Here is a 1,153,433-nt window from a genome sequence, read left to right on the forward strand (position 1 = left end):
GGCCTTCCATCGACGTCCAGGCCCCTGGGAGATAGCACAGACACTGCAGACACACATGCAACGAGGGAGGGAAGCCTGGGCCTCCCTTTCCAGGCTGCTCTGTGAAACTGCGGACCAGGAGGAAGCTGGTTGTACTGCTCCCCCGCCCACCTGCCGCTCCTTCACCACGGGCAAGGCCAGGTTCTGACTGCACTGAGTTCAGCCCAGCTCTGGGCCCCAGTGTGGAGACTGGGGCAGCCTGAGGGTAAAGGAAGGGGCTGCGGGTATAGAAGTCAGATGGGGCTGGATGCAGTGGCTCATGCCTGTAATCCCAGCACTCTGAGAGGTCGTGGCAGGTGGATCACCTGAGGTCAGGAGTTTGAGACCAGCTTGGCCAACATAGCGAAACTCCATCTCTACTAAAAATACAAAAAAAAAAAAACAAAAAAAACTAGCCAGGCATGGTGGTGCACACCTGTGATCTCAGCTACTCGGGAGGCTGAGGCAGGAGAATAGCTTGAACCTGGGAGGCAGAGGCTGCAGTGAGCTGAGATCGTACCACTGTGCTCCAGCCTGGGTGACAGATTGAGACTCTGTCTCAAAAAAAAGAGAAGCCAGATAGCCAAGGTCTGGATCTTGTGGGGTCTGGATCTTGCGGGGTCTGGATCTTGGCTCTCTCATTTCCTGACTCTGTGATTTTGGGCAAATCACTTCACCTCCCTGAGGCTCAGTTTCCTTATTTGTAAAATGCAGACAATGGTACTGCCTAATATATAATCCGTTTATGCGGATCAGATGAGAGATTTGCTACGCACTCACTTGAGTAGTTGGGAGGGGCACGTGTATGTGAGGAGTGTCAGCATCTCACCAAAGCTAGTAAACCTTCTCCAGGCACTTGGCGGCTTGAGGGGAACTCTAATGACCATTCAGCCTGGTGTGCGCCATCAAGAATGAGGGCTTGGATAACCACAGCTGAAACCTGTTCAGACAGTGAGGAGACAGAAAGCTCGTCAAATGGGAGACCTGAGCTCTCAAGCCTGGCTTGGCCATTCCCAAATACCTGGAAGTCGATTTCAGAAGGGTTAAATTATTCTGTGCAGGTCTGGGTCATAACCAGGCGCCAAAAGCATTAAGTGAGGTGGCAGATTTCAGCCCAGTCTTTGGATGTTTGTGAACCAAGGAAATGGCGTCTTAGGAAGTGATGCATCCCCTGTCACTGGAGGGCTTCGAGCCCTGGCTAGCAGCCTCCTCATCCGGGAGCCTGGGAGTCAGGCACGATGACGGCTGAGTCCCCTTTCCTCCCCTGGGGTTGTGGGGGTCCTGGCAGCCTGTCCCAGCCCTGGTCCCTTGCTCAACAGCTGCCCACCCTGTGCCTCTGAACGCGCCACTCACAAGCCACCCTTCCATAGTGCCCGCACACACCAGAGAGGCCTCATATGCTGTGGGGTTGCTTCATCTCCCCCAGAGCACCCGAGCCCCTCAGCCCTCTTGCTCTGTCTCTTTGAGCAGAAATCATCACTGACTTCTCAAGCGCTGTGCTCATATAACCCTCAAGCCCTTTGAGGGCAGCTCCAGAATCCGGATCTGCCTGCTTGGTCTTTGAATTCCTCGAGCCTGCTCTCGGGAAGACAGAGCCGACTTCCCGCTGGAAGGATACTAGGGGCTCCTCCAGCACATTCTCTTGCAGGGGGCAGCGCTCAGAGCCCAAAATGGGAAGGGAAGGAGGGGCTGGCTTGAGTGGCAGGACCCTGTGGCTGCTGCTGTGCATAGGCTAAGAGTCTCCTCGCTGTTAGGTAACTGAGGTCTTCTTCCCTCCCTATTTTAGATCCTGGTGCCATCTGCCCTGATTTTCTGCATCACCAGCTCTGGGCTGGAGGTTAGATCTGGCTTGACACCCAGCTCTACCCCTCACTTGGTGACAGACTTGGGGAAGCCTGTTTCTGCAAAATAAGATAACCCCACCCTGCCTACCTGCCTGGGTTGCTGTGAGAATCAGGTGAGAGGCAGCAGTGGTGGCTGGGTAGCAGGACCTGCGCTGGGCACCTGTGCCTGGTTGCTGTCTGGCCAACCCAACCTGGGGCTGCCTGAGACAGGGGAGCCTCTGCTTGCTCATGTCAGCTCCTATATCAATGCACTTCACACAGGTTTGCAGAGCCAGGCCCTGTTCGAAATACAGGCAGCGAACAGACCTCACAAATGGGGAGTCTTTGTCAGACCCCCTGCCATGGGTGGCAAGGGTGCAGACCTAGCAGCTTGTGACAGGCGGGGCCAGGCTGGCAGTCACCTGCTCACACAGCCTCTTGGCCCCAGGTGGAATGCTAAGCGCAGCAGGTGCTCTGTAACAAGGCACTGTCAGGAGCATCTTGCAAAAAGCCCTTGCCCAGCCTCCAACCATCAAGGGAGGGGTTTGTGCTGGCTGGAGTCACCAGACCATAGGTCCACACAGGCAAAGGCGTCCTCCCTGCTCACTCTGACAAGAAGGAGCGGCTGTCTGCCAGCAGACAAGCAGTGAGGGTCTAGGTGCCTGGTGACCCCAACTGGCTTCGCTTCCAGGGCTGCTGCGAGCCACAGTGTAATGTGATAGTGAAGAGTGCCACTCAGGAGACTTTTGTTCTGGCCCTGGTTCTGCCCTGGATTTACCGTGACACTGAGTCACTTTCCCTCTTTGGGCCTGTTATGTCATCTCTAAAAGGGGAATATACACCTCTGTTTTGTCCTCTCACCCTTTTTTTTTTTTTGAGACAGAGCCTCACTCTGTTGCCCAGGCTGGAGTGCAGTGGCATGATCTTGGCTCACTACAACCTCTGCCTCTGGGTTCAGTCGATTCTCCCTGCCTCAGCCTCCCGAGTAGCTGGGATTACAGGTGCCCGCCACCACACCTGGATAATTTTTGTACTTTTAGTAGAGACAGGGTTTCACCATGTTGGCCAGGCTGGTCTTGAACTCCTGACCTCAGGCGATCCGCCCGCCTGGGCCTCCCAAAGTGCTGGGATTACAGGTGTGAGCCACCGTGCCCGGCCACACACTCTGGTAAAGATGAAAACTACGTCCTGCGCCCCAGTAGGTTCTAAGCTGCCAGAAAGCGAATGGTAAACATGAGGTTTGAGTTAGCACTGGAGTTATTTGGAGGGAAGGTAGCCTGGGCTTTTCAATCACTGGAAGTGATTAAAAGCCAGAACAGCCTATATAGGCTGGCCCAGCAGTTCTGGCTTACTCGGAAGTTTCCAACAGACGCATATGCAGCTTCTCCGACGTTCGGGTCTGTTGATCTGGACCCAGAGTATGTGGCCCCGCTTCCTCTAGTTGCCAGGCAGGGACGCACACAGGCAACTCCAAGGCTCCATCTATTTTCCTTTAATAAACTTCAGCACGAAAACAAATTCGCCCAACATGTAAAAATGCAATTCAGAAAGGATTCTGCTAGAACACGGTCCACGGTACAAAAGCATCCTGTGGTTATGTAAATGCAGTGGCCACCAAGCGTCCCCCTCTGGGCTCTGGAGGGTTTCAGCCCTGCCTCCCCTCCCTCCTCCTAGGGGAGCTGGGACAGGGGATCCCTGTTTGAAGACCGCGGGACAAAGGCCCAAGAGGCAAGCTGAATTTGCCCATTGTGAGGCCCTTTTTCCTTGGCACTGCCTGAACCCCATAGCCCACTCCAGCTGCCCGGGTTCTTCTGCCTTCTCCTGGCACCAGACTCCAGGTTCGGGCCAGCTGCTAGAAGAGCGAGAACACTGTTTCTAAAGGGTGTTGCTTGCTTCCTTGTTCCCAGTTTCCGAGGTGAGAATCCCGAACGCCGTGAGAAACCTCAGGCTCGGGTGGCAGCTCGGGGGTCTGGGGCATTGGAGGCCGGAGCCGGCTGCGGAGGCGGCGGGCGCCCTCTAGCGGCAGGCCCAGCCCGCCCAGGGAGAGGCGGAAATGTCAGTCTGATTTGTAAGGCTGGCACTTGGGACCCTGCCCCAGGCCGAAAGCCACCTGGAGGACAGTGGTGTTTGGTTTTGGTCCAAACATACAGGCGCTGGGCAGTTGCAGGGATGGCAGCTTTCAAACTCAAACCCAAGAAGTGATCATGCAGACCCTGCCTAAAGTGGCATCACTTCTTAATTAAAAATAAGGCCGAGGCGGGAATGAAGGCCACGCTGAAGCCTGCAGAACAGGTGTGTGTGTTGTGTGTGTGTGTGTGTGTTGTGTGTGTGTGTGTGGTGTGTGTGTGGTGTATGTGTGTGCGGTGTGTGTGTGTGTGGTGTGTGTGTGTGTGGTGTGTGCAGGTGTGTGTGTGTGTTGTGTGTGTGTGGTGTATGTGTGTGGTGTGTGTGTGTGTGTGTGTGGCTTTGCATATGTGTAAGCACCATGTGAGGCAAGCAGGGACCCCAAATCCACTGCTAGGGGAGAAGATGCCACAGTGCCCTGCCATGGCACCTCTGCTCGTGCCAAGCCTGCCCCATCGACACTGGTCTCACCCAAGGCAAAACCAAGCAGACCCAAACCAGTAACAACCTATCCTCTTAGCCAGAGAGCACCTCCACACAAGTCTATCCTGAGTCCTAAAAGAGGATGGAAAAATCTCAAGTAAAAATCTCACGCCTGTAATCCCAGCACTTTGGGAGGCCGAGGCGGGCAGAGCACTTGAAGTCAGGAGTTTGAGACCAGCCTGGCCAACATGGTGAAACCCCATCTCTACTAAAAATACAAAAATTAGCCCGGTATGGTGGCGGGTGCCTGTAATCCCAGCTACTTGGGAGGCTGAGGCAGGAGAACCGCTTGAACCAGGGAGGCGGAGGTTGCAGTGAGCCGAGATGGTGCCATTGCACTCCAGCCTAGGGGACTGGGCAAGACTGTGTCTGGAAAAAAAAAAACTATCCAGAAACATTCCCACCCCCTTCATACAGCCAGCTCTGAGTCACTGGCTGCTGGCTGGCCAGTCACACAGCACCATGGACATGCAGAGGTACCAGTGGGCACTTGGTATGTGTGGCTCAGATGAGGACACAGAGTTAGTCAGAAGATTCTCGGGCAAATGGATCCAAAACAGTCCTGGAATGCAAAATGTGAAGTATTTCCACAGCAGTGGCAGGAACACATGACTGGCACTATTTATAAGCGATAAAAGGGTTATTTCATGCATCCTCTTTAAGCTGCAAATGCTTCATGTACAAAAGAAAAAAACCTGTCCTTTTCATTCATGAGACTGGCTTAAGGATCAAATGAGATAATTTTTAAAAACTGATGATTTGACTTGAAGACATAAAGGGGTTTTGATTCTATTCTATGATAAATCTGTTTTTAATATAAAGATGTTTTCTTAAAATCTCTGTATGAAATTATCTCCAGAGAGACAGATTCACCATGTTTGCCCTGAGATTTAGAGGCCCCTGCCTGCCACTCCACACCCTGTTTGCGAGGGCCCATGTCACTCACTATGTAAAGAAGTCACTCCCTCTGGTTAATGGTAAAACCAGTTATGGGTCTTCCTGGGATGGTGGATGATCCACACGTGGATAATCAAGAGTTGACGATATGGGTTCCTCCCTCCCCTCCCCTTCCACCAGGGATCCCCGACAGAGGCCACAGCGAGACTCTTCAGCGGATGTAGATCATGTCGGACACGGCTCCAGGCAAGTGGGTCACGATCTGCATTCGCAGCCACCAGTAGTAGTCCATGGGGTGGTAGCGGGTGTAGGGGGTGGTGGCGGTCAGGGCGTGTGTGACGGCATCGATGACAGGGGACGTGTCCGTGGAGCCACTGCTGCAGTAGGTCTCCATCTTGGCGATCTTTTCATCAAAGTATTTCTTGCCGTAGTCCTTGCGCACAACCTCAGGCAGCTCGTCCCACATCTTCTTGGCGATGGCCCGAATGCTCTCAGGGCTGTAAAGGCTGGTGGCAGCGATGAAGTTGCCGGGCTCCACCACACTGACCTTCACGCCCAGGGGGTACATTTCATAGCGCAGGCAGTCCGAGAAGGCCTCCACCCCGAACTTGGTGATGCAGTACGGGGAGCGGGCCGGGTTGGCCATGCGGCCCAGCATGCTGCTGATATTGACCACGCGGCCTACAGAGGGAGACAGAGATACCTGCTGAGGCGGCACTGCCCTAGGACACAGAGGGCAGAGTCTGGCATGTCTCCAGAGGCTTGGCTGGAACCACTTCTGAGCCACCCAGGAGCCGTCTCATTCAATAGGCAAGGCCAGCTCAGGCCCACGCATCAGCATCGGCACCCCCTGGTCTTCCCTGGGAACCTGGCTGTGCCAGGCAGGACGGGAGGACAAGTGAGTGAGAAGCAGGAAGGCACAGTGTAATGGGCAACACACAACTGACTCAAAAAACAGATCAAGCCTGATGCAGTGACAATTTGGGGTGAAAACACAAGGGGAGAAGTGGGAGGCGAGACAGCTGTCTGTGTGGATCTGAGCTTTCACTATAGGCAAGGGCTGGTGCTGGTTAGGGAGAAACACAGCCTAAAAGCTTCCCCTTCCCCTTATGGAGCTTAAAATCCAGCTCCAGTAGTACGATGTGCAGATAAATAACACACTAAGGTCAAGTGTCTATCCACTGACCGCAGCACTGACGATGGGGGTGGAGCCTGGGTGGAGCCCAGGAAGCCTGGCAACAGGGCAGCAGGCAGGGGCAGGGGCAGAGGCAGGGTTTCTGAACCTGACTTCAGGGCTAGGACATGAGGAGAGAGTCCTGGGCACTGGGAGAGTGTGGTGACCCCCCTCCTCCTCCCCCCGTCCAAAGGCCACAGGCCCAGCCTGGGGGCATCAGGGGCCTCCCACAGCTCCTCCTGGCCCTGGGAACAGAGGGGTTGGAAGTGGATTGCATTTGGCCCGGCCGGGGAAGCCCAGGCGGATCTGGGACCAGTTTTCCCTAGGTGCATCCCCGGGAGGGAACTCAGCCCATCCAGGTGTGCCCCCGGGAGGGAACTCAGCCCATCCAGGTGTGCCCCCGGGAGGGAACTCAGCCCATCCAGGTGTGTCCCCAGGAGGGAACTCAGCCCATCCTGGGGGAGGCACCTTTCAGGAAGCTCTAAGTTTGAAGTCACTGAAGGGTTGGGGTTTTCATCTAAAATCCTACAGCTGCAGTCCGTGTTCATGCCTGTTGTTGCTAGGACTTCACCATAGATGTATGGATCTTACCCTTTTTGTCACAATTGCTTGCTATGCCAGGGAAAAAATCCAAGTCAATGACTTCTAAAGTGGTTTGCTCACATTTGGCCACCCACATGGTTTGGGTGTTTTGTTGGTTTTCCAAATTTCTAATCTTGATTTTTACTATTGTTTCCTAATACCACAATGATCTCATTTTTTAAACTACAGTATAAATAACCCATAGAATGAATATGCCAGATTTTACTTAACCATACCTGATTGATACAAAGATATGTACACACAGTTTTGTGCAAAGGGTGATTCTCCCTATAGATTAGGTTCAGGGTGGATGGCTGCTCAAATCTTTAAGCTTTTGCTGCACAGACCACTGACCTCTTACCTGCTCTGCTTCCTCCTCCCCTACCCGGCCACAGCCCCTCTGCCCACCATCACCCCAGGCCCAGCATAGCCCCTGGGATTCACGAGCTCACCCCTGCTGAGTTGTGGACGTTGGAGCTGCTGGGACAGGTATTTCCATTCTGAGCAAAGATGAACATGTGGGGAAGGTTCAGGGGCAGGAGGGAGCTCCCTTTCCCACTCACCTTTGGCCCTTCGGATGAGGGGGAGAAAGGATTTCGTCATCCGCACTGTGCCCCAAAGGTTCACTTCTGCCACCTCCTTGTAGGTCTCCATGCTGGTGAACTCCACCTCCCCGAATGTTGAGATGCCGGCATTGTTAACGAGGCCCCACATCCCTGGACAGGAGAGGGATAGATGTGCAGTTACCACATCTATCATTGCCCATCAGCCTGCAGGCCAGTCTCCTCTCCACTTCTCTCCTGTGACTTCCCAACCTCTCGCCCAGTGCTCTCAAGAAACTTTCTAGGCCGGGTGCGGTGGCTCAAGCCTGTAATCCCAGCACTTTGGGAGGCCGAGGCGGGCGGATCACGAGGTCAGGAGATCGAGACCATCCTGGTTAACATGGTGAAACCCCGTCTCTACTAAAAATACAAAAAATTAGCCGGGCGAGGTGGCACACGCCTGTAGTCCCAGCTACTCGGAGAGGCTGAGGCAGGAGAATGGCGTGAACCTGGGAGGCGGAGCTTGCAGTGAGCCGAGATCGCGCCACTGCACTCCAGCCTGGGTGACAGAGCAAGACTCCGTCTCAAAAAAAAAAAAAAAAAAAAAAAAAAAGAAACTTTCTAGAGTCACTCAGGAACGACAGGAGGTAAGAGGCCTAAAGTGCTGACTGCAGCCCTCCCTTGCGTCTAGAATGTCCAGTCCTCACGTCACATCTGCCTGGCACGATTCTCTGGGCCCATCATGACCCCGCCTGCTGTGTCCCCCAGCCTTGAGTCTCACCTCACCTCAAATTCCCACTTGCACTCCACTCCACCCCATCCCATCCCCACCCTGAGTTTGAGTTTCACACCGAGTTCCTGTTTACTCATCTCTGCCCTTGAGCTTTCGCTCACATCTTCTCTTCTCTTGCCAGAAGCCAGGGAAAGCACAGGGGAGGCGGGCACGAGGAGGCAGCTATGTTTTGCAGGGACCTCTCTGAGTTCAGTTTGTTGGGGTGCAAAGGCTGGATGGGTCAGAGCCTCAGGACAGAGCTCGGCCCTGCCTCTTTGTTGTGGAAACCCTCAGGGTTCAGTCTCCCGTGGCGAAAGCCCCGTGCTCCTTCCCAAGGCGCAGCCTCAGAGCACAGCTCCTGTCCTGGGGCCCTCCCCTGCCTGTGGGAACTCGGTGCTGCTTCATTTTCCAAGTTAATCATGGAAATGAGTTTGTGTAAATGACAGAGTAATTGGTCTCTAGCTGCTTTCCTTCCGTGTTACCCAAATTAAAGCTTCGTTCACTGCCCTCTGGTGCCTTCTCCTTCAATTATGGAGAATTTAGGGCATTTATTAGGGAAAGGAATTGCTGGTTAACAGTGTCCATGAAGAGCTCACTCCCACTCTCCACCAAAGCCTTGCGGGTGTCTCCCTGCCCTAGGTCTCACCTGTGACCTCGCTCAGATGCTAATGACAGGATCAGCATCATCCACAACGACCCCACAGCTCCCACTGTCTCCCTGCAGATGTGCCCTGAGTCTTCACCTTCTTCTCTTCCCAGGAGGAGCAGCAGGCCACTCCCCACCTGTCATGGCTGACACTTCCACGTCATCTTCGAGACCATAGCCACTGACCCTTCTCTCTCTTTTACGCAACTTCAGCTTTTCCATTGCCCATGACTCCATCCCTTCAGTTCTATACACATTAGGTGCTCCACAAATGTGTGTTAGATGAATGAGTGTCCACAAATACCGCATTTCCATATCCCAAAGATCCTTCTGTAACTATGCTACCTGCTCTCCCTCCCTCCACGCCAGGCTTCCAAGAACACACTCTATCCTGTGATACAAAGATTAGCCGGGTGTGGTGGCGGGCACCTGTAGTCCCAGCTATTCGGGAGGCTGAGGCAGGAAGATCTCTTGAACCCAGGAGGCAGAGGTTGCAATGAGCCGGATCATGCCACGGCACTCCAGCCTGGGAGACAGAGCACACACACACACACACACACACACACACACACACGCTGTATCCTCTCCATCTCCCTTCCATACCACACTGGGTCCCAGCCCTCAGCTGTCCTGACCATGCACTCTCCAGGGTCTCCAGGGTGGTACGCCAAGGACCTCACCCCCAGTCTTCACTCTCCTCAGGCTCGCTACAATATGGGTACTGCCAGTACTCCTTGAGGCTCCCTTCTCCCTCAGCATTAGTGATATCCAGGCATCTCCTGCATCTGCCCTGACACCTTTCTTCCATCTGCCCCCAGACACAAGTGGCCCCCAATGTCCTGGCCTAATCCTGCTCCTCTCAAAGTACACTCAACTCTTAAGTGTCCTCATCTTCTTCATGTTTGTGAATTTTCCAGCTGTTTCGTGTTTGATTCATAACGGACAATATCCCATGACTTAAAATGCGTACAGCCCTTTTTCTACCTAAAAGTAAAACAATGACATTTGACACTACCATCCAAAAAAGTTTAATGAAACATGACCTGTCAAAATGCACAGCCCCTGGATTATAGCTTTAATGAGTGTTGAGAGTGGTGGACCTAGTTGCCATCTGGAATCCTCAGCCAATGTTCTGAATAAACTCACAGAGGCATGCCCGCTGGTTGGGCGATGGCAATTTTCCTGTAACATCCCCAAGATCGCCTCCACACCAGTGGCCCCCCAGTTCTCCTTGGGAGTCACGGCTCTCTCTCTTCATCCCATCTCCTGATTGTCCCACAGGTCCGACGCACCCTAACCACAACCAGCACATCAAGTTTCCAAGCTGCCCAAGCCTGCTCCTCCTCTTTGTTAATGATTATACTTTCGTCTGTGACTCCTCCAGCTCCTCCACCCCTCCTCCACCTAATGAGTCACCAAGTACTGCTAACATTACAGATCAAGATCAACATGACAGCTGGCAGGCCCCTAATTAAGCCCTTTACATTCATTAACTTCCCTGATCCTCACAACCACCCTGTAAAATAGATCCTAAATTGTCTCATATCCGGTTGAGGCAACTGAAGCTCAGAGAGGTTAAGCGCCTTGGTCAATGTCACCCAGCTAACAGGCAGGGAGGGTGGGATTTGGACCCAGATCTGTCTGAGAACAAAGCCCCCACGCCCCAGGCTGTTGCTGGTTTCCTCTGCTGGGCCGGTTCTTCCTTCCTGTTTCCACTAGCATTCCCTTGGGTCCTTGCTGCCTCTCTCCTGGGCTGCTGGAGAAGCCTCTTCCTGGGTCTCTTTGTCTCACTCACTCCTCCACCTCCATCTTCACCCCACCCCTCAGGCAGACCCATCAGTCACTTCCTGCTCTGTGGTCTCCATGGCAGGCCAGGCCTTTCCCAGGCTTCTCCCTTACTCCCCGACATGTGTTCTGCTGGCCGTCAGCCTGACAGCAGCTTGTGTTGAAATTCTTCCCATGCTCTTGTAGTGGTCTGATCCAGGTGTGAGCGCTGGACGGCTCTGAGCACTCTCCCACTTCACAGATGGGTAAGCTGAGGCCCACACAGGGGGCAGGTGCAAGCCCAACGTCACATTTCTAATAAGAAGTGAAGCCCAGGTCAGGCATGGTGGCTCACGCCTGTAATCCCAGGACTTTGGGAGTCCAAGGCAGGTGGATCACCTGAGGTCAGGAGTTTGAGACCAGCCTGGCCAACCTTGTGAAACCCATTCTCTACTAAAAAAAAAAAAAAAAAAAAAAAATTAGCTGGGCATGGTGGCAGGCGCCTGTAATCCCAGCTCCCCGGGAGGCTGAGACAGGAGAATCACTTGAACCCGGGATGTGGAGGTTGCAGTGAGCCGAGATCGCACCATTGCACTCCAGCGTGGGCGGCAGAGCAAGACTTCGTCTCAAAAAAATTAATTAATTAATTAATTAAATGTTGACTGACTGGTAAGTGACGTGCCAAGATCAGGCCATGCCCACAGCCTGCCCTCGGGCCCACTGGCTCGGTGTCCCCTGGGGTGGGGACAGGGAGGGCTGGTCCCAGGCTCCAGACGTCGCGTCCCTCAGCGTCCTGCGGGGGTCAGGGCCGGTGGCAGGTGGCTCCGCGGCTCTCATCAGACAATCTCCTTCATCTCGTCCCCGTGGCTGGCTCCCCGGGCTTTGGCAGCAACTTCCACAGAGCCAGGCTGCAGGGCGTCAAACTCGCCATCCAAATGTGCCGCCACGGTAGAGAAGGGGAAGAGGACCCTTCTGACATGTCCTGCGTGGGGTGTGGGTCGGTGGCGGCCACTGCGGGTCGGAACGCTCTGGGAGGGCGCCCCCTGGAGTTCACAGCCGGCATTGCCTGAGAGGGAATCGCCGAGGCAAGGCCAGGAAACTGCAGAGTGCAGAGGGGAAGCGGGGAGAGGGAGGAGAGGGGGGAGAGGGAGGAGAGGGGGGAGAGGGAGGAGAGGGGGGAGAGGGAGGAGAGGGGGGAGAGGGAGGAGAGGGGGGAGAGGGGGGAGAGGGAGGAGAGGGGGAGAGGGGGGAGAGGGGGGAGAGGGGGGAGAGGGAGGAGAGGGGGAGAGGGGGGAGAGGGGGGAGAGGGAGGAGAGGGAGACGGGAAGAAAGAGAGAGCAGGAGGTGGGGGACACACCACTGCATATCTGACAGATGTACTGTTTTTTCAGACTCAAAAGTCTTCAAATCTTTTTCCAAAAAAAAAAATGCAGTATTGGTTAAGTAAGTTGACGGTGAGTGGTTTATCCAGCCCTCCGGAATGCTCCGCGTGGAAAAAGCAGCAGGGGAAGGTTTGCGCATCAGGCTGGTGCTGGGGTTGGAGCCCAGATCCCCGGGCAGGGGGCCAGTGCCTCCCCTCTGTGTGGGCCAGGGCCCACCCTGCCTTGTAGATTAGGCTACCTGGCCAGTCCAGTACAGAGAATGGAAGTGGTTCTGCCCCAGAGGCAGGGGGCAGGGGACGAGGACCGCCGGCCTGAGCAAGCCGGCCTGGTGCGTTCTCCGCTCGGGTGTCCGGTGATGATGCCTTTCCATGGGCATTTTAGGTCACCACAAAACCCACACTATACTCAAGGGGCTTTATGGTGCTGATGCGGCTGTTTTCCTGCCCAGTAGTTTATGAAGGAAAATAGAGCAGCTGCCCAGGGAAGGTGGGAGGGAGGAGAATTTACCGCCAGGGAGGGGCGAAGCAGGCTGCAGGTTCTGAGCCGGGAATCATCCCAGTGGGACCCATCCTGCCTTTTCTTAATGGGCTGGCTCTGCCTGTTAATTATTAAACAGATGTTCAGAGAGAACAGAGAACAGAGAACAGAGGGGCCTGTGAATGGCCTGTTGGGAGGATGGGAGCGACAGTGGGCTGATGAGGCGGCACATCAGTGACAGGCAGAGCAGTGGCGTCCCCGATAGCCACACACGCAGCCTCTGAGGCAGCTGCTCTGACAGACAGCACATCCATCTGGCTGACACAGGCTCAGCAGAGCTCCCAGCAGGGGATCTGGTCACTCCTGCCTTTTCCTCCTCCTTCCCCAGCCACTTAAGTCGCTGCTCCTGAGAGCTGCCCCACCCCATTCTGAGGGAAAGCAGAGGCCTGAATGAGGCACACCCTTTCTGCCTGGGCTGTCAGGGAGCTCAAAGGTAAACTTCATAGATTCGCTTCTCCAGATGCTGCTGAGCGGCCCGCTCCAGGGAGCTCCATCCCCCACTGGTGTATTCCACATGCTTCTCCCACAAGGCCCTCCACTGGCTGAACTCCAAGGATAGTTTAGTCCTTATGCTACTGGAACTTTCTGTAGCTTTTGACCCTGTTGGCTGCTGGTACTGCCCCCTCCCCCAAACTTCCTGTTGTTTAGCTTCTGGGGCACTGTATCCAACCTCTCTGACAGCTGCCTCTCCCCCTCGTCTGATCCCCAAACACACATTCCCAGGGGTCCCTCTGTGCATCTCCCCGACTCCCAGTGTCACCTCCTGCCGTGGGCACCTGCTCTTCTAGCCTGGACATTCCCTTAGGGTGGGCGCTTCAGTATCTCCCTGTCTCCCCACCTGCTCCTGCAGTGCGGGGCACCAGGTGTCCGGGACAGAGACTTGGCGCCTCACCTCATCCCCACATCCAAGTCACCAAGTCCAGCCAGCTCCGCCTTCTCAACACGCCTCACACCTGACCCTTCCTGTTTCCCAACACCTACCACCCTAGTTCCGGACTCTAGAACCCATGTTTAACTCCCCCTTTGAATCCACCTCCACATTGCCACTGCCATCCTCACAAGTCTCACTCGCCTGGGATCCAAGACTTCCCTCCCCAACCTCCTTTGCTGCCACCCCCTCTGCATGACCTGACCCATGACTCATATTGAGGTGCCGGCTAAGTGACCTGACCCATGACTCATATTGAGGTGCCGGCCAATCCCACCACTTGACCGACAGCCCCCGCTACCCTCCCCGTGCTGCTCCCAGCTGTGGTTCCTCCTCTTGGAACAACCACATCTGCTCTCCGCCACAATCTGCCTTAACTGGCCTGTTTCCACTGCACCCCTGTGGCTGGACTGACCCCTCCCTGCGCTGCTCTGCCTCTCTCAATGCACGGCTCCCTGATTTTGAACTCGGTCCCCCGGCTGAACTACGAGGTCCTGGGGACAGGCTGTGTACCTTGACCATCTTTGTGTCCCCGGCACCCAACCCAGCTCCTGGGCCAGAGGGGGCATCAGTGGGCGTTGGCTGAACTGACCTGAATCAGTGCGTAGCAACCCAGCACTCCATGAACTCTGAGATCACCTCCTGACTGTATTTTTCCATTGCCCTATCGCACGAGTGTGTTTAGTGTAATCCTCTCCCTCCTACTACGCGGGAGGAAGAGCCTCAACAATAAGGAAAGGAGTGCGGCGGCAGGATGCCAGCCAACGGAAGGTGGTGTTTAGCAAGTGCCCCTTGGAATGGCCCCATACACAACCCCCGCCGCCCGAAGGGACGTCCTACCTTTCTCAGGGTCCTTCAGGCTGGAGCGGATGATCTCCACCACTTTCTCCACCTCTTCGCTGCTGCAGACATTGAGCTGGACGGTTCTCAGTCGGTCACTGTTCAGGCTGTCCAGCTCCTTGACCCCATCATGGCGTTTGTCCTAGGGAGGAGAGAAGAGCTGCTTCTATCTCCTTCCTTGCCACCCTGAGGCAGACCCTGAAGACCCCTGCCAAGGCAGGAGCTGGCCTCAAGTCCCAGCCAAAGCCTCAGGCATACTGGCAACTGCCCATGGGATTCCCTGGAGGCCTGACCAGGCCTGGCCCACCAGCATGCGGTTCTTTTTAATCCTGAGCACTGATGACCTATTGGGCACCAAGCTCTGTGCCACAGACACAACCACGAATAGGATGGAGAGCCGGTCCCCAAGGCCTCACTACAGGATTCTTTCTCCAAGCAGGGGCTGCCAACTTCTGTGGGGCAGGTGGGGGCCCTGGGGAGTAGAGGACATGTCAGGAATTGCCATGTGGGGCTGGAAGCCCAGGGCTGCCAGATGCTTACGTTTTTAGCTAGTAATTGGGAAATCTCTTAATTCTTTTAAGTGTTGGCAACTTACGCACATTTAAAAACAAAAAACAAAAAACACCGCGTGGGCCAAAGCACGTCCGCAGGCCACACAGGACCAGCAGGCTGCCAGTTTGCCACCTCTGTTCTAAACCAAGGGCCCATCAACTCCAAATTGGTAAGAAGCCAGAGCCAGCCTCTAATCCCAGCTCAGTCACTGAGCAGGCTTTGTGCACTCAGGGGTGCCCCTGAATAGGTGTCCATTTTTTCTGGCTGTAAAACAGGAACATCACCACCTGTCCTGACCTGCTCAGATTAATGGAGTAAGGAAATGGATTCGTAAGAAGCCTGTTAGAGTCTAAAGCACCACACAAATTCAGGTACTGCTAAACACGAGAAAGGCGTCACTCGCTTGGCAAACATTTCTTGGGCCCCTATCGTGTTCTGGCACTGTGCTAGGAACTGGAGGTCAAGATCAATCATTCAGCCCCTGTTCCCAGAGTCATGTTCTAGGGAAGGAGACAGGTGAGTACATAACCAACACAGTGACTGTGTGCTATATGGAAACTGGCGGGAGGTGGGAGGGACACAGGAGGGACGAGCAGGGGAGACCTTCCAAAGGCAGTGACAGCAGCTAAGGACCTTCATAAGAGGGGGCCGATGGGGACAGGGCACTGCAGGAAGAGGTAAGAGGACGCCACCAAAAGCCATCAGTTGCAGGCAGTGCAGACACATAAGGAAGTGGTGGGTGCAGGGCTGGAGAGGTGGGCAGGGGTCTGCTTGTGGGCACTGCTGAGCTGCTGGGGGTCTTTCATCTAAGTAGACGGCATTTCCTGAGTGTCCACTGTCCTGAGCACTGTGCTAAGTGCTGATGTGCTTTGTCACATGAACCCTCGTGTCACCAGGCAGGTTGTATTGTATTTCATCCTATTCTATGAAACATGGTTTCTTTCACAATAGGGATGAGCTACACTCGATGTGAAAATTAAACATAACTGGTCACAAATGACTTAATTGGCAGCAATTTTCCTGAGTGGTGCATGGCATAGTGACACCTCTTGTAAGAGGACTGGACTAGCTGCCAAGAATAAAGGGGTAGAGAAATGCCCACTCTCCAGCCAAGGGCTTGCCCATGGCACACACAGCTGCTACCGAAGCAAACATCCCAGGAGTGGGCAAGGGTGGAAAGCCCAGGACGGTCAGCACTTGTCAGGGATGGAAGGTCCTCTACTGGTTAGGCTGAGCCTTCTGAATGCTTTCAACCAGAAGAACCCTAACTCCGGGAATGGAGACATCACATCATGCAATTTCAGAGGGCACAGGAGGAAATGGTGAAGGGACTGCCCAAGGGGGCTGGAGGTGCTGGACATAGTCACCCGGAGAGAAGACTTGAGTGGAACATGACTGAGGGAGCCAACTTGTTCCATGTAGCCACAGAGAACAGAGCCAGGACCAAGAAGTCCAGTTCAGCTCAAAATGAAGTGTGATCTTCACAGTCTGGAGATGGCATGAGCTGCCTGGAGGTGTTTAGGAAATGAGTCGGGGTGGGGGGTTGTTTGGAGGTAGGAGGGATGTTTGGGGGTTGGGCGGATGCTTGAGGATGGGATGTGGGAAATATGGTACAGAGACAATCCAGGCATTGGCCCGGAGGTCGGGCTGATCTCCCCTAACACCCCTTCCATTCCTAGACTGTCATCTTCACAGCCTGGTTTTCCATCGAAAAGAAGCCTCCCCAGTGGCCCTTTGAAAAGGCAATGTGACATGACCCACTGAGTCTCTGCAGAGGCCCCAGGGATGCCTTCGGACACAGCAGCCAGGCTGGAGGCTCGGTGAGTCTAAAGTTTGGCTCTGAAATCCCCTAGATGTGCCGACCTTCCCAAACAAGACACAGGCATGAGATGCACGGGACAGATGGGCCTGGGGCTCATGCTGTCCTTCCCACAGAGGGCTCCACCAAGAAAGAACTAATGCCATCTTCAGGTCTAGGGTGCGATGATGTGGCGCCTGCAGACCCCTGCCTACCACAGACGGCACACAGGTACCAGGAAAACACGTGTCTTGCTTTAATACCGTCTTCTACCTGGTGGCTCTTCAAATGCCCCTTGGCGTGGAGCTCACATGGTCTGAACCTCAGAAAGGTGGATTCTAGCTGAAATGCACAAGAGGTATCTAAATGTCCTTCCTCTTGGGACTTGGTTAACACTGTTGCTATCATTCAGCTCTTCTCAGACCCCCATACAAGACCTCTCTGGTGCCCCTAGACATCATCACGACCAGGTCCCTGCAGTCCTCAGGGGAAGCCCCCACTCCAAGTCAGGGTGCCCATGTAAACTCTTAATTTGGCAGTTTGACAGTGAAGAGTCTTCTTTCAGAGGAAACTAGGGGATTAATCTCACTGCCCACGGCTTCAGGCTTAGAGTTCAGGCTCCCGAGGACAGCAACGCTACCTCCTATCTTCACTGACCCACCCCAGGAACCCTCATCTGCCTTTGGGCAGCCTCCACACCCTGCTCCTGACAACCAAGCCAGTAGGGACAGAAACTACCAGTTTGCCCCGAGTTATTCAGGGAAACCTTCCCAACCACCCTCAGCCCGCTGCCTGCAGACTCTGGTGGCCCGTCCCCTTCAGGGTCTACCTGTCCTCAGGCCAAGACACCCCCACAGGCCACACCACCTCCCTGGACCCAGGATTTCTGTGCTCCCTCTGCAGGTCTCTGTGCTCCCTCTGCAGGTCTCTGTGCTCCCTCTGCAGTTCTCCGTGCTCCCTCTGCAGGTCTCTGTGCTCCCTCTGCAGGTCTGTGCTCCCTCTGCAGGTCTGTGCTCCCTCTGCAGTTCTCTGTGCTCCCTCTGCAGTTCTCTGTGCTCCCTCTGCAGGTCTCTGTGCTCCCTCTGCAGGTCTGTGCTCCCTCTGCAGTTCTCTGTGCTCCCTCTGCAGGTCTCTGTGCTCCCTCTGCAGGTCTCTGGAGTCTCTGTCCACCTCTGTGCGGCTGCTCAGGGACAAGCTTTTGGTCCCGCTGTGTTGGTGCGTGTGCAACAGGCTTACTGATAAACCCACTTCTTTATCTTACCGTCCCTGTCAACCTCACCTTTAAGCTATTTTTTCCAGCCCTGGATGAAACTTCAGGCAAGTCTTATAGTTTTTCGGCTCATTCTCAGACAGTGGACAGACAGCTTCTTTGTTTTGGCATGAAGAGTCCTGTTCAGTCTCTTAAGCAAATAATTCCAGCCCAGCCCGGTTTGAAAACCCAAACTCCCAAACTTGTATCCGAGGTAAAGCTTTCCCATGCCCAGCCCTGAGGGCTGTGGGAAGTAGGTGCTGGTGGAGATTGTCTTTCTCACTGTTTTCTAGCTCCTCCCCCCTCCTATTCTTAACTTCTGACACTTCCAAGGTTGGATCCAGGGGCAGCAAATTAGGGGCAAGCCTGTAGTCGTCTGAGGCTGGCTGATGTCTGCTCTTGCTGCCCCTGAGACGGCAGGTGCACAAAAGCCAGCTCTTCCTTCCTGGGGTGCTTCTGCGGAGTCCGCAAAGATTCTGCCACGGAGACCTCCGACCGCCACTCCACAGGCAGGGCAGCGTGCCTCTCCCAGCCGGGCATCTGCTCCCTCAGCCCCTGGCCTCGGTGATGTGCCCCCTTCTGGCTGGGGCCACGTGGATCCTCCTAGCCGGCTCACTGGATGGTTACCTTTAAGGTGACTCAAAGCAGCTCTCTTCATTGTTCACACAGGGCCAGGCACCTGTTTCCTGCCCAGGTAGAAAGACAGCCCTCTCCCGACCAGCTCTCCGTGCTCCGCTCCCAGACGAGCCACTCCTGTCTCAATGACGGGCCTTTAGACTTCTTCTGGTAGACACTAGCATCACCTTCTGTGGCCGCCAGACTCCAGGGCACACACGGTAAGCCAAGAAGCTCTCTGGGGAGTTCAAGAACTTGGAGAAGTCCAGAAGCTCTCCAAGGCGTTCACATGAAGCCCACCTCGTTTTAGTTGCCATCAGAGGGAAGATATCAGCACACTAACAACTCTTTCCAGCTCCTCAACATCTTCTACCTCCATTTCTTATGATACTGAGGCAGCCGATAAGCTGATTCTGGCAGAAAGGTTTTAGTCTCTAGCATACACGTTCAGGTGGTTATCACCTCAGGGAAGAAGATGAGGACACTCGACACATGTTATACGTCAGCATCTTATCACACGTGTTAGAAACACTTCAGAGAGGAGCAAGCCTGGGCACTGTGATGTTCACAGGATAGGCAAGAGGAGGAGCCAGCAAGCGAGATGGGGAAGAACCCTGAGAGCATGGAGTCAAGAAACGAAGCGTTATGAGCAAGGGTGGTTTATTTGGTCAAAAGCTGCTGCTGGGTTGAGCATGATGTGGTCTGAGAAGCGGCCAGTGGATTTGGGAAAATGGGGGCTGTTGACATCCTTGATAAAAGCTGGGTCCGAGGCACTCAGGGACCTTCCTGGCCTGGTCCTGCCTTCTTTTCCCAGCTCACCAGGGCACTGGGCTTTGGCGACCTCAAACTACTGGCAGTGCCTCATACGCCACCTGCCCCCATTTCACAGGGAGCTCCCGTTCATCCTTCCCGATGGGGGTGAGACGCCACCTCTCATTAAGCCTTCCCTGTGCTGATACAAGATCTGCTCCTGTGCCCCTCACTTCACACTACTCCCCCCTCATTCTGCTTCAGCCAGAGGCTTCGTGCTGTTTCTCAGGCGCACCCTGCACACTCCCTCCTGGAGCTTTGTACTGGGCTGTATCCTCTTCCCCTGGATTTCTGTGACACTCCCTCCCGCACCTCCTTGGTTTCTGTGACACTCCCTCCCGCACCTCCTTGGTTTCTGTGACACTCCCTCCCGCACCTCCTTTGGATGAGGGAGCTCCAATTTACCTTCTTGGTGTGATCTTTCCTCCCTCTTGAAAATTTGACACCCCATCCACCACATTCATGCTTTATCTTCTTTTCCTGCTTTATTTTTATCTGCTTTTACCACCCTGCAGAGAAGCAATTTACTTCTCTTATTCCTTGCCTACTGTCCCCCCTTGGAATATAAGCTCCGCAAGGGCAAGAACTTTTCACTGAGGTGCTATATGCTGTATCTCCGGCAGGGAACACTGTCAGCTTATCTTAGGTGCTCAGTAAATATCTGCTGAATAAATAAACAAGTACATAAACAGCGTGATGGGGCAAAGCCTGATCCAGGTGGGTTGCATCCCCTCTGGGGGTGCTTTTCTGCAACAGGAGCAGAGCCGCGGGGAGGTAATGCACACAGGGTGTGGTGGTGTGGGTCTGTGTGTATGAGTGAGTGAGTGAGTGAGTGAGTGTGTGTGTGTGTGTGTGTGCATGTGCTGAAATGACCCAGGAGAGAGCGTGGAGCCAGTGACGTAGGGGGCGGCAGACATCTGCTGGAGCTAAGTTCCTGAGCTGGCCGAAGGCAGTGAGATATGAGAGATAAGAGCAACACTAATTCTGAACAAGAGCAGAGAGAGTGTTCAGGTACAGATATAGCCAGAATCCATCGTGGGGCTAATGCTACAGAATCGGGCTAGAAACAAATTCCCCCTTTCAGGCCCCATGGTGCCTTATCCAAAGTCTCTGGTGGCACTAACTATTTCTGACTTGCCTGACTGATCTCAGATAGCAGATGGAATGGGTCAAGAGGTAGACACCAACAGACATAACCTGCCCATGAGCTTGTCTGGTACTTTCTTCAAAATACCAGTCAACCAATTCTAGAATCACTGTTGCAGGAGTGGAAGGGCCTAAGATCACCAGTCCAATCCTATTAGTGTAAGTAAGAGCATACCGAGGCCCAGGGAGGGGACGTGTTTACCCCCTTCCGTGGTTAGTAGTCAATCTGGGACCAGAACCCAAGGCCTTTTGAAGAGTCTTCTGCAGCATCGAGCAGCCTCTGCCCTGTGCTGTGGAGTCTGAGTGTGGCTCCCTGTGTCACTGGACAAGCCAGCACAATGGCACAGAAGCCTAACATAGGATAAGGGACTTTGCGACATTTTTATGGCATCATGGTTCTTGCTGGGACCTGCTGAGGTAGGTCCACATTCTGCAGAAGAACTCAGCACCAGGGATGCCACACCCACTCCCCAGAACCCTCCCCGGCCGGGTTCTCTTGAGCACTGTCAGGAGTGCGACAGCCTTTCAGGGGAGCAGTCTGGGGATTTGAACAAAACCTAAAACCTGCACACCTTTGCAACTTGCACTTCCACATCTACAAAATGTTCCTAAGAATCGCCAATGGAAGGAGGCAAAGACGTACGTGCAAGATGGCTCACCAAGGCTTTGTTAATACAGGCTGAGCATCCCTAATCCAATAATACCAAATCTGAAATGTTCCAAAATCCGAATTTTGAGTGCTGACATGATGCTCCAGGGAAATACTCATTGGAGCACTTTAGATTTTGGATTTTCAGATCAGAGATGCTGAGCAAGTGTAATGCAAATATTCCAAAATCTGGAAAAATCCAAAATCCAAAACACATCTGGTCCCAAGCATTTCAGATAAGAGACACTCGACCTGTAATAGCAAAAGTCACAAATAATGTATACACCTGCATTTAAGCTGCCTTGGAGCAAGAGATTGGGAAGACTTCACTTTTTTACATAATATACTTCTGTATTATTTGAATCTATTATGAACATGTAGTATTACTTTCACAATTCAAAGAAGTAAAGATTAAAAGGACAAACAAAACCTTCTCTGATCCAGATGGAATGATGTTTAGAGCATGGCAATATAAATTATTTCTTGTACTTGTTTATATTATTGAAATTTTACATTGGGTATCAAATATTACAAAGATATCAACATAGTATGGGAAATTCCTCCCCTGGGTTCCTACTGCCTTGAAAATAAAGAAAAATATCTCACCCACTGAGCAGAGAAAGCAAGTTGTCCTGAATGCCCACTCTTCCCTTCATCCTTCTTCTATAGCAGTAGAACGCCTGACATTTTAGGCCGGGTACATATTGTCTGACAATATTCACTACATTTCCCAGCCTTCCTTGCAGCCAGGTAAGGCCACGTGACTAAGTTCTGGCCAAGAGAATGAGAGCACAGGTGATATCTGGGAAGCTTCTGGGTCATGTCCTTAAAGAACAGAGTATGCATTCAGAAGAGAAATACAATAAAAACAACACTGAGGTACATTTCCCACCTATCAGACTGGCAAAAACCAAAAGCTTGATGCATACTCTGTTGGTGAAATTGTGTGGAAATAGGCACTCATACACTCCTGGAGGGAATGTAAAATTACATGACCCCTAGGATGGAAAATTTGGGAATATCTTTAAAATGACAATATATTTTATTTACACTCTGATCTAAAAGCAATCTCACTCCCAAGGAATTTACTCTAAAGATAACCAGCCTGACCAACATGGTGAAGCCCCCTCTCTACTAAAAATACAAAAATTAGCCAGATGTGGTGGTAGGCACCTGTAATCCCAGCTACTTGGGAGGCTGAGGCAGGAGAATTGCTTGAACCTTGGAGGTGGAGGTTGCAGTGAGCTGACACTGGGCCACTGCACTCCAGCCTGGGCAACGAGAGCAAAACTCCATCTCAAAAAAAAGAAAAAAAAAGATAACCCCCCAATAATAAAAATACAAAGTTATTCATTGTGGCATTATTTGTAATTGCAAAATATTGAAAACACCTAAATGCTCATTTACAGGAGATTTTGGTGAAGTAAATTATGATCCGCCCACTCAGTGGGGTGCTTCAAAGCTGTTAACGAAATGAAAGAGATCTCTGTGAGGTCATACAAACTAATTTCCAAGATATATTGTTAATGTTTTAAAAAACCAAAGAGTATATGCAATATGCAAACAGTTGTGTAACATGGAGGAAAATGAAAGAATGGAGTGGAACAGATAGGGGGTGAGGGAATAACACTACTTTGATTTTACCTATTTGTATAATTTTTGACTTTACAGCCTTGTTAATGGTTTACATATTCAGAAATTAAATTACATCAACAAGAACCAACAACAAGGAAAACAGATCACAAATAAATGGCATTATATTTCAAATAAATAATACAGTGATAAAGAAAAAACAAAAATTAATACAAGTAGCTTTTAAAAATAGTGCTTTAGGCAAGACATGGTGGCTCACACCTGTAATCCCAGCACTTTGGGAGGCCAAGGCGAGTGGATCACCTGAGGACAGGAATTTGAGACCAGTCTGGCCAACATGGTGAAACCCCATCTCTAATAAAAATACAAAACTTAGGTGGGCATGGTGGCTCATGCCTGTAGTCCCAGCTACTCGGGAGGCTGAGGCAGGGGAATCACTTGAACCCGGGAGGCAGAGGTTGCAGTGAGCCGAGATTGCCCCCACTGCACTCCAGCCTGGGAGACAAAGTGAGACCTTGTCTCAAAAACATAAATTAAATTAAAAAAAAATATATATATATATATATAGCATAGGCACACAACAGAATACCATTCAGCAATACAAAGGAACGAGCTACTGATGCATTCTGCAACATGGATGACTCTCAAAAACATTACACTAAGTGTTCAAGAAGCGTGACACAAAACGCCATGTATTGTATGATTCCATGTAGATGAAAAGTCCAGAAAATGCAAACCTAAATAAATAGAAATCAGTGGCTGCTCAGGGCTAGAGGTGTATGTGGAGATGAACTGCCAATCGTCAAGAGAGAGAATTCTGAGTGATGGACGTATTCTAAAGTGGATTGTGGTGGTGGGCGCACAACTCTCTAACTGGGGCACTGCCCGCTGTTTGCTTTTGCAGTCTCAGGTCTCAGTGCTTCCCTTCACGCACCTTAAATTCTACTTCATGTGTCCCAAAGGAGCCTCATGCTTTCAAGCCTCTGCTCAGGCTATCCCTCCTGTCCGGCAGGTAACTCCTCCCAGTCTCCACCTATGGCAGCGTCATTTACTCGCCACGGCCCAGAACAAACGTCACTTCCTCTGGCATGCCATCATCAATCCCTTCCTTCTATACAGTCTGGCCAAACATTCTCACACACCCCTGAGAATCTTCTTCACTCTAATTCTTCAGCTGTGTCTATGCATGGCTGTCTCCTCACCACTCGACGGGAGCAACTTCAGGGCAGGGACAAGGTCTCATTCTTCTACTGCACCTAGCAAAGTGTCAGGTACATCACAGCATTTGACAAATGATGGATAGATGAGAGGATGGATGGATGGATGGATGGATGGATGGATGGATGGATGGCTGGATGGATGGATGGATGGATGGCTGGATGGATGGCTGGATGGATGGATGGCTGGATGGATGGATGGATGGATGGATGGATGGATGGATGGATGGCTGGATGGATGGATGGATGGATGGATGGATGGATGGATGGATGCATGGATGACGGATGGACAAAGCTATGAAGAACAAGTGGGACTAAAGCCAGTGGGAAATGGACAGGCTGGTTTAAGCAAAGCTGAGCCAGTTGTTGGCAAAGCAATCTTTAAGAGACTATAAAACAATGACTATGTGTAAAAGATGATGATGAAGAAGATGACTCGTCTCTTACCTTCATCAAGCAGCCAGCAAACACAAGGAAGCCTTTTGAATGCAAATGCTTGGCCAACGAGAACCCAAATCCAGAGTCACAGCCTGTGACCAGGACAGCTTTGCTTCCAACCTGTTTCACAAGGTCAGATTCCATGTTAGGAACCGGGGGTACAGGGGCAAAGTGACCAGGCCTCTCCACCCTCTGTGCAGTGAGAGTTAGTGCTTCCTGAGTGGCCCAAGCCTGGCCCTCCCCACCTTGTTCTTGCTGTCTGGAGAAGCACCATGGTATAGTGGAAAGGCCAGGTTCTAACCTAGACTCTGCTACCAACCAACCAGCAATGTTGCTTGAGAAAATTACTTCTGCCTTCAGGATCTCATCTACAATCCCCCATGCTACATGTGAGAAACAGAGGTCTTTTTAAAACGCTCAATGTAGCTAGTGATAGAGCTGGAACTGAAACCAGGGCTGAGACATTCCAGAGTCTAAACTCTTCTTTTATTTTTTTTTGAGACGGAGTTTGGCTCTTGTTGCCCAGGCTGGAGGGCAATGGCTGGTCTTGGCTCACCACAAAACCTTCACCTTCCGGGTTCAAGCAATTCTCCTCCTCAGCCTCCCAAGTAGCTGGGATTACAGGCATGCACCACCATGCCTGGCTAATTTTGTATTTTTAGTAGAGATGGGGTTTCTCCATGTTGGCCAGGCTGGTCTTGAACTCCCTACCTTATGTGAACCACCCACCTCGGCCTCCCAAAGTGCTGGGATTATAGCCGTGAGCCACCTCGCTGGGCCTCTGGAGTCTAAACTCTTAACCCCTAACTTGCTGGGTGGGGCTGGAAGTTCTGGCTTCCCACTAGGCCTCCAGTGATACCTTCCTGGCTGGGAGGGGCTGGAGTGCCTCATTACTTCTTCCTCCCCACATGGATGGGGGTGTGTGAGCTCATTACTGATGAGGGGCTTTGGGGGAGGGTTAAGTGAGAAAGTGGCTCCGAGTGTCCTGGAAACACTAAGGCCCCACTCTGAGGGTAGCTCAGGGCCTAGGGGCCCAGAAGAAAGGGTTCTGACCATCCAACTGGCTCCCAGGTAGCTGGGCTTCCACTCACCGGCTCCACCGCACTGGCATAAGTCCGACGGCCAATCGGGATAAAGGAAGTAGAACCAGGCAATAGTGGGCGTCTGCAAAAGAAAAGGAAGCCGTGAGTACAAGGACAGACTAGACAGACCCTCAGCCACACTGGCCTAAAGCAGCGCTGGGTGTCTCTCCAGCCCCGGCTCCTGCAGACAGCTTGCTAGTACAACTGAGTAAGAGACCCTCTTTCCACCAGGGTTGCTGGCTGATAGAAAGTGAGCCAGCATTTGCTACGGCGACGTTTGCCACTGTCCAGGAAGAGCCTTCCTGAGAGTAAACCCAATTTTGAAGCTACTTTTGTTGGGCAGGCTCTGCTAAACCCTGGCCATGCAGTGTCCCACTCCAATAAAGTTCCATTTTCTGCTTTCCAAGATGACATAGATAGGTAATGTTTCAAGCTAATTTAAGTGTGAACTATCCTTGCAGTAGTATAGCTTTGTTAAAGCCTGCTGCAATTTTGATGTCTTAATCCCTAGTAGGCTAAGCTTCCTGATAGTTATTTCAATCATACTTTTTATTTTGAAATAATTGTAGATTCACATGCAATTAAGAAATAATACAGAGAGATGCCAGGTCTTACCTAATTTCCCCTAAGGGTAGCATCTTGCAAAACTGTATTACCATATCACAACCAGGATATTGACACCGATACAATAAAAATACAGAAATTTCCATCACCACAAGGATCCTTCATGTTACCCTTTTATAGCCACGCCGACTTTCTTCCCACCCCACTCCATCTTTAACCACAAATCTGTTCCCCATCTCTATAATTTTAGCATTTCAAGAATGTTATGTAAATGGAATCATACAGTATGTATCCTTCAGGGGCTGGCTTTTTTCATTCAACATAATTCTCTGGAGATTCACCCAGATTGTTATGTATCAATAATTTGCTCCTTTTTATTCCTAGGTAGTGCTCCATGACACAAGGGTATGACAATTTGCTTAACTATTTACTTACTGAAGGACAGCTCAGTTGTTTGCCGTTTGGGCATATTATGAATAAAGCTGCTTGAACATTCCTACACAGGTTTTTGCGCAAACGTTGAGTTTTCATTTCTCTTGGGTAGATGCCCAGGGGTGTAACTGCTGGGTCATATGGTAGTTGCAGGTTTAGTTTTTTTAAGAAATTGACAAACTGTTTGTGAAAGTGGCTAAAGCATGCTACATCCCCAGTGGCAGTGTCTGAACGACCCAGTTTCCCCACATCCTTGCCGGCATTTGGTGGTGTCACCATTTTCTAGTTTAGCCATGCTGAAAACTGTATCATGATATTTCGCTGTGGTTTTAATCTGTATTTCCCTAATGGCTAATGATGTTGAACATCTTTTCATGTTTATTTGTCACCTGTCTTTGTCTGTTTGGGCTGCTATAACAAAATACCATAGACTGGGTGGCTTATAAACAACAGAATTGTATTCCTTACAGTTGCGGAAGCTGGGGAGTTGAAGTGCGAAGTGCCAGCAGAACTGTGTTTGGTGAGGGCCCACTTTCTTCACAGACAGATGTCTTCTCACTGTAACCTCACATGGCAAAGGTCTCTCTTATAAAGATACTAATCCCACCCACGAGGGCTCCACCTTCATGACCTAATCACGTCCCAGGGCCCCTGCCTCCCAGTACCAATACCTTGGGGGTTAGGATTTCAACACAGGAATTTGAGGAGAACACAAACATTCAGACCACAGCACCGTATGTTTGGTAAAATGCCTCTTCAAGTCTTTTGCCCATATTCTATTGAACTGTTTGTTCTTCTACCCCGTTGAATGCTGAAAATTCTTCAGATGTCCTAGCTGCTAGTCCTTGGTTACATATGTGGTAGGCAACATTTTTCTCCTAGTCTATAACGTGCCTTTTTATCCTTGTAGCAGGGTCTAGTGCAGGGGCAAAAGTGTTTCACTTGCACTCGGAATCAGGAAACCAGGGGTTGTAACCCAGACTCTGCCACCAACCGACAACGTTGCTTGGAGAAATTACTTCTGCCTTCAGGATCTCAGTGTCCTCGTCTACAATCACCCATGCACCACGTGGGACAACAGAGGAATTTTCAATGCCCAGCGTAGTTAGTGATAGAGCTAACCAGTGAAACCAGGGCTGAGACAGTCCAGAGTCTAAACTCTTAACCCCTAAATAAAGTCTAATATTTCCCTTTTATGGGGCATGCTTTTGGTGTCAAGTCTCAGAGCTCTTTGCCCCCAGAACCCAAAGATTTTCTTCTATGTTCTTTTCTAAAAGTTTTATAGCTTTGGCTGGGCACGGTGGCTCATGCCTGTAATCCCAGCGCTTTGGGAGGCTGAGGTGGGCGGATTGCTTTAGCTCAGGAGTTCGAGATCAGCCTGGGCAACATGGCGAAACCCCATCTCTACAAAAAATACGAAAATTAGTCAGGCGTGGTGGCTCATGCCTGTAAGTCCCAGCTACATGGAAGGCTGAGGCAGGAGGATCAACTGAGCCCAGGAGGCGGAGGTTGCAATGAGCTGAGATCGCGCCACTGCACTCCAGCCTGGGGGACAGAGGGAGACCCTGTCTCAAAAAAAAAAGAGTTTTATAGTTTTATGTTTTACATCTTAAGTCTATGATCCATTAATTTTTGTATAAGACGTCAGACTTAGGTCTAAGTTTTGTGTCCATTTGCTCCAGCGCCATTTTTTGAAAACATTATCTTTCCTCCGTTGAATTGCTTTTGCACTTTTGTCAAAAATTGGTTGGGCATATTTGGGTGGGCCTATTTCTGGATTTTCTATTCTGATTCATTGATATATGTGCTGCTACTTTATTTTTCTTCTTCAAAATTCTTTTAGCTATTCTATTTCCTTTGCCTTTCCATATAAATTTTAGAGTCATCTTGTCTTTATCTATAAAAAATATGACTGGGGTTTTTATAGAAAGTGTGCTAAACCTGTATATCAATTTGGGGAAAGTTGGCATCTTTACTTTGTTGAGTCTTCCAATTCCTGAGTACAGTATGGGGTTTCCATTTACATAGATCTTTGATTTCTTTCATCAGTGTTGTGTCGTTTTCAGCATTTAAATCCTATACATGCAGCCGGGCATGCTGGGTCATGCCTGTAATCCCAGCACTTTGGGAGGCCGAGGTGGGTGGATCAACTGAGGTCAGGAGTTCGAGATCAGCCTGGCCAACATGGTGAAACCCTGACTCTACTAAAAATACAAAAAACCAGCTGGGCGTGGTGCCGGGGTGCCTGTAATCCCAGCTCGTTGGGAGGCTGAGGCAGGAGAATCGCTTGAACCCAGGAGGCGGAGGTCAAAGTGAGCCGAGATCGTGCCATTGCACTGCAGCCTGGACAACAAGAGTGAAACTCCATCTCAAAACAACCCAACAAAACAAATCCTACACATGCTTTGTTATGTGTAACATGTTTGTTACATCTGTTTCTCTCTTTTTTTGAGCAACTACAAATGGTATTGTTTTATTTTATTTTATTTCATTTTTTGAGACAGGGTCTCACTCTGTTGCCTAGGCTGGAGTGCGGTAGCGTGATCTCGGCTCACTGCAACCTCCACCTGCCACACTCAAGCAATCTTCCCACCTCAGCCTCCCCAGTAGCTGGGACTAGAGGCATGCACAATCAGGCTCAGCTGATTTTTGTATTTTTTGAAGAGACAGGGTCTAACCATGTTGCCCAGGCTGATCTTCAACTCCTGGACTCAAGTGATCCTCCCACCTCATCCTCCCAAAGTGCTGGGATTACAGGCACGAACTACCACATCCGGTCGAAATGGTATTGTTTTAAAATTTGATATCCATATGTTTATGGCTAGTATACGGAAATGCAATTGACTTTTGTGTGTTATCTTGTATCTTGTAACCCTGCTAAACTTACTTATTAGTTCTGGGAGTTTTTTGTGGATGCCTTGGGATCTTCTATAAAGACAATCAGGTAATCTGCAAATAGAGAGTCTTATTCCTTCTTTTCCAATCTATATGCCTTTTATTTCCATTTCTTACCTTATTGCACTGGCTAGAAATTATAAACCTACGTTGGATAAGTGGTGAAAACTAATATCCTTGGTTTGCTCCCCATCCTAGGGTCAAAGCATTCAGTCTCACCCTTAAGTATGTTAGCTGAAGGCTTATGGTATATACCTTTCATCAAGTTCAGGAAATTCCCCCTCTATGTCTATTTTTCCTGAGATTTTTAAAATCATAAATATGTGCCAAATTTTGCATCTTCTGCATTGGTAGAGAGCATCACATAAGTTTTCTTCTTTTAGTTCATTAATTTGGTGGATGAGACTAATTTTCAAATAATGAACCACCCTTATATCCCTGGAACAAACCCACTTGTTCTGTCTTACTGGGCTGGTCATTTGGCTAGAGAGAGCAAATTTTTGTTGGGGCTTTTTGCGTCTGAGCCTACTGGTATTTCTGGGTTGCCGGCTTCTTCAACTCCAAGTCTGGGACATAAGAAACAAAAAGAAAACCTACAGAACTCATCACTGTGTCATATATTGGGTCCTGAGGTCCTCAGCTGGTCTGCCTTCTTCTCTCCGCCTTTTAAGAGGCTTTTTATGTATTACATATTTACTAAATTATTTATAATTGATGTAATATCCAGGGTTTTTAGTTGTACTTGACAGAAAGAATAGAGAAAAGTACACCTACTCCATCTTCCCAGAAGCAGAGGTCCTGTTAATTTTTAAATGAATATTAACCCAGTAATGACAAGTGGAGGAGGTAGGGGTGAATGAGCAGGTGGTAACGGGGGAAAGGAGATGGGAGACAGACTTACCTTTTCTGTATACCATTTGATGCCATTCAAATTTTGTTTTTTGTTTTGTTTTGTTTTGTTTTGTTTTTGAGACAGAGTTTCACTCTTGTTGCCCAGGCTGGAGTGAGTGGCACGATCTCAGCTCACTGCAACCTCCACCTCCTGGGTTCAAGCGATTCTCCTGCCTCAGCCTCCTGAGTAGCTGGGACTACAGGCTTGTGCCACCACACCTGGCCAATTTTTGTATTTTTAGTAGAGATGGGGTTTCACCATGTTGGCCACACTGGTCTCGAACTCCTGACCTCAGGTGATCCTGCCTTGGCCTCCCAAAGTGCTGGGATTACAGGCATGAGCCACGATGCCTGGCCTGCCATTCAAATTTTGTACCATGTAAATAGATTACCTATTCAACATATTAAGCTTTTAAAAAATTATTAAAATATGTTCTTAAAGAATGTTAAATTCACTAGACAGAAATGAGGGTTCACTAGGAAAACCTGCCAAGGTAACCCCCTGTCCTTTTGCACTGCCACAGAGGAGTCTGGATTTTAAGTCCTTGTGCATGGATGGTCTCAAGTAAGCAGGATAGTGTGGTCGGTACACCCAAAGCTCTCCAATGACTCCATCCAAAGAGCATCACTCTGTTTTCCCATGACCCCCAGTGTTGCTCTGCAGAAAGAATGAGAAGGTGGCATTGAAACCACCATTGCAAAACACTGAGACAGTGAAAGAGAGCTGACCTAACCAACTCCATCTTGCTTCTAACCTCCAAGCCATCCTTGTTCATTCCTGACTGTGGGCTGAGCTAGCTTTGGGAGGAACTTAGTTTATAGTTTATAGTTTTGTTTTATTTTTTTGAGATGGAGTTTCACTCTTGTCACCCAGGCTAGAGTGCAGTGGTACGATCTTGGCTCGCTGCAACCTCCGTCTCCTGGGTTCAAGCAATTCTCCTGCTTCAGCTTCCCAAGTGGTTGGGATTACAGGCACCTGCCACCATGCCCGGCTAATTTTTGTATTTTCAGTAGAGACGGGGTTTCGCCATGTTGGCCAGGCTGGTCTCGAACTCCTGACCTCAGGTGATCTGCCCACCTAGCCTCCCAAAGTGCTGGGATTACAGGTGTGAGCCACCGCGCCCAGCCTATAGTTTATAGTTTAAAACAAAGATGGCAGCCCTTTCCCAAAACAAACCTCCTTCTTGCCTGGGGATTAGATTGTCTTTGTAGGACTAACAAATTAGGCACCAGATTACAAATTATAAACCATAATTTACAGTCATGCAGCTGGAAGCTACAAGATTCTGACCCTCCCTGAACCGCTCCTAAGATCAGTGCTTGAGATATTTTGCAGTCCCTGCACTTGATGGATCAGCTGGCACCACTTAGATGGATAAACTGGCTCATCTGATCTTGTGGCCCCGACCCAGGAACTGACTCAGTGCAAGAGGACAGCTTCAATTTCCCATGATTTCCTCTCCGGCCCAACCAATGAACACTCTCTCACTGGCCTTCCCCCACCCACCAAATTATCCTTAAAAACTCTTGATTCCTGAATGTTTGGAGAGACTGATTTGAGTAATAATAAAACTCTGGTCTCTTGCACAGCCAGCTCTGCGTGAATTACTCTTTGTCTACTGCAATTCCTCTGTCTTGATAAACCGGTTCTGTCTAGGCAGCGAGCAAGGTGAATCCATTGGGCAGTTACATCCCTAGTGGAACTAGATGATTTGTTCCTGTCTCCTCAAGGGCCACGCCCTTAGCACTTTTTTTTTTTTAGACAGCGTCTCTTTCACCCATACTGGAGTGCTGTGGCACAACCTCGGTTCACTGCAACCTCCGCCTCCCAGGTTCAAGCAATTCTCGTGCCTCTGGCTCCCAAGTAGCTGGAATTATAGGCATGTTCCACCACGCCCTGCTAATTTTTGTGTTTTTAGTAGAGATGGGGTTTCACCATGTTGGCCAGGCTGGTCTCGAACTCCTGGCCTCAAGTGATCCACCTGCCTCTGCCTCCCAAAGTGCTGGGATTACAGGTGTGAGCCACCGTGCCCAGCCTACCTGACATTTTTAAAAGTAACAAAAAGGTTGTGGCCGGGAGTGGTGGCTCACACCTGTAATCCCAGCACTTTGGGAGGCCGAGGCGGGCAGACACTTGAGGCCAGGAGTTCGAGACCAGCCTGGCCAACATGGTGAAACCCCATCTCTACTAAAAATACAAAAATTAGCAGGGTGTGGTGGCACACGCCTATAATCCCAGCTACTCAGGAGGCTGAGGCAGGAGAATCATTTGAGCCCAGGAAGCAGAGCTTGCAGTGAGCCAAGATTGTGCCACTTTACTCCAGCCTGGGCGAGAGCGAGACCTGTCTTAAAACAAAAAGAAAACAAGTAACAAAAAGGTCTAGGCAAGAGAGCTTATTTCAGATTGACTTGCTGCCCGTCTTTCTCTAAATTGTCTCTCCACTGTCAAATATATTCAGACCTGAACTTGACTGACTCTGGGTGTATTATACCAGGCTACCCAACAGTCAGTGGTGCATTTCTACTCTTCCAGAGAGGAGAAGGTTCTATCTCGACTCACCTGCCCCCCCAGGGCAATACCCTGACAAGGTGGGTATGGTGGGGCTATGAATATTCCTGGGCGGTCAGCTCCAGCTAGCATGAGATTGCCTCCTGAGCACTGCTGGACTTCTCGGCCTTTCCTTCTTGGCCACTGCTGGGATTGCCTCATCCTACTCTAATTCCTCTTCCCTCACTTTGCAGCTCTTACAGTCGCTGTGGGATCCCCATCTTAGGACTGCTTCTTAATTTGAAGGGGCCTTGGGTCCAGGAAGACCTTACTGCCTCAGCTCTCAAAAGTTAGTTAACAAGCACTTGGGGAGCTTGTTAAAATGCAAACTCCCAGGCCCCTCTCGTTGACATTCTGATTCAGTAGGAAGGGGTGGCCCCAGAAATCCGCCTGTGTCATTCACCTCAGGGGATTCCAGTCCAACAGGTCCTGGGGGAAGAACTGGTTCATCTAGGGCCACAGCAGTTGTTCTCTGGGCCCGTTTATTAGAATCACTTGGAAATGTGATCATGGTTGTATGGTTATATTATTAAAACGAGTTCTTATCATTTAGAGATAAATATTAAAATATTTGCAAATGAAATACCACGTCCAGGAATTGCTTCGAAAAATAATCTAGTATGGGGGTGGGAGGAAAATGGAGACGTAGCTGAAACAAGATTGGCCATGTGCTGATAATTATGGAAACCCAGGTGACAGGTACACCAGGGATCAATACTCAGCTTTCTACTTTTGCATATGTTTGAGATTCTCCATAGAATGATTTTTTTTTCTTTTTAATCACAGGGAAGTTCTTTAAAGTATTCCTTTGCCTAGCCTCACTCCTGACCCAGGGATGAGGCACAGATACTGTTTCCCTCACTGTTCTCTAGGTGATTCTAACCCACAACCAAAGTTCAATATCACTGCCCTACAGGAAAAGAAAAACAAAGACCTATCCCCAGGGGGTTCCCCTGCGAGCCTCTTGAATACCAAAGCCCCAGTATCCCTGTGAACAGCTGGAGGCCACAGCCCAGCTGAGCTGTGACAGGCACTGCTCTTTGCCTGCCAGCATCCGTTCTTCTCATCTGCCTCACTAACAAGAATCTGGATTTTGTTCGGGGTGGGGGGACAGCAGTGCGCCCAACGCTTTCCAGATTACCACCCACCTAGTGGTCACGTGACCTGCCTCTGGCCAGTAGGCTGCAAGCGGAGGTCGACCACGATTGCCGTTTTGCTTTCCCGATGCAGGGGCGTTGCTTCTTCCCGCCTGGACTGAGGCTGGAGGTGGAGGACTATCACAGTATCCTGGGATCCTGAGCTGCCTTCAGAATGACACCGCAGAAAAAAACAAGGAGCCTGGGCTCCCCAAAGCCACAATGGCCGTGGACTTCTAGGGGTTCCTGCTACTCTTAGTGTGAGGCAATCCCAGTTCATACACTGGTCTCCTAGGGCTAAGAATGCCCATGAGGCGTTAGGCCCAAAACCAGCACATAAAATAGTGTGTATTTCCCTGGAGGGTCTCCTCTGCCCAGGAGGGTCCTGCAGTAACAGCAAGCTGCTGGCCAACGAAGCCGCTAACACCAACAGCTGTGCCGGTCTCAGTCTCTCGGGAGGCACAAGTTAAGCTCAAGATGGTTAATACGCTTTCTTTCTTTTTTTTTTTTTTTGAGACAGAGTTTTCCTCTTGTCGCCCAGGCTGGAGTGCAATGGCACGATCTCGGCTCACTGCAACCTCTTCCTCCCGGGTTCAAGCGATTCTCCCGCCTCAGCCTCCCAAGTAGCTGGGATTACAGGCATGCGCCACCACGCCCGGCTAATTTTGTATTTTTATTAGAGACGAGGTTTCTCCATGTTGGACAGGTTGGTCTCAAACTCCCGACGTCAGGTGCTCCGCCCGCCTCAGCCTCCCAAAGTGCTGGGATTACAGGCGTGAGCCACCGCGCCCCACCGGTCAACACACTTTCGGAAGGGAGAACCCAAAGGGGTGGCTGTGAGATTCAGAAGACGAGAGCTTCCTGATTTTTGCCCTAACCCAGGAACAGAATAAGAGAGGGAGGAAGAGGTGCAGTCTGGCACCTCCCCAAGGCCCTGTGGAAGAGCCTGCTGTCCTCAGAGCCCTGGCCGTCCCGGCCGCATTTGAGATCACTCCCTATGATGGCCAGGGCGTTCATTCTGGCTTCTTCTCTATCTTACCAGTCTGTGTGTCTGTGCCTTTTATTGTCCCCATCAGGAATCAGCAACAATAACCAGTAACCCAGCTTTCTGCTGAGAGGAGCCATAAGTCCATTTGAATCTAACAAGACGGGGCTTAGGAGGAACATACATCAGTGGCACAGGTGCAGTTCGGGAGAAATATGGCCTCACGGCAGCATTTGTAAAAAAAATTTAGCCTGTTTGACCACGAATCACATATGTGATGTGGCGGCCAAAAGAAGCTATGTGAGCCTAGGCTGGACAGGAAAGAAACTAGGATAGGGGAGGCAAGAGCCCTTCTCCACTCTGCCCGGGTCAGGCCACCCCAGGAGCATTATGTGCTGCACCTGGCCTGGCAGAGTTGAGCACTGGTGACCACAGCCCAGGAGGCGGGGTCCCAGATGTGAGGAAGGCACCTGCCCCAGGGATGCCAGAGTCTTCTGGCAAAGCCAGAAATGTGAGAAATCTGAAATCGGAGGGCCATGGGGAGCCAGTAAGCACAGCAGGTTGTCAGGTGTTGGGGTTGGGGGCCTTGTCCAGCCACTCCTGGGAAGGTTTTCATCTGGATGGAGCCACGTGTACTGGGTGATGCCTGCTCTGGGCATGTCAACAGTGGTGGGTGTTTTGTTCAGGCATCACATCTTAAGAAGGAACACAGGCAAAGTGCAGATCATTCAGGGGGGAGACCTGGATGATAGTGGGGAAACCAGGAGACATAAACAAGGAAAAACCATGTGGGTGGAATAGGAGTAGGCAAGTGGGTGGGTATTGAGGTGGCACAGTGCCCCTGGGGAGAAGGGAATAACTCATTCAGTGTGAATGCAGGGGCAGACCCAAGAACAAGGAGTGGCATTAACAGGAGAAAAGATTTCTCCTCAATAAGGAGATGTCCAAACACAGGAGGCCTGCTATGAGAGGTACTAACCTGTCCATCACTGGACATATTCAAACAGAGGTGATAAAGTCACTTGGTAAGGATGCTATCAGCAAGATTCACTCATGGGTGGAGACTGGAGTATGAGGCCCTTTCCAACCGAGACTCAAGCAAAATGACCAGGCCAAAGTTTTCCCTTTGAGGGACTGTGGGATCCTAGGCCTGGCGATTACCCACCATGCCAGCCTCCTTCTGTACCTGGGTCCCCCTCCACGCTGCCCACGCCTTCACCCTATGACACTGACTCTACTCTGACAGCTCTGCGGCTGCCCACCCACCGCCCAGGTCCCTCAACCTAACCAAGTTACTTCTCAGTCCATCCAGAAGATTCCGAATTCCCTTTGACAACCTTTCTTTCCCCTCAAGTGAGCCAAGAGCTTGACTAATGCCTCACTTTCCTTACATTTGAGAATAAAACTTCTGCAAAAGTATTTTAACTTCCTGTGGGATTATCTTCTCCTCTCTAAAAAAACTCCAGAAATCTCTAAAAGCCATATTGGAGACAGATCTTGCCAATTTTATGAATCACTCACTGAAAAAACAATTGCAGCAAGTCACCTTCTTTCAAAAGCCCTTCAACAAAGCCGAGCTCCGTCCCCGCTCTGATGGCAGGAGTCTCCTCCGTCCCCGCTGTGATGGCAGGAGTCTCGTACGTCCCTGCTCTGATGGCAGGGGTCTCCTCTGTCCCCACTCTGATGGCAGGGGCCTCCTGCCGCGTGTGCCAATGGGGCATTCTAAACTCTTCTCACGTGGGGTCCTCAGGTAGGTGGAACCCCAGCTCCAAGCCACGCCTCTGTATCTCTTAGAAATAAATTCAAGCAAATGCTGCTAAAAGCCGGGCCAGGCGCGGTGAATCCCAGCACTTTGGGAGGCCAAGGCAGGCGGATCACTTGAAGTCAGGAGATCAAGACCAGCCTGGCCAACATGGCAAAACCCCATCTCTACTAAAAATACAAAAAATTAGCCGGGTGTGGTGGCACGTGCCTGTAGTCCCAGCTACTTGGGAGGCTGAGGCAGGAGAATTGCTTGAACCCGGGAGGCAGAGGTTGCTCTGAGCCAAGAGGTTGCCACATTGCCTGGGCAACAGAGTCTCAGTCTAAATGCATGTTCTTCTAAACATATTATTGTTATAGAAATATCAGTGTTCTAGCTCCTGGGACTTGGAATTTAACCTAATCTTCAATTTCACTCCCCTCAAATATAACAGAAAGAAAAAGGCATTTCTTGTTTTTTCCTTGCTCAGACTGCAAAAGAGTAAAAGGTGGCAGCAGAGCCCACTGAATCCCCTGGGAAAAGGCAATTCCAGAAGCTCTTGAAGAATAGCTGCTTGTCTAATTTGTACTTATATAATCCTTCCTCGAAATCACACAAACGATTCACTGAAGTCTTGGGACATTTCAGTTAACTGATTTCATGCATAAAGTTTTAAAAGAGCAGTTATCCAGGTGGCTAAAGTAATGAGCCACATTAAATAATGTACCTCCTGGCATGATAGGCTGAGAAAAGCACCGCTTCACTGCCGCGGGCATCTTGCCACACAAACCCAAACTGAGAGACATTGTACAACATAACCAGGCAGAGTGTCAAGGTCGTGAGCGAAAAAGACTGAAGACCTGTCCCCAGTAGGAAGAAACTAAAAACACGTGACACCTCCATGCCACGTGGGATTCGGGATTCGATCCGGGACCAGAAAAAAGTCCATCAGCAGCCGCTTGGCGACACTGGAATAAGGTCTGTAGACTAGTTAATAGTACTCTATCAATGGTAATTTCCTGATTCCGATCATTGCAGTATGGTTTTGCAAGATGTTAACATTTAGGGAAGTTAGCTGAAGGGGATCCAGAAACCCTTTCCAACGATTTTTGCAACTTTTGTATAAGTCTAAAGTTATTTCAAAATAAAAAGGGTTTTTTAAATTTTTTTTTTTTTTTGAGACGGAGTCTTGCTCTGTCGCCCAGGCTGGAGTGCAGTGGCGCAATCTCAGCTCACTGCAACCTCCGCCTCCCGGGTTCACGCCATTCTCCTGCCTCAGCCTCTCCGAGTAGCTGGGACTACAGGCGCCCGCCACCAGGCCCGCCTAATTTTTTGTATTTTTTAGTAGAGACAGGGTTTCACCATGGTCTCGATCTCCTGACCTCGTGATCCGCCCGCCTCGGCCTCCCAAAGTGCTGGGATTACAAGCGTGAGCCACAAAAAAGGGTTTTAAGAAGTGGTTATGGCCGAGCACAGTGGCTCATGCCTGTAATCCTAGCACTTTGGGAGGCCGAGGTGGGTAGATCACCTGAGGTCAGGAGTTCAAGACCAGCCTGGCCAACCTGGTGAAACCCCGTCTCTACTAAAAATATAAAAATTAGCTGGGCGTGGTGGCAGGTGCCTGTAATCCCAGCTACTCAGGAGGCTGAGGTGGGAGAATCGCTTGAACGCAGGAGGCGGAGGTGGCAGTGAGCCGAGATCACACCACTGCACTCCAGCCTGGCAACAGAGAGAGACTCCGTCAAAAAGAAAAAAAAAAAGCGGTTATGAAAGATATTCCTTTTTGCCCTGTGTGCCCTGGGAAATGTCTTCCCAGGACACCTCTGAGTTTCCTCTGCTGGGAGACATAGGTACTGAGAGGCATCTCTGAGAATCAGGCCTCATCACCGCCTACACCATCCATGTGTGAAAAGCTCTGCCTGCTCAGAAAGTGTCCCCTCAAGGCCACCTCCACCTCTAGTTGCTTACCTTGCTCCATTTTCTCTATCACAGGCACTTAGGGTTTTTCCTGGGAGCCGTGACAGGGGTCTGGAGAGGCGGGTGGCCAGCATGGTAGCAACAGGTGTTAGAATGGCCCAGTTCCTCCCGGTGGTTCTGAAACACAAACGCACCCTCAGCATTACTTTGTTGCCTTCCGGGCTTTAATCAGGAGCAGTCATGTTTCTTTCAGTCATGTCAAACTAGGCTGCATCTGTTCCACCCAGCTCCAGTCCTGGTACCACCAGGCAGTCCACTCTGGTTCCTCTCTCAAGCTGCACCCTCACGATGGAAAGAGCCAGGGTGCCTGGAAGCCTGGGTTCTGGCTCTAGCTGTGCCACCAAACGCACTGGGCAACCCTGGGCAAGTCATCACCCATTCATAACGTGAGCAGGTTGGCCCAGATCAGTGATCCTCAAACCCGCCAACCGCTGGGAGACTTGGGGACCTGACCCCTCAGGGATTCTGACTCAGTATGTCCTATTCCTCTAACCTGCTGAAACACCCACCTGTGTTGCCCCAGGGCATCAGCCTTCATTCCTGAGGTGCCCACCTACCCCTGCAGGCAGCTTGTCCTCATGCCACATAGCATCTGAGTCAGCTGTCCACCTCTTTCTCCCATCCCAACAAACAAGGGGGCTCTGGCTCTGAGGCTGAATTAATCAGTAATTCATTATAGCATAGAGTTTGGAGCTGCCAAATAAGAGACTCTTGTAATTAACTAACACACACACACACACACACACACACACACACACACACACACCCTCCCCACTCCCTCCCCATCTGAGGTTAAAGCAACCTTATTGCAACAAGAATCTCTTGGTAACACCTTAAGGCTACTAGGCACCATGACTCTTCAGTATTATTGACCACTGATCAGCACGGGTGTGCGTTGCCCTCCTGTTCTGTTAATAGTGATTCCTCCAGGCCTAAGGGAAGGAAGGCGGGCTGGTAAATGGGTTCCAGCCTCTCCTTTGCCTACCTGGCTGTAGTCTGTCATACTGTTCCCGGTAATAAGGTACTGCCTGGGAGGCTCCTCCCTTGCCTGTTTGCTGCCACCCCAAACCTTACTGATAACCAGCCACCTGGGCCCAGAGCTCAACAGTGTTAACTGAGCAACCACTGCCATGCACTCTGCTGGAAGCAGGTGGAGACATTTAATCTGTTTAATCCTCAGGAAAGGAAAGCAGGCAGAAATCCCTCTGGTGTTACCTTTCCAGAACTACAGGACACTCTCGCTTGTACTCCTGCCCCTATTTGCCACACCGCACTCTCAGCACAGCAGCCCAAGAAACCTTTTTAACAGCGGTCAACCTATGCGACTTCCGTGTTTAAAGCCAACTTTCCATGCCCGCGGGGGCTGGCCTCTCCCTCCCTGGAGGCCCCTAGCTCACTGGGCCACCCTCCTCTTTGCTCACTGCGCCGTAGCCAGCACTGACTCCGAGAACTCCGTGCCTCTGTGAGGGTGATCCTGCCTCAGAGTACTGGCTCCTGCTCTGCTCTCATCCCGGAGGCTGAGCCCTCTGACTCCCTCACTAAAGTGGCTCCCATTCAATACACAGGTTGCTCTGTAAGATCACTCTCATAGCAGCTACCTTAATTCAAAACTACCACGTTTATTTACCTTATCTTCTTCTACTAGATCCTAAGCTCAGTGACACAGGAACCCTGTCCACCTGGTTCACCACCAAATCCTCAGTGCCTAGAACGAGCCTGACGCAAAGGAGGCGCTCTGAGTCCCTGGGGAGTGGACGGGAGCTGAGTGGGCTCCCGCAGGGCAGTCTGGGGGTGGAAAGTCGGCCTGTGGCCACAAAAGAAGTTTCCATGGAAAGCTCCTTGCAGAGAGCAGCAGAATGGAGCCCAGACTGGCTTTTTATGGTTTTATGGAAGGCACAGGCCCATGTTGGCTCAGACTTTTAAATGAGGCACCCCCTCCTGCCATCTAAGTACTGACCAGCTGGCTAAGCACATACATCTCTACCTCCTCCCTCCAAGACCCGGGACCAGAGTCTGAGGTCACCATCACTGGGAGACTTCCCACCCAGTCATCTATAATTAAAGTCCTTTCCACCCCTTAGCTCAATGCCTGTGGCAGAGAATGCTTTAATCTGACCTCCAAATAGACAGCTGCTTTCCATTTTGTTTTCCTTGAAGTCAGCAATATCTAAAAGTACTAAAGTCAAAATAGTTAAAAGCGCATAAAAACTCAGTCCCTTGGCCGGGCGTGGTGGCTCACGCCTGTAATCCCAGCACTTTGGGAGGCCGAGGCGGGTGGATCACCTGAGGTCATGAGTTTGAGACCAGCCTGGCCAACATGGTGAAACCCTGTCTCTACTAAAAATACAAAAAATAGCCAGGTGTGGTGGCGGGCGCCCATAGTCCCAGCTACTCGGGAGGCTGGGGCAGGAGAATCGCTTTAACCCAGGAGGCGGAGGTTGCAGTGAGCTGAGATCACGCCACTGCACTCCAGCCTGGGTGACAGAGCAAGGCTCCATCTCAAAAAACAAACAAACAAACAAAAACTCAGTCCCTTGAACAATGCACTGTTCTCAATGTAGTCTGTTGCACGCGTGTTTCTGAAACATGCAGCTATTTCCACTGCAGGGCTCCCAAAGATTCTTCGGGGTTGCTGTCTGCCATCTTCATGTTTTGTGCCAGGCCTTATTCTCTGTAAATATTAAGTTCTCAAACTTCACACACCACTTTCTTGCCTTTTAGTTTGGGAACAGAAATGGCTGTGGGAGGCGGGTGCTCAGTCTCCTCACCCTTGAAAGTCAAGTAATTAGTTGCCCTGAGGTGACTGAGCACAGGGGGCTTGACTCCCAGGGACCAAACTCATAAGATACTGTCACAAAATCAAGATGCTTACATATCAACCTGGAATCTTGGAGACATTTTTTAATGCTAGAAACACTTGGGCCTTCTCTCAAGGGCCCTCTCCACTGTCAAGGTATAACACATGGAAAGCACTCCTACTCCAGAAGAAAAGAAAACGGTGTGCGCATCCTTCCTCACTGCTGGGCTCGCTGTGTTCCATTCTGACATGACCATCTTGCAGAGGTCATAGCTGTGGGCTTTCCTGTGAGGCAGCAGCAAGGGCTCCCCTCAAAGGGGCAGGCATTCCCAGCACTAACATTCTCAGCAGAGGCAGGGCATCCGCAGCAAAGCAGGTCACAGGAGGCAGGAAAGAGAACTCAGGTGTTTCTGGACATGAAGCCTACATGGGCCCTTGGCACTCCCAAGTCGGAGGCAAAGGTCCTGCCCCCGAGGAGGGCAAGCTGGGTTCAGGCAGGGAAACATCCAGGGCAGAGACCCCACACTGAAGAGCTTCAGACCAGCAAGTTTGTGTCAGCTTCCCAAATCCTACAACTGGCAGCCTACCTAACCATGTTCTACTCGGCTGATTTGTTTGGCCAGCCTGCTGTTTTAAAAAGCAGTGTAACTAGGCAGCTAAGCTATGCTTGAACTCAATACAAACAGTGTGTACTTACTATGTTAAAACTATCCATATCATCTTTGTTAATTGCCTGGACACTATGGGCATTTGAGTTTTGAGATTCCTGACTATATATATATATATATATATATATATATATATAAGCACCGTAATCACAGAACTATTTTATATATACATATATGGCCATTCCTCTTCCGAACATTTCGTAGAGTCTTGCTTGAAAGTTCCAGCCCAGCTCAGCTATACGTGGGAGCTTCCTTGAGGTCACACAAACGGGAAACCTGACAAGTTTTCAAGCCCTTATTCAAAAAGACACCTAACATTCCTTAGAGAAGTAACCATTCTCAAACAAAAGTCAGAAATAATTACATAGGAACATCAAGTGATACAGTAGACAGTGTTCTCACCACCACTGTATCATACATGCAGAGATGACACTCACATAGCTTGTTTCACAGGGACCTTCAATAAAAGCCAAGGGTCTAACATTAGGCACACCCAGTGCAGACACCTTGATTGTCCTGAGAGACACTCCAGTCACCAGATTAGGCTTGGGTGGTGACCAGTTCTCCTCCGATAACACACCACAAACGCTCTGCAGTGACTACCTTTCGGGGGTCTGTCCTGCTCACCTGATGCCCCCTCCTCTCAGACCTGCCCGTCTCCCATAGGATTTGGCCTCTGCAGCTGCAGAGACTATGCTTTGGTGAAGGAGGACTAAGCCAGGAGGAGACGCCAGACCCAAGGTGAACCCACTGTTCTGTCCCCTGGCACCGTGAGAGAATGGGAACCATGCTCTGTGGCGCAGGGCCACGCAATGGGGCTGCTGGAGGACGGCAGCTATACTCCACTGGGCCCTGAAGCCACAGAGAGAGGGAGAAAGCCAATCTGCAGGAGGTGGGGGGGATAAGATGCTCATGCAGAAAGCAGCAGGGGTGGAGGTGGAGGGAGGGAGAAAAGCAACAGCAGCAGCAGCTGCCGCCCTCCTGCCCCCCAGCTCCGGAAGCCATGCTGTGCCTTTGCAGTCTCTGTGTAATTTAAGCAAGCTGAAAGTTTCTGCCACTTGCCGCCAAATCAATAGTAGCTAAAACATACCAAAGGCAGAACATTATTATTTTTAACTTTTTATTTTTGTGGGTACATCGTAGTTGTATATATTTATGGGGTACTATTTTGATATAGGCATACAATGTGTAATAATCACCTCAGTGAAAATGGAGTATCCACCCCCTCAAGCATGTCTCCTTTGTGTTACAAACAATCCAATTATACTCTTAGTTATTTTTATATGTGCAATTAAATTATCATTGACTATAGTCACTCTGTTATGCTAGCAAATAGTAGTTCTTATTCATTCTTTTTAACTTTTTTGTACCCATTGACCATCCCATCTTCTCCCCATTGCGCAGACCCTCACTACCTGTCCCAGCCTCTGCTAACCATCATTCTACTACATCTCCATGAGTTCAATTGTTTTAATTTTTAGCTCCTATAAATAGGTGAGAACATGTGAGGTTTATCTTTCTGTGCCTGGCTTATTTCACTTAACATAGTGACCTCCAGTTCCATCCATGTTGTTGCAAATGACAGGTCTCATTCTTTTTTCTGGCTGCATAGTACTCCATTGTGTAGATGTACCACATTTTCTTTATCCATTTATCTGTTGATGGACAGTTAGGTTGCTTCCAAATCTTAGCTATTGTAAAAAGTGCTGGAACCAACATGGGAGTGCAGATATCTCTTCAATATACTGATTTCCTTCCTTTTGGGTATATACCCAGCAGTGGTACCACGGGATCGTATAGTAGCTCTATTTTTTGTTTTTGGAGGAACCTCCAAACTATTCTCTGTAGTGGTTGTACTAATTCACCTTCCCACCAACAGTGTATGAGGTGTATTAATTCTCAGTTTTGACCCCTATTCTGAGAATGCCTCCTTTATAATGACCTTATAACAACACTGGAACATGTGCTTCCCCCATTCCACTCCTCTTCTGTCCTTCCCCAAGACAAAGTGTTACCCGAGCTGTCAAAACTGCCATAATTACAACGGCCAGATCAAGCGGGCATTCTTTAGCTAGGAGAACAGGGCTTGCCTACCAAATTAAAGGCAGGCCACTAAACAACGGAGTCTCGGGACTCTGTTCTTGGTCTGTTCTCAGCACCATGACGAGCACTCACAACTTTAAATATGGTTCACATGCCGCCAACTCCCGAAGGTTGATCTCCAACCCAACCTTCTCCCCTGAACTCAGACAACTGCGCATCCAACGTCTCCACTTGAATGTTTACTAGGTATCTCAAATGTAACCTGTCCAAAACTGAGCCTGTGCTATTGTCCTGCAGACCTGTTCCTCTAAATCTTCCTCATTCTTGACTCCTCTTTCCTGCACACTCCACAGCCCAGTGCTCGGCAAGTCCTATCAATGCACCTTCACGTATATCTAGGATCCTCCGCTACCAGCCTAGTCCAAGCCTTCATCCCTTCTTGCCTGGATTATTGCAATAGCCTCCCAACTAGACTCTCCGCTTCCACTGTAGTTCCTCCAGATTCTGGTCAACACAGCCTGCAGGATCTTGCGTAACTTAAATCAGATCATGTCACGCCTCACCAACCTCCTGTCAGAGTAAAAGCCAAATCTAGAGTTTGCCTACAAGGCCCTCCATGTTCTGGGTCTCCACCGTCTCTCTGACCTCATTCCTACCTGGTTCACTGTACTTTGGTCACAGTGGCTTTCTTGCTGTCTTTGGAACATGGCAAGCCACCTCCTGCTTTAGGGCCTTTGTCCTTACTGTTGCCCCTACCTAGAACACTCTTCCCCCAATAGCCACAGTCCTTTACTAAAACGTTTACTAAGACATTATCTGGCCACCCCATCTATCCCACCCCAACCCTGACTATCCCCCTTCTCTGCTTCCATTTTTCCCTCCTCCTTGGCACTTTATTACATTATAGCATTCTACATGTTGTACATATTTATCTTGTTTGTTGTTTTTCAGTCTCATTAGAATATAAGCTCTTTGAGAACAGGAATTTTTGTGTGTTTTGTTCACTGTTGTATCTCCAACATTTACAACAGTGCCCTGTACACAACAGACACACAGTATTGATTGATTGATTCATTGAGATGGAATCTCGTTCTGTCACCCAGGCTGGAGTGCAGGGTTGCAATCTTGGCTCACTGCAACCTCTACCTCCCAGGTTCAAGCAATCCTCCTGCCTCAGCCTCCCAAGTAGCTGGGGTTACAAGCATGCACCACCATGCCTGGCTAATTTTTGTATTTTTAGTAGAGACGGAGTTTCACCATGTTGGCCAGGCTGGTCTCAAACTCCTAACCTCAAATGATCTGCCCACCTCGGCCTCCCAAAGTGCTGAGATTACAGGTGTGTGCCACCACGCCTGGCTGGCACATAATTAAATGAATTAAAAGAGTTTTGGGTGGGTGTGGTGGCTCATACCTGTAATCCCAGCACTTTGGGAGGTCAAGGTGGGCAGATTACGAGGTCAAGAGATCGAGACCATCCTGGCCAACATGGTGAAACCCCGTCTCTACTAAAAATACAAAAATTAGCTGGGTGTGGTGGCGCTTGCCTGTAGTCCCAGCTACTCAGGAGGCTGAGGCAGAAGAAATGCTTGAACTCAGGAGGTGGAGGTTGCAGTGAGCCGAGATCACACCATTGCACTCCAGCCTGGCAACAGAGCAAGACTCTCAAAAAAAAAAAAAAAGTTTTAAGAAGAGGAGTGCCATTATCAGACTTACATTTTTAAAAAGATAACTCTCATTGGGTTAATAATAAGTTGAGGACGGACTACAGCAGAAGCAGGTGGACCAGTTAGGATCTGTGGCAGTAATCCAGGGCCACCATGTGCAGTCACGAGGGTTGTATATTGCAGCACTCCAGTGAGATGTGAAAACGTGTTCCTTAGAAATGTACGCCAGCCTTGGTGAAAACCATGGAAGTGATTAGAATTGGCAAGTCTGGCTTAATATTGAAGGTAGAGTCCACTACCATTTACCAACAGATTGAGTGTAGGATATGAAAGAAGGAAGAATCAAACCATTTCCAAGACATTTGGTCTAGGTGTAAAAAATGACAGTAGTGCAAATGATTAAGGAGCCTTTGTATTCACAAGTGCTTACTGCATTTCAAACCCGAGTACACAAGCTGAGCCCCCGAGTCCTCACCTGGCTCCTCCAAACCGTATCTCCAACTATACTTTTCTCCTGTACTGATTAAACCATTTGCTACACCATCCCTCAGCAAGCCCTGTACTTTCCAATTTCCGAGCCTTGCTCATCCTATACCAAACTGACTGCATCTGACCAAGTCCTAGCTGGTTCAAATAACTCTCCCAACCTGCCTTTTCTAATCCCCTAATTCAAAAATCTTTCGCCCAATCTCCTTCCTTCTGTGCCTCTGTAACAGCACCTACCTAACCAGGGTCGTATTCGAGGGATTTCTGTTTACAAACATTCACAAGCCCCCATCCTACCACCAATCCCCACCCGGACTGTGAGCGCCCTACAGGCAAGACCCAAATGTTGAATCACTCTCTTCTTGCTCCTCCGAATATTTACTGTGTGGTGCCTGACAGGAAGCAGAGGATCTGTAAATGCGTACTGAGTGAATATGAAAGCTTCACAAATTTCAAGGGTCAGCTTCCTTGCCGGCCAGGGATATATATGCCCTATGCAGAGCCCGGCTCCAACGCCTCTTGTAGAAAGAAGGACATTGACCAGGACATTTGCAGCGTCACAAAAGATCCTGTCAGCGCGAGGCCTGCAGGCGGCCCTCCATAATGAAATATGTGCTTCTGCAACCCCTCAAAGTAGGAACTGCAGGGTGACTCTGCATCAGCTGACTATAGGCACATTTCCAGGCTGACTGGCTGGAAAAGAAAAAAAAAAACGCGGAGTTCGACGCCGCGCGCAGCACCAAACCCTTCCCCAGAAGGGCGCAGCCTGGAAGCGGCCGCGCGCAGGACGCACACCCAAGGCGCCTGGGCCGCTCAGGACCGATTCGAGCGCTCAAACCCACAGGGTAGCTATCAGGCGCGCGCCAGCACGTAAGCAGAGCGCGAGAACGCCCGAGACGGCGGCGCAGCCAATCCCAGAGCCGCGCTCCCCAACGGCCGGCCGGAGGGCGGGGAGACAGGGGGCTCGGCCAGGACCGCGCTTCCCATTGGTTGAGACGGCACCGCCCAGCCAGAGCCCCTTTGTCCTCGCGCGGGTGCGCCTCCTGAGCTCCCAACCTGGCCAGTCACCACGCTGGCATCCCCAGCCTGTCCCCGCGGCTCCTCCTCCTTCCCCGGCCCTGTGGCCTGCCTGCTGTCCAGCATTCTTCCCCAGGGCGCTGTGGCGCGGAGGGAGCACTCCCCAAACCCCCGGAACAGAGCCTTGCGGAGGACCCGGGAGGAGGAGGAGGGACGCGGACAGGACCGGGACATTCGGTCGGGAAGGGGACACGGCCTAGAGCCCGGGGCTAGAAGGCAGGACACCTGGCTTCGGTCTGGGCTCGGCCTTTAACTACGACGTGACCTTGAGGACGGTTCCTTCCCTTCGTGGGGCCTGGGTCCCCTTCAGTAAGATGCGCCGGCAGGAAACGATGAGTCGTTTCACCTGGGAGCTGCAGGGCCGCGTGTTTAACCCAAGGCCGCTCCTGCCTGGCACATTATTCCCAATAATAAATGCCAGATCATGCTGCTGGAGACGCCGACAGAGAAGCCGAGAGGGAGGCGAGTGAGGACCCCCTGGGGTCTGGGCGCGATCGGCCCATCCTACCCTTACCCCGCTGCGGCCGCAGGGCTCGGCCTGTAGGGCGCTAGCCCCCCTTCCCCACCCGTATCCCGGCTTCCGAGCTAAAGGAACACGTGAGGCCGAACCAAACCGAGTAGAGGGCGCCGGGGCATCCCGCCCGAGCTGCAGAGACGCGGACCCCTCCTCTTACCCACAACCAAATGGGCAGGGGGCTCCGCTGCAGAGGGCTCGCCGAGGCGCTCGCCTTCACCCGGCGCCGCGCAGGTGCCGCGCTCCTGCGGGGAGAGCCGAGTGAGATTGGGGGCGCTGCCGCAGGGTCTTTCTGGAAGCCCCTCCACCAGCACTGCTGCGGCCTGCCGCCTCCGCCACGCGGACGCGCCTACACTCGGGCGCGCTGGGGCTACGCTGGGCGGGGCTCACGGCGACGTGGCTGTGGGGGGGGCCGCCGAGCCGCCTCCTCCGCCCTGGGCGCCCGGCTGGCCCTTCTCCCGCCCAGGGTGCCCTGATCGTTAGGCTCCCAGTGCGGCCGGCTCGCCCCTAAGCCGGGCGCCAGATCCCCCCGCCGCCTTCTCGCTCCCCGACCGCTGGGCGGGGGCGAGGGCCAGGGAGGTGGAGCCAGGTGCGGAAACGGTTTCAGCCTCGGGGGCTGAGGCGGCGGGGGGGTGGGGGTGTGGGTGAAGGGGCCGCTCCCCGAAGTGAGGAAAACTCCGGTGAGGAAGATGCTCTTTCCAGGTCCTGTGCGTGTGGCTGTCTTTAGAGCCCATTAGGGTTGGTTGGTTTTTAAATTTATTTTGATCAGATGAAATTTATTTAAAGGCCAGGGGCGGTGGCTCACGCCTGTAATTCCAACACTTTGGGAGGCTGAGGCAGGTGGATCACTTGAGGTCAGGAGTTCGAGACCAGCCTGGCCAACATGGTGAAAACCCGCCTCTACTAAAAATACAAAAGTTAGCCGGGCGTGGTGACGCACACCTGTAATCCCAGCTACTCGGGAGGCTGAGGCAGGAGAATCGCTTGAACCCAGGAGGCGGAGGTTCCAGTGAGCCGAGATTGCACCATTACACTCTAGCCTGGGCGACAGAGAGCTCCGTCTCACAAAAACAAAACCAAAAAAATTAAAGATTTGCTCCTCAGGGTCTTTAAAAATAAATTAAGAATAGCAGTTTCCCAGAGTTTTAATAATAGAACAACGGACGGCCATCGGCCACAGATAAGAGTTTCCTCCCAACCCCGCCCCACCGCGCCATCGCCCTGCGCCAGCACACCTCAGTTTCCAGGATGAGAAACAGGCTGAGGAGAGAAGATACCAGGACACATTAGTAGCGGAGCTATGTGAAAGGAAAATAAATCTTGGGGCCCCCAAATCACTAAGCTAAAGGAGAAAGTCAAGCTGGGAACTGCTTAGGGCCAGCCTGCCCCCATTCTATTCAAAATCACCCTCTGCTCACTGAGATAAATGCTTATCTGATTTCCCCCTTTGGAGAGGCTTATCAGAAACTCAGAAGAATGCGACCATTTGTCTCTTATCTACCTATAACCTGGGGGCACCCTCCTCAATTTTAATTGTCCCACCTTTCCAGACTGAACCAATGTTCATCTTACTTATGTTGATTGATGTCTCATGTCTCCCTAAAATGTATAAAACCAAGCTGTGTCCCAACCACCTTAAGCACATGCCAGGACCTCCTGAGGCCGTCTCATTTGCGTGCATTCTTAACTTTGGGAAAATAAACTTCCTAAATTGATCTGGCTCAGATTTTGGGGGTTCACAACTATGTTTAGGTAAAGTAAAGAGAAGGAATGAATAGAATGAAGAGAATGAATGAAACTCACAAATACAGGAAGATGAAAACAGGAGGAGGGAAGTACTGGCCTGATGAAGATTTAAAGAAAACTGTAGACCGGGTGCCGTGGCTCATGCCTGTATTCCCAGCACTGTAGGAGGCTGAGGCGGGTGGATCACTTTAGGCCAGGAGTTCGAGACCAGCCTGGCCAATGTGGTGACACCCTGCCCCTTGTAGTGGCACATGCCTGTAATCCCAGCTACCTGGGAGGCTGAGGCAGAATAATTGCTTGAGCCTGGGAGGCAGAGGTTGCAGTGAGCTGAGATGGTGCCACTGCATTCCAGCCTGGGCAACAGTGGGAGACTCTGTCTCAAAAAACAAACAAATAAATAAAACTGTTGGCTCTGTCCGTCCATTCTGTGAGCTTCTGGAGAGCTAAGGCTATCTTCTTTATCCCCAGCTCCTGGCACATACAGCCTTGAAGACTGGGAGAATCATGAAGGGAGGATGCACTTGGTTTTCTGTGCCCATTTCACAGATAGACTCAAGCCTGGATTTGCTCCAGTGACGGTATTTCAGAACATTAGGCATATAGTACCACAGGGTTAAAAATAAATCACTATACTGAAATTACACCTTGAGGATTATGCTTTGCTAGAAAAGCAGTTAAAGGAAGAATTCCTCTTTACCCCAAGGGAAAAAACGTAGATCCTGACTCTGAGAATTAAACTGAATTGTAGTCCTATTTGCATAAGACTGAAAAGGACATTTGACCTTTCTGAGGTTGTATTACACGCCTGGCCTTACATCTTCCCAGCCCAGCTTTGCTGTGACAACCAGCTGTGAACAGGTGTAACCTGAGGGCACCTTGCCCCAGCTGCACCTGGTATTCTGCATCTCTGGCACTGCAACCTGGGACCCTCGCAGGAATCCGCGGCCCACTCTGACACATGAGTAAACCTGGAAGTGCAAAGGAACACCTCAAGGGACAAACTTTGACCAAAGAGCAGGCAGGAACTCCTGGAAAAATACTCTGCTCTTCCAGTCTTCCAGCGGGCAATTCTGAGATATGTTCTATACAGCTCCTAAAATGATAGCATTCTGTTTGCCCATAGTAGTGACCAACTTGATCAACTCACGAATACACCCTTGGATGCCATTCTCTTTCCCTCCTTCCCTATTTGACTCTTTCCAGCACTCCCCTCCAATTCCTTGGGATTTTGTTATGTAGCTTTAAATGATTCCAAACCCTTTCACTTTGCTGTGAGAGTGACATTGTTTTACTGTGATTAGAACATGCAGTGAACTCTCCCTAGCCAAGGGAATGTCATGTCACACCTTATCAGACCCCGCATGGGAGCTACTGATCTCAACCACTGGACTCCAAAACACATAGAAACCCAAGATTTTGACAGACACTTGGAGAGCTTAGGATGTGGCCGGGCCACCCTCTGGAAGCCTTGAAGCTATTTTTGAAGCCTCATCTCACAAAACTGGCACCACTCTCTAGCAGCAAGAGACCTCACGTGTCTTCATGGATTTCCATTGTATTAGTCAAGCTGTCCCTCCCTAGAACCTCTCCTAGAAAGTTGTGTCTCAAACTCTGATTGGACTTTGCATCCACAGAAGTCTGCTTTCCATCCTAAGTGGGCAATTGAACTTTTTTTTTTTTTTTTGAGATGGAATCTCACTCTTGTCGCCCAGGCTGGAGTGCAATGGCATGATCTCGGCTCACTGCAACCTCCGCCTCCCAGGTTCAAGCGATTCTCCTGCCTCAGCCTCCCAAGTAGCTGGGACAGGTGCCCGCCACCACGCCCAGCTAATTTTTGTGTTTTTAGTAGAGACGGGGTTTCACCATGTTGGCCAGGCTGGTCTTGAACTCCTGACCTCAGATGATCCACCCGCCTCGGCCTCCCAAAGTGCTGGGATTACAGGCATGAGCCACCACGCTCAGCCTCAATTGAACTTTAATAATTGGACTTTAAATGAAATTGGAACTCATTCATTATGTGATTAATGTAACTTGTCTGTTGAGTGTATCCCCTGTGAGATTTGTTCTCATTAGTCTCCCCCTTTTTAACAATTGTGAAAAAGAAAGACCTCTTTGTATGGCAATAAACTGTGTGATTCATGAAATCATACCTTGATCTTCTCCTTATTTTAACCATACAAAACAGATTCATTCCCCAAATAAACTACCTATACACAAGTCCTTGCTCAGGCTCTGCTATTTGGGGGAACCCAGATTAAGCCAATGGTTAACCCAAAAGAGACATCTCAGCTTATCTTTCCCAACCCTGCTAAGGAAGAATTTATTTGTTTGGTTTGCGCTTTTTCTCCTTTATTTCCCAAAGGCTCTGCCCCTTAGGGCATCACGAGTGAACTCTGACACAGATAGTAGCAAGAGACTCCCAGGAGAAAGGGCCAGCTGAGGAGTTGGGACTGGGTTAAGGGGTCAGACAAAGCCATTCTCAGCCCCACCTTCAACCTTTCCCCTCCTTCTACCGTTCTGGTTGTTGACTTTGGAACTGGAGAAACATTCGGCTGTGAGGTTGAACATAGACAGTCTGTGGAAATCAGATCACTCCCAACACTGCATGAACCAAGATTCTGTCTCCCTCCCCCTACTATAAATCCACCTCCTCTCTGTTCAGATACAAGGCCTCAGGCCAGGGTATTCCGCACTTAGCACACTCTCCTCAACCCGGGGAGGTACTGTTGCAAATTAGCAAGCTAGTTTTGGGAGGGAAACAGTCCTTACTCCTTGCCTTCAAGGAGGTGTGAAAAGTAAAGTAGAGGTTAGTCTCCAAAGACTTTCCTCCCCTCTAATTAGGAATAAATAGTAACTTCTCTTAGAAGCAAAATTTATTCAAAGACCTGTGCTAACATTCTTAAATATCTGCTAGCCGTAATAAAGAAATCATATGTTCTTAGCTCCCACAATTTAGCCTAAATATTTGCCCTGGCATGCTTATACTGGTCCAAGCAAGCATTAGGTCATAGCCTGTTCCTCTTCCTTATTTGAAGGTATTTTTACCTTTCTCAGCATTCCACAAGTTACTTTCTCCTTCCTTTGTTCTCCTCTGCCTTTACGTCTTTTAAAAAGTTCTAAGTTACTAGCCAGTCGGGACAAATACAGAATGTGAGGTCCTGTTCCAGCCAATGGAAACCGGACACAGCAGTAGGGCAGATGCGTCAGGTTATAAATGACCCTGTCTCCTTTGTTCTGTGTACGCTCATGGCAAAACTGCTGGTGAGTGTACCCTTTCGGCAGAAAGTATAAAAATGGCCTTGCTGAGGAAATTAAATTTATGTTCAAGTGCTATTTCTTTACAGCACTGAGGAACAAGCATTTCAAATAGAGGTGTGAAAGGAAAATATCTTGGGGCCCCCACATCACTAAGCTAAAGGGGAAAGTCAAGCTGGGAACGGCTTAGGGCAACCCAGCCTCCCATTCTATTCAGTCATTCCCCTGCTCACTGAGATAAACGCTTATCTGATTGCCTTCTTTGGAAAGGCTAATCAGAAACTCAAAAGAATGCAACCATTTGTCTCTCACCTACTTGTGACCTGGAACCCACCTCCCTGTCCCGCTTTTGCTTCAAGTTGTCCACCTTTCTGGGCCAAATCAATCAATGTTCATTTTACATATGTTGATTCATGTCTCACGTCTCCCTAAAATGTATGAAATCAAGCTGTGCTCTGACCACCTTGGGCACATGTTGTCAGGACATCCTGAGGCTGTGTCACGGGTGTGCATCTTCAACCTTGGGAAAATAAACTTTCTAAATTAACTGAGACCTGTCTCAGATTTGGGGGGGTTCACATTTTGGTAACCATGGAGGGATTCTGAGTGGAGATGCCCCTGACTTTTGATAGATCTATTGGTGCTTGGTAGCAGCATGAGCTAACCTTACGGCTCTAATCAACAGGACAATTTGCTGAGGTCTGGGAGCACCCCCTCCAGAGAACCCTTGATCTCCCCAGATTTGGTCAAGATCTAGAGTTTATTATTCTGTACAACTCCCCCCACCCACCTTTTTTTTTTGGAGTTTAATTTGCTTCCAACAAGGAAGGCAGTATTTCCTCTTTCCATGACGATAGAAGGCCGACAACTCCTTTAGGGAGCTTGAGCTCCCTCCCAGCAGGGAAGATGAATTTGAGGTTTTTCCTGCTTCTAGGATGGCAAAAAGCAGTCTTCAGCCCGAGACCCATCCCCAGGTAAGTAGCTGAGTTGGGTTTTGTCTTGGCTGAAGTTTAACAACCAGCTGGTCTGAATTTCTCCTTCACCATTAGAGTGAGCAGCGATCATATTGTTGGGGTTTTGTTGTTGTTTGTTCCGGTTGCTCTCCCAGCAGTTTGACCAACTCTACCAGACTTGGTCCAATCCGAGTGAGAATTCCAAATTATGGGTAACAAAGCCTCTCTAATCTGGCCAAAATTTCTCACAGCTAAACAAAACAAAACAAAACAAAACAACAACAAAAACATGCACTTGGTTTCTGTGTTTGCTTCCTGTCTTAAAAAAAAATCTTTCTTTCGTTTACTTTTCTTCCACCCTATACCTCCTTCTCCCTTTGCCATTTGCAGTACCAAAAAAATCTAGAGAAGGCTTCTAATGACTTGAACCCCTTTAAAGAATTCAGAACAAAGGGGCCACTCACCCCTTTTGGAGTGTTCTGTTTTCTTTGTGAAGTTTCAAGAGTCATGGGTGGATTCTTCTTATATCTAAAGCTCTGTTTTTCTGTATTGCATGACCTGACCTCTTTGGCTCTGGGGGAACCAGAGATGACCTTGCACTGTGAGAGGATTTCACCTTGGAGCATATAATGGCAGACAAGAACTTCAAAGTTACAAGTGGCTGAGCACATTTTACAGGAAGTGGTCTTGGCTGGTTTCTTTTCTCTCCTAGGAAGTTGTTGTTTAAGGATCCTAATTCTAGTTCAGAGATGCATTCTAAAGTGTCTCCTCTATTGCTTTTCCTCCCCCAAATTAATCTCAATTCGTTTTGCTGTGTGCATTTGTGTGAGGAACTGAACTGTTGTTTTCATAGGCAAATGAGAAACTGAGTTTTCTCAGCTCCAAAAAGAAAGGACATTTGCTCTTCCCAGCGAAAGGCGCCCCTGGGTGACCAGGGACCTCGTGGGAGTGTCTGGGGAGTTGACCCCCTGCAACATGCAGTGGCCCCACAGGGAAATCCCCAACAAAAATTAATTTTAAAAATGGGTCATCGAGGAAATGCATATAAGGGCTGATCACCTGGCATTTTGAGCCCTCTCAGAGGTCATAGACCTCTGGAGAGAGAAACTGAGATGCATAAGAGGTTGGAAACAACTCAGTGATGATGCACTGTGGAGTCCTGCCCACAAGCAGCTCACATCGATCCACCACACACAAACCCTAGGCCACATCTCCATTCTTCCTTTTAAGAAAAAAAAAAGAAGGGGGAAACAAATAATCTGAGAATGAGGAGAAAACAAGGAGAATGACCCCCTTTAGAGCACCTTATTGGTTTTATGGCATCTCTATTTGCCAGAGCAAAATGGAAGTAATACAGTCTTTGTGCAAATTTACATTAAGGAAAAAGAGCCCTAAGGACAACCTGCAAATTCTAGAGTTCCTAGTCCCTTTTTCTCTATTTTCCTTTCTGCCATGCTTTAAGTATGCTGTTATTTTTCCACTGAGATAAAACCACTGTTTGGATCTAACAGTTTTTTGGGTTTTTCTTGCAAGCTGGCAAATTTGTATTTATCTCATGGCTAAAGTACTGGAGTAAAAGTTATAGAATCTGTGTGTGTGTGTGTGTGTGTGTGTGTGTGTATGTGTGTAGGTACATGTAGATGTGTATATATTTGAAGGCCTTTATGATAGATGTCTATAATTTTATGTTCAATTGTTAATTAAATTCATTTTAATTTCCCTCCAGCTCACCAAACTTTCACTTTGTACCTTATGATGTAAATTTTGCTGTCTGACTTTTACCTGAGTTGTTTCCCTTAACATGCAAATTTAAGACTATTAGCTGACAAGAAGAAAAAGAAGACCCTTTAGAATGCATCTCCGAACTAGAATTAGGATCCTTAAACAACAATTTCCTAGGAGAGAAAAGAAGAATGAACAAGGAGAGCTTGGAGGTTAAAAGCAAGATGGAGTCAGTTAGGCAAATCTTTTTCATGTCTCTGTTATAATTTTGCAATGATGGTTCCTTAACTTTAAATGATGACTATCACAGTTTTCATAAATAATCTAAAACAATTAAAATAATTAGGTGCATGTAATACTTGTAGACAAACTCATAATTTAGAATCTAAAGTTATATTAAGTAATAGATGTTTCATTATATGGGTATTTTCCAATAAAAATATATTTGTAGGAAAACATTCTTTTAAAAAAGTGTGTCATTTTTAAAAAGATGAGTAGTTTTTGTCTAATTCAAAGCTTATTTAAAGGTCATGTTTAAAACAATATAAAATGAAATAAAAGAGATGTAAAGAAAGTTATGGCTGGGAGCAGTGGCTCACACTTGTAATCCCAGCACTTTGGGAGGCTGAGGCAGGCAGATCACTTGAGGTCAGGAGTTTGAGACCAGCCTGGTCAACATGGTAAAATCCCATCTCTACTAAAAATACAAAAATTAGCCAGGCATGGTGGTAGGCAACTGTAATCACAGCTACTTGGAAAGCAGAGGCAGGAGAATTGCTTGAACCCTGGAAGCGGAGGTTGCAGTGAGCTGAGATCTTGCCACTGCACTCTAGCCTGGGTGACAGCAAGACTTCATCTAAAAAAAAAAAAAGACAGTTATAAAAATAAAGAGGTTTTTTCTGGTAAGAAAGCTTAAAGATAAATAATTTCATATAAGAAAGAATCTTGTATGGTAAATTTAGTCCTAGAGCAAAATGACTGGTTGTTTAAGAAAGAGGGATGTTAAGGACAAACCAGAAAGTCCAAGCATGTCATGAACAGTCTGTGTAAGTCACAATAAGAGGATTTATTTTAGAAAACCTATATGATCAAGTTGTCATATTATTATTAAGTTTTGGTTTGCTTAGGGAAAAAACTGAGATTAAAATTTTTTTTTTAAGTTAAGGTTATTACACCCATATATCTCTCTGTATGAGCTTTTAAAGTACTTGTGACATTTAGTTACAGGGCTTTGACTCCTGGGTGTAAAAAAGATACCAAGTCCTGCTAAAGTTTAAACACTGACAGCAATTAAAGTCCGATCTTTAGTCTCGGTAGCAGGTGCCAATCAAAATAAACTGCATTCCTGAAACACAGGGCCAAAAATTCAAGTTATTCAACTTCTCTAGGCCCAGGGAGTATCTCAGGAAAGGGGCATGTGAGATTGTAAGAGCCAATGTTGAGAGATAAAATAAGTTCAGTTTCTCTATAAATTAATCATTAATGTCAAAGGCACACTGATGCAAGACCAGCATATGAGCCCATGTCAAATTAACAAGGTTTTTAGGAAATATTAACCAACTCCTAAGTAAAGGTTATAAAGATTATGAAAGGCTTATGGAAGTTATAGCTTATGGTCAAGATTAAAATTTTATAGATTGTTTATAAAATTTTAGAGAACAAATTTAATTGGCTTCCTGCTGTGTTTTGTTTTTTGTTTTGTTTTGTTTTTGAGACAGAGTTTTGCTCTTGTTGCCCAGGCTAGGGTGCAATGGCGCAATCTCTGCTCACCGCAACCTCCGACTCCCGGGTTCAAGCGATTCTCCTGCCTCAGCCTCCCTAGTAGCTGGGATTACGGGCATGTGCCACCGTGCCTGGCTAATTTTGTATTTTTAGTATACAAAGGGTTTCTCCATGTTGGTCAGGCTGGTCTCGAACTCCCAACCTCAGGTGACCCACCTGCCTTGGCCTCCCAAAGTGCTGGGATTATAGCCATAAGCCACCGCACCCAGCCAGCTTCCTGCTGTTTTTACTAGGGCTTATTGTTTGGAAAATTAACTCTCTTTTCTCAAAGAGAAGGTTTTTGCCTTTTTTTAAAATCCTTGAGTTATCACTTTGGTCAAATGAATGACTTATTTTACAATAACCTGTGATATCAAGTGTTTTAAACCTTTGATATTTGATAACCTTTCCCAAATCAAACTATAAATTGTGTCTTTTTCTACTTGAATTAATCCTTTAAGATATTAGGTTTCCTGAAGTCCAAAATGACATAATTTGGCTTATTTGGTATAAAAATCATACAGGAAACTTTGTCAAATATGAAATGGTGTTTGGCTTTCTTTGGGCTGTATTTATATAAATATGTTATTGGTATGTGTTCCAAAATCACAGGAAACTCCTATAATTTTGAATGACTTAATGTACATTATCAGTAATAATTATAATTGTTATGTTAAATTGTTGCTGCCACAGAGATAAGTTTCTTTGTCAGTTGTGTCTTTGACTGTGGCTTCCTTAAAACCTTTTGTCATCCACAAACAATTGTCTTGTTTTGGTCCTCCTTAGAAAGTGATTTTATAATCAACTATAGAACTCTAACAGGTGTTCCTAGATGCAAGTTTCTGATAACTTTGGAGATTGGAACATTAGAATAGAGAAAAAAACTTTCAGGACTCTTATGGAGAACTGAAATGTTCATGAATATCAGAACAAAAGCTAACTGTGTGAGCTGAACTAATGAAAGACTAAAGTAATCTTTTAAACTTTTTGCTTAAAATGTTCCTGATCCTTTGTTTTGTTTTTCAGAAACAAGAAAATGTCTTTTAAGCTATTTACAGCTTTTAACAATTGAGTAAAGTATACTCCTATGAACAAAATTTAGAGCATATTTGTTTCTACCTGATTTCTCCAAAATTTGGGAACTATGTGTGAGTATTCTTAACTTATGACAATACAGTTATTTGCATAAGTGCGATAAGAATCTGTTTTCATTAGTAACAGGACACAATTGGAGAAACTGAGTATTTTACTAAAATTTTGACTGGAATGGTGTGCTTTCCTTTAAGGATTCAAACTTGACTTATGGAGGCAATAAAAGCCCATTGGATAAACTGCTGTGATACCTTTGTCTACACGGCCACTGTACAGGGTTCCTGATATGTGGTAAGTAAAGAATGTCACTTTCTGACAGGCCCAGGAACCCCAAGTTTATCTTGGAACATCAAGAGGAAAGGATCACTCAACTCATAGGTACTTGATGGCACAAATCTATAGCTGGGCTCAGCTTTAAAAAAATGTCTTATCTGAGATTCCTTCTACGGAACAAAGTTCCATCAAAGCCAATTTAAAAGCCCATGTAAAGAATAATTACTCTTGCTGCGTGGCACACAAATAATCAGGCCAAGTATAATGAAGGAAATCAGTCCTACCATGATTTTTCTTTAGTACAATGGTAAACTGGAGAGAGAAACATTATGATTCAAAACTATAGTACAGCAGTTGTTAGATTCTAGTCTTGCCTAATGTTTCTTGATTTTTATTATTTTTTAAAGTTTGAACCGAATTCTAACTTTTCTTGGCTCCAACTCTTCAAAGTAATTTTTGTTACTTTGTTTTCAATTTTTTTCTTCTTCTTTTCCCATTTTTCCTAATTTGGAGTCACTGAAAAATGAGCTGTGCTTTCATAAAGCCCCACAAACTGAAGCTAGACAACCTTTGGAAGAAAATAACAGCAACCTTATTTACATACATTAGCCACTTTCATACCTGCCTACTGATGTATAAACCTCAGAGTAATGTGGCCTATATCGATTTTCTAGGATTGTTCTTTTGTTTGTTGTTGTTTTTCTACCTTCCTCCCCCTATTTTCTCTTCAAAGGACATGAGACTTCACAACCTTCTAAATATGAGCTTTCCTAATAACTTGGGACCTACCCATCTAGGAATAAACCATCCTAGCCATGAGACACCAGATGAAACCGGGGATGAGAGACTCATTTTCTCCTAAAATGCTTTCTCCAAAAGATTTTAAAAAGAAAAGGAGGGAAATGTGAAAGGAGCATAAATCTTGGGGTCCCAAAGTCACTAGGCTAAGGGAAGAGTCAAGCTGGGAGCTGCTTAGGGCCAACCTGTCTCCCGTTCTGTTCAAAGTCATCCCTCTGCTCACTGAGAAAAATGCATATCTAACTGCCTCCTTTTGAAAGGCTCATCAGAAACTCAAAAGAGTGCAATTGTTTGTCTGTCATCTAACTGTGACCTGGAAGCCCCCTTCCTGTCCTGCTTTTGCCTCCAGTTGTCCTACCTTTCTGGGCCAAACCAATGTTCATTTTACATATGTTGATTGATATCTCATGTCGCTCTAAACTGTGTAAAACCAAGCTGTGCTCTGACCACCTTGGGCACATGTCATCAGGACCTCTTGAGGCAGTGTTACAGGTGCACATCCTCAACCTTTGCAAAATAAACTTTCTAAATGAACTGAGAGACCTGTCTGAGATTTTGGGGTTCATGGAGGGAAATGAGGCATGTATGTAAGCTAAATGAATCATTAGAAGTCCTGTAAGTCTTCTAAAAAGGGACAAATAAGTGTCATCAGAGTTCTAATAAGGGTTCAGGATAGACTTTGTAGAAGAGGTAGTATCCTGAAAGATTCTCAGTCAGAATGAAGTACCCTAAAAGAGGCCCCTGACCTGAGAGGTGATGGTGTTCTCTCCTGTCTCTTTGCCTCCTAGGTCACGCTCTCCTCCAATACCAGCTGAATTTAATCATTCCCAGCCCCTCCCTTGCTGGATCTGGCCCTGCCCAGGGTCTGAATGCCCCGGTCTTCTCTGCCCTCAGTATTAAGTGCTCAGTGTTAATTTAGGACAGTGCCGGTTAAATCCTGCCCTTAGGCAGCCACCTCCAAGTCCTCACAGAGCCAGTGTGCAGCCTGCTTTGCTGAGTTCTGCTGGGGGATAGAGAATAAAAACACTGTCTACTGCCCCAAACCCCACAGTCTTCTGTTTGTTTTGTTGCAATTGAATTTTATTAAAGTTTTGTGAGTTTTTTTTTTTTTTTTTGCTAGAAATCATACCCTTAATCTGTAGAATTTTACAAGTATTGAGTAGCTTTTACTGGAATTGACAGCAAAGGAAAGAAGCCCAGTATATTATTCTGTGCTGCTTCTAAAACAAAGCTGTGGTGCTCAGAATCTAGTGTGTTGAAAAGAGCCTTTGACAGCTGATCTTAACGTGACTGTAATACTGAATTCTGTGGATGAATGAGAACTGGAGGATCTGCCTTTTCCTTGCAGTGAATGAGCAAGTAAAACAAGTGCTTGACCTCAAGGGAAAAAGATGGAGAGTATCAGGCATCCCCACCCACTTTCTATCACTTAACTCTTACGTATTCATTAATTGAGTGTTTGTTTAAGCAGAAGCATTTTGTGCATGGGTATGGGTTGTCTGCAAATGTAAGCAATGTTCTTTTGAGGTAACTGGGATCTTGGAAGAGGGAACAATATGAGGATATTTGATTTAAAAAAAAAAACCACCTCTGCCCATCCTGCCCTAAGCTACAGCAACCCATACAATTTATTCATTCATTCGGTTTGCACTGATTGAGTCCTTATGATATCTCAGTGATTGTGCTATATTCTTAGAGTGGAATCATAAATCAATGCAGGCTCTCTGTTTGCAATAATACTACAATTTAGCAATAAATCGTTGATTTCTATGTACCAGCCACTGTGCCAAGTGCCCTCTATGCATTATTTCACTTACTTTTGCAACAATTCTAAAAGTAGCTTAAGATTATTCCCATTTGCAACTGAAAACATTGACAGTTAGCAGGTTCAAATAACTTGCCCACAACAATACAACCAGGAGTGGCAAAGACAGATCCCACCCAAGTCTGTCCTACTCCAAATGCTTTGGTTTAAGCACACCACCAATTGTTCTGAGGTTCTTTCTTTGAAGAAAGGGATTTTTAAAATTCCAGTTTCTGTGGCTATTTGGAGTACAGATTTTTTTTTCCTTTTTCTAGAGTTACAGAAACTCAGCATGGAGTACAGAATTTTTTATAATCAGCTGGGCATCATTCATATGGATAATCCAACAGAAGCTGAAATTGCTTTGTTACACAGAAATTTCATTCAATTAGTACAATACAGATGGCAATTTCTGATGTCTTCAATGAGGAAAAGTTATAGGTTCTAGTTGATTATATTGATGTGTTTTGGCTGTGTCCCTACCCAAATCTCATCTTGAATTGTAGCTCCCGTAATTCCCTTGTGTTGTGGGAGGGAAAATTGTTGTGGGGAAAATTGAATCATGAGGGTAGTTTCCCCCATACTTTTCTCGTGGTAGTGAATAAGTCTCACGAGATCTGATGGTTTTACAAGTGGAAACCCCTTTTGCTTGGCTTTCATCCTCTTTCTTGTCTGCCACCATGTAAGATGTGCCTTTTGCCTTCTGCCGTGATTGTGAGGCCTCCCCAGCCATGTGGAACTGTGAGTCCGTTAAACCTCTTTTTCTTTATAAATTACTCAGTCTTGGGTATGTCTATCAGCAGCAAGAAAACGGACTAATACAGTAAATTGGTACTGGTAGAGTGGGGCACTGCTGTCAGGGTACCTGAAAATGTGGAAGCAACTTTGGAACTGGGTAACAGGCAGAGGTTAGAACAGTTTGGAGGGCTCAGAAGAAGATAGGAAAATGTGAAAATTTTGGAACTTCCTAGAGACTTGTTAAATGGCTTTGGCCAAAATTCTGATAATGATATGGACAATGAAATCCAGGCTAAGGTGGTCTCAGATGGAGATGAGGAACTCAGGAACTGGAGCAAAGGTGGCTCTTACTATATTTTAGCAAAGTGACTAGCAGCATTTTGCCCCTGCCCTAGAGATCTGTGGAACTTTGAACTTGAGTGAGATGGTTTAGGATATCTGGCAGAAGAAATTTCTAAGTAGCAAAGCATTCAAGGTGTGACTTGGGTGCTGTTAAAAGCATTCAGTTTTAAAAGGGAAACAGAACATAAAAGTTTGGAAAATTTGCAGCCCGATGCAATACAAAAGAAAAACGCATTTTCTGAGGAGAAATTCAAGCTGGCTGCAGAAATTTGCATAAGTAACGAGGAGCCAAATTGCCAAGATGATAGAGAAAATGTCTCCAGGGCATGTCAAAGACCTTTGTGGCAGCTCCCTCCCATTACCGTCCCGTAGACCTAGAAGGAGAAAATGGTTGCGTGGGCTGGGCCCAGGGGCCCCCTGCTGTGTGCATCTCAGGGACTTGGCACCTTATGTCCCAGCTGCTCTAGCCATGGCTGAAAGGGGCCAAGGTACAGCTCAGGCTGTGGCTTCAGGGGGTGCAAACTCTAAGACTTGGCAGCTTCCATGTTGTGTTGAGCCTGCGGGTGCACAGAAGTCAAGAATTGAGGATTGGGAACCTCCACCTAGATTTCAGAGGAGGTATGGAAATACCTGGATGTCCAGGCAGAAGTTTATTGCAGGTGTGGGACCCTCACAGAGAACCTCTACTAGGACAGTGAAGAAGGGAAATGTGGGGTTGAAGCCTCCACACAAAGTCCCCACTAGGGTACTGCCTAGTGCAGCTGTAAGAGGAGGGCCACCGTCTTCCAGCCCCCAGAATGGTAGGTCGACTGACAGCTTGCACCATGTGCCTGGAAAAGTCACAGACACTCAATGCCAGCCCATGATAGCAGTCAGGAGGGAGGGTGTACCCTTCAAAGCCACAGGGGCAGAGCTGCCCAAGACCATGGGAACCCACCTCTTGCATCAGCATGACCTGGATGTGAGACATGGAGTCAAAGGAGCTTTAAGATTTGGCTGCACTGCTGGATTTTGGACTTTCATGGAACCTTTAGCCCCTTCGTTTGGGCCCATTTCTCCCATTTGGAATGGGTATATTTACCCAATGCCTGTACCCTCATTGTATCTAGGAAGTGACTAACTTGCTTTTTGTTTTGTAGGCTCATAGGCGGAAGAGACTTGCCTTGTCTCGGGTAAGACTTTGGACTGTGGACTTTTGAGTTAATGCTGAAATGAGTTAAGACTTTGGGGAACTGTTGGGAAGGCATGATTGGTTTTGAAATGTGAAGACATGAGATTTGGAAGGGGCCAGGAGTGGAATGATATGGTTTGACTGTGTCCCCACCCAAATATCATCTTGAATTGTAGCTCCCATAATTCCTATGTGTTGTGGGAGGGACCCTGTGGGAGATAATTGAATTGTGGGGGTGGTTCCCCCCACGGTTTTCACATGCTAGTGAATAAGTCTCATGAGATCTAATGGTTTTATAAGGGGAAACCCCTTTCACTTGGCTTTCATTCTCTCTCTTGCCTGCCACCATGTACGATGTGCCTTTTGCCTTCCACCATAACTGTGAGTCCATTAAACCTCTTTTTCTTTATAAATTACTCATTCTTGGATATGTCTTTATCAGCAATAAGGAAATGGATGAATACACATATAAACTTTGAAAGATGGCCAAGCATAGTAGTTCATGCCTGTAATCTCAACACTTTGGGAGAACGAGATGGGAGGATCACTTGAGCCTAGGAGTTCAAGACCAGCCTAGGCAAACAGCAAGACCTTGTTTCTACAAAAATTTAAAAATTAGCCAGGCAAGGTTGTGGCAGGCCAGGTCTCCATAATGGCTGAACAGGTAGGCCTCCATAACAACTGTTTCAGCACTGACTGGGTGGTTAAGTTACATATTAAAAGCTGATAGCATCAGTGCCTTATACAAAGGCTTGAATGTAACAAAAGCCCACCAAGAGTTCGGCCTAGGCCTTTCCCTTTAGCTTAGTGATTTTGGGGCCCCAAGATTTATTTTCCTTTCACACACCTAAGGACTTTGTATCCTCTTCTGGGAAAAGGATTATTGCAGTAGGATGCAGTTGTAGGGAGGATAGTTGTGTCATGTTAGACAGAACTACGATCTTGTTATTGTCTTTATTTGAAGGTTAAGTATGATTTAAGGAGATAAGTGTGAGTCCCAAATTGACAAGGAGCAGACTCGTGATGATTAATTTTATGTGTCAACTTGGCAGGAGTGAAATTGTAAATTTTTTTCTGTAAAGGTTTTATTATGCAGAGGAGGGGCTCAGTCCTTGGCAGCTGCTTTCCTCATGGCAGCCCAGTACCCAGAAATTTGGTCAAACTGATGGCTACGGGATGCAGCCAAATGCATAGACAGGTAGGGGTGGGTCCCTGGTGAAACCCCACCTTCAAGCCAAAAACAGAGCTGAAAGACTGGACTGCTGGTCCCAGATAAAACCCACGACTTAGACTTAGAACTTCTGTTCCTGTTTGCCCACCCTTTCCTGATTGATTCTTTCTGAATAATGCCTTTTAACCAGTTGAATGTTGCCTTTTCCAATACTACCTATGGCCTGCCCCTCCCCTATTCTGAGCCCATAAAAAGCCCCAGACCCAGCCACTTGGGGAGGTGAGAACCACCCGACTGTGGGGCTGGGGGACCACCCCCATGTCTCCTCTCTGCTGATAGCTGTTCCGTCACTCAATAAAATTCTTCTCCACCCCCCTCACCCTTCCATGTCCAGTGTATCCTCATTCTTCTTGGGTGTGGTACAAGAGCTCGGGAACCATTGAATGCAGGTACAAGCTATAACACAGGCAAGCTGGGGCATGCCAGCCTGGCTGAGTGAGGCCTGGACAGGACATCGCCAGCTGGGGGTTCCCAGCTTGCAAAGTGACCAAGAAGAAAAATCCTACATCAAAAAATTATTCTGGATGTTTTTGTGAAGGTGTTTTTTGAATGAGATTTGACTGATGGAATTTGAGTAAAGCAGTTACCTCTATAATCTGGGTGGATTTCCTCCAATCAGCTAAAGGCCTTAATGGAAAAAGACTGACTTCCCCAGGAAAGGAAGAAATTCTGCAAGCAGACTGCCTTCAGATTCAAACTGTAACTCCTCCTTGAGTCTCCAGGCTCTTAGCCTACTCTACAGATTTTGGACTTACCATGCTGTTACAGGAAAGGGGTCCCAATCCAGACCCCAGGAGCAGGTTCTTGGATATCACGCAAGGAAGAATTCAAGGTAAGTCCATAGTGTAAAGTGAAAGCTAGTTCATTAGGAAAGGAAATGATTTTTAAAAATGGCTACTCCATAGACAGAACAGCCCTGAGGGCTGCTGGTTGCCCATTTTTTTTTTTTGGCTATTTCTTGATGATATACTAAACTAGGCGTGGACTATTCATGCCTCCCCTTTTTAGACAATTTAGGGTAACTTCCTGATGTTGCCATGACATTTGTAAACTGTCATGGCGGTGGTGGGAGTGTAGCAGTGGGGACCACCAGAGGTCACTCTCATGGCCATTTTGGTTTTGGTGGGATTTAGCCGGCTTCTTTACTGCAACCTGTTTTATCAGCAAGGTCTTTATGTCTGTCGTGTATCTTGTGACCTCCTATCTCATCCTGTGACTTAGAATGCCTAACCATCTGGGAATGCAGCCCAGTAAGTCTTGGCCTTATTTTACCGAGCCCCTATTCAAGATGGAGTTGCTCTGGTTCAAATGCCTCTGACAAAGCCTCTACAGTCACATGAGACAATTTCTAAACTCTTTCTGTCTCTCTCTCTACACACACACACACACACACCACTGTATATAGATTGGTTCTGTTTCTCTGAGGAACTCTGGCTGATATACTCACTCAGCGTGGTCTGCTTCCTACACTGGAGTCTGATACAACATTGAAATAGATTCCTCTGCTATGGAATTGGTCTATCTGCGACCTGGAGCATAGGTCAGACGTAGCGGCCTGGTCTCAGGCCAAGCAGGACATGTGAAACTTGCTTTTCACCCCCTCCACCCCCTGGGGTCTCTATAGTCCCTGCCATCCAGCTGCTCACAGCCCAAGGAAGGGAACAGACACATCCGCACTTCCTCCCTTCCAGGACAGCTTGGGCCCGCTGAGGCAAGTTAGGCATAGCCATGGAGCTCTGGGACAGGGAAGGAACTACTCCTGCAGCGTGGGGAGGGTGATGTAAATTAGGCGTAGGCATGGAGCTATTGACAGGGAGGGAGCTACTCCTTCAGGTTGGGGCAGGGAGGAGTGTAAGCAGCAGGAGATAAGGATGGCCAGGGAAGCTTAGTCCACGCTCACTGGCCTTTGTTCAGAGGGCACTGGAGGTGCATTAACTTTACATAAAGGCATCTCAAAGACCAAAAAGTCTTCAAGACCTAAAGAAGTGAGTCTCAAATGGTGGTGTTCCAGGTTCCTGAAAGAGATATTTTGAACAATGGGGCCTTCCCAAGCATCCCCCAGACCAAAACGTATTATTAATTGGCAAAAAAGAGAAAAAGAAGATCTCAATTAAATAAAAAGGAGCATGACTACTTTCAGTGTCATCCTTCCTTCTCTCACCATTGTCTTCCAGCTCTGTCCTTACCCATTTTCCTCAAAGATGTTTGCTTCAGCCTCTCCCATCCTTTCCCCTCCCTTCTCCCCTTTCAGTCACCCAGATGCTCTCCTGTTCACCACTTACACGCAGCTCCCTGGTGCATCCCTCTGCACCCAGCATTACAGGGAGGTCGGGGGAGGAGCTAGCAAGGACCGAGTCACCAGGGGGTTGCTGTCAGGACTACCCTCTCCAGCAGCTCCAGATGGTAGCCTTGGGACCTGCCCAAAGGCAAACACTTGGAGAAGGCCCTGTCTCAGGAGGATGATGCAGGCTGTGAACAGGGCATCAGCTGTGGCCTGAGCCAGTGGCCAAACTGGAAGGAGGAGAGATGAAGAAGCTGAAGAGAAGAGACCAGGGAATGGCTGTGGGGGAGGCTGGGGAGCTTATCTCCTCCAGGTAACGTGTCTTCAGGGGCGTCCCTCTGACTCACAGCAGATTCACTGGGTGATGGGTGTGCTCTTAAGGCAACGTAACCACCCAGCAACATGTCTTTTTTAAGAAGCCCTAGCTAGCCAGGGTATCTCTAGGTTGTCCTGGTTTAGCATTGCCTCCTAGCCAGAGACTTCTTGAGGCAGACTAAAGGTTGCTGGAACCTTTCTTGCTTCTTTGCCCCTCCTACTTCCCCAGGTTCTGCAGCCAGCCTCCAGTGCAGGAGAAATGCAGCTTCCCTCTCTCAACATCCTGCTTCGTCTCTCCAATCATTAGGTCAGGTCTGGGGAGATGAAGGATGTAGGACACAAGTTGGGGTCAATTAGGGAAAGTCAAGGAGAGTATGGGGCATGAGGAATGCACAATGGGGATACTGGGGACAGCTGGCAACAAAAAACCACCAGATTGAGTAGCCTAGTCTCCCAGTGCTGACTGAGCTAGAAGGCAAGGCTCAACTGGCAGTGGGAAAAGAAGTGAGCTATGATGAGGCCCTCATGTCTGCTGACTTTCAGGCATGCCAGGCTATCCTTAGAGGTTATCCCTTGAATGGCTGCGTATCATCCTCATGATGTGAGGCTGTGGCTGCCACAGCAGGGAGCATGCAGGCCGTGCTTGCAGGAAGAGTGTGCTCTGACAAGCAGAGGCTGGCTCAGGAGATAAGCCCCCACCCCCGTACAAAACTAATAGAGCTCCATCCAGAGTGGAGGGGACTGCAGCCGGAAGGCAGAGTTCAGAGTCATATCCCAAAGGGTGCCAAAGGGAGACATCCCATCAATACACTGCAATGGCAAGGACAAAAGGCAGGAAAAAGAAATGAAGTATAAATAAAAGAAGTCAAACCACCATTACTGCAGGTACTAACTAGTATTATTAACCCAGAATATTTAGGAAAGTTAGTGCTAAAATTATTAGAATAATAATGGAATTCAGGAAATTGGTTGAATACAAAACAAACGCAGGGAAAAATTAAAAGCTTTTCCATTCAGAATATGTAGTAGAAGGAATCATAAAAGTCACAATGGCAATAAAACCTAAAGACAACAAGAAAACGTAGAGTCATAAAGAATGTGTGTCATTGCTGAGAGACATGAAAATGGATTGAAAAATAAGGAGATGGTCCAGGCGCGGTGGCTCATGCCTGTCATCCCAGCACTTTGGGAGGCTGAGGTGGGTGGATCACCTGAGGTCAGGAGTTCGAGACCAGCCTGGCCAACATGGTGAAACCCTGTCTTTACTGAAAATGCAAAAATTAGCCAGGTGTGGCAGCTCACACTTATAATCCCGGCTACTTGGGAGGCTGAGGCAGGAGAATTGCTTGAACCCGGGAGGCGGAGGTTGCAGTGAGTCGAGATCGCACCACTGCACTCCAGCCTGGGAGACAGAGTGAGACTCCATCTCAAAGAAAAAAAAAAAAATTAACATTTCAGTAGATCTACACACTTCTTAAGTCAAAAAGTGGTGTCCAGTTTCTGTCACTATCTAGCTGTGTGGCCTTACACCTCTCCCACTGGCCCTCCAGCTCTGTGTTCACAGAATGGCAAGCCAGGCTTCGGTAAGACTGAAGATTGCTCAGAGTTCTCATTCCCACTTTTTTTTTTTTTTTTTTTTTTTGGAGATGGAGTCTCAATCTGTCACCCAGGCTGGGGTGCAGTGGCGCGATCTCAGCTCACTGCAACCTCCACCTCCCAGGTTCAAGGGATTCTCTTGCACTGGCCTACCGGGTGGCTGGGATTACAGGTGTGCACCACCACACTTGGCTAATTTTTGTATTTTTAGTAGAGACAGGGTTTCACCATGTTGGCTAGGCTGGTCTCGAACTCCTGACCTCAAGTGATCTGCCCACCTTAGCCTCCCAAAATGCTGTGATTACAGGTGTGAGCCGCCGCGCCCGGCCATGATTCCCATCATTTTTTGCCAGCCTGATGCCTGTTCAAGTCCCAAGAGCTGCACGTCTGAAGACAAGACAGAAAGCCCGAAAGGAGCTGAGCATCCATTCCCAATAGGAACCAGCGCTTGGGAGAAACTGTAGTGAACCAAACCAGTGAGAGGGTGGAGCTCTCCATTTAACTGATAATTAAGCTGCATGTTGAGTTAATTGTCTAATTAAATATAATTATCTAACAATTCATCACCGAACATTTTAGGTAAATAAGACTCCTTCAAATATCAATAGCTTCTGCTGGTGAGGAGTGACTTGCCATATTTGCAGTCGTAATTGCTTTGCCACTCCGCTAGGAGAAATTAATCTGACTGTGACAACTTAGTTTTGGCCAGGAACAGTAACACATTCCATGTAATGGACTTAAATTAACTAGAATCAGGCTTTGCAAGATGCCTCTAAAATCTATGGCTTAACAAATATGGGTGCCACACAGTGGTGGATACTTATTCTCTTAATAAAATTACTGTATAAAAATGCAGCATTTTGCTTCCGAATGCTCAATGGAATTTAAAGCAGTAGCAACCTCAGTCCTTACAGGGCATTTATAACCTTGCTTCTTGACCACTACTCTATCTCTCAAGTCCTTTGGATACTCCAAGCTGTATTTTTGTTTTCTTTTCTTTTTTTTTTTTTTTTTTTTTTTTTTTGAGACGGAGTCTCGCTCTGTCGCCCAGCCTGGAGTGCAGTGGCGCAATCTCGGCTCACTGCAAGCTCCGCCTCCTGGGTTCACGCCATTCTCCTGCCTCAGCCTCTCCTTGTAGCTGGGACTACAGGCGCCCGCCACCACGCCCGGCTAATTTTTTGTATTTTTTAGTAGAGACGGGGTTTCACCGTGGTCTCGATCTCCTCACCTCGTGATCCGCCCACCTCGGCCTCCCAAAGTGCTGGGATTACAAGCGTGAGCCACCGCGCCCGGCCCTCTTTTTTTTTTTTTTTTTTCTGAGACGGAGTCTCGCTGTGTCACCAGGCTGGAATGCAGCAGTGCAATCTCGGCTCACTGCAACCTCCACTTCCTAAGTTCAAGCAATTCTCTGCCTCAGCCTCTCCAGTAGCTGGGATTAAAGGTACCCGCCACCATGCCTGGCTAATTTTTTGTATTTTTAGTAGAGGTGGGGTTTCACCATGTTGGCCAGGCTAGTCTTGAACTCCTGACCTCATGATCCACCTGCCTCGGCCTCCCAAAGTGCTGGGATTACAGGCATGAGCCATTGCGCCAGGCCTAAGCTAGGTAAGTTTTAAAGGTCTTTGAGACCCAGGCCAAAGGACTGCTCTGGAAAGGCAGTGACTCTCTCCAAGATCCAGGTATATGGTGGCAGGGCCAGCTGGCAGGAGAGTCAGGGCTTGGCAGCTTCTTCTGCAAGATGCATCTGTGCTTCCTGCCACTACCAAGCCACCTGGCTCCTGAACGATGTAGCCTGTACCATTTACCAACGAGCTTTGAATACTCCTGCACTTCTCATGGCATTTGTCCAGAGTCATGCATCTTGACCTGTCTCCAAGTCCATTCTAATCTGTCCTAAACTTCCCAGCTCGTGTCTTATTTTACTGTCTTTGGACTAATCTAACCTACTGTTGTGTATGTTGTTTTATTATTTTGGGGGGGGGGATGGAGTCTCACTGTGTCACTCAGGCTGGAGTGCAGTGGCACGATCTTGGCTCACTATAACGTCCTCTCCCCGGCTCAAGCAATTCTCATACCTCAGCCTCCCTAGTAGCTGGGATTACCGGCATGCGCCACCACGCCCGGCTAATTTTTGTATTTTTAGTGGAAACAGGGTTTTACCATGTTGGCCAGGCTGATCTCGAACTCCTGACCTCAGGTGATCCACCCGCCTCAGCCTCCCAAAGTTCTGGAATTACAGGCATGAGCCACCATGGCCAGCCTAACCTTTCTCTTTAAACCTAATGCTTTTCACCCTTTCTCACATTTTTGGATTCATTCTACTCAATTCCTTCCACGTGTTCCCAGGCCTTGCAAGTGTTCCGAGCGGTATTGGGGAAGAAGGGCTTCTTATCATGGGAGAGATCTCTGAAGCAGAGGGACATCAGGGGCCCTGCTCTGAAAGGGAGCAACCGTCCACAGTGAGGTGACTTAGAGACGATGCAACAGCAACAGACCCTCAAATCTGCCCCCGTTTCTGGGCATCTGCCCCTTACAGAATATCCACATTCCATTGGCCCCAGCACCTCCAGACCAAACACCAACCTTGAAATGTTGTCAGCGAGACTTAAGTTTATCAGGTCCTTGGTAAACACAGAACCACCTGCCTTTTCTATTCCTCCTATCTCTGTCCTCCTCCTAAAGTCATACTGTCCCTTTTGGGGGTCTACAAATACAAATTCTTTTATTTCACTCCCTTACACCAAAAGGAGAGCTTCATTCATTCAACACAAATTTACTGAGCACTTACTATTTGCCAAGTATTAGTCTAAGCACTGGGGATAGCTGGAAAAAAAACACACAAATCTGTGCATTTGTGGAGCTTAAATTCTAATGAGGGAGACAGAAAATAAACCAGATAAATAAATGAAGATTAACACTGCAAATGGTAATAATAAATTCTAAGGATGAAAACAAGGAAAGGAAGATAGGAAGTTACTAGAGATGAAGGGTTGGTGGTGCAGTTTTAAACAGTCTCAGTCCAAAGGCAATATTTGAACAAAGACTTGAAGGAGATGGAGTAGTGAGCCACGCAGATATCTGGGGGACAGGAATAGATCCAAGATTTGTGGGACCCTATGTTGATACAATTTTGAGAGCCTCTTTAAGAAACAGAATATGAAATTATCAATACAGAGGTAGGTACAAGGCCTTGAGAGGACCCATGTCGGTAAAGGGCGGGAAGTTTTTTTTTTTTTTTTTTTTTTTGAGACGGAGTCTCGCTCTGTCGCCCAGGCTGGAGTACAGTGGCGCAATCTCGGCTCACTGCAAGCTCCGCCTCCCGGGTTCACGCCATTCTCCTGCCTCAGCCTCTCCGAGTAGCTGGGACTACAGGCGCCCGCCACTACGCCCGGCTAATTTTTTTGTATTCTTAGTACAGACGAGGTTTCACTGTAGTCTCGATCTCCTGACCTCGTGATCCGCCCGCCTCGGCCTCCCAAAGTGCTGGGATTACAAGCGTGAGCCACCGCGCCCGGCCAAGGGCGGGAAGTTTATGCTCCATTAGTTTATTGGTAATTCTGCTTCTGCTGGAGGAAGAGCGTCCCATGTAGAGAGAACAGCAAGGGCAGGAGCTTGTGCAAGGAGCATGCACCATGAGTTAGAACAGCACCAGGAGGCCAGGGTAGCTGCAGCGCATGAATGAGAGGCTGTGGAGGAGGAGGCATGATCAGAGAGGTAGTGGAGGCCATATGACATAGGATGTCACCCAGGTTGAATGCAGTGGCACCATCTCGGCTCATTGCAGCCTTGACCTCCCGGATCAAGTAATCCTCCCACCTCAACCTCCTGAGTAACTGGGACTACAGGCAAACACCACTACACCCAGCTAACTTGTTATTTTTTGTAGAGATGGGGTCTCACTATGTACCTAGGCTGGTCTCAGACTCCTAGGCTCAAGCAATCCTCCTGCCTGGGCCTCCCAGAATGCTGGGATTACAGGTGTGAGCCACTGCTCCCAGCCACTGGCAGTTTTTGGGCAGAGGAGTAATATGAGCTGACTTCGATTTTAAAAGAATCCCTCTGGCTGCTATTTGGAGAATATGCTGAAGCATGTCAAGGATGGAAGCAGGAGACCAGTTAGGAGCTAATTGGAATAACTTAGGAGACAGCAGATGGTGGCTCAAGCCAGGGTGGAGGCAGCAGAGGAGTGAGAAGTAGCTCATCTAAGCATGCTCAGAAGAATAAAGTCCACAGGATTTGCTACTAGATCCTTTCTGGGTAAAGAAGAAAGAGAGATATCAAGGATGACTCTGAAGATTTTGTCCTGAGTAACTGGAAGGATGTATTTCCATTAACTGAGAAGAGGGAAATTTGTTTTTGTTTTTGTCTTTGTTTTTTGAAACGGAGTCATACTCTGTTGCCCAGGCTAGAGTGCAGTGGTGCGATCTCAGCTCACTGCAACCTCTGCCTCCCGGGTTCAAGCGATTCTCTTGCCTCAGCCTCCTGAGTAGCTACGATTACAGGCTCCCACCACATCCAGCTAATTTTTTTATTTTTTATTTTTTTTAAGTAGAGACGGGGTTTCACCCTATTGGCCAGGCTGATCTCAAACTTGTGACCTCAGGTGATCCACTCTCCTCGGCCTCCCAAAGTGCTGGGATTACAGGCATAAGCCACCGTGCCCAGCCCAGAAGAGGGAAATTTGGAATCTGAGAGCGGATTTTAAGTGGAAAATTCAAGTTCAGTTTTGAACATGTTAAGTTTGAGATGTTTATACATCCAAAGGGGGGGATGGAGTCTGGAATTCCGTCTGGAAGAGATCTGGGCAAGAAATGATAAATTCTTGAACCTGGACTGGATCACCAAGGGAGTGTCTGTAGTAGAGAAAAGAAGTGGCTCTAGAGTGGATCCCTGAAGCCCTCTGATATTTAAACGTCTGAGAGACAAGAGAGTACTGACAAAGGAGACAAAAAAGGAACAGGCTGAGAGGTAAGAGAAGAACCAAGAAAGCGCTCTGAAGCCACATGAATGACATATGTCAAAGAAGCAGAAGTGATCGGGTGCTTCAGATGCTGCTGATATGACAAAACATGAGGACTGAAAACTGACCTCTGAGTTTAACAGCATGCAGAAATCACTGATGATCTTGACAAGAGCAGGAAGACATATCAGTTAGGACCCAGACTTCAGGAGAGTGACATACAAACTCCAATTAAACCTTCAGCCTGGTCTGGCTGGCTGTGCTTCCTTCAGCACCAGTAAGCAGTTCACACCTTTTTTTTTTTTTTTTTTTTTTTTTTGAGACTGAGCTTTGCTCTTGTTGCCCAGGCTGGAGTGCAATGGTGTGATCTCGGCTCACTGCAACCTCCGCCTTCCAGGTTCAAGCTATTCTTCTGCCTCAGCCTCCTGAGTAGTTGGAATTACAGGCATGCACCACCAAGCCTGGCTAATTTTGTGTTTTTACTAGAGATGAGGTTTCAACATGTTGGTCAGGCTGGTCTCAAACTGCTGACCTCAGGTAATCTGCCCGCCTTGGCCTCCCAAAGTGTGGGGATTACAGGTGTGAGCCACTGCGCCTGGCCCTAGTTCATACCTTTTGGCCTGGTCTCTGGGACCTTCCACCTTCACAACTTGTGGGCTGTTCCTCCAGGTTCTTTTCAGCCCTGCAAGCAGAACTCAGGCAACTCAGCAAGGATTTCACCTACTGGAAGCCACTAACCTGGAGAGTTAGGATTCTATCTTTTCCTCACACAGGTAATAGAGACAGGAAAAAAAAAAAGAGAGAGAGAAGTAAGGAGAGAAAAATAAGTTGAAACAAAATGAGTTACTCATTTTTACTTTTTGCTGTCAGTAAGTAAGCACTGCCTTTACCTTATGAGTTAGCTATTACAGGACTGTATCCATGGCTGCAAAGACAGACTGTGGTGGGGGAAGACAGCTGAAATGGCATTATGTTGATCTGTTTACAAAATAACTTCCTTTTTTTTTTTTTTTGAGATGGAGTCTCGCTCTGTCACCCAGGCTGGAGTGCAGTGGTGCGATCTCAGCTCACTGCAAGCTCCACTTCCCGGGTTCACGCCATTCTCCTGCCTCAGCCTCCCGAGTAGCTGGGACTACAGGCGCCCGCCACCACGCCCGGCTAATTTTTTTGTATTTTTAGTAGAGACGGGGTTTCACCGTGTTAGCCAGGATGGTCTCGATCTCCTGACCTCGTGATCCGCCCGTCTTGGCCTCCCAAAGTGCTGGGATTACAGGCGTGAGCTACCACGCCCGGCCTCTTTTTTTTTTTTTTTTTTATGAGTAGGAATAGGTAATTATTAAACTAGATGTGTCCAGTTTACTAGAAAGGAAATTGAAAGGATTTATGGCATCTATCTTTAACTTACCAGTCTATCTTCAAGTGATATTTTAGTGTACACTAGAATATAAGAACCCAACACAGTGAAACCCCCTCCCTACTAAAATACAAAAAATTAGCCGGGCGTGTTGGCGGGCGCCTGTAGTCCCAGCTACTCGGAGAGGCTGAGGCAGGAGAACGGCGGGAACCCGGGAGGCGGAGCTTGCAGCGAGCCCAGATCGCACCACTGCACTCCAGCCTGGGCGACAGAGCGAGACTCCGTCTCAAAAAAAAAAAAAAAAAGAAACATACAATAATCTAATTCCTCCCCTCTTGACCTTTCTACTGCCGTTTTTACATTTACTTATGCTACAAAGCCTAGGCAACATTGTTCTTAGTTTCATTTAAACATTTATCTTTTAAAGAGATTTAGATAATAAGGAAAAGAACTTCTCTATTTACCCACGTAGTTGCTCCTCATTCCTTTGTATATACTCGTATTTTCATCTGGTATCATTTCCTTCTGCCTAAAGGACTTCCTTTAATCTTTCTTGTTGTGTGGGCACTTGGGATAAATTCTTTCAGCTTTTGTATGTCTGGAAAAAAAGACTTCATTCCACCTCCATTTATAAAGGATATTTAAGCTGGTTATGGAATTCTAGTTAATAGGATTTTTTTTTCTTGCTGTACTTTAAGGATTTTGCTTAAGGATTTTCTTTTCTTTTGCCTTTTCTTGTCTTTTCTTTTCAACATACGGGGTCTCATGTATTACCCAGGCTGGCCACAACTCCCGGGCTCAAGTGATCTTCCCGCCTCAGCCCCCCGAGTCGCTGGGACCACAGGTGTGTGCCAATGCACCAGGTTTTCCACTGTTTTCTTGCTCACGTGTTTTTCCAATGGGAAATCTGGTGTCATCTTAATCTTTGTTCATCTATACATTTTTCCTAACTGTTCCTTTGATTCTTTTTAAGGTTTTCTATTGATCACTGATTTTAAGCAATTTGATTATGATGTCCCTTGGTGTCATTATCTTCACCTTTCTTATGCTTGGGGTTCATTGGGCTTCTTGTATTTGTGGGTCTGTAGTTTTAATCACATTTGGATTTCTTTTGCCATTATTTCTTTAAACGTATTTTTCTGTTCTGTCTTCTTTTTACTCTCCCTGAAACTGATTTTTGACTGGTCCATATGTAATGATATGTCTAAAATGTGCTGGAAAAAAGTATGGATTTTTCTTTAAAAAATGATCTCCCAGTGAGTTAGTTTAGCTTTTTTTTTTTTTGGCAGTCACATTGGCTAAAGTTAGGTTTTAAAAAAATATATAAGTAGAATGTAAATAACTGCTATTTTTTAAAAAGAAGAGGCTGAGGCAAGAGGATTGCTTGAGGCCAGGAAGGTTGAGAGATCAGCCTGGGCAACACAATGAGACCCTGTCTCTCCAAAAAAATTAAAAGTGAGCTGGGCAGGCATGGGGGCTCCTGCCTGCAATCCCAGCACTTTGGGAGGCCGAGGCAGGAGGATCACTTGAGCCCAGGAGTTCAAGACTACCCTGGGCAACATAGCAAGATCTCATCTCTACAAATACAAAAATTAGCCAGGCGTGGTGGTGTGTGCCTGTGGTCCCTGTTATATGGGAGGCTGAGGTGGGAGGATCACTTGAGCCTGGGAGACTGCAGTGAGCTATGAGCATGTCACTACACTCCAGCCTGGGGGAGAGAGCTATACCTGTCTCCCAAATAAATAAATAAAAATTTAAAAAGGAGAAGAAGGAAGAAGAGAAAAGAAGAAAAATGATGAATAAATTTGAAAGCAGAAAATATTTAAACATTTATATGGAAAAAATAAATTTTAACATGTATTATATTTATACTTATCTTTTTACAGGTTATAAATATATACTATATATTTACGTATGTAAATATTTGTATTTTATATATTTGTATATTTTAGACATATCCTAAAGGAAATCAAGAGATAAATGACAAAAAGTGGGGAGGGGAATATTTGCAACACATATGACAAAGAGCTAATTAACTTAATACACAAAGACCGCTTAATATACAAAGATAAAAAAAAATGTTGGGCTGAGCGTGGTGGCTCACGCCTGTAATCGCAGCACTTTGGGAGGCCGAGGCAGGTGGATCACGAGGTCAGGAGTTCAAGATCAGCCTGGTCAACATAGTGAAACCCCGTCTCTACTAAAAATACAAAAAAAATCAGTTGGGTGTGGTGGCAGGCACCTGTAATCCCAGCTACTTGGGAGGCTGAGGCAGGAGAATCACGTCAACCCAGGAGGCAGAGGTTGCAATGAGCCAAGATCGCGCCACTGCACTCCACCCTGGGCGACAGTGCAAGACTCCATCTCAAAAAATAAATAAATAAATATAAATAAATGTTAAAAAGAAAGAAATGAGCAAATGATATAAACAGGTAGTGCACACGAAAAAATGCAAATGGCTAAGAAACATACATAAAGGTGCTCAATCGTATTAATTTTTTAAAATACACAAAGTTACATATACCATTTTTCACCAGCAGGTTGACAGAGACTGGAAACTTAGAAGTGACCCACCCCTAACATTTGCAGGGTTAAAGCAACAGTACAAATGTGTACCCCTGTATCATACAATTACATATAGAAAAACTGTAAATCAGGCAAACAGGCCAGGTGCAGTGCATGCCTGTAATCCCCATACTTTGGGAGGCTGAGATGGGAGGACTGCTTGAGCCTGGGAGTTTGAGACCAGCCTGGCTAACAGAGAGACCGTGCCTCTACGAAAAATAAAAGAGCTGGGCGTGGGAGTGCGTGCCTGTAGTTCCAGCTACTCAAGAGGTTGGGGCGGGAGGGTCTCTTGAGTCCAGGAGTGACAGGCCTGTGTAAAAGATCTTTAATAGATATTTTTGAGAAAAGCTAATCAAGAATCCGATGTATACTACGACCAACGGTATGTGTGTACATCTACATATCTGTATCTATCTATAGCTGTATATATATATATAACATATATATGTTTATGCTTACATTTGCTAAGAAATTTTCTAGAAGGAATTACAAGAGAGTTACTACCTCTGGTTACTAAGAGAAGGGATAGATGGAGCAGTTTTTACCTCACACTTCTGTCTGTCCAAATTTGTCAGAGCATTTTGCACTTCATAATAAAAACAATAACCAAAAAGACACTGGGTAAAGCTTCTCAGACACATCTGGTACCAGCCTCTAGCCTCCATCCACACCAGCAACTAGAAGCGCCTCACTGTGCAGGCGTTGCACCAGGCACTGGGCTACCCAATCACAAGTCAGAGTTGCCTTTCCCGGCCCATGGAATTTTGTTCAGCCAGTGGCTGCCAGTTAGTTCTCCGTCTTTGTTTCCAAGGTAGCAGGAACCCTACAGAAACCAGGAGAAAATATGTCACACCCCTAAATGTGTTTTCTTCACAGATTTCCCTATAAGGCTGCCATCCTGGGCAGTGGGTGAGAAGCTGCTCTGCTGGTTTACACATGGCAGGCCCAGTGCCCTGCAGGCTCAGGAAGAAGCTCTGCCCTGACCCGGCCGAATCTCACCCATGCAGGTGGCGGATCAGAGGACTTTCTGTGACTGGGAAGACAACTCAATGGTCAGCCCTTCCCAGCAGTGCGCAAACACCCACATCCCCAGCTCTGAGAGAGGCCCGCAGAGGTGGCCTCTTCCCCGGTGAGAAGTCCTCCATGGCTAGTGACGGATTGTTGGTCTGGGGGCTTCTGGACTTCAAAGACCAGTTGGATTAATCTCTGTATCCCGGTGCTTGGCACAGTGCCTGGCACATGCGTGATGTTTGCTGAATTGCCATCAGGGCCTGTCTCTCCTCCTGCTGCTTTCCACACCTCTAAAAAGAGGTAGTTGTTCTCGGGCTCATTCCATTGGGTTTGAACCTCACCTCTCTGAGGAGGGCATCTTTTGCAGGATCCGCCCTGTACATCCAGGAAAATGCGCCAGATGAGGAGTTCCTGATGACCGGTTCATACTAATATTGAAAACCCATCCCAGAAAATTTAGAAGATGAAAATGTCTAATAAAATACAATAAAAATTCCATTCCCCCTCCCCTTGCTGCTCTAACAGAACTGTGATGCTCCCCTGCGGCCATCTCAGGTGGGGAATGTTTTTTGTTTGTTTGTTAGTTTTTGAGACAAAGTCTCACTCTGTAGCCCAGGCTGGAGTGCAATGGCACAGTCTCAGCCCACTGCAACCTCCCCCTCCTGGGTCCAAGGGATTCTCCTGCCTCAGCCTCCCGAGTAGCTGGGATTACAGGCGCGTGCCACCACGCCCAGCTAATTTTTGTATTTTTTAGTAGAGATGGAGTTTCACTATATTGGCCGGGCTAGTCTCTAACTCCCAACATTGTGATCCTCCCGCCTCAGCCTCCCAAAGTGCTGGGATTACAGGCGTGAGCACCTCGTGACTGCCTCTTCCAGGCCATTCTGCCACTCGTGTGTCAGACTTTAGGCAGGATTTCACTGATGGACTGACCTCCATAGCCCCTCAGTCTAGCAAGGAGACAACAATGATACTTTGGGTCTCCAGGTATCAGTTTCAACTCAGACACTACATCGAGTAGCCCTCCAGACATCTGGGGATTCCTTTTTCTTCCGTGTACGGTCACCCAAGTACACGGCCGTGGTCCCCCGGGGAAAGACTGGGGGAATCACTGCACTCTTTCCTTGCCACAGTGCTGCCGAGTCATTCTTAGAGACCCAGCCACCTCTTCAGTCCACGTATTCCAGATCAGAAAATTGGCTTAGGTCAAAACAACTGAGCAAGGGACTGTACGTTTGTATTAGGGCTCTGAGCCTCCTGCGTCTCCACTTGTGCCTCTTGCTGGCTGGGGACGTTAAGCAGCACCTGTGTAGGTTGCCCATTTATTCTGCCCCGGGAGATTCTGTGCCCTGTGGACCACAGCCCCCCGTGGGCCGGGCCTGGTTGGCTGCATGACTAACTCTGCAGGTCATTACGGTAATTATGACCTCCTGGCATCTGGAAGCCAAAGGCCACCGCCTGGCCTCTATGCCTGGGGATAGGAGGGGCTTCATTGCCGTGGGCAGCAATGAGCCCAGCTCTGTGACCAGCTCTCCTGTTTAGTGAGGTTGGTGCCTCTCACCTGAGCATTCCTGATGGTCGTGGTGAATCATGTGTTCTCTGGGCCCACCCCTCATACCTGCCCCCACCCCTGGTGGCTTTTCTGGTCTCAGATGACATAGCCATCCCAGTGTGCCCACTTCCCTCAGGCTTTTTATGTTTTCACTGCCATCTTCCAGGGCTACTTAGTCATGTCCGTTGCAGCCATTGACACTGGCTGCCACTTTCTCCAGGCTTCTAAGAGTCACCTTTGAGTTTGCCTCATCACCTGGGGTCCTTGCCAGGGTGTTAAACTCGGCATCCTGAGAAAGCACCCCAAGGGAACTCTTGCTAGGCCCAGGCTCGTTGATCAAGCTCCCAGGGAGTGAGCAACCAGCGGCTGCCGAGGAAGCCACAGCCTGCTCACTAACCTCCCACCTCGGGCGTGCTCTGCCTCCTCACTTCCTTCGTCTTACTTTCCTGGAACTCAGCCCCGCTGCCCAGAAGCACAAAGCTTTGCCTCAGGCTCTGTTTTCTAGGGAAATTGGGCCAAGGCAGGGGTCTTCATGATTTCACATGTTGTAAGAAGAGGGGAGGCCCTCATGCTGGCCCTGGAAGTGGGGGTGCTCATAGTAAGTCCACCTAGCTAGGGATGAAAACAGAAAACCCAACGTCTATGGAAAAATACAAGGATTTGGAAGCGGAACATAAAGACTAAATCAATACAAGTGCAAAATATAATCCCTCCCTGAAATAACACAGCATGTTTTCACTGGAAGCAGCTGGGGGCTGGTGCTGGGCTGCCGTATCTCCAGGCAGCAGAGGGCAGGGAAGGAGAAGGACAAGAGCTTGTACCTCGGGTGTCCTCGGCTCACCACCTGTGCTCCATTTCTGCATCTCTCGTGGTCCATAATACTCCAGATCCTGCCATGAGTAGGGGCGAGGGGAAGAGGAACTGGGCTCAGAATTGTTAGAAAGACTTGATTTAGAAGAGCTGTGTCTCAGCACAGAGGTGGGATTGCTCATTAGGCAGAAGTTGGTGACCACCACACCAGGTGCCTTAAGGTTTCAAAATCACAGGCCAGGCATGGTGGCTCACACCTGTGATCCCAGCACTTTGAGAGGCCAAGGTGGGTGGATCACCTGAGATCAGGAGTTTGAGACCAACCTGGCCAACATGGTGAAACCCTGTCTCTACTAAAAATACAAAAACTAGCCAGGAGTGGTGGCAGGCACCTGTAATCCCAGCTACTTGGGGGAGGCTGAGACAGGAGAATCGCTTGAACCCAGGAGGTAGAGGTTGCAGTGAGCCGAGATGGTGCCACTGCACTCCAGCCTGGGTGGCAGAGCGAGACTCTGTCTCAAATAAAAACAAAAACAAAAAAATCACAGGTGTATGGAGGACGCACCTGACAGCAATAATGTAACTTCAGCATACCCTGAGAATGACCCTATGGCCTCAAAAGAATGTGTTTGGAGTTCTGAGCTAAGGAATCGGGAAGTGGGGCCAACCTGGAGACTCATTCCTTATCTACGAGGGGCATCTGAACCCCCGGCCCATCCCGTGGAATGCGGGCCATAGAGGGGATCCAGGCCCTTTGTTTTGGATTAAAGGAAGGTTGCCAGATGGAGGTTGCTAGGGAGAGGGCGCTAGGTGAAAATGCTGTATAAACTGCATGCTTTTTATAAACGGTTGCCATTCTCCGGTCCAGCCTGCTGCTACTGGACTGCCCTGTATGTAAGTCCCCTCAGTAAGCCCCAGGTCTCATTCACTGGCTCCCAGCCCCTTCTTTGGCCTCTCAAACACAGTACCAACACTACTGCAGTCCATAGGGGTCTGGCACAACAGGAGGCTTGCTTTTTTTTTTTTTTTTTGAGATGGAGTTTTGCTCTTTTCACCCAGGCTGGAGTGCAGTGGCATGATCTTGGCTCACTGGAACCTCCACCTCCCAGGTTCAAGCGATTCTCCTGCCTCAGGCTTCCAAGTAGCTGGGACTACAGGCACACACCACCATGCCCAGCTAATTTTTTTTTGTTGTTTATATTTTTAGTAGAGATGGGGTTTCATCATGTTGGCCAGGCTGGTCTCGAACTCCTGACCTCAGGTGATCCACCCACTGGCCTCCCAAAGTCCTGGGATTACAGGCGTGAGCTACCACGCCTGGCTCCAGGCTTGCTTTTACACACAAGTTCAACTCCAGACACCTTCCAAGAATGGCTTTGTAGTCAGCAAGAGAGGAGGCACCCTATAGCACTCAGCTAGAGACAAGATCACACCATATCCAGCAGGAGAGAGAAAGGTCGATCTTATGCCATAGGCTGACAAACTTTAAAACAGCTGTGTAGAAGGGCCCTGGTGACATAGGTTTGAAAGGGGTCACTGCATTTGTCCAGTACAATATTTAAAGTCTGTTCTATCGCTGAGACTGATTTTCTTTCCTTACTGTCGTGGAGCATTGTCTTATTCAGAGGCCCATTTATTCATCATGCGGAAAGAGATGACCAGGGAATTCAAAGCTAAATGATAGGTCTGTCTCTAGATCTCAGTATTGAATAATAAAACCAATGCTTTCTTCAGGGATTCCAAATCAGTGTTTGATAAAGATACAGGACCCAAGGTGAAAGAAGGGATCCAGAGCGAAAGAAGTTCAGATTAAATTTTCACTGAGCAGGCCAGGCGCGGTGGCTCATGCTTGTAATCCCAGCACTTTGGAAGGCCGAGGCGGGCGGATCACGAGGTCAGGAGATCGAGACCACAGTGAAACCCCGTCTCTACTAAAAATACAAAAAAATTAGCCGGGCGTGGTGGCGGGCGCCTGTAGTCCCAGCTACTCGGAGAGGCTGAGGCAGGAGAATGGCGTGAACCCGGGAGGCGGAGCTTGCAGTGAGCCGAGATTGCGCCACTGCACTCCAGCCTGGGCGACAGAGCGAGACTCCGTCTCAAAAAAATAAATAAATAAAAATAAATTTTCAATGAGCATAAGATGCCCCTGACTCTATGTCATGGTCCTCAAAAGTCAAAAGAGTAAAGAAAACACAAACTAGGACAAGTGAGAAGGGGCCTATCCCCTAACGCCCGGTGACCCAGAGAGAAGGCAGGAAAACAACAGTTGCTGGAGAAAGTGGTTGCTGGAATGATGGTTCTCAGCCCTGGCTGCATGTTAGAACCACCAGGGAGCTTTTAAAAATGCGAATCCAGACCAGGCGCGGTGGCTCACACCTGTAATCCCAGCGCTTTGGGAGGTCGAGGAGGGCGGATCATGAGGTCAGGAGATCGAGACCATCCTGGCTAACTCGGTGAAACCCCATCTCTACTAAAACTACAAAAAATTAGCCAGGCATGGTGGCGGGCGCCTGTAGTCCCAGCTACTCGGGAGGCTGAGGCAGGAGAATGGCATGAACCCGGGAGGCGGAGCTTGCAGTGAGCTGAGATTGCGCCACTGCACTCCAGCCTGGCAACAGAGCAAGACTCCATCTCAAGACAAAAAAAAAAATGCTAATGCTTGGGTGCCACTCCCAGGGATTCTGATTAAATGGGTCCAGGGTTTGGCCTGGTTGTCAGAAATGTTACACCTCCCCAGGTGATTCTAAAGTGCAGCTCAAGCACCGTTTTGGAGGGAGACTACTTCTTTTCCTGACGCTCTCTCGTCTCCATCCGTCACTCTCTCTCCTATTCTCCCTCCCTGAGGGCCGCCACGGCTTGCTCCAGAGCTCAGATGCATGACTGACCCATTTGGGGAGTGAAGTGAGCTCTTCCCGTTGTGCCCTCCTGTCTGCCAGTGCAGGAACTCCTTCCGCTTCCTCCCTGTGATGTGAGTAGAATGCATTCCAACTCTCCTGGCAGCAAGTTGCATACAAAATAAAGCTTGAGGGAGAGCACTTTGAGTAGTCCCGAAAGCTCCCTCGCAGAAAAAAAGACAGCAGCGGAAGAGGGCAATGCGAGGGCACACAGCCAGATTTCCATTCATTTCCTTTAGAGTTTATATCTAGCCAAAGAAAAGCCCTCATAGGGGAGGATCAAGGGTTCTTTTCCCCACTGACAACTCTGTGCCCACAACACTGGTTTGTTGCAATGGTGAGCAAGTAAAACTGGTAAAAATTTTTCAAAATTCTTTGACAAGTGAATCAATATTCTATCGGGCTCAGACAAACTATTTCTGCTGAGACCCATCTGGAAATGTGAAAAGCCCTTTGTAGAAGGAAATCGCAGTTGATCTGAGTATTTTCTACAGAATTCTACATTCTGGACTTCCTAGAGACCTAATTGTCCTTAAAAAAAAGAAATGGGATTTTTTTAGTTTATTTTAATTGGAAATCAGCGACAGACATCAGAGGCAGAAGAGATAGCTGTTTTTTCTTGAAAACAAAACTAAACTGGGCCATCAGATCGCAATGGTCAAGTGCCTTTGAACCTGCCACATATGAAGTGCTTAGTAAAGGCAGTTTTTGTTTTCCAGAAGTGGTATTGGCTAGGCAAACCATTACACAAAAGTCATGCTACTTCACTTCTTAAGGAAGTCCAGGTGCAAATGGCCACAGGTAAAAAAGCAGTGGTAACAGGAGTTTAGAAAGGGCAGCCTGGCAGGGGCAGGGGCAGGGGCAGGGGCAGCGGCTGGCGTGAGGGGATGGGCAGCAACAGGGAGAAGTGTCAGGAGTTTGCTTCTCTTCTCTCTTTGAAGCCAAGCAGGACCCTAAGAACAGCCTGGAACAGGGGTTCTCAAACCTCCATGTGCAACAGAATCACTCCCAGTTTCTGATTCAGTGGGTCTGCAGTGGGACCTGAGAATTTGCATATCTAAAAAGTTTCTGGCGGCTGCTGATGCCGCTGGTCTGGGAACCACACTTTGAGACCCACTGGCCAGGAGAGAAGAAGCAGAAAAGAAGGTCGTGCGATAATGCTGGAAAATCCACTGCTGGAGTGAGGCCCACAGGCTGCGTGAAACCAGACTGGGAACAGTCTCTTCTTTTCTTTCTTTCCTTTTTTTGCCTTTTCTTAACTTGTGAATATATACATACCTTATTCTTTCCAACCAAGAAAACACCACAAGGTTTTATTTTGCTAAAATATGTTAATAACATTTATTTTATTTATTCATTTATGTATTTATTTTTTGAGAAGGAGTTTTGCTCTTGTTGCCCAGGCTGGAGAGCAGTGGCACGATCTCCGCTCACTGCAACTTCTGCCTCCTGGGTTCAAGCGATTCTCCTGCCTCAGCCTCCCAGGTAGCTGGGATTACAGGCGTGCACCACCACACCCAGCTAATTTTTTGTATTTTTAGTAGAGACGGGGTTTCACCATGTTGGCCAGGTTGGTCTCGAACTCCTGACCTCAGGTGATCCCCCTGCCTTGGCCTCCTGAAGTGCTGGGATTACAGGCGTGAGGCACCATGCCTGGCGTTAATAACTTTTTTTTTTAATGACGATGACTAGAAACAATTTCTAGCCTCTGCATCTGGGCCACCATGCCCACTATGGTTCAAAACTCAGGCCTCTGGATTTTTTTTCTGTATCCTCTTCCCACCCCACACCGGTGGCCTAACAGAATTTCAATAGTGTCTTGGTGAACAGCGATTTGAAGTTGTATTAGCATTTGGAATGAAACAGGAGTCTTAAGGCCAGTCAGTTTTGCCACTGATTAACCATGTCACTCCTCCCTCTCTGAACCTTGGCTTTCTTGTCACTAAAAGAGGTTTGGACAAGATGGTATGCATGAAAATGATAATGTTTTGATGTTTATAGTTTATTTGGCCTTTGAGCCCGTAAGATCTCAGTTAATCCCGTGAAATAATTTTTATTCCCTCCCCGCTTTTCACAGAGAAAGAGAATTGGAAAAGCACAGTCATTTTTGAGCATCGAGATAAAGAAGAAGGCCACATAAAAACTTCTGCAAAACCCCACGGAGGACCTAGTCCCTTATGTTACTAAATGTTCCTTATATAACAGTTTACGTGAAAAAATCCTCCTAAAAGTTAGTGCCTGATAAATATGTCCCTCCAGAAGACGTAATCTGCGTCATTTTATAAGGCAGAATCAACTTTCTAACACTTCACGTTTTTCTTTTGTTTAACCACCAGGAATCCTGGAGCTAATTATGCCAAGATTATAATAACCACTTAAATCTCAAAGTCCTGGCATTATCTCTCATATCTTCTAAATCCTAATGCCTAAATTTTCTTATGGAGACTATCTGTGAATAGGGGGATTGTGTAATTTATCATTGAAATGGGAGTCTTTTCAGAGGGAGAAAACTATTCATAAATATGCCAGGTGATAGATATAAGCCAGGACTGTCCCAGGCAAACCGAGATGGGTGGGCACCCTACCTGTAATTGGAAACAGGTTTGCCAAACATTATATAGAAATAGCGGTCGATTTGACCTGGTTGGTGCAGCAGTTCGGGGTCTCATCAAACTCAGCAGAATAACACAGAGTAGAGATAGATGATAAGCCACAGGAAACAACAACAACAAAGGTTCTGAATGTATTTGTGGGTCTGGGAAGGGAACAGGTGAGCCCTCTCCTGTCATGCAGCCCCATCCCACTTTATTTCCCAAAGCCTGTGCCTCTTCAGTACTGTGGACATCGTGTCTTGTGGCCAGTCGCAGCTCAGAGCCTCACTCTCTCTCCCAGGCTGGAGTGCAATAGCACAATCTCAGCTCACTGCAGCCTCCGCCTCCCAGGTTCAAGCGATTCTCATGCCTCAGTCTCCTGAGCAGCTGGGACTACAGGTGCGAGCTATCACACCCAGCTAATTTTTGTATATTTAGTAGAGACAGGATTTCACCATGTTGGCCAGGCTGGTCTTGAACGCCTGACCTCATGATCCACCCACCTTGGCCTCCCAAAGTGCTGGGATTACAGGCCTGAGCCACCGCGCCCGGCCAGCTCTACAACTCTTTATAGGAGGGGCTTAGGCTGGGCAAATCTGTTTAGAAGGGAAGGGCAGGGGGACTTTAACCCAGAATTGCAAGGCACTTTACTGAAGACTGGAACAAATGTGATTGTCCATCTCAAAAAATGGGGTGGTGTTGATAAAGATGATGAGACCCTGAAGAGTCACAGTCACCACGCAGTCGGCTCCCTCACAGAGCATGCCATCCAGCGTTTGCCTGCTCACATCCTGCTGAGCTTTTCCCTATGCAGAGGACAGTACCGACCTCCCCACCTTTCCCCTGGCACAGCCAGTTTAGCTACGGGACCCTCTCACTCCTCTGCAGACAGGTCCCAGCAGGGCTCGGAGGCAGGAAGAAGCCGCTATGCCGCTTCTAAGAACCAACACTAGAGGTCGCCCTTCTCCAGCATCGGACAAGATTCCACCAGAGAGAGCTCCAGCTTCCGCTTAAAATGCCCTGATCACAGATGACAACTTCCGGCGGACCTCGCCCCAGGTGGGAAGGCGCTGCTCTAAGGCAGAGGAGGAGGCTGAGCCCACCCAGCCCCAACGGAGGCCCAAGGTTGCTGAGGGGAAGCAGAGCTGGGCTGGAGGCGGGGACGGGCCCATCTTCAGGGTCCTTTCTCCTGCCCAGCCGTCCCCGTGGAGGTAGCGCTGTGCTCCAGGGGAAGCCAAGCGCCTTGGGGTCTGAGGAGCTGCCTGGAGGCTGGGCTGGGAAAGACCTAATCGTTTCCACGAGCGATGAACATCTGGGAGCAACAGAAGCCTGTGCAGCCTGCAGAGTGACTAACGTGTGTGTAAACTGTGAGGGGTTGTGCATGCAGAAGCCAGCACATTCATTCGTAATTGGCGCCTCATTCTCTGCAAATAGAGCCCCCGTCTAAGGAAGGCTCGGGTGCCCCTTAAGAGCCATCGTAGCCGGGGCTGCCTGGCTTGTCTGTGGTTCTCGCTCCCTTAGGTTCCTGGGCAAGCTTTTCTCACCAAGCCCTGGTTGTCTGTGTAAAAAGGAAGGGTGGGCGCTTCCAGAAGGCAATTCTACACTTTTTTTTTTTTTTTTGAGACGGAGTCTCGCTCTGTCGTCCAGGCTGGAGTGCAGTGGCGCGATCTCGGCTCACTGCAAACTCCGCCTCCGGGTTCAAGTGATTCCCCTGCCTCAGCCTCCCGAGTAGCTGGGACTACAGGCACCCATCACCACGCCCAGCTAATTTTTGTATTTGTAGTAGAGACGGGGTTTCATCATGTTGCCCAGGATGGTCATGAACTCCTGACCTCAGGTGTTCCGCCCTCCTCAGCCTTCCAAAGTGCTGGGATTACAGGCGTGAGCCATCACGCCTAGCTGATAAGTCCATTTTTTTTTCTTTGTGAGACGGAGTCTCGCTCTGTCGCCCAGGCTGGAGTGCAGTGGCACGATCTGGGCTCACTGCAAGCTCCGCCTCCCAGGTTCACGTCATTCTCCTGCCTCAGCCTCCCGAGTAGCTGGGATCACAGGCACCCGCCACCAGGCCCGGCTAATTTTTTGTACTTTTAGTAGAGAGGGGGTTTCACCGTGTTAGCCAGGATTGTCTCGATCTCCTGACCTCAGGTGATCTGCCCACCTTGGCCTCCCAAAGTGCTGGGACTACAGGCATCAGCCACTGCACCTGACCTTTTTTTTTCTTTTTCTCTTCTGCTTTGCTGCTGAAAAAAAAGATATTTTTGACAAGTGGGGGAAATATGAACACTGATAGGTATTAAATGATAGTAAGTAGTTTCTAAATTAATTAATTATTTGTTTTTTTTAGAGACAGAGTCTTGCTCTGTTGCCCAGGCTGGAGTGCAGTGGTGCAATCTTGGCTAACTGCAACCTCCACCTCCTTGGTTCAAGTGATTCTCCTGCCTCAGCCTCCCGAGTAGCTGGGATTACAGGCACCCGCCACCATGCCTAGCTAATTTTTGTATTTTTGGTAGAGACAGGGGTTTCACCATGTTGGCCAGGCTGGTCTTGAACTCCTGGCCTCAGGTGATCTGCCTGCCTCAGTCTCCCAAAGTGTTGGGATTACAGGTGTGCAGCCATATTTGTTTTGGCTCTGATAAGGTATTGTGGTTATATTTTTCAAATATGGGGGATAAGAGCTTGAGCAAAATGTTGATAATTTTGAAGCTGGCCAGCTGGTACCTTGGGTTCATCATCCTATTCTCTCTACTTTTGCGTGTGTTTGAATTTTTCCATAATAAATAGTTTTGGTCTTTTTTTTTGGTTTTTTTTTTGTTTTTTTTTTTTTTTTTGAGATGGAGTCTCCCTCTGTCCACCAGGCTGGAGTGCAGTGGCGTGACCTCGGCTCACTGCAACCTCCGCCTCGGGTTCAAACAATTCTCCTGCCTCAGCCTCCTGAGTAGCTGGGATTACAGATGCACACCACCACGCCCGACTAATTTTTGTATTTTTAGTAGAGACGGGGTTTTGCCATGTTGGTCAGAGCTAGTCTCAAACTCCTGACCTCGTGATCTGGCTGCCTTGGCCTCCCAAAGTGCTGGGATTATAGGCGTGAGCCACCGCGCCTGGCCATAAATAGTTTTTAAAAATAAATTAGATCCATTCTGAGAGGTCTTCCTACATCCTCCCAGCTGAGATTTCTTATTCTTACGTTAGAAGCTACTGATTTCAACTTCTCTCATTGCATCATTGCATTCCTCCCTGTCTGCATCACCGTTACAGCTTTCTTTCTGTAAGGGGGGGTCTGTCTTCCCTATCTGCTTCTTGAAGGCAGGAAATGCGTCTGTATTTCTGATAATAATAATGCCAAATAATTTTTATTTAATTGAATAAAAAAGATCTGAATGGAACTTAGGCTCATACTTGAACCTCCACAGTGTCCATGAGCCAGGAGAGAATTCTAGTTATTAACAGTCCTGACTGGCACCATCAAAAAATGATAGCACAGCCAGGTGTTGTGGGCCAATACCTGTAATCCCAGCACTCTGGGAGGCTGAGGTGGGAGGATTGCTAGAGCTCAGGAGTTTGAGACCAGCCTGGCCAACATGGTGAAACCCCGTCTCTACAGAAAAAAACACAAACATTAGCCAGGCGTGGTGATGTGCACCTGTAATCCCAACTACTCAGGAGGCTGAGGCAGGAGAATTGGTTGAACCCGGGAGGTGGAGGTTGTAGTGAGCCGAGATTGCACCACTGGACTCCAGCCTGGGCACAAAAGTGAGACTCTGTCTCAAAAAAAAAAAAAAAAAAAAAAAAAATTAAAAAAAATTAAAAGAAAAAATAAGGCCAGACATGGTGGCTCACTCCTGTAATCCCAGCACTTTGGGAGGCCGAGGTGGGTGGATCACGAGGTCAGGAGTTTGAGACCAGCCTGGCCAACATGAAGAAACCCTGTCTCTACTAAAAATACAAAAATTAGCCAGGCATGGTGGCAGGCACCTGTAATTTCAGCTACTCAGAGGCTGAGGCAGGAGAATCACTTGAACCCGGGAGGCGGAGGTTGCAGTGAGCCGAGATTGTGCCACTGCACTCCAGCCTGGGCAAAACTCCGTCTCACAAAAAAGAAATAAACAAAGAAAAAAGAAAAACAATGATAGCACATTAAGGGAAAAGAAGTTCATTCCCACAGTGACCAAGCACCAGTTCGCTCACTCACTGGCTCATTCATTCATTTTATTCTACTGAGTGACTCTCTAGCTGACTGCCATGGTGGATTACTTTTATTCTATTGAGTGACTCTCTAGCTGGCTGCCATGGTGGACCATTTTTATTCTATTGAATGACTCTCTAGCTGGCTGCCATGGTGGATCATTTTTATTCTATTGAATGACTCTCTAGCTGGCTGCCATGGTGGATCATTTTTATTCTATTGAATGACTCTCTAGCTGGCTGCCATGGTGGATCATTTTTATTCTATTCCATGACTCTCTAACTGGCTGCCATGGTGGATCATTTTTATTCTATTGAGTGACTCTTTAGCTGGCTGCCATGGTGGATCATTTTTATTCTATTGAGTGACTCTTTAGCCGACTCCCATGGTGGATCATTTTTATTCTATTGAGTGACTCTTTAGCTGGCTGCCATGGTGGATCATTTTTATTCTATTGAGTGACTCTCTAGCTGGCTGCCATGGTGGATCATTTTTATTCCATTGAGTGATTCTCTAGCTGGCTGGCTGCCATGGTGGATCATTTTTATTCTATTGAGTGACTCTCTAGCTGGCTGGCTGCCATGGTGGATCATTTTTATTCTATTGAGTGACTCTCTAGCTGGCTGGCTGCCATGGTGGATCATTTTTATTCTATTGAGTGACTCTCTAGCTGGCTGCCATGGTGGATCATTTTTATTCTATTCAGTGACTCTCTAGCTGGCTGGCTGCCATGGTGGATCATGCAGTGACATTCCACTGCCCCACTCCATCCCCCAGAAAAACATCCTGCAGGTCCTGAGTCTAGAGCAGAACGTCATCATACTGTGTGGTAAACACTGTGCCACAGGCAGGAGGAGAGAGCCACGGTGTTAGGGCAAGGACAGTAAGTCCATCAGCAGATGGCTTCCTGGTGAGGGAATACCTCCAGGGACTCCTTTAGGATCATCCCACTGTCTTCAGACCCAGAGGCTAACAGAAGTGCCAAGCTGGGACACCTGAAACAGCCCATACAGGGCTGTGTGAAGAACCCAAGGCTAATAGTTGGTGCCCCTCCAGAGTAACACTCTTTAAATGTGTTTAAGAATTTTGTAGACCAGAAGGTGAGGACTGTTGGGGCAGGTGAGGGAGGGGTATACACTGGGCAGCCTCTTGCAGTCTTCCACAGCCCCAGTGAGGCTGCTTCAGCCCCAAGCCTGCAAACCCCACTCAGCAAAACTGAAGTCCTGCCCTTACCCAAAAGTCCTTCTTACAAAGAAATTGAACAAAAGTGTCTGTTGTTACTTAGCATGCCCCTCATGGCTCCCACCCCCACAAGAAGTACAGTCTTCCCCCCGCCCCACCCCCCAGATGGAGTCTCCCTCTGTCACCCAGGCTGGAGTGCAGTCGCGCCATCTCGGCTCACTGCAACCTCTGCCTCCCGGGTTCAAGTGATTCTCCTGCCTCAGCCTCCCAAGTAGCTGGGATTACAGGCACCCACCACCACGCCTGGCTAATTTTTGTATTTTTAGTAGCGATGGTATTTCACCATGTTAGCCAGGCTGGTCTTGAACTCCTGACCTCAAGTGATCCATCCATCTCAGCTTCTCAAAGTGCTGAGATTACAGGCGTGAGCCACTGCGCCCGACCAAGAAGTACAGCCTTGTGCCACATCATGATGTTTAGACCGATGATGGACCATATATATGACGGTGGCCCCGTAAGATTATAATAGGGCAGATGCAGAAACTCAATATATGGCACTTGATATTGGCCTTGAGGATCAAGCAGGGGAAATGACTGATACTGAGTAATGGGACATTTGCTGGGACATGTGGCTTTCCATTTGGAAAACAAACATATAAATAAATATATATACCATCTAGGTTTATGTAAACTCTGGATTTCATTGTGTGAACTCTATGATATTCATACAAAAATGAAATCGTCTGATGATGCATTTCTCAGAATGTATCTCCATCATTAAGCAACAGCTGACTGTGTTCCCACCAATGACATCTAGTTTTCTCCCAAGAGAAGTTGTAGGGCCGGGCAGTGGCTCATGCCTGTAATCCCAGCACTTTGGGAGGTGGAGGTGGGCAGATCACCTGAAGTCAGAAGTTCGAGACTAGCCTGGCTAACATGGCGAAACCCTGCCTCTATTTAAAATGCCAAAAATTGGCCAGGCATGGTGGGGCACGCCTATAATCCCAGCTACTCGGGAGGCTAAGGCAGGAGAATCGCTTGAACCCAGAAGGTGGAGGTTGCAGTGAGCCGAGATCATACCACTGCACTCCAGCCTGGCAGGGGACAGAGCAGACTCTGTCTGAAAAAAAAAAAAAAAAGAGAGAAGTTCTAGTAAATGTAACTGTATTCACCCTGTTGTATTTCCAGGGATGTTTTAATAAACCCAATAGACTGGTGCCTGGAAATTGCCCAATGAGTCTGCCTATTAATCTGGATCTGGGTTTATCATGCCTACCTTCCTCCTGTCCCGTCCATCCCAGCCACCCACAGTGCCCACGCTGCCTCTATCCGAGGGAGCTTCCTCTGGATACTCCATAACTCCCCAACCAAAACAGACCCTCCCAAGCTAATCACCCAAAGACATCTCATCCAGATATAAAACTGGATACACAAAGAAGCCACATCAGGCATATAGTTGGTACTTAATAAGTGTCTGAATACATAAATTATTTGATTAATGAGTTAATGAATGCTAGGTCACAGGAGGTGGGTCATGCCAGAGACAAAACAGATTGATTGAATGAATGAGAGAGCAGAGATTGGGGTCTCTTTGGCCTGTAGCACAGATGCCAGCCTAGCTCCTCACCTGTCTTCACCCCAGGGCTCAGCCACAGCAGGAGGAGGACCAGCCACATGACAGCAGGCATCAAGCAGAGATAGAAGTGCTGTAGTGTTCAAGGCCTGGTCTTTAAATATCCACCTATCCCAGCCAGCCCACCTGGTTCCTCCCTGCTCCTGGGGAGGAACCAGCGGACACCTGGGCAGTCACTGGCAGACAGCAGGAGTGACACAGGTATCCCAGCTGCTTGGAATAGCTCACCCAAGCAGAGGTTATTTTCACATCCTGGAAACTCCAGTCTCCAGGGGAAGAATCTGAAAAACCAGAGTGACAAAATGACAGAGCTCGCAGGAACTTTGCAGATTATCTAATCTTTTTATTTATATTTTATTTTATTTTTTGAGACAGAGTCTCACTCTATCACCCAGGCTGGAGTGCAGTGGTATGATCTCAGCTCACTGCAACCTCTGCCTCCTGGGTTCAAGAGATTCTCCTGCCTCAGCCTCACCAGTAGCTGGGATTACAGGCACCTACTACTACACCCAGCTAATTGCTGTATTTTTAGTAGAGATGGGTTTTCACCGTGTTGACCAGGCTGGTCTCAGACTCCTGACCTCAAGTGATCCACAGCCTCAGCCTCTCAAAGTGCTGGGATTACAGGCATGAGCCACCACACCTGGCCAATTAACTTTTATTAGCATTCATATACAGGTTTTGTGGGAATATATGTTTTCATTTCCTTGGGATAAATGTGCAAAAATGAAATTACTGCATCATATAGTAGTTGCATCTTCAGTCATTAAAAAAAACTGCCAAACTGTTTCCCAGAGTGGCTGCACCACTGTAAATTCTCACAGCAGTGACTGAATGGTACAGTTCCTTTGCATCCTTGCCAACAGTATTGTTACTATTTTTTATTTTGGTGATTCTTTTTTTGAGACATAATCTTGCTCTGTCGCCCAGGCTGGAGTGCAGTGGCATGATCTCAGCTCACTGCAACCTCTGTCTCCTGGGTTTAAGCAATTCTCCTGCCTCAGCCTCTCAAGGTGCTAGGACTACAGGCGTGTGCCACCACGCCTGGCTAATTTTTGTGTTTTCAGCAGAGACAGGGTTTTGCCATGTTGGCCAGGCTGGTCTTGAACTCCTGATCTCATGTGCTCTGCCTGCCCCAGCCTCCCAAAGTGTTGGGATTACAGGCGTGAGCCACCGTGCCCGGCCTTATTTTGTTGATTCTAACACATGGTGGGATCTCCTGGTTTAAAGGGGCATTTCCCTAATGGTATCAAACATCTTTTCATGTGCTTATTTGCAATCTGTGTATCTTTTCCAGTGAAACGTTGCTTTCTATCTTTTGCTCATGTTCTAATTGGATTCTGTTTTGTTACTGTTTAAGACTTTTAAATGTATTCTAGATACTAGTCCTTTGCTGGATGTGTGGTTTGCAAATAGTCATGCGTTGCATAAGGACATTTGTGTCAATGACAAACTGCATATAGGATGGGGTCCCATAAGATTATAATAATGGGCCTGAAAAATTCCTGTTGCCGAGTGCAATGCTACTCATGTGTCTAGTGATGCTCGCGTAAAGCTACTGTGCTGCCACTTGCATAAAAGCACAGCACACACCATTCTGTACAGTACACAATACTTGATAATGATAATCAATGTGTTACTGGAAAGCACAGCACACACCATTCTGTACAGCACATAATACTTGATAATAATAAATGTGTTACTGGTTTATTTATTTACTATACTGTACTATTGATCAGTGTTTTAGAGTGTACTCCTTCTATCTATAAAAGAATTAAGTGAACTAGCAGGCCCTTTGGGAAGTACCGTAGAAGGCACTGTTACCACAGGCGATGAAAGCTCCATGTGTGTTACTGCTCCTGAAGACCTTCCAGACAAAATGTGGAGGTGGAAGACAGTGATACTGATGACCCTGACCCTGTGTGGATCTAGGCTAACATGTGCTTTTGTGTCTTAGTTTTCAACAAAAAAGTTTAAAAAGTTAAAATACTAAGTTTATAAAGTTAAAAAGTTACAGTAAGCTAAGGTTGACTTATTGAAAAAATGTGCTTATACATGTAATATAGCTAAGTCTGCTTTTGCAAACAGAGTCCTGTGGATGTTATGCTGACTTCGGCTTGGGGTTTTTCAGCGAGAAGCACAGCAGGGGGGATTCCATCAGGTTGGTGCAAAGGTAATTGCTGTTTCTGCAATTAAAATAATTGGAAAAACTGCGATTACCTTTGCACCCACCTAATAACTTATCTAGGGGACTCTTTCTCCACCCAAAGCCCAGGACACCACCACCCCAGGGTTCTTTCCTACAGTTTTCTTGTTCTTCCTTCAATTATGTGTGATATTCCCAACTCCAAGATTCTTCAAGTCCTTCTCTCCCCCTCTATCTAAACCAGGCTGTCATGGGTTTCTGTCAGCTGCAATCAAGAGTCATGACTCTTACAGTAGGTAGGATTACTCCCTTTTTTGTTGTCGTTAAGGAAATCTGTAAGAGGAAAAACAAACGCACTTCATGTGGACAGACAGGGAAAGTTGTTCTATTCAGTCTGGAATCTAGTCCCTCAGCTGGCGGGCCACCTTCGGATTCACTGGTCTTGGGAGTAAGAGTGCCTCGTAGTCAAAGAAGTGAGGAATTTTAGTAGCTCCTGAGGGTGGAACTGAGGAGAGGAGACGTGAGAGACGATGCTGGAAAGGAGGATGCAGCCAGAATGTGTAGGGCCTTTGTGGCCATGCCAAGGAGCCTCAGGGAATATCTGAGCATCTTAAATAGGTCAGATGGCAATTCTGAAAACAAATTCCTTCTACCTGCTGTGTAGACAATGAGTTGTCATTGGTAAGATAGGGGATAAAATGAACCCAATTAGATTATTGCCATCATTCGAGTGATAGAAGATGTTGATCTGTAATAGGGTAACGGCCATACACTTTAGAGGGGAAAAATGTTCAAATTTAGGGGATAATTAGAAATCTGCACGTACAGCCCTTGGTGACACTTTTCCTATGAGCCAAACAGAGAGGGGGAGAGAGAGAGAAGGTGGACAGTCACCGACGTATGAGGCAGTGGAAGAGGAACAGGATGGACAGGAAGAGAATTATGTGGGACACATTGGGTTCGACACGCCTGTGTGAGACAGTCTCATGAATGTCTAGTAATATATTGAGCAAGCAAGTCTGTCAGGAGCCTCCGGAAATGAGGTACAGAATTTGATAGTCATCACTGTGGAGATGGTACCCCGAGCCATGAGAGAAGCTAACATCCCCGGGCAGAGGATGTACAACGAGGAGAAAATGGGCCAGGACAAACACAAGGAATGCCGACATAAAGGGCTGAACAGAGGAGGGGGTGCTCAGAGGGAGGGGCAAAACCAGAACGTAAGCATCCCCACACCAAGGAAAAGAATGTTGCCAGAAGAGGAGAGTCAGGCTGTTTCAAACTCTGCTAAGAAGTGAAGGACGTTGCATATCGAGTAGAGTCCACTGGGGTTACCAGTCAGGATGTCTCAGGGATCCTCTTTGGCAGAAGTAGTTCCAATGAAGTGGGAGGAGGAAGGTAGGAGCAGAGGCCAAGTGAGCAGAGGCCAAGTAATCAGCAAGGTTTCCCTGAATTGCAATTTGTAGAGAAAAGGCAGGATAATCGCTGATCTTCCTTCAAGTGTCCATTCCCAGTGTTAGGAGTTAGTGCCCTAGGTACCTCCAAGAGTGACCAATTACGTGTGTTTGGCTGGTTTTGGCTTTGAAACCATCACTATGAATTCATGGTTTTCATATATTAGAGACCACTTTCTAGGTGCTTGATGTGTCTACTGCTACTGGGGCAGAGCTAGGAAATGTGTCTACGTGAAAAGAACAACAAATGAGTTCACGCTTATATTTCTATTTCAAATTTAGTATACGGCCTTACACCTTTTTCTCAGAAAAATCTTTTTTTATTTTTTGAGGTAGAGTTTTGTTCCTGTTGCCCAGGCTGGAGTGCCGTGGCACAGTCTCGGCTCACTGCAATCTCAGCCTCCTGGTTCAAGCGATTCTCCTGCCTCAGCCTCCCAAACAGCTGGGATTACAGGCACCTACCACCATGCCCAGCTAATTTTGGAATTTTAGTAGAGATAGGGTTTCACCATGTTGGCCAGGCTGGTCTCGAACTCCTGGCCTCAGGTGACCTGCCCGCCTCGGCCTCCCAAAGTGCTGGGATTACAGGCATGAGCCACCGCACCTGGCCAGAAAAATCTTAGTTTTAGCATTAACATAATTAGTTATTAGCTTTAACTCCCACCTCACATAATTTCAAAGGATTAATTCCAATAAGACAAGTAACAAGGAGATGATTGATTGAAATTTAGGATTTAGTGGCTCTATTTGTCTTTAGACTATGGCTCACTAACTCTGCACACTTGAAGTGCTGTGTTCTAGCGATGCTCTGATGACACATGAAGTAATAGGTGGCGTGACTGTCACCAGCCTGATGTGCAGCTGGGCTGCAGAACCCCATGCTGCTGCCTAGCCCAGCCAGCCCCAGGTCACTCCTCAGACTCGAACTCGATTCTGACACCACCAGCACCCAGGACGCTGCCTAGGGGCTTTCTCTGGTGGCAGGAGCACGTCCTGGAGCAGGCCGGGGGTGCCCGGAATTGACCGTCCTGAGCCTGTGGAGCGTGGGCTGGTGAAGGAACACACCAGCTCCCACAGTGAGCACAGGCCCAGCTGCCCACATGGGACCCGGCTCACCCCGTGCTGCCGCCTCTTTCCTGTGTCACCTCCCGCTTCCCTTCAGCTGCTGCTCAGGGCCACCTTCCAAATTTTGGTCTCAGGGTTGGCACCTGTAGAATGCAATCCAAGGAATATAGATTCATTCATTTCAGATACTATTCTTTCAATTTTAGGGACTATCTTAAAAACTTAGTTTGGTAATATGTAAAACACAATTTCAAAGTCCAGATATTACTTCAGTCTATTTCGGTCTCACTTCCACCACTGACCCCTGTCCTCCACAGCAACCACTTTAGTTTTTTATCTTTGTACTGTTTTAAGAAAAAGCAAATATATATTTGCATTATATTATATGCACTCTGCCCTTATCAATAGGCATTCCTCATTCCTCTTTCTGGTACTGAGTTCTCCACTGTACGAATTAATGTTCCTAATCCCCTACTGATGGACGTTTTGATTGTTTCCAGTTTTACAAATGCCACAGTTAAGAACTTTGTTGCAAACACACTCAGCTGTGAAAAGAACTCTGTGCATAAAGTCCTTTCATTTCTTTGCCAGAGTTTTTTTGAGGAAGATTCTAGAATTACTGAGTCAAAGGGCAAATGCCATGTAGTTTTCTTAGATGCTGCCAAATCCTCTTCCATGAGGCTGCAACGTTCTGCATTCCACAGTGACGTATGAGAGTCCTTGTACCACACAGCTTCATAAACAAAGCATGACAGCAAACCTACACGTTTACCCATCATACAGTTGAGAAATTTTATCCTGGTTTCACCTTGTTTTTTGGTTAGCATTTTAATTACCAGCTTTTTTGTGGTGGAATGCACAGAAGGTAATGAACACATTCTACCTGCAAGCTTCTTCCTGTGCCTTTGGAATCTGCTCTTGCCAGTCTGCAAGGAACCATGGATCTGCTTTCTGTCACGCAGGAGGCATTCTCGACACCCTCTATACACAGCATGCGCTTTTTTATTTGGCTTCTCTTATGCAGCGTAGTGACTGTTTCAGATTTATTCAAGCTGCTGCGTGTGCCAATAGTCCACTCCTTCTAGTGCTGAGGCCCCCATCACATGAGCACAACTGTTTCCTGTGTGTGATGTGTTGTTCTCTGGCTGTGCACTGCCAAAAAAGACATCATTTAAAAAAAAAATCTAAATATAATGTAAAACCTGCCTTGTCTTAGGAAAAGTTTTTCTGGCAGTGGCTCACACCTATAATCCCAATACTCTGGGAGGCTGAGGCAGGAGGACTGCTTGAGCCCAGGAATTGAGACCAGCCTGGGCAAGATGGTGAAACCCTGTCTCTAAAAATTAGCCAGGCATGATGGCTCACGCCTGTAGTCTCAGCTCCTAGGGAGGTTGAGGTGGCAGATTGCTGGAGCCTGGGAGGTGGAGGCTGCAGTGAGCCGAGATCACACCACTGCACTCCAGCCTGGGCAGCATGGCAAGACTCTGTATCTACCAAGAAAAAAAAAAACAAAAAATTAATAGAAGGAAAAACAAAAGGTCTTTCTTACCAACAATACACTTTAAGGAACAAATTTATCATATTAAGTTGGTGCAAAAGTAATTGTGGCTTTTACCATTGAAAGCAATGGCAAAAACCACAATTATTTTGCACCAACCTAATATTTTTTTTTTTTTTTTTTTTTTGAGGCGGAGTCTCGCTCTCTCGCCCAGGCTGGAGTGCAGTGGCCCAATCTCGGCTCACTGCAAGCTCCGCCTCCCGGGTTCACGCCATTCTCCTGCCTCAGCCTCTCCGAGTAGCTGGGACTACAGGCGCCCGCCACCACGCTCGGCTAATTTTTTGTATTTTTAGTAGAGACGGGGTTTCACCATGGTCTCGATTTCCTGACCTCGTGATCCACCCGCATCGGCCTCCCAAAGTGCTGGGATTACAAGCGTGAGCCACCGCGCCCAGCCACACCAACCTAATATTATTTTCTAATGACAAACTTGGAAATAACTGTCATTGTTCTCTAAAAACAACAGCCTAAAAATAAAGCAGCAGCCCATTTACTTCTATGCCAGTTCTTTTAGCATTTGGTTATTTAAACTGGCGGTCCCTAACCTTTTTGGTACCAGGGACTGGTTTCATGGAAGACACTTTTTCCACTGACAAGTGTGGGGATGGTTTGGAGATGAAACGGTTCCACCTCAGATCATCAGCATTGGATTCTCATAAGCGGGGCATAACCTAGACCCTTGGCATGCACAGTTCACAATAGGGTTCCACTCCTATGAGAATCTAATGCCACCACTGATCTGACAGGAGGTGGAGCTCACACAGTAATGATCTGACAGGGGCGGGGCTCACACAGTAATGATCTGACGGGTGGAGCTCACACAGTAATGCTGACAGGAGGCGGAGCTCACACAGTAATGATCTGACAGGGGCGGGGCTCACACAGTAATGATCTGACGGGTGGAGCTCACACAGTAATGCTCTGACAGGAGGCGGAGCTCACACAGTAATGATCTGACAGGGGCGGGGCTCAGACAGTAATGATGACAGGGGCGGAGCTCACACAGTAATGATCTGACAGGGGGCGGAGCTCAGACAGTAATGATCTGACAGGAGGCGGAGCTCACACAGTAATGATCTGACAGGGGCGGAGCTCAGACAGTAATGCTGACAGGAGGCGGAGCTCAGACAATAATCTGGCTGGGGGCGGAGCTCACAGTAATGCTCTGACAGGGGGCGGAGCTCACACAGTAATGCTCACTGGCGGGCTGCTCACCTCCTACTGTGTGGCCTGGTTCCTAACAAGCCATGGACTGGTAATGATCTGTGGCCTGGGGATTGGGGACCACTGATTTAAATAATCAAGGACACACTCACCTAGTAAACCATCTGCCAACAAAAAGGAGGAAAAGCACCAACATTAATTTGAACTTAGAAATAAACTACAACAAGGCCAAACATGGTAGTTCACACCTGTAATTCCAGCACTTTGGGAGGCCAAGGAGGGACGATCACTTGAGCCCAGCAGTTTGAGACCAGCCTAGGCAACACAGTGAGACCCTGTCCCTACAATTACAAAATAAATGAGCTGGGTGTGGTGGTGCACACCTGTAGCCCCAACTACTCAGAAGGCTGAGTCGGGAAGATCACCCGAGCTGCCCAGGAGTTTGAGGCTGCGGTGAGCTGAGACTGCACCACTGCACCGATCCTGTCTCAAAAAAAAAAAAGAAACTATAACAAAATATCTGGATTTTGATGTGACAGAATACAAAGATAATTACATTTGATATTTAGGTCAACAAATATGACTAAAGTCACAACAGTAAAATATTTTAAATGGATTTGGAAATAAAAGAAAGTTTGTTCATTTATATTTTATTTAAGAGCTGTGCCCAGTTTTATCGTGTCACAAGAATGAAGCAAGGGACAAAGGTAAGTGCCATGCTCCCTAGCCACTGGGTTCCTGGCAAGCTCCCGGCCACTGGGTGCCAATCTCCCTTCAGTGTACTCCTTCTTCCCCGGAGTGCAGAAGCGTATAAAGACAGTTATGACATGGACACATGCATGAACTATTATACATAATTACAAAAGCTGATTCTGTCAACACCGCATCTTGTCTCATCAGTAGGAGCGAATGGCTGGGGGGACGGTGGCACAGTCAGCCTCGTTCAAAGTTTTGTCAATTACGGGTCTATATTCCAGAGTGACCTTGAAGAGTCAGTGGTAAGCACAAAAATGTACAAAAAGCCATCTCTTGTGTTCCTTTTGAAAAATTTTAACTATAAAAGTAGATTTATGGCATGTGAACTTTAAGGTATTTGCTGCAGTATTTTCCAGTAACAAATTCAAAAATGACCTACATGTGCAACAGGGGAGTGTCAATGACGGCAGATCCACAGATGGAACAGAGCAACGAAAATGACACTGTACCAGATTCTCAGGGCTTTACAAAAATGCTCCCATCATGTAGAGTGGGAGAACCCTCGTCTATACCAAGACACTTGATGTTTAAACTATCTACTTCCAGTTCTTCCACTTCAAAGTAAATATTTATATAGGTTGAACATCCCTAATCCAAACATCTGAAATTCTCCCAAATCTGAAACTTTCTGAGCACCAACATCACATTCAACAGAAATGTGCTATGGAGTCAGATCTTCCCATTAGGGATGCTCAGACAGTAAGTATAATGCAAATATTCCAAAGTCTGAACAAGCCCGAAATCCAGAACACTTCCGGTCCCAAGGATTTCAGAGAAGGAATACTCAAGCCATGTATTAAATATGCACACACAGGAAAAGGTAGGCACAGATACAAAGAAATTTAAACCATAATGGGTCATCTCAAGTTAGTGAGCTCTTTGTACTTTCTAAAATGAGTATGTATTTCTTGAAAAATCACTGAAACTGGCTGGGCGTGTTTGTTCATGCCTGTTGGGGAGGCCAAGACAGGTAGATCACCTGAGCTCAGGAGCTCAAGACTAGCCTGGGCAACGTGGCAAAACCCCGTCTCTACAAAACATACAAAAATTAGCCAGGCATGGTGGCATGTGCCTGGGAGGCTGAGGTGGGAGGATCACCTGAGCCGGCGGGAGGTTGAGGCTGCAGTGAGACGAGATCGAGCCACCACATTTCAGCCTGGGCAACAGAGATGAGACCCTATCTCAGACAAACAAAAACAAAACAAAAAACCCAAACCTGGAAACATTAAAAATAGACTTGTGCTAAGCGAGTGAAGTGTGATTTCTATCAGTATCAAGAAATGGCCTTCATGATAAATCCTGAAAATGACCTACTGCCTGAATCACAGACACACTAGATGATAGTGAGAGTCCAAAGGTAACCTCCACAGACATGGCTAAATGATTATACGACTATCTCTTACAAGCTATGAAAAGCTTAAGGGTAAAAGCTTTCTGTCTTCATTATTTCTGAATCTCAATGCCCAGCGGAAATGCCACACGGGTGAACTGCGCTTGTGTGGAACAAGGCTGCAACCCCCCTACCACACCCTCGGCTGGCTGTTCCCAGGATGCTGCTTACGCCAACCCCTCCTCAATTCCTTTTTTTTTTTTTTTTTAAGAGACAGAGTCTCGCTCAATCGCCCAGGCTGGAGTGCAGTGGCGCCATCTCGGCTCACTGCAAGCTCTGCCTCCCGGGTTCATGCCATTCTCCTGCCTCAGCCTCCTGAGTAGCTGGGACTACAGGCGCCCACCACTATGCCCGGCTATTTTTTTTGTATTTTTAGTAGAGACGGGGTTCCCCTCCTCAATTTCGGCCCTTCTCTGCTTGCTCAGTGCCCAGGGGATGCTAAGGGCTGCACCACATCCCCTCAGCTCCCCTGCAGGCGCTTCCAGTTGGCCCAGCCCATGGGAGGAGAGGGGAGGGGTCTCTTCTGGGCTCTCTTGGCATGGGACTGGTTTCTGGTAGTGGCTGTGTCCCCACCCTACAGATGCTGACTTTCTTGCTAGGTCCACAATCATCTCCTCCCCTGCCACCAGGCCTTGGACACTTGCTCCTGCCCAGGGACTTCCATCTGGCCCACACCACGGAGCAACCCCTCCTTAAGGCTCCTCTGAACCACCTGCAGGCACTGGATTTTGTCTCCAGCCCGAAGCCTGACTGCGTCAGAGTGCCTTTTTCAGTGGTGCCTTAAATCTGTCAGGAGTTGATTTAAATCTGGCCTGCTCCTCCTCGTTCACCATCAGCAAGGCCAGCCTGCAGACCTGGGTGGGGCCGTGTGGGTGCTGGGCTGTGGTGAGAACAAGCTCCACACTGACCTTCCCAGTGCTGACGTCCACATAGGACAGGATGTGCTTCCTCCAGTGCTTCTCAAAGGGCTTCTTCTGTTTCCCCTGGATGGGCTTGGAGTGATCGCACTCATTAATCCACACCTGACGCCAGAAACACCATCACATTTCTCATTACTCTAACAGAGCAACACAGAAAAAACACAGCAAACATTAAAATGATCTAAGAGACAGATGTCCTAGAACTCATTCCATTTCCACTTCAGCCCAGGAGGTTGGCACCATCAACAGGTTCAGAACCCACAGAGGACACATGGGTAGCCAGGGGTGTGTAGCCAGGGGTGTGCAGCCAGCAGCGAGTCCAGAGTAATCCATGTCCGCATGTTCCCTTAGACATCCTTTATGTACCTAAGAGTTTATCAAATACTTTGTCTTTTTGCTCCATGCACTAGGAAACTACCTCAATCCTTTCTTTCAGCCTGTTTTTATTAAAGACATTTTTTCTTTTGAGACAGGGTCTTGCTATGTCACCTGGGCTGGAGTGAAGTGGTGTGAGTACAGCTCGCCAGAGCCTTGACTTCCCAGGCTCAATCATCTTGCCTCAGCCTCGTGAGCAGCTGGTACTTCAGGCACGTACCACCACACCTGGCTAATTTTTTAATTTTTGTAGAGACAGGTTTCGCCATGTTGCCCAGGCTGGTCTAGAACTCTGGGGCTCAAGTGATCTGCCTGCCTCAGCCTCCCAAATGCTGGGATTACAGGTGGAAGCCACTGCACCTGGCTTCTATTCTAATTAAAACTCATTGTCACCAACTAAATTTATGCTCCTGGTCAGGCACAGTGGCTCATGCCTGTAATCCTAGCACTTTGGGAGGCCAAGGTGGGTGGTTCACTTGAGGTCAGGAGTTCGAGACCAGCCTGGCCAACATGGTGAAACCCCGTCTCTACTGAAAATACAAAATTAGCCAGGCATGGTGGCATGCGTCTGTAATCCCAGCTACTTGGGAGGCTGAGGCAGGAGAATCACTTGAACCCGGGAGGCAGAGGTTGCAGTGAGCTGAGATCGCGCCGCTGCACTCCAGCCTGGGGGACAGTGAGACTCCATCTCAAAAAAATAAAAATAAAAACAATAAATTTATTATTATTCTGTATTCTGGCAAAGACGATTCATATACTTTGCAGGAAAGACTCTTAATATGTATGAGGAGATGAGCAAGTTCTGAGCAGTGATCACAGCCATCAGCATATTCTAGTGGAGGGTAAATCAGTAAAATTTCATGGTGAATAAAAATGATTTTCCCATTCACCGTGTTCAGCTGACTGGAAAGGCTGCCACCAGCTGCCCACACACAGTCCTGAACCAGCCTGTGTGCCTGCCTTGTGGAGCCTTTGTCCTTTTGCTGATGTGGTTTATCCGGAACTTGCATTTGCACCCCAAGCTTCCCTTTCTGTGGTTTTTTGCTATCATATGTGAAAAACTCTTAGCAGGCAGAATCCAACATGTGTGCTCTGCACAAAAATCAGTTCATCTGAAGAACAAGTGACCACAGGGCAGGCTCTATAATACCTTTTCCAAACCACAGGGCAGGTCTGAAACGGTGGCTTACTCGTTATTTAATAAACTGGCATTTCCTCCACAGGGCAGGTTTGAAATGGTGACTTATTATTTAATAAACTGGGATTTATTTCCTGGTCATGACACTCTGGCTGCACTTTTTTTTTTTTTTTTTTTGAGACGGAGTCTCACTCGCACTCCAGCCCGGGCTGGAGTGCAGTGGCGCGATCTCGGCTCACTGCAAGCTCCGCCTCCCGGGTTCACGCCATTCTCCTGCCTCAGCCTCTCCGAGTAGCTGGGACTACAGGCGCCCACCACCACGCCCGGCTAATTTTTTTGCGTTTTTAGTAGAGACGGGGTTTCACTGTGGTCTTGATCTCCTGACCTCATGATCCGCCCGCCTCGGCCTCCCAAAGTGGTGGGATTACAAGCGTGAGCCACTGCGCCGGGCCCCTGGCTGCACTTCTAACCTTGGCCTTCTAACAGCAAATCACATTGGCTTGGAGATGCCACTGCTGGCATCAGTGGACGCTGACCCAAAGCAAGGAAAGGTTGCAGTGATCCAGAAGATGGCGAGAACCCAGGGATCAAAGTTACCAGGGGGAAAAAAGCATTTTTTGGATTTACTTTTGGGGAAACGAAATAAAATGCAGAGAAAATGCAGGGGTGGGGCTGAGTCCCACCAGGTGGGAGGAAAAGGCAGGTGCAGGTGGGTGTGGTGAGAAGGCGCACCTTGTAGTCTTCCCTGGCGTGCCCGCCCCATGACTCCTTCCACGCCTCTGCTCCACTGATGGTCTGCGGCGCACACAGCATCAGGTTCTGCAACTCCAGGGTCTCCACCAGGTCCGTGTTCCAGACCATTCCTAGGGACACAAAAAGTTCCATCAGGGGCAGGCAGGACCCAGTCACATGGGCCCTCCGAGCTGTCAGCCTGGGCCTGCTAGTCTGTGGAGTCACTGGTAGTGGCTTTATAGCTGAGGGCCAGGACCCATCCAGACAGCAAGCATGGAACTAAGTCAGCACTGACGGGACAGACACCAGCCCACCCTGCAGAAGGCAGGGCCCAACAGTGTGCACGGAGCCCGCTGTCTGCTCACCCCGGTCGAACGTCTTCAGGTGCTTCAGGTCTCTGTGGAGCTTGCTGATTTTCCCACAACCTTCTTGCAACACGCTTCCCACACGGAACACGGCAGCATGATTTTGCACTGACTGTGGTACAAAATATTATTCATAAACTTTTAATCCATAGAAGCAGCCATACCAAGAACTGCTTAACTTGTAGACCTGTTGTTTTGCATTTCATTTTATTTATGTAAATTAAACAGAAAAATTAGGAAATTTAGACTTTGAGTTTATTACTCCGAACTTAAAAATGAAGTTTTGACTAAAGCTTCTGAATAAATAAATGTTTCTATTACATACATATCTTAGACCCACACACATCCTTTCCAGCGGGATACAGCCGGGGTCCAGGACTCCAAGCAGACTGCCTGTGAGGCACCATGTTCCATACGGCTCCGCGGCCAACCAGGCAGGGCTGCCTCCCCACACCCCTGGTGGGACTCCTGACGTGGGGTCTGGTGGTCAACGTGACACGAGCCAGCAGCCCTGTGGTGATACACACTAGGAGGAGCTGAGCAGAGCCCTGCTGATGGCGGGGTTGGAGCGGAAGGTCTTCAAGGAGAGGGAGGGGCGTGGGTGGCTGGGGCCCTTGGCCCATCTGGCTACTGTCTTTTGCCTATTTTGTAGAAGCTCCTTGTACACTGAGTTCCTTCATAGTTTTACTGTGGTGAGAAACGTGCTATGCAGTGGACGTGAAGTTTACTGTAGGTATGCTGGGAACTGGGCGTCAGCTTTTGCTTCCTGTGGGACAGACAGGTACCACCTCCGTGATCCCTCCTCCTCCTTGCTTCTCCCTCTCACTGTGCTTTGCTCCACTGACCCTGTCTCTTCCTCTACCAATGCACCTTCATGGTTTAATTTGGACATTTCATCTGATTTTCCTGAGACTCATACATAATTGTGACACTGTAATGCACATCAACCTAATGGTTTTTCAGGAAGAACAAATGAAAAAAACTGCATCTCAGAATCTAGTGTTACATTCTTTCATGTCCTTTAGCAGCCACGTTTTCATATCCTTTTTTCATATTTCTGGTTACAGTATTTCAAGGCATTTTAAATTTTTTGTTTGAAATGTGAATGAGATATTTACTGATGTCTGAGCAGATTACTGCTGGCACATTGCAAAGCTACTGATTTTTAGATACAAATCTCTTATCCAGACACCTTACTACATTCTTTTTTTGTTTCTGTTAGTTTTTCAGTTTATTCTCTGGAAACTTTTTGGAAATTATATCTGTAAATAATGGCAACTGTATCTATTCCTTTTCAATATTTACTGCCGAAACCAGCTGGGTCGTGGAAACCCTAACCCAGCAGCAGTAGAGGAATTAAAGACACACACACAGAAATATAGAGTGTGGAGTGGGAAATCGGGGTCTCACAGCCTTCAGAGCTGAGAGCCTTGAACAGAGATTTACCCACGTATTTATTGACAGCAAGACAGTGATAAGACTTACTAAAAGTATTCCTTATGGGAAATAAAGGGAAGCAGGAGCATGTCCTTAAGGCACAGATCGCTCATGCTATTGTTTGTGGTTTAAGATTGCCTTAAGAGGTTTTCCGCTCTGGGTGGGCCAGGTGTTCCTTGCCCTCATTACGGTAAACCCACAACCTTCTGGCGTGGGCGTCATGGCCATCATGAGCATGTCACATGCTGCAGAGATTTTGTTTATGGCCAGTTTGGGGGCCAGTTTATGGCCACATTTGGGGGCCTGTTTCCAAAAATGTACCTCATTTCTTTTTTTGATTGTTACTATTAATAGCCAGAGTCAGCAGAAAAATCCCTTCCCCAACGAAACGCATTTCCACAAGCATAGGAAGCTCTGTTTGTTCAGTGCCGACTCCAGCACCTCACGGAGCCTGGGATATAGCAGGCACCAAGACACACCTTGTTTGGTGGGAACACTTCTAGTATTCTCACTTCAAACTATCTCAGATTTGCCATTTCTATATCCTAAGGCGTGTTCCCATTCTCCAATGCAATGGTTCCTTCTTTCCCAGCTGGCCTCCAACCCTACAAAAGCACTGCAGGGCATCACTCAGCCTTCTGTGCCTTAGTCACGCTGTTCTTCTCACCTTTCCACAAAGCCTCCCTCAAGCCCAGCCTCACTTGAAGACTGAAGGGCACAGGCCTCTGAAAATGTCAGCAGCGAACCTGTTCTCTTGTGTCTAACACCAAATGCCTTTCAGAATACGACTAAAGCAATGGACTTCTTTTCAGAAAATACGCAGAAATTCTTGCAAATAGTAGACAAGAGATCTCATTCTTGGACAAGAATCCTTGTCATTAGAGGAATTCAGTTTCTTAGACTGACTATATATCAGGTTCTCCACAGCCCCCTGTGGCTAATGGCTGCCATACTGGACGGCAGACACTCAACATTTCCATCATCACAGACGGTCCTACTGGACCGACTCCCAGCAGCACAGGCCGCACAGATCACTTTCCACCCGCCGCCCACTCTCCCTCTCTTCTGAGTATATTTAGGGGCAGCAACAGGTCCAGCTTAAAGACATTTCCGAGCTGCTGGAAGCCAGGCGTGATGACATGATCAATAGCTGGGCCTGAGATGTAAGCACCAGTGTTGTGTTGAACTCCAGGAAACCTCTAAGAAAAAGCTGCCCTGCTGGGGACTGAGCTTCTACGGCGGTCCTGTGGCTCCCTCTCCTCCACGCTGTGACTCATCCATGACAGCCAGCGACGGTCAGGGCACGGAGGTCACGCCCAAGCACACACGAGTGAACCACAGAAGGCTGTCCTGGATGCTAAGCAGTCACTAATTCTGCCCTAGCCTGCTGACCTTCTATGTGGAAAAGAAGTGCACTTCTGGTCTCTTCCATATTCTTGGTACAGTGAGGAGCACATCCTGCTGCTGTTTCCTCCACATACTGGTGCAGCCTCCTATGTTTATCGCAGCACTAGTCATAATAGCAAAGTCATGGAATCAACCTAATTGTCCAACAATGGATGACCGGATGAAGAAAATGTGGTACATATATACCATGAAATACTACTCAGCCACGAAAAAAGAACGCAATCATGTCTTCTGCAGCCACACGGATGGAACGGGAGGTCACTATCCTAAGTGAAGTGACTCAGAAGGTCAAGTGTCACACATTCTCACTTGAAGTGGGCGCTGAACGGTGAGTACACCTGGACACACGGAGTGGACTAACAGACTGTGGGCTCCAAAAAGCGGGAGGGGTGGGGATGAGCAATTACCTGCTGGGTACAACACACGCGACTTGGGTGATGGGTACATGAAAAGCCCAGACTCCACCACATCACAGTAAAAACATCCACACAAAACTGCACCTGCATCCCCCTAAATCTATTTTTAAAAAACAAAACCAGTGCAGGGCCAGGTATGCAGCCTGCCTGCTCACCCCAGAGCGAGTCCAGGCTCTTACCTTCTGCATACTGAGTCGCAGTTCCGATGTTCTTATGCTTCCATCAGCAAATCTCAATTTGTCAAGATTCATGACAGAGTCTTCCCCAGCATTTGGTTTAATTGGAGGGACTTTATCTCCTAAAACATCAACAAAAAAGCTGGAATTTAACTTTTGAAAACCATTTCAAAAAACCAAGTGGATTTAGAATGACACACAAATATGTAGCACAGCCGCTCAAGGAGCCTGGAAACTGTGTAAGTCTCCTGAGCTAACACACTGCCAGCCCACCCTACATCTGAGGCCATCTGTTGAGTTGGGCCAATTTTAAAGAACAGACATGAAACGCAAAACTGTTGGCACACAGTAGATATCCATTAAGTAATCTTAGAGTGAATAAACTAGAAATCATCATTAAAATTAAAAAATTAAATGTAGGCCGGGGGCGGTGGCTCACGCCTGTGATCCCAGCACCGTAGGAGGCCGAGGTAGGTGGATCACTTGAGGTCAGGAGTTCAAGAGCAGCCTGGCCAACGTGGCAAAACCGCATTTCTACTAAACACACAAAAATTATCTGGCATGAGAACTGCTTGAACCCGAAAGGTGGAGGTTACAGTGAGCCGAGATTGCGCCACTGCACTCCTGCCTGGGCAACAGAGCGAGACCCTGTCTTACAAAAAAAAAAAAAAAATGTATACAAATTTATATATATTAAGTGTATATAAATGTCACTCCACTAAGGGGAAGAAAAGACACCTTCCAGATGGTGGTCCCAAGGGGCCGGCCACCCCACTGTCCTTCACACTGGGGGAGGAAGGTGGCTGCTGTGTGCCTGAAAGTCACCTGCTGACTTGGACTGTTGTGTGCTCTCACCTATACTTCAAGATTTGCAATTCTTTTTTTTTTTTTTGAGATGGAATTTTGCGCTGTAGCCCAGGCTGGAGTGCAGTGGCACCATCTTGGCTCACTGCAACCTCCACCACCTGGTTCAAGCAATCCTCCTGCCTCAGACTCCGGAGTAGCTGGGACTACAGGAGTACGCCACCATACCTGGCTAATTTTTGTATTTTCAGTAGAGATGGGGTTTCACCATGTTGGCCAGGCTGGTCTCGAACTCCTGACCTCTGGTGAGCCACCTGCCTCGGCCTCCCAAAGTGCTGGGATCACATGTGTGAGCCACCGCGCACGGCCAAGGTTTGCAACTCTTGTGTTTCCAAGATGTCTTGAAAAAAGTTGTAAAGTTTTTTTTTTATAACATTATATATATATCTTCTTCAATAGGTAACACATGCAGGAGGTAGGAGGTATGAAATGCAGGAATCAAACAGGCCCTGCCCCGCCCACTGCCTCTCCCCAGGCCCAGGCCGTGGGTCTCTTGAGGGTCTGCACCGCCTCTCCCCGGGCCCAGGCCGTGGGTCTCTTGAGGGTCTGCACCGCCTCTCCCCGGGCCCAGGCCGTGGGTCTCCTGAGGGTCTGCACCGCCTCTCCCCGGGCCCAGGCCGTGGGTCTCCTGAGGGTCTGCATCGTGTCTCCCCGGGCCCAGGCCGTGGGTCTCCTGAGGGTCTGCATCGCCTCTCCCCGGGCCTAGGCCGTGGGTGTCTTGAGGGTCTGCACCGCCTGTCCCCGGGCCCAGGCCGTGGGTCTCTTGAGGGTCTGCACCACCTGTCCCCGGGCCCAGGCCGTGAGTCTCGAGGGTCTGCACCGCCTCTCCCCGGGCCCAGGCCGTGGGACTCCTGAGGGTCTGCACCGCCTCTCCCCAGGCCCAGGCCGTGGGTCTCCTGAGGGTCTGCACCGCCTCTCCCCGGGCCCAGGCCGTGAGTCTCGAGGGTCTGCACCGCCTCTCCCTGGGCCCAGGCTGTGGGTCTCTTGAGGGTCTGCTCAAATGTTTCTAGGCTCGCTGGTGTTTCTTTTCCTTTTGTTTATAATGCTTTAAAAATTGATCATTCATTAAAATTGACTTTTTTCTTTCGGTGGACAGTTCTACAATTTATTTTTTCTTTTCTTTTTTTTTGAGACAATGTCTCTTCCCTCTGTTGCCCAGGCTGGAGTGCAGTGGTGTGATCTCGGCTCACTGCAACCTCCGCCTTCCAGGCTCCAGCAATCCTTCCACCTCAGCCTCCCAAGTACCTGGGACTACCCAAGTGTGAGCCACCATACCCAGCTAATTTTTGTATTTTTGGTAGAGACGGGGTTTCACCACCTTGCCCAAGCTGGTCTTGAACTCCTAAGCTCAAGCAATCTGCCTGCCTCGGCCTCCCAAACTGGTGGGATTATAGGCGCAAGCCACTGCACCCAGCCTCAGTTCTACCAATTTCAACGCATGTATAGATGCACGTAACCACTTTGGGAGGCTGAGACAGGAGGATCACTTGAGGTCAGGAGTTCAAGACCATCCTGGGCAACACAGGGAGACCCTGTCCCTAGAAAACATTTTTAAAAATTAGCCAGATGTGGTGGCATGCACCTGATCGTACCACTGCGCTCCAGCCTGGGCGACAGAGGGAGACTATGTCTAAAGATAGATATAGATATATATATATATATATATATATATATATATATATATATATATATGTATTTTTTTTTGGGGGGGCGTGGGGGAGAAGTAGGGATGCTACAAGCATTTTTTCTTTCCTTTTCATTTTTAAAAATTAAAGCTTAAAGATACAGTAAAATAAACTCATCATTTTTAATGTAGGGTTTTTCAAATTTTGACACACACAGAGCTGTGTCTGTAAGTCTCAGCACAATCAGGAAACAGCTTCTGGCAACCACCAATCCCTTTTCTTCCCTAGATGTGCCTTTTCCAGAATGTCGTATCAACAGAACCACAGGTGTGCAGCCTTTTGAGTCTGACTCCACAGCATCCTGCGTGAGATGCTGCATGTGTGAGCGGTTTCTCAGATGTAAAGTATAGGGTATTCTTACAAAATGACTCCACAGCATCCTGCGTGAGATGCTGCATGTGTGAGCGGTTTCTCAGAAGTAAAGTATAGGGTATTCTTACAAAATGTTCTTTTCTGCATTTTCAAAGAAAGAGAAGCTCAAAATTTCTACATTGCTCTGAGAGAAGTGGTATCAGTCCTCACTGCTACAAAGTGCAGGGCTATGGAATGAGACAAGCACAACCTGTGGCGTCAAGAACGACGGACCTGAACTCCGCCTTCACCGATGATCAGCAATGGCTTGGGATAAGACGCCAGCTCTGCCTGTGCTGGCCTCCTGGACTGTGGTCAGATCCACAGACACAGAGTGTCTGAAGTAAGCTACCCTTTTAATACTATCTGTACCTTTCTAACTACAGATATAAAAGGGCGCATGTTTATAAGTTATGGCAGTGCTAGTTTTTATTCCACTTTTATTTGCTCTTTTCAACAGAGCAAAAAGCACCTGTTCTATAAAAACAGCAGAAATCATGCTAAACAGTTAACACCAGAGAAACGTAACGGGAAGAACGTGGGCCTGGGGGTCCCACCATCCTTGCCACACAAACATCCACCAGTGCCTCATCCACCTCACACTGTTCTGAGCACACGAGGCTGGATAACCACCGTGAACATCTCTGGAGGTGGGAGTGATGCTAACTGTCCTGTTCTTAGTGCACGTAAGACTCACACTCCCACACATGGTATTTCTTTTCCTGCACGTTATTTGACACTATCATGAAAAGAAAACCAGCAAGTGAAATCCAATCTGTCTGTAGAGGGTGGGAATCCTGTTCACTCTAAGTCAGCCCTTCTCCTCTAATAGAGATTAGTTGTACTTTGTTTTTAGAATGGCCTAAATTATTTTTCTAAGTAACAAGAAGTTACATATTCATTCATGCCAACTATTTTAAATATTTCATTGCAAATAAGTGATTTTTATCAGGCAAGTAATATGTAATGAAATTCCCCTACAAATAACAACTTCCTAATAGTGCTTTTTCTAAGCAGAAAATAATGACTGCAAAATAATTAAAAAAAAAAAAATGTAACCCCAAAAATGTCACCTTAACTGTTAAGATCCCCAACCAGCCTCTATCTAGTCTCAACATTACCACCATATAATCTCCGGATTTCTCAGTTTAATCACTTCTGGGGAAAAAACCCAGACTACCTCTATATGATCACTAAGCAAATTTCCAGTAACAAATCAAGGCTTTGCAACCTGGCTGGGTGCAGTGGGTCATGCCTTTAATCCCAATAGTTTGGGAAATTGAGGCAGAAGGACTGTTTGAGTCTAGGAGTTCAAGACCAGCCTGGGCAATATTGTGAGACCCTGTCTCTACAAAAAAATTTTTTTTAAATTAGCCAGGTGTGGTGGTGCATATCTGCAGTCCCAGCTACTTGGGGCTCTGAAGGTTGAGGTGCTGAGGACTGCTTGAGCTCGGGAGGTTGAGGCTGCTATGACTGTGCCACTGCACTCCAGCCTGGGCTGACCCTGTCTCAAAAAAAAGAAAGAAGACTAACCTCCTGCCCTTCTCAAATAGTCTGGCTCCTGAAGAAAACACTTACCAGGCCTGCATGACTCTTCAATGCTCAGGGCACATGCCTGACCAGACAACCAGGTCCAACAGCGAGTTTGCCCCGAGGCAGTTGGCACCACGTACAGAGGCACAGGCGGCCTCCCCACAGGTGTACAGGCCGGGTACAATCTGATCCTGGCCATTCACATGCCTCAGGACCTGTGGAAAGGAAGATTTCAGGTGAAATGTCAAGGTGCCCATTCCTCCACAAGCCCACCTCCCTCAACAGGGTGTCTGTGCTACGGGTCAGAGAAAGAGAGGGAAGTAGGCCAGGCACGGTGGCTCACGTCTGTAATCCCAGCACTTTGGGAGGCTGAGGCGGGTGGATCACCTGAGTTCAAGGGTTCAAGACCTGTCTGGCTAACAAAGTGAAACCCCGTTTCAACTGAAAGTACAAAAATTAGCCAGGCATGATGGCGGGTGCCTGTAATCCCAGCTACTTGGGAGGCTGAGGCAGAAGAATCGCTTGAACCTGGGAGGCGGAGGTTGCAGTGAGCCGAGATTGCGCCATTGCACTCCAGCCTAAGCGACAGAGCGAGTCTCCATCTCCAATAAACAAAGAGAGGGAAGTAAAGACCGTATCTGAGAAGGAAATAAGGACCATAGCTACTCTTCTTCAGAGGGAAACTTCCGAATGTCTCCCCCAGTTTCCCCTCTGCCCCTGAGCACCTGCTGTTACAAGCAGGTCAGAGGACCTCCAATGTCAGCATCTGCGACTGTCCCTCGTGTCCCATGTTCCCGAGGCCCTCACCACCTGTGCTCTGGCTCGGACCCAGGAGCATGGCAGGTAGAGGAACATCAGCAGGGGAGACTGATGTTCCAGACTCTTCTACCCCGTTCACCTCTTCATCTATGCAGGGAAAGTAACAGCTTCCACTCACCTTGCCCAACAAGGAGGCTAAGTGATTGACAAGCTCTGTGTGAACCGCAAACCACTCAAAGGTATGAATTATAAAGATCCCTCAATGTACAAGATCATTAGAAATAGGAATTATAAAGATCCCTCGATGTATAAGATCATTAGAAATAACACAAGATCATATAGGAAAGTAATTATAAAATGGAAAAAGCTGCAAATGATGTATCTATGACAGTTTACTAAGGAGGAATAAATTACTAAGCCCCCCTCCATCCTTCAGTAATAGAAATTTAAAGTGCGATCTAGAAAACAATACAGTACTTTCTTGAAGAAAACAACTGTCTTTTCCTCTAAGATCTAAAGAGACAACTGCAAGGTGGGCCCCGTCGTCCCAGCCTTTTTTCCAGCTGTGGGAGAAGAGCCAGCACCGTCACCTGCCCCTTGTAGCTGGTGGGAATGCCATCCATGTTATAATGCACGGTGGGGAGGACAGGGATTGGCTCCTTCGTGACGTCCACGCCAGCGAAGATCACGGCTGTCTCTGAAATGCCGGGCAGGCGCGTGGCCAGCTGCTCTGGAGGTAGATGGTGCAGCTGCAGGTAGACGTGATCTTCCTCAGGGCCACAGCCCCTGGTAAGACAGAACACCATCACATAAGGCAGAGAACGGCAACGGCAGAAGACCTGAGAATATGTCATCTTGGAAGCGTGTGAGTTTCAACATGTTTTGATACTGAGGAAAATTTCCCCTCATGTATGGTCACCCTCTCATCAAATCTTTTCTAAGCATCTACCATGTGCCAGGGACAATCCCAGGTGCTGGGACACAGCTGAGAACCAGAACAAAACTGTGCCCTCACTGAACTCACACTCGTCTCAGCCATCACAGCCTGCTGTGGCTGTCCTTGGTAAGTGCACTAGAAAGGCCTCTATGCCAAATACAGTCGTCCCTGTGTATCCATGGCAGGTTGGGTCCAGGACCCCCACGGATACCAAAATCCGTGGATGCTCAAGTCCCTAATATAAAATAGGAGAGTATTTGCATATAACCTATGCACATCCTCCTCCATATTTTAAATCATCCTCATCTAAAGTTTTACATTTAAGTTTTACAGCAACTCCAGGATTACTCATAGTACCTAATACAATGTAAATGCTAGTAAATAGTTGTTACACTGTGTTGTTTAGGGAACCATGACAAGGAAAAAAAGTCTGCATATTTGTAAGGATGCAATTTTATTTTCAATACATAGTTGGTTGAAACCACACATGTGGAACCGATGGATACAAAGGGCCACCATATTCCAAAAAACCATCTGACTTCTCTTTTTTTAATATAAAAATGTAAAACCTCGAAACGCCATACCGGCAGATATTTTGCAAGCGTCATTACATTAAAGAACAGGGTCAGGCCCTATCTGATCTTTGACAAACCTGACAAAAAGAAGCAATGGGGAAAGGATTCCCTATTTAATAAATGCTGTTGGGAAAACTGGCTAGCCATATGTAGAAAGGTGAAACTGGATCCCTTCCTTACACCTTATATAAAAATTAATTCAAGATGGATTAAAGACTTATTATGTTAGACCTAAAACCATAAAAACCCTAAAAGACAACCTAGGCATTACCATTCAGGACACAGGCATGGACAAGGACTTCATGTCTACAACACCAAAAGCAATGGCAACAAAAGCCAAAATTGACAAATGGGATCTAATTAAACTAAAGAGCTTCTGCACAGCAAAAGAAACTACCATCAGAGTGAACAGGTAACCTACAAAATGGGAGAAAATTTTCACAACATACTCATCTGACAAAGGGCTAATATCCAGAATCTACAATGAACTCAAACAAATTTACAAGAAAAAAACAAACAACCCCATCAAAAAGTGGGCGAACGACATGAACAGACACTTCTCAAAAGAAGACATTTATGCAGCCAAAAAACACATGAAAAAGTGCTCATCATCACTGGCCATCATAGAAATGCAAATCAAAACCACAATGAGATACCATCTCACACCAGTTAGAATGGCGATCATTAAAAAGTCAGGAAACAACAGGTGCTGGAGAGGATGTGGAGAAATAGGAACACTTTTACACTGTTGGTGAGACTGTAAACTAGTTCAACCATTGTGGAAGTCAGTGTGGCGATTCCTCAGGGATCTAGAACTAGAAATACCATTTGACCCAGCCATCCCATTACTGGGTGTATACCCAAAGGACTATAAATCATGCTGCTATAAAGACACATGCACATGTATGTTTATTGCGGCAGTATTCACAATAGCAAAGAGTTGGAACCAACCCAAATGTCCAACAACGATAGACTGGATTAAGAAAATGTGGCACATATACACCATGGAATACTATGCAGCCATAAAAAATGATGAGTTCATGTCCTTTGTAGGGACATGGATGAAACTGGAAGCCATCATTCTCAGTAAACTATCGCAAGGACAAAAAACCAAACACCGCATGTTCTCACTCATAGGTGGGAATTGAACGATGAGAACACATGGACAGAGGAAGGGGAACATCACACTCCAGGGACTGTTGTGGGGTGGGGGGAGGGGGGAGGGATAGCATTACGAAATATACCTAATATTAAATGATGAGTTAATGGGTGCAGCACACCAACATGGCACATGTATACATATGTAACAAACCTGCACATTGTGCACATGTACCCTAAAACTTAAAGTACAATAATAATAAAATAAAATTAAAAAAAAAAAAAGAGCTGCAAATTGTCTCACTGAAAGCCAAATAACCCCCACACTTTGAAAGCTGCCGAAAAACATCTGTGGGTATCAGACACGACACCCAAGGCTCACATACTGACTTCAGGTTGGGTGTGTCTCTCTCCCATACTCCGTCACATACACACACTAAGAGGAACTCTGTTCCACAGATTTGAGAAACTAGCTAAAATTTTCAAAATGTAGGTCTTTAGGAAAATATCACAGACTAACAGACGCCTCCCGGCAGCTCAGAGAGGTGGCTGTGCACACGTCCCTGCACACGAAGGTGAGGGCGAGCGGTGCTGAAACTCACAGAAGCAACCCCGGCCCGTGTGCCCGCTCAGACAATGCTGGTGGTAAATCACACGTACCTTCCTTCGCGGATCTCCAGAGTCATCCACCGACACACCACATCTCTAGACGCCAGGTCCTTCACGACAGGGGCGTATCACTCCATAAACCTTTCGCCTTGACTGTTAATGAGAATGCCTCCCTCTCCACGACATCCTTCCGTAATGAGACAACCAGCACCATGTGTGCCTGCAAAAAACCACACATTTATAACCTAACAATTGCTAGGTCTCTATTTCAAACGCATTATTTCTTTTTCAAGATACTTTTTGGGGGAGAGATGAAAAAGATACGCAGAAGGCATTATATGCAAAACTGAATAGAAAGAACAGTTAAGATACAGTGGAAAGTCTGGATAACAAAAAGCACTGACAAGGCTGACAGCTGCAGCAGAGGCTGGGGCAGAGCGGCGTCCCCAGAGAGGAGAAAGGCCGGCCCACAGACCTCTGGCCAACACTCTGATTACAGCCGCATGTACATTGGATGTCTCAAATCTTGTTTTAATTTTTGAACATTCTTTTGCACTATGATACTGTGGTGACTAGTTAAGAATACTAGCTTGGAGAATTCATATCTAAGTTACCCAAACAGTGGCAAGGACAGTAATAATGATTATTTTAGTTAACATTTACACTGCACTTGCTATGGGCAGTTCTAGCTGCTTTCCACATATTAACTCGTTTAAGTCTTACAACAACTCTGGGTGTACGACCCCCTTCCTCAGTGACAAGCAAATTAACGCTTGGTAACATCCAGTCGTGCAGCTGAGGACAGAGCTCAAACCCAAACCTGGGCAGTCCAGCGGTCTGTGCTCCAAACAGCGGCTCTGTGACTCCTCGGTGCGATGAGAAACAGGGCGTGCCAAGCTCTCGAATTTTAACAAAGGAGATCAAAAACCCTAAACTAAATGTATTTCAAAAGCTACAATTTTTATTTCTATACAAAAAGGGCAATCTTGCTTTCAAAACAAGAATGTGATTCTTGCATCTCACCTGCCTTTTGATTTTCTAAGTTTCAATGCTCTTTTTTCTGTGGTTACTTCTCACATATTGAAGACAAAGCATGAGAAGTGGAGCTCTAAGCAAATCACAGAGGGAATTCAGGGGCTCAGTGACATCTTACTGATTAAAAACAGTAATAAAAAATACAACAGGCCGGGTGCAGTGGCTCATGGCTATAATCCCAGCACCCTGAGGGGCCGAGGCAGGAGGATCGCCTAAGCCCTGGAGTTTGAGACCAGCCTGGGCTTAAAATGGTGACACCCCGTCTCTACCAAAAACAAAAAACCCCTCGAAAATTAGCTGGACACGGTAACACATGCCTGTAGTCCCAGCTGTTTCGGAGGCTGAGGTGGAAGGATCGTTTGAGCCTGGGAGACAAAGGCTGCAGTGAGTCTAGATTGCTCCACTGCACTCCAGCCTGGGCAACAGAGCAAGACCCCATCTCTAAACAAATTAAAAAAAAAACCTACAACAAATTCATTTCTTATTTTCATCCCTTCCAGGGATCAGAAAGCTGACACTGACAGAGAAAGAGAAGACACAGGTCTGGTCCTTCAGCACCACTTCAGGGGTCTCCATCGTCCACAGGTCAGAAAAGCTACCCAGAAAAGTCCAGGAGTGTCACATATCCCAAGTTAAAACCTGGTATAGAAGATTATCAACTCAACTTTCCAAAACAGATGCAAGAAGTCACACATTGCCTTAGGGGCAGCTCCTCAAGGCACATGTCTGATCCTGTCACATCAACAGTCGCTGCATGTGTCCCACACCGCTGTTCTCTGTTGCTTTTTACGTAATCTCTGGCTGACTCACTGGGCACGCTAACCCATTCCCCGCTGTCACCATAAGCCCCAGCACTACGTGTCCTGTCTCAGGTGGACCGGGGGCAGCCTTACCCTCCTGTATAAGGTGTGCAATATTGAGTGGCCGGTCCGATCAGCCACAAAGCAGCACCGACGAGCCTGCCCACCCTTTCCAAACTTGAGGCTCTGTCCACCAAATGCATGCTGATAAATCTTCCCATCTTCAGTTCTGCTAAATGGCAAGCCATAATTTTCTAGCTGTGGAAGATAAACAAAAACCTTATTACCTTAAACGAGTCAAGATATTCACAACTAATCTACACTAAACAACTTTAACACAAATCTGCAAACCCAAAGTAAACTATTTTATGAACATGTCAACACTTCATCAAAGAGAAGCTTTTCTCGTTACATGTAATGCATAGTTCATGACGGACAAAGACTTCTCTTGTGAGCTTTGCTAATCACCATTCTTTCGGCTGCCACATCTGCCTCAATTGCTTACATTTTTTCCCAGACTCTTGTACTAGAAACAGACCACGAGAGCACCCAGAGCCTCCCGCCCATCACCTCGACCACGGCAGCGGGGGCCTGCTCCACCATGTAGTGGATGGCATCCTGGTCCCCCAGCCAGTCGGAGCCCTTCACGGTGTCGTAGAAATGCCACCTTCAGTTGTCCTCTTCCATGTTCCCCAGAGCAGCATTGATTCCTCCCTGGAAACACCAACCACTCCTTACGAGCCACAAACAGGAGCCCCAGCTTTCTCTTCCAGGCCCAAATCCACCCACTGGGGGATTCAGAGAAAGCCAACTACCCACACGGTGACTCCCAGTGAGGGCTGACCTCAGCAGAGGAGCAGCGAGGCCTGACAGATTCCAGATCACAACCCCTCCCTGACTCGCCCAGTCGTTCCATCCCTTAGCCTCAGTCTCCTCATCTGTGTGGTGGAGACACAGGGAACTCCAGGAAGGGCTGACTGCAGCAGTGAGTGAAAGGCTACCTGTAATATGCTTATTACCTAACATTATCTGGCACAGAAAAGGTACTCAGCAAATCTTTCCAGATAGTTTTATTAACAAATCTTCCCAATGGCATTTACGGGCATGTGTTAAAGATTAGAAGTGCTTCCTGCCAAGTAATAAACTCCACACTCAGAGTCACACTCCCCTGTACCCCTACTTCCTTTGGCTATATGTGCCCACCACCGTCTTACCCCTCAGAGAGTCCCGGAAGACAGCAGCACAGGGACAAATGAAACGCTTGCCCTTTTCTTCCCCAGCCTAAACTCTGATTCCTCCTCTTTAGATGATCTCCTTTTCTTAAGGTGTTGGGGTGGCGGGGGTGGGTGGGGAGGGTAGCAGGCGAGATGGTCACAGAAAACCCAAGTGTGACTGGAGTCCCAATTAAGAGTGACAACAAGGCTCCCGCCCTTCAAAGTCCCCAGGGAAGAGGCTCCAGGGAGAGGCCGCTGAGAGGGTGAGCTGAGTGAGTAAGGCACAGCAAGAGGCCATGTGGCTGGAGCACGGGGAGGAGGCAGGAGCCTCCCCAGGTAGAAAATGCAAAGCTGTGCAGGACCTGCACGGAGTGGGAGCACGGGGGGGCACCTTTCTCTCACCTGAGCCACAACAGTGTGTGACCTGGTAGGAAACAGCTTTGTAACACACGCTGTATTAAACCCTGCCTCAGAAAGGCCAAATGCAGCTCCCGAGCCTGCCCCTCCAGCGCCTACCACCACTGCGTCGAATTCATGGTCCACTACTGGATACTGAGCAGAAATCTGGAAAAGAAAAATTCACCTGTCAATCACATGTTCCACTATGCCAAACATGAAGACTCTTGTGACAGTGAAAGAGCCTGACAAACATAAAAGGAGCAACTGCTGGGCACACAGGGCCTCCATCCTGTCCTGGGGCTGAGCCCTGAACAGTGCGGGGAGAGGTGGGCACATTCGCACCTGGAGAAGGGACTGACAATCAGATTCTATGAATGGTAGAGGGTCTATCCCATGGGATCAGACTGAGGACCACAACTCTACTTCAGGGCCGTGCCTATGCTTATGCCTGAGAAGGTGCCAAGGAGTATTCAGTCGCTATTATGAGCTTATGAGAAAAGAACTTCTCAGCAAGTTTCAGTTTTCCAGCAGAGAGAGAACAGGCACACTCAACACCAAGGAACCCACACCAGAAGGGCCCCACGGTCCTATTTTCAGTAGGATTTTATCATCTATCACAGCAGATACTGTTCATTTTATTCCTTTACTTGACCTAAATTTAAATCTAGTTTATGGATACATAAGAGATACAAGTAAAAATGTTAACATCTATGTTTACGTTTGTACTTACAATTAAGTATTATTACACTGAAAATAATTTCAGCATGCACTGGATACCTATGAGAAATTTTTCTCTTATGTCTATGACTCATATGAAAACAAACTGGTATAGGTCCTTACCCCCTAAGCCAAAAAAATCATTTATAATGGAACAGAAAGCATGAACTTACGGAATCTGAAACTTTAGCAGATGCCCTCTTGTTCCTTCAACAGTGAAGTGAAAACCTCGGGTTCCTGTTTGCAACACTGTTGGCCACTGGAGACACAGAAGACACAGAGCCAGAGGGTTAGTGTCCTGAAGGAACAAATGCTGTGGGGGATAGGAATTCAGATTTCCCCCTGCAAACTGTTCACCTTCTTATGTATCCAGGTGCCCCTGTGCATCCAGAAAGCTCAGCTGGGACCCTCTACTTAACCCTGAAGGGCAGCCCAAGGGGCAACGAAGGACTGAGCCCCCAGGTCCTCCTTTCCACCCTTACTTGGCACTCTAGAAAACCAGGATGAAGCTTGTTTCCAAACAGGATACTCACTGACTCAGATACGAAATGAAAAAGGCACACTTCCTCTGTAAAGTCTTAATTTATGCTACTTAGTGGAGAAGGGGAAAGACATCTATATCGTATTACTGTATGTGGTATTTTGCAAATAATGAAGCATTTTAACTGTCTCCATCAGAGCCCTTTCCACACTACAGTTCCAATCGTCCATGAGGGCTTGCGGTCAGTTCAAAAGGCACTGGACACTGAATCAGGAGATCTGTATCCTGGAACAGTAAAAGCTGACAGCCCAGAGGGAAGAGCTGTCATACCTTCATGACACAGGAGGATGTCGGATGCACACTCTCCCCTGCCTGGCTGCTCCCGGCTTTTTCCTGGCCAACGTCTACAACTTGACATATCTCACTGCTTAAATTTTCCATCTTAGAAATCTTTACTCAAGAAAACTCGTTTTAGTGTTTAGTTTTTAGTGGCTCTATGTAAGAGAGGTGACACTGTCCCCTATGCTAAGGTTGGCCAGCCATTCGGGGGATACCTTTTCCATTCTGCTAGTGGCATTTTAGAAGACCACTGAATAGTCTCAGAAATATCATAGGCCGGGCGTGGTGGCTCACGCTTGTAATCCCAGCACTTTGGGAGGCCGAGGCGGGCGGATCACGAGGTCAGGAGATCGAGGCCATCCTAGCTAACATGGTGAAACCCCATCTCTATTAAAAAATACAACAACAAAAAATTAGCTGGGCGTGGTGGCGGGCGCCTGTAGTCCCAGCTACTCAGGCGGCTGAGGCAGGAGAATGGTGTGAACCCGTGAGGCGGAGCTTGCAGTGAGCGGAGATTGCGCCACTGCACTCCAGCCTGGGTGACAGAGCGAGACTCCGTCTCAAAAAAAAAAAAAAAAAAAGAAATATATCATAAAGAATAGTTTTAGGGGCTGGGCGCGGTGGCTCACGCCTGTAATCCCAGCATTTTGGGAGGCCAAGGTGGGCGGATCACCTGAAGTCAGGAGTTCGAGTCCAGTCTGGCCAACATGACGAAACCCCCCCTCTACTAAAAATTAGCTGGGCGTGGTGGCGGGCACCTGTAATCCCAGCTACTTGGGAAGCTGAGGCAGGAGAATCGCTTGAACCCAGGAGGCAGAGGTTGCAGTGAGCCTACACTGTGCCACTGTACTCCAGCCTGGGCGACAGAGAGAGACAATGTCTCCAAAAAACAAAAGAAAAGAAAAAAAAAGCTTTAGGAAATAATACACTCAGCAATCAGAAGAGGGGATGTGAGGGATGTCTTCAAGTATTTAGAAATACTTGCAATTCAGAAATTACTTATTATGTGGGATAAAAAATTATTCTTTATTTCTCCAATTTCTAGTCTCTGTTTTTACTGACATAAGCTAATTTCCTTTTTTCTTTTTTCAGAAAAAAAAAAGAGAAAGAACGAATATTCTTCTACCTTAATATAATTTTTTACATGGTAAAATCATATTTTAAGAAAGAAGTCTTTGAAATAATTTTAATACAAACGTTCTTGAAAATTTTGTAAAGTGCCCTATTAACATAGGTAATAGCACCAATAAAAACAGTACATTATACCAAATATAAGTAGAAACAGGGAAATCACTCAATGTTTATTTGTTCTTTCTAGGATGTCGAGGTGGAATACCCACTGCCCACCCCCCACCACACACACACAAGAGCTGGCTTAAAAGGGGCAGCTACTATAACACAATCTTGAACAAATTATCATGCCATCCCCCTGGGGAAAAGGACACTAACCCTCTGCTTCTAAATCTAATCAGGGGCAGATTTTTGAATCTGGAAAGCCCAGCTTCAAGCCAATGTCAGTCTTTAGACAAAACTCAAAACTAGTTTTGACACAAAACTAGTCTTTTGTGCCAATTATTAATTTTTTTAGGAGAAATTATCAAACATTTCCTCTAACAAAAAAAAACAGGGAACATATAACTAAAAGGAATACTTAGGCCTTGCTTCACAATACAGAATTTCAGATGACTGAATCAGGAGGTGGAGGGGGGAAAGTAAGAAGTGCAGAGACATTAATATCCGAAATCTAGCAAAGTAAGGCGTCCTCATCGAATAAAATGCACCTATAAATCATGAGCAAGAAGCTAGTCTGCATGTACAACCTACACAATTACAAAAGCAGCCAACGAAGAACCTAAAAACGCCCGACATTCTGTAGGAAAAGCTACCTTCATCAAGATACAACGACTTTTACAAAACCCAAGACTAAATTTTGGTTCCATTTTGCTATCTTGCCATCTTGTCTGAGGTGCCTGGGGTCTTAGTCTGCAGAAGGAACACTGGGCACCATCTGGGTTGAGGACAAAGGCACTAGCTCTAGCTTTTCTCCAATCACAAGCTACCACTTCCCCTAAAAAGCCCCACTGACCATGGGCTTTACTTCCTGCTTGTGGACGCCCTCCTAGCAGCTCTTAAGAGCCCAAGATGCGGCGGGGGTCTCTGCTCAGTCAGCGCCAACCACAGCAACACACTAGAACGGTTTACATGCTTTCTGATGTTGACAGGATGGCTGTATGACTAATCCTCACATTTAATTCAAAGAGATTTTTAATAGCTATTTCAAAAAGGAGAAAACTGCACAATTAAAGGCACAGTTCAAATCAATATTGCTGAATGCCTTGGTTCCTACTGAGATTTTTACTCTGCAATTTAAAATTACTTTGTAATTAAGGAGGTGGGTGGGTAAGTCCATTTAAAAGAACCGAAAAACTAAACCTATCCAATTTAGCTTGATTAAATAAAACCCCAGAAGGCCGATTCTGATGATGCAATCGTAGAGGGCACATTCAGACAAACTCAGAGAGCAAGGCCTCAGGAAGTGGAACCCTGACCATCATCCTGGACTAAACCGAGCCCGGCCCTCGAGGCACTCGGCGCACAGGCAAGCACAGGTCCCGGCGTCCTCGCTCGGTCAATGCCCTAAGCTCTCCGTCTGATTTTTAAACACTGGCACAGCTGCTTTTAAACACGGGCACATTTTTGGTGGCACAAGGGCCACCAAACAGGACCCAAAGTAGAGGCCCTTAACTTACAAGGTCTCCAAGTGGACATGCACAGATTTGCGCTTTCTGGAAAGGGGAACTGCAAGACCAAGCTCGGGCGCGCCGCGCTTCCCACCGGACGCACACCCGGCCCAGCCCGGCCACGCCTCGCACCCACCCGGGCGGTTTCACCCGCCCCGCCAGCCCCACCCACGGGCTGCGGGCGGCCCCTCAGGACAACCCGCACAGAGGGCGGCAAAGGCCCAGCCCAGCCAGGGCTCCACCCCGGTGACCTTGGGCAGACACGACTCCTCCCTGAGTCCACCCGCCAGGCACTGAGGCGAGGAGCTACCTCAGCCCGCGAGGTCGCCGGACCCCAAGCCCGGACCAGGGCGGCGGAGGGGACGGTGTCGTGACCTTCACCGGGACGCGGACTACCTGCTAAGGACCGAGCTCCCCAGGCCCCCGAGTACGCCCCGCGGCTCCCCCTCGCACCGGCCCAGGGCTCTCCCAGCCCCTTCCCGATCGCCGGGCAGGGGGCGCGGGGACCCGGCGCCCGCTCCGCTCGGACCCACTGGGGACCGTCCCGCTCCTACCGCCGCCTCGCCCCCCGCCTGCCCCGCCCCGGTCCGCGGCAGGGACTCACCGCCTTGACCCGCACCAGGCGCCGAGCGCTCAGCATCCGCCACAGGCCCCGGACCCCCGACACGTCTGTAGTCGCCGCCGCGCAGTCCCGCCAGACCCCGCGCAGACTGCGCCTGCGCACCACACCGGGTAGAGCCGGCGGGAAACCCGGCCCGCGCACCGCGCCCGGGTCAAAGGTGGGGCGGTGGTGGGGGACATCGCGCCTGCGCAGCACGCCGCGCCCGGGCGGGGGCTAAAGGGGATGCCGCGCCTGCGCAAAGCGGACCCGCGGTCAGTGGCGCTGGGTGGACACGGAGGCCCCGCGCTCCCCGACCGAGATAGGGCGGGCCCTATTTCGGGGAGGTGTTGAGCACCAACATTTTTTAAAGCCCCGTGGGTGGTTCTCCGGGATCTCCCAGACCGAGAGGGTCTGAACGTTCAGACCGCAGGGAATGGGGTGGGAGGGGCGGCGCTCGTCCGCGAAGGTGGGCGGGAGCGGTCCGGGGCCTCCGGCCTCTAGTGACCAGGAGTGACCCTCGGTCTCCCGCCTCCGAGGGGCGGGAGCGATCCTCACCCTGTCCCCAGCCTCTGGTTTCCGGCTAATTTTTAAATTTTTTGTAGAGGCGGGATCTTGCTCTGTTGCCCAGGTTGGTCTCGAACTCGTGGCCTCAAGCGATCCTCCCTCCTCGGCCTCCCCAAGTGCGGGGATTACGGACAGAGCCACTGCGCACGGCTGTGGTCAGCTTTGAAAGCTGGGCAGATCCCTTTGGCTTATATGCCTTTCTGATTTTGCTTCTGGTTCAGATAGTATTTTAATATTTCTAGTGTGTCTTTTTGTAAGATATCTGAAATCTTTTTGTGGAATGAAGTGGCATGAAAAATAAACCAATAATCATTAGTAATTATGTTTCCTGTCTTTTCACTTTATTAAAATCTTCATCTTGTGCATAATGCTTAACAGTTTTGAGTTATTTTAGTAAATTTGCAAGGGTTCAGTCCCATTTTGTTGATATTTGGGTTGTTTCCCATTTTTGCTCTTAATAAATAACACCGTACAGAACATATCTGTGACCATCACTTTATCTTTAGGATTATTTTCTTAGATGTATGCCCCAGACGTGGCCTTTATTGGCTTGCAGGGAGTGAACATAGTACCTCCTAGACTTTTTAAGTTACGCAGTTTTAGTCCTGGGTTAGTTATCTAATTGTTTGGTTTGAGACAGAATTTCGCTTGTTGCCCAGGCTGGAGTGCAATGGCGCGATCTCTGCTCACTGCAACTTCTGCCTCCAGGGTTCAAGAGATTCTCCCGCGGAGCTTACAGTGAGCGGAGATCGCGCCACTGCACTCCAGCCTGGGCAACAGAGCAAGACTATATTGCTTTAATTTATTCTGCCGGCTATCTGGAGAAATGCAACCTCATCAGCAGAAATTATTTCCACCCTGCCGCTTTTTAAATGTTATTTCCTATAGCCAGGTACTGAGCCCTTCAATTGAGGTCTAAACCCTCCACCCTCTCCCTCCGGGATTGCCAAGCCTGTGGTTTCAGTTCCATGCTCCCAGGTAGATTATGTCAACTCAGTCAATCCGCTTATGAAATACTTTTTGTGGTTTTTTCTTGAGTTTTTTTAATATGTTTTTCTTTCATGGAGGTGACACCCTCTTTGAGTTGTGGGAGCCTTCCTCCTTCAGTCTGCATGTACTGAATGAAGCGTTTGCTGTACAGCCTCTCAGCCGCAGCAGCCCACAGTGAGGTGCAGGTGCTCACGCCATCGCCCCAGAGAGCTCCTCCATTCGCCCCTCCACCCACAGCCCCTCGAAACCACCGTCCTGCTCCCCGACACGGTAGCACTGTCTTCAAGATGTCATGTAGCCGCATCCTTCGGCCTGTGCCCACCAAAACTAGCTTCCTTCACCGGGCATGCCTGGGAGACCTGAGGCATTTGGGTGCATCTTTCCACTGCTGGTCGGTGCCCCTTACGTGGAAGCATCCGCGTTGGTTCACGCCTTCTCCTGCCGATGGACATTTTGTGTTCTTCCAGTTATTGGCAATGAGGAATGAGGCCTAAACACTTGTGTGCAGGTTTGTGTGTGCACGTTTTTTTCTCTTGGGGGACATTTCAGGACGGGGTTGCTGGATGACGTGGTAAGGATGTGCTTAACTTCATAAGAAACTCCCGGACCACTTTCCAGCATGGCGGGACCCCTCCCATTCCCACTGCAGCTTCTGCATCATCACTAGAACCTGGGTTGACCCATGGTTTTTGTGTTTTTAGCCATTTTAATAGATTTGCAGAGGTACTGTTGACTGGAATTTCTCCAGCATCTCTATGTTGAGCCTCTTTCTCGGGCAATACGCCCTCCTTATACCTTCTTTGATGAGGCCTCCATTCAAATATTTGCTCTCTCTTTAATACTGGGGTTTTTACTTTCCTATAGTTAAGTTTTCATGGTTCTTCATATATTCTGCGTGCCAGTACGTTCTGAGATGTGATTCACAAATATTTTTTTCTAGACCATAGTTTGTGTTTCATTCTCTTTAGATTTTTATATTGCTTTATAGAATTGCAATTTTAAATTTATGACTAAATTTAATTTGTCAATCTTTTATGAATCATGCTTTTGGTGTCATGTCTAAGAACTTTTCATCTAACCCCAGGCCATACAAATTTTCCCGTGTTTTTACCTAAGGGTTTGATAGCATTATGTTCTCCATTTAGGCCTTTAATAAATGTTGAGTAACATTTTGTGCCAGCCATAGCCATACCTTTCTCCATCTCTCACAGTATCGTGGGCATTTGCAGCTCCCAGTGCCCCGTGCTGTTCCCGTCTTCTTGGTCCACTCTTCCTGTGAGTTTCAGGGCACGTCTTAGTGCTGGCGCTGTCCTGATCCATCAAGGGGTCCCATGAGCTTGTCCGTGTGGGAAGGTTGGGACTGTGATGTTGATGGGATGCCCTGTGACTCAGGAAGAGGTGCTGATGGGGGATTCTATGTAGGAGAGAGAGGTGTTTGGTGTTCTGGATGGGGCAGACTTGAGAGGGGACAAACTTGAGAAATGCCACCAATGAGAAGCCCAGGCAGAGCAGGTCTCGGGGCCGCCCAGCCGTGCGGGAGCCAAACGTGGATGTGTCAGTGGCCATGCCAGGAGGTAAACCCTCAACCAAGGGCCTCTGGGTGTCCAAGGCCAAGTCTTGTTCAAGAGGTGCATTCAGCTGAGCCAACCATGGCAGAAATGCATAAGGGAGATCCCATGGTTCCTCTGTTTAAAACCCCTGCTAATCCCACCCAACTCAGAGAAGGAGCCAAGTCCTCACAGCAGCCTGCAACCCCCGCCTGACTCGGCCTCCTCTTGGCTCTGATTCTCTGTACCCTTCTATCCCTCTCTGTCTCTTCTCCCATCAGAGAGGAGATCTGGCACGTTTATCCTGGTGGATTCAAACCCATCTTTGCCACACAGATAGTCAACGGAATGAATAGGTATAATCTACAAAGAGTCCTTTTGAAAAAGAAAAAGGCAGGCTGGGCATGGTGGCTCATGCCTGTAATCCCAGCACTTTGGGAGGCTGAGGTGGGAGAATCACCTGAGGTCAGGAGTTTCAGACCAGCCTGGACAACATGGTGAAACCCCATCTCTAGTAAAAATATAAAAATTAGCTGGGCATGGTGGCGCGTGCCTGTAATCGCAGCCACTTGGGAGGCTGAGGCAGGAGAATCATTTGAACCCAGAAGGTGGAGGTTGCAGTGAGCTGAGATCGCGCCACCGCACTCCAGCCTGGGTGACAGAGTGAGACTCTGTCTCAAAAACATAATAATAGGAATAATAAAGGAAAAGTGCAAAAACTCAAACAACTTCACAGAAACTGGGCAAAAGAGCTGAACCGGCCCTCCACAGAAGAGGAAATGTGGAGGAATGGCTAATGAAAACAGGAAGAGGGGCTCAGCCTAACGGGGAGATATCACGTGACACCCATCAGACGGGCAAAAATCCCACCACCCAATCCATGCCGGTGTTGGGGAGAATGGAGAGAAGCAGGAACACCAGGCACTGCTAAGAACGGTTGTGAAGTATATTTCTGTTATGCTTGTATATGAAAGAGTGTGTGTTGTGGGTTATGAGGAAAATTACATTTCTTACCTGGGATGAAATTTTAAAACTTGAAAGCTACTGACCAGAAGAAACTTGCACTTGTGTACAAAAGAAACGCCCAAGAACGTTCCCAACAAAACACAGTCCTAAGGGCCCCAACCTGGCCAAACACTCATCCACAGGAAGATGAAGACATTTCCCATGTTCCCCTCAGACGACGGGAGATCACGCAGCAACGAAATGAACCATGTCAGTGTGGGTGGGTCTCAGGGAGAGAATGGAGGAAAAAACAGACACAGAGCAGATGCTCAGAGCCACGCAGTGTAGGGGCAGCCATGCAGGAGAATTTCCTCACATCAAAGTTCAAAACTACAGCCGAGGCAACAGAGCAACACCCTGCCTCAAAAAGAAAACAAAGTTCAAAAACTAAATGGCACATTTTTTAGGGATGTACACACACGGTGAAAGAAACGTACTATGAAGGAAAGTGTGGGAATAATAAAGGCTAAAGCAGGAAGTGATTCCCTCTGTAGGAGAAGGGAAGGGACCGGGACTCAGGCAGGGCCTCCAGGGAGCATCCAAAGTGATGTCTCTTCAGATTCTACTCCCTAAACTTGGTGGCGGTCCTCTGTGTCCAACGTGTCAATATTCTGTATACCTTAGCCATACTGTACAAATGCTTTATTTCTACTCAATATTTAGAAGACAGTTATAAACAAGATGCATTAAATAGCAAGGTAGCAGATGAACATCAGGAAGGAACATCCAGGAGGTTCCATCCACGGAACCTCACCATGGATACGCTTGTGATCAAGGGCCTGGTCTCCCCTCAAGACACGGTCACAGATCAGAGGCCACACCATCATAGCAGTGGAGCAGGCCAGCCGGGACAGGGTCCTTCTGTGGCACCTGCTGCATCACCAGGCTGTGTGAACAGACTCAATTGCCAGAACTCACAGAACAGCAGTATGAGCACCAAAACCTCACAGGAAAAATGGTAAGTTCTAAGTTTCTCCATTAACAGTAACTCTCAGATTAATCTCTGTCATCCATCGCTCCTCCAAGAGATAACTTTTTAGGTTGACGTGCCAGGCGCCATGTTGGAGGGTTGGTGGTAGCGGCTTGGGGAGGTGCTCGCTCTGTCGGTCTCACTCTCTCACACGCTTCCCCTGGCTCCCTTCATTCCCCCCCACCCCACTTGCCCTGCATGCTGGAGTGTGTGCGAGGGAGTGGGAGGACGTCGGGGGTGGGGGGAGGCATTCCGGTCCCCAAGAGACCCGCGGAGGGAGGCGGAGGCCGTGAGGGACTCCGGGAAGCCATGGACGTCGAGGGGCTCCAGGAGGCGCTGGAAGATTTTGAGAAGAGGGGGAAAAGGAAAGCCTGTCCTGTCCTGGATCAGTTTCTTTGTCATGTAGCCAAGACTGGAGAAACAGATTCAGTGGTCCCAATTTAAAGACTATTTTATTTTCAAACAGGAGAAAGTGATGGATGATTTCAGAACTTCAGCTCCTGAGGCAAGAGGTCCTCCCAACCCTAATGTCGAATATATTCCCTTTGATGAAATGAAGGAAAGAATATCGAAAATTGTCACTGGATTTAAGGTATCCCTTTTACTATTCAGTGACTAGGTGAATTGTTAACAGATCCAAGGAGAAACTATACAGGAACAGACAAACTTCTCAGAGGAGTCGAAAAGAATGTGATGGTTGTTAGCTGTGATTATCCTTCTTCAGAGAAAAACAATTCCAATAGTTTAAATTGAATGAATGGTGTTATGTTTCCTGGAAATGCACCAAGCTATACTGAGAGGTCTAATATAAATGGGCCTGGGACACCCAGGCCACTTAATCAATGAAAGGTTTGTCAGCCCCCAGCAGCTGGAGACCTGGCGGGGAGCTGATGTTCCAGTTTGAGGGCCATGCAGCTGGATAGCCGGTGGGAAGCTGAAGTTCCAGTTTCAGGGCCGTGAAGCTGGAGACCCGGTGGGGAGCTCATGTTCAATTCTGAGGGCCTCGTAACTGGAGACTTGAGGGTAGACAATGTTGCAGTTTGAGGGCCGCGCAGCTGGAGACCCGGGTGGGAACAGATGTTCCAGTTTGGGAGCGATGCAGCTGGAGGCACTGCGGGGAGCAGATGTTCCAGTTAGATGTTCCTCTCTGGGTCTCCAGGTGCATGGCCATCAAACTGGAATATCAGCTCTCCGGCCCTCAAACTGCAACTGGAATATCAGCTCAACATCAACTCCTCTCCAGGTCTACGGCTGCAAGACCCTCAAACCGGAAGATCGGTTCCTCCCCAGGTCTGCGGCTGTAAGACCCTCAAATAGGAAAATCAGTTCCTCGCCGGGACTGTGGCTGCAAGACCGTCAAACCAGAACATCAGTTCCTCCCCGGGTCCACGGCTGCAAGACCCTCAAACCAGAACATCAGCTCTTCCCCGGGTCTGCGGCTGCAAGAGCCTCAAACCGGAATATCAGCTCCTCCCCGAGTCCGCGGCTGCAAGAGCCTTGAACCGGAACATCAGCGCCTCCCTGAGTCCACGGCTGCGAGACCCTCAAACTGGAACATCAGCTCCTCCCCGGGTCCGTGGCTGTGAGAACCTCAAACCGGAACATCAGCTCCTCCCCGGGTCCGCGGCTGCGAGACCCTCAAACTGGAACATCAGCTCCTCCCCGGGTCCGTGGCGGCAAGACACCCAAACCGGAACATCAGCTCCTCCCCGGGTCTGCGGCTGCAAGACCCCCAAAGTGAAACATCAGCTGCTCCCCGGGTCTGCGGCTGCAAGACCCCCAAAGCGAAACATCAGCTGCTCCCCGGGTCTGCGGCTGCAAGAGCCCCCCAAACCGGAACATCAGCTACTCTGTGGGTCTGCTGCTGCACAACCCTCAAACTGAAAAATCACCTCCTTCCTGGGTCTATGCCAGCAAGACTCTCGAACTGGCACATCATCCCCTCCCCAGGTCAGTGGCGGCATGACCCTCAACTGAAACATCAGCTCCTTCCCGGGACTGCGGCTGCACGACCCCAAAACCGGAACATCAGCTCCTCCCCGGGTCTGCGGCCGCAAGACCCCCAAACAGGAGCATCAGCTCCTCCCCGGGTCTGCGGCTGCAATACTCCAAAACAGGAACATCAGCTCCTCCCCAGGTATGCGGCTGCAAGACGCCCAAACCGGAACATCAGCTCCCCGCCAGGTCTCCAGCGGAACGGCCCTCAAACTGGAACATCAGCTCCCCACCAGATCTCCAGCTGCACAGCTCTCAAACAGGAACATCAGCTCCCCACCGGGTCTCCAGCAGCACGGCCCTACAACTGCAACATCAGCTTCCCCCCCGGGTCTCCAGCTGCACAGCCCTACAACTGGAACATCAGCTCCCTCCCAGGTCTCCAGCTGCACGGCCCTCAAACTGGAACATCAGCTCCCCGGCCCTCAAACTGCAACTGGAATATGAGCTCAACATCAGGTCCTCTCCAGGTCTGCAGCTGCAAGACCCTCAAACCAGAACATCAGCTCCTCGCCAGGTCTCCGGCTGCACGATCCTCAAAGCAGAACATCGGCTACACTCCGGGCCTGCGGCTGCAACACCCTCAAACCAGAACATCAGCTCCTCGCCGGGTCTGCGGCTGCACGACCATCAAACCGGAACATCAGCTCCTCCCCGGGGTCTGCGGCTGCACGACCCTCAAAGCAGAACATCAGCTACTCGCCGGGTCTGCGGCTGCACCACCCTCAAACCAGAACATCAGCTCCTCCCCTGGTCCGCTGCTGCAAGACCCCCAAACCAGAACATCAGCTCCTCCCGGGGTATGCGGCTGCAGGACCCTCAAACCGGAACATCAGCCCCTCCCCGTGTCATGGGCTGCACGACACTCAAACCGAACATCAGCTCCTTCCTGGGTCTGCAGCTGCACGACTCTCAAACTGTAACATCAGCTCTTCCCCGGGTCTGTGGCTGCACGACCCTCAAATTGGAACATCAGTGCCTCCCGGGGTCTGCAGCTGCAAGACCCTCAAACCGGAACATCAACTCCTCGCCGGGTCCGCAGCTGCAAACCCTCAAACCGCTCCTCACTTCCCAGGCGGGGCGGCCCGGCAGAGGCGCTCCTCACTTCCCAGACGGGGCGGCCGGGCAGAGGAGCTCCTCATTTCCCAGACGATGGGTGGCCGGGCAAAGGCGGTCCTCACTTCTTCCCAGACGGGGCGGATGGGCAGAGGCGCTCAATTCCCAGATGGGGCGGCCGGGCAGAGGCGCTCCTCACTTCCCAGATGGGGCGGCCGAGCAGAGGCGCTCCTCACTTCCTAGACGATGGGTGGCGAGGCAGAGGCGCTCCTTAATTCCCAGACGGGGCGGCCGGGCAGAGGCGCTCCTCAATTCCCAGATGGGGTGGCCGGGCAGAGGCGCTCCTCACTTCCCAGACGATGGGGCGGCCGGGCAGAGGCGCTCCTCAATTCCCAGACGGGGCGGCCGGGCAGAGGCGCTCAATTCCCAGACGGGCTGGCCGGGCAGAGGTGCTCCTCACTTCCCAGACGATGGGTGGCTGGGCAGAGGCGCTCCTCACTTCCCAAACGGGGCAGCCGGGCAGAGGCGCTCCTCACTTCCCAGACGATGGGTGGCCGGGCAGAGGTGCTCCTCACTTCCCAGACGATGGGTGGCCGGGCAGAGGCGCTCCTCACTTCCCAGACGATGGGAGGCCGGGCAGAGGCGCTCCTCACTTCCCAGATGGGGTGGCCGGGCAGAGGCGCTCCTCTCTTCCCAGACAGGGCAGCCGAGCAGAGGCGCTCCTCACTTCCCAGACGATGGGTGGCCGGGCAGAGGGGCTCCTCAATTCCGAGACGATGGGTGGTCAGGCAGAGGCGCTCCTCACTTCCCAGACGGGGCGGCCGGGCAGAGGCGCTCCTCACTTCCCAGAGGGGGCGGCCGGGCATAGGCACTCCTCACTTCCCAGATGGGGCGGCCGGGCAGAGGCGCTCCTCACTTCCCAGACGGGGTGGCCGGGCAGAGGCGCTCTTCACTTCCCAGACGATGGGTGGCCAGGCAGAGGTGCTCCTCACATCCCAGACGGGGCGGCCGGGCAGAGGCGCTCCTCACTTCCCAGATGACGGGTGGCCAGAGAGAGGTGCTCCTCACTTCCCAGATGGGGCGGCCGGGCATAGGTGCTCCTCACTTCCCAGACGATGGGTGGCCGGGCATAGGCGCTCCTCACTTCCCAGAGGGGGCGGCCGGGCATAGGCGCTCCTCACTTCCCAGACGATGGGTGGCTGGGCAGAGGCGCTCTTCACTTCCCAGACGATGGGTGGCCGGACAGAGACGCTCCTCATATCCCAGACAGGGCGGCCGGGCAGAGGCGCTCCTCACTTCCCAGATGGGGCGGCCGGGCAGAGGCGCTCCTCACTTCCCAGACGATGGGTGGCCGGGCAGAGGCGCTCCTCACTTCCCAGATGGGGCGGCCGGGCAGAGGTGCCCCTCACTTCCCAGACGATGGGTGGCCGGGAAGAGGCGCCCCTCACTTCCCAGACGGGGCAGCCGGGCAGAGGCACTCCTCACTTCCCAGACGATGGGTGGCCGGGCAGAGGGGCTCCTCACTTCTTCCCAGACGGGGCGGCCGGGCAGAGGCACTCCTCACTTCCCAGACGGGGCGGACGGGCAGAGGCGCTCCTCACTTCCCAGAAGATGGGTGGCGAGGCAGAGGCGCTCCTCACTTCCCAGATGATGGGTGGCCGGGCAGAGACGCTCTTCACTTCCCAGACGGGGTGCCTGGGCAGAGGCGCTCCTCACTTCCCAGATGGGGCGGACGGGCAGAGGCGCTCCTCACCCATCGTCTGGGAAGTGAAGAGCGCCTCTGCCCGGCCACCCATCGTCTGGGAAGTGAGGAGCGCCTCTGCCCGGCCGCCACCCCGTCTGGGAAGAAGTGAGGGGCGCCTCGGCCCGGCCGCCCCGTCTGGGAAGTGAGGGGCGCCTCGGCCGGGCCGCCCCGTCTGGGAAGTGAGGGGCGCCTCTGCCCGGCCGCCCCGTCTGGGAAGTGAGGGGCGCCTCTGCCCGGCCGCCCCGTCTGGGAAGTGAGGGGCGCCTCTGCCGGGCGGCCCCGTCTGGGAAGTGAGGGGCGCCTCGGCCCGGCCGCCCCGTCTGGGAAGTGAGGGGCGCCTCGGCCCGGCCGCCCCGTCTGGGAAGTGAGGGGCGCCTCGGCCCGGCCGCCCCGTCTGGGAAGTGAGGGGCGCCTCGGCCCGGCCGCCCCGTCTGGGAAGTGAGGGGCGCCTCGGCCCGGCCGCCCCGTCTGGGAAGTGAGGGGCGCCTCGGCCCGGCCGCCCCGTCTGGGAAGTGAGGGGCGCCTCGGCCCGGCCGCCCCGTCTGGGAAGTGAGGGGCACCTCTGCCCGGCCAGCCATCGTCTGGGAAGTGAGGGGCGCCTCTGCCCGGCCAGCCACCGTCTGGGAAGTGAGGGGCGCCTCTGCCCGGCCGCCCACCGTCTGGGAAGTGAGGAGCGCCTCTGCCCGGCCACCCATCGTCTGGGAAGTGAGGAGCGCCTCTGCCCGGCCGCCCTGTCTGGGAAGTGAGGAGCGCCTCTGCCCGGCCGCCCTGTCTGGGAAGTGAGGAGCGCCCCTGCCCCGACACCCATCGTCTGGGAAGTGAGGAGAGCCTCTGCCCGGCCACCCATCGTCTGGGAAGTGAGGAGCGCCTCTGCCCGGCCGCCCTGTCTGGGAAGTGAGGAGCGCCCCTGCCCCGACACCCATCGTCTGGGAAGTGAGGAGAGCCTCTGCCCGGCCACCCATCGTCTGGGAAGTGAGGAGCGCCTCTGCCCGGCCGCCACCCCGTCTAGGAACTGAGGAGCGTCTCTGCCCGGCCGCCCCGTCTGGGAAGTGAGGAGCGCCTCTGCCCGGCCGCCCCGTCTGGGAAGTGAGGAGCGCCTTTGCCCGGCTGCCCCGTCTGGGATGTGGGGAGCGCCTCTGCCCGACCGCCCCATCTGGGAGGTCTACCACGGAGGCCAGAAGCAATGTGGGGGCTGGACGTGGTGGCTTACGCCTGTAGTCCCAGCGCTCTGGGATGCCGAGGCGGGTTGATCACTTCAGGCTAGGAGTTCGAGACCACCCTGGCCAACAAGGCAAAACATATGAAAAATACAACAGACAAACCCACCAACCAACCCAGCGACAACAAAACAGAGTTAAAAGAGCTCTACTTGCCAGCTCCTGCATTATACATAAGTAGAAAGGAAGAAAGATGAGCTAAAGATCCTGGAAAGCAGAAAATCCAATTGTTGTTCTGGATTCTAAACATTACCTGTGTGGCCTTGGATAAACTTGAATTTTTTCTTATGTAAAACAAAGGAAGTTGAATTAAATTATTTCTAACCAAAAAAAAAAAAAAAAACCCTGAAACCGCAACATCAGCTCCTCCACGGGCCTGTGGCTGTGAGACCCTCAAACCGGAACATCAGCTCCTCCCTGGTCTCGGGCTGCGAGACACTCAAAGCAGAACATCAGCTCCTCGCCGAGTCTGTGGCTACACGACCCTCAAACTGGAACATCAGCTCCTCCGCTGGTCTGCGGCCGGAAGACCCTCAAACCGGAACATCAGCTCCTCTACAGGTCTGCGGCTGCACGACCCTCAAATTGGAACATCAGCGCCTCCCTGGGTCTGCGCTGCATGACCCTCAAACTGGAACATCAGCTCCTCCCCTGGTCTGCAGCGGAACGACCCTCAAATCGGAACATTAGCTCTTCCCCGGGTCTGCAGCTGCACGACCCTCAAACTGGAACATCAGCTCCTCCGCTGGTCGGCGGATGCAAGACCCTCAAACCGGAACATCAGCTCCTCCCCAGGTCTCCGGCTGCACGACCCTCAAATTGGAAAATCAGCGCCTCCCTGGGTCTGCGGCTGCACGACCCTCAAACTGGAACATCAGCTCCTCCCCTGGTCTGCGACTGCACGACCATCAAACTGGAACATCAGCTCTTCCCCGGATCTGCGGGTACACGACCCTCAAACTGGAACATCAGCTCCTCCCCTGGAATGCGGCTGCACGACCCTCAAACTGGCATATCTGCTCTTCCCCGGGTCTGCAGCTGCACTACCCTCAAACTGGAACATCGGCTTCTCCCCGGGTTTTCGGCTGCATGAACCTCAAACTGAAACACCGGCGCCTCTCAGGGTCTGCGGCTGCAAGATCCTCAAACTACAACATCGGTTCCTCTCCAGGTCTGCGGCTGCACGACCCTCAATGTAGAACATTGGCACCTCCCCGGGTCTGCGGCTGCATAACCCTCAAACAGCAACATCCACGCCTCCACGGGTCTGAGGCTGCAAGACCCTGAAACCGGAACATCAGCTCCTCCCTGGTCCGCGGCTGCAAGACCCTGAAACCGGAACATCAGCTCCTCCCCAGGTCCGCCGCGGCTGCAAGACCCTCAAACTGGAACATCAGCTCCTACCCAGGTCCGCGGCTGCAAGACCCTCAAACCGGAATATCGGCTCCTCCCCGGGTCCGTGGCTGCAAGACCCCCAAACCAGAACATCAGCTCCTCCCCGGGACTTCGGATGCAAGACCCTCAAACAGGAACATCAGCTCCTCCGCGGGTCTGCGGCTGCAAGACCCTCAAACCAGAACATCAGCTCCTCCCCAGGTCTGCGGCTGCAACACCCTGAAACCGGAACATCAGCTCCTCCAAGGGTCTGTGGCTGCAAGACCCTCAAACCGGAACATCGGCTCCTCCCCAAGTCCATGGCTGCAGGACCGTCCAACTGGAACATCAGCTCCTTCACATGTCTGTAAGACCCTCAAACCCGAATATCAGCTCCTCCCTGGTCTGCAGCTGCGAGACCCTCAAAGCAGAACATCAGCTCCTCCCCAGGTCCGCGGCTGCAAGACCTTCAAACCGGAACATCAGCTCCTCCCCAGGTCCGCGGCTGCAAGACCCTCAAACCGGAACATCAGCTCCTCCCCGGGTCCGCGGCTGCACGACCCTCAAAGCAGATCAGCTCCTCGCCGGGCCTGCGGCTGCACGACCGTCAAACTGGAACTTTAGCTCCTCCGCTGGTCTGCGGATGCAAGACCCTCAAACCGGAACATCAGCTCCTCCCCAGGTCTGCGGCTGCACGACCCTCAAATTGGAACATCAGCTCCTCCCCAGGTCTGCGGCTGCACGACCCTCAAACTGGAACATCAGCTCTTCCCTGGATCTGCGGGTACACGACCCTCAAACTGGAACATCAGCTCCTCCCCTGGAATGCGGCTGCACGACCCTCAAACTGGAATATCTGCTCTTCCCCGGGTCTGCGGCTGCACTACCCTCAAACTGGAACATTGGCTCCACCCCGAATTTTCGGCTGCACGAACCTCAAACTGAAACACCGGCGCCTCTCAGGGTCTGCGGCTGCAAGATCCTCAAACTACAACATCGGCTCCCCTCCAGGTCTGCGGCTGCATGACCCTCAATGTAGAACATTGGCACTTCTCTGGGTCTGCAGCTGCAAAACCCTCCAACAGGAACATCCACGCCTCCACAGGTCTGCGGCTGCAAGACCCTGAAACCGGAACATCAGCTCCTCCCTGGTCCGCAGCTGGAAGACCCTCAAACCGGAACATCAGCTCCTCCCCGGGTTTGCGGCTGCAAGACCGACAAACCGGAACATCAGCTCCTCCCCGGGTTTGCGGCTGCAAGACCGACAAACCGGAACATCAGCTCCTCCCCGGATCCGCAGCTGCAAGACCCTCAAACTGGAACATCAGCTCCTGCCCGGGTCCGTGGCTGCAAGACCCTCAAACCGGAACATCAGCACCTACTCGGGGCTGCAGCTGCAAGACCCTCAAACCGGAACATCAGCACCCCCTCGGGGCCGCGGCTGCAAGACCCTCAAACCGGAACATCAGCTCCTCCCCGGGTCTGCGGCTGCACGACCCTCAAAGCAGATCAGCTCCTCGCCGGGCCTGCAGCTGCACGACCCTCAAACTGGAACATCAGCTCCTCCGCTGGTCTGCGGATGCAAGACCCTCAAACCGGAACATCAGCTCCTCCCCGGGTCTGCGGCTGCACGACCCTCAAATTCGAACATCAGAGCCTCCCTGGGTCTGCGGCTGCACGACCCTCAAACTGGAACATCAGCTCCTCCCCTGGTCTGCGGCTGCACGACCCTCAAACTGGAACATCAGCTCTTCCCTGGATCTGTGGGTACACGACCCTCAAACTGGAACATCAGCTCCTCCCCTGGAATGCGGCTGCACGACCCTCAAACTGGGATATCTGCTCTTCCCCGGGTCTGCGGCTGCACTACCCTCAAACTGGAACATTGGCTCCTCCCCGGGTTTTCGGCTGCACGAACCTCAAACTGAAACACCGGCACCTCTCAGGGTCTGCGGCTGCAAGATCCTCAAACTACAACATCGGCTCCCCTCCAGGTCTGCGGCTGCATGACTCTCAATGTAGAACATTGGCACCTCCCCGGGTCTGCGGCTGCAAAACCCTCAAACAGGAACATCCGCGCCTCCAAGGGTCTGCGGCTGCAAGACCCTGAAACCGGAACATCAGCTCATCCCTGGTCCGCGGCTGCAAGATCCTCAAACCGGACCATCAGCTCCTCCCGGGGTTTGCAGCTGCAAGACCGTCAAACCGGAACATCAGCTCCTCCCCGGGTCCGCAGCTGCAAGACCCTCAAACCGGAACATCAGCTCCTCCCCAGGTCTGCGGCTGCAAGACCCTCAAACTGGAACATCAGCTCCTCCCCAGGTCCGCGGCTGCAAGACCCTAAAACCGGAACATCAGCCCCTCCTCGGGTCCGCGGCTGCAAGACCCTCAAACCGGAACATAAGCTCCTCCCCAGGTCCGCGGCTGCACCATCCTCAAACCGGAACATGAGCTCCTCCCTGGATCCGCGGCTGCAAGACCCAGAAACCGGAACATCAGCTCCTCCTGGGGTCCATGGCTGCACCACCCTCAAACCGGAACATCAGCTCTTACCCGGGTCTGCGGCTGCAAGACCCCCAAAGCGGAACATCACCTGCTCCCCAGGTCTGCGGCTGCAAGACCCCCAAACCGGAACATCAGCTCCTCCCCGGGTCTGCGGCTGCAATACTCCCAAACGGGAACATCAGCTCCTTCCCAGGTCTGCAGCTTCAAGACCCCCAAACGGGAACATTAGCTCCTCCCCGGATCTGCGGCTGCACGACCCTCAAACCGGAACATCAGTGCCTCCCAGGGTCTGCCACTGCACGACCCTCAAACCGGAACATCAGCTCCTCCCTGGGTCTGCGGCTGCACGACCCTCAAACTGGAACATCAGCTCTTCCCCGTGTCTGCGGTTGCACGACCCTCAAACTGGATCATCAGCTCCTCTCCGGGAATGTGGATGCACGACCCTCAAACTGGAACATCAGCTCTTCCCCGGGTCTGCGGCTGCAAGACCCTAAAACTGGAACATCAGCTCCTCCCCGGGTGTGCGCCTGGAAGACCCTGAAACTGGAACATCGGCTCCTCGCCGGGTCCGTGGCTGCAAGACCCCCAAACCAGAACATCAGCTCCTCCCCCGGACTGCAGATGCAAGACCCCCAAACCAGAACATCAGCTCCTCCCCGGGTCTGCGTCTGCAAGACCCTCAAACCAGAACATCAGCTCCTCCCCAGGTCTGCGGCTGCAATACCCTGAAACCGGAACATCAGCTCCTCCAAGGGTCTGTGGCTGCAAGACCCTCAAACCGGAACATCAGCTCCTCCGCGGGTCCGCGGCTTCAAGACCCTCAAACCAGAACATCAGCTCCTCCCCAGGTCCGTAGCTGCAATACCCTGAAACCGGAACATCAGCTCCTCCAAGGGTCTGTGGCGGCAAGACCTTCAAACCGGAACATCAGCTCCTCCCCAGGTCCGCAGCTGCAAGACCCTGAAACCGGAACATCAGCTCCTCCCCAGGTCCATGGCTGCAGGACCGTGCAACTGGAACATCAGCTCCTTCACGGGTCTGTAAGACCTTCAAACCCGAATATCAGCTCCTCCCTGGTCTGCAGCTGTGAGACCCTCAAAGCAGAACATCAGCTCCTCCCCAGGTCTGTGGCTGCAATACTCCAAAACGGGAACATAAGCTCCTCCCCAGGTCTGCGGCTGCAAGACCCCCAATCCAGAACATCAGCTCCTCCCTGGGTCTGCGGCTGCGAGACCCTCAAACCGGAACTTCAGCTCTTCCCTGGCTCCGCAGATGCAAGACCCTCAAACCGGAATATCAGCTCCTCCACCGGTGCGCGGCTGCACCATCCTCAAACCGGAACATGAGCTCCTCCCTGGATCCGCGGCTGCAAGACCCAGAAACCGGAACATCAGCTCCTCCTCGGGTCCATGGCTGCACCACCCTCAAACCGGAACATCAGCTCTTACCCGGGTCTGCGGCTGCAAGACCCCCAAACCGGAACATCAGCTCCTCCCCGGGTCTGCGGCTGCAAGACCCCCAAAGCGGAACATCACCTGCTCCCCAGGTCTGTGGCTGCAAGACCCCCAAACCGGAACATCAGCTCCTCCCCGGGTCTGCGGCTGCAATACTCCCAAACGGGAACATCAGCTCCTTCCCAGGTCTGCGGCTTCAAGACCCACAAACGGGAACATTAGCTCCTCCCCGGGTCTGCGACTGCACGACCCTCAAACCGGAACATCAGTGCCTCCCCGGGTCTGCCACTGCACGACCCTCAAACCGGAACATCGGCTCCTCCCTGAGTCTGCGGCTGCATGACCCTCAAACTGGAACATCAGCTCTTCCCCGTGTCTGCGGTTGCACGACCCTCAAACTGGATCATCAGCTCCTCTCCGGGAATGTGGCTGCACGACCCTCAAACTGGAACATCAGCTCCTCCCTAGGTCTGTGGCTGCATGAACCTCAAACTGGAACATCGGCTCCTCCCCGGGTTTTGGGCTGCACGAACCTCAAACTGGAACACCAGCTCCTCTTAGGGTCTGTGGCTGCAAGATCCTCAAACTACAACATCGGCTCCTCTCCGGGTCTGCGTCTGCATGACCCTCAGTCTAGAACATCGGCTCCTCCCCGGGTCTGCGGCTGCAAAACCCTCAAACAGGAACATCCGCGCCTCCACAGGTCTGCGGCTGCAAGACCCTCAAACAGGAACATCCGCGCCTCCACAGGTCTGCGCCTGCAAGACCCTTAAACCGGAACATCAGCTCCTCCCCGGGTCTGTGGCTGCAAGACCCTTAAACTGGAATATCAGCTCCTCCCTGGGTCTGCGGCTGCAAGACGCCCAAACCAGAACATCAGCTCCTTCCCAGGTTGCAGCTGCAAGACCCTCAAACTGGAACATCAGCTCCTACACGGCTCCGCGGCTGCAATACTCTGAAACCAGAACATCAGCTTCTCCCCGGGTCCGCGGTTGCGGGACCCTCAAACCGGAACAACAGCTCCTCCCCCGTTCTGCGGCTGCAAAGACCCTCAAACCGGAACATCAGCTCCTCCCCGGGTCTGCGGCTGCAAGATCCTCAAACCGGAACATCGGCTCCTCTCCACATCTGCAGCTGCAAGATCCTCAAACTGGAACATCAGCTCCTCACCGGGTCTCCAGCTACACGGCCCTCAATCTACAACATCAATGCCTCTCCGGGTCTGCAGCTGCAGGGACCTCACGGTAGAACAGCAGCTACTCCCCGAGCTAGAACACCTCTCCCACCTGGATCTCCAGCTCCACGACCCTCACACAACAGCCACACCGGCTCCTTCATTTGTCTTCAGCTCCTCAACCTAAGACATCAGCGGCAGCACCGGCTCCTCCCTGGACGTCCAGCTCAATGACTCTCAGATTTAAAAGGCAGCACCTGTTGCTCCCCAAGGCTCCATCTCCACCACCCTCAGATTTGAACAGCGGTAGCACCAGCTCCTCTCCAGGTCTTCAGCCCCACGACCCTCCCTGAACAATCCCTTCTCATGAAATTCAGCCGTCAAGAAAACTGCAGCCAAAGTAAATGAATACATGTTTTGTTTTCAAATCGTTATCTCTTTTATGTTCGTGAGTTAACTTTTCTACTTTCCATTAGCCTTGCAATCTACTTATGTCCAATGTGAAACAGAAACGCACCATTTGAAATCACGTTTAAAAACTTCGTAGTATTTTTAAATAAAATCATCACACAGCTGTAGACGCGATCTTATTTCTCTCTCCCTGTGCAGAAGTCTTATGAAAATTCGAACTATGAATTTACTTTGTTGAGATTCCCAGAATACACATTAATCCCAACTGCTATTCCCCTCCTTAAAATCTTTTAACATATTCCCATCACCTGAGCATAAATGCCAGCTCCCATCCACAGCCCAAAGTGCCCAGCACGGCCCTGCCCTCTGCCCTGGTCTATGGTCTCCCCTCTGAAATGCCAGCACCATCCATAGCCCACAGTGCCCAGCACAGCCCTGCCCTCTGCTCTGGCCTCAGGTCTCTCCCCTGTGCCGTTCCCTTCCTGCCAGACAGGCCTCTGTCCGTTCCTCAAACCACACAGGCTCGGGCCCGACTCCAGGCCTTTGTCCTGCTGTGCCCTCTGCCTAGGGTGCCTTTCCCGGGCTCTGCATCCTCCTCTCAACCCGCTGAGCTCCAGCCTGCTGGTCGCCCCTCAGGTGGATGAACACACAGTGTCCTCTCGCCCCGCCGGCTTTTGCACAGGCTCTTCTCTGTGCCAGACACACACCCTCTCTATCGGGGTTTCATCTCTAAATACCATTCATCCTTGGAGTCTCCACTGAAATATCGCTCCCTGCCCACCCTCCTCACTTGGACTTAACCTTGGTTAGGTTGCCAACCCCCGTGTCCTGACGCCGGGAAGCTAGATGCTCTCCTAGCACTCGGAACTTCCCAACTGCCACATTTTGCACACCCGTGGTTACTGTGTTAGGTTGGGGCACAAGTCATCGCGGTTTTTGCCATTACTATTAATGAACTGCAGCAGCGGCTCCTCCCCGTTTCTTCTTTTCTTTTTTTGCCATTCCTTTTAATGACTGCTGCACCAACCTATTAGAATCATTTATATTTATCCATCCATCATCTGCCTGCCCCTCTAGAAAGGAAGCCCCATGAGAATAGAGGCCAAATCTACTCAAATCACTCCACCTTCCCAGCACATTGTTTGGCAATAATCATTTACCAACTGACTGATAGGGAAATGCCTTCACTGTTGCTGGGATGAGGCACATGACACGCCCCTTTGAAAGTCAATTCCATGGACAGTTAGCATTTGCTCTTCACTCCTGCACCCGTGGCGTGGCTGGGCTTAGGCTGATCTAGTCTGGGCTTGACTGCAGGCTAAGGATGGGAACCATGCCTGCTCCACACGCCTCTCATCCCGCAGCCAGAGCCGCCATTCCCTGGGGCACGCGCGTCTCGTGGGGAAAATCAAGAGCCTCAGAGGGCAGGCCTGGCAGTGCCCACACATTCCAGGCTTCTGCTTGTGCCGTGTCTGTGACAATCTCACTGGCAGAAGCAAGTCACCCAGCCACGAGCAACACCTATGGGATGGATAAGTCCATCCACCCTCCCTCGGGCTTTGGCAAGGCTGTGGCTATGTCATACTCTTACGGGGGGAGTGAAAAATTGAGGCCCAACATTAAATCACCCATGGCAAGAAATGTCAGCCTCTGTCAGCACACTGGAATCATTCTTCATCAGCGGGTTTGCCTGACTTCTCTTTGCAATGCTGTCTGCAGGTTTAGGCCAATGCTATTCCTCATGGAGGACAGAGAAGCCTCAATGGGCCTCCGTCTGTTGGGAAGAACAAGATATTAGCTTGGTGTAAAACCACCGCAAGCCCCAGGTGGACCTTGCCCCGTGAGACAGGAGAGGGGCAGAGAACTGTGGGAACTCAGGAGAGCTTGCATCCCCAGCCCCTCCCCTGCGTTCCCAGCCCCTCCCCTGTGACCCCAGCACCAGCCCTCTCCTCTGCTTCCCCATCTCTGCTTTGTTTTTTCATTTTCTTTCTTTCCTTTTGTTTTTTTTTGAGACAGGGTCTGGCTCTGTCACCCAGGCTGGAGTGCAATGGCACGATCTTGGCTTACTGCAACCTTCACCTCCAGGGCTGAAGCAATTCTCCCTCCTCAGCCTCCCCAGTGGCTGGGACTACAGGTGCATGCCACCATATCCAGCTAATTTTTTTTTTTTTGTAGAGACAGGATTTGTCATGTTGCCCAGGCTGGTCTCAAATTCCTGAGCTCAAGTAATCCTCCCACCTCAGCCTCCCAAAGTGCTGGGATTACAGGTGTGAGCCACCGAGTCCAACCTACTTTATTTTTCTCTACACTACTTGGAAACTTCTAATGTACTAAGGACACGTGTATTTTCTTTCTTTTTTGTCTTCCCTAGAACAGGAGCTTCATGTGGGCAGGTATTTTTGTTGATCTCATTTATCACCCTAGCCCCAGTGCCTGGAACAGGGTCTGGCACATGAATGGTGTATTCTAATATTTTTGATAAATAAATGAAATATCCTACAAGAGAAAGCTAGTATCTGGAACTCACCCATCAACAGAACCTAAAAGCCAAAGACCTTTAGCCTGTTTCCGCCACTGAACACACCCAACCCTGGAGAAGCCAGCAGAGGAAAAAGAGGAACAAAGGTGGGGAAGGGAGCAGGTGGTGCCCACCAAGTAAGGAACCCTGAGGCTTAGGCCGAACCTGAGCTGGAGAAGGGACTAATCTAGGAACTGGGTGTGAGATTAAAGTTTAGATTTGTCTGGCCTGGATTTTGTAACACCTAAACAAAAGTTATTCTATTCTATTTATTTTTTTTTTGAGATGGAACCTCACTGTCCCCCAGGCAGGAGTGCAGTGGCACTATCTCAGCTCACTGCAACCTCTGCCTCCCGTGATCAAGTGATTCTCAAGCCTCGGCCTCCCGAGTAGCTGGGATTACAGGCGCACACCCCCATTCCCGGCTAATTTTGTATTTTTAGTAGAGATAGGGTTTCACCATGTTGGCCCCTTGGCTCACACCTGTAATCCCAGCACTTTGGGAGGCTGACACGGGCAGATCACGAGGTCAGGAGATCGAGACCATCCTGGCTAACACGGTGAAACCCCGTCTCCACTAAAAATACAAAAAATTAGCTGTGCATGGTGGCAGGTGCCTGTAGTCCCAGCTACTCAGGAGGCTGAGGCAGGAGAATTGCTTGAACTCCAGATGCAGGGGTTGCAGTGAGCCAAGATCAATGCCATTGCACTCCAGCCTCGGTGACAGAGAGAGCCTCCATCTCAAAAACAAACAAACAAAAAACCTTCAAACGAATGTAAGAATTATTTTTTAAAGTACAGCTTTAAAAATGCCCCTTACAAATACATCAGTGTTATATTAAGGCAAACCCACTTCAGAAGCACAAAGTTAATTTCTTATAATTCCAAGAAACATGTGAATGTTAAAAAAAAAAACCCAAACACCCGAAAAGGGATGAAACTCAAGATAGTTTGTAACATTTTATTGCAAAAAGAAGGGCAGAGAACAGCCTTCTTCTTCATACCTGTTCACCGCAGTAATTTTTAGCAGCTCTCCTGTGCAAAGAAGTCTAATCAATGAATCAGCGAACGGGCCACAAATACCTTCTCAGTGTGGTTTCACCTAGAATACAAGCACTCAGAAGCACAAATTTAACTGAAGTGAGAAACCCGGCCATTTTGTAGCTTCAGTTTTTCTACCAGTAATACATTAATTTCTTGAAATAGCCTAATAATTTAGTTCTACTATCAAAACAGAAGCCCAATCTGGGAGAACAATTATTATACAAGTCAAACTAATTTCAATCATATTAGTATAGGAATTCAAATAGTACAGGCCAATAATTCATATTAGTAGAGGCGGGAGGATCGCTTGGGCCTAGGAGTTTGAGACCAGCCTGGGCAAGACAGTGAGGCTCCATCTCTTTTTTTTTTTAAATAAAGAAATTCAGAGAGGAGAAGGAAGCGGATTGATATGTGTCTATCCAAGGACAAAGTTTGTGTGTCTGTACATACAACACAATTATGAACCTTCCTCCACACAGCTCACAATCTAGTAGCCAGAGGGAACTACGAAAATATGAGCCCCCACGGTGAGGAAAAAGGCGCACATCAGAGAAAAGAAAAATGCTGCGATGATCCAATGGCAGGAGCAGCGCACATCCACTTTCTTTGTTTTTTTGAGATGAGGTTTCGCTCTGTCTCCCAGGCTAGAGTGCAGTGGCTTGATATCAGCTCAATGCAGCCTCAACCTCCCAGGCTCAAGTGATCTTCCCATCTCAGCCTCCCAAGTAGCTGGGACTGCAGGCGTGCACCACTACGCTTGTTTAGTTTTTGTAGAAACAGGCTCTCACAATGTTGCCAAGGCTGGCATCCTGAAGGGCAGGTGGGGCTTCATCCTACAGAGATGAAAGGCAGAAGAAGCTCAGAGCCCAAAGCAAAGGGGTGGAGGACAAGGGCGTCTTCAGAACAGAGTGGCTCGGCTGAGACATCCAGTAGGATGCCACCAGGCAGAGGTGCGGTGGAGAAACAGAGCCACGGGGTGAATGCTCACACGTGAAGAGCAAACCACCACAGAACACGACAGAAACACGGTGTACTAAATCAGGCTTCAAATCGCAGCCCTGCAACTTGAGAGCTACCACAGGTAACCCAGAAAGGGAGCAGATGGCACCGCCCACTGCCTGAGGCTACGAGATGGACCAGAAACCTGTGCTTACTAACAACCTGCCTTATTCCAGAAGGAATTCAGGAAACACAAAGACACTCACAGTACAGCAAAATAAAGTAACTGTGAATCATGTTGGCTGAGGAGAAAGTGAAGAGTCTAAGACTATGTCATAAAGTTTACCTCTAAACTGTCATTACTGGCGAGCCACCAACCTGACTTTAAATTTTCTAGCAGCTAAATTGAAGAGGAAAATGTAATCAGGTAAACGGTTTATAAGATGCAAACCAAACAGAACAGCCACCACAGTTGCCGAGAAGACGCGCAGCTCCAGCTCCAGGAGAAACAGGGTGGCCATCTCCTGGGGCTGCCCGCAGCAGGCATGTGAGCCCCAAAGCCAGCGTCTCTCAGGGTGAACCGTGACTACGGGCTTCATGGGGCCACATGCCTCCAGCACAAGCTGAGGAAATCTCCCAGGGCAATTCAAGGAACAGGGTCTCACAATGTTGCCCAGGCTGGTCTCAAACTCCTGGGCTCAAGCGATACCCCTGCCTCGGCCTCCCAAAGTGTTGGGAGGTCAGACGTGAGCCACTGCACCTGGCCCCGCACGCACTTTATAGAGGGGGGCTTTGCATCCTGAAGGGCGGGTGGGGCTTCATCCTGCAGAGATGAAAGGCAGAGGAAGCTCAGAGCCCAAGGAAAAGGGGGGCGCCTAAGAAAAGTGACTCCATGGGGACCACGGTGAGAGGGTCCCGATACACAGCTTGGGTTAAGCCAGACACTGATTTCAAAGTATCTCAGGAATGGTGGACTCGGCACCTGTCAGGCAATTCTCTCTCTCAAGCAGGATCCTGGTAGATATTTAGTACCAGCTGAAATCAAGATTATGTTCTCACTGACACTTGCTGATGGTTAAAGAGCTACATACGCTTTGAGGACCAGCTGAACTGGGGCAGGACTAACACCCTCTGGTGAAAATACGGGAACCCAAACATACACGTCAGAGCAGGAGGTGTCTCCCCCGAACCCCAAACAATAATCCTGACCTTGGATTTGGGTTAAGCGCCTAGCCCAGCGGTGTGAGTGTTCAGTACATGGAAACCATCATCACCATCATCAGGTAATGGAAACCATCAAAGCTTTGAGCTGGCCTCTTAGCCAAGAATAGTGGTAGTGTATTAGCTACTACTAATACTCGCAGCTGACAATTACTGAGCACTTGCTCTGTGCCAGGAATCACCGGAAGCACCTCGCATGCATTTCCTCAATACTCCCTCCCAGTAACGGCGAGGACACAAACCTGGTAGAGCCAGGACTGGAATCCAGGCAGGCACCAAGCACTCCAGTGGAGCCTGCCAAGGTGGGCAGGCTATCATGCTAATGAGGTTCAGTATTTGACCACCACTCCTAGTTGAGCAAGTATGACAGAAAACCTAAAATCTAAAAATTTGAGCAAATGCATAAAAAGCAGGCTGTTAAAATAGATCATAAATCTTGCATCACTCACTGGAAAACCACTCAAAATAAATGTCTCTGAGACATGGCCTCTGAGGAGGGCACTCCGTGTGGCTCGTATCACCCTGGTGACAAACCACTTGAACCTGGGTGGTCATCTGACCATATTTAACAGATGATGCACAGAGCCATTTGCATCCACTGTGGTCAACATTTAGGAAGTTTTAAGCTAAGATTTGCCAAATTGTAGCCTACTGGATTCCAGGTTCTCTTGACATCTCTTTCTAGTAGCCACATCTTGCACTTCCCGAGTATAAATGAACTGAGATGCAAATAAAAAAAGGAGGATTTAAGAATAATGAGAAGAGAAAAATCAAGAAAGCACAATCACTAGCGTAGAGATAACAGAATTTCTGAATTCCCTGAAAACAATCTATATAAATGCACGTGAAATAATACACCAGCATCTGTGGCCCACACGTCACATATTAGGAACTGATGTCATAAGGTAAACATGTGACTCTGAAAACACAAATCCTCACAAATCATTAGGCAGTAAGGCTGAATCCAGCACCCCTCACCCACAGCGCAGTGACGCAGTGTCTAGCAGCCGTAGTGGTCCCCGTGCCCCAGTCCAGTCTCTGGCAACATCAGATACTTCCCACTAATAACGAGGAGCCTTTCAACATTTTCACATCATCCCAAAACTGACCCCATTTCTAGCTTAAATGGCACTGATCTGGAAAGGCAAACTATACACAGAATCAGAAAAGATGACTGCCCCTGAGGGATTACAGAAAAAGCAGCAGTCAGGCATTCAATGAAGTAAAGTGCATCCAATCATAGCTCAGGGGAGGGGGATCAATTGAGCTGAAACTGGCAAGAACGTAACTCCAGGGAGCTCACGACACGCAAGGACCCAGATTTCCCGCTGCCTGAACGCCCAGTATTCGCACACCGATAAGAACACCTCCCCATAACTCCCCTGCCAGCACCTCCAACACCTCCAGTCCTTTCCCCAGGAATCCAGTCCCAGTTTCTGCAGTTCCTGTAACAGCCACGTTCCCATACAAATGCTGCCCGAGCTCCCCAAGCCCTCCAACAATCACCCCCCAGTGCCCTCGAAGGTCTATTCAGAGAAGTCACCAAGATGCAGTCACCGAGGAAATTCAAGGACCTCCAACTTACCAAAAGGCTTTCGGCTGTACAGAGCTAACCTTCCTATTCCCCTCCCAAGCCTACAGCCTAGTTTTCGTTTCTCAAGAAGCCTTTTCCCGCGCTCACGCACGCAGTTGTTAGCTGGCTGGGTGAGGCACTCCAAGCAGTAACAGCGGTGGCCACAAAATAAACCAGAAGCATCTCCACCATGAAGCAGTAATAATAATTTGTCCTAATGATTCCTTTGTCCTTGGAAAATCAACTTCAGAAAGAAAGTTACCCACTGTGAGCAGGGCAGGCTCACGGCTTCTCGGTCTGGAGGCCCAGGTCCCACTGGCCCACTCACGGTTGGAGACAGCTTGCTAAGGTCGGTGTCCATATCACTCCACTGCTGTCTTTATCAACCCTACAACATCAAGACCAAATTAGCTGGCGATCGAAAGTTCAGGAAAAGCAAAACAAACGTCTCCTGTCAACCCTGCACCGACTCTGGAAGGCTCCCTCCTGGAACCTCCGCCTCTCCCACCCCGCTGAGGAGTGCAGGGGAATCAAGGAAGTGCCCCAGGAGCCCACGTCCAAGTGTGGTCTTCCCCTAAGAGGTCAATCATCCTTCTCTCTTTTCCCACCTCAATCCTTCCCTTCCTTCCCCTCCTGGCCTGTCTGAATTCGCATTTGTACCAGTTTCCCTTTTTCACAAACAAGGAAAGATTCCCTCAGATAATAAGCCATTCCCTGGCCATGAGTTACTACAGTTTCGGTCATTCATTCGGTGGAAAAGCGACCAGGGACAGAAGGCGCCGCCATAAAGGTCACCTGGCCCGACCAGACGCCAGGTCGCTGCTTCTTCCTTGGCTGCTGACATTTTAACAGCGGCCCAGGCAGTCTGTTTCCGCTTTCCCCAAACAAGCACCCTGGAGACCCTCCCCCTGACGGCTCCTGAGGCGAGAAAAAGGGCCTAGCCCAGGAGCCGGTGGCCGCGACCTCGGGTCTGCAGTGGCTGCACTCTGCACCTTAGCAAGGGCCCGACCCACAGGACAGGGACCGGGCAGGAGGCAGGGGCGGCCACAGGAGACCGGGCAGGGGACGGGGGAGACTGCGAGGGACCCGGCAGGGGATGGGGGCGGCCGCGGGGGTCGGGGCAGGGGACGGGGGAGGCCGCGGGGTTCGGGGCAGGGGACGGGGGAGGCCGCGGGGTTCGGGGCAGGGGACGGGGGAGGCCGCGGGGAAACCGTCAGGGAACGGGGGCGGCCGCGGGGGTCGGGGCAGGGGTCGGGGTCGGCCGCGGGGTCGGGGCAGCGGTCAGGGGTGGGGGTCGGCTGCGGCAGAGGCGGGAGGGGCCGGGGCGGTGCCAGCCCGCACCTCTGGAAGACGTTCCACAGGAAGCTCTGGTCGGGCAGCGCCCCGCCCGGGGCCAGGGCGGTAGGAGTAGGCGGCCAAGGGCCGAGGCGCGTGGCTGGGCTGAGGCGCCTGCGGCAACGGGAGACCTCTCAGGGCGGCTCCGCTTCCACCTCTGTCGGGGGCGGGGCCTGGCGTTACCGCCACTTCCGGGGGCCGCAGGAAATGCGCGTTGTCCGGGATCCTCCCGCGCAGACCAGCTGCTGGCGGGGCCGGGAAGGCGCTTGGAGAAAATGTGTCGCGCAGCGACCCGGGACAGGCAGTGATGGAGCAGGGATTTAGTTTGCCTTTTAGTTCTTGTATAAAAAGAAGTTTTGACGTGAATATGATTCCCGCTAACAGTCGGAAACTCTGGGCGGGGCGCGGTAGCTCACACCTGCGGTCCCTGCGCTTTGGGAGGCGGAGGCGGGCGGAGCTCTTGAGCCCAGCAGTTGGGACCAGCCTGGGCAGCGTGGCTAGACCCCATCCCTACAAAAATTACAAAAAGTAGTCGGGCGTGGTGGCGGGCTCCTGTGGTCCCATCTACTCCGTGGGCTGAGGCGGGAGGATCGCCTGAGCCTGGGAGCTGGAGGCTGCAGGGAGCCGAGATCACGGCAACTCCAGCCCGGTGGACAGCGAGACTCTGCAAAAAAAAAAAAAAAAAAAAAAAAAAGCAGGCCGGGTGCGGTGGCTCACGCCTGTAATCCCAGCACTTTGGGAGGCCGAGGCCGGTGGATCACCTGAAGTCGGGAGTTCGAGACCAACCTGGCCAATATGGAAAAACTTCGTATCTACTAAAAATACAAAAGTGGCGCACCCCTGTAATCCCAACTACTTGGGAGGCTGAGGCAGGAGAATTGCTTGAACTTGGGAGGCGGAGGTTGCAGTGAGCCGAGATCAGGCTGTTGCACTCCAGGCCTGGGCAACAAGAGCAAAACTCCGTCTCAAAAAAAAAAAAAAAAAGGCAAAACACAATTTGGGTGGGAAGGGCAGTGTGCAGCGTTCTCCGTTGTCTGTTCTGCCCCGAAAAGCTTTCCTCCTTTAGGTTTAACCGGCGCCCCCACGCTCTGCATCAGCGCCGCCCCCACCCCATGCAGTTGGAAACACTGTGCGCCTCCCTGCGGGGCCCCTTCCCGCCCCAGTAGTGGTGCAGCCCTGTCTCCGCCAAGACAGCACTGCCTTCGTGCTGGACACAGTTCTACCGTGGAGCCTGGAGTGCCTGTAGCACAAATCCCCAGAATTGGGAAGTGCCCAGCTTTGGGCCACTGCGATCCCTGGGTCTTTCCCGCGCGCGTAGTCTCGTGCCGCCTTCCACCCCAGTCCTGTGTCCTGTACTCCGGTTCAGGATACTACAATTATTCTCATTATTTCATGGGGTTATTCCAGCTTTTCAGGTTCTTCAGTGCCTCATTCCATGAATGCTAACTTTTTCCATCCTCATAGTTCTGGGGTCGTCTCTGAATTTTCACCCAGTTGCCTACCAAGATGTTGTCTGTGTCTACTGCAGGGGGCGGTGCAGGGCTGAATATCTTACTCACAGCTCACCTTTTTGGTGCCTTTGAACCGTGTTAGGAATTACCCACATCTCTCTGAGCAATATTCTACTTTTTATATTGACCCAATTATTTTACTTCTTTGGTGTGTCCTTTCTCCTAACACATACGGGTTCACATTGAAACCTTGAAACTCACATTTACAAAACATTTTCAATATGAAACATCGTTCCACGACTCATTAGTGGAGTTCCATCAACATTTACATTTCCAGACCACCCACTGCCCAGTGGTTTTCTTGGTCTCAGTACTCGTGAAAACGGTCTGAAGGTTTATTTTGGGTTCCTAAGTAGTAGACACACACACAACACTGCCTGTCAGTTATTTCTCAGAAACTAAATCAGCCCTTCTGTTGCCATCCTATCATGCTTCAGGGGTGCCTGTGCTAGTTTTTAATTCTTTGTCCTAACACTTAAATGTTTGCTCAAACGCCCATATTAATACTTCCTCTTAGTTTACAAAACGATTTACTTTCTTACTGGTTGGGATGAAGCTGCCTGAGGTTGCCACCTGTTATTTTTCCTTCATTTATTGGACCATGTCATCCCATTACATGTCTGCCATGGAGGTTTTCAAGCTGTGGTCCCTGGACATGTTAGAAATGCAAATTCTCAGGCCGAACCAGGACTGAATAGGAAGATCTGGGGTGGGGTCCCCCCAGGACTGAATCGGAAGATCTGGGGTGGGGTCCCCCAGGACTGAATCAGAAGATCATGGGTAGGGTCCCTCCAGGACTGAATCGGAAGATCTGGGGTAGGGTCCCCCCAGGACTGAATCAGAAGATCTGGCGTGGGGTCCCTCCAGGTGATCCTGTTACACAGGTTAGAGAACCACAGCATTAGGGGTGGCGATTTGACAATTCTTTTTTCTTTTTTTTGAGACAGAGTCTCACTCTTGTTGCCCAGGCTGGAGTGCAGTGGCACACTCTCGGCTCACTGCAACCTCCGCCTCCCGGGTTCAAGCGACTCTCCTGCCTCAGCCTCCCGAGTAACTGGGATTACAGGCACCCACCATCATGCCTGGCTAATTTTTTGTGTTTTTAGAGATGGGGTTTCGCTATGTTGGCCAGGCTGGGACAATTCTTAAACTGTCATTCTTTACTCACTTAATTTGCAGGAATTCTTCTGTAAAGAACTTTTCCTAATCAACAAGGTTTCCCTGAATTGCAATTTGTAGAGAAAAGGCAGGATAATCGCTGATCTTCCTTCAAGTGTCCATTCCCAGTGTTAGGAGTTAGTGCCCTAGGTACCTCCAAGAGTGACCAATTACGTATGTTTGGCTGGTTTTGGCTTTGAAACCATCACTATGAATTCATGGTTTTCATATATTAGAGACCACTTTCTAGGTGCTTGATGTGTATACTGCTACTGGGGCAGAGCTAGGAAATGTGTCTACATGAAAAGAACAACAAATGAGTTCACGCTTATATTTCTATTTCAAATTTAGTATACAGCTTTATGCCTTTTTCTCAGAAAAATCTTGTTTTATTTTTTGAGGTAGAGTTTTGTTCCTGTTGCCCAGGCTGGAGTGCCGTGGCACAGTCTCGGCCCACTGCAATCTCCGCCTCCTGGTTCAAGCAATTCTCCTGCCTCAGCCTCCTAAACAGCCGGGATTACAGGCACCTGCCACCATGCCCAGCTAATTTTGGAATTTTAGTAGAGATAGGGTTTCACCATGTTGGCCAGGCTGGTCTCGAACTCCTGGCCTCAGGTGATCTGCCCGCCTCGGCCTCCCAAAGTGCTGGGATTACAGGCATGAGCCACCACACCTGGCCAGAAAAATCTTAGTTTTAACATTAACATAATTAGTTATTAGCTTTAACTCCCACCCCACATAATTTCAAAGGATTAATTCCAGTAAGACAAGTAACAAGGAGATGATTGATTGAAATTTAGGATTTAGTGGCTCTATTTGTCTTTAGACCGTGGCTCACTAAATCTGCACACTTGAAGTGCTGTGTTCTAGCGATGCTCTGATGACACATGAAGTAATAGGCGGCGTGCCTCTCACCAGCCTGATGTGCAGCTGGGCTGCAGAACCCCATGATGCTGCCTAGCCCAGCCAGCCCCAGGTCACTCCTCAGACTCACACTCGATTCTGACACCACCAGCACCCGGGTCTCCAGTATTTTATTATACTTAAAATATAATAAAAAATTAAAAACATGCAGAGTCAATAACAGTTAATACAATCTTGAGGAAGAGCAAAGTCGGAGGACTCTCACTATTGAGTATTGTGCCTTCATTTAAAGTTACAGTAAATAACACAAAGTGGGACTCTTGAAACAAACATGGACCAATGGAACAAATAGAGGCTCCAGAAACTTACACAGATAAATTTGATTTATGCCAAAATTAGGAACTTTTGTTCTGCACTAGCATGGCTAAGATGAGAAAGGCAGAACTACCAAATCATAGCCTAACTGTGGAGCAGTGGGAGCTGGGGTGCATGTGAGGGCGTCCTGCAGCTGGACACAGGGGACTCAGGGAGGCAGTGACCCAGCGATGCAGCCCCTAGCACATGCCCAACAGAAATGTGTATGTAAATTCACCCAAGACGAGCATCTGAATGTTCACAGCAGGTGTATTCATCGCCCCAAACTGAAGACGGTCCAGACGCCGATTGACAACAGAATGGATGAATAAACCGTGGTGTGTTCACGGGACAGAATCCAACAAGGCAGCAACAGTAAACAAGCTTCAGGTGCAGCCACAACAGGGTGAGGCTGGCATGATGCTGGCGTGATGCTGGCGGGAGGCTGGCGTGATGTGGATGTGATGCTGGCGTGATGCTAGGAGGAAGGAGGGCACCGGTGCCTCCTGCCGGGGCCACGTGCATGGAATTCAGAGCTGGGCAGTGCCAACTGGCACCCGGGTCAGGACAGTGGTCCCCGCAGGGGTCAGGTAACTGCTCCACAGAGGGAGTTGCCAGGGTCCTCTCTTTGATCTCAGTCCTGGTTACATAGCCAGAACCAGAAAGCGTCTGAGACAAGGCTTCATTAGTTTAGAAATTTATTTTGCCAAAGGTAAGGACATTTCCAGAAAAGAGGAACACAAAACCACAGGAACAATCTGTGGTCCCTGCCTCTATTCAAAGACAATTTTGAGGGCTCTGAACTGTAAAGAGGAAAAGTGGGTTGGAGGGGAAAGAGGGAGGGTGTGGCCCCGTTATGGAATCCAGTCCCTGCCTTTATCCAAAGACGATTTTGAGGGCTCTGAATTGTAAAGGGGAAAAGTGGGCTGGAGGGCAAAGAGGGAGGGTGTGGCCCCGTTATGGAATCGTGTTGCAAGAGAAAGAGAGCAGGTGGGGGTTGGCCCATGACGTGTCCCTTTTGAGCTCATTACCTTGGCACTTTATGGTGGTGAAAGCAGCTACCGGTGGAGATGCTTTTATCCATAGCCCTCTGCTTAGGAACAAAAGGAAAGGCCACTTCTTGCATGATTCAGCTTCCAGTTTAAGTTTTTCCTTTAGGCAGAGTGCACTGGGGTCCCAAGATTTTATCATCCTTTCACATAGCTTTGTTCACAAAACTTACTGAGTTACATACTATTTGTCACAAGCCATGAAACTTTTCTTAAAACGCAACGATGTTATAAAAACAGTCCCGGCTGGGCGCAGTGGCTCACACCTGTATCCCAGAACTTTGGAGGCCGAGGCAGGAGGATCACTTGAGGTCCAGAGTTTGAGACCAGCCTGGACCACATGGCAAAACTCTGTCCAAAATACAGAAATTAGCAGAATGTGGTGGTGCATGCCTGTAATCCCAGCTACGTGGGAGGTTGAGGCACAAGAATCGCTTGAACCTGGGAGGTGGAGGTTTTAGTGAGCCAAGATCACATCCCTGCACTCCAGCCTGGGTGACAGTGCGAGACTCTGTCTTAAAAAACAAAAAACAAAAAAACAAAAACAAACTCCCACTGAAATGCACTCATGACACCTAAATAAGCAGTTTAAAACCAACCATTATTTTAAAATCACTCTGCTTTGAAAGACATCTCAGTGGAAGTAAACCTGTTTCAATTGATGGCATTATTTGCTAAACTCTGGATGAATGTTTTCTCTCTGCTTGGACAAGCTCCCGGGTGTCGAAGGGCAGATGGGTTGATGAGATTGCATTTGGCACACATCGTCTCACACACGCACAGCCCGACGGTGTTTGCTTACACGGAGGCCCTCCATTCCCTTGTGGGGCAGGGAAGATGCTCAGAGTGGGACCAACTCCCTGGGAGAATGGCCTGCATTGCCCCATCCATAGCAACCTTTCTGGATTTTTTGTCAACTTCATCCTCATGCTCTACAGAACACAAAAATATCCAGAGTTCCACAGAAAACAGCTGGGGACGGGCTTCCTCCTCTCTGTCCCCCACCAGACTCTCTTGCAGGCTCACCGTGAGATGGCTTTGCCATGGTGCAGGTGGAGGATGGAGGAGTCCTGTGCCCAGGTCGCCATGGTCCTGAACCAGAACTGTGTAACGGGTGGGAAGAATACACCAGAAGAATGTTCCCCCGAATTTGTGTTTTTCTGTTATGATTAGACATGCAAGGCAGGGAGCTCTTGACACAACCATGTATGTGTGCACGTGGGTCCTGTCCTGACAAACGCGTGGCCCTGTCGCCAGCTGCTGGTGCTGGGTGGAGGGCTGTGAGCCTCCTCTTTTATCCTGGCTGGAGAGAAAGCAGTTTCACCTGCACATGCATGTGGGGCCACTGCCTTATCATGAAGCAGAGTGACCCCTTGTTCCCATTACTCCAAAGGAGCAAAAATGCGTCTCTGGAACCCTCAGAAGGTTGTCTCTGGAGTCATCCACGCTCATGGGATGCATTTGATGAAGCCTCGTGAGTGACGCCTGAGTGACCTGAAAGGGGGCAAGAAGGTGAGACCCAGTGCAACCCTCCGACCCCGACGACTGCGGGGTTTCAGAAGCTTGATCGTACCACCTCGTTCTGGGGATCTGCCTCTACGCCTGTGTTTCCCTGGCGTGAGTGATTTGTGCACTGTCTGGGTCAGGTCTTAGTACTTGTTTTTGACTCACAGGTTTGCTTTACCCCACCCCCAGCACTTCATCCATGAGGTGGTTTGTGGGCATGATGGTTTTGGTAACCGTTGAAGTAAATATGTAGCTGTAAAAACACAATGCATATGCGTGTGCTGCCTAAAGCTTCTTGGGAAGCCAGGGCCAGGTCACCCCAGTTTGGGACAAATCCTCACCTGCTCTACAAGCCCAACGATTCTGGTCCTCTGCAGGCACCGGGGGAATTCTGGTCCTCTGCGGGCACCAGGGGAATTCTGGTCCTCCGCAGGCACTGGGGGAAACGGCCTCTGGGTGAGAACCCGTGAGTGGAGCGTGGAGGGCTCTGGGGTCGGCAGTATAAGGGCCCCCAACGAAGGCATCCACGCCGGAGCCCAGAACCTGCCTCAGAAGCACATGCAGGGTCTCCTGCAGGTTTACTCTGATGGATGCTGCTGTGTCTTCCCAATAACCGGGAGACATCGGGTAAAACCAGACTCTTAAAAGAGTTTTTCTCCAAGACTATGGCAGTGCGGGTGATCAGCATGCTCTGGCCAAGTGGCCAGGGTGCACATGGCTGCAGCTGCTGTGTGGGTGACCTGCCACCATCTGTCCAAATGCCAAGTGCACTTGCCTGGGATCTCGCACTCCAAAGCCTACTCACACACAGAGACTGCCGCAAGAGTGCAGAAACGGGCAGCCTTCAAGTTCAAGGCCGTCTGTTAGCACCGTGGCCCTGGCCCCTATATCTTCAACATCAGACTGGCTAAGTCCACCGTGGCTCCCTAGGAGCCAGAGCATCCGCTGCTGTCCGGAGCCAGGGGTGGCTCCAGTGTATGGCTGAGGAGGCAGCTCCCAGGTGCACCAGGTGTGAGCCAGGACCCGGCCGGTGCCCTGTGTGTGGGCTCTCGCGCCCTGTGTGTGGGTGCCCATGCCCTGTGCGTGGGCTCTAGTGCCCTGTGTGGGTGCCTGTGTACTGTGTTTGTGGGTGCCCGTGTACTGTGTTTGTGGGTGCCCGTGTACTGTGTTTGTGGGTGCCTGTGTCCTGTGTGTGGGTATCCTTGTGTCCTGTGTGTGGGTGCCCATGCCCTGTGTGTAGGTGCTTGTGCCCTGTGTGTGGGCTCTCGTGCCCTGTGTGTGGGTGCCCATGTCCTTTGTGTAGGCTCTAGTGCCCTGTGTGGGTGCCCATGTCCTCTGTGTGAGTGCCCATGTCCTGTGTGTGGGCTCTAGTGCCTTGTGTGGGTGCCTGTGTCCTCTGTGTGGGCTCTCATGCCCTGTGTGTGTGGGTGCCCATGTCCTGTGTGTGGTGTGCCCGTGCCCTGTGTGTGTGGGTGCCCGTGTCCTGTGTGTGGTGTGCCCGTGTCCTGTGTGTGTGGGTGCCCATGTCCTGTGTGTGGTGTGCCCGTGTCCTGTGTGTGTGGGTGCCCATGTCCTGTGTGTGGTGTGCCCGTGTCCTGTGTGTGGTGTGCCCGTGTCCTGTGTGTGGTGTGCCCGTGTCCTGTGTGTGTGGGTTCCCGTGTCCTGTGTGTGGTGTGCCCGTGTCCTGTGTGTGGTGTGCCCGTGTCCTGTGTGTATGGGTGCCCGTGTCCTGTGTGTGTGGGTGCCCATGTCCTGTGTGTGGTGTGCCCATGTCCTGTGTGTGTGGGTGCACATGTCCTGTGTGTGGTGTGCCCGTGTCCTGTGTGTGTGGGTTCCCGTGTCCTGTGTGTGGTGTGCCCGTGTCCTGTGTGCGTGGGTGCCCATGTCCTGTGTGTGGGTGCCCATACCCTGTGTGTGTGTGTGGGCTCCTGTGCCCTGTGTGCGCGGGTGCCCGTGTCCTGTGTGTGGTGTGCCCGTGTCCTGTGTGTGGTGTGCCTATGTCCTGTGTGTGTGGGTGCCCATGTCCTGTGTGTGTGGGTGCCCGTGTCCTGTGTGTGGTGTGCCCGTGTCCTGTGTGTGGTGTGCCCGTGTCCTGTGTGTGTGGGTGCCCGTGTCCTGTGTGTGGGTGCCCGTGTGTGTGTGGGGGCTCCCGTGCCCTGTGTGCGTGGGTGCCCGTGTCCTGTGTGTGGTGCGCCTATGTCCTGTGTGTGGTGTGCCTGTGTCCTGTGTGTGTGAGTGCCCGTGCCCTACGTGTGAAAACTTGTGTGCTTGCTTTGCTCCCAGCAGAGGGAGGCTCCGTCTGTGCCATCTGCTCTGCCCATGCGTTTCTCTGGTGCTGCTTTCCACGAACACGGCCGGGGACTGACACTGGCTCGTCCACTCCCGGGGCCTGGGGGTCTGCTGAGTCATGGATAAAGTCATTGATTGGAAAACTCACCATCAACTGCTGGGGCTTCCAGGGAAGCTAGGGAAGCCCATAATACTCTCGTGCACCTGCAAACGCAACACCATTCCCACGCTGCCACGACTCAGAGGTTGACAGTGTGTGGCGGACGCCAGTTGTGGCGAGGCGCGGGCAGGAGCCGCTGAAGAGACTGGGGGCTTCCCATGCAGGAGAATCCACCCTTTCCCGGCAGTGAGATTTGCCCCTGGGGAACCCACTACGTGCACTTAGGCAGGGCCCGAGCTCCTGGCCTCCTGGTTCTGCCTGCCATGAGATCGTCCCACCCAGCGCCTGCCCCTCCTGGCCTGCAGGGGCCTCTCTCTCAGCCCTTTTCCTCCTCACAGGCAGGGGAAGAGTCGCAGGCGGTGAGGACATAGTGGCCGGGCCCGCTAGATATGCAGGGGTGTCCACACGAAAATGTTGGCGCGTGGTCTGGTGAGTTTTAACCTCTGACCTTCTGTTTCCTGAGTGAGTTCCATCTAAGGAGGTCATGTGTGCTGAGGCCAGGCAGCCGCTGGAGGCTATGGAATGCCAGTCTCTTGGGTGCTCCAGTGAGCCTGTTCCAGGGCCTCTGCGTCCCCTCCCTCGCTGCTCTGAGCTTATTGTCCCTGGGAGCAGGGCAGGCAGCACTCAGGCAGGTGACGGCCAGAGACGCACTTGGACACTGTTTAAGGGGGCATTTCCCTCAACACGGGCAAATCCGCCAGGGACACGCCCTTTGATCCTCCTTCCATTTCAGCCTCACCGACCAGACATGGCAAGAGGGATGGGATCAGCCCTGATTTGGGCAACTGGCACAGCCTGGTCACTGACTCAGCACACGCCAGCATGTCCTAAGTGCTGGGCTAGTGCGGGGACAGCTGGGGTTGGCTGTTGTGAGCTGCTGCCCTGGAGGACACAGCTGCCCCGTGGCTGCCACAGCAGACAGCTCTGCAACCTTGACCATCAGCTTGCAGGTCCCAGGGCTGGGAGGGTCTGGCGCTCTGCACCCTGACATCCCCTCACTACCCCACCGCCTCTCCCTGCCCTGTGGTCACCACAGCAGCCACCTCTGCAACCTTGACCATCAGCATGCAGGTCCTAGGGCTTGGGGGTCTCCCAATCCGTGCACCCCAACATCCCCTCACTACCCCACCGCCTCTACCTGGCTCTGCCTCTGCGTGGCTCCTCTCCTACTGCTGCCAGAAGGTTTTTGTAAAGCCGGACTCAGGGCGTGCATGGCCTCTCCCGCTCCCGCGAGGTGCCCGCGTTTGGCACGTGGGCTCCCCGTCCCCTCCAGCTCAGCAAACACAGCGCATCCAGGAGCCACGTGGGAACACCATGTCCCATGGCCGGTCCCCCAGGTCCTTGGATGTCTCACTCTGGTGAGCCCCTTGCTCCGGCTCCCTCAAGGAAGCCCCCGTCTCCCCATACAGAAGGGATCTCTTCCCTCCTGAGCCATCGGTGCCCGACCCTCCCTCTCCTCTGTTGCCCCATTTGTGGGCAGGTCAGCCGCACCCGTGAGCCCCGGAGCTCTGTGAAGGCCATCACGGCTTCTTATGACGGCGCCCAAACAGTGCAGGCAGCCGGGAGCTGTTCCCTGACGAAAGAAAGGAAGAGGAAAGGAGGAGGAAGGGAAGAAGGCCTTTTCTTGTCCCAAGAGACTTTTGTAGGAATTTCTGGGTGATACTGAGCATGGTAGACCCAGGTCATCTTTCCATGAGAGGAGCAAGTACAGCGGGCTCAGCCGCAGTCAGGGGCTTAGGGCGCCGGGGAAGCATTTGCGTGGGCTGCCCCCATGAGCCGCCTTTGCCACCAAGACCGGCTCTTCCAGCCAGGCCTTGGGCCAGCCCTGCTTTCCCTTCGGACAAGGTCTTCAGTCCACGGAGAGGATGGCCCACCTCCTGCCCCTAGGTCAGTGCGCAGCCCCAGGGAGGAGCTGTGTGAACCTGGGAGGTGCTGGGGAGCAAGCGTGCTCCATCAAGGAAGGCAGGAGGCCGGAGACCTGCCCAGCCCAGGAGCAGCCTGGCCAGGAGTCCCACCAAAGCCACTGGACCCGGGGAGCCTCCAGTGACCCAGCCTTGGAGGGTCAGCACTGTCCCTAGGATGGATTCTGCTTCGCACACAGGTCTCGCTGTCTGTGGAGGCTGCAGGCCCCGATGCCTGGGCAGCACGGACTGAAGGCAACCCTTGGGGTGGGAGGCCCCAGATGAGACTTCCTGGCCCTCCCGGGGTGGGGTGGGGGGTGGGAGAGGACGGAGCATCTGTGCGCATGCGTGAGAGCCACAAGATGGCATGTCTGTGAAGATGGCTTCTCCCAGCTGCGGTGCCTTCCGTGTGTGGGCAGTGGTGGTGGAGCCATGACTGCATGGGACAGCCTTTGCCATGTGGTGTTCCCACCTCTGATCCCTTCCTGGGCTGAGGAGCCTGGCTCTGGGGCTCAAGGTGTGGGGTTCTCCAGCACCGGCTCCTGCCATAGACATCCTGGTGGCCCTGGCACGGGCACATCCTCCAGCATGGTTGCTAGACCCCCCACGCGGGACCCCTAGGCCCCTGAGGGTCAGCAGGAGTGAGGCAGGCCGTCACCAACTGCCCTTGGGTGAGCCTGGTGGCCAGGGGTGGACCCAGCAGGTGCAGGCCAGGCCCCCCCAGCAGCCACCGGAGCCCATGTCTTTCCCACCACACAGCACAGCCAGGACATGGGGGTCAGGCCATTACTTGTGCTTCTAGTCCCTACATCACCCACAACTCACCCCTAACCTGTGCCTGGCTGTGGCACCTGCAGCCTGGGCTCCACATAAACACAGGCCAGGAAGTCCCATCTGGAGCCTCCCACCCCGAAGGTTTCTGGCAGTCCATGTTCCCCAGGCACCAGCCCTGCAGCCCGCACAGACAGGGAGACCTGTGTGTGAAGTGGAATCCGTTTGAGGGACAGTGCTTACCCTCCAGGGCTGGGTCACTGGAGGCTCCAGTGGCTTTGGTGGGACTCCTGGCCAGGCTCCTCCTGGACTGGGCCTGGGCTGGGCCCGGGCTGGGCCCGGGCTGGGCCTGGGATGGTCTCCGGCCTCCTGCCTCGCTTGGTGCAGGACCCTTGCTCCCCAGCTTCCCTGGGAAATCCGACGCCATCTGATCCCCGCACACATCCAGTACCCCTGATGCCAGCAGAGTTGCCTTTCTGCGTGTATAACTCCTAACAGGGCAGCACAGCCGTTCTGAAACCTCGCACGTCCTCACTGGGGTGGCTGAGGCTGGGCCACCAGGTGCTCACCTCCTGACCCTGGAACTGTGCACAGAACCTTTCTTCAAATAGGAGAGAGGTCTTTGTGGCTGTGATTAAGTTAAAGATCTTGAGATAAGGAGGTCATTCTGGATTAACCCATTGGCCCTAAATGCATGGCAAGTGTCCTTACACAGAGGCAGAGGGAGGTTAGACGCAGACAGAGGAGGAGGCTGCCTGGAGACCGAGGCAGAGTTGCAGCAATGTGGCTGCAGCCCAGGGACGCCTGGAGCCACAGAAGCTGGCGGAGGTGGGAGGGTCCTCCCCTGGAGCCTCTGGAGGGAGCACGGCCCGTGGACTCCTTGATTTCAGACCCCTCCCTGCTGAGCGGGGAGAGAATGAGCCCCTGTTGTTTCGAGCTGCCCAGGCTGTGGGGATCTGCCATGGCAGTTCCAGGACCCTCGGACCTTCGGCTCAGAACCCCTCCAGCACTGAGCAAGACGACCACTTAGGGCCACCCCTCCCCCCCCAGCTGGTCCTCGCTGCTCACCCGACCACGCTGCCCTCAGTTACAGATGCCTGCCCGGGATACATGGGACAGGGGCTGCGGCTTCCCTGGGGACGGGGTGCGTGGCTGCCTGCAGCCGTGCTCCTGTTTAGGTGCTGAGTGAAGCTGGACCTGGGTGGGATGGGGCATTCTGTCCAAGGGTCTCTTGGGGGTCCACGAGGACCCTGTTCTGATGATACTGCCCTCCTTCCCGAGGCTGCCCGTGGGGCTCCATGGAGGCCATGGGGTGGTGAGGACGGAAGAACACTTAGGCTGGGCTCCTGGGACCCCAGCAGCAGCTGAAGGCACTTGGAGCACCACAATTCCCACCCACGGGCCAGGCAAGGCCAGAACCGTCTCCAAAGAAGGGAGCAAGGAGACAGGGCCTTTTAGTGATAATATCATAACCAAAAAGTTCTTTAACATTTTTTCCTTTTTTTTCTGTCACTCAACATTTTTTTAATTATATGTCCATTTTTTTATTACTTGCACCCATCTAATCATTGCCATCTACACCAAACAAAAAAATCTATGCACCGGTGTTCACAAAGCATTTAAGATGCCTATGAAATGTAATAAGAACTAACTGCAGCTGCACAATATTCCCTCATATGTACATTATCACCATGCTGACGCTGGGCACTCAGAGTATTTACAGGTTTTCTTTATTATAATGAATTCCGCAATGAACATCTTTCTATATAAATTTTTGTGAGTACTTTGCATTATTTCCTAAAATAAATTAGAAGAAGGAATGATGAATCGGAGAACGTAAACATTTGGGGCTTTTGAAACACACAGTTTTTATAAATTAGAGTCTGTAGTTTTAATTCAGGGAGATTGTTGTGTCTCGGAAGATTTTTCACGGTGAAGTCTCACCTGACGGCACCTCCTCGTCCTCCGCAGAGCCGTGTGTGTAGGGCCCAGGGTGCTGACCGGGCAGTTCTTCAACACAGTGAGCGGTAGCAGGAGTCCCGAAGGTTCTCAGGCCTTGTCTCCATGCAGGGCATTTTGTGGCCTCTCCCAGGGCAGCCAGCAGGATCCAGGTGAGAACGGATGCATCTGTAGCAGGAGGGCATTGATGCCTCTGAGGTTGTAGCGAGGTTGGTATTTACCTTTTCCTCCTGGTCCATTCTGAAGCTCCAAAGAACGGTCAGTTTAATACAGAGACACAATTACAGCAAGCATCTAGTGTGAGGCCAGTCACGCCTTTTGGCTAGAATTACTCAGGGCATTGGAAAATTACAAAGCTTCTCAAGTAAACTTGCAAATTGCTAGCATTCTCTCTGCAAGACAAGAAATGCTGTCTGTCCCCTGACCCCTGACTCCACACCCCAGCCTGTTCTGCCCCTTTCTGATTGTTCTAAGTAACTGACATACTTAGAGCAGTTTAGAGCCACGTCGTGGCCTTTTGAGGCCGGTGTGCTGTGACATTTTCCTATAGAGCATGGTCACTTCCAGAGGTGAGAGAGGCACAGAATTCTATTCTGAGACTCCCTAGGACTCACACCACGGTGGCTGTGAGTACGAAGGCAGATGCTGCGGAACAGCCTGGAAAGGATGTGGGGCCTGCGGCCCCTGGCAGTGCCCGGAGCTGAGTAGCCACCTTCCTGGAGGTGAAGGCCTGGGCCAGATGCCTGAGAATGACACACGCAGGCCCAGCTGTTCTTCAGAGATACAGAGCGACCCACCGTCTGCTTTGCTGGGACCGTCCAGTGTTAGCAGGGAAAGTCCTGCATCCAGCACGCTGGGGCGGTGGCTGCACCAGTTGAGAACCAGTCTCTGATTTCAGGGGTGAGAAAAGTAGAGGTGGGTGCTCTACCTGAATGCTCACCAGCTCGGGGGTGCGGCTGAGCAGTGGACATCAGTCACACATCTCTGTGAAGTGTTAGCGGGGAAAGTATCGTGGAACCATCAGCAGCCACTTGAGGTTAGGCCCAAACCAGAGGGGACCATCGCGTCCAAACACCTGCTGTCATCAGGGTGGCCCACCTTTCTTCTGAGTGGGGATTCTCTTCCTGCCTGGGGGGAGCAGTTTGGCTACAAAGCTGCCTTTTAGAGCGAGACCGCGTCTCCCCTCCCTGCGTTCCCAGGACTTTGTGAAGAAGAGGAAATGAGTGGCCCTTCCTTTCTCCTGGATCCCGGCTGTGGGGCTGCCCGCCGCCCTCCTCCTCCCGCCCTAGGCTACCTGACCCACGGAGGCCGGCCTGAGCCAGACGCATCCCCAAACACCAAGTGCCCCGTCTTCTAGGCCATTCCAGGGACTGATGAGTCAACATGGGCTTCTTATCCTAATGTTTTAATTTGGAACTCTGCTATCGATCTGATATTTACAAAGGAATCCATGCGTGACATTAAACTGTCAAAAGAGAAGTGTGCATCCTGCGAGAATTCCTGCCTGAGATACTGTCTTTTTGTGAGTGTAAGTGCAGAGAGAGCCCACGCAAACCACAGGACAGCAGAGCCGCTGCCCTGCCCCTCCAGGCTGCGCACTCAGGCTCACCCTCTCTGGAGGAGCCATCATTCTGGCCTCAGATTCTCATCCCAAAACATTGCAAATAGAATGTCAGGCAAAGAAAGAAAGAGCCAGGCACACATGGAGAGATGGCAATGTGAGTAGAAGGGGTGAGAAACCCAGCGAATGAAAACGTCTACATGAGAATGCAGACACAGCGCCCTCAGACGCCGGCTGCAGAAAGCTCTGGAGACATTGTCCATGAGAAGAAAAAGACAAGGTCAAGAACTTCAGTGGAGAAATAAAAATTACACAAAAAGGAAAGATTTGTATTTTTTTTTCTGATTGTATTCTTCCTATTCTCCCTCCACTTTCTTTCTAGAACTCCAACTTTTCTCATCGCATTCTCTATTTTCTCATTGCAGTCTCTATCTCTATGCCTATTTGTAAATGCAATACAAAAATGATCGCCTGGAAAAAATACAACGTTTCAGAACTCAATAAGCGGGTTTAAAAATAGTTTAGATATCACTGAAAAATAATGAAAGTAGGTCAGAAGAAAATTCTCAGAATGAAGGATAGAAGCGTAAGGAGGGAAATAGAGAAGAGCAAGTGTGAGGGACTGAACCGCGTCCTCCCAGAATGCACGTGTGGAAGCCTGGCTTAGTTCTGGCTGCCATAACAAAATGCCATAGACTGGGGGCTTAGAAACGACAATGCATTTCTCACAGCTTTGAAGGCTGGGGAGTCTCAGATCAAGGTACCGGCAGATTCCGTGTGTGGTGAGGACCGGCTTCCCTGGTGTGTCACTGTGTCCTCACATGGTGGCTGGGGGACGGGCGCTCTGGGGCCTCTTTTATGAGGACACCGATCCCATGATCGGCAGTCCACCTTCAGGACCCCATCCCCTACCACAGGCCCCATCTCCTAACACCACTGCCTTGGGGATGAGGATTTCAACAGATTAATTTTGGGGAACACGGACATTCAAACCCTCACAAAGCCCCACCCACCGAGGTGACTCGTCTGGAGAGAAGACATTAGGGAGGTAATTAAGATGAAGTGCAGCCAGCAGGGTGGGGCCCTGATCTGACAGGACTGGAGGCCTTATGAGAAGAGGAAGAGACACCAGATTGTGTGCGTGTGTGCGTGTGTGTGCACGTGTGTGCGTGCGTGTGTGCGCGTGTGCATGTGTCTGTGTGTGCACGCGTGTATGGTGTACGTGCGTGTGTGCTTGTGTGTGTGTGCACACGCGTGTGCACAGAGAAAAGGCCTTGTGCACACAGGGAGCAGGCGGCCCTCCACAAGCCAGGAAGAGAGGCCTCACTAGACCAACACTGTCCCTATGTGGATCTTGAACTTGCAGCCACCAGGGCTGTGAAGCCCCTGGTCTGTGGTGCTGGGCTATGGCAGCCCTACTGCCCCAGTGAGATGGGAAGAGACAGCAGACACAATGAGAAGACACCACACATGAGTAACTGGAGTTCTGGGAAGGAGAGAAAGAATAGGCAAAATCAGTATTTAAACTGGTAATGGCTGAAAATGTTCCCAAACTGACGCGAGACATCCCGGCCCCGGTGGGCTGCTTCTGACCCTGTGACCTGGGCTGTCACCACAGGAGCCTCCCTGGCCGCCTGGCGATTTGCTGTCACCGCAGCAGGCCTGCTGGGGCTGCCTCCCCTCTGCAGATGCCACCGGGTGCCCTGGGGAGCAGCAGGCACTTCCTTTCCCGCACTCAAGATGCCCACATTTTGAAAACCCGAGGGGCGCATTGGATTCTCCACCCGTGCATTTTCAAAAACCAAATCCGGTCAGTTCCACCAGGACTCCTCTGGCTTGTGCCGGAGTCACACCCTCCCCGAGAAGACACGGGAAAGAGGAGGCGCTTGGGCAGGCGCTCAGTGGAGCTGCTCGGCCTTCAGGGGCCGCCCGGCGGGAGGTCAGAGGAGCAGAGGCTTCTATGACGTTCTGGAGTTCTCAGAACATGATCATCTCACCGTGTTTCTCCAGAGGCCCTTTGGGTAGCATTTAGCAGACCCTGTCGCCACCAAAGACCCGTGGTGAAAGCCCCCGCTCTGGTACGGAGCTGTCTACACAGCAGGCTGCGGGCGGGGCGTGTCTGCAGGGGACTCTTCTCCCACTCCCCGGCTCTCCTCACTTCTGCCTCCTGCCCCCTCGGGGAAAAAGAGAGGCTTCCATGGCAGAAGTGCCCCTCCCAGCTCTGACTCTCTGCCCCTGGGGGGGATCAATGTCTGATCATAAATCTCTTTACACACTCACACTCGCACCCCCGAATAGACCCCACAGGCTGCCCTGCCTCCCAGAGAACTTCCCCCGAGACAGCCTCTACCTGTCAGGGAAGCAAAGTGACGTCCTGCTCAACAATGTCCCCAGAAGGCTCCGGGCGCTTGAGACAAAGTTCAAGGGCAAGGACATTCGTCATTTCCCGTGGTGTACTGAGGGCATTGATGATGTCTTTTGAAAACACCCCACTTGTGTTTCTCCTCTGCTCTTACACCTCACAACAGCAACAGCACAGACAGACGACTTCTGTGAGCAAATGTGCGGCTTTTCCCTGACAAAGAAGCAATAGATTCTGCAGTGGACACCAGCTGGCTTTTCCCTGTCCCACGAATCCCTGGCCAGCCCTCAGTTCTTGCATAGACATGCCATTTCAATGTAAATTTACTTGAGAGACAGGCCATTGTTAGTAATTTTCCCAAATAAAGAAATGCAGTGTTAATCCGATATTTGAAATTCCTTAGAATTGCGATCTGCATCCCAAGAAGAGCAACCTCCTCTCTTTCCTTCTTGCTTTTTCTCTTCCCTCCTGCATTTTCATCTGTCTCCCTGTGTTTCTTGGTGCCTCTGCCCCTCTGCCCTCATTGGCAGGCATCTAGCCTGGGCCTGATGTGTGGCTGCGACAATAGTAACTGGCCATGTCACCATCCAGCGATGGTGGATGAAGCCCGCCTGGGACTTGCTGTGCAAAAGGGATGGGGGTCAGGAGCCGGCTCCCAGGCTGACCGTGGCCTTGCAGGTGATGTGGGAAAAGTCGCCGAATCCAGCCATCCAAACATCACACATCCATTAACTCTGGCAGATGCAAATGGTTGATGTTGGTGATGCCGGTGGCCAGCTTCACGCTGGCCTAATACCTGGGAGAGGGACTGGCTGGGACACTGTGGAACTGAATCTTCCTCGGATGTGCTCATTGCAGAACGAAGGTTGGAAGAAAGCCATTCTGGTGACTTGGCCAGCCGCACCAGCCTGTCCCCTCCTCGAGCGCACACCTGCCCTCAGTCTGCACTGTCTCTGGGACGGGATCACATTTGGAGCTGGCCAGGTCTCTACCTGGTCTCTCATGGCCTGACCTCCGGGAGGACACTTCCATCTGCCTGCCACACTTGTCCTTCCTCCTCGCCCCACACACGAGCCCTCGGGGCCGCCTCTTGGCCCTTGTGCCTGTGTGGAGCCTGATGCCTATTTGAATAAATTATTAGAAAAATTATTAGGTGAGGCCGGGCACGGTGGCTCATGCCTGTAATCCCAGCACTTTGAGAGGCTGACACAGGCAGATCACGAGGTCAGCAGATCAAGACTCATCCTGGCTAACACAGTGAAACCCCGTCTCTACTAAAAATACAAAAAAATTAGCCGGGTGTGGTGGCAGGTGCCTGTAATCCCAGCTACTCGGGAGGCTGAGGCAGGAGAATGGCGTGAACCTGGGAGGCGGAGCTTGCAGTGAGCCGAGATTGTGCCACTGCACTCCAGCCTGGGCGACAGAGCGAGACTCCGTCTCAAAAAATAATAATAATAAAAATTATTATTATTAGGTGAAAGGAGCCAGACACGAAAGCAACCATGTGTCCTGTGATGGCCTTCATATGAAATGCTTGGAATAAGCTTCTCTATGGAGGCAGAAAGCAGATAGGGGGCAGCCGGAGGCTGAGGGGAGAGGGAGCCGGGAGTGAATCCAGGGCTCCTTTTCAGGGTGATAGAAATGTTTTGCAATTAGATCCTAGCAATGCCGATATACTAACAACTACACCTCTTTCAGATGCTGCAGGTGGACAGGTGGCAGGTGGGGACACGGTCCCTGTCCCTGGCACTCCTGTTGAGAGGTCACAACCCTCTGTGCTTAGGGTGGGGGCATCATGGCTGCAGACGCTCCCGCCCCTGCAGAGCCGTTTCTTCCCAGACTCCCATGTGGCCCTGAGTCACTGGGGATCAGAATGAGCATGAGAACGTGGATTCGCAGGGCCCAGGTGGGGTTTTTTCACAAGCCTCCGGGGGTGAGGCTGAAGCTGGTAGCTCAGAAACTGGAGCTGGCTGTCAGCATCAAAACACTGCTCAGTGACAGGGGCTGTATGGCCTGGGGCAGTCCAAGAAAATCATCCAAGAGTGGAGGAAAAACTGTTCTGAAGCCTTCGGCCTCCAGTGAAATTCCTTGGATGGGACACCCCGGGGAGGGAGGGTCCCCATTCCCCATCCCAAAGGGGCCCCTTTGGGCCACTCACCCCGACAAGGGACAGCTTCCCTGGGGACGTCCTCGGACCCGCCCTGGGTACTCAGATATTTAGAGGATGTTCTGATATTCAGTGATTTTCAGAGTAGTGGTGTTAAAGTTACACATATATATATGCAAAAATAAGAAAATAAACGAATTCCTAGTCCTCCACCTAGAGAACACCACCCATTTTACCTTTTTTTTGGTGTTTCTAAACAAAATCTTCAAACGAGATCATGCTGTTTCTGCTATTTAGTTACTTTTAATTCTCTCAGCGATGTCTCAGAGCACCTTCCTGTTTAAACGAGCGAGCGCCTGACCCCGAGTTCACGGGCAGTTTTACAATGAGATGCCGCAAAGGCATTTCAAGGCATAAAACCGAGCTTCCCCGCACCCGGCAGGCAGGTGGATCTGATTTTCCTCTGCTGCAGCGTTTGCTGGGGGCGAAGGGTGAGAACCGCGGGAACGAACTCACGCGCTGCAGCGTCGGGAAACCCGGCCCACAGCGCCACCGTATGGCCTCCGCGTCCCCAGTCCGGAGCCGCAGCCTACGCGCTGCTGACCCTGAGCCTGTGCCCTCCCTGCAGTCCCCAGGAGCTGACGCTGTTTGGGTTTGTTTTCAAACACTCCAGCTGCGCGAGCATCTTCTCAGGACGGCCTGCGTGCTGCCCACACTCTCTTGTGCACGGTCCCCCGGCTCCGGCCGAATCCTGGGAGGGCTTCCCCGAAGCCTCCCTCCGTCCTGGGCAGTGGCGGGGCTTGCAGAGGCCTCAGAGCTGTGTCGGGGCCGGACGGACCGCTGTCCTGGCCAGCGCAGGGACAGGAGGGAGGACGCCTGGGAGGGAGGTGGAGACCAGAGTCGTGAGCGGCCCTGAGAAAAGCCGGCCGAGGGGCAGACCTCCATCCCGCCAGCAGGAAGCCGCGCCCCGCACGGTGAGGCTCGGCCTCGGTGATCCGGGCGGGAAAGACCGAGACAGACTCTTCTCACGCCCACCAGGCCGCCGGGTCCAGCCAGCTCCGGGGCAAGCGGACCCGGGGCCGTCTCCACCCGGGCTTTCCTTCCCAGCTTCCCCGCTCTCACATTCAGCTGAAAGTGGGTTTGTAAGAAATCCCGTTTACAAGCAAAAGCCACCCCCCGACCTTCTGTCACAGGAGTTTCAGTCGTGGGAGGTTAGTCTGCGGCCGCAGCAGCCTCGCGCTCTCCCAGGTAACGGCGCCCCCGCCCTGCTTGGCGCCCGCCAGCATCTCCCTGTCACTCGGAAGACAGCGTCCAAACCCCTGCCTGTTACCCGGGGCCCTGTGGGGGTCTGTCCCGGCAGCTCCTAGCTGTGACCTCCTCAGACAGGCTCCGTTCCCCCAAATCCCAGCCTCAGCCCCTCGGACGCTTCCAGGCGGGGAGGCTCCGGCGGGCTCCAGGAGGCGCAGGTAGAACTTGGGTGATCAGCCACCGGGCGTGGGGGCTCTCGCCTGTAATCTCAGCACTGTGGGAATCCGAGGCGAGCAGATCACTTGTGATCAGGAGTTTGAGACCAGCCTGGCCGACATGGCGAACCCCGTCTCTACCAAAAACACACACACACACAAAAAAAAAAAAAAAAAAAAAAATAGCTGGGCGTGGTGGTCTGCACCAGTAATCCCAGCTACTTGGGAGGCTGAGGTGTGAGAGTCACTTGAACCCAGGAGGCAGAGGTTGCAGTGAACTGAGATTGCACCACTGCACTCCAGCCTGGGTGACAGACTGAGACTGTCTCAAAAATAAAAGGTGATCAGGAAGTTCTTGTTTTTGCTTTTTGTTTTTCCCCCTGTGGAACTCTTTGCTCTGCAAAAGAGAAGCGTTTCTGTGGTGGGGCGCTCAGCTCCCCCCAGCCCCTCAGAACTGCTGATCCCACCCTCCTGTGTGCATTCTTGAGGCGGCCTGAGACATGGCTTTGAAAAACACTGCTTGGGCCGGATGCAGTGGCTCATGCCTGTAATCCCAGCACTTTGGGAGGCCACGGTGGGATGATCACCTGAGGTCAGGAGTTCAAGACCAGCCTGGTCAACGTGGTGGAACCCCGTCTCTACTAAAAAATACAAAAATTAGCCAGGCATTGTGGTGTATGCCTATAATCCCAGCTACTTGGGAGGCTGAGGCAGGAGAATCGCTTGAACCCATGCGGCAATGGTTGCCGTGAGCCAGGATTGCACCACTGCACTCCAGCCTGGGCAACAGAGTGAGACTCCCAAAGAGAGAGAGAGAGAGAAGGAAAGAAGGAAGGAAAGAAAGAGACAGAAAAAGAAAAGCACTGCTTGAAACAAGAAAGGAACACAAAGATTAAAGTCTTAGACTTTTCCATATACCTGTTGGCCACTTGTATGTCTTCTGTTGAGAAATGATCTTTTGTCCACTTTCTATGGGATTATTTATCTATTTTTTTCTGTTGTTTGATTTCTTTGTCTATTCTGGATATTGGCCCCAAAAAGCAAGAGAAAAAATGCTCAACATCATGAATCATTGGGGAAATGCAGATCGAAACCACAATGAGATAGCATCTACCCCAGTTCAGATGGCTTTAATTATAAAAAACAACCATGACAAATGCTGGCGAGGATGTGGAGAAAAGGGGCCCACGCACACTGTAGGTGGGAATGTAAATGAGCACAGCCACTATGGACAACAGGATTGAGTTCTTAAAAAATTAAAAATAGAGCTACCCTATGATGCAGCAATCCCCGCTGATGGATATTTATCCAAAGGAAAGGGAATCCTGTGTGAAAGGGAATCTGCGCCCCCTTTACTGCAGCACAGTTCACAATGGCAAAGATATGGAGTGAACCTGGGTGCTTATCAGTGGATGAACGGATATAGAACACGTGGTATCTGTACGCGATGGAATACTCCGCAGCCATAAACAAGAATGAAATCATGTCGTTTGCAAAAACATGGATGGAATTGAAGTCTGTCATGTTAAGGGAAGTAAGCCAGGGGTAGAAAGACAAACGTACCATGTTCTCACTCATTTGTGGGCACTGAAAGAGTGGCTCTCACAGAGGCAGAGAGTTGGCTGGTGGTTCCCAGGGCTGGGCAGGGTGTGTGGGTGAGAGGCAGACATAAAGTGAGGCTGGTTACGGGGCACAAACATGCAGTCAGGTGAAGGAGTAAGTTCCAGTGTTCCATAGCACAGTTCACAGACCAAAGGCAACAATCAGTTACTGTATATTTCTTTTTTCTTTTTTGTTTTTTAGACAGAGTCTCACTCTTGTCCCCCCACAGGCTGGAGTGCAGTGACGTGATCCCGGCTCACTGCAACCTCCGCCTCCTGGGTTCAAGCGATTCTCCTGTCAGTCTCCTGAGAAGCTGGGACTACAGGCACACACCACGCCTGGCTAATTTTTGTGTTTTCGGTAGAGACGGGGTTTTGCCATGTTGGCCAGGCTGGTCTCCAACTCCTGACCTCAGGTGATCCACCCACTTTGGCTTCCTAAAGCGCTGGCATTACAGGCGTGAGCCACCGCACCTGGTCCAGTGTATATTTCAAAATAGCTAGAAGAACTGGAATCTTCCCAACACAAAGAAATAGTAGATGTTCAAAGTGGATATACTATATACCCTGATTTGATCACTATGTGCTGTGTGCACAATCAAAATATCACAACTGCCCCATAAATATGTACAATTATTATGTATCAATAAACACTTTTCAAAAACATTTAGATTTGATTACAAAGACATTAAAACCTGTGACACTTCAAAAAACACCATAACGAAACAAGCAAAATCCAACAAAAATCAGAAGCACGCTGTGACAATTTTGACATCCGATGTCCTCAGTATCTAGAGGTCTTACAAGAAGAAGGAAGGCGCAATTGAATGAAGTTAGATGTGGAAATAGAATCACAACAACCCAGGAAGACGCAATTTGAGTTTTAATGATGAATTTAGCAACCTGCTTAAAAATAGTAATAGTCAATGTTGGCTAATATTCAGCGGAATACACATTTTCAGATACTACTAGCAAAAGTATCAGTTAGTATAATTTTGTTCTGGAGAGGGATTTGGTAATATGCACCAGAAGCCTTACAATTTGGCTGACCTAGTTATGCTACCTTTAGGACGATAAACTGGCAAGTGGTCAAAATCCGCTCTGTGGCCCGTTGCTGCATGGCCAAGAGCTCAGAATGGTCCGTGGTTACGTTGAAAGGGCTGTGAAAACAATTAGCGAATAAGGAAGAGTGTGTGGTGGAGACCATCTTCCCTGTCCCCGCCCCCAGCACAATATTGACTCTCTAGCTCTCTGCAGAGCACGTCTGCAGACCCCTGATCTATGTGGAGGAGTAAAGAGGGAAACAACAAAACGGTCCAGGTGTTCATTTTGCAGCATTTAGAAAATGTTGGTAAAAATAAAACAAGTAAAGGGCCTAAATGTCCATCTTTCCAACCTCGTGGAAGTAGTTCAATCGATTCTGGCAAATGCAAATCCTGTCATGTTCGACAGCCACTACAGGTAGACAGTGCTGCTGAAGAACTTCCGGTAACATGAGAAAACACTCATGAGAGGGTCGTGCTAAGTGAGAGCATTAAGTTATACAGACAACTTTATTCCAGTTTTAATTTGAAGGTGTATAAATAGAAATAGAAAGAAAATACTTGAACATCTTAATTACTGGGTGTTCATCCCGGGCGTGGGGAAGCAGGAGCTGCGGGTGAGGGTGGTGGGGGGTGTGAGGGGTTTGGGGGGGTGCTGGGAGGGGATCCCTAAAGTGACAGAGTCCTGGGAGCCCAGGGCTTGGAAGCTCACCACCTGGCAGTGCAGCCATGGGATCCAGCCGGACTCGCTGGACACTGAGGTGCCGTGAGGGCTGGGGTGGGTCCTGGGGAGGGCAGGGCCAGAAAAGGGTGGGGCCAGGGGAGGGCGGGGCTGGGGAGGGATGAGGCCTGGGGAGGGGTGAGGCCTGGGGAGAGTGGGGGATGGGGAGAGATGAGGCCTGGGGAGGGGTGAGGCCTGGGGAAGGTGGGACTGGGGAGGGTTGGGGCCAGAGAGGGCGGAGGTGGGGTAGGACAAGGCTGGGGAGGGAGGACGCCTTGGGAGGGGTGGCCTGGAAAGGCCAGGGCTGGGGAGGGATGAGGTCTGGGGAGGGGTGAGGCTGGGGGAGGGCGGGCCTGTGGGGCAGATCCTATTGGGGGTGTGGGGCCTGGGTCCTCGGGGCCTGGGACAGTGTCACTCTTCCCTTCCTTGGCTCATCCTGTGATTCGTAGAACCTCTGCCAGGCCCTGGGCTCCTGCTGAGCTCCTGCTGAGAACAAGGCAGCCTGGTTTTTCTTTGACCTCCTGCCCCCAAGGTTGATGAGGGGATGGAGGGTCTGCAGCAACGGCCCAGACAGGGTGGAAGTTCCCTGGGGAAGAAGAGGGTGCCTGGAGTGGGTGGGTGGTCAGGGACCTTTCGAGAGGAGGGGTCTCAGGGTGAGGGGTCTCAGGGTGAGGGCTTCTCAGGCCCCCGAGTGTGGGGCAGGGTGGGTGCAGAAGCAGAGGCCGTGGGGGAGGTGCTGGGCCAGGGGAGGGCAGGGCCCATTCTTAGGAGGAGCCTGAGGGTGGAACAAGAACAGATAAATTCTCGGGGGGAATGGGGTCCCTCACATGGGGGGTCCTAGAACAACCCATGGCGGCCTGTTCCTCTCCCTGCTCCCGCCCGTCCCTCTCCCTGCTCCCACAGGCGGGGCGAGGGCCGGGTGCAGGGAGGATGCTGTGGGTCCCCCAGGTGCCCTGTGCAGGACAGTAGCCAAGTGCTCCCAGGGGCCACCCTATGTCACACCCAGTGTGGGGGGCCCTGAGGGCAAAGGGTCCAGGCGAGGACATCAGGAGTGCCCTCCCTGTTGGAGGCTGGCCTGGCCCTCCTTCCCCACAACTGGGTTTTCTGTTGGGGCAGGAGGGAGGGACTTAGGAATGAACACGATCAGAGTAGCCTCTGCTCCTGCTTCCCTTGGGCCCCCACCAGCCTGGTGACTTGCTGGGGGGACACGAGGAAGATGGGGCACGGCTGAGGCTTGGGCGGTGGGGAAGAGCCAGCTTGGGCCGGGTGTCTGTCCGTGAGGGGAGGGACCCTGGCAGGCCACGCCGAGGCCTCACAAGGAACTTGTGGTTGATGCTTTCCAAAACAGGCCCTTGGCATTTGGGCGACAGCCAGGCAGAGCTAGCCCGGTGGTGGAAGACACTGACAGCGCCGGTTTCCCGATGAAAACTTGACGTTCGTGTTTTGAGACGTAGCTGGGGAGACTGGGAGCTGGGTCCTCTCCGAGTGCCAGGTCAGCCGATGGCGTGTGACCTCAAGTGTGGGGTGGGGTCCCCTGTCCAGGGGTCTGAGCTTCTCACGCTTCTGGGCCCTCCGTGCTCCAGCGTTCTCAGGTTCTTTTTTGGGGGGGACCTTGTGGGGGCCACACATCGCGCGTGACTCCCCAGAGGGCTGGACCTGGCTGCTGCCTCCCCCTCCCCGGGAAGCGGCTGGCCAGTGCATCAGGGAACACAGGTCTCTTTCCCCTGTCTTCTTCCATCAGTCTCCGGAAAAGTTTCCCCAGAGAAGACGCCCGACAGCAGGGGCTGCCTCCCGTGGCTTTTGTGACCCAGCCTCTTTCTCCATCCAAGCTGCATCCTCTGGGTGGGGGTGTCTGCACCTGGGGTGTGTGAGAGTGAGTGAGTGAGGGAGCGTGCCTGTGCCTGTGTGCGTGCATCTGTGTGCCGGCGGGCTGTGCCTCTATGTGCACGTGTGCAGCCATGCATGCGTGTTCACACGTGTGGAGTGTGTGCGTGTGTCCGTGCCTGGATGTTGCGGGTGGTGAGGCTGGCAGAGCGTTCTGACCCCTCGGGCCCCAGGCCTTGTCCCTCTTCTCTGCGTCCCAATCTTCCTTCAACCGCCCGCCCCGCCCCTGCCTTTGGTGGCCTGGAGTCCCCACCAGCCCTGGGTACTAGGGCGCCGGGCAGGGCGGGAACTAACGGGCAGAGTCTGTTGGGTCAGGATGACTGAAAACAGGCCCTGTCTTCAGTTTAGGCTCAGGCGGAAACCCCCCGGGGACCTCTGGGGACTGCGGTCGGTGCCAGGGGTCCCGGGCAGCTGCCTGAACGCGCACAGCGGCTCCTGCCCCGCAGCCTCCGCCCCGCGCCCGCGTCCACCGGCCGGCAGCGCCCCCTGGTGCCGCCTCGGGTCTGTGCAGGGCCGGGCGGGCTGCGCAGAGCACCTGCAGGCGCCTCCATGGGTGACAGAAGACAGAGGGGTTGACCAGGTCTTCTACAGGTCAATGGGCGATCAACAGCTGGACGCGTAGCAGGGGGCGTCCGGGTGGCCTAAGAGAATTCAGCAAGGCCGACTGCAGGCCGAGAGTCACCGGGAACTCACTTGGAAGGAGTGGATGTGGCCGCCCCAGGACCACTCTGTTCCAGGTGCCCGGCCCTGGCCATGGAGCCCTTGGACGTATCTGTTTCTTTAGCTGCAGCGAGCGGGGTCCCAGTGCTGAGCAGAAGACCCTGTGCTGCCGTCCCTGTGCTTCCTGGCAGCTGTGGGAGGAACTCTGACCTTTGGGGCCCCTGGGCACCTACCCTGTTGGTTCCTGCTCTGGGCTGCCTAGGGCTGGGTGCTGTGCTGTGTAAAAGGCCATATGGACAGGGCTTCTGTGTCCCCTGAGTCTGGCACTGCACCCTTATGCTCCCCTCAGGGGCCACACCACCTGCAGTGGTCCCTGGAGAGCACAGGAAAGGTCCCCCTGGGACAGATGGGGGCAACTGGTGGCCATCCTGCCCACCGACTGGTTGGGGGGCCTGGCTCTGCAGGAACTTGGGGGTGCCAGGTCCTTTCCCTCCAGGATTGGTAACAGATCAAAGAACATCTACCCCAAACCAGACCGGACTCAGCACACACCTTACCCAGGGCTCCAAAGACACCAGAATGGGGAATAGAGAGAGAAAGAGACCAACAGAGACAGAGAGGGAGAGATTCAGATCAAGGCGGGGCGGGGCGCAGGGGAGAGACCCCAGCCCTTCTCACCTCACAGACCTCTCGGGCCAGCTTGGCACCACCCCCACCATCCACCCTCCAACCCCACCCCCACCCACCCCCAGGGCTGAGCAGAGACCTCTGGGACATGGTCACCCACACACAGAGCCTGTCCCAGAAGGCAGGACCCTGTCCCTGCCCCAGCTTCTGGCTGGCAGGGCTGTGTCAATGACTTCTGGCCAAGCGACCCCAGGAAATGGCATTCTGTGGGGTCAGGTGGCTCCTCAGTGCCTCTTCCTGGCTTTTCATGTAAAATCATGGCAGGCGGCATCGGGCAGTGTCCCACACCCCTACAAGCTCAGTGGGAGGCCACCTTTACCCACAGGGCCAAAATGTAGGCGCAGGCTCCCCTCTGGAGTGGACGCGCTGAGGGCACACCCAGGCCCTGACCCCCTCAGCCGAATCAGAGCAGCACACAGGGCCGGGTAAGGGTGGCCTCCACCCCTCTACCACACCAGGCACAGCTCGGAGCCAGGCCGGAGGGAGGGCGTCAGCTCTGCAATGCATCCAGTAGTTTCCACCCTTGGCTGTGAAGAGCGGCGTTTCCTGACAGAAGTTTCTAGCACTCGTGCTGGCGAGGATGTGGTCATCTACTTGCTGGGCACACACTGTGCCAGGCTGAGTGGAGACCCCCAAGGATGTGCACCCCTCAAACCTGTGAGTGCCGCCTCAGACAGCAACATGATGACAGGTCTGGAGCGGGGGGAGTCTCCCGGGTCACCCACCTGCACCCTGTGCTGGGCCAGGTAGTGCCCCCACACACCCAAGATTCACATCCCTTCTCCGGGGAAGACGTGCGCGATGTGACAGCCCATGAGTCGGTCCATTCCGGGGACAGTATGGGGGTCACTGCGGGGGGTGGGTAAACAGAGGTGCTTCAGCCCACACAAACAAGCTAACTGAGTTTTTCTGTTTGGTTTTGAGCGAAAACGTGAACATTTTATCCAGCTGCATTTTAGATTCAGGAGCAGGAGCAGCCAGCGCTGCTAAGGCAATCACATGCAGACAGCTTCACGGAGCAAGTACCCAGCCAGGGCCTTGCTGACTGTGGTTGCTACTCAAACAGCAGCAATTCATTTTCATAAAATTGCTAATAGTTTTCTTAAAATGCTATTGCACTTAAACATACACAGCGACATCCCCATCGTCTCTGCCCTCTAGCGGGAGGATATGAAGCTGGAGACTGGAGACTGGCCAGGGACAGAGGCAACTACTCCCTGAAATGATGTGACCCTGTGCAAGCCCCTTCCCCAGGCCAGACCAGGCCTCAACACCCCCCAGCACCTCCCCCAGGCCGGGCCGGGCCTCAACACCCCCCAGCACCTCCCCCAGGCCAGACCAGGCCTCAACACCCCCCAGCACCTTCCCCAGGCCAGACCAGGCCTCAACACCTCCCAGCACCTTCCCCAGGCCAGACCAGGCCTCAACACCCCCAAGCCCCTTCCCCAGGCCAGACCAGGCCTTAACACCCACCAGCACCTCCCCCAGGCCAGGCCTCAACACCCCCAAGCACCTTCTCCAGGCCAGGCCAGGCCTCAACACCCACCAGCACCTTCCCCAGGCCAGGCCAGGCCTCAACACCCCCCAGCACCTCCCCCAGGCCAGGCCAGGCCTCAACACCCCCCAGCACCTTCCCCAGGCCAGGCCAGGCCTCAACACCCCCAAGCCCCTTCCCCAGGCCAGACCAGGCCTTAACACCCACCAGCACCTCCCCCAGGCCAGGCCTCAACACCCCCAAGCACCTTCTCCAGGCCAGGCCAGGCCTCAACACCCACCAGCACCTTCCCCAGGCCAGGCCAGGCCTCAACACCCCCCAGCACCTCCCCCAGGCCAGGCCAGGCCTCAACACCCCCCAGCACCTTCCCCAGGCCAGGCCAGGCCTCAACACCCCCAAGCACCTTCCCCAGGCCAGGCCTCAACACTCCCCAGCACCTCCCCCAGGCCAGGCCAGGCCTCAACACCCCCCAGCACCTTCCCCAGGCCAGGCCTCAACACCCCCCAGCACCTTCCCCAGGCCAGGCCTCAACACCCCCCAGCACCTTCCCCAGGCCAGGCCACACACCCAGGGTCCAGGAGGCTGGGGTGACAGTCTCATCACCATACTGGAACAAGCAAGTGCCAGCCCATCTTTTCACTCACTGTCTTATTTCCTCAAGGTCCAAATTCTAGGGAATGAATTCAGACAATCCAGCTTCATCCATATGCCCAACCCTTGGGGATAGGTTTTAAAAAAACAATTGTTGGCCAGACACAGTGGCTCACGCCTGTAATCCCAGCACTTCGGGAGGCTGAGGCGGGTGGATCACCTGAGGTCAGGCGTTCGAGACCATCCTGGCCAACATGGTGAAATCCCGTCTCTACTAAAAATACAAAAATTAGCCGGGTGTGATGGCGTGCACCTGTGGTCCCAGCTACTCAGGAAGGTGAGGCAGGAGAATCGCTTGAACCCGGGAGGCGGAGGCTGCAGTGAACCAAGATTGCTCCACTGCACTCCAGCCTGGGTGACAGAGCGAGACTGCATTTCAAAAAAAAAAAAAAAAAAAGTTTCTGATAAAGTGTTTCTGGGGAAAAATGCTATCTAAGCAGTAAAGAGAGGGCTTACTCTGTTCTCTGAGACTCGTGAGCTGACTGAGCACACTGTGGAAAGAATACAGGCTAGGGAAATATTTCTGTTTGGCTGGCCACCTCTGCCTTTTCAGTTGTAAGACTCGTACTTGGGTTTGAAGAAGGGTGGCCAGGGCCAGTACATGCTACTGAAGGAGTGACTCTGCTTACAGGTGCTTATGGCAGGACCTCCAGGCCAGTCCATTAGTGATGTTTGTAGTGTTTGGAATAGTTACAGTCCGGGAACCTTCTGCAAGTGTTCAGGTGGCCATTGCCTGAACCTTCCACTCTAAAACCTGACTTCAAGAAGGCTTTTCCTGAGTCCTATGAGCCCTCTGCCTCCTACTGTCACTCCTGCCCCAGCCTTCCCAGAGACCCTGATGAGTATGAGCCTACCTTGAAAGCCACAGTTCCTCCAGGACTAAGGTAATGCTGAGAACCCTACGTTATAGAAATCCTTAGGTGCCTTCTCCCTGTGTGCGGTCAGGGCAGTGGGGCTGACAGAGGCCCCCATTTGCAGCAGAACTGGGGTGAGGCTGAGGGGATCAGAAAGGGAGGAGCAAGGGGTATTTTCTGGGTCAACACGAGCCAGCTTATCTTGTGCAGAAGGATGTCTCGGGGTATTTTAAAGCAGTCTTTGTCTTGACTACCCTTCAATACAGATATACTTTTGTACATTCCCTCTGTATTTCAAGGAAAAGAATTTTTTTCTCAAAACACCTCTAAAATTAACTCTTTAATTTATGGAAAATGACTCATTTATAGCTAATTTAGTAAGCAGATAAGAGGAAACAATACTCCACAATCCCACCATTCTAACAGAACCACACTTATTTTTATGTATTTTTCCTTATGTATTTTTTCTAACCGTATTTTTGCATAACTGTAATTATGATGTACATATGCTTTTTATATATGTAAACTTCTTAATCTGGAATAATTTTAGACCTGCAGTAAAGTTGCAAAGATAGTACAAATTTGTCACATAGCCCTCACTCGATTTCAGTTCTCCCTAATGTTGCCGTCTTATATTACTGTAGTACTGGACGTTTCCCAAAACTAAGGAACCAACACTGGTACGTTACTTTTAACTAAACTCCAAACTGTATTCAGATTTTGCCAGTTTTTTCACTAATGTCTTTTCTCCATTTCAGGATCCCACCCAGGATCCCACATGGCATTCAGTCATCGTTATCTGCTTAGTCTCCTCTCGTCTGTGACGGCATCTCTCTTTCCTTGTTTTCATGACTTTGGCAATTTTGAGTATGGTCAAGTCTTTTGTAGAAAGTTCCTCGAATTTTGCTCCTGTGTTTATGTTGTCTGTGGTTTTTCTCATGATTAGACTGAGGTTATGGGTTTCTGAAAGAATGTCAGGGAAGACGTACCCCTTTCATTGTATCAGTAGGTACACGACATCCAATGACATCTTTGGAGATGTTAACCTTGATTACTTGGTTAAGGTCATGTTAGCTCTCTCTACTGTAAAGTTGCTATTTTCCTCTTTCTATATCCTTTTATTAAAAAAAGTGAATCACTAATTCCAGTCCACCCTCAGTGGAAGAAGGAATTAAACTCCACCTCCTGGGAGAATTTACGTATTTTGTTTAGAATTCTGTGAGAATTTATTAATTCGGTCATTTATTTATGTAAGTATGGACTAATAAATATATATTTGACATACACTTTTTCTAACTTTTTCTCACATAACATTGTGTTACAAGACTTTTTCCCCATGTTACTATCATAATTTATTTTTTTGTTTGAGACAGTCTTGCTCTGTCACCCAGGGTGGAGTGCAGTGGCGTGATCTCGGCTCACTGAAACCTCCGCCTCCCGGGTTCAAGCAATTCTCCTGTCTCAACCTCCCGAGTAGCTGGGATTACAGGCGCCCACTGCACCCAGCTAATTTTTGTATTTTTAGTAGAGACAAGGTTTCATCATGTTGGCCAGGATGGTCTCAATTTCTTGACCTCGTGATCCGCCCGCCTCGGCCTCCCAAAGTGCTAGGATTACAGGCATGAGCCACCATGCACAGCTTACTATCATAATTTTTATAACTGTAATTTTGATGGTTGCATCAATTTTTTTATTTTCCATTAACTTTTTACTCATAAATTATGCTGCAGTAAACATCTTTAAACAATAGTCTGTGATTCTTTGTACTCTCAGCTCTGGCATGGTGTCTGGAACACAGAAGCATCTATAGATGTTTGGGATTGACGGATGACTGAATGAATAAAAAAATGCTGGGCTGCCATTGTGAATCAATGGTCCTTGTTTTCCTCTTCAACAGTCTTTCCAATTCTGGAATATGATCATCTAAAATCTAAGTTAAATGTTGAGAACAGAAGTTTGGGAACTTGCTGGAAATCAAGCTTTGGCTTCCTGTGAACTACACCAGTTTGTAACAATGAACAAAGGGCCTTAGAACAAAGTGAAGGTTTTGTACTGTAAGCTATTTTCCTATCTCTAGTTGAAAAACATTTGAACATTTTATCAACTTCAGCAGTCTTCTACATGGCTTTTTCATTCTCCTCTCAGTTTAAATTGTAAATATGAAGATTTTTAAATATGCAGGCTGTGTTTACAGCATATAAATATCATCTTATCTCCTGGTTTAGTCCCTGGCAAGGAAAGAGCTGGCAGTTTAATAATAAAGTGACTGAAGAACATTTGGGATGTGTGTCCTGTGATGATGACTGCTGGACAAACACAACAGGAGCAGCTGCAGACAGAGTAGCTGGGGGAGAAGACAGGAGATGATATGCTCACCACTGCAGAGACTTGGTGAGCACTAAGAGGGGAGGTAGAGGTGGTCACAGTCCCGCCCCCATGCTACAGTGCGCTGGTGCTTTTTTTTTTTTTTTTTTTGAGACAGGGTCTTAGTCTTCATCCAGGCTGGAGTGCAATGGAGCAACCTCGGCTCACTGCAGCCCTCGCCTTCCAGGTTCAAGCGATTCTCATGATTCAGCCTCCCGAGTAGCTGGGATTACAGGCACATGCCACTATGCTTGGCTAATTTTTATATTTTTGTAGAGATGAGGTTTTGTCGTGTTAGCCAGGCTGGTCTTGAATTCCTGATCTCAGGTGATCCCCCCGCCTCGGTCTCTCAAAGTACCGGATGACTTTGAGAGCCACTACGCCTGGTCCCTCAAAATGTTGGATGACAGTCGTGAGCCACCGCGCCCGGCCCCTCATCCCACAAGGTGCTTCTGGTCATTGTTCCACTGAGGAGCAGGGAGGAAAATAATGTATGATCAAGAACAGCTGAATTTGTGTGCTACTGGCAGAAAAGTAATGAGAGATTTATTTTAGAAGAAAACATCAACAGAACTTGACAGGGAGTAGGAAGGAGACAATGCATGATGAGCTGAGTGTGCCACTTACCAAGGAAGTTGAAGACAATTAATTTTCAAACCTGGGTGACTAATGGTTAGGTTTTGGGAAATACGGTATTTCTGCTGGTTTTAGACACACTGGTTGGAGATGACATGGAATGACACATATTTATGCTGGTTTTAGACACACTGGTTGGAGATGAGATGGGAAACATGGTATTTATGCTGGTTTTAGCCACACTGGTTGGAGATGAGATGGGAAAATGATATTTATGCTGGTTTTAGCCACACTGGTTGGAGATGAGATGGGAAATATGGTATTTATGCTGGTTTTAGACACACTGGTTGGAGATGAGATGGGAAATATGGTATTTATGTTGGTTTTAGACACACTGGTTGGAGATGAGATGGGAAATATGGTATTTATGTTGGTTTTAGACACACTGGTTGGAGATGAGATGGGAAATATGGTATTTATGTTGGTTTTAGACACACTGGTTGGAGATGAGATGGGAAATATGGTATTTATGTTGGTTTTAGACACACTGGTTGGAGATGAGATGGGAAATATGGTATTTATGCTGGTTTTAGACACACTGGTTGGAGATGAGATGGGAAATATGGTATTTATGTTGGTTTTAGACACACTGGTTGGAGATGACATGGGAAAATGATATTTATGCTGGTTTTAGACACACTGGTTGGAGATGAGATGGGAAAATGATATTTATGCTGGTTTTAGACACACTGGTTGGAGATGACATGGGAAAATGATATTTATGCTGGTTTTAGACACACTGGTTGGAGATGACATGGGAAAATGATATTTATGCTGGTTTTAGACACACTGGTTGGCGATGAGATGGGAAATATGGTATTTATGTTGGTTTTAGACACACTGGTTGGAGATGACACGGGAAAGATGGTATTAATGCTGGTTTTAGACACACTGGTTGGAGATGACAAGGGGACATTAAGGGGAAATGTTCAGAGAGTTGCAGGGTAGAGCTGGAGCCCCAGTGGACCAGGAGCAGAAGAGAAAGATGCTAGATGCTCACAGAAGTGGGAACTGAAGCATCTAAGGCAAGTCAGATGTTGCGGAGAGGAAGACACCTCATTTTAAGTGACAGTTACACCAAGGGTATGGGCAGGGGGCACACGTCCCATGCACCAGAAATCCAGAGAAGCGAAGTGGTTCGCTCGAGGTCTCATGGCAAGTTAGTGACACAGCCACTCCACCTCACTTTCGTTGATGTGTGTGGTCCAGTTTGCTTTACATTATAACACAGAAACCTTCTCAATGTTCAGATACACCTGCTTTACAGTGGACACAATGCCATTTCTTGACAGTCAAGGCAGGCTGACAAAAGACAGAATTTCATTTCCTTAGTTTATTAAAGATGACAATGAACTGCCAGGCTGTGCAAGAACCACGGCAGGTGGAAACCAGTTCAGAGCACGGGCTGTACACACAGAACATCTCTACTGAGACTCGCGCTCCTTTTATGTTAATTCAATGAGAGCTCTAAATCCTTGGCAGAGAACGTCAAAAACAGCCTCATTTAAGTGGAAAATATTCATCTTCCACTCTTCTGCTATGTCTTGAATCTTGTCTCCACCTGGTAAGCAAACTATGTTTTTTTCGTTCCCTTTACTTACAGAAAGAACACTACCACCCGCCTTCATGTACAAGGAATTCTCTTCAGTGCATTCAAAGCTTCTCCCTGCAACAGCAGGGGATTTTCAGATAGTGGTAAGTTGCAAAGTGCTTCCAAAACATCCCATCCTCTACCCGCTTCCCCGCTCTTGAATAAATAAATAACTGGGTATTTGGACGCTGATGACAGCATCGTGTCAGAGTCACTAAAACAGACGCACAATCTAAAGGGATGGGGTGCGGTTGAGGGAGATGGAGAAAAGTAAGTGACAAGTGAGGACCCTATGAGACTGTTGGGTTCGGCTTCAGAAGCTGTCAGCATTGTCATCCTTTGATCCCATGCTGATGTGAAACGGGCAGGACAACACAGCACATCTCTCCTCCAGCGCAACGACCTGGAGAAAGAGCTGGATGTGTCACCTTTTTGTTTTTTGTTTTGAGACGGAGTCTCGCTCTGTCGCCCAGGCTGGAGCGCAGTGGTGCAATCTCGGCTCACTGCAACCTCTGCCTCCCAGGTTCAAGCGATTTTCCTGCCTCAGCCTCCCAAGTAGCTGGGATTACAGGCGTGTACCACCATGCCCGGCTAATTTTTGTATTTTTGGAAGAGACGGGGTTTCACCACATTGGCCAGGCTGGTCTCGATCTCCTGACCTCATGATCTGCCTGCCTCGGCCTCTGAAAGTGCTGGGATTACAGGCATGAGCCACCGTGCCTGGCCTGGATGTGTAATTTAAACCAAAACTGGAAGTAGAGCTCACCATTTTTATAAGCCCCTGGGTCTGAATCTGGGACCTAACCCCTAGTGAAACTTGAGTTCTGTGGGGTCATTCTTAAAGCTCCCTGAAGGACCTGGGCACTTCTAGTCACAGCCCTGCAGAACTTCGGGGACTTGGCTTTTTGCGTCTCACTATGAACAGAAGGGAGAACAGCCTCAGGGTCTTCTAGCCCTACGTGGCTTTCAGATCCCAACTTTGAGGCAGAGGAATCAAGGGCAGGGGCCAGTTCCCACATGTTCCCTCTCGTGTTGGTGGAGCCTCAGCCCTGGCCATCACCTTAATGCCTCTCCCACTTCCTGGGAGATTCCTTCTTACCACCAGCTCAAGCTCTCATCAGCTGCCACCAACCACAGGCAACTTTCTGTTCAGCTTCCAGGCGCAGCGCCTACGCCCATTTCTTTCCTACCAGCAAGCAACTATGGGAAGACAGGCCCATGGGCAGAATTCAATCCCAGAACAAAAATGATGCAGGCTTTAGTTCACAGAGCTGCCAGCTCTTGGAGAAGCCACTCTGACCAGTGCTTTCACAGAGGTTAGAAGCTGCATCAACTTAAGGAACATCACACACACACACGGCCCCACCCAAGGACTTCACCGTCAACACACACATTAACAGGGGGAGGCAGCACACCAAAATCAGCATTATCAGAAGGACTTCACCATCAACACACACATTAATGGGGGGAGGCAGCACACCAAAATCAGCATTATCAAAAGGACTTCACCATCAACACACACATTAACAGGGGGAGGCAGCACACCAAAATCAGCATTATCAAAAGGACTTCACTGTCAACAAATACATTAACAGGGGGAGGCAGCACACCAAAATCAGCATTATCAAAAGGACTTCACTGTCAACAAATACATCAATAGGGGGAGACAGCACACCAAAATCAGCATTATCAAAAGGGCTTCACTGTCAACAAATACATTAATAGGGGGAGGCAGCACACCAAAATCAGCATTATCAGAAGGACTTCACCACCAACACACACATTAATGGGCGGGAGGAGGGCAGCACACTAAAATCAGCATTATCAAATGAACAGATAAACATTACCAGGCTACACAGAGTTAAGTGCATAATTAGCATAAAGACTCTTGTTATCCCAAGAACACAGGAACATTCACACTCACATCCACAAACTGTCGAGTTCTGTAACAGCACTAATAGCAGCAAGCTTTTCTCCAACTTTGACCAAAGAAGCTAAGGCAAGAGAGACTCAGCCACCAGGGAAGGACCCAGCTCTGCTGCAGGAAGGGGAGAGAGAACGGAGTTGGGTTGCACTTTTACTCAGAACCACAGTGACCATCTAACAGAGGACAGAGTCATCAGGGACACGCTAAGAAGATGGTGGGTGAGGTTCCTGTCCTCACCTTAGGATGGCATCAGGGACCTGCCTGAGCTTCAAAGATCACACCTGCACCAAAAAGCCAGGTTAACTAAAAGAGACCTTAACACCTAAGAGGGGGCCGACAGCTCCTCTGAGTAAGCGCTCCTTCAGTGACAGAGCTGTCGCCTCACGTATGCTTGCGGCGTAAGGCTACAGATGAGCCTGGCCTAAGCATCAGTTCTGTTCTTTGCTTCAAGCTCACCAGGGTAGACGAAGAAAGTCAGCTTGTGGCATCATCTATGCTTCAAATATTTCAAACAGGAAATCCCAGCAACACAGGGACCTTCACGGCTGCCTCTGAGGTCTCTGAGGAGTCTAGGATAGTCATGATTGTTCTGTGGCCCCCAAAATACCCAAAGAAGTGGACAAAATGCCCATGACGTAGTCCCATTCTCTGCTGCTTCTCCTCGGGGCATAGTCTGACCCCAGTCCAGGACAGGGGAGGGAAAACGCCATCCCCGTTTCAGCAGCAGGAGGAGAGGTGGCTGAGAAAGGCCTGGCTCAGAAGCTCCAGAACTGAAACAAAGGAAAATTGGAAATGATACCTGACGTGCAGGTGAAACCTAGAGGAGAAGGCCACAGACGCTGGAAGAACTTGGTCTTGCTGTCTCTGCCACTGACAGAGGCACTAGAAGCTTCACTGAAGGACCCGCACGTCGGTTCTGATGAAAACACCTGGTGCTTACAAATTATCTGTCATCACAGACTGGACCCATCAACCTACCGACGGCTGACTGCACATGGACGTCAGACAAGTCACTAAAGAAAAAAAAAAGATGATGATAATTTAAAAAAAAAAAAAAAGAAGCCCCAGGTGGGGCAAGTCCTTCAGAGTGGCTCAGTTCTGCAACAGGTGTGACCCCGGCCCAGAGGGAGGCTTCACGTGCTTTCTTCAGGTGGCCTCCAGGACGGCAGCCTCCAGGGCCAGCGCTTCCGCGGGCTCCTCCTCGTAGTCCGACAGGTAAGACTCCAGGCTCTGCCTGGCCAGTGCCTCCCGCCGGGCCTGCAGCCGCTCGCAGCGCGGACAGCTTCCAGACTTGAAGCAGGCTTTATGGTAACACGCTTTACACTCTACTCAGGTTGGGAAGGTGGGAGAGAGAAGAAAACAATTAGTATTATCTCCAGCTAGAGGTCAGTTGCTGCCACAGCCCCTTCTCGCCACCAAGGCGTGGTGTCCCGTGGGGAGGCCCTGCGAGGTGCTGAGTGGCACCGAACCCTTGCTAACAGGGCTGGCTCCGGGGAATAAAGGAGCCCTGTGTTCAGGCTCACTTGCCTGATGCCTGCACCTGCCCTCACCTTCACAGGTCCGGCACTTCTGGAGCTCAAAGGGAAAGATGATGTCATCCTCATTCTGACAGAACTCACAGATGAAGCCCTTGGCTTGGCAGAGCTGGGGAGGAAAAACACAGATGACAAAATGAGGAGTGGCACATCAGCAACTGGCAAGGGAGGGTGAACACTGAGGAGGGGAGTGGTCTACAGGGTTCTGTTGCCCACAGGGAGGAGGCCTGGGCTGGACTCAGAAGCATGAAAGCTAAACTAGGGCCAGGGCTGGGCAGTGTTAGACAAAGCTTTAGGCAGGAGATGAGACAGGCACCAGCCGGAGAAGCTCCGACCCCCAGCGTGGCTCTCCATGAAGAGAGGAGGCGGAAATGGCACCACAAAGGGCTTCCTAAGCCGACAGTCCCATCTGGGTCGTGATTTTATTTCAGAATAGGAACCACAACCAATTAAGATAAAACGTGGAGACAAGGCTGTTCCTCAAATACAGCTCCCAGCCTGGAGTCAGGTTGTAGTGAAGGATTTCCAGTTCCTCCCAGGCACACAGGATTTCCTGACTATGCCCAGCTCTAATTCTGGGACTGTCACAGGAACATAACTGGGCATAGGCTAAGACAGGAAGTTCTAAAAGTGTAATTTCTGCATTTTCAACATGTCGAGTAGATCACGACAATAACGATGTGCGTTTGAGGAATACATAAAGTATACAAAACGCTGTCATACAAATTACCTCATCAACCCTCAAAAATACTGAGAAGAAAGTAAATTATTCTCTTCATCTTAGAGCCAAGAAAATTGAGGCCTCAGAGGGGACAAGTATTTATTTTGGTCATAATGACTGAGAACAAACAACGACGGCCGAGGGTGGACTCCCTCTCCAGATTCCAGTCCAGAGTTCTCCTCTCACATCATGACAACTGCCTTTTTTTTTTTTCCACTCTTGTCGCTCAGGCTGGAGTGCAGTGGCGTGATCTCAGCTCACTGCAACCTCCGCCTCCCGGGTTCAAGCAATTCTCCTGCCTCAGCCTCCTGAGTAGCTGGGATTATAGGCACCCGCCACCGCACCCAGCTACTTTCTCTATTTTAGTAGAGATGGGGTTTCATCATGTTGGTCAGGCTGGTCTTGATCTCCTGACCTCAGGTGACCCGCCCACCTCGGCCTCCCGAAGTGCTGGGATGAGAGGCCTGAGCCACCACGTCCGGCCAACAATTCTTGAGTGAAAGTCTACCCAGTCTTGCCCAGAGCCACCCAGGGCCACAGGAGCACCAGCTCCTCCCCTCACTCGAGGTTTTTAGATCGGGATGATTTGGCTGCTCTCCAGGCTAAGGAAGAGCAGCCCTTTCCAGTTCCTCTCCCAGTGCTGACTGGCCATTTCAACTTCCTCCAGCTAAGTGGCAAGAACCCCAGGTCCACCTCGCTCCCTGTATCCCTAAAAGCAAGGGCTCAGCTGCATGCTACAGTGAGACTTTCTCACCATGCATCTCTCCACATGGGCAGCCCCTGCCCTGGTGAGCTCAGCAAGCCGGGGCCCCAGCTCCCCCTTCCTGGTAGCAGTCAGGTCATTCAGTGAGTACAGGTGGAGGTCCTCTGTCAGGTGGCCGGGGACTGTGTCAAAGGAATCCAGAAGCCTACAGGGAGTGACAGGAGGCAGGGGAGGGAATGAACAGTCCGTGTGCCACATCGTAGTAGAAGGATCCCTATCCAGAAACTGCAGAAAGTAATGAGGGTGGGCGACCATCAGCCAGCCCAGGGTTCCAGGCCGCCCCAGCCGTTCCACACTAGTAGGTGTCTGGATGGCAGAAGTGACTTATTTATAGACTCCTGCAGAGTGGTCCACGTGAGACCCAGCCTGCGAAGAGCGGTGGCCTGCCCTGGGTGGAATGACCACAGATCCCCTTCCAGAGAGAAGGACACAGATACAGTTACTGCCGTGGCCTCTTGTTTACCGCTTCACATTTCTGCAAAATCTCTCTACTCTCCTTCGTTACATAACAAGAGCCAAGCGCTGGGATGCGTCCCTTTCGGAGACAGCAACGTGGCCAGAGGGCTCTGGCTCCACACAGGACTTACTCCTTGGCCAGTCGGCAAGTCTTGAACATGTTCTTCATGTGACACAGCTGGACCCGCAGCAGCTGAAAAGAAAGAGGTGGGGGCAGGAGTGGGAGAAAGATGTGAGAAGAGGAATCCAGTGTGGGAAGCCCAGGGCCTTTAAACCCTGGGGGTCTAGAAGCCTCGCATGCTGCAGCCAGAGCAGACTGTCCTACGCTCTAACTGACAACCGGCTTCAGGCTGTCCTACACTCTAACTGACAACCGGCTTCAGGCTGTCCTACGCTCTAACTCGCTCTGACAACTGGCTTCAGAGTACCCTCTAGTCAGGGAAGGCCCCTCCACCAGGTCTGTCTGCCCGAGTCACATAAGCAGTCTGGGCAGAGGAGTGCTCCGAAATTCCAATTTCTCATTTGATATCCGATTCCTCATTCATTCACTAACTTATTCAGTTCCAATTTCTCACTCGATACCCGATTCCTCATTCATTAATGTTTTCAGTGAAGGAAGAAATTCTGCTTTTGCCCTCAAGTGCTATCTACAGCTTCCTAGCTGTCATTGCCACGTTTGAGGCTCCAACTAGACAGATAACCTGGGAAATGGGAAGAGATTAAGGAAGTACATAGTGAGGGCATGAATGGAGAGACGGTTACAGCTTTGACACTGTGATAACAAGAAGTGTGGTAATTGTGGGAAGCCCTATACAACCAAGGGAGGGGAAAAGGGGAGGAGATGAGGGGAGGGGAGGGGATGGGGGGAGGGGACAAGAGGAGGGGACGGCGGGGGAGGAGACGGGGGAGGGACGAGGGGAGGGGATGGGGGAGGGGACAAGAGGAGGGTGGCGGGGGAGGAGACGGGGGCGGGACGAGTATAGGGACCAGCCCCACAGGGTCGGTGCATCTCTCCCTGTGTGCGGCGATGAGAGAGTGTAGAAATAAAGACACAAGACAAAGAGATAAAAGAAAACGCAGCTGGGCCCGGGGGGACCACTACCACCAAGACGCAGAGACCGTTAGTGGCCCCGAATGTCTGGCTTCGCTGTTATTTATTGGATACAAAGCAAAAGGGGCAGGGTAAAGAATGTGAGTCTTCTCCAATGATAGGTAAGGTCACGTGGGTCACGTGTCCACTGGACAGGGGGCCCTTCCCTGCCTGTCAGCTGAGGCAGAGAGAGAGAGAAGACAAAGAGAAAGACAGCTTATGCCATTATTTCTACATATCAGAGACTATCAGTACTTTCACTAATTTACTACTGCTGTCTAGAGGGCAGAGCCAGGTGTACAGGATGGAACATGAAGGTGGACTAAGAGCGTGACCACTGAAGCACAGCATCACAGGGAGACGGTTAGGCCTCCGGATAACTGCGGGAAAGCCTGACTGGTGTCAGGCCGTCCACAAGAGGTGGAGGAGCAGAGTCTTCTCTAAACTCCCCCGGGGAAAAGGAGACTCCCTTTCCCGGTCTGCTAAGTAACGGGTGTTTTTCCTTGACACCTTTTGCTACCACTAGACCATGGTCCACCTGGTAACGGGCATCTTCCCAGATGCTGGCGTCACCGCTAGACCAAGGAGCCCTCTGGTGGCCCTGTCCAGGCATAACAGAAGGCTTGCACTCCTGTCTTCTGGTCACTCCTCACTATGTCCCCTTAGCTCCTATCTCTGTATGGCCTGGTTTTTCCTAGGTTATGATTATAGAGCGGGGATTATTATTAGGATAAAGAGTAATTACTACCAACTAATAATTCATATATAATCATATCTAAGATCTGTATCTGGTATGACTATTCCTGTTTTATATTTTATTATACTGGAACAGCTCGTGTCCTCAGTCTCTTGCCTCGGCGCCTGGGTGGCTTGCTGCCCACAGACGAGGGGAGGGGACGGGGGAGGGACGAGGGGAGGGGACGGGGGAGGGACGAGGGGAGGGGACGGGGGAGGAGACGAGGGGAGGAGAAGGGCAAGACTCTAACGTGGCCTTTTCCGAGGTCTTACCCGGACTTGATTGAGCAGCTTGACCTTCCTATAGAGGGCACTGTTGATGTCCTGCACGTTGAAGAGAGGATCATTCCATATCTTAATGAGCAGGTCCTTGGAGAAATTGCTGACGTAGTACTTGCTGAAGTCCCACTTGCGCAGAACCCGGCTGGGGATGGCCATCTGGGCATTCTCGTGGCAGCACTGGCAGAAGTACTTGCCCAGGTACTCACAGTACCGCAGTCGCTTGATATAATCTGGAAAAACCGGAAAGCCAGAAAGCCAGATGTAAGTTTCCCATCTACAAGCTGGGAAGGCGGCTCTGCTGTTCCCTTAGAAAGGGCAGAGAGGGACAGCCAATGGCCTCCAGCAATCTCTGTCTGAGTTCCCCAAAGCTTGCAGAAATCCACACAGTGGAGCCTGGAGTCACGTCCTACCTTGGAGGCCCTGAGTAAATAAAAGCAGCCGGAGACAGTAAGATCCAGCCTTACCAGCTAGCTGGAACTACCCAACTTTCCACAGTACACAATCCTGGCCATGTGCTCCCAGAAATCATTTCCCTCTGATTGCCAGCACTCTTGCCTACTACGAACCTGTCTTTCCCCTTCCCTACTTCTGCCACGCCACCTCCTGTTACCGCCTTTGACACGCCACCTCTCCCTATGTGTGGGGGAGGGTACAGAACCTCTGGAGGCAGCATGGTGGGAAGGGAAGGCACTCACCAGGGTCAGTCCGGATGCCACATCCTGCACAGCGGTAATTCTGCTTGGCCACAGCAATTTTCCTCCTGAGGAAGGGTAAGGACAGGGCATTGGCATAGAGCAGCTGCGTGAGGCCTTGGAATTGTGAAGGACTGAGCACACACACAGCTCCAGTTAAGTATTGGAAGAGAGGGGAATTCACCTGTGTTTTATTTTTTTATTTTTTTTATTTTTATTTTTATTTTTTTTTTTTGAGACGGAGTCTTGCTCTGTTGCCCAGGCTGGAGTGCAGTGGCACGATCTCGGCTCACTGCAAGCTCCACCTCCCGGGTTCACGCCATTCTCCTGCCTCAGCCTCCCGCGTAGCTGGGACTACAGGCGCCCGCCATCACTCCCGGCTAATTTTTTGTATTTTTAGTAGAGACGGGGTTTCAACATGTTAGCCAGGATGGTCTCGATCTCCTGACCTTGTGATCCGCCCGCCTCGGCCTCCCAAAGTGCTGGGATTACAGGCTTGAGCCACCGCGCCCGGCTCACCTGTGTTTTAGTTGGACAAAAATGAACCTATTGGGAGAGCTAACTCCATATAGGATTTAGGTCTAGGCAGTGACTCTGCCCAGTAATGAACCACACATTCTGTACAAATGTGAGGAATGAGATGTGGTAAAGGAGAGAGAATGACAGGAGAGAAAAGCATCCATCCATCTTAGAAAGAGAAGAAAAACCAGCAAGCCCACAAAACTACTGGGAGGAAGGCAACAGGTGGGGAATGCCAGCAAAACAAAACCCGCCTCGTTTCCAATCAGCTCCAGGAATTACGAGTAAGAAACGAAGGACCAAATGGACAGTGCTCCTCCTCTGCCTTTATGTGAAGAGAACCGTGCAGGAAGGACGGCTGGAGGCAGGGACAAGTGAGTGAGACGAAAACCCTGACAACCCAAAGAGGACGGATCTATGCTCCAAAGGGCACAGACACTGGCCACTCACGTTGGGGCTGGATGAACATTAAAAATTATCTGAGGCCGGGGGGGGGCCCACTCCAAGTTGCCACGAACACGAATCCGCAGCTTGTAGATGTCAGCGTGCTGCCCGTCATCCGGTGAGATGGGCAGTGAGTCAGGGATGGGCAGGAGCTGCAGGAGAAAGGCACAGTTGGGGTAAGCTCATGTCAGCGGGCTGCCCGTCATCTGTTGAGATGGGCAGTGAGTCAGGGATGGGCAGGAGAAAAACACAGTTGGAGTAAACTCACACGATGGGCTTGGGAAACACAAATGCAGGACCCTTTTGGCCATGACAGAGCATAATGAGTGAAAGACATTTCAGGAACACCACAGGATAAGGGCTTCAGGGAACCTTGATCCTCAGAAACAACCAGGAGGTGCCAAGGTACTGGAAGTGAGGGCCGTAGGTCCCAAGAAGCAAACAGAAACAGCCTACCAGGGCAGTGGCCCACGGCTCATGCTGTCGCTGCACCCATGCCAGGACCCTTGCCGTGCCAGCGTGTTTCGTGCCTTAAAGACGACTGCAGAGCAAAGAATCCACGCGATTCACTTTTGTGTAGTGTCTCCGAGGTGGCCACACAGCAAATGTGACTGAGTCAGACGAGCGGCCATGTGAATAAGGACTGCGAGGCGCCGTCATCTCTGCTCTGACAAGGCGAGCATCTGCTCGTTCATTTATCACCCGACACATTGTAATGAATGGCTTCCATGAGTAAGGGGGGGAACACACAGGCTCATTCCAGACTAGGGACGTGTGACGAAGGAAAACAAGGTCACAGAGGCTCATGACGGCCCCTGCGTAGGAAGAAGAGCTAAGGACCCACCTTCTGAGGGGCGTCATGCTCCGGGACAAGCCACTCCAGCTCTGAGGCGGCTGGAAGCTGCATCCCCTCAAACTGCTTCAGGAGCCCCATGGCCACCGCCTCAGCAGATGTGGAGTGCAGGAAGCAGTGGGAGCTGGAAAGGGGAGAATCAAGGACGGCTGAACACAGGGAAAGGATGGGCAGATGGGAGGCTTCCCTTCATGATCTCATCCCCCACGCAGCAACTTCTGGGCTGGAAGAACACCCGCAGCACCCCGGCCTGCTCATCACCCTCACACATGGGACAGTGAAAGTCCACCAGTCTCACGGTCCTAAGACTTCGGTTCAAGCCCCACTTCCTGCCACCAGACGGCACTGCTAATGAAGGACTCTGTCACTTCCTTTCTCTGAACTTCAGCTCCTCTAACAGCAAAATGGAGATTATAATGCCTGCTTACAAAACAAACTGAGTAAAATTGCTTTGTGGACTAAAAAGTGATTTTTCCTCCCAAATGAGCTACTGTTTCCCCTGGTTGGGTCTATGATGTGGAATCTGTTCAATTTGATTTCATAACCAAAAACCATCATCACTGCTCTCTTTTGAGACCTTCTGGGGCCTCTGGTTATGATGAGAGTCAGCAGAGAAGGAATAACTCACTTCCAGCTTTGCCTCCACGAGAGCCCATCCCACTGGGACCAAAGAGCTTCTGCTTTCTTCCCGTGGGCTCAGCACCATCGCAAGCCCCTCCCTTTAACCTCGCCTCCTCTTACATCTGGATGGCTTTGCCCAGCCATACGCCAAGAACTGGGTTTGTTTCTCTACATATCCTAAGGTTTTCTTTCCTTTTTTTAAAAAAAAAAAAAAAAAAGTACTCACAAGGACTGGGAGGAAACAAAGGATTTGCTGCTTGAGGCTGTGTTCCTTCTGATGTCAGCATCTACATGGAAACCAGAGATAAGGGGAGCACAATGGAAAGGGGGTGGGTAAGGGAACCTGGAATCTATTACAAGGTGCTCCCAGCTAAGCTCTCAGGGTTACAGCCAGGTGCCACACTCTATGCAGGAGAAAGGAGCAGGTGAAGCTCTAAACAAGTTATAATTTGCCTTTATCCAAGTCAAAACCAGGCTGAATTAGTAACATTATGCGTAGCACTGAAAAGGTCAAAGTGTTACAAACTCAGGCAGAAAGACAAACTCAGCTTTGGTGCAAAACAGTGAATGAGAAGACAAGCATCCTAAGGCACACAGGGACACAACCCCTCATATGCACAAACACAAAACAAAGGACTCAAATCTCTCCCTCGTTCTCCACATCTTAACCTTTCTCAAATGGTAAGCTCCCTTAGGCAGTAACTCTGTCTGGCTTTTATATATATATATATGTATATGTGTATATATATATATATATGTATATATATATGTATGTGTATATATATATATATGTATATATATATGTATGTATATATATATATATATATATATATGTATATATATATGTATATAAAACATTTAGTGCCTAACACATAACTGGGATCATAGAGGTTCTCATGAAATATATGTGAAATTGGAACTTTGCTTCTAATATTTCACCACTGTTGCCATTACCCTGAATGTTAGAAGTGTTTGCAATTTTGCCTCTAACATGTCATCACTGTTGCCATTTTGCCCCTGAATGTTAGAAGTCTTCTATATCCTTAGAAAAGCTTCATGGAGGAAAAGGAACTTCTCTATAGCTTTGCAGCTCTCTGGAGATGCCTGGTTACCAACACGTTTTGACAAGGATGGTCAACATGATCTCTGAGGCTAATCATACAGGAAACTGTGGCAGACTTTCCATAACCTATTTCTGACAAAGGATTTAGAAGAAGATTTCTAATAACGATATGCCTGAACCTCCAGAGACCTCAGAGACCTCATCTACCCAAATACTTTTGATGGAGGGGAATGTGAAATACAGCAGTTATGTTCAAGCCAGGCAGACACAGCCTATCCAGGTCATGAAAACAAGACTGTTCTGATAAATACTCTCTCTCACGTCCTTCGGTGCCCAGTGAAAAAGACCTTTCTTTCCTAATTAAGCCTACACAATGACCAATCTACCATGAGCACTCAGGAGGACACGAATCCTGTATGGCATCTCTGTGCACTGGGCTGTGAGCAGCTCTACTGTTCCTCATGTTTCCTCTGTATGCAGATTTTTGTCTGGACAACTAGATTATAAAATCACCCTAATAGGAAATAAGATTGTGTCTTATTCTTCCCTTGGCTCTAAAATACTTAACACAGGGCTCATATACAAGCATATACTCAAATAACATTGTTGACAAACTTACATCTTCAAAGCTACATATATGAGTAAGATAACAGAAGTAAAATCTGTTGGTTTTCATATGTTCTCTAAGCACAGGACGAGAAATCAACACATTTTTGCTGGTAATTAACACAGCCTATTTAACAACAAAGATGTTCAAGTATACCATGTTTTCTGGCGGAATCTGTGCCACCAAAATCCAGATCCCAGTGCCCTGCTAGTTGTCTTATTTCTAGCTAGTTAGTGCTGGTAGAGAAAAGAAAAACAGTAGAGGCAACAGTAGGCCAGACCTTCATAGACTGTTTGGTTTGCGACATTTATTTGGGTAACACTTACACTGCCTTGGGTTGTACCTAAGTCTTGCCTTGCGCTAGGAGCCCTCAGAGTGCTTTGTACATAAAGGTTTTCAGAAAACATTTTCTAAATAAATGAGTAATTGGCTAAAAGCAATTAACAGCTATTTCAAATTCCATCCTGTTTGGGAGTAACACAAAAGAAAAAAAAATCTTAGCTATCCCTGAATAAGGAGCTAACCAATTTTCTTATTTTAGTGCCAGGCTATTAAAGAAAACACTACATGCCAGAAAGAACAGGCAGGTGGTAATTCACGGTTTCTAAGGAAACCATTGCCTTCATAAAACTATTTAGCAGTTCTTTATCCTCACAGAGAAGAAACCTTTTTTTTCTTTGAGAGAAAAAATCATTCTCTCTTTAGAAAATACAACTGAGTCACACTGTAACATGTTTCTTCCTTTTACTAGAGGTAAAGTGAGGTCGGAGGTACATGCAGGGGCTTCCTAGGCAATCACGAATACGTCCAAGAGTGGGGAGGGGCCACCCAGCTTTGGAGGCAAGGCTCTGATCCCGGCGTGCAGGGGGAGAAGCACACTCATCAAAGGGGCCGTGACACCTGACCCCAGCCAAGGACCACGCAGCGCTGTGGGTCCTGGGCCTGTGCTGCAGCCTCATCACTCTCTGGTCAGTTCAAGCAGACCACTAAGTTGATGCGGGTGAAGCCCTACTGAAGATCTGGATAAAAGCAGACCAAGGTCTAAGCCAGAGAACTGAGGAATGAAGAGAGGGGGAGCTGCCCATCTGGATGGATTCAATGTGTCCCAAGTGAGAGCACTTAAGGAAGAGGTCCGAGACACTCAGCATCAAGTGGAATTTAACATAATTCTGAAACTTTTTATGGATTTTTTTGTACAAAAACAAGTATTGTTTTGCAAGAGAACTGATTTCAGGTGCTTCTGATGCATCAGATATTAGGTTGAGTCATCGCAGTTTTTGCCATTACTTTTGCACCAACTTCACAGAATAAGGCCATTATTACTGACTGAAAAAAATTTAAAAATATAAAAACAACAACAAAAACAATGACAAATTATAAGGAGAAGAATTTGCTGCGTGTCCAGACGCTGATATTGAACGATCAGAGAAGAGCTGGTTAAAACCTTGGTACCTTAGCAAATTTTTAAACAAAGTAAGTGAGTCACAAGAAGAGTCAACTTCAGAATGTACTGGCCAGTTTGACGCTGGTTTCCTTCCTGCTTTCTTTCTAGAAGATAAGGTGATACCCAGCGTATCCGGGAATCCAACTTCAACAAATTTTCTGTAATTGCTGACTCAAAGGAAACACTTCAAAATGGAGAACCCAAAGTATTCTTGTTTTATAAAGAGAAAAAAAGTAATTAAAAAAGGGATGGGGGAGAAGGAACTGATTACCTTGACCTTGAATTGGATATAATTTTGAAACTTGTCAGAAAGTATAGCTCATGAACGTTCCTTTTTATCTACTATGCCAGCTATCAATTTATTGTCTTTCAACTCCAAATCTGCCCTTGTTTTTGCCTGCTCTGCAATAATGGAGCTGGACACAGAAACATTTCTCCTTTGCCAGCTGGCATGACGTGAAGTTTTGCAGTACAGGGCACTGGAGGGGTGCTGGAGGCCGAAGGGGTTTCTCTGGCTGGTTCTGGTTGCTCCTCTAGGCTGACTCCGGGGGACGCACACCTTGGGCAGCTTTGCAGCAGAGTGCCACGAGTGATGCCCTCATAAACGGCTCCCTTGGCACCTGCCAGGAGAGCTTCCCTGGAGAGCTTTACAGTGAGTGCCACTGGCCTACCACCTTCCCACAGAGGGCTTTCACCAGTACCCTTGGGTTCTGAGATAGCACCTCCCATGGGCATCCTCCCTCAGCACCCCAGAGAACAGTTTCCCGGTGACAGCTATTGGCATGCCACCTCCCCGTGGAGAGCGTCCCCTGGCACCATCTCAGGGCAGCTCTGTGTTTCAGGGAACCCCACCATCCAGCAAGCCAGGATGTCTGGATATCAGCCTTGGGGATGTATCACTCCTTTACATTTATTCCTACCCCAGATGCTCCATCTCGGCCCCAAGGATAGTGACTGCTCCTCTATCTGCTCCTCCTGTGCACTTTTTTTTTTTTTGAGACGAAGTTTCACTCTTGCCACCCAGGCTGGAGTGCAGTGGCATGATCTCGGCTCATTGCAACCTCTACCTCCCAGGTTCAAGCAATTCTCCTGCCTCAGCCTCCAGAGTGGCTGGGATTACAGGTGCACGCCACCACACCCGACTAATTTTTGTATTTTTAGCAGAGACAGGGTTTCACCATGTTGGCCAGGCTGTTCTCAAACTCCTGACCTCAGGTGATCCGCCCACCTCAGCCTCCCAAAGTTCCGGGATGACAGGCGTGAGCCACGGCTGTTCTCAAACTCCTGACCTCAGGTGATCCGCCCGCCTTGGCCTCCCAAAGTTCTGGGATGACAGGCGTGAGCCACGGCTGTTCTCAAACTCCTGACCTCAGGTGATCCGCCCGCCTTGGCCTCCCAAAGTTCCGGGATGACAGGCGTGAGCCACGGCTGGTCTCAAACTCCTGACCTCAGGTGATCCGCCCACCTCAGCCTCCCAAAGTTCCGGGATGACAGGCGTGAGCCACGGCTGGTCTCAAACTCCTGACCTCAGGTGATCCGCCCACCTCAGCCTCCCAAAGTTCCGGGATGACAGGCGTGAGCCACGGCTGGTCTCAAACTCCTGACCTCAGGTGATCCACCCACCTCGGCCTCCCAAAATTCCGGGATGACAGGCGTGAGCCACCACGTGTGGCTTCTCCTGTGCACTCTTGAGAGTCTTCTTTACTCCTCATGAGCCAGTTTCCCATTCTGTGATTCCCACATTATAGTAGAAATAATTCTTTATATTAAACTTTCCCTATTCAAATTACTGTGTAGTTTCTGTCTCCTGATCGGACCCTGACTAGATACATCTATGCAGAAGATGAAAATTCAGGAAGAATCCACAAAGGAAGATAAAGAAAAATTGATGCAGCTATAATAGAAGAAGATGGAGATGGGGAAAAAAAATAACAACAAAACTATAAATCCAAAGAAGTTGAAAAGACTGTCTGAGATTGGGAGCTTATGAAAGACATCAAACCAACTTGGCAGACACCATCAGCAGAAGTAGATGACGTGAAAGACACAAAAGATGACGCATCACATATTGGATAATTCCATTTATACGAAGTGTCCAGAAAAGGCAAATCTACAGAGACAGAAAGACGAGCAGCTGAGTGGGGCTGGGGGTGGAGACAGGAATTCACCGTAAACTGACACAAGGGATACTACTGGGGCGGTGACAATGTTTTCAGGCTGGATTACGGTGATGGCTGCACAACTTGGTACCAAAAACCGTTGAGCCGTACACCTGAAGTGGGTGAATTCTTTTTTTTTTTTTTTTTGAGACAGGGTCTTGCTGTCACCCAGGATGAAGTGCAGTGGCATGATCATGGCTCACTGTAGCCTCAACCTCCCCAGATCAAGCAATCCTCCCACCTCAGCCTCCAGAGTGCTGGGATTACAGGCACGCACCACCACACACAGCTAATTCTAAAATATGTTTTTGCAGAGATGGGGTCTCACTATGTTTCCCAGGCTGGTCTCCAACTCTTGGCCTCAAGAAATCCTCCTACCTCAAGCCTCCCAGCATGCTGGGATTACCGACATAAACAGTCACTATGCCCAGCCTAAAAAGCAGCTTTCTAATCGAAAAACATTTCACATTCTTAGTGTAAAACCTGTCATGTGTATAAAAATTTTAAAGCCCCCAAAATGGGGAAAGGAAGCATGCTAGAAAGACCAAATCAAGGCCTACCTGGTGGTGGGAGCAGATTGCATGTGCTCTCAGGGAGAAGCGGCTGACACTCAACACATAAAGGGCTGGGACTAAACACACCGGAAACCAGTTAGAAAGGGAGTCGGGACAACTCCTCCTCAGGCAGGGAAGACTCATGTTAGAATCAATGACGGACGTTCAGGAGTAGGAAAAAAAAGAATCTAATTACTTTTATTTCTCTCATCTTAAAAAAATTAAGTTGATACCATAATATTTGTACATATTGACAGGGCACATGTGATATTTTGATACATGCATACAATGTGTAATGGTCAAATCAGAGTATTTAGAATATCCATTGATCGAACACTTATCATTTCTCTGTGTTGGGAATACTTCGAATCTCTTCTAGCAATTTTGAAATACACAATATGTCAACTACAGCCACGCTACTGTGCTACTGAACACTAGAACTCATCCCTTCTAACTGTATGGTTGAACCCACTAACCAACCTCTCTTTACGCCCCAACCCACCTCCTCCCCAGCCTCTGTAACTATCACTCTCTTCTCTACCTCCATGAGATCAACTTTTTTAGCTCCCACGTATGAGTGAGAACACGGGAGCTCCCGTAATATTTGTCTTTATTTCTCTAAATCTTGATCTAATCTTACATAATTATTTCAAATTCTAATGCCCAACAATATTAACAGTTTTAATAAAAAGTTCTGGGCCTGGCGTGGTGGTTCACTCCTGTAATTCCAGCACATTGGGAGGCCGAGGCGGCAGATGACGAGGTCACGAGTTTGAGACCAGCCTGGCCAACATGGTGAAACCCTGTCTTTACTAAAAATACAAAAATTAGCTGGGTGTGGTGGCAGCTGCCTGTAGTCCCAGCTACTTGGGAGGCTGAGGCAGGAGAATTGCTTGAAACCGGAAGGCAGAGGTTGCGGTGAGCCGAGATTGCGCCACTGCACTCCAGCCTGGGCAAAAAGAGTGAAACTCCGTCTCAAAAAAAATACAAAAGTCCTGAGTTTTGTTGTTGTTTTTGTGTTTTAAAGCCATTCTGAGTAGAAAACTGCTACTTTCTTTCAACTAACCTCACCTACAGGAAACCTACTTGTTTGGATCACAAAGCAACAACAAACATCTACAGCAGTAAATCCTACTTGTACACAAAGTACCCAGAAGAGATGGTACACAAAGTACCCAGAAGAGATGGCTTTCTAAAAGTTGACTCTGCAAATTCAAAGTTCTAAAGAGACAGTAAGCTTCATACCATTCTACCTACTTTTGCTGTCTAAATGTGTGGCAGGAGCTTAGGTACAGGTTTGAACTAAAATTCTTCATCTAACTATTCCTTTCTAAACTGTCTACTAGCTCCATCAGTCACAATGGCCACTAAATCTAAATTTATCACCGTAGGGAAGGATCACCAAGGACAAACTTGATGAGGAAGATTGCTGGGGTCACATGAGGAAGAATCGGTGAATATCTGAATTGTTCCTGGCTTGTGGTTCTGGCTTAGCTCCAGTTTCTTCCAACTAGTTCTCCAGCCCCTACAGTCCTCGTAACCTTGACAGTTACCACATGATTAAGTATATACGAAAGCTGGTGCAACATTCTCACACATGCATCTACAAGCACATCCACGCTTGCAAGGTAGGCTACCTGAGAACATCGAGGCCAGTGACACTGACAGTCCGTTCTTTGATATGTGAGTCAGGTTAGATCCTTCGCTACCATCTGTGTAATAATGATAATAAAAGGGGGCCCTTAGTATTCCAGCAGGAAATAAACTAGTATTCTATACCGTATGTTCCTGGAATCAAAACTTGCCATTTGCTCCCAAACATGAAATGGCGTTTAGGAACTTGCATCCTTGGGTAGATGCTCACTCTAGCTTGGAGGAGAGTCACTGCTACTTCCTACACCAAGCCCAGCCTCAAGGATCTCCTACGGCAGTGGTTCTCAGCCACGGGTGATTATGGCAATGACAGAGGCATTTCTGATTGTCTCGATACTGGGGAGGGGTTACCACTGGCATCTAGTAGGTAGAGGCTAGGAATGATGCTAAACATCTTACAGTCCACAGCCCAATCCCTCACAGCAAAGAATGATCTGGCCCAAGGGTTGGAAAAACCCGGCCTAAGGTCTTTTCCTTTAAGGATTTCTGTTCTGAATCGACTAGAGAATTAGCTGATTGAACATCTCCTAAGGGTCCACAACCACAGCAACTGTTTCTAACAGGAGTGCGCTTTGGGCCTCTCTCTCGGCAGGCTCCTTACAGACTGCACAGTTTCCTGGATCCCTGCTTTGCTGCAGGAAACAGATGTGGTAGTCAAGTGGACGGATCTGAATTTACCTCATTATTCTCCTCCTGAAATTCTGACTGCTGATGCTGGGAGCGAGGTCAGACTCTCTTTCTTTTTTTTAATTAGGAGATGAAGTCAATCACAGACTATGGTATAACAGAAAATAGATATTTTGTCTTTGTCTCCAGTTCCTGGTGAGAATTCCTAAAATTCTTGGAATTTCTTGAATCATTCAAGAAATTATTCAAAAGATGCCCCTTTCAGTCATACCTGAGTTTATGCTAATGAGGAGACTCCTGGCAAGCCCCCAGATAGACAGCTTCACAACTGGGGGCTATCAAAAGAACCAACCACGTCATTAGAGGGTTGGAGCTTTTACTCCCCCATCACCTCCAGGGAGGGGAGAGGGACTGAAGACTGAGCCCAGTCACCAGTGGCCGATGACTTGATCGATGGTGCCTATATAGTGAAACTTCAATAAAAACTTGAACAAAGACGTCCAGGCTTCCTGGTTGGCGAACACACCGATGCACCTGGAAGGGTGGTGCCCCCAGACACCAAGGGGGCAGGAGGAGCTCCTGTGCTCATGATCTCTTCCTTAGTCCCCGTGTACTTCTTCATGCGGCTGCTCATTTGGACCCTTTACAACAGGCTACAATCGTAAGCTTTCCCAAGTCCTGGGCATCATTCAAGCAAATTATCCCACCTGGGGGCAGGGGGTCATGGGAATCTCTGAATTTGTAGTCAGCCTACAAGCAGAAGGGCAGGTAGCTTGGTGACCTGTGTGTGGCATCTGAAGCGGAAGTAATTCTCACAGGACCGTAGCTGCAGGATCCGTGCTAACTCCAGGTAGTTAGTGTCAGAGCTAAATTGTAAGTCACCCAGTTGATGGAGAATTGGAGAGGAGTTGGAGAATCACATACAAACAACCAAACAAACAAACAACAGGAGTTTTAAATGACTGTCTATTGTTGTCATACACAGAAATCAGAGACATTAAGGAGAACATAGAAGGAAGACTTCCTGAATACTGGAAAATGTGTGAAAAAACGGAGTTTCTGAATGGGAAGAAACGTGTGGTTCCTCCATCTGGAGGCCTGTGCAGGTGAATGGGTTCTCCAGATTGTGTAAACAGGAAATCAAAGCCTCTCGTAACACAAGATCTGTCTGTCATCACATTGTTATAATGGAGAATTATAGATACAGTTCACCTCTGTCTACATACATAATGTTGTAACAGAGAATTATAGATACCATTCACTTCAGTAAGGAAACTACTCTTGGTTTCACCCATGAAGGAAGAGCGTTTGTCCCTGAACTGTTTTTTTGTTTGTGTGTTTGTTTTGCTGATGGCAACTTGAAGAAATCTGTGATTTGCAGGAATGGGACATTAACCTGATTTAACACAACTCCTCCCCAGACTGGACCCCACTGTTCCTCTATGCTGATAGTTCCACCACCACCACCACCACCACCACCACCACCACCACCACCACCACCACCACCACCACCAACAACAGTCTGTGACTGTGCTGAGCAGTGAGCACCGACCGCAAGGGCAGAAATTCAAGCTCTACTTTGTAAACCTGACTTTTTTCCTTTTTTGTCCCCCTGCCCCCAGTGATTCTTTTTGTCCTTTTCTCTTTTGAACACTCTGAAACAATTTCAGTTGTGTTATGGAACCCAAGAGAATAGGATTCTAATTTCAAGTGGTATGGACCAGCCCTACAAGCTGAAAGGAGGGGTCAGAGTGGGAACCCAAAAGAAAGACACCACTGAGGAGGACGCGTCAGGGTGACATCAACGAGCAGCCACTCCACCTGGAACAGCTGCTTCCAGTGTTCTTCCCTACTGACACTGTGAAGGGGTTTTGTTTTTAGCAGAAGGCTGTCCCTTACAATAGCTAACAACAATCCATAACGAAGATCTTCTACTTCGGAAACACTTTGCAGCTTATCATTCTAAATGGAAAGAAACGGAATAAAAGTTCCCTTGTAACAAAGTGTCACTTCTTACCTTGGATTTCAAATTCATCAACCTCATCAGCAGAGCCAGAGTCAGAGAGCTGTGCCGAATCACGTGAGCTGAACTGGGAGCTGCTGGAGGTGACCCGAAAGCCTGTTATGTTTAAAAACAAAAATGAATAAACAGGGCAGAAAGAGATCTTGTCCTTCCAGTGTCACAATAAAAGGGACCTGATATGACCTCAACAGAGAGAAATGGAAACTTTCCCTTTAGAAAGTTTCAAGTAAATAGAAAGTACTACTATCTGGGAAGCAAATCTGGGAGGAGTGTTCTTAGGTCTCCTCATATCAGAAAGCTATTTTGGAAGGGAGCTATTCCTTTATTTATACATATACATATATATATTTAGAGCTGGGGTTTCACCATGTTGGCCAGGCAGGTCTCGAACTCCTGGCCTCAAGTGATCCACCCGCCTCGGCCTCCCACAGTGCTGGGATTCCAGGCGTGAGCCACTCTGCCTGGCCTGGAAGGCAGGTATTTCTGATGTGGGAAACGGAGAGACTCTAGGATGAGTATTCCGAGTATGGTAGAAAAAAAGTAAGACTACATAGAAATATCTTTCTGACAGCAGAGGAACCACTGGTTTGGGCACCAGGCCTTATGCTGAAGCTGGGAAAATGTGGGAACAGAAGTGTCCACAGGCTCCACTGACTTCCGTGCTCAGCCTCCTGGTACATGGGGAGCAGGTTCTTGGTGCGGATTTGCTGGCGCCGAAGGCGGATCTTCTGCTTCAGCTCCTGGATCTCTCTGTCACTGTCTTCCTCTTCCACGCCCTCCTCCTCTAGGCACTGGCTCATCATGTTGCACTTCATTAGCTCGATGGCAGCAATTAAGGACTCTGAGATGCTGAAGTGGGCATTCTCCTGGGGGAAGGAGAGCACCACACAGGCAAAGGGTTAGAAGTATTGAATGACATACTCATTATAATGTGGAAAGGGGAGTTTCCAAGATAGGAACTGTTCCCGCCAAGAATACCCTGGAGAAATGGACATTTCTACTACGAGGAAAGCCGATGGCTGGAAAACCTATTCTAGGTTTTCTTCACTCTCTTACTTTGCCAAGCCTGTCCTTTCCTGTCTCATTTCTACATAAAAATATGATAGAGAAGAGGCCCAGGATTTCAATCAGGTTCTTTCCCAAAATCATACATCTGTACACAAAATATTAAAGTAAATGCTATGTCTCAAGATAAAAGTGCTTTGTAGTCTATAAAATGCTACACAGATGTCATTTATTGCTTATCTGAGCCTTAGAACAAAAGATAGAATTTGATTCTGGAAACAGTATTTACCTAAGGTGCCAGAGTCAAGGGAACTGCAATCATGCAGCAAAAACAATGCTGCCAGATGCAGCGGCTCACACCTGTGAATCCCAGCACTCTGGGAGGCCAAGCCCAGGAGTTCAGGACCAGCTTGGGCAACACAGGGAGACCCCCCCATCTCTACAAAAAAAATTAAAAAATAGCCAGGTGTGGTGGCGCGTGTTTGTAGTCCCAGCTACTCGGGAGGCTGAGGCGGGAGGATTGCTCGAGCCCAGGAATTTGAGGCTGTAGTGAGCCATGACCGTGACACTGCACTCCAGCTTAGGTGACAGAGCAAGACTCTTGTCTCAAAAAAACAAAAACACACACACAAACTCGATGCTTCTCTGCCCAGGTTGGCTTCTAAGATAAAATCGCTAATATTTGGGACTCAGTGAGGGGCACATGCTCCCTGCAGAGTTCCTCAGAAACAGAACTTGCTGAGCTTCCCTTTACTGTGAACTCATCTTTACTGTAATCCACCCCCATGTCACTGCTAGATCCCAAAAACCTCATCAGAACAAATGGCACCACAGACCTTCGGACCCAATCTCCCAACTCACGAGCTCTTCAGGAGCCCCCGATTCCCACCTTTTCCAGGTCGGCACAGCTGCCGAAGTCTTGCTCAGAGAGGTAGCTGATGAGGGACTGCCCTTCTGACGGTCTTCGGAACGTGCCTTCCCCTGAGCACAGGTACCGACCACCTTCTGTGGGAAATGGAATGTGGATGAAACAGCCAAGCTTCTTCAGGAAGTCTTAAGCTTTTATCATTAAAGATGCTCCCAAGTCTTCCCAAGTAACTAGGAATTGGAGGTTGGAAGAAGATGTCTACCTTCTAAAAGAATTTCTTGCACTTTAGGAGGCCAAGGTGGGCGGATCACAAGGTCAGGAGTTTGAGACCCGCCTGGCCAACATGGTGAAACCCCATCTCTACTAAAAATACAAAAATCAGCCGGGCACGGTGGCACATGCCTGTAATCAGCTACTCAGGAGGCTGAGGCAGGAGAATCGTCTGAACCTGGGAGGCGGAGGTTGCAGTGAGCCAAGATCGCGCCACTGCACTCCAGCCTGGGCAACAAGAGCAAAACTCTGTCTCAAAAAAAAAAAAGAATTTCTTGGACTCTTAGAATCCCAGAGCACTAAGCCTCTTGGTTGGAAAACGGTGGAATAAACAGACAGAATCCTTCTGCCATCTAAAATTAAAGAGAACATGCTCTCCCTCGTACCATAAAATAAAGAAAAAACAAAATAAAAATGTAGAACTCTGGGCTGGGAAGCAGAAAAGGACACAAATGGCTTCCTCCTCTGCATGATTTCCACGTAGTCTGTCTGCTGGTTACTAAGCCCAGATACTCCAAGGCCTCTTTTCAAGGTCCATCCCATCCACTCAGAGAGCCATTCCATCTGGACCAGCCGACGTACCCGGTGCCAACACCCAGCGTGTGAGAGAGGGTGGGACCCGCACTCCGAGAGCCATTCCATCTGGACCAGCCGACGTGCCCGGTGCCAACACCCAGCACGTAAGAGAGGGTGGGACCTGCACTCCGAGAGCCATTCCATCTGGACCAGCCGACGTGCCCGGTGCCAACACCCAGCGTGTGAGAGAGGGTGGGACCCGCACTCCGAGAGGAGCAAGAGAAATGGCAGAGCATTGTGATTTCTGGCACAGGGGTTAAAAATGACAAAAGAGCGACTGACACTGTAACAGTGTGTACCCTCCGGAGAGCTGAGATGAACCCCCAAACTCAGAGCTTAGCAGGCACAAGAGGTGAGCAGAGACAAGATACAATTTTAGCCCTGGCCTTCCTAGTACTCACCATATTCCATGTACAGAGAGCTGGGTGTGCTGACCTCACTGCTTTGACCAGAGTAGGGCAAGGGGCCTCTCAACTTTGCCTTATCGTTGCAGGATTCTAACGACGATGACCACCAGCGAGTAAAAACACATACGAAATGAGCAACAGATGCATTCCCAACTTTGGAGTTTCAACATTTAACTGCACCCCTTCCCAAAGCCCTCCCAAGCAGGAGAGAGGTGGCACACCAACGGAACAGCCCAAGGGTACAGAAACACAGGGAGGGAAGGAGATGGCAGGTCAGTACATTCTAAGTGGAAAAGAAGAAACGTGATCCGGAATGGGGCAACATAAAGGAAAGAATCAAATCAAAATGGATTCATGGAATTTGCTTCTCTTTCCTTACGTCTTTTAACCAAACATTACAGGAATATCAGCTGATTTCTATCCTCTTGACAAACCAATTTAGAAAAGTCTTTAGATGGTAAAACAAAGACAAGTGCATTGAAACTTTTTTGACATCTTGACAGGTTTTAAAGTAACATCAGAAGATTTACATTCACTAAGGAAATGAAATGCAGCAGCATCCTAAAAAGAAGCATCAATGCAGTGCTGGAGAAGCCCAGGGAGAGGGCCCTGTAAGCAAAGGGCTCCATTACGGGGCTCGGCCCGTCCTTACTGAAGAAGGGAGGGAGGGAAGGCTGGCAAGACAGACAATGCCTGGGACAGGAAGAGCAAGAGCTGGGAGGGAGAACAGTAGCAGGCAGGGTTTGCAGGAATGAGAAACTGATATTCTTCACAAGCAAACACAACATTTCCAGGACCACAGAAGGAAAAACAGGTGGAAAAGCAGGTGGGTGCTTGAAAACGAGCAGGATGCTGTGGGAGAGTGAATGACCGAGCTGCATCTAACCCATTTCCCCGACAGATGGTACCAACTTGCTCCTCTCACAAAAAATGCTACTCTGTGCAAAAGACAATTTTGTGTTCTTCTTGGGCCTCAAAGACTTCTGGTAGCCCTGGCCGTGGGCTCTGTTCCTTCCTACTGAACTGAGGACAAACTAGTAGTCGCCATGATGCCTTGGTAAAAAACCATGACATGACTTGGAAGGGACCTTCGAGATTCCCAAACAGCACACAACACAAACTCCACCACGATCTTAACCTCTTTACAGCATGTGGCCATTCAGCCTTTACTTACTGAGTTCACTACCTCCTAATGCCACCATTTGACTAATTCTCAGAATTCCCTTAACACTCACTTGTTGTCTGCCTTCTTACAATTTCTTATCTCCTTAAGAAGAACGCTATTCTAAATGATGGTCCTACAGACTTTATTCCTCTTTAACCATCTGTTTTCCAAGCTAACATACCCAATGGCCTCACCCACTTCCAGGAGGCCACGGCTTTCAGCCGTCTCTCACTACTCTGCCTTGCAGACACATTCCAGTGTTCCTCTCCATGAATCATGGTACCCAGGATGGAACACAAATCTCAGTTTGAACACCACCATGAACACCAAGGAAACAGACTGAAACCACTAGAAAAATCCTAAACAATAGCTGGAATGGGGTGCAGGGATTTATAGGGAAATGAAAACAGGTGAAAGAAAAAGGAAATGGAACTGCAGGAGAGGGAAAAAAACAAAAAAACCAAACATGCAAGTATATCTAAGACCACAGAAAGGGGATAAAATACATTCTGGTGTTAATTCAAGGAAAAAAAAGTAATCCATAGGAAATATTCAGTTGTAAGAAAAATTCTGGGCCGGGTGTGGTGGATCACGCCTGTAATCCCAGCACTCAGGAGGCCAAGACAGGAGGATCACTTGAAGCCAGGAGTTCAAGACCAACCTAGGCAACGCGGTGAAACCCTGTCTCTACAAAAAAAAAAAAAAAGGAAAAAAATTTTAAAAAGGAAAAAGAAGTCTGCCACTGATTCATCATGATGCCTCAGACAAATAGCAGGCCTCAGTTTCACCTTTGGGCAAAACTGAATTGATAAGTCTTGACTCTGCCTCCCAGAAGCTGTTGAGAGACTGAACGAGGCATTTGGAACTGTGTATAGAAAACACATCACATGAAATACTGGTACCATTTTATAGACAGTTCCAAGCATCACAACAAGACCAGGCTAGCCAGACTTGATTTGACACCAGACTGAAGGAGGTTCTGAACTAAGAAAGGTGGTCACAGAGCAGAACAAAGAGGAGGTGGAGGACCGATTCCCAAACCTGCAATGGGATCTTCAACTATAATGGTGATATTCCTGGGGCCTCCTGCAGGTAGACAGACAGGTGCAGAGGAGAGTCCAGATAGAGCAATGAGAATACAGAGAGAGAAAAAAAGTGTCCTAAATTTTACCCAGCAGAAGTGGGGATGGAACTCCCAAGAGGAAACCCCAGTTGTGAAGGACGGATGGCTTGTCCAAGAAGAAGCTGCGCGTGACCCATGTTTCCTCAGATCCTCTGCACACATTTTCGTTGGCTCCCTTTTTCCAGTGCAGGATTCCACTGGAATCCATATGGATTCAAGAATGGGGCGGGAAAGTGTTACATGCTCAAAGGCCAGTGGCTTGGAGTACGGCAGACATCAGGCCTGCAGCAGGAGATGTGAAGTGAGGGTCCAGCCCACTCATCTTCACATCTAAGAAAGCTCATGGGAAGACAGGCTTTGATTTGGAGATTCTTCTCCTCAAGATTTCCAACAAGTTAAATCACATTCTTGAGGGAAAACAGAGACAAAAGTTTGTAATTCTGAAGGTTTCAGATGAGGGCCTTAGCTCTCACCTTTCCAGAAATTACAAAGAGAAAGCAATGCTATCTCCAGTTGCTAAAGAAAACGCCCCCTTTTTTTTTAGGTCCTTGAATGTTTCACATTTTATTTTTATATTTTATTTCTGGGGCTTTCCTGACCCAGAATGGCTTTGAGCACAAAGCTCCATGCTGTACTTCCTCTTATGCAGATCCTACTACAAACAAAACCCAACCAAAGCCTGCCGGATACCACAAGCCAGGAAGGATGATGGCAGGGAGATGGCAAAAGCAAGGAGCCCCACCTTCCCCACGAGTAGGCTGCCCCTGCTATCAGCTGGTGTTTGGTGAGGGAGGTCCCAGCCACCAGGGCCTCCTTATCTGACTGCCTCTCAGCCTGAATCAGTGATGCGGCCGTCAGCCCCACCTACTCAGTTGCTGGATCACATCACCCTATACTCACTATAGCCTTCGTTTTAATTAGAAACCCCAGTATCTCTCTGCCTCTCTCACACTGGTATTATTACACCCTAGCCAAACTTCTAAGACGTCACAGGAAATGACAGAACTTAATGGGATTATTTTTAAAGCTCAGTAATACTTTCCTCAATCCAAGAGATACTTTGAAAACTCACACTGCGATGAGTCACGCTATCCTCTGATGTTACCAAACTAGTAAAGAATCCAGGAAAACATTTAATATTAGCAATGTATAAAGAAACAAACATAAATAGACTTAGAGATTTTGAGTCTTGGTATTTCGTTATAAACCTCTTTCATTACAAAGCAAGATGTCATATCGTCAGAAACAGAACATCTCTTTCTGGCATCTGAAAAGTCCCCATAACAAGCCCTCTCTCACTCTCAATTCAGGGTCATCTTGCTAACTAGCAGCTGGGGATCCTCGTTACCTGGAGCTCCTCTGGAGGCGATGCTGGTATCCGAATGGGAGCGAATATGGCTTTTCTTTGCCCCACTGGTGATGGTGAGTGTCTGCCCCTCTGAGAAGCTGGACCTGCGGAGGACACTGGACAGCTGGCTCTCCCCACCTCCCTCCTGGTCCCCTAAGGAAGAGGCAGCAGAATCTGGCTTCTGGGAGCTGCTGGAGGAGAACAAATTGGAACTGCTGCTCTCGGCATTGCTGCTGTGACTCTGACAGCTGGCAGTCCGGCCTCGGGGGTCCAAGTTGCCAATGGCCAGGTACTCAGGCCCTTCACTGGCATCACCGGGGGAATCATTCTGGCTGCTGACCCAGGATGCCTCTATGGGGCTGGTCAGAGTACTGGAGCTCATTTCATTTGGGGTCAAAGGGGAATCCCTGGCTAGTGCAGAGGCTGAAACTGGGGGGGCTTGGATGGTTTGATCCTCTGCTGGTGAGACGTGCCCTCTGCTTTCTTGAGGTTTCCGGGGAGGGCCAGAGAGTGAAAAGGAAGTAGATCTTCTCTCTAGAATATAAAAGGAAATGGTAAGGGGAGCAAGGGTGAGGTGGAATCCTGCAGTATGTATGAAGGACTGGGTGACCAGGACATACGATGTCACCTCAGAAACGGCAAGTCAAATAAAGTATAAAATTATTTAGAAGCAGCTCAGTCAAGAGTATGGGCTCCTGAGACAGTGCTTTATTGCTTATTAGTATGCATTCCTCATCTGAAAAATGAGCAGTAAGAGGACTGTTTGAAGGCTCGAATGGGATAACACATACACACTGAATACCACAGAGCCTAGTACATGGTTGGCAATCATTCAATGTTAGCTAGTATTGAAATGCCTTCTTGGCAATGTGGATTAGAAACCCAGGGGAATCTACAAACATCTCTCTCTTCTGTTACTTCATGATTCTACTGAATTATTTCAAGCTAGTCACTATATAACTTATAAAGATGTCCTTTATTAAGAAAAACTGTACCAACCCAAGGCTCAATTTTCCAAGCCTGTGAGCAACCACAAAGTCTTCTTACTTTCCAGGGCTGGGGATAAATGTAATGACCACTTTTTCCTGTCCCCATACCTGAGCCATTGTTGGGCACGGATTGATGGAGGCTAGAGAAGGACCCAAAGTAGGAATGCTGAGCATAGCTGGTTGGAGGGGTGTATGTGGAACTGGGCAGGGCTGTCAGGCTCTGGCTCTTTGTCACCAGGAGTGGGCTCTCGTGCTTTCTGGCAAACTAAAAGGCAAAACAAAACCAAAAAAATGTGTCAGAGTTAAGGACAAAGGGCCTCAGAGTGGGGGCAACGCAGTGCTGCCGAAATGCCGTAGAAGCTACCTTTGCAGTAGGCCTGGACTTTAGCCAGAGCCTGTAGATACAGCAAGGCTACCTTCTACTATAGTATGTAATTTACCACTGTGAAACCACAGCTTCTGCACTGGACTCCTTCCAGGTGTTAAACCAGGAGTACTTTATTACAGAGGCAGCACAACAAAGTGCTTATGTATGTGGAATCAGAAGTCAGACAGACTAGGGTTCAAATCCAGGCCCTGACACTTATCAGCTATTTGATCCAAATTTTGGACCACGTATCTACTCCGTGCCTCGCAGCCTCCTTTATAAAATGAGATCAACGCCCACTTCACAGGGTTATGAAGATTCAGTAAGATGATACATTTACTATACATAGCACCGTGCTGGCACGTAGAAAGTATTGAATGGATAGTAACCAACAATCAAAATTAAACGAATCAGGCCGGGTGCAGTGCCTCACGCCTGTAATCCCAGCACTTCGGGAGGCCAAGGCGGGTGGATCACTTGAGGTTAGAAGATCGAGACCAACCTGGCCAACATGGTGAAACCCCGTCTCTACTAAAAATACAAAAATTAGCCAGGCGTGGTGGCGTGCACCTGTAATCCCGGCTACTCGGGAGGCTGAGACAGGAGAAACACTTGAACCTGGGAGGCGGAGGCTGCAGTGAGCTGAGATCATGACACTGCACTCCAGCCTGGGCAACAAAGTAAAGACTCTGTCTCTAATAATAATAATAATAATAATAATTAATTAATTAAAAGAATCTGGAGAGATAGGGGATCTGCTTCTCTAAGAAGTGGGGACTCTGATTCCATTCTAGCTAAGGCACTGACTGGAGTATTAGTGATTAATTTTAGGCAACAAATTTTCTTTGTACTATAAAATTTTCTTTACATCAAAGAAAAAAACATGAAAAAACTGACCCAGTGTAACTTAAGCTATGCCAGGTCTGACACTAAACCCTACCCAATTCAGAACCATCCCTCTTTTCCCCAGATCTTTGTCAAAGCTTGGTATCCTTTGTCAAAAGATACCACAGGTTTAGCCGGGCACGGTGGCCCACGCTTGTAATCCCAGCACTTTCGGAGGCCGAGGCGGGCGGATCACGAGGTCAGGAGATCGAGACCACGATGAAACCCCGTCTCTACTAAAAATACAAAAAATTAGCCAGGCGTGGTGGCGGGCGCCTGTAGTCCCAGCTACTCGGGAGGCTGAGGCAGGAGAATGGCATGAACCCGGGAGGCAGAGCTTACAGTGAGCCGAGATTGCGCCACTGCACTCCAGCCTGGGCACCAGAGCGAGACTCCGTCTCAAAAAAAAAAAAAAAAAAAAAAAGATACCACAGGTTTAACAAAATCTACCTCCCCACTCCCCAGCTTAGGTCTACTAAGCACAAGACCTAGGCCTAGACTTTCTACTTCAATAAGTACTTAATGGTACCTCCCCTTCTCCAAGCATTTTAAATGAAAGCCGGCCGGGCGCGGTGGCTCAGGCCTGTAATCCCAGCACTTTGGGAGGCCGAGGCGGGAGGATCACGAGGTCAGGAGATCGAGACCATCCTGGCCAACATGGTGAAACTCTGTCTCTGCTAAAAATACAAAAAAATAGCTGGGTATGGTGGTGGGCGCCTGTAATCCCAGCTACTTGGGAGGCTGAGGCACAAGAATCGCCTGAACCCAGGAGATAGAGGTTGCAGTGAGCTGAGATTGTGCCACTGCAGTCCAGCCTGGGCAACAGAGTGAGACTCTGTCTCAAAAAAAAAAAAAAAAAAAAAAAAAAAAAAAAATGCAAGCCTTTCAGCTCAAAAAAATGGCTAAGTGAAAAAACAGTTTGCTGTAGAGGGTTACATCCTGCTGAGCTCCAGGGACCCAGCATAGATGTGGATAATTCCTTGTCCCCTTTACCATGGACGCGTCGATCTGAGCCAGGAGACGGGGGTTGTTCTGTTCCACTGCTTCCAGGCACTGCAGCATGGCCGTGACGTGAGCGTCACTTAGCAGGAAGGCAGCATCTGGGGAGAGAAAAGCTGCCACAGTGATAGAGCCCAACAGGGAGCCTTGAGAGAAGCTTGAGGAAGGAGAAAGGGAGGGGTAAGGATGAATGAGGAGGAGGGTGAAGGGAGATCAGAAACAAAGTAGAGGAGAGGCTGAAGAAAGCGAGGTGCAGCAAAGTGGCCGGGACAAGAGGCTTCAACGTCAGAAAAATCCAGATTTGAATCCTGGCTCTGAGTGACTTTGGCCAAGTCACCTAACCACCTGGAGCCCTGTGGATTGGAAACAGTAGCACCAATGCCCAACTCTCAGGGCTGCTGTGAAGATACTGGACAGCAGTGACGGGCACGCAGGAAACTCCTGGTAAATGGTGGCTATTCTTACGGCTTGTGTGTGTGGCCGTAGGGGACGACCTTAACATAAAGTTGGATTGTGTCTTACTTGGGAGGTGAGAGGTAAGTCTAGATATATGTTTCTGAGTAGAATCCCTATGGCATCAAGTGAAAAACAGGAGGCCCTGCCGGGCACAGTGGTCACATCTGTAATCCCAGCACTTTGGGAGGCCGAAGCGGGCAGATCACCTGAGGTTGGGAGTTCGAGACCTGCCTGACCAACATGAAGAAACCCCATCTCTACTAAAAATACAAAATTAGCTGGACGTGGTGGCGCATGCCGGTAATCCCAGCTACTGGGGAGGCTGAGGCAGGAGAATCGCTTGAACCCAGGGGGTGGAGGTTGCAGTGAGCCGAGATCATGCCATTGCACTCCAGCCTGGGTGACAAGAGCGAAAGTCCATCTCAAAAAAAAAAAAAAAAAAAGAAAAATAGGAGGCCCTGGTAGTAGAGGGACAGGATAGTGAGGTGGGTGACAACGAGCAAGCACAGACGACAACCCTAAGTGGCCTCCACCTACCTGTGTAGAATTTTCTGATATACTGTCTATCCCCGAGCAGGGGCCGGAGCTGGGCTGAGAGGCAGTGGCACTGCAGGCTGTGCTGCAGCCACAGCTCGGCAACAGCAGGTTCACTCACACCATCAGCACTGCTCTGGCCGTTCTCGTGCAAGCTGATGAACTGGGAAGCAAAGGGGTATGAGTCAAAATACACGTCCTGGTAGATACAGCAAGATTGAGGCCTAATGACCTGAGAACTAAATTGAGACAGGTAAGGGAAATGCTTTGAAAGGCTTCATCCTGGGTCCCATGTATGCAGGCGTTTTTGAAAGTAACAAAACTTTTTTCCCTTCCCCAGAGGAGAAAAAGTGGCCTGGACCAATGGGTTTGCATGTTTTTTTTTTTAAGCAAATAAAGTCGGTCCCTACAGGGATAATTAATTTCCTTTCCTCAGCTGATAGGCAACTTGACATATTCCCTCCTCGGAGCCTAGAAGATTCTTCTGACAGAGCTTCAAACAGTGAAGAGCCACAGCTCTGCCAGTACAGCCGCTCTGCTCTCACTCTTACCTTCTCCACGTGAAGGGCTGCATGAGGACTGAGCCACCGGATGTCTTTCACGAACTGCCAGTAATCAGTCTGGCGGCGGCACGCCTGCGAAGGGAGCACACACGATGAGCAAGTCACGACCATTCTGGACCAGATCTAGTTCTAGGGTTGGCATTCAGAGACAGGAAAAGGACCACAACCTTCCCTTGCCTCATCAAAGGTTCTTAGCAGCAATCAAAGGAATACACACAGAGGCCAGGGGTGGTGGCTCACACCTGTAAACCCAGCACTTCAGGAGGACTGCTTGAGTCCAGGTAGACTGGCCCATCTCTACAAACAATTTAAAGCTTACCCCGAGTGGTGGGACATGCCTTAGTCCCAGCTACTCAGGAGGCTGAGGTGGGAGAATCACTTGAGCCTGGGAGGTCAAAGCTGCAGTGAGCCATGATTGTGCCACTGCACTCCTGCCCAGGCAACAGAGTGAGACCCTAACTCAGAAAAAAAAAAAAAAAAATAGGAATACTACACTTGACATGTTTACCCTTTTAAAGAATAATTGTTAAAGATGATTTTAATCATTCTTTTGAACAGGTAATATATGCATATGATATACAAGGTTTACAGTAAAAATAATGTTTTCTTTTTCTTTTTTTTTTTTTTGAGACAGAGTCACTCTGTCGCCCAGGCTGGAGTGCAGTGGCATGATCTCAGCTCACTGCAACCTCCACCTCCCAGGTTGCAGCGATTCTCATGCCTCGGCCTCTGGAACAGCTAGAACTACAGGCACACGACACCACGCCTGGCTAATCTCTGTATTTTTAGTAGAGATGGGGTTTTACCATGTTGGCCAGGCTGGTCTCAAACTCTGAGCCTCAAGTGATCTGCCCGCCTTGGGTCATTTGTGTTGGGATTACAGGCATGAGCCACCGTACCCGGCTAAAAATAATGTTTTCTACTCCTTTCTCTCTACCGTTCTGTTTTCTAAAAAATAATTCTTAAAACTGGTCAAGAGCTATTTGTTAAAAGCCAGAGCTGGATGTCTTTAGCCCCTACTGCAAAAGCAAAATCAAATACGGAAACATCTACTTTTCCACGCCACCCAGGTCAGGAAAGAGCTGTGGAGGCAAAGAAATGCCCAGACCAGATGAAATGGTCTCGCACTGGGACAGGCCTCAACATGCAAAATGTCTGTACCATAACAACCCAATTGTTGTTTTTCGATAACCTTTTCTGAGACTACTGGGTAGGGATTAAAACTAAAATCTAAATAATTAAAAATATATAGAGCTAGCACAAGTATCAAGAGACAGACAAGGCCAGGCACGATGGTTCACGCCTGTAATCTCAGCACTTTGGGAGGCCGAGGCGGGCGGATCACTTGAGCCCAGAGTTTGAGACCAGCCTGGGCAACATAGCGAAACCTCATCTCTACTAAAAATCCAAAACGTTGGCCAGGTGTGGTGGCACTTGTCTGCAGTCCCAGCTACTTGGGAGGCTGAGGTGGGAGGATCCACCAGAGCCCAGGAGGCAGAGGTTGCAGTGAGCCGAGATCGTGCTACTACACCCCAGCCTGGATGACAGACAGAGATCCTGTCTTAAAAAACAAACAAAAAAAGAGACAAAGACCAATCAATGGAACAAAATAAACAGCCTGAAGAAGAACTTAAGATATATCAGAACTTAATACATGATCAAAAACCACCTCAACAGTCAGAGGTGCTTCTTTCTAGAAAGTCTTTCTTCTCGCCTCTACACTGGGAGGGTAGAAGTGAGAACCGGAAATGTCACATGTGCAGGCTCTTTGGACAATAAACATCATGAAGACCTTTAGTATTCTGGTGGTAGTGTGGCAGGGATTCTGGTATCTGGTTGAGTGGATTTTAAGTGGCCAGCCAGGGCTGGGCAGCCGTGGGATATCAACTCCAGCATGTCTCTTGATTATGTCATTTTTAAGAGAAAAGCATGTAAAATTGTGGCCCGGTGCGGTGGCTCAGGCCTGTAATCCCAGCACTTTGGGAGGCCGAGGCGGGCGGATCATGAGGTCAGGAGATCGAGACCACGGTGAAACCCCGTCTCTACTAAAAATACAAAAAAATTAGCTGGGTGTGGTGGCGGGTGCCTGTAGTCCCAGCTACTTGGGAGGCTGAGGCAGGAGAATGGCGTGAACCCGGGAGGCGGAGCTTGCAATGAACTGAGATCGCGCCACTGCACTCCAGCCTGGGTGACAGAGCAACACTCCGGTCTCAAAAAAAAAAAAAAAAAGAAAAGAAAAGCATGTAAAATTGGTTTCTTTTCTTCAGACATAATTTTAAACTAACTTAAACCCTTAAACTACTTTTTCATTGGGGAAAAAAATGGAAAAATTGATTATTCAAGAAATATTGTTGAGAAAATTGGCTGGCTAGAAGTAGACCAATTTAGGCATTCTCCTCAAATCATATAAAGTAAATATGATTTATTTTATAAATTCCAGAATAAATTCCAGCTGTATTGAAGAGTTAAAAAGGAAAAAGGAAACTACAAATCCACTAAGAAAAGTAAGGGTATTGGATTTCTATGCAGATAAAACTTTCAATGTTTAAAAGCAGAAGTGCAAATCAAGCCGGGCACAGGGGCTTACACCTGTAATCCCAACACTTTGGGAGGCTGAGGTAGGAGGATCACCTGAGTCAGGAGAAGTTCGAGACCAGCCTGGTCAACATGGTGAAACCCTGTCTCTATTAAAGATACAAAAATGAGCCAGGCGTGGGGTACATGCCTGTAGTCCCAGCTACTCGGGAGGCTGAGGCAGGAGAATCACTTGAGCCTAGGAGGTGAAGGTTGCAGTGAGCTGAGATCAAGCCACTGTGCTTCAGCTTAGGCAACAGTGCAATACTATGTCTCATAAAAAAAAAAAATAATAATGCAAGTAATGATTCAGCAGGTCTTTCCTTGCTACAAAAGTGCAAATCATAAAGGAACAGAGAGAGGGATAAATTTTATTAATAAATTTCTTTACATAAAAAAAGAATGTTTAGCATTTTTTATAATAGCAAATAAAGAAAAATATGTAAACAACTTTTTTTTTTTTCCAAGACGGAGTCTTGCTCTGTCACCCAGGCTGGAGTGCAATGGTGCGATCTCGGCTCACTGAAACCTCTGCCTCCTGGGTTCAAGCGATTCTCCTGCCTCAGCCTCCCGAGTAGCGGGGATTACAGGTGCCCGCCACCATGCCTGGCTACTTTTTGTATTTTTAGTAGAGATGGGGTTTCACCATGTTGGCCAGGCTGGTCTCGAACTCCTGAACTCAGGTGATCCACCTACCTCAGCCTCCCAAGGTGCTGGGATTACAGGCGTGAGCCACCGCACCCGGCCTATATGTAAACAACTTGAACATTTATCAGTAGAGTACTGATTAAATTAGGGTACACATGTAATATATACACATTAAAAACAATGCTACAAAGAAAAAAAAAGACTACAGTGGTAGACTCAAAAAAAAAAAAAAAAAGAGCAATGCTATATTCTTTGCTGAAAGAATGACTTTCCAATTCTCCCGACCTTGACAAAGAAGCACTCAAGTTGGGTATAGATAATTCTCTAGAATAAACATGCACTTTTCTCCCACCGATTGAGTTGTGGCTTACCAAGAATCAGTTATTTTTGTTCCCAAACCTATTCCTGTCAGTTGTACTTGTTATAATTTCACATTTGAAGTAATGATTATGCACACTGAAGAAATGACTGTATTTATAAACACTACTATGCTCTGAAAAGCCTTTTCAATAAAGGTAAGTCACTATAAAAAGTTGATACCGAATTAGGTGGAGGCAAGACGATTTTCAGAAGTTAGGGGAAAAACAAAAAATGAAAATTTTATATTCATACTACAGGATTTTTTAAATTGCTGGCTCAGTATAAAAGAAATTGAAACTGGAAATTCTATCTGATGTGAGGGGCATAGTTTATATAAGAAAGATGATACAGACTCCATCAGTGGGCCCATACTCACAGAATAGGCTTTGACCCAGTATCCTAAGATTGTTGAATAGATATAAATTTGTTTTAAATTAAAATAAGATGTTTGAGTTACATATATTATCATTACTTGATTTCCCTCACTTCATCAATCAGTTAGTGATCTAGATCATGTTGCATCAGAAGTTTTTTCCTGTTCTTATCGAAAAATGGTGTGGAGTTCACAGGGTAAATAAATAAATGAACAAATGTTTGAATGTTGAGGAAAAAACCACCACCATCACCACCACCACCAACAGATGCTGTGAGAATGAGGAACTACCCGCTACCATAATGAGAAGCTACTACGGGTTTTTTTTTTTCTTTGAGACGGAGTTTCTCTGTTGCCCAGGCTGGAGTGCAATGGCGCGATCTCAGCTCACCGCAACCTCCACCTACCAGATTCAAGCAATTCTCCTGCCTCAGCTTCCCGAGTAGCTGGGATTACAGGCATGCACCACCATGCCCGGCTAGTTTTGTATTTTTAGTAGAGACGGGGTTTCTCCATGTTGGTCAGGCTGGTCTCAAACTCCCCACCTCAGGTGATCCGCCTGCCTCTGCCTCCCAAAGTGCTGAGATTACAGGTGTGAGCCACCGTGCCCGGCCTGAAAAGCTACTATATTAAAACTGAGTGGTGATGGCAAATAAACAGAGAACACACCAGAATAGAAATGGAGAAGTTGATACAAATGCATAGGAAATTAAATACATTCCAAATAAATTACAGATAGAACAATTTGAATGTAAAAAACTAAGCCATAAAAGTAATAGACAAAACCATGGGAAAACATTCTTAATAACAGCAGAGTAGGCTGGGTGTGGTGGCGCACGCCCATAATCCCAGCACTTTGGGAGGCCGAGGCAGGCGGATCACTTGAAGTCAGGAGTTCGAGACCAGCCTGGCCAATATGTGAAACCCTGTCTCTACTAAAAATACAAAAATTAGCTGGGCGTGGTGGTGTGCACCTGTAATCCCAGCTCCTCGAGAAGCTGAGACAAGAGAATTGCTTGAACCCAGGAGGCGGAGGTTGCAGTGAGCTGAGATCGCGCCACTGCACTCCAGCCTGGGCAAGAGTGAGACTCTGTCTCAAAAAAAAAAAAAAAAAAAAAAAAAAATCACACAGTAGAAAAGCCCTTTCTAAGCACCACACAAAGCCCTAAGAGAAGTCATAAAAGAACTGATTAATTTGACTTACTAAAAGTCAGATATTTTGGCACAGTAAAAGCCACCATAAGAAATGTCAAAAGACGGCTGGGCGTGGTGGCCCACGCCTGTAATCCCAGCACTTTGGGAGGCTGAGGTGGGTGGATCACCTGAGGTCAGGAGTTCAAGACCAGCCTGACCAGCATAGTGAAACCCCATCTCTACTGAAAATACAAAATTAGCTGGGCATGGTGGCACATGCCTGTAATCCCAGCTACTTGGGAGGCTGAGGCAGGAGAATCGCTTGAACCCCAGAGTCAGAGGCTGTGGTGAGCTGGGATTGTGCCATTGCACTCCAGCCTAGGTAACAAGTGAAACTCCATCTCAAAAAAAAAAAAAAAAAGAAATGTCAAAAGACAAACTAGGAAAAAATATTTGCAACTCCCATTACAAAGGACTAATTTCCTCAATAAATAAAGAACATCTATAAATCAGTAGGAAAAGACTAAATCTATTGAAAATAGTAATAAAATAGGAAAAAGTTCACAGGGAAAAAAATTCAATGACACTTATAATATCTTTTCAAGCTAAGAGAAGTGTAATCTTCTACTTTTTTTTTTTTCTGAGATGGAGTCTTGCTCTGTCACCCAGGCTGGAGTGCAGTGGCGTGATCTTGGCTCACTGCAAGCTCCGCCTCCCGGGTTCAAGCAATTCTCCTGCCTCAGCCTCCCAAGCAGCTGGGACTACAGGCACATGCCACTAAGCCCAGCTAATTTTTGTATTGTTAGTAGAGACAGGGTTTCACCATATTGGCCAGGCTGGTCTCGAACTCTGGCCCCGTGATCCACCTGCCTTGGCCTCCCAAAGTGCTGGGATTACAAGCGTGAGCCACCGCGCCCAGCCTCCGGTGAGGATATTTATATACATAACTTCCTGGAGAGTAATTTAGCAATAGCTATCAAAATTTCAAATGCACATGCCCTTTAATCTAAGAATTCTAGGAATTTATCCTACAGTAAAGGGCAAAATTATTTATATACAAGCACTGTTACTAACAGCACATGATTGGAAACAATCTATCCATTCACCAGAGGACTGGCTAAATAAGTGATGGTACATATGTACAATGGAATATTATAAGATGACAGCTGTAAGAAAGAATGAAGAAGCTCTTTATGTAATGATTTCGGATGAATTACAAAACATATTAAGTGAAAAAGGCAAGATACAGAATAGTTACTACAGTATGCTATTATTTATATTTAAAAACTTGCAGGTATAGCAAAGAAAATCATTGGTAATTGCTTTTTTTTTTTTTTTTTTTTTTTTTTAGTGCAGACCTCATCAATCTTTATTAATTTTTTTTGTATACAAAAACAATAAACATTTTCTAAAAATACATACAAACAAAGAGATGCGTATCAAACATACTAGGAAGGTTGCACATGGGAAGTCGGGGAATAGAAATGGGGGTGGGAGTTAAAATAAATGAGAGAGGGACTTTATATGGATCAGTGATAATAACTCAATCCTCTATTTGACAAAGAAGAGGGAGAAGGAAGAGGAAGAAAAAGAAAGTGGGATAAAGGATCAGAAAGGGAGGAAAATAGAAAAAATTAGAGTATGACTCCAGGGTAGACCTGTTTTGTTGTCATTGAGTTGGTTGGTTGGTTTGTCTGTTGTATTCTTCATGTTTCGCCAAGTTGGCCAGACTGGTCTCGAACTCCTAGCCTGAAGTGATCAACCCGCCTCGCCCCCCAGAGTGCCGGGACCACAGGCGTGAGCCACCACGTCCAGCCCCCACATTGCTTCTGGCCTCCGTGGTAGACCTCCCAGACGGAGCGGCCAGGCAGAGGAGCTCCTCACTTCTACCCAGACACGGGGCGGCCGGGCAGAGGGGCTCCTCACTTCCCAGACGGGGCGGCCAGGCAGAGACGCTCCTCACTTCTTCCCAGACGATAGGTGGCCGGGCAGAGGCGCTCCTCACTTCCCAGACGATGGGTGGTCGGGCAGAGGCGCTCCCCACTTCCCAGACGATGGGTGGCCGGGCAGAGGCGCTCCTCACTTCCCAGACGATGGGCGGCCGGGCAGAGGCGCTCCTCACTTCCCAGATGGGGCAGCCGGGCAGAGGCGCTCCTCACTTTCCAGACGATGGGTGGCCGGGCAGAGGTGCTCCTCACCTCCCAGACGATGGGTGGCCAGGCAGAGGCGCTCCTCACCTCCCAGACGATGGGTGGCCGGGCAGAGGCGCTCCTCACCTCCCAGATGGGGCGGCCGGGCAGAGGCGCTCCTCACTTCTTCCCGGACGGGGCGCCCGGGCAGAGGCGCTCCTCACTTCCCAGACGGGGCGGCCGGGCAGAGGCGCTCCTCACTTCTTCCCGGACGGGGCGGCCGGGCAGAGGCGCTCCTCACTTCTTCCCGGACGGGGCGGCCGGGCAGAGGTGCTCCTCACCTCCCAGACGATGGGAGGCCAGGCAGAGGCGCTCCTCACTTCCCAGACGATGGGTGGCCGGGCAGAGGCGCTCCTCACCTCCCAGACGATGGGTGGCCTGGCAGAGGCGCTCCTCACTTCCCAGACGGGGCGGCCGGGCAGAGGCGCTCCTCACTTCCCAGACGGTGGGTGGCCGGGCAGAGGCGCTCCTCACTTCCCAGACGGGGCGGCCGGGCAGAGGCGCTCCTCACTTCCCAGACAGTGGGTGGCCGGGCAGAGGCGCTCCTCACTTCCCAGACGGTGGGTGGCCGGGCAGAGGCGCTCCTCACTTCCCAGATGGTGGGTGGCCGGGCAGAGGCGCTCCTCACTTCCCAGACGGGGCGGCCGGGCAGAGGCGCTCCTCACTTCCCAGACGGTGGGTGGCCGGGCAGAGGCGCTCCTCACTTCCCAGACGGGGCGGCCGGGCAGAGGCGCTCCTCACTTCCCCGACGATGGGTGGCCGGGAAGAGGCGCTGCTCACTTCTTCCCGGATGGAGCGGCCGGGCAGAGGCGCTCCGCATTTCTTCCCGGACGGGGCGGCCGGGCAGAGGCGCTCCTCACTTCCTCCCGGACGGGGCGGCCGGGCAGAGGCGCTCCTCACCTCCCAGACGATGGGAGGCCGGGCAGAGGCGCTCCTCACTTCCCAGACGATGGGTGGCCGGGCAGAGGTGCTCCTCACTTCCCAGACGGGGTGGCCGGGCAGAGGCGCTCCTCACTTCCCAGACAGGGTGGCCGGGCAGAGGCGCTCCTCACTTCCCAGACGATGGGTGGCCGGGCAGAAGCGCTCCTCACTTCCCAGACGATGGGTGGCCGGGCAGAGGCGCTCCTCACTTCCCAGACGGTGGGTGGCCGGGCAGAGGCGCTCCTCACTTCCCAGACGGGGCGGCCGGGCAGAGGCGCTCCTCACTTCCCAGACAGTGGGTGGCCGGGCAGAGGCGCTCCTCACTTCCCAGACAGTGGGTGGCCGGGCAGAGGCGCTCCTCACTTCCCAGACAGTGGGTGGCCGGGCAGAGGCGCTCCTCACTTCCCAGACGGTGGGTGGCCGGGCAGAGGCGCTCCTCACTTCCCAGACGGTGGGTGGCCGGGCAGAGGCGCTCCTCACTTCCCAGACGGGGCGGCCGGGCAGAGGCGCTCCTCACTTCCCAGACGGTGGGTGGCCGGGAAGAGGCGCTGCTCACTTCTTCCCGGATGGAGCGGCCGGGCAGAGGCGCTCCGCATTTCTTCCCGGACGGGGTGGCCGGGCAGAGGCGCTCCTCACTTCCTCCCGGACGGGGCGGCCGGGCAGAGGCGCTCCTCACCTCCCAGACGATGGGAGGCCGGGCAGAGGCGCTCCTCACTTCCCAGACGATGGGTGGCCGGGCAGAGGTGCTCCTCACTTCCCAGACGGGGTGGCCGGGCAGAGGCGCTCCTCACTTCCCAGACAGGGTGGCCGGGCAGAGGCGCTCCTCACTTCCCAGACGACGGGTGGCCGGGCAGAAGCGCTCCTCACTTCCCAGACGATGGGTGGCCGGGCAGAGGCGCTCCTCACTTCCCAGACGGTGGGTGGCCGGGCAGAGGCGCTCCTCACTTCCCAGACGGGGCGGCCGGGCAGAGGCGCTCCTCACTTCCCAGACGGTGGGTGGCCGGGCAGAGGCGCTCCTCACTTCCCAGACGGTGGGTGGCCGGGCAGAGGCGCTCCTCACTTCCCAGACGGGGCGGCCAGGCAGAGGTGCTCCTCACCTCCCAGACGGGGCGGCCGGGCAGAGGCGCTCCCCACCTTCCAGATGGGGCGGTGGCCGGGCAGGGGCTGCAATCCCAGCACCCTGGCAGGCCAAGGCAGGCGGCCGGGGGGTAGAGGCTGCCGCGAGGCCAGACCACACCACCGCACTCCAGCCCGGGCAACACCGAGCACTGGGTGAGCGAGACTCCGTCTGTAGTCCCAGTACCTCGGGAGGCTGAGGCGGGCAGAGCACTCGGCGTCAGGAGCTGGCGACCAGCGTGGCCAAGATGGCGAATGCGTGCCTGCATGCAAAGGAGAAAAGGCAGGCAGCAGTGGCGCGCGCCGGCAGTCCCAGGCAGTCCGTGGCGCGGGCAGCAGCAAGCCGAGTAGATTGTAGCCTGGGCCAGAGAGGGAAAGAAAAGAAAAGAAAGAAAGAAAAGAAAGAAAGAAAAGAAAGAAAGAAAGAAAGAAAGAAAGAAAGAAAGAAAGAAAGAAAGAAAGAAAGAAAGAAAGAAAAGAAAGGAAAGAAAGGAAAGAAAAGAAAGAAAAGAAAGAAAAGAAAGAAAAGAAAGAAAAGAAAGAAAAGAAAGAAAAGAAAGAAAAGAAAGAAAAGAAAGAAAAGAAAGAAAGAAAGAAAGGAAGGAAGGAAGGAAGGAAGGAAGGAAGGCGGTAATTGCTTTTATAAGCATAAAAATTCTCTGGAAGGGCTGGGCACAGTGTCTCATGCCTGTAATCCCAGCACCTTGGGAGCCAGGGTGGGAGGCTGCCTGAGGCCAGGAGCTTGAGACCAGCCTGGGCAACATAGTGAGACCCTGTCTCTAAAAAAAAATTTTTAATTAAAAAAAAAAATTCTCTGTAAGGAAACTAGTAAATGGTAGTTTCGTATGTGATCAGAAGGGAGCAAGACTTTTCACTGTATACAGTTTTATACTTTTTGATTATCTAGCTACGTAAAATACAGTGTTCAAAAATTAAATATTTTTCAAGTTATAGAGTGATATATATAGTACAACCTTAATATTTTTTTTAAAACACATAAATACATAGAAAAAAGCAGAAAATATACCTCAATGTTAGAGTGGTGACTATTGCTTAGTGTTGGGATTATGAGTGATATTTACTTTCTTCTAAAGTCTTTTTGGTATTTTCTGAATTTTCAACAAAGAAAATATACTACCTACATTACATATTCAGAAAAAAACCACAGAGGTCTTTTTTTTATTATTGATTTTTTTTTTTTAGTTGGACCATCTATGCTGCCAAGAACTAGTTTCTTCTTGATGGTGGCAAAAGGAGGAATCCTTTCACTTCTCCTATTCAGCTGAGCAATCTCAGGGGCTAAATGTCTCCACATTTCTAAGCAACAGAAAAGAGGCTATCAAATATGCCTTGCCTTCTGGAAGGACTAAAAAGGTAGCCCAGATGCAGCTGTCAAGAAAAATGAGATCCCTCTAAGAATACAATCATGATGTTACAGCTTTCCTAAGGCCCTGAGTGAATTTTTAAAAATACAATTCACATTCCATAATGCATCCTCCTGAAAGCCCACAGGGGACATGAGCAGCATGAATCACTGTATCAGCCCCTCCTCCCGACAAGGGCACAACACCCAGAATAGCTCGGTGATGACGCAGCAGCCTGAAACCTTTGAAAGCCCTCATCTTTCAGAGCGAGGAAATGAAAGGGAAAACAAGTTCTTGACAGACTTTAATTCTCAGATCTTTACAAGGCAGAACAGAGCAGCAAGGAAACTGGCACGGATCTTTGATTCTTCCCACTAGAGCCTGCAGTTGCTAAATGTGTGTGTGTCCATATGACAAATCTGCCTGATTTGATCTGCTTCTGATTACTAACACTACTGGGGTTCTCAGGATAGGAGGCATGTAAAAAAGGAGAGAGAAAAGATAAAATAAAAACAAATGAAAAAAATTAAAAATACTACTGCTATTTTGCAGATGATCACATGCTTTGATATTTTTCATTCTGATGACCGGATACTTTCACAGATATTATCACTTTTTTTTTTTTCTCTGAGACTGAGTTTCGCTTTTGTCACCGAGGCTGGAGTGCAGTGGTGCAATCTCAGCTCACTGCAACCTCCACCTCCCAGGTTCAAGCGATTCTCCTGTCTCAGCCTCCCGAGTAGCTGGGATTACAGGCATGCACCATCACGCCCGGCTAATTTTGTATTTTCAGTAGAGATGGGGTTTCACCATGTTGGTCAGGCTGGTCTGAAACTTCTGACCTCAGGTGATCCACCCACCTCAGTCTCCCAAAGCGCTGGGATTACAGGCATGAGCCACCGTGCCTGGCCAGATATTCCACTTTTAATAACTATAACAAGATATGTGAATAGTGTTTTGCATTTATCAAGCAGCTTTCATTTGAGATTCTCATTGATTTGACTTGCATTTCTCTTTCACGCACAGACAGTGAAACTGTCTTGTAATATGGTTAAGTGATTACTCTAGATGACAGTTTAATATTAGTAACAGGGCCAAGAGAAGAACCCATTTGCTCTTAGGACACAAGTACCTGACCCATTGAGTGGCAGTGCCACTAATCTGGTAGCTATTTTGGTCAGCAACCTGGGAAACTTGCACTGAGTTTCTGTAAAACACGCTGGCAGGATTCTCAAGTTTCTGACTTGGGAGACTGAGTAGGTAAATGACACAAATAGGAAGAAGGGCAATCTCATGAGAGAACATAAGTTTAGTTTTGGTCATGTTGTGCTCGGGCCTGAAAGACAGCCAGACAGTAAGGTACAGGAGACAGCTAGTCTTCTGGATTTAGAGTTCAGCAGAGAGGTGAACCTGCTGAACCCTGAGGTGGGGGTCATCAATGGGTGAGTGATCGTGCAATGCGAGTGGATGAGACTGCTTCAGGAAAATACACAGAGTAAGAAGAGAGAAGGGCATACGGCAGAACTGCATTAAAAAAAATTCCAGGCCAGGCGCGGTGGCTCATGCCTGTAATCCCAGCACTTTGGGAGGCTGAGGTGGGCAGATCATGAGGTCAGGAGTTCGAGACCATCCTGGCTAACAGGGTGAAACCCCGTCTCTACTAAAAATACAAAAAAAATTAGCCGGGCGTGGTGGCGGGCGCCTGTAGTCCCAGCTACTTGGGAGGCTGAGGCAGGAGAATGGTGTGAACCCGGGAGGTGGAGCTTGCAGTGAGCTGAGATCACGCCACTGCACTCCAGCCTGGGAGACAGAGCGAGACTCCATCTCAAAAAAAAAAAAAAAGAGAAAACAGAGTTATATAATTTGCCCAGCACCCCTCAGTTAATGGCGAAGCTGAGATTAAAATGTGAGCAGTCTGATTCAAAAGTCCGTAATTTTAACTGCTATGTCGCTTTATTTCCCATGGACGTGAGCAATGAGTCTAGATTCTGATCTAGGTTCTAACCGATTCCTAAGACTTTTGTCAGTCTATGATACAACGTTGCCTCCACAGTCCTAGGATGGTGCTTTTTGCTGTTTTGGGTTTGCTTTTTTTTTTTTGAGACGGGGTCTCACTCTAGGCTGCAGTGGCACAATCACAGCTCACTGGAGCCTCAACCTCCCAGGCTTAAGCAATCTTCCCACCTCAGCCTCTGGAGTAGCTGAGTCTACAGGCATGCACCACCATGGCTGGCTAATTTTTAAAATTTTTTACAGAGATAGGGATCTTGCTGTGTTGCCCAGGCTGGTCTTGTATTCCTGGCCTCAAATTTCTAGTGATCTTCCTGCCTCAACTTCCCAAAGTGCTAGAATTATAGGCATGAGCCACCACGCCCAACCAAGTATACATACTTTAATACCAATTAGTTGATTAGCTCTTTTCCAACGTGATTGCTGGCTGAGAATAAATTCTGATAAAAAAGAAAGATGAGCTTAGAGTTCCAGGTAGTTATACTAGGCCCTGACAGGGGAGGACGTGAGTTAGAACACACAATTATGCCTGTATTTGTGAGGTCTGATTTTTTTTTTAAATAGGAGGATACTAAACCCCAATGACTCACTTGACAACTTTCTCCAGAACCAAAATTTATTTAAAACACTGCAAATGGAGTAACTGCCAAAGAGAAAGCAGAAACCTTTAAGTATTATTGGATTCTACTCATTTCAAAACTCAAAGCTGATGACAGAGTTTTTGAGGATATAAAGAAAAAGAAACTCGGCCAGGCGCAATGGCTCACGCCTGTCATCCCAGCACTTTGGGAGGCCAAGGCGGGCAGATCACCTGAAGTCAGAAGTTCGAGACCAGCCTGGCCAACACGGAGAAACCCCGTCTCTACTAAAAACACAAAAACTGGCTGGGCGTGGTAGTGCATGACTGTAATCCCAGCTACTCGGGAGGCTGAGGCAGGAGAATTGCTTGAACCCAGGAGGCAGAGGCTGTGGTGAGCCGAGATTGTGCCATTGCACCACAGCCCGGGCAACAAGAGTGAAACTCTATCTCGAAAAAAAAAAAGAAAAAGAAACTCAACATCAATAAAGTTTATATTCTAAAAATTTAAGCTACAATCAAACTACCACTCAGAAGCATCAACAAGGTATCTATAAAGTAAAACTCAAAGGGTATTCTAAATATGACAGTATTCTATAAATAGTTCTCGGATTGTCCTAGGATGCCAGGAGGAAAATTTAATGAGTCATTGTACCCTCCTCCTCTTCCTCCTCATCATAGCACATACTGGGAGAGCTCTTCCTATTCTCTTAATGCTTTACATACACACCAACCCTAGAGGTAGACAGATGCTACCTCATTTCACTGGGGAGGAAACTAAGGCACGAAGAGGTTAAGTATTTTGCCCACGGTTACACAGCTAACACATGAAGGAGCTGAAAACTGAATCCAGGCAGTCTGGCTCTACCCTGAGCCACACTACCTATTAACTACTCGTGTCATAGTTAACATGAGTTAACTACTAACTCTTCTTTTCCCTAGTCAATTTTATGCCTGCTAGTTTTCACAGATATTTTGAGGATAAAGTCTCACTATTCCTACAAAGAAAGCACATTAATTCTTTCTTCCCATTATTAATTTGAAGTAAAGATAGTAATAACAGAAGTCTAAATTTAGGGAACAAGATGAAAATTCTAACTCAAAAAGAATCACAGGAAGAGCTGATTATTTTGTTTCAGGAAAGAGACGTTCATTCTAATTACACCAATCTTATCAAGCCTAAGCAATTAATTATCACTAGAACACACTGGCTTCTAGACAAAAAGATTTCCCATAGTAAAGTACTTTTAATGTAACTGAGCACATGGAGTTTCACCTTTTCATTCTTTTGTTGTTGTTGAGACAGAGTCTCACCTTGTCGCTCAGGCGGTCTTGGCTCACTGCAGCCTCCGCCTCCCGGGTTCAAGCGATTCTCCTGCCTCAGCCACCTGAGTAGCTGGGATTACAGGTGCACGCCACCACGCCCAGCTAATTTTTGTAATTTTAGTAGACACAGAGTTTCACCATGTTGGCCAGGCTGGTCTTAAACTGATCTCAAGTGATCTGCCCCACTCAGTCTCCCAAAGTGCTGGGATTACAGGTGTGAGCCACCGTGCCTGGCCACCTTCTCATTCTGTAGAAACATTTCATGCATGAAAGTCAGAAATAAGTGAACATATTTTTGCCTTGGCTGTTTTTCTTCCTTTATCCTACCTACTTCTGAAAAAACAGCATGGTTTTAAAACCAAAACTAAGATTCAGAAGAAAAAGCTTCCTGGCTGTGGTTGGCTAAGACTGGTCCTCCAAGATGTCTACATCCTAATTCCTAGAACCTGGGAATGTTACCTTTTATGACAAAAGTGACTTTGCAGGTGTGATTAAATTAAGGATTTTGAGATGCGGCGATTATACTGGATTATCCACGTGGGCCTAGTGTAATTTTAAGAGTCCTTAAGAGCGAGGTAGGAATGGTCATAAGGAGAGGGGGGAGGCAGGAATGGTCCATAAGGAGAGAAAGGGATGTGAAAGCAGAGAGGGCTGGGCATGGTGGCTCATGTCTATAATCTCAGCACTTTGGGAGGTTAAGGCAGGAGGGTCACTTGAGACCAGGAATTCAATACCAGCCTGGGCAATACGGTGAAATCCTGTCTCTACAAAAAATACAAAAATTAGCCGGGTGTGGTGGCGTGCGCCTGCAGCCCTAGCTACTTGGGAGGCTGAGGTGGGAGGATTGCTTGAACCCGGGAAGTCGAGGCTGCAGCGAGCCATGATTTTGTCACTGCACTCCAGCCTGGGTGACAGAGTGAGACCCCGTCTCAAAACACAAACAAACAAAGGGGGCAGAGAGCTGGCACGGTGGCTCATGCCTGTAATCCCAGCACTTTGGGAGGCCAAGGTTGGCAGAGCACAAGGTCAGGAGATTGAGACCATCCTGGCTAACACGGTGAAACCCCATCTCTACTAAAAATACAAAAAATTAGCCGGGCGTGGTGGCGGGCGCCTGTAGTCCCAGCTACTGGGGAGGCTGAGGCAGGAGAATGGCGTGAACCCGGGAGGCGGAGCTTGCAGTGAGCCGAGATCACACCACTGCACTCCAGTCTGGGCGACAGAGCGAGACTCCGTCTCAAAAAAAAAAAAAAAGGGCGGGGGGCAGAGAGAGATTTGAAGGTGCTATGCTGTTGGCTCTCAATATGGAGGAAGTGGTCAAGAGCCAAAGAATGCAGGAAACCTAGAGAAGCTGGAAAAGGCAAAGAAGTGGATTCTCTGTGGAGCGTCCAGAGGGCGTGAGGCCCTGCAGACACCTTGGTTTCAGCCCCATGAAACTCATTTTGGACTTCAATCTTAAGAACTGTAAGATGATAAATCTGTGTTGTTTTAAGCCGTTAAGTTTATAGTTACTTGTTACAGCAACAATAGGAAAGTTTTAAGTGGACCTAATCTTTTGTTGCTGATTTGCTGTCCTACCCAGTGATTTATTCATTCTATTAACATCTGTGGTCCATCAGACACGATGTGAAATGTTCTGTGTATTAAAAAAATGTATTAAGTCACAGCTGCTCTCAGGAGTTCACAGACCAGTGGCCTTCATCTCCTCCCTGCCAATGTGACTGTTTCTTTTCAACAACTGAGTCAGCCAATCTGGCAAAAAAAGGAGTTCTGCATACCTGGTCATGGATAAGCCCATGATAGAGGATGCTCTGCATGTCCCTGCAAAGCCGCTCCAAGCCACCATACTTAGACCAGACGTTGGGGCTGTTGGTTGATACCAAACCCTCCACCGTCGTCTTCAAATTACCCAGCAACTGCCAGTGCTCCCTCCTGCAAGGGCATCAGTTACACCAATGGTTAGTTACCTTTGCTGTACTTGATCTTGATGCTATCAAAGAAAGTCTAAACCGAGGAGCCTCCTGCCCCACATCCTAACATTCTGTCCCCTCTTAATTTTCACTTGGGGGCAAAACTCAACTCTGAGAGAATTAAAGTTATGAACGATACTAATATAAAGACAAAAAACAAAAAGCAAAAACTTTCACATTCAAATGGTACATTATGCTTTGTAAAGGGATTTTCATCTACTATCTCACTCGATCCGCACGTAAGTAGCTTATAACCCTAACTTTATAGGGGTATAACCCATTCAGATCCATTTTTATTTTTTGAGACACTTACTCTGTCGCCCCGGCTGAAGTGCGGTGGAACGATCACAGCTCACTGCAGCCTCAACCTCCCAGGTTGAGGTGATCCTCCCACCTCAACCTCCCGAGTAGCTGGGAACTACAGATGTGCACCAACACACCCAGATAATTTTTAAATTTTTTGTAGAGATGGGGTCTCACTATGCTGCCCAGGGTAGTCTCCAACTCCTGGCCTCAAGTGATCCTCCCACCTCAGCCTCCCAAAGAGCTGGGGTTACAGATGTAATCCACTGCACTCAGCCTAAGATCCATTTCTTAACAACAATAGTACCTGCACAATATACAAAAAGATGAAGGCATCCACGCAGAACCAGACATCTTTTGCCAAACAAAAAAGGCAAAAACAACTTCCTATTTCCTGTATTTCCAAGCACTAACTACAGCATCGTGAAGGACAGAAACTGTAGGACTAAGGCGGTCACTAAAATGTCATTTATGCTTATACTGTAAGAAGCGGCCATCGCAGAGGCCAATGGACCACCAACTTTTGCCCAGTGACTCTGCATCTCCTATGCCTCTTCCTCAGAGCTAACTAGCCTCTGATTTCTTAGGACACAGTTTTCACATGTGCCAACAGGTTACAATCCGGTCTCACAGGCCTGAGAATCAGTCTGACTCATGACGTGACTCTGCATACCTGTGTTCTGATTCATTCTGTACTGATTTACAAGGTTAACTGTTAAAGAACATCATGAGGCTGGGCACAGTGGCTCACACCTGTAATCCCAGCAATTTGGGAGGCTGAGGCGGGTGGATCACCTGAGGTCAGGGGTTGGAAACCAGCCTGCCAACATGGCGAAAACCCATCTCTACCAAAAAATACAAAAATTAGCCAGGCATGGTGGCACATGCCTGTAATCCCAGCTACTCGGGACACTGAGACAGGAGAATTGCTTGAACCTGGGAAGCAGAGGTTGCAGTGAGCTGAGATCACTCCATTGCACTCCAGCCTGGGCAACAAGTGTGAAACTGTCTCAAAAAAAAAAAAAAAAGGAATATCATGATAAATCCCAAAAGCAAACATTAAGTACTCTATCATTCTAGGGCTTTGATTCCAAAATTAGCACTGACATCTTAGAAACTTTGAGCGCTCAGATCTACCTATAATTTCCTCTGGACAAAGCTGAAGAATTTCCCTTCCTCACAAGGAAGTGTCCCTGAGGTGCCAAAGCTACAAAAGAATGTGGCTTTTATTCTAAGATACAGCAAACAATCTATATTTGGTATCTGCTCATGTAGAAGAAAACTTCTGTAAAAATTTGATTTACATAGCTACCATATTTAGTGTCACCTTTTAAAAAAATTTTGATTGATACATAATTGTACATATTGATAGTATACAATGGGTACATTGTGCATTGATCGCAACAAAGTAATTAGCATATCCATCACCTTAAATATTTATCATTCCCCTGTGATGAGAACATTCAAAAACCTCTCTTCCAGCTATTCCGAACTACACCATACACTGCCGTTAACCCTCGTCATCGTACTGTGCAACAGAACGTACCCCTCCTAACTGTCGGTCCCCTTGGACCTGTTGACCAATCTCTCTCCATGCCCTTCTCCCGCCTTACTGTGCAACAGAGCCCCAGAACGTACTCCTCCTATCTAACTGTCCCCTTGGACCTGTTGACTGATCTCTCTCCATCCCCTTCTCCCACCTTACTGTGCAACAGAGCACCAGAACGTACTCCTTCTAACTATAACCATGGACCTGTTGACCAATCTCTCTCCATCCCCTTCTCCCACCTTACTATGCAACAGAGCACCAGAACGTACTCCTTCTGTCTATCACTATGTACCTGTTGACCGATCTCTCTCCATCCCCTTCTCCCACCTTACTGTGCAACAGAGCACCAGAACGTACTCCTTCTAACTATAACCATAGACCTGTTGACCGATCTCTCTCCATCCCCTTCTCCCACCTTACTGTGCAACAGAGCACCAGAACGTACTCTTCCTGTCTAACTATAGCCATGGACCTGTTGACCGATCTCTCTCCATACCCTTCTCCCACCTTACTGTGCAACAGAGCACCAGAACGTACTCCTTCTGTCTAACTATCACTATGTACCTGTTGACCAATCTCTCTCCATCCCCTTCTCCCACCTTACTGTGCAACAGAGCACCAGAACGTACTCCTTCTAACTATAACCATGGACCTGTTGACCGATCTCTCTCCATCCCCTTCTCCCACCTTACTGTGCAACAGAGCACCAGAACGTACTCCTTCTAACTATAACCATGGACCTGTTGACTGATCTCTCTCCATCCCCTTCTCCCACCTTACTGTGCAAAAGAGCACCAGAACGTACTCCTTCTGTCTAACTATAACCATGGACCTGTTGACCGATCTCTCTCCATCCCCTTCTCCCACCTTACTGTGCAACAGAGCACCAGAACGTACTCTTCCTGTCTAACTATAACCATGGACCTGTTGACCGATCTCTCTCCATACCCTTCTCCCACCTTACTGTGCAACAGAGCACCAGAACGTACTCCTCCTGTCTAACTATAACCATGGACCTGTTGACCGATCTCTGTCCATCCCCTTCTCCCTCCAACCCTCCTCATACTCTGGCAACCACTATTCCACTCTCTACCTCCATGAGAACAACTTTTTAGATTACCGAGTAATAGCATGTGACAGCTGTCTTTCTGTGCCTGGCTTATTGCCCTTAATGTAACATCCTCCAGGTTCACCCATGTTGCCAAAACTGAAAGAATTAAGGTTGAATTGTATTCCATAGTGTATACATATCCCATTATCTTTAGCCATTAATCTGATGATGGACATTTTTTTTAAGACAGAGTCTTGCTCTGTCACCCAGGCTGGAGTGCAGTGGCATGATCTTGGCTCACTGCAACCTCTGCCTCCCAGGTTCCAGCGATTCTCCTGCCTCAGCCTCCTGTGTAGCTGGGACTACAGGTGCAGGCTACCATGTCTGGCTAATTTTTGTATTTTTAGTTAGACGGGGTTTCGCCATGATGGCCAGACTGGTCTCAAACTCCTGGCCTCACATGATCTGTGCACCTCGGCCTCCCAAAGTACTGGGATTACAGGCATGAGCCACCGCACCTGGCTGTTGACGGACATTTAAGTTGATGTCATATCTTGGCTATCATGAATAGCACTGCAATAAATAGAGGAGTGCAGATATCGCTTTGATACACTGATTGCATTTCCCCTGGATATATACTCAGTATTGGGATTGCTTGATCACACAGTAGTTCTATTTTTAACTTTTTGAGGAACCTCCAGACTGTGTCACATAATGGCTGTACTCACACTCCCACCATCAGCGTGTAAAGGTTCCCTTTTCTCCCCATCCTCACCAACAATGGCTATCTTCTGATTTTTTTTTTTTTTTAATGTGCAGTGATTAGAATTGGTTTGCTAGTATTTTGTGAAGGATTTCTGCAGCTATACTCATCAGGGGTACTAGCCTGTAGTTTTTCCTCCTGTGTCCCTCTCTAGCTTTGGTATCAGGATAATGTTGGCCTTGTAGAATGAGTTTGGAGGAATTCTCTCTCCTTTGATTTTGTGGAATAATTTGAGAAGAACTGGTATTAGTTCTTCCTTAAAGGTCTGGTAGAATTCGGCAGTGACGACATCAGGCTCTGGGCTTCTCTTTGATGGGAGAGTCATTACCGATTCCATCTCATTACTCACTATTGGTCTGTCCAGGTTTTCTATTTCGTCAAATGATTCAGTATTGGTAAGCTGTATGTGTCCACAAATTTCTTCACTTCTTCTAGGTTTTCCAATTTGTTAGCACAGAGTTGCCCATAACAGCCTCTAGTGATTCTTTGTATTTCTGTGCTGTCAGTTGCAATGTCTCCTTTTTGTCTCTGATCTTATTTATTTGAGTCTTTTTTCCCCCTTGGTCTAGCTAAAGGTTTCTTAATTTTATCTTTTGAAAAAAACAACTCTTTTGTTAATCTTTTATATATATGTATATTTTTTTCATTCTCTATTTCATTTATTTCTGCTCTGCTCTTTATTATTTCTTTCCTTCTACTAATTCTGGGTTTGGTTTGTCCTCGTTTTCTAGTTTCTTGAGGTACAACATTAGGTTGAGATCTTTCTACTTTTTTGATGTAGATGTTAATTGCTATTTTCTTCCCTCTTAGTACTACTTTTGCAGTATCCCACTGTTTTTGGTATGTTGTGTTTCCACTGTCATTTGTCTCAATAAACTTTCTAATTCCTTCTTAATTCTTCATTGACCAACTGGTTGTTCAGGGGCATGTTGTTTAATTTCCACATATTTGTATAGTTTCCTAAGTTGTTCTTGTTATTGATTTCTAGTTGTATTGCATTGTAGTCACAAAAGATACTTGAATGGCCAGGCGTGGTGGCTCATGCCTGTAATCCCAGCACTTTGGGAGGCCGAGGTGGGCAGATCACTTGAGGTCAGGAGTTCAAGACCAGCCTGGTCAACATGGCGAAACCCCATCTCTACTAAAAATACAAAAAAAATTAGCCAGGTGTGGTGGTGCGTGCATGTAATCCCAGCTACGCAGGAGGCTAAGGCAGGAGAATTGCTTGAACCCAGGAGGCAAAGGTGGAGCTGGGATTGCACCACTGTACTCCAGCCTGGATGACAGAGTGAGACCCATTTCAAAAAAAGAAAGAAAGAAAAAAGAAAAAAGAAAAAATACTTGATATGATTTCAATTTTTAAAAGTTTGTTGAGACCTGTTTTGTGGCCTACCATATGATACCATATATCCTGGAGATGGTTCCATGTGCTGCTGAGAAGAATGTGTATCCTGCAGCTATTGAGCAGAATGTTCTATAGATGTCTGTTAGGACAATTTAGTCTAGGATATAGTTTAACACTGCTGTTTCTTTGTTGATTTTCTGTCTGCATGATCTGTCCGTTGCTGAAAGTGGGGTATCAGAGTCCTTGACTGTTACTGTATCAGACTTTCTCTCCCCATCTAGGTCTACTAATATTCACTTTATATATTTAAGGTGCTCCCATGTTGGATGCATGCATGCATATATACAGGCATCCTACATGGGAACACCTTAATATATAAACACACACACACACACACACACACACAACTGTTATACCCTTTTGCTGAATTGACTCTTTATCATTACATAATGCCACTGACTCTTTTCACAGCTTTGGATTTGAAGTCTATTTTCTCTGATATAAGTATAGCTACTCCTGCTGTCTTTTGGTTTCCATTTGCATAGAGTATCTTTTTCCATCCCTTTAAGTCTATGTATGTCCTCACATGTGAAGTGAGATTCTTGGAAGCAGCATATGGTTGGGGCTTATTTGAATGGTTTTTAAAAATTCATTGAGTCACTGTCTTTTATTTGGAGAATTTAACTCATTCATATTTAAGGTAATTATCGAAAAGTAAGGTTTGTTACTTGTTTTCTAGTTTTTTTACAGTTCCTTTCTTTCCGTTACTGTCTTCCGTTGTGGCCGTTGATTTTCTCTAGTAGTGTGCTTTGATTCCTTGCTTTTCAATTTTGGTGTGTCACAGGTTTTTGCTTTGTAGTCAGCATGAGGCTTACAAAACACATTTTGTAGTTATAAAAAGTTATTTTATTTATTTTTAATTTTCTTTTTTTTCTTGAGACATAGTCTCACTCACCCAGGCTGGATTGCAGTAGCATGATCTCAGCTCACTGCAACCACCATCTCCTGGGTTCACCCGATTCTCGTGCCTCAGCCTCCTGAGTAGCTGGAATTAGAGTTACAGGACCTGCCACCGCACCCAGCTAATATTTGTATTTTTAGTAGAGACGGGGTTTCACTATGTTGGCCAAGCCAGTCTCAAACTCTTGACCTCAAGTGACCTGCCCACCTCAGCCTCCCAAAGTGCTGGGATTACAGGTGTGAGCCACCATGCCAGGCCCATAAAAAGTTATTTTAAACTGACAGCAACTTAAGTTTGATCATAAAGATAGGAAAAGGAAGAAACAAACAAAACCTATATTTTAACTGCATTCCTCCCCAAATCTGGAATTTTTGAAGTCCTATTTTACATATTTTTATATTGCCTATCTCTTTAGTGTCTTCATCTTTTTAGGATCATTTATCCTAATGATATAATTATCAGTATCAGAGAGTTGAAATACTAAATTCAACTGAAGCTCATACACACTGGTTTGATTAAACCATTATGCCTGAATCTTAGATGCAAGCAAACAGATCACAATGGAGAAATAAAATATCCTTTCCCGGCCAGGCGCAGTGGCTCACGCCTGTAATCCCAGCACTTTGAGGGGCTGAGGTGGGCAGATCACCTGAGGTCAGGAGTTCGAGACCAACCTGACCAACATGGAAAAACCCCATTCTCTACTAAAAAAATACAAAAATTAGCCAGGCGTGGTGGCACATGCCTGTAATCCCAGCTACTCGGGAGGCTGAGGCAGGAGAACTGCTTGAACCTGGGGGGCGGAGGTTTCAGTGAGCCGAGATCGCGCCACTGCACTCCAGCCTGGGCAACAAGAGCGAAACTTCGTCTCAAAAAGAAAAAAAAAAAACTATATCTATACGTATACATATATATGTGTATATATACGTATATATATACACACACATATAAATACATATATATACACATACACATATATATACACATACACATATACACATATACATATATATACACATACACATAAATATACACATACACATATACATATATATACACATACACATATATATACACATACACACACACACATATATATATATATGTGTATATATATATATCCTGTCCCTATTCTTTAACCACGTTTTCAGCAGATAAGGTCAGTTTTTCCTATTACCTGTTAGGTAATAGTTATTTGAATGGTATCACCCTGTATTCACATGTAATCTTTATATGAGCACAATCAAGACCTTGGAAGTGAACTGGTTCAAAGCAGCTCTTGGTAGAGCCACTTCTGCCATTATACAGAATGTTCTCCTTTAATCACCATAAACTAAATGCACATCTTTCTAACTGTCTCAACCTACGCCTGGATGGAACCAGGCCTAAGTGGCAGGGAGAGTATAACCCATCTCTACATAAATCATTTTCATCAACTCACAATCAAGCCAATCTCAGAATAAAATCCCAACTACCTTCTTCTGGGAGGATCTTGACCACATCCCTCCTTTAAAGAGGAACAGAAATTGCTTCAGTAACTGAAATAAGTATATCTGGGGAAAAACAGTTTTCCTAGATGCCAACTCAGTCTTAAGCTTACCATGTTATAATAAGTAACACTCAAGATTAAAGTAAAAAGCTACAAAACTCTGTAAAGTATTACACTATATAACTAATACATAACTAAAACATAATCACTAAAAATATGTGACATGTATCTTATATGTGATATATATTAAATACATGATAAATAGTAAATAAGTGAAAGTACTATGCAACTGCAAAGTGAGATTCAAGTTAAGAAATACATATTGGTCTATTTTCAATCCCCAAATACTCTTTTTAGTGGTAAAGGAAACAGCTTCAGCTTACTGGCATGTCCCTTCCACAATAAGCTCTTTATCTGGGACAGGCCCATGGATCACAGCTGAAAGTCAGGTTGTCCCAAGTCAGGTAATGTTTTGATCCCCAAAGTGGAGGAAGAAAGGTGTGACATCCACATGATGGAATACCACGAAGAATGAAAACTTTTGACCAAAAAGTTTCTAATGCTAATTATAGCATATTAAAGTATAAAAAGCAGAATGTAAAATTAGATTTATGATCTCCACATAAAAATATGAAAAGAAATAATATGTTACTAGTGGTTACCTTTAGTAATATGGGGGAACTGTAGAGAAGAGTGGAATTGTTTAGGCCTTTCCTGATACTAGCAATTAATAAAGGATCAGCAGACTGGGTGTGGTGGCTCACACACCTGTAATCCCAGCACTTTGGGAGGCTAAGGCAGGCGCATTGCTTGAGCTCGGGAGTTCAAGACCAGCCTGGGCAACATGCAAAATCCTGTCTCTACAAAAAAACTAAAAAAATCCCTCCCCACAAAAAAAGGATCAATAATCTGAACAAACCAGAAGCTGGAAAGCACCATAAAGGATTTTTAAAATACTCAAGTATCAAGGGCTTCTACGTTGAAAGACTGTGGTCAGGCAAGTGCCCCTGGGACTTTCAATGCCAGAAAGTACTTCCTGGAAAGAAGTAATGGGTTCTTCCTTCAGGTAGAAAAAAATAGAATTAGGTGAAATAATTATTGGTAACACTGAGGTAGCGAGAGACTATCACATGTGTGTTTAATTTTTCTTCTTATCTGGCTATATATTTTCTGTTTTTAATTATCTAGTATTTAACTTGCAGGCTGTGTAGTTGAATGTGCTCCTTTTTACATAAATAATATGCTTTAAATAAATAACATGCTTATAGGAAAAACATACTTGACTCTCTTATATAGTCTCTCAGCTCTGGGGCACCTGGGAGAATGTAACCATTGGCCACTCTACCAAAAAAAAGGAGAATCTTTTTTTTTTTTTTTTTTTTTTTTTGTAGAGACTGGAGTCTTACTATGTTGCTGAGGCTGGTCTCAAACTCTTGGGCTCAAGCAACCATCTGCCTCGGCCTCCTAAAGTGCTAGGATTACAGATGTGAGCCACTGCATGCAGCCAAAGGAGAATCTTAATGTCCAGGAGGGAATAAGCAGTACCTGTAGGTGTGCTTTGTAATTCGACACCTATTTAACGCCTGAGTAACATCAAATGTATTGAATTTCAACAATCAGTGGATTCAACATACGGATGAAAAATCCCTTATATCAGAAACCTAACCACCAACAAACTCCTTAGCATGGAGGTGAAAAATTCTCCATCAATGGCCCCAATCTAAATACCAACTTTGCTGCCCAGTACTCCTCAGGTTAGGTACAGGGACCTTATCACACACTATTACAAACGTGCCAAGCTCACTCTACTGCCATGACTTTATTCATGCAGCTCTCCACCTGGAATGCCTGTTCTCACCCCATTCAGGGATTCAGGTCCAGCTCTAACTCAACTTTCTCTCAAAAGGTTCTAAATAGGCCGGGCGCGGTGGCTCACGCTTGTAATCCCAGCACTTTGGGAGGCCGAGGTGGGCGGATCACGAGGTCAGGAGATCGAGACCACAGTGAAACCCCGTCTCTACTAAAAATACAAAAAATTAGCCGGGCGTGGTGGCGGGCGCCTGTAGTCCCAGCTGCTCGGAGAGGCTGAGGCAGGAGAATGGCGTGAACCCCAGAGGCGGAGCTTGCAGTGAGCCGAGATTGCGCCACTGCACTCCAGCCTGGGCGACAGAGCGAGACTCCGTCTCAAAAAAAAAAAAAAAGGTTCTAAATAATCCGACCCACTATAGCTCCTTTATTAGAACTCCAAAAGCATATGATGTCGCTATACCATTCCTTCTAAAAATACTTTAAGACTGTTATTTAATATTATATAGCTTGTTTCCTGAAGGAAACGGACTATGTATCTTCTATTTCTTTTGTATTTTATTATTTTTTATTTTTTGAGATGGAGTCTCGCTCTGTTGCCCAGGCTGGTGTGCAGTGGTGTGATCTCGGTTCACTGCAAGCTCCACCTCCCGGGTTCACACCATTCTCCTGCCTCAGCCTCCCGGGTAGCTGGGACTACAGGCACCCGCCACCACGCCTGGCTAATTTTTTGTATTTTTAGTAGAGACGGGGTTTCACCATATTAGCCAGGATGGTCTTGATCTCCTGACCTCGTGATCCAACCGCCTCGGCCTCCCAAAGTGCTGGGATTACAGGCGTGAGCCACCGCGCCCGGCCTATTTTATTTGTGAGACAGAGTCTCGCTCTGTCACCTAGGCTGGAGGGCAGTGGTGCGATCTCAGCTCACTGCAACCTCTGCCTCCTGGGTTCAAGCGATTCTCCTGCCTCAGCCTCCTGAGTAGCTGGGAATTACAGACACCCGCCACCACGTCCAGCTAATTTTTGTATTTTTTAGTAGAGATGGGGTTTCACCACGTTGGTCAGGCTGGTATCAAACTCCTGACCTCATGATCCGCCCGCCTCAGCCTCCCAAAGTGCTGGGATTACAGATCTTTTGTATTTTAATAAGCAGGAAGAAAATGTCACCCAGTAGAAAGAAAATAGACATCATAGTCATTCAAACTGAATTTGAATTTGAATCTTAGCTGCTCACAAACTAGATGCACATTCTATTTTTTTTTTTTTTTTTTTTTTGAGACTGAGTTTTGCTCTGTCGCCCAGGCTGGAGCGCAGTGGTGCGATCTCAGCTCACTGCAACCTCCGCCTCCCAGGTTCAAACGATTCTCCTGCCTCAGCCTCCCAAGTAGCTGAGATTACAGGTGCCTGACACCATGCCCAGCTAATTTTTGTATTTTTAGTAGAAATGGGGTTTCACCACGTTGGCCAGGCTGGTCTCGAACTCTTGACTTCAAGTGATCTGCCTGCCTCAGCCTCCCAAAGTGCTGGGATTACAGGCGTGAGCCACCTCACCTGGCCTAGATCCACATTCTTGACCAAGCCATTTAAACTCCTGAAGCTTCAATTCCCTCACTGTAAAATGGAGACAACAATTGCTTCACAGAGGAGGGTGTAACCGACAATCTAGGGGAAGCATTAACATAGAGCAGAGAATAATATTCTCTTTTCTCTGTCATTTTCCCCCTGTGAACTTCCATTGCATAAATCTAATAAATCCAACAAAATCAGGACGGGTACCTAGAATAAAGCCTTCTTACCCATTCTGCTTAAAAAGAAAATTCTGCCAAAAATTGTAAAGGATTGGACAGTCTGCAGTATAATGAAGTTTGGTTACAGTGTTCCACATCCAAAGAGTATCTCCACTGCGTTTAAACCAAGGTCAAGTCTGTGGGTAAGGACGGATTGCAAGGCCCTGTTGATGCTGTTGGTCCGCTCACTGAAGTAGGAAAGCTAGGAAGGACTTCCTCAAATATGGGATATGACTTTTACATGGTAAAGACTTAAATCTGCTTGACGGAATGGAAGAAACTGTCAAGGTGTTACTGCAGCACAATAAGGCTGATTTCATGAGACATATAAGAAAGACAATCTTATTACTTCACCAGGTTCATCTTATACTGTCTAGGTAACAGAATGCTTTACAAACAAGGTAAAGCAGGCACACAACACCACTTTAATGGCAATGGCACGGGAGGAAAGACAAAGTGTTTCAGTCTTTTCAGTTTCAGGTAGATGATTTAAATGTAAAAGGCATGCTGGGCACAGTGGCACATGCCTGTAGTACCAGCTCCTTTGGAGGCTGAAGCAGAAGGACTGCCCGACTGGGCACAGTGGCACATGCCTGTAGTACCAGCTCCTTGGGAGGCTGAAGCAGGAGGATTGCCTGACCTCAAAAGTTCAAGTCTAGCCTGGGCAACAATGTGAGAACCCTTTAAAAAACAGAAACAGCTGTGGGGAGAGGAATACTGAGAAAAGCTTCAGGCTTAGAGTCCTTGCAGTTCCCTCCTGGGTTCTGACAACAGCAGCTTCCCCAAGAGCTTCAAGAATATGTTTCTGTAATTTTTGTACTAAAAATCGAACTAGCAATTGCTAGTTTGCTTTAAAATCATGTGATCACCCTGCTTTGCTACCAGTTCTATGTAAACTGTTAACCCCTAGCATAATCAAAGAGGGACGGGAAAGAAAGAAAACAGGAAATTTAAAAATGTGAAAAAGTGAAAATAGGATAAATGGGAAGAAAGTGGCACTTCCAATGACAACAGTTCCACTAGCATCTGCCCAACTGTAAGAGGAATGACCACAACGTTAATGTCTTCATTCCTCAAACAAATATTCAGCCAACACCACTACATGTCAGGCACTGGGCTAGGCACTGGTGCTTAAAGAGGCGTTATAGCGGTTAAAGAGGAAGAGTCCCACCTGTCAGAGAATTCAGAACGTAATGGGGGAAATGGGTACTTACATAACCATGCTATGAAGGCAGATGTCAGATGTGCTCTAATAAAGAGGGATGCCTTCTAAAGGAGCGTCATTTAAGGGACGACTAAGAGCTCTCCAGGCAAAGAGGGAGGTACTGCAGTGAGTGTAGAAAAGCAAGAATGAGAATGGCGAGAAAGATGTGAGAGTGGGTGAGTGTGCCATGGTTTTGTAATTGGAAACTTCATTAAGTACTAACATAAAGATTCAGGCCGGGCGCGGTGGCTCACGCCTGTAATCCCAGCACTTTGGGAGGCCGAGGCGGGTGGATCACGAGGTCAGGAGAATGGCGTGAACCCGGGAGGCGGAGCTTGCAGTGAGCCGAGATTGTGCTACTGCTGTCCGGCCTGGGCGACAGGGCGAGACTCCGTCTCAAAAAAAAAAAAAGATTCAATACCAGAGTGAGGAGTTTTGACATAGAAAATATTCTATTTTCAATGGGAAAACCACTGAACATTGCTTTTGTTTTTTTTGTTTTGTTTTGTTTGCTGTTTTTGAGACGGAGTCTAGCTCTGTCGCCCAGCCTGTAGTGCAGCAGCGCAATCTCGGATCACTGCAAGCTCTGCCTCCCGGGCTCACGCCATTCGCCCTGGATGTGCCCCAAGTTAGTTGTGCCCCAAGTTAGTTGAGCACATAACTTAGGCCTGACGAAGCAAAATAGCCCATACCCTGACCACAAGAACAGAAACATAACTCAAGTCAGTCCAAAAAGAGTCAGCCCCGGGATTTTTGCTTTTGCTGGAGCTGCTGGGACTGCATCTTTCTTGTTGCTAGTATTGCGAAGCTTGGAGTTGCTACGGTAACCTGTAGAAGAGTCTACTTGAGAATGAAAACAACACATCAGGAAGCAGAGCCCAGAGACAGATACAAATTCTTAATTTGAACACCCATATTTGAGCATTTCTGAAGCAATAATACATCCTAGATTTTTTAGTACTATAAGCCATTATATTTGGAAATGGAGAGAAAAAGAAGGCTTCAAAAGAAAAATTAGGAACAGAATTTTAGATCCTGGTGACTACTTAGATATGGGGAACGGAGAAGAGAGAAATGTCCAGTGTCACTCTGATGCTCTGGCTGGTTGAGGGAGTGGAAAACGCTATTAACAGAGATCAGAGGAGGGGCAGGTTTTGGTCAGTGGAATAAGCTTAGTTTGGAGATGCTAAAACGGGCCTTACTCCTTGAATTCTGACTGTATCTGGATCCCGGTGCCAGGAACACTGAGCAGTGCGTGTACCTGAGTTGCAAGCTCAGCAGCATGGCCAAGGCGGTCTAGGGAGACAGATCAATGCCAGACAGACCATTCCTCTGGCACTTTACCAGTCTAGCAGTTTGGGTTTTTTTGAGACGGAGTCTCGCTCTGTCGCCCAGGCTGGAGTGCAGTGGCGCGATCTCGGCTCACTGCAAGCTCCGCCTCCCGGGTTCACGCCATTCTCCTGCCTCAGCCTCCCCAGTAGCTGGGACTACAGGCACCCGCCACCACGCCCGGCTAATTTTTTGTATTTTTAGTAGAGACGGGGTTTCACCGTGTTAGCCAGGATGGTCTCGATCTCCTGACCTCGTGATCCACCCGCCTCAGCCTCCCAAAGTGTTGGGGTTACAGGCGTGAGCCACTGCGCCCAGCGTAGTGTAGTAGTTTTACCAGGAAACCTCAAAATAACTGGCATTTAGGAAACGGAGGGAAAGTGAAGTATCACCCCTAAGCTCCACAGCATCTTGCTGGAGTGATAGCTAGACGGAAAACAATAGGCAAGTCCATCACATAAGCACACTACCGGGGGAAGTGGAAAGCTAAGCCAACACTCTAGGTCCCAATGTGTTCAACTCGGATGAAGGAGCCACTGAAAGACGAAGACCAAGTGATACCCTTGCAAACAGTCACTTGTGGGGGAGACACTCGCTTTATTTCAAAAAAACTAGCAAGGGGTGGATTCGACATTTTTTCTACCTCCTACCTATCAGGCTCTCAGGAGCTTTATGCACGTTGTTTTATTGAATCCTCAAAACTTCTCAGGCAGGAAAGCCTTATTCTTCCTACTCAGGCAGGTTAAGTAAAGTAACTTGATCAAGTTAAGCCAAATTAATCCGTGAACTAGGATTCAAATGCAGATCTGACTTTAAAGCTTATTCACATTTCATTGTATCAACTACTTAAGGAAAATATACTGATCCTTCATTTTTAAAACGACACTATTGGCTGGGCACAGTGGCTCATGCTTGTAATCCCAGTGCTCTGGGAGGCCAAGGCGGCAAGATCCCTTGAGGCCAGGAGTTTGAGACTAGCCTAGGCAACATGGTGAGACTCTGTCACTACAAAAAATTTGAAAAAATTAAAAATTAGCTGGGGGTGGTGGCACACACCTGTAGTCCTAGCTACTGAGGAGGCTGAGGCGGGAAGATCACTTGAGCCCAGGAGTTTGAGGCTGCAGTGAGCTATGACTGCACTATTGTACTCCAGCCTGAGTGACACAGTGAGACCCTATCTTTAAAATATATAAATAAATAAAAATGATGCTATCTCATCAAGAAGACTGTTTCTGAACTGGGTATTTCATTGGCCATAGAAAGGTTATGTTTGCAGTAACCCAGTCACAACGCCTCAATTAACAAGCACAAGGAATGTATTTACCAGTTGTGTATCTGGAGCTAGGGAGGCCATCGGTACCATGAAGCCTCATTAAACACGCATTCTGAATTAACCAGCCACCAACACAGTATGCCTATAACAATGACGTGAGTGACTTTGTGAGGATGACCCCACTACTAAAATTAAGTTTTGATTAAAGTTTTTTGGTTAAGAGGCAATCATAAAAAGAATAAAAGACGGGAAAAGATTCTGCAAAGGAGCTATCCCACTGGCCTGAATGACAGGCACAGAATGCTATGAAATTTATTCACTATCTTATACTTCCTTTGTCACTATTAGCATAGTGAGAGGCAGCATAGGGTAAGTACTAAAAGTACAGACTCAGGCCGGGTGCAGTGGCTCACGCTTGCAATCCCAGCACTTTGGGAGGCCGAGGCTAGTAGGTCATCTGAGGTCAGGAGTTCGAGACCAGCCTGGCCAACATGGCAAAACCCCGTCTCTACTAAAAATACAAAAAATTAGCTGGGCGTGGTGGTGGTCACCTGTAATCCCAGCTACTTGGGAGGCTGAGGCAGGAGAACTGCTTGAACCCGGGAGGCGGAGGTTGTAGTGAACCAAGACGGTGCCACTGCACTCCAGCCTTGGTGACAAAGCAAGACTCTATCTCAAAAAAAAAAAAGTACAGTCTCTTGGGCCAGCATGGTTGCTCATACCTGTAACCTCAGCACTTTGAGAGGCCAAGGCTGGAGAATATCTTGAGCCCAGGAGTTTGAGACCAGCCTAGGCAACATAGTGAGACCCTGTCTCTAAAAAAAGAAAAAAAAAAAAGCGCAGGCTCTGGTGCCGAACTGCCTGGGTTTGAATCCAGTTCTGCCAGGGATTCGCTGTACAACCTTGGCAAGTTACTTACCCTGTCCATTTCTCAGCTTTCTCATCTGTGACATAGTGATAACAGTAGTACCGACCACATACCATAGTTATAGGGATTAAAGAAGTTAACGCAGTATTCATATCTTAATACCTTAAAACAATACCTGGCATGTGGTAAATAGTGTTTGTTACATACATTAAAAAAAAAACCCAGCCTCCCTCACGTGAAGTGGTAGAGGGAAATCAAAATAATCCTAAAACGTGATTAGAATTTACATGGGACCTTTCACACGAAGCATGTCACAGACATCTGCAGGAAGAATAGACAAATAGGCAAAGCAGAAACTGAAACATGGAAAAGGGAAGTAAGATGTTCAGTTTCACTTAGCACAAATCATTCTCAGATCTCAGGCAGAAGCCCCAAAGTCCTGTCAGTACAGGTTTTGTTCAACAGGCCACTTTGCACATAAAAGTAGAGTCACCCTTAAAAATAGAAAATCTTCACTCAGGAACATCTCATAAATCTTCCCTTGTTGATATTTTCTCAGAGGTAAATATTCTGCTTCTAGTTTTTGGATCCCAGCTGCTCCTGAGACCATCCTTATATCTGAAACTGTTTCTAAATGTCAAGCGAGGTCAGGCCTGGTGGCTCACACCTGTAATTCCAGCACTTTGGGAGGCCGACGTGTGGGGGGAGAATCGCTTGAGCCCAAGAGTTAGAGACCAGCCTGGGCAATATGGTGAGACCCTGTCTCTACAAAAAAGTTTTTTAAATTAGCCAGACGTGGTAGCTGGCACCTATAACCCCAGCTACTTGGGGAGCTGAGATAGTATAATTGCTTGAGCCCAAGAGTTGGAGGCTGCAGTGAGCCGTGTTCACGGCACTGCGCTCCAGCTTGGGGGACAGGGTGAAACCCTGTCTCAAAAAATAAAATAAAAATAAAATAATAAATGTCAAGTATGACTCCGTTAAGCCACATTCCTGCTCTCGCCTGTCAGCATTCCAGCCTCTTTAAAAGATTAAGACCAGTTATTAATGAAGCAAACCCTAAATATGGACGGCATCTCTACAGACTCCGATTCATCATTTAGTCAAAGTAGTTCGAGGTTTTTTCGACTTTTTGTTTTTTGAAGACAGGGTCTTCCTCTGTCGCCCAGGCTGGAGTGTAGTGGTGCGATCTTGGCTCAATGCAGCCTCGACTTATTGCACTCAAGTGATCCTCTCGCCTCAGCCTCCCGAGTAGCTGGCCCCACAGGTGAGCACCACCACGCCGAGCTAATTTTTCTATTTTTGTAGAGACGGGGATCTCCCTAGGTTACCCAGGCTGGTCTCAAACTCCTGGACTCAAGCGACCCGCCTCGGCCTCCCCCAAGGTGCTGGAATTACAGGTGTGAGGCACCACACCCGGTCCAAAGTAGTTTTTATATTTTAAATCCCCCAATTTCTAGAAGATATGAACTTTCTGACAATGGTTCCACATAAATAAATGTGAACTTGCTTAGTTTGCATTGTGAGGAAGAAGTGACAGGTTTGAAGACGAAAAGGAAATGACACAGAGGTCCTGCCACTCTCTGACAGGGATTCGGCAATGACAAAAGTGCAGAGTTTCTGGTCTCATTAGCAGCCCCCGCCCCCACCGCACTGCCATGACACTCGCTCACTTTCTCCCCCGGCTCTCCTCGCCTTCATCCATCCCCATGCTCATCTCTACCTAAGCTTCTCCCGAGGCCACTCATTACGCTTCACCTCTGCTCTCAGGAATTCTTACATCCTCCTCGCGTTGGCCCCACTTGCTGTCACGGCAAGTTTCAGTCAGGGTGGTGCCCTGCCCCTATCTATAGACTCTGGCCTGTAAAACCTTACTGCACCCCTCTGGCCTCTTCGCCCAGTCTCTCAGCAGCCACCTCCTCTCCAGCAGTCTTGGATCTGAGCTTCACCCTCCTCTGCTGCCCTTGCCCTCCGCAAATCCCACCCACCCTCCTCACCCTAAGCCCGTTCCTTCGTCCCATCCCCGCCCCGCCCGTCCCTCCTCTGCGAAATGCTTCCCAAACAAGTCCTCCGCAGCCGTCGTCCTCAAGCCTCGTCGCGCCCGGCCCTTCTCTCCGTGACCCCGCGCCCTCCCAAGCCCCCCGGGGCTCCGGCGCCCGTCGCTGTCCCGACTCCGCGGCCGCTCCCAGCCCACCTGCTCTCCTCAGGCAGGCGCTCCTCGCCGCCTCCGAGCTCCATTCCCGCGCCCTCCGGCCGCATCCGGGGCGGCGAGGCCGCCTCTTCGCCCAAGAGAGGCGTCCCTGCCGCTTCGCCCTTCAGGGCTCCCGGCGCCCCCTGGAGCGGGAGGAGGCACCTGTGGCCGGTGGGCTCCGGGTGATGCGCTACACCCGGGCGGCGGCAGCGGCAGCGGCAGCGACTGCCGCCTGGGCTGCGGCTTCTATCCCGGCCACCCCCACTTCCGGCTCCGGGGACTACAGCTCCCGGCAAGCCGTCCGAGGCTAGGCCGCTCCCGCAGGCCGCGTCCTCCAATCCCAGGCCGCGCTCGCAGACCGCGCCCCTCCAATCCCAGGCCGCTCCCGCAGGCCGCGCCCTCCAACCCCAGGCCGCTCCCGCAGGCCGCGCCCTCCAATCCCAGGCCGCTCCCTCCAATCCCAGGCCGCTCCCGCAGGCGGCGCCCTCCAATCCCAGGCCGCTCCCGCAGGCGGCGCCCTCCAATCCCAGGCCGCTCCCTCCAATCCCAGGCCTCTCCCGCCGGCCGCTCCCTCCAATCCCAGGCCGCTCCCGCCGGCCGCTCCCTCCAATCCCAGGCCGCTCCCGCAGACGGCGCCCTCCAATCCCAGGCCGCTCCCGCAGGCCTCGCCCTCCAATCCCAGGCCGCGCTCGTGGATTACTACGCACTCGGTGGCTGGCTGGGCCGGCTCGCAAGCGGCGGGGGACATTGATCTCAGGGATCCGTGCCGGGACGGACCCTTATTCACCCCCCATGACATTACACGCTGGGGACCGAACTCAGTCCGAGATGTAGACTAGGCAATAACGCTAATCTAATCCCGGTAGGATTAACCCCACTCAGCCCGCCCTGGCTTAATGTCCGCTGGTGGTGTTTGGAGACCTCGAGCATTTAAATGAAGCCCTCACAAACAAGAGCACAGGTTGCTTTAGGATCATAAAAGAGCAAGAGAGAGGCTTCTGGGGGCTCTCGGAAGATGGATGTCAACGCAGAGTTTTGAAGGCTGAGTATGGGTTAGCCAGGAGAAAGAAGAGAAGGTGGAGAGAGCAACACGGCAGATACAAGGGAGGAAGTGCTGGCTTGGGAACTGCAGGTGCTGGGTAGCCAGAGCTGGGAGGGAGTGGGCAGCAGCATGCTCTGGGCATTCTGGTGTGGGGAAACCAGATCATGAAATGCCATTTTAAGGAGTTTGGATTTTATCCTGAAAACAATAAGCAAATCAAGCATATGCAAATCAAGAAGTGATTTGATCGAATCTGATGAGAAAGCCACTTTTGACAATGTGGACAGGAGATAGGGCAGATATAATACTATACTGAGGTAAGGGTGGAAGGCTAGATAGAGGAGACTGGTCATCCTTATGGGGGACAACCAAGTAATGCTAAGAAGTGAAGCGAACCAGTTGGAAGAAACATGTGGGCCTAGGGTTGCCAGTCTGGTTTCTCTTTTTTCTTTTTCCAAGACGGGGTCTCTCTCTGTCGCCCAGGCTGGGGTGCAGTGGCGCAATCATAGCTCCCTGCAGCCTGGAACTCCTGGGCTCAAGCAGTCCTCCTTCCTCAGCCTCCTGAATAGCTGGGACTACAGGTGCGAGCCACCACACCTAGCTATGATATTTTGATTTTTTAAAAGAAGCTAGGATCTGCATTTTTAAGCACAACTTCCAAATTTTTAAACGTTGGCAACGAATTTTTTAAACTTTTAACTTTGCACAGGCCAAACACAGCTTGTCTGTAGGCTACAGGTGGCCCTTGAGTTGCTAGTTTGCAAACCCAGGCTTAAACTACAGCAGCGGTTGAAGAGAACGAGGAGGCTCAGATTAGAGCAATGTGAAGGCAATAGAATCAGCACTACTCTATAAAGGACTGACTGTGGCAAGTGAGGGAGAAAGAGGGATCAAGAATACCTCCGTGAAAAACTAATGACTCTGTTAAAATAATATATGGCTTTTAGGTATTTTCAAACTTAAGAAAAGTGTTTTGGCAATTAAAAATAATGAAAGAGCCTCTTAAAGCAATTTATGATTTCATTTAGGTTAAAAAATACTCTCTTTCAAACTTTCTCATTTTCCTACTACAGGATTATACTTCTTTAAGAAAGGGGCAATATTACTCATTGGCATTTCTCTACCTTCTGTGACTTTCTTCTCTTTTGGAGAAGCAGTCTTGCTCTGTCACCCAGGCTGGGGTGCAGTGGTGCTACCACAGCTCACTGCAGCCTCACCCCCCTCAAGCGGATCCTCTCACCTCAGCTTCCCAAGTAGCTGGGACCACAGGCAGTGCCACTATGCCCAGCTAATTTTTTTTTTTTTATTTTTGGTAGAGACAGGGTCTCACTATGTTGCCTAAGCTGGTCTCAAATTCCTGGGCTCAAGCAATCCTCCTGCCTCAGTCACCCAAAAAGTACTGGGATTACAGGCATGAGGCACCATACCTGGCCTCACATCTAGTTCTATAAATGTATGAACTTTATTTTTTGGCGTACAGTATAATCCCAAATTAACACTATATTTATTATTTATTTATTTATTTATTTATTTATTTATTTATTTTTTAGACAGAGTTTCGCTCTTGTTGCCTAGACTGGAGTGCAATGGCGCGATCTTGGCTCATCGCAACCTCGGCCTCCCAAAGAAAATGTGCAATTTTTAATGTTAAAATGAAAATTAAATCTTATTTCTAAGCTGAGCGCAGTGGCTTATGCCTGTAATCCCAGCTCTTTAGGAGGCCGAGGGGGGCGAATCACTTGAGGTCAGAAGTTCGAGGCCAGCCTGGCCAGCATGGTGAAACCCCATCTCTACTAAAAATACAAAAATCAGCTGGGCATGGTGGCGGACGCCTGTAATCCCAGCCACTCGGGAGGCCGAGGCAGGAGAATCACCTGAACCTGGGAAGCAGAGGTTTCAGTGAGCCGAGATCCTGCCACTGCACTCTAGCCTGGGTGACAAAGTGAGACTGCCTCAAAAAAAAAAAAAAAAAAAATCTTATTTCTAGACTGAGCAAATCCTTAACATAGTTGATGAATGTTCATTTTGTCCCTGCCCAAGTTCCTGCAACTCTAGCTGAATAAAGCTACACAGAAGGGACCCTCCACTGCATGAAGAGGGTCAGAGCTTGAGTGGCTGCTATGTGCAAGATGCTGTGCTTCAGTGAGTCTCCCCCAGCCTGGGCTCCTCATCCCAGAGCAGGGAACCTGAGGGGCAAAGAGAGGAAGCCTGGGAGAAGGAGGAATGCCTGAAGACCCATGACCCAAGAATCCTGGCTCCCTGAGCCTTCCTGGACTACAAATCTATCCAGTACAAATTGAGGATATCTTTGAAAAACAAACAGTTTTATGTAAATGGGGGGAATTTTGCACTTTATGTAAATTTGTTTAGCTTTGGAAAATGTCACAGTTGGTCATTCAGTGAGTCAATCTAGAATCCCTGGTGGTCAAGACTCCTGCCTTCCCCAGGGAGGGCAAGGCCTAATAAGCTGAGAGTTCCCACCCCTGAGTCCAGGAAGAATTCCCCTTCAAGTTCCCTTGTCCACCCAGAGCAGGTTCCCTAGTCACACAGAATTGATGCTCAGGGACTTAGCGGCCAGTAGTGCTCCTTTAAACTTGCTAGCTGAGGCGGGCAGGCTCCTCCAGAGCTCTTGAGTTTCTTAAGGGCAGCAGCTATGCCTGCAACCCTGTCTGTCATGTTCTCTGCAGTATCCCCAGCCTCTAGCACAGCGTCTTGAGTTTCTTAAGGGCAGCAGCTATGCCTGCAATCCTATCATGTTCTCTGCAGTATCCCCAGCATCTAGCACAGTGTCTTGCACATAGTAGGACCCCGAACTCTGTTGAATGAACGAATAAATGAACAAACAAATTTTGAGATTAAAAGGCAGAAGACTAGAACAGGAAAAGTTTACAACAAAGGAAAAGGGCAACACAGAAGAGGGACAGAAAGCTACAGCAAAGTGGCAAAGAAAAGCTACTGCAGCAGAAGACAGTAGCAGACAGGTAGAATGGAAAAAATTGAACAGAAAAGAGAAGAAAAACTGTAGTGTATATATAAGAAGTTTAAGGGAGGTACAAATTAGCTACTGTGTATTAATAACTAATATTGGCCGGGCGTGGTGGCTCACGCCTGTAATCCCAAAACTTTGGGAGGCCGAGGCGGGTGGATCACGAGGTCAGGAGTTCAAGACCAGCCTGACCAACATGGTGAAACCCCGTCTGTACTAAAAATACAAAAATTAGCCAGGCATGGTGGCGGCACCTGTAATCCCTGCTACTTGGGAACCTGAGGCAAAGAATTGCTTGAACCCGGGAGGCGGAGGTTGCAGTGAGTCAAGATCACGCCACTGGACTCCAGCCTGGGTGACAGAGCGAGACTCCATCTAAAAAAAAAATAAATAGCCGGGCGCGGTGGCTCAAGCCTGTAATCCCAGCACTTTGGGAGGCCGAGGCGGGCGGATCACGAGGTCAGGAGATCGAGACCATCCTGGCTAACACGGTGAAACCCCGTCTCTACTAAAAATACAAAAAATTAGCCGGGTGTGTTGGCGGGCGCCTGTAGTCCCAGCTACTCGGGAGGCTGAGGCAGGAGAATGGCGTGAACCCGGGAGCCGGAGCTTGCAGTGAGCCGAGATCGCGCCACTGCACTCCAGCCTGGGCAACAGAGCGAGACTCCGTCTCAAAAAAAAAAAAATAAATAAATAAATAAATAAAAAATAACTAATATTAGCTAATAATTAGTTATTATACCAAATACATATTATCTATATATCATATAATATAGATTATACCATACTCCTTTAATATACCAGTATAATACATATTACATCAATATGATTTCTAGATATCCTCTTTTGAAAAGCAAAAGAGTTAACATAAGAAAGAGACAAATAAATTACAAGAAAAGGAAATTACATACCAGTGTCACTCATGAAAAGACAAAATTCTTGGCAAAATATCAGCAAGTCAAATCCAACAACATGTAAAAAGGATAATACACCATGACCAAGTAGGTTTATCCCAAAAATGCAATATTTGGGACATCAACATTCAAAAACAAAGAAAATCAACATTCAAAATTTGATAGCCAATGTAATTAGCCATATTAATAAATTTTGCAAGAAAAACCTTTTGATAATTTCTAGATACAGAAAAAGCATCAGATAAAAGTCGGAATTTATTCATGATTAACTCTCAGCAAATCAGGAGTAGAAGGGAACTTCCTCAACCTAATAAAGGGCATTTTTAAAAATTAGCATCATACTTAATGTTGAAAGACTGAACACTTTCCCTGTGGGGTTGGGAACCAGGCAAAGATGTTCACTTTCACTACTCGATTAAACATGATACTAGGGTCCCTAGTCAGTGCAATAAGGCAAGAAAAAGAAAAGGCATACAAATGAAAAACAATTATGCTATGTGACATAATCCAGTTAAAAAGTATATACTGTATGATTCCATTTATTAAAAATACTAGAAAATGCAAATTAATCTACAGCAACACAAAACAGATCAGTAGTTGCCTAGATAGTAGGTGGGGTGTAAGGATTACAAAGGTGAGCAAGAAAACTTTAGAAAATAATGAATATATAATAATATTTATTCAGATTATCGTAGTGTTTTCACAGGTATATATCCTGTACACCTGTATAAACTGCATACTTTCAGTGTGTGTCTTTTATTATCAATATTCTCAAAGCTAAGAAAAGGGGGATTTAGGCTGGGCACGGTGGCTTCACACCTGTAATTCCAGAACTTTGGGAGGCCTAGGTGGGCAGATCACGAGGTCAAGAGATCGAGACCATCCTGGCCAACATGGTGAAACCCCATCTCTATTAAAAATATAAAATTCAGCCGGGCGTGGTGGCACACACCTGTAGTCCCAGCTACTCGGGAGGCTGAGGCAGGAGAACTGCTTGAACCCGGGAGGCAGAGGTTGCAGTGAGCCGAGATCACGCCATTGCACTCCAGCCTGGGCAACAGAGAGAGACGCCGTCTAAAAAAAAAAAAAGAAAAGGGGGATTTAAAAGGCAAATCAAGCCAGGTGCAGTGGCTCACACCTGTAATCCCAGCACTTTGGGAGGCTGAGGCGGGCGGATCACCTGAGGTCAGGCGGGCGGATCACCTGAGGTCAGGAGTTCGAGACCAGCCTGACCAACATAGTGAAACACTGTCTCTACTAAAAATACAAAATTAGCTCAGCATGGTGGCGCATGCCTGAATCCAAGCTACTTGGGAGGCTAAGGCAGGAGAATTTCTTGAATCCGGGAGGCAGAGGTTGCGGTGAGGTGAGATCATGCCACTGCACTCCAGCCTGGGCAACGAAAGCAAAACTCCATCTCAAAAAAAAAAGGCAAATCAAACCGATAAAAAGTTAAGGGGTGAAGTGTGTAAGAGTTTACTACCTTTGAAGAAACGTAGATTTCTGTGCACATTATGAAAAAGGAGCCAGAAAGTGTTAACAGAAAACTATGAGGTTGAGCTGGGCGCGGTGGCTCATGCCTGTAATCCCAGCACTTTGGGAGGCTGAGGTGGGCGGATCACCTGAGGTCAGGAGTTTGAGACCAGCCTGGCCAACATAGTGAAACGCTGTCTCTACTAAAAATACAAAAATTAGTTGGGCATGGTGCCATGCACCTGTAATCTCAGCTACAGGGGAGGTTGAGGAAAAGAATTGCTTAAACCCGGGAGGCGGAGGTTGCAGTGAGATCATGCCACTGCACTCCAGCCTTGGCAATAGAGTGAGACTCTGTCTCCAAAAAGGAAAGAAAGAAAGAAAAGTAAGAGGTTGAGAAGGTTGCCAGATTTAGCAAATAAAAGACTCCCAGTTAATCCTGAATTTCAGTTAAACAAATGTCAACCTTCAATAATGAGGTTCAGAAAACATGACCAAGTATAAAGTTTACTGCAGCACAAAGCTTGAGGATAGCCATCCAGAAACATGATTCCAAAGGAATGGGGTCAGTGCTCCAAAGTGAGGAGGCCAAGATTTCACTTATATAGGCAGAAACAGTTATAATGATTTGATTAGTATAACTTGCTACATTCCAAGGAAGATTCCTTTAATATTCTGTGAGGAGGTGTAATGTTCTGAGGGGTCTTATCTCTGGCACACCTCAATCATTCCAGATCACTTATAGGAAAAAGCAGAAGTTACAACTGCATGCTGCTTGACTCATGCCACATAGCCACGTCCCTCTAAAAGCTCAGAATAATTTAAAGTTTCAACAGCTTTAAGTTTGAATTATTTTATTTCACACAATGAAATGATTCTCTGTTGTAAATGTATCCTAAATATTACATGAAACTTACTGTAGTAAAAAAAAAAATATCACCGTTTATCTGAAACCTGGGACATAATTGTACCAAACAATTGTCCAAGCCGGGCGCGGTGGCTCACGCTTGTAATCCCAGCACTTTGGGAGGCCGAGGCGGGCGGATCACGAGGTCAGGAGATCGAGACCACGGTGAAACCCCGTCTCTACTAAAAAAATATAAAAAAAATTAGCCGGGCGTGGTGGCGGGCGCCTGTAGTCCCAGCTACTCGGAGAGGCTGAGGCAGGAGAATGGCGTGAACCCAGGAGGCGGAGCTTGCAGTGAGCCGAGATCGCGCCACTGCACTCCAGCCTGGGCGACAGAGTGAGACTCCGTCTCAAAAAAAAAAAAAAAATAAAAAATAAAAATAAACAATTGTCCGTTGTTTATCTGAAATTCAAATTTAGCTGGCCCTGCATTTTACCTGGCAATCCTGGAGGTTGTTTTATCTACATTGTGTGAAATGAAGTCTTTTAAAAGCGCAGCTGCTTGGATTCCATGTTTATTTTGACTTAGGCAAAGCTGCAGAACTGCTGTTCACCAGACAAAGGCTGAATGCCCACGCCCAGCACAGGGCCTTATTTGCAGTAGGTGCCCAGATATTCTTTGCTCTTCAAGCTGTGTGAAGATAGGGTGTGCATCCGTCTTGCTCACTTTTTTTTTTTTAATCCCCAGGGCCTATTACAGTGCCTGACACTCAGTGAATATATGATTAAATGAATAGCTACCTCTCCTGCCCCAGAAAATTGTAGGGTTGACCTTTTAACCCTGGCCCTTACGGTTGGCTGGACTTCTTGGACAGGACCCAGTTCCGATTTCTTGGCTTGTCTTCCTCTTTATTTTTACTGTGTGTGTCTCGGGTTGCTATTTTGTTCCGTTTTGTGTATGAAAAGACCTACCATTACCCACAATGCTTTGCTCTTGCTTTCTTGCCTTTCCCTCTGGAATCTGGGGATGGCTCCTAGGCCCCAAGACTCTCAGCCCTTGGGGAAACCTGAAAGTCTGAAACACAACAGCTAGGACTGTTTAATGAAATACTGCAGCATGGCCTTTTGCACTATGGAGACTGGGGATAAGGCTTTGGTTTGGGGGAGAAGATCAGGATAAAAGAGAATCTTTTTTTTTAAGACAGGGTCTCACTATGTCGCCCAGGCTGGTCTCGTACTCCTGGGCTCAAGTGATCCACCTACCTCGGCCTCCCAAAGTGCTGGGATTACAAGCGTGAGCCACCGCACCTGGCCGAGAATCTTCATTATATTAGTGGTAGGGAGGATTTTATACATTGGGGATTTTTATCTGTCCTATAAATACCTGAAGTACAAAATGCCTCCAAACTCTAATTGCATTAATTTTCTTCCATAAAATTAAGAACTTACCCTAAGGATCCTCTCTGTAGTTACTCCCACAAATGAGCAGAGGTGGTAGAAGTTATTTCCAGTGAGAGAAGGTGAATGTGGAGAAAATGACTTGTGCTTAGAGGATTTTAAATATACTTTTCATACTCACTATTATTACTCCTTTTTCTGGTTTTGAAGATGGGTGTGAGGTCCAGAGACTCTCCCAAAATCATACAGTGAATAACTACAGTCAGTGAAAAAGTTATCACTCAGTAAAACTCAGGTCTGGGCCCACAACCCAGTTTCTCTAGTGTTTTTTTGTTTTTGTTTTTTTGAGATGGAGTCTTGCTCTGTCATCCAGGCTGGAGTGCAATGGCACGATCTCGGCTCACTGCAACCTCTGCCTCCTGAGTTCAAGCGATTCTCCTGCCTCAGCCTCCCGAGTAGCTGGGATTACAGGTGCCCGCCATCATGCCCGGCTAATTTTGTATTTTTTAGTAGAGATGGGGGTTTCACCATGTGGGTCAGGCTGGTCTTGAACTCCTGACCTCAGGTGATCTGCCTGCCTTGGCCTCCCAAAGTGCTGGGATGACAGGTGTGAGCCAGTTTCTCTAGTTTTTAGCAGTCCAGACTGGTGAAGGGGCTTCAGGGTGTGAGAGTAGTAAAATCAAGCACATTATGCTGAGGACATACATGATACTCTCCTTGACATGCCAAATATTGTTCTTGAGTTTCCGAGTCCAAACTTTCCTCCACTATTAAAGTTTCTTGTGCCCCTTGATAGGTGTGTGGTTCACTCTTCTTATATTGTTATGTCTTTGTCATGAGAAAAAAAAGAAACATCTTGACCTTTGAGAATAAGAAGTTATTTAGAATATTCCCAAAAGCCTAACAAAAATCATACATTTCCCCAAGATAAGACTACTAGGCTTACAAAAAAGTCATGGTTCTTTGATTTCAGCTGGAAACATAATCTGTGTGAAGACTCCGGGTTTTATCCATGCTGCATATACAGGAAACGTTCACATTTACTTTTATTGTTAAGGTGACCGCAAAATTGTCACTGCAAGCTTTGCTTTAAATTCAGGCATGGAAAGGGGAGCTGGAACAGCTGGCTTTAATTTTTAAATGTGACATGCATAAGAAATATTTTAAAACATGGGATCCCCAAGCAAAGAATAGTAAATGTGTCATTGGTGTTGAAGTTGGAAGCCACATGACATTGTGAGATGACTAAATTAAGCAGAGGCTACTGTGGTTTTGAGATGGCTCGTTTCCATGCTAAAGGAATTTTTGCATTTTATGAATTGGAGAGGAGAAAGGCGACAGAGATTTCTAGGTGGACAGAATGCATCTGGTATTGTCCTTAGATGTAAACATCCGAGATAGTTTTAAGCTGTATGAGGGTGATATAACCTAAATGCTTCCACATAAACGCAGTTACTTCAGGGAAGGAGAATGAGGTAAGAAGAGAGGGAAATACCGTATGTTGTAAACGGAAAAAAGTTATCATGCAGGAATTCATCAAATATTAAATTGTTTTCCCGTAGGGATGATTAAAAAGTAAACGAAACCTTCTATCCATTCCCAATGCAAATGAATTAGAAGAAAACGCAGCTACATCAACAGAGGTACTTACCCCTCCCGAGGGAAGCCGAGGTCTTATTAGGGTGCTAAACACCGTGCCAAATGTTTTGAGAGTGCCAATTGAGAGATGGTACAGACATGGGAAACGTTAGCATTTCCTCTGGATGTTAAGGTGACGCAGGAACCGTCACTGCAGCGTTTGCTTTGCGTTCAGATGCGGCAGCTCAGCGCAGCTGTAGGTGGAGGAGCGTGCCAGGGAGAGGGGAGCTGGGATGCAGCTGCAATCTACACTCGCAGGGGTCTGTCCTGCCTCCCGAGGCTGCATTGCAGTGGGCGCGAAAGGCTCGTGTGTACCGAAGTATAGGGGACTTGTCTGCAGCAGGAGGGCCTCGAAGGACACGGAGGATTATGGTATCACTGAAGGCATAAGATTCAGAGGTGCCCGCGGTCTATCATCCCCCAGTTTGGGCGGAAAGTCGAACTGCTCACAACGGCGGTCCTCGCGAGCGCCCAGCGCAGCGGCTGCAATGCCTCGTCCCATCCTGCGAGGGCCGCTAGGAGCGAGTCACGGCGCGGGGCCGCTCTGGTCGCCCGCGAGTGTCGGTGGCCCCGCCCCGCCCGCAGCCGCGGGTGGGGACCGAGGAAGGCGCCGGCGCGTGCGCGCTCCCTCGGTGCGGCGGGCTGCGTGCGCGAGTGGGAGGTGGCAGGCCTGCGCCTCCGGCCTTGCCCGCGCCCGCTCCCAGCGCGACGTCTGCAGCCATGAACCGGTTTGGTACCCGGTTGGTGGGAGCCACGGCGACCTCTTCGCCGCCGCCGAAGGCCCGCAGCAATGAAAACCTCGACAAAATAGATATGTCTTTGGGTGAGGGGCCGAGTTGGACCGAGTTGGAGTGCGGGGGAGGGCGCGGGTGGAACCCGGCGGCGCGGTTTGTGGGGGCAGGGGCGGTCGGCCGCAGTTGCCGGCGGAGTTTCCTCCCTGGTGGGCGGACCCGAGCGGAGGCCCCAAGGACAGCCGGGAGCGCAGGCTCGACGCCAGGTGCCCGGCTGGACCGCGAGGGACCCGGGCGTCCCCTCGACCGCGGCTGTCGGAGGAGGGGCTGTGGAGGCGGGGGCCCGGGCGCTGCGGGCCCGAAGGTTCGCGGGGTCGCGGGGGGCGTCTCTTCTCCCCGGAGGGGCTGCGGCTCGCCGGCTCTTTGTGAGGAAAGGTCCGCGGGTTTCCCTGGAGTGCGTTCGCGGTGGGCGTTATCGGGAAGCGAGGGGAATGGTCCGACCGAGCCGTTCTCTCTCAAGAAAGGTCTTGGAGAGCCCGGCCGGGGCTGCGGTCGGTCCAGCCAGCGCTTCCGGAGCTTTCCCTGGTCGCCGGGCGTTCCAGGCCGGCGCTGGCCATGGCTGCCGGGCGCGACTCTCGGGGCCACCTCCGGCCGCGGCCCCGGAGCGTCTGTCAGAAAGGAAGCGGCGCTCGGCCGCCTGTGGGATGTTGTTGTGTATTGAGCGCTGCCTAGAAAAGCACAGCCTCCCTCTCCAGGCCTCAGAGCTAGCTAATGGGGGAAAAAGCAAACATCTTTGAAGGAGAGATGATTGCTGTGGCTCGCTGAGAAGCCAGGTAAAGCGTGGGGTTCTTGAGCGCATCTAAGAGGGTGGCGTGCTTTCTTGCCGATTATATAAAAAGCAGGAGGTTGGTGATTCCGTTAAAATCCAGCCCTGACACTACCGAGGCACCAGCCGCTGTGGTTAGCTTAGGTGGGCTAAAAGTACGAACATTTTTGTCGGGATTCAGGTGATGGCGTTGGGTGTAAGTCAGCTCTGCCAGCTGTTTGGCCGGCAGTTTTTTCGGATATTTGAAAAGTACCTGACTAGTGGATTCCGAGGCGTACCCTTTCCCAGGACGGTCTTTAGGGTAATAACCGTCTTGGAAACCTTCTTTCAGTTTTCATTTCTTCCCATTTGTCGTGTGTGTCTTTTGTTGTGGTTTATCTGGAACATTTTTGGTTCCAGGTGAGATGGGAACTATTGATTTCTAGGATTGCCACAGTCGGAATCCAATATGTGAACTAAGCAAATGATCAGAAATAATAGGTTTGGCCTCAAGTCTTGCCTTGCTGCTGGTTAGTAGTGAGCTTGTAAGAAATGAGAAAGCCGGGGCTGGGCGCGGTGGCTCACGCCTGCAATCCCAGCCCTTTGAAGGAGGAGGCGGAGGCGGGCAGATGGCTTGAGCCCAGGAGTTCGAGACTAGCCCCGGCAACAAGGTGAAATCCCGTGTCTACTAAAAATACTAAAATTAGCCGGGCGTGGTGGCCGCGCGCCTGTAATCCCAGCTAAGGCATGAGAATAGCTGGAACCCGCGGGCGGATGTTGCAGTGAGCCGATTGCGCCACTGCACTCCAGCCTGGGCGGCAGAGCGAGACCCTGTCTCCCCCTGCCCCCCCCCCAAAAAAAAAGAGAGAAACCTTTTGAGGTAAGGCCAAGAAATAATGTAATAATGAATATTTATTGAGTGCTTACTACCTACCAGGTCCTGTACTAAGCATTTTATATGTTAACTCAGTTTATCCTCATAATAACTCTGAGGATTCTAGCGATTGAGAGCACGGAACCCAGAACCACATTGTCTCAGTTCAGGTCCTGGACTAAGCATTAAATTAAATTAATTAATTAATTAATTATTTGAGACGGAGTCTGGCTCTGTCGCCCAGGTTGGAGTGCAGTGGTGCGATCTCGGCTCACTGCAACCTCCGCCTCCCAGGTTCCAGCAGTTCTCCTGCCTCAGCCTCCCGAGTAGCTGTGATTACAGGTACACGCCAGCACTAGTGGCTGACTAATTTTCATATTTTTAGTAGAGACAGGGTTTCACCATGTTGGCCAGGCTGGTCTCGAACTCCTGACCTCAGGTGATCTGCCTGCCTCGGCCTCCCCTACAGGCGTCAGCCGCCGCACCCGGCCAGCATTTTATATATTAACTCAGTTTATCCTCATGATAAGTCTGTGAGGGTTGTACTCCTGGTGATTGACAGCATGGAATCCAGATCGACACTGTCTCCTTTCAGGTCCTGCCTCTGCCACTTTGTAACTATGTAACCGTGGGCAGATGATTTCCCAGTGCCTCATCTGTAGAAAGGTTATAGTAAGTAGTATTTACCACATAGGGTTGCTGAAAACATTAAACGAGTCAGAAGGCATATGTGAACTGCTTAGAACAGGACCTGGTACACAGCACTGTATTTTTCTACATACACTATATATATGTGTGTATGTCTGTATGTATGCCTTTGTTTTTATACATACACTATATATATATATGTCTGTATATATGGCTTTATTTTTCTACATACACGACATATGTGTGTGTATGTCTATATATGGCTTGGTTATTTTTATACATACACTATATATGTGTGTGTATGTCTATGGCTTGGTTATTTTTATACATACATTATATTTATGTGTGTATGTTTGTATGTATGGCTTGGTTATTTTTATACATACACTACATGCATGTGTGTATATCTGTATATATGGCTTTGTTATTTTTATACATACACTACATATATGTGTGTATGTTTATATATGGCTTGGTTATTTTTATACATACACTATGTATATGTGTGTATGTCTGTATATATGCTTTTGTTATTTGTTATTTCCATTTTACAGAAATCAGAGGCATAGAGAAATTAAGTAACTTGCTCGAAGTCATACAAGGTAGTTAAGTGGTGGTGCCAGGATTTCAGTCTGATTCTAGAGCCTCAAGCTGTTTTACACCTAGATTTCTTAAGTTTCTAGGTTTTCTGTTTGCTTTTTTGTACGTGTTTTGTTTGATGATTAGTACGTTCAAGTGAAGAAAACCGAGGGATAGTTCTCTTGGAGTTAGCAATGAAGTGCTGTGGAGAGCTGAAACAGCTTGATCTCTTTCTTTCCCCCAGGAACATACAGCAGTCCCTCTATTGCCTTTCTTTTGGTGAGAATTTTACAGAAATGGGATGAAGAGATCATCCCATTTCTATCCTAGACATCATCTATCTTAGACAGTTATGCTTTGTGAATGTTTGATCTTACCAGGTTTGCAGAGGTTTTAGAACCTGATTTTTTTGTTTTAAATCATGGCTTTGCCAGGTGTATATGAATTTCACATAGAGTACCAAGTTTACCAATAGCTAGCCTCATGGTTCTATTCCTTAATTTGAAAATGGGTGTTACGATGATACTTATTTCATAGGATTGTTGTGAATTAAGTGAATACATGTCAGAACCGTTGGTACTAACATTGCTGATGCCTGTACTGTAGTACTTACCACCACCACTACTGCTACTACTGCTATTACTATTACCATGTATATTCCCCTAGTGCTATGGAAGAAACTTAAAATAGCTCATTGTAAGGAATTTTTTTTTTTTAATTCTGATACCTGTGTATCTATTCCTTGGGCAGGAGAAAGCCATTTTCTTTTTTTAGATTGAAAGAATCCTCTCGGCCATGGTAGCTCATTTGACTTATTTGAAGATATAGGTAGTAAAATGTTGAAATGTGAAGTGTAATTTTATATTTAATATGCTCTGCTACTTCTGATTTTTAGTTATATTTAGACTTTATATGCTGTATTTTATTTTATTTATTTATTTTGAGACAGAGTTTTGCTCTGTTGCCCAGGCATTTGTTTATTTATTTTGAGACAGAGTTTTGCTCTGTCGCCCAGGCTGGAGTGCAGTGGCATGATCTCAGCTTCCCAGGTTCACAACATTCTCCTGCCTCAGCCTCCCAAGTAGCTGGGACTACAGGCGCCCACACCCGGCTAATTTATTGTATGTTTTAGTAGACACGGGGTTTCACCATATTAGCCAGGATGGTCTCGATCTCCTGACCTCGTGATCCGCCCACCTCGGCATCCCAAAGTGCTGGGATTACAGGCATGAGCCACTGCACCCGGCCTATATGCTATATTTTAAGATTAACTTTGTTAGTCAGAATTGTACTTTGCCTCTTTTTTTTAATGCTCCCCAGACCAAATTCATTTTTTTGGTTTACTCTCAAGGCTTGAGATTTTAGACTTTTGATGAAGAGTAAGTAGCACTTTGTTAAAGGAAAGTAGGTCTCGTAAATAGTGTCTTCCTAAGTATTCCCTTTATGCTTGTTGAGATTCCTGTTTATATATCTGATGTTGACCTTTTAATTTTTTGTTTGTTTTTTTATCTCATTTTTTTTCTTTTTTTAATTATCTTTTGCACACAAAACAATACACATTTTCTAAAAATACATACAAACAAAAAGATGCATATCAAACATATTAGGAAGGTTGCACATGGGAAGATGGGGAATAGAAATGGGGGGTGGGAATTAAAGAAAATAAATGAGAGAGGGACTTTGTGTGGATCAATGATAATAACTCAATCCTCTATTTGACAAAGAAGGAGAAGGAAGAGGAAGAAAAAGAAAGTGGGATAAAGGATCAGAAAGGGAGGAAAATAGAAAAAATTAGAGTATGACTCCAGGGTAGACCTGTTTTGTTGTGGCTGGGTTGGTTGGTTGGTTTGTCTGTTGTATTTTTCATACGTTTCGCCATGTTGGCCAGGCTGGTCTCGAACTCCAAGCCTCAAGCAATCAACCCGCCTCGGCTTCCCAGAGTGCTGGGACTACAGGCGTGAGCCACCACGTCCAGCCCCCACATTGCGTCTGGCCTCCGTGGTAGACCTCCCAGACGGGGCGGCCGGGCAGAGGCGCTCCCCACATCCCAGAAGGGGCGGCCGGGCAGAGGCGCTCCTCACTTCCCAGACGAGGCGGCCGGGCAGAGGCGCTCCTCACTTCCCAGACGAGGCGGCCGGGCAGAGGCGCTCCTCACTTCCCAGATGGGGCGGCCGGGCAGAGGCGCTCCTCACTTCCCAGATGGGGCGGCCGGGCAGAGGCGCCCCTCACTTCCCAGATGGGGCGGCCGGGCAGAGGCGCTCCTCACTTCCCAGATGGGGCGGCTGGGCAGAGGCGCTCCTCACATCCCAGACTATGGGCGGCCAGGCAGAGATGTTCCTCACTTCCTAGACGGGGTGGCGGCTGGGCAGAGGTGCTCTCCACATCCCAGACGGGGCGGCCAGGCAGAGGGGCTCCTCATATCCCAGATGGGGCGGCCAGGCAGAGACGCTCCTCACTTCCTAGTCGGGGTGGCAGCCGGGCAGAGGTGCTCCTCACTTCCTAGATGGGGTGGCGGCCGGGCAGAGGTGCTCCTCACTTCCTAGTCGGGGTGGCGGCCGGGCAGAGGTGCTCCTCACTTGCCAGACGGGGCGGCCGGGCAGAGACGCTCCTCACTTCCCAGACGGGGCGGCCGGGCAGAGACGCTCCTCACGTCCCAGACGGGGCGGCGGCCGGGCAGAGGCTGCAATCCCAGCACCCTGGGAGGCCAAGGCAGGCGGCTGGGAGGCGGAGGCTGCAGCAAGCCAAGACCACTTCACTGCACACCAGCCCGGGCAACACCGAGCACCAAGTGAGCGAGACTCCGTCTGCAGTCCCAGCACCTCGGGAGGCCGAGGCGGGCAGACCACTCGAGGTCAGGAGCTGGAGACCAGCCTGGCCAACATGGCGAAACCCCGCCTCCAGGCAAAGGACAAAAACCAGGCAGGGGTGGTGGCGCGCGCCGGCAATCCCAGGCAGCCCGCAGGCCAGGGCAGGAGAATCACGGGAGCCGGAAGCAGGGAGTCTGCATGGAGCCAACTACACTCCAGCATGGGCAACAGGGGGAAGAAAGGGAAGGAAGGAAGGAGGGAGGGAAGGAAGGAAGGGGCAACAGGATATTTAAAAAGATAAGTTTTTGCTAAAATGAGATTAGTACTCCAGGATGTCATGTGTGGGCTCCTGGGATCCGTCTGCAGAGACTTTAGGCGCTGTCTTTACAATGTTGCTCAGATCAACCCCTTGCCATTCAAACTGCTCCACGGCCTCTTTCACCGCCTCCTCTGGCCCCATCGCAGACTCCTCGATGTTCTCGCGCACAGCTGCATCAAAGGTCTCCTGGGCAATGCGCCTGGAGACCATCTTTGCCTGTGTTGATGTTGGCGTGCAGCCGCTAGACGCTCCTGAGCCGGTCTTCGCGGCCACGTGGGGAAAGGTGGGGCGCGCGGTTGTCACCCAGGGAGCCGCCTCTAGCCCCTTCCGGCGGCCGTACGCGCGCAGCGCTGAGGCGCCCCTGGTCTTGGCCTCCGAGAGCCCCGCGGACGGATCACAATAACCAAGGACGACCGCGAACGAAGGTAAAGCCAACGAGGCCACCTCGTGCGCAACGGAGGCGTCTTTGCTGCCCCTTCCGGGACGCTCACGGTGGTCACCGCTGACCATTTAATTTTTTACAAAAGTTTTTGAGTGCCCTTAACTTTGATGAACTCTTTCGTCGTTGGACATTAATTTCAAGAAGACAACTAAATATTTTGGGGAGATTTGAGATATTTAGTGTGAATATTTGAATGTAATTAAGAGTCTTAGAGATTAGAGATTGGTTAGGTAGAACAGTAATATATTACAAAGGACTTTCAAGTTATATTTCCTTCTCTGACTTCTGGAAAGACTATAGTGATAGAAAAATTGAGTTTAATTAGTGTCATAGAGTTTTATTAAGAAGTTGTTGACTGTATGCAATTTCTTTATTTGCTTTCTCAATTATCAAATAATGCTGGAATTAGGACTGTGGAGGAAATGTTTGTGGTTTTTTTTTTTTTTTTTTGAGAGACAGTCTTGCTCTGTTGCCTAGGCCGGAGTGCAGTGGCGTGATCGTGGCTCACTGCAGCCTTGACCACTTGAGCTCAAGGAATTCTCCCACCTCAGCCTCCTAAGTAGCTGGGACCACGGGCACGCACCACCATGCCTGGCTAATTTTTTAAAATTATTTGTGGAGATGAAGTTTTGCTGTGTTGCCCAGGTTGGTCTCGAACTCTTGGGCTGAAGCAGTCTCCCATCTCACCTCTAAAAGTGCTGAGGTTACAGGCATGTGCCACTGTGCCCAGCTGGATATTTCTTAAATGAGTATTTTTGGCTTCTAGTAACCTCCTTTAACAGATATAAATGGGAATCTGGAGTATGTTTAGTTTTCTGGTCTTCACCTTGTTCTGTTGTGGTATTTTTGTTTGTGAATTACCTTGGGGCAGTTTGGAAGTATGTTTGGAAGTAATGAGGCTTAGATCAGTGTAGAAAGAAAAATAAGGTAACCTTGAAGTACTTTGCTAGAGGTGAGCCATTAGTATTTTTTGTACTATACCTTTATTATGGCACTTGTTTAGTTTTCTATTTGCTATTTGCATGTCTGTTTCCGTCAGTACTTTTAAACTTATTTAGAAAAGGGACCGTATTTTACTTTTGTTTCAGTTACAGCACAACCTGACACATATATTCGTTGCATGTAGTATATGCTCAATAAATATTTGCTGAATTTCAACATTTAGTATTTTAGTTGAATGGTTTAATTTTTGATTACCTATATATTGGAAGGTGGTCATCTTTTCTTACTATTTTTTTTTTTTTTTTTTTTTTGTGGAGTCTCGCTCTGTCACCCAGGCTGGAGTGCAGTGGCGCGATCTTGGCTCACTGCAACCTCCGCCTCCCAAATTCAACCAATTCTCCTGCCTCAGCCTCCCGAGTAGCTGGGATTACAGGCATGCACTGCCATACCCGGCTAATTTATTTTTTTTATTTTTTATTTTTATTTTTGTATTTTTAGTAGAGACGGGGTTTCACCATGTTGGTCAGGCCTGTCCCGAACTCCTGACCTCAAATGATCCGTCCACCTCAGCCTCCCAAAGTGCTGGGATTGTAGGCATGAGCCACCGTGCCTGGCCGGAAGGGGGTCATCTTTAAAACATGGAGGCTTCTGTGACTATGGGAAGTAAGTAGGAAAATGGAGGCTTCTGTGATTATGGGAAGTAAGTAGGAAAATGGAGGCTTCTGTGATTATGGGAAGTAAGTAGGAAAATGGAAGCTTCTGTGATTATGGGAAGTAAGTAGGAAATTGGAGGCTTCTGTGATTATGGGAAGTAAGTAGGAAATTGGAGGCTTCTGTGATTATGGGAAGTAAGTAGGAAATTGAGGCTTCTGTGATTATGGGAAGTAAGTAGGAAAATGGAAGCTTCTGTGATTATGGGAAGTAAGGAAAATGGAAGCTTCTGTGATTATGGGAAGTAAGTAGGAAATTGGAGGCTTCTGTGATTATGGGAAGTAAGTAGGAAATTGGAGGCGTCTGTGATTATGGGAAGTAAGTAGGAAAATGGAGGCTTCTGTGATTATGGGAAGTAAGTAGGAATAACTTTTGTAAACAGGCTTCTGCTTGATTCATCAGGTAAAGAAATACTATGGCCAATAGTACTCTTCATTAATTGGTAGATCTGCCTTGGGCTATTGTAAAATGGCTGATTCTTGTTATTATTCTCTTGTGGAAGTGCTTTCAAAGTAGAAGTTGGGAATGTAGGACATCTATCAGCTAGAAAATGAAACTGAGTAATTGAGTTAAAATGAAAATAATTGGCATTTCCTCTATCATAGATGATATCATCAAATTGAATCGAAAGGAAGGGAAGAAGCAGAATTTTCCAAGACTAAATAGAAGACTCCTCCAGCAAAGTGGTGCCCAGCAATTCAGGATGAGAGTGCGATGGGGAATCCAACAGAATTCTGGTAAGTTTTGAAAGTAAGCTTTAGTGGAAAGCTGTTATTTGTGTGTTCATAGTGTACTGTCTTTAGCATATGCTTAACGTGGAGGAAATGCATCAGTACTGTTTGTGTTTTGTGTTTCCTCTATGCCTAGGTTTTTGTTTAGATCTAAAACCTGGTAAAAATTTCAGTAGCCTTCAATAGGCGTAACACTGTTTCTTAAACATTTTAAGTCATTTAAAAGTAACTTCAGTTTATACATCGTCTAAATTATATTCAGAGTTTAGAATTGCAAAGGATCTTATATATCATGAGCTCCTATCTCCATCCAAGTGAGATGTTCCTTTAATAGTCTGTCTAATAGATGACTAACTCCAGCTTAAATATATTCAGTGAAAGAGCATACTACCTCATAAGCATGAGCCACTGTGCCTGGCCTCTTAATTTGAATTCAAGCATGCCTATCACTTCGGTAAAGTTATAGAAAGCAAATTCTCTCTTATATGTGAGAACTCTTTAAGTATGTGGAGACTACTACTACATTCTACATAGAAAATGACCTCCAGACTCCTTATCTTATCATCCAAGAATGTTAGGATTTGTTAAATCTTCCAAAGGTGACACTCAGAAATGAATGCTTTAGATATAATGTGGAACTCTATACATTTAGTTATTTTTGATAATCTGGAAGCTTATTTATAATCATCTTGGTTGAAGGCAGTAATTGAACACTAATATATATGGCTTGTTAACTTCTTTATCAGCAATATCAGAATTTTAGAATAAATATTTGTTCAAATAAAAGAACTAAATCTTTTTCAGATATGTAAAAATATGTTTGACAGACTAACTTCCAAATTGATTTTTATTCTATATGTTGAAAAACATAAAAATAATCTCCAGTAGGTTGAACATAATTAGTTCTGTGTTTACAGCCAATATCCCAATATATCCTCAAAATATGTATAACTGAAGCCGAGCACAGTGGCTCATGCCTGTAATCCCAGAACTTTGGGAGGATCAGTTGAATCCAGGAATCTGAGACCAGCTTGGGTAACACAGGGAGACCCTGTCTCTACAAAAAATTTAAAAATTAGCCAGGCGTGGTGGTACCTCTTTCTGGTCCCAGCCACTCAGGAGGTTGAGGTGGGAAGATGGCTTGAGCCTGGGAGATCAAGACCACAGTGAGCCATGATGGCACCACAGCACTCCAGCATAAGACTCTGTCTCAAGAAAAGTACATATAACTGAGATTGGGCCCTTAAAAAAAATTATTCATCTCTAATAATTTTTTGAATAGTTGAACCTAAGGGAGTAAATTTCATGACAGGTATTTAACTGTGGCAAATGAAGTTTAGTTCCAGTGATTTATATTTAAATTTTTTTTTTTGAGACGGAGTTTTGCTCTTGTTGCCCAGGCTGGAGTGCAGTCCACGATCTTGGCTCACTGCAGCATCTGCCTCCTGGGTTCAAGCGATTCTCCTGCCTCAGCCTCCCAAGTAGCTGGGATTACAGGCATGCGCCACCATGCTCAGCTAATTTTGTATTTTTAGGAGAGACAGGGTTTCTCCATGTTGGTCAGGCTGGTCTCAAACTCCCAGCCTCAGGTGATCCACCTGCCTCGGCCTCCTGCCTCAGCCCCCCAAAGTGCTGGGATTACAGGAGTGAGCCACTGCGCCCGGCCTAAATATTTCTTATAAATGTTATTGAACATACTATATATTTTTTGTATTAGTTGTTTTTAAAATAACTGTTGAGAGTTCATCGAACCAGAAATATATTTATTAATTAATGTTTATCAAATATTTAACATTAATATATTTCAGTGTTAAATACTTGATAGATACCCTAAACTGATTGAGTCCTGGGGGGTATATAAAGATGTGGTCTTCTGCTTCAAGGAGTTAATTTACAGTGTTAGAGATAAGATGGAAAAGGTAGTGTGGGAGAAATGTCGTAAGAGAAATTCAAATAGTATTATAGGACTTTAGAGATTTTGTACTAAGAAGATCAGGAATGATTTAATGGATAAGGTGAAATATGATCTGGTCCATGAAGTGTCAGGAAAGCTTTCCTTTTATGGATGTTATGATCTGAGCCTTGAAATAAATGATATCTAGGGGCAGCTTAGGATCTCGTAAGATTGAGCTTGCCCTTGTACGTTTATTGCTTACATGTGACAGGGGCTAAAATAGAACAGCTGCCACTGTTACTGAATGTACAGAGATAGACGATTGTCTTAAACTCTGATTGGCCAGGAAAAAGTTCAGATTTCCACGTTGTAGTGTCAATGAGGATGTTAGCTTGAGGTAAGAGAAATAAGTAGGACAGAGGAGCTCTTTGCAGATCCACAGTATGATTTCTGATGGCTGAACAAGTCAATGAATGAAATCTTTAACTTAATGTGTGAAAAATAATTTAGGCACTCAGTAAATACTTGGAGAAACAACCCAAATGTTCTTCAGTGGTAGAATGCATAGAGTTGTTCTTCAGTGGTAGAACGTATAGAGTTGTTCTTCAGTGGTAGAACGTATAGAGTTGTTCTTCAGGGGTAGAATGTATAGAGTTGTTCTTCAGGGGTAGAATGTATCGAGTGTTCCTCAGTGGTAAAATGTATAGAGTGTTCCTCAGTGGTAGACTGTGTAGAGTTGTTCTTCAGTGGTAGAATGCATAGAGTTGTTCTTCAGGGGTAGAACGTATAGAGTTGTTCTTCAGTGGTAGAATATATAGAGTTGTTCCTCAGTGGTAGAATGTATAGAGTTGTTCTTCAGGGGTAGAATGTATAGAGTTGTTCTTCAGGGGTAGAATGTATCGAGTGTTCTTCAGTGGTAAAATGTATAGAGTTGTTCTTCAGGGGTAGAATGTATAGAGTGTTCTTCAGGGGTAGAATGTATAGAGTTGTTCTTCAGGGGTAGAATGCATAGAGTTGTTCTTCAGTGGTAGAATGTATAGAGTTGTTCCTCAGTGGTAGAATGTATCGAGTGTTCCTCAGTGGTAGAATGTATAGAGTTGTTCTTCAGGGGTAGAATGTATAGAGTTGTTCTTCAGTGGTAGAATGTATAGAGTTGTTCTTCAGGGGTAGAACGTATAGAGTTGTTCTTCAGTGGTAGAATGTATAGAGTGTTCCTCAGTGGTAGAATGTATCGAGTGTTCCTCAGTGGTGGAATGTATAGAGTTGTTCCTCAGTGGTAGAATGTATCGAGTGTTCCTCAGTGGTAGAATGTATAGAGTTGTTCCTCAGTGGTAGAATGTATCGAGTGTTCCTCAGTGGTAGAATGTATAGAGTTGTTCTTCAGTGGTGGAATGTATAGAGTGTTCTTCAGGGGTAGAATGTATCGAGTGTTCCTAAGTGGTAGAATGTATAGAGTTGTTCTTCAGTGGTGGAATGGTATAGAGTTCTCAAAATGTCATCAGGGACCCTCTGGGATCCCTACGATATGGGGGATCCACAAGATGAAAACGAATTTCATGTTAATACTAAGGCATTAATTGTATTTTGACTCTTACTCTCTCAGGAACGTACAGTAGCCTTTTCCAGAGTCTACATGATGACTGATAATTAAAGTAGATTGAATGCAAAAGCTGGATCTTAGTTCAGTGGGCTGTAACAAAGTACCGTAGACTAGGTAGCTTATAAACAACAGACGTTTATTTTGCACAGTTTTGGAGATTAGCAGTTCAAGGTCAGGATGTGAGTAAGGTCAGGTTCTGGTGAGTGTTCTCTTCCAGGTTGCAGACTTTGGACTTCTTTTGATATCCTTGTGTGGCAGAAAGAAGGCTAGAGAGCTCTCCAGTGTCACTTTTGTAAGGACAGTAATCCTATTCATGATGGCTCCATCCTCATGACTTTACCTTCCAAAGCCCTCACCTGTTAATACCGTCACATTAAGTGTTAGTATTTCAACATGTGAATTTTGGAGAGATAGAAACATTCAGCCCTTAACAAGCAGTTGTGAGAATCTAGTTGTCTTCTATTAAGGCAAACACCAAAGAGATCCAAAAACAATACCACTCTTCTTACTAAATATTTTTATTTGTTTTGGAAAATAAAAATAACTAGGCCAGATGCGGTGGCTCACGCCTGTAATCCCAGCACTTTGGGAGGCCAAGATAGGCAGATCACAAGGTCAGGAGTTCAAGAGCAGCCTGGCCAATATGGTGAAACCTTGTCTCCACTAAAAATATTAAAATTAGCCGGGCATGGTGGTGGGCACCTGTAGTCCCAGTTACTTGGGAGGCTGAGGCAGGAGAATCGCTTGAACCTGGGAGGTGGAGATTGTAGTGAGCCAAGATCGCGCCACTGCACTCCACTCTGGGTGACAGAGCGAGACTCTGTCTCAAAAATAAAAAAGGCCAGGCGTGGTGGCTCATGCCTGTAATCCCAGCACTTTGGTAGGCCGAGGCAGGCAGATCACGAGATAGGGAGATCGAGACCGTCCTGGCTAACACAGTGAAACCCTGTCTCTACTAAAAATACAAAAAATTAGCTGGGCGTGGTGGCAGGCGCCTGTAGTCCCAGCTACTCGGGAGGCTGAGGCAGGAGAAAGGCGTGAACCTGGCAGGCGGAGCTTGCAGTGAGCCAAGATTGCAGCCACTGCACTCCAGCCTGGGTGACAGAGTGAGACTCCATCTCCAAAAAAAAAAACAAACAAACAAACAAAAAAAAACAAAAAGCTAATGGATACTAGGCTTGATACCTCAGCGATGGAATAATCTGTACAGCAAACCCTTGTGATACATGTTTACCTGTGTAACAAACCTGCACATCCTGCACGTGTATCCCGACCTTAAAATAAAAGTTAAAATTTCTTTTTCATTTAAAAAGAGATGTTTACCCTATGTGTAATGAGTTTATTATTATTTTTTAAGTGAAATGGTTTTTAACTATCTTATTAATAGTTTTTATTTTGGCCGGGCGTGGTGGCTCACCCCTGTAATCCCAGCTCTTTGGGAGCCCGAGGTGGGTGGATCACCTGAAGTCAGGAGTTTGAGACCAGCCTGGCCAACATGGCAAAACCCTATCTCCACTAAAAATACAACAGTTAGCCGGGTGTGGTGGCACATACCTGTAATCCCAGCTCCTCGGGAGCCTGAGGCAGGAGAATCGGTTGAACTGGGGAGGCGGAGGTTGCAGTGAGCTGAGATTGTGCCATTGCACTCCAGCCTGGGCGACAGAGTGAGACTCTTGTCTCAAAAAAAAAAAAAAAAAGTTTTTATTTTAATTGCAGTAAATATAACCCACAGAAACAAAAACTTTGGAGTCCTCAATTGTTAAGCATATGAAGAGGTTCGTGCTTGTAATCCCAGCACTTTGGGAGGTGAGAGCAAGAGGATTGCTTAAGCCAAGGACTTCAGGACCAGCGTGGGCAACATAGGGAGACCCCATCTCTACAAAAAAAAAGAAAGAGTGTAAAGAGGTACTGAGACTAAAAAGTTTGAGAATGCTGTTCTTACTAGAGGTATAAGAGTTGGGAATATTTGTATGTTGCTTTGGAAAGGAGCCAATAATATGATTACATGTACTCTAGGATGTGACATTTCCCAGAAAATCCCTCAAATCTTTATTTAGATGATAAGGCTCCTGAAATTATTGAGGCATATGATGTATGTGGAAAGAAATTCATGAATAGATTAGTCTTGGGATTCAAAAAAAAGATGAAAATTTCTTTCTCTAGTTTTAGCTGTTATCAACCTTAGTTGCACCTGCGGAGCTTTATGAAATAGTTGCTCTGGCTGTACTTTATTTCTACTGAACCAGGACCTGTAGAGGTAGGGCTTAGGGGGTTTTCTTTAAGCTCCATGGGTGATTCTGATACCTAACTGGTATTAAACTACTGCTCTGGTGGAGCTGAAAATGTAAAAGGGTCTTCATAAAGGGTGATAGTTGAAGTACATGGAGAATGTGGGTACTCTGGAACTCTGCAGAGAGGCTCTATGAATGAAAACTAAGAAAAGACTGTTGCATTGGATGATGTCTTTAGTACCCCTTCATAGTGCTTTTTAGAATATAAGACAGTTACAGAGCATAAGAGGGAAAGGGAGATAATTGGGTATGTATAGATACCCAATTATAGTACATAGTATATAGAGTATGTATAGATATACCATATATATGTAGCATATAGAGTATGTATAGATCTTTATGTAGTGTGACAATGAAAGGGTAAAGAATATAATCATTGCTAAAACAGATACAGCTAATGAAGTTTGTTCAAAGGTAGAAAGGTGGGAGAACAAATCACATAGGCCTGATTAGAAAGCAGAGGAGGAGGCCGGGCCAAGTGGCTCACGCCAGTAATCCCAGCACTTTGGGAGGCCAAGGTGGGCAGATTACGAGGTCAGGAGTTCAAGACCAGCCTGGCCAACATGGTGAAACCCCGTCTCTACTAAAAATGCAAAAAATTAGCTGGGCGTGGTGGCGGGCGCCTGTAGTCCCAGCTACTCGGGAGGCTGAGGCAGGAGAATGGCGTGAACCTGGGAGGCAGAGCTTGCAGTGAGCCGAGATCGTGCGGCTGCACTCCAGCCCGGGTGACAGAGCGAGGGTCCGTCCCCCCCCCCCAAAAAAAAACAGGCGAGGCAACACCTTGGATAAGAGAAAAAAAACAGCAGAAAGATTGATAAGTATGGGAACAATGTACTGTACTATCAATAGAAAGCGCCAAGGGATAGAGTTCTATTCCATACTTTTTTTTTTTTTGAGATGGAGTCTTGCCCTGTCACCCAGGCTGGAGTGTGGTAGTGCGATCTTGGCTTGTTGCAACCTCCGCCTCCCAGGTCAAGCGATTCTCGTGTCTCAGCCTCCCCAGTAGCTGGGATTACAGGTGTGCACCACCATGCCTGGTGGCTAATTTTCATATTTTTAGTAGAGACGAGGTTTCACCATGTTGGTCAGGCTGGTCTCGAACTCCTGACCTCAAATGATCCACCCGCCTCAGCCTCACTAATGTTGGAATTACAGGTGTGAGTCACGGTGCCCAACCTTATTTCATACTTAAGATCTTGTTTTAATCCATTTGATTCCTATTTATGAGAGTTTCTTGTCAGTCTTTCTCATCTAGTCCTGAAATTTTGGTATAATAATGGGTTCCTCCTCCTTTTAATCTTTTCTTTTTGCCCTACAAGCTCACTTATTCTTTTGGAATATTTTCCAGTTTCTTCCTTTCTCAAGGAAGATGGTTAGCATCAGTCTTATCAGATTATCATACAAATTATAGTACTCAGCACAGTGCCTAGCACAGTGAAGGGTAGCGGTCACATTATTTAACACAAATAGCAAGTCATTGTTTATTGGAATTAATTTTGATGTACAGTTTTTCCCAATATGGTTTAATCTTCACCTAGTTGCAATTTTAGAAGGAAACCACACATAGGGCAGCAATAATTTGATTTAAAAACTAAAAACTTTAAGCCAGCCGTGGTGGCTCACACCTGTAACCCCAGCACTTTGGGAAGTTGAGGTAGGCAGATCACCTGAGGTCAGGAGTTTGAGACCAGCCTGGCCAACATGGTGAAACCCTGTCTGTACTAAAAATACAAAAATAGGCCGGGCGTGGTGGCTCACACCTGTAATCCCAGCACTCTGGGGGGCTGAGGCGGGCGGATCACAAGGTCAGGAGATCAAGACTATCCTGGCTAACATGGTGAAACCCTGTCTCTACTAAAAATATAAAAAATTAGCCAGGCGTGGCGGTGGGCCCCTGTAGTACCAGCTACTCGGGTGACTGAGGCAGGAGAATGGCATGAACCCGGGAGGCGGAGGTTGCAGTGAGCCGAGATCACGCCGCTGCACTCCAGCCTGGGCAACAAAGCGAGACTCCATCTCAAAAAATATATATATATATATAACTGGGTGTGGTGGCAGGCACCTGTAATCCCCGCTACTCGGGAAGCTGAGGCAGGAGAATTCTTTGAACCCAGGAGGTGGAGGTTGCAGTGAGCTGAGATCACACCATTGCACTCCAGCCTGGGCGACAGAGTGAGACTGTGTCTCAAAAAAAAAAAAAAAAGAAAAGGAGTTTGCTTTACTGTTTAACCTAGCATTTCACCTTCTAGAAACTTACATCTTCAGAAAATAATCATGGATGTGTTTAAAAATATATCCGTGGTTCTATTGTGATATTATTTATTATTAGAACTAACTGAAATGATTAAAGTTGGTTGGATCAAGTATGGCATATTAAAAAGTAATGCAGTAAAAGGATGTAAAAAACATGGGATAATATTTTCACAATATAGGTGTGTGTGTTTGAGACGTGTGTGTGTGTGTGTTTGAGACAGGGTCTTGCTCTGTCACCCCAGCATGGAGTACAGTGTGATCTTGGCTCACTGTAACCTCTGCTTCCCAGGCTCAAGTGATCCTCCTGCCTCAGCCTCCCTATTACCTGGGACTACAGGTGCGTGCCACTGCACCCAGCTAATTTTTGTATTTTTTCTAGAGATGGGGTGTCGCCATGTTGCCTAGGCTGGTCTCGAACTCCTGGGCTCGAGCAATCCATCCTTCTCGGTCTCCCAAAGTGCTGGGATTATAGGCATGAGCCACCATGCCCAGCCTGCAGTACAGGATTAATGTAGGGCTACAAAATAGTATGTAGAGTTGTATAGTTGCCAAAAGATTGACTCAGTTCACCTTCTACTATAAAATTGAGGCACTACTATAAAATTGAGAATTACTACGGGTGATAGTCATGAGTTGCTTAAAAATAGTTAAAACCAAAAATGTTAACTTTTAAAATATATGTATACAAGTAAAAGAAAGACTAGAAAGACAGAATGTTAGTGGTCATCTCTAGGTGGTAGGCTGATGGTTGATGTTTATTTTCTTATTTGTACTTTATGTGTTTCTAGGAATTCTGCAGTGAGCATGTTTATTTTTTAATTTACCTTTTTTTTTTTTTTTTTTTACGGGCAGCCCCTGAACCAGAATAGGTTCAGAGACACTCCCAATTTATTTTTTTTTTTTATTTTTATTTTTTGAGATGAGTCTCGCTCTTCGCCCAGGCTGGAGTGCAGTGGCACGATCTCGGCTCACTGCTAGTTCCACCTCCCAGTTCACGCCATTCTCCTGCCTCAGCCTCCTGAGTAGCTGGGACTATAGGCACCCGCCACCATGCCCGCTAATTTTTTGTATTTTTAGTAGAGACGGGGTTTCACCGTGTTAGCCAGGATGGTCTCGATCTCCTGACCTTGTGATCCACCTGCCTCGGCCTCCCAGAGTGCTGGGATTGCAGGTGTGAGCCACTCCACCCGGCCCCTATTTTTTTTTTTAACTAGAAAAAAGTATTTACTTATTTATTTATATATTTATTTATTTTTTAATCTATTTATTTTTTGGAGGCAGGGTCTCACTCTGTTGCAGCCTAGAACTCCTGGGCTCAAGCAATCCTCTCACCCCAGCCTCCTGAGTAGCTGGGACTACAGGCATGTGCTACTACGCCCAACTAATTTTTAGAGGCGAGGCCTCACTATGTTGCCCAGGCTGGTCTTAAACTCCTGAGCTCAAGGGATCCTCTTCCTCAGCCTCCCAAGTGCTGGGATTACAGGTGTGAGCCACTGTGCCCAGCCTAAAAAAAGTATTTAAATAGGTGAGATATATAATGGAAGACCAAAGTTGGTAATGTCACATGCCACAGATTAAAATGTGTCTATTGGCACTCACTGGCAACTTTAGCAAAAGCAATTTGAATGGAGTAGGGCTGAAAATGAAGCCAGATTGCAGTGTGCTGTCATAAGTAAATAGGAGATGAGATAGTGATTCCACTCCAGATCGGCACTGTTCAATAAAGATTGAGCACATATGAATATATTTTACTTAGCCCAATATCTAAAATATTTCACTATATAATTTATATAAAATCATCAGTGAAATATTTTACTTTGAAATACCTCGATTCAGACTAGTACTTAACTTCAAGTACTCAGTAGCGACATATGGTTAGTATCTACCATCATGCACAGGTAAAGACTAGACAGACTGTCCTGCTTGTTGAGAAACTAATGACAAAATAGTATGGCTAGAGGCAGCATGTGAGAATCCTCTAATTATTTACAGCCCGGTGTAGCCACAGAACCCTTCCCAGTGCAGCAGGTTGCCTTTTCAAAATGAAGTATTTTATGTAATTTAAAAAACATAAATAATAACATAATAAATGTTCCTAAGTTCCCCCTTCCTTGGGAAATAGAATATCCTGTGACCCTCCCAATTGAATTGTTAAATTGACATTTTCTTCTCTTTTTGCCCCCCTACAGGTTTTGGTAAGACTAGTCTGAATCGTAGAGGAAGAGTAATGCCTGGAAAGAGACGTCCTAATGGGGTTATCACTGGCCTTGCAGCTAGGAAAACAACTGGAATTCGAAAAGGAATTAGTCCTATGAATCGTCCACCTCTAAGTGACAAGGTAGGATGATGGCTTAATCCTGGATTAGATATCCTTTTCCTTTATTTGTACTGACATTTCTGTGAATAAGCTTAAGAGAGAATTTTATTTGTTTTTATGTAGTACTTTGGGACTGATATAAAAAATTTAATATCTAAGTAAAAATCATTGCCATTCATAAAGAATACCTAAATTTCCACATTCTCAAATATAAGTAAGTTTTTTGTTTGTTTTTGTTTTTTATGTATAGATAGAGTCTTGCTCTGTTACCTAAGCTGGAGTGCAGTGATGCGATGTTGGCTCACTGCAGTGTCCACCTCCCAGGTTCAAGCAGTTCTTCTGCCTCAGCCTCCCGAGTAGCTGGGATTACAGGTGTGTGCCACCACTCCCAGCTAATTTTCATGTTGGCCAGGCTGGTCTCGAACTCCTGACCTCAAGTGATCTGCCCACCTTGGCCTCCCAAAGTGCTGGTATTACAGGTGTGAGCCACCGTGCCTGGCTGAAAATTAAGAGTTTTTTGTTTGTTTGTTTGTTTGTTTTTGTTTTTTCGAGACAAAGTCTCGCTCTGTCGCCCAGGCTGGAGTGCAGTGGTGCAATCTTGGCTCACTGCAACCTCCGCCTCCTGGTTTCAAGCACTTCTCTGCCTCAGCCTCCCTAGTAGCTGGGACTACAGGTGTGTGCCACCATGCCTGGCTAATTTTTGTATTTTTAGTAGAGACGGGGTTTCACCATGCTGGCCAGGCTGGTCTCGAACTCCTGACCTCGTGATCCATCCGCCTCAGCCTCCCAAAGTGTGGGGATTAAAGGCGTAAGCCACGGTGCCTGGCCAAATTAAGACTTTTTAATGTGATTTAGTCAATGGATATTTATGAAGTACTTCTCATATACTTAATAGAAGAATCCAGATAAAGTATAAGATAAGGTGCATATTTGTCAAGAACTTTAGAGTAGTCTTTATGGACAATATGGATATCTGAATTAGGCTTTAATGATGGATTTAATTTATACATGTGGAGGAAGAAAAAGAGGATGTTTCATGTGCTTTTGTTTTTTATGATACTTTTCGCCTCTAACCATGTCTACTCCAGCGTCTTTGCTGTCATAAGTTCCCCACTTTTTCTTTTTTTTTGGCATGCATTTGTTTTGGAACTTGGCTTTTTAAAATCTATTAGTATCAAAAATCATGTTTATATAAATTATTCCCTGATTTATATCTCTGGCTCTCTGATTCTTCTCTTGAGTTCCAGAGCTGCAATTCCCCATCACCTGTGGGTCCCCTGAGCACCTCACATATTTTAAATATCTCTGGCTCTCTGATTCTTCTCTTGAGTTCCAGAGCCACGATTCTCCATCACCTGTGGGTCCCCCGAGTACCTCACGTATTTTAAATATAATGTGGGGTTTTCATCTTTTCAGTCATGTAGACTGTACAGTTTCAAGTTGTTTCTCTGTCTCCCTTATCTACACATTCAAGCAGTTGTCAATCCTTGTTGATTCTGCTTCAGAAATGTTTATTGTATAGAGTATATAGAAAAATGCAATTTGATTAACATAGTTTCTTGCCTTCTGATAGAATATAGAACAATATTTTCCAGTGTTAAAAAGGAAGGCAAATCTTCTGAGACAAAATGAAGGGCAGAGGAAACCAGTAGCAGTTCTCAAGAGACCTAACCAGCTAAGCAGAAAGTAAGTGCTCAAATATAATGATGTGTTATTTTGCATTAAAAACACTTCCTGCATTAAGTGGTGTGAAGAATGGATTTGCAGTGATTTTTTTAGTTATCTGGTCATTTTCAAGACAGATATTTGGGATGTCTATCTGAACATCCACATGGATGTATCCAGTAATAGCTTGTTTATTAGATGAATTCTTACTGATGAATTTAACCGATATAAGCTTTTTAAAAAACATCACTCTGCTTCTTTACCTCTTTATGGAATAAAATTGCAAAAGCTGATCACTTTAGTAGAACTCTCTTTTTTTTTCCCCCTGTTTTTTTTTTTTTTTTTTTTTTTTTTTTTTTTTTTTTTTTTTTTTTGAGACAGAGTCTTGCTGTCACCCAGGCTGGAGTGCAGTGGCGCGATCTCGGCTCACTGCAAGCTCCGCCTCCCGGGTTCACGCCATTCTCCTGCCTCAGCCTCTCCGAGTAGCTGGGACTACAGGCGCCCGCCACCACGCCCGGCTAATTTTTTTTTTGTATTTTTTTTTAGTAGAGACGGGGTTTCACCGTGGTCTCGATCTCCTGACCTCGTGATCCGCCCGCCTCGGCCTCCCAAAGTGCTGGGATTACAAGCGTGAGCCACCGCGCCCGGCCAAAACTTTTTTTTTTTTTTTTTTTGAGACGGAGTCTCGCTCTGTCGCCCCGGCTGGAGTGCAGTGGCGCAATCTCGGCTCACTGCAAGCTCTGCCTGCCGGGTTCACGCCATTCTCCTGCCTCAGCCTCTCCGAGTAGCTGGGACTACAGGTGCCAGCCACCAGGCCCGGCTAATTTTTTGTATTTTTAGTAGAGACGGGGTTTCACCGTGGTCTCGATCTCCTGACCTCGTGATCCGCCCGCCTCGGCCTCCCAAAGTGCTGGGATTACAAGCGTGAGCCACCGCGCCCGGCCTACCCCCTGTTGAGACAAGGCTTCTCGATCTATTGCTGAGGCTGGAGTGCAGTGGCGCCATCACTGCTCACTGGAGCCTCGGCCCGCCCTGGGCTCAAGCGATCCTCCCACATCAGCCTCCTGAGTAGCTGGGACCACAGATACATGCCACCATGCCCTGCTAATTTTTTTTTTTTTTTTAATAGAGACAGGGTCTCACCATGTTGTCTAGGCTGGTCTCAATTCCTGGCCTCAAGTGATCCTCCCACCTCAGCTTCCTAAAGTGCTGGGATTACGGGCATGCACCCCTGTGCCCAGCCCTGGTAGAACTCTTAACATCTCAGTGGGAATTATTCAAAATTGGGAATTCTGAAAGCTCAATTTATTACTCAGTCTGGATGGCTCTTACTAGAACACTGAATCACAATGTATGTTATTTGTGGAAAAATCAAACTAGAAAGGAAGAATTCTTCATGAACACTTGTTAAACTGAAATTATTTTTATACTAAATTGAATAATAAAAACCAAAAATTATGGCCTGTGAGCTGGGTGCAGTGGCATGTGCCTGTGGTCCCAGCTACTTACGAGGCTGAGGCAGGAGGATCACATGAGCCCAGGATTCAGGGCCAACCTGGGCAACATAGTGAGACCCCCGTCTCTGAAAAAGAAAGAAAAGAAAAATTATGATCTGTTGTTATGGCATTCTGTTCTCTGTAAGGACAAAGTAGATGAAGTTGATGAGGTGTGAAGTTTCCTTACTCAGTTTCTAGTATTATTTATTTATCTTTCGTGGAAGATAATTCAGCAAACAAAACCTGGAATGAGGTTTTTAAAAAATGCAGTGGCTGGGCACAGTGGCTCATGCCTGTATTCCCAGCACTTTGGGGGGCTAAAGCAGGCGGATCACCTGAGGTCAGGAGTTACATGGCAAAACCCCATCTCTACTGAAAATGCAAAAATTAGCCCGATGTGGTGGTGCATGCCAGCAATCCCAGCACTTTGGGAGGCCGCTGCGTGTGGATCACCTGAGGCCAGGAGTTCGAGACCAGCCTGGCCAACATGATGAAACCCCATCTCTACTAAAAGTACAAAAATTAAGTGGACGTGGTGGTGCATGCCCGTAGTTCCAGCTATTTGGGAGGCTGAGGCAGGAGAATTGCTTAAACCTGGGAGGCGGAGGTTGCAGTGAGTCAAGATAGTGCCACTGCACTCCAGCCTGGGTGACAGTGAGACTCTGTCTCAAAAAAATAAAAAACAAAAAATGGAATGGCTGGAATTGCAGTTTTAACCATCATCTTTTGGGAATCACGTGATAATACCTTTTGTGAAAGGAGACCTTCTCAAATAAGAACCCATGATTTACATTAGACTTACATGTTAATTGGGTTAGCCAGGGCAATTTTGAACTTGAATCTCTGAAAGATTGGAGGTAAGACTAGGGAATCTGTTAAACACTTGTTTATATATTGTTTCATATTTATCAGTACATCAGTTGAAGACATGGAATGTTAGAGGATTGAATATTTCATAGATAAATATGAAATTTTAATTTTTCATACTTCACTAACTTCCTATAGAAAACAAAAGAAATTAGGTGCCGCAAACCACCATGGCACATGTATAGCTACGTAAGAAACTTCCACGTTCAGCACGTGTCTCAGAACTTTAAGTAAAATTAAAAAAAAGAATTGGTGAAAGTCAAACATAATTAAGAGCATTGTCCTGTGCATGAAAGAACAAGAAATAGAAGAGTGTAAGTTTTTCTGTGGTTTATTTTTTGAGATGAAGTCTGTGTCGCTGGGCTGGAGTGCAGTGGCGTGATCTCGGCCCACAGCAACCTCTGCTTCCCTGATTCAAGCAATTCTCATGCTTCAGCCTCCTGAGTAGCTGGGACTACAGGCGCGTGCCACCAAGGCTGGCTAATTTTTGTGTTTTTAGTAGAGACGGGGTTTCATCATGTTGCCCAGGCTGGTCTCAAACTCCTGACCTCTAGTGATCCACTCACCTCAACCTCCCAAAGTGCTGGGATTACAGGTGTGAGCCATAACGCCTGGCCTCTATGGTTTATGTTAATACATAACGGTTTTTGAGTGAGGAAGGAAGAGAAAGCTGGAGGAGGAGATGTTATTTTTCAAACCTTTCTCTTTATTTTTGGTCTTCAGTTTATTTTAGGTCTTGAGTTTGGCCTATGTGTAGTTTTTCTTTGTACTAATCCTGTAAATTGTAAAGTTATGTTTTCACCAAATATAGGAAATAGCACTAAAAATGTGATTATTAATGTCTTCAGAAGATATATGGAATATTAGAGGATTGAATATTTGGAAGATAAAGTGGTTTGAAATTAACAGGTGGTTATGTCCACTGCTTCGGAGGGAGGTATTTGTTAATCAAATCTCAGTAGCTTCATGTTAATAAGGAAATAATTCAGAGTTGTTTGTTTCTTGCACCTCATGTTTGCAGCCTATGAATGTAACTATTTTTGCTTATTTTTCCTCAAGATGTTTGAAAGTAGTTAAATGGCTTAGCATGGCCTATGTGTTTTTGTTGCAGAAATAACATTCCAGCTAATTTTACCAGGAGTGGAAATAAATTAAATCATCAGAAAGATACTCGTCAGGCAACTTTTCTTTTCAGAAGAGGCCTGAAGGTATTTAAAAACTTTGGCAGTTTTTTTGTTGGTTTGTTTGTTTTTTCCCAAAGAGGATCCTGAGCAGCCACCGTTAGTAAGCGTCAGGCACAGGCAGTATTGTCCCGAGCAGCCACCTTTAGTAAGCATCAGGCACAGGCAGTATTGTCCCGAGCAGCCACCTTTAGTAAGCGTCAGGCACAGGCAGTATTGTCCCGAGCAGCCACCTTTAGTAAGCGTCAGGCACAGGCAGTATTGTCCTGAGCAGCCACCTTTAGTAAGCGTCAGGCACAGGCAGTATTGTCCCGAGCAGCCACCTTTAGTAAGCCTCAGGCACAGGCAGTATTGTCCTGAGCAGCCACCTTTAGTAAGCGTCAGTCATAGGCAGCATTGGGTTCAGGATGTGAGGCACATGGTAGTAGATTAGTTCTTTCTGTTGTATGTTTTTTATTTCCCGTCTTTTCTTACCCTCAATGGCAATGTCTTATAAGAATTTAACTTGTTATTTGGGAATAAACCTGTATTTGCCACTTGTTCTCATATAGGAATTCCAACAGGGAAGTGTTGCCGGAATAGCACAGGACCCTCTTCTGCATTCATGCACACGCCCCACTGGGTTATAAAGTTCTAGAGCAGGATTGCTCTTTGGATTCAAATCCTCTGCTTTCTGTGGGACCTACTGCTTTTTTTTTCCCTTCAGGTTCAGGCCCAGTTGAATACAGAACAACTGCTAGACGATGTAGTAGCAAAGAGAACTCGTCAGTAAGTTTCCATTTGTTTTTCAAAATGTTATTTCAAAACTCCCAGAATACTAACTACCCAAATTATCATGTACCTCAGTCCAGAAGAAATTAATTGAAACCCAAAATAAAATTCAATCTGAAAGCTGGGCATAGTGGTGCTACACACCTGTAATCCCAGCTAGTTGGGAGACTGAAGCCAGAGAATTGATTGAGCCCTAGAGTTCAAGGCTGTGAAGTGCCATGATCTCACCTGTGTATCGCCACTGCACACCAGCCTGAGCAGCATAGCTTGATGCCAGTGCACACCAGCCTGAGCAGCACAGCTTGATGCCAGTGCACACCAGCCTGAGCAGCACAGCTTGATGCCAGTGCACACCAGCCTGAGCAGCACAGCTTGATGCCAGTGCACACCAGCCTGAGCAGCACAGCTTGATGCCATTGCACACCAGCCTGAGCAGCACAGCTTGATGCCATTGCACACCAGCCTGAGCAGCACAGCTTGATGCCAGTGCACACCAGCCTGAGCAACACAGCTTGATGCCAGTGCACAAAAGCCTGAGCAGCATAGCTCGGGCTATGAAGACTGTCTCCAAAAAATTTTTAAAAATTGAGCCTAAAATAAATCCTGTTTTGTCCTTTGTTAATTTTCCCCAAAAACCTTTTGAGTTTTCATGTGTCAATATTGTAACAGTTTCAGTGCCAAGTAGATTACTTCTTTTTTATTATTTTTATTTTTTATTGGTTATTCCATTTTAATGAAACAGCTTTTTTTTTTCTTTTTCTTTTTTTTGCTATAACTGCTTTCATACAAATGAACCTATTTAGGGAATGAATAGAGTAAAATTCAGTAGAGCTTTTGGAAAATTTGTCCAACTTTAAAAACAATAGTTTTCCTTTTCATAGTCTTTTTTTTTTAGCCCTATAAAAAATCTTTTGAAAATCTATTTTATCCTGTTATAATCATACCTCCTAAGTGTGAGTTGTAACATACTAATTCCATCAGTGTGATTAGGTTTTGAGATTAAACTATTTAAAATTATGACTACTTTTTGGAAAACAAAATATATACAGTTGGCCGTCTGTGTCTCAGGGGAATTGGTTCCAGGCCCATTGAAGAGATTAAAATCCTCAGATACTCAAGTCCCTTACAATTGGCCCTCCATGTCCGTGGATTGTTTTCATTCTGCAGTTGCAATTGATTGAATACATGGATGTAGAACCTGTGGATACAGAGAGCTGGCTGCAAAACATGGTCAGGGTCCAGATATGGTGCCAACTATGGGGCATGATTTTTAGCAATTGGAGTGTTAGGAAACTGTGAAACTGATACAGGTAGTATTCTTTAGCACAGGGGTCATGACATTAGAAGCCTTGGGGAAAGAAATAATAATTGTAGCCTTTTTGCTTCTGCAGTGAACAATATTTACATAATCGTGATCATATAAATGTTATTTGTTTTGAACTTTGAGAATCAACCTGTTAGACAAAGCACAAAATAGTTAATTTGAGAACAGAATATAATGTAAATGTCCGATTTTGACTAATGTGAATGTAAAGGAAGAGCTGACAGAAAGTGAGAGGTACAAACAAAGGGTCAGAGGTGGAGGGAAGGAATAGAGGCACTATTATCCTTTCACACAAAGCTGGGGGTGGGGTCAAGAGATTCTACTGAAAGAAACAGAGATTTAAGTATTTTAAGTTACAAAGTCCCGGAAATAGTGATACAGCCATCCAAATGTTTCAAGGTAGGTAAGGAAACTGGAGGATAGTTTGACGAACTAAATCTTTATTCATCATAGGAAGTTTTTTTTTTTTTGAGATGGAGTCTCGCTCTGTCGCCCAGACTGGAGCGCAGTGGCACAATCTCAGTTCACTGCAACCTCCCCCTCCCGGGTTCAAGCAGTTCTCTGCCTCAGCCTCCTGAGTAGCTGGGATTACAGATACCCACCACCACACCCCACGCTCGGCTTAATTTTGTATTTTGTATTTTTTTTTTTTTTTAGTAGAGATGGGGTTTCACTATCTTGGCCAGGCTGGTCTTGAACTCCTGACCTCATGATCCACCTGCCTCTGCTTGCCAAAGTGCTGGGATTACAGGTGGGAGCCACAGTGCCTGGCTGCAGCAAGGTTTTTTTTTTACTATGTAAGCATCTTGTTTAGTGAATTGGAAGTAACCAGCAAGCAGTAAAAACAGAAAGGTTAAAAGTGCTGCCTCTGGAGAGTAGGAATGGAAAGCAGGAGAATAGTGGGGTGAGGCACTGTTGCTATTTATTAGAAGTTCTTTTGTACTATTTGATTTTTTAAAATTTATATATTTATTACACTGAAAAATATTTAATAAATTAATTCAGATGCCCAGTTCTGCACCCAAGATGTTGATTCATTATATCATGGTGGGGTTCAGGTACTTATTTCTTACAAGCTAAGAAAAAGTAATGGCTACTTTTAATGTTTATTTTTATTTTGAATATACATAGGGTTTATCAACTTTAATGAATTTTTTTGATTTTTTTTGAAACCAGATGGCGGACTTCCACTACAAATGGAGGAATTTTGACTGTATCTATTGACAATCCTGGAGCAGTGCAATGCCCAGTGTAAGTTGTTTCTTTCTTTTTGCAAAAATTACAACCTCTCATTACATGAGATCATAGGAAAGTATTGGACTTCTGCTCAGGGAATGATGTCCAAGTTAGGATAAACCAGGAAGAAAGTAATACCTGTGATACAGTATGGAAACAGTATATGGTGTAAAGTAAGAGCTTTCTTGATTCTTGATTCTGCAGCCCTAAATCACCACGTTTGAACAGTGTTTTTTATGTTTTAAAAATTATGTGCATGTATACTCTATGTACCCTTTTTTTGGAGGCAAGTTCTGGCTCTGTTACCCAGGCTGGAGTGCAGTGCCATGATCATGGCTTATTGCAGCCTTGACCTCCCAAGCTCAAGCGATCCTCCTGCCTCAGCCTCCTGAGTCCTGAGGAGCTGGAACGACAGTTGCCCACCACCATGCCTGGCTTTTTTGTTTGTTTGTTTGTGCCCAGACTGGTCTTGAACTCCTAGACTCAAGCAGTCCTCTTGCCTTGGCCTCCCAAAATGCTGAGGTTACAGGCGTGAGCCACTGCACCTGACCCAATATGTATATTTTTGTGTACAATAATAAACGAGATGATGGTATACATGCTACTTCTCCCAATCCCTGTAATATTTTCGATGTCTTTATTTTTCAGACCATACAGACCTACCTTCTCTTTAAATTTATTGCTTTATAAACTTTGTCAATTTATGGAGCTTATGTTCTATTCAACCATCTCTTGATTTTTTTCAGAGATAAGGTCTCACTCTGATGCCCAGGCTGGAGTGCAGTGGTGCCACCATAGCTCACTGCTACCTCGATCTCCTGGGCTCCAATAATTCTCCTGCCTCAGCCTCCTGAGCACCTAGGAACATAGACATGCACCACCACACTCAGCTAATTTTTTTTTTGTACAAATGGGGTCTTGCTGTGTTCCTTAGGCTGGTCTCTAACCCCTGGCCTCAAGCGATCCTCCTGCCTTGGCCTCGCAAAGTACCGGGATTATAGGCCCGAGCCACAGTGCCTAGCCATCCAGCCATCTTAAGATTGAAATGAAAAGAATGTAGGATGGGTACCTAGGACTTCAGAGGTTGCTTTATTTTAATGGAAGATCAAGAGTTAGGAATCACCAAACATTCCAACTTGTTGAAAAGTTTATAGTTCTATTTAAAGAGATATTCTCTGAACAAATACATATTTTAGTCTAGAGTAGCCAGTGACACTTTTTTTTTGAGAACACAAATAAAATGGCCCTAATACATTTGAACATGTGTACAAGATGTCTTAAGTACCAAATGAATTTATTTTTCTTTTCATTGTTAAGCTGCTCTGATATTTTAATATTTTTCTAATAGAACTCAGAAACCACGATTAACTCGTACTGCTGTACCTTCATTTTTAACAAAGCGGGAGCAAAGTGACATCAAGAAAGTTCCTAAAGGTGTTCCCCTACAGTTTGACATAAACAGTGTCGGAAAACAGGTAAAAAAACGTTTTCTATATTTTCTTGGGTCATTTGCTGAGAATATTTTAATTAACAAAGTATTTATTATAATAGTGAATTATAAACAAGGTACCCTAACTGCCCCCTGAAACCTAGGGAACCACTAATCCGCTTTTGTCTGCCAGTTTTTGTCATTTCATATAAATCAGCTCGTGCAGTGTGTGTTTGTGACTGAATTCTTTCACTTAGCATAATGTTTTCAAGGTTCATCTATATTGTATGCGTATTTAATTTTGTTTTCCTGCTGAACAGTGTTCATCATATGTATATACCACATCTTATTTATTCCTTCATTACTGGATGGGTATTTGGGGTGTTTTCACTCCTCGGCTATTAGGAATAATACTGCTCTGAGCATTCGTGCAGAAGTTTTTGTGTGAGCGTCTGTTTTCATTTCTCCCTGGTAAATACCTAGGAGTAGAATTGCTAGGTTTATAGTAACTCTGTATCTAACCTTTTGAGGAACTACTGGACTGTTTTTTTCCTAGAGGAGTCTGTGCTACAACTTTATATTCCCACCAGCATCTGTGAGGGTTCTGAATTTCTCTACATCCTCACCAACACTATTATCTGCTGTTCGACTATAGCCATCTAGCAAGATTACAGGATACAAGGTTAATAAAATTGTCAAAACCAACCAGGCGCGGTGGCTCATGCCTGTAATCCCAGCACTTCGGGAGGCCGAGGTGGGCAGATCACCTGAAGTCAGGAGTTCGAGACCAGCCTGGCCAACGTGGTGAAATCCTGTCTCTACTAAAAATACAAAAATTAGCCTGGTGTGGTGGCTCATGCCTGTAATCCCAGCTACTAGGGAGGCTGAGGCAGGAGAATTGCTTGAACCCAGGAGGCAGAGATGGCAGGGAGCTGAGATTGTGTCACTCACTCCAGTCTGGGCAACAGAGCAATACTCCATCTCAAAAAAAAAAAAAAAAAAGGTCAAAACCACACTGACAATTTTGTATTAACCGTATTAAGCTTGTATCCTGTAATCTTGCTAAATTCACTTACTTTTGTATTGACTTTGTAGATTCCTTAGGACTTTTTTTTTTTTTTTTTTTTAAATGAAACGGTCTCACTCTGTCACCAGGACTGGAATGCACCGGCATAATCATAGCTCACTGTAGCCTTGACCTCCCAGGCTCAAACGATCCTTCCTCCCACCTCAGCCTCCTGGGTGGCTGGGGATACAGGCACACACACCACCACACCTGGGGATACAGGCACACACCACCACACCTGGGGATACAGGCACACACCACTACACCTACCACACCTGGGGATGCAGGCACACACACACCACACCTGGGGATGCAGGCACACACACCACACCTGGGGATACAGGCACACACCACCACACCTGGGGATACAGGCACACACCACCACACCTGGGGATACAGGCACACACCACCACACCTGGGGATACAGGCACACACCACCACACCTACCACACTTGGGGATGCAGGCACACACCACACCTGGGGATGCAGGCACACACACCACACCTGGGGATGCAGGCACACACACCACACCTGGGGATGCAGGCACACACCACCACACCTGGGGATACAGGCACACACACCACCACACCTGGGGATACAGGCACACACACCACCACACCTGGGGATACAGGCGTACACACCACACCTGGGGATATAAGCACACACACCATACTTGGCTAATTTTTATATTTTTAGTGGAGATGGTTTCAGATAGGGTTTCGCTACATTGCCCAGGCTGGTCTTGAACTCCTAAGCTCAAGCCACCACCTGCCTTCTGTGGCTGGCCAGCTTAGGATTTTCTGCGTAAACAATCATTTCATTCTCCTAATTCCTTTCCAATCTTTAAACCTTTTCTTTTTCTTGCTTTGTTACAATGGCTAAGACCTCCAGTCCAATGTTGAGTAGAAGTGGTAAGATGTATACTTGTATGCATGCCTTGTTCCAAAGCCTGAAGAGAAAGCATTAAATATGTCACCATTTAGTATGATATTAGGCATAGATTTTTTTTTTTTGAGATGGAGTCTTGCTCTGTAGCCCAGGCTGGAGTGCAGTGGCGCGATCCTGGCTGACTGCAACCTCTGCCTCCCGGGTTCAAGCAATTCTCCTGCCTCAGCCTCCTGAGTAGCTGGGATTACAGGCATGTGCCACCACACCCGGCTAATTTTTCTGTATTTTTAGTAGAGACAGGGTTTCACCATATTGGCCAGGCTAGTCTCGAACTCCTGAACTTTTGATCCGCCTGCCTTGGCCTCCCAAAGTGCTGGGATTACAGGCGTGAGCCACCATGCCTGGCCCAGTTTCTTTTTTTTTTCTGTTTTCTTTTTATAGATTCTCTTTGTCAGATTGAGGAAGCTCCCTTCTATTCCTGATATGCTGAGAATTTTTATCAAGAATGGGTATTCAATTTTGTCAGATGCTTTTTTGGTATTCCTTGAAATAATGTGAAATTGAAGATACAAAGGATGGACAGAAATTTGACCAAATTGGCCTGGTGCGGTGGCTCACGCCTGTAATCCCAACACTTTGGGAGGCCGACACAGGTGGATCACTGGGGGTCAGGAGTTTGAAACCAGCCTGGTCAACATGGAAAAATCCCGTCTCTACTAAAAATAAAAAAAATAGCCGGGTGTGGTGGCACGTGCCTGTAATCCCAGCTACCCGGGAGGCTGAGGTGGGAGAATTGCTTGAACCCAGGAGGCGGAAGTTGCAATGAGCTGAGATTGCACCACTGCACTCCAGCCTGGATGACAGCCAGACTGTCTCAATTAAAAAAAAAAAAAGAAAAAAATTTTGACCAAATTTGTTTTGCTTATTTTTATTTTGTTGCTATTATTTTTTTTTCCAGAAATGGTATAGTTTGTAGATGCTGTTGTTAATTTAAAAAAGATTTTCATTTGAATTTGATTTGAATTTCTGTGTTGAACTCACCGTAATTCAAGAAAATTTGCTATAAAATATTTACAGGTCTGAAGAGTTCTTACTTTTATCAGTGACATCATGAGTTGGTGTCAGTGTTTACAGAGCCTGAAAATAATTCAGATAGGGGCTTTGGGTGTACGACTTCTAGGCATTATAGCATATGTGTGTTTTATATAGTATATAATGTAGGCTTTATATGAGGTCATACATGTAAATATTTAGGAAATGTTAGCTGTCGTTACTTTTAATTAATCATAAGATCACATTATTGTTCCAAAGCAAATATGGCTTTCAGTAAAGTTGTTAATTGTTGCTTTGTTGTTGTTTTTCTTTTTTTCTTTTCTCTAGACAGGGATGACGTTGAATGAGCGGTTTGGGATCCTGAAGGAACAAAGAGCCACTCTCACATACAACAAAGGGGGAAGCCGCTTTGTCACCGTGGGATAGGTCCCATGTCAAAGGAACTTTTGAATGATGACTCTGAAAAGTTGAATTGCTTGAAGAGTTCATCACAGAAATTCAAGAAACTTTACTTCAAAATATTCACAAGGCTAATAACTCTTATTTTTATTTTTGAAGGTTTTTTTTTTAAATGTATAAAATAATGCCCTGAAAGAATAATAGGGATTATACCTATCTGTTCTTAAAGATTTCATGGTTGGCTCAGACAGAACAATCATCTGTTTGACTTCTTTGGTTCCTCATGCAGCAGAAGGAAGACAGAAAGATAGACATTGATTATTTTTATGATAGTGGTATTCAGGATCTCATCACCTTTGCCCGTATTTTAGACTTTGTCACGGTAAATCTTGGTCTTCAGAAACATGAGTAGATCCCTTTGTTGCTGTCACTCACCCTTTAATAGTGTTGATGTAGTCAGTACAGTTGCCTTTTCTTCATTAGAGATACAAAAAATTTATTAGAATTCCAGTTTTGGGTTTTGAGATTTATGGGAATATCTAGAACATGGTTCCTTTTTCAGATGGTGTAATCCCCTGGAATTATACAGCTTTAGTGCTGAACTTTTAACAAGAAATGTGGCTCTAGGTACTACTCTCAGTTTAAAATGTTGGTGTTTAAAGCCTATAAATGCATATTTACAAGGTTATCTGATCGGGCCTTGGAGGAAAAGGTCCAGTTTTAAAAAATGACAGTTTGTGTTTAATAAATGAAGGCATGAGAGGAAGTAGGTAGCAAGTTGAAGGACAGGTAGTTGAGATGAAAAACTTCAAAACCCTGGTTATAGGTGTACTGTTTGGATTTAGCATAGTCTTGAGTCTAGTGTCCACAAAGAATTACTTAAATGATATTTAGAAGAATTATAACTATTACATAGAATGGAGTCCCTTGGATATTTTGATAGTAAAATTAATAGCCATAAAGTCCTAGACTTCTTATTTGAAGTTAAAATTCCTTATTTGAAAAGTTGAAATTTATGAACTTTGAAGATTGCTAAATTAAATAATTTATAGCTCCAAAAACAAAAATATACTTGTATATGTCACAGACAGAAAAAATGCAAAATTTATAATAGAGTTACATTAACCTTGTTTACCTTTCACTGATTTCTTATATGGTATAAATTAAAGTTCAGGCATTTATGGGGAGAAAAGGCCCTCCCTACCGCCCCGCCACCTGCCACCTCTGACGGAGTGGGAGAAGTTTGTGCCAAGATAGTACTGAGTCCTCAGATGTCGTATACTGTAAATTACGGTATAATGCCAAATGCAGCAAAATCTTCCAGCTATACATTACAAGTTTGGTCATTTTGAAGCTTGACATTTTAGTTTGCCATTATGTTAAAAACATCTAAATAGGTGTTAGTTTCTCAGGAGTAGATAGTTAGTGTTGACTTTTCCTGTAAAGCAGACATCGTTCTTGGCCTGCCCTGCGTTGTATACTAGACATCATTGTTGTCTCTCATGCTTCTTGAGTTGCTTCATGGTTTATGCTCACCATGGAAAGCTATCAGTAACAGTTTCATGCTTATACCAAAGAATTAAATCTGATCTTTAATATCTGATATTTTCCTGGTACTTGTACTGATAAGGGATTATTGGAAGTCAGTCACAGAATTTGAAAATAAATTCTAGTCTCTCCTTAGCTATTTGATGCTTTTCATATAGGCCAAGAACTCATTGCAAAACATTTTTGCAAGTATGAATGCCTGTATTTGGTCTAGGAACAGTACATTTTAGTCTGATTTAGAATTACTGGTAGCTTATTTTAAAGCAAGGAAAAGCAGCTGAGCTCAAGTTTGCTGTCTTTAGAACGGTTTGTGAAAATATGGTATAAAGGTGTTTTCATTTTCCTGTTCTTACCTATTATTGTATAGAGCTATTCATGCCATTTTTTGGGAAAACCTTAAAAATTGCCCCAAATACTGACATTGAGTGCATTAAATAACAAATTATCTTTGGTATATTAAACTTTTATTCTTCATGCATCTGTAATTTAATTTTAAGTATAATGTTTTGCCTTTGGTACAACTAAATTAAAACTCTTGGTGGTCACATATTGTATATAAACAAAACAATATGCTTTGTTGAGGAAAATTTTCTTTATTGGAATGTGGTTGTAATCCTTGTTCAGTTCTTAAGTTTCGGTTTTTTTAAAAAACAGGATGCAACTTAAACTTTTCTTTGCATCAAGGTATATGCAAAACATTGGTGCCGTGCATCACCAAATGAAAGTTTGTATTTAACGAGGAGGTGCTTTACACTGTACTTTTTGGTGTTTTTTGGAAAAGTTACATTTAGATCTATTCTGAAGCTGTTCATTTTTAACAAATAAAATGTTACAGGTTTCACATGATTTATTCTCAGCTCTAAAGATTGAGTTGTGGTTTTTAGATTGTTCTATGTTACAAAGAACTTTGTAGTGGTTATTTATATTTGTAGTTTTTAGGGTGTGAAACCTTACCTACTAGCAAAATTGGCAAATCACTGTAGACTTGTCTATTAGCATCCCTCTCTCTTTTGATGATTTCATTTTAGCTCCAACAAATGAATCTAAAAAGAAGAATCCAGGCTGGGCATGGTGGCTCACGCCTGTAATCCCAGAACTTTGGGAGGCCAAGGCGGGTGGATCACGAGGTCAGGAGCAAGACCAGCCTGGCTAACATGGGGAAACTCTATCTTTACTAAAAATACAGACATTTGCTGTTGTGGTGACATGCGCCTGTTGTCCCAGCTACTTGGGAGGCTGAGGCGGGAGAATTGCTTGAACCCAGGAAGCAGAGATTGCAGTGAGCCGAGACCACACCATTGCACTCCAGCCTGTGTGACAGAGTGAGACTCTGTCTTAAAGAAAAAAAAAAAAAAGAATCCAGTATACTTTGCAATGCAGAATATTGGGTTAGATGAGCCTTTAGAGACTAATCCAGTCTAACCCCTGCTTTTACATCTTAGTAAAGTGAGTCCCAGTGTTTTCAAGACTTGCGTGTGGCAGAGTTATTTTTTGAGCTCAGATCTTCTAATTCTTAATTGATAATAAACTGCTTCGGTGAATTAACACCCACAGAAAATAGTGGAATGGTGTGTGGTTTTCAAATACCTAAGAATTGGTCATAGCCATGCTTTAGCATTTTTAGCATGGTAAGTAAATCTATTCTACCAGTGATGATTATACTTTATTACTTTGCTATTCAGATTAGGTAGACCTGTTAGAAAAGTCCAGTATTCCTAATCAGATATGCATTTTTTAAAAACAGGCATAAACTTCACCACAATTTTAATTACAGTCGTCCCTCGGTATACACAGAGGATTGGTTCCAGGACCCTTGTATATACCCAACCCTGCACAATACTGAAGTCCCACACCTGTGTATACGAAAAGTTGGCCCACTGTGTACATGGATTTTGCATTCCGAGATGTTTTTTTGGTTCAAAACAATTGCTTATAAGTAGACCCAAGTAATTCAAAGCTATGTTGTTGAAGGGTCAACTGTTTAAGCCAATCACAAAATACTATGTCTGAGGAAACAGGCTTCATTGCTCAGTGGCGAGTTTTTATTAGAATAGGTGTGCATATCATTATTAATATTTTACTGTTAATAGCTTTGTAATTCACACAAAATATACGGGCCCAGAGTAATTTTTGTTGATTTATTTTTACTATTAAGGAGATAAGAGAAAAAATAGCTCACTTGGCAGCACAGAAAATAAATACCATATTGGCAATATTAAAGCAGAAAATAATTCATTTCTGATCAGTAGTGCTTTCAATTTTCATCAGAATTATTATTATTTTGCCACTGTGAAAAAGCAGTTAAGCATGTAAAGCTTCCCTTTAGAGAGGGTTCTTTTTGGATAGATCAATTTGGAACTAGCTTCTTTTTTTTTTTTTTTAATGATACTTCAATAAACACAGCATTTACAACAAGAATTGTGGACTATGGTGGACCATTAATAGGGATTTAAAGATTTACTTAGAAATTGTAGACTTCTAATATCTTTTATTTCCCTTCTCACTTCAGTTTATTTTCCTTTTTTCTTTTTCTTTTTTTTTTTTTTTTTTCTTTTTTTGAGATGGAGTTTCACTCTTGTTGCCCAGGCTGGAGTGCAATGGTGCGATCTCGGCCCACCCCAACCTCCGCCTCCTGGGTTCAAGCGATTCTCCTGCCTCAGCCTCCCGAGTGGCTGGGATTACAGGTGCCCACCACCACGCCCGGTTAATTTTGCATTTTTATTAGAGACGGGGTTTCTCCATGTTGGTCAGGCTGGTCTCAAACTCCCGACTTCAGGTGATCTGCCTGCTTCGGCCTCCCAAAGTGCTGGGATTACAGGTGTGAGCCACTGCACCCGGCCTACAGCTTATTTTCTACCTACGTTTAACAGGAAGCTTGATAACACAAGCAAATGTGATGCCATTCTGGGACTGAAATGTCGTCTGAGTGTATTCAGATGAGGTATACCAGTGTTTAAAGATTAGTTGGAAGCTCTTCTCCTAGTGTGCGTATTTAATTTCTACTTACTCCATTTCCCTTTAATGAGAAAAGAATCATATTGTCTGAATTTTCCTGTATAAAGTTTAAAAAAGTTAATAGGACTTTTTAAAGGAGTAAGCAATGGAAGGATCAAACATCTATTAAATATATTCAGCAAATATATAAATGTATTCAGCAAGGATGGGATTCACCTAAATCCTATTTATACTGCTTTGAGTTTATAAAAGTGGAGTTTTTTTATTTTTTGAGACAGAATCTTACTCTGTCACCCAGGCTGCAGTGCAGTGGCACGATCTCGGCTCACTGCAACCTCTGCCTCCCAGGATCCTTCCCGGGTTCAAGCAATTCTTGTCCCTCAGCCTCCTGAGTAGGTGGGATTACAGGCTTGAGCCACCACGCCCAACTAATTTTTGTGTTTTTAGTAGAAATGAGTTTTCACCGTGTTGGCCAGGCTGGTCTCGAACTCCTACCCTCAGGAGATCTGCCTGCCTCAGCTTCCCAAAGTGCTGGGTTTATAGATGTGAGCCACCACGCCCACCCTAAAAGTGGAGTCTTTTTTTTTTTTTTTTTTGAGACAGTCTTTCTCTGTTGCCCAGGCTGGAGTGCAGTAGTGATCTCGGCTCACTGCAGCCTCTGCCTCCCGGGTTCAAGCGATTCTCCTGTCTCAGCCTCCCAAGTAGCTGGGATTACAGGCACGTGCCACCACACCCAGCTAATTTTTGTACTAAGATGAGGTTTCACCATATTGGCCAGTCTAGTCTCAAACTCCTGACCTCAGGTGATCTGCCCGCCTCTGACTCCCAAAGTGCTGGGATTACAGGCATGAGCCACGGAGCCCAGCCTAGAAGTGGAGTCTTAGAAGGAGTGACCATGATATATTTCTAGTGAGTAGAAGGGGGAAGGGAGGACATAACGTTTGCATGATATAGTGAAATGCAGAGCTGCAAAGAACAATTAGGATTTGAGTGAAACTTGCCTCCGGTGTTGAATGAGTTAACTTTCAGTCTGTAAAATAAACAGGAAGAAGCTGGGAAGTACACTGTATCAATTGCTAACACTGAATAATCTGCACTGCCTGTTTTTTCAGCTTCTGCTCCCAGACCACAGACCAGTGGTGGAAGAAGTTACAGATCCCTATGAGCCACTTTGCTCCTGGCCTTTTGTACAACTGTCTTTCATCATTTCTTTTATTCATCATTAGACTCTTTGGTGAACTCCCCACAAAGACTCCATTTCCTATATCTCTTTCTCGTAAGACGCTGTCACCTACTTTATGGAGATGACTGAGAGAGTAGGATAAGAATTCCCTCATAGTCTACCTTTACTTTGTAGCTGAAGCCTCAACTCCTTAGAAGTCGCAGTGTTAACTGCTGAATCTATCCTTCCTCCCATCCTTCCTTTACCTAGGACTTGTTCTCATATAATAGTATATATAGCATCTTCAGTTTCCCCCATATACCTAGGACTTGTTCTCATATAATAGTATATATAGCATCTTCAGTTTCCCCCATATGCACAGGTCTTTCTTTTGGCTTTTAAATATGTACATTTCTTTTTATTTTTTGAGACAGTCTTGCTCTGTCGCCCAGGCTGGAGTGCAGTGGTGCGATCTCCGCTCACTGCAGCCTCCGCCTCCCGGGTTGAAGCAATTGTTGTGCCTCAGACTCCCGAGTAGCTGGGATTACAGGTGCCTGCCACCACGCCTGGCTAACTTTTATATTTTTAATAAAGGCAGGGATCTACTGACTTACGAACCCTGTTTTCCTTAAAAATTGTAATTCTCTCTTTTTTCTTTTCCTAGATAGAGTTTCCCTCTTGTTGCCCAGGCTGGAGTGCAGTGGCACAATCCTGGCTCACTGCAACCTCCGCCTCCTGGGTTCAAGTGATTCTCCTGCCTCAGCCTCCTGAGTAGCTGGGATTACAGGCATGCGCCACCACGCCGGGCTAATTTTGTATTTTTAGTAGAGAGGGGGTTTCTCGCCGGGCACGGTGGCTCACGCCTGTAATCCCAGCACTTTGGGAGGCCGAGGTGGGCGGATCACGAGGTCAGGAGATCGAGACCATCCTGGCTAACACGGTGAAACCCCGTCTCTACTAAAAATACAAAAAATTAACCGGGCGAGGTAGCGGGCGCCTGTAGTCCCAGCTACGCGGGAGGCTGAGGCAGGAGAATGGCGTGAACCCCGGGGGGGCGGAGTCTGCAGTGAGCCGAGATCGCGCCACTGCACTCCAGCCTGGGTGAAAGAGCGAGACTCCTTCTCAAAAAAAAAAAAAAAAAAATAGAGGGGGTTTTTCCATGTTGGTCAGGCTGGTCTCAAACTCCCGACCTCAGGTGATCCACCCACCTCGGCCTCCCAAAGTGCTAGGATTACAGGCATGAACCACCACACCCGGCCCAAAAATTGTAATTCTTTTTTCTTTCCTCACAACCTCTCCTGTGTGTGTACATAATCTATTTTGGTTTCTACTGCTTTCCACTCATTTTTACTATTTTTTAAAATTATTTTTCATTTTTAGAGATGGGATGTCATTCTCTCCTAGGCTAGAGTGCAGTGGCACAATCATAGCTTGCTGCGCCTCGACTCCTGGCCTCAAGCGAACCTACCTCACCGTCCCAAGTAGCTGGGACTACAGTCAGGCACCACCACGCCCAGCTAATTCTTTTAAAAAATTTTAGAGACCAGGGAGTGGGAGGTGGGGTGCCCTCACTATGTTGCTCAGGCTGGTCTCGAACTCCTGGCCTCAAGCAATCCTCCCACCTTACCCTCCCAAGTAGCTGGGATTACAGGCACCAGCGAGGGTTGACTAATTTTTTAACTCCTAAAAATATACTCAGTCCTAGGATAGCATAGAGTTTAATATATTAAGGACCTTAAAATCTTGTTGAATATTGAAGCATCTGTAAGCTTGGTCAGTTCAGGGCTAGCATAGTATGTTGCTATTACGATGGGATGTATTCATACATGTAGATAGGAATGAGGCCTATTACAGAGAACTTGACAGAATTTAGTGTAGATGTGGAAGGTAATAAGCAATCAGATGACAATGGTGCATTTGAAAAGGTACATCTGGCAACTAATTCTACAGCATTGTAGCATTAGTATGGAATATATGAATAGATAATCAGTCATCGTAGTTGAAATCTCCCTAAAAAAAAAAACAAAACTGACCTTAAATAGCTTAATATCTTTCGAAGAATAACAATTGTAGGAAGCCCAGGATAACAAAAACCTATATATGCATTGGATAAATGTTATTTGCTGGGGATGACAAATACGTCACCTGCCATTGTGACCCATGCTCATCACATATTGGTTATGTATCATGGAACTTGTTGCTGAAGTAACTAGGATGTATTGAGAGTTTATAGAACAGCTCTCTGGGCAGCTGTTACTAATCAACTTTGGCACTGGGATTAAACATTTTTATACCTTCTAGCATTTAGCAATTCATTCCAATTGAGGTGTCATTGAAGAGTTGGGGCTTGAATGAGAGGATCTCTCCGTCCTTATTTTTCTTTTGCTCTCTGACACGAACTTTCTGATCTGTGGCCTTCGTATCCTCCACATGTTACCACTTTAAGTCGTATCTGGATGTGTTCATGCTGATCCATCTTCCAGTCTCACCTTCCAGTTTGTCCTACTTTATAATCCTTCAAGTTTAATTCAAAGCGTAATTTATCCATGATATAGCTTTCTTTTCTCTGAACTCATAAGTAAGCCCCATCACTCTCAGCCCTGGGTTCCATAATTAGATTGTAATCCTCTAGGAAAGGGTTGTACCTGACATTTCCCGTAGTAAATACTAGTTGATTAATTGTTGGTAAAATTTACATCATATAGCAGAAATGGCTTCTTCAGTAAAACAGACTGAAGAATATGCTGGAGACTGGCTGCAATATAAGTGAGGTCTAATTGGTTTTTTTGTTTGTTTTTTGTTTTTTTTTTTGAGACAGAATCTCGCTCTTTTGCCCAGGCCGGAGTGCAGTGGCGCTATCTCGGCTCACTGCAAGCTCCGCCTCCCAGGTTCACGCCATTTTCCTGACTCAGCCTCCCGAGTAGCTGGGACTACAGGCGCCCGCCACCACGCCCGTCTAATTTTTTGTATTTTTAGTAGAGACGGGGTTTCACCGTGTTAGCCAGGATAGTCTCGATCTCCTGACCTCGTGATCCGCCCACCTCGGCCTCCCAAAGTGCTGGGATTACAGGCGTGAGCCACCGCGCCCGGCGTCTAATTAGTTTTAAATGAAGTATTTTCCACTCTTTCATTACTTGAGTGGTTTCAATTTAGAGCATCTCTTCGGTTCTACCTTTAATTCCCACATTTAGATTACGGTCAGATCATTTTCTGTTCCTCGATTTTGGTTCCAGACCAACATTTTAGATTTTAATACTATTCTAATCTTGCTTTATCCAACAACAATAAAATCTTGCCAAAAGGACAAGTACTATTGAAGATATTTGTTATATTTTCATTAAGAAGAGCTATTTTATAAAAGGGATGGATGATATAAAATATTACGTTTTTAATGAGAATTCTGAGCCTGATTAGCACATGTTTGTTTGTTTTCTCTCCAGCAACCATAGTAAGTGCACCAAACCTCGACTTAGATCATCTGGTAATACAATGAAGTTGGGAGACGGTTTAGGTCGTATCTCAGAGGGTCCTCTCCTCTCACCGTCCAAGTTTCTGCAGCAACAGTGTTAAGAAAGAATCCTTGCCGGGTGTGGTGGCTCACGCCTGTAATCCCAGCACTTTGGGAGGCCGAGGCGGGCGGATCACTTGAGGTCAGGAGATCGAGACCAACCTGGCCAACATGGTGAAACCCCGTCTCTACTAAAAACACAAAAATTAACCGGGTGTGGTGGTGCGTGCCTGTAATCCCAGCTACTCGGGAGGCTGAGGCAGGAGAATAGCTTGAACCCAGGAAGCAGAGTTGCAGTGAGCCGAGATCGCGCCACTGCACTCCAGCCTGGGCGAGAGAGCGAGACTCCGTCTCAAAAAAAAAAAAAATTCTTAATTTAATGCTTAGTCGAATCCTCCACTACTGAGGGAGCAAGGCGGAGAAGTTTTGATGCGGAGCGTTGCCCGAAAGATGTTTTTGTATAGGCATCTTAAGGGGGCTGCTCCGGATTTGTGAGGTCCGTTTTAATTTCCCTTGAAAAGCTCATCATGTGGGCGGGGGCAAGCGCCTGGCTGCGCCGGGGGGCACCACGGTGCTGCCCATCACGGGAACCGTCCGGGGTCGGTCCGTGAGCCCCTTTCTCCGCCCACCCAGCGGTCCGGCCGCGCATGCGCCGAGCTGGCGGGCCCGAGTGTTGTCGGCTGGGAAATGGCGGCCGCGGGCTTGGTCGCTGTGGCAGCGGCTGCCGAGTACTCTGGCACGGTAGCGTCGGGAGGTAACCTCCCTGGTGCTCACTGCGGCCCAAGCTCCGGGGCAGGCCCTGGTTTCGGCCCGGGGTCGTGGAGCCGCTCTCTCGATCGAGCCCTGGAGGAGGCGGCGGTCACTGGGGTGCTGAGCCTGAGCGGCCGGAAACTGAGGGAGTTTCCCCGGGGAGCGGCCAACCACGACCTGACGGACACCACCCGGGCGGGTGAGCGGAGCGGGGGGGCGTCTCTGCCCGCCGGAGACCGGGCGCCGGGAACCGCCCCGGCCGGGGGAGGCGGATGCGGGGGAGTTAAAGCAGCTCGTCCCGTAGGCGCCGGGTCCGGACCCGCGTAACGGGGAGAAGCCGACGGCCCCAGCCCTCCGGGCCTGCGCCGGACCCAGAGCCCGGGGAGAGGCGGCGGGCGGCGGCATCTCTCGGGGAAGGGAGCCGGAGTGATTGATGGATCATTTTTTAGGCTTTCTGAGGAAAATCAGCTTCTGCCGCGGCGGAGGTAGACCCTTGCCCCCCCCCCCCCCGGTTTCTGCAGTCCCTTTCGGATTTGGGGTGCCGAATGGACATGCTAAGACGGGAACGTTAGCGCGAGCTCTTCACACATCAGAGTAGCGGGGGTGTCTGGACGAGCTGCATTGTCAGGAAGGGTCGGTCTCAGTCCTGGAGTTTTTTCGAAAGAAGTGTTGGGGTGTGTGTGTGTTTAAAGTGGACCCGAAAGAAGTGTTGGGGTGTGTGTGTTTAAAGTGAACCCCAAAGAAGTGTTGGGGTGTGTGTGAAGTGAACCCGAACGCTGGAACTTCTTTCTTCGCCTCCATCTAGTTGACTTACAAAATAAATATGCTTGTAAAAATAACTAGGGCCCGCCTGCCGAGTCCCATTAGTTTCCTCTCCCGCTCCTCATGTCCTCCAAAAAAAAGTTGAAGAAAACTACTTAGAAAAGATAGTCTAACATACCTGTACTTGCTATTCCTTTTTAAAGCATTACTTCGTGCTATGTATGTTTTCGAACACAGGAAAGAGAATAAGAAAGTAGGTATTATTTGGCTTTCTTAGTTGTAGCGAACAGTGTCTGGTGCCCGAGTTGTTCATCATCATGTTTGCAGTGCCGTTATCACTGCTCACTGCAGCCTCGACCTCCTGGGCTCAGGTGATCCTCCCACCTCAGCCTCCCGAGTAGCTGGGACTACAGGCGGCCGCCACCACGCCCAGCTAATTTTTTATATATATAAATATATATATATATTTTTGAGACGGTATCTCGCTCTTGTCTCCCAGGCTGGAGTGGAATGACGCAATCTCGGCTCATTGCAACCTCTGCCTCCCAGGCTCAGGTGATCCTCCCACCTCGGCCTCTCGAGTAGCTGGGACTACAGGCGCCCGCCACCACACCTGGCTAATTTTTGGATTTTTAGTAGAGACAGGATTTCACCATGTTGGCCAGGCAGGTCTCGAACTCCTGACCTCAGGTGATTGGCCCACCTCGGCCTCCCAAAGTGCTGGGATTACAGGCGTGAGCCACCGCGTCCGGCCAATTTTTTTGTATTTTTTTTGTAGAGACGGGGTTTTGCTATGTTGCCCAGGCTGGTCTCCAACTCCTGGGCTCAAGCTATCCGCCGGCCTCAGCCTTACAAAAGGCTGGGATTACAGGCGTGAGCCACTGCGGCCGGCAGTACTTGGTATCTTATTTTATTTTAAAATCTTAGATTGAGCACGTTTTCTATGCTTTGCAGTCATTAAAAGTTGATAAGTGTTACATATGATTCACTCATTTTGGAAAAATAAGCAGAACTGTTAAACTAAAGCTATTCTTTCCAAAGAAAATTTTGCTATAGTTTAAAATAGACATTAAATGCCTGCTTATTTAATCTCTTTTTGGAAACAGTTGAACTGAATATTTTTTAGTGAATTAAAGTTTCTTACTAAGGTAAATATGAGCAGCCACTTTCCTTTTGTGTGTGTTCTGGTAGACAGCATCTAAAATTATCATTCACACCCCAAATTTCCTGCTTCTGTTTAGGAAATGGTTATATGGTATAGTGATTTCATATTGGTGTGAGTCATTTCATTGTTACTCCATCAAGCCTGAAGCTAAAGAACAAGTTGATTACAGTAGTCTGTCTAGCTCATTATCTCACCTGCTTTTCAGTAGTTCTAAGAGCAACGTGTTGAGTCCTTAAATATTTTATTGACTAAGAAAATCCAAGTGCATTTATGAAGAATAATAAGTAATACCAAAGAGGTTTTTCCTTACTGTGCTCTGAGTTTTTAAGTATGGTGTTGCCTATACTTTAATAGTTTTCTGTAGAAACCACATTTTTTGTTGGTTGATTTTTTTATCTGGTCAAAACGTGTAAAGTGCAGTGGCATGATCTCGGCTCACTGCAACTTCTGCCTCCTGGGTTCAAGCGATTCTCCTGCCTCAGCCTCCCAAGTAGCTGGGATTACAGGTGCCCGCCATCACGCCCGGCTAATTTTTATATATTTAGTAGAGATGGGGTTTCACCATATTGGCCAGGCTGGTCTCGATCTCCTGACCTTGTGATCCTCCCGCCTCGACCTCTCAAAGTGCTGGGATTACAGGTGTGACCCACCTCACCTGGCCAGAATTGTTTGATGATAAAAAGGTCCTGACTAATACAGTGAAATTGTACATGATGATATTGTGGTGAGACCAATTTGGTCAAAATAAATTATTGGATTAGAGAACGTAAGAGCTGCCTTTCATATACGAGGAAGCTACATAGCCAATAGGTTTAGAGGTCAGTATTCATTCAACAGACATTTATTGACAGAAGGACTTTGGCAGTTATCGGTGTATGAAGAGGACCAAGACACTCCCTGCCCTGAAAGAACTCAAGGGATCTAATGGGGAGATAGACGGGTGGAAGGATTGTTTGAATTGTGTAATAATAGCACAACTTCTATGTTTTAGGCATTATGCTGGGTAATATAGAGGAAACAAAAATGAGGCCTTATGAATATTTTTAAATCTAGTAATCTGGTTGGGTAGCTGCATAACAGAAAGCTGTGAGGGAATGAAATCCTGGTACACTGAGATCATACTGGAAAATGAAAATGGACAAATGCTGATTGAATTTATTTAAAAAAGGATAGAAGGAGTCCAAGATAACTGTTAAACCTGTAAGATTAGAAAGATGGTAATGCTGTTGCTTATAATAGTAGCTAACATTTATTGAGGTCTTAACATATTCCACGTATTGTGCTAAGCTGTGTGTGTGTGTGTGTGTGTACATATATAACATGAACAAAAACAACCATAGTGAGTTGTAAGTACTATTTTTGACCCCACTTTACATGTGAGAAAATTGAGGCTCAGGAGATTAAATAATTTGATCAAGGTCTCACAGCTAATAAGTGACAGAACTAGGATTCAATTTCTGATACATTTGACCCTAAAATTTGTGTTATTGATCAATAATTATACTGACAAGTTGGGTTCCTATAAGTTCTTTTGTTTGCCCAATATCTTTGAAGGGTTAGTAGCACATCTAGTGAATCATGTGGGACAAATAGAAACAAACAAACTAGAGCTTTAGAATGTAGAGTGACACTTTAGGAGGCTGAGGTGGGTGGATCACGAGATCAAGAGTTCAAGACCAGCCTGGCCAACATGGTGAAACCCTGTCTACTAAAAATACAAAAAGTTAGCTGGGCATGGTAGCACACGCCTGTAATACCAGCACCTTGGGGGGGCCGAGGCGGGCGGATCACTCAATGTCAGGAGTTCAAGACCAGCCTAGCCAACATGGTGAAACCCCGTCTCTATTAAAAATACAAAAAATTAGCTGGGCGTGGTGGTGCATGGCTGTGATCCCAGCTACTTGGGAGGCTGAGGCAGGAGAATTTCTTGAATCCTGGAAGTGGAGGCTGCAGTGAGCTGAGATCACGCCATTGCACTCCAGACTGGGCAACAAGAGCAAAACTCCGTCTCAAAAAAAAAAAAAAAAAAAAGAATGTAGAGTGAAGTTAAGGCTATGGAATAAATTCAAGAGAGTCATAGTGAGAGTTTATAAGATTCTTGGAGGACGGACGTAGAGAATGGAAAAGGTAGGCACTGTCAACTCAGGGAGATACCAGCATTTTAAAAGATGGAAAGAGGAATCAGTCTGGAAAAAACAAAAACAGAAAAAAGAAAAAAGATCCAGTAACTAGGCCTGTACTAGAATTCATAGAATCCTAAAACTAGGCTGGGCGCAGTGGCTCACGCCTGTAATCCCAGCACTTTGGGAGGCCGAGGCACGTGGATCACCTGAGGTCAGGAGTTCGAGACCAGTCTGCCCAACATGGTGAAACCCCGGCTCTACTAAAAATACAAAAATTAGCTGGTTGCCATTGGCAGACGCCTATAATCCCAGCTACTCAGGAGACAGACAGGGGAATCGCTTGTGCCTGGGAGGTGGAGGTTGCAGTGAGCTGAGATGGCGCCTCTGCACTCCAGCATGGGTAACAGAGCGAGACTCCATCTCAAAAAAAAACAAAACAAAAAACAGAAAAATCCTAAAACCAGAAGGAACCATAGTGACCTTCTAAGTTATTTCACAAATGAGAAGCAATCTGAAGCTGGGTGCAGTGGCTCACGCCTGTAACCCTAGCACTGTAACACTTTGGGAGGCTGAGGCCGGTGGATCACTTGAGCCCAGGAGATGGAGAGCAGCCTGGGCAACATCGCAAACCTCGTCTCTTAAAAAAATACGAAAATTAGACAGTTGTGGTGGAATGCGTCTGTAGTCGCAGCTACTTGGGAAGCTGAGGTAGGAGAATCGCTTGAGTCTGGGAGATTGAGGCTGCAGTGAGCGGAGATCGCGCCACTGCTCTCCAGTGTGGGCAACAGAGTGAGACCCTGTCTCAAAATAAATAAATAAATGAGAGAGAAGCAATCTCAGATTAAACGATATTCTTAAGATTATATAGTGAGGTGATACTGTTTTGCAGAAGGCAAATAAGAGTCATAGCTGAAGCTTGAAGAAAACTCTTGAATGAAATGCAGAAAACAAGAAAGCAAAGACTCAACATTGGGGTAAAGCCTACGGGTGAGAGCAGGATGCTGTGGGGAGGTGGACTACGATTACACACAGAAAAAGGAAACAAATTGACATGTGGCGGGTGAGCCAAAGTAATGCAGTGTTATTGGAGCTATGAAAATGAAAATTTTCAAGAAATGAATACTTTCTAGGTAAGAAGAATGAGGACTGCTAAAATGCTATTTAATTTTCCAAGGAGGCAGTCTGTAACTCACAAAATTATGGTTTCATTAGTCTTGGAAATACGGACTAGAGTACCAGGTCTTAATTTGAGATTGTGTTTTTCTTGGATCCTTGTTTATGTCTGTTTTGTAACAGTCACAGTATATGCACTATGAATTTTTCTAGAACTGTGCTGTCTAGTATGGTAGTAACTAGCCGTAAGTGGTGGTTAAAATAGAAATTTAAAACCTGGTTCTTCATTTGCACTAGCCACATTTCAAGTGCTCAGTAGTCACATACGTCATTTTGGATGGCACCTTGGACCAACCTCCTCTCTGTCATACCGGACCACACAGGTAATAGAACTCTCATCACTGCAGGAGGTTAGGTTGGACAGTATGTTAGACTCCCCTGGGACTGTTTTTAAAAGGGAAGGGGAGGGAGTAGGATGGTTTCTTTAGGGGAGGCGAGAAGATGAACCATAGATGACCACTGAACCAGTGTTGACAGTAGGGGAATGGCAGCAGTGTTGGGGCCAAGGATTTCCCAGGTTCCAGTTCCTTTTACAGTGGCTGTATTTGGGAGCTGGATGGTTAACGTTACTTCGTATGATAACATCAAGTATGACTTTAAGTGGTATGGTTATATACATGTTTCTTGTTCTTTCCCGTTCATCTGTAAAATATCCCAGGTGCGCTTGGGAAAAATGTATGGTCAGTGTGGTAATTCACACAAAGGAATATTATTTTGAATTCCTGAAGCAGCCGGCAATATCAAATGCAGTGTGACTAATTTTAGAATCAAACGAGTAGTAAAAATGTAAAGCATTTCCTTATTCATTTTTAACTTTCTTCTTTGCTCTTCACAATTTCTAAATTTTTATTGTTTGAAGGAAATCTTAAACCTTGGATTTAAACTGGTTTAACTGATTTCTTATTTAAAAACTGGGTAATAGATTTTCCCATTAAAAACAGGTTTTTGGCTAGGTGCAGTGGCTCATGCCTGTAATCCCAGCACTTTGTGAGGTCGAGGTGGGTGGATCACCTGAGATCAGGAGTTTGAGACCAACCTGACTAACATGGTGAAACCTCGTCTCTACTAAAAATACAAAAATTAGCTGGCTGTGGTGGCACGCACCTGTAATCCCAGACTCAGCTACTCGGGAGGCTGAGGCAGGAGAATTGCTTAACTCGGGAGGCAGACGTTGCAGTGAGCCGAGATCACGTCACTGCACTCCAGCCTGGGTGACAGAGTGAGACTCCCTCTCAAAACAAAAACAACAACAAAAACAAAACAGAACAAACAGGCCGGGTGCGGTGGCTCATGCCTGTAATCTCAGCACTTTGGGAGGCCGAGGCAGGTGGATCATGAGGTCAGGAGTTCAAGACAAGCCTGGCCATGATGGTGAAACACCGTCTCTACTAAAACTACAAAAAAAAAAAAAAAAAAAAAAAATCATTAGCCAGGCATGCTGGCAGGTGTTTGTAATCCCAGCTACTCAGGAGGCTGAGGCAGGAGAATCGCTTGAACCCCGGTGGTGGAGGTTGCAGTGAGCCGAGATCACGCTGATTGCACCACTATACTCCACTCCAGCCTGGGCGACAGAGTGAGACTCTGTATCAAAAAAACACCCCACAGTTTTTTAAAAATGATTTTCATATCATAGTGGGAAGGTAAGCCACAGTCTTCTTAAGATTTCCAATAAATGCAACAGATTAGATCCAGAATATTTAAGAATTTCTACAAACAAGAAAAAGACAACCCAGTAGAAAACTGAGAAAACACTTGAACTAGTACTTGACTAAAGAGGAATTCCAAGTGGCCAATACATATTTGAAAAGGTGCTGAACCTCATCAGTAATCAAGAGAATGGACAATGAAACCACAGTGGGTACTACTTTACAGGTTGATTCCAAGTATTGGAAAGAGCGTGGAGCAGTGGAGACACTCACAGGATGCTGTGGGAGCTTGGGGGAGTGTGAATTGGTGCCTCAGCTTTGAAAATGCTCTGGAATGATCCACGAAGGCTTAAAATACACATATTCTGTGACTCAGAAACTCCACTCTGAGATATGTCCCTCAGAGAAAGTTGTGTGTATGTATACCAGGATATATAGTATGTATAAGACTGTCCATAGCATTACTGATATTTGACAAAATAGAAACAAGTGATGATCACCAGTAGAATGGATAAATCAATTGTGTGAAAATGAGCTGGCCAGGTGCAGAGGCTCACACCTGTAATCCCAGCACTTTGGGAGTGCAAGGTGGGTGGATCACAAGGTCAGGAGTTTGAGACCAGCCTGACCAACATGGTGAAACTCCGTCTCTACTAAAAATACAAAAAGTTAGCTGGGCGTGGTGGCGGGCACCTGTAATTTTAGCTACTTAGGAGGCTGAGGCAGGAGAATCGCTTGAACCTGGGAGGCAGAGGTTGCAGTGAGCTGAGATCACACCACAGCACTCCAGCCTGGGCTACAGAGTGAGACTCCATCTCAAAAAAAAAAAAAAAAATTAATAAATGAGCTATAACTATATGCAGTTGCAGGAATGAACCTTAGAAACATAATGTCGAGAAAGTGAAGTGTGAAGCATAATATATACAGTGCAAATGTATTTAGTAAACTTCAAAAACAAAAAAGTGTAAGTGTTAAAAGTACAAAGAAAAGGAAATAATTGCCATAAAAATCAGGATAATGGTTACCTCTAGGGGAGAAGGAAAAAGCTGTGATTAGGAAAGGGGGCTTTGGGTTGGGAGTCAGGGATATATTTCTGAAGTATTGGAAATACTCTGTTTCATGACCTTGGTGGTGATTATATGGTTGTTCATGCTATACTTTTAAAAAATTGAATTGTACGTTTATGATTTATTCACTTCGTTTATGTTCTACTTTTGTTGAGGCTAACTTCTTCATTGTTAACTCATGTATTTCTCATGGCACCTCTTCTTTTTGGCCGTCTCTTTTTAGATTCTCTTCCTTTCTCTCTACCATCCCTCCTCCCCAGTCAGGCACTTATTGTTTTCTTAATGCCCTCTGCACATTTTTCTGTTGTCACAGTAAACAATATCATCTTCTACTAGATTGGCAGCTTCTTGAAGGAGGTATATTAGTTTTCTGTTGCTAAATAGCAAATTATTACAAATTTAGCAGCTTAAAACAGCACCCATTTACTATAGTTCCATAGGTTAGGAGTCTGGACTCAGCTGAACTCAAGGTTTCACAAGACTGAAATTAATGTGTTGGCAGGATGGGCTCTTACCTGGAGGCTTTGGGGAACAGTTTGCTTCCAAGCTGATTGAAGTTTTGGCAGAATTCAGTCTTTGTGGTTATAAAACTGAGGTTCTTATTTCCTTTCTGGTTGTCAGCCTCAGGCCACTCTCAGGTCCTGGATGCCACCTGCATTCTTACAGCGTGGCCCCCTCCATCCTCAAACCAGCACTGGTGTGTCATCAAACACTTCTCGTGCTTCCAGTTTTTCAGACTTCCTCTGCTGCTGCTATGCAGAGGGTTCATGTGATGAGACTCGGTTTACCAAGATTGTGCCTCTTTTGATTAATTCTAAAGTCAACTGATTAGTAATCTTCATTACATCTGCAAAATCCCCTCTTCCACATAAGGAAGATATTCAGGGTATGAGATCCTGTATTCACAGTTCCAGGGATTAGAGTGGTGTCTTAGTCCATTTTGTGTTGCTATAACAGCATACCACAGACGGAGTAATTTATGAGTAGAAATTTGTTGGCTCAGAATTTTGGAGGTTGGAAAGACCAAGATCTAGGTGCTGCCATCTAGTGAGGGCCTTCTTGCTGTGTTATATTTTGTTGAAGATTTTTCCATGTATGTTCATCAGTGATAGTGGCTTGTAATTTTATTTTTTGTGTCTGGCTTTGGTATCAGGGTAATGCCGGCCTCGTAAAATGCGTTTGGAAGTATTCCCTTCTCTTTAGTTTTTTTAAGAGTTTGAGAAAGATTGTTATTAGTTCTTCTTCATGTGTCTGGTAGAATTCAGCAGTGAAACCATGGCTTTTCTTTGGTGAGAGACTGTTACTGATTCAATCCTTACTCATTAATCTGTTCAGATTTTCTGTTTCTTCATGATTCAATCTTGGGAGATTGTATGTTCCTAGGAATTTATGCGTTTCTTCTGAGTTATCCAGTTTGTTGGCGTATAACTTTTGAGTATTTGTTGAATGAATGGATGGGTGAATGATAAAGCGAAAAGAAGTGATTGAGAGCCTGTTCACTTTCATAGCTTTGGAACAGTGATGCCTGCCTGCTGTATAAAGTAACTGGTTTCAGTGGGGACCCTGGGAGTTTCAATCAGAACATTCTCAAGGATAATACTAGTGAGTATGCTTCTCTTTGGTGTGAAAAAGTCAAGCATTCAGAACTTTTTAAATTGGTGTCATAGAGGATAAGAGAAATGATGTTACATGTGCTAAGAGTTGTTCTCTCAAAATAAATGTCAACTTCTAGGTATTTAGCAATGGATTCATTGATTATAATAAAAGGAATAAAAATTTTAAACCTTATATGTAGTGAAGGAGGCTTTCTCTGTTTATCCAGTGTTTTCAACTTTGGTAGTTATATGTCTCACTTGTGTAAGGAAAATCTTAGATAATGTGGTCATGCTTCTTTTAGCCTAGAAAATTTGTGGCTTCTGGCCATCTGTTATCAAGTGACAAGCTGTAGCATATTGATTCTCAGGCTTTAGTGTTGTGCATAAAATCACCTGGGGCTCTTTTTAAAAAATACGCATCCCTGGGTCTGATTACTAGAGAGATTCAGGAGATCTGGGGTGGAGTCCATTAAACTACATTTTTAACAAGCATCCTGATGGTACTAGGTGCAGGTGGTGGTTAAGAACCACTTAAAAAACACTTCCTTAGAATTTGCTACTTTAAGCCAGGTGTGGTGATTTACGCCTGTAATCCCAGCTACTTGGGAGGCTGAGGCATGAGAATCACTTGAACCTGGGAGGTGGAGGTTGCAGTGAGCTGAGATTGCACCACTGCACTCTAGCTTAGGCCACAGAGTGAGACTGTTTAAAAAAAAAAAAAAAAAAAGAGTTTGCTCCTTTACTCTAAAAGTTATTTTGGAGGATAGTGGTTTTTCACATCTGGTTCTATGGCATGCCATAGAAGGTTCGCGGGACCTTGTGAGAAATGCAGAATTGTAGGCCTCATCTCGGAATAAGAATCTGCATTTGCATTTCAGCTTAAGAAGCACTGCTCTAACGTTAACCAGGTAATTCTTTTTCCGAAGGGTCTCAGTAAGTAAATAATTGGCCTGAGTTAATTTAACCCCATATGATATGGGGCGACCAAATTGAATACTTTCAACATCAGTCTATTAAAAAAATGAAAAGGGGCCGGGCGTGGTGGCTCATGCCTGTAATCCCAGCACTTTGGGAGGCTGAGGCAGGTGGATCACTTGAGGTCAGGAGTTCGAGACCAGCCTGACCAACATGGTGAAACCCCATCTCTACCAAAAAATACAAAAATTAGCCAGGTATGGTGGCGTGCACCTCTAGTTAGTTCTAGCTACTAGGGAGGCTGAGGTGGGAGAATTGCTCAAACCCCAGAGGTGGAGGTTGCAATGAGCCAAGATTGTGCCACTGCACTGGGCGACAGAGTAAGACCCTGTCTCAAAAAAAAAAAAAAAAAAAAAAAAGACCCACTTTGTGGGTGGCAATAAGCAAAGAAGAAAGTTATGACACCAGTTGCCTGGTTCCTAGGATATGATGTGCTGGACATATCATGGATATGTACATGGCTAGAGTTTGATGTTAGCAAGTCCTTTTAGACTGTGCCTTGCCTCAGCTGCACCCCTCAAGTTATACTGGAAAATAAAAGAACCTTCGTATGTCATCCTAGTAGGTATGGTAAGGATCCAGAGTGCAGAAATCCCATCGTGTATCAAGAGCTCAATTATCTTGTCCTCACTCCTATCCTGAGGACTCAGGCTTTCTACCCAAAATTGTTATACCAGAATCAGGGCTCTACTTCTGATTGGTGTATTTGTTTCTAGTACCTACTTTTAAAAGACTGTTACTTGCTCAGTTGCTTATCTTGCTTGTGAAGACAATGTTTAGTAACACGAGGAACTACAAACATTCTTGTGGTCAAATCAACAGTGACCATCGATAGCTTTGTTAATTTTGCTGTTTTATCATAATACTTGCAGTTAGTAAACACTTCCTTATTTTCTAACATAAGAATGACAAATAGATTCTATTGGAAATGTCTTTAAGTTCTATCTGTACCTTGATTATCCACTCCTTTTTTTTTTCTTTTTTATTTTTTTTGAGACAGGGTCTCGCTCTGTCGCCCAGGCTGGAGTGCAGTGGTGTGATCTTGGCTCAGTGCAACCTCTACCTCCCGGGTTCAAGTGATTTTCCTGCCTCAGCCTCCCAAGTAGCTGGGACTACAGGTGTGCACCACCACACCCGGCTAATTTTATTTATTTATTTATTTATTTTGAGATGGAGTCTTGCCCTGTCACCCAGGCTGGAGTGCAATGGCGTGATCTCGGCTCACTGCATCCTCTGCCTCCGGGGTTCAAATGATTGTCCTGCCTCAGCTTCCCAAGTAGCTGGGATTACAGGCACCTCCAACCACGCCCGGCTAATTTTTGTATTTTCAGTAGTGACGGGGTTTCACCATGTTGGCCAGGCTGGTCTCGAACTCCTGACCTAGTGATCCACCCACCTCAGCCTCCCAAAGTGTTGGGATTACAGGCATGAGCCACCATGCCCGGCTGCTAATTTTTGTATTCTTAGTAGAGACGGGGTTTCACAATGTTGACCAGGATGGTCTCGGTATCTTGACCTCGTGATCCACCCGCCTTGGCCTCCCAAAATGCTGGGATTACAGGCGTGAGCCACCGCGCCCGGCTTCCACTCCTTTTTTCACACAAGAAGGGGGATTTTTCATAATATGTATTGATGTTTTCATAATACCCTGCATATTACCTTTTTAGGATCTTTATGAATCTGAGAGATTCAGAATGTTGACAACTGACTGTACCTGCTGCATTCCATACTCACATATCATTGCTTAAACCATGTGTGGCAAAACTTCTTTCCCATTCCAACATTGATTACTACTGATAACCTGGAAATTATATTCCAAAAACAAAACGATTTTCTAGGTTCATCTTGTTTTCCCCTCTCCTAACAAAGCAGTTATCCTTAAGGAGCCTTGGTTCCTTTTAGTGAGCAATAGGATACAGGACTACAGCCTGTGTCCTGGAGCTCATTGTATAACATTCCACACACAAACTGATACCAGATAACAATAAAGACAGTTTAGCTTATTTCATCGTAAGGAGCAGGAGCCTTTCAAAATCATGACTGTGGTCAATTCTAACCCTTATTTGACCAAATTCTTTTCTTATCCTAATATAGAAGCTTTTCAATTGATACTCATTTATGATCTGTGTTACCAGCTTTTCCCATTTTCATTCCCAGCATAGACACATTTTATGTGCTGTGTTAGTATATATTATACCAAAATATATTTTGAATTAAAATACCATCAAAAGGTTTAGAAATATCAGCATTTAAATGTCACCTTGTGATTGGTCATTTTTAATGTCTCCTTTTCGTGATGCCACTGAGCCCATACATTTGAAGGCTCCTAAATCTTACTCACCTGTGTTTATTCGCTATAGTCAGTCTGATTCCCTGTCCATATTCAGCAGATAATTCAAGGCTCGTTTCATCAAGGATGTATTTTCTTTCTTTAAACAAAGGATTACTTATGAAATATATGCATAATGACTTTCTAGCATAAACTTGAGTTACATAAACTAACATACTAGGTAATCTAACAGCCGTTACTTAATTTCAAGGTAAAATAATTTTACTACTTAGAATACATAGTACTTAATTAGTTCACAAAACCTGTGCTTCTGTGAGCAGTTGTGGTCTTTGCAGAATGCAGTCAATTTCTTGCTCTTACATTATGCTGCCGTGTCCAAAAGGCAGTTCTTTACATTTCCTGAGGTCTTGGTGTATGACCCGTAACTTACCATTTTTCTTGTTATTTTATTAGAGTGTGTATCAAAGGTTTGAATTATTTTTATTCTCATATTTTTCTGGAGGAAGAAACCTTCCTGCAACTATATCACAGTTGCAACTTCTTAGTAATATGTTCAAGTTTCTTGGTACGATTTCCAAATGTGGGTCACAGAGACACACAGGGATCATTACAAACCCAATCATTTAGTTTCTTTCAGGAGGAAACAACTATTGCTCTTAGTTGTAAATATTCAAATCATTTTCTTGGACTAGAAATCTTGATCTATTCTACCAGTATACAGTTCTCTTGGGCACACGGTAGCCACCACAGAGCACTGTTCTGGAAGTGGTTCCCAGGCCAGCAGCAACATCATCACCTAGGAAGTTGTTAGAGGTTTACATTATTGGATGTTACCTCAGACACGTGGTATCAGAAATTCCAGGGTAGGGCTGAGCAGTCTGATTCAACAAGCCCTCCAGGTCAGCCTGACGCCTGCTGAAGCTGGACAACCACTGCTTGTGGAATGTAGAAAATCTCATGGAAATTATATAATTTATTCATAAAAATTTCCAACGAATTTAGTAATTACTTTTGACAGTTCACAGAGAAATTTATCTAAATTTTAGACTTCCAGTTTTGGAGGATTAGTATTTTAAGTCTTCATGGTTACAGCTTTGCATCTGGAAGTTCTAGTGCGTTGCTTTTTTGCTCTGTGGAAACTGTGATGCTTGGTTATATCATTCCCCCCAACCCATATTTTTTTGTTAAAAACAAACTGAAAAGCTTCCTGTTACTTTTTAGGAATCATTTTGGGGTGGGGGAGGGATAAAGTGCTGATCATAATATGAAAACATTTTATTAAAAGCTTTATTGCCGGGTGTGGTGGCTCACGCCTGTAATCCCAGCACTTTGGGAGGCCGAGGCAGGCGGATCACCTGAGGTCAGAAGATTGAAACCAGCCTGGCCAACGTGGCGAAACCCTGTCTCTACTAAAATACAAAAATTAGCCAGGCATGGTGGGGGCCCTGTAATCCCAGCTACTCGGGAGGCTGAGGCAGGAGAATGACTTGAACCAGGGAGAGAGAGGTTGCAGTGAGATTGTGCCGTTGCACTCCAGCCTGGGCCACAGAGCGAGACTTTGTCTCAAAAAAAAAAAAAAAGTTATTAAATACTTTAAAAAAAGTATAATGATCTCCCTACTGCTACCTCTACCCCTAGGAGAATACAAGAATAAAAATTCCAGGGGATATTGAAAGGTGGTGGGGCAGGGAGCCTGAGTAAGATTTAGAAAATAGCCCCCATTTCTTCCCATTGTAATTTTTTTTTGTTTGTTTTTGTTTTTGTTTTTGTTTTTCCTTGAGACGGAGTCTCGCTGTCGCCCAGGCTGGAGTGCAGTGGTGCAATCTCGGCTCACTGCAAGCTCCGCCTCCCGGGTTCACGCCATTCTCCTGCCTCAGCCTCTCCGAGTAGCTGGGACTACAGGCGCCCGCCAACACGCCCGGCTAATTTTTTGTATTTTTAGTAGAGACGGGGTTTCACCGTGGTCTCGATCTCCTGACCTTGTGATCCGCCCGCCTCGGCCTCCCAAAGTGCTGGGATTACAAGTGTGAGCCACGGCGCCCGGCCTTTTTTTTTTTTTTTTTTTTTTTTTTGAAACGGGGTCTTGCTCTGTCACTCAGGCAGGAGTGCAGTGGCACGATCTCAGCTCACTGCAAACTCTGCCTCCTGGGTTCAAGTGATTCTCCTACTTCAGCCTCCTGAGTAGCTAGGATTACAGGCGCCTGCCACCACGCCTAGCTAATTTTTGTATTTTTAGTAGAGACGGGATTTCACCATGCTGGCCAGGCTGGTGTCGAACTTCTGACCTCATGATCCTCCTGCCTTGGCCTCCCAAAGTGCTGGGGGATTACAGGCGTGAGCCCTCGTGCCCAGCCCCCATTATAATTTTTTTAGCTTTTCTCTCAAGATCTGAAGGAAAATCCAGTGCAGTGGCATGGTGGGGTGCAAGCATACCATAGTTAACTAACCTATAATCTCAATGCATCCTAAAGGTAATATTAAGTAAGAATCTCTGTGTCTGAAGAGGTATTTTAATGATGGTATCTGATATTTGCACTAAATGATATCTCTTTCAAAATCCCTGATTTTTACTAGGATAATGCAGCTGCCTATTAGTCACATACCTGTTTTTCAGCATTTTAAAATATTATAGTATAGTGCTTTGTACAAAAGACATAGTATACTTATGCATGGGCTTTGAATTCGGAGAAATCTAGGTTTGCATATCAATTCAGTCTCTTACTAGCTTTGTGTGACTCATAGGAAAGTTTTCTAACCTTTGTAAATGGCAGTTTCCTCATCTGTGCAATGTCTACCTCATAAGGAGGTTTTGTAAATTAAATGAGATTATAGCCCTATGGAGCAATAAACAAAGGTTCCAGTGCATATATATGCTTAGCAAATGTTATTTAAAAGTTTTAGCCTTTCTTTTCCTTCTTCTGCTTGCTTCAATGCTGTATTTTTTTAGTTAGTAAAAATATATTCACTGCCTGTGTTTCAGTCACTGTTCTAGGCACGGATATACCTTTTGAATTATGCTTTTTGAATGTTAAATAAACCAAGTCCAGTTTGTTATAAAATGTTTTAGGCCAGGCATAGTGGCTCACGCCTGTAATTCCAGCACTTTGGGAGGCCAAGGTGGGAGGATTGCTTGAGGTCAAGAGTTTGAACCAGCCTGGGCAACATAGTGAGACACTGGTTTCTACAAAAAGTAAACAAAATTAGCTGGGCATGGTGGCATGCATCTGTAGTCCCAGCTACTTGGGAAGATGAGGCAGGAGGATGGCTTGAGCCCAGGAGTTTGAGCCTGCAGTGAGCTGTGATTGCATCACTGTACTCCACCCTGGGTGACAGAGTGAGAGCTTATCTCAAAAAGTAGGGGGGTGGGGAGGGTGGAGAGGAAATAATATTAAAAAAAAATAAAAGTTTTTAGTTTTGTTATTCTTATTTTACATTTCATTATGGTGTTGTAAAATATATATAACAGGATTAAATTGCTATATTGTAACTGCCATGATCCTAAACTGACATCTTCCTTCTAATATGAACAGTGAAGATAGTTGACTGGTTACTACTAGTAATTAGTATCATGTTTTCCTGGAGCTTTTTGCTGAAGTCATTTTTTGTATCATTTAGTTCCCTTCTGAATTGTACTTGAAGGATTTTGTTTTACCTTGAAATTTTTGGTTATCATTTTAAAGGTTTTCTTTTAAAACTTCTAGAGAAAGTCTTTATTGTAGTGATCTATAGCTTTTTTAAAATTTGAAGTGAGAAGTTACCAAATAATAGTTTTATGTTTGGCAGCAAAGTTTTCATCATAATAATGCCTCATGAAACACCTTTTCATAGAACAGCTTTCATTTGTTTTTTTTTTTGTTTTTGTTTTTTTTTTTTGAGACGGAGTCTCGCTCTGTCGCCCAGGCTGGAGTGCAGTGGCGCAATCTCGGCTCACTGCTAGCTCCGCCTCCCGGGTTCACGCCATTCTCCTGCCTCAGCCTCTCCGAATAGCTGGGACTACAGGCGCCCGCCACCACGCCCGGCTAATTTTTTTGTATTTTTAGTAGAGATGGGGTTTCACCGTGGTCTCGATCTCCTGACTTCGTGATCCGCCCGCCTCGGCCTCCCAAAGTGCTGGGATTACAAGCGTGAGCCACTGCGCCCGGCCTCATTTGTTTTTGTTACACAATTTTTACATTTCACAATTAAGTGACGTTGACCTTTTCCCAGTCCAACATATGTCACCAATTAAGCAAGACTAGAACCAGGTTTATAGACTACAAGGAGAGTCTCTTAGCTAAATTAAATCTGAGTTTGATTTCATTTTTTATTTCTCTGGTTAAACTTCCTTATAAGTTTTCTCATAGCCGAGCTTTGGAAATATGTACCAAAATTTTATCAGCCTACTTACATTTTTCAGCATCCCACTCTCCTAGGGTACGTGGAAAACATAACTGGGGAAGAAAGCCTTTTTTTTTTTTTTTTTTTTTGTGAGACAGAGTTTCGCTCTTGTTGCCCAGGCTGGAGTGCAATGGTGCTATCTCAGCTCACCGCAACCTCCACCTTCCAGGTTCAAGCGATTCTCCTGCCTCAGCCTTCCAAGTAGCTGGGATTACAGGTGCGTGCCACCACGCCTGGCTAATTTTGTATTTTTGGTAGAGCCGGGGTTTCACCATGTTGGTTAGGCTGGTCTCAAACTCCCGACCTCAGTGATCCACCCGCCTTGGCCTCCCAAAGTGCTGGGATTACAGGTGTGAGCCACCGTGCCTGGCCAAGAAAGCCATTTTTTCAAGTCATTCACAATATGTGATTGCTTTTCCTGAGGGGCAAACGATAAAACATGTCATGTGGCCTATCCTTGATAACTTTTCCAATAAGACACTTTTTTCTTAAGGGTCTTACCTCTATCATATTTTTAAAGGAGAAGAACGTGCAACAGAAAAATCAAGGAGGCTTTTTCTTCAGAGGGTTGGGACTAAAACTGGGTCTGGATTTGGGTATAGGCTTGCTAAAGAGGGAGACACGTCTCCAAATTGAAAACCTAATGACAACCGACATACAGAATGGTAAGATCTCTAGGTATCTCCCCTGCTTGGCTGATATACTCCTCTGATTATTGGAGTTTTTGTCTTTGGAGAAAATCTAGTGGAAAAGAGAAAAGATTTTAAGGTATTGGTACTTACAGAACCCAAATGAAACAGCCAGGTCCCTACACTGTACCTTATAGGGAAGTGTACATACAGAGCTTCCACCCAGAATTTCAATGTTACGGGTTTTTTGTTTGTTTGTTTAAGACAGAGTTTTGCTCTTGTTGCCCAGGCTGGAGTGTAATGGTGCGATCTCGGCTCACTGCGATGTCTGCCTCCCGGGTTCAAGCGATTCTCCTGTCTCAGCCTCCCGAGTAGCTGGGATTACAGGCATGCACCATCACACCCGGCTAATTTTGTATTTTTAGTAGAGATGGGGTTTCTCCATATTGGTCAGGCTGGTCATGAACTCCTGACCTCAGGTGATCCACCTGCCTCGGCCTCCCAAAGTGCTGGCATTACAGGTGTGAGTCACTGTGCCTGGCCTATGTTTTTAAATATGAAAAGAACACTAAATACTACTAGATAGTTGAAGAACATTTCTTTTTTTTTTTTTATTTTTTATTTTTTTTTAATTTTAGTAGAGACAGGGGTCTTACTGTGTTGCCCAGGCTGGTCTCAAACTCCTGAGCTCAAATGATCCTCTCACCTCAGCCTCCCAAAGTGCTAGGATTACAGGCGTGAGTGCCTGGCCTTGAAGAACATTTCTGACATCAAAGAAAAGAACATAACAGAAGGAACCCAGAGAAAACAGACAGTGCCGACAAAAGAAAAACTTCCGAAAATCTGGAATCAATATCCTAAAAGTCAGAAAAGAAGGTACTGCAGACATGAAATATAGTAAGGGTCTCTAAGAAAAGGGCATAGGAATGCTGGACACGGTGGCTCACTCCTGTAATCCCAGCACTTTGGGAGACTGAGGCAGGTGGATCACCTGAGGTGAGGAGTTCAAGACCAGCCTGGCTAACATGGTGAAACCCTGTCTCTACTAAAAATACAAAATTAGTTTGGTGTGGAGTTTCACCATGTTGTCCAGACTGCCCTTGAACTCCTGACCTCAAGTGATCCACCTGCCTCAGCCTCCCAAACTGCTGGGATTACAGGTGTGAGCCACTGCGCCCGGCCCCTGAGACCTCATTTTTACAAAAGATTTAAAAGAAAAATTAGCCCGACATGGTTCCATATTCCTGTGGTCCCAGCTACTCAGGAGGCTCGGGTCAGAGAATCACTTGAGCCCAGGAGTTCCAGGTTTCAGTGAGCTGTGATTGCACCACTGCACTCTAGCCTGGGCGACAGGGCAAGACCCTGTGTCAAAAAAACAAACAAACATGCACACACACACACACACACACACACACACACACACGAGTTAAAAGTGATTGCTTTAGGGAAGCAAGTATTGGGAGGAGTTAATGAGGAATTAGACCTCTCCTGTTTGGGTGCGGATTTTTACTTTCAGCCTATATCCTTCTACTTGAAGTGAGTTTCTTGTAGATAACATAGAGTTGCGTCTTTTTTTTTTTTTTTTTTTTTGAGACGGAGTCTCGCTCTGTCGCCCAGGCTGGAGTGCAGTGGCGCGATCTCGGCTCACTGCCAGCTCCGCTTCCCGGGTTCACGCCATTCTCCTGCCTCAGCCTCTCCGAGTAGCTGGGACTACAGGCTCCCGCCACCACGCCTAGCTCATTTTTTTGTATTTCTTTTTAGTAGAGACGGGGTTTCACCGTGTTAGCCAGGATGGTCTCGATCTCCCGACCCCCTGATCCGCCCGCCTTGGCCTCCCAAAGTGCTGGGATTACAGGTGTGAGCCACCGTGCCCGGCCGCATCATGTTTTTAAATCCACTTTGCTCATCTCTGTATTTTGGTCATTTGATCTGTCTTGTAGATAATCTGTATTTCATATTGTTGATGTGTTAGGGCCTAAGTCTGCCATTTTGTTTGTTGTTTCCTTTGTTTTCCTTTCTGTGTTCTTTTTCTTGCCTTCCCATGGGTTTCGTGAACATTTTTTAGAATTCCATTTTCATTTCTCTGCAGTGTTTTCGAGTGTATCTCTTTGTGTAGCTCTCTTCGTTGCTGCCCTGGGTATTACATGAGAGAAGTCTAACTCGTCAGTCTATTGGTGTCCTTATTTTACGAGTCTGAGTGAAGTATAGAAACCTTACCCCCTTCATGTCCCTTTACCTTCCCTGTTATAGTTGTCTTAAATATTTTCTCTATAAATATTTAGAATCACATCAAATAATCTTATAATTTTTGCTTCCAATATAATTTGGAAAACTCAAGAGAAGGAAAGTCTTTTATATTTACCCGTAGTTTTGCTTAGTGTTATGTACTGAATTTTGTCCCTCACCCATAGATTCATACATTGAAGTCCTAACTCTCAGTACCTGCGATTGTGTTTGGAGGTAGTACTTTTTTAAAGAGGTAATTAAGTTAAGATGGCATCATTTGGGTGGGCCGTAATTCAATACAAGTGATGTCCCTGTAAGAGGAGATTAGGACAAAGACAAAGAGGAAAGATGATATGAAGACCCAGAGAGAAGACAGCATCTGCAAGCCAGTGAGAGAGACCTCAGAAGAAACCAGCCCTGCTAACACCTTCATCTCTGACTTCTAGCCTCCAGAATTTGAGAAAATAACATTTGTTTCAGCTGCCTACTGTGTGGTATTTTGTTGTGGCAGCTCTAGCAAACTCATACGCTGTGTCCCTTCTTGGTGTTTTAAGATTCCTTTCTGTCGCCCAGGCTGGAGTGCAGCCGCAATCTCGGCTCACTGCAAGCTCCGCCTCCCAGGTTCACACCATTCTCCTGCCTCAGCCTCTCTGAGTAGCTGGGACTACAGGCGCCCGCCACCACGCCGGGCTAATTTTTTTGTATTTTTTTTAGTGGAGACGGGGTTTCACCGTGGTCTGGATCTCCTGACCTCGTGATCCGCCCGCCTCGGCCTCCCAAAGTGCTGGGATTACAAGCGTGAGCCACGGCGCCCGGCCTACTCATTCTTTTAGATTACATCTGCTGCTACAGACTCTCAGTTTTCATTCATCTGAGAATGTGTTGATCTCCTCTTGATTCCTGAAGGACATTTTGCTGGATATATATACAATTCTGGGTGAACAGTCTTTCTTTTAGTGATTGAAAGATGTTTGGCCAGGCGCAGTGGCTCATGCCTGTAATTGAAACACTTTGGGAGGCCGAGATAGGCAGATCACTTGAGCCCAGGAGTTCAAGACCAGCCTGGGCAATGTGGCGAAACCCCATCTCTCCAAAAATTAGCTGGGCATGGTGGCACATGCCTGTAGTCTCAGCTACCTGGAAGGCTGAGGTGGGAGGATCACTTGAGCCCAGGAGATCAGAGCTGCAGTGAGCCGTGATCGTGCTACTGCACTCCAACCTGGGTGACAGAGTGAGACTGTCTCAGAAAAAAAAAAGGAAGTTCTGCCACTTCTTTCTGGCTTCCGCGGTTTCTGATATGAAATCTACTGTCATTTCAATTGTCTCTCTCTTACTGCTTTCAAGATTTTTTTTTTTTGGCCAGGCACGGTGGCTCATGCCTGTTATCCCAGCACTTTGGGAGGCCATGGCAGGAGGATCACTTGAGGCCAGGAGTTCAGGACCAGCCTGGACAACATAGTGAGACATCTTCTCTACAAAAAATATAAAAATTAGCCAGGAGTGGTAGTGTGTGCCTGTAGTCCCAGCTACTCAGGAGGCTGAGGTGGGAGGATCTCTCGGGCCCAAGAGGTAGAGGTTGCAGTGAGCCATGATGGTGCCACTGCACTCCAGCTGGGGTAACAGAGTGAGACCCTGTCTTAAAAAAAAAAAAAAAGGACTTTTTTTCTCTGTCTTCAGTTTTCAGAAGTTTGGCTATAATGTGTCTTGTGGATGTCTTTGGGTTTATCCTCTTTGGGGTTTGCTCAGCTTCTTGAATCTATAGGTTCTTGACTCTTGCCAAACTTAGGAAGCTTTCACTTCAGTTTATTTTTCAGCCCTGACCTCCTTCTCTTTTTCCAGGATTCTGATGACATGAGGGTTAGATTATTGTTACAGTCCCATAAGTCCTTGCTCTGTTCAGTTTTTCCCCCCAGTCTGTTTTCTCTCTGTAGTTCAGACTGGCTAATTTCTGTTCTGTCTTGCAGCTCACTGATTCTTTCCTCTCTGCCCTCCACTCTGCTGTTGAACCCATCCATTGAGCTTTTTCTGTTTGTTTCCCCTTCATATCTTCTTTCTTGAGAACTTCTTTTTGTTGTTGTTGTTGAGGCTTTCTGGTTTTCATTTGTTACAACAGAGTCTGTAATTGCTCTCTGAAGCATTCTTAGGATGGTCTAGCATCTCTGTCATCTTAGTGTTGGCATTTATTGTTTTTTATTCGGTTTGAGATCTTCCTGATCCTTAGTATTGTAAATGTTTTCAGTTGTGCATTTTGGGGATTATAAGAGTCATTACAGTCTGGCAAGGATGGAAATTTAGGCTCCCCACGTAACTTTTGAGTAGGGGTGAGGCTACTCAAAGGTTGCATGGGAAGCCTGTTTTTTTCCAGTTTTTTTCTGAGATATTTGGGTGGAATAGAGCAGTTATTATCTAAAAGTTTTCTGTCTTGCTAAGCTACCCTTTCCTGGTGCTTTATTATTATTTTGTTATTTTTATTTTTTGAGATGGAGTTTCACTCCCAGGTTGGAGTTCAGCGGCATGATCTCGGCTCACTGCAGCCTCCGCCTCCTGGGTTCAAGGGATTCTCCTGCCTCAGCCTCCTGAGTAGCTGAGATTACAGGTGCCCACCACCACGCCCAGCTTATTTTTGTATTTTAGAAACGGGGTTTCACCATGTTGGCCAGGCTGGTCTCGAACTCCTGACCTCAGGTGATTCACCAGCCTCTGTCTCTCAAAGTGCTGGGATTACAGGCATGAGCTACCTACCGTTCCTGGCTATTTTATTTTTAAACTTGGAGAGGTCAGCTCCAAGTCTGGGATGCATGAGGCAAAAAGAAAACCCAGGGAATTCGTTGCTATTGTTCCTTGAGTCCTGAGGTTCCTAGCCATCTTCTCTCAACCTTATATCTGTTTTATATATATTATCTCGGGTTTTAGTTATAAATTAAAATTTTACATAATTTTAGAGATTTTTAAGATACATATCACTAACAAGAGGCAGATTACATTTCTACTTTGAGTATACACATTTAATTTTTTAAATTATTGTGGAGAAGAAAACAGAAAAAGGAAAAAGTACATTTGTTTCATCTTCCCAGAAGCAGAAGTCACTAACTGGCATTTAAAGTTGTGTAAATATACTGTTTTGATAAAAATAAAAGTTAACAGTTTTTAAAAGATAACCTAAAGTCAGGTAAAAAAAAAAAATACGACTTTTGAATGAAAAGCATTAGAAAACCTATGTTTTGCGATCTCCTTGGGTTACATAATTAATATTAATAGCTAAAATGATTTTTATTGCATTATCTCAGTAAAATTTTCATGGGAATGGTAAGGTGGTTGAAAACGAAATACCTTTTAAATACCTTTTAAAAACTGTTTTTAAATGTGACAGATGTAAACAGAAAGTCTGAAAAGTGTAACCCACTCTCATGACTCATCACGGGGTCTTCAGTGACTGCGCTGCTGTCTGTGTTCTTGGTGTTTAAACTTTAGTCTGTGGGATGCACCATGAACAGCATCATTGTGATTTGTTAAATAGCTATCAAATAATATTTTAAATTATTACTTTTATATAATTATTTAGGGACTTTTTGAAAATTACTTTTTAGTTTATTTCATATTGATTGTGTATTTCAGAAATTTTCATAGTTTGCATTTACCATTTCTTTATATGTTAAAGGATATTAGTCCTATAATATTTTTCACAGTTTTACATTGCTCAGTGTTGAAAATCTCTTATACAGATTATTTGTCATCATCCCTGGCCATTTTCGCATTCATAGTAGTGTCTGTTCTCACAGAAAATGATGGTACTGTACATGTGGGTTTTGCATAATGGGCTGATTGGGTAAGGATGATGTCACTGCGTGGGACCGCCTGGAGGAGTTATTAGAAGAACACAAGACTTTTGACTGCTAGCATTTCTTAATAAATGCCATACTGTTGAAAACATTAATTTGTGTTTGGACTGGAATGAACCTTGGTTTTCCTGGCTTAGTTACTGAGATTTAAAGAAATAAGTCCTAATGTCATAATTACATAGCCAAATAGAGTGAAATATTAAGCATTTTTCTCCCTGGCAGAGAGAAATGGGGTTAAGAAGGAAAGAAGTTACTAACTGCTAGTCTCCGTTACACAGTTGTGAGACTAATTTTTGAGATTTGAAGTTCAGGAATACTTTGGAATTTTGTTTCTGTAATTTGTGTATTATTCATTTTATTACTGAGACATAAGATATGGTTATTAGAAAAGTCCATAATTTTAGAGATTTTTAAGGTACATGTCACTAAGAAGAGGCAGATTACATTTCTTTTCTACTTGGAGTACTACACAGTTGATTTTTTAAATTGTTGTGGTAAAATATGCCATTTTGCCCATTTTTAAGCATCTGTTCAGTGGTATTAAGTACCTTCATACTGTTGTGCAGCTATCACCAACTAAATCCACTTCCAGAACTTCTTTCATTATCCCAGACTGCACCTCTGTATGCGTTAAACACTAACTCCTCATTACTTCCTGGGAATCATTCTGCTTTATGTCTTTTATGAATTTGGCTGTTCTAGGGACTTCATATAAATGAAATCATATTTATCGTTTGATGTCTGGCATATTTCACTCCATAATGTTTGCAAACTTCATGTTGTAGCATGTCAAAGAATTTTATTCCTTTTTGAATGTAGAATAATATTCCATTGTAAGCGTATAACACATTTATGGAAATATCTGTTCACCCATTGGTAAACATTTGGTTTGTTTCCATCTTTTGACTGTTGTGAATAATGCTGATGTAAATATTGGCCTACAAATATCTGTTCAAGTCCCTGCTTTCAGTTTTTTTTTTTTTTTTTTTTGAGGTGGAGTCTCGCTCTGTCGCCCAAGCTGGAGTGTAGTGGCGCCATCTTGGCTCACTGCAACCAAGCTGGATCATATGGTGGCTCTGTTTTTAGTTTTTTGAAACAGCCTCCTGGGTTCAAACAGCCTCCTGGGTTCAAGTGATTCCCCTGTCTCAGCCTCTCAAGTAGCTGAGATTACAGGCACATGCCACCATGCCTGGCTAATTTTTGTATTTTTTGTAGACACAGGGTTTCGCCATGTTGGCCAGGCTGGTCTCGAACTCCTGACCTCAAGTGATCCACCCACCTTGGCCTGTCAAAGTGCTGGGATTACAGGCGCAAGCCACCACACCCAACCAGTTCTTTTCATTCTATTCCCAGAAGTGGAATTGTTGGATTGTATGGATCATAAATATACTTCCGTGTTTGATTTTTTGAGGAACTGCCATATTCTTCTCCACAGTGGCTGCACCATTTTACTTTCCACCCAGCAAAGCGCGAAGGTTCCAATTTCTCCACATTCTTACCAACACCTGTTTTTTCCTTTTTTAATAATAGTTATCTGAATGGGTATGAAGTGGTATCTTATAGTTTTTTAAATTTCTTTGAGTACGTAGTGGCTGCATATATTTATGGGGTCCGTAAGATACTCTGATAGAGCCATACAATGTGTAATAATCACATCAGGGTAAATGGGGTATCCATCACCCCAAGCAGTGATGCTTTGTGTTACAAACAATCCAACTACACTCTTTTAGTTATTTCAAAATGTACAATAAATGATCGTTGACTGTAGTCATTCCCAACAGTGACTTTATGATTAAGAAAAATAGAGAAAACAGTGGTAAGCAAATGAATCTCACAGTAATTAATTAAATCAAAAATGGGTAATGATAGAGGGATGGTTTGTCATCGTATTCCTTTGTCTTCTGCATTTTCTGAAAGTTTGCGGCTGATCCAGATGCTTAATCAGACTCAGGTTCTGTTCCTTTGGCAAGACCATAGGTAATGTTCTGTTCTTCTAATGGGAGGCATATAATTTCTTTCTTTTTTTTTTTTTTTTTGAGACGGAATCTCGCTCTGTTGCCCAGGCTGGAGTATAGTGGCTCCATCTCAGCTCACTGCAACCTCTGCCTCCCAGGTTCAAGCGATTCTTCTGCCTCAGCCTCCCGAGTAGCTGGGATTACAGGTGTGTGCCAACATGCCCGGCTAACTTTTGTATTTTTAGTAGAGATGGGGTTTCACCATGTTGGGCAGGCTGGTCTCAAACTCCTGACCTCAAGTGATCCACCCGCCTCGGCCTCCCAAAGTGCTGGGATTACAGGCGTGAGCCACCGCGCCTGGCCTGAGGCATATAATTTCTGATTATCTTTTGTAAAGATAACAGTCATTGATGTTCAATTCTAGATCCATTAATTCATAGGGGTTTCAAAATTGTGATATTCTATCATTCTTTTTTATTCATAGCTAGAATACTTTTATAGAGAGATGCCCCCATTCATCTATCGTTTACTCAGTGATACCTTCATATAGGGAAGGCAGGATAAATGTTTGATTTTTTTCTCTTAATTTCCTCAGATGTTTGATTTTTCCTTCAGTTGTATTAGTTCGTTTTCATGCTGTTGATAAAGACAGACCTGAAACTAGGAACAAAAGGAGGTTTAATGGAACTTAAAGTTCCACATGGCTGGGAAGCGTCAGAATCATGGCGGGAGGCAAAGGGCACTTACTTACACGGCAGCTGCAAGAGGAAGTGAGGAGGGAGCAAAAGTCGAAACCCCTGATAAACCCATAAGATCTCGTGAGACTTACTCACTATCACGAGAATAACACGGAAAAACCGGCCTCCATGATTGAATTACCTCTCCACTGGGTCCCTCCCACAGCATGTGGGAATTCTGGGGAATACAATTCAAGTTGAGACTTGGGTGGGGACACAGGCAAACCGTATCACCAGTTTACAAGATAGTGTATTAGTTCTCTGTCATCTTTTTTGGGTGTGTGTCATAAACTCATGTAGTTCAATATATGTGATGAATTTCAGTCTACTGCAGTCATCTTTATCAAAAAAGCTCAGATTGCCTCATCTTTGGCCATTGGGAACAAAGATGGTTCCTGAGTCTTTGTGACCTGACCTTGATCATCTTTGGTGAATAAAGGGACAGTGTTTTTTTGTTTTGCTTTTCAAAAACCTCAGCATATTTTATGTGCCTTTAGGAAGGTGGATTTTAGGGATCTATTTGTTTTAGGATATTTGGAACTGATTGATAGGATCTTTGATATAATTTGTAAGCAGATATGCCTTAGAAGTTGTGTTACTTTTAAAGAATAATAGTTTTATTTTTTCGTTTATGTGGGAAATCAAAAGATTTCAATAAAATAAGTTCCAAGGACTGATTTTAAACCTAATTTAATTTTTCTTTTAGACCTGTCGCGAAATCGCCTTTCAGAAATTCCTATAGAAGCATGTCACTTTGTTTCTCTGGAAAATCTCAACTTGTACCAAAATTGTATTCGGTATATTCCAGAGGCAATTTTAAACCTACAAGCTCTAACATTCTTAAATATTAGGTAAGAATATTGTTTTCTTATTTTAAATTTTTGGTTTTATGTGATCTTTTCAATTTTCCCCTCTGTTTCCCTAAAATATTTACATATATATATGCTATCTATTCATATCAGCAGTTTCTGTATGTGCTCTTGGATATATTAACAGTATTTCTTATATCCCTCCAGTTTCTGTCTTTATCTTTGGCTTTGCAGTACAGATGCTCCCTGACTTACTGCAGTGGGGTTACATCCCACTAAACCCATCTAAGTTGAAAATGCATTTCCCACATAATCCACCAAACATTATAGCCTAGCCTAGCCTACTTTAAATGTGCTCAAAACACTTATCTTAGGCTACAGTTGGGCAAAATCTTCTAACACAAGGCTTATTTTATAATAAAGTATTGAATAGCTCATACAATTTACTAGATAGTGTAGTAAAGTGTGGTTTCTACTGAATGTGTATTGCTTTCCCACCGTCATAAAGCCAAAAAATTTCACGTCAGCTGTTGTTAGTTGGGGATGCCTGTAATTAACAAACCTTACTGAGCCATTTGCCTGAGGAGCTTGCAGCAGTCTTGTAGCAGGTGCTTCTCCAATTACATTTTCTAATTAGCTTCATTAAATAAGAATAATAGATCTGAAATTACTTTGTTTCTTGTGACCATGTATTTTTGCATATTAAGTTCCGAATGTATGAATGCATTTATTCAACTAGTCTACTCCACTTTCACATCTTAAAATAACTCTTGTTGTTTTATTTCACTATAAAAGTTACAAATGTTCATTGAAGATAATGTGCAAATGTGGAAAAATATAAAGGAAATTCATCAAAATGTATCTTAATTTTATAAGTGATCTTTTCCTTCTGTTTTTCCAGGCTTTTAGTCAAATTTTTAAATGAGTTTTCCCCTTATGAAACATTCTTTAAAACTATTTTTGTATGTAATTATTTTGTGGTACAGTTTATATACTGTTGAAAATAAATTTTCCTCTGGGATCTTAGTTTCTTCCAGTTTTTCACCATGATAAAAATAATATTAGTAGAGAATTTTGTATGTAAATGTTTACTTTTCTCTTTCCTTCAGATAGATGTTTGGGAGTGGAATTGTTACTGGATTAAAAAGTGTGGCTTATGATCTCAGTAAAAGATCTTACAAATGGGGAGGGAATTGGTCCTAAGGAATAAGAGGTTAAATTTACATACGTAAAAATCTAATTTATTTTTATCTTGATAGATGTGGGTTTTTTTTTTTTTTTCTTTTTCTTTTAAGACAGGGTTTTACTCTTGTTGCCCAGGCTGGAGTGCAATGGTGCGATCTTGGCTCACCACAACCTCCATCTCCTGGGTTTAAGCCATTCTCCTGCTTCAGCCTCCCGAGTAGCTGGGATTACAGGCACATGCCTCCACGCCCGGCTAATTTTGTATTTTTAGTAGAGACGGGGTTTTGCCATGTTGGCCAGGCTGGTCTCGAACCCCCCGACCTCCGGCGATCCACCTGCCTTGGCCTCCCAAAGTGCTGGGATTACAGGCATGAGCCACTGCGCCCGGCCGATAGATGTGTTTTATTATTTTACCTTTAGTTCTGGTTTGCATGTCTTTGTATAAATAAAAATTCTTTACCTGTAACTTAGTTTGTGTGATCTATGAAATCACAACTTACTGCTTTTTTTCCATAGAGCTACATTTTCACCATTTATGTGCATTTGATTATAATATTGTAATGATGAGGGAAGTAGATTACAAGTGTGGCAGAAAATTTTTCTTCAGTGGTGAACTCTGATTCTTCTCTCTTTCTACTTACCCATTTAGTCGGAACCAACTGTCAACATTGCCGGTACACTTATGTAATTTGCCATTGAAAGTCTTAATTGCTAGTAATAACAAATTGGTGTCACTTCCAGAAGAAATTGGACACCTCAGACATTTGATGGAACTTGTGAGTTAATATTTTTGATTGTCCAACGTGTGTGTGTATGTATTGTGTGTGTGTGTGTGTGTATATATACATATATATATGAAACCTTGGAGAGAGATATGTATACAAAGTCATGCCATAGTCTTTTATATGGCAAAGATTTATTATTGATACATGTTTTTGACTTATTTTCCAGTATTGGTAATGAATCATGTACTGAATTTTCCGTACTCAAGTGGTGGGCACACAGAATTAAGAATGGAAAGTACAAGTCTAATCGGCCCACACAGATGGGAAAAGGTCATTAGAATTAGGTTCTAACCAATATTAAATGATTTCTGTGTCATTAAATTTTTGAGATATGTTAATATAATTGAATTTTTCAAAATAAATTTGTTTGTATCATCAGTATTCTGATTTTTGATTAGCTCTTGTAGGGGAGTGGCACTACAAAGGTCAGGTTTATTTTTTGCCTTACATTATATCTTTAGAACCTATCTCCCACTCTATAAAATATACTTCATTGCCATGTTTGTTTGTTTGTTTGTTTTTTGAGACAGAGTGTTGCTCTGTTGCCCAGGCTGGAGTGCAGTGGTGCAGTCTCGGCTCACTGCAAGCTCTGCCTCCCAGGTTCATGCCATTCTCCTGCCTCAGCCTTCTGAGTAGCTGGGACCACAGGCGCCCGCCGCCATGCCTAGTTAATTTTTTTGTATTTTTAGTAGAGACAGGGTTTCACCGTGTTAGCCAGGATAGTCTTGATCTCCTGACCTTGTGATCTGCCCACCTCGGCCTCCCAAAGTGCTGAGATTACAGGCATGAGCCACCTCGCCTGGCCCTGTTGCCCTGTATTTTCTAAGACACTTAATTGAACTCCTTCACCTAATCACTTCTTGAGTATTTACCTTCTGAGCATGGGAATAACAATTTTCTCATTTAATCACCATAATAATATTATGCATTGATTACTAAAATTATTTTCATTTTATACCTGAGGAAGCTAGCACTCAAATAGGTTAAATAACTTGCCTAAGGTTATGTAACAGAAATAGTATTTGAAACCAGACTACCTTAACTCGTTCTGAAGTGCTCAAATACAATTATGTCCATTAGGATTTAGGGGTATGGTTTCATGTAGGTTTATTAACAAAGATGGAAGATGGTTATCATAAATTAATACATATATGTAATACAGTTGGATCACTTTTTCCAGGTAGATTATGAATATAAGAGGTTACAGGTGAAAATCCACAAATATATTAAAATTAGAGTCTACATTCTAGACCACTATTTTTGGAGCCAGTTAGACCTGGGACATAAAGATCAGAATGTATGTTTATCGGCATCTCTTCAGAACTTGGGTTAAAAACATGAACTAGAAGTAAACTATACTCTAATTCAAATTCTTATTTTCAAATCATTTAAACATTTTGTTTCTACTTATTCAATCCTAAATACTTAAAAGGTAGAGATGTGTTATAGAAGCTGCTTTTTGTTTTCTACAAAAGAGGTTAATTGATATCTTCAGTCATATAAGGAACTTGTGGCAGAATAAGGATTAGTGTCCTGGCCAGGCACAGTGGCTCACAGTTGTAATCCCAGCACTTTGGGAGGCCGAGGGGGGCAGATCACCTGAGGTCAGGAGTTCGAGACCAACCTGACCAACATGGTGAAACCCCATCTCTACTAAAAATACAAAAATTAGCCAGGCGTGGTGGCATGCACCTGTCATTCCAGCAACTTGGGAGGCTGAGGCGGGAGAATCACTTGAACACAGGAGGCAGAGGTTGCAGTGAGCCGAGATCACACCACTGCACTCCAGCCTGGGTGACAGAGTGAGACTCTGTCTGAAAAAAAAAAAAAAAATGAATGAGTGTCCCTAAAGCTCTCCATTCCCGTCTGATGATCTTTCAGCAACATCCTTGTTGGCTCGCTCTTTTTTTCCTCTTCATTAAGTGAAAGCAGACTGCTGTTTTCAACATACGTATTTTCTGAGAGATTATACATTGCTATTACCTTTTGGCTCAGACTCGATTTTTTCCTCTTCATTAAGTGAAAGCAGACTGCTGCTTCCAGCTTGCGTATTTTCTGAGAGATTATACATTGCTGTTACCTTTTGGCTCAGACTCGATTTTTTTATGCTTTCAACTTTGTTTTTTTCTAGCTCGGATTTGAACCTATATCCTTTCAACTTCTTTTAGAAACATTTTAATGCCTAGAGGAGCACTGGACTCAGAAGTCTAGCTTCTGGCCGGGCACGGTGGCTCATGCCTGTAATTGCAGCACTTTGGGAGGCTGAGGCAGGTGGATCACCTGAGGTCAGGAGTTCGAGACCAGCCTGGTCAACATGATGAAACCCCATCTCTACTAAAAATACAAAAATTAGCTGGGTGTGGTGGCGGGTGCCTGTAATCGCAGCTACTTGGGAGGCTGAGGCAGGAGAATTGCTGGAACCCGGGAGGCGGAGGTTACAGTGAGCTGAGATCGTGCCATTGCACTCCAGCTCAGGTGACAACAGCGAGACTCCATCTCAAAAAAAAGAAAAAAAAAAAGTCTAGCTTCTGATTCTACTTCAATTATTAATTGGTAGGAAAAGTAAAAATAGTATTTTCTCTAAGCATACTTTAAGAAAATTAACATTTGAAGCTTATTGAAAAATTTGGCAAGCGGTCTCTTTTTATTCTTTTTTCTTTTTTAAAAAAAGAAAATAGAGACGAGGCCTTACCATGTTGCCCAGGCTGGTCTGAAACTCCTGGGCTCACGCGATCCACCCACCTCGGCTTCCCAGAGTGCTGGGATTACAGGCATGAGCCACCATACTCGGCAGCAAGCGGCCTTTTCTAAATAGTAAATGTATTATTTTCTTTTAGTCATATTGGAAGAATTTTAAGTGTTAATGTGGCAGCTTCCCTCTGTTCATATAATGATGGGTTTACAAATTATTTTGGCTGATCTCAGAATTATATTCTGAATTTACTAATCTTCGAACCTGTAGGTAGTCTCTTTTCAGAACCATTGAATTAAGCTATTAAGTGAGATACCAGAAGGTCTCCCAAACATACCTAATTTTATAGACAGTTTAAAGCAGACAAGTTTGTAATGTTAGGACAATCTTTATTTTGTATCTTTTCAAAATAGGATGTGAGCTGCAATGAAATTCAAACTATACCTTCCCAAATTGGTAACCTGGAGGCCTTGAGAGACCTTAATATAAGAAGAAATCACCTAGTACATTTGCCTGAAGGTAAGAAACTATGAAATAATTGTTTTATTATTTTAAAGCTCTCTCAGACCAATCAAGACAAAAATGTGTAAGGGTTACATCCAGGCTGGGCGCTGTGGCTCATGCCTGTAATGGGAGGGCAAGGAGGGAGGATTGCTTGAACCCAGGAATTGGAGACCAGCCTGGGCAATATAGGGAGTCTGTCTCCACAAAAAATTAACAAATTAGCCCAGGGGGCTGGCGCACTCTTGTAGTCCTAGCTACTCAGGAAGCTGAGGTGGGAGGAGTCCCTGAGCCCAGGAGGTCAAGGCTGCAGTGAGCTGTGGTGGCGTCACTGCACTCTAGCCTGAGCACCAGAAAGAGACCCTGTTTAAAAAAGGGGGGGGACACAGAGAGAGAGAGAGAGAGTGTGTGTGTCTGTGTATGTTTGTGTGTGTGTGAGAGAGTGTGTGTGTTACCACCAGTGTTTGAAATCTAATGGTTTATTTAATAGTGTTATCTGTTCTATTGTGGATTTTAAAAGCCTCTTCAATGAAAAGGTTTGATAACTCTTGACCTTTGATTTTATTTTTAGATCTTGTCAACCAATGTAATTAATAACTCAGGGTAGGGTCACTGGAAATTTCAGTAAGCATGACTGTTTGGGGGAAATGTAACATGTTTGGATAAGGGGATAGTGTAGTATAATGAAAAAGATTTCCGCAGTTAGCACTCACTTAAAAATGGACTGTGACCTGAACTTAACCGGTCACTGGAGATGTTCAGACAGAGGCTAGTGAACCATGTGGAGGTGATGTGTAGAGTGAATGATATATGGGGTGAGAGACTGCGCTAAGAGACGGGTTATTTACTTAGGCTGACTACAAGCTTTGATATATGTATTTGATTGATAAAAATGATTAAACATTAATGAAGTCTAATTTATCAGTCTTTCACAAATTAATGAAACAATGCTAGAAAGGAAGATGAAAATGAGAGCTATTATTTTATGAGATCCAGAATATATATTTCTTCCTATATGTTTCTGCTTATCACCCAGCAGTAAGAGTCATCAGCTCATGGCAAGTCTTGTCTCAACTGTGCTCTCATTTACTTTCCCCTGCACTATTTTCTAGATTAATTTGAATCAAATACAGAAATTTATTGGTAAACATTCCAGAAAAACAAGGAATCTTCTCAAGGTGTTTTCACGACAGTGCTTTTCTGGGTTCTTTGACAAAATATGACTTACAGTGTACAATCAATATTTTGTTTGTTTTGAGACAGGGTCTCACTCCCATTACTCAGGCTAGAGTGCAGTGGCACGAACATGGCTCACTGCAGCCTCGACCTCAGGTTTAGGTGATCCTCTCACCTCAGCCTCCCAGGTAGCTTAGACTACAGGCACTTGCCACCATGCCACCTAATTTTTGTACTTTTAGTAGAGACAGGGTTTTGCCATGTTGCCCAGGCTGGTCTCAAACTCCTGGGGTCAAGAGATCCACTTGCCTCAGCCTCTCGGAGTGCTGGGATTATAGGCGTGAGCCACTGCGCCTGGCCACAATACATGTTGAATTAACTAATGATGTTTTCACTTTCCCTGTGGAATTCAAATATTTATACCAATTTGATCCAGCATAATATTTAGTTCTAACATACTAGTGGAGCTTTGACATTTTGGATTCCAAGTAAATGTGTAAGAACGTGACCTTTTCAGTCCACTTTTATATACTTACTGCAACCAAAATCTCGCGTGTCTTTCCTCTCACTTGGCTTGTCCAGGAACCTTCACACTTTTTATCCTCAAGGCCTTCCTTATTTTCTGCTGCTTCTGTTTGCTGCCAACGCAGGAATGTAAATGAAGGTTAGCAAAACCACAATCATGACCTCCAGGACCTTATAACCCCACATTTCTCTCTAGGGTTACCTCTGTACTCAGGACTCACCTACTGTGGTTGGTCTTCAAAGACTTACTCCTATAATAATACTTAGTGTGAAATCAATTAATGAGAATATTAGGGTTTTAATCAAAATGAAAATTGAGCATTTTGGATGACAATGGAAGCTTAATAGTTTCATCAGCTAATTTATTTGTGTATCTTATTTTGATTGTAGACTGCCGACAAAATGGTTTATCACACAAATAGTTTCAATTTTTTTTAACAGTTTATTTTATAATCTCAGCACATATAGTTGAACTGAGTTGGCAAGTGAAGCTTTATTCCAACAGCTACATTCGTTCGTGTTGAAGTTTGTGTTACTTAATTGGTAATTTCTAACATTGCAATTTGGTAGATGTCATATATCGTTTGTTATATTGCCATTTTGATTTAAAATTAATTTTTACCAAATAATATGTTACATAATTCAAAAAATATTAAAATTATTAAGAATCTTCTTCTTTTTTTTTTTTTCCTTGAGACGGAGTCTCACTCTGTCACCCAGGCTGGAGTACAGTGGTGCGATCTCGGCTCACTGCAAGCTCCGCCTCCTGGGTTCATGCCATTCTCCTGCCTCAGCCTCCCAAGTAGCTGGCATTACAGGCACCTGCCACCACACCCAGCTAATTTTTGTGTTTTTGCTTCTTTTTTTTTTTGAGACAGAGTCTCGCACTGTCGCCCTGGCTGGAGTACAGTGGCGCGATCTTGGCTCACTGCAACCTCCGCCTCCCAGGTTCAAGGGATTCTCCTGCCTCAGCCTCCCAAGTAGCTGGGATTACAGGTGCCCACCACCATGCCCAGTTAATTTTTTCTTTTTTTGTATTTTTAGTAGAGACGAGGTTTCATTATGTTGGCCAGGCTGGTCTCAAACTCCTGACCTCATGATCCACCCGCCTCAGCCTCCCAAAGTGCTAGGATTACAGGCGTGAGCCACCGCGCCTGGCCTTTTTTGTATTTTTAGTAGAGACGGGGTTTCACCATGTTGCCCAGGATGGTCTTGATCTCCTGACCTCGTGATCCACCTGCCTCAGCCTCCCAAAGTGCTGAGATTACAGGCGTGAGCCACTGCGCCCGGCCAAGAATCTTAAATAATATCGTTCCCCTGCCTCAAACTTCCCTACACACCAATTTCAATGGCCAAAAGTATGTACCTTCATTAAACTCCTTTGACTCTTTTTTTTTTTTTTTTTTTTTTTGAGATAGGGTCTCACTCTGTTGCCCAGGCTGGAGTGCGTGGCACAATCAGAGCTCACTGTAGCCTCGAACTCCATGGGCTGAAGCCATCCTCCCATCTGAGCCTTCCAAGTAGCTGGGACTGCAGACACGCACCATCACACCCAGAAATTTTTGTATTGTTTTGTAGAGACAAGGGTCTCACCATGTTTCCCTGGCTGGTCTCCTGGACTCAAGCAATCCGCCCACCTCAGCCTCCCAAAGTGCTGAGATTACAGGCATGAGCCACAGTGCCCAGACTGCTGACATATTTCTAATTGATATGTTTGTATAGCTATTGCTGGTTTGGGCAACTTTGACACTTATGTCAGCTTCCTATTGTGATGAGAGATGGGGATTTGGTTTCCTTACACTGTCACCATACCATGCCTTTACTGCTTTCCTCCCATCTTCCCAGTGTAGTTTTAGCACAACTTCTGATTAAATTGTTACTCAGTGCTCACATTACTACAATTATGTAGACACTGTTCCCTGCCAATTCAAGTGATGTACTCTGATTTTATTCCTTTCTTGTACATGTTTTTTTCTTTTTTTTTTTTTTTTTTTTGAGACAGAGTCTTGCTCTGTCGCCCAGGCTGGAGTGCAGTGGCATGATCTCGACTCACTGCAGCCTCCACCTCTTGGGTTCAAGCAATTCTCCTGCTTCAGCCTCCTGAGTAGCTGGGATTACAGGCGCCCGCCACCATGCCCAGCTAATTTTTGTATTTTTAGTAGAGATGGGGTTTCACCATGTTGGTCAGGCTGGTCTCGAACCCCTGACCTCGTGATCTACCCGCCTCGGCCTCCCAAAGTGCTGGGATTACAGGCATGAGCCACCACGCCTGGCTTTTTTTTTTTTTTCCCTAGAGGTAATAGTTTCTTATCTTTTTATATGCTTATTTTTATGTGTGTCTGTGGCTAATTCCACCCTGTTTTTCCAGCAGGCTTCCTAGTCAGACCAGATTCTCTATCCCTTTTTTCCCTGTACTTCTGCCTCACTGAGCCCTTTTTTTCTCTTCTGATATGGACTGGCTGTTCTCTAGTGTTGCTGCCCAGCTTTTTTTTTTTTTTTGATACAGTCTCACTCTGTCACCCAGGCTGGAGTACACTGGCGTGATCTGGGCTCACGGTAACCTCTGCCTCCCGGGTTCAAGCGATTCTCTGCCTCAGCCTCTGAAGTAGCTGGGATTATAGGAGCCCGCCACCACGCCTGGCTAACTTTTGTATTTTTAGTAGAGATGGGGTGTCACCATCTTGGCCAGGCTGGTCTTGAACTTCTGACCTCGTGATTCACCCGCCTCGGCCTCCCAAAGTGCTGAGATTACAGGCGTGAGCCACCATGCCTGGCCTGCTACCCAGCTTTCTTTGTTCTGTGTTAAATACTGTGAGTCCTAGACTCTGGATCTTCCTCAGTTACTCCCTGTTTTGCTGGAGGACATCTCCTAGTAGCTTCCCAAGAACACGTCATGGGAGAACATATTTTTGAGACTTCACTGGAAAATAAATATCTTTATTCTATGTTCCCCCTTGATTGTTTGATTATAAATCCAGGTTGAAAACTATTTTCTTTCAAGACTTTTAAGTCTTTTTTCACTTTCTGCTTTCAGTGTTTAAAATTGATGGTTGAAAATCTGATGCCATTCATTCTTAATCCCAGTCTTTTGTGACCAGCTGTTGCTCTCTGGAAGATTTTAAGATGGTCCCTGTTTATCTGCTGCTCTGAAATTTTATGTTAATGTGCCACAGTATGAGTTGTTTTAATTTAATGTACTGGATACTTGGCCCCTTTCCAAACCAGAAATCCATATCTTCGGTTTTGGGAAATTGTTTTGTATCTTTTTTTTATATATAATTTTCTTTATTCTGGTTTCTCTGTCCTCTTTTTGAATTATTTTGAATTGGATGTTATTAGACCTCTTTGTTGATCTTCTTTGATGATTTTTCTTTTTCTTTTTTTTTTTTTTTTGAGACAGAGTCATGCTCTGTCTCCCAGGCTGGAGTGCAGTGGCGTGATCTCGGCTCACTGCAAGCTCCACCTTCCGGGTTCACGCCATTCTCCTGCCTCAGCCTCCCGAGTAGCTGGGACTACAGGTGCCCACCACCACGCCCAGCTAATTTTTTGTATTTTTAGTAGAGACGGGGTTTCACCGTGTTAGCCGGAATGGTCTCGATCTCCTGACCTCGTGATCCGCCCGCCTCAGCCTCCCAAAGTGCTGGGATTACAGGCTTGAGCCACCACGCCTGGCTGATTTTTCTTATATTTTTTATTATTCATTTAGGTGCCATTTTGTGTTATCTTATGGTAAAATAGTTCCAACCATTCTTATGAATTTTTAATTGCTACCATTATATTTTTTCATTTCTACAAACTCATTCTGTGATTTTTAAAAAATAATTCCTTTCATGTTTCAGTGATTAAGGACCTTCTCTTCTGAAACTAAAGATAGTCTAGCTTTTCAAAATTTTCTTCTGCTTTCTATAAAATACCTGTTTCTTCTGAGTTCCTTTTTTTGGTTAGTTGGTTTTGATGTTGGAGATGTCTAAATGTCTGTGGATCATATACTAACTTTATATGGCTGATTAGAAGTTCTCAGTATACTGGGCAGAAATTGTATAATGGTAATTAAACAACAAGCTGTGTATTTTATTAGAAGAAATTCTGTATCATTATATAAAGGCCTTTTATATGGGGCTGTGACATTTATTCAGAGAAAGAAGCTCCATTTCTTCTTCGTTATTGTGTATATTCTTAACTATGGCCATTCCTGGGATGAAGTAGGATAGGGTGGGGTGGGAAGGTGCTGAGGTCTTAATGTTAAGTGTGTAGACTTTGACTTAACTCCCCCATTTCAGCTGGCAACTCCTCCTGACTTTTGTCATCCCATTATGCCTGGGATCCCTGAGTTCAGAGCTTTTTTTTTTTTTTTTTTTTTTTTGAGACAGAATCTCGCTCTGTCGCCCAGGCTGGAGTGCAGTGGCACAATCTCGGCTCACTGCAAGCCCCGCCTCCTGGGTTCACGCCATTCTCCTGCCTCAGCCTCCCAAGTAGCTGGGACTACAGGCGCCCGCCACCAGGCCCAGCTAATTTTTTGTATTTTTTAGTAGAGACAGGGTTTCACTGTGTTAGTCAGACTGGCCTCAATCTCCTGACCTCATGATCTGCCTGCCTCGGCCTCCCAAAGTGCTGGGATTACAGGCATGACCCACCACGCCTGGCCTAGTTCAGAGCATTTTTTGATTCAATTTCACTAGAAAATAACTTGCTGACTCCTGGGAACATTGGAGAAGGATAGTGCCCCAGCTGTGTTAATGGGGGCTGTGGACCCAGGCATTTAACTGTTCTTTATGTAGAGTGTTATCTAATCCTTTTGTTATCCCCACCTTCTTGTGGTATCAGGGCCTCCAGCTTCTGAGACTTTCTGTAGTTCTGAGCAGGTCAAAGCTGCTTCTTATTAGTAATCCTATCTATAGGCAACTGGATCTCATTTTTACCACTTTGCTACCACTTTTCTCATTTTTACCACTTTGCTACCAGTTAATCACTAAAAGAGAATGGGAATAAATATCTGTGTTAAAATCACATTTAACTAGAAGCTTTTGTAAAAATTCTCTAGTTGTAAAACATCATTAATTGTTAATTTCCATTTTACCTTCTTGCAGAGCTGGCGGAGTTGCCTTTGATACGGTTAGATTTCTCATGCAATAAAATTACCACAATCCCTGTTTGTTATCGGAACCTCAGGCACCTACAGACGATCACCCTAGATAACAATCCACTACAATCACCTCCTGCACAGGTAAACCATAGTGGAAGCATCAGGTAAACCACGGTGGAAGCATCAGGTAAACCATAGTGGAAGCATCAGGTAAACCACGGTGGAAGCATCAGGTAAACCATAGTGGAAGCATCAGGTAAACCACGGTGGAAGCATCAGGTAAATCACGGTGGAAGCATCAGGTAAATCATAGTGGAAGCATCAGGTAAATCATAGTGGAAGCATCAGGTAGATCACGGTGGAAGCATCAGGTAAACCATAGTGGAAGCATCAGGTAAACCATGGTGGAAGCATCAGGTAAATCATAGTGGAAGCATCAGGTAAACCATAGTGGAAGCATCAGGGAAATCATAGTGGAAGCATCAGGTAAACCATAGTGGAAGCATCAGGTAAATCATGGTGGAAGCATCAGGTAAACCATAGTGGAAGCATCAGGTAAACCATGGTGGAAGCATCCGGTAAATCATGGTGGAAGCATCAGGTAAATCATGGTGGAAGCATCAGGTAAACCATAGTGGAAGCATCAGGTAAATCATGGTGGAAGCATCAGGTAAACCATAGTGGAAGCATCAGGTAAACCATGGTGGAAGCATCAGGTAAACCATAGTGGAAGCAAGGCATGGACTTTTTTTGGACAAAGGATGAAATTTAAAGTTTTCTGTACATTTATCATTCTGTTAGAATATAATTTCTTTTAAAATAAATTCACATACATATGTATTTTTGAGAAGCCTTGAATTAATGGATTAGGAGATAATGTTTCCAGAAGTGTTTTTCCTTTCTCTAAATTGGTATTTCTTTTTAAATTGAAGAATTCTTCCCTAAATTTTTTTCTAATAAAATTTTAATTTCTTAATTTTTTCTTGTAAAATTTTAGTTAATTTCTTTATTTTTTCTAGTAAAATTTGAGTGTAGACACCATAAATGCTAGAGACACACCAGATGCGGTAGCTCATGTCTGTAATCCCAGCACTTTGGGAGGCCGAGGTGGGCGGATCATGAGGTCAGGAGATTGAGATCATCCTGGCCAACATGGTGAAACCTCGTCTCTACTAAAAATACAAAAATTAGCGGGGTGTGGTGGTGGGCGCCTGTAGTCCCAGCTACTCAGGAGGCGGAGGCAGTAGAATCACTTGAACCCAGGAGGTGGAGGCTGCAGTGAGCCGAGATGGCGCCACTGCACTCCAGCCTGGGCGACAGAGCAAGACTCTGTCTCAAAAAAAAAAAAAAAAAAATGCTAGAGACAGATAAAAATACTCAGCTTTCAGAGCTAAAAACTATCAGTACATTTCTTTTTCTGATCGTTGTTATTATAACCTTCCTAATTTTAAAGTCACAAATTCCTTCTTTACACTGTTCGGTCATTTGTTTATCAGTGACTGAAATGAAGCTATACAGTAATAATTATAAGGTAGCTTTACATGTAGATGCTGGACATCCTACAACCTAGAAATTTTTTCCAACTCATTATTTTCCCTCAGCTATTTTATTTTATTTTATTTTATTTTATTTTATTTTATTTTATTTTTTTGTGAGACAGAGTCTTGCTCTGTTGCCCAGGCTGGAGCGCAGTGGCGCGATCTCAGCTCTCTGCAAGCTCTGCCTCCTGGGTTCACACCATTCTCCTGCCTCGGCCTCCCAAGTAGCTGGGACTACAGGCGCCTGCCACCATGCCTGGCTAATTTTTTGTATTTTTAGTAGAGATGGGGTTTCACCGTGTTAGCCAGAATGGTCTCGATCTCCTGACCTCGTGATCCACCTGCCTTGGCCTCCTAAAGTGCTGGGATTACAGGTGTGAGCCACCGCACCTGGCCCCCTTAGCTCTTTTTAATTCTGCAGTTTATTGACGATTTTGTACAAGCATATGTTACTCTTTTCTTTTTTTTGAGATGAAGTTTTGCTTTTGTTGCCCAGGCTGGAGTGCAATGGCGTGATCTTGGCTTACTGCAGCCTCCGCCTCCTGGGTTCAAGCGACTCTCCTGCCTCAGCCTCCCGAGTAGCTGGGATTACAAGCACCCGCCACCATGCCTGGCTAATTTTTTGTATTTTTAGTACAGACGGGATTTCACCATGTTGGCCAGGCTGGTCTTGAACTCCTGACCTCAGGTGATCCACCCGCCTCAGACTCCCAAAGTGCTGCAATTACAGGCGTGAGCCACTGCGCCCGCCGGCATATGCCACTCTTTATGGCAACTATAAAACTTTATGAGTAAACTTCCTAACAATAGAAGGGTCTTATAAGCCTCAAGAATTTGTGTTTTGACTTCTGGGACAAGTAGCAGCAGAAATATATGTAATATTTCATGATTTCCTGCTCTTCTCTCTCAAAGCAGAATCAAAAACATAGTTGTATATGATTGTTGGATTCCTAAAAGTTGCTTCATGTAATCTAATGGGGAGAAATGCTTTAAATCTGACTATGCAAACTAATCAGTGTGATAAGTTTACTTGGTATTTGAACAGTATAATCAAAATTTATTTATATATTACTGAAGTTTATTAGTGACTAGAAAATGAAAACTTCTATTTACCAGTTGAACACCTAAAATAACACTTAACCAAATAATATAATTTATTAGTTTTTAAATATTACTGTATGTACTTGATAGAAATGCCTCCCTTTCCCAATTTGTGTTACATAAAATGTTGATATGATAAAAAGGAGCATACTTCAGATGAGTAATAATTTGGCTACATTTGTGTGACTTTATTTAGATATGTATAAAAGGCAAAATCCACATATTTAAATACCTGAACATACAAGCTTGTAAGATTGCTCCAGATCTGCCGGATTATGATAGGAGACCATTGGGTTTTGGCTCCTGGTAAGTATATTCTGTCCCTTATCTATCATATTTTTGGTACAGGGAATCAAATAAAATGGATACTTAAATTTGCCTGAATGTTTGACTAAAGGGAAATAACCTGTTTTAACACTGTTATTCTCAGAATGCTTGTATTGTAAAGTTGATTACCTAGATATAGCAAAGTCTAGTTCTAAGGGTTTCTCAACCTTGGCACTGTTGACATTTTAGATCAGATAATTCTTTGTTGTGATGGGCTGTCCTGTACATTGTAAGACATTTAGCAGCATCCTTGGTGTCTGCCCATTAGATGCCAGTAGTACCCTCGCAAAGTGACAAACAAAAATGTCTCCAGATGTCACCTTGGAGCCCTCCAGTTGAAAACTACTGGTCTGAGTGACTTGAACGCTAACTTTAGCTCTGCCGCTGAAGTAACTAGCTGAAGGCAAGTCATTCCTACTTTTTGAGTTTCATTTTTTCTACAAGGAGTGAAGAGTTGGATTTGTTGACCATTAACATCACTTCAGGATTTTTTAAGTCTATGAGTCCCTCAGCTACACAGCCTATGACTTATAAGGTCATCTACTTGGCAGTCCCAACCATCTGGAACAATCTCTTTTTTTTGAAACAAGGTCTTACTATGTTGCGCAGCCTGGTCTCAAACTCCTGAGCCTCAAGCATTCCTCCCACCTCAGCCTCCTGAGTATGGAGCAATCTTAAGTAGCAAGAATTAAATTCTTAGGCCTTTAAACAAGCAGGATAGATGTTTCAGTGAAAGTGAAATAATGTTTATGGACTTTACTCAAAAGAGAACCTCTCAGGCCTTCTCTTGAACCTCTCAAATTTTGCTTAAAAGCACAGTCCTAGTAAACTCGCCTCATTGGATGAACAAGAATTGCAGAGGTGTGATTGTTTTGAAGCTGGATAATAATGAGTACATGAGGTCCCATACTATTCTGTTTGCTTTGTTTCTATTTGGAATTTTTCATATTAAAAAATTAAAACCCATTTAGTTCTAATAGTTAAATGCCACGTTTCTTGTTTTTTAGAAAATTGATCTGTTTAATTTCAAATGTTAATTGTGAAAATAACAAACTTTGCAGTAACAGAGTCTCTTTTCGGCAGCCATGAAGAACTGTACTCAAGTCGCCCTTACGGAGCCCTTGATTCAGGCTTCAATAGTGTGGACAGTGGTGATAAGAGATGGTCAGGGAATGAAGTAAGTGTTTTTTACATTCCGTGTGGTGTAACACCTGATTAAGAGAAAACAGAATGATGAAAATGAAAAGCATCTTAACTGGATTCAGTTTCTCACTGCATAAAATACAGAAAAGTCAAGGTGGAGGCAAGCTTCCCACCCTCTCCAGCAGAACTGGCGTTCTGCATCCTTACCGGCTTTCTGTCACGTGGATTTCCGCCTGTTTCCTCATTGCCTCATGGAAATAGTTCATATCATAGAAAGGCAAACAGGAGCTGAGCCAGTTGAAACTGAAGCCTAAAATGTGAGGGGCCAGGTAATCTCGAGCAGAGGTGCTAGATGGTGAGAAAACAAGTGGGACTTCCGGCTGATGGGTAGAGACGAGGACCTTAGTAAAGGGTATTCATGTGCTCAAGAGGAATAACTTCCTGGCTAATTCTGTCGTTTTACTGGTTTTTAAATTATTGATACTATGTTTTCTGCTCTTAAAAATTACTGTGTCCACAGAGAAGGTCTACAGAAGAAAAAAAGTTAAATAAAAATTACTAATGAGTAATATTTTAGCTATGCATTAAGTTATTAAGTAAACTTTTGTTAGCAAGACTGATAACCTACTGTTTGTAACATTGTTTTATTGTGAATTGAAACCAAATTAATTTTAGACCACATCCCGTTTGTAATTTGGAATTACTTGTGTTTGTATGTCTTGGTGGGTGGGTTCATAAATGTGGCTGTATCAATACAGATATATATGTAGATATTTTAAATCTATATATATGATTTATGGAGTCATGAATCTTTTTTATTTTTTGAGACAGAATCTTGCTCTTTCACCCAGGCTGGAGTGCAGTGGTGCCACCATGGCTCAAGCAGTCCTCCCACCTAAACCTCCTGAGTAGCTGGGACTACAGGCTTATGCCACCACGCCTGGCTAATTAAAAAAAATTTAGGGACGGGCTCTCCCTATATTGCCCAGGCTAGTCTCAAACTCCTGGGCTTGTCATTCCCACCTTGGTCTCCCAAAGTGTTGGGATTATAGGCATCAGCCACCACTCCAGGCCAGATTTTTATTTTGTTGAGATATGATCTAGCTTTGTCGCACAGGCTGGAGTGCAGTGGTGGAACCCTATCTCATTGCAGACTCGAACTCCTGGGCTGAAGCGATTGTCTCGCCTCAACATTCCAAGTATTAGGATTACAGCATGTGTGAGCACACCTAGCTAATTTACTCCTGGCCTCAAGTGATCCTCCTGCTTTGGTCTCCCAAAGCACATGGATTACAGGCATGATCCGCCAGGCTCTAAAATGATTGTTTTTAATGTTTCTGCTTCTTTTTTAAGCCTACAGATGAATTTTCAGATCTGCCTCTTCGAGTAGCAGAGATTACTAAAGAACAAAGACTACGAAGAGAAAGCCAGTACCAAGAGAACCGCAGCAGTCTAGTAGTGACAAACGGCGGAGGTAAACATAACTCTGGTGAAGCTAAAGTATCCGCAATCATTTAACTTTCTAAAGTTGTCTTTTTCATACCCACTCCTTTTGTTGGTGTATCTATAGCTTCTTCACTCTTCTTTTAAAGACTTCTTTTCATATATGATTGAAAAATACTATTTTCCATTGGGATGAAACTATGATTTCTGGTTTCAGTCAGAGTTGAAATACAGTATTTCTCCCTTGTTTTTATTTTGGGAGGAAACTTTATATTAGAGACACTACACCTGGAGTAGATCTTTGTTAATCTGGATTTAACCGCGACCTTTTGAAGTACCATTCTCCCTTTTTAAGATTCTTGCTGTGGTCATTATTTGATCTCTTTTAGGAATTTAGTGCTTTTTTTTTTTTCAGTGTTTACCTTTTCTTCACCTGGAATTGTCAGATGTTCTTCAAGGGCATCTGAATCACAGTTTTCCTTATTCTGACATTAAAAAATTTGTAGTTCATTAGCAAGCAGCACTCTCTCTACTTGCTTATACTTCCGAAGCAGACTCTTGATTTTCGCATTCAATTCTGTATTGCTTGAATTGGTTTGAATTTAATGTTTAATGGCTAATTTCATATTTAAATTTTGAGGGCCAGTTATAAGGGAAAATGACTTTGATTTTCCAGAAACCTATTGCTTATCTGAGGAGAGCTTTCATTTCTCAGCCATGATTTCAATTAAATGATTTACTCTCCTTTTCCTTAGTATCTTAGATTCTTTACTGCTGTCGTTACCATTTCATTTACATTTCACTAGTTTTAAGTGTTTCTCTCATATGAGGTACCTTTCTCCATCAGTTTATTTAAGACTTAAGATAATGTTGAGATCTGTGCGGGTATGGTAGCCACTAGCCACGTGTGGTAATTATTGAGTATTTGAAATGTGTTTTTTTAGGCTGGGCGCGGTGGCTTACGCCTGTAATCCCAGCACTTTGGGAGGTTGAGATGGGTGGATCACTTGAGGTCAAGAGTTTGAGACCAGCTTGGTCAACATGGTGAAACCCCATCTCTACTAAAAACCAAAAAAAAAAAAAAAAAAGCAGGGCATAGTGGCACATGCCTGTAATCCCAGCTACTCGGGAGGCTGAGGCAGGAGAATCACTTGAACTTGGGAGGCGGAGGTTGCAGTGAGCCAAGATCACGCCACTGCACTCCAGCCTGGGTGACAGGATGAGACTGTCTCAAAAAAAAAAAAAAAATGTGGTTTTCCCAAATTGGTATGTACTGTAAGTATAAAATACACATCAGATTTTGAAGACTTCATTTGAAAAAAAGCGTGTAAAGTAGTAACATTTTGCATTGATTATATGTTGAAGTGATATTTAGACATATTGGACAATGTAAAATATTAAAATTAATGCTGCCTCTTTTACTTTAAAAAATATGGCTACTAGAAAATTTCAGATGATGTATGTGGTTCACCTTCATGGCTTGTGTTTTTTTTCTCTTTGGCTACACTGGTCTAGATTGTATGAAGAAGTAAAGTTGACCACACTGGTCTAGATTGGATGAAGAAGTAAAGTTGGCCACACTGGTCTAGATTGGATGAAGAAGTAAAGTTACTTTCTTCAGAAATCGTCTTAATATAAACCATTTATTTAGTCAGAAAAGTTTTAGCACATTTAAAAAATGCATTTATGTATCTGGTTTCTAATGTGGATATAAACTTAGAACCTTTTCATCTTTTTTAGCTATTAATAAAACTCTAATAACTCAAAATTCATTTTTATATTAATTGCATTCACAGAATTATTTATCAATAATTGAGTCAGAAGACTAAATTGAGAAATAGGCTTCCCCAAGTTCACTGTTCCAGCAACTGCGATTTTTAGGCAGCCTGTAGAACGTCATGAAGTAACGGGTTGTGGTTTAATGCATCTCCGGAAAAACTATCTTAGTAGGAAGTTTTTTTTCTAGTGTGCCATTTTAAGTAGTTGTTTCATTACTTTTAAACTTAAAAATAATGGGGGTTTCCCAAACTTAACAGATGAACAAGATGTGGCTAAAAATAATTTATATACGTCTCCTCACCCTAAAGCATTTTGAGAAGAAGGAACTCCTCAAATGAATCCCTTCCCATCCGTAAACTATTATAAAAGATCTACATTGCCGACCTCTAGCAGGTAGTTTTCCAAATAGGACAATCTTTGTTCTGATCTTTTTTGTTTCTGTTTAATTGACAACAATTACAGGAAGGGAGATAGTAGTCAGAAACTCTTTCTTTCTCAAGTCCAGTTTACTCCTACCTTTTCTCTTTTTTGTGTGTGGCCTTTGACTTTCTTTTGAGTTGACTGTGTTCGGTTTTCCACCTGCCATCTCCTCACAGAGATATTAAGCCCCAGACCAAAAACACGAAAAACACAAAGATGCACCTCTCAGTCTTTAAAAATTAGTCTTCGCTCTTTGTCTCACAAACTGAAACGACTGTGTTTAAAAACAGTAAGGAGCGGTCCAAAGAAAAATGGTAGAGGTCTCTATTTCAATAATTATCATCAATTACTACATTCTTTAGTGAACTAGGACTAAGGTTTTCTGGAGCCTATTTTTGTGAGTGGCCATGAACTAAATAATAAACACTTATGTGCCAGGCTCATTGGCTGATGCCTGTAATCCCAGCACTTTGGGTGGCCAAAGTGGGCGGATCGCTTGAGCACAGGAGTTCAAGACCAGTGTGGCCAACATGGTGAAACCCCATATCTACTAAAAATACAAAAATTAGCCGGGTGTGGTGGTGCACACCTGGAATCCCAGCTACTCGGGAGGCTGAGGCAGGAGAATCGCTTGAACGTGAGAAGCAGAGGTTGCAGTGAGCCAAGATTACACCACTGCACTGCAGCCTGGGTGACAAAACAAAACAAAATAAAATATAAGTAAAATTAATTTAATATTTTTTTGTTTTTGAGAGGGAGTGTCACTCTGTCACCCAAGGTGGAGTACAGTGGTACGGTCTTGGTTCACCGTAACCTCTGTCTTCCAGGTTCAAGCAATTCTCTTGTCTCAGCCTCCCGAATAGCTGGGACTACAGGCGTGCGCCACTAAGCCCAGCTAATTTTTGTATTTTTAGTAGAGACAGGATTTTAGCATATTGGTCAGGCTTGCCTCAAACTCCTGACTTCAGGTGATCCACCCACCTCCACCTCCCAAAGTGCTGGGATTACAGGCGTGAGCCACCAACCTTGGACATAAAATGGGTAAAAAAAAAAAAAAAGACTTAAGTAATTTAAAGTTTTTATCATCCCTCCCACTTTCAAAATAGAAAATCATGGGGAAAAGGAAATAAGTAAATGTCTTCTTGGCTATCTAATTTGAATGTTTTTTTCTGGGGTGTGTGTGTGTGTGTGTGTGTGTGTGTGTGTGTGTGGTGTATACAGTGGAACATGATCTAGATCAGATTGACTACATAGACAGCTGCACCGCAGAGGAAGAAGAGACCGAGGTGAGACAGCCCAAGGGACCGGACTCAGACAGCCTCAGTTCACAGTTTATGGCGTATATTGAACAGCGGCGAATCTCTCATGAGGTAGTACATAGATTGAAGCCTAAATATGTTGCTGTCCCTTCATAAAAATCATTCGTAATGGTATAAAATTTTGTTACATCAGTGATTTGTTGACTTAAGCCTAATTGTTTTCATTATGTTCACTTCTAATTTCAGTACTGAATTTTTCAGATTTATTCAGAAAAATCAGACAGTAGTCTCAAGTAGGCTCTAGGTTTATTTTTGAAACAAGAAGAAAGATTTCAGAATTTTGCAGAAGGAATAAAAGAAGTCTAGGTACTGTTAAGGCCTTCGAAGAAAGTACAAAGAAAAATACAGTGATGCTTTTCCTTGTTGTTTTTATTGCTTTTTTATTGTTACTAACTGATAAATCATAGTTCGGTCAGTAGTTAACAGTTAAACCAAAAAGTTGACTTTTGTGGCAACATGCAGACTTAACCATAGAATTTTTATAATATGCTGAATTATATTGGAGCTTTTGTGCTAAGTCACACAGAACGTAAATTGTTTGCTATTAAACTTCTTGAGTATCTCTTAAGTGGAGCATTGAATTGCCTTAGAAAACAACTGTGCATTCAGCCCACTACAGAATCTCTGCCAATTCCCCAAGGGTCTCAGATAGAATAGCATTCTTCAGTCTATCTTGTCAGCATAATAAAATGGCTTCACTTTAGTGGATGTGATGTTGATGTCTGGAGTTGGTTTCAGGCTCTGAGCAGTGATTATTTGAGAAACACTTGGGTCCTTTCTAGAGAATGATGTATTATCCTTTTAGAAATAGAGAAGAATCTCTTTGGTCTGAGACAGCTAAAAGCAAAGAAAAAAAAGAATTAGACTATAATCATTTCAAGTGGGACATGTTGTAGAGTGATACTATCATTCTTATTTATTTATTTATTTATTTATTTATTTATTTTATTTTTTTTTTTTTTGAGACGGAGTCTCGCTCTGTCGCCCAGGCTGGAGTGCAGTGGCGCGATCTCGGCTCACTGCAAGCTCCGCCTCCCGGGTTCACGCCATTCTCCTGCCTCAGCCTCTCCGAGTAGCTGGGACTACAGGCGCCCGCCACCACGCCCGGCTAATTTTTTGTATTTTTAGTAGAGACGGGGTTTCACCGTGGTCTCGATCTCCTGACCTCGTGATCCGCCCGCCTCGGCCTCCCAAAGTGCTGGGATTACAAGCGTGAGCCACCGCGCCCGGCCCTATCATTCTTTATTTAATGATACAGAGTCTTACTCTGTCGCCCAGGCTGGTGTGCCTTGGCACGATCTCGGCTTACTGCAGCCTCCGCCTCCTGGGTTCAAGTGATTGTCCTGCCTCAGCCTCCCGAGTAGCTGGGATTACAGGCACCCGCCACCACGCCTGGCTAATTTTTATATTTTTAGTAGAGACAGGGTTTCACCATGTTGGCCAGGCTGGTCTCAAACTCCTGACCTCGGGTGATCTGCCCACCTCAGCCTCCCAAAGTGCTGGGATTACAGGTGTGAGCCACCGCACCCAGCCAGTATTATCATTCTTTTTTTTAAAAAAAGGGCTTTGGTTTTTCCTATCTGAACACTTGAACACTGTATTTTTTGTTGGTAAAGAGATACTCTTGTATTTAAAGTTGGATAAAATTATATAAGTCAAAGTCCTACAGCCCAGAGAGAGCAGTGTACCAGGTGATTAATGAAACTACTTGTTGAGGCTGCTGGAGCAAGGGGCAACTAACTATTTTGCAATAAAATTAAAATTAACAATGACACATTATAATTCTTAAAGGAATTCATTTTCTTTTCTCCTGGTCTTTCTCTTTGGTCATGTTATGGTTACTTAGGCTGTATAAATGGAGTATCTCTACTAAAAGTGAAAATGCCTATTATACTACTATGAAAAAAACAGTATTTCTTTAATTCATTATGTTGTTTTGTAATAATATTTTTAAAATTCTGGCTGCCTGTTATGTATGGTAGTCTTTATGACTTCTGTGTCATAAAGCTTTCGTAAAATTTAGCATCTGTGAAAATAGGATGAGACAGCATTATTTTAGATGGTTTCACAACCAGTGAAGAAGTATCTTTTTATTTTCCTGAACACTATCTAAAAATGGAATGTTAAAAACTAACCTATGTGCGGTTTAAACACTCTACTATTATTTAATTTTATTATAATATTTGTCACATACATAGACCATTCCTGTCTGAACATGGTATGATTTTTTTTTTTAATTAAACCAATGTCACATTCATTTTGTCATGAAAATTTTGTGTGCCTCTTAGAATAATTTTAGATTATTGCAGTATCATAAAACTAGGATGGGGCTGGACGTGGTGGCTCACGCCTGTAATCCCAGCACTGTGGGAGGCCAAGGCAGGTGGATCACTTGAGGTCAGGAGTTTGAGACCAGACTGGCCAACATGATGAAACGCCATCTCTACTAAAAATATATATATATAAAAAAAAAACCTAGCTGGGTGTCATGGCAGGTGCCTGTAGTCCCCGCTACTCAGGAGGCTGAGGCACGAGAGTCACTTGAACCTGGGCAGCGGACATTGCAGTGAGCCAAGATTGTGCCACTGCACTCCAGCCTAGGTGACAGAGCAAGATTCTGTATCCAAAAAAAAAAAAACTAGGATGGTAAGTCACTGATATAATATCCTAGGAGATTTGTGTTTATTTTTTAAAGTGGTATAGCTTGGCCTGGTGGCTCATTCCTGTAATCTCAGCAACTTGGGAGGCTGAAGTAGGAAGATTGCTTGAGCCCAGGAGTTTGAGACCAGCCTGAGCAACATAGAGACACTCTGTCTCTAAATAAACAAAAATTTTTAAATGGTGTATTCACTAAAATTAGAAAAATTATTTTCGCATCAGAGTTTTAGAATTGTAGTTTATTATTTGGGATCTCATGTCCAGACTTTAAGACAGTCAGTTGTTAGCCCTTTGAAGTAACTCACCAAAAGTTTCTAGTGACGTGTGATATACCTATTTCTTGGAGGTAGATGCTATTTCTTGGAAGTAAATGGTAAGTAGTTTTATGTTTGTTTGTAGATATCCTTTTTGGGAAAGTTGTTTTCTTATTTTTCCCTTGATGAATAATCATTTTGATGATTATTTTTGGTGTTGAAACAAGATTGTATTGCTTCTATAGGTCTTCCTTTGATAACCTTTAATCCTCTACCTTTGATTTATAATTTTATTTTTCAGCGTGTGGTCTGTATTTTAAACCAGTTTAATTTTCCTCAGTAATACTTTTTGAAAATGACCTTTTACTCTTTAGTTTGTAAATAAGTAAAATTGTCAATAATATTTTCCTTTTAAATATGGTATTTTACCATAAATAGAAATTACTTTTTGTTTTATCTTGATATTCACCAACACACTCAAGACTGTTTGTACGAGTATGATAAGAGACAGTTTGTTGTGATGGATAAAGCAATGTAATCTGCCCAGTGAACTCACTATTACCAGAAATGTTCAAGAGAAAGTGAGCAAATGTTAGGGTAGGGTAGGTGGGGATTTCTGTCCTAAATGGAAGTCTGTTAGTGACCTCTTCAGTTCCTTTCCAATTCTAACATCTTCTTATTCAGTAAATATTACTGTGCTTGGTCACTGTAATGTAAATAATACAGTGAGAAGGAAATCTACTTTCTTATAAAATAAAATAAATGTGGATTGTGAATGTTTTTGTTTATTAAAGCAGCAGTATAGCATATGATGCTTTTAAACTTAAAGTTTACATTTGAAGAGTCTATTAAAATATTTTTTAGTATAGTATACAAATTAAATGACAAATTGGATGTGAACTGTGTAATCGCAGTGTTCTGGATTAATATACTAAATTTATTTATTTCTGTCCTCTGGCCTAGGGTTCACCAGTAAAGCCAGTAGCCATTAGGGAGTTTCAAAAAACAGAAGATATGAGAAGATATTTACATCAAAACAGGTTTGAAAAACCGATTCTACTTAATTTGTTTCTGTCTTAATCATGAGAGCATAAAGTAATTTTGGTTTTATGCAGATCTGTGTATAATAAAGATATTTAGATGGCATGTACTTAGAACTGAGTGATGGTGTGCTTTTTTGTACTCATGCCATAGCAAAGGTAAAAACTGATTTGATTCTAAATTGAGACCATCTAAATCATTACCTACACAGTTAATCGATCTGAAGATACTTAGTAGCAATGAGATTTTGTGGTGAAGCTATATGGATTCGTGCACAAAAAGGGCTAAAAGAATTTCAGGACTGGGTATAGTGGCTAACACTTGTAATCCCAACACTTTGGGAGGCCAAGGCAGGAGGCTTGCTTGAGCCCAGGAGTTTGAGACCAGTCTGAGCATCATTCTACCCCTCTACAAAAAGAAAAAAAAATAGCCTGGCATGGTGGTGCATGCCTGTGGTCCCAGCAACTCAGAGGCTGAGGTGGGAGGATCGCTTGAACCTGGAGGTTGAGGCTGCAGTGAACCCAGTGTGTGCCATTGCAGTCCAACCTGGGCAGCAGAGTGAGACCCTGTCTCAAAAAAAAAAAAAAAAAAAAACCAAAAATACAAAAAACAAAAACAAAAAATGAATTTCGAGAGTTCTAATTTTTTTTAACTTACATTTTTGACTGGATAACAGAGAGAAATAGGCAGAGACAGTGATACGTATCACCAGTCCTGTCTCCGTTATTACACTCTTTCCACTGTACTTGGTGCCTGTGAGAATATTTTGAAAATTAGGCCCTGTGCGGTGGCTCATATCTGTAATGCCAGCACTTTGGGAGGCCGAGGCAGGTGGATCATTTGAGGTCAGGAGTTCAAGACCAGCCTGGCCAACGTGGTGAAACGCCGTCTCTACTAAAAATATAAAAAATAGCTGGGTGTGGTGGCACACGCCTGTAATTCCAGCTACCTGGGAGGCTGAGGCAGGAGAATCGCTTGAACCCAGGAGGCGGAGGTTGCAGTGAGCTGAGATTGCACCACTACACTCCAGCATGGGTGACAGAGTGAGACTCTGTCTCAAAAAGAAACAAAAAAAGAATATTTTGAAAATTAGCTTGATCATTTAGAGCACTGCTTCTCATTCTTGAATTCCAGAATGTTTCTTGCCATGAACTATTTCACAGTAGTTGGAAATTTCAGCCTTTAGTTCTTTGCCTTCTGGTTTTATGAAGTCTTGATATGCCTGTTCTTAAGTGACGGTAAATTTACATAGTTCTTATACTTGACAAGGTATTAAAGTTAACTTGGGGGACTGAGCTATAGATGGAATAAATATGTAGGGAGAAAAAAGACAGACATCTCATAACTTTGACATTTAAACTCTTTATCACTTAACTCATGGAGATTTAATTAAATTTTGTATGCTTGAAATTTATTTCAGAATGTCTTTTCAGTTGCCATGTGTCCTTTTATTGAGAGTCTAGTCTTTTGAGATTCCAGTTTTATGCAGGAGTTTCCAGTTACATTCCCCACCTTGAGTGGGCCTGCATTTTATACCTCCTGTCCCTCTCACGTCTTGCATCCATCATAGGTGAAGCTCAAGAGCTCCAGGATTTAGTGGAAACGCTCAAGGAAAAAGCTGGCTTTTTCACTCAGTTACCTTATGTGTTAGTTTTCTGTTGCTTGTGTTACAAAGTTAGCAGTTTAGAACAACACCTCTTTATTATATTATACTTCTGGAGGATAGAACCTGGGCAGGCCCCGGCTGGGTTCTCTACTTAGAGGCCAAAGTCAGGGTATCGGCTGGCCTGGATTCTCATGTGGAGACTGTGGAGGAGAATTCATTTTCACGCTCCTATATCTTGGCAGAATTCAGTTTGATGCAGTTACCGTTCCCCATTACTGAGGTCCCCATTATTTTCCTGGCTGCCAGCTGGTGGCCATTCTTGGTGTTTAGAGGCCACCCACATTCCTTCTTCATGGCTCCCTCCATCTTCAAACCAGGAATGACAGGTCAAATCCTCCTTGTGTTTGGAATCTTTCTCACTTCCCTTTCTGCCACACTCGCAAATTCTTTTCTTTTGCTTTTAAGGGCTTGTGATTATGTTAGGTCAACCTGGATAATCTCATTTTAAGGCCAGCTGATTAGTAACCTTAATTTCATCTGCAAAGCCTTTGTTTAATGTAATACAACAGCATTCACTAGAGTAAGGCCAGGGACCAAGATCATGGAAGCCAAAAGTCTGCCTACTGCATCTTAGGCCAGAGTTTCTGTTTTTACTTCTTTTTGAAAGTCTGTGGATTCTTTATTTTCATGGCACCTTAGCAATACATTTTAAAAGCTTGTTTTATTTTATTCAGCATTTTGGTTATTTCCGTTGGAAGAGTCATTCAGGGCGTTTAGTCTGCCACAGTGCTGGAAACTAAAGCTGGGATTACATGTTTTGTTTTGTGACAGGGTCTTGCTCTATTGCCTAGGCTGGAGTGCAGTGTTGTGATCATGGTCACTGCAGCCTCTACCTCCCAGGCTCAAGCAATCCTCCCACCTCAGCCTCTGGAGTAGCTGCAACTTCAGGCATGTGCTACATACTCAGCAAATTTTTGGTCATTTTTAGTAGAGACAGAAATCTCACTATGTTGCCCAGGCCGGTCTCAGACTCCCAGATTGAAGTACTAACCCTCCTGCTTCGGCCTCCCAAAGCCCTGGGATTACAGGTGTGAGCCACTGCACGCAGCCATGATTACTGTTTAACTTGGGGTTCCATAGCACAGTCCTTGGATAAGAACTCCATACTTGATCCTAGAAACCAGTTACGCTCTAGGATCAATATATACTTCATGTTTTTAATTAGCAGGTATTTGTGAAATATCTACTATGTGCCAAGTTCCTTTCCAGATGTTGGGATATAGCTATGAACTTGGTCAAAATTCCTGCCCTCCTGGAGCTTACATTCAAGTGGAATGTTGAATTCGAACCTAAAAAGACATAGTCGCCTCAGAATGACTGACAGCTCTCAGGCTAGCCAGACTTGTCTCTAATCTGAATAACATGTTAACAAAAAGACTCTACCTCAGCAGTCTGTCAGTTACAGCAACTCAAAAACATTGAGTGAGCCTGCGGAATCCTCTGCTAGTGAGCTGAAAAGGAAAGCTTGCTCACCCCTTTCTTTCTTCCAGTTCTTTCCCCTACCCTCATCCACCACGTACATTTCTTCCCACCTACCACTCCCCTACCCCTACCCACATAGAGTCTGCCCTACTGGGAGGTTATAAACATAGGGAGATATAATAAATAAAAGGTGTGAATGTTTCGTAGTATTTCCAAGATGGATTATGTAAATTTGAAATGGAAACTAGCAAAAATTATGTTTTAAAAAAATTGTTAAAATAATTTTTTATGGGCTGGGTACAGTGGCTCATGTCTGTAATCCCAGCACTTTGGGAGTCCGAGGCCAGCAGATCACCTGAGCTCAGGAGTTCCAGACCAGCCTGGCCAACATGGTGAAACCTGATCACTACTAAAAATACAAAAATTAGCTGGGTGTGGTAGCTTGCACCTGTAGTCCTAGCTACTTGGGAGGCTGAGGCAGGAGAATCGCTTGAACCCTGGAGGTGGAGGTTGCAGTGAGCCGAGATTGCACCACTGCATTCCAGCCTGGGTGACAGAGCAAGACTCTGTCTTAAAAAAAAAAAAAAAAAAAAATTATAGGGCCTACTTATAATTTGAATAGCATTTTAGTTCAGGAGAGATGATAATATCAGATTAGGTTCTGTAAAGTGTGTTATAGCTTCTATAAGAAGCAATATAGAATTAACATTTAGATAAAACCTGAAAGTTTTTTTGTTTCATGTTATATAGACAAAGCCAGAAAAGCTACTCACATTAATTATGTGATTTTGTAAATAAAGAAAAACAGAGAAAGCAGTTTAGTCTGCCTTATACTGGCCGGGTATAATACACCTGTAATCCCAGCACTTTGGGAGGCCAAGGCAGGTGGATCCCCTGAGGTCAGTAATTCAAGACCATCCTGGCCAACGTGGCAAAACCCTGTCTCTACTAAAAATACAAAAAATTAGTCGGGCGTGGTGGCGTGCACCTGTAATCCCAGCTACTTGGGAGGTTGAGGCAGGAGAATTGCTTGAACCCGGAAGGCAGAGGCTGCAGTGAGCTGAGATTGTGCCCCTGCCCTCCAGCCTGGGCAACAGATACGCCATCTCAAAAGAAAAAAAAAAAGTCTGCCTTATAGAGATAAAAGTCTGGTTTACTTAGCTCAAGTAAGTTCAAGATTTTTGAGATACATACATGTTACCTGCATTTTTGTTTTTTATGTCTCAATATTCCACACTTTTTCGGGAGAGGGTGCTACTGTCATTCATTCGAGCAATATTTCTTAAGCGCTATAGTGGTTCTGTCTCTGTTCCACATCCCTGATATTTTAGAGTTACTTTTTAGTGGATGTAGGCAAATATATGTAACAAGTATGTTTCAGGTACTGCTAGGTGCTATGAAGACAAATAAAGCAGGATGAAAGAGATGGTGAGGGAAGGGTGACAGTGATGTTAGGTGCAGTGATAATACTTCAGTAGAAACCTGAAAAAGAGCAAACATTATGGCGGTCTAGGGGTGGAACTTTCTAGGTGGAGGTTCTGAGGCAGGAACATGCTTTTGGTGTATTCAAGAAACACCCAGGAGTCTGAGTAAAGCAGGACAAATCTGGGATGTGAGATGAGAGTTCTGCTGTGGTTATGTTCTATTTCAGGTACCTACAAGACATCCAAGTGGAATTATCAAGTAAGCAGTTAGATTTATGAGTTTGGAGTAAGGTGGCAAGAATTAGGGCTTGAACAACCAGAAAAACAAACTGAGCAGGGGTGGTCATGGGGATAGGAGAAAGAGGGTAGTGTCCTAGAGGCTAAATGAAAACAGTTGTTGTTTTTGTTTTTTTTTGAGACACAGTCTCTGTCACCCAGGCTGGAGTGCAGTGGTGTCATCATAGCTCATAAGCAGCCTTGATCTCCTGGACTCAAGATCCTCCCGCCTTGGCCTCCCAAAATGCTGGGATTAAAACATGAGCCACTGTGCCTAGCCTTGAAAACGGTGTTTGAAGAAGTATAGAGAAGAATGAACAACATCACTTACTGCTCATAGGGTTTTTGTTTTTTTTTTTTTTCCAGACGGAGCCTCGCTCTGTTGCCAGGCTGGAGTGCAGTGGCGCGATCTTGACTCACTGCAACCTCCACCTCCCAGGTTCAAGCAATTCCCCTGCCTCAGCCTTCTGAGTAGCTGGGACTACAGGTGCGCGCCACCACACCCGGCCAGTTTTCTGTATTTTTTTAGTAGAGACGGGGTTTCACCATGTTGGCCAGGATGGTCTCGATCTCCTGACTTCATGATCCACCCGCCTCGGCCTTCCAAAGTGCTGGGATTACGGGCATGAGCCACTGCACCCAGCCCTGCTGATAGGTTTAATAAGGGGAGGACTAAGAAATAACTATTGGATTTGGGGATGTCAAGATCATTGACAAACTTGTGAGGTGAAAGAACAGTTTTAGTGAAACTGTAAGGACAGGATGCAGATTGGATTGGGTACAAAATATAGTAATGAGATAAAGTGGAAACAATGGGTTTGACTGGCTTTTTTTTTTTTTTTTTTTTTAATTATACTTTAGGTTTTAGGGTACATGTGCACAATGTGCAGGTTTGTTACATATGTATCCATGTGCCACGTTGATTTCCTGCACCCATTAACTCATCATTTAGCATTAGGTATATCTCCTAATGCTGTCCCTCCCCCCTCCCCCAACCCCACAACAGTCCCCGGAGTGTGATGTTCCCCTTCCTGTGTCCATGAGTTCTCATTGTTCAATTCCCACCTATGAGTGAGAACATGTGGTGTTTGGTTTTTTGTCCTTGCGATAGTTTACTGAGAATAATGTTTTCCAGTTTCATCCATGTCCCTACAAAGGATATGAACGCATCATTTTTTATGGCTGCTTGACTGGCTTTTTAAAGAAGTATTGTAAAAAGAGGGTAAATGAATATATGTACTTGTAATCCCAGCACTTTGAGAGGCCAAGGTGGGTGGTTTGCTTGAGCCCAGGAGTTCGAGACCAGCCTGGGCAACATGGCGAAACCCCATCTCTACCAAAAATAGACAAAAATTAGCCGGGCATGGTGTTGCACACCTGTAGTTCCAGCTACTTGGGAAGCTGAGGTAGGATTGCTTAACTCCGGGAGGTGGAGGTCTCAGCTGAGATTGCACCACTGCATTCAAGCCTGGACAACAGAGTGAGACGAGACTCTGTCAAAAAAAAAAAAAGAAAGAAACATACATAGGTAGAAAGAAGATTTAAAGAAGATACATACATGTTACCTGAATTTTTGTTTTTTATGTCTCAATATTCCATGCTTTTTCGGGGGAGGGTGCTACTGTCATTCATTCAAGCAATATTTCTTAAGCACTAGAAAGTGCTTAAGAAACTAGAAAGAAGGTATGTATTAAAAAATTGAAAAGCGGCTGGGCACGGTGGCTCACACCTGTAATCCCAGCACTTTGGGAGGCTGAGGTGAGTGGATCACCTGAGGTCAGGAGTTCAAGACCAGCCTGGCCAACATGGTGAAACCCCGTCTCTACTAAAAATACAAAAATTAGCCAAGTGTGGTGGCGCATGCCTGTAATCCCAGCTACTCAGGAGGCTGACGCAGAAGAATCTCTTGAACCTGGGAGGTGGAGGTTGTGGTGAGCGAGATCTCGCCACTGCACTCCAGCCTGAGTGACAGGGCAAGACTCTGTCTCAAAACAAAACAAAACAAAAATTGAAAAGCATTGTTAAAGTACAGTGTTCAGGTTAGGGCACATAAACACACTTGAATTGGTTTATTTGGTCCTTTCTGTGTTTTGTTTCAGTTCATCTACAGATGGCCACTAAAAGCTATGGGAAATTTTAACAGTGAAATTAGTAATCTAGGGAGAAAGTTGCAGTTAATTCCTGTTACTCTAAATGTGTAATCAGGGCGTGGCGCGGTGGCCCACACCCGTAATCCCAGCACTCCGAGGCCTAGGTGGGTGGATCACTTGAAAGCTCAGGAGTTTGAGAGCAACCTGGGTTAACAGCAAAACCCCGTCTCTACAAAAACTACAGAAATAAGCCTGGGTTGGTTGACACACACCTGTAGGCCAGCTACTCGAAAGGCTGAGGCGATATTATCACTTGAGGCCAGGAGGTCGAATCTGCAGTGAGCCATGATCACGGCATTGCACTCCACCTTGGGCCACAGAGTGACACCCTGTCTCAAAAAAAAAAAAAAAAAAGACTGGGCGCAGTGGCTCACACGCCTGTAATCCAGGTACTTTAGGAGGCTGAGGTGGGAGGATGGCTTGAGGGGCAGGAGTTTGAGACCAGCCTGGGCAACATAATAAGACCCTCATTGCCACAAAAAAAAAAAAAAAAAAAAAAAAACAAAAAACGAAAAAAACAGCTGGGCGTGATGGCTGGAGCCCAGGAGATCAAGACTGCAGTGAGCCATGATGGCGGGGTTTTTTTGTTCCCCTAATAGCACACTGATTTCAGTGCCTGTAGATCAGCCTGATAGGCTAATCAGTATAGTTTTGGAGGCCAGGTCCTAAACATCAGACAGTAACTACACTTGCCAGTTGTAGTTTCAGACACAAAGATGAGAGACTTGAGCAATGAAATCTGTTTCAGGAAAAGGATAAATAGTAAACTATAAGAATTAACACTGATAACAGTGAGAAGGAAGTACTCCTTTTTTTGTTGTTTTTTTAAGCATTAAAAAGGGCTTCATATTTTTCTTAAAAATAAAAAAACAGAATCTTTATTTGTGTTAAAATTGCTTCATCGATTGAAAATAAGAGCAGGTGTGCTTTATAAGTACAGTTACCAGGTTCTGTAGTTGATAAAATGTGTGTAAAAGGATCTCAGTTTACATGTATCTTGTTTTAATCATGGTGGTAACGAAGATAATAGTTATTTGTGTTAAAAGAAATGATAGTGTTTGAAAAGTGATCTCAATTAACTGTATTGGTGGTATTGGCTGACGCAGACAGTGATACCACATGAAACGGGTTGGAGGCATCAGATTTTCCTCTGGTTTCACTTAATGACTTGGACTTAGGTTTACAAAATGCAGCTACTCCTTCAATGCTAACTAGGCAGTTTGCTACTGATTAATAGAAAGCTACATTTACAACAAAAATTTCATTTGTTTTTTATGTATCTGTTTGTCTTTTTATCAAAGAGTTTTTTTCTTTCTTCTTTTTTGGGTCAGGGTTCCAGTTGAGCCATCTTCCCTCTTGTCACTATCAGCAAGTCACAATCAGGTAACGTTTAGTAGTTGTGTTTATTTTTGCTTTTTAAACTAAGATGATTTTTTTTCTTTTATAATACTTAAATTGCCATTAATTGCCAGGTATATTTAAGCATTACTAGCTGTCTCAATCAATTAATATAACATATGTACGTGATACTTGCTAACAGTGTTTTTAGACACTAGATAGAAAATCTTTACCTTCATGATGGCTTTATAGTATTAGTTTGGTGCAAAAGTAATTGCAGTTTCTCCCATCACTTTCAATGGCAGAAACTGCAATTACTTTTGCACCAACCTAATATATATATAAGAACAGTGCAAGATGGGAAAAGATTAGCAATAAACACATTTCAAGCAATGCTAGGTGACTTCAAAGCAAAAGTTGCATGGGTCAACAGTAGTTTCCTAAACTGATAGGGAATATTGGTAATGTGATCCTCACTTTTACTTTCATATGCACAATAACGCTTTGGTTCCAGCTGTCACACACAGACCTGGAACTTCATCGGAGAAGGGAGCAGTTAGTAGAACGCACTCGGAGAGAGGCTCAGCTTGCTGCCCTGCAGTATGAGGAGGAGAAAATAAGGACCAAGCAGATCCAGAGAGATGCTGTCCTGGACTTTGTCAAAGTGAGTCCTTTGAATGATAACAGTTCAAGCTGCTGACTGGCTAACTGCTTATTTGTTTGGTCAGGCCTGTCGGTTTTTATTGTCCATTAAAATGTCAACCATTTTTCTCTCGGTAAGGAATCTTGACTAAATAGAGTGTCTCTTTTACTTGCGTCTATCTGCATGAGGACAACAGAAGTGATTATCTTATTCACGGTAAATCTGTCATTGGACATGTCACTTTACCATCCAGCTGCCATTTCCTCAGTTTCTAGTGTCGTAGTAAAGATGAGTAAGATGACAGTGAAAGTGCTATGCGAACCATAAAAGGCCCGTGCAGATGTAAACTGTTACTCAGACCTCTCTCCAGCTTCCTTGCTTTCGTAAATAACAAAAGTTTGCTAGCCTCACAGGCTTAACCCTTCGCAGGAACTTTGATTTGTTCCTTTCTGCTGTCCACACACATTCAGTTAACAACCCCGTTAATATTTCTTAACATTTTGCAGCCTCTATAGTAGTGCCTGAAACATTGTCATTTTATTTTACCTGTATTACTTATCTTTTTGTTCTGAAATAATTTTTTCTTCATAATTAATTATTTGTAATTTTGTTTACTTAATATCTGTCTCTCATTTATCTGTAAATTCCATGAAGGTAAGAACCATGTCTGTTTTACTTACTGCTGTATCCCTAGACCTTAGCAGGTCTTAGCTCATAGTAATGGTCAATAAGTATTTGTTGAATGATTAAATGAATTTTTCTTGTCTACTAAAGACTTTCCTGTATTTCATACTTTAACTAGAGACCATCTTCTTTAAGTACCATGCATATGTCTGTTTTACTGTTTTACCTGATAAACTCTTTTTTTCTGAATGTACCAGACCCTTGGTGATGATGTTTAACTCTTTCTCACCTGATTCCTCTTCATCCAACAAGTTCCCTTGTCTATTGTTTTCTATAAAAATGTAGGCAAATCTGGCCGGTTGTGGTGGCTCCCGCCTGTAGTCCCGGCACTTTGGGAGGCCAGGGTGGGCGGATCACCTTAGGTCAGGAGTTTGAGACCAGCCTGGCCAACATGGCAAAACCCTGTCTCAAGTAAAAATAAAAAAAATCAGCTGGGCGTGGTGGTGCATGCCTGTAATCCCAGCTAACCAGGAGGCTGAAGTGGAAGAATTGTCTGAGCCCGGGAGGCGGAGGTTGCAGTGAGCTGAGATCGCACCACTGCACTTCATGCAGCCTGGTCGACAGAGTGAGACTCCATCTCAAAAAAAAAAAAAAAAAGTAGGCAAATATTTTGACCAATAGCAGAAATACTAAAATTAATATTCCTACAAGCAGAAGTTCACAGAGGTACCTCCCTCCCTCGAAACCTTGTCTGCCCTGAGATGTTTCTTCTTTTCGTACCTTTTCAACCCTCATAAGAATTGTTAATGCACCAATGGCCATGTTCTCCTCACCTCCTTTGTCTCTGTGATTGTATTTGCACACAAGTCATCTAACACTATACACACTATATCTCCTCATTTGTCCAACCATTTCTCTTTCCCTTAGGTCCCTACTTGATTTGTTACTACATACAAACTTTTTAATATAGTTCTCTTGAAACTAATGGAAATGCTTTATTGGTTTATTCTTCATAGGTCATTTGTGTTCAGGTTTCACAGATGAGGAAGCTGCAGGTCTAGGAAGATTAAGCAATGTGGTCATTTACAGTATATTCGTTTTCTGAATCAGGCAAACCTAGACTTCTGAAAGCCTCACTTTGTTCGTCCATTTGACTTGATAGACCTTCATGGAATGCTGGTTGTACAAGGAATATAAAGATGCGTAAAATACAAGCCCTGCCCACCAGGCACAGCTTAGACCTTGTCAGGGAAATAAACGCAAATAAAACAGAAAATAAGGCAGCTTATAATGAAAGTGCTAGTTTTATATTCAAGACAATAGAAGACTTAGAGAACAAGTATCATCAGAATTGACCTCAAAAAGAAATGATAGGGACCCTGAAGAATGCATAGGTAGGATATAGCTGGGAAGAAAAGACTGGATGATGGTGTAAAGGGGGGCTCGTTCTAGGCTGAGGAAATCTAAACAGGATGGGAGCTGGGAATGGCCTTGTATGATTTGTAGATTTAAAATAATGGCACTTGCAGGAAATACCAGGCCTAGAGAGTTTGTATTGAGGACTTATGGGAAAAATGAATTATTGAGATGATGATAATAATGCTTAAAACTTAATGAATGCTTATTATGTACTAGGCACTATTTTAAGTACATTATATATATTTACTCATTTAATTCTCCCAACAATCTCTTTAGGTACCACTTTTTCTTTTTATGAACAAGGAAACATGCTCAGAGAGAGTAACAGTTTACTAAGATTAAATACTCAGGAAGTGGCAGGATTAAAATCCTGTGATTAGAACAAGGCAGGTTGGCTCTGAAGCCTATTCTGTGAGCACAGTCTGTGCTGCCTCTCGATAATAATGGTTAACACTGAATCTTAAGTGCTGTTCTATGTGTTTTGCATAAATTAACTCACTCAGTTTGCCTTCTGTAGAAGTCACACAGCCAGTAAGAGATAGTCAACTTGTAGAGAGTCTTGATTAAATGTCAAATTAGTGTTGGATCTTGATCTATTAAATAAAAGAGAACGCTGAGTTTCAAAGCAGGAAAAAACATAGAAGAGAGAGACTTCTGAAAAACTAATTGACTTGCATTAGAATTGGTTAGGAAGAAAGAGACTAGAAAGAGGAAAATGAAGAAGAAAGAAATTGCAATAGTTAGACTAGGGTGCAAAATAAGGCATAAAAACCAGATGGTTTCTCAGGGTCCTAAGGGTCGGCAGCATTGCACAGTGACAAGAGCCTAAATTCAGAAATATCTGAATTTGAATCCAGCTTTGCCACTCGCTGTGTGCTTGACTTTCAGAAAGTTACTGAGCCATTTTATGCCGTTAGGTTCCTATTGTGTGTGATATTTAACTATTAAATATTAACTATCTCAGAATTATTATGGATATACCTAATGCTTAATACTAGTATGGTAGATGCTATATCCCCTATTACTATAATAAAATGGATTTGCTGAATTACCTATAAGAGAGATGGTGAATAAATCACAGATGGTGAATAAATCACTGAAGAGGGTGAAAAAAAAGAAGCTCCCAAAGCAAGGTTTGGAGGCTGAAAGAATGGTTTCAAACGAGGGTCTAGCATTGTGGAAAGAACGCAGGCTCTGCAGTCGGAAGGCAGGCCCAAACCAGTGATGCTGCTTACGAACTTGGAGACGTTGCAGGTGCCGCAGAGCCTCTCCTCGATTTTCTCATCTCTCAATGAATGTGATGATGATATTTTATCTCACACAGTAGAAGAATCACTGAAATACTGTGTGCACAGTGACATACAGTAGAGCGGGTTGTAAAGCAGGGACCACACCAGTGCTATACTGTTATTATTAGACATCACACGTTGGAGAAAATAGCCAGTTAGTATGGGACATTGTGAGTTTGTTTTTGAATGTGTCAAATAGGAGGTGGAGTGGGGTTTCCAAGTAGAGAGTTTGCATAGACAGTTGAAAACACAAACCTGAGATTTGCTTCTAGCTAAAGTTATTAGCATTCGAGTGACACTAAAGCCATTAGAGGGAGAGAATAAGTTCATCAAGTAAGAGGTCAATATTCTGATTGTAAATGTGTTTGTGTACATATATGTGTAGTTTTTAAAATTTCTAAGTAAACATTTTCTAACTAGTAAATCTAGAAAAATGCTATATGCAAGAGGTAAAATTGAGTGATTATTTTAGTAAATAGAATTTGTTATTTGCAGTGTTCCAGGCTCTAACCAACTTCCTTTTTTGGGGGGTTTTGGGGTTATATAGCAAAAAGCATCACAAAGTCCACAAAAACAGCACCCGCTCCTAGATGGCGTAGATGGCGAGGTAAGTTGATGTAACCTCCTTTTCTTTGGAGTTGATTATTTTTGCAATGGAAATGAAATGTTTACATGTAATTATCATGTTTTCAGTGCTCAGAATATTGCCATTTTCTTTTTCCCCCTCACAAAATTCTCCTTATGAGGGAGATGATACAAGCCAAGGAGTTTGCTAGAATCTGTAGATCAAGGCTTTTTTCAGCTATACACATCCATCTAGAGATGATACTTCCCTCCTTGACCCCCACCAGAGGCACCGCCCCCGCCTCCTCCACTTTTGAAGCATTGTGTGTAGAGTCCTGGGAGCTTTACCTGGTAGAGGTAAATGGAGTGGCTACTAAACAAATAAAGACTCTTACACAGGATTTCAGATTCAGCGCCATCAATGATAACACTTACTTTATAATATCAAATAGTACATTTTTCTTACAGATTAACAGAAAATAAATCACTTAACCTTTTAAAAATCTACACACCTATTCTGTTAAAATGAAGCTTACTAAATGTTTTTATTGTAGTCGATTTTCTCATTAACCATTTTCCCTTTAAAAACCTTCTAGTTTTTTCTTTTTTTTTGAGACAGAGTGTCACTGTCACCCAGGCTGGAGTGCAGTGGCACGATATTGGCTCACTGCAACCTCTGACTCCTGAGTTCAAGTGATTCTCCTGCCTCAGCCTCCCGAGTAGCTGGGACTACAGGTGTGCACCACCACGCCCGGCTAATTTTTGTATTTTCAGTAGAGACGGGGGTTCACTGTGTTGGTCAGGCTGGTCTGGAACTCCTGACCTCATAATCCGCCTGCCTCGGCCTCCCAAAGTGCTGGAATTACAGGCGTGAGCCACTGCACCTGGCCCAGTTTTTTTCAACTTAAGATCATTACCTCCTTGAAAAATGCATAAAAGCGTCGTTTCATGTGAATTTTGACTTTGCTTTTTCATAAAATAAGTTATTTGAAAACCTAACACATGGGGCTTTACAAGCAACAATTTTCAGTGTTTTTAAAGCACAGGAGTTTCTGGTATGGAAAAGTGTATTGTTTGAAATGTTTTCAATTGTCCATTATAAAGGGTTTAAAAACTTTTATCAGGCCGGGCGCGGTGGCTCACGCTTGTAATCCCAGCACTTTGGGAGGCCGAGGCGGGCGAATCACGAGGTCAGGAGATCGAGACCACGGTGAAACTCCGTCTCTACTAAAAAAAAATACAAAAAATTAGCCGGGCGTGGTGGCGGGCGCCTGTAATCCCAGCTACTCGGAGAGGCTGAGGCAGGAGAATGGCGTGAACCCGGGAGGCGGAGCTTACAGTGAGCCAAGATCGCGCCACTGCACTCCAGCCTGGGTGACAGAGCGAGACTCCGTCTCAAAAAAAAAAAAAAAAAAAAAAAAAAACTTTTATCAGACATAGAACTACTTCTGTTGTGTGATGTTAGAACATTATATATTTGTATAATACCTCAAAGATTGGCTCCAGCATATGTTCACTTGCCTTTTCTTCACCTGGTAATAATTCTAACACATTTTCGACAACCAAAGTTTGATAAATTTAATGTGTGTTTTCTTTTTTACCCCAATATTTCCTTCTTGATGATTATTTTCAAGTAATTCATTCTCAAGAAAACTAAAGCTCCACAGGACAATAACAAACAGTTCTAAAAATTGTAATTGTACTTTTCATTTTGCTTAAGAAAGAAAATGAAGAGATACTTGGACTAGAAATTATGACTCTGGGCTTCTTGTTTGTCACTGGCTCGCTAAATGACTACAGGTTCTTTGTGTTATTGTTACATCTCTCTCCAGCTTTCTCTTCCCTCCTTGCTTTGTAAGGTTTTAGGCAATAAGATCGTATTTGAAGTTTTTTAAACTCTGGGAGAAGATCAGTACTCAGAACCAACTTACTGACTATTATAATGCATGAATTCCACATGATTGTGAATGTGGTCCTCTATGTCAGCATCTTCAAAAGTATGTCTTAATATGTCTCTTTCCTTGTGTGTGTATTCGTGAAATGCGTCACATGTGTGCGTAGTTTGTTTTTGACATTGCTTCATTTTTCTCCACCTCTCCAGTGCCCCTTCCCATCCAGAAGGTCTCAGCACACTGATGATAGTGCCTTGTTAGTGGTAAGAGTTTTGCACAAAACGGAGTTTTACATTTCTGTGTTTAGAGATTAAAGGATAGCTATTGTACTTTTTATTCAGAAACCATCTAAATACCATAAAACATGATGAGCATCATTACTAAATGCTTTATGAAGAACTAAACCATTTTCCCACATGACCATTTGTGATTGACCCAGTGTTTCAAAGTTCTGCAGCTCGTATCTTTGTCAGTGCCACCAAAAGGAAGACATCTGCATTGAGAACCACATTGGCTGTGTGTGCTGGGAACAGAGGCATAACATGATGCTCATGTTTTAAATGTGTCTAATTCCAGGAGCACTTACTTATGAATCATTAATTTGGCTCATGGGTCATGTATGTTAAGGTGACTCATGACACTGATTGCACAGCTGTATATTTGGCATCCAATTTTATGATGTATTTTCAGCTACTGAAAATCCTTCATTTTGGTTTAAATACTTACAGCTCAAGATCATTCCTTCATGTTCACTTTTTAAACCCAAGGAAATATTAACTGCTGATCGTGTTTAACACTGGTTTACTTTTATTGCCTGTTTCATCAGTGCAAAATTAGTATAAGATGGAAGGTTTATTTAAAGTCTTATTAGCCTTGCGAAAGAATTCTAACCATTTCTAGAATTTCTTTCCCCATCATGTTTTATGTGATTGTTTTCATAGTAGTACGTTCAGAAGTCTAGTATCTACAGTGCTAGTAACTGCTGCCAGGGTGCATCCTGCTGCGTGAGCTGCATGCTTCAGCATGACATTCCTGTTACATCAACTTCCATGGTCTGTTCACATTGCTGTGTATTCTGCAATCCTCATTTCCCTTGAGATGGATAAAGCACCTTTTAACTGGGCAGTCTTCTAGGTGAATACAATCATCACACTCTAGAGTTTTAGTTTAAGTGAATTGGCCTAAGAAGCAAATAGTAAGTTAAAAATGTAGACAAATACTGAGAGCCTCCGATGATCCAAACACTTAAAAAAATTATCTCATTTACTCCTCACAGCAACCTTAAGAGTGAAGGTTAAACTTACCACCTTTTTACAAATGATTACTGAGGCCCAGAATGTAACTTGTCCAAGGTCACATAGATAGTAAGTGCAAGGCTGGTAATCCACATCTGTCTGGCTGATGGGAGAACCTGCATTAAACACCATACTGAAACTGAAAACCGTTTAGGAAACTGAAGGTTCAATAACACATGTAATAAGTGGTATAAGTCTGAATGCCAAGACTTTTTTGTCAACAAAACAGTGGAATTATAAAAACGACAACGGCAAAATCCCCTTAGTGTGTAACTTGAAATTCCCTTCGGCCGTTTGTCAAAACACATTCACTGAAGTTTTAGTTGTCAGTATTCCTGTCTGATCCTCCAAATTAGATGGCCTTTAAAAGCAAGGAATTTCTTCTAAGTTCGATGACCTTTAAAAGCACATCTCATATTTGTCTGCCAAATAGTATCCAACCAACACTGTGCAAAAAGAGTCGTATTTTAAATAAAACTTCATATTATCAAAACTGTGCTTCAGAAGGCTCCTGTTGCTTAGAGTGAAGTCTGAACGTGGCCTCGAAGCTCCTTCGTGTTCTACTGCCTCCCTCTCCAGTCTCCTCTCTGGGCTTGTGCTGTACCAGCATTGTTTCCAACTCTTCAAATATCATAAGCCCTTTCCTATCTCAGACCTTTGCAAATGCTGTTTCTTTTACATAGAATGCCTTTCCCTCCCTGCATATACCCCTTGATTAATTCCTACTCATCTATCAGGTATTTGTTTAAATGTCCCATCTTTAACATGACTTTTCTGCAGCCCGCTACCCTTAAATCAGCCCACAGTTTGACAGTTAAATAAACTGACAGGAGCTCCAGTACATTTGATGAGAAGGAGGCCCAGGAAGTATACATAGTGTATTACTATTGTCACAGTAATTTTTTTATCATGGTAGTTTTATTTGGGTGTTTATTATTTTTATTTTTTAATTTAATTTTACTTTATTTTTTATTTTTATTTATTTATTTAATTATTTTGAGACAGAGTCTCCCTCTGTTGCCGAGGCTGGAGTGCGGTGGCATGAGCATGGTTCCTTGAAGCATCAGCCTCTTGAGTAGCTGGGACTACAGGTGCATGTGCCACATGTGGCTAATTTTTTAATTTTTTTGTAGAGTCAGGATCTCACTGTGTTGCCCAGGCTGGTCTCTAACTCCAGGGCTCAAGCAGTCCTCCTGCCCTAGCCTCCCAAAGTGCTGAGATTACAGGCATGAGCCACCGTGCCCAGCTTGTTTATTCTTTTATTATCTCTTTTCTGTTGGACTACTAGACTATAAGCTTCATGAACACAAGGATATTCTATTTTGTCTTAATATACCTTAATACACTCCATCCCTACCACAGTTCCTGGGATATATTAGGTGCTCAGTAAATATTTCCTGAATGAACATATAATCTTTTTTTTTTTTTTTTTTTGAGACGGAGTCTCGCTGTGTCACCCAGGCTGGAGTGCAGTGGCACAATCTTGGCTCACTGCAAGCTCCGCCTCCCGGGTTCAAGCCATTCTCCTGCCTAAGCCTCCCAAGTAGCTGGGACTACAGGCGCCCGCCACCATGCCCGGCTAATTTTTTGTATTTTTAGTAGAGACAGGGTTTCACTGTGTTAGCCAGGATGGTCTCGATCTCCTGACCTCGTGATCCGCCCGCCTCGGCCTCCCAAAGTGCTGGGATTACAGGCGTGAGCCACCGCGCCTGGCCTGAATGAACATATAAATTCTGTGCGTCTACTGATTATTAAATTGTTTCGTGGTGAAAAGGTCTGATGAACGATATCATAAGGTAAATGCTGAATTTGATTTAAAGACCTTGAAACTTAGGATTTGAAATAAAGATTTATAACAGCTAATATCAGTTTACACTGACATTGTCTTCGGGCTACCCCTCAAGCTCCTGCTAGTATCAGTTACACTGACATTCTCTTCGGGCTACCCCTCAAGCTCCTGTTGCTTTCGTCTATATCAGGTCTCATTTTAAAAGAATATGAGGCTCATTTTACCTCTTCTTCTCCACTCCTAGTTTTCCTTTTTATATTTGACATTGGCAGTAGTTCCAGTACCTTTGATTAAAAAGCAGGCCCAGGAAATCTAAACCCCAGAAGCATACACAGTGTATTACCATTGCCACAGTTTTGCTCTTTGGTATATTTTTATCTTCATTATTTGCTGCCTTAAGATAGATTTTGTGATACATGTAATACATTGTGTGTTACATGCTTCTTTTGTCAAACAAAAATATGTTAATTCTCATTAAAAATACAGTTGTATTTATTTTATTGACCGTATACATACCTTTTCCTAAACACCCATTTGTTTTCTTGTTCATTTATCTCATAGTTTAGAAATTTATGGTCCTAGTTTAAATTTTTAAAAATTACTTACAAAGACTTCACTATTTTTAAGCTCTTGGCATTTTGTTGTTTTAATAGGTAAAACCTTATCCAGGGCTCTTTGTGAAAGTATTGTCTTCTCTGATTTCCACTCTCCATGTGGCAAATAAGAAAAATTGTCATGTTTTGAGCACCTCTTACCTGTAATCAAAATTCTATATAATAAATACTTTACATTTTTTTCTTTTTAACTGACAATAATTATATATATGTACAATCTAACTATATCTCTAATACATCTAACCAGTTGTTATGTTGGTTGGTGAAAGATAAAGGATTCGAAGAAAAGGGAAATTCTACCTTCCCCTCTTATAGTCATTAGGAATTTCACAGAGGCAGAGATGAAATGCTGGTTCCTCCTTCCGGTTGATGCAGAATCCTCACGTCCTAATTATAACATATCTAATTTGGATTAATGTTGAAAAAATATTGTTTTTATTCATGCCAGTTCTGCTTGGTTAAAATCCCCCATCATAGGAACAGGACTCATTAGTTTCAAGGCTACTATGCTAAAAATGTTGATATTCTGTTTTATTTCTGCATAAAATCATTTTTCATAAATCATGCCTTTCATTTCTTGATTAATGCGGCATGAGGTATTGAGACTATCCTGAATTATACAAGTGGAAAAACTGTGTCCATGGGTTTTTGTCCCCCAAATATTCTCCTCTTGCCCTGTCAGTAGCTTAGGAAACCATTTGAAATATTGTCAGTGACCTTTCTTTTTCTCATTTCACTAGTCAGATCTGCCTGCCTGACGTTTGCTAACATAAATGCTGCCTTCTGTTTCTTCTCTTTCTCATTTGAAATGTAGTCGCTGTCAGGGTTGAATCAAGTGGGCTGTGCTGCTACCCTGCCTCATTCTTCTGCCTTCACGCCTCTTAAGGTATCTCTTGTTATTGTAATTCACCAGGAAGTTTGGGGAGGAGGTGGATATAAGGTCTTGAATTTTTCGGCGAATTGATCTAACAATCTGAAATACAGGATCGCATAAATACACCTGTTTATGAAACTATTTGTTTAACATTGATTTCCCTTGAAATTTTTTGAAAGTTTTATGATGCTAGAGATAGTCATAGAGCTCACATTAATTCTTTGTATTCAGATTGTTTGATGTGGCATTCTGATTTTTTTTATCAAAGGTGTTTTTCTTGTGAGTTATTATTTCACTTTGGTTAGTATATAATATTGAATTAACTCTGTTTTCTAATGTGCATGCAAAATAATTTGAGTCCAAAAAAACTATCACTACCAAAACCTTCTACAGTAGGGGTCAACCAACTATGGCCCCTAGGCCACTTGTTTTTATAAATAAAGCTTTATTTTTATATAGCCAGTCCCTTTTGTTTATGCATTGCCTATGGCTGCTTGCACAGTAAACAGCTGAGGTGGAATAATTGTGACCAAGATTATATACCTACAAGCCTAAAATATGTACAGTCTGGCCCTATAAGAAAAAAAATCGCAAACCCCTGCTTTTTATCAGCAACAAGGTCAAAAGAGATGATACATTCCACCTTCTGGAAAAATTTAATCTAAACTAAAAATTAAGAACCTGTACTATTTTATTTTTTGAAGGCCTCTAGGAGTGGTAATTCCATATTTGTTGTCACTGGATGTGTACAAAATGATCAACAATTCTCACTGTCAAGAAGACCTTTGTCTAACTTAGAACTGTCCTGCTATGGTTTATACTTCTTTTCTTTCCAGAGTGGAGATTTTCTAGTTATTTAGCATTTTTTAATGTAAGAATCCTTTTTTTTTTTTTTTACACAAAATACAATTTTTTTAATGTAAGAATTTAAAAACAATTACGATGCCACCCTTAGCTTCTTCCTAAATAAACTCAGATCCTTTTACATGCCTTTCCCAGACTGTTAATCTTTAATGAATTTTCACAAGTTCTGTGCCCTCAATCTGGCTTCATGGTCCACAACTAGAAATATATCCCTCATTAGAGCTTGCTCATTTAGGGTGATTTTTAAATTTTTGGTCTTCATTTTGCTCAGTATCCACTGCAATTCTCAAATGTTTTAGTTATACCTCTTTTATGTGTTGAGACAAGGTCTTGCTCTGTCTCCCAGGTTGGATCCTCCCACCCTAGCCTCCTGAGTAGCTGGGAATACAGATGCGCACCACCATGCCTGGCTCATTTTTTAAGTTTTTGTAGAGACAAGGTCTCACTATATTGCCCAGGCTGATCTCAAACTCCTGGGCTCAAGAGATCATCCTGCCTCAGCCTCCCAAAGTGCTAGGTGTCAGCCACTGCGCCCAACCTCCTTCAACTTCTAAATGACAGTTATTTTCCATGTGTTGTATTCTTTATTTTTTCCTGAATATTTAATTTTGCTGTTTGAAAATTTTTACTTGTCTCATGTACCAGAATACTTTCAAATTGTTGCACTGAGCCAGGCACACTGGCTCACACCGGTCATCCCAGTGTTGGTAGCCCAAGGGCGAATACAGTTGAGGCCAGGAACTCAAGGCTGCAGTAGGCTGTGATCACACCACTGTACCCCAGCCTGGGACAGTGCAAGACTGTGTCTCTAAAAACATTAAAACCAAATTCTTGTATCATGCCCTTTTTTTTTTTTTTTTAGTTTTTAATTTTTGTGGGTACATGGTGTGTATATGGGGTTCATGAGGTGTTTTGATATAGGTATACAGTGCATAATAATTATATCAGGTAAATGGGCTATCCATCACCTCAAGCATTTATCCTTTGTGTTACAAACAATCCAATTGTACTCCTTTAGTTATTTTTAAATGTACAATTAAATTATTGACTATGATGACCATTTTGTACTATCAAATGCTGGATCTTATTCTTTTTATTTTTTTTGGACCCATTAACTATCTCCATTTCCTTCCACCACCCTCCCACTACCCTTCCCAGCCTCTGGTAACCCTCAGTTTAGTCTGTCTGCATTGTGTTTTTTTAAATGCTGACCCCAGCTTTTTTTTTTTTTTTTTTTTTTTGAGACGGAGTTTTGCTCTTGTTGCCCAGGTTAGAGTGCAACGGCGTGATCTCGGCTCACTGCAACCTCTGACTCCTGGGTTTAAAGCGATTCTCCTGCCTCAGCCTCCCGAGTAGCTGGGATTACAGGTGCCCGCCACCAAGCCCGGCTAATAACCTCAACTTTATAACAACTGTAAATCTGAGGAGCCTCCTCTGGTTATTGCTGAACATGCCCTACATACCTGGATGCCTCCTGAAAAAACTTTATAATTCTCTTCCATGTTAATCCTTTGCTAGCTTTTCTCAACTGGGATCCTTATTGGAACAACACAAAATTATTTCAGCAACTTTCTTTCAAAATGATCTCAAGGAAGGTCCATAACTGGCACCATATTCTAGATTTACGGGAGAGAAGCTAATTTGTTGCACTCCGTGAACACCTTCGGGCATTGTGGCTTATTCAGAGTCATAACTGAGAGTTGTTCTGACTGTGCCAAAAGTTGTGTGGTCCAGACAGACCACAGCGTCTTGTTCTACAGTGACTGTCATGTGAGATTAAATACAAAACTTCACTAGATTTAAGATAGATAAGTCTTTTTTTTCTATCTGACCTGCTGTACTGTCAAATGATTATTTTAAAAGATTTATTCTTTGTTTTTTAGTCTTTCTATTACTTTCACAGCAATTATACATTATACTTATGAGTTTATTTCTTTTATTGCTTAGCCAGGCTTAAAAGTTGAGTTTATATCAGTTTCTGGGTTTTTTTTCTTTCCATTGCCTAAATTCTCTAGTGAGAGATTATTTCTTAACCTTTTTTTTGCTCTCCAGTTTTCCAAGAGTTCCCAAATGTAGTTAATGGCCTCACAGTGATTTAAGCTAATGATTTTAGTATCCTAGAATGCAAGTCACTTAGATTTATAGCTTTAATAAAAATACATTTCAGAAACCATTTTTACAAGTCTCCTCTCTTCTGGCTTTGTTTTCATCATACCCAGTTGTGTATTATCTGTCACTCAGGCTGGAGTGCAGTGGTGAGATCTCGGCTCACTACAAACCTCCGCCTCCCAGTTTCAAGTGATTCTCCTGCCTCAGCCTCCCGAGTAGCTGCGATTACAGGCGCCCGCCACCACGCCCAGCTAATTTTTGTATTTTTAGTAGAGATGGGATTTTACCGTGTTGGCCAGGCTGGTTTCAAACTCCTGACCTCAGGCAGTCCGCCCACCTCTGCCTCCCAAAGTGTTGGGATTATAGGTATGAGCCACTGCGCCCGGCCTGTTGCTGTTTCAAACCAAAGGAGAGAACGTTCGCTGCCCTTCAGTGTTGTTTCAGCTCTTCTTTCTCATCTCATAAAGTTGCCTGTTAACTTTCTCCTTTTATTCCTTAATACTTTTACATTTCTAGTCTACGTCCTGTTAATAAGTGTTTTTTAAATTTTTGAAAATATTTTTCCCCCATGTCTAGAATAATCTCTACCTTGAATGTTTCTCTTTTTGTATTATTGGTCCTTGAACATGTCTTTGTTTAACCAACTTTCTACTTATTCACAGCCCTTGAAAATAAACATAGTCTTTTATTTCCTTGTAAAGATACCTGGCTTTTGCCTCATGTACTTGTTCATTCCTTTTACCAGTTTCTGTTACTCTTGTTTGAATTAAATTTCTTATTTAAATTTCCATTTTTTCTCAACACCCAGAACTTAGTTTACTTGCATCTATGAACCCAATGAACATGTCTTTTCCACTTAAGATGTGAACACACTGCCTTACTCACGAGCTCAGCTCACTGTTTAAATCTTAGTTCTCAACCTGTGATATCAAACTCGGGAATTGTTACCAGAAAATTGTCTCCTGGTGAGTCTGGAGAATTTTCTCAACATATGGCCTTGGTTTATTTATTTATTTATTTTTAGCAGTTAAAATTATTTGTCGTCATTTATCTGACCCAACTCTAAGTAGTGATGTGAGAGTTCTGAAAATATTGAAACCAATGGTGGGGAAAGTATGGGAGCAGATCTGTATGTTTGTGTTAGTTTTAGAGTCATGTCCAGAAATGTGTTAGTTGTATCATAAAGTTATAATATATTTAGATTATATTTCAAGGCAATTAGATGTCAAGGCCTAAAAAACTATTAATGTTATTCTAGCTTTTCTTTTATTTATTTATTTATTTTGAGACGGAGTCTCGCTCCGTCACCCAGGCTGGAATGCAGTGGCGCCATCTCGGCTCACTACAACCTCCGCCTCCATGTTCAAGTGATTCTCCTGCCTCAGCCTCCCAAGTAGCTGGGACTACAGGCGCCCGCCACCATGCCCAGCTAATTTTTTTATTTTTAATAGAGACGGGGTTTCACCATGTTGGCCAGGCTGGTCTCAATCTCTTGACCATGTGATCCACCCACCTCAGCCTCCCAAAGTGTTGGGATTACAGATGTGACCCATCGCACCTGGCCTATTCTAGCTTTTCTTAATTGTACTCCCCTGCCAAGTCTTCAACATCTTAACCTAGTCAACCAACATTTCTTTGTAAATTAGCTTAACTACCTTTCCCTTTCTTTAGGTAAGCTTTGTAACTGTTTAGCTAGTTCTTCCTCCTTTTTACAGTTCTTTTGGTCAATGAATTGAAAATGTCTTGGACTCAAATACTAGTGTAGACAATATATCTATCATCTCTTAAACATCTTCTTTCCTAACCGAAATTAGGAAACCTATATTACTTTTTAAAAATATTAAATTTTATTCTCCAGAGAAAAAAGTACTTTAGAAACTATTATGGAGAAATACTATTAGAAAATAAAATGTTGCTTTTTCTTTCTCATATATTTCCCAGTAACATTTTCTGTCTTAGGATGATCATTTTTCATAGTCTTAGGAAGAGCTTGTTAAATAATGGACTGTCTTTATATAAACACAACTAGGCCGGGCACGGTGGCTCATGCCTATAATCCCAGCACTTTGGGAGGTCGAGGCAGGTGGATCACCTGACGGTCGAGAGTTTGAGACCAGCCTGACCAACATGGAGAAACCCTGTCTCTACTAAAAGTACAAAATTAGCCCAGTGTGGTGGCACATGCTTGTAATCCCAGCTACTCGGGAGGCTGAGGCAGGAGAATCACTTGAACCCGAAAGGCAGAGGTTGTAGTGAGCCGAGATTGCTCCACTGCACTCTAGCCTGGGCAACAAGAGCAAGACTCCATTTCAAAAAAAAAAAAAAGAAAAACCAGGCGTGGTGGCTCATGCCTGTAATCCCAGCACTTTGGGAGGCCGACGCAGGCGAATAACCTGAGATTGAGAGTTCGAGAACAGCCTGACTAACATGGAGAAACCCCATCTCTACTAAAAATACAAAAAAATTAGCTGAGTATGGTGGTGCATGCCTGTAATCCCAGCTACTTGGGAGGCTGAGGCAGGAGAATTGCTTGAACCCAGGAGGCGGAGGTTGTGGTGAGCTGAGATCGTGCCATTGCACTCCAGCCTAGGCAATAAGAGCTAAACTCCGTCTCAAAAAAGAAAACTTGGGTTTTAAAAATAAAGAATTAATTCATTTCATCAAATCCTCATTTCTTTTTCTTCTTCTTTTTTTTTTTTTTAAAGAGGGCGTCAGGCCAGGCACGGTAGCTCATGCCTATAATCCAGCACTTTGGGAGGCTAAGGCGGGTGCATCGCTTGAGCTCGGGAGGTTGAGACTAACCTGGCTAACATGGCAAGACCCTGTCTTTACAAAAAATGCAAAAATTAACTGGGCATGGTGATGTGCGCCTATAGTCTCAACTACTTGGGAGGCTGAGGTAGAAGGATCACCTGAGCCTGGGAGATCATGCCATTGCAATCTAGCCTGGGCGACAAGAGTGAGACCCTGTCTCAAAAAAAGAGAGAGAGAGGGAGAGAGACAGTCTCCCTCTGTCACCCAGGCTGGAGTGCGGTGGCACAATCATAGCTCACTGCAGTCTTTAATTCCTAGGCTCAAGCAACCCTCCCTCCTCAGCCTCTACAGGAGCACACCACCATGCCTGAGCGATTTTGTAAATGTTTTGTAGAGACAGGGTCTCGCTATATTGCCTAGGCTGGTCTCAACTCCTGCTCTCAGGTGATCCTCCCACCTCAGCCTCCCAGAGTACTGGGATTACAGGCATGAGCCGCCGCACCTGGCCCAAATTCTCATCTCTAGACTTAATCATGAAAGAGAGTTACCTGCTTTTTTGTCTTTTATAATTTCAAAATTACCATAAAAGTAGAAAGTATTTCTTCTTGAATAACAATTATTGATACATGTCTGTTTCTCCACAGAGTGATGACAGACCTAATGCTCTATTAAGTTCACCTACAACAGAAACAGGTAATAGACACAAAGGTGCAATTAACCACATCAAGATTATAATTCTTTATTTTTTTATTTAAAAAATAATAATAAATAGAGACAAGGCCTTTCTGTGTTGACCAGGGTGGTCCCAAACTCCTGGGCTCAAGGGATCCTCCTGCCTTGTTCTCCCAAAGTGCTGGGATTACAGATGTAAGCCACAGCACCAGGCTAAGATTATAATTTTTTACCAAGATTTTCCTAAATTACTTGTTAGAGAGCTGTGGCTGCTTTTTCTGAGATAGCAGTCAGATACAGAATTGGAAAGCACTGGGTTTTTTTTTTTTCCCATTTTTAAATTAAATTGGTTGCTCAGCTAGTCAGCCATTTGACATGAATAAGTGAACAACAGCCGTAGGTCTGCAGGAGACTGTTCAATATGTTAACATTCATTCCGCCTTTATTGATACACCAAAAATAACATGCCAGTGTAAAATACATACAAGCAGTCCTCCTGCTTTCATGATTATTTTCTGTACCAGACTTTTCATTATTAAATAGAATTATCATTTTATATCATTGCCATGTTTAATTTTATTTTTTACTTGCTACTTTTGTAACTTGTATGTCTGCTATTATATTTTCTTTTCATCTCCTTTAATCTCATTTTATTTTTCATGCTAATTTAGTTCATCATTCCCCTGCATATTCTTTCCCTGCTGCTATCCAGAGAAATCAGCCTCAGCGCCCTGAAAGCTTCCTTTTCCGAGCAGGTGTCAGGGCAGACACCAACAAAGGTAGGTGGTGGTGATTTTAAAAGCCAGGGGCGAGGGGAGGTTTACACAATGATGCTAGCTGTTAGATGGATGCTTTTAAACTTCTACATATAGTATAAAACAAAGCTATCAGCTTGGCAAAAGCATGTGTCTGTGATCTCACTGATATTAAAGCAGGAAAATCTTATCTGAATTTGTTTGGATTAGAAAGTTTCTTAGTACCACCTAAAAGCAGGTTATAGAGTGTTTGAACAAATAAAATGCTCTTTCAAGGCTTTAGAGAATGTTCTTTGTCTTGGTAATGAACTCTTTTTCTCATTTTTCTATCGATAAAAGCTATTTTCTTAAAACAATAATTTTTTAAAAATCTACTTAAAGTCTCATGTTCTTTTAGTTAATAATGACAAATTTCTCCCTGGTCCCCAAAGAAGTTACCTGGGAGTGGAAACAAACATTTCAAGTCTAAAATAACAACTTTTGTCATGGTGGCGTGTGCCTGTGGTCCAGCTACTTGGGAAGCTGGCAGGGAGGATTGCTTGAGCCCAGGAGTTCAGGGTTACAATGAGTTACAATTAAAAGCACCACTGTTCTCCAGCTTGGCCAACAGAGCAAGACTCTGTCTCTTAAAACAAACAAACAAACAAAAATAAGGTCAGGCATGGTGGCTCACGCCTGTGATCCCAGCGCTTGGGGGGCCGAGGCAGGCAGATCACTTGAGGTCAGGAGTTCGAGATCAGCCTGGCTAAGGTGGTGAAACCCTGTCTCTACTAAAAATACAAAAAATGGCTAGGCATGGTGGCTCACACTTGTAATCCCAGCACTTTGGGAGGCCAAGGCGGGCAGATCACGTCGGTTCAGGAGTTCATGACCAGCCTGGCCAACATGGTGAAACCCCGTCTCTACTGAAAAAATACAAAAATTAGCCGGATGTGGCAGCAGGCGCCTGTAATTCCTGCTACCCAGGAGGCTGAGGCAGGAGAATTGCTTGAACTTGGGAGGCAGAAGTTGCAGTGAGCCAAGATGGTGCCACTGTACTCCAGTCTGGGCGGTAGAGTAAGACCATGCGTGTCTCAAAAAAACTGGCCAGGCATGGTGGCAGGCGCCTGTAATCCCAGCTACTTGGGAGGCTGAGGCAGAGTCGCTTGAACCCAGGAGGTGGAGGCTGTAGCTGAGATTGCGCCACTGCACTCCAGCATGGATGACAGTGTGAAACTTATGTCTCAAAAAAAATTAAAAAATAGGCCAGGCATGGTGGCCCATGCCTGTAATCCTGGCACTTTGGGAGGCCAAGGTAGGTGGGATCACTTGAGCTCTGGAGTTCGAGACCATCCTGTGCAATATGGCAAAAATCCCATCTCTTAAAAAAATACAAAAAATTGGCTGGGTGCGGTGGCTCACGCCTGTAATCCCAGCACTTTGGGAGGCTGAGGCAGGCAGATCACGGGTCAGGAGATCGAGACCAGCCTGGCTAACACAGTGAAACCCCATCTCTACTAAAAATACAAAAAAAAACTAGCCAGGCGTGGTGGCAGGTGCCTGTAGTCCCAGCCACTCGGGAGGCTGAGGCAGGAGAATGGCGTGAACCTGGGAGGCGGAGCTTGCAGTGAGCTGAGATCGCACCACTGTACTCCAGCCTGGGCAACAGAGCGAGACTCCGTCTAAAAAAAAAAAAAAAAAGAAAAATTAGGCATGGTGGTGCAGGCCTGTAGTCACAGCTACTTGGGGGGCTGAGGCAGGAGGATGGATTGAGCCCAGGAGGTTGAGGCTGAAGTGAGTCAAGATTGCACGATTGCACTCCAGCTGGGGTGACAAAGTGAAACCCTGTCTCAAAAAACAAAAAAAACACAACTTACCTTTAATGTTACCAACAGGTGCATTCACAGTAAGATTTAAAAGTCAAACTACAGATACACTGCTGGCAAGAGTGTAAGAAAGCATGGAAGACTGTTATCAGTCAGCCTCTGTACCCACAGATTCTGTATTTATGTATTCAACAGTCATGGACAGAAAAGTCTTGAGAAACAGGACAACAATAGTAAACAATGCCACAATAAAGAAATAATACTAATTTTGAAATACAGTATAGTAACAATTTATATAGCATTTACATTGTATTAAGTATTGTAAGTGATATAGAGATGATTTAAAGTATAGTATAAAGGAGGATATGCATAGTTTGTATGCAAATAATACTACATTTTATATGAGTGACTTGAGCATCCACAAAGTTTGGTATGAGAGGGGTGGTTTCTGGAAACAGTTTCCCCTGGATACTGAGGGATGACTGTGTACCCTATGACCAGCAGTTTTACGTTTGAGAAATATGTACACATGTACCAAAAACGTGTACAAAAATATTCATAGCAGCATTATTCATGATAGCCTGAAACTGAATGTCCATCAGTAGAATGGATAAGTGAATTGTGGTATATTTGTACAATGGAATACCATATAAGCAATGAAAATGAACCAATTCCTATATACAGCAACATGGATAAATCTCATAAACATACCATTGATCAAAGGAAGCCAGAAGCAAAAGAATACATACAATACAGCATAATTTATACAAAGTTCAAAAATGAACCAGACCAGCCTACGGTGTTAAAAGTCAGGGTGCGGTTTTGAGCACTTTGGGTACTTATGGGCAAGGAGCATGGAAGGGGCTCCTGGGATTGGTAAGATTGCATTAAAAACCTGATTGTGTTCACTTGGTGCGGAGAATTTATTGAGCACTGTGCTTAGGATTTGTGTATTTTTCTGTATGTGTATTTTCAATAAAAACATTTTTAAGTGGATGTAATCAAACAAAAGTAGTTGAGTCAACTGGGTAATGAACATTATGTAGTTTTCTATACTATTCTCTGTTGTGTATATTTGAAAATCTCTATAATAAAAACCCTTTTAAAAAGTCAATCCAGGAAGTAGAAGCGACACACCACACTTGCAGGGAAACTGTGATGAGGCAGATCCGGATGTTTTCCTAGCACTGCCAGTTGCCTTTCCGTCTTACATATTAATATTTTTATAGGTCATGCTTCACCCCTTCCTCCATCTGCTGCACCTACCACTGATTCTACAGATTCCATAACAAGACAGAATTCAAGACAGAAAGAAGAAGAGCTGGAATTAATAGATCAACTGCGTAAAGTATGTACATTACCTTTGACTTACACTTTTTCAGTGTTACTGCTATAGATCATAATCCTGTGATCACTTCTTCATTTGACACATCATTTTTATTTATTTATTTTTTTAGACGGAGTCTGGCTCTGTCACCCAGGCTGGAGTTCAGTGGCGTGATCCTGGCTCACTGCAGCCTATGCCTCGTGGGTTCAAGCAATTCTTCTGCCTCAGCCTCCTGAGTAGCTGGGATTGCAGATGCCCGTCACTGCACCCAGCTAATTTTTGTATTTTTAGTAGAGAAGGAGTTTCGCCATGTTGGCCAGGCTGGTCTCGAACTCCTGACCTCAGGTGATCCACTGGCCTCCACCTCCCAAAGTGCTGGGATTACAGGCGTGAGCTTCCATGCCCAGCTGTAATTTTTAACAGATTCAACAGGTGCCCATTGTGTGCCATGTTTTGTGATGAATGTAAACATTTTGCTATTAAGGAAATTCTTTTCAGCTATTTACTTAGAAAATGAGATAGATGGCTTATTCTATAAAGCTTAATTCCTAGCTCTACTCATTTAAATTTTTTCCTTTTTTTCTACTTCCTGTTATAAAGAAATATTGTCAGAGTAATAATTTATATGTGTGTGCACACATATATAAATATCACACTTACACATATATAGTGAGTGATTGCCTCTTTATTTTGGAATTGAAGGAGAATCTAGGTTTTTTTTTTTTTTAATCAGGAAGTTGTAAATGAATTTTTGTTGTACTTTGTACCACTATGCCCTGGCTGCCATCCATATATATTAGATCTCCTTAAGTTAAACTTAGGATAGAGGGATAAAATGGATATTGTGGTACTTATTTCCTTTTTATCTTGATTTCTAATTAGATTTCATTATAACTCCCTTATGTCCTATATGTCAGTCTTTCTTCAATTAATCTATTAAATGTTGTTTGTTCTTTCAGCACATTGAGTACCGGTTGAAAGTGTCTCTGCCTTGTGATCTCGGAGCAGCTCTAACTGATGGTGTTGTTCTTTGCCATTTGGCCAATCATGTGCGACCTCGATCTGTCCCAAGCATTCATGTTCCCTCACCAGCTGTAGTAAGTTGATAATGCTAAAAAGCCTTGGCTATTCATCAGACATTTGTTAAGCACAGTGGACAGACGTTTCTTAAGCATTGTGCTAGATATTAAGGATACAGATATAAAGAGTCCAGTCTCTACTTTCCTGGTCTCACTTCTACTCGAGAAGAAATAGACATGTATACAGTCACTTACAGCAGGGCGATAAATGTAAGAAAGGCATGTACAGTGTGTTATAGGGATACAAAATGGGGCCACTTAACTCCACCTGGAGAGTTCAGGGAAGCCTTCCCAGAACGGGCAAAATTTGAACTAATGCTTGAAGTTTAAGAAGGAATTTTCCAGCAGCACAGAGAGGGAAGGGGGCCTTCTAGGCATGGGATTTCTAGATTCAGAAGCTAAGGAAAGTTTGGCTTTTACTTAAGGAATTGGTAAATTGTTCAGAATGGATCGTGCACAGGGTTGTAGATACAAATGGGAAGGGGTAAGGCTAGAGAGGTGAGCTGGGGCCGTGGTACAAAGGCCTTATGAACTGTGTCAAGGAAGTTTACCCTAGTACAGACAATGAGGACACACTGATTTAAAGAGGGAATACCATGATTATAATTGCAGTTTAGAATGATGAATCTAGGCTGGGCGCGGTGGCTCATGCTTATAATCTTAGCACTTTGGGAGGCCGAGGCAGACGGATTGCTTGAGCCTAGGAGTTTGAGACCAGCCGGGACAATATGGCAAAACCCCGTCTCTACCAAAAATACAAAAATCAGCTAGGCCGGGCGTGGTGGCTCACGCTTGTAATCCCAGCACTTTGGGAGGCCGAGGCGGGCAAATCGCGAGGTCAGGAGATCGAGACCACGGTGAAACCCCGTCTCTACTAAAAATACAAAAAATTAGCCGGGCGTGGTGGCGGGCGCCTGTAGTCCCAGCTACTCGGAGAGCCTGAGGCAGGAGAATGGCGTGAACCCGGGAGGCGGAGCTTGCAGTGAGCTGAGATTGCGCCACTGCACTCCAGCCTGGGTGACAGGGCCAGACTCCGTCTCAAAAAAAAAAAAAATCAGCTGGGTATGGTGGCATGCGCCTATAGTCCCAGCTACTCAGGAGGCTGATGTGGGAGGATCACTTGAGCCCAGGAGTTCGAGGCTGCAGAGAGCCGTGATTGTGCCAGTGCACTCCAGCCTAGGTGAGAGAGCAAGACCCTGTCTCAGAAAAAAAAAAAAAAAAAAAAAAAGGAATGATGAATCTAGGTGCTAAGTGAGAAATGGAAAGATTAAAGGTAGGTCACTAGAAAGATGCCCAAGCCAGGCTCAGCGGCTTGTGCCTGTAGTCTCAGCTACTTGGGAGTCTGAGGCATGAGGATCCTATGAGCCCAGGAGTTTGAGACCAGCTTGGTTGATCTTGTTTTTTAAAAGGAAAAGAGGCTGGGTGCACTGGCTCATGCCTATAATCCCAGCGTTTTGGGAGCCCGAGGCTGGTGGATCACCTGAGGTCAGGAGTTCGAGACCAGCCTGGCCAACATGGTGAAACCCCATCTCTACTAAAAATGCAAAATTAGCCAGGAGTGGTTCATACACCTGTAATCCCAGCTACCTGGAGGGCTGAGCCAGGAAAATCACTTGAACCCAGGAGGCAGAGCTTGCAGTGAGCTGAGATCGCGCCACTGCACTGCACTCCAGCCTGGGCAAGACAGAGCGAGACTCTGTCTCAAAAAAGAGAAAAGAAAAGAAAAGATGCCCAATTAAAAGGCTGTTAAAAGACATGATCTGTGACCGACCTCAGGTGGGAGATGAGGGAGAAAACGCATTCAAGGTAACTGGCAGGTTCTCTTTGCACTGCTGGTGAGGTCTGGACATCAGTTTCAGGATGGCAGTCCACAAAACAACAGGCTTTGGGTTGACACACCCCTCCTCTGTTTTCCTCACATTTTTATCATGAAAAATTTCAACCTTCAGAAAAGTGGAAAGAATCATACAACCAACTAGTCTGCACCTAGATGTGACATTTCTTGCATTTTGCCACACTTGCTTTATGTATCTATATTTGTATGTGTATTTTAACTACACCATCCAAAACTTACAGATGTAATATACTTTTCCCCCAGTGTATTTCAGGGACCTATCCTAGGCCACCTTGCTCTTCCCCCAAGCCTATAGCCAGTGACTGACAAGCATGGGGCTGAGCCCTCCTACCTCAAGGAGGGAGTGTCGTGTGCTTCACACTTGTGAGCTCCCTGTGGGATCAAGCTGAAGCTGAGAAGGAGGCAGGCAGGAGGATCACCTGTGGCTGGGAGTTTAAGATCAGCCTGGGCAATATAGTGAGATCCCATCTCTACAAAAATACTTAAAAAAATTAGGCGTGCACCTACTACTCAGGAGGCTGAGGCACAAGAATCGCTTGAACCCGGGAGGCAGAGGTTGTGGTGAGCCAAGATCGCACCATTGCACTCCTGCCTGGGCAACAAGAACAAAGCTCCGTTTCAAAAAAAAAAAAAAAAACTGTTGGAACCACTCAATTCTGCTGGGAGCTTGAAAGCAACTATAGACAATATGCAAACAAGAAAGTGTGGCTGGGTTCCAATGAAACTTTATTTACAACAATAAGTGCTGGCCTGTGAGCAGTAGTTTGTCACCCCACACTTGAGACATTGGCTTTGGTTTTGTAAGGCAAGTACTAAATAGAAAAACTTTGAACGAATAGTTACAAACATTTTTTTCCATTTTAAAACAGTGTGACACTAAGGCAGCAGTCCTCAACCTTTTTGGCACCAGGGACTGGTTTCATGGAAGACAATTTTTCCATGGACAGGGCTGGAGTTGGGGGGATGGTTTCAGGATGATTCAAGTACATTACATTTATTGTGTATTTTATTTATATTATTACATCGTAATATATAATGAAATAATCACACATAATGAAATCTACCATAATGCAGAGTCAGTGGGAGCCCTGAGCTTGTTTTCCTGCAACTAGACAGTCCCATCTGGGGATGACGGGAGACAGCGACAGATCAACAGCAGTATTAGATTCTCAGAGGAGCACAAACGCTGGCGTGAACTGCGCATGCGAGGAAGGGATCTAGGCCACGTGCTCCTTATGAGACTCTAATGCCTGTTGATCTGTCGCTGTCTCCCGTCATCCCCAGATGGGACTGTCTAGTTGCAGGAAAACAAGCTCAGGGCTCCCACTGACTCTGCATTATGGTAGATTTCATTATGTGTGATTATTTCATTATATATTACGATGTAATAATATAAATAAAATACACAATAAATGTAATGTACTTGAATCATCCTGAAACCATCCCCCCAACTCCAGCCCTGTCCATGGAAAAATTGTCTTCCATGAAACCAGTCCCTGGTGCCAAAAAGGTTGAGGACTGCTGCCTTAGTGTCACACTGTTTTAAAATGGAAAAAAATGTTTGTAACTATTCGTTCAAAGTTTTTCTATTTAGTACTTGCCTTACAAAACCAAAGCCAATGTCTCAAGTGTGGGGTGACAAACTACTGCTCACAGGCCAGCACTTATTGTTGTAAATAAAGTTTCATTGGAACCCAGCCACACTTTCTTGTTTGCATATTGTCTATAGTTGCTTTCAAGCTCCTAGCAGAATTGAGTGGTTCCAACAGTTTTTTTTTTTTTTTGAAACAGAGCTTTGTTCTTGTTGCCCAGGCAGGAGTGCAATGGTGCGATCTCGGCTCACCACAACCTCTGCCTCCCGGGTTCAAGCGATTCTTGTGCCTCAGCCTCCCAAGTAGCTGGCATTACAGGCATGTACCACCACACCCGGCTAATTTTTGTATTATTAGTAGAGATGGGGTTTCTTCATGTTCGTCAGGCTGGTCTCGAACTCCCAACCTCAGGTGATCCACCCACCTCAGCCTCCCAAAGTACTGGGATTACAGGCGTGAGCCACTGCACTTGGCGTTGCAACAGTTCTTATGGCCCTCAAAACTAACATTTATTATCTGATCCTTTTAAAAAAAGTTTGCTGGCCCCCTAGTCTACAGCATTGAGAGTTATGAAGTGATTGCCAAGAGTATTTCTAAAGTTAGCAAATATTTTTTAATGTTGCTAGTAGGCTGGGCATTTAGCTCATGCCTCTGATCCCAGCACTTTGGGAGGCTGAGGCAAGCAGATTGCTTGAACTCAGGAATTCAAGACCAGCCTGGGCAATGTGGTGAAACCCTGTCGCTACAAGAATTGCCCAGGTGTGATGGCATGCAACTATAGTCCCAGCTACCTGGGAGGCTGAGGTGGGAGGATCATCTGAGCCTGGGAGGTCAAGGATACAGCGAGCCAGGCGTGCGCCACTGCACTCCAGCCTGGGTGACAGTGAGACCGTGTCCCAGAAACAAAACTTCTCTAGTAACATTTTCTTTTCCTCATTTCAGCCTAAATTAACAATGGCGAAATGCAGGCGAAATGTGGAGAATTTCCTAGAAGCTTGCAGAAAAATTGGTGTACCTCAGGTAATAAATTTATCATTTTTTATGTTGCTTAAATAGACTTGGTTGTCCTAAAATTTTGGAAATGCAAATCTCTAAAATCTTACAGGACTAGCTCTGAGCTAAGTCGATCATAATTCACATGACTTTGTGTTACAAGAGTCAGTATACTTCTGAATGGTTTTCCTTGATTATTTCCAAGGACCACACAAAGAAATTATAAATATATAAATTGAAATAATTATAAGTAATTTGAAATAATTATTCTGTTTTCCTAAACTTTCCCACTTGCTATTTGACAACTAAGTATATCCTTCAAAAACTAAGTAAATCTCAGATTGAGAATGCTGCAGTTGGTTTCGGTGTTCTAACACTTGCTTTGATACTTTTTAAAATGTTTTAGACTTCCAGAAATGTTGAAAAAATAGCCTAGAGTTCCTTTGTGTACTTCACTCAATTTCTTCTAATGTTAACTAACATCTAATACAAACATAGGACAGTGATTCAAACTAAGTAACACGAGAGCTATACGATTAACTGAATTACAGGCTTTATTTGGATTTCATCAGTTTTTCCACGAAGCTCTGGTTCTTTGGAGTCTGGCGTGCAGCAGGCCATTTCTAAGCTGTTGTCCTGCTATGAGGATTTATTGCCTCCAGCTCAGTTTTAACTTTATTGCCCTTTAATATTACAAATAGTTAAATTTATTTATAGATGCGATTAAGGGAAATGAACTTGATACACTCTTATCCAATAACCCCTTTAAAAAGCAATTATATTAAACCAGCTAAGTATTATACTATTAAGGAATATTATATGGTATAAAGACAAATTTAAAGAAACAACTTGGTGCCATGTGATACTTTTTCATTAACCACGACCATTACAAGTCTTGTTAACATATTTTGTCTATAGCCTGCAAGGAGGAAAACATGATTCTTCTCTATGACCTTCTAATTAGGTATCAGTAACTCAGGGGTGGCCCCGGGGCTCATCAGCAGCTCCCCCATTTCTCTCAGAGTTTAGTTCCTGTTCCTGTAGCTTTCATGACAGTGATTCTCTTTACCCAATTCACCGTACCTCTTTCTAACTAGCCAGGAGTTAAATAGGCCACAGCATCACTTGTGCAAAGAGCGACCTTATCTTTGAGCTCTTTCACATGTTACAAAGTGAAAGAGAGAGCGCCCAGCTCCACAGAGCGTCTGCATCAGCCAGCAGGATTCCCAGGATTGTTTTTCTCTTATGAAGGTAGATCATCATTCTACTATTTATTTTTTACTTTTTCTTTTGCTGTTTTTTTTTTTTAACTGAATTATACAAGAATGGAAATTTACATAAAGTGGTAGTTAGCAAACACCTTTTTTGATTCCTATGGACAAATTGAAAGCAAAATTTTCATTTTTATGTTATGTTGTTTTATAAAGCCCCATCTTTTAGAACAGACCTTTTTAAATATTTTGAGAGCACTGAATATGATTTCTGAAGAAATAACATACATTCTTTTAAACAAGTTTATTCTAATAGTGCACATTAGCCTCCAGTTCTTCCCTTCTGCTTCCTGAAGAGGTTCTTGCTACACAAACATCCAGTGTCTGCTCTAGTTCCCTGCCACAGTGTCTTTAAACAAAGAGAGTATGGCATGGGTTGGTGCAGAGAATGGGAACCGCAAAATAGATAGGAGAGTGCTGAAAATGGCCCCACTCAACCAAGTCATGTGGACTTCACCGATGTCAAAACCTGTTGAAAGTACCGTTGACCGCAGTTACGGTCATTGTGCCTGTCCACGGGGCTTTCGGAACCGTCCTCTGAGGGTCTCTGAGATTTAAAGCCCGTATCTTGGAGTTATTTCAGGATGTTCCCGCCATCAGCCAAGAAAATACAAAATAGTGTGCCTCAAAGTACACCTTGAAGTCGGTATTTGCGTGCAGTGGTTGACCATGTTTGTTATGGGCCAGCCTGCCCCCGTTCCTACCAGAGCTGTGCCGTTGGAAGGCAAGTACGGAGAAAAAAAAAATACAGTTTTAAAAGACTGGGTCTTTTTCCAGAGTGGTTAGGCTGAGGTTTTGACGCATCCTCCCTCCTTCTCCGTCACCACAAAGAGGAATGGACATTCCCCATAGGCTGCCCCTTCCTTCTCCCCTTCTGCCTCCCACCCACGTCCCCACCACAACCACTGCCAGTTTTAGACAGGTTCCTAGCATGCTGCTACTTCTGCTGAAAAACTAATCATCTGTCTAGAACAAAGTGAAAGAAAATGAATAAACACACAAACTCGTAGGTTCAAACTAGCCTTCTGAGGTCCCTCTGCCAAAGGAAGAGAAGAAACTTCTACCTCCCCGTCTTCCTTTTTCTCCTGTACTTCTGGTCATTCTGGCCTTTACTTAAACATCCTCACTTTGCTCTGTGTGACTTGAACATTGGGAATGTAATAATGACCACTTTTGAAAATGTAAAACAGAAAACAATATTACAAATATTTTTGTCAGATTCTATACCCAGATAAGATAGATAAAGACATATAATTTTGCTTCTCTGTGTAACTTTTAAAGTGTCATACAAGTTAAAGTGTGAGTGAAGTACTAAAGAACAAGGCAGTTATTAAAAACCTCTGATGACATTGGGCATGTGGGTATTTGCTTTATTTTTATGCTTTTATTCAATATGCTACATTCAGAAAAACTGTAATGGGTGATTAAAAACTTGTATCTGAGTCCAGTATCTTTTGTCCCAGAGTCGTTATGTTATGTGTTAAACGATGTCTCCCTGTTGTCAAGTCCACTCTTGTTTGTGTTTATTTAATGAATTTTGCAATCCGTAAAATGGAGGGTTTGGACGATCTCTGAGGCCCTTAACAGCTCTGCGTTCATTTTGAACACATTCTTGAGCTGGACTTGGTTAAAATAGACACCCCCTGGCCGGGCGCGGTGGCTCACGCCTGTAATCCCAGCACTTTGGGAGGCCGAGGCGGGCGGATCACCAGGTCAGGAGATCGAGACCATCCTGGCTAACACGGTGAAACCCCAGCTCTACTAAAAATACAAAAAATTAGCTGGGCGTGGTGGAGGGCGCCTGTAGTCCCAGCTACTTGGGAGGCTGAGGCAGGAGAATGGCGTGAACCCCGGGGGCGAAGCCTGCAGTGAGCCGAGATTGCGCCACTGCACTCCAGCCTGGGCGACAGCAAGACTCCGTCTCAAAAAAAAATAAAAAATAAAAAAAAAAATAAATAAAATAGACACCCCCTGATTTTTAAAGGAATGCCAAGTCATTGAATGTATTTGGCTTCTAGGTAGTAAATTGTCCCCTGATCATGAGGCTTTCCTCAGTCTTTGAACCTTTTTGATGTACGTGGCCTTCTCCGAAAACGTCCGTCTCCTCAGCCTCTGCAGTTTTCGTCTTTGCTTTCTGACCTACTTTTTTTTTTTTTTTAAATAGAGAAGAATGAGTCAGGAAAGAGGTTGCTTCACACACACCTCACTTCTTTCAGGCCTCACACGACCCTAAACCAACATCCACTTCTGTGTATTGTATTTTTTTTTTTGAGACGGAGTCTCGCTTTGTCGCTCAGGCTGGAGTGCAGTGGCACAATCTCAGCTCACTGCAAGCTCTGCCTCCCGGGTTCACGCCATTCTCCTGCCTCAGCCTCCCAAGTAGCTGGGACTACAGGCGCCCGCCACCACGCCTGGCTTTTTGTATTTTTAGTAGAGCCAGGGTTTCACCGTGTTAGCCAGGATGGTCTCGATCTCCTGACCTTGTGATCCACCCGCCTTGACCTCCCAAAGTGCTGGGACAGGTGTGAGCCACCGCGCCCGGCCTATGTATTGTATTCTTAATGTTCAGACTAGTCAGCAACACACAAATTTTATTCTGCTATTTAGTAGTAAGATCAGGCTCAGCATGGAGAAGATTCTTTGTGGTTTTCAGCATTTTATTTTTGTTCCTCAATGTAAAAATGTTACAGGATGTGTATATGTGAATGTGACTGAGATGATCATATGAATTCTATACGCAAATCTGCATTTCTGATCCACTGACTTTGTTTTTCTGTTTTCCTTTCCTGCTCACACTTTGGACAGGACAATCTTTGTTCCCCTTCCGACATCCTTCAGCTAAACCTCCGCGTTAAAAGAACTGTTGAAACGCTCCTTTCTCTTGGGGCACACTCAGAAGAATCCAGTTTTGTCTGTCTCTCTCTGCAGCTTCTGGGTTTTGTGGCATTTTACTGTGCTGTGATGTTAACTCTCTGTGTGCTTTATCACTGGCTCTTCCCCGCTCGCTGAAAGATTGCACTCCGGTGACTTTCTGCCTCATTCCTGTGCTTGGTAAAGGAGGTTTGTTTCTCATTCAGAATTACTTACATAAGTGCTTTTTCTCCCTACTGGCCCTCAAAGAGCTAACCAATAAAGGAGGTAGAACCTTTCCTTATATTTGCAGATGAGCACCCCCTCACAATAGTAAACATTTATGATTGCTAACCAACAGGAAATGACCAGCATTTTTTTCTCCTGGTCATCTGCCCATTCTCCTGGCCTGTGGCCTCGTTTCTCTTACCATAAATGCTGAAGCATTTTTACTAATACAATTCTGAACTTGTACTTCGAATATGACATGTATGTAGAGCTTTATTTCCAAGTCACACAGTACAACTCCCATCTGGCCGTTTTTCCGTGCCTCAGCACAAGTGTGGAAATTGTGGAGTGACTGAACCTTTTCAGCAGCTGCTCATGAGGAGAACCGTCGTGCCTTTTCTGGTTTTGGTCGCACCCGGTCACTTAGATTTCTGCTTTGAACTGTGTCCTGAAATCCTGAATCCCCCCTTTGTCGGTAGGCACAGGTCCGTCTAGGCATTTGCGGTCTGGACGTTTGAAAGGTATTGGCTGTGATTTTAGTAATTTTAGTTTGGTCAGAATGTTCAGTTTAAAGATCATGTGGATTCCCTAGGCTGCTATTCTGAGCCCAGTCTATACGTTGAACGTGGTGCACACGAGCAGATGGGTTGGAGCTGGCCTCTCAGGTGAGCCCCTTCCAGATTGACTGTGTTTGTTATGCATGACTGAGGTTCACTCCCAGCATTCTGTTTAAAATTGGAATTTATGTGATTTCTAACATACTCAAACCTTCTTAATAGTGAAACAGTAGCAGGAGAAGTATTAGGGCAGCAGTCCCTGTTCTGTGCTCAAGGCAGTGAATATTGCCTTGCTTTTTCAGAACGCCTAGCATTTAGCTGCTAGACATTAATGCTGGAAACTACTTTATAATTGCGGTTAGATTCTAGTTTCATAAATGGTGTTTCTGAATATTCAGGAACCTTCTGAACTCTGTTAACAAAATTGGGATAAAGGATGAACTCAAGTGTGAAGAGAGATTGTGAGGAGCGTAATATCCGGGTGTAGGGTTCAGCCTGAGGGGCTCACTGGTTTGGTTTTCTTCCATATGAAATGGGACTGCTATTTTCACAGGTGAAAAGACTGTTCAGTGTTAATGCTGAAACACTCAACACTGTGATGATGAAAACTTCAGTTTTCTGTGTTAGTAGGTGCCTTTCAGACTTCGGGGAGTTGGGTTGGTTTTATTTTTAAGATGTCTCAGAGTTGAAACGCCTGTTAAAAAACACACACAGGCTCTCATGTGGTTTAGGGGTTGTAATTGTACATTCTCTTGAGAACACACAGCACTCCCTCTAGTCCAGCTGGGAGGTGAGGGTGCTCCAGAAAGCACAGGCTTCTGAGTGTAAACACTGGCTGCGCAGGTCCTAGGGCGCTGCTGAGAGGAAGAGATCAGGGAATCAGCCTTGGAGAAAGCACGTCTCTTCTGACAGCAAAACACTGGGCAGGTTCATTTTAAATATCATTTATCTAGACTTGCAGTTGCACTCAAAGTATTTCTACAAAGTTGCTAGTTTTATTAGATCAAAAGATTACAGTTACCTCATTTTATCAAAATAAGTATTAAATAAAAAGTAAGCACAAGTACCAATAACTGCCTCAAAAATAAATATGTGTTATATATTTTATTGTAACTGGTTTTATAAAATTTCCTAGTAATATCGTCTCAATGAAAAGCAAAAAAAAAAAACACACACACACACACACACAAAACAACTAGTTGTTTTCTTCAACAAACATGTATAATCTTTTTTTAGTGGAACCAGAATTCTATATTCTGTTCTTTGTAAGAGCAATCTCTTTTCTTTCGGAATATTTAATCTTAACAGAAAGCCAGTGATAAATGCTGTTCTTAAGATTTGCCTTTTTCTCTCACAAGAAAGGATTAACCTAACAAATTAATGATGCACACATTAAGGAGGTGTTTAACTTCCTTAAGCAAACATTGTAAACGCTTCTCACATGTTGGCAATCTACATGTTCCTGCCTAAGCTTACACGGTAGTTCCCTGGAGTAATTCAGGCTGTTAAATAAATACCAGGATATTAAATCCTTTACATTTTCAGATACTATTCCTTTTTAATTCTGTAATTCAGATTTTTAATTCAGATAGGCCCTTCCATGAATTATTCAAATTAGGGGGAAGTTTCTCAGGAGCTCAGGATACACTGAGTTTCTTGCCCTGTCTGGCCTGGGAACCCTGGTTTTCACAGTCAGGATTATCATGCAGATGGCGTAGAACTCATGCAGGCTGAGTTATGTTTTCAAACTGTCTTTCATTCCTGTGGTAGGAACTTAACCCTCAAGTGTAATCTCTCTCACTCTTGAGCCATCTGGTAGTGTGGAATTGTTTTTCTATTTTTCACCTGCCTATTTTATAGACCTGTATTGACCTTTTATTCATCAGAGATAAAGGATGTTGCTTTCACCCTGTGGTATTGTTTTCCCTCTGTTGTATGTATAAATATATGCTACTTGTCAATTTTCCAATTTTGAAAATGATCTGTACTTTCAGTTGTATTAATAAAGTGACAGTGAATGTCAGACACCATCTCTCTAACTCGTATTTACACTGAGGCCAGTTTCCCAGGTACTAATTTTCATATCTAAGTTGATGATTATGAAGGGGAGAAGTGCTGACTTTTTCCTTTCAGTTCTATGATATTCATTCGATTTTCTTTTTTGTTTGTTTTCATGTTACGTTGTCCCATTTCAGGAGCAATTATGTTTGCCTCTCCACATTTTAGAAGAGAAAGGTTTGAGCCAGGTTGCAGTGACGGTCCAGGCTCTCCTGGAACTTGCCCCACCCAAGCAACAGCAGCACCAGTTATCTGCTGTTTGAGGATCCCCAGGACCGTGGGCACTGGCCTGGCCAAAACAAGGAACAGGACACCGTGATTGCTGCTGCCAGCTGTCTGCTTAAACAAAGCTCTTATGTGTTCTCAGAAGGGACCGTTCCCATGATTCCTAACAGGAATATTTTGCTTCATTTCTCCATTTTAGGGGAGGTTATTTCCATTTCCATTGAATTTTTTTATGAAGACACCATTGGTTTTCTCAGATGAAACTTCTCTTACCGAAAACCCAGCACCTAACCTGGCTGTGTTTTCCTGGAGAACAGGCGTATTTCACGTGCCAGAAAGCACATCTTCTGCGTTAGGCACAAGCATGCTGTGCCGTTGTTTTTACCTGGTCTCAAGACAACTGGTCTGCTGGTTTCTAAACTTGGTTGTTCATTAGAATCTCCTGGAGTATTTGTTAAAATACAGATTCACATTCAGTAGACCTGGGGTAAGGCCTAGGAATCTGCATTTTCAACAACCATTGCACGTGTTTTTGTTTTTGTTGGAGAAGGAGTTCCGCTCTGTCGCCCAGGCTGGAGCGCAGCGGCACAATCTCAGCTCACTGCAACCTCCGCCTCCCGGGCTCAAGCGATTCTCCTGCCTCAGCCTCCCGAGTAGCTGGGACAACAGGCACCCGCCACCATGCCTGGCTAATTTTTTTGTATTTTTACTAGAGATGGGGTTTTGCCATGTTGTCCAGGCTGGTCTCAAACTCCTAAATTCAAGTGATCCACCTGCCTCGGCCTCCCAGAGTGCTGGGATTACAGGCGTGAGCCACTGTGCCTGGCCTCCAAGAGTGATGACAGGTGTGAGCCACTGTGCCCGGCACCCGGCCCATTGCATGTGTTTTTCATGTAGTGGAAACCACTGTTCAAAGCTAGCTATTTTTATGTTTGAGGGGGAGGGTAATGGGCCCACTGCATTTTTCACCCACATTTAAAATCAAAAGCTATATTAAGAGGAGTTGGACTGTTCTGTCAAAGGCAAAACAAAAATAATACAGAAGGCCTAGGCTTCTTTTTTTTAAGAGTTGGGGTCTTGCCGTATTGCCCAGGCTGGTCTGAAACTCCTGGGCTCAACTGATCCTCCCGCCTCAGCCTCCCAAAGTGCGGGGATTACTGGAGTGAGCCACCGCGCCCGGCCCACATTCTGCATAGTAAAACAGTGAGACAGATACAGTTGTATTTAAGGTCAGTGCTGTCGGCCTCCCTTCAACTGCAGTCATACCATCACAGGATGGTTCTATGTCATCCTGTTATCTGGACATTATAAACAACAAACCCTCTATACACAGGTTCCAAATCCTGAAGCTGACAGTGCACTTGGTCTCACTGAGCCTCCCTCCCCACCCTCCTGCGGCTCCTCAGACATCTGGGCCTGCAGACACATTGCAGTCACAGCACATACACTTCTAGCTCGGAAAAGCCTAGTTTCTTTTATTTCTTTCAGGTAACTGCCAGTTTCTGTGGCTGAATTAAAGCACTTAGGCATCTTCCTAGCTGGGTGTGGTGGCTCACGCCTGTAATCCTGGCACTTTGGGAGGCTGAGGTGGGCAGATCACTTGAAGTTGGGAGTTTGAGACCAGCCTGACCAACATGGAGAAACACCATCTCTACTAAAAATACAAAATTAGCTGGGTGTGGTGGTGCATGCCTGTAATCCCAGCTACTCAGGAGGCTGAGGCAGGAGAATCGCTTGAACCCAGGAGGCGGAGGTTGTGGTGAGCCAAGATTGTGCCATTGCACCCCAGCCTGGGCAACAAAAGCGAAATTCCACCTCAAAAAAAAAAAAAAAAAAACGCGCCCCATCTGGCTCCACCACTAGCGCCTTTATGTACTCGATGGGTGGAGGAGAAGTGCCTAAGGACTCACACCACACAGGAGCCTTTCCTCAAATTTCAGCTAGTTTTCCTTCCCCTGCATTTTGAACTCCTTTTAGTTGTTGGTGATATCCTTTGGTGTTCACTGCCTTTGTAAAACAAGTAAATAAAGTAAGCGGAAGATATCTCTTTTGTTTCTGTAGTTGTTAACTGTTCTGGATTTTCTTTACAATGCATCCATTTGGGCATACTGTTATCCCTCTTTTTATCAGGTAAATGTAGCATCTAAAAGTAGCTTTGGATCAAATCATGTTGAGTACCTGGTCAAAGTAATGTTTTCTTCCTTGTTCTTGCAGAGAAACAAATTCACCAGAACATTACCGCTTGACCAGGTTTAAAATTGTATAACAGGCTGGGCATGGTGGCTCACGCCTATAGTCCCAGTACTTTGGGAGGCTGAGGCAAGAGGATCACTTGAGCCCAAGAGTTTGAGAGCAGCCTGGGCAACATAGCAAGACCCTGTCTCCCAAAAATTAAAAAAAAAAAAAGCATGGTGGCACCTGCCTGTACTCCCAGCTACTCAGGAGGCTGGGGTGGGAGGATCACTTGAGCCTGGGAGGTTGAGGCTACAGTGAGCCATGGCTGCACCACTGCACTCCAGCCTGGGCAACAGAGTGAGACCCCATCTCTAAAAATAAAATAAATTGTATAACATACAACATCTAAGTTCAATGCCCAATCTTATAGAACAAAAGTAAAATGTCTTTATGTAAGACCCCATTATATTTACAGTTCCCAACAGACCCATCAACCCTTATATACCCTTATATAACTTGTTTAGAATTTAGCCGTGTGCATTTTTAAACTGTATTTGTCAACATTAAGCCTCAGTACAGTCTCCAAATTATATGCCACCAGAGATGAAACTCAGCAAAGGACAGGATTGTTTTTAACATATGCAAGCCAGCCTGGCCAACGTGGTGAAACCTTGTCTCTACTAAAAATACAAAAATTAGCCGGGCGTGGTGGTGGGCACCTGTAATCCCAGTTACTTGGGTGGCTGAGGCATAAGAATCGCTTCAACCTGGAAGGCGAAGGTTGCAGTGGGCTGAGATTGTGCCACTGCACTCCAGCCTGGGCAACAGAGCGAGACTCTGTCTCAAAAAAAAACAAAAAAACAAAAAAAAACCAAAAAACCACCAAACCAAAAACATACCATGCAAGGAATAATTCTAGAAGACATTACATAATGTAATACTTGGAACATTTGCAACTAATTTTCCCATAGGGATAAATGGAAATTTCAACTTATTTCAAATTTTGCACATATTATGAAACCTTAATGTATTTTTATCAAACTAAATCAGATTTGTATTTGAATTGTTAGGAAAAACCGCGTGCAGTTTTGGCTGATAATTGAAGGAAAAATATCAAATACTTTGAATTTTTTTTCTCTTTTTTCAAACCCTCGGCAGAGGTATGAAGGTATGAATTTCTTTTTTGTGTCAAGATGCAAAAACAAATCATGATGCTTTTGTTGGGAGAATTTTTGTATTCAGTATTTTGTACGTACCTTTTCTTTTTTAAATTGGAAAGCACAATTCGGTTTAACATTTAGCTTTGTTTGACTCCAGTGTAAGATGAAGATGACCTTGTCACAGCTCCCCTGACCTGAAGCAGAGCCCTTCCCATCACTGACAGTGTTGGCAGCTGAGAGCCCTCCAGCAGAGCCCTTCCCATCACTGATGGTGTCGGCGGCTGAGAGCCCCCAGCAGAGCCCTTCCCATCACTGACAGTGTTGGGGGCTGACAGCCCCCCAGCAGAGCCCTTCCCATCACTGATGGTGTTGGCAGCTGAGAGCCCCCCAGCAGAGCCCTTCCCATCACTGACACTGTCAGCAGCTGAGAGCCCCCCAACAGAGCCCTTCCCATCACTGACAGTGTCGGGGGCTGAGGGCCTCCCCAGCAGAGCCCTTCCCATCACTGACAGTGTCGGCGGCTGAGGGCCCCCCCAGCAGAGCCCTTCCCATCACTGACAGTGTCGGCGGCTGAAAGCCCCCCCAGCAGAGCCCTTCCCATCACTGACAGTGTCGGGGGCTGAAAGCCCCCCCAGCAGAGCCCTTCCCATCACTGACAGTGTCGGGGGCTGAGGGCCTCCCCAGCAGAGCCCTTCCCATCACTGACAGTGTCGGCAGCTGAAAGCCCCCCCAGCAGAGCCCTTCCCATCACTGACAGTGTCGGTGGCTGAAAGCCCCCCCAGCAGAGCCCTTCCCATCACTGACAGTGTCGGGGGCTGAGGGCCTCCCCAGCAGAGCCCTTCCCATCACTGACAGTGTCGGCAGCTGAAAGCCCCCCCAGCAGAGCCCTTCCCATCACTGACAGTGTCGGTGGCTGAAAGCCCCCCAGCAGAGCCCTTCCCATCACTGACAGTGTCGGGGGCTGAGAGCCCCCCCAGCAGAGCCCTTCCCATCACGGACAGTGTCGGCGGCTGAGAGCCCCCCCAGCAGAGCCCTTCCCATCACTGACAGTGTCGGGGACTGAAAGCCCCCCGAGCAGAGCCCTTGCCACCTACAGAGATTTTCTGTCAGCAATTTCCCAGTATTTCAGACTCGTAATCTGTGTTTAGCACTCCAGTGTTCTCTTCTAATAGCCAGGTCTGGAAATGACCCATAGAAAGAGGGGCCTTTGTATTCTGCTAGAACACAGAGCATAGTAGTAGATCACTTTTCTGAAGAGCTTTTTAAAATACAGCTAATCAAGGAGTTTGTGATTTCTCTTACTTTCTACAGCTCAGCAGTGACTAATGATGTGTGACTATGCTAATGAGTTTGATGAATTCGTAAAAACTAAGCGCTTAAATGATTATAGAAATGAAAACATGGATATTTAGAAGCCTTTCTGTATACACAGTGCAGTGAGATGGTTTACAGCAAATTTCATTTTATTTCTGAAAATGTAAACGTAATTAGTGAAAGATTTTGTAAAACATTGTCCTATATTTGTATGCCTGTAAATATATTGCATAAGTTCTAAGTATAAATATGTCAATATCATGTATGTTATTTTAAATTGCCTGTATGCCACTTTATACGTTGACATTCAAATAAAAGCCAACACTTCAGTGGCATGTAATAAAAGCTGACTGGAGAGTGTTCAAACCTGAGGTGTGGTTCCCTTGGCAAAGGTGAATCAAGGAAAGGGCATCTCATTTCCAGAGGGAATGTCAGTGGAAATGGGGGCTTCGGGACAGCCTGTTGAGATCAAATTCATTTTCTTAAGGAAGTACAGATATCAAGACTGAGCTTTATTAGGAGTTAGATAGAAGGCTTAATTCACGAAATGTATGTGACACATTAGGACAACTTTGCTCTTGGAAACCTTTAGCATCCCAAGGCATTGTTTTGACTCATCAAGGCAAGCATGATCTGGTGGGCGCATTTTTTTTCTAGGAGAAGAGGGAGAGTGACAGCTTTCCTATTTGCCAGGCACAAGTTAGATATTTTCACACACCTGATTTCTTTTCATCTTAACACTCCATAAAGTGGGGATTGGTGGCCCTAGTGTTTCACTTGTCAAAAATATCTCCAAACTAGCCTTCCAGAGAACCTGTGTCCCCATCTTTACAGTTTGTAAAGTTGTATATCCTAACATCCTATTTCTAGCTTGTATTTATAATTTGTATTCCTGTTTCCTAGAAAAGTTGCTGAAGCAGCTTATAACTGGATGTGTATTCCATGCCATTTTCACCTGAATAAAAACACCAAAGTGACGATAAATCTAAAAGGCAGGCAGGAACCAACATTTACTAAAACTTTGCTGTGTATATATTATGCTGGACAGCTAATAACATCGTATTGTAATTCCTACTGAATACTTTTGCTCATAAGAGTTTTTTCACTACAGACCAATTGGGTAAAATCAGAATCAGACATTACAGGAAATACTGAAGTTTTAATGCATCACTGTAGCTAAGCCATTGAACTCCTTTGTTCTGCTGAGAAAGAGCAAGAAGAATGGATCTTCACAGGACTACCAGAAACTTCTTCCCAGCAAGGTATGAGGAAGCCCTAAGTCAATGGTATAATCCTAAATCAGGGTTTGAAAACCCACCTAACAGGCACAGTGAAATTAACAGGCACAGTGAAATTAACAGGCAGAGTGAAATTTACAGCGAGTGAAATCAGGCTTCCCTGGGAAAGTCTCAATAGGAAACAACCTGTAGATGAGTCATCTTTGATGGTACCAGCTGTTTCTTAACTCTCTCCAAGTCCTTCCCACCTCCAGAATACCAGCGGAAAACACAGAAGAGAACTAACTTGGTCACTTCTTCTTCTTCTTTTTTTTTTTTTATAATTTTTATAACTTTTTATTTATTTTTATTATTATACTTTAGGTTTTAGGGTACATGTGCACAATGTGCAGGTTTGTTACATATGTATCCATGTGCCATGTTGTTTTGCTGCACCCATTAACTCGTCATTTAGCATTACGTATATCTCCTAATGCTGTCCCTCCCCCCTCCCCCCACCCCACAACAGTCCCCGGAGTGTGATGTTCCCCTTCCTGTGTCCGTGAGTTCTCATTGTTCAATTCCCACCTATGAGTGAGAACATGCGGTGTTTGGTTTTTTGTCCTTGTGATAGTTTACTGAGAATGATGTTTTCCAGTTTCATCCATGTCCCTACAAAGGACATGAACTCATCATTTTTTATGGCTGAATAGTATTCCATGGTGTATATGTGCCACATTTTCTTAATCCAGTCTATCGTTGTTGGACATTTGGGTTGGTTCCAAGTCTTTGCTATTGTGAATACTGCCGCAATAAACATACGTGTGCATGTGTCTTTATAGCAGCATGATTTATAGTCCTTTGGGTATATACCCAGTAATGGGATGGCTGGGTCAAATGGTATTTCTAGTTCTAGATCCCTGAGGAATTGCCACACTGACTTCCACAATGGTTGAACTAGTTTACAGTCCCACCAACAGTGTAAAAGTGTTCCTATTTCTCCACATCCTCTCCAGCACCTGTTGTTTCCAGGAAAGGATTCCTTATTTAATAAATGGTGCTGGGAAAACTGGCTAGCCATATGTAGAAAGCTGAAACTGGATCCCTTCCTTACACCTTATACAAAAATTAATTCAAGATGGATTAAAGACTTAAATGTTAGACCTAAAACCATTAAAATCCTACAAGAAAACCTAGGCAATACCATTCAGGACATAGGCGTGGGCAAGGACTTCATGTCTAAAACACCAAAAGCAATGGCAACAAAAGCCAAAATTGACAAATGGGATCTAATTAAACTAAAGAGCTTCTGCACAGCAAAAGAAACTACCATCAGAGTGAACAGGCAACCTACAGAATGGGAGAAAATTTTTGCAACCTACTCATCTGACAAAGGGCTAATATCCAGAATCTACAATGAACTCAAACAAATTTACAAGAAAAAAACAAACAACCCCATCAAAAAGTGGGCAAAGGACATAAACAGACACTTCTCAAAAGAAGACATTTATGCAGCCAAAAAACATGAAAAAATGCTCATCATCACTGGCCATCAGAGAAATGCAAATCAAAACCACAGTGAGATACCATCTCACACCAGTTAGAATGGCCATCATTAAAAAGTCAGGAAACAACAGGTCACTTCTTGCCTCTCCTCTTATCCTTGCCTTTACCTTTGCCTTTTGAATCCTTGCTATCAACTTTGTCTTTAGGCATCTTGAAACCACCAATTTCTCTCCGTATCATAGTGCCTCGCCACCAGGCCTGGAGCTGGAAGAGAAAAGGGGAGTGAGTACGACGTATACTATGCCTGACAAGCTGCATTCTTTCCACATAAAGGGACTGTTGAATAAAGTAACTTCTGTCTGACAAACAGTCTCTCCAGGACATGGAAGTAGCCAGGCACATAATCACTACAGCGATGCTGTCCTGTCGTGCAGGACCTGGAGCTTAAGCCATGGACTCAAGAGTGAGGTTCTCAAGTAAAAATAAAGAAAAGGAATCTCATTTGGCCTATTTTTTCTTCACCCTTAGAAATCTGACTTCCTTATACTGCTTTCCTTGAAGAAAGTCCAGGTTCCCCGTACTTAACAGCTATTTGAACCAAAAAGAATGTTAGTTACCTGGGCCAAGGGCAAAAGCACTCGGCCAAAAATGCACAGATAATGCCAGGTGCGGTGGTTCATGCCTGTAGCCCCAGCACTTTGGGAGGCTGAGGTGGGCAGATCACTTTGCGCTCAAGGGTTGGAGACCAGCCTGGGCAACATGGCAAGACCTTGTCTCTACAAAAATACAAAAAAGAAAAAAAATTAGCCAGGCCTGGTGGCTTGTGCCTATAGTCCCAGCTGTTTGGGAGGCTGAGGCGGGAGGATCTCTTGAGCCCGGGAAGCAGAGGTTGCAGTGAGCAGAGATTGTACCACTGCACTCCAGCCTGAGTGACAAAGTGAGATGCTGTCACCAAAAAAAAAAAAAAAAAAAAAGCACAGATAAGTCTAGATGAGTTTTATAGGCTTGCTTGTGCATTTCATATCTTCAGTGATTGCTTAAAAGATCAGTTGTCCTGGTACTTTTAAAAAAGATTTAGTTAGCTTTCTTGAATATCTTAGTTTTTAGATAACAGTTGTTCTCAATACAGTCTCCACTGCTTTAAAGTCAGACTAAACCCTAAAGACTGAAAGCAAATCCACTAGTGAAAAGAAAGCAAACGTGCTCTTCAGCTCGTTCTTAACACGTTTGTTGTAAATTCAGGAATACTGACAAGTTTTATGGGGAAACACCATTGAAACTTGATGAATACTTGCTACTTACACATCTGACTCCTTATGGGAAGCTCAACTTTGGGTCTGGATACCTGGTCCAGAATGTGATATAAAACTTAACTATTTTAGTTCACCCCTAATATACAACCCAAACTACAGTGTACCCACTAGGGTCTCGACCTTCAGAGAGAAGGTTAGCCTCCAGACAGGTTCCGTTCAGCTTGAAGTTTTTGCTTGCAAGTATTTCATGTGATCTGTGACCTGCCAGTTTCATCATCACTGAGACACGCAAGTTCACATAAAACTAAAATATCTCTATTTTTGTCTAACTTGCTGCTTATCCTTTCCACCTAAGCAGCTTGTATCAGAACCCAGCAGATAGTCTGCACTGATGTATAAGCAGGATTTTAAGAAGTAAGAGGATATTAAAAAGAATCATTCTGTCAGGAGCTGGTTTTGGTTAGACATAGTAATCTTATATTTCATCTCTGGGCCTAGGTTTTGCTTCCGCTGCTAACCACCTCTTTTTCCCCAGATGAAGAGCTGGGGGCACGTCCTTTTCTACGTTAACCATCTCCCTGCACCATGGACTGTGTTGGCAAAGTATAATAACAAAAGTCCATGCTTCTCAGATCTGCAGTCCTTGGTATACTGAGATGCGTCTGATAATGAATGAGAAATGCTTTTGTGTTCCTCAGTGTTAGGCCAGCTGTGGTGAGATACTGATTATGGTTCTTTACCTTTATAACGCTCTTTAATTCCAAGAGATCCTGTTCTACCTTCTTCTTGCTCCTCTCCTTTTCTATACGATCTTCAATGATGACCTGTTCATACTCTCTTATCTGCAAAGATAGACATTCATCATTTATTACAGTACTCTCTTGGCTAAGCTGTAGCCCAGCCAGCCCTGCACTTTTAATATAAAATTTCAAAATAAAACATGCTCAATCTAAAGATAAACCAAAGAAAAAAATGTAATAGACTCCTAGATTGTAAATATTCACATATTAACTTTATAATTGTTCCCAAAACTTTTTCAGTTTTAATAATTCAAATTTAAGTTCTATCTTTTATAAAAAATGAAATATGAATTAATGTGTGATCAATGACCTCAAAATAATATGGATTGTTTTTTAAACTTTGGGAGAATGTACATACACAAATAATCAGCTGTCTTTTTTGTTTGTTTGTTTGTTTGTTTGTTTTGAGACAGAGTCTCACTCTGTCTGTCACCCAGGCTGGAGTGCAGTGGCGCAGTCTTGACTCACTGCAACCTCCACCTCCTGGGTTCAAGTGATTCTTGTGCCTCAGCCTCCTGAATAGCTGGAATTACAGCTGTGTGCCACCATGCATGGCTAATTTTTGTATTTTTAGTAGAGAGAGGGTTTTGCCATGTTACCCAGGCTGGTCTCAAACTCCTGATCTCTAGTGATCTGCTCGCCTTGGCCTCCCAAAGTGCTGGGGATTACAGGCGTCAGCCACCATGCCCAGCATGGTGAAAGAAATGTAGGAAGTTCTGCACTTATTCCATAATGAAACCATAATCACAAGCTTGTTAGAAATCATCACTGACTGTCTCCAGAGGTCATAAACTAAGAATAATCACAGTATCTGTCTCAAGGGGCTGCGCGGGTAGCACCTTGGACAGAGTAGGCACTACATAAGTTAGCTATTGCAGCTGTCCCCATCAGCAGCAGCAGCGTCTAAAAAGAATCCTGGTGGTTTATAAGCGCACCTCTACTTTTGACCCCAAGTAGCAATACCCAGCCACTGTGGCTTATTTGCCACTCCCTCCTCAGTGAGCATCCTGATTCCTTCCACTCCGTCCTCAGTGAGTTCCCTAATTCCTTCCTTACCGTCTTTGCCAGGTCTTGAAGGTGTGCTAAGTCACTGGCCTTTGCGGCTTTGAGAGCATTTAGTTCATTCTGTTTCATTTCTGTGTCCTTATCATATTTCTCCATCCAGAACTCTAGCCTCTCCTCAAGTTTCTATTTGGAAAGAACATGAAAACATGGCATTCATCAGACACAAAACACTGTATACTGTATGATTCCACTTATACAAGTTTCAAGAATAAGCAAAACTTTCTATAGTGAGAGAAGTCAGAAACAGTAGTTACTTACCTGGGTGGAGAGTTGGATTTCTGATTGGGAATGGGGGTGAGGGAGACTTTGGGATGCTGTAAATGTTCTCTGTATCTTTATCCAGGTGATGGTTACACGAATGTGTATACATAACTGTTCATCAAAGTATACGCTAAGTACTTACACATTTTACTTGTATGTTAGTGAATTTAAAAATAGGGGGCCAGGTGCGGTGGCTCACGCCTGTAATCCCAGCACTTTGGGAGGCTGAGGTGGGCGGATCACCTGCGGTCAGGAGTTCGAGACCAGTCTGACCAATGTGGAGAAGCCCCGTCTCAACTAAAAATACAAAATTAGCCGGGCATGGTGGCGCATGCCTGTAATCCCAGCTACTCGAGAGGCTGAGGCAGGAGAATCACTTGAACCCAGGAGGTGGAGGTTGCAGTAAGCCCAGATCGCGCCATTGCACTCCAGCCTGGGTAATAAGAATGAAACTCCATCTCAAAAAAAAAAAAAAAAAAAAAAAAAAAATAGGGGGAGGAGGGTAATCTAAATGTCTGGATAAGGGAAGTTGCAATGAAGAGGAAACAAAAGGTATGTAGAAAAGTCTGAGGGATAAGGAATAGCATCGGATATCTCTTTGATTGACAGCACTAAATCCTAGTCAAGAAGGATACAATGTCTTCAAAATTCTAAAAGAAAATGAATGTAGGGCCGGGCGCAGTGGTTCACATCTGGAATCCCAGCACTTTGGGAGGCCGAGGTGGGCAGATCACAGGGTCAGGAGATCGAGACCATCCTGGCTAACACGGTGAAACCCTGCCTCTACTAAAAATACAAAAAAAAAAAAAAAAAAACAGGCATGGTAGTGGGCACCTGTAATCCCAGCTACTTGGGAGGCTGAGGCAGGAGAATCGCTTGAACCCGGGAGACAGAGGTTGCAGTGAGCCAAGATCATGCCACAGCACTCCAGCCTGGGTGACAGAGCGAGACTCTGTCTCAAAAAAAAAGAAAGAAAAGAAAATGAATATGAATCAAAGATTCTACACATAGCTAACCCAGCATTCAAATGTAAAGGAAAGAAAGACTATACTCAATCTTTCTGAGAGAGTTATTCAAGGATGTACTACTGTAACAAAATAAAATGAAAGAGATATATTAAGAAATGGAAGAGAACCAGTAAAACGTATTTAAGCTATGTGATACTTTTTAATCATAAATCATAATTCAGAATTAAAATCCCAAAGTAGGCAGGATAGTCTAGTTGAAAGAGCACAACTCTGGCGCTGAAAGAAAGTTTACTTAAATTCTCTAAGCTTCTGGTTCCCTCATATATAAAATTCTATACCTAGCCAATAATACAGTATTACTATTACAGTCATAGTACAAACCTCAGAGGGTTGTTGTGATGCTGAAATAAGATAATCCTTGTAAAGTACACCCACAATGTGCATATATACATAATGTCTGCATATATATTATCAGTATATATATTTACATATAAAATGAATGATTTCAACATGGCATGGAGAGAGAAGAGGTAAGTGAAGTCTCTTTGGCTTAATAAAGGCAAAAGAAGGTATAAACATTGACTCTCTACAGAGAAATTTTAAAAGTATAAAAATATATGTTAAAATTTTAAGAGTTGTGCTTACTTCAGTAACATATATACCAAAATTGGAACAATACAGAGATGATTAGCATAGCTCCTGTGCAAGAGTGACACACATTTGTGAAGCATTCCATATTTGTGTACTTTCTAGAAACAAAAAATTTAAAGGTTACTCCTAAAAGAACAGAAATGTGTAACTTTCAGACTCAGGGATGATGCACCTCAAGAGTGAAACATTGAGAGGTTCCTTAGGTGGCACATAGCATAGAATTTTTTAAAAACATGGCTAGAGTCAAGCATTGTGATTACACTGAGCAGGATGGCTTGTGCCTGTAATCCCAGCGGTTTGGAAGGCAGAGGAGGGAGGGCTGCTTGAGGCCAGGAGTTTGAGGCCACCCTCAGCAACATCGTGAGACCCCATCTCTAGAAAAATGTTCTTAATTAGCCAGGTGTGGTGGTGCCTGTGGTCCCAGCTACTCAGGGCCGAGGCAGGGTGATTACTTCAGCCCAGGATTTGAGGGTGCAGTGAGCTATGATTACACCACTGCACTCCAGCCTGGGCAGTGGAATGAGACCCAGTCTCTTAAAAAAAAAAAATCTGATTATGTTAGAACAACATGTCAGTTTGGTGCTATCACATCTCTTACATCTTCTCTTTCTTACTCTTGTTAACACTTAAAACAAAAACAAAAACAAAAAAAACAAAGAGGGAGCAGGCTCCAGACAGGCAAAAAGTTCTGGCTATGAGGTAATAACATCATTTGGTATTTTTTGCAATTCTATTTACATTATTTTATTTATTTATTTACTTTGAGATAAGGTCTGGATCTGTCACCCAGGCTGGAGGACAATGGCACAAACTTAGTTCACTGCAACCTCCACCTCCAGGGCTCAAGCCATCCTCCCATCTCAGCCTTCTCAGCAGCTGGGACTACAGGTGTGCAACACCATGTCCAGCTACTTTCTTGTATTTTTTGGTAGTGATGGGGTCTCATTATGTTGCCTGGGCTGATTTCAAACTCCCAAGCGATCCACCCACTTCAGCCTCCCAAATTGCTGGGATTACAAGCGTGAGGCACCATACCCAGCCTATTTACACTAATTTCTATTTATGGAAGGTGATACTGGTTTTTCCTTTTATAGTACTGATATAAAAATCTTAATTTAAATTGAATTATCTGTTTAGGTGAGTAATTAGGTAGAAAATATTGACCGGGTGCCATGGCTCACACTATAATCCCAGCCAGCACTTTGGGAGGCCGAGCAGGTGGATTACTTGAGTCCGGGAGTTTGAGATCAGCCTTGGCAACATGGCAAAACCCCATTGCTACAAAAAATAGGAAAATTAGCCAGGCACGGTAGCATGCATTTGTAGTTCCAGCTACTTGGGAGGCTGAGGCAAGAGGATCACTTGAGCCCAGGATGCGGAGGTTGCAGTGAACTGAGATTGTGCCATTGCACTCCAGCCTGGGCAACAGAACAAGACCCTGTCTCAAAAAAAAGAAGATATTAAGTAATTACTGCAACTGGGATGCATTGTGGGAAAAAAAATGAAAAGTTAAAAAAAAAAAAAGGCTGAGTGCAGTGGCTCACACCTGTAATGCCAGCATTTTGGTAGGCAAAGGTGGGCAGATCACCTGAGATTGGGAGTTTGAGACCAGCCTGACCAACATGGAGAAACCCCGTCTCTACTGAAAATACAAAAAATTAGCCGGGCGCAGCAGCACATGCCTGTAATCCCAGCTACTTTGGAGGCTGAGGCAGGAGAAATGCTTGAACCCAGGAGGCGGAGGTTGTGGTGAGCCAAGATCGCACCATTGCACTCCAGCCTGGGCAACAAGAACGAAACTCCATCAAAAAAAAAAATTAATAAGTAACAGGTGGTATACAGATATTACAAAACTATGAGAATGGCATGCAAATAACTAGAGTTTGGCAAAAAATTGAACAATAAAAATTCTATCAATCCAAGAAAAGAAGGAAACAAAATAAAGTAGAAAAATTAATTACAAATGAAAAATCACAATAAAAGTAAGCTGGGGTAAATCCTTTTGTCTTAGTCCATTCCAGCTGCTATAACAGAATGCCAGAGACTGGGCGGCTCATAAACAAATTGATTTGTCACAGTTCTGGAGGCTGGGAAGTCCCAAACGAAGGCCCTGGCAAATCCCGTGTCTGGTGCGGGCCTGCTCCCTAGACTGCCATCTCTGTGCTGTAACTTCACTTGGCGGAATGGGCAAGGGATTTCTCTGGGGTCTCTTTTTTAAGGGCACTAATCTTATTCATTAGAGTTTCACCTTCTATCACCCTGGGAATTTGGATTTCAACATATGGATTTGGGGGACATAAAAATTGAGCCCACTGTACTACCCTATAAAAGAAAAACTTCTTTCCCCTTCAAAAAAAATCCAGCTATGAACTACTTAGAGAACTACATGCCCTTGACATGTGGGGATTATTACAATTCAAGGTGAGATTTGGGTGGGGACACAGAACCAAACCGTATCAGATGGTGTTTTTGTAAAGATCAATAAAATGGGCAAACCTTTAACAAGTTTCAGTAAGAAAAAAGGAAACAAGACACATCTTTTTAAAAAGTTAATGAAAAAGATTTCATTACTACAGAAATAAAGGACTTTTTAAAATTGTAAAAAAAAAAACAACGATACAGCATAGCTTTATGCTAATAAATTTGAAATCAGTGTTTCGATGAAATGGATTATTTTCTAGGAAGACATAAGTTACAAAAAAGACTCAAAAAGAGATAAAACAACCAGAGTAAAAGAAAAGCAGGTTTGACAATTAATATCTGGCAAAATATAAATCAATCGAGCCAAATATAATTAAGTGAGACAAGGGATATTTTATACCAATAAAAGACAAATTCTAGATATTACAATTATGAACCGCTATATTCTTTTTTGGTTCTGTTTATTTATATTTGCCTCAGGCCCAAGATAGCTGCTGATGGAACTTTTATATTGTAACAACATATTTTAGAATATAAAGCAAACATTAGTAGAAATAATTTCTGTACAAGACATTAACAGATCCACAATCATCTTAGGAAACTATCACACGTCTCTGAAATTAATAGGTCAGATAAGCCAAAATAAGTAACAAAGTGAAAAAATCTGACAGCTAGACTAATAGACATTTATAAAATGTTGTCTGTAACAGAGATTGCACACTATTTCAAGTACCCATGGAATATTTATATAGTCTGACCATAACCATAAATCCGAATAAGAGCTTGACAAATTCCAGCAAGCATAAATCTTTTTTTTTTGAGACAGAATCTCGCTCTGTCACCCAGGCTGGAGTGCAGTGGCCCAATCTCCGCTCACTGCAAGCTCCACCTCCTGCGTTCATGCCATTCTCCTGCCTCAGCCTCCCGAGTAGCTGGGACTACAGGCACCTGCCACCACACCCAGCTAATTTTTTTTTTTTTGTATTTTTAGTAGAGACGAGGTTTCACCATATTAGCCAGGATGGTCTCGATCTCCTGACCTCGTGATCCACCTGCCTCGGCCTCCCAAAATGCTGGGATTACAGGCGTGAGCCACCGTGCCCGGCCAAGCATAAAACTTACACTTCACATTCTGAGACCACAATGCAAGACAGTAAGAATAGAACCTCCAGTGACAGGGCTGTTGTGAGGAATAGGAAGCCTACACTCTTCCCTCACCTCCTCCAAGCACCCAGACATTTAAGAAACACCCTTTTAAATAATTCTTGAGTTACAAAGGAAATAACAAATTATAAACTAAAAATCATTTGGAAAGGAATGACAATGTAAGCATTATATATAAGATCCTGTAAATTACAGCCAAATAGTACTCAGAAAATATATTGGTTTACATGCATTTACTAGAAAATAAAAAAGTAGAAAATAAATGAATTGAACATTTAGGAAACTAGACAGATTAGCAACATAAACTCTAAGAAAGTGCAAGAAAACCCTTACTCAAAACAAAAACCAGTGTGGTAGAGAAAAAGTAGATTTGCTCAAGAAAAGCAAAAGATGGTGTATTAGTCTGTTCTCATACTGCTGATAAAGGCATACCGGAGACTGGGTAATTTATAAAGGAAAGAGCTTTAACTGACTCACAGTTCAGCATGGCTGGAGAGGCCTCAGGAAACTTGTAATCATGGCAGGAGAGAGAACGAGTGCCGAGCGAAGGAGGAAGCCCCTTATAAAACCATCAGATCTTGTGAGAACTCACTCACTATCACGAGAACAGCATGGGGGGAAAACACCCCATGATTCAATCATCTCCACCTGGTCTCGCCCTTGGCCTGTGGGGATTATTACAATTCAAGGTGAGATTTGGGTGGGGACACAGAACCAAACCGTATCAGATGGTGTTTTTGAAAAGATCAATAAAATGGGCAAACCTTTAACAAGTTTCAGTAAGAAAAAAGGAAAGAAGACACATCTTTTTAAAAAGTTAATGAAAAAGATTTCATTACTACAGAAATAAAGGACTTTTTAAAATTGTAAAAAAAACTATAGAGCATAGCTTTATGCTAATAAATTTGAAATCAGTGTTTAGATGAAACAGATTATTTTCTAGGGAGACATAAGTTACAAAAAAGACTCATAAAGAGATAAAAGATCAATAATCTTTTTTTTACAGTTGAAAAGGTAGCCAAATAGCTCCAATTAAATATAACCAGACAAAATTGTTTATGATTGAATTTTATCAAGCTTCAAGGAATAGATAATGTTTTCACTGAAGAAGGCATTAGCTAAAAAATAAAATCATAATAATAATCTGGTTTGTTTTATTTGTGTTTTTATGTTTCAGAGCATAAAAAGATGGAAAGCTTCTAATTCATGCTGCCAAGCATAACTCTGACAGCAATACAACAAAGCAGCACCAAAAAATACACCTACAGGTTAATCTCACTTGTGGAATATATAAACACAAAAATCTAGGCTGGCTGTGGGCAGGTACCTAGAATCCCAGCTCCTTGGAGGCTGAGGTGGGAGGATTGCTTGAGCCCAGGAGTTCAAGACCAGCCTGGGCAACACAGTGAGACCCCCTGTCTCAAAGAAAAATTTTAAAAATTTAAAAATCCATGGTATTGATCTTGTGTTTACCCAAGAATGCCACAAGACAACACAAAATAAGGGAGAGATAAGATATCAAAAGGAAAAACAGAAAAATGAAAATCATTAGAAAGAAAATGCAGCAGAGGCTGTGCGGAGTGAGGTGGCTGAATAGATGCAGCAGAGGCCGTGCGGAGTGAGGTGGCTGAACAGATGCAGCAGAGGCCGTGCAGAGTGAGGTGGCTGAACAGATGCAGCAGAGGCCGTGCGGAGTGAGACGGCGAAATAGAAGCCTCCACTGATAGTTCCCCCCGCCACCCAGAAACACTAAATTTGACAACTATCTGTACAAAAAAGCACCTTCATAAGAACCAAAAATCAGGTAAGCAATCACAGTTCCTGGTTTTAATTTCATATTGCTGAAAGAGGCACTGAAGAGGTTAGGAAAGACGGCTTTGAATTGCTGACGACACTCTCCATCCCCTGGCAGCAGCCACACGGCACAGGGTAGGAATCTGAGCAGCTGTGGGAGGGAGGGCACGGCACCTGTGACTGTGCATTGAACCTGGTGCTGCCGTCACAGTGGAAAGCAAAACCAGGTTGAACTCGGGTGATGCCCACCCATGGGGGGAGAATTGAGACCAGCCCCAGCCAGAGGAGAACCGCCCAGCCCAGCGGTGGGACCCAAGTCCAGGCAAGCCTCGCCATCTCGGGCTGTGCCGCTCTGGGGTCCTAAATACACCTGAAAGGCGGTCTAGGCCAGGAGGACTACAACCCTCTACAACTCTTACGCAAGCCCTGGTCCTGGTGCCTGTGGACTTGGGGGACTTGGACCTAGTGAGACACCAGCCAGGGTGGTTAAGGGAGTGCTTGTGTCACCCATCCCCCAACCTCAGGCAGTGCAGCCTCTAAGAGAGACTTCCCCTTCTTCTGTTTGAGGAGAGGGAAGAGTACAAGAGGACTTTGTCTTGCATCTTGGATACCAGCTCAGCCACAGCAGAATAGAGCACTCGGCAGAGGACACCAGCTCAGCCACAGCAGAATAGGGCACTGGACAGAGTACACCAGCTCAGCCACAGCAGAATAGGGCACTGGGCAGAGGACACCAGCTCAGCCACAGCAGAATAGGGCTCTGGGCAGAGGACACCAGCTCAGCCACAGCAGAATAGGACACCAGCTCAGCCACAGCAGAACAGGGCACTGGACAGAGGATACCAGTTCAGCCACAGCACAATAGGGCTCTGGGCAGAGTCATGAGGCCCCCACTCCAGGCCTTAGCTCCTGGGTGGCCTTTCTAGACACACGTTGGGCCAGAAGGGAACCCGCTGCCTTGTAGGGCAGGACCCAGTCCTAGCAGGATTCATCATCTACTGACGAAAGAGCCCCCGGGCCCTGAATAACCAGCAGGGGTCCGCAGGGATACACCATGGGCCTTGGGTGAGACTGATATGTGCTGGCTTTGAAGACGTGGTAGCGGCTATGGTGAGACTCCTGCTTGAGAAAAGCAGAGGAAAAAGTAAAAGGGGACTCTTACACCTTAGGTACCACCTCAACTACAGTGGGGTAGAGTACCAAGAGGCTCTTGGAGTCCCCAGTTCAGGCCTTGACTCTTTTTTTTTGAGATGGAGTCTCACTCTGTTACCCAGGCTGGAGTGCAGTGGCACGATCTTGGCTCACTGCAACCTCCACCTCTGGGGTTCAAGTGATTCTCCTGCCTCAGCCTCCAAGTAGCTGGCATTACAGGCACCTGCCACCATGCCCGGCTAATGTCTGTATTTTTAGTAGAGACTGGGTTTCACCATGTTAGCCAGGTTGGTCTCAAACTCGCAACCTCAGGTGATCCACCGCCCCCCCAGCCTCCCAAAGTGCTGGGATTATAGGCGTGAGCCACCGTCCCCGGCCCAAGGCCTTGACTCTTGGATGGCATTTCTGGTCCTGTTCTGGGCAAGAGAGTAGCCCACTCCCCTGAAGAGGAAGTCCCAGGCCTGGCAGCGTTCACCACAGACTGACTGAGGAGTCCTTGGGCCTTAGGTGAACATCAGCAGTAGCCTGGCAGCACTCTCCATGGGCCTGTGGTACTAGTGGTCATGAGCAGTGGCTCCTCCACATGTGGAAAGCAGATGGAAGGGTAGGAAGGACTTTGTCTTGTGGCTTGAAGGCCAGCTTAGCTGCAGGAGTTTAGAGCACAGGGTAGACTTCCAAGGTTTTTGACTCCAGCCCTTGGCTCCCAGACAGCATCTCTGGACCCGCCCAGGGCCTGGGGGGACTCGCCACTCTGAAGGGAAGGATACAAACCTGGCTGATTTCGCCACCTGCTGATTGTAGAGTCCTAGGGCCTTGAGCGAACATAGGCGGCAGCCAGGTAGTGGTTACAGCAGGCCTTGGGTGAGACCAGGTGCTGTGCTGGCTTCAGGTCTGACCTAGCACAGTCCCAGTGGTGGTGGTCACCAGGGGGCTTGTGTCACCCCATTCTCAGCTCAGGTAGCTCAGCAAAGAGTTACAGACTCTGGGAGAAAGTAATGAAAAAGAACAAGAGTCTCTCCCTGGCAATCCAGAAAATTCTTCTGGATCTTATCTAAGACCACCAAGGTGATACCTCTATATGTCTGCATGAACCACAGAATTATGGGCTTGGAGTGTTCCCTAATGAGGTACGGCTTAGATCACAACACTCAAGTCCCTTCATATGCCTAGAAAGCCTTTGCAAGAAGGATGAGTACAAATAAACCCAGACTGCAAGGACTAAAATAAATACGTAACTCTTCAATGCCCATATACCGATAACCATCCAGAAGCGTCAAGATCATCCAGGAAAACATGACCTCACCAAACAAATGAAATAAAGCACCAGGGACTAATCGTGGAGAAACAAAGATATGTAACGTTTCAGACAGAGAATTCAAAATAGCCATTTTGAGGAAACTCAAAGAAATTCAAGATAACACAGAGAAAGAATTCAGAAATCTATCAGATAAATTTAACAGAGATTGAAATAATTAAAAAGAAGCAGCAACTCTTGAGTTGAAAAATGCAATTGACATACTGAAGAAGGCATCAGAGTCTCAAGAGCAGAAGTGATCAAGCAGAAGAAGGAATTCGTGAGCTTGAAGACAGGCTATTTGAAAATACACAAGAAAGACAAAAGAAAAAAGCATAAAAGAAATGGAAAGCTATTCCATGTTCATGGATTGGAAGAATCAATATTGTTAAAATGTACATTACTACCCAAAGCAATCCACAGATTTAATGCACTCCCTATCAAAATACCAATGACATTCTTCACAGCAATAGAAAAACAATCCTAAAATTTATATGGAACCACAAAAGACCCAGAATAGCCAAAGCTATCCTGAGTAAAAATAAACTGGAAGAATCACATTACCTGATTTCAAATTATACTATAGAGCTATAGTAACCAAAACAGCATGGCACTGGAATAAAAACAGACACATAGACCAATGGAACAGAATAGAGAACCCAGAAGCAAATCAATAAGTCTACACTGAATTCATTTTTGACAAAGGTACCAAGAACAAACATTGGGGAAAGGATAGTCCTTTCAATGAATGGTGCTGGGAAAACTGGATATCCATATGTAGAAGAATGAAACTAGACAGCTATCTCTCACCATTTACAAAAAATCAAAATTGGTTAAAGAGTTAAACTTAAGACCTCAAACTATGAAACTACTAAAAGAAAACACTGGGGAAACTCTCCAGGACATGGGACTGGGCAAAGATTTCTTAAGTAATACCCCACAAGCACGGGCAACCAAAGCAGAAATGAACAAATGGATCATATCAAGTTAAAAAGCTTCTGCACAGGCCAGGTGTGGTGGCTCATGCCTGTAATCCCAGCACTATGGGAGGCTGAGGCAGGTGGATCACCTGAGGCCAGGACTTCAAAGCCAGAGGTGAAACCCCACCTCTACTAAAAATACAAAAATTAGCCGGGCATGGCAGTGCACTCCTGTAGTCCCAGCTACTTGGGAGGCTGAGGCACGAGAATCCCTTGAACCCAGGAGGCGGAGGCCGCAGTGAGCAGAGATTGTGCCACTACACTCCAGCTTCGGTGACAGAGCAAAACTCTGTCTCAATAAATAAATAAATAAAATACAAAAGGCTTCTGCATAGCAAACAAAACAATTAACAAAATGAAAAGACAACCCACAGAACTGGAGAAAATATTTGCAAACCACCTATATGACAAGGGTTTAATAAACAGAATATATAAAGAGCTCAAACAAGTCTATAGGAAAAAATCTAATAATGTGAAAAATGGGCCAAAAGGGCCGAGTGTAGTCGCTCACACCTATAATCCCAGCACTTTGGGAGGCCTAGGCTGGAGGAGTGCTTGAGCTCGGAGTTCAAGGCCAGCCTGGGCAACACAGTGAGATCTCGTCTCTCTCTCTCTCTCTCTCTCTCTCTCTCTCTGTGTGTGTATATATATATATATATTTTAAAAGGGCCAAAGATCTGAATAGGCATTTCTGAAAAGAAGACACACAAACACCAAACAGACATATAGAAAGGTGCTCAGCATCACAGATCATCAGAGAAATGCAAATCAAAACTACGAGACATCATCTTACCCCAGTTAAAATGGTGTATATCTAAAAGACAGGCAATAACGAATGCTAGCAAGGATGTGGAGAAAAAGGAATCCTTGTACGGTGTTGGTTGGTGGAAATGTAAATTAGCACAACCACTATGGAGAACAGTTTGGAGGATCTTCAAAAAACTAAAAATAGAGCTACCATATGATCCAGCAATTCCACTGCTAGGTATATACCCAAAAGAAAAGAAATTAGATGTTGAAGAGATGTCTGCACTCCTATGTTTATTGCAGCACTGTTCACAATAGCCAAGATTTGGAAGCAATGTAAGTGTCTACCAACAGATGAATGGATAAAGAAAAGGTGGGGCCAGGCGTGGTGGCTCATGCCTATAATCCCAGCACTTTGGGAGGCTGAGGCGGATCACCTGAGGTCAGAAGTTTGAGACCAGCCTGGCCAATATGGAGAAACCCCATCTTTACTAAAATACAAAAATCAGCTGGGCATGGTGGCGCACACCTGTAGTCCCAGCTACTCGGGAGGCTGAGGCAGGAGAATTGCTTGAACCTGGGAGGCAGAGATTGCAGTGAGCCGAGATCGTGGGCAACAGAGCAAGACTCCCTCTCAAAAAGCAATAAATAAATAAATTTAAAAAGGTGGGACATATAAACAATGGCATACTATTCAGCCCAGAATGAGATTGTGTCATTTGCAACAATATAGATGGAACTGAGGTCATTATGTTAAGTGAAATAAACCAGGCACGGAAAGACAAACTTCACATGTTCTTCTTTGTGAGAGATAAAAATTAAAACAACTGAACTCATGGAGATCGAGAGTAGAAGGGTGGTTACCAGAAGCTGGGAAGGTAGTAGGGGATGGGGAGGGTGTGGGGATGGTTAATGCGTACAAAAGAGTAGAAAGAATGAATAAAACCCAGCATTTGGTAGCAAAACAGGGCGACCATAGTCAATAATTTAATTGTAAATTTAAAGAGAACAAAACAAGTGTAATGAGATCATTTGTAGCACAAAGGATAAAGGCTCAAGGTGATGGATACCCCATTTCCCCTGTTGTGACTCCCATGCATAGCATGCCTGTATCAAAGTACATCATGCACTCCATAAGTATATACACCTACTATGTGCCCACAAAAATTAAAAATTAAAAAAAGAAAAGAGTTTAAAATAGAAACAATTTTAAGTCTATAAATCAGTTTTTTAGCAGTCTATTAAAGGAATAACAGGCTGGGTGAGGCTGAGGTGGGTGGGTCACCTGAGGTCAGGAGTTTGAGACCAGCCTGACCAACATAAGAAACCCTGTCTCCACTAAAAAAATACAAAATTACCCAGGCGTGGTGGCAGGCGCCTATAATCCCAGCTACTCGGGAAGCTGAGGCAGGAGAATCGCTTGAACTCGGGAGGTGGAGGTTGCGGTGAGCTGAGATCCTGTCACTGCACTCCAGCCTGGGCAACAAGAACAACTCCATCTCAGAAAAAAAAAAAAAAAAAAGGAATAACACATTATGATCGGGTAAGGTTTATCCCAAGAATTTGAAGATGACTCAACATCAGCAAGTCTATTAATGTATTTCCCTTTATTAACATATTAAAGAAGAGAAAACAATATCATCTCAATTAATGAAAAAAATCCATCTCAAAACTGAGTACTCATCCTGATGAGAAGAAAAACTTTTAACAAGAACAAAAAGATACTTCCTGAAGTTGATAAAGCTTGTCTACCAGAAGCCTACAGAGTAAACCTCACAGTTGATGATTAAAAAAAAAAAACTCATTTGTGCCAGTTACCAATTTATTGCCTGTCAGCTCCAAATTCCCCTCTCTTTGCTTTGTGAAAGTGGATGCTTGCTGTGAACGTTTTTCTTGCCAGCCGATAAAACGCTAAGCTGTGTCAGTAGAGGGCGCTGGAGGCACACGACAGGAGGGCGTCTGATTCCCGTCACCAGAGTGCCGCTGCCAGCGGTATGTGGATGGGACACCCGGCGGCACTTGTACACCTACACATTTTACTGAGACCACACAGGAGGATTCCTGCTGGCCAAACACGTTATGACCTAGTAGGGTTTATCCCAGGAATTTAAAGATGACTCAAATCAGCAACTCTCTCAATGTATTCTACTTTATTAACACATTAAAGGAGAAAAAATATCTCAATGGACAAAAAAACTTTTTTTCTTTCTTTCTTTTTTTTCCCCCCCAATTGAGTACGCATCCAGATTAGGAAAACAAAACGAAACAACAACAAAAAAAACTTTTAGTAAGGTCCATAGTTTCCTGCTTGCCAGCCTTATCCTGCCAGCTGTGAGCCACCTCTGACCCAAGGCAACCCAGCAAACATCGCCGCCATCCAGTGGGCCACAGCCACACCCTCTCCAGTGAGGCCTGAATCTTACCCACTGCCATCCAGTGGGCCACAGCCATACCCTCTCCAGTGAGGCCTGAATCTTACCCTGGGGAAGGATCCTTCCCCTCCCGCCCCCAAGTATGTCTAGTCCAATAACAGCTTCAGTAACTGAGGAAACGACGACAGAGATGGTCCACGGAACAGGTGGGCTCACAGTCAGACTAGTTAAGGCTCCATCTGTCACCTAACCACCAAAATCTCCCATTTTGACTAGTGGCCACGGTGTCACTTTGGGTCCCCGTGCATGAACATCAATTCAGATCCAATGCTTCAGTCATCTCAGAAGGCCTGGGTAGTTTGCTTTCCCTGGTGCATAGTCACTCTGTAAATAGCACAGGTCTTCTGAGTAGGGCCTAGAGGGAGACTTACAGGAGGTACCTGCAGCAGGGCTGCAGAGTTCATCCTTGGGGGGACATCCCCCCACACGCTCACACCCCAGTTCATAAAGGGGCCCTGGGGTTGTGAACTGACTCAATCCTAAGAGCTAGGGGAGCGGCCGTGACTCTCTGCTGTGGTGATTCAAATCAGGTTTCTGGCTACCAGATCCAGAATTTTTTCTGTTATACTTGAGTAGGCAGCCCATCAATTTTGTTCCTAGAGATACCATCATTCACTAGCCATTGCTAAGAATTCCTGTGGCCAAAGGCATTCTAATTACCACTACATCTCTGCCGCCCTTTGTGGTGAATGTGCCCACCTTATCTTTGACAATTAAGTGCTCCCAATTATCCGGAGGCACTTCAGGATCCCATCACCCCACTGATACCAGGAAGCTCATCTCAATGACAACATCCTTAGGGTCACACCTGCCTACATAGGAAAGCAAGCACAGAGCTTTTAGAGAGGCAGATGCTCCCCTCACTATTCTATTTCTCAATGTCTTAGTATAGAAGTGTCTTCTGGGCCTTCTCACGGTTATGGATGGGTGCTTGGTGGTAGATGTGTAAGTCACACATGATAAATCCACTGTGACATTCCTGTCTCCCTACATCTTTGGATTCTCTCCCTCAAATCATAGCAAGGAAGCTCTAGCATCTCCACCTCATCAAATGTAGGCAACTGTTGAGTCACCTCCTGCTGCGCAAGCTAACCCATGAAATCTAGACTCTCTGGTAAGTGCATCTATATCAATGAATTAACCAAATGGAGTGTTATAGCCTACCCTGTTGGATCTAACACTCTTAGAATCAATTTGACATGTTTCCCAGGTTTCTTCCAATATTTATTAGCAAAATCTTACCATTCTTTTTGGTGTGTAAGTGATTTCCTTCTGAGTTAGTTATCTGAGTTATATGTCCCCCTGTAACAAGCTAATTTGACCCTAGTTATGGATCCAGTGACAACAGGGGTGACTGTCTCAGGTCTGAAGAAAGAGCATCCCTTTCCAAGGCACCCCGCCAGATGAAGTTATCACAGGATTTTCAGGCAAAGGAAGTGTGGTGTCCTCAGACACAGGAGGGCCGGCTACTTCCACTGCCAAGGGAGCTTTAAAGTGATTTGTCAGTTTCATCCGAATTCGAGCAGGTGTTCCCATTCCAAGTTTCAGGGTCCTGTTCTTTCCCTGTGAATGCTCTAACTTGCATATCAGAAACTTGGCGTGACTATGACAAATTCATGTGTAATCCTGACTAAAACACCAGAACAGTGGTGTTGTATTAACAACCAATAATAGAAAAAGGATGCCCCATTATCACTACTACAACCAACAAGTACACTGGACTTTCTAGCTATACAACAAGCCATGAAATGAAAACAGACATATAAATAATAAAAAGGAAAATATAAAATTGTTATTATTTGCATGCAATAAGATTTTCCACCTAGGAAATCCAAATGAATCAACTGAAAAACCATTAGATGGTTTAAGGAATCCACAGCAATACACAAAATAAATAGCCTTTCCATATACCATACGCTTAGAGACAGAACCAAGAAGGTTTCGCAATGTTATCACAGAAAAACCTGGAAACAACCTAAATCTACTGACAGAATGGTTCACTAAATTTCAGTATATTCTGACTATGAGATATATTCTATCAGCTGTATTGCTACAGAAAACATTAAAAACAAAGTAAATGTAAAAAGAAAACAACAGGCTCTGGAACACTGTATATAGTATGATCCAATTTACATAAAAAACAAACACTAGGCCGGGCGCGGTGGCTCACAGCTGTCATCCCAGCACTTTGGGAGGCTGAGGAGGGCAGATCACTTGAGGTCAGGAGTTCAAGACCAGCCTGACCAACATGGTGAAACCCCGTCTCTACCAAAAATACAAAAATTAGCCAGGCGTGGTGGCAGGCGCATGTAATCCCAGCTACTCAGGAGGCTGAGGCAGGAGAATCACTTGAACCCAGGAGGCAGAGGTTGCAGTGAGCCAAGATCACGCCACTGCCCTCCAGCCTGGGCAGTAAAGCACTGCATCTCAACAAAAAACAAAAAACAAAAAAAGAAAGACTCCAGGTAGACTTAGACATAATTCTAACCTTAGATATATTATAGACCAAGCTTGGTTATTAGTATTGAAAATGCTCTTAAAACCACTGCATCATATATATTTCACACAAGAAGAAATAAATTGAGTAAACGTGGAAAAATGTTATGTTCACCTCAATAAGCAAAAATAAAAAATAAAACCACTCATTAAATTAGCAGACTTTGAAAACTATTGAAAATGGCTACTAATATTGAAGAGACCTTGAAATTATTGCCTGCAACACTGCTAGCGGCAGCACAGATTCGAGAGTATGAGCAATGTTTATTAAAAGTCACAAAATACCAGTCTCTGAAACAATAATCTCATGACTGAGACTGACTTTTAGTAAATAGTTGCCATGAAGAAAAACAGTTCTTTGGGCAAAGCTTTAATGAGTGCATTATTTATAATAACAAACTTTGGAAACAACCTAAATATAAAAAAAAGTGTAACAAACTATGGCACAACCATTCAATGGAACGTTAAACAACGATTTTCAATTATTTTATAAAGAAACTGTAATAACATAAAAAATGAAAATGAGTAATTTTAAAAATCTTCACTCAACTGGGAATGTTATTTTTATAATGTAAAAAATTAGTAATCTTTTTTTGAGGCAGAGTCTCACTCTGTCGCCCATGATGGAGTGATCTTGGCTCACTGCAACCTCTGCCTCCCGGGTTCAAGCGATTCTACTGCCTCAGCCTCTCAAGTAGCTGGGATTACAGGCACCCACTACCATGCCTGGCTAATTTTTGTATTTTTAGTAGAGACGGGGTTTCTCCATGTTGGCCAGGCTGGTCTCGAACTCCTGACCTCAGGTGATCCGCTGGCCTCGGCCTCCCAAAGTGCTGGGATTACGGGCGTGAGCCACCACGTCTGGCCTTTATATATTTTTCTTTTTTATTTGTTGGCCACTATACTATTGGGAAAAAGTTTTAAATATAGTCATAATTTTAAAATAATTAATTTAAAAATTATGGGTTTTTTTTCTTTTTTTGAGATGGGGTCTCGCTCTGTTGCCTAGGCTGGAGTGCAGTGGTGCGATCTCAGCTCACTGCAGCCTCTTCCTCCCAGGTTCAAGCAATTCTCCCCCCTCAGCCTCCTGAGTAGCTGGGATTACAGGCGCACCACCATGCCTGGCTAATTTTTGTATTTTTAATAGAGACGGGGTTTCACCATGTTGGCCAGGCTGGTCCCGAACTCCCGACCTCAGGTGATCCACCCTCCCTGGCCTCCCAAAGTGCTGGGATTACAGGTGTTAGCCACTGTGCGTGGCCCATAAATTTTTAAGTCATAATTTGACTTAATAAATTTTAAGTCATAAAGTCATAATTTAAAAATTATGAGTATACAGCAATATAGAAATCAAAAAATTTCTTATATAAGCTCAATGATAAAAGCAGAAAACAAAATTTTACCTGTACTCTCTCAAATTACAGCTATATAAGATATCTATCTATTCAGATGCATAACCCTGAAAGAAAACATGAGCTGAAGTTCATTAGGCTGAAAGAATGATGGTTGGTTTTTCCTCAAAATATTTTTTTGTTTCCTCAGTATAAACAGAGTACAAAAAAAAAAAGGTCAAAGCATAGAAAAGCTGTGGTGACCCACCTGCTGCTCCTTTCTCAGGAACATTTCAATCTCTGTGTGAATCCGGGCCTCTTCTTCAGTTTTCATCCTTAGTTTCTGTAAGAACAACAATCAGATACCAGTACGTCTTCCCTGCAGGGCTGGGAATCAGAAGTCCTCAAGATTAGAGGAGCAGCTCGGTCGGCCGCTCAGGTTCCCTTTACCAGCTGGGATCCCGGGCATTCAGTTTCCTGCAATTCCTGTTCACAAACACCGCAGAGCCACGTGGCGCGGCACTGTCTAGACTGTGTGTGTCCCTAACGCGAGGAGCACAATCCCGTCACCTGAATAGAGGTGCCCACTGAAGGAGAGAAACGGTGCTCCAAACGGTGCCTAAAAACGGGAAATTCCGGAGTGCCAGGAAGAGTGTTGTCGTGGCCTTAAGCCACGTCAGTCTCAGAGCGAGCAGTCCTCCCACACACAAATTCCACGGTCTAAGCACGTTTGTTCCTTCCTCCCTCTTCCCATCTGCCTGCTGCTCTTTCTTTTTCTTTTCTTTTTTTTTTTTTTGTGAAAAGGGAGTCTCTCTAGTTGATGTTTGAAGTTGCCCAGGCTGGCTTCAAACTCAAGGGTCCTCCTGCCTCACTGCCTCATCTCCGATTAGCTGGGACTAGGGCCTGGCTTTGCGCGTGTGCGTGCGTGCGTGTGCGTGCGTGCGTGTGCGTGTGTGCGTGCGTGCGTGCGCGTGTGTATGCCATTTAGCATTCCCCTCAAAGAAGATCTACCACTTCTTTCTTCCTTCTGATATTTTTCACCGTGACTTCTCATCTCCATAAATTCAGGTTTGAATGAAGTTCAGCTCTCTAGATGTTGTTTTTCTTACTGGAGGAGTGAAAGGTACTGGTTAGATGAAATAAACAGCGGCAAAATTCTGCCATAACTAAGCACCTTGTTGTGCCCTCTCCCTATAATTAGAAAAATGGTGATTGGTTTGCTAAAATAAGAAGTGACCAAGGAAAGAAAGTGCAGCCAATTTTCAGTCATTATGAGGCGGGAGATGGAGGCTACAGCCCACTGGAATCTCTGCTTGCAAACACGCATATCCTCATTTAGGCTTTTATTTTCTCTTTTTTTTTGAGACGGAGTCTCGCTCTGTCTCCCAGGCTGGAGTGCAGTGGCGCGATCTCGGCTCACTGCAAGCTCCGCCTCCCGGGTTCACGCCATTCTCCTGCCTCAGCCTCTCCGAGTAGCTGGGACTACAGGCGCCCACCACCACGTCCGGCTAATTTTTTGTATTTTTTTTTTAGTAGAGACGGGGTTTCACCGTGGTCTCCATCTCCTGACCTCGTGATCCGCCCGCCTCGGCCTCCCAAAGTGCTGGGATTACAAGCGTGAGCCACCGCGCCCGGCCTAGGCTTTTATTTTCAACCTCAAGTGGAGGGGCTGTTACCGATAGAGATGGAGGGAAATCTTCGTCTCCCTCCTTTGTTAGCTGAGACGGGATCAGGAGTGACAGCTCAGTTGCCATCCCCTGGGTTCTTGGCTAATGTCCCAGGGATTACCTCAATCTCTTCCAGCAAGAGTTCCTCTGTTCTGTTACACTTTTTCTGGGTCTGGGCAATCTGCAGCTCGGTATTGGTTTTCATGTAGCGATTCTCCAAGTTGGATTTTGCCTTCATCTCTTGAAGTTGGTCCTTGAGGTTAGCAATATACTCCTTCTGACTCTGTAGTGGAAAGACCAGGTTTCTAAATTGAAAATACATTCTGCCTCCATTCAGTTCAATCAGCGGCTTATGGTTCCCTTTTATGCGTATAAATCAATAAGGAACTGGAACTATTTTTCCACTATCACAAAATGGGAAATTTAGCCAACAATCATGAAGATTATAGATGAAAGTGAGTAACACAGCATTTCTAAGAATCAGGGTGAATCAGGGCTGTGAGATTAGTTCCCAGGCACATTATTGCTGTACTCTGTATTTCCCACACAGGTTTCTCATTTTGGTAGGAAGAACATTGGTCAAAATGATCAAAAGAACTGACTTCCCACCCAGGCCTCCAGCTGTGTGAACTTGGCCAAGTCAAATCTCCAACTTTTTTACTTTCTATAAAACAAACAAACAAACAAACACACAAACATACAAACACTCAACCTGCCTGAAGTATCTCAGAGAGTGATTATTAGGTTTCAATGAGAACACATGTGAAAACGCTTTCTTTTTGCAGGTCACCAAGTGCTTGGCAATGGTGAGGACTCAATAGTCATTAAGAAAAATATTTATTCAGCACCAGGCACTGAGCTAGGCTCTAGGAAAATCGTGGAGATCTAAACAGACATATTCCCTGCCCTCATAGAGCTTACAGTCTAATAGAAGAGAGGTGGTTAAAAAGAGACAAACACATGTGTAAACTTTCAAAAATTGTGCAAAATGATAGAAAAGGAAAGCTGGACAGGCTATGGGAGGAAATAACAAGGGAGGAGTACATTAGACTCTGGAAGGTCTGAGAGGGACTCTCTCGGGAAAGCGATGGTTCATTCGATGTACATTAGACTCTGGAAGGTCTGAGAGGGACTCTCGGGAAAGTGATGGTTCATTCGATGTACATTAGACTCTGGAAGGTCTGAGAGGGACTCTCGAGAAAGTGATGGTTCCTTCGATGTACATTAGACTCTGGAAGGTCTGAGAGGGACTCTCTCGGGAAAGCAATGGTTCATTCGATGTACATTAGACTCTGGAAGGTCTGAGAGGGACTCGCTCGGGAAAGCGATGGCTCATTCGATACCTGAAGGATAGGTAAGCCCACCACATGAAAAGTAGGCTTGGCCAGGCACGGGGGCTCATGCCTGTAATCCCAGCACTTTGGGAGGCCGAGGCGTGGGGACCACCTGAGGTCAGCAGTTTGAGAGCAGCCTGGCCAACATGGTGAAACCCCGTCTCTACTAAAAATACGAAAAATAGCTGGGTGTGGTGGCGGGCACCTCTAATCCTAGCTACTTGGGAGGCTGAGGCAGAAGAATTGCTTGAACCTGGGAGGTAGAGGTTGAAGTGAGCTGAGATCGTGCCACTGCAGTCCAGCCTGGGTGATGGAGCGAGACTCTGTCTCAAAAAAAAAAAAAAAAAAAAAAAGAAGGAAAGAAAAAGAAAAAGAAAAGAAAAATAGGGTTAAGGGAACTCTAAAAAAAATAAGAAAAAGTATATAACCAAATCCTGAAGCAATCAAGACCTGGATACATTCCAGGAACTGAAAGAAAGCTCCGGAGGCTCTAGCCTAGTGAGGGTTGAGGGGAGCACAGGATGAGGTTGGAGGTCGGTGAGGGCACACACAGGACCCTGGAGGCCCGACTGAGAAATTCAGATTTTATTCCAACTGTCATGGGAATCCTTGGAAAGCTTTTAGTCAGGGAGGTAACATTTGTTTGGGAAGAATCAGTGTGTGAGTAAGTCCACAGGGAGGTGACCTGACAGCACAGCAAACAAGCACACGACTAGCAACAAAAGTGCTTCAACCTGAGACCCGCTCCTCTAGATACCAACCGCCCTTCTTCTCTTTTTTAATTTTTTTTGAGACGGAGTCTCACTCTTATTGCCCAGGCTGGAGTGTAGTGGTGTGATCTTGGCTCACTGCAAGCTCCACCTCCCCGGTTCAAGCGATTCTCCTGCCTCAGCCTCCTGAGTAGCTGAGATTACAGGCATGCACCAACTCACCCAGCTAATTTTGTATTTTTAGTAGAGATGGGGTTTCTCCATATTGGTCAGGCTGGTCATGAACTCCCAACCTCAGGTGATCCACCTGCCTCGGCCTCCCAAAGTGCTGGGATTACAGCATGAGCCACCATGCCGGGCCTCCAACCACCTTTCACCTTAACCATGTAAGTAGGGTAGAATTAGTTCTTTTGTATTAAAAAAAAATTTTTTTTAGAGACAGGATCTCCCTCTGTCACTCAGGCTGGAGTGTAGTGGCTCGATCACAGCTCACTATAACCTTCAATTCCTGGGCTCAAGCAATCTTCCCAAGTAGCTAGTACTACAGGTGCATGTCACCATGCCTGGCTAACTTTTTAATATTTTTAGAGATGGGGTCTCACTCTGTTGCCCAGGCTGGCCTCAAACTCTTGGCTTCAAGGGATCCTCCTGCCTCGGTCTCCCAAAGTGCTGGGATCACAGACATGAGCCACTGCGCCCGGCTTTTTTGTTGTTGTTGGTTTTTTTTTGAGACAGTCTTTTTCTGTCACTCAGGCTGAAGTGCAGTGGCATGATCACGGCTCACTGTAACTTTGACCACCCAGGCTCAAGAAATCCTCCTGCCTCAGCCTACAGAGTAGTTGGGACTACAGGTGCACGACATCACACTCAGCTTGTTATTATTATTATTGTAGACACAGAGTCTCACTATGTTGCCCAGGCTGGCCTCGAAACCCTGGGCTCAAATGATCCTCCCACTTCAGCCTCCCAACGTGCTAGGATTACAGGCAGGAGCTTCTTTTCTTTCTTGAGATAGGGTCCACTGTGTCCCCAGGCTGTAGTGCAGTGTCACCAGCAGAGCTCACTGTAGTCTTGAACTCCTAGACTCAAGGAATCCCCTCTCTTCAGCCTCCCAAGTACCTAGGGAATTAATTCTAAGTAACTATTGGAAGAAAAAACAAAGTGGTAAGTGGACAAATCCTCTGTTAAGGAAAGCAAGCATAGGCAGGGGTGTCCAATCTTTTGGCTTCCCTGGGCTGCAATGGAAGAAGAAGAATAGTGTTGGGCCACACACAAAATACACCAATGATGAGCTAAAAAAAAAAAAAAAAAAAAATCACACAAAAAAATCTCTCATAATGTTTTAAGAAAGTTTACGAATTTGTGTTGGGCCCCAGTCAAAGCCATCCTGGGCTGCATGCAGGTTGAACAAGTTTGACTTAAAGTATCATTAGGCCCCAACCCAGTGGAGTGGCTCACGCCTATAATTCCAATGCTTTGGGAAACCAAGGCAGGAGGCTCGCTTGAACCCAGGAGTTCAAGATCAGCCTGGGCAACACAGCGAAAACCTGTCTCTACAAAAAAATTAAAAAATTAGCTGGGCCTGGTGGCATGCGCCTGTAGTCCTAGCTACTAGGGAGGCTGAAGTGGTAGACTCCCTTGAGCCCCGGAGGCCGAGGCTGCAGTGAGCTGCGCTCACGCCATTGCACTTTAGCCTGGGCAACAGAGCGAGACCCTGTCTCAAAAAGGTCCCTAAGATGAATCAGAATGGAATTCTTCAAGTTATTTTGTCTACTAGCTTCTTGATATAACTCTACAGAATCATTCTAATTGTATGACAGTTATTCCAACTAGATCAGAATCATTCCGAAGAGACTGAGCATCTCTGGCACAGAATATGCTATAGGCCCTTTGAAAATATGTCTTAGTATTTCATATTCTCTTACAAGTTGTAGGATTGCAGGGAAATTACTGAACCTCACTAAGCCTATTTTCTCATCTGTAAAATCCTGCCCAGGCTGGAGTGCCTGGCACAACTTATATGCTCAATAAATGTTGATGAAATGGGCCGGGCACGGTGGCTCAAGCCTGTAATCCCAGCACTTTGGGAGGCCGAGGCGGGCGGATCACGAGGTCAGGAGATCGAGACCATCCTGGCTAACACGGTGAAACCCCGTCTCTACTAAAAATACAAAAAATTAGCCGGGCGTGTTGGCGGGCGCCTGTAGTCCCAGCTACTTGGGAGGCTGAGGCAGGAGAATGGCGTGAATCCGGGAGGCGGAGCTTGCAGTGAGCCGAGATCGCGCCACTGCACTCCAGCCTGGGTGACAGAGCGAGACTCTGTCTCAAAAAAAAAAAAAAAAAAAAAAAAAAAAAAATGTTGATGAAATGAATTTTAAGAGATGTCTGCTTTTGGCTCACTGTTTTTCTTCCATTCTTTCTATACGCACTTCCCTTCTCCCCTGTCTTCCCCATTTCTCCTCTTTTTTTCTTTTTCTTTTTTTTTTTTTTTTTTTTTGAGACAGAGTCTCGCTGTGTTGCCCAGGCTGGAGTGCAATGGTGAGATCTTGGCTCACTGCAACCTCTGCCTCCCGGGTTCAAGCGATTCTGCCTCAGCCTCCCAAGTAGCTGGGATTATGGGAATGTGCCAACATGCCTGGCTAATTTTTTATTTCTTTTTAGTAGAGATGGGGTTTCACCATGTTGGCCAGGCTGGTCTCCAACTCCTGACCTCAGGTGATCTGCCCACCTCGGCCTCCCAAAGTGCTGGGATTACAGGTGTGAGCCACCACACCCAGCCCATTTCTCCTCCTTCTTCCTTTTCCCTCCCTTCTATTTCCAAATTGTATGGCAGTCAGTGAATCTTTTTTTTTTTTTTTTTTTTTGAGACAGGGTCTGTTGCCCAGGCTGGAGTGCAATGGCGTGATCTCGGCTCACTGCAATCTCCGCCTCCCACCTAAACCTCCCGAGTAGCTGGGCCCACAGGTACATGTTACCACGCCACCACACCCGGCTTTTTGTATTTTTTTTTTTTTTGGTAGAGATGGGGTTTTGCCATGTTGCCCAAGCTGGTCTCAAACTCCTGGCCTCAAACAATCCACCTGCCTTGGCCTCCCAATGTGCTGGGATTACAGGCATGAGCCACTGTGCCCGGTCTAGGTTTGAATCTTTAGGAAGACTAGAGTTAAAGCTAAAATGTGATGGTTTTACTTCTTCATCAACTGGAATCCTTTTACCTATATAATCCCTTAGATTTCCTTCAAGGTCCACCTTATATATCACTCAAGTAAATAAAGCCTTTTGCAGAAAACCTCAGCCCACATTGGTAACTAGTTTTGTTTCTCACAGAATCTAAATAGTGTTAGACAGGGATTTATTGAATAGTGTCTGTACATACAAAAATATACTGTTGAAAACTCAAGAGCACGTTCTGGTAATTTTTCTTTCTCAAATGGAATATTAAGACTTCAGAGTAACAGTATGAAGATCAGAAATGCAGAGTTAAAAGTCTTTAGCTTCTGCCCATGGTAAACAGAAGGTATTGCATCATGTAAGTGTTTTTTGTTGTTGTTGTTGTCTTTTTTTTTTTAGACGGATTTTTGCTCTTGTCGTCCAGGCTGGAGTGCAGTGGCGCGATCTTGGCTCATTGCAACTTCGGCCTCCCAGGTTCAAGCGATTCTCCTGCCTCATCCTCCCGAGTTGCTGGGATTACAGGCGCCCACCACTACACTGGGCTAGTTTTGTATTTTCAGTAGAGACGGGGTTTCTCCATGTTAGTCAGGCTGGTCTCAAACTCCCGACCTCAGGTGATCCACTTGCCTCGGCCTCCCAAAGTGCTGGGATTATAGACGTGAGCCACTGCACCCAGCCAATGTAAGTGTTGATAAGGACATACAACATTGGCTGTGCCAAGCCAAAGGCATCTGGTTTTAATGCCATTGCCATGGGCCTCTGAGTACTCTGCGTTCCTTCCTGGATTGGTATTTTGCACAAACATTTTAATGGCCCTCCACAGTGACAGTGTGGAAACACAGAGGAAGATATAAAATCCTGACAGGCTCTGATGTAAAACCATGATTGAGGCATGCTAACAAGCGGGCAGAAGTGCTGTTCCGTTTCCTCTGCTCCCCAGTGTGCGAGAAGAGCCAGCCTAGGAGCAGTGGGGTTCAGGCTCCTTTTCAGAGTTTCACGAAGAAAAGATTTGCCTTCACCACAACCTCGAATCTGAGTTGTCCATGGTGTCGGGAACCTTCCTCATGGTCAGGTCCATGGACTGATGCATCACAGTTTTGGGTTTTCATGGCAGACCAAACATTACTTCCAAATCCCAAAACTGCCTTCAGATCTGGACCTCTGGATTGTTATTTGAATTCGGAGAAGCAAGATTTACTAATAAAGAGAGGCAGTCTACCAACTCGAGTTAATAAGGCTCTGATGGCTGCCATAATAACGTGAGCCAAGGGCTTTAATGGTAGTGTCTGCTTTCATAACTGTACACAAAGTACAGAACGGAGTACTGGTTCCTGGAAGTTTGGAAGCTACTATCTGGGAAGTTGGCACTTGTCTTAGACCTCAGGTTGCCCCTCTGCTTGGGTAGCAAAAGGAAAATGGGGATGTTGTCTATTAAAGAGACAAAAGCCACAGGAAAAAAATAGTTCTCTATTAAATTAACATTTACGGCCAGGCACGGTGGCTCACGCCTGTGATCCCAGCACTTTGGGAGGCTGAGGTGGGTGGATCACTTGAGGTCAGGAGTTCGAGACCAGCTTGGCTAAATGGTGAAAGCCCATCTCTACTAAAAAAAAAAAAAAAAAACAAAAATTAGCCAGGTATAGTGGTGTGCACCTGTAATCCCAGCTACTTGGGAAGGTGAGGCAGGAGAATCACTTGAACCCAGGAGGCAGAGGTTGTAGTGAGCTGAGATTGCGGCACTGCACTCCAGCCTAGGAGACAGAGTGAAATCACATCTCAAAAATAAAATAAAATAAAATAAATTAACATTTCTATTTGTCTGTCTATGGCTTAGAATACCGGCTGATACTATATGAGTCCATAGACTCAGAATAAACTCTGAGCTCCAATAATCCTAGTTACTTGGGAAGCTGAGGTAGGAGGACTAGTTACTTGGGAAGCTTGAGGCCAGGAGTTGAAGACCAGCCTGGGCAACAAAGAGAGACCACCCCCATCTCAATTAAAAAAAAAAAAAAAGGCCAGTTGCGATGGCTCACGCCTGTAATCCCAGCAGTTTGGGAGACTGAGGCAGGTGGATCATCTGAGGCCAGGAGTTTGTGACCAGCCTGGGCAACATGGCAAAACCCCGTCTCTACTAAAACACAAACATTAGCTGGGCCTGGTGGCATGTGTTTTACTATTGTTCTTGTTGCTGCTGTTAGATTCAATGCTAGGTATTGATAGTTTTGATGTTATTGTAAATAATATATATAAATTTTCAATTTTCAATTCTAAGTCTGTTGCTGATGTATAAAAGATAGATTTTTATATATGAATCTTGGTTCTTTTTTTCCCAGTAGTTTCATGAAAATGCTGATCCATTGTTATCTTGCTTTGGATGTTGATGTTCAGAAGTCTGAAACTTTTTTTCCTTTGTGACTCTTTCTTTTTGCCGAGTATCTAAGGCAATTAATCGTACACATCTAAGCTACCACCAACACTTTCATATACAAAAACCTGCCATTCTTGTTGGCATCATTTTCTGACCCACAGTTCCCTAATGTGCATATACTTCCTATCTTCTTGTTTTCCAACCTTCACCTGACTACTGGTTTTCAGTAACTCTGGGGATTTAACTTATTTCATCTTGGTTGACCTGACTACTGGTTTTCAGTAACTCTGGGGATGTAACCTGATTTCATCTGGGTTGACCCGACTACTGGTTTTCAGTAACTCTGGGGATTTAACTTGATTTCATCTTGGTTGACCCGACTACTGGTTTTCAGTAACTCTGGGGATTTAACTTGATTTCATCTTGGTTGACCCGACTACTGGTTTTCAGTAACTCTGGGGATTTAACTTGATTTCATCTTGGTTGACCCGACTACTGGTTTTCAGTAACTCTGGGGATTTAACTTGATTTCATCTTGGTTGACCTGACTACTGGTTTTCAGTAACTCTGGGGATTTAACTTGATTTCATCTTGGTTGACCCGACTACTGGTTTTCAGTAACTCTGGGGATTTAACTTATTTCATCTTGGTTGACCTGACTACTGGTTTTCAGTAACTCTGGGGATGTAACCTGATTTCATCCTGGTTGACCCGACTACTGGTTTTCAGTAACTCTGGGGATTTAACTTATTTCATCTTGGTTGACCTGACTCCTGGTTTTCAGTAACTCTGGGGATTTAACTTGATTTCATCTCGGTTGATCTCGGTTGACCTGACTATTGGTTTTCAGTAACTCTGAGGATTGCACCTGATTTCTTTTTTTTTTTTTTTTTTTGAGACGGAGTCTTTCTCTGTCCCCTAGGCTGGAGTGCAGTGGCGCGATCTCGGCTCACTGCAAGCTCCGCCTCCCGGGTTCACGCCATTCTCCTGCCTCAGCCTCCCAAGTAGCTGGGACTACAGGCACCCGCCAACACGCCCGGCTAATTTTTTGTATTTTTAGTAGAGACGAGGTTTCACTGTGTTAGCCAGGATGGTCTCGATCTCCTGACCTCGTGATCCGCCCGCCTCGGCCTCCCAAAGTGCTGGGATTACAGGCTTGAGCCACCGCACCCGGCCAACTGCACCTGATTTCATCTTGGTTGACCTGATTATTGGTTTTCAGTAACTCTGGGGATTTAACTTGATTTCATCTCAGTTGACCTGACTATTGGTTTTCAGTAACTCTGGGGATTGCACCTGATTTCATCTTGGTTGACCCGACTCCTGGTTTTCAGTAACTCTGGGGATTTAACTTGATTTCATCTTGGTTGACCCGACTCCTGGTTTTCAGTAACTCTGGGGATTGCACCTGATTTCATCTTGGTTGACCCGACTCCTGGTTTTCAGTAACTCTGGGGATTGCACCTGATTTCATCTGGTTGACTTGACTCCTGGTTTTCAGTAACTCTGGGGATTGCACCTGATTTCATCTTGGTTGACCCGACTACTGGTTTTCAGTAACTCTGGGGATTGCACCTGATTTCATCTTGGTAGTTCTTTTTTGTTCCAAGGCTTGCCTTGGATCTTCTAGTCTTGGTTTCTTTCTTTTTTTTTTTTTAGACCCACTACGAAGCAGAATCTTGGTTTCTTAACCTGTTTTTTGCTGATGATCACAATATCTGAGTGATATTCTGCTTTAGTTTTACTTTGTCTGAATGTAATGGCTGAGAATATAATTAAGAGGATAAGTCTCAGGAGCAAGTGTTGTTGCTGTTAGGAAAATTCTACCATCTACAGGTGTGGTCCTTATGGTAGAATGGGAGTCAACTGGCAAAGCGCTAAATCTGAGGTTTCTTTTGACATTGCTTTGTAGGGCTTAAAAGGAGACTAATATAAATATCTTCTGGCCGGGTGTGGTGGCTCACACCTGTAATATCAGCACTTTGGGAGGCCAAGGAGGGTGGATCACCTGAGGTCAGAAGTTCAAGACCAGCCTGGCCAATATGGTGAAACCCCATCTTTACTAAAAACACATAAATTAGCCGGGTGTGGTGGCCCACACCTGTAATCCCAGCTACTTGGGAGGCTGAAGCAGGAGAATCGCTTGAACTCGAGAGTCGGAGGTCGCAGTGAGCCGAGATCGAGCTGCTGCACTCCAGCCTGGGCAACAGAGCGAGACTCTGTCTCAAAAATAAAAATAAATAAATAAATAGATAAATAAATAAATATCTTCTATTTTAAAACATACTTAAAAGATATTTATCTTCTATAAGGTAAGAATCTTTTGGCCGTGTCAAAAGATTCATGACTTTTAAAATAGAAGATATTTATATTAGTCTTTTTAAATTATGAGAGTTTTTCAGGGAAAAGAGTTAGGAAACCTCCGAAAAAGTCTATTCATTACAGAGAAAACTTAAACACAAACTAGTTTTCATGAAGTTTCCCAGAGAAGAAAAGTAGTTTTTTAAAAATATAAGCTACATGCAGAGGGTTAAGAGGGATAATGACATCAAGACCTAGAGCTACCTAAGGTGCTTTGTAATTGGCAAATACAAAATAAGAGAAGGCGTTAGGCAATTTGCTTGGAAGACTTAAAGATAATATCTTAAAAGAAAGTCTAGTGACTTTGTTTTTGAGACGGTCTCACTCTGTCGCCCAGGCTGCAGTGCAGTGGGGAGACCATAGCTCACTGCAGCCTCAACCTCCTAGGCTCACGCAGTCCTCCTACCTTAGCCTCCCATGCAGTTAGGACTACAGATGTGTACTACCACATCCAGGTAATTTTTTTTTTACTTTTCCAGTTATTTTTATAATTTATTTATTTATAGAGACAGAGTCTTGCTATGTTGCCCAAGCTGGTCTCAAACTCCAGGCCTCAAGTGATCCTTCCACCTCCTAGTGACCTTTTAAAAACATTTCTTTCATATAAACTTACAATATTCTCAGGCCCAGTGCAGTGGTTCACACCTATCATCCTAGCACTATGGCGGGGCCAGGGCAGACAGATCATTTGAGCTCAGGAGTTCGAGATCAGCCTGACAACATAGTGAAACCCTGTCTCTACCAAAATTTTAAGAAATTATCTGGGTGTGGTGGCAGGTGCCTGTAGTCCCAGCTACCTGGGGGCTGAGGCAGAAGAATCATTTGAGCCTGAGAGGCAGAGGTTGCAGTGAGCTGAGATCACTCCACTGCACTCCAGCCTAGGTGACAAAATGAGACCGTGTCTCAAAAACAAAACAAAACAAAAAAACAGTAAAAAAAATAAAAAATAAAAATATTCTCTCAGCTGGGCATGGCAGCTCATGCCTGTAATCCAGGTGCTTTGAGAGGCCAAGGAGGGAGAAACACTTGAGGCCAGGAGATGGAGACCAGCCTAGGCAACAAAGCAAGACCTCACCTCTACGAACAATTAAACCGCAGTCTGGTGTAGTGGCATGTGCCTGTAGTCCCAGCTACTCAGGAGGCTGAGGTGGGAGAATCACTTGAGCCTAGGATTGCAATGAACTATAATTGTGCCATTGCACTCCAGCCTGAGTGACGGAGTGAGATCTGGTGTCTAAAATAAATAGGCTGAGCACGGTGGCTCACACCTGTAATCTCAACATTTTGGGAGGACGAGGTGGGCAGATCACCTGAGGTCAGGAGTTTGAGACCAGCCTGGTCAACATGGTGAAACCCTGTCTCTACTAAAAATATTTTAAAAATTAGCTGGGCATGGTGGTGCACGCCTGTAGTCCCAGCTACTCAGGAGGCTGAGGTGGGAGAATCGCTTAAACCCAGGAGGCAGAGGTTGCAGTGAGCCGAAATCGTGCCACTGCACTCCAGCCTGGGTGATGGAGTGGACAGGGTAAGACTCCATCTCACTCCACCAAAAAATAAAAATAAAAATAAAATATATAAATAAAATAGTTTTCCAACGTCTATCTAGGGAATAACAAAAATTCCCTTCTGTGAAGCATAAACTTGTCCAAACAGCTGATCAGTGAAAAGCTGATAACAGGCCATCCTCTGTAACATTCTCTTTTTTTTTTTTTGAGATGGAGTCTCGCTTTGTCACCAGGCTGGAGTGCAGTGGCACCGTCCTGGCTCACTGCAACCTCTGCCTCCCGGGTTCAAGCGATTCTCCTGCCTCAGCCTCCTGAATAGCTGGGACTACAGGCGCGCGCCACCACACTCGGCTAATTTTTGTATTTTTAGTAGAGACAGGGTTTCACCATGTTGGCCGGGATGGTCTCGATCTCTTGACCTCGTGATCCGCCCGTCTTGGCTTTCCAAAGTGCTGGGATTACAGGCGTGAGCCACCGCGCCCGGCCATCCTCTGTAACTTTCTAAATGGCTCCCAGAAAAGTTGTCAGTCATCCTAATACAGCTGGTTTCTAACTGCTTAGGTTGCAGCCCCAACTTTGCTTTGCAAGTCAATTCCTTAAAACTTGGGATGCATTTTCTTATAGAAGTAAACTAGATATGAGGTTAGGTCCTAATGACCACAAAAGCTCGCAAATCCACTTTGTCCTCAAAATACAATACAAATAACATGATGAAGCCCAACCACTATGTATGAGAAGGTTCATAATGTGCTGAATGTCTTCTTTAGGAATATAGTTTTCCATCTGGGATGTGAGAATACAAGAGACTGCCTGAGACAAGGCTCCCTGTGGGGGAGGGTGGGGGTGTATGTGGGGTGGGATATGAGGATGGGACAAGGTCATCTGTGGAGGAGGGTGGGGGTATGTGTGGGGTGGGATATGAGGATGGGACGAGGTCATCTGTGGGGGAGGGTGGGGGTGTATGTGGGGTGGGATATGACGGGACGAGGTCATCTGTGGGGTGGGGGGGTGTTTGTGGGGTGGGATATGACGACGGGACGAGGTCATCTGTGGGGTGGGGGGTTGTTTGTGGGGTGGGATATGAGGATGGGACGAGGTCATCTGTGGGGGAGGGTGGGGGTGTTTGTGGGGTGGGATATGAGGATGGGATGAGGTCCCCTATGGGTGAGAGGTGGGGGTGTATGTGGGGTGGGATACCAGGATGGGACGAGGTCATCTGTGGAGGAGGGTGGGGGTATGTGTGGGGTGGGATACGAGGATGGGACGAGGTCATCTGTGGAGGAGGGTGGGGGTATGTGTGGGGTGGGATATGAGGATGGGACGAGGTCATCTGTGGGGGAGGGTGGGGGTATGTGTGGGGTGGGATACGAGGATGGGACGAGGTCATCTGTGGGGAGGTGGGGGGTGTATGTGGTGGGATATGAGGATGGGAACTAAGAACTCCAGGGGGTTGGGGTCTCGCAGGGCTCTATATTCCAGACACACCTGTACAACCCAGGCCAGCTCTCTAGTTGCTATCTTTATATTTTCTGGTTTTTTTTTTTTTTTTCTGAGATGGAATCTCGCTCTGTCACCCAGGCTGGAGTTCAATGGTGCAATCTCAGCTCACTGAAACGTTCCAGGGTTCAAGCGATTCTCCTGCCTCAGCCTCCCAAGTAGCTGGGATTACAGGCACCTGCCACCACACCCAGCTAATTTTTGTATTTTTAGTAGAGATGGGGTTTCACCATGTTGGCCAGGCTGGTCTCAAATTCCTGACCTCAGGAGATCTGCCCGCCTCAGCCTCCTAAAGTGCTGGGACTACAGGCGTGAGCCACCGCGCCCGGCTATGTTTTCAATAGTAAAGGAATGCCTGAGGAAACAACAATCATTTACGCGTAACTCTTCTCTGCTTGAGAAAGATGGCTTCCGTATATTTAATAGCTGTGTTAGCTCAGTCACTTTTGGTGTTAAGCAAATAATTCTTACCTGGACTTCAAATTGCCATTCCTTTTTGACATTAATTAGCTGTTTTTGAAGTGATATTATCTGTTTTCTTCCTTTTTCCTCCCTAGAAGATATAAGAATGATTTCTGTTTAGAGCAGTGCTTCTCAAACCTTAGCGTGCACAAGGACCACCCTGCACATAAGAAAACCAGATTCCTGGCCTCTTCCCCCAGAGAATCTGACTCAGCAGGTCTGGGAAGGGCCTGAAGTGTGCATCTGTGTCGAGTTCCCAAGCGATGCTAACAGGGCTGGTCCACGTCATATTTTCAATAACATGTTTTAAAGGACAGATTTGTTTTAACAGATTGGAGGAAGATTTTCTGGCTTGTCAGTGTTGAATCTAAAAATAGCAGCTGCTGAGAAAAAGTGAAGAAGAGAAGGACAGCAAGAGGAGAAAGAAGAATCCTTTCTACTTTGGGCATTTTGATTACATATTCTTACCCTCACAACAACCTGATTTCTATTTTACCGATGAGAAGATGCGGTGTAGACAGCTAAGGTAAGTTGATGTGCTGGATGTGAGAATGTGCCTCACCGATCTCCAACTACAGGGGGCGTAAATCAGCAAGGGTCCCGGCTCTGAAATCCTTCGCTGTGTGTGTTCCGGGGCCTCTCCAACTACAGGGAGTGTAAGTCAGCAAGGATCCCAGCTTCTAGGCTCTGAAATCCTCTTCTGTGTGTTCTGAGGCCACACTGCCCACAGACTGCTCCCATCCCATTTCGTGTGGCAGGAATCGCATAGGATGGGCCTTTCCTGGGGAGCCAGGGAGTCTCTGATGGTTGACTTTGGCTCAAGGACTCCAGATGACCTTGCCGAACATAGCCGTGTCTTCCAGCCTCTCCTTCACTGGGGGGTCGGCCTTGCACTGGTTCTGAAGGTTCCCTCCCCATTTTCTCTCACGCAGATCTTTCCCCTGATAAAATCTTTGCATGAATAATTCCATCTCAGCATCCGTTTCTCAGAAGACCTGGACTAATACACTTGCCATGGACACACAAACAGTAAATGGCAGAAAGGGGTTCAAACGCAGGACTGTCTGACACCAGAGCCTGTGAACTTAACTACTTTATATGACTGTTTCTCAATCTGCTCTGAGAAACAGTCTTCTGCTTCTCTCCAGTAATCCCATTATTTAGGTTTAAAACAAACAAAAAATAGCAAAACCATACCAGAATAAACAAAACAAAACAACAAAAAAAGACTTCGCACTAAACTGCAGCTAGGTAAAGATTTTTACTCAAGAATTTTTATTTTTATGTATTTATTTTTCTTTTTTTGAGACAGAGTCTCACTCTGTTCTTCAGGCTGGAGTGCAGTGGCAAGATCTCGACTCATTGCAACCTCTGCCTCCCGGGTTCAAGCAATTCTTCTGCCTCGGCCTCCTGAGTAGCTGGGATTACAGGCAAGTGCCACCACACTGGCTAATTTTTGTATTTTTAGTAGAGATGGGTTTTTACCATGTTGGCCAGGCTGGTCTCGAATTCCTGACGTCAGGTGATCCACCCGCCTTGGCCTCCCAAAATGCTGGGATTACAGGTGTGAGCCACTGCACCCGGCCAGGAATTTTTAGAAAGCACATAGTTAACTAGAATCTTGAGATTGTCATTGCCAAAACAAACTATAGATTATGTACTTCCCACTCATAGATCACAAAAAATAGATAAGAAAGCTACAGAATGAGTACTTTCCCTCTACTGTTAATTCAATATCCCAAGGAAAGGTTTATTGAAACAAACAAATTATCGTTTACATGAGATTATAAAAATGCCCATTTTACACATATACACCATGGAATACTATGCAGCCATAAAAAAGGACGAGTTCATGTCCTTTGCAGGGACATGGATGAATCTGGAAACCATCATTCTCAGCAAATGGTCACAAGGACAGAAAACCAAACACCGCATGTTCTCATTCATAGGTGGGAATTGAACAATGAGAACATATGGACACAGGGAGGGGAACATCACACACTGGGGCCTGTTGTGGGGTGGGGGGCTGGGGGAGGGAGAGCATTAGGAGAAATACCTAATGTTGATGACAGGCTGATGGGTGCAGAAAACCACCATGGCAGGTGTATCCCTATGTATCAAACCTGCATGTTTTGCACGTGTGTCCTAGAACTTAAAGTATTAAATGCAAAGAAAGTATGAAGAGAAATAAAAATCACCCATAATCCCACTATCTGGAGTTAACTATCGTTGAAATTTTATTATATTTCCTTCCAGTCAATACACACTATAATTTTTTTCTTACAAAACTAAGTTATATTATGGGTATAATTTTTATCCTAATGTTTTCACTTGACATAACTATGGGCTCTTTCTCATTTTATTTAGCAGGTGAACACATGCATTTATTTCTGTTCCCTCTTTTTTTTTGTTGTTTTTTTTTGAGGCAGAGTCTTGTTGTGTCACCCAGCCTAGAGTGCAGTGGCGCAATCTCGGCTCACTGCAACCTCCACCTCTCGGGTTCAAGCAATTCTCCTGCCTCAGCTTCCTGAGTAGCTGGGGACTACAGGTGCGCACCACCATGCCTGGCTAATTTTTGCATTTTTAGCAGAGGCGGGGTGTCACCATGTTGGCCAGGCTGGTCTCGAACTCCTGACCTCAAATGATCCACCCACCTCGTCTTCCCAGAGTGCTGGGATTACAGGTGTGAGCCACCATGCTCAGTCCTCTGTTCACTCTTGAAACAATACTAAAATAACAGGCAAGAAATAATGAAAGGTGTAAACTATAAACACAAAGAGATTGGGAGAAGAAACGATGCAGCTGACAGACATCAGCAAAATTAAAGAAGATATAAAGCAGACAAGAGAAAAATGAGATCTAAATGTGTACAGAATGAGAAGCCAAGAAGAAGAAAACAGAATAAAGCTACAGGCCCCCCAGAAAAGCTCAGCACATGAAGGCACTACACATCTTCAAAGGCACAACTGTGCCACAGGGCTAAATCCAGGTGGAGCGATCAAGAAGTCTGGCAAAGGAGCACGATGACCTGATTCCCTTCCCCAGCCCTGTGGCCAGGCAGCTGCCTTTTCCTCCTCTCGGGAGATCATGGGTGTTTGGTTAGTTTTGGCCAGGTTTCCTGGAATCGTTGAACCAAAGATTTGGACTTGGAGACAGACACCAGACACAGCTGGAGGTGGAGATGAAGGGCCACGCTAAAAACAGGGAACCGAAAACATTCTGCTTAGTGGATGGTGAGTTTCCCCAGCCTTTCCCTGGCTAGCTCTCAACACATGGGTAGTCAGAGAGTAACCACAGACAATAACCATTACTTCTTCACTGCCCCTCACCCCTCCCAGCAAAGATTGGTAGATTCTTCGAGAATGCTGACTACACCAAGGTAAAAGATGTGCTTTTCTTTTCTGCCCAGCCATGCTACAGTGCAGTGTTGTCCACATGCATAGAGCACAGCATCCATCAGCTTCTTGGTGCTTCACTCTTAAATACAAACGGACGGCCAAGGATGACCAAACACAATTCCCCTAACATTAAAAACAGAGACTAGGGCCAGGTGCGGTGGCTCACGCCTATAAGCCCAACACTTTGGGAGGCCAAGGTGGAAGGATCACTTGAGGCCAGGAGTTGGAGACTAGCCTGGGCAACATAGTGAGACCTCGTCCCTAGAAAAACAAATAAACAAACAAAAAATTAGCTGGGCATAGTGGCAAATGTCTTCCAGCTCCTCAGGAGGCTGAGGCAGAAGGATAGCGTGAGCTCAGGAGTTCGAGGCTGCAGTGGGCTATGATGGTGCCACTGCACTCCAGCCTGGGTGACAGAGTAACATTTGCCTCTAAAAAATTTAGATGTAAATTAAAAAACAAAACAAAACAAAAAAACAGAAGGCTGGGCGTGGTGGCTCATGCCTGTAACCCCAGCACTTTGGGAGGCCGAGGCAGGCTAGGCAGGCAGATGAACTCTAGCACGGGCAACAAGAGTGAAACTGTGTCTCAAAAACAAAACAAAAAACAAAACAAAACAGAAACTAAAACAAATGGGAGAAAAAGTAACTCGGAGAGAAGAAAGATAATACAAGAAACAGAAGACAACTTAAACAAAAAAAGACAACTATAATTAACGTTCTTAGAAATATAGGAGAAGGCCAGGCATGGTTCAAACCTGTAATCCTAACACTTTGGGAGGCCAAGACGGGCAGATCACTTGACCTCAGGAATTCAAGACCAGCCTGGGCAACATGGCAAAACCCCACCTCTACAAAAAAATACATAAAATTAGCTGGGCATGCTGGGTCCCCAGCGACTTGAGGGGGCTGAGGCAGGAGGATTGCTTGAGCCCAGGAAGTCGAGGCTGCCGTGAGCCAAGATCATGCCACTGCACTCCAGCCTGAGTGACAAAAAAGGATACTATAAAAAATGAAAAACTCAGGGAAGAGCTCTTAGAAATCAATGTTAGCATAACATTTTGAAAAATTAAACACAAGAGTTGGAAGATAAGACCAGTTGTGGTTGGGGTTACAGGCGTGATCCCAGCACTTTGGGAGGCCGAGGCGGGTGGGTTGTTTGAGCCCACGATTTTGAGACCAGCCTGGTTAACATGGTGAGACTCTGACTTTACAAAAATAAAACAATTAGCCAGGCATGGTTGCACACACCTGTGGTCCCAGCTACTCGGGAGGCTACTCACTTGAGCCTGGGACCCAGGATGAGGCTGCAGTGAGCTGTGGATCGTGCCACTGCACTTCGGCCTGGGAGGCAGAGCAAGACTCAGTCAAAGAAAGGAAAGGAAAGGGAAGGGAAGGGAGGGGAGGGGAGGGGAGGGGAGGGGAGGGGAAGGGGAAGGGAAGGGAAGGGAAGGGAAAGGAAAGGAGCCTGTGTTCCCAGCACTTTGGGAGGCCGAGGTGGGCAGATCATGAGGTCAAGAGATCAAGACCATCCTGGCCAACATGGTGAAACACTGTCTCTACTAAAAATACAAAAATTAGCCAGGTGCAGTGGTGGGTGCCTGTAATCCCAGCTACTAGGGAGGCTGAGGCAGGAGAATCACTTGAACCCGGGAGGCAGAGGTTGCAGTGAGCCAAGATTGTGCCACTGCACTCCAGTCAGGTGACAGAGCGAGACTCTATCTCAAAAAAAAAAAAAAAAGAAAAAGAAAAGAAAGAAAGAGTTGGAAGACAAAGTTAAGGAAATCTCTCTAAGAATAGTATAAAAACAATGCAGATGGTAAATGAGCAAAAAAGGACAAGAAAAATGCAGGGTCAATCATTACAGGATCAACATCCAAAGAGAGTTCCAGGCCGGGCACAGTGGCTCACGCCTGTAATCCCAGCACTTTGGGAAGCCGAGGCAGGTGGATCACTTGAGGTCAGGAGTTTGAGACCAGCCTGGCCAACATGGCGAAACCCCAACTCTACTAAAAAATACAAACATTAGCCAGGTGTGGTGGCGTGTGCCTATAATCCCAGCTACTTGGGAGGCTGAGGCAGGAGAATCGTTGGAACCTGGGAAGCAGAGGTTGAAGTGAACTGAGATCATGCCACTATACTGCAACCTGGGCGACAGAGCAAGACTCCGTCTCAAAAAAACAAAACAAAACAAAACAAAAAAAGAGTTCTAGACAGAATTCATAAATTGAAAGGTTCTGGAAATGAGAAACTTTCCTTGGCATTCATTTGTTATTGTTCAGTGATTTTCAATGAATTCAATCTTTTTTTTTTTTTTTTTTGAGACGGAGTCTCGCTCTGTCACCCAGGTACAGTGGCATGATCTCGGCTCACTGCAAGCTCTGCCTCCCAGGTTCACGCCATCTTCCTGTCTCAGCCTCCCGGGTAGCTGGGACTACAGGTGCCCACCACCATGCCCGGCTAATTTTTTGTATTTTTTAGTAGAGATGGGGTTTCACCGTGTTAGCCAGGATGGTCTTGATCTCCTGACCTTGTGATCTGCCCGCCTCGGCCTCCCAGAGTGCTGGGATTACAGGCGTGAGCCACTGCGCCCGGCCGAATTCAATCTTAAGAAAGATTACTAGAGAAGGAAGAATGGTCTTGATATGTTGTAAATACAGATAACGAAGGCCTAGAAATCTGACTTATTGTCCCAGCAGAACTAGGAAGAAAACCCAAATTCTGACTTCTAGTTATCTTCCCTGGAAAGCACATGGTTGGTTTGCTTTAAAATTCAAGGATTTCCAGTAAGAGTGTTTTAGCACTTTAAAATACAGCAAAGCAAGTAAACCTAACATTACTCTGACCTGGCGATGACATCATAGAAGTGCATTTGGTTTTCCCTCTCTTTGCTCAAAGCTTGCAGGAGACTGTGGTAAGTGGCCGAATCTTGCAACTCCTTAATGGTATCTGCAATCACATCGCTGAAAAACTGCCTGTAAGGAGAAACAGACCAACAAAAAAATGAGTTAATAAATTCTATTTTCGGCCAGGCGCAGTGGCTCACGCCTGTAATCCCAGCACTTTGGGAAGCTGAGGCAGGTGGATCACGAGGTCAGGAGATCAAGACCATCCTGGCCAACATGGTAAAACCCCACCTCTACTAAAAATACAAAAAAATTAGCCGGGCGTGGTGGCATGCGTCTGTAATCCCAGCTACTCGGAAGGCTGAGGCAGAAGAATCCCTGGAACCTGGGAGTTGGAGGTTGCAGTGAGCCGAGATCACCACTGCACTCCAGCCTGGCAACAGAGTGAGACTCCGTCTCAGTAAATTAATAAATAAATAATATTTTCAGGCCAGGTGCAGTGGCATGTGCCCTAATTCCAGCTACTTGGGAGGCTGAGGTGGAAGAATTGCTTGAGCCCAGGAGTTTGAGATCAGCTGGGACTACATAGCAAGACCTGGTCTCAAAAATATATATATGTATAATATACATGTATTATATATATGTATAATATACATGTATTATATATATGTATTATATATGTATACTATGTATGTATTATATATGTATATGTATTATATATGTATTATATATGTATATGTATAATATATGTATTATATATGTATAATATATACGTATTATATATGTATAATATATACGTATTATATATGTATAATATATACGTATTATATATGTATAATATATACGTATTATATATGTATAATATATACGTATTATATATGTATAATATATGTATATGTATTTTATATATATATATATATATATATATATATATATATATATATGCATTTCCCTACATTCACAAAGGGCTACAGAAGTCACACAAGTTAGGACCCAGGCCAGGTGCAGTGGCTCATGCCTGTAATCCCAGCACTTTGGGAGGCCGAGGCGGGCAGATCACTTGAGGTCAGGCGTTCAAGACCAGCCTGGCCAACATGGTGAAACCTCATCTCTACTAAAAATACAAAAATTAGCCAGATGTGGTGGTGCGCACCTGTAATCCCAGCTACTGGAGGCTGAGGCAGAAGAATTGCTTGAATCCAGAAGGCAGAGGTTACAGTGAGCTGAGATTACACTACTGCACTCCAGCCTGGGCAACAGAGCCAGACTCTGTCTCAAAAAAAAAAAAAAAAAAAAAAAAACCACAAAAGTTTGATTAGGTCTTTAAAAAAATTTTTTAATGATTTAACTTTTTCAAAATTATGAAATATTCCAAAAATTTAGAAAGTATAAATAAAATAATATTTATGTACATAACACCAAATTTAAATATTTTACCATGGTAGAGACTTGGTTTTTTTTAGAGATTACATGTGTCAGATATATCTGAAGTCTCTAGTCCCAGTCCCCTCAATCTTCCCCAGAGATAAACACTCTTCTGAATTTGGTGATTATTATTCTCTAGCATGTTGTGATACTTTTGTCATGTGTTTGTGTGTTTTATTTAAATAATACATGTAGTTTTACATGTTTTTATTTTTATTTATTTATTTTTTGAGATGGAGACTCGCTCTGTTACCCGGGCTGGAGTGCGGTGGTGTGATCGCGGCTCACTGGAACCTCTGCCTCCTGGGTTCAAGTGACTCTCCCGCCGTAGCCTCCTGAGTGGCTGGGATTACAGGCATGGGCCACCTCACCCGGCTAACAAAAAAAAAAAAAAAGAAATTTTCTTTAATTTCTAGTTTGCTAAGAGGTTTTTAGTGTTGGTTTTTGTATGTTGAATTTGGCCAAATGCCTTTTCTGCATCTATTGATCTTTCTTTTTATTTATTTATTTATTTACATTTTCTAATGCTAAACTATTTTTGCATTCCTGGGATAATTCCAATTTCATTATGATGTTCCTTCTGGGTCTTTTTTTTTTTTTTTTGAGACGGAGTGTCGTTCTTGTCGCCCAGGCTGGAGTGCACGATCTCGGCTCACTGCAACCTCCACCTCCCAGGTTCAAGCGATTCTCCTGTCTCAGCCTCCCGAGTAGCGGGGACTACAGGCACGTGCCACCATACCCAGCTAATTTTTGTATTTTTAGTAGAGACAGGGTTTCACCATGTTGGCCAGGCTGGTCTGAAACTCCTGACCTCAAGTGATCTGCCCACCTCAGCCTCCCAAAGTGCTGAGATTACAGGCATGAGCCACGGCACCCGGCCAAACGTTCACATTTTCAAGATGGGTAAACCAGTTTCAGGAAACATTCACATTTTTGAGATGAGTAAACCAGGTTCAGGAAAGTTAAGTGACTTGCCCGTGGTCACATAACTAGTTTGAGAAAGAGCTGGAGATACATAACCCAGGTTTCCTAATGCCTAGTCCGCTGTTCTTCATGATCCTCTCCTCAGTGGAGCTGTTTAGGCCAGGCACAGGGGCTCACACCTGTAATCCCAGCGTTTTGAGGGGCCGAGGCAGGAGGATCATTTGAGTCCAGGAGTTCAAGACCAGTCTGGGCAACATAGTGAGACCCCCCATCTCACAAAAACTAAAAAAAAAAAAAAAAAAAAAAAAAGGCTGGTCATGGTGGCACGTGCCTGTAGTTCCCCGCCACTCGGGAGGCTGAGGTGGGAGGGTCGTTTGAGGCTGCAGTGAGTCATGTTTGCGCCACTGCACTCCTGCCTGGGTAACAGAGTGAGACCCTGTTTCAAAATAATGATAATAATAATAAAATAAAAACTAAAAACTGCTATTTAATGTTTTGACATAGTTGGCAAGAATTATAGTTACTATTTTACATAGCAAAGAACTCAAGGGAGAGGGAGACAGAGAATAGCCAGTTTTAGCTGGTATGGTAAGGAAGTCCCCTCTGCTTTAATCTTTCCAAGAAAAGTAATTTTGTGGCCGGGCGCAGTGGCTCACGCCTGTAATCCCAGCACTTTGGGAGACTGAGGCGGGTGGATCACCTAAGGTCGGGAGTTCGAGATCAGCCTGGCCAACATGGTGAAACCCCGTCTCTACTAAAAATACAAAATTAACCAGGCGTGGTGGCGCATGCCTGTAATCCCAGCTACTAGGGAGGCTGAGGCAGGAGAATCGCGTGAACCCAGGAGGCGCAGGTTGCAGTAAGCTGGGATTGTGCCACTGCACTCCAGTCTGGGTGACAGAACGAGACTCTGTCTCCAAAAAAAAAGAAAAGTAAATTTGTGATTTTTTAAATTGTTAATTAATTAATTAATTAATTAGAGACAGGGTCTCGCCCTGTCACTCAGTCTGGAATGCAGTGGCATGATCATAACTCACTGTAACCTCAACCTCCCCGGCTTGAGTGGTCCTCCCCCGCCTCAGCCTCCTAAGTAGCTAGGACTAAAGCACGCCACCATGCCCAGCCAATTTTTTTTATTTTTGTGGAGATGAGATCTCGCTATGTTGCCCAGGCTGGTCTTGAACTCCTAGCTTCAAGCGCTCCTCCCACTTCAGCCTCCCAAAGTGCTGGGATCACAGGTGTGAGCCACCGCCTGCAGCCAGGAAAGTAACTTCGACAAGACCATTCACATTATAGTCTCTGTTTCTGCTTTCTTCAGCCCTTTCTGCCTGTAAAGCCAACCGCCTCTGCCCAGATCATCAGAACAGTACTTCTGCTTCATAGAATGAGGTGTTGCCTGATTTAGAATTGCAAATAAAAGCCAATTAAGATATTTAGATTTGTGGCTGGGCGCGGTGGCTCACGCCTGTAATCCCAGCACTTTGGGAGGCTGAGACGGGCCGATCACCTGAGGTCAGGAGTTCATGACCAGCCTGGCCAACATGGGGAAACCCTGTCTCTATTAAAAATACAAAAAAAATTAGCTGGGCGTGGTGGTGGGCACCTGTAATCCCAGCTACTCGGGAGGCTGAGGCAGGAGAATCACTTGAACCCGGGAGGCGGAGGTTGCAGTGAGCCAGGATTGTATCATTGCACTCTAGCCTGGGCGACAGAGTAAGACTCTGTCTCAAAAAAAAAAAAGAAGATATTTAGATTTGTTGTAATTTTGTCTTTTGACAGTAGTATGTTATGATAAAATAATTAATTATTAATTCAATGCAATAAGATGATAATGCATAAAGATGAGTACAGCAAGGAAAGCATACACAAACTTCCTACAAATTCCCATTTTAAACTCATAAAGAGTTGTAGTTTTTTTGTTGTTGCTGTTTTGCTTTTTACGCTTTTTTTGAGATGGGGCCTCACTGTCACACACGCTGGAGTGCAGTGGCACAATCACACCTCACTGCAGCCTCAATTTCCCAGGCTCGGGTGATCCTCCCACCTCAGCCTCCAGAGTAGCTGGAACCACAGGTGCGCACCACCCTGCCCAGCTAATTTTCTTGATTTTTAGTAGAGATGAGATTTCACTATGTTACCCGGGCTGGTTTCAAACTCTTGGGCTCAAGCAATCCTCCCACCTTGGCCTCCCAAAGCGTTAGGATCACAGGTGTGAGCTGCCACGCCTGGCCTGTTGTAGTTTTTATGTCTTTGATATTTTGATTTCCACTTTGATTCTGGATAACTGGTGGAGATGTACATTTTGTGAACATACCCTGGGTTTCAGATGGAATATAAATCTAAAACTAATCCCCTACAAATACTTGCGACTGGTATTTTGGGTCTTTCAGGAAAAGATACGAGCCACACACTGAGAATGAAAAGGACACGAGCGGGCAATTTATAAGCAGGTTGCCTTTCTGTCCGATGCAGATCTGGGCCAGACTGACTTTAGCAAGATCTTACCCTTGGTTAGGGCGGAATACCGAGGTCAGCAAACTTTTTCTGTAAAGAGGCAAATAGTAAATATTCGGCTTTGCAGGGCGTAAGTTCTCTTTGGCAACGACTCAACTCTGCATTATGGCATGAGAGCAGTCACAGACAATGTATAAACAAATGGGCAATGCCGTATTCCAATAAAACTTTTCAAAAACAGACTTCAGACTGGATTTAGCTAGTGGCCCTGGGTAATTGCAGTAAACTCTTTTACCAAAAGTTCTTAACATAATGTTACACCCTCTTAACGGGCTTATTTGTCATCGAGCCAGCTGACAACAAAAAATTATGGGACAATGGGAATTTAGACTGCCTTTAAGAAACCCTCAGGATTAAAACACAGTTTGGAATTTGGCTATATAGAATAATAAGAAGTAGCTATATAGTAGCTATTAATGGATAAAGCATCACAATAGCTACCAAGTTGTGCCAGGTACTAGGCTAAAGCCTTATTTCTAACCCTTACACTAAGGTTGCAAGGTTGCTATCACGGTCATTTTTTTTTTTTTTCAAGACAGAGCTTGCTCTCTCCCCTAGGCTGGAGTGCAGTAGTGCCATCTCAGCTCACTGTAAACTCCGCCTCCCGGGTTCAAGCAATTCTCCTACCTCAGCCTCCTGAGTAGCTGGTACTGAGGCGCCTGAGCTTACAGGTGCCCACCACCACGCCCGGCTAATTTTTGTATTTTTAGTAGAGACGGGGTTTAACCTTGTTGGCCAGGCTGGTCTTGAACTCCTGACCTTGTGATCCACCAGCCTCTACCTCCCAAAGTGCTAGGATTACAGGGTGAGCCCCCGCGCCCGGCCCATTCTCATTTTTAATAATTGAAAACAGCCAGCGCGCCTGTAGTCCCAGCTATGCGAGAGGCTCACTGGACACCAGAAGCTTGAGGGCGGCAGTGCTCTATGATATCTCCTGTCAATAGCACTGGCTTCCAGCCTGGGCTACAGAGTGACCTCGTCTCTAAAAAATAAACAATCTGCAGGTATACATCTAAAGGAAAAAAAAAAGAAAAAAATTTAAAAAATAAATAAAATAAAAATTGGAAACAAAGAAACGGCTGGGCGCGGTGGCTCATGCCTGTAACCCCGGCACTTTGGGAGGCTGAGGCGGGTGGATCACCTGAGGTCAGGAGTTCAAGACGAGCCTGGCCAACATGGTGAAACCCGTTGTCTACTAAAAAATACAAAAATTAGCCGGGCGTGGTGGCGTGCACCTGTAATCCCAGCTCTTCAGGAGGCTGAGGCAGGAGAATTGCTTGAACCTGGGAGGCGGAGGTTGCACTGCACCGAGATCAGGCCATTGTACTCCAGCCTTGGTGACGAGCGAAACTCTATCTCAAAAAAAAAGACTTAATAACTTATGCAATATCATATAGCTGCCTTGCTTTCCATTCATATCACCCTGCCTCCAGGCAGTCTTTAGCTAATTCTATTCTCAGCAGTCATTTTGCATACACAGTAATGACTCACCTGTGGAGGAGAGCAGTCAGCCACCTGGTCGCCCCTTCTCTGTGTATAAATACATTATTCCACTGCCAAATGTCTTCCTTCCTTACCTTTCAATCTGAAATTTCTTCAGAGTCTCCGTAGTCACGATGGTCTGCCTTGTAGGTTTTTTGAAGATAAGATCCTGCATTTTGTTAAACTCCACAGCGAACCGGCCTCTGTGTCTGATTTCCGGCAAGTTGGGTCCTTCCTCAGTTATTAACAGACTGGGTATTTTCGTGATAGTTGAGGCCATTGGAAGTTTGTCTAGATTTGTTCCTTCTAGATTCATTTCTCTGCTTTTCTTTTAAAACAATAAACAATTAGAAAGAATTTTTTTAAAGAGACAATACCACAAGAAAGAGGCCTTTGTGTACATTTTTCAACGTTATCTTCTCTGACTTCTACTCTATACTCCAAGAAAATGTGCCCCTTTCTTCAGCCACACCAAACCACGCATGCCCTGCTGCTAACTTCACACAACATTCCTCTTCTCTGTCATTCCCCAACTTACCACCTGTACACTCCGTCTCAAAAAAAAAAAAAAAAACCCAGGCTGTATATATAACAGTAATAATTTTTTTTTTTTTTTTGAGACGGAGTCTCGCTCTGTCGCCCAGGCTGGAGTGCAGTGGCGCGATCTCGGCTCACTGCAAGCTCCGCCTCCTGGGTTCACGCCATTCTCCTGCCTCAGCCTCTCCGAGTAGCTGGGACTACAGGCGCCCGCCACCACGCCTGGCTGATTTTTTGTATTTTTAGTAGAGATGGGGTTTCACCGTGGTCTCGATCTCCTGACCTCGTGATCCGCCCGCCTCGGCCTCCCAGAGTGCTGGGATTACAAGTGTGAGCCACCGCACCCGGCCATATAACAGTAATAATTTTAAAAAATTGAAATTTTAATGGAAAATTAAAGAGAAATTTAATCTTCTTCTCTTGATAAATATGGACTTCTTTACTGTTAGAAATGAAAAGCAAAAACAAAACAAAACAAACAAAACGAAAAAAAGAAAAGCAATTTACCCTCTTATTTACATAGCAATTTTCATTGGTCATAGAATCAGACATAAGAATATCTTCTGGGCTGGGCACGGTGGCTCACGCCTGTAATCCCAGCACTTTGGGAGGCCGAGGTGGGTAGATCACCTGAGGTTGGGAGTTCAAGACCAGCCTGACCAACATGAAGAAACTCCATCTCTACTAAAAATACAAAATTAGCTGGGCGTGGTGGCGCATGCCTGTAATCCCAGCTACTTGGGAGACTGAGGCAGGAGAATTGCTTGAACCGGGGAGGTGGAGGTTGCGGTGAGCCTAGACACTCCAGCCTGGGCAACAAGAGTGAAACTCCATCTCAAAAAAAAGAGTATCTTCTGCACAAGTTATATAATGTTATTTAAAACTTGATAAATGTGTATTTCTATTTATAAATTGTTTCCATTTTATACCTACAACCTAAGTTACTGAAATGCACAAGAGCTTAAAAATGTATAAAGACTTTGCTCACTACTAAGTTAATTTTCTGATAACTCAGTGCTGCTTCACAGAGGAGTCCAAAACATTATTGAAAATGTAACGGCTGACACAGCAATGGGGCTGGATATTCAGGAAGGCAAGTTGTAACCTATTCATCAGTGACAACAAAGTCATTTTAGATTAAAGCAACGTTAAGAGTGGAGTTGAATTTCCTCCCCCTAGTGTTGAGTTAGGTTTCAGCAGCTGAGAAATACAAGTTGGGTGGGACAACTCAGTAATTTCATCTCTTCAGTATATAGGTTGTATTTATACTGATTTCAGTAGAGGCCTTTTTGGATAAAACCAATATACTGGAAAAGGATATTCTGTCTGGTAATGTACCTTGAGTTATGGCAGTTTCACTCCCTCAATTCAGAGTGCATATCTCAGATAGTTATTGTAGCCCCTTTATCTGAAATAAAGGTGCTATTTCCCATGTGATATTTAATGGCACCAGCCTGGACAACATAGTGAGATCCCATCTCTATAGAATTTTTATAAAAAATTAGCCAGGTGTGGTAGTGCAGGCCTGTAGTCCCAGCTACCCAGGAGGCTGAGGTGGGAGCATCACTTGAGCCTGGGAGGTGGAGGCCGCAGTCAGCCGTGATGGCACCACTACACTCAGCTTAGGCCACAGAGCGAGACCCTGTCAAAAAAAAAAAAAAAAAAAAGAAAGAAAGAAGGAAAGAGAGAGAGAAAGAAAGCTAAATAAATACATTTAATGGGATAAGTACTATAAATGAGGGAGAAATAAAAAATAAAGCAAAATTAACTCATGGTGAGCAGGTCAATACCATGCGGATGCTCTGTCTCCCTTCGTACTGAATGGGCATGATGTAGTTTAGAATAGAGAGCTGGTCTGTGGTGTCCTCCAGAACTGCCGAGATCCTCAGCACATCTGGAAGGGACAGTGGCTCTAGGGTTTCCAGGATTTCTGGGATGATTTCTATGTCTGTTTCTTTAGGTATTCCTTCTTCTCCTACGGTACTAGGTGGTTCGCCTGTCACTGACAGCGTCATCTCAGAATGCCAAACTTTTGGAGGAAGGTTTGAGTCTTCCAGGCTGTCTCTAAGGAAAGAATAAAGAAAAAATAAGTCAGCGACCAATATTTAAACATTACTTTAACTCAAAAGCACAGGCAGCAATGTGCTGGGCTCCTGTGATATTCATGTTGTCATATAATATAACCTAGATTAAAAAAAAAGTAGGATTTGGCGTGTGATTCTGCTAAATATCTTCCATTTTGACCAACCTAAGGCAAACAAATTACTCTTTTTTTTTTTCTTTTTTTGAGATGGAGTTTGGCTCTTGTTGCCCAGGCTGGAGTGCAATGGTGCTATCTCAGCTCACCGTAACCTCTACCTCCCAGCTTCAAGCAATTCTCTTGCCTCAGCCTCCCGAGTAGCTGGGATTACAGGCACCTGCCACCACACCCGGCTAAGTTTGTGTTTTTAGTAGAGATTGGGTTTCTCCATGTTGGTCAGGCTGGTCTTGAACTCCTGACCTCAGGTGATCTGCCCAACTCAGCCTCCCAAAGTGCTGGGATTACAGGTGTGAGCCACCGTGCCTGGCCTACTGTTTAATAAAGGTATGTAGCTCATGCAATTTGGCTATTCTGATCAATTTGAATTTGAGCCAAAATTAACTTTTTTTTTCCCCTAGGAGTATCTTTAGATGCTAACCAAAAGTGTCTCATGATGAGTGAAAAAGAAAATGTGGTATCCAGCCTCCAGGGTGGCCCAAATGATTCTCATTTTCTAGTGTTAATGCCTCTGTGTAGTCTATGCCACACTGAGTAGGACTAACGTATGTAACCAGAAGGTTATGGTGGGAATGACGGAGTGTGACTTCCAAGGCTAGGTGATAAAAGACATTGCAGCTTCTGCCTTACTCTCTCAACTCTCTCACTGTGAGGGAAGACAGCTGCCTTGGCATGAGGACACTTCAGCAGCACTGTGGACACATCCATGAGGGTAAGGAACTAAGGCCTCTTGCCGGCAGCCTGCACCAACTTGCCAGCTCTGTCAATGAACCACCTTGGAAGTGGATACTCCAGCCCCCATCAAGTCTTCAGATCATTGCCACCCCTGGCCAACTTCAAGTTCAGGAGAGACCTCAAGCCAGCACCATCCAGCTAACCTGCTCCTAACCTTGGGACCCACAGAAACTGTGGGAAAGAATAAATGTTTATATTTCAAGTCACTAAGTTCTGGGGTAATCTGTTATGCAGCAATAGATAAGGTATACACAGAAATTTAACAGAAGGCATAATTTAAATACATGTATACAAAAAACATTGGAATTTTAAACATACTCTTCCATTCTTCTGTAGTTTCGTTACCCTCCGTGGTATATTTATAATCTCACAAAAGTGCAGTTACCTAAAATGGGAAAGAAACACTGAGATTAGTTTATGGGCGTCTTGAATGATGTTTCAGTTATTTCTATACCATTTCATTAAGAGAAAATTAAATGATTACGGAGCTGTGACTATCACCTCTTTGTGCAGAGCGGAGCAGTCCCAGAGGCAAAAGAGCCACCGACATCATGGAGTGTAGGTCTACGAAGAAGTCGACCAAATTATTATTGCTCTACCAAACTCAAGACACATGCACTCTGTGAGCCTCTTCTTAAGGTAAATTAATGTCCAACATGGTTTTAGTATGTTCTATTATATCACCGATTTTTAATTAGTCATCTCTATATACTTGGTTTTTTCTATCATTCTGATTACTATAATATTTAATTAGATCACTCAATTCATCTTGTCTGCCAGATAACAGAATTTGCTCCACATAGACTTAGAGGAATAAGTGAGATGACATTTAGAAAAATTGTATTAATTGGGGCTGGGCGCGGTGGCTCATGCCTGTAATCCTAGCACTTTGGGAGGCTGAGGCGGGTGGGTCACGAGGTCAGGAGATCGAGACCATGCTGGCTAACATGGTGAAACCTCGTCTCTACTAAAAATACAAAAATTAGTCGGGCGTGGTGGCGGGCACCTGTAGTCCCAGCTACTTGGGAGGCTGAGGCAGGAGAATGGCATGAACCTGGGAGGCAGAGATTGTGGTGAGCAGAGATCACGCCACTGCACTCCAGCCTGGGCGACAGAGCGAGACTCCGTCTCAAAAAAAAGAAAAAAAAAAAAAAGGAAAACTGTATTAATCCTGGAAATCAGTTTAACACTGCTATCAAGATGTTACCCTCCTCAGTAAACCAAAATCCTTTCTGCTTAAATGAGCTTTACAGTGAGAACCCCTATGGAGAAGTTTGCGTCGTACTAAATGGACAGTGAGTGGTGAGTTTCCAAGGTAAATTTGTCCACAATAAAGTAACTCTGAGAGAGGTGTTGCAAATATGACTCTTGCAAAAAAATCTTATATGCAAAAATTCAAACATATAAAACAGAATCTTCATGTAAATTTGAAAAAGTACTTCAGACTACCCAAATGTCCTGATGCAGGGGCAGTTTTAGGAGGAAGTAGCATGGTATTAAGCAGAATATCTTTTTTTTTTTTTTTTTTGAGATGGAGTTTTGCTCTTCTTGCCTAGGCTGGAGTACAATGGCGCGATCTCGGCTCACTGCAACCTCTGCCTCCCAGGTTCAAGTGATTTCCCTGCCTCAGCCTCCTGAGTAACTGGGATTACAGGCTCACGCCACCATTTTGTGTTTTTAGTAGAGACGGGGTTTCACCATGTTGGCCAAGCGGGTCTCGAACTCTTGACCTCAGGTGATCCACCTGCCTCAGTCTCCCAAAGTGTTGGGATTACAGGAGTGAGCCAAGGCGCCCAGGCAGATTTTACCTTCTATTTCCATATCTCCTAAGCTGGACCTAGTTGTTGCTGTGTTTGTTTGTTTGTTTCCTTGTTTTCTTTTGTGCTTGAACTACTCCAACAACCTCTAAATTGGAAGTGATCTTTTAATTTTTAAATTTTTTTTTCTGTTATCCTGACAGAAGGTTCAGGAAGTGATCTTTTTAAAATGAAAGGGTGATCTTTTAAAATGGAAAATCTGATCATGTCCTTCCCTAGAACCCTTCAATGGTTTCCCGTTGCCTTAGGACAAAGAACAAAATTCTTGACTTGGTCCACAAGGTCTGTATGATCTGGGCCCCTCTGTTCCTCTCTAGACCCAACTACAACTGCCCTTTCCTTGCTCTCTGGGCTCCAGCCACAATGGGCTTCTTTCAGTTCTTCTATGGACTCATGCTTCCTTGCAACTCAGGGTCTTTGCACCTGCTATTCCTTCCAGTGGAACCACTCTTCCCTCACCTCTTCACCTTGTAAAGTCCCACTGACCCATCACCAGCTTAAGACAGTGTCATTTTTCTAGGTGAAATCTCTAACATTTTCTGTGCTCTGGGAGATGGACCCATATGGAGTATATCCAGGGGAGATTCCAGAAAGAGATTCAGTGTAGAGAAGTGAGATCAGGCATTTATTCCCCCTGCTCCTTCTCTGCCAGAATATCATTGGTTGGTTATGTTCCTCTATCAAAGGTCATGGCTCCTGTCAGGCAATTCTCTCCAAACGTCTCTCTCTGGGCTTAGGTAACTATTTCTTTCCTAGGTCCCGGGAGACTCCATCATCCCTTGTAGTTTCACTCCTGCTTTACCTTTTTTTTTTTTTTTTTTGAGACAGTCTCACTCTGTCACCCAGGCTGGAGTGCAGTGGCAGGATCTCAGCTCACTGAAACCTCCACCTCCTGGATTTAAGCAATTCTTGTACCTCAGCCTCCCAAATAGCTGGGATTACAGGCACACACCACCACCCCTGGCTGATTTTTGTATTTTTAGTAGAGACAGGGTTTCACTATGTTGGCCAGGCTGGTCTCAAACTCCTGACCTCAAATGATCCACCCACCTCAGCCTCCCAAAGTGCTGGGATTACAGGCGTGAGCCACCACGCCCGGCCCATACTTTGTTTTAAAAAGTATTCTTATTATGCTCTACTAATGGGTCATCACCTGCAGTTTGAAAAATGCCTTAAATGACACTTGTCCAAGTGATCCTTTCCGTCACTCGTCAGGCCAGATCAGGCTTCTGGGCATTCATGCCACTACTTTCCCGCAGAGCTCTGTTCACAATTTGTTATGTTTATGTCAGTTTCCCCCCACTAGACAACTGTTCCATGAAAGCGGCAACATGACAACGATGCTCACAGTTGTTGTATCAGGTGCTAAGTTTCAGTGCTCAATAAGTATTTGTGGAATGAATAATACATGAGCAAACGAATGAAACTCACACTTAATGTGTTATTCCTCCCAGGAGGACTTACATATAGAACTTCGACAAATTAATATCTAATAGTGAAATTTCTAGCACATTTCTTTCTGGGACAGAGAACACTGGGTGGGGTAGTAGGCTACAAAGTACAAGTTCTATCCTGTTGTATTTAAGAGAGGATCTGATTTTAAAAGTGACTTATATACATCTATTTCATACAGCTTTGGAGTCATACTTTACTCTCATTCTGCATCCACCAGCGAATCTTGCCAGAATTTAAATATATTCAGAATTCCAGTACTCAATATCCTGTTTACACACCATCACCTCTCATCATAGTCACTACAGGAACCTACAATTACCTTCCTGCTGATGCCCTTGCCTCCCTTCAGTTTCAACACAGTGACTTTGTCAATACAGAAGTCAGATAGAGTCACCCTTCTGTTCAGAACCCTTAAATACTTCCCATCTCAAAGCAGGGGAAGCCTCTCTTACATACTTCCCATCTCAAAGTGGGGAAAGCCTCTTCTACAGTGGCCTCTCTGCTTAATTTTCTCCACAGAAATTATCTTCTAACGTGTCATCTATTTTACTTGCTCATTGTCTTGCTCCCCCTCGTAAGATGTAAGCTCCACGAGGGCATAGATTTGTTTGTTTACTGCCGTGTCATCCTACACAAACCTTGGTACAGGGTAGCCATTCATTAAACTATGTGTTAAATAAATGAATAAATCCATAGGGTAACCCAAATAAATATGCAATAATTCGGAAATGTGAATCTCCAGCGTCCACTAATCCACCTCTACAAGTATCTACGGAGGACCTACTAGGTGCGGACACGAGACAGCTAAACGAGTTCTCTTGAAAGGGAGATAAAGCCTCCTGCAGGCAGTCCTCCTCATACCTCGGATCCAAAAAGAAGAATGGAGGTAAGAACTTAAGTCATTTCATTCATTTTTTTTTTTTCTTTTGTAGAGGTAGGGGGAGGTGGTCTCACTATGTTGCCCAGGCTGGTCTCGAACTCCTGGCCTCAAGCGATCCTCCCGCCTCGGCTTCCCAAAGAGCTGGGTTTACAGGCGTGAGCCACTGTGCCCAGTCTCATTTCTTGAAAGACATAAATAAGTAGAGGGGAGAAAAGAAGTATAGAAAAAGAAAAAAGAGAAGGAAGAGGTCCTGCTGCCTTCGTGCTCCCGGCCTTTCTCTTCCATGCTAGGTTAGGATCCAAGAATTTCCGTTCTGTCTATTGCTATGTGGATCGAGGGAAAAGCACCCCCCTGTTGGCAAATCAATCTTACAGTCAATCATTCTTTAAGCAGTGGGAAGTCCTCCACTCAGGGTGCGCCTTTCCACCTACGGCGTCCGGGGACGCAGGAAGTAAACTAAGTTGTTTCCATGGCAACGCACAGCTTTGGCGGATTTAGCTGGCTACCATTTTGCCTTCCCCTGTTCCCAAGTAATACATTTTGCAGCCTACCAAGATGAAAGGACTTAGGAAAATAATTTTAAGAGTGCTATTGAATGTGGCTTATTTCAGTGAGAAGGCGATTTCCGCGGATTGCTTTTCTGGCGTTTGGAGAAGATGCCTAAATTGAGGGCGGAGTCGAAAGATGTTTAATCCCACAAGGCCATGCGGCGGGGCCTCGTCCTTCTCTTCCCGCCATCTTGGCTCCTGTGGAGGTGAGTGAAGCGCTTGCTGCTGAAATTTGGGGGGCAAATAACCGGAGTAGGTTTGTTCCTGTACCTTGGCGAGTCGCCGGTGCGTATCGTAGCCTCTGCCAGCCATTGATTTTTATGGGTTTCAAGAAGAGGGAGAACAGGATGGAGGAGATGTTGGGCTGATGGTGTTTGGTCCCCTGACGCCCGGAGAACGGCTGCCCGGGTTATCCAAGTTAAACTTCTGGGCCTGAGCGGAGTGAAACGATGTTTTTGTTCGTCTGCAGTTGTCCATGAGGCAGTGCTTCCTTTAGACTAGGGTTTTTCCGTTTCCTCCCAGTCCAAACCTCCCTTTGCTTGTCTGACCAGTCTCTTTCCTCAGCTTTTCTCCCCCAGCCATTGCATGGAAGTCTTACGTGTGTGTTTCTCCTTAAGTCTTCATTTCTTTTCCTGAGTGTTGCCTACTGATAACGGCATGCATTTTCTCAGGCTTTTCTAAGAGTCATTTTTGTGACTCCTGTCCGTTAGTTTTGTCTTCATTCTGAAGTTTACTTAGATACCAGCTGTTCTCTGAGGTTTGAATGTCTTGCCGGACCCAGCGTTTCATATGGATGTTCTGGCATAGTTGTCCCTGAACTCTTACATGAAACTCCGATCCAAAAGGAATTTGCCTTAGGGGCTTAAACGAGAGGGGACGAGGTGGGAAACTTGTGTGGCTTGGTTTTAAAGTAATCTTTTTGTTTGTTTTAAGGCCTGCTGGGGACAGGACTTCTAAAAGGAACTATGTCTGGAAGGTACGCGTTTTAAATATAGTTGTTCTTTGTTTTTGTGTGTTAGACGTGAACGTAAACGCGAGCTTAAAATTGGCAACAAAAAACTTAGATGTTTGCTCTGACTTTTGGGTGGGGGTTATTACAACTCAGATTGGTTTTTTGAAGCTTATGTTTCTTGTTGTGTATCTTTGTGTCGTAGGCTGTGGTCCAAGGCCATTTTTGCTGGCTATAAGCGGGGTCTCCGGAACCAAAGGGAGCACACAGCTCTTCTTAAGATTGAAGGTGTTTACGCCCGAGATGAAACAGAATTCTATTTGGGCAAGAGATGTGCTTATGTATACAAAGCAAAGAAGTAAGTTTATGACATTGGTAGGTTTTGGGTTTTTGAGATCTGCCTCATTTCTTTTTTATATAACGGAGTCTTGCTTTGTTGCCTGGGCTGGAGTGCAGTGACTTGGTCTCCCTCAGTGAAACCTCCGCCTCCCGGGTTCAAGCAAGTCTCCTGTCTCAGCCTCCCGAGTAGCTGGGATTACAGGCGCCGGCCACCACGCCCGGCTAGTTTTTGTATTATTAGTAGAGACAGGGTGTTGCCATGTTGGCCAGGCTGGTCTCAAACTCCTGACCTCAAGTGATCCGTCCACCTCGGCCTCCCAAAGTGCTGAGCTTACAGGCTTGAGCCACCGCGTCTGGCCTCATTATCCTGTTGAAATGATAAAAGATGTGGCTGCAGTACTTGGTATTGGCTTTTTTGTTTTTTGTGACAAGAGTCTCGCTCTGTTGCCCAGGTTGGAGCGCAGTGGCGCGATCTTGGCCCACTGCAACCTCTGTCTCCTGGCTCAAGCGATTTTCCTGCCTCAGTCTCCTGAGTAGCTGGGCTTACAGGGGTGTGCCACCATGCCCGGCTAATTTTTATATTTTTACTAGAGAATGGATTTCCCCGTGTAGGCCAGGCTGGATTGGTATTGCTATGGCTTCTATTTTGCGTCATTAAGGAACTTAATGGGGAGTTTTAGAAGGATGTTACTTCTGAGGGTGGTGTTGGATTTAGGTACCTTTTGCACTTGTAAACAATAAAGGAGCTAATTCCTTATATTGTGATCCTTTTAAGGTTTCTAATGTTTTTTCTCGGCTCCTTTTGCCAGAATTTAAGGATTTTTAGAACACGTGTGCTTAATGCATTTTGTTAATGCCTTAAAGTTACAGTTCCTTTTTTTTTTTTTTTTTTGAGACGTAGTCTTGTCACCCAGGCTGGAGTGCAGTGACACGATATGGGCTCACCGCAACCTCCACCTCCTGGGTTCAAGCGATTCTCCTGCCTCAGCCTCACGAGTAGCTGGGATTACAGGCGCCCGCCACCATGCCCGGCTAATTTTTGTATATTTAGTAGAGATGGGGTTTCACCATTTTGGCCAGGCTGGTCTTGAACTCCTGACGTTGTGATCTACCTGCCTCTGCCTCCCAAAGTGCTGGGATTACAGGCTTGAGCCACCGCACCCTGCCCCCTTTTTTTTCTTTTCTTTCTATTTTGAGACAGTTTTGCTCTTGTTGTCCAGGCTAAAGTGCAATGGCATGATCTCAGCTCACTGCAATCTCTGCTTCCCGGGTTCAAGCGATTCTCCTGCCTCAGCCTCCCGAGTTAGCTGGGATTACAGGCATGTGCCACCACACCCAGCTAATTTTATGTTTTTAGTAGACACGGGCTTTCACAGTGTTGGTCACGCTGGTCTTGAACTCCTGACCTCAAGTGATCCACCTGTCTCGGCCTCCCAAAGTGCTGGGATTATAGCACAAGTCACTGCACCAGGCCAAAATTACAGTTTTTATGCATGCCTGAAGATGTTTATGCTGTAGCCATTTTTTTTTTTTTTTTGAGACAAAGTCTTGCTCTGTTGCCCAGGCTGGAGTGCAGTGGCGTGATCTCAGCTCACTGCAACGTCAGCCTCCCCAGTAGCTGAGATTACAGGCACGCACCACCACACCCTGCTAACTTTTGTGTTTTTTTTTTTGAGACGGAGTCTCGCTCTGTCGTCCAGGCTGGAGTGCAGTGGCACAATCTCGGCTCACTGCAAGCTCCGCCTCCCGGGTTCATGCCATTCTCCTGCCTCAGCCTCTCCGAGTAGCTGGGACTACAGGCGCCGGCCACCACGCCCGGCTAATTTTTTGTATTTTTACTAGAGACGGGGTTTCACCATGTTGGCCAGGCTGGTCTCGAACTCCTGACCTCCTGATCCACCTGCCCCAGCCTCCCAAGGTGCTGGGATTACAGGCGTGAGCCATTGTGCCTTTGCACTTTAGCCTGGACAACAAAAGCAAATCCTATTTTCTTCACCCACTCCAAGCCAATTAAAATCTCTGGGAGTGTTTTAATCATTGCCCCACCTTTTCTTCTATAGCCAATGTGTTCCTTTAAAATTTTAGTCAGGTGCAGTGGCTCACACCTGTAGACCCAGCATTTGAGAGGCCTAGGTGGGAGGATTGCTTGATGCCAGGAGATAGAGGCTGCAGTGAGCTATGATTGGGCCACTGTACTGCAGCCTGGGTGACAAGACAACCCTGTGGTCTTTTAAAGGAAATATATATAAAGTCACATCCTTTGTACATTGCTCGAACCTGGGTGGTTTCTCTCATTCAGTAAAAGCCCATCATTAAAGGCTCCATAATTCTCTTATCTCAGCTGGGATTAACCCCTTGGTGTCTTCAGTCTTTCCTTCAGCCAGGACACATCGTCCTTGGCCCCAGTGCCTGCGATAGTCATCCCCGGATCACTTCATGGCATTTCCCCTCCCTTTCCAGTCTTTGTTCCATTGTCACCTCAGTGAGACTTTCCTTGGCTATTTAAAATGGCAGGTAATTCCTCCTTTCTGTACACACAAACATCCTCACACCTGTCCTTTTTTGCTATTTTTTTCAATATTGCCTCTGTTATCATTTGACCTACATATTTTCCTTACACTTGGTTATTGTGTGAAAGAGATTTTTGTTTTATAGCTGCTGTATTTTACAGAAGGGCCTGACATACAATAGGTACTTGATAAGTATCTGTTGAATGAATGGTGTTCCAGGCATTTAAAGTTTCTCAGGTGATGAAGTGGGTAACCAGGGTTGAGAGCCACTCGTCTAGAGGTCACCTTGAATTTATATCCAACTATATTGGCCTGTATTCCTCCTTTCCCTTTTTAAAATCAGCAACACAGTGACTCCTGGCGGCAAACCGAACAAAACCAGAGTCATCTGGGGAAAGGTAACTCGGGCCCATGGAAACAGTGGCATGGTTCGTGCCAAATTCCGAAGCAATCTTCCTGCAAAGGCCATTGGACACAGAATCCGAGTGGTGAGTATGGTTTTTAGCAAAACGGAGGTCTGATGAATCAGACTAAGTTCAAGGTGTTGCGCTTTGACTTCTGAGGCCCTCTATGGTTGTGAAATTGACACGAATAAATTATGCTGCAAAATTTGTGTATTGCAGAACACTGGAGAGAAATAGTAATTGAAAGAATAGGTGTTTTGTGGTTTTTTTTTTTGGGAGACAGGGTCTCACTTTGTCACCCAGGCTGGAGTGCACTGGCATAATCACAGCTCACTGCAGCCTCAACCTCCTGGGCTCAAGCAATCCTCCCACCTCAGCCCCCCAAGTAGCTGGGACCATAGGCACGTGCCACCACACCCAGCTAATTTTGGGGGTTTTTGTTTTGTTTGTTTTTGAGACAAGGTCTCACTTTGTCACGCAGGCTGGAGTGCAGTGGCATGATCTCAGCTTGCTGCTATCTTTGCCTCCAAAGTTCAAGTGATTCTCGTGCCTCAGCCTTCCAAGTAGCTGGAATTACAGGTGTATGCCACCATGCCCAGATAATTTTTTGTATTTTTTTGGCAATGATACGGTTTCTCCATGTTGCCTGGGCTGGTCTTGAACTCCTGAGCCCAGGTGATCTGCCCACCTTGGCCTCCCAGAGTGCTGGGATTACATGCTTGAGCCACCACAGCCAGCCTTGAATAGTTTTCTGGTGAAGATATTTATTGGGCACTGAAATAATTGCTAGAAAGCAACAATTCAACAGTTACTCCTGGCATAATTGTTAATGTTTTGCCATTTCCATCATGTCAGTCTTGTTAGAACAGGTGTTAGTAGCTTTATTTTGTACATGAAGAAAACAGACCCTCATGTTCCTAGATCTCAGGTCTTTGGTGCCAGCCTTGGACTCTTAAGTTTTTCTCAATTTTCTCCTGTAATTGTTCTCAAATAGTTCCTGCTTTTTCTTCAGGGTCCATTTTGGAATGCAGACTGTATATTCTTGGGGCCAAGAATATATGCATACCATGTATTCTTGGGGCCAGGGGGTACTGTTGAACCCTGCTAAATGGTTCATTAGGGTTTATCAACACAGGAGGCTTTTACTCTGCCTTTAGAAGAAGCAAAATTAAATATACCTTTAGTACATGTTTTTCTTTTTTTCTTTTTTTTTTTTGAGACCGGAGTCTCACTCTGTTGCCAGGCAGGAGTGGAGTGGCGGGATCTTGCCTCACTGCAAGCTCCCAGGTTCAAGCGATTCTCCTGCCTCAGCCTCCCAAGTAGCTGGGACTACAGGCACCCACCACCATGCCCAGCTGATTTTTGCATTTTTTAGTAGAGACAGGGTTTTACCATGTTGGCCAGGATGGTCTCGATCTCTTGACCTTGGGATCCGCCTGCCTGGGCCTCCCAAAGTGATGGGATTACAGGCGTGAGCCACAGCACCTGGCCAGTACCTGTTTTTTAAGAGTGCTGTTTCTTATGGTATGTTCACGTAGAGACTGAAGGCTATAAAAACTTTCCTTACCACTAGAACGTGTAATTGGTAGCCTTTCAGAGATTTATCCATATTACGGTTCTTGACTTGTAGACGTATATATAACATTCACCTAATGTTTTATGTGTTCTTTTTTCCCCACAGATGCTGTACCCCTCAAGGATTTAAACTAATGAAAAATCAATAAATAAACGTGGATTTGTGCTCTTGTATTTTTGTTAAGTGGATTAAAAAACTTAATACCTTAAAATGATTTGCTGCATGCTTAAAATGATGGAGGTTGCCCAGCATTTTTGGAGTACAAGGAAGTCAGAGAGACGTGATGAAAATTACAGGGCAAGTACAGAGATTTAGAAGGGAACAGGTTTTAATGCGAGTATCTTTGACAGAGTCTTGCTCTGTTGCCCATGCTGGAGTGTAGTGCTCACTGCAGCCTCACATTCAAAGGCTCAAGCAGTCCTCCCTTGGCCTTTGAAGTAGCTGGGACCGCAGGCTCATGCCACCATGCCTGGCTCATTTTTAAATTTTTTGTAGAGAGGGTCTGACTCTTGCCCATGCTGGCTTCAAACTCCTGGGCTCAACCGATCCTCCCTCCTTGGCCTCCTGAAGTGCTGGAATACTGGTGTGAGCCACCACACCTGCCAAGTGCTTTGCGATACTATGCATTTGTTCAATACAGATTGGGAAACTTAAAATTTGAATGGAGATTATGTTGATGGGCTTTGGCAGTTCATTTGGATAGACTGGGATGAGGAGCTCTTGAGACTTGTGACTGGACAAAGCATTCCAGTATATTAAAATAGAATTAAGCCATATTACTCCACTCATAAGAAGCAATCCTATGGTAGGTACATGGAGGTTGGGAATAGTGCACAGAAGGCGGCAGCTTTCTTTGGCTTCATGTTTTAATCTGGTAAAGTGCAAGATTGCACTTTAAAGAAGTAAGCAGGCCTCCCAAATATTTTAGATTTCTTGGGGATATGCTAAAATAAAACAAGGCATCAGTTTTGCAGTATGGTTGTAGTTTTGTTTTTTTTTTTTGTTTTTTTTTTTTGAGACAAGGTCTTGTTTTGTTGCTTGGGCTGGAGTGCAGTGGTGTGATTACAGCTTACTGCAACCTCAACCTCCTGGGCTCGGGCAAACCTGCTTCAGCCTCCTGAATAGCTGGGACCACAGTCATGCGCAGCCACACCCAGTTAACTTTTTAGTTATTTGTGGAGATGGGGCTTGCTGTGTTGCCCAGGTTGTAGTAGATTTCTAATTGATGGAGTAACAGTCTTCCCCCCGCCCCCCCGAGGGTTATTGATGTCTACAGCACAGTAGTTTTTTAAATTAACATCTTTAAATTGCACCGAAAATGTCAACAAGAAACTGAGTTTGCCACCTAAGCCCTTTTGCAATTTTGAAACGTGTATGGGTTCTATGCTGCAAAAGAGTTAACATGCTGGAAATATATTAGGGAAAGAGGGTGAAAGAAAGGATTGGGTAGGAAGAGCACACTGGCTGTTGTGTTATTTGGTCTTCCATCTCCTGGAGGCAGGACTGAGAAGGGAAGTTTTTGTAGTAAGAGAAAAGAGTGGGAATACTGTCCCAGCTATCCCACTTCCTCTTCCTCCAGTAACATCCTGTTAAAAATCTGCTAACCTACAAAGAGGGTAGTGAGATCTACTGACCCAAGAGAAAGCAAGAAGCCCTCCTCCCCCAGAGGTCCCTGTGTCACACTGGCAGTTCTAAGAAAGGTTTGGTCCGTCCAGTGGTGGTACGCAGGCCGAAGTTGCCATCGTTGGAGTCCCATGCTTCACGGACATGGGCTTGTATTAGTACTCTGCCAGGCTCATTTATTAGGATTGTGGTTTTAAGGCAAACAAAGTGCACTGATGCTGAATTCACCAGAAGTGAGCAGTACTTCAAGGCCAGAAGTTGGAAGTTGTATATTAGAATGCTAATGAAATTGAACTTGGGAATTACATGGTCAGCGGGAGGAAGTGCTGATCTTGGACACCCACTCCAAAAGGCCAACGTAAGCTAAAAGTACCTATTGTGTTCCTTGTGCCAGTTAAGTAGATGTGATCAGTACTCAGGGTATTCAGGGGTAGAAGCATGCAGGGGTATACTGGCTACATAACAAAACTGAAGTGTAGAGGAAGAAATACAGAGGCATCTCAAAGAGGAAATGGCAGGAAGATTTTAGGAACACAAGTGGCTGACTGGAAAGTCCAGAAAACTAAAATGCCACATGAGGTCTCTTGTACTGTACTGAGAATCTTAGGCTTAAGATTGTTCTTGTGTGTAATACAATGTCACTGAAGAACTTGATTCACAGGAAATTTTAAAATTTACTCCTCATTTGAGACAGTTTCTGTTGCCCAGCCTGCAGTGCAGTGGTGTGATCATAGCTCACTGCACCCTTGAACTTCTAGGCTCAGGCAATCCTCTGTCCACAACCTCCAGAGAATCTAGGACTACATGTGCATGTCACCCACGTCCAGCTAATTAAATTTTTTTTTTCGGGGTCCCAGGCTGGTCTCTTTAATTCCTGGCCTCAAGTGATCCCCCTGCCTTGTTCTCCTAAAGTACTGGGGTTACAGATGAGAGCCACAATGTCCAGCTCAGATTAATATTTTATATCCCAGTGGCAGCCCAGCATAAACAAGGGAAAATCGGTGGGCTTTTCAGTCTCCAGTGGAGAATTCTAACATGTTTCTGGCTATGGGGGCTGGATGGGTAATGGTGCATTTGCCAAGTTGGGGAACCAGGAGATGGTTTTGTGGGAGGAGCAAAAGTTGAATTTGAGGAAGCTGTAAGATGTTAACCTGTGGACAGATCCACGAGGACAGATGGGTATTTCAGGTCTGGGTTAGGCATATGGAGAAGTGGATGGTATTCTGAGTGGAACAGACGAGAGCAATGGAGGTGCTTACACAGTAAGTGGTAGGCATCTGAGCAAAGCAGGGGAAACAAAAGGTTGAGACTTCAGGGTAACGAGTAACTTACACGTGCAATGGCAAATGAGACTCAAGCAAATACATGCTCTTACTTACTGAGATGATGCAGCATTTGTAAAAAATATGTTTTTATGTTTTTCTGCTCCCATACGGAAATTAAGTCAAAAGTACTCAAGTCACCGTTGCCAAAGGAGGAGTCCCGTGGTTTACAGGAAAGGGCTTGCGTGGCTGGTAGCTTGTTCACTAGGCCATTGAAACAGCTTTGCCTCCTGGCTGGGCGCGGTGGCTCATGCCTATAATCCCAACACTTTGGGAGGCGGAGGCGGGCGGATCACTTGAGGTCATGAGGTTGAGACCAGCCTGGCCAACGTGGTGAAACTACATCTCTACTAAAAACACAAAAATTGGCCGGGCGTGGTGGTGGGCGCCTGTAATCCCGGCTACTCGGGAGGCTGAGGCAGGGGAATCGCTTGATCCCGGAGGCAGAGGTTGCAGTGAGCCGAGATTGCGCCACTGCACTCCAGCCTGGGCGACGAGTGAAACTCTGTCTCAAAAAAAAAGAAACAGCCTTTCCTTAGCATAATACTATTGTTACAGCCAGGAGCTTAAGATGACTGGTTCCATTCTTTTTTTTTTTTCTGAGACGGATTCTCGCTCTGTCGCCCAGGCTGGAGTGCAGTGGCGCGATGTCTGCTCACTGCAAGCTCCGCCTCCCGGGTTCACGCCATTCTCCTGCCTCAGCCTCTCCGAGTAGCTGGGACTACAGGCGCCCGCCACCACGCCCGGCTAGTTTTTTGTATTTTTTTTTAGTAGAGACGGGGTTTCACCGTGGTCTCGATCTCCTGACCTCGTGATCCGCCCGCCTCGGCCTCCCAAAGTGCTGGGATTACAAGCGTGAGCCACCGCACCCGGCCTGGTTCCATTCTTTATTCACAACAGCAATTTATTTGTGGTATTGTAGTGGAAAGGGCACGTTTCCTAAGTTACAAATGTGGTTTGGAATCCCACCTTCCACTAGCTGTGGGATGATACACACATTTAGTATTTACTTGTAAAATGGTAATACTTAAAACACCATCCTCGTATCTGAGTCCGTAATCTCCACCCATAGTTTGTAACTTGAGGTTTTCCTTCTTTCCTACCCCTTCATTTCCCAGTATAGTAGCTTACCTATTCAATTCCCGTTGAATGACTTCCAGCTCAGTGTTTGAGTTCGTAATTTTACTTCTTAGTGTCATGAGCCACTGGGATTTGCCCCAATTTCCCATTTTGTATAGTTCCTCACGGCTCAGTTTCGAAGGCAAGGTTTCCTTAATGGCCAGGATCCCCCTTATCTCAGTTGCAGTGGCAATTCTTGGTTGCAAACTAAAAGATGGAGTTGAGTAAAAGGGTAAAGGGTGTATCATTGATTTTTATAGGAAATGGCCTTAGCTAAGTAATGCGCCTAAAGTTGGTGACTCAGGATAAGTAAATGAAAGTATTCCACTCACCTTTTCATACAGAGGACTACACTGAAAGATTTTACAGAGGGTTGTATGTCCCTCTGAACACCTGGCACCTAGTAGGTGCATATCACTTTGGTAAATGAAAGAACTGAAAAACTGCCTCAGACACCCACATACGGCCGACGCCCGCCAGCCCTTCTTCCTCCCACAGCCCCACTCACGTGAGCCTCCAAACAGCATTTATTGGTCGGCTTCGCGCCACGAGACGCGATGGACGTGATCGCCGCCCTCATCTTCTGCGGCGAACTTCCAGCGGGTGACGCTGTCCAATCGGAAAGCGCCTTTCTGCCTGCTGGGCCCTCCGTCTGCCCCGAGCGGCGAGGGGCGGGGCCGGCGCGGGCGCAGAGGCGTCACGCACTCCATGGTAACGACGCTCGGCCCGAAGATGGCGGCCGAGTGGGGCGGAGGAGCGGGTTGCTCGGGCTCAGGCCCAGGCCGGAGCCGGTGGCGCTGGAGCGGGTCTGTGTGGGTCCGAAGCGTTTTACTCCTGTTGGGGGGGCTCCGGGCCAGCGCCACATCTACTCCCGTCTCCTTGGGCAGTTCCCCTCCCTGCCGGCACCACGTCCCCTCTGACACTGAGGTAGGGCGACAGGGGCGGGAGCGGGCCCTCTCAGGGTAAAGTCATCCGGAAGGAGCAGGCGTAGGAGATAGTGACTGGGAGAAGGTGTCCCGGATGAGAAAGCGAAATTGGGGCAGAGCCTAAACTCTTACAGGCCTGGGACCCGCTCTCAGCTCCCTACACCCTGCAAGTTGGCTGTTAGGTGCTCAGAACAGTATCACTTCTCTGCGGAGGGTTGTGCTTAGCGGTAACCCTCGATGAGTGGTTTTCAAACTTGAGCGTGCATCACAGTCACCCGACGCACATGGTACAACACAGATTGCCGCCCTCAGTCCCCACTTAATGACTCAGTAGGTCTGGGGTGAGTCCCCAGAGTTGACAGTTTACGTTCCCAGCTGGTTGGTGAGGTATGCTTGTCCGGGGACCACTTTAGGAACCGCTGACCTGAAGTTTCGGGAAGACATTGAACGGAGAGCCAGACAGAGGCGTTGGAGGGATATTAGGGGCTCGCTGAGACAAAATGCAGGTTTCTTTTCACGTTATGTCGTCACTTGGTTTGCTTTACCCGGTTCCTCTGCTCTGGAAGTGCCTGCCCGCCTCCCATCCCATTTTTCTCCGTGCTTAAATTCTTTGTCTCATTTCAAATTCCCTAAGTTCAAGGCAGCCTGCTGAAAGCACCACAGCGCAATATTCTTTTCATTAAAAAGTACATCCTATCTGTACTCCCTCCTGGCATTTAACCGAGTACTGCTATGGGGTAATGGCTTATTTTTTAGGCGTATCTTGCCTTTGCAGTTAGATTATAAGGTTCCGTGGGATAAGGTTTGTGTTTTGTACTTTGATTCCTTCACAGTATTTAGGTCAGAGGTGGGTCCACGATAATCCATATTCTTTGAGAAAAAGAGGGAGAGTACCTGGGGCAGGGCTGCATGCTGATACACCTACACATGTTCAGTTCAGCCCAGAAATCTAAAGACATTCATTTTTAGGGTAATTTCCCAAAATGTTACATGCATGCTCTTCATAACCAAGTGAGCCAAAATATTAACTTCGGAGTTTATAGCTTTTTTGCAGCTTTTATTATGACACTGCATTTTGGCTGAGTTCTTTAAAAAAAATTTCCCACAAAACCCTGCACTTCTCTCTTTTAATTTCGAGTAAAATAAGAGAAAGAGTCCTGGTCCCTAATACGTTTCCCTAGTTCCTCATAGAGTATATAAATACCCTGTCGTCCTCACTATTCTCCTTGCTTTAACCTGGGCACAGAGTATAGGCAGAAACTACAGTGTTCACTGTAGTTAATGCTAATGACTATACCTCTGTTCAATGCTACAGGAAATTATATAACTTTTTTGGTTTTGGTGGTGTTGGGGAGCTACAAAACAGGTTTACTTTTTAACTGGTTCTCAACTAAAACCTGTAAGTTTTGTTTTTACCTTTTATTATGCCGGTACAAACAACATTAGAATAATTTAATGAACCCCCATGGACCCATCACCTAGCTTCAAGGTTCTGCCATTCTTGTTTCATATACTTTCAGCCATTCCCCAACCCCCTACTTGAGTTACTGTTCTTTTGAAAAGTTTTTTGGTAAAATTTACATATATTGAAATGCCACAGATGTATCCATGCACATCCACATAAAGCATACAACCCATCACAACATAGAACATTCCCACATCTCCAGAACGTTCCCTCCTGTCCTGTGCCAGTCTCCTGCCCACCCCAGGCAACTAGTTTTCTAATTGTTTTTTTTAAATACTAGATTAGTTTGGCCAATTCTAGAGCTTCGTGTATTGAATGGAATTATATGGTGTGTACTCCTCTGTATTTGGCATCTGCTCAGCACTATGTCGGTGAGGTTCGTGTTGTGTGTGATAATAAGTTATTCCTTTGCATTGCTGAGTATTCCATCGAATACCTATATCACAATTTGTTTTTCCATTGTCTTGTTCAAAGATGGGTATTATGGTTGCTTCCAGATTTTAGCTATTATAAATAAAGCTGCTGTCAATATTCTTGTACAGTAATTTTTGTGGATATATGTTTTCATTGTTCTTGGATAAAAACCTAGGAGTGAAATTACTGGGTCAAGTGTAGGTGAATGTTTATAAAAAATACTAACCCTTTCTCCAAAATACTGTACCATTTTACACCCCCATCAACAAAATATTAGTTATGGTTGCTGCATATCCTCACCAACAGATGTCCTTTCTAAGAAATCTTTAAATACCCACTAGGTCATAAAAATATTCTGCTGTGTTCTAGAAGCCTTCACTTTTACGATTATGATTCATCTGAAATTAATTTTTATATATGATGCGAGATAGGGGATCAATATCCTTTTTTTTTTTTTTTTTTTTTGCCCCATATGGGTATTCGGTTGCCTTGATTATGTACCTCTGTAATAAATGTTGAAATCAGACAGTATTGCCGGGCGCGGTGGCTCACGCTTGTAATCCCAGCACTTTGGGAGGCTGAGGCGGGCGGATCACGAGGTCAGGAGATCGAGACCACGGTGAAACCCCGTCTCTACTAAAAAATACAAAAAATTAGCCGGGCGTGGTGGCGGGTGCTTGCAGTCCCAGCTACTCGGAGAGGCTGAGGCAGGAGAATGGCGTGAACCCGGGAGGCGGAGCTTGTAGTGAGCCGAGATTGCGCCACTGCACTCCAGCCTGGGCGACAGAGCGAGACTCCGTCTCAAAAAAAAAAAAAAAAAAAAAAAAAAAAAGAAATCAGACAGTATTGTTATTGTAAGCCTTCCTGCTTTGTTCTTCCTTTTCAAAATGATTTTGGCTATTTTAAAGCTTTTCTATTTCCATATAAATTTATTTATTTTTTGGCAGGGGGAAGCTCAAAGACAGATCCATATGAATTTTAGAGTCAGCTTCTCAGTTTCTTCAAAAAAGCCTGATGGGTTTATGATTGGGATTGCATTTACTCTATAGATGATTTGGAGATACTTGACATCTAACAGTATCAAGTCTTTCAATCTATGAACATAATGTATGTTTCTCCATTTATTGAGGTGATGCATATTTTTTCTCAGCAAAAATATATAGATCTTGCATTTTTTTCTTCTGTTTTCTTTTCTCTCTCTCTTTATTTTTTTCTTTTTGAGACAGTCTTGCTCTGTCACTCAGGCTGGAGTGCAGTGGCAGAATCATAGCTCACAGCAGGCTTGAACTCCTGGGCTCAAATGATCCTTCTGCATTAATCTCCCAAGTAGCTGGGACTACAGGTATGCGCCACTACACCTGGCTAATTTTTTATTTTTTGTAGAGACAGAGTCCAGGCGGGTCTCGAACTCCTGGCCTCAGGCGATCCTCCTGACTCGACCTCCCAAAGTGCCAGGATTACAGGCATGAGCCGCCGTGCCCAGCCAGATCTTGCATGTTTTTTGTGAAATGTTTTCCTGAGCTTTTTTTTGATGCCATTGTCAGTGGAATTATGGTTAAAGTTTTCCAATTGTTTGCTGCTATTATGTAAAAATACACTGCTAGTAGGTAAAAATAATTTTTGTATATTAACCTTGTCCTCCGAGACCTAGCTAAACTTATTTATTCTACTAGGGTTTCCTCCCTTACAATTTTTGATGTTAGCAATGTATTAACTATAAATAGGAACAATTTTTGTTGTTGTAGTTTTGTATCATTTATGTATTTTTTCCCCCTTATTGCTCTGGTGAGGACATCCAGTTCCAGGCTGAGCAAAAGTGAGATAGCATGCCTCCTTGCCGTTTGTTCCTGATCTTAGGACCAGTCTCTGACCATTAAGTATGATGTTAACTTTACATTTTTTTGTAGTTCCGTTTATCAGATTGAGAAAGCTCCCTTTGGTTTCTGGTTTCCCGAGGGTTTTTATTCTGAGTGAGGACAAACTTTGTCAAATGCTTTTTGTTTTTTCTGGTAATTATTGAGATAATCATATAGTTTCTCACTTTATGAACTGTTGTGTGGTAGATTACATTGCATTTTCCAATAGTAAATCAACGTTGCTTTTTTGGGATAAACCTTACTTGGTCATGTTGGCTTTGGTAATTTTCTTAAATGTTTGTTTCTATTTCATTGTTTTCTGTTCTTTGTTATTTCCTTTTTCTACTTATTGTGGATTTAGTTTGCTCGTATTGTTAGGTGGAAACTTAGATGACTGTTTTTTAACCTTTTTTTCCTTCTAATATAAACATTCAAAGATATAAATTTCTAAGTACAACTTTAGCCGCTCTTCACAAATTTTGACGCTTTGTATTTTAATTATCATTTAGGTTAAAATTTTTGTTTTTTTTGTTTTTTGTTTTTTTTGAGACAGAGTCTTGCTCTGTTGCCCAGGCTGGAGTGCAGTGGCGCAATCTCAGCAGAGCAACCTCTGCTTCCCGGGTTCAAGCGATTCCCCTGCCTCAGCCTCCTGAGTAGTTGGGACTACAGGTGCATGCCACCACACTCAGCTAATTTTTGTATTTTTAGTGGAGATGGGGTTTCACCATGTTGGCCAGGATGGTCTTGATCTCTTGACCTCGTAATCTGCCTGCCCCGGCCTCCCAAAGTGCTGGGATTACAAGCATGAGCCACCAAGCCCGGCCTAAAAAAGTTTTTTAAGAGACAAGGTCTTGGTCGGGTGCAGTGGCTCATGCCTGTAATCCCAGCACTTTGGGAGGCCGAGGCGGGTGGATCACCTGAGGTCAGGAGTTTGAGACCAGCCTGGCCAAAATGCTGAGACCTGTCTCTACTAAAAATACAAAAATTAACCAGACATGGTGGCGGGCGCTTTTAATCCCAGCTGCTCTGGAGGCTGAGGCAGGAGAATTGCTTGAATTCAGGAGGTGGAGTTTGTAGTGAGCCGAAATTGTGCCATTGCACTCCAGCCTGGGCGACAAGAGTGAAACTCTGTCTCAAAAAAAAAAAAAAAAAAAAAGAAAGAAAGAAAAGAGACAAGGTGTCCCTCTGTCACCCAGGCTGGAGTGCAGTGATATGATCATAGCTCACTGCCACCTCGAAGTCCTGTATTCCAGCAATCTCCCCGCCCCAACCTTATGAGTAGCTAGGACTTCAGGCACATGCCACCACACCTGGCTAATTTTTTATTTTTATTTTTGTAGAGACAGAGTCTTGCTATGTTGCCCAGGTTGGTCTTGAACTCCCAGTTTCAAGCAATCCTCCTGCTTCAGCCTCCCAAAGTGCTGGGATTACAAGCGTGAGCCACTGGACCTGGCTGAGATTATTTTATTTATGGTTTAGAATATGATCTATCCTGTTTAATTTTTCACGTGTACTTGTAAAGAATATGTATTCTATAGTTATTTTTTTTTATTTTATTGTTTTAGAGATGGGATCTCAGTATGTTGCCCGGGCTGGTCTTGAGCTCCTGGACTCAAGCAATCCTCCTGCCTTGGCCTCCCAAAGTGCCGGGATTATAGACATGAGCCACTGTACCTGGCCTATTCTGTAGTTATTGAATATAGATTTCTATACATGTTAATAAGGTGAGGTGATTGATACTTTACTTCAGATTTTCTCTATTAAAAATTATTGGCCAGGTATAGTCAGTCATGCCTATAAGTCCAGCATTTCTGGGGGCTGTGGTGGCAAATCGCTTGAGCTCAGGAGTTCAAGACCAGCCTAGGCAACTTAGTGAAACCCCGTATCTACAAAAAATACAAAAATTAGCTGGGTGTGATGTTGTGCACCTGTAGTCCCACCTACTTGGGGGGACTGAGGCGGGAGGATCACTTGAGCCCAGGAGGTGAAGGCTGCAGTGAGCCAGGTTTGCACCACTGTGCTCCAGCCTAATAAAGACTATATTAATACAAGAGAAAATAGGTGTATTTAGCTTGCTTGTGGTTCAAGCTTACATGTGTATCTTTTCAGTTTCCTGCATTTACCTGTGTGTGTGCATGTGTGCTTGTGCATTTTAGGCATTACAATATATATCTTTTCTTTATTGCATGTTTTTATTTTTGAGACAGAGTCTCTCTGCGTCACCCAGGCTGGAGTGCAGTGACACAATCTTGGCTCACTGCAACCTCTTCCTCCCGGGTTCAAGCGATTCTCCTGCCTCAGCCTCCAGAGTAGCTGGGATTACAGGTGCCCGCCATCATGCCTGGCTAATTTTTGTATTTTTAGTAGAGACAAGTTTCGCCATGTTAGCCAGGCTGGTCTCAAACTCCTGACCTCAAGTGATCCACCCGCCTCAGCCTCCCAAAGTGTTGGGATTACAGGCATGAGCCACCGCACCCGGCCTATTACATCTTTAATGTTAATATTATCACACTGTCTGGGGCATGATGTTGAATAAGAGTGGTGAGAGTAGACATCCTTGTCTTGTTTCTGATCTTAGAGGGAAAACATTGTTTTCCGCTATTAAAAATATTAATTGTGGAGTTTTTGGATAGGTATGCTTTATAAAATTAAGAAAATTCCCTTCTATACCTAGTTTGCTGAGAGTTTTTTTTTTTTTTAAATCATGGATGGATGTTGAATTTTGTTAACTGTCTTTCCTGCACCAGTTGATACAATCATGTGGCTTTTCTTCTTTACTCTGTTGATATTATGAGTACATTGATTGATTTTTTTGAATGTCAAATCAGCCTTGCATTCTTGAGATGAATCTCACTTGGTGATGATTTATTACCCTTTTTACATTTTGCTGGGTTTGAATTGCTAATATTTTGTTGATGATTTTACATCTATATATTTTTATTTTTTTAGAGACAGGGTGTTACTCTGTCATCCAGGCTGGAGTATAGTGGCACAATCATAGCTCACTATACAGCCTTAAACGACTTGGCTTAAGCAATCCTCCTGCCTCAGCCTCCCAGTTAGCTAGGATTACAGGTGAGAGCCACCATACCTGGTTCATTTATTTTTATGTTTAGTGGATATGGGGTCTTGCTGTGTTTCCCAGTCTGGTCTGGAACCACTGGGCTCTAGGAGTCTTCCTGCCTTGGCCTCCCAAAACTCTGGGATTATAAGTGTGAGCCATTGCACATTTACATCTATATTAATAAGGGATGTTGGTCTGTAGTTTTCTTTTCCTCTCTAATAATAACTTCAGGTTTATCGGGGGAACCTGCCCCCAATATTTCAACGTAGGTTCTTTCTATTTTCCCTAAGTGTCAGCCGGCTGAGAAATAAAGAGAAAGAGTACAAAGAGAGGAATTTTACAGCTGGGCCTCCAGGGGTGACATCACATGATGTCCACCTGAGCCACAAAACCAGCAGGTTTTTATTAAGGACTTTAAAAAGGGAGGGGGTGTACGAACAGGGAGTAGTTCACAAAGATCACATACTTCAAGGGGCAAAAAGGAGAACAAAGATCACATGCTTCTGAGGCCAGTAAAGATCACAAGGCCAAGGGCAAAATCAAAAACTCCTGATAAGGGTCTATGTTCAGCTGTGCACGTATTGTCTTGATAAACATCTTAAACAACAGAAAACAGGGTTCGAGAGCAGAGAACCGGTCTGACCTCAAATTCACCAGGGTGGGGTTTTTCCCCACCCTAATAACCCTGAGGCTACTGCAGGAGACCAGGGCGTATTTCAGTCCTTATCTCAACCGCATAAGACAGACACTTCCAGAGTGGCCATTTATAGACCTCCCCCCAGGAATGCATTCCTTTCCCAGGGTCTTAAATATTCATTGCTGGGAAAAGAATTTAGCGATACCTTCCTACTTGCACATCCGTTTATAGACTCTCTGCAAGAAGAAAAATATGGCTCTATTCTGCCCAACTTCTTAGGCAGTCAGACCTTATGGTTGTCTTCCCTTGTTCCCTAAAATCGCTGTTACTCTGTTCTTTTTCAAGGTGCACTGATTTCATATTGTTCAAACACACATGTTTTACAATCAATTTATACAGTTAGATACAATTATCACAGTGGTCCTGAGGTGATGTACATCCTCAGCTTGCAAAGATAACAGGATTAAGAGATTAAAGTAAGACAGGCGTAAGAAGTTATAAGAGTAGGCTGGGTGTGGTGGCTCATGCCCTATAATCCCAGCAATTTGGGAGGCCGAGGCGGGCGGATCACGAGGTCGGGAGATCGAAACCATCCTAACACGGTGAAACCCCGTCTCTACTAAAAATAGAAAAAAAAATTAGCTGGGTGTGGTGGCAGGCACTTGTAGTCCCAGCTACTTAGGAGGCTGAGGCAGGAGAATGGCGTGAGCTTGCAGTGAGCTGAGATTGCACCACTGCACTCCAGCCTGGGTGACAGAGCAAGACTCTGTCGCAAAAAAAAAAAAAGAAATTATAAGAGTATTATTTGGGAACTGATGAATGTCTGTGAAATCTTCACAATTTATATTCAGAGATTGCAGTAAAGACAGGCATAAGAAATTATAAAAGTATTAATTTTGGGAACTATATGTGTCCATATTAAAATGAAATCTTCACAATTTATGTTTCTCTGCCACGGCTCCAGCCAATCCCTCTGTTCGGGGTCCCTGACTTACCACAACACAGGTTTGGTATCAGGATAATGCTGGTTTCATAGCATGAGTTGGGACATGTCCCGTTTTCTTCTATTTTCAGGAAGAGTCTCTGTAGAATCAATGTTGTTTCTTCCTTAAATGTTTAGTAGAATTCACTAATTAAGCCATCTGAGTCTGGAATTTTCATTTTTGAAAGTCATAAACTATGAACTCATATACTTTGATATTGGACTATTCAGATTATGTATTTCTTCTTAACAGTATTTTATTAAGTTATGTCTCTCAAAGAATTTCACTTCATTTAAGTTGTCAAATTTATGGACATGAAATTTTTCATAACATTCTTTTATGATCGTCTCTAAATGGCTGGAAAGTCTGTAGTGATATCTTCTGTGTAGTTTCTGACATTCGTAGTTTATATTCTGTCTTTTGTTTTTGAGATAGGGTCTCACTCTGTTGCCTAGGTTGAAGTGCAGTGGCACGATCACTGCTCACGGCAGCCTTGAACTCCTGAGTGCAAGCAACCCTCCCACCTTAGCCTCCCAAAGTGCTGGGATTATAGGCATGAGCCACCGTGCCAGCCTTAGTGCTTTCTTTGAGTTTAATTTTTTTTTTTTTTTTTTTTTAGTATCTTAAGGTGGAACCTTAGATCATGAATTTGAGATCTTTTTTCTAAAATAAACATTTAAAGCTATCAGTTTCCTCTAAATACTCCTTTAGCTGTATCCCACAAATATTAACTTATTGTAATTTTATTTTCATTTAGTTCTAACTATTTTCTAATTTCCCTTGTAATTTTCTCTACTAACTAAGGATTATTTAGAAGTTTGTTGTTTGATTTTTTTCAGAAGTATTTGAGGATTTCCCAGATATTGTTCTGAAATTGCATTCTAGTCGAATTTTGTTATTGATAGAGAACATCCTTTTTACCAGTTCTTTTATGTCTTAAAGTTTGTTTTATGGCCCAAAATATGATCTAGCTAGGTGAATGTCCCACACGCACTGGAGCAGAATGTACAACACAGAATATTGAGTGTTTGCTCCAGCGACTACAATATATATAGTGTTCTTATGATATCTACTTAAAATAGTCATGTTAAATATAGGACGTTTTCAACAGCATAATTTCATTCATTTTGCTGTTGTTGTAATATAATATTGTGAATATATTAATATATGACTTTTTAATATATTATAAACCTCACAATTAGGCCAGCACGGTGGCTCATGCCTGTAATCCCAGCACTTGGGGAGGCTGAGGCTGGTGGATCACCTGAGGTCAGGAATTCAAGACTAGCTTGGCCAATGTGGTGAAACCCTGTCTCTACTAAAATTACAAAAGTACAAAAATTAGCTGGGCATGGTGGCAGGTGCCTGTAATCCCAGCTACTCGGGAGGCTGAGGCAGGAGAATTGCTTGAACCCAGGAGGCGGAGTTGCAGTGAGCCGAGATTGTACCACTGCACTCCAGCCTGGGCAACAGAGAGAGACTGTCTCAAAAAAACCCAAAATAAATAAATAAATTAAAAAAATAAAAAAACTTCACAGTTAAAAATTTTACAATTTTTGCTTTAAATATTTGTTTGTCTCCAAAGAAATTAACAGAAGAAAAGAAGTGCATATAATTGTGTTGAGGGTTCCCAAGACCACTCCAGGTTTGGTGATTGCTAGGTGGCCTCGCTAGACTCAGCTTGTCATCATACTCACAACTGAGATTTATTACAGTGAAAGCATACAAAGTAAAATCAGCAAAGGGAAAAGGATCATGGGACAAAGACTAGAGGAAATTAGGCAAAAACTTCCAAGAGTCCTCTCCTAGTAGAGTCACTTATGACCTGCTTAATTCCTTCAGCAGTGAGTTGTGACAGCGTGCACAAAGTATGGTCTACCAGGGAAGATTACCTGATTCTTAGAGTCCAGGGTTTTTATTGGAGGCTGGTCATGTAGACAAAATTTCAGCCACTGAAATTTCAGACTCTAGAAGAAGCAAGCAAATGTTCAACATAAACCATATTGTTTCTGCAAATAGTTTAGACACAATGAGCCATCCTTACAACTAGTGAAGTTTTAAATTACACTTCCAGATGCCAGCAAAAGGTCAACCTTGCAAGCAGGCCTTCCTACAGAGAGCAGCAATCTCTGACCTGCTATGTTCACTCTTCCGCACAATAGTCTTTCATATCTATTCACATATTTACCATTTCCAGTAGTTTTTATTCCTTCCTACAGAAGCAGGTTACCTTTTTGTGTTATTTCCATTCCCACGAAGAACTTCGTTTAACATTTCCTGTAGTGCAGGTCTGCTGGTGATGAATTTTCTCAGATGTATGTGAAATGTCTTTATTTCCTCTTCATTTTTGAAGGGTACTTTCACTGGATATAGACTTCTCTGTTGAATTTCTTTATTTTAGCCCTTTCCTGTTTATTCCATTGTCTTCTTTATTGTTCTTCATAGAAAGTCAATGCCATTCGTACTTTCCTTCCTATGTATAATGTTATATTAGTTCTCACACTGCTATAAAGATACTATCTGAGACTGGGTAATTTATAAAGGAAAGAGGTTTACAGTTCCACATGGCTGGGGAGGCCTCAGGAAACTTACAATCATGGTGGAAGACGAAGGAGAAGCAAGGACCTTCTTTACATGGTGGCAGGAGAGAGAAGTACAAGCAGGGGAACTGCCAGAGGCTTGCTTATAAAACCATCAGATCTTGTGAGAACTCACTCACTATCATGAGAACAGCATGGGGAAACACCCCCACGATCCAGTCACCTCCTTCCCTTGACACATGGGATTACAATTCAAGATGAAATTTGGCTGGGGATGCAGAGCCAAACCATATCAAATGTGTTGTTTTTCTCTCGTTGCTTTCCATATTTTATCTGTATTTTTAGATGTCACAAGTTTGCCTATGATGTACCTGGGTGTTGTTTGTTTTTGGGGACAGAGTCTCACTCTGTTGCCCAGGCTGGAGTGCAGTGGCACGATCTTGGCTCATTGAAACCTCCGCCTCCCGGGTTCACGTGATTCTCATGCCTCAGCTTCCCAAGTAGCTGGGATTACAGGCGTGAACCACTGCACCCAGCCTTGTTTGTTTTTTATCCTGCTTGAGGTTTGGTGAACTTCTTGGATCTGTAAGTTGATGCCTTTCACCAAATTTGAAATTTTTTAGCTGTTATTTCTTTCAAATATATATTGTCTCATATTTTCTCCTGTCCTTGTAGGACTCTAATTACATATCTGCTAGACTGCTTGGTATCCATTCTCTGAGGCTCTGTTCTTTTTTTTTTTTTTTAGTCTTTTTCATTTCTCTTCTTTGGATTGGATAATGTCTAGATCTATCTTCAAGTTCACTGATGCTTCTGCCATCTCCAATCTTCTTTTAATTCTTTCTAGTGAATTTTTTTTTTTTTTTGAGACAGTCTCGCTCTGTCACCCAGGCTGTAGGGTGATGGCACAGTCTTGGCTCACCACAACCACCATCTCCCGAGTTCAAGCAGTTCTCATGCCTTAGCCCCTGGAGTGCTGGGATTACAGGTGTGGACCACCACGCCTGGCTAATTTTTGTATTTTTAGTGGAGACAGGGTCTCACCATGTTGACTAGGCTGGTCTGGAACTCCTGACCTCAAGCGATCCACCCACCTCAGCCTCCCAAAATGCTGGGATTACAGGCATGAGCCACCGTGTCTGGCCCCAATGAATTTTTCATTGTAGTTGTTATACTTTTAAGCTCTAGAATTTCCATTTGGCTCTTTTTTCTTTGGTTCTTTTCATAGTGTCTCTTCTGAGGTTCACTATCTGCTTACTCATTATGTGTATGTTTTCTTTTAAGTTCCTGAACACATTTCAGCTGCATTAAAGTAATTGTTTAAATTCAGGTCATCTTAGGGTCTGTTTCTATTCCCTGCTTTTTCCCCCATTGTGGATCTCATTTTCCTATTTTGTTCTTCTCATTGCCGCTGATTTTTTATTAAATAACGGACACCATAGATAATACATTGTAAAGTCTCTGGATTCTGTTGTATTTCTCTGAAGAATTTTTTTTTTTTTTTGTAGCAGGCATTTAACTTAACTGTGTTCAAAATTCCAAACCCTTATCTCCTGTTGTTGGCAACATTTATTCTTTGCTGGGTTTTATCGCATACATATGTAATTTCGTTGTCAGCCAAGGAATTTAGTGGTCAGTCAAATATTTGACTGGGTTTCATATGCAGATTTTTGGGGTACCTTCTGTGGCTTCTTCTCTTCCAAGATTTCCTCTCTAACTTCTAATTTTCTGGTGATACAAGTTCTGAACATTTTGCTGTAGCTCCTCAAGCCAGTGAGGCTCTGACCTCCTGCCACTCCAAGACACACAGATTAGGTAGTGCTCTCAAGCAAAAGTTAGACTTGCAAATCTCAGAGATATAATTCCTGTATTTCAGGAGTAGATTCTTCCAGATTCTGTCTTTGTCCCTCCCCCAAATACTGTCAGACAGTATATTTTGTCCGGACTTTGTAATGTGTTATCTTCAGGGAGGTTAGTCATGTAATGGTTTCCTAAAATGTACCATATCCATTTGCTGTGCTCAGACATTTGTGATTTTTTTTTTTTTTTTGAGACGGAGTCTTGCTCTGTTGCCCAGGTTGGAGTGCAGTGGTGCAATCTTGGCTCACTGCAAGCTCCACCTCCTGGGTTCTAGCAATTCTCCTGCCTCAGCCTCCCAAGTAGCTGGAACTACAGGCACCTGCCACCATGCCCGGCTAGTTTTTTTGTATTTTTAGTAGAGACGGGGTTTCACCGTGTTAGCCAGGATGGTCTCAGTCTCCTGACCTTGTGATCTGCCTGCCTCGGCCTCCCAAAGTCCCAAAGTGCTGGGATTACAGGCGTGAGCCACCGCGCCTGGCCTCTGATAGTTTTTTAAGGGCCATAAAATAATCTGTTACCTGGAGATAGGTTGGAATGGAATGAGTAAAATACTGGAGGTAGGGTGTCAGGCCATTGTAGCAGAGCAGGCAATACGTGTTGTGAAAATCTATGACTGTTACTATATTATATTAATAGATCAAACATATAGTTTTCTACAAAATATAGAATTCTATTTTCTTGTATAAATCTGCAGAAATAGTATAAAAATAAAAATGTGGTTGTCCATTGCTGGAATTACATGAATGAGATAGTATACAGCTTACTTTTAGTTAGGCTAACACAATTTTTTTTTTTGTACATCAAGAGTTTCCTAAAGTGTTGATACTGCTGAGACCTTTCTTGACTTCTTCTATTCATCCCTGAAAAAATCATGTAAATAGTAAATGAAGACTGGAGAAAAAATTCAAAATGAAAAACTCTTTCATAAATACATTTTTGTCCTCTTTTTTTTTTTTTTTTTTTTTTTTTTTTTTTATTTTTTTTTTATTATACTTTAGGGTTTTAGGGTACATGTGCACAATGTGCAGGTTTGTTACATATGTATCCATGTGCCATGTTGATTTCTTGCACCCATTAATTCGTCATTTAGCATTAGGTGTATCTCCTAATGCTGTCCCTCCCCCCTCCCCCCACCCCACAACAGTCCCCGGAGTGTGATGTTCCCCTTCCTGTGTCCATGAGTTCTCATTGTTCAATTCCCACCTATGAGTGAGAACATGCGGTGTTTGGTTTTTTGTCCTTGCGATAGTTTACTGAGAATGATGTTTTCCAGTTTCATCCATGTCCCTACAAAGGACACGAACTCATCATTTTTTATGGCTGCATAGTATTCCATGGTGTATATGTGCCACATTTTCTTAATCCAGTCTATCGTTGTTGGACATTTGGGTTGGTTCCAACTCTTTGCTATTGTGAATAGTGCCCCAATAAACATACGTGTGCATGTGTCTTTATAGCAGCATGATTTATAGTCCTTTGGGTATATACCCAGTAATGGGATGGCTGGGTCAAATGGTATATCTAGTTCGAGATCCCTGAGGAATCGCCACACTGACTTCCACAATGGTTGAACTAGTTTACAGTCCCACCAACAGTGTAAAAGTGTTCCTATTTCTCCACATCCTCTCCAGCACCTGTTGTTTCCTGATTTTTTAATGATGGCCATTCTAACTGGTGTGAGATGGTATCTCACTGTGGTTTTGATTTGCATTTCTCTGATGGCCAGTGATGAGGAGCATTTCTTCATGTGTTTTTTGGCTGCATAAATGTCTTCTTTTGAGAAGTGTCTGTTCATGTCCTCTGCCCACTTTTTGATGGGGTTGTTTGTTTTTTTTTTGTAAATTTGTTTGAGTTCATTGTAGATTCTGGATATTAGCCCTTTGTCAGATGAGTAGGTTGCAAAAATTTTCTCCCATTGTGTAGGTTGCCTGTTCACTCTGATGATAGTTTCTTTTGCTGTGCAGAAGCTCTTTAGTTTAATGAGATCCCATTTGTCGATTTTGGCTTTTGTTGCCATTGCTTTTGGTGTTTTAGACATGAAGTCCTTGCCCACGCCTATGTCCTGAATGGTATTGCCTAGGTTTTCTTGTAGGATTTTAATGGTTTTAGGTCTAACATATAAGTCTTTAATCCATCTTGAATTAATTTTTGTATAAGGTGTAAGGAAGGGATCCAGTTGCAGCTTTCTACATATGGCTAGCCAGTTTTCCCAGCACCATTTATTAAATAGGGAATCTTTTCCCCATTTCTTGTTTTTGTCAGGTTTGTCAAAGATCAGATAGTTGTAGCTATGCGGCATCATTTCTGAGGGCTCTGTTCTGTTCCATTGATCTATGTCTCTGTTGTGGTACCAGTACCATGCTGTTTTGGTTACTGTAGCCTTGTAGTATAGTTTAAAGTCAGGTAGCGTGATGCCTCCAGCTTTGTTCTTTTGGCTTAGGATTGACTTGGCGATGCGGGCTCTTTTTTGGTTCCATATGAACTTTCAAGTAGTTTTTTCCAATTCTGTGAAGAAAGTCATTGGTAGCTTGATGGGGATGGCATTGAATCTATAAATTAGCTTGGGCAGTATGGCCATTTTCACGATATTGATTCTTCCAACCCATGAGCATGGAATGTTCTTCCATTTGTTTGTATCCTCTTTTATTTCATTGAGCAGTGGTTTGTAGTTCTCCTTGAAGAGGTCCTTCACATTCCTGGTAAGTTGGATTCCTAGGTATTTTATTCTCTTTGAAGCAATTGTGAATGGGAGTTCACTCATGATTTGGCTCTCTGTTTGTCTGTTATTGGTGTACAAGAATGCTTGTGATTTTTGTACATTAATTTTGTATCCTGAGACTTTGCTGAAGTTGCTAATCAGCTTAAGGAGATTTTGGGCTGAGACAATGGGGTTTTCTAGATACACAATCATGTCATCTGCAAACAGGGACAATTTGACTTCCTCTTTTCCTAATTGAATACCCTTTATTTCCTTCTCCTGCCTGATTGCTCTGGCCAGAACTTCCATCACTATGTTGAATAGTAGCGGTGAGAGAGGGCATCCCTGTCTTGTGCCAGTTTTCAGAGGGAATGCTTCCAGTTTTTGCCCATTAAGTATGATATTGGCTGTGGGTTTGTCGTAGATAGCTCTTATTATTTTGAGATACGTCCCATCAATACCTAATTTATTGAGAGTTTTTAGCATGAAGGGTTGTTGAATTTTGTCAAAGGCCTTTTCTGCATCTATTGAGATAATCATGTGGTTTTTGTCTTTGGTTCTGTTTATATGCTGGATTACATTTATTGATTTGCGTATGTTGAACCAGCCTTGCATCCCAGGGATGAAGCCCACTTGATCATGGTGGATAAGCTTTTTGATGTGCTGCTGGATTCGGTTTGCCAGTATTTTATTGAGGATTTTTGCATCAATGTTCATCAAGGATATTGGTCTGAAATTCTCTTTTTTGGTTATGTCTCTGCCAGGTTTTGGTATCAGGACGATGCTGGCTTCGTAAAATGTGTTAGGGAGGATTCCCTCTTTTTCTATCGATTGGAATAGTTTCAGAAGGAATGGTACCAGTTCCTCCTTGTACCTCTGGTAGAATTCAGCTGTGAATCCATCAGGTCCTGGACTCTTTTTGGTTGGTAAGCTATTGATTATTGCCACAATTTCAGAACCTGTTATTGGTCTATTCAGAGATTCAACTTCTTCCTGGTTTAGTCTTGGGAGGGTGTATTTGTCGAGGAATTTATCCATTTCTTCCAGATTTTCTAGTTTATTTGCATAGAGGTGTTTGTAGTATTCTCTGATGGTAGATTGTATTTCTGTGGGATCGGTGGTGATATCCCCTTTTTCGTTTTTTATTGCATCTATTTGATTCTTCTCTCTTTTCTTCTTTATTAGTCTTGCTAGCGGTCCATCAATTTTGTTGATCTTTTCAAAAAACCAGCTCCTAGATTCATTAATTTTTTGAAGGGTTTTTTGTGTCTCTATTTCCTTCAGTTCTGCTCTGATTTTAGTTATTTCTAGCCTTCTGCTAGCTTTTGAATGTGTTTGCTCTTGCTTTTCTAGTTCTTTTAATTGTGATGTTAGGGTGTCAATTTTGGATCTTTCCTGCTTTCTCTTGTGGGCATTTAGTGCTATAAATTTCCCTCTACACACTGCTTTGAACGTGTCCCAGAGATTCTGGTATGTTGTGTCTTCGTTCTCGTTGGTTTCAAAGAACATCTTTATTTCTGCCTTCATTTCATTATGTACCCAATAGTCATTCAGGAGCAGGTTGTTCAGTTTCCATGTAGTTGAGCGGTTTTGAGTGAGTTTCTTAATCCTGAGTTCTAGTTTGATTGCACTGTGGTCTGAGAGACAGTTTGTTATAATCTCTGTTCTTTTACATTTGCTGAGAAGAGCTTTACTTCCAACTATGTGGTCAATTTTGGAATAGGTGTGGTGTGGTGCTGAAAAAAATGTATATTCTGTTGATTTGGGGTGGAGAGTTCTGTAGATGTCTATTAGGTCCACTTTATGTAGAGCTGAGTTCAATTCCTGGATATCCTTGTTAACTTTCTGTCTCGTTGATCTGTCTAATGCTGACAGTGGGGTGTTAAAATCTCCCATTATTATTGTGTGGGAGTTTAAGTCCCTTTGTAGGTCACTGAGGACTTGCTTTATGAATCTGGGTGCTCCTGTGTTGGGTGCATATATATTTAGGATAGTTAGCTCTTCTTGTTGAATTGATCCCTTTACCATTATGTAATGGCCTTCTTTGTCTCTTTTGATCTTTGTTGGTTTAACGTCTATTTTATCAGAGACTAGGATTGCAACCCCTGCCTTTTTTTGTTTTCCAGTTGCTTGATAGATCTTCCTCCATCCCTTTATTTTGAGTCTATGTGTGTCTCTGCACGTGAGATGGGTTTCCTGAATACAGCACACTGATGGGTCCTGACTCCTTATCCAGTTTGCCAGTCTGTGTCTTTTGATTGGAGCATTTAGCCCATTTACATTTAACGTGAATATTGTTATGTGTGAATCTGATCCTGTCATTATGATGTTAGTTGGTTATTTTGCTCGTTAGTTGCTATAGTTTCTTCCTAGCCTCGATGGTCTTTACAATTTGGCATGTTTTTGCAGGGGCTGGTACCGGTTGTTCCTTTCCATGTTTAGTGCTTCCTTCAGGAGCTCTTTTAGGGCAGGCCTGGTGGTGACAAAATCCCTCAGCGTTTGCTTGTCTGTAAAGTATTTTATTTCTCCTTCACTTATGAAGCTTAGTTTGGCTGGATAGGAAATTCTGGGTTGAAAATTCTTTTCTTTAAGAATGTTGAATATCGGCCCCCACTCTCTTCTGGCTTGTAGAGTTTCTGCTGAGAGATCAGCTGTTAGTCTGATGGGCTTCCCTTTGTGGGTAACCCGACCTTTCTCTCTGGCTGCCCTTAACATTTTTTCCTTCATTTCCACTTTGGTGAATCTGACAATTATGTGTCTTGGAGTTGCCCTTCTCGAGGAGTATCTTTGTGGCGTTCTCTGTATTTCCTGAATCTGAATGCTGGCCTGCCTTGCTAGATTGGGGAAGTTCTCCTGGATAATATCTTGCAGAGTGTTTTCCAACTTGGTTCCATTCTCCCCATCATTTTCAGGTACACCAATCAGACGTAGGTTTGGTCTTTTCACATAGTCCCAAATTTCTTGGAGGCTTTGTTCATTTCTTTTTATTCTTTTTTCTCTAAACTTCCCTTCTCTCTTCATTTCATTCATTTCATCTTCTATCAGCGATACCCTTTCTTCCAGTTGATCGCATCTGCTACTGAGGCTTCTGCATTCTTCGCGTAGTTCTCGAAACTTGGCTTTCAGCTCCATCATCTCCTTTAAGCCCTTCTCTCCATTGGTTATTCTAGTTATCCATTCTTCTAATTTTTTTTCAAAGTTTTTAACTTCTTTGCTATTGTTTTGAATTTCCTCTCGTAGCTCAGAGTAGTTTGATCGTCTGAAGCCTTCTTCTCTCAACTCATCAAAGTCATCCTCCATCCAGCTTTGTTCCGTTGCTGGTGAGGAACTGCGTTCCTTTGGAGGAGGAGAGGTGCTCTGTTTTTTAGAGTTTCCAGTTTTTTTGGTCTGTTTTTTCCCCATCTTTGTGGTTTTGTCTACTTTTTGTCTTCGATGATGGTGATGTACAGATGGGTTTTTGGTGTGGATGTCCTTTCTGTTTGTTAATTTTCCTTCTACCAGACAAGACCCTCAGCTGCAGGTCTGTTGGAGTTTACTAGAGGTCCACTCCAGACCCTGTTTGGCTGGGTGTCAGCAGCGGTGGCTGCAGAACAGCGGATTTTCGTGAGACCACAAATTCAGCTGTCTGATAGTTCCTCTGAAAGTTTTGTCTCAGAGGAGTACCCGGTTGAATGAGGTGTCAGTCTGTCCCACTGGGGGGGTGCCTCCCAGTTAGGCTGCTCAGGGGTGAGGGACCCACTTTAGGAGGCAGTCTGTCCGTTCTCAGATCTCCAGCTGCATGCTGGGAGAACCACTACTCTCTTCAAAGCTGTCAGTCAGACAGGGACATTTAAGGCTGTGGAGGTTCTCGCTGAGTTTTTGGTTGTCTGTGCCCTGCCCCCAGAGGTGGAGCCTACAGAGGCGGGCGGGCCTCCTTGAGCTGTGGTGGGCTCCACCCAGTTCGAGCTTCCTGGCTGCTTTGTTTACCTAAGCAAGCCTGGGCAATGGCGGGCGCCCCTCCCCCAGCCTCGTTGCCGCCTTGCAGCGTGATCTCAGACTGCTGTGCTAGCAATCAGCAAGACTCTGTGGGCATAGGACCCTCCGAGCCAGGTGCGGGACACAATCTCCTAGTGTGCCGTTTTCCAGGCCCATTGGAAAAGCGCAGTATTAGGACGGGACTGACCCGATATTCCAGGTGCCGTCTGTTTTCCCTTTCTTTGACTAGGAAAGGGAACTCCCTGACCCCTTGCGCTTCCCGAGTGAGGCAATGCCTCGCCCTGCTTCGGCTCGCGCACAGTGCGCTTCACCGACTGTCCTGAACCCACTGTTAGGCACTCCCTAGTGAGATGAAACCGGTACCTCAAGCAGAAATGCAGAAATCACCCGTCTTCTGTGTCGCTGGGGCTGGGAGCTGGAGACCGGAGCTGTTCCTATTCGGCCATCTTGGCTCCCCATTTTTGTCCTCTTTTAAAGTAATTGAAGATACTGTTGGTCTCTTCCTGTCATTTTCTCAAGACTCAAAATTTGCAAAACTAGAATTTATATAAGAGACTACAAATAAGTGACAGAGAACCCTGAAAGCTTTTTGGCAGCTACTGTATCCATAATGATTTAGTCATGTGACTTGAATTTATGGTTCTTGCCTTGCAAATGGCAGCCCTTGCTTGGGAGAGCTTTGAGGTTCAAGAATGCTGAAACGGTGGAATATGGGCCAAGGAACTTTTTCTGTGGGTATTACACTTGACATTTAGTTCATTAATTTTAAGTTTGGATCGCAATGGGTTAATCTATATGTCTTAAAAAATTTTCAAATCTGTTTCCTTTTTTCAGGTCATAAATAAAGTTCATCTTAAGGCAAATCATGTAGTCAAGAGAGATGTTGATGAGCATTTAAGAATCAAGACTGTCTATGATAAGAGTGTTGAAGAGTAAGTACACCATTGTATTGTCGTCTTTTTCATTATTAATCTAAATGTTAAAGATATTTTTGTCTGTTACCTGAAGTTCTAAAAATCCATAGATAAAACTTGAAAAGGACTAGTGTAGCTTCAAAGTGGAATTAAGCTGAAAATGCATTTTAGTCTGAAAATATGAAAGCCATGGGATATGATTAAAGTCTATACGTTATGAATAATTTTCTTTTACCATCTTCCTTTCCTGGTCAATCATGAATAATTTAAACAGAACAAATGTGGATCTACTTGGATGTGGACAGTAACACACCTGGAAGGTACTCTTCAATAAGTACTAGTGTTACCGGAAAGAGGTCCGGCCCAGACTCCAGGAGAGGGTTCTTGGATCTCTCACGAGAAAGAATTAGAAGCAAATCCATAGAGTAAAGTGAAAGCAAGGTTATTAGAAAAGTAAAGGAATAAAAGAATGGCTGCTCCATAGAGTAGGCCCAAGGCCTGCTGGTTGCCCATTTTTATGGTTATTTCTTGATTACATGTGCTGTGCCTCTGAGAGGTAATCCTTATGTGTTTATGTCATTATTTTCAGGTTGCTTCCTGAGAAAAAGAATCTTGTAAAGGTACGTAATGAATACTCAGAACTTGAATTGGACACTTAAAATTTTTTTGCATGCAAATTCTACTTCAGTAAAGAAAAATATATACATGACTTTTGTGACTGAGTGAAAGGTGTTGGTAGTGAAAGTGTTGATCATTTCACAAAAGGTGTCTTTATGATGCTCTCATGAAAACTTTGTTGGTATTTGGCATTAGTCATTTTTTTATAATTTGATAATCAATCTTCTCGTTTTTCTGCTTGCTTTCTGAAGTTTTTGGGGAGCAAATCATGCAGAGAATAGGGTGAAAAACAATTTTTGAAACACATTGACAACACTGTTCTCTTGGTGAAAATGTTTATTTTCCTGAGGATTGATTGACCTGGTAACCACATCAGATTTTTAACTGTGTGGAGACACACACACACGCACACATGCACACAGCACGCACACATGCACACACATAAAGCCAGTTCACTATGGGCCACAGAAATTGGTGAGTTTAATTAAAGGTAAGATTTTCTTAACATAAACTATCTTAGTATTGGAATCATCCAAGTCAGTCCATCATTCATAGTAATCTAGATTAATAGTTGAGATATATCGCAGTTTTGTTAAAGATGTAGTATCGAAGGAAATTAATATTTAATTAAAAATAAAAAGTTGAGATATATGTTTTCTGGCTTTCCATTTAAATGGGGCTAGGGAAGGAAATTTCTGCCTAATGCTGTTTTCCCAAGCTGAACTAGAAAATGGGAGAAATTCTTTTCCTCCTAGACTTACTCTCTTCCTACCCCTTGCCATACAACCTTGGCTAACTAGTGTCTGTATTCCAGAGTTATAAAGCTTTTTTTCATTACTATCCTGTGTTTGCTTCTTTTAAATATAATTTATCTCTTCCTTATAATTCTGTTTCTTTTTTTTTTTAACTTTTATTTAGAACAAGCTTTTCCCACAAGCGATTTCTTATTTAGAGAAGACTTTTCAGGTCCGTCGACCTGCGGGCACTATTTTACTTAGCAGGTATGTCACATGAAACACAGATCATTTTCTTCAGCCGTTTAGTACTCTGCCTTTCCCATTCTATGAACATGGCAAGGTACGAAACTTATACTAGAATTTTATTATGCTTGTTCTTAGGGACCTAACTGCAAGGTATTTAAAAAGAATAAAAAAGCGCCTGCTGGATAATCATTCTTTCCCTGACCTTTCATTGTGAGATGGTCTACTGAATTTTTTCTGGGTGTAGTTGTCCTCTGTTCTCCAGATCACCTTTTTCCCTCTTTCATGTGGATACAGTGTTGGCTTTATGAAGTATTTGGGTGTTTAAAAACCCAAATCAAGAGGATTTCCTATAGAACCCGAATTCTTTCTTAGCTACTTTCCTAACTAAAATAGTAACATTATTAATGAAGTAATATAGCAGCTACCAGTTGGTTTCCATGTTTTTAACTGCTATAAAATATTCTCTTTTTTGTATTTAAACTTTGATGTACAAATGGACTGAAGACAATGTGCAACAAACCAATACCTCCGGAAGGAAAACGATCCTCACAGGTACTGCACCGGGGAGTGTGCAGCACACACAAAGTGCGGCCCCGTTACTGTTCCCGAGGAGCATCTCCAGGTACTTCACCTGCTCTTGGCAGTGATTTTACACTTGAGGAGACTTTGAATTTGCAAGTGTCACAAAATTTTTACAGATTCAAGTTCAGAGGCTTAGTAGCTTCCTTGGTCTACAAAAAGTAATCACAGATATGCTGATTTTATTCTTTCATTAGCTTTCAAGTGAGTTCAATGGTATTTTCTTTCTTCACTCCTCCCCACAGGCCTCCCTGCCTCTGTTTATCTTGGTCTGCTGAATCAGTTTAGCTTAGAACGTTATCTTGTCTTCCAAAATATCTTTTAGCAAGGCATATACCTCAGTTTTTTAAAGGACAGTCTGACGTCTCTTAAGATAAAAAATATGTATGCTTCAACCCAACCTAGAAATTTATTCCACAAAATACTAATGGCTACGTAATATATGTTTAAAGGTGTTCTTTGCAAAACTATAAATATGCTTATTTAGGGTATTAGTTAAGTTATGGTATAACCACGTAGTAGAATACTGTGCAGTTGTTAAAAAGTGAAGGAAATCTCTATGTACTGACTTGGAAAGATATTTCAGCTCTTACATGAAAAAAAGGTTGTGAATCAGTATGCACAGTTAGCCCATTTTATTTGAAAGTATAGAAACACAGACAATAAATAATGATCAAACAATCTGGAAGTATACACACGTTAAATCTGGATACATATAAAAATCATCAAACAATCTGGAAGTATACGTTAAATCTGGATACATATAAAAATTATCAAACAATCTGGAAGTACACATGTTAAATCTGGATACATATAAAAATTATCAAACAATCTGGAAGTATACACATGTTAAATCTGGATACATATAAAAATTATCAAACAATCTGGAAGTATACACATGTTAAATCTGGATACATATAAAAATTATCAAGCAATCTGGAAGTATACACACGTTAAATCTGGATACATATAAAAATTATCAAACAATCTGGAAGTACACATGTTAAATCTGGATACATATAAAAATTATCAAGCAATCTGGAAGTATACACACATGTTAAATCTGGATACATAAAAAATTATCAAAATCTGGAAGTATACACACATGTTAAATCTGATACATATAAAAATCATCAAGCAATCTGGAAGTATACACACGTTAAATCTGGATACATATACAAATTATCAAACAATCTGGAAGTATACACATGTTAAATCTGGATACATATAAAAATCATCAAACAACCTGGAAGTATACACACGTTAAATCTGGATACATACAAAAATTATCAAACAATCTGGAAGTACACAGGTTAAATCTGGATACATATAAAAATTATCAAACAATCTGGAAGTATACACACGTTAAATCTGGATACATATAAAAATGTTTATCGTTTCTTTAAGAGATTGTTGGGGAAAGTGCTTTTCTTTCATAAGTTATGGAGATTTTTGTGATGTTCTGATTTTTCATATTGAACATCTATTACTTATATCAAAAAAATAAAAAATTTAGGCCGGGCACAGTAGCTTACACCTGTAGTCCCAGTACTTTGGGAGGCTGAGTCAGGCAGATTGCTTGACTCCAGGAGTTTAAGACTAGCCTTGGCAACATTTTGAAACCCCGTCTCTACAAAACGTACAGAAAGTTAGCCAGGAGTGGTGTCGTGCACCTGTGGTCCCAGCCACTTGGGAGGCTGTGGTGGGAGGATTGCCTGAGCTGGGGACTTGGAGATTGCAGTGAGCTATGATCTTCCCACTGTACTCCAACCTGGGTGACAGAGTGAGACCCTGTCTCAAAAATAAATAGATAAATAAGAATATCTCAGACTGCCTAAGCTAAGCCATTGCTTAATAAAAAGGTCAGGCACGGTGGCTCACGCCTGTAATCCCAGCACTTTGGGGAGCTGAGGTGGGTGGATCACCTGAGGTCAGGAGTTCAAGACCAGCCTGGGCAACATGGTGAACCCTTCTCTCTACTAAAAATACAAAAGTTATCTGGGCATGGTGGCGGGTGCCTATAGACCCAGTTCCTCAGGAGGCTGAGGCAGGAGAAGCTTGAACCCAGGAGGCGGAAGTTGCAGTGAGCCCAGGTCACACCACTGCACTCCAGCCTGGGCAACAGAGCAAGACTCTGACTCTGGCTCAAAACAAAACAAAACAAAACTAAACTAAATAAATAAATAAGAATACAGCATATTGTCATGCACCATAGTCACTGTGCTTTACAATAGATCTCTTGAACTTATTCCTTCTAACTATAAACATATATTCTTTGACCAACATCTCCTCAGCTCCCACTCCCTAAAGTAATTGATTTTAAAAATTATAAATGCATGTGTTAGAGAAGGAAGAATAAACAATGTGTATTTTCTATTAAATGAAATGAGAACTTGTTTTTTTCACTCTACAAGCATTGCTTACACCTTAAAAATAATAATTTACTGATTTTTCTGTTTCTAATTTGGAGATTATGATTACTTGGGAATTTTGATAGAAGTACCTTTCAAAAAAGCAACCATTACAGAGGCAAATAAGATTTGCTGGACAAGGTGCGGCGACTCACGCCTGTAATCCCTAATCCCTGTACTTTGGGAGGCCAAGATGGGAGGATTGCTTGAGGCCAGGAGTTCAAGACCAGCCTGGTCAATATAGTGAGACCCCGTCTATATATATTAAAAAAATTTTGAGTGGAGCCAAGATGGCCGAATAGGAACAGCTCCGGTCTACAGCTCCCAGCGTGAGCAACACAGAAGACGGGTGATTTCTGCATTTCCATCTGAGGTATCGGGTTCATCTCACTACGGAGTGCCAGAGAGTGGGCGCAGGACAGTGGGTGCAGCGCACCGTGCACGAGCCAAAGCGGGGCGAGGCATTGCCTCACTAGGGAAGTGTAAGGGGTCAGGGAGTTCCCCTTCCTAGTCAAAGAAAGGGGTGACAGATGGCACCTGGAAAATCGGGTCACTCCCACCCTAATACTGCGCTTTTCTGACGGGCTTAAAAAAAGGCACACCAGGAGATTATATCCCACATCTGGCTTGGAGGGTCCTACGCCCATGGAGTCTCGCTGATTGCTAGCACAGCAGTCTGAGATTAAACTGCAAGGTGGCAGTGAGGCTGGGGGAGGGGTGCCCACCATTGCCTAGGCTTGCTTAGGTAAACAAAGCAGCCAGGAAGCTCGAACTGGGTGGAGCCCACCACAGCTCAAGGAGGCCTGCCTGCCTCTGTAGGCTCCACCTCTGGGGGCAGGGCACAGACAAACGAAAAGACAGCAGTAACCTCTGCAGACTTAAATGTCTCTGCCTGACAGCTTTGAAGAGAGTAGTGGTTCTCCCAGCACGCAGCTGGAGATTTGAGAACGGGCAGACTGCCTGCTCAAGTGAGTCCCTGACCCCCAAGCAGCCTAACTGGGAGGCACCCCCCAGTAGGGGCAGAATGACACCTCACACGGCTGGGTACTCCTCTGAGACAAAACTTCCAGAGGAACGATCAGGCAGCAGCATTCATGTTTCACAAAAAATCCGCTGTTCTGCAGCCACTGCTGCTGACACCCAGGCAAACAGGGTCTGGAGTGGACCTCTAGCAAAGTCCAGCAGACCTGCAGCTGAGGGTCCTGTCTGGTAGAAGGAAAACTAACAAACAGAAAGGACATCCACACCAAAAACCCATCTGTACATCACCATCATCAAAGACCAAAAGTAGATAAAACCACAAAGATGGGGAAAACACAGAGCAGAAAAGCTGGAAACTCTAAAAAGCAGAGTGCCTCTCCTCCAAAGGGATGCAGTTCCTCACCAGCAACGGAACAAAGCTGGACAGAGAATGACTTTGACGAGTTAAGAGAAGAAGGCTTCAGACGATCAAACTACTCTGAGCTACAGGAGGAAATTCAAGCCAAAGGCAAAGAAGTTAAAAACTTTGAAAAAGAATTAGACGAATGTATAACTAGAATAACCAATACAGAGAAGTGCTTAAAGGAGCTGATGGGGATGAAAGCCAAGGCTCGAGAACTACGTGAAGAATGCAGAAGCCTCAGGAGCCGATGCGATCAACTGGAAGAAAGGGTATCAGTGATGGAAGATAAAATGAATGAAATGAAGCGAGAAGGGAAGTCTAGAGAAAAAAGAATAAAAAGAAACGAATAAAGCCTCCGAGAAATATGGGATTATGTGAAAAGACCAAATCTATGTCTGATTGGTGTACCTGAAAGTGACGGGGAGAATGGAACCAAGTTGGAAAACACTCTGCAGGGTATTATCCAGGAGAACTTCCCCAATCTAGCAAGGCAGGCCAACATTCAGATTCAGGAAATACAGAGAACACCGCAAAGATACTCCTCAAGAAGAGCAACTCCAAGACACATAATTGTCAGATTCACCAAAGTTGAAATGAAGGAAAAAATGTTAAGAGCAGCCAGAGAGAAAGGTCAGGTTACCCACAAAGGGAAGCCCATCAGACTAACCGCGGATCTCTCAGCAGAAACTCTACAAGCCAGAAGAGAGTGGGGGCCAATATTCAACATTCTCAAAAGAATTTTCAACCCAGAATTTCATATCCAGCCAAACTAAGCTTCATAAGTGAAGGAGAAATAAAATACTTTACAGACAAGCAAATGCTGAGAGATTTTGTCACCACCAGGCCTTCCCTAAAAGAGCTCCTGAAGGAAGCACTAAACATGGAAAGGAACAAACAGTACCAGCCACTGCAAAACCATGCCAAATTGTAAAGACCATCAAGGCTAGGAAGAAACTGCATCAACTAATGAGCAAAATAACCAGCTAACATCATAATGACAGGATCAAATTCACACATAACAATATTAACTTTAAATGTAAATGGACTAAATGCTCCAATTAAAAGACACAGACTGGCAAATTGGATAACGAGTCGAGACCCATCAGTGTGCTGTATTCAGGAAACCCATCTCATGTGTGGAGACACACATAGGCTCAAAATAAAAGGATGGAGGAAGATCTACCAAGCAAATGGAAAACAAAAAAAGGCAGGAGTTGCAATCCTAGTTGCTGATAAAACAGACTTTAATCCAACAAAGATCAAAAGAGACAAGGCCATTACCTAATGGTAAAGGGATCAATTCAACAAGAAGGCCTAACTATCCTAAATATATATGCACCCAATACAGGAGCACCCAGATTCATAAAGCAAGTCCTTAGTGACCTACAAAGAGACTTAGACTCCCACACAATAATAATGGGAGACTTTAACGCCCCACTGTCAACATTAGACAGATCAACGAGACAGAAAGTTAACAAGGATACCCAGGAATTGAACTCAGCTCTGCACCAAGCAGACCTAATAGACACCTACAGAACTCTCCACCCCAAATCAACAGAATATACATTTTTTTCAGCACCACACCACACCTATTCCAAAATTGACCACATAGTTAGAAGTAAAGCTCTCCTCAGCAAATGTAAAAGAACAGAAATTATAACAAACTGTCTCTCAGACCACAGTGCAATCAAACTAGAACTCAGGATTAAGAAACTCACTCAAAACCGCTCAACTACGTGGAAACTGAACAATCTGCTCCTGAATGACTACTGGGTACACAACGAAATGAAGGCAGAAATAAAGATGTTCTTTGAAACAAACGAGAACAAATACACAACATACCAGAAACTCTGGGACACATTCAAAGCAGTGTGTAGAGGGAAATTTATAGCACTAAATGCCCACAAGAAAAAGCAGGAAAGATCCAAAATTGACACCCTAACATCACAATTAAAAGAACTAGAAAAGCAAGAGCAAACACATTCAAAAGCTAGCAGAAGGCAAGAAATAACTAAAATCAGAGCAGAACTGAAGGAAATAGAGACACAAAAAACCCTTAAAAAATTAATGAATCCAGGAGCTGGTTTTTTGAAAAGATCAACAAAATTGATAGACTGCTAGCAAGACTAATAAAGAAAAAAGAGAGAAGAATCAAATAGATGCAATAAAAAATGATAAAGGGGATATCACCACCGATCCCACAGAAATACAAACTACCATCAGAGAATACTACAAACACCTCTATGCAAATAAACTAGAAAATCTAGAAGAAATGGATAAATTCCTCGACAAATACACCCTCCCAAGACTAAACCAGGAAGAAGTTGAATCTCTGAATAGACCAATAACAGGCTGTGAAATTGTGGCAATAATCAATAGCTTACCAACCAAAAAGAGTCCAGGACCAGATGGATTCACAGCCGAATTCTACCAGAGGTACAAGGAGGAACTGGTACCATTCCTTCTGAAACTATTCCAATCAATAGAAAAAGCGGGAATCCTCCCTAACTCATTTTATGAGGCCAGCATCATCCTGATACCAAAGCCTGGCAGAGACACAACCAAAGAGAATTTTAGACCAATATCCTCGATGAACATTGATGCAAAAATCCTCAATAAAATACTGGCAAACCAAATCCAGCAGCACATCAAAAAGCTTATCCACCATGATTAAGTGGGCTTCATCCCTGGGATGCAAGGCTGGTTCAACATACGCAAATTAATAAATGTAATCCAGCATATAAACAGAACTAAAGACAAAAACCACATGATTATCTCAATAGATGCAGAAAAGGCCTTTGACAAAATTCAACAACCTTTCATGCTAAAAACTCTCAATAAATTAGGTATTGATGGGACGTATCTCAAAATAAGAGCTATCTATGACAAACCCACAGCCAATATCATACTGAATGGGCAAAAACTGGAAGCATTCCCTTTGAAAACTGGCACAAGACAGGGATGGCCTCTCTCACCACTCCTATTCAACATAGTGTTGGAAGTTCTGGCCAGGGCAATTAGGCAGGATAAGGAAATAAAGGGTATTCAATTAGGAAAAGAGGAAGTCAAATTGTCCCTGTTTGCAGATGACATGATTGTATATCTAGAAAACCCCATTGTCTCAGCCCAAAGTCTCCTTAAGCTGATAAGCAACTTCAGCAAAGTCTCAGGATACAAAATCAATGTACAAAAATCACAAGCATTCCTGTACACCAATAACAGACAAACAGAGAGCCAAATCATGAGTGAACTCCCATTCACAATTGCTTCAAAGAGAATAAAATACCTAGGAATCCAACTTACAAGGGACGTGAAGGACCTCTTCAAGGAGAACTACAAACCACTGCTCAATGAAATAAAAGAGGATACAAACAAATGCAAGAACATTCCATGCTCATGGGTTAGAAGAATCAATATCGTGAAAATGGCCATACTGCCCAAGGTAATTTATAGATTCAATGCCATCCCCATCAAGCTACCAATGACTTTCTTCACAGAATTGGAAAAAACTACTTTAAAGTTCACATGGAACCAAAAAAGAGCCTGCATTGCCAAGTCAATCCTTACCCAAAAGAATAAAGCTAGAGGCATCACGCTACCTGACTTCAAACTATACTACAAAGCTACAGTAACCAAAATAGCATGGTACTGGTACCACAACAGAGACATAGATCAATGGAACAGAACAGAGCCCTCAGAAATAACGCCACATATCTACAACTATCTGATCTTTGACAAACCTGACAAAAACAAGCAATGGAGAAAGGATTCCCTATTTAATAAATGGTTCTGGGAAAACTGGCTAGCCATATGTAGAAAGCTGAAATTGGATCCCTTCCTTACACCTTATACAAAAATTAATTCAAGATGGATTAAAGACTTACATGTTAGACCTAAAACCATAAAAACCATAGAAGAAAACCTAGGCATTACCATTCAGGACATAGGCATGGACAAGGACTTCATGTCTAAAACACCAAAAGCAATGGCAACAAAAGCCAAAATTGACGAATGGGATCTAATTAAACTAAGGAACTTCTGCACAGCAAAAGAAACTACCATCAGGGTGAACAGGCAACCTACAAAATGGGAGAAAATTTTCGCAACCTACTCATCTGACAAAGGGCTAATATCCAGAATCTACAATGAACTCAAAGAAATTTACAAGAAAAAAACAACCTCATCAAAAAGTGGGCAAAGGACATGAACAGACACTTCTCAAAAGAAGACATTTATGCAGCCAAAAAACACATGCAAAAATGCTCATCATCACTGGCCATCAGAGAAATGCAAATCAAAACCACAATGAGATATCATCTCACACCAATTAGAATGGCCATCATTAAAAAGTCAGGAAACAACAGGTGCTGGAGAGGATGTGGAGAAATAGGAACACTTTTACACTGTTGGTGGGACTGTAAACTAGTTCAACCATTGTGGAAGTCAGTGTGGCGATTCCTCAGGGATCTAGAACTAGAAATACCATTTGACCCAGCCATCCCATTACTGGGTATATACCCAAAGGACTATAAATCATGCTGCTATAAAGACACATGCACACGTATGTTTATTGCGGCAGTATTCACAATAGCAGACTTGGAACCAACCCAAATGTCCAACAACGATAGACTGGATTAAGAAAATGTGGCACATATACACCATGGAATACTATGCAGTCATAAAAAATGATGAGTTCATGTCCTTTGTAGGGACATGGATGAAACTGGAAATCATCATTCTCAGTAAACTATCGCAAGGTCAAAAAACCAAACACCGCATGTTCTCACTCATAGGTGGGAATTGAACAATGAGAACTCATGGACACAGGAAGGGGAACATCACACTCCAGGGACTGTTGTGGGGTGGGGGGAGGGGGGAGGGGGGAAGGATAGCATTAGGAGATACACGTAATTCTAAATGACGAGTTAATGGGTGCAGCACACCAACATGGCACATGGATACATATGTAACAAACCTGCACATTGTGCACATCTACCCTAAAAGTTAGAGTACAATAATAATAATAAAAAAGGGAGCAAAATTAAAAAAAAAAAAGGATATGGATGTTGAGATGAGTAAATTATCCTGGACTACCCAGATGGGCTCAGATGAATCACATGAGTCCTTAAATGTAGATAATCTTTCCAGTTGTGGCCAGAAAGAGATACTATGACAGAGAGAACAATTCAAACTGTGAGAGATGCCCAACCTGCCATTACTGGCTTTGGAGATGGAGGAAAGGGCCCCGGGGCAAGGAGTGGTGGGTGGCATCTAAAAGCTGGGACAGGCCCTCAGTGACAGCCAGGAAGGAGACAGGGATCTCAGGGCTGCACCCAGATGGAAGTGAACCCTACCAAAGCTGGTGAGCAAGGAAATTGGTCCTCCTCTAGAGCCACCCGAAAGGAACACAGCTATGTGAAACTGATTTTATCCTGGTGAAACCAATGTCAGACTGTGATATACAGAACTGTAAAATAAAAAACTTGGATTGTTTAAAACAAAACAAAACAAAAAAATTTTAGGCTGGGCATGGTGGCTAATGCCTGTAATCCCAGCACTTTGGGAGGCCGAGATGGGCCGATCACAAGTTCAGGAGTTCCAGACCAGCATGGCCAATAGGGTGAAACCCCATCTCTACTAAAAATATAAAAATTAGCTGGGCATGGTAGCAGGCACCTGTAAACCCAGCTACTTGGGGGGCTGAGGCAGGAGCCGAGCCAAGATCATGCTACTGCATTCCAGCCTGGGTGACAGAGTGACTCTGCCTCCAAAAAATTTTTTTTTAATAATAAAAGATTTGCTTAGAAGGTAAGAAACAAGGGGAGATGACTCATACCTTTATATTGTTTGAATTTTTAACAAGATGTGAATTACATTATAATAGGAAATATATTTCCATTAGATAAGATTTTTTTTACCACTTAGTTTAGAATTAATTGTAGATTCAAAGAAAGTTGAAAAAAAAAAATTGCTTTTAGGGAAATCCCTTCATCCAGTTTCAGAGTTTTAAAACCTTTTGTATTTCTGTCTTTTCAGCATCCTGTTTGGTTGGCCTTCCTTTGTAAATAGCAATTATTTAATTGAGGTTATAGGTTTATGATCATTTTATGTAAAGTGGACATTTCAGTAAAATAAATTCAGAATTAGAGCTAGGTATTGAGTAGACAGGGAGGTATGGATTTTGATAAAAGTTTAGGGATAATAAAGATTAAATTGTACTGTGTTTATAGTGTAGATTTTACTATAAGATTAAATGCCACAACAGCTAACTTTGTCTCTGTTCTGGCTTTCTGACGTCCCCCGTGGGTGCAGCAATGCCGGGTCTACCGTGGGGGTAAGTGGCCTCATGGAGCAGTAGGTGTGCCAGACCAAGAAGGCATCTCAGATGCAGACTTTGTTCTTTACGTTGGTGCTCTGGCCACTGAGAGATGCAGCCATGAAAACATCATCTCTTATGCAGCCTACTGTCAGCAGGAAGCAAACATGGACAGGTAAACTTTCCTCTGGGACTTAGTTTCCAAGATCTAATATGGGAACTCTTGAAGCAAACTGTATTTTTAGTGTTAAGATTACAGGAATCTTGCATTTGCCAGATCGCCTCTGGTAGACAGGAATAGCATATGCTGCCTGGATTTGGAGTAGGGTTAGGAGACCGTGATTAGACTGTTATTAATGTGATAACCCAAGTTTTTAGTCAAAGTGAAAGAGAGAAGAGTGAAGCACTTCTTTTGACTTTTCTCCCTGCCGTTCCTCTTCCATTTTGATCCTATCGTTTTTGCCAAAATTCTAAAGAAAAAGTCTGCTGTCAAGTGGGCCAAGTGCGGTGGCTCATGCCTGTAATCCTAGCTCTTTGGGAGGCTGAGGTGGGAGGATCACGTCAGCCCAGGGGTTTGAGACCCACTTGGGCAACATAGTGAGACCTCATCTTGACAAAAAATAAAATTGGCCAGGTGTGGTGGCACGCACCCGTGGTCCCAGCTACTCAGGAGGCTGAGGTGGGAGGATTGCTTGAGCCTGAGAGGTTGAGGCTACAGTGAGCTGTGATCATGCCACTGCACTCCAGCCTGGGCACCAGAGTGAAACCTTGTCCCCCACAAAAAAGAAAAAACAAAATGGCTGGGTGCGGTGGCTCACACCTGTAATCCCAGCTCTTTAGGAGGCTGAGGCAGGTGGATCACTTGAGCTCAGGAGTTTGAGACCAGCCTGGGCAACATGGTGAAACTCTGTCTCTACAAAAAATGCAAAAATTAGCCAGGAGTGGTGGCATGCGCCTGTAGTCCCAGCTGCTCAGGAGGCTGAGGTGGGAGGATTGCTTAAGCCTGGGAGGCAGAGCTTGCAGAGAGCTGTGATTGCACCACTGCACTCCAGCCTGGGCCACAGAGCCAGACCCCGTGTCCAAAAAACAACAACAATAATAATAATAAGTCCACTGTCAAGAGAATTTTCTTTCCAGGTGACTTCTGCTCTAAGGAAACAATTTGAACTTTAATTTTAGGACTTCTGTGCTAAAACTGTTAAGAAAGGTGTTAATAATGACTATTCATCTAATTGTCATATAATTTGTTATATGTGATTCGCTTAGCTAAATATCACTTAGAAATTCAGAGTTCTCTTTATTTACAAAAGATTTCAAAAAATTTTCCCGTGAAGCAGCTCAGCTTTGAAATGAAAAGTTACATATGCAGAAGATTGCTTGTCACACACCAGACAAATCAATTAAAGGCAGTAGAAATTGCCATATGTCTCAGAATAGATTGTATGTAACATTCTCAAATCTAGGTGAGATTAGATTTGAGATTAGCTGACTTCAAAGGGAGTCAGCTAGTCTTTTTTTTTTTTTTTTTTTTTGAGACAGAGTCTCACTCTGTCACCCAGGCTGGAGTGCGGTGGCGTGATCTTGGCCCACTGCAACCTCTGCCTCCCGGGTTCAAGCGATTCTCCTGCCTCAGCTAACCAAGTAGCGGGACTACAGGTGCGCGCCACTGTGCCCAACTAATTTTTGTATTTTTAATAGAGACGGGTTTCACTATGTTGGCCAGGCTGGTCTTGAACCCCTGACCTCAGGTAATCTGCCTGCCTCGGCCTCCCAGAGTGTTAGGATTATAGGTGTGAGCCACTGTGCCTGGCCTCAGCTCGTGTTTTGACCAATAGATGGATGTTTAACACCTCAGCAGTGGCCCTTTTAGACATATGAATTAGTTAACTAACTTCTCCTAGATTTGTTAGAAGAAAAAGCAGTTATCTTCATTTTTTTTTTGAGATGGCATCTCACTCTGTTGCCCAGGCTGGAGTGCAATGGCATGATCTCGGCTCACTGCAGCCTCAACCTCCCGAGTTCAAGTGATTTTCCTGCCTCAGCCTCCTGAATAGCTGCGACTACAGGTGCGCGCCACCACGCCTGGCTAATTTTTGTATTTTTAGCAGAGACAAGGTTTCGCCATGTTGGTCAGGTTGGTCTTGAACTCCTGACCTCTGGTGATCCACCTGCCTTGGCCTCCCAAAGTGCTGGGATGACAGGCATGAGCCACCGCGCCCAGCCTTAATTTGTTCTTTTTCAAGGAAGTGAAACCTTCCTTCACAATTGCTATGTTGCATTAATCATTTCATGAATATTTGAGTGGCCAACAGACGAGGCAAACGAAATATAGGTGTGTACCTGCCTCATGGAACTTATGGATTGCAGAGGGAGACAGGTATTAAATATTCCTGCAAATAAATATGTGATTTCAAAGTATGATAAGTACTTCATAGAAAATATATAATAAAAAAAAGAAAATATAGAATGTTGTAACAGAGGAGAATAAAAGAGGAAACACTTGGTAGGTCAGCTGAGCAAGGAAGACCTCTTTGAAAAAGGGAAACGTTAGCTGCAGCCTGGACACTGATAGGCTGTAGGCAAATAAAGAGATGTGGGGAGAGCTTGTGAAGGCAGAAGCCACGTGCACCTGTTGCTTCAGGAGCCCCTCAGTGGACACTGTCGGAGGACAGGTGCTTTGACGGGCAGACAGGACTGTTTTCTTCCAAGGGCTGCAGGAAGCCCCTGAAGGGTTTTAAGCCTGGAAGTGAAATCCATTTTATATTTTAGAGGTCACTGTGGCAATTTTTAAATAAATGAATTGTATTCATACTTTTTCTAATTCTAAGTCTGTTGCTATTACCTATGAAGAAAATATATTTAACAATTTAAATAAGATAAATGTACTTTGTAAATAGGCAGTTATCCTTTGATGAGGTTTGTGGTGTTTCTATGTAAAATGTTAAGATAGTGGTAGGAGAACTGAGCTTGGGGGTTCCTCAGCATGGTTCATTGGCCACAGCTTTTGAAAGACAGGGAGGCGCACGGTGGAACTGAATTACTCTGGACTCTCGAGTCCTAGTCTGCCTTTGGACTTGCAGGTTCTAGGCACAGAGAGAGATGTAGAATTGTGTAGATTCTAAAGGGTGTAGAATTTGGAAGAAGATGATGGGAAGGTAGAAATATTTACGTGAATGTAGGCAGTATTGGAGCAGGAGAAAGGGAATAGCAAACAGATAAGAAGGGTCAGCGACTTTCAGCAACCTGAACCATTCACTTATTGCCCCATTTGATAACTGCTTTCCTCTCTACCTGCCTGTCTCTGCCCATAGATAGACTGAAATGCTGAAGTCAAATATGGATTTTGCAACTAAAATAGTGTTAGAATTTGAGCCTTTCAGTTCATTCTTTTTTGGGTATTATATTGATATATTTCAAAACTTCACATTAAAGTATAATCAACTATGTCCTTTTGTGGAAACAGGTGTTGATTTGCCATGCCATAGGAAAGCAGAAGATACACGTCTTAAAAGTAAAAGATAGTGATGGTAGAAAATTGCATTGGATATTTTGCAAAGATTTTTCTGTCCTTGAGCAGTATTTGATGGAGAAGTAAATGTTAATAAATATTGTTCTGGAATATAATTTAAAAATTCAATGTCTATTTTGACAGGCCAATAGCAGGATATGCTAACCTGTGTCCAAATATGATCTCTACCCAGCCTCAGGAGTTTGTTGGGATGCTGTCCACAGTGAAACATGAAGTTATTCATGCCCTGGTAAATTCTACCCTTATTGTTCTTTCCTTCATGCCTTGATTTTCTGCTTAGTATGTTCTCATTTTTATACATATATTCCATTTTAAGATGATGTGGATTCCTAGATTCACGTTCAATAAAAATACAAAAGTTAGCGGGGCATGGTGGTGTGCACCTGTGGTACCAGCTACTTGGGAGGCTGAGGTGGGAGGATGGCTTGAGCCCAGGGAGGTTGAGGTTGCAATGAGCCAAGATTGTGCCACTGCACTCCAGCCTGGTGATAGAGGCAGACCTTGTATGAAACAAACAAACAGAAAGATTTATAAAGCTTTTTCCTCTTTTAAAATTCTAAGATTGAAGAATGAATGATACTGAAAGGCCTATGGAAGTATATAGATACAGCAGAGCCCTGGGCTGCTGCTGCTGCTGTTTGGTTTTTAAGGCCCCATCATGGCCCACTGCAGCCTCAGCCTCCTGGGCTCTAGTGATCCCACCTCAGCCTCCCAAGTAGCTGGGACTACAGACATGTGCCACTACGCTTGGCTAATTTTGTGTGTGTGTGTGGTAGAGATAAGGTCTCGCTATGTTGCCCAGGCTGGTCTCAAACTCCTAGGCTCAAGTGATCCTCCTGTCTCAGCCTCCTAAAGTGTTGAGATGAGATGGGTGAGTCACTGTGTCCAGCCCTCTGCTGCTGCAACCTCCTGGGCTCAGATGATCCTCCCACCTCAGCCTCCAGAGTAGCTGGGACCACAGACACGCATCACCATGCCCTGCTAATTTTTGTATTTTTAGTAGAGATGGGGTCTCGCCATGTTGCCCAGGCAGGTCTTGAACTCCTGGGCTCAAGTGATCCCCCCGCCTCAGCCTCCCAAAGTGCTGGGATTACAGGTGTGAGTCACCGTGCCCGGCCCTTCTTCTGCCGCTTCTGATAACCATGTGAAAATCCTTATAGGGGGAAACCGCTTCCTCAAATTAAAGGAAAGGAAATTGTCAGCTAAATATTTTTTTTACATGTATATTTGAACACATATGAATGTTTATCTTCCCAGTAATTTTTAATTAAATTTATTGTAAGCAAGTGTCAGTCTTGGCCATGTACCTCAGTGTCCGGCTTCCATCTTTTCAGTTCTGGTCCAGCTGTTTTTCAGAAGTGATACCTGATAGCTGATACCTTCTCAAAAAAGGAAGAAGGGCCGGGTGCAGTGGCTCTCACCTGTAATCCCGGCACTTTGGGAGGATTCTTCTATATGTATAAGAAGGCCAAAATAACTTTAAAACGCAGACAGACTTTCAGAACTATTTCATAATGTACACACACACACACACACACACACAGCAGACAGGAATTAAAAACACAACAGCTGGTGTTCTTTATGGTTTTAAAATTCTAATGGTGCTTAGAAATATAAGACAGTAATTAATGTTTATAGTATTTATACTGAATATAAATTTAAAACGTGATGTATTTTAGAAAATTTCTCGTTAGAAATATTTACCTCAAGTAATCAGAATTTAAAATTTATAAATACGGGACACTTAATTGTTGTTCAATTCCAACGTATGAGAAGTTCCTACAGAAGCACTGGTGTGGTGCTTCTATGTACCGGTTAGTATCAGTGCTCTCTTTTGATCGCAGGCTTGTAGCCTGCCTTGATGTTTTTCACTTGAAGACATTTTGAACTTTTTCTTACAGGGTTTCTCTGCTGGGCTGTTTGCATTCTACCATGATAAAGATGGAAATCCGCTCACTTCAAGATTTGCAGATGGCCTCCCACCTTTTAATTATAGGTATTTTTATTGTTGTTCTTGTTCTTCTCTTTTAGGAGGGTGCTAAGACTAGAATCTGAGAATCATAGCATATTAGATGCCATAAATAATAATGTCTTCATGGCAAACCTAAGGAAATTGTAGATATTAAAACAAAATAGGGTATAAGAGGCCATTTTATGCAAAACACAACTTGTGAGATAGGCAATGTTTACATAATGATGTAAGTAAGGAGGAGAGAGATACCCACATGCGAGAACCATTCTTAAGCTGATAATTTGCAGTGCTTCCTTGCATTGAGGATATTCCTCAAAAGCATCAAACCTTCCGGCCAGTCACCGTGGCTCATGCCTGTAATCCTAGCACTTTGGGAGGCCAAGGTGGGCTGATTGCTTGAGCCCTTGAGTTCAAAACCTGCTGGGCAGCGTGGCAAAACCCTGTCTCTACAAAAAAATACAAAAATTAGCCAGGCATGGTTGCGTGCACCTTTAGTCCCAGCTACTTGGGGTGCTGAAGCAAAAGGATCAATTGAGCTCAGGGGGTTGAGGCTGCAGTGAGCTGTGATCACGCATCTGCACTCCAGCCTGGGTGACACAGGCACTGTCTCAAGAAAGAAAAGAGAAGCCTTCCAGTAAAAACGAAGATAATAGAGTAATAAATTCAGTTGTTACAGATACGAAGAATTGGAGTTGGCTTTAACTGTATTTGGGGAAACTGTTAATCTTGAAGTATGAATGGTAAAGAGAGATTGGAGTGATTAATAAGGTAAAAACTTTATTTTCTGGCTGGCTTTGTTCACTACTTATGTGTAAACATTGCCTTGCCATGGAAAAACAGGAATTAAAAACAACCTCTTGAAGGCATGGGTAGATGAACAGATACGTGATAACAAGTACAACAAAATGTTAATTACAGAATCTAGGTGAGCTGATTGATTATAAGGGTGTTTATTAAACAATTCTTTTAATGTTTTGTATGTTTGAATTTTTTTTTTTTTTTTTCCTGTGATGGAGTCTCGCTGTATCATCCAGGCTGGAGTGCAGTGGCGGGATCTCGGCTCACTGCAAACTCCGCCTCCTGAGTTCACACCATTCTCCTGCCTCAGCCTCCCGAGTAGCTGGGACTACAGGCGCCCGCCACCACGCCTGGCTAATTTTTGTATTTTTAGTAGAGACAGGGTTTCACCATGTTGGCCAGGCTGGTCTCGAACTCCTGACCTCAGGTGATCTGCCCACCTCAGCCTTCCAAAGTATTGGGATTACAGGCATGAACCACCACGCCTGGCCTATGTTTGAAATTTTTATAAAACAGTATTGGAAAAGAAAACCCTCTTTACGTTTTCTGTTCTTTTGCTGAGAATGAGAGATTTATAGGGAAAATGGTAGAAGTAGTCTAGGGAATAAGCCAGAAAAAAAAATGACTTAGGTTACCGGGAAAAATAAAAATTGATATCCATCGTAATTTTCTATAACTTTTCCTTGTCCAGTCTTTTAGGTTAATTTTCCCTTTCTAATCACGTTGTAGCAGTTCTTTATAAATTAGAGATATTACTCCTTTTTCATGCTTATTATAAATATTTATCCTAGTTGTTTATCTTTTTACTTCGTTTATCATGCTTTTGCCATGTATAGAAAAGTTTTTAAGTTTTTTATCATTAAATTCATCTATTTTTTATTTTTTATTTTTTATTTTTTGAGGCAGGGTCTCACTCTATTGCCGAGGTGGGTCTCAAACTCCTGGGCTCAGGCAAGCTTCCTGCCTCCGTCTCTCAAGCAACTGGGACTACGGTCACGTGCCACTCTACCCAGATGTTTTTCTCTTTGTTGCTTAAGGCCTCAAAAGATTATAAAAATATTCTCCTAAATTTATTCTAGTAAATTATTATTCGATTTCTTTACATTTATAGCTTCAATGCATTTGAAATTTTTTTTGATTTATGTATTTTGGGATTCTTTTGTAAGATGCATATATGTTTATAATTGTTATATCTTTATGCTGGCTTTACCGCCCCCCCCCCCCTTTTTTTTTTTGAGTCAGGGTCTCCCTCTATTGCCCAGGTTGCATTGCGGTGGCACAATCACGATCACGGCTTACTGCAGTGTTGATCTTCCCAGGCTCAGGTGATCTTCCCACCTCAGCCTCCTGAGTAGCTGGGACTACAGGAGTGTGCCACCATGCTCATCTAGTTTTTTATTTTCATTTTAAATTTATTTTATTATTTTTTGAGACGGAGTCTCACTCTGTTACCCAGGCTGGAGTGCAGTGGCACGATCTTGGCTCACTGCAACCTCCATTTCCCAGGTTCAAGTGATTTTTCTGCCTTAGCCTCCCGAGTAGCCGGGATTACAGGCATGTGCCACCACACCTGGCTAATTTTTGTATTTTTAGTAGAGACGGAATTTCACCATGTTTGCCAGGTTTGGTCTCATACTCCTGACCTCTAGTGATTTGCCCATCTCGGCCTCCCAAAGTGCTGGGATTACAGGTGTGAGCCACTGCACCTGGCCTATGTAGTATATCTTTTTATCCTTTTACTTTCCACCTATTTGTGTTCTTTAGTCTAACCTATGTCTCTCGTAGATATATAGTTAGAGCATGTTTTTAAATTCATTTTTCCAATTAACCCTGTTCTGCCTGCTACAGTGGCTGTCAGATTACTGGTTTTCACCATGATTGTGGGCTGTCGGTTTTCAAGGCTGCCCAAAAGCTGGAGAAAGGGCATGGAAACGCACCACACCGCTCCTGTTTCTACGGAGATTCATCCATTTTTCATGAATAAATGCTTTCTGCATTGCTATAAATCTTTGATTAATTTCCAAAGTTTAAGAAGTTGATTTCACCAAGTTGGGTAGTTTTCTCATTGCTTTCATAGAGGAGAGAATTTTGAGAGATTTTTACTCTGTCATTTTTGCTTCTGTCTTTCTGGAATTTATTTTTGTATGTGGTGAAAAAAGGATTTAACCTTTTTTTTCTAAACAGATAATCAGCTTCACAGCACAGTTATTAGATAAATTCTACTTTCCCACTAAATTAATATGGCATTTTGTTGGTTATGTTTCCTTATATACTTGGATATCTGTGAACTTGGTTTCATTTTATCCTGTACACTTGTCAAAAGGAAGTAATTCATCGTCATCTTAGCCAAGTGCTAGCTATGTGTACTTGAACAAGTTACTTCATCTCCCTGAACTTTTGTCTCTTTATCTGCAAAATTGTGATGATAATCTCATAGGGTTGTTGAAAAGATGAAATTTGAAAATACTTGTCAAGGCTAAGCCCAGTGGCACGTCTGTAATCCCAGAGCTTTGAAAGGCAGAGGTAGAAAGATGGCTTGAGGCCAGGAGTTCGAGACCAGCTTTGGCAACATAGCAGATAAAAAATAAATGTAAAAAATTTTTTTGGACTGGATTTCATTCTGTCACCCAGGCTGGAGTGCGGCTGTGTGAACACAGCTCACTGCAGCCTTGAACTCCTGGGCTCAAATGATCCTCTTGCCTCAGCCTCACAAGTAGCTGGGACTACAGGCACACACTACCATGCCTGGCTTATTTTATTTTATTTTATTTATTTTGTTTTTGAGACAGGGTTTTGCTCTGTCACCCAGTCTGGAGTGCAGTGGCACAAACATGGCTTACTGCAGCGTCAACCTCCTGGGCTCAAGTGATTCTCCTGCCTCAGCCTCCTGTGTAGCTGGGACCACAGGCCTGCACTGCTGCGCCCAGCGAATTTTTAAATTTTTTGTAGAGACAAGGTCTTCGTGTATTGCCTAGGCTGGTATCAAACTCCTGGGCTCAAGCAATCTTCCCACCTCGGCCTGCTGAGGTGCTGGGATTACAGGTGTGAGCCCCTGCACCCAACCAAAAAATTAAATTTAAAAAAATGTAGAAAGGAAAATACTTATCAAGTACTTTGTCTGACTTGGTACATAGAAGGTTCTCAAATATTTTAATTTCATATTGATATTTATAAAGACTTTTTACAGTAAATGTAAATATTTTTACATTTAAAATGGTGAATTTTCAACAATAATTGTGTTTTAATTCTATAATTACAGTCTGGGATTATATCAATGGAGTGATAAAGTAGTTCGAAAAGTGGAGAGATTATGGGATGTTCGAGATAATAAGATAGTTCGTCACACTGTGTATCTCCTGGTAACGCCTCGTGTTGTTGTAAGTATTACCAAACTTCACGTCTCATGAGCCATCTGTTCTTTTCCTTTACTGTGGTCCTTTCTTTACTCATCGTTATTGTTTAAGAACTTGTAATATTTTAGAGCCGATAGTAGGAAAAGTCACATAAAGGCAGTGCAATAAAGCTACGGGCCACGAGAAATCTGAGGAGATGGAAACTTGTCCATGGCCCTCACGGCTCCCATCCCACCCAGTGCTTTAGGCCAGTGCCTTCTCTGGTGTGACGCCTCTTAGGACCACTGACACCATTTCTATAATGACTGATCATTTTCTTTGTTGTCTGTATTAGTCAAGGTTCTCCAGAGAAACAGAACCAATAGGATGTGTGTATATATCTATACATATGTGTACACAAAGAATACGAGAGAGGAGGGGAGGAAGAGATTTCTTTTTTCTTTTATTTTCTTTCTTTATTTTTTTTTTGAGACAGGGTCTCACTCTGTCACCCAGGCTGGAGTGTAGTGGTTTCGGCTCACTGAAACCTCTGTCTCCTGCGCCACAGTGATCCTGCTACTTCTGCCTCCCAAGTGGCTGAGACAACAGCCACACACCACCATACCCAGCTAATTTTGTTTATTTTTTTGTAGTGATGCGGTCTCACTATGTTGCCCAGACTGGTCTTGATCTCCTGGGCTCAAGCAGTCCTCCTGCCTCAGCCTCCCAAAGTGCTGGGATTACAGGCATGAGTCACCACACTTGGCCAAGGGATGACTTTTAAGGATTTGGCTCACATGACTGTGGAAGGTGGGTGAGTTCAAATCTGGTGGGATAGGCCAGCAGGCTGGAGACTCAGGGGATTGTTGCCCTTGGAGTCCAAAGGCAGAATGACTTCTTGTTCAGAGGAGGTCAGTCTTTGTTGTCTTCCGGCCTTCTCCTGATTGGGTGAGGCCTCCCCACATTATGGAAGGTGATCATTACTTCAGAGTCCACTCACTGCAGTGTTACTCTCATTCAAGAGAACACCTTCACAGAAACATCCAGAATATCTGGGCCGAATATTTGGGTACCATGGCTATTCTCCTTTCCCCTTTTCCTTGACTTTGTACAGCTCTCTGACTTACAAAGTTTTGCACTGCTCTTGGGCTATTTCCCATCTCTGGAAATCTCCAAAGGACAGATAGAACCCAATGAGCAAGGTTTTATTCTACTGAGCAACTTTTTTTTTTTTTTTTTTCTGAGACAGTTTCCCTCTTGTCTCCCAGGCTGGAGTACAATGGCACGAGCTCGGCACCCTGCAACCTCTGCCTCCTGGGTTCAAGTGATTCTCCTGCCTCAGCCTTCTGAGTAGCTGGAATTACAGGCTCCCGCCACCATGCCTGGCTAATTTTTGTATTTTTAGTAGAGACGGAGTTTCACCATGTTGGTCAGGGTGAGACCCTGTCTCAAAAAAAAAAAAAAGAAAAATGGAAATTTCTTCCTCCCCTCATCTCATATTCTTTCTCTATGTGTACGTATGTATAGATGTATACACACATCCTATTGGTTCTGTTTCTCCGGAGAACCTTGACTAATACAGACACCAAATGATCCGTCATTATAGAAATGGTACCACTGATCCTAAGAGGTATCACAACAGAGGGGCCACTGGTGACCTCAGGTGATCTGCGCGCCTCGGCCTCCTGAAGTGCTGGGATCACAGGTGTGAGCCACTGTGTCTGACCAGAACAGATTTTTTGAACAGCTAAAAGTGACAAACCTTTAGTTAGACTAAGATGCAAATAACATAAGAAATGAAAGAGGAGACATTACAGCTGATACCACAGAAACACAAAGGATCATGAGAGACTATTATAATCAATTATATACCAACAAACTGGATAACCTAGAAGAAATGAACAAATTCCTAGACAAATACAACTTATGAAGACTGAATCATGAAGAAATAAAAAATCTGAACAGGCTAATAATGAGTAATGAGATTGAATCAGTAATAAAAGTCTGCCATCAAAGAGAAGCCCAGGACCAGGTTCACTGCTGAATTTCACCAATTGTTTAAAGAAGAACTAATAATCCAGTCCTTCTCAAACTTTTCCAAAAAATTGAAGAGTAGGGATTACTTCCAGACTCTTTTTACCAGGGCAGCAATACTATAATAACAAATTTAGACAAGGCCATAAGAAAAGAAAATTACAGGCTAATATTCTTGGTGAGCATAAGTACAAAAATTTTCCAACAAGATACTAACAAGCTGAATTCTACAACACGTTAAATAGTTCATCCATCATGATCAAGTGAGATTTATCCCCAGGATGGCTGAACATAGCAAATCAGTAAATGTGATCCATCTCACTGACAGAATGAAGGACAAAAACCATATGATCATCTCAATAGATGCAAAAAAATCATTTAGCAAAATTCAGTATCTTTTTATGATAAAAAACTAACCAAATTAGGTACAAAAGGAAGGTACCTCAGCACAATAAAGGCCATATAATAGACACCCACAGCCAACCTTATTAGTGAAAAATTGAAGAGTAGGGATTACTTCCAGACTCTTTTTACCAGGGCAGCAATACTCTAATAACAAATAACATTTTTGGTCATTTATTTGTACTAATAACATTGTTTGTCATGTACAGTTTAGCTTGACTTCATGGGGACACAATTAGTGCCTCAGATAGTATGAATTTTTTAAAAGCCATAGAATATCTGAATTCTAGTATTGGAGAGTATTTGGAAATTATGTATTACAACCGCTATCTAAATGTCAGAACATGAATGAAAATATCTCACAAATTAGCCTAACATTTTTGAAGAGCTACAGCCCTTGGAAAGCCTTTCCTCCAAGGTCTGGAACACTCTTACCACTTGTACATAGTATTGGAAGTCATCACAAGAGCAGTCAGGCCGTAGAAATAAAGGCATCCAAATAGGACCGGAAGAAGTGAAATAGTTGCTGTTTGCTGATGATGTGATCTTACATATAGAAAACCCTAGAGACTCCATCAAAAAATTGTGAGGATTAATAAATACAGTAAAAGTTGTAGGATACAAAATCAACACACAAAAATTAGTAGTTTTCTATATACTAACAGAAAACTACCTGAAAAAGAAATTAAGAAAACAATCTCATTTACAATAGCTACCAAAAAAAAAATTAGGAATAAATTTAACCAGGGAAGTAAAAGACCTGTACACTGAAAACTAGATGAAAGAAATTGACACAATAAATATAAAGGTATCCCATGTTCGTGGATTAAGAAAACAATCTCATTTACAATAGCTACCAAAAAAAAAATTCTTAGGAATAAATTTAACCAGGGAAGTAAAAGACCTGTACACTGAAAACTAGATGAAAGAAATTGACACAATAAATATAAAGGTATCCCATGTTCGTGGAGTAGAAGAATTGTTATTGTTAAAATGTCCATACTACCCAAAACAGTCTACAGATTCAGTGCTATCCCTATCAAAATTCCAATGTCATTTTTCACAGAAGTAGAAAAAAAAATCCTCAAATTCATATGGAACCACAAACACACCAAAAAAAAGAAAAGCCAAAACAAGCATGAGCAAAAAGAACAAAGCTGTTCAGGCAGTGTGATGCCTCCAGCTCTGCAGTATTTCCAACTGTGCTGCAAAGGAATAGTAATTAAAATGTTATGGTCCTGACATAAAAATAGGCACATTGATGAATGGAACAGAATAAATTATGATTAATTTATTGATTTTATTATGATTAACCAATTATAGTTAATTGATTTTTAATAAAGGTGCTAAGAATACACAATGGGAAAAAGTCTCTTCAATAAATGGTGTTGGGAGAACTGGATATCCATATGCAGAAGGAGGAAATTTGACCTTTATCTCATACCATATGTACAAAAACCAACTCCAAACGTATTAAATAAACTTAAGCCCAGGAACTGTAAAACTACTAGAAGAAAACGTAAGGGGACAACTACATGACATTGGTTTGGGCAATGAGTTTTTGGATTGGACCCTCAAAGCACAGGCAACAAAAATAAAAATGGACAAATGGGATTACATCAGATGGAGAAGCCTCTGCACAGCAAAGGAAACAAAAGTGTGAAGAGACAACCTAGAAACTGAGAGAAAATATTTGCAAGCCATACATCAGAAAAGGTGTTAATATCCAAAATATGCAAGAAATGCAAACAGCTATGTACAAACAGCCCATTTAAAAAATGGGCCAAGGACCTTTGGAGAAATAAAAAAATTTCTCCAAAGAAGACATGCAAATTGTGAACAGGTATGTGAAAAAATGCTCAACATTACTAATCCTTAGGGAAATGAAAATTAAAAGCACAATGAGATGTCATTTTATGTCTGTCAGATGACTTTTATCAAAAAGACAAAAGAGTGCTCACTTTGGCAGCACAAAGACTAAAATTGGAATGACACAGAGAAGATTAGCATGGTCCCAGTGCAAGGATGACATGCAAATTCGTGAAGCATTCCATATTTTAAAAAGAAAAGAAACAAAAGATAAGAAGTGTTGGTGAGGATGTGGAGATAGTATAAATTAGTACAGCCATTATGGAAAACTGTTTGGAAGTTCTTCAAAAAACTAAAAATAGAATTACCATATGATCCAACAATCCTTGTTTACACAAAAGATTTGAAACCAGTTTGTCAAAGAGATGTTTGCACTCCTGTGTTCACTGCAGCACCGTTTACAATAGCCACATTACAGAATCAGCCTAAGCGTCCATCAGCAGATGAGTGGGTAAAGAAAGTGTGTTATATACAATTGACCCTTGAACAACATAGGTTGGAACTGCTCAGGTCCACTTATTTGTGGACTTTCTGTCACCTCTGCCACCCCTTAGACAGCAAGACCAATCCCTCCTCTTCCTCCTCTCAACATGAAGACAAGGATGAAGACCTTTATGAGGACCCACTTCCACTTGATGAATAGTGAATATATTTTCTCTTCCTGACGATATTTTTTATAACATTTTATTTTCTCTAGCTTTATTGTAAGAATACAGTACATAATACATAAAATATACAGTATATGTGTGAAATGACTGCAGTTATTGGTAAGGCTTCTAGTCCACAGTAGACTATTAATAGTTAAGTTATGGGGAAATCAACAGTTACACACAGATATCAGACTGCACAGGAAGTTGGCACCACTAACACAATGGAATACTAGTCAGCCTTAAAAAGGCGGGAAATTTTGTCATTTGTAAGAACATGGGTGAAACTGGAGAACATGATGCTAAAAAAGGAACAGAAAGACAAATACCTAATGTTTTCGCATTTCACATGTGACATCTAAAACTACTGAACCCCGAAGCAGAGGGTAGTGGTTATAGAGGCTGGGGTGGGGGGAAATGGTAAGGTGATGGCCAAAGGGTACAAAATCACAGGCAGGAGTAACACTTTTTTTTCTTTTTTTTTGAGATCTATTGCACAGCGTGGTGAATATGGTCAATAACAGTGTATTGCACAGATTTAAATTACTGAGAGTGAATTTAAAATGTTCTCACAAAAAATGAGTATTTGAAATGATGGCTATATTAGCTCGATGTAATTATTTCACATTGTATTCGTAAATCATAACATCACTGTACACAATAAATATATACGGTTATAACTTGTCAATTTAAAATAAAATAAAAAAATTTTAAATTGTTATTGACATGAGTTACAACTGTCAATCATCCTAGTCTATAACATTTTTTAGCTATACGGTACAAAAGTGAAAATCTTCAGAGAAGAAAAGATACTAAGAGAAGTAGTAATTTCCTAGCAAAGAAGAGTGTGACTGCATTAAAATATGTAATTATATTAAAAACCATATTTTAAAAAGAAATTCTCGTTTCTCAACGAAGTAATTCTCTAATGTTAACTTATTATATTCATGTGATGAAAAGTTTGCCATTATCTTACGGTACTTTTGTACCATATTTGTTTCTGATTTTTTTTCTGGTTTAGGAGGAAGCACGAAAACATTTTGATTGTCCAGTTCTGGAGGGAATGGAACTTGAAAATCAAGGTGGTATGGGCACTGAGCTGAACCATTGGGAGAAAAGGTTATTAGAGGTCAGTTTGTTTTTAAATTTTCCTAGACTTTGTTTAATGAAAATAATTCGTAATTATGGTAAAAGTTATTCCAGCAGGTTATAAACTGAAAAATGTTTAGGTCCCTTTACCCTTTCAGCTCTCCAGATGCACTTTCCAGATACAATCACTCCTTATGTTTTTTGTGCATACTTTCATAAATGTTATATATGTATGTGTGTGCAAACACATGCAGAATTGTCTATTTTTTCATGGGTTCACATATTTATGCAACTTTTTTCACTTTTTCCAAGGCATTGTAGGTGCTTCTGCTATAATGCAATGTATGCTTCCCTGAAAAACCTTTTTCTTCAAAATTGGACAGTAAAGATAACAAGACTTGTGGGAAAAACAAGTAAACAGATCACTAACAGAAACAAATAAGTCATGTAGAACTATGAGCTCAGTTTAAAAAAGACATCAGATTTTCAATAAATGAAGTCCTGTATCTACTCTAGTATTTCTTTTATTAACATTTTTATATTTCTTAGAGACAGGGCCTCACTGTGTCATCCAGGCTGGAGTGCTGTAGCTATTCACACGCATGATCATAGCACACTGCAGCCTCAAACTCTTTTGGGCTCAAGCAGTCCTCCTGCCTCAGCCTCCCAAGTACCTGGGACCACAGGCACATACCACTGCACCCAGCCTACTCTAGTCTGTTTGTTCTTTCTTTCTTTTTTTCTTTTCTTTTCTTTTCTTTTCTTTTCTTTTCTTTCTTTCTTTCTTTCTTTCTTTCTTTCTTTCTTTCTTTCTTTCTTTCTCTTTCTTTTTCCTTCCTTCCTTCCTTCCTTCCTTCCTTCCTTCCTTCCTTCCTTCCTTCCTTCTTCCTTCCTTCCTTTTCTTTTTCCTTTTCCTTTCCTTTTACTTTTCTTTTTCCTTTTTCCTTTTCCTTTTCTTTTTCCTTTCTTTCTTTTCTTTTCTTTCTTTCTGTCTCACTCCACTTGGTCAGGCTAGAGTACAGTGGCATGATTTCAGTTCACTGCAGCCTCAACCTCCTGGGCTCAAATGCTTCTCCCACCTCAGCCTACTGAGTAGCTAGGAATACAGGCATGTGCCACCACACCCAGCTAATTTTCTTTTTGTACTTTCAGTAGAGATGGGTTTCACCATGTTGCCCAGGATGACCTCAAACTCATGGACTCAAGCAATTCACCCGCCTCAGCCTCCCGAAGTGTGTGGTTACGGGCGTGCACCACCACGCCTGGCTACTCTAGCATTTCTTTACCTTCAACATCAGCAGTAATAATAACCCATGGTAGCTGGATAGGGGATTGTAAATCTGAGTATTGAGGACAGGGGTAAAATGTGCATAGACTTGTGAGAACCATACAGTAAACACTTGCACGCAGAGCCGCTGGCTACACCGAGCAGCACAGTGTACACAGTACAGCATTTTTGTATTGCTGTGTTTGGCTGTCTTAGTATACTTGGTGTTTAGGCCTCATCACAAAATAGTCACATGCAGGGAAAAATCAATGAACCAACGTGATTCGTTGTTATACTGATACCATTCCCTTATTTACAAATTCCACATGAGCTCATTCACATGGCAGAAACACGCTTTCACAGAGTAAACTGTATACTTGGATCTACTCATTTTTTCTATATGAATGTAGCATAACCGTTCTGTGTTAATGAACACAGTTCATGGTTTAAATTTTGTATTTTAGAAAATGTAATGAGCAACTTATTTATATCTGTGATACCCAGGATGGGGTTTCAGTTGGTGTTTTTAGATTCAACTAAGCAGTCAAACTCACAGGACCTAATCAAGCCATGTTGGGAAAAGATTCCCTTCGAGAAGGATATTAGAAGGAACACACAGCGTGCCAGCACAGCAGAGCCAGGCATTCCTCTTGGGCTCCACATAGCAGTGGAAGGGCTGTCATCTGTGTCTCTCTCCTCCCATGCAGCTCAAGTACCAGAGCACAAGACCACAGTAGACAGATGGGAGGACCAGCCTGGCTTAGAAAGATATGTCCCAAATAGAAACCGGTATCTTTTTATTTTTAGAGATCTGCTTAAATAGATAGTTGCAGCTTATATACATCATGCCTAAAGTTAATAAAATTATGGAAAGAATGAAATTAATGCTTGTGATTACTGTTCTTGTCTAGGTGACCACAAAGTAGCAATGATGGAAACTTATGGAAGACACGTACATTTATTCCTCCCATGGGAAGTGTGGTTTCTTTTCCTTAAGAAATTTTCTCAAGTGACTCCCTTTAGAAAACTGTAGATTGGCCAGAAATGAAAATGTTTGTGCTTTTCAGCAGAAGCGCTGACAGTAGTAATTTCATTAACTTCTCTCAAATCAATTTGTGTCCTTGAACTATTTTTTTTTTAAGCATGGTATCACAGTACTTGAGATGGCCATCTGGTGTTCGGTGGAAAGATTTAAAGAACACTCAGAACTGTCCAAAGATGAAATAAGCTCTGTAAGAGGCAGTGAAGTCCTCATCATCAGGTGACCTCCTGATAGGAATTGTATGATATGAATTAAAATATTGGGTAGATGGTAGAGCATGATGATATTTTAGACCTTTCAAGGAAGTCCTTTTACCCCATGATTCGGTCCCAGTTGTTTTGCACGTTAGCACGTTTCTGTGATCACAGAGTTGAAGGTGATGAAAACATTTTCAGTGTAATTCAGACAGCTGTTCTCCCTGGCCCCAAATTATCTGTGCATTTGCCTCAGTCACCCACTTTGCTTTACCTGGAGAGTATAATATTTCTGTAGTATTTCTGTTTCCATATAGATTTATCTTCATTCATCACAGAGTTCTAAATGCCAGCTGCCTGCCATTCCAAGGGAATCGAACACAATGGAAGCACTTAGGGTAGAAAATAGATTTCACTTCAAGGTTCAGTCTAGTCATCTTAAAGGTTGATGTATTTCACCACTTTTAAGTGAATGTCTTGTCAGCCTCTCACAGTTGAAACATTTTAAATATATATATATCAGAGGAATTACAGAAAGTATTAGGAGTTGCAGAGAATCTAGTCTAATTAAACTCTGTTGGTGATTTTCAGAATGAAGCGATGACTGGTTCTCACACTCAGAATCGAGTACTCTCTCGAATCACTCTGGCATTAATGGAGGACACCGGGTAAGACAGCTGTGACAAGAGGATATGAATTGTTTATTAAAATGAAATCAATACTGAGCTCATAGCTCAAGAAAATGCTGACATTTTATGCTGAAGCAAAATATACTTATTTGAATCTTGTACAGTTAGCTGTCCATTATTCATACCAACTCCATTCATTCATTCAATAAATACTTTTGTTGTTTGTTTTAAAATAGGATCTCACTCCTGTTGCGCAGGCTGGAGTGCAGTGGCAATCTGGACTCACTAATCCCGGACTTCCCGGGCGCAAGCAATCCTCCCACCTCAGCTTCCTGAGTAGCTGGGACTACAGGCACGTGCCACCATGCCTGGCTAATTTTTTGTATTTTTAATAGAGACGGAGTTTTGTCATGTTGCCCACGTTGTTCACAAACTTCTGGGCTCAAATGATCCACCCACCTTGGCCTCCCAAAGTGCTGGGATTACAGGCCTGAGCCACCTCACTTGGCCTCAATGAATGTTTGAGGCCCCGAGACATAGTAATAATTAGGACAAATCCCTGATAGGATTTATTTTCGAATAAGCAGAGGCTGAGCCAGTATGAAGGAAAAGACTAAACAATTTTTAAATTATGAAGGAAAGACTAAACCAATTTTTAAATTACGAAGGAAAGACTAAACAATTTTTAAATTGTTTTTATAAACAGTGGAACTTTCAGATGGGAGACAGATGAAATACTGTTTTGTTTATTTTTTTAAGTAGAGACAAGGTCTCACTCTATTGCCCAGGCTGGTCCCAAACTCCTGGGCTCAAGCAAGCCTCCCGCCTTGGCCTCCCAAAGTGCTGGGATTACAGGCATGAGCCACCACGCCTGGCAGAAATACTGTTTTTAAATGAAATCTTTTATACAACCCCTACATATAAAAAACATTAAAGCTGCTTTAGTAGAAGCATTGTTACCTCTTACTCTTTCTAAGACAGCCTGAGAGAAAATGAGAAAATTGAATCAAATTTGAAAATTAATGGTAGAGGTGATATTTAAACCATGAAAATTATTGGCACTACCTTCACTGTTGAGAGGTCAAAGAGGTAAAAGGATTTAAACACATAGAGGTTATTCTTTTTTTTTTTTTTTTTTTTTTGAGACGGAGTCTTGCTCTGTCACCCAGGCTGGAGTGCAGTGGTGTGATCTTGGCTCACTGCAACCTCCACCTCTCAGGGTCAAGCGATTCTCCTGCCTCAGCCTCCTGAGTAGCTGAGACTACAGGTGTGCATCACCACACCCGGCTAATTTTTGTATTTTTAGTATAGATAGGGTTTTGCCATGTTGGCCAGGCTGGTCTGGAACTCCTGATGTCAGGTGATCCGCCCACCTCGGCCTCCCAAAGTGCTGGGATTACAGGCGTGAGCCACCATGCCCAGCGTATCTCATTGAGTTTTATGAGACTTAAATGAGTTAATATCTGTAAAGCTCTTAGTGCAGCGCTTGGCACATTGTGAGTGCCAACTAAGTATGAGCATCATATAAAAACCCGAGCTAAAGCCTCACGAAACAATACTTACCCTTATCACCTACAGTGCAGTCCTTTATTGTATTGAGTTTTTAAAGAGAGAGAAAGAAATGTTAATCAAGATCCACTAAGTTGACTTCACAACTCACTAATACTCAGAAACCCTCTGTTTCTAATCCCCCCCTACTCCCTCACTAGTGCTCATCCTTCTGAGTTGAGCTAAAGTTGCTTCCTCAGAAAAACCTTTCCGAATTCTTCAGACTAACTTAGGTTTTTCTGTTACTATGTTCCTGTTAGCATCATATACTTCTCCTTTGGAATACTCATCACACTTTAAATGTTTTGTTTTAATATCTGTCTTCCCTACTAGATTATGATCTTCATGAGAGCAGGTTCTGTTTATTTATTCACTACTGTAGCCTTCATTTAACAAAGTGCCTACCATGTGACAAATGCTTAATAACTGTTGACTGCGAATACAGAAAGAGCTGCAAAGAAATGGTTATCAGGAAGGTCTCATGATGTGTAGCTGGAGTGCCCACCTGGGGATGGAATAACAGCGTCGATACGATATTCTGCGCTCATCGACATGTACCTTCACAAAGGAGTCTACTTACTCCACATTTTATTCACAGGGCTAAGGGCTTCTGAACCTGAGCACTGCTAAAATAATTGCTAGTGCACAACATTAGGGGCACCTGTCACTATCTGGACAGTTTGACCTTGCTGCGATACCAACTTAGCTAGTAGCGTAACTCACATTGTAGTTGCAGAAGTTGCAGGCATTTTGGCATTGGAGCACTGCGGCTCCTTCAGTTTCTCTCTGAGTGAGAGTTTTGTTCTTTGACAGGAGACAAGTTTTGGAAGATGCTACATTACACATTTGTTTGATTTTGCAGTAAGGTGGTACAAGTGGAGGGGATAATTCTTATCTCCCCAACTTTCGAGCCTATTTTTTTCAATATTTTTTTTATTACATTTTTTTATTATAGAGATGGGGTTTCGCCACATTGCCCAGGCTGGTCTCAAACTCCTGAGCTAAAGCGATCCACCCACCTTGGCCTCACTAAGTACTGGGATTTCAGGTGTGAGCCACTGTGCCCAGCCCTAAGCCTATGTTTTTATTTACTGTTTTGATAATGCTAAAGGAACAAAATATAATACACACAGGTAAGAGACGATTTCGTATAATTTTATAACTTTTGCAAGCTAATCTTGTCTCTAAAAATAAATAAAAACTAAAACAAATTGATTGCCCTCAATTAAATTTGTCTGGAAACTCAATCAGTGCTTTCTTTTTTCTCTTATTAGAACTTTTTTTTTTTTCTTGAGACAAGGTCTCACTCTATTTCCCAGGCTGGAGTGCAGTGGCATGATCCTGGGCTGAGGTGATCCTGCCATCTCAGCCTCCCAGGTAGCTGAGACTAAGTACACACCACCGCACATCTGGCTAACTTTTTGTATTTTTAGTAGAGACAGGGTCTCACCATGTTGGCCAGGCTGGTCTCGAACTCCCAACCTCAAATGATCCAACCGCCTCAGCCTCCCAGAGCGCTGGGGTTACAAGTGTGAGTCACCGCGCCCAGCTTGGACATTTAAAAAGTATTGGACATAGGCTGGGCACAGTGGCTCACACCTGTAATCCCAGCACTTTGGGAGGCCAAGGCGAGTGGATCACCTGAGGTCAGGAGTTCGAGACCAGTGTGGCAAACATGGTGAAACCCCATCTCTACTAAAAATGCAAAAATTAGCCAGACATGGTGGCGCACGCCTGTAGTCCCAGCTACTTGGGGGGCTGAGGAAGGAGAATCACTTGAACCTGTGAGGGAGAGCTTGCATTGAGCTGGGATCTTGCCACTGCATTCCAGCCTGGGTGACAGAGCAGGACCCTGTCTCAAAATAAAATAAAGTGAAAATTACAATAGAAATTTTACACTTATGTAAAAGTACAAAAGTATTTAATACCTCCATCATAAGCCTGGTTTGTGTAGCAGTCCCTGTGCGGCAAGAACATTGTGAATGATCACTTACGGTGATGGCCTCTGGCCTCCAAAATCTCTCTTAAGGTCCTAATGTGCTCATTGTTGAGGTTCTCAATTGTTATGCTAGAGTTGTTTTTAAAAGGACAGCAATAAAAATTGCTTTGTTTGAATTATTCCACAGCTGGTATAAAGCAAATTACAGCATGGCTGAGAAGTTAGACTGGGGCCGAGGAATGGGCTGTGACTTTGTCAGGAAGAGCTGTAAATTCTGGATTGATCAGCAGAGACAAAAGTAAGAATGCATTTCCTCACAGTGTCATTGATTACACAGTTCCTTTCTGATTTTATTCTTTATCCTAAGCCTAAAATGCTAACTATTTTCAAAATGTAGTCTGAGCAGTTCAATTTTAAGATATATAGAAAGCCATCTATAGATGGTTGGTAGTAATATTGTAAGAAGTAGCTGTAAGTAGTTTTTAATCATATACTAAAGGGATCCACAGTGAGGGGCCCAGAGCCATGGACATTTCTTTTCAGCTTATTATAACTCATAAATATATATATTTTACACACCTTTTGTTTCTTCTGTCATTTGTGTTGTTTTCTTCAGAGAATGCACCTGTAAATATAGATGCAAATATTGATTCAATATCACAAAAAAGCACTTTTGAATAGGGGTTTCCAAATCCAGATGCATTATCATAATCACCTAGCAAGCTTTTAAAAAATACAGAGTAGGTTTGACATCTATCTATATATCATCTTTACAGATACATATCATACAGAGTAAGTTTAACATCTATCTATATATCATCTATACAGATATGCATCATACAGAGTAAGTTTAACATCTATCTATATATCATCTATACAGATATATATCATACAGAGTAAGTTTGACATCTATCTATATATCATCTATACAGATATATATCATACAGAGTAAGTTTGACATCTATCTATATATCATCTATACAGATATATATCATACAGAGTAGGTTTGATATGTATCTATATATCATCTATACAGATATATATCATACAGAGTAAGTTTAACATCTATATATCATCTACAGATATATATCATACAGAGTAAGTTTAACATCTATCTATATATCATCTATACAGATATCATACAGAGTAAGTTTAACATCTATATATCATCTATACAGATATACAGAGTAAGTTTGACATCTATCTATATATCATCTATACAGATATATATCATACAGAGTAAGTTTGACATCTATCTATATATCATCTATACAGATATGCATCATACATAGTAAGTTTGACATCTATATATCATCTATACAGATATATATCATACAGAGTAAGTTTGACATCTATATATCATCTATACAGATATACAGAGTAAGTTTGACATCTATCTATATATCATCTATATAGATACATATCATACAGAGTAAGTTTGACATCTATCTATATATCATCTATACAGATATATATCATACATAGTAAGTTTGACATCTATATATCATCTATACAGATACATATCATACAGAGTAAGTTTGACATCTATCTATATATCATCTATATAGATACATATCATACATAGTAAGTTTGACATCTATATATCATCTATACAGATACATATCATACATAGTAAGTTTGACACCTATATATCATCTATACAGATATATATCATACAGAGTAAGTTTGACATCTATCTATATATCATCTATACAGATATATATCGTACAGAGTAAGTTTGACATCTATATATCATCTATACAGATATATATGTATAGAGTAAGTTTTAAGTCCATGATTCATTTGGGTTAAGTTTTGTATAAGGTGGGAGGCTTAGATCAAAGTTTGTTTCTTTGTGTACAGATAGGCAATTGCTTTAGCACCAGTTGTTGAAAAGGCTATCTTTCCTTCATGGAATTGCTTTTGTGCCTTTGGCAGAAACAATCAATTGCGTGTATTTGTGGTGATCTGTTTCTGTTTCTGCGTTTTCTATTCTGTTCCAGTGATCCATGTGTCTATGCCTCCACCAATAACACACAGTCCTTAATTACTGTAATTATTTAATAAGTCTTGAAATTGGGTAGACTGATTCTTTCCACTTTATTTTAAAATTGTTCTGGCTGTTTTGGTTCCTTTGCATTTCCATCTACATTTTACAATAATCTTGTCTGTATCTGCCAAAAAACTTGCAAGGATTTTGCTAGGAGCTGCATTAACCCTGTGTGTCAGTTTGAGGAGAATTGACATTTTTACTGTGTTGAGTTTTCCAATCCATAAACATGGGAGAAAACATTCAGTCTTTCATTATTAAATATAATGTTAGCTGAAGATTTTTTATACATGTTCTTTATCAAGTTGAGAAAGTAGCTCTCTATTCTTGTGTTTCTGAGAGCTTTAATCATGAATGGATATTGCCTTCTGTCAAGTGCTTTTTCTACTTTAGTTGATATGCATAATCAAGTGATTTTTTTTGCCTGTTAATATGGTGGATTTCATTGGTTGATTTTCGAATATTAAATCACCCTTGCATTCCTGGAGTAAACCCCACTTGGTCATGGCTTATAATTATTTCTGTATGTTGCTGAATTCTATGTACTTTTATTTTGTTGTGGATTTCTGTTTTTATATTTGTGATGAATATAGATCTGGAGTTTTCTCTTTTTTCCCCAATTATCTTACCTGTAATTAATCAGTATGGCTCTCAGAACAATTATATTATGCAGTTAAACTTGATCTTTTTCAAATCTGACACATTTTGAAAAACAGGTATATCCTTCCAGTAAGAGAGATTTTAAAAAAATAGTAAGAAGAAGAAAATTTATGAAATACATAATAATTATTACTAAATGAGCAAATAATGGGCTCCCCTGTCATAATATTGGCTTGATTTAAATTATTATTTATGACCAGACATGGTGGCTCACACTTGTAATCCTAGCACTTTGGGAGGCGGAGGCAGGCTGATTGCTTGAGCCCAGGAGTTCAAGACTAGCCTGGACAACATGATGGAAGCCCATCTCTACAACAAAATACAAAAATGAGGTGGGCGTGGTGGCACATGCCTGTAGTCCCAGCTACTCAGGAGGCTGAAGCAGGAGGATCATTGAGCCCAGAAGCTCAAGGCTGCAGTGAGCTATGACTGCACCACTGCACTCCATCCTGGGCAGCAGAGTGAGACCCCATCTCTACATAAATAAAAAAATGATTTATATAATACTCTGAAGTAATAAATCCCAGTATATGATGAGGTGTTTATCATGCTTTATTTTTATTTTGATTCAGTTCAAAATATTTTTCTCTTTCTTTTAATTCAAAACTCTTGTGTCACTTCAAGTTCAAAATATTTTTAACTTTCTCTTGAGATTTCTTCTTTGACCACTGTATTATTTAAAAGTGCTTTGTTGGCCGGGCGTGGTGGCTCAAGCCTTTAATCCCAGCACTTTGGGAGGCCGAGGTGGGCGGATCACGAGGTCAGGAGATCGAGACCATCCTGGCTAACATGGTGAAAGCCCGTCTCTATTAAAAACACACAAAAAATTAGCTGGGCGTGGTGGCGGGCGCCTGTAGTCCCAGCTACTCGGGAGGCTGAGGCAGGAGAATGGCGTGAACCCGGGAGGCGGAGCTTGCAGTGAGCAGAGATCTCCAGCCTGGGCTACAGAGCGAGACTCTGTCCCAGGAAAAAAAAAAAAAAAAAAGTGCTTTGTTTAATTTCCAGCTATTTTGAGATGTTCCAGCTGTCTTTCTGTTACAGATTTCTAGTTTAATTCCATTGTTGTAATCTTAGAGCAGAACATGGTATGAGTTCTCTTTTACATTTGTTAAGGTGTGTTTCATGGCCCAGAATGTGGTCTGTCTTGGTGAATGCACCTTGTAAGCTTGAAAAAAATACGTTGTCTGCTGTTTTTGGTTGAAGTAGTCTGTAGAGTCAGCTATATCCAGTTTGTTAGTGGTGCTGTTCGGCTCAGCTATGTCCTTACTGATTTTCTGCCTGCTGCATCTGTCCATTTCTGAGAAACAGATATTCAAGTCTGCAGTGATAATAATGGATTCATCTATTTCATCTTCACTTCTATCCATTTTGGCTTATGTATTTTGACACTTTATAGTTAGGTGCACCCATGTTTAGGATTGTTATATTTTCATAGAGTACTGATTCCTTGATCATTTTGTAATTCTTCTATCTCTGATCATTTTCTTTGAAAAGAAAAAAGTTCTTTTTTGTACCGTCTTTGTCTAGTTTTTGTGTCAGAGTAGTACTAGCTTTATAAAACGAACTAGGAAGTGTTTCCTCCTCTTCTATTTTTCTGGAAGAGACTGTATAAAATTGATGTTAATTCTTCTCTAAGTGTTTGGTAGAATTCTCCAGTGAAACATCTGGGCCTGGAGATTTGAAGTCTTAGAATTGTGAATTATTGTGAATTAAATTTCTTTAATGGTTACAGGGCTATTCTTATCATCTGTTTCATAGTGCATGAATTGTGGTAACATGTTTTTTGAGGAATTGGTCCATTTTGTCTAAGTTTTCAAATTTATATGTATAGGGTTTTTTGTAGTATTCCCTTGTTATCCTTTTGACATCTGTAGGGTCTGTTTTAATTTGTAATTTTTGTTGGTACATACTAGGTGTATATATTTATGGGGTAAAGGAGATATTTTGATATAGGCATACACTGTGAAATAATCTCATCATGGAGGATGGGCTGTCCATCCTATGGGGTCTGTTGGGATATCTCTTTTCAGTCCTGATATTGGTAATTTTGTATGTTCTCTTTATCTTTTTCTAGATGTTTGCCAATTTTACTGATCCTGAAGAACCAGCTTTTTGTATTGTTGATGTCTTCTATTTTTTTTGTTTTCAAATTCATTGATTTCTGCTATATCCTTCCCACTGCTTGTTTTTGGTTTATTTATTTAATTATTATGATGATTATTTTTTGAGATGGAGTCTCACTCTGTCGCCCAGGCTGGAGTGCAGTGGCACAGTCTTGGCTCACTGCAGCCTCCGCCTCCCAGGTTCAAACAATTCTCCTGCCTCAGCCTCCCAAGTAGCTGGGACTACAGGTGCACACCACCACACCCCACTAATTTTGTATTTTTTAGTAGGGATTTCACCATGTCGGCCAGGCTGGTCTTGAACTCCTGACCTCAAGTGATCTGCATGCCTTGGCCTCCCAAAGTGCTGGGATTATAGGTGTAAGTCACCATGCCTAGCTTTCTTTGTTTTGTTTTATTTTTAAAGACAAGATCTCTTTTGCCCAGGTTTGAGTGCAGTGGGTGCGATCATGAGGCTCCCTGCAGCCTTGACCTCTTGGGCTCAAGCGAACCTTTCTCCTTAGCCTTTCGAGTAGCTGGGACTACAGGCACACACCACCACACCCAGCTAAATTTTTGTATTTTTGTAGAGACAGGGTTTCACTGTATTGCTTAGGCTAGTCTTAAACTCCTGGGCTCTAGCAGTCGGCCCACCTTGGCCTCCCGTGAGCCACTGTGCCTGGCCTATTTTTCTCTTCTTAATCTTGATTTTTGAGATTATTGATTTGAGATATTTCCTGTTTCTAATGTAGCTATTTGTTGCTATAAATTTTACTCTCAGCATTTCTTTAGCTTTGTCTCACGAATTTTAATATGTTATATATTTTTATTTTCATTCAGTTCAATGTATTTTTAAAAATTTTTCTTTGAGATTCTTCTTTGACCCATGGATTATTTAGAAGTGTGTTGTTTATTATACAAATATTTGGAAATTTTTCTGTCATTTTTTGTTGTTGAATTGTAGTTGGAGAATATATGCTGTATGATTTGAGTTCTTTTAAATTTGTTCAGGTTTGTTTTATGGCCCAAGATATGGTCTTATCTTGATGTATTTTTTTTTATTTTTTAAATTTTTTTGAGATGGAGTTTCACTCTGCCATCCAGGCTGGAGTATAGTGGTGCGATCTTGGCTCACTGCAGCCTCTGGTGCCAAGTTCAAGCTCTTCTCCTGCCTCAGCCTTCCAAGTAGCTGGGACTACAGGTGCCCACCACCATGCCTGGCTAATTTTTTTATTTTTAGTGGAGATGGGGTTTCATCCTGTTGACCAGGCTGGTCTTGAACTCCTGACCTCAGCTGATCCGCCCGCCTTGGCTTCCCAAAGTGTTGGGATTACAGGCGTGAGCCACCGTGCCCAGCCAATCTTGATATACGTTTCATGGGCACTTGAAAAGAATGTACATTCTGACGCTGGGTGGAGTGTTGTATAAATGTGAATTACATCCTGTTGGTGGATGATGTTAAGTCCTTCTATATCCTTGCTGATTTCCTGCCTAGTTGGTCTATCAGTTGTTGAGAGAATTCACCACCATATCAGTCTTTGAGTCCTGAAGTCCCTAACTAGTCCGACTTCTCTCCACCCTTCAGAGTCCCCTAACTAGTCCGACTTCTCTCTACCCTTCAGAGTCCCCTAACTAGTCCAACTTCTCTCCACCCTTCAGAGTTCCCAAACTAGTCCGACTTCTCTCCACCCTTCAGAGTCCCCTAACTAGTCTGACTTCTCTCCACCCTTCAGAGTCCCCTAACTAGTCTGACTTCTCTGTATCCTTCAGTCCCCTAACTAGTCTGACTTCTCTCCACCCTTCAGAGTCCCCTAACTAGTCTGACTTCTCTCCACCCTTCAGAGTCCCCTAACTAGTCTGACTTCTCTGTATCCTTCAGTCCCCTAACTAGTCTGACTTCTTGGTATCCTTCAGAGTCCCCTAACTAGTCTGACTTCTCTCCACCCTTCAGAGTCCCCTAACTAGTCTGACTTCTCTCCACCCTTCAGAGTCCCCAAACTAGTCCGACTTCTCTCCACCCTTCAGAGTCCCCTAAGTAGTCCGACTTCTCTCCACCCTTCAGAGTCCCCTAACTAGTCCGACTTCTCTCCACCCTTCAGAGTCCCCTAACTAGTCCGACTTCTCTCCACCCTTCAGAGTCCCCTAACTAGTCCGACTTCTCTCCACCCTTCAGAGTCCCCAAACTAGTCCGACTTCTCTCCACCCTTCAGAGTCCCCTAACTAGTCCGACTTCTCTCCACCCTTCAGAGTCCCTTAACTAGTCCGACTTCTCTCCACCCTTCAGAGTCCCCTAACTAGTCCTACTTCTCTCCACCCTTCAGAGTCCCCTAACTAGTCTGACTTCTCTCCACCCTTCAGAGTCCCTTAACTAGTCCGACTTCTCTCCACCCTTCAGAGTCCCCTAACTAGTCCTACTTCTCTCCACCCTTCAGAGTCCCCTAGCTAGTCTGACTTCTCTCCACCCTTCAGAGTCCCCTAACTAGTCTGACTTCTCTCCACCCTTCAGAGTCCCTTAACTAGTCTGACTTCTCTCCACCCTTCAGAGTCCCCTAACTAGTCTGACTTCTCTCCACCCTTCAGAGTCCCTTAACTAGTCTGACTTCTCTCCACCCTTCAGAGTCCCCTAACTAGTCTGACTTCTCGGTATCCTTCAGAGTCCCATAACTAGTCTGACTTCTCTGTATCCTTCAGAGTCCCCTAACTAGTCTGACTTCCCTCCACCCTTCAGAGTCCCCTATCTAGTCTGACTTCTCTGTACCCTCTCCACATAACTCTCTCCACATAACTAGTCTCCTCTCTCCACATAACTAGTCTCCTCTCTCCACATAACTAGTCTCCTTGCTCCACATAACTCTGTCCACATAACTAGTCTCCTCTCTCCACATAACTAGTCTCCTCTCTCCACATAACTAGTCTCCTCGCTCCACATAACTCTCTCCACATAACTAGTCTCCTCTCTCCACATAACTAGTCTCCTCGCTCCACATAACTCTCTCCACATAACTAGTCTCCTCTCTCCACATAACTAGTCTCCTCTCTCCACATAACTAGTCTCCTCTCTCCACATAACCCTCTGACTTCTCTCTACCAACTAGTCTGACTTCTCTCCACCCTTCAGAGTCTTTCTTTGTTTCTTTAATTTACAGTGTCTGGGTTTTTTGTTGTACTTAGAAGGAGGAATAGAGAAAAGCATATGTAGTCCATCTTCCAGGAATTAGAAGTGGTACTTATATTTCTATTTTTATATTTGAAAAAAATTTCCCCTGGTGGGCTGGGTGTGGTGTGGTGGCTCACGCCTGTATTCCCAGCACTTTGGGAAGAGGGAAGATCGCTTGAGCCCAGGAGTTTGAGACCAGACTGGGCAACATGACCCCATCTCTACAAAGTAAAAAAATTAGCCTGGCATGGTGGCCTGGCCCTGTAGTCCCAGCTACTTGGGGACTGTGGTGAGAGGATCCCTTGAGCCCAGGAGGTCACAGCTGTGGTGAGCTGTGATCATGCCACTGCACTCCAGTGTGGGTGACAGCAAGACCCTGTTGCAAAAAAAAAAAAAGAAAAGAAAATACTATTCTCATCTTTTCTTACCTAGGTTAGGTCATAAAGCAATTTAAATCACTTGTAGTTTCTACTAAGGAGTCTGACCTCTGAGTTGTAACCCTAATGTGAAGATAATAGGCAGTAGCCGGAAGCACCCGCAGCCACTCTGGGTGTCCCCAGCTTGTTACCCCCGCCCTACAGCTTGGCCTGCCAGTTAGCAGTTCTCAAATTTTGCTGCTTATGAAAATCATCTAGAGAACTTGAAAAACTCTCCATACCCCGGTTACTAATTAAATCATGACTGTGCTAAGAGCCAAGCACTAGCATTATGTGAGTTTGTTTTAATAAATTCCCAAGTGATTTTATGTGCAATGGTGTTTGGGAACCACTGTTCCAGTGTGTCAAGGGAAGTATGTAACTCACACTGCAGCTGCAAGAGCTTAGGGAGGTTTTTGTTTGTTCACTTTTCTGTTAACAGTTGCAACTCTGTTTATTCCCCTTTTGGTCCCTATTATCGCATCGCCTAAGACCAGAAACAGAAGGGACTTCTACTTCTTTATTCTTAAAAACTAAAACTGTGGGTCCCCTGAATTCTCTCCTTTCCTTTCATTCATAAGCCACTTTGAGCAAGGTTTTTTTTTTGAAGTCCAAATAGTAAATATTTTAGGTTTTGAGGGTTATTAAAATCTCTGTCACAACTACTTACCTCTACTTCTATACAGCAAGAGGCAAAACAAATGGGCATGGCCATGCTCCTGTCATCTCCCCATCTCTACAGAAAGTAAATGAGCATGGTGGCACATGCTTGTAGTCCCACTTGCTTGGGAGGCTGAGGTGGGAGGATTGCTTGACCCCAGAAGATCAAGGCTGCAGTGAGCTATGGTTGTGCCACGCAGTCCAGCCTGGGCAACGAGACCCTGTCTCAAAAACAGAAAATCGACCAGAAAAAAAAAACAGGTTGTGGTCAGGATTTGACCCAAGAGTTGAGTTTGCTGACCCCTGTCACAATCATTCCGATGTCCCACTTGTGAGGCATTGAAGTTCAGAATCATTTACAGGATAGAAGCCATCTTCTGACACCACAGACCCAGTCCGCCTGCATGCATGTTAGAGATGCCGGTGTGGCCGTTCTCGAGCACAGGAGCTGACGCTTACCTTCTGGGCTTCGTCAGTTGACTCTTCTCCATTGTTGGGAAACCAGGGTGAGAAGGGATTGGTTGAGTGAGCATAGGCAGAGCCATACTTCTTTGAATCATTTGAATCTACACCTACTTAAAATAAGGTTCTTTCTGTGTTCGAAGCAACTAAAACTGATAAATCACCCAACTCCTCTGCCTAGCTCATTTGGTGTTAATATTGGCTCTAGAGCTATACTGTCTAATATGATACCATTAGCCACATGTAGCTAAACTTGTATTTAAATTAGTTAAAGTTAAATACCATTTAAAATTTAGTTCTTCAGGGCCGGGCATGGTGGCCCATGACTGTAATCCCAGCACTTTGGGAGGCAGAGGCAGGCAGATCACGAGGTCCAGAGATTGAGACCATCCTGGCCAACATGGTGAAACCCCGTCTCTATTAAAAATACAAAAATTAGCTGGGTGTAGTGGCATGTACCTGTAGTCCCGGCTACTTGGGAGGCTGAGGCAGGAGAATTGCTTGAACCCGGGAGGTGGAGCTTGCAGTGAGCCGAGATCGCACCACTGCACTCCAGCCTGGCAACAGAGCAAGACTCCGTCTCAAAATAAATAAATAAATAAGTTCCTCAGTTAACTAGTCACCTTTCAAGTGACATACATGATTAGTGGCTACCATATTGGGCAGCACAGATATACACCTTTTCCCACTCTCTTGACAGTGCTTCTCTGGAATTTGTAAGCCACAAATCTTAGACAGCTCTAACTTCGGAATGTTTAAAATCACTAACTTTTAACATCTTTTTTCCTCTTTATTCATTTAGCCAAAACTCATTTTATAGAATTTAAAGTAAATATAATATGCCTTTTGGTTTTAGACAAAAAACAGAAATGACTTTCATGATATCAAGAAAGTAACTGATTAAGAACTATTGGAATATGAACTTCCATATTCATTGGAAGCTTTATCATGGGAAGTTAAAATATTGCCTTATATGAAGATTTTATGAAAATGGTATAAACAGCAGAAATTACATTTATTGAGTAGCCTGCATGTGCCAGGCACTGAGTGCTTTGTGGTTGAAGCTCAGGAAAGTTAAGTAAATTCCACAGAAGTGCGGCTGGTGCTGGTGTTTGAACCCAGACCTGTGTGATGACTTCAAAACCTTTGCTTTCCTATTACGCTGTGCTGCTTCCAATTTGCTGAAGACTGTGGTAAGTATTTTACATGTTTCATCTTAGGAAGCTGTAACTCCCTAAAGATGTATGCTGATACACCATGTTCATTTAAATAAGACAAGTCATCAATTTTCCTTAAAATAAGAAATATTTAATACAGGCTTTTTTTTCCTTAAGAAATATGTGGAAGAAGAGGAAAATTGTCAGTGATTCTATTACAGTTTGGTAGACCGGCATTAATAGGGTTTCTATTATTTAGGAATACTGAGATTTTATTTATAAAGTTGCTATTGTGATATTAATATAATTTTTATATTGTCACTTGTCAATTTGATGACTGCTAAGAATTACAGGTTTGTTTGAAGGTTATTTTTGCAAGACAGTGCAACAGATTCTGATATCTTTTGATAATTTACATGCTCTTTTTTCAAATTATACTTTCAAGATTACATTTAATGGAACAATCTTAATTTTGCACAGGAAAATCAGATTGTCTGGTGAAGGTGGTCAATTAAACAAACTGTCAGATTATTGAATAGAGAAAATTCCACTCTTTGTAGCTGCAGGGCAGAGGGGACCTTGCCTCCATCTCTGTCCGAGAATCCCATTTGTTAATTATGAAGGTTTGTATTTTTAGGCCAGGATCTGGAATTCCATTTGTTGGCTGCATAATGGACTTGCGGTATTTTCTTTGCAATCTGATACCACGGTACTTCTCTGTTTGCAGGAGGCAGGTGCTGAGCCCTTACTGTGACACGCTCAGAAGTAACCCACTGCAGTTAACTTGCAGACAGGACCAGAGAGCAGTTGCCGTGTGTAATTTGCAGAAGTTCCCTAAGCCTTTACCACAGGAATACCAGGTAAAACGGGCCTGGGGCACAGTTTCAGGAATCAGCTTTTCAAAAGTAGTCTCCATTTTAACTAAAAGAGTAGATTCTCTTAAGTTTCTTAATTTATAAGGCCTTGTTTGTTTTCTGTAAGTTAGAAAAAAATGGAATAATGTTTCCATTTCTTTATAACTAATGTCCTAATTGATAGCACTTAGTTAAAATCTAGTAGTGTCTTATAATAATGGCAAGAAGAATTTGAATATTTGGTGTGTTTTTACCTGTTTATGTTTTCTAATTGTTTCCAAAGCCTTGCTATTTAAATTCCTCTAATTTACACAGAAAAAAAAATCTTTAAAGAAAATAACTTAAGTACTCTAATCCAGTTAATTAGAAGACTCGGAAACCCTGCTTTGGAAAAGATTTGATTCCTGGGATCTGAAAGATTGAGGAAATGGCGCCACATATCTTGTCTGGATCTCTGATTTAACCTTTATGTTTCTTTTTATCTTTTATCTTTTATCTTTTTTTTCGAGACAGAGTCTCACTGTATCGCCCAGGCTGGAGTCAGTGGTGCGATCTCAGCTCACTGCAGCCTCCCCTTCCCAGGTTCAAGCGATTCTTGTGCCTCAGCCTCCCGAGTAGCCGGGTTTACAGCTGCGAGCCACCATGCCTGGCTAATTTTCATATTTTTAGTAGAGATGGGGTTTTGCCATGTTGCCCAAGCTGGTCTCGAACTCCTGGCCTCAAGTGATCCATCTGCCTCAGCCACCCAAAACGCTGAGATTACAGGTGTGAGCCAACATGTCTGGCTACTTTTTGTATTTCTAATAGAGACAGGGCTTCACCATGTTGGCCAGGCTGGTCTCAAACTCCTGACCTCATGTGATCCACCCGCCTCGGCCTCCCAAAGTGTTGGGATTACAGGCGTGAGCCACCATGCCCGGCCATAACCTGTAAGTTTCTCTTTTTTTATTTTTTAATTTTTTATTATTATACTTTAGGTTTTAGGGTACATGTGCACAATGTGCAGGTTTGTTACATATGTATCCATGTGCCATGTTGATTTCCTGCACCCATTAACTCGTCATTTAGCATTAGGTATATCTCCTAATGCTGTCCCTCCCCTGTCCCCCCACCCCACAACAGTCCCCGGACTGTGATGTTCCCCTTCCTGTGTCCATGAGTTCTCATTGTTCAATTCCCACCTATGAGTGAGAACATGTGGTGTTTGGTTTTTTGTCCTTACGATAGTTTACTGAGAATGATGTTTTCCAGTTTCATCCATGTCCGTACAAAGGACATGAACTCATCCTTTTTTATGGCTGCATAGTATTCCATGGTGTATATGTGCCACATTTTCTTTTTTTTATTATTATTATTTTTTTATTATACTTTAGGTTTTAGGGTACATGTGCACAATGTGCAGGTTTGTTACATATGTATCCATGTGCCATGTTGATTTCCTGCACCCATTAACTCGTCATTTAGCATTAGGTGTATCTCCTAATGCTGTCCCTCCCCCCTCCCCCAACCCCACAACAGTCCCCGGAGTGTGATGTTCCCCTTCCTGTGTCCGTGAGTTCTCATTGTTCAATTCCCACCTATGAGTGAGAACATGCGGTGTTTGGTTTTTTGTCCTTACGATAGTTTACTGAGAATGATGTTTTCCAGTTTCATCCATGTCCCTACAAAGGACATGAACTCATCCTTTTTTATGGCTGCATAGTATTCCATGGTGTATATGTGCCACATTTTCTTAATCCAGTCTATCGTTGTTGGACATTTGGGTTGGTTCCAAGTCTTTGCTACTGTGAATAGTGCCGCAATAAACATACGTGTGCATGTGTCTTTATAGCAGCATGATTTATAGTCCTTTGGGTATATACCCAGTAATGGGATGGCTGGGTCAAATGGTATTTCTAGTTCTAGATCCCTGAGGAATCGCCACACTGACTTCCACAATGGTTGAACTAGTTTACAGTCCCACCAACAGTGTAAAAGTGTTCCTATTTCTCCACATCCTCTCCAGCACCTGTTGTTTCCTGATTTTTTAATGATGGCCATTCTAACTGGTGTGAGATGTTATCTCACTGTGGTTTTGATTTGCATTTCTCTGATGGCCAGTGATGATGAGCATTTCTTCATGTGTTTTTTGGCTGCATAAATGTCTTCTTTTGAGAAGTGTCTGTTCATGTCCTTTGCCCACTTTTTGATGGGGTTGTTTGTTTTTTTCTTGTAAATTTGTTTGAGTTCATTGTAGATTCTGGATATTAGCCCTTTGTCAGATGAGTAGGTTGCAAAAATTTTCTCCCATTCTGTAGGTTGCCTGTTCACTCTGATGGTAGTTTCTTTTGCTGTGCAGAAGCTTAATCCAGTCTATTGTTGTTGGACATTTGGGTTGGTTCCAAGTCTTTGCTACTGTGAATAGTGCCGCAATAAACATACGTGTGCATGTGTCTTTATAGCAGCATGATTTATAGTCCTTTGGGTATATACCCAGTAATGGGATGGCTGGGTCAAATGGTATTTCTAGTTCTAGATCCCTGAGGAATCGCCACACTGTCTTCCACAATGGTTGAACTAGTTTACAGTCCCACCAACAGTGTAAAAGTGTTCCTATTTCTCCACATCCTCTCCAGCACCTGTTGTTTCCTGACTTTTTAATGATGGCCATTCTAACTGGTGTGAGATGGTATCTCACTGTGGTTTTGATTTGCATTTCTCTGATGGCCAGTGATGATGAGCATTTCTTCATGTGTTTTTTGGCTGCATAAATGTCTTCTTTTGAGAAGTGTCTGTTCATGTCGTTTGCCCACTTTTTGATGGGGTTGTTTGTTTTTTTCTTGTAAATTTGTTTTTGAGTTCATTGTAGATTCTGGATATTAGCCCTTTGTCAGATGAGTAGGTTGCAAAAATTTTCTCCCATTCTGTAGGTTGCCTGTTCACTCTGATGGTAGTTTCTTTTGCTGTGCAGAAGCTCTTTAGTTTAATTAGATCCCATTTGTCAATTTTGGCTTTTGTTGCCATTGCTTTTGGTGTTTTAGACATGAAGTCCTTGCCCACGCCTATGTCCTGAATGGTATCAATGTACAAAAATCACAAGCATTCTTGTACACCAATCACAGACAAACAGAGAGCGAAATCATGAGTGAACTCCCATTCACAATTGCTTCAAAGAGAATAAAATACCTAGGAATCCAACTTACAAGGAATATGAAGGACCTCTTCAAGGAGAACTACAAACCACTGCTCAATGAAATAAAAGAAGATACAAACAAATGGAAGAACATTCCATGCTCATGGGTTGGAAGAATAAATATTGTGAAAATGGCCATACTGCCCAAGGTAATTTATAGATTCAATGCCATCCCCATCAAGCTACCAATGACTTTCTTCACAGAATTGGAAAAAACTACTTTAAAGTTCATATGGAACCAAAAAAGAGCCCGCATCGCCAAGTCAATCCTAAGCCAAAAGAACAAAGCTGGAGGCATCATGCTACCTGACTTCAAACTATACTACAAGGCTACAGTAACCAAAATAGCATGGTACTGGTACCACAACAGAGACATAGATCAATGGAACAGAACAGAGCCCTCAGAAATGATGCCGCATATCTACAACTATCTGATCTTTGACAAACCTGACAAAAACAAGAAATGGGGAAAGGATTCCCTATTTAATAAATGGTGCTGGGAAAACTGGCTAGCCATATGTAGAAAGCTGAAACTGGATTCCTTCCTTACACCTTATACAAAAATTAATTCAAGATGGATTAAAGACTTAAATGTTAGACCTAAACCCATTAAAATCCTACAAGAAAACCTTTAAGTTTCTTGTTGCCAAAGCTATCTTTAAAAAGCCTCAACTTTACCTGCCATTTACAAAGGAACCTTTTGTCAGAAATGATGTCTCAGAAGCTAATTTAAAATAAAGCTGCTACACATATTTATGAGCTCACTGAATACTTCAGATACCATAAAACAGCAAATATATTCATAGGAATAGTGATATAACTCAGTAAGTTGGTGGAAAATGTGACATCTTTAAAAATTTATCTGGTGCATCCAGGGGTGTGAAAACACATAAAATTATTTTTACTTATTTATTTATTTATTTTTGGAGATGGAGTCTTGCTGTGTCACCAGGCTGGAGTGCAGTGGTGCAATCTCGACTCACTTCAACCTCTGCCTCCCAGGTTCAAACTATTCTCCTGCCGCAGCTTCTCAAGTAGCTGGGACTACAGGTGTGCGCCACCACGCCCAGCTAATTTTTTTTTTTTTTTAGTAGAGATGGGGTTTCACTATATGTTTGCCAGGCTGGTCTTGAACTCCTGACCTTAGGTGATCCTCCCGTCTCGGCCTCCCAAAGTGCTGGGATTACAGGCGTGATCCACCATGCCCGGCCATAAAATTAATTTAAAAAAGAAAGGAACAATAAAATTTATCTGGTACCTTGTACCTTTGGTATTCAAAGTATTTTATATATATGATCTCGTTTATTTTCTCAGATTTTAATTTTTTTCAAGTTTGTCAAAACAACGTATAAACTGCCTCCTAAAAACTCTTGAAAAATATATTTAAAATGTAACTTTATGCATTAGTTCTGTGTTTTGTCAACTCTTAAAACTTCTTTTTGCTCAGTGTAATTAAAACTATTTCATTCTATTAAAACATTAGTCTAATTTAACATTGTAATATATAACTTAAGACTCATTTACTTACCTTGCTTATTTGTAAAACTATAGCAACCTTAAACTACTCCTCTATTGGTTTATTACTGTGTTCTTTACTTGGTGCCGTTGATGAAGAAAAGTACATTAGTATCTTGTGTTATATGGCATTAGAGGGTTGCAAGAAATTACCTGTGCACTTCCTCAATTTTATACAGAATGTTTCTTACTTTCTTGTCTTTCCAATATTTTTTCTGCAGTACTTTGATGAACTCAGTGGAATACCTGCAGAAGATTTGCCTTATTATGGTGGCTCCGTGGAAATTGCTGACTATTGCCCTTTCAGTCAGGAATTCAGTTGGCATTTAAGTGGTGAATATCAGCGCAGCTCAGATTGTAGAATATTGGAAAATCAACCAGGTTAGTCAGCTAGTGAAATGAAGTATTATATACATATTAAAATTATATATTAGCAGTATAGAATCGTGGTTAAGGGCACAGACCCTAGAGCAGGACTGTCTGAATTTGCTTTATAGTTCAGCTGCTATCCATATGTAAGAAGTGACTTAACTTTTCTCTGCCTGTTTCTTCATCTGTACAATGGAGGCAATACTTATAGAGTTGTGAGAATTAAATGAATTAATGTAGTAAGTGCTTACAACTGTGCCTGACCCATCGAAGCGATTATTAGCGTATGCACGCACACACACTATATTTTAGTCATACCTTCTAGCTGCATGGCACTTTCCATTTGCAAAGCACTTTCATTCTTACCATTTTATTCTTCTGAAAACATTATGAGAAACATAAGGAAGGTATTACTGTATTTCCCAGATAGGCGGATAGATACTAAGTGATATAGTTAATTTGTGTCAGTGCAAGATCCTCCAATGCCAGCCTCTTTTTATTAAAATACCTCAGATAAGCTGCTTTCTCCTCTCATGGGGAATGTGCATTTTATGTAAGTTAGAAGCAACACGTCACTCTTCAGATATCAAAACAATGTTCTCGTCTCATGGCCAGTAAGATATATTAGCATATTATTTGTTTCTTCTTAATACATATAAATGAACAAGATATCAAAGGAATAAACAGTATGGCAATTGGGTATTCTGCAATAATAGTTACAGCTCATATTAATTACCTTTGTAAATAGAAATGTTCTCACATCTGATGTAAGAAAGAGCAGTAAGTAGTTTTTCTCTCTGTTCATCAGAAGTTTTAACCTAGTCTCCAAACCCCCACCCCCATTCCATACTTTATTACAGACTAAGGCATTTAAATTCTAAATTTTTGTATTCTTACCTTTTACTCTTAAACTCGGCAGATGTAACTGGATTCCTGCAGTCATTTTTCCCCATCATTCATCTGTTTAATAAATGTCCTGGCCAGGCGCAGTGGCTCACGCCTGTAATCGCAGCACTTTGGGAGGCCGAGGCAGGTGAACTGCTCGAGCTCAGGAGTTTGAGGCCAGCTGAGCAACATAGTGAAACCCTGTCTGTATCAAAAATACAAAAAATTAGCCAGGTGCGATGGTGCACACCTGTGGTCCCAGCTATGGAGGAGGATGAGGCCAGAGGATTGCTTGAGCAGCCCAAGAGGCGGAGGTTGCAGTGAGTCGAGACCATGCCACTGCACTCCAGCCTGGGCAACACAGTGAGACCCCATCTCACATAAAAATAATAAATAGATAAATAAATATCCTAACAACTTAGAACCACTCAGCAGTTCCGTATTAAAGCAAAAGAAATGCACAGATCTGTCAGTTATAGATTTGCCAAAGATACACTATCACATGTTATTGTTTTAGAGCTGGAGCTGGCAATCTTTTTTTGTAACAGGGGAAATTATAAATATTTGGGGCTTTGTGGGTCATAAAGTCTCTAGCTTTCTGATTCAGCTATTCAACTCTGCTGACAGTCTGAAAGCAGTTACAGACAATAGGTACATGAATGAATGTGCCAGGATTTGGCCTGAGGGTTGCAGTTTGCTGAATTCTGTTTTGTTATTATTATTATTATTTTTTAGAGACAAGGTCTCACTCTGTCACCCAAGTTGGAGTGCAGTGGCACCATCATAGCTCACTGTAACCTGTAACTCCTGGGCTTAAGTGATTCTCCTGCCTCAGACTCCCTAGAGCCAGGACTACAGGCATGCACCTCCACACCTGACTAATTTTTAAAATTTTTTGTAGAGATGAGGCTTGCTATGTTACCCAGACTGGCCTCAAACTCCTGGCCTCAAGCAGTCCTCCCTCCGTGGCCTCCCAAAGTGTTGAAATTACAGGCTTGAGCCACCACGTCCAGCCCTGAACCCCATTTTAGACACTCTTCACTGTAGTTTTCAAAGACTCTGATACTCAAAAGAAGTAAAGAATTCTGTTTTATTCTAATTTGCATTTTTTAGCTTATATAATTAAGATTTGTCAAAACTGACATAAAACACTTATCTTTATAATATTTTAAAATGAGCTCATTGAACTCTCTACTTCCCCAAATAAAACTTATTGTAAAGGGTCTAAAGAGAGCAAATTATTGCTCGGGTTTAAGAGCTTTGTCCGTTTGTCCATTAGAGGCCTTTCATTCCACCCGTCCTCTGCAGGTTCGTGCTTAATGTGAGATTAGGTCAGCATCTTACTAGGTTGGTGGAAGAGTAATTGTGGTTTTGCCATTAAAGTAATGCGAAAACCGCAATTACTTCTGCACCAGCCTAATATTTATGGACTTCCAGGAGGTGACACAAGTTGAAGATATAAGAAAGTTTTCAAAAGTTGCAACACCCCCCAAAAGTCTGCATTATATAAAGCACTTGGCCTCACCCTATCATGAGTAATTTGGAGGTGCCTCCCATTTAGACCACCAGGGAAGATGATTTTATCTTGGTATTTAGTGATCTAAGGATTCTTAGTGCTAGTTCTTCTATATATTTAACCTAGAAAACGTTGGGCCCGGTTTTATTCCCTTGTGTCTGATGCAGTAATTTTCTCCCATTAATTCCTTTATTAAGAACCTAGTGTGAATTTGGAATCCTGTCTATCCTAATTATTATTTTTTTTTGAGACAGAGTCTCGCTCTGTCGCCCAGGCTGGAGTGCAGTGGCGCGATCATGGCTCACTGCAAGCTCCGCCTCCCGGGTTCACGCCATTCTCCTGCCTCAGCCTCCCGAGTAGCTGGGACTACAGGCGCCCTCCACCACGGCCAGCTAATTTTGTTGTATTTTTAGTAGAGACGGGGTTTCACCGTGTTAGTCAGGATGGCCTCCCTCTTCTGACCTTGTGATCCTCCTGCCTTGGCCTCCCAAAGTGCTGGGATTACAGGCGTGAGCCACCACGCCCGGCCTATCCTAATTTTTTAAATTTAAAATTTCCATCCATGAAACATGTTTGATTTTTAAAGCAACTTTTAATCATAAAAATGGGATGCTTCAGTTTCTTGTTCTTTGAGCCAAAAGTTAATTTTTAAGGAGGCTTTTCTTCTTTGCCTCAGAAATTTTTAAGAACTATGGCGCTGAGAAGTATGGACCTCATTCCGTTTGTCTGATTCAGAAATCAGCATTTGTTATGGAGAAGTGTGAGAGGAAGCTGAGTTACCCAGACTGGGGGAGCGGATGCTATCAGGTAAGCTTATGTTTGTTACTAGCTATGCCAAATATTGTGTGATTTTCTCTCTTTTATGGTTTTATATTTTAAATTATATTTTCATATTTTATGTCATTAATTTACTGATCAATACTTTAATTTATCTTGTTTATGTAAATATTAGTTTGGATGCTTGTTTTATGAAAATATTGTCATTTCTTTAGAAAAATTGCCTCTTAAAAATATATATATAATTGCTGTAATGTTACTTCTGGGCATATATTCTGAGGAAGTAATGGTAAATATGTAATTTTGTTCTTGAGCAAATATTACTTTGTAATGGAAAACACGTACAATTTTATTTCAAAAGGTCTGAGGACCGCATAGCTTATAAGAATTAGTAAATCAGGCTGGACGTGGTGGCTCACGCCTATAATCCCAGCACTTTGGGAGGCTGAGCCAGGAGGATCACTTGAGCCCAGGATTCGAGACCATCCTAGGCAACAAAGCGAGACCCTGTCTCTAAAAAAAAAAGAAAAAAGAATTAATAAATCAGTTGCTGATTAATAATAGGGTATTTTTTCCTTTGTAATTAGAAATCCAAAAAGGGCAAACTACAGTTTTTTTTCCTTTTTCTTTTTCTTTTTTTTGAGACAGTGTCTTGCTCTGTCAGCTAGGCTGGAGTGCTGGTGCAACCACGGCTCACCGTATCCCCTACCTCCGGGCTTAAGTGACCTTCCCACCTCAGCCTCCTGAGTAGCTGGGACTACAGGTGTGCACCACACACCCGACTAAGTGTTTGATTTTTTGTAGAGAAGAGGTCTCACTATGTCGCCCAGGCTAGTTAGAACTTTCGGGGCCCAAGCAATACTCTTGCCTTGGCCTCCCAAAGTGCTGGGATTATAGATGGCGGCCACCATGCCTCACCTACTATTTCCTTAATTATCTTATTTGCACATCTGATATTACATGACTACATCAACTTATTAAGAACTTGTAAAGATGTCGCCATCCTGTGACTTAGGAGCATCCAATGGAATGAATCTTCTGCACCCTACAAGTGGATGTCGTGGGGGAGAGTGTAAGCCTGAGAAATGGAGAATAAGCTGCAACAGCTAAACGGACCTTTGTAACTGAAAATTTAACTTTTATCATTAAAGTTACATATCAAATTAACTTTTTTTTTTGGTAACTGTTTTTTTTCTTTTCTTTTCTTTTTTTTTTTTTTTTTTTGAGACAGGGTTTTGCTCTGTCACCCAGGCTAGAGAAATGGTGCGATCGTGCTCACTGCAGCCGCGAACTCCCAGGCTCGGACGATTCTCCCACCTCAGCCATCTGAGAAGCTGGGACTACAGGTGCACACCACCACACCCAGCTGATTTTTCTTATTTTTTGTAGAGACAGGCTTTTGCCATGCTACTCAGGCTGGTCTTGAACTCCTGGGTTCATATGATTCACCTGCCTCATCCTCCCAAAGTGCTGGGACTACAGACATGAGCCACTTTGCCTGACCTGGTCATAGCACTATCAATATATATTTTACATACCATACAATTTATGTCAAATTAACTTTTTTTTTCCTTTGTTCTCTTTTGAGACAGGGTCTTACTCTGTCACCCAGGCTGGAGTGCAATGGTGCGATCTCAGCTCACTGCAGCCTCCACCTCCCAGTTCCAGAGATTCTTGTGCCTCAGCCTCCTGCACAGCTGGAATCACAGGCATGCGCCACCATACCCAGCTAATTTTTGTATTTTTAGTAGAAAAATTGGCCAGGCTGGTCTCAAACTCCTGGCCTAAACTGATCCTCCTGCCTCAGCCTCCCAAAGTGCCGGGATTACAAGCATGAGCCACTATGCCTGGCTGAATATTTCTTTTCTTTCTGTCACAAGATATTCTAAGCTCACTTTGTTCTTTGTCTGCCCCTGACATGGAATTAACCATTTCTCCAAAGACCTCCAGTTACTTTCAGTGGAGTGTGGTGTTAGAGACGAAGATCTGGGCGCTAATTATACTATTCATTGCTTTTAGTGGAGTGTGGTGTTGGAGGCGAAGATCTGGGCGCTAATTATACTGTTCATTGCTTTTAGTGGAGTGTGGTGTTGGAGGCGAAGATCTGGGCGCTAATTATACTGTTCATTGCTTTTAGTGGAGTGTGGTGTTGGAGGCGAGGATCTGGGTGCTAATTATACTGTTCATTGCTTTTAGTGGAGTGTGGTGGAGACTAAGATCTGGGTGCTAATTATACTGTTCATTGCTTTTAGTGGAGTGTGGTGTTGGAGGCGAGGATCTGGGTGCTAATTATACTGTTCATTGCTTTTAGTGGAGTGTGGTGGAGACTAAGATCTGGGTGCTAATTATACTGTTCATTGCTTTTAGTGGAGTGTGGTGTTGGAGGCGAAGATCTGGGCGCTAATTATACTGTTGATTACTTTTAGTGGAGTGTGGTGTTAGAGACGAAGATCTGGGTGCTAATTATACTGTTGATTGTCATTGATAATAGCAGTTGGGAATTGGGAATACCAGCTCATCAGGCCCTCTTAGTAAGGTATGAAATATATGTATATGTATCAGTACATGCCCCTGTGAGTGTGTGTGTGTGTGTGTGTGTGTGTAAGTAACCATGAGTTTGCATCAGTAAGGTTGGTTTGATTCCATTGGTGTGAGACCTTGTCTGATACCAAAGCATTTATTTTAGTGTTCCACCTTTTCATATTTGTACTGCCTTCACCAACAGTGAGAAGTCCAGCTCCTGTCATCTCAGCATGTTTACTCATTTGATCTATTCACATCCCGTCCACTTTCTCCCACTCCCATTACCCTCCTCACCCGGCCAACTCTGCGTGACCTCCTGGTCACACATCTGCCCCTACCCCTCCAAACAGATCACCTACCTTGCCTCACTTAACGGCTTTAGACGTAATTGCTTTTGAGGAAGGGAAAGGAGAAAGGGAGGGATCACTGAGCTTTTTTTTTCTTAAAATTGTGGCAAAATATATATAACACAAAAATTCCTATTTTAACTGTTTTTACGTGTACAGTTAAGTGGCACTAAATACATTCACGTTGTCGTGCACATTGCCACTGTGCGTCTGGAAACTCTGTACTCACTAAACAATCCCTCCCCCGTCCTCCTCCCCAGCCCTGACAGCCTCTATTCTGTGTCCTCTCTCTGTGCATTCCCCTGATCTAGATAGTCCTTATAAGTAGAATCATACAATGTTTGTCCTTTTGTACCTGACTTCTTTTACTTAGCATAGCGTTCTCAGGGCTCATCCACACTGTGCCATGTATCAGAACAGTATTCCTTACGGTGTTCCTTTATGTCTGAATAACACTCCATTGGATGGATCTGTCACGTTTTGAATCAGTTGATGGACACTTAGGTCGTTTGCATCCACCTCTTGGCTATTGGAATCTTGCTGCAGCAAACACTGGCTTCCGTGTATCTGTCTGAGTCCCTGTTTTCAGTCTCTCAGCAGCAGAATTGCTGTATCATATGGCAATTCTATGTTTAGCTTTTTTAGGAACTACTAAACTAGGTTTTTTGTTGTTGTTGAGGAGTTTTTTGGTGTTATTTTGAGGTTTCTTTTTTATATTATTAATAGACTTTATTTTTTAGAGGAATTTTAGGTTCACAGCAAATTTGAGCAGAAGGTACAGAAAGTTCCCATATACCCCTGCTCCACACACGTGGCCTCCCGCACTGTCAGCATCCTGTACCACAGAGGTATTTTTGGTACAATCAATGAACCCACATCATCATCCGATGTCCATGTTCACATTAGGGTCCACGCTGGGTGTTTCCGATGAACCCACATCATCATCCGAAGTCCATGTTCACATTAGGGTCCACGCTGAGTGTTTCCGATGAACCCACATCATCATCCGAAGTCCATGTTCACATTAGGGTTCACGCTGAGTGTTCTACATTCTGTGGGCTTTGACACCTGTAGGGTATGCGTCCATAAGATAAATGAGTTGTTGAAATGGGCTTTGTTATAAGTTAAAGATTGGCTATCTGTGGCTAAAATAATTGCTGAGACTAACATAAATAAGAATAAATGAAATAAAAAGTGGGATGAAATACTTCAGGTGAAAGTTCAAAGGGGAACTGTATCATCTCTGTACAAAAGAGACCTTTAACCCTTTGTGTTCTTGTTTTTCCCTGATGAAACTGAGATCATGGACCTTATCATATCACCTTTTGTGCTGATGGCACCTTTTAATATAAGTTTTTAAGTAATTTATATATTTATTAAATAAGTCAGCAATTCATGCAATTCACATGGTGAAAAATTCAAAAGATGCAAAAGAATGTACAGGGTACAGGAAAAGCCTTTTTCTCAGCCCTGTCTTTCAGTCACTCATTTCTCCCTTCGGAGGGAATTAATATTACCAGTTTCTTGTATCCTTCTAAAGATAAACTCTGTGCAGGCACAAATTTATATTTTTGTTTCATTTTTTACACCAATAGTATCAAGTTACACATACTGTTCTGTGGTGTGTATTAAACAGTCATTCTTAGTATCACCTTATATCATTCCAGCCCCATGTCTGAACTGGCTGTGGTCGTCACAAGTACATTTGGTTGTACTTTGATCACTCTGAATTCGGTTCCTCCAAAATCCAGTTTATGAGCCCTCTCTCAACAACTCTGCATTTCAGCTGTGTTGCTTCCGGCACTGGTCCCAGTCTCTGTAATTAGAGACCAGAACGATTGTTTTCTACCCTCTGTTCTGTAAAGACGGATCAATACAGACTGAGTCTTTAGATCACTCTCCTATTGAAATCTCTTGTATCTATTTTATTTTAGGTTTACCTTCATAGTTCAAGCCATTATCACTTCACAGTTTCCTAATTTCCCTCCTCTCATCTTCCATGACCACATTGATCCTTTTAAAATTTTAGTTTTGATCAAACTTATACATGCAAATAGTTTGAAACAAATGTGTTGTCTGCTTCCAAAAAACTACAGCCTCAGGCCAGGCGCTGTGACTCATGCCTGTAATCCCAGCACTTTGGGTGGCTGAGGCTAACACTTGAGGTCAGGAGTTCGAGACCAGCCCGGGCAACATGGTGAAACCCCGTCTCTACTAAAAATACAAAAATTAGCTGGGCATGGTGGCCACATGCCTGTAATCCCAGCTATTCAAGCGGCTGAGGCATGAGAATCGCTTGAACCTGGGAGATGGAGGTTGCAGTGAGCCGAGATTGCACCACTGCACTCCAGCCCGGGCAGCGGAGTGAGACTACAGTAAAAACAAACAGAAAAACACACAAAAAACTAGAGCCTCTGTTATTACTTCCCTAATGTTTATTACTTCTTCCCGGGGTCTTCACTTTCAATTCTTAGTTGTTGTTTTGTTGGGGGTGGAGGAGTCAGGGGAGACTTACTATTTGCTTTCCTATTTTTTTTTTATTATTACTTTTTTGAGATGGATTCTTGTTCTGTCACCCAGGCTGGAGTGCAGGTAGCATGATCCCTTGGCTCACTGCAACCTCCGCTTCCCAGGTTCAAGTGATTCTCCTGCCTCAGCCTCCCAAGTAGCCGGGATTACAGGTGCCCGACACCATGCCTAGCTAGTTTTTTTTATTTTTAGTAGAGACAGGGTTTCACCATGTTGGCCAGGCTGGTCTCGAAATCCTGACCTCAAGTGATCTGCCTGCCTGGGCCTCCCAAAGTGCTGGGATTACAGGTGTGAGCCACTGCACCTGGCCTGCTTTTTTATTTTTAAAACGCTTATATTATTCTTAAGGTTTGAATTTCAAATGTTAGCTGTTGACTTTGGAAAATAAGAATTTAGCTGGTTCACCTCCTCCTCTTGCCGTCTTCACTTCCTCTTTCCCCACCGTACACTTGTTTCCCCTCCTCCCAATGGTGATTATGGATAAATATGTACTCACTGTTTACATTACCAGGACTATGCAAACGTGGCACCTGGTAGCATGCAATCATTACTTCCCTGTTCTCCCCAGTACTTCGTTTTCTCTGGATTTAAGATCTTGTTTTTTCATGCAATTAGTTTTCTTTGTATTTAGCACTAATTTAATTCTAAGCTCTTCTCCCAGTTGGGCTCATCTCCTTTCAGTGCAACCAGACACCTGAGGTATTCTATCCATTTCATCTTGAGGAAATCTCTTCTGAACATTTCTGGCCTGTGCTAATCTCGACTATATAATCCTTATGTTGGCAGCACAGCTGGCATCTTGGGATCTCGAGTCAGGATCATCCTGGAGGTCCCCCTGGTCCCTCTGTCTCTCTCATATTGGATCCCCTACTTCTTGGATTTTGTGTCATATTCTTTTTTGGATTCTTTTTTTATTTTAATGGAACATATCTTCTAGTGGAGATTTGAGGAGTATGTGATGGAGAACAACATTGAGACTTGCATGTCTGAAAGCATCCGTGTTCCCCCGTGATGCCTGCTGACAGCGTGGGAAGGCGGGACCTCACCTACTTCACCTCTGCCCTCAGGGTCTTCAGCTAGGTTCCCTGGTGATGCCTGCTGACAGCGTGGGAAGGCAGGACCTCACCTCTGCCCTCAGGGTCTTCAGCTAGGCCTGAGAATGAAATAGGCATAAGCCCGATGAACAGGAGGAAAACATACACATTTATTTAATCTAAGTTTTACATGACACAGGAGCCCGCATGAGTAAATGAAAAGTCAAAGACGTGGTAAAACCTATATACTTTTATACTACATTGAACAAAGGGAGACAGTTACAGAAAAGTAAAATGTATGCGGAGGCTAAAGGAAGATAAGAATTATTTTAAGAAGGTCTGTTTGTACCAAATTCTTTGGCTTTGACTCCCTGTATTGGTGATAAAAATGTTTGTTTTCTCCTGGAAAAGGAAAGATATTATTCATGTGGGAGTTCTATCTTCTGCTTTCAGGAGGAAAGGGAGGTCAGAACAGTCTTGCTGGGTCTGCTGTGTTTAAGTCCCTTTAGCTGGAAACCTTTGTGCCAAAACAGCACATTTTGGGGTGGCGTGTTCTGCCATCCTTCAATAGCTTGGGTGGGTATAGCTTTCTTTTTGAAAATTATTTTCCTAATGGATGATTGGGTGCAGGAAAAAAAGAAAGAAAATTATTTTCCATCAGAATTCTGAAAGCATTTTTCCTTTGTGTGCTGACTCTCAATGTCATTTTGAGTTTCCATTGCCAGAATCTTTTTTCTTTCTTCTCTGGAAGCTGGTCAGTTCTTAATTTTAACTTCACATACCATATCCCCACCTGCCACAAGCCCCAGTATTCCAAAATTTAATGGGTTGATTCTGTTTTTGGTGATCATTAACAGCCTGTTCATATTCAAGAAGTGACTGGGGCCTGGCACAGTGGCTTACGCCTGTAATCCCAGCACTTTGGGAGTCCGAGACAGGCGGATCACTTGAGGTCAAGAGTTTGAAAGCAGCCTGGCCAACATGATGAAACCCCTCATCTACTAAAAATACAAAAATTAGCCTGGTGTGGTGGTGGGCGCCTGTAATTCCAGCTACACAGGAGGCTGAGGCATGAGACTCACTTGAACCCAGGAGGTGGAGGTTGCAGTGAGCTGAGATGACGCCGTTGAACCACAACCACAGCCTGGGCGACAGAGTGAGACTCTGACTCAAAAAAAAAGAAAAGAAGTGACTGGAAGCCAATTTGGAAGCTCTGAGCACACACGCAGAGCTTGTTAACTGTGGCCTCGCTATGGGGTTCCTTCCTTACAAAACCTTCGATGTCTGTGTCTTGAGGGTTTCCCTTTTGACGGGTCAGATTTGTCAGAGAAACTGCCAGTGTCCTGCCTGAAGTTTCTGTGCTGTCAGAGTTCTAGGAAGGAAGTCGATTTTGAATGCTAAGTAGTCTCAATATTTAACCTGTAAACTTCGAGTCCTTATTTTCATGACGGCATCCCAGCTCTCTCCTGTACTTAGTTTCCCCCAGAACAGGAAAACTCTGTTTTACCCTTTCCAAAAAATAAATCTCCAGTATGCTGGTGTATCAGTCTATTTTGTTTTGCTGTAAAGGAGTATCTGAGGCTGGGTAATTTATAAAGAAAAGAGGTTAATTTTGGCTATGGTTCTGCAGACTATGAGAAGCACAAGTGCTGGCATCGGCTTCTGGTGACGGCTCGGGAAGCTCACAATCATGGATCATGGCAGAAGGCAGAGTGGGGGCAGGCACATCACATACAGTGGGAACAAGAGAGGAGGGAGGTCCCGATCTCTTCAACAAGCAGATCTCCAGGGAACTTATTCCTGCGGGGAGGGCACCAAGCTATTCATGAGGGATCCGTCCTCGTGACCCGGACACCTCCCACTAGGCCCCACCTCCAACACTGGGAATCATATTTCAACAGAAGATTTGGAGTGGACCAATACCCAAACTCTGTCAGCCGGGTTCGGAACAGGCAGTGGTCCAGCTGCTTGCAGTGAGGGAGAGGAATGCTGGGGTCTGTTTCTGAAACAGACGTTCATCTAATCCTTTTGACTGTAGCTCTTACTTCTTGGTACCGGGTGCGGCCGTGGCAGTCCTGAGCCCTCTTTGTGTTCTGCAGATCAGTTTCTTCCTGGCTCTTCCTGTTGCTGGATTTTGATTCAGCTTTCCTGAGTCTGTTATGTCTGCTGCTACTTGTACATCTACCCTCCTGCCCACACTTAATTCCCAGAATTCCACAATGAGAATACTTCAACTTCAGCAAGGGAATTTTCCTCTTGTCCTGTCAACACTCTCATATAATTCTCATCTCTAAGCCATGTGCATTCTGCTTCCCAACCTGTAACATCTGCCCTGCAGTGACCCAAATCCTGTGTACATCCTTAGGATGCAATTGCTTTCTTCCATGAAACTTTCTAATATTTGTGCTTGTTTCTACCATTTATTGACTCTTAATCATAAAATAGTCTGGTACTGTTCATTTTTTGCTTTTCTAATTTCAAAATACAGTATTTTATAAAAAAATATTTATTATTATTTTTATCTTTTTTTTTGAGATGGAGTCTCACTCTGTCACCCAGGCTGGAGTGCAGTGATGGGATCTCAGCTCACTGTGACCTCTGCCTCCTGGATTCAAGTGATTCTCATGCCTCAGCCACTCGAGTAGCCCACCATTACACCTGGCTAATTTTTGTATTTTTAGTAGAGATGGGGTTTCACCAGGTTGGCCAGGATGGTCTCGAACTCCTGACCTCAGGTGATCCACCTGCCCTGGTGTCCCACACTGCTGGGATTACAGACATGAGCCACTGTGCCCGGCTGAAAAAAAAAATTTATATCCTACTCATCTTTCCTCAATTGAAACTGCTAGAGGGCAGGAACTGTATCATGTACTTTTTTAGTGTCCTTTTCAGCGCCAAGCATGGTGCTCGATCAAGTCTCGCTTTAAAGAATAATGATGTTGCACTGTAGCTGTGGTGATGCTTGATGTGGATCACGGAATGACAGACTTAGAGGTCACATTTCATTGTTTGTTTTTATGATAGCTTAAAACAAATTTTCAAAAGAGTGATATATTTCAACGTAACTGATGATAGAGTTATTTCAAAATGACTTCAAATATACTTTTGAACTCTTCTTTTGAAATTATCTTTAGAAGTAGTTTAATAGTCACCTAAGGAAATCGATCTTAGTAATTTTGTGTCACACCTTGTATTAACCAGGTTAGTCAACTACCTTTGCTGGACTTGGTTCTGGGCAACCTTGGGCTATTTCCAAAAATTATATCTACTTGCTACGTAAAAATTTGCTACCATCAGACAGGTTCAGAAGCATGCATTGACTTTGAAGATAGTTCCAAGAGAGAAGTTTCAGAAGTGTTTAAAGGGAAGTAGCATAATTGAATGTGAATTCTTTGTAGAAAACAACTTTGAGGTTGTTTTTTTAAATAGTTAAAATTTTTGGCTGAGTGCAGTGGCTCACGCCTATAATCCCAGCAATTTGGGAGGCCGAGGCGGGCAGATCACCTGAGGTCAGGAGTTCAAGACCAGCCTGGCCAACATGGTGAAACCCCGTTTCTACTAAAAATACAAAAATTTAGCTGCGTGTGGTAGCGCACGCCTGTTGTCCCAGCTACTCAGGAGGCTTAGGCACGAGAATTGCTTGAACCCGGGAGGCAGAGGTTGCAGTGAACCGAGATCATGCCACTGCACTCCAGCCTGGGCAACAGAGTGAGACTCGGTCTAAAAGAAAAAAATTAATTAAAATTTTTAAAAATTACTATTTCTAAATGTTTTAAAAGTTAGCATTAATGTGTTTGCTTTTGCTTTTAAAAACTGATTTCATTAGCTATCACGTGCAAATGAGCTATGAGTCTTGCCTTTAAAGATAAAGTCTGGATAAAATTCCTGTGACTGAGCAGAGGATTTGGGGTAGGGAGAAGGAATGAAGAACTTTTGCTGTGTTGCATTTCTATGCTGTATAAATTCTTGTTTGTTTATAATAAACATATTTTTATAATTTCAAACCCCAATTAAAATTTGACTTACGGCCAGGTGCAGTGGCTCACACCTTTAAGCCCAACACTTTGGGAGGCCAGGGTGGGTGGCTAACTTGAGTCCAGGAGTTCGAGACCAGCCCAGGCAACATGACAAAACCCAAACCCCATCTCTCCAAGAAAATACAAAAATTAGCCAGGCACAGTGGCACATGCCTGTAGTCCCAGCTACTCAGGAGGCTGAGGTGGGGGGATCCCCTGAGCCCGAGGTAGTCAAAGCTGCAGTGAGCCAAGATCGTCGCTGTATTCCAGCCTGGGCAACAGGGCGAGACCCCGTCTCAAAAAAAAAAGCTCTGTGTGTGTTCCCCCTTGTAATTTTTCGGAAAAGTGTCCATAGCTTCCATCAGATTCTTAAAAAGGTGCTAGATTCAAAGTTTAAGAACTCCTGCCACACAGAGTGTAATTCTTTTAGGATCTAAATAACCTTTTTTTTTTTTTGGACACGGAGTCTCGCTCTGTTGGCAGGCTGGAGTGCGGTGGCACGATCTTGGCTCACTGCAACCTCTGCCTCCCAGGATCAAGCAATTCTCCTGCCTCAGCCTCCTGAGTAGCTGGGACTACAGGTGCGTGACACCATGTGCAGCTAGTTTTTGTATTTTTAGTAGAGACGGGGTTTCAACATGTTGGCCAGGATGATCTCGATCTCTTGACCTCATGATCTGCCCGCCTCAGCCTCCCAAAGAGTGGGATTACAGGCGTGAGCCACCGCGCCCGGCCAACTTAACTCTTTATATGAGGTTAAAGATATGCCCACACTGCAAATTGTGCTTTATAGCCAATGTTTTTAGTAAATTTTAATATATTTTCATGTAGTTGAAGGAGAAATCTCTTAGAATCTTACTGACCTGATATTTATTATTTTTATATGTTTTTTTTTTTTCCTGTTTGAAGGTTTCTTGTTCTCCTCAAGGTCTGAAAGTTTGGGTCCAAGATACTTCATATTTGTGTAGTCGGGCTGGGCAGGTCCTCCCCGTCAGTATCCAGATGAATGGCTGGATTCACGATGGAAACCTGCTCTGCCCGTCGTGTTGGGACTTCTGTGAGCTCTGTCCTCCAGAAACAGATCCTCCAGCCACTAACCTGACCCGAGCTCTGCCACTGGGTGAGTGCTCTCTGTGGTTGGAATAAAGGGGAAAAGTGAAGGGGGCGAACTTCTCTTATAAAATGTTGGCATTTCCCTTCAAGGAAGCTCTAAAACCAGTTGAGTTTCTTCTCTTCTGATTGCATTTTTATGGGAAATTCCTCCTTCCCACCATTATCGGAAACCTCAGGTAAGTCAACTTGACACTTTTGAGTGAGAGCAAGGGTGAGGAACCTTTCTGGTGAAGAACCTCTGAGTTGCACAAAATTATTCATCAAAGATCACAAAAAGTGAACGTTGTATCCATTCATTTGGAAATTAAGGGTAAACAAAATCTGCTCATTAAATACAAAAAGTAATTAAATATATTTTAGTCATATCATAATCAGCTGAAGTGAAAGTGAGGGAAAGACCTGGAAAAGATACTGAAAAAAGGAATTGGCATTCCCACAAAGAGGAGAAAGATGCAATAACACACATGCGAAATGAGACAGACAGACGTGGGCTGGCAAAGACCGGGGGGTTCATTGAGGAACAGGACCAAGTGCTCGTTCCTTGAGACTCCAGAGAATGGAACTGGCACCAGGAGATTGAAGCTGTGAGGAGACAAATGCCAATTAAACCCTTTAGAAGCAGGAGGGGAATGCAGAAAATACCCTTGAGAAGAATGCCTTCCCCATGAAATTGACGGTGTTCAAACTGAGGCTGATAACGCATTGCTGAGAGTATAAAAGCAGAATTCATGAATTCACAATTAAAGTTTTGATTTAAATGACCTATGAGATGTTTATGGCAGTTTGACATTTCAGATTATGAACAATAAAAATCTTACGCAATGTTTCATTTTCTTAACTAGAGGTATTTTTTAGGTGGAACTGCATTGCCCTTTGCCTAGTCCATGGTGTGACTGAAAATAGAGGGCCACACTCAGTTTTCAAGTCAAAGTTTCTCCACCTCTAGGATTAACTTCCCTTCTTTTCCAAATCCTGAGGACTTCATCCCCTAGGGGCTGTAGGCAGAGGATGAGTTTTGGAAGATGAGTACTCATGTTGGGGGTTCCCAGGAGCACCTTAAAGTTGTTGGTTCACCAGAAGGACTCACAGGACTCAGCTGCTCATCATAGTACTCATGGCTAAGATTTGTTAAAGTGAAATGATGCAGAGCAAAATCAGCAAAGGGAAGAGGTGCGTGGGGCAAAGTTGTGAGGAAAACCAGTTCCCAGCCACCAGCAAAGGCCCTCCTTGCATGCAGAACTTTCTAAAGATAGCAGTCTCAGGCCTGCTGTATTAACTCTGTTCTACACAGTACTCCAAGTGAGGCAGCCGAGTTTTCTGCAGTTACAATCATAATGACACAATAAATTATTTGATATAAAATCTTAGGTCAAGGCAGGTGGATCACTTGAGGTCAGGAGTTCAAGATCAACCTGGCCAACCTGGTGAAAACCCATCTCTACTAAAAACACAAAAATCAGCCACATGTGGTTGTACGCATCTGTAATCCCAGCTACTCAGGAGGCTGAGGCAGGAGAATCACTTGAACCCGGGAGGTGGTGCCAAGATCAATCGAATGAGACGGTCTCAAAATAAATAAATAAATAAATAAAAGCTCATCTTTATTGTTTAAAATATTTAAAAGGACAACTCATCCTTATGCCTGTTGTCATTGTTGATGGTCCTCTCCCTTGCCTCCTCAGAGCCCGTCTGCCTGTTGTCATTGTCGATGGTCCTCTCCCTTGCCTCCTCAGAGCCCGTCTGCCTGTTGTCATTATTAATAGTACTCACCCTTGCATTCTCAAAATGTACTAGTTTGGGTTGATAAATTATATGGTCACCCTACTTAGAAGGTACAAAGAAAGAATAAAAGAAGAAAGTTCTTCACCCCATCTCAGAATAACCAAGATCTTTATCTTTGCTGGGGTGCTACCCCAAGGCAATTTTTTCTGGATACCATTTTTTAACCTTGACATAGTGGATACATCATTTCTTCCTCCATATATATTTTTCCTCCATTAAAAAAGAAACAAAAACTTTTTTATACCTGGGTTTTGCTCTTGATTTAGCTCTCAAGGTGGTCCTTGTTTACCTTTTAATAATCACTGGTATTCATCTGTCAATATTTAATTGGTATGTTTTATCCCAAAAATGTTTATAGAAAGTCAGTTTTTTGTTTTCAACTCTAGATCTTTGTTCCTGTTCCTCGAGCCTGGTGGTCACCCTCTGGCTTCTGCTAGGCAATCTGTTTCCTCTGCTGGCTGGATTTCTTCTGTGTGTATGGCACTAGGAATGGAAAAGTGGATCTTCAAGATATTCTTTTATGTTATATTCTTGTGAACAAAGCACAAAGTTTGAGCGAGTGCCAACCTATGCAGATGGTAGAAGTGGCATTCCTGGCTTTGGCTTGGAAGAGTTGATGGCCATCAGACCTTGAAGCAGAACTTCACAGCAGCCTGTCCTCATCAGCAACCCAACCACCTTCATCAGCAACCCAACACCTTCATCCGCAACCCAACCACCTTCATCAGCAACCCAACCACCTTCATCAGCAACCCAACCACCTTCATCAGCAACCCAACACCTTCATCAGCAACCCAACACCTTCATCAGCAACCCAACACCTTCATCAGCAACCCAACCACCTTCATCAGCAACCCAACCACCTTCATCCGCAACCCAACACCTTCATCAGCAACCCAACCACCTTCTTCCACAACCCAACCACCTTCATCAGCAACCCAACCACCTTCATCAGCAACCCAACACCTTCATCAGCAACCCAACACCTTCATCAGCAACCCAACCACCTTCATCCGCAACCCAACACCTTCATCCGCAACCCAACCACCTTCATCAGCAACCCAACCACCTCGTCAGCAACCCAACACCTTCATCCGCAACCCAACCACCTTCATCAGCAACCCAACACCTTCATCAGCAACCCAACACCTTCATCCGCAACCCAACCACCTTCATCAGCAACCCAACACCTTCATCCGCAACCCAACCACCTTCATCCGCAACCCAACCACCTTCATCAGCAACCCAACACCTTCATCCGCAACCCAACTACCTTCATCAGCAACCCAACACCTTCATCAGCAACCCAACCACCTTCATCAGCAACCCAACCACCTCATCTTGGAGAAGGAGAAGGAACTGCAAGCCACCAAGTCTTCATTTTTCAGGATTTGTAATCTTCCCAAAGTTTTCCTTTGAAAATAGGATAATGGGTGGAATTTTCAGAGTGATTACATACCTCAACATTTTTATTAACATACAACAATGGGAAAGTTCATCATCCATATACTGCAGTAACTTAAACAACAGCCAATTATTGCAAGATTAGAATTGGAGATCTTGTCCTCAAAAGTATAAATTGTCCTTTGATTTATAGAAAATAATTGAATTGGGATTTCTACATACCATTATTATACCTATTTTAAATTTAATGGCAGCCAGGCATGGTGGTGCCTGCCTGTAGTTCCAGCTACTTGGGAGGCTGAGGCAGGAGGATTGCTTGAGCCCAGGAGTTCAAGGCTGCAGCGAGCTATGACTGCACCACTGTATTCCAGCCTGCACAATAGAGTGAGAACCTGTATCTTCAAAAAAAAAAAAAATTAATGGCTGTATATAGTAAACTTAATTCACTGTTCCCATTGTTTGTTCTAAAGAATTTTTTAAAATAATGTTTCGTTAAATCTTATGATTTAACCGTGCTTGCCCTTTTTGCCAGCTATGTGGCAGTTTACGGCAGAACTGCTGTCAGTGTGCTGGTAGCCCTCTATTCATCCCTCTTGAGAGCCCAGCTTCCAGAACTGCTATCAATGTGCTGGTAGCCCTCTGTATTCATCCCTCTTCAGAGCTCAGTTTCTGGTTGTATTCTCCATGAGTTTAATAATGACATGAAAAAATGTGGAAGCCGAGAGAGTAAAATACTCTGCCCTTTAAAAACATGGAAGACATGCAAACAGAAAAAAAAGTAATTGTATTCTTTTAGATAATACTTAAGACAACTGTGATCCAACAAAAACAGAACTATTCCTTTGTGACCAATGAAGATAAAAAATTCTGGTAAAGGCAGGTATGCAGTTTTTAAAAATGGGTTAAGAAATTGTTGCAGAAGAATTTCTAACATCTGAAAATGGTTTTATATATAAGAAGAGTGGTCTGAATTGTGTACTAATAGCAAGGTATAAGTTTGGTGTAGAGACTATCCAGTAGCGTCCACTGTGCCACTTTAAGACTCAGTCCACAGAAGCTGGAAGATTGCCTTTGCTTTAAATATCCTTTACCTTCTGCATTTGACACTCCTATTACTACATAGATTCCGGTCCCCAGAAGCAATTTTACACTGGTACTAGAGCTTATCAGCCCCATTTAGTAATTCCTATTTGAAATTTCTTAATGTCTAGATGAGGTTTAACAAGAATATGAAAAGAAAAAACACAAAATATATTCATGAATGATAGGCGATGCCCATTCTTTCTCTCAAGCTAACGAAGTCCTATGGCATTGTAACCACAGCCCTCGGACAGACTGTTTCTATTCCTCCATGGCATTGTAACCACAACCCTCGGACAGACTCCTATTCCTCCATGGCATTTTAACCACAGTCCTCGGACAGACTCCTTCTATTCCTCCATGGCATTGTAACCACAACCCTCGGACAGACTCCTATTCCTCCATGGCATTTTAACCACAGTCCTCGGACAGACTCCTTCTATTCCTCCATGGCATTGTAACCACAACCCTCAGACAGACTCCTCCTATTCCTCGATGGCATTGTAACCACAACCCTCGGACAGACTCCTTCTATTCCTCCATGGCATTGTAACCACAACCCTCGGACAGACTCCTATTCCTCCATGGCATTGTAACCACAACCCTCGGACAAACTCCTTCTATTCCTCGATGGCATTGTAACCACAACCCTCGGACAGACTCCTATTCCTCCAAGACATTGTAACCACAACCCTCGGTCAGACTCCTCCTATTCCTCCAAGACATTGTAACCACAACCCTTGGACAGACTCCTTCTATTCCTCCAAGACATTGTAACCACAACCCTTGGACAGACTCCTCCTATTCCTCCATGGCATTGTAACCACAGCCCTCAGACAGACTCCTATTCTTCCATGGCATTGTAACCACAACCCTCGGACAGACTCCTCCTATTCCTCCATGGCATTGTAACCACAACCCTCGGACAGACTCCTATTCCTCCAAGACATTGTAACCACAACCCTCGGACAGACTCCTTCTATTCCTCCATGGCATTGTAACCACAACCCTTGGACAGACTCCTATTCCTCCATGGCATTGTAACCACAACCCTTGGACAGACTCCTTCTATTCCTCCATGGCATTGTAACCACAACCCTTGGACAGACTCCTATTCCTCCATGGCATTGTAACCACAACCCTCGGACAGACTCCTCCTATTCCTCCATGGCATTGTAACCACAACCCTCGGACAGACTCCTATTCCTCCAAGACATTGTAACCACAACCCTCGGACAGACTCCTTCTATTCCTCCATGGCATTGTAACCACAACCCTCGGACAGACTCCTATTCCTCCATGGCATTGTAACCACAACCCTCGGACAGACTCCTATTCCTCCATGGCATTGTAACCACAACCCTCGGACAGACTCCTCCTATTCCTCCATGGCATTGTAACCACAACCCTCGGACAGACTCCTATTCCTCCATGGCATTGTAACCACAACCCTTGGACAGACTCCTATTCCTCCATGGCATTGTAACCACAACCCTTGGACAGACTCCTATTCCTCCATGGCATTGTAACCACAACCCTTGGACAGACTCCTATTCCTCCATGGCATTGTAACCACAACCCTCGGACAAACTCCTCCTATTCCTCCAAGACATTGTAACCACAACCCTCGGACAGACTCCTTCTATTCCTCCATGGCATTGTAACCACAGCCCTCGGATAGACTCCTTCTGTTCCTCTTTTCCTCGTCCTTACCTGCTTTTCGTCCATTCAGCACATAGCTATTTAGTACTCCATTGAAGAAATTGTGCTAAGTGAGCAAAGCAGCATAATTACTAAGAATTAATTCTGATTATTTGGCACTAGAGCCAACAGCAACCCCAGTATAGAGGAAAGTCGCTTTTTTTCAAATGCATAAATTTAAAGTATGTATTTGCATGCAGTTTTAAGCAGGAGGTATTTGTCATTGTGAAAAGCTGGGAATCTCAAACATAGTCAACTTAACTAAAAAGAAGCTAATACAACTTGAGCATTCCTAATCCAAAAATCCGGAATCCAAATTGCTCCAAAATCTGAAACTTTCTGAATGCTGACATGATACCACAAGTGGAAAATTCTACATATAAGTACTTAACACAAACTTTGTTTCATGCACAGACTACTAAAAATATTGTATAAAATTACTTTCAGGCAGTGTGTGTAGTTATATATGAAACATGAATTTCATGTTTAGACTTGGGTCCCATGCCCAAGATACCTCATTAGGTATCTGTAAATATCCAAAATCCAAAAAAAAAGTCTGAAATCTGAAACACTTCTGGTCCCAAGCATTTCAGTAAGTGATGCTTGACCTGCGTAATGGTCTGCGGGCCAGTGCTCATTTTCTGCCTATGTTGTACATACTTTAAATTGTGCAAAGTCAAAGGAAAGCAAAGAGTCTATTTTTAAAGAAACTTACAATAATCTAAACATATACTTCTTATGATTATGAATCATCCTGCAAAGCTGTATAAAGAATTTTTACCAAAAATACTATGAATTAATCATATATTTGAGAGTCACAGTGATAGGTTCGACTATATTTTGACTGTTGTGTAGTGGCACCATTTAGGTAGTAGTGTTTCTGAGCATGGTGCTTTTTATACTTGAAATATATTTTTGCTTTATTTTTTATTGATATAATTATATTTGCACTAATGGCTTTCTGAAGAAAATATTGTAGATGACATTTTTTGTATATATATTTATTAAGCTTGGGAACCTGGTCGCCCAGTGTTTTCTCTGGACAAATGTGAAACTGGATAAAGTATGGATAAAGTCTTGAGTTCCTCAGGGTAACTGTGTTGATGTCTCCCGTCCTCTTCAGTAAGGCTTGAATATGATTTTACTGATCATTGATTCTGCATAGTGTACCCAGCAAGACTTAGGAGGACACTGAACCTGTCAGAGATTTTAAGAGGCACATTTTAGTTGCTTCGAATATGATAGTGGCGGGCGCGGTGACTGAAGCCTGTAATCCCAGCACTTTGGGAGGCCAAGGTGAGCGGATCACGAGATCAGAAGTTTGAGGTTATGGTGAGCTGATCGCACCACTGCACTACAGCCTGGATGACAGAGTGAGACTTTCTTGGGGAAAAAAAAAATGACAGTGAAGCAGACTTTTAGAATCTGAGATGTCATTGCAGAATTATTGGTATAAACTTCAGCTGCAAAGTGAAGAAATTGAAATGGCCCACACGTTGATATCCTGTGGCAGGTTATACTTTTCATGTTAGCAAAGACAAAGCCATGTCACTGTGTTAAGAGGGACAGGCTGGGCCGGCTGCAGCTGTAGGAAGTGAGGGACAGGCTGGGCCGCCTGCAGCTGTAGGAGGTGAGGGACAGCCTGGGCCGGCTGCAGCTGTAGGAGGTGAGGGACAGCCTGGGCCGGCTGCAGCTGTAGGAGGTGAGGGACAGGCTGGGCCGCCTGCAGCTGTAGGGGGTGAGGGACAGGCTGGGCCGCCTGCAGCTGTAGGAGGTGAGGGACAGCCTGGGCCGGCTGCAGCTGTAGGAGGTGAGGGACAGCCTGGGCCGGCTGCAGCTGTAGGAGGTGAGGGACAGGCTGGGCCGGCTGCAGCTGTAGGAGGTGAGGGACAGGCTGGGCCGGCTGCAGCTGTAGGAGGTGAGGGACAGGCTGGGCCGGCTGCAGCTGTAGGAGGTGAGGGACAGGCTGGGCCGGCTGCAGCTGTAGGAGGTGAGGGACAGGCTGGGCCGGCTGCAGCTGTAGAAGGTGAGGGACAGGCTGGGCCGGCTGCAGCTGTAGGAGGTGAGGGACAGGCTGGGCCGGCTGCAGCTGTAGTGGAAGTGATGCAGGGAAGGAATGGGGAGCAGCAATTTGGGGACAGTAGACTGGAGTCACTTTCTGACTCAAAAAGGGTCAAGTACTTATTAAAAACTGACTACCTTGGTTTTCTGTTCAGACTTAGGCTCATTTTGATCATTTTAAGGTCCCAGTTGTCAGAAATACCAAGTGAATTTGTCTCAGGTTTTCAGGAACAAAATTTACAGCAAAGAAGCAAAAGCCATGTCAGTAGCCTTGAGCTGACAGCTTTTAAAGAAACTGGCAAGCAGGTAGGTTGTCCTCATATAGATCCTTCCAGTATTCTCCTGAAAAATATCCTTTTATTTCTTAAAACCAGTAACCCTTACATTTTTCCTATAGGATACTTATTTTTGTTGAGATCAAATAGACATTCTATAAATGTTATAAATTATGCTTGCTGTTAGTTTTCAGCCTATCTAGGCTTAAGGTTTATCAATATTTGAAGTTGAAACATTTTATGAGGTTTAGTTTTAGGAAGATAAATAAATATATCAAAGTATTTCATAAAGTTGTATCAATGTTCCTTCTAACATTAGAAGATATACTGACTGAGGCCATCTGTGAACGACTAGGCGATCTCTCAGAATCCTTCCAGCTCTAATACCCTCTGACTAACACTCACCCAGAATTGCTGTCTGTGGTGGCTGTGATCTGCCTCCAGAAGCATACGCCATCCTGTGTGCTGTGTTCATCGCAGTGTCTGTGCTTGGTGCCTTACCACTGTCTGTGTCCTTGGACGCTGAATGGACAGAGAGGAGCCTGTCTCTCAGGGCACATGAGTCATCGTGGCAGGAGGAGACGGGCCTCAGTCACAGCGTCACAGACCCTTGTCACAGTGGACACTAGTCATTCCTGCCGTGTCCTTGCAGCCCAGGAGGACTAACAAGATTTTAACGAAGTCTGTGTTACTCATTCTGAAGAAAAGAACTTACCTGAGAGGAGCAATATTTTTTTAATATATATTGGGTCGGGGATGGGGAGGGAGTGGTTGTTTTATGTTTACATTTTTAATAAGTAAAATAGAAGATTTAAGAACTAATATTTATGATATTGAACTTTAAGTGTAATATATTCCTTAGAAAAACACAACTTTAATAAAAATGGAAACTAATTTGCATCCTGTCTTTATTTAACACCATCAATTTTTTAAAAACCTGGATGAGGGCTGGGCACTGTGGCTCATGCCTGTAATCCCAGCACTTTGGGACTTCATATTGTATGACCCTATTTATGTAAAATATGCAGACCATGCAAATCTTTGGAGACAAACGCAGATGATGGTTGTCTGCAACTGGGGTAGGTGGAGAGACATGGAGAAGGGTTGCAATCATGGCTAAGAGATGTGGGGTTGCTTTTCAGAGTGGTGAAAATGTTCTAGCATTGATTGTGGTGATGGTTACACAACGCTGTGAATATACTAACAGACACTGAGATGTACATTTTAAATGGTGGAACTGTCTGACATGTGAATTATCTCTCAGTGAAACTGTTTTTAAAATCCAATGGTAGGATCAAGATAATTTTCTCAACTCTCTATTTTAGATGTACATACTCTATCAGATCTGAATATTTCTATGCCATTACAGTATATTTTAAAAGAAAGGGAGATGAAGGCAATGCCTAACTTTTCAAGTAGTTTGTAAATTAACCTAAAACATGTGCATTTCAAAGAACAGCATGATGGCTGTTCTGTACAAGTTAACCTAGAATCCATGAAATGAATAGGCACAGCTTCTGTGTCCATTCACGAAAGTGAAGAAATAAGATCAACTTTCTGGAACATTCTATTAAACGCTCTCCTCTGACTTTAATTTGGCTTGCCTCCCCAAGGCAATAAGGAAATTATCTAAAAATACTGTTTAACAGGAGAAAAGCCAATTTTCTGTGAGGAATGATGTATAATTCTCAACTTTGCCAAGAGAAAATATTGTCAAACGTATGCAATTATTTTTCAAAATGGCAGACTAAAAGCCAGAGTTTAAGAAATAAGTACATTATAAAGGTAATAAAATGGTAATAATTAATTATAATAAAAATACAAAATCAAGCTGTCCACTGAAATTAGTATCCTAAAACAGTTTATATTATTCAACCAGCTACAGATTGTCAACATGTTAAATTCCATACATATTTGACTTCCTACTTGAAATAATTTCTTCTTTGAAGCCCGTGTCTCATCCAAATTAATATGACAATGTGATGTACCTTCCAGTGGAGACACTGACATAGGAAATTTTTTAAGATGACTGGCCAGTTGTTCTTGAGGTTGCCTTACAGTCACCTGATAAAATATTTTTGTTATTAATTTTATAAATTGCCTTATTATTAAATTATGTTAATATTTAACTCTAACATGCATACTTGGAAAATTATTACCACACACATAGATTAGCTTCTTTTCCTCATATGTATACATTCTCCTTTATTACTGAGTTCAGTGAGGAACATAGAAGGTGTTGTCTTCCTGCCAAGTTGGTATTCTCTTACATGACAGATTGATTCAGCCCACTATTCATTCATCTCAGACCCTCAGCTCAACCTCATTTCCTCACACATTCAGCCACCTGTTCAAATCCTTCCAACAGATTCCTATCTCAGAATAAAAGTAAAATTCCAACGGCCTTCAAGTCCCTAGATAACATGGCCTCTACCTCCCTCCCTGACCTCAGCTCCTACAACTCTGTCCTGTACTCACTTCATTCCCACTCTACATGAACTCGGCCACTCCTCATTAGTCTGAAAATGGGGACTCAGTGTCAAACTCACAAATCACAGACAGCTACAAGTATCTTTGTACTGGACAAAGTTATATCCAAATGATAGTCATTGAGACTTAAAATGTAAATTATGAGCTAATTATTAATAAAAATATTCAAAGTAAATTATAAATACCTACCAGTGGGAACATTAAATCAAATATTTTTTGCTAAAATTACCACATTTATTCCAATTGTGATTTTATAACAAGTAGATGTCTTTAAAATATTAAGTGGTCAGAAAAATACATAATGTGAGACTGACATATTTTCAGACTTAAGTCACATTGATATGAATCAAAATAAAGTTATACCAACTAAAATACATAAAAGAGCCACTGAAGGAAAAGCACCACAAGACACAGCAACACACTTCAGTTCATCTGGGAAATCTAAAATTAAGTGTCAAAGTGGCTCACTTAATTGAATCTTAATTTCAAAATACTTATTTCAGGTACAAGCATCTCTATCTGCTTCATTATGGTCTTAAAATGTGGCAATATAAGACATTAAATTTATTATTTCAGCAGTATAAGACTACATACCTTATGAACATTACTCTGTAGCTACTAAAATTTCATAGGTGACATGATGTGTTTACTCAAAGGAAAGCATCTGTCAGCTCTACCTTTTATTTCCTGGAAACAAGGTATGTTTCCAAGCTGATACAGTAAACACATTTTTTTTTGGTTTTTTATTAAAACAGCTTTGCTAAAATATGATTTACATACTACAGAATTTATCTGTTTCAACATACAGTTCAAAGATTTTTAGTAAATTTACCAGTCGTGCAGTCATCTTTACAATCCAGCTTGAGAGCATTTTCGTCACTCCAGGACAATCCCTCATGCCCATCAGCAGTCACGACCCATTTCCAGCCCCAGCCCTACAGAAACATTCATCTTCTTTCTGTCCCTGTACATGTCTTTTCTGGATGCTTCATGTTAATGGAATTATACAGTATGGTAGATACATTTTCATCTATTTATTTTTATATTGAACTAGATTCAACATATAGCCACAATGAAATGTTTAAATTTTCTTTCTGGAAGGTTAAAAATATTTATCTTTCTTCATACTTACTTCTCCTTCTCCTTCTTCTTTTACATACTGAAACAGTTTTTCTTTTATAGAATTATGTTCATTCATTAGTTTCTTATTTTTCTCTTCTAGAAGAAGATCTTTCTTTCCACTCAAGACAGCCTCCTTGGATATTAATTGCTATCTCTTTATCATTGCCTTCCTTATGAGCACCCTCTAGTTGTCGTTTAAGCAAGAGATTTTCACATTCTAGTTGACATAGTCTCTCCCATACACAGTTGTGCTCACTGGTGGATCGACTCCTTTAGCTTCCTCATTTGGATGAATCTGCTCCATTTCCTTTATTCGATGCTGTGCTTGCCTTTGGTCCATCTGTACACTTTCTAAAGCCAGTGTCTTTTCCCTGAGAGCATCTCTTGTCTCATGGAGCTTACCTTTTAAGGTATTGAACTTCATCTGAGCTTTAGAAAATTGTTCAGTAAGCAACTCATTTTTATCTTTTAGTTGAGAAATAGTAGAACTTATTTTTTTATGTACAGAAAAATTATGTGCTCTCTCTAAAACAAGTTCTAGGTCTTTTGTTTCTACACTTTCATTGTGCTCATTTATAGCAGCAGCCAGCCTAGAATGGAAGAATTCAACTTCAGCTTCCAGTCCGTCTGTGTGGTGTTCTTCCTTCTCCAGTTTGGAATTCAGCCTTGTATTCTCAGCTTTGAGGCCATTAAGCTGTTGACAATACTGGGACATAGTTTTTGTTATCATTTCCTCACTGAGTCTTGCACTCTTTTCAAAGCTAGCATTTATTTCTCTAATACTTTTAATTTCCTGAATATATTCCTTTTCCTTTTTGAGATTGTCATTTTTTATTGTGTATCATTCCCGTTTGAGTGTGGCAATATCTCCCTTCAACATGCAATTTGTATATATCACATCCTTCTTTTTTCTATAACTTTGAAAATCCTAAATAAAACAAAAGAAATTTTCAGCTAGCACTCAATAAAATAACATATCATGGTTATCTCTGGTGAAAGAACAACCTGTACATTCATGCAGTTAAAAGTTGCTGTAAGTGGATATCCAACTGGAGAAAAAGTTGAAGCAAAACCTTGAACCTTAAAGAGCATAAATTTCAAAAAGTTCAAAACTTTATTTGAAGTCAATGAATCCATAAAACTAAAAACACGCACATACACACTAGAGAATTTTTAAGAATATCAGAATTGGAAAAGCCTTACTCTGAATTACAACAAACTCAAAGCATAAAGTAAAATATTAACAAATTTGATGAAATTAAAATATTGGAAAAAGGAAATTGCATTTATACTCATATCTAACCCAGATACCACCCTATAGTAAGAGCTTTACCTCCACGTGTATTTGGACAGATAAAATTTCTCGAAGTTTTAAAAGTTCTGTTTCCCTGATAATATTCTATTGTGATTTGACTCAACATTTTTAGTCAGTTATAAGAATTTCATTTACTAAATCATAAATCTAGACATTGTACTAAGCACTTCTACATACATACATTGATGAATTTTTTATCACAATTCTTAAAAAGAGAGGTTAAAAATATAAGCAAGCTGCAGGATTTTCCCAGGGCTTCTGACTCTACTTCTAGTTCTCCACCAGATCACAGTTACTTCTGTGGTGTAAATATATCAACACAAAAACAGAGAAACAAAAAGACACAGACATAAAATGTGTCTTCTGTCTTTGTCACCTGGATTCTCCATGAAATAGCCAGATTGAGAGGATGTGACCTTGTGGGGCTTCAGAAACAGAAAAGAAGCTTTCCCTTTTCTGCACTAAGCTATTATTTTCCCCACTGCCTTTTATCCTTATTTTTTCACTTGGATCCTGGGATATCAAAAAAGTGAAGGTTCTCACTGAAATAGAGGAACCAAAGTTTACCACAACTCAAGGAGCAGAGTGAAACTGCTGAGTTGCTAGTGCAGAATCCTAGAAAATGAGATGTTCCCCAAGTTTACATTCAATCACCACAAAAGTTTATAGCTGGAAGATACACAGAATAGTTGTCTACTCTAGCCCATTATCTACTTGATAATAGAAGTAAAACCAAGAAATATTAAATAATTCTTCCAAAGCTCCTAAGGTGGCATTACCTAGCACTTCATGGCACCAAAAGGGAAGATAAATTACATATTGCTGAATTACATAAATTACCAGATAAATATATCAAATTAGTCAAATAAATTAAAAGTGTGACTTTGGCAAAGCAATTTAATGCCTCAGAGGACGGCGGGAGGCCTCATCTGCTTTTAAGAAAATCTCTAGATTTTTGTCTATCTTTAGAACACAATGTACACAACTCAGCTTTCTACTATAGAGTCAAATGATAAATATTTGGCTGAGGAGTTATGCTACTTATATGATAAAATCATACATGTCAAAACTTACCGTATTTTATTCAACAACATAATGTAAAAGTGTGATTCAACAGAAACATTGGAGAGTGGTGATTTTTTTAAATATGCAAAAGTATATGTATTTGTTTCCAAAAATATTTAAAATGGCCATTATGGAATTATAAGTTTAAACAGCTTGAGTCAAACAAACTTGCATGCATGAAAGCACGTTAAACAGACGTCTTTGGCTGATAATATTTGTTGCAACTCTCAAGCCTAGATACATTTTCATGTCTCAGTCATTCTTTCCCTCCCATTGTGTTAACATTTTATCATTTAAATAAATGTAATTCATCTTTAAATGGATACACTAAGAAGTATCTAGAGCTTATTTCTTTAGCAATTTTCTTTATGTTTAGCTGATTCAGGTCACATGGTACATGGCTAAATTATTTTCCCAGCCCATGTGCCACTTGGAAGACTGATAGTGAGACTTAGCTTGACTAATGAACAAAGATTATGAGAGTGTTTTCCAGAACTGTCATTTAGATAGCAGCACTGATCTACTTTGACACATAATTACACATTTAGATAACCACACTGTAACTATACACATGAGATTTTCTTGAGTAGAAAACCAGAATGAATCAGATAATTTATAAAAAGAGAAGCAGCAAGTGAACCTCTTTCTTTTTATAGTTGAACTTTCTTTCTTCAAAGCCAGGAACTCTACTTGTAACATGCCCGCCTCATTCTTAAGCCTTTGCATATCTTGCTGTAAGTCTTCTTCTAGATATGCTTTTGATGTTCTGTCACTATGGGGTGGAGAATAACTCACATTTTCTCATGCAGGTTTCATGCTTTTATAGCTATTAGAAGTGGGACTGTCATATGTGGCTCCCTGAAACATACTTGCCAGTCATCTTCTAAGCTTTAGAAGAGCTTCTAAGTTCCATATGGCTCGTGGAACAAGTGCTGTAATGGATTTTTGTTTCTGTAAGTGTCTGTAACAGCAGAAATACTGTGGCTTTCTATCTGTATCATATGCTTCATTTCTTTGGACTAAACAAACCACAAATCAAACAGACTTTTTGGATCTCTAGACTGAAGCCAATGTCTAATGCCTCATTTCCAATTAACGGTATTTTTTTTTTTGTAATTTGCATATCAAACTCTTGGTCCTTTTTCATTTCAACCATAACTACTGGGTTCCTTAATTTTTCAATTTCTGTATCATTACAACAATTCTCTTCATCTCTGAGAAACAGGCTACATGTCTGGTTAGTTATAAGTTTTACAGTCTGATTTATTTTCATTTGAATAAAGCTTAGAAGATGACTGGCAGGTGTGTTTGAGGGACCCAGAGTATAAATACAATGAAAAGACATGTTTGTGACGGGCTCCTTCTGTTCAGGCAATGCCTGGGATACTACAGAGTTCGACACTCCAAGATGCATCTGCTTCCTTGCAGTCAGGGATATGATTCATTGGGTTAGAGGGCACTTCCTTTAATTTTGTCCCTCTTTAGAGTTACTATGTAAGAGCTCTTCCTCAGGACAAACAGTAATTTTGGATTTTTCAAAACTTTCACCAACCTTCAGTTGAACTTTCTTGTAATTAATTTTAAAGGAAGTCCTGAATATACAGATAAACACTCTTTATCACAATTCTTACTCAGTTCTGGTTCTTGAGACATTTTTTTGCAGGTGCAAAAGTGGAAAATTAATTTGCTTGTTTTGTTTCTCAGATGTCTTTTCTGTTAGGGTGCATGTTTTAAAATTAACTTTATTCTGAATTAAGTATGAACAAAAAAATAGAAAATAATTAAAATGTAACTGTAAAACTTAATCTATGTTTTGCTACCCCTAAGTTACTGGATTATAACTAAGAAGTAAAAAATAATTTGCCTTGGCTTAACATAGGAGGAAAACATGAACCAGCAAGCTTAACTCTCACCGCTAGTTTGGACTAAACTTAATTCATTATGAATTAAATCTGCCAGAAATGGGCTCACAGATGATATGTAGTATTCTAAAGGCTTTCTCTCTTAAAAGGATTTTGACCTCAGCATACCATAAATAGTGAACCCCTACAGTAAATTCATATTTCTGAAGATTAACTGGAGAGTAGGCAAATGCTAAAGCCAAAATGAACACCAATCAGAAAGAGAACAAAATTTTTAGATGCTACTTCAAATGCTATACTGTAATATGAGTGTTATCTAGATAGATTATCCGCTTATATCCAGTTCTAACATATTCTAAGTCCCACTAGTGACAATGGATTAAAAGATTTTAATAACACTTACTATTTATCCTAAAATAAGAAGTTATTGTTTGTACCCTGACACCAAAGTCCCATTCTGGAAGTCGTAATTCTCTTAATAGGCAGCTGGGTTGATTTTATGACCCCATTCTCTCCCTGACCATACACACTGAAGGCAACCAGAGACCAAAAACAAGAAGAAGTCTTTAACCTCAGCACTGCTGACCAGCAACATAAAACTGCAGAGTCTGAACCACTGGCAATGATGACTCCTTTAACATGAGTTGAACTCAGTGGCCATCACTGTTAAATTGTTCATAATTTCTCTTGCTTAGTAATACAACTCAATTTTTGATGTCACTTTCTTTATCATGAAGAAGGTTATAAAAATAAAAGAGCAAAGAGACTTCTGGAAATTTCTGGCCTCAATTCCAAGGGTACAGATAGCTATGAGTTACTGCAGACTGTAAGGATATTTTAAATTTTATAACTGGCTAAAATGTTTTAAAATTAAATATGAAATTATGATCTGTCTGTTGGATTCTAAAAGGATAGTCTAAACGGTCACTTCTTTTGGACTATGCTATGTTATTAAAGAAACACCAACCAACCAACCAACCCATATTAAACCAGAAATTTAAATTGTTACATACCTCTGGCTGTTTATTTTCACTTCTTTCAAGCGTTTCTTGCTTTTCCTCTGAAGCCACTTTTAAGTCGTGTTCTGCAGACAAATCCATATGTTTAGTTAAAATGAATGACTTAGAACACTTAAAGACTATAATCTTTATAAAAATGGATACAAAATAACATATACTTTTATCTTATAAATGGAGAGTTTAAATGAAGCTTAATGTTTACTGGAATATTTACATTTTAAAGAAATACTTCTAATTATCTAAAACCTCAACAAACCACTTAGGGAGACACTAGATATCAGCAGGTTCAAGCCATGCAAAAGTCTCAGGGTCACCCACAAATTATTCCACCCAACATAAATAAACAAAACTGCTGGAAACAAAGTAAAATTTAAAAATACAGTAAAAACATATAAAGTAATACTTTATTCTCTACTTCATAATAGTATCTTTTCAACAACATGTTAAGTGAGTTGTTATTTACTAATAATTTGCAAAATTTTGTTGTCATTATACCTTTATTCGTGTATATCCTGATTTTTACATCTGAAATGTCTTCCTCTACTATTCTGACAAATTTATTTTTGTGTTCTAAGACTCTGAATGTAGGCTGGGCACAGTAGCTCACACCTGTAATCCCAGCACTTTGGAAGGCCCAGGAAGGAGAACTGCTCCAAGCCAAGAGTTTAAGAGCAGCCTGGAGACCACAGTGAAGCCCTGATTCTACCGAAAATTTGCCAGGCATGGTGGTGTGTGCCTGTAGTCCCAGCTACTCAAGAGGTTGAGGTGAGAGGATCCCTTAAGCCCAGGAGTGTGAGTTTGCAGAGTCTCGATCATGCCATTGCACTCCACCCTGGGTGACAGAGTAAGAACTTGTTTCCAAAAACAGAAAAAGAAAAAAGAAGAAATGACTCAGAATGCTGTGTGAAGTCCTCCTTGAATCTGGCTATCTTTCTCCACATACACAGGCGTCTCCTTCCTTGGGGCTCCCTCAGTACTTTGTCAAGTTTTCTAGTGTCACTCCAACATCTGAAGTGCACATCATGTCTTTGCATGTCTATCCTCTTTGCTGCTAGACTGTAGCAATCATCTTCGTATAAACAGTCTTTATTTTCATAAATATTCATGGAGTTCCTGCTAAGTGGTAGGCACTGGGGTTTAAAGAATGGGAATAAAAGCCATCAGGAAAGGTAGCACATGGCAGGCAGCCGCAAGAGAGGGAGAGGAGCCTCCCAGAGCGTATTTGTCTACATGAGAGGGATGGTGATGGAGGCAGTACCAGCAGCTCAGTAATGCCAGAAAAAAGAGCAGACAGAGAAGGGGCTGCAGATGGAGATTTGGGCAGAAGCCAGTTTCTGAAAGCCTTATGTAAACCAACTATTATTGTCATTTCTTAAATTTTTTTAAAAAGCAAAATAAATTAAAAAAGCATAATTCCAAGAAAAAGACCAACATTTTATTTTATCTTATCTTATTTGACTTGATTTTTATCAGAGATGGGGTCTCACTCTGCCATCCAGGCTACAGTGTAATGTTGCTATCATAGCTAACTGCAACCTCAAACTTCTAGGCTCAAGCAGTTCTCCTGCTTCAGCCTCCCAAGTAGCTGGGATTACAGGTGCAGAACACCACACCCAGCAACATTAAAAAAAAAAATAGACATGGGGTCTCGCTATATTGCCCAGGCTGTTGGACCTCCTGGCCTCAAGGGATCCTTCTGCCTCAGCCTCCAGCACTGCTGGGATTACAGGCAGGAGCCACCATCCCTGGCAACACCAATATTTTCAAATGAATAAACTGGAGCTCCATCATTTTATTTTATCATGGATGGGTGAAAACCTTGTAATAAGACTTGTGTACTCCATGGATTTGTGATAAGGAAACTATAGCATTAACTATGGCTGAAGCTTCCCGTGTCTCCCAGTCTCTTTACGTGGTAAGAGTAGAGACACATAAGTGTCTTACCTTTTGCACCTTCTTCTCCTTTTTACAAATTTGCAGGCTTCATAGCTGTTGTTTCTGTCAAACGTGCAAGTTGTTAGATATTCCTTCTGCAAAACATCATCCCTCTGCCTCCTTACATGGCAAAGTTTCACTCACTCTGCATGCTTACCCTAAATCCTATCCATTTTTCAGAAGCTTGTGCTCATCACCACAAATTTAAAGGTGGATGGCATCTCATGAACATAATAAATACCTAGTAAATAATAACTATATGCTCCCAGGTGACATCTATCCTCCATCAGTCCTCTACATAAGGGGTCAGCACACTACAGACCACAGGCCAAATCCTGCCTACCATATGTTTTTTCTCAATAAAGTTTTATGAGAGTACAGTTGGGCCTACTCACAGGTTGGGCTACCTGTGACTGCTTTCACACACAATGGCAGGGTTGAGTAGCTACAACAGAGACCACATGGCCTTCAGCTGCTTAAATCTTTCTTGAAGAGAGAGAGAGATCACATGGGCTAAAATATTTCCTCCTTGGCCCTTTACAGAAAAAGCATGCCAATCCCTGAACAGAATGCCCTAATTCTCAAATCTGATCTAATGCCTCCCCTGCTCACGATCTTCCAATGAACTTCTAGACCAAACAATAAGAGCAGTTCCTTATTGTTTCTTGCTGGAGAAACACAAATCTATTTGGATATTTATTATCCCAATACCCCTCCCCAGCTTCAAAAGAGAAATGATTATTCTAAGCTAATCACATTTGCTTTCCCAGTGCCTGGTTTAGGAATAAGCATGTGGTGTGACCCAGCCAATAAAATATTACAAAAAGGGCCGGGCACGGTGGCTCATGCCTGTAATCCCAGCACTTTGGGAGGCAGAGGTGGGCAGATCACAACATCAAGAGCTCAAGATCATCCTGGTCAACGTGGTGAAACCCCGTCTCTACTAAAAATACAAAAATTAGCTGGGTGTGGTGGCGGGCACCTGTAGTCCCAGCTACTTGGGAGGTTGAGCCAGGAGAATCGCTTGAACCCGGGAGGTGGAGGGTGCAGTGGGCCAAGATCATGCCATTGCACTCCAGCCTGGTGACAGAGCGAGACTCCATCTCAAAAAAAAAAAAAAAAAAATTACAGGGCCGGGCGCGGTGGCTCACGCTTGTAATCCCAGCACGTTGGGAGGCCGAGGCGGGTGGATCACGAGGTCAGGAGATCGAGACCATCCTAACACGGTGAAACCCCATCTCTACTAAAAATACAAAAAATTAGCTGGGCGTCGTGGCGGGCGCCTGTAGTCCCAGCTACTCGGGAGGCTGAGGCAGGAGAATGGCATGAACCTGGGAGGCAGAGCTTGCAGTGGGCCGAGATTGCGCCACTGCACTCCAGCCTGGGCGACAGAGCGAGACTCCGTCTCAAAAAAAAAAAAAAGAAAATTACAAAAAGTCCCCTGCATACTTCTGGGTTTTCTCCCAATTTAATAGACACATGTGAAGAAAAGCAGCCCTTGTGAGAACATGATGTTTGGAGCTGTTGCTAAGTAGCCAACCATGAAAGGAGAAATGAACAAGATACTGCCAACATTGTAGCTGAAAGAGAAACAAGTGGGATCCAATCATATCCCTGGACAACCAAAACAAGTCTGGTTCTTACGGTTTTGGCCACGGTTAGTTAGGTCTTCTAGTATTTGCAGCCAAAAGCATTCTACCTGAGAAGTTTCCCCTGGCCTACAGGCTAAGATCTACTCATTTCTATACTATTAAAAGTCTTTTATTGAACTTGTTTCTAGACACAGGTCAAACAACAACAACAACAAAGCCTTTGCTAAGCTTGCCTTCACTGGCACATACTGAACATGATAAATACATAATAAATAATAACTATAAGCTATTTCCACCTCATGACCAACCACTCCTATACACTTTTTTTGCACTAGTAAATCTGAACTGCTCAGAAACTCTACAAAGCTCACTCAGGTGTCTTACATTTTGAAATTGCTCCTCCTTTTCTAAAACTTTCATTCTTCGTGGCTGCTGCTTCTGTCAAACATGCAACTTGTTAGATATTCCTTCTGCCAAGCATCATCCCTCTGCCTCCTTACTGGCAAAGTTCCACTCACTCTGCATGCTTACCCTAAATCTGACCCAGATTTTGGAAGCTTGCATTCATCACCACAAATGTAAAAGTGCCTGGCACCTACTGAACATAACACATACATAATAAATTATAACAATAAGCTCCCAGATGACATGGGACACACAGTAAGCACTACATAAGGTAGTAAATAAAATAAATGACAATGGTATTCACTATCTCCTACGTGTATTTTTAAAATGTATTTTGTAACATTGGAAAAATGCTTAGTCCACTAAAGACATGATAGTTATTTTTTAAGTGGAAAAATGTATGAATGAATTAAAATAATTTTTCTTAAAAATTCTGGTAAAAAAACACAAAAATTAAATAGTTATCTGTATTCTATTATGAGCACCTTAAAGACAAAAACTATTCAATTCCATCTTTGTCTGCTGCAATTTGCCAAACCTAACTTATAGAAGTGGTTTAGTAAATATGTACTAAATTAATGGTGTCTTTATACGGTTTAGATTGTACAATGCATTAGGTGTTATATTTTTGTTACTGTGAACCATTTTTACAATTTTATTATAATTTTTTGAGCCTAGAGTTTGGCCAATAGAGTATTTATTAAGATCATCTTTTGCCTAATGGTAACAGAGTATTTTTTTTTTTTTTTGAGATGGAGTCTTGAGTCTTGCTCTGTCACCCAGGCTGGAGTGCAGTGGCACAATCTTAGCTTACTGCAATCTCCACCTCCCAGGTTCAAGCAATTCTCTTGGCTCAGCCTCCCAAGTAGTTGGGATTACAGGTGCCTGCCCTCATGCCTGGCTAATTTTGTATTTTTAGTAGAGATGGGGTTTCACCATGTTGGTGAGGCTGGTCTCAAACTCCTGACCTCAAGTGATATACCTGCCTCAGCCTCCCAAAGTGCTGTGATTACAGGCATGAGCCACCATGCCCAGCCTGGTAACAGAGTCTCTTGTTCCAACAAAATTAATATTATTATGATAATTGTCCAGCACATTTTAAAAAACAGCTTGTTCTAAGAAGTGACTATATCTCATGAGGTTCCAACTTATGGAGAATGAGGAAGAAAACAGACCTCGTTTGTAGAAGAATATGTAACATAACTTCTGCTTCTTGTAGAGGAATTACTTTCCCGTCTTCTGCATTCAATAGGTATCTTCAAAAATAATCTCCTATTTGTCTGGGTGCACACTGGCTCAGTTTTATGGTCCTTATTGCCATTTGTTTATGGTATCAGAAAGGGATTTTTGAGTTCCCAGTTCTAAAGATAGTTACTTTCTTAGTGACACAAATTCCTGTGTAATACAGTTGACCCTTGAACAACAAGAGTTTGAACTGCAGGGGCCCACTTATATGTAGATTTTTCTTCTGCCTCTGCAACCCAGAGAGAGCAAAACCAACCTTTTTTCTTCCTCCTCAGCCTAATCAACCTGAAGATGATGAAGATGAAGACCTTTGGGAGGACTCACTTCTGCTTTATGAATAGTAAGTACATTTTTTTCTTTTCTATGATTTTCTTTATAACAGCTTCATTTCCCCAGCTTACTTTATTGTACAAACATAGTATATAACAATGCAGCACATACCAAATATGCGTTCATGGACTGCTTGTGTTATCAGCAAGGCTTCCAGTCAATGGTAGGCTATTAGTTAAGTTTGGAAGAAGTCAAAGTTTTACTCAGATTTTCAACTGCACAGGGATCAGAGCCCCTAACCGCCACATTATTTAAGAATCAACTATAATTAATATTTATTTACTAAATACAAACCATTTATTATAAAAATTAAATAGAAGATCCATTTGCATCACAAGTCCAATTTGTAATAATGTGATTATAGAGGAAAATACAACATACTAACTTAAAAATCTAATTTCTTATTTATATTAATACAAAACTATCATGTCGAATTTCAGGGAACATAAGTAGGTAAATGCATTGTTTTCAGACAATACTGTGAGATTATGAATTAGCTACAACTAACTTCTTAACTCTGAATTCTAAACTAAATAAATTAAATTTAAAAAATTAATTTATATACATACATATTTTAAACTGCTCTTTTATAATTAAAACTATGTAATCTTACTTTTTTTTTCTTTGGGAGATAGAGTCTTGCTCTTTAATCTGGGCTGGAGTGCAGTGGTGCGATCTCAGCTCACTGCAACCTCCACCTCCTGGGTTCAAGTGATTCTCCTGCCTCAGCCTCCTGAGTAGCTGGGATTACAGGTGCCTGCCACCACCCCCGGCTAATTTTTGTATTTTTAGTAGAGACGGGTTTTGCTGTGTTAGCCAGGCTGGTCTCAAACTCCTGACCTCCGGTGATCCACCTGCCTTGGCCTCTCAAAGTGCTGGGATTACAGGCATGACCCATCATGCCTGGCCTGTAATCTTACATTTTAAAATCAATAAGACCACCAAGAGAAATGAGAAATTTACTATAAGAAGTCCTACCTTACCTTAATTGTCATTTTGAAGATGATTTTAAAGTATCTTATTTTTATGTTCCAAAATTTGCTGTTGAATGCTATGCATAATAAATGTAATAAATAAAATTACTATTTTAATAGTGATATGAAAAATATTTACTAAATATGTTAAATTCTTAAAGCATTTCAGACAATATCAGAGCTTATATCAGAACTCTAATGTCCTATAGACTTTAAAATTTTAAGCTCTATAAACTTACTAAGCTTCTAATTAAAGAAGAAAAACATGAAGTAGTCATAAACTGAGAGAAGCATAGCTCAGTAAAGTAATTCTAGTTAGCTTAACATCCTGGAAAGTGTCCTGCACTCAGAATAAGTCCTCACTTTGTAACCAATAGGTATTTTGTTTTCAGACCAGTTGCTTCTGTTAGGCTCCATGGCTTTTTCTAAAAAATAAGGATTTTGCTACCTTACTTCACTAGGTTGTTAGGAGGATGTAATGAGATAACGTGTTTAAATATTCAGAGAAATAGTAAAGCAATGGAATAATTTATTCTTGAACTGTATTGCTGAAAGAATTTTGGAATCTCAAAACCTGATGGGTGTTTTTTCATAGGTTCTAATATTTGAATGTCACAGTTTTCAGAAAATGTTATTAAGTGCTAATTTTGGTTATTAGTTCTATTCATTGTTGCTTGTAGTTCAGAGCATTTTAGCTAATTCATAACTTGTAACTAAATTTATATATAAATATATTATTATCTCATTAAAATGGATTACCTAATTGTTCCCTATTACTGAGCTCATCAATCACACCAAGGGCAGAAAACTAATAAATGTCAAAATCTGGCTTGGACAACTACCATTCCTTCTCTACCTCCTCAAACTTGGAGCCAGCAGGTCTGTTAGAGGCTGCATCTTCTTGGTCCTCTCCAACTGACATACAAGACAAAACCTGCTTGTCTTGTTTTTCGGTTCCATGAAAGGGATGCAAGTTGACGCTTCCTCATTTCCAAGTCATGGACTAACAACATATTTGCATGTAACATCCCATGTGTTACTCAGCGCTGTTCGCATTTCACGGATCACCTTACGTGAATATTTTTATAATAACAGTAACAACAATTTCAATATTGGATGTCTCCTGTTTTGGTCTGACTTGCACTGTTTCCTTGGAGCTAGTTAACAAATAGTCAAATGACCTTCTGGGGGCTGCAAAATGTGGAATGCTTGCTCAATCTGTGTGCCATCCTTAGGCAGCAGCCATGCTTATCTGCTCCGTATTGATCCAGTCTTAGAATATGTGCTGCTGAAACAAGTATGAAGCCCTGTTTTATACACGGATACTTGTGAATCATGGATGAGGCTTAGCTCTGTTAAATCCAAATTACCTACTTTAGATACAGATAATTCTATTGAGTGACTTCTTGTGAGGTAGAATTTTAAAATATTTTGAAAACTTGAGGTAGAGATGCAAGTAGCCTGAGAGATTTTCGTTGTTATGGAAACACATTACTTGAGGGGCCAACTGCAAGTTGGTGCCCACTACTCTATTGAAAGATAATGTGGAACCTTCTGCTATCTAACAAAAGCTGTTACACAGGACAGAAAAAAGCATCAAGGTACAGATGTGATAACAAAAGGGAAAGGGACCTCTGATCTCTTCCTGCCACATTATTTGAACGTCCCTGACTGCTGAAGACAATCCCAACTAACATTTCCTAGAGAAAAGATGAACACAGGCCTCAAAAGATAACTTACCATCAAGGTCTAGGCTAAGCCTAGCTAAGAGGTGGGCAACAAACAAGGTTTTTAGTGTTAGGGGAGGGTCAATTTACTCACTATGTGTGTGGGTAAAGCCAGGAGGCCTCGCTGCCAGAGCAGCATGCTGGGAACAATGGCTGAGCATATGTACACGAACTAAAAACACTGTGGCTGTGAGCTGTGTGTGTGAGTCACCACGAAGAGTGAGGGGTCTGAGTCAGTAAAGGCATCACTGTAGCTGTGAACTCTGTGTGAGTCACCACGAAGAGTGAGGGGTCTGAGTCAGTAAAGGCATCACTGTGGCTGTGAGCTCTGTGTGTGAGTCACCACGAAGAGTGAGGGGTCTGAGTCAGTAAAGGCATCACTGTGGCTGTGAGCTCTGTGTGTGAGTCACCACGAAGAATGAGGGGTCTGAGTCAGTAAAGGCATCACTGTGGCTGTGAGCTCTGTGTGTGAGTCACCACGAAGAGTGAGGGGTCTGAGTCAGTAAAGGCATCACTGTGGCTGTGAGCTCTGTGTGTGAGTCACCACGAAGAGCGAGGGGTCTGAGTCAGTAAAGGCATCACTGTGGCTGTGAGCTCTGTGTGTGAGTCACCACGAAGAGTGAGGGGTCTGAGTCAGTAAAGGCATCACTGTGGCTGTGAACTCTGTGTGTGAGTCACCACGAAGAGTGAGGGGTCTGAGTCAGTAAAGGCATCACTGTGGCTGTGAGCTCTGTGTGTGAGTCACCACGAAGAGCGAGGGGTCTGAGTCAGTAAAGGCATCACTGTGGCTGTGAGCTCTGTGTGTGAGTCACCACGAAGAGTGAGGGGTCTGAGTCAGTAAAGGCATCACTGTGGCTGTGAGCTCTGTGTGTGAGTCACCACGAAGAGTGAGGGGTCTGAGTCAGTAAAGGCATCACTGTAGCTGTGAGCTCTGTGTGAGTCACCACGAAGAGTGAGGGGTCTGAGTCAGTAAAGGCATCACTGTAGCTGTGAACTGTGTGAGTCACCATGAAGAGTGAGGGGTCTGAGTCAGTAAAGGCATCACTGTGGCTGTGAACTCTGTGTGAGTCACCACGAAGAGTGAGGGGTCTGAGTCAGTAAAGGCAACACTGTAGCTGTGAACTGTGTGAGTCACCACGAAGAGTGAGGGGTCTGAGTCAGTAAACGCAACACTGTAGCTGTGAACTCTGTGTGAGTCACCACGAAGAGTGAGGGGTCTGAGTCAGTAAACGCAACACTGTAGCTGTGAACTCTGTGTGAGTCACCACGAAGAGTGAGGGGTCTGAGTCAGTAAAGGTATCACTGTGGCTGTGAGCTCTGTGTGAGTCACCACGAAGAGTGAGGGGTCTGAGTCAGTAAAGGCATCACTGTAGCTGTGAACTCTGTGTGAGTCACCACGAAGAGTGAGGGGTCTGAGTCAGTAAAGGCATCACTGTGGCTGTGAGCTTTGTGTGTGAGTCACCACGAAGAGTGAGGGGTCTGAGTCAGTAAAGGCATCACTGTAGCTGTGAACTCTGTGTGAGTCACCACGAAGAGTGAGGGGTCTGAGTCAGTAAAGGCATCACTGTAGCTGTGAACTCTGTGTGAGTCACCACGAAGAGTGAGGGGTCTGAGTCAGTAAAGGCATCACTGTAGCTGTGAACTCTGTGTGAGTCACCACGAAGAGTGAGGGGTCTGAGTCAGTAAAGGCATCACTGTAGCTGTGAACTCTGTGTGAGTCACCACGAAGAGTGAGGGGTCTGAGTCAGTAAATGCAACACTGTAGCTGTGAACTCTATGTGAGTCACCACGAAGAGTGAGGGGTCTGAGTCAGTAAATGCAACACTGTAGCTGTGAACTGTGTGAGTCACCACGAAGAGTGAGGGGTCTGAATCAGTAAATGCAACACTGTAGCTGTGAACTGTGTGAGTCACCACGAAGAGTGAGGGGTCTGAATCAGTAAATGCAACACTGTAGCTGTGAACTGTGTGAGTCACCATGAAGAGTGAGGGGTCTGAATCAGTAAATGCAACACTGTAGCTGTGAACTGTGTGAGTCACCATGAAGAGTGAGGGGTCTGAGTCAGTAAAGGCATCCTGGTGGCAAAGGTCAATCATTACCAGATTGCAGGACCAGTTACAATGGCAGCAATACAAGTGAATCAATGGAAACAACAGAATGTTTAGAATGGCCTTTTCCCCCTATTTTCTGACTTGTAAAGCAAGATTGTCTTCCTTGGACTTAGGGAAACCCTTAGCTTTTTGAAAAATTCAAAGGATGAAGGCATAGGAGATAGCCCCAGGGGACAATCCAAGACTTTCTGCTAAACTGGACATTTCAAGACCCAATAACTAATTAGAAAAGTCAGGCCAGGCATGGTGGCAGCAGTTTGGGAGGCTGAGGCAGGAGAATCAGTTGAGCTCAGGAATGTGGGCAACATAGTGAGACCTTGTCTAAAAAAGAAAGAAAGAAAAACAAGTAAAAATGTGACGCTATTTATATCTCACATATAAGGTTATATATAAGGTTATACTTGGAATAAAGCGAACAACACTGAGATCCCTAGGGATAAAGGTCTTTAAAAGTCCTGAAAGAATCTTGCATTCATTGCTACTTCTAACTAGTCTAGCTTTCTGTTTGATTTCTGGCTAAAAAGTGGACTAATTATCAACAGCATGTACATTTGCCTGGTTCTTTACTAAAAATTCCACCATTTGCTGTCTCTTACAAATTATAGCAAGCAAAAGTGGTGTATTTCCCTCCTGTAAGAAAGCAAAAACAATTTATAATTCACAAAATTACATATTTCTCAACTGAACTAAAAATCTCCTATAAGATGCTATGAACTTAAACTTACAATATAGAAAGTAAATGCGAAGCAGTCCCTTCCTTTTCACTCCTCTGTGCTTTCCCACACACTGCCTTGCAGACACCCCTCCTCTCCCTCCCCATGTTAACTTCGATCATCTCCAAAACTGACATTATTTACCAGTCCCAAAAATCCTTGCTTCTATCACAGCATTTAGCACAATATGTTGTAATTATTTCACTGTTTCCCACTGAAACCAAGAGTTTCTTGAGGGCAAGGGCTGTGTCCTTTTTCTCTACAACGCTAAAACCTAATACATAGTAGCAAATGCTTTAGGTTTTAAAAATAAATTAATGATGTAAATTATTATCTTTAGAGCAGTGTTTCTTAAACTATGTTCCAAGGAACATTTGTTTTACCAGAAGAAGTGTACCCCAGCAGAAAGATGCCATGATCATCTGTGTTTGAGAAGGATTACAAAACTTTATTATATGGCCAACAATCAAGAAATCCCTTCAACTTTGCCTAATCCCAATTTGACAATACTTTTTGTGGCAAACATTTTAGGAACTAGAGTTTCAGGGATACAATTGCCAGAACTTCCCAATTCAGGTGAAGGTTTCCTCTGGGTGGTACAAACTTGCTTGATTTGCTTCTAGCAGTGGTGTCAGGATCCGATGCCAATGTCAGGCACTCCTGATCCAAATGGGTCACTAAGGAAGTGAGCTCTGAATTAAGAGCGACTGGCTTCAAATGCACTGATTTTCATTATTATTAAATAGTCCATGGGGTTTCTCCTAATACAGGAGGATAGATTTCTATCTTAACTGTTAGAAAGTTCAGTATATTCTGTGTAAGAGAGACAGGTGAAAAATGTTTGAAAATAAATATTAAAAAAGCAAAGCCCAGTAAGAAATTTTATTCTCAATTATAATGATAATCCTGGGATGCCAATGCAGCTTTACTTTTTAAATCTATTTGTATTGGTTTCCATTCAAATTGCTATTTAACACTTTTTTTTTTACTTTAGGCAAAAGGTAAATCAGAAATAAAATTACAATGGCTTATCAATAAAAGTTTTAATATTGATGTATATGGCTTATTTCTAGCATAATAAAAGCCAATAAGTCACTTGCATTTTTAAGGGACATTGCTGAGAAGCATGATATAATGTCTGCAATATTCATAAACTAGCCAACTCTCACCAGGAATAACCTAAAAAGGCTTCCAGGCATTCTTACGAGCAGATGACTACTTGTGGTATACATATAAAAAAGTGCTAAAAAAATTTTTTGAATTCTAAAATTCAACCCCATAATTGAAGGATTTATAAACTATAGACTATATATTATAAACCAATATACACTGTCTTAAGAATCTTGAAATCTTTATGAAAATATACTATAAAACAGGAGTTGTAAACTCAAATACTTATAAGGATGGAGGAGGTTACCTAAGTAAGTGAAGTACTCAGGTGGGCACAGTAGCAAACTGGAGAATATGTGCCTCCTACACAGGGCAACCTCTGCACAGCAGACCAAGCAGTGATGCGGTTCGGGGGACGCCAGATTTGATTCTTAAGACAGGCCTGAGGTCCAGATTTCTGCATGAGTCTACTAAATTTTACATGCTGACTCAATTTAAAGAGGCAAATGAACAAATCTATGTGCCACAGTTAGACTATAGCCCTTTTGTATTTATATTTTCCATGAATGTGTTACTAAATGATTTTGTATAAACCAAGTATTTGCATGTGAAACTTTTTCTGTCTCTAGTATCATATGTTTTATATAAAAATCAGCCCCTGATATATATATATATAATAAAAATTGCTGTTAAGACTCATAATACCCACCTTAAGAATTTTCCCAAAATTTATTCATTTGAAATCTGTTTGTATATTATTTTCCCAGATTGTTAACCAAATAGATAATTAGTTCATAAGACTGCTGAAAGTAACTTATTAAAAGAATTCCTATAGTATTCTCCATGGATTTCAGTGTTTAAAACTGACATCGTGATTATGCCAAAGCTCTATAAACTTAACAGACATACTGAGATAGTCCATAATACAACTTCAACTGAAAAAAAAAAAGGTTCAGGATTTGCTACTAATCTAATTGAGAAAATTTCACTTGTAATGAACATTTGTTGACACACAATCACTTGAATGGTGACAAAGGAACATGAAATTGTGAAAGGGTCAGCCTTTACTTATTGAAAGGTTACCCACAAGCAAATTGCTGAAGACTCTGCATGGCAGTGAATGATTCCTGGTGGAAAGGAAAAGGTGTTATTCTGTAAGCTGAGATATATTGCCTTTTACTTTCCAGTCACAAATGTAGAGAAAGATCAGTCAGGCTAACATTATTGGAAAGGAGAACTTTGAAGAAAGTAGCACTTATCAAATGCCAACTCTTCTAGAGATTTCTTATGTTTTTGAGATACGGGAATTTATAGACTGCACTTATCTATTCTGTGGTTCTTAATCAGGAGTGTATTCGAACCCTGAGGTATTTTGTTTTCTGTTGTTGTAAGAGACAAGAGTCTTACTGTGTTTCTCAGGCTGGACTCAAACTCCTCCCACCTCAGCCTCCTGAGTAGCTGGGACTACAGAAACAAACCACTGTGTGTGGCTTCAGGAAAATATTTTTAACCATACCTGTTCAGACCTTATTAGCTTGGTTACATCAAAATCTTCAGGGGAAAGCCTACACTTGTACACTTTTAACAAAAGCCCCCCGGTCACTGTAATGCACAATTCCAGCTGAGAATTACTGCAGCAGACAATCACTTCACTTTCATCACTCACCCACACCACCAATATCCTTTATCAGCCTGGGATGTGGCCAAAAAGAGAAAAGAATATGAGATAGAGCTATTTATTAAACTCCAGTTAATTTTCCTGGGTATAGGTAGAACAGGGACAAGTAAACTCAAAATCCCACTTGATTTTGCTATTTATAAGCTCCTTATCTCCCACCTTCCCACCAAGACATTCTAGATTTGAGAGGAGAGTTTAGACTCTTAGCTAAGTGGCTGTTTTCGCCAGGATGGGTAATAAGTCAGTCACTAATTCGTTCCATCCTTTGCTGAAGTGTTTCTCATTTCATCACCAGCTATTCACAGCCAATCTGGTTTCCTCAGAGTCCTCTAGAAATTAATCTTTAAGCAAGTTTCAATCACTTTGTTTTTACCAAACCAAAAATAATTACCCCAAAGCTGAAGGGCACTTTGTCTCAATACATAAGCTGGAAAAACAACTAACTAAAAAACAAAACCTCTTACTGGCATTTTTCCTCATTACCTAATTTCCAAGTGACCTACATGTTTTTGATTGCTCTCCTTTTCCCTCCCCACATTTTTCCCTCTTAAACCTTGCCACTGAAAGGCACATCCGTTTTTTTTGAGAAAACTGTCAGCAGCAGGAAGATTTCCATTTATTGCAAGTTGCTTCAGTTTTGTTTTGAGTTTTAAGATAAAGCCTATTTCCAGGTAAGTTCTTTTCGTGTGTGTGTGTGTGTGTGTGTGTGTGTGTGTGTTTTACATAATTAGAAAAAAAATACACTTGGGGTAGGAAACAAAAACTTGAAGAAGTTTTACCTTAACATATTCACAAATATTTCCCATAAGTGCACTAAAGAAGCTGTGCCCTCTAATCCTTCTTTAAAAGTATCAATATTTAAAGTAAAATCTTAGACAATTAAGCTATCTCAAGATGTTTTCATTCAGGAATGCCTGATCATCCAAATATGAAAAATTGACTCTTACCTATGTCAATGTTAAAACAAATATTTTGAAAAGAAAGTTGATTGATCTATACCTTGTTTAGTGCTTCAATATTTGCATGGTGGGAAAGCAGTTTTCCTGCCAGTGAAGTCCCCTTATCATACACAGCATCATGAAGGGCAGTGTTGCCGTAGATGTCCTTAATGTTTGGATTGGCGCCATGTTCCCGCAGAATAAAGGAACACGTTTCTTCCTGGCAATATACAGCCTATCAGTGTTAGATGAAAACTTAGACCATAAATTCTAAGAATTCAAAATACATATTCCACAGGTTTCACCAACTAGTTCCATTTAAATGAGATAAATTCATTTTAATTCTATGTATTTAGTGAAATCTATTTCATGCCAGAAGAGCTGGCTACTGTATACCTTCATTAAAGGCACCCTGCTTAGTCTGTCACAGATGTTGATCTGGCATTTTTTGCTCAGCGAGAGTGACCACTTCCACATGGCCATGGGCACAGGCCAAATGTAGAGCAGTCCTAGGAGAGCGGGAGGAGTTTTCAGGAAATTGTAGCGCAGTCTTTCAAAACCTATAATGGTTCATGTAATTGTAAACATTGAAGAGCATTCCTCTGCCTTCAAAACAAATAATTTTCTTTTGAAGAAAGTACAACATTTGGCCGGGCGCAGTGGCTCCCACTTGTAATCCCAGCACTTTGGGAGGCCAAGGCGGGCGGATCACGAGGTCAGGAGATCGAGACCACGGTGAAACTCCGTCTCTACTAAAAATCCAAAAAAAATTAGCCGGGCGTGGTGGCGGGCGCCTGTAGTCCCAGCTACTTGGGAGGCTGAGGCAGGAGAATGGCGTGAACCCGGGAGGCGGAGTTTGCAGTGAGACGAGATCGCGCCACTGCACTCCAGCCTGGGCGACAGAGCGAGACTCCATCTCAAAAAAAAAAAAAAAAAAAAAAAAAAAAAAGGAAGTACAACATTTATTAGCTCTTACTGCTCACTCCCTTAATGAAACAGCAGCCTATTTGGACAGAATGAGCTTGGTGTTTGGATTCAGTTCAGCTAGGGCTTGAGTTCTACTTTGAACTCAGTGACCTACCAGGTATTGCTTAGCCTTTCTGTGCCTCATTTTCCTCATTAATAAAATAAAGATGACAATAGCAGCTAGCTCACAGGACACAATTGTAATGCTTAAATGGGAATCTATGTAAAGTATTTAGAACCATTTCTAGAACAAGCAACAACTCAATAATTCTTAGATTTTTTTTTTTTTTTTTTTTGAGACAGGGTCTTGCTCTGTTGCCCAGGCTGGAGTGTAATGGTGTATTACATATATTTCATATATTGCCTCACTGCAGCCTGGAACTCCTAGGCTCAAGTGATCCTCTTGCCTCAGCCTCCTGAGTAGCTGGGACCACAGGAGTACACCAGCATGCTCAGCTAATTATAAAAAAACTTTGTAGAAAGAATCTTGCTTTGTTGCCCAGGCTGGTCTCAAACTCCTGGCATCAAGGGAACCTCCCATACTTCTATATCTATTGTCACTTTCAGTGGTCACATATTACTCCATCCTATGGATGCAACTGAAACTTATTTATAGGACACATTCTGAGGGTTCTTTTTAACATAAATGCTGAGAAAAACAAAGTACATGTATCTCTATTTTCTAAAGGTATTTTAATACAATGGAATCGATGGGTAAATGGCATATGCATTTTTTAAATGTGGTAATTACCACCAAATTATCTATTTGAAAAGTCATCAGCAACTTAAACTTTAAGCAGCAGTATAAGTACCACTGCTGTTTATTCTCACAAACATTGTGGACAGAAAACAGTATCATTCCTCTTTTAACTTAAATTCTTTTACGAGAAACACTAAGGATTTTTTCCTATGTACATAAGTAAGTTGTGGATCTGCAAAAAAGTACTTTGCTCACTTTTAGAGTTCTTTTCTTGTTGATTTGATTTGAAAGAATTCCCTATAAAATAAAGATGTGCTTTATATCTGTATATATATAACTGATATATATAACATATTATATCAGTATTATATACAATTTTTTATATGTATAATCAGTTATATATAATAATATATATAATAAAAAGTAAATTCCCTGTAGGATGAAGATACACTTTTCATCTGAATATCTATTTTTATATATATTAGTAGAAACATATACATAGTAAATATTTTTCAAGTATGTTATCATTTGTTAATTTTTTTCTGATACACAGGGGGGTTTTAATTTTTTTTTTTTTGAGACAGAGTCACGCTCTGTCACCCAGGCTGGAGTGCAGTGGTGTGATCTCGGCTCACTGCAACCTCCACCTCCCAGGTTCAAGTGATTCTCCTGCCTCAGCCTCCTGAGTAGCTGGGACTACAGGCACGTGCCACCATGCCAGGTTCATTTTTTGTATTTTTAGTAGAGATGGGGTTTCACTGTGTTAGCCAGGATGGTCTCGATCTCCTGACCTCATGATCCGCCCACCTCAGCCTCCGAAAGTGCTGGGATTACAGGCATGAGCCACTGCGCCTGGCCTGGGGGTTTTAATTTTTAGTTTGCTAAATCAACCTTCAGAATGCCTGCTTGTAAGGTCATTCTTAGGAAGGCCTTTGGCAATGTAAAATGTACCTGTATAAATAAGCATTTGTGTTTTTTTCTGGTACTTTTCTCATTTTGCATATGTAAAAATTTCAATCTGTATTCCATCAGGAACTCATTTTTGTGACATAAAATTTCATTAGTTTTCTTCAAAGAGCAGGCATTTTGTTAATAACTCAACCCTTCCTACTCATCTGAAATGTTACCATTATCAGTCCTTACATCTATATCTTACATATATTTCAGTGTTTCTGGATTTCCATTCTGTTCCATGTATTTATGTCTTTTCAGCTGTTAGTAAATAATTGTGGAAATTAATAGCACATTTTGATATCTAGAGGAGCAAGTCTTTTTTTCACTCTGTTATAAAAATTTTTAAATGTCATCACAATAGTAAGACAGCAGGTGTCATGCAAAAATGATAAATCCTTGATATTTTCATTCGGTTTATGTAAAACTGATAAACATGGAAAGAGCTCATGCTTTGAGAAAGCTGAGTCTTCCCGTTCAAGGAACCCACCTCCCACTTCCATGTGTCGCTCTAAGAAGCTCCAGTAAAGAACCTATCTACCTGGGTGGATTCGGATGTGAAACCGACACAGGCTTTTACCTGAGAACTTTCCGCCTACTGAACATGACTCATGGTATTTTTGACATGGGAATGAGTTCTCATCAAGCACCTCCACGACCCCATGTTTTAAACGTGTATATGCTTAACTTTGTGAGTTAAATCACTCAACTTCTCCACCAAGTGCTCGAGGCGGGGAATTGCCAGCGATGGAAAGCAGCGGAGGCTCCGTTTGGCTCCGCTGCTCCGAGGGTGCCCAGCGCTCTCCAAGGCTCCCGTCCCAGGGGCTGCGGGGCTGCGGGGAAGCCGGGCCTGGGGACCCCGTCCCACCGCGGCTGAGCCCCCGCTACCTGTCCTGGGCATCCACGTCCCGGCTCCTGCGCGCCAGGCGGCGCTCCACCTCCGCGGCGTCGCCCTTGAGGGCCGCCCTGCGGATCTTCCGCAGTTCCGCGTCCCTGGTGTGGTACCCGGCACCGCGTACTCGTGGTCGATGGAGCCCAGGACCGCCCGGCCCAGGCGTCTCCCGAAGCTGAAGAGCTTCTTCAGGGGGCGACTTCTCCTCAGACGCCCACCACCGGCTCCTGAGCCCCCGCGGCTCCTCGTGGCCTTTCCACCCTCACCCGGCCCCAAACCCGAGATGTAGCTCAGAATCCGCGACCCAGCCGGGTCCACCACAGCATTCAGCAGCGACACTCGCAGCCTCCGACCTCTCAGCCCGCAAAGCCGTTAGGCGCGCGCCTCCAGCTCAGCGCCCGCTCGGACTCCGGAAGCCGCTCCCAAGCCCGCGCGGCCGGCAGGGGGCGGCTTCAGCTCGCGCGCAGGCGCCGCTGGCTGGCGGGTTCTCCTGGGCTCGCCCGGGACGTCCCGTAGTCGCAGGCGCGCAACCCGCCCGGCCTGAGGGCCCGCCTGGCCGTGACCCCCGCCCCGCTCCTCCTCCGAATAGAGATCGGCGCTGCTGGCAGGGGCCCTCCGCAGCCACCATGGAAGGGGCTGTGGGCCAGTTCCCGCCCCGGTGCAGCCGCCGCCGGGCAGACCGCCTGGCTTGGCCGGAGCCGCGGCATCTGGCCCCGGTTCTGCGAGGCTGGGAGCGCCAGCGAGCTTGGGAGTTGCCAGGCGGCTGCTGCGAGCAGGCAGAGGGCGCCTGGAGCTTGGGCGCCCAGGCGGCGGAGCATGGCCTGGGCGGCCTCTGGATCGCGAGTGCACCTGGCCTGAGAGCCTGCCAGGCCCTGCCCCCGCTCGGCTCCTCCTCTGCCGGGGCTCCGGACCGCTAGCCAGGGACCCTCTGCAGCCACCGGGAATGGGGCTGAGGGCGGGTTCCCGCCCCTGTACAGCCGCCCCAGTGCCGACCGCCTGGCTTGGCCGCAGCCACTGGTACGTCTGGCTCCGGTTCTGAGATGTGGGGAGTGCGGGCGGGCTCGGGGGTTGCCTGGAGGCTGCTGCCTGCACACAGAAGGCGGCTGCAGCTTGGGTGCCCAGGCGGGCTGGAGGGGCATGGCCTGGGCGGCCCCGGGATCTCCAGCGCGCTCGACTGAGGGTCCCCAGGACGTGCCTCCCGCCCCACTCCTTCACCGCAGGGAGTTCCGGGCCGCTGGCACTCGGCAGTCACCCCGATGGGGTTGAGCGGCAGGTTCTCAGTTCTCGCCCCTGTGCAGCCGCCGCCGGGCAGAATGCCTGGCTTGGCCGCAGCCCCCGGGACACCTGGCCCTGGTTCTGCGATGCTGGGAGCGCGAGCAGGCTCGGGAGTTGCCAGGCAGTTGCTGCCTGCACACAGAGGGCGACTGTAGCTTGGGCGCCCAGGCGGCGGAGCATGGTCTGGGTGGGCTCCGGAATGCGTCCACGCCAGGCCTGTGGGCCCCTCTGGTGGTGCCACCCGCCCCGCTCTTCATCTGCCGGAGCCTGGAGCAGCTGGAATGGCCACTCTGCAGTCACTGAGGATGGAGTTAAGTTTTCTTATCCCACGCATGCACACAAAAAAGGTAACTATTATGTGAGGTAATTAACATGTTAATTGACTTCATTTTGGTGATCATTTCAGAATGTGCATATAGATATAAACACATCATACTGTACACCTTGAATATGTACAATTTTTATTTCTCTATTATACCTCAGTAAAGCTGAAAAAATTAACAGGATCGAAAGGATAACCCCACAGTTTTATAGTAGTAGTTGGACACTTCAATACCTCATTTTAATTAATGGATAGAAAAACCAGATAGAAGCTTGATGAGAAATAGAAGACCTGAACAACAGTATAAGCCATTTAGAGCTAATACACATATGCAGAACAGTCCACCCAACAACAGCAGAATATACCTTCTTTTCAAGCGGATATGGAACTTTCTCTAGGATAGGCCATATATCTTCGTCCACAAAATATATCCTAATCATTTTTAAAAGCTTGAAGTGATGCAAAATATAATTTACAATCACAGTGGAAGAAACAACAGATACATAAAAAATGAAAATTGGAAAATTCACAAATATGTGGAAATTACACAATACACTCTTAAACTACCAGTGAGTGAAGGAATAAATCACAAGTGAAATTATAAAACATCTTGAGACAAATTAAAATAAAAACAAAACATACCAAAACTTATTGAATACAGTGAAAGTAGAATTCAAAGGAAAATGTGTGGATATAAACAACTACATTTAAGAAAAAAGTCTCAAATCAGTAACTTCACTCTATACCTAAGGGCAGTAGAAAAAAAAAAAAGACTAAATCCAAAGCTAGAAGAACAAAAGAAATAATAAAGATTAGAGCATAAATCAATAAAATAGAAGGTTGAAAAGCAGTGGAAGAAATAAACATAGCTAAAAGTTAATTCGTTGAAAGATCAAATCTTTCACTATATTGACTGAGCAAAAGATGGAAGACTCAGTATTAAAATCATAAATGAAAGTGGCACCATTACTACCAACTTTACAGAAATAAAAAAGGATTATAGGACTATACTGTGAACAACCGTATAACAACAAATTATGTGCCCTGTATGAAATGGATGAATTGCTAGAAAGACACAAACTACCAAAATGGCTCAAGAAGAAAGAGAAAATCTGAATAAGACCTATAACAGACAAAGAGATTGAATTAGTGATTGAAAGCGATTTAACAAAGAAAGATTTATGATCAAATAGCTTCATTAACTGGTGAGCCTACCTAACATTTAAAGAAGAATTAATACCATTTCTTCCCAAACTCTTCTGACAAAATGTATGAAGAAGGAATACTTGCTAATTCAGTTTTTGATAACAGCATTATCCTGCTACCAAAGTCGAGATTGCGCCATTGCACTCCAGTCTGGGCAACAAGAGCGAAACTCCATCTGAAAAAAAAAAATCAGTGTAATATACTATAAGAGTAAAATGAATAAGCACATGATTATTTCAGTTGATGCAGAAATAACATTGATGAAATACAACACCCGTTTATGATAAAAATAATAAACTAGGCATAGAAGTGAACTTCTGCAATATGACAATAGGATATATAAAAAACTGACAGTCAATATCATGTCAATGATGAAACACTGAAAGCTGTTTTCCTAACATCTAGAACAAGACAAGGATGGTGCATTTGCCACTTCTATTCAACATAGCACTGGCAGTTCTAGCCGGAGAAGTTAGGCAAGACAAAGAAATAAAAGGCATCTAAATTAGAAATAAAAAATAGAAGTAAAATTATATCTACACATGATCTTATATGTGTGAAGCTCCAAAGAAAACACAAAACCCATTAGAACTAATTAAAGAGGCAGGATGCAAGACAAACATATGCAAATTAGTTTTATTTCTATATAGTTGTAATGAACTATCAAAACATTTTAAAAATCCCATTTATAATAGCATCCAGAAATAAGATATTCAGGCATCAATCTAACTATGGTGGTATACACAAAACTTTGCTGAAAGAAACTAAAGAGAGTTGCAATCACTGGAAAGATATTCTGTGTTCATGGATTGTAAGATAATATTAAGATGACAATACCATCTATAGTAATCTATAGATTCACGGCAATACCATCAAAACCCCAAAGACATTTTTTGCAGAAACAGAGAAACTCATTCTAAAATTCATACAAAAATTCAAAGGATCTGACGTAGACAAAAGGATCTTGAAAAAGAACATTGGAAAACTCACATTTTCCAGATTAACAATGTACTACAAATCTACAGTAATCAAGAGAGTGTTTTACGGGCATAAGACCAATAGACATTTAGACCAATAGAACAGAATTGAGATCCTAGAAATTAGTCTTCCCATATATGGTCAACGACTGTTCAACAAGGGGGCCAAGACCAGTCAAAGGAGGAAAGAACAGTCTCTTCAACAGCTGGGTATCAGTGCACAGGAGAGAAGTTAGACCCTTGCCTTGCACTATATACAAAAATTAACTCTAAATGAACAAAAGACTTAAATGTAAGGACTAAAATGTGTAACTCTTGGACGAAAACACACAGGGAAACCTTCATGACCTTTGAGTCTTAAGTGTTTTTTGAAATATGACAGAAAAGCACAGATAAAAGAAAAATACAGAAATTAGATTTAATCAAAAACTTTAATGCATCAAAGGACACTATTAAGGAAGTGAAAAGACAATCCATAGTATGTGAGAAAATATGTATCTGATAAAAGCAAAGTGTGTATCTGATAAAAGCAAAATGTGTATCTGATAAAAGCTTCATATCTCAAAACTCAGCAACAGAATTGCTAACATCCCAATTAAAAAATAGGCAAAGGACTTGAATAGACATTTCTCCAAAGAAGATACACGAATGTCTAATAAGAACAAGAAAAGATGCTCAACACCATTATTCATTAATAAAATGCAAAACAAAACCAAAATGAGATGCCACTTTGCTTCCACTAGTATGGGTTTCATAACAACGACACAGAAAATAAGTGTTGCTAAGGAGGTGGAGAAATTGGAGCCCTCCTGAACTGGCCGCTAGGAATAGAAAATGATGCAGTTGTTGTGGAAAACGTTTTGGTGGTTCCTCACAGAATCACACAGAGACCCAGAAATTCCACTCATAGGTATGATACACAAAAAAGTTGACAGCAGGGTCTTGAACAGATATTTTTACACCAAAGTTAATTGCAACATTATTCCCCATAGCCAAAAGGCAGAGACAACCCTTGTCCATCAACAAATGAATGGATACAGAAAATATAATATATAAATAATAGAATATTATTCAGCCTTTAAAGGGGATGAAGTTCTGATACATGCAACATGGGTGAAACTTGGAAACATGATGCCAAGTGAAGTAAGCCAGACACGAAACGACAAATGTTGTATGATTCTGCTGATAAGAAATATCTAGAACAGGCAAATCTGTGAAGACAGAATGAAGATTAGTGTTTACCAGAGACTGGGGAGAGGAAGTAATGGTGAGTTACTGTTTAAGGGTACTTTATTTCTTTTTGTGATAGAAATGGAGTTGCTGATTGTACAACACTAGGAAGGTACTTAATGCTATGCATTATATACTTAAAATTGTTAAAATTTTAACACAATTAAAAAATTTAAATACATATCTGAGAATTATTTCTATATCCATTGTTATTTGCTCAGTTGCCAAATATTAAGGTTTTTCTGAACATATTTTTGTTATTGATTTTTAATTTAGTCCTGTTTTGCTCAAAGCACAAACTGTCTATGATTTAATTTCTTTTATATTTAATGAGAACTATTTTATGGTCCAATACTTGATCTATCTTGATTAATGTTCCACAGACATTTGAAAAGTAGATCTGATTATCATCACCTTTACTCTGCTGATGTCTGTTTCACATTTTGAAGTTTCATTAGGTTCACCCATTTAAGGTTGTTAATTTTATAAACTGGCCTTTTTTGGTTATGACTTGACACCTTTGTCTTTGGCAGTACTCCTGTTCTGAAGACCACTTTATCTAATATTAATATGGGCACACCATGTACGGTTAGTATTTGCATGGCACATTTACATCCATACTTTTGCCTAAATGATATAATAATTACTTTCCAAAACCACCTCCAAAGATGTTCTAAAACTATTATAATTAGGGATAGTTGCACCAGATCTTTCAAGAACTTTTAAATACCAGGGCTTAGATGACACTGATACCAGGGTACACAAAAATGCCATTAAGATACCTATTATAATTGGAATTTTCAGGGATCAGCTGATGAATGCCTTTCTGGTCCACCTTTCTCTCACATTGGTCTGATGGGTTTGTTAAACTACCCTGTGTTCATTGCCCTGGTCATCGAGGACATAATTGAAATGGATGTACACAGCAACTTACAGAAATTGCATTGGTTTGTTGAAATGTAGAATAAGATCAATTATGGTAGGGAAGACCAAGCAAAAGTTCCTGTATTAGGCAGCCCTTTTCATAGAAACAGAATCAATAGGATACACACACACACACACACACACACACACACACACACACACACACACACAAACACACAGAGAGACAGAAGGATAGAGACAGAGAGAGAGAAAGACAAAAAGAGACAAATAAAGAAAATTTATTGTGGAAATTGGCTCACACAATTGTGGAAGACAACAAGTCCCATGCTATGCCGTCTGCAAGCTGGAGAACCAGGAAAGCCAGTGGCGTAATTCAACGAGTTGAAGACTAAGGACCAGAAGAGTCAATGGTGTGAGTCCTGGCATCCAAAGGCTCCAACACGGGAGCTCCTCAGGGGAAGAGAAGATGGATATTGCTGTTATAGAAGGGAAAGCAAATTTGCCTTTCCTCTGCCATTTTGTTCTATTCTGGCCTTCGAAGATTGCATGATGCCTGCCCACACTGCTAAGGGCAGATCATCTTTACTTAGTTTACTGATTCAAATGCTAAGTTCCTCCAAAATCAATCTCACAGTTTTCTGGGTACCCCATAAGCCAGTAAAAAAAAAAAGTAAAAAAACGTAAAATGGAATAGGAAATGGTAAAATAAAACATAAATGGTTAACATAAAATTAACCACCACATTCTCTAATGAAAGCTGTCTGCCCAGTAATGAAAACAGAAAATCAGCAACAAATAAGATGGCAGCGATAATCACATTCTCAAAGATAAAAAGGGTGCAGGTGTCTAAGTCTCTAGCACATCCCCATTTAATGTACTGGAATGACCCATGCAAAATTTTGAATCTGGAGGATGATGGGGGATCATGTAAATGTCAGCAACTGATAATTCCAAATGCATCTGCTGTGTGTTGATATTACATAGTTATCTTTATTTTAACAGCTCAATGCAGCTTCTACTCTTGGTTTTGCATCTATGATCTGACAAATATCATTTTCTATCCCCTTCATGAAAACAGATAAAAGGTATTTTCATTCACCGGGGTAGACCACAGAACATATTTGCTGTCTTGCCCAGGGCTATGATTGTGCTTTGTTATAATATGACCTGAAGTAACCTTAATAGTCTTCAAATTACAAAGACCAAAATATTGATCACTATATTGATGATATCAGATTTATCAGCCCTAGTGAGCAAGAAATGTCATTTTCTGATACTCTTGTACAGGAATGTGAACAATAAACCATAATCTGAAACATAAAACCTACAGTCTTAAGGGCCTTTCACTGGTAAGTATTTTAGGTTTGCAGTTGTCCTCAGTAATTCAGGATACCTTCCATGGTAGAGGACAAGATGGTAAATTATTGCATTTTGTACCAGCTGACATACAAAAGCATGACAGTGTTGGTTATGGTTCTCTGGATTTTGGGCACTATATAAACACCCCCGTTGGGAATACTGCATCAACCCATTTCTCCAATTTTTAATGGCTTTCAGCACAGCAAGGGCTTTTGTTCTTGTGAACTGGCAGAATTAAGACAGCTCATCATGATTGAGGAGGTTAAACAGAAGCTCTGGCAAGCCCCCATAAGAAAGTTTTAAGTTATGTTTATATATGTATATGTAATAAAAAGTAATAGAACAGAAAAGGGAAAAGTGTCTCAAAGTTTCTTACTCTGTATAAAAATAAGTACTATTAATAGCTTTTATGCAGCTTTTAATTATAATAAATATTATTTTAAAAAATTGTAAATAATACATATGCATATTCTTCCTTTCCCATAAGCTACTTTTATCCTACATATAAAATACATCTATTTTCATTTTCCTATTTGTGACTACAGGACAATTTAAAAATTACGATCTGTATTTATTTTACTTCAGTGGTCTTTGCTGAAAAAGTTTCAACTGATTTTATAGGGGATTAGATATAACCTGATTAGACATATTAGGTATAACCTGAAATAATCATATAATTTAAGAAGTGGAAGAGAACTTGGGTATTACTGTTTTATGGCATAAAATAGGGCTGAAGTCAAATAATAATAACGAACGTTTCTTGATCATTTACTATTTGTTAGGAACTTTGTTACAATTAATTTTCACAACAACCCCATGACCCACGTAATAGTTTAATCTTGTTTATTTTTTGCAATAAATCTATGGTATAGGTACTATTAATATTACCAACTTCCTGGCTAACACGGTGAAACCCTGTCTCTACTAAAAATACAAGAAATTAGCCGGGCGTGGTGGCGGGCGCCTGTAGTCCCAGCTACTCGGGAGGCTGAGACAGGAGAATGATGTGAACCTGGGGGGCGGAGCTTGCAGTGAGCCAAGATCCCGCCACTGCACTCCAGCCTGGGAGACAGAGTGAGACTCCGTCTCAAAAAAAAAAAAATTTATATATATATATTATATATATATTACCAGCTAGCAGTTTTCCACAGGGATGATTTTGCCCCCCGAGGTAAACCTGGACATTTCTGGTTGTCACGATGATGGGGTAGGGGACAGTGGCATCTAGTGGGTAAAGACCCGAGATGCAGATAAACAAAGAATGGGACAACGTCCGGGAGCAAAGAAATGTCCAGGCCAAATCTCAGTGTACCAAGGCTGAGGAAGATTATCATAGAAGGAGAAACTGGATCTTTGAAAATTTATCTTTGCCTAAGACTCTTAAGTAAACAATGACAACCCAATAGTTTGTGGGGAAAACTTTGAAGCTACATAATAATAATGATAATAATAATAATTTAGATGCTAATTTTCAAGTGACTCATAAAAAAAACCCTTAAATATCTAAAGTAAGGTTTATCCTATTTTTCTGACCCCTTGCTTTCTCTATGATATTTTGGTTCGGTTATATATTCTTTTTATTTAAACTTAAATAATGAACTTTCTTAATCTTTTCCAAATTAGATTCCATGAAAGCCTTCTCATATTGGAATTAGCAAATATTTGAAGACTCTTCTTACATGTTTGATTTGAGCACTGCTTAAGCATAGTATATACATGTTATCATACTTCACTCTTTCTTATTTGAAAGTACATTATTTTTTAAATAACCTAAATTAGGCATATTTTTATATTTAGTACCTATGTGCTATGTTATCGATTTTTATTTTGATCTATCTTCTCTACTAATATTGCTGTCTTGATTTTAATATCCCAACATATATTACATTTCATATCATAAATACTTTGTGTTCCAGGATTATTGCTCCTCCTATAGCAAAGCAATAGTCTATTAAGGATATGAACTATCTGTTAAATCTTACATGTATTTCAACTTTGTTGAACATTTGAAGACATTTTTATATTTATTTTCATTAATGACTCTTCATTATTGAGAGTGAATGTCAGTATCCAGGTGCTCAGTGAGTATCAGTAGTTGGAGACCGACCTAGAGCTCATGGGATTTAGTTCATAAGTTAATTTTGTCCAGAGATTCCAAGACTGAGGGAAGGGTACGAATTGCTGTCTGCTGTAATACAGAGTAAAATATTGGGTGTGTAGTAAAATCGTTTTGCCAGACTTGTCCGATCTTCCTATAGAATGTTGGGACTTTATAAAGAAATGTTTAAATTAACATAACTTCAGATGACATATCTAGTAGTATAATGAGCTTATAATTTAATGGAAGTAAAACATTAACATTAAAAGATTATAAGGTAGATTGCACTCGGTGTTATCAGAGAGAATCATTCTAATGCACTAGATAGAGGTGGATAGGCTTGTAGTACAGTCATCCCTCAGTATCTGTAGGAATCAGTTCCAGAAGGTCCCAGAGTCACCGAAGCCCGGTAACATTTACATATAACCTATGCACATACTTCTGTGCACTTTAAATCATCCCTAGACTATTTATAATGCCTAGTAAAATAAAAATGTTATGTAAATGTTTGTTATCATGTGTTGTTTAAGTAATAATGGCAAGGGAATAAAGTCTGTACATATTAAGTATGAACACAATTTTTTAAAAACATTTTTTATCTATGATTGGCTAAATAGATGGATGTGAAACCCACAGATATGAAGGGGATTTGAAACTGGTAAAGTTTTATTGTTTATTTTAAATTTAAAATATAACCATTACTTCATATTAGGAGTATATTAATAATAAATTTTTATTGCAGAATAAAATAAAGACAAATAAGTAGTTATTTATATAGCTATATCAATATTTTTCCAAACATACTTGTATTATTTTGTTTGCAAAAATGGAGAGCATACAGAATAATTGGATTTAATTCTTATTAATTCATTTATAATTTTATGAGAGAGATGCTTTTGTTCATTCAACATTTTTCAAAATACATTTTAATGGTTACATAACATTTGATGCAATTCTACCATATTAATGTACTATATATTTAGCCATTTCTTCATTATTAGGCATTTACATTACTTTTAATTATTTTCTTCTAAAATTTTATAAATATCTTCACTCAGAAGTATTTGTTTTTTTAAAATTTATGTAGATTGGAATTACTGGGCAAATGTCTTGAAACTTTCTTATTTATTAAATATTTTTCCACCATGAGATTTTAACAAGTATTTGTCTTTGAGTTATTTGATTTTTATTTGATTACAGTTAACTATTGTGTCCATCTGGAAATTATTTTTATATTAAATGTAAGTTCAAATTATAATGATATATTTCAAATATATAATTGAATTTTTAAAAGTAATATTTAATAATTCTTTATTCACTGATCCAAATGACACTTAAAAAATAAGTTTAACAAAAGCTTACTCTATTATCATGATTTGTAATTAATACAGTTTTTTAAATCAGATTTTAATTTCCTATAAGGGCACTCATTATTTTTTGTTACCTCTCTTCCCCTCTTATTTTTCATTCTTTTCTTTTTAAATTTCAACTTTTATTTTATATTCCACGGGTACATGTGCAGGTTTGTTACAAAGATATATGGTGTGATGCTCAGGTTTGGAGTATGATCGAACCCATCACCCGGGAATAAGTAGTTTCTCAGTCTGTCCTCTGGTATCCCCAGCGTCAGTTGTCCCCATCTTTATAACCATGTATACCCAATGTTTAGTTCCCACTTATAAGTGAGAACACATGGTATTTGGTTTTCTGTTTCTGCTTTAGTTCACTTAGGGTAATGGCCTCTGGCTGCATCCATGTTGCTACAAATAACATAGATTTGTTCTTCTTTGTGGCTGTGTAGTATTTCATGTTGCATATGTACCACATTTTCTTTATCCAATCCACTGTTGATGGGCACTTGGTTTGGTTGCATGTCTTTGCTATTGTGACTAGTGTTGCAATGAATGTATGGGTGTATGTATCTTTTTGGTGGAACAATGTATTTTCCTTTGGGTGTATATCCAGTAATGGGGTTGCTGGGTCACATGGTAGTTCAGCTCTGAGTTCTTTAAGAAATCTGCAAACTGCTTTCTACAGTGACTAAACTAATTCACATTCCCACCAACAGTGTACAAGAATTCCCTTTTCTCCGCAGCCCCACCAGCAGCTGTTATTTTTTGACTATTTAACCAAAAGCCATTCTGACTGGTATGAGATTGTATCTCATTATGGTTTTGATTTGCATTTCTCTGATGATTAGTGATGATTAGCATCTTTTCATATGTTTGATGGCTGTTTGTATGTCTTCCTTTCAATAGTGTCTGTTCATGTTCTTTGACCATTTTTTAATGGGGTTACTGGTTTTTTGCTTGTTGACTTAAGTTCCTTGTAAACTGTGGATATTAGTCCTTTGTTGGATGAATAGTTTGTGAATATTTCTCCCATTCTGTAGGTTGTCTGTTTTATTAGTCCTTTCTCATACTGTTAATAAGTATGTACCCAAGACTGGGTAATTTATAAAGGAAACAGGTTTAATTGACTCACAGTTCCACATGGCTGGGGAGGCCTCACCATCATGGCAGGAGGCAAAGGAGAAGTAAAGTCATGTCTTACATGGTAGCAGGCAAGAGAGCTTGAGCAGGGGAACTGCCCATTATAAAACCATCAGCTCTCCTGAGACTTACTCACTGTCATGAGAACAGCATGGGAAAAACCCACCCCCATGATTCAGTTACCTCCCACCAGGTCCCTCCCATGACACATGGGCATTATGGGAGCTACAAGTCAAGATGAGATTTGGGTGGGGACACAGCCATACCATATCATTTTGCCCCGGCCCCTCCCAAATCTCACGTCCTCACATTTTGAAACACAATCACGCCCTTCCAACAGTCCCCTAAAGTCTTAACTCGTTTCAGCGTTGACTCGAAAGTCCACAGTCCAAAGTCTAATCTGAGATAAGGCAAATTTCTTCTGCCTATGAGCCTGTAAAATTAAAAGCAAGTTATTTACTTCCTAGATACAATGGGGGTATGTTGCGGGAAGTCAGGGACCCCAAATGGAGGGATCAGCTGAAGCCATGGCAGAAGAACATGGATTGTGAAGATTTTATGGACATTTATTAGTTCCCCAAGTTAATACTTTTGTAATTTCTTATGCCTGTCTTTACTGCAGTCTCTAAACATAAACTGTAAAGATTTCATGGACACTTATCACTTCCTCAATCAATACCCTTGTGATTTCCTATGCCCGTCTTTACTTTAATCTCTTAATCCTGTCAGCCGAGGAGGATGTATATCGTTCCAGGACCCTGTAATAATTGTGTTAACTACAAAATTGTACAGCATGTGTGTTTGAGCAATATGAAATGTGGACACCCTGAAAAAAGAACAGGATAACAGCAATTGTTCAGGGAATAAGAGAGATAACCTTAAACTCTGATCGCTGGTGAGCCGGGCAGAACAGAGCCATATTTCTCTTCTTTCAAAAGCAAATGGGAGAAATATCGCTGAATTCCTTTTCTCGGCATGGAATGTCCCTGAGAAAGAGAATGCGCACCTAGGGGTAGGTCTCTGAACTGGCACCCCCCGGGGCATACCTGTCTCTTATGGTCGAGATTGCAGAGGTGAAATAAACCCCAGTCTCCCATAGCACTCCCAGGCTTATTAGGAAGAGGAAATTCCCACCTAATAAATTTTGGTCAGACCGGTTGATCTCAAAACCCTGTCTCCTGATAAGATGTTATCAATGACAGTGGTGCCCAAAACTTCATTAGCAATTTTTATTTCGCCTCAGTCCTGTGGTCCTGTGATCTCGCCCTGCCTCCACTTGCCTTGTGATATTCTATTACCCTGTTAAGTACTTGATGTCTGTCACTCACACCTATTTGCACACTCCCTCCCCTTTTGAAAATCCCTAATAAAAACTTGCTGGTTTTTGTGGCTTGTGGGGCATCACGGATCCTACCAATGTGTGATGTCTCCCCCGGACGCCCAGCTTTAAAATTTCTCTCTTTGTACTCTGTCCTTTTATTTCTCAAGTCAGCCGACGCTTAGGAAAATAGAAAAGAACCTACGTGATTATCAGGGCAGGTCCCCCGATAGGGGTATAGGCATTAGATAAATACACCCATTCCAAATGGGAGAAATTGGCCAAAGCAAAGAGGTCACAGGCCTCATGCAAGTCTGAAATCCAGCAGGGCAGTCAATTCTTGAAGCTCCAAAATGATCTTCTTTGACCCCATGTCTCACATCCAGGCCACTCTGATGCAAGAGGTGGGCTCCCAGGACCTTGGGCGACTCTGTCCCTGTGGCTTTGCAGGGCTTTGCAGAGCCCTCCTGGGTTGAGTTTCTGCAGCTTTTCCAGGAACACAGTGCAGGCTGTCAGTAGATCTACCATTCCAGGGTCTGGAGGAGGGTGGCTCTCTTCCCACAGCTCCACTAGGCAGTACCACAGTGGGGACTGTGTGGGGGCTCTGACCCCACGTTTCCCTTCTATGTGAACATAAGCAACTTCTTACCAGTTCTGCATGAGTTGTTTTAGATAATATAAATACAAGACCAACAATCTCTTATCTCCAAATTCATATTTCATTTTTCCTCCAAGATATCAGGACCTTAGATGCAAGATGGTGATTACAACACATAAATACAATAAATCCAGAATGTGTGCGTGTGTATAATCTGTTTAGCTGTAATCTGTTCTCAACCTTCAAACTGGTTATGTTTGAAAATGAAGTTTTGAGCTAAAAATATATTTCCTTAAAAAATAGTGATTAGATTTCCAAGAGAGTTCATAAGACTCCATTTAACATATAAAGTGTATAAAAGGAAAACGATTAAAGGAATGGTAAGGATGAGAATGTGGATCCTGGGAAATTAAGGAGCAGTGGTTAGAAGAGGTTTTTTTCTCTCAGCCCTTCTGTTTGCATTCTCTTCATTTTTGCTGCTCAAGGTTATCAAGGACTGCAATTAGAGAAGATGAATAAAGAAGTTTAAGAATAAATTGAGAAATACAAGTCAAGAACTTTACATGTTCATTATATTTAATAATTCTAAGTTGGCAACAGACAGATGTAGTATCCAAAAATAATGATGTGCTTTTTAAAATTTTTCTTTTCTTCCTCATTTCTTTCATATCACATCAGATCAAAATTCTAGTTCACTGGGATTATAGCAAGGTAAGAAGTAACCACCAGGCTAATGTGTGTGTGATAGTGTAGAGTGAGAAACTGCATCTTGCCAAGGAGAGGATTTACAGTAATTAGGAGAAAAGTGAGCAAAAAACAGAGAGTTTGCAAAGCAGAGAGGAGGAACTGGAATGGGCTCTTTCTCTGTAGTGCATAAAAGCAAGTGTTTCCAAAGTCTTACAACCTAGAACTTTAAAAGTAGCTGTAAGTCTATCTTGTACAATATTTTATTAAATTCAAGAATTTCTTCCGAAATTTTCTTAAAAGTTAGTCTTGAAAGTGCCATCAGACACTTTCTCAGTAGGAATTATTCTCTCAGTAGCAGCAAGGGAGGGAGGGAAGTAAGCGGTTGGGCACATGGGCTCTGGAGGAGATGGTTTTGTTCCAACTCCTGCTCCCATTGCCAACAGGACCCTAGTCAAGGCATTGGATTTCTTTCTACTTCAATCTCCTCATTCCCAACCCCCACCCAAAATGGACAAAATAATAAAGAATGTTAAGTAACCTATAAATTTATGTAAAGTGCTTAGAAAAAACTGAACAGATCAAAATCATTGAAGAAAAAATTAAAATTTATTATCTTCCATTAAAAATAATAACAGAAAAATGTGGTAACTTTGACATATTTATTTCATACTGCCCCAAAACCTTCACTTAGCTAATAGAAAATGAATAATAATAACAATAGTCATAATGGCAACAATTTAAAAATACAAACCCATAGAAACACAGAAAACAGGAGAAAAATTAGTAGTAGGTAAGAGACAGCTACATTTTGGAAATAACATTTGTGAATGAAAAATTTAAAAAGATGATTGCCTACAATGCAGATATCTTAAAAATTATATTTATATATATTTATATATATATTTATATTCAATTTACAAACATTTTCCTCATACAAAACAGTAATATATATTTGAGGAATATGCATATGTGTATGAATGTATGAAAACATGAATGGGAATGTATCAAACCATCTTAATAAGAGGCTATAGTTAAGAGGTGATCTCTAAGAGGAAAGAATGGAATGTGTAATTCTTATCTGTATCTCTATCATTTTGTTATAAAAGAAAACTGAAGCAAACCTGGAAAAATTATTTTTTGTATTTTGGGATTTTTTAATATATAAAAATAATTTAAAAAATAAAGATATTTCTTCTGCTTAAGGATAGAGTAAATAACAGCATCTGGCTATTTCAGCACACTAAATTGCTGAAAGAGAAATGGGTGCTAGGTAAAGATAGGACAGCAAAAGGCCGTTTCCTGAAGCATTCTCGATGATGGTTGAGCAAGACGACAGTGTCCTCTTTCAGGACACCTGAAATCCAAGAAGGGCACCTTTTATATTACTTATAAGTATCAGGATCAGGATGTCAAGAACATGGGAAGATACTGAGAGCACTAAAGCATCAACGCAGAGTTTTACACAAGTAGATGAAAAGACCAAAAGACACTGATAATAAAACAGTGAAGAAGAATTTAAGTAAAAGGAAGAAAATGCTAATTCTGATTTGATGGCTAACTTAATACAACTGTTAAGTTTAACCTAAAGCTGCCTCCTTACATATTTTAAATTCAGCCTGGTGATTTCTTTGTACATAGTGAACTGTATCTAACTGAATGTGTAAACAGACTGTAATTTACTCTTGTGCCAATCACCAAGTTTCAGCCAACGAAGATGGCCAACTGTTAAAACTGTTAAAATAAGGCAAAAGCCAGATTGTCTGTTTTGGTACTTCACTTCCATTTTCTCCATGTCACTTTCCTTTTTCTACCCATGAATCTTCTTTGACCGAGAGACAGCACTGGATCATCTCTGAACCTATTTTGGTTCAGGGGCTGCCCAATTTGTGAATTGTTCTTTGCTTGATTAAATTCTGTTAAATTTAAGATTTTTCTTTTAACACAACTCTACATAGGCTAAAGCGTGGGTGGCTTAGTACAGCAAAGCAAAAGGGAAAGTCGGATTTCTGTTCGCCCACAATACATCAATTGCATGAACATAAGCAAATTCAAATAGCAGTGGAATGCAGTTCTTTCTTGTGTATTCTTTTCATGCAGTAACAAAGAACCATCAGTCTTGATAAGAAAATGGTTCAGAAAGAGGCATATAAAGAAATGGGTACAGTTCAGAAACAACAATATGATGGTGGGTTTTGTACTGTTCTAAGGAACAATGACATTCCGTAGAGGTGTTGCAGGATCAGTCAAGTTATATGAGAAGGAAACTGGGGAAGTGTCTTTCCAGTTGCCTCTTCTGTGTTCATCAGAAAAACTCCATTTTTTATTTGTTTTACATATTGGATATATATATATATATATATATATATATATAATATGTTTGTAAGAAAAAGGCTATAATACTTAAATACATATTTGAAATAATTGACAAAAGGACACATAAATTATAGGATAGCTTTATAAGTCTGCCTGGCTTCAACATTTTTTATTTTTATATTAATTAATTAATTTATTTATTTTTATATTTATTTATTTATTTATTTATTTTTTTTGAGACGGAGTCTCGCTCTGTCTCCCAGGCTGGAGTGCAGTGGCGTGATCTCGGCTCACTGCAAGCTCCGCCTCCCGGGTTCACGCCATTCTCCTGACTCCGCCTCCCGAGTAGCTGGGACTACAGGCGCCCGCCACCACGCCCGGCTAATTTTTTGTATTTTTAGTAAAGACGGTGTTTCACTGTGTTCGCCAGGATGGTCTCGATCTCCTGACCTCGTGATCCGCCCGCCTCGGCCTCCCAAAGTGCTGGGATTACAGGCTTGAGCCACCGCGCCTGGCCGTCTATCCGCGCTTATAACCATATGACCCACTACTTCTCTTTGCTTGCCTGACATTTAGACTAGTTTTAATAAAGTCCATTTGACCCTACTAATTACTAGGAAAATAAAACATGCGTTTGGGCACATACACCTCACATGAGCCCCTGTACTAGCCAATTAATGTGTAAAAGCTCTACCAAATGGTGTCTTTTCTTGGTCTATTAATCAATTATACAAATACTCCTCATCTAACAGTCTTGATAGACATTCAATCTAGATCCAAATTCTATGAAGTTCATGTGTATTAGTTTACCAGTCCACTTCAGTTATCTGCTAAAGCCTTTGCGTTGTCCAGTTTTCTAGTTTTAAATGATCAGAAGAGACTGTCCGATAGATGAGGCACTTTGGTAATATGTGGTAGTAGTACCAAAGGCCATCTATAGAGAAAAATCACGAAATTCTTTAATTACTTTGAATTCTGTATAAAAAATAGAAATATAAAAATAGTTTCTGTGATTTAAAATTGCTATTAAAGACTTGTCATGTATGCTTTTTAAAAAAATTGTCTTTTTAGGCAGAGAACAGTGCATGAGTTGGCAACTATTTAATTTATTGGCATAGATACATCTATATTTGTACTTTGTGTAGGGTGTGTACTTGTATGTGTACACATAAAAGAACACTAATGACTAAATATTGAACTTGATGACTTACATTGGAAACCCCGAGAAGGAAGGATGTCTTATTTGCGTCACGTACTACACCATAGCACACACTTAGTACTCAGAAAGTTAAATAATAATAATAATAATAACAATTGTGTAATAAAAATGGTCACAGGGGAGAGACTGGTAGAAGGAGAAGGAAGTCCAGTAATAATAACTGATACAATACTAGTCTCCAGAAGAACATGTAATTTTTCATCTCTTTTACCCCCAAGATACTCTTAAAATTATTCAGGGGAAGTCTGACTCACAGAACTCCCAGCATATATAAATGCAAAAATTTATAGTCCAAGTTTGTTCTAAGTAATGGATCAGTGCACATCTGGGAGAAAAGCATGAAAGAACAGTCAGATTGAGGTGTTTTATTTTTCATTCAATCTCATTTATTTGAACACTTATTAAATCTGCAGTGGGTGGTTAACTCATACTGTGGTTGTCTCCAAGCCCTCAGGGGAGTGTTGATCCAAGACACAGAGACCCTGAGGGTCTATTTGGCAGAGACTGACAAAGAGATGAAAATATTCAAAAACATGCTCTCTTCTCCAGACATTGTCTGTACATTTGTATAACAGCTGTGGGTGAGAATTTTTCCCACTACTCAATGTTCTTTTCTCCCAAGCTGAGTGTAATTTTAAATATCTACACACACTGTGAATAGACATAGGGCATCACCTAAATTCAAATGAACAGTCTCTAGTCAATGATGGTTTATGTGTAACCTAAACACTTTCTGGCCAAACTGGGGAGGGAGGGAGGGAAGGAAGGAAGGAAGGAAGGAAGGAAGGAAGGAAAGAAGGAAGGAAGGAAGGAAAGAAGGAAGGCAGGAAGGAGGGAAGGAAGGAAGGAAGAAAGACTGTTACAGTGATGGTTTATGTGTAACCTAAACACTTTCTGGCCAAACTGGGGAGGGAGGGAGGGATGGAGGGAGGGAAGGAAGGAAGGAAGGAAGACTGTTACACTAGAGATTTCAAAATAAAATTTAGGGGAGAGTAGTAGTACATAAACTATTAATAACCAATATGTTATAATAATTTAACTAAAATGAACAAAATTCCTATTATGGTATCTATGAACATGCTTTCTTAGAGTAAAACATTCTCGTATCTTGGGAGGGCACTGGTTAAAAACAGCAAGGATTTAGGAGTCGAAGTCTTATCAAGTAAGTAGCAGCCCCTCTTCAGACCCCTTACAGAGTTATCCAAAAAGCAGTCATTTAAACAAGAGCAGATAATTTTTCTAGCTTTCTATTAAGTTTAGATGTTAATGTTACTACAAAATTTAACTTTCTTATAAAATTACCTGATAAAATTTTATACAATATTATGATATAGTATATCACAATTTATTTATGTCAAATAAATTTTATATGATATTATATGATGATTTTATGATAAGTTCCATTTAAATTCAGACAATTTCATTAGGCAGTGTCTGTCGACCACTAATTTTTTTTTTTGGGTTCCACTATTTGCACAGGCAGCACAGCTGGGAAAACAGATTCACCCAGGACACTATCTTCCCCGCGTCTTTCTCCTCCTCAGGGCATCAGTTCATCAGTCAATCAAGTCATGTGGGACCGGAGGCTGAGTACTCCCTAACGCAGAAGGTCTCATTCCTGCAGGCTTTCCTCAGCAGAGGGGGAGACGAGAAGGTCCTTTTAGGGGACACTTGCTGGGACATGAACTAACCGTTCTACAGTTTGAGGGCTCCGACCTGCAGAGGCAGACTCCGCCGCAGGAGGAAGGGATGAGGCAGCTGTTCTGCACCCGGCGCTCCACCACACCTTGCCCGGTCTCACTGAGGCAGTGCTGAGAGGCTGCCCTGGAACACGTCTTGCTGGTGGATGTGGAGAAACAGTGTGGGCTTTGACGGGATTCAGGTGGTGTCTGCAGTGTGAAGACAGGAGCTGATGTTCAGCATCCAGGCTGTTTTTCTTGTCAGTTGGGTTACCTGTTTGGGACCAAGTCCATTTTTACTAGGGAGGCTGGGTAAATTCCACAGAACACAGTGGCGCTCCCAGGGTGACTCAGGCAGGGGGAGAAAGGGGGAAAGTTTTTCCACCTAGACTGTTTGCTACTTCAGGAAATAGGGGCTGATTAGGTTACATGCGGCTCTCAAAGTCCCCTGAGGGCGCTAAGCCATTTCCCATCCCCAATCTCAAAATAAAACCCTACCAAAGACAAGTAGCTCAGTATCCCTGACTCCAACCCTCCTTCCAGCCTCCGTAGGAGCAGCCCAAGGCCTTACTTTGCCTTCGTATGTGCTTCTCACTGGAATGGGAAGAGGCCGTCTTGCCTTTTCCTTTGAACGTTTCTTCTCATCTGAGCCCTTTCCTGTAAAGGGGATCTGTTGGAAAGGGGGCTGGTCAGTGGAGCGTCGGATGCAGGAGCAGTGGAGATCGCGGTCTTCATTTCCCTCTCCCGTGCTGAAGCTCTGATCTAATCAATTCAGTTTTGGTGCGTTTGATCTAATTATCTTCCCCATTTTTTAGGTAGGAAGGGCCATTTTATTTGGTATTTACTTTTCCCTGCAGTTTTATTTCATCATATATGTATGGATCTAATACAGTCAACCATATCTTGACATTTGTTGTTCCCAAGCATTTGAGAAATTACAATATCTATGCATATAATTTTAACACTATAATAAATTATCTTCTGTGCAAAATATATAACATATATCAATATAGGTATGTTTAATTCTGCATCTTGAAAGGTGAACAGGATCATAAATCCTTCCCGGTAGGAACTGGGACAGAAATCGGAAGAAATGATTCCCCGATCTTCCGATCCCTGTGCTCCCGGTTCTTGTTTCTTGTCACTGTGACAGGATCCTGAAAATGTCTCCCCTTAACTGTGCCTAGGTCCCCAGTAGAACTACAGCAAGAAACTTCTGATTGAGGCTCTAATGAGTGGCAGGAAGGAGAAACCTGTTCAGCCGGTAAGAGTAAGCCACGCCCAGCCGAGGGACCCATAAAAGGCAGGTGCAGCCGACAAACCCACACGCATTAATTTTCCCTCCCTGCAGAGCGCCGGCCTGGGTTCCCTCACTGCGGAGCGGTTCTTACAATTCCGACTCCCAAGGAACGGGCGATTTCCCAAAAGACCCAAGAGACTCGGGCGGCCGTCCGCGTTTCACCCGCGTGGTTTACAGGCCGCACAACCCCAGGCTGGGCCCTGCAATGCAGCGAGAGCCGGACAGCCCGGTCCACGCAGGAGTCACACTCAGGGCGGCCGGAGCATGATTTCGGATTCCACGTTGCTTTGCCCTCTGCAAGGGGGCCTGCTGGTCACTATCGAGGTATAGTAATTAAAGCAGCATGACACTCATATAATTTTCATTATATTTAATAATAAAATGTACATTGGTGTTGTTTGGAATTTTGAATTTCAAGATAATTTTGTCTTACTTTCATATGGAATTAGTGTTTACTATAGATGTGAAAAAGACAATGACTTATCTTTATTTCTGTGTCATCCTAACCCTGACCTCCCCACAGCCCATAGCTCTTGTCGTAGTCGGAAATAGTGTTCTGTCACTCCAGTAAATGGGGCCAATTCAATGATACTACACAGATGTAAATTGCAGATTTAGAGCTTTTGTTCAAGACCAGTGCAACAGAAAAAAATCACGAGCATGTGAGTCCACAATTTTCGGGTTGTCAGTGCTTATAAAAATTATGCTTAAACTATGCTGTAGAATAAGTCTGAAACAGCCTTATGTCTATTAAACAAATGCACATACCTAAATAACGTGTCTAAATAGGAATGCACATCTCTTAACGAAATGTACTTTGTTGCAAAGTACATTTGCAACAAATAACAATAACACAGAGATACAATAGAATCATATAAGGTTGAAAAAATAGAGATGAGAAGAAAAACAGAGAGCGAGAAAGGGAAAGATGGAGAGAGGAAAAGACAGCGGCAAGGACGTTGGAAAGGAGAAAAGAAAGGGAGGAAGAGAGGCAGGAAAGATAGAAGAAAGGAAGGGAAGGAGAGACGGAGCGACGCAGCAAGGGACAGAGGGAGCGAGGAGGAGAGAAAAGCCGTCTTCCGCCCCCGGGAGCAGCAGCCCCGCACTCACGCGAGCTGTTCGGCGCCCGGTGCGGGCGAGGGCTGGGCCCACCTTCCCTCCCCCTTCCCCCCTCCCCCCTCCATCCCTCCCACCCTCCATCCCTCCCTCCCCCCTCCCACCCTCCATCCCTCCCTGCAGAGCGCCGGCCTGGGTTCCCTCACTGCGGAGCGGTTCTTACAATTCCGACTCCCAAGGAATGGGCGATTTCCCAAAAGACCCAAGAGACTCGGGCGGCTGTCCACGTTTCACCCGCGTGGTTTACAGGCCGCACAGCCCCAGGCTGGGCCCTGCAATGCAGCGAGAGCCGGACAGCCCGGTCCACGCAGGAGTCACACTCAGGGCGGCCGGAGCATGATTTCGGATTCCACGTTGCTTTGCCCTCTGCAAGGGGGCCTGCTGGTCACTAGCGAGGTATAGTAATTAAAGCAGCATGACACTAGAATAAAAACAGCCATAAAGACAAATCGAATGAAACAGAGAACTTAGAAACAAGCTCATACAGCTAAACTAAACTTTTCAACAAAAGTGTCAAGAACATACAACAAAAAATAAGACAGTTTCTGTAACAAACAGGGCTGGGAAAACTGGCAAGCCACAGGCAGAAGAATGAAACTAGAACCCTCTTTCTTGCCACATACAAAAATTAAAATGAATTAAAGACTTAAACCTAACTCCTCAAACTATCAAACTTTTACAAGAAAACATTCGGGAAACTCTTTAGGGCATTGGTTTGGGCAAAAATCTCTTAAATTATGCCCCATAAGCACAGACAACCAAAGCAAATATGGACAAATGGAATTACAGAAAGTCAGAAAGCTTTTTTAAAGTGAAGGAAACAACAAAGTGAAAACTCACAGAATGGGAGAAAATATTTGTAAATTACCCATGTGAAAAGTAATTAATAGCTACATGATATGGTTAGGCTTTGTGTCCCCACCCAAATCTCATACTGAATTGTAATCCCCAGGTGCTGAGGGAGAGACTTGGTAGAAGGTGATTGGATCATGGAGGTGGTTTCCCCCAGGCTGTTCTTCTGATAATGAGTTCTCATGAGATCTGAGGGTTTTATAAGGGGCTCTTCCCCCTTTGCTTCACATACATGCTCTCTCACCTGCTGTCGTGGAAGAGGTGCCTGCTTCCCTGTCTGCCATGATTGTAAGTTTCCTGAGGCCTCCCCAGCCATGTGGAACTGTGACTTAGTTAAACCTATTTCCTTTATAAATTACCCAGTCTCGCCAGGTGCAGTGGCTTATGCCTGTAATCCCAGCACTTTTGGAGGCTGTGGCAGGTGGATCACGAGGTCAGGAGTTCTAGACCAGCCTGGCCAACATGGTGAAACCCCGTTTCTACTAAAATTACAAAACTTAGCTGGGCATGGTGGTGGGTGCCTGTAATCTCAGCTACTCAAGAGGCTGAGGGAGAGAATTGCTTGAACCCAGGAGGTGGAGATTGCAGTGAACCAAGATCATGCCAGTGCACTCCAGCCTGGGTGACAGAGCAAGGCTTCATCTCAATACATAAATAGATAAATAGATAAATAAATAACCCAGTCTCAGTTTTTTATAGCAGTGCAGAAACAGACTGATACACTACAATATATTGAGTTCAAAATATTCTATAGAAAAAACTGTAGTCCAATTAAAGAGTGGACAAAAACTTAAATGAACATTTATGAAAAGAAGACATACAAATGGCAAACAGGCAAATGAAAAGGTTCTCCACATTACTGATCCTCATAGAAATGCAAATCAAACCCAAAATGAGATATCATTTCACCTCAGTTAAGGTGGCTTTTATCCAGAAGTCAGTTAAAAACAAATGTTGCTAATAGCCAAGATTTGTAAGAGACCTAAATGTCCATCAACAGATGACTGGATAGAGAAAATGTGGTACATATACACAGTGAAGTACTATTCAGCTATAAGAAAGAACGAGAGTCTGTCATTTGCAGTAACAGAAATGGAACTGAATGTCTTTATGTTAAGTGAAATAAGTCAGGCACAGGAAGACAAATGTCACATGTTCTCACTTATTTTTGGGTGCTAAAATTAGAAACAATTGATGTCATAGAGATAGAGAGTATAAGGATGGTTACTAGGGGCTGGGAAGGGCAGTGGGGAAACAGGGGTTAGTGGGGATGTGAAATGGGTACAAAAAATTGTTAGAAAGAATGAATAAGACAGTGTTTGATAGCATAACAGGATGATTATAGTAAAAAATAATTTAATTATACATTTTATAAAAACTAAAATACTATTTTAATTGGATTGTTTATAACACAAGCTATAAATGCTTGAGGGGACTGATACCCTGTTTTTTATTATGTATTACTCATTACATGCCTGTATCAAAGCATGTCATGTACCCCCATAAATACGTACACCAACTATGTACCCACAAAAATAAATTAAAAATTAAAATTAAAATTAAAACCAAAGGGAGGAGAGTATAATGAGGCAGTTGTGACCCACGGCTTGAACCAGCTTTTCAGGTTAACTTTGGAATGTCCTTGTCCAAGAAGAGGGGTCCATTTAGTCAATAGGGGCTTAGAAATTAACTTTTAGTTTATAAGTGGAAAAAAGAAGGATTTTTAATCCTGAGCCATAGCTCTCAGTCAGTCAGTCCCTGCAGGGAACCCTGTTCTTTACTCGGGAGATAAACACTGTTTTTCTTTTCCACTGAATAACACCACATTTCAAAATGAGGGAAATGTCTTGAAACTAAGAGGTACAGCCTTATTAAATTTGATTTGGTTTCCATTGTAATTAATCACGTGTGTTCTGGAGTTGGTCCTCAGTCTGCTCCTACTTTAGGCCCATGATCTGTTGAATTTGCTCAGCTCCCTGCTCAACAGCAGGAAATCAGAATTATTTTAAAACCTCATTGTGGCTGGGAGCAGTGGCTCATGCCTGTAATCCCAGCAATTTGGGAGGCCAAGGTGGGCAGATGGCTTGTTGTCAGGGGTTTGAGACCAGCCTGGCCAACAGAGTGAAACCCCATCTCTACTAAAGATACAAAAATTAGCTGGGTGTGGTAATGCATGCCTGTAATCCCAGCTACTTGGGAGGCTGAGGCAGGAGAATTGCTTGAGCCTGGGAGGCAGAGGTTTCAGTGAGCCAAGATGGTGCACTGCACTCCAGCCTGGGCAACAGACCAAGACTCTGTCTCAAAATAATAATAATAAATAAAAAAAATTTCATTGTGTTTCAAACAAGATTTCTTTTGAATATCAACTGTGTCAACTTGCATATTAACTATAATCATTCTGTTTATATCCAATCCTGAGAAATCTTTGAGGACTAATTTCACTCTTTTCTGCTGTTTTGGTAAACATACCAAATGCCATCAAACAAAATGCACAAAATTCCTGAGAAATACATTTTCTCTTTGAGGAGTAGACTTGTTGTGTTAGAGGAACTCATGGTTAGTAAGCGTCTAGTTTAATAAACATGACTAGGCTGGGCGCGGTGGCTCATGCCTGTAATCCCAGCACTTTGGGAGGCCGAGGCGGGCGGATCATGAGGTCAGGAGATCGAGACCATCCTGGCTAACATGGTGAAACCCTGTCTCCACTAAAAATACAAAAAATTCTCCGGGCGTGGTGGCGGACGCCTGTAGTCCCAGCTACTTCGGAGCCTGAGGGAGGAGAATGGCGTGATCCTGGGAGGCAGAGCTTGCAGTGAGCGGAGATGGCACCACTGCACTCCAGCCTGGGCGACAGAGCGAGACTCTGTCTCAAAAAAAAAAAAAAAATAAAAAATAAACATGACTATAATACTCTATTTTAATATGAGTAGCTAGGTACTCACAAGGCATCTAGAAGGTTAATACTCATGGTCTGAAAATAGCCACATTTTTTAGCTGGCCACAAATTACAATTGCAGAATATTTATGGCCATACAAGACATCTTCCACCAAGCCTGAAAAATGTATAAATGTCCTAGGAGTGCAGCATTTTTTCTTAAAGATAATATTAATGAGCTAGCTTAGGTCAATGGGTTAATGGTCATTGTTAAAACCAATAGTCCCGACTTTAGTGAGTACATCTGCACCTAACCCCACTCTCGAAGCACCCGAGCTTCACCGGAACAACATGCAGTGGGGCCTCATATCAGCTGGCAAAGTTGAATGTTTGCCATCTCTGGGAAGTGACAGATGATAATAGGGACACTATATAGGTATACGTACCCTTTTCTATGTCTGAATTAGCCATATGCAAGGAAAAACTAAAACAGTTTTCAGAGGTTCTGGGAAAATTCATAGACTAATTTAAGAGGCCAACCTTGATGTATGATTTGACCAGGCAGGATTTGCATATATTTGTGTTTACCTGCTGCATGGTAGAAAAGCAGTGTATTATGGGAGTGGCTAGAGCACATGCTAAGAGGGTGGCAGCCTGCAACCAGGGACATGACACCTATCAAGTAGGAGGCACAGCAGTGCCTGACTAGGACCCAAAAGAGAACTAGAATCTAGAAAAGACAAATGAATTAGGAAGAAAGTGGGATATAGAGAGATATAGAAAGTGGGATAAAAAATTATGATCATTTGACTCCTTGAAGGAATTTTTAAAAAAGTGTGATAAAGCTCTTTAATTTTTATAAAGTCTGGAAAATTACTCAGGGAAAAGATGAAAACCTAGCCTTCTTACAAGGGTGGATAATTTAGACTTTGAGGAAATACCCTAACACTGACCCTGACTTCAAGAAGGGACAGGCATTGCTAGGAGTTTATTTTACAGCTCAGCCTGCTTCTGATATCTGCAGGAAGCCGCCAAAAACAGCCTTAGGCTTCCAGACTCCCATGGATCAGATTTTAGACTTGGATTGTGAAGTTTTCCATCACAGGAATAGGGCAGAGAAAACATAAAATAAAGCAAATCTCCCAAGAGGCCCAGCTTCTAGCTGCAGCCTTGTGCTCTCCACCACTTCAGAGGCAGCCCCTTAACCCCTGGCCCTCGCAGAGGAAGTGAGAAGGTGAAAGTCCCAGTCTGTGCCTCTGGACCAGTGTGCCTTGGATAGAAATCAATGTGCCTTCTGTAAGGTCGGCCACTGCCAAAGGAAATGCACTGTGCTTCCAAGGGAGCCATCATCAGAGCCCAGCAGACTCGAAAGTGGGAGGGCTTGATACTTCCTGCCTCCGCTCCCATTGGACTATTAGCTATTGAGAGATGGAGGAGCCTCAGGTGATTCTTGAAGTGGCAGGTAGGAGTATTAACTTTGTATTAGGTGTGGGAGCAGATGACTCTGTCCTGATTCAATACAATGGGCTCCTGTCTTCTCATGACGGACAAGCCCCAAAACACTGCTTTTTGTATCTTCTAAGTTGTCCTCCAGGGCCTCTGGGTTTCTCACCTGCCTTTTTAGTACTGTCTGAATGCCTGACCTCTTACTGGGGAGAGGTTTATTGACTCAGGAGACCAAGTCATGATCACCTTCACAGATCATAAAGCATAGAAAGTGTTACTTTTGTTCCTGACCCCCCAGGGGAAAAAAAGAAGTTAAGAATGAGCTGTCACATTTATCACCTGAGATGTTGTCTCAAGTAAATCTTGAGGTTTGGGCCACACAGGCTCTGGGAAATGCACTAAACACCTCCCCCATTCAAATCCAACTTCAGCCTAGTTCTCCTGCCCTCAGAAGAGACAATACATTTTAAGGCAAGAAGCAGGAGGGGAAATTCAACCCCTTATTGCCAAATTCTTGCCATGTGAGTTATGAAGGCCATGAGAGTCTCCTTACAATACTCGCATGTTACCAGATAAAAAGCCTAATGGCAACTACAGATTTGTCGGAACCCTTAGAGCATTAAGAAATGCAGTTGTCTCCATACACCTCATTGTCCCCAAAACTTACCAAGTCCCAGGGGATGCAAGCTGGTTTACATTCTTAAATCTGAAAGATGCATTTTTCTGCATCTCAATGCATCCAGATTCACAATATGTTTGCCTTTGAATGGACTGATCCAGATACACATTCAGCCTCAAAACTAACCTGGACAGTCATCTCTGAAGGGTTCTGGGATAGCCCCCACTTATTTGAAAATGCCCTAGCTAAGGACTTAAGAAATCTACAGTTGGAAAGGGACACAATTATTCAGTATGTAGGTGACTTGCGCATTGCTAGCCCAACTAAAGGAGACTCATAATAATACTGTTAGGTTGGTAAATTTCCTGGGAACTTGCAGAAACAGGGCATCACCATACAGGGCTCAGGTTTTGACTCAAAGACTTAAATACTTGGAATCTGTCTCAACCTCTGGAACTGATCAACATCCCTAGAAGATGAAAAAGTTATTTTACTCATCCAGGGGTCCCAGTCCAACAAATGACTGTGGGCTGTTTTAGGAGATGGCTGGGTACTGCTGCTTATGGCTGCCCAGATTTGGACATGTAGCCAAGCCTTTATATGATACACTACAGGGAAAGATTTGGAGCTCCTAGAATGTAATGAGAACAGCAAGCAAACCTTCAATACTCTCAAGGAGAAATTGGGCTCTGCTGCAGCTGTGGGAGTCCCTAGGTTGGATGAACCATTTTTTCTTTATGTGGCCAAAAAGCAAGGCATAGGCCTTGGATAATCTTGTCCCAAAACTGGGGAACATTCCAAGGCCAGTAGCCTAATTTTCTAAGCAGATAGACCAGGTGGCCTCAGGGTGGCCTTGATGTCTGAGAGCTATTGCTGCTACCACTTTTCTAGTTGGCAAAGCTAATAAACTAACGTTAGAACAGCACCTACAGGTTTTTGACCCCACACCAAGGGAAGGTGGTCCTAGAAGCTAAAGGGCAGCAGTGGATAATAGGAGAACATTTATGGAAGTGTCAGGCCTTATTGCTGGACACTCCAGACATAACCCTTAAAGCCTGCCAAACCATAAACCCAGCTACTTATCCGCCAGAGTCCACAGATGCTCCCAGCCTTTCTGGCATACAGGTTGTATTAGTCTGTTCTCATGCTGCTAATAAAGACATATCTGAGGCTGGGTAATTTGTAAAGAGAAGAGGTTTAATTGACTCACAGTTGCACATGGTCGGGGAGGCCTCACACTCATGGCAGAAGGCAAATGAGGAGCAAAGTCACATCTCTTACATGGCAGCAGGCAAAAGAGCTTGTGTAGGGAAACTCCCCTTTATAAAACCATCCGCTGTAATCCCAGCACTTTGGGAGTCCAAGGCAGTGGATGACCTGAGGTGAGGAGATCGAGGCCAGCCTGGCCAACATGGTGAAACCCCGTCTATACTACAAGTACAAAAATTAGACAGGCATGGTGGTGGGCGCCTGTAATCCCAGCTACTCAGAAGGCTGAGACAGGAGAATCGCTTGAACCCAGGAATCAGAGGTTGCAGTGAGCCAAGATCATGATAACGCACTCCAGCCTGAGAACAGAGGAAGACTCTGTCTCAAAAATAAATAAATAAATAAACCATCAGATCTCATGAGGCTTATTCACTGTCACGAGAAAAGCATGGGAAAGACCCATCCCCCGATTCGATTACCTCCCATTGGGTCCTTCCCACGATATATGGGAATTATGGGAGCTACAATTCAAGAGAAGATTTGACTGGGGACACAGCCAAAGCATGTCACAGGTTATGAAACAAATTTATTTTAGCAGGCCAGCCTTAAGAGAGATGAGCCCCTTGACCATCCCAAGGAAGAGTGGTTAACAGATGCAAGTTGTTTTATGCATCAGGAAAACAGGAGGGCTAGATATGCTATTATTAGTCAGCACAAGAGAATCAAGGCACAAGCCTTGCTGGCCTCAACCTCAGCTCAAAAAGCTGAGTTAATTGAACTTACTAGGCCCCTGCAGTTAGGAAAGGATTTAAAAGTTAACATTTACACTGATTCCAAGTATGATATTTTAGTGCTTCATGCTTATGCTGCAATTTGGAATGGGTAGGGACTCCTGACACCCAAGGGCTTTTGCATACAACATCATTCAGATTTTGAGCTTGTTAGAATGCTGCTTTGCTGCCAAAAAGTGACTATAATTAATTGCAGAGGACATCAAAAGAGAGACTGACCATGTAAAAGGAGATGCCCTTGTAGATGCTGCAGCCAAGGGTCCTGCACTGAAAGGGCCAATGAAGCTTATGGGCGTGCTGGTCAGCATGGGTAGAACTGGGCCAGAATACTCTGAAGAAGAACAAAAATGGGCCAGGGATTGCATTTCAGTCCAGGGTCCCTCTGGCTGGCTGAATGATGGTAATAAATTACTAATGCCAAGTACCAATCATAGGGATATAATTCAGCACTTTCATGATTCTTTTCACCCTAGAAGGGATTCTGTTTCTGTTAATGTCTCATTTGTTTATAGGGGTAAATCTTTTCAAAACACTAAAACAGGTGACTCAGCACTGTAAGCTCTATGACTGACATGACCCTAACAGCCGGGAATTTTCTCCTTCTCCGGTTAAACCTGTCCAAAATTGAGGAACCTATCCAGGTGAGAACTGGCAACTCTAATTTACACCGATGCCTTCCTGCAGGAGATTCAAATATTTGCTAATGCTTACTGATACCGTCACTGGTTAGATTGAGGCATTCCCCACCCTGTCTGAAAAATGTTTACTAGAAGAAATAACTCCTCAGTTTGGGTAATCTAAAAGCCTGCAGAGTGACAATGGCCCATCTTCCACAGCAGGCGTAACCCATCACCTATCCTCAGCTTTAAGAATCCAATATCACCTTCACTCTGCTGGAGACCGCAGTCCTCGGGAAAGGTGAAAGGGCTAATCCTACTCTAAAGAAGACTCTATCTAAATCAGAGCCTGACTATCTCTAACACCTATAGCTTACTGCGGGTTAGAACTGCTCCAACGTAAAACGTGTAATTAAGTCCTGTTGACTTAACATATGGAAGGCCTTTCCTAACCACAGATCTCCTAATAGATGAAAGGACTCATCCATTACACAAATATGTCATCAATCTAGGACAGGTGCAAAGGCACGTTGTGAATATGGAAACAAGAGTCTTCCCCTCCCGCATGGGAGGAAAATTCAGTTTCAGCTCAGCTAGGGATCTAGTCTCACTAACGACGGGGGAGGAAGTTCTCCAGCTGAGCAGCTTTCCCCAACGTGGAAAGGACCACAGGAAGGACACCTGAGCTCTCCAACAGACGTTCAACGCCAAGGGATTCACAGGTGGGTGCACCTGTGTGGAAGCAAAGCTGTTGCTTATTCGGGGAGCCCGACCCGAGGCTGAGGGAGGTGGGCGCGGGGCTATTTAAGCGTTGGCGGAGGGCGGGCTGGGTCGCTGCGCGTCTGTTCTTCCTTCTCGTGCTTCTGCTGCCTCCCTAATCCTGCCTTGGCCATGAGGGAGATTGTGCTCACGCAGGCCGGGCAGTGCGGGAACCAGATCGGTGCCAAGGTTGGCAGCCGGGGCTCTGAGGGCCCAGCCCGGGCCTGCGGGGTGGCCAGGGAAGATGTTGGCAGTGGCGGGGCGGTGCCCCTGCATTGCGGCCCCTGGGCTTCCTGCCGGGGATGGTGGAACTGGGCGGCTGGCGAGGCGGCCGGGGTGGACCCCAGGGACACGGCGGCCTAGGGATGGGGGTGCGGGTGAGGGTGGGGGTGGGAGAGCGGCTGGGGCGCCTCCGTGACTCAGCCCTGGCCTGTCTGGCTCCTCCCGTCTCTGGCAGTTCTGGGAGGTGATCTCCGATGAACATGCCGTCGACTCTGCTGGCACCTACCACGGGGACAGCCACCTGCAGCTGGAGCGCATCAACGTGTACTACAACGAGGCCAGCGGTGAGACCCCGTCCTTCCCCCACCGCCCTCCTGGGAACGAGGCCCTCCCCTGCTAATGCCCTCCCGCCCTTCAGGTGGCAGGTACGTGCCCCGCGCTGTGCTCGTGGATCTGGAGCCGGGCACCATGGACTCTGTGCGCTCAGGGCCCTTCGGGCAGATCTTCAGGCCGGACAACTTCATCTTCGGTGAGTTGCGGGGGAGAACTGGGGTCAGGGCAGCTCAAAATCCACGAGTGCCCCAAGGTCATCGCTGTGGGCACTGTGGAGCCAGGGCCCCTGAACACCCTCCTATCCTCCCAGTCGAGTCGCTCCATCTGCCTCTCCTAAACGGGCTTTGGGAGGAAGGCCCGGGTGTCTCCTCGAGGTGAGGAGCTACTGATGTGAACTCAGAGCAGGGAGCTGGGCTGGGGCCGTGGCTTCTGCCTTCCCTGAAAATGGGCAGGAGCCGCCTGCAGCGAGGTCTGTTAGCCCGTCTCAGGTTTGACTCCTGACTTAATTCCTAACAGGGGAAGCTGCTGTCCTGTAACTCGGGAGAGGGGGTTTCACTTGCTCCACCTGCAGGGCGAATGGTGCGCTCACCTCACAGGTGACACTGGCGCTTTCTGCATTATGGTGACCACTGATGACCATACACCTGGCCATCGAGTGACTGGCTGTACTGTCTTACAGGTCAGTGTGGGGCCGGAAACAACTGGGCCAAGGGACACTACACAGAAGGCGCGGAGCTGATGGAGTCAGTGATGGACGTTGTCAGAAAGGAGGCGGAGAGCTGCGACTGCCTGCAGGGTTTCCAGCTGACCCACTCCCTGGGTGGGGGGACTGGGTCTGGGATGGGTACCCTTCTGCTCAGTAAGATCCGGGAGGAATACCCAGACAGGATCATAAACACATTCAGCATCCTGCCCTCGCCCAAGGTGTCAGACACCGTGGTGGAGCCCTACAACGCCACCCTCTCAGTCCACCAGCTCATAGAAAATGCGGACGAGACCTTCTGCATAGATAACGAAGCGCTATATGACATATGTTCCAGGACCCTAAAACTGCCCACACCCACCTACGGTGACCTGAACCACCTGGTGTCTGCTACCATGAGTGGGGTCACCACGTGCCTGCGCTTCCCCGGCCAGCTGAATGCTGACCTGCGGAAGCTGGCCGTGAACATGGTCCCGTTTCCGCGGCTGCATTTCTTCATGCCTGGCTTTGCCCCACTGACCAGCCGGGGCAGCCAGCAGTACCGGGCCTTGACTGTGGCTGAGCTTACCCAGCAGATGTTTGATGCTAAGAATATGATGGCCGCTTGTGACCCCCGCCATGGCCGCTACCTAACGGCGGCTGCCATTTTCAGGGGTCGCATGCCCATGAGGGAGGTGGATGAACAAATGTTCAATATTCAGGATAAGAACAGCAGCTACTTTGCTGACTGGCTCCCCAACAATGTAAAAACAGCCGTCTGTGACATCCCACCCCGGGGGCTAAAAATGTCGGCCACCTTCATTGGGAATAATACGGCCATCCAGGAACTCTTCAAGCGTGTCTCAGAGCAGTTCACAGCAATGTTCAGGCGCAAGGCCTTTCTCCACTGGTACACGGGCGAGGGCATGGATGAGATGGAATTCACCGAGGCCGAGAGCAACATGAACGACCTGGTGTCTGAATATCAGCAATATCAGGATGCCACGGCCGAGGAGGAGGAGGAGGAGGATGAGGAGTATGCTGAGGAGGAGGTGGCCTAGAACTCTCCTTTTCTAGGTAAAGGGGGGGAAGCAGTGTGGATTCTTTACTGTGTTGACAGCCATGTGTCACTACGCTCTTGTTCGTTTGTGTCTTCCCATCTCCTCCTGCTGCATTTTTTAAAGCATTTTTATAGTATGTAGTTTTGCCTAATAAAGTATTTTCATAGCAGCTGGTTTCCCCTCCAACTTCTTTCCATGGGCCCTCTGGCTACTGCTGCCAGATGCGCACAGTTGTCCTGCAAGGCTGAAGCTGTCTGGGTTTATCACATGCCCAGGAACAAGCATTCCAGTTGCTCCAGGAGGGGTCGGCATGGGCTGTGGACATGGCAGGCAGGCTTCACACGAACTTGGGGATGCCCTGGGCCTTGGGCAGCGACGTGTTGGAAAACCTGTTTCTGAAGGCAAGCCTTGGCTTATCCCATGTGCCAAATTCTAGGGGACCAGCTGGCCATGTTTCTGGAACTTTAAAAGGGGTCAGCGACCCTGGTGGACAATGTCCCCAAAGTCCCATCTCGGGGTAGGAATGTGGTCAGACAGCTGGCTCTGGACGAGTAATGAAGGGTGGGCAAGTAGGACCCCAGCCACTCCATCACCATGATGGCCTGGGTGTGTTTGGCCTCATTCTCTTAATGAGGTGGGCATGGGATATCTGGCAGGGACTACTGGGCAGGAATCAAGCCCAGTGTCTGCTAACATGCACTGAACGCTATGTAGATGGGGATTAGGTCTTGGGGGCTGTAGATGGTGGTTGCTGGGCCTGTGTGCTCAGGGCAGTCTCTCCAAAGGCACAGATGGGGTTTCTGAACAGGACCTGGGGAGACAGGCCGGTGCTCACAAATGCTGTTTCCCCCAACTGGCAACCAGTGAGAAAAACGCCTGAGTGGAGGTCTGATCTGCCCCAATCTGGAGGACTGATGCTCTCTGGAAAGGGTGGCTAATGTATACTGTCTGCTGTCTCCCTGTCTGCCACTCCAAAACTTCAGGGCAAAAATAATCCAAGATAGGATGAGCCTGGTGAGGGTGGCACCTTTGGGGACAGGCCCTTCAGCCTGGCAGAGTCTCCTCCTCAGGCTGCTTGGGGAGCCTGGACGGCAAAAGTCTGCTTTGGGAAAGCAGTCAAATGAGAGATGTGTGTGTGATCTGGGTGCTGGGCAGCATGCACGGACAGTGCTCTTCTCCCTGGCTCTTGTAGAACTTGTCCAAGGCCTGTGTGATGGTCTCTTGGTAATTCCCACCCCCCACCCGACCCCACAGATAAGATGAAGCCAGCATAGCCTTGGGGTGGGCAGATGTACAGGATCTACCCCAGGTCCCCTGGGCATGCCCACCTGCCTCCAACATGTCAGGGAAAATAGGTGAGGCCCCTTTTTGTTCTCGAAATGTTGGTAATGGTCTATTGCAGCCAAATGGGAACAGGCAGGCAGGAGAGTGTCTCATCTCGAAAGAAATGGCTCCTGGAAGCTGCTGGAAGGTGGAAGAGGTCCCCCATACTCCCCCAACCTGTTCTAGGAGCAGGAAAAGGGGCCTCTGTGACTGCCTCCTCAGTGGCGCTCACTGTCTGAGGGGTGTCCTTGCCCAACCCAGGTGCACACCCATCTGAGATGGCCTTGCGTGGACCTGGTTGGGAAGGTTCAGCTACAGCAACCCCTGGAACCTGCTCACACCTAGTGTCTCCACTCACGTGTGGAGCTAGATGTTCCTCCCTCCTGTAGTGGTACAGCCAGAGTGGCAGAGGGGACAAGTCACTGCTGCAGTTCCCACCTGGGTCTGAGTGGGGGTCAGGCTTGTGTGCCCATGTATTTCACAATTACCTGGTTCCATGTGGGGGCTTCATGGACAGGAGTGGTGCTTTTCCAGGCCTCTTTTCCATATGCCAGCTACAGGCCCAGGTTTCCCAAGTTTCTGGAGCCCCTCTTCCAGCCTGGCAAGCATGGCATGTTGTAGGGGAAGGACATCAAGCCTACAGGCAGCAGAACCTGTCTGGGTATGTTCTGTAACCTGGAGGCCCCTGGTTGTTTACGTCTTTGGGTGAGAGTCGGCTTAGGATCTCAACATTCTTGCAGGACTTCAGAACTGTACAGACAGTGGCCCAGGAGGGAACAGGGGCTGGGACTGGCAGCTAACCAGAGTGGTGGGGGTTGTAGGGCTCAGTTTGGTCTTGTAGGGAATTCAGGGAGGCTTGGATTTGCTGAAGCTCTAGACAAACTTGGGCTTGGATATGGAAACAGCATAGAGCAGGGGCCCTTCTGCACACTGGACTCTGAGTAGTTGCACCCTGGTGCATCCATAGGTGTTCCCCACCTGGAGCACAGCTGTGGATAGAAGCAGGGAGAGCTGTGGAGGGAGGAGGAGGAGGAGGGAGTCGCAGGGCAGCCCCAGCATCCAGGCAGGGCCTCCGCTAATGAGATGCAGATCCAGCCTGTTGGCCACTTAGCAGCTGCTTGGCCGGCTGCAGATCACCTGACCTCTGTTCACCAGTAAATGGGGGTTGCAGTAGCACTTACCTTCTGGGACTCCTGCAGCTTGAAGGGGCAGCAAACACCACGTGCTGAGAAAGTGCTGAACTCAGGCAAGCTTCTCCAAGAGCACCACAGCAGATTAGCATCCAACCTGTACAGGACACCATCAAATCTCCCCATCCCTCATTCCAATGGAAGAAAAGGGAGTCTCTGTCCTAGGGGAGCAAGCACAGGCCTATCTATGCAGTGGACACACGGCCCAGGTGGGGGAAAGGCCCTTGGATACGGGCTGGTTTCACCAACCATCTGGGGGTTGGGTTTGGCCTGGACCCCTGCACCCCAGGAGGCCAGTAGCCCCCTGCATGGGAGAGGACTGGGAGGTGGGTGGGAGGTCTGAGCTTTGAGGGAAGCCATTATTTGGCCTCATGGGAAGTGGTGCAGGTGGTTGTTGGTGGCTCCGTTTTGCAGGACCTGGGTGATCACCCAAGGAGTGAAAATGGCCTTTTTATGAGAAATTGCCAAAATTGATGCAAGCTCATCAGTCAAAAAGGTGAGTAATGCTGACAGTTGGCTTCACCTGTCCCTTCCCCACAAGTAACTGGTGTTCAGAAGTGGATTTGGTTCCTTCCCAGCCTTTCCCCTTTGCATGTAGCTGTGCATGTACTTTTGTGTGTACACACACACATGTTCCCTGGAGGGGTTACTTTTATTTTTTTATTTGGGGGGATAACTAGTGAGGCAGCCTGACACTTGCTTATCTTTTAAGTGTGGAGTCCTCTATGGAGTGGGATTGGGTACTTACTAGCTGGCCTCTGCCAGCTGTTTGGCTGCCCCAGTTTCTGCCCTTCACAGACATGCTGGCCACCTGTTGTGACATTCAGTGGCCTTGTTTGCAGCTAGTGTGATGAGGCAAGTGGATCCAGGTGCATTATAAACTGAAAAAGCACACAACATGCAGAGGGAAAGGATAAATGACCATGTGTGTCCTGCTCTGCTAAAGTCCACATCACATGACTGAGATGAAAAACATTTTTTCACCTAACATTTGGGCCCTGAGAAACGGCATCTATGTTTTACTTTTTACTTATAACAGAAGAAATACTGCCAGGCTTTCTTTTCCATTTTCCTCAACTCCCACTTTACCTCCTCAAGTTTACCTACCTCAGAGAGAAAGCGGAGCTCGCCTGGTTAATGAGAGCCTGAAATAATTTGAGCCAGGTCACTGTGTAAATGTCAGACTGCTTCTGTCTCCTTGTGCCTCACTTGCGCAGCTCAGATATTTCATAGCTCCCTGTATACAGGTAGCTGTGTTACCCTCCTAGCTGCTTTCTTGGTTTGACACATGCATGAGAGCATGTGGGAGCACTTCAGGTCTAGGGTCGTGGGAGGACTGTTCTGCCAGCCCAGCTCATCCTCCAGCTCAGCCTGCAGCATGCCTTCCTCCATCTGATTCCAGGGTGGCAGATGGCGGGTCTCACACTGACCTCAAGTTTATGTGACTTTTTCCACCTCAGCTTTCCCAGACAGCCCCTGCTGTGGGACTTGTAAGGAGATTTGGGAAGTCAGTATCTACTTTTCTTGTGTGGGTGTTTTATAAATTAGAGCCCTGGTGGGGAATAAATGTTAGAGGTACTCCAAACGCCTAACATATAAACATCTAAGCCTGGCCCTTTTTTGGTGTTAAAATATATACAACATAAAACTTACCATTTTAACCATGTTTAAATGTACAGTTGAGTGGCGTCCAGTATAATGTGTTATACGACCATCTCCTTTATCCATATCTATAACTTCTTTATCATCCTAAACTGAAACACCAAACCCATAAATAAGTCTTTGAATAGAAGACTGATGCATTTGACTCCATAAAAATTAACACTTTATAGGCGAGAAAAATGCCTCAAAGTCAAAGTCAACAGACTGGGGAAATAGATCTGCAACATACATGACAGACAAAAAGCTAATTTGGGTAATATATACATATATATATATTTATATGTATTTATATATTTATATATGTATATATTTATATATTTATGTATGTATATATGTATATATATATATTTATGTATGTATATATATATATTTATGTATGTATAAATTTATATATATTTATAAATTTATATACATGTAGCTATGTAGCTATCCTAAATTATTAAAAGACCAACAGCCAAATTGAAAAATGGACAAGGGATGTAAAGAAACAGTTCAAAGAAACATGTAGATTTTTAAATACTTGCCAATTTTTTTACTGTGGTAAAATATGTGTAACAGAAAATGTAAGTACGTTAAGTATAAATACATTGTTGTGCAACTATCACCACTATCCCTTCCAAACCTGTCTTATCCCAAAGTGAAACTCTATCCACGGAACAATAGCTCCCCTTTCCCTTTCCCCCATCCCCTGGAAACCACATCCTACTTTCTGTGTCTATGAATTTAACTGCTCTAGGTATGCTATAAAAGTGGAAAGCATGGAGTATTTGCATTTTTTTTGTTTTAATCTTTTCAAGGTTTATGTTGTAGCATGTATTATAATTTCTTTTTAAGGCTGAATAATATACCATTGTGTGTATTGATCATACTTGCTTATCCATTCATCTGAAGATGGACATTTGGGCCTTTTCTACCCTTTGGCTCTTGTGAATGCTGCTATAAACAGGGGTGTGCAAATTCCCACTTTCAGTTTTTTGGGGTATATACCCAGATGTGGAATTGCTGGATCATACGGTGATTACTGTTTTCCACAGTGGCTGTGCCATCTTACTTTCCCACCAGCAGTGTGCAGGAGTCCTGACTTCTCCACATCCAGCATTTGCTGCTCTTGGGGGCTTTGTTGCTTTGGTTTGCTGGTGGCGGTTTTTATGATGGCAGCTATACTTACGTGTCAGTTGGTATTGCATTGTGGTTTGGATTTACATTTTTCTCATGATTAGTGATGCTCAGCACCTTATACTGTGCTTACTGGTCGTATGTATATATTCTTTAAAGAAATGTGTATTTTAAAACCTTTGCTTATGTTTAAATTGGATTGTTTTGTTGTTGCTGAGGTCTTTATGTGGCCTGGATATTAATTACTTACCAAATACATAATGGTGAATATTTTTTCCCTCCGTGAATTGTATTTTCAATCTATTGATTATAACTTCAGATACATACAAGCTTGGCACTTTGATGAATCTTTTTATGTATTTTTTTTTGTTGTTGTTGTCTGTGCTTTCACTGTCATATCCAAGAAGTTATTGCCAGATTCTATGTTATGAAACATTTTTCCTATGTTTTCTTCTAAGGGTTTTATAGTTTTAGCGCTTACAATTAGATGTTTTGTCCGTTTTAAATTAAGTTTTTTATACGGTGTAAAGGGTCCAACTTTATTGTGTTCCATGTAAATATTCATTTTTAACACCATTTAAAATATACTATCCTTTCCCCATTGAATAGTGTTGACACTCTTGTTAAAAATCATGACCATATTTTTTGGTTCTTTATTTCTATTGCATTGGTCTTTATGTCTGTGTCTATGCTGGTACAGCCTCGGTTTGGGTACTGAAGCATTGCAGTAAGTTTGAAACCAGGAGTTGTTAGTCCTCTAACTTTGTTAGTTTTTAAGATTTGATTTGGCTACTTGGGGTTTCTTGAGATTTCATTGGAATTTTAGAATAGGTTTCTCTATTTTTGCAAATATTGGAATTTTTGTAGTGATTTTATTGAATCTGTAGGTGACTATAGACAATGGCATCTTGACAAGGTTTTGTCTTCCAGTCCGTAAACATGATGTCTTTTCATTTATTTGTGTCATCTTTAATACTTTTCTGCAATGTTTATAGTTTTGCTGTACAGGTTTTTCATTTCCTTGGTGAAGTTGGTTTCTAAGTATTTTGTTCTTTTGTGCTATCAAATGATACTGTTCTCTTGATTTCTTCTTCAGAATAAAACCAATTTTTATGTGTTGATTTTGTATCCTGCAGTTTTGCTGAATGTTATTTATTGCATCTGATAGTTTATCTCACAGAAACTAAAAGATTTTTAATATATAAGATTATGTCATCTGCGAACAGAAAATTTTATTTTTTTAAAAATTGGAATATCTTTTATTATTTTACTTGCCTTATTGTTCTAACTAACTAGAACCTTCAGTACTGTATTAAATAGAAGTAGCAAAAGCAGGAATCCTTGATTTTGCTCTTAGGGTAAAAGCATTCAGTCTCATTATAATGTTAGCTGTGTGTTTTTTTTAATATAACCTTATGTTAAGGTGCTTTATTCCTTTTTATAGCTTATTAAGAACATTTTATCATGAATGTGGGTTAAATTTTGACAAATGCTTTTCCTTCTTTGATTAAGATGATCACATGAGGGTTTTTTCCTTTATGTTAATGTGATATTACGCTGATTTTCATGTGTTGAAACATACTTTTATTTCAGGAGTCAATTATGCTCATTCATAGTGTATAATCCTTTTAATGTACTGCAAAATTGGAATTGCTGGTATTTTGTTGAGGATTTTTGCATCAGCATTTGTAAGGGATGTTTGTTTGTAGTTTTCTTATGGTACCTTTGTCTGGCTTGGTGTCAGGGTAATACTGGCCTCATAGAATAAGTTAGAAAATGTTACCTCCTCTTCAACGTTTTGAAAAAGTTTGAGAAAAACTGGTGTTAATTCTGCTTTAAACGTTGGGTAGAATTCAACAGTGAAGCCATGTGGTCCAGGCTTTTCTTTGTTGCTGGGTTTTTGATTACTGATGCCATCTTCCTGCTGAATCTCCTTGCTGAATAGGTTTATTCAACTTTTCTGATTCAGTCTTAGTAGGTTTTTTGTTTCTAGGAATTTGTTCATTTTATTTAGGTTATTCAATTTTTTAGTGTATAGTTCCTTATGGTCCTCTCCTACATTGCTTTTTTACTCCAAAAATTTGTTAGTAATGTACCCATTTTATTTTTGAGTTTAGTAATTTGAGTATTCCCTTTTTTTCTTGGTTGATCTAGATAAAATTTTGTCAGTTTTGATCTTTTTCAGAGAACAAACTTGGTTTTGTTGATTTTTGATATTTTTCTGTTCTCTATTTCACTTATTTCCACTGTCGTCTTTATCATTTATTAAATTCTGCTAGCTTTTAGTTGTCCCTCTTTTAGTTGTCCCTCTTTTTCCCTCTGTTTTTAGTTCCTTACGAGTAAAGTTGTTGATTCGGTATCTTATTTTTTAGAATCATTGATATAAATCTTTCCCTTATGCTATGGTTTTTGATGTATCTCTTTTGATATTTCATATTTTTAATTTGTCTCTAGATATTTTCTATTTTGTGATTTCTTTTATCCATCCTTGAGGGTTTAATATCTATATTTTTAGACATAAAATGTATAACCTACAAAATTTTCTTGATTTGTTACAGTTTTATTTGTTGTAAGTTTTTATTTCAGAATTAATGTGTGTATCAACATTTGTTATGTTCTCATAAACTTTGTAATACATGGAGATTCCTGCTCCACATATGTAAGCCTCTACATGAATATTATTTTGAAGTATTTAATGTTTTGTTTTAATATTTTGAAGGTCTAAATTAAATTGAGATTTTGGTTTCTGAGATGATATCATGGTAGGTGACTGATAAATGCTTAAAAATTAGCCAAAACTTAAAATTAAGTTAAAGTTTACCTTCAAGATTCAACCTGAATGAGTCACCCTGTATTGCTGGTAATAAAAAATAAGTCTTTAATGGTATAAAAGCAAACTTCAGAGAATGTTTTTTCCCCGTTGACATCTAAATTAAAAGCTGTAAAAAATTTTGATGGCCTTATGCATTTTTTACTTTAGAATTCTGACTTTTTCTGGTTAAATTTTGATGGCCTTATGCATTTTTTACTTTAGAATTCTGACTTTTTCTGGTTAAAATTTTTCCAAACAGATTCCTGTGTATTTGAAAGACAAATAATTTTTTTAGTTGAAATGCTTAAGCAGTTAAATAAGGCCATGAAACTTTCTTGAACTTGTGGGAATCCATGAGAAAATCTGACATTGTGTTCTACTGTCTTGGAAGGTAGAAATATCGTTTGACTTCTGTTTTGCTGACAAGAAATGTGGTCCTGACAAGGCTACCTGGGACAATGACCTCACAGAAAACGCTGGAGCCCATCTGTTTCCAATCTGCTGTTTCCCAAAAATTAGGGAAGTTCAGCTTTCCCTTTGATACTCTCTGTTTCTAACAACCCCAATGCCAGGGCTGTCCTGCTTCTACAAGTGACAATGACAAATATAGACCTGAAGGAAGATGAGCTGATGGCATTCCCAGCTTATTACCACTCCTTGGGGGCCTTATCTCACATACATGGATTCAACTCATAGACTCAGCTGGGTGAGTATCTATTATTCAGCTACATTAGAAGTGACTGCTTAAGACTCAGGTGTGTGGTGAAATGAGGCAGAATTTTCTCAGCGGAGTGTTAGAATGTTCTCCTCATAATTACCATCTATCACTAAATCATAGCTAAAATAAGGAAATTATTCCAGAAGAAATAGAAATATAATCTTATGAGGACATAAATTTAGAGATTTGTGGAAGGCCCTTCATAATTTTATGGTGTTCTCTTTGAGCTGGGATTATAGTTGACATTTCATTATAATATGTTAGCTGTTCTAGACTTTATGCATTTATGTAAAGTTTTCTTTGTTGTACTTTAAGTTCTGGGATACATGGGCAGAACATGCAGGTTTGTTATATAGGTATACATGTGCCATGGTGGTTTGCTGCACCCATCAACCTGTCATCTACATTAGGTATTTCTTCTTATGCTATTCCTCCCCCAGCCTCCCACCCCTCAACAGGCCCCAGTGTGTGATGTTCCCCTCCCTGTGTCCATGTGTTCTCATTGTTCAACTCCCACTTATGAGCGAGAACATGCAGCATTTGGTTTTATTTTCTTCTTTTTCTTGAGACAAAATTTCACTCTTTTTGCCCAGGTTGGAGTGCAATGGCATGATCTTGGGTTACCACAACCTCTGCCTCCAGGTCCAAGTGACTTTCCTGCCTCAGCCTCCCAAGTAGCTAGGATTACAGGCATGTGCCAACATTCCTGGCTAATTGTTTGTATTTTTAGTAGAGACGGGATTTCTCCATGTTGGTCAGGCTGGTCTCAAACTCCCCACCTCGGCCTCCCAGAGTTCTGAGACTACAGGTGTGAGCCACTGCTCCTGGTCTGGTTTTCTTTTCTTGTGTTAGTTTGCTGAGAATGATGGTTTCCAGCTTCATCCATGTCCCTGGAAAGGACATAAATGCATAGTATTCCATGGTGTATATGTGGCACATTTTCTTTATCCAATTTATCATTGATGGGCATTTGGGTTGGTTCCAAGTCTTTGCTATTGTGAACAGTGCTGAAATAAACATACAGTGCATGTGTCTTTATAGTATAATAATTTATAATGCTTTGTGTAGATACCCCATAATGGGATTGCTGGGTCAAATGGTATTTCTGGTTCTAGATCCTTGAGGAATTGTCACACTGTCTTCCATAATGACTGAATTAATTTACATTCCTACCAACAGTGTAAAAGCATCCCTATTTCTCCACAGCCTCATCAGCAACTGTTGTTTCCTGACTTTTTAATAATCACCATTCTAACAGGTGTGAGATGGTAGCTCATTGCGGTTTTGATTTGCATTTATCTAATGACCAGTATTGATGAGCTTTTTTTTCGTATGTTTGTTGGCTGCATAAATGTCTTCTTTTGAGAAGTGTCTGTTAGTTTCCTTTGCCCAGTTTTCGATGGGGTTTTTTTTTTCTTGTAAATTTGTTTAAGTTCTTTGTAGATTCTGGATATTAGCCCTTTGTCAGACAGATTGCAAAAATTTTCTCCCAATCTGTAGGTTGTCTGTTCACTCTGATGATAGTTTATTTTGCTGTGCAGAAGCTCTTTAGTTTAATTAGATCCTATTTGTCAATTTTGGCTTTTGTTGCCGTTGCTTTTGGTGTTTTAGTCATAAATTATTTGTCCGTGCCTATGTCCTGAATGGTATTGCCTAGGTTTTCTTCCAGGGTTTTCATGGTTTTAGGTCTTACGTTTAAATCTTTATTCCATTTTGAGGTATTTTTTTGTATAAGGTGTAAGGAAGATGTCTAGTTTCAGTTTTCTGCATATGGTTAGCCAGTTTTCCCAACATGATTTATTAAATAAGGAATCCTTTCCCCATCGCTTGTGTTTGTCAGGTTTGTCAAAGATCAGATGGTTGTATGTGTATGGTCTTATTTCAGAGTTCTCTATTCTGTTTCATTGGTCTATGTGTCTGTTTTTGTACCAGTACCATGCTGTTTTGGTTACTGTAGCCATATAGTATAGTTTGAAGTTGGGTAGTGTGATGCCTCCAGCTTTGTTCTTTTTGCTTAGAATTGTCTTGGCTATTTGGGCTCTTTTTTGGTTCATAAGAATTGTAAAATAGTTTCTTCTAATTCTGTGAAGAATGTCATTGGTAGTTTAATGGGCATAGCACTGAATTCTTTTATAAATTACTTTGGGCAGTATGGCCATTTTAATGAATTAATTCCCTATCCATGAGCATGAAATGCTTTTCCATTTGCTTGTGTCCTATCTGATTTCTCTAGGCAGTGGTTTGTAGTCCTCCTTGAAGAGGTTCTTCACTTCACTTGTTAGCTGTATTCCTATGTATTTTATTCTCTTTGTAGCAATTGTGAATGAAGTTCATTCATGATTTGGCTCTCTTCTTGACTGTTGTTGGTGTATAGGAATACTAGCAATTTTTGCACATTGATTTTGTATCCTGAGATTCTGTTGATGTGGTTCATCAGCTTAAGAAGCTTTTGGGGTGAGATGATGGGGTTTTCTAGATACAGGATCATGTCATCTGCAAACAAAGATAATTTGACTTCCTCTCTTCCTATTTAAATACCTTTATTTCTTTCTCCTGCCTGATTGCCCTGGCCAGAAATTCCAGTACTATGTTGAATAGGAGTGGTGAGAGAGGCCATCCTTGTTTTGTGCCAGTTTTCAAGGGGAATGCATCCAGCTTTTGCTCATTCAGTATGATATTGGCTGTGGGTTTGTCATATATGGCTCTTATTATTTTGAGGTGTGATCCTTCAACAGCTGGTTTATTGAGAGTTTTTGACATGAAGGGATGTTGAATTTTATTGAAGGCCTTTTCTTCATCTGTTGAGATAATTGTGTTGTTTTTGTGTTTAGTTCTGTTTATATGAGGAATTACATTTATAGATTTGCCTGTGTTGAACCAACCTTGTATCACAGGGATGAAGCCATCTTGATCGTGGTGGGTCAAGGTACCCTTATCAGTCTTAGGTTCAGTCTTTTTACATAATCCCATATTTCTTGAAGGTTTTGTTCATTCCTTTTTGTTCTTTTTTTCTCTATGTTTCTCTTCCTGTCTTAGACAGATAGTTTTGAAGTTCTGAGATTCTTTCCTCCACTTGGCCTATTCTGCTAGTGATACTTGTGGTTGCATTGTGAAGTTCTTGTATTGTGTTTCTCACCTCCATCAGGTCAGTTATGTTCCTCTCTAAACTGAATATTCTGGTTGTCAGCTTCTGTAATTTCTTTTATGATTTTTAGCTTCCTTGCATTAAGTTAGAATGTGCTTCTTTAGCTCAGTGAGGTTTGTTATTACCCACCTCCTAAAGCCCACTTTTGTCAATTCAGCCATCTCAGCCTGGGGTCAGTTCTGTGCCCTTGCTGGGGAGGTGTTGTTGTCATTTAGAGGAGAAGAGGCTTTCTGCCTTTTTGAGTTTTCACCGTTTTTGTGTTGATGCTTCCTCATCTTTGTGGGCTTATCTACCTTTGATGTTTGACGTTGCTGACCTTTGAATGGGGCTTTTGTGGGGTCTTTTTTGTTGATATTGTTGTTGTTGCTTTCTGTTTGTTTTTAACAGTCAGACCACTCTTCCCTAGGGCTGCTGTGGTTTTCTGGGGGTCCACTCTTGACCTTCATCACCTCAGTCTTTCCTGCATCTGGAGGTATCACCAGTGAAGGCTGCGAAACAGCAAAGATGGCAGCCTGATCTTTCCTCTGGGAGCACCAGTCCAAGGGGGTACTGACTTAATGCCAGCTGGAAGCTCCTGTAGGAGGTGTCTGGAGACCCCTGTTGAGAGGTCTTGCCCAGTCAGGAGGAATAGGATCAGGGACTGCTTGAAGAAGCAGTCTGGCTGCCCTTTGGCAGAGCAAGTGTGCTGTGCTGATCCCCAGGAGTCTCCAGAGCCAGCAGGCTGGAAAGGCTCAGTCGGCTGAACTGGGGAGACAGCAGCTACCCCTCTCCCTGGGGACTTCATCCCAGGGAGAAATCAGAGTTCTGTCCATAGAACTCTGGCTGGAGTTGCTAAAATTCCGATGGGGAGGCCCTGTCCAGTGAGGAGGGATGGATTTGGGTCTCACTTAAAGAAGCAGCCTGGCCACGATCAGGCTCAGCAGCTGTGCTCTGTTATGGGGAACTCCTCCTGGTCCCTGGCGCCAGCAGGCTAGAGCGGCCAACTCAAACCACAGACATAGCGGCTGCCCTCCCCTCGGGAACTTGGTCCATCTCCGGCTGTCTCCAGCCTGCTGCTGCTGGCCAGCTGGAATTCCCAGCCAATAGGTCTTATGAGGTGCTGTGGGAGTGGGCCTCAGAATGATGTCACTTGGCTCCCTGGCTTCAGATCCCTTCCTAGGGGAATGCATGGATTTGTCTCTCACTTTGCGGAATTCTCGGGGCAGAGGATGTAAAACTCCTGGGTTTCCATGCATGCCCCAGTGAGCCAGCGAGCACTCCGCCGAGACTCCACACAGCTCTGTGCTTCAGACCCAAGGCCATGGCTGAGCTCACCAGGGGACCTCCTGATCTGCAGGTTGCAAAGATCCGTGGGAGAAGCATGGTTTCTCGGGCAGAGTCGCATAATCACTCACCGCCTCCCTTGGCTGCGAGTGGGGGCTCCCCTAGCTCCGTGCCACACCTGGGTGGGCCATCGCCCCACTTGCTTTTCCTCACTCCCTGTGGGTCAAGCTGTCTGCCTAGTCAGTCCCAATGCAAGAACCTGGATACCTCAATTGAAGGTGCAGAATTCACTCGCAGTTTTCACTGCTCTCCGTGAGAGCCGCAGGCCACAGCTGCTTCTAATCAGCCAGCTTGGCCCCATCTAAAGTATGATTTCCTAATACATGAGATGTTTTAAATACATAACAATGTTTATCACAAATAATATTTTGTCACAATGTGATATAAAAATTGCTAATAAATCCTTTTTTGGTTGCCACAAAGCTATCTGGAAATGTAACATCTGCCATTTATAAAATTTTTGTAGAGTTAATAGAACTTTACCTGAAGGGAGGCTGGCAATATGCATCATGATTTCAAATATTGTATTAATTGTTTTGTAATTTTGTGTTTTTTAAAACTAAACTTATTAAATTGGTCATATATTAACTTAGGTAACACTATTTGGTGATGAGAGAATAATTGCAAAATATAAGACTTCCTTACTATAAAAATGCCGCTGTTTTATATTACTACCATTTCCTCTGAAAGTTTAAAATTGTAATTTCCTAATTAAAATATATATTCACAAATGTGACTTGTAAATGTTAATATTTATAATTTTAGGTTTTTTTTTTTTTTGCATTTGGTAGGGATAGTGTTTTCTGTGTCTATTCTTCTTCAAAATAAAAGGTAGCGAGAATGGAATCAAGAAAGGTTAAAACACAAAGGAACACAATGATGATGATAGAGATTATTCATTTGCGGCTGGCCAGGGCCTAAAAATATCAAGAAGAAACATGATCAATAGAAAACCTGCATGTCCTTGAACATTATAGAATTTTTAATTTCTCTTAAAATTATTCATGATAAAAATCTCTGTACTTTGCACATTTAAGAGAGATAAAATCAGAGTGCAGGGTCCTCCCTGATCCTGATAAGAGCACCCGAAGCACAAAGGATGTGTCTTTATCTCCTCCCAACTCCACGGTGGAAACAGTTGCTCTGGTTATCTTATCACAGTGATGCACATAGATATGATGGTCAAAGAGCTTGCACACTTTAAAAAAGAAATGTTGGCTGGGTGCGGTGGCTCACATCTGTAATCCCAGCACTTTGGGAGGCCAAGGCTGGTGGATCACGAGGTCAGGAGTTTAAGACCAGCCTAGTCAAGATGGTGAAACCCCGTTTCTACTAAAAATATAAAAATTAGCCAGGCACGGTGGCAGGAACCTGTAATCCCAGTTACTTGGGAGGCTGAGGCAGAGGAATCATTTGAACCAGGGTGGAAGAGGTTGCAGTGAGCCAAGCCGAGATCTAGCCACGGCACTCCAGCCTGGGCAACAGAGTGAGACTCTGTCTCAAAAAAAAAAAAGTTATATTATGTTGAGATTAAAAAAATAAATGACATGATTTGTCTACAGATCTTCATTACTGTACCTCATTTACATTAAATTTATGAACAACTTAAATAATAAAATAACACACAGGGCTTTTATTATTATTATTGTGATCATTTCTTTGTCAACATCATTTTTACCATATTGTATGAACAGCATTGTAAGACCTGTGACTGGTCATTGACAATATATATAATAGGTGTATATTTGTACACGGGATCTAGCTCTGTCATTCTTGCTGGAGTGCAGTGGCACAATCACAGATCACTCCAGATTCAAACACCTAAGCTCAAGCCATTCTCCCACCTCAGCCTCCCTAGCGGCTGGGACTACAGGCATATGCTGCCACAGTCGGCTAGTTTAAAAAGAAATTGTAGAGACAGGGTTTTGCTATGTTGCCCAGGCTAGTCTTGAGCTCCTGGCCCCAAGTGATCCTCCAACATTGGCCTCCCAAACTGCTGGGATTACAGGTTTGAGCCACCATGCCCTGCCTGCTCATATATTCTTCAATAATGAGATAAAAACCTATCACCAGGCAGGATTTCTGTCTTTTATCTCTGCAATAACAGTTCTACTACTTTTTTCCTCAACAAGCTAAGAATTAAATGTCTCGAGATCAAAAATGTCTATGTTAGTAAACATTGTGATTCTGGCTGCACCCTGCATTAAGTGAAATTGTCAGAGAAATTGAGACGTATTTTAGTTATTTGGTTATTATCATAATTATTCTTTTGGCATTTCTGCATTTCACAAGATTCTTTTCATGGAAATATCTAGTTAGAAAGAATAACACTTTTCTAAAATTGTGAGCTCAGTTTCTCAGGTTGCTGACTATTGCCACTGCACTAACCAACCTTCCTTCATCTGTCACATGAAACTCTCATAGTCACTTTATGTTGTTGATAACCAGTCATAGATCTTACAGTGCCGTTTGTAGAATATGATCAAAATAGTGTTGACCAAGAAATTATCAATATAATAATAAAACAGCCCAGTATTTTATTATATAAGTTGTATATGCATTTAATTTAAGCCAGAGTACAAAGATCTGTAGACAAATCATGCCATTTTTTAAAAATCTCAACAAATTTGACATTATGAAGATGAAGAAACAGATTTATCAAGTTCTATTTTCTTTAAATCATTTTTTATTACACTCTTTCTTTGCTTCAGACATCTGATCTAAGCATCTGCAGTATTTGTGATCAGTCTTTTGTTACATTTAATGGTGTTATTTTCCCCACAGCTACTCATGATTATATATATGCTTAGGGACTTACACAATTTTGAAGGTCTAGCAAGCACAATGAGAATGCATTTGATTTGCATTGTCTGTTTCAGAGTGCTCAGGGACTTCACCCTCAGCCCAAGGACAATCTGGTTGCCACGTCTCCTGGTGAGAGCTGAGATGTACATCCTGATTTATGTTTTTAATGTATCATATGGGACTCAGTTTTCTTTTATACTCTTACCAACCCATATGACCTCTAAGGATTTTTATTGTATTCTTTTTTCCTCACATCTGTGCAATGTTATTGTAAATCCTATGATACTTCTAAAATCAATGTGTCAGATTTACTGAAAGAAAATATAAGGAACACAGTAAAGTTTAAAATTGGGATGAGCAATGAATAACTGTTTAGTATAGCCAAGCAATATTTGCATATTTGTGTGTAATATATTTAAGCAAGTAGTGGAATATATTTATACAAGTAATAACATTACCTACACAAAATTCAAATTGTCGTGTCTTATAATTTTTTAATTTTTAATTTTTGTGGGTACATAGGTGTATATATTTATAACATAAATGAGATGTTTTGATACAGACATGCAAAGTTAAATAATCACATCACAAAGAATGGGACATCCATCCCCTCAAGCATTTATTTTTCGAGTTGTGAACAATCTAATTACACTCTTTAAGTTATTTTAAAATGCACAATTACATTACTATTGACCATTGTCACCCTATTGTGCTATCAAATGGCGGCTCTAATTCATTCTAATTATTTTTTGTACCCATGATCAATGCCCACCTCATTCTAGCTCCCCACTATCCTTCCCAGCCTCTAGTAATCATCCTTCTCTCCATGTTCATGAGTTCAAGTGGGTTGATTTTGAGATCCCACAAATAAGTGAGAACATGCAATGTTTGTCTTTCTGTGCCTGGCTATTTCACTTAACACAGTGATTTCCAGTTCCATCCATGGTCTTGAAGATGACTGGTTCTCATTCTTCTTTAGGGCTGAATAGTACTCCATTGTGTATATGTACCACATTTTTTAATCCATTCTTGGTGGACACTCAGGTTGCTTCCAAATCTTAGCTATTGTAGATAGTGCTGCAACAAACACAGGAGTGCAGATATCTCAACATACTGATATCCTTTCTCTTGGGTATATACCCAACAGTAGGATTGTTGGATAATGTGGTAGCTCAATTTTTAGTTTCTTGAGGAACCTCCAAACAGTTCTTTATAGTGGTCGTACTAATTTACATTCCCGTCAACAGTAAATGCGGGTTCCCTTTTCTCCAAATTCTCGCTAGCATTTGTTATTTCCTGTATTTTGAATATAAGCCATTTTAACTCCAGTGAGACGATATCATACTGCAGTTTCGATTTCCATTTCTCTATCAATGATGTTGAGCACCTTTTCATATGCCTGTTTCCATGTGTATGTCTTCTTTTGAGAAATAGATCTTCAAATCTTTTTGGCCATTTTTGACCAGGTTATTAGATTTTTTTCTTGTAGAGTTGTTTGAGCTTCTTATATATTGCAGTTATTAATCCTTTGTTAGATGGATAGTTTGTAATAATTTTTTTCCCATTTTGTGGGTTATCTCTTTACCTTCTTGGTGTGTTATATTTTATTTTTCTTTTTTTTTTTTGAGACAGAGTCTCACTCTTTCGCACAGGCCGAGTGCAGTGGCGCAATCTCTGCTCACTGCATGCTCTGCCTCCCGGGTTCATGCCATTCTCCTTCCTCGGTCCCCTGAGTAGCTGGGACTACAGGCACCCGCCACCACGCCTGGCTAATTTTTTGTATTTTTTTTAGTAGAGATGGGGTTTCACCGTGTTAACCAGGATGGTCTTGATCTCCTGACCTCATGATCCGCCCGCCTCAGCCTCCCAAAGTGCTGGGATTACAGGCGTGAGCCACTGTGCCCAACCTTATTTTTCATTTATTATTTTTATTTTTTCATAAGTTATCGGGGTACAGATGGTATTTGGTTACATGAGTAATGTCCTTAGCAGTGATTTGTGAGATTGTGGTGCACCCATTACCCAAGCCATATACACTGCACCATATTTGTAGTCTTTTGTTGCTCGCCTCCCTCCCACTCTTCCTCCCAAGTCCCCAAAGTCCATTGCATCATTCTTATGCCTTTGTGTCCTCATAACTTAGCTCCTACATATCAGTGAGAACATACGATGTTGAATTTTCCATTCCTGGGTTACATCACTTAGAACAATAGTCTCCAATCTCGTCCAGGTCACAGCAAATGCTGTTAACTCATTCCTTTCTATGGCTACATAGTATTCCATTTTATATATATATATGTATCTCACAGTTTCTTTATCCACTTGTTGACTGATGGGCACGTGGGTTGGTTCCACGATTTTGCAATTGTGAATTGTGCTGCTATAAACATGCGTGTGCAAGTATCTTTTTTGAATAATGATTTATTTTCCTCTGGGTAGATACCTAGTAGTGGGATTGCTGGATCAAATGGTAGTTCTACTTTTAGTTATTTAAGGAATCTCCACATTATTTTCCATAGTGGCATGCTAGTTTACATTCCCACCAGCAGTGTAGAAGTGTTCCCTGTGCACTGCATCCACAGCAACATCCACTGTTTTTTTATTTTTGGGTTGCAGGAGGTAAGATGGTATTGCATTGTGGTTTTGATGTGCATTTCCCTGATCATTAGTGATGCTGAGTGTTTTTATTTATGTTTGTTGGCCATTTGCATATCTTCTTTTGAGAACTGTCCATTCATGTCCTTAGCCCATTTTTTGATGGGGTTGTTTGTTTTTTTCATACTGATTTGTTCGAGTTTGTTGTGGATTCTGGATATTAGTCCTCTGTCAGATGTATAGATTATGAGGATTTTCTCCCACTCTGTGTGTTGTCTATTTACTCTGCTGACTGTTTCCTTTGCCATGCAAAAGCTCTTTTGTTTAATTAAGTCTCAGCTATTTATCTTTGTTTTTATTGCATTTGCATTTGGGTTCTTGGTCATGAAATCCTTGCCTATGCCAATGCCTAGAAGGGTTTATCCAGTGTTATCTTCCAGAATTTTTATAGTTCAGGAATTAGGTTAAAGTTCTTAATCCATCTTGAGTAGATTTTTATATAAGGTGAGAGATGAGAATCCAGTTTTATTCCTCTACATGTGGCTCGCCAATTATCCCAACATCATGTGTTGAAAAGGGTGTCCTTTTACCACTTCACGTTTTTGTTTACTTTGTTGAAGATCAGTTGGCTGTAAGTATTTGTGTTTTCTGGGTTCTTTCTTCTGTTCCATTGTTTACATGCCTGTTTTTAAGCCAGTACCATGCTGTTTTGGTAACTATGGCCTTATCGTACAGTTTGAAATCAAGTAGTGTGATGCCTCCAGGTTTGTTCTTTTTGCTTAGCGTTGGTTTGGCTACATGGCTCTCTTTTAGTTCCATATTAATTTTAGAATTGTTTTTGTAATTCTGTGAAGAATGATGGTGGTGTTCAGATGGGGATTGCATTGAATTTGTAGATTGCCTTTAACAGAATGGTAATTTTCACAATATTGGTTCTACCCATCCATGAGCATGGGGATGCATTTCCATTTGTGTCATCTATGATTTCTTTTCTTTTTTTTTTTTTTTTTTTTTTTTTTTTCCCCAGAGGGAGTTTCGCTCTTGTTGCTGAGGTGGGAGTGCAATGATATGATCTCGGCTCACTACAACTTCTGCCTCCCAGGTTCAAGCGATTCTCCTGCCTCAGCTTCCCGAGTAGCTGGGATTATAGGCATGTGCCACTATGCTTGGCTACATCTATGATTTCTTTCAGCAGTGTTTTGTAATTTTCATTGTAGAGGTCTTTTGATTCCTTTGCTTAGGTATATTCCTAAGTTTTGTTTTTTTTTCTTTTTTGTTTTCTGCAGCTATTGTAAAAGGGATGGAGTTCTTCATGTGATTCTCTGCTTGGTAGCTGTTGATGTATAGAAGAGCTACTGATTTGTGTACCTTAATCTTGTATCTGGAAACTTTGCTGAATTCTTTTATCAGTTCTAGGAGCTTTCTAGAGGAGTCCGTAGGGTTTTCAAGGCAAAAGATCCTATCGTCAGCAACCAGTGACAGTTTAACTTCCTCTTTACTGATTTGGATTTCCTCTATTTCCTTCTTTTGTCTGATTGCTCTGGCTAGGACTTCCAGTACTATGTTGAAGAGGAGTAGTGAGAGTGGGCTCCTCATCTTGTTCCAGTTCTCAGAGGGAATGTTTTCACCTTTTCCCCATTCAGTATTATGTTGACTGTGGGTTTGTCATAGACAGCTTTTATTACATTAAGGTATGTCTCTTGTATGCCTATTTTGCTGAGAGCTTTAATCATAAAACAATGCTAGATTTTGTCAAATACTTTTTCTACATCTGTTGGTATGATCATGTGAGTTTTTTTTAATTCTGTTTATTTGGTTTATCACATTTATTGACTTGCATATGTTAAACCATTCCTGTATCACTGGTAAGAAACCCACTTGATCATGGTGGATTATCTTTTTGATATGTTGTTGGATTCAGTTAGATAGTATTTTGTTAAGGATTTTGGCATCTGCGTTCATCAAGGATATTGGTCTGTAGTTTTCTTTTTTGGTTATGTCCTTTCATGGTTTTGGTATTAGGGTGATGCTGGCTTCACAGAATGAATCAGGGAGGGTTTCTTCTTTCTCTGTCTTGTGGAATAGTGTAAAAGGATTGGTATCATTTCTTCTTTGAATGAAAGAAGACATTCTTTGAATGTCTGATAGAATTCTGCTGTGAATCTGTCTGGTCCTCGGCTTTTTTTGGTGGTAATTTTAAAATTACCATTTCAATCTTGCTGCTTGTTTTATTGGCCTGCTTGGGGTATCTAATTCTTCCTGATTTAAACTAGGAGGGTTGTATTTTTCCAGGAATTTATCCAACTCTTCTAGGTTTTCTAGTTTATGTGCCAAAAGGTGTTCATAGTACCCTTGAATAGTCTTTAATATTTCAGTGGTGTCAGTTGTAATATCCCGTTTCATTTCTTAGTGAGGTTATTTGGATTTTCTCTCTTCTTTTCTTGGTTAATCTTGCTAATGGTCTATCAATTTTATTTATCTTTTAAAATAACCAAGATTTTATTTTATTTATGTTTTGTATTTTTTTGTTGTGTCAATTTCATTTAGTTCTGCTCTGATCTTGGTTATTTCCTTTGTTTGCTGGGATTGGGTTTGGCTTGTTCTTGCTTCTCTGGTTCCCGGAGATGTGAACTCAGATTGTCTGTTTGTGCTCTTTCAGACTTTTTGACGTAGGTGTTTAGGGCTATAAACTTTCCTCTTAGCACTGCCTTTGCTGTATCGCAGAGGTGTTGATAAGTTGTGTCATCCAGTTTGAAGAAATTTTTTACATTTCCATCTTGATTTCTTTTTTCACCCAATGCTCATTCAGGAGCAGGTTATTTAATTTCTATGTATTTGCATGGTTTTGAAGGTTCCTTTTGGAGTTGATTTTCAGTTTTATTCCACTGTGATCTGAGAGAGTGCGTGATACAATTTCAATTTTCTTAAATTTATTGAGACTCGTTTTATGGCCTATCGTATGGTCTATCTTAGAGAAAATTGCATGTGCTGTTGAATAGAATGTGTATTCTGTGGTTGTTGGATGAAATGTTCTGTATATACCCGTTAAGTCCATTTGTTCCAAAGTATAGTTTAAATCCCTTGTTTCTTTGTTGACTTTCTGTCTTGATGACCTGTCTAGTGCTGTCAGTGGACTATTGAAGTCCCCCACTGTTATTGTGTTGCTGTCTATCTCATTTCTTATGTCTACTAGTAATTGTTTTATAAATCTGGGAGCTCCAGTGTTAGCTTCACGTATGTTTAGGATTGTCATATTTTTCTGTTGGATGAGACCTTTACCATTATATACTGTCTCTGTCTCTTTTAGCTACTGTTGCTTTAAAGTTTGTTTTGTCTCATAGGAGAATAGCTACCACTGCTCGCTTTTGGTGTCCATTTGCATGAAATACCTTTTTCTACCACTTTCCTTAAGTTTATGTAAGTTGTTATGTGTTAGGTGAGTCTCCTGAAGGCAGCAGATAGTTAGTTGGTGAGTTCTTATCCATTCTGTGGTTCTGTATCTTGTAAGTGGAGCATTTAGGCCATTTACAACCAATGTTAGTATTAAAAAATGAGGTACCATTGCTTTCATCATGCTCTTTGTTGCCTCTGTACTTTGTTTTTGTTTTTTGTTTTTGCTTTTTAACTCGTATTTTTGTTTTATAGGTCCTGTGTGATTTATGCTTTAATGAAGTTGTGTTTTGATGTGTTTCCAGGATTTGTTTCATGATTTAGAGCTCCTGTTAGCAGTTCTTACAGTGCTGGTTTGGTAATGGCAAATTCTGTTAGGATTTGTCTGAAAATGACTGTATCTTTCCTTCATATATGATGCTTAGTTTCGCTGCATACAAAACTCTCTTTTTATTTTTTTTATTATTATACTTTAAGTTTTAGGGTACATGTGCACAATGTGCAGGTTTGTTACATATGTATACATGTGCCATGTTCATTTCCTGCACCCATTAACTCTTCATTTAGCATTAGATATATCTCCAAATGCTATCCCTCCCCCCTCCCCCCACCCCACAACAGTCCCTGGAGTGTGATGTTCCCCTTCGTGTGTCCCTGAGTTCTCATTGTTCAATTCCCACATATGAGTGAGAACATGCAGTGTTTGGTTTTTTGTCCTTGTGATAGTTTGCTGAGAATGATGTTTTCCAGTTTCATCCATGTCCCTACAAAGGACATGAACTCATCATTTTTTATGGCTGCATAGTATTCCATGGTGTACACGTGCCACATTTTCTTAATCCAGTCTATCGTTGTTGGACATTTGGGTTGGCTCTAAGTCTTTGCTATTGTGAATGGTGCCGCAATAAACATATGTGTGCAACCTTACAAGCTAGATGGGATTGGGGCCCTTTCTTCAGCCTCCTCAAACAAAACAATTATCAGCCAAGAGTTTTGTATCCATGTGATCAAAATTCTTGGCTGATAATTGTTCTGTTTGAGGAGGCTGAAGAAAGGGCCCCAATCCCATCTATCTTGTAAGGTTCCTGCTGCAAAATCTGCTGTCAGTTTGATAGGTTTTCCTTTATAGGTTGCCTAGTGTTTCTGTCTCACAGCTCTTAAGATTCTTTCCTTTGTCTTAACTTTGGATAACCTAATGACAATGTGCCTAGGCTAAGATCTTTTTGTAATGAATTTCCCAGGTGTTATTTGTGCTTCTTGTATTTGGATGTCTAGGTCTCTCACAAGGCCGGGGAAGTTTTCCTTGATTATTCCCCCAAATACGTTTTCCTGTCTTTTAGAATTCACTTCTTCCTCAGGTACACCGATTAGTCTTAGGTTTCATCGTTTAACAGAATGCCAGACTCCTTGGAGTCTTTGCTCATATTTTCTTATTATTTTTTCTTTGTCTTTATTGGATTGGGTTAAATCAAAGTCCTTGTCTTCTAATTCTGAATTTCTTTCTTCTACTTGTTCAATTCTATTGCTGAGACTTTCCAGAGCATTTCACATTTCTAAAAGTGCATCCAAAGTTTCCTTATTTTTTTATTTTTTTTTAATTTAAGCTATTGATTTCCTTGAATATTTCTCCCTTCACCTATTGTATCAGTTTTTGGATTTTCTTGCATTGGGCTTCACCTTTCTCTGGCCCCTCCCTGATTAGCTTAATAAGTAACCTGAATTCTTTTTCAGATAAATCAGTGATTTCTTCTTTGGATCCACTGGTGATGAACTGGTGTGATTTTTTGGGGGGTGTTGAAGAGTCTTGTTTTTTCAGATTACCAGGGTTGGTTTTCTGGTTCCTTCTCATTTTGGTAGACTCTGTCAGAGGAAAGGTCTAGGGCTGAAGACTGTTGTTCAGAATCTTTTGTCCCATGGGGTGTTCCCTTGACATAGTACTCTCCCCCTTTTCCTATGGGCGTGGCTTCCTGTGAGCCGAAGTGCATTTATTGTTGTCTCTCTTCTGGGTCTAGCCACCCAGCAGGTCTACCTGGCTTTGGGCTGGTACTCGGGGTTGTCTGCATAGAGCCCTGTGATGTGAACCATCTATGGGTCTCTCAGCCATGGATACCAGCACCTGTTCCAGTGGAGGTCGCGAAGGGTGCAATAGACTCTGTGAGGGTCCTTAGCTTTGGTGGCTTAATGCTCTATTTGTGCTGGTTGGCCTCCTGCCAGGAGGTGGTGCTTTCCAGAAAGCATCAGCTGTAGTAGTGTGGAGAGGGACTGGCAGTGGGCAAGGCCCTAGGACTCCCAAGATTATATGTCCTTTGTCTTCCACTAGCAACTCAAACATTTGTGACAATTTCAATATCAGAAATTTAGGCCGGGCGCGGTGGCTCACGCTTGTAATCCCAGCACTTTGGGAGGCCGAGGCGGGCGGATCACGAGGTCGGAGATCGAGACCACGGTGAAATCCCGTCTCTACTAAAAATACAAAAAATTAGCCGGGCGTGGTGGCGGGCGCCTGTAGTCCCAGCTACTCGGAGAGGCTGAGGCAGGAGAATGGCGTGAACCTGGGAGGCGGAGCTTGCAGTGAGCCGAGATTGCGCCACTGCACTCCAGCCTGGGCGACAGAGCAAGACTGTGTCTCAAAAAAAAAAAAAAAAAAAAAAAAAAATATCAGAAATTTATGCGTAATTGAATTTATTCTGGTAGCTTAAATTCTGGTAGCTTATTTTCTTATATGCTTCAATCTTTGTAATTCAGTTCTCACATGAGGGAGATCTCATATTGTAAATATTTTCAATGTGCATGTTTATGTATTTATTCCAGTTGTTCTGGCACAAGGTTATCAACGTTGCTGTGGGACCAGCCGTTGACTTTTCACATTTACAACTCCCCTGAATTTTTTCTTGCCTCATTTCTGGTGCTGAGGAATTCTGATATTTTCTCCTCATCTCCATTGTACATTTTAGGGATTCTTGAAACTTTTGATGCCCAAACATCCACACTTTCCACATAAGTAAAATATTTTACTTAGATATTTTCTAGCAGACATTGAAATCCTCAGTCTGTTTATTTGGAACACCCTCTCCCCAATATTCCATATGGAGTAGTTATGCGTAGAATGTGATTACTTCATTAATACGTCAAAGTATGGATACATTTTGAACACATTTCTGAAGTTGTAATCCCTTTCTTGAAGAATAGTACCTGCACATGAACAGAATTGATGTTTTCTCTGGAGCAGTAAGTTAGCACTGGTAGAATCTGTTCTGTAATCCCAGGCCCTTGGGTTCCAGTGTCAATGCTTCCTCCTTAGATCCTCCCTGACCCTGTAAATTTACATCGGTCTCTATTTCTTAATCCAATAGTTATTTAAATTGATCTTCAATTACTTTATATGTGGCCAGATATTATTTATGGGTTATATTCTAATTCACATTTTTCTGATGTAATTTCAGAGAGCCTAGAAAATATCACCTAGTGAATATCTACTTCCATGAAGTCAGTGATACATTTTTAGGTCTTAAACTTCAATATTTAAAATATTTGTCTCTGGAATTTGAAAATAATATGTATGCCTTGTTTACTGGATAAAAAGGCTAATCACTTGTTCATCTGATCAGTAATCAAAGTTTCTAAAATTTATTTAATACTTGATGTTACTTTATATTTTACATAAATGTGTATTTCTATGACAGTTTTAGTGTCACCTAATATTATTTTCAATGTTGTAATTTTTATTTATATGAATCTTTGTGTTATACATTTTAATGTCATTGGTGTTAAAACTGTATGTGCAAGTAGCTTGAAATAGCACCTAACACGTCATGGATTCTATGTAAATATTCACCACTCTATTTCATCACATTTTAACCAATTCATGCCATTCTTCATTTGCTAACATTTTGTTTGTCCTCATTCAAATCTGTGTTGGTGTCCTGTCTACATATTAATGAAAGAGAGGAGGTAGGCCCAGACTTCCATCTTGATTAAATACTAAGACAAATGGCATATTTTCCTAGTTGTATTTATATGCAACATTACATTTGTCTCACACTGTAAATATGAGTATTAAGTATGGCAAAAAAGATCTTAACCTTCGTACAACAGATTTTGGGATATTCACGGATTGTCCACAACTTCCTTCTCCCAACATTATTTTTATTCTTACATCTCAACTTCCATGAGAACCTAGAAGCATGAAATACTACAAATTAGAAACAAATTCCCTGCTATACACAAATTGTAAAAGTAAACCAAGAAGAAATAGAATATATGAGTACTCATACAGCAAGTAAATAGATTAGACTAACGAAAACTCTTCATCAGTCTAGCCCAGGCTCACATAGCTTCACTAGTGAATTCTATTAAACACTTAACGAATAACCAATCCTTCACAAACACTTGCAAAGCAGAGAAGCAGGAAAACATCAATTCATTTTTGAGGCCAGTGTTACCCAGATAACAAATCAGACAAAAGCATCACAAGAAAATAAATGTGCAGACTATTATTCCTCATGAATGAAGATGGAAATCTTCAAAAACTCTAGCAAACTGGATGAAGCAACACATAAAAATGTTAGACAAGCCTGGAATGGCGGTGCACACCTGTAGTCCAAGCTACTTAGGAGGCTGAGGTGGCAGGATCACTTGAGCCCAGGAGTTTGAGGTTATAGTGAGCTGTGACTCAGCTCTTCCATTATATCATGAAAGTAGCCAGAGACATTATGTAACACATGTATTGGCTGTGTCCCATTACAATTTTACTTACAAACGCAGACTGTGTCAGACATGGTCCATGCATGGTAGTTTGCCACACCCTGTTTTAGAAAGCTCAGGTTTATGGTGTGTTGGAGAATGCCTATGAGAGCTCTTGTTTTAAATGGTAGAGTGAACATACATTGGAATTCTATCCTGCTTGACCCAAGCTCTTGATAGTGAACGGTAGAAAAGATAGATAATAAATAGATAGATAGATGATAGGCAGGTAGATAGATAGATGATAGATAAAGAAAATACGTAGCTGTTCCAGAAAACAGAAATGGATAAGTTCATGAACCAAAAGCAGAGTAATATACTTTAGAAAGGAAGCAGTCTGGGAAACCCACAGTTGCAAAGCAAATAGAATTTCCAACTTCCTCTTATAGCCCCTTCCTGGAAGTAGTCATAGCCCAGGGTGTTTGAATTCTTCCTGTTTTTTGTTTGTTTGTTGTTTGCTTTTCTGTGGGGTTTTTGTTGGTGTGTTTGCTTTTTTTTTAAAAAAATTCCCTTTCCCTGCTTTTTTGTCACAGCAGCCTTTGTCATTTCAAACACCGCAAAGTGTTCTTTAAAAAACATTGTATCAACCTTTCAATTAAAATGCAACATGTGTGAAACTTGGCATCTGGAGAGGTGAGATGGACAAAGGAGCCCTTATTGCTGCACGTTTTCATTCTCCAAACTTCACCTTGCTCACAGTAACAGACAATGCACAAAGCCACGTCCTTATGGACTGAAATTCTGAAATCCTTTTATGCCTGGCCTTTCCATCCTTCAACTTCCCCTCTCCCATGCTGTGAATGATTGTATTGGACATTTCTGTTTTAATCTCTGTGACAGGGAACACAGGTAGCTCTAATATAGCTGTGAACCAGATGCTTCTGTTTCTAGCATGTATTTATTTTGTAGCAAACATTTACATCCATGATTTTTCACTGTCTTTTTAAAATAATTAGGCAATATCTCATCTGAGGTAGGATGTTTATAGTGGTTGTTTTCTGAGGGAGAAAAACTAATCTGTTCTCTTTCCACTGCATTCTCGGAACAGTAAGAGGACCTTGTGTACGAATAATGTGTTTCCACACTACAGAGTGGGTAATAAGCAGATTAGTAAAAACAATTCTGCTTCACTTCAATAACAGCCTCCTCCAACTCATTTTTTCTCAACAAACGTATTTTTCCAGCAGAAAAATCCCAGACTTCTTAGAGAACCCAGTGACTTTTTGCACCTTAAATCTGTGAAATCCTCATGTTTTCTTCTGCTGTATCCATAGTTCAAACAAAGATGAGGCAAAGCTAGACACATTCCTGAAGGAACCTAAGAAATTCCTCTCTTTCTCTCTCTGGAATGAAGTGAATTCTCTAGACCATCAGTTCTAACCTTCAGAAACAAACCTGTTTATGAGATCTCCTTCAAATACTACTGTAGACCCCAGTGTTTATTCATTAAAATTTTTAAATATTTGTTTTATTTGGAATCAAAGTATTTGTAATTTTAGTATTTGTATTAATATAAGGGAGAAATGTTTAAATCTGTCTATGCCATATATGCCTCTGGCTTATTGCCCAATTAATTGTAGCCTCAGGCTAAACTTTTGTTTCTGTCTTTAATTTTTGTCAGAAGAAATGTAACTGATCTCAAAACATCTGCTTTTATTATAGGGACTCCTGCTGCCATCTCCATTCCTCTCTCTTTTCTTGCAATCTGTGTGGAAGTTCTTTAATATGAACATTTCATTCTACCATGTCCACTATCAGCACATTCAAACTTATCCAGCCAAGGCTGTCATCTTAGGCCAGGGATTTTTTAGGAATCTATTTTGCTGTGACGCGGCTGGCACCCCTTTGACTCACTGTATCACCCCAGGGTTCTTTTCATCTTAGAAGCCCCAGAGGGCAGAAAAAGAAGTAGGTGAACAATTAAACACTGAGTCAGGAGCGTCTCCCCTTGTGTTAAGCAATGTTGTAGAACATCGTATTTAGTAAGCTCCTAGCAGATGAGCCACGTGGCTGCTGAGCACACAGGCCTGCTTGCTGCTGTGAGCTCGGATCCCATCATCATTAGTCTTTTCCACCTCTGGAGGGAATTGTAAGGGCCACTTAATAACCTGTAAATCATAGAGAGTTAAAGGTGTTTCCCTGAAACGCTGATGACAGAATGGAAGGTGAGGAGTGTTAGCCACAGGTCAAAAGTGCAGGAAAGTCTCTCAGTGTGGGTTGTTGAAGAAATGCAGGTTTTTTTTCTTTTGGAAGTCTCCCTAGAATGGGGTCAAGGACTCTGCCCATTCTAGGATGAAAAATTGGTATATTAGACACCCTCAGATATTTATCCCAAGCTTTCATTTTGGGCTCTTAATTAGTTTGTTCATCCATCACAATCTTAAATGCTAAACAGGGCATTTGAATCTCTCCACAGTCCAAATCAGCACCGTCTTTTAAAGTTGCATTTCTTGTTATTCTCACCTGGCATACCTTATTTATCAAACACCCACCCCAATAACATGTTGTGCTCACTGTTATCTTTGAGACAACGCTTGAATTTTACTCAGCCTGGAGCGCTCTTCACATGTCTTGTCCAGATCCAGTTCGGACTCATTCTTCAGCCGTGCATCAGTCAATGGGGGCTAGGTTAAACTGTGGTGACAAACAACCTCCGAATATCAGTGGCTCAAAAATCTTCTTCATCATTTATTTACATCTCATCACGGGTCAGGTGAGAGGTAGCTCTGTGCTGTGTCATCCTAACACAGGAATCCAGACGGAAGGAGGGACCATCAATATGATCCCCATTGCTATAGAAAAGAGAAAAAAGCCTGCGGAATGGAACTCTGTTTCTTGGAGATTTCTCCTGAAAAAGTCACATGTTATTTCTTCTCACCTCCACTGACAAAAAAAAAAAAAGTCATGTGGCCATGGGAAAATTTAAGTAGGTGGGATGGAACAGTCAGAATGCATTCATAAAAAATGAACTGAAAATATTGGGAGAACAATACCTATGACTATCATGAATGCCAATATGGCTGCAGGCCATTGAGGAAGGTGAGGCGAAAGCTTCCTGTCTGCTCCCCGTGTGCTGAGGAGGGAGCTCTGCCATGGGCTTTACTTTCACATGTTATATTCTACAAGTCTCGTTTTACAAAAGCATCCCTTCCTTGAGGCTTCGGCTGCTCATCGCTGCTCATCATCATAACGTGCCATAACATATAGTAAGATTTGGGTTTGTTTCTGGGGAGAGATCTTGGTATAGAGAAAGGAGAAATGCTTAGAGCCACCATCAGGACAGTTGGGATGAAAGCTGGGGATAGGCAGAGTCTGGAGGAAACATGTGCACCCACTGTAAACACTTTTATTCATGTTTTAATTACTCATTTTTCTTACAGTGTTAAATTAGTAAAAATAGTATTGAAAAATTGAAAAGTGGGTATATTAAAACTAGCAACACTATTTAAGCTTAGATATATTATTTGTACCTCATCAACATTTTTTAGTTTGTTGAGAAATTCTAAGGTTAATTGGCAGCATATTTCTAATAGTAGATAGAATAATGTCTGTTTTATAAACATTGACATCCTACCTTACATGTGTGAACCCTGAAAATCTGAGACAGTTCTCTGATTTTTTAGAAAGTTTATTTTGCCAAGCTTGAGGATGTGTGCCTGTGATGCATCCTCAGGAGGTCCTGACAACATGGGCCCAAGGTGGTTGGGGCACAGCTTGGTTTTATACACTTTAGGGAGACATGGGACATCAATCAATATGTGTAAGATGTACATTGGTTCAGTCTGGAAAGGTGAGAAGGCCAGAGAGGGGGCTTCCAGGTCGTAGGTAGGTAAGAGACAAATGGTTTCATTCTTTTGCGTTGCTGATTACCCTCTCCAAATGAGGCAATCAGATATGCATTTATCTCGGTGAGCAGACGGGTGTCTTTGGATAGAATGGGAGGCAGATTTGCCCTAAGCAGTTCCCAGCTTGACTTTTCCCTTTAGCTTAGTGATTTTGGGTCCCCAAGATTTGTTTTCCCTTCATAAGGTTTTCCTATGAGCATTAATTATTCATTGTGTATTTTATTACACAAATAAGGCACAGATTTTTAAAAAATCATCAACTTCATGGCTACCTATACAGACATAATTACATAGAAGCTCAACTAAATTTGCAAACATTCCAGAGTTTGGGTTTCCAATAATTCTTTGTGATTCTTTAAGAGGTAAAGTATTTTTTTCCCATAAAACATGGCAACATTTAAAATCACCCATAGAATGTCCTGCCATTTTTGTTTTTGTAGTTTCCTCATTTTCTGCAAAGCCTCGCTGAGGAAATTGACTTTGAATATCCTTTTACACTCTTCTGTTTTAGAAAGCATTGTGGTAAAACATTGAATCATCATGGTCATAAGTTCTGTTCACACTCTTTCTTTCTTTGAATATTTTTTCCCAGTGGCCAATATTTGATTCTGTTGTATTATGGCTAAAAGGTAACCATAATACAACAAAATAAATTTGGGAACAAAATAAATTTTGTGAACAAAATTTGGGAACAAAATAAAGACGAGAAGTCTTTGGAATAAGTGATCCCACCACAATGAATCAATTTGCCATTGGAACATATTTTGACAAAGTAACACACATGTGTTTCTACTGTAACAGAAAACATGTGAAGAACATTTGTTTTGATTTATACGTCAGTCTGCACTGTTTAATTTTTTGTGTCATAAACGCTCGTATTTAAAAAAACAGGACTAGTTAACAGTGTCAATTACTAGTAATTCATGGTATAAATAATTAAACAAGGAAGTGTTAAAAAAAACACTGTTTTAAATAAAGTTTTATTTTACATATTTTTTTTACTTACATAGAAATTGCCAAAAAAAGAGCAGAGATTTCCCATGTAGCCGCAAGCTAGTTTCCTCTCATTAACATCTTCTATCCGTGTGTCTCACATGGCTCATTAATATCTTACATAATTTGTCACAGTTAATGAACCAATACTGATAGACTATTATTAACTAAAGTTCATATTTCATTTGGACTCCCTTAGTTCTGTCTTACTCTGACCCAGGATCCCATCCAGGATCCCGCATGACTTGTAGTCATCACGTGGGCTCTTCCTGGCTGTGACAGTGTGTCAGGCTTTCCATCTCATGCTGACCTTGATAGTACTGAGGAGGATTGGTCAGGAATTTTGTAGAATGTCCCCCATTGTTACTTCATGTTCTCAAGGTGAACTGTCACCTTTGATGTTCACTTGGATCGTTTGGCAGAACTACTGTTTGTCAGGTTTCTCCACTGTGAAGTTATTTTTCCTCCTGTCCATACTGCATGTGTTCTTTTGGAGCAAGTCACTATGCAGAGCCCACACTTACAGAGTGAGGAGTTGGCTCCACCTTCTTGATGGCTGAGTGTCTGCATCAATTATTTGGAATTCTTTTGCAAAGGAGATTTCTGTGCAACTCCATTTGCTCATTCACCTATGTATACAAATACAGACACCTAGATAATCACTTTAAGCTTTAGTTAGTATTCAACACTGCAGCATTATGTTGCACAATCCATTCCAGTGTTGGCCATCGGTAGCTGTTTTTATTGGCTCTTATTTTTCTTTGATATATTTTAATTTTTTTTAGTACTTACTTACTTTCTGATACTTCCAGATTATCCTGGCTCCTATATTTACTGTCCCAGTTCTAGTATCAGACATTTCTTCAACGAGCCTGATTCCTTTCAGAATGGCAGGAAAACTTACATCTGGCTGCTGAATGAGCACATTGTATCTTGTCCCTCATTAGCAATGCTAGGAAGTACATGTGTGTATCTAACCTACCTACACGCCTAATTATAAAGTTTTCTATGTAGAACTGTGTGTATCTATATTAAACTAAACATAAGTTTACGTTGATGTCTCCACCCCTGATCTACTATCACAGGGATCATTCTAGTCTTCTCGCCTTGCTAATTTGTAACCTCCCACTTCAAGAGTGAGAAACCTGGTTCCCATCATCTGCGACTTATGTAAGTCATTGTTTTATTCCAGATACAGACACTGTGGTTTTACAATGGTTCACAATTGCTTCTGTCAGAAAGAACTTTATAAAATGGAATCCAATGATGAAGTATAGTTCATTTGCCTTCAGCCTACAGATTCTATTCATTTTCAGAGTGACTTAGGTCAACACCATTTTCCCTGCACCTTCAGTGAGTTTTTACCTACATTTGTGTCTTAGTCCATTTTGTGCTTCTGTAACAGAATACCTGAGGCTGGGTAATTTATACGTAAAAAAGGTTCATTTGGCTCCCAATACTGGTGGCTGGAAAGTCTGAGATTGGGCAGTTGCATCTGGTGCGGCCTCCGTCTTTTTCACCTCATGGTGGAAAGTGGAAGGGGAGCAAGGGGTGCACCAGAGATCACATAGCAAAAGTGAAAGCAAGAGGGAAGCCAAGGAAGCCAGACTCTTTTTAACTAGCTACTCCTGCAGGAATTAATCCATTCCTGTGAGAGAAGAACTCACTCACCCCCATGGAGAACATTAATCTATTCATGAGGGATCCGTCCCCATGACCCAAACACTGTCCACTAGGCCCGACAGCCCCACACTGCCACATTGGGGGTCAAATTTCAACACTAGTTTTTGCGGGGACAAACTACATCCAAACCATAGTAATTTGTAGTGTAAATTCTTTTTCACATGATGTATTCTGTCCTGGGATACTCCACATCCTGAGTAATTTTATTTAATTTGAATAGAGTTTGATTTACCCATTTGGCCATGAAATTCTGCATATTTTGACAAATGTATTGTGGCAGATATCCCACTATTAAAGTATCATATGGAATGCTTTAAATCCCCACCCCATGGAGCCGATGGCTTCCCATCTGTGTAGTTTGCCTTCTCCAGTGTCTCATTAAATGAGGTCACACTGTGTGTATCCTCCTCAGACTGTCTTCTTCCACTTAGCAATGTGCATGCAAGATTCACTCATGTCTTTGTGTGAGTTGATAGCTTGTTCCTTTCTATGGCTAAATAGTATTCCAGTGCATGAATGTGCCACAATTTGGTTATGCATTATGGGGAGCAAAACCTTCCTCTTCTAACTTTGTTCCAGGGCTGGAGACCTTCAAATTAACTGACAATAGATATATTAGTAGGAGAGACAATACTTGGCTTCTTATTCCACAAGTATCATTGTGGGACAAAATTCATCAGATGGCAGGATTCAGTTTATAAAGAAGTAAAAATAGCCCCAAAACAAGAAACAAGACTAGAATCTGATAGTCCACAATAGCTATAGTTTTCCTTTAAAAAAATGTTTTTTGAGACAGGGTCTGGCTCTGTCTCCCAGGCTGGAGTGCAAAGGTGCAATCACAGCTCACTGCAACCTCTACCTCCTGGGTGTAAGCGATCCTCCCTCCTAAGCCTCATGATTAGCTGGGACTACAGGCACATGCCATCATGCCCATCTAAGTTTTGTATTCTTGGTAGAGATGGGGTTTCACCATGTCACCCAGGCTGGTCTTGAACTCCTGGCCTCCCAAAGTGCTGGAATTATAGGCATGTGCTGCCATGCCCGGCCATGTTGTAGTTTTCCATTGAAACATAAAATTTCTCTCTGTAGTAACCATCATTTTTGATCATAAAGTAAGACTATTCTTGTTTTAAAAATAAGTCTAGTTTTGTTAGATTTTGCTTGATTATTTACATAAGTGCAGCAAGAACAGGAGATGACCACATAGGTGCTTTCAAGTTTCTTTGCTGGAAGTTTTCATACAGAATCTCAGATTTCACTTTTAAAGGTCTAATTCAGGCTAAAAGCCAAGCTAAGAACATACTATCAGATTTCAGCTGCAGTCCTCATAGCTTTGTGTGAATTCCTCTCCTCTTGAAGCCCCCAAAATATCCCTAAATTCCTGGGCCTACCAGGAAATGGCCTTCTTTACTAACCTGTAAGGCTGCGAACCCTGTAATCTAGGTATCAGGCTGGCTTTTCTCAGAGTGCTGTTGGGAATGAAGTTTTTGGTGTTCCAAAAAAAAAAAAAAAAAAAAAAAAAGAATTAACATGGAAACAAATGATCTCTTAGCGAGGCGAGCTTTACTTTCTGCATAAAGGCTGCTACTCAATAGCTGTCCAGCCACAAGAGCACACCAAACAAAGGAGACAGAGTTACTTATAACCTGATATGTCTACCCTAGTGCTGTGTCCAGTTTCCATTGGCTGAAATAGGACCTCACATTTTACACTTTACCTGATTGGCTGTTAGTTTAAAACTTTCTTAATTAGGTAAGGGGAATAGAAGAAAGAAAGAAAAGGAAGTTGCCCAGGGATAGTTAAGGAAACATCTCCAAATAAGGAATGGCATGCACTATGGGCTGGGGCTTGTCTAGTTCTGTCCAGGCCTGCTGGAGCAAGCTAGGACAAGTGATTTGGAATACACACACACACACACACACATAAAAATAGTGGATAGTTGTGACTTTATAATCTTTGAGGAAAAACTTTCCCATTTTCACAGTGCTTTGTAAGCATTGTTCCATAAAAGTCAACCTTACTTCCTTAAAATTGCCGGTCATAACTGATCTTAGGTACACTTCCTAAATATGATATTCCAGTAAAAACGTTGATAATATAACCAAAATTTCCAATTATGCCCTGTTATAAGGCGAATAGATTCTTATTGGACTTTTGCTAACAACTATATCATTGTGAAAATAAGAGTGTTCAGTAAGGATTTCAAAATTATGGAAAAATCAGGCAGGGAAAAAAGATAAATGCTTCATTTCTATTTACAAAAGTATAATCTACTAAACTGTTGTCAGTTACAGTTAGATTAAGAGAAAGAGATTTCTTAAATCCAGAAACTAGAACATTAAAGAACCAGCAATGCTCCAAAAAAGCTATAAAATTACAATCAATTTTCATCAGTTCATTCAGTGCCATGTAATCAATTCCAGTCTTGTTGGATCTTGGGTTAGCAGCGTCATGAACCCATCAATTTCTCAACCAGAGTTCTGGAGATCTTCACTGAGTCAAGTGTATGGTCTTAAAGTTATTTAAGCAATATCATCAGAAGCCTATAACCAGAGTACCTGTCATGGGCTTTTCCGTGAGTCTCAGAGGGAGTCCTGTGTTGGAGACGAATATTCTGAGCTGTAGCTAATTGCAGGAGCTTTCAGGAAAGCATCAGGGGGAAATAATATCTAAATGACAAAGAGTATGAAATGGCTGTGATGAAAGATCTGATGAGAGTTCTTTATACCACAGCTGACAAGGATATTCGATTTTTTCTGTGGCATAAAACATTTATTTATTTATTTAGAGACAGAGTCTTTCTCTGTTGCCCAGGCTGGAGTGCAGTGGCGCGATCTCGGCTCACTGCAAGCTCCGTCTCCCAGGTTCACGCCATTCTCCTGCCTCAGCCTCCCGAGTGGGACTACACGCGCCTGCCACCACGCCCCGCTAATTTTTTGTATTTTTAGTAGAGACAGGGATTCACCGGGTTAGCCAGCATGGTCTCGATCTCCTGACCTTGTGATCCGCCAGCCTCAGCCTCCCAAAGTGCTGGGATTACAGGCGTGAGCCACTGCACCTGGCACAACATTTAAAATAATAGTTGGAATTATGACTCATTACTCTATACTGGCACATAGCATGGATAAGGAGGACATTGACACATTTCCAGGAATTTTATATAATTTTTGAAAACATAAGATTTTACCCATACAAATATAACACAGGGGAGGTTAGGTATCTCTTTTTATTTGTATCTTATGTATGATTTTCCTTATAAAAAATATATCCTACTTTACTTGCAAAACATGCCCTACTTTTCTGGCATGCTTTGCATAGAGTTGTTTCTAGTTGTTCTATTATTGCTAGTAGTTTTATTTACATATATTGATTATAATTTTAATACTTAGTAATCTTTCATTTTCCAGAGAAAACTAGGAAGTAGACAGTTATAAACTGTCATACGTTAGCATTCTATCGTAGGTTAGAAAATGTATGAATATGCCATCTGCCAACATCTAGAGGGATGTGTTTCCTCATAATACAATTTCTCAGTGTGGCAGAAAAAAAAGATGTTTATTAATGGGCCAAAATATCTTTAGTCTCTCTGTAAAAATAGGAAGCCAAAAGTATATAAACTTGAATTATTTATGTTCAGTAATTAATGTTTTAGTATTGTACCTTATTTATAAGTGGTCTAGATATTTAAGGCAAATCTTTTACTTAGCTTAACTTTAAGGTTAAAAATTACCAAAAGCACTTTGGAAACTACTATTAGGCAGATTTACTGTAAACAAATTATTTTTGAAATAATGGTTTTCGCTTTTCACAAGATGGCACCGAAAGCGAAGAAGGAAGCTCCTGCCCCTCCTAAAGCCGAAGCCAAAGCGAAGGCTTTAAAGGCCGAGAAGGCAGTGTTGAAAGGTGTCCACAGCCACACGCCAAAAAGAAGATCCGCAAGTCACTCACCTTCAGGCGGCCCAAGACACTGCGACTCCAGAGGCAGCCCAGATATCCTCGGAAGAGCACCCCCAGGAGAAACATGCTTGACCACTGTGCTATCATCAAGTTTCCGCTGACCGCTGAGTCAGCCAGAAGAAGATAGAAGAAAACAACACGCTTGTGTTCATTGTGGATGTTAAAGCCAGAAGCGCCAGATCAAACAGGCTGTGAAGAAGAAGCTCTATGACAGTGATGTGGCCAAAGTCACCACCCTCATTTGTCCTGATAAAGAGAAGAAGGCATATGTTCGACTGGCTCCTGATTATGATATTTTGGATGTCGCAACAAAATTGGGATCATCTAAACTGAGTCCAGCTGGCTAACTCTAAATATATGTGTATCTTTTCACCATAAGAAAATAACGTTTTTCATAAGAATGACAAATTAATTAGAATCAAATCTATAAGCTTTAAGATTTTACACTTCTAGTAAGTATAATATTAGCTTATTTGACTAGAATTCAAGCAGAATAGGAATTTATGTTTGTTTTATATTCAATAGTGATACCTTTGAAGACATAATTGTTTTATTACACCAAAAATATTATATTAATCTTATTTAACTAAGTTTTATCCAAATCGTGTTAACTGAAAACACATTTGATCATTTCCTATATTTCTAGGGTTTGGTGAATATTTCTTTATAAATGCTTATTTTTTTCCAAGCCAAGTTAGAATAGAATAGAGCACTTTTAGAGGATTTTATAAATGAATTTTGCAATGCTATCTGGAGTTAGGAAAATATCACATATATATAACATACATTAATAGATATACAAACACAAATAGAGATTTCATAGCTTTCATCCTGAAATTTCAGCCATGAATCGGGCATAAATATTCTGATGGTTAATTTTAGACATCTACTTAATTGGATTAAGAGACACACATAGCTGGTAAAACACAATTTCTGGGCATATCTGTGAGGGTGTTTCTGGAAGACACTGAGATAACCATGACCCAATGTGGGTGGGCACTGATATGGTTTGGCTACGCCCCCACCCAGATCTCATCTTGAATTGTAGTTCCTATAATCCCTACATGTCGTGGGAGGGACCCAGTGGGAGGTGATTGAATCACGGTGGTGGTTACTGCCATGCTGTTCCCATGACAGTGAGTGAGTTCTCATGATCTGATGGTTTCATAAGGGGTTTTTCCCCTTTGGCTCAGCACTTCTCCTTGTTGCTGCCATGTGAAGAAGGACGGCTTTGCTTCCCCTTCTGCCATGATTGTGAGGCCCCTGCAGCCATGTGGAACTGTCAGCCCATTAAACCTCTTTGTTCTTTATCGATTGCTCAGACTCAGGTGTTTCTTCATAGCTGTATAAAAATGGATGAATACAGGCATCATCCAATTGGTTGAGAGCCCAGATAGAACAACAAGGAAAAGGAAAGGTGAATTATCTCCTTCTGAAATGGAAACATCTTTCTTCTCCTGCCCTTGACATCAGAACTTCAGGGTCTCAGACCTTTGGCCTCAGAATCAGAGTTACACCACTGGCTTCCCTGATTCTGAGTCCTTTGTGTCTGGAGTGAGCCATGCTACCAGCTTTCCTGGTTCTCCAACTCGGAGACAGGCTATTGTGGAACTTCTCAGCCTCCATAATTATGTGAATGAATTCCCCTAATGAATCTTCTCTCATCTGTCTATCTACATATATCCTATTGATTCTGCCTTTCTGGAGAATCCTGACTAATGTGATTACAATGACTACAAAATTCACTAGTTTATATAGAAGAATTGGTTTTTATCTTTGCCCCATTTTATATTTGTATTATAACTCTGTATCTGGAAAATGGAACAAGTTTTTTTCTTCTTCATATGAGGGCTAAAGCTTTTCTCTCACCAGCGTTTTTGGAGATTTTTAAGTTTTTTCTTGTTTGTTTTGACGTATAATCTTATGGAGGGTGAGAAATAATTTTTTTTCTATTTTATTTTTCAGCCCCAGGTGTTTGCTTTTGCAGATTCTTCAGCACATTGAGAGCCTTCAAGGCATGGAGCAGGGTGCCTAAAATTTCAGTGATTATAGGGAGTTGAGAGACTCAATTGGGAAAGGAAAGGTCTAAAAGGAGGCAATTTTGAAGATAAAAGTTTTCTCAAAGTAGCCACTGAAGTTTGAAATAATTCTTAGTAAAGTCATCCAAACAGGAAAGGAAGTGGAATTAATTCCATATTGGTGGAACGCATAGTCAGCAGAGGTTTGAGAACGGATAATTTAGTCAATTTTAAATTAGTCAGTGTAGGCTAATTTTTTGTATTTTTAGTAGAGACAGGGTTTCATCATGTTGGACAGGCTGGTCTGAAACTCCTGACCTCAGGTGATCCACATGCCTTGGCCTCCCAAAGTGCTGGGATTACAGGGATGAGCCACCGCACCCAGTGAGAGATGTATTTCCTATAAAGGGTTGCAGCCTGCAGGGTTGTCCTTCTGACAGGCTGGGAAGCCTAGCCTCCAGCCAGAAGCCAGAAACAGATGCTTCAAGGAGGAGGTAAAGGAAATAGTAATTTATGCTGAGTGGAATGGCCAAATACATTTATTTAATAACCTCTAGGAGGAGTCATGAATATTTATGGAAGGAGAAATGCATGCATGCGCAATTGAGTTTCTTGCTTCTTCATGGGTCCCATGTACAAAAAATGGCAGTGTTAGCATGATCCCAGGGTGGAATTTTCAGCCCTCTGACATTAAAAGGTGAAGCAGAGGACATGAAAACTCGCTCTGTGCGTCCTCTGTACACTGGCCAGAACCTCTCCGTCATGGGTGGTCTCTTATCAGGCAAGAAAGGAGAGGCTGACATCAGTGGTGGAGCCTTTGAAAGGGCTGGTTTCTGTTAAATCCTTAGGGAAGAAAGCCTCATCATGGTTAGCAAAGGAGGGGGTATAACGATGTGTAACTGACCCCCATCATCCCATCCTAGCAAAGCTGAGAACTCAGTTTTGAAAGTTACTCTGGGGTCCCCTCAGCCAAGAGTGGGTCTGTTCAGTCAGTTGGGAGCTTAGGATTTCATTTTCATTTGTCAGTGCTAATGGGAAAGAGTGTGCTGTCTCCATGGCAGCTGAATTTGCAAGAAACTCCTTTGAAGGGGTTAATGGCAGTTGTATTTTTCTGGGAGCTCTGCTTTAATTGGATAAAGTAAGTTCTGGTAAGATTTCTTCCTTTATCTTCGGTATCTCAAATGTTTTCATTTACATAATCTTTATAACAGCTTTTGATGTCTGAGTGGATTCCCACACAGTCATCTATTGTAAGACTTTCTGATTCCTTTTTTTTCCTTTGGTCATTATGAATAGGGCTTCTGTAAGTAATTGCGTGGTAGCTTTTGTTTGGAAATAACATCAAAATAGTTGTCAAAATACTTAGGAATGTGATTTTTGGATTGTAAGGTGAGACTTGTTTAGCTTTAGAAAAAACTGCCCAACTTGTAATGGGGAGGAAAAAAAATTTTCTATGTTTTTGGAATTCTTAGATGGGACCCTCTGTAAAAACTGACAGATTAAAATGAGAAAAACAGAAAAGTTTAAAAACATGTATACCTTATGGATACATGGGAGATACTCACAGAAAAATGAGTAAATCTCCCACAGGTGACTTTCAATTCAAGCATAAATACTATCTTCAACTTAAAGAAAGAAGATTTGAGGTGCAGTAGTGGGGAGATAACCAGCAAAAGCACAGTAGACAAGGGTAAGGTTTGTTATACAGAGTTAAGTCCATGCGTTCTCCATTGATAAGACTCTTTAGTGATTTAGTTATCCTTCTCTTCTTGGTGTCAAGAGAGGTAGCTTTTAAATGGGGATTTCCTTGATAGATGTAAATTTTCCTTACACAAGTGTAACTTCTACTTTGTTTTCAGAATTTCCTTTGTTAGAATTTTTTTTTTCAAAATAATCAGCTTGAAATAATTCTTAAGCCGAAGGGACATATATTGGGGTTGCATATTCTGGTTTCCTACCAGTATATTTTGGGGTGGCATATTTTGGTCCTACACACTGTTCCACCAGCAATGAAAAGAGTTCTTGTTTTTTCTCCAGCAATTTGTCATTTTTTAAAGAGTTTAGCAGTTCTAAGATATATAGACCAGCTGTGCTATCTCATTGTGGTTTTCAGTTCTCTATTATGTTGAGTATCTTTTTGTATGTTTACTTGGCATCTGTAGGTCTTCTTTGGTGAGGTGTCTGTTCAGATCTGTGTCATTTTTAATTGGGCTGTTTAACTTATTGTTTAGTTTTAACAATTTTTATATATTTTGAATACAAATTCTGAGATCTGTATTTTGCAAATATTTTCTTCAATATGTGGCTTTTCTTTTTGTTCTCTTAACAAGGTCTCTTCCAGAGTATAAACTTTGAATATTAAGAAATCCACATTGTCATTTCTTCTGTGTATATCAACCTTTTCTGTCAGTTGTTAAAATTCATTACCAAACCCAAAGGCACATAGCTCTTCTATAGTTTCTTCTAGAAATGGTATAGTTTTAGATTTTTAGTGTAAGGATGATTTTGAGTGATTATTTGTGTAAGTTGTAAAGTTTTCATCTACACGGATGTCATTTCTTATGGCTTCCAATTAATCATTCCCTATTTTTGGGAAGGACACAGGATAGTGGGCTCCATTAGAATAGATAGCTAGACATGGGCCGGGCGCGGTGGCTCACGCTTGTAATCCCAGCACTTTGGGAGGCCGAGGCGGGCGGATCACGAGGTCAGGAGATCGAGACCACGGTGAAACCCCGTCTCTACTAAAAATACAAAAAAATTAGCCGGGCGTGGTGGCGGGCGCCTGTAGTCCCAGCTACTCGGAGAGGCTGAGTCAGGAGAATGGCGTGAACCCAGGAGGTGGAGCTTGCAGTGAGCAGAGATCACGCCACTGCACTCCAGCCTGGGTGACAGAGCGAGACTCCGTCTCAAAAAAAAAAAAAAAAAAAAAAAAAAAAAAAAAAAAAAAAAAAAAGAATAGATAGCTAGACATGAACAGGAGGGGGAGCTCCTGAAAAAGGGAAAGCCTGGGAAGGCTCTCCTGGAGGGACCACCAAAAATTCACGTTAGTAGCATCTCTAGTGCTGGAGTGGATGGGCACTTGTCAATTGTGGGTAGGAGGGAGAAGAGGTACCTATGCAGAAAGAAACAACCTAGAACTCTTCTTAAGATGCCCCAATCATCATTCATTCTGCAATAAAAATGTCAGAATATTGCTAGGTACATGCTGATAAGAACAACAAAGGGGACATTCTTAAGAGAAACCTGGCACCATAAGTACAGATTAGGGCAGAGAAGGACATTCAAAAGAGATGGGCAGGTGCAGTAGGTACAAAGATGACCGCTGTCAGCCGGCCTGTGATGGCGGGAAAGAGGCTGGTGCCAGAGTGGATTTGGATTGATCACCACACATGTACCTCAACCAACAGCGAGGAGGTCCCACATGCCTAAGTGGGGCAAGTCGGGGACCTAAGGCAGTAGCAGGAAAACCAGACAAAGAAAACAGGCAGAGACTTGAGACAGAGGCAGGAATGTGAAGAAGTCTAAAATAAAATTCCCTGCACAGGACTCTTAGGCTGTTTTCACGCACGATCAGCCCACTCCTCCCTATTTTTCTACAATAAGCTCTTTACACTGTATTTCTTTTGAATGAAGTTATCTGCCATCTTTGTACTGCCTCTTGGTGAAAATCTTTCTTCCAAGTTAGACAAGAACTGGGACATCAGCTGTCCCCAGTAATAGCTCCATTTCAGTTTGAATTTACAGAACTGATGGGGCTTAATAACTGGCGCTCTGACTTTAAGTGGTGCAGGAGGTGGCCAGTAGCGGACCCCAGCCGTCACACCGGGAGCAAGAGGGCCCTGCATAGTCCCCATCTGCCTGCAGGTGGCATGCTACCATGACACTGCCAGCAAGAGGGCCTAGCAGTGTCCCCAGCTGCCAGCAGGGGTATACGACGACTACACTGTGAGCAAGAGGGCCCTGCAGTGTGCTTAGCTGCCAGCAGGTGGCACACGGGCACCACAACATGAGCAAGAGGACCCTGCAGTGCCCTGGTTGCCAGCACGGGGCGTGCTGCCACTACACTGGGAACAAGAGGATCTTGTAGTGTCCGCAGGTGCCAGAAGAGGGCTTGCCCGCACTACACTAAAAGCAAGAGGGCCCAGCAGTGTCCCCAGCTGCCAGCAGGGGACCCGGCCGCCACTACACTTGGAGCAGGAGGGCCCAGCAGTGTCCACAGCTGCCAGCAGGCGAGCATGCTGCCACTACACTGTGAGCAAGAAGGCCCTGCAACGTCCCTAGCTGCCAGCAGGCGGCGTACCGCCACTATACTGTGAGGAAAGGGGCCCTGCGTGTCCCGCCGCCAGCAGGGGGCGCTGGCCACCAGTGTAAGCAAGAGGGCGCTGCAGTTGCCCTAGGCGCCAGCAGGAGGCGCAGAGGCACAGCAACGTGAGCAAGCAGGTCCTGTAGGGCCCGGCTTTTCAGATTACTGAGGTTCCACCCGTCTCCGCGCCGCACCCCCGGCGACGTGCGTCTCTCTGCCTGCACCGCGTCCACCGCCGCCCCCCGCCCGGCGGCGTGTGAATGTGCACCTGTGTGCCTGCAACGCTCCCCCAACCCCAGGCCCGGCGGCGTGCATGTCTGCGCCTGCGCCGCACCCGCCCCACCGGCGACGCGCCGCTGTGCATCTCTGCCCTGCGCCACGCCTCCCCACGGGGGCCGGGCTGCCGCGCATCTCTGCACCTGCGCCGCGGAGCGACGGCGCGCCGCCCCTCTCTGCGCCCGCGCGGGCCCGCCGCGCCTCTCTGCGCCTGCGCTGCGGAGCGACGGCCCACCGCGCTTCTCTGCGCCTGCGCGGGCGCGGTGCGACGGCCCGTCGCGCCCCTCTGCGCCTGCGCGGGCGCGGTGCGCCCCTCTGCGCCTGCGCGGGCGCGGTGCGCCCCTCTGCGCCTGCGCGGGCGCGGTGCGCCCCTCTGCGCCTGCGCGGGCGCGGTGCGCCCCTCTGCGCCTGCGTGGGCGCGGTGCCTTTGCGAGGACGGAGCTGCGTTCGCCGCAGCACAGACCCAGAGGGCATCGCGAGGGCGGAGCTGCATTCTCCTCTGCACAGACTCCGGGGTACTGCGAAGGCGGAGCAGTGTTCTTCTCAGCACAGACCTGGGCGTGCAGGCCAGGGGCACCGCGAGGGCGGAGCTGCGTTCTGCTCAGCACAGACCTGGGGGACAGCGCAAAGGCGGAGCACCATTCTCCTCAGCACAGAGGTTGGGGGCCCTACCTCGCTTTGGGACAACTCGGGGCAGCATCGACGGTGAGTAAAATCCTTCCTGTTTGCAGCCCTGAATAATCAAGTTCAGAGACCAGTTAGAAGGGTTCAGTGTGCAAAATGGGAAACCAAAAGCCCCTCTGAATCCTGCCCACCAAAGTTCTCCCAAGCGAAGGCAAGGGGCCACAGTGCCAGGTCCACACTGCAGCTTGGAAACACAAATGCAGCACTGCTAATGCGGACATGACACCCAAAATATGACACCCACATTACTCATGTCACAAGCACCTGTAATGCTAATGCACTGCCTCAATAAAAAAAATTAATGTAAGATTGGCAATCCGCATGCTGCTGTGCAGTCCTCACACAGTAATCGTAATAATCCACATGAACAAAGTACATACAAACTTAGTAAGGAAACTAGGGTTAGGATTAGAGTTGTCGTCAGGGCCCAGGTTAGGGTTAGGGATAGGGTTAGGGTTAGGGATAGGGTTAGGGGTTAGGGTTAGGGTTCGGTTAGCGTTAGGGTTAGGGTTAGGGGTTAGGGTTAGGGGTTAGGGTTAGGGATTAGGGTTAGGTTTAGGGAGTAGGGTTAGGGTAGGGTTAGGGTTAGGGTTAGGTTTGGTGTTGGGGTTGGGGTTAGGGTTAGGGGTTAGGGTTAGGGTTAAGGGTTGGGGTTGGGGTTAAGGGTTAGGGTTAGGGTTAGGATTAGCGTTCTAATTGCAACGTGGGACAGGAGAACGTGACACCCAATATCGCAGGGAGTAGAAACACCCTTGTGATACTGTTCTTAATCTTCAGGGAGGAAGAGGATGATATTACTCGAATACAGACGTGTGTACGTCCTCTGTACAAAGCCAGTGTACACCCGTCTGTGCAATAGTTGACAATTTCCAGAGGGGGACATGATATTACTCACAATATGGTAAACAGGAAGTGAGTCCACCGCGGGTCATAAGAGCCAGGGCGGCAGAGGGGCTGGCTCTTATGACCCGCCTCGCAGTATTGAAAGTAATATCATGCTCTCTCCGTCCCTGAACATTAGGAACACTATCGCAGGTGGGAGTACACCCACTGCGGTATTAGGAGTCATATTAGTATTACTTGTTACTCATTTACGATTCACGTTAATATGAATTACCATTATTAATGTTAAGAAATAATTGCTAATAAAAAGTCTTTGGGTTATTAATATTAATTATTAGGAGCTAATATTACTGTGTTGTAATGAATATGATCAGTCCCAGTTATTAATATCAGGCGTTATTAATAGTTAATATTAATAATTTATTGTTATCGTCAGTATGACTTGAATGTTAATTGTCATTATTTTCGGTATTGATTTTAAAAATTATACAATCAGTTATTAATATTGATAATTATTAATATCAATTAATAATTGATATTATTAATTGTGATAAGTAATATTGCGACCTTCCTCACAGTATTATTGGGAGTCATATCATCCTGTGGCCCTGAGGAGAGAAGGCATTTCTCTTTCTGTCTCCTGTCTCTGAAGAGGAGGAGGAAGTAAAAGTTGAAAACCAAGAGGATTGAAGTCAGTGGCAAGACCAGCCACTGCCACTGATGAGCCGACCTGAGGTGAAAAGATGAACCCCCCTCCCCCACTCTAAGCACATGTGCTCTGAATCCATCAGGACCCTTTCACGTGGAACCTCTTAGAGTTGTAAGCCCTGAGAAAAGGCCTAGGAAGTCTGTCTTCCTTCGGGGCGCTTGGCTCTTAAGATGCGAGTCTGCCAACGCCCCCAGCCGATTAAAAGGAACCTCTTCCTTCTTGAATCCGGCGTCTGAGGGGTTTGTGTCCGCGGCTCGTCCTGCTCCACTTTTTGGTTCACATGACTGGGAATCAAACCTGGGCTGCAGCAGTGAGAGCGCCGACTCCTAACCACCAGACCACCAGGGAACTTCAAACTTCGTGGGAAATAGATTGCCCAACATTAGAAGTGGGTTGGCCGTCAGAAGGAAGCCTGGACAGGTCCCTTGTTTCTCATGTGTGGCACAAGGTAACTGGGAAAGGATACCTAGACTGCTTCCCATACATAGACACTTGGTGACAGCTGGTGCTAGACCCCCCACAGTGGCTAAGAGGGCAGGCAGCAGCAATACTAGTAGCAAAGGGACAGACAGCTAAGGAAGGATCCCGCTGCACCCGCCCAGGGAAATCAACTCCTCAAGTTCTGTTCGACCCAACGTCAGAAGATCCATTGCAGGAGATGGCACCAGTGATCCCAGTGGTGCCCTCCCCTTACCAGGGAAAGAGGCTCCCCACTCTTGAGCCCACAGTGCTTGCGCCTCCGCAAGACAAGCGTATCCCTAGGCCACCCAGAGGAGACAAGAGAGGAGGTGAGGCCTCGGGAGAAACCCCTCCCTTGGCAGCTCGTTGACGACCCAAAACGGGGATACAAATGCCCCTGACAGAGCAGCGGTATACTGGGATAGATGAGGATGGTCACGTGGTGGAGAGGCGTGTTTTTCTCTACCAGCCCTTCACCTGTGCTGACCTTCTCAACTGGAAAAACCATACCCCGTCCTATACCGAAAAGCCACAAGCTCGAATTGATTTGCTCCAAACTATTATCCAGACCCACAACCCCACCTGGGCTGATTGCCACCGGTTGCTCATGTTCCTCTTTCACAGAGATGAAAGGCGGAGAGTGCTCCTAGCAGCAACTAAGTGGCTAGAGGAGCATGTACCAGCTGATTATCAAAACCCCCAAGAGTATGGAAGGACCCAGTTACCAGGAACCGGCCCCCAGTGGGACCCAAATGAAAGAGAGGATATGCAAAGGCTAAACCGAGCCAGGGAAGCTCTCTTGGAAGCATTCAAGAGGGGAGCTCAGAAGGCCACAAATGTTAACAAGGTCTCTGAGGTCATTCGGGGAAAAGAAGAAAGTCCAGCACAATTCTTTTTTTTTTTTTTTTTTTTGAGACGGAGTCTTTCTCTGTCCCCCAGGCTGGAGTGCAGTGGCGCGATCTCGGCTCACTGCAAGCTCCACCTCCCGGGTTCACGCCATTCTCCTGCCTCAGCCTCCCCAGTAGCTGGGACTACAGGCGCCCGCCAACATGCCTGGCTAATTTTTTTTTGTAGTTTTAGTAGAGGCGGGGTTTCACCGTGTTAGCCAGGATGGTCTCGATCTCCTGACCTTGTGATCTGCCCACCTCGGCCTCCCAAAGTGCTGGGATTACAGGCTCGAGCCACCGCGCCTGGCCAAGTCCAGCACAATTCTGTGAGAGATTGTGTGAGGCCTATCGTATGTATACTCCCTTTGATCTTGATAGCCCTGCAAATCAGCACATGCTTCACATGGCTTGAGTCCGTCAAAGCGCAGAAGACATGAGAAGAAAACTGCAGAAACAGGCTGGGCTTGCAGGGATGAATACATCACAATTATTAGAAAGAGCTAAGCAGGTGTTTATAAACAGGGATGCAGTAAGCCGTAAGGAACACCGCACAGAGAATGAACATCAGGCCCGGCGATACGCCAACCTGCCTGTTAGCTGCAGGTATCAGAGGGGTCCCCCCAAAGAGGCAAGGGAAGGGGGGCCCTGGGAAAGAAACTCAGCTTGGCTGTCAGAATTGGCAGCGTAACCAGTGTGCTTATTGTAAAGATATAGGACATTGGAAGAACAAATGCCCTCAGCTTAAAAGAAAACAAAGTGACTCAGAGCAGGAGGCCCCGGACAAGGAGGAAGGGGCCCTGCTCAACCTGGCAGAAGGGTTCTTGGACTGAGGGAGAGCGGGCTCAAGTGTCCCCAAAGAGCCTATGGTCAGAATGACAGGGGTAGAGGCGTTGAATTTCTCGTAGATACCGGTGCTGGACATTCGCTAGTAACCGCCCCGGTCGCCCCCTTCTCCAGAAAGACTATTGACATCATCACAGCCACGGGGGTTTCAGCAAAGCAAGCTTTCTGCTTGCCTGGGACTTGCACTGTAGGAGGACATACAGTGACTCATCAGTTTTTGTCCATGCCTGACTGTCCCTTGCCCTTGTTGGGGAGGGACTTGCTTAACAAGCTGAGAGGCACTGTCTCTTTGACAGAGCATGGCTCTTTGCTGCTAAAGCTACCCAGAACGGGAGTCATTATGACCCTTACGGTCCCCCGAGAGGAGGAATGGAGACTTTTCTTCACTGAGCCAGGCCAAGAGAGAAGACTAGCCCCGGCTAAGCGGTGGCCAAGAGTAGGGGCGGAAGATAACCCTCCAGGGTTGATATGGGGAGTAATATTATCCTCTCCCCGTTGGGATATTCGGAACCATATCCCAGGGGGGTGTCCACCCTCTGCGATATTGGGAGTAATGTCATCCTCTGTTTCCTTGGATATGAGACACAATATCACAAAAAGATGTACACCCCCTGCGATACTGGGAGTAATATCATACTCTCCTTCCCTGGATATTAGAAAACAATATCTTCAGGTCTGAACACCCCCTGTGATAATGGGAGTAATATTTTCTTCTTTTTCTTCTTTTCTTTTTCTTTTTCTTTCTTTCTTTTCTTTTTTTTGAGACAGAGTTTCACTCTTGTTGCCCAGGCTGGAGTGCGATGGCACGATCTCGGCTCACTGCAACCTCCGTCTCCCGTATTCAGGGGATTCTCCTGTCTCAGCCTTCCGAGTAGCTGGGATTACAGGCATGTGCTACCACGCACCGTTCAGTTTTCTTCTCTTTTTTTTTTTTTTGTATTTTTAGTAGAGACATTGTTTCTCCATACTGGTCAGGCTGGTCTTGAACTCCCGACCTCAGGTGATCTGCCCGCTTTGGCGTCCTAAAGTGCTGGGATCACAGGCGTGAGCGACGGTGCCCATCCGCCACTTAGCATCTTCATTTTACATTTGTTGAAGTCACAGATCTCTACACACATTGATTGCTGCATTATTCTACACTTACATATAAATGAAATGGGAAATAGAAAAGAATAAAATGGGCACAGTATCCCTAAAGTTTCACATTCCGAGACATTTTAAAAATATTTGCTTTTTAGAATTTTGTTTCAATGAAGAAACTGTGGTATACACACATTATGCAGTATTATCCAGCCTAAAAAGGCATAAAATCCTCTCCACTGCAGAAAAAATGGATGAGACTGCAGGGTCTGTATGTTAAGTGAAGTAAGGCAGGCACAGAATGACAAATATTACATGTACTCACTTAGATGTGGGAACAAAAAAGAAAATCTTTGGCCAGATGTGGTGGCTCAGGTCTGTAATCCCAGCACTTTGGGAGGCCGAGTCGCACAGATCACTTGAGGCCAGGAGTTGGAGACCCGCCTGGCCAGCATGGTGAAACCCTGTCTCTACTAATAACACAAACATTTAGCCAGGCGTGGTGACGTGTGCCTGTATTCTCAGCTACTTGGAAGGCTGAGGCCCAAGAAGCGCTTGAACTTCGGAGGCGGAGGTTGCAGTGAGCCCAGATTGTGCCTGTTTACTCCAACCTGGGCAACAGAAAGAGACTCCATCACACACCTACACACAAAGGGAATCTCAGGAAGGTGGAGAGTACAAAGGGGGTTAGCAGACACTAGGAATAAAAGGGGTGGGATGGGAAATGAAGAGAAGTGGATAATTGGGTCCCAAAATACAGAAAGATGGAATCGGTGAGTTCTAGTGTTTGTCAGTATAGTATGAAAATTTGAATTCACAAGAATTTCTTGTCTATTTCCAGAGGCTTTGGTAAGAAGCTTCCTAACTTTCTCATTATGCTGGTTTTGAAGCTCTTCTCCTTCTGCTCTTGAAATCATCCTGGTTTTTTGTTTTTTGTTTTGAGATGGAGTTTCGCTCTTGTTGCCCAGGCTGGAGCATAATGGTGCAATCTTGGCTCACCACAACCTCTGCCTCCTGGGTTCAAGCGATTCTCCTGCCTCCACCTCCCGAGTAGGTGGGATTACAGGCATGTGCCAGCACGCCCAGCTAATGTTGTATTTGTTGTAGAGACGGGGGTTTCTCCCTGTCGGTCAGGCTGGTCTTGAACTCCTGACCTCAGGTGACCCGCCCGCCTCGGCCTCCCAAAGTGCTGGGATTACAGGCGCGAACGACTGCGCCCGGCCCATGCTGTATCCTTATCTGTTGTCACTTGTTGTTTGTTTGTTTTTGAGCCCAGAAATAACTTCTCACCTCTATGTTCAAATGATTTTTCACATGAGTGCTAAGAAAGCTCATTGGTGGAAAAGCAGACTTTTCAAGAAATGGTGTTGGAGGAACTTGATTTCCACATGCAGAAGAATGAAGGTGGACCCTATGTCACACCAGGTGCAAAACTTAACACAAACTGGACCAAAGACCTAACCCCAAGTGCTAAAAGTATCATATGCCTGAAAGAAAACATTGGCCACATTTTCATGATGTCAGATTGGGCAACGCTTTCTGGGATATGACACCAAAAGCATAGGCAACAAAAGAAAATTACATTCCTTGGATTCCATCTAAATGACAGACACTTTTGTGCAGCAAAAAACACTGTGAACTGAGTAAAAAGATAACCCATGGATTAGGAAAAATATTTGTAAATCATATCTCTGAAAAGAGGCTGATATCCGTCGTATATCAAGAACAGCTAGAACTAAACAACGAGAAACCCAAAGCATCCCATTAACAATGGTCAGAAGACTCAAGTAGACGTGTCCCTAAAGGAGATACAGCAATGGCCAATAAGCATCTAAAATGACGTTCAAGATCACTAATCGTAGGGAAGCGCAAATCAAACCAAGAATGTGACACCACACATTAGGATGGATATGATAAACAATCAAGCATTGGTGAGACTAGAGGGAAGTAGGAATGCTCGAATATGATTGGAGGGAATGTAAAACCATGAAGGAACAGGGAAAATAGTATGGCGTGTACGGGAAAAATCAGAAACAGAATGATCAGATGTTCCTGCAGTTGCATTTGTGGGTACCTACCAAAAAGAATTAGGAGCCAGGAATGGAAGAGAGATTTGTGCACCCATATTCGTAGCAGCATTATTCACAACAGCCAAAATGTGGAAGCAACCCAAGGGTTCGTGGACAGATGAATGAAAAAGCACACTGCAGTTCATTCATACAATGGAAGACTATTCAGCCTTCAAAAGGCAGGCACTTCTGGCTGGTGCGGTGGCTCACGCCTGTAATCCCAGCATCTTGGAAGACCGAGGTGGGTGGATCACCTGAGGTCAGGAGTTCAAGACCAGCCTGGCCATCTTGGTGAAACCCTGTCTCTACTGAAAATGCAAAAAATTAGCCGGGCGCGGTGGCTCAAGCCTGTCATCCCAGCACTTTGGGAGGCCGAGGATGGCGGATCACGAGGTCAGGAGATCGAGACCATCCTGGCTAACATGGTGAAACCCCATCTCTCCTAAAAATACAAAAAATTAGCCGGGCATGGTGGCGGGCGCCTGTAGTCCCAGCTACTTGGGAGGCTGAGGCAGGAGAATGGCGTGAACCTGGGAGGCGGAGCTTGCAGTGAGCCAAGATTGTGCCACTGCACTCCAGCCTGGGCGACAGAGCAAGACTCCGTCTCAAAAAAAAAAAAAGACAATGCAAAAAATTAGCCCAACATGGTGGGGTGTGCCTATAGTCCCAGCTACTCGGGAGGCTGAGGCACAAGAATCACTTGAACCCGGGAAGCAGAGGTTGCAGTGAGCCCAGATTGTGCCACTGCACGCCAGCCTGTGCGACAGTGAGACTCCATGTAAACACAAAACAAAACAAAATGAAACAAAACCAAAAAACAAAACCAGACAGGCACTTCTGACACAGGCTGCAACATGGATGAACCTTGAAGACATTATCATCAGTGAAATAAGGAAATCCCAGAAGGATAAACGTGACCAGGCTCAGTGGCTCACACCTGTAACCCCAGCGCCTTGGGAGGCTGAGGCAGGTGGATCCCCTAAGGTCAGGAGTTCGAGAGCAGCCTGGCGAATATGCTGAAAGCTCGTCTCTGTTAAAAATACAAAAATTAGCTGGGCGTGGGTGTGCACGCTTGTAATCCCAGCTACTCGGGAGACTAGGACACAAGAATCGCTCGAACCCACGATGTGGAGGTTGCAGTGAGCCGAGATCACGCCACTGCACTCCAGCCTGGGTGACAGAGAAAGACTCTGTGTCAAAACAAACAAACAAACAAACAAAAAACAGAAAAACAAATTCAACACGGTATGATTCCACTTCTCTCAAGTGCCTAGAGTAGTTAAATTCATAGAGTTGCAAATCAGAATGGTGGCCCCCAGGGTGGGCGAGAGAGAGGAATGGAGAGTTTGGTGAATGGGTGCCATTTCCATTTTGAAAGATAAAACTGTTCTGGAGATGACGGCGGTGATGGTTGCTAAACAATGTGAATGTACTTAATGTCATTCAACTGTCAACTGAAAAATAGTGGAAATTGTCAATGTTTATACTGGTCATTCTAGATGAAATCATATCTATTTACAACTTTTAGCATTGATACGTGGTATATTTTCCCATAATAACAGATGAAAATGAAAGCAGTTGGATCTTTAGAGAGAAAAGAAAGAAGCGAAGAATACACACAAGCTTCCTCCTGATTACAGGAAGAGCCCTAAAGCTTCTACGGACACTCCCTTTTCTCTTCTTCTTCTTGCATTCTTATGAGGAAATCTTTAGAGATTGGGGAGCTTGGGCGACTTTGGCTAATGAGGAGCTCTGTGCCTTGAGCCCCCCAGGCCATAGAATAGTCAATACTCAGTCTGTGCCTCCAGCCCTGCAGTCTGAGGTTCCAGTCCTGGGGGCTCCACACCCATCACCTGTATCAGGAGGCTCATGTCTCACCCTGTTTTCTTGCCAGCCTTGAGGACAGAGTCTGAGCCTCCATCGTGCACCATGCAGGGAGGACAGTGGACCTGTTCTCCACGGTCATGGCCCGGCAGAGGGGAAGGGCAGTTCAGCTGAGGGACGTTTGGGAGCCTTGCTTTGTTTCCTCATCCTCAGGACAAACAGGACAGTGCGGTGGGCAGATGGGAGGAGACCAAGGTGCAACCTGTCAGCTCAGCAGAGTGTGGAGTTTCTGTTCTTGCTTGTGGTGGGGGGGTCTCAGAAATCTTATTCAAACTTTTGCCTTCCTCCCCCACTGAGTTGTCCTTTTCATAGACACCTCACCCAAGATAGCAGGGAATGAGTCCCTCTAAACTATTCCCTAAGAACAACAAATATGATGAAGGTGATGATGAGGATAAAGAGGATGAAGACAGACACCAGGGCATCATGAACCCTTACTGAGGGCTTCCTAAAGGCCAGGCTCTGAGCTCTGTTCTCTATGCAGCTTGTTTCATTTCATCTGCGTAGTTTCCCAGTTACGAGTGCACATTTCATGATGATTTTACGGACTAGAGAAGGAGCAACGCATTTTCATAGGACTTGTACCAGATCATGAAGTCAAAAAGGGTGAAGTCCTATTTGAACCAGGCAGTCTAAGTCCAGAGACATGGCATTTGGCCAATCCTCTCCCTGCATCCAACCTGCCCTCTCAAATCCTTGTCACTCAGGCCGATGCCCCTGCTCACTGTGCCCTTCCCTTTGGGGGTTCCTTGTAGACCACAGCTAGACCAGTGGGTGCCACAATCACTGTGTCAAGTAGAGAAAGGGCAGCTGAGATCACATCAAAAGTTCCAGAAAGAATGGGCACAGGATCATTCGGGACGCATCCCTCCCTTGCCCCTGTTCCTGGCTTTCCTTACAGCTCTCGACTGCCTCAAAGGAGTCATCGATTCGGAGATTGGTTTCCATTCCTACTGAGGAAGCTGGAAAGCGTTTCAAAAAATGCTCCTCAGACGTGCCTGTGGTTAAGACCTCTGAGCTCTGCTTACAACTTTTGGAAGCTGGGTGCGGTGGCTCACGCCTCTAATCCCAGCACTTTGGGAGGCTGAGGCAGGCAAATCACAAGGTCAGGTGTTCGAGACCAGCCTGGACAACACGGGGAAACCCTGTCTCAACTAAAAATAGAAAAAAAGGAGCCAGGCGTAGTGTCGGGCGCCTGTCCTCTCAGCTGCTCGGCAGGCTGAGGCAGGGGAATAGCTTGAACCTGGGATGCGGAGGTTGCAGTGAGCCGAGATCACTCCACTGCACTCCAGCCTGGGCCACAGAATGAGACTCCATCTCAAAAAAGCAAAAACAAAAACAAAACCCAAACCACAACTTTTTGAGAGTTGGAAGACCATGAAGTAGAGTACCTGTGACTTAGAGTCTGGCCATGAATTTGGAATACCACCCTTTCTACTTCTCTGTATGGCAGGCGGTGAGATGTCCATCCTCTGAGACTCAGCACTCTCATCTGAGCTGATTTCTAGGTGATCTAATGGAAGCGAGTGATGATGAAACCGATCGTGGGTGCCCGCTGCGTGGTCTCTCTGTGATGGATGCGGAAAGTCAAGGCAAAGTGAATCTTCCATACATTCGTTACTATTTTAAGCTTCATACAGTTCATCGGAAATATCCCCTGACCTGAAGTTCCGGTTTCCCTGCATTCCAGACAGGACATTTTTTTTTTTTTTGAGACGGAGTCTCGCTCTGTCACCCAGGCTGGAGTGCAGTGGCGCAATCTCAGCTCACTGCAATCTCCGCTTCCCGGATTCACGCCATTCTCCTGCCTCAGCCTCTCCGAGTAGCTGGGACTACAGGCGCCCGCCACCATGCCTGGCTAATTTTTTGTATTTTTAGTAGAGACGGGGTTTCACCATGTTAGCCAGGATGGTCTCGATCTCCTGACCTCGTGATCCGCCTGCCTCGGCCTCCCAAAGTGCTGGGATTACAAGCATGAGCCACCGCGTCCAGCCCAGACAGGACATTTTCTTTTGTCCTTAGTAAGTACTGAGTATTGTGAGAGGAACAAGTGAGTCTCTTTTGTTTCTGATTCCCCAGAGCCTGTATCTTGCTTGGCACAGAAGAGGTAGCAAAAGTCAAAATCTATGTTAATTCTTGAATTGACACTTCCTTGGTTCACAACAATTGGCTGTCATCAGTGTGACTTTGACTTACTTGATTCTTTTTGTTTTTTGTTTTTTGAGACGGAGTTTTGCTCCCGTTGCCCAGGCTGGAGTGCAGTGGTGTGATCTCGGCTCACCGTAGCCTCTGCCTCCCAGGTTCAAGCCATTCTCCTGCCTCAGCCTCCCGAGTAGTTGGGGCTACAGGCGTCCGCTGCCATACCGGGAGAAGTTTTTGTATTTTTAGTTGAGGCGGGGTTTCACCATGTTGGCCAGGATGGTCTTGATCTCTTGACCCCATGATCCGCCCTCCTCGGCCTCCCAAAGTGCTGGGATTACAGGTGTGAGCCACCGCATCAGGCCGAACTTTCTGATGAAAACTCTAAGTCCACCTAAGCTAAGGACAGGAGTTGTAGCTGACGTGAATTTTCAAAGAAGACCCACCGATTTGAGAAAGCAATTACTCTCCTGCTGAAGGTGAAAAGTCAGAAAACGGAATGATGAAATCACTAGGACCTAACCGGCATGTGGAACTATTTTCTGCTTATGAACTATCAACTTTCATTTCATTTCCAGCTGACATGGTCTCAGCTCTTGTTGCCCAGGCTGGAGTGCAATGGCTCGATCTCGGCTCACCGCAACCTCCGCCTCCCAGGTTCAAGCAATTCTCCTGCCTCAGCCTCCCGAGTAGCTGAGATTACAGGCATGCACCACTACGCCCGGCTAATTTTGTATTCTTAGTAGAGATGGGGTTTCCCCATGTTGAGGCTGGTCTTGAACTCCTGATCTCAGGTGAACCGCCCACCTCAGCCTCCCAAAGTGCTGGGATTACAGGCGTGAGCCACTGTGCCCCGCCCAGTCTCAGCTGTTATACAGTGTTTATAAATGTTCTAAATCAAGGGAATTTGTATCAATCTAGTAGAATAAAATAAAGTATTTGACTTCTTAATTTCCTTTAATTAGGATAACCTTTTTCTTCAAGTGAAGAGAACAGTTTTGTTACGTATTTTTCTTAGGACAAGATAGGCTGTATTTTCTAGCAGTTACGCATTTGTTATATATGATGATCTGGTTCTTGGAACATTCTTGAATCTAGTGTCTCTAAGGCAGGCGTGTACAGCAAGAAGTGAGGAACACAAAAATCAATGATGAAAGCATTAGAAGACAAGTGAGTTTGTCAGAAATGCAAAATATTGCTGAGCGTGGATTGCTCTGAAATCTGAAAACATTACTTGTGAATTGCCTCTATCCAAAATGCAGACACAATGCCGGGTGTTGGTTTACTTGTTTCCCATTTTTCAACCCCCTTTTCTAGGCAAAAGGTGTCCAAACCATGCAGACCCACAGAATCTAACCGATGTCTCTAGATTCCTCCTCCTAGAACTCTCAGGGGATCCAGAACTGCAGCCGATCCTCGCCGGGCTATTCCTGTCCATGTGCCTGGTCACGGTCCTGGGGAACCTGCTCATCATCCTGGCCATCAGCCCTGACTCCCACCTCCACACCCCCATGTACTTCTTCCTCTCCAACATGTCCTCGCCTGACATGGGTTTCACCTCCGCCACGGTCCCCGAGACGATTGTGGACATCCAATCTCACGGCAGAGTCATCTCCTAGGCAGGCCGCCTGACTCAGATGTCTCTGTTTGCCATTTTTCGAAGCATGGAAGAGAGACACGCTCCTGAGTGTGATGGCCTATGACCGGTTTGTAGCCATCTGTCACCCTCTATATCATTCGGCCATCATGAACCCGTGTTTCTGTGGCTTCCTAGTTTGGTTGTCTTTTTTTTTTTCTTCTCAGTCTTCTAGACTCCCAGCTGCACAACTTGATTGCCTTGGTAACGACCTGCTTCAAGGGTGCGGAAAATCCTAATTTCTTCTGTGACCCTTCTCAACTCCCCCACCGTGCATGTTGTGACACCTTCACCAATAGCATAATCATGTATTTTCCTGCTGCCGTATTTGGGTTCCTTCCCATCTCGGGGACCCTTTCCTCTTACTATAAGATGGTTTCCTCCATTCTGAGGCTGTCATCGTCAGGTGGGAAGTATAAAGCCTTCTCCACCTGTGGGTCTCACCTGTCAGTTGTTTGCTGGGTTTATGGAAGAGGCGTTGGAGGGGACCTCAGTTCAGATGTGTCCTCTTCCCCCAGAAAGGTTGCAGTGGCCTCGGTGATGTACACGGTGGTCACCCCCATGCTGAACCCCTTCGTCGACAGCCTGAGAAACAGGGATAGTAAAGGTGTCCTGCAGCGGCCACACGGCAGCACGGTCCAATCTCCATATCTTTTTATCTGTTCCATTCCTTCTGTAGTGTGGGTTAAAAAAGGCAGTCAGGTCAAATAAGAATGATAACACAGGGTGAACACCCACTGTGACATTAGGAGTAATACCTCCTTGGGATATAAAAAACACTGTCACAGAGTATACACACGAGGGGTACACCCACTGTGATATTAGAAGCAATATCTCCCTATAATATGAAGAACAATATCACAGCGTGATTTCATTCCCGATGTTGATAATAAAACAATGATAAACATTAAGATTAATAACTAATATTAAAAATGGCATTAATAGTAATAATTCTAATCATGCATAATCCTCTCTTTAAAATAATCATTAATGATTAATAACGTTATACTATGAATTAATATTAGCATTGATAGTTATTAATGAGACTGATATTTAATAATTCACAATATTATGACTCCTAATACTGCAGGAGGTGTACACCTGCCTGTGATATTGTTCCTAATATCCAGGGATGGAGAGCATGATATTAGTTTTAATATCGCAGTAGGTGTACACTCACCCTGTGACACTGATCCTAATATCCAGCGGGTAGAGTATGACATGACTGCAACATAGCAATGAATGTACAGCCACCCGGTGATATTGCTCCTAACATTCACGGAAGAAGCGTATGACGTTACTCCCAATATCGCAGGGAGTGTCCACCCCTTTTGTGATATTGTTCCTAGTATCCCGAGGGGGAGAGGATGATAATAATTCCAGCATCGCAGGCTGTGTTCACCCACTCTGTGATATTGTTATTAATATCGCAGGGAGTAGAAACACCCCTGTGATACTGTTGTTAATCTTCAGGGAGGAAGAGGATGATGTTACTCGAATACAGACGGGTGTACGTCCTCTGTAGAAAGCCGGTGTACATCCGTCTGTGAAATAGTTGATAATTTCCAGAGGGGAAGATATTAGTCACAATATGGTAAACAGGCTGTGAGTCCACCACGGGTCCTAAGAGCCAGGGGGGCAGAGGGGCTGGCTCTCAGTCCCCACCTCGCGGGGGGCGCCTCGCCCCTCTGCCTCTCCCGCCCTGCATATTACGAAAAATATCACAGAGTGGGTGTACACCTCCTGCGATATGGGGGGTAATATCATCTTGTCTTCTTTTGGATAATAGGAACAATATCACACGGGTTTGTACACTTTCTGTGATATTGGGAGTAATATCAACCTCTCTGCCTTGGAATATTAAGAACAATGTCATAGAATGGATGTACACCCCCTGCGATATTGGGAGTAATAGCAGCCTCTCCTCTCCGTGGATGTTCGGAGTCATATCCCAGGGTGGCTGTACACCTCCTGCTGTATGCACCCTATTTGTAATCTTTTATCCCTCGCCCCCCTCCCTATTAAATTATAGACAAAAATAATGGGTTTAGAATAAATGAGTTCAAACAAATTGTCAAACATATGTGGGAAAATTGGAATCAGTTTCTGAGGAAAAGCAAAAAACTCAACAGAAATGCTCATAAAGCATCATCCCTCCATGGCTAGAGCTGCCAGGACACCAGAACACCAAAATCAGCTAGGGAAATTTTGTAGAAGTCCTAGATGTACTAACTGTTCTGTGAATACACAGAGATGTAATTATAACTGTTACCTGCATGTAGAGTAAAGATGAGAAGGGATTGGTCATGGTGGCAGCTACCTCAGGTGTTACAGAGCAGACGTGGTTCCAGGACAGTATGTGTCAGGGCAGAGGGGTCCTCGGAGGCTATTAGAAGCTGGTCATGGCACAGACATTGTAAGTCACATGGTCTCATTACTTTCAATGACGAAAGCAAAATTGCTTTTGCATCAGCCTAATACAACGGCCTGGCAAGAGCACAGAAAACGTCCCTGTGGTGTTAGATGGAGACCTCTGATGCAGCACAATTCCTTCATCCCCTTCTCCAAAACCCCCTCTTCCAATTCCACTGAAGAGAAAATCTGATGCAAATCTGGTGTAAGCAGGCTCAGATATATCTACCACTATAGATAGTAGAGGTGACTCACAAATCCAAGCCTATCAAATACATCACTAACAAATTACATGTTTAATTTTTTTTTGAAATTAGGGATCATGATATGAAAGTTATCAGAATCAAAACTGTCACTAACGTTTAAAAGGAAAACACCTGGACAAATAGATTCAGAGAAGGCCTTGAAGAGAGGGTTCTCATGCTTCTAGGCCTGATAACAAAAACTATCACAAAATACCACAAAAACCACAACCTTGCACAAAGGCCATAGCAACCTTACACAAAATACACTTCTGTGAGGACATCTATCCAGCAACCACCTGCCCAACCTTCAACTGACATCGACCTTCTTGTTGATCTGTATAGTTGAAGATAACTGTATCGAAACAATTACATAAGCCTCTTCATTTTTCCTTTATTTGTTTCTACTCCCCCATGCTTCCAGGTTGATCGTTTTTCTGTTAAAGACCTTGTCTTCCTTCACCATTTGAATCTACATAGTTTCTTTTGTCAGGCATGTTCCCATTGCAATGTCCTCCTCCCTAAGGTCTGTCTTTTTCCATCAGAGAGCCTTTCTCTGTTTTCTAGGTTTACAATGAGAAGGGCTCTAAAGCATTTTTGTAAAACTTTTACTGTCTTCCTAGGAACAAATCATTGACTTACAGTATTGATATTGACTTATTTACATTTCTGGGGATGAGGAATTAAAGATTTCACAAATTTTCTTCTTGAGAAGATCCAAGTTTTCACGTGAGCAAAACTGAATATGTAAATTGATATGTAAATTATGCTGCAGATAATATAGTCAAATGTTTACTTGTATTTAATTTGTTACAAATGGAAATTGCATATGTGAGATAATATACTAAGAAATTATCACATTTAATGAAATGCTTTAATCAAATTCCCGATTGAATTTTTGATATCAATATCTTTTTCTTTGTTTAATCCATCTTTTGAGTGAACAGGGCTGTCTAGGCCAAAGTCCTCACTTCTATCTACATTGTCTGAGTTACAGAACTTTTTGAATTTATTATGTTGTCACAGGAAGTCTCCTATTGCTTGTTTAAAGGAGTCTCTCTCAATATGATGCAGAATCCAAAAGCCCTGAAAGGCGTATATCCTGAGTTTCTGTTACCGGAGCCAAAGGTTGCCAATTTCTTGTAGATCCTGCTACAGTTAAACTTCATTTAAGTAATCATTAAAAGCTGCATTTATTCCCTCACTTGAAATTTTGATTTCACACTATTAGGACTAATTCTCTAAGTCTTTGCTAAGTAATGTTCCTCCTTTTCTTGTAGCTTCACTCTGATGATCTCTATATGCAACATCAATTGACATAAAGTACATTCGGGGCAAGAGAGTTTCTTTAAATATTACTTCGTTATTCAAAATAATCACAAAAGTACTCATCGTGGGAAAACTTGTGACGATTCATATATAGGGAAATACTTTTTCTGAGGCATAATTCTGTAAAGAAATTCACCTTAATTTGAATATATATGGGAAAATATCCTTGTTCACTAGTAGTCTATATTCACTGTTTTCTTCCCTCATAGACCAGCCAGTTCACTATTATTCTCCAAATGATGTGTGCCTCTGTAGAGTCTAGGCTATCTGCATACCTAATTTTTCCCACAAATTACTGTTTTGAATTACACTGAATTCAATTCAAGGGGATGTCATTTATAAACAGTGCAAATATGTACTGCACAAGGGATCTTAGAAATCATATGCATGGTTTGATCCATAAGCTCATATGAGCGTGCAATGTCAACTATTTTCATGTTTTTTTTAAAGCCACTTAAATTCTATTTTAAGCCACCATCTGTCTGTGCTCTTAGGGCAGTTAGCCTTAAATCATTTTAAGATGCTCCACCTCTAAGTACTGTGATAGTGATAGAGATGTCACCAGTCAGGTGTCCTAGGAAACTGACTCGGAGTTGGAGATTTGCATGCAAGGAAGTTCAAATGGATATTCCCAACACCTGCGAAGAGTGAAAGCAATAGGATTGGGCAGAGCAGGAAGCTGGCTGGAATGCAATCACTATCATGGCCGCAGCCCGCTCTACAGGGATCTTGGTGAGTTTACCTAATGACCTCAAATTGGAGCAAGCAAGCCAGGCCATTATATTTCTGTACCAAGCAGTTCTCGGATATGGGATGCCTTGAGAAGGGACATGAACTCGGATGAAGGAATTTTACTGTGCTGTGAGTGTTGTTGCCAGGAGTCAGCTGTCAACACTCCCAGGAGACGGGGAATTATGCTTTAGTCACTGAGGTGGCACCTAGTGCCAGACCACAGCCTTGTTAAACAGAGCCAGAATTTGGAGGATGGATGGTGGGTTTAACATTTGTGGCTTGACATCTTGTCCCCACAAGCTGCTTCTGGCCTATTCCTTGTCCATTTCTGTGTGGCCTGTTTAGGCCCACCGGCTTCCTGCTTCTTCTTTACCATATCTGGAATGCAAAAGTCTACTCGTAATTTGGCCCATGGTCCCTTCTGCTTAGACATATCCTTGTAGCTATTTTTTTAAAAGATGACTATGCCTTCTAGAATATTTCTAAGAAACTGCCTAAGTCACCACTGCTACCAAGAGGCCTTTGCTTTTTCCTCTTCTTAACTATGGGAAAGGAAGGTAGGAATGTAGGGAGTGAGTATTTTCTAACCTGGAAAAAAGTCATTTTACCCTATATAAGTTTTGTTAGCGAATTCCTTCTTTGCACTTACTCCACAATCTTTCCAAATTCTCCCAAATGCTCAAGCTTTTAAAAAACAAAAGACAGAAATGATAGCAGGTTATTATTTTTTCCACCAAACCTTTTGTTTCTATTCCTTTACATCAATGAGCTTAGAATAACTGCTCCTGAAACTGGGAAAGGGACTTGGGAAAAGAAAGAAAAAAAAAGCTCTCAAAGTTTAACATCACAAAACATTATAGTCACTGTTATTTTATATTTATTTATTTATTTATTTATTTATTTATTTATTTATTTATTTTTGAGATGGAATCTTGTTCTGCCACCAGGCTGCAGTGCAGTGGTGCAATCTCAGCTCACTGCCACCTCCGCGTCTTGGGTTCAAGCGATTCTCCTGCCTCAGCCTTCTGAGTAGCTGGGACTACAGGCGCCGCCACCACACCCAGCTAATTTTTGTATTTTTAGTAGAGATGGGTTTCACCGTGTTAGCCAGGATGGTCTCGATCTCCTGACCTTGTGATCCACCCGCCTCGGCCTCCCAAGGTGCTGGGATTACAGGCGTGAGCCACCGCGCGTGGCCTTGTTTTGTAATTTTTACATCATATATCCCCTGCGTTAGACCAAGAGCTTGTAAAAGCCAGAAGACATACACCATTTCTAGTTCAATTAGAGATGTTTACTGATAAAACTGATTCTTCCATCTGAGGGTGGTATTTGTAGTTACAGTAATGTAGATGACAATCTAAGTTATGTTCTATAAACTGTGTCACTGACATCTCAATCTACAGCTAACTTTAATTTTTTAGAAGCAGAGGAGTGGGTTGTATAGGTTTAGAAATACATCCATCAAGCTAGTTAAGTGAGATGTATTCAAACCTTCAACTCACTAGAATATTTACCAAATTGACTATTCATTCTCTAAAGGAGCCATATAAACAAGGTACTTTCTAAAATTCAAAATTATGTAAGGTTTTATTTCCTTTTTATGCTGTTATGAATTGGATTGTAGAGGTTATAAGGTGAAATAAGATTACTTTTACAGTAAAACATACAACACATTGTCACAAGAGTGCAGCCTTTGAACATGAATTGCTTCTCAGGCATCCTTGAAATTTTGAGAGTTACTTTAATTCACACAACTAAATAATAAAACAGTACAGAGGATCTAAGAAGATACTTTGACTTACGCATATTGTTACATATTTATTACTGCTAGTGGAAGATGTAATCTATAAGGAAGGCAAGGGCTGAATTTGTTTTATGTAAAAAGACGAATTTCTTTGGGTTGTAGCTTTCAAACATCAAGATAGTAGGTCAATGTCTAAATGAGTGTATCAAAGTTCTCACACTAGCACATGTAAGTCCACCTCTTATCTACCCAAAATTCTAACCAAGCAAAGGCAAGGTGGAAGAACCAGACAAATGTAAGTGCCTAGGATACATAATTGCCACGGGATTTTATGGTTTAGTTTTCAACCTGCCAAGTTTCACTAAGAGACATGTTATTTGGAGAGGTTGCTAAAGTGTAATTGCATGATGTCTCTGTGTACGGTTGGTCTGGACCTCTCTCTGTCCAGTGGTTGCCCTCAACTGGTTAGAGCCACTTCTCTAAAGATCATGCTTATGTCCCTGGAGCAGTCCACAGCACTATCAATGTCTGACCTCCACCTTGTTCCAATTAATATTTCTGTACTTACTGAATTGGAAAACATACAGGTGTTTTCTGCCTGGTCACTTGTGGTTTTACAACACTCTCCCCCTCCCCACCACTGCCCCAGGTGATTTTGATGCCAGCCAAAGTGTGAGAACTACTGGCAGCTGCTGGCAGAGAGCAACAAAGGCCCAAACCCTCTGCGCGATTTCAAGACCCGTATCTGCTTTTCAGCTGTATGTCCTCCTTCTCAAAGCGGAGCCCACGCCTCCACCCTCAGCACTTGCAGGCTATGCTGTCCAGCCTGTGTCCAGGATCAGTCCTGACGTAAGGCACGTGGGGTTTAAGGAGTTCTCTCTTCAGTCTTGTTTCCGCACCATCTCTGACAGTTATATTCTAGTTGTAATCATGGGGCTTCCTCCTTTTGTTTCCAGCCCCATGCTCGTTTTCTCTATCACATTCTACCTTGTAATAACCTAAATCTTCTGGTGGGCAAGCTTCTTCCTCAATCCAATTTGTGTTTATGAGTTCCTGCTTTGGGGATTGGCTTCGTAATCCAGGTATTGCTACTGCCTTGAATGCGGAGACTGCATCCTTCTGTCTGGATTTCTTGAGTTTCTGGATCGTAAACCTTATTAGGGCCCCTTTTTCCTAGAATTGGAGCCTCTACTTTGTTCTTGCTACTTTAGTTCACCCAGAAAGCGCGATCTCTGCCTAAATTTCAAAGTGTTGGCTAGTTTAAATATCCTTTTGTGAGACTTTTGTCTTCCTGTGGGGTGATTTTTTCATCTTACATACAATTGCTAATCCTTTTATCTTGAATGTAATTGAAATACTTTAATCTGTGTTACCAGCAACAAGAACCCCTTTTATGAGATGGAGAAGGCAGGTCAGTCTCATAACATGTGTCCCCCTCTGTGTGTTGAATTTATGTCAGAGCCAGGCTGTTTCCTACCTGATGTCTCTCACCAAATTCCAGTGTTTATGTCCTAGGAGGTGCCCAATAAATTCTAGAGTTGATACAAGCTGTAATTTTAGAGAAATTCAATTAAGTTGCTTAATTTAAGCAAAAGTTGCTTAAATTAAGCAACTTAATTGAATTTCTCTAAAATTAAGCCCAAAGCAAGTAGAATTAGATTATATACAACCTAATCAACTTTTTTTTTTTTTTTTCTGAGGATGACCAAGATTTGGGCTTCAGTGACAACAGTTGTCCCCTAAATATTAATACTCAAAATCTGGAATCACCAGTACAATGTTGAATAGAGGTGACGAACACACACATCCTTTTCTTGTCCTAATCTGTGTGGTTTAAACATTGACGCTTTCACCATTAAATATAATATTGTTTATATGTTTTGCTGTGGATGCTTTCCATCACTTCGAGAAAATTTCTTTTTCTAGCTTGCTGAGAGTTTTTTCTTTTTTTAATCAGCAATAGATATTTCTCCAAATGAAATATCCAAATGACCAACAGGTACATGAAAAAGATGCTCAGCATCACTAATCATCAGGGAAATGTAATTCAAAACCACAGAGATATTGCCTCAAGCCTGTTAGAATGGTCTTATTAAAAGAAAAAGATAATGAGTGTTAACAATGGGGAGAAATTGGAACACTTGTACAGTGTTTCTGGGAATGTAAAACTGTGCAGCCTCTATGGAAAGCTGTACGGTGGCTCCTCAAAAAAATTAAGAAAGTAGAACTACTATATCATCTGGCAATCTCACTTCAGGTTATTTATCTGAAAGGATTGAAATTGGGATGATTCTCTGATTCTCAGGCTCATTGCAGCATTATTTACACAAATCAAAATGTGGGAATAAGGTTAATGTCTATTGGCAGATCAATAGATAAAGAAAATGTGGTATATTCATGCAACGGAGTATTATTCAGCTTTAAAAACAGAAAGCCCTGCAATATGCAACATGGATGAACCTAGAGGACATTAATGCTAAGTAAAGGAAATCAGTCACAGAAGGACAAACTGTGTGATTCCACGTGTATAAAGTATCTAAGATAGCCAAATTCATTAGAATCACAGATTAGAATGGTGATAGCTCTTTAAGCTGAAATCAGTTTTGCATTCCTGGGTTTTGCAGTTTTGGTATCAGAATTCTGACTCATAAAACAAGTTTGGAATTTCCCCCTTCTTTATTTCTGAAATAATTTCAACATTTTATTTTTTAAAAATGTTTGAAAGAATTCACCAGCAAAACTCTTTGGATCTGGAGTTTGCTTATTTTTTTATTTTCTTTAGTTTTATGTTTTTATGTGCAAGTATTTGACAATTAATTACTTTAATAAATGTCAATTCATATGTTCCATTTAATCTTGTGAATTTTTTTTATAAGTTTTTTTCAACGAATTCACCCTTTCATCCAAGTAATGAAAATTGGTATAAAATGTTTTACAATATTCCATTATCTTGTTAATGTCCCTTGTGTCTACAACTGTACAATCTCATTAATCCCTGATATTTATAATTTGCGTTTTCTTTCTTTCTCACAGAACTAACTTTTGGCCATGTTAATTTTCTCCTGTGTCTGTTTTCTGTCTCATTGATTTCTAATTTCTGTTTTATTTCCTTTCTTCTACTTTGTTTGGACTTAATTTGCTCTCTTGTTTTAGATTTTCTTTTTAAGGTAGAAAATTAGTTCACTTGTTTTGAACTTCTCTTTTTTAGAATAAGCATTTATACAAAAACTTTACTCTGGGTCTGCTTAACTTTATCCCACACATTTTGATATAGTATATTTTTATTTGTATTCAGTTCAATGTATTTTAAGGTGTTTCTCATGATTTCTTCCTTGAGCTAAAGGGCATTTTAAGGTGTATTTAAATCTTCCAGTAGTGTAGACTTTCCTGGGTAGCTTGTTTTTACCCATTTCAACTCATTTTCATTATGGTCAGAAAGCATACTTTCTATGATTACAGTGTTTTGAAACTTCTTGAGGGATATTTTGTGGTCTATAGTCTATTGATAAATGTTTCATGTGTAGCATAATAGAACATATATTCTATCGTCTTGGTCAATATTGATTAGGTCAAGCTGTTGTCAAAATTATTTTATCTTAACTTTCTTTAGTTATTCTATCAGTTAGCAATATAGCATTATGTCTTCATAAGTACTTGACATTTGATCATTATGAAATAGCTTTCTGTTGTAATATTGCTTGTTTGGAGGTCTACTTTTTCTTCTATTAATATAGCCACATAAGATTTCTTGTGCTTGTTGTTTCCATGGTATACTTGGAAATTATTTTACTCTCAGCTTATCTATATCATAATATTTGGCATGCATCTCTTATAGGTACTTTTATTAATGTCTATTGGCAGATGAATAAAGATAATGTGGTATATTCATACAACAGAATATACCGATGGACAATCTGTGTTTTATCTGGAGTATTTAAAATACATTTGAAATAATTATTGATAAGGTTGGATTTAAGCCTGCTATTTTTCTTTTTTTTTCTTTTTTTCTTTTTTTTTTTTTTTAGACGGAGTCTCGCTCTGTCGCCCATGCTGGAGTGCAGGGGCGCTATCTCAGCTCACTGCAAGCTCCGCCTCCTGGGTTCACGCCATTATCCTGCCTCAGCCTCCCGAGTAGCTGGGACTACAGGTGCCACCACCACGCCCGGCTAATTTTTTGTATTTTTAGTAGAGACGGGGTTTCACCGTGTTAGCCAGGATGGTCTCGATCTCCTGACCTCGTGATCCGCCTGCCTCGGCCTCCCAAAGTGCTGGGATTACAGGCGTGAGCCACCGCGCCCGACCTATTTTGCTCTTATGTTCTATTTGTTCCCTCATTTTTTGCTCCTCTGTTCTTTCTTTCATGCCTTTTTATATTAACTGAACAATATTCGGCGTTCCATTTTAATTCCTTTATTGGCATTTTAGAAGAATGTCTTCATATGATGTGGTGGTTCTCTAGGGATTATAATCAGCACCCTGGGCTTATCGCAGTCCACTTACTGTTAACAGTCAACGTTTTCATGTAACATAAAGAAATGTTGCAGCAAAATTGTTGCGTTTAGTCTCCTGTCAGAGCTATTAATTTAGAATAGTTTACATACATTATCAACAGTACACTTAATTTTTTATTTAAACCATCAGTTGTTTGTTATAAAACTAAAAGAAAAAAGCCTTAGCTTTTCATGTTGATGCACTTGCCATTCCTAGAGCTTCTCCTTGCTTCCTGTAGTTCAGAATTTCCATCTGTTGTTATCTTTCTTTAGCCCGAAAAATTTCCGTTTGCATTTCTTGTATTTAGGTCTGCAAATGACAGATGTTCGAAGCTTTCTTTTATCTGAATAAATCTTTATTTTCTCAAGAATTACTTTTTCTAGTTATAGAATTTGGAGTTGACAGGTTTTTTTTTTTATTTTCAATATGTGGTTTCATTGCTTTTTAAACTGTCATTTCTGATGACTGGTCATCTGTCTATTTGTTTCCATGTATGTACATTATTTTTCTCCCTCCCTTTAGCTACTTTCAAGATTTACTCTTTTTTTGCCCAGTGGTTTGACTATGATATGTCTGCATTTGGTTCTTTATTTTTATTCTGTTCTTTGAGTTTCTTAAACCTGTAAGTTGATATATGCTGACAATTAGGAAAACTTTTGGTCTTTACTTTTTCAAATAGCTTTTTCTGTCTCATTTTCTCCTTCTCTACTCTTTCTAGGACTCCAATTTTATTAGTTCTAGACTGGCCCTATTTTTATTATTTTTCTTCCTCTGTGTTCTTAACTGTATTGGGAAATTGTTCTTGATCTCTTTTTAAGTTCACTGATAGTTTTTTCTGCCATCTTTAATTTACTGGTATGTGCGTACGATGTCATTTTTATATAAGATATTCTGTCCCTCAGTTCTAAAATTTGTCCCATTATTTCTTTGTCGTTTTTACTTCTCTGTTGAGATTCTCCATATATTCACTCTTATGACCGTCTATTCCTTAAATCCTTGAATATGCTTACAATAGCTTATTTTAAATTTCTTATCTTCTAATCCCAGCGTGTGGGCCATTTCAATGTCTTAATCCATTGTTTACTTTTTTTCTTATGCGTCATATTTTCCTGGTTCTATGTCTAGACAGGTTAAATTATATGTTAGATTATGTGGATGATATTTTGTAGAGATAGGTTCTTTTATTTTCCTTTGAAGAGCGACTCTTTTCTAATATTAGTCTTCTTTGTGTAGTCAAACACCAAACTTTTACTCCTGAGCTATATGCAATGGTTGAAATATCTGCTCTGTACTAGCAATTTAGCTGTTCTTTTCTGCTGGATTCTATGGAGTCTCTTTTTATCAATGTGAAATGTAGCAGCCGTCATATATCTGAATGAAGTTTAAGTGCTGATTTTAGATTTTTACTCTGTGACATTCTCCTCTGTGACTTTCACTTGTGTGAGATTTCCTCCCATGTCACTCAAATTTCCCAGTTCTTCTTTTCTGTCAGCCTGGAACTCTGTGCTCTTATTCCTCAAGCTAGTAAAACTCACTGCTTTACTCGTAGACATGCAATTTTGCACAGACCAGGGAGTGTCATCAGGTGTGAAGCTGCATTGATGCAAATTTAAATCATTGGAATTTTTCTTTATTCAATGGTTAAAAACTTCATCAGTGATCAAATATTCTACTATTTCTGCCTATTTTCTGTTTCTTATTACCATCAAATGTGTATTTATTTTTTTTAGAGTTTACAGTTTTTTTTTTCCCTGCATTTGAGTTAGACATGAGCTACTACCACATTTTGTAATTCAAACTTTTTGTCTAACAGTGTTTTAAAAAACTCTTTCTTTGGAGGGAATTCTCAAATTTCTAAATACTCTACAAACATTAGGATTGGGGCTCAAATTCCCAGTTTCCCTTGTAGCCAGATGTGCCTATGAAACATGGCCTCAGCTAATTAAGCATACCCAGATATTTGAAAGTAAGAAAAGTGTTAAGAGGAACTATAGATATCATTTTAGTTGATGCAAGGATGGAAAAAAAAATAACCAACTTTCACTGGTGAACTTTGTCTTCAATTATTGTTTTCCTGTGGGAAGTGGCTAATTTTCTGGCCTAGAGGTGGAATTGGTGTGTTGGTAACAATTGATTTGATGATAACCTGCGTTCTTCTTTTTTAAAATTGCTGACCCACCATTGTTTCTGGTCCTGTTTTATACTTATGCAGTGTATAATCTCTCATGCAAAATTTAGTTCTTTGTTTCTCAGCTTAAACTGGATTTTGATGAGCAGTTTTCACCTTCAAATGAAAGAAACGGCTTTGTTTGATGTTACACAAAAATAACAACAAGAGGGAATTAAAGAAATACGTTCGTCACCTTGTGACACTACATAAATGAAACTTTGAAAATTCAACAATTCTGCTTTATAAGAAAATAGAAAGTTTCTACTGTTTTTCTTTATTTTCAAAGCTATATCATTAAATGAAATTTCTGCCTCATGGAAGATTTTTAGAACTATGTAACAATAACATACAGACCATCAGGAGAGAAATGAATAAAGACGGAAAGAAGTAGGCACTGTGTGGTAACGTAGATGGCGCACAGTTTTGTGCCTGGAGCCCTAATACATTTTACCATGGAATTTATACAATAAATGTTAGTTTCCTGTGAACCTGCTAATTAATATGACTTCTGCAAACATTTCATTAACCTGAACAGTTGAGGTTTCCTGTAGACAGACTGCACGTATTCTCATCTTTAACCTTTCCATAATGTTCTCTAATTAGAGATGTCACTGGTTCTCAAGAGCAAAAGAACAGCAGTAGCTTATAAAGTCACATTATTTGTTTTTTACTAATATGTAAAGTGATTTTGTCTTTCATTTCACCTCTAGAGCTAATTATGTATTCTAGGTTAACAAAAATTCCAGATCATACCATCATGAGTTTAAATTTTACAATGAACTCGTTATTTCCATTTATTACTAGCCTGCATTATAGCAATATTTAGCTAATGAATTCTCAAAATAGTTCTTGAAAGGGGAAAGAGTGCCTCAAGTAAATGATGTAATTATTTATTTCTCAGAATTTTAAATTCAGTGTTCTGTTTAATCTCAAAGGGATACCAATGAAGTTAGGGCGTAAGGACTCTGTGGTTAATAAAATGGCAAGAATTAAAAAGGATTATTACATTTTTTCCTCATATTATGATGGCTACAATTTTTTAAAACAGTAGAAATGTTTAATTTTTGAAGGCCGCTACTGTGTATTTTATGCAAAATGTGAGCTCCCCAGTTCAACCTGTTGTTTGAAATTTGACCAGCTTTTTCTTGCTCTTGTTCAGGACAGTTATTAAACAGTCCAGGCAGGCCTCCGGAGTTACATATATGTATGTGGCTCTGTGTGTATATATACACAGAAGTACAAGTAGCATATAATCAATTTACATAAGACTTTTGCTTTTGATGAAAATTCTTCTAAAAGTGAATATAAATTAATAGCATATGGAGCCTACAAAAATTGTCTAATAGGCAAGTAGTCAAAGATAATCTGTGAACAAAGAGTTTGCTAAAACATACTTTTTTTTTTACATGTAATAACATTGTATCGAAGGGTTTCCAGAATTACATAATGTTATAGGGCACTTATCCTGAGACACACAAAGGAGACAAGGGGTAGAGCTAGAATGGAAGGGAAAATAAAGGACAAATAGAGATAGGTACTTAAGTGGAAATGTTTTTATAAGAAAATCATCAAACAGGTGGTAATTTTAAAACATGGCTTTTCCAGGCAGGAAATTTTCTGAATTTATTGCAAAAGAAGATAAATCAGGTGTCTATGTAGATCATGCCAATGAAATGAACAATAAAGGTTACTTATTAGAATATTGAAAATGGTTGATAATAAATTATTTATATTTATGGTAAGAGCAATAAACTTGATTTTTAGGGGGTTCAATGACTTCCTGAAAATATCCTTTCACAGATTTTCTCAGAGTGTCTAATTGGCAAAAGCACAGCTCCAAATAGCTCTTTCTGTCAATGTCTACAGAACATTTACAGTTTGATTTCTGAAAGTTACCATTTCTACTGATCTTACAAATTTGTAAAATGAATGCCCACCAGGACAAAATATTAAGTGATAAAATTAATTGGATCCTACAAGTGAAAATCTAGGCAAGGAAAGTCTTCTTCCTTCTTAATGAATGATTTTTATGTCTCTTTATTCATGTCCTTCTAGGTAGAGCAACACTCTGCAGACCTTCTTTTGAGGCATTTCACCACCAGAGTAAGTGTGATGTATGACTAATTAGTCCACCCACAGGGGGCTGGTGAAATTAAATTGGAAGTTATTTCCTAACTGGCATATCTTGGAGTAAAATTAATCTAATAACAGCTCTCATAAGAGAGCATAAGCTTTAAAGACCATTTTTCATTCAACTTTACCAAACAAAGTGCAAATTTAGGACTCCAGTTGTGAAGTTTGGTTGTGTGTGGATTGTACAGTGAAGGTACCAGTGGACAACCATTGCTCATCAAGCAAGTTTATACAAAAGCTTTGGGACAAGTCCAACTCTAGATAAAATTCTAAAGGATTTCCTGCCTGTGTTCAGAGTTCCTTTTTCTCTCTCCAAGGTAACCCACATATCAAAAGACATATGGGTTGTGGGTAGAACTTCCTAAAATTGCTGGTGAGAAGTGTGCCATGCATAAACATACTTCACTAGCTTGAATTTTCTATTAGTCTCACAGGCAGCAATTACAATCATGTATGTTGTTCTATCTCCACACACTCCTGTACATAGAAAGATCAAGTAACATCCCTGGTTAAGATGTGTACAGGTTACAAGACATGTCTAAATATATTCACCAAGAGGTTTATTATTTTCACAGTGGCATTCACTAAATCAGTTGTCAGTGCAGCAATACTCAAGGAATAAGCAGGGTCTTTACTTTATCAAAGTTTGGAGTCAACCCCAAGTTAGATCACTGAAGCACATAACTATAGATAAGGTCACTCAAAAGCACAAATCCAGGTTATAAATATTCAGTTGTCATTTATATGCATTTAGCAATTTGAATGCTGGGAAGTGTAGCCCAGAAAATCAATCGACATGGAACTATTGAAGAGGCATGCATGGCACCTGCACTTTGAATCTCTTCAGACTCAGGTTAAACAGGAGACACCTTAGCTCATGTACCCTGCAATAACACTTCCTCATCGCCTTTTTATCTACGAACCTGCCCTTTTCACTGTTATCTATATGCCTGAAGGTATGAATACCCTTGATCTTGCTAAAAAATCGTACCACCCGTCAGCAAAATCTCACTGATCAGTGTCTATGTTACCTCACCGAGTTAGCCTTTTGTGTTGTTGTGGCCCAGGATGACAATGTTGACACAATCCAAACCAGTATTGGAAAGTTAATGTTGGATGCATCTTTGACAATTGATGGAATGACCTGAAATCAAATGTGAGGCAGTGGAGACTCAAGAATGCTATTGAAGCAGTTAGTGATCTGTGGAGATACTAAATGAAATATCTGGAAGGAATTGTAATCTTGCAACTATGCTTTTATGTGTTTTTTGACATAAACGGTTTCTATTTATGATGGAGCTGCAGAGTGCATTTCCCATGAAGTTCCCTCAGTGTTAACTAACATAGTCATGTGTCACTTAATGACAGGGGTATGTCTGAGAAATGCATTGCTGGACAATTGTATTATTGTATGAACATCACAGAGTTTACTTACACAAACCTAGATACTATAGCTGATTACATACCTATGCTATATGGTATAGCCTATTCCTCCTAAGCTACAAACCTGTGCAGCATGTTACTGCACTGAACACTGTAGGCAATTGTAACACAACAGTTAAGTATATCTATATGCTTACTTATATCTATACAGTAAGTGTATCTATACATGTCTAAACATAGAAGAGGTACAGTAAAAATACAGTGTTATGATTTTATTGCACCACTGTCATGTGTGTGCACCATCCTTGACCAAAATGTTATGTAATGTATGATTGTAACAAAAGAATTAATTAAAGATAATATTGAAGTGCCTATTGAAATTTCAATGAAGGAAGGAATATTTGTAAATTCTGATTGCCTTAAGTAGGAGTTGACTTTCTTCCTGTTTCCACGGTTGTTCTTGTGAAAGGGCATAGCTTTCCAAAGACCTGAAATCTCCGACAAATCTTGCAATTCTCTATTGCCTGCATTATGAAGGACACCTGGTATCAAATGAAGCAAAATGGTAGATTATAAAGACCTGTACTTTCTTGTCAGTTCCTAAACATAGCAAGCATTGGTCTGTCTTGAACATTTCTGCGGTTATAAATTAGCCTTGGGTCATGATTGTCTGCCTTTTTATCATAGACAAGATTTAATTTAGGAGATGTCCTTTTAATGTGTTATGTGAATAGTAAGTGCCACTTATGAAGCCCTATTTTCTTCCAGTCATTTTAATTGTCGAATCTATCCAGTCAAGATGCATTGTTAGAGGCTTCACTGACGACACCGTCTGTGTGTGTGTGTGTGTGTGTGTGTCTGTGTACATACATATGATTGAGCAGGATTTTTTTTTTTTTTTTTTTTTTCCCTGCTTTTATTTTTTTTTTATTTTTTATTTTTTATTATACTTTAGGGTTTTAGGGTACATGTGCACAATGTGCAGTTTTGTTACATATGTATCCATGTGCCATGTTGATTTCCTGCACCCATTAACTTGTCATTTAGCATTAGGTGTATCTCCTAATGCTGTCCCTCCCCCCTCCCCCCACCCCACAACAGTCCCCGGAGTGTGATGTTCCCCTTCCTGTGTCCATGAGTTCTCATTGTTCAATTCCCACCTATGAGTGAGAACATGCGGTGTTTGGTTTTTTGTCCTTGCGATAGTTTACTGAGAATGATGTTTTCCAGTTTCATCCATGTCCCTACAAAGGACACGAACTCATCATTTTTTATGGCTGCATAGTATTCCATGGTGTATATGTGCCACATTTTCTTAATCCAGTCTATCGTTGTTGGACATTTGGGTTGGTTCCAACTCTTTGCTATTGTGAATAGTGCCGCAATAAACATATGTGTGCATGTGTCTTTATAGCAGCATGATTTATAGTCCTTTGGGTATATACCCAGTAATGGGATGGCTGGGTCAAATGGTATTTCTAGTTCGAGATCCCTGAGGAATCGCCACACTGACTTCCACAATGGTTGAACTAGTTTACAGTCCCACCAACAGTGTAAAAGTGTTCCTATTTCTCCACATCCTCTCCAGCACCTGTTGTTTCCTGATTTTTTAATGATGGCCATTCTAACTGGTGTGAGATGGTATCTCACTGTGGTTTTGATTTGCATTTCTCTGATGGCCAGTGATGAGGAGCATTTCTTCATGTGTTTTTTGGCTGCATAAATGTCTTCTTTTGAGAAGTGTCTGTTCATGTCCTCTGCCCACTTTTTGATGGGGTTGTTTGTTTTTTTCTTGTAAATTTGTTTGAGTTCATTGTAGATTCTGGATATTAGCCCTTTGTCAGATGAGTAGGTTGCAAAAATTTTCTCCCATTCTGTAGGTTGCCTGTTCACTCTGATGATAGTTTCTTTTGCTGTGCAGAAGCTCTTTAGTTTAATGAGATCCCATTTGTCGATTTTGGCTTTTGTTGCCATTGCTTTTGGTGTTTTAGACATGAAGTCCTTGCCCACGCCTATGACCTGAATGGTATTGCCTAGGTTTTCTTGTAGGATTTTAATGGTTTTAGGTCTAACATATAAGTCTTTAATCCATCTTGAATTAATTTTTGTATAAGGTGTAAGGAAGGGATCCAGTTTCAGCTTTCTACATATGGCTAGCCAGTTTTCCCAGCACCATTTATTAAATAGGGAATCCTTTCCCCATTTCTTGTTTTTGTCAGGTTTGTCAAAGATCAGATAGTTGTAGCTATGCGGCATCATTTCTGAGGGCTCTGTTCTGTTCCATTGATCTATGTCTCTGTTGTGGTACCAGTACCATGCTGTTTTGGTTACTGTAGCCTTGTAGTATAGTTTAAAGTCAGGTAGCGTGATGCCTCCAGCTTTGTTCTTTTGGCTTAGGATTGACTTGGCGATGCGGGCTCTTTTTTGGTTCCATATGAACTTTAAAGTAGTTTTTTCCAATTCTGTGAAGAAAGTCATTGGTATCTTGATGGGGATGGCATTGAATCTATAAATTACCTTGGGCAGTATGGCCATTTTCACGATATTGATTCTTCCAACCCATGAGCATGGAATGTTCTTCCATTTGTTTGTATCCTCTTTTATTTCATTGAGCAGTGGTTTGTAGTTCTCCTTGAAGAGGTCCTTCACATCCCTTGTAAGTTGGATTCCTAGGTATTTTATTCTCTTTGAAGCAATTGTGAATGGGAGTTCACTCATGATTTGGCTCTCTGTTTGTCTGTTATTGGTGTACAAGAATGCTTGTGATTTTTGTACATTAATTTTGTATCTTGAGACTTTGCTGAAGTTGCTAATCAGCTTAAGGAGATTTTGGGCTGAGACAATGGGGTTTTCTAGATATACAATCATGTCATCTGCAAACAGGGACAATTTGACTTCCTCTTTTCCTAACTGAATACCCTTTATTTCCTTCTCCTGCCTGATTGCTCTGGCCAGAACTTCCAGCACTATGTTGAATAGGAGCGGTGAGAGAGGGCATCCCTGTCTTGTGCCAGTTTTCAGAGGGAATGCTTCCAGTTTTTGCCCATTCAGTATGATATTGGCTGTGGGTTTGTCGTAGATAGCTCTTATTATTTTGAGATACGTCCCATCAATACCTAATTTATTGAGAGTTTTTACCATGAAGGGTTGTTGAATTTTGTCAAAGGCCTTTTCTGCATCTATTGAGATAATCATGTGGTTTTTGTCTTTGGTTCTGTTTATATGCTGGATTACATTTATTGATTTGCGTATGTTGAACCAGCCTTGCATCCCAGGGATGAAGCCCACTTGATCATGGTGGATAAGCTTTTTGATGTGCTGCTGGATTCGGTTTGCCAGTATTTTATTGAGGATTTTTGCATCAATGTTCATCAAGGATATTGGTCTGAAATTCTCTTTTTTGGTTAAGTCTCTGCCAGGTTTTGGTATCAGGACGATGCTGGCTTCGTAAAATGTGTTAGGGAGGATTCCCTCTTTTTCTATCGATTGGAATAGTTTCAGAAGGAATGGTACCAGTTCCTCCTTGTACCTCTGGTAGAATTCAGCTGTGAATCCATCAGGTCCTGGACTCTTTTTGGTTGGTAAGCTATTGATTATTGCCACAATTTCAGAACCTGTTATTGGTCTATTCAGAGATTCAACTTCTTCCTGGTTTAGTCTTGGGAGGGTGTATTTGTCGAGGAATTTATCCATTTCTTCTAGATTTTCGAGTTTATTTGCATAGAGGTGTTTGTAGTATTCTCTGATGGTAGATTGTATTTCTGTGGGATCGGTGGTGATATCCCCTTTTTCGTTTTTTATTGCATCTATTTGATTCTTCTCTCTTTTCTTCTTTATTAGTCTTGCTAGCGGTCCATCAATTTTGTTGATCTTTTCAAAAAACCAGCTCCTGGATTCATTAATTTTTTGAAGGGTTTTTTGTGTCTCTATTTCCTTCAGTTCTGCTCTGATTTTAGTTATTTCTAGCCTTCTGCTAGCTTTTGAATGTGTTTGCTCTTGCTTTTCTAGTTCTTTTAATTGCGATGTTAGGGTGTCAATTTTGGATCTTTCCTGCTTTCTCTTGTGGGCATTTAGTGCTATAAATTTCCCTCTACACACTGCTTTGAACGTGTCCCAGAGATTCTGGTATGTTGTGTCTTTGTTCTCGTTGGTTTCAAAGAACATCTTTATTTCTGCCTTCATTTCATTATGTACCCAATAGTCATTTAGGAGCAGGTTGTTCAGTTTCCATGTAGTTGAGCGGTTTTGAGTGAGTTTCTTAATCCTGAGTTCTAGTTTGATTGCACTGTGGTCTGAGAGACAGTTTGTTATAATCTCTGTTCTTTTACATTTGCTGAGAAGAGCTTTACTTCCAACTATGTGGTCAATTTTGGAATAGGTGTGGTGTGGTGCTGAAAAAAATGTATATTCTGTTGATTTGGGGTGGAGAGTTCTGTAGATGTCTATTAGGTCCACTTTATGTAGAGCTGAGTTCAATTCCTGGATATCCTTGTTAACTTTCTGTCTCGTTGATCTGTCTAATGCTGACAGTGGGGTGTTAAAATCTCCCATTATTATTGTGTGGGAGTTTAAGTCCCTTTGTAGGTCACTGAGGACTTGCTTTATGAATCTGGGTGCTCCTGTGTTGGGTGCATATATATTTAGGATAGTTAGCTCTTCTTGTTGAATTGATCCCTTTACCATTATGTAATGGCCTTCTTTGTCTCTTTTGATCTTTGTTGGTTTAAAATCTATTTTATCAGAGACTAGGATTGCAACCCCTGCCTTTTTTTGTTTTCCAGTTGCTTGATAGATCTTCCTCCATCCCTTTATTTTGAGTCTATGTGTGTCTCTGCACGTGAGATGGGTTTCCTGAATACAGCACACTGATGGGTCCTGACTCCTTATCCAGTTTGCCAGTCTGTGTCTTTTGATTGGAGCATTTAGCCCATTTACATTTAACGTGAATATTGTTATGTGTGAATCTGATCCTGTCATTATGATGTTAGTTGGTTATTTTGCTCGTTAGTTGCTATAGTTTCTTCCTAGCCTCGATGGTCTTTACAATTTGGCATGTTTTTGCAGGGGCTGGTAGCGGTTGTTCCTTTCCATGTTTAGTGCTTCCTTCAGGAGCTCTTTTAGGGCAGGCCTGGTGGTGACAAAATCACTCAGCGTTTGCTTGTCTGTAAAGTATTTTATTTCTCCTTCACTTATGAAGCTTAGTTTGGCGGGATAGGAAATTCTGGGCTGAAAATTCTTTTCTTTAAGAATATTGAATATCGGCCCCCACTCTCTTCTGGCTTGTAGAGTTTCTGCTGAGAGATCAGCTGTTAGTCTGATGGGCTTCCCTTTGTGGGTAACCCGACCTTTCTCTCTGGCTGCCCTTAACATTTTTTCCTTCATTTCCACTTTGGTGAATCTGACAATTATGTGTCTTGGAGTTGCCCTTCTCGAGGAGTATCTTTGTGGCGTTCTCTGTATTTCCTGAATCTGAATGCTGGCCTGCCTTGCTAGATTGGGGAAGTTCTCCTGGATAATATCTTGCAGAGTGTTTTCCAACTTGGTTCCATTCTCCCCATCATTTTCAGGTACACCAATCAGACGTAGGTTTGGTCTTTTCACATAGTCCCAAATTTCTTGGAGGCTTTGTTCATTTCTTTTTATTCTTTTTTCTCTAAACTTCCCTTCTCTCTTCATTTCATTCATTTCATCTTCTATCAGCGATACCCTTTCTTCCAGTTGATCACATCTGCTACTGAGGCTTCTGCATTCTTCGCGTAGTTCTCGAAACTTGGCTTTCAGCTCCATCATCTCCTTGAAGGCCTTCTCTCCATTAGTTATTCTAGTTATCCATTCTTCTAATTTTTTTTCAAAGTTTTTAACTTCTTTGCTATTGTTTTGAATTTCCTCTCGTAGCTCAGAGTAGTTTGATCGTCTGAAGCCTTCTTCTCTCAACTCATCAAAGTCATCCTCCATCCAGCTTTGTTCCATTGCTGGTGAGGAACTGCGTTCCTTTGGAGGAGGAGAGGTGCTCTGTTTTTTAGAGTTTCCAGTTTTTTTGGTCTGTTTTTTCCCCATCTTTGTGGTTTTGTCTACTTTTTGTCTTCGATGATGGTGATGTACAGATGGGTTTTTGGTGTGGATGTCCTTTCTGTTTGTTAATTTTCCTTCTACCAAACAAGACCCTCAGCTGCAGGTCTGTTGGAGTTTACTAGAGGTCCACTCCAGACCCTGTTTGGCTGGGTGTCAGCAGCGGTGGCTGCAGAACAGTGGATTTTCGTGAGACCACAAATTCAGCTGTCTGATAGTTCCTCTGAAAGTTTTTTCTCAGAGGAGTACCTGGTTGAATGAGGTGTCAGTCTGTCCCTACTGGGGTGGGTGCCTCCCAGTTAGGCTGCTCAGGGGTGAGGGACCCACTTTAGGAGGCAGTCTGTCCGTTCTCAGATCTCCCGCTGCGTGCTGGGAGAACCACTACTCTCTTCAAAGCTGTCAGTCAGACAGGGACATTTAAGGCTGTGGAGGTTCTCGCTGAGTTTTTGGTTGTCTGTGCCCTGCCCCCAGAGGTGGAGCCTACAGAGGCAGGCAGGCCTCCTTGAGCTGTGGTGGGCTCCACCCAGTTCGAGCTTCCTGGCTGCTTTGTTTACCTAAGCAAGCCTGGGCAATGGCGGGCGCCCCTCCCCCAGCCTCGTTGCCGCCTTGCAGCGTGATCTCAGACTGCTGTGCTAGCAATCAGCAAGACTCTGTGGGCATAGGACCCTGCGAGCCAGGTGTGGGACACAATCTCCTAGTGTGCCGTTTTCCAGGCCCGTTGGAAAAGCGCAGTATTAGGACGGGACTGACCCGATATTCCAGGTGCCGTCTGTTTCCCCTTTCTTTGACTAGGAAAGGGAACTCCCTGACCCCTTGCACTTCCCGTGTGAGGCAATGCCTCGCCCTGCTTCGGCTTGCGCACAGTGCGCTTCACCGACTGTCCTGAACCCACTGTTAGGCACTCCCTAGTGAGATGAAACCGGTACCTCAAGCAGAAATGCAGAAATCACCCGTCTTCTGTGTCGCTGGGGCTGGGAGCTGGAGACCGGAGCTGTTCCTATTCGGCCATCTTGGCTCCACCCCCAGATCCCTGATTGAGCAGGATTTAATGTAAGTCAAAACAATCTCAAATTTCTTAGGACAATACAGCTTCCTTGGCCATTCCCTTGGAGCTCTGGGTTGAGGAGCTGGTGATGTGTGTTTCTTTTGCGTGATCTACACGTTATCCCTAGGCAGGCCTTCCTTGGGCTTGGTTTTGGAACCAGTGATGAGGAATATCATTAGAATTGTTGTGCTCAAAAAGATTCCTCCATACTTCTGTATAAGCAATGGCAATTTTCCCAGACCAATATTTCTTCTTTTGAAATGGTAAATTTTGAATAGTAACAGGTTAGTATAATCCCATAAAATAACAAAGTTTGAGTTCTATGAACTGTGTTTTATGCTAAATCATCATTTACTACTTGTATGATCTTTTTTTTTTTTTTTGAGATGGAGTCTCACACTGTCGCCGAGGCTGGAGTGCAGTGGCATGATTTTGGCTCACAGCAACTCCACCTCCCGGATTCACACCATTCTCCTGCCTCAGCCTCCTGAGTAGCTGGGACTACAGGTGCTACCACCATGCCTCGCTAATTGTTTTTTAAGATTAAGGGCAAAATCAAAGCTGCTCCCCTATATTATATTCATAAACCAGAATGATTAATGCAAGCTATTTATTTATTAGAAGCAAATGCTCCAAATTTAGCATCTAAGACAGGACAGCCTTTCAAAATACATCAATTTACTTTTTAGTGTCTATAGCTATGTTTGTATTCATGTTATTGGTGTCCGTAATATTTCATTAGATGTTCTGGGCAAATCGATAAATGAAAATAATGTATATGATAAGGAGAACAATCTAGGCCACCTGGAGGCCCCTTACAACTCAGCTGGTGAAGCAATAATGCCTGGGTGTAATAGTGAGCAACAACCTTTCAAACGTGTTGGGCAGATTTCAGGCAGCGGAATATGTATGCCAATCGAGGCAGCAAGATAAGTGAAGGCCAGTTAAAAGATCAGGCTGTGATTACACGTTTTTTGTTTGTTTGTTTCTACTGAGGAAATATAACACTTACTTATTATTTTCTCCATCTATCCCGCTATTTTGTCAAAACCTTTCATGTAAGTTACTACCAAACACTGGGTTATCCAAGATCTGTGGGTCGTATTCAATATTTGCTTTTCCCTCCACTACTAACACATTTGATTCCGTTTGTAACTTTCCCCCGTTTCTCCTTTCAGCCTGTTTTCTCCAACCACACTGAGGTTATGAGCCTCCCTATGTACTCTCCCACCCTGTTTCATCTCATAGTGGAAAAACAAATATATTCATATAAAACTACACAGAAGCATTCTGTGAAACTTCTTTCTGTTCCGTGCATTCAACTAACAGAGTTAAACCATACTATTGATAGAGCAGTTCTGAAATACTCTTTCTGTAAAAAATGCAAGTGGACATTCGAGCGCTAAGATGGTAATAGTGGAAAAAGGAATATCTTCAAATATAAACTACACAGAACTATTCTGTGAAACTTCTTTCTGTGCTGTGCATTCAACTAATGGAGTTGAAACTTACTTTTGATTGAGCAGTTCTGAAACACTCTTTCTGTAGAAACTGCAAGCGGACATTCGGAGGGCTAAGAGGCCTACAGTGGAAAAAGGAATATCTTCAAATAAAAACTACACAGAAGCATTCTCTGAAACTTCTTTCTGTACTCTACATTCAACTAACAGAGTTGAGCCTTACGTTTGATTGAGCAGTTCTGAAACACTCTTTCTGTAGAAACTGCAAGTGGACATTCGGGGCGCTAAGAGGTGTATAGTGAAAAAACAAATATCTTCATATAAAACTACACAGAAGCATTCTGTGAAACTTCTTTCTCTTCCGTGCATTCAACTAACAGAAGTTAAACCATACTTTTGATAGAGCAGTTCTGAAACACTCTTTCTGTAGAAAATGCAAGTGAACATTCGGAGCTCTAAGAGGGTAATAGTGGAAAAAGGAATATCTTCAAATATAAACTACACAGAAGCATTCTGTGAAACTTCTTTCTGATCTGTGCATCCAACTAAGAGAGTTGAACCTTACTTTTGATTGAGCAGTTCTGAAACACTCTTTCTGTGGAAACTGCAAGTGGACATTCGGAGGCCTAAGTGGCCTATAGTGGAAAAAGGAATATCTTCAAATAAAAGCTACACAGAGGCATTCTGTGAAACTACTTTCTGATCTGTGCATTCAACTAACAGAGTTGAAGCTTACCTTTGATTGAGCAGTTCTTAAACACTCTTTCTGTAGAAACTGCAAGTGGACATTCGGAGCGCTAAGAGGCGTATAATGGAAAAAGGAATATCTTCAATTAAAAACTACACAGAGGCATTCTGTGAAACTACTTTCTGATCTGTGCATTCAGCTAACAGAGTTAAACCATACTTTTGATTGAGCAGTTCTGAAACACTCTTTCTGTAGAAAATGCAAGTGAACATTCGGAGCGCTAAGAGGGTAATAGTGGAAAAGGAATATCTTCAAATATAAACTACACAGAACTATTCTGTGAAGCTATTTTCTGTTCTGTGCATTCAACTAACAGAGTTGAACCTTACTTTTTATTGAGCAGTCCTGAAACACTCTTTCTGTAGAAACTGCGAGCGGACATTCGGAGGGCTAAGAGTCCTAAAGTGGAAAAAGGAATATCTTCAAATAAAAACTACACAGAAGCATTCTGTGAAACTTCATTTCATTCTGTGCATTCAACTAACAGAGTTGAACCTGACCTTTAATTGAGCAGTTCTGAAACACTCTCTCTGTAGAAACTGCAAGTGGACATTCGGAGCGCTAATCGGCCTATAGTGGAAAAAGGAATATCTCTAAATAAAAACTACACGGAAGCATTCTCTGAAACTTCTTTCTGTTCTCTGCATTCAACTAACAGAGTTGAGCCTTACTTTTGATTGAGCAGTTCTGAGAAACAATTTCTGTAGAAACTGCAAGTGGACATAAGGAACGCTAAGAGGCGAATAGTGGAAAAAAAAATATCTTCATATAAAACTACACAGAATCATTCTGTGAAACTTCTTTGTGTTCCGTGCATTCAACTAACAGAGTTAAACCATACTTTTGATAGAGCAGTTCTGAAACACTCTTTCTGTAGAAAATGCAAGTGAACATTCGGAGCGCTAAGAGGGTAATAGTGGAAAAAGGAATATCTTCAATTAAAAACTACACAGAAGCATTGTGTGAAACTGCTTTCTGATCCGTGCATTCAACTAACAGAGTTAAACCATACTTTTGATTGAGCAGTTCTTAAATACCCTTTCTGTAGAAAATGCAAGTGGACATTCGGAGCGCTAAGAGGGTAATAGTGGAAAAAGGAATGTTTCTAAATATAAACTACACAGAAGCATTCTATGAAACTTCTTTCTGTTCTGTGCATTCAACTAACAAAGTTTAACCTTACTTTTGATTGAGCAGTTCTGAAACACTCTTTCTGTGGTAACTGCAAGTGGACATTCGGAAGGCTAAGTGGCCTATAGTGGAAAAAGGAATATCTTCAAATAAAAACTACACAGAAGTACTCTGTGAAACTTCATTTTGTTCTGTGCATTCAACTAACAGAGTTGAACCGTACCTTTGATTGAGCAGTTCTGAAACACTCTTTCTGTAGATACTGCAAGTGGACATTCGGAGCGCTAAGAGGCCTATAGTGAAAAAGGATATATCCAAATAAAAACTACACAGAAGCATTCTCTGAAACTTCTTTCTGTTCTCTGCATGAAGCTAATAGAGTTGAGCATTACTTTTGATTGATCCGTTCTGAAACACTCTTTCTGTAGAAACTGCAATTGGACATTCTGAGCGCTAGGAGGACTATATTGGGAAAAAGAATATATACAAATAAAAACTACACAGAAGCATTCTGTGAAACTTCTCACTGATCTGTGCATTCAGCTAATAGAGTTAAACGATACTTTTGACTGAGCAGTTCTAAAACACTCTTTCTGTAGAAAATGCACGTGGACATTCGGAGCGCTAAGATGGTAATAGTGGAAAAAGGAATATCTCCAAATAAAAACTACACAGAAGCATTCTCTGAAACTTCTTTTTGTTCTCTGCATTCAACTAACAGAGTTGAGCCTTACTTTTGAAAGAGCAGTTCTGAAACACTCTTTCTGTAGAAACTGCGGTGGATATTCTGAGCGCTAAGAGGCCTATATTGGGAAAAAGAAGAACTTCAAATAAAAACTACACAGAAGAATTCTGTGAAACTTCTTTCTGATCTGTGCATTCAACTAACAGCGTTAAACCATACATTTGACTGAGCAGTTATGAAACACTCTTTCTGTAGAAAATGCAAGTGGACATTCGGAGCGCTAAGATTGTAATAGTGGAAAAAGGAATATCTCCAAATAAAAACTACACAGAAGCATTCTCTGGAACTTCTTTCTGTTCTCTGCATTCAACTAACAGAGTTGAGCCTTACTTTTTTTTTTTTTTTTTTTTTTTAATTATACTTTAGGGTTTTAGGGTACATGTGCACAATGTGCAGGTTTGTTACATATGTATCCATGTGCCATGTTGATTTCCTGCACCCATTAATTCGTCATTTAGCATTAGGTGTATCTCCTAATGCTGTCCCTCCCCCCTCCCCCCACCCCACAACAGTCCCCGGAGCGTGATGTTCCCCTTCCTGTGTCCATGAGTTCTCATTGTTCAATTCCCACCTATGAGTGAGAACATGCGGTGTTTGGTTTTTTGTCCTTGCGATAGTTTACTGAGAATGATGTTTTCCAGTTTCATCCATGTCCCTACAAAGGACACGAACTCATCATTTTTTATGGCTGCATAGTATTCCATGGTGTATATGTGCCACATTTTCTTAATCCAGTCTATCGTTGTTGGACATTTGGGTTGGTTCCAACTCTTTGCTATTGTGAATAGTGCCGCAATAAACATACGTGTGCATGTGTCTTTATAGCAGCATGATTTATAGTCCTTTGGGTATATACCCAGTAATGGGATGGCTGGGTCAAATGGTATTTCTAGTTCGAGATCCCTGAGGAATCGCCACACTGACTTCCACAATGGTTGAACTAGTTTACAGTCCCACCAACAGTGTAAAAGTGTTCCTATTTCTCCACATCCTCTCCAGCACCTGTTGTTTCCTGATTTTTTAATGATGGCCATTCTAACTGGTGTGAGATGGTATCTCACTGTGGTTTTGATTTGCATTTCTCTGATGGCCAGTGATGAGGAGCATTTCTTCATGTGTTTTTTGGCTGCATAAATGTCTTCTTTGGAGAAGTGTCTGTTCATGTCCTCTGCCCACTTTTTGATGGGGTTGTTTGTTTTTTTCTTGTAAATTTGTTTGAGTTCATTGTAGATTCTGGATATTAGCCCTTTGTCAGATGAGTAGGTTGCAAAAATTTTCTCCCATTGTGTAGGTTGCCTGTTCACTCTGATGATAGTTTCTTTTGCTGTGCAGAAGCTCTTTAGTTTAATGAGATCCCATTTGTCGATTTTGGCTTTTGTTGCCATTGCTTTTGGTGTTTTAGACATGAAGTCCTTGCCCACGCCTATGTCCTGAATGGTATTGCCTAGGTTTTCTTGTAGGATTTTAATGGTTTTAGGTCTAACATATAAGTCTTTAATCCATCTTGAATTAATTTTTGTATAAGGTGTAAGGAAGGGATCCAGTTGCAGCTTTCTACATATGGCTAGCCAGTTTTCCCAGCACCATTTATTAAATAGGGAATCCTTTCCCCATTTCTTGTTTTTGTCAGGTTTGTCAAAGATCAGATAGTTGTAGCTATGCGGCATCATTTCTGAGGGCTCTGTTCTGTTCCATTGATCTATGTCTCTGTTGTGGTACCAGTACCATGCTGTTTTGGTTACTGTAGCCTTGTAGTATAGTTTAAAGTCAGGTAGCGTGATGCCTCCAGCTTTGTTCTTTTGGCTTAGGATTGACTTGGTGATGCGGGCTCTTTTTTGGTTCCATATGAACTTTAAAGTAGTTTTTTCCAATTCTGTGAAGAAAGTCATTGGTAGCTTGATGGGGATGGCATTGAATCTATAAATTACCTTGGGCAGTATGGCCATTTTCACGATATTGATTCTTCCAACCCATGAGCATGGAATGTTCTTCCATTTGTTTGTATCCTCTTTTATTTCATTGAGCAGTGGTTTGTAGTTCTCCTTGAAGAGGTCCTTCACATCCCTGGTAAGTTGGATTCCTAGGTATTTTATTCTCTTTGAAGCAATTGTGAATGGGAGTTCACTCATGATTTAGCTCTCTGTTTGTCTGTTATTGGTGTACAAGAATGCTTGTGATTTTTGTACATTAATTTTGTATCCTGAGACTTTGCTGAAGTTGCTAATCAGCTTAAGGAGATTTTGGGCTGAGACAATGGGGTTTTCTAGATATACAATCATGTCATCTGCAAACAGGGACAATTTGACTTCCTCTTTTCCTAATTGAATACCCTTTATTTCCTTCTCCTGCCTGATTGCTCTGGCTAGAACTTCCAGCACTATGTTGAATAGTAGCGGTGAGAGAGGGCATCCCTGTCTTGTGCCAGTTTTCAGAGGGAATGCTTCCAGTTTTTGCCCATTCAGTATGATATTGGCTGTGGGTTTGTTGTAGATAGCTCTTATTATTTTGAGATACGTCCCATCAATACCTAATTTATTGAGAGTTTTTAGCATGAAGGGTTGTTGAATTTTGTCAAAGGCCTTTTCTGCATCTATTGAGATAATCATGTGGTTTTTGTCTTTGGTTCTGTTTATATGCTGGATTACATTTATTGATTTGCGTATGTTGAACCAGCCTTGCATCCCAGGGATGAAGCCCACTTGATCATGGTGGATAAGCTTTTTGATGTGCTGCTGGATTCGGTTTGCCAGTATTTTATTGAGGATTTTTGCATCAATGTTCATCAAGGATATTGGTCTGAAATTCTCTTTTTTGGTTATGTCTCTGCCAGGTTTTGGTATCAGGACGATGCTGGCTTCGTAAAATGTGTTAGGGAGGATTCCCTCTTCTTCTATCGATTGGAATAGTTTCAGAAGGAATGGTACCAGTTCCTCCTTGTACCTCTGGTAGAATTCAGCTGTGAATCCATCAGGTCCTGGACTCTTTTTGGTTGGTAAGCTATTGATTATTGCCACAATTTCAGAACCTGTTATTGGTCTATTCAGAGATTCAACTTCTTCCTGGTTTAGTCTTGGGACGGTGTATTTGTCGAGGAATTTATCCATTTCTTCCAGATTTTCTAGTTTATTTGCATAGAGGTGTTTGTAGTATTCTCTGATGGTAGATTGTATTTCTGTGGGATCGGTGGTGATATCCCCTTTTTCGTTTTTTATTGCATCTATTTGATTCTTCTCTCTTTTCTTCTTTATTAGTCTTGCTAGCGGTCCATCAATTTTGTTGATCTTTTCAAAAAACCAGCTCCTAGATTCATTAATTTTTTGAAGGGTTTTTTGTGTCTCTATTTCCTTCAGTTCTTCTCTGATTTTAGTTATTTCTAGCCTTCTGCTAGCTTTTGAATGTGTTTGCTCTTGCTTTTCTAGTTCTTTTAATTGTGATGTTAGGGTGTCAATTTTGGATCTTTCCTGCTTTCTCTTGTGGGCATTTAGTGCTATAAATTTCCCTCTACACACTGCTTTGAACGTGTCCCAGAGATTCTGGTATGTTGTGTCTTTGTTCTCGTTGGTTTCAAAGAACATCTTTATTTCTGCCTTCATTTCATTATGTACCCAATAGTCATTCAGGAGCAGGTTGTTCAGTTTCCATGTAGTTGAGCGGTTTTGACTGAGTTTCTTAATCCTGAGTTCTAGTTTGATTGCACTGTGGTCTGAGAGACAGTTTGTTATAATCTCTGTTCTTTTACATTTGCTGAGAAGAGCTTTACTTCCAACTATGTGGTCAATTTTGGAATAGGTGTGGTGTGGTGCTGAAAAAAATGTATATTCTGTTGATTTGGGGTGGAGAGTTCTGTAGATGTCTATTAGGTCCACTTTATGTAGAGCTGAGTTCAATTCCTGGATATCCTTGTTAACTTTCTGTCTCGTTGATCTGTCTAATGCTGACAGTGGGGTGTTAAAATCTCCCATTATTATTGTGTGGGAGTTTAAGTCCCTTTGTAGGTCACTGAGGACTTGCTTTATGAATCTGGGTGCTCCTGTGTTGGGTGCATATATATTTAGGATAGTTAGCTCTTCTTGTTGAATTGATCCCTTTACCATTATGTAATGGCCTTCTTTGTCTCTTTTGATCTTTGTTGGTTTAAAGTCTATTTTATCAGAGACTAGGATTGCAACCCCTGCCTTTTTTTGTTTTCCAGTTGCTTGATAGATCTTCCTCCATCCCTTTATTTTGAGTCTATGTGTGTCTCTGCATGTGAGATGGGTTTCCTGAATACAGCACACTGATGGGTCCTGACTCCTTATCCAGTTTGCCAGTCTGTGTCTTTTGATTGGAGCATTTAGCCCATTTACATTTAACGTGAATATTGTTATGTGTGAATCTGATCCTGTCATTATGATGTTAGTTGGTTATTTTGCTCGTTAGTTGCTATAGTTTCTTCCTAGCCTCGATGGTCTTTACAATTTGGCATGTTTTTGCAGGGGCTGGTAGCGGTTGTTCCTTTCCATGTTTAGTGCTTCCTTCAGGAGCTCTTTTAGGGCAGGCCTGGTGGTGACAAAATCACTCAGCGTTTGCTTGTCTGTAAAGTATTTTATTTCTCCTTCACTTATGAAGCTTAGTTTGGCGGGATAGGAAATTCTGGGTTGAAAATTCTTTTCTTTAAGAATGTTGAATATCGGCCCCCACTCTCTTCTGGCTTGTAGAGTTTCTGCTGAGAGATCAGCTGTTAGTCTGATGGGCTTCCCTTTGTGGGTAACCCGACCTTTCTCTCTGGCTGCCCTTAACATTTTTTCCTTCATTTCCACTTTGGTGAATCTGACAATTATGTGTCTTGGAGTTGCCCTTCTCGAGGAGTATCTTTGTGGCGTTCTCTGTATTTCCTGAATCTGAATGCTGGCCTGCCTTGCTAGATTGGGGAAGTTCTCCTGGATAATATCTTGCAGAGTGATTTCCAACTTGGTTCCATTCTCCCCATCATTTTCAGGTACACCAATCAGACGTAGGTTTGGTCTTTTCACATAGTCCCAAATTTCTTGGAGACTTTGTTCATTTCTTTTTATTCTTTTTTCTCTAAACTTCCCTTCTCTCTTCATTTCATTCATTTCATCTTCTATCAGCGATACCCTTTCTTCCAGTTGATCGCATCTGCTACTGAGGCTTCTGCATTCTTCGTGTAGTTCTCGAAACTTGGCTTTCAGCTCCATCATCTCCTTTAAGCCCTTCTCTCCATTGGTTATTCTAGTTATCCATTCTTCTAATTTTTTTTCAAAGTTTTTAACTTCTTTGCTATTGTTTTGAATTTCCTCTCGTAGCTCAGAGTAGTTTGATCGTCTGAAGCCTTCTTCTCTCAACTCATCAAAGTCATCCTCCATCCAGCTTTGTTCCGTTGCTGGTGAGGAACTGCGTTCCTTTGGAGGAGGAGAGGTGCTCTGTTTTTTAGAGTTTCCAGTTTTTTTGGTCTGTTTTTTCCCCATCTTTGTGGTTTTGTCTACTTTTTGTCTTCGATGATGGTGATGTACAGATGGGTTTTTGGTGTGGATGTCCTTTCTGTTTGTTAATTTTCCTTCTACCAGACAAGACCCTCAGCTGCAGGTCTGTTGGAGTTTACTAGAGGTCCACTCCAGACCCTGTTTGGCTGGGTGTCAGCACCAGTGGCTGCAGAACAGCGGATTTTCGTGAGACCACAAATTCAGCTGTCTGATAGTTCCTCTGAAAGTTTTGTCTCAGAGGAGTACCCGGTTGAATGAGGTGTCAGTCTGTTCCACTGGGGGGGTGCCTCCCAGTTAGGCTGCTCAGGGGTGAGGGACTCACTTTAGGAGGCAGTCTGTCCGTTCTCAGATCTCCAGCTGCGTGCTGGGAGAACCACTACTCTCTTCAAAGCTGTCAGTCAGACAGGGACATTTAAGGCTGTGGGGGTTCTCGCTGAGTTTTTGGTTGTCTGTGCCCTGCCCCCAGAGGTGGAGCCTACAGAGGCAGGCGGGCCTCCTTGAGCTGTGGTGGGCTCCACCCAGTTCGAGCTTCCTGGCTGCTTTGTTTACCTAAGCAAGCCTGGGCAATGGCGGGCGCCCCTCCCCCAGCCTCGTTGCCGCCTTGCAGCGTGATCTCAGACTGCTGTGCTAGCAATCAGCAAGACTCTGTGGGCATAGGACCCTCCGAGCCAGGTGCGGGACACAATCTCCTAGTGTGCCGTTTTCCAGGCCCGTTGGAAAAGCGCAGTATTAGGACGGGACTGACCCGATATTCCAGGTGCCGTCTGTTTTCCCTTTCTTTGACTAGGAAAGGGAACTCCCTGACCCCTTGCACTTCCCGAGTGAGGCAATGCCTCGCCCTGCTTCCGCTCGCGCACAGTGCGCTTCACCGACTGTCCTGAACCCACTGTTAGGCACTCCCTAGTGAGATGAAACCGGTACCTCAAGCAGAAATGCAGAAATCACCCGTCTTCTGTGTCGCTGGGGCTGGGAGCTGGAGACCGGAGCTGTTCCTATTTGGCCATCTTGGCTCCACCCCGAGCCTTACTTTTGAAGGAGCAGTTCTGAAACACTCTTTCTGTAGAAACTGCAATTGGACATTCTGCGCGCTAAGTGGCCTATATTGGGAAAAAAAATATCTTCAAATAAAAACTACACAGAAGCATTCTTTGAAACTTCTTTCTGATCTGTGCATTCAGCTAACAGAGTTAAACCATACTTTTGATTGAGCAGTTCTGAAAATCTCTTTCTGTCGAAAATGCAAGTGGTCATTCGGAGCGCTAAGAGGGGAATAGTGGAAAAAGGCGTATCTTCCAACATAAACTACACAGAAGCATTCTGTGAAACTTCTTTCTGTTCTGCGCATTCAACTAACAGAGTTGAACCTTACTTTTGATTCAGCAGTTCTGAAACACTCTTTCTGTAGAAACTGCAAGTGGACATTCGGAGGCCTGAGAGGCCTATAGTGGAAAAAGGAATATCTTCAAATAAAAACTACACAGAAGAATTCTGTGAATCTTCCTTTTGTTCTGTACATTCAACTAACATATTTGAACATTACCTTTGATTGAGCAGTTCTGAAGCACTCTTTCTGTAGATACTGCAATTGGACATTCTGAGCGCTAAGAGTCCTATACTGGAAAAAGGAATATCTTCAAATAAAAACTACACAGTAGCATTCTGTGAAACTTCTTTCTGATTTGCCCATTCAAATAACTGAGTTAAACCATACTTTTGATTGAGCAGTTCTGAACACCGTTTCTGTAGAAAATGCAAGTGGACATTCGGACCGCTAATAGGGTAATAGTGGAAAAAGGAATATATTCAAATATAAACTACACAGAGGCATTCTGTGAAACATGTTTCTGTTCCGTGCATTCAACTAACAGAGTTGAACCTTACTTTTGATTGAGCCGTTCTGAAACACTCTTTCTGTAGAAACTGCAATTGGCCATTCTGAGCCCTAAGAGGCCTATATTGGGAAAAAGAATATCTTCAAATAAAAACTACACAGAAGCATTCTGTGAAACTTCTTTCTGATCTCTGCATTGAACTAACAGCGTTAAACCATACTTTTGATTGAGCAGTTATGAAACACTCTTTCTGTAGAGACTGCAATTGGACATTCGGAGCGCTAAAAGGCCTATATTGGAAAAAGGAACATCTTCAACTAAAAACCACACAGAAGCATTATGTGGAACTCCTTTCTGATCTGTGCATTCAGCTAACAGAGTTAAACCATACTTTTGATTGAGCAGTTCTGAAACACTCTTTCTGTAGAAAATGCAAGTGGACATTCGGAGCGCTAAGAGGGTAATAGTGAAAAAAGGAATATCTTCAAATATAAACTACACAGAAGCATTCTCTGAAACTTCTTTCTGTTCCATGCATTCAACTAACAATGTTGAACCTTACAATTGATGGAGCAGTTCTGAAAGACTCTTTCTGTAGATACTGCAATTGGACATTCTGAGCGCTAAGAGTCCTATACTGGAAAAAGTAATATCTTCAAGTAAAAACTAGACAGAAGCATTCTGTGAAACTTCTTTCTGATTTGCGCATTCAACTACCTGAGTTAAACCATACTTTTGATTGAGCAATTCTGAACACCCTTTCTGTAGAAAATGCAAGTGGACATTCGGACCGCTAATAGGGTAATAGTGGAAAAAGGAATATATTCAAATATAAACTACACAGAGGCATTCTGTGAAACATCTTTCTGTTCCGTGCATTCAACTTACAGAGTTGAACCTTACTTTTGATTGAGCCGTTCTGAAACACACTTTCTGTAGAAACTGCAATTGGCCATTCTGAGCCCTAAGAGGCCTATATTGGGAAAAAGAATATCTTCAAATAAAAACTTCACAGAAGCATTCTGTGAAACTTCATTCTGATCTGTGCATTCAACTTACAGAGTTGAACCTTACTTTTGATTGAGCCGTTCTGAAACACACTTTCTGTAGAAACTGCAATTGGCCATTCTGAGCCCTAAGAGGCCTATATTGGGAAAAAGAATATCTTCAAATAAAAACTTCACAGAAGCATTCTGTGAAACTTCATTCTGATCTGTGCATTCAGCTAACAGAGTTAAACCATACTTTTGATTGAGCAATTCTGAAACACTCTTTCTGTAGAAAATGCAAGTGGACATTCGGGGCGCTAAGAGGGTAATAGTGGAAAAAGGAATACCTTCAAATATAAACTACACAGAAGAATTCTCTGAAACTTCTTTCTGTTCCGTGCATTCAACTAACAGTGTTGAACCTTACTTTTGATTGAATAGTTCTGAAACACTCTTTGTGTAGTTACTGCAATTGGACATTCTGAGCGCAAAGAGTCCTATATTGGAAAAAGGAATATCTTCAAATTAAAAGTACACAGAAGAATTCAGTGAGAATTCTTTCTGATCTGTGCACACAACTCACAGAAGTAAACCATAGTTTTGATTGAGCACTTCTGAACACTCTTTCTGTAGAAAATGCAAGTGCACATTCGGAGCGCTAAGAGGGTAATAGTGGAAAAAGGAATATCTTCAAATATAAACTACACAGAATCATTCTGTGAAATTTTTTCTTTTCTGTGCATTCAACTAACAGAGTTGAACCTTACTTTTAACTGAGTCGTTCTGACACACTCTTTCTGTAGAAACTGCAATTGGACATTCTGAGCGCTAGGAGGCCTATATTGGGAAAAAGAATATATTCAAATAAAAACTACACAGAAGCATTCTGTGACACTTCTTCCTGATCTGTGCATTCAGCTAACAGAGTTAAACGATACTTTTGATTGAGCAGTTCTAAAACACTCTTTCTGTAGAAAATCCACGTGGACATTCGGAGCGCTAAGATGGTAATAGTGGAAAAAGGAATATCTCCAGATATAAACTGCACAGAAGCATTCTCTGAAACTTCTTTTTGTTCTCTGCATTCAACTAACAGAGTTGAGCTTTACTTTTGAAAGAGCAGTTCTGAAACACTCTTTCTGTAGAAACTGCAAGTGGACATTCTGAGCACTAAGAGGCCTATATTGGGAAAAAGAATATCTTCAAATAAAAACTACACAGAAGCATTCTGTGAAACTTCTTTCTCATCTGTGCATTCAACTAACAGCGTTAAACGATACTTTTGATTGAGCACTTATGAAACACTCTTTCTGTAGAAACTGCAATTGGACATTCGGAGCGCTAAAAGGCCTATATTGGAAAAAGGAACATCTTCAACTAAAAACCACACAGCAGCATTATGTGAAACTCCTTTCTGATCTGTGCATTCAGCTAACAGAGTTAACCATACTTTTGATTGAGCAGTTCTGAAACAATCTTTCTGTAGAAATTGCAAGTGGACATTCGGAGCGCTAAGAGGGTAATAGTGGAAAAAGGAATATCTTCAAATATAAACTACACAGAAGCATTCTCTGAAACTTCTTTCTGTTCCGTACACTCAACTAACAGTGTTGAACCTTACATTTGATGGAGCAGTTCTGAAAGACTCTTTCTGTAGATACTGTAATTGGACATTCTGAGCGCTAAGAGTCCTATACTGGAAAAAGGAATATCTTCAAATAAAAACTACACAGAAGCATTCTGTGAAACTTCTTTCTGATTTGCGCATTCAACTAACTGAGTTAAACCATACTTTTGATTGAGCAATTCTGAACACCCTTTCTGTAGAAAATGCAAGTGGACATTCGGACCGCTAATAGGGTAATAGTGGAAAAAGGAATATATTCAAATATAAACTACACAGAGGCATTGTGTGAAACATATTTCTGTTCCGTGCATTCAACTAACAGAGTTGAACCTTACTTTTGATTGAGCCGTTCTGAAACACTCTTTCTGTAGAAACTGCAATTGGCCATTCTGAGCCCTAAGAGGCCTATATTGGGAAAAATAATATCTTCAAATAAAAACTTCACAGAAGCATTCTGTGAAACTTCATTCTGATCTGTGCATTGAGCTAACAGAGTTAAACCACACTTTTGATTGAGCAATTCCTAAAAGCTCTTTCTGTAGAAAACGCAAGTGGATATTCGGAGCGGTAAGATGGTAATAGTGGAAAAAGGAATATCTCCAAATAAAAACTACCCAGAAGCATTCTCTGAAATCTCTTTTTGTTCTCTGCATTCATCTAACAGAGTTGACCCTTACTCTTGAAAGAGCAGTTCTGAAACACTCTTTCTGTAGAAACGGCAAGTGGACATTCTCAGCGCTAAGAGGCCTATATTGGGATAAAGAATATCTTCAAATAAAAACTACACAGAAGCATTCTGTGAAACTTCTTTCTCATCTGTGCATTCAACTAACAGCGTTAAACCATACTTTTGATTGAGCAGTTCTGAAACACTCTTTCCGTAGAAACTGCAAGTGGACATTCGGAGCGCTAATCGGCCTATAGTGGAAAAAGGAATATCTCCAAATAAAAACTACACAGAAGCATTCTCTGAAACTTCTTTCTGTTCTCTACATTCAACTAACAGAGTTGAGCCTTACGTTTGATTGAGCAGTTCTGAAACACTCTTTCTGTAGAAACTGCAAGTGGACATTCGGAGCGCTAAGAGGCGTATAGTGAAAAAACAAATATCTTCATATAAAACTACACAGAAGCATTCTGTGAAACTTCTTTCTGTTCTGTGCATTCAACTAACTGAGTTAAACCATACTTTTGATAGAGCAGTTCTGAGACACTCTTTCTGTAGAAAATGCAAGTGAACATTCAGAGCGCTAAGAGGGTAATAGTGGAAAAAGGAATATCTTCAAATATAAACTACACAGAAGCATTCTGTGAAACTTCTTTCTGATCTGTGCATTCAACTAAGAGAGTTGAACCTTACTTTTGATTGAGCAGTTCTGAAACACTCCTTCTGTGGAGACTGAAAGTGGACATTCGGAGGCCTAAGTGGCCTATAGTGGAAAAAGGAATATCTTCAACTAAAAACTACACAGAAGAATTCTGTGAAACTTCATTTTGTTCTGTGCATTCAACTAACAGAGTTGAAGCTTACCTTTGATTGAGCAGTTCTGAAACACTCTTTCTGTGGAAACTACAAGTGGACATTCGGAGCGCTAAGAGGCGAATAATGGAAAAAGGAATATCTTCAATTAAAAACTGCACAGAGGCATTCTGTGAAACTGCTTTCTGATCTGTGCATTCAAATAACAGAGTTAAACCATACTTTTGATTGAGCAGTTCTGAAACACTCTTTCTGTAGAAAACGCAAGTGGATATTCGAGCGCTAAGACGGTAATAGTGGAAAGGGAATATCTTCAAATATAACCTACACAGAACTATTCTGTGAAACTATTTTCTGTTCTGTGCATTCAACTAACAGAGTTGAACCTTACTTTTGAAAGAGCAGTTTTGAAACACTCTTTCTGTAGAAACTGCAAGTGGACATTCTGAGCGCTAAGAGTCCTATATTGGAAAAAGGAATATCTTCAAATTAAAAGTACACAGAAGAATTCTCTGAAACTTCTTTCTGATCTGTGCACTCAACTAACAGAGTTAAACCACACTTTTGATTGAGCAGTTCTGAACACTCTTTCTGTAGAAAATGGAAGTGGACATTCGGAGCGCTAAGAGGGTAATAGTGGAAAAAGGAATATCTTCAAATATAAACTACACAGAATCATTCTGTGAAACTATTTTCTGTTCTGTGCATTCAACTACCAGATTTGAACCTTACTTTTGATTGAGCCGTTCTGACACACTCTTTCTGTAGAAACTGCAGTTGGACATTCTGAGCGCTAGGATGCCTATATTGGGAAAAAGAATATATTCAAATAAAAACTACACAGAAGCATTCTGTGAAACTTCTTCCTGATCTGTGCTTTCAGCTAACAGAGTTAAACGATACTTTTGATTGAGCAGTTCTAAAACACTCTTTCTGTAGAAAATGCACGTGGACATTCGGAGCGCTAAGATGGTAATAGTGGAAAAAGCACTATCTCCAAATAAAAACTACACAGAAGCATTCTCTGAAACTTCTTTTCGTTCTCTGCATTCAACTAACAGAGTTGAGAATTACTTTTGAAAGAGCAGTTCTTAAACACTCTTTCTGTAGAAACTGCAAGTGGACATTTGGAGCGCTTAGAGGGTAATAGTGGAAAAAGGAATATCTTCAACTAAGTACTACACAGAAGCATTCTGCGAAACTTCTTTCTGTTCTGTGCATTCAACTAAAAGAGTTGAACCTTACTTTTGATTGAGCCGTTCTGAAACACTCTTTCTGTAGAAACTACAATTGGATATTCGGAGCGCTAAGAGGCCTATATTGGAAAAAGGACTATCTTCAAATAAAAACTACACAGAAGCATTCTGTGAAACTTGTTTCTGACCTGTGCATTCAGCAAACAGAGTTAAACCATACTTTTGATTGAGCAGTTGTGAAACACTCTTTCTGTAGAAAATGCAAGTGGACATTCGGAGCGCTAAGAGGGTAATAGTGGAAAAAGGAATATCTTCAAATATAAACTACACAGAAGCATTCTCTGAAACTTGTTTCTGTTCCGTGCATTCAACTAACAGAGTTGAACCTTACTTTTGATTGAGCAGCTCTGAAACCCTCTTCCTGTAGATACTGCAATTGGACACTCTGAGCGCTAAGAGTCCTATATTGGAAAAAGGAATATCTTCAAATAAAAACTACAGAGAAGAAATGTGTGAAACTTCTTTCTGATCTGTGCATTCAGATAACAGAGTTAAACCATACTTTTGATTGAGCAGTTCTGAAACACTCTTTCTTTAGAAAATGCACGTGGACATTCGGAGCGCTAAGAGGGTAAGAGTGGAAAAAGGAATATCTATAAATATAAACTACACAGAAGAATTCTCTGAAACTACTTTCTGTTCCGTGCTTTCGACTAACAGTGTTGTACCTTACTTTTGATTGAGCAGTTCTGAAACACTCTTTCTGTAGATACTGCATTTGGACATTCTGAGCGCTCAGAGTCCTATATTAGATAAAGGAATATCTTCAAATAAAAACTACACAGAAGAATTCTGTGAAACTTCTTTCTGATCAGTGCATTCAACTAACAGAGTTAAACCATACTTTTGATTGAGCCGTTCTGAAACACTCGTTCTGTAGAAACTGCAAGTGGACATTCGGAGGGCTGAGAGGCCTATAGTGGAAAAAGGATTACCTTCAAATAAAAACTACACAGGATAATTCTGTGAATCTTCATTTTCCTCTGTGCATACAAATAACAGAGTTGAACATTACATTTGATTGAGCAGTTCTGAAATAGCCTTTCTGTAGAAACTGCAGCTGGACATTCGGAGCGCTAAGGGGCCTATAGTGGAAAAAGGAATATCTCCAAATAAAAACTACACAGAAGCATTCTGTGAAACTTCTTTCTGATCTGTGCATTCAGCTAACAGAGTTAAACCATGCTATTGATTGAGGAGTTCTAAAAAACTCTTTCTGTAGAAAAGGCAAGTGGACATTCGGAGCGCTAAGAGGGTAATAGTGGAAAAAGGAATATCTTCAAAAATAAACTACACAGAAGCATTCTCTGAAACTTCTTTCTGTTCCGTGCATTCAACTAACAGAGTTGAACCTTACTTTTGATTGAGCTGTTCTGAAACACTCTTTCTGTAGATACTGCAATTGGACATTCTGAGCGCTAAGAGTCCTATATTGGAAAAAGGAATATCTTCAAATAAAAACTACACAGAAGTATTCTGTGAAACCTCTTTCTGATGTGTGCATTCACCTAACAGAGTTAAACCATACTTTTGATTCAGCAGTTCTGAAACACTTTTTCTGTAGAAAATGCAAGTGGACATTCGGAGCGCTAAGAGGGTAATAGTTGAAAAAGGAATATCTCCAAATAAAAACTACACAGAAGCATTCTGTGAAACTTCTTTCTGTTCGGTGCATTCAGCTAACAGAGTTGAAAATTACTTCTGATTGAGCCGTTCTGAAACACTCTTTCCGTAGAAACTGCAATTGGACATTCTGAGTGCTAAGAGGCCTATATTGGGAAAAAGAATATCTTCAAATAAAAACTACACAGAAGCATTCTGTGAAACTTCTTTCAGATCTGTGCAGTCAGCTAACAGAGTTAAACCATACTTTTGATTCAGCAGTTCTGAAACACTTTTTCTGTAGAAAATGCAAGTGGACATTCGGAGCGCTAAGATTGTAATAGTGGAAAAACAAATATCTCCATATAAAAACTACACAGAAGCATTCTCTGAAACTTCTTTCTGTTCTCTGCATTCAACTAACAGAGTTGAGCCTTACTTTTGAAGGAGCAGTTCTGAAACTCCCTTTCTGTAGTATCTGCAAGTGGACATTCGGAGCGCTAAGAGGGTAATAGTGGAAAAAGGAATATCTTCAACTAAATACTACACAGAAGCATTGTGTGAAACTTCTTTCTGATCTGTGCATTCAACTAAAAGAGTTGAACCTTACTTTTGATTGCGCGGTTCTGAAACACTCTTTCTGTAGAAACTGCAATTGGATATTCGGAGCGCTAAGAGGCCTATATTGGAAAAAACACAATCTTCAAATAAAAACTACACAGAAGCATTCTGTGAAACTTCTTTCTGATCTGTGCATTCACCTAACAGAGTTAAACCATACTTTTGATTGAGCAGTTCTGAAACACTCTTTCTGTAGAGAATGCAAGCGGACATTCGAAGCGCTAAGAGGGTAAGAGTGGAAAAAGGAATATATTCAAATATAAACTACACAGCAGCATTCTGTGAAACTTCTTTCTGTTCTGTGCATTCAACTAACAGAGTTGAACCTTACTTTTGATTGAGCCGTTCTTAAACACTCTTTCTGTAGAAACTGCAATTGGACATTCTGAGCGCTAAAAAGCCTATATTGGGAAAAAGAATATCTTCAAATAAAAACTACACAGAAGCATTCTGTGAAACTTCTTTCTGATCTGTGCATTCAACAAACAGAGTTAAACCATACTTTTGATTGAACAGTTCTGAACACTCTTTCTGTAGAAAATGCAAGCGGACATTTGGAGTGCTAAGAGGATAATAGTGGAAAAAGGAATATATTCAAATATAAACTACACAGAAGCATTCAGTGAAACTACTTTCAGTTCTGTGCATTCAACTAACAGAGTTGAACCTTACTTTTGATTGAGCCGTTCTGAAACACTCTTTCTGTAGAAATTGCAATTGGACCTTCTGAGCGCTAAGAGGCCTATATTGGGAAAGAGAATATCTTGAAATAAAAACTACACAGATGCATTTTGTGAAACTTCTTTCTGATCTGTGCATTCAACTAACAGAGTTAAACCATACTTTTGGTTGAACAGTTCTGAACACTCTTTCTGTAGAAAATGCAAGCGGACTTTCGGAGCGCTAAGAGGCTAATAGTGGAAAAAGGAATATATTTAAATAAAAACTACACAGAAGCATTCTGTGAAACTTCTTTCTGTTCTGTGCATTCAGCTAACAGAGTTAAACCATACTTTTGATTGAGCAGTTCTGAAACAATCTTTCTGTAGAAAATGCAAGTGGACATTCAGAGCGCTAAGATGGTAATAGTGGAAAAAGGAATATCTCCAATAAAGCTACACAGAAGCATTCTCTGAAACTCCTTTCTGTTCTCTGCATTCAAATAACAGAGATGAGCCTGACTTTTGAAGGAGCAGTTCTGAAACACTCTTTCTGTTGAAACTGCAAGTGGACATTGGGAGTGCTAAGAGGGTAATAGTGGAAAAAGGAATATCTTCAAATAAATACTACACAGAAGCATTCTGTGAAACTTCGTTCTGTTCTGTGCATTCAACTAACAGAGTTGAACCTTACTTTTGATTGAGCCGTTCTGAAACACTCTTTCTGTAGAAACTGCAATTGGATATTCTGAGCGCTAAGCGGCCTATATTGGGAAAAAGAATATCTTCAAATAAAAACTACACAGAAGCATTCTGTGAAACTACTTTCTGATCTGTGCATTCAGCTAACAGAGTTAAACCATACTTTTGATTGAGCAGTTCTGAAACACTCTTTCTGTAGAAACTGCAAGTGGACATTCGGAGCGCTAAGAGGGTAATAGTGGATAAAGGAATATCTTCAAATAAATACTACACAGAAGCATTCTGTGAAACTTCATTCTGATCTGTGCATTCACCTAACAGAGTTAAACCATACTTTTGATTGAGCAGTTCTGAACACTCTTTCTGTAGAAAATGCAAGCAGACATTCGAAGCGCTAAGAGGGTAAGAGTGGAAAAAGGAATGTATTCAAATATAAACTACACAGCAGCATTCTGTGAAACTTCTTTCTGTTCTGTGCATTCAACTAACAGAGTTGAACCTTACATTTAATTGAGCCGTTCTGAAACACTCTATCTGTACAAACTGCAATTGGACATTCTGAGTGCTAAGAGGCCTATATTGGGAAAAAGAATATCTTCAAATAAAAACTACACGGAAGCATTTTGTGAAACTTCTTTCGGATCTGTGCATTCAGCTAACAGAGTTAAACCATACTTTTGATTGAGCAGTTCTGAAACACTCTTTCTGTAGAAAATGCAAGGGGATATTCGGAGCGCTAAGATGGTAATAGTGGAAAAAGTAATATCTCCAAATAAAAACTACACAGAAGCATTCTCTGAAACATCTTTCCGTTCTCTGCATTCAATTAACAGAGTTGAGCCTTCCTTTGAAGGAGCAATTCTCAAACACTCTTTCTGTACATACTGCAGTTGGACATTCTGAGCGCTAAGAGTCCTATATTGGAAAAAGGAATATCTTCAAATAAAAACTACATAGAAGCATTCTGTGAAACTTCTTTCTGATCTGTGCATTCAACTAACAGATTTAAACGATATTTTTCATTGAACAGTTCTGAACACTCTTTCTGTAGAAAATGCAAGCGGACATTCGCAGCGCTAAGAGGATAATAGTGGAAAAAGGAATATATTCAAATATAAACTACACAGAAGCATTCTGTGAAACTACTTTCTGTTCTGTGCATTCAACTAACAGAGTTGAACCTTACTTTTGATTGAGCCGTTCTGAAACACTCTTTCTGTAGAAACTGCAATTGGACATTCTGAGCGCTAAGAGGCCTATATTGGGAAAGAGAATATCTTGAAATAAAAACTACACAGAAGCATTTTGTGAAACTTCTTTCTGATCTGTGCATTCAACTAACAGAGTTAAACCATACTTTTGATTGAGCAGTTCTGAAACAGTTTTCCTGTAGAAAATGCAAGTGGACATTCAGAGCGCTAAGATGGTAATAGTGGAAAAAGGAATATCTCCAATAAAGCTACACAGAAGCATTCTCTGAAACTTCCTTCTGTTCTCTGCATTCAACTAAAAGAGTTGAGCCTTACTTTTGAAGGAACAGTTCTGAAACACTCTTTCTGTAGAAACTGCAAGTGGACATTCGGATCGCTAAGAGGGTAATAGTGGAAAACGGAATATCTTCAAATAAATACTACACAGAAGCATTCTGTGAAACTTCTTTTTGTTCTGTGCATTCAACTAACAGAGTTGAACCTTACTTTTGATTGAGCCGTTCTGAAACACTCTTTCTGTAGAAACTGCAATTGGACATTCTGAGCACTAAGAGGCCTATATTGGGGAAAAGAATGTCTTCAAATAAAAACTACACAGAAGCATTCTGTGAAACTACGTTCTGATCTGTGCATTCAGCTAACAGAATTAAACCATACTTTTGATTGAGCAGTTCTGAAACACTCTTTCTGTAGAAAATGCAAGTGGACATTCGGAGCGCTAAGATGTTAATAGTGGAAAAAGGAATGTCTCCAAATAAAACTTCTCAGAAGCATTCTCTCAAACTTCTTTCTGTTCTCTGGATTCAACTAACAGAGTTGAGCCTTACTTTTGAAGGAGCAGTTCTGAACACTCTTTCTGTAGAATATGCAAGCGGACTTTCGAAGCGCTAAGAGGGTATGAGTGGAAAAAGGAATATATTCAAATATAAACTACACAGCAGCATTCTGTGAAACTTCTTTCTGATCTGTGCATTCAACTAACAGAGTTAAACCATACTTTTGTTTGAGCAGTTCTGAGCACTCTTTCTGTAGAAAATGCAAGCGGACTTTCTGAGCGCAATGAGGCTAATAGTGGAAAAAGGAATATATTCAAATAAAAACTACACAGAAGCATTCTGTGAAACTTCTTTCTGTTCTGTGCATTCAGCTAACAGAGTTAAACCATACTTTTGATTGAGCAGTTCTGAAACAGTCTTTCTGTAGAAAATGGAAGTGGACATTCAGAGCGCTAAGATGGTAATATTGGAAAAAGGAATATCTCCATATAAAGCTACACAGAAGCATTCTCTGAAAGTTCTTTCTGTTCCCTGCATTCAACTAACAGAGTTGAGCCTTACTTTTGAAGGAGCAGTTCTGAAACACTCTTTCTGTAGAGATTGCAATTGGACATTCGGAGCGCTAAGAGGCTAATAGTGGAAAAAGGAATATATTCAAATAAAAACTAAACAGAAGCATTCTGTGAAACTTCTTTCTGTTCTGTGCATTCAACTAACAGACTTGAACCTTAATTTGATTGAGCCGTTCTGAAACACTCTTTCTGTAGAAACTGCAATTGGATATACGGAGCGCTAAGAGGCCTATATTGGGAAAAAGAATATCTTCAAATAAAAACTACACAGAAGCATTCCGTGAAACTACATTCTGATCTGTGCATTCAGCTAACAGAGTTAAACCATACTTTTGATTGAGCAGTTCTGAAACACTCTTTCTGTAGAAAATGCAAGTGGACATTCGGAGCGCTAAGATGGTAATAGTGGAAAAAGGAATATCTCCAAATAAAACTACACAGAAGCATTCTCTCAAACTTCTTTCTGTTCTCTGCATTCAACTAACAGAGTTGAGCCTGACTTTTGAAGGAGCAGTTCTGAAACACTCTTTCTGTAGAAACTGCAAGGGGACATTTGGAGCGGAAAGAGGGTAATAGTGGAAAAAGAATATCTTCAAACAAATACTACACAGAAGCATTCTGTGAAATTTCGTTCTGTTCTGTGCATTCAACTAAAAGGATTGAACCTTACTTTTGATTGAACCGTTCTGAAACACTCTTTCTGTAGAAACTGCAATTGGATATTCGGAGCGCTAAGAGGCCTATATTGGAAAAAACACAATCTTCAAATAAAAACTACACAGAAGCATTCTGTGAAACTTCTTTCTGATCTGTGCATTCACCTAACAGAGTTAAACCATTCTTTTGATTGAGCAGTTCTGAACACTCTTTCTGTAGAGAATGCAAGTGGACATTCGAAGCGCTAAGAGGGTAAGAGTGGAAAAAGGAATGTATTCAAATATAAACTACACAGCAGCATTCTGTGAATCTTCTTTCTGTTCTGTGCATTCAACTAACAGAGTTGAACCTTACTTTTGATTGAGCCGTTCTGAAACACTCTTTCTGTAGAAACTGCAATTGGACATTCTGAGCGCTAAGAGGCCTATATTGGGAAAAAGAATATCTTCAAATAAAAACTACACAGAAGCATTTTGTGAAACTTCTTTCTGATCTGTGCATTCAGCTAACAGAGTTAAACCATAGTTTTGATTGAGCAGTTCTGAAACACTCTTTCTGTAGAAAATGCAAGGGGACATTCGGAGCGCTAAGATGGTAATAGTGGAAAAAGGAATATCTCCAAATAAAAACTACACAGAAGCATTCTCTGAAACTTGTTTCCGTTCTCTGCATTCAATTAACAGAGTTGAGCCTTCCTTTGAAGGAGCAATTCGCAAACACTCTTTCTGTAGATACTGCAAATGGACATTCTGAGCGCTAAGAGTCCTATATTGGAAAAAGGAATATCTTCAAATAAAAACTACACAGAAGCATTCTGTGAAACTTCTTTCTGATCTGTGCATTCAACTAACAGAGTTAAACCATACTTTTGATTGAACAGTTCTGAACACTCTTTCTGTAGAAAATGCAAGCGGTCATTCGGAGCGCTAAGAGGATAATAGTGGAAAAAGGAATATATTCAAATAAAAACTACACAGAAGCATTCTGTGAAACTTCTTTCTGTTCTGTGCATTCAGCTAACAGAGTTAAACCATACTTTTGATTGAGCAGTTCTGAAACACTCTTTCTGTGGAAAATGCAATTGGACATTCAGAGCGCTAAGATGGTAATAGTGGAAAAAGGAATATGTCCAATAAAGCTACACAGAAGCATTCTCTGAAACTTCCTTCTGTTCTCTGCATTCAACTAACAGAGTTGAGCCTTACTTTTGAAGGAGCAGTTCTGAAACACTCTTTCTGTAGAAACTGCAAGTGGACATTCGGATCGCTAAGAGGGTAATAGTGGAAAACGGAATATCTTCAAATAAGTACTACACAGAAGCATTCTGTGAAACTTCTTTTTGTTCTGTGCATTCAACTAACAGAGTTGAACCTTACTTTTGATTGAGCCGTTCTGAAACACTCTTTCTGTAGAAACTGCAAGTGGACGTTCTGAGCGCTAAGAGGCCTATATTGGGAAAAAGAATATCTTCAAATAAAAACTACACAGAAGCATTCTGTGAAACTTCTTTCTGATCTGTGCATTCAACTAACAGCGTTAAACCATACTTTTGATTGAGCAGTTCTGAAACACTCTTTCTGTAGAAAATGCAAGTGGACATTCGGAGCGCTAAGATGTTAATAGTGGAAAAAGGAATGTCTCCAAATAAAATTACTCAGAAGCATTCTCTCAAACTTCTTTCTGTTCTCTGGATTCAACTAACAGAGTTGAGCCTTACTTTTGAAGGAGCAGTTCTGAACACTCTTTCTGTAGAATATGCAAGCGGACATTCGATGCGCTAAGAGGGTATGAGTGGAAAAAGGAATATATTCAAATATAAACTACACAGCAGCATTCTGTGAAACTTCTTTCTGATCTGTGCATTCAACTAACAGAGTTAAACCATACTTTTGTTTGAGCAGTTCTGAGCACTCTTTCCATAGAAAATGCAAGCGGACTTTCGGAGCGCAATGAGGCTAACAGTGGAAAAAGCAATATATCCAAATAAAAACTACACAGAAGCATTCTGTGAAACTTCGTTCTGTTCTGTGCATTCAACTAAAAGGGTTGAACCTTACTTTTGATTGAGCCGTTCTGAAACACTCTTTTTGTAGAAACTGCAATTGGATATTCGGAGCGCTAAGAGGCTTATATTGGAAAAAACACAATCTTCAAATAAATACTACACAGAAGCAGTCTGTGAAACTTCATTCTGATCTGTGCATTCACCTAACAGAGTTAAAACATACTTTTGATTGAGCAGTTCTGAACACTCTTTCTGTAGAAAATGCAAGCGGACATTCGAAGCGGTAAGAGGGTAAGAGTGGAAAAAGGAATGTATTCAAATATAAACTACACAGCAGCATTCTGTGAAACTTCTTTCTGTTCTGTGCATTGAACTAACAGAGTTGAATCTTACTTTTGATTGAGCCGTTCTGAAACACTCTTTCTGTAGAAACTGCAATTGGACATTCTGAGCGTTAAGAGGCCTATATTGGGAAAAAGAATATCTTCAAATAAAAACTACACAGAAGCATTTTGTGAAACTTCTTTCTGATCTGTGCATTCAGCTAACAGAGTTAAACCATAGTTTTGATTGAGCAGTTCTGAAACACTCTTTCTGTAGAAAATGCAAGGGGACATTCGGAGCGCTAAGATGGTAATAGTGGAAAAAGGAATATCTCCAAATAAAAACTACACAGAAGCATTCTCTGAAACTTCTTTCCGTTCTCTGCATTCAATTAACAGATTTGAGCCTTCCTTTGAAGGAGCAATTCTCAAACACTCTTTCTGTACATACTGCAATTGGACATTCTGAGCGCTAAGAGTCCTATATTGGAAAAAGGAATACCTTCAAATAAAAACTACATAGAAGCATTCTGTGAAACTTCTTTCTGATCTGTGCATTCAACTAACAGAGTTAAACCATACTTTTGATTGAACAGTTCTGAACACAGTTTCTGTAGAAAATGCAAGCGGACATTTGGAGCGCTAAGAGGATAATAGTGGAAAAAGAAATATATTCAAATATAAACTACACAGAAGCATTCTGTGAAACTACTTTCTGTTCTGTGCATTCAACTAACAGAGTTGAACCTTACTTTTGATTGAGCCGTTCTGAAACACTCTTTCTGTAGAAACTGCAATTGGACATTCTGAGCGCTAAGAGGCGTATATTGGGAAAGAGGATATCTTGAAACAAAAACTACACAGAAGCATTTTGTGAAACTTCTTTCTGATCTGTGCATTCAACTAACAGAGTTAAACCATACTTTTGATTGAGCAGTTCTGAAACAGTCTTTCTGTAGAAAATGCAAGTGGACATTCAGAGCGCTAAGATGGTAATAGTGGAAAAAGGAATATCTCCAATAAAGCTACACAGAAGCATTCTCTGAAACTTCCTTCTGTTCTCTGCATTCAACTAACAGAGTTGAGCCTTACTTTTGAAGGAGCAGTTCTGAAACACTCTTTCTGTAGAAACTGCATGTGGACATTCGGATCGCTAAGAGGATAATAGTGGAAAACGGAATATCTTCAAATAAATACTACACAGAAGCATTCTGTGAAACTTCTTTTTGTTCTGTGCATTCAACTAACAGAGTTGAACCTTACTTTTGATTGAGCCGTTCTGAAACACTCTTTCTGTAGAAACTGCAATTGGACATTCTGAGCCCTAAGAGGCCTATATTGGGAAAAAGAATATCTTCAAATAAAAACTACGCAGAAGCATTCTGTGAAACTTCTTTCTGATCTGTGCATTCAGCTAACAGAGTTAAACCATACTTTTGATTGAGCAGTTCTGAAACACTGTTTCTGTAGGGACTGCAATTGGACATTCGGAGCGCTAAGAGGCTAATAGTGGAAAAAGGAATATATTCAAATAAAAACTACACAGAAGCATTCTGTGAAACTTCTTTCTGTTCTGTGCATTCAGCTAACAGAGTTAAACCATACTTTTGATTGAGCAGTTCTGAAACACTCTTTCTGTGGAAAATGCAAGTGGACATTCAGAGCGCTAAGATGGTAATAGTGGAAAAAGGAATATCTCCAATAAAGCTACACAGAAGCATTCTCTGAAACTTCCTTCTGTTCTCTGCATTCAACTAACAGAGTTGAGCCTTACTTTTGAAGGAGCAGTTCTGAAACACTCTTTCTGTAGAAACTGCAAGTGAACATTCGGATCGCTAAGAGGGTAAAAGTGGATAACGGAATATCTTCAAATAAATACTACACAGAAGCATTCTGTGAAACTTCTTTCTGTTCTGTGCATTCAACTAACAGAGTTGAACCTTAATTTGATTGAGCCGTTCTGAAACACTCTTTCTGTAGAAACTGCAATTGGATATACGGAGCGCTAAGAGGCCTATATTGGGAAAAAGAATATCTTCAAATAAAAACTACACAGAAGCATTCTGTGAAACTTCTTTCTGATCTGTGCATTCAGCTAACAGAGTTAAACCATACTTTTGATTGAGCAGTTCTGAAACACTCTTTCTGTGGACAATGCAAGTGGACATTCGGAGCGCTAAGATGTTAATAGTGGAAAAAGGAATGTCTCCAAATAAAACTACTCAGAAGCATTCTCTCAAACTTCTTTCTGTTCTCTGGATTCAACTAACAGAGTTGAGCCTTACTTTTGAAGGAGCCGTTCTGAACACTCTTTCTGTAGAATATGCAAGCGGACATTCGAAGCGCTAAGAGGGTAAGAGTGGAAAAAGGAATATATTCAAATATAAACTACACAGCAGCATTCTGTGAAACTTCTTTCTGTTCTGGGCATTCAACTAACAGAGTTAAACCATACTTTTGTTTGAACAGTTCTGACCACTCTTTCTGTAGAAAATGCAAGCTGACTTTCGGAGCGCTAAGAGGCTAATAGTGGAAAAAGGAATATATTCAAATAAAAACTACACAGAAGCATTCTGTGAAACTTCTTTCTGTTCTGTGCATTCAGCTAATAGAGTTAAACCATACTTTTGATTGAGCAGTTCTGAAACAGTCTTTCTGTAGAAAATGGAAGTGGATATTCAGAGCGCTAAGAGGGTAATATTGGAAAAAGGAATATCTCCATATAGAGCTACACAGAAGCATACTCTGAAACTTCTTTCTGTTCCCTGCATTCAACTAACAGAGTTGAGCCTTACTTTTGAAGGAGCAGTTTTGAAACACTCTTTCTGTAGAGACTGCAATTGGACATTCGGAGCGCTAAGAGGGTAATAGTGGAAAAAGGAATATCTTCAAATAAATACTACACAGAAGCATTCTGTGAAACTTCTCTCTGTTCTGTGCATTCAACTAACAGAGTTGAACCTTAATTTGATTGAGCCGTTCTGAAACACTCTTTCTGTAGAAACTGCAATTGGATATACGGAGCGCTAAGAGGCCTATATTGGGAAAAAGAATATCTTCAAATAAAAACTACACAGAAGCATTCTGTGAAACTTCTTTCTGATCTGTGCATTCAGCTAACAGAGTTAAACCACACTTTTGATTGAGCAGTTCTGAAACACTCTTTCTGTAGAAAATGCAAGTGGACATTCAGAGCGCTAAGATGGTAATAGTGGAAAAAGGAATATCTCCAAATAAAACTACACAGAAGCATTCTCTCATACTTCTTTCTGTTCTCTGCATTCAACTAACAGAGTTGAGCCTGACTTTTGAAGGAACAGTTCTGAAACACTCTTTCTGTAGAAACTGCAAGTGGACATTTGGAGCGGAAAGAGGGTAATAGTGGAAAAAGAATATCTTCAAATAAATACTACACAGAAGCATTCTGTGAAATTTCGTTCTGTTCTGTGCATTCAACTAAAAGGATTGAACCTTACTTTTGATTGAGCCGTTCTGAAACACTCTTTCTGTAGAAACTGCAGTTGGATATTCGGAACGCTAAGAGGCCTATATTGGAAAAAACACAATCTTCAAATAAGTACTACACAGAAGCATTCTGTGAAACTTCTTTCTGATCTGTGCATTCACCTAACAGAGTTAAACCATTCTTTTGATTGAGCAGTTCTGAACACTCTTTCTGTAGAGAATGCAAGCGGACATTCGAAGCGCTAAGAGGGTAAGAGTGGAAAAAGGAATGTATTCAAATATAAACTACACAGCAGCATTCTGTGAATCTTCTTTCTGTTCTGTGCATTCAACTAACAGAGTTGAACCTTACTTTTGGTTGAGCCGTTCTGAGACACTCTTTCTGTAGAAACTGCAATTGGACATTCTGAGCGCTAAGAGGCCTATATTGGGAAAAAGTATATCTTCAAATAAAAACTACACAGAAGCATTTTGTGAAACTTCTTTCTGATCTGTTCATTCAGCTAACAGAGTTAAACCATACTTTTGATTGAGCAGTTCTGAAACACTCTTTCTGTAGAAAATGCAAGGGGACATTCGGAGCGCTAAGATGGTAATAGTGGAAAAAGGAATATCTCCAAATAAAAACTACACAGAAGCATTCTCTGAAACTTGTTTCCGTTCTCTGCATTCAATTAACAGAGTTGAGCCTTCCTTTGAAAGAGCAATTCGCAAACACTCTTTCTGTAGATACTGCAATTGGACATTCTGAGCGCTAAGAGTCCTATATTGGAAAAAGGAATATCTTCAAATAAAAACTACACAGAAGCATTCTGTGAAACTTCTTTCTGATCTGTGCATTCAACTAACAGAGTTAAACCATACTTTTGATTGAACAGTTCTGAACACTCTTTCTGTAGAAAATGCAAGCGGACATTCGGAGCAGTAAGAGGATAATAGTGGAAAAAGGAATATATTCAAATATAAACTACACAGAAGCATTCTGTGAAACTACTTTCTGTTCCGTGCATTCAACTAACAGATTTGAACCTTACTTTTGATTGAGCCGTTCTGAAACACTCTTTCTGTAGAAAGTGCAATTGGTCATTCTGAGCGCTAAGAGGCCTATATTGGGAAAGAGAATATCTTGAAATAAAAACTACACAAAAGCCTTTTGTGAAACTTCTTTCTGATCTGTGCATTCAACTAACAGAGTTAAACCATACTTTTGGTTGAACAGTTCTGAACACTCTTTCTGTAGAAAATGCAAGCGGACTTTCGGAGCGCTAAGAGGCTAATAGTGGAAAAAGGAATATATTCAAATAAAAACTACACAGAAGCATTCTGTGAAACTTCTTTCTGTTCTGTGCATTCAGCTAACAGAGTTAAACCATACTTTTGGTTGAGCAGTTCTTAAACAGTCTTTCTGTAGAAAATGCAAGTGAACATTCGGAGCGCTAAGATGGTAATAGTGGAAAAAGGTTTATCTCCAAATAAAACTACACAGAAGCATTCTCTCAAACTTCTTTCTGTTCTCTGCATTCAACTAACAGAGTTGAGCCTGACTATTGAAGGAGCAGTTCTGAAACACTGTTTCTGTAGAAACTGCAAGTGGACATTTGGAGCGCAAAGAGGGTAATAGTGGAAAAAGAATATCTTCAAGTAAATACTACACAGAAGCATTCTGTGAAACTTCGGTCTGTTCTGTGCATTCAATTAAAAGGGTTGAACCTTACTTTTGATTGAGCCGTTCTGAAACACTCTTTCTGTAGAAACTGCAATTGGATATTCGGAGCGCTAAGAGGCTTATATTGGAAAAAACACAATCTTCAAATAAATACTACACAGAAGCAGTCTGTGAAACTTCATTCTGATCTGTGCATTCACCTAACAGAGTTAAACCATACTTTTGATTGAGCAGTTCTGAACACTCTTTCTGTAGAAAATGCAAGCAGACATTCGAAGCGGTAAGAGGGTAAGAGTGGAAAAAGGAATGTATTCAAATATAAACTACACAGCAGCATTCTGTGAAACTTCTTTCTGTTCTGTGCATTCAACTAACAGAGTTGAACCTTACTTTTGATTGAGCCGTTCTGAAACACTCTTTCTGTAGAAACTGCAATTGGACATTCTGAGCGCTAAGAGGCCTATATTGGGAAAAAGAATATCTTCAAAAAAAACTACACAGAAGCATTTTGTGAAACTTCTTTCTGATCTGTGCATTCAGCTAACAGAGTTAAACCATAGTTTTGATTGAGCAGTTCTGAAACACTCTTTCTGTAGAAAATGCAAGGGGACATTCGGAGCGCTAAGATGGTAATAGTGGAAAAAGAATATCTCCAAATAAAAACTACACAGAAGCATTCTCTGAAACTTCTTTCCGTTCTCTGCATTCAATTAACAGAGTTGAGCCTTCCTTTGAAGGAGCAATTCTCAAACACTCTTTCTGTACATACTGCAATTGGACATTCTGAGCGCTAAGAGTCCTATATTGGAAAAAGGAATACCTTCAAATAAAAACTACATAGAAGCATTCTGTGAAACTTCTTTCTGATCTGTGCATTCAACTAACAGAGTTAAACCATACTTTTGATTGAACAGTTCTGAACACTCTTTCTGTAGAAAATGCAAGCGGACATTTGGAGCTCTAGGAGGATAATAGTGGAAAAAGGAATATATTCAAATATAAACTACACAGAAGCATTCTGTGAAACTACTTTCTGTTCTGTGCATTCAGCTAACAGAGTTGAACCTTACTTTTGATTGAGCCGTTCTGAAACACTCTTTCTGTAGAAACTGCAATTGGATATACGGAGCGCTAAGGGGCCTATATTGGGAAAAAGAATATCTTCAAATAAAAACTACACAGAAGCATTCTGTGAAACTTCTTTCTGATCTGTGCATTCAGCTAACAGAGTTAAACCATACTTTTGATTGAGCAGTTCTGAAACACTCTTTCTGTGGACAATGAAAGTGGACTTTCGGAGCGCTAAGATGTTAATAGTGGAAAAAGGAATGTCTCCAAATAAAACTACTCAGAAGCATTCTCCCAAACTTCTTTCTGTTCTCTGGATTCAACTAACAGAGTTGAGCCTTACTTTTGAAGGAGCCTTTCTGAACACTCTTTCTGTAGAATATGCAAGCGGACATTCGAAGCGCTAAGAGGGTAAGAGTGGAAAAAGGAATATATTCAAATATAAACTACACAGCAGCATTCTGTGAAACTTCTTTCTGTTCTGGGCATTCAACTAACAGAGTTAAACCATACTTTTGTTTGAACAGTTCTGACCACTCTTTCTGTAGAAAATGCAAGCTGACTTTCGGAGCGCTAAGAGGCTAATAGTGGAAAAAGGAATATATTCAAATAAAAACTACACAGAAGCATTCTGTGAAACTTCTTTCTGTTCTGTGCATTCAGCTAATAGAGTTAAACCATACTTTTGATTGAGCAGTTCTGAAACAGTCTTTCTGTAGAAAATGGAAGTGGACATTCGGAGCGCTAAGATGGTAATAGTGGAAAAACGAATATCTCCAAATAAAACTATACAGAAGCATTCTCTCAAACTTCTTTCTGCTCTCTGCATTCAACTAACAGAGTTGAGCCTTCCTTTCGAAGGAGCAGTTCTGAAACACTCTTTCTGTAGATACTGCTATTGGACATTCTGAGCGCTAGGATTCCTATATTGGAAAAAGGAATATCTTCAAATAAAAACTACACAGAAGCATTCTGTGAAACTTCTTTCTGATCTGTGCATTCAACTAACAGAGTTAAAGCATACTTTTGTTGAGCAGTTCTGAAACACTCTCTCTGTATAAAATCCAAATGGACATTCGGAGCGCTAAGAGGGTTATAGTGGAAAAAGGAATATCTTCAAATATAAACTACACAGAAGCATTCTCTGAAACTTGTTTCTGTTCTGTGCATTCAACTAACAGAGTTGAACCTTACTTTTGATTGAGCAGTTCTGAAACACTCTTTCTGTAGAAACTGCAAGTGGACATTCGGAGTGCTAAGATGCCTATAGCGGAAAAAGGAATATCTTCAAATAAAAACTACACAGAACCATTCTGTGAAACTTCTTCCTGATATGTGCGTTCAACTGAGAGATTTGAACCTTACTTTTGATTGTGCAGTTCTGAAAAACTCTTTTTATAGAAACTGGAACTGAGCATTCTTAGCGCTTAAAGGCCTATAGTGGAAAAAGCAATATCTTCAAATAAACACTACACAGAATCATTCTGTGAAACTTCTTTCTGTTCTGTGCATTCAACTAACAGTGTTGAACCTTACTTTTGATTGAGGAGTTGTGAAACGCTCTTTCTGTAGAAACTGGAAGTGGACATTCGGAGCAATATAACATGAATATATTTTCACTTTAAGCATAGGAGTATAAGAGTAAGGGAACATGCCTGCAATTCCGCAAGGTTTGATTTTATCTTACATGTAGTTCGTTATCCACTCAGTAAGTGTTTGTTGTACTCGATCCTGTGCCAAGTGCTTGGAATTGAGGTATGAGGACAAAGTTGTAGAAACTCGGCCTATTGAGATTCTATTCAAAAGGCTCTCCTCAGTATAAGTTAGTAATCACATAAATAGATGAGATATTGACATATTATAATATATGCTATGAAGAAAAATCAGATTGAGGATTTTTAAAAGAGGTTGAAGTTGAAGTGAGATAAGGTGGGATCAAGAAAGGCCTGTTTGAGGAAATTAATCTCAGGCCTGAAAGAGGAGAAGATGACAAGAGATTTCCAGGCAACCAGAAGAACACATGACAAGGCCTTCTAACAGGAGAATGTTCTGCGTGTATGAGTAATAGAAGTCCACGGTGGCCAGAGCATAGTAAGTGAGCGATGCATGACGTGAGGTTATACACCCATTTAGAGTTAGGGGGTCCGAATATGGGGTGTGAGCTTTCTTGCACAAGTATTGGGAAGCTTCTGCAAGATTTTTCTAGGGCAATGACCTGATGTTATTCCTTTCCTGTTTTCTTTTTCTTTTTCTTTTTTTGGTGATTACTCTCTTTGCTTTCTAGAGAACAGATGGTAGAAGGAGGAAGTGGAAATATGCAGACACATTAGGGATCCATCAAAATATTGAACTGAACTGATGGGTTTGGCCGTGGTTTGACCTAGAGTGGTTATTATAGAGAATGAGCAGAATGGATGCATTAGAGAGATTTCTCAAGTTTGATATGGTTGAGCTACAGATTGGATACAGGTAGGAAGATGGTAAAGGAAGGGATGACATCAGGTATACTTCGAGTTTGGTGTTGACAAGCAGGGTGCATGGTAGAGCCGTTTATGAGAAGGCTTCAGGAGAAAAAGGAGACTTGGAAACTATTCAGAAAGGTCAGAGACTGTGTTCTGAATCTCATGGTAGAAACAGGAAGGATTCTATTGTATACAGTAACAGGAAGAAGAATGCAAATGCAACTTTTTTGACCAGCTTTACAGAGTTCAGCCAAACAAGCCATACCTAGTTCAACCTCATGTTAGAGATGAGCAAACTGAACTTCAGAACCTGTAAACAACCTGTTAGAATCAAAAACGAGCCAGAAGAATATTTCGCCCATTACATGATACTTTGTTTATTTAAAGAGTTATAATTATTTTAGATATTTTACTTTCTTGATTTTATTATTAAGCACAAATAACATTGTACTTAAAGTTTATCTCTATTTTTCACTTTTCTTATTTTATCATAATTTCAGGTAAAAATCAATCAAAAAATTATATTGAAATTGAAATACTGAATTTTATACTAAAGACAAGGCATCCAAATGAAAATGAAATTTCCCAGGTGAAAATTTCCAAATCATAAATATGTAGGGACAAAAAACTTTATTTATAAAGAAAAAGATAATTCTAATTAATTGATGATTCAAAGGTTTACAACTTTAAAAGTAAATATTATCTTTGAAGTAAAGTCCATTTAAATTATTTATGCAGCCAAAGATTTAGTAATTGTATATGTATATCATGTAAACTTTTTCGAGAAAAATGGAATTGGAAATGTTAGAGTATTATGCGGAAAAATTCACCTAAAGGAAAAAATTATCTCCTCATGAAGGATTACTTTAGCCACTTTGACAGGTGTAGGTAAAAGAACACTAAATGCACATCAATATGATTAGGAGATGCGCGCTTAGAAATACGTTATCATTGAAAAGAGAATTGTATTATCAGGTTTGCAGGGGCCCTTCTTATCCTTCATATTTATGTAACTTTGTCATCTATAGAAAGATTATGGGAATTTTAAAAATAGCTGATAGTTAAGAAACATCACCATAACACTGTGCTGAATGCATAATAAAACATTTCCCTTCTCTCTAAAAGCCCTTTCAAATTATGTATCATAATCAGTATGGCCAACAGAGGGTCATTTCCATGTTCAAGTTCCTCTGTTTCTCGAGGGTGAGAATCCTTCTATAGTCTTCTGAGGGTGACACTGTAGTGTTTTCTTAGCCTGATTATTTTTACCTATTTTTTCCGATCCTTTCCTTTGTATATTTACATTTTACATATTGAAAGTTACTTTTTCAAATATTTTATATGCAAGTTTACAAAGTACAACGACTGTACATTAAAATAACTTATTTATGCCATATGGAAGTTTAAATATAATTTTACAATATCTAATATTGATTGTTTAGTTTCTAATCATTGATACTTGACATGATTTTTCCCAGCACACCTCAAAATATTCTTCAAAATCCTGAGAATTAATTCCTGTAATACTTCTGAGGTGTATTAATAAGCTAGAGATGTAAAGAAGATTTGCAGAGAAAATTAGGTTCCCAAATTAGAAATTTTGTCCCACTATCGACTAGAAACCTCTTGAAATGATCAAAAACAATAATAATGCATGTCATAGAGGAAAACCAATAAGCCTGCTGCAGCATGACTATCTCTGTGACCTCAGACAAGTTACGTGTGGGTCCCTACTTCTGTGACCTCAGACAAGTTACCTGTGGGTCCGCACCTATTTTCTTCATCTCTAATAAAGATTTGACAAATCTCATTTTCAAAAGTCTTTTAAGGCCTTTCCACCTTTTTTTTTTTTGAGATGGAGTTTTGCTCTCATTGCCCAGGCTGCAGTGCAATGTCATGGTCTCGGCTCACACAACCTCCGACTCCCGGGTTCATGTGATTCTCCTGCCTCCACCTCCTGAGTAGCTGGGATTACAGGCGCGTAATACAACGCCCAGCTAATTTTTTGTATTTTTAGTAGAGATGGGGTTTCACCATGTTGGTCAGGCTGGTCTTGAACTCCCGACCTCAGGTGATCTGCACGCCTCGGCCTCCCAAAGTGCTGGGATTACAGGCATGAGCAACCGCGGCCTGTGAGGGCTTTCTACTTTTAAGATTTCAGGACGTATAGCCTGGGAGGTAAATGGTAGTATATATATATATATATATATATACGTATATATATACACGTATATATATATATATACGTGTATATATATATACGTATATATATATATACGTGTATATATATATGTATATATATATATACGTATATATATATACACACACACACTATATATATATACATATATACGGTATATTATACTATATATACATATATACTGAATATTATACTCTATATGCATATCTACTGTATATTATACTGTATATATATATACAAATACACACATACACACATGAGACAGAGAGAAGAGATAGACAATTTCATGTGAAAATATAAACTGTTAACATAAAATTTTGCTTCTCTGAGGAATATTTAGCATTGTTCTCAATCTTCTCTGCAGAATTTAAGCATTTTTCTCAGAACTCACCAGATAGAATGAGGGAGGGGCCATATGATAGGAGCCAGAGGTGAAGGGAGAACAATAGAGAGGGTGCTTTGGGAAAAATAGTACAGTAAGGCTAGGGAATACTTCTCTCCAACAAAAAGACCAAGGTCACAGCTATATCTCTTCAGAAGCCAAACTTTCTTTTAAAATGTCAATTTCCATCTATTTCTTGCTTCACAGACATTCCATTCATTGCTGGATTTCAAATAAAGCCTTTCCATGTGCAACCTTTCTATAGAAAAAGAGAAATATGGGGGACAGTACAGTCTAAGAAGTGATTAAGAATATCTAGTGGACTTTCCCAGACTGTAAATCTTTACATATATCTGAGCCTAATGAGGTGATTTATTGTGCTATAATGCACAGTGAACTATACAGATGCTTCTTTTTGATCATGCTGCAGAATGGAACTAAATACTAAATACCAAATAGCACTCCTATGATTCTTAGAGATGTCATTCATATGGCATATTTATGCTTTTTTATATAGCAATTCTTATTCTTAGCTCTTAGGCAATTATGGAATCTTTTTTGTCATTTTAATAATCATGCTCCATTTGAGTTATGCAAGGTAGAAATTCTAAGTAGAAAATCTTGTTTTTATTGAACGTTTTTCGTAAACATTTTGGAAAAAGTCTGTTTTTTGATGCTACTTCTGCACGCTTTCTCAACATGATATTACTTGGTATTGTCCTTATTAACCATAGTACACCATATTCTGCGAATATTACAGAGGGTTAAAAATCAGTCATGTATAAGTAAAGTTAATGAAATAGAAAGGAAACCACATTTAGGAAATGGAAGGCAGAAGCAAATGTATTAACCGTGAGTTAGAAACGGTTTAGTCTTTGGAATGAAGCAGCAAGAGTTTAAAAATCTTGTTTGTGATTCACTAGCTTTGTGACCTTGGAGAATTACTTCAGATTTCTGAGTATCAGTTTAGTAGGTGATATCAATTGCAACTTCGCAGAATTATCACAAGTATTAAATAAAGGACTTAGTATCTGGGAGAGCATAGAAAATTACTAATAGTTACAGTTTTGTTAATATTACCGTTATTATTATCATACGTATAGTATTTTCTTTCACTGACAATGCATTTAGGACATAAGGAGAACTATAGAACAGTGCTTCTCCAACTTAAATGCAGAGCATGAATCACCTGGAGTTTTGTCAAAATGCGAATTCTGACTCAGTAGTCCTGCAAACTGACGAACTCTTGGTAATGCTGGTGCTGCTAGTTCACCAACAGACCACACGTTTTGCAACAGCTATATAGAATGTCCTGTTTCTTTTTTTAATCACAAAACATGGCAAGCTCTAAAATAAAGCAGAATAACAGATTTAAATGTTAATACTCATGTCCTCAATTTATAATTTCTCCCTCCCTAACAATGGTATAATTCTGATTAAAAATTAGCAAAGAAAAAAATGGAAATTAATCTTCCTATGTTTATTCTTTTAACAAATTCTGGGTGATTACTACTGGGTTACTTGCTGTAGGAAATAGAAAAATTGCTTTGACACAGATCCTCAAGAATCTGTCCCACTACAAGCTTATTTTTGTAGGAAGCTAAATGATTTATATAAATAACCGTAATTAAAGAGACAAATGAAGAAGTGCAATGAAAGACGTAGGCAAAGTGCTAGAGGAGTTCGGGGTGGAGGAAAATTATCCTAAAATAATATCTATGCGTAACATTATGCTATCTTCCCTAACCAGCGCTTGACCAGATTGTCACAGTGAACTTTGGTCCTTTCTTATATCTTAGTTTTGGTTCCCACATCCTTCTGTTTGGGGAAGTTCTTGTTTTCCTCATGTAATGACAACAACACTTAAACAATGTATACTAGATAAAAGGAACTATATTGCTTGCTTTATTTACATAGTTAATTTAATTTGCACAATGAACTATGAAGTAATCAGCATTATTTCCTTCATTTTACATATGAGAAAATGGAGAATCAGCGACATTGAATCATCTCAAGTTTCTAAAATATCCACTCTCACCAGGCTGTTTACCCTGTTTTTGTCTGTATGCTGCTATAACAAAATGCCACAGATTGAGTAATTCATAAAAAACAGAAATGTATTTCTCACAGTTCTGGGGCTGAGAAGTCCGAAATCAAGGCAGCGGAGATTTGGCAGTTGGTCCCGAGGTGGCACCTTCTTGCTTCGTCTTCACGTGACAAAAGTGGGCAAAAACGGACAATGTAAGGACATGGCAGAAGAGACTGAGGAGCCCGGCATTCCTCTAAAGCATCTTTTACGAGGACGTTTATCTCATTCATGAGGGTGGATCCTTCTTCACTTAATCACTTAACCAAAAGTCCCATCTCTTGATATCATTGTCCTGGGATTTTAGTTTCAACATACAAACTTTGGATGGGCACATAGGTTCAAATCATAGCACCCTCCAAATTGTAATGCCTCTCTCATGCCTGTTCTCCTTGAAGTACCCTCTGGTTTTGCTCTCTTCATTCTTGCCATCACAGTTAACCCTTCAGTTCCATTTCTTTAAGTAATCTCTAAATTTGTAAGATGGTTCCATCTTTCTTTTTTGTACATGGCAGTCTCTCAAACATATTTGTCATATGAACTAAGTAGGTAAATATGTAAATGCCTGCTAAATTTTAGTGAATGATATAATGGCCTAAAGATGTATCTACCCTTCAGCCAAATATATTTACTTTTAGTAGCAATCTCCTGTCATATACAAAGTCACGACTCTAGGGGTAAACATTTTAGCCTGTGGGTAAGATGTAAAGCAGTGGTATGTTATAGTGACAACTCACTGTCATAGCACTGGGACATGCTCCTCTATCTGCTACAAATGGAATCAACAAAATATATATGATTTTGTCAGATTTAAATGTATGCTCCTCTTAGTAAAATAAAAGTATGGGAAAACTTTACGGAGTAGATTTAATTGAAACGTTTTCCTGAGTTATCTGCCTTCTTTATTTTTATGTTATGCTTTAAGTCTATGGTCAATGTATAGAGCTATGATTGATGTGCTTTTCCAAGTCTGTTCAGATCAGACAGGTTAATTTTCTTCTTTTAAATCTTCTTGAATTTTATCTAACACTTTTTGTTCCAATTTCTTACTAGATTATACTCCCTTCCCTAACTGCTTCATGATTACTTATACACAAACAATATTATGATATTTACACATTGAATTCATTTTAGGTGATGATTTTGGTCATAAACATGAGCAGGTTGTGAACTGTTTCAGCCATCCCAGGGCATGGCTGTCAGTCCCTTGTCTAATGTTTCAAAAAAATCTTGAATTTGTGATGATGCTGTGATGGTCCCTCAGATATTCTTACACACATCTTTGCCCCTTGTTCCCTATAACTTTCCTCTTCTGATAAAAACGCAAACACTGCCAAGCTCAAATGGAATTACATTTGGATGCAAGTGTCACTATGCGATGGTTGCCAATAAAAGTACACAAGGAATTTTATTATGGTGAATTAAAGGCAAACAGACTTCAGAGAAATGAGCAGGAACATGAAAATGGCGCATGGTACGCGGATCTCACTGGAAAGTCATTCGGTACACAATGTTTTCACTAGAAAAATCCATTAGCTTTAGCTAGAAATTGAAATTACTTTGTAGGAAATCAGAATAAAATATGTGAAAACATTATATTCTGTGCAAGATTAATACCACGCATGGTGTTGAAAGGTTTGTGGTCTTGCTTCGACGATGCTAAAAGGTCAGAAACCACAAAGATGCATATGTGTTGTCGTTTGCACAGTTACTAATTTTTCTCATTATTTCCATAATGCGATGTGCTGTTTCAACAGAGAAACCCTCTGGAGAGTGGCTTGCACTGTTTTCAGGCAGCTCTTTTGCTTTCATGTTTTGGCCTTGGCCAGGGAATTCAGACAGACTTTTCAGTTATTTTCGACAAGAATGTATTCATTTGTTGTTTTAAATAATAATAAATAGATTTTAAAATTACTGTACATTACTGCACTTTAAACGCCATGAGGTCAAGGACTCTAAAGTCTGGACATCATTGTATACCCTACATCTTGCACAAGGTTTAGAAAAAATGGCATGGACACCTACTTTTTGAAGCAATAAATGAATACATAAAAGAATTCCAAACTCTAGTCCAAGGTTTTAGATTAATAATGTATTAAAATGCGTAAAATTTATAGACAAAACTATTCTAATTTAGAAGTTTATTCTTTAGTTGGAGAGATAAAATATATGCACATAAAAGCTTAAGGAAAAATAATAAGGGTTTTGAAGTACTTACTATGTGAAAAATTTAGCATAAACCTTACATCCATTTATTTAACACATTTTATACGTTGCATTATTTATATATAGTGCTGATTGGTAGAATTCATATGTGAACGGAACTATAAAAATTTTGAGGATAAGCACTAGAAACACAGAATAAATAGAGTGTTAACATGCAAAACACAGAAATACTTAAATTGACTAGGTGAAAGAAAAGATTTCTGGTTCCATGTACACTGATTATTGAGGGATGAGTATGACATTATTATGCCAGAATCAATAAATATTTTAAATAGGGAGAAAACTATAATTATATATCTTTGTGTTCAACAGGAGTGGCAGTATTGATAAAGTAGAAGTTTGTTATACCTTGTTTATAGTCTTTTAAAGTTGTTTATAAATAAAATCTACTCTTAGTTAATTAGTGGTTGATGTTCATTTAAGTGTTTTAAAATTTTTGACCTCTGAATTGCCTTGTACATATGGAGAAGTAAAGCTTGCCTAGCATAATTTTTGAGTGTAGAATGAATGATCTGGATAGATTTGTTGACAATAAATATGTCTGTACTTATTTTATTAATTCTTTAATCTTCATGAAGAAAAATATAAAAGTCATATTCTAGTATTTTATACCATGGAAAAAATGTCTTATCCTTTTCCTAAGGAAAAATACATCATGACACAAAAGTAAAGTTAATTAAATTACTTAATTTATTAATTAACTGTCTATTATTTCTATGGGTTGAAGTAAATTTGATACTCAATGCTATTTAATCTAATTCTAAAAGCTTGAATGAGTAATGATTTTTTCATGTAAGGTTAGTTGAAATAAATTATCATTGATTTTCAGATTTAATATTAATTAGCTATTGCATATTCTTAATGGGAAATAAGTGTTTAAAAAGCCCTTTTTGGTTGCAAAAAGACCACGCCCATTGTAGACTTCTTAGAATACATCACATCTGGCCTCTTTTTTAGAGTGGGGAATTCAACTCATAAGTGGCTGGACATTGATTCTGAACATTTTGAACATTATTTGCCTGTCTTCACTCATACTGGTTGCTGTTCTTTTATAAGTAATCACCATGTTTAGCATGCACTTGAACTATTGTTACTTAGGGTGCTTGACTATTTACAAGTCTCACTAGGATTCTAGGTATTCATTAGTCTCGTGGTGTGTATTTGCTGATGGTCCTATTATCTTTGTTGGTTCAGTTACACAGTACCATCCAAGATGCTGCAACACATTATACACAGGGTATGGGTTGTGGGAGCTACAGATTTCAGTTATTATTTAGGCTCAGAAACTTAGAATCTCTGCAAGGTTGGACATGTTCCTTAGTCTTGTTTTAAGACCGTCTTGTTTTAAAAGTTAGTCCCAAATTCTTAAAATATAGAATAGGGGTGCTAGTAGTGCTCACAGAATTGTAGTAAAGATCAGCTGGGAAAAAAGAGCCTATTAAACAGAGCCTGGTATTTAATAAGTATCAGCTGCCTTCAATTAGGAATCTGTGTTGTCATGATTAGAAGATTGCTGGTTTATTTTACAGATCTGTAAGTATAGCCAAAATATGTCAAAATAACAACCAGAAAGAATCATATACCGTCCCTTGAACATTTCATCCCTAGAATCTAGCCAGATTAGCATCTCTATACTGACAATACTGTTAACACAGATTGTGCTCAAACCCCTCATTGACTTTTCAGCACCTGTAAATTACTGGAGATTTAGGAAGAAGTCTGGGGTTATGGCTTAGTTAAGCTGAGTGGCCAGAAAGTGTGAGATGCTGGATGCCTCCTCCAGTTCATTTCTCCAGCGGCCGCACCAGGCGTATCCATAGCTCCGCTCCCGGGAGCTCCTCTCCGGCGTGGGGCGTGTACGCACCCCTGGCCGGGCGGAGCCTGGAGCCTGCTCATTAGCAGCGCGGGCAGCTCGTGCGCCGGCAGGAGGGAGGCGGAAGCACAGCCCTGCGCCGCCAGCAGGAGGAGGGAGCGCGGCGGCTGCAGGCAGGGGAGGGAGAGGAAAGAACGGAGGGACGGTTCCCGGACAGAGCGGGAGGAATCGGGGAGCGGCCGGTCCGGGGGGAGCTGCTCCGCTGCGCTGCGCTCGTTATTCACAGGACGCGGCGGCGCTTCCCGGGGCCACTTCCCGGTCCCCTGGGTGGAGGCTGCCGTCTAAACCTGACTCCAGGTGAGATCCCCAAAGAGGTGAACCGAAGGGTCTCGAACCAGAGACGTGGAACTGGCGAGGCTGCTCGGCTCCCCAGGCGCTGCTGCCTTGACATTTCCCGATTCACGGGAGGTTTTGGGGGCGGCTGCACAGGCTGGAGGGGCGGATGGGCGGTTGCGATCCTCAGCCGGCGTGGGGGCGTTCGGGAGGAATTAGCTTCAGTGAACGGGGTTTTAGGAGATGTCCCCAAGGCACGCGCTATGTACGCGTTTCTAGACGAGCTTTTGAGACAGAAATTTGGCTTCCCGGATGCCCGTTTTGGCCTTCTGTCCTTCCTTTTGCTTGCCTCATGCCCAATTTTCCAAGCCGAGGAAAGGACTGGAAGGGCGTGGAAGTAGGAGATCTGCGCACAGAATGCGGCAGGGCAGCCCTGGTCTCCAAGTTTGGGGGTGGGGGGTGGGACTCTTTTCCTTTCAGCCTAATTTACCAGGGGAAAACCCGCAGAGCACCTTGAGGTGCCTTTGCTCCGCACCCTCCATAAGCTTATTAGAGGGAACTTGAGGCTCGCTAGACAGCCTGTGACAGGTGACGGCAATTTAGCTTAAAAGCCATGTTGGTTCACTTCGTCTCCTCTTTATCCTTTGTTGCAAAATTGCTAACTTTTTGGATTTCTTTAACAGCACAAAGTTTAAGTGGCCGGCTGACAGGAAATATTTCTTTTGAAAATGCTATGAGAAAAGTGATGAGTTAAGGTTGAGAGAAAGGCAACTTTATTTTCTTGGAAGAACTTTGGGGAAAGAGATTGATAGAGAAATTCTGGGCATGAAATTATGGACATTTCCCACAGAACTTCCTTCATTTATTTATTTTTTTACATTTCCTTCATTTTTTTAATCGTGTGTGTGTGTGTGTGTGTGTATCAGAGAGACAAAATTCCTTGGAGGTATTAGGACTTTATTTGGTTCAGAAGTTTCTTTCTTACTAATAGCACTAATTTTTGATCGTCATGATTGTAAGAATTTACTAAGTGTTTTGCTTTTAGGTGTTTTGGGTCTGTTTTTTTAAAAAATTCAATACTTACTTTGTGGGCCTTGCTGAATACCTGTCAATAAAATCGGTGGGCATACAGTTAGTGACATGACCCCTGTGGATTTAATAGCAGGTAAGTATACAAATGATAAGTTTAGGAAATAAATGTCAGAATCAACATTTAGGTGTGAAATTGAAATATCTTTCAAATATTTACCAAATTCTCTTTTAGGATCCAATGTCATTTTATGGTCAAGAGAGCTTAAATGTTTCTCAGATTGAGATATATGTATCTACTTTGTTAATCCAAATGTAATATTTTATTTTGTTCTTTCTTTAATGACTGTTTGAATTCAACAAATAAAACTTGCATATTTAATGTAAGGTTCTTTCACATATATTACTTCTCCAATTTTTAATATAAATTTAAGGAGAAAAGCAATATTAATTCCATTTTGTAGATGAAGAGACTGTGTCACAGAAGTATTACTCTACCTACATTTCTGTAATTATTATGTTATAAACTTAGAAATTACATATTATTCTGGAACATATAAAATATATGAATGTTATAAACGATAAGAATTCAGACCTATGCTATTTAACTTCAAGTTTAGTTCTTTACCCAAACAATTGCATGACTACATTGAGACTACTGAAGTAATTATATATGAATATGCTATATGAAAAAGTTAAAACATTTCTTATTTTTCTCGTTTCTCTTTGATATAAAATATACTATAAGTTTATGGAGTTATATTCCATATTTAGATGCTCCTAACTTCCAAATAACACCTAAACTCCTAAAAACTGACCTGTGTCCTTCTTAATATAAGTGGCTTGACCGGGAGACTCAATTTTTACTAAGAATATTCTTGGGATAATTTATGTCTTATAATCAAGATAAAGACAGGCCACATTTAGTTGTATTTTTAAACCACTTAGTGTGAACTTGCAACGCAGACATAACTTGCTTTCAGGCTACACTGCCAGCTTTACAGTGAATAGTGTTTAAGATTCCGTGGAAACATTGGCAGATATAGCTAATGTCTATCTGATGTAGGATTTATGAGAAAAGGAGAGGTAGAAACTGAATGCTCTTATATTTCATATGTGACCACATTCATAAATCTTTATTGATAAGTACTTTGTTGTCTGACATGGGCTGATACAAATAGGCTTCTTCAAGAGTTGAGGAAGAAAACAAAATCCCTATAATACAGCCTTTTTCCTCCTTTTCTTTCTTAAGCGGTAATAGTTGATCCTAGCTTTTGTGTGTCTATGCATGCTCAATACAGTTAGGGGTATAAGGAGAAGTTAAGCAAGAATATTGAATGCTAGCTAGGAAACTTTTTGGAGTCTCAAATACTTTGGAACGATTTTTCACATTATATACATAAAATTCATAGTTACATTTGGGAACTAAGTATATTATACACAACATTGCATCTGATTACAGGATTCCCTGTACATTTATAGCTCTGGTATTCTGGAAAGAGTCAAGATAATTAGTTTTATGGCTCTTGCCCATGTGACCTGTTTCTTTCTGGTCCTGATATTAAAAGGATGACTTAAATTTTCTGGAATGTCAAAATTTTCTCTTCCCTCGGATCCTACAAAATACTTCAAGCAGTGTATGTGTGATACTCGCTGTCATTCCAACATTTCCAATCCTCCTGAGAATGCTAAACAATGCCCTATATTTCTTCCTTTGTAATTCTTTCAGATAGAGGGTTAGCTGAGTTAGGAAGAAAGGAGAGAGGGAGAGAAGAAGAGAGATGACATTTTATCCCTCAGGAAAGAACAAGACCAATTGTATTCCTAATTTAGAAATATTATTCTACAAACATTCCTGAACAAGAGGGCTTTGCATATACATTAAAGCAGAATACCTAGTCAACTTCTAGTTGTGCCACGTAGTGAGATGGAAGTAAGATGAGCAGGCCGAGATCATTTTTGTTGGAGAACTGAGACCACATGAAATAGGTAACAGAGTTACCCCAACTGGGGGGCAAGAGGACTTGAAAGTTTCCTCCATAAATTTGCAGTTAGTACAGGGCTGCTCCAGTGATCAGAGTCATGAATGCCCTAGAGTGTCTGTATAACCCTGTACACAGGCTGAGACAGCTCTAATGGCCCAGAAAAGCCTCTGGACAGAATCACTGCACCCTTGGACATTGTCCGACCGCATGTATGAGAATAATGGGTGCTGAGGAATTGTGGGTAGCTCGGTACAACTCTTGCTAAAGGAGTGTCATCAACATTCATTGCTGACAGTGAATTTTTTCATTCACATATGTGATGCCTATTAGGTCATGCTTTCTTGGATACAAATTTGTACAAGATATGAATTAATTTTTGAACATCCTTTCTTAAAAGTACCATGTTCATATAGTTGCTCATTTTAATATGAGTAGTTCAGATGGGACATAATACAGTAAGGAGATGATTGAACATCCTAAGATCTAGTGTATATACCTTTGTTCATGATGAGATTCATCCCCTGTCCCCCTTTGTAGTGACACTGATGGCATAAGGGAGTATTAGATGAAATTTAATGCGGAAAACAATGGGATATATGAATGGTAGATATGGTTGACAACCACCATTTTCACTGAAGTTGTTTCAAAGCAAAGAAATTTGGGATAAATTCATTTTATTTGCTCCTGAAGGGTAATTAGGACTAAGTAGGAATTGTGAAGAGGCTGTAGTGTTGACATTAAGAGAAGTTTTTGATTCTTAAAATAGGATATATTACACAAGAGTGAACAAACCGAAGATACTGAACATATATTCTGTCATAAGTAAGTGATGGATTATTCGGACTTGTTGAACTATGTTTTTAAATGTATTATTTAAATATTTAAATATTATTAAAACCTTAAATAATATTTAAATATTATAAAAGTTGTAGAAAATTATGTTTTCAATACAAATATACACTTATAAGCTATATTGTAGATATGGGAGTAAACAATGCAATTTTTTTTTAACTGAGTGAAAAATTTAGTTTTTTAAAATTCCAAATGGAGCTAACAGCTTAGTGTGATACACATTTTGAATTTCAAAATTTGTAACCAAATAGGACAAATGTGTTGAACTGTACTTTTCTTGAAGAACCATGATAAGAATGAGCGGTGAAAAAATTACAGCATACTTACCAGGGATCAAATACTTGCTTAGGGTTAATAAGAAAAATCTCAGCAAACGGTAGAAATGAGGCACACGATCTATCACAGACCCATGATTAAAGTGGTATCTTGTTAGGTATATGAGCTTGAAAAGAAACGGCATAGCTTCACTTTACCTCAGTTGCTTCTTTTGTAAAACGGGGAGACTAAGAGTGTGGTAACTCAAAATCCTTTGTTAATGATTTGCTTCTTAGAACAGTGCCAGGTCCAATTAGGATGAGATTGCTATTTTTATTATTGATATTTGCCCTAGTTCTGCCTTTTATTGACTGTGTGAAACTGGTGAAGATCCCTTTCTGAAGCTTTGTTTCTTACCTACAAGCTGGGAATAGAATACCTGCTATGAAGAGTGGTTGTTAGTACATTAGAAAGGCTGGATATTTGTTTATATAAGGGGCTCAGCGCATGGTAGAAATTTGATAGCATTTTTTTCTTGCCCTCCCATGTATTACTGTGGGGACATCCCACATATTATGTCCAAGTTTTTATTTTCCCCTCAAATGCAATGTCAAGCACAAAACATTCCCATCTCCCAATTCTCTTCTGATGTTCTACAACCATTAAAGTATAGAAAACTAGAATGAGTGTTTTTATAACTTTTGCCGTACTTAAGCATGTGGAGAGAAGAACGCTAGATCACAGGACACACTTTGATAGGAAAAGGGAAATATTTACACCGCAAACAAATTTCTCCTCATGCTTCACAGTTTTATGCTGTCATTCTGTCAGCACCAAGTGAGATTTTTCTATTTAAATAGTTTTCTATTTGTGGTATGATAATTTATGTATGGAGTTCATGTAATTAACATAAATATAATGGATGGTTGAGAAGTGGTTTATTTTTACCAAGAGGAAAAAATGTGTACACGATTTTTTAAAATATTGCTTTGAAAATATTTAAAATTAATTTTGATTCAGTTGGTGGACGATAGTGTCACAAACTCACTGCTAGTGGTATTCTTGAGAAGTAATGTTTGAATTTTCTAGGTATTGTCCCCAGACTGGCTTAAAAGAATTTAATTTTAGATGTAAATTTTCTGCTTAACATGGAAGATTTTTCCCTGAAAATATTAGCTTCATCAGATACACAGTTGCTTAGGGGTAGCTGCATGGAATTATGGGAAGGGTGAAATAGAAAAAAATTTTCATGTCTAAGTTATACATACTGGTGTAATCATATTGATTGGATGATAATGATAATTACAGCAATAATGTGATTGAAAGGGTAAGCAAGTAACATATACTACAGTTACTAATATAATCCTCAGATTGAGTTTACCACTTCGTTTCTCTTTTCTGGAATCCCTTAAGTTTGTCACTATTGCACTTTATTTCCTTTGCTTATTGTAGCGGTGTATTAGTTGTATTACTGCTGCTATAACAAATTACCACACATTTACATAACTTAACACATATTTATTGTCTTGCAGTTTCAAAGGTCAGAAGTCCAAAATCACTTTAATTCGGCTAAGTCAATGTGTCTGCAGTGTGGGTTCCTTCTCGAGATGCTGAGGGGAGAATCCATTCTCTTGCATTTTCTGCTTCTGGTGGCACCTGTCTTCATTGTCTTTTCCCCATTCCTCCATTTTCAAGGTGCGTTGCTTTTATTTCTGTTTCTATCTCCGCGTTGTCTCCTCCTTTAACTTTGAGTCCTTCTCTCCACTTCATCTAAGGACTGCTGTGATTACTTTGGACTCACATGGATGATCTGGGATAATCACCTTGTCTCCAGATCCTTAAGTGAATCGTATCTACAAGTCCTTTGGCTGTGTAAGGCAGCACATTCCCAGGGCCTGGAGATTAGGTGAAGAACATCTTTTGGGACTATTATGCAGCCTATCACAAGTGGTAATAACACTTTTATGCCTTGAGACCCTGAAATTAATGTACTTGCTTACGCATGGAAAAACAATGTATCTGTGGGGGTAACAGTTTATTTTTGAACCATTAGAAGGTATTGATGGGGAAGTTTCAACTGACAACAGATACTGATAAGTTAAATACCCTTAGATTTGTCAAAACTAGCTTTAGTAAAATATAAGTAAAAGTATTTGCACTGCTAGGGTCAAAAATATTAATTAAACCCATTATTTATCAAGGCCAAGTCCTGGATTAGTTAGGTTTAAATTAACATAGAACATTATCTTCCATAGTGCTTAATTGTGAAGCTTAGTTCTTGTTGACAAAAGCTCATCCATATAAGAAAGCATCGAAAGGTTGGTGTTTTTTTAACCTTTGCAGAATATAATTTTTCAAAGGGATGTTAGACAGTAGTTCCATCATAATTGATGCAGTTCACAAACATTCTTTGTGAATATTTTATCTCATGAGTTATATCTATGACACTAATCAAAGACTTCCAGAAGAAATTTAGCAATGGTCATGTCAGCCTTTCAAATCTTTCTGTAACCTAGGAGAGGATCATTGCATAAGATAGATTCATTTTCCCCTTTATTCCATTGTTGCCAGAGAGAACTTGAAATGCCCTCTTCAAATTAATTTAATGCAAATGAATTCTTGCTGCCTCACAAGTAGTTTGTCCTTCATTTTTCTTAAAATTATATTGAAAATGGATGTGACATGCTTTACTGGTTGTTGTGCAGGAAGCATTGTCCTTCCTGAAAGCTCCCTCATTTGTCAAAATGAAGCCATTAAGAGTAAAGTAAATTATATTATCTGATCATAGTATCACAATTGACCTTAAAACAATAAATTTTATAATCAGTGCAAATTGCTGAATAGTGTTTGCAGTGTTAGAAATTTCAAAGGAAACCCTGGTTGAGATACAAAGCTGCTATAATCATTTTTAAAATCTTTGTTTTTCTTTTACTTTGGAACAGTAGTGCAGTAAGTACTTTTGCCTTATTGTTCTCGCTGCCTTCCAGAAACCCTCATTCAAATATTCTAAGTTTTTAAGTCTTTTTCATTTCTTTTAATATTGTAACATTTAACAATGTCAAAGAAAGTATAATTTTTCTGGAAATCAAGCTAAAAATAAAGAGAAGCCGATGTAAATGAACATCAAATTAACAAGATTGGTTAGGAAAAGTAATTTTTGAAAAGGGCCCAAAATCCCTTTGCACATAAATGCAAAAGAATTTAGTGAAAGAAGGTGAAACTGGAGTAAAGAACTCTACGGATGCGTAAGTAACTCTTAATGAGAATGAGTAACGTACATGCATATCTTTAGCTCCCAGTTTCAGAGATACAGTAGTTGTACAACAAATGGTCCTTTCCTGCTGTTAAGGAAGCCTCTCCTCCTCCAGCCATGCCATTCCTCAGAGCAAGCTCTTCCACTGAGTTTTCAGCAACCATAAGTAAGAAGGATGGTACGATAGGCTGCATGTACATATGGCCCTCATTAGCAGGCCAACTGTTCCTTTTGCCCACCCACATCACTGGGGACATATGGCGTTACTTTGACTGTTGAAACAAGTGTGTGTGGACATATCTTGGTATGAGTAAAAGACTGTTGATTGCCTTTCTCTTGTCGCTCGTGCAACCGTCTCCTTGTGGAGATCCTATTATGCATAACACTAGATTTGAGGATGATAAATGACGTTGTTATTATTAACTGAATTTGCCTCTCTAGTTTGATCACAAAACCAGCGAATGTTTGCTTATGGAATATGTAAAGCTTATAGAAGATGGAAAGCTTACAGAAAGAAATGATGGCTTTTCTAAGCATAAGAGTCAGGTCTTTTTCAATCAAAAACTAACTCATTCAAAAATTCAAGAGTTATGTAAAACCAGAACAGCAGAGGTTTCAGAAATGCTATTGAGATCTTTTATTATAAAATAGCCATTAATGAAATGTAATAGTGAGTCTGTTGTTGTGACTATGTGGAGAAATGAATGAGAAAATATAAGATAGTCTGGAATGAAGAGAGTCATCTGATCCCAGCATAATTCATTTTATATAGTTCACAGTATTGTAACTTTAAAAAATTATGAATTTTTTCAATACTGTGAATTCTGAATTTGCAATATGAGGCTTTTCAATCCTTGCAACAAGTGTGTATTTTTCAGTGGTTCTAGAATTATCGGGGCTTTCGAGCTGCTTCTGATAAGAAGGCAAGGCTAGAGGACTCGTGTTGAGGTGGCATTTGCACAGGACTTTAGATAACATACATCGATGATGTAGAGAGAAGAGCGGGTGATGTTGCTGTGGATTATACGGGAAAGGCACCTTTTGCTCCCTCTGCTGACCTATTTGTGTATTCAGCTGTGTAGCATATTTCTTGTAGAATTACATAGTAATTTCACACACTACATTAAGAAAATCTGAACAATTTTTACTAAACTCATGTTTTCTAAATATTAAGTAAATAAAACGAATATTTGGCTAGGTAACATTTATAAAAACAGGATTTCTAGATAGACGATGATAAATTTTCATCTATATCTATAGAGCTGATAAATTTTCAAAACCTTTTGAATATCACTTGTATTACAAAGTCTTGTTTCAGTTTCAGTGCCATGGCACATTGATTAATCACCACTAAAGCGGTACATGAAATATTTGGCAATATAGGTATTTGGTAATGGTGATTGATGCACAGAATACGGCACCATTATTATGCACTGGCCTTGAGAACTTTAGTTTTCATCTTCGTTCACCTGATAGAGAACAAACTAACAGCTTTTTTCTTTCACCTTGCTGGAGAATAAACTAACAACTTCAAATTATCTGATCCATCCAAAAACTTATTTCCTTGAAACTCACTGATTTACTTATTATTTCGTGGGGATCACTATTATTTGCTGTAGTAAAATATCAAATGATCGATGTTTTATACCAACATGGCAGCTCACATGGTAGGCAACAGAATGAAAACAAACAGGTTTACTACCAAGAATTATACTATATTGCTTTTATTGACAGAAAAAGCATACAGATAATTTTATTCAGAGATTTTATGTGAATTATTTTGATAAGTGTACACATATATTTATAACTGACCTTTCTTTGTCAAGTGTGGGCCCACACACGTATTCATACTAAATCAATCTTAGAGATCTTATCCAAAGATTGAATTTCTTAAAGTGACTGTTCCAAATATGTATAATTTATGGCAAAAAAGTCACAAAATGGCAATACAAGGAGGCATAAAATTGAAGATAAAGGGGGAGATGATGGTTAAAAACACCTGTAAATGAATAATTGATTTTGATTTAAATTCTCTTTAGTTCTTAGCTGATGAAATGAATATCAATGAAATTATTATGCAAAACACTTCTATTTGTTGTATATGCATGTACATATATGTGTTACAAATACAAAACTGATAGGATATTATTTAACATATATTCACACTCATAATGTGCATATATGTACATAATGAAAATGAGTGCTTGTTTTATATGTATGTATACACACACATACACATATTGCATACTTTCATTTTTTAAAATTTTACTTTAAGTTCTGGGATACATGTGCTGAACATGCAGGTTTGTTACATAGGTATACTTGTGCCATGGTAATTTGCTGCACCCATCAACCCGTCATCTAGGTTTTAAGCTCCACATGCATTAGCTATTTGTCCTAATGCTCTCCCTCCCCTTTCCCCACACCCACCTACAGACCCCAGTGTGTGATGTTCCTCTCCCTGTGTCAACATGTTCTCATTGTTCAGCAACCACTTATGAGTGAGAACATGCAGTGTTTGGTTTTCTGTTCCTGTGTTAGTTTGCTGAGGATGATGGTTTCCAGCTTCATCCATATCCCTGCAAAGGACGTGAACTCATCCTTTTTTATGGCTGTGTAGTATTCCATGGTGAATATGTGCCACATTTTCTTCATCCAGTGTATCATTGATGGGCATTATGTTGGTTCCAAGTCTTTGCTATTGTAAATAGTGCCATGATAAACATATGTGTACATGTTTCTTTAGAGTAGAATGATTTATAATCCTTTGGTATATACCCAGTAATGGGATTGCTGGGTCAAATGGTATTTCTGGTTTTATATCCTTGAGGAATCACCACATTGTATTCCACAGTGGTTGAACTATTTTACGAGCCCACCAACAGTGTAAAAGTGTTCCTATTTCTCTGCATCTTCTCCAGCATCTGCTGTTTCCAGAATTTTTAATGATCACCATTCTAACTGGTGTGAGATGGTATGTCATTGTGATTTTGATTTGCATTTCTCTAATGACCAGTGATAATGAGCTTTTTTCATATGTTTATTGGCCACATACATGTCTTCTTTTGAGGAGTGTCTGTTCATATCCTTTGCCCACTTTTTGATGGGGTTGTTTTTTTTTTTTTCTTGTAAATTTGTTTAAGTTCCTTCTAGGTTCTGGATATTAGACCTTTGTCAGATGGATAGATTGCAAAAATTTTCTCATATTTTGTAGGTTGCCTGTTCACTCTTGTGATAGTTTATTTTAGTGAGCAGAAGCTCTTTAGTTTGATTAGATTCCATCTGTCAATTTTGGCTGTTGTTTCAAGTACTGTTGGTGATTTAGTCATGAAGTCTTTGCCCACACCTATGTCCTGAATCATATTGCCTAGGTTTTCTTCTAGGGTTTTTATAGTTTTAGGTTTTACATTCATGTTTTTAATCCACCTTGAGTTAATTCTTTTATAAGGTATAATGAAGGGGTCCAGTTTCTCTTTTCTGCATATGGCTAGCCAGTTTTCCCAGCGCCATTTATTACATAGGGAATCCTTTCCCCATTGCTTGCTTTTGTCAGGTTTGTTGAAGATCAGATTGTTGTAGATGTGTGGTGTTATTTCTGAGGCCTCTATTCTGTTTCATTGGTCTATATATCTGTTTTGGTATTAGCACCATGCTGTTTTGGTTACTTTAGATTTGTAATATAGTTTGAAGTCAGGCAGCGTCATGCCTCCAGCTTTGTTCTTTTTGCTTAGGTTAGCCTTGGCTCCACAGGCTCTTTTTTGCTTCCATATGAAATTTAACATAGATTTTTTCTAGTTCTGTGAAGAAAGTCAATGGTAGCTTGATGGGAATAGCATTGAGTCTATAAATTACTTTGGGCAATATGGCCATTTTCATGATATTGAGTCTTCCTATCCATGAGGATGGAGTGTTTCTCTATATGTTTGTGTCCTGTCATTTCCTTGAGCTCTGGTTTGTAGTTCTCCTTGAAGAGGTCCTTCACATCACTTGTAGGTTGTATTCCTAGGTATTTTGTTTTCTTTATAGCAATTGTGAATGGGAGTTTACTAATGATTTGGCTCTCTGCTTGTCTGTTATTGGTATATAAGAATGATTGTGATTTTTGCACATTAATTTTATATCCTGAGACTTTGCCAAAGTTGCTTATCAGGTTAAGGAATTTTTGGGCTGAGGTGGTGGCGTTTTGTAAATATACAATCATGTCATCTGCAGACAGAGACAATTTGATTTCCTCTCTTCCTATTTGCATGCTTTTATTTCTTTCTCTTACTCGATTTCCCTGGCCAGAACTTCCAATAATATGTTGGTAAGAGTGGGGAGAGAGGGCATCCTTCTCTTGGGCCAGTTTTCAAAGGGAATGCTTCCAGCTTTTGGCCATTTAGCATGATATTAGCTATGCATTTGTCATCAATAGCTCTTATTTTTGTGAGATATGTTCCATCAATACCTAGTTTATTGAGAGTTTTTAGTCTGAGGGGTGTTGAATTTTATTGAAGGCCTTTTCTGCATCTATTGAGATAATCATGTGGTTTTTGTCATTGGTTCTGTTTATGTGATGGATTATGTTTATTGATTTGCATATGTTGAACCAGCCTTGCATGCCAGGCATGAAGCCAACTTGATCGTGGTGGATAAGCTTTTTGATGTGCTGCTGGATTCTCTTGCCAGTATTTTATTCAGGATTTTCGCATCGATGTTCATCAGTGATATTGGCCTGAAATTTTCTTTTTCTATTGGGTCTCTGCCAGGTTTTGGAATCAGAGTGATGCTGGCCTCATAAAATGAGTTAGGGAGGAGTCCTTCTTTTTCTATTGTTCAGAATAGTTTCAGAAGGAATGGTACCAGCTCCTCTTTGTACCTCTGGTAGAACCCGGCTGTGAATACATCTGGTCCTGGGCTTTTTTTGGTTGGTAGGCTAGTAATTACTGAGTCAATTTCAGAACTTGTTATTGGTTTATTCAGGGATTTGACTTCTTCCTGGTTTAGTCTTGGGAGGGTGTATGTGTCCAGGAATTTATCCATTTCTTCTAGATTTTCTAGTTTATTTGTGTAGAGGTGTTTACAGTATTCTCTAATAATAGTTTGTATTTCTGTGGGATCAGTGGTGACATCCCCTTTATCGTTTTTTAATGTGTCTATTTGATCTTTCTCTCTTTTCTTCCTTGTTAGTCTGGCTACCGGTCTATCTATTTTGTTAATCTTTTCAAAAAACCCACTCCTAGATTCATTGTTTTTTTTTGAAGGTTTTTTTGTGTTTCTCTCCCATTCGGTTCTGCTGTGATCTTAGTTATTTCTTGTCTTATACTAGGTTTTTAATGTGTTTTCCATTGCTTCTTTTGATTGTGATGTTAGGGTGTCTATTTTAGATCTTTCCCACTTTCTCATGTGGTCATTTAATGCTGTAAATTTCCCTCTAAACACTGTTTTACGTGTATCCCAGAGATTCTGATATGTTGTGTCTTTGTTCTCATTGGTTTCAAAGAACTTATTTATTTCTGCCTTAATTTTGCTATTTACCCAGTAGTCATTCAGAAGCAGGTTGTTCAGTTTCCATGTAGTTGTACAGTTTTGAGTGAGCTTCTTAATTCTGAGTTCTAATTTGATTACACTGTGGTTTGAGAGATTGTTTGTTATGATTTTCATTCTTTTGCATTTGCTGAGGAGTGTTTTACTTCCAATTATGTGGTTGATTATAGAATAAGTGCTATGTGGTGCTGAGAAGAATGTATATTCTGTTGATTTGGGGTGGAGATTTCTGTAGGTATCTATTAGGTCCACTTGGACCAGAGCTGAGTTCAAGTCTGAATATCTTTGTTAATTTCCTTTCTTGTTGATCTGTCTAATATTGTTAGTGGTTTGTGAAAGTTTCCCACTATTATTGTGTGGGAGTCTAAGTCTCCTCGTAGGTCTCTAGGAACTCGTTTTATGAATCCTGGTGCTCCTGTATTTGGCATATATATATATTTAGGATAGTTAGCTCTTCTTGTTGCATTGATCCCTTTACTACTGTGTAATGCCCTTCTTTGTCCTTTTTTATCCTTGTTGGTTTAAAGTCTGTTTTATTAGAGACTAGGATTGCAACTCCTGCTTTTTTTTTTCTTTCTTTCCATTTGCTTGGTAAATATTCCTCCATCCCTTTATTTTGAGCCTATGTGTGTCCTTGCAAGTGAGATGTGTCTCCTGAATACAGCACACCTGTGGGTATTGACTCTATATCCAATTTGCCAGTGTATGTCTTTTAATTGGGGCATTTAGCTCATTTATATTTACAGTTAATATTGTTATGTGTGAATTTGATCCTGTCATCATGATGCTAGCTGGTTATTCTGCACATTAGTTGAAGCAGTTTCTTCCTAGTTTCATTGGTTTTTATATTTTGGTGTGTTTTTGCAGTGGCTGGTACTGGTTTTTCCTTTCCATGTTTAGTGTTTCCTTTAGGAGCTCTTGGAAGGCAGGTCTGATGGTGACTAAATCTTTCAGCATCTGCTTGTCTGTAAAGGACTTTATTTCTCATTCACTTATGAAGCTTAGTTTGGCTGGTTATTAAATTCCATATGTACATCATGGAAACGAGTGCATGTGATACACACACACACACACGCACACACATTGCATACTTTCATTTTTGTGTCCATTTCTAATCTGATTTTATCAGCAGCCAACTAAAGAAAATAGAAAAAAAAATTGGTAATTCGATCTTTCATGTTCTGCATCTTCCAGCTTCACAACTTATAGTTTTCTATTTTTATTGTTATTGTGATCAGAATGAAAAAGTATACAATAGAATCAGAATCAGGTCAGAATCAACAAAAATACTATAATGTTTGTACATGCTTTCAATGCAGTTTGTCTCTGCAAAGGGTGTGTGTGTTTCTATGCACATGTGCATGTACACAAGAGTGTAAATAAGTGTTTTATTCATGATGGAGAAAGGCTGGTCAAAATGATTCTGAATGAGATAGCACCACTACAGCAGATAATTAGGTCTCTAGCTATAAAACAAGTTATTAAACATGTTTCTAAGCATCTACTCAGTATCTGGCACAATGTTAAGTAGTGTAAATATAATCATTAGCAAAATTCAGCTTCTACCCTCAATGGTATATGTGTAGAAGAAATTGGTAAAGCTGGAGTACATTTCAGGAACAAAAACAGTTTCTGTGTAGTTCCCACTTCATCAAGACCATGTTGGATACCTCTCATACACTTAAGCCATAGGGAAGCAATTATTCCATCCATCCTTTTACAGGGTAGTGGTGGGGAAGTAGAGCTGACTGTCATGCCTGAATTCACATAATTTCATAATTAAATAATTTCATGTTACATAATCTCGATAAACCTAAAATCCAATATATGATAAAGATAGTGTTTCAAATCAGTGGATAAGTGATAAACAGTTCATAAAATGGTGTTCAGATAATTGGCTATATGTATTTTATAGTTGCACAAAGGTATAATATGTCATTAATAAATATTAATTCCATAGTGGATGTCAAATACACTTTTTCAAAATATAAAGAAAAAATACCATAGACAAATATCACTTGCAACATTATGGTTAAAATTCAATATCCAAACATAGCCCTAACCAATAACAGAAAATTTTAAAAAAAATTTATGGATTGGAATTTGTTAAAATATAAAACTTTTCTTTTTCAGAGGATACCATGAATATGTGTAAAAAGCAAATATCAAATCAGCAACAAGTGCTTGCAATTCACTTGACATATTTAAAATATGAGTAGTTCCAACAAATCATAAATAAATGATTAGTAGTCCAATAAAAAAAGACAAAGTACATTGACAGGAGACTGTATGAAACTCATGAACACTAAATGTATTAGATTCTCTATTGTTAAACAAAATGCAAAAACAATAGAGAACATTATTAATATGGAGTTAATATTTAACAAAATTATTTTATCCATGTTATAAGTAAATATATATATCCAAAAACCCTTGTTTTCTCTGAAAGTTGTCACTTATGAGTCTATTTTGAAAATGTTTAAAGAATAATAATTAATTAACTTTAATAAATAGGTACTCCTATTGAGGGAAAACAGACATTTCCATAATTTTTCTTCTGTTTCTAATCTAGTAGATGGTAGGAAAATAATGACAATTGCATGTTCATACCTGGAGAATATGCATTCCATTTCTTTTAAACTTTTGCATTCTCAAAACTCTATTGATACCTCAAAGCATACCCTTTGCTGTTGAAAACAGCCTTTCAAGTATAAAGACACACACATCACTTTCCTTAAATCTTATATAAGGCAAGGGCCTAGATGCCTATCAGAAAATGTATTTCAAGAATGCTTTTTTAGTAGTTCCTGTGGCCTTATCTTATAGAGGAAGGTTTTTTTTTTAAACATACACACAGTATTTGATGCACATTTTTATTGGAAAGAGCTTTTATTTCCTTAAATGTTTTGTTGTCTAAGTGTGAAAAGTATCCTGCAGTGGAATTTAGTGGCACAGATGCTTATTGTGATAGATGAGATGAACTTGCTTCCCTAAGCATGCATGGGCATGAAATGCATCTGGCTTCTGTACATAAAAGTCAGTTATGTTCCCAAATGTGTCTCTGCATTTACACAGACGTTTAGGGGCAGACACCCTACTGTTCCCTCAAAAGGCGGCTCTGCTTAATTATGAAGTTCAAGTTAGACCAGAAGTTGGAAAATACTAAATTCCATATTGCAGACAGAGCCTGAGCAGGTGATGTCACCACTGCATTCTAAGGTGGCAAGACCTCAGAGAAGTCACTTATCACCTTACCATGGAGAAAAATAACCGTGTCCAGAACACAAGAGGATGCTTTAAGGTAGCGTACAATCAAGTGTGCAAACCTGTGCAATACATACCAGATGAAATCCAGTTCAGAGGCTCAGGAAAACAAACAAATGAGGATACGCTTTAAAAAATAGGACTTAATATAAACAGTCGTGAGAGTAAAACTATTGCTAAGCACATAGGAAACATAAACCAGGCTTTCAGGAAGGAGTTTGGCACATGTGTGCACTGGTAGGAGGTGTAATGTGCAGAAATCCGGCCTTTTGTGGCATAGCAACTAAAGTTCCTTTTCTATTGTCCAGACAACCTTAAATATTCCTTTATGCAGTACTATTTTAAAAAGGCCATCTACTGTGCACAATGTGTTAGCATCAAGGACATGAAATTTATCTGGAATATACCAAAACTTTAATCAATAGACTAGGACCAAAGCTTTTAAAAACAGGTTTTCATAGATAAATCATTATAAGTTATTATTTCCTCGCCATAGGTAAGGCATGATAGATAACTTTACTTTTTCTCAGTCACTTAGTGTGTAGGTAGAATAATGACCCTTAGCAGGATGACCTTTTGAATGTGTTGTTAGGCAGCATGGAAGCATTATGGTTAGAGGTGGAATTAAGATTGCTAATCACCTCACCTTAAACTGGAGCGATTATCCTGAATTATCTAGGTGGGCCCACTGTAGTCACAAAGAACCTTCAGACAGGAAGGCGGAGAGACCAGAGTGAGCAGAAGAGCTTGGGGAAACTGGAGCCGAGGCGGAAGTGATGTGCTGTGTCCAAGATGTGCAGAGGCCAAGAGCTCAGGGATACATGTGACCCCTCAAACCTGGTGAATTCTCTCCTGGAATCTCTAGACAAAATATACACTTGATGATACCTTGATTTTAGCACACTAAGACCCATTTTGGACTTCTGACCCCCAGAAGTATAAAGAAAAAAAATGTGTTGTTTTAAGCCTCTGAGTTTATGTTAATTTACTGTAACAGCAGTAAGAAACTAACACAGTAAGACGGCTTTTATTTTTATGTGATGTATAGAATTAAATTGGATATGCTAGGAAATATTGGAAATTTATTGATTTATTTTTTTGTCTGAGCTGGAGTCTGGCTCTGTCGCCCAGGCTGGAGTGCAGTGGCGCGATCTCGGCTCACTGCATGCTCTGCCTCCCGGGTTCCCGCCATTCTCCTGCCTCAGCCTCCCGAGTAGCTGGGACTACAGGCGCCGCCACCACGCCGGCTAATTTTCTGTATTTTTAGTAGAGACGGGGTTTCACCGTGGTCTCGATCTCCTGACCTCGTGATCCGCCCGCCTCGGCCTCCCAAAGTGCTGGGATTACAAGTGTGAGCCACCGCGCCCGGCCAGGAATTTATTTTCTTAATATAGTTCTTCATATTAGAATAATGAGAACCATCGAGTAATGAAGTGTTCTATTTTGTGAAGGATGATTATATAAACAGTACGAAGGTTAAAAACCGGGCGGGACTGGCTGGGCACAATGGCTCGTTCATGTAATCCCAGCACTTTGGGAGGCCGGGGCAGGTGGATCTCTTGAGCCCAGGAGTCTCAGATCAGCCTGGGCAACATGTGAAACCCCATCTCCACAAAAATACAAAAACCAGGCAGACGTGGTGGCGGCGCCTGTGGTCCCAGCCACTCAGGAGGCTGCGGTGGAAGGATCGGAGCCCGGCAGGTGCAGGCTGCGGTGGACCGTGATTATGCCACTGCGCTCCAGTCTGGGTGACAGAGTGAGACCTTGTCTCCATTAAATAAATAGATAAATAAATATATATATGTAAAAGAGGAGGGTGTCTTTTGAAGGCTATTAAAGTCGTCTAAGTGTCCTCTGATTATATGAGGCTGGAATGGTGCATGGAATGTTGTGTTGAATAACCTGATACAGTCTCTGAAACTATAGAAGCATTAGTAATTTTAGCCTGAGAGTGCTATAATCTGGGATAATTTGGTCCAATACTTCCAGAGAGGGTTGAAGTTTTGAGAGAGCTGGAGTTATTTCAGTTGAAGACCTGAATATGAGGCAACTGCATACTCAATTACAATTCAATTTCTACTCTTTATATAAGGTAGAAATGGGTAACATGTGGGACACTGTGTTAAAAGTAATGCAGCCATAGTGTAGTGGTAAAAGCAGATGAAAAGTACTATAATAGTCGTATAGATGAGGTACTGGAAAGAAGCAGAGTTGAAAAATTGGAGATAAATGTCAGTTTTCCAGAGCCATGGGATGAAAACCAAACAGGATTACAACAGATTCAATTCACTCAAGATGTCTAACTTGGTAATAGGTCAGAAAACTCAATTTGTCGTATTTTCTTAAAAGTACACAAAAATGTTCCTTTTGATAAAACACGTGTAGTGCACCTTCGGATTTGATTTTTCTTTATGTTCTGTAAACTGCTCACAGTAAAACAGAAAAAAAGTCTGACAAATATGATGGTCCTTAAATCTTGTAGGAGTATGATGCTTCTCCAAAGAATAGAGGTTTTCCTAGGAAGGCCCTAAGCAAGGAATCAAGTTTCCTTTTGCAAGAAATAAAATTCTCAAAAGTTCCCTGCACCTTGGAAAGGCTCTGGTTGAAATTAATAGCACAACGTTATTTATTTAAGTTTTAACTTTTAAGTTCAGGGGTACAAGTGTAGGTTTGTTACAGAGGTAAGCTTATGCCATGGGATTGGTTGTACAGTTTATTTCATCACCCAGATGTTAAGCCTAATATCCATTAGTTGTTTTTCCTGATCCTCATAGCAAATATTACCCCCATAAAGTTTTATGGTTACTTTTTTCTTATCTTCTGATTAATGCCATTAGATTCACCAATTGAAATTATTTTTCAGTAGTTTAATTCCCTCTAGAAGGTTTAAAAAATGTTTCCGAATTTCCTAAGTCTTCTTTCTTTGTTAGTCTTCTAAAAAGCTATATTCAATAGAATTCATGTGCTTAGGTACAGTTTCACTAAAAGCGTATCTTCAACATTTGATCTGTTTAAAAGTTCTTAAGGTGTTAAGGAACATTAGGTATCAGAGTTTATGGCATTTGATTAATCTGAATAAATCTTGGCATCAAATTGAATTCAGCAAAAGTAACAGTGATAAATCAGAGAGCAATATTTGAAATGTCTCCAGGAAACATTTTAAAACAATTTTTAAGTTCACTAATTTGAGTCATTACACTTGGCCCTAATATGGTAGATTTTAAGTGAAGCTCAGTCGAACCTGGCAGATATCATATACAAACTTTTAATAGTCCTAACAATTCCTGTACCTCATTTGGATAAAGATTATTTCCAGAGCATCAGTGCTTTGACCAGAAAGGCATTTATTATTCTGTAACACTTTTCTTGAGAAATTAGCATGATTCATCATTTGAGTACGCTCTCTCAGATAAGATTCTAATATTTGGGTGTGAATAAAACTTCAGGGCATTGAAAGCAGCTGGAAGATAGACAATAGGGTGATCATCCTCTCTTGTCATTCTCTATCAAGGTCCTCTTTAATTATTGGCCTAAACAGCTATAACTTTATGGTGAAAACAAACCGCTCGGATATAGCGTTAAAGGTTGAAATAATGAATTATACATAAATCAATTTAGTTCAGTTATATTCTGTTGAATTGGGAGAACATCGAATTTTTAAATTTCTCTGCATTTCTTGAAGTTAGGAATAAAAGCTGGGGTGGGGTCTCCTGAAATAATGAGGTCTAGAATAATTTCTGTTAAATTTACTTTTTAGTAGGATAAGTCTACTAAAATCAATATGAATGGAACCTTCAATGTACCACTGAAGATAATTAATCTTTGAGAGGTTAAGTAACCATTACAAGGTAATTTACCTAATTAGCAACTAAACCAACCAAATTTTAGATTTCTTAACTTTAAGACTATTGCTCACATAGTCACGTAAAGTATATCTTCCACATAGTCACAGGCAATCACAAGCTAACACGAGCAGTTAGCACAAAATAGATGTTCCACACAGAATGCAGAACAAAAAAAGACACTTTAAAAATAGTTTTCCCTTTTCCAAATTCATATTTAAAAAGTTTCTTGTGGAATTTCCCAAATGCCAGCATGGCCACATATAATACAGATTGATACTCAGACCTCTAATGAGAAACAGTTAGAATTATGCTAAACAAGGAACATTCTATATTGATTTCACAAATTCTCCTCTTTCCACTTATAGTTTCTCATAAAATGTAACATGTTTGTCTCGTGTGGAGTCTGTATAGAAAAAGTGTGATAACTGAAGATATAGACACACAGGTGTATGTATGTCTGTGTTCCTGTGTATTATAGCCTTTCTTTAATGGTTTTCTCTTTATATATATATACTTTAAGTTCTAGGACACATGTGCACAACGTGCAGGTTTGTTACATATGTATACATGTGCCATGTTGGTGTGCTGCACCCAGTAACTCATCATTTACATTAGGTATATCTCCAAATGCTGTCCCTCCACCTCACCCCACCCCATGACAGGCCCCGGAGTGTGATGTTCCCCTTCCTGGGTCCATGTGTTCTCATTGTTCAATTCACACCTGTGAGTGAGAACATGCAGCGTTTGGTTTTTTTTGTCCTTGTGATAGTTTGCTGAGAATTATGGTTTCCAGCTTCATCCATGTGTCTACAAAGGACATGAACTCATCCTTTTTTATGGCTGCATAGTATTACATGGTGTATATGTGCCACATTTTCTTTTTTTTTCTTTTTTTTATTATACTTTAGGTTTTAAGGTACATATGCACAATGTGCAGGTTTGTTACATATGTATCCAGCCACATTTTCTTAATCCAGTCTATCATCGTTGGACGTTTGGGTTGGTTCCAAGTCTTTGCTATTGTGAATAGTGCCACAATAAACATACGTGTGCATGTGTCTTTATAGCAGCATGACTTATAATCCTTTGGGTATATATACATATATATATAAAAAAACTATATATATGTATTTTGGGGACGGAGTTTCGCTCTGTCACCCAGCTGGAGTGCAGTGGCGCGATCTCGGCTCACTGCAAGCTCCGCCTCCCGGGTTCACACCATTCTCCTGCCTCAGCCTCCAGAGTAGCTGGGACTACAGGTGCCAGCCACCATGCCCAGCTAATTTTTTGCATTTTTAGTACAGACGGGGTTTCACCGTGTTAGCCAGGATGGTCTCGATCTCCTGACCTCATGATCCACCCTCCTCGGCCTCCCAAAGTGCTGGGATTACAGGTATGAACCACCGCGCCTGGTCTCTATTTAAGTTAGCTCTGTCCAGGGCAAACCAGCATTTCAAAGATACAAACTGTTTTTGCAAAAAACAGGTATACACCTATCCATAGTGCAGACATTATGTCTACTTATTTCTCTCTAAATAGATCTTTCATTTTAACAAGTACTTCACCTTCACAAAATTTAGTTGAGTCAGTGAACTCTTATCCAGATGCTATATCTTGGCCAGATTATCAAGAATTAAGCCTCACAGATAGGCTGTTTCCATTTCCTTTAACAAAGTTTATCAGTCCTGAGTTACTTCTTGATTTCTTGCCAGTGGCATATAATGATGACTCAGCCAAGTCAGTTCCCAGAGTTGGACTCTTTTTTTTCTTATACACAGGAAACTTCTTTTCCAAGAATACTTGTTCCAGTTGCTCACAATCTTCATAGTTGATGATTATAGAATGATCTATGTACTTTCAATGTACCTTCAAAAATGAGATCTGCAGCTGGATAAGACGTGTGTGTGTGTGTGTGTGTGTGTGTGTCTTAGTAGACTTAAACCGTTCATTGAATAAGAAGCCTAGTTGATAGTGTAAGGTGAGAGTTAGAAGAACAGGGAATTATTTGGTTTAAGGAATTGTGAAGAAATGTGCTATGCCATTAAAATTTTTCTCTACTTTTGTGTTAAATCTTAATTTTGTGCAGAATTTACTAAGCTGCAGGAAACTGTCAAAATTGACTCTTGCTAAGTTCCATATTGGTTTGTAATTATCTTAAAACAAAAGTTGGTTGATACTAAAGTGCAGTTTTTCCTCTAGCTTTCATAAATTGAGACAGGTCTTTTTCTCACCCTCCACATACCTATGGCTGGAAGCCGAGGTGGTTATTCTTGGTTCCCGTTACAACTTCTAGACTGTTAATTTCTCCGCTCCTTGCAAATTAGACTGTTCCTTTGAAACTCAAACCCCTTGGAAATATCAGCCATGCCCCTTTGGTATTACCATCATCAACAGACCTCCCTCCTGGGCACTCTGGTCTTATTTTTTTTTTTTTTTGAGATGGAGTCTTGCTCTGTCACCCATGCTGGAGTGTAATGGTGTGATCTCGGCTCACTGCAACCTCCTCCTCCCGGTTTCAAGTGATCCTCCTGCCTCAGGTTCCTGAGTAACTGGGATTACAGGTGCATACCACCACACCCAGCTAATTTTTGTATTTTTGGTAGAGACGGGGTTTCGCCATGTTGGCCAGGCTGGTCTCGAACTCCTGACCTCAGGTGATATGCCTGCCTCAGCCCCCCAAAGTGCTGGGATTACAGGCATGATCCACTGCACCTGGCCTCTTGCCATTTATTTAAGGCTTTAGATCTTTTGCTCAATATCATCTTCAGGCAAGTTCAGCCATCATTTTAGTGGCTCAGCTTTCACGTGAAAGGACCAGTACAAACCTCGGTTCCCCGTTTTTTGACATCTTTATTTCCATTACTTTTTTTCTTTCCTCCACTTTATTGTCATCAAATCTGAAACATTTTCTATAAGGGTATGTACCACCAGGATCTAGATGCAAATATTCTGCCTCCTGGACATCACTCCTTGCCAGCTCGTTGGCCCAGATGTCCTCATTCCTACAACCCTTCATTTTCACTGAGACTCTCCTTAGGACACAGATGCTGCTGCTCCCTCACGATCCATCCGTACTCTCTTGCTTTCAGTTTCCACGTTTTCCTCCTCAAATGCCATAGTTCATTTTTAGCATTCCCTTGCAACTACCCTGAGCTTCATTTTCCCACAATTTATTTGTTTCTCTTTCTCTTCCCAAATTTTAAATGTTGATGTTTCTAAGGGTTCTGTCCTAATTGCTCTTCTTTTCTCTCCACACACATACTCTCTCTAAGCTCTAAACACTACTAAACAGCTAATAATTTCCAGTCTTAGAGTTTGGTCCAGACCTTTATTCTGGGAGTTGATGATTTACGTGACAATAGCACTCGAATAATTCAGAGGTAACATGTCCTGGTTTCCCACATGATAGTAAGTGGCACTGCCAGCCATGCTAGATGCTTATAAGTCATTTTTGGCCCTTCCTCAATATTCTGACAATATCCAATTCAACATTCATTTAAAAAATATTTTGGTTCCAAATACATCTGTAATTTCCTCCACCTATTTTGATTTCCAATGTCCCCAGCCTAGCCAGAGCCACATATTTTCTTACCTACGCTTATTTTCTTAGGTCATCCTTAGTCAACTTACTTTAATTCTTATCTCCGACACCCTGTTAGCTACAGAGAAACCAAAGTGATCTCTTAACATGTCTTTCAGTTTCCAACTCTCCCACTTTTCTGGTGTACTTGGACTAAGATTTATGTTCCTCATCATTACTAATGAAGACCTGTACTGTTTCACATATCCTTCTCTTTCAGCCACGTCTCACATTACTCTTTCTCCCTTCTGTACTTCATCCAGATTCGTACTTTTCAGTTTTTCATTTCATCCAATTCACAGGTTTCTTCTACATGCCAAGATCTTGCTCATATATTAGGGTCCTTGAACACTGGGGGTTTTTCCTATAAGACGAATCTTTCTGTATTGTATGAAAAGCTAACTCTTTTTATTCTCAGGTCTTAGCTTAAATATTCTCACTTGAAAGAAGTGGTTAGAGTCTGTATAATCCAAATTAATATTACTTTTTTTCTTTTTCTTTTGAGACAGGGTCTTGCTGTGTCACCCAGGCTGGAGTGCATTGCCACAATCTTGGCTCACGGAAACCTCTGCCTCCTGGGTTCAAGCAGTTTTCCTTTCTCAGCCTCCTGAGTAGCTGGGACTACAAGCGCACACCACTACACCCGGCTTTTTTATTTTTAGTAGAGATGGGGTTTTGCCATGTTGATCACACTGGTCTCAAACTCCTGGACTCAAGTGATCCATCCGCCTTGGCCTCCCAAAATGCTGGCATTACAGGCATAAGCCACCACGCCCGGCCCAAATTAATATATCTATATATAAAAATTATATGTATGAATCTTATATAATGTGAATTAAGATTATATCTAATGTTCGCCCCAACACCCTTGTTGGATATTCAGTCCCTTGCTTCACTTTGCATGTGAACACATTTTGTAATAATCTCTTCACTTTGCTCAGTTGGATTTCTGTGCCTGTCTTCGTCTTCAGAATTGAAACCCTAGGAATACAGGACTGTGGCTTTCTTATTCACCACTGCAGCTCCGTAACTAAGAGAGCATCTGATACATATGTGTGAAGGGAATTGGTTAAATATAGACCACTAGGTCCAGTGGAGTCCACAGCCTATTCACTTCATGTAGTTTCCAAGAAACAAATGCTTCTCAACATATATTAATGAATGAGATATGGGCCAGGGTATCTGGTCTGGCTGGAGATGGCTTAATTTGAGTTCACTTGAGAGGGTATCAGTGTGAGCAGGAATGCTTTCACTCACTTCAAGAATTGCATGGTGTTGGCCGGGCGCGGTGGCTCTCGCTTGTAATCCCAGCACTTTGGGAGGCCGAGGCGGGCGGATCACGAGGGCAGAAGATCGAGACCACGGTGAAACCCCGTCTCCACTAAAAATACAAAAAAAATTAGCCAGTCGTGGTGTCGGGCGCCTGTAGTCCCAGCTACTTCGAGAGGCTGAGGCAGGAGAACGGCGTGAACACAGGAGGCGGAGCTTGCAGTGAGCCGAGATTGCACCACTGCACTCCAGCCTGGGTGACAGAGCGAGACTCCGTCTCAAAAAAAAAAAAAAAGAAGAAGAATTGCATGGTGTTTAGGGGGAAGAATCACCCCGCTTCTCTGGGGAGACATGAGGGCTCTGTGGCTCCTGTGGGCTCTCAAACTGTTGGAAGATGATTGCTAAACCTGAGTTTTCAGGTCTCCTAGTTATATTCATTTAAACTTATACATGATTTGTCACTATTTTAAGTTGTTTTTCACTGAAAAGTCAGTCTGAATATAGAGCCTTATTTCATTCAGATCAGAAAAACTGGGTTTTGGTAAAATCTGTTTATCTATAATTTTTAAGTAAGTACAATTTTATAAACCAGTTATTCCTAACTTGAGAGGCCTGGAGGATTTATTACAATGTGTATTTCAGGGCCACATCTGCAGAAGTTTTGATACAACATTTCCTTACTAATACCCCTGACAGCACATTTTAGCAGGCATCCTGTGTTATTCAGAAGCAGAGCGTTTATGCACTACACTTTGGGAGAGAGAAGTGCATGTTATGTTACCATTTAAAGATGCCTGGTTCTTGTGGGGCAAATTGGCAAATGATTTATCTGAACTAATGGCAGAGTGGAATTTTAATACTTTAGGGTTTTCAGGAATCTTAGAGCTGTTTTCATTTGTCTCACACATATAGCCTGAACCTTGAAGACATTAATGAATTTGTCACAGAAATTAAATTGGGCCAAAATTTACATTTGCAACCCATGTCTGTGCTCTTCATTCTAAAGCACAATGGCCTAGAGTCATATTTTAACCTCTAAGTTTCATCTTATTAAAAAATAAAATAAAATAAATAATTGTAAATACATGCATGTATTATACCTATATATATACAATTTATATACATTACAATATTAATTTGAATTACACATGACATCACTAGTAAAGGCCAGTTACAGTTTAGACTGAGATAAGCCCTGTGAGAATTTACTAAGGTCAAAAAGACTCCTTTTAATAGTGACTCAGTGGCACCTACTCTAAGGACAAAGGCTCCAGTATGTATCCTAATCTAAGTTATTACTGAATGTGAGTCCTGTGATAGCTTCTAATGAAAATTTTCCATTGAAAAAAATCAATGTTAATAACTGGAACTCGAGAGCTGTAATGGGTTCTGCTGTGTTTTTCGGGCTTAGACTGTGTGCTATAATATGCTAAGAAGAGGAGTTGATGACCTGTGAGCTCTGGTCACTTCCTGATCTCATTTGACTCTTTGGTCTTTAGTTTTAAAAGGGTGATCAGAGAGGTTGCTTTATAATGGAGAAGTTGAACAAAAGGACCATCAACCTGCAGGCTCACTGGCACAGCGCAAGTTTCACCGGGTAAGCATTTTAGTAAACAGGACTATTGCCAACAGCAATACTTGCAAGGAAGCTTTGTTACAGAGAGGATTTTTTTTTTTAAAGAAGCTGCTAGGAAAACTGACACTAGAAGCTAACTAGAGTCACTCTTTATAGATATCAATGAAATTGTAAGTCTGAAGACATTACTTACCTAGATACAGAAATGGACTTTATTTAAGAACCAACTTTATACATACCTAATATACCTAGGCTTGTTGATCAAGTTGGCTGGCTGGGGAAGAATAAAACCATCTAGAAGATCCACATGATGAGAGAAAGCATTCGGGGAGGGCAGACAGAGACATGATGCTGGCCACAGATAGAACCCAGAGACGCTCTGTGATTGAAGTAGTTCTAATACCTGGAAGCTTCGATTTGCTCTTATAACGTGTCTAAAGCCATTTAATTCAAGACTACCCTTCCTAGTTGGTACCTGTAGATGTAATGCATCTCCTAAGGTATTAGTCTAGGCTCCACTGGACAGAACAACTACCTGGAGGTAGGTGGTGGAGCCTCCGGACTCCGCGACACATTTCACAATGCTGTTTACTCCAAAACACTGGCCTTATTGAACTAATCTAGCTATTGGGTAAGACGAAAAGTAATACACGAACATTCTTAAAGTCTGTTCTCTTTTGCCTTGTGACCTTAAACATTTCAAAGACCAACATGAACACTATTGAATAGAATTGTGTTTCCATCGTCATAACTAATCGGAAAGCCTAAGTTATACCTCTTTCACTGCACATCCAATCTATTTTATGGGCAGAAGAGCACAATGGGCTCAGCTATGCAGGCTTTAGGAGTTATTTTAACCTTTAAAGAACAATAGACACAAGTAAAAGTACATACATAAAGTAGGCATTTTATATTTAATTTTTATTTTCATATGCATGAAAAGTGTGTTCCAAAAAAAGATTAGAGAAATCCATGGCATGTCTTTCTGGTTAATGTTACTTTATTTTTTGGTTCATCTACGCTACTACTTACAAGTTACTTGTTTTTTTTTTCATGGAAAATTTTTTTTAAATGAATTGATTTTACTTTTCATCAGCACAGTTGTTGACTAATACCAAAGTTAGTTAGAAGGTTATGATTTTTACATTTATAGAATGTCAGGGGCAGCATTTAGACAATACATCATAGTAACTTGGCATTTATGAAATATTAGTTTTCCATAAACATGAACTCAGAGAGGAAGGTTACATTTTTTTAAATTATAATAACATTTTGAAAACCATCTGTCCTTTAAAATGTTACTAAAATATATATTGGAACTGGTGTTTTAGATGCCAGTCCTTCCTGAAGAGTGTTTTGAGATTTTTTTCAAATACTGCCTCAGTTCTATATAAAATAGAAAATATTCTGCCTTGTAAAATGACTACTGGATGTAGGTAAGAAGAAGTTAAGGAAATATTACATAAAAGTAGATTTGCAAAGGTAATTTGCTGAAGGATTATTTACACTTTGATGAGTGGATCTGGATATTTTGATACTAAGTGAAAGTGGTTCCACTGGGATTAGAAGGGAATAGAGATCTGAAAGCAGGAGTGAAAAGAATGTGTGTAAGCCGGGCACGGTGGCTCATGCCTGACCTCAGGTGAGCCGCCCACCTCAGCCTCCCAAAGTGCTGGGATGACACGCTTGTTAAGTGGTACTCTAATTAATCAGTAACTTAAACCTCAAAAGAGATTCATTATGTACACAAAATTAATCTTGTGTAATCAAGTGTATAAGTAAAATTAATTGAAGAAATCAAAAAACGCAAGGTGGCTGACACCTGTAATCTCAGTGCTTTCGGAAGTCTAGGTGGGAGGATCCCTTGACTTAAGGAGGCTGAGACCAGTCAAGCAACACGGTGGGACCCCATCTCTGTAAAACAATTAGCCGGGGATGGTGGTGCGTGCCTGTAGTCCGAGCTACTTGAGAGGCTGAGGCAAAAGTATCGCTTGAGCCTAGGACTTGGAGTCTGCAGTGAGCTATGATCACACCACTGACTCCAGCCAGAGCAACAGAGGGAGACAATGAGAACACGTGGACACAGGAAGGGGAACATCACACTCTGGGGACTGTTGTGGGGTGGGGGGAGGGGGCAGGGACAGCATTAGGAGATACACCTAATGCTAAATGACGAGTTAATGCGTGCAGCACACCAACATGGCACATGGATACATATGTAAGAAACCTGCACGTTGTGCACATGTACCCCAAAACTCAAAGTATAATAATAAATAAATAATAAACCACAAAACACTTGTAATTCCAAATCCAGATATATAAACCACAGGAATACTTAGATAAACACACGTTATACACACATATAGTATATGTATGATAAAATATACTTGTATGTTCAACTTGGGAAAGGTTGATGATTTTAGAAACAAACTAATAATTCTATTGCCTTGTGCTCTAATGATTTTCAATTTGAAGATTTATTTGGGATCAAATATATGAGGCTCCATATACAAGACATCTTTCTTTCCCCTCTTCTCAGCACCATTTTTTGGCTGATTATTGGACTACAACTGGGAGATCTAGAACTAAATTCCTGCTTAGTGTTTACTTGTTCAGAGCATAGGCTTTGAAATCGTCCTGTTTTGCCTCAGTCTCCACAGTGGTACCTACTAACCTCATGACTAGGGGATCGTGTAGCATTTCTCTAAGCCTTGTTTTCTTAGCTGTGAAGTGGTAAATTTTGGAAGTGCTTTGTTCATAGGATTTCTGTGGAAACTGAATTGGGTAAAGAATGTAAGGCATTTAGCACAGTCAAATAACCTGGATTACAGTAACTTTTCAAGGAGTGTTTATTAGTACTTAAACTGCCATTGTCATCAAAATTCTGTTTTTACATATGAACTTAGAAATGCCATTGTAACCTTCTCAACTCATTTGGTCATTTAAAATAGAGAGGTTGAGTTAGGTGTTTCTTAAATTTCTCTTTAGCTCTGATACTATGTGTCTGACGTTAAGTAATGCAAAGTTGGTAATTAAATCTTCCCCTTTCGTGATGTAGGAGAAAGGCATAAAAAATTTCTGGGTGACTGGATTCCCTTGCAAGTTTATTAGAATTGTAATTACGTAGCATTTTGAATAAAGCGTTCATTCTGGAAATCATTAAGTTTATTTTTCTTAACTCCGTATTTTGTCAACTGTGGAAAAATTGGGATTTAGGAGTAACCTCTGATTTAAAATTCCACCTAGTAACCATCTAAATTGTAGTCTTGTAATTTCCTAACTTTGGTCTTGAAGGTGTTTATCATTCTTATGCGTTATTATACTGTATTATATATTTATGCAACATAAAATGTATAGTTTTAACTATTGCACATGTTTACATATGAAAGGTGTAGTTTTGAACTTATCATTATTAAATTTGCTAATTTTGCTTCACTATTCATTTTGGACACTTATCCATATTAGTACATGCAACTCAAGTTTATTCTTTTGAGCTACTGTATATCATTCAAATGTATGAATAAATAACCTTGCTTTGGTGGACATTTAAGTATTTTCATGTATCAGTATGAAAAACAGTTTCAAAATGAACATTCAAATATACATTGCATATATGTGTATAATATTTGTATATATGAAGGTTCCTGTGGCTCATATATCTGAAATCAAAATTACAAGTGTTTTGTACCTTCTATAATTAATTTTACTCTCAATTTTAAGTAAACAAGATTAGTTTTTGCACATGATGCATCTCTTTATTCAGTTAAAATTACTGACATAATTAGAATACCACTTAAAACTTGAGAATATTTTCAAGGGTATTTATGCAAAACTTACATAAATGTGTTGAAAAGTCCTTTTGTATATATGTAGAGATTACATGGTATGTTAAATTCATCAATTTGCCTAAATATCAAGTTATACTTAAGTAGTGTCCATACACCATGCTTTTGCTTGACTGAACTCCAATATGTATATCCGGAGTACTTTTTAACATTCATAGGTTAAGTGGCCTGTTTTGGAAAATGATATTAAAAATGTAATTCAGATGAATGCTTAAAGATTAAAAATGAATGAGCTTTCGTATTAATCATCAATATGACAACCCTAAAGGGAAGCATGATTTTCAAATATACCTCCTTGTAGGCAGGATAATTCAGAAATGCACAGTGCATATTAGATATGGGATTTGAGTCATAGTGTATTTCTCTAAGAATGTAATTTATTGTACTTTTACATCCACCCCACTGAATATGCAGAGTTTAAGATGCAATGGCCAGAAGACACGAGCGTGTCACTAGAAGGATGTGGACGTGGGCTCCGGGGCTGTTGATGATGACGGTGGTCTTTTGGGGTCATCTGGGGAATGGACAAGGCCAAGGTAAGTGCAAGGATTTTCTAATTCTTTGCGAGTTGGATGCGAATTTCACTTTGTGATGAAATTATGTTGAGTCTTTGGTTTGATGTTTAAGCAATTTGTTACAATCTTCCGTCAGGTTTTTGTTACAGGGCATTGTAATATCTCTGCACCAGTTAAATTGAAATAGAATTAGGTGTGAGTAAATGCATCAAAATTGAAGCCATCTTTCTGAAATTGGCTTTTCTCTGTTGTAATTGATGATATGTATATATATGTGAGGTTTTATGAAGCCATATATATGCGTGTGTCTCTGTTGTAGTTGGTGATATGTATATATATGTGAGGTGTTACGAGGCCATAAATATGCGTGTGTGTGGGTTTTGGGTGGGTGGGTGTGCCTGTGAGTTTGTGTGTGTGGTATTTTACAAGAACACGTAGCATATAAAGTTGTCGTGATTTTGAAGAAAAGTTTTTGGACGTTTGTCTGTTTAGGGTTTTTATGTTTTTGGATGTTTGTCTCTTTAGGGTTTTTATGTTTTACATTTTAAAATTTCAAGAACCTATTCTTAAAGGATGCGATGTTCTTTAGAAATTAAATGAAAAATGTGACGTTTCTCATTCTTCTGCCAAGTGTATATAGGGGAAATTAATGAGAGAGTGGAGCTGCAAGGTTGTGGCATCCTGAAATGTCTGTTGGAGCGTAGAAAAAGGCCATAGATTTTGTAATAAGGCTTTCAATACTGATTTCATCAATAGCTGTATGGAGTGGTTTGTGCCAAATCTAGTATCTGTGAATGTATTTTGTGATAAGTATTGTATTATTTTTGGAGGTGTGTTGCCTGCTCAGATACAAATTGCAATTCTGTATTTTATGTGATAAAACATCCTGACATCGCTGAAATTTTCTTTTCCTTTCGGGGCAAGTATATTCGGCATTGATTTCCTGCATTTTCAAGGCTTGAAATGAAATCTGTGAGCAGGAAGTTTACAGAGTTATTTCAAGGGATAGGTATATTTCTCCAGATAAAATTGAAAGTGTGCAGTGTTATTATATAATTGTGATGAAGTTGAGCTTTGCTAGTTTGAAGTATCTAATAAAGTTTAACACTTTTTAAAAGATCCTTCAAAAAAAGCAGTTTTCTTGCCATATGTAATATTGTTCAATGAAGTTTTGAAATGAAATAGATATTTTTCAAAACCACAAATGCATCTGTGCCTTTATATGAACAGTTGTATATACATGTAAGCAGATAATACATTTTGTTAATTAAGATCAGCTTTGATTTTAATTTTTCTTTCCTGTCATTCAGAATTTGTATTCGCATCTAATAGAATTCTCATTTTTCTTTTCTGTGATAAAACTAATGTAAAATATATTCAATACACATAGTAGTTTTTTTCACCAAAGGTCTGAAACAAGAATATGTAGACAGTAGCTACGTTGGATTTCTGTGGCTATAAGAGTTGTCTATTTCTCTGGTAATGTGTAGAATTACTAAAATGCAGCATGACAACTGTTTCTCTGTAATAGCGATCCAACATGACATGTAGTATTACACAGGGTTGCTAAAACCTTCCTCTGACCATCATTTCCAGTAATTGTGGCTTGTTTTAGATGAGGAATAGGTTATTAGATATTTAAAATATTTGAGAAAAATAGGTATCTTCTCTCTTATTTACCCAAACCCTTTTATTTACTCAATATTGATGGCTCAAGTATTCTATCTTTCACTAGGGACAATCATTTATTAAAAAATGGCCTGAAATCAATTCCAAGTCTAGCTGTAGTGAAGCTTCTAGTGGGAAATGCAAATTAAGTAATTTGTTTTCTTTCTAAAAGGATAAATTAAAATAGACAATGATTCAAAGAACAAAACAACTTAATAGAAAACATAATGGAATGCTTTGATATTATGATTCAGGGAATTTTGCTTCCTTAGTGGTAGCGAGATTGAGTGAAGGAGATTGCTTAGGTATAATGAGCAAATCTTATAATTGCAAGTATAACCCAAGCTGCATATCATCATTTAGCTCAATAAGCCTCATTAAATATTAAATATTACCTTTTAACTTTTATGCAATTAAGCAGAATTTAAAAATAAAAGTTTTAAAAATTAAAGTTTTTATTACTAAGTATCTTTTAAAATACAAATCTCACAGCTCCTTATTGTCAAGAAAAGAACACATGAAAATTTATAAATAAGGTTTTCTCTCTATTAAATTTACAATCTTGCATTAAATATTGGTTATTGGGACCCACCATGTCCATGATTATGATTAAGTATCAATGAAAGATGACTCTTGCAGCAAATATGCATGCAAATGTTTTAAGATTATTTTCACATTATTTCACATAATTTCTTAAGCATAATAGGATAAGTAAATTATACTTTCTACACAAGCTCTTCATATTTATGAATAGACCATGTTCTAAATTTTTCAATCATTGGGAAATCCCAATGTCATATTTATGAATGGACCATGTTCTAAATGTTTCAGTCATTGGGGAATCCCAATGTCATATTTATGAATGGACCATGTTCTAAAAGTTTCAGTCATTGGGGAATCCCAGTGTCGTATTTATGAATGGACCATGTTCTAAATGTTTCAGTCATTGGGGAATCCCAGTGTCGTATTTATGAGTGGACCATGTTCTAAATGTTTCAGTCATTGGGGAATCCCAGTGTCGTATTTATGAATGGACCATGTTCAAAATGTTTCAGTCATTGGGGAATCCCAGTGTCGTATTTATGAATCGACCATGTTCTAAATGTTTCAGTCATTGAGGAATCTTCCTAGAGAAACCGTGTGAGAAATTGTAGCTAAGCTCAAAAACGGAAGACAAAAATCGATTTAACGAGGAATGTAGATTAATGTCATAGTATTATCGCGACTGTGTGCAACCACTACTTATAAACAATGATATAAGAAATGCAATCTGAAATCTGAATTCTAAATAGGAATGTAGTGCCATTATCCCTCTGGGACCCTTAGGGTCAAAATAAGATAAAAGGGATGAATGGTGGGTTGGAAGTCAGTCAGTGATCCTTGTCAAATTTTTGTATCTGTCAAGAAAAGCATCTGCTTGAGGACATCCATTTTCCTACTTCTGAGTTACAGAATAATAGGTACTTATCCTGAATGTGACATTCCCTGACGTGGACTCTGTCTTTGCTGCTTAGGTGGTGTGTGCATGAGAAAGTGCTTAACATCTGAAAACGGAGACAATCCTTAGAGAAAGATATATATGAATTTTAAAAGGAAATATACCTACGATGGAAATAAAACAAATAGCATAAATATCTAGCTGTATTTGGTCTTTTTGGTAACTATTACAAGATATACATTTTCAAACAACTAAGTTCAGCACTGACTTTGGGAGAATCTAGATAAAACTGAACTGACATATAATAAGCATTGGTGTAATTAATAGCACAGCGGGCAGAACCATGGGGGTATTTCCTGAGGAAGAGGGACTATAGAGAGGCAAAAGAAAACCCAGCTCATTCTGGGGAGTGCCAGGAGCAGTTATTATATTCAGAACTGAGAACTTATTTCTAACTCACCAACCCATAGTTCTGGCTGAAGTGCAGTGGTGCAGTCATAGCTCATTCTCAGCCCCAAACTCCTGGGTTCATATGGTCCTCTCATCTCAGCCTCCTGGTAGCTATGACCACAGGTGTGCACTACTTTGTCCAGCCAGTTTATTTTATATTTTATTTTCATTTCATTTGTAAAGACTGGGTCTTGCTATGTTGCCCAGGCAGGTCACAAACTCCTATCCTCAAGCAGTCCTCTAACCTAGGCCTCCCAAAGTACTGACATTACAGGCATGAGCCATTGCATCTGGCTCAAAAATATTTCTGTCCTAATGGCTTTAACAAAGAAGTGCCGTTTTGGGGATATATACAATGGTGTGCTGCTTGGGAGTGACAAAAAAATAATTATAAGAAGAATGGAACGAATATGTCAGTATGTTTTCAAAAGCAAGTTAGCCCAAGTTTTTAAACAAGCATAATTTTAGGGTTTTTGTAACTAACTTAGGGTTTAAATGTAGCAAAAATTTTAAACATTATCATGAATACACAGAAAATTTTAATCAATTTGGTTTCCATGATGAATTTACATGCTTAAATTCCTAATTTCAATTTGCTGCTAGATATGAGAAAGTTTGAGATTTTGAAGAAGCAAGTGGTTCTTACAAATGTAGCAAACTTAAATTTTGAGGACAATTTAATTTAACTTCCATTTTTATGACCAGATTTTGGGTCAGCTGTTAAGCATTCAAAAAATAAAATCTGATAATATCTGGCAATTCCAATTTTCAGTTTTATTGATCTTCACCATGAAATAATATATAAGGTAAGGGGCAAAATTTTGGAAAAGCAGATCACTTTGTTGTCCTATTTAGCAAGTTCTCAAATTATGCCATCTTGGAATCATTACAAGTAATTATACGAAGACAGTATCTTGTGTTTTGTATTTCATTGTTACACATCCAATTGTTCTCTAGAGATATCAGAGAAAACCCACTCAAGAAGGGAAGGTTAGATAAACAGCCCTCTCTCTCTCTCTCTCTCTGTCTTTGCCTCCATTTGGTTCCTTATGTTCATTTCTCAGTGCATTTCAGTTACTTTTATTGTTCCCTTCATTTTCTCTTTCATTCCAGAAGTTTAAGTGATTGCATAATTCTTTTGACAGCTGAAAGTAGTATCCGACTTTGAATGAAAGGTTTACAGCTACAGCTTTTCAATTAGAAAATCTCAGATCATGTGATCTATGAGTTTTAATATCTTAGGATCTCGACCAGTAAGGAATAATCACTTTGAAAAACCTTGATGCTACCTAGAGTTTGTGTTTTGTGAGGTTGCTTGGTAAATTATTTTCCTTTGATAATTGAATATTGCTTCAAGAGAGGTGAGCTCAGACATTTGGCAATGAATATTGAATGTGTATTCCAAGAGACATGACCTTAAAATATCATCAAGCTAAGTATTAGTGAAATTGAACTCTGCTGTATAATAGAAGTCAGTGTTTCTTACATCTTTGTGATATATAAATATTTTTACATTGTGGTAGATAATAATTTGTATGGGAACATTTAATTGAATTTAATTTATCCTATGGCAGAATTATGTTGCATAGGTCATTTTAGTTTTTGATTTAAGCATCTTAAAATTACAAATGCAAATATTCAACACGTAAAACCCACATGAATACACACTCCCAAACATTTGAAATCCTAACAGTCATTTCCAACAGCTTTTTCCTACAAAAGAAGTCAGCTCTTCTTAGAGAAGACATGCATTCCCATAGCTTGAGAGGTGCACACTATAAGGTAAACAGAGAAAGGATTACAGCAGTTTAAGTATACCAGCGGATTTACTTTATATACAATAGACTTTTGAATTACTTGTCTTCAAAATTTGGTTTCTTGAGAAAATTATCTGTGTAGATTAATCATGCATTTCAGATACTTTCCAGACATCTGAATGTTGTTTTCTTAAAAGTGGCCAGCACGCCTTTTTATGCAGTCTGCATGGGAGATAGTAAGAGATGTGTATGCTGTATATCTACTAGTAGAGATTGGTTTTTTAGTGCTTCCTTAAAAAATTATTTTTTCTGAAGAAAGGGATTTCTTTTTTATAATTTAGATTAGATGATTTTAAATGTTTTTAGGTTTTAACCTCTCTGATCATCAGGGTCATTGCCATGGAAAAAATGCAAGTTATAGCATATTTCATTTTTATAAGGAAAGAAGTTGATAATTTAGACTTTTTTCTTTTACTAAATTGAATTACATCACTCAATATTTGGATGGCATTAATTCACAATAGCAACAAAAAATCTTACTATTCAACAAAATAAAGTATGATTTCCTTCACATTTAACTTAATTTGTTCTTTAAAACATCTCCTAACGAAGGTTTTCTCATCCTCTGAAGCTGAATTTATTTAGGAAAAAATATTTTAAACACCATCCCAAGTGATATAACTATTTTTATTGAGCTTTGATGTTCTATTTGAACATATTTGAAGACTGTACAAGCACTCAATTTAGAATTAAGATTTTATTTGGAGATTTTGGTTGTATTTGAAATCTGTTGTGGAATTAAACATGAAGAATACGTCAATTTACTAGATGTCATTGTCTATGACACATTTTAGTCTTATCTTTCTGCCTATATGTAAAGAGGAATAGAAATAATTGGTATAAACAGGAAAAAAGAAGTAAAGTGGTAGGATCAGATGTGAGAAATATATAAGCTAAGATACTCTTTTTTTGTTTGTTTGTTTTTTGTTTTTGTGAGACAGAGTCTTGCTCTGTTGCCCAGGCTGGAGTGCAGTGACACAATCTTGGCTCACTGCGGCCTCCACCTCCCAGGCTCAATGGTTCTCCTGCCTCAGCCTCCTGCGTAGCTGGGATTACAGGTACGCATCACCACACCCGGCTAATTTTTGGATTTTTAGTAGAGACTAGGTTTGACCATGTTGGCTAGGCTAGTCTCAAACTCCTGACTTCAGTTGATCCGCCCACTTCAGCCTCCCAAAATTCTGGGATTTCAAGTGTGAGCCACCAGGGCCAGCCTAAGCTAAGATATTCTAGAAGCTATTAATAGTAAAATATAATGTAAATTGTTTAAAATTAATCTGTATATGAAATTTTTTCTAGGACTTTCCTGCCAGAAAAGTAGGAATAGAATGGCAAAAGGAACGAGGTTCCTTCTACAAGTAGGCACACATCCTATTTCACTTTATCCTGTGATCAGTCTCATAACCATCTCCTGGTGTGAAGTGCTAAAACTGTGCTTTAAGAATAACTTAAGTCCTTTATGTACAAACTAAAGTATGAGAGCCTGAACCTTGGAAACCAAGAGATTCCAAAAAGCCTTATGTGTGAGACTGGGTGCCACAGATCTTGGCAGAAATTACTGCTTATTCTTAATTCTTATTGTTCCTTTCTAGCACTTCAATTTATAATGCCAATATCTACCTCAGCCTAAAGACAAGCTCTAGAATCACTTGTGTTACTTATTACATTTCTTTTAAAAAACTCATGAATTACACATGAATTTCAAAGTTGCCAACTGAGATTCCAAGGACTTAAAAAAAGAAAAAACGTGGCACCTTTCCATTATAAAGGCTGTACGCAGTCTTCATAGTGTTTGTCTTTAGGGGACAACATGCCTCATCCATGAGCAACTTTTCTTCCTTAAATCATCATATCTTGCCTAAAAAGGTTTTCTGAAAACTAAGATTTGCAGATTGTTATATCACATCTTAATCTACGTATCAACTTTAGCATTATCAAAGCATGAACTGTTCTGGGTTTTCATAGTTAATTATGTTTGTGGTAATAACTGGGATGCAATTGTTTTTCTTCTGATGATTTTGTACTTGCTTTTCTTATGGTAACTTCTGATGCTTGTTTGTAAGATCTTCCTCTCTTTTCTCCATCTGGTTATCTTCTTACCTTCTGTCCTTTAACTCAGATGTCACCCACACTGTGTGTCTTTCTGGATTGCTTCTTATTTAACTGTTGCTTCTCATAGTTTACATACCTCCTCCTGTACCACACTATCAACATTTCTCAAGCTGCACTATATGCTGGGTTGTGTCTTTATTTATTTATAAGTTCCTTGATAATTCGGACTATATATTAGTATATTCAAAGAATACTTATGAAGGGTTTACTTTGGGTCAGGAATTATTGAGTGAAGGAAATTGACCAAAACTCTGCCATCATGAAGCTCGCATTCTAACTTAGGGAGACAGATAACAGACAATGAGCCACATAAATATGCAAAGTATCGTAAGTTAGATGGTGAAAAGTAATCCTGGATGGGGATCAGATAATTTTGATAGGATAATTTTTAACTGGGTAGTCAAGAAAGGCCGCACAGAGAAGATGGCAATTGGAAGAACAAGGTGGTGAGAACTGCTGAGTCTGGAGCAAACACACAATTTGGAGTAGTAGAAGATTCCAGAAGTAACAGAATAGAGGCGAAGAAGTGGGAATTGTGTGGAGTCTTTTACTTGCTGTTGTAATGACCTTGGCTATGCTTTGAAGTGAGGTGGAAAGTTGGCAGGGACCTTAGTTTTCTTTTTAATAATTCACTATGAATTTTGAACGGTCACTATTATAGACTCAATAATTTTGCTTTATTACTCTTGCAATTGACTACAAAAGAGCGTATTGAAGAAATGTTAAATTCTAATTTAAACTGATTGAAATAGGTTTTTATCTTTTTATATTTCTCATCACTGAATATCTCATTTTTAATTAGTTTGAAAGCATTCTAAGATAGTGAGCCAATGCAATTTAGCATAATGCATAACTTATTATTCATCAGATTTAGGTATTTAACCGAGGATGCTAATTAGGAAAGTAACTTGTTCTGTTGGAAGATTTTGATAAAGCTACTTTCAAATGATTATCACATCCATTGATGTCATATTAAGTTGTGTTTCTGGAAGCCAAATTTAGGCAGTGGTAATGAGTTAATATCTCTAAGTGGATACCTTTTATCTCTACAGTCAAGGATACTTGAAAGTGGAAAAACATACTGGCTTCAAGTCTTGGGAACTAGGACTTACCGGAAATGTGTGTGTTTGTTTTGTTTCCTGGTGGAATTGTCTTCTCGGAAAGATGGTGTTTCCTTTTCAATAGGAAAAAATTGATCCTATGCTGCTTTACTTTAATGCTTTGCTTTTGTCAAAATAGTGTTTTCTTAGGAAAATTAACCTATCATAATATAATGAAAAGAGAAATGCTGAAGACACAAAATGATGTCCATGTTAATATTGAGTAGGAAGCATCAAGGGACATGAGAAGAGGGAAGCGAAGAGAGGGAGAAGAGAAATTTATAGTGTAACAACAATTAGTAAAAAGGATTAGCATATACATGTAGTCAATAAGTCAATAAATGGCTGTTTATAGAAAGCCTACCAGGCACTAGGGGATATAGCAGTGAAGAAGGCAAAGACACAATTGGCTATACTGTAGTGAGGAGGGAAAGAGGAGGAAGACATACAAATACCTAAACAAAGCAATGGTGTGAAGGGCTATAAAGTACACTACTACGAAGAAGATTACATGTGATAACATGGCTGAGTAAAACTGTCAAGGAGGAAGGCACTGATCTGGCTGTAGGTATTTCAGAGCATTTTTCTCTCTGAGGAGGTAATATTTCATTTGAGAGTTGAGTGAAGACAAAGAGGAAGGTACTTTGAAGATCTGGGGTGCTCTGAGCAGAAAGAAGGGCAGATATAAAGATTCTGTAATTTAAAAAGAGAGCTTGATAGTTTCTTACAAAGAAAAGAAGGCCGGTTTGGCTGGAATGTCCATGAAGGAAGAGCATGGAGAGAGATTACATGAGTGTTCTCAGGGACCAAATCTAGATCTTATATCAAAGTGTGAATATAAATTAACTACATTGAGAATTGTATGATGGATGTGTGATACGATGAGGTTAGCCCTTAGGAGGGTGTACTATTGTGGAAGGGTACAGTAGTGAAGGAAGGGGGTTCATTTAGCTGACTATTGCACCTGTCCAGTTGAAGGATGATGGTAGTTGGGATTATGAGTGTAGCAATAAAGTTGGAGAAAATCAGTTGAGATTGGAAGTTGATTTGAAGATGATTGAATTTACTGAGCAAGAATTATATCAAGGTATATGGATTTAGGGACATGGGGGATTATGGTCACTTTTAGTGATATGGCAAAGTCTTGATGACATGAAGCAGTTTGCAAGTGACAGAGGTGTGGGTAGGTGCGTATGTGTGATTGATTTTACATTTTTTAATCTTAAATTAAGACGCTAGTTAGAATCCAAGTGGAGACATCAAGTAGGCACTGACAAGTTGACTTGGCTAGAGATGTGAGTTAGATCATCGTAGCCTATAGAGCATGCCTAAAGTCATGAATCTAGGTGAGGGGTTGGAAAACTATTATAGCCCATGAGCCAGATCTGGTCTGCCACCTATTTTTGTATGGCTCATGAGTTATAAGTACGTGTGGCATTTATAAGTCTAAAATGTAAAATACAGGGAAATTTTTCAGCAGGGAAAGTTCCATAAATTTGCCTCTTGGCAACACAAAGCCTGCAATATTTACTATCTGGCTCTTTGTCAAAAATGTTACTGACTCCTGATCTGGATGAAACCCTGTGAGGAGAGAGTGTTGATAGAAGAGAGAGAAGCATCACAGTGGAAATTAAAATTATGTCAACTGAAGTGTGTAGGGTAGAGAATTTAAGCCTGAGTATAACAGTAAGAGATTAACAGTAAATTCATTATCAGCGTGATCAATGAAACCTTTGGGGGCAAAGAGGAACTATCTTCGTCACACCTTTCACTCACTCATAGAAAGATCTTAGGCAGGAAATATAACTTGTTTGAAGATCTGAGATAAGGCTAATGTAGTTTGGACAAAGAAAGCCAATGGGAGGATGACATTACATCTGGCCAAAGATTTAGGGAAGAGCCAAATACTTCAGGCTTTTTAAAGTGATCTTTAGATAAAGAGGAGGTCATCAAGCCATTCCGAAGTTGGAGGATCAAATCACATCTGATGGGAAAAAATCTGGCTGTATGTGCATCTAGGATGTAAGGAAGCCAACATGGATGTGAAGTTAAAATTGTCCATTGCAAATAATAAAATGAAGGCCCCAGGTAGCCTTGGCAAGGGCAGATTTGGTATAAAATCCTTATTGGAATGGGCTTAAGCAGTAACGGGAATACGGATCTAGCTGTTGTGTTTAGTGGAATTTTATCAGTCTTTTTGTTTTGTATGATATATAGATGGTCAAAATAAGGAACTTCTACATTTTCGGTTTTTGTTTTATTTTAATTGAGATTTGAATTAAAAATAAGAAACTTTTATTTTGAAACTTGGAGACTGTGTTTAAAAAGTATAGAGTAGGGCTAGAAAAAAACCTAAAACTCTCCTGATGAGGAGAGTGCTAATCGTGACTCTAATAATAATAAAATACTTTTCTGATAATTTTTTGTGTGTTTCATTATTTATATATGTATGGGAAGTTGTACCCTAGCCACATGCCAATTCACCTGGTGAACTTGCTCTTCAACGTGGCACAAATATTTCCTTCTATCTTTAGCCTTCCGGGGTTTCTCACATGGACTATCGGCTCTTCCTACTTGAACCTGCTGGTAGTACCCTGTAGGAGACATGCTACTCCATGACAACAGGCACCACGCTGTAGGGGAATTACCATACCTGTCAATCACTATCTCTAGAATGTGGCCTTTCATGAGCCCTGAGATTTCATACTGTTTCTCTGAGCTGTAACAATATTTATATTGAAAAAATAAACATGTTCTTCTATCTTTAATATTTTATATCTTATAATTTGAATATCCCATTTTCATTATACTACTTAGCTGCTAAGTTATGTTATAAAAACAAGTTTTAATTATCTGCAAACACCTTCAAATCTAATCCTTACCGGTGAAGACTGATGTCTGGTTAACATCTGCTAGGACATTTATTTCCATAAAGTATTTATAGCGCCTTTTTGTTATTGATTGGTATGATAAATGTGTAACTCTTACACAAAGATAAAATTTTTAGATTTTTGTATTTAAAATACTGGTTATCAAAAGAAAAACCCAGATGTTATTTGTTTATGTTTCTGCTTGTGGTACTGAATCTATTTCAAGTCATATTTCTCAGTATTGATATACTTAATTTTGCTGAAATAATAACACACTAACTTTAGCTACTTTTTTTCTCAGTGTGTCTCCTTGTCGCTCACCATTTCCGCCTCATTTCACTTCTCATCTTTATTTCTTTTTCTTTGGTCTTCTTTTACTTCAGGGATTCTTTCAATTTAGAAGTGTTCTTGTTTTCTGTTAATTACTATTCTTCTTGGATGTACACAGATATCCTTTTCCATTTCATTTGTGAATTCATCTCAGAGGCATTTTGTGTGTGCCTTTTACTCATAGCTTCTCAGAAGTCCCTTTCGAGGTTACCGATTTAACATGTCATGTACTATAAGGTTTGCATGGCATGGTGGCAGCTGACTTTGGTCTTTACAAGGATTGAAATGTTCACTCAACATGGATTGGTAGAATTTTTTTTTTCCTTAAACATTTCATCGCCTTGTAAACAAACAAAAGCAAACCCAAGACTCAAAACTGACATTACTATTGGTGCCCCTGGAAATAGCTACCTTCTCACTAAAGTAGATTTTGTCATCCAACTTTATGTGTTGTTGAACACACATGGTGCTGTATGAGCACTCACTCACTAGTCTAGAAAACATTGCTGTGACCAGTTACCAGAAAAATAAATTCAGATTGCTCTTCACTTTCCACAGATGACCCTTCTGAAAGCCATTTGAATTCATTATAAATTATAGTTATATTAGTGTGACTTTAATTCACTTGTAATCTGAACTTTATGTGCAATGCATTTTTTCCCGTGTTTAATCATTTTTGAATGCTAAATCATTTTTTTTTTTTTTTTTTTTTTTTTTTTTTTTTTTTTTTGAGACGGAGTCTCGCTCTGTCGCCCAGGCTGGAGTGCAGTGGCGCAATCTCGGCTCACTGCAAGCTCCGCCTCCCGGGTTCACGCCATTGTCCTGCCTCAGCCTCTCCAAGTAGCTGGGACTACAGGCGCCTGCCACCACGCCCGGCTAATTTTTTGTATTTTTAGTAGAGACGGGGTTTCAACATGGTCTCGATCTCCTGACCTCGTGATCCACCCACCTCGGCCCCCCAAAGTGCTGGGATTACAAGCGTGAGCCACCACGCCCGGCCAAATGCCAAATCATTTGCAAACAAATGGCATGTCCTTGAGAAAGAATTTAAGGCTGAAAGTACATTAAGTGCCATCTGGGTATCTGTGTCAATGGTTTTGTCACTACATATGTGTGTGTGTGTGCATATCACCTACTTTATCAGATTTATTTGATAAAATTGATATGCAATCTCTAAATCATTGTGTCTCCAACTTGTGTTATACCACAAATACAAATTTTTGTCCTAAAATTGGTGGTACCCTTTGTAAAACTAGAAGTTCTCATTTGTGCAAAGGAAGGAAAAATAAAACAAGAAACAAATTCAATAAAAAAATTAAAGGTCAGATTTCTTTTATAGCTGCTGAGTTCCTTTATTTCCTTTCCATCATCCTCACATTCCCAAATCTCAACAAAGTTAAGAAATTAAAACACACATCATGAGATCATATGTTCACCTTGTTCAGGAACTGAAGGATTACATATACAAGACTATACCTTAATAAGTAGAGGGAGAAATAGGAAGATATAAATAGAATATGAAAATTTATTATAATGCAGTTCTATTCTAAAGTGTTTCCTAGGCAGGCTAAGAGTATGTTGCCAGGAAATTTTAAGAGACCCACTCCATTATATAGAAGAGGATGTGTGTAGATCCCTTAATTCTGAAATGTTTAGAACTGAGTACAACAGGTCTTTGAATAACGACGTTTCATTCAATGTCATTTCATTATAATGTTGATGAGAAAAAACAAATTGATTCCAATTGGGGTTCACTGTCTGTGTAGAGCTTATATATTCTCCCCATGTCTGCATGGATATTCTCTGGATGCTCCAGTTTCCTCTCACTTCCCAAGGCTGTGCATGTGAGGTTGATTGACGTGTCTATGTGGTCCCAGTCTGAGTAACTGTGGGTATGTTTGAGTGCACCTGCAATGCGACGGCGCCCTGTCCAGGGCTGGTTCCCACATTGCGTCCTGAGCTGACAGGATAGGCTGCGGTCAACTGCAACCCCAAACTGAAATAAGTAGGTAAATAATGATTTTACTAGCTTTTATTAATCTTAAATGTATGAATAGCTGAAATTTATTTCAGCATTTAATATTAGAAGTGTTTTGATCTTTATTTACAAGTTTGTTGACGTTTTAGTTACCAAAAGCCATAGAAGCTTAACTCTTTTGATGTCAACCTATGGTAAAATGGGTTTCGCTTACTGTATTTTTGTACCAATTAACCATCCCCAATTTATCCCTCCGTATGCGTGTATCAAAACATCACGTGACCATAAATATATATACCTATGACCAGTTTTCAAGCACCTGTCGATGATGTTAAGTGAAGACTTATTGTAGTCCTTTTTTGGTATAACAAAAATGTGTGTGTTTTGTTCAAGATTGGAAAAGTTCTTTGTGTAAAGAACTAGACAGTAACTATTATAGGCTTTGCTGGCCATATGTAGTCTCTGTCTCTCCTTCATCTACTCATTCTTCTTCTCCCCTTCCTTCTCCTTCTTTAAACACTTCAAAAATGCCAAAACAATTTTTAGCTCTCAGCCATATGAAGCAAGCCATTGATTAAATTTGGCTTGTAGGCCCATAAAGTGTGAATTCCTTTACATCATCAGAATGCCGCATATATATGAAATGTTATCTATGAGAAATTAATGGTGCTCCCAGCAGAGAGAAATTAGCCTAAGTTAAGTTTGGGCTTTGGAATTCAGGGGAATGCCATGCACAAAAATGCTCTGCTTTTAAAACTAGTTACTAACAGTCCATTTCTGATATCAGAAATACATGAAAACTACCAATTGAATGGACATTATTCACTACTTTAGTGCTGCTACTCATATGTGGTGGAAAAAGAATCCAGAAAGTTTTCCTGTCCATTTGAACATTCATGCAATAAAAATTTCCAAATCTTTTTTTGAACACATTTTTATCTGATAGCTCTCTTGTGTACTTTATAAGTACCTTTTGCTGCTTATTCTCAGTAACTGTATCGAAACAATCTGTTTTCCTTTATCAATCAAAATAAAATAAGAAATTTAGCTTAATACTAATATTAAGCTGAAGTGCAAGATATATGAAAAAGAGAGAAAAGAAGCAGGATAAACTGACCTTTTGATAACTGCAGAGGACAGCAGATCAAAGACTGGACTTTAACGTCTGACATTTTCAGAATCTATCACAGTAAGTCCACTGGGTCCAGAAATAGGTTTTAATCCTAGATTGAAATGACTCACAATGCTGTCATGACATTGAGTTTGATGGAAAAAGTGAAGTTAAAGTTTTTCTCAATAATTTTTTAAAATCAATGATTGATTTAACTATAAAATGGACTGATTCTGAAGAACTCATTCTGACGTTGGAGGTGAAAATGCTTTTACTCTAATCATTAAAATCAATTTCTCTAGATATCTGACTTTATTCTGCTTTATAACATAAAGAATGAAACTATATTTATTAATGAAGTGTAATCTAGCAAAGTGGCATAAGCATAATTATCAGTCACTTACTAAAGTTGTGTGTTTTTTTCCATTGCATGAAAACCCTGCCTTGTTTTAATTTTTATTGACTCTTTAAAAGCAATTTTAGGTTTGTAGAAAGAAGTGAATAAGCATTCACACGTCATCCTCAGCCTCTACCCCAATTTCCCCGATTTTTAACATCTTGCAATAGTGTGGTACATTTGTTATAGTTGATGAGTCAATATTGGTACATTATTATTGACTAAAGTATGTAGTTTGTATTAGAGTTTACTCCTTGTCTTATGAATTCTATAGGTTTTGTCAAATGTGTAATGACAAATAATCCTCATTACAGTGTCATACAGAATAATGGATTCACTCTACTAAAATTCTTCCTTGCTCCATCCGTTCATCGTTTCCTCTACTAATTTATGTAGAAGATAAATTAGTAGATTGAGTTGATGGTTATAGCAGTTTAAAGCACAGATAGAAAACTAGATTGACCTACCTACCCAGACTGTGCTTCTCACTCTCACTGTGCCCTTTCTTAACCTTTGGAAATGCTTTTATTCATATATAAAATAGGCTATAACTTCATATAGTTGTATTACAAAAAGTTAATGCACAGAAAAAGACTTGTGCTAGGTATATGGTTTCTTCTCAGTTAAATGGAAGCCATTGCTTGTGTTTGTCAATAGAATTCGTCATACTTTATCTCACATATCTTTACGTCATTGTTGGCACATGACATGTTTAGACTGCACAAATCTCCTCCAAATCCCTAATAGCCACTGATCTCTTTACTGTCTCCATAGTTTTGCTTTCTCCAGAAGGTCATGCAGTTGAATCATACGGTATGTAGACTTTTCAGACTGGCTTCTTTCACTTGGCAATATGCATTTAAAGGTTCCTGTGTGTCTTCTGTAGCTTGACAGAATACTATTCCATTGCTTGGATATACCACAGTTTATTTTTCCATTCACTTCCTGAAAGACATTTCGATTTTAGTGATCATGAATAAGGCTCCTGTAACATTCATGGGAAGAAGGCTTTTGTGTGCATGTAAGTTTTCAAATCCTTTAAGTAAATACCGGGAATGTAATTGCTGGGTTGTGTGGTAGGGTATGTTTAGTTTTATAAGAAACTGCCAAACTGACTGCCAAAGTAGCTGTACTATTCTGCATTCTCACCAGCAATGAATAAAAGTTCCTGTTTCTCCTCACATTTGCCAGCTTTTGGTATCATCAGACTTTTGGATATTGGTCATTTTAATAGTCATGTAATAATATCTCACGGTTGCTGTGACTTGCAGTTCCCTAATGATACATGACTAGTAACTTCAAAATCCCCATTTGACAGCTGTATTTAGACCTTTGGACTATTTTTTAAATGAGTTGTTTTCTTTCTTATTTTCGAGTTCTCTGTATACTTTAAATACCAGTAATTTATCTGATATGTTTTGAAAATGTTTTGAATATGTTTTGAAAAGAGTTTCTCCCAACCTGTGGCTTTTGTTTTCATTCTAAGCACAGTTTGAATAACAAAAGTCTTTAATTTTAATGATGCTCAATTTCTCAATTTTTTCTTTGTCTAACCCAATAAATCAGAAAGCTTTTTATCATTTCACATGACTTAATATTCAGGCAAGGTCTATATAGGCCCCTTTCAAACAGTCATAAAGTTTAGAAGCTCTGACCTCACAAACAATAACAACGACAACATAGAAACAAAAATGACAGCTTTTGATGTTGTCTCAGTAATTTCTCAATTCAAGAAGAGATTACTGAGCTTTATAAGCAATACGTATAGATATCAATTTCACAATAAAATACCTTATGATATTTATCAAATCACCTTAGTTTTGGTCACTTATTACTATTAGACTAAAATGTAATTTGTCAGACATGAGAAATCCTTTGGAGTATTTTTTAGAGAACCAAGTATTTGTTTTAGCCTTTTCAGTTCTTCCCTTGCTGTTTCTCCAGTATAGTCATTCCAATTGTCTCTATAGATGTATTAATACCAGGTACATAATAAACACAATTATCTCCCACGTGTACCCCAACCCCATTCCCTGTTCATGCAGTCAACATAAAGGAAGCAGGTCAAAAGGAAGCAGGTCATGTACCCTGTGATGTGCTGGGTTGTAAGGAAAGGTACACAATTAATGTACCATGTCTGAGTTTTCTTCTTCTCTGTATTTGTTCCATTTAATGCATGTATGTTTTTTATTCCTCAGGCTTCTCCAGTCCTAACACACTCAGGGATACTTGATACAGCTATAAGGCTGTGTCTTTATCAGGTACCTTTGGGTTACCCCCGGCCAGGGGTGGGAAATAGAGGAAGTGAATGTCTGTATCCTCATTATGTATCACACAGAGCAGAAACATAAAGAAGCCTGTGCCATGAATGGGTCTCTTCTTTCTCCAAAAACCACCTACCCCTTCAACTCCCACTGCTTAAAGGAAAATCTTGTATTAGTCTCCCCATTTTCTCCTCAAACTTGCTTTAGCAAAGCAGTTCCTAAACCTCTGTTAATGTATGTCCCCACCCCTAACTCAACACACAGTCTCATGTCACATCACAGAAAAGAAGTTCAAAACAAAACAAAACAAAGCCACAGTCTTATAAGAAAAATAGGTAAGTTTTACAAAAGTTGTGTACTGTATCTCTGCTTTGAATTTTGTCATTGGCCAAGGATAGTAAAACTCTTGGAAAACTATAAAACAGGAACTTACGTAATATGTTTTACCCAAGATTTTTCAAACATTTTTGGAAGGATACTTATTAACATCTTGCAGAGGTAATGTTACATGAAAAACTTAGCATAAGACCAATCAGGTATTCTATGCAATAATGCAGATATATGAAAAAATAATATAATGAAATAAATGACTTTTCAAAAGGTATCGATCCTAGATCCACATTCTTTTTTTGGTTCAGGTGAGGCAATTAGAATGTGAAAAAAAGAAGCATAGAACAACTGTCTAATGAGAGGGACGAATGTTCCTGGGTGGAAAGTTATTAGAAGATAAATTAGTAGATTGACCCTTTTGCTGTCTACGCAGGTTTTTTTTTTTTTTGCTAGTACCAATAGAAACAAATTCATTTTATGGTTTGTGTCACTGGAAATGTATAACTTAGTGGTAGCTGTATAGCAAACTTTGAATATGTAATAATAAGAGATTAGATGTAGGTTTAATATCATTATTTAATTTATTTGCTTGAATACCAGTGAGGAATTTCCACTTAAGCGCTCGTTTTCCAGATGAGTGTTTAATTGAATTCCAGAATTCATTTTGAAATAGAACTTTGTGTAGAATATGAATTTCTTTGCAAGAAGAATCATTTGTACACTTGGGTTTGAGAGCAGTTTAATGTCAATATAACTTCTTTCCAGGCTTTCATTTCCTACTTTTTGATATGGGAATAATCTCATGGCGTGATTGTGAAAGTCTTAAAAGATAATGTTTGGGGGGAGGGGAAGGGATAGCAATAGGAGATATACCTAATGTTAAATGATGAGTTAATGGGTGCAGCACACCTACATGGCACATGTATACATATGTAACAAACCTCCACGTTGTGCACATGTACCCTAAAACATAAAGTGTAATAAAAAAAGATAATGTTTGCAAAGATACTCTGTGCACTCAAAGCGTGCTCTATGAACTTCATTGCCGTTCACATTTTGGGTTTATGAGGCTTCCATTTGCTGGCAATTGAAATGTGACTCTGAGTTAGATGCCGTGGTGTGGGAGATGATGTTTATTGGAGTTTAAAGCACAGATAGACAACTAGATTGTCCTGCCCACCCAGACTGTGCTTCTCACTCTCACCGTGCCCTTTCTTAACCTTTGGAAACACCTTTATTTATATATAAAATAGTTTCATATACTATTTTATACTATACACTTCATATAGTTGTATTATGAAAAGTTAATGCACAGAAAAAGACTTGTGCTAGGTATACGGTTTCTTCTCAATTAAATGGAAGCTATTGCCTGTATTTGTCAATGGAATTCATCATACTTTATCTCACATATTCAGTGCTTTACATCATTTTTGGCACATGGTATGTTTAGACTGTGCAAGGGTTAATTACGCCAAATTTATCTATCTACAGTTAATATAGCCCAAGGTACCTTGTTTAGCTGAGCCAAAGTTTGCATTTATTAAAAATGTAAATTTATCTTGAAGTGATGCCTGATCTCACAGAACTATGGGTTCCAATCTCTAAATCACTGTGATCAGTAGTAAAACTATGTACTCTGTGTCTGTCCTACTAGCTATATTGCCGGAATCTGGAGCATGACTTTTGGGTCTTTCTGTAATGCCTTACCTCTCATCAAAATTCACAAAATTCACAAGACCTGCTCTCTGGATTGTGAGACTTTTGCATTACAAAGAAAAAGGTACTGTCCTAATGGCATTCCAAAGCCATTTGAAATGAGTTGCTGTCGTTTCCAGGGAGTCATTTTTGTGTTGGTTATCATTACTTTACCATTACCTTTTAATTTGGAAATGTTAAAATCCATTGCCATGCTCCTTGGAATATAAAGATCATATAGGGTCATTGACATGAGTCTGAAAGTATCAGTCACTGGAGACCTTCTAGTGGGATAATGTTGTTAATATTGCTGGTATTCTATTCTTCACGTTTCCTCCAGTAAAATGTAAAGTGACCAAAATATAAGCGTCACGCAGGCAAAGATTCTTTTATTTGTTCAACGAACACTGCTTTCACTTAGTAGTCAGTTAATATTCACTACTAGAATGCATGTTGAATGGCAGCTCTTTTATTTGCCATTAGCGTTGGCCCACTTGATAGCAGTTGGACAAAAAAATTGGACAAAGTGTGTTGATCTTTTATGAAAAAATAGATATCTCTTTCTTTCTTTCATTGTTGCGTTTTCTCTGGGCAAGTTGATACACACTGTAGACCTGATGTTATTTTAGGGATACAGTTGAAGTTACTAGATACTTTAGAGTTTATTTAATTATAATATGAAGCTTTGAGTTTCTGTTTCATTATTAAATAATTTATTTTATGATAGTGTTGCTTAACTTAGTGTGCAAGGCCTACAAATAAACCTAATAAATATCTTACAAACTACCTTAAAATAAATCTAACATTTTTTACTGAAATATTTTTAAACATGTTGAAGTTGGAATGCCAGGTAATTGTATACATACACACACACACATTTTCTTTTGGTTTCTTTGTTCCTATTATTGAAATTCCTATGCTAATAACCATATCAATTTATGAAACTCATTTTGAGAAAAAAGGCCTAAAATATAACTCATTTTTAAAATGATTTTCTCTTAATTTATAATGTCATACTTTAATAAAATAGGGTAGGGCAATTTTGTATAAATATTTATGCTAAGTTTTCTACATAAGTTACTGCATGTAGTCTAGTTTTTAATAGAAGGGTTTTCTTTTTCTTCAGTATCCACTTTAAAGTCAATGACATTTAGTGTTTTTTACTTTACAGTTCTAAGTTACTTATGCTTAAAAAGACATCTGACTTTTAAGTTACTGTCCAACTTGATTGTTATCTCTCTGTATCTTATCGATGTGTTCTTGAAAGTAGTTAGATTTTGAAAGACATTACTAAGAGGGCTTTTTCTCATCTTTGGAGAGTAACTTGGGGTAAACGGTTGTCTTTCGTCTTTGTCCTCCTCTCTACCCACAACTCCCCATCCCAGATCATTAGCTGAACTTGTGTGCTCAGGTTAATGTTCTGTTTCACCTTTCTTGTCAAATTGCTAGATACAACTCTCTTCAGTTATATACTGTACAAACAGAATCTCATCTTTTTAATCTCTCTCTTTTAAACAAATGTGTTCACGCTCAGATTTGTTGTCATTTAGAACAGGACTTCCTATTAGAAATATAATAATTTTCCTTCATGTTGTATCTTCAATACAAAAAAAAAAACAGAAAAACACGTATCAATGGTTTGCATGTGTCATGCTGATAGTTGGAGGGCAACTGATATTAGAAAAAGTGACACTATATTTCTGAACACAAACCTTGTTTCATCTTAGAATTTGGTGTTGAACCAATTGTGTACCTCATAGCAATAAACTTTAATGAGTTGTTAATATGTGATTAACTGCCTTGGCCAAACTCAAAATCTTATTCACACATACAATACACACAGAGAACTTATTTTTATTTGTTCAGTCACTCCTTTAGTCCTTCATTTATTTCACAAACATTCATTGACACTTACGTGGCAGCACTCTTATAAGAATAGAATATACCCTGTTAAATCAGACATGATACTTGCTTTTGTGGAGCTTATGCTTTAATGGAGAAACAGAAAGTCAAGCAAAAACTCAAACTATATAACTTTAAATTGGATATGTGCTAATGAAGGAAAATGTGGCAGTGTAAGAAAAAATAATAGGGAGTTAAAGGATAAATAGGAGTTTGGTGGATGAAATTTATGAAGGGCTGAAGATTTCAAACAAAAGAAACTGATGCAGGAGGGTGCAGCTTTGGAGTCAAGAATGAAGTTCTAGGAGATAGCAAGGAAATGGTGGGAGAGGAGGTCAAAGTAGGTAGGATTTTATATATTATCAATGGGAAAATATTGAACAACCCTAAGCAGAAAGTCAATGATAGGGGGTCAAAGTAGGTAGGATTTTATATATTATCAATGGGAAAATATTGAACAACCCTAAGCAGAAAGGCAATGATAGGAGGTCAAAGTAGGTAGGATTTTATATATTATCAATGGGAAAATATTGAACAACCCTAAGCAGAAAGACAATGATATATATTCATCTTCATTACAAATTCTTATATCTTTAGTAGACCTGTTTTCAGGCAAAACTTCATGAGAGAATAGTAACAAAGAGAAAAAAAGTGGTGTTCTCAGATTATCTCTAACTCACCTGATGACTTTAAGCTAAATGACCTCAACATTTTGTGAGGCTTTTCCTTCTTATAAAGTAAGGAGTTTAGATGAGGTGAGGTGTCCAATTTCATTTAGCTTCAATTTCCTGTAATTTGACGGCTGTCAAGTCATGCTTTGATTTGTTCTGTTTGTGAGCCAGAGTAACTTTAAGGCAGTATATTAACTAGGAGAACTATTTCTTTACTTTTAAACTTCAAAATTATGATGACATAAGTATTTTAAAGAGCATTTAGAAAGTAGACAAATGAAAAATTTTTAACATTTTGGAATGCTTCTTGTATTTCTTTTTGAAACCTAGGTTTTTGGTGGTAGTGTTGATATTTATTTTTGCCAAACTAACCATTCCATGTAATTTTGTAGCATTTTGGGTTGATGACCACCGTAAGTCTAGTATTTCCATATGTGTTAAAATTTATCTTTACAATTAATATATTTTCACTGAATTATTTAATTAAAAATTAAACTACGATTTCTAATACATGTTCAGTGAGATATTATTAGGCATTACCTGAAAGGGATTTCTGGAGAAAGAAAGAATTTCTGGTTAAAAGGAGTTGAGCAGGTTTTCCTAGAGCGATTCTCTTGGTCTCTAGGATGGTGCTACAGCATAAAATATCCTCCTAATTTACTTCACAAATTAGCCCTTAGATTTCATGAATTACTTATAATTTTTTTTGTAGACCACAGTTTCTTTGCTCTTCAGTATTACACTTGCTTATGTGAGTTTCTAAAACTAAGTTTAATTTTGGAAATTCTTAATTTTATATTTATATTTTGAATTGTGTTTAAAATTAAGTTTAGTAAAAAGCTAGGTTTTTATTTCTACCTACAAATTCAGTGTCCCATCAATAGAAAAAAAATTCTCAATAATATTTTAAAGTTACTTACTTTAGTCTTTGTCATTAAAGAATAAAATTTACCAGGCAGAAATGCCCCAGAAGCTACCTATGGAGGAAATATAAATATTATTATTACCTACTAATAGTAATATACAAAATAGTCAATTATGTGTATAGAAGTTAAATATATATAAAAGTTAAATATTTATAAATGATACAGGACTCACGTGTTTGTATTCTCTGACTGCTGTGCAGTCACAGTCTGATAAATTGATAAACAGAGTTTGCAGTAAAGAAGGAGTTTAATGATTGCAGGACAGCTGAGTGAGGAGATGCGAGCACCCTCAAATCTGTCTTTCCAGAGAGTACTTGGTTGGGGTGAAGGGATTGTAGAGGACCAGGGGCTGGATAAATGGGGTCACTGACTGGTTTGGGTTAGGGGGATTAAATCTTAAATCACCAGGATATAGAAACTTCACCCTTTAGTGAGTCAGCTTCTCCTGGAGCCCTTCGGAGGAGCTGATGTCAGTAGTTTCACTGGTATGTAGGATCTGAAAGAATACCTCAGAGAGAAAACAACATTTCACAATGCTCAAGTTGTTATCTATGAGTAGTTAAGTTAAGGGATGAATATTCTGATATATGTAAGTCATCAATTCTGATATATGTAAATCATCTATTCTGATATATGTAAATCATCAGTTCTGATATATGTAAATCATCTATTCTGATATATGTAAATCATCTATTCAGATATATGTAAATCATCACTACTCACTATGCTGCATGATCCTTGACAAATTTTCTGATTTCCTTGTATTATTAAGTAATAGCTGCATTCTTTTAGGATACTATTTCATGATCAGCACTCTTCCTTCAGGCTCTACATAAAAATTATATAAGACTACTAAATCAGTTTATGATCTAATTATGTCATTTCTTTATTTGTCTATTATTTGCCACTGTAACTCAATTGTTCAAAGATTCAATGTAGGAGTCATATAATTCAGCCTGATTAATATAAGTATTTGCTCTAAATGACATTGGAAATATATATATCCATTATAGCTCATTTTAGCACATATGTTAATATTTCTGTTGCAGGATTCACTCAGTTATATCCTCATTAAATGTTGGTACACTTCGAAGATATCAAATGATATCAAATCAGCAATACTGAGCAGCTAGCTACATTTATGAATTTCTTATTTGCTAGTTGAAGTTACTTATATTTGTTACAATCTGGGAAGCTCTTAAAAATATAATTATGCCTTTAAATATATCTCTGCAAAAAAAACTTTTGGAAAGAATTTCTTTGGTGTCTCTGAGAACTGTGAAGTCTTAAGTCTGAACGGAATTAAAGGCATTTGTATTCATCCATTCTTTTTTTTTTTTTCCTGAGACGGAGTCTCGCTCTGTCGCCCAGGCTGGAGTGCAGTGGTGCAATCTCGGCTCACTGCAAGCTCCGCCTCCCGGGTTCACACCATTCTCCTGCCTCAGCCTCCCGAGTAGCTGGGACTACAGTTGTCCGCAACCACGCCTGGCTAATTTTTTTTTTGCATTTTTAGTAGAGACGGGGTTTCACCCTGTTAGCCAGGATGGTCTCGATCTCCTGACCTCGTGATCTGCCTGCCTCGGCCTCCCAAAGTGCTGGGATTACAGGCCTGAGCCACTGCACCTGGCAAGTGGTGTCTTTTCACTTAGTTTAAGTTTACTCAGTGATGAGGATATGAACATTTTTCTAATTGGCATTCACTTCCATAACTGTGAACTCTACCCAGTGACCAGTATCTGTGATGGTATTAAGTACCACCTGTTCAAGCTATTTATGTGTTGTAAATTAGTCCCTAATACCCCCTGTTTCCAAAGTCTTATGACATCTAAGATGAAATGATAATAGATAATTTCATTAATTTATAAAACTCTGACTGAAGATGGGAGAAAGATGTCTAAACTAATTCTTTAGATTATATTTATCAAGAACCAGACAGATTCTAATCATTCTACATGTACATTAAATATATTGAATTAGATTTCTCTTCTAACCTTTACAATAAATGCTATATGAGCTTGTGTGTTTATTTAGCTCCTGGAAAATATTAGCTCTAATCTCCCCTATTTCATGCTATTTATGTTTTAAACCTCGTTTCTGAATGTGCTTTGTTAATTTGAATTTTATTGGCCTAAACAAATTTTTTCTTATAATCAACATAAATTACATCGCCATAACTCATATGAAGTTTTCTTCCCTCCCTCAGAAAGTTGTGACCAAACAGGATTTTAATACATTGCAGTTTTTGTAGAACTCCTCTACCAACAATTTCATAGCTAGTTAACTGTTTAAATGCACACTTACTGTGCTAATGGTTGGAGAATAAGAGGTCAAGATGGTGGCTTTTACAAGGAACACATATTTCTGAGCTTATGGCCTGCAAAGCTAAGATAAATTTTAAGAGAGAGAAAAATATCCTAAGTATTTATATATTTAATTATGTTATATTTGAAGTCACATATTTAGGAAATGAAAGTAGGTGTTTTCAAACAATGTCAGTTTCTATCAGCATGCAGCAGGGGTATCCCTCTCCATGCACAGATGCACAGAAACGAGAGAAAAATTAAGTACTAAATTCTAGTGACTATTATAGGATGGTGCAAGTTTCAAGACATGTGAAAGAAAACACAAACTAAAATAATTAGTGAGGACTGTGATGTCCGATAAGGCAAGCAATGAATTCTCTCTTAGCCTCATCTTCTTCATTTGTAAAATTGTTAAATATTTTGCATGACTTCTTCATACTCAGACTTTAATTGTGGTTGGCTTAGAACTCTTTCTCTTTCAACATTGTCTTCATTTCTCCACCGTTTTACTAAATCTTAGTCGTGACTGTTGATATGTCCTCAAGTATCATATACGCACCACGTTCCTTGGAGGTGGTAGAGTGTAGTGAATAGTCAAACAGGTTCTGGGTTTAAATCCTGCATCCTCTGCTTTCTAGCTGTGTGATTTGGGTCAGGCTAGTTGCTATCTGAGCCTCATTTTCCTCATCTGATTGTTTTAAAGACAAAATAGTATATAAGACAAAAGAGTTAAACAATATGTGAAAATATTCCAGCCTCGGACACATCGAAATTCTCAAGAAATATTTACTGTTCTCAGAACAATATTCTATTCTATTCACAATAACAATTGTTACAATTTTTATGCCTGTTCTAAGTTAAAATCTCTACAAGTCCAAGGGTTAATCAAGAAACATTAAATGTCCCACAAATAATTATTTCTATTTAACATAATTTAATTTTAAAACAGTTTTAGGTTCACAGCAAAACTGAGCATTGAAGTGTAAAAGCTTTAAGATAATTTTTTGCCCTTTCAGTATTTAATTTATTTTATTTAGACCTGATTAATTATAAAATTATTTTTCCTTAGCCATGAGAATTCAATATTACGTTATAAAGATATTTCAACTGGAAAGCTTTTTTTTTTTTTTTTTTTTTTTGAGATGGAATCTGGCTCTGTCGCCCAGGCTGGAGTGCAGGGGCACGATCTCGGCTCACTGCAAGCTCCACCTCCCGGGTTCACCCTGTTCTCCTGCCTCAGCCTCCCTAGTAGCTGGGACTACAGGCGCCTGCCACCATGCCTGGCTAATTTTTTGTATTTTTAGTAGAGATGGTATTTCACCATGTTAGCCAGGATGGTCTCGATCTGCTGACCTCTTGATCCACCCACCTCGGGCTCCCAAAGTTAATTTTTGAATATATTTCAGATTTTGCTCTAGCATATTTAATGAGATATTAATGTCACTATACAATCTAAATTTTGGCATATCATTTTATGTCCCTCAGCGTGTAAAAATCCTTTGTCATTATAGCTTGTACTCTCTGTCTTTTAATAGTGAACTTAATGTATTTATACTAAATATGATTTTGACACATATGGATATATTTCTGCATCTTTAATAAAATTTCACTGTATTTTTACTTCTTTACTTTTTTCGTTTGTTTTCTGCTTTTCATTGACTTGATTGCATATTTTTGGGGGGTGTGTTGTTTGTATATTTCCTTTTCCATTTAATCTGTGTCGCTTTTCATTGCTCTTTAGTTATTAAATGTTGAACAAAGTGCATTAGCACTAATGAAGCACAAGGTTGCATTAGCAAAGTACAACTTGAAACAATCATCTCCTTCTACCTGAACAATTTAAAGGCTGTAGAAAATTTTAGATATGATCATCTCTTCCAGTTTTTATATTATTGCAATTTGTAAATATAATTATGTATTGTTTTTTAAATTCCAAGCTAAATAGTCATTATCCTTAATGTTATTATTGCTGTTACTTTGGTTATTGATTATTTAGATACACCAACGTGTTTTCAAGTTTCTGTATAACTCAGTGCCACTTAGATCTCACTCTTTTCTTCTCATTGAAGCATATATTTTGGTGCTCTTTGGTATGTAAACTCAATCATTTATTTGAATGTGTGTGTGTGTGTATGTGGCAGGGTCTCAGGCTGTCACCCAGGCTGCAGTGCTGTGGTGCAATCATGGTTCACTGCAGCCTTGACTTTCTGGGCTCAAGCAGGTCTCCCACCTCAGCCTCTTGGGTAACTGGGACTACAGGCATTTGCCACCATGCCCACACCAGGCTAATTGTTTGTATTTTTAGTAGAAATGAAGTTTCACTATCTTGTCCAGGCTGGTCTTGAACTCTTGAGCTCAAGCAGTCTGCTCTCCCGAGCCTCCCAAAGTGCTGAGATTACACGCATGAACAACCATGGCTGTCCTGAAAATTATCTTATTTTATATATCTTACTCTTAATAATTTAGAAAGGTTTAAAATAATAGATTGATGGATATTTTCTCTTAGCACTTTGAAGAGTTTAAAATCATAGGTTGATGGAAATTTTCTCTTAGCACTATTGTCTTTTATAATTTCAAGATGCTTTCATTTTAAATTATGAGTAGAAAACAGAAATTACCTAAAAGGGCACAATTACTAGACTGATAGTGTTATGGGTTGAATTGTGTACCTTCAGCAAATAATGAGGCGGTAATTCCAGTAGCTGTGAATGTGACCTTGTATGGAAATACAGCCTTTGCAGATGACCAAGTCAGGATGAAGTCATTAGGATGGGCCCAATCCAATATGACTCTGTAGTTACAAAAAGGAGAAATGTGGACACAGGGAAAGATAGGTATACAGAGAAGGCGATGTGAAGACACAGGAAGAATGCCATTGATAAGCCAAGCGATATGGTCTGTCTTAGCTCCTGTAACTCCCATGTGTTGTGGGAGGGATTTGGGGGAGGTAATTGAATCATGGTTGTAGTTTCCGTAACTCCCATGTGTTGTGGGAGGGATCTGGTGAGAGATCATTGAATCACGGGGTGGTTTTCCCCATACTGTTCTTGTGGTGGTGAATGAGTCTCACAAGATCTGTTGGTTTGATAAGGGGTCTCCTCTTTGCTTGGTTCTCATTCTCTCTTGCCTGCCGCCATGTGAAATGAGCCTTTCGTCTTCTGCCATGACTATGAGGCCTTCCCAGCACATGGAACTGTGAGTTCATTAAACCTCTTTTTCTGTATAAATTATCCAGTCTCTGGTATGTCTTCATGAGCAGCAGGAGAACAGACTAAAACACCAAGAAACACCCAAAGCTGCATGACATAAGGAGAGAGACTTCTCTGGAATAGCTTTTTCCTTGTGGCTCTCAGAAGGAGCCACCTTTTCAACACCATGATTTTAGACTTCTGCCTTCCAGAACTCTGAGACAGTACACTTATGGTTAAGCCACCCACTGTGCGCTGTTTTGTTAGGGCAGTCCCAGGAAACTACTACAGATACAAATCGTAAACAGAAACAAGAGCCAGGAGAAACCAGAACCTTCAACCCTCTATGCAGTACTCTGTCCTTTCTTTCTGGAGGTTTTCAGAAGGAATTTCAAGGATTCGGCAGGGGGTTGGTAGACCATGCTGGGCCCACTGTGTCCCATTCCTGCCAGATTCCTGCGGGAACTGCACGGTTTACTAGGTTACACTTTCTTTTCTGTTTATGGCTTCTCAGGATGCACACTTGACCCTATGCCCTCTCTTAATCCTGGCAACCCCCCATACTCTGCCTAAATAAATACCAGTGGACATAACTACCGACATGCCAAAGTCCTCAACATCTCATATTCCATGGAAGAGTACATAGACGGGCTCTTTATACTGTCATAGATTATACCAGCCGGGTATCCAAGTGATGTCAACAGGGCCCCAGTGTTTTTTAGACATTTTAATAAAAATTTCTTTTTAAAAAATCAGATTTTGCTATAGAGTCAGGCTTATAATCCCTATGTTCTTTTCTTGACAGTATGTTTTTCCAAAAGAATCCTCAGCCATCCACATAAAAACAGTTTCCATATATGCGAACTGGAAATTTTTATAACTGGTAGAAACAGACTAAAAACTGGACTTTCAAAAAATATAGTTGGCCTTTCCTGTGTACGAGCTCCGCATTCACAGATTCAACCAACTATGGATAGAAAATATAGTATTCCCAGATTGGGCAGCCCAAGGATGCAGAGGGCTCAGTTTTAATTTTCCCAGGTTATACAGGACCAATGTTGGAATTTTAGCATTTCTGGATTTTGGCATCCATCAGGGTTCTAGAACTAATCTCTCACGGAGAACGTGGAACCACTGTATATACCAATGGCAAATAAGCAGTGAAAATTTGCTTAACGCCACTAGTCATTAGGAAAATGCAATTAAAACTGCAATGAGATGCTCTATACAGCTACTAGGACGGCTATAATCAAATCACAGAAGACGGAGTACTGATGAGGATATGTAGAAACATCAGTGGTATAGTTGCTTTGGATAACAATAGGGAAGTTTCTTTTAAATTTAAATATACATTTATCATATGACTCAACTATCAATTCCTGGATGTTTACCCAAGAGAAATAAAAGCATGTTCATACAGAGACCCATTTGCTAATGTTTATAGCAACTTTATTTGCATGGCCTTAAACTAGAAATAATCCAGAGGCCCATGTATTAGTAAAGGTATAATCAAATGGAACACTAGTTTGCGATAAAAAAATACAATATAGACATATGTAACAGCATGAATAAATCTCCAACGCATTAAGTAAACTCAATAAAAAACAATCAAAGCTACATAGTATATGATTCAATTTTTGTGACATTATTTAATAGCCAAAACTGTAGCCACCCAAATCTGAGTGGGGTAGACAGGGGCTAGGTGTCAGGTTGGGGGCGAGGACTGATTACAAAGGGGCACCAGGTAACATAGTACTTTAGGTTGCTGTAACAGAATATCATAGACTGGGTAGTTTATAAACAACCAAAATTTATTTTTCACAGTTTTCGTGACCAGAAGTTCAAATTCACGTTACTGACAGACTCAGTGCCTGGTAATGACTCACTTCCTGATTCAGAGGTGGCTGTCATTCTTTTGTCTCCTCACATTGTAGAAGGACGGGATATCTCCAGGGTCTCTTATAAAAAGCACTAACTCCTTTGATTAAGTCTCTGTTCTTATGATCTAATCACCTTCCAAAGCCTCCAACTCGCAATACCATTATATTGGGTATTAGATTTCAGCATAAAATTTCAGAAGAATATAAAAATTGAATCTATAGAACAAGGGAATTTTTAGGATGAAACGTCTCCATTGAAGTGGTTGTTACACTACTGTAAACATTTGTCAAAATTCATCAAAATGAACACTTAGAAAATGCTGTTATATATCATTATCGTTTGGCTGTGTCCCTCCAAAAGGCATGTGTTGGAACATAATCCAATGAACCACTGTTGGGAGGTGGGGCCCAATGGGAGGTGTTTAGGTCATGAAGGCTGAAGCCTTGTGAACAGATTCATGCTGATTTAAAATAACTTAAAGCTGGGAGTTCAATCTCTTGCTGTCTCACCTTCCACCATGAGATGACACAGAAAGAAGGTCCTCACCAGACACTTGCCTTTGCATCTTGGATTTTCCAGTTTCCAGAACCATGAAGAATCTCTACAAATTGCCCAGTCTCTTATATTCCATTATAGCAGCACAGACTGAATGTAACTATACATGTATTGCATTTGAATGAATATTAGTAAGAAATTAAACATTCACCACAATAAAGGGATCTTTGAATGAGCACTGGGTCCCTCTGAGCAAGGCCATGGACAGATGTTATGTAAGAGAAAGGACTGGATCAGAACTTTGAGAGCAGAAAGCATCAAATATTCTACAGCTTGAGCCTTCTGTAATGGTAGCAGTAGGAACTGAAGATTCCTATGTTTTTGTTATCTTAGATGGTGAATTGGACTCCACTAATGGAGGGGCTTAAGATATCAGCAGCCATTTATTTTGTATAAACAGTTGTGCAAAATGAATGTGCCAATAAACCATAACAAAATAAATTGGGAGAGCTTCAAATCTAATCCACCTTTTAGGAAGTCTATGATGGATAGACTTGACCTACAGAATCTATGCACACTTTTGATAAGCCAATAATTTCCTCTCTATATAGATACCCCTAATTCAGGCTTCAGGGGCTAAAAAGTGTTCCCAGAGTTGCAACAAAATCATCAATACTTGAACAATATAACACACACTACAAGATTCCTTACTTTGAATGTTGAATATGTGTAGATATAGATACTAACAGAAGAAATTAAAGTTTGGCAGCTTTTGAAAGTGTAGTCATTCAAATATGTAAGGCACTGTTTGATGACACAACTAAAAATAAAGTTTTCATATTTCTTTTTTCAGTATTTTACATAATCTAGGGAGATATAAACTTCTGGCTAACAAAAAAATAAATGTTTGCTTAGGAAACAAGACTCCCAGACTTAAAAATCGTTACAAAAATACATATGTGACCAGCTATGTTTGGTTTCTCCGTTGTCTTTTGTTTGCATTCTAATTTTTCCAGCTTGAAGTATCTTGTCCTTACTCATTTTTAGACATCCAATACAGAGGTAATATTTATTTATTCAGTATTTGTCACTTTGAGAGTACTATGTTTTCTCAGATGTGAATCATCAAGTTGTTCTTGAATATTATACATTTCATTTTCAGGGTAGGATAAACTTTGTACCGATTATATTTGAATTTGTTACTTGAAGTGGAAATTGTATGTGATAGCAGAAAGGCTGAGTGCTTTGAAATGAGTAATACTGGATAGTGAAATATTGGTTAAAATTCTGGATCTTCCAGTGATAGCTGCCATCAAGGACACATTCCTTATCATTTTTAGCCTTAAGTCACTCACTTTGAACATGGAAATAATAAACACATTTTACAAAGTTATACTGGTGTGATGAGATCAGCATTCAGTAAAGGGAAGCTGATACGACTGTCAGTCAACGGATTCATCTAGCTATTTACCTACCGTTCTTTTGTTTTCCTCTCTGCAGCCAAAAGATTTAAGTTCAAATTCTGGATTGACAGTTTATTACATCTGTGACTTTTAGCAAATTATGTACTTTGCAGTCTAAAATTTCACATTTATAATGTATGATATTATTATTAAAGAGTCTATAAGAATCCAGTTTAGTGCCTGAAATATAGTAGGTGCTCATTTAATGACAGCTACTATTTCAACTTTTAGACATCACTATTACTACAAAACTGGCTTTGATATTTTACCTTTCTAAAATTTATTTTTTTGCTTCCTAAAATGCAGACTGTCCTACATCCAAACTACATTGGAAATTAAATATTTTAACGGAAAATAAAAATCACACACAGGTCAAGTAAGTTATAGTGGTTTTGAACAAAAGGCATACAATTTCTTTTTAAAAAAATATAAAAAGTACTAAAGCTATGTTCAACACGAATATACTTATATGTGTATTATATACATGCTGGAAATATCAGTTTTTAAGGGACTACATAGCAGCTACATGTTTTGATAATTGACATTATTCAGCAAATTATTCTAATACAGGAAGTATGTCAAATGATGAGTTCAGTATAACATTTTTATCTGCATTGCTTTGTTACTTTTGTGCATTACTATTAAATGCATTGTTATATGTTGCTGTAAGTTGTATTATTGCATATTAAAATCATTCTTAGATAAAATAAAAATCAACAAGGTCATTTGCACAGCTCGAGAAAATGTTTTTATCATACAGAGATTACGCATTTTTCTTTTAGCACTTTTTTTGCATGAAATCAATTGTTTCAGGGTTTTTTTTTTTAAAAAAACACATCTTCCAGGTAAAGTAAATATTTTCACTTTTAGCTACACATGGATATCCTCCATTATTTATGTTGTCATATACTTATCTTAGTAAAAGTTTGCCTAAAAATAACTGCTTATCCAAAGTGTACTTATGTTAAGTGTAGATATATTTTGAGTAAATAAAAAGCAGGTATTGTTTTCAGAGATAATCTTAAAAATGCTTTATCATGAATCTGGAGGTTAAATAGCTGGAAATGAAATCCAGAAGTAAATGATACCACTTGTAAACATACCTCTGACATTAGGAGTATACAGGAAATTATGACAAGTATCTGTTATCATAGATAAGTAAGGGTATCCCATGGGTAACTAAAAATGAGCATATTTAATGGGAGCCAAGTTTCGTATTTTTAAAAGACATGGAGAAATTTATTTTATAAGAAAAATCTGTTTAAAATGGAAAATCTTTGTAAAAAAACTACTCTTTTTAAAATCCTTTGCTAATGGCCTTCTTGAACTTTATCTTAATGTATATAAGAATTCTTCAAAAGTCACATTATATAATTAATTAAGGATACTAGAGAAAATTAGATACTGCAATGTGTCAACAATGTTTAGAACTGATGTTAAATAAGTCTGGGTGCAGTGCCTCACTCCTGTAATCCCAGCACTTTCGTAGGCGGGTCACCTGAGGTCAGGAGTTCAAGACCAGCTTGGCCAACATGGTGATACCCCAACTCTACTAAAAATATGCAAATTACCTGGGTGTGGTGGTGGATACCTCTAGTTACAACTACTCTGGGAGGCTGAGGCAGGAGAATTGCTTGAACCTGGGAGGTGGAGGTTACAGTGAGCCGAGATCACGCCACTGCACTCCAGCCTGAGAGACAGAGCAAGACTGTTAAAAAAAAAAAGAAAAAAAATCGCTGCTAAATACGTTTCTGGCTATTACTAATTTCTATTTGTGATGGTCTAGTTTGTGCTTTTCTTTTTAATAAAGACTTGTTTTTTAAAAGAAAGCACAGTGATCTGGATGATGTCTTATGGTAAAGCCTTGGGGTAAACTCCAAAGGGTAAGTATTAGCAGTGTCGATGCCACCTCATTACAGTAACCACAATACCACATTTAAAGTGAAAAAAAAATCAGACTTTTCTGAAGTGTCTTGCAAATTCAAATCCTTTCTATGATGGCAAATAAAACAGGAATTTGGAGCACCAAACTTGCCCCTTCCTCTGCAATAAACTAAACAAAAGTTTCAAACATGTTTTAGAATGAATTCCTAATTTTATACATCAAATGACCACCCTCTCATCACATTGAATACCTATGGTAAGAAATTAGAATTCTCTCTCTCGTCCTTCCTTGTTAGTGTAGGGTAGAAGGGATTTTTTTTTCTCATCCATCACTAGGTTCATGGCTGAAGCACCTATAACAAAAGGCAGTTTAACAACAGAAAAGCATACATATTTATTTAATGTAAATTTTATGTGACATGTGGACCTTCAGAAATGAAGACCCAAAGAAATGGCGAAATCTATGTATATTTATGCTTAGGTTGGATGGGGAGTAGACAGTCATGAGGAAGCATGATTGAACAGAAGGAGTATGATCTAATGGTAATAAGCTGGGGGAACTTAGCAAGGCCTGTTTGTTCATATTATTTTCTGTGTCCCAGTGTGACATTCCTTGTCTCCAGATATGAGGCACATGAGGCTCTTATCACATACTTCAGAGGAAGATCAGATTCTTTTTTTATTTTTTTTTTGAGACAGAGTCTCGCTCTGTCACCCAGGCTGGAGGGCAGTGGCGTGATCTCCGCTCACTGCAAGCTCCACCTCCCGGGTTCACACCGTTTTCCTACCTCAGCCTCCCGAGTAGCTGGGACTACAGGCGCCACCACCACACCCGGATAATTTTTTGTATTTTTAGTAGAGACGAGGTTTCACCGTGTTAGCCAGGATGGTCTCAATCTCCTGACCTCGTGATCCACCCACCTCGGCGGCGTCCCAAAGTGCTGGGATTACAGGAGTGAGCCACCGCACCCAGCTGAAGATCAGATTCTTTTACAGCTTGCTTCAGAGAAGAAGGATTGGAGAAGGTCAGAGACCTTTCTCCTTTGTGATTTTCTCAAATGTGAAGGTGCCATCTTCTGGGGTAGCACGTTCTGAACCCAATGCTCTGGGGTAGCGTGTTTCTATTTGTAGAATATCAAGAGAATGGTGTTGCATCTTTCAGAAAACCCAGTCTAGAAAATCTTAGGAATGAAATATACAACCTAATTTTATACATTTTTCTAATTTCTATTTATGGTTAATATTTGAAGAAACATTCCCTCATGCATATAGAGTTTTAATTTAATGTAAGTGGATAATATACATAATAATGCTGGTTGCAAAGATTTTGTGTTCCAGAAGAGTTCAATAATATTTTCCTTAAAGGTTGGCGTGGAAGAAGAAAATTTATTTCCAACATTTTAATCTTTGACTCTGCATTAGCCATTTTCAAGTAGATAAATTAATTTTTTTCACTTGAGTTATTTACTGAAAATTGGTGAACTTAATTGCTGAAAAGCTTTAGCTTTTGCTGTTTTTTTTTCGCTAATCATTGATTCAGTGATTACTATTTCTTTTCTATTTTCTTTATATGTACTGTAATTTCTCAATGGCATTCAAGAAACCCAGGAAAGCACATTGAAAGTGGAATTATTTGAGCTGGACATATACTTGTGCATTAAAAAATTCTCCAAATATGTCTTTAAAACTTAATTAAAAATGTCAACTTAGAAACTTAATGTGCCTGGGGCTTAATCCAGAGGACAGTGGTATCAGCTGAAACAGGAAGATAATGGAAGGGGATTTGAACTTTATGATAAGGACTCCTGGTCAGTTTAAGAAAGACAATGGCAGGATCAGAATATAAGTTACTGCCTGCTGTGTATATGCAGCAATAGTGGTTATACCTGGTTCTTTGTCTCCAAATCAGAGCACAGGCCCAACAAGAACAATCCTAGGTCCACTTATGAAGGAGGCTTATCCACTCAGTTGGAGGTATGGTTTCCCTGCATATTGCTGCCAACTTCCTGTCACTGCCCCAGAGGTTTAGAATTAGCATTAATGACCTTCAAACAGCTTAATTTCCCCAGAGTCATTGAACACAGCTAGTTGGCCCTACTAGGCTGAAAGCCATATGGCATCAATTGTAAATGTTTTGCTACCATTTCCCAACATAACCACCTGCCTGATTTACTGTTTGCTGGATACTCACCTTGAATGTGAATATGTCCACATAATTTTTTTCTTTAAATTAAGAAATGTAGTTTAAAATTATGATTCATTTTATCCTATTAAGATGTTGAAGGGGGATGCTGAAGAAGATTCACATTGTCAGTTTTGTATAAATCCACTTGTTGGAGAAAAGTGTTGAAATGAAATTAACAAAACCATCACATAAATATAAACGTGTAGATTGTTAAAATTACAGTTTTAGGAAATTTGCAACATAAAGTACAAGGTAAATAAATATCTCATTTTGAACTCACATATTTAGTACAAATTATTGCCCAAAATACATCCTAGGGCTTGGGGATATTTAGAAAAGAGAAGACCCCCAGAGCTATAAATCATTAAAAAACCAGATAGCTTAACTTCAAAATGCATTTTATTTTTTTTAGTCTTGGGTTTCAAGATAAAACCTTGAAGAAAACTGTAGAAGCCTTTTCTCTTAGCCATAAAATAGACTCCATATCCCTCCCTTTCCTACCATGTATACTCCCTTCACATTTATCTAATTGTATGCTGTCGTCTATATGCCTTCTTAGAAGTTGCAGGGGCTAATCTTGAGTCTGACAAAGGAAGCTTGGAGACTCAGCTGCAAAATTCCCAAGATTATTTCAAGGTGGCTGGCTAGTCAACAACCCCGCCATTGTTGAGATGCTGCCAGCTCGTGATTCAGGAGGACTGAGACACAAAATAGCCACCAGAGCAAGACACACAGACATTGTACTCAGCACAATTTTGCGCGCCTTCCTTATCAATTTTTCCACACTTAAACTCCTACCCTCACCCCCAAAATTGAAGTGGTTGCTTTGGATGGGAATCCGGCCACATCCCCTTTACTAGTTTTGGTTAGTAAAATCCCTTTCTTTCCACCAGACCTCACTTTTGTGAATTGGACTCTGCAAGTGGTAAGCATTCAGATCTGTATTCAGTTACAACGAAGTGATCTCTCTGCAATGGATACAGAAAAGATAGGTTCAAGGGGAAATATAGGGGAAGAGGGAGGGGGAACTTAAATAGGGGGGATAAATGAATTTGTGATAATTAAAAGCAGACATAGAGAAAATTCTGAAGGGAAACTGGTAATAGTGTATATGGAGACATTGTGCTCCTCAATGGAAATTTTGAGGGTACGATATTGTTTCCATGCATCTCCCTTTCAGCAATTCATCCCAGTGACTTGATGCAATGACATCACCTGTTCTCTTCTGAGGAAACAGTTTTAGACATTCAAAGCCCAGTTGTTCAATGTAGCCGAGATTCTTTAATTTCTATTTCAGCTAATTAGTAGCAATACAAACTCTTGCCAAACAAGAAATGTGAATTCTTAAAGATTAAATTTTATTTTCTCTCTATCTAGAGGTAGGAAACCAATCTTTCGGGAGGCACAAATTACGATGACAGCCAACATTCATTTATTCATTCCAAAATAAAGCCTTTATGTGTAATGAATTATTTTTCGTAATTCTAGAAAGTGGCGTGTTCCAGCAATTATAATTATAAAGTGTACTGTTTTTGGAGGGTAAAATAGTAAGTCACATCATTAAGGTCAAAATGATGTTTAAAGGAAAACTATAACTATGCCTTTAGTATATTAAAATTAGATAATATTTTATACATCTGTCCCTGCAAAATAAAACACTTTTCATATGTTTTCTTTGGCTCACACACAACTAAATTTGATGAGATAAAATATACAAATATTTGACAGGGTCAATTTCCTTTTCAAGTTGGATTTTAATTAATTCAATAAGCATGTATTGATGACCTACTGTATGCAATACATTTGGCTAAATTTAGCATATCTGATTTTGCTCTATCATCATGGATCGTGATGTTTGTGACGGGGGATGTTTGTGACTGGGAGCTTTTTTTTCCCATTAGCCAAATAAATAAGTAGGTAAATGCTTAAAGATTTTTTTAAAAATCCACGTGGTGTTATTTTGAGAGGTATAGAATTTATCTAAGCTCCAGTTCCTTCCATTGGAAAAATGCATATTTAAATGAGGTAATATGTATAAAGGCAATGGTGGCTGGGCACGGTGGCTTGTGCGTGTAATCCCCGCAATTTGGGAGGCCCAGGTGGGACGATCGCTTTAGCCCGGGAGTTCAAGATCAGCCTGGGCAACAGGGAAAGACCCAGTTTCTACAAAATATTTTTAAATTTAGCTGGGTGCAGTGGCACGTGCCTGTAGTCCCAGCTACTTGGGAGGCTGTAGCAGAAGGATTGCTTAGGCCTGGGAGGTTGAGGTTGCAGTGAGCTGTGATCGCGCTACTGCCCTCCAATCTGAACCACAGAGTGAGACCCTGTCTCTAAAAATAAATAAATACAGAAATAAATAAATAAAGACATACATACATACATACACAAAAAAGGCAAAGAGTAGGCCCTCAATAACATGAGCTAATATCAATCTGTATTTCCATAAATTGGTATCATTCTATGTATTCATAGCCTCCAAACTTGTTATAGTCCAGTCTTCGGCTCCTTTTCCTGTGGCTTTAAAAATTTATATTAGATAAGGAAAAGAATCACACTATATACTTATCCTTAACTGTTTTATAGTTATTTTCAGATTTACATTTCCTGTGGTTACCAAATTACAAATGGCTACATGTAAAAACATACCTTTCTGGACAGTTTAGTTTCTCAAAGTTCAGAGGAACTCATATGCACTTACATGTAAAAATTATATAAAATATGCATATGTTAACTTCTCATATATACTTGAAAGACACCTAACAAAATTGAGAGTTCGCAATGGCGTTACACACATATTTGAAGTTGCAAATAGAAAAAAACAGATATCCAGAAATCAGGCTGAGTTTATACCCTAGAGATATTTGCAATTCCTCCATAATAAAGTGACAAAATTTGTGACTTTGAAGCTAAAAATTATGTATAACTACATTTTACACAATTTTAGCCATCAACAACTTATATTAACAAATAAATTAAGTTATACATCAAGCCAGAAAAGATAGCAAATTTCTTATGTTCTAGTATGGGAAGAAGAAAGGCATTTTTAGTTTAAAATTTAGTATGCGACACAAAATGGCCAGATGGTGCACATAATCCATTTGTTGCAGGGCTTCTAGTTCTTTCTGTGCATTGGAAGAAAACCAGGTGACAAGTTAGGCAGCAGTTTTTATGTAGGACATTTCCAAATTGCATATAATCAGAGAATAAGGATCTAGAAGATAACTTCCAACTAAAAACAAGCCATTCTGACTCAAAGTCACAAGAATTCAGTCTTAATAATCACAAATGCTTTCTGGTCTCAAGCTTAAATATCTATTCTCTATTTTCTTTGGACTCTCAGTGTCTTAGAATTTTTGCACACATAGTCTTACATTTTCCTCTTCAGAGAATGGGATTGGCAGAAGAAATGAGAGAACTTTTTGCAGCCAGTCATTTTTTCCAAGATCACAGAGCTAGTCAATACACCCTGAGATTCACATAAAACATGAGAATAGCCAGTATGGGGTACCTAGAAATGAGGAGCACTGCAATTATAATACAAACAAAAATTATACCCCATTTTACTAGTTTGAATCATTACCACAATAAACATGGATTCATATGTTAGGCTGTGATAGAACCAAAAGAAGACATTTATGTGATTTTTTTTTTAATGGCATGCATCTGCTCGGGACAGGCTGTGCTTTTTAGAGGAACAAATTTATCCTTCAGTAAAAAATTCTGGAGAAGTGTGATATAAAAGATCAATTAAACTTGATATTTAAAGTCTTTGTACCAAAATAATGAATCTATTCATGAACAATACAAGAATGAGATTTGGCAGGAAAGCTATGTCAGTATATCTCATATCAGTGCCTAGCTAGGATGCTAATTCACAAGAAAAAATATTGTCATTCTCCAATGTCAGACGGTTATTTGAAGCCTGTCTGCTTTTTTTGGTAAAGATACTTTAAATAAGGAACCTGGGGAAAGAGTTACAGATATCTACTGGCATGAAGAGGAAGACTGTTTACTGAATAGAATTGAATGGATTTTTTTATGAGTATTGGTATTATTTCAATTTTCAATTAAAAAATAAACTGGTATATGCAAAATCTTCATGCTGTGGGCCATATTGAAAGATAGTAAATAATTGAAATAAAATGCCAAGATATTGGTGGGGACCCGTCTGCACCTACTAGGGTCTTGATGTTACCTGAGCCCCCTTAGGTATTTTAAATATGTGCCAGAAGACATGCTTCCCAGGACATGATTTTTCTATTCCTAAAAATAAGTTACAGGAAAAATAGACAAATGAAGACTAAATGTTTCAAGAGGGAACCCATATAATGGGTTAAATGAGGCATAGGATAGCAGTGTGTGAGGCATTTTGTATTAGAGCTCATTTAAAATACCATCGGTTACATGAGGTTTCAGAAAAAAAGAAAACAGCCTGTGTTCTGCATAAACAACTGTATGCAATGCATTGTAAAATGGGTATGAGGAATTAAGGAAAGAATGCCTTTTCTTCTGGTGTTCATCTTCCTCCTGGTTCCTAGCCAACTACAACAATTTGTTTTATAATCTTGCTTATGGCACCTTCCATGGCAACAGGTGCTTACTCATTTTGACAAATGTCACTTTATTAACAATCGTGATGTATGCAAAGAGGACTAACAATCCCTCTAGTTATGCAAAGGACAGGCACAGTACCCGCTGGGGATCAGAGCCTACCAACTTTGTGACAGCTCACAGTATATTTTCACTATTGAAGCCAATGGAGTATATATTGAATATACACTTTGTTCAAGGATTGGTCCTGCTTTATGCTTGAGGCTTATTTTATTTTCAACGTGTCCTGATTTATTAAACTAGTTTTATGATGGACACACCTAAAGAGCATCTGTCTCCTATACAGGAAATGGCCATGTTATAGCGACAAACTTGGCAATGTAGAAATAAACTTAGAAATGTAGGCAAATATGAGATGATACCTGAACATCATCTCAGCCACACCACAGTTATTGAGATATTGTTTTCTAAGGGTAAGGTCCAAACACTTTATCATATTTTTATATCTTGCATGTAGTAGATAATTTATATACCTACCAATCACACACACACACACACACTTAATGTCATAGCAATCTAATTAGAAATAAAAGTTTCTAAATTTCAAACAATGTGGAGCAAAACTATAAAATATTGTCTTAAGTTTTACAAATTTTTTAAAAAGGTGATTCACAGGATTATGGAGGATATTGATCCAATTGAATAAAACATAAAGCCCTGAATACTTCTCCACTCTTCCATTTTTATAGAAACTAAGAAGCAATTTAAGGATTTCTTTTTTAATGTGAAGAAAAATGTTTTGTTAGATTTTCTGCTAAATGCCATTTAAATAATCAATTTGCCAACATTTAGGGAAATTGAGTATGCCACTTCTCTAAAAAGCTTGTCATTTCTCTTTAGGGTAACGTGTAACAGAGATGCATAGGAAAATTCAGGGATGTGCTTTGAAATACTATTAGTAGATAGCAAATGGGGGATAGATGGATAAAAATTTAATCTATATATTACTGGGCAAGAGTTAAAAGGGATAAAGTATCTCTCTATACACATGGGTCTCAAAATTGGCCTCAAAAATGATACTGAGTTAAAAAACACTAAGTGAAACATGGTGAATATCACATTTCCCTGTGTAAATATAAAAATAGAAAAAATATAACAATCATTGTTGATATATATTTAGGAAAGAAAGGATTAATAGTTTAATATTGAGAGTAGATTAGACACACACATATATTAAATATATAAGAATTAGCCTTTCGATTTGTTAATCTTTTTGTTTTAATCTGCTGTATCTCTATTTACTATTTCATTCATTATTATTGTTGGTTTTTATAATTGCATTTCTTCTGCTTGGGTTTCTTATATTTTCCCTAATATCTTAAGTTAACTGTTGAATTTATCGGTTTTCAGACTTTATTGCTTTCTTGTATGTTTTAAATATGCTTTCCTATTTCCAAATCTACAAATTTTTCAAAAAAAAATGTTTTTTTCTGACTTTGAACTTCGTTGTGCTAAGAGAAGTATATCTGTCTGATAATTCCTTGGAATTGGCTGATATGTGCATTATGTCTTCCCCATGTGGTTCGGCTTTCTCTGAAGTTCCGTGCGTACCTGAGAACACTGTGTATTCCTTGGTATGATGGGTTTGTTGACTTCTTTATATGTTTTGAGGCAAGTTATTAGAGGCATCAAAGTTGAAATGAGTGTATAATTATCATTGTTTTATGATGTTTTCCATTCTATATGATGCTTTGTGCCTTAAAGACTTCACTCTATAATATTAATATAGATACACCAGCTTTCCTTTGACTAATATTTAAGCTGCCTAATTTCTTATCCTTTGTGTATCAGTTTTTCCATGTTTTTATTTTCATGTGTGATTCTTCGATAGTATAATCCTGGATCTTATCTTTTATTGAATTTAACCTTTAACTAGAAAGTTAATTTATTTACATTTATTAGGATTGCTGATATATTTGGATTCATTACCATCCTATTTCTTGTTTTGTATGTTCCTCTTTTGCTTCATCGCTTTTACTTTTTATCACTTTTTCTGCATCTTTTACATGAAGTTTTTATTTAAATTCTATTTCCCTCTTTATTCTTTTAATAGTTACCATGAAATTTTAACAGATTTATTTACTTAAAGTCTACATTAATCATTTTCTCTATTCCTTCTTTATATAACATAGGGACCTTAGAATTATAAAAATCAAATCACCTGCTAGTCTTACTTATTGTCCCATATTTTAATTATATCCTTTCTGTATTCCCAAATTTAATTTTTTTGTTATTTCACACAGACCCTGTGGTTTATCTACATGCTTTCCATGTTCTTCACTCAACATTTCTTCTTGTATCTGCAGCTTTCCTTTTGTAGTTATTTTCCATCTTGCTGACATATCGTCAAAAGTTTGTTGAAGTGTGAATCTATTCACTTTTAGGTTTCCTAAAGGGAGTTTTAGTTTTTCTTTTAGGTTTACTTACATCTTACTTTTGAATTATTTCACACATGACAAAATATGTGAGAGGAGTACAACTATTAATACTTCCTATATACCTTGCGCCCACATCCTTTACTTGTTTATGTTTTACTGAATGCACTTTATCATTCTCTCTCTCTTCATCCTCAGTGTTCATTTTATTACCATGTTGACAGGAAGAGTTGTTCTTGATATTAAGTAAGGATTTTAAATCAACTTATTATCACTGCAAATTTCCAAAAGACAGAAAGAAGGGTAACAGTGTGAATCTCTCTGGCTTCTAGTAGAAATGGAAATGTTGCTTAGATTGGAGGAAGGTCATAGAGCACTCAGAAGAAATATGATCGTATTGTCATCATAGAAGCAATATATTTGTCTTTTGTCTCCTTACTTGTTTATATTTTTTCAACTATTTAAATCAAACAATTTGAGGTGAAAGTTCACCACCACTCTCACCTACCAATAACAAGATAGAACAGTGGAAATATTAATTCACAAACATGTGTTTTCATTTTGATGATAGTCAGCTACTAATCTAGATGCTTGATATAAGAGACATTATCTAAGCTCTACCATACCTGTATCAGTAGAATTACTTCCCTATTATACATGAAGATATACAGGCATACCTTGGAGATATTACAGATTCAGTTCCAGACCACTGCAGTAAAGCAAACATTGCAATAAAGTGAGTCATACAAGTTTGTTGGTTTTCCAATGCATAAAAAAGTCATGTTTACATTACAATATAAGCAGCTGAGTGTGCAATAGAAGTATGTCTAAAAAACAATGCACATACTTTAATTTTAAAATACTTTATTGCTAAAATGCTAATGATTATCTGTTCCTTCATCAAGTTGTGATTTTTCACAGGTAAAGGGTTTGGTCCAAGTGTTGGTGGCAGCTGACCAATCAGGGTGGTGGTTTCTTAAAGTTAATGTGGCTGTGGCAATTTCTTCTAACAAGGCAGCAATGAAGTTTGCCACATTGGTTGACTTTTCCTTTCATGAAAGATTTTTTTTTTTTTTTTGTAACGTGATGCTGTTTGATAGCTTTTTCCCCACAGTACAACTTCTTTCAAACCCAAATTCTACCACTGCTTTATCAACTAAGTTTCTGTAATATTCTAAATTCTTTGTTGTTATTTGAAGAATGTTCACAGCATCATTACCAGGAGTAGATTCTATCTCAAGGAACGACTTTCTTTGCTCATCTCTAAGAAACAAATCCTAATGCATTAAAATTGTATCTTGAAACTGCAGCAACTCAGTCACATTTTCAGGCTCCAGTTCTAATTCTAGTTGTCTTGCTGATTCCACCACATCCGCATTTACTTCCACTGAAGAGTTAAACCCCTCAAGGTCATCTGTGAGAGTTGGACTCAACTTCTTCTAAACTCCTGTTATTGTTGATATTTTGGACTCCTCCCAGGAATCACAAATGTCCTTAGTGTCATCTAGAGTGGTGAATCCTTTCCTGAAGATTTTCAATTTATTTTACCCAGATTAATCAGAGTAGTCATTATGGCAGCAATAACCTTACCATGTTTAGTTCTTATGTAATAAAACTTGAAAGTTGAAATTACTCTTTGATTCAGAGGCTACAGAATGGATGTTGTGTTAACGAGCTTAGAAACACTAATATCCTTGTTCACCTCCATCGGAACTCTTGGGTGGTCAGGTACATTGTCAATGAACAGCAATATTTTGAAAGGACTCTTTTTTTTCTGAGCAGTAGGTCTCAAGAGCGGGATAAAAATATCCAGTAGACCATACTGTTAACAGATATGCTGTCATTCAGACTTTGCTCCATTTATAGAGTACAGGCACAGTAGATTTAGCATAATTCTTGCTATTTTCAGAATCGTTAATCAGTATTGGCTTCAACTTCAATTTACCAGCTGCATTAGCCCCTACCAAGAGTGTCACCCTGTGCACTGAAGCTTTAAAGCCAGGCATTGACTTATTTTCTAGCCATGAACGTCCTAGACAGCATCTTCTTTCAATATAAGTCTGTTTCATCTACACTGAAAATCTCTTGTTTAGTGTAACAAACTTCATCTATTATCTTAGCTAGATTTTCCAGATTATGTGCTAAAGCTTCTACATCAGCACATGCTACTACTTCACCTTGCACTTTTTCTTTTATTTTGGGATGGCTTCTTTCCTTAAAAATTATCAACCAACTTCTTCTAGTTTCCAACTTTTCTTCTTCATTTCTCTCAGCCTGAAGAGAATTGAAGATAATTTGGGCCTTGTTGTAGTTGGTTTGATTTTCTATCCAGACTGATAAAACGTTCTCCATATCAGCAACAAGCCTGTTTTACATTCTTCATCGTTCATTTGTTCACTGTAGTAGCACTGTCAATTACCTTCAAGAACTTTTCCTTTGTGTTCATAAGTTGGCTGTTTGTTATAAGAGACCTAGCTTTTAGCCTCTCTCAGCTTTCAACATGCCTTCTTCATTAAGTTTAATCATTTCCAGCTTTTGACTTAAAGTGGGAGATGTATGATGCTTTTCTTCTCACTTGAACACTTACAGGCCATTGCAGGGTTATTACTTGGTCTAATTTTAATATTGTTGTGTCTCAGGGAATAGTGAGGCTTGAGGAGAAGAAGAGAGATGGAAGAACAGCTAGCTGCTGAAGAAGTGGGAACACACATGATATTAATTAAGTTTGCTATCTTATATGTGCAGAGTGTATGGTGTCCCACAATTACAATAGTGACATAAAAGATCATTGATCACAGATAACCATAAGTAATATAATGACAATGATAAAATCTGAAATATTGTGAGAAGTATTGAACTGTGACCCAGAAACCAAAAGTGAGCACATACTGTTGGAAAAAATAGTGTGGATAGAATTGCTCAAGGCAGGCTGGCCACAAACCTTCAATTTGTAAAAAACACAACATCTACAAGAAAAGTGCAATGAAACAAAGTACGCTTGTCATTGCTCCAGGTTACAGAGAAAAAAAGTGGAAGAGATTAGATTCAAATCAAATCTCTCTGATGCCAAAATCCATGATCTTAATCATTAAATACATTGCTTCCAATTTTATGTCTAGATAATATATATTTCATAGGTTTTATATAAAAATCTATTGTTTAACCTCATCTCATTAGTAATATATATATAATATTCAGAAAGTTTAATTAAACAATGGTTGCTTAAATGAACTACTGCTTTATTAAGCAAGAAACAAATCTTAATCTGTAATATATATTTAGAAGTAGCATTTATAACATTAAAATAAGCCATGATGGTTTTTCCAAAATAATGAGAAAATGACCCCTTAAATCAATTATACTTTAAAAAGAAAGATGCCTGTTTTGTCTGTCTTTATGAAGGAGATGAAATTTGGCAAGGCAAAAACTATAGATTGTTAAAAGAAGCAAGTTAACTCATGTTTATGTTTTATAACTTATTTTATTTTTTAAAACAACCTTGAGTAGAGTTTTCTTTGTATTTATTTTGTACTATTTTAAGATGTATAGGTCATTTGCAAGTAGTTAGTTGCTGAATTTTCGGTGCAATCCAAATACTTAGTTTAGTATTACCTGTGGTTTACCTGCTAATTTAAAAAAATGACTATAACATGCAAATTAAGATTATAACCACGCATTTTCAACTGCAAACTATATGGAGAGAGTATTCGTTATGAAAAAGATAAAAAATAAAAATCACATAGTTTCTATTTTCTTTGCAGTTTAAAAATGAATTGGAAAATGAATTAGTAATAATGTTTAAAATGCATTTAATTGTGTTTTTTAATGTTGCATGGCATAAAATTTTAATAGCTCGGTTAGAAATCTATGTCTGAACTAGATTTCAGAGAAATTGTTTTCCTCTTTCTATTGGTGAAATACAAACTGCTGTGTCTTGATATGACCACTTGATGGAACTCTTTCATTTTGCTTTCAGCAATCTCTAAGCAGTGACAAACTTACCTTTCTTGGCAGGTATAAAAGTGTATATAAGTATGTATGTGTGTATATATACATGTATATGTATGTGTGTGTGTGTATATATATGTATATATATGTGTGCGTATGTATATATGTATATATATATGTGTATATATGTGTATATATATATCTATGCTTAAAGGAATTCGTTATTTGGCACATTTAGTATTCTCTACCGTTTTTTATGTATGTGAATTTTATTTATTTCTATGGAGAACCACAGTGTTAGTAAGTCGACCTGTAGAAAAAGAAATAAAATTCTACTTCTTAAATAAACTCTTGTTCTCATTTCCCTCCAAGAATTTTTTGCAAAAAATTAATTTTAAATAATTCTAAATATTTAAATATAATAATATCCAAGATGTTATTTGCTTTATAATCAAACTGAAACTGTATTTCTGGAATGCCTTCAAAATTCATAGTCAGAAGCATTCACAAGGTCTTGGGAATTAGAGGGTGTTAGGTAGCTGTGGGAACTTCCTAACAATTATCCTTATTAAGAAAGATAGTTTGAGAAGGGGAGAGATTGATTTTGAAGTGAAGCTTTCAATAAAGTCATATAGAACAATTAGGAAAAACTAGAAGTGAAGGATGGGGTGAAAATCACCTTCTCTTCATTGAAAACATTGACGCTATAGGTCATCCAAGAGCTGTGGATTAGGTATCAATCATCTATTTGTGACTTTTCATTTAAACTTTCTGAAGTTTTGCATAAAATAGGGATAATCGTAAATCTCTCACGAGGCTCAGATACAATAAAACTCACTGTAGTAATACATTTGTAAACTCTAAAAACATCGTGGAACTAGTAGTTGTTGGAATGATCACATTGTTGTAAAGAAAGCCCACATTAAGCATGTCAGCATATCTCGGAGAAAAAGGCCGTCTTCGGTAACTCTACCTTACAAAATATTTTCCATGCTCTGTAGTGTCTGGCTCCTAGTCAGAAGAATCTCAAGGAAGTAAGGCCTCTTTTTTGTTTGCCATTTATTCTAAGTGATCTCTGCCACTTTAGTGGCATCTAGTCCTATGCTAATGGTGGCCAAATCATTTTTCCAGTCCAGAATCTCTACATGAACTCCACCATCCTATTAGACACTTTCTCCCCAATATTCTGGAAACTTAAATTTCTCTGTCTTAAACCAAACTCACTGTGTTTATTCTGCAAAACTGTTGCATACACTTGGCTGACAGAGTTTTTGGTTTTTAAATTGATGACCGTGATTAATTTCTCTTTTGGCTCCCCAGTACCCAGCCTACAGTAGTCAGTGACCGATTAACCATTGAATGAATGAAGTATTTTGAAGCTCAAGACACAGATTTGACCTAATGGTGATAATTTCAAACATTAATTTGTTTTATTGTGACTCTGTTAGAGATTGGCTTATACAATATTACTTTCCTAGTGATTCTTGTTTTTATCTATTTTTGGTCTACACAAGGCATTGAAAATATAAGTCACTGAATGTGCCCTCATTTTCAGAGTTTAAAAGAAACTTCATTGCTGCACTAATGATAAACATTTAATCAACCCATTTTTAGGAATAAGTTATAAAACACTATTAATGCTTTTTCTCTATATACACTTTTTCTTCTTGAATTACTGGAGTGAGGAAATTCACTTAAGAGTAATGTCTTTCAATAAGAGCAGCTGTAAGGGAAAAGCATATTTTCACTGCCAAGAAAAACTATCAGATAAAATACATTCATTGTACAAAAAAATTACAAACGATTTCTGTAGACATGCAATATGGTATGTACTATTGAATGTGTTGGGGATAAAGTAATAAACAAAAGTACATGTCCTTACATTCTTTGAGCTTGTGTGGGAAACCCAATATAAACAAATGTGCTATTTATATTTCGGTTTAAATTATTTTATTTCAGGTTGCAACAGAACTATACAAAATGTGAAGTAGGGAAGGTGATGAAGTAACAGAGGCTGCTATTTTCTAATGGGTTGTCAGAGAAGATCTGTCTAAGGGGAGACTTTATATAGATATCTGAGTGAAATGATGGGCCAAGGCATTTCGGGAAGACATTTTGGATTGCCTCGAGAGGTCTCAAGAACCTTCCAGGGCTCTCCAGAACCCCTCTTCAGGGATCTCTGACAAGATACTGATTACAGAGATGTCTGAGGACAGAGCTGGGACAATCCAACATTTGTAGTACTGATGCAAAGAAAGCCCACCAAAAGAGATTTAGATCATTTCTATAGTTCTATAAAAATGTTTTTATGACTCCCAATTTTCATTTAGTTAGCGTATTTTTTCTTCTTCATGTCACCTTTACCCTTTGGTTGACTGTAAAGGAATCCATACACTTACGCAATGTATTCTGTAACAGCATAAGCTGTTTTCAATGATGGGAGCATCAATTTATAGGTAAGTATAACTCAATTAAAGCACATAAGTTCAGGTACTAAAATCAATACAAAGAGCATATTCTGGTACCTCCCAGTCGCCCGCCTCCGGTTTACATATGCTTAACATTTCTGGTGGACAGAATCTTGCTGCTTGTTTGGGATTCTTGACATCACAATATTCATCGTAGAGTAGGCATGCAATGCTTTTAATTTAAATCAATAAGTTAATTTCAAGGGGCAGGGAAGTGAGCAAAAGGGGGCTTATGACCCTTTTTCCTAAAGAGCAACCAATGGTCAGCCACCATTGATTGCTACACAAGGCCACTCCTGAGATCCCAGTTCTAATATCATAAATAATCAAGTACATGAAAATAATAGAAAATGAAACCCATCCTTTTCTGACAACAGTGTCTTGCTTCTGGAGATAAAACTAATGATTTTCCCAGAAAATTTTTAAGCAACATTTGGAGGAAAAGCTAAAGAGAGATTTGAATATTATTCCTTTAGGACAGGATTGCCTGGTAACTTACAGGGCACCTATTTAAATGTGAACTTCAGATAAGCCTCTAAGTATTTAAGATGTTCTTATACTAAAAAGTTATTTGTTTTTTACATGAAATTGAAATATAAGTAGAAATCCTATATTTTTATTTGCTAAATCTGACAATCCTATGTTAGGAATACTTTAGACAGATGAGGGTAAGATACTTTCTCTGGAAACATCAAGCAAGCTATTTTTGTTAGTCCATCAATCAAAGCCAAGGAGCCAATAGGATAGATTAGTATGGCTAAATGTCTTAGGCTATTGGCAAAAATGTGTGGGTGTAGTATTTTTCAGGACAAAATAAAAGAAAGGAAGTTAGCTTTTAGATGGATGAAATGTTCTTTCTTAGCTATGATTTTATTAAAAATATACTGAGATGAGAAAATCAATCCTTTCTCAGATGAGAAGAAATCCAAACATAAGCGCAATAAAACGTGTGAAAGCAATAAAATACATGCTATAGAATTCAACCATATTCCAATATATACTGATAGAGCAAATATGAGAGAGGATAATAATACATGAAGCTAAACTATGCCCTCTTCCATGAAAAATCATAGGCTCAAATTGTCTATGGAGGGGCTAGGCCACTCATAATGACAAAAGATGAAGACATTAATAAGAGTTATATAACATTTTTGTAGTTATATTAAGCTTCTAAGTGAGGGTAAAAAGTAGCAGAAATATTCCCAACCGTGTGATAAAAACAATAAAAAATTACTACAATTGACAGAACTCCAGGATCATAAGAGACTTGTTAGATTCTAAAGGAAGTTGCTAATGAATAAGGAAAGCTGTTAAACAGGCATTGAAAGTCTCCAAAGAACTAGGGCATGCATTAAAGAAATCCTCAGGAAAATGCAATATAGTAAAATTCAGAAAAAAATGTTTAACTGTGGTGTGGTATAAAATTCCAGTGGTGTGAATTTCAGAATCAAGAATAGACCTGAGAAAGAAGAGGAGGAGGAGGAGGAGGGGGACCTTTCTAGCAAAGATCATTACCTGTCAAAACCATGAAGTCTCTTAATAAAATAAGCTACTGACTAGATTTTAAATTTGCATTGGAAATGCCATGATTATTAAAAATTTTTACATAAAAAAAGGCCTGGGTTATTTGAATGTGTTCTCTAACTCTGGTTGTGTGCTTGGAAATAAAGCCCTATCACTGGCGTTCCAACTCTGCTGTGATCCTATTTTGGGGGTTAGTTCCTGGCAGTGCTGCTATGAGCATATTTGCCAAATTGTCTAAAGACCACTTTTCTTGTTATGCAAATATCAGTTTAGTCGTCCAACTTGTGTATACAGTTCTGGAACAAGAAGCATCTGGAAAAAAAGAACATATTATGACAGTTAGCTAAAAGTGGGGGATGGTGATATTCTTTGGAGGAAAAGAATTCTATCAAGGACCTAATGTATTTAATTCTGTTCGTTAAAAACAAATTTCCAATGGTTTCAAGCCAGAAATTAATTAAAATAAAAATGGGAGTTAACATGAAATATTAACAAAACTTTATCATTTCTATTTGTTTTTGTTAACTGTGCTTAATAAGTGTTCAGAAAAAACATGGCATTATATTAATGTCTCCTAAATATTTGAAAATCTGTAATTTAGCACTTCTTACATTTCTTTATTATTATTATTATACTTTAAGTTCTAGGGTACATGTGCACAATGTGCAGGTTTGTATACATGTGCCATGTTGGTGTGCTGCACCCATTAACTCCTCATTTACGTTAGGTATTTCTCCTAATGCTATCCCTCCCCCAACCCCCCACCCCATGACAGGCTCTGGTGTGTGATATTCCCAACCCAGTGTTCAAATGTTCTCATTGTTCAATTCCCACCTGTGAGTGAGAACATGCAGTGTTTGGTCTTCTGTCCTTGCGGTAGTTTGCTCAGAATGATGGTTTCCAGCTTCATCCATGTCCCTACAAAGGACATGAACTCATCCTTTTTTACAGTTGCATAGTATTCCATGGTGTATATGTGCCACATTTTCTTAATCTAATCTATCATTGATGGACACTTGGGTTGGTTGCAAGTCTTTGCTATTGTGAATAGTGCCACAATAAACATATGTGTTCATGTCTTTATAGTAGCATGATTTATAATCCTTTGGGTATATACCCAGTAATAGAATTGCTGGGTCAAATGGTATTTCTAGTTTGAGATCCTTGAGGAATCACCACACTGTCTTCCACAATGGTTGAACTACTTTACAGTCCCACCAACAGTGTAAAAGCCTTCCTATTACTCCACATCATCTCCAGCACCTGTTGTTTCCTGACTTTTTAAATGATGGCCATTCTAACTGGTGTGAGATGGTTTCTCATTGTGGTTTTGATTTGCATTTCTCTGATGACCAGTGATGATGAGCCTTTTTTCATGTGTGTGTTGGCTGAATAAAGGTCTTCCTTTGAAAAGTGTCTGTTCATATCCTTTGCCCACGTTTTGACGGGGCTGTTCGATTTTTTCTTGTAAATTTGTTAAAGTCTTCGTTGATTCTGGATATTAGCCCTTTGTCAGATGGGTAGATTGCAAAAATTTCCTCCCATTCTGTAGGTTGCCTGTTCACTCTGATGGTAGTTTCTTTTGCTGTGCAGAAGCTCTTTAGTTTAATTAGATCCCATTTGTCTATCTTGGCTTTTGTTGCCACTGCTTTTGGTGTTTTAGTCATGAAGTCCTTGCCCATGCCTATGTCCTGAATGGTATTGCCTAGGTTTTCTTCTGGGTTTTTACGGTTTTACATATAACATTTAAGTCTTTAATCCATCTTGAATTAATTTTTGTATAAGGTGTCAGGAAGGGATCCAGTTTCAGCTTTCTACATATGGCTAGCCAGTTTTCCCAGCACCATTTATTAAATAGGAAATCATTTCCCCATTTCTTGTTTTAGTCAGGTTTGTGAAAGATAAGATGGTTTTAGATGTGTGGTGGTATTTCTGAGGCCTCTGTTCTGTTCCATTTGTGTATGTATCTGTTTTGGTACCAGTACCATGCTGTTTTGGTTACTGTAGCCTTGTAGTATAGTTGGAAGTCAGGTAGCATGATGCCTCCAGCTTTGTTGTTTTTGCTTAGGATTGGCTTGGCAATACAGGCTCTTTTTTGGTTCCATGTGAACTTTAAAGTAGTTTTTTTCCAATTCTGTGAAGAAAGTCATTGGTAGCTTGATGGGGATGGCATTGAATCTATAAATTACCTTGGGGAGTATGGCCATTTTCACAATAGTGATTCTTCCTATCCATGAGCATGGAATGTTCTTCCATTTGTTTGTATCCTCTTTTATTTCATTGAGCAGTGGTTTGTAGTTCTCCTTGAAGAGGTCTTTCACATCCCTTGTGAATTGGATTCTTATGTATTTTATTCTCTTTGTAGCAATTGTGAATGGGAGTTCACTCATGATTTAGCTCTCTGTCTGTTACTGGTGTATAGGAATGCTTGTGATTTTTGCACATTGATTTTGTATCCTGAGACTTTGCTGAAGTTACTTATCAGCTTAAGGAGATTTTGGGCTGAGATGATGGGGTTTTCTAAATATAAATCATGCCGTCTGCAAACAGGGACAATTTGACTTTCTCTTTTCCTAATTGAATATTTATTTCTCTTTATTTCTTTATTTCTTTCACTTGCCTGATTGCCCTGGCCAGAACTTCCAGCACTATGTTGAATAGGAGTGGTGAGAGAGGCCATCCCTGTCTTGTGCCGGTTTTCAAAGGGCATGATTCCAGTTGTTGCACATTCAGTAAGATATTGGCTGTGCGTTTGTCATAAATAGCTCTTATTATTTTGAGATACGTCCCATCAATACCAAATTTATTGAGAGTGTTTAGCACGAAGCGCTGTTGAATTTTGTCAAGGGCCTTTTCTAAATCTATTGAGATAATCATGTGGTTTTTGTCTTTGGTTCTGTTTATGTGATGGATTATATCTATTGATTTGCGTATGTTAAACCAGCATTGCATCCCAGGGATGAAGCCAAATTGATCTTGGTGGATAAGCTTTTTGATGTGCTGCTGGATTCGGTTTGTCAGTATTTTACTGAGGATTTTCGCAGCGATGTTCATCAGGGATATTGGTCTCAAATTCTCTTTTTTTGTTGTGTCTCTGACAGGCTTTGGTATCAGGATGAAGCTGGCCTCATAAAATGAGTTAGGGAGGATTCCCTCTTTTCCTATTGTTTGGAATAGTTTCAGAAGGAATGGTACCAGTTCCTCTTTGTACCTCTAGTAGAATTCAGCTGTGAATCCTGGACTTTTTTTGGTTGGTAGGCTATTAATTATTGCCTCAATTTCAGAGTCTGTTGTTGGTCTATTCAGGGATTCAGCATCTTTCTGGTTTAGTCTTGGGAGGGTGTATGTGTCCAGGAATTTATCCATTTCTTCTAGATTTTCTAATTTATTTGCATAGAGGCATTTATAGTATTCTCTGATGGTAGTTTGTATTTCTGTGGGATCGGTGGTGATATCCCCTTTATCATTTTTTATTGCGTCTATTTGATTCTTCTCTCTTTTCTTCTTTATTTGTCTTGCTAGCGGTCTATCAATTTTGTTGATCTTTTAAAAAAAACCAGCTCCTGGATTCATTGGTTTTTTTGAAGGGTGTTTTGTGTCTCTATTTCCTTCAGTTCTGCTCTGATCTTAGTTATTTCCTGACTTCTGCTAGCTTTGGGATGTGTTTGCTCTTGCTTCTCTTGTTCTTTTAATAGTCATGTTAGGGTGTTGATTTTAGATCTTTCCTGCTTTCTCTTGTGGGCATTTAGTGCTATAAATTTCCCTCTACATACTGCTTTGAATGTGTCCCAGAGATTCTGGTATGTTGTGTCTTTTTTCTCATTGGTTTCAAAGAACATCTTTATTTCTGCCTTCATTTCGTTATGTACCCAGTAGTCATTCAGGAGCAGGTTGTTCAGTTTCCATGTAGTTGTGCAGTTTTGAGTGAGTTTCTTAATCCTGAGTTCTAATTTGATTGCACTGTGGTCTGAGAGATAGTTTGTTGTGATGTGTGTTCTTTTACATTTGCTGAGGAGAAGCACTTCTTACATTTCTGATGTGAAAACTGTTTAAACACTATGGCATCCTAGTTTAAAAATTACATATTGAGTGGTCCAAACAGACCGTAAAGTTTTCAGAAAGCAATATTCATATCACGTACATTGAAGTTAGTTTCGACTGGATATTATACGATACTGCTTATTTAGGCAAGATAGTGTTTTCTTTTAATATTGCAATGTGTGATGTACTAAAGAACTTTAATGTTGAAGCTTTAAAAAGACAGAAATAAGAGAAACCCAAACACATTCTGACTGGCTGTAAAAGTAAGAATAAATAGTACTTGCAAAGCATCATAAAATGGATATAACAGCAAAAAAAAAAAAAAAAAATGGGTAGAAATGTTATCGTTGATTTTTCTTTGTTTCCTCAAGGAGGAAAAATAACACTTTTATCATGGTTGGGACATAACTTCTAAAGAAAAACAAGTTTAGAGCTTTCTATGTATTTTCTATTTCTTTCTTTAGACAATGTTACCACGTGGTCTGGTCTAATGCAGCTGTGACACATACACATACACACACATCACCGACCAGGATATGCTGTGCTATTGCTTTTGCTTCTTCGTGTGAATATTGAAAGGCCACAGGGTCACCTTCAGCTCCTTGGACACTGGCTTCCTGTGTGTCCTGCTGTGCATATAGGGCCTGCTACCGTGGTGTTTCCTCTGAGTCCCACACGCTGTGCCATTTTTGTACGAATTGAGCCAGATATTTTCTACATGGCATCATGGTCTGCCACTGGAATTTTACACTGAAAAGTTAGCAATAAGCATTTTACTACTCATTATTATTTATATGTTGCTATGTAATAAAGCACCGCAAAGCTTAATGACTTCAAATCACAGCCATTTTATTGGGTATGATGCCATGAGACAGCAATATGGGCAGGATGAAGAAGAGAGAACTCGTCCATGATTGACATGGTTTTGGCTGGGACAGCTCAGCTGGACATAGTGGAACCCATTGGCCTCATTTGCACGTGGGGCCTGGTACTTGCTGTTGGCTGGAATGCCATGGGTCTCTTCCATGTAGATTGTGTTTCTGCCTGTGGCCTGTCACTCTCCCGTCTCTCTGTGTGGTTACCCTCCTTAATAGGAGATTCCGGAATTCTTTATTCGGAGCTGAGTTCCGAAAGGGAAAGTAGAAACTGAAGACCTGAGCTCAAAAGTCCTAGAACATAACTTCTGTGACATTTCATTGATCAAAGCAAGCCACGTGGGCAACCCAGATTCAGGAGTTAAAGAAACAGACTTCACCTCTTGACAGGAGGGTGGCAAACACCTTAGAAAACGCGCATAGGCATGACCATTGGTGGGCAGTTTTCATCACTGTAGCACACTGCTTTTATGGGAGATGTGCAGTGGCCTTTGAAATGAACAGCTGTACCCAATATCATTTTGCTTTGAATAAGGCAGGAGCATGGATTCTAATTTTTCTCCCAAGTATTCCCTGAAGGAAAAAAATTTATATATCCATTTGTGGTTATAATGTTAAATTAGTTTTAAAAGTTTACAATTTTGATATAATCTCTTCCTCCTCAAGTAGCTTAGCTGGTTAATTCAGAAGGACTAAATGCATCTATTTCTATTTTTCTCCCTGTTTGAAAATAGACAAGTCACCTGTACTAATTTTCTATGATAAGACGTGGAGACTAGGTTATATATCTTTGCAGATAAGCACGCTCAGAACTGAAAGAATAAAGTTGAAAGTATGTTGTTTCAGTAGGGAACAGTGGGAAATAATTAATAACCCACATTAGTTCTGTGTGTTGGAATGTTGTTGTGGGGGTAGGAGAAGTAATTATTTTGCAGTTAAATTAATACAAGTCTACTTCCTGATGCTTCTGCTACAGTAACTTCTTTTTGTCTTACCACCTCGAATCCATGTGTTTTGTGATGTGCCATTATCTTGCTTTAAGCTCTTCAGTTTCTTCCAGTGGCTGGTAGAAAACAGTGAAAATTCCTTAGTGTGACATTTATGAGCCTTGCCTGGTTCCAGCTGTCACTCATCATGCCCCACCTCACGGCCTGTGCCCCAGCCAATCAAACTGCCTGTAATTTTCTCAGATGGCAGTCTGGGTCAGACCTGCAAGGCTGCTCGTTCAGTGCTCTCTGTTGTAGCTTCCTTTGGTCCCGGACTTCTTTTACTCTCCCACCTCCCAGAAAACTTGGTCCAAGAACAATGCTTCTCTCTTTAACCTTAGCCAATACTGAATCTTAAGTGAATCTTCTTTATAATCGCCTCCTCTTATGTAGAAGTGACTGTTTTATCCCATGTGTGCTAATTTCCAGACCTTCATAAGTTTTATCTTTGAAGCTATAGTATACTCCTGCATTTAATTACTTACTTATCTTTTTCTATGGCTGGACTACATGTATATATATCTTTTTTTTTTTTTCTAAATCCTCTCTTCCTAGGACAATGTCTGGCGCATGTTTGGTATTGAAGAAATGAGGCTTGCTGAATTAATGCACATATGCCAAAATCCCTTTTGATAGTGAGTCTTCCTAGTAAATATTCTAGACATGTTCTAAGACAGATGCATAAGTATTATCTCAGCATGGACTTTCCCTGTATGATTCAGAACAGATTACTCAAATATGATTCTTTGTTGTTTTTTTTTTTTTTAATTGAGACTGGAACCATGATGAGAAGGTGAATGTGATCAGTCTGAGGATGTGCTCGGCTTGATTTCTGCAGGGTAAATTTTCTCCTCTATGCCATAAAATAACCAGCAGACTGTTTAAGAGCCACCAGGAACTCCAGTTTTTCTTTCAGAAGTCTGTTAAGACATAATGTTTGATGTGCTTGCTTTCCAAGGCATACATTAGTTGAGTGCAATTATATAAAGGAATGTTGTACCCACAAGCCATATTGCACTGAGTATGTTCTGCAGAAATGTACCTTGATATGCCACATAACACCCATACACATTTGCGGGCCTGCACTCATTATCGATTGAAAACAATCTGATCGAAAAGTGACAGTCTCGATTGCGATTTTCATTTGATCTTACAAGTTATTTCCAAGGGCCACGGTGTTGGCACATTTTTAACTCCTGTGTCTCCTTCACCCTCTAAAACAGACTTAGCCCCACCTTTTCATGGAAAAGCACAAGACCCTCAAATCATTGTGTTGTCCTAACGGCTTTCAAAGAATTACTTCCTTCGAAGTTATTTTCCTCTTTTTTTAACTTACGTTTCTAAAGCTAGAGTCAGGATAGTTGATTCTGGTGCTGAAAAAAATCAGTTAATAACCATTTTTATAAACTTCTACACATTTCTTTGGTGTAGGGTTGGTGTCGTGGAATATTGTGCATTTGGAGGTTAGAAAGAAACTGTTTCACTTCTTTTTTTTTTGAGGCAGGATCTCACTCTTGCCCAGGGTGGAGTGCAGTGGTGCGATCCCGGCTCACTGCAACCACCGCCTCCCGGGTTCAAGTGATTCTCCTGCCTCAGGCTCCCAAGTAGCTGGGATTACAGGCACCCGCCACCACGCCCAGTTAATTTTTGTATTTTTAGTAGAAATGGGGTTTCACCATGTTGGCCAGGCTGGTCTCAAACTCCTGACCTCAGGTGATCTGCCTGCCTCGGCCTCCCAAAGTGCTGGTATTACAGGTGTGAGCCAACGCGCCTGGCTGGTTCACATTTTAAATATGCAACTTTTTAACCAAATGATTTGGGGCAAGTTTCTCCTGTTTTTCTTTTTTTTTTTGAAATAGAGTTTCATTCTTGTTGCCCAGGCTGGAGTTCAATGGCGCAATCTCAGCTCACCACAACCTCTGCCTCCCAGGGTCAAGCGACTCTCCTGCCTCAGCTTCCCTAGCAGCTGGGATTACAGGCATGCGCCACCATGCCCAGCTAATTTCATGATTTTAGTAGAGACGGGGTTTCTCCATGTTGGTGAGGCTGGTCTCAGACTCCCGCCCTCAGGTGATCCGCCAGCCTCGGCCTCCCAAAGTGCTGGGATTACAGGTGTGAGCCAACGCGCCTGGCTGGTTCACATTTTAAATATGCAACTTTTTAACCAAATGATTTGGGGCAAGTTTCTCCTGTTTTTCTTTTTTTTTTTGAAATAGAGTTTCATTCTTGTTGCCCAGGCTGGAGTTCAATGGCGCAATCTCAGCTCACCACAACCTCTGCCTCCCAGGGTCAAGCGACTCTCCTGCCTCAGCTTCCCTAGTAGCTGGGATTACAGGCATGCGCCACCATGCCCAGCTAATTTCATGTTTTTAGTAGAGACGGGGTTTCTCCATGTTGGTGAGGCTGGTCTCAGACTCCCGCCCTCAGGTGATCCGCCAGCCTCGGCCTCCCAAAGTGCTGGGATTACAGGTGTGAGCCAACGCGCCTGGCTGGTTCACATTTTAAATATGCAACTTTTTAACCAAATGATTTGGGGCAAGTTTCTCCTGTTTTTCTTTTTTTTTTTGAAATAGAGTTTCATTCTTGTTGCCCAGGCTGGAGTTCAATGGCGCAATCTCAGCTCACCACAACCTCTGCCTCCCAGGGTCAAGCGACTCTCCTGCCTCAGCTTCCCTAGTAGCTGGGATTACAGGCATGCGCCACCATGCCCAGCTAATTTCATGTTTTTAGTAGAGACGGGGTTTCTCCATGTTGGTGAGGCTGGTCTCAGACTCCCGCCCTCAGGTGATCCGCCAGCCTCGGCCTCCCAAAGTGCTGGGATTACAGGCATGAGCCACCGTGCCCAGCCATTTCTCCCCTTTTTCACATGTTTTCTCAGCTATAAAATATTTATCCCTGTAGATCTCTGTTCACCTCGAAAGTCAAGATAAAACTTTCCATTTGCTTCCCAGTATATATTTGGGAACTTACCATATGCCTGTTTTTAAGTGTGTTCATTTGTATTACTTTGGAAAAGCAATTATCTTGCCATCCTCTTTGTTGTCTTCAGATTTCTACTCCCTATTTTTCATTGAGATTTTCTTCTGCCCTCAAGTAGTACATGCTCATCCATCTCCATTGCATATCAATAGGCCTTTGAAAATAATCCTAGCTATAAATCCTGACTATTAAATAATTCAGAATTATTTACTCATCTGCATCATCCTGATTTATATTCCTATGTTTCCCACACTGTGTTCAGTGGTAGAAACACATGCTAAATTATGCATGTACATTTTCTTTTTTCTTTTTTTTTTTAGACAGAGTATCACCCTGTTGCCCAGGCTGGAGTGCACTGGCACGATCTTGGCTCACTGCAACCTCTGCCTCCTGGCTTCAAGCGATTCTGCTGCCTCAGCCTCCCAAGTAGCTGGGATTACAGGTGTCCACCACCATGCCTGGCTAATTTTTGTATTTTTACTAGAGACGGGGTTTCACCTGTGGGCTGGGCTGGTCTCAAACTCCTGACCTCGTGATCTGCCCTCCTCGGACTCCCAAAGTGCTGGGATTCACATGTTCATTTTCCAGTCACTATTTACGCATTCTTCAATCATACTGCTTTTCTCAGCGTATACATACATAAAATGTTTTCTGTGCATCAAGCCTTATTCTAGGCACTGGGGATAGACTAAAAACAAACAAAATAGGATAATCTGTTCCCCTGCCCCCTTGAAACTCACGGTCAAACAGAAGAAAAATATATGAAACAAAAGAATAAAGTAAATAATTTTGTCATTTGAATAAACACAAAGATAGAGTGATATTATAGAACAAAATCCTTAACTACTTTTGGACAATGAGTAAGAGTTTTTAAAGAAATGCCATTTAAACAGATACTTTAAAAATAAAGAAAGATTCACCGAATGACAGGGATCAAGGAGGACGTATGAATAAGTAAAATTAACCTAGAGAGGAACTTAAGGAAGAAACGTAGATCAGAATGTGCAGAGCTTTGAAAGAGTCATTTTAAGAATGTTCTTACCTTTTCTGAAGGGTACTGGGAAGATACCGAAAAGTTTCAGCAGAAGGGTAACTTGACCTCATTTGTATTTTTAAAGAAATCATTCTAGTTTCTGTTTGTGGAGCAAGAAAAAAGAAAGATTGTTTGGGAAAGAACAGGAAGTGGGGGAAGATGGTGAGTAGAATTCTACAAGTAGGTTTTGCAAATATATGTGTAGAGCTAGAAGAAATATCTGGTACAGATATAAATTTGGGTCCCTTCAGTCTATCATTATTAAAGGAAAGAATGGGAGTAGGTGAGATTGCATTGAGTGTATATTGCATGAAGAGTGGGGAAAAGAAATTATGAGAAACTTCAACACTTTAAAATTAAGTAGAAAAGTAGGACCTGGTAAGGAACAATCAAGATGCAAGAATGATAGAGGTGTGAGGAACATCCTCAGAATGAGGTTACATTGTATGATGGGTGCTGTGATCACAGCCCTCTTTAAGGGTGGTCTCAACTGCCTGCAACCAATGACTGATCAATAGACGGATATGAAGGCACAGTCTACCCGTTCCAACTAGAACTTGGCCTTTATACAACTCTGAAGTGTTATTTTACCAGTGTCCCCATAGGCTGAAGCTGCGTCCAGCCCACTTTCTCTCCTTGTCCTACCATGCTTCTCTCTACTTTCCTAGGTATTGATCCCAAGAGAATTCCATAAAAGACATCCTTCTTGTTAGTATCCATCTGACATTCTCCTTCCCTGGGAACACAACTGGTAGCACATGGAAAACTGCATGTGTGTGTGTGTGTATGTGTGTGTGTGTGTGTATCTGTGTGTGTATGTGTGTGTATGTATGTGTGTGTGTATGTGTATGTATGTGTGTGTATGTGTGTTTATGTATGTGTGTGTATGTGTGTGTGTATGTGTGTGTATGTGTGTGTATGTATGTGTGTGTGTATGTGTGTGTATGTGTGTTTATGTGTGTGTGTGTATGTGTGTGTTAAAAGAGTGTGCTAGATTGTGTCTAGTAATCTTGCACAGTCAATAAATAATGTCTGCAATAGGAACAAAGTAGTGATTCGCCCTTTTGTTTCAGTAGTGAATGCAGCTAAATTGGTCAAGTCATGCCAGCAGCAATGGAATTGGACCGTGTAGAGGAATAAGAGAGGGAGACTTAGGATGGGTAATGTTGACAATCTTCCTGAAGAGCTTAGGAGGAAACACAAAATCAGGACAGTGGTAACACATGTAAAATTTGTTTCAGGTGGAAGAAATGACATTGACTTTGGAATGTTCCTCCACAGGTGGCGGAGGGGCCATAGGAAAGACTGGCGTTAGGTTGACTAGAGGAGGATGCAGCACAGTTTCCTGTCTTGGCTTTTGTTTGTTTCAGGGAAGAAAGAGACAAAGATTAAGGACAGCAGAGGGAAATACAGGTTGTGTTTGTGGTGAAAGATTAAAATAGTCATTCTGAAGGGTGATGGGTTGAATTGAGAAAATAAACGTGGTCTCTTTTTTTTTAGGCAGCATCAGGAGTTCAGTTGAGAGTAATGACAATGAATTTATATGGCACAAATGTAGGCAATCACATGTTCTACTTGTTTTCTTGTTTAATATAAATGGCCATGCATTTTGGGTTGGTTGGTAAATGGTGTTTGTGATGAAAACATCTGTTTCCCTTGTTTTTTACTCTCTTAAGAAAAATACCATTTAAAGAAAATTTAAATTACCTTGCATTTGAAAAGAACACATCAATAAGCTTATATAAACATTTTCTCTGTTGGGGAATACTTCCTAATGAATCGCATCCTTTGTCTATAGGGTAAAAGGAAAGAACATTATCTGACTAATAAGGAAGAAGGAGCTCTTTGTGAATCTATAATAATAAGCATAGATATTTGTCAGGCTAAACTTACCTGGTTGAGCCTCTATAATTAGAATATGACTGATGAAGAGAAGAAATATTTGTATATAATGTAATGAAAGGCTTTGTAAAGTTTATTTGCATAGGGGATGTAGGTGGAAGGCTGGCTCAAATTAATCAGTATTATCTGCGGAAGTGATGGCATTCCACTTCGGAGAATAAACGACATGACATCCTGTGGTTCCTTTGAATTCTGGACATTACATGAAAGGGGACATATTATTGCTCTCTTAAATAATATCCGACTTGTAATTAAAAATGAATGTAGGGTTTAATGACTTCTTTTGTCTTCTTTTTTGTGCAGAGAAAACTTCTAAAGCTCATTTTTAACATTTGCTATTCAATTTATAGATTTATAAGCCTAGTTCTTCTCTAGGTCTCTTTCATTACTGAGATTATTTTATTTTTAAAATGGGAAATTGCAGCAATTATTTTAAGGGCTTATGAATTTTTTTAATCTTGTTTACAAATGTAAGACATTTTCAAATATTTTTAAATTTATTTATAAACCTTTATAACTTATTTTTTGAGTGCTTCAAATTTAGGACAGTAAATTTTTTCTGCATATCTAAATAACTTTTATAAATCTAATTAATAAAAATAGTGACCCTAAAATGCATCTAGTTGTTCCAAAATAATATATAAATACTAAAATATCAATTTAAAATACCATGTCAAAATCAAGCAAATAATTACATATTTTAAGTTTGAAATTATGAAACCATCATTCCAATTCACTAGGAATTCCAAATGTAATATATTTTATTTCACTTAAGTTCTTTAGTGTCTGCATCTACAAACAAAATTTCCCCGATAATTTTATTTTTGTAAGAACAATCAATATGGTGAATCCAAACGCTTTGCCAAATGTTCCAATATTGTTTATATTAGTAAGAAATTTAAAATCAAATATCTGTTTCAAGTACTCAACTGCATATTAGATATTGTACCTTTAAAACTCACTCTCTGCTGGGCATGGGGGCTCATGCCTGTAATCCCAGCACTTTGGAAGGCAAAGGAGGGCAGATCACCTGAGGTCAGGAGTTCAAGACCAGCCTGGCCAACCTGGAGAAACCTTGTCTCTACTAAAAATACAAAAATTAGCCGGGCGTGGTGGGGTGCATCTGTAGTGCCAGTTACTCAGGAGGCTGAGGCAGGAGAATTGCTTGAACTGGGAGGGGAGGTTGCAGTGAGCTGAGATCCCACCACTGCCCTCCAGCCTGGGCGACAGAGTGAGACTCTCTCTCAAAAAACAAAACGAAGCTTTCTCTCATAAGCGAAGTTCTCTTAAACATTACACGTATGTAGATTTCCAACACAGATTGGATCCTTTCCAATGCCAAACTATCTTTACTAGGATTTCAAATTTTTAAAGTATTTCTATGCTTAATTGGAAACCCTGCCGAGGCTAAGGAGACGTGTACACATCATGAAAGCAACGACTATCTGGTAACTGAAGATACTCACAGTACCAAACACTTAATTCTAAATCTTATGCTGTGGGAGATCATGTCATCCTGCGCGACTATGATTTATTATGACCGGAAACCTTTGCCAGGATTTTGATCTTTTTAGATTCTATTTTTTTTTTCTGAGCTACTAATAAAAACTTATGTAGAGCTTTTATGTTGGTGACCCTCGGACCTCAAGGAGGAAGTTATACCACCCATTCCCTGGAGTTACTTGGAACAGATTTTCTAATTCTCCTGTCTAATCACAGAACTCTGCCCTCCCACCTACATTGGTCATTTGTCTGTATGTCGAATGCATTATTTTAGCTCTTAAGAAACATATGTGTATTTTCCAACTAAACCGTAAAACTTCGTGGGAATACCAATGAATGCCTTTTCCATCTAACTTTAAAGAACTTTGAACTTCATAGAATTTTCTATTTTTTCGTGTTCTTAATACCACAAAACACAGGTATTAATATCATATGTATTGGCATTTGGATATCTCTTATAGCTTTATCTGACATGGGTTTGAAAATTATAAGGTCATTCTATTGGCATTTATTTAATTATTGCTTATGACATTTTATGTTGATTGAGCCCTACATTTTTGGCTTTTGGAAATAAAGACTGCTGTGATTTTGTCTGTAATGGTGCAAACACATTGTCATTCATTGACATATGAATGTACTTCAAGTTTAAAAGATGTCCTGTTTCTCTTGATCATCAGAAATCTCAGAGCTGACAGCACCAGGCATGTGTGTTTGTGTGTGTGTGACAGTGAGAGAGGGAGAGAGCGAGAGAGAGAGAGATTAAAAAACACCCCAGAACATAGTAAAGTGACAGAAACAAATTAAAGATGAATTAAATTTCATCCAAACTTTAAATATGGTCATTTTGCACCTTTGAGAAAGTTGGGTAGCTTATTCTAGGAAGACCATACTGTAGAAAGGATGGAATACCTGATTAGTACATTAACGTAATTTTGAAGACATGAAATGAATAAAGTACTTGATTCTAATGCATGATATGCAGGTGTATGTAAGAACTTTGCTAATAGTTGTCTTTTTGAAACAGTAATAGATGTTTCCACGTGTGCACAGGTATGTGCGAATATCAGAGATTAAAATAGAAATGGAACCAAAAAGCTGTGCCATCATTGAAAATGTATTTGTTTAAAGACTACGTGACACTTAGGAGGCATTTTAATGCAATATTTTATGTATGCAATTATTTACATATGTTTAAGTGTTTTTTATTTGACTTCCATAAAGTTTAGATTTGTCGCAATCTTATTTTTACCCTTGAGGGAAGAGAGAGACCCTCTCATATTGTTTTATACTGTTTTATACTCAGTACCTGTTTTAAGAAAAAAACAAGGAAGTGAAATCAAAGACAGGCAGCCCAGCGCCAGACCCAAAACCAGGCCTGGGCCTGCCTGGCCTAAACCTAGTAGCTAAAAATCAACTCATGACTTAGAACCCGATGTTACCCATAGATTTCAGGCATTGTATGGAAGAACATTGTGAAACTCCCTGCCCTGTTCCGTTTCACTCTGACCACCGGTGCATGCAGCCCCTGCCACGTACCCCTTGCTTGCTCAAATCAATCACGACCCTTTCTTGTGAAATCCTTAGTGTTGTGAGCCCTTAAAAGGGACAGAAATTGTGCACTTGGGGAGCTCGGGTTTTGAGGCAGTAGCTTGCTGATGCTCCCCACTGAATAAAGCCCTTCCTTCTACAACTCGGCGTCTGAGGGGTTTTGTCTGCGGCTCATCCTGCTACACACTTAGTAGTGTCTGAATCTTGGAAAGGAAGGGGAGGGAATATCCAGATACCTTAAACGGGGTTCTCGGACTTCTAATAAACAGTTAAAATCTTACACACACGGTATTTAAAGCATACAGATGATTCTACATTTGTCCTAACAGATCATAGTGCCATGAATATTTGTCCATTAACGAACATCCCTTACGTGTAAGAACATTTTGCCACTGCGCTTTTAGTTATCTCCTTTTCACCTACTGTCCCCTGGAATAGTCTCTCCCTTTCGTTTCTCAGGGGTCTTCTTGAGCCTGAAGCTTTTATTGGGCCTCACTTTTTGCTGCTTTGTTCCTTCGCCAGTTCTGGGCCTTTTTGCTGTGTCGACTACAGGTTGAAAAAAGGAGAAAGCGCAACCCCAAGCTACTGACCTATGAGTAACAAGGTCACCGAATTCCCCTTAATCCTGCTGGTCTGATCCCCCACTCTGTGAAGACCACGGCTGGGGAAGACCTAACCTTCACTCCAGCTCGCCTGAATTTGTCAGTCTTTGATGATGGAAGCCTGAAATGCAGACCTTATACCCTAACCAATTCTTCCTCGGCCAAAAAAAAAAAAAACAACCAAAAACCAAACAAAACAAAACAAAAAAACACGGCCACCTCTTTATGACCAACCATAGTTTTGGTTTAAGCCTTCAAGACGCACTTATCTACTTCATCCACAATTACATTGTAGTATCACGCTAAGCCTGGAGTTAATATCAAGGAGCAAATGGCCTCTGGCCTTTTGGAATCCACATGATCTTGGAACTCTGTGGAGATTGTCTTCGGATCACTTTGCCCTGCTGTTGTCCCCCCACCCCGTGCATTTTGTCTTTTCTATCTCCTTCCCTATTGTCGTGTAAAGTTACATCACGATGTTGAGTGGTGTGTTTTACACCCCGATGTCCCATAAACAAATACTTTTAATACCCTTTTGTTGGTCTAATTTGTAAGTGACCATTTTATACGCCACAGTAAGTACCTGTAAAGTTGGAGACAAAGAAAAGAGAATTGTGTTGTTCTCGTTCTAAGAAAGGGCAGCATTAAACTCCTCCGTAACCTCTTTTCTGTATTTCCGTTTTAACAAGGGTAAAGTTATCACAAAGTAGGTGAATGTAAGCATTCTTCCCTCAAACATCTGTGTTCTTCAGCCTGTCCCACTTCACCCTTTCCAAAGAAGGGCAGGTTTTTAAATAGAAGAGAAGCAATGTTGAATAAAGAGTATATCATGACGCTCCATAATTCATATAACCTCCAGACAAGCTCTCAGGTTTATTGGTCAGAAAACACATGGTGACATTCACTACTTTTTTGTTATTATTTTAAAGATTTCTGTGAGAGTGTGGGGCTCAGTCAAACTTTGTAGGGAGAAATAAGCCACAGTCACAGAGATTCATTCATTCATTCAACACATAGCTTTGTTTCTATTATGCCCCAGTGTCCTAGGCTCTGGGGATTAGACAGTGACCAAAACTGACAGGTATTTAGCCTCATGGAGCTTAAAGCATATTGAAGGGAACAGACAAAACTCACATAGGAATGTGCGATGTGCATAAATAAAATACTTTCGGTAAGTGCCATGACTAAAATACACCGAGGGCTGACATACAGTTGCATGTTGCGTAAGAGAGACTTGCGTTAGGTAAGGTGTCTAGGTTAGCTGTCTCTGAGGAAATTGCATTTCAGCTGAGACCTAAAAGATTACAATGAGGTCGGAGAGTGTCCTAGGCAGAGATAAATAGAATGTGTAAATGACTTTACGTTGAAAAATTCCTAAGCTGTTTGAAAAACTGATAGCGGCCAAGTTGCAGGTGAAATGGATGAGAGCAAGTCAAGCTATTACCATTTTATTACAAACCACACATAGGGTCTTTAAATGTTCCAGAATTTTGATTTTTTTTATTACCTGGGAGAGGATGTAATTTTATTTTCATCAAATCTTGTTCTTATAAACTCCGTTTACATTTTGCTTTCATCTGAGTAAGCTGACCATATAGTGCCCTCGTGTGGCGTAGTGCTGTATTACACGATTAATACTGTAGACTCTTTGAGGCATGATTTTAGCAAAATTCTTTTACACCTTTTTCAGTTAATCTAAGTCACCTCTAGCTGCTCTCACTCAGACTCAAACATAGAATCTTATTTATTTGTATTTTTGTGTTTTACTACTTTCTCACATTCCACTGTGGAATGGACACGCGCTGGGAGCACAGAATCCAGTGACCTCAGGATCCAGGCAGACTGAGAACAAAAATGAGGGAGGCCAGACCAGACCTGAAACAAAGACTCCGAGAGATTTGGAGAAGCAGGTTATAGGAAAGACTTTCAATTTTATGTATTTACTTTATAAATAAGTAATGCCAAAATAAATAGCCTTGGGGATCATTGTATTTTTCAGTCTCTGTCCCCAGATTTCTACGTTTAGCAAATGTACATGGTTAATTTCTCAGTCAACACCACAAATGCTTTGTATCCTTTTGTACATTTTGACTATTTTAGAACTGATTATTTTGTGCATCAAGTTGTCTATTTCTGTTTCCAAGTTCAGCATTTTGCCACAGGTTTATTTTGGAAAGTATTTCAGGAATCTTTGTTGCTCAAAACCAAGCACTGTAGCTGGAGCTGGTTTCTTTCCTCCTCTCCCTTCCTCTCTCTTCCTTCTTCCTTCCTAAGGCTTGAGCCATTTTTCACTAGAAGAGTTTTATTTTTAATTTTATTTTTATTTATTTTTTTTGACAAATGACTGCCAGTATGCTTTATGGAATGCAGCTGTTGAACTTTATTTCCTGCTTTTCTTTGCATTAAAGTAGTCCCAAAATTGTTTTCTGAGGAACTCTTCACTTTGACTGCCAGCGCTGCTTGTGTACCTTTCAAGTCAGAAATTGAGCGGTCTGTTAAGGCCCATCTTTATCCATCTCCTGCTTTTCACATGAGGATGTTTGTGCTACATGCAATTTTGTTGACTTTTGGAGTGTAATGCTTTGTTTGCAAATGAAAACATAGAATTACAGCTTTCCCGGTACTTGTCAGGGACTATAATCACGAATTCACTGCAGCTGGATACTTTTCAGACACGTGGATAAGATAAATAATATTTATGAAAGATGGCCTGGAGGAAACGAAGCCATCTATTCTGCATTGTTATCTAAAATCTGTTTCAAGATGAAGTGAGACCATCAAAAATGCCTAACTGGCCGGGTGCGGTGGCTCACCCCTGTAATCCCAGCACTTTGGGAGGCTGAGGCGGGCGGATCATGAGATGAGGAGATCGAGACCATCCTGGCTAACACGGTGAAACCCCGTCTCTACTAAAAACACAAAAAATTAGCCAGGCGTGGTGGCGGCGCCTGTAGTCCCAGCTACTTGGGAGGCTGAGGTGGGAGAATGGTGTGAACCCGGGAGGCGGAGCTTGCAGTGAGCCGAGATTGCACCACTGCACTCCAGCCTGGGCGACAGAGTGAGACTCTGTCTCAAAAAAAAAAAAAAGAAAAAAGAAAAAGAAGCCTAACTGGACCACATCATACTGGGCCCAACACAGTCGCTTCTTACTGAACTGCTTTAGCCATCATAAAACCTTCTCTTCTTGAGGGGCCGTAGGAAATATTTTCTCTTATTTCATATTGGTGTTCTCCCAAATAACTAGAATATATCATGCACGGTCTTGTTACTGGTTATATTTTCTCCTTTCTGCATGTTAATTAGAAAACTCAAAGTCAAATTTGTGCTCTGCCCTGACTCAGTGCATGATTCGTCAAAGTGTCCATTTGTTCACTGACCACGTTTCTGACACCATCTTGCTTCCCTATTTTTTGTATTTTCTAAAGGTTCTTTCTAAAGAGTTTAAGTATTTTATATTGCTATATTGTATGCATTTGCAAGCAACTTAAATGCATTGGGAACAGAAGTGATAGATAAGTAGCAACCATGGGATCGCTATCGATTCTGTACCTAATTATAAGTACATAATTCCTGGCTTAACCGTCTGTAACCTAAATAAGTAAGAATTAATACACCCTATAATTCCTCGATAGCTGAAACCTCCCCCCAGATAAATTTTATAAGCCATGCTAATCCTATTTCTCAGTGCACAGAGGTTGAACTTGTGGACTAATAATGCATTAATATTCCTCATGAAAAATATAGCTAAATAGGGAGAAAGAGATGAAAAGAACCAAAAATATTCTTTTAAGGATAATATTTGATCCTCTGCATCCATTCATTAAAGCTAATATTCATTCTCCATTTCTCTCTGTCCGTCTGGTTCTATGAAAAGACCTAGCCTGCCCTCAACATGTGTGTGACATTAATAGATGTTAGTGATACAGAGATTGCCCTCAGTGCAGATTGACAGCACTGTGTGGAGGTGAGAAGGAGTCTTGTTTACCACTTAGGATCTGGATCTCTGGTCTGCTTTGTCATGCAACACAATCCTTCTGGGATTTGTAAGTGACGACAAGCCTCAGCGATAATTATATTAAAATGCTTTTAACTTAGTGTAAACATAATTTAATAAGATGTAGATGTTCAAAAGGCTAGCCTTGAATTCAGTCTTGAGACCAGAGACAATATGCCTGTGTGCATGGTGTATGTCTGGAAAGCATGTACATTCTTTGACCCCAGTTAATTTCTACGAAGAAGTGTGTTAGTCTCTGATCTAATAATCTCATCTGCAGATTACTACATTTTTATTACGATAAAGAACACCTGGGCTTTTAAAATATAGTAAGGTTATCTTACCTGGAATATTAAATATTATTGAAGTTACAACTTTGGAGAAATTATATTTTTAATGAATATGGTTATATTATACCTGTTCGTTATTAGAGTAGCCCTCAAAGTTGGTGATTTATCAATGCGTTGCTGCTGAATAACAATAGCTTTATTGAATGTCTGCTTGATACTGAGCGTTGTATTAGCGGCTTTTCATATATTATCTCATTTAGTCATCGTAAAACATTTTATGGAATGCATTGTCAACATTTTGAGAATGATAAGTGGAGTAAATTGTTTGCATTCCCTTAGGTGGGCAGGTATTTTATGCTAAAAAAAAAAGAAAATAGTTGCATTCACATCTCTTAACCTATATGCACACTTCCTTTGCACGGTGGGGTTTGGCAAAGCTCTATCTTCTGCTAGTGATAGGGCAATTCTGATTGAAATCATACCATTTTAGATAAAATTAAAAATTAAACTTGTATTTGTATAACTTGAAAATTGTGAATTTTTCCTGCAATGACAGGGAGGCACACATCATGATTGGCACTCAGGTTTATGTTTTAGAGTAGCAAACAGACAGTGATAAGCCAGAAAAATGAGTTTGTACGTAAACTGCAAATATTTTTACTTAATATAGTAAGCAGTAAATAATTAGTCAATGTTTTTGATCATATGAATGACAATTTGAACATGGGAATATTGCAGCCCTTATGCACTGCAGATGAGATTATGGATTGTCACACTGGTTGAAAAAACAATATGAAATTATACAATATGTTTTAAGATGCTCACAACCCCTAAAAAGCTAGCAAGGAAGCTCAGACACATGTGCATAAGGACACACAAGAGCATCCATGGCAGCTCTGTCTACGGTAACGGGGCACTGAAGATTAGCAGGAGAGCAAGTTAACAAATCATAGCATGTTTACAAATGGAATACTACACAGCAGTGTGAATGAGGGACCGGAACTGTAAATGTTAACAAGATTAATCTCAGGAACACAATGTTGAATGAAAATAGCACACCACAGAAAGATACATACTTCTTGAGTATACCTGAATAAAGTTCAAAGCATGCAACACTAAACAACATATTAGAGGCACATATGATGGTACAACTATTAATAAAAATAAAGAGGAATTAAAAACCACACAAGATACAGGATAATGGTAATCTCTTTGGGGGAGAGAGTTGTCAGGTTGAGGGACCCTCAGGGACCCTAAGGGTTTCGGCAACTTCTTTTTTTTTTATTTTTTTTTGAGACGGAGTCCCGCTCTGTCACCCAGGCTGGAGTGTAGTGGCGCGATCTCGGCTCACTTCAAGCTCCGCCTCCCGGGTTCCCGCCATTCTCCTGCCTCAGCCTCTCCGAGTAGCTGGGACTACAGGCGCCGCCACCACGCTCGGCTAATTTTTTGTATTTTTAGTAGAGACGGGGTTTCACCGTGGTCTCGATCTCCTGACCTCGTGATCCGCCCGCCTCGGCCTCCCAAAGTGCTGGGATTACAAGCGTGAGCCACCGTGCCCAGCCTCAGCAACTTCTTATTTTGAGCTGGGTAGCTAGGCGGTGGGTGTAAGGAACACCCTTTTACATTTAATCTCAGTGTCTCACGTTTATCACAAGCATTTTTTGTTTTTGCTTTTGTTTTTTTGAGACAGGGTTTTGCTGTGCTGCCCAGGCTGGAGTGCAATGATGTGACCACAGCTCACTGCTTCAGCCACGACCTCTTGGGCTCAAGCAGTCCTGTCACCTCAGCCTCTGGAGTAGCTGAGACCACAGGCGCATGCCACCACCCCTGGCTAATTTACGTGTATATATATATATTTTGTGTGTGTAGAGACAGAGTTTTCCATATTGCCCAGGCTGATCTCAAACTCCTGGACTCAAGTGATCCATCTCCCTCAGTCTCCCAAAGTGCTGGGATTACAGGCGAGAGCCACAGAGCCTGGCCACAAGCGTTCCTTTAGTGTCTATGTATTCAATATTCCAACAAGGACAAACAATGAGAAAATATTTAGACCTTAAATATTTTCTAAGTAAAGTTATTTATATCACGCTCTTTAGAGAAGCACCTCCTCTTACTTTATTATTTACACATATTCTTCTCTGAATTTAATTCATAAAAGTTATTGTCCAGTGTCCTCTAATTTGTGCCACTTTTTCATCAAACGAGGAAGATATGTGTGTGTCCTCGTACCCTGGGTGGCATGTTGCAAATTTTTCACTCCTGGTAGTGCATAGTCCCTCTCTGGAAATCAGGTCAATTGGTAGAGTCCTCTGTATTTCTGCCTCCTGCCCCAGTGTATTAAAAATGATAAAAAGATAGGCCTCTTCTTCTTCGTGTTGTAATACAACCCAAGCATAGCAAAGCTTTGATTAAATGAGTACAGAATAGTTGGTAGCTGATGCTTGCTATTCCCCAGTGTGATGGTTAATAACGAGTGTCAACTTGATTGGGTTGAAAGATGCAAATAACTGTTCCTGGGTGTGTCTTTGAGGGTATTGCCAAAGGACATTAGCATTTGAGTCAGTGGACTAAGAGACACAGACCCACCGTCAATCTGAGTGGGCGCTGTCTAAGCAGCTGCCATTGTGGCTAAGATAAAAGCAGGCAGGAGAACGCAGAAGGACCAGACTGGCTAAGTCCTCAGGTCTCCATCTTTCTCCCGTGCTGGGTGCTTTCTGCCCTCGAACATCGGACTCTGAGTTCTTCAGCTTTCAGACTCTTGGATTACACCAGTGATTTGCCAGGGGCTCTCGCGTCTTCGGCCACACACTGAAGGGGACACTGCTGGCTTCCCTGCTTTTGCAGTTTGGGACTCAGACTGGCTTCCTGGGTCCTCAGCTTGCAGATGGCCTATTGGGGGCTTCACCTTAAGATCATGTGAGTCAATTCTCCTAATAAACTCCCTTTCATGCATACATCTATCCTATTAGTCCTGTCGCCCTAGAGAACCCTGACTAATACACCCAGCTAGGAGGTACAGTTAAGTTGTAAATACCACCCACAGGCTGGTTCTTGTGGCCACTGCCTCTTACAGTGTTTATTTCTCCATCGAGTTCGCAACGGCTGTGTGCTTGCTGTGCTCTCCCTCTTCTCTCTCAGTACCTGATGGCCAGAGCTGTTTCCAGATCTTTTGCCTTTATAAATGCCTTCTTCCCTCCTACAGCTGATTCCTTCCAACAGGGCTCAGCAGGTGAAAGGCAGTTCACACAATTCTTCTCTAATGAATACTGCTGTGATGCTTTTTCAAATTACTAACATTCCTATCGTTTTCATTAAAGAGTGAAGATAGAAGATTAAAGGCCACTATCCCTGCACAAGAGCTCCTCCTTGTGGCCTGCCCATGTTTTAAATGTGCAAACCTTGGTGATATATTGATATCCTGTGATGAGTTTATCCCACATCAACAATTGAGTTTTCTTCTGTTCTTTCGTATTTTATCACGTGTATAATTATTTTTCTCCAGATGAATCTTGTACTGTTTGTTATATTTACTTGTTCTTATATATATTGCCATATTGCCTAGGCTGGGAAAAAAATTGACGTATGCACTTACTTAGTGCCTCATTTGAAAAAAATGATGATTTCAGTGATATGAAACTCTAAAGTACATTTTCTTCATGTCTGTTTTCTATATTTTAAAAATGAAGTACTTTCATATGTATTCATGTCACTACAGTCATAAGTTCCCGTCCAAAGTTCCTCTGAAGAACCACCTTATCTTACACATCTCAAAGGAATTTAGCTGATGAAATAATTTGAACTACATTAATCACTGTTTCTGACAGGTAAAATGCTGAAATAAGCTTCTTGTAATGAATGTGAATTTTTTGGGGGGCTTGCAGAATATTGCAGATTAATATCACAGAAAGCATGTCTAGTTCATGCAACAATTATTTTCATGCAAATTTTGTGGGGCTTTACAAATAATACGTATTTGTTACCACTCTTCTTGACAGCAAAGAAAATAAAAATAATAAATATTTGAGAAAAGATCAGGTTCACTTATACTACATATACCACATTATCTTTCATGTCAATAGTTGCCTTGCACTTTAAACCTGTGACAAAACATGACAAATTTTAGAAGGGAAAATATTGTAAGATAAATTAATACCTCTGAAGCCTGTATTCCTATAAATTTAGTTGATAAAGCTCAGCTTATTTAGAGTTTTGAAGAGATATTTTCTCTTCAATGAAGAAATCTCCATAATTGAATGATCTAAATTTCAATGATTAAAAGTACTATTAAAAGAAAATATTTATAGAAAAGCTTTCCTTTAACAATTTTTACGTCCAAAATATGATTTATTTTTTCATGAAATGGGAATATGAATGATCATACATTCTTTTACACACACTTCATAAATTAAAAAGTTCTCAATCTATTTTAAAAACCCATATGTAAACAACAGTGTCATAGGATGTGTTAAGAACTACAGCAGTCAGAAAAAGTTAACAACCCTTGAAATGGCACAGGAAAGGACAGGATGTCTTCCAGGAAGAGGTGCCAATTCTGTTTAAAATTAAGAGACAACGGAGTAATGCAAATACTAACTTTACCCTGCAAATTGCAACATTTATCATCTAGCATCAAATGTGTATGCTGGGACTGACACATGCACGCATAGATGGTTTGTGTTCCATAATAAAGTTAATTGGTGAAATAAAATAATGGGTTTAATTTCTAGCAAAGAAATGCTTGGTTAATCTAAATTAGTAATGTTTGCTTATGGAATTTCCTACCCCAATTATTTCAGATGCTGTCCTTGAGATTCTTTTTGTTAAACTGCATGATACACATTTTGCGTGAAGTATTTTTAAAACTTAGGGTATCTCCTTATTTTCTGATTAAAGTAAAATTTCTCAGTGTTTCTGTAAGGACTTTGGCAAATACTCTTTCTGCTTTCTAAAGCAAAATATAAGAACCAGAAATCTTTGTAATCCTTCACTATGTTGATGTCTTTTTACAGCAGATTTCTCAGGAATTATTGTTTGTGGTTCCAAATTGAAATTTTCCCTGCATAATCTAACATTCATATCTTCAGATCTGATGTGATAAACTGACCAATCTCTTTGTAAGTGATATTTTGTAAAACTCATTCTGTGTTTCGGACAAGGGAACACAAAGTTGTCACCTTCAAAATAGCTAATGGTCATATCACATGTTAAATTGACTGGGGAAATTCTAAACATTGAAAGTGTTCAAGTCTGGATTTTTCCTCAGGAAATATAACCTTTGGTTATTTATATTTGAAAGAAGCTAGTTTTATGAATTAAGCTTTAATTCTGAGATAATTATATGTTCATAGGCAGTTATAAGAAATAATACAGAGATATTTTATTGCCACTTGCCTAGCTTCCCGCAGTGGTAATGTAGGCCAAACTATAGGACAGTATCGTAACAAAGATGCTGACATTGATATAATCCACTGAACTTATTCAGGGTCAGTTTTACTTTTTACGTTAAAGTACATGATTCGTTTAGTTTTTGTTTTTAAAATAAAATATCTGAGGGCCAAGTCTGCTGACTTAGTTCTTTAAATTTTACAACTAATACAAAGTTACTGAGACTTACAGAGCTTTGAGAAGTGCACTGTTATTTCTAGAGTTAAATTTAAATAAAACACTTAAAGTCTGAGACTATTTTCTAGTTGTAAAAAGGTTAAAACTGCATTGTAGATGTTCTTTTCCTTTCATTTCAAAACCTAAACAATGTTCTATTATTTAAAGGTAGTTCATTAATAAGCAAAGATTTGTTACAACTGTGATGAGAATAACATGTATGTATATTTTAGCATTTGAATACATTCTACATGAAAACATTTCTTTATATTTAAACTATTATTTCATACAAATAGAAGTCAAAAGAAATGTTATCAGATGCTATAAAATAACTCTTCCATAATGTAGGATGCACTAGGAAAATAGTGAATACAATCTCATGTGCTGTTTTGGCATTAGATTTTCCATACATTAAGATAAATGCGTTCATTAACTTCTTCCACCCATCTTTTTTATTTTGGAGATTGACTTCATATTACTGTGATAAGAGGCAGATTGAAATCCTGGCTTCCTGATGATATATCTTCTGGTATGAACTCTTGTTGATGTAGATTAAGTGGGCTAGCAGATACAGTAGTACTCATAAAATAGTTTTTCAGAGCTTTTTATAGTTTAATAAACATTTGCCTATTTCCCAAAAATATCGTGCAAACATACTAAATTTAAGTCAATAATCCGTACTTTATATATCTATTACCATTGTCTAACAATGTAATTTATCTATTTGAAACTAAATTGACCAAAGACATTAACAAACATATAGGGAAATTTAAGTTTTATGTCTTTATGGAAATATGTTTTAAGTCCTGCCTTTTTGTAATTGAGAGTTATATTTTTACTCGAATATTTAAATGTTATAAGTAATTACAATCATAAGGCAACCCCTATCATGAATGAATCCTGATTTGGTGAGGTGAAATGTCTTAGTTTATGTTTGTATAAATTGTATACAGTATTGTGTAATTTGTATAAAATATTTTATCTGAATTTAGTTCTTTAGTTCAGATTGAAAAACCTCTCCTGCCTAGCCCTACCTCCAATAATTGGAAAATCTACTTACTGACATGTCAAGTCACTTCTCTTGAGGAATAAACTTCTAAAAGTGGTAGTCATAGAGTGAGTTTAGACAGAAATTCAGAAACGTCAACTAAAGTTAACTATACCCCTGTTGTTCACTGTTATCATGACTTTCATTTTTCTATCCGGCCAAAAATACTTCTAGTTTTATTCCCTCCAAGTTTAATGCCTTCTTGTTTACATGCCTATTGCATGTTGTCACTTATAAGTAGGAGCTGAAGAGTAAGGACACATGGACATAAACAGAGATAACAGACACTGGGAATTCCAACAGGATTTGGATTATGTATTATATTATTCACATTAAGTCCTATGAGCCTATCAGTGGAGGTGCATAATAATTATTTCAAAAATAATTTTAAACATGGAAGTTTGAAACGCATTTTTGGCATAGTTTATCAGGGAAAGTTGGAGAGAAGAGCAGAGATTTTCTAGCTGTCCTCTTGGTATGCTTGCTTATGCATTAGCTTGCATAAACGGACACATCCCGTGTCAGCCCTGAAACCCTTAAGCTGGAGTTTGGGGAGGTGAGGAATCTCTGGACATATCCTTGAGTTGATTGATTATCAGTTTGAAAGGGCAGTGTACTAGTCTGTTCTCATGCTGCTAATAAAGACACACCCGAGACTGGGTCATTTATGAAGGAAAGAGGTTTAATGGACTCACAGTTCTACATTGCTGGAGAGGCCTCACAATCATGGCTGAAGGTGAATAAGGAGCAAAGTCACATCTTACATGGCCGCAGGGAAGAGGGCATGTGCTTTATAAAACCATCAGCTCTCATGAGACTTATTCAACATCACGAGAACAGCATGGAAAATAACCACCTCCATGATTCAGTATCTCGCACGGGGTCCCTCCCACAACCTGTGGGGATTCTGGGAGCTACAATTCAAGATGAGATTTGGGTGGGGACACAAAGCCAAACCATATCAGGCAGACCTTACTAATTGTCACCACCATCTTTTTATTGTATTTATCTTATGTCTAATTTTAGATACATAGATTATTTGTTACATGGCTATTCCATGCGTGATGGTAGGGAATGTGCTTCTAGTACACCTGTCACCCAAATGGTGAACATTATACACAATAGGCAGTTTATGAACCCTCATTCCCATCGCCCTCCCCGCTTTTGGAGTTTTCAGTGTCTGTTATCTCCATCTTTATGTCCATGTGTCCCCATTATTTAGCTCCTACTTGTGAGAATATGAAATGATTTGATTTCCTGCTTCTGGGTTTGTTCACTTAGAATAATAGCCTCTAGCTCCATCCACATTGCTGCAAAGGGCATGATTTTATTATTTTTATGACTGTATGGTATTCCATGGTGTATATATACATTTTTTAAATCTAATCAACTGTTGACTACCAGCTTTTATTTTATTTATTTATTTTTTTAATTTCATTTTTTGAGATGGAGTCTCACTCTGTTGCCAGGCTGGAGTGCAGTGGTGCCATCTCGGCTAGCTGCAACCTCCACCTCCTGGGTTCAAGCGATTTTCCTGCTTCAGCCTCCCAAGTAGCTGGGACTACAGGCACCACCACCACACCCGGCTGGACCACCAGCTTTTAAAAACAAACTTGATTGACTAATTTTACTAGTTTTTGTGACTCACGACTCATTCAACACTTTGGAGATTAAAAATACATCCTCTGGTTTTGCATCCATGGATTCAACCAAGTGCTAATTGAAAATATTTGAAAAAATGAAAAACAAAAAAAGATACAAATAACACAAATTAAAAACAATACAGTATAACAACTACATAGCATTCATATTGTATTAAGTATTATAACAACTCTGTAGATAATTTAAAGTATACGGGAGGATGTGCATAGATTATATACACATATTACACCATTTTATGTAAAGGACTTGAGTATCTGCAGATTCTGAGGAGGGTCCGTTCTGGAACAAGCGCCCCACAGGTACCAAGGGATGACTGTATTCAGACTGAAACAAAATATTCTTAAACAGAAGTCATTGGCCCATATAATATAGTTCTAATACTAACCCTGCTTTTAAAACTTTTAAATTACATGATATTTTCTTTAAAAAATGGTGACTTTTTAAAAGGCACGATCATGTTGGTTGTATTTAATTTTAACTACATGTTCTAAAAGTGTCTCCAAAATAAAATCGAAAAAAAATAACCCATTCACTTTTAAAATACTGAGGTTTTGTTGCCTGTTTATAGTGGAGGTTACCAAAAAAAAGAAAAGAAAAAGGATCTTACATGTATCACTACACTGAAGCAATTGCCTTCAGAATACTTAGCATAGACTTAAATTTGAGTCTTGTAACATTCTGAGGAACATTTATGATGGGAGGGTTGCAGATGTTTATGGCAATTTAAGGAGGTACACATCTTAAACATACATCAGTAGATTATGAATTCAGAAGTGGTGATTGGTAGCACTTTATAATCTGCAAATTGATTTGCTAAAGTCTACCCTATAATAGAGGAAAGTGTAATGTCAGATGTAGCAAATTGCAATTTGGGGGCATATGTTAATAGTATGCAGTTTCAATCCTTCATTAAAACAAAACAAAACAGCTAAAAATTATGGTCTTTTTTAAAAAAAAATGATTATGTTGTGTATGCATGTGTATGTATTTAAAATATGTTATTTACCTAAATATTCTGTCTACTTAATTTTGGAGTTCCCCAAATTTTCTACAGACTAGTTAGAAACAAAATGAGATCTTAAAATATTTTATCATCAGCATCTGGATTCCGTTCCTTTGTGTGTAATATTTTAAGTTACCATCATCTCTCACCTTCTAGGGCCTTTTATTTATACGTGCTTCAATCTGATACTAGGCGTATGCAGGCTTATTCAAATGTGTGCCACTCACAGCCTGCAGTGCCTATGACATTGAAGGAGTTTCTTAAAGTCATTTAGACTCTCCATCCTTGGGTTTATACGACACATTTGTTACTTCAGTAATTCAGTATGAATGATCCTCAGTACCTCAGGAGGAACAAAGCTCTTATGCTTGGAGATGTTAATATTTAGAAGCTTTGGAAGGTTCGAAATACTTTAAAGGAGACAAGCATTCTCTTAAAAAGCTAGAATATTTCCATATTTCCTTTATAAACATGTTCATGGTTGATAAATAAGTCAGTTTTGGGTCACAAAAAGGGGTTGTGCTGCACACTTCTGCATTTGGAATTATCCTCAGCATAGTAAGCTTTCAGGGTGACACGTAGATGGAACTTTTTTAGAGATATATCACTTTCTCGGGAAAGTATTGTGGAGTAGAACAGATTTATAGAGCTGGAACCGTATTATACAGAGCTGTAGATCACTGCTGCTGACCAATGAGACCAGCTTTTTTTTCCCTTTTTGCAAATATTCACCAAATGTCCTTTGTTTTATCTTTCCTTGTTGAAGTAACAATTCAATTAGTTTTTTGGTCTGAAAAATAAGATCATTCCCTGTTCTAAATCATTTTTCTTGATTTTTGTTCCTAATCTCATACCATAAACAAATGTTTTTGTTTAGCTGTGTTTGTCAGGAATGACAGATTTAACAGCAAAGCATAAATGTAGATAGGTAGTTAAAAATCCAGTACAGTAAATCACTGCTTTTACCATGTGTTTGTGAAGGGTTATGATTAAAAATGGAACCTGAGTGAGGTAGATAAAAGAAATCCAATAATGTTATTTTAGGAGGATAGTGTTGTAACTTTCAGAATTGTAATCATTATAAAGAGCTTTTTTTTCCCCCTTTTTTAAACTATACATTCACTTCTGGGACACATGTGCAGAATGTGAAGGTTTGTTACGTAGGTCTACACGTGCCATGGTGGATAGCTGCACCCATCAACCCATCACCTCCATTAGGCATTTCTCCTAATGCTCTCCCTCCCATAACTCCCACCCCTGACAGGCCCCAGTGTGTGATGTCCCCTCCCTGTGTCCACGTGTTCTAATTGTTCAACTCCCACTTAGGAGTGAGAACACGCGGTGTTTGGTTTTCTGTAGAGAATATTTTTAAAAGGAAAACAGATACTATAGTTATTACTACTGAATGTATTTAGAAGTTCTAATAAGTTCATATTATGAATGTAATACTGCCTTTTGCCTGAAGCACCTAGTGGGTAATTATAAAACTCATTGCGACCTAATTGATTAAATAGGTAGAGTGACAATTTCCACTTGTTGATGAACGTTACACATGAACTATCACATGTCGAAACAGCAGAAACTCTTTTTTTTTTTTTTTTGCTATTTGGTTGCAAGATGGTTTCTTTGCCTTTTTCTTTTAATTATTATTATACTTTAGGTTTTAGGGTCCATGTGCACAACGTGCAGGTTTGTTACATATGTATCCATGTGCCGTGTTGGTTTGCTGCACCCATTAACTCGTCATTTAACATTAGGTATATCTCCTAATGCTGTCCCTCTCCCCACCCCACAACAGTCCCCGGAGTGTGATGTTCCCCTTCCTGTGTCCATGTGTTCTCATTGTTCAATTCCCACCTATGAGTGAGAACATGTGGTGTTTGGTTTTTGTCCTTGTGACAGTTTACTGAGAATGATGGTTTCCAGCTTCATCCATGTCCCTACAAAGGACATGAACTCATCCTTTTTTATGGCTGCATAGTACTCCATGGTGTATATGTGCCACATTTTCTTAATCCAGTCTATCACTGATGGACATTTGGGTTGGTTCCAAGTCTTTGCTATTGTGAATAGTGCCTCAGTAAACATATGTGTGCATGTGTCTTTATAGTAGCAATGATTTATAATCCTTTGGGTATATGCCCAGTAATGGGATGGCTGGGTCAAATGGTATTTCTAGTTCTAGATCCCTGAGAAATCACCACACTGACTTCCACAATGGTTGAACTAGTTTACAGTCCCACCAACAGTGTAAAAGTGTTCCTATTTATCCATTTATCCACATCCTCTCCAGCACCTGTTGTTTCCTGACTTTTTAATGATGGCCATTCTAACTGGTGTGAGATGGTATCTCACTGTGGTTTTGATTTGCATTTCTCTGATGGCCAGTGATGATGAGCATTTCTTCATGTGTTTTTTGGCTGCATAAATGTCTTCTTTTGAGAAGTGTCTTTTCATGTCCTTCACCCACTTTCTGATGGGGTTGTTTGTTTTTTTCTTGTAAATTTGTTTGAGTTCATTGTAGATTCTGGATATTAGCCCTTTGTCAGATTAGTAGGTTGTGAAAATTTTCTCCCTTTCTGTAGGTTGCCTGTTCACTCTGATGGTGGTTTCTTTTGCTGTGCAGAAGCTCTTGAGTTTAATTAGATCCCATTTGTCAATTTTGGCTTTTGTTGCCATTGCTTTTGGTGTTTTAGACATGAAATCCTTGCCCATGCCTATGTCCTGAATGGTATTACCTAGGTTTTCTTCTAGGGTTTGTATGGTTTTAGGTCTAACATGTAAGTCTTTAATCCATCTTGAATTAGTTTTTGTATAAGGTGTAAGGAAGGGATCCAGTTTCAGCTTTCTCCATATGGCTAGCCAGTTTTCCCAGCACCATTTATTAAATAGGGAATCCTTTCCCCATTTCTTGTTTTTGTCAGGTTTGTCAAAGATCAGATGGTTGTAGATGTGTGGTGTTATTTCTGAGGGCTCTGTTCTGTTCCATTGGTCTATATCTCTGTTTTGGTACCAGAGAAATTCTTTTATATATTTTTAAGACATTATCACATCAAGGTATTTTGGTGTGATTTCCAGCAGAATCGGCTAGAAAATGGTTTTTTTTAAAAAAAGACAATGTGATTTGAGTATTTGATTATCATCACTGACTATAACTATAAATCATTTCCATGCTCTTATAATCCAAAAACTACCTGTGGGAAAATTATTAGCAATCACATCTATGCTGAATGTTCATTCATACATAAATTAAAAAGCATTTTCACACAGAGACCTGATTTTTGTGTACATCAGAAATAGAATAAAACCTAATATGGGTATTGTATTAATAATCCCATGTGGTGAAGGAACGATTAACTATATCTGTAACCATAATCTTGAGAAATATCTTACCTTTTAGTAAATAATAAAACCCATCTGCTGTTGCATCTCTCTGAGGTTTATAAAATTATGCTAGGGTTAGTTATTTTAATCAGCACAGGACATTTTGGCCCCGGATCTGTTGTCTTCTGGGAAAACATTGGCTTCCACAGAAGGTGGTCGTTTTGAAGGCTGGCAGCGATTTCTGCTGGTGACTGTCACCGAGGATTTTCATCCCTAACAATGGGAAGTGTAAATATAATCTGACTGCTGTGGCTAATTTGGGTCCCTTTACAACTGTAAATAACTAGTCCAAGGTTTTTGCTTAAGGTGTCACACCAATGTTACAACTCTTTTGAATTTTTTCAAGTCAGGAATAGACATCTCCTTCTTACTGCTGTGTGAAAGATAATTAATAGATCTTGTCTGTGACTCTTAACTTGGAAAAATGATTTGTTATGGGCAGAGAAATAACAGAGAATAAGAAATCTCAAACTTCGCCATCTCATGATCATCCCTGTTCCCACCTTGGAATTTGATTTAATGTTCTTTCACCTTGGACAGCGGTCAGTGTTTCAACATTAGAAATCCTAGAAGCATGTTCTTGCTATAGTTTCACCCCAAGGACAAGATTATTGCAAAACTCCACTCGATTTGAGGATTTTATTTTCCCTGGTATGATTTGCAGCCACCTGGAAAATGCCATGTTTATTTATGTTATTCTTCTTTATAAAGATTGCGAAAAATCAATGTCAAGGTGAATTCACATGTGCAAATTCTCAGCAACAAGTTAATTTAATGTCAAAGTTTAAAAAAAATGTCGTTATCATTCCTAAAACCAATTTTAGAAGCTGGAATTGTTTTACTGAATAAATTCAGGTAAAGTGCATGCTTCCTTTGAACACCTGCATCCTGCATCTCATGGTCAGCAACCAAGTTAATAATTAGGAAACACATCGCATTTCAGCTGAGTTGTTTGAGCTCTCTGTGTTTAAGTATAGTCTCATTATTCAGATTGTTTTTTTCTTTTTTTGGTAAGATGTATTTTTTACTTTTAAAGGAACCTGTAGTCATTGTTTACTCTGTAACTAAAGGTGGACACAGATATAAAATATTGCTTGCCTGTATTTTCTATATTTGACCAGGAGTTATTAACAGAGTTGTTTGATAGTAGAGACATGTTCTGTTGAAATTTGTGAAAAAAACATATTTTATCTAGATGAACCTGTTTACCAAATACTTTTTGGATATACAGCTGGAAGCACCAGAAATTTCCCTCCTGGAGAAAGTAAAGTCACACTTTTTAATTGTGTTAGTTCTATGCAGCTGCTGTAACAAATTACCTCTAATGGCTTGGTGGCTAAAACCCCAGAAATCCATTATCTTAAATTATGTATCTTAGAAATTCAACAAGGGTCTCAGTGGGCTGAAATCGAGGTATCAGCAGGACTGAATTCCTTTCTGGAGGTTCTACAGGGTCCATTTCCTTTCTTTTTCTATCCGGCAGGGGCCACCCGCATTCCTTTGGTCCCACAGCATCCTCAAAGCCAGCAACACTGCTCTCTCTGTTTCTTTCTTCCATAGTCACATCTCCCTCTGACTCTCGCTCTTCAGCTTCTCTTTCCCATTTTAAAGACCATTCTGATGTCACTGGGCTTGCTGGGATGACTCTAAATCTACCTATTTTGAGGCCAATTGGCTAGCAATCTTAACTTTCCCTGTGCCATGTAACCTAACATATTCACAGGTGTACAGAGATTAGAATGCGGACATTCTTGGGGGATATGGCCTAGTTCTGCCCACCACAAAGATGGAGCCAACTCTTAAAACAATCTTTGAAAGGCATAACTGATTTTTGGGTGCAACAGTAAAATTTAAATATTAATAAGATAATCAAAACAGCACGTCTAAAATAATTTGTTTTAAAAGTTAACTTACAAATTTCAATTGAAACATATTTTTTTTTATCAGAAATCCTAGCAGAGTTATATGCTGTCCGACTACTTCACTAATGTGATCCCCAAACAATTACAGGTGTACGAGTCACTGTAGTTTTACGACATTAGCAAAACATTGTACCAGGTTTTGTCAGTCACAAAACGCGAAATTTCAAATCCAAGTTTCTCCCTCCTTCATTGATAAAAAGTGAAGTCAATACTCAGTCTTACCTGGCATTCTTCTTCTTACTTGGGTTATAGGCCTGTGTTCTAGATGCAAAGGAAATTGGGTTTTTGCTTTCATCTTAGAGAAGAATTTATAAGGTGAAATTTTCCCAGACACAGGCACAGTATTCAAAGAAATGCAGATCAAAAAGCATGAACAGTGTTAGCTATAGGGCTGTCAGAACGGAATCGTTGCTTGACCCTAGCAAATCATAGCTTTGTTCTGTTTTCCCCCAGATAATGGTGAGAAATCACAGAAAACATTTGGGGAGATTTCAAAATTGTTAAAATCATATATGTTGGAGTTAATATAGGAGAAAATTATGCCTACTGATACTAATATTTGTCTATGTCATTTTTAACAATCAGAGTTCATTTAAGTGATTTTCTATTCATAAGTAAGAAATCTATTACTGTAAGTTCTTGATTAAGCTTATTAGATTCATTCATTCTAAAAGCCTGGTTACATTTTGTCACATATCAGCTCATTTAAACAACTGATACTCAAATACTTAACCTATGTTTATGCAAGGTAACACTAACTATAGTCTTTAAAGAGGGAATGAGTCACCATACTTGGCAGCTATGCAAAAGTTTTGCATTGTTAATCATGAGCGTAATGTAATGTGGCAGAGGGCATGGGGCCTTTTGAGTTACTGGGCGAAGTCTAAAAATAGCTGCCATTCACTGAGTCCAGACCGTAGACGTTGCTCTGAGAATTTTTTTATGCTGCCCTCCTCCCCCCCCTTTTTTTTTTTGAGGCGGAGTCTCACTCTGTCACCCAGGTTGGAGTGCAGTGGCACAATCTTGGCTCACTGCAAACTCCACCTCCCGGGTTCACGCCATTCTCCTGCCTCAGACTCCAAGTAGCTGGGACTACAGGCGCCACCACCACGCCCGGCTAAGTTTTTTGTATTTTTAGTAGAGACGGGGTTTCACCGTGGTCTCGATCTCCTGACCTCGTGATCCGCCCGCCTCAGCCTCCCAAAGTGCTGGGATTACAAGCGTGAGCCACCACGCCCGGCCTTTTTTTTTTTTTTTTTTTTTTGATACAGAGTCTCACTTTGCTGCCCAGGCTGGAGTGCAGTGGTGCAACGGTGGCTGACTGCAGTCTTGACTCCCTTTGGGCTCAAGCAATCCTCCCACCTCAGACCCCCAGGTAGCTGAGACTGCAGGTGTTGCCACCACACATGACCAATTTTATTATTTTTTTTGTAGAGATGAGACCTCACTCTGCGATCCAGGCTTGTCTTGAACTCCTGGCCTCAAGCTATCCTCCCATTTCGACCTCCCAAACTGCTGGCAATACAGGCATAAGCCACTGTACCCAGCCTGTGTTAACTTTTCTTTCTACCAAACTTTTGAGATAGGTGCTAAGCTTATTCATATACTGAGATGTAACTTGACAAAGGTCACTCAGCAGACTTATGGCAGAGTAAAATCTCTGTACATCTGTTTTGTCTCCTGTGTACATGTGCTTTAATACCCTACCTTTAAGTGGAATTGGTGTGTGTGAATATAACTAAGCAAATTATACCACAAGAGTGATCCTCTTGGGATTATTTCTTGTTACATAAGCCTCCCTTATAGCAGGCTGGAGAGTTTCCTCTAGCTTTAGAGAAGTAAGCTGCTATGTGTTGAGAGGGCCATATGGCTTGGATCTGAAGGTGGCCTCCAAGAGCTGAAAGCAACTCTCGTTGACAACCAGCAGAGAAACAGGGACGTCAGTCCTCTAACTGCAAGAAGCTGAGTTCTGCCATCAATCAGAATGAGACTGGAAAAAGACCTCCGAGTTTCATGTGAGAATTGCAGACTGGTTGACACCTTGATTTCAGACTTGTGAGACCCAGAGCAGAGGATGCAGTTGAGTCACTCACTCAGATTCCTGACCCATGGAAAATGTGAAATAATACACTTGTGTTGTGTTACACTTCTAATTTTGTTGTAATCTGTTATGCAGCAAGAGGAAACTGACATATTATGAAGGTTACACAGCTGATGAGAAGTTAAGTATTTTGCTGAGGAAGCTCAGCTGCAAATCCTCTGGCCTCTCCCATTATAGATGGTTGCCTTCAAACTCGAGGACTCAGCCGTGAACCAGTCCAGGGAACTAGCACAACCCTTGTCCTCTGGGCCAAGCTCCTAGGTAGTTCCACTCTCATTAGAGAATTACGGTTTGGTCCTCTGATGACCAAATTTAAAGACAAATTATTGGTGATTTGAAATTTATCTGAATGCTAATATATGATTAGCTCTAACAATCCTTAAAAAGAAAGAAAGATTTTCTAATAATTACTTTTATTCCTTTAGCAAATATAAGTACATCTGAATCAGGTCTTTTAAACTGATTTTCTTTTAATGAAAATAAAAGTTGGGGGCCTGAAAGAATACATACAATGTAAAAGCACAGTAGAGCTAAGATATTTGAGGAAGTGTCTATTCAGGGCAGCTTGAATCTATGCTCCTGGAAATAACATTTTAAAAATAAAAAAGAGAAAGATCTAAATATTTTAAAGGGTGTATGTACCTAATAATACCTATCTTTTCCAATTTTATTTCAAATGTGCCATGCTGCCATAAAATAAAGGTAAGTTTTTTTTCTTTGTTTGTTTGTGTTTGACTTGTATATCTTTATCACAGGAGTATAACAAAGATTATATGTATAGTCATTAATCAATTTGCATTCCAGATTGTTATTATATATATATTTGCATTCCAGATTGTCCATATATAGGGAAATAGATAAGCTGAAACAACTTTCAGAAAGAAATGAAGCAAAAGTGGTTAATAAATATAATAGCATAAAAATTATTGTAAGAAACCGAAAGATTTGTAGCCCGTAAAGATTTCATTAATGTGGTGAGAGACACAGGCTCCGTATCTCTCTGTTGTCAGAGTTAACTTGATTTCCTCACAAAAAAGTGCTTTCAACAATCATTGTGGTTGCTTATCCTAGAATTATAGAATATGTTTTTCTTTGCTCAATTGTAAAGTAGTAATTAGTGCTTGTTCTCAGGATATTTTAAATAATGTGCGAGAACAATTTACAATCTCAAGGAAGATGACTGCAAAGCGGCTTTTAAAACACTGTGTATATGATTCAAAAATCATTGGTAAAGACATAACAATCGTGTTGTGTTGAATACTTACTTCCAAATCGATGCCAAAGATTGTTGGCCACTAGTTAACCATATTTTGAACTATAAGAAACAAAATCTTTGGCAAATTCTGTCTGTAAAAGCATCAGAAACCTAAAAAGCCTCTACTTAGAAAATAAAATTTCCCTTATAATAACCTTTCCTCCAAAGGGTTATATTTTTGTAATGTTATGGAAGAAATAAAAATTATTTGACAAAATAAAATTTTAAATGCCTAAAAATACAGCCTGATATGAGTTTTCACATTCATACCAATTTTTAAACTAAATATAAGCATATGTGTATATATATATATACTCACATATATGCTGCCATTTGTAGTTTTACTTAGACATGTTGATTCAGTGCAGTGGTTATTCCAAATTTTGTCTGAAATATTTTAGATTAACTATTTAAAGAATAGTCCCTGTATTGAAAAATTGTCCATCCCATGGCAGTGCAGATGATAAGCTTTCTGTACTTCTGTATTATTCCCTGCTCTCAACAGCTGCTCTTAATTGAAGCCTAGGTACGATTTAGGATTGTTTTCTTTTGCTTTGTTGTTCTAAGAATTCTCACTTTAAATCCGTCTAAGGTTACAACAGCCTCTTATCATGTAGCTTTCGTACAAATGTGACATGGTCTCATTATATTTCTGCCAATGGATTTTATCGCTTTAATAATCCTTTGCAATATTTATAGAATGTCATGATGAATCATATTATATTTATCATATCACACAATAAATAGCATGACATGCTAATAAATCATTCCAGTTTGGAGAGTGTTGAAATTATTCTTTGTAAGCTTACATCAAAATGATTAGTCAGCATCCAGTCTCTGCATTAAATCTGTAGTCTTACACCAATTTATAACTTAGAATGGATAATGCAAATGAATACTCAAAATTATTTAATTATTTGCTAATATTTTATATAAGTTAACTTCTTTAGTTGTACAAAATACTAAATTACGGAACCAAATATTTTTTATAATGAACCATTTTCTTAAGAATAATACAATAGACATAAGTCTAATAAGACTTTGCAAAAATTGAGATGTTTGTTGAACATTTTTCAAATTAGCAAGAATAAATTTAAGAGAAAACTTTATTTTAAGGATATTAGAATCCACAGAGAAGAAAGGAATAGAGAAATATGATTTAGTCTGCCAATTTTATATGTGAAAAAACAGGCTCACCTATGTTAAGGAATGCAATCAGTTAGACTGACAAAGAAATGAAATTAGAAATTAGGTTTTCAGACATTTATCTTAGTGGTACTTTATAATAAGTTCTTTTCTGTTCTCTTTAAAATTTCATGTTGAGTTTTAAGAATTTAAGAAATAATATATAAATATTAAAAGATAATTAAGCTGATAGATATAATCAATCAAGTTAGCTTAGATTGCATCAGAATCTTTTGGAATCCGGGTGTTATCTTCTTGGCTGCGTGTTTGAAGCCAGCAATTTCTTTTCAATTGTCTTTTGCCTTAATGTGAATTCTTTATTAGCTCTTTCGAAACAAAGACACTTTCCATGGACAAATACAAGTCTCCAGCTCGATGACTGTAGGGTTCCTGAGGTTGTGTGGCTGACACAGGAAGCCCGAGGCAATAGCTGAGCAAAGTGGTTCAGGTTGTGAATTCTGGAGTCGGCTTTTTTGGTTTGAATCCCAGATTAGACACAAATCAGAAATGTGATCACAGGCCAGTTATCTGATTTTTCTAAGCCCCAGTTCCCTTCTGTTAAAAATGGGGATAATAAAGAATACAACACAGCTCACATCTGTTGTATGATTAATTATTGTATATCAAGATCAAAGGAGGATAATGTCTGCATAATAATCAGCAAATAACAGCTATTGTGTATACTGGTAACAGGGACTAAGAGGAATCTTTCTGAACAAATGTTTGGAAAACATGGTAGAGATTGGCAGCCAAATTTAGTCAAATAGTTTACAGAATTCCTGCGATTCACTGCTTTTCTTTACAATAGATACCAGAGCCTTGGAAATGTTTTTTTAAAAAAAACTATTGTTTACCTAAAGATCCATAAATATATCAGGCTCCGCACAATTAAGTAGAAAAAGAATCTTTTTTATATTATTATTATCCTGTAGCATTTATCTGTACTTGGTGTCATATCAAAAACCTTTGCGAGAGGGCCTGGTTTCTTCCAATTACAAAGTAGGAAATGTATTTATTTTGTAAACTTTCACCAGTGCTCTAGTTACCAGTATTTATTTTTGCCTTCTAGTCTTATGAGAAATCTCACTGAAAACTACAATACCCTCTAGTGTACATGATTGCATATAGTTTAAACATTGTTGTTTTAGGATTTTTATGCAAAGTAGTAAAAATTTGAGGTTAAGCCCTAAAATATCATTTTATTCATTTATCTGGCAAACTTACTGAACATGTAATATGTGATGGATAGTAATTTAGCTGCTGGATATATAGCAGTGAACGACGGGTAAAAATTTGTGTTCTCTTAAAATCTAAAGGGGTAAGACAATTATCAAAGAAAATATTTAAAACTCTTAATATGTCGTGTATTGGTGAGTGCTAAGGAGAAGAAGTACACGTGGAGGGTGGAGGGTTACAAGGTCAGGAAAGACTTCATTAAGCAGGTGAAATGTGAGCAAAGGCACAAATGAAAAGAGAAGGCAAGCCCTGCAGAATAGCCTAGTTGTTAAGAGCACAGACTTTGCAGGTACAGAGGCGTGCAGGTGTCTGGTGTGTTTGAGGGAGGGTAAGGAGTTCTGTCTGACTGGGCTGTAGTCAGCAAAAGGACAGTGAGAGCAGAAGGGGACAGCGGGGTAATGGAGCCAAATTACATAGTTCCTTGTAGGCCTCCGTAACACCTCAGGCTTTTACTTTGAATGAGATGGAAAGCCACTGAGGAGTTTGTAACCAGCCATACCTTATGGTCTGGTTTAATACGAGAAACTGTCACTGTGGGTGCCATGGAGAAGGTGCCCTAAGAGGCCACAGTGTGTTCATAGGAAATGCTAAGCCTTCTACCTGTGTGCCAGACACTGTCACCTCTCACCTAATGCAGGAACATCATTCCCCCAACTTTTCCCTTTCTTCTGCATCATCAATTCTCCTCTTGCTAATTAATAATATTCTTCATATGCAAACATGCTACAATTATTCTTATTTTAAAATACCTTTCCACATTCTACAAATCTCTCAAGATACTGCCTCCGTTCTCTGATCCTCAGAGCAAAACTCCATGCACCCATTATACCCAAATCCTTTCATCTTGGTTTTTAAAGATTCCACCCCAATCTGCCTTCTCCTTTTCTACTGTCCAAAATTTGTTGTTGCCAAGGACAACATTGATCTCCATATTCTTCAACTTTTAGTCCTTTTCACAGAATTTGACACAGGTAATCACTGACTTCTCCTTGAAACATGTTTGTCACCTGGGTTCCAGGTCACAGTATTGTCAGTTCTATTCACCTTGTTACAGCTGCTGCTTCCTGCGTTCCTTCGTTCACCACCATCTTCCTGATTCCTCAGTTACAGCACAGAAGGGATGATTCTGGCATTTATTTACTTTATTTAAATGCATTTTCTTTTTTATCTCAGATGGTGTCATGCTTTAACTCCTATGCGTATACTGCCGATTTTCAAGTGTTTAATCCCCAGCCTTCATTGTGCTGTAGAACTCTGGAATTGTACATTGAGCCACCTAGTTGATATTACTTCTTGAAATCTAATAAGTAACTCAAGGTTATTATTTGCAAAATTGACCCTCTGATTTTCTCCCTAAACCTGGTTCTGCCGCAACTTGGCCAGCTCAATAAATGACAGTTTTATTCTTCGATAATTTAAACCAAACTCTATGAAGTTATCCTTACCTGCTATTTCTAGTTTTCCCAGATTCAATCCATCAGGAAATCCTGCAAGTCTACTTTTAAACTGAATGCCTGTTGAGGTAATTTGCACTGACACTACTTGGTATAAACCACCATCAGCTCTCAATGGAATATTGCCTTAGTTTCCTGTTTGCGTCTAGAGCTGATGAAGCCGGACAGCAGGCTGATGGCTAGTTTTTTTTTTTTTCCTGAAAGAAATAAATTATTGTAATTTGGTGGGTCTTAAATAACTGACTTAGAAATTATGTAATCTCATTAAAATTCCTACACTATTTTTTAATGAAAATTAGAAACATCCTAAACTTTGTTTAGTAAAGTCTTGCCAAGTTCTTTCTGTGTGAGTTTTAATGGCGAAATCTTGTTCAAGAACAAAGAACACGTTCAGACGTGTTAGGTAAGGGAAGGTCTAAGCTAAACTCAGAGAGAAGAGGCCTATTGCTTTATTTGAATTTGTGATTCTTTGAGATTCTTAATGTCACAAAAACAAGTATAAAAAGAAACCATACAAATACCTCATTAGCCATCTAGTTTTTAATATGCTGTCTAACCAAGGGTTGCATTTCTTGAGTCAAAGGTAGCATTTTATGATTCATAGTTTCTACCATTGCTAAAATTTTAAACTTGGTCTTAACATTTGATTGGTTCTCTTTCATAATTGCAATTTCAGGGCCTATAGTTTGTCTGGGTTGATAATTATTCAGATGAATGATTTATCCATTTAGATAAACATCAACTGGTTCTAATAATTTGCAGTTACAGTTTATGTCAGGTTGCTTAATCATAAATGCTTTCTTGAGACCCCCTCTTTGTCAAAACTGTTCTTTAGATTCCCACAAAACACTTTTGGAGTTAGAATTTTCCCTATCATTTCTAAAGATAAATGGAAGAACTCAGAAATTAATTTGACCTCTTTGCTGCCTTGCCATCCTGCTTAATTACTACAGAGTTAACTATAAAAGCAATTATCTCATCAGTAACTATCTAATTTATAATATCCTATATTGAGTATAAAATGTATGAACTGGTTGGGTTATCTGGCTTTATGTTACATAATTGCCCATTCAAATTTTTATTTCAACCTGGTTTATGTGCTTTGCGACATTTCGGATATATTCGTATTTTTAGGTATTTCTCGTTTTAGTAGAGACTGATGTTCTTAAATACAAGCTTTTACTTTGATTTTTATCAGCATTGTGAGCAATTTGCTCATTTTCTAATCGGACGTTTTCAGGTCATAGAAAAATTAAGGAATGATATTGTCATTTAAATTCACTAAGAGAGTTGGAAACACCAGTAGTGATTTACAAGTTAAGGAAAGTAAACAGATGCTTTAAAAATATATATTTTTTAATGATTATATTATTATTAATTGAAAGCTGATTTTTAGGAATGGAAACAAATGTAGATTTGTGGGTTCTTAATGTCAAGCTAACACCTGTTTCTGGTAGTTTAATTTACTTTGGTTCACTGTCTTCTTCATGTAAGAGTAAAAACTGTTTTGTGGAACACACTTCAGTACCAAGAAAAGCTTGTTAATAGCTGTTCTACAGTATATATTCTCAAATTCGTGTCATGCCACATCTTTTCATATGTTGTAAGTCAGTGGTTTAGGACATTAAAAAATGATGTTTCTCAAAACACTTGTTATTTTCTCACACATACTGTGTTCTAGCATTCTAGAAGTGTTTTGGTAGATTTAAAGATTGGTTTGCTCTGTCACACTATAATCTAACAAAGTTTTCTTTGGCTTTTAAATCTAATCTCTGAGGCTGGATAGTAGACTTTCTTTCCCCCACAAAAAAACTCTTCGTTGGATTTTTTTTCCTTGAGGCATATCAAATTCTTATTTCCTTTAGGTTATAAAGAAATAGAGACTCAAAACATTGTGTCAAAACTTTTTCATATTTTACCCCCTATTTTGTGGAGAAATGTTTCGAAAAGTAGCCAATGCTATATTTCTTAGTTGTATTTTATTTTTATTTTTACTTCATATTATGTTGAATATAAAATAAAACTTGAGAGATGCATTTACCAGTTTATTCAATAAGGCCTTTTCTTTATATATACTCCTAGATAAATTTTAGCAGGAAAGTCAGAAACTTGTACTAAATTAAAGCTTAGTTTTTTTTTTGTTTTTTTTTTAAGACCTACAAACTCCTCTTGTATCAGCACACTTCATATTATGGCTTAAGCTGTTATCAGAAATACTATTTCTTAATATCATATATTATTTTTAAAGCGCAAAAATTTAATACAGCTCTATTTATTAAGACCCTCACAGATCAAGAGCTGAGGGTGTTTATAAATGAAACATAAAAGATGACAGACATAGGGCCAGTGGTCTCGAGCAATGTCCATGAAACCCCAGTGCAGGAATGCAGGCAGGCCTCAGAGGTAGTAAAGTTATACTAAGAAGTAGAAAGTTGACAATTGTTTCTCTACCTATTCAGACCTCTGTTTCCTCATTTGTCAAATGAAATCAATAATAGAAAGTACCTCCCAGGACAAACGATGGGATGGATATAAAGCATTCTTACACTTTAGCACATAATAATTTTTCAGTGTTCCACAAGAAACCTTTATTTTGATCTATTTTATTTTGTCCCTATTCTTTCCCCAGTCACTTGAAATGTTGGAATGAAGGTGAGGGGACTGATCTGCTTACTGCTCTTGTGTTGTGGCTGAAATTTGTAGGGGAGGCTGCTCTCCATAATTAAGTCTAGTATCATTGTTTCATACGTGTGCCTTTAATATTTTTAAAACATTTATTTAAAAACTTAAGCCTAACTGATTTGTGAACTTCTCAGAATGAGTATTCTTCTGAAAATGTTAAATTAATAAGAAAATTAAGCACAATATAAGGAAGACATTTATATAAAAACTGAACAATAAGTTAAATTGGAGTGTAGTCAAAGGCACTTGGGATGCTAGAGCTGTTATAAGTGAGCTTTCAATTTATGTCAAGAGTCCTGGTAGATGGAAGATTAAGAGTCTTTGTATCTTACCATCTTATAAAGTAAGTTATACGGGTTCAACTAGAGAGATAAGCAGTGTCCTGACAAACGTGAATACGGGTTCCCTTTTAAAAACGTTTCTAATAAAGGCATTGCGTTGAGCTTGCCTCCAATGTGGCATCTCGGTGGAGACCTGAAGCTGAGGCTCCAGGTCCGTGGAGGTCATTTCTCACTCTTCAGTTCCATCAGATGATGTGCCAGGGGTTAGGAGAAGCTACACCCCGTCTCACATTTCAACTCTGCTGCAATGAGAAGGAAATAAGCCAAGGAAAATGCCTTACTGCGTTAAGGCAGGGGCAAGAGAGAAGAAGAGCACCATGGTTTGCTCATGATTAAAAAATATTCAGCCAGATGGCCCACAAGTAAATGTGGCCCAATTAATTGGTAATGTGTAATCAGATTAGAATCTCTTGCCTTCTTAGAGGAGTAAGAAATGGGCAAAGATATGGACAGAGGTGCCAAACATATCTTCTTTCTTAATTTCTCATCAGGAAAAATGTTGATTATGAGTAAAAAGGAAGGAATTAATTGAAGTTAAACTAATATTAAGTGAGATGGATCAATATGTTAGGTTAAATACTTGTCATTAATCTGGAGGAATTAGTATAAAGTAAAATATAAGACTGTTCATTGTAAAATAGTCTATAAAATGAATATAAAGGCACATAGCCCACATATGCTAGGTTTTTAATGAAAAAGGAAAGTTCTGTTTCAGATATGGCCCTTCAAAATATATGTAAAGAAGACACAAAATAAATTGATCAAAAAATGGTAAAGTAACATGTCAGATTACTTTTAAAAATTGTTCCTTTAAGCAAAAGTTAATGAAATGGTGGTAGTTGCATATAAAGAAAGAAATATGTGACAATAGGGTCTTTCATATTCACTAGAAACATTCTTGGGGATGAGACTTAACCCATAAGGCATGAATACGAACAGAAATGGAAGACATTCAGACACAAGTGATCATTTGTGAGACATGAGCTTGGTCGTATTTATCCTGCTGAGTTCTTTGTTGAAACGACATTGCTTCCCCACATGATCTTTCCCACAGCCCGTCTGAATTGTGCTGTGTGGAGCCGTGTCACCCAGGCTTTCTGTGCCAGGGACACCTTGTGATGGCTCATCCAGTATCTACTATCCACTAGCCAGTAACTTCCAAGGATGAGAGTGGGCAGGGGAGGAAGAAAGATTATGTCCTTATTACCAGGAAGGCAAGGTACACTGGTGATATCTACAGCCTGAATGTTTCTACAGGAAGAGTGTTTCAGAAAGGCTCAATCAAAAATAAAGTTCAAATCTTTTAGTTGAATGCAAAGAACAGAACGAAGTTTCACAGAAAGCTTCTGTGTAGTTTAGATTTGAATATATTCCTTTTTCACTATTATACTCTTAGCGCTCCGAATGTCCACTTGCATTTTCTACAGAAAGAGTGTTCAGAACTGCGCAATCAAAAGTATGGTTTAACTCTGTTAGCTGAATGCACATATCAGAAATAAGTTTCACACAATGCTTCTGTGTAGTTTTTATTTGAATATATTATTTTTCCCAATATAGGCCTCTTAGCGCTCAGAATGTCCAATTACAGTTTCTACAGAAAGAGTGTTTCAGAACGGCTAAATCAAAAGTAAGGTTCAACTCTGTTAGTTGAATGCACAGAACAGAAAGAAGTTTCATACAATGCTTCTGTATAGTTTATATTTGAACATATTCCTTTTTCCACTATTACCCACTTAGCGCTCCGAATGTCCAGTTGCATTTTCTACAGACAGAGTGTTTCAAAACGGCTCAATCAAAAGTATGGTTTAACTCTGTTAGCTGAATGCTCAGATCAGAAAGAAGTTTCACAGAATGCTTCTGTGTAGTTTATATTTGAATATATTACTTTTTCCACTACTACCCTCTTAGCGCTCCAAATGTCCAGTTGCATTTTCTACAGAAAGAGTGTTCAGAACTGCTCAATCAAAAGTATGGTTTAACTCTGTTAGCTGAATGCACAGATCAGAAAGAAGTTTCACAGAATGATTCTGTGTAGTGGATATTTGAAGATATTCCTTTTTCCACTATAACCCCCTTAGCGCTCCGAATCTCCACTTGCATTTTCTACAGAAAGAGTGTTTCATAACGGCTCAATCAAAACTAAGGTTCAACTCTTTTAGTTGAATGCACAGAACAGAAAGAAGTTTCACAGAATGCTTCAGTGTAGTATTTAGTTGAAGATATTCCTTTTTCGACTATTACCGTCTTAGCGATCCGAATGTCCACTGGCAGTTTCTACACAAAGAGTGTTTCAGAACTGCTCCTTCAAAAGTAAGGCTCAGCTCTGTTAGTTGAATGCAGAGAACAGAAAGGAGTTTCAGAGAATGCTTCTGTGTAGTTTTTATTTGGAGATATTCCATTTTCCACTATTACTATCTTAGCGCTCTGAATGTCCACTTGCATTTTCTACAGAAAGAGTGTTCAGAACTGCTCAATCAAAAGAATGGTTTAACTCTGTTAGCTGTATGAACAGATCAGAAAGAAGTTTCACAGAATGCTTCTGTGTAGTTTTTATTTGAAGATATTCTTTTTCCCAATATAGGCCTCTTAGCGCTCTGAATGTCCAATTGCAGTATCTACAGAAAGAGTGTTACAGAACTGTTCAATCAAAAATAAGGTTCCATAGTGTTAGTTGAATGCACAGAACAGAAAGAAGTTTCATACAATGCTTCTGTGTAGTTTATATTTGAAGATATTCCTTTTTCCACTATTACCAACTTAGGGCTCCAAATGTCCACTTGCATTTTCTACCGAAAGAGTGTTTCAGAACTGCTCAATCAAAAGTAAGGTTCAACTCTTTTAGTTGAATGCACAGAACAGAAAGAAGTTTCACAGAATGCTTCTGTGTAGTTTATATTTGAATATATTCCTTTTTCCACTATTACCCTCTTAGCGCTCCGAATGTCCACTTGCATTTTCTACAGAAAGAGTGTCCAGAACTGCTCAATCAAACAGTGGTTTAACTCTATTAGCTGAATGTCCATATCAGAAATAAGTTTAACAGAATGCTTCTGTGTAGTTTTTATTTGAAGATATTCTTTTTCCCAATATAGACCTCTTAGTGCTCAGAATGTCCAATTGCAGTTTCTACAGAAAGAGTGTTTCAGAACGGCTGCATCAAAAGTAAGGTTCAACTCAGTTAGTTGAATGAAAAGAACAGAAAGAAGTTTCACAGAATGCTTCTGTGTAGTTTATATTTGAATATATCCCTTTTTCCACTTTTACCCACTTACCGCTCCAAATGTCCAGTTGCATTTTCTACAGAAAGAGTGTTTCAGAACTGCTCAATCAAAAGTATGGTTTAACTCTGTTAGCTGAATGCACAGATCAGAAAGAAGTTTCACAGAATGCTTCTGTGTAGTGTTTATATGAAGATATTCTTTTTACCAATATAGGCCTCTTAGCGCTCAGAATGTCCAATTGCAGTTTCTATAGAAAGAGTGTTTCAGAACGGCTCAAACAAAATAAGGTTCACCTCTTTTAGTTGAATGCACAGAACAGAAAGAAGTTTCACAGAATGCTTCTGTGTAGCATTTAGTTGAAGATATTCCTTTTTTGACTATTACCCACTTAGCGCTCCGAATGTCCACTGGCAGTATCTACACAAAGATTGTTTCAAAACTGCTCCTTCAAAAGTAAGGCTAAACTCTGTTAGTTGAATGCAGAGAACAGAAAGGAGTTCCAGAGAATGCTTCTGTGTAGTTTTTATTTGGAGATATTACTTTTTCCTCTATTACAATCTTAGCACTCCGAAAGTCCACTTGCATTTCCTACAGAACGAGTGTTTCATAACTGCTCAATCAAAAGTATGGTTTAGCTCTGTTAACTGAATGCACAGATCAGAAATAAGTTTCACAGAATGCTTCTGTGTAGTTTTTATTTGAAGATATTCTTTTTAACAGTGTAGGCCTCTTAGCGCTTAGAAAGTCCAATTGCAGTTTCTACAGAAAGAGTGTTTCAGAACGGCTCAATCAAAAGTAAGTTTCAACTCTGTTAGTTGAATGCACAGAACAGAAAGAAGTTTCACAGAATGCTTCTGTGTTGTTTATATTTGAATATATTCCTTTTTCAACTATTACCCTCTTAGCGCTCTGAATGTCCACTTGCATTTTCTACAGAAAGAGTGTTCAGAACGGCTCAATCAAAAGTATGGTTTTATTCTGTTAGTTCAATGCACAGATCCGAAAGAAGTTTCACAGAATGCTTCTGTGTAGTTTTTATTTGTAGATGTTCTTTTTCCCAATATAGGCTTTTAGCGGTCAGAATGTCCAATTGCAGTTTCTACAGAAAGAGTGTTTCACAACGGCTCCATCAAAAGTAAGGTTCAATTCAGTTAGTTGAATACACAGAACAGAAAGAAGTTTCACAGAATGCTTCTGTGTAGTTTATCATTGAATATATTCCTTTTTCCACTATTACCGTATTAGCTCTCCGAATGTCCACTTCCATTTTCTACAGAAAGAGTGTTCAGAACTGCGCAATCAAAAGTATGGTTTAACTCTGTTAGCTGAATGCACATATCAGAAATAAGTTTCACACAATGCTTCTTTGTAGTTTTTATTTGAATATATTATTTTTCCCAATATAGGCATCTTAGGGCTCAGAATGTCCAATTGCAGTTTCTACAGAAAGAGTGTTTCAGAACGGCTCAATCAAAAGTAAGGTTCAACTCTGTTAGTTGAATGTACAGAACAGAAAGATGTTTCATACAGTGCTTCTGTGTAGTTTATATTGGAACATATTCCTTTTTCCACTATTACCGTATTAGCGCTTCGAATGTCCAGTTGCATTTTCTACAGACAGAGTGTTTCAAAACTGCTCAGTCAAAAGTATGGTTTAACTCTGTTAGCTGAATGCTCAGATCAGAAAGAAGTTTCACAGAATGCTTCTGTGTAGTTTATATTTGAATATATTCCTTTTTCCACTACTACCCTCTTAGCGCTCCAAATGTCCAGTTGCATTTTCTACAGAAAGAGTGTTCCGAACTGCTCAATGAAAAGTATGTTTTAATTCTGTTAGCTGAATGCACAGATCAGAAAGAAGTTTCACAGAATGATTCTGTGTAGTTTATATTTGAAGATATTACTTTTTCTAATATTACCCTCTTAGCGCTCATAATGTCCACTTGCATTTTCTACAGAAAGAGTGTTCAGAACGGCTCAATCAAAAGTATGGTTTTACTCTATTAGTTGAATGCCCATATCAGAAATAAGTTTCACAGAATGCTTCTGTGTAGTTTTTATTTGAAGATATTCTTTTTCCCAATATAGGCCTCTTAGCGCTCAGAATGTCCAATTGTAATTTCTACAGAAAGAGTGTTACAGATCGGCTAAATCAAAAGTAAGGTTCAACTCAGTTAGTTGAATGCACAGAACAGAAAGAAGTTTCACAGAATGCTTCTGTGTAGTTTATATTTGAATATATTCCTTTTCCAGTACTACCGTCTTAGCGCTCCGAATATCCACTTGCATTTTCTACAGAAAGAGTGTTTCAGAACGGCTCAATCAAAAATAAGGTTCAACTGTGTTAGTTGAATGCACAGAAGAGAAAGAAGTTTCATACAATGCTTCTGTGTAGTTTATATTTGAATATATTCCTTTTTCCACTACTACCCTCTTAGCGCTCCAAATGTCCAGTTGCATTTTCTACAGAAAGAGTGTTCAGAACTGCTCAATCAAAAGTATGGTTTAAATCTGTTAGCTGAATGCACAGATCAGAAAGAAGTTTCACAGTATGATTCTGTGTAGTTTATATTTGAAGATATTCCTTTTTCCACTATTACCCACTTAGCGCTCCAAATGTCCAGTAGCATTTTCTACAGAAAGAGTGTTTCAGAACTGCTCAATCAAAAGTATGGTTTAACTCTGTTAGCTGAATGCACAGATCAGAAAGAAGTTTCACAGAATGCTTCTGTGTAGTGTTTATATGAAAATATTCTTTTTACAAATATAGGCCTCTTAGCGCTCAGAATGTCCAATTGCAGTTTCTAGAGAAAGAGTGTTTCAGAGCGGCTCAATGAAAAGTAAGGTTCACCTCTTTTAGTTGAATGCACAGAACAGAAAGAAGTTTCACAGAATGCTTCTGTGTAGTATTTAGTTGAAGATATTCCTTTATTGACTATTACCCACTTAGCGCTCCGAATGTCCACTGGCAGTTTCTACACAAAGAGTGTTTCAGAACTGTTCCTTCAAAAGTAAGGCTAAACTCTGTTAGTTGAATTCAGACAACAGAAAGGAGTTTCAGAGAATGCTTCTGTGTGGTTTTTATTTGGAGATATTCCTTTTTCCTCTATTACAATCTTAGCACTCCGAAGTTCCACTTGCATTTTCTACACAAAGAGTGTTTCATAACTGCTCAATCAAAAGTATGGTTTAGCTCTGTTAACTGAATGCACAGATCAGAAATAAGTTTCACAGAATGCTTCTGTGTAGTTTTTATTTGAAGATATTCTTTTTAACAGTGTAGGCCTCTTAGCGCTTAGAAAGTCCAATTGCAGTTTCTACAGAAAGAGTGTTTCAGAACGGCTCCTTCAAAAGTAAGGCTCAGCTCCGTCAGTTGAATACAGAGAACAGAAAGGAGTTTCAGAGAATGCTTCTGTGTAGATTTTATTTGGAGATATTCCTTTTTCCACGATTAATATCTTAGCGCTCCGAATGTCCACTTGCATTTTCTACAGAAAGAGTGTTTCAGAACGGCTCAATCAAAACTAAGGTTCAACACTTTTAGTTGAATGCACAGAACAGAAAGAATTTTCACAGAATGCTACTGTGTAGTTTATATTTGAATATATTCCTTTTTCAACTATTACCCTCTTAGCGCTCCGAATGTCCACCTGCATTTTCTACAGAAAGAGTGTTCAGAACGACTCAATCAAAAGTATGGTTTTACTCTGTTAGTTGAATGCACAGATCCGAAAGAAGTTTCACAGAATGCTTCTGTGTAGTTTTTATTTGTAGATATTCTTTTTCCCAATATAGGCCTTTTAGCGGTCAGAATGTCCAATTGCAGTTTCTACAGAAAGAGTGTTTCAGAACGGCTCCATCAAAAGTAAGGTTCCACTCAGTTAGTTGAATGGACAGAACAGAAAGAAGTTTCACAGAATGCTTCTGTGTAGTTTATAATTGAATATATTCCTTTTTCCACTATTACCGTATTAGCGCTCCGAATGTCCAGTTGCATTTTCTACAGAAAGAGTGTTCAGTACTGCGCAATCAAAAGTATGGTTTAACTCTGTTAGCTGAATGCACATATCAGAATAAGTTTCACACAATGCTGCTGTGTAGTTTTTATTTGAAGATATTATTTTTCCCAATATAGGCCTCTTAGCGCTCAGAATGTCCATTTGCAGTTTCTACGGAAAGAGTGTTTCAGAACGGCTCAATCAAAAGTAAGGTTCAACTCTGTTAGTTGAATGCACAGAACAGAAAGAAGTTTCATACAATACTTCTGTGTAGTTTATATTAGAACATATTCCTTTTTCCATTATTACCCACTTAGCGCTCCGAATGTCCAGTTGCATTTTCTACAGACAGAGTGTTTCAAATCTCCTCAATCAAAAGTATGGTTTAACTCTGTTAGCTGAGTGCTCAGATCAGAAAGAAGTTTCACAGAATGCTTCTGTGTAGCTTATATTTGAATATATTCCTTTTTCCACTACTACCCTCTTAGCGCTCCAAATGTCCAGTTGCATTTTCTACAGAAAGAGTGTTCAGAACTGCTCTATCAAAAGTATGGTTTAACACTGTTAGCTGAATGCACATATCAGAAAGAAGTTTTACAGAATGCTTCTGTGTAGTTTATATTTGATGATAATCCTTTTTCCACTATTACCCTCTTAGCGCTCCGAATCTCCAATTTCATTTTCTACAGAAAGAGTGTTTCAGAACTGCTCCTTCAAAAGTAAGTTTCAACACTTTTAGTTGAATGCACAGAACAGAAAGAAGTTTCACAGAATGCTTCTGTGTAGTATTTAGTTGAAGATATTCCTTTTTCGACTATTACCCTCTTAGCGCTCTGAATTTCCACTGGCAGTTTCTACACAAAGAGTGTTTCAGAACTGCTCCTTCAAAAGTAAGGCTCAGCTCCGTTAGTTGAAGGCAGAGAACAGAAAGGAGTTTCAGAGAATGCTTCTGTGTAGTTTTTATTTGGAGATATTCCTTTTTCCACTATTACTATCTTAGCGCTCCGAATGTCCACTTGCATTTTCTACAGAAAGAGTGTTTCAGAACGGCTCAATCAAAACTAAGGTTCAACACTTTTAGTTGAATGCACAGAACAGAAAGAAGTTTCACAGAATGCTTCTGTGTAGTTTTTATTTGTAGATATTCTTTTTCCCAATATAGGCCTCTTAGCGCTCAGAATGTCCATTTGCATTTTCTACAGAAAGAGTGTTCCAGAACGGCTCAATCAAAAGCAAGGTTCAACTCAGTTAGTTGAATGCAGAGAACAGAAAGAAGTTTCACAGAATGCTTCTGTGTAGTTTATATTTGAGTAGATTGCTTTTTCCACTATTACCCTCTTAGCGCTCCGAATGTCCACTTGCATTTTCTACAGAAAGAGTGTTCAGAACTGCACAATCAAAAGTATGGTTTAACTCTGTTAGCTGAATGCACATATCAGAAATAAGTTTCACACAATGCTTCTGTGTAGTTTTTATTTGAATATATTATTTTTCCCAATATAGGCCTCTTAGGGCTCAGAATGTCCAATTGCAGTTTCTACAGAAAGAGTGTTTCAGAACGGCTAAATCAAAAGTAAGGTTCAACTCTGTTAGTTGAATGTACAGAACAGAAATATGTTTCATACAATGCTTCTGTGTAGTTTATATTTGAACATATTCCTTTTTCCACTATTACCCACTTAGCGCTCCGAATGTCCATTTGCATTTTCTACAGACAGAGTGTTTCAAAACTGCTCAGTCAAAAGTATGGTTTAACTCTGTTAGCTGAATGCTCAGATCAGAAAGAAGTTTCACAGAATGCTTCTGTGTAGTTTATATTTGAATATATACTTTTTTCCACTACTACCCTCTTAGCGCTCCAAATGTCCAGTTGCATTTTCTAAAGAAAGAGTGTTCCGAACTGCTCAATGAAAAGTATGGTTTAATTCTGTTAGCTGAATGCACAGATCAGAAAGAAGTTTCACAGAATGATTCTGTGTAGTTTATATTTGAAGATATTACTTTTTCTAGTATTACCCTCTTAGCGCTCAAAATGTCCACTTGCATTTTCTACAGAAAGAGTGGTCAGAACGGCTCAATCAAAAGTATGGTTTTACTCTATTTGTTGAATGCCCATATCAGAAATAAGTTTCACAGAATGCTTCTGTGTAGTTTTTATTTGAAGATATTCTTTTCCCCAATATAGGCCTCTTAGCGCTCAGAATGTCCAATTGCAGTTTCTACAGAAAGAGTGTTTCAGAACGGCTCCATCAAAAGTAAGGTTCAACTCAGTTAGTTGAATGCACAGAACAGAAAGAAGTTTCACAGAATGCTTCTGTGTAGTTTATATTTGAATATATTCCTTTTCCAGTATTACTGTCTTAGCGCTCCGAATATCCACTTGCATTTTCTACAGAAAGAGTGTTTCAGAACGGCTCAATCAAAAGTACGGTTCAACTCTGTTAGTTGAATGCACAGAACAGAAAGAAGTTTCATACAATGCTTCTGTGTAGTTTATATTTGAACATATTCCTTTTTCCATTATTACCCACTTAGCGCTCCGAATGTCCAGTTGCATTTTCTACAGACAGAGTGTTTCAAATCTCCTCAATCAAAAGTGTGGTATAACTCTGTTAGCTGAATGCTCAGATCAGAAAGAAGTTTCACAGAATGCTTCTGTGTAGCTTATATTTGAATATATTCCTTTTTCCACTACTACCCTCTTAGCGCTCCAAATGTCCAGTCGCATTTTCTACAGAAAGAGTGTTCAGAACTGCTCTATCAAAAGTATGGTTTAACACTGTTAGCTGAATGCACATATCAGAAAGAAGTTTCACAGAATGATTCTGTGTAGTTTATATTTGAAGATAATCCTTTTTCCACTATTACCCTCTTAGCGCTCCGAATCTCCACTTTCATTTTCTACAGAAAGAGTGTTTCAGAACTGCTCCTTCAAAAGTAAGGTTCAACTCTTTTAGTTGAATGCACAGAACAGAAAGAAGTTTCACAGAATTCTTCTGTGTAGTATTTAGTTGAAAATATTCCTTTATTGACTATTACCCACTTAGCGCTCCGAATGTCCACTGGCCGTTTCTACACAAAGAGTGTTTCAGAACTGTTCCTTCAAAAGTAATTCTAAACTCTGTTAGTTGAATTCAGAGAACAGAAAGGAGTTTCAGAGAATGCTTCTGTGTGGTTTTTATTTGGAGATATTACTTTTTCCTCTATTACAATCTTAGCGCTCCGAAGGTCCACTTGCATTTTCTACACAAAGAGTGTTTCATAACTGCTCAATCAAAAGTATGGTTTAGCTCTGTTAACTGAATGCACAGATCAGAAATAAGTTTCACAGAATGCTTCTGTGTAGTTTTTATTTGAAGATATTCTTTTTAACAATGTAGGCCTCTTAGCGCTTAGAAAGTCCAATTGCAGTTTCTACAGAAAGAGTGTTTCAGAACGGCTCAATCAAAAGTAAGGTTCAACTCTGTTAGTTGAATGCACAGAACAGAAAGAAGTTTCACAGAATGCTTCTGTGTCGTTTATATTTGAATATATTCCTTTTTCAACTATTACCCTCTTAGCGCTCCGAATGTCCACTTGCATTTTCTACAGAAAGAGTGTTCAGAACGGCTCAATCAAAAGTATGGTTTTGCTCTGTTAGTTGAATGCACAGATCCGAAAGAAGTTTCACAGAATGCTTCTGTGTAGTTTTTATTTGTAGATATTCTTTTTCCCAATATAGGCCTTTTAGCTGTCAGAATGTCCAATTGCAGTTTCTACAGAAAGAGTGTTTCAGAACGGCTCCATCAAATGTAAGGTTCCACTCAGTTAGTTGAATGGACAGAACAGAAAGAAGTTTCACAGAATGCTTCTGTGTAGTTTATAATTGAATATATTCCTTTTTCCACTATTACCGTATTAGCGTTCCGAATGTCCAGTTGCATTTTCTACAGAAAGAGTGTTCAGTACTGCGCAATCAAAAGTATGGTTTAACTCTGTTAGCTGAATGCACATAACAGAAATAAGTTTCACACAATGCTGCTGTGTAGTTTTTATTTGAAGATATTATTTTTCCCAATATAGGCCTCTTAGAGCTCAGAATGTCCAATTGCAGTTTCTACAGAAAGAGTGTTTCAGAACGGCTCAATCAAAAGTGAGGTTCAACTCTGTTAGTTGAATGCACAGAACAGAAGGAAGTTTCATACAATGCTTCTGTGTAGTTTATATTTGAACATATTACTTTTTCCATTATTACCCACTTAGCGCTCCGAATGTCCAGTTGCATTTTCTACAGACAGACTGTTTCAAATCTCCTCAATCAAAAGTGTGGTTTAACTCTGTTAGCTGAATGCTCAGATCAGAAAGAAGTTTCACAGAATGCTTCTGTGTAGCTTATATTTGAATATATTCCTTTTTCCACTACTACCCTCTTAGCACTCCAAATGTCCAGTTGCATTTTCTACAGAAAGAGTGTTCAGAACTGCTCTATCAAAAGTATGGTTTAACACTGTTAGCTGAATGCACATATCAGAAAGAAGTTTCACAGAATGATTCTGTGTAGTTTATATTTGAAGATAATCCTTTTTCCGCTATTACCCTCTTAGCGCTCCGAATCTCCACTTTCATTTTCTACAGAAAGAGTGTTTCAGAACTGCTCCTTCAAAAGTAAGGTTCAACTCTTTTAGTTGAATGCACAGAACAGAAAGAAGTTTCACAGAATGCTTCTGTGTAGTATTTAGTTGAAAATATTCCTTTATTGACTATTAGCCACTTAGCGCTCCGAATGTCCACTGGCAGTTTCTACACAAAGAGTGTTTCAGAACTGTTCCTTCAAAAGTAAGGCTAAACTCTGTTAGTTGAATTCAGAGAACAGAAAGGAGTTTCAGAGAATGCTTCTGTGTGGTTTTTATTTGGAGATATTCCTTTTTCCTCTATTACAATCTTAGCGGTCCGAAGGTCCACTTGCATTTTCTACACAAAGAGTGTTTCATAACTGCTCAATCAAAAGTATGGTTTAGCTCTGTTAACTGAATGCACAGATCAGAAATAAGTTTCACAGAATGCTTCTGTGTAGTTTTTATTTGAAGATATTCTTTTTTACAATGTAGGACTCTTAGCGCTTAGAAAGTCCAATTGCAGTTTCTACAGAAAGAGTGTTTCAGAACGGCTCAATCAAAAGTAAGGTTCAACTCTGTTAGTTGAATGCACAGAACAGAAAGAAGTTTCACAGAATGCTTCTGTGTAGTTTATATTTGAATATATTCCTTTTTCAACTATTACCCTCTTAGCGCTCCGAATGTCCACTTGCATTTTCAACAGAAAGAGTGTTCAGAACGGCTCAATCAAAAGTATGGTTCTACTCTGTTAGTTGAATGCACAGATCCGAAAGAAGTTTCACAGAATGCTTCTGTGTAGTTTTTATTTGTAGATATTCTTTTTCCCAATATAGGCCTTTTAGCGGTCAGAATGTCCAATTGCAGTTTCTACAGAAAGAGTGTTTCAGAACGGCTCCATCAAAAGTAAGGTTCCACTCAGTTAGTTGAATGGACAGAACAGAAAGAAGTTTCACAGAATGCTTCTGTGTAGTTTATAATTGAATATATTCCTTTTTCCACTATTACCGTATTAGCGCTCCGAATGTCCAGTTGCATTTTCTACAGAAAGAGTGTTCAGTACTGCGCAATCAAAAGTATGGTTTAACTCTGTTAGCTGAATGCACATATCAGAAATAAGTTTCACACAATGCTGCTGTGTAGTTTTTATTTGAAGATATTATTTTTCCCAATATAGGCCTCTTAGAGCTCAGAATGTCCAATTGCAGTTTCTACAGAAAGAGTGTTTCAGAACGGCTCAATCAAAAGTAAGGTTCAACTCTTTTAGTTGAATGCACAGAACAGAAAGAAGTTTCATACAATGCTTCTGCGTAGTTTATATTTGAACATATTCCTTTTTCCATTATTACCCACTTAGCACTCCGAATGTCCAATTGCATTTTCTACAGACAGAGTGTTTCAAATCTCCTCAATCAAAAGTATGGTTTAACTCTGTTAGCTGAATGCTCGGATCAGAAAGAAGTTTCACAGAATGCTTCTGTGTAGCTTATATTTGAATATATTCCTTTTTCCACTACTACCCTCTTAGCGCTCCAAATGTCCAGTTGCATTTTCTACAGAAAGAGTGTTCAGAACTGCTCTATCAAAAGTATGGTTTAACACTGTTAGCTGAATGCACATATCAGAAAGAAGTTTCACAGAATGATTCTGTGTAGTTTATATTTGAAGATAATCCTTTTTCCACTATTACCCTCTTAGCGCTCCGAATCTCCAATTTCATTTTCTACAGAAAGAGTGTTTCAGAACTGCTCCTTCAAAAGTAAGGTTCAACTCTTTTAGTTGAATGCACAGAACAGAAAGAAGTTTCACAGAATGCTTCTGTGTAGTATTTAGTTGAAGATATTCCTTTTTCGACTATTACCCTCTTAGCGCTCTGAATTTCCACTGGCAGTTTCTACACAAAGAGTGTTTCAGAACTGCTCCTTCAAAAGTAAGGCTCAGCTCCGTTAGTTGAAGGCAGAGAACAGAAAGGAGTTTCAGAGAATGCTTCTGTGTAGTTTTTATTTGGAGATATTCCTTTTTCCACTATTACTATCTTAGCGCTCCGAATGTCCACTTGCATTTTCTACAGAAAGAGTGTTTCAGAACGGCTCAATCAAAACTAAGGTTCAACACTTTTAGTTGAATGCACAGAACAGAAAGAAGTTTCACAGAATGCTTCTGTGTAGTTTTTATTTGTAGATATTCTTTTTCCCAATATAGGCCTCTTAGCGCTCAGAATGTCCAATTGCATTTTCTACAGAAAGAGTGTTCCAGAACGGCTCAATCAAAAGCAAGGTTCAACTCAGTTAGTTGAATGCAGAGAACAGAAAGAAGTTTCACAGAATGCTTCTGTGTAGTTTATATTTGAGTAGATTGCTTTTTCCACTATTACCCTCTTAGCGCTCCGAATGTCCACTTGCATTTTCTACAGAAAGAGTATTCAGAACTGCGCATTCAAAAGTATGGTTTAACTCTGTTAGCTGAATGCACATATCAGAAGTAAGTTTCACACAATGCTTCTGTGTAGTTTTTATTTGAATATATTATTTTTCCCAATATAGGCCTCTTACGGCTCAGAATGTCCAATTGCAGTTTCTACAGAAAGAGTGTTTCAGAACGGCTAAATCAAAAGTAAGGTTCAACTCTGTTAGTTGAATGTACAGAACAGAAATATGTTTCATACAATGTTCTGTGTAGTTTATATTTGAACATATTCCTTTTTCCACTATTACCCACTTAGCGCTCCGAATGTCCAGTTGCATTTTCTACAGACAGAGTGTTTCAAAACTGCTCAGTCAAAAGTATGGTTTAACTCTGTTAGCTGAATGCTCAGATCAGAAAGAAGTTTCACAGAATGCTTCTGTGTAATTTATATTTGAATATATTCCTTTTTCCACTACTACCCTCTTAGCGCTACAAATGTCCAGTTGCATTTTCTACAGAAAGAGTGTTCCAAACTGCTCAATGAAAAGTATGGTTTAATTCTGTTAGCTGAATGCACAGATCAGAAAGAAGTTTCACAGAATGATTCTGTGTAGTTTATATTTGAAGATATTACTTTTTCTAGTATTACCCTCTTAGCGCTCAAAATGTCCACTTGCATTTTCTACAGAAAGAGTGGTCAGAACGGCTCAATCAAAAGTATGGTTTTACTCTATTAGTTGAATGCCCATATCAGAAATAAGTTTCACAGAATGCTTCTGTGTAGTTTTTATTTGAAGATATTCTTTTCCCCAATATAGGCCTCTTAGCGCTCAGAATGTCCAATTGCAGTTTCTACAGAAAGAGGGTTTCAGAACGGCTCCATGAAAAGTAAGGTTCAACTCAGTTAGTTGAATGCACAGAACAGAAAGGTGTTTCACAGAATGCTTCTGTGTAGTTTATATTTGAATATATTCCTTTTCCAGTATTACTGTCTTAGCGCTCCGAATATCCACTTGCATTTTCTACAGAAAGAGTGTTTCAGAATGGCTCAATCAAAAATAAGGTTCAAATCTGTTAGTTGAATGCACAGAAGAGAAAAAAGTTTCATACAATGCTTCTGTGTAGTTTATATTTGAATATATTCCTTTTTCCACTACTACCCTCTTAGCGCTCCAAATGTCCATTTGCATTTTCTACAGAAAGAGTGCTCAGAACTGCTCAATCAAAAGTATGGTTTAACTCTGTTAGCTGAATGCACAGATCAGAAAGAAGTTTCACAGTATGATTCTGTGTAGTTTATATTTGAAGATATTCCTTTTTCCACTATTACCCACTTAGAGCTCCAAATGTCCAGTAGCATTTTCTACAGAAAGAGTGTTTCAGAACTGCTCAATCAAAAGTATGGTTTAACTCTGTTAGCTGAATGCACAGATCAGAAAGTAGTTTCATAGAATGCTTCTGTGTAGTGTTTATATGAAAATATTCTTTTTACCAATATAGGCCTCTTAGCCCTCAGAATGTCCAATTGCAGTTTCTATAGAAAGAGTGTTTCAGAACGGCTCAATGAAAAGTAAGGTTCACCTCTTTTAGTTGAATGCACAGAACAGAAAGAAGTTTCACAGAATGCTTCTGTGTAGTTTATATTTGAATATATTCCTTTTTCAACTATTACCCTCTTAGCGCTCCGAATGTCCACTTGCATTTTCTACAGAAAGAGTGTTCAGAACGGCTCAATCAAAAGTATGGTTTTACTCTGTTAGTTGAATGCACAGATCCGAAAGAAGTTTCACAGAACGCTTCTGCGTAGTTTTTATTTGTAGATATTCTTTTTCCCAATATAGGCCTTTTAGCGGTCAGAATGTCCAATTGCAGTTTCTACAGAAAGAGTGTTTCAGAACGGCTCCATCAAATGTAAGGTTCCACTCAGTTAGTTGAATGGACAGAACAGAAAGAAGTTTCACAGAATGCTTCTGTGTAGTTTATAATTGAATATATTCCTTTTTCCACTATTACCGTATTAGCGCTCCGAATGTCCAGTTGCATTTTCTACAGAAAGAGTGTTCAGTACTGCGCAATCAAAAGTATGGTTTAACTCTGTTAGCTGAATGCACATATCAGAAATAAGTTTCACACAATGCTGCTGTGTAGTTTTTATTTGAAGATATTATTTTTCCCAATATAGGCCTCTTAGAGCTCAGAATGTCCAATAGCACTTTCTACAGAAAGAGTGTTTCAGAACGGCTCAATCAAAAGTAAGGTTCAACTCTGTTAGTTGAATGCACAGAACAGAAAGAAGTTTCATACAATGCTTCTGTGTAGTTTATATTTGAACATATTCCTTTTTCCATTATTACCCACTTAGCGCTCCGAATGTCCAGTTGCATTTTCTACAGACAGAGTGTTTCAAATCTCCTCAATCAAAAGTATGGTTTAACTCTGTTAGCTGAATGCTCAGATCAGAAAGAAGTTTCACAGAATGCTTCTGTGTAGCTTATATTTGAATATATTCCTTTTTCCACTACTACCCTCTTAGCGCTCCAAATGTCCAGTTGCATTTTCTACAGAAAGAGTGTTCAGATCTGCTCAATCAAAAGTATGGTTTAACTCTGTTAGCTGAATGCACAGATCAGAAAGAATTTTCACAGAATGCTTCTGTGTAGTGTTTATATGAAAATATTCTTTTTACCAATATAGGCCTCTTAGCGCTCAGAATGTCCAATTGCAGTTTCTATAGAAAGAGTGTTTCAGAACGGCTCAATGAAAAGTAAGGTTCACCTCTTTTAGTTGAATGCACAGAACAGAAAGAAGTTTCACAGAATGCTTCTGTGTAGTATTTAGTTGAAGATATTCCTTTATTGACTATTACCCACTTAGCGCTCCGAATGTCCACTGGCAGTTTCTACACAAAGAGTGTTTCAGAACTGTTCCTTCAAAAGTAAGGCTAAACTCTGTTAGTTGAATTCAGAGAACAGAAAGGAGTTTCAGAGAATGCTTCTGTGTGGTTTTTATTTGGAGATATTCCTTTTTCCTCTATTACAATCTTAGCGCTCCGAAGGTCCACTTGCATTTTCTACACAAAGAGTGTTTCATAACTGCTCAATCAAAAGTATGGTTTAGCTCTGTTAACTGAATGCACAGATCAGAAATAAGTTTCACAGAATGCTTCTGTGTAGTTTTTATTTGAAGATATTCTTTTTAACAATGTAGGCCTCTTAGCGCTTAGAAAGTCCAATTGCAGTTTCTACAGAAAGAGTGTTTCAGAACGGCTCAATCAAAAGTAAGGTTCAACTCTGTTAGTTGAATGCACAGAACAGAAAGAAGTTTCACAGAATGCTTCTGTGTCGTTTATATTTGAATATATTCCTTTTTCAACTATTACCCTCTTAGCGCTCCGAATGTCCACTTGCATTTTCTACAGAAAGAGTGTTCAGAACGGCTCAATCAAAAGTATGGTTTTGCTCTGTTAGTTGAATGCACAGATCCGAAAGAAGTTTCACAGAATGCTTCTGTGTAGTTTTTATTTGTAGATATTCTTTTTCCCAATATAGGCCTTTTAGCGGTCAGAATGTCCAATTGCAGTTTCTACAGAAAGAGTGTTTCAGAACGGCTCCATCAAATGTAAGGTTCCACTCAGTTAGTTGAATGGATAGAACAGAAAGTAGTTTCACAGAATGCTGCTGTGTAGTTTATAATTGAATATATTCCTTTTTCCACTATTACCGTATTAGCGCTCCGAATGTCCAGTTACATTTTCTACAGAAAGAGTGTTCAGTACTGCGCAATCAAAAGTATGGTTTAACTCTGTTAGCTGAATGCACATAACAGAAATAAGTTTCACACAATGCTGCTGTGTAGTTTTTATTTGAAGATATTATTTTTCCCAATGTAGGCCTCTTAGAGCTCAGAATGTCCAATTGCAGTTTCTACAGAAAGAGTGTTTCAGAACGGCTCAATCAAAAGTAAGGTTCAACTCTGTTAGTTGAATGCACAGAACAGAAAGAAGTTTCATACAATGCTTCTGTGTAGTTTATATTTGAAAATATTCCTTTTTCCATTATTACCCACTTAGCGCTCCGAATGTCCAGTTGCATTTTCTACAGACAGAGTGTTTCAAATCTCCTCAATCAAAAGTATGGTTTAACTCTGTTAGCTGAATGCTCAGATCGGAAAGAAGTTTCACAGAATGCTTCTCTGTAGCTTATATTTGAATATATTCCTTTTTCCACTACTACCCTCTTAGCGCTCCAAATGTCCAGTTGCATTTTCTACAGAAAGAGTGTTCAGAACTTCTCTATCAAAAGTATGGTTTAACACTGTTAGCTGAATGCACATATCAGAAAGAAGTTTCACAGAATGATTCTGTGTAGTTTATATTTGAAGATAATCCTTTTTCCACTATTACCCTCTTAGCGCTCCGAATCTCCACTTTCATTTTCTACAGAAAGAGTGTTTCAGAACTGCTCCTTCAAAAGTAAGGTTCAACTCTTTTAGTTGAATGCACAGAACAGAAAGAAGTTTCACAGAATGCTTCTGTGTAGTATGTAGTTGAAGATATTCCTTTTTCGACTATTACCCTCTTAGCGCTCTGAATTTCCACTGGCAGTTTCTACACAAAGAGTGTTTCAGAACTGCTCCTTCAAAAGTAAGGCTCAGCTCCGTTAGTTGAAGGCAGAGAACACAAAGGAGTTTCAGAGAATGCCTCTGTGTAGTTTTTATTTGGAGACATTCCTTTTTCCACTATTACTATCTTAGCGCTCTGAATGTCCACTTGCATTTTCTACAGAAAGAGTGTTTCAGAACGGCTCAATCAAAACTAAGGTTCAACACTTTTAGTTGAATGCACAGAACAGAAAGAAGTTTCACAGAATGCTTCTGTGTAGTTTTTATTTGTAGATATTAATTTTCCCAATATAGGCCTCTTAGCGCTCAGAATATCCAATTGCATTTTCTACAGAAAGAGTGTTCCAGAACAGCTCAATCAAAAGTAAGGTTCAACTCAGTTAGTTGAATGCAGAGAACAGAAAGAAGTTTCACAGAATGCTTCTGTGTAGTTTATATTTGAGTAGATTGCTTTTTCCACTATTACCCTCTTAGCGCTCAGAATGTCCACTTGCATTTTCTACAGAAAGAGTATTCAGAACTGCGCATTGAAAAGTATGGTTTAACTCTGTTAGCTGAATGCACATATCAGAAATAAGTTTCACACAATGCTTCTGTGTAGTTTTTATTTGAATATATTATTTTTCCCAATATAGGCCTCTTACGGCTCAGAATGTCCAATTGCAGTTTCTACAGAAAGAGTGTTTCAGAACGGCTAAATCAAAAGTAAGGTTCAACTCTGTTAGTTGAATGTACAGAACAGAAATATGTTTCATACAATGTTCTGTGTAGTTTATATTTGAACATATTCCTTTTTCCACTATTACCCACTTAGCGCTCCGAATGTCCAGTTGCATTTTCTACAGACAGAGTGTTTCAAAACTGCTCAGTCAAAAGTATGGTTTAACTCTGTTAGCTGAATGCTCAGATCAGAAAGAAGTTTCACAGAATGCTTCTGTGTAGTTTATATTTGAATATATTCCTTTTTCCACTACTACCCTCTTAGCGTTACAAATGTCCAGTTGCATTTTCTACAGAAAGAGTGTTCCGAACTGCTCAATGAAAAGTATGGTTTAATTCTGTTAGCTGAATGCACAGATCAGAAAGAAGTTTCACAGAATGATTCTGTGTAGTTTATATTTGAAGATATTAGTTTTTCTAGTATTACCCTCTTAGCGCTCAAAATGTCCACTTGCATTTTCTACAGAAAGAGTGGTCAGAACGGCTCAATCAAAAGTATGGTTTTACTCTATTAGTTGAATGCCCATATCAGAAATAAGTTTCACAGAATGCTTCTGTGTAGTTTTTATTTGAAGATATTCTTTTTCCCAATATACGCCTCATAGCGCTCAGAATGTCCAATTGCAGTTTCTACAGAAAGAGTGTTTCAGAACGGCTCCATGAAAAGTAAGGTTCACCTCTTTTAGTTGAATGCACAGAACAGAAAGAAGTTTCACAGAATGCTTCTGTGTAGTATTTAGTTGAAGATATTCCTTTATTGACTATTACCCACTTAGCGCTCCGAATGTCCACTGGCAGTTTCTACACAAAGAGTGTTTCAGAACTGTTCCTTCAAAAGTAAGGCTAAACTCTGTTAGTTGAATTCAGAGAACAGAAAGGAGTTTCAGAGAATGCTTCTGTGTGGTTTTTATTTGGAGATATTCCTTTTTCCTCTATTACAATCTTAGCGCTCCGAAGGTCCACTTGCATTTTCTACACAAAGAGTGTTTCATAACTGCTCAATCAAAAGTATGGTTTAGCTCTGTTAACTGAATGCACAGATCAGAAATAAGTTTCACAGAATGCTTCTGTGTAGTTTTTATTTGAAGATATTCTTTTTAACAATGTAGGCCTCTTAGCGCTTAGAAAGTCCAATTGCAGTTTCTACAGAAAGAGTGTTTCAGAACGGCTCAATCAAAAGTAAGGTTCAACTCTGTTAGTTGAATGCACAGAACAGAAAGAAGTTTCACAGAATGCTTCTGTGTCGTTTATATTTGAATATATTCCTTTTTCAACTATTACCCTCTTAGCGCTCCGAATGTCCACTTGCATTTTCTACAGAAAGAGTGTTCAGAACGGCTCAATCAAAAGTATGGTTTTGCTCTGTTAGTTGAATGCACAGATCCGAAAGAAGTTTCACAGAATGCTTCTGTGTAGTTTTTATTTGTAGATATTCTTTTTCCCAATATAGGCCTTTTAGCGGTCAGAATGTCCAATTGCAGTTTCTACAGAAAGAGTGTTTCAGAACGGCTCCATCAAATGTAAGGTTCCACTCAGTTAGTTGAATGGATAGAGCAGAAAGTAGTTTCACAGAATGCTGCTGTGTAGTTTATAATTGAATATATTCCTTTTTCCACTATTACCGTATTAGCGCCCCGAATGTCCAATTACATTTTCTACAGAAAGAGTGTTCAGTACTGCGCAATCAAAAGTATGGTTTAACTCTGTTAGCTGAATGCACATAACAGAAATAAGTTTCACACAATGCTGCTGTGTAGTTTTTATTTGAAGATATTATTTTTCCCAATGTAGGCCTCTTAGAGCTCAGAATGTCCAATTGCAGTTTCTACAGAAAGAGTGTTTCAGAACGGCTCAATCAAAAGTAAGGTTCAACTCTGTTAGTTGAATGCACAGAACAGAAAGAAGTTTCATACAATGCTTCTGTGTAGTTTATATTTGAACATATTCCTTTTTCCATTATTACCCACTTAGCGCTCCGAATGTCCAGTTGCATTTTCTACAGACAGAGTGTTTCAAATCTCCTCAATCAAAAGTATGGTTTAACTCTGTTAGCTGAATGCTCAGATCGGAAAGAAGTTTCACAGAATGCTTCTCTGTAGCTTATATTTGAATATATTCCTTTTTCCACTACTACCCTCTTAGCGCTCCAAATGTCCAGTTGCATTTTCTACAGAAAGAGTGTTCAGAACTTCTCTATCAAAAGTATGGTTTAACACTGTTAGCTGAATGCACATATCAGAAAGAAGTTTCACAGAATGATTCTGTGTAGTTTATATTTGAAGATAATCCTTTTTCCACTATTACCCTCTTAGCGCTCCGAATCTCCACTTTCATTTTCTACAGAAAGAGTGTTTCAGAACTGCTCCTTCAAAAGTAAGGTTCAACTCTTTTAGTTGAATGCACAGAACAGAAAGAAGTTTCACAGAATGCTTCTGTGTAGTATGTAGTTGAAGATATTCCTTTTTCGACTATTACCCTCTTAGCGCTCTGAATTTCCACTGGCAGTTTCTACACAAAGAGTGTTTCAGAACTGCTCCTTCAAAAGTAAGGCTCAGCTCCGTTAGTTGAAGGCAGAGAACACAAAGGAGTTTCAGAGAATGCCTCTGTGTAGTTTTTATTTGGATATATTCCTTTTTCCACTATTACTATCTTAGCGCTCTGAATGTCCACTTGCATTTTCTACAGAAAGAGTGTTTCAGAACGGCTCAATCAAAACTAAGGTTCAACACTTTTAGTTGAATGCACAGAACAGAAAGAAGTTTCACAGAATGCTTCTGTGTAGTTTTTATTTGTAGATATTAATTTTCCCAATATAGGCCTCTTAGCGCTCAGAATGTCCAATTGCATTTTCTACAGAAAGAGTGTTCCAGAACAGCTCAATCAAAAGTAAGGCTCAACTCTGTTAGTTGAATGCAGAGAACAGAAAGAAGTTTCACAGAATGCTTCTGTGTAGTTTATATTTGAGTAGATTGCTTTTTCCACTATTACCCTCTTAGCGCTCGGAATGTCCACTTGCATTTTCTACAGAAAGAGTATTCAGAACTGCGTATTCAAAAGTATGGTTTAACTCTGTTAGCTGAATGCACATATCAGAAATAAGTTTCACACAATGCTTCTGTGTAGTTTTTATTTGAATATATTATTTTTCCCAATATAGGCCTCTTACGGCTCAGAATGTCCAATTGCAGTTTCTACAGAAAGAGTGTTTCAGAACGGCTAAATCAAAAGTAAGGTTCAACTCTGTTAGTTGAATGTACAGAACAGAAATATGTTTCATACAATGTTCTGTGTAGTTTATATTTGAACATATTCCTTTTTCCACTATTACCCACTTAGCGCTCCGAATGTCCAGTTGCATTTTCTACAGACAGAGTGTTTCAAAACTGCTCAGTCAAAAGTATGGTTTAACTCTGTTAGCTGAATGCTCAGATCAGAAAGAAGTTTCACAGAATGCTTCTGTGTAGTTTATATTTGAATATATTCCTTTTTCCACTACTACCCTCTTAGCGCTCCAAATGTCCAGTTGCATTTTCTACAGAAAGAGTGTTCCGAACTGCTCAATGAAAAGTATGGTTTAATTCTGTTAGCTGAATGCACAGATCAGAAAGAAGTTTCACAGAATTATTCTGTGTAGTTTATATTTGAAGATATTAGTTTTTCTAGTATTACCCTCTTAGCGCTCAAAATGTCCACTTGCATTTTCTACAGAAAGAGTGGTCAGAACGGCTCAATCAAAAGTATGGTTTTACTCTATTAGTTGAATGCCCATATCAGAAATAAGTTTCACAGAATGCTTCTGTGTAGTTTTTATTTGAAGATATTCTTTTTCCCAATATACGCCTCATAGCGCTCAGAATGTCCAATTGCAGTTTCTACAGAAAGAGTGTTTCAGAACGGCTCCATGAAAAGTAAGGTTCAACTCAGTTAGTTGAATGCACAGAACAGAAAGATGTTTCACAGAATGCTTCTGTGTAGTTTATATTTGAATATATTCCTTTTCCAGTATTACTGTCTTAGCGCTCCGAATATCCACTTGCAATTTCTACAGAAAGAGTGTTTCAGAACGGCTCAATCAAAAATAAGGTTCAAATCTGTTAGTTGAATGCACAGAAGAGAAAGAAGTTTCATACAATGCTTCTGTGTAGTTTATATTTGAATATATTCCTTTTTCCACTACTACCCTCTTAGCGCTCCAAATGTCCATTTGCATTTTCTACAGAAAGAGTGCTCAGAACTGCTCAATCAAAAGTATGGTTTAACTCTGTTAGCTGAACGCACAGATTAGAAAGAAGTTTCACAGTATGATTCTGTGTAGCTTATATTTGAAGATATTCCTTTTTCCACTATTACCCACTTAGCGCTCCAAATGTCCAGTAGCATTTTCTACAGAAAGAGTGTTTCAGAACTGCTCAATCAAAAGTATGGTTTAACTCTGTTAGCTGAATGCTCAGATCAGAAAGAAGTTTCACAGAATGACTCTGTGTAGCTTATATTTGAATATATTCCTTTTTCCACTACTACCCTCTTAGCGCTCCAAATGTCCAGTTGCATTTTCTACAGAAAGAGTGTTCAGAACTGCTCTATCAAAAGTATGGTTTAACACTGTTAGCTGAATGCACATATCAGAAAGAAGTTTCACAGAATGATTCTGTGTAATTTATATTTGAAGATATTCCTTTTTCCACTATTACCCTCTTAGCGCTCCGAATCTCCACTTTCATTTTCTACAGAAAGAGTGTTTCAGAACTGCTCCTTCAAAAGTAAGGTTCAACTCTTTTAGTTGAATGCAGAGAACAGAAATAAGTTTCACAAAATGCTTCCGTGTAGTATTTAGTTGAAGATATTCCTTTTTCGACTATTACCTTCTTAGCGCTCTGAATTTCCACTGGCAGTTTCTACACAAAGAGTGTTTCAGAACTGCTCCTTCAAAAGTAAGGCTCAGCTCCGTTAGTTGAAGGCAGAGAACAGAAAGGAGTTTCAGAGAATGCTTCTGTGTAGTTTTTATTTGGAGATATTCCTTTTTCCACTATTACTATCTTAGCGCTCCGAATGTCCACTTGCATTTTCTACAGAAAGCGTGTTTCAGAACGGCTCAATCAAAACTAAGGTTCAACACTTTTAGTTGAATGCACAGAACAGAAAGAAGTTTCACAGAATGCTTCTGTGTAGTTTTTATTTGTAGATATTCTTTTTCCCAATATAATCCTCTTAGCGCTCAGAATGTCCAATTGCATTTTCTACAGAAAGAGTGTTCCAGAACGGCTCAATCAAAAGCAAGGTTCAACTCAGTTAGTTGAATGCAGAGAACAGAAAGAAGTTTCACAGAATGCTTCTGTGTAGTATTTAGTTGAAGATATTCCTTTATTGACTATTACCCACTTAGCGCTCCGAATGTCCACTGGCAGTTTCTACACAAAGAGTGTTTCAGAACTGTTCCTTCAAAAGTAAGGCTAAACTCTGTTAGTTGAATTCAGAGAACAGAAAGGAGTTTCAGAGAATGCTTCTGTGTGGTTTTTATTTGGAGATATTCCTTTTTCCTCTATTACAATCTTAGCGCTCCGAAGGTCCACTTGCATTTTCTACACAAAGAGTGTTTCATAACTGCTCAATCAAAAGTATGGTTTAGCTCTGTTAACTGAATGCACAGATCAGAAATAAGTTTCACAGAATGCTTCTGTGTAGTTTTTATTTGAATATATTCCTTTTTCAACTATTACCCTCTTAGCGCTCCGAATGTCCACTTGCATTTTCTACAGAAAGAGTGTTCAGAACGGCTCAATCAAAAGTATGGTTTTACTCTGTTAGATGAATGCACAGATCCGAAAGAAGTTTCACAGAATACTTCTGTGTAGTTTTTATTTGTAGATATTCTTTTTCCCAATATAGGCCTTTTAGCGGTCAGAATATCCAATTGCAGTTTCTACAGAAAGAGTGTTTCAGAACGGCTCCATCAAATGTAAGGTTCCACTCAGTTAGTTGAATGGACAGAACAGAAAGAAGTTTCACAAAATGCTTCTGTGTAGTTTATAATTGAATATATTCCTTTTTCCACTATTACCGTATTAGCGCTCCGAATGTCCAGTTGCATTTTCTACAGAAAGAGTGTTTCAGAACGGCTCCATCAAATGTAAGGTTCCACTCAGTTAGTTGAATGGACAGAACAGAAAGAAGTTTCACAGAATGCTGCTGTGTAGTTTATAATTGAATATATTCCTTTTTCCACTATTACCGTATTAGCGCTCCGAATGTCCAGTTACGTTTTCTACAGAAAGAGTGTTCAGTACTGCGCAATCAAAAGTATGGTTTAACTCTGTTAGCTGAATGCACATAACAGAAATAAGTTTCACACAATGCTGCTGTGTAGTTTTTATTTGAAGATATTATTTTTCCCAATGTAGGCCTCTTAGAGCTCAGAATGTCCAATTGCAGTTTCTACAGAAAGAGTGTTTCAGAACGGCTCAATCAAAAGTAAGGTTCAACTCTGTTAGTTGAATGCACAGAACAGAAAGAAGTTTCATACAATGCTTCTGTGTAGTTTATATTTGAACATATTCCTTTTTCCATTATTACCCACTTAGCGCTCCGAATGTCCAGTTGCATTTTCTACAGACAGAGTGTTTCAAATCTCCTCAATCAAAAGTATGGTTTAACTCTGTTAGCTGAATGCTCAGATCGGAAAGAAGTTTCACAGAATGCTTCTCTGTAGCTTATATTTGAATATATTCCTTTTTCCACTACTACCCTCTTAGCGCTCCAAATGTCCAGTTGCATTTTCTACAGAAAGAGTGTTCAGAACTTCTCTATCAAAAGTATGGTTTAACACTGTTAGCTGAATGCACATATCAGAAAGAAGTTTCACAGAATGATTCTGTGTAGTTTATATTTGAAGATAATCCTTTTTCCACTATTACCCTCTTAGCGCTCCGAATCTCCACTTTCATTTTCTACAGAAAGAGTGCTTCAGAACTGCTCCTTCAAAAGTAAGGTTCAACTCTTTTAGTTGAATGCAGAGAACAGAAATAAGTTTCACAGAATGCTTCTGTGTAGAATTTAGTTGAAGGTATTCCTTTTTCGACTATTACCTACTTAGCGCTCTGAATTTCCACTGGCAGTTTCTACACAAAGAGTGTTTCAGAACTGCTCCTTCAAAAGTAAGGCTCAGCTCCGTTAGTTGAAGGCAGAGAACAGAAAGGAGTTTCAGAGAAAGCTTCTGTGTAGTTTTTATTTGGAGATATTCCTTTTTCCACTATTACTATCTTAGCGCTCCGAATCTCCACTTGCATTTTCTACAGAAAGTGTGTTTCAGAACAGCTCAATCAAAACTAAGGTTCAACACTTTTAGTTGAATGCACAGAACAGAAAGAAGTTTCACAGAATGCTTCTGTGTAGTTTTTATTTGTAGATATTCTTTTTCCCAATATAGGCCTCTTAGCGCTCTGAATGTCCAATTGCATTTTCTACAGAAAGAGTGTTCCAGAACGGCTCAATCAAAAACAAGGTTCAACTCAGTTAGTTGAATGCACAGAAGAGAAAGAAGTTTCACAGAATGCTTCTGTGTAGTTTATATTTGAATATATTCCTTTTTCCACTACTACCCTCTTAGCGCTCCAAATGTCCAGTTGCATTTTCCACAGAAAGAGTGTTCCGAACTGCTCAATGAAAAGTATGGTTTAATTCTGTTAGCTGAATGCACAGATGAGAAAGAAGTTTCACAGAATGATTCTGTGTAGTTTATATTTGAAGATATTACTTTTTCTAGTATTACCCTCTTAGCGCTCAAAATGTCCACTTGCATTTTCTACAGAAAGAGTGGTCAGAACGGCTCAATCAAAAGTATGGTTTTACTCTATTAGTTGAATGCCCATGTCAGAAATAAGTTTCACAGAATGCTTCTGTGTAGTTTTTATTTGAAGATATTCTTTTTCCCAATATAGGCCTCTTAGCGCTCAGAATGTGCAATTGCAGTTTCTACAGAAAGAGTGTTTCAGAACGGCTCCATCAAAAGTAAGGTTCAACTCAGTTAGTTGAATGCACAGAACAGAAAGAAGTTTCACAGAATGCTTCTGTGTAGTTTATATTTGAATATATTCCTTTTCCAGTATTACTGTCTTAGCGCTCCGAATATCCACTTGCATTTTCTACAGAAAGAGTGTTCAGAACGGCTCAATCAAAAGTATGGTTTTACTCTGTTAGTTGAATGCACAGATCCGAAATAAGTTTCACAGAATGCTTCTGTGTAGTTTTTATTTGTAGATATTCTTTTTCCCAATATAGGCCTTTTAGCGGTCAGAATGTCCAATTGCAGTTTCTACAGAAAGAGTGTTTCACAACGGCTCCATCAAAAGTAAGCCTCAACTCAGTTAGTTGAATGCACAGAACAGAAAGAAGTTTCACAGAATGCTTCTGTGTAGTTTATATTTGAATATATTCCTTTTCTAGTATTACTGTCTTAGCGCTCCGAATATCCACTTGCATTTTCTACGGAAAGAGTGTTTCCGAACGGCTCAATCAAAAATAAGGTTCAACTCTGTTAGTTGAATGCACAGAAGAGAAAGAAGTTTCATACAATGCTTCTGTGTAATTTATATTTGAATATATTCCTTTTTCCACTACTACGCTATTAGCGCTCCAAATGTCCGTTTGCATTTTCTACAGAAAGAGTGCTCAGAACTGCTCAATCAAAAGTATGGTTTAAATCTGTTAGCTGAATGCACAGATCAGAAAGAAGTTTCGCAGTATGATTCTGTGTAGTTTATATTTGAAGATATTCCTTTTTCCACTATTACCCACTTAGCGCTCCAAATGTCCAGTAGCATTTTCTACAGAAAGAGTGTTTCAGAACTGCTCAATCAAAAGTATGGTTTAACTCTGTTAGCTGAATGCACAGATCAGAAAGAAGTTTCACAGAATGCTTCTGTGTAGTGTTTATATGAAAATATTCTTTTTACCAATATAGGCCTCTTAGCGCTCAGAATGTCCAATTGCAGTTTCTACAGAAAGAGTGTTTCAGAACGGCTCAATGAAAAGTAAGGTTCACCTCTTTTAGTTGAATGCACAGAACAGAAAGAAGTTTCACAGAATGCTTCTGTGTAGTATTTAGTTGAAGATATTCCTTTATTGACTATTACCCACTTAGCGCTCCGAATGTCCACTGGCAGTTTCTACACAAAGAGTGTTTCAGAACTGTTCCTTCAAAAGTAAGGCTAAACTCTGTTAGTTGAATTCAGAGAACAGAAAGGAGTTTCAGAGAATGCTTCTGTGTGGTTTTTATTTGGAGATATTCCTTTTTCCTCTATTACAATCTTAGCGCTCCGAAGGTCCACTTGCATTTTCTACACAAAGAGTGTTTCATAACTGCTCAATCAAAAGTATGGTTTAGCTCTGTTAACTGAATGCACAGATCAGAAATAAGTTTCACAGAATGCTTCTGTGTAGTTTTTATTTGAAGATATTCTTTTTAACAATGTAGGCCTCTTAGCGCTTAGAAAGTCCAATTGCAGTTTCTACAGAAAGAGTGTTTCAGAACGGCTCAATAAAAAGTAAGGTTCAACTCTGTTAGTTGAATGCACAGAACAGAAAGAAGTTTCACAGAATGCTTCGGTGTAGTTTATATTTGAATATATTCCTTTTTCAACTATTACCCTCTTAGCGCTCCGAATGTCCACTTGCATTTTATACAGAAAGAGTGTTCAGAACGGCTCAATCAAAAGTATGGTTTTACTCTGTTAGTTGAATGCACAGATCCGAAAGAAGTTTCACAGAATGCTTCTGAGTAGTTTTTATTTGTAGATATTCTTTTTCCCAATATAGGCCTTTTAGCGGTCAGAATGTCCAATTGCAGTTTCTACAGAAAGAGTGTTTCAGAACGGCTCCATCAAAAGTAAGGTTCAACTCAGTTAGTTGAATGGACAGAACAGAAAGAAGCTTCACAGAATGCTTCTGTGTAGTTTATAATTGAATATATTCCTTTTTCCACTATTACCGTATTAGCGCTCCGAATGTCCAGTTGCATTTTCTACAGAAAGAGTGTTCAGAACTGCGCAATCAAAAGTATGGTTTAACTCTGTTAGCTGAATGCACATATCAGAAATAAGTTTCACACAATGCTGCTGTGTAGTTTTTATTTGAAGATATTATTTTTCCCAATATAGGCCTCTTAGAGCTCAGAATGTCCAATTGCAGTTTCTACAGAAAGAGTGTTTCAGAACGGCTCAATCAAAAGTAAGGTTCAACTCTGTAAGTTGAATGCACAGAACAGAAAGAAGTTTCATACAATGCTTCTGTGTAGTTTATATTTGAACATATTCCTTTTTCCATTATTACCCACTTAGCGCTCCGAATGTCCAGTTGCATTTTCTACAGACAGAGTGTTTCGAATCTCCTCAATCAAAAGTATGGTTTAACTCTGTTAGCGGAATGCTCAGATCAGAAAGAAGTTTCACAGAATGCTTCTGTGTAGCTTCTATTTGAATATATTCCTTTTTCCACTAGTACGCTCTTAGCGCTCCAAATGTCCAGTTGCATTTTCTACAGAAAGAGTGTTCAGAACTACTCTATCAAAAGTATGGTTTAACACTGTTAGCTGAATGCACATATCAGAAAGAAGTTTCACAGAATGATTCTGTGTAGTTTATATTTGAAGATAATCCTTTTTCCACTATTACCCTCTTAGCGCTCCGAATCTCCACTTTCATTTTCTACAGAAAGAGTGTTTCGGAACTGCTCCTTCAAAAGTAAGCTTCAACTCTTTTAGTTGAATGCACAGAACAGAAAGAAGTTTCACAGAATGCTTCTGTGTTGTATTTAGTTGAAGATATGCCTTTTTCGACTATTACCCTCTTAGCGCTCTGAATTTCCACTGGCAGTTTCTACACAAAGAGTGTTTCAGAACTGCTCCTTCAAAAGTAAGGCTCGGCTCCGTTAGTTGAATGCAGAGAACAGAAAGGAGTTTCAGAGAATGCTTCTGTGTAGTTTTTATTTGGAGATATTCCTTTTTCCACTATTACTATCTTAGCGCTCCGAATGTCCACTTGCATTTTCTAAAGAAAGAGTGTTTCAGAACGGCTCAATCAAAACTAAGGTTCAACACTTTTAGTTGAATGCACAGAACAGAAAGAAGTTTCACAGAATGCTTCTGTGTAGTTTTTATTTGTAGATATTCTTTTTCCCAATATAGGCCTCTTAGCGCTCAGAATGTCCAATTGCAGTTTCTATAGAAAGAGTGTTTCAGAACGGCACAATGAAAAGTAAGGTTCACCTCTTTTAGTTGAACGCACAGAACAGAAAGAAGTTTCACAGAATGCTTCTGTGTAGTATTCAGTTGAAGATATTCCTTTACTGACTATTACCCACTTAGCGCTCCGAATGTCCACTGGCAGTTTCTACACAAAGAGTGTTTCAGAACTGCTCCTTCAAAAGTAAGGCTCAGCTCTGTTAGTTGAATGCAGAGAACAGAAAGGAGTTTCAGAGAATGCTTCTGTGTAGTTTTTATTTGGAGATATTCCTTTTTCCACTATTACTATCTTAGCGCTCCAAATGTCCACTTGCATTTTCTACAGAAAGAGTGTTTCAGAACGGCTCAATCAAAACTAAGGTTCAACACTTTTAGTTGAATGCACAGAACAGAAAGAAGTTTCACAGAATGCTTCTGTGTAGTTTTTATTTGTAGATATTCTTTTTCCCAATATAGGCCTCTTAGCGCTCAGAATGTCCAATTGCAGTTTCTACAGAAAGAGTGTTTCAGAACGGCTCCATTAAAAGTAAGGTTCAACTCAGTTAGTTGAATGGACAGAACAGAAAGATGTTTCACAAAATGCTTCTGTGTAGTTTATATTTGAGTATATTGCTTTTTCCACTATTACCCTCTTAGTGCTGCGAATGTCCACTTGCATTTTCTACAGAAAGAGTGTTCAGAACTGCGCAATCAAAAGTATGCTTTAACTCTGTTTGCTGAATGCACATATCAGAAATAAGTTTCACACAATGCTTCTGTGTAGTTTTTATTTGAATATATTATTTTTCTCAATATAGGCCTCTTAGGGCTCAGAATGTCCAATTGCAGTTTCTACAGAAAGAGTGTTTCAGAACGGCTCAATCAAAAGTAAGGTTCAACTCTGTTAGTTGAATGTACAGAACAGAAAGATGTTTCATACAATGCTTCTGTGTAGTTTATATTTGAACATATTCCTTTTTCCACTATTACCCACTTAGCGCTCCGAATGTCCAGTTGCATTTTCTGCAGACAGAGTGTTTCAAAACTGCTCAGTCAAAAGTATGGTTTAACTCTGTTAGCTGAATTCTCAGATCAGAATGAAGTTTCACAGAATGCTTCTGTGTAGTTTATATTTGAATATATTCCTTTTTCCACTACTACCCTCTTAGCGTTCCAAATGTCCAGTTGCATTTTCTACAGAAAGAGTGTTCAGAACTGCTCTATGAAAAGTATGGTTTAACACTGTTAGCTGAATGCATATATTAGAAAGAAGTTTCACAGAATGATTCTGTGTAGTTTATATTTGAAGATAATCCTTTTTCCACTATTACCCTCTTAGCGCTCCGAATCTCCACTTTCATTTTCTACAGAAAGAGTGTTTCAGAACTGCTCCTTCAAAAGTAAGGTTCAACTCTTTTAGTTGAATGCACAGAACAGAAAGAAGTTTCACAGAATGCTTCTGTGTAGTATTTAGTTGAAGATATTCCTTTTTCGACTATTACCCTCTTAGCGCTCTGAATTTCCACTGGCAGTTTCTACACAAAGAGTGTTTCAGAACTGCTCCTTCAAAAGTAAGGCTCAGCTCCGTTAGTTGAAGGCAGGGAACAGAAAGGAGTTTCAGAGAATGCTTCTGTGTAGTTTTTATTTGGAGATATTCCTTTTTCCACTATTACTATCTTAGCGCTCCGAATGTCCACTTGCATTTTCTACAGAAAGAGTGTTTCAGAACGGCTCAATCAAAACTAAGGTTCAACACTTTTAGTTGAATGCACAGAACAGAAAGAAGTTTCACAGAATGCTTCTGTGTAGTTTTTATTTGTAGATATTCTTTTTCCCAATATAGGCGCTTAGCGCTCAGAATGTCCAATTGCATTTTCTACAGAAAGAGTGTTCCAGAAGGGCTCAATCAAAAGCAAGGTTCAACTCAGTTAGTTGAATGCAGAGAACAGAAAGAAGTTTCACAGAATGCTTCTGTGTAGTTTATATTTGAGTATATTTCTTTTTCCACTATTACCCTCTTAGCGTTCCGAATGTCCACTTGCATTTTCTACAGAAAGAGTATTCAGAACTGCGCAATCAAAAGTATGGTTTAACTCTGTTAGCTGAATGCACATATCAGAAATAAGTTTCACACAATGCTTCTGTGTAGTTTTTATTTGCATATATTATTTTTCCCAATATAGGCCTCTTAGGGCTCAGAATGTCCAATTGCAGTTTCTACAGAAAGAGTGTTTCAGAACGGCTAAATCAAAAGTAAGGTTCAACTCTGTTAGTTGAATGTACAGAACAGAAATATGTTTCATACAATTCTTCTGTGTAGTTTATATTTGAACATATTCCTTTTTCCACTATTACCATATTAGCACTCCGAATGTCCAGTTGCATTTTCTACAGACAGAGTGTTTCAAAACTGCTCAGTCAAAAGTATGGTTTAATTCTGTTAGCTGAATGCTCAGATCAGAAAGAAGTTTCACAGAATGCTTCTGTGTAGTTTATATTTGAATATATTCCTTTTTCCACTATTACCCTCTTAGCGCTCCAAATGTCCAGTTGCATTTTCCACAGAAAGAGTGTTCCGAACTGCTCAATGAAAAGTATGGTTTAATTCTGTTAGCTGAATGCACAGATGAGAAAGAAGTTTCACAGAATGATTCTGTGTAGTTTATATTTGAAGATATTACTTTTTCTAGTATTACCCTCTTAGCGCTCAAAATGTCCACTTGCATTTTCTACAGAAAGAGTGGTCAGAACGGCTCAATCAAAAGTATGGTTTTACTCTATTAGTTGAATGCCCATGTCAGAAATAAGTTTCACAGAATGCTTCTGTGTAGTTTTTATTTGAAGATATTCTTTTTCCCAATATAGGCCTCTTAGCGCTCAGAATGTCCAATTGCAGTTTCTACAGAAAGAGTGTTTCAGAACGGCTCCATCAAAAGTAAGGTTCAACTCAGTTAGTTGAATGCACAGAACAGAAAGAAGTTTCACAGAATGCTTCTGTGTAGTTTATATTTGAATATATTTCTTTTCCAGTATTACTGTCTTAGCGCTCCGAATATCCACTTGCATTTTCTACAGAAAGAGTGTTCAGAACGGCTCAATCAAAAGTATGGTTTTACTCTGTTAGTTGAATGCACAGATCCGAAATAAGTTTCACAGAATGCTTCTGTGTAGTTTTTATTTGTAGATATTCTTTTTCCCAATATAGGCCTTTTAGCGGTCAGAATGTCCAGTTGCAGTTTCTACAGAAAGAGTGTTTCACAACGGCTCCATCAAAAGTAAGGTTCAACTCAGTTAGTTGAATGCACAGAACAGAAAGAAGTTTCACAGAATGCTTCTGTGTAGTTTATATTTGAATATATTCCTTTTCTAGTATTACTGTCTTAGCGCTCCGAATATCCACTTGCATTTTCTACAGAAAGAGTGTTTCCGAACGGCTCAATCAAAAATAAAGTTCAACTCTGTTAGTTGAATGCACAGAAGAGAAAGAAGTTTCATACAATGCTTCTGTGTAATTTATATTTGAATATATTCCTTTTTCCACTACTACCCTCTTAGCGCTCCAAATGTCCATTTGCATTTTCTACAGAAAGAGTGTTCAGAACTGCTCAATGAAAAGTATGGTTTAAATCTGTTAGCTGAATGCACAGATCAGAAAGAAGTTTCACAGTATGATTCTGTGTAGTTTATATTTGAAGATATTCCTTTTTCCACTATTACCCACTTAGCGCTCCAAATGTCCAGTAGCATTTTCTACAGAAAGAGTGTTTCAGAACTGCTCAATCAAAAGTATGGTTTAACTCTGTTAGCTGAATGCACAGATCAGAAAGAAGTTTCACAGAATGCTTCTGTGTAGTGTTTATATGAAAATATTCTTTTTACCAATATAGGCCTCTTAGCGCTCAGAATGTCCAATTGCAGTTTCTACAGAAAGAGTGTTTCAGAACGGCTCAATGAAAAGTAAGGTTCACCTCTTTTAGTTGAATGCACAGAACAGAAAGAAGTTTCACAGAATGCTTCTGTGTAGTATTTAGTTGAAGATATTCCTTTATTGACTATTACCCACTTAGCGCTCCGAATGTCCACTGGCAGTTTCTACACAAAGAGTGTTTCAGAACTGTTCCTTCAAAAGTAAGGCTAAACTCTGTTAGTTGAATTCAGAGAACAGAAAGGAGTTTCAGAGAATGCTTCTGTGTGGTTTTTATTTGGAGATATTCCTTTTTCCTCTATTACAATCTTAGCGCTCCGAAGGTCCACTTGCATTTTCTACACAAAGAGTGTTTCATAACTGCTCAATCAAAAGTATGGTTTAGCTCTGTTAACTGAATGCACAGATCAGAAATAAGTTTCACAGAATGCTTCTGTGTAGTTTTTATTTGAAGATATTCTTTTTAACAATGTAGGCCTCTTAGCGCTTAGAAAGTCCAATTGCAGTTTCTACAGAAAGAGTGTTTCAGAACGGCTCAATAAAAAGTAAGGTTCAACTCTGTTAGTTGAATGCACAGAACAGAAAGAAGTTTCACAGAATGCTTCGGTGTAGTTTATATTTGAATATATTCCTTTTTCAACTATTACCCTCTTAGCGCTCCGAATGTCCACTTGCATTTTATACAGAAAGAGTGTTCAGAACGGCTCAATCAAAAGTATGGTTTTACTCTGTTAGTTGAATGCACAGATCCGAAAGAAGTTTCACAGAATGCTTCTGAGTAGTTTTTATTTGTAGATATTCTTTTTCCCAATATAGGCCTTTTAGCGGTCAGAATGTCCAATTGCAGTTTCTACAGAAAGAGTGTTTCAGAACGGCTCCATCAAAAGTAAGGTTCAACTCAGTTAGTTGAATGGACAGAACAGAAAGAAGCTTCACAGAATGCTTCTGTGTAGTTTATAATTGAATATATTCCTTTTTCCACTATTACCGTATTAGCGCTCCGAATGTCCAGTTGCATTTTCTACAGAAAGAGTGTTCAGAACTGTGTAATCAAAAGTATGGTTTAACTCTGTTAGCTGAATGCACATATCAGAAATAAGTTTCACACAATGCTGCTGTGTAGTTTTTATTTGAAGATATTATTTTTCCCAATATAGGCCTCTTAGAGCTCAGAATGTCCAATTGCAGTTTCTACAGAAAGAGTGTTTCAGAACGGCTCAATCAAAAGTAAGGTTCAACTCTGTTAGTTGAATGCACAGAACAGAAAGAAGTTTCACAGAATGCTTCTGTGTAGTATTTAGTTGAAGATATGTCTTTTTCAACTATTACCCTCTTAGCGCTCTGAATTTCCACTGGCAGTTTCTACACAAGGAGTGTTTCAGAACTGCTCCTTCAAAAGTAAGGCTCAGCTCCGTTAGTTGAATGCAGAGAACAGAAAGGAGTTTCAGAGAATGCTTCTGTGTAGTTTTTATTTGGAGATATTACTTTTTCCACTATTACTATCTTAGCGCTCCGAATGTCCACTTGCATTTTCTACAGAAAGAGTGTTTCAGAACGGCTCAATCAAAACTAAGGTTCAACACTTTTAGTTGAATGCACAGAACAGAAAGTAGTTTCACAGAATGCTTCTGTGTAGTTTTTATTTGTAGATATTCTTTTTCCCAATATAGGCCTCTTAGCACTCAGAATGTCCAATTGCAGTTTCTATAGAAAGAGTGTTTCAGAACGGCACAATGAAAAGTAAGGTTCACCTCTTTTAGTTGAACGCACAGAACAGAAAGAAGTTTCACAGAATGCTTCTGTGTAGTATTTAGTTGAAGATATTCCTTTATTGACTATTACCCACTTAGCGCTCCGAATGTCCACTGGCAGTTTCTACACAAAGAGTGTTTCAGAACTGCTACTTCAAAAGTAAGTCTCAGCTCTGTTAGTTGAATGCAGAGAACAGAAAGGAGTTTCAGAGAATGCTTCTGTGTAGTTTTTATTTGGAGATATTCCTTTTTCCACTATTACTATCTTAGCGCTCCGAATGTCCACTTGCATTTTCTACAGAAAGAGTGTTTCAGAACGGCTCAATCAAAACTAAGGTTCAACACTTTTAGTTGAATGCACAGAACAGAAAGAAGTTTCACAGAATGCTTCTGTGTAGTTTTTATTTGTAGATATTCTTTTTCCCAATATAGGCCTCTTAGCGCTCAGAATGTCCAATTGCAGTTTCTACAGAAAGAGTGTTTCAGAACGGCTCCATTAAAAGTAAGGTTCAACTCAGTTAGTTGAATGGACAGAACAGAAAGAAGTTTCACAAAATGCTTCTGTGTAGTTTATATTTGAGTATATTGCTTTTTCCACTATTACCCTCTTAGCGCTGCGAATGTCCACTTGCATTTTCTACAGAAAGAGTGTTCACAACTGCGCAATCAAAAGTATGCTTTAACTCTGTTTGCTGAATGCACATATCAGAAATATGTTTCACACAATGCTTCTGTGTAGTTTTTATTTGAATATATTATTTTTCTCAATATAGGCCTCTTAGGGCTCAGAATGTCCAATTGCAGTTTCTACAGAAAGAGTGTTTCAGAACGGCTAAATCAAAAGTAAGGTTCAACTCTGTTAGTTGAATGTACAGAACAGAAAAATGTTTCATACAATGCTTCTGTGTAGTTTATATTTGAACATATTCCTTTTTCCACTATTACCCACTTAGCGCTCCGAATGTCCAGTTGCATTTTCTACAGACAGAGTGTTTCAAAACTGCTCAGTCAAAAGTATGGTTTAACTCTGTTAGCTGAATTCTCAGATCAGAATGAAGTTTCACAGAATGCTTCTGTGTAGTTTATATTTGAATATATTCCTTTTTCCACTACTACCCTCTTAGCGCTCCAAATGTCCAGTTGCATTTTCTACAGAAAGAGTGTTCAGAACTGCTCTATCAAAAGTATGGTTTAACACTGTTAGCTGAATGCATATATTAGAAAGAAGTTTCACAGAATGATTCTGTGTAGTTTATATTTGAAGATAATCCTTTTTCCACTATTACCCTCTTAGCGCTCCGAATCTCCACTTTCATTTTCTACAGAAAGAGTGTTTCAGAACTGCTCCTTCAAAAGTAAGGTTCAACTCTTTTAGTTGAATGCACAGAACAGAAAGAAGTTTCACAGAATGCTTCTGTGTAGTATTTAGTTGAAGATATTCCTTTTTCGACTATTACCCTCTTAGCGCTCTGAATTTCCACTGGCAGTTTCTACACAAAGAGTGTTTCAGAACTGCTCCTTCAAAAGTAAGGCTCAGCTCCGTTAGTTGAAGGCAGGGAACAGAAAGGAGTTTCAGAGAATGCTTCTGTGTAGTTTTTATTTGGAGATATTCCTTTTTCCACTATTACTATCTTAGCGCTCCGAATGTCCACTTGCATTTTCTACAGAAAGAGTGTTTCAGAACGGCTCAATCAAAACTAAGGTTCAACACTTTTAGTTGAATGCACAGAACAGAAAGAAGTTTCACAGAATGCTTCTGTGTAGTTTTTATTTGTAGATATTCTTTTTCCCAATATAGGCGCTTAGCGCTCAGAATGTCCAATTGCATTTTCTACAGAAAGAGTGTTCCAGAAGGGCTCAATCAAAAGCAAGGTTCAACTCAGTTAGTTGAATGCAGAGAACAGAAAGAAGTTTCACAGAATGCTTCTGTGTAGTTTATATTTGAGTATATTTCTTTTTCCACTATTACCCTCTTAGCGTTCCGAATGTCCACTTGCATTTTCTACAGAAAGAGTATTCAGAACTGCGCAATCAAAAGTATGGTTTAACTCTGTTAGCTGAATGCACATATCAGAAATAAGTTTCACACAATGCTTCTGTGTAGTTTTTATTTGAATATATTATTTTTCCCAATATAGGCCTCTTAGGGCTCAGAATGTCCAATTGCAGTTTCTACAGAAAGAGTGTTTCAGAACGGCTCAATCAAAAGTAAGGTTCAACTCTGTTAGTTGAATGTACAGAACAGAAATATGTTTCATACAATGCTTCTGTGTAGTTTATATTTGAACATATTCCTTTTTCCACTATTACCATATTAGCACTCCGAATGTCCAGTTGCATTTTCTACAGACAGAGTGTTTCAAAACTGCTCAGTCAAAAGTATGGTTTAATTCTGTTAGCTGAATGCTCAGATCAGAAAGAAGTTTCACAGAATGCTTCTGTGTAGTTTATATTTGAATATATTCCTTTTTCCACTACTACCCTCTTAGCGCTCCAAATGTCCAGTTGCATTTTCCACAGAAAGAGTGTTCCGAACTGCTCAATGAAAAGTATGGTTTAATTCTGTTAGCTGAATGCACAGATGAGAAAGAAGTTTCACAGAATGATTCTGTGTAGTTTATATTTGAAGATATTACTTTTTCTAGTATTACCCTCTTAGCGCTCAAAATGTCCACTTGCATTTTCTACAGAAAGAGTGGTCAGAACGGCTCAATCAAAAGTATGGTTTTACTCTATTAGTTGAATGCCCATGTCAGAAATAAGTTTCACAGAATGCTTCTGTGTAGTTTTTATTTGAAGATATTCTTTTTCCCAATATAGGCCTCTTAGCGCTCAGAATGTCCAATTGCAGTTTCTACAGAAAGAGTGTTTCAGAACGGCTCCATCAAAAGTAAGGTTCAACTCAGTTAGTTGAATGCACAGAACAGAAAGAAGTTTCACAGAATGCTTCTGTGTAGTTTATATTTGAATATATTCCTTTTCCAGTATTACTGTCTTAGCGCTCAAAATATCCACTTGCATTTTCTACAGAAAGAGTGTTCAGAACGGCTCAATCAAAAGTATGGTTTTACTCTGTTAGTTGAATGCACAGATCCGAAATAAGTTTCACAGAATGCTTCTGTGTAGTTTTTATTTGTAGATATTCTTTTTCCCAATATAGGCCTTTTAGCGGTCAGAATGTCCAATTGCAGTTTCTACAGAAAGAGTGTTTCACAACGGCTCCATCAAAAGTAAGGTTCAACTCAGTTAGTTGAATGCACAGAACAGAAAGAAGTTTCACAGAATGCTTCTGTGTAGTTTATATTTGAATATATTCCTTTTCTAGTATTACTGTCTTAGCGCTCCGAATATCCACTTGCATTTTCTACAGAAAGAGTGTTTCCGAACGGCTCATTCAAAAATAAAGTTCAACTCTGTTAGTTGAATGCACAGAAGAGAAAGAAGTTTCATACAATGCTTCTGTGTAATTTATATTTGAATATATTCCTTTTTCCACTACTACCCTCTTAGCGCTCCAAATGTCCATTTGCATTTTCTACAGAAAGAGTGTTCAGAACTGCTCAATCAAAAGTATGGTTTAAATCTGTTAGCTGAATGCACAGATCAGAAAGAAGTTTCACAGTATGATTCTGTGTAGTTTATATTTGAAGATATTCCTTTTTCCACTATTACCCACTTAGCGCTCCAAATGTCCAGTAGCATTTTCTACAGAAAGAGTGTTTCAGAACTGCTCAATCAAAAGTATGGTTTAACTCTGTGAGCTGAATGCACAGATCAGAAAGAAGTTTCACAGAATGCTTCTGTGTAGTGTTTATATGAAAATATTCTTTTTACCAATATAGGCCTCTTAGCGCTCAGAATGTCCAATTACAGTTTCTACAGAAAGAGTGTTTCAGAACGGCTCAATGAAAAGTAAGGTTCACCTCTTTTAGTTGAATGCACAGAACAGAAAGAAGTTTCACAGAATGCTTCTGTGTAGTATTTATTTGAAGATATTCCTTTATTGACTATTACCCACTTAGCGCTCCGAATGTCCACTGGCAGTTTCTACACAAAGAGTGTTTCAGAACTGTTCCTTCAAAAGTAAGGCTAAACTCTGTTAGTTGAATTCAGAGAACAGAAAGGAGTTTCAGAGAATGCTTCTGTGTGGTTTTTATTTGGAGATATTCCTTTTTCCTCTATTACAATCTTAGCGCTCCGAAGGTCCACTTGCATTTTCTACACAAAGAGTGTTTCATAACTGCTCAATCAAAAGTATGGTTTAGCTCTGTTAACTGAATGCACAGATCAGAAATAAGTTTCACAGAATGCTTCTGTGTAGTTTTTATTTGAAGATATTCTTTTTAACAATGTAGGCCTCTTAGCGCTTAGAAAGTCCAATTGCAGTTTCTACAGAAAGAGTGTTTCAGAACGGCTCAATCAAAGGTAAGGTTCAACTCTGTTAGTTGAATGCACAGAACAGAAAGAAGTTTCACAGAATGCTTCGGTGTAGTTTATATTTGAATATATTCCTTTTTCAACTATTACCCTCTTAGCACTCCGAATGTCCACTTGCATTTTATACAGAAAGAGTGTTCAGAACGGCTCAATCAAAAGTATGGTTTTACTCTGTTAGTTGAATGCACAGATCCGAAAGAAGTTTCACAGAATGCTTCTGTGTAGTTTTTATTTGTAGATATTCTTTTTCCCAATATAGGCCTTTTAGCGGTCAGAATGTCCAATTGCAGTTTCTACAGAAAGAGTGTTTCAGAACGGCTCCATCAAAAGTAAGGTTCAACTCAGTTAGTTGAATGGACAGAACAGAAAGAAGCTTCACAGAATGCTTCTGTGTAGTTTATAATTGAATATATTCCTTTTTCCACTATTACCGTATTAGCGCTCCGAATGTCCAGTTGCATTTTCTACAGAAAGAGTGTTCAGAACTGCGCAATCAAAAGTATGGTTTAACTCTGTTAGCTGAATGCACATATCAGAAATAAGTTTCACACAATGCTGCTGTGTAGTTTTTATTTGAAGATATTATTTTTCCCAATATAGGCCTCTTAGAGCTCAGAATGTCCAATTGCACTTTCTACAGAAAGAGTGTTTCAGAACGGCTCAATCAAAAGTAAGGTTCAACTCTGTAAGTTGAATGCACAGAACAGAAAGAAGTTTCATACAATGCTTCTGTGTAGTTTATATTTGAACATATTCCTTTTTCCATTATTACCCACTTAGCGCTCCGAATGTCCAGTTGCATTTTCTACAGACAGAGTGTTTCGAATCTCCTCAATCAAAAGTATGGTTTAACTCTGTTAGCGGAATGCTCAGATCAGAAAGAAGTTTCACAGAATGCTTCTGTGTAGCTTCTATTTGAATATATTCCTTTTTCCACTACTACCCTCTTAGCGCTCCAAATGTCCAGTTGCATTTTCTACAGAAAGAGTGTTCAGAACTACTCTATCAAAACTATGGTTTAACACTGTTAGCTGAATGCACATATCAGAAAGAAGTTTCACAGAATGATTCTGTGTAGTTTATATTTGAAGATAATCCTTTTTCCACTATGACCCTCTTAGCGCTCCGAATCTCCACTTTCATTTTCTACAGAAAGAGTGTTTCGGAACTGCTCCTTCAAAAGTAAGCTTCAACTCTTTTAGTTGAATGCACAGAACAGAAAGAAGTTTCACAGAATGCTTCTGTGTAGTATTTAGTTGAAGATATGCCTTTTTCGACTATTACCCTCTTAGCGCTCTGAATTTCCACTGGCAGTTTCTACACAAAGAGTGTTTCAGAACTGCTCCTTCAAAAGTAAGGCTCAGCTCCGTTAGTTGAATGCAGAGAACAGAAAGGAGTTTCAGAGAATGCTTCTGTGTAGTTTTTATTTGGAGATATTCCTTTTTCCACTATTACTATCTTAGCGCTCCGAATGTCCACTTGCATTTTCTACAGAAAGAGTGTTTCAGAACGGCTCAATCAAAACTAAGGTTCAACACTTTTAGTTGAATGCACAGAACAGAAAGAAGTTTCACAGAATGCTTCTGTGTAGTTTTTATTTGTAGATATTCTTTTTCCCAATATAGGCCTCTTAGCGCTCAGAATGTCCAATTCCAGTTTCTATAGAAAGAGTGTTTCAGAACGGCACAATGAAAAGTAAGGTTCACCTCTTTTAGTTGAACGCACAGAACAGAAAGAAGTTTCACAGAATGCTTCTGTGTAGTATTTAGTTGAAGATATTCCTTTATTGACTATTACCCACTTAGCGCTCCGAATGTCCACTGGCAGTTTCTACACAAAGAGTGTTTCAGAACTGCTCCTTCAAAAGTAAGGCTCAGCTCTGTTAGTTGAATGCAGAGAACAGAAAGGAGTTTCAGAGAATGCTTCTGTGTAGTTTTTATTTGGAGATATTCCTTTTTCCACTATTACTATCTTAGCGCTCCGAATGTCCACTTGCATTTTCTACAGAAAGAGTGTTTCAGAACGGCTCAATCAAAACTAAGGTTCAACACTTTTAGTTGAATGCACAGAACAGAAAGAAGTTTCACAGAATGCTTCTGTGAAGTTTTTATTTGTAGATATTCTTTTTCCCAATATAGGCGCTTGGCGCTCAGAATGTCCAATTGCATTTTCTACAGAAAGAGTGTTCCAGAAGGGCTCAATCAAAAGCAAGGTTCAACTCAGTTAGTTGAATGCAGAGAACAGAAAGAAGTTTCACAGAATGCTTCTGTGTAGTTTATATTTGAGTATATTTCTTTTTCCACTATTACCCTCTTAGCGTTCCGAATGTCCACTTGCATTTTCTACAGAAAGAGTATTCAGAACTGCGCAATCAAAAGTATGGTTTAACTCTGTTAGCTGAATGCACATATCAGAAATAAGTTTCACACAATGCTTCTGTGTAGTTTTTATTTGAATATATTATTTTTCCCAATATAGGCCACTTAGGGCTCAGAATGTCCAATTGCAATTTCTACAGAAAGAGTGTTTCAGAACGGCTAAATCAAAAGTAAGGTTCAACTCTGTTAGTTGAATGTACAGAACAGAAATATGTTTCATACAATGCTTCTGTGTAGTTTATATTTGAACATATTCCTTTTTCCACTATTACCATATTAGCACTCCGAATGTCCAGTTGCATTTTCTACAGACAGAGTGTTTGAAAACTGCTCAGTCAAAAGTATGGTTTAATTCTGTTAGCTGAATGCTCAGATCAGAAAGAAGTTTCACAGAATGCTTCTGTGTAGTTTATATTTGAATATATTCCTTTTTCCACTACTACCCTCTTAGCGCTCCAAATGTCCAGTTGCATTTTCTACAGAAAGAGTGTTCCGAACTGCTCAATGAAAAGTATGGTTTAATTCTGTTAGCTGAATGCACAGATGAGAAAGAAGTTTCACAGAATGATTCTGTGTAGTTTATATTTGAAGATATTACTTTTTCCAGTATTACCCTCTTAGCGCTCAAAATGTCCACTTGCATTTTCTACAGAAAGAGTGGTCAGAACGGCTCAATCAAAAGTATGGTTTTACTCTATTAGTTGAATGCCCATGTCAGAATTAAGTTTCACAGAATGCTTCTGTGTAGTTTTTATTTGAAGATATTCTTTTTCCCAATGTAGGCCTCTTAGCGCTCAGAATGTCCAATTGCAGTTTCTACAAAAAGAGTGTTTCAGAACGGCTCCATCAAAAGTAAGGTTCAACTCAGTTAGTTGAATGCACAGAACAGAAAGAAGTTTCACAGAATGCTTCTGTGTAGTTTATATTTGAATATATTCCTTTTCCAGTATTACTGTCTTAGCGCTCCGAATATCCACTTGCATTTTCTACAGAAAGAGTGTTCAGAACGGCTCAATCAAAAGTATGGTTTTACTCTATTAGTTGAATGCCCATATCAGAAATAAGTTTCACAGAATGCTTCTGTGTAGTTTTTATTTGAAGATATTCTTTTTCCCAATATAGGCCTCTTAGCGCTCAGAATGTCCAATTGCAGTTTCTACAGAAAGAGTGTTTCAGAACGGCTCCATCAAAAGTAAGGTTCAACTCAGTTAGTTGAATGCACAGAACAGAAAGAAGTTTCACAGAATGCTTCTGTGTAGTTTATATTTGAATATATTCCTTTTCTAGTATTACTGTCTTAGCGCTCCGAATATCCACTTGCATTTTCTACAGAAAGAGTGTTTCCGAACGGCTCAATCAAAAATAAGGTTCAACTCTGTTAGTTGAATGCACAGAAGAGAAAGAAGTTTCATACAATGCTTCTGTGTAGTTTATATTTGAATATATTCCTTTTTCCACTACTACCCTCTTAGCGCGCCAAATGTCCATTTGCATTTTCTACAGAAAGAGTGTTCAGAACTGCTCAATCAAAATTATGATTTAAATCTGTTAGCTGAATGCACAGATCAGAAAGAAGTTTCACAGTATGATTCTGTGTAGTTTATATTTGAAGATATTCCTTTTTCCACTATTACCCACTTAGCGCTCCAAATGTCCAGTAGCATTTTCTACAGAAAGAGTGTTTCAGAACTGCTTAATCAAAAGTATGGTTTAACTCTGTTAGCTGAATGCACAGATCAGAAAGAAGTTTCACAGAATGCTTCTGTGTAGTGTTTATATGAAAATATTCTTTTTACCAATATAGGCCTCTTAGCGCTCAGAATGTCCAATTGCAGTTTCTACAGAAAGAGTGTTTCAGAACGGCTCAATGAAAAGTAAGGTTCACCTCTTTTAGTTGAATGCACAGAACAGAAAGAAGTTTCACAGAATGCTTCTGTGTAGTATTTAGTTGAAGATATTCCTTTATTGACTATTACTCACTTAGTGCTCCGAATGTCCACTGGCAGTTTCTACACAAAGAGTGTTTCAGAACTGTTCCTTCAAAAGTAAGGCTAAACTCTGTTAGTTGAATTCAGAGAACAGAAAGGAGTTTCAGAGAATGCTTCTGTGTGGTTTTTATTTGGAGATATTCCTTTTTCCTCTATTACAATCTTAGCGCTCCGAAGGTCCACTTGCATTTTCTACACAAAGAGTGTTTCATAACTGCTCAATCAAAAGTATGGTTTAGCTCTGTTAACTGAATGCACAGATCAGAAATAAGTTTCACAGAATGCTTCTGTGTAGTTTTTATTTGAAGATATTCTTTTTAACAATGTAGGCCTCTTAGCGCTTAGAAAGTCCAATTGCAGTTTCTACAGAAAGAGTGTTTCAGAATGGCTCAATCAAAAGTAAGGTTCAATTCTGTTAGTTGAATGCACAGAACAGAAAGAAGTTTCACAGAATGCTTCTGTGTAGTTTATATTTGAATATATTCCTTTTTCAACTATTACCCTCTTAGCGCTCCGAATGTCCACTTGCATTTTCTACAGAAAGAGTGTTCAGAACGGCTCAATCAAAAGTATGGTTTTACTCTGTTAGTTGAATGCACAGATCTGAAAGAAGTTTCACGGAATGCTTCTGTGTAGTTTTTATTTGTAGATATTCTTTTACCCAATATAGGCCTTTTAGCGGTCAGAATGTCCAATTGCAGTTTCTACAGAAAGAGTGTTTCAGAACGGCTCCATCAAATGTAAGGTTCCACTCAGTTAGTTGAATGGACAGAACAGAAAGAAGTTTCACAGAATGCTTCTGTGTAGTTTATAATTGAATATATTACTTTTTCCACTATTACCGTTTAGTGCTCCGAATGTCCAGTTGCATTTTCTACAGAAAGAGTGTTCAGTACTGCGCAATCAAAAGTATGGTTTAACTCTGTTAGCTGAATGCACATAACAGAAATAAGTTTCACACAATGCTGCTGTGTAGTTTTTATTTGAAGATATTATTTTTTCCAATATAGGCCTCTTAGAGCTCAGAATGTCCAATTGCAGTTTCTACAGAAAGAGTGTTTCAGAACGGCTCAATCAAAAGTAAGGTTCAACTCTGTTAGTTGAATGCACAGAACAGAAAGAAGTTTCATACAATGCTTCTGTTTAGTTTATATTTGAACATATTCCTTTTTCCATTATTACCCACTTAGCGCTCCGAATGTCCAGTTGCATTTTCTACAGACAGAGTGTTTCAAATCTCCTCAATCAAAAGTATGGTTTAACTCTGTTAGCGGAATGCTCAGATCAGAAAGAAGTTTCACAGAATGCTTCTGTGTAGCTTATATTTGAATATATTCCTTTTTCCACTACTACCCCCTTAGCGCTCCAAATGTCCAGTTGCATTTTCTACAGAAAGAGTGTTCAGAACTGCTCTATCAAAAGTATGGTTTAACACTGTTAGCTGAATGCACATATCAGAAAGAAGTTTCACAGAATGATTCTTTATATTTTATATTTGAAGATAATCCTTTTTCCACTATTACCCTCTTAGCGCTCCGAATCTCCACTTTCATTTTCTACAGAAAGAGTGTTTCAGAACTGCTCCTTCAAAAGTAAGGTTCAACTCTTTTAGTTGAATGCAGAGAACAGAAATAAGTTTCACAGAATGCTTCTGTGTAGAATTTAGTTGAAGATATTCCTTTTTCGACTATTACCTTCTTAGCGCTCTGAATTTCCACTGGCAGTTTCTACACAAAGAGTGTTTCAGAACTGCTCCTTCAAAAGTAAGGCTCAGCTCCGTTAGTTGAAGGCAGAGAACAGAAAGGAGTTTCAGAGAAAGCTTCTGTGTAGTTTTTATTTGGAGATATTCCTTTTTCCACTATTACTATCTTAGCGCTCCGAATGTCCACTTGCATTTTCTACAGAAAGGGTGTTTCAGAACAGCTCAATCAAAACTAAGGTTCAACACTTTTAGTTGAATGCACAGAACAGAAAGAAGTTTCACAGAATGCTTCTGTGTAGTTTTTATTTGTAGATATTCTTTTTCCCAATATAGGCCTCTTAGCGCTCCGAATGTCCACTTGCATTTTCTACAGAAAGAGTGTTCAGAACGGCTCAATCAAAAGTATGGTTTTACTCTGTTAGTTGAATGCACAGATCCGAAAGAAGTTTCACAGAATGCTTCTGAGTAGTTTTTATTTGTAGATATTCTTTTTCCCAATATAGGCCTTTTAGCGGTCAGAATGTCCAATTGCAGTTTCTACAGAAAGAGTGTTTCAGAACGGCTCCATCAAAAGTAAGGTTCAACTCAGTTAGTTGAATGGACAGAACAGAAAGAAGTTTCACAGAATGCTTCTGTGTAGTTTATAATTGAATATATTCCTTTTTCCACTATTACCGTATTAGCGCTCCGAATGTCTAGTTGCATTTTCTACAGAAAGAGTGTTCAGAACTGCGCAATCAAAAGTATGGTTTAACTCTGTTAGCTGAATGCACATATCAGAAATAAGTTTCACACAATGCTGCTGTGTAGTTTTTATTTGAAGATATTTTTTTTCCCAATATAGGCCTCTTAGAGCTCAGAATGTCCAATTGCAGTTTCTACAGAAAGAGTGTTTCAGAACGGCTCAATCAAAAGTAAGGTTCAACTCTGTAAGTTGAATGCACAGAACAGAAAGAAGTTTCATACAATGCTTCTGTGTAGTTTATATTTGAACATATTACTTTTTCCATTATTACCCAGTTAGCGCTCCGAATGTCCAGTTGCATTTTCTACAGACAGAGTGTTTCAAATCTCCTCAATCAAAAGTATGGTTTAACTCTGTTAGCTGAATGCTCAGATCAGAAAGAAGTTTCACAGAATGCTTCTGTGTAGCTTATATTTGAATATATTCCTTTTTCCACTACTACCCTCTTAGCGCTCCAAATGTCCAGTTGCATTTTCTACAGAAAGATTGTTCAGAACTACTCTATCAAAAGTATGGTTTAACACTGTTAGCTGAATGCACATATCAGAAAGAAGTTTCACAGAATGATTCTGTGTAGTTTATATTTGAAGATAATCCTTTTTCCACTATTACCCTCTTAGCGCTCCGAATCTCCACTTTCATTTTCTACAGAAAGATTGTTTCGGAACTGCTCCTTCAAAAGTAAGGTTCAACTCTTTTAGTTGAATGCACAGAACAGAAAGAAGTTTCACAGAATGCTTCTGTGTAGTATTTAATTGAAGATATGCCTTTTTCGACTATTACCCTCTTAGCGCTCTGAATTTCCAATGGCAGTTTCTACATAAAGAGTGTTTCAGAACTGCTCCTTCAAAAGTAAGGCTCAGCTCCGTTAGTTGAATGCAGAGAACAGATAGGAGTTTCAGAGAATGCTTCTGTGTAGTTTTTATTTGGAGATATTCCTTTTTCCACTATTACTATCTTAGCGCTCCGAATGTCCACTTGCATTTTCTACAGAAAGAGTGTTTCAGAACGGCTCAATCAAAACTAAGGTTCAACACTTTTAGTTGAATGCACAGAACAGAAAGAAGTTTCACAGAATGCTTCTGTGTAGTTTTTATTTGTAGATATTCTTTTTCCCAATATAGGCCTCTTAGCAGTCAGAATGTCCAATTGCAGTTTCTACAGAAAGAGTGTTTCAGAACGGCTCCATCAAAAGTAAGGTTCAACTCAGTTAGTTGAATGGACAGAACAGAATGAAGTTTCACAAAATGCTTCTGTGTAGTTTATATTTGAGTATATTGCTTTTTCCACTATTACCCTCTTAGCGCTGCGAATGTCCACTTGCATTTTCTACAGAAAGAGTGTTCACAACTGCGCAATCAAAAGTATGCTTTAACTCTGTTTGCTGAATGCACATATCAGAAATAAGTTTCACACAATGCTTCTGGGTAGTTTTTATTTGAATATATTATTTTTCTCAATATAGGCCTCTTAGGGCTCAGAATGACCAATTGCAGTTTCTACAGAAAGAGTGTTTCAGAACGGCTAAATCAAAAGTAAGGTTCAACTCTGTTAGTTGAATGTACAGAATAGAAAGATGTTTCATACAATGCTTCTGTGTAGTTTATATTTGAACATATTCCTTTTTCCACTATTACCCACTTAGCGCTCCGAATGTCCAGTTGCATTTTCTACAGATAGAGTGTTTCAAAACTGCTCAGTCAAAAGTATGGTTTAACTCTGTTAGCTGAATGCTCAGATCAGAATGAAGTTTCACAGAATGCTTCTGTGTAGTTTATATTTGAATATATTCCTTTTTCCACTACTACCCTCTTAGCGCTCCAAATGTCCAGTTACATTTTCTACAGAAAGAGTGTTCAGAACTGCTCTATCAAAAGTATGGTTTAACACTGTTAGCTGAATGCACATATCAGAAAGAAGTTTCACAGAATGATTCTTTGTATTTTATATTTGAAGATAATCCTTTTTCCACTATTACCCTCTTAGCGCTCCGAATCTCCACTTTCATTTTCTACAGAAAGAGTGTTTCAGAACTGCTCCTTCAAAAGTAAGGTTCAACTCTTTTAGTTGAATGCAGAGAACAGAAATAAGTTTCACAGAATGCTTCTGTGTAGAATTTAGTTGAAGATATTCCTTTTTCGACTATTACCTTCTTAGCGCTCTGAATTTCCACTGGCAGTTTCTACACAAAGAGTGTTTCAGAACTGCTCCTTCAAAAGTAAGGCTCAGCTCCGTTAGTTGAAGGCAGAGAACAGAAAGGAGTTTCAGAGAAAGCTTCTGTGTAGTTTTTATTTGGAGATATTCCTTTTTCCACTATTACTATCTTAGCGCTCCGAATGTCCACTTGCATTTTCTACAGAAAGGGTGTTTCAGAACAGCTCAATCAAAACTAAGGTTCAACACTTTTAGTTGAATGCACAGAACAGAAAGAAGTTTCACAGAATGCTTCTGTGTAGTTTTTATTTGTAGATATTCTTTTTCCCAATATAGGCCTCTTAGCGCTCCGAATGTCCACTTGCATTTTCTACAGAAAGAGTGTTCAGAACGGCTCAATCAAAAGTATGGTTTTACTCTGTTAGTTGAATGCACAGATCCGAAAGAAGTTTCACAGAATGCTTCTGAGTAGTTTTTATTTGTAGATATTCTTTTTCCCAATATAGGCCTTTTAGCGGTCAGAATGTCCAATTGCAGTTTCTACAGAAAGAGTGTTTCAGAACGGCTCCATCAAAAGTAAGGTTCAACTCAGTTAGTTGAATGGACAGAACAGAAAGAAGTTTCACAGAATGCTTCTGTGTAGTTTATAATTGAATATATTCCTTTTTCCACTATTACCGTATTAGCGCTCCGAATGTCTAGTTGCATTTTCTACAGAAAGAGTGTTCAGAACTGCGCAATCAAAAGTATGGTTTAACTCTGTTAGCTGAATGCACATATCAGAAATAAGTTTCACACAATGCTGCTGTGTAGTTTTTATTTGAAGATATTTTTTTTCCCAATATAGGCCTCTTAGAGCTCAGAATGTCCAATTGCAGTTTCTACAGAAAGAGTGTTTCAGAACGGCTCAATCAAAAGTAAGGTTCAACTCTGTAAGTTGAATGCACAGAACAGAAAGAAGTTTCATACAATGCTTCTGTGTAGTTTATATTTGAACATATTCCTTTTTCCATTATTACCCAGTTAGCGCTCCGAATGTCCAGTTGCATTTTCTACAGACAGAGTGTTTCAAATCTCCTCAATCAAAAGTATGGTTTAACTCTGTTAGCTGAATGCTCAGATCAGAAAGAAGTTTCACAGAATGCTTCTGTGTAGCTTATATTTGAATATATTCCTTTTTCCACTACTACCCTCTTAGCGCTCCAAATGTCCAGTTGCATTTTCTACAGAAAGATTGTTCAGAACTACTCTATCAAAAGTATGGTTTAACACTGTTAGCTGAATGCACATATCAGAAAGAAGTTTCACAGAATGATTCTGTGTAGTTTATATTTGAAGATAATCCTTTTTCCACTATTACCCTCTTAGCGCTCCGAATCTCCACTTTCATTTTCTACAGAAAGATTGTTTCGGAACTGCTCCTTCAAAAGTAAGGTTCAACACTTTTAGTTGAATGCACAGAACAGAAAGAAGTTTCACAGAATGCTTCTGTGTAGTATTTAATTGAAGATATGCCTTTTTCGACTATTACCCTCTTAGCGCTCTGAATTTCCAATGGCAGTTTCTACATAAAGAGTGTTTCAGAACTGCTACTTCAAAAGTAAGGCTCAGCTCCGTTAGTTGAATGCAGAGAACAGATAGGAGTTTCAGAGAATGCTTCTGTGTAGTTTTTATTTGGAGATATTCCTTTTTCCACTATTACTATCTTAGCGCTCCGAATGTCCACTTGCATTTTCTACAGAAAGAGTGTTTCAGAACGGCTCAATCAAAACTAAGGTTCAACACTTTTAGTTGAATGCACAGAACAGAAAGAAGTTTCACAGAATGCTTCTGTGTAGTTTTTATTTGTAGATATTCTTTTTCCCAATATAGGCCTCTTAGCAGTCAGAATGTCCAATTGCAGTTTCTACAGAAAGAGTGTTTCAGAACGGCTCCATCAAAAGTAAGGTTCAACTCAGTTAGTTGAATGGACAGAACAGAATGAAGTTTCACAAAATGCTTCTGTGTAGTTTATATTTGAGTATATTGCTTTTTCCACTATTACCCTCTTAGCGCTGCGAATGTCCACTTGCATTTTCTACAGAAAGAGTGTTCACAACTGCGCAATCAAAAGTATGCTTTAACTCTGTTTGCTGAATGCACATATCAGAAATAAGTTTCACACAATGCTTCTGGGTAGTTTTTATTTGAATATATTATTTTTCTCAATATAGGCCTCTTAGGGCTCAGAATGACCAATTGCAGTTTCTACAGAAAGAGTGTTTCAGAACGGCTAAATCAAAAGTAAGGTTCAACTCTGTTAGTTGAATGTACAGAATAGAAAGATGTTTCATACAATGCTTCTGTGTAGTTTATATTTGAACATATTCCTTTTTCCACTATTACCCACTTAGCGCTCCGAATGTCCAGTTGCATTTTCTACAGATAGAGTGTTTCAAAACTGCTCAGTCAAAAGTATGGTTTAACTCTGTTAGCTGAATGCTCAGATCAGAATGAAGTTTCACAGAATGCTTCTGTGTAGTTTATATTTGAATATATTCCTTTTTCCACTACTACCCTCTTAGCGCTCCAAATGTCCAGTTACATTTTCTACAGAAAGAGTGTTCAGAACTGCTCTATCAAAAGTATGGTTTAACACTGTTAGCTGAATGCACATATCAGAAAGAAGTTTCACAGAATGATTCTGTGTAGTTTATATTTGAAGATAATCCTTTTTCCACTATTACCCTCTCAGCGCTCCGAATCTCCACTTTCATTTTCTACAGAAAGAGTGTTTCAGAACTGCTCCTTCAAAAGTAAGGTTCAACTCTTTTAGTTGAATGCACAGAACAGAAAGAAGTTTCACAGAATGCTTCTGTGTAGTATTTAGTTGAAGATATTCCTTTTTCGACTATTACCCTCTTAGCGCTCTGAATTTCCACTGGCAGTTTCTACACAAAGAGTGTTTCAGAACTGCTCCTTCAAAAGTAAGGCTCAGCTCCGTTAGTTGAAGGCAGAGAACAGAAAGGAGTTTCAGAGAATGCTTCTGTGTAGTTTTTATTTGGAGATATTCCTTTTTCCACTATTACTATCTTAGCGCTCCGAATGTCCACTTGCATTTTCTACAGAAAGAGTGTTTCAGAACGGCTCAATCAAAACTAAGGTTCAACACATTTAGTTGAATGCACAGAACAGAAAGAAGTTTCACGGAATGCTTCTGTGTAGTTTTTATTTGTAGATATTCTTTTTCCCAATATAGGCCTCTTAGCGCTCAGAATGTCCAATTGCATTTTCTACAGAAAGAGTGTTCCAGAACGGCTCAATCAAAAGCAAGGTTCAACTCAGTTAGTTGAATGCAGAGAACAGAAAGAAGTTTCACAGAATGCTTCTGTGTAGTTTATATTTGAGTATATTTCTTTTTCCACTATTACCCTCTTAGCGTTCCGAATGTCCACTTGCATTTTCTACAGAAAGAGTATTCAGAACTGCGCAATCAAAAGTATGGTTTAACTCTGTTAGCTGAATGCACATATCAGAAATAAGTTTCACACAATGCTTCTGTGTAGTTTTTATTTGAATATATTATTTTTCCCAATATAGGCCTCTTAGGGCTCAGAATGTCCAATTGCAGTTTCTACAGAAAGAGTGTTTCAGAACGGCTAAATCAAAAGTAAGGGTCAACTCTGTTAGTTGAATGTACAGAACAGAAATATGTTTCATACAATGCTTCTGTGTAGTTTATATTTGAACATATTCCTTTTTCCACTATTACACACTTAGCGCTCCGAATGTCCAGTTGCATTTTCTACAGACAGAGTGTTTCAAAACTGCTCAGTCAAAAGTATGGTTTAATTCTGTTAGCTGAATGCTCAGATCAGAAAGAAGTTTCACAGAATGCTTCTGTGTAGTTTATATTTGAATATATTCCTTTTTCCACTACTACCCTCTTAGAGCTCCAAATGTCCAGTTGCATTTTCTATAGAAAGAGTGTTCCGAACTGCTCAATGAAAAGTATGGTTTAATTCTGTTAGCTGAATGCACAGATGAGAAAGAAGTTTCACAGAATGATTCTGTGTAGTTTATATTTGAAGATATTACTTTTTCTAGTATTACCCTCTTAGCGCTCAAAATGTCCACTTGCATTTTCTACAGAAAGAGTGGTCAGAACGGCTCAATCAAAAGTATGGTTTTACTCTATTAGTTGAATGCCCATATCAGAAATAAGTTTCACAGAATGATTCTGTGTAGTTTTTATTTGAAGATATTCTTTTTCCCAATATAGGCCTCTTAGCGCTCAGAATGTCCAATTGCAGTTTCTACATAAAACGTGTGTTTCTGAACGGCTCCATCAAAAGTAAGGTTCAACTCAGTTAGTTGAATGCAAAGAACAGAAAGAAGTTTCACAGAATGCTTCTGTGTAGTTTATATTTGAATATATCCCTTTTTCCACTACTACACTCTTAGCGCTCCAAATGTCCAGTTGCATTTTCTACAGAAAGAGTGTTCAGAACTGCTCAATCAAAAGTATGGTTTAATTCTGTTAGCTGAATGCACAGATCAGAAAGAAGTTTCACAGAATGATTCTGTGTAGTTGATATTTGAAGATATTACTTTTTCCACTATTACCCACTTACCGCTCCAAATGTCCAGTTGCATTTTCTACAGAAAGAGTGTTTCAGAACTGCTCAATCAAAAGTATGGTTTAACTCTGTTAGCTGAATGCACAGATCAGAAAGAAGTTTCACAGAATGCTTCTGTGTAGTGTTTATATGAAGATATTCTTTTTACCAATATAGGCCTCTTAGCACTCAGAATGTCCAATTGCAGTTTCTATAGAAAGAGTGTTTCAGAACGGCTCAATCAAAATAAGGTTCACCTCTTTTAGTTGAATGCACACAACAGAAAGAAGTTTCACAGAATGCTTCTGTGTAGTATTTAGTTGAAGATATTCAATTTTTGACTATTACCCACTTAGCGCTCCGAATGTCCACTGGCAGTTTGTACACAAAGAGTGTTTCAGAACTGCTGCTTCAAAAGTAAGGCTAAACTCTGTTAGTTGAATGCAGAGAACAGAAAGGAGTTTCAGAGAATGCTTCTGTGTAGTTTTTATTTGGAGATATTACTTTTTCCTCTATTACAATCTTAGCGCTCAGAATGTGCACTTGCATTTTCTACAGAACGAGTGTTTCATAACTGCTCAATCAAAAGTATGTTTTAGCTCTGTTAACTGAATGCACTGATCAGAAATAAGTTTCACAGAATGCTTCTGTGTAGTTTTTATTTGAAGATATTCTTTTTAACAATGTAGGCCTCTTAGCGCTTAGAAAGTCCAATTGCAGTTTCTACAGAAAGAGTGTTTCAGAACGGCTCAATAAAAAGTAAGTTTCAACTCTGTTAGTTGAATGCACAGAACAGAAAGAAGTTTCACACAATGCTTCTGTGTAGTTTATATTTGAATATATTCCTTTTTCAACTATTACCCTCTTAGCGCTCTTAATGTCCACTTACATTTTCTACAGAAAGAGTGTTCAGAACGGCTCAATCAAAAGTATGGTATTACTCTGTTAGTTCAATGCACAGATCCGAAAGAAGTTTCACAGAATGCTTCTGTGTAGTTTTTATTTGTAGATATTCATTTTCCCAATATAGGCCTTTTAGCGGTCAGAATGTCCAATTGCAGTTTCTACAGAAAGAGTGTTTCACAACGGCTCCATCAAAAGTAAGGTTCAACTCAGTTAGTTGAATGCACAGAACTGAAAGAAGTTTCACAGAATGCTTCTGTGTAGTTTATAATTGAATATATTACTTTTTCCACTATTACCCTATTAGCGCTCCGAATGTCCACTTGCATTTTCTACAGAAAGAGTGTTCAGAACTGCGCAATCAAAAGTATGGTTTAGTTCTGTTAGCTGAATGCACATATCAGAAATAACTTTCACAAAATGCTGCTGTGTAGTTTTTATTTGAAGATATTATTTTTCCCAATATAGGCCTCTTATCGCTCAGAATGTCCAATTGCAGTTTCTACAGAAAGAGTGTTTCAGAACGGCTCAATCAAAAGTAAGGTTCAACTCTGTTAGTTGAATGCACAGAACAGAAAGAAGTTTCATACAATGCTTTTGTGAAGTTTGTCTTTGAACATATTACTTTTTCCATTATTACCCACTGAGCGCTCCGAATATCCAGTTGCATTTTGTACAGACAGAGTGTTTCAAATCTCCTCAATCAAAAGTATGGTTTAACTCTGTTAGCTGAATGCTCAGATGAGAAAGAAGTTTCACAGAATGCTTCTGTGTAGCTTACATTTGAATATATTCCTTTTTCCACTACTACCTTCTTAGCGCTCCAAACGTCCAGTTGCATTATCTACAGAAAGTGTGTTCAGAACTGCTCTATCAAAACTATGGTTTAACTCTGTTAGCTGAATGCATATATCAGAAAAAATTTTCACAGAATGATTCTGTGTAGTTTATATTTGAAGATAATATTTTTTCCACTATTACCCTCTTAGCGCTCCGAATCTCCACTTTCATTTTCTACAGAAAGAGTGTTTAAGAACGGCTCAATCAAAACTAAGGTTCAACTCTTTTAGTTGAATGCACAGAAGAGAAAGAAGTTTCACAGAATGCTTCTGTGTAGTATTTAGTTGAAGATATTCCTTTTTCGAATATTACCCTCTTAGCGCTCTGAATTTCCACTGGCAGTTTCTACACAAAGAGTGTTTCAGAACTGCTCCTTCAAAAGTAAGGCTCAGCTCTGTTAGTTGAATGCAGAGAACAGAAAGGAGTTTCAGAGAATGCTTCTGTGTAGTTTTTATTTGGAGATATTCCTTTTTCCACTATTACTATCTTAGCGCTCCGAAAGTACACTTGCATTTTCTACAGAAAGAGTGTTTCAGAACGGCTCAATCAAAACTAAGGTTCAACACTTTTAGTTGAATGAACAGAAGAGAAAGAAGTTTCACAGAATGCTTCTGTGTAGTTTTCATTTGTAGATATTCTTTTTCCCAATATAGGCCTCTTAGCGCTCAGAATGTCTAATTGCATTTTCTACAGAAAGAGTGATCCAGAACGGCTCAATCAAAAGCAAGTTTCAACTCAGTTAGTTGAATGCAGAGAACAGAAAGAAGTTTCACAGAATGCTTCTGTGTAGTTTATATTTGAATATATTGCTTTTTCCAATATTACCCTCTTAGCGCTCCGAATGTCCACTTGCATTTTCTACAGAAAGAGTGTTCAGAACTGCGCAATAAAAAGTATGGTTTATCTCTGTTAGCTGAACGCACATATCAGAAATAAGTTTCACACAATGCTTCTGTGTAGTTTTTATTTGAATATATTATTTTTCCCTATATAGGCCTCTTAGCGCTCAGAATGTCCAATTGCAGTTCCTACAGAAAGAGTGTTTCAGAACGGCTAAATCAAAAGTAAGGTTCAACCCTGTTAGTTGAATGTACAGAACAGAAAGCTGTTTCATACAATGATTCTGTGTAGTTTATATTTGAACATATTACTTTTTCCACTATTAGCCACTTAGCGCTCCGAATGTCCAGTTGCATTTTCTACAGACAGAGTGTTTCAAAACTGCTCAGTCAAAAGTATGGTTTAACTCTGTTAGCTGAATGCTCAGATCAGAAAGAAGTTTCACAGAATGCTTCTGTGTAGTTTATATTTGAATATATTCCTTTTTCCACTACTACCCTCTTAGCGCTCCAATTGTCCAGTTGCATTTTCTACAGAAAGAGTGTTCAGAACTGCTCAATGAAAAGTATGGTTTAATTCTGTTAGCTGAATGCACAGATCAGAAAGAAGTTTCACAGAATGATTCTGTGTAGTTTATATTTGAAGATATTACTTTTTCTAGTATTACCCTCTTAGCGCTCAGAATGTCCACTTGCATTTTCTACAGAAAGTGTTCAGAACGGCTCAATCAAAAGTAAGGTTTTACTCTGTTAGTTGAATGCCTATATCAGAAATAAGTTTCACAGAATGCTTCTGTGTAGTTTTTATTTGAAGACATTCTTTTTCAAAATATAGGCCTCTTAGCGCTCAGAATGTCCAATTGCAGTTTCTACAGAAAGAGGTTTTCAGAACGGCTCCATCAAAAGTAAGGTTCAACTCAGTTAGTTGAATGCACAGAACAGAAAGAAGTTTCACAGAATGCTTCTGTGTAGTTTATATTTGAATATATTCCTTTTCCAGTATTACCGTCTTAGCGCTGCGAATATCCACTTGAATTTTCTAAAGAAAGAGGGTTTCAGAACGGCTCAATCAAAAATAAGGTTCAACTCTGTTAGTTAAATGCACAGAAGAGATAGGAGTTTCATACAATGCTTTTGTGTAGTTTATATTTGAATATATTACTTTTCCCACTACTACCCTCTTAGCGCTCCAAATGTCCAGTTGCATTTTCTACAGAAAGAGTGTTCAGAACTGCTCAATCAAAAGTATGCTTTAACTCTGTTAGCTGAATGCACAGATCAAAAAGAAGTTTCACAGAATGATTCTGTGTGGTTTATATTTGAAGATATTCCTTTTTCCACTATTACCCACTTAGCGCTCCAAATGTCCAGTAGCATTTTCTACAGAAAGAGTGTTTCAGAACTGCTCAATCCAAAGTATGGTTTAACTCTGTTAGCTGAATGCACAGATCAGAAAGAAGTTTCACAGAATGCTTCTGTGTAGTGTTTATATGAAAATATTCTTTTTACCAATATAGGCCTCTTAGCGCTCAGAATGTCCAATTGCAGTTTCTACAGAAAGAGTGTTTCACAACGGCTCCATCAAAAGTAAGGTTCAACTCAGTTAGTTGAATGCACAGAACAGAAAGGAGTTTCACAGAATGCTTCTGTGTAGTATTTAGTTGAAGATATTCCTTTATTGACTATTACCCACTTAGCGCTCCGAATATCCACTGGCAGTTTCTACACAAAGAGTGTTTCAGAACTGTTCCTTCAAAAGTAAGGCTCAACTCTGTTAGTTGAATTCAGAGAACAGAAAGTAGTTTCAGAGAATGCTTCTGTGTGGTTTTTATTTGGAGATAATCCTTTTTCCTCTATTACAATCTTAGCGCTCCGCAGGTCAACTTATATTTTCTACACAAAGAGTGTTTCATAACTGCTCAATCAAAAGTATGGTTTAGCTCTGTTAACTGAATGCACATATCAGAAATATGTTTCACAGAATGCTTCTGTGTAGTTTTTATTTGAAGTTATTCTTTTTAACAATGTAGGCCTCTTAGCGCTTAGAAAGTCCAATTGCAGTTTCTACAGAAAGAGTGTTTCAGAACGTCTCAATCAAAAGTAAGGTTCAACTCTGTTAGTTGAATGTCAGAACAGAAAGAAGTTTCACAGAATGCTTCTGTGCAGTTTATATTTGAATATATTCCTTTTTCAACTATTACCCTCTTAGCGCTCCGAATGTCCACTTGCATTTTCTACAGAAAGAGTGTTCAGAACGGCTCAATCAAAAGTATGGTTTTACTCTGTTTGTTGAATGCACAGATCCGAAAGAAGTTTCACAGAATGCTTCTGTGTAGTTTTTATTTGTAGATATTCTTTTTCCCAATATAGGCCTTTTAGCAGTCAGAATGTCCAATTGCAGTTTCTACAGAAAGAGTGTTTCACAACGGCTCCATCAAATGTAAGGTTCAACTAAGTTAGTTGAATGCACAGAACAGAAAGAAGTTTCACAGAATGCTTCTGTGTAGTTTATAATTGAATATATTCCTTTTTCCACTATTACCGTATTAGCGCTCCGAATGTCCACTTGCATTTTCTACAGAAAGAGTGTTCAGAACTGCGCAATCAAAAGTATGTTTTAACTCTGTTAGCTGAATGCACATATCAGAAATAAGTTTCACACAATGCTGCTGTGTAGTTTTTATTTGAAGATATTATTATTCCCAATATAGGCCTCTTAGAGCTGAGAATGTCTAATTGCAGTTTCTACAGAAAGAGTGTTTCAGAACGGCTCAATCAAAAGTAAGGTTCTTCTCTGTTAGTTGAATGCACAGAACAGAAAGAAGTTTCATACAATGCTTCTGTGTTGTTTATATTTGAACATATTCCTTTTTCCATTATTACCCACTTAGCGCTCCGAATGTCCAGTTGCATTTTCTACAGTCAGAGTGTTTCAAATCTCCTCAATCAAAAGTATGGTTTAACTCTGTTAGCGGAATGCTCAGATCAGAAAGAAGTTTCACAGAATGCTTCTGTGTAGCTTATATTTGAATATATTCCTTTTTCCACTACTACCCTCTTAGCGCTCCAAATGTCCAGTTGCATTTTCAACAGAAAGAGTGTTCAGAACTGCACTATCAAAACTATGGTTTAACTCTGTTAGCTGAATGCACATATCAGAAAGAAGTTTCACAGAATGATTCTGTGTAGTTTATATTTGAAGATAATCCTTTTTCCACTATTACCCTCTTAGCGCTCCGAATATCCACTTTCATTTTCTACAGAAAGAGTGTTTCAGAACGGCTCAATCAAAACTAAGGTTCAACTCTTTTAGTTGAATGCACAGAACAGAAAGAAGTTTCACAGAATGCTTCTGTGTAGTATTTAGTTGAAGATATTCCTTTTTCGACTATTACCCTCTTAGCGCTCTGAATTTCCACTGGCAGTTTCTACACAAAGAGTGTTTCAGAACTGCTCCTTCAAAAGTAAGGCTCAGCTCTGTTATTTGAATGCAGAGAACAGAAAGGAGTTTCAGAGAATGCTTCTGTGTAGTTTTTATTTGGAGATATTCCTTTTTCCACTATTACTAACTTAGCGCTCCGAATGTCCACTTGCATTTTCTACAGAAAGAGTGTTTCAGAACGGCTCAATCAAAACTAAGGTTCAACACTTTTAGTTGAATGCACAGAACAGAAATAAGTTTCACAGAATGCTTCTGTGTAGTTTTTAGTTGTAGATATTCTTTTTCCCAATATAGGCCTCTTAGCGCTCAGAATGTCCAATTGCATTTTCTACAGAAAGAGTGTTCCAGCACGGCTCAATCAAAAGCAAGGTTCAACTCAGTTAGTTGAATGCAGAGAACAGAAAGAAGTTTCACAGAATGCTTCTGTGTAGTTTATATTTGAGTATATTGCTTTTTCCACTATTACCCTCTTAGCGCTCCGAATGTCAAGTTGAATTTTCTACAGAAAGAGTGTTCAGAACTGCGCAATCAAAAGTATGGTTTAACTCTGTTTGCTGAATGCACGTATCAGAAATAAGTTTCACACAATGCCTCTGTGTAGTTTTTATTTGAATATATTATTTTTCCCAATATAGGCCTCTTAGGGCTCAGAATGTCCAATTGCAGTTTCTACAGAAAGAGTGTTTCAGAACGGATCAATCAAAAGTAAGTTTCAACTCTCTTAGTTGAATGTACAGAACAGAAAGTTGTTTCATACAATGCTTCTGTGTAGTTTATATTTGAACATATTCCTTTTTCCACTATGACCCACTTAGCGCTCCGAATGTCCAGTTGCATTTTCTACAGACAGAGTGTTTCAAAACTGCTCAGTCAAAAGTATGGTTTGACTCTGTTAGCTGAATGCTCAGATCAGAAAGAAGTTTCACAGAATGCTTCCGTGTAGTTCATATTTGAATATATTCCTTTTTCCACTACTACCCTCTTATCGCTCCAAATGTCTAGTGGCATTTTCTACAGAAAGAGTGTTCAGAACTGCTCAATGAAAAGTATGGTTTAATTCTGTTAGCTGAATGCACAGATCAGAAAGAAGTTTCACAGAATGATTCTGTGTAGTTTATATTTGAAGATATTACTTTTTCTAGTATTACCCTCTTAGCGCTCAGAATGTCCACTTGCATTTTCTACAGAAAGAGTGTTCAGAACGGCTCAATCAAAAGTATGGTTTTACTCTATTAGTTGAATGCCCATATCCGAAATAAGTTTCACGGAATGCTTCTGTGTAGTTTTTATTTGAAGATATTCTTTTTCAAATTATAGGCCTCTTAGCGCTCAGAATGTCCAATTACAGTTTCTACAGAAAGAGCTTTTCAGAACGGCTCCATCAAAAGTAAGGTTCAACTCAGTTAGTTGAATGCACAGAACAGAAAGAAGTTTCACAGAATGCTTCAGTGTAGTTTATATTTGAATATATTCCTTTTCCAGTATTACCGTCTTAGCGCTGCGAATATCCACTTGCATTTTCTAAAGAAAGAGTGTTTCAGAACGGCTCAATCAAAAATAATGTTCAACTCTGTTAGTTAAATGCACAGAAGAGAAAGGAGTTTCATACAATGCTTCTGTGTAGTTTATATTTGAATATATTTCTTTTTCCACTACTACCCTCTTAGCGCTCCAAATGTCCAGTTGCATTTTCTACAGAAAGAGTGTTCAGAACTGCTCAATCAAAAGTATGCTTTAACTCTGTTAGCTGAATGCACAGATCAGAAAGAAGTTTCACAGAATGATTCTGTGTAGTTTATATTTGAAGATATTCCTTTTTCCACTATTACCCACTTAGCGCTCCAAATGTCCAGTAGCATTTTCTACAGAAAGAGTGTTTCAGAACTGCTCAATCCAAAGTATGGTTTAACTCTGTGAGCTGAATGCACAGATCAGAAAGAAGTTTCACAGAATGCTTCTGTGTAGTGTTTATATGAAAATATTCTTTTTACCAATATAGGCCTCTTAGCGCTCAGAATGTCCAATTGCAGTTTCTATAGAAAGAGTGTTTCAGAACGGCTCAATGAAAAGTAAGGTTCACCTCTTTTAGTTGAATGCACAGAACAGAAAGTAGTTTCACAGAATGCTTCTGTGTAGTATTTAGTTGAAGATATTCCTTTATTGACTATTACCCAATTAGCGTTCCGAATGTCCACGGGCAGTTTATACACAAAGAGTGTTTCAGAACTGTTCCTTCAAAAGTAAGGCTCAACTCTGTTAGTTGAATTCAGAGAACAGAAAGGAGTTTCAGAGAATGCTTCTGTGTGGTTTTTATTTGGAGATAATCCTTTTTCCCCTATTACAATCTTAGCGCTCCGAAGGTCCACTTATATTTTCTACACAAAGAGTGTTTCATAACTGCTCAATCAAAAGTATGGTTTAGCTCTGTTAACTGAATGCACATATCAGAAATATGTTTCACAGAATGCTTCTGTGTAGTTTTTATTTGAAGATATTCTTTTTAACAATGTAGGCCTCTTAGCGCTTAGAAAGTCCAATTGCAGTTTCTACAGAAAGAGTGTTTCAGAACGGCTCAATCAAAAGTAAGGTTCAACTCTGTTAGTTGAATGGACAGAACAGAAAGAAGTTTCACGGAATGCTTCTGTGTAGTTTATATTTGAATATATTCCTTTTTCAACTATTACCGTCTTAGCGCTCCGAATGTCCACTTGCATTTTCTACAGAAAGAGTGTTCAGAACGGCTCAATCAAAAGTATGGTTTTACTCTGTTAGTTGAATGCACAGATCCGAAAGAAGTTTCACAGAATGCTTCTGTGTAGTTTTTATTTGTAGATATTCTTTTTCCCAATATAGGCCTTTTAGCGGTCAGAATGTCCAATTGCAGTTTCTACAGAAAGAGTGTTTCACAACGGCACCATCAAAAGTAAGGTTCAACTCAGTTAGTTGAATGCACAGAACAGAAAGAAGTTTCACAGAATGCTTCTGTGTAGTTTATAATTGAATATATTCCTTTTTCCACTATTACCGTATTAGCGCTCCGAATGTCCACTTGCATTTTCTACAGAAAGAGTGTTCAGAACTGTGCAATCAAAAGTATGGTTTAACTCTGTTAGCTGAATGCACATATCAGAAATAAGTTTCACACAATGCTGCTGTGTAGTTTTTATTTGAAGATATTATTATTCCCAATATAGGCCTCTTTGAGCTGAGAATGTCCAATTGCAGTTTCTACAGAAAGAGTGTTTCAGAACGGCTCAATCAAAAGTAAGGTTCAACTCTGTTAGTTGAATGCACAGAACAGAAAGAACTTTCATACAATGCTTCTGTGTTGTTTATATTTGAACATATTCCTTTTTCCATTATTACCCACTTAGCGCTCCGAATGTCCAGTTGCATTTTCTACCGTCAGAGTGTTTCAAATCTCCTCAATCAAAAGTATGGTTTAACTCTGTTAGTGGAATGCTCAGATCAGAAAGAAGTTTCACAGAATGCTTCTGTGTAGCTTATATTTGAATATGTTCCTTTTTCCACTGCTACCCTCTTAACGCTCCAAATGTCCAGTTGCATTTTCTACAGAAAGAGTGTTCAGAACTGCTCAATCAAAAGTATGGTTTAACTGTGTTAGCTGAATGCACATATCAGAAAGAAGTTTCACAGAATGATTCTGTGTAGTTTGTATTTGAAGATAATCCTTTTTCCACTATTACCCTCTTAGCGCTCCGAATCTCCACTTTCATTTTCTACAGAAAGAGTGTTTCACAACGGCTCAATCAAAACTAAGTTTCAACTCTTTTAGTTGAATGCACAGAACAGAAAGAAGTTTCACAGAATGCTTCTGTGTAGTATTTAGTTGAAGATATTCCTTTTTCGACTATTACCGTCTTAGCGCTCTGAATTTCCACTGGCAGTTTCTACACAAAGAGTGTTTCAGAACTGCTCCTCCAAAAGTAAGGCTCAGCTCTGTTAGTTGAATGCAGAGAACAGAAAGGAGTTTCAGAGAATGCTTCTGTGTAGTTTTTATATGGAGATATTCCTTTTTCCACTATTACTAACTTAGCGCTCCGAATGTCCACTTGCATTTTCTACAGAAAGAGTGTTTCAGAACGGCTCAATCAAAACTAAGGTTCAACACTTTTAGTTGAATGCACAGAACAGAAAGAAGTTTCACAGAATGCTTCTGTGTAGTTTTTATTTGTAGATATTATTTTTCCCAATATAGGCCTCTTAGCGCTCAGAATGTCCAATTGCATTTTCTTCAGAAAGAGTGTTCCAGAACGGCTCAATCAAAAGCAAGGTTCAACTCAGTTAGTTGAATGCAGAGAACAGAAAGAAGTTTCACAGAATGCTTCTTTGTAGTTTATATTTGAGTATATTGCTTTTTCCACTATTACCCTCTTAGCGCTCCGAATTTCAACTTGCATTTTCTACAGAAAGAGTGTTCAGAACTGCACAATCAAAAGTATGGTTTAACTCTGTTAGCTGAATGCACATATCAGAAATAAGTTTCACCCAATGCCTCTGTGTAGTTTTTATTTGAATATATTATTTTTCCCAATATAGGCCTCTTAGGGCTCAGAATGTCCAATTGCAGTTTCTACAGAAAGAGTGTTTCAGAACCGCTCAATCAAAAGTAAGTTTCAACTGTGTTAGTTGAATGTACAGAACAGAAAGTTGTTTCATACAATGCTTCTGTGTAGTTTATATTTGAACATATTCCTTTTTCCACTATTACCCATTTAGCGCTCCGAATGTCCAGTTGCATTTTCTACAGACAGATTGTTTCAAAACTGCTCTGTCAAAAGTATGGTTTAACTCTGTTAGCTGAATGCTCAGATCAGAAAGAAGTTTCACAGAATGCTTCCGTGTAGTTTATATTTGAATATATTCCTTTTTCCACTACTACCCTCTTATCGCTCCAAATGTCTAGTTGCATTTTCTACAGAAAGAGTGTTCAGAACTGCTCAATGAAAAGTATGGTTTAATTCTGTTAGCTGAATGCACAGATCAGAAAGAAGTTTCACAGAATGATTCTGTGTAGTTGATATTTGAAGATATTACTTTTTCTAGTATTACCCTCTTAGCGCTCAGAATGTCCACTTGCATTTTCTACAGAAAGAGTGTTCAGAACGGCTCAATCAAAAGTATGGTTTTACTCTATTAGTTGAATGCCCATATCCGAAATAAGTTTCACAGAATTCTTCTGTGTAGTTTTTATTTGAAGATATTCTTTTTCAAAATATAGGCCCCTTAGCGCTCAGAATGTCCAATTACAGTTTCTACAGAAAGAGCTTTTCAGAACGGCTCCATCAAAAGTAAGGTTCAACTCAGTTAGTTGAATGCACAGAACAGAAAGAAGTTTCACAGAATGCTTCTGTGTAGTTTATATTTGAATATATTCCTTTTCCAGTATTACCGTCTTAGCGCTGCGAATATCCACTTGCATTTTCTAAAGAAAGAGTGTTTCAGAACGGCTCAATCAAAAATAAGGTTCAACTCTGTTAGTTAAATGCACAGAAGAGACAGGAGTTTCATACAATGCTTCTGTGTAGTTTATATTTGAATATATTACTTTTTCCACTACTACCCTCTTAGCGCTCCAAATGTCCAGTTGCATTTTCTACAGAAAGAGTGTTCAGAACTGCTCAATCAAAAGTATGCTTTAGCTCTGTTAGCTGAATGCACAGATCAGAAAGAAGTTTCACAGAATGATTCTGTGTAGTTTATATTTGAAGATATTCCTTTTTCCACTATTACCCACTTAGCGCTCCAAATGTCCAGTAGCATTTTCTACAGAAAGAGTGTTTCAGAACTGCTCAATCCAAAGTATGGTTTAACTCTGTGAGCTGAATGCACAGATCAGAAAGAAGTTTCACAGAATGCTTCTGTGTAGTGTTTATATGAAAATATTCTTTTTACCAATATAGGCCTCTTAGCGCTCAGAATGTCCAATTGCAGTTTCTATAGAAAGAGTGTTTCAGAACGGCTCAATGAAAAGTAAGGTTCACCTCTTTTAGTTGAATGCACAGAACAGAAAGTAGTTTCACAGAATGCTTCTGTGTAGTATTTAGTTGAAGATATTACTTTATTGACTCTTACCCACATAGCGCTCTGAATGTCCACTGGCAGTTTCTACACAAAGAGTGTTTCAGAACTGTTCCTTCAAAGTAAGGCTCAACTCTATTAGTTGAATTCAGAGAACAGAAAGGTGTTTCAGAGAATGCTTCTGTGTGGTTTTTATTTGGAGATAATCCTTTTTCCCCTATTAGAATCTTAGCGCTCCGAAGGTCCACTTATATTTTCTACACAAAGAGTGTTTCATAACTGCTCAATCAAAAGTATGGTTTATCTCTGTTAACTGAATGCACATATCAGAAATATGTTTCACAGAATGCTTCTGTGTAGTTTTTATTTGAAGATATTCTTTTTAACAATGTAGGCCTCTTAGCGCTTAGAAAGTCCAATTGCAGTTTCTACAGAAAGAGTGTTTCAGAACGGCTCAATCAAAAGTAAGGTTCAACTCTGTTAGTTGAATGCACAGAACAGAAAGAAGTTTCACAGAATGCTTCTGTGTAGTTTATATTTGTATATATTCCTTTTTCAACTATTACGCTCTTAGCGCTCCGAAAGTCCACTTGCATTTTCTACAGAAAGAGTGTTCAGAACGGCTCAATCAAAAGTATGGTTTTACTCTGTTAGTTGAATGCACAGATCCGAAAGAAGTTTCACAGAATGCTTCTGTGTAGTTTTTATTTGTAGATATTCTTTTTCCCAATATAGGCCTTTTAGCGTTCAGAATGTCCAATTGCAGTTTCTACAGAAAGAGTGTTTCACAACGGCTCCATCAAAAGTAAGGTTCAACTCAGTTAGTTGAATGCACAGAACAGAAAGAAGTTTCACAGAATGCTTCTGTGTAGTTTATAATTGAATATATTCCTTTTTCCACTATTACCGTATTAGCGCTCCGAATGTCCACATGCATTTTCTACAGAAAGATTGTTCAGAACTGCGCAATCAAAAGTATGGTTTAACTCTGTTAGCTGAATGCACATATCAGAAATAAGTTTCACACAATTCTGCTGTGTAGTTTTTATTTGAAGATATTATTATTCCCAATATAGGCCTCTTAGAGCTGAGAATGTCCAATTGCAGTTTCTACAGAAAGAGTGTTTCAGAAGGGCTCAATCAAAAGTAAGGTTCAACTCTGTTAGTTGAATGCACAGAACAGAAAGAAGTTTCATACAATGCTTCTGTGTTGTTTATATTTGAACATATTCCTTTTTCCATTATTACCCACTTAGCGCTCCGAATGTCCAGTTGCATTTTCTACAGTCAGAGTGTTACAAATCTCCTCAATCAAAAGTATGGTTTAACTCTGTTAGCGGAATGCTCAGATCAGAAAGAAGTTTCACAGAATGCTTCTGTGTAGCTTATATTTGAATATATTCCTTTTTCCAATACTACCCTCTTAGCGCTCCAAATGTCCAGTTGCATTTTCTACAGAAAGAGTGTTCAGAACGGCACTATCAAAAGTATGGTTTAACGCTGTTAGCTGAATGCACATATCAGAAAGAAGTTTCACAGAATGATTCTGTGTAGTTTATATTTGAAGATAATCCTTTTTCCAGTATTACCCTCTTAGCGCTCCGAATCTCCACTTTCATTTTCTACAGAAAGAGTGTTTCAGAACGGCTCAATCAAAACTAAGGTTCAACTCTTTTAGTTGAATGCACAGAACAGAAAGAAGTTTCACAGAATGCTTCTGTGTAGTATTTAGTTGAAGATATTCCTTTTTCGACTATTACCCTCTTAGCGCTCTGAATTTTCACTGGCAGTTTCTACACAAAGAGTGTTTCAGAACTGCTCCTCCAAAAGTAAGGCTCAGCTCTGTTAGTTGAATGCAGAGAACAGAAAGGAGTTTCAGAGAATGCTTCTGTGTAGTTTTTATTTGGAGATATTCCTTTTTCCACTATTACTAACTTAGCGCTCCGAATGTCCACTTGCATTTTCTACAGAAAGAGTGTTTCAGAACGGCTCAATCAAAAGTAAGGTTCAACTCTGTTAGTTGAATGCACAGAACAGAAAGAAGTTTCATACAATGCTTCTGTATTGTTTATATTTGAACATATTCCTTTTTCCATTATTACCCACTTAGCGCTCCGAATGTCCAGTTGCATTTTCTACAGTCAGAGTGTTTCAAATCTCCTCAATCAAAAGTATGGTTTAACTCTGTTAGCGGAATGCTCAGATCAGAAATAAGTTCCACAGAATGCTTCTGTGTAGCTTATATTTGAATATATTCCTTTTTCCAATACTACCCTCTTAGCGCTCCAAATGTCCAGTTGCATTTTCTACAGAAAGAGTGTTCATAACTGCACTATCAAAAGTATGGTTTAACTCTGTTAGCTGAATGCACATATCAGAAAGAAGTTTCTCAGAATGATTCTGTGTAGTTTATATTTGAAGATAATACTTTTTCCACTATTACCCTCTTAGCGCTCCGAATCTCCATTTTCATTTTCTACAGAAAGAGTGTTTCAGAACGGCTCAATCAAAACTAAGGTTCAACACTTTTAGTTGAATGCACAGAACAGAAAGAAGTTTCACAGAATGCTTCTGTGTAGTTTTTATTTGCAGATATTATTTTTCCCAAAATAGGCCTCTTAGCGCTCAGAATGTCCAATTGCATTTTCTACAGAAAGAGTGTTCCAGAACGGCTCAATCAAAAGGAAGGTTGAACTCAGTTAGTTGAATGCAGAGAACAGAAAGAAGTTTCACAGAATGCTTCTTTGTAGTTTATATTTGAGTATATTCCTTTTTCCACTATTACCCTCATAGCGCTCCGAATTTCAACTTGCATTTTCTACAGAAAGAGTGTACAGAACTGCGCAATCAAAAGTATGGTTTAACTCTGTTACCTGAATGCACATATCAGAAATAAGTTTCACACAATGCCTCTGTGTAGTTTTTATTTGAATATATTATTTTTCCCAATATAGGCCTCTTAGGGCTCAGAATGTCCAATTGCAGTTTCTACAGAAAGAGTGTTTCAGAACGGCTCAATCAAAAGTAAGTTTCAACTGTTAGTTGAATGTACAGAACAGAAAGATGTTTCATACAATGCTTCTGTGTAGTTTATATTTGAACATATTCCTTTTTCCACTATTACCCACTTAGCGCTCCGAATGTCCAGTTGCATTTTCTACAGACAGAGTGTTTCAAAACTGCTCAGTCAAAAGTATGGTTTAACTCTGTTAGCTGAATGCTCAGATCAGAAAGAAGTTTCACAGAATGCTTCCGTGTAGTTTATATATGAATATATTCCTTTTTCCACTACTACCCTCTTATCGCTCCAAATGTCTAGTTGCATTTTCTACAGAAAGAGTGTTCAGAACTGCTCAATGAAAAGTATGGTTTAACTCTGTTAGCTGAATGCACAGATCAGAAAGAAGTTTCACAGAATGATTCTGTGTAGTTTATATTTGAAGATAATCCTTTTTCCACTATTACCCTCTTAGCGCTCCGAATCTCCACTTTCATTTTCTACAGAAAGAGTGTTTCAGAACGGCTCAATCAAAACTAAGGTTCAACTCTTTTAGTTGAATGCACAGAACAGAAAGAAGTTTCACAGAATGCTTCTGTGTAGTATTTAGTTGAAGATATTCCTTTTTCGACTATTACCCTCTTAGCGCTCTGAATTTTCACTGGCAGTTTCTACACAAAGAGTGTTTCAGAACTGCTCCTCCAAAAGTAAGGCTCAGCTCTGTTAGTTGAATGCAGAGAACAGAAAGGAGTTTCAGAGAATGCTTCTGTGTAGTTTTTATTTGGAGATATTCCTTTTTCCACTATTACTAACTTAGCGCTCCGAATGTCCACTTGCATTTTCTACAGAAAGAGTGTTTCAGAACGGCTCAATCAAAAGTAAGGTTCAACTCTGTTAGTTGAATGCACAGAACAGAAAGAAGTTTCATACAATGCTTCTGTGTTGTTTATATTTGAACATATTCCTTTTTCCATTATTACCCACTTAGCGCTCCGAATGTCCAGTTGCATTTTCTACAGTCAGAGTGTTTCAAATCTCCTCAATCAAAAGTATGGTTTAACTCTGTTAGCGGAATGCTCAGATCAGAAATAAGTTCCACAGAATGCTTCTGTGTAGCTTATATTTGAATATATTCCTTTTTCCAATACTACCCTCTTAGCGCTCCAAATGTCCAGTTGCATTTTCTACAGAAAGAGTGTTCATAACTGCACTATCAAAAGTATGGTTTAACTCTGTTAGCTGAATGCACATATCAGAAAGAAGTTTCTCAGAATGATCCTGTGTAGTTTATATTTGAAGATAATACTTTTTCCACTATTACCCTCTTAGCGCTCCGAATCTCCATTTTCATTTTCTACAGAAAGAGTGTTTCAGAACGGCTCAATCAAAACTAAGGTTCAACACTTTTAGTTGAATGCACAGAACAGAAAGAAGTTTCACAGAAAGCTTCTGTGTAGTATTTAGTTGAAGATATTCCTTTATTGACTATTACCCACTTAGTGCTCCGAATGTCCACTGGCAGTTTCTACACAAAGAGTGTTTCAGAACTGTTCCTTCAAAAGTAAGGCTAAACTCTGTTAGTTGAATTCAGAGAACAGAAAGGAGTTTCAGAGAATGCTTCTGTGTGGTTTTTATTTGGAGATATTCCTTTTTCCTCTATTACAATCTTAGCGCTCCGAAGATCCACTGGCAGTTTCTACACAAAGAGTGTTTCATAACTGCTCAATCAAAAGTATGGTTTAGCTCTGTTAACTGAATGCACAGATCAGAAATAAGTTTCACAGAATGCTTCTGTGTAGTTTTTATTTGAAGATATTCTTTTTAACAATGTAGGCCTCTTAGCGCTTAGAAAGTCCAATTGCAGTTTCTACAGAAAGAGTGTTTCAGAACGGCTCAATCAAAAGTAAGGTTCAACTCTGTTAGTTGAATGCACAGAAAAGAAAGAAGTTTCACAGAATGCTACTGTGTAGTTTATATTTGAATATATTCCTTTTTCCACTATTACCCTCTTAGCGCTCCGAATGTCCACTTGCATTTTCTACAGAAAGAGTGTTCAGAACGGCTCAATCAAAAGTATGGTTTTACTCTGTTAGTTGAATGCACAGATCCGAAAGAAGTTTCACAGAATGCTTCTGAGTAGTTTTTATTTGTAGATATTCTTTTTCCCAATATAGGCCTTTTAGCGGTCAGAATGTCCAATTGCAGTTTCTACAGAAAGAGTGTTTCAGAACGGCTCCATCAAAAGTAAGGTTCAACTCAGTTAGTTGAATGCACAGAACAGAAAGAAGTTTCACAGAATGCTTCTGTGTAGTTTATAATTGAATATATTCCTTTTTCCACTATTACCGTATTAGCGCTCCGAATGTCTAGTTGCATTTTCTACAGAAAGAGTGTTCAGAACTGTGCAATCAAAAGTATGGTTTAACTCTGTTAGCTGAATGCACATATCAGAAATAAGTTTCACACAATGCTGCTGTGTAGTTTTTATTTGAAGATATTATTTTTCCCAATATAGGCCTCTTAGAGCTCAGAATGTCCAATTGCAGTTTCTACAGAAAGAGTGTTTCAGAACGGCTCAATCAAAAGTAAGGTTCAACTCTGTAAGTTGAATGCACAGAACAGAAAGAAGTTTCATACAATGCTTCTTTGTAGTTTATATTTGAACATATTCTTTTTTCCATTATTACCCAGTTAGCGCTCCGAATGTCCAGTTGCATTTTCTACAGACAGAGTGTTTCAAATCTCCTCAATCAAAAGTATGGTTTAACTCTGTTAGCTGAATGCTCAGATCAGAAAGAAGTTTCACAGAATGCTTCTGTGTAGCTTATATTTGAATATATTCCTTTTTCCACTACTACCCTCTTAGCGCTCCAAATGTCCAGTTGCATTTTCTACAGAAAGAGTGTTCAGAACTACTCTATCAAAAGTATGGTTTAACACTGTTAGCTGAATGCACATATCAGAAAGAAGTTTCACAGAATGATTCTGTGTAGTTTATATTTGAAGATAATCCTTTTTCCACTATTACCCTCTTAGCGCTCCGAATCTCCACTTTCATTTTCTACAGAAAGATTGTTTCGGAACTGCTCCTTCAAAAGTAAGGTTCAACTCTTTTAGTTGAATGCACAGAACAGAAAGAAGTTTCACAGAATGCTTCTGTGTAGTATTTAATTGAAGATATGCCTTTTTCGACTATTACCCTCTTAGCGCTCTGAATTTCCAATGGCAGTTTCTACATAAAGAGTGTTTCAGAACTGCTCCTTCAAAAGTAAGGCTCAGCTCCGTTAGTTGAATGCAGAGAACAGATAGGAGTTTCAGAGAATGCTTCTGTGTAGTTTTTATTTGGAGATATTCCTTTTTCCACTATTACTATCTTAGCGCTCCGAATGTCCACTTGCATTTTCTACAGAAAGAGTGTTTCAGAACGGCTCAATCAAAACTAAGGTTCAACACTTTTAGTTGAATGCACAGAACAGAAAGAAGTTTCACAGAATGCTTCTGTGTAGTTTTTATTTGTAGATATTCTTTTTCCCAATATAGGCCTCTTAGCAGTCAGAATGTCCAATTGCAGTTTCTACAGAAAGAGTGTTTCAGAACGGCTCCATCAAAAGTAAGGTTCAATTCAGTTAGTTGAATGGACAGAACAGAATGAAGTTTCACAAAATGCTTCTGTGTAGTTTATATTTGAGTATATTGCTTTTTCCACTATTACCCTCTTAGCGCTGCGAATGTCCACTTGCATTTTCTACAGAAAGAGTGTTCACAACTGCGCAATCAAAAGTATGCTTTAACTCTGTTTGCTGAATGCACATATCAGAAATAAGTTTCACACAATGCTTCTGGGTAGTTTTTATTTGAATATATTATTTTTCTCAATATAGGCCTCTTAGGGCTCAGAATGACCAATTGCAGTTTCTACAGAAAGAGTGTTTCAGAACGGCTAAATCAAAAGTAAGGTTCAACTCTGTTAGTTGAATGTACAGAACAGAAAGATGTTTCATACAATGCTTCTGTGTAGTTTATATTTGAACATATTCCTTTTTCCACTATTACCCAGTTAGCGCTCCGAATGTCCAGTTGCATTTTCTACAGATAGAGTGTTTCAAAACTGCTCAGTCAAAAGTATGGTTTAACTCTGTTAGCTGAATGCTCAGATCAGAATGAAGTTTCACAGAATGCTTCTGTGTAGTTTATATTTGAATATATTCCTTTTTCCACTACTACCCTCTTAGCGCTCCAAATGTCCAGTTACATTTTCTACAGAAAGAGTGTTCAGAACTGCTCTATCAAAAGTATGGTTTAACACTGTTAGCTGAATGCACATATCAGAAAGAAGTTTCACAGAATGATTCTGTGTAGTTTATATTTGAAGATAATCCTTTTTCCACTATTACCCTCTCAGCGCTCCGAATCTCCACTTTCATTTTCTACAGAAAGAGTGTTTCAGAACTGCTCCTTCAAAAGTAAGGTTCAACTCTTTTAGTTGAATGCAGAGAACAGAAAGAAGTTTCACAGAATGCTTCTGTGTAGTATTTAGTTGAAGATATTCCTTTTTCGACTATTACCCTCTTAGCGCTCTGAATTTCCACTGGCAGTTTCTACACAAAGAGTGTTTCAGAACTGCTCCTTCAAAAGTAAGGCTCAGCTCTGTTAGTTGAAGGCAGAGAACAGAAAGGAGTTTCAGAGAATGCTTCTGTGTAGTTTTTATTTGGAGATATTCCTTTTTCCACTATTACTATCTTAGCGCTCCGAATGTCCACTTGCATTTTCTACAGAAAGAGTGTTTCAGAACGGCTCAATCAAAACTAAGGTTCAACACATTTAGTTGAATGCACAGAACAGAAAGAAGTTTCACGGAATGCTTCTGTGTAGTTTTTATTTGTAGATATTCTTTTTCCCAATATAGGCCTCTTAGCGCTCAGAATGTCCAATTGCATTTTCTACAGAAAGAGTGTTCCAGAACGGCTCAATCAAAAGCAAGGTTCAACTCAGTTAGGTGAATGCAGAGAACAGAAAGAAGTTTCACAGAATGCTTCTGTGTAGTTTATATTTGAGTATATTTCTTTTTCCACTATTACCCTCTTAGCGTTCCGAATGTCCACTTGCATTTTCTACAGAAAGAGTATTCAGAACTGCGCAATCAAAAGTATGGTTTAACTCTGTTAGCTGAATGCACATATCAGAAATAAGTTTCACACAATGCTTCTGTGTAGTTTTTATTTGAATATATTATTTTTCCCAATATAGGCCTCTTAGGGCTCAGAATGTCCAATTGCAGTTTCTACAGAAAGAGTGTTTCAGAACGGCTAAATCAAAAGTAAGGGTCAACTCTGTTAGTTGAATGTACAGAACAGAAATATGTTTCATACAATGCTTCTGTGTAGTTTATATTTGAACATATTCCTTTTTCCACTATTACACACTTAGCGCTCCGAATGTCCAGTTGCATTTTCTACAGACAGAGTGTTTCAAAACTGCTCAGTCAAAAGTATGGTTTAATTCTGTTAGCTGAATGCTCAGATCAGAAAGAAGTTTCACAGAATGCTTCTGTGTAGTTTATATTTGAATATATTCCTTTTTCCACTACTACCCTCTTAGAGCTCCAAAGGTCCAGTTGCATTTTCTATAGAAAGAGTGTTCCGAACTGCTCAATGAAAAGTATGGTTTAATTCTGTTAGCTGAATGCACAGATGAGAAAGAAGTTTCACAGAATGATTCTGTGTAGTTTATATTTGAAGATATTACTTTTTCTAGTATTACCCTCTTAGCGCTCAAAATGTCCACTTGCATTTTCTACAGAAAGAGTGGTCAGAACGGCTCAATCAAAAGTATGGTTTTACTCTATTAGTTGAATGCCCATATCAGAAATAAGTTTCACAGAATGCTTCTGTGTAGTTTTTATTTGAAGATATTCTTTTTCCCAATATAGGCCTCTTAGCGCTCAGAATGTCCAATTGCAGTTTCTACATAAAACGTGTTTTTCTGAACGGCTCCATCAAAAGTAAGGTTCAACTCAGTTAGTTGAATGCACAGAACAGAAAGAAGTTTCACAGAATGCTTCTGTGTAGTTTATATTTGAATATATTCCTTTTCCAGTATTACTGTCAGCGCTCCGAATATCCACTTGCATTTTCTACAGAAAGAGTGTTTCAGAACGGCTCAATCAAAAATAAGGTTCAACTCTGTTAGTTGAATGCACAGAAGAGAAAGAAGTTTCATACAATGCTTCTGTGTAGTTTATATTTGAATATATTCCTTTTTCCACTACTACCCACTTAGCGCTCCAAATGTCCATTTGCATTTTCTAAAGAAAGAGTGTTCAGAACTGCTCAATCAAAAGTATGGTTCAACTCTTTTAGTTGAATGCACAGAACAGAAAGAAGTTTCACAGAATGCTTCTGTGTAGTTTATATTTGAATATATTCCTTTTTCCACTGTTACCCTCTTAGCGCTCCGAATGTCCACTTGCATTTTCTACAGAAAGAGTGTTCAGAACTGCTCAATCAAACTGTGGTTTAACTCTATTAGCTGAATGCCAATATCAGAAATAAGTTTAACAGAATGCTTCTGTGTAGTTTTTATTTGAAGATATTCTTTTTCCCAATATAGGCCTCTTAGCGCTCAGAATGTCCAATTGCAGTTTCTACAGAAAGAGTGTTTCAGAACGGCTGCATCAAAAGTAAGGTTCAACTCAGTTAGTTGAATGCAAAGAACAGAAAGAAGTTTCACAGAATGCTTCTGTGTAGTTTGTATTTGAATATATCCCTTTTTCCACTACTACCCTCTTAGCGCTCCAAATGTCCAGTTGCATTTTCTACAGAAAGAGTGTTCAGAGCTGCTCAATCAAAAGTATGGTTTAATTCTGTTAGCTGAATGCACAGATCAGAAAGAAGTTTCACAGAATGATTCTGTGTAGTTGATATTTGAAGATATTACTTTTTCCACTATTAATCACTTACCGCTCCAAATGTCCAGTTGCATTTTCTACAGAAAGAGTGTTTCAGAACTGCTCAATCAAAAGTATGGTTTAACTCTGTTAGTTGAATGCAGAGATCAGAAAGAAGTTTCACAGAATGCTTCTGTGTAGTGTTTATATGAAGATATTCTTTTTACCAATATAGGCCTCTTAGCGCTCAGAATGTCCAATTGCAGTTTCTATAGAAAGAGTGTTTCAGAACGGCTCAATAAAAATAAGGTTCACCTCTTTTAGTTGAATGCACAGAACAGAAAGAAGTTTCACAGAATGCTTCTGTGTAGTATTTAGTTGAAGATATTCCTTTTTTGACTATTATCCACTTAGCGCTCCAAATGTCCACTGGTAGTTTCTACACAAAGAGTGTTTCAGAACTGCTCCTTCAAAAGTGAGGCTAAACTCTGTTAGTTGAATGCAGAGAACAGAAAGGAGTCTCAGAGAATGCTTCTGTGTAGTTTTTATTTGGAGATATTCCCTTTTCCTCTATTACAATCTTAGCGCTCCGAATGTCCACTTGCATTTTCTACAGAACGAGTGTTTCATAACTGCTCAATCAAAAGTATGGTTTAGCTCTGTTAACTGAATGCACTGATCAGAAATAAGTTTCACAGAATGCTTCTGTGTAGTTTTTATTTGAAGATATACTTTTTAACAATGTAGGCCTCTTAGCGCTTAGAAAGTCCAACTGCAGTTTCTAAAGAAAGAGTGTTTCAGAACGGCTCAATCAAATGTAAGGTTCAACTCTGTTAGTTGAATGCACAGAACAGAAAGAAGTTTCACAGAATGCTTCTGTGTACTTTTTATTTGAATATATTCCTTTTTCAACTATTACCCTCTTAGCGCTCTGAATGTCCACTTACATTTTCTACAGAAAGAGTGTTCAGAAAGGCTTAATCAAAAGTATGGTTTTACTCTGTTAGTTCAATGCACAGATCCGAAAGAAGTTTCACAGAATGCTTCAGTGTAGTTTTTATTTGTAGATATTCTTTTTCCCAATATAGGACTTTTAGCGGTCAGAATGTCCGTTTGCAGTTTCTACAGAAAGAGTGTTTCACAACGGCTCCATCAAAAGTAAGGTTCAAATCAGTTGAATGCACAGAACTGAAAGAAGTTTCACAGAATACTTCTGTGTAGTTTATAATTTCATATATTCCTTTTCCCACTACTACCGTATTAGCGCTCCGAATGTCCACTTGCATTTTCTACAGAAAGAGTGTTCAGAACTGCGCAATCAAAAGTATGGTTTAGCTCTGTTAGCTGAATGCACATATCAGAAATAAGTTTCACACAATGCTGCTGTGTAGTTTTTATTTGAAGATATTATTTTTCCCAATATAGGCCTCTTAGCGCTCAGAATGTCCAATTGCAGTTTCTACAGAAAGAGTGTTTCAGAACGGCTCAATCAAAAGTAAGGCTCAACTCTGTTACTTGAATGCACAGAACAGAAGGAAGTTTCATACAATGCTTCTGTGTAGTTTATATTTGAACATATTCCTTTTTCCATTATTACCCACTTAGCGCTCCGAATGTCCAGTTGCATTTTCTACAGACAGAGTGTATCAAATCTCCACAATCAAAAGTATGGTTAACACTGTTAGCTGAATGCTCAGATCAGAATGAAGTTTCACAGAATGCTTCTGTGTAGCTTATATTTGAATATATTCCTTTTTCCACTACTAAACTCTTAGCGCTCCAAATGTCCAGTTGCATTTTCTACAGAAAGAGTGTTCAGAACTGCTCTATCAAAACTATGGTTTAACTCTGTTAGCTGAATGCACATATCAGAAAGAAGTTTCACAGAATGATTCTGTGTAGTTTATATTTTAAGATATTCCTTTTTCCACTATTACCCTCTTAGCGCTCCGAACCTCCACTTTCATTTTCTACAGAAAGAGTGTTTCAGAACGGCTCAATCAAAACTAAGGTTCAACTCTTTTAGTTGAATGCACAGAACAGAAAGAAGTTTCACAGAATGCTTCTGTGTAGTATTTAGTTGAAGATATTCCTTTTTCGACTATTACCCTCTTAGCGCACTGAATTTCCACTGGCAGTTTCTACACAAAGAGTGTTTCAGAACTGATCCTTCAAAAGTAAGGCTCAGCTCTGTTAGTTGAATGCAGAGAACAGAAAGGAGTTTCAGAGAATGCTTCTGTGTAGTTTTTATTTGGAGATATTCTTTTTTCCACTATTACTATCTTAGCGCTCCAAATGTCCACTTGCATTTTCTACAGAAAGAGTGTTTCAGAACGGCTCAATCAAAACTAAGGTTCAACACTTTTAGTTGAATGCACAGAACAGAAACAAGTTTCACAGAATGCTTCTCTGTAGTTTTTATTTGTAGATATTCTTTTTCCCAATATAGGCCTCTTAGCGCTCAGAATGTCCAATTGCATTTTCTACAGAAAGAGTGTTCCAGAACGGCTCAATCAAAAGCAAGGTTCAACTCAGTTAGTTGAATGCAAAGAACAGAAAGAAGTTTCACAGAATGCTTCTGTGTAGTTTATATTTGAATATATTGCTTTTTCCACTATTACCCTCTTAGCGCTCCGAATGTACATTGCATTTTCTACAGAAAGAGGGTTCAGAACTGCCCAATCAAAAGTATGGTTTAACTCTGTTACCTGAACGCACATATGAGAAATAAGTTTCACACAATGCTTCTGTGTAGTTTTTATTTGAATATATTATTTTTCCCAATATAGGCCTCTTAGGGCTCAGAATGTCCAATTGCAGTTTCTACAGAAAGAGTGTTTCAGAACGGCTAAATCAAAAGTAAGTTTCAACTCTGTTAGTTGAATGTACAGAACAGAAAGGTGTTTCATACAATGCTTCTGTGTAGTTTTTATTTGAACATATTCCTTTTTCCACTATTACCCACTTAGCGCTCCGAATGTCCAGTTGGATTTTCTACAGACAGAGTGTTTCAAAACTGCTCAGTCAAAAGTATGGTTTAACTCTGTTAGCTGAATGCTCAGATCAGAAAGAAGTTTCACAGAATGCTTCTGTGTAGTTTATATTTGAATATAATCCTTTTTCCACTACTACCCTCTTAGCGCTCCAAATGTCCAGTTGCATTTTCTACAGAAAGAGTGTTCAGAACTGCTCAATGAAAAGTATGGTTTAATTCTGTTAGCTGAATGCACAGATCAGAAAGAAGTTTCACAGAATGATTCTGTGTAGTTTATATTTGAAGATATTATTTTTTCTAGTATTACCCTCTTAGCGCTCCGAATGTCCACTTGCATTTTCTACAGAAAGAGTGTTCAGAACGGCTCAATCAAAAGTATGGTTTTACTCTATTAGTTGAATGCCCATATCAGAAATAAGTTTCACAGAATGATTCTGTGTAGTTTTTATTTGAAGATATTCTTTTTCCCAATATAGGCCTCTTAGCGCTCAGAATGTCCAATTGCAGTTTCTACAGAAAGAGTGTTTCAGAACGGCTGCATCAAAAGTAAGGTTCAACTCAGTTAGTTGAATGCAAAGAACAGAAAGAAGTTTCACAGAATGCTTCTGTGTAGTTTATATTTGAATATATCCCTTTTTCCACTACTACACTCTTAGCGCTCCAAATGTCCAGTTGCATTTTCTACAGAAAGAGTGTTCAGAACTGCTCAATCAAAAGTATGGTTTAATTCTGTTAGCTGAATGCACAGATTAGAAAGAAGTTTCACAGAATGATTCTGTGTAGTTGATATTTGAAGATATTACTTTTTCCACTATTACCCACTTACCGCTCCAAATGTCCAGTTGCATTTTCTACAGAAAGAGTGTTTCAGAACTGCTCAATCAAAAGTATGGTTTAACTCTGTTAGCTGAATGCACAGATCAGAAAGAAGTTTCACAGAATGCTTCTGTGTAGTGTTTATATGAAGATATTCTTTTTACCAATATAGGCCTCTTAGCACTCAGAATGTCCAATTGCAGTTTCTATAGAAAGAGTGTTTCAGAACGGCTCAATCAAAATAAGGTTCACCTCTTTTAGTTGAATGCACACAACAGAAAGAAGTTTCACAGAATGCTTCTGTGTAGTATTTAGTTGAAGATATTCCTTTTTTGACTATTACCCACTTAGCGCTCCGAATGTCCACTGGCAGTTTGTACACAAAGAGTGTTTCAGAACTGCTGCTTCAAAAGTAAGGCTAAACTCTGTTAGTTGAATGCAGAGAACAGAAAGGAGTTTCAGAGAATGCTTCTGTGTAGTTTTTATTTGGAGATATTACTTTTTCCTCTATTACAATCTTAGCGCTCAGAATGTGCACTTGCATTTTCTACAGAACGAGTGTTTCATAACTGCTCAATCAAAAGTATGTTTTAGCTCTGTTAACTGAATGCACTGATCAGAAATAAGTTTCACAGAATGCTTCTGTGTAGTTTTTATTTGAAGATATTCTTTTTAACAATGTAGGCCTCTTAGCGCTTAGAAAGTCCAATTGCAGTTTCTACAGAAAGAGTGTTTCAGAACGGCTCAATAAAAAGTAAGTTTCAACTCTGTTAGTTGAATGCACAGAACAGAAAGAAGTTTCACACAATGCTTCTGTGTAGTTTATATTTGAATATATTCCTTTTTCAACTATTACCCTCTTAGCGCTCTTAATGTCCACTTACATTTTCTACAGAAAGAGTGTTCAGAACGGCTCAATCAAAAGTATGGTATTACTCTGTTAGTTCAATGCACAGATCCGAAAGAAGTTTCACAGAATGCTTCTGTGTAGTTTTTATTTGTAGATATTCATTTTCCCAATATAGGCCTTTTAGCGGTCAGAATGTCCAATTGCAGTTTCTACAGAAAGAGTGTTTCACAACGGCTCCATCAAAAGTAAGGTTCAACTCAGTTAGTTGAATGCACAGAACTGAAAGAAGTTTCACAGAATGCTTCTGTGTAGTTTATAATTGAATATATTACTTTTTCCACTATTACCCTATTAGTGCTCCGAATGTCCACTTGCATTTTCTACAGAAAGAGTGTTCAGAACTGCGCAATCAAAAGTATGGTTTAGTTCTGTTAGCTGAATGCACATATCAGAAATAACTTTCACAAAATGCTGCTGTGTAGTTTTTATTTGAAGATATTATTTTTCCCAATATAGGCCTCTTATCGCTCAGAATGTCCAATTGCAGTTTCTACAGAAAGAGTGTTTCAGAACGGCTCAATCAAAAGTAGGGTTCAACTCTGTTAGTTGAATGCACAGAACAGAAAGAAGTTTCATACAATGCTTTTGTGAAGTTTGTCTTTGAACATATTACTTTTTCCATTATTACCCACTGAGCGCTCCGAATATCCAGTTGCATTTTGTACAGACAGAGTGTTTCAAATCTCCTCAATCAAAAGTATGGTTTAACTCTGTTAGCTGAATGCTCAGATGAGAAAGAAGTTTCACAGAATGCTTCTGTGTAGCTTACATTTGAATATATTCCTTTTTCCACTACTACCCTCTTAGCGCTCCAAACGTCCAGTTGCATTATCTACAGAAAGTGTGTTCAGAACTGCTCTATCAAAACTATGGTTTAACTCTGTTAGCTGAATGCATATATCAGAAAAAATTTTCACAGAATGATTCTGTGTAGTTTATATTTGAAGATAATATTTTTTCCACTATTACCCTCTTAGCGCTCCGAATCTCCACTTTCATTTTCTACAGAAAGAGTGTTTAAGAACGGCTCAATCAAAACTAAGGTTCAACTCTTTTAGTTGAATGCACAGAAGAGAAAGAAGTTTCACAGAATGCTTCTGTGTAGTATTTAGTTGAAGATATTCCTTTTTCGAATATTACCCTCTTAGCGCTCTGAATTTCCACTGGCAGTTTCTACACAAAGAGTGTTTCAGAACTGCTCCTTCAAAAGTAAGGCTCAGCTCTGTTAGTTGAATGCAGAGAACAGAAAGGAGTTTCAGAGAATGCTTCTGTGTAGTTTTTATTTGGAGATATTCCTTTTTCCACTATTACTATCTTAGCGCTCCGAAAGTACACTTGCATTTTCTACAGAAAGAGTGTTTCAGAACGGCTCAATCAAAACTAAGGTTCAACACTTTTAGTTGAATGAACAGAAGAGAAAGAAGTTTCACAGAATGCTTCTGTGTAGTTTTCATTTGTAGATATTCTTTTTCCCAATATAGGCCTCTTAGCGCTCAGAATGTCCAATTGCATTTTCTACAGAAAGAGTGATCCAGAACGGCTCAATCAAAAGCAAGTTTCAACTCAGTTAGTTGAATGCAGAGAACAGAAAGAAGTTTCACAGAATGCTTCTGTGTAGTTTATATTTGAATATATTGCTTTTTCCAATATTACCCTCTTAGCGCTCCGAATGTCCACTTGCATTTTCTACAGAAAGAGTGTTCAGAACTGCGCAATAAAAAGTATGGTTTATCTCTGTTAGCTGAACGCACATATCAGAAATAAGTTTCACACAATGCTTCTGTGTAGTTTTTATTTGAATATATTATTTTTCCCTATATAGGCCTCTTAGCGCTCAGAATGTCCAATTGCAGTTTCTACAGAAAGAGTGTTTCAGAACGGCTAAATCAAAAGTAAGGTTCAACCCTGTTAGTTGAATGTACAGAACAGAAAGCTGTTTCATACAATGATTCTGTGTAGTTTATATTTGAACATATTACTTTTTCCACTATTAGCCACTTAGCGCTCCGAATGTCCAGTTGCATTTTCTACAGACAGAGTGTTTCAAAACTGCTCAGTCAAAACTATGGTTTAACTCTGTTAGCTGAATGCTCAGATCAGAAAGAAGTTTCACAGAATGCTTCTGTGTAGTTTATATTTGAATATATTCCTTTTTCCACTACTACCCTCTTAGCGCTCCAATTGTCCAGTTGCATTTTCTACAGAAAGAGTGTTCAGAACTGCTCAATGAAAAGTATGGTTTAATTCTGTTAGCTGAATGCACAGATCAGAAAGAAGTTTCACAGAATGATTCTGTGTAGTTTATATTTGAAGATATTACTTTTTCTAGTATTACCCTCTTAGCGCTCAGAATGTCCACTTGCATTTTCTACAGAAAGTGTTCAGAACGGCTCAATCAAAAGTAAGGTTTTACTCTGTTAGTTGAATGCCTATATCAGAAATAAGTTTCACAGAATGCTTCTGTGTAGTTTTTATTTGAAGACATTCTTTTTCAAAATATAGGCCTCTTAGCGCTCAGAATGTCCAATTGCAGTTTCTACAGAAAGAGGTTTTCAGAACGGCTCCATCAAAAGTAAGGTTCAACTCAGTTAGTTGAATGCACAGAACAGAAAGAAGTTTCACAGAATGCTTCTGTGTAGTTTATATTTGAATATATTCCTTTTCCAGTATTACCGTCTTAGCGCTGCGAATATCCACTTGAATTTTCTAAAGAAAGAGGGTTTCAGAACGGCTCAATCAAAAATAAGGTTCAACTCTGTTAGTTAAATGCACAGAAGAGATAGGAGTTTCATACAATGCTTTTGTGTAGTTTATATTTGAATATATTACTTTTCCCACTACTACCCTCTTAGCGCTCCAAATGTCCAGTTGCATTTTCTACAGAAAGAGTGTTCAGAACTGCTCAATCAAAAGTATGCTTTAACTCTGTTAGCTGAATGCACAGATCAAAAAGAAGTTTCACAGAATGATTCTGTGTGGTTTATATTTGAAGATATTCCTTTTTCCACTATTACCCACTTAGCGCTCCAAATGTCCGGTAGCATTTTCTACAGAAAGAGTGTTTCAGAACTGCTCAATCCAAAGTATGGTTTAACTCTGTTAGCTGAATGCACAGATCAGAAAGAAGTTTCACAGAATGCTTCTGTGTAGTGTTTATATGAAAATATTCTTTTTACCAATATAGGCCTCTTAGCGCTCAGAATGTCCAATTGCAGTTTCTACAGAAAGAGTGTTTCACAACGGCTCCATCAAAAGTAAGGTTCAACTCAGTTAGTTGAATGCACAGAACAGAAAGGAGTTTCACAGAATGCTTCTGTGTAGTATTTAGTTGAAGATATTCCTTTATTGACTATTACCCACTTAGCGCTCCGAATATCCACTGGCAGTTTCTACACAAAGAGTGTTTCAGAACTGTTCCTTCAAAAGTAAGGCTCAACTCTGTTAGTTGAATTCAGAGAACAGAAAGGAGTTTCAGAGAATGCTTCTGTGTGGTTTTTATTTGGAGATAATCCTTTTTCCTCTATTACAATCTTAGCGCTCCGCAGGTCAACTTATATTTTCTACACAAAGAGTGTTTCATAACTGCTCAATCAAAAGTATGGTTTAGCTCTGTTAACTGAATGCACATATCAGAAATATGTTTCACAGAATGCTTCTGTGTAGTTTTTATTTGAAGTTATTCTTTTTAACAATGTAGGCCTCTTAGCGCTTAGAAAGTCCAATTGCAGTTTCTACAGAAAGAGTGTTTCAGAACGTCTCAATCAAAAGTAAGGTTCAACTCTGTTAGTTGAATGCACAGAACAGAAAGAAGTTTCACAGAATGCTTCTGTGGAGTTTATATTTGAATATATTCCTTTTTCAACTATTACCCTCTTAGCGCTCCGAATGTCCACTTGCATTTTCTACAGAAAGAGTGTTCAGAACGGCTCAATCAAAAGTATGGTTTTACTCTGTTTGTTGAATGCACAGATCCGAAAGAATTTTCACAGAATGCTTCTGTGTAGTTTTTATTTGTAGATATTCTTTTTCCCAATATAGGCCTTTTAGCAGTCAGAATGTCCAATTGCAGTTTCTACAGAAAGAGTGTTTCACAACGGCTCCATCAAATGTAAGGTTCAACTAAGTTAGTTGAATGCACAGAACAGAAAGAAGTTTCACAGAATGCTTCTGTGTAGTTTATAATTGAATATATTCCTTTTTCCTCTATTACCGTATTAGCGCTCCGAATGTCCACTTGCATTTTCTACAGAAAGAGTGTTCAGAACTGCGCAATCAAAAGTATGTTTTAACTCTGTTAGCTGAATGCACACATCAGAAATAAGTTTCACACAATGCTGCTGTGTAGTTTTTATTTGAAGATATTATTATTCCCAATATAGGCCTCTTAGAGCTGAGAATGTCTAATTGCAGTTTCTACAGAAAGAGTGTTTCAGAACGGCTCAATCAAAAGTAAGGTTCTTCTCTGTTAGTTGAATGCACAGAACAGAAAGAAGTTTCATACAATGCTTCTGTGTTGTTTATATTTGAACATATTCCTTTTTCCATTATTACCCACTTAGCGCTACGAATGTCCAGTTGCATTTTCTACAGTCAGAGTGTTTCAAATCTCCTCAATCAAAAGTATGGTTTAACTCTGTTAGTGGAATGCTCAGGTCAGAAAGAAGTTTCACAGAATGCTTCTGTGTAGCTTATATTTGAATATGTTCCTTTTTCCACTGCTACCCTCTTAACGCTCCAAATGTCCAGTTGCATTTTCTACGGAAAGAGTGTTCAGAACTGCTCAATCAAAAGTATGGTTTAACTCTGTTAGCTGAATGCACATATCAGAAAGAAGTTTCACAGAATGATTCTGTGTAGTTTGTATTTGAAGATAATCCTTTTTCCACTATTACCCTCTTAGCGCTCCGAATCTCCACTTTCATTTTCTACAGAAAGAGTGTTTCACAACGGCTCAATCAAAACTAAGTTTCAACTCTTTTAGTTGAATGCACAGAACAGAAAGAAGTTTCACAGAATGCTTCTGTGTAGTATTTAGTTGAAGATATTCCTTTTTCGACTATTACCCTCTTAGCGCTCTGAATTTCCACTGGCAGTTTCTACACAAAGAGTGTTTCAGAACTGCTCCTCCAAAAGTAAGGCTCAGCTCTGTTAGTTGAATGCAGAGAACAGAAAGGAGTTTCAGAGAATGCTTCTGTGTAGTTTTTATATGGAGATATTCCTTTTTCCACTATTACTAACTTAGCGCTCCGAATGTCCACTTGCATTTTCTACAGAAAGAGTGTTTCAGAACGGCTCAATCAAAACTAAGGTTCAACACTTTTAGTTGAATGCACAGAACAGAAAGAAGTTTCACAGAATGCTTCTGTGTAGTTTTTATTTGTAGATATTATTTTTCCCAATATAGGCCTCTTAGCGCTCAGAATGTCCAATTGCATTTTCTTCAGAAAGAGTGTTCCAGAACGGCTCAATCAAAAGCAAGGTTCAACTCAGTTAGTTGAATGCAGAGAACAGAAAGAAGTTTCACAGAATGCTTCTTTGTAGTTTATATTTGAGTATATTGCTTTTTCCACTATTACCCTCTTAGCGCTCCGAATTTCAACTTGCATTTTCTACAGAAAGAGTGTTCAGAACTGCACAATCAAAAGTATGGTTTAACTCTGTTAGCTGAATGCACATATCAGAAATAAGTTTCACCCAATGCCTCTGTGTAGTTTTTATTTGAATATATTATTTTTCCCAATATAGGCCTCTTAGGGCTCAGAATGTCCAATTGCAGTTTCTACAGAAAGAGTGTTTCAGAACCGCTCAATCAAAAGTAAGTTTCAACTCTGTTAGTTGAATGTACAGAACAGAAAGTTGTTTCATACAATGCTTCTGTGTAGTTTATATTTGAACATATTCCTTTTTCCACTATTACCCATTTAGCGCTCCGAATGTCCAGTTGCATTTTCTACAGACAGATTGTTTCAAAACTGCTCTGTCAAAAGTATGGTTTAACTCTGTTAGCTGAATGCTCAGATCAGAAAGAAGTTTCACAGAATGCTTCCGTGTAGTTTATATTTGAATATATTCCTTTTTCCACTACTACCCTCTTATCGCTCCAAATGTCTAGTTGCATTTTCTACAGAAAGAGTGTTCAGAACTGCTCAATGAAAAGTATGGTTTAATTCTGTTAGCTGAATGCACAGATCAGAAAGAAGTTTCACAGAATGATTCTGTGTAGTTGATATTTGAAGATATTACTTTTTCTAGTATTACCCTCTTAGCGCTCAGAATGTCCACTTGCATTTTCTACAGAAAGAGTGTTCAGAACGGCTCAATCAAAAGTATGGTTTTACTCTATTAGTTGAATGCCCATATCCGAAATAAGTTTCACAGAATTCTTCTGTGTAGTTTTTATTTGAAGATATTCTTTTTCAAAATATAGGCCTCTTAGCGCTCAGAATGTCCAATTACAGTTTCTACAGAAAGAGCTTTTCAGAACGGCTCCATCAAAAGTAAGGTTCAACTCAGTTAGTTGAATGCACAGAACAGAAAGAAGTTTCACAGAATGCTTCTGTGTAGTTTATATTTGAATATATTCCTTTTCCAGTATTACCGTCTTAGCGCTGCGAATATCCACTTGCATTTTCTAAAGAAAGAGTGTTTCAGAACGGCTCAATCAAAAATAAGGTTCAACTCTGTTAGTTAAATGCACAGAAGAGACAGGAGTTTCATACAATGCTTCTGTGTAGTTTATATTTGAATATATTACTTTTTCCACTACTACCCTCTTAGCGCTCCAAATGTCCAGTTGCATTTTCTACAGAAAGAGTGTTCAGAACTGCTCAATCAAAAGTATGCTTTAGCTCTGTTAGCTGAATGCACAGATCAGAAAGAAGTTTCACAGAATGATTCTGTGTAGTTTATATTTGAAGATATTCCTTTTTCCACTATTACCCACTTAGCGCTCCAAATGTCCAGTAGCATTTTCTACAGAAAGAGTGTTTCAGAACTGCTCAATCCAAAGTATGGTTTAACTCTGTGAGCTGAATGCACAGATCAGAAAGAAGTTTCACAGAATGCTTCTGTGTAGTGTTTATATGAAAATATTCTTTTTACCAATATAGGCCTCTTAGCGCTCAGAATGTCCAATTGCAGTTTCTATAGAGAGAGTGTTTCAGAACGGCTCAATGAAAAGTAAGGTTCACCTCTTTTAGTTGAATGCACAGAACAGAAAGTAGTTTCACAGAATGCTTCTGTGTAGTATTTAGTTGAAGATATTACTTTATTGACTCTTACCCACTTAGCGCTCTGAATGTCCACTGGCAGTTTCTACACAAAGAGTGTTTCAGAACTGTTCCTTCAAAGTAAGGCTCAACTCTATTAGTTGAATTCAGAGAACAGAAAGGTGTTTCAGAGAATGCTTCTGTGTGGTTTTTATTTGGAGATAATCCTTTTTCCCCTATTAGAATCTTAGCGCTCCGAAGGTCCACTTATATTTTCTACACAAAGAGTGTTTCATAACTGCTCAATCAAAAGTATGGTTTATCTCTGTTAACTGAATGCACATATCAGAAATATGTTTCACAGAATGCTTCTGTGTAGTTTTTATTTGAAGATATTCTTTTTAACAATGTAGGCCTCTTAGCGCTTAGAAAGTCCAATTGCAGTTTCTACAGAAAGAGTGTTTCAGAACGGCTCAATCAAAAGTAAGGTTCAACTCTGTTAGTTGAATGCACAGAACAGAAAGAAGTTTCACAGAATGCTTCTGTGTAGTTTATATTTGAATATATTCCTTTTTCAACTATTACGCTCTTAGCGCTCCGAAAGTCCACTTGCATTTTCTACAGAAAGAGTGTTCAGAACGGCTCAATCAAAAGTATGGTTTTACTCTGTTAGTTGAATGCACAGATCCGAAAGAAGTTTCACAGAATGCTTCTGTGTAGTTTTTATTTGTAGATATTCTTTTTCCCAATATAGGCCTTTTAGCGTTCAGAATGTCCAATTGCAGTTTCTACAGAAAGAGTGTTTCACAACGGCTCCATCAAAAGTAAGGTTCAACTCAGTTAGTTGAATGCACAGAACAGAAAGAAGTTTCACAGAATGCTTCTGTGTAGTTTATAATTGAATATATTCCTTTTTCCACTATTACCGTATTAGCGCTCCGAATGTCCACTTGCATTTTCTACAGAAAGATTGTTCAGAACTGCGCAATCAAAAGTATGGTTTAACTCTGTTAGCTGAATGCACATATCAGAAATAAGTTTCACACAATTCTGCTGTGTAGTTTTTATTTGAAGATATTATTATTCCCAATATAGGCCTCTTAGAGCTGAGAATGTCCAATTGCAGTTTCTACAGAAAGAGTGTTTCAGAAGGGCTCAATCAAAAGTAAGGTTCAACTCTGTTAGTTGAATGCACAGAACAGAAAGAAGTTTCATACAATGCTTCTGTGTTGTTTATATTTGAACATATTCCTTTTTCCATTATTACCCACTTAGCGCTCCGAATGTCCAGTTGCATTTTCTACAGTCAGAGTGTTACAAATCTCCTCAATCAAAAGTATGGTTTAACTCTGTTAGCGGAATGCTCAGATCAGAAAGAAGTTTCACAGAATGCTTCTGTGTAGCTTATATTTGAATATATTCCTTTTTCCAATACTACCCTCTTAGCGCTCCAAATGTCCAGTTGCATTTTCTACAGAAAGAGTGTTCAGAACGGCACTATCAAAAGTATGGTTTAACGCTGTTAGCTGAATGCACATATCAGAAAGAAGTTTCACAGAATGATTCTGTGTAGTTTATATTTGAAGATAATCCTTTTTCCACTATTACCCTCTTAGCGCTCCGAATCTCCACTTTCATTTTCTACAGAAAGAGTGTTTCAGAACGGCTCAATCAAAACTAAGGTTCAACTCTTTTAGTTGAATGCACAGAACAGAAAGAAGTTTCACAGAATGCTTCTGTGTAGTATTTAGTTGAAGATATTCCTTTTTCGACTATTACCCTCTTAGCGCTCTGAATTTTCACTGGCAGTTTCTACACAAAGAGTGTTTCAGAACTGCTCCTCCAAAAGTAAGGCTCAGCTCTGTTAGTTGAATGCAGAGAACAGAAAGGAGTTTCAGAGAATGCTTCTGTGTAGTTTTTATTTGGAGATATTCCTTTTTCCACTATTACTAACTTAGCGCTCCGAATGTCCACTTGCATTTTCTACAGAAAGAGTGTTTCAGAACGGCTCAATCAAAAGTAAGGTTCAACTCTGTTAGTTGAATGCACAGAACAGAAAGAAGTTTCATACAATGCTTCTGTATTGTTTATATTTGAACATATTCCTTTTTCCATTATTACCCACTTAGCGCTCCGAATGTCCAGTTGCATTTTCTACAGTCAGAGTGTTTCAAATCTCCTCAATCAAAAGTACGGTTTAACTCTGTTAGCGGAATGCTCAGATCAGAAATAAGTTCCACAGAATGCTTCTGTGTAGCTTATATTTGAATATATTCCTTTTTCCAATACTACCCTCTTAGCGCTCCAAATGTCCAGTTGCATTTTCTACAGAAAGAGTGTTCATAACTGCACTATCAAAAGTATGGTTTAACTCTGTTAGCTGAATGCACATATCAGAAAGAAGTTTCTCAGAATGATTCTGTGTAGTTTATATTTGAAGATAATACTTTTTCCACTATTACCCTCTTAGCGCTCCGAATCTCCATTTTCATTTTCTACAGAAAGAGTGTTTCAGAACGGCTCAATCAAAACTAAGGTTCAACACTTTTAGTTGAATGCACAGAACAGAAAGAAGTTTCACAGAATGCTTCTGTGTAGTTTTTATTTGTAGATATTATTTTTCCCAAAATAGGCCTCTTAGCGCTCAGAATGTCCAATTGCATTTTCTACAGAAAGAGTGTTCCAGAACGGCTCAATCAAAAGGAAGGTTGAACTCAGTTAGTTGAATGCAGAGAACAGAAAGAAGTTTCACAGAATGCTTCTTTGTAGTTTATATTTGAGTATATTCCTTTTTCCACTATTACCCTCTTAGCGCTCCGAATTTCAACTTGCATTTTCTACAGAAAGAGTGTACAGAACTGCGCAATCAAAAGTATGGTTTAACTCTGTTACCTGAATGCACATATCAGAAATAAGTTTCACACAATGCCTCTGTGTAGTTTTTATTTGAATATATTATTTTTCCCAATATAGGCCTCTTAGGGCTCAGAATGTCCAATTGCAGTTTCTACAGAAAGAGTGTTTCAGAACGTCTCAATCAAAAGTAAGGTTCAACTCTGTTAGTTGAATGCACAGAACAGAAAGAAGTTTCACAGAATGCTTCTGTGCAGTTTATATTTGAATATATTCCTTTTTCAACTATTACCCTCTTAGCGCTCCGAATGTCCACTTGCATTTTCTACAGAAAGAGTGTTCAGAATGGCTCAATCAAAAGTATGGTTTTACTCTGTTAGTTGAATGCACAGATCCGAAAGAAGTTTCACAGAATGCTTCTGTGTAGTTTTTATTTGTAGATATTCTTTTTCCCAATATAGGCCTTTTAGCAGTCAGAATGTCCAATTGCAGTTGCTACAGAAAGAGTGTTTCACAACGGCTCCATCAAATGTAAGGTTCAACTAAGTTAGTTGAATGCACAGAACAGAAAGAAGTTTCACAGAATGCTTCTGTGTAGTTTATAATTGAATATATTCCTTTTTCCACTATTACCGTATTAGCGCTCCGAATGTCCACTTGCATTTTCTACAGAAAGAGTGTTCAGAACTGCGCAATCAAAAGTATGTTTTAACTCTGTTAGCTGAATGCACATATCAGAAATAAGTTTCACACAATGCTGCTGTGTAGTTTTTATTTGAAGATATTATTATTCCCAATATAGGCCTCTTAGAGCTGAGAATGTCTAATTGCAGTTTCTACAGAAAGAGTGTTTCAGAACGGCTCAATCAAAAGTAAGGTTCTTCTCTGTTAGTTGAATGCACAGAACAGAAAGAAGTTTCATACAATGCTTCTGTGTTGTTTATATTTGAACATATTCCTTTTTCCATTATTACCCACTTAGCGCTCCGAATGTCCAGTTGCATTTTCTACAGTCAGAGTGTTTCAAATCTCCTCAATCAAAAGTATGGTTTAACTCTGTTAGCGGAATGCTCAGATCAGAAAGAAGTTTCACAGAATGCTTCTGTGTAGCTTATATTTGAATATATTCCTTTTTCCACTACTACCCTCTTAGCGCTCCAAATGTCCAGTTGCATTTTCAACAGAAAGAGTGTTCAGAACTGCACTATCAAAACTATGGTTTAACTCTGTTAGCTGAATGCACATATCAGAAAGAAGTTTCACAGAATGATTCTGTGTAGTTTATATTTGAAGATAATCCTTTTTCCACTATTACCCTCTTAGCGCTCCGAATATCCACTTTCATTTTCTACAGAAAGAGTGTTTCAGAATGGCTCAATCAAAACTAAGGTTCAACTCTTTTAGTTGAATGCACAGAACAGAAAGAAGTTTCACAGAATGCTTCTGTGTAGTATTTAGTTGAAGATATTCCTTTTTCGACTATTACCCTCTTAGCGCTCTGAATTTCCACTGGCAGTTTCTACACAAAGAGTGTTTCAGAACTGCTCCTTCAAAAGTAAGGCTCAGCTCTGTTATTTGAATGCAGAGAACAGAAAGGAGTTTCAGAGAATGCTTCTGTGTAGTTTTTATTTGGAGATATTCCTTTTTCCACTATTACTAACTTAGCGCTCCGAATGTCCACTTGCATTTTCTACAGAAAGAGTGTTTCAGAACGGCTCAATCAAAACTAAGGTTCAACACTTTTAGTTGAATGCACAGAACAGAAATGTTTCACAGAATGCTTCTGTGTAGTTTTTAGTTGTAGATATTCTTTTTCCCAATATAGGCCTCTTAGCGCTCAGAATGTCCAATTGCATTTTCTACAGAAAGAGTGTTCCAGAACGGCTCAATCAAAAGCAAGGTTCAACTCAGTTAGTTGAATGCAGAGAACAGAAAGAAGTTTCACAGAATGCTTCTGTGTAGTTTATATTTGAGTATATTGCTTTTTCCACTATTACCCTCTTAGCGCTCCGAATGTCAAGTTGAATTTTCTACAGAAAGAGTGTTCAGAACTGCGCAATCAAAAGTATGGTTTAACTCTGTTTGCTGAATGCACATATCAGAAATAAGTTTCACACAATGCCTCTGTGTAGTTTTTATTTGAATATATTATTTTTCCCAATATAGGCCTCTTAGGGCTCAGAATGTCCAATTGCAGTTTCTACAGAAAGAGTGTTTCAGAACGGCTCAATCAAAAGTAAGTTTCAACTCTGTTAGTTGAATGTACAGAACAGAAAGTTGTTTCATACAATGCTTCTGTGTAGTTTATATTTGAACATATTCCTTTTTCCACTATGACCCACTTAGCGCTCCGAATGTCCAGTTGCATTTTCTACAGACAGAGTGTTTCAAAACTGCTCAGTCAAAAGTATGGTTTGACTCTGTTAGCTGAATGCTCAGATCAGAAAGAAGTTTCACAGAATGCTTCCGTGTAGTTTATATTTGAATATATTCCTTTTTCCACTACTACCCTCTTATCGCTCCAAATGTCTAGTGGCATTTTCTACAGAAAGAGTGTTCAGAACTGCTCAATGAAAAGTATGGTTTAATTCTGTTAGCTGAATGCACAGATCAGAAAGAAGTTTCACAGAATGATTCTGTGTAGTTTATATTTGAAGATATTACTTTTTCTAGTATTACCCTCTTAGCGCTCAGAATGTCCACTTGCATTTTCTACAGAAAGAGTGTTCAGAACGGCTCAATCAAAAGTATGGTTTTACTCTATTAGTTGAATGCCCATATCCGAAATAAGTTTCACAGAATGCTTCTGTGTAGTTTTTATTTGAAGATATTCTTTTTCAAAATATAGGCCTCTTAGCGCTCAGAATGTCCAATTACAGTTTCTACAGAAAGAGCTTTTCAGAACGGCTCCATCAAAAGTAAGGTTCAACTCAGTTAGTTGAATGCACAGAACAGAAAGAAGTTTCACAGAATGCTTCTGTGTAGTTTATATTTGAATATATTCCTTTTCCAGTATTACCGTCTTAGCGCTGCGAATATCCACTTGCATTTTCTAAAGAAAGAGTGTTTCAGAACGGCTCAATCAAAAATAATGTTCAACTCTGTTAGTTAAATGCACAGAAGAGAAAGGAGTTTCATACAATGCTTCTGTGTAGTTTATATTTGAATATATTACTTTTTCCACTACTACCCTCTTAGCGCTCCAAATGTCCAGTTGCATTTTCTACAGAAAGAGTGTTCAGAACTGCTCAATCAAAAGTATGCTTTAACTCTGTTAGCTGAATGCACAGATCAGAAAGAAGTTTCACAGAATGATTCTGTGTAGTTTATATTTGAAGATATTCCTTTTTCCACTATTACCCACTTAGCGCTCCAAATGTCCAGTAGCATTTTCTACAGAAAGAGTGTTTCAGAACTGCTCAATCCAAAGTATGGTTTAACTCTGTGAGCTGAATGCACAGATGAGAAAGAAGTTTCACAGAATGCTTCTGTGTAGTGTTTATATGAAAATATTCTTTTTACCAATATAGGCCTCTTAGCGCTCAGAATGTCCAATTGCAGTTTCTATAGAAAGAGTGTTTCAGAACGGCTCAATGAAAAGTAAGGTTCACCTCTTTTAGTTGAATGCACAGAACAGAAAGTAGTTTCACAGAATGCTTCTGTGTAGTATTTAGTTGAAGATATTCCTTTATTGACTATTACCCAATTAGCGTTCCGAATGTCCACTGGCAGTTTCTACACAAAGAGTGTTTCAGAACTGTTCCTTCAAAAGTAAGGCTCAACTCTGTTAGTTGAATTCAGAGAACAGAAAGGAGTTTCAGAGAATGCTTCTGTGTGGTTTTTATTTGGAGATAATCCTTTTTCCCCTATTACAATCTTAGCGCTCCGAAGGTCCACTTATATTTTCTACACAAAGAGTGTTTCATAACTGCTCAATCAAAAGTATGGTTTAGCTCTGTTAACTGAATGCACATATCAGAAATATGTTTCACAGAATGCTTCTGTGTAGTTTTTATTTGAAGATATTCTTTTTAACAATGTAGGCCTCTTAGCGCTTAGAAAGTCCAATTGCAGTTTCTACAGAAAGAGTGTTTCAGAACGGCTCAATCAAAAGTAAGGTTCAACTCTGTTAGTTGAATGCACAGAACAGAAAGAAGTTTCACGGAATGCTTCTGTGTAGTTTATATCTGAATATATTCCTTTTTCAACTATTACCGTCTTAGCGCTCCGAATGTCCACTTGCATTTTCTACAGAAAGAGTGTTCAGAACGGCTCAATCAAAAGTATGGTTTTACTCTGTTAGTTGAATGCACAGATCCAAAAGAAGTTTCACAGAATGCTTCTGTGTAGTTTTTATTTGTAGATATTCTTTTTCCCAATATAGGCCTTTTAGCGGTCAGAATGTCCAATTGCAGTTTCTACAGAAAGAGTGTTTCACAACGGCACCATCAAAAGTAAGGTTCAACTCAGTTAGTTGAATGCACAGAACAGAAAGAAGTTTCACAGAATGCTTCTGTGTAGTTTATAATTGAATATATTCCTTTTTCCACTATTACCGTATTAGCGCTCCGAATGTCCACTTGCATTTTCTACAGAAAGAGTGTTCAGAACTGTGCAATCAAAAGTATGGTTTAACTCTGTTAGCTGAATGCACATATCAGAAATAAGTTTCACACAATGCTGCTGTGTAGTTTTTATTTGAAGATATTATTATTCCCAATATAGGCCTCTTTGAGCTGAGAATGTCCAATTGCAGTTTCTACAGAAAGAGTGTTTCAGAACGGCTCAATCAAAAGTAAGGTTCAACTCTGTTAGTTGAATGCACAGAACAGAAAGAAGTTTCATACAATGCTTCTGTGTTGTTTATATTTGAACATATTCCTTTTTCCACTATTACCCACTTAGCGCTACGAATGTCCAGTTGCATTTTCTACAGTCAGAGTGTTTCAAATCTCCTCAATCAAAAGTATGGTTTAACTCTGTTAGTGGAATGCTCAGATCAGAAAGAAGTTTCACAGAATGCTTCTGTGTAGCTTATATTTGAATATGTTCCTTTTTCCACTGCTACCCTCTTAACGCTCCAAATGTCCAGTTGCATTTTCTACAGAAAGAGTGTTCAGAACTGCTCAATCAAAAGTATGGTTTAACTCTGTTAGCTGAATGCACATATCAGAAAGAAGTTTCACAGAATGATTCTGTGTAGTTTATATTTGAAGATAATCCTTTTTCCACTATTACCCTCTTAGCGCTCCGAATCTCCACTTTCATTTTCTACAGAAAGAGTGTTTCAGAACGGCTCAATCAAAACTAAGGTTCAACTCTTTTAGTTGAATGCACAGAACAGAAAGAAGTTTCACAGAATGCTTCTGTGTAGTATTTAGTTGAAGATATTCCTTTTTCGACTATTACCCTCTTAGCGCTCTGAATTTTCACTGGCAGTTTCTACACAAAGAGTGTTTCAGAACTGCTCCTCCAAAAGTAAGGCTCAGCTCTGTTAGTTGAATGCAGAGAACAGAAAGGAGTTTCAGAGAATGCTTCTGTGTAGTTTTTATTTGGAGATATTCCTTTTTCCACTATTACTAACTTAGCGCTCCGAATGTCCACTTGCATTTTCTACAGAAAGAGTGTTTCAGAACGGCTCAATCAAAAGTAAGGTTCAACTCTGTTAGTTGAATGCACAGAACAGAAAGAAGTTTCATACAATGCTTCTGTATTGTTTATATTTGAACATATTCCTTTTTCCATTATTACCCACTTAGCGCTCCGAATGTCCAGTTGCATTTTCTACAGTCAGAGTGTTTCAAATCTCCTCAATCAAAAGTACGGTTTAACTCTGTTAGCGGAATGCTCAGATCAGAAATAAGTTCCACAGAATGCTTCTGTGTAGCTTATATTTGAATATATTCCTTTTTCCAATACTACCCTCTTAGCGCTCCAAATGTCCAGTTGCATTTTCTACAGAAAGAGTGTTCATAACTGCACTATCAAAAGTATGGTTTAACTCTGTTAGCTGAATGCACATATCAGAAAGAAGTTTCTCAGAATGATTCTGTGTAGTTTATATTTGAAGATAATACTTTTTCCACTATTACCCTCTTAGCGCTCCGAATCTCCATTTTCATTTTCTACAGAAAGAGTGTTTCAGAACGGCTCAATCAAAACTAAGGTTCAACACTTTTAGTTGAATGCACAGAACAGAAAGAAGTTTCACAGAATGCTTCTGTGTAGTTTTTATTTGTAGATATTATTTTTCCCAAAATAGGCCTCTTAGCGCTCAGAATGTCCAATTGCATTTTCTACAGAAAGAGTGTTCCAGAACGGCTCAATCAAAAGGAAGGTTGAACTCAGTTAGTTGAATGCAGAGAACAGAAAGAAGTTTCACAGAATGCTTCTTTGTAGTTTATATTTGAGTATATTCCTTTTTCCACTATTACCCTCTTAGCGCTCCGAATTTCAACTTGCATTTTCTACAGAAAGAGTGTACAGAACTGCGCAATCAAAAGTATGGTTTAACTCTGTTACCTGAATGCACATATCAGAAATAAGTTTCACACAATGCCTCTGTGTAGTTTTTATTTGAATATATTATTTTTCCCAATATAGGCCTCTTAGGGCTCAGAATGTCCAATTGCAGTTTCTACAGAAAGAGTGTTTCAGAACGTCTCAATCAAAAGTAAGGTTCAACTCTGTTAGTTGAATGCACAGAACAGAAAGAAGTTTCACAGAATGCTTCTGTGCAGTTTATATTTGAATATATTCCTTTTTCAACTATTACCCTCTTAGCGCTCCGAATGTCCACTTGCATTTTCTACAGAAAGAGTGTTCAGAATGGCTCAATCAAAAGTATGGTTTTACTCTGTTAGTTGAATGCACAGATCCGAAAGAAGTTTCACAGAATGCTTCTGTGTAGTTTTTATTTGTAGATATTCTTTTTCCCAATATAGGCCTTTTAGCAGTCAGAATGTCCAATTGCAGTTGCTACAGAAAGAGTGTTTCACAACGGCTCCATCAAATGTAAGGTTCAACTAAGTTAGTTGAATGCACAGAACAGAAAGAAGTTTCACAGAATGCTTCTGTGTAGTTTATAATTGAATATATTCCTTTTTCCACTATTACCGTATTAGCGCTCCGAATGTCCACTTGCATTTTCTACAGAAAGAGTGTTCAGAACTGCGCAATCAAAAGTATGTTTTAACTCTGTTAGCTGAATGCACATATCAGAAATAAGTTTCACACAATGCTGCTGTGTAGTTTTTATTTGAAGATATTATTATTCCCAATATAGGCCTCTTAGAGCTGAGAATGTCTAATTGCAGTTTCTACAGAAAGAGTGTTTCAGAACGGCTCAATCAAAAGTAAGGTTCTTCTCTGTTAGTTGAATGCACAGAACAGAAAGAAGTTTCATACAATGCTTCTGTGTTGTTTATATTTGAACATATTCCTTTTTCCATTATTACCCACTTAGCGCTCCGAATGTCCAGTTGCATTTTCTACAGTCAGAGTGTTTCAAATCTCCTCAATCAAAAGTATGGTTTAACTCTGTTAGCGGAATGCTCAGATCAGAAAGAAGTTTCACAGAATGCTTCTGTGTAGCTTATATTTGAATATATTCCTTTTTCCACTACTACCCTCTTAGCGCTCCAAATGTCCAGTTGCATTTTCAACAGAAAGAGTGTTCAGAACTGCACTATCAAAACTATGGTTTAACTCTGTTAGCTGAATGCACATATCAGAAAGAAGTTTCACAGAATGATTCTGTGTAGTTTATATTTGAAGATAATCCTTTTTCCACTATTACCCTCTTAGCGCTCCGAATATCCACTTTCATTTTCTACAGAAAGAGTGTTTCAGAATGGCTCAATCAAAACTAAGGTTCAACTCTTTTAGTTGAATGCACAGAACAGAAAGAAGTTTCACAGAATGCTTCTGTGTAGTATTTAGTTGAAGATATTCCTTTTTCGACTATTACCCTCTTAGCGCTCTGAATTTCCACTGGCAGTTTCTACACAAAGAGTGTTTCAGAACTGCTCCTTCAAAAGTAAGGCTCAGCTCTGTTATTTGAATGCAGAGAACAGAAAGGAGTTTCAGAGAATGCTTCTGTGTAGTTTTTATTTGGAGATATTCCTTTTTCCACTATTACTAACTTAGCGCTCCGAATGTCCACTTGCATTTTCTACAGAAAGAGTGTTTCAGAACGGCTCAATCAAAACTAAGGTTCAACACTTTTAGTTGAATGCACAGAACAGAAATGTTTCACAGAATGCTTCTGTGTAGTTTTTAGTTGTAGATATTCTTTTTCCCAATATAGGCCTCTTAGCGCTCAGAATGTCCAATTGCATTTTCTACAGAAAGAGTGTTCCAGAACGGCTCAATCAAAAGCAAGGTTCAACTCAGTTAGTTGAATGCAGAGAACAGAAAGAAGTTTCACAGAATGCTTCTGTGTAGTTTATATTTGAGTATATTGCTTTTTCCACTATTACCCTCTTAGCGCTCCGAATGTCAAGTTGAATTTTCTACAGAAAGAGTGTTCAGAACTGCGCAATCAAAAGTATGGTTTAACTCTGTTTGCTGAATGCACATATCAGAAATAAGTTTCACACAATGCCTCTGTGTAGTTTTTATTTGAATATATTATTTTTCCCAATATAGGCCTCTTAGGGCTCAGAATGTCCAATTGCAGTTTCTACAGAAAGAGTGTTTCAGAACGGCTCAATCAAAAGTAAGTTTCAACTCTGTTAGTTGAATGTACAGAACAGAAAGTTGTTTCATACAATGCTTCTGTGTAGTTTATATTTGAACATATTCCTTTTTCCACTATGACCCACTTAGCGCTCCGAATGTCCAGTTGCATTTTCTACAGACAGAGTGTTTCAAAACTGCTCAGTCAAAAGTATGGTTTGACTCTGTTAGCTGAATGCTCAGATCAGAAAGAAGTTTCACAGAATGCTTCCGTGTAGTTTATATTTGAATATATTCCTTTTTCCACTACTACCCTCTTATCGCTCCAAATGTCTAGTGGCATTTTCTACAGAAAGAGTGTTCAGAACTGCTCAATGAAAAGTATGGTTTAATTCTGTTAGCTGAATGCACAGATCAGAAAGAAGTTTCACAGAATGATTCTGTGTAGTTTATATTTGAAGATATTACTTTTTCTAGTATTACCCTCTTAGCGCTCAGAATGTCCACTTGCATTTTCTACAGAAAGAGTGTTCAGAACGGCTCAATCAAAAGTATGGTTTTACTCTATTAGTTGAATGCCCATATCCGAAATAAGTTTCACAGAATGCTTCTGTGTAGTTTTTATTTGAAGATATTCTTTTTCAAAATATAGGCCTCTTAGCGCTCAGAATGTCCAATTACAGTTTCTACAGAAAGAGCTTTTCAGAACGGCTCCATCAAAAGTAAGGTTCAACTCAGTTAGTTGAATGCACAGAACAGAAAGAAGTTTCACAGAATGCTTCTGTGTAGTTTATATTTGAATATATTCCTTTTCCAGTATTACCGTCTTAGCGCTGCGAATATCCACTTGCATTTTCTAAAGAAAGAGTGTTTCAGAACGGCTCAATCAAAAATAATGTTCAACTCTGTTAGTTAAATGCACAGAAGAGAAAGGAGTTTCATACAATGCTTCTGTGTAGTTTATATTTGAATATATTACTTTTTCCACTACTACCCTCTTAGCGCTCCAAATGTCCAGTTGCATTTTCTACAGAAAGAGTGTTCAGAACTGCTCAATCAAAAGTATGCTTTAACTCTGTTAGCTGAATGCACAGATCAGAAAGAAGTTTCACAGAATGATTCTGTGTAGTTTATATTTGAAGATATTCCTTTTTCCACTATTACCCACTTAGCGCTCCAAATGTCCAGTAGCATTTTCTACAGAAAGAGTGTTTCAGAACTGCTCAATCCAAAGTATGGTTTAACTCTGTGAGCTGAATGCACAGATGAGAAAGAAGTTTCACAGAATGCTTCTGTGTAGTGTTTATATGAAAATATTCTTTTTACCAATATAGGCCTCTTAGCGCTCAGAATGTCCAATTGCAGTTTCTATAGAAAGAGTGTTTCAGAACGGCTCAATGAAAAGTAAGGTTCACCTCTTTTAGTTGAATGCACAGAACAGAAAGTAGTTTCACAGAATGCTTCTGTGTAGTATTTAGTTGAAGATATTCCTTTATTGACTATTACCCAATTAGCGTTCCGAATGTCCACTGGCAGTTTCTACACAAAGAGTGTTTCAGAACTGTTCCTTCAAAAGTAAGGCTCAACTCTGTTAGTTGAATTCAGAGAACAGAAAGGAGTTTCAGAGAATGCTTCTGTGTGGTTTTTATTTGGAGATAATCCTTTTTCCCCTATTACAATCTTAGCGCTCCGAAGGTCCACTTATATTTTCTACACAAAGAGTGTTTCATAACTGCTCAATCAAAAGTATGGTTTAGCTCTGTTAACTGAATGCACATATCAGAAATATGTTTCACAGAATGCTTCTGTGTAGTTTTTATTTGAAGATATTCTTTTTAACAATGTAGGCCTCTTAGCGCTTAGAAAGTCCAATTGCAGTTTCTACAGAAAGAGTGTTTCAGAACGGCTCAATCAAAAGTAAGGTTCAACTCTGTTAGTTGAATGCACAGAACAGAAAGAAGTTTCACGGAATGCTTCTGTGTAGTTTATATCTGAATATATTCCTTTTTCAACTATTACCGTCTTAGCGCTCCGAATGTCCACTTGCATTTTCTACAGAAAGAGTGTTCAGAACGGCTCAATCAAAAGTATGGTTTTACTCTGTTAGTTGAATGCACAGATCCAAAAGAAGTTTCACAGAATGCTTCTGTGTAGTTTTTATTTGTAGATATTCTTTTTCCCAATATAGGCCTTTTAGCGGTCAGAATGTCCAATTGCAGTTTCTACAGAAAGAGTGTTTCACAACGGCACCATCAAAAGTAAGGTTCAACTCAGTTAGTTGAATGCACAGAACAGAAAGAAGTTTCACAGAATGCTTCTGTGTAGTTTATAATTGAATATATTCCTTTTTCCACTATTACCGTATTAGCGCTCCGAATGTCCACTTGCATTTTCTACAGAAAGAGTGTTCAGAACTGTGCAATCAAAAGTATGGTTTAACTCTGTTAGCTGAATGCACATATCAGAAATAAGTTTCACACAATGCTGCTGTGTAGTTTTTATTTGAAGATATTATTATTCCCAATATAGGCCTCTTTGAGCTGAGAATGTCCAATTGCAGTTTCTACAGAAAGAGTGTTTCAGAACGGCTCAATCAAAAGTAAGGTTCAACTCTGTTAGTTGAATGCACAGAACAGAAAGAAGTTTCATACAATGCTTCTGTGTTGTTTATATTTGAACATATTCCTTTTTCCACTATTACCCACTTAGCGCTACGAATGTCCAGTTGCATTTTCTACAGTCAGAGTGTTTCAAATCTCCTCAATCAAAAGTATGGTTTAACTCTGTTAGTGGAATGCTCAGATCAGAAAGAAGTTTCACAGAATGCTTCTGTGTAGCTTATATTTGAATATGTTCCTTTTTCCACTGCTACCCTCTTAACGCTCCAAATGTCCAGTTGCATTTTCTACAGAAAGAGTGTTCAGAACTGCTCAATCAAAAGTATGGTTTAACTCTGTTAGCTGAATGCACATATCAGAAAGAAGTTTCACAGAATGATTCTGTGTAGTTTGTATTTGAAGATAATCCTTTTTCCACTATTACCCTCTTAGCGCTCCGAATCTCCACTTTCATTTTCTACAGAAAGAGTGTTTCACAACGGCTCAATCAAAACTAAGTTTCAACTCTTTTAGTTGAATGCACAGAACAGAAAGAAGTTTCACAGAATGCTTCTGTGTAGTATTTAGTTGAAGATATTCCTTTTTCGACTATTACCCTCTTAGCGCTCTGAATTTCCACTGGCAGTTTCTACACAAAGAGTGTTTCAGAACTGCTCCTCCAAAAGTAAGGCTCAGCTCTGTTAGTTGAATGCAGAGAACAGAAAGGAGTTTCAGAGAATGCTTCTGTGTAGTTTTTATATGGAGATATTCCTTTTTCCACTATTACTAACTTAGCGCTCCGAATGTCCACTTGCATTTTCTACAGAAAGAGTGTTTCAGAACGGCTCAATCAAAACTAAGGTTCAACACTTTTAGTTGAATGCACAGAACAGAAAGAAGTTTCACAGAATGCTTCTGTGTAGTTTTTATTTGTAGATATTATTTTTCCCAATATAGGCCTCTTAGCGCTCAGAATGTCCAATTGCATTTTCTTCAGAAAGAGTGTTCCAGAACGGCTCAATCAAAAGCAAGGTTCAACTCAGTTAGTTGAATGCAGAGAACAGAAAGAAGTTTCACAGAATGCTTCTTTGTAGTTTATATTTGAGTATATTGCTTTTTCCACTATTACCCTCTTAGCGCTCCGAATTTCAACTTGCATTTTCTACAGAAAGAGTGTTCAGAACTGCACAATCAAAAGTATGGTTTAACTCTGTTAGCTGAATGCACATATCAGAAATAAGTTTCACCCAATGCCTCTGTGTAGTTTTTATTTGAATATATTATTTTTCCCAATATAGGCCTCTTAGGGCTCAGAATGTCCAATTGCAGTTTCTACAGAAAGAGTGTTTCAGAACGTCTCAATCAAAAGTAAGTTTCAACTCTGTTAGTTGAATGTACAGAACAGAAAGTTGTTTCATACAATGCTTCTGTGTAGTTTATATTTGAACATATTCCTTTTTCCACTATTACCCATTTAGCGCTCCGAATGTCCAGTTGCATTTTCTACAGACAGATTGTTTCAAAACTGCTCTGTCAAAAGTATGGTTTAACTCTGTTAGCTGAATGCTCAGATCAGAAAGAAGTTTCACAGAATGCTTCCGTGTAGTTTATATTTGAATATATTCCTTTTTCCACTACTACCCTCTTATCGCTCCAAATGTCTAGTTGCATTTTCTACAGAAAGAGTGTTCAGAACTGCTCAATGAAAAGTATGGTTTAATTCTGTTAGCTGAATGCACAGATCAGAAAGAAGTTTCACAGAATGATTCTGTGTAGTTGATATTTGAAGATATTACTTTTTCTAGTATTACCCTCTTAGCGCTCAGAATGTCCACTTGCATTTTCTACAGAAAGAGTGTTCAGAACGGCTCAATCAAAAGTATGGTTTTACTCTATTAGTTGAATGCCCATATCCGAAATAAGTTTCACAGAATTCTTCTGTGTAGTTTTTATTTGAAGATATTCTTTTTCAAAATATAGGCCTCTTAGCGCTCAGAATGTCCAATTACAGTTTCTACAGAAAGAGCTTTTCAGAACGGCTCCATCAAAAGTAAGGTTCAACTCAGTTAGTTGAATGCACAGAACAGAAAGAAGTTTCACAGAATGCTTCTGTGTAGTTTATATTTGAATATATTCCTTTTCCAGTATTACCGTCTTAGCGCTGCGAATATCCACTTGCATTTTCTAAAGAAAGAGTGTTTCAGAACGGCTCAATCAAAAATAAGGTTCAACTCTGTTAGTTAAATGCACAGAAGAGAAAGGAGTTTCATACAATGCTTCTGTGTAGTTTATATTTGAATATATTACTTTTTCCACTACTACCCTCTTAGCGCTCCAAATGTCCAGTTGCATTTTCTACAGAAAGAGTGTTCAGAACTGCTCAATCAAAAGTATGCTTTAGCTCTGTTAGCTGAATGCACAGATCAGAAAGAAGTTTCACAGAATGATTCTGTGTAGTTTATATTTGAAGATATTCCTTTTTCCACTATTACCCACTTAGCGCTCCAAATGTCCAGTAGCATTTTCTACAGAAAGAGTGTTTCAGAACTGCTCAATCCAAAGTATGGTTTAACTCTGTGAGCTGAATGCACAGATCAGAAAGAAGTTTCACAGAATGCTTCTGTGTAGTGTTTATATGAAAATATTCTTTTTACCAATATAGGCCTCTTAGCGCTCAGAATGTCCAATTGCAGTTTCTATAGAGAGAGTGTTTCAGAACGGCTCAATGAAAAGTAAGGTTCACCTCTTTTAGTTGAATGCACAGAACAGAAAGTAGTTTCACAGAATGCTTCTGTGTAGTATTTAGTTGAAGATATTACTTTATTGACTCTTACCCACTTAGCGCTCTGAATGTCCACTGGCAGTTTCTACACAAAGAGTGTTTCAGAACTGTTCCTTCAAAGTAAGGCTCAACTCTATTAGTTGAATTCAGAGAACAGAAAGGTGTTTCAGAGAATGCTTCTGTGTGGTTTTTATTTGGAGATAATCCTTTTTCCCCTATTAGAATCTTAGCGCTCCGAAGGTCCACTTATATTTTCTACACAAAGAGTGTTTCATAACTGCTCAATCAAAAGTATGGTTTATCTCTGTTAACTGAATGCACATATCAGAAATATGTTTCACAGAATGCTTCTGTGTAGTTTTTATTTGAAGATATTCTTTTTAACAATGTAGGCCTCTTAGCGCTTAGAAAGTCCAATTGCAGTTTCTACAGAAAGAGTGTTTCAGAACGGCTCAATCAAAAGTAAGGTTCAACTCTGTTAGTTGAATGCACAGAACAGAAAGAAGTTTCACAGAATGCTTCTGTGTAGTTTATATTTGAATATATTCCTTTTTCAACTATTACGCTCTTAGCGCTCCGAAAGTCCACTTGCATTTTCTACAGAAAGAGTGTTCAGAACGGCTCAATCAAAATTATGGTTTTACTCTGTTAGTTGAATGCACAGATCCGAAAGAAGTTTCACAGAATTCTTCTGTGTAGTTTTTATTTGTAGATATTCTTTTTCCCAATATAGGCCTTTTAGCGGTCAGAATGTCCAATTGCAGTTTCTACAGAAAGAGTGTTTCACAACGGCTCCATCAAAAGTAAGGTTCAACTCAGTTAGTTGAATGCACAGAACAGAAAGAAGTTTCACAGAATGCTTCTGTGTAGTTTATAATTGAATATATTCCTTTTTCCACTATTACCGTATTAGCGCTCCGAATGTCCACTTGCATTTTCTACAGAAAGATTGTTCAGAACTGCGCAATCAAAAGTATGGTTTAACTCTGTTAGCTGAATGCACATATCAGAAATAAGTTTCACACAATTCTGCTGTGTAGTTTTTATTTGAAGATATTATTATTCCCAATATAGGCCTCTTAGAGCTGAGAATGTCCAATTGCAGTTTCTACAGAAAGAGTGTTTCAGAAGGGCTCAATCAAAAGTAAGGTTCAACTCTGTTAGTTGAATGCACAGAACAGAAAGAAGTTTCATACAATGCTTCTGTGTTGTTTATATATGAACATATTCCTTTTTCCATTATTACCCACTTAGCGCTCCGAATGTCCAGTTGCATTTTCTACAGTCAGAGTGTTACAAATCTCCTCAATCAAAAGTATGGTTTAACTCTGTTAGCGGAATGCTCAGATCAGAAAGAAGTTTCACAGAATGCTTCTGTGTAGCTTATATTTGAATATATTCCTTTTTCCAATACTACCCTCTTAGCGCTCCAAATGTCCAGTTGCATTTTCTACAGAAAGAGTGTTCAGAACGGCACTATCAAAATTATGGTTTAACGCTGTTAGCTGAATGCACATATCAGAAAGAAGTTTCACAGAATGATTCTGTGTAGTTTATATTTGAAGATAATCCTTTTTCCACTATTACCCTCTTAGCGCTCCGAATCTCCACTTTCATTTTCTACAGAAAGAGTGTTTCAGAACGGCTCAATCAAAACTAAGGTTCAACTCTTTTAGTTGAATGCACAGAACAGAAAGAAGTTTCACAGAATGCTTCTGTGTAGTATTTAGTTGAAGATATTCCTTTTTCGACTATTACCCTCTTAGCGCTCTGAATTTTCACTGGCAGTTTCTACACAAAGAGTGTTTCAGAACTGCTCCTCCAAAAGTAAGGCTCAGCTCTGTTAGTTGAATGCAGAGAACAGAAAGGAGTTTCAGAGAATGCTTCTGTGTAGTTTTTATTTGGAGATATTCCTTTTTCCACTATTACTAACTTAGCGCTCCGAATGTCCACTTGCATTTTCTACAGAAAGAGTGTTTCAGAACGGCTCAATCAAAAGTAAGGTTCAACTCTGTTAGTTGAATGCACAGAACAGAAAGAAGTTTCATACAATGCTTCTGTGTTGTTTATATTTGAACATATTCCTTTTTCAATTATTACCCACTTAGCGCTCCGAATGTCCAGTTGCATTTTCTACAGTCAGAGTGTTTCAAATCTCCTCAATCAAAAGTATGGTTTAACTCTGTTAGCGGAATGCTCAGATCAGAAATAAGTTCCACAGAATGCTTCTGTGTAGCTTATATTTGAATATATTCCTTTTTCCAATACTACCCTCTTAGCGCTCCAAATGTCCAGTTGCATTTTCTACAGAAAGAGTGTTCATAACTGCACTATCAAAAGTATGGTTTAACTCTGTTAGCTGAATGCACATATCAGAAAGAAGTTTCTCAGAATGATTCTGTGTAGTTTATATTTGAAGATAATACTTTTTCCACTATTACCCTCTTAGCGCTCCGAATCTCCATTTTCATTTTCTACAGAAAGAGTGTTTCAGAACGGCTCAATCAAAACTAAGGTTCAACACTTTTAGTTGAATGCACAGAACAGAAAGAAGTTTCACAGAATGCTTCTGTGTAGTTTTTATTTGTAGATATTATTTTTCCCAAAATAGGTCTCTTAGCGCTCAGAATGTCCAATTGCATTTTCTACAGAAAGAGTGTTCCAGAACGGCTCAATCAAAAGGAAGGTTGAACTCAGTTAGTTGAATGCAGAGAACAGAAAGAAGTTTCACAGAATGCTTCTTTGTAGTTTATATTTGAGTATATTCCTTTTTCCACTATTACCCTCTTAGCGCTCCGAATTTCAACTTGCATTTTCTACAGAAAGAGTGTACAGAACTGCGCAATCAAAAGTATGGTTTAACTCTGTTACCTGAATGCACATATCAGAAATAAGTTTCACACAATGCCTCTGTGTAGTTTTTATTTGAATATATTATTTTTCCCAATATAGGCCTCTTAGGGCTCAGAATGTCCAATTGCAGTTTCTACAGAAAGAGTGTTTCAGAACGGCTCAATCAAAAGTAAGTTTCAACTGTTAGTTGAATGTACAGAACAGAAAGATGTTTCATACAATGCTTCTGTGTAGTTTATATTTGAACATATTCCTTTTTCCACTATTACCCACTTAGCGCTCCGAATGTCCAGTTGCATTTTCTACAGACAGAGTGTTTCAAAACTGCTCAGTCAAAAGTATGGTTTAACTCTGTTAGCTGAATGCTCAGATCAGAAAGAAGTTTCACAGAATGCTTCCGTGTAGTTTATATATGAATATATTCCTTTTTCCACTACTACCCTCTTATCGCTCCAAATGTCTAGTTGCATTTTCTACAGAAAGAGTGTTCAGAACTGCTCAATGAAAAGTATGGTTTAACTCTGTTAGCTGAATGCACAGATCAGAAAGAAGTTTCACAGAATGATTCTGTGTAGTTTATATTTGAAGATAATCCTTTTTCCACTATTACCCTCTTAGCGCTCCGAATCTCCACTTTCATTTTCTACAGAAAGAGTGTTTCAGAACGGCTCAATCAAAACTAAGGTTCAACTCTTTTAGTTGAATGCACAGAACAGAAAGAAGTTTCACAGAATGCTTCTGTGTAGTATTTAGTTGAAGATATTCCTTTTTCGACTATTACCCTCTTAGCGCTCTGAATTTTCACTGGCAGTTTCTACACAAAGAGTGTTTCAGAACTGCTCCTCCAAAAGTAAGGCTCAGCTCTGTTAGTTGAATGCAGAGAACAGAAAGGAGTTTCAGAGAATGCTTCTGTGTAGTTTTTATTTGGAGATATTCCTTTTTCCACTATTACTAACTTAGCGCTCCGAATGTCCACTTGCATTTTCTACAGAAAGAGTGTTTCAGAACGGCTCAATCAAAAGTAAGGTTCAACTCTGTTAGTTGAATGCACAGAACAGAAAGAAGTTTCATACAATGCTTCTGTGTTGTTTATATTTGAACATATTCCTTTTTCCATTATTACCCACTTAGCGCTCCGAATGTCCAGTTGCATTTTCTACAGTCAGAGTGTTTCAAATCTCCTCAATCAAAAGTATGGTTTAACTCTGTTAGCGGAATGCTCAGATCAGAAATAAGTTCCACAGAATGCTTCTGTGTAGCTTATATTTGAATATATTCCTTTTTCCAATACTACCCTCTTAGCGCTCCAAATGTCCAGTTGCATTTCCTACAGAAAGAGTGTTCATAACTGCACTATCAAAAGTATGGTTTAACTCTGTTAGCTGAATGCACATATCAGAAAGTAGTTTCTCAGAATGATTCTGTGTAGTTTATATTTGAAGATAATACTTTTTCCACTATTACCCTCTTAGCGCTCCGAATCTCCATTTTCATTTTCTACAGAAAGAGTGTTTCAGAACGGCTCAATCAAAACTAAGGTTCAACACTTTTAGTTGAATGCACAGAACAGAAAGAAGTTTCACAGAATGCTTCTGTGTAGTTTTTATTTGTAGATATTATTTTTCCCAAAATAGGTCTCTTAGCGCTCAGAATGTCCAATTGCATTTTCTACAGAAAGAGTGTTGCAGAACGGCTCAATCAAAAGGAAGGTTGAACTCAGTTAGTTGAATGCAGAGAACAGAAAGAAATTTCACAGAATGCTTCTTTGTAGTTTATATTTGAGTATATTCCTTTTTCCACTATTACCCTCTTAGCGCTCCGAATTTCAACTTGCATTTTCTACAGAAAGAGTGTACAGAACTGCGCAATCAAAAGTATGGTTTAACTCTGTTACCTGAATGCACATATCAGAAATAAGTTTCACACAATGCCTCTGTGTAGTTTTTATTTGAATATATTATTTTTCCCAATATAGGCCTCTTAGGGCTCAGAATGTCCAATTGCAGTTTCTACAGAAAGAGTGTTTCAGAACGGCTCAATCAAAAGTAAGTTTCAACTGTTAGTTGAATGTACAGAACAGAAAGATGTTTCATACAATGCTTCTGTGTAGTTTATATTTGAACATATTCCTTTTTCCACTATTACCCACTTAGCGCTCCGAATGTCCAGTTGCATTTTCTACAGACAGAGTGTTTCAAAACTGCTCAGTCAAAAGTATGGTTTAACTCTGTTAGCTGAATGCTCAGATCAGAAAGAAGTTTCACAGAATGCTTCCGTGTAGTTTATATATGAATATATTCCTTTTTCCACTACTACCCTCTTATCGCTCCAAATGTCTAGTTGCATTTTCTACAGAAAGAGTGTTCAGAACTGCTCAATGAAAAGTAAGGTTTAATTTTGTTAGCTGAATGCACAGATCAGAAAGAAGTTTCACAGAATGATTCTGTGTAGTTTATATTTGAAGATATTACTTTTTCTAGTATTACCCTCTTAGCGCTCAGAATGTCCACTTGCATTTTCTACAGAAAGAGTGTTCAGAACGGCTCAATCAAAAGTATGGTTTTACTCCATTTGTTGAATGCCCATATCCGAAATAAGTTTCACAGAATGCTTCTGTGTAGTTTTTATTTGAAGATATTCTTTTTCAAAATATAGGCCTCTTAGCGCTCAGAATGTCCAATTGCACTTTCTACAGAAAGAGCTTTTCAGAACGGCTCCATCAAAAGTAAGGTTCAACTCAGTTAGTTGAATGCACAGAACAGAAATAAGTTTCACAGAATGCTTCTGTGTAGTTTATATTTGAATATATTCCTTTTCCAGTATTACCGTCTTAGCGCTGCGAATATCCACTTGCATTTTCTAAAGAAAGAGTGTTTCAGAACGGCTCAATCAAAAATAAGGTTCAACTCTGTTAGTTAAATGCACAGAAGAGAAAGGAGTTTCATACAATGCTTCTGTGTAGTTTATATTTGAATATATTACTTTTTCCACTACTACCCTCTTAGCGCTCCAAATGTCCAGTTGCATTTTCTACAGGAAGAGTGTTCAGAACTGCTCAATCAAAAGTATGCTTTAACTCTGTTAGCTGAATGCACAGATCCGAAAGAAGTTTCACAGAATCATTCTGTGTAGTTTATATTTGAAGATATTCCTTTTTCCACTATTACCCACTTAGCGCTCCAAATGTCCAGTAGCATTTTCTACAGATGGAGTGTTTCAGAACTGCTCAATCCAAAGTATGGTTTAACTCTGTTAGCTGAATGCACAGATCAGAAAGAAGTTTCACAGAATGCTTCTGTGTAGTGTTTATATGAAAATATTCTTTTTACCAATATAGGCCTCTTAGCGCTCAGAATGTCCAATTGCAGTTTCTATAGAAAGAGTGTTTCAGAACGGCTCAATGAAAAGTAAGGTTCACCTCTTTTAGTTGAATGCACAGAACAGAAAGTAGTTTCACAGAATGCTTCTGTGTAGTATTTAGTTGAAGATATTCCTTTATTGACTATTACCCACTTAGCGCTCCGAATGTCCACTGGCAGTTTCTACACAAAGAGTGTTTCAGAACTGTTCCTTCAAAAGTAAGGCTCAACTCTGTTAGTTGAATTCAGAGAACAGAAAGGAGTTTCAGAGAATGCTTCTGTGTGGTTTTTATTTGGAGATAATCCTTTTTCCCCTATTACAATCTTAGCGCTCCGAAGGTCCACTTATATTTTCTACACAAAGAGTGTTTCATAACTGCTCAATCAAAAGTATGGTTTAGCTCTGTTAACTGAATGCACATATCAGAAATATGTTTCACAGAATGCTTCTGTGTAGTTTTTATTTGAAGATATTCTTTTTAACAATGTAGGCCTCTTAGCGCTTAGAAAGTCCAATTGCAGTTTCTACAGAAAGAGTGTTTCAGAACGGCTCAATCAAAACTAAGGTTCAACTCTGTTAGTTGAATGCACAGAACAGAAAGAAGTTTCACAGAATGCTTCTGTGTAGTTTATATTTGAATATATTCCTTTTTCAACTATTACCCTCTTAGTGCTCCGAATGTCCACTTGCATTTTCTACAGAAAGAGTGTTCAGAACGTCTCAATCAAAAGTATGGTTTTAACTGTTAGTTGAATGCACAGATCCGAAAGAAGTTTCACAGAATGCTTCTGTGTAGTTTTTATTTGTAGATATTCTTTTTCCCAATATAGGCCTTTTAGCGTTCAGAATGTCCAATTGCAGTTTCTACAGAAAGAGTGTTTCACAACGGCTCCATCAAAAGTAAGGTTCAACTCAGTTAGTTGAATGCACAGAACAGAAAGAAGTTTCACAGAATGCTTCTGTGTAGTTTATAATTGAATATATTCCTTTTTCCACTATTACCGTATTAGCGCTCCGAATGTCCACTTGCATTTTCTACACAAAGAGTGTTCAGAACTGCGCAATCAAAAGTATGGTTTAACTCTGTTAGCTGAATGCACATATCAGAAATAAGTTTCACACAATGCTGCTGTGTAGTTTTTATTTGAAGATATTATTATTCCCAATATAGGCCTCTTAGAGCTGAGAATGTCCAATTGCAGTTTCTACAGAAAGAGTGTTTCAGAACGGCTCAATCAAAAGTAAGGTTCAACTCTGTTAGTTGAATGCACAGAACAGAAAGAAGTTTCATACAATGCTTCTGTGTTGTTTATATTTGAACATATTCCTTTTTCCATTATTACCCACTTAGCGCTCTGAATGTCCAGTTGCATTTTCTACAGTCAGAGTGTTTCAAATCTCCTCAATCAAAAGTATGGTTTAACTCTGTTAGCGGAATGCTCAGATCAGAAAGAAGTTTCACAGAATGCTTCTGCGTAGCTTATATTTGAATATATTCCTTTTTCCAATACTACCCTCTTAGCGCTCCAAATGTCCAGTTGCATTTTCTACAGAAAGAGTGTTCAGAACTGCACTATCAAAATTATAGTTTAACTCTGTTAGCTGAATGCACATATCAGAAAGAAGTTTCACAAAATGATTCTGTGTAGTTTATATTTGAAGATAATCCTTTTTCCACTATTACCCTCTTAGCGCTCCGAATCTCCACTTTCATTTTCTACAGAAAGAGTGTTTCAGAACGGCTCAATCAAAACTAAGGTTCAACTCTTTTAGTTGAATGCACAGAACAGAAAGATTTTTCACAGAATGCTTCTGTGTAGTATTTAGTTGAAGATATTCCTTTTTCGACTATTACCCTCTTAGCGCTCTGAATTTCCACTGGCAGTTTCTACACAAAGAGTGTTTCAGAATTGCTCCTCCAAAAGTAAGGCTCAGCTCTGTTACTTGAATGCAGAGAACAGAAAGGAGTTTCAGAGAATGCTTCTGTGTAGTTTTTATTTGGAGATATTCCTTTTTCCACTATTACTAACTTAGTGCTCCGAATGTCCACTTGCATTTTCTACAGAAAGAGTGTTTCAGAACGGCTCAATCAAAACTAAGGTTCAACACTTTTAGTTGAATGCACAGAACAGAAAGAAGTTTCACAGAATGCTTCTGTGTAGTTTTTATTTGTTGATATTCTTTTTCCCAATATAGGCCTCTTAGCGCTCAGAATGTCCAATTGCATTTTCTACAGAAAGAGTGTTTCAGAACGGCTCCATCAAAAGTAAGGTTCAACTCAGTTAGTTGAATGCACAGAACAGAAAGAAGTTTCACAGAATGTTTCTGTGTAGTTTATATTTGAATATATTCCTTTTCCAGTATTACCGTCTTGGGGCTCTGAATATCCACTTGCATTTTCAACAGAAAGAGTGCTTCAGAACGGCTCAATCAAAAATAAGGTTCAACTCTGTTAGTTGAATGCACAGAAGAGAAAGAAGTTTCATACAATGCTTCTGTGTAGTTTATATTTGAATATATTCCTTTTTCCACTACTTCCCTCTTAGCGCTCCAAATGTCCAGTTGCATTTTCTACAGAAAGAGTGTTCAGAACTGCTCAATCAAAAGTATGGTTTAACTATGTTAGCTGAAAGCACAGATCAGAAAGAAGTTTCACAGAATGATTCTGTGTAGTGTTTATATGAAAATATTCTTTTTACCAATATAGGCCTCTTAGCGCTCAGAATGTCCAATTGCAGTTTCTATAGAAAGAGTGTTTCAGAACGGCTCAATGAAAAGTAAGGTTCACTTCTTGTAGTTGAATGCACAGAACAGAAAGAAGTTTCACAGAATGCTTCTGTGTAGTATTTAGTTGAAGATATACCTTTATTGACTATTACCCACTTAGCGCTCCGAATGTCCACTGGCAGTTTCTACACAAAGAGTGTTTCAGAACTGCTCCTTCAAAAGTAAGGCTCAACTCTGTTGGTTGAATTCAGAGAACAGAAAGGAGTTTCAGAGAATGCTTCTGTGTGGTTTTTATTTGGAGATATTCCTTTTTCCTCTATTACAATCTTAGCGCTCCGAAGGTCCACTTGCATTTTCTACACAAAGAGTGTTTCATAACTGCTCAATCAAAAGTATGGTTTAGCTCTGTTAACTGAATGCACAGATCAGAAATAAGTTTCACAGAATGCTTCTGTGTAGTTTTTATTTGAAGATTTTCTTTTTAACAATGTAGGCCTCTTAGCGCTTAGAAAGTCCAATTGCAGTTTCTACAGAAAGAGTGTTTCAGAACGGCTCAATCAAAGTAAGGTTCAACTCTGTTAGTTGAATGCACAGAACAGAAAGAAGTTTCACAGAATGCTTCTGTGTAGTTTATATTTGAATATATTCCATTTTCAACTATTACCCTCTTAGCGCTCCGAATGTCCACTTGCATTTTCTACAGAAAGAGTGTTCAGAACTGCGCAATCAAAAGTATGGTTTAACTCTGTTAGCTGAATGCACATATCAGAAATAAGTTTCACACAATGCTGCTGTGTAGTTTTTATTTGAAGATATTATTTTTCCCAATATAGGCCTCTTAGAGCTCAGAATGTCCAATTGCAGTTTCTACAGAAAGAGTGTTTCAGAACGGCTCAATCGAAAGTAAGGTTCAACTCTGTTAGTTGAATGCACAGAACAGAAAGAAGTTTCATACAATGCATCTGTGTAGTTTATATTTGAACATATTCCTTTTTCCATTATTACCCACTTAGCTCTCCGAATGTCCAGTTGCATTTTCTACAGACAGAGTGTTTCAAATCTCCTCAATCAAAAGTATGGTTTAACTCTGTTAGCTGAGTGCTCAGATCAGAAAGAAGTTTCACAGAATGCTTCTGTGTAGCTTATATTTGAATATATTCCTTTTTCCACTATTACCGTATTAGCGCTCCGAATGTCCACTTGCATTTTTACAGAAAGAGTGTTCAGAACTGCGCAATCAAAAGTATGGTTTAACTCTGTTAGCTGAATGCTCAGATCAGAAAGAAGTTTCACAGAATGCTTCTGTGTAGCTTATATTTGAATATATTCCTTTTTCCACTACTACCCTCTTAGCGCTCCAATTGTCCAGTTGCGTTTTCTACAGAAAGAGTGTTCAGAACTGCACTATCAAAAGTATGGTTTAACTCTGTTAGCTGAATGCACATATCAGAAAGAAGTTTCACAGAATGATTCTGTGTAGTTTATATTTGAAGATAATCTTTTTTCCACTATTACCCTCTTAGCGCTCCGAATCTCCACTTTCATTTTCTACAGAAAGAGTGTTTCAGAACGGCTCAATCAAAACTAAGCTTCAGCTCTTTTAGTTGAATGCACAGAACAGAGAGTAGTTTCACAGAATGCTTCTGTGTAGTATTTAGTTGAAGATATTCCTTTTTCGACTATTACCCTCTTAGCGCTCTGAATTTCGACTGGCAGTTTCTACACAAAGAGTGTTTCAGAACTGCTCCTTCAAAAGTAAGGCTCAGCTCTGTTAGTTGAATGCAGAGAACAGAAAGGAGTTTCAGAGAATGCTTCTGTGTAGTTTTTATTTGGATATATTCCTTTTTTCACTATTACTATCTTAGCGCTCCGAATGTCCTCTTGCATTTTCTACAGAAAGAGTGTTTCAGAACGGCTCAATCAAAACTAAGGTTCAACACTTTTAGTTGAATGCACAGAACAGAAAGAAGTTTCACGGAATGATTCTGTGTAGTTTTTATTTGTAGATATTCTTTTTCCCAATATATGCCTCTTAGCACTCAGAATGTCCAATTGCATTTTCTACAGAAAGAGTGTTCCAGAACGGCTCAATCAAAGCAAGGTTCAACTCAGTTAGTTGAATGCAGAGAACAGAAGGAAGTTTCACAGAATGCTTCTGTGTAGTTTATATTTGAGTATATTGCTTTTTCCACTATTACCCTCTTAGCGCTCCGAATGTCCACTTGCATTTTCTACAGAAAGAGTGTTCAGAACTGTGCAATCAAAAGTATGGTTTAACTCTGTTAGCTGAATGCACATATCAGAAGTAAGTTTCACACAATGCTTCTGTGTAGTTTTTATTTGAATATATTATTTTTCCCAATATAGGCCTCTTTGGGCTCATAATGTCCAATTGCAGTTTCTACAGAAAGAGTGTCAGAACGGCTCAATCAAAAGTAAGGTTCAACTCTGTTAGTTGAATGCACAGAACAGAAAGAAGTTTCATACAATGCTTCTGTGTAGTTTGTATTTGAACATATTCTTTTTTCCACTATTACCCACTTAACGCTACGAATGTCCAGTTGCATTTTCTACAGACAGAGTGTTTCAAAACTGCTCAGTCAAAAGTATGGTTTAACTCTGTTAGCTGAATGCTCAGATCAGAAAGAACTTTCACAGAATGCTTCTGTGTAGTTTATATTTGAATATATTTCTTTTTCCACTACTACCCTCTTAGCGCTCCAAATGTCCAGTTGCATTTTCTACAGAAAGAGTGTTCAGAACTGCACTATCAAAAGTATGGTTTAACTCTGTTAGCTGAATGCACATATCAGAAAGAAGTTTCACAGAATGATTCTGTGTAGTTTATATTTGAAGATATTACTATTTTCAGTATTACCCTCTTAGAGCTCCGAATGTACACTTGCATTTTCTACAGAAAGAGTGTTCAGAACTGCTCAATCAAAAATATGTTTTATCTCTGTTAACTGAATTTACAGATCAGAAATAAGTTTCACAGAATGCATCTGTGTAGTTTTTATTTGAAGATATTCTTTTTCCCAATGTAGGCCTCTTAGCGCTTAGCATGTCCAATTGCAGTTTCTACAGAAAGAGTGTTTCAGAACGGCTCAATCAAAAGTAAGGTTCAACTCTGTTAGTTGAATGCACAGAAGTGAAAGAAGTTTCATACAATGCTTCTGTGTAGTTTATATTTGAATATATTCCTTTTTCCACTACTACCCTTTTAGCGCTCCAAATGTCCACTTGCATTTTCTACAGAAAGAGTGTTCAGAACTGCTCAATCAAAAGTATGGTTTAATTCTGTTAGCTGAATGCACAGATCAGAAATAAGTTTCACAGAATGATTCTGTGTAGTTGATATTTGAAGATATTCCTTTTTCCACTATTACCCACTTAGCGCTCCAAATGTCCTGTAGCATTTTCTACCGAAAGAGTGTTTCAGAACTGCTCAATCAAAAGTATGGTTTAACTCTGTTAGCTGAATGCCCAGATCAGAAAGTAGTTTCACAGAATGCTTCTGTGTAGTGTTTATATGAAAATATTCTTTTTACCAATATAGGCCTCTTAGCGCTCAGAATGTCCAATTGCAGTTTCTATAGAAAGAGTGTTTCAGAACGGCTCAATGAAAAGTAAGGTTCACCTCTTTTAGTTGAATGCACAAAACAGGAAGAAGTTTCACAGAATGCTTCTGTGTAGTATTTAGTTGAAGATATCCCTTTATTGACTATTACACACTTAGCGCTCCGAATGTCCACTGGCAGTTTCTACACAAATAGTGTTTCAGAACTGTTCCTTCAAAAGTAAGGCTAAACTCTGTTAGTTGAATTCAGAGAACAGAAAGGAGTTTCAGAGAATGCTTCTGTGTGGTTTTTATTTGGAGATAATCGTTTTTCCTCTATAAAAATCTTAGCGCTCCGAAGGTCCACTTGCATTTTCTACACAAAGAATGTTTCATAACTGCTCAATCAAAAGTATGGTTTAGCTCTGTTAACTGAATGCACATATCAGAAATAAGTTTCACAGAATGCTTCTGTGTAGTTTTTATTTGAAGATATTCTTTTTAACAATGTAGGCCTCTTAGCGCTTAGAAAGTCCCATTGCAGTTTCTACAGAAAGAGTGTTTCAGAACGGCTGAATCAAAAGTAAGATTCAACTCTGTTAGTTCAATGCACAGAACAGAAAGAAGTTTCACAGAATGCTTCTGTGTAGTTTATATTTGAATATATTGCTTTTTCAACTATTACCCTCTTAGCGCTCCGAATGTCCACTTGCATTTTCTACAGAAAGAGTGTTCAGAACGGCTCAATCAAAAGTATGGTTTTACTCTGTTCGTTGAATGCACATTTCCGAAAGAAGTTTCACAGAATGCTTCTGTGTAGTTTTTATTTGTAGATATTCTTTTTCCCAATATAAGCCTTCTAGCGGTTAGAATGTCCAATTGCAATTTCTACAGAAAGAGTGTTTCACAACGGCTCCATCAAAAGTAAGTTTCAACTCAGTTAGTTGAATGCACAGAACAGAAAGAAGTTTCACAGAATGCTTCTGTGTAGTTTATAATAGAATATATTCATTTTTCCACTATTACCGTATTAGCGCTGCGAATGTCCACTTGCATTTTCTACAGAAAGAGTGTTCAGAACTGCGCAATCAAAAGTATGGTTTAACTCTGTTAGCTGAATGCACAGATCAGAAATAAGTTTCACACAATGCTGCTGTGTAGTTTTTATTTGAAGATATTATTTTTCCCAATAGAGGCCTCTTAGATCTCAGAATGTCCAATTGCTGTTTCTACAGAAAGAGTGTTTCAGAACGGCTCAATCAAAAGTAAGCTTCAACTCTGTTAGTTGAATGCACAGAACAGAAAGAAGTTTCATACAATGCTTCTGTGTAGTTTATATTGAACATATTCCTTTTTCCAATATTACCCACTTAGCGCTCCGAATGTCCAGTTGCATTTTCTACAGACAGAGTGTTTCAAATCTCCTCAATCAAAAGTATGGTTTAACTCTGTTAGCTGAATGCTCAGATCAGAAAGAAGTTTCACAGAATGCTTCTGTGTAGCTTATATTTGAATATATTCCTTTTTCCACTACTACCCTCTTAGCGCTCCAAATGTCCAGTTGCATTTTCTACAGAAAGAGTGTTCAGAACTGCTCTATCAAAAGTATGCTTTAACTCTGTTAGCTGAATGCACATATCAGAAAGAAGTTTCACAGAATGATTCTGTGTAGTTTATATTTGAAGATAATCCTTTTTCCACTATTACCCTCTTAGCGCTCCGAATCTCCACTTTCATTTTCTACAGAAAGAGTGTTTCAGAACGGCTCAATCAAAACTAAGTTTCAACTCCTTTAGTTGAATGCACAGAACAGAAAGTAGTTTCACAGAATGCTTCTGTGAAGTATTTAGTTGAAGATATTCCTTTTTCGACTATTACCGTATTAGCGCTCCGAATGTCCACTGGCAGTTCCTACGCAAAGAGTGTTTCAGAACTGCTCCTTCAAAACTGAGACTCAGCTCTGTTAGTTGAATGCAGAGAACAGAAAGAAGTTTCACAGAATGCTTCTGTGTAGTTTTTATTTGTAGATATTCTTTTTCCCAATATAGGCCTCTTAGCGCTCAGAATGTCCAATTGCATTTTCTACAGAAAGAGTGTTTCAGAAAGGCTCAATCAAAAGCAAGGTTCAACTCAGTTAGTTGAATGCAGAGAACAGAAAGAAGTTTCACAGAATGCTTCTGTGTAGTTTACATTTGGATATATTGCTTTTTCCACTATTACCCTCTTAGCGCTCGGAATGTCCACTTGCATTTTCTACAGAAAGAGTATTCAGAACTGTGCAATCAAAAGTATGGTTTAACTCTGTTAGCTGAATGCACATATCACAAATAAGTTTCACACAATGCTTCTGTGTAATTTTTATTTGAATATATTATTTTTCACAATATAGGCCTCTTAGCGCTCAGAATGTCCAATTACAGTTTCTACAGAAAGAGTGTTTAAGAACGGCTCAATCAAAAGTAAGGTTCAGCTCTGTTAGTTGAATGTACAGAAGAGAAAGATGTTTCATACAGTGCTTCTGTGTAGTTTATATTTGAACATATTCCTTTTTCCACTATTACCCACTTAGCACTCCGAATGTCCAGTTGCATTTTCTACAGACAGTGTGTTTCAAAACTGCTCAATCAAAAGAATGGTTTAACTCTGTTAGCTGAATGCTCAGATCAGAAAGAAGTTTCACAGAATGCTTCTGTGTAGTTTATATTTGAATATATTCTTTTTCCACTACTACCTTCTTAGCGCTCCAAATGTCCAGTTGCATTTTCTACAGAAAGAGTGTTCAGAACTTCTTAATCAAAAGTATGGTTTAACTCTGTTAGCTGAATGCACAGATCAGAAAGAAGTTTCACAGAATGATTCTGTGTAGTTTATATTTGAAGATATTACTTTTTCCAGTATTACCCTCTTAGCGCTCCGAATGTCCCCTTGCATTTTCTACAGAAAGAGTGTTCAGAACGGCTCAATCAAAAGTATGGTTTTACTCTATTAGTTGAATGCCCATATCAGAAATAAGTTTCACAGAATGCTTCTGTGTAGTTTTTATTTGAAGATATTCTTTTTCCCAATATAGGCCTCTTAGCACTCAGAATATCCAATTGCAGTTTCTACAGAAAGAGCTTTTCAGAACGGCTCCATCAAAAGTAAGGTTCAACTCAGTTATTTGAATGCACAGAACAGAAAGAAGTTTCACAGAATGCTTCTGTGTAGTTTATATTTGAACATATTCCTTTTTCCACTATTACCCACTTAGCGCTCCAAATGTCCAGTAGCATTTTCTACAGAAAGAGTGTTTCAGAACTGCTCAATCAAAAGTATGGTTTAACTCTGTTAGCTGAATGCACAGATCAGAAAGAAGTTTAACAGAATGCTTCTGTGTAGTGTTTATATGAAAATATTCTTTTTACCAATATATGCCTCTTAGCGCTCAGAATGTCCAATTGCAGTTTCTATAGAAAGAGTGTTTCAGAACGGCTCAATGAAAATTAAGGTTCACTTCTTTTAGTTGAATGCACAGAACAGAAAGAAGTTTCACAGAATGCTTCTGTGTAGTATTTAGTTGAAGATATTCCTTTATTGACTATTACCCACTTAGCGCTCCGAATGTCCACTGGCAGTTTCTACACAAAGAGGGTTTCAGAACTGTTCCTTCAAAAGTAAGGCTAAACTCTGTTAGTTGAATTCAGAGAACAGAAAGGAGTTTCTGAGAATGCTTCTGTGTAGTTTTTATTTGGAGATATTCCTTTTTCCTCTATTACAATCTTAGCGCTCCGAAGGTCCCCTTGCATTTTCTACAGAAAGAGTGTTTCAAAACTGCTCAATCAAAAGTATGGTTTAGATCTGTTAACTGAATGCACAGAACAGAAATAAGTTTCAGAGAATGCTTCTGTGTAGATTTTATTTGGAGATATTCCTTTTTCCACTAATACAACCTTAGCGCTCCGAATGTCCACTTTCATTTTCTACAGAAAGAGTGTTTCAGAACGGCTCAATCAAAACAAAGGTTCAACACTTTTAGTTGAAAGCACAGAACAGAAAAAGTTTCACCGAAGGATTCTGTGTAGTTTTTATGTGTAGATAATCTTTTTCCCAATATAGGCCTCTTAGCGCTCAGAATGTCCAATTGCATTTTCTACAGAAAGAGAGTTTCAGAACGGCTCAATCAAAAGCAAGGTTTAACTCAGTAATTTGAATGCAGAGAATAGAAAGAAGTTTCACAGAATGCTTCTGTGTAGTTTATATATGAATATATTGCTTTTTCCACTATTACCCTCTTAGCGCTCCGAATGTCCACTTGCATTTTCTACAGAAAGAGTGTTCAGAACTGTGCAATCAAATGTATGGTTTAACTCAGTTAGCTGAATGCACATATCACAAATAAGTTTCACACAATGCTTCTGTGTAGTTTTTATTTGAATATATTATTTTTCGCAATATAGGCTTCCTAGCGCTCAGAATGTCCAATTACAGTTTCTACAGAAACAGTGTTTAAGAACGGCTCAATCAAAAGTAAGGTTCAACTCTGTTAGTTGAATGTACAGAACACAAAGTTGTTTCATACAATGCTTCTGTGTAGTTTATATTTGAACATATTCCTTTTTCCACTATTACCCACTTAGCGCTCCGAATGTCCAGTTGCATTTTCTACAGACAGAGTGTTTCAAAACTGCTCAATCAAAAGTATGGTTTAATTCTGTTAGCTGAATGCTCAGATCAGAAAAAGTTTCACAGAATGTTTCTCTGTAGTTTATATTTGAATATATTATTTTTCAACTACTACCCTCTTAGCGCTCCAAATGTCCAGTTGCATTTTCTAAAGAAAGAGTGTTCAGAACTGCTCAATCAAAAGTATGGTTTAACTCTGTTAGCTGAATGCACATATCAGAAATAAGTTTCACACAACGCTGCTGTGTAATTTTTATTTGAAGATATTATTTTTCCCAATATAGGCCTCTTAGCGCTCAGAATGTCCAATTGCAGTTTCTACAGAAAGTGTTTCAGAACGGCTCAATCAAAAGTAAGTTTCAAATCTGTTAGTTGAATGCACAGAACAGAAAGAAGTTTCATACAATGCTTCTGTGTAGTTTATATTTGAACATATTCTTTTTTCCACTATTACCCAATTAGCGCTCCGAATGTCCAGTTGCATTTTCTACAGACAGAGTGTTTCAAAACTGCTCAATCAAAAGTATGGTTTAACTCTGTTAGCTGAATGCTCATATCAGAAAGAAGTTTCACAGAATGTTTCTGTGTAGTTTATATTTGAATATATTCTTTTTCCACTACTACCCTCCTAGCGCTTCAAATGGCCAGTTGCATTTTCTACAGAAAGAGTGTTCAGAACTGCTCAATCAAAAGTACGGTTTAACTCTGTTAGCTGAATGCACAGATCAGAAAGAAATTTCACAGAATGATTCTGTGTAGTTCATATTTGAAGATATTACTTTTTCCAGTATTACCATCTTAGCGCTCCGAATGTCCAATTGCATTTTCTACAGAAAGAGTGTTCAGAAAGGCTCAATCAAAAGTATGGTTTTACTCTATTAGTTGAATGCCCATATCAGAAATAAGTTTCACAGAATGCTTCTGTGTAGTTTTTATTTGAAGATATTCTTTTTCCGAATATAGGCCTCGTAGTGCTCAGAATGTCCAATTGCAGTTTCTACAGAAAGAGTGTTTCAGAACGGCTCCATCAAAAGTAAGGTTCAACTCAGTTAGTTGAATGCACAGAACAGAAAGTAATTTCACAGAATGCTTCTGTGTAGTTTATATTTGAATATATTCCTCTTCCAGTATTACCGTCTTAGCGCTCCGAATATCCACTTGCATTTTCTACAGAAAGAGTGTTTCAGAATGGCTCAATCAAAAATAAGGTTGAACTCTGTTAGTTGAATGCACAGAACAGAAAGAAGTTTCATACAATGCTTCTGTGTAGTTTATATTTGAATATATTCCTTTTTCCACTTCTACCCTCTTAGCGCTCCATATATCCAGTTGCATTTTCTACAGAAAGATTGTTCAGAACTGCTCAATCAAAAGTATGGTTTAACTCTGTTAGCTGAATGCACAGATCAGAAATAAGTTTCACAGAATTATTCTGTGTAGTTTATATTTGAAGATATTCCTTTTTCCACTATTACCCACTTAGCACTCCAAATGTCCAGTTGCATTTTCTACAGAAAGAGTGTTTCAGAACTGCTCAATCAAAAGTATGGTTTATCTCTGTAAGCTGAATGCACATATCAGAAAGAAGTTTCACAGAATGCTTCTGTGTAGTTTATATTTGAATATATTCTTTTTCCACTACTACCCTCTTAGCGCTCCAAATGTCCAGTTGCATTCTCCACAGAAAGAGTGTTCAGAACTGCTCAATCAAAAGTATGGTTTAACTCTGTTAGCTGAATGCACAGATCAGAAAGAAGTTTTACAGAATGATTCTGTGTAGTTTATATTTGAAGAAATTACTTTTTCCAGTATTACCCTCTTAGCGCTCCGAAAGTCCACTTGCATTTTCTACAGAAAGGGTGTTGAGAACGGCTCAATCAAAAGTATGGTTTTACTCTATTAGTTGAATGCCCATATCAGAAATTAGTTTCACAGAATGCTTCTGTGTAATTTTTATTTGAAGATATTCTTTTTCCCAATATAGGCCTCTTAGCGCTCAGAATATCCAATTGCAGTTTATACAGAAAGAGTGTTTCAGAACGGCTCCATCAAAAGTAAGGTTCAACTCAGTTAGTTGAATGCACAGAATAGAAAGATGTTTCACAGAATGCTTCTGTGTAGTTTATAGTTGCATATATTCTTTTTCCAATATTACCGTCTTAGCACTCCGAATATCCACTTGCATTTTCTGCAGAAAGAGTGTTTCAGAACGGCTCAATCAAAAATAAGGTTCAACTCTGTTAGTTGAATGCACAGAACAGAAAGAAGTTTCATACAATGCTTCTGTGTAGTTTATATTTGAATATATTACTTTTTCCACTACTACCCACTTAGCGCTCCTAATATGCAGTTGCATGTTCTACAGAAAGAGTGTTCAGAACTGCTCAATCAAAAGTATGGTTTAATTCTGTTAGCTGAATGCACAGATCAGAAATAAGTTTCACAGAATGATTCTGTGTAGTTTATATTTGAAGATATTCCTTTTTCCACTATTACCCACTTAGCGCTCCAAATGTCCAGTTGCATTTTCTACAGAAAGAGTGTTTCAGAACTGCCCAATCAAAACTATGGTTTAACTCTCTTAGCTGAATGCACAGATCAGAAAGAAGTTTCACAGAATGCTTCTGTATAGTGTTTATATGAAGATATTCTTTTAACCAATATAGGCCTCTTAGCGCTCAGAATGTCCAATTGCAGTTGGTATAGAAAGAGTGTTTCAGAACGGCTCAATGAAAAGTAAGGTTCACCTCTTTTAGTTGAATGCACAGAACAGAAAGAAGTTTCACAGAATGCTTCTGTGTAGAATTTAGTTGAAGGTATTCCTTTTTTGACTATTACCCACTTAGCACTCCGAATATCCACTTCCAGTTTCTACACAAAGAGTGTTTCAGAACTGCTCCTTCAAAAGTAAGGCTGAACTCTGTTAGTTGAATGCAGAGAACAAAAAGGGGTTTCAGAGAATGCTTCTGTGTAGTTTTTATTTGGAGATATTCCTTTTTCCTCTATTACAATCTTAGCGATCCGAAGGTCCACTTGCATTTTCTACACAAAGAGTCTTTCATAACTGCTCAATCAAACGTATGGTTTAGCTCTGTTAACTGAATGTACAGATCAGAAATATGTTTCACAGAATGCTTCTGTGTAGTTTTTATTTGAAGATATTCTTTTTCCCAATGTAGGCCTCTTAGCTCTCAGAATGTCCAATTGCAGTTACTACAGAAAGAGTGTTTCAGAACGGCTCAATCAAAAGTAAGTTTCAACTCTGTTAGTTGAATGCACAGAACAGAAAGGAGTTTCATACAATGCTTCTGTGTAGTTTATCTTTGAACATATTCCTTTTTCCATTATTACCCACTTAGCGCTGGGAATGTCAAGTTGCATTTTCTACAGACAGAGTGTTTCAAAACTGCTCAATCAAAAGTATGGTTTAGCTCTGTTAGCTGAATGCTCATATCAGAAAGAAGTTTCACAGAATGTTTCTGTGTAGTTTATATTTGAATATATTCTTTTTCCACTACTACCCTCCTAGCGCTTCAAATGGCCAGTTGCATTTTCTACAGAAAGAGTGTTCAGAACTGCTCAATCAAAAGTACGGTTTAACTCTGTTAGCTGAATGCACAGATCAGAAAGAAATTTCACAGAATGATTCTGTGTAGTTTATATTTGAAGATATTACTTTTTCCAGTATTACCATCTTAGCGCTCCGAATGTCCACTTGCATTTTCTACAGAAAGAGTGTTCAGAAAGGCTCAATCAAAAGTATGGTTTTACTCTATTAGTTGAATGCCCATATCAGAAATTAGTTTCACAGAATGCTTCTGTGTAGTTTTTATTTGAAGATATTCTTTTTCCGAATATAGGCCTCTTAGCGCTCAGAATGTCCAATTGCAGTTTCTACAGAAAGAGTGTTTCAGAACGGCTCCATCAAAAGTAAGGTTCAACTCAGTTAGTTGAATGCACAGAACAGAAAGTAATTTCACAGAATGCTTCTGTGTAGTTTATATTTGAATATATTCCTCTTCCAGTACTACCGTCTTAGCGCTCCGAATATCCACTTGCATTTTTTACAGAAAGAGTGTTTCAGAATGGCTCAATCAAAAATAAGGTTCAACTCTGTTAGTTGAATGCACAGAACAGAAAGAAGTTTCATACAATGCTTCTGTGTAGTTTATATTTGAATATATTCCTTTTTCCACTACTACCCTCTTAGCGCTCCATATATCCAGTTGCATTTTCTACAGAAAGAGTGTTCAGAACTGCTCAATCAAAAGTATGGTTTAACTCTGTTAGCTGAATGCACAGATCAGAAATAAGTTTCACAGAATTATTCTGTGTAGTTTATATTTGAAGATATTCCTTTTTCCACTATTACCCACTTAGCACTCCAAATGTCCAGTTGCATTTTCTACAGAAAGAGTGTTTCAGAACTGCTCAATCAAAAGTATGGTTTAACTCTGTTAGCTGAATGCACATATCAGAAAGAAGTTTCACAGAATGCTTCTGTGTAGTTTATATTTGAATATATTCTTTTTCCACTACTACCCTCTTAGCGCTCCAAATGTCCAGTTGCATTTTCCACAGAAAGAGTGTTCAGAACTGCTCAATCAAAAGTATGGTTTAACTCTGTTAGCTGAATGCACAGATCAGAAAGAAGTTTCACCGAATGATTCTGTGTAGTTTATATTTGAAGACATTCCTTTTTCCACTATTACCATCTTAGCGCTCCAAATCTCCACTTGCATTTTCTACAAAAAGTGTGTTTCATAACTGCTCAATCAAAAATATGTTTTATCTCTGTTAACTGAATTTACAGATCAGAAATAAGTTTCACAGAATGCATCTGTGTAGTTTTTATTTGAAGATATTATTTTTCCCAATGTAGGCCTCTTAGCGCTTAGCATGTCCAATTGCAGTTTCTACAGAAAGAGTGTTTCAGAACGGCTCAATCAAAAGTAAGGTTCAACTCTGTTAGTTGAATGCACAGAACAGAAAGAATTTTCACAGAATGCTACTGTGTTCAGATCTGCTCAATCAAAACTATGGTTTAACTCTGTTAGCTGAATGCACAGATCAGAAAGAAGTTTCACCAAATGATTCTGTGTAGTTTATATTTGAAGACATTCCTTTTTCCACTATTACACACTTAGCGCTCCGAATCTCCACTTGCATTTTCTACAAAAAGAGTGTTTCATAACTGCTCAATCAAAAATATGTTTTATCTCTGTTAACTGAATTTACGGATCAGAAATAAGTTTCACAGAATGCATCTGTGTAGTTTTTATTTGAAGATATTCTTTTTCCCAATGTAGGCCTCTTAGCGCTTAGCATGTCCAATTGCAGTTTCTACAGAAAGAGTGTTTCAGAACGGCTCAATCAAAAGTAAGGTTCAACTCTGTTAGTTGAATGCACAGAACAGAATGAATTTTCACAGAATGCTACTGTGTAGTTTATATTTGAATATATTCCTTTTTCCACTATTACCCTCTTAGCGCTCCGAATGTCCACTTGCATTTTCTACAGAAAGAGTCTTCAGAACTGCGCAATCAAAATATGGTTTAACTCTGTTAGCTTAATGAACATATCAGAAATAAGTTTCACACAATGCTTCTGTGTAGTTTTTATTTGAAGATATTATTTTTCCCAATATAGGCCTCTTAGCGCTCAGAATGTCCAATTGCAGTTTCTACAGAAAGAGTGTTTCAGAAAGGCTCAATCAAAAGTAAGGTTCAACTCTGTTAGTTGAATGCAAAGAACAGAAAGAAGTTTCATACAATGCTTCTGTGTAGTTTATATTTGAACATATTCTTTTTTCCACTATTACCCACTTAGCGCTACGAAAGTCCAGTTGCATTTTCTACAGACAGAGTGTTTCAAAACTGCTCAATCAAAAGTATGGTTTAACTCTGTTAGCTGAATGCTCAGATCAGAAAGAAGTTTCACAGAATGCTTCTGTGTAGTTTATATCTGAATATATTCCTTTTTCCACTACTACGCTATTAGCGCTCCAAATGTCCAGTTGCATTTTCTACAGAAAGAGTGTTCAGATCTGCTCAATCAAAAGTATGGTTTAACTCTGTTAGCTGAATGCACAGATCAGAAAGAAGTTTCACCGAATGATTCTGTGTAGTTTATATTTGAAGACATTCCTTTTTCCACTATTACCCACTTAGCGCTCCGAATCTACACTTGCATTTTCTACAAAAAGAGTGTTTCATAACTGCTCAATCAAAAATATGTTTTATCTCTGTTAACTGAATTTACAGATCAGAAATAAGTTTCACAGAATGCATCTGTGTAGTTTTTATTTGAAGATATTCTTTTTCCCAATGTAGGCCTCTTAGGGCTTAGCATGTCCAATTGCAGTTTCTACAGAAAGAGTGTTTCAGAACGGCTCAATCAAAAGTAAGGTTCAACTCTGTTAGTTGAATGCACAGAACAGAAAGAATTTTCACAGAATGCTACTGTGTAGTTTATATTTGAATATATTACTTTTTCCACTATTACCCTCTTAGCGCTCCGAATGTCCACTTGCATTTTCTGCAGAAAGAGTGTTCAGAACTGCGCAATCAAAAGTATGGTTTAACTCTGTTAGCTTAATGAACATATCAGAAATAAGTTTCACACAATGCTTCTGTGTAGTTTTTATTTGAAGATATTATTTTTCCCAATATAGGCCTCTTAGCGCTCAGAATGTCCAATTGCAGTTTCTACAGAAAGAGTGTTTCAGAAAGGCTTAATCAAAAGTAAGGTTCAACTCTGTAAGTTGAATGCACAGAACAGAAAGAAGTTTCATACAATGCTTCTGTGTTGTTTATATTTGAACATATTCTTTTTTCCACTATTACCCACTTAGCGCTACGAATGTCCAGTTGCATTTTCTACAGACAGAGTTTTTCAAAACTGCTCAATCAAAAGCATGGTTTAACTCTGTTAGCTGAATGCTCAGATCAGAAAGAAGTTTCACAGAATGCTTCTGTGTAGTTTATATTTGAATATATTCCTTTTTCTACTAGTACTCTCTTAGCGCTCTAAATGTCCAGTTGCATTTTCTACAGAAAGAGTGTTCAGATCTGCTCAATCAAAAGTATGGTTTAACTCTGTTAGCTGAATGCACAGATCAGAAAGAAGTTTCACGGAATGATTCTGTGTAGTTTATATTTGGAGACATTCCTTTTTCCACTATTACCCTCTTAGCGCTCCGAATGTCCACTTGCATTTTCTACAGAAAGAGTGTTCAGATGTGCGCAATCAAAAGTATGGTTTAACTCTGTTAGCTTAATGAACATATCAGAAATAAGTTTCACACAATGCTTCTGTGTAGTTTTTATTTGAAGATATTATTTTTCCCAATATAGGCCTCTTAGCGCTCAGAATGTCCAATTGCCGTTTCTACAGAAAGAGTGTTTCAGAAAGGCTCAATCAAAAGTAAGGTTCAACTCTGTTAGTTGAATGCACAGAACAGAAAGAAGTTTCATACAATGCTTCTGTGTAGTTTATATTTGAACATATTCTTTTTTCCACTATTACCCACTTAGCGCTACGAATGTCCAGTTGCATTTTCTACAGACAGAGTGTTTCAAAACTGCTCAATCAAAAGCATGGTTTAACTCTGTTAGCTGAATGCTCAGATCAGAAAGAAGTTTCACAGAATGCTTCTTTGTAGTTTATATTTGAATATATTCCTTTTTCCTCTACTACTCTCTTAGCGCTCCAAATGTCCAGTTGCATTTTCGACAGAAAGAGTGTTCAGATCTGCTCAATCAAAAGTATGGTGTAACTCTGTTTGCTGAATGCACAGATCAGAAAGAAGTTTCACAGAATGATTCTGTGTAGTTTATATTTGGAGACATTCCTTTTTCCACTATTACCCTCTTAGCGCTCCGAATCTCCACTTGCATTTTCTGCAGAAAGAGTGTTTCAGAACGGCTCAATCAAAACTAAGGTTCAACTCTTTTAGTTGAACAAACAGAACAGAAAGAAGTTTCACACAATTCTTCTGTGTAGTTTTTATTTGTAGACATTGTTTTTCCCAATATAGGCGTCTTAGCGCTCAGAATGTCCAATTGCAGTTTCTACAGAAAGAGTGTTTCAGAACGGCTCAATCAAAAGTAAGGTTCAACTCTGTTAGTTGAATGCACAGAACAGAAAGAAGTTTCATACAATGCTTCTGTGTAGTTTATATTTGAACATATTCTTTTTTCCACTATTACCCACTTAGCGCTACGAATGTCCAGTTGTATTTTCTACAGACAGAGTGTTTCAAAACTGCTCAATCAAAAGTATGGTTTTACTCTGTTAGCTGAATGCACAGATCAGAAAGAAGTTTCACCGAATGATTCTGTGTAGTTTATATTTGAAGACATTCCTTTTTCCACTATTACCCCCTTAGCGCTCCGAATCTCCACTTGCATTTTCTACAAAAAGAGTGTTTCATAACTGCTCAATCAAAAATATGTTTTATCTCAGTTAACTGAAAATACAGATCAGAAATAAGTTTCACAGAATGCATCTGTGTAGTTTTTATTTGAAGATATTCTTTTTCCCAATGTAGGCCTCTTAGCGCTTAGCATGTCCAATTGCAGTTTCTACAGAAAGAGTGTTTCAGAACGGCTCAATCAAAAGTAAGGTTCAACTCTGTTAGTTGAATGCACAGAACAGAAAGAATTTTCACAGAATGCTACTGTGTAATTTATATTTGAATATATTCCTTTTTCCACTATTACCCTCTTAGCGCTCCGAATGTCCACTTGCATTCTCTACAGAAAGAGTGTTCAGAACTGCGCAATCAAAAGTATGGTTTAACTCTGTTAGCTTAATGAACATATCAGAAATAAGTTTCACACAATGCTTCTGTGTAGTTTTTATTTGAAGATATTATTTTTCCCAATATAGGCCTCTTAGCGCTCAGAATGTCCAATTGCAGTTTCTACAGAAAGAGTGTTTCAGAAAGGCTCAATCAAAAGTAAGGTTCAACTCTGTTAGTTGAATGCACAGAACAGAAAGAAGTTTCATACAATGTTTCTGTGTAGTTTATATTTGAACATATTCTTTTTTCCACTATTATCCACTTAGCGCTACGAATGTCCAGTTGCATTTTCTACAGACAGAGTGTTTCAAAACTGCTCAATCAAAAGTATGGTTTAACTCTGTTAGCTGAATGCTCAGATCAGAAAGAAGTTTCACAGAATGCTTCTGTGTAGCTTATATTTGAATATATTCCTTTTTCCACTACTACTCTCTTAGCGCTCCAAATGTCCAGTTGCGTTTTCTACAGAAAGAGTGTTCAGATCTGCTCATTCAAAAGTATGGTTTAACTCTGTTAGCTGAATGCACAGATCAGAAAGAAGTTTCACAGAATGATTCTGTGTATTTTATATTTGGAGACATTCCTTTTTCCACTATTACCCTCTTAGCGCTCCGAATCTCCACTTGCATTTTCTCCAGAAAGAGTGTTTCAGAACGGCTCAATCAAAACTAAGGTTCAACTCTTTTAGTTGAACAAACAGAACAGAAAGAAGTTTCATACAATGCTTCTGTGTAGTTTATATTTGAACATATTATTTTTTCCACTATTACCCACTTAGCGCTACGAATGTCCAGTTGCATTTTCTACAGACAGAGTGTTTCAAAACTGCTCAATCAAAAGTATGGTTTAACTCTGTTAGCTGAATGCTCAGATCAGAAAGAAGTTTCACAGAATGCTTCTGTGTAGTTTATATCTGTATATATTCCTTTTTCCACTACTACGCTATTAGCGCTCCAAATGTCCAGTTGCATTTTCTACAGAAAGAGTGTTCAGATCTGCTCAATCAAAAGTATGGTTTAACTCTGTTAGCTGAATGCACAGATCAGAAAGAAGTTTCACCGAATGATTCTGTGTAGTTTATATTTGAAGACATTCCTTTTTCCACTATTACCCTCTTAGCGCTCCGAATCTCCACTTGCATTTTCTACAAAAAGAGTGTTTCATAACTGCTCAATCAAAAATATGTTTTATCTCTGTTAACTGAATTTACAGATCAGAAATAAGTTTCACAGAATGCATCTGTGTAGTTTTTATTTGAAGATATTCTTTTTCCCAATGTAGGCCTCTTAGCGCTTAGCATGTCCAATTTCAGTTTCTACAGAAAGAGTGTTTCAGAACGGCTCAATCAAAAGTAAGGTTCAACTCTGTTAGTTGAATGCACAGAACAGAAAGAATTTTCACAGAATGCTACTGTGTAGTTTATATTTGAATATATTCCTTTTTCCACTATTACCCTCTTAGCGCTCCGAATGTCCACTTGCATTTCTACAGAAAGAGTGTTCAGAACTGCGCAATCAAAAGTATGGTTTAACTCTGTTAGCTTAATGAACATATCAGAAATAAGTTTCACACAATGCTTCTGTGTAGTTTTTATTTGAAGATATTATTTTTCCCAATATAGGCCTCTTAGCGCTCAGAATGTCCCATTGCAGTTTCTACAGAAAGAGTGTTTCAGAAAGGCTCAATCAAAAGTAAGGTTCAACTCTGTTAGTTGAATGCACAGAACAGAAAGAAGTTTCATACAATGCTTCTGTGTAGTTTATATTTGAACATATTCTTTTTTCCACTATTACCCACTTAGCGCTACGAATGTCCAGTTGCATTTTCTACAGACACAGTGTTTCAAAACTGCTCAATCAAAAGTATGGTTTAACTCTGTTAGCTGAATGCTCAGATCAGAAAGAAGTTTCACAGAATGCTTCTGTGTAGTTTATATTTGAATATATTCCTTTTTCCTCTACTACTCTCAGCGCTCCAAATGTCCAGTTGCATTTTCGACAGAAAGAGTGTTCAGATCTGCTCAATCAAAAGTATGGTGTAACTCTGTTAGCTGAATGCACAGATCAGAAAGAAGTTTCACAGAATGATTCTGTGTAGTTTATATTTGGAGACATTCCTTTTTCCACTATTACCCTCTTAGCGCTACGAATCTCCACTTGCATTTTCTGCAGAAAGAGTGTTTCAGAACGGCTCAATCAAAACTAAGGTTCAACTCTTTTAGTTGAACAAACAGAACAGAAAGAAGTTTCCCACAATTCTTCTGTGTAGTTTTTATTTGTAGACATTGTTTTTCCCAATATAGGCCTCTTAGCGCTCAGAATGTCCAATTGCAGTTTCTACAGAAAGAGTGTTTCATAACTGCTCAATCAAAAATATATTTTATCTCTGTTAACTGAATTTACAGATCAGAAATAAGTTTCACAGAATGCATCTGTGTAGTTTTTATTTGAAGATATTCTTTTTCCCAATGTAGGCCTCTTAGCGCTTAGCATGTCCAATTGCAGATTCTACAGAAAGAGTGTTTCATAACTGCTCAATCAAAAATATGTTTTATCTCTGTTAACTGAATTTACAAATCAGAAATAAGTTTCACAGAATGCATCTGTGTAGTTTTTATTTGAAGATATTCTTTTTCCCAATGTAGGCCTCTTAGCGCTTAGCATGTCCAATTTCAGTTTCTACAGAAAGAGTGTTTCAGAACAGCTCAATCAAAAGTAAGGTTCAACTCTGTTAGTTGAATGCACAGAACAGAAAGAATTTTCACAGAATGCTACTGTGTTCAGATCTGCTCAATCAAAAGTATGGTTTAACTCTGTTAGCTGAATGCACAGATCAGAAAGAAGTTTCACCAAATGATTCTGTGTAGTTTATATTTGAAGACATTCCTTTTTCCACTATTACCCACTTAGCGCTCCGAATCTCCACTTGCATTTTCTACAAAAAGAGTGTTTCATAACTGCTCAATCAAAAATATGTTTTATCTCTGTTAACTGAATTTACGGATCAGAAATAAGTTTCACATAATGCATCTGTGTAGTTTTTATTTGAAGATATTATTTTTCCCAATATACGCCTCTTAGCGCTTAGCATGTCCAATTGCAGTTTCTACAGAAAGAGTGTTTCAGAACGGCTCAATCAAAAGTAAGGTTCAACTCTGTTAGTTGAATGCACAGAACAGAAAGAATTTTCACAGAATGCTACTGTGTAGTTTATATTTGAATATATTCCTTTTTCCACTATTACCCTCTTAGCGCTCCGAATGTCCACTTGCATTTTCTACAGAAAGAGTGTTCAGAACTGCGCAATCAAAAGTATGGTTTAACTCTGTTAGCTTAATGAACATATCAGAAATAAATTTCACACAATGCTTCTGTGTAGTTTTTATTTGAAGATATTATTTTTCCCAATATAGGCCTCTTAGCGCTCAGAATGTCCAATTGCAGTTTCTACAGAAAGAGTGTTTCAGAAAGGCTCAATCAAAAGTAAGGTTCAACTCTGTTAGTTGAATGCAAAGAACAGAAAGGAGTTTCATACAATGTTTCTGTGTAGTTTATATTTGAACATATTCTTTTTTCCACTATTACCCACTTAGCGCTACGAATGTCCAGTTGCATTTTCTACAGACAGAGTGTTTCAAAACTGCTCAATCAAAAGTATGGTTTAACTCTGTTAGCTGAATGCTCAGATCAGAAAGAAGTTTCACAGAATGCTTCTGTGTAGTTTATATCTGAATATATTCCTTTTTCCACTACTACGCTATTAGCGCTCCAAATGTCCAGTTGCATTTTCTACAGAAAGAGTGTTCAGATCTGCTAAATCAAAAGTATGGTTTAACTCTGTTAGCTGAATGCACAGATCAGAAAGAAGTTTCACCGAATGATTCTGTGTAGTTTATATTTGAAGACATTCCTTTTTCCACTATTACCCTCTTAGCGCTCCGAATCTCCACTTGCATTTTCTACAAAAAGAGTGTTTCATAACTGCTCAATCAAAAATATGTTTTATCTCTGTTAACTGAATTTACAGATCAGAAATAAGTTTCACAGAATGCATCTGTGTAGTTTTTATTTGAAGATATTCTTTTTCCCAATGTAGGCCTCTTAGCGCTTAGCATGTCCAATTGCAGTTTCTACAGAAAGAGTGTTTCAGAACGGCTCAATCAAAAGTAAGGGTCAACTCTGTTAGTTGAATGCACAGAACAGAAAGAATTTTCACAGAATGCTACTGTGCAGTTAATATTTGAATATATTCCTTTTTCCACTATTACCCTCTTAGCGCTCCGAATGTCCACTTGCATTTTCTACAGAAAGAGTGTTCAGAACTGCGCAATCAAAAGTATGGTTTAACTCTGTTAGCTTAATTAACATATCAGTAATAAGTTTCACACAATGCTTCTGTGTAGTTTTTATTTGAAGATATTATTTTTCCCAATATAGGCCTCTTAGCGCTCAGAATGTCCAATTGCAGTTTCTACAGAAAGAGTGTTTCAGAAAGGCTCAATCAAAAGTAAGGTTCTTCTCTGTTAGTTGAATGCACAGAACAGAAAGAAGTTTCATACAATGCTTCTGTGTAGTTTATATTTGAACATATTCTTTTTTCCACTATTACCCACTTAGCGCTACGAATGTCCAGTTGCATTTTCTACAGACAGAGTGTTTCAAAACTGCTCAATCAAAAGTATGGTTTAATTCTGTTAGCTGAATGCTCAGATCAGAAAGAAGTTTCACAGAATGCTTCTGTGTAGTTTATATTTGAATATATTCCTTTTTCCACTACTACTCTCTTAGCGCTCCAAATGTCCAGTTGCATTTTCTACAGAAAGAGTGTTCAGATCTGCTCAATCAAAAGTATGGTTTAATTCTGTTAGCTGAATGCACAGATCAGAAAGAAGTTTCACAGAATGATTCTGTGTAGTTTATATTTGGAGACATTCCTTTTCCACTATTACCCTCTTAGCGCTCCGAATCTCCACTTGCATTTTCTACAGAAAGAGTGTTTCAGAACGGCTCAATCAAAACTAAGGTTCAACTCTTTTAGTTGAACAAACAGAACAGAAAGAAGTTTCACACAATTCTTCTGTGTAGTTTTTATTTGTAGACATTCTTTTTCCCAATATAGGCCTCTTAGCGCTCAGAATGTCCAATTGCAGTTTCTACAGAAAGAGTGTTTCAGAACGGCTCAATCAAAAGTAAGGTTCAACTCTGTTAGTTGAATGCACAGAACAGAAAGAAGTTTCATACAATGCTTCTGTGTAGTTTATATTTGAACATATTCTTTTTTCCACTATTACCCACATAGCGCTACGAATGTCCAGTTGCATTTTCTACAGACAGAGTGTTTCAAAACTGCTCAATCAAAAGTATGGTTTAACTCTGTTAGCTGAATGCTCAGATCAGAAAGAAGTTTCACAGAATGCTTCTGTGTAGTTTATATTTGAATATATTCCTTTTTCCACTACTACGCTCTTAGCGCTCCAAATGTCCAGTTGCATTTTCTACAGAAAGAGTGTTCAGATCTGCTCAATCAAAAGCACGGTTTAACTCTGTTAGCTGAATGCACAGATCAGAAAGAAGTTTCACCGAATGATTCTGTGTAGTTTATATTTGAAGACATTCCTTTTTCCACTATTACCCTCTTAGCGCTCCGAATCTCCACTTGCATTTTCTACAAAAAGAGTGTTTCATAAGTGCTCAATCAAAAATATGTTTTATCTCTGTTAACTGAATTTACAGATCAGAAATAAGTTTCACAGAATGCATCTGTGTAGTTTTTATTTGAAGATATTCTTTTTCCCAATGTAGGACTCTTAGCGCTTAGCATGTCCAATTGCAGTTTCTACAGAAAGAGTGTTTCAGAACGGCTCAATCAAAAGTAAGGTTCAACTCTGTTAGTTGAATGCACAGAACAGAAAGAATTTTCACAGAATGCTACTGTGTAGTTTATATTTGAATATATTCCTTTTTCCACTATTACACTCTTAGCGCTCCGAATGTCCACTTGCATTTTCTACAGAAAGAGTGTTCAGAAATGCGCAATCAAAAGTATGGTTTAACTCTGTTAGCTTAATGAACATATCAGAAATAAGTTTCACACAATGCTTCTGTGTAGTTTTTATTTGAAGATATTATTTTTCCCAATATAGGCCTCTTAGCGCTCAGAATGTCCAATTGCAGTTTCTACAGAAAGAGTGTTTCAGAAAGGCTCAATCAAAAGTAAGGTTCAATTCTGTTAGTTGAATGCACAGAACAGAAAGAAGTTTCATACAATGTTTCTGTGTAGTTTATATTTGAACATATTCTTTTTTCCACTATTACCCACTTAGCGCTACGAATGTCCAGTTGCATTTTCTACAGACAGAGTGTTTCAAAACTGCTCAATCAAAAGTATGGTTTATCTCTGTTAGCTGAATGCTCAGATCAGAAAGAAGTTTCACAGAATGCTTCTGTGTAGTTTATATTTGAATATATTCCTTTTTCCACTACTACTCTCTTAGCGCTCCAAATGTCCAGTTGCATTTTCTACAGAAAGAGTGTTCAGATCTGCTCAATCAAAAGTATGGTTTAACTCTGTTAGCTGAATGCACAGATCAGAAAGAAGTTTCACAGAATGATTGTGTGTAGTTTATATTTGGAGACATTCCTTTTTCCACTATTACCCTCTTAGCGCTCCGAATCTCCACTTGCATTTTCTACAGAAAGAGTGTTTCAGAACGGCTCAATCAAAACTAAGGTTCAACTCTTTTAGTTGAACAAACAGAACAGAAAGAAGTTTCACACAATTCTTCTGTGTAGTTTTTATTTGTAGACATTCTTTTTCCCAATATAGGCCTCTTAGCGCTCAGAATGTCCAATTGCAGTTTCTACAGAAAGAGTGTTTCAGAACGGCTCAATCAAAAGTAAGGTTCAACTCTGTTAGTTGAATGCACAGAACAGAAAGAAGTTTCATACAATGCTTCTGTGTAGTTTATATTTGAACATATTCTTTTTTCCACTATTACCCACTTAGCGCTACGAATGTCCAGTTGCATTTTCTACAGACAGAGTGTTTCAAAACTGCTCAATCAAAAGTATGGTTTAACTCTGTTAGCTGAATGCTCAGATCAGAAATAAGTTTCACAGAATGCTTCTGTGTAGTTTATATTTGTATATATTCCTTTTTCCACTACTACGCTCTTAGCGCTCCAAATGTCCAGTTGCATTTTCTACAGAAAGGGTGTTCAGATCTGTTCAATCAAAAGTATGGTTTAACTCTGTTAGCTGAATGCACAGATCAGAAAGAAGTTTCACCGAATGATTCTGTGTAGTTTATATTTGAAGACATTCCTTTTTCCACTATTACCCTCTTAGCGCTCCGAATCTCCACTTGCATTTTCTACAAAAAGAGTGTTTCATAACTGCTCAATCAAAAATATGTTTTATCTCTGTTAACTGAATTTACAGATCAGAAATGAGTTTCACAGAATGCATCTGTGTAGTTTTTATTTGAAGATATTCTTTTTCCCAATGTAGGCCTCTTAGCGCTTAGCATGTCCAATTGCAGTTTCTACAGAAAGAGTGTTTCAGAACGGCTCAATCAAAAGTAAGGTTCAACTCTGTTAGTTGAATGCACAGAACAGAAAGAATTTTCACAGAATGCTACTGTGTAGTTTATATTTGAATATATTCCTTTTTCCACTATTACCCTCTTAGCGCTCCGAATGTCCACTTGCATTTTCTACAGAAACAGTGTTCAGAACTGCGCAATCAAAAGTATGGTTTAACTCTGTTAGCTTAATGAACATATCAGAAATAAGTTTCACACAATGCTTCTGTGTAGTTTTTATTTGAAGATATTATTTTTCCCAATATAGGCCTCTTAGCGCTCAGAATGTCCAATTGCAGTTTCTACAGAAAGAGTGTTTCAGAAAGGCTCAATCAAAAGTCAGGTTCAACTCTCTTAGTTGAATGCACAGAACAGAAAGAAGTTTCATACAATGCTTCTGTGTAGTTTATATTTGAACATATTCTTTTTTCCACTATTACCCACTTAGCGCTACGAATGTCCAGTTGCATTTTCTACAGACAGAGTGTTTCAAAACTGCTCAATCAAAAGTATGGTTTAACTCTGTTAGCTGAATGCTCAGATCAGAAAGAAGTTTCACAGAATGCTTCTGTGTAGTTTATATTTGAATATATTCCTTTTTCCACTACTACTCTCTTAGCGCTCCAAATGTCCAGGTGCATTTTCTACAGAAAGAGTGTTCAGATCTGCTCAATCAAAAGTATGGTTTAACTCTGTTAGCTGAATGCACAGATCAGAAAGAAGTTTCACAGAATGATTCTGTGTAGTTTATATTTGGAGACATTCCTTTTTCCACTATTACCCACTTAGCGCTCCGAATCTCCACTTGCATTTTCTACAGAAAGAGTGTTTCAGAACGGCTCAATCAAAACTAAGATTCAACTCTTTTAGTTGAACAAACAGAACAGAAAGAAGTTTCACACAATTCTTCTGTGTAGTTTTTATTTGTAGACATTCTTTTTCCCCATATAGGCCTCTTAGCGCTCAGAATGTCCAATTGCAGTTTCTACAGAAAGAGTGTTTCAGAACGGCTCAATCAAAAGTAAGGTTCAACTCTGTTAGTTGAATGCACAGAACAGAAAGAAGTTTCATACAATGCTTCTGTGTAGTTTCTATTTGAACATATTCTTTTTTCCACTATTACCCACTTAGCGCTACGAATGTCCACTTGCATTTTCTATAGACAGAGGGTTTCAAAACTGCTCAATCAACAGTATGGTTTAACTCTGTTAGCTGAATGCTCAGATCAGAAATAAGTTTCACAGAATGCTTCTGTGTAGTTTATATTTGAATATATTCCTTTTTCCACTACTACGCTCTTAGCGCTCCAAATGTCCAGTTGCATTTTCTACAGAAAGAGTGTTCAGATCTGCTCAATCAAAAGTACGGTTTAACTCTGTTAGCTGAATGCACAGATCAGAAAGAAGTTTCACCGAATGATTCTGTGTAGTTTATATTTGAAGACATTCCTTTTTCCACTATTACCCTCTTAGCGCTCCGAATCTCCACTTGCATTTTCTACAAAAAGAGTGTTTCATAACTGCTCAATCAAAAATATGTTTTATCTCTGTTAACTGAATTTACAGATCAGAAATAAGTTTCACAGAATGCATCTGTGTAGTTTTTATTTGAAGATATTCTTTTTCCCAATGTAGGACTCTTAGCGCTTAGCATGTCCAATTGCAGTTTCTACAGAAAGAGTGTTTCAGAACGGCTCAATCAAAAGTAAGGTTCAACTCTGTTAGTTGAATGCACAGAACAGAAAGAATTTTCACAGAATGCTACTGTGTAGTTTATATTTGAATATATTCCTTTTTCCACTATTACACTCTTAGCGCTCCGAATGTCCACTTGCATTTTCTACAGAAAGAGTGTTCAGAAATGCGCAATCAAAAGTATGGTTTAACTCTGTTAGCTTAATGAACATATCAGAAATAAGTTTCACACAATGCTTCTGTGTAGTTTTTATTTGAAGATATTATTTTTCCCAATATAGGCCTCTTAGCGCTCAGAATGTCCAATTGCAGTTTCTACAGAAAGAGTGTTTCAGAAAGGCTCAATCAAAAGTAAGGTTCAACTCTGTTAGTTGAATGCACAGAACAGAAAGAAGTTTCATACAATGTTTCTGTGTAGTTTATATTTGATCATATTCTTTTTTCCACTATTTCCCACTTAGGGCTACGAATGTCCAGTTGCATTTTCTACAGACAGAGTGTTTCAAAACTGCTCAATCAAAAGTATGGTTTAACTCTGTTAGCTGAATGCTCAGATCAGAAAGAAGTTTCACAGAATGCTTCTGTGTAGTTTATATTTGAATATATTCCTTTTTCCACTACTACCCTCTTAGCGCTCCAAATGTCCAGTTGCATTTTCTACAGAAAGAGTGTTCAGATCTGCTCAATCAAAAGTATGGTTTAACTCTGTTAGCTGAATGCACAGATCAGAAAGAAGTTTCACAGAATGATTCTGTGTAGTTTATATTTGGAGACATTCCTTTTTCCACTATTACCCTCTTAGCGCTCCGAATCTCCACTTGCATTTTCTACAGAAAGAGTGTTTCAGAACGGCTCAATCAAAACTAAGGTTCAACTCTTTTAGTTGAACAAACAGAACAGAAAGAAGTTTAACACAATTCTTCTGTGTAGTTTTTATTTGTAGACATTCATTTTCCCAATATAGGCCTCTTAGCGCTCAGAATGTCCAATTGCAGTTTCTACAGAAAGAGTGTTTCAGAACGGCTCAATCAAAAGTAAGGGTCAACTCTGTTAGTTGAATGCACAGAACAGAAAGAAGTTTCATACAATGCTTCTGTGTAGTTTATATTTGAACATATTCTTTTTTCCACTATTACCCACTTACGCTACGAATGTCCAGTTGCATTTTCTACAGATAGAGTGTTTCAAAACTGCTCAATCAAAAGTATGGTTTAACTCTGTTAGCTGAATGCTCAGATCAGAAAGAAGTTTCACAGAATGCTTCTGTGTAGTTTATATTTGAATATATTCCTTTTTCCACTACTACGCTCTTAGCGCTCCAAATGTCCAGTTGCATTTTCTACAGAAAGAGTGTTCAGATCTGCTCAATCAAAAGTATGGTTTAACTCTGTTAGCTGAATGCACAGATCAGAAAGAAGTTTCACCGAATGATTCTGTGTAGTTTATATTTGAAGACATTCCTTTTTCCACTATTAACCCCTTAGCGCTCCGAATCTCCACTTGCATTTTCTACAAAAAGAGTGTTTCATAACTGCTCAATCAAAAATATGTTTTATCTCCGTTAACTGAATTTACAGATCAGAAATAAGTTTCACAGAATGCATCTGTGTAGTTTTTATTTGAAGATATTCTTTTTCCCAAAGTAGGCCTCTTAGCGCTTAGCATGTCCAATTGCAGTTTCTACAGAAAGAGTGTTTCAGAACGGCTCAATCAAAAGTAAGGTTCAACTCTGTTAGTTGAATGCACAGAACAGAAAGAATTTTCACAGAATGCTACTGTGTAGTTTATATTTGAATATATTCCTTTTTCCACTATTACCCTCTTAGCGCTCCTAATGTCCATTTGCATTTTCTACAGAAAGAGTGTTCAGAACTGCGCAATCAAAAGTATGGTTTAACTCTGTTAGCTTAATGAACATATCAGTAATAAGTTTCACACAATGCTTCTGTGTAGTTTTTATTTGAAGATATTATTTTTCCCAATATAGGCCTCTTAGCGCTCAGAATGTCCAATTGCTGTTTCTACAGAAAGAGTGTTTCAGAAAGGCTCAATCAAAAGTAAGGTTCAACTGTGTTAGTTGAATGCACAGAACAGAAAGAAGTTTCATACAATGCTTCTGTGTAGTTTATATTTGAACATATTCTTTTTTCCACTATTACCCACTTAGCGCTACGAATGTCCACTTGCATTTTCTACAGACAGAGTGTTTCAAAACTGCTCAATCAAAAGTATGGTTTAACTCTGTTAGCTGAATGCTCAGATCAGAAAGAAGTTTCACAGAATGCTTCTGTGTAGTTTATATTTGAATATATTCCCTTTTCCACTACTACTCTCTTAACGCTCCAAATGTCCAGTTGCATTTTCTACAGAAAGAGTGTTCAGATCTGCTCAATCAAAAGTATGGTTTAACTCTGTTAGCTGAATGCACAGATCAGAAAGAAGTTTCACAGAATGATTCTGTGTAGTTTATATTTGGAGACATTCCTTTTTCCACTATTACCCTCTTAGCGCTCCGAATCTCCACTTGCATTTTCTACAGAAAGAGTGTTTCAGAACGGCTCAATCAAAACTAAGGTTCAACTCTTTTAGTTGAACAAACAGAACAGAAAGAAGTTTCACACAATTCTTCGGTGTAGTTTTTATTTGTAGACATTCTTTTTCCCGATATAGGCCTCTTAGCGCTCAGAATGTCCAATTGCAATTTCTACAGAAAGAGTGTTTCAGAACGGCTCAATCAAAAGTAAGGTTCAACTCTGTTAGTTGAATGCACAGAACAGAAAGAAGTTTCATACAGTGCTTCTGTGTAGTTTATATTTGAACATATTCTTTTTTCCACTATTACCCACTTAGCGCTACGAATGTCCAGTTGCATTTTCTACAGACTGAGTGTTTCAAAACTGCTCAATCAAAAGTATGGTTTAACTCTGTTAGCTGAATGCTCAGATCAGATAGAAGTTTCACAGAATGCTTCTGTGTAGTTTATATTTGAATATATTCCTTTTTCCACTACTACGCTCTTAGCGCTCCAAATGTCCAGTTGTATTTTCTACAGAAATACTGTTCAGATCTGCTCAATCAAAAGTATGGTTTAACCCTGTTAGCTGAATGCAGAGATCAGAAAGAAGTTTCACCGAATGATTCTGTGTAGTTTATATTTGAAGACATTCCTTTTTCCACTATTACCCTCTTAGCGCTCCGAATCTCCACTTGCATTTTCTACAAAAAGAGTGTTTCATAACTGCTCAATCAAAAATATGTTTTATCTCTGTTAACTGAATTTACAGATCAGAAATAAGTTTCACAGAATGCATCTGTGAAGTTTTTTTTGAAGATATTCTTTTTCCCAATGTAGGCCTCTTAGCGCTTAGCATGTCCAATTGCAGTTTCTACAGAAAGAGTGTTTCAGAACGGCTCCATCAAAAGTAAGGTTCAACTCTGTTAGTTGAATGCACAGAACAGAAAGAATTTTCACAGAATGCTACTGTGTAGTTTATATTTGAATATATTCCTTTTTCCACTATTACCCTCTTAGCGCTCCGAATGTCCACTTGCATTTTCTACAGAAAGAGTGTTCAGAACTGCGCAATCAAAAGTATGGTTTAACTCTGTTAGCTTAATGAACATATCAGAAATAAGTTTCACACAATGATTCTGTGTAGTTTTTATTTGAAGATATTATTTTACCCAATATGTGCCTCTTAGCGCTCAGAATGTCCAATTGCAGTTTCTACAGAGTGTTGCAGAAAGGCTCAATCAATAGTAAGGTTCAACTCTGTTAGTTGAATGCACAGAACAGAAAGAAGTTTCATAAAATGCTTCTGTGTAGTTTATATTTGAACATATTTTTTTTCCACTATTACCCACTTAGCGCTACGAATGTCCAGTTGCATTTTCTACAGACAGAGTGTTTCAAAACTGCTCAATCAAAAGAATGGTTTAACTCTGTTAGCTGAATGCTCAGATCAGAAAGAAGTTTCACAGAATGCTTCTGTGTAGTTTATATTTGAATATATTCCTTTTTCCACTACTACTCTCTTAGCGCTCCAAATGTCCAGTTGCATTTTCTACAGAAAGAGTGTTCAGATCTGCTCAATCAAAAGTATGGTTTAACTCTGTTAGCTGAATGCACAGATCAGAAAGAAGTTTCACAGAATGATTCTGTGTAGTTTATATTTGGAGACATTCCTTTTTCCACTATTACCCTCTTAGCGCTCCGAATCTCCACTTGCATTTTCTACAGAAAGAGTGTTTCAGAACGGCTCAATCAAAACTAAGGTTCAACTCTTTTAGTTGAACAAACAGAACAGAAAGAAGTTTCACACAATTCTTCTGTGTAGTTTTTATTTGTAGACATTCTTTTTCCCAATATAGGCCTCTTAGCGCTCAGAATGTCCAATTGCAGTTTCTACAGAAAGAGTGTTTCAGAACGGCTCAATCAAAAGTAAGGTTCAACTCTGTTAGTTGAATGCACAGAACAGAAAGAAGTTTCATACAATGCTTCTGTGTAGTTTATATTAGAACATATTCTTTTTTCCACTATTACCCACTTAGCGCTACGAATGTCCAGTTGCATTTTCTACAGACAGAGTGTTTCAAAACTGCTCAATCCAAAGTATGGTTTAACTCTGTTAGCTGAATGCTCAGATCAGAAAGAAGTTTCACAGAATGCTTCTGTGTAGTTTATAGTTGTATATATTCCTTTTTCCACTACTACGCTCTTAGCGCTCCAAATGTCCAGTTGCATTTTCTACAGAAAGGGTGTTCAGATCTGCTCAACCAAAAGTATGGTTTAACTCTGTTAGCTGAATGCACAGATCAGAAAGAAGTTTCACCGAATGATTCTGTGTAGTTTATATTTGAAGACATTCCTTTTTCCACTATTACCCTCTTAGCGCTCCGAATCTCCACTTGCATTTTCTACAAAAAGAGTGTTTCATAACTGCTCAATCAAAAATATGTTTTAACTCTGTTAACTGAATTTACAGATCAGAAATAAGTTTCACAGAATGCATCTGTGTAGTTTTTATTTGAAGATATTCTTTTTCCCAATGTAGGCCTCTTAGCGCTTAGCATGTCCAATTGCAGTTTCTACAGAAAGAGTGTTTCAGAACGGCTCAATCAAAAGTAAGGTTCAACTCTGTTAGTTGAATGCACAGAACAGAAAGAATTTTCACAGAATGCTACTGTGTAGTTTATATTTGAATATATTTCTTTTTCCACTATTACCCTCTTAGCGCTCCGAATGTCCACTTGCATTTTCTACAGAAAGAGTGTTCAGAACTGCGCAATCAAAAGTATGGTTTAACTCTGTTAGCTTAATGAACATATCAGTAATAAGTTTCACACAATGCTTCTGTGTAGTTTTTATTTGAAGATATTATTTTTCCCAATATAGGCCTCTTAGCGCTCAGAATGTCCAATTGCTGTTTCTACAGAAAGAGTGTTTCAGAAAGGCTCAATCAAAAGTAAGGTTCAACTGTGTTAGTTGAATGCACAGAACAGAAAGAAGTTTCATACAATGCTTCTGTGTAGTTTATATTTGAACATATTCTTTTTTCCACTATTACCCACTTAGCGCTACGAATGTCCACTTGCATTTTCTACAGACAGAGTGTTTCAAAACTGCTCAATCAAAAGTATGGTTTAACTCTGTTAGCTGAATGCTCAGATCAGAAAGAAGTTTCACAGAATGCTTCTGTGTAGTTTATATTTGAATATATTCCCTTTTCCACTACTACTCTCTTAACGCTCCAAATGTCCAGTTGCATTTTCTACAGAAAGAGTGTTCAGATCTGCTCAATCAAAAGTATGGTTTAACTCTGTTAGCTGAATGCACAGATCAGAAAGAAGTTTCACAGAATGATTCTGTGTAGTTTATATTTGGAGACATTCCTTTTTCCACTATTACCCTCTTAGCGCTCCGAATCTCCACTTGCATTTTCTACAGAAAGAGTGTTTCAGAACGGCTCAATCAAAACTAAGGTTCAACTCTTTTAGTTGAACAAACAGAACAGAAAGAAGTTTCACACAATTCTTCGGTGTAGTTTTTATTTGTAGACATTCTTTTTCCCGATATAGGCCTCTTAGCGCTCAGAATGTCCAATTGCAATTTCTACAGAAAGAGTGTTTCAGAACGGCTCAATCAAAAGTAAGGTTCAACTCTGTTAGTTGAATGCACAGAACAGAAAGAAGTTTCATACAGTGCTTCTGTGTAGTTTATATTTGAACATATTCTTTTTTCCACTATTACCCACTTAGCGCTACGAATGTCCAGTTGCATTTTCTACAGACTGAGTGTTTCAAAACTGCTCAATCAAAAGTATGGTTTAACTCTGTTAGCTGAATGCTCAGATCAGATAGAAGTTTCACAGAATGCTTCTGTGTAGTTTATATTTGAATATATTCCTTTTTCCACTACTACGCTCTTAGCGCTCCAAATGTCCAGTTGTATTTTCTACAGAAATACTGTTCAGATCTGCTCAATCAAAAGTATGGTTTAACCCTGTTAGCTGAATGCAGAGATCAGAAAGAAGTTTCACCGAATGATTCTGTGTAGTTTATATTTGAAGACATTCCTTTTTCCACTATTACCCTCTTAGCGCTCCGAATCTCCACTTGCATTTTCTACAAAAAGAGTGTTTCATAACTGCTCAATCAAAAATATGTTTTATCTCTGTTAACTGAATTTACAGATCAGAAATAAGTTTCACAGAATGCATCTGTGAAGTTTTTTTTGAAGATATTCTTTTTCCCAATGTAGGCCTCTTAGCGCTTAGCATGTCCAATTGCAGTTTCTACAGAAAGAGTGTTTCAGAACGGCTCCATCAAAAGTAAGGTTCAACTCTGTTAGTTGAATGCACAGAACAGAAAGAATTTTCACAGAATGCTACTGTGTAGTTTATATTTGAATATATTCCTTTTTCCACTATTACCCTCTTTGCGCTCCGAATGTCCACTTGCATTTTCTACAGAAAGAGTGTTCAGAACTGCGCAATCAAAAGTATGGTTTAACTCTGTTAGCTTAATGAACATATCAGAAATAAGTTTCACACAATGATTCTGTGTAGTTTTTATTTGAAGATATTATTTTACCCAATATGTGCCTCTTAGCGCTCAGAATGTCCAATTGCAGTTTCTACAGAGTGTTGCAGAAAGGCTCAATCAATAGTAAGGTTCAACTCTGTTAGTTGAATGCACAGAACAGAAAGAAGTTTCATAAAATGCTTCTGTGTAGTTTATATTTGAACATATTTTTTTTCCACTATTACCCACTTAGCGCTACGAATGTCCAGTTGCATTTTCTACAGACAGAGTGTTTCAAAACTGCTCAATCAAAAGAATGGTTTAACTCTGTTAGCTGAATGCTCAGATCAGAAAGAAGTTTCACAGAATGCTTCTGTGTAGTTTATATTTGAATATATTCCTTTTTCCACTACTACTCTCTTAGCGCTCCAAATGTCCAGTTGCATTTTCTACAGAAAGAGTGTTCAGATCTGCTCAATCAAAAGTATGGTTTAACTCTGTTAGCTGAATGCACAGATCAGAAAGAAGTTTCACAGAATGATTCTGTGTAGTTTATATTTGGAGACATTCCTTTTTCCACTATTACCCTCTTAGCGCTCCGAATCTCCACTTGCATTTTCTACAGAAAGAGTGTTTCAGAGCGGCTCAATCAAAACTAAGGTTCAACTCTTTTAGTTGAACAAACAGAACAGAAAGAAGTTTCACACAATTCTTCTGTGTAGTTTTTATTTGTAGACATTCTTTTTCCCAATATAGGCCTCTTAGCGCTCAGAATGTCCAATTGCAGTTTCTACAGAAAGAGTGTTTCAGAACGGCTCAATCAAAAGTAAGGTTCAACTCTGTTAGTTGAATGCACAGAACAGAAAGAAGTTTCATACAATGCTTCTGTGTAGTTTATATTAGAACATATTCTTTTTTCCACTATTACCCACTTAGCGCTACGAATGTCCAGTTGCATTTTCTACAGACAGAGTGTTTCAAAACTGCTCAATCCAAAGTATGGTTTAACTCTGTTAGCTGAATGCTCAGATCAGAAAGAAGTTTCACAGAATGCTTCTGTGTAGTTTATAGTTGTATATATTCCTTTTTCCACTACTACGCTCTTAGCGCTCCAAATGTCCAGTTGCATTTTCTACAGAAAGGGTGTTCAGATCTGCTCAACCAAAAGTATGGTTTAACTCTGTTAGCTGAATGCACAGATCAGAAAGAAGTTTCACCGAATGATTCTGTGTAGTTTATATTTGAAGACATTCCTTTTTCCACTATTACCCTCTTAGCGCTCCGAATCTCCACTTGCATTTTCTACAAAAAGAGTGTTTCATAACTGCTCAATCAAAAATATGTTTTAACTCTGTTAACTGAATTTACAGATCAGAAATAAGTTTCACAGAATGCATCTGTGTAGTTTTTATTTGAAGATATTCTTTTTCCCAATGTAGGCCTCTTAGCGCTTAGCATGTCCAATTGCAGTTTCTACAGAAAGAGTGTTTCAGAACGGCTCAATCAAAAGTAAGGTTCAACTCTGTTAGTTGAATGCACAGAACAGAAAGAATTTTCACAGAATGCTACTGTGTAGTTTATATTTGAATATATTCCTTTTTCCACTATTACCCTCTTAGCGCTCCGAATGTCCACTTGCATTTTCTACAGAAAGAGTGTTCAGAACTGCGCAATCAAAAGTATGGTTTAACTCTGTTAGCTTAATGAACATATCGGAAATAAGTTTCACACAATGCTTCTGTGTAGTTTTTATTTGAAGATATTATTTTTCCCAATATAGGCCTCTTAGCGCTCAGAATGTCCAATTGCAGTTTCTACAGAAAGAGTGTTTCAGAAAGGCTCAATCAAAAGTAAGGTTCAACTCTGTTAGTTGAATGCACAGAACAGAAAGAAGTTTCATACAATGCTTCTGTGTAGTTTATATTTGAACATATTCTTTTTTCCACTATTACCCACTTAGCGCTACGAATGTCCAGTTGCATTTTCTACAGACAGAGTGTTTCAAAACTGCTCAATCAAAAGTATGGTTTAACTCTGTTAGCTGAATGCTCAGATCAGAAAGAAGTTTCACAGAATGCTTCTGTGTAGTTTATATTTGAATATATTCCTTTTTCCACTACTACTCTCTTAACGCTCCAAATGTCCAGTTGCATTTTCTACAGAAAGAGTGTTCAGATCTGCTCAATCAAAAGTATGGTTTAATTCTGTTAGCTGAATGCACAGATCAGAAAGCAGTTTCACAGAATGATTCTGTGTAGTTTATATTTGGAGACATTCCTTTTCCACTATTACCCTCTTATCGCTCCGAATCTCCACTTGCATTTTCTACAGAAAGAGTGTTTCAGAACGGCTCAATCAAAACTAAGGTTCAACTCTTTTAGTTGAACAAACAGAACAGAAAGAAGTTTCACACAATTCTTCTGTGTAGTTTTTATTTGTAGACATTGTTTTTCCCAATATAGGCCTCTTAGCGCTCAGAATGTCCAATTGCAGTTTCTACAGAAAGAGTGTTTCAGAACGGCTCAATCAAAAGTAAGGTTCAACTCTGTTAGTTGAATGCACAGAACAGAAAGAAGTTTCATACAATGCTTCTGTGTAGTTTATATTTGAACATATTCTTTTTTCCACTATTACCCACTTAGCGCTACGAATGTCCAGTTGCATTTTCTACAGACTGAGTGTTTCAAAACTGCTCAATCCAAAGTATGGTTTAACTCTGTTAGCTGAATGCTCAGATCAGAAAGAAGTTTCACAGAATGCTTCTGTGTAGTTTATATTTGAATATATTCCTTTTTCCACTACTACGCTCTTAGCGCTCCAAATGTCCAGTTGCATTTTCTACAGAAAGAGTGTTCAGATCTGCTCAATCAAAAGTACGGTTTAACTCTGTTAGCTGAATGCACAGATCAGAAAGAAGTTTCACCGAATGATTCTGTGTAGTTTATATTTGAATACATTCCTTTTTCCACTATTACCCTCTTAGCGCTCCGAATCTCCACTTGCATTTTCTACAAAAAGAGTGTTTCATAACTGCTCAATCAAAAATATGTTTTATCTCTGTTAACTGAATTTACAGATCAGAAATAAGTTTCACAGAATGCATCTGTGTAGATTTTATTTGAAGATATTCTTTTTCCCAATGTAGGACTCTTAGCGCTTAGCATGTCCAATTGCAGTTTCTACAGAAAGAGTGTTTCAGAACGGCTCAATCAAAAGTAAGGTTCAACTCTGTTAGTTGAATGCACAGAACAGAAAGAATTTTCACAGAATGCTACTGTGTAGTTTATATTTGAATATATTCCTTTTTCCACTATTACACTCTTAGCGCTCCGAATGTCCACTTGCATTTTCTACAGAAAGAGTGTTCAGAAATGCGCAATCAAAAGTATGGTTTAACTGTGTTAGCTTAATGAACATATCAGAAATAAGTTTCACACAATGCTTCTGTGTAGTTTTTATTTGAAGATATTATTTTTCCCAATATAGGCCTCTTAGCGCTCAGAATGTCCAATTGCAGTTTCTACAGAAAGAGTGTTTCAGAAAGGCTCAATCAAAAGTAAGGTTCAACTCTGTTAGTTGAATGCACAGAACAGAAAGAAGTTTCATACAATGCTTCTGTGTAGTTTATATTTGAACATATTCTTTTCTCCACTATTTCCTACTTAGGGCTACGAATGTCCAGTTGCATTTTCTACAGACAGAGTGTTTCAAAACTGCTCAATCAAAAGTATGGTTTAACTCTGTTAGCTGAATGCTCAGATCAGAAAGAAGTTTCACAGAATGCTTCTGTGTAGTTTATATTTGAATATATTCCCTTTTCCACTACTACGCTCTTAGCGCTCCAAATGTCCAGTTGCATTTTCTACAGAAAGAGTGTTCAGATCTGCTCAATCAAAAGTATGGTTTAACTCTGTTTGCTGAATGCACAGATCAGAAAGAAGTTTCACCGAATGATTCTGTGTAGTTTATATTTGAAGACAATCCTTTTTCCACTCTTACCCTCTTAGCGCTCCGAATCTCCACTTGCATTTTCTACAAAAAGAGTGTTTCATAACTGCTCAATCAAAAATATGTTTTATCTCTGTTAACTGAATTTACAGATCAGAAATGAGTTTCACAGAATGCATCTGTGTAGTTTTTATTTGAAGATATTCTTTTTCCCAATGTAGGCCTCTTAGCGCTTAGCATGTCCAATTGCAGTTTCTACAGAAAGAGTGTTTCAGAACGGCTCAATCAAAAGTAAGGTTCAACTCTGTTAGTTGAATGCACAGAACAGAAAGAATTTTCACAGAATGCTACTGTGTAGTTTATATTTGAATATATTCCTTTTTCCACTATTACCCTCTTAGCGCTCCGAATGTCCACTTGCATTTTCTACAGAAACAGTGTTCAGAACTGCGCAATCAAAAGTATGGTTTAACTCTGTTAGCTTAATGAACATATCAGAAATAAGTTTCACACAATGCTTCTGTGTAGTTTTTATTTGAAGATATTATTTTTCCCAATATAGGCCTCTTAGCGCTCAGAATGTCCAATTGCAGTTTCTACAGAAAGAGTGTTTCAGAAAGGCTCAATCAAAAGTCAGGTTCAACTCTGTTATTTGAATGCACAGAACAGAAAGAAGTTTCATACAATGCTTCTGTGTAGTTTATATTTGAACATATTCTTTTTTCCACTATTACCCACTTAGCGCTACGAATGTCCAGTTGCATTTTCTACAGACAGAGTGTTTCAAAACTGCTCAATCAAAAGTATGGTTTAACTCTGTTAACTGAATGCTCAGATGAGAAAGAAGTTTCACAGAATGCTTCTGTGTAGTTTATATTTGAATATATTCCTTTTTCCACTACTACTCTCTTAGCGCTCCAAATGTCCAGTTGCATTTTCTACAGAAAGAGTGTTCAGATCTGCTCAATCAAAAGTATGGTTTAACTCTGTTAGCTGAATGCACAGATCAGAAAGAAGTTTCACAGAATGATTCTGTGTAGTTTATATATGGAGACATTCCTTTTTCCACTATTACCCTCTTAGCGCTCCGAATCTCCACTTGCATTTTCTACAGAAAGAGTGTTTCAGAACGGCTCAATCAAAACTAAGGTTCAACTCTTTTAGTTGAACAAACAGAACAGAAAGAAGTTTCACACAATTCTTCTGTGTAGTTTTTATTTGTAGACATTCTTTTTCCCAATATAGGCCTCTTAGCGCTCAGAATGTCCAATTGCAGTTTCTACAGAAAGAGTGTTTCAGAACGGCTCAATCAAAAGTAAGGTTCAACTCTGTTAGTTGAATGCACAGAACAGAAAGAAGTTTCATACAATGCTTCTGTGTAGTTTATATTTGAACATATTCTTTTTTCCACTATTACCCACTTAGCGCTACGAATGTCCAGTTGCATTTTCTACAGACAGAGTGTTTCAAAACTGCTCAATCAAAAGTATGGTTTAACTCTCTTAGCTGAATGCTCAGATCAGAAAGAAGTTTCACAGAATGCTTCTGTGTAGTTTATATTTGAATATATTCCTTTTTCCACTACTACGCTCTTAGCGCTCCAAATGTCCAGTTGCATTTTCTACAGAAAGAGTGTTCAGATCTGCTCAATCAAAAGTATGGTTTAACTCTGTTAGCTGAATGCACAGATCAGAAAGAAGTTTCACCGAATGATTCTGTGTAGTTTATATTTGAAGACATTCCTTTTTCCACTATTACCCCCTTAGCGCTCCGAATCTCCACTTGCATTTTCTACAAAAAGAATGTTTCATAACTGCTCAATCAAAAATATGTTTTATCTCTGTTAACTGAATTTACAGATCAGAAATAAGTTTCACAGAATGCATCTGTGTAGTTTTTATTTGAAGATATTCTTTTTCCCAATGTAGGCCTCTTAGCGCTTAGCATGTCCAATTGCAGCTTCTACAGAAAGAGTGTTTCAGAACGGCTCAATCAAAAGTAAGGTTCAACTCTGTTAGTTGAATGCACAGAACAGAAAGAATTTTCACAGAATGCAACTGTGTAGTTTATATTTGAATATATTCCTTTTTCCACTACTACTCTCTTAGCGCTCCAAAGGTCCAGGTGCATTTTCTACAGAAAGAGTGTTCAGATCTGCTCAATCAAAAGTATGGTTTAACTCTGTTAGCTGAATGCACAGATCAGAAAGAAGTTTCACAGAATGATTCTGTGTAGTTTATATTTGGAGACATTCCTTTTTCCACTATTACCCTCTTAGCGCTCCGAATCTCCACTTGCATTTCTACAGAAAGAGTGTTTCAGAACGGCTCAATCAAAACTAAGATTCAACTCTTTTAGTTGAACAAACAGAACAGAAAGAAGTTTCACACAATTCTTCTGTGTAGTTTTTATTTGTAGACATTCTTTTTCCCAATATAGGCCTCTTAGCGCTCAGAATGTCCAATTGCAGTTTCTACAGAAAGAGTGTTTCAGAACGGCTCAATCAAAAGTAAGGTTCAACTCTGTTAGTTGAATGCACAGAACAGAAAGAAGTTTCATACAATGCTTCTGTGTAGTTTCTATTTGAACATATTCTTTTTTCCACTATTACCCACTTAGCGCTACGAATGTCCAGTTGCATTTTCTATAGACAGAGTGTTTCAAAACTGCTCAATCAGTAGTATGGTTTAACTCTGTTAGCTGAATGCTCAGATCAGGAAGAAGTTTCACAGAATGCTTCTGTGTAGTTTATATTTGAATATATTCCTTTTTCCACTACTACGCTCTTAGCGCTCCAAATGTCCAGTTTCATTTTCTACAGAAAGAGTGTTCAGATCTGCTCAATCAAAAGTATGGTTTAACTCTGTTAGCTGAATGCACAGATCAGAAAGAAGTTTCACAGAATGATTCTGTGTAGTTTATATTTGGAGACAATCCTTTTCCACTATTACCCTCTTAGCGCTCCGAATCTCCACTTGCATTTTCTACAGAAAGAGTGTTTCAGAACGGCTCAATCAAAACTAAGGTTCAACTCTTTTAGTTGAACAAACAGAACAGAAAGAAGTTTCACACAATTCTTCTGTGTAGTTTTTATTTGTAGACATTCTTTTTCCCAATATAGGCCTCTTAGCGCTCAGAATGTCCAATTGCAGTTTCTACAGAAAGAGTGTTTCAGAACGGCTCAATCAAAAGTAAGGTTCAACTCTGTTAGTTGAATGCACAGAACAGAAAGAAGTTTCATACAATGCTTCTGTGTAGTTTATATTTGAACATATTCTTTTTTCCACTATTACCCACTTAGTGCTACGAATGTCCAGTTGCATTTTCTACAGACAGAGTGTTTCAAAACTGCTCAATCAAAAGTATGGTTTAACTCTCTTAGCTGAATGCTCAGATCAGAAAGAAGTTTCACAGAATGTTTCTGTGTAGTTTATATTTGAATATATTCCTTTTTCCACTACTACGCTCTTAGCGCTCCAAATGTCCAGTTGCATTTTCTACAGAAAGAGTGTTCAGATCTGCTCAATCAAAAGTACGGTTTAACTCTGTTAGCTGCATGCACAGATCAGAAAGAAGTTTCACCGAATGATTCCGTGTAGTTTATATTTGAAGACATTCCTTTTTCCACTATTACCCACTTAGCGCTCCGAATCTCCACTTGCATTTTCTACAAAAAGAGTGTTTCATAACTGCTCAATCAAAAATATGTTTTATCTCTGTTAACTGAATTTACAGATCAGAAATAAGTTTCACAGAATGCATCTGTGTAGTTTTTATTTGAAGATATTCTTTTTCCCAATGTAGGCCTCTTAGCGCTTAGCATGTCCAATTGCAGTTTCTACAGAAAGAGTGTTTCAGAACGGCTCAATCAAAAGTAAGGTTCAACTCTGTTAGTTGAATGCACAGAACAGAAAGAATTTTCACAGAATGCTACTGTGTAGTTTATATTTGAATATATTCCTTTTTCCACTATTACCCTCTTAGCGCTCGGAATGTCCACTTGCATTTTCTACAGAAAGAGTGTTCAGAACTGCGCAATCAAAAGTATGGTTTAACTCTGTTAGCTTAATGAACATATCAGAAATAAGTTTCACACAATGCTTCTGTGTAGTTTTTATTTGAAGATATTATTTTTCCCAATATAGGCCTCTTAGCGCTCAGAATGTCCAATTGCAGTTTCTACAGAAAGAGTGTTTCAGAAAGGCTCAATCAAAAGTAAGGTTCAACTCTGTTAGTTGAATTCACAGAACAGAAAGAAGTTTCATACAATGCTCCTGTGTAGTTTATATTTGAACATATTCTTTTTTCCACTATTACCCACTTAGCGCTACGAATGTCCAGTTGCATTTTCTACAGACAGAGTGTTTCAAAACTGCTCAATCAAAAGTATGGTTTAACTCTGTTAGCTGAATGCTCAGATCAGAAAGAAGTTTCACAGAATGCTTCTGTGTAGTTTATATTTGAATATATTCCTTTTTCCACTACTACTCTCTTAGCGCTCCAAATGTCCAGGTGCATTTTCTACAGAAAGAGTGTTCAGATCTGCTCAATCAAAAGTATGGTTTAACTCTGTTAGCTGAATGCACAGATCAGAAAGAAGTTTCACAGAATGATTCTGTGTAGTTTATATTTGGAGACATTCCTTTTTCCACTATTACCCTCTTAGCGCTCCGAATCTCCACTTGCATTTCTACAGAAAGAGTGTTTCAGAACGGCTCAATCAAAACTAAGATTCAACTCTTTTAGTTGAACAAACAGAACAGAAAGTAGTTTCACACAATTCTTCTGTGTAGTTTTTATTTGTAGACATTCTTTTTTCCAATATAGGCCTCTTAGCGCTCAGAATGTCCAATTGCAGTTTCTACAGAAAGAGTGTTTCAGAACGGCTCAATCAAAAGTAAGGTTCAACTCTGTTAGTTGAATGCACAGAACAGAAAGAAGTTTCATACAATGCTTCTGTGTAGTTTCTATTTGAACATATTCTTTTTTCCACTATTACCCACTTAGCGCTACGAATGTCCAGTTGCATTTTCTATAGACAGAGTGTTTCAAAACTGCTCAATCAGTAGTATGGTTTAACTCTGTTAGCTGAATGCTCAGATCAGAAAGAAGTTTCACAGAATGCTTCTGTGTAGTTTATATTTGAATATATTCCTTTTTCCACTACTACGCTCTTAGCGCTCCAAATGTCCAGTTGCATTTTCTACAGAAAGAGTGTTCAGATCTGCTCAATCAAAAGTACGGTTTAACTCTGTTAGCTGAATGCACAGATCAGAAAGAAGTTTCACCGAATGATTCTGTGTAGTTTATATTTGAAGACATTCCTTTTTCCACTATTACCCACTTAGCGCTCCGAATCTCCACTTGCATTTTCTACAAAAAGAGTGTTTCATAACTGCTCAATCAAAAATATGTTTTATCTCTGTTAACTGAATTTACAGATCAGAAATAAGTTTCACAGAATGCATCTGTGTAGTTTTTATTTGAAGATATTCTTTTTCCCAATGTAGGACTCTTAGCGCTTAGCATGTCCAATTGCAGTTTCTACAGAAAGAGTGTTTCAGAACGGCTCAATCAAAAGTAAGGTTCAACTCTGTTAGTTGAATGCACAGAACAGAAAGAATTTTCACAGAATGCTACTGTGTAGTTTATATTTGAATATATTCCTTTTTCCACTATTACACTCTTAGCGCTCCGAATGTCCACTTGCATTTTCTACAGAAAGAGTGTTCAGAAATGCGCAATCAAAAGTATGGTTTAACTCTGTTAGCTTAATGATCATATCAGAAATAAGTTTCACACAATGCTTCTGTGTAGTTTTTATTTGAAGATATTATTTTTCCCAATATAGGCCTCTTAGCGCTCAGAATGTCCAATTGCAGTTTCTACAGAAAGAGTGTTTCAGAAAGGCTCAATCAAAAGTAAGGTTCAACTCTGTTAGTTGAATTCACAGAACAGAAAGAAGTTTCATACAATGCTCCTGTGTAGTTTATATTTGAACATATTCTTTTTTCCACTATTACCCACTTAGCGCTACGAATGTCCAGTTGCATTTTCTACAGACAGAGTGTTTCAAAACTGCTCAATCAAAAGTATGGTTTAACTCTGTTAGCTGAATGCTCAGATCAGAAAGAAGTTTCACAGAATGCTTCTGTGTAGTTTATATTTGAATATATTCCTTTTTCCACTACTACTCTCTTAGCGCTCCAAATGTCCAGGTGCATTTTCTACAGAAAGAGTGTTCAGATCTGCTCAATCAAAAGTATGGTTTAACTCTGTTAGCTGAATGCACAGATCAGAAAGAAGTTTCACAGAATGATTCTGTGTAGTTTATATTTGGAGACATTCCTTTTTCCACTATTACCCTCTTAGCGCTCCGAATCTCCACTTGCATTTCTACAGAAAGAGTGTTTCAGAACGGCTCAATCAAAACTAAGATTCAACTCTTTTAGTTGAACAAACAGAACAGAAAGTAGTTTCACACAATTCTTCTGTGTAGTTTTTATTTTTAGACATTCTTTTTTCCAATATAGGCCTCTTAGCGCTCAGAATGTCCAATTGCAGTTTCTACAGAAAGAGTGTTTCAGAACGGCTCAATCAAAAGTAAGGTTCAACTCTGTTAGTTGAATGCACAGAACAGAAAGAAGTTTCATACAATGCTTCTGTGTAGTTTCTATTTGAACATATTCTTTTTTCCACTATTACCCACTTAGCGCTACGAATGTCCAGTTGCATTTTCTATAGACAGAGTGTTTCAAAACTGCTCAATCAGTAGTATGGTTTAACTCTGTTAGCTGAATGCTCAGATCAGAAAGAAGTTTCACAGAATGCTTCTGTGTAGTTTATATTTGAATATATTCCTTTTTCCACTACTACGCTCTTAGCGCTCCAAATGTCCAGTTGCATTTTCTACAGAAAGAGTGTTCAGATCTGCTCAATCAAAAGTACGGTTTAACTCTGTTAGCTGAATGCACAGATCAGAAAGAAGTTTCACCGAATGATTCTGTGTAGTTTATATTTGAATACATTCCTTTTTCCACTATTACCCTCTTAGCGCTCCGAATCTCCACTTGCATTTTCTACAAAAAGAGTGTTTCATAACTGCTCAATCAAAAATATGTTTTATCTCTGTTAACTGAATTTACAGATCAGAAATAAGTTTCACAGAATGCATCTGTGTAGATTTTATTTGAAGATATTCTTTTTCCCAATGTAGGACTCTTAGCGCTTAGCATGTCCAATTGCAGTTTCTACAGAAAGAGTGTTTCAGAACGGCTCAATCAAAAGTAAGGTTCAACTCTGTTAGTTGAATGCACAGAACAGAAAGAATTTTCACAGAATGCTACTGTGTAGTTTATATTTGAATATATTCCTTTTTCCACTATTACACTCTTAGCGCTCCGAATGTCCACTTGCATTTTCTACAGAAAGAGTGTTCAGAAATGCGCAATCAAAAGTATGGTTTAACTGTGTTAGCTTAATGAACATATCAGAAATAAGTTTCACACAATGCTTCTGTGTAGTTTTTATTTGAAGATATTATTTTTCCCAATATAGGCCTCTTAGCGCTCAGAATGTCCAATTGCAGTTTCTACAGAAAGAGTGTTTCAGAAAGGCTCAATCAAAAGTAAGGTTCAACTCTGTTAGTTGAATGCACAGAACAGAAAGAAGTTTCATACAATGCTTCTGTGTAGTTTATATTTGAACATATTCTTTTCTCCACTATTTCCTACTTAGGGCTACGAATGTCCAGTTGCATTTTCTACAGACAGAGTGTTTCAAAACTGCTCAATCAAAAGTATGGTTTAACTCTGTTAGCTGAATGCTCAGATCAGAAAGAAGTTTCACAGAATGCTTCTGTGTAGTTTATATTTGAATATATTCCCTTTTCCACTACTACGCTCTTAGCGCTCCAAATGTCCAGTTGCATTTTCTACAGAAAGAGTGTTCAGATCTGCTCAATCAAAAGTATGGTTTAACTCTGTTTGCTGAATGCACAGATCAGAAAGAAGTTTCACCGAATGATTCTGTGTAGTTTATATTTGAAGACAATCCTTTTTCCACTCTTACCCTCTTAGCGCTCCGAATCTCCACTTGCATTTTCTACAAAAAGAGTGTTTCATAACTGCTCAATCAAAAATATGTTTTATCTCTGTTAACTGAATTTACAGATCAGAAATGAGTTTCACAGAATGCATCTGTGTAGTTTTTATTTGAAGATATTCTTTTTCCCAATGTAGGCCTCTTAGCGCTTAGCATGTCCAATTGCAGTTTCTACAGAAAGAGTGTTTCAGAACGGCTCAATCAAAAGTAAGGTTCAACTCTGTTAGTTGAATGCACAGAACAGAAAGAATTTTCACAGAATGCTACTGTGTAGTTTATATTTGAATATATTCCTTTTTCCACTATTACCCTCTTAGCGCTCCGAATGTCCACTTGCATTTTCTACAGAAACAGTGTTCAGAACTGCGCAATCAAAAGTATGGTTTAACTCTGTTAGCTTAATGAACATATCAGAAATAAGTTTCACACAATGCTTCTGTGTAGTTTTTATTTGAAGATATTATTTTTCCCAATATAGGCCTCTTAGCGCTCAGAATGTCCAATTGCAGTTTCTACAGAAAGAGTGTTTCAGAAAGGCTCAATCAAAAGTCAGGTTCAACTCTGTTATTTGAATGCACAGAACAGAAAGAAGTTTCATACAATGCTTCTGTGTAGTTTATATTTGAACATATTCTTTTTTCCACTATTACCCACTTAGCGCTACGAATGTCCAGTTGCATTTTCTACAGACAGAGTGTTTCAAAACTGCTCAATCAAAAGTATGGTTTAACTCTGTTAACTGAATGCTCAGATGAGAAAGAAGTTTCACAGAATGCTTCTGTGTAGTTTATATTTGAATATATTCCTTTTTCCACTACTACTCTCTTAGCGCTCCAAATGTCCAGTTGCATTTTCTACAGAAAGAGTGTTCAGATCTGCTCAATCAAAAGTATGGTTTAACTCTGTTAGCTGAATGCACAGATCAGAAAGAAGTTTCACAGAATGATTCTGTGTAGTTTATATATGGAGACATTCCTTTTTCCACTATTACCCTCTTAGCGCTCCGAATCTCCACTTGCATTTTCTACAGAAAGAGTGTTTCAGAACGGCTCAATCAAAACTAAGGTTCAACTCTTTTAGTTGAACAAACAGAACAGAAAGAAGTTTCACACAATTCTTCTGTGTAGTTTTTATTTGTAGACATTCTTTTTCCCAATATAGGCCTCTTAGCGCTCAGAATGTCCAATTGCAGTTTCTACAGAAAGAGTGTTTCAGAACGGCTCAATCAAAAGTAAGGTTCAACTCTGTTAGTTGAATGCACAGAACAGAAAGAAGTTTCATACAATGCTTCTGTGTAGTTTATATTTGAACATATTCTTTTTTCCACTATTACCCACTTAGCGCTACGAATGTCCAGTTGCATTTTCTACAGACAGAGTGTTTCAAAACTGCTCAATCAAAAGTATGGTTTAACTCTCTTAGCTGAATGCTCAGATCAGAAAGAAGTTTCACAGAATGCTTCTGTGTAGTTTATATTTGAATATATTCCTTTTTCCACTACTACGCTCTTAGCGCTCCAAATGTCCAGTTGCATTTTCTACAGAAAGAGTGTTCAGATCTGCTCAATCAAAAGTATGGTTTAACTCTGTTAGCTGAATGCACAGATCAGAAAGAAGTTTCACCGAATGATTCTGTGTAGTTTATATTTGAAGACATTCCTTTTTCCACTATTACCCCCTTAGCGCTCCGAATCTCCACTTGCATTTTCTACAAAAAGAATGTTTCATAACTGCTCAATCAAAAATATGTTTTATCTCTGTTAACTGAATTTACAGATCAGAAATAAGTTTCACAGAATGCATCTGTGTAGTTTTTATTTGAAGATATTCTTTTTCCCAATGTAGGCCTCTTAGCGCTTAGCATGTCCAATTGCAGCTTCTACAGAAAGAGTGTTTCAGAACGGCTCAATCAAAAGTAAGGTTCAACTCTGTTAGTTGAATGCACAGAACAGAAAGAATTTTCACAGAATGCAACTGTGTAGTTTATATTTGAATATATTCCTTTTTCCACTACTACTCTCTTAGCGCTCCAAAGGTCCAGGTGCATTTTCTACAGAAAGAGTGTTCAGATCTGCTCAATCAAAAGTATGGTTTAACTCTGTTAGCTGAATGCACAGATCAGAAAGAAGTTTCACAGAATGATTCTGTGTAGTTTATATTTGGAGACATTCCTTTTTCCACTATTACCCTCTTAGCGCTCCGAATCTCCACTTGCATTTCTACAGAAAGAGTGTTTCAGAACGGCTCAATCAAAACTAAGATTCAACTCTTTTAGTTGAACAAACAGAACAGAAAGAAGTTTCACACAATTCTTCTGTGTAGTTTTTATTTGTAGACATTCTTTTTCCCAATATAGGCCTCTTAGCGCTCAGAATGTCCAATTGCAGTTTCTACAGAAAGAGTGTTTCAGAACGGCTCAATCAAAAGTAAGGTTCAACTCTGTTAGTTGAATGCACAGAACAGAAAGAAGTTTCATACAATGCTTCTGTGTAGTTTCTATTTGAACATATTCTTTTTTCCACTATTACCCACTTAGCGCTACGAATGTCCAGTTGCATTTTCTATAGACAGAGTGTTTCAAAACTGCTCAATCAGTAGTATGGTTTAACTCTGTTAGCTGAATGCTCAGATCAGGAAGAAGTTTCACAGAATGCTTCTGTGTAGTTTATATTTGAATATATTCCTTTTTCCACTACTACGCTCTTAGCGCTCCAAATGTCCAGTTTCATTTTCTACAGAAAGAGTGTTCAGATCTGCTCAATCAAAAGTATGGTTTAACTCTGTTAGCTGAATGCACAGATCAGAAAGAAGTTTCACAGAATGATTCTGTGTAGTTTATATTTGGAGACAATCCTTTTCCACTATTACCCTCTTAGCGCTCCGAATCTCCACTTGCATTTTCTACAGAAAGAGTGTTTCAGAACGGCTCAATCAAAACTAAGGTTCAACTCTTTTAGTTGAACAAACAGAACAGAAAGAAGTTTCACACAATTCTTCTGTGTAGTTTTTATTTGTAGACATTCTTTTTCCCAATATAGGCCTCTTAGCGCTCAGAATGTCCAATTGCAGTTTCTACAGAAAGAGTGTTTCAGAACGGCTCAATCAAAAGTAAGGTTCAACTCTGTTAGTTGAATGCACAGAACAGAAAGAAGTTTCATACAATGCTTCTGTGTAGTTTATATTTGAACATATTCTTTTTTCCACTATTACCCACTTAGTGCTACGAATGTCCAGTTGCATTTTCTACAGACAGAGTGTTTCAAAACTGCTCAATCAAAAGTATGGTTTAACTCTCTTAGCTGAATGCTCAGATCAGAAAGAAGTTTCACAGAATGTTTCTGTGTAGTTTATATTTGAATATATTCCTTTTTCCACTACTACGCTCTTAGCGCTCCAAATGTCCAGTTGCATTTTCTACAGAAAGAGTGTTCAGATCTGCTCAATCAAAAGTACGGTTTAACTCTGTTAGCTGCATGCACAGATCAGAAAGAAGTTTCACCGAATGATTCCGTGTAGTTTATATTTGAAGACATTCCTTTTTCCACTATTACCCACTTAGCGCTCCGAATCTCCACTTGCATTTTCTACAAAAAGAGTGTTTCATAACTGCTCAATCAAAAATATGTTTTATCTCTGTTAACTGAATTTACAGATCAGAAATAAGTTTCACAGAATGCATCTGTGTAGTTTTTATTTGAAGATATTCTTTTTCCCAATGTAGGCCTCTTAGCGCTTAGCATGTCCAATTGCAGTTTCTACAGAAAGAGTGTTTCAGAACGGCTCAATCAAAAGTAAGGTTCAACTCTGTTAGTTGAATGCACAGAACAGAAAGAATTTTCACAGAATGCTACTGTGTAGTTTATATTTGAATATATTCCTTTTTCCACTATTACCCTCTTAGCGCTCGGAATGTCCACTTGCATTTTCTACAGAAAGAGTGTTCAGAACTGCGCAATCAAAAGTATGGTTTAACTCTGTTAGCTTAATGAACATATCAGAAATAAGTTTCACACAATGCTTCTGTGTAGTTTTTATTTGAAGATATTATTTTTCCCAATATAGGCCTCTTAGCGCTCAGAATGTCCAATTGCAGTTTCTACAGAAAGAGTGTTTCAGAAAGGCTCAATCAAAAGTAAGGTTCAACTCTGTTAGTTGAATTCACAGAACAGAAAGAAGTTTCATACAATGCTCCTGTGTAGTTTATATTTGAACATATTCTTTTTTCCACTATTACCCACTTAGCGCTACGAATGTCCAGTTGCATTTTCTACAGACAGAGTGTTTCAAAACTGCTCAATCAAAAGTATGGTTTAACTCTGTTAGCTGAATGCTCAGATCAGAAAGAAGTTTCACAGAATGCTTCTGTGTAGTTTATATTTGAATATATTCCTTTTTCCACTACTACTCTCTTAGCGCTCCAAATGTCCAGGTGCATTTTCTACAGAAAGAGTGTTCAGATCTGCTCAATCAAAAGTATGGTTTAACTCTGTTAGCTGAATGCACAGATCAGAAAGAAGTTTCACAGAATGATTCTGTGTAGTTTATATTTGGAGACATTCCTTTTTCCACTATTACCCTCTTAGCGCTCCGAATCTCCACTTGCATTTCTACAGAAAGAGTGTTTCAGAACGGCTCAATCAAAACTAAGATTCAACTCTTTTAGTTGAACAAACAGAACAGAAAGTAGTTTCACACAATTCTTCTGTGTAGTTTTTATTTGTAGACATTCTTTTTTCCAATATAGGCCTCTTAGCGCTCAGAATGTCCAATTGCAGTTTCTACAGAAAGAGTGTTTCAGAACGGCTCAATCAAAAGTAAGGTTCAACTCTGTTAGTTGAATGCACAGAACAGAAAGAAGTTTCATACAATGCTTCTGTGTAGTTTCTATTTGAACATATTCTTTTTTCCACTATTACCCACTTAGCGCTACGAATGTCCAGTTGCATTTTCTATAGACAGAGTGTTTCAAAACTGCTCAATCAGTAGTATGGTTTAACTCTGTTAGCTGAATGCTCAGATCAGAAAGAAGTTTCACAGAATGCTTCTGTGTAGTTTATATTTGAATATATTCCTTTTTCCACTACTACGCTCTTAGCGCTCCAAATGTCCAGTTGCATTTTCTACAGAAAGAGTGTTCAGATCTGCTCAATCAAAAGTACGGTTTAACTCTGTTAGCTGAATGCACAGATCAGAAAGAAGTTTCACCGAATGATTCTGTGTAGTTTATATTTGAAGACATTCCTTTTTCCACTATTACCCACTTAGCGCTCCGAATCTCCACTTGCATTTTCTACAAAAAGAGTGTTTCATAACTGCTCAATCAAAAATATGTTTTATCTCTGTTAACTGAATTTACAGATCAGAAATAAGTTTCACAGAATGCATCTGTGTAGTTTTTATTTGAAGATATTCTTTTTCCCAATGTAGGACTCTTAGCGCTTAGCATGTCCAATTGCAGTTTCTACAGAAAGAGTGTTTCAGAACGGCTCAATCAAAAGTAAGGTTCAACTCTGTTAGTTGAATGCACAGAACAGAAAGAATTTTCACAGAATGCTACTGTGTAGTTTATATTTGAATATATTCCTTTTTCCACTATTACACTCTTAGCGCTCCGAATGTCCACTTGCATTTTCTACAGAAAGAGTGTTCAGAAATGCGCAATCAAAAGTATGGTTTAACTCTGTTAGCTTAATGATCATATCAGAAATAAGTTTCACACAATGCTTCTGTGTAGTTTTTATTTGAAGATATTATTTTTCCCAATATAGGCCTCCTAGCGCTCAGAATGTCCAATTGCAGTTTCTACAGAAAGAGTGTTTCAGAAAGGCTCAATCAAAAGTAAGGTTCAACTCTGTTAGTTGAATGCACAGAACAGAAAGAAGTTTCATACAATGCTTCTGTGTAGTTTATATTTGAACATATTCTTTTTTCCACTATTTCCTACTTAGGGCTACGAATGTCCAGTTGCATTTTCTACAGACAGAGTGTTTCAAAACTGCTCAATCAAAAGTATGGTTTAACTCTGTTAGCTGAATGCTCAGATCAGAAAGAAGTTTCACAGAATGCTTCTGTGTAGTTTATATTTGAATATATTCCCTTTTCCACTACTACGCTCTTAGCGCTCCAAATGTCCAGTTGCATTTTCTACAGAAAGAGTGTTCAGATTTGCTCAATCAAAAGTATGGTTTAACTCTGTTAGCTGAATGCACAGATCAGAAAGAAGTTTCACCGAATGATTCTGTGTAGTTTATATTTGAAGACAATCCTTTTTCCACTCTTACCCTCTTAGCGCTCCGAATCTCCACTTGCATTTTCTACAAAAAGAGTGTTTCATAACTGCTCAATCAAAAATATGTTTTATCTCTGTTAACTGAATTTACAGATCAGAAATGAGTTTCACAGAATGCATCTGTGTAGTTTTTATTTGAAGATATTCTTTTTCCCAATGTAGGCCTCTTAGCGCTTAGCATGTCCAATTGCAGTTTCTACAGAAAGAGTGTTTCAGAACGGCTCAATCAAAAGTAAGGTTCAACTCTGTTAGTTGAATGCACAGAACAGAAAGAATTTTCACAGAATGCTACTGTGTAGTTTATATTTGAATATATTCCTTTTTCCACTATTACCCTCTTAGCGCTCCGAATGTCCACTTGCATTTTCTACAGAAACAGTGTTCAGAACTGCGCAATCAAAAGTATGGTTTAACTCTGTTAGCTTAATGAACATATCAGAAATAAGTTTCACACAATGCTTCTGTGTAGTTTTTATTTGAAGATATTATTTTTCCCAATATAGGCCTCTTAGCGCTCAGAATGTCCAATTGCAGTTTCTACAGAAAGAGTGTTTCAGAAAGGCTCAATAAAAAGTCAGGTTCAACTCTGTTATTTGAATGCACAGAACAGAAAGAAGTTTCATACAATGCTTCTGTGTAGTTTATATTTGAACATATTCTTTTTTCCACTATTACCCACTTAGCGCTACGAATGTCCAGTTGCATTTTCTACAGACAGAGTGTTTCAAAACTGCTCAATCAAAAGTATGGTTTAACTCTGTTAACTGAATGCTCAGATCAGAAAGAAGTTTCACAGAATGCTTCTGTGTAGTTTATATTTGAATATATTCCTTTTTCCACTACTACTCTCTTAGCGCTCCAAATGTCCAGTTGCATTTTCTACAGAAAGAGTGTTCAGATCTGCTCAATCTAAAGTATGGTTTAATTCTGTTAGCTGAATGCACAGATCAGAAAGAAGTTTCACAGAATGATTCTGTGTAGTTTATATTTGGAGACATTCCTTTTCCACTATTACCCTCTTAGCGCTCCGAATCTCCACTTGCATTTTCTACAGAAAGAGTGTTTCAGAACGGCTCAATCAAAACTAAGGTTCAACTCTTTTAGTTGAACAAACAGAACAGAAAGAAGTTTCACACAATTCTTCTGTGTAGTTTTTATTTGTAGACATTCTTTTTCCCAATATAGGCCTCTTAGCGCTCAGAATGTCCAATTGCAGTTTCTACAGAAAGAGTGTTTCAGAACGGCTCAATCAAAAGTAAGGTTCAACTCTGTTAGTTGAATGCACAGAACAGAAAGAAGTTTCATACAATGCTTCTGTGTAGTTTATATTTGAACATATTCTTTTTTCCACTATTACCCACTTAGCGCTACGAATGTCCAGTTGCATTTTCTACAGACAGAGTGTTTCAAAACTGCTCAATCAAAAGTATGGTATAACTCTGTTAGCTGAATGCTCAGATCAGAAAGAAGTTTCACAGAATGCTTCTGTGTAGTTTATATTTGAATATATTCCTTTTTCCACTACTACGCTCTTAGCGCTCCAAATGTCCAGTTGCATTTTCTACAGAAAGAGTGTTCAGATCTGCTCAATCAAAAGTATGGTTTAACTCTGTTAGCTGAATCCACAGATCAGAAAGAAGTTTCACCGAATGATTCTGTGTAGTCTATATTTGAAGACATTCCTTTTTCCACTATTACCCTCTTAGCGCTCCGAATCTCCACTTGCATTTTCTACAAAAAGAGTGTTTCATAACTGCTCAATCAAAAATATGTTTTATCTCTGTTAACTGAATTTACAGATCAGAAATAAGTTTCACAGAATGCATCTGTGTAGTTTTTATTTGAAGATATTCTTTTTCCCAATGTAGGCCTCTTAGCGCTTAGCATGTCCAATTGCAGTTTCTACAGAAAGAGTGTTTCAGAACGGCTCAATCAAAAGTAAGGTTCAACTCTGTTAGTTGAATGCACAGAACAGAAAGAATTTTCACAGAATGCTACTGTGTAGTTTATATTTGAATATATTCCTTTTTCCACTATTACCCTCTTAGCGCTCGGAATGTCCACTTGCATTTTCTACAGAAAGAGTGTTCAGAACTGCGCAATCAAAAGTATGGTTTAACTCTGTTAGCTTAATGAACATATCAGAAATAAGTTTCACACAATGCTTCTGTGTAGTTTTTATTTGAAGATATTATTTTTCCCAATATAGGCCTCTTAGCGCTCAGAATGTCCAATTGCAGTTTCTACAGAAAGAGTGTTTCAGAAAGGCTCAATCAAAAGTAAGGTTCAACTCTGTTAGTTGAATTCACAGAACAGAAAGAAGTTTCATACAATGCTCCTGTGTAGTTTATATTTGAACATATTCTTTTTTCCACTATTACCCACTTAGCGCTACGAATGTCCAGTTGCATTTTCTACAGACAGAGTGTTTCAAAACTGCTCAATCAAAAGTATGGTTTAACTCTGTTAGCTGAATGCTCAGATCAGAAAGAAGTTTCACAGAATGCTTCTGTGTAGTTTATATTTGAATATATTCCTTTTTCCACTACTACTCTCTTAGCGCTCCAAATGTCCAGGTGCATTTTCTACAGAAAGAGTGTTCAGATCTGCTCAATCAAAAGTATGGTTTAACTCTGTTAGCTGAATGCACAGATCAGAAAGAAGTTTCACAGAATGATTCTGTGTAGTTTATATTTGGAGACATTCCTTTTTCCACTATTACCCTCTTAGCGCTCCGAATCTCCACTTGCATTTCTACAGAAAGAGTGTTTCAGAACGGCTCAATCAAAACTAAGATTCAACTCTTTTAGTTGAACAAACAGAACAGAAAGTAGTTTCACACAATTCTTCTGTGTAGTTTTTATTTGTAGACATTCTTTTTTCCAATATAGGCCTCTTAGCGCTCAGAATGTCCAATTGCAGTTTCTACAGAAAGAGTGTTTCAGAACGGCTCAATCAAAAGTAAGGTTCAACTCTGTTAGTTGAATGCACAGAACAGAAAGAAGTTTCATACAATGCTTCTGTGTAGTTTCTATTTGAACATATTCTTTTTTCCACTATTACCCACTTAGCGCTACGAATGTCCAGTTGCATTTTCTATAGACAGAGTGTTTCAAAACTGCTCAATCAGTAGTATGGTTTAACTCTGTTAGCTGAATGCTCAGATCAGAAAGAAGTTTCACAGAATGCTTCTGTGTAGTTTATATTTGAATATATTCCTTTTTCCACTACTACGCTCTTAGCGCTCCAAATGTCCAGTTGCATTTTCTACAGAAAGAGTGTTCAGATCTGCTCAATCAAAAGTACGGTTTAACTCTGTTAGCTGAATGCACAGATCAGAAAGAAGTTTCACCGAATGATTCTGTGTAGTTTATATTTGAAGACATTCCTTTTTCCACTATTACCCACTTAGCGCTCCGAATCTCCACTTGCATTTTCTACAAAAAGAGTGTTTCATAACTGCTCAATCAAAAATATGTTTTATCTCTGTTAACTGAATTTACAGATCAGAAATAAGTTTCACAGAATGCATCTGTGTAGTTTTTATTTGAAGATATTCTTTTTCCCAATGTAGGACTCTTAGCGCTTAGCATGTCCAATTGCAGTTTCTACAGAAAGAGTGTTTCAGAACGGCTCAATCAAAAGTAAGGTTCAACTCTGTTAGTTGAATGCACAGAACAGAAAGAATTTTCACAGAATGCTACTGTGTAGTTTATATTTGAATATATTCCTTTTTCCACTATTACACTCTTAGCGCTCCGAATGTCCACTTGCATTTTCTACAGAAAGAGTGTTCAGAAATGCGCAATCAAAAGTATGGTTTAACTCTGTTAGCTTAATGATCATATCAGAAATAAGTTTCACACAATGCTTCTGTGTAGTTTTTATTTGAAGATATTATTTTTCCCAATATAGGCCTCCTAGCGCTCAGAATGTCCAATTGCAGTTTCTACAGAAAGAGTGTTTCAGAAAGGCTCAATCAAAAGTAAGGTTCAACTCTGTTAGTTGAATGCACAGAACAGAAAGAAGTTTCATACAATGCTTCTGTGTAGTTTATATTTGAACATATTCTTTTTTCCACTATTTCCTACTTAGGGCTACGAATGTCCAGTTGCATTTTCTACAGACAGAGTGTTTCAAAACTGCTCAATCAAAAGTATGGTTTAACTCTCTTAGCTGAATGCTCAGATCAGAAAGAAGTTTCACAGAATGCTTCTGTGTAGTTTATATTTGAATATATTCCCTTTTCCACTACTACGCTCTTAGCGCTCCAAATGTCCAGTTGCATTTTCTACAGAAAGAGTGTTCAGATTTGCTCAATCAAAAGTATGGTTTAACTCTGTTAGCTGAATGCACAGATCAGAAAGAAGTTTCACCGAATGATTCTGTGTAGTTTATATTTGAAGACAATCCTTTTTCCACTCTTACCCTCTTAGCGCTCCGAATCTCCACTTGCATTTTCTACAAAAAGAGTGTTTCATAACTGCTCAATCAAAAATATGTTTTATCTCTGTTAACTGAATTTACAGATCAGAAATGAGTTTCACAGAATGCATCTGTGTAGTTTTTATTTGAAGATATTCTTTTTCCCAATGTAGGCCTCTTAGCGCTTAGCATGTCCAATTGCAGTTTCTACAGAAAGAGTGTTTCAGAACGGCTCAATCAAAAGTAAGGTTCAACTCTGTTAGTTGAATGCACAGAACAGAAAGAATTTTCACAGAATGCTACTGTGTAGTTTATATTTGAATATATTCCTTTTTCCACTATTACCCTCTTAGCGCTCCGAATGTCCACTTGCATTTTCTACAGAAACAGTGTTCAGAACTGCGCAATCAAAAGTATGGTTTAACTCTGTTAGCTTAATGAACATATCAGAAATAAGTTTCACACAATGCTTCTGTGTAGTTTTTATTTGAAGATATTATTTTTCCCAATATAGGCCTCTTAGCGCTCAGAATGTCCAATTGCAGTTTCTACAGAAAGAGTGTTTCAGAAAGGCTCAATCAAAAGTCAGGTTCAACTCTGTTATTTGAATGCACAGAACAGAAAGAAGTTTCATACAATGCTTCTGTGTAGTTTATATTTGAACATATTCTTTTTTCCACTATTACCCACTTAGCGCTACGAATGTCCAGTTGCATTTTCTACAGACAGAGTGTTTCAAAACTGCTGAATCAAAAGTATGGTTTAACTCTGTTAACTGAATGCTCAGATCAGAAAGAAGTTTCACAGAATGCTTCTGTGTAGTTTATATTTGAATATATTCCTTTTTCCACTACTACTCTCTTAGCGCTCCAAATGTCCAGTTGCATTTTCTACAGAAAGAGTGTTCAGATCTGCTCAATCTAAAGTATGGTTTAATTCTGTTAGCTGAATGCACAGATCAGAAAGAAGTTTCACAGAATGATTCTGTGTAGTTTATATTTGGAGACATTCCTTTTCCACTATTACCCTCTTAGCGCTCCGAATCTCCACTTGCATTTTCTACAGAAAGAGTGTTTCAGAACGGCTCAATCAAAACTAAGGTTCAACTCTTTTAGTTGAACAAACAGAACAGAAAGAAGTTTCACACAATTCTTCTGTGTAGTTTTTATTTGTAGACATTCTTTTTCCCAATATAGGCCTCTTAGCGCTCAGAATGTCCAATTGCAGTTTCTACAGAAAGAGTGTTTCAGAACGGCTCAATCAAAAGTAAGGTTCAACTCTGTTAGTTGAATGCACAGAACAGAAAGAAGTTTCATACAATGCTTCTGTGTAGTTTATATTTGAACATATTCTTTTTTCCACTATTACCCACTTAGCGCTACGAATGTCCAGTTGCATTTTCTACAGACAGAGTGTTTCAAAACTGCTCAATCAAAAGTATGGTATAACTCTGTTAGCTGAATGCTCAGATCAGAAAGAAGTTTCACAGAATGCTTCTGTGTAGTTTATATTTGAATATATTCCTTTTTCCACTACTACGCTCTTAGCGCTCCAAATGTCCAGTTGCATTTTCTACAGAAAGAGTGTTCAGATCTGCTCAATCAAAAGTATGGTTTAACTCTGTTAGCTGAATCCACAGATCAGAAAGAAGTTTCACCGAATGATTCTGTGTAGTCTATATTTGAAGACATTCCTTTTTCCACTATTACCCTCTTAGCGCTCCGAATCTCCACTTGCATTTTCTACAAAAAGAGTGTTTCATAACTGCTCAATCAAAAATATGTTTTATCTCTGTTAACTGAATTTACAGATCAGAAATAAGTTTCACAGAATGCATCTGTGTAGTTTTTATTTGAAGATATTCTTTTTCCCAATGTAGGCCTCTTAGCGCTTAGCATGTCCAATTGCAGTTTCTACAGAAAGAGTGTTTCAGAACGGCTCAATCAAAAGTAAGGTTCAACTCTGTTAGTTGAATGCACAGAACAGAAAGAATTTTCACAGAATGCTACTGTGTAGTTTATATTTGAATATATTCCTTTTTCCACTATTACCCTCTTAGCGCTCGGAATGTCCACTTGCATTTTCTACAGAAAGAGTGTTCAGAACTGCGCAATCAAAAGTATGGTTTAACTCTGTTAGCTTAATGAACATATCAGAAATAAGTTTCACACAATGCTTCTGTGTAGTTTTTATTTGAAGATATTATTTTTCCCAATATAGGCCTCTTAGCGCTCAGAATGTCCAATTGCAGTTTCTACAGAAAGAGTGTTTCAGAAAGGCTCAATCAAAAGTAAGGTTCAACTCTGTTAGTTGAATTCACAGAACAGAAAGAAGTTTCATACAATGCTCCTGTGTAGTTTATATTTGAACATATTCTTTTTTCCACTATTACCCACTTAGCGCTACGAATGTCCAGTTGCATTTTCTACAGACAGAGTGTTTCAAAACTGCTCAATCAAAAGTATGGTTTAACTCTGTTAGCTGAATGCTCAGATCAGAAAGAAGTTTCACAGAATGCTTCTGTGTAGTTTATATTTGAATATATTCCTTTTTCCACTACTACTCTCTTAGCGCTCCAAATGTCCAGGTGCATTTTCTACAGAAAGAGTGTTCAGATCTGCTCAATCAAAAGTATGGTTTAACTCTGTTAGCTGAATGCACAGATCAGAAAGAAGTTTCACAGAATGATTCTGTGTAGTTTATATTTGGAGACATTCCTTTTTCCACTATTACCCTCTTAGCGCTCCGAATCTCCACTTGCATTTCTACAGAAAGAGTGTTTCAGAACGGCTCAATCAAAACTAAGATTCAACTCTTTTAGTTGAACAAACAGAACAGAAAGTAGTTTCACACAATTCTTCTGTGTAGTTTTTATTTGTAGACATTCTTTTTTCCAATATAGGCCTCTTAGCGCTCAGAATGTCCAATTGCAGTTTCTACAGAAAGAGTGTTTCAGAACGGCTCAATCAAAAGTAAGGTTCAACTCTGTGAGTTGAATGCACAGAACAGAAAGAAGTTTCATACAATGCTTCTGTGTAGTTTCTATTTGAACATATTCTTTTTTCCACTATTACCCACTTAGCGCTACGAATGTCCAGTTGCATTTTCTATAGACAGAGTGTTTCAAAACTGCTCAATCAGTAGTATGGTTTAACTCTGTTAGCTGAATGCTCAGATCAGAAAGAAGTTTCACAGAATGCTTCTGTGTAGTTTATATTTGAATATATTCCTTTTTCCACTACTACGCTCTTAGCGCTCCAAATGTCCAGTTCCATTTTCTACAGAAAGAGTGTTCAGATCTGCTCAATCAAAAGTACGGTTTAACTCTGTTAGCTGAATGCACAGATCAGAAAGAAGTTTCACCGAACGATTCTGTGTAGTTTATATTTGAAGACATTCATTTTTCCACTATTACCCTCTTAGCGCTCCGAATCTCCACTTGCATTTTCTACAAAAAGAGTGTTTCATAACTGCTCAATCAAAAATATGTTTTATCTCTGTTAACTGAATTTACAGATCAGAAATAAGTTTCACAGAATGCATCTGTGTAGTTTTTATTTGAAGATATTCTTTTTCCCAATGTAGGACTCTTAGCGCTTAGCATGTCCAATTGCAGTTTCTACAGAAAGAGTGTTTCAGAACGGCTCAATCAAAAGTAAGGTTCAACTCTGTTAGTTGAATGCACAGAACAGAAAGAATTTTCACAGAATGCTACTGTGTAGTTTATATTTGAATATATTCCTTTTTCCACTATTACACTCTTAGCGCTCCGAATGTCCACTTGCATTTTCTACAGAAAGAGTGTTCAGAAATGCGCAATCAAAAGTATGGTTTAACTCTGTTAGCTTAATGAACATATCAGAAATAAGTTTCACACAATGCTTCTGTGTAGTTTTTATTTGAAGATATTATTTTTCCCAATATAGGCCTCTTAGCGCTCAGAATGTCCAATTGCAGTTTCTACAGAAAGAGTGTTTCAGAAAGGCTCAATCAAAAGTAAGGTTCAACTCTGTTAGTTGAATGCACAGAACAGAAAGAAGTTTCATACAATGCTTCTGTGTAGTTTATATTTGAACATATTCTTTTTTCCACTATTTCCTACTTAGGGCTACGAATGTCCAGTTGCATTTTCTACAGACAGAGTGTTTCAAAACTGCTCAATCAAAAGTATGGTTTAACTCTGTTAGCTGAATGCTCAGATCAGAAAGAAGTTTCACAGAATGCTTCTGTGTAGTTTATATTTGAATATATTCCCTTTTCCACTACTACGCTCTTAGCGCTCCAAATGTCCAGTTGCATTTTCTACAGAAAGAGTGTTCAGATCTGCTCAATCAAAAGTATGGTTTAACTCTGTTAGCTGAATGCACAGATCAGAAAGAAGTTTCACCGAATGATTCTGTGTAGTTTATATTTGAAGACAATCCTTTTTCCACTCTTACCCTCTTAGCGCTCCGAATCTCCACTTGCATTTTCTACAAAAAGAGTGTTTCATAACTGCTCAATCAAAAATATGTTTTATCTCTGTTAACTGAATTTACAGATCAGAAATGAGTTTCACAGAATGCATCTGTGTAGTTTTTATTTGAAGATATTCTTTTTCCCAATGTAGGCCTCTTAGCGCTTAGCATGTCCAATTGCAGTTTCTACAGAAAGAGTGTTTCAGAACGGCTCAATCAAAAGTAAGGTTCAACTCTGTTAGTTGAATGCACAGAACAGAAAGAATTTTCACAGAATGCTACTGTGTAGTTTATATTTGAATATATTCCTTTTTCCACTATTACCCTCTTAGCGCTCCGAATGTCCACTTGCATTTTCTACAGAAACAGTGTTCAGAACTGCGCAATCAAAAGTATGGTTTAACTCTGTTAGCTTAATGAACATATCAGAAATAAGTTTCACACAATGCTTCTGTGTAGTTTTTATTTGAAGATATTATTTTTCCCAATATAGGCCTCTTAGCGCTCAGAATGTCCAATTGCAGTTTCTACAGAAAGAGTGTTTCAGAAAGGCTCAATCAAAAGTCAGGTTCAACTCTGTTATTTGAATGCACAGAACAGAAAGAAGTTTCATACAATGCTTCTGTGTAGTTTATATTTGAACATATTCTTTTTTCCACTATTACCCACTTAGCGCTACGAATGTCCAGTTGCATTTTCTACAGACAGAGTGTTTCAAAACTGCTCAATCAAAAGTATGGTTTAACTCTGTTAACTGAATGCTCAGATCAGAAAGAAGTTTCACAGAATGCTTCTGTGTAGTTTATATTTGAATATATTCCTTTTTCCACTACTACTCTCTTAGCGCTCCAAATGTCCAGTTGCATTTTCTACAGAAAGAGTGTTCAGATCTGCTCAATCAAAAGTATGGTTTAACTCTGTTAGCTGAATGCACAGATCAGAAAGAAGTTTCAGAGAATGATTCTGTGTAGTTTATATTTGGAGACATTCCTTTTTCCACTATTACCCTCTTAGCGCTCCGAATCTCCACTTGCATTTTCTACAGAAAGAGTGTTTCAGAACGGCTCAATCAAAACTAAGGTTCAACTCTTTTAGTTGAACAAACAGAACAGAAAGAAGTTTCACACAATTCTTCTGTGTAGTTTTTATTTGTAGACATTCTTTTTCCCAATATAGGCCTCTTAGCGCTCAGAATGTCCAATTGCAGTTTCTACAGAAAGAGTGTTTCAGAACGGCTCAATCAAAAGTAAGGTTCAACTCTGTTAGTTGAATGCCCAGAACAGAAAGAAGTTTCATACAATGCTTCTGTGTAGTTTCTATTTGAACATATTCTTTTTTCCACTATTACCCACTTAGCGCTACGAATGTCCAGTTGCATTTTCTACAGACAGAGTGTTTCAAAACTGCTCAATCAAAAGTACGGTTTAACTCTGTTAGCTGAATGCTCAGATCAGAAAGAAGTTTCACAGAATGCTTCTGTGTAGTTTATATTTGAATATATTCCTTTTTCCACTACTACGCTCTTAGCGCTCCAAATGTCCAGTTGCATTTTCTACAGAAAGAGTGTTCAGATCTGCTCAATCAAAAGTATGGTTTAACTCTGTTAGCTGAATGCACAGATCAGAAAAAGTTTCACCGAATGATTCTGTGTAGTTTATATTTGAAGACATTCCTTTTTCCACTATTACCCCCTTAGCGCTCCGAATCTCCACTTGCATTTTCTACAAAAAGAATGTTTCATAACTGCTCAATCAAAAATATGTGTTATCTCTGTTAACTGAATTTACAGATCAGAAATAAGTTTCACAGAATGCATCTGTGTAGTTTTTATTTGAAGATATTCTTTTTCCCAATGTAGGCCTCTTAGTGCTTAGCATGTCCAATTGCAGTTTCTACAGAAAGAGTGTTTCAGAACGGCTCAATCAAAAGTAAGGTTCAACTCTGTTAGTTGAATGCACAGAACAGAAAGAATTTTCACAGAATGCTACTGTGTAGTTTATATTTGAATATATTCCTTTTTCCTCTACTACTCTCTTAGCGCTCCAAAGGTCCAGGTGCATTTTCTACAGAAAGAGTGTTCAGATCTGCTCAATCAAAAGTATGGTTTAACTCTGTTAGCTGAATGCACAGATCAGAAAGAAGTTTCACAGAATGATTCTGTGTAGTTTATATTTGGAGACATTCCTTTTTCCACTATTACCCTCTTAGCGCACCGAATCTCCACTTGCATTTCTACAGAAAGAGTGTTTCAGAACGGCTCAATCAAAACTAAGATTCAACTCTTTTAGTTGAACAAACAGAACAGAAAGAAGTTTCACACAATTCTTCTGTGTAGTTTTTATTTGTAGACATTCTTTTTCCCAATATAGGCCTCTTAGCGCTCAGAATGTCCAATTGCAGTTTCTACAGAAAGAGTGTTTCAGAACGGCTCAATCAAAAGTAAGGTTCAACTCTGTTAGTTGAATGCACAGAACAGAAAGAAGTTTCATACAATGCTTCTGTGTAGTTTCTATTTGAACATATTCTTTTTTCCACTATTACCCACTTAGCGCTACGAATGTCCAGTTGCATTTTCTATAGACAGAGTGTTTCAAAACTGCTCAATCAGTAGTATGGTTTAACTCTGTTAGCTGAATGCTCAGATCAGAAAGAAGTTTCACAGAATGCTTCTGTGTAGTTTATATTTGAATATATTCTTTTTCCACTACTACGCTCTTAGCGCTCCAAATGTCCAGTTGCATTTTCTACAGAAAGAGTGTTCAGATCTGCTCAATCAAAAGTATGGTTTAACTCTGTTAGCTGAATGCACAGATCAGAAAGAAGTTTCACAGAATGATTCTGTGTAGTTTATATTTGGAGACAATCCTTTTCCACTATTACCCTCTTAGCGCTCCGAATCTCCACTTGCATTTTCTACAGAAAGAGTGTTTCAGAACGGCTCAATCAAAACTAAGGTTCAACTCTTTTAGTTGAACAAACAGAACAGAAAGAAGTTTCACAAAATTCTTCTGTGTAGTTTTTATTTGTAGACATTCTTTTTTCCAATATAGGCCTCTTAGCGCTCAGAATGTCCAATTGCAGTTTCTACAGAAAGAGTGTTTCAGAACGGCTCAATCAAAAGTAAGGTTCAACTCTGTTAGTTGAATGCACAGAACAGAAAGAAGTTTCATACAATGCTTCTGTGTAGTTTCTATTTGAACATATTCTTTTTTCCACTATTACCCACTTAGCGCTACGAATGTCCAGTTGCATTTTCTATAGACAGAGTGTTTCAAAACTGCTCAATCAGTAGTATGGTTTAACTCTGTTAGCTGAATGCTCAGATCAGAAAGAAGTTTCACAGAATGCTTCTGTGTAGTTTATATTTGAATATATTCCTTTTTCCACTACTACGCTCTTAGCGCTCCAAATGTCCAGTTGCATTTTCTACAGAAAGAGTGTTCAGATCTGCTCAATCAAAAGTACGGTTTAACTCTGTTAGCTGAATGCACAGATCAGAAAGAAGTTTCACCGAATGATTCTGTGTAGTTTATATTTGAAGACATTCCTTTTTCCACTATTACCCTCTTAGCGCTCCCAATCTCCACTTGCATTTTCTACAAAAAGAGTGTTTCATAACTGCTCAATCAAAAATATGTTTTATCTCTGTTAACTGAATTTACAGATCAGAAATAAGTTTCACAGAATGCATCTGTGTAGTTTTTATTTGAAGATATTCTTTTTCCCAATGTAGGACTCTTAGCGCTTAGCATGTCCAATTGCAGTTTCTACAGAAAGAGTGTTTCAGAACGGCTCAATCAAAAGTAAGGTTCAACTCTGTTAGTTGAATGCACAGAACAGAAAGAATTTTCACAGAATGCTACTGTGTAGTTTATATTTGAATATATTCCTTTTTCCACTATTACACTCTTAGCGCTCCGAATGTCCACTTGCATTTTCTACAGAAAGAGTGTTCAGAAATGCGCAATCAAAAGTATGGTTTAACTCTGTTAGCTTAATGAACATATCAGAAATAAGTTTCACACAATGCTTCTGTGTAGTTTTTATTTGAAGATAGTATTTTTCCCAATATAGGCCTCTTAGCGCTCAGAATGTCCAATTGCAGTTTCTACAGAAAGAGTGTTTCAGAAAGGCTCAATCAAAAGTAAGGTTCAACTCTGTTAGTTGAATGCACAGAACAGAAAGAAGTTTCATACAATGCTTCTGTGTAGTTTATATTTGAACATATTCTTTTTTCCACTATTTCCTACTTAGGGCTACGAATGTCCAGTTGCATTTTCTACAGACAGAGTGTTTCAAAACTGCTCAATCAAAAGTATGGTTTAACTCTGTTAGCTGAATGCTCAGATCAGAAAGAAGTTTCACAGAATGCTTCTGTGTAGTTTATATTTGAATATATTCCCTTTTCCTCTACTACGCTCTTAGCGCTCCAAATGTCCAGTTGCATTTTCTACAGAAAGAGTGTTCAGATCTGCTCAATCAAAAGTATGGTTTAACTCTGTTAGCTGAATGCACAGATCAGAAAGAAGTTTCACCGAATGATTCTGTGTAGTTTATATTTGAAGACAATCCTTTTTCCACTCTTACCCTCTTAGCGCTCCGAATCTCCACTTGCATTTTCTACAAAAAGAGTGTTTCATAACTGCTCAATCAAAAATATGTTTTATCTCTGTTAACTGAATTTACAGATCAGAAATGAGTTTCACAGAATGCATCTGTGTAGTTTTTATTTGAAGATATTCTTTTTCCCAATGTAGGCCTCTTAGCGCTTAGCATGTCCAATTGCAGTTTCTACAGAAAGAGTGTTTCAGAACGGCTCAATCAAAAGTAAGGTTCAACTCTGTTAGTTGAATGCACAGAACAGAAAGAATTTTCACAGAATGCTACTGTGTAGTTTATATTTGAATATATTCCTTTTTCCACTATTACCCTCTTAGCGCTCCGAATGTCCACTTGCATTTTCTACAGAAACAGTGTTCAGAACTGCGCAATCAAAAGTATGGTTTAACTCTGTTAGCTTAATGAACATATCAGAAATAAGTTTCACACAATGCTTCTGTGTAGTTTTTATTTGAAGATATTATTTTTCCCAATATAGGCCTCTTAGCGCTCAGAATGTCCAATTGCAGTTTCTACAGAAAGAGTGTTTCAGAAAGGCTCAATCAAAAGTCAGGTTCAACTCTGTTATTTGAATGCACAGAACAGAAAGAAGTTTCATACAATGCTTCTGTGTAGTTTATATTTGAACATATTCTTTTTTCCACTATTACCCACTTAGCGCTACGAATGTCCAGTTGCATTTTCTACAGACAGAGTGTTTCAAAACTGCTCAATCAAAAGTATGGTTTAACTCTGTTAACTGAATGCTCAGATCAGAAAGAAGTTTCACAGAATGCTTCTGTGTAGTTTATATTTGAATATATTCCTTTTTCCACTACTACTCTCTTAGCGCTCCAAATGTCCAGTTGCATTTTCTACAGAAAGAGTGTTCAGATCTGCTCAATCAAAAGTATGGTTTAACTCTGTTAGCTGAATGCACAGATCAGAAAGAAGTTTCACAGAATGATTCTGTGTAGTTTATATTTGGAGACATTCCTTTTTCCACTATTACCCTCTTAGCGCTCCGAATCTCCACTTGCATTTTCTACAGAAAGAGTGTTTCAGAACGGCTCAATCAAAACTAAGGTTCAACTCTTTTAGTTGAACAAACAGAACAGAAAGAAGTTTCACACAATTCTTCTGTGTAGTTTTTATTTGTAGACATTCTTTTTCCCAATATAGGCCTCTTAGCGCTCAGAATGTCCAATTGCAGTTTCTACAGAAAGAGTGTTTCAGAACGGCTCAATCAAAAGTAAGGTTCAACTCTGTTAGTTGAATGCACAGAACAGAAAGAAGTTTCATACAATGCTTCTGTGTAGTTTATATTTGAACATATTCTTTTTTCCACTATTACCCACTTAGCGCTACGAATGTCCAGTTGCATTTTCTACAGACAGAGTGTTTCAAAACTGCTCAATCAAAAGTATGGTTTAACTCTGTTAGCTGAATGCTCAGATCAGAAAGAAGTTTCACAGAATGCTTCTGTGTAGTTTATATTTGAATATATTCCTTTTTCCACTACTACGCTCTTAGCGCTCCAAATGTCCAGTTGCATTTTCTACAGAAAGAGTGTTCAGATCTGCTCAATCAAAAGTATGGTTTAACTCTGTTAGCTGAATGCACAGATCAGAAAGAAGTTTCACCGAATGATTCTGTGTAGTTTATATTTGAAGACATTCCTTTTTCCACTATTACCCCCTTAGCGCTCCGAATCTCCACTTGCATTTTCTACAAAAAGAATGTTTCATAACTGCTCAATCAAAAATATGTTTTATCTCTGTTAACTGAATTTACAGATCAGAAATAAGTTTCACAGAATGCATCTGTGTAGCTTTTATTTGAAGATATTCTTTTTCCCAATGTAGGCCTCTTAGCGCTTAGCATGTCCAATTGCAGTTTCTACAGAAAGAGTGTTTCAGAACGGCTCAATCAAAAGTAAGGTTCAACTCTGTTAGTTGAATGCACAGAACAGAAAGAATTTTCACAGAATGCTACTGTGTAGTTTATATTTGAATATATTCCTTTTTCCACTACTACTCTCTTAGCGCTCCAAAGGTCCAGGTGCATTTTCTACAGAAAGAGTGTTCAGATCTGCTCAATCAAAAGTATGGTTTAACTCTGTTAGCTGAATGCACAGATCAGAAAGAAGTTTCACAGAATGATTCTGTGTAGTTTATATTTGGAGACATTCCTTTTTCCACTATTACCCTCTTAGCGCTCCGAATCTCCACTTGCATTTCTACAGAAAGAGTGTTTCAGAACGGCTCAATCAAAACTAAGATTCAACTCTTTTAGTTGAACAAACAGAACAGAAAGAAGTTTCACACAGTTCTTCTGTGTAGTTTTTATTTGTAGACATTCTTTTTCCCAATATAGGCCTCTTAGCGCTCAGAATGTCCAATTGCAGTTTCTACAGAAAGAGTGTTTCAGAACGGCTCAATCAAAAGTAAGGTTCAACTCTGTTAGTTGAATGCACAGAACAGAAAGAAGTTTCATACAATGCTTCTGTGTAGTTTCTATTTGAACATATTCTTTTTTCCACTATTACCCACTTAGCGCTACGAATGTCCAGTTGCATTTTCTATAGACAGAGTGTTTCAAAACTGCTCAATCAGTAGTATGGTTTAACTCTGTTAGCTGAATGCTCAGATCAGAAAGAAGTTTCACAGAATGCTTCTGTGTAGTTTATATTTGAATATATTCTTTTTCCACTACTACGCTCTTAGCGCTCCAAATGTCCAGTTGCATTTTCTACAGAAAGAGTGTTCAGATCTGCTCAATCAAAAGTATGGTTTAACTCTGTTAGCTGAATGCACAGATCAGAAAGAAGTTTCACAGAATCATTCTGTGTAGTTTTTATTTGTAGACATTCTTTTTCCCAATATAGGCCTCTTAGCGCTCAGAATGTCCAATTGCAGTTTCTACAGAAAGAGTGTTTCAGAACGGCTCAATCAAAAGTAAGGTTCAACTCTGTTAGTTGAATGCACAGAACAGAAAGAAGTTTCATACAATGCTTCTGTGTAGTTTATATTTGAACATATTCTTTTTTCCACTATTACCCACTTAGTGCTACGAATGTCCAGTTGCATTTTCTACAGACAGAGTGTTTCAAAACTGCTCAATCAAAAGTATGGTTTAACTCTCTTAGCTGAATTCTCAGATCAGAAAGAAGTTTCACAGAATGCTTCTGTGTAGTTTATATTTGAATATATTCCTTTTTCCACTACTACGCTCTTAGCGCTCCAAATGTCCAGTTGCATTTTCTACAGAAAGAGTGTTCAGATCTGCTCAATCAAAAGTATGGTTTAACTCTGTTAGCTGCATGCACAGATCAGAAAGAAGTTTCACCGAATGATTCCGTGTAGTTTATATTTGAAGACATTCCTTTTTCCACTATTACCCACTTAGCGCTCCGAATCTCCACTTGCATTTTCTGCAAAAAGAGTGTTTCATAACTGCTCAATCAAAAATATGTTTTATCTCTGTTAACTGAATTTACAGATCAGAAATAAGTTTCACAGAATGCATCTGTGTAGTTTTTATTTGAAGATATTCTTTTTCCCAATATAGGCCTCTTAGCGCTTAGCATGTCCAATTGCAGTTTCTACAGAAAGAGTGTTTCAGAACGGCTCAATCAAAAGTAAGGTTCAACTCTGTTGGTTGAATGCACAGAACAGAAAGAATTTTCACAGAATGCTACTGTGTAGTTTATATTTGAATATATTCCTTTTTCCACTATTACCCTCTTAGCGCTCCGAATGTCCATTTGCATTTTCTACAGAAAGAGTGTTCAGAACTGCACAATCAAAAGTGTGGTTTAACTCTGTTAGATTAATGAACATATCAGTAATAAGTTTCACACAATGCTTCTGTGTAGTTTTTATTTGAAGATATTATTTTTCCCAATATAGGCCTCTTAGCGCTCTGAATGTCCAATTGCAGTTTCTACAGAAAGAGTGTTTCAGAAAGGCTCAATCAAAAGTAAGGTTCAACTCTGTTAGTTGAATGCACAGAACAGAAAGAAGTTTCATACAATGCTTCTGTGTAGTTTATATTTGAACATATTCTTTTTTCCACTATTACCCACTTAGCGCTACGAATGTCCATTTGCTTTTTTACAGAGTGTTTCAAAACTGCTCAATCAAAAGTATGGTTTAACTCTGTTAGCTGAATGCTCAGATCAGAAAGAAGTTTCACAGAATGCTTCTGTGTAGTTTATATTTGAATATATTCCTTTTTCCACTACTACTCTCTTAGCGCTCCAAATGTCCTGTTGCATTTTCTACAGAAAGAGTGTTCAGATCTGCTCAATGAAAAGTATGGTTTAACTCTGTTAGCTGAATGCAGAGATCAGAAAGAAGTTTCACAAAATGATTCTGTGTAGTTTATATTTGGAGACATTCCTTTTCCACTATTATCCTCTTAGCGCTCCGAATCTCCACTTGCATTTTCTACAGAAAGAGTGTTTCAGAACGGCTCAATCAAAACTAAGGTTCAACTCTTTTAGTTGAACAAACAGAACAGAAAGATGTTTCACACAATTCTTCTGTGTAGTTTTTATTTGTAGACATTCTTTTTCCCAATATAGGCCTCTTAGCGCTCAGAATGTCCAATTGCAGTTTCTACAGAAAGAGTGTTTCAGAACGGCTCAATCAAAAGTAAGGTTCAACTCTGTTAGTTGAATGCACAGAACAGAAAGAAGTTTCATACAATGCTTCTGTGTAGTTTATATTTGAACATATTCTTTTTTCCACTATTACCCACTTAGCGCTACGAATGTCCAGTTGCATTTTCTACAGACAGAGTGTTTCAAAACTGCTCAATAAAAAGTATGGTTTAACTCTGTTAGCTGAATGCTCAGATCAGAAAGAAGTTTCACAGAATGCTTCTGTGTAGTTTATATTTGAATATATTCCTTTTTCCACTACTACGCTCTTAGCGCTCCAAAAGTCCAGTTGCATTTTCTACAGAAAGAGTGTTCAGATCTGCTCAATCAAAAGTATGGTTTAACTCTGTTAGCTGAATGCACAGATCAGAAAGAAGTTTCAACGAATGATTCTGTGTAGTTTATATTTGAAGACATTCCTTTTTCCACTATTACCCACTTAGCGCTCCGAATCTCCACTTGCATTTTCTACAAAAAGAGTGTTTCATAACTGCTCAATCAAAAATATGTTTTATCTCTGTTAACTGAATTTACAGATCAGAAATAAGTTTCACAGAATGCATCTGTGTAGTTTTTATTTGAAGATATTCTTTTTCCCAATGTAGGCCTCTTAGCGCTTAGCATGTCCAATTGCAGTTTCTACAGGAAGAGTGTTTCAGAACGGCTCAATCAAAAGTAAGGTTCAACTCTGTTAGTTGAATGCACAGAACAGAAAGAATTTTCACAGAATGCTACTGTGTAGTTTATATTTGAATATATTCCTTTTTCCACTATTACCCTCTTAGCGCTCCGAACGTCCACTTGCATTTTCTACAGAAAGAGTGTTCAGAACTGCGCAATCAAAAGTATGGTTTAACTCTGTTAGCTTAATGAACATATCAGAAATAAGTTTCACACAATGCTTCTGTGTAGTTTTTATTTGAAGATATTATTTTTCCCAATATAGGTCTCTTAGCGCTCAGAATGTCCAATTGCAGTTTCTACAGAAAGAGTGTTTCAGAAAGGCTCAATCAAAAGTAAGGTTCAACTCTGTTATTTGAATGCACAGAACAGAAAGAAGTTTCATACAATGCTTCTGTGTAGTTTATATTTGAACATATTCTTTTTTCCACTATTACCCACTCAGCTCTACGAATGTCCAGTTGCATTTTCTACAGACAGAGTGTTTCAAAACCGCGCAATCAAAAGTATGGTTTTACTCTGTTAGCTGAATGCTCAGATCAGAAAGAAGTTTCACAGAATGCTTCTGTGTAGTTTATATTTGTATATATTCCTTTTTCCACTACTACGCTCTTAGCGCTCCAAATGTCCAGTTGCATTTTCTACAGAAAGAGTGTTCAGATCTGCTCAATCAAAAGTATGGTTTAACTCTGTTAGCTGAATGCACAGATCAGAAAGAAGTTTCACCGATTGATTCTGAGTAATTTATATTTGAAGACATTCCTTTTTCCACTATTACCCTCTTAGCGTTCTGAATCTCCACTTGCATTTTCTACAAAAAGAGTGTTTCATAACTGCTCAATCAAAAATATGTTTTATCTCTGTTAACTGAATTTACAGATCAGAAATAAGTTTCACAGAATGCATCTGTGTAGTTTTTATTTGAAGATATTCTTTTTCCCAATGTAGGCCTCTTAGCGCTTAGCATGTCCAATTGCAGTTTCTACAGAAAGAGTGTTTCAGAACGGCTCAATCAAAAGTAAGGTTCAACTCTGTTAGTTGAATGCACAGAACAGAAAGAATTTTCACAGAATGCTACTGTGTAGTTTATATTTGAATATATTCCTTTTTCCACTATTACCCTCTTAGCGCTCCGAATGTCCACTTGCATTTTCTACAGAAAGAGTGTTCAGAACTGCGCAATCAAAAGTATGGTTTAACTCTGTTAGCTTAATGAACATATCAGAAATAAGTTTCACACAATGCTTCTGTGTAGTTTTTATTTGAAGATATTATTTTTCCCATTATAGGCCTCTTAGCGCTCAGAATGTCCAATTGCAGTTTCTACAGAAAGCGTGTTTCAGAAATGCTCAATCAAAAGTCAGGTTCAACTCTGTTAGTTGAATGCACAGAACAGAAAGAAGTTTCATACAATGCTTCTGTGTTGTTTATATTTGAACATATTCTTTTTTCCACTATTACCCACTTAGCGCTACGAATGTCCAGTTGCATTTTCTACAGACAGAGTGTTTCAAAACTGCTCAATCAAAAGTATGGTTTAACTCTGTTAGCTGAATGCTCAGATCAGAAAGAAGTTTCACAGAATGCTTCTGTGTAGTTTATATTTGAATATATTCCTCTTTCCACTACTACTCTCTTAGCGCTCCAAATATCCAGTTGCATTTTCTACAGAAAGAGTGTTCAGATCTGCTCAATCAAAAGTATGGTTTAACTCTGTTAGCTGAATGCACAGATCAGAAAGAAGTTTCACAGAATGATTCTGTGTAGTTTATATTTGGAGACATTCCTTTTCCACTATTACCCTCTTAGCGCTCCGAATCTCCACTTGCATTTTCTACAGAAAGAGTGTTTCAGAACGGCTCAATCAAAACTAAGGTTCAACTCTTTTAGTTGAACAAACAGAACAGAAAGAAGTTTCACACAATTCTTGTGTAGTTTTTATTTGTAGACATTCTTTTTCCCAATATAGGCCTCTTAGCGCTCAGAATGTCCAATTGCAGTTTCTACAGAAAGAGTGTTTCAGAACGGCTCAATCAAAAGTAAGGTTCAACTCTGTTAGTTGAATGCACAGAACAGAAAGAAGTTTCATACAATGCTTCTGTGTAGTTTATATTTGAACATATTCTTTTTTCCACTATTACCCACTTAGCGCTACGAATGTCCAGTTGCATTTTCTACAGACAGAGTGTTTCAAAACTGCTCAATACAAAGTATGGTTTAACTCTGTTAGCTGAATGCTCAGATCAGAAAGAAGTTTCACAGAATGCTTCTGTGTAGTTTATATTTGAATATATTCCTTTTTCCACTACTAAGCTCTTAGGGCTCCAAATGTCCAGTTGCATTTTCTACAGAAAGAGTGTTCAGATCTGCTCAATGAAAAGTATGTTTTATCTCTGTTAACTGAATTTACAGATCAGAAATAAGTTTCACAGAATGCATCTGTGTAGTTTTTATTTGAAGATATTCTTTTTCCCAATGTAGGCCTCTTAGCGCTTAGCATGTCCAATTGCAGTTTCTACAGAAAGAGTGTTTCAGAACGGCTCAATCAAAAGTAAGGTTCAACTCTGTTAGTTGAGTGCACAGAACAGAAAGAATTTTCACAGAATTCTACTGTGTAGTTTATATTTGAATATATTCCTTTTTCCACTATTACCCTCTTAGCGCTCCGAATGTCCACTTGCATTTTCTACAGAAAGAGTGTTCAGAACTGCGCAATCAAAAGTATGGTTTAACTCTGTTAGCTTAATGAACATATCAGAAATAAGTTTCACACAATGCTTCTGTGTAGTTTTTATTTGAAGATATTATTTTTCCCAATATAGGTCTCTTAGCGCTCAGAATGTCCAATTGCAGTTTCTACAGAAAGAGTGTTTCAGAAAGGCTCAATCAAAAGTAAGGTTCAACTCTGTTAGTTGAATGCACAGAACAGAAAGAAGTTTCATACAATGCTTCTGTGTAGTTTATATTTGAACATATTCTTTTTCCACTATTACCCACTTAGCGCTACGAATGTCCAGTTGCATTTTCAACAGACAGAGTGTTTCAAACTGCGCAATCAAAAGTATGGTTTAACTCTGTTAGCTGAATGCTCAGATCAGAAAGAAGTTTCACAGAATGCTTCTGTGTAGTTTATATTTGAATATATTCCTTTTTCCACTACTACGCTCTTAGCGCTCCAAATGTCCAGTTGCATTTTCTACAGAAAGAGTGTTCAGATCTGCTCAATCAAAAGTATGGTTTAACTCTGTTAGCTGAATGCACAGATCAGAAATAAGTTTCACCGAATGATTCTGTGTAATTTATATTTGAAGACATTCCTTTTTCCACTATTACCCTCTTAGCATTCTGAATCTCCACTTGCATTTTCTACAAAAAGAGTGTTTCATAACTGCTCAATCAAAAATATGTTTTATCTCTGTTAACTGAATTTACAGATCAGAAATAAGTTTCACAGAATGCATCTGTGTAGTTTTTATTTGAAGATATTCTTTTTCCCAATGTAGGCCTCTTAGCGCTTAGCATGTCCAATTGCAGTTTCTACAGAAAGAGTGTTTCAGAACGGCTCAATCAAAAGTAAGGTTCAACTCTGTTAGTTGAATGCACAGAACAGGAAGAATTTTCACAGAATGCTACTGTGTAGTTTATATTTGAATATATTCCTTTTTCCACTATTACCCTCTTAGCGCTCCGAATGTCCACTTGCATTTTCTACAGAAAGAGTGTTCAGAACTGCGCAATCAAAATTATGGTTTAACTCTGTTAGCTTAATGAACATATCAGAAATAAGTTTCACACAATGCTTCTGTGTAGTTTTTATTTGAAGATATTATTTTTCCCATTATAGGCCTCTTAGCGCTCAGAATGTCCAGTTGCAGTTTCTACAGAAAGAGTGTTTCAGAAAGGCTCAATCAAAAGTCAGGTTCAACTCTGTTAGTTGAATGCACAGAACAGAAAGAAGTTTCATACAATGCTTCTGTGTAGTTTATATTTGAACATATTCTTTTTTCCACTATTACCCACTTAGCGCTACGAATGTCCAGTTGCATTTTCTACAGACAGAGTGTTTCAAAACTGCTCAATCAAAAGTATGGTTTAACTCTGTTAGCTGAATGCTCAGATCAGAAAGAAGTTTCACAGAATGCTTCTGTGTAGTTTATATTTGAATATATTCCTTTTTCCACTACTACGCTCTTAGCGCTCCAAATGTCCAGTTGCATTTTCTACAGAAAGAGTGTTCAGATCTGCTCAATCAAAAGTATGGTTTAACTCTGTTAGCTGAATGCACAGATCAGAAAGAAGTTTCACCGAATGATTCTGTGTAGTTTATATTTGAAGACATTCCTTTTTCCACTATTACCCCCTTAGCGCTCCGAATCTCCACTTGCATTTTCTACAAAAAGAGTGTTTCATAACTGCTCAATCAAAAATATGTTTTATCTCCGTTAACTGAATTTACAGATCAGAAATAAGTTTCACAGAATGCATCTGTGTAGTTTTTATTTGAAGATATTCTTTTTCCCAATGTAGGCCTCTTAGCGCTTAGCATGTCCAATTGCAGTTTCTACAGAAAGACAGTTTCAGAACGGCAAAATCAAAAGTAAGGTTCAACTCTGTTAGTTGAATGCACAGAACAGAAAGAATTTTCACAGAATGATACTGTGTAGTTTATATTTGAATATATTCGTTTTTCCACTATTACCCTCTTAGCGCTCCGAATGTCCATTTGAATTTTCTACAGAAAGAGTGTTCAGAACTGCGCAATCAAAAGTATGGTTTAACTCTGTTAGCTTAATGAACATATCAGTAATAAGTTTCACACAATGCTTCTGTGTAGTTTTTATTTGAAGATATTATTTTTCCCAATATAGGCCTCCTAGCGCTCAGAATGTCCAATTGCAGTTTCTACAGAAAGAGTGTTTCAGAAAGGCTCAATCAAAAGTAAGGTTCAACTCTGTTAGTTGAATGCACAGAACAGAAAGAAGTTTCATACAATGCTTCTGTGTAGTTTATATTTGAACATATTCTTTTTTCCACTATTACCCACTTAGCGCTACGAATGTCCAGTTGCATTTTCTACAGACAGAGTGTTTCAAAACTGCTCAATCAAAAGTATGGTTTAACTCTGTTAGCTGAATGCTCAGATCAGAAAGAAGTTTCACAGAATGCTTCTGTGTAGTTTATATTTGAATATATTCCTTTTTCCACTACTACTCTCTTAGCGCTCCAAATGTCCAGTTGCATTTTCTACAGAAAGAGTGTTCAGATCTGCTCAATCAAAGTATGGTTTAACCCTGTTAGCTGAATGCACAGATCAGAAACAAGTTTCACAGAATGATTCTGTGTAGTTTATATTTGGAGACATTCCTTTTCCACTCTTACCTTCTTAGCGCTCCGAATCTCCACTTGCATTTTCTACAGAAAGAGTGTTTCAGAACGGCTCAATCAAAACTAAGGTTCAACTCTTTTAGTTGAACAAACAGAACAGAAAGAAGTTTCACACAATTCTTCTGTGTAGTTTTTATTTGTAGACATTCATTTTCCCAATATAGGCCTCTTAGCGCTCAGAATGTCCAATTGCAGTTTCTACAGAAAGAGTGTTTCAGAACGGCTCAATCAAAAGTAAGGTTCAACTCTGTTAGTTGAATGCACAGAACAGAAAGAAGTTTCATACAATGCTTCTGTGTAGTTTATATTTGAACATATTCTTTTTTCCACTATTACCCACTTAGCGCTACGAATGTCCAGTTGCATTTTGTACAGACAGAGTGTTTCAAAACTGCTCAATCCAAAGTATGGTTTAACTCTGTTAGCTGAATGCTCAGATCAGAAAGAAGTTTCACAGAATGATTCTGTGTAGTTTATATTTGAATATATTCCTTTTTCCACTACTACGCTCTTAGCGCTCCAAATGTCCAGTTGCATTTTCTACAGAAAGAGTGTTCAGATCTGCTCAATCAAAAGTATGGTTTAACTCTGTTAGCTGAATGCACAGATCAGAAAGAAGTTTCACCGAATGATTCTGTGTTGTTTATATTTGAAGACATTCCTTTTTCCACTATTAACCTCTTAGCGCTCCTAATCTCCACTTGCATTTTCTACAAAAAGAGTGTTTCATAACTGCTCAATCAAAAATATGTTTTATCTCTGTTAACTGAATTTACAGATCAGAAATAAGTTTCACAGAATGCATCTGTGTAGTTTTTATTTGAAGATATTCTTTTTCCCAATGTAGGCCTCTTAGCGCTTAGCATGTCCAATTGCAGTTTCTACAGAAACAGTGTTTCAGAACGGCTCAATCAAAAGTAAGGTTCAACTCTGTTAGTTGAATGCACAGAACAGAAAGAATTTTCACAGAATGCTACTGTGTTGTTTATATTTGAATATATTCCTTTTTCCACTATTACCCTCTTAGCGCTCCGAATGTCCACTTGCATTTTCTACAGAAACAGTGTTCAGAACTGCGCAATCAAAAGTATGGTTTAACTCTGTTAGCTTAATGAACATATCAGAAATAAGTTTCACACAATGCTTCTGTGTAGTTTTTATTTGAAGATATTATTTTTCCCAATAGAGGCCTCTTAGCGCTCAGAATGTCCAATTGCAGTTTCTACAGAAAGAGTGTTTCAGAAAGGCTCAATCAAAAGTAAGGTTCAACTCTGTTAGTTGAATTCACAGAACAGAAAGAAGTTTCATACAATGCTTCTGTGTAGTTTATATTTGAACATATTCTTTTTTCCACTATTACCCACTTAGCGCTACGAATGTCCAGTTGCATTTTCTACAGACAGAGTGTTTCAAAACTGCTCAATCAAAAGTATGGTTTAACTCTGTTAGCTGAATGCTCAGATCAGAAAGAAGTTTCACAGAATGCTTCTGTGTAGTTTATATTTAATATATTCCTTTTTCCACTACTACTCTCTTAGCGCTCCAAATGTCCAGTTGCATTTTCTACAGAAAGAGTGTTCAGATCTGCTCAATCAAAAGTATGGTTTAACTCTGTTAGCTGAATGCACAGATCAGAAAGAAGTTTCACAGAATGATTCTGTGTAGTTTATATTTGGAGATATTCCTTTTTCCACTATTACCCTCTTAGCGCTCCGAATCTCCACTTGCATTTTCTACAGAAAGAGTGTTTCAGAACGGCTCAATCAAAACTAAGGTTCAACTCTTTTAGTTGAACAAACAGAACAGAAAGAAGTTTCACACAATTCTTCTGTGTAGTTTTTATTTGTAGACATTCTTTTTCCCAATATAGGCCTCTTAGCGCTCAGATTGTCCAATTGCAGTTTCTACAGAAAGAGTGTTTCAGAACGGCTCAATCAAAATTAAGGTTCAACACTGTTAGTTGAATGCACAGAACAGAAAGAAGTTTCATACAATGATTCTGTGTAGTTTATATTTGAACATATTCTTTTTTCCACTATTACCCACTTAGCGCTACGAATGTCCAGTTGCATTTTCTACAGACAGAGTGTTTCAAAACTGCTCAATCCAAAGTATGGTTTAACTCTGTTAGCTGAATGCTCAGATCAGAAAGAAGTTTCACAGAATGCTTCTGTGTAGTTTATATTTGAATATATTCCTTTTTCCACTACTACGCTCTTAGCGCTCCAAATGTCCAGTTGCATTTTCTACAGAAAGAGTGTTCAGATCTGCTCAATCAAAAGTATGGTTTAACTCTGTTAGCTGAATGCACAGATCAGAAAGAAGTTTCACCGAATGATTCTGTGTTGTTTATATTTGAAGACATTCCATTTTCCACTATTAACCTCTTAGCGCTCCTAATCTCCACTTGCATTTTCTACAAAAAGAGTGTTTCATAACTGCTCAATCAAAAATATGTTTTATCTCTGTTAACTGAATTTACAGATCAGAAATAAGTTTCACAGAATGCATCTGTGTAGTTTTTATTTGAAGATATTCTTTTTCCCAATGTAGGCCTCTTAGCGCTTAGCATGTCCAATTGCAGTTTCTACAGAAACAGTGTTTCAGAACGGCTCAATCAAAAGTAAGGTTCAACTCTGTTAGTTGAATGCACAGAACAGAAAGAATTTTCACAGAATGCTACTGTGTTGTTTATATTTGAATATATTCCTTTTTCCACTATTACCCTCTTAGCGCTCCGAATGTCCACTTGCATTTTCTACAGAAAGAGTGTTCAGAACTGCGCAATCAAAAGTATGGTTTAACTCTGTTAGCTTAATGAACATATCAGAAATAAGTTTCACACAATGCTTCTGTGTAGTTTTTATTTGAAGATATTATTTTTCCCAATAGAGGCCTCTTAGCGCTCAGAATGTCCAATTGCAGTTTCTACAGAAAGAGTGTTTCAGAAAGGCTCAATCAAAAGTAAGGTTCAACTCTGTTAGTTGAATTCACAGAACAGAAAGAAGTTTCATACAATGCTTCTGTGTAGTTTATATTTGAACATATTCTTTTTTCCACTATTACCCACTTAGCGCTACGAATGTCCAGTTGCATTTTCTGCAGACAGAGTGTTTCAAAACTGCTCAATCAAAAGTATGGTTTAACTCTGTTAGCTGAATGCTCAGATCAGAAAGAAGTTTCACAGAATGCTTCTGTGTAGTTTATATTTAATATATTCCTTTTTCCACTACTACTCTCTTAGCGCTCCAAATGTCCAGGTGCATTTTCTACAGAAAGAGTGTTCAGATCTGCTCAATCAAAAGTATGGTTTAACTCTGTTAGCTGAATGCACAGATCAGAAAGAAGTTTCACAGAATGATTCTGTGTAGTTTATATTTGGGGATATTCCTTTTTCCACTATTACCCTCTTAGCGCTCCGAATCTCCACTTGCATTTTCTACAGAAAGAGTGTTTCAGAACGGCTCAATCAAAACTAAGGTTCAACTCTTTTACTTGAACAAAGAGAACAGAAAGAAGTTTCACACAATTCTTCTGTGTAGTTTTTATTTGTAGACATTCTTTTTCCCAATATAGGCCTCTTAGCGCTCAGAATGTCCAATTGCAGTTTCTACAGAAAGAGTGTTTCAGAACGGCTCAATCAAAAGTAAGGTTCAACTCTGTTAGTTGAATGCACAGAACAGAAAGAAGTTTCATACAATGCTTCTGTGTAGTTTATATTTGAACATATTCTTTTTTCCACTATTACCCACTTAGTGCTACGAATGTCCAGTTGCATTTTCTACGGACAGAATGTTTCAAAACTGCTCAATCAAAAGTATGGTTTAACTCTGTTAGCTGAATGCTCAGATCAGAAAGAAGTTTCACAGAATGCTTCTGTGTAGTTTATATTTGAATATATTCCTTTTTCCACTACTACGCTCTTAGCGCTCCAAATGTCCAGTTGCATTTTCTACAGAAAGAGTGTTCAGATCTGCTCAATCAAAAGTATGGTTTAACTCTGTTAGCTGAATGCACAGATCAGAAAGAAGTTTCACCGAATGATTCTGTGTAATTTATATTTGAAGACATTCCTTTTTCCACTATTACCCTCTTAGCATTCTGAATCTCCACTTGCATTTTCTACAAAAAGAGTGTTTCATAACTGCTCAATCAAAAATATGTTTTATCTCTGTTAACTGAATTTACAGATCAGAAATAAGTTTCACAGAATGCATCTGTGTAGTTTTTATTTGAAGATATTCTTTTTCCCAATGTAGGCCTCTTAGCGCTTAGCATGTCCAATTGCAGTTTCTACAGAAAGAGTGTTTCAGAACGGCTCAATCAAAAGTAAGGTTCAACTCTGTTAGTTGAATGCACAGAACAGGAAGAATTTTCACAGAATGCTACTGTGTAGTTTATATTTGAATATATTCCTTTTTCCACTATTACCCTCTTAGCGCTCCGAATGTCCACTTGCATTTTCTACAGAAAGAGTGTTCAGAACTGCGCAATCAAAATTATGGTTTAACTCTGTTAGCTTAATGAACATATCAGAAATAAGTTTCACACAATGCTTCTGTGTAGTTTTTATTTGAAGATATTATTTTTCCCATTATAGGCCTCTTAGCGCTCAGAATGTCCAGTTGCAGTTTCTACAGAAAGAGTGTTTCAGAAAGGCTCAATCAAAAGTCAGGTTCAACTCTGTTAGTTGAATGCACAGAACAGAAAGAAGTTTCATACAATGCTTCTGTGTAGTTTATATTTGAACATATTCTTTTTTCCACTATTACCCACTTAGCGCTACGAATGTCCAGTTGCATTTTCTACAGACAGAGTGTTTCAAAACTGCTCAATCAAAAGTATGGTTTAACTCTGTTAGCTGAATGCTCAGATCAGAAAGAAGTTTCACAGAATGCTTCTGTGTAGTTTATATTTGAATATATTCCTTTTTCCACTACTACGCTCTTAGCGCTCCAAATGTCCAGTTGCATTTTCTACAGAAAGAGTGTTCAGATCTGCTCAATCAAAAGTATGGTTTAACTCTGTTAGCTGAATGCACAGATCAGAAAGAAGTTTCACCGAATGATTCTGTGTAGTTTATATTTGAAGACATTCCTTTTTCCACTATTACCCCCTTAGCGCTCCGAATCTCCACTTGCATTTTCTACAAAAAGAGTGTTTCATAACTGCTCAATCAAAAATATGTTTTATCTCCGTTAACTGAATTTACAGATCAGAAATAAGTTTCACAGAATGCATCTGTGTAGTTTTTATTTGAAGATATTCTTTTTCCCAATGTAGGCCTCTTAGCGCTTAGCATGTCCAATTGCAGTTTCTACAGAAAGACAGTTTCAGAACGGCAAAATCAAAAGTAAGGTTCAACTCTGTTAGTTGAATGCACAGAACAGAAAGAATTTTCACAGAATGATACTGTGTAGTTTATATTTGAATATATTCGTTTTTCCACTATTACCCTCTTAGCGCTCCGAATGTCCATTTGAATTTTCTACAGAAAGAGTGTTCAGAACTGCGCAATCAAAAGTATGGTTTAACTCTGTTAGCTTAATGAACATATCAGTAATAAGTTTCACACAATGCTTCTGTGTAGTTTTTATTTGAAGATATTATTTTTCCCAATATAGGCCTCCTAGCGCTCAGAATGTCCAATTGCAGTTTCTACAGAAAGAGTGTTTCAGAAAGGCTCAATCAAAAGTAAGGTTCAACTCTGTTAGTTGAATGCACAGAACAGAAAGAAGTTTCATACAATGCTTCTGTGTAGTTTATATTTGAACATATTCTTTTTTCCACTATTACCCACTTAGCGCTACGAATGTCCAGTTGCATTTTCTACAGACAGAGTGTTTCAAAACTGCTCAATCAAAAGTATGGTTTAACTCTGTTAGCTGAATGCTCAGATCAGAAAGAAGTTTCACAGAATGCTTCTGTGTAGTTTATATTTGAATATATTCCTTTTTCCACTACTACTCTCTTAGCGCTCCAAATGTCCAGTTGCATTTTCTACAGAAAGAGTGTTCAGATCTGCTCAATCAAAGTATGGTTTAACCCTGTTAGCTGAATGCACAGATCAGAAACAAGTTTCACAGAATGATTCTGTGTAGTTTATATTTGGAGACATTCCTTTTCCACTCTTACCTTCTTAGCGCTCCGAATCTCCACTTGCATTTTCTACAGAAAGAGTGTTTCAGAACGGCTCAATCAAAACTAAGGTTCAACTCTTTTAGTTGAACAAACAGAACAGAAAGAAGTTTCACACAATTCTTCTGTGTAGTTTTTATTTGTAGACATTCATTTTCCCAATATAGGCCTCTTAGCGCTCAGAATGTCCAATTGCAGTTTCTACAGAAAGAGTGTTTCAGAACGGCTCAATCAAAAGTAAGGTTCAACTCTGTTAGTTGAATGCACAGAACAGAAAGAAGTTTCATACAATGCTTCTGTGTAGTTTATATTTGAACATATTCTTTTTTCCACTATTACCCACTTAGCGCTACGAATGTCCAGTTGCATTTTGTACAGACAGAGTGTTTCAAAACTGCTCAATCCAAAGTATGGTTTAACTCTGTTAGCTGAATGCTCAGATCAGAAAGAAGTTTCACAGAATGATTCTGTGTAGTTTATATTTGAATATATTCCTTTTTCCACTACTACGCTCTTAGCGCTCCAAATGTCCAGTTGCATTTTCTACAGAAAGAGTGTTCAGATCTGCTCAATCAAAAGTATGGTTTAACTCTGTTAGCTGAATGCACAGATCAGAAAGAAGTTTCACCGAATGATTCTGTGTTGTTTATATTTGAAGACATTCCTTTTTCCACTATTAACCTCTTAGCGCTCCTAATCTCCACTTGCATTTTCTACAAAAAGAGTGTTTCATAACTGCTCAATCAAAAATATGTTTTATCTCTGTTAACTGAATTTACAGATCAGAAATAAGTTTCACAGAATGCATCTGTGTAGTTTTTATTTGAAGATATTCTTTTTCCCAATGTAGGCCTCTTAGCGCTTAGCATGTCCAATTGCAGTTTCTACAGAAACAGTGTTTCAGAACGGCTCAATCAAAAGTAAGGTTCAACTCTGTTAGTTGAATGCACAGAACAGAAAGAATTTTCACAGAATGCTACTGTGTTGTTTATATTTGAATATATTCCTTTTTCCACTATTACCCTCTTAGCGCTCCGAATGTCCACTTGCATTTTCTACAGAAACAGTGTTCAGAACTGCGCAATCAAAAGTATGGTTTAACTCTGTTAGCTTAATGAACATATCAGAAATAAGTTTCACACAATGCTTCTGTGTAGTTTTTATTTGAAGATATTATTTTTCCCAATAGAGGCCTCTTAGCGCTCAGAATGTCCAATTGCAGTTTCTACAGAAAGAGTGTTTCAGAAAGGCTCAATCAAAAGTAAGGTTCAACTCTGTTAGTTGAATTCACAGAACAGAAAGAAGTTTCATACAATGCTTCTGTGTAGTTTATATTTGAACATATTCTTTTTTCCACTATTACCCACTTAGCGCTACGAATGTCCAGTTGCATTTTCTACAGACAGAGTGTTTCAAAACTGCTCAATCAAAAGTATGGTTTAACTCTGTTAGCTGAATGCTCAGATCAGAAAGAAGTTTCACAGAATGCTTCTGTGTAGTTTATATTTAATATATTCCTTTTTCCACTACTACTCTCTTAGCGCTCCAAATGTCCAGTTGCATTTTCTACAGAAAGAGTGTTCAGATCTGCTCAATCAAAAGTATGGTTTAACTCTGTTAGCTGAATGCACAGATCAGAAAGAAGTTTCACAGAATGATTCTGTGTAGTTTATATTTGGAGATATTCCTTTTTCCACTATTACCCTCTTAGCGCTCCGAATCTCCACTTGCATTTTCTACAGAAAGAGTGTTTCAGAACGGCTCAATCAAAACTAAGGTTCAACTCTTTTAGTTGAACAAACAGAACAGAAAGAAGTTTCACACAATTCTTCTGTGTAGTTATTATTTGTAGACATTCTTTTTCCCAATATAGGCCTCTTAGCGCTCAGATTGTCCAATTGCAGTTTCTACAGAAAGAGTGTTTCAGAACGGCTCAATCAAAATTAAGGTTCAACACTGTTAGTTGAATGCACAGAACAGAAAGAAGTTTCATACAATGATTCTGTGTAGTTTATATTTGAACATATTCTTTTTTCCACTATTACCCACTTAGCGCTACGAATGTCCAGTTGCATTTTCTACAGACAGAGTGTTTCAAAACTGCTCAATCCAAAGTATGGTTTAACTCTGTTAGCTGAATGCTCAGATCAGAAAGAAGTTTCACAGAATGCTTCTGTGTAGTTTATATTTGAATATATTCCTTTTTCCACTACTACGCTCTTAGCGCTCCAAATGTCCAGTTGCATTTTCTACAGAAAGAGTGTTCAGATCTGCTCAATCAAAAGTATGGTTTAACTCTGTTAGCTGAATGCACAGATCAGAAAGAAGTTTCACCGAATGATTCTGTGTTGTTTATATTTGAAGACATTCCATTTTCCACTATTAACCTCTTAGCGCTCCTAATCTCCACTTGCATTTTCTACAAAAAGAGTGTTTCATAACTGCTCAATCAAAAATATGTTTTATCTCTGTTAACTGAATTTACAGATCAGAAATAAGTTTCACAGAATGCATCTGTGTAGTTTTTATTTGAAGATATTCTTTTTCCCAATGTAGGCCTCTTAGCGCTTAGCATGTCCAATTGCAGTTTCTACAGAAACAGTGTTTCAGAACGGCTCAATCAAAAGTAAGGTTCAACTCTGTTAGTTGAATGCACAGAACAGAAAGAATTTTCACAGAATGCTACTGTGTTGTTTATATTTGAATATATTCCTTTTTCCACTATTACCCTCTTAGCGCTCCGAATGTCCACTTGCATTTTCTACAGAAAGAGTGTTCAGAACTGCGCAATCAAAAGTATGGTTTAACTCTGTTAGCTTAATGAACATATCAGAAATAAGTTTCACACAATGCTTCTGTGTAGTTTTTATTTGAAGATATTATTTTTCCCAATAGAGGCCTCTTAGCGCTCAGAATGTCCAATTGCAGTTTCTACAGAAAGAGTGTTTCAGAAAGGCTCAATCAAAAGTAAGGTTCAACTCTGTTAGTTGAATTCACAGAACAGAAAGAAGTTTCATACAATGCTTCTGTGTAGTTTATATTTGAACATATTCTTTTTTCCACTATTACCCACTTAGCGCTACGAATGTCCAGTTGCATTTTCTGCAGACAGAGTGTTTCAAAACTGCTCAATCAAAAGTATGGTTTAACTCTGTTAGCTGAATGCTCAGATCAGAAAGAAGTTTCACAGAATGCTTCTGTGTAGTTTATATTTAATATATTCCTTTTTCCACTACTACTCTCTTAGCGCTCCAAATGTCCAGGTGCATTTTCTACAGAAAGAGTGTTCAGATCTGCTCAATCAAAAGTATGGTTTAACTCTGTTAGCTGAATGCACAGATCAGAAAGAAGTTTCACAGAATGATTCTGTGTAGTTTATATTTGGGGATATTCCTTTTTCCACTATTACCCTCTTAGCGCTCCGAATCTCCACTTGCATTTTCTACAGAAAGAGTGTTTCAGAACGGCTCAATCAAAACTAAGGTTCAACTCTTTTACTTGAACAAAGAGAACAGAAAGAAGTTTCACACAATTCTTCTGTGTAGTTTTTATTTGTAGACATTCTTTTTCCCAATATAGGCCTCTTAGCGCTCAGAATGTCCAATTGCAGTTTCTACAGAAAGAGTGTTTCAGAACGGCTCAATCAAAAGTAAGGTTCAACTCTGTTAGTTGAATGCACAGAACAGAAAGAAGTTTCATACAATGCTTCTGTGTAGTTTATATTTGAACATATTCTTTTTTCCACTATTACCCACTTAGTGCTACGAATGTCCAGTTGCATTTTCTACGGACAGAATGTTTCAAAACTGCTCAATCAAAAGTATGGTTTAACTCTGTTAGCTGAATGCTCAGATCAGAAAGAAGTTTCACAGAATGCTTCTGTGTAGTTTATATTTGAATATATTCCTTTTTCCACTACTACGCTCTTAGCGCTCCAAATGTCCAGTTGCATTTTCTACAGAAAGAGTGTTCAGATCTGCTCAATCAAAAGTATGGTTTAACTCTGTTAGCTGAATGCACAGATCAGAAAGAAGTTTCACCGAATGATTCTGTGTAGTTTATATTTGAAGACATTCCTTTTTCCACTATTACCCCCTTAGCGCTCCGAATCTCCACTTGCATTTTCTACAAAAAGAGTGTTTCATAACTGCTCAATCAAAAATATGTTTTATCTCAGTTAACTGAATATACAGATCAGAAATAAGTTTCACAGAATGCATCTGTGTAGTTTTTATTTGAAGATATTCTTTTTCCCAATGTAGGCCTCTTAGCGCTTAGCATGTCCAATTGCAGTTTCTACAGAAAGAGTGTTTCAGAACGGCTCAATCAAAAGTAAGGTTCAACTCTGTTAGTTGAATGCACAGAACAGAAAGAATTTTCACAGAATGCTACTGTGTAGTTTATATTTGAATATATTCCTTTTTCCACTATTACCCTCTTAGCGCTCCGAATGTCCACTTGCATTTTCTACAGAAAGAGTGTTCAGAACTGCGCAATCAAAAGTATGGTTTAACTCTGTTAGCTTAATGAACATATCAGAAATAAGTTTCACGCAATGCTTCTGTGTACTTTTTATTTGAAGATATTATTTTTCCCAATATAGGCCTCTTAGCGCTCAGAATGTCCAATTGCAGTTTCTACAGAAAGAGTGTTTCAGAAAGGCTCAATCAAAAGTAAGGTTCAACTCTGTTAGTTGAATTCACAGAACAGAAAGAAGTTTCATACAATGATTCTGTGTAGTTTATATTTGAACATATTCTTTTTTCCACTATTACCCACTTAGCGCTACGAATGTCCAGTTGCATTTTCTACAGACAGAGTGTTTCAAACCTGCTCAATCAAAAGTATGGTTTAACTCTGTTAGCTGAATGCTCAGATCAGAAAGAAGTTTCACAGAATGCTTCTGTGTAGTTTATATCTGAATATATTCCTTTTTCCACTACTACTCTCTTAGCGCTCCAAATGTCCAGGTGCATTTTCTACAGAAAGAGTGTTCAGATCTGCTCAATCAAAAGTATGGTTTAACTCTGTTAGCTGAATGCACAGATCAGAAAGAAGTTTCACAGAATGATTGTGTGTAGTTTATATTTGGAGACATTCCTTTTTCCGCTATTACCCTCTTAGCGCTCCGAATCTCCACTTGCATTTTCTACAGAAAGAGTGTTTCAGAACGGCTCAATCAAAACTAAGGTTCAACTCTTTTAGTTGAACAAACAGAACAGAAAGAAGTTTCACACAATTCTTCTGTGTAGTTTTTATTTGTAGACATTCTTTTTCCCAATATAGGCCTCTTAGCGCTCAGAATGTCCAATTTCAGTTTCTACAGAAAGAGTGTTTCAGAACGGCTCAATCAAAAGTAAGGTTCAACTCTGTTAGTTGAATGCACAGAACAGAAAGAAGTTTCATACAATGCTTCTGTGTAGTTTATATTTGAACATATTCTTTTTTCCTCTATTACCCACTTACGTTAAGAATGTCCAGTTGCATTTTCTACAGACAGAGTGTTTCAAAACTGCTCAATCAAAAGTATATTTTAACTCAGTTAGGTGAATGCTCAGATCAGAAAGAAGTTTCACAGAATGCTTCTGTGTAGTTTATATTTGAATATATTCCTTTTTCCACTACTACGCTCTTAGCGCTCCAAATGTCCAGTTGCATTTTCTACAGAAAGAGTGTTCAGATCTGCTCAATCAAAAGTATGGTTTAACTCTGTTAGCTGAATGCACAGATCAGAAAGAAGTTTCACCGAATGATTCTGTGTAGTTTATATTTGAAGACATTCCTTTTTCCACTATTACCCACTTAGCGCTCCGAATCTCCACTTGCATTTTCTAGAAAAAGAGTGTTTCATAACTGCTCAATCAAAAATATGTTTTATCTCCGTTAACTGAATTTACAGATCAGAAATAAGTTTCACAGAATGCATCTGTGTAGTTTTTATTTGAAGATATTCTTTTTCCCAATGTAGGCCTCTTAGCGCTTAGCATGTCCAATTGCAATTTCTACAGAAAGAGTGTTTCAGAACGGCTCAATCAAAAGTAAGGTTCAACTCTGTTAGTTGAATGCACAGAACAGAAAGAATTTTCACAGAATGCTACTGTGTAGTTTATATTTGAATATATTCCTTTTTCCACTATTACCCTCTTAGCGCTCCGAATGTCCATTTGCATTTTCTACAGAAAGAGTGTTCAGAACTGCGCAATCAAAAGTATGGTTTAACTCTGTTAGCTTAATGAACATATCAGTAATAAGTTTCACACAATGCTTCTGTGTAGTTTTTATTTGAAGATATTATTTTTGCCAATATAGGCCTCTTAGCCCTCAGAATGTCCAATTGCAGTTTCTACAGAAAGAGTGTTTCAGAAAGGCTCAATCAAAAGTAAGGTTCAACTCTGTTAGTTGAATGCACAGAACAGAAAGAAGTTTCATACAATGCTTCTGTGTAGTTTATATTTGAACATATTCTTTTTTCCACTATTACCCACTTAGCGCTACGAATGTCCAGTTGCATTTTCTACAGACAGAGTGTTTCAAAACTGCTCAATCAAAAGTATGGTTTAACTCTGTTAGCTGAATGCTCAGATCAGAAAGAAGTTTCACAGAATGCTTCTGTGTAGTTTATATTTGAATATATTCCTTTTTCCACTACTACTCTCTTAGCGCTCCAAATGTCCAGTTGCATTTTCTACAGAAAGAGTGTTCAGATCTGCTCAATCAAAAGTATGGTTTAACTCTGTTAGCTGAATGCACAGATCAGAACGAAGTTTCACAGAATGATTCTGTGTAGTTTATATTTGGAGACATTCCTTTTCCACTATTACGCTCTTAGCGCTCCGAATCTCCACTTGCATTTTCTACAGAAAGAGTGTTTCAGAACGGCTCAATCAAAACTAAGGTTCAACTCTTTTAGTTGAACAAACAGAACAGAAAGAAGTTTCACACAATTCTTCTGTGTAGTTTTTATTTGTAGACATTCTTTTTCCCAATATAGGCCTCTTAGCGCTCAGAATGTCCAATTGCAGTTTCTACAGAAAGAGTGTTTCAGAACGGCTCAATCAAAAGTAAGGTTCAACTCTGTTAGTTGAATGCACAGAACAGAAAGAAGTTTCATACAATGCTTCTGTGTAGTTTATATTTGAACATATTCTTTTTTCCACTATTACCCACTTAGCGCTACGAATGTCCAGTTGCATTTTCTACAGACAGAGTGTTTCAAAACTGCTCAATCAAAAGTATGCTTTAACTCTGTTAGCTGAATGCTCAGATCAGAAAGAAATTTCACAGAATGCTTCTGTGTAGTTTATATTTGAATATATTCCTTTTTCCACTACTACGCTCTTAGCGCTCCAAATGTCCAGTTGCATTTTCTACAGAAAGAGTGTTCAAATCTGCTCAATCAAAAGTATGGTTTAACTCTGTTAGCTGAATGCACAGATCAGAAAGAAATTTCACCGAATGATTCTGTGTTGTTTATATTTGTAGACATTCCTTTTTCCACTATTACCCTCTTAGCGCTCCAAATCTCCACTTGCATTTTCTACAAAAAGAGTGTTTCATAACTGCTCAATCAAAAATATGTTTTATCTCTGTTAACTGAATTTACAGATCAGAAATAAGTTTCACAGAATGCATCTGTGTAGTTTTTATTTGAAGATATTCTTTTTCCCAATGTAGGCCTCTTAGCGCTTTGCATGTCCAATTGCAGTTTCTACAGAAAGAGTGTTTCAGAACGGCTCAATCAAAAGTAAGGTTCAACTCTGTTAGTTGAATGCACAGAACAGAAAGAATTTTCACAGAATGCTACTGTGTAGTTTATATTTGAATATATTCCTTTTTCCACTATTACCCTCTTAGCGCTCCGAATGTCCACTTGCATTTTCTACAGAAAGAGTGTTCAGAACTGCGCAATCAAAAGTATGGTTTAACTCTGTTAGCTTAATGAACATATCAGAAATAAGTTTCACACAATGCTTCTGTGAAGTTTTTATTTGAAGATATTATTTTTCCCAATAGAGGCCTCTTAGCGCTCAGAATGTCCAACTGCAGTTTAAACAGAAAGAGTGTTTCAGAAAGGCTCAATCAAAAGTAAGGTTCAACTCTGTTAGTTGAATTCACAGAACAGAAAGAAGTTTCATACAATGCTTCTGTGTAGTTTATATTTGAACATATTCTTTTTTCCACTATTACCCACTTAGCGCTACGAATGTCCAGTTGCATTTTCTACAGACAGAGTGTTTCAAAACTGCTCAATCAAAAGTATGGTTTAACTCTGTTAGCTGAATGCTCAGATCAGAAAGAAGTTTCACAGAATGCTTCTGTGTAGTTTATATTTGAATATATTCCTTTTTCCACTACTACTCTCTTAGCGCTCCAAATGTCCAGGTGCATTTTCCACAGAAAGAGTGTTCAGATCTGCTCAATCAAAAGTATGGTTTAACTCTGTTAGCTGAATGCACAGATCAGAAAGAAGTTTCATAGAATGATTCTGTGTAGTTTATATTTGGAGATATTCCTTTTTCCACTATTACCCTCTTAGCGCTCCGAATCTCCACTTGCATTTTCTACAGAAAGAGTGTTTCAGAACGGCTCAATCAAAACTAAGGTTCAACTCTTTTACTTGAACAAACAGAACAGAAAGAAGTTTCACACAATTCTTCTGTGTAGTTTTTATTTGTAGACATTCTTTTTCCCAATATAGGCCTCTTAGCGCTCAGAATGTCCAATTGCAGTTTCTACAGAAAGAGTGTTTCAGAACGGCTCAATCAAAAGTAAGGTTCAACTTTGTTAGTTGAATGCACAGAACAGAAAGAAGTTTCATACAATGCTTCTGTGTAGTTTATATTTGAACATATTCTTTTTTCCACTATTACCCACTTAGCGCTACGAATGTCCAGTTGCATTTTATACAGAAAGAATGTTTCGAAACTGCTCAATCAAAAGTATGGTTTAACTCTGTTAGCTGAATGCTCAGATCAGAAAGAAGTTTCACAGAATGCTTCTGTGTAGTTTATATTTGAATATATTCCTTTTTCCACTACTACGCTCTTAGCGCTCCAAATGTCCAGTTGCATTTTCTACAGAAAGAGTGTTCAGATCTGCTCAATCAAAAGTATGGTTTAACTCTGTTAGCTGAATGCACAGATCAGAAAGAAGTTTCACCGAATGATTCTGTGTAGTTTATATTTGAAGACATTCCTTATTCCACTATTACCCACTTAGCGCTCCGAATCTCCACTTGCATTTTCTACAAAAAGAGTGTTTCATAACTGCTCAATCAAAAATATGTTTTATCTCCGTTAACTGAATTTACAGATCAGAAATAAGTTTCACAGAATGCATCTGTGTAGTTTTTATTTGAAGATATTCTTTTTCCCAATGTAGGCCTCTTAGCGCTTAGCATGTCCAATTGCAGTTTCTACAGAAACAGTGTTTCAGAACGGCTCAATCAAAAGTAAGGTTCAACTCTGTTAGTTGAATGCACAGAACAGAAAGAATTTTCACAGAATGCTACTGTGTTGTTTATATTTGAATATATTCCTTTTTCCACTATTACCCTCTTAGCGCTCCGAATGTCCACTTGCATTTTCTACAGAAAGAGTGTTCAGAACTGCGCAATCAAAAGTATGGTTTAACTCTGTTAGCTTAATGAACATATCAGAAATAAGTTTCACACAATGCTTCTGTGTAGTTTTTATTTGAAGATATTATTTTTCCCAATAGAGGCCTCTTAGCGCTCAGAATGTCCAATTGCAGTTTCTACAGAAAGAGTGTTTCAGAAAGGCTCAATCAAAAGTAAGGTTCAACTCTGTTAGTTGAATTCACAGAACAGAAAGAAGTTTCATACAATGCTTCTGTGTAGTTTATATTTGAACATATTCTTTTTTCCACTATTACCCACTTAGCGCTACGAATGTCCAGTTGCATTTTCTACAGACAGAGTGTTTCAAAACTGCTCAATCAAAAGTATGGTTTAACTCTGTTAGCTGAATGCTCAGATCAGAAAGAAGTTTCACAGAATGCTTCTGTGTAGTTTATATTTAATATATTCCTTTTTCCACTACTACTCTCTTAGCGCTCCAAATGTCCAGGTGCATTTTCTACAGAAAGAGTGTTCAGATCTGCTCAATCAAAAGTATGGTTTAACTCTGTTAGCTGAATGCACAGATCAGAAAGAAGTTTCACAGAATGATTCTGTGTAGTTTATATTTGGGGATATTCCTTTTTCCACTATTACCCTCTTAGCGCTCCGAATCTCCACTTGCATTTTCTACAGAAAGAGTGTTTCAGAACGGCTCAATCAAAACTAAGGTTCAACTCTTTTACTTGAACAAAGAGAACAGAAAGAAGTTTCACACAATTCTTCTGTGTAGTTTTTATTTGTAGACATTCTTTTTCCCAATATAGGCCTCTTAGCGCTCAGAATGTCCAATTGCAGTTTCTACAGAAAGAGTGTTTCAGAACGGCTCAATCAAAAGTAAGGTTCAACTCTGTTAGTTGAATGCACAGAACAGAAAGAAGTTTCATACAATGCTTCTGTGTAGTTTATATTTGAACATATTCTTTTTTCCACTATTACCCACTTAGTGCTACGAATGTCCAGTTGCATTTTCTACGGACAGAATGTTTCAAAACTGCTCAATCAAAAGTATGGTTTAACTCTGTTAGCAGAATGCTCAGATCAGAAAGAAGTTTCACAGAATGCTTCTGTGTAGTTTATATTTGAATATATTCCTTTTTCCACTACTACGCTCTTAGCGCTCCAAATGTCCAGTTGCATTTTCTACAGAAAGAGTGTTCAGATCTGCTCAATCAAAAGTATGGTTTAACTCTGTTAGCTGAATGCACAGATCAGAAAGAAGTTTCACCGAATGATTCTGTGTAGTTTATATTTGAAGACATTCCTTTTTCCACTATTACCCCCTTAGCGCTCCGAATCTCCACTTGCATTTTCTACAAAAAGAGTGTTTCATAACTGCTCAATCAAAAATATGTTTTATCTCAGTTAACTGAATATACAGATCAGAAATAAGTTTCACAGAATGCATCTGTGTAGTTTTTATTTGAAGATATTCTTTTTCCCAATGTAGGCCTCTTAGCGCTTAGCATGTCCAATTGCAGTTTCTACAGAAAGAGTGTTTCAGAACGGCTCAATCAAAAGTAAGGTTCAACTCTGTTAGTTGAATGCACAGAACAGAAAGAATTTTCACAGAATGCTACTGTGTAGTTTATATTTGAATATATTCCTTTTTCCACTATTACCCTCTTAGCGCTCCGAATGTCTACTTGCATTTTCTACAGAAAGAGTGTTCAGAACTGCGCAATCAAAAGTATGGTTTAACTCTGTTAGCTTAATGAACATATCAGAAATAAGTTTCACGCAATGCTTCTGTGTACTTTTTATTTGAAGATATTATTTTTCCCAATATAGGCCTCTTAGCGCTCAGAATGTCCAATTGCAGTTTCTACAGAAAGAGTGTTTCAGAAAGGCTCAATCAAAGTAAGGTTCAACTCTGTTAGTTGAATTCACAGAACAGAAAGAAGTTTCATACAATGATTCTGTGTAGTTTATATTTGAACATATTCTTTTTTCCACTATTACCCACTTAGCGCTACGAATGTCCAGTTGCATTTTCTACAGACAGAGTGTTTCAAAACTGCTCAATCAAAAGTATGGTTTAACTCTGTTAGCTGAATGCTCAGATCAGAAAGAAGTTTCACAGAATGCTTCTGTGTAGTTTATATCTGAATATATTCCTTTTTCTACTACTACTCTCTTAGCGCTCCAAATGTCCAGGTGCATTTTCTACAGAAAGAGTGTTCAGATCTGCTCAATCAAAAGTATGGTTTAACTCTGTTAGCTGAATGCACAGATCAGAAAGAAGTTTCACAGAATGATTCTGTGTAGTTTATATTTGGAGACATTCCTTTTTCCACTATTACACTCTTAGCGCTCCGAATCTCCACTTGCATTTTCTACAGAAAGAGTGTTTCAGAACGGCTCAATCAAAACTAAGGTTCAACTCTTTTAGTTGAACAAACAGAACAGAAAGAAGTTTCACACAATTCTTCTGTGTAGTTTTTATTTGTAGACATTCTTTTTCCCAATATAGGCCTCTTAGCGCTCAGAATGTCCAATTGCAGTTTCTACAGAAAGAGTGTTTCAGAACGGCTCAATCAAAAGTAAGGTTCAACTCTGTTAGTTGAATGCACAGAACAGAAAGAAGTTTCATACAATGCTTCTGTGTAGTTTATATTTGAACATATTCTTTTTTCCACTATTACCCACTTACCTTAAGAATGTCCAGTTGCATTTTCTACAGACAGAGTGTTTCAAAACTGCTCAATCAAAAGTATATTTTAACTCAGTTAGGTGAATGCTCAGATCAGAATGAAGTTTCACAGAATGCTTCTGTGTAGTTTATATTTGAATATATTCCTTTTTCCACTACTACGCTCTTAGCGCTCCAAATGTCCAGTTGCATTTTCTACAGAAAGAGTGTTCAGATCTGCTCAATCAAAAGTATGGTTTAACTCTGTTAGCTGAATGCACAGATCAGAAAGAAGTTTCACCGAATGATTCTGTGTAGTTTATATTTGAAGACATTCCTTTTTCCACTATTACCCCCTTAGCGCTCCGAATCTCCACTTGCATTTTCTACAAAAAGAGTGTTTCATAACTGCTCAATCAAAAATATGTTTTATCTCCGTTAACTGAATTTACAGATCAGAAATAAGTTTCACAGAATGCATCTGTGTAGTTTTTATTTGAAGATATTCTTTTTCCCAATGTAGGCCTCTTAGCGCTTAGCATGTCCAATTGCAATTTCTACAGAAAGAGTGTTTCAGAACGGCTCAATCAAAAGTAAGGTTCAACTCTGTTAGTTGAATGCACAGAACAGAAAGAATTTTCACAGAATGCTACTGTGTAGTTTATATTTGAATATATTCCTTTTTCCACTATTACCCTCTTAGCGCTCCGAATGTCCATTTGCATTTTCTACAGAAAGAGTGTTCAGAACTGCGCAATCAAAAGTATGGTTTAACTCTGTTAGCTTAATGAACATATCAGTAATAAGTTTCACACAATGCTTCTGTGTAGTTTTTATTTGAAGATATTATTTTTGCCAATATAGGCCTCTTAGCCCTCAGAATGTCCAATTGCAGTTTCTACAGAAAGAGTGTTTCAGAAAGGCTCAATCAAAAGTAAGGTTCAACTCTGTTAGTTGAATGCACAGAACAGAAAGAAGTTTCATACAATGCTTCTGTGTAGTTTATATTTGAACATATTCTTTTTTCCACTATTACCCACTTAGCGCTACGAATGTCCAGTTGCATTTTCTACAGACAGAGTGTTTCAAAACTGCTCAATCAAAAGTATGGTTTAACTCTGTTAGCTGAATGCTCAGATCAGAAAGAAGTTTCACAGAATGCTTCTGTGTAGTTTATATTTGAATATATTCCTTTTTCCACTACTACTCTCTTAGCGCTCCAAATGTCCAGTTGCATTTTCTACAGAAAGAGTGTTCAGATCTGCTCAATCAAAAGTATGGTTTAACTCTGTTAGCTGAATGCACAGATCAGAACGAAGTTTCACAGAATGATTCTGTGTAGTTTATATTTGGAGACATTCCTTTTCCACTATTACGCTCTTAGCGCTCCGAATCTCCACTTGCATTTTCTACAGAAAGAGTGTTTCAGAACGGCTCAATCAAAACTAAGGTTCAACTCTTTTAGTTGAACAAACAGAACAGAAAGAAGTTTCACACAATTCTTCTGTGTAGTTTTTATTTGTAGACATTCTTTTTCCCAATATAGGCCTCTTAGCGCTCAGAATGTCCAATTGCAGTTTCTACAGAAAGAGTGTTTCAGAACGGCTCAATCAAAAGTAAGGTTCAACTCTGTTAGTTGAATGCACAGAACAGAAAGAAGTTTCATACAATGCTTCTGTGTAGTTTATATTTGAACATATTCTTTTTTCCACTATTACCCACTTAGCGCTACGAATGTCCAGTTGCATTTTCTACAGACAGAGTGTTTCAAAACTGCTCAATCAAAAGTATGCTTTAACTCTGTTAGCTGAATGCTCAGATCAGAAAGAAATTTCACAGAATGCTTCTGTGTAGTTTATATTTGAATATATTCCTTTTTCCACTAGTACGCTCTTAGCGCTCCAAATGTCCAGTTGCATTTTCTACAGAAAGAGTGTTCAGATCTGCTCAATCAAAAGTATGGTTTAACTCTGTTAGCTGAATGCACAGATCAGAAAGAAATTTCACCGAATGATTCTGTGTTGTTTATATTTGTAGACATTCCTTTTTCCACTATTACCCTCTTAGCGCTCCAAATCTCCACTTGCATTTTCTACAAAAAGAGTGTTTCATAACTGCTCAATCAAAAATAAGTTTTATCTCTGTTAACTGAATTTACAGATCAGAAATAAGTTTCACAGAATGCATCTGTGTAGTTTTTATTTGAAGATATTCTTTTTCCCAATGTAGGCCTCTTAGCGCTTTGCATGTCCAATTGCAGTTTCTACAGAAAGAGTGTTTCAGAACGGCTCAATCAAAAGTAAGGTTCAACTCTGTTAGTTGAATGCACAGAACAGAAAGAATTTTCACAGAATGCTACTGTGTAGTTTATATTTGAATATATTCCTTTTTCCACTATTACCCTCTTAGCGCTCCGAATGTCCACTTGCATTTTCTACAGAAAGAGTGTTCAGAACTGCGCAATCAAAAGTATGGTTTAACTCTGTTAGCTTAATGAACATATCAGAAATAAGTTTCACACAATGCTTCTGTGAAGTTTTTATTTGAAGATATTATTTTTCCCAATAGAGGCCTCTTAGCGCTCAGAATGTCCAACTGCAGTTTAAACAGAAAGAGTGTTTCAGAAAGGCTCAATCAAAAGTAAGGTTCAACTCTGTTAGTTGAATTCACAGAACAGAAAGAAGTTACATACAATGCTTCTGTGTAGTTTATATTTGAACATATTCTTTTTTCCACTATTAACCACTTAGCGCTACGAATGTCCAGTTGCATTTTCTACAGACAGAGTGTTTCAAAACTGCTCAATCAAAAGTATGGTTTAACTCTGTTAGCTGAATGCTCAGATCAGAAAGAAGTTTCACAGAATGCTTCTGTGTAGTTTATATTTGAATATATTCCTTTTTCCACTACTACTCTCTTAGCGCTCCAAATGTCCAGGTGCATTTTCCACAGAAAGAGTGTTCAGATCTGCTCAATCAAAAGTATGGTTTAACTCTGTTAGCTGAATGCACAGATCAGAAAGAAGTTTCATAGAATGATTCTGTGTAGTTTATATTTGGAGATATTCCTTTTTCCACTATTACCCTCTTAGCGCTCCGAATCTCCACTTGCATTTTCTACAGAAAGAGTGTTTCAGAACGGCTCAATCAAAACTAAGGTTCAACTCTTTTACTTGAACAAACAGAACAGAAAGAAGTTTCACACAATTCTTCTGTGTAGTTTTTATTTGTAGACATTCTTTTTCCCAATATAGGCCTCTTAGCGCTCAGAATGTCCAATTGCAGTTTCTACAGAAAGAGTGTTTCAGAACGGCTCAATCAAAAGTAAGGTTCAACTTTGTTAGTTGAATGCACAGAACAGAAAGAAGTTTCATACAATGCTTCTGTGTAGTTTATATTTGAACATATTCTTTTTTCCACTATTACCCACTTAGCGCTACGAATGTCCAGTTGCATTTTCTACAGAAAGAATGTTTCGAAACTGCTCAATCAAAAGTATGGTTTAACTCTGTTAGCTGAATGCTCAGATCAGAAAGAAGTTTCACCGAATGATTCTGTGTTGTTTATATTTGAATATATTCCTTTTTCCACTACTACGCTCTTAGCGCTCCAAATGTCCAGTTGCATTTTCTACAGAAAGAGTGTTCAGATCTGCTCAATCAAAAGTATGGTTTAACTCTGTTAGCTGAATGCACAGATCAGAAAGAAGTTTCACCGAATGATTCTGTGTTGTTTATATTTGAAGACATTCCTTTTTCCACTATTAACATCTTAGCGCTCCTAATCTCCACTTGCATTTACTACAAAAAGAGTGTTTCATAACTGCTCAATCAAAAATATGTTTTATCTCTGTTAACTGAATTTACAGATCAGAAATAAGTTTCACAGAATGCATCTGTGTAGTTTTTATTTGAAGATATTCTTTTTCCCAATGTAGGCCTCTTAGCGCTTAGCATGTCCAATTGCAGTTTCTACAGAAACAGTGTTTCAGAACGGCTCAATCAAAAGTAAGGTTCAACTCTGTTAGTTGAATGCACAGAACAGAAAGAATTTTCACAGAATGCTACTGTGTTGTTTATATTTGAATATATTCCTTTTTCCACTATTACCCTCTTAGCGCTCCGAATGTCCACTTGCATTTTCTACAGAAAGAGTGTTCAGAACTGCGCAATCAAAAGTATGGTTTAAATCTGTTAGCTTAATGAACATATCAGAAATAAGTTTCACACAATGCTTCTGTGTAGTTTTTATTTGAAGATATTATTTTTCCCAATAGAGGCCTCTTAGCGCTCAGAATGTCCAATTGCAGTTTCTACAGAAAGAGTGTTACAGAAAGGCTCAATCAAAAGTAAGGTTCAACTCTGTTAGTTGAATTCACAGAACAGAAAGAAGTTTCATACAATGCTTCTGTGTAGTTTATATTTGAACATATTCTTTTTTCCACTATTACCCACTTAGCGCTACGAATGTCCAGTTGCATTTTCTACAGACAGAGTGTTTCAAAACTGCTCAATCAAAAGTATGGTTTAACTCTGTTAGCTGAATGCTCAGATCAGAAAGAAGTTTCACAGAATGCTTCTGTGTAGTTTATATTTAATATATTCCTTTTTCCACTACTACTCTCTTAGCGCTCCAAATGTCCAGGTGCATTTTCTACAGAAAGAGTGTTCAGATCTGCTCAATCAAAAGTATGGTTTAACTCTGTTAGCTGAATGCACAGATCAGAAAGAAGTTTCACAGAATGATTCTGTGTAGTTTATATTTGGAGATATTCCTTTTTCCACTATTACCCTCTTAGCGCTCCGAATCTCCACTTGCATTTTCTACAGAAAGAGTGTTTCAGAACGGCTCAATCAAAACTAAGGTTCAACTCTTTTAGTTGAACAAACAGAACAGAAAGAAGTTTCACACAATTCTTCTGTGTAGTTTTTATTTGTAGACATTCTTTTTCCGAATATAGGCCTCTTAGCGCTCAGATTGTCCAATTGCAGTTTCTACAGAAAGAGTGTTTCAGAACGGCTCAATCAAAATTAAGGTTCAACACTGTTAGTTGAATGCACAGAACAGAAAGAAGTTTCATACAATGATTCTGTGTAGTTTATATTTGAACATATTCTTTTTTCCACTATTACCCACTTAGCGCTACGAATGTCCAGTTGCATTTTCTACAGACAGAGTGTTTCAAAACTGCTCAATCCAAAGTATGGTTTAACTCTGTTAGCTGAATGCTCAGATCAGAAAGAAGTTTCACAGAATGCTTCTGTGTAGTTTATATTTGAATATATTGCTTTTTCCACTACTACGCTCTTAGCGCTCCAAATGTCCAGTTGCATTTTCTACAGAAAGAGTGTTCAGATCTGCTCAATCAAAAGTATGGTTTAACTCTGTTAGCTGAATGCACAGATCAGAAAGAAGTTTCACCGAATGATTCTGTGTTGTTTATATTTGAAGACATTCCATTTTCCACTATTAACCTCTTAGCGCTCCTAATCTCCACTTGCATTTTCTACAAAAAGAGTGTTTCATAACTGCTCAATCAAAAATATGTTTTATCTCCGTTAACTGAATTTACAGATCAGAAATAAGTTTCACAGAATGCATCTGTGTAGTTTTTATTTGAAGATATTCTTTTTCCCAATGTAGGCCTCTTAGCGCTTAGCATGTCCAATTGCAGTTTCTACAGAAACAGTGTTTCAGAACGGCTCAATCAAAAGTAAGGTTCAACTCTGTTAGTTGAATGCACAGAACAGAAAGAATTTTCACAGAATGCTACTGTGTTGTTTATATTTGAATATATTCCTTTTTCCACTATTACCCTCTTAGCGCTCCGAATGTCCACTTGCATTTTCTACAGAAAGAGTGTTCAGAACTGCGCAATCAAAAGTATGGTTTAACTCTGTTAGCTTAATGAACATATCAGAAATAAGTTTCACACAATGCTTCTGTGTAGTTTTTATTTGAAGATATTATTTTTCCCAATAGAGGCCTCTTAGCGCTCAGAATGTCCAATTGCAGTTTCTACAGAAAGAGTGTTTCAGAAAGGCTCAATCAAAAGTAAGGTTCAACTCTGTTAGTTGAATTCACAGAACAGAAAGAAGTTTCATACAATGCTTCTGTGTAGTTTATATTTGAACATATTCTTTTTTCCACTATTACCCACTTAGCGCTACGAATGTCCAGTTGCATTTTCTGCAGACAGAGTGTTTCAAAACTGCTCAATCAAAAGTATGGTTTAACTCTGTTAGCTGAATGCTCAGATCAGAAAGAAGTTTCACAGAATGCTTCTGTGTAGTTTATATTTAATATATTCCTTTTTCCACTACTACTCTCTTAGCGCTCCAAATGTCCAGGTGCATTTTCTACAGAAAGAGTGTTCAGATCTGCTCAATCAAAAGTATGGTTTAACTCTGTTAGCTGAATGCACAGATCAGAAAGAAGTTTCAACGAATGATTCTGTGTAGTTTATATTTGAAGACATTCCTTTTTCCACTATTACCCTCTTAGCGCTCCGAATCTCCACTTGCATTTTCTACAAAAAGAGTGTTTCATAACTGCTCAATCAAAAATATGTTTTATCTCTGTTAACTGAATTTACAGATCAGAAATAAGTTTCACAGAATGCATCTGTGTAGTTTTTATTTGAAGATATTCTTTTTCCCAATGTAGGCCTCTTAGCGCTTAGCATGTCCAATTGCAGTTTCTACAGAAAGAGTGTTTCAGAACGGCTCAATCAAAAGTAAGGTTCAACTCTTAGTTGAATGCACAGAACAGAAAGAATTTTCACAGAATGCTACTGTGTAGTTTATATTTGAATATATTCCTTTTTCCACTATTACCCTCTTAGCGCTCCGAATGTCCACTTGCATTTTCTACAGAAAGAGTGTTCAGAACTGCGCAATCAAAAGTATGGTTTAACTCTGTTAGCTTAATGAACATATCAGAAATAAGTTTCACACAATGCTTCTGTGTAGTTTTTATTTGAAGATATTATTTTTCCCAATATAGGTCTCTTAGCGCTCAGAATGTCCAATTGCAGTTTCTACAGAAAGAGTGTTTCAGAACGGCTCAATCAAAGTAAGGTTCAACTCTGTTAGTTGAATGCAAGAACAGAAAGAATTTTCATACAATGCTTCTGTGTAGTTTATATTTGAACATATTCTTTTTTCCACTATTACCCACTTAGCGCTACGAATGTCCAGTTGCATTTTCTACAGACAGAGTGTTTCAAAACTGCTCAATCAAAAGTATGGTTTAAATCTGTTAGCTGAATGCTCAGATCAGAAAGAAGTTTCACAGAATGCTTCTGTGTAGTTTATATTTGAATATATTCCTTTTTCCACTACTACGCTCTTAGCGCTCCAAATGTCCAGTTGCATTTTCTACAGAAATACTGTTCAGATCTGCTCAATCAAAAGTATGGTTTAACTCTGTTAGCTGAATGCACAGATCAGAAAGAAGTTTCAACGAATGATTCTGTGTAGTTTATATTTGAAGACATTCCTTTTTCCACTATTACCCTCTTAGCGCTCCGAATCTCCACTTGCATTTTCTACAAAAAGAGTGTTTCATAACTGCTCAATCAAAAGTATGTTTTATCTCTGTTAACTGAATTTACAGATCAGAAATAAGTTTCACAGAATGCATCTGTGTAGTTTTTATTTGAAGATATTCTTTTTCCCAATGTAGGCCTCTTAGCGCTTAGCATGTCCAATTGCAGTTTCTACAGAAAGAGTGTTTCAGAACGGCGCAATCAAAAGTAAGGTTCAACTCTGTTAGTTGAATCCACAGAACAGAAAGAATTTTCACAGAATGCTACTGTGTAGTTTATATTTGAATATATTCCTTTTTCCACTATTACCCTCTTAGCGCTCCGAATGTCCATTTGCATTTTCTACAGAAATAGTGTTCAGAACTGCGCAATCAAAAGTATGGTTTAACTCTGTTAGCTTAATGAACATATCAGTAATAAGTTTCACACAATGCTTCTGTGTAGTTTTTATTTGAAGATATTATTTTTCCCAATATAGGCCTCTTAGCGCTCAGAATGTCCAATTGCAGTTTCTACAGAAAGAGTGTTTCAGAAAGGCTCAATCAAAAGTAAGGTTCAACTCTGTTAGTTGAATTCACAGAACAGAAAGAAGTTTCATACAATGCTTCTGTGTAGTTTATATTTGAACATATTCTTTTTTCCACTATTACCCACTTAGCGCTACGAATGTCCAGTTGCATTTTCTACAGACAGAGTGTTTCAAAACTGCTCAATCAAAAGTATGGTTTAACTCTGTTAGCTGAATGCTCAGATCAGAAAGAAGTTTCACATAATGCTTCTGTGTAGTTTATGTTTGAATATATTCCTTTTTCCACTACTACTCTCTTAGCGCTCCAAATGTCCAGTTGCATTTTCTACAGAAAGTGTGTTCAGATCTGCTCAATCAAAAGTATGGTTTAACTCTGTTAGCTGAATGCACAGATCAGAAAGAAGTTTCACAGAATGATTCTGTGTAGTTTATATTTGGAGACATTCCTTTTCCACTATTACCCTCTTAGCGCTCCGAATCTCCACTTGCATTTTCTACAGAAAGAGTGTTTCAGAACGGCTCAATCAAAACTAAGGTTCAACTCTTTTAGTTGAACAAACAGAACAGAAAGAAGTTTCACACAATTCTTCTGTGTAGTTTTTATTTGTAGACATTCTTTTTCCCAATATAGGCCTCTTAGCGCTCAGAATGTCCAATTGCAGTTTCTACAGAAAGAGTGTTTCAGAACGGCTCAATCAAAAGTAAGGTTCAACTCTGTTAGTTGAATGCACAGAACAGAAAGAATTTTCATACAATGCTTCTGTGTAGTTTATATTTGAACATATTCTTTTTTCCACTATTACCCACTTAGCGCTACGAATGTCCAGTTGCATTTTCTACAGACAGAGTGTTTCAAAACTGCTCAATCAAAAGTATGGTTTAACTCTGTTAGCTGAATGCTCAGATCAGAAAGAAGTTTCACAGAATGCTTCTGTGTAGTTTATATTTGAATATATTACTTTTTCCACTACTACGCTCTTAGCGCTCCAAATGTCCAGTTGCATTTTCTACAGAAAGAGTGTTCAGATCTGCTCAATCAAAAGTATGGTTTAACTCTGTTAGCTGAATGCACAGATGAGAAAGAAGTTTCACCGAATGATTCTGTGTCGTTTATATTTGAAGACATTCTTTTTCCACTATTAACCTCTTAGCGCTCCTAATCTCCACTTGCATTTTCTACAAAAAGAGTGTTTCATAACTGCTCAACAAAAATATGTTTTATCTCTGTTAACTGAATTTACAGATCAGAAAAAAGTTTCACAGAATGCATCTGTGTAGTTTTTATTTGAAGATATTCTTTTTCCCAATGTAGGCCTCTTAGCGCTTAGCATGTCCAATTGCAGTTTCTACAGAAACAGTGTTTCAGAACGGCTCAATCAAAAGTAAGGTTCAACTCTGTTAGTTGAATGCACAGAACAGAAAGAATTTTCACATAATGCTACTGTGTTGTTTATATTTGAATATATTCCTTTTTCCACTATTACCCTCTTAGCGCTCCGAATGTCCACTTGCATTTTCTACAGAAAGAGTGTTCAGAACTGCGCAATCAAAAGTATGGTTTAACTCTGTTAGCTTAATGAACATATCAGAAATAAGTTTCACACAATGCTTCTGTGTAGTTTTTATTTGAAGATATTATTTTTCCCAATAGAGGCCTCTTAGCGCTCAGAATGTCCAATTGCAGTTTCTACAGAAAGAGTGTTTCAGAAAGGCTCAATCAAAAGTAAGGTTCAACTCTGTTAGTTGAATGCACAGAACAGAAAGAAGTTTCATACAATGCTTCTGTGTAGTTTATATTTGAACATATTCTTTTTTCCACTATTACCCACTTAGCGCTACGAATGTCCAGTTGCATTTTCTACAGACAGAGTGTTTCAAAACTGCTCAATCAAAAGTATGGTTTAACTCTGTTAGCTGAATGCTCAGATCAGAAAGAAGTTTCACAGAATGCTTCTGTGTAGTTTTTATTTGAATATATTCCTTTTTCCACTACTACGCTCTTAGTGCTCCAAATGTCCAGTTGCATTTTCTACAGAAAGAGTGTTCAGATCTGCTCAATCAAAAGTATGGTTTAACTTTGTTAGCTGAATGCACAGATCAGAAAGAAGTTTCACCGAATGATTCTGTGTAGTTTATATTTGAAGACATTCCTTTTTCCACTATTACCCTCTTAGCGCTCCGAATCTCCACTTGCATTTTCTACAAAAAGAGTGTTTCATAACTGCTCAATCAAAAATATGTTTTATCTCTGTTAACTGAATTTACAGATCAGAAATAAGTTTCACAGAATGCATCTGTGTAGTTTTTATTTGAAGATATTCTTTTTCCCAATGTAGGCCTCTTAGCGCTTAGCATGTCCAATTGCAGTTTCTACAGAAAGAGTGTTTCAGAACGGCTCAATCAAAAGTAAGGTTCAACTCTGTTAGTTGAATGCACAGAACAGAAAGTATTTTCACAGAATGCTACTGTGTAGTTTATATTTGAATATATTCCTTTTTCCACTATTACCCTCTTAGCGCTCCGAAAGTCCACTTGCATTTTCTACTGAAAGAGTGTTCAGAACTGCGCAATCAAAAGTGTGGTTTAACTCTGTTAGCTTAATGAACATATCAGAAATAAGTTTCACACAATGCTTCTGTGTAGTTTTTATTTGAAGATATTATTTTTCCCAATATAGGCATGTTAGCGCTCAGAATGTCCAATTGCAGATTCTACAGAAAGAGTGTTTCAGAAAGGCTCAATCCAAAGTAAGGTTCAACTCTGTTAGTTGAATGCACAGAACAGAAAGAAGTTTCATACAATGCTTCTGTGTAGTTTATATTTGAACATATTCTTTTTTCCACTATTACCCACTTAGCGCTACGAATGTCCAGTTGCATTTTCTACAGACAGAGTGTTTCAAAACTGCTCAATCAAAAGTATGGTTTAACTCTGTTAGCTGAATGCTCAGATCAGAAAGAAGTTTCACAGAATGCTTCTGTGTAGTTTATATTTGAATATATTCCTTTTTCCACTACTACGCTCTTAGCGCTCCAAATGTCCAGTTGCATTTTCTACAGAAAGAGTGTTCAGATCTGCTCAATCAAAAGTATGGTTTAACTCTGTTAGCTGAATGCACAGATCAGAAAGAAGTTTCACCGAATGATTCTGTGTAGTTTATATTTGAAGACATTACTTTTTCCACTATTACCCACTTAGCGCTCCGAATCTCCACTTGCATTTTCTACAAAAAGAGTGTTTCATAACTGCTCAATCAAAAATATGTTTTATCTCTGTTAACTGAATTTACAGATCAGAAATATGTTTCAGAGAATGCATCTGTGTAGTTTTTATTTGAAGATAATATTTTTCCCAATGTAGGCCTCTTAGCGCTTAGCATGTCCAATTGCAGTTTCTACAGAAATAGTGTTTCAGAACGGCTCAATCAAAAGAAAGGTTCAACTCTGTTAGTTGAATGCACAGAACAGAAAGAATTTTCACAGAATGCTACTGTGTAGTTTATATTTGAATATATTCCTTTTTCCACTATTACCCTCTTAGCGCTCCGAATGTCCACTTGCATTTTCTACAGAAAGAGTGTTCAGAACTGCGCAATCAAAAGTAGGGTTTAATTCTGTTAGCTTAATGAACATATCAGAAATAAGTTTCACACAATGCTTCTGTGTAGTTTTTATTTGAAGATATTATTTTTCCCAATATAGGCCTCTTAGCGCTCAGAATGTCTAATTGCAGTTTCTACAGAAAGAGTGTTTCAGAAAGGCTCAATCAAAAGTAAGGTTCAACTCTGTTAGTTGAATGCACAGAACAGAAAGAAGATTCATAAATGCTTCTGTGTAGTTTATATTTGAACATATTTTTTTCCACTATTACCCACTTAGCGCTACGAATGTCCAGTTGCATTTTCTACAGACAGAGTGTTTCAAAACTGCTCAATCAAAAGTATGGTTTAACTCCGTTAGCTGAATGCTGAGATCAGAAAGAAGTTTCACAGAATGCTTCTGTGTAGTTTATATTTGAATATATTCCTTTTTCCACTACTACTCTCTTAGCGATCCAAATGTCCAGTTGCATTTTCTACAGAAAGAGTGTTCAGATCTGCTCAATCAAAAGTATGGTTTAACTCTGTTAGGTGAATGCACAGATCAGAAAGAAGTTTCACAGAATGATTCTGTGTAGTTTATATTTGGAGACATTCCTTTTTCCACTATTACCCTCTTAGCGCTCCGAATCTCCACTTGCATTTTCTACAGAAAGAGTGTTTCAGAACGGCTCCATCAAAACTAAGGTTCAACTCTTTTAGTTGAACAAACAGAACAGGAAAGAAGTTTCACACAATTCTTCTGTGTAGTTTTTATTTGTAGACATTCTTTTTCCCAATATAGGCCTCTTAGCGCTCAGAATGTCCAATTGCAGTTTCTACAGAAAGAGTGTTTCAGAACGGCTCAATCAAAAGTAAGGTTCAACTCTGTTAGTTGAATGCACAGAACAGAAAGAAGTTATATACAATGCTTCTGTGTAGTTTATATTTGAACATATTCTTTTTTCCACTATTACCCACTTAGCGCTACGAATGTCCAGTTGCATTTTCTACAGACAGAGTGTTTCAAAACTGCTCAATCAAAAGTATGGTTTAACTCTGTTAGCTGAATGCTCAGATCAGAAAGAAGTTTCACAGAATGCTTCTGTGTAGTTTATATTTGAATATATTCCTTTTTCCACTACTACGCTCTTAGCGCTCCAAATGTCCAGTTGCATTTTCTACAGAAAGAGTGTTCAGATCTGCTCAATCAAAAGTATGGTTTAACTCTGTTAGCTGAATGCACAGATCAGAAAGAAGTTTCACCGAATGATTCTGTGTAGTTTATATTTGAAGACATTACTTTTTCCACTATTACCCACTTAGCGCTCCGAATCTCCACTTGCATTTTCTACAAAAAGAGTGTTTCATAACTGCTCAATCAAAAATATGTTTTATCTCTGTTAACTGAATTTACAGATCAGAAATAAGTTTCACAGAATGCATCTGTGTAGTTTCTATTTGAAGATATTCTTTTTCCCAATGTAGGCCTCTTAGCGCTTAGCATGTCCAATTGCAGTTTCTACAGAAAGAGTGTTTCAGAACGGCTCAATCAAAAGTAAGGTTCAACTCTGTTAGTTGAATGCACAGAACAGAAAGAATTTTCACGGAATGCTACAGTGTAGTTTATATTTGAATATATTCCTTTTTCCACTATTTCCCTCTTAGCACTCCGAATGTCCACTTGCATTTTCTACAGAAAGAGTGTTCAGAACTGCGCAATCAAAAGTATGGTTTAACTCTGTTAGGTTAATGAACATATCAGAAATAAGTTTCACACAATGCTTCTGTGTAGTTTTTATTTCAAGATATTATTTTTCCCAATATAGGCCTCTTAGCGCTCAGAATGTCCAATTGCAGTTTCTACAGAAAGAGTGTTTCAGAAAGGCTCAATCAAAAGTAAGGTTCAACTCTGTTAGTTGAATGCACAGAACAGAAAGAAGTTTCATACAATGCTTCTGTGTAGTTTATATTTGAACATATTCTTTTTTCCACTATTATCCACTTAGCGCTACGAATGTCCAGTTGCATTTTCTACAGCCAGAGTGTTTCAAAACTGCTCAATCAAAAGTATGGTTTAACTCTGTTAGCTGAATGCTCAGATCAGAAAGAAGTTTCACAGAATGCTTCTGTGTAGTTTATATTTGAATATATTCCTTTTTCCACTACTACTCTCTTAGCGCTCCAAATGTCCAGTTGCATTTTCTACAGAAAGAGTGTTCAGATCTGCTCAATCAAAAGTATGGTTTAACTCTGTTAGCTGAATACACAGATCAGAAAGAAGTTTCACAGAATGATTCTGTGTAGTTTATATTTGGAGACATTCCTTTTTCCACTAATACCCTCTTAGCGCTCCGAATCTCCACTTGCATTTTCTACAGAAAGAGTGTTTCAGAACGGCTCAATCAAAACTAAGGTTCAACTCTTTTAGTTGAACAAACAGAACAGAAAGAAGTTTCACACAATTCTTCTGTGTAGTTTTTATTTGTAGACATTCTTTTTCCCAATATAGGCCTCTTAGCGCTCAGAATGTCCAATTGCAGTTTCTACAGAAAGAGTGTTTCAGAACGGCTCAATCAAAAGTAAGGTTCAACTCTGTTAGTTGAATGCACAGAACAGAAAGAAGTTTCATACAATGCTTCTGTGTAGTTTATATTTGAACATATTCTTTTTTCCACTATTACCCACTTAGCGCTACGAATGTCCAGTTGCATTTTCTACAGACAGAGTGTTTCAAAACTGCTCAATCAAAAGTATGGTTTAAATCTGTTAGCTGAATGCTCAGATCAGAAAGAAGTTTCACAGAATGCTTCTGTGTAGTTTATATTTGAATATATTCCTTTTTCCACTACTACGCTCTTAGCGCTCCAAATGTCCAGTTGCATTTTCTACAGAAGGAGTGTTCAGATCTGCTCAATCAAAAGTATGGTTTAACTCTGTTAGCTGAATGCACAGATCAGAAAGAAGTTTCACCGAATGATTCTGTGTAGTTTACATTTGAACACATTCCTTTTTCCACTATTACCCTCTTAGCGCTCCGAATCTCCACTTGCATTTTCTACCAAAAGAGTGTTTCATAACTGCTCAATCAAAAATATGTTTTATCTCTGTTAACTGAATTTACAGATCAGAAATATGTTTCACAGAATGCATCTGTGTAGTTTTTATTTGAAGATATTCTTTTTCCCAATGTAGGCCTCTTAGCGCTTAGCATGTCCAATTGCAGTTTCTACAGAAATAGTGTTTCAGAACGGCTCAATCAAAAGTAAGGTTCAACTCTGTTAGTTGAATGCACAGAACAGAAAGAATTTTCACAGAATGCTACTGTGTAGTTTATATTTGAATATATTCCTTTTTCCACTATTACCCTCTTAGCGCTCCGAATGTCCACTTGCATTTTCTACAGAAAGAGTGTTCAGAACTGCGCAATCAAAAGTAGGCTTTAATTCTGTTAGCTTAATGAACATATCAGAAATAAGTTTCACACAATGCTTCTGTGTAGTTTTTATTTGAAGATATTATTTTACCCCATATAGGCCTCTTAGCGCTCAGAATGTCTAATTGCAGTTTCTACAGAAAGAGTGTTTCAGAAAGGCTCAATCCAAAGTAAGGTTCAACTCTGTTAGTTGAATGCACAGAACAGAAAGAAGTTTCATACAATGCTTCTGTGTAGTTTATATTTGAACATATTCTTTATTCCACTATTACCCAGTTAGCGCTACGAATGTCCAGTTGCATTTTCTACAGACAGAGTGTTTCAAAACTGCTCAATCAAAAGTATGGTTTAACTCTGTTAGCTGAATGCTCAGATCAGAAAGAAGTTTCACAGAATGCTTCTGTGTAGTTTATATTTGAATATATTCCTTTTTCCACTACTACTCTCTTAGCGCTCCAAATGTCCAGTTGCATTTTCTACAGAAAGAGTGTTCAGATCTTCTCAATCAAAAGTATGGTTTAACTCTGTTAGCTGAATGCACAGATCAGAAAGAAGTTTCACAGAATGATTCTGTGTAGTTTATATTGGGAGACATTCCTTTTTCCACTATTACCCTCTTAGCGCTCCGAATCTCCACTTGCATTTTCTACAGAAAGAGTGTTTCAGAACGGCTCAATCAAAACTAAGGTTCAACGCTTTTAGTTGAACAAACAGAACAGAAAGAAGTTTCACACAATTCTTCTGTGTAGTTTTTATTTGTAGACATTCTTTTCCCAATATAGGCCTCTTAGCGCTCAGAATGTCCAATTGCAGTTTCTACAGAAAGAGTGTTTCAGAACGGCTCAATCAAAAGTAAGGTTCAACTCTGTTAGTTGAATGCACAGAACAGAAAGAAGTTTCACACAATGCTTCTGTGTAGTTTATATTTGAACATATTCTTTTTTCCACTATTACCCACTTAGCGCTACGAATGTCCAGTTGCATTTTCTACAGACAGAGTGTTTCAAAACTGCTCAATCAAAAGTATGGTTTAACTCTGTTAGCTGAATGCTCAGATCAGAAAGAAGTTTCACAGAATGCTTCTGTGTAGTTTATATTTGAATATATTCCTTTTTCCACTACTACGCTCTTAGCGCTCCAAATGTCCAGTTGCATTTTCTACAGAAAGAGTGTTCAGATCTGCTCAATCAAAAGTATGGTTTAACTCTGTTAGCTGAATGCACAGATCAGAAAGAAGTTTCACCGAATGATTCTGTGTAGTTTATATTTGAAGACATTCCTTTTTCCACTATTACCCTCTTAGCGCTCCGAATCTCCACTTGCATTTTCTACAAAAAGAGTGTTTCATAACTGCTCAATCAAAAATATGTTTTATCTCTGTTAACTGAATTTACAGATCAGAAATAAGTTTCACAGAATGCATCTGTGTAGTTTTTATTTGAAGACATTCTTTTTCCCAATGTAGGCCTCTTAGCGCTTAGCATGTCCAATTGCAGTTCCTACAGATAGAGTGTTTCAGAACGGCTCAATCAAAAGTAAGGTTCAACTCTGTTAGTTGAATGCACAGAACAGAAAGTATTTTCACAGAATGCTACTGTGTAGTTTATATTTGAATATATTCCTTTTTCCACTATTACCCTCTTAGCGCTCCGAATGTCCACTGGCATTTTCTACAGAAAGAGTGTTCAGAACTGCGCAATCAAAAGTATGGTTTAACTCTGTTAGCTTAATGTACATATCAGAAATAAGTTTCACCCAATGCTTCTCTGTAATTTTTATTTGAAGATATTATTTTTCCCAATATAGGCCTCTTAGCGCTCAGAATGTCCAATTGCAGTTTCTACAGAAAGAGTGTTTCAGAAAGGCTCAATCAAAAGTAAGGTTCAACTCTGTTAGTTGAATGCACAGAACAGAAAGAAGTTTCATACAATGCTTCTGTGTAGTTTATATTTGAACATATTCTTTTTTCCACTATTACCCACTTAGCGCTACGAATGTCCAGTTGTATTTTCTACAGACAGAGTGTTTCAAAACTGCTCAATCAAAAGTATGGTTTAACTCTGTTAGCTGAATGCTCAGATCAGAAAGAAGTTTCACAGAATGCTTCTGTGTAGTTTATATTTGAATATATTCCTTTTTCCACTACTACTCTCTTAGCGCTCCAAATGTCCAGTTGCATTTTCTACAGAAAGAGTGTTCAGATCTTCTCAATCAAAAGTATGGTTTAACTCTGTTAGCTGAATGCACAGATCAGAAAGAAGTTTCACAGAATGATTCTGTGTAGTTTATATTTGGAGACATTCCTTTTTCCACTATTACCCTCTTAGCTCTCCGAATCTCCACTTGCATTTTCTACAGAAAGAGTGTTTCAGAACGGCTCAATCAAAACTAAGGTTCAACTCTTTTAGTTGAACAAACAGAACAGAAAGAAGTTTCACACAATTCTTCTGTGTAGTTTTTATTTGTAGACATTCTTTTTCCCAATATAGGCCTCTTAGCGCTCAGAATGTCCAATTGCAGTTTCTCCAGAAAGAGTGTTTCAGAACGGCTCAATCAAAAGTAAGGTTCAACTCTGTTAGTTGAATGCACAGAACAGAAAGAAGTTTCATACAATGCTTCTGTGTAGTTTATATTTGAACATATTCTTTTTTCCACTATTACCCACTTAGTGCTACGAATGTCCAGTTGCATTTTCTACAGACAGAGTGTTTCAAAACTGCTCAATCAAAAGTATGGTTTAACTCTGTTAGCTGAATGCTCAGATCAGAAAGAAGTTTCACAGAATGCTTCTGTGTAGTTTATATTTGAATATATTCCTTTTTCCACTACTACGCTCTTAGCGCTCGAAATGTCCAGTTGCATTTTCTATAGAAAGAGTGTTCAGATCTGCTCAATCAAAAGTATGGTTTAACTCTGTTAGCTGAATGCACAGATCAGAAAGAAGTTTCACCGAATGATTCTGTGTAGTTTATATTTGAAGACATTCCTTTTTCCACTATTACCCTCTTAGCTCTCCGAATCTCCACTTGCATTTTCTACAAAAAGAGGGTTTCATAACTGCTCAATCAAAAATATGTTTTATCTCTGTTAACTGAATTTACAGATCAGAAATAAGTTTCACAGAATGCATCTGTGTAGTTTTTATTTGAAGATATTCTTTTTCCCAATATAGGCCTCTTAGCGCTCAGAATGTCCAATTGCAGTTTCTACAGAAAGAGTGTTTCAGAACGGCTCAATCAAAAGTAAGGTTCAACTCTGTTAGTTGAATGCACAGAACAGAAAGAAGTTTCATACAATGCTTCTGTGTAGTTTATATTTGAACATATTCTTTTTTCCACTATTACCCACTTAGCGCTACGAATGTCCAGTTGCATTTTCTACAGACAGAGTGTTTCAAAACTGCTCAATCAAAAGTATGGTTTAAATCTGTTAGCTGAATGCTCAGATCAGAAAGAAGTTTCACAGAATGCTTCTGTGTAGTTTATATTTGAATATATTCCTTTTTCCACTATTACCCTCTTAGCGCTCCGAATGTCCACTTGCATTTTCTACAGAAAGAGTGTTCAGAACTGCGCAATCAAAAGTAGGGTTTAATTCTGTTAGCTTAATGAACATATCAGAAATAAGTTTCACACAATGCTTCTGTGTAGTTTTTATTTGAAGATATTATTTTTCCCAATATAGGCCTCTTAGCGCTCAGAATGTCTAATTGCAGTTTCTACAGAAAGAGTGTTTCAGAAAGGCTCAATCAAAAGTAAGGTTCAACTCTGTTAGTTGAATGCACAGAACAGAAAGAAGATTCATAAATGCTTCTGTGTAGTTTATATTTGAACATATTTTTTTCCACTATTACCCACTTAGCGCTACGAATGTCCAGTTGCATTTTCTACAGACAGAGTGTTTCAAAACTGCTCAATCAAAAGTATGGTTTAACTCCGTTAGCTGAATGCTGAGATCAGAAAGAAGTTTCACAGAATGCTTCTGTGTAGTTTATATTTGAATATATTCCTTTTTCCACTACTACTCTCTTAGCGATCCAAATGTCCAGTTGCATTTTCTACAGAGAGAGTGTTCAGATCTGCTCAATCAAAAGTATGGTTTAACTCTGTTAGGTGAATGCACAGATCAGAAAGAAGTTTCACAGAATGATTCTGTGTAGTTTATATTTGGAGACATTCCTTTTTCCACTATTACCCTCTTAGCGCTCCGAATCTCCACTTGCATTTTCTACAGAAAGAGTGTTTCAGAACGGCTCCATCAAAACTAAGGTTCAACTCTTTTAGTTGAACAAACAGAACAGGAAAGAAGTTTCACACAATTCTTCTGTGTAGTTTTTATTTGTAGACATTCTTTTTCCCAATATAGGCCTCTTAGCGCTCAGAATGTCCAATTGCAGTTTCTACAGAAAGAGTGTTTCAGAACGGCTCAATCAAAAGTAAGGTTCAACTCTGTTAGTTGAATGCACAGAACAGAAAGAAGTTATATACAATGCTTCTGTGTAGTTTATATTTGAACATATTCTTTTTTCCACTATTACCCACTTAGCGCTACGAATGTCCAGTTGCATTTTCTACAGACAGAGTGTTTCAAAACTGCTCAATCAAAAGTATGGTTTAACTCTGTTAGCTGAATGCTCAGATCAGAAAGAAGTTTCACAGAATGCTTCTGTGTAGTTTATATTTGAATATATTCCTTTTTCCACTACTACGCTCTTAGCGCTCCAAATGTCCAGTTGCATTTTCTACAGAAAGAGTGTTCAGATCTGCTCAATCAAAAGTATGGTTTAACTCTGTTAGCTGAATGCACAGATCAGAAAGAAGTTTCACCGAATGATTCTGTGTAGTTTATATTTGAAGACATTACTTTTTCCACTATTACCCACTTAGCGCTCCGAATCTCCACTTGCATTTTCTACAAAAAGAGTGTTTCATAACTGCTCAATCAAAAATATGTTTTATCTCTGTTAACTGAATTTACAGATCAGAAATAAGTTTCACAGAATGCATCTGTGTAGTTTCTATTTGAAGATATTCTTTTTCCCAATGTAGGCCTCTTAGCGCTTAGCATGTCCAATTGCAGTTTCTACAGAAAGAGTGTTTCAGAACGGCTCAATCAAAAGTAAGGTTCAACTCTGTTAGTTGAATGCACAGAACAGAAAGAATTTTCACGGAATGCTACAGTGTAGTTTATATTTGAATATATTCCTTTTTCCACTATTTCCCTCTTAGCACTCCGAATGTCCACTTGCATTTTCTACAGAAAGAGTGTTCAGAACTGCGCAATCAAAAGTATGGTTTAACTCTGTTAGGTTAATGAACATATCAGAAATAAGTTTCACACAATGCTTCTGTGTAGTTTTTATTTCAAGATATTATTTTTCCCAATATAGGCCTCTTAGCGCTCAGAATGTCCAATTGCAGTTTCTACAGAAAGAGTGTTTCAGAAAGGCTCAATCAAAAGTAAGGTTCAACTCTGTTAGTTGAATGCACAGAACAGAAAGAAGTTTCATACAATGCTTCTGTGTAGTTTATATTTGAACATATTCTTTTTTCCACTATTATCCACTTAGCGCTACGAATGTCCAGTTGCATTTTCTACAGCCAGAGTGTTTCAAAACTGCTCAATCAAAAGTATGGTTTAACTCTGTTAGCTGAATGCTCAGATCAGAAAGAAGTTTCACAGAATGCTTCTGTGTAGTTTATATTTGAATATATTCCTTTTTCCACTACTACTCTCTTAGCGCTCCAAATGTCCAGTTGCATTTTCTACAGAAAGAGTGTTCAGATCTGCTCAATCAAAAGTATGGTTTAACTCTGTTAGCTGAATACACAGATCAGAAAGAAGTTTCACAGAATGATTCTGTGTAGTTTATATTTGGAGACATTCCTTTTTCCACTAATACCCTCTTAGCGCTCCGAATCTCCACTTGCATTTTCTACAGAAAGAGTGTTTCAGAACGGCTCAATCAAAACTAAGGTTCAACTCTTTTAGTTGAACAAACAGAACAGAAAGAAGTTTCACACAATTCTTCTGTGTAGTTTTTATTTGTAGACATTCTTTTTCCCAATATAGGCCTCTTAGCGCTCAGAATGTCCAATTGCAGTTTCTACAGAAAGAGTGTTTCAGAACGGCTCAATCAAAAGTAAGGTTCAACTCTGTTAGTTGAATGCACAGAACAGAAAGAAGTTTCATACAATGCTTCTGTGTAGTTTATATTTGAACATATTCTTTTTTCCACTATTACCCACTTAGCGCTACGAATGTCCAGTTGCATTTTCTACAGACAGAGTGTTTCAAAACTGCTCAATCAAAAGTATGGTTTAAATCTGTTAGCTGAATGCTCAGATCAGAAAGAAGTTTCACAGAATGCTTCTGTGTAGTTTATATTTGAATATATTCCTTTTTCCACTACTACGCTCTTAGCGCTCCAAATGTCCAGTTGCATTTTCTACAGAAGGAGTGTTCAGATCTGCTCAATCAAAAGTATGGTTTAACTCTGTTAGCTGAATGCACAGATCAGAAAGAAGTTTCACCGAATGATTCTGTGTAGTTTACATTTGAACACATTCCTTTTTCCACTATTACCCTCTTAGCGCTCCGAATCTCCACTTGCATTTTCTACCAAAAGAGTGTTTCATAACTGCTCAATCAAAAATATGTTTTATCTCTGTTAACTGAATTTACAGATCAGAAATATGTTTCACAGAATGCATCTGTGTAGTTTTTATTTGAAGATATTCTTTTTCCCAATGTAGGCCTCTTAGCGCTTAGCATGTCCAATTGCAGTTTCTACAGAAATAGTGTTTCAGAACGGCTCAATCAAAAGTAAGGTTCAACTCTGTTAGTTGAATGCACAGAACAGAAAGAATTTTCACAGAATGCTACTGTGTAGTTTATATTTGAATATATTCCTTTTTCCACTATTACCCTCTTAGCGCTCCGAATGTCCACTTGCATTTTCTACAGAAAGAGTGTTCAGAACTGCGCAATCAAAAGTAGGCTTTAATTCTGTTAGCTTAATGAACATATCAGAAATAAGTTTCACACAATGCTTCTGTGTAGTTTTTATTTGAAGATATTATTTTACCCCATATAGGCCTCTTAGCGCTCAGAATGTCTAATTGCAGTTTCTACAGAAAGAGTGTTTCAGAAAGGCTCAATCCAAAGTAAGGTTCAACTCTGTTAGTTGAATGCACAGAACAGAAAGAAGTTTCATACAATGCTTCTGTGTAGTTTATATTTGAACATATTCTTTATTCCACTATTACCCAGTTAGCGCTACGAATGTCCAGTTGCATTTTCTACAGACAGAGTGTTTCAAAACTGCTCAATCAAAAGTATGGTTTAACTCTGTTAGCTGAATGCTCAGATCAGAAAGAAGTTTCACAGAATGCTTCTGTGTAGTTTATATTTGAATATATTCCTTTTTCCACTACTACTCTCTTAGCGCTCCAAATGTCCAGTTGCATTTTCTACAGAAAGAGTGTTCAGATCTTCTCAATCAAAAGTATGGTTTAACTCTGTTAGCTGAATGCACAGATCAGAAAGAAGTTTCACAGAATGATTCTGTGTAGTTTATATTGGGAGACATTCCTTTTTCCACTATTACCCTCTTAGCGCTCCGAATCTCCACTTGCATTTTCTACAGAAAGAGTGTTTCAGAACGGCTCAATCAAAACTAAGGTTCAACGCTTTTAGTTGAACAAACAGAACAGAAAGAAGTTTCACACAATTCTTCTGTGTAGTTTTTATTTGTAGACATTCTTTTCCCAATATAGGCCTCTTAGCGCTCAGAATGTCCAATTGCAGTTTCTACAGAAAGAGTGTTTCAGAACGGCTCAATCAAAAGTAAGGTTCAACTCTGTTAGTTGAATGCACAGAACAGAAAGAAGTTTCACACAATGCTTCTGTGTAGTTTATATTTGAACATATTCTTTTTTCCACTATTACCCACTTAGCGCTACGAATGTCCAGTTGCATTTTCTACAGACAGAGTGTTTCAAAACTGCTCAATCAAAAGTATGGTTTAACTCTGTTAGCTGAATGCTCAGATCAGAAAGAAGTTTCACAGAATGCTTCTGTGTAGTTTATATTTGAATATATTCCTTTTTCCACTACTACGCTCTTAGCGCTCCAAATGTCCAGTTGCATTTTCTACAGAAAGAGTGTTCAGATCTGCTCAATCAAAAGTATGGTTTAACTCTGTTAGCTGAATGCACAGATCAGAAAGAAGTTTCACCGAATGATTCTGTGTAGTTTATATTTGAAGACATTCCTTTTTCCACTATTACCCTCTTAGCGCTCCGAATCTCCACTTGCATTTTCTACAAAAAGAGTGTTTCATAACTGCTCAATCAAAAATATGTTTTATCTCTGTTAACTGAATTTACAGATCAGAAATAAGTTTCACAGAATGCATCTGTGTAGTTTTTATTTGAAGACATTCTTTTTCCCAATGTAGGCCTCTTAGCGCTTAGCATGTCCAATTGCAGTTTCTACAGATAGAGTGTTTCAGAACGGCTCAATCAAAAGTAAGGTTCAACTCTGTTAGTTGAATGCACAGAACAGAAAGTATTTTCACAGAATGCTACTGTGTAGTTTATATTTGAATATATTCCTTTTTCCACTATTACCCTCTTAGCGCTCCGAATGTCCACTGGCATTTTCTACAGAAAGAGTGTTCAGAACTGCGCAATCAAAAGTATGGTTTAACTCTGTTAGCTTAATGTACATATCAGAAATAAGTTTCACCCAATGCTTCTCTGTAATTTTTATTTGAAGATATTATTTTTCCCAATATAGGCCTCTTAGCGCTCAGAATGTCCAATTGCAGTTTCTACAGAAAGAGTGTTTCAGAAAGGCTCAATCAAAAGTAAGGTTCAACTCTGTTAGTTGAATGCACAGAACAGAAAGAAGTTTCATACAATGCTTCTGTGTAGTTTATATTTGAACATATTCTTTTTTCCACTATTACCCACTTAGCGCTACGAATGTCCAGTTGTATTTTCTACAGACAGAGTGTTTCAAAACTGCTCAATCAAAAGTATGGTTTAACTCTGTTAGCTGAATGCTCAGATCAGAAAGAAGTTTCACAGAATGCTTCTGTGTAGTTTATATTTGAATATATTCCTTTTTCCACTACTACTCTCTTAGCGCTCCAAATGTCCAGTTGCATTTTCTACAGAAAGAGTGTTCAGATCTTCTCAATCAAAAGTATGGTTTAACTCTGTTAGCTGAATGCACAGATCAGAAAGAAGTTTCACAGAATGATTCTGTGTAGTTTATATTTGGAGACATTCCTTTTTCCACTATTACCCTCTTAGCTCTCCGAATCTCCACTTGCATTTTCTACAGAAAGAGTGTTTCAGAACGGCTCAATCAAAACTAAGGTTCAACTCTTTTAGTTGAACAAACAGAACAGAAAGAAGTTTCACACAATTCTTCTGTGTAGTTTTTATTTGTAGACATTCTTTTTCCCAATATAGGCCTCTTAGCGCTCAGAATGTCCAATTGCAGTTTCTCCAGAAAGAGTGTTTCAGAACGGCTCAATCAAAAGTAAGGTTCAACTCTGTTAGTTGAATGCACAGAACAGAAAGAAGTTTCATACAATGCTTCTGTGTAGTTTATATTTGAACATATTCTTTTTTCCACTATTACCCACTTAGTGCTACGAATGTCCAGTTGCATTTTCTACAGACAGAGTGTTTCAAAACTGCTCAATCAAAAGTATGGTTTAACTCTGTTAGCTGAATGCTCAGATCAGAAAGAAGTTTCACAGAATGCTTCTGTGTAGTTTATATTTGAATATATTCCTTTTTCCACTACTACGCTCTTAGCGCTCCAAATGTCCAGTTGCATTTTCTATAGAAAGAGTGTTCAGATCTGCTCAATCAAAAGTATGGTTTAACTCTGTTAGCTGAATGCACAGATCAGAAAGAAGTTTCACCGAATGATTCTGTGTAGTTTATATTTGAAGACATTCCTTTTTCCACTATTACCCTCTTAGCGCTCCGAATCTCCACTTGCATTTTCTACAAAAAGAGGGTTTCATAACTGCTCAATCAAAAATATGTTTTATCTCTGTTAACTGAATTTACAGATCAGAAATAAGTTTCACAGAATGCATCTGTGTAGTTTTTATTTGAAGATATTCTTTTTCCCAATATAGGCCTCTTAGCGCTCAGAATGTCCAATTGCAGTTTCTACAGAAAGAGTGTTTCAGAACGGCTCAATCAAAAGTAAGGTTCAACTCTGTTAGTTGAATGCACAGAACAGAAAGAAGTTTCATACAATGCTTCTGTGTAGTTTATATTTGAACATATTCTTTTTTCCACTATTACCCACTTAGCGCTACGAATGTCCAGTTGCATTTTCTACAGACAGAGTGTTTCAAAACTGCTCAATCAAAAGTATGGTTTAAATCTGTTAGCTGAATGCTCAGATCAGAAAGAAGTTTCACAGAATGCTTCTGTGTAGTTTATATTTGAATATATTCCTTTTTCCACTACTACGCTCTTAGCGCTCCAAATGTCCAGTTGCATTTTCTACAGAAGGAGTGTTCAGATCTGCTCAATCAAAAGTATGGTTTAACTCTGTTAGCTGAATGCACAGATCAGAAAGAAGTTTCACCGAATGATTCTGTGTAGTTTACATTTGAACACATTCCTTTTTCCACTATTACCCTCTTAGCGCTCCGAATCTCCACTTGCATTTTCTACCAAAAGAGTGTTTCATAACTGCTCAATCAAAAATATGTTTTATCTCTGTTAACTGAATTTACAGATCAGAAATATGTTTCACAGAATGCATCTGTGTATTTTTTATTTGAAGATATTCTTTTTCCCAATGTAGGCCTCTTAGCGCTTAGCATGTCCAATTGCAGTTTCTACAGAAATAGTGTTTCAGAACGGCTCAATCAAAAGTAAGGTTCAACTCTGTTAGTTGAATGCACAGAACAGAAAGAATTTTCACAGAATGCTACTGTGTAGTTTATATTTGAATATATTCCTTTTTCCACTATTACCCTCTTAGCGCTCCGAATGTCCACTTGCATTTTCTACAGAAAGAGTGTTCAGAACTGCGCAATCAAAAGTAGGCTTTAATTCTGTTAGCTTAATGAACATATCAGAAGTAAGTTTCACACAATGCTTCTGTGTAGTTTTTATTTGAAGATATTATTTTACCCAATATAGGCCTCTTAGCGCTCAGAATGTCTAATTGCAGTTTCTACAGAAAGAGTGTTTCAGAAAGGCTCAATCCAAAGTAAGGTTCAACTCTGTTAGTTGAATGCACAGAACAGAAAGAAGTTTCATACAATGCTTCTGTGTAGTTTATATTTGAACATATTCTTTTTTCCACTATTACCCACTTAGCGCTACGAATGTCCAGTTGCATTTTCTACAGACAGAGTGTTTCAAAACTGCTCAATCAAAAGTATGGTTTAACTCTGTTAGCTGAATGCTCAGATCAGAAAGAAGTTTCACAGAATGCTTCTGTGTAGTTTATATTTGAATATATTCCTTTTTCCACTACTACTCTCTTAGCGCTCCAAATGTCCAGTTGCATTTTCTACAGAAAGAGTGTTCAGATCTGCTGAATCAAAAGTATGGTTTAACTCTGTTAGCTGAATGCACAGATCAGAAGGAAGTTTCACAGAATGATTCTGTGTAGTTTATATTTGGAGACATTCCTTTTTCCACTATTACCCTCTTAGCGCTCCGAATCTCCACTTGCATTTTCTACAGAAAGAGTGTTTCAGAACGGCTCAATCAAAACTAAGGTCCAACTCTTTTAGTTGAACAAACAGAACAGAAAGAAGTTTCACACAATTCTTCTGTGTAGTTTTTATTTGTAGACATTCTTTTTCCGAATATAGGCCTCTTAGCGCTCAGAATGTCCAATTGCAGTTTCTACAGAAAGAGTGTTTCAGAACGGCTCAATCAAAAATAAGGTTCAACTCTGTTAGTTGAATGCACAGAACAGAAAGAAGTTTCATACAATGCTTCTGTGTAGTTTATATTTGAACATATTCTTTTTTCCACTATTACCCACTTAGCGCTACGAATGTCCAGTTGCATTTTCTACAGACAGAGTGTTTCAAAACTGCTCAATCAAAAGTATGGTTTAACTCTGTTAGCTGAATGCTCAGATCAGAAAGAAGTTTCACAGAATGCTTCTGTGTAGTTTATATTTGAATATATTCCTTTTTCCACTACTACGCTCTTAGCGCTCCAAATGTCCAGTTGCATTTTCTACAGAAAGAGTGTTCAGATCTGCTCAATCAAAAGTATGGTTTAACTCTGTTAGCTGAATGCACAGATCAGAAAGAAGTTTCACCGAATTATTCTGTGTAGTTTATATTTGAAGACATTCCTTTTTCCACTATTACCCTCTTAGCGCTCCGAATCTCCACTTGCATTTTCTACAAAAAGAGTGTTTCATAACTGCTCAATCAAAAATATGTTTTATCTCTGTTAACTGAATTTACAGATCAGAAATAAGTTTCACAGAATGCATCTGTGTAGTTTTTATTTGAAGATATTCTTTTTCCCAATATAGGCCTCTTAGCGCTCAGAATGTCCAATTGCAGTTTCTACAGAAAGAGTGTTTCAGAACGGCTCAATCAAAAGTAAGGTTCAACTCTGTTAGTTGAATGCACAGAACAGAAAGAAGTTTCATACAATGCTTCTGTGTAGTTTATATTTGAACATATTCTTTTTTCCACTATTACCCACTTAGCGCTACGAATGTCCAGTTGCATTTTCTACAGACAGAGTGTTTCAAAACTGCTCAATCAAAAGTATGGTTTAACTCTGTTAGCTGAATGCTCAGATCAGAAAGAAGTTTCACAGAATGCTTCTGTGTAGTTTATATTTGAATATATTCCTTTTTCCACTACTACGCTCTTAGCGCTCCAAATGTCCAGTTGCATTTTCTACAGAAAGAGTGTTCAGATCTGCTCAATCAAAAGTATGGTTTAACTCTGTTAGCTGAATGCACAGATCAGAAAGAAGTTTCACCGAATGATTCTGTGTAGTTTATATTTGAAGACATTCCTTTTTCCACTATTACCCTCTTTGCGCTCCGAATCTCCACTTGCATTTTCTACAAAAAGAGTGTTTCATAACTGCTCAATCAAAAATATGCTTTATCTCTGTTAACTGAATTTACAGATCAGAAATAAGTTTCACAGAATGCATCTGTGTAGTTTTTATTTGAAGATATTCTTTTTCCCAATATAGGCCTCTTAGCGCTCAGAATGTCCAATTGCAGTTTCTACAGAAAGAGTGTTTCAGAACGGCTCAATCAAAAGTAAGGTTCAACTCTGTTAGTTGAATGCACAGAACAGAAAGAAATTTCATATAATGCTTCTGTGTAGTTTATATTTGAACATATTCTTTTTTCCACTTTTACCCACTTAGCGCTACGAATGTCCAGTTGCATTTTCTACAGACAGAGTGTTTCAAAACTGCTCAATCAAAAGTATGGTTTAAATCTGTTAGCTGAATGCTCAGATCAGAAAGAAGTTTCACAGAATGCTTCTGTGTAGTTTATATTTGAATATATTCCTGTTTCCACTTCTACGCTCTTAGCGCTCCAAATGTCCAGTTGCATTTTCTACAGAAAGAGTGTTCAGATCTGCTCAATCAAAAGTATGGTTTAACTCTGTTAGCTGAATGCACAGATCATAAAGAAGTTTCAACGAATGATTCTGTGTAGTTTATATTTGAAGACATTCCTTTTTCCACTATTACCCTCTTAGCGCTCCGAATCTCCACTTGCATTTTCTACAAAAAGAGTGTTTCATAACTGCTCAATCAAAAATATGTTTTATCTCTGTTAACTGAATTTACAGATCAGAAATAAGTTTCACAGAATGCATCTGTGTAGTTTTTATTTGAAGATATTCTTTTTCCCAATATAGGCCTCTTAGCGCTCAGAATGTCCAATTGCAGTTTCTACAGAAAGAGTGTTTCAGAACGGCTCAATCAAAAGTAAGGTTCAACTCTGTTAGTTGAATGCACAGAACAGAAAGAAGTTTCATACAATGCTTCTGTGTAGTTTATATTTGAACATATTCTTTTTTCCACTTTTACCCACTTAGCGCTACGAATGTCCAGTTGCATTTTCTACAGTCAGAGTGTTTCAAAACTGCTCAATCAAAAGTATGGTTTAACTCTGTTAGCTGAATGCTCAGATCAGAAAGAAGTTTCACAGAATGCTTCTGTGTAGTTTATATTTGAATATATTCCTTTTTCCACTACTCCGCTCTTAGCGCTCCAAATGTCCAGTTGCATTTTCTACAGAAAGAGTGTTCAGATCTGCTCAATCAAAAGTATGGTTTAACTCTGTTAGCTGAATGCACAGATCAGAAAGAAGTTTCAACGAATGATTCTGTGTAGTTTATATTTGAAGACATTCCTTTTTCCACTATTACCCTCTTAGCGCTCCGAATCTCCACTTGCATTTTCTACAAAAAGAGTGTTTCATAACTGCTCAATCAAAAATATGTTTTATCTCTGTTAATTGAATTTACAGATCAGAAATAAGTTTCACAGAATGCATCTGTGTAGTTTTTACTTGAAGATATTCTTTTTCCCAATGTAGGCCTCTTAGCGCTTAGCATGTCCAATTGCAGTTTCTACAGAAAGAGTGTTTCAGAACGGCTGAATCAAAAGTAAGGTTCAAATCTGTTAGCTGAATGCACAGAACAGAAAGAATTTTCACAGAATGCTACTGTGTAGTTTATAATTGAATATATTCCTTTTTCCACTATTACCCTCTTAGCGCTCCGAATGTCCACTTGCATTTTCTACAGAAAGAGTGTTCAGAACTGCGCAATCAAAAGTATGGTTTAACTCTGTTAGCTTAATGAACATATCAGAAATAAGTTTCACACAATGCTTCTGTGTAGTTTTTATTTGAAGATATTATTTTTCCCAATAGAGGCCTCTTAGCGCTCAGAATGTCCAATTGCAGTTTCTACAGAAAGAGTGTTTCTGAAAGGCTCAATCAAAAGTAAGGTTCAACTCTGTTAGTTGAATGCACAGAACAGAAAGAAGTTTCATACAATGCTTCTGTGTAGTTTATATTTGAACATATTCTTTTTTCCACTATTACCCACTTAGCGCTACGAATGTCCAGTTGCATTTTCTACAGACAGAGTGTTTCAAAACTGCTCAATCAAAAGTATGGTTTAACTCTGTTAGCTGAATGCTCAGATCAGAAAGAAGTTTCACAGAATGCTTCTGTGTAGTTTATATTTGAATATATTCCTTTTTCCACTACTACTCTCTTAGCGCTCCAAATGTCCAGTTGCATTTTCTACAGAAAGAGTGTTCAGATCTGCTCAATCAAAAGTATGGTTTAACTCTGTTAGCTGAATGCACAGATCAGAAAGAAGTTTCACAGAATGATTCTGTGTAGTTTATATTTGAAGACATTCCTTTTTCCACTATTACCCTCTTAGCGCTCCGAATCTCCACTTGCATTTTCTACAGAAAGAGTGTTTCAGAACGGCTCAATGAAAACTAAGGTTCAACTCTTTTAGTTGAACAAACAGAACAGAAAGAAGTTTCACACAATTCTTCTGTGTAGTTTTTATTTGTAGACATTCTTTTTCCCAATATAGGCCACTTAGCGCTCAGAATGTCCAATTGCAGTTTCTACAGAAAGAGTGTTTCAGAACGGCTCAATCAAAAGTAAGGATCAACTCTGTTAGTTGAATGCACAGAACAGAAAGAAGTTTCATACAATGCTTCTGTGTAGTTTATATATGAACATATTCTTTTTTCCACTATTACCCACTTAGCGCTACGAATGTCCAGTTGCATTTTCTACAGACAGAGTGTTTCAAAACTGCTCAATCAAAAGTATGGTTTAACTCTGTTAGCTGAATGCTCAGATCAGAAAGAAGTTTCACAGAATGCTTCTGTGTAGTTTATATTTGAATATATTCCTTTTTCCACTACTACGCTCTTAGCGCTCCAAATGTCCAGTTGCATTTTCTACAGAAAGAGTGTTCAGATCTGCTCAATCAAAAGTATGGTTTAACTCTGTTAGCTGAATGCACAGATCAGAAAGTAGTTTCACAGAATGATTCTGTGTAGTTTATATTTGAAGACATTCCTTTTTCCACTATTACCCTCTTAGCGCTCCGAATCTCCACTTGCATTTTCTACAAAAAGAGTGTTTCATAACTGCTCAATCAAAAATATGTTTTATCTCTGTTAACTGAATTTACAGATCAGAAATAAGTTTCACAGAATGCATCTGTGTAGTTTTTATTTGAAGATATTCTTTTTCCCAATATAGGCCTCTTAGCGCTCAGAATGTCCAATTGCAGTTTCTACAGAAAGAGTGTTTCAGAACGGCTCAATCAAAAGTAAGGTTCAACTCTGTTTGTTGAATGCACAGAACAGAAAGAAGTTTCATACAATGCTTCTGTGCAGTTTATATTTGAACATATTCTTTTTTCCACTATTACCCACTTAGCACTACGAATGTCCAGTTGCATTTTCTACAGACAGAGTGTTTCAAAACTGCTCAATCAAAAGTATGGTTTAACTCTGTTAGCTGAATGCTCAGATCAGAAAGAAGTTTCACAGAATTCTTCTGTGTAGTTTATATTTGAATATATTCCTTTTTCCACTACTACGCTCTTAGCGCTCCAAATGTCCAGTTGCATTTTCTACAGAAAGAGTGTTCAGATCTGCTCAATCAAAAGTATGGTTTAACTCTGTTAGCTGAATGCACAGATCAGAAAGAAGTTTCAACGAATGATTCTGTGTAGTTTATATTTGAAGACATTCCTTTTTCCACTATTACCCTCTTAGCGCTCCGAATCTCCACTTGCATTTTCTACAAAAAGAGTGTTTCATAACTGCTCAATCAAAAATATGTTTTATCTCTGTTAACTGAATTTACAGATCAGAAATAAGTTTCACAGAATGCATCTGTGTAGTTTTTATTTGAAGATATTCTTTTTCCCAATGTAGGCCTCTTAGCGCTTAGCATGTCCAATTGCAGTTTCTACAGAAAGAGTGTTTCCGAACGGCTCAATCAAAAGTAAGGTTCAACTCTGTTAGTTGAATGCACAGAACAGAAAGAATTTTCACAGAATGCTACTGTGTAGTTTATATTTGAATATATTCCTTTTTCCACTATTACCCACTTAGCGCTCCGAATGTCCACTTGCATTTTCTACAGAAAGAGTGTTCAGAACTGCGCAATCAAAAGTATGGTTTAACTCTGTTAGCTTAATGAACATATCAGAAATAAGTTTCACACAATGCTTCTGTGTAGTTTTTATTTGAAGATATTATTTTTCCCAATAGAGGCCTTTTAGCGCTCAGAATGTCCAATTGCAGTTTCTACAGAAAGAGTGTTTCTGAAAGGCTCAATCAAAAGTAAGGTTCAACTCTGTTAGTTGAATACACAGAACAGAAAGAAGTTTCATACAATGCTTCTGTGTAGTTTATATTTGAACATATTCTTTTTTCCACTATTACCCACTTAGCGCTACAAATGTCCAGTTGCATTTTCTACAGACAGAGTGTTTCAAAACTGCTCAGTCAAAAGTATGCTTTAACTCTGTTAGCTGAATCCTCAGATCAGAAAGAAGTTTCACGGAATGATTCTGTGTAGTTTATATTTGAATATATTCCTTTTTCCACTACTACGCTCTTAGCGCTCCAAATGTCCAGTTGCATTTTCTACAGAAAGAGTGTTCAGATCTGCTCAATCAAAAGTATGGTTTAACTCTGTTAGCTGAATGCACAGATCAGAAAGAAGTTTCACCGAATGATTCTGTGTAGTTTATATTTGAAGACATTCCTTTTTCCACTATTACCCTCTTAGCGCTCCGAATCTACACTTGCATTTTCTACAAAAAGAGTGTTTCATAACTGCTCAATCAAAAATATGTTTTATCTCTGTTAACTGAATTTACAGATCAGAAATAAGTTTCACAGAATGCGTCTGTGTAGTTTTTATTTGAAGATATTCTTTTTCCCAATGTAGGCCTCTTAGCGCTTAGCATGTCCAATTGCAGTTTCTGCAGAAAGAGTGTTTCAGAACGGCTCAATCGAAAGTAAGGTTCAACTCTGTTAGTTGAATGCACAGAACAGAAAGAATTTTCACAGAATGCTACTGTGTAGTTTATATTTGAATATATTCCTTTTTCCACTATTACCTTCTTAGCGCTCCGAATGTCCACTTGCATTTTCTACAGAAAGAGTGTTCAGAACTGCGCAATCAAAAGTATGGTTTAACTCTGTTAGCTTAATGAACATAGCAGAAATAAGTTTCACACAATGCTTCTGTGTAGTTTATATTTGAACATATTCTTTTTTCCACTATTACCCACTTAGCGCTACGAATGTCCAGTTGCATTTTCTACAGACAGAGTGTTTCAAAACTGCTCAATCAAAAGTATGGTTTAACTCTGTTAGCTGAATGCTCAGATCAGAAAGAAGTTTCACAGAATGCTTCTGTGTAGTTTATATTTGAATATATTCCTTTTTCCACTACTACTCTCTTAGCGCTCCAAATGTCCAGTTGCATTTTCTACAGAAAGAGTGTTCAGATCTGCTCAATCAAAAGTATGGTTTAACTCTGTTAGCTGAATGCACAGATCAGAAAGAAGTTTCACAGAATGATTCTGTGTAGTTTATATTTGGAGACATTCCTTTTTCCACTATTACCCTCTTAGCGCTCCGAATCTCGACTTGCATTTTCTACAGAAAGAGTGTTTCAGAACGGCTCAATCAAAACTAAGGTTCAACGCTTTTAGTTGAACAAACAGAACAGAAAGAAGTTTCACAAAATTCTTCTGTGTAGTTTTTATTTGTAGACATTCTTTTTCCCAATATAGGCCTCTTAGCGCTCAGAATGTCCAATTGCAGTTTCTACAGAAAGAGTGTTTCAGAAAGGCTCAATCAAAAGTAAGGTTCAACTCTGTTAGTTGAATGCACAGAACAGAAAGAAGTTTCATACAATGCTTCTGTGTAGTTTATATTTGAACATATTCTTTTTTCCACTATTACCCACTTAGCGCTACGAATGTCCAGTTGCATTTTCTACAGACAGAGTGTTTCAAAACTGCTCAATCAAAAGTATGGTTTAACTCTGTTAGCTGAATGCTCAGATCAGAAAGAAGTTTCACAGAATGCTTCTGTGTAGTTTATATTTGAATATATTCCTTTTTCCACTACTACGCTCATAGCGCTCCTAATGTCCAGTTGCATTTTCTACAGAAAGAGTGTTCAGATCTGCTCAATCAAAAGTATGGTTTAACTCTGTTAGCTGAATGCACAGATCAGAAAGAAGTTTCACCGAGTGATTCTGTGTAGTTTATATTTGAAGACATTCCTTTTTCCACTATAACCCTCTTAGCGCTCCGAATCTCCACTTGCATTTTCTACAAAAAGAGTGTTTCATAACTGCTCAATCAAAAATATGTTTTATCTCTGTTAACTGAATTTACAGATCAGAAATAAGTTTCACAGAATGCATCTGTGTAGTTTTTATTTGAAGATATTCTTATTACCAATGTAGGCCTCTTAGCGCTTAGCATGTCCAATTGCAGTTTCTACAGAAAGAGTGTTTCAGAAAGGCTCAATCAAAAGTAAGGTTCAACTCTGTTAGTTGAACGCACAGAACAGAAAGAATTTTCACAGAATGCTACTGTGTAGTTTATATTTGAATATATTCCTTTTTCCACTCTTACCCTCTTAGCGCTCCGAATGTCCACTTGCATTTTCTACAGAAAGACTGTTCAGAACTGCGCAATCAAAAGTATGGTTTAACTCTGTTAGCTTACTGAACATATCAGAAATAAGTTTCACACAATGCTTCTGTGAAGTTTTTATTTGAAGATATTCTTTTTCCCAATATAGGCCTCTTAGCGCTCAGAATGTCCAATTGCAGTTTCTACAGAAAGAGTGTTTCAGAAAGGCTCAATCAAAAGTAAGCTCCTAACTCTGTTAGTTGAATGCACAGAACAGAAAGAAGTTTCATACAATGCTTCTGTGTAGTTTATATTTGAACATATTCTTTTTTCCACTATTACCCACTTAGCGCTACGAATGTCCAGTTGCATTTTCTACAGACAGAGTGTTTCAAAACTGCTCAATCAAAAGTATGGTTTAATTCTGTTAGCTGAATGCTCAGATCAGAAAGGAGTTTCACAGAATGCTTCTGTGTAGTTTATATTTGAATATATTCCTTTTTCCACTACTACTCTCTTAGCGCTCCAAATGTCCAGTTGCATTTTCTACAGAAAGAGTGTTCAGATCTGCTCAATCAAAAGTATGGTTTAACTCTGTTAGCTGAATGCACAGATCAGAAAGAAGTTTCACAGAATGATTCTGTGTAGTTTATATTTGGAGACATTCCTTTTTCCACTATTACCCTCTTAGCGCTCCGAATCTCCACTTGCATTTTCTACAGAAAGAGTGTTTCAGAACGGCTCAATCAAAACTAAGGTTCAACGCTTTTAGTTGAACAAACAGAACAGAAAGAAGTTTCACAAAATTCTTCTGTGTAGTTTTTATTTGTAGACATTCTTTTTCCCAATATAGGCCTCTTAGCGCTCAGAATGTCCAATTGCAGTTCCTACAGAAAGAGTGTTTCAGAACGGCTCAATCAAAAGTAAGGTTCAACTCTGTTAGTTGAATGCACAGAACAGAAAGAAGTTTCATACAATGCTTCTGTGTAGTTTATATTTGAACATATTCTTTTTTCCACTATTACCCACTTAGCGCTACGAATGTCCAGTTGCATTTTCTACAGACAGAGTGTTTCAAAACTGCTCAATCAAAAGTATGGTTTAACTCTGTTAGCTGAATGCTCAGATCAGAAAGAAGTTTCACAGAATGCTTCTGTGTAGTTTATATTTGAATATATTCCTTTTTCCACTACTACGCTCTTAGCGCTCCAAATGTCCAGTTGCATTTTCTACAGAAAGAGTGTTCAGATCTGCTCAATCAAAAGTATGGTTTAACCCTGTTAGCTGAATGCACAGATCAGAAAGAAGTTTCACAGAATGATTCTGTGTAGTTTATATTTGAAGACATTCCTTTTTCCACTATTACCCTCTTAGCGCTCCGAATCTCCACTTGCATTTTCTACAAAAAGAGTGTTTCATAACTGCTCAATCAAAAATATGTTTTATCTCTGTTAACTGAATTTACAGATCAGAAATAAGTTTCACAGATTGCATCTGTGTAGTTTTTATTTGAAGATATTCTTTTTCCCAATGTAGGCCTCTTAGCGCTTAGCATGTCCAATTGCAGTTTCTACAGAAAGAGTGTTTCAGAACGGCTGAATCAAAAGTAAGGTTCAACTCTGTTAGCTGAATGCACAGAACAGAAAGAATTTTCACAGAATGCTACTGTGTAGTTTATATTTGAATATATTTCTTTTTCCACTATTACCCTCTTAGCGCTCCGAATGTCCACTTGCATTTTCTACAGAAAGAGTGCTCAGAACTGCGCAATCAAAAGTATGGTTTAACTCTGTTACCTTAATGAACATATCAGAAATAAGTTTCACACAATGCTTCTGTGAAGTTTTTATTTGAATATATTATTTTTCCCAATAGAGGACTCTTAGCGCTCAGAATGTCCAATTGCAGTTTCTACAGAAAGAGTGTTTCAGAAAGGCTCAATCAAAAGTAAGGTTCAACTCTGTTAGGTGAATGCACAGAACAGAAAGAAGTTTCATACAATGCTTCTGTGTAGTTTATATTTGAACATATTCTTTTTTCCACTATTACCCACTTAGCGCTACGAATGTCCAGTTGCATTTTCTACAGACAGAGTGTTTCAAAACTGCTCAATCAAAAGTATGGTTTAACTCTGTTAGCTGAATGCTCAGATCAGAAAGAAGTTTCACAGAATGCTTCTGTGTAGTTTATATTTGAATATATTCCTTTTTCCACTACTACGCTCTTAGCGCTCCAAATGTCCAGTTGCATTTTCTACAGAAAGAGTGTTCAGATCTGCTCAATCAAAAGTATGGTTTAACTCTGTTAGCTGAATGCACAGATCAGAAAGAAGTTTCACCGAATGATTCTGTGTAGTTTATATTTGAAGACATTTCTTTTTCCACTATTACCCACTTAGCGCTCTGAATCTCCACTTGCATTTTCTACAAAAAGAGTGTTTCATAACTGCTCAATCAAAAATATGTTTTATCTCTGTTAACTGAATTTACAGATCAGAAATAAGTTTCACAGAATGCATCTGTGTAGTTTTTATTTGAAGATATTCTTTTTCCCAATGTAGGCCTCTTAGCGCATAGCATGTCCAATTGCAGTTTCTACAGAAAGAGTGTTTCAGAACGGCTCAATCAAAAGTAAGGTTCAACTCTGTTAGTTGAATGCACAGAACAGAAAGAATTTTCACAGAATGCTACTGTGTAGTTTATATTTGAATATATTCCTTTTTCCACTATTACCCTCTTAGCGCTCCGAATGTCCACTTGCATTTTCTACAGAAAGAGTGTTCAGAACTGCGCAATCAAAAGTATGGTTTAACTCTGTTAGCTTAATGAACATATCAGAAATAAGTTTCACACAATGCTTCTGTGTAGTTTTTATTTGAAGATATTATTTTTCCCAATATAGGCCTCTTAGCGCTCAGAATGTCCAATTGCAGTTTCTACAGAAAGAGTGTTTCAGAAAGGCTCAATCAAAAGTAAGGTTCAACTCTGTTAGTTGAATGCACAGAACAGAAAGAAGTTTCATACAATGATTCTGTGTAGTTTATATTTGAACATATTCTATTTTCCACTACTACCCACTTAGCGCTACGAATGTCCAGTTGCATTTTCTACAGACAGAGTGTTTCAAAACTGCTCAATCAAAAGTATGGTTTAACTCTGTTAGCTGAATGCTCAGATCAGAAAGAAGTTTCACAGAATGCTTCTGTGTAGTTTATATTTGAATATATTCCTTTTTCCACTACTACGCTCTTAGCGCTCCAAATGTCCAGTTGCATTTTCTACAGAAAGAGTGTTCAGATCTGCTCAATCAAAAGTATGGTTTAACCCTGTTAGCTGAATGCACAGATCAGAAAAAAGTTTCACCGAATGATTCTGTGTAGTTTATATTTGAAGACATTCCTTTTTCCACTATTACCCTCTTAGCGCTCCGAATCTCCACTTGCATTTTCTACAAAAAGAGTGTTTCATAACTGCTCAATCAAAAATATGTTTTATCTCTGTTAACTGAATTTACAGATCAGAAATAAGTTTCACAGATTGCATCTGTGTAGTTTTTATTTGAAGATATTCTTTTTCCCAATGTAGGCCTCTTAGCGCTTAGCATGTCCAATTGCAGTTTCTACAGAAAGAGTGTTTCAGAACGGCTGAATCAAAAGTAAGGTTCAACTCTGTTAGCTGAATGCACAGAACAGAAAGAATTTTCACAGAATGCTACTGTGTAGTTTATATTTGAATATATTTCTTTTTCCACTATTACCCTCTTAGCGCTCCGAATGTCCACTTGCATTTTCTACAGAAAGAGTGCTCAGAACTGCGCAATCAAAAGTATAGTTTAACTCTGTTAGCTTAATGAACATATCAGAAATAAGTTTCTCACAATGCTTCTGTGAAGTTTTTATTTGAATATATTATTTTTCCCAATAGAGGACTCTTAGCGCTCAGAATGTCCAATTGCAGTTTCTACAGAAAGAGTGTTTCAGAAAGGCTCAATCAAAAGTAAGGTTCAACTCTGTTAGGTGAATGCACAGAACAGAAAGAAGTTTCATACAATGCTTCTGTGTAGTTTATATTTGAACATATTCTTTTTTCCACTATTACCCACTTAGCGCTACGAATGTCCAGTTGCATTTTCTACAGACAGAGTGTTTCAAAACTGCTCAATCAAAAGTATGGTTTAACTCTGTTAGCTGAATGCTCAGATCAGAAAGAAGTTTCACAGAATGCTTCTGTGTAGTTTATATTTGAATATATTCCTTTTTCCACTACTACGCTCTTAGCGCTCCAAATGTCCAGTTGCATTTTCTACAGAAAGAGTGTTCAGATCTGCTCAATCAAAAGTATGGTTTAACTCTGTTAGCTGAATGCACAGATCAGAAAGAAGTTTCACCGAATGATTCTGTGTAGTTTATATTTGAAGACATTTCTTTTTCCACTATTACCCACTTAGCGCTCTGAATCTCCACTTGCATTTTCTACAAAAAGAGTGTTTCATAACTGCTCAATCAAAAATATGTTTTATCTCTGTTAACTGAATTTACAGATCAGAAATAAGTTTCACAGAATGCATCTGTGTAGTTTTTATTTGAAGATATTCTTTTTCCCAATGTAGGCCTCTTAGCTCTTAGCATGTCCAATTGCAGTTTCTACAGAAAGAGTGTTTCAGAACGGCTCAATCAAAAGTAAGGTTCAACTCTGTTAGTTGAATGCACAGAACAGAAAGAATTTTCACAGAATGCTACTGTGTAGTTTATATTTGAATATATTTCTTTTTCCACTATTACCCTCTTAGCGCTCGGAATGTCCACTTGCATTTTCTACAGAAAGAGTGCTCAGAACTGCGCAATCAAATGTATGGTTTAACTCTGTTAGCTTAATGAACATATCAGAAATAAGTTTCACACAATGCTTCTGTGAAGTTTTTATTTGAAGATATTATTTTTCCCAATATAGGCCTCTTAGCGCTCAGAATGTCCAATTGCAGTTTCTACAGAAAGAGCGTTTCAGAAAGGCTCAATCAAAAGTAAGGTTCAACTCTGTTAGTTGAATGCACAGAACAGAAAGAAGTTTCATACAATGCTTCTGTGTAGTTTATATTTGAACATATTCTTTTTTCCACTATTACCCACTTAGCGCTACGAATGTCCAGTTGCATTTTCTACAGACAGAGTGTTTCAAAACTGCTCAATCAAAAGTATGGTTTAATTCTGTTAGCTGAATGCTTAGATCAGAAAGGAGTTTCACAGAATGCTTCTGTGTAGTTTATATTTGAATATATTCCTTTTTCCACTACTACTCTCTTAGCGCTCCAAATGTCCAGTTGCATTTTCTACAGAAAGAGTGTTCAGATCTGCTCAATCAAAAGTATGGTTTAACTCTGTTAGCTGAATGCACAGATCAGAAAGAAGTTTCACAGAATGATTCTGTGTAGTTTATATTTGGAGACATTCCTTTTTCCACTTTTACCCTCTTAGCGCTCCGAATCTCCACTTGCATTTTCTACAGAAAGAGTGTTTCAGAACGGCTCAATCAAAACTAAGGTTCAACGCTTTTAGTTGAACAAACAGAACAGAAAGAAGTTTCACACAATTCTTCTGTGTAGTTTTTATTTGTAGACATTCTTTTTCCCAATATAGGCCTCTTAGCGCTCAGAATGTCCAATTGCAGTTGCTACAGAAAGAGTGTTTCAGAACGGCTCAATCAAAAGTAAGGTTCAACTCTGTTAGTTGAATGCACAGAACAGAAAGAAGTTTCATACAATGCTTCTGTGTAGTTTATATTTGAACATATTCTTTTTTCCACTATTACCCACTTAGCGCTACGAAAGTCCAGTTGCATTTTCTACAGACAGAGTGTTTCAAAACTGCTCAATCAAAAGTATGGTTTAACTCTGTTAGCTGAATGCACATATCAGAAAGTAGTTTCACCGAATGATTCTGTGTAGTTTATATTTGAAGACATTCCTTTTTCCACTATTACCCTCTTAGCGCTCCGAATCTCCACTTGCATTTTCTACAAAAAGAGTGTTTCATAACTGCTCAATCAAAAATATGTTTTATCTCTGTTAACTGAATTTACAGATCAGAAATAAGTTTCACAGAATGCATCTGTGTAGTTTTTATTTGAAGATATTCTTTTTCCCAATGTAGGCCTCTTAGCGCTTAGCATGTCCAATTGCAGTTTCTACAGAAAGAGTGTTTCAGAACGGCTCAATCAAAAGTGAGGTTCAACTTTGTTAGTTGAACGCACAGAACAGAAAGAATTTTCACAGAATGCTACTGTGTAGTTTATATTTGAATATATTCCTTTTTCCACTATTACCCTCTTAGCGCTCCGAATGTCCTCTTGCATTTTCTACAGAAAGAGTGTTCAGAACTGCGCAATCAAAAGTATGGTTTAACTCTGTTAGCTTAATGAACATATCAGAAATAAGTTTCACACAATGCTTCTGTGAAGTTTTTATTTGAAGATATTATTTTTCCCAATATAGGCCTCTTAGCGCTCAGAATGTCCAATTGCAGTTTCTACAGAAAGAGTGTTTCAGAAAGGCTCAATCAAAAGTAAGCTCCTAACTCTGTTAGTTGAATGCACAGAACAGAAAGAAGTTTCATACAATGCTTCTGTGTAGTTTATATTTGAACATATTCTTTTTCCACTATTACCCACTTAGCGCTACGAATGTCCAGTTGCATTTTCTACAGACAGAGAGTTACAAAACTGCTCAATCAAAAGTATGGTTTAACTCTGTTAGCTGAATGCTCAGATCAGAAAGATGTTTCACAGAATGCTTCTGTGTAATTTATATTTGAATATATTCCTTTTTCCACTACTACTCTCTTAGCGCTCCAAATGTCCAGTTGCATTTTCTACAGAAAGAGTGTTCAGATCTGCTCAATCAAAAGTATGGTTTAACTCTGTTAGTTGAATGCACAGATCAGAAAGAAGTTTCACAGAATGATTCTGTGTGGTTTATATTTGGAGACATTCCTTTTTCCACTATTACCCTCTTAGCGCTCCGAATCTCCACTTGCATTTTCTACAGAAAGAGTGTTTCAGAACGGCTCAATCAAAACTAAGGTTCAACTCTTTTAGTTGAACAAACAGAACAGAAAGAAGTTTCACACAATTCTTCTGTGTAGTTTTTATTTGTAGACATTCTTTTTCCCAATATAGGCCACTTAGCGCTCAGAATGTCCAATTGCAGTTTCTACAGAAAGAGTGTTTCAGAACGGCTCAATCAAAAGTAAGGTTCAACTCTGTTAGTTGAATGCACAGAACAGAAAGAATTTTCACAGAATGCTACTGTGTAGTTTATATTTGAATATATTCCTTTTTCCACTATTACCCTCTTAGCGCTCCGAATGTCCATTTGCATTTTCTACAGAAAGAGTGTTCAGAACTGCGCAATCAAAAGTATGGTTTAACTCTGTTAGCTTAATGAACATATCAGTAATAAGTTTCACACAATGCTTCTGTGTAGTTTTTATTTGAAGATATTATTTTTGCCAATATAGGCCTCTTAGCCCTCAGAATGTCCAATTGCAGTTTCTACAGAAAGAGTGTTTCCGAACGGCTCAATCAAAAGTAAGGTTCAACTCTGTTAGTTGAATGCACAGAACAGAAAGAATTTTCACAGAATGCTACTGTGTAGTTTATATTTGAATATATTCCTTTTTCCACTATTACCCACTTAGCGCTCCGAATGTCCACTTGCATTTTCTACAGAAAGAGTGTTCAGAACTGCGCAATCAAAAGTATGGTTTAACTCTGTTAGCTTAATGAACATATCAGAAATAAGTTTCACACAATGCTTCTGTGTAGTTTTTATTTGAAGATATTATTTTTCCCAATAGAGGCCTTTTAGCGCTCAGAATGTCCAATTGCAGTTTCTACAGAAAGAGTGTTTCTGAAAGGCTCAATCAAAAGTAAGGTTCAACTCTGTTAGTTGAATACACAGAACAGAAAGAAGTTTCATACAATGCTTCTGTGTAGTTTATATTTGAACATATTCTTTTTTCCACTATTACCCACTTAGCGCTACAAATGTCCAGTTGCATTTTCTACAGACAGAGTGTTTCAAAACTGCTCAGTCAAAAGTATGCTTTAACTCTGTTAGCTGAATCCTCAGATCAGAAAGAAGTTTCACGGAATGATTCTGTGTAGTTTATATTTGAATATATTCCTTTTTCCACTACTACGCTCTTAGCGCTCCAAATGTCCAGTTGCATTTTCTACAGAAAGAGTGTTCAGATCTGCTCAATCAAAAGTATGGTTTAACTCTGTTAGCTGAATGCACAGATCAGAAAGAAGTTTCACCGAATGATTCTGTGTAGTTTATATTTGAAGACATTCCTTTTTCCACTATTACCCTCTTAGCGCTCCGAATCTACACTTGCATTTTCTACAAAAAGAGTGTTTCATAACTGCTCAATCAAAAATATGTTTTATCTCTGTTAACTGAATTTACAGATCAGAAATAAGTTTCACAGAATGCGTCTGTGTAGTTTTTATTTGAAGATATTCTTTTTCCCAATGTAGGCCTCTTAGCGCTTAGCATGTCCAATTGCAGTTTCTGCAGAAAGAGTGTTTCAGAACGGCTCAATCGAAAGTAAGGTTCAACTCTGTTAGTTGAATGCACAGAACAGAAAGAATTTTCACAGAATGCTACTGTGTAGTTTATATTTGAATATATTCCTTTTTCCACTATTACCTTCTTAGCGCTCCGAATGTCCACTTGCATTTTCTACAGAAAGAGTGTTCAGAACTGCGCAATCAAAAGTATGGTTTAACTCTGTTAGCTTAATGAACATAGCAGAAATAAGTTTCACACAATGCTTCTGTGTAGTTTATATTTGAACATATTCTTTTTTCCACTATTACCCACTTAGCGCTACGAATGTCCAGTTGCATTTTCTACAGACAGAGTGTTTCAAAACTGCTCAATCAAAAGTATGGTTTAACTCTGTTAGCTGAATGCTCAGATCAGAAAGAAGTTTCACAGAATGCTTCTGTGTAGTTTATATTTGAATATATTCCTTTTTCCACTACTACTCTCTTAGCGCTCCAAATGTCCAGTTGCATTTTCTACAGAAAGAGTGTTCAGATCTGCTCAATCAAAAGTATGGTTTAACTCTGTTAGCTGAATGCACAGATCAGAAAGAAGTTTCACAGAATGATTCTGTGTAGTTTATATTTGGAGACATTCCTTTTTCCACTATTACCCTCTTAGCGCTCCGAATCTCGACTTGCATTTTCTACAGAAAGAGTGTTTCAGAACGGCTCAATCAAAACTAAGGTTCAACGCTTTTAGTTGAACAAACAGAACAGAAAGAAGTTTCACAAAATTCTTCTGTGTAGTTTTTATTTGTAGACATTCTTTTTCCCAATATAGGCCTCTTAGCGCTCAGAATGTCCAATTGCAGTTTCTACAGAAAGAGTGTTTCAGAAAGGCTCAATCAAAAGTAAGGTTCAACTCTGTTAGTTGAATGCACAGAACAGAAAGAAGTTTCATACAATGCTTCTGTGTAGTTTATATTTGAACATATTCTTTTTTCCACTATTACCCACTTAGCGCTACGAATGTCCAGTTGCATTTTCTACAGACAGAGTGTTTCAAAACTGCTCAATCAAAAGTATGGTTTAACTCTGTTAGCTGAATGCTCAGATCAGAAAGAAGTTTCACAGAATGCTTCTGTGTAGTTTATATTTGAATATATTCCTTTTTCCACTACTACGCTCATAGCGCTCCAAATGTCCAGTTGCATTTTCTACAGAAAGAGTGTTCAGATCTGCTCAATCAAAAGTATGGTTTAACTCTGTTAGCTGAATGCACAGATCAGAAAGAAGTTTCACCGAGTGATTCTGTGTAGTTTATATTTGAAGACATTCCTTTTTCCACTATAACCCTCTTAGCGCTCCGAATCTCCACTTGCATTTTCTACAAAAAGAGTGTTTCATAACTGCTCAATCAAAAATATGTTTTATCTCTGTTAACTGAATTTACAGATCAGAAATAAGTTTCACAGAATGCATCTGTGTAGTTTTTATTTGAAGATATTCTTATTACCAATGTAGGCCTCTTAGCGCTTAGCATGTCCAATTGCAGTTTCTACAGAAAGAGTGTTTCAGAAAGGCTCAATCAAAAGTAAGGTTCAACTCTGTTAGTTGAACGCACAGAACAGAAAGAATTTTCACAGAATGCTACTGTGTAGTTTATATTTGAATATATTCCTTTTTCCACTCTTACCCTCTTAGCGCTCCGAATGTCCACTTGCATTTTCTACAGAAAGACTGTTCAGAACTGCGCAATCAAAAGTATGGTTTAACTCTGTTAGCTTACTGAACATATCAGAAATAAGTTTCACACAATGCTTCTGTGAAGTTTTTATTTGAAGATATTCTTTTTCCCAATATAGGCCTCTTAGCGCTCAGAATGTCCAATTGCAGTTTCTACAGAAAGAGTGTTTCAGAAAGGCTCAATCAAAAGTAAGCTCCTAACTCTGTTAGTTGAATGCACAGAACAGAAAGAAGTTTCATACAATGCTTCTGTGTAGTTTATATTTGAACATATTCTTTTTTCCACTATTACCCACTTAGCGCTACGAATGTCCAGTTGCATTTTCTACAGACAGAGTGTTTCAAAACTGCTCAATCAAAAGTATGGTTTAATTCTGTTAGCTGAATGCTCAGATCAGAAAGGAGTTTCACAGAATGCTTCTGTGTAGTTTATATTTGAATATATTCCTTTTTCCACTACTACTCTCTTAGCGCTCCAAATGTCCAGTTGCATTTTCTACAGAAAGAGTGTTCAGATCTGCTCAATCAAAAGTATGGTTTAACTCTGTTAGCTGAATGCACAGATCAGAAAGAAGTTTCACAGAATGATTCTGTGTAGTTTATATTTGGAGACATTCCTTTTTCCACTATTACCCTCTTAGCGCTCCGAATCTCCACTTGCATTTTCTACAGAAAGAGTGTTTCAGAACGGCTCAATCAAAACTAAGGTTCAACGCTTTTAGTTGAACAAACAGAACAGAAAGAAGTTTCACAAAATTCTTCTGTGTAGTTTTTATTTGTAGACATTCTTTTTCCCAATATAGGCCTCTTAGCGCTCAGAATGTCCAATTGCAGTTCCTACAGAAAGAGTGTTTCAGAACGGCTCAATCAAAAGTAAGGTTCAACTCTGTTAGTTGAATGCACAGAACAGAAAGAAGTTTCATACAATGCTTCTGTGTAGTTTATATTTGAACATATTCTTTTTTCCACTATTACCCACTTAGCGCTACGAATGTCCAGTTGCATTTTCTACAGACAGAGTGTTTCAAAACTGCTCAATCAAAAGTATGGTTTAACTCTGTTAGCTGAATGCTCAGATCAGAAAGAAGTTTCACAGAATGCTTCTGTGTAGTTTATATTTGAATATATTCCTTTTTCCACTACTACGCTCTTAGCGCTCCAAATGTCCAGTTGCATTTTCTACAGAAAGAGTGTTCAGATCTGCTCAATCAAAAGTATGGTTTAACCCTGTTAGCTGAATGCACAGATCAGAAAGAAGTTTCACAGAATGATTCTGTGTAGTTTATATTTGAAGACATTCCTTTTTCCACTATTACCCTCTTAGCGCTCCGAATCTCCACTTGCATTTTCTACAAAAAGAGTGTTTCATAACTGCTCAATCAAAAATATGTTTTATCTCTGTTAACTGAATTTACAGATCAGAAATAAGTTTCACAGATTGCATCTGTGTAGTTTTTATTTGAAGATATTCTTTTTCCCAATGTAGGCCTCTTAGCGCTTAGCATGTCCAATTGCAGTTTCTACAGAAAGAGTGTTTCAGAACGGCTGAATCAAAAGTAAGGTTCAACTCTGTTAGCTGAATGCACAGAACAGAAAGAATTTTCACAGAATGCTACTGTGTAGTTTATATTTGAATATATTTCTTTTTCCACTATTACCCTCTTAGCGCTCCGAATGTCCACTTGCATTTTCTACAGAAAGAGTGCTCAGAACTGCGCAATCAAAAGTATGGTTTAACTCTGTTACCTTAATGAACATATCAGAAATAAGTTTCACACAATGCTTCTGTGAAGTTTTTATTTGAATATATTATTTTTCCCAATAGAGGACTCTTAGCGCTCAGAATGTCCAATTGCAGTTTCTACAGAAAGAGTGTTTCAGAAAGGCTCAATCAAAAGTAAGGTTCAACTCTGTTAGGTGAATGCACAGAACAGAAAGAAGTTTCATACAATGCTTCTGTGTAGTTTATATTTGAACATATTCTTTTTTCCACTATTACCCACTTAGCGCTACGAATGTCCAGTTGCATTTTCTACAGACAGAGTGTTTCAAAACTGCTCAATCAAAAGTATGGTTTAACTCTGTTAGCTGAATGCTCAGATCAGAAAGAAGTTTCACAGAATGCTTCTGTGTAGTTTATATTTGAATATATTCCTTTTTCCACTACTACGCTCTTAGCGCTCCAAATGTCCAGTTGCATTTTCTACAGAAAGAGTGTTCAGATCTGCTCAATCAAAAGTATGGTTTAACTCTGTTAGCTGAATGCACAGATCAGAAAGAAGTTTCACCGAATGATTCTGTGTAGTTTATATTTGAAGACATTTCTTTTTCCACTATTACCCACTTAGCGCTCTGAATCTCCACTTGCATTTTCTACAAAAAGAGTGTTTCATAACTGCTCAATCAAAAATATGTTTTATCTCTGTTAACTGAATTTACAGATCAGAAATAAGTTTCACAGAATGCATCTGTGTAGTTTTTATTTGAAGATATTCTTTTTCCCAATGTAGGCCTCTTAGCGCATAGCATGTCCAATTGCAGTTTCTACAGAAAGAGTGTTTCAGAACGGCTCAATCAAAAGTAAGGTTCAACTCTGTTAGTTGAATGCACAGAACAGAAAGAATTTTCACAGAATGCTACTGTGTAGTTTATATTTGAATATATTCCTTTTTCCACTATTACCCTCTTAGCGCTCCGAATGTCCACTTGCATTTTCTACAGAAAGAGTGTTCAGAACTGCGCAATCAAAAGTATGGTTTAACTCTGTTAGCTTAATGAACATATCAGAAATAAGTTTCACACAATGCTTCTGTGTAGTTTTTATTTGAAGATATTATTTTTCCCAATATAGGCCTCTTAGCGCTCAGAATGTCCAATTGCAGTTTCTACAGAAAGAGTGTTTCAGAAAGGCTCAATCAAAAGTAAGGTTCAACTCTGTTAGTTGAATGCACAGAACAGAAAGAAGTTTCATACAATGATTCTGTGTAGTTTATATTTGAACATATTCTATTTTCCACTACTACCCACTTAGCGCTACGAATGTCCAGTTGCATTTTCTACAGACAGAGTGTTTCAAAACTGCTCAATCAAAAGTATGGTTTAACTCTGTTAGCTGAATGCTCAGATCAGAAAGAAGTTTCACAGAATGCTTCTGTGTAGTTTATATTTGAATATATTCCTTTTTCCACTACTACGCTCTTAGCGCTCCAAATGTCCAGTTGCATTTTCTACAGAAAGAGTGTTCAGATCTGCTCAATCAAAAGTATGGTTTAACCCTGTTAGCTGAATGCACAGATCAGAAAAATGTTTCACCGAATGATTCTGTGTAGTTTATATTTGAAGACATTCCTTTTTCCACTATTACCCTCTTAGCGCTCCGAATCTCCACTTGCATTTTCTACAAAAAGAGTGTTTCATAACTGCTCAATCAAAAATATGTTTTATCTCTGTTAACTGAATTTACAGATCAGAAATAAGTTTCACAGATTGCATCTGTGTAGTTTTTATTTGAAGATATTCTTTTTCCCAATGTAGGCCTCTTAGCGCTTAGCATGTCCAATTGCAGTTTCTACAGAAAGAGTGTTTCAGAACGGCTGAATCAAAAGTAAGGTTCAACTCTGTTAGCTGAATGCACAGAACAGAAAGAATTTTCACAGAATGCTACTGTGTAGTTTATATTTGAATATATTTCTTTTTCCACTATTACCCTCTTAGCGCTCCGAATGTCCACTTGCATTTTCTACAGAAAGAGTGCTCAGAACTGCGCAATCAAAAGTATAGTTTAACTCTGTTAGCTTAATGAACATATCAGAAATAAGTTTCTCACAATGCTTCTGTGAAGTTTTTATTTGAATATATTATTTTTCCCAATAGAGGACTCTTAGCGCTCAGAATGTCCAATTGCAGTTTCTACAGAAAGAGTGTTTCAGAAAGGCTCAATCAAAAGTAAGGTTCAACTCTGTTAGGTGAATGCACAGAACAGAAAGAAGTTTCATACAATGCTTCTGTGTAGTTTATATTTGAACATATTCTTTTTTCCACTATTACCCACTTAGCGCTACGAATGTCCAGTTGCATTTTCTACAGACAGAGTGTTTCAAAACTGCTCAATCAAAAGTATGGTTTAACTCTGTTAGCTGAATGCTCAGATCAGAAAGAAGTTTCACAGAATGCTTCTGTGTAGTTTATATTTGAATATATTCCTTTTTCCACTACTACGCTCTTAGCGCTCCAAATGTCCAGTTGCATTTTCTACAGAAAGAGTGTTCAGATCTGCTCAATCAAAAGTATGGTTTAACTCTGTTAGCTGAATGCACAGATCAGAAAGAAGTTTCACCGAATGATTCTGTGTAGTTTATATTTGAAGACATTTCTTTTTCCACTATTACCCACTTAGCGCTCTGAATCTCCACTTGCATTTTCTACAAAAAGAGTGTTTCATAACTGCTCAATCAAAAATATGTTTTATCTCTGTTAACTGAATTTACAGATCAGAAATAAGTTTCACAGAATGCATCTGTGTAGTTTTTATTTGAAGATATTCTTTTTCCCAATGTAGGCCTCTTAGCTCTTAGCATGTCCAATTGCAGTTTCTACAGAAAGAGTGTTTCAGAACGGCTCAATCAAAAGTAAGGTTCAACTCTGTTAGTTGAATGCACAGAACAGAAAGAATTTTCACAGAATGCTACTGTGTAGTTTATATTTGAATATATTTCTTTTTCCACTATTACCCTCTTAGCGCTCGGAATGTCCACTTGCATTTTCTACAGAAAGAGTGCTCAGAACTGCGCAATCAAATGTATGGTTTAACTCTGTTAGCTTAATGAACATATCAGAAATAAGTTTCACACAATGCTTCTGTGAAGTTTTTATTTGAAGATATTATTTTTCCCAATATAGGCCTCTTAGCGCTCAGAATGTCCAATTGCAGTTTCTACAGAAAGAGCGTTTCAGAAAGGCTCAATCAAAAGTAAGGTTCAACTCTGTTAGTTGAATGCACAGAACAGAAAGAAGTTTCATACAATGCTTCTGTGTAGTTTATATTTGAACATATTCTTTTTTCCACTATTACCCACTTAGCGCTACGAATGTCCAGTTGCATTTTCTACAGACAGAGTGTTTCAAAACTGCTCAATCAAAAGTATGGTTTAATTCTGTTAGCTGAATGCTTAGATCAGAAAGGAGTTTCACAGAATGCTTCTGTGTAGTTTATATTTGAATATATTCCTTTTTCCACTACTACTCTCTTAGCGCTCCAAATGTCCAGTTGCATTTTCTACAGAAAGAGTGTTCAGATCTGCTCAATCAAAAGTATGGTTTAACTCTGTTAGCTGAATGCACAGATCAGAAAGAAGTTTCACAGAATGATTCTGTGTAGTTTATATTTGGAGACATTCCTTTTTCCACTTTTACCCTCTTAGCGCTCCGAATCTCCACTTGCATTTTCTACAGAAAGAGTGTTTCAGAACGGCTCAATCAAAACTAAGGTTCAACGCTTTTAGTTGAACAAACAGAACAGAAAGAAGTTTCACACAATTCTTCTGTGTAGTTTTTATTTGTAGACATTCTTTTTCCCAATATAGGCCTCTTAGCGCTCAGAATGTCCAATTGCAGTTGCTACAGAAAGAGTGTTTCAGAACGGCTCAATCAAAAGTAAGGTTCAACTCTGTTAGTTGAATGCACAGAACAGAAAGAAGTTTCATACAATGCTTCTGTGTAGTTTATATTTGAACATATTCTTTTTTCCACTATTACCCACTTAGCGCTACGAAAGTCCAGTTGCATTTTCTACAGACAGAGTGTTTCAAAACTGCTCAATCAAAAGTATGGTTTAACTCTGTTAGCTGAATGCACATATCAGAAAGTAGTTTCACCGAATGATTCTGTGTAGTTTATATTTGAAGACATTCCTTTTTCCACTATTACCCTCTTAGCGCTCCGAATCTCCACTTGCATTTTCTACAAAAAGAGTGTTTCATAACTGCTCAATCAAAAATATGTTTTATCTCTGTTAACTGAATTTACAGATCAGAAATAAGTTTCACAGAATGCATCTGTGTAGTTTTTATTTGAAGATATTCTTTTTCCCAATGTAGGCCTCTTAGCGCTTAGCATGTCCAATTGCAGTTTCTACAGAAAGAGTGTTTCAGAACGGCTCAATCAAAAGTGAGGTTCAACTTTGTTAGTTGAACGCACAGAACAGAAAGAATTTTCACAGAATGCTACTGTGTAGTTTATATTTGAATATATTCCTTTTTCCACTATTACCCTCTTAGCGCTCCGAATGTCCTCTTGCATTTTCTACAGAAAGAGTGTTCAGAACTGCGCAATCAAAAGTATGGTTTAACTCTGTTAGCTTAATGAACATATCAGAAATAAGTTTCACACAATGCTTCTGTGAAGTTTTTATTTGAAGATATTATTTTTCCCAATATAGGCCTCTTAGCGCTCAGAATGTCCAATTGCAGTTTCTACAGAAAGAGTGTTTCAGAAAGGCTCAATCAAAAGTAAGCTCCTAACTCTGTTAGTTGAATGCACAGAACAGAAAGAAGTTTCATACAATGCTTCTGTGTAGTTTATATTTGAACATATTCTTTTTCCACTATTACCCACTTAGCGCTACGAATGTCCAGTTGCATTTTCTACAGACAGAGAGTTACAAAACTGCTCAATCAAAAGTATGGTTTAACTCTGTTAGCTGAATGCTCAGATCAGAAAGATGTTTCACAGAATGCTTCTGTGTAATTTATATTTGAATATATTCCTTTTTCCACTACTACTCTCTTAGCGCTCCAAATGTCCAGTTGCATTTTCTACAGAAAGAGTGTTCAGATCTGCTCAATCAAAAGTATGGTTTAACTCTGTTAGTTGAATGCACAGATCAGAAAGAAGTTTCACAGAATGATTCTGTGTGGTTTATATTTGGAGACATTCCTTTTTCCACTATTACCCTCTTAGCGCTCCGAATCTCCACTTGCATTTTCTACAGAAAGAGTGTTTCAGAACGGCTCAATCAAAACTAAGGTTCAACTCTTTTAGTTGAACAAACAGAACAGAAAGAAGTTTCACACAATTCTTCTGTGTAGTTTTTATTTGTAGACATTCTTTTTCCCAATATAGGCCACTTAGCGCTCAGAATGTCCAATTGCAGTTTCTACAGAAAGAGTGTTTCAGAACGGCTCAATCAAAAGTAAGGTTCAACTCTGTTAGTTGAATGCACAGAACAGAAAGAAGTTTCATACAATGCTTCTGTGTAGTTTATATTTGAACATATTCTTTTTTCCACTATTACCCACTTAGCGCTACGAATGTCCAGTTGCATTTTCTACGGACAGAGTGTTTCAAAACTGCTCAATCAAAAGTATGGTTTAACTCTGTTAGCTGAATGCTCAGATCAGAAAGAAGTTTCACAGAATGCTTCTGTGTAGTTTATATTTGAATATATTCCTTTTTCCACTACTACGCTCTTAGCGCTCCAAATGTCCAGTTGCATTTTCTACAGAAAGAGTGTTTAGATCTGCTCAATCAAAAGTATGGTTTAACTCTGTTAGCTGAATGCACAGATCAGAAAGAAGTTTCACCGAATGATTCTGTGTAGTTTATATTTGAAGACATTCCTTTTTCCACTATTACCCTCTAGGCGCTCCGAATCTCCACTTGCATTTTCTACAAAAAGAGTGTTTCATAACTGCTCAATCAAAAATATGTTTTATCTCTGTTAACTGAATTTACAGATCAGAAATAAGTTTCACAGAATGCATCTGTGTAGTTTTTATTTGAAGATATTCTTTTTCCCAATGTAGGCCTCTTAGCGCTTAGCATGTCCAATTGCAGTTTCTACAGAAAGAGTGTTTCAGAACGGCTCAATCAAAAGTAAGGTCCAACTCTGTTAGTTGAATGCACAGAACAGAAAGAATTTTCACAGAATGCTACTGTGTAGTTTATATTTGAATATATTCCTTTTTCCACTATTACCCTCTTAGCGCTCCGAATGTCCACTTGCATTTTCTACAGAAAGAGTGTTCAGAACTGCGCAATCAAAAGTATGGTTTAACTCTGTTAGCTTAATGAACATATCAGAAATAAGTTTCACACAATGCTTCTGTGAAGTTTTTATTTGAAGATATTATTTTTCCCAATATAGTCCCCTTAGCGCTCAGAATGTCCAATTGCAGTTTCTACAGAAAGAGTGTTTCAGAAAGGCTCAATCAAAAGTAAGGTTCAACTCTGTTTGTTGAATGCACAGAACAGAAAGAAGTTTCATACAATGCTTCCGTGTAGTTTATATTTGAACATATTCTTTTTTCCACTATTACCCACTTAGCGCTACGAATGTCCAGTTGCATTTTCTACAGACAGAGTGTTTCAAAACTGCTCAATCAAAAGTATGGTTTAACTCTGTTAGCTGAATGCTCAGATGAGAAAGAAGTTTCACAGAATGCTTCTGTGTAGTTTATATTTGAATATATTCCTTTTTCCACTACTACTCTCTTAGCGCTCCAAATGTCCAGTTGCATTTTCTACAGAAAGAGTGTTCAGATCTGCTCAATCAAAAGTATGGTTTAACTCTGTTAGCTGAATGCACATATCAGAAAGAAGTTTCACAGAATGATTCTGTGTAGTTTATATTTGGAGACATTGCTTTTTCCACTATTACCCTCTTAGCGCTCGGAATCTCCACTTGCATTTTCTACAGAAAGAGTGTTTCAGAACGGCTCAATCAAAACTAAGGTTCATCGCTTTTAGTTGAACAAACAGAACAGAAAGAAGTTTCACACAATTCTTCTGTGTAGTTTTTATTTGTAGACATTCTGTTTCCCAAGATAGGCCTCTTAGCGCTCAGAATGTCCAGTTGCAGTTTCTACAGAAAGAGTGTTTCAGAACGGCTCAATCAAAAGTAAGGTTCAACTCTGTTAGTTGAATGCACAGAACAGAAAGAAGTTTCATACAATGCTTCTGTGTAGTTTATATTTGAACATATTCTTTTTTCCACTATTACGCTCTTAGCGCTCCGAATGTCCACTTGCATTTTCTACAGAAAGAGTGTTCAGAACTGCGCAATCAAAAGTATGGTTTAACTCTGTTAGCTTAATGAACATATCAGAAATAAGTTTCACACAATGCTTCTGTGAAGTTTTTTTTGAAGATATTATTTTTCCCAATATAGGCCTCTTAGCGCTCAGAATGTCCAATTGCAGTTTCTACAGAAAGAGTGTTTCAGAAAGGCTCAATCAAAAGTAAGCTCCTAACTCTGTTAGTTGAATGCACAGAACAGAAAGAAGTTTCATACAATGCTTCTGTGTAGTTTATATTTGAACATATTCTTTTTTCCACTATTACCCACCTAGCGCTACGAATGTCCAGTTGAATTTTCTACAGACAGAGTGTTTCAAAACTGCTCAATCAAAAGTATGGTTTAACTCTGTTAGCTGAATGCTCAGATCAGAAAGAAGTTTCACAGAATGCTTCTGTGTAGTTTATATGTGAATATATTACTTTTTCCACTACTACTCTCTTAGTGCTCCAAATGTCCAGTTGCATTTTCTACAGAAAGAGTGTTCAGATCTGCTCAACCAAAAGTATGGTTTAACTCTGTTAGCTGAATGCACAGATCAGAAAGAAGTTTCACAGAATGATTCTGTGTAGTTTATATTTGGAGACATTCCTTTTTCCACTATTAACCTCTTAGCGCTCCGAATCTCCACTTGCATTTTCTACAGAAAGAGTGTTTCAGAACGGCTCAATCAAAACTAAGGTTGAACTCTTTTAGTTGAACAAACATAACAGAAAGAAGTTTCACGCAATTCTTCTGTGTAGTTTTTATTTGTAGACATTCTTTTTCCCAATATAGGCCTCTTAGCGCTCAGTATGTCCAATTGCAGTTTCTACAGAAAGAGTGTTTCAGAACGGCTCAATCAAAAGTAAGGTTCAACTCTGTTAGTTGAATGCACAGAACAGAAAGAAGTTTCATACAATGCTTCTGTGTAGTTTATATTTGAACATATTCTTTTTTCCACTATTACCCACTTAGCGCTACGAATGTCCAGTTGCATTTTCTACAGACAGAGTGTTTCAAAACTGCTCAATCAAAAGTATGGTTTAACTCTGTTGGCTGAATGCTCAGATCAGAAAGAAGTTTCACAGAATGCTTCTGTGTAGTTTATATTTGAATATATTCCTTTTTCCACTACTACGCTCTGAGCGCTCCAAATGTCCAGTTGCATTTTCTACAGAAAGAGTGTTCAGATCTGCTCAATCAAAAGTATGGTTTAACTCTGTTAGCTGAATGCACAGATCAGAAAGAAGTTTCACCGAATGATTCTGTGTAGTTTATATTTGAAGACATTCCTTTTTCCACTATTACCCTCTTAGCGCTCCGAATCTCCACTTGCATTTTCCACAAAAAGAGTGTTTCATAACTGCTCAATCAAAAATATGTTTTATCTCTGTTAACTGAATTTACAGATCAGAAATATGTTTCACAGAATGCATCTGTGTAGTTTTTATTTGAAGATATTCTTTTTCCCAATGTAGGCCTCTTAGCGCTTAGCATGTCCAATTGCAGTTTCTACAGAAAGAGTGTTTCAGAACGGCTCAATCAAAAGTAAGGTTCAACTCTGTTAGTTGAATGCACAGAACAGAAAGAATTTTCACAGAATGCTACTGTGTAGTTTATATTTGAATATATTCCTTTTTCCACTATTACCCTCTTAGCGCTCCGAATGTCCACTTGCATTTTCTACAGAAAGAGTGTTCAGAACTGCGCAATCAAAAGTATGGTTTAACTCTGTTAGCTTAATGAACATATCAGAAATAAGTTTCACACAATGCTTCTGTGTAGTTTTTATTTGAAGATATTTTTTTTCCCAATATAGGCCTCTTAGCGCTCAGAATGTCCAATTGCAGTTTCTACAGAAAGAGTGTTTCAGAAAGGCTCAATCAAAAGTAAGGTTCAACTCTGTTAGTTGAATGCACAGAACAGAAAGAAGTTTCGTACAATGCTTCTGTGTAGTTTATATTTGAACATATTCTTTTTTCCACTATTACCCACTTAGCGCTACGAATGTCCAGTTGCATTTTCTACAGACAGAGTGTTTCAAAACTGCTCAATCAAAGGTATGGTTTAACTCTGTTAGCTGAATGCTCAGATCAGAAAGAAGTTTCACAGAATGCTTCTGTGTAGTTTATATTTGAATATATTCCTTTTTCCACTACTACTCTCTTAGCGCTCCAAATGTCCAGTTGCATTTTCTACAGAAAGAGTGTTCAGATCTGCTCAATCAAAAGTATGGTTTAACTCTGTTAGGTGAATGCACAGATCAGAAAGAAGTTTCACAGAATGATTCTGTGTAGTTTATATTTGGAGACATTCCTTTTTCCACTATGACCCTCTTAGCGCTCCGAATCTCCACTTGCATTTTCTACAGAAAGAGTGTTTCAGAACGGCTCAATCAAAACTAAGGTTCAACTCTTTTAGTTGAACAAACAGAATAGAAAGTTGTTTCACACAATTCTTCTCTGTAGTTTTTATTTGTAGACATTCTTTTTCCCAATATAGGCCTCTTAGCGCTCAGAATGTCCAAATGCAGTTTCTACAGAAAGAGTGTTTCAGAAAGGCTCAATCAAAAGTAAGGTTCAACTCTGTTAGTTGAATGCACAGAACAGAAAGAAGTTTCATACAATGCTTCTGTGTAGTTTATATTTGAACATATTCTTTTTTCCACTACTACCCACTTTGCGCTACGAATGTCCAGTTGCATTTTCTACAGACAGAGTGTTTCAAAACTGCTCAATCAAAAGTATGGTTTAAATCTGTTAGGTGAATGCTCAGATCAGAAAGAAGTTTCACAGAATGCTTCTGTGTAGTTTATATTTGAATATATTCCTTTTTCCACTACTACGGTCTTAGCGCTCCAAATGTCCAGTTGCATTTTCTACAGAAAGAGTGTTCAGATCTGCTCAATCAAAAGTATGGTTTGATTCTGTTAGCTGAATGCACAGATAAGAAAGAAGTTTCACAGAATGATTCTGTGTAGTTTATATTTGGAGACATTCCTTTTTCCACTATTACCCTCTTAGCGCTCCGAATCTCCACTTGCATTTTCTACAGAAAGAGTGTTTCAGAACGGCTCAATCAAAACTAAGGTTCAACTCTTTTAGTTGAACAAACAGAACAGAAAGAAGTTTCACACAATTCTTCTGTGTAGTTTTTATTTGTAGACATTCTTTTTCCCAATATAGGCCTCTTAGCGCTCAGAATGTCCAATTGTAGTTTCTACAGAAAGAGTGTTTCAGAACGGCTCAATCAAAAGTAAGGTTCAACTCTGTTAGTTGAATGCACAGAACAGAAAGAATTTTCATACAATGCTTCTGTGTAGTTTATATTTGAACATATTCTTTTTTCCACTATTACCCACTTAGCGCTACGAATGTCCAGTTGCATTTTCTCCAGACAGAGTGTTTCAAAACTGCTCAATCAAAAGTATGGTTTAACTCTGTTAGCTGAATGCTCAGATCAGAAAGAAGTTTCACAGAATGCTTCTGTGTAGTTTATATTTGAATATATTCCTTTTTCCACTGCTACGCTCTTAGCGCTCCAAATGTCCAGTTGCATTTTCTACAGAAAGAGTGTTCAGATCTGCTCAATCAAAAGTATGGTTTAACTCTGTTAGCTGAATGCACAGATCAGAAAGAAGTTTCACCGAATGATTCTGTGTAGTTTATATTTGAAGACATTCCTTTTTCCACTATTACCCTCTTAGCGCTCCGAATCTCCACTTGCATTTTCTACAAAAAGAGTGTTTCATAACTGCTCAATCAAAAATATGTTTTATCTCTGTTAACTGAATTTACAGATCAGAAATAAGTTTCACAGAATGCATCTGTGTAGTTTTTATTTGAAGATATTCTTTTTCCCAATGTAGGCCTCTTAGCGCTTAGCATGTCCAATTGCAGTTTCTACAGAAAGAGTGTTTCAGAACGGCTCAATCAAAAGTAAGGTACAACTCTGTTAGTTGAATGCACAGAACAGAAAGAATTTTCACAGAATGCTACTGTGTAGTTTATATTTGAATATATTCCTTTTTCCACTATTACCCTCTTAGCGCTCCGAATGTCCACTTGCATTTTCTACAGAGAGAGTGTTCAGAACTGCGCAATCAAAAGTATGGTTTAACTCTGTTAGCTTAATGAACATATCAGAAATAAGTTTCACACAATGCTTCTGTGTAGTTTTTATTTGAAGATATTTTTTTTCCCAATATAGGCCTCTTAGCGCTCAGAATGTCCAATTGCAGTTTCTACAGTAAGAGTGTTTCAGAAAGGCTCAATCAAAAGTAAGGTTCAACTCTGTTAGTTGAATGCACAGAACAGAAAGAAGTTTCATACAATGCTTCTGTGTAGTTTATATTTGAACATATTCTTTTTTCCACTATTACCCACTTAGCGCTACGAATGTCCAGTTGCATTTTCTACAGACAGAGTGTTTCAAAACTGCTCAATCAAAAGTATGGTTTAACTCTGTTAGCTGAATGCTCAGATCAGAAAGAAGTTTCACAGAATGCTTCTGTGTAGTTTACATTTGAATATATTCCTTTTTCCACTACTACTCTCTTAGCGCTCCAAATGTCCAGTTGCATTTTCTACAGAAAGAGTGTTCAGATCTGCTCAATCAAAAGTATGTTTTAACTCTGTTAGCTGAATGCACAGATCAGAAAGAAGTTTCACAGAATGATTCTGTGTAGTTTATATTTGGAGACATTCCTTTTTCCACTATTACCCTCTTAGCGCTCCGAATCTCCACTTGCATTTTCTACAGAAAGAGTGTTTCAGAACGGCTCAACCAAAACTAAGGTTCAACTCTTTTAGTTGAACAAACAGAACAGAAAGAAATTTCACACAATTCTTCTGTGTAGTTTTTATTTGTAGACATTCCTTTTCCCAATATAGGCCTCTTAGCGCTCAGAATGTCCAATTGCAGTTTCTACAGAAAGAGTGTTTCAGAACGGCTCAATCAAAAGTAAGGTTCAACTCTGTTAGTTGAATGCACAGAACAGAGAGAAGTTTCATACAATGCTTCTGTGTAGTTTATATTTGAACATATTTTTTTCCACTATTACCCACTTAGCGCTACGAATGTCCAGTTGCATTTTCTACAGACAGAGTGTTTCAAAACTGCTCAATCAAAAGTATGGTTTAACTCTGTTAGCTGAATGCTCAGATCAGAAAGAAGTTTCACAGAATGCTTCTGTGTAGTTTATATTTGAATATATTCCTTTTTCCACTACTACGCTCTTAGCGCTCCAAATGTCCAGTTGCATTTTCTACAGAAACAGTGTTCAGATCTGCTGAATCAAAAGTATGGTTTAACTCTGTTAGCTGAATGCACAGATCAGAAAGAAGTTTCACCGAATGATTCTGTGTAGTTTATATTTGAAGACATTCCTTTTTCCACTATTACCCTCTTAGCGCTCCGAATCTCCACTTGCATTTTCTACAAAAAGAGTGTTTCATAACAGCTCAATCAAAAATATGT

The 1,153,433-nt window shown here is 41.2% G+C and overlaps 9 protein-coding genes, 2 long non-coding RNA genes, 3 other non-coding genes and 4 pseudogenes across 68 annotated transcripts; 11 read left to right on the forward strand and 7 right to left on the reverse strand.

The window, feature by feature from the left end:
• Positions 1–3,318: 3,318 nt before the first annotated feature.
• BDH1 (3-hydroxybutyrate dehydrogenase 1) lies at positions 3,319–48,456 on the reverse strand. Its single transcript, XM_063622249.1, has 7 exons — positions 48,240–48,456; positions 38,822–38,947; positions 25,671–25,743; positions 24,589–24,699; positions 14,513–14,654; positions 7,665–7,817; positions 3,319–6,026 (listed from the first exon to the last, which is right to left on the reverse strand). The coding sequence occupies exons 2-7, from the start codon at positions 38,902–38,904 to the stop codon at positions 5,557–5,559; spliced, it is 1,032 nt and encodes a 343-aa protein (XP_063478319.1). The 5' UTR covers positions 38,905–38,947; positions 48,240–48,456; the 3' UTR covers positions 3,319–5,556.
• On the forward strand, positions 47,545–51,947 carry LOC134733231 (uncharacterized; annotated as a pseudogene).
• A 49,969-nt stretch (positions 51,948–101,916) lies between these two features.
• LOC129464659 (succinate dehydrogenase [ubiquinone] flavoprotein subunit, mitochondrial-like) lies at positions 101,917–127,286 on the reverse strand (annotated as a pseudogene).
• Positions 127,287–127,375: 89 nt separating this feature from the next.
• On the forward strand, positions 127,376–133,099 carry LOC134732867 (serine/threonine-protein phosphatase 4 regulatory subunit 2-like; annotated as a pseudogene).
• A 5,610-nt stretch (positions 133,100–138,709) lies between these two features.
• LOC134733225 (mucin-7-like) lies at positions 138,710–145,308 on the forward strand. Of its 2 annotated transcripts, none has more exons than XM_063622251.1 (3): positions 138,710–139,578; positions 139,629–144,400; positions 144,448–145,308. In XM_063622251.1, the coding sequence occupies exon 2, from the start codon at positions 141,601–141,603 to the stop codon at positions 142,594–142,596; it is 996 nt and encodes a 331-aa protein (XP_063478321.1). In that variant the 5' UTR covers positions 138,710–139,578; positions 139,629–141,600; the 3' UTR covers positions 142,597–144,400; positions 144,448–145,308. The 2 variants fall into 2 exon arrangements, with proteins under 2 accessions (XP_063478321.1, XP_063478322.1); XM_063622252.1 differs by having other exon boundaries at positions 138,710–139,531; positions 140,045–144,400.
• Positions 145,309–157,457: 12,149 nt separating this feature from the next.
• On the reverse strand, positions 157,458–159,373 carry LOC134733258 (uncharacterized). Its single transcript, XR_010116764.1, has 2 exons — positions 158,690–159,373; positions 157,458–158,298 (listed from the first exon to the last, which is right to left on the reverse strand). It is a non-coding gene; the product is annotated as an uncharacterized lncRNA (long non-coding RNA).
• A 29,327-nt stretch (positions 159,374–188,700) lies between these two features.
• On the reverse strand, positions 188,701–266,657 carry RUBCN (rubicon autophagy regulator). Of its 14 annotated transcripts, XM_063622117.1 has the most exons (23): positions 255,781–256,050; positions 237,667–237,820; positions 221,285–221,368; positions 220,737–220,896; positions 219,738–219,844; positions 217,601–217,757; positions 216,504–217,037; positions 215,074–215,118; positions 212,862–212,957; positions 211,636–211,751; positions 210,397–210,607; positions 209,736–209,837; positions 207,076–207,150; positions 199,838–199,898; positions 198,982–199,114; positions 198,144–198,289; positions 197,178–197,242; positions 196,474–196,712; positions 194,507–194,568; positions 193,911–194,064; positions 192,451–192,544; positions 192,042–192,225; positions 188,701–191,913 (listed from the first exon to the last, which is right to left on the reverse strand). In XM_063622117.1, exons 1-22 carry the CDS (start codon positions 255,843–255,845, stop codon positions 192,047–192,049), a joined length of 3,039 nt encoding a protein of 1,012 aa, XP_063478187.1. In that variant the 5' UTR covers positions 255,846–256,050; the 3' UTR covers positions 188,701–191,913; positions 192,042–192,046. The 14 variants fall into 14 exon arrangements, with proteins under 14 accessions (XP_063478187.1, XP_063478198.1, XP_063478189.1 ...); XM_063622128.1 differs by lacking the exon at positions 255,781–256,050 and adding an exon at positions 266,089–266,657 and having other exon boundaries at positions 188,701–192,225; XM_063622119.1 differs by lacking the exon at positions 215,074–215,118 and having other exon boundaries at positions 255,781–256,203.
• On the forward strand, positions 266,603–301,788 carry FYTTD1 (forty-two-three domain containing 1). Of its 4 annotated transcripts, none has more exons than XM_063622253.1 (9): positions 266,603–266,898; positions 275,539–275,670; positions 285,892–286,040; positions 287,593–287,705; positions 291,159–291,255; positions 291,935–291,996; positions 294,500–294,574; positions 295,908–296,034; positions 299,323–301,788. In XM_063622253.1, the coding sequence occupies exons 1-9, from the start codon at positions 266,796–266,798 to the stop codon at positions 299,419–299,421; spliced, it is 957 nt and encodes a 318-aa protein (XP_063478323.1). In that variant the 5' UTR covers positions 266,603–266,795; the 3' UTR covers positions 299,422–301,788. The 4 variants fall into 4 exon arrangements, with proteins under 4 accessions (XP_063478323.1, XP_063478325.1, XP_063478326.1 ...); XM_063622255.1 differs by lacking the exon at positions 266,603–266,898 and adding an exon at positions 266,905–267,241; XM_063622256.1 differs by lacking the exon at positions 266,603–266,898 and adding an exon at positions 266,905–267,170.
• Positions 275,683–280,685, forward strand: LOC134733251 (uncharacterized). Its single transcript, XR_010116757.1, has 2 exons — positions 275,683–278,516; positions 278,573–280,685. It is a non-coding gene; the product is annotated as an uncharacterized lncRNA (long non-coding RNA).
• Positions 301,789–309,191: 7,403 nt separating the features above from the next.
• Positions 309,192–405,971, forward strand: LRCH3 (leucine rich repeats and calponin homology domain containing 3). Of its 14 annotated transcripts, none has more exons than XR_010116722.1 (21): positions 309,203–309,516; positions 336,583–336,727; positions 338,520–338,646; positions 341,761–341,866; positions 348,637–348,773; positions 351,468–351,577; positions 352,682–352,775; positions 354,095–354,215; positions 357,605–357,753; positions 361,578–361,654; positions 369,925–369,976; positions 370,446–370,595; positions 374,454–374,513; positions 380,875–380,946; positions 387,306–387,354; positions 388,005–388,112; positions 391,123–391,241; positions 392,180–392,317; positions 396,689–396,766; positions 403,841–404,468; positions 405,644–405,971. XR_010116722.1 is itself a non-coding variant. In XM_063622168.1 (21 exons), the coding sequence occupies exons 1-21, from the start codon at positions 309,255–309,257 to the stop codon at positions 403,964–403,966; spliced, it is 2,334 nt and encodes a 777-aa protein (XP_063478238.1). In that variant the 5' UTR covers positions 309,216–309,254; the 3' UTR covers positions 403,967–405,971. The 14 variants fall into 14 exon arrangements, 11 of the variants coding, with proteins under 11 accessions (XP_063478239.1, XP_063478238.1, XP_063478236.1 ...); XM_063622168.1 differs by adding an exon at positions 376,572–376,625 and having other exon boundaries at positions 309,216–309,516; positions 403,841–405,971; XM_063622166.1 differs by lacking the exons at positions 403,841–404,468; positions 405,644–405,971 and adding exons at positions 376,572–376,625; positions 400,816–403,668 and having other exon boundaries at positions 309,216–309,516.
• On the reverse strand, positions 358,091–467,909 carry IQCG (IQ motif containing G). Of its 8 annotated transcripts, none has more exons than XM_063622216.1 (12): positions 467,829–467,908; positions 463,623–463,689; positions 462,103–462,376; positions 459,871–460,103; positions 453,431–453,559; positions 447,197–447,278; positions 433,898–434,059; positions 432,378–432,452; positions 414,410–414,541; positions 413,294–413,395; positions 411,468–411,564; positions 358,091–358,539 (listed from the first exon to the last, which is right to left on the reverse strand). In XM_063622216.1, exons 2-12 carry the CDS (start codon positions 463,628–463,630, stop codon positions 358,496–358,498), a joined length of 1,338 nt encoding a protein of 445 aa, XP_063478286.1. In that variant the 5' UTR covers positions 463,631–463,689; positions 467,829–467,908; the 3' UTR covers positions 358,091–358,495. The 8 variants fall into 8 exon arrangements, with proteins under 8 accessions (XP_063478286.1, XP_063478289.1, XP_063478288.1 ...); XM_063622219.1 differs by lacking the exon at positions 358,091–358,539 and adding an exon at positions 400,650–402,499 and having other exon boundaries at positions 467,829–467,909; XM_063622218.1 differs by lacking the exon at positions 358,091–358,539 and adding an exon at positions 400,650–402,502.
• LOC134733358 (U6 spliceosomal RNA) lies at positions 416,285–416,389 on the forward strand. Its single transcript, XR_010116808.1, has one exon. It is a non-coding gene; the product is annotated as a U6 spliceosomal RNA (small nuclear RNA).
• RPL35A (ribosomal protein L35a) lies at positions 467,324–473,993 on the forward strand. Of its 2 annotated transcripts, XM_063622283.1 has the most exons (6): positions 467,324–467,462; positions 468,068–468,210; positions 468,938–468,980; positions 469,159–469,311; positions 472,146–472,290; positions 473,888–473,993. In XM_063622283.1, the coding sequence occupies exons 2-6, from the start codon at positions 468,141–468,143 to the stop codon at positions 473,909–473,911; spliced, it is 435 nt and encodes a 144-aa protein (XP_063478353.1). In that variant the 5' UTR covers positions 467,324–467,462; positions 468,068–468,140; the 3' UTR covers positions 473,912–473,993. The 2 variants fall into 2 exon arrangements, with proteins under 2 accessions (XP_063478353.1, XP_063478354.1); XM_063622284.1 differs by lacking the exon at positions 467,324–467,462 and having other exon boundaries at positions 468,149–468,289.
• A 4,524-nt stretch (positions 473,994–478,517) lies between these two features.
• LMLN (leishmanolysin like peptidase) lies at positions 478,518–583,308 on the forward strand. Of its 7 annotated transcripts, none has more exons than XM_063622188.1 (17): positions 478,518–478,773; positions 499,099–499,196; positions 499,768–499,798; positions 500,715–500,797; positions 501,284–501,401; positions 511,466–511,644; positions 515,122–515,227; positions 516,900–516,994; positions 521,028–521,145; positions 527,074–527,181; positions 530,236–530,312; positions 533,948–534,058; positions 545,152–545,284; positions 550,187–550,346; positions 553,412–553,542; positions 564,871–565,081; positions 567,243–574,271. In XM_063622188.1, the coding sequence occupies exons 1-17, from the start codon at positions 478,555–478,557 to the stop codon at positions 567,341–567,343; spliced, it is 2,079 nt and encodes a 692-aa protein (XP_063478258.1). In that variant the 5' UTR covers positions 478,518–478,554; the 3' UTR covers positions 567,344–574,271. The 7 variants fall into 7 exon arrangements, with proteins under 7 accessions (XP_063478258.1, XP_063478257.1, XP_063478259.1 ...); XM_063622187.1 differs by lacking the exon at positions 567,243–574,271 and adding an exon at positions 582,826–583,304 and having other exon boundaries at positions 478,546–478,773; XM_063622189.1 differs by lacking the exons at positions 533,948–534,058; positions 567,243–574,271 and adding an exon at positions 582,826–583,308 and having other exon boundaries at positions 478,546–478,773.
• LOC134733413 (U6 spliceosomal RNA) lies at positions 525,490–525,596 on the forward strand. The gene has a single exon (XR_010116851.1). It is a non-coding gene; the product is annotated as a U6 spliceosomal RNA (small nuclear RNA).
• Positions 575,554–834,918, reverse strand: LOC134733238 (putative ankyrin repeat domain-containing protein 19; annotated as a pseudogene).
• On the reverse strand, positions 589,926–590,028 carry LOC129479939 (U6 spliceosomal RNA). The gene has a single exon (XR_008656862.2). It is a non-coding gene; the product is annotated as a U6 spliceosomal RNA (small nuclear RNA).
• LOC134733216 (tubulin beta-8 chain-like) lies at positions 631,797–634,214 on the forward strand. Of its 11 annotated transcripts, none has more exons than XM_063622232.1 (5): positions 631,892–631,948; positions 632,217–632,325; positions 632,400–632,510; positions 632,994–633,342; positions 633,817–634,214. In XM_063622232.1, exons 1-5 carry the CDS (start codon positions 631,892–631,894, stop codon positions 634,055–634,057), a joined length of 867 nt encoding a protein of 288 aa, XP_063478302.1. In that variant the 3' UTR covers positions 634,058–634,214. The 11 variants fall into 11 exon arrangements, with proteins under 11 accessions (XP_063478303.1, XP_063478302.1, XP_063478304.1 ...); XM_063622234.1 differs by having other exon boundaries at positions 632,994–633,310; positions 633,812–634,214; XM_063622226.1 differs by having other exon boundaries at positions 632,994–633,147; positions 633,220–634,214.
• Positions 834,919–1,153,433: the final 318,515 nt, after the last annotated feature.

The sequence above is a fragment of the Symphalangus syndactylus genome, chromosome 17 (assembly GCF_028878055.3).
Source record: "Symphalangus syndactylus isolate Jambi chromosome 17, NHGRI_mSymSyn1-v2.1_pri, whole genome shotgun sequence".
Taxonomy (NCBI): Eukaryota; Metazoa; Chordata; class Mammalia; order Primates; family Hylobatidae; genus Symphalangus; species Symphalangus syndactylus.

Coding starts and splice junctions, on each gene's coding strand:
- IQCG (XM_063622214.1), bottom strand. Junction 447,279..453,430: donor TTCTATGATGTCATCGCCAG/GTCAGAGTAATG, acceptor TATATCTTCTAG/GGAGGAAAAAGGAAGAAAAC. Junction 410,467..411,467: donor CAAGGATTCAAAAGGCAAAG/GTAAAGGCAAGG, acceptor TGTCCTTTGTAG/GGACATGGATGAAACTGGAA.
- LRCH3 (XM_063622166.1), top strand. CDS start 309,255: ATGGCGGCCGCGGGCTTGGTCGCTGTGGCAGCGGCTGCCGAGTACTCT. Junction 336,728..338,519: donor CTAACATTCTTAAATATTAG/GTAAGAATATTG, acceptor TTACCCATTTAG/TCGGAACCAACTGTCAACAT. Junction 352,776..354,094: donor AGAGATGGTCAGGGAATGAA/GTAAGTGTTTTT, acceptor TTCTTTTTTAAG/CCTACAGATGAATTTTCAGA.
- LOC134733225 (XM_063622251.1), top strand. CDS start 141,601: ATGACTCTCAATGTAGAACATTGGCACCTCCCCGGGTCTGCGGCTGCA.
- LOC134733216 (XM_063622233.1), top strand. CDS start 631,892: ATGAGGGAGATTGTGCTCACGCAGGCCGGGCAGTGCGGGAACCAGATC. Junction 631,949..632,216: donor GGAACCAGATCGGTGCCAAG/GTTGGCAGCCGG, acceptor CGTCTCTGGCAG/TTCTGGGAGGTGATCTCCGA. Junction 632,326..632,399: donor GTACTACAACGAGGCCAGCG/GTGAGACCCCGT, acceptor CCCGCCCTTCAG/GTGGCAGGTACGTGCCCCGC.
- RPL35A (XM_063622283.1), top strand. CDS start 468,141: ATGTTTAATCCCACAAGGCCATGCGGCGGGGCCTCGTCCTTCTCTTCC. Junction 468,211..468,937: donor CCATCTTGGCTCCTGTGGAG/GTGAGTGAAGCG, acceptor GTTTGTTTTAAG/GCCTGCTGGGGACAGGACTT. Junction 472,291..473,887: donor TTGGACACAGAATCCGAGTG/GTGAGTATGGTT, acceptor TTTTCCCCACAG/ATGCTGTACCCCTCAAGGAT.
- RUBCN (XM_063622117.1), bottom strand. CDS start 255,845: ATGCGGCCGGAGGGCGCGGGAATGGAGCTCGGAGGCGGCGAGGAGCGC. Junction 215,119..216,503: donor CGCCTCCAGAGGAGCTCCAG/GTAACGAGGATC, acceptor GTCTACCTGCAG/GAGGCCCCAGGAATATCACC. Junction 194,065..194,506: donor ACTTGCCGACTGGCCAAGGA/GTAAGTCCTGTG, acceptor CACTCCCTGTAG/GCTTCTGGATTCCTTTGACA.
- LMLN (XM_063622187.1), top strand. CDS start 478,555: ATGGTAACGACGCTCGGCCCGAAGATGGCGGCCGAGTGGGGCGGAGGA. Junction 478,774..499,098: donor ACGTCCCCTCTGACACTGAG/GTAGGGCGACAG, acceptor TCCTTTTTTCAG/GTCATAAATAAAGTTCATCT. Junction 530,313..533,947: donor GCATTAATGGAGGACACCGG/GTAAGACAGCTG, acceptor ATTATTCCACAG/CTGGTATAAAGCAAATTACA.
- BDH1 (XM_063622249.1), bottom strand. CDS start 38,904: ATGCTGGCCACCCGCCTCTCCAGACCCCTGTCACGGCTCCCAGGAAAA. Junction 14,655..24,588: donor TTGCTGGCTGCTTGATGAAG/GTAAGAGACGAG, acceptor TCTCCTCCCTAG/GACAAACGCCATGATGGGGT. Junction 6,027..7,664: donor CCTCATCCGAAGGGCCAAAG/GTGAGTGGGAAA, acceptor CTCCCTCTGTAG/GCCGCGTGGTCAATATCAGC.
- FYTTD1 (XM_063622253.1), top strand. CDS start 266,796: ATGAACCGGTTTGGTACCCGGTTGGTGGGAGCCACGGCGACCTCTTCG. Junction 286,041..287,592: donor GTCCACCTCTAAGTGACAAG/GTAGGATGATGG, acceptor GCCTTCTGATAG/AATATAGAACAATATTTTCC. Junction 291,256..291,934: donor TTTTCAGAAGAGGCCTGAAG/GTATTTAAAAAC, acceptor TTTTCCCTTCAG/GTTCAGGCCCAGTTGAATAC.